Here is a 1,153,433-nt window from a genome sequence, read left to right on the forward strand (position 1 = left end):
CTCTCCTGGGGTTAACTTGCCGCTGCCACCTACGCGTGAGAAACCCACAATCCTCAACTATTTGTCGCTTGCAGCCTGAAAGACCCTGGAAAGGTTGCCTGCCAGGCCAGGATGCTTAGGTGGAAGGAATCGCACCTGCCTCCCTCTCTCTCCCTCCTTACTGGCTGCACCCTGTAATTCATCTCCAGTGTCGCTAATTTTAATCCCCCATAGAAACGACATCAGACTCCGAACATCATTCAGGAATGACGCGGCCTTTGCAGACCTTTGATTTTCACTAGGGCAAGTGCAGCAAAGGGTTCAGGATTAGGGGTACAGTCTTGGAGTCATTTGGGGACGAATGGGGCATAGAGAAGGCAAGGCTGGGTCTGGTATGTTGTTGCATTATTCCAAGCCAAAGATAAATATTCCAAAGGGACCCAAAGTCCACAACTAGTTCCAAGGCTGAAGCCCTGGAGCCAGTCCTGAGGGACCCAAAGGAGGGGCCTTCAGACAACAGGAAGGTGCTGTGAGTTGTGATGCTCCTATGATTTTTTTTTTTTTTTTTTTTGAGACGGAGTCTCTGTGTCGCCCAGGCTGGAGTGCAGTGGCGCGATCTCAGCTCACTGCAACCTCCACCTCCCGGGGTCAAGCGATTCTCCTGCCTCAGCCTCCTGGGTAGCTGGGATTACAGGTGCGAGCCACCACGCCCGGCTAATTTTTGTATTTTTAGTAGAGACGGGGGTTTCACCATGTTGGTCAGGCTGGTCTCGAACTCCTGACCTCGTGATCCGCCCGCCTCGGTCTTCCAAAGTGCTGGGATTACAGGCAGGCGTGAGCCACCGCGCGCCCGGCTTTTTTCTTTTTCTTTTTTTGAGACGGAGTCTCACTCTGTCACCCAGGCTGGAGTGCAGTGGCGCGATCTCGGCTCACTGCAAGCTCCCCCTCCCAGGTTCACGCCATTCTCCTGCCTCAGGCTCCCAAGTAGCTGGGACTACAGGCACCCGCCACCGCGCCCGGCTAATTTTTATTTTTTTAATTTTTTTTATTTTTTTGTATTTTTAGTAGAGACGGGCTTTCACCGTGTTAGCCAGGATGGTCTCAATCTCCTGACCTCGTGATCCACCCACCTCGGCCTCCCAAAGTTGTTGTTGTTGTTGTTGTTGTTGTTTTAACACAGGGTCTCACTTTGTTGCCCAGGCTGGAGTGCAGTGGCGTGATCACAGCTCACTGCAGCTTCAAAGTCCTGGGCTCAAGCAATCCTCCCGCCTCAGCCACCTGAGTAGGTGGGACTACAGGTGCACACCACTGCACCTGGCTAATTTTTTTTTTTTTTTTGGTAGAGATAGGGGTCTTACTATGTTGCCCAGGCTGGTCTCAAACTCCTGGTAAACTGCCTTTGCAAAATTATAACTGATGATTTTATGACAGTGAAAGAAATCAGACCTAACTGACTATCTTGTTTCTAACCCTTAAGCTGTCCTTGTTCATTCCTGGGCACAGGCCGAACTAACTTTGGAAAGGAATTCAGTTCATGGTTTGACTCTGAAACAAAATTGATAATAGCCCTTTCCCGAAAAGACCCCCTTCTTCCCTGGGGTCCAGTCTGCCTTTGCAGGACTAACAGATTAAGCTACAAGATTAGAAATTACAATTTAGGGGTCATGCAGCCATGGGCTCCAAGAGTCTAAACCTCCCCAAACTGCTCCTGGGGATAACATCACTATTGTAAAACCTAAGATCAGTGCTTGAGATATTTTGCAGACCCTGCACCCAGTGGATCAGCTGATACCATCCAGACTGGTAATCTGGCCCAAATAGGTCTGCTATCCCAACCAGGAACAGAAGACAGCAAGAAAAACTCATTTCAACTCCCTATGATCCAATCTCAAACCGGACCAATCAGCACTCTGCACTTCCTAAGCCCCTACCCACCAAATTATCTTTAAAAACTCTGATCCCTTAATGCTCCAGGGAGACTGATTTCAGTAATAATAAAGCTCCAGGCCGGGCATGGTGACTCACGCCTGTAATCCCAGCACTTTGGGAGGCTGAGGCAGGCGGATCATGAGGTTAAGAGATCGAGACCATCCTGGCCAACGTGGTGAAACCCCGTCTCTAGTAAAAATACAAAAATTAGCTGGGCATGGTGGCGCGTACCTGTCGTCCCAGCTACTCGGGAGTCTGAGGCAGGAGAAGCGCTTGAACCCGGGAGGTGGAGGTTGCAGTAAGCCAAGATCGCATCACTGCACTCCAGCCTGGCAAAACAGCGAGATGCTGAATCAAAAATAATAATAATAATAATAATAATAAAACTCCACTCTCCTGCACAGACGGCTCTGTGTGAATTACTCTTTTGCCATTGCAATTCCCCTGTCTTGATATATCCGCTGTGTAGGCAGCAGGCAAGGTGATCCCATTGGGCAGTTACACTGGGCTCAGGCGATCTTCCCGCCTCAGCCTCCCAAAGTGCTGGGATTACAGGTGCGAGCCACTGTGCCCAGCCTTCTAGGATTTTTGTTTTTGTTTGAGATGGAGTTTCACTCTTGTTGCCCAGGCTGGAGTGCAATGGCACAATCTCAGCTCACTGCAACCTCCACTTCCCAGGTTCAAGCAATTCTCCTGCCTCAGCCTCCCTAGTAGCTGGGATTACAGGTGTCTGCCACCATGCCTAGCTAATTTTTCATATTTTTAGTAGAGATGGGGTTTCACTGTGTTGGCCAGGCTGGTCTCAAACTCCTGACCTCAGGCAATCCACCCGCCTCAGCCTGCCAAAGTGTTGGGATTACAGGCATGAGCCACCATGCCCGGCTCCTTCTAGGATTTTAAAAACAATCCCTGACCTCAACTAATTTCTGCATTAATGCAATAGGAACTTCAGGCTGCCCTTGGTAAGAATCAGAGACGATATCCTTGGTATTTGAATCTTTATCTCAGCTAGGATATTTTCTCCTTTGCATCAATACAGCTGACTGGAGGTTGACTTCATCACTCCTTTAGTTTCAGTATTGTAACCAGTCTGGAAGACTTTTTTTTTTTTTTTTTTTTTTTTTTGAGTGGAGGTCTTGCTCTGTTTCCCAGGCTGGAGTGCAATGGCGTGATCTCGGCTCACTGTGACCTCCGCCTCCTGGGTTCAAGCAATTCTCCTGCCTCAGCCTCCTGAGTAGGTGAGATTACAGGCGTCCACCAGCACACCCTGCTAATTTTTGTATTTTTAGTAGAGACAGGGTTTCACCATGTTAGCCAGGCTGGTCTCGAACTCCTGACCTCAGGCAATCCGCCCACCTCGGCCTCCCAAAGTGCTGGGATTACAGGCGTGAACTACTGCATCCAGCCTGCTTTCTTTTTATTGAAGTGTAATATACAGAAAAAGTGCAAATATAAGTGTACTGCTTGATGAATTTTTTTATTTTATTTTTTGAGACAGGGTCTCACTCTGTTGCCCAGGATAGAGTGCAACAGCACAATCCTGGCTCACTGCAACCTCTACTTCCTGGCTCAAGCGATCCTCCAGCCTCAGCCTCCCAAGTAGCTGGGACTATAGATGCGTGCCACCAGGCCTGGCCCATTTTTATATTTTTTGTAGAGATGGGGTTTTGCCACATTGCCCAGGCTGGTCTCAAACTCCTGAGCTCAAAGCAATCCACCCACCTCAGCGTCCCAAAGTGCTAGGATTACAGGCGTAAGCCACTGCACCCGGCCAGATGAATTTTCATAAACTGAACACACTCGTGTCTGTGCCCAATGCACAGATCAACAAATAGAATATTCTGAACTTGCCAAAGCCTCGCCTTTTGCCCATCCCCCACCCCACAGTCAGTTACTACTCTGCTGAAGGGTAACCACTATCTTGCCCTTTTTTTTTTTTTTTTTTTTTTAAGAGACAGGGTCTCTCGCTGTGTCACCCAGGCTGGAGTGCAATGGCACCATCTGGGCTCACTGCCACCTCTGCCTCCCGGGTTCAAGCGATTCTCCTGCCTCAGCCTTCAGAGTAGCTGGGATTACAGGCATGCACTACCATGCCCATATAATTTTTGTGTTTTTTCTAGTAGAGACAGGTTTTCGCCATGTTGGCCAGGCTGGTCTGGAATTCCTGACCTCAAGTGATCCACCCACCTTGGCCTCCCAAAGCTCTAGGATTATAGTTGTGAGCTATCACTCCCAGCCTCAGGCTGATCTTGAACTCCTGGGCTCAAGTGATCTGCCTGCCTCCCCCTTCCAAAGTGTTGGGCGTCAGCCACCGTGCCGGGCCAAATATGCTTTTTCTCCCTAGGCAAGCAAATGGTTCTAGGACTAAACTGGAGTAAGAAACAGCAGGACCTGAGTAGTACAAACCATTGATTGGAGACAGGAGAGGATGGAGTCTCTCAACTCACTATTTACACTTCACATTTGTTTTGCCCACTGATCCTCAGGACACCAGGGGTCAGTGATTTATCCAAAGTCACACAACTAAATAATTAGTATTGAGCTAAAACTTGAACCCAGGCATTCTAACTCCTGATCTAGGGACTGGGTGAGGAGGAGAATTAATAAAGATATTTAACTGAGTGGGCTGAGAGAGAACTCAGCAGTGTTTTCAGAGGCACAGCTGTGTGTGTGGGCGTGTGGGTGTGTAAGGGAAGAGAGTTCTCCGGAACTGTTATCCATCACTGTTTTAACAGGACAATGTTTGGAAATTTCTGAGCACAAACGTGAATAACAAAACAAAGTGCAAGGCAGCTGGCTGGCTGGCCACTTTGTTTTGAGAGGTAAATCCAGGAGACCCAGAGTAGAGAGGCAACTACCTGGCTTGCCTGTAACTGCAGGCTTGAACCAATGAACTCAAGTATGGTACTGTCATCCTGCCCAATCAAATCTTAAAGGCTGGGCTGGGCACCGGGGCTCACGCCTGTAATCCCAGCACTTTGGGAGGCCCAGGTGGGTGGATCACTTGAGGTCAGGAGTTCGAGACCACCCTGATCAACATGGTAAAACCCCATCTCGGCTAAAAATACAAGAAATTAGCCAGACGAGATGTTGCATGCCTGTAATCCCAGCTACTCGGGAGGCTGAGGCAGAATTGCTTGAACCTGGGAGGCAGAGGTTGCAATGAGCCAAAATCGCACCATGGCACTCTAGCCTGTAAAACGAGAGCAAAACTCTGTTGCAAAACAAACAAACAAAAATCTTAAAAGACTGCAGAATAGCTTGTAATATCAAAAGATTGAAAACATTATGAGGCCGGGCACGGTGGCTCATGCCTGTAATCACAGCACTTTGGGAGGCTGAGGCAGGTGGATCACGAGGTAAGGAGAACAAGACCATCCTGGCCAACATGGTGAAACCTTGTCTCTACTAAGATACAAAAATTAGCTGGGCATGGTTGTGCGCACCACTGTCCCAGCCACTTGAGAGGCTGAGGCAGGAGAATCGCTTGAACCCGGGAGGCAGAGGTTGCAGTCAGCCGAGATCGCGCCACCACTGCACTCCAGCCTGGTGACAGAGGGAGACTCTGTCTCAAAAAAAAAAAAAAAAAAAAAAGGCTGGGCGCGGTGGCTCACACCTGTAATCCCAGCACTTTGGGAGGCTAAGGTGGGCAGATCACGAGATCAAGAGATTGAGACCAACATGGTGAAACCCCGTCTCTACTAAAAATACAAAAATTAGCTGAGTGTGGTGGCGCATGCCTATAGTCCCAGCTACTCGGGAGGCTGAGGCAAGAGAATCACTTGAACCTGGGAGGTGGAGGTTGCAGTGAGCCGAGATCGCCCTACTGCACGCCAGCCTGGCAACAGAGTGAGACTCCATCCCAAACAAAGAAACATTATGGCCCATCAATAGAAAACTCAGTAAATAAATTACAGTACACAAATACACTGAAATAATAGGTTGACATTTATTGTGTCCTTACATTTACCCCACGCACTGTTCTAAATGACTTTCATTGATTTACTCTCACCATGATAGTATAAGAAAGGTGAAACTATGATCCTTATTTTACAAAAAGCATATATAGTAGATCCATTGATACAGCCTCCTTAATTTTTTTTTTTTTTTTGCTGAGTTGGAGTCTTGCTGTGTTGCTCAGGCCGGAGTACAGTGGTGCGGTCTCGGCTCACTGCAACTTCCGCCTCCTGGGTTCAAGCAATTCTCTGCCTCAGACTCCCGAGTAGTTGGGATTACAGGCGCCTGCCACTACGCCCAGCTAATTTTTGTATTTTTAGTAGAGATGGGTTTTCACCACGTTGGCCAGACTGGTCGTGAACTCCTGACCTCGTCATCCATCCACCTCGGCCTCCCAAAGTGCTGGGACTACAGGCGTGAGCCACCGCACCCAGCTGTTTTTCTTTTGTTTGAGATGGAGTCTCGCTCTGTTACCCAGGCTGGAGTGCAGTGGCACGATCTCGGCTCACTGCAACTTCCACTTCCCTGGCTCAGGTGATTCTTGTGCCTCAGCCTCTCAAGTAGCTGGGATTACAGGCGTGAACCACCGCGCCTGGCCCCTCCTTGCTTTTTATTTTTTTTGAGGCAGAGTGTCACTCTGTCACCTCAGCTGGAGTGCAATGACACGATCTCAGCCCACTGCATCCTCTGCCCCCTCGTTTCAAGCAATTCTCCTGCCTCAGCCTCTCGAGTAGCTGGGATTACAGGTGTGCACCACCACATCTGGCTAATTTTTTTATTATTATTATACTTTAAGTTCTAGGGTACATGTGCACAATGTGCGGGTTTGTTACATATGTATACATGTGTCATATTGGTGTGCTGCACCCATTAACTCATCATTTACATTAGGTATATCTCCTAATGCTATCCCTCCCCATGACCGGCCCCGCTGTTTGATGTTCCCCACCCTGTGTCCAAGTGTTCTCATTGTTCAATTCCCACCTATGAGTGAGAACATTCGGTGTTTGGTTTTCTATCCTTGCGATAGTTTGCTGAGAATGATGGTTTCCAGCTTCATCCATGTCCCTACAAAGGACATGAACTCATCCTTTTTTATGGCTGCATAGTATTCCATGGTGTATATGTGCCACATTTTCTTAATCCAGTCTATCACTAATGGACATTTGGGTTGGTTCCAAGTCTTTGCTATTGTGAATAGTGCCGCAATAAACATATGTGTGCACGTGTCTTTATAGTAGCATGAGTCATAATCCTTTGGGTATATACCCAGTAATGGGATTGCTGGGTCAAATCGTATTTCTAGTTCTAGATCCTTGAGGAATTGCCACACTGTCTTCCACAATGGTTGAACTAGTTTACACTCCCACCAACAGTGTAAAAGAGTTCCTATTTCTCCACATCCTCTCCAGCATCTGTTGTTTCCTGACTTTTTAATGATCGCCATTCTAACTGGTGTGAGATGGTATCTCATTGTGGTTTTGATTTGCATTTCTCTGATGACCAGTGATGATGAGCATTTTTTCATGTGTCTGTTGGCTGCATAAATGTCTTCTTTTGAGAAGTGTCTGTTCATATCCTTCACCCACTTTTTGATGGGGTTGTTTGATTTTTTCTTGTAAATTTGTTTAAGTTCTTTGTAGATTCCGAATATTAGCCCTTTGTCAGATGGGTAGATTGCAAAAATTTTCTCCCATTCTGTAAGTTGCCTGTTCACTCTGATGGTAGTTTCTTTTGCTGTGCAGAAGTTCTTTAGTTTAATTAAATCCCATTTGTCTATTTTGGGCTTTTGTTGCCACTGCTTTTGGTGTTTTAGTCATGAAGTCCTTGCCCACGCCTATGTCCTGAATGGTATTGCCTAGGTTTTCTTCTAGGGTTTTTATGGTTTTAGGTCTAACATTTAAGTCTTTAATCCATCTTGAATTAATTTTTGTATAAGGTGTAAGGAAGGGATGCAGTTTCAGCTTTCTACATATATATCCGGCTAATTTTTGTATTTTTAGTAGAGACAGGCTTTCGCCATGTTGACCAGGCTGGTCTCGAACTCCTAACCTCAGGTGATCTGCCCGCCTCGGCCTCCCAAAGTGCTGGGATTACAGGCGTGAGCCACCGCGCCCGGCCCAAAACAGACGTTTTGTTTTGTTTTTCTGAGACAGAGTCTCAATCTATCACCCGGGCTGGAGTGCAGTGATGCAATCTCAGCTCACTGCAACCTCCGCCTCCTGGGTTCAAGCAATTCTCATGCCTCGGCCTCCTGAGTAGCTGGGATTACAGGCGCCCACCACCATGCCCAGCTAATTTTTGTATTTTTAGTAGAGATGGGGTTTCACCATATTGCCCAGGCTGGTCTTGAACACCTGACCTCAGATGATACACCCACTTCAGCCTCTCCAAGTGCTGGGATTACATGCGTGAGCCACCACACCCAGCCCAGAACAGACATTTTATAAAATAAGACATTTAAATCTCAACAGGCATATAAAAAGATGCTTAACTTCACTGATCATCAGAGAAATGCAAATCGAAACTACAATGAGGCCAGGCATGGTGGCTCATGCCTTTAATCTCAGCACTTTGGGAGGCCGAGGCAGGTGGATCACTTGAGGTCAGGAGTTCAAGACCAGCCTGGCCAACATGGTGAAACCTCGTCTCTACTAAAAATACAAATATTAGCAGGGCACAGTGGCGCACACCTGTAATCCCAGCTACTCAGGAGGCTGAAACAGGAGAATCGCTTGAACCCGGGAGGCGGATTGCGCCACTGCACTCCAGCCTGGGCAACAGAGTGAGACTCTATCTCAAAATAAATAAATAAATAAAATAAAATAAAATTACAATGAGATACCATCTCACCCCAGTTAAAATGGTTTTTATCCAAAAGACAGGCAATAACAAATGCTGGCAAGGATGTGGAGAATAGGGAACCCTCATACACTTTTGGTGGGAATATAAATTAGTACAACCACTATGGAGAACAATTTGGAGGTTCCTAAAGAAAACCTAAAAATATAGCCAGGTGAGGTGGCTCATGCCTGGAGGCTAAGGCAGGAAGATCACTTGAGTCCAAGATTCCAGGAGTTTGAGTCCAGGCTGGGCAACACAGTGAGACCTCATCTGTACAAAATATAAAGAAAATCAGCTAGGAGTAGTGATGCACACCTGTAGTCCCAGGTACTTGGGAGGCTGAGGTGTGAGGATCACTTGAGCCTGGGAAATAAAGGCTGCAGTGAACTGTGATTACACCACTGCACTCCAGCCTGGGCAAGAGAGTCAGACCTTGTTGAAAAGGGAGGAGAGGGGAGGGGAAGGGAAGGGAGGGAAGGTGTAGGGGAAAAGAGGGGTTGGGGGGGGGAAGGAAGGGGAGGGGAGGAAAAGGGGAGGGGAGGAAAAGGGGAGGGGAGGAAAAGGGGAGGGGAGGGAAGGGGGGAGGGAAGGAAAGGGGAGGGGAGGGGGGAGAGGAGGAAAAGGGGAGGGAGGAGGGGAAGGAAGGGGAGGGGAAGAGAGGGGAGTGGGAGGGGAGGGGAGAGGGAGGGGAGGAAAGAAAAGAAAAAGCCAAAAATAAAGCTACCAATCCCCCTCCTAGGTATATACCCCAAAGAAAGGAAATCAGTATGTTGAAGAGACATCTGCACTCCCATGTTTACTGCTGCACTATTCACAATAGCTAAAATTTGGAAGCAGCCTAAGTGTTCATCAACATATAAATGGATAAAGAAAATGTGGCACAGATACACAATGGAGAACTATTAAGTCATAAAAAAGAATGAGGCCGGGTACAGTGACTCACGCCTGTAATTTCAGCACTTTGGGATGCCGAGGGGCAGATCACTTGAGGCCAGGGGTTGAAGACCAGCCTAGCCAACATGATGAATCCCTGTCTCTGTTTAAAAAAATACTAAAAATACAAAAATTAGCCGGGTGTGGTGGCGCATACCCGTAATCCCAGCTACTCGGGAGGCTGAGGCATGAGAATCGCTTGAACCTGGGAGGCAGAGGTTGCAGTGAGCCAAGATTGTGCCACTGCACTCCAGACTGGGTGACAGAGTGAGACTCTGTCTCAAAAAAAAAAAAAAAAAAAAAAAGAGAGAGAGAGATCCTGTCATTTGCAACAACATGGATGGAACTGAAGGTCATTATGTTAAGTGAAATAAGCCAGGCACAGAAAGACAAACTTCCCATGTTCTCACTTATTTTGTAGGAGCTAAAAATTAAAATAATTGAACTCATGGAGATAAAGAGTAGAAGGATGGTAACCAGAGGATGGGAAGGGTAGTGGGGGGTGAGGGAGAAGTGGGGATGGTTAATGGGTACAGAAAAATAGAAAGAATGAATAAGAGCCAGGTGCAATGGCTCATGCCTATAATCCTTGCACTTTGGGAGGCCAAGGCAAGTGGATGGCTTGAGCTCAGGAATTTGAGACCAGCCTAGGCAACATGGCAAGACTCTGTCTCTACTAAAAATACAAAAAAGATCACTTGAGCCTGGGAGGCAGAGGTTGCAGTGAGCTGAGATCACGCCACTGCACTCCAGCCTGGGTGACAGAGTGAGACCCTGTCTCAAATTAAAAAAAAAAAAAGAATGAGTAAGGTGTATTTGCTAGCACAACAGGGTGACTATAGTACAAAATAATTTAATCGTACATTTCAAAATAATTAAGAATATAATTGGATTGTTTGTAACACAAAGGATAAATGCCTGGGATGGATACCCCATTTACCTTGATGTGATTATTATGCGTTGCATGCCTGTATGAAAATATCTCATGTGACCCATAAATATATACATCTACTATGTGATGTACCCACAAAAAAAAAAAAGAGAAAGAAAAAAATAGCATAAGTTTCAGGTCTCTGTCTAGAAAGCCTATCCTCCCCTCCCAGCACCTTCTTCACCAGACATATCTGATTCATCCTTAAGGTCTCAGCTCAAAAGTCACTTCCCCAGCAAGATCTTCCTTGATTACTCCCTAAACTGAACTGCACTTTCTGAGACTCATAGCACCCTTTTATTCGTCAGAGAGCTGATCACAATTTGTAATTATGCACTTGTTTCTACATTCATTGGCCTAGTGTTTGTGTGCCTTACTAGATTGTAAGCTTCAGGACGGCAGGAACCACATCTGTCCTGTTGGCCCCTGAACTCCCAGCACCTAGAACCTAGAACATAGTAGGCAATCCCTTGATAAATGTGTTGAATGACTGAATCAAGGAAGATGGCCACCTTATCTATGAGACATATCTTACCATTTTCCCCTCTCTTTTGTTGTATTTATTTGGGTTTAAGAATAGACATACTTCCAATGCTGGAGTTGGAATTTTATAACCTTCTCCACCAAACACTTTTATTTCTAAAATCCAAAGCTCCTCTCAAACATTGCTCCAAAATTTCTACTGCCTATAAAAGAGACTTGTGTTGTGCTATAAAGATGATTTGAGGCTGGGCGTGGTGGCTCACGCCTGTAATCCCAGCACTTTGGGAGGCTGAGGCGGGTGGATCACGAGATCAGGAGTTCGAGACCAGCCTGACCAATGTGGTGAAACCCCATCTCTACTAAAAATACAAAAATTAGCTGGGCGTGGTGGCGCGTGCCTGTAATCCCAGCTACTCAGGAGACTGAGGCAGGAGAATTGCTTGAACCCGGGAGGCGGAGGTTGTAGTGAGCCGAGATTGCACCATTGCAATCCAGCCTGGGCTACAGAGCAAGACTCCATCTCAAAAAAAAAAAAAGATGATTTGGCTATAAAAGATTCACCCCACCCTGCCAAAAGAAAGAAAGGTGGGCACAGTGGTGCACGTCTGTAGCCCCAGACACTCAGGAGGCCAAGATGGGAGGATTGCTTGAGCCCAGGTGTTCAAGACCAGCCTGGGCAATGTAGTTGAGATCCCATCTCTAAAAAATATCTATCTGTATAGAGTGCAATGGTATAATTATAGCTAATTGCAGCTCTAACTCCTGGCCATAGGAGATCCTCCTACCTCAGCCTTCCAAGCAGCTAGGACTACAGGCACATATCACCATGCCCAACTAATTTTTAAATTTTTTGTAGAGACAAGGTCTCGCTCTGTTGGCCAGGCTGGTCTGGAACTCCTGGCCTCAAGAAATCCTCCTGCCTTGGCCTCCCAAAGCACTGGGATTATAGGTGTGAACCACCATGCCCAGTCTCATTTCTTTATTAGAAAGGACAGCTAGGGTGATTGCCTTTCCCTTTTCCAATGTACAAAGTTAGTTTTTAAGCTATCCTTTTAATCACGTACACAGAACTAAATATAGTTCTTGTTCCTAAAAGTCTGCAGTATATCCAAGCACCTGTTAGCAGCTTGCCACACACCTCCATTCAGCTTTCTCAGCAAGGTCACTCCTCTGTGCAGCAGCAGAGAGGAGGGGCTCTCCTCCAGGGTGCATTCTCATTCCACCTTAGTATTTCTTCATTCATTCAACTAAAAGTTATTGACGTAACAAGTGCCAAGCATAATGCCAGGCACTGGGGACCTAAAGATGAGGAAGACCAGGTTCCTGACCTCATAGAACTTGCTAGCTAATAGAAGGAGTATGTAGTAAAGAACTTAACCTTGCAAAGAGAGTTCTGGCCTTTGCCCTTCGCTCCTGGGAGGTAACCTCTAAGCCCTTGGAATGTCTTGCCTGATAAAAGTATCTTTGTTTACCAGGAGGCAGACCTTAGGCCACACTGGACAGTCTAACAATGTGATTTAGGCAGAAGTCTTTGGGGCGTACCAGATAGTTTCGCAATGTGATGAGGGAGGAGGGAAGACTTTGGATCACACTTTATCAGGTAGACTTCCGGAGGGGCTGGAGACTGAGGTCAGTCACATGGGCAGACAATCAGGTCCACATGACTGAGCCCCAATAAAAATTTTAGACATCATTCCAGCCAGACGCGGTGGCTCATGCCTGTAATCCCAGCACTTTGGGAGGCCAAGGTGGGCAGATCACCTGAGGTCAGGAGTTCAAGACCAGCCTGGCCAACATGGGGGAAACCCTGTCTCCACTTAAAATACAAAAATTAGCTGGACGTGGTGGCAGATGCCTGTAATTCCAGCTACTTGGGAGGCTGAGGCAGGAGAATCACTTGAACCCAGGAGGTGGAGGTTGCAGTGAGCCAAGATTGTGCCACTGCACTCCAGCCTGGGCCACAGAGCGAGACTCCATCTCAAAACAACAACAAAACAAAAAAAAACTTTGGACATCAAAGCTCAGGTGAGACTGCCTGATTGGCAATACTCTGTGAGTATTGTTACACATACTGGGAAAATTAACTCTGTCCATGATTCCACTGGGAGCTCTGCATTTGGAACTTTCCTGCTTTCTGCTCCATGCATCTCTTCCCTTGGCCGACTTTACTCTGTTTCCTTTCACTGTGATTAAACTGTGATTGTGACCATAACAGCTTTTTTTTTTTTTTTTTTTTTTTTGAGACGGAGTCTCGCTCTGTCACCCAGGCTGGAGTGCAGTGGCGCGATCTCGGCTCACTGCAACCTCTGCCTCCCGGGTTCACACCATTCTCCTGCCTCAGCCTCCCAAGTAGCTGAGACTACAGGCACCCGCCACCATGTCCAGCTAATTTTTTTTAATTTTTAGTAGAGACAGGGTTTCACCATATTGGCCAGGCTGGTCTCGAACTCCTGACCTCATGATCCACCCACCTCGGCCTCCCAAAGCACTGGGATTACAGGCATGAGCCACTGCGCCCAGCCCACATCTTGATATTTTTGAATGCTAGCTTGAAGGACCTATTTCAGAGTGCCCCTTACATTTTTTTTTTTCTTTTTGAGACGGAGTCTTGCTATGTCGCCCAGGCTGGAGTGCAGTGGCCTGATCTCGGCTCACCGCAAGCTCTGCCTCCCAGGTTCACGCCATTCTCCTGCCTCAACCTCCCGAGTAGCTGGGACTACAGGCGCCCGCTACCACGCCTGGCCAATTTTTTTGTATTTTTAGTAGAGATGGGTTTTCACCGTGTTAGCCAGGATGGTCTCGATCTCCTGACCTCGTGATCCGCCCGCCTCGGCCTCCCAGAGTGCTGGGATTACAGGCATAAGCCACCACGCCTGGCCTCCACCTGGTCATATTTCTTTAGGGATTATCAAACTACCTCTTGCCACCTGTTTTAAAGATGGTTGTGTTGGCTGGGCATGGTGGCTCATGCCTGTAATCCTAGCACTTTGAGAGGCTAAGGTGGGCAGATCACTTGAGCTCAGGAGTTTGAGACCAGCCTGGGCAACACGGCGAAACCTTGTCTCTAAAAAAAAAATACGAAAATTAGCCAGGCATGGTGGCTCATGCCTGTAATCCCAGCTACTTGAGAGGCTGAAGCAGGAGGATCACTGGGAGGTCAAGGCTGCAGTAAGCTATTATTGCACTACTGTACTCCAGCCTGAGCAACAGGGTGAGCCCCTGTCTCAAAAAAGGAAAAAAAAAAAAAGATGGTTGTGTTATAGGTTGCTATGACTGCATATTAGTTTTCTAGCCAGCCTCTAAACAGCACCCAGTTTCTTTTTTTTGTTTGTTTCTTTTCTTTTCTTTTTTTGAGACGGAGTTTCACTCTTATTTCCCAGGCATGGAGTGCAATGGCGCAGTCTTGGCTCACCACAACCTCTGCCTCCTGGGTTCAAGTGATTCTCCTGCCTTAGCCTCCCAAGTAGCTGGGATTATAGGCATGCACCACCACGCCCCACTAATTTTGTATTTTTAGTACAGACGGTCAGGCTGGTCTCTCCATGTTGGTCAGGCTGGTCTCGAACTCCCGACCTCAGGTGATCCACCTGCCTTGGGCTCCCAAAGTGCTGGGACTACAGGCGTGAGCCACTGCGCCCAGCACCCAGTTTCTTTTTATTGTAGAGTCATCTTCCCATGCAATATATTTGAGTGATGCTGTAGTCTGGGATAATTGCCCTCCCTTAGTCAAGTGTCAGGTTCATAACTCAAGATGGGCCAATCACATTCTCCTCCCACCTCAGCTCCCAAGTAGCTGGGACTACAGCCAGCACGCCTGGCTATTTTTGTATTTTTTGTAGAGACGGGGTTTCGCCATGTAGCCCGGGCTGGTCTTGAACTCCTGGGCTCAAGTGATCCACCCATCTTGGCTTCCTAGAGTGTGGGATTACAGACGTGAGCCATCACACGGTCCCCAACTGATACTATTGCCATGGCCTACCTTGCTTGCCTTGGCAGGAGGGCCAGCTTGGCATGAGTTAGCAAAGAACCACTATTTGAGATCACATATTTTATCTCAAGTACTGCTGGAACCCATGCACCTAGAAAAGACCAGGGTTTTCAACCAGTAGATCCAGAATAAGCAGTCTTATTGAATCAAAGGATATATCAGCCAAAATAATCAACAAGCACAACTTGATATTTTTTCATGGTAGCTTGAAGGACCTATCTCAGAGTGCTCCTTACATTTTTAACTAAGAAGCCAGTATTATCTATTGATCACTGAATAGCAGTGTGTCCCCTGGTCGTATTTCTCTCACTCTCTCTGTCTTTTTTTGTTGTTACAAAAACTGCCAGCTCTCACAGTGATTTTACCACACCTATGTATTTACAATCTTTTTATTTTTTATTTTTATTTTTTTGAGACTGAGTCTCACTCTGTCACCCAGGCTGGAGTGCAATGGCGTGATCTCAGCTCACTGCAACCTCTGTCTCCTGGGTTCAAGCGATTCTCCTGCCTTAGCCTCCTGAGTAGCTGGGACTACAGGCATGTGCCACCACACTCAGCTAATTTTTTGTATTTTTAGTAGAGACGGGGTTTCACCATGTTAACCAAGATGCTCTTGATCTCCTGACCTTGTGCTCCTCCCGCCTTGGTCTCCCAAAGTGCTGGGATTACAGGCGTGAGCCACTGCGCCCGGCCTACAGTCTGAGAAAAGTCATGCTGAGTTCCAGTGGCTGCACTGGAAGAGTTTGTGTCACCCTAATCCACTTGTGTTTGGCAGTGATTTATCCACATTTGCTATTTCTCCACTTGGTCATTTCTCATTAATGTCTAAACCTACTGAAACCTGACTTCTGTTCCTGCCACTTCAAGTCCTCTCAAAGGACTAGTGGTCTCCTGTTTTCCAAATCTGAGGGACATTTCCCCAGCTTTTTCTTACCTGACTTCAGCTGCCATCTATGTGCTGATACCTCCAGACCTGTATCTATCTACTTGCCATTCATCTCCAGTCACCTTAATACTCAGCATGTCCCAAACTGAACTCAATACCTTTCCTCCTCAATCCCCCTCAACTGTGCTTTTCCTGGGATCCTTGTCCTTGTTAGTGGCACTCAGTCACCCATATTAGGAATCTAGGAATCATCACAATGATGATTCCATTTCTTATATTTCACAGCTAGTGAGTCACCATGTCCTTTAATTCCCACCTCTCTCTTCATTTCCTCTACAACCTTAATTCAGGCCTTCATCATCTCTCTCATAGGGTACTGCCAGATCCTCCTACCTAGTTTCCCTGCCACTAGTCTTTTCCCCTTTGAATCCATCCCTGCCATAGCAGAGTGATCCTTTCTAAAAATATAGGTTTGATCATGTTACTTCAAGGATGTACCATTGACTGCAAGATACATGTGAAGCTTCTCATCCTGCCATGCAAGTTCATTCATGACCTGACCTTAGTATATCTCTCCAGCCTCATAAATTACCTTGCCTCCTTTGCTGCCTACTTTTCAGTGATGCTGTTTTACAGTTCTGTGTATAAATGCATCTGTTTCATACTTTTCCCCTACACCATCCCCGCTCACTCTGACTTCATTCACCTAGTGGATATACCTATTCGTCTTTGAAGGACTCCATTCAAAAGACACCTGTTTGAACATTTTCCTCTGCAGGTAGAGTAGCCATTCTTTGTGCCCTCCCCATCCATACAGCCAGCTCTCACAGTGATTATAATATTTTATCACACTTATGTATTTACATATATATTTCCCAAACTCAGGGAATAGTCCACAGACTACCGTTACTTTGGATACCAGTTGCAAGTTTGGGGAACCCTAAGACTACCCTCTGGTGATATAATTCGCCACAAGGACTCACAGACCTCATTGAAAGCTGTTATAGTCTCTGGGCGCAGTGGCTCACGCCTGTAATCCCAGCTACTCAGGAGGGTGAGGCAGGAGAATCGTCTGAACTGGGGAGGCGGAGGTTGCAGTGAGCCGAGACTGTGCCACTGCACTCCAGCCTGGGCAACACAGCAAGACTCTATCCCAAAATAAAAAAAAAAAAATCAAGTTGTGATTGTTGATAATTTTGGCTGATATATCCTTTGATTCATGCAGCTGTCCCCAGAGTGTGTGTGCCTGTAGTGCCTGTGTGCGCCCTTTGGGGAAGTAGTCCTTCCAGACCTGATTATTTCTGAACAGAGTATGGCCAAGTCACTATTGACACTAGCATGCATAGCTTCTGAACTGATACGGTTGGCTGCTGATAGCACAGACTAGAGCACTCAGAAAATTATCAAACAGAGACTAAATGTTTAGGCACTTAAAACATGCTCCTTGGCAAGAGGAACACAATGTTCCTATTACAGAATTGACCTAAATTCAGGAAAGAGCTTATTGATGTAGGCAAATGCTTGAATCTGCAGCCAGCAGGATCATCAATGGATGAGGGTGGGAGCGGGGAGTCTTCCAATTTTACAAGGTCAGCTTGAGCAACTCTCTAAGAGCCGACACTAAGACTAGTTCCACTGGATGTACTGAAGTTGTGTAATCAGGCTCCAAATAACTACTACCTCTGCCCGAATCTGTTCCCAGAACTAATCAACATGCAGGGACCACTGCATGTCAGACAAGAGCTGACCTGGATCCCTGTGAAAATTTGTCCACAGGACACTAGTGCTGCTGGAGGGAATGGTGAAGTACTTGTATCCATGACAGAGTCCTAGAAAGATGGGAAGCAATGTGGGAGCTGACTGAAGCCACAGGAAGTGGGATCCATTTCCTGAATACAAAGCAGAAACTAATTAGTCAGTTTCCAACACAATCTTCCATTCTCACAGCTGCCAAAGACCTCCAGTTCACAAATCTCAAGAGACCTTGCCTGCTCAAAGTTCTTTCTTAGCTCCCTTCATCCATGACACAAAATCTAAAACCTGCTATCTCTCTCCAGCCTCTTCTCCCAAACTGTCCTGGTGGGCTTCTTTTCTCACAGGAGTGTGAGCTCCTCAAGGGCAGGGACTAAGTACTGTCCACCTCCATAACCCCTCTACTTGGCAGGGGCCTAGGACAAGCTTATCTCCTGGTAGGCACAAATGTTTGCTGAAGGAGTGAATGAACTACATTTGCATTTTATCTCTGGCAATGTCTAAACCAAAGAAAATCACACTTGTCTTCTCAGAAGAGGGAACATATTCAAATACCCAGAATTGCAGTTCCTGGTAAAACCTTTCGGCAGCAGCAACTGGAAACTCAGCAGAATCTTTGAGTACTAAAAAGAGTGAAATGGGCCAAGACTTGAACAGCCATGGTTGAAGTAGCCCAGGGGACTGAGATGGGAAGGGGAGATTCATGGCTATCTAAAGCTTAAGAACCACAAACCAGTTCTTTCTTACAAATCACATATATTTACATTGTGGATCTGGGATACACTTATCACAGTAGGAGCTGCTCAAATCAATCTGAATGCTACGCAATCTGGGAACCTCCCCATAACTGTTTGAGCCAGCATTTCAGATTATAGATAAGCTGTTTCCAGCTGGACTGGGTTTGGAAAGTTCACTCTAAAGAATGAAGTCACCTGTTGTCACTGTCCTCCTCTCCAGGATTCCTTTTGGGGCCAGGTACCATCCTGTGGCTCCTTAAGGAGGCTTCTCTCTTTAATTCTCCATGAGGCATCCAGGGTGGTCTGGGCTATGGGAAGAACCCTTCAACTTGGGAGTAGACAGGTGCTCCAACTCATAGTGCCCATCCTCAGAGGCCTTGTGTGTGAGTTTCTCCTTCATGCCTTCCTTCTGGCTCTTCTTGTGCTCCATAATCTGCTGGAGCTGGTGCCCAGCATAGTCTGGCTTGGTGGTCAGCGGGCCAGCCGGCACAGCTACACCAAGGACATCTGACACCATGTAGGGGCGCAGCCAGCCCACCAAGGGAGTGCTTCCGGGGCTGTAGTGGGTCTGTTTGTGGTAGAAGAGAAGTCCATCTACCTATAAGACGGGGGGAAATTGAGGATCAAATGACTTCTGGGGCCACATGTTTCCAGGAGAGCCTATACACACAAGGGCAGCTCTTGTGGTCCGACTCCTTTTTCTGGGTCACTGACAGAGGAAAGAGTCCCAGCTTCTCACACATGCCGTTTCTCTAAATAAAGAAATGGCCTAGAAAACTAAATTTGAGAAAATAAAAACATTGGCTGGGCGTGGTGGCTCATGCTTATAATCCCAGCACTTTGGAGGCTGAGGCAGGCAGATTGCTTGAGCTCAGGAGTTTGAGACCAGCCTGGGCAACATGGTAAGACTCCATTTCTACTAAAAATTCAAAAAAATAGCCAGGCATATGTGGCACATGCCTGTAATCCCAGCTACTCGGGTGGCTGAGACACGACAACCGCCTGAACCCAGTAGGCAGAGGATGCAGTGAGCTGAGACTGCACCACTGCACTCCAGCCTGGCGACAGAGTGAGACTCTGTCTCAAAAAAAGAAAAAAAAAAAAGAAAAGAAAAACATAAATAGCACTTTCCTGTTTACAGAGTGCTTTCCTGCCCACTATTTTACTATCTTACCCATGACGGTGTCTGAGAGATGGGGCTGCTCATACTCAGGGAGTTCTGAGGACCTCCTTAAAACACACAGTGAGTAGGAAGCAGGACTTCAACTTGAACTCTGGTCTTCTGTCCCCAGATTCCATGGACTTTCCACCACTTAGGGGTCTGTGTTGTGGTGGATGAGCTCTGTGCATGGAATGAAAAGCAGAGGAACTGGACAGGCCCCTCCGGGGCAGCAGATTGCTGCACACAGTGGAAACAGGCTGTCCAGATGCCCTGCTTCCCTGGCTACTGTTGGTTGCCTAAACCTCCCCCTAAATTGTTTGTGAGCCATGTTCTGGGAAACAGTTTTTCTCAACGGGAAGACCTCCTACAGTCCCACATTTTATTTTCTATGATTCAGTGACTCATCTCTAAAAAGCATTTATTGTCACTGGGGCATAAGGGTTATAAATAAAGATGGTATTCTTACCACCTTCTTAATTGACTCCCAGAAATGCTGGCAACTCAGCCTTTGCCATTTCCTTATTTGGGAAGCTGTGATCCTTATATAAAATTACATCCAGTTCAAGCAAATGCTTGCAGTGACTGGGCAGATTTTTTTTTTTTTTCTTTCTGAGATGGAGTTTCGCTCGTTGCCCAGGCTGCAGTGGAGTGCAGTGGTGCGATCTCAGCTCAGTGCAACCTCCGCCTCCCGGGTTCAAGAGATTCTCCTGCCTCAACTTCCCAAGTAGCTGGGACTACAGGCATGTGCCACCATGCCTGGCTAATTTTTGTACTGTTAGTAGAGCCGGGGTATCACCATGTTGGCGAGGCTGGTCTTGAACTCCTGACCTCAGGTGATCCACCTGCCTCGACCTCCCAAAGTGCTGGGATTACAGGTGTGAGCCACTGTGCCCGGCCAAGGCAGAATTTTTAAGGGAATGATGGGCAAAGGAAAATGTGCTTGTTGAGCCTAGAGAAGGTAGCTGCAGGTTCTGAGGCTGACAAGACTGTTGAGGACTGGGGAGCCTCTGGGGCTGTGAGGTTTGTTTTTTGGACAGAGTCTTGCGCTGTTGCCCAGGCTGGAGTGCAGTGGCTCAATCTCGGCTCACTGCAACCTCTGCCTCCCAAGTTCAAGTGATTCTCCTGCCTCAGCCTCCCGAGTAGCTGGGATTACAGGCATGTGCCAATACGCCCAGCTAATTTTTGTATTTTTAGTAGAAACGAGGTTTTGCCATGTTGGCCAGGCTGGTCTTGAACTCCTGACCTCAAGTGATCCACCGGCCTCGGCCTTCCCAAGTGCTGGGATTATAGGCGTGAGCCACCATGCCCAGCTGCTGTGAGACTTTCAGTGCTAAAACAGGGCGAGTCCTGAGCAAACTGGAATGAGGTGGTCACCTGACTCATGCTCCTGCTCAGCAAGTGCTGCTGTCCCCAAGGGCCATCTTCTTTGGTGAGGAAAGGATTAGGGATTTGGACATTTGTTGGAGTCATTCAGTCACAGAAGCCCCTTCACTTTACAAGCAGCCACGACAGCCAAACCAGGGACCTGGGTCTCAGCTTGCAGTAGGAAGAGGCACACAAGAAGGATCTAGGCATGCAAGTCTTGCTCCTATCTGGGCCTCAGTTTCTCCAGACCTCAGTTTCTCCATCTATAAGATGAGGGAGTTGGACGAGCTGTCCATTAAGGGCCCTTCCAGTGCCAGCATTCTGACTTATCCAGCAGGGGTGGAGCTCAGGCTCTGAAGGGCAGCAAGTACATCCTTTCTCCAGAATCAGCTTTGTCCCATTCTGATGCTTTGACACAGCACAATCAAGGAATATTTTAAGACTTTGTGTAACTAAGTCTCTCTGCAGCCTATCATCATGTCAAGGCAATAAAGACAATGGTTTCGTTACCTCAAAAGGGAAATCCATAGATAGCACATCACACAGGCTTTCGGGAGTGCAAGGGAAGTTCTTTAGCCCCACAAATTTAAACTGAAATAGAAATTAGAACAAGGAATTAGTACGTTATAAATGATACTGGCCCAAGCAATTGAAAACCTCTGTCAGGCCAGGCATAGTGGCTCACACCTGTAATCCCAGCACTTTGGGAGGCAAAGTCAGGAGGATCACCTGAGGTCAAGAAATCAAGACAAGCCTGGCCAACATGGTGAAACCCCGTCTGTACTAAAAATACAAAAATTAGCCAGGCATAGTGGCATGTGCCTGTAGTCCAAGCTACTTGGGAGGTTGAGGCAGGAAAATAGCTTGAACCCAGGAAGGGGAGGTTGCAGTGAGCCATGATCATGCCACTGCACTCCAGACTGGGTGACAGAGCAAGACTCCATCTCAAAAAAAGCAAAAAGAAAAGAAAATCTCTGTCAAAGAAGAAAAACTTGTAGTCCCAGCTACTTGGGAGGCTGCTGAGGTAGGAGGATCGCTTGAGCCTGAGGTCAAGGCTGCAGTAAGCTCAGATTGTGCCACTGCACTCCAGCCTGAGTGACAGAGCCAGACCCTGTCTCAAAAACCAAACCAAACCAAACTAAACCAAGCCAAAACAAAAAAACAAAGAAGAACAGTTTTCAGTCTCATCCTTCTCTACTAATTCCCCTCTACTTACTCTCTTAACTACTAGGTCGTGGTTCCCAATCTTCCCTCCCCCTTTTTTTTAAGAGATGAGATCTCATTCTGTCACCCATGCTAGAGAGCAGTGGCACAATCACAGCTCACTGCATCCTCAAATTCCTGGGCTCAAGGGATTCTCCCACCTCAGTTTCCCAGTATGCTGGGATTATAGGCATGAGCCACTGTACCCAGCCCCAACCTTCTTTTATCCACAAGAATCATCTAGGGAGCTTTTAAAAATTACTGATACTCAGGAGGCTGAAGCAGGAAAATGACATGAACCCGGGAGGCGGAGCTTGCAGTGGGCCGAGATTGCGCCACTGCACTCCAACCCGGGTGACAGAGCGAGACTCCGTCTCTAAAAATAAAAAATAAATAAAAATAAATTACTGATGCTGGCCAGGTGTGGTGGCTCACGCCTGTAATCCCAGCACTTTGGGAGGCCGAGAAGGACGGATCACGAGGTCAGGAGTTCGAGACCAGTCTGACCAATATGGCGAAACCCCGTCTCTACTAAAAATACAAAAATTAGCCAGGCATGGTGGTACATGCCAGTAGTCCCAGCTACTTGGGAGGCTGAGGCAGAAGAATCGCTTGAACCTGGGAGGCGGAGGTTGCAGTGAGCTGAGATTGTGCCACTGCACTCTAGCCTGAGCAACAGAGCAAGACTCGGTCTCAAAAAAAAAAAAAAAAAAAAAAAATTACTGATGCACAGGCCCTACACTGAGATTCTGACTGAACTGGTCTGGGGTGGGATCCAGGTTTTTTGTTGTTTTTTTTGAGACAGGGTTGCGCTCTTTCACCCAGGCTGGAGTGCAGTGGCACAATCACAGCTCACTGCAGCCTCAACCTCTTGGGCTCAAGTGATCCTCCTACCTCAGCCTCTCAAGTAGCTGGGACTACAGGTGCACGCCACCATGCCTAATCTGTTTTTGTATTTTTTTGTAGAGATGGGGTTCTGCTGTGTTGCCCAGGCTTGTCTCAAACTCCTGGGCTCAAACAATCCACCTACTTCAGCCTCCCAAAGTGGTGGGATTATAGGCACACATCACCATACCTGGCTAATTTTTTTGTTTGTATTTCTTTTGTAGAAATGGGGTTTTGCCATGTTGCCCAGGCTGCTCTGAACTACTGAGCTCAGGCAGTCCACCTGCCTTGGCCACCCAAAGTGCTGGGATTACAGATGTGAGTCACTGTGCCTGGCCCAGGTATTTTTTTTTTTTTTTTTTTTTTTGAGACAAAGTCTCGCTCCCTCACCCAGGCTGGAGTGCAGTGCCATGATCTCGGCTAACTGCAAGCTCGGCCTCCTGGGTTCACAGCATTCTCCTGCTCAGCCTCCCAAGTAGCTGGGACTATAGGCGCCCACCACCACGACCGGCTAATTTTTTGTATTTTTAGTAGAGACGGGGTTTCACTGTGTTAGCCAGGATGGTCTCGATCTCCTGACCTCGTGATTCGCCTGTCTTGGCCTCCCAAAGTGCTGGGATTACAGGCGTGAGCTACCGCACCCGGCCTGGCCCAGGTATTTTTTTTAAAGCTCTTCACTGGGCCGGGTGCAGTGGATCACACCTGTAATCCCAGCACTTTGGGAGGCTGAGGCAGGCAGATCACAAGGTCAGGAGATCGACACCATCCTTGCTAACATAGTGAAACGCCGTCTCTACTAAAAATACAAAAAATTAGCCGGGCATGGTGGAGGGCGCCTGTAGTCTCAGCTACTCAGGAGGCTGAGGCAGGAGAATGGCGTGAACCCGGGAGGCGGAGCTTGCAGTGAGCCGAGATCACGCCACTGCACTCCAGCCTGGGTGACAGAGCGAGACTCTGTCTCAAAAAAAAAAAAAAAAAAAAAAAGCTCTCCAGTTGATTTTAACATACAGTCAGGAGTGGGAACCACTGTATTGTACTAGGTTGAGTGGTTGTGTGTTATTCTCTTGGCCCCATGACAGCTACCACTAATAAAGGGCTAGTGAAATCCTTTTCACACCTGCAAGGATTTTTAGACTGAAGCAGCATAACTAAGTGATTAGAGCTACAAACTCTAAAGTCAGATTGCTTGGGTTTGAATCCCATTCTGCCAATCATTTAACCTCCATATACTTCCATCTTCCCATCTGTAAAATGGGATAACAACAGCACATATCTACTTCATAGGGTTGCTGTGTGGATTCAGTGAGATAATATACATAGAGCACTTAAACCAGTGTCTTAGAGAGAGCAGTCTTCCCCTTCCTCAATGCATGTTCCTCCAGGACCTACATGATAATAACATCACTGAAAGTACTGATCATATTTATTCTCCTATAACTGGTTGTCCAATTCCCTTTAACTTTTTTTTTTTTTTTTTTTTTTTTTTTGTGACAGAGTCTCGCTCTGTTGCCCAGGCTGGAGTACAGTGGCGCAATCTTGGCTCACTGCAACCTCTGCCTCCCGGGTTCAAGTGGTTCTCCTGCCTCAGCCTCCCAAGTAGCTGGGATTATAGGCGTGCACCACTACACTTGGCTAATTGTTTTTGTATTTAGTAGAGACGGGGTTTTGCCATGTTGGTCAGGCTGGTCTCGAATTCCTGACCTCAAATGATCCACCTGCCTCGGCCTCCCAAAGTGCTGGGATTACAGGCGTAAGCCACGGCGCCTGGCCCTTGGCTTTAACATTTTTTGTGAGCAATCCAAGCAAATGCCAATCTGCAGGGCTAATAAAATGCCCTGAAAATAGCTGTCACATATTTAAATCACTGATTATTATTGAGTGCCTACCATGAGTATTATGTTAGGAGGACTTGCATATTTATATAATTTGGTTCTTATAACAACCCTGTAAATTAGATGTTATTATCCTATTTTTCAGATGGAAAATCTAAGGGTAAGTGAGATTATTAACTTAACTTAGTAATAAATTTTTTTTAGTCTTTTTTTAGTTATTATTACTTCAATAGGTTTTTGGGGAAGAGGTACTGTTTGGTTACATGAATAAGTTCTTTTGTGGTGATTTCTGAGATTTGGTGCACCCACCACCCAAGCAGCATACACTGCACCCAATTATCCCTCACCCCCCTTACCCTTCCCCAGAGTTCCCAAAGTCCATTGTGTCATTCTTATGCCTTTATATCCTCATAGCTTAGCTCCCAATTATGAGTGAGAACACAGGATGTTAAATTAGTAATAATAAAAGCCAAAAATGGAATTCAGATCTACATGACTGATACTCTTCCCTTTATACCATGCTGCCTCAAAAAAGATCATTTCATACATAATGATTATATTTAGATAACAGACCAATCCACACTACTCCCCATAAGGAACTCGGTGATCCTAACACCAGGCCTTACAGGATTAAGCTTGGTTTTCTCTCCCAGTCCTTCTTCTTCTGGTAACTTTGAATGCATCCAGTAGAATCGGAAATCAGTCTGCCACAGAGAAGGGAAACAGAAAGATGAAATACTTTCCATTTCAAACTCTAATATAAACAAAAACACCCCGTGCTTTTTTTTTTTGAGATGGAGTCTTGCTCTGTCACTCAGGCTGGAGTGCAATGGTACAGTCTTGGCTCACTGTAACCTCTGCCTCCCAAGTTCAAGCGATTCTCCTGCCTCCCGAGTAGCTGGGACTACAGGCGCCCACTACCACACCAGGCTAATTTTTGTATTTTTGGTAGAGACAGGGTTTCACCATGTTGGCCAGAGTGGTCTCTATCTCCTGACCTCTTGATCTCTCCACCTCGAGCCTCCCAAAGTGCTGGGATTACAGGTGTGAGCCACCGCACCCACCGGGCCTCTTCATTCTTTTAAATTATTTTGCTTTTGGAAATTTAAAAAGATACATACAGTCTTTTGTTTAAATTATAAAAATATATTTGGTTTTAGTTACCAAATTTGTAGGTTGTGAATACATGTAATAAAATATCCTTCAGCAGAATTAAAGGAAAATATGTTCTAGATTGAATTTATGTTCTGAGTTGTAGGCTTGGTTCTACACTTGGGCAAGGTACTTAAGACCTGTGCTTCTTAGCATCTCAGCTTCCATATCTATATGTCAAGGACAGGCCAGGTGCAGTCATTCATGCCCAGCACTTCGGTAGGCCAAAGTGGGTGGATCACTTGAGGTCAGGAGTTCAAGACAGCCTGGCCAACATGGTGAAACGCCGTCTCTACTAAAAATACAAAAATTAGCTGGGTGTGGTGGCAAGCGCCTGTAATCCCAGCTACTCAGAAGGCGGAGGCAGGAGAAGTGCTTGAACCCAGGATGCGGAGGTTGCAGTGAGCCCAGATCGCACCACTGCACTCCAACCTGGGCGACAGAGCGAGACTCCGTCTCAAAGAAAAAAAAGGATAATAATAGTACTTACCTTACAATAAGGACGTGTTGTAAGGGATTTAATGAGCTAATGCAGAAAGTGCTTAGCAATGCACATCTTGATTGTTATTGTTTGAATGAGATGCACCTTAGAATTCTGAGTACCAATACCTAGCGTGTTTTGGAAACCTAGTATGCGAGAATGGCTTAGAAAGAAGCAGCCTATGGTGACAGCCTGCATGAAGATCACTGGAGGCCTGTTCACACATCAGCCTCAGGACCATTTCTACAACGTTCTGATATGCCTGGTCTGGAGACTACACATTGAGAACCACTATGATAAACTAACTGACAGGGAGCAAAAGGAAGTACCAAAACTCCCAAACCCACCATTATACAACAGGGACAATGACGGGGAGAGTGTTATTAACAGGGATGGAGGCTGGTGGGGCTCACTCAGCCTCACCTGATGACTGCTGCTGTTACCTGTTAAGAATCACCAATAGTAAAATGTTGGGGGTATGGTGAAACTGAAGGGGAGAATATTGGGGCCTCTCCTCATTTGAAAAGTCTCCTCCTAGAGCTAACCTTTGAGATTTGAGGTTCTGGGTCATACCAAGGAGGCCCTGCCATTTTCAGGGTCAGGATGTGGTTGGTGAAGGAGTGGAGGTTGCAGGAGTCTAGTAGATGGTGACTTACATTCAATTCCACCTTCTCTTCCTGGGGCTGCTGCACAAGGTGGCATCCCCACCCCCTTGCCCCACAATCTTCACTGCCAGAAATCCTCCCATACTCTGGAGAGTGATAAGGGGGCGGGTGCAGCTGCTATCAAGTCCCAGCCTACACCCCTGCCGTTTCTTTCTTTCTTCCTCTCAAGAACTGCATGTTTCTCTTAGTTCCTCCTATTTCTCTTTTAAAACTAAGCTAATTTAAACACACTCAAAGATGCAGGGAGCATTAGATAATGTTCTTGATATACCACATCCTGTGCACACCAAGAAGTTGGTCACATACCAAACCCACATGCTGAGCCGCTTTCCCAGGAGGAGAGGAGAAGACAGGAAGAGCCACGAGAGGAGGATCCATCCCTACCTGGCAATCATAAAAAGGGTGTCCCCGCCAGCACATCACATCCAGAACGTAGTAGGTCTGGTTTACCTCACTGTAAATGCAATCTAGAATGGTGTAGTCTGAGGACACAAAGCAGAAAGTCAGCACAGAGTTCTTCTTCCAACCAGGTTCCCTCCACCACAACCTAGGGAGCCCCATCCCAGAGGCTTGAGTCCAACAATCCTCAGTGCTTGCAGCAGTCACTGGCACTAAGGACTAAGGATTCACTGGGGAGAGAACCCTGCCTGGCTACCAGCTACAGCTTCATGGTGACTCAGGGTAAGACAGCACAAGACGCATCAAGGCAAACCTTAAGCAAAGTGAGAATTCTGAAGTTTTAGATAAACTGGCACATTTACTCACCTCAATGAGGTTTAAAAGCAAGTCATCTTCCATTTTAGTTTACAACTGCTTTTTGAGTTCCTATCATAGGCACTGTGTTATGTGGGGAATATTAACTATAAATATTCCCTGCCTTTAAGGAAGTTACCATTTGGTTAAGGGGATAAGATGATCACAGAAGAACTAAGAGCTAAATTACGGAGCTCATACTAAGAGCAACAGGAGTTCCCGAAAGAGAAGGCTGGAGCAGCAGGAAATGCTTCAAGGGAGAGGTGCCATACAAATAGTCTTCTGGGACCAGCCGGGTTTAAACAACAGGGCAGAGGGGAGAAGAGAGGGCATTTCAGACCCAAGTACTGATGTGGCATGAGCAAAGCCCCAGAGGCAGAATGAACTGGGCACATGTGGGGAGATAAGTCAGCTGAACAGAAGGTGGGTATAAGGAGTAGGGGAAAGACATGGGATGGGTGGGACAAAGCCTGCATGTGAAAGGTACTAAACGCCAACAGAGAAGTCAGAGCAAGGCCAGGTGCAGTGGCTCACACCTATACTCCCAGCACTTTGGGAGGCCAAGGCAGGCAGATGGCTTTGAGCCCAGGAGTTTCAGACCAGCCTGGGCAACATGGCAAAACCCCATCTCTACCAAAAATACAAAAAATTAGCTAGGCATGGTGGCACACTCCTGTAGTCTCAGTTACTCAGGAAATTGAGGTGGGAGGATCACTTGAGCCTGAGAGATAAAGGCTGCAGTGAGCTGTGATCATGCCCTTGAACCCGAGCCTGGGCCACAGAGTGAGACCATGTCAAAAAATAAAAAAGAGAAGTCTGGGCTCAGTACAGAGGACATGAGGAACCACCAAAGGAGCCTGAGCAGGTAGAGAAGAAAGCAAGCCCAGCTCTGCCAATTCCTTACTGAATAACTGTGGGTAAGTTATTTCTCCTCCATGACCTTAGTCTACTCAGCTAGGCCCAGTGGGGAGGAAGAACCTAGGGTTACAACAATGAGAAAGGAGAAAAGGGAGTTTGGCAGGGAAGCCCCAGCATCAGCTGGCTGTACCACTATGCTTAGTATTCTCTCAGAGACGTTTCCCCCCAAATCTGTATCTGTTGTCCCGTAATAGAAGTCCAAAGACATGTTGACCTTAATTCAGGAATTTACGGACCATCAGGCCTCATGGGGCTGCATTTATTCTGCAACTGGGGACACTTGACCTTGAAGGGGAGGTCCTTGGTCCAGGGGCCAGGATGGTGTCTACATGCAGTTTCAAAGATAAGCTTTCAGGCCGGGTGCAGTGGCTTATGCCTGTAATCCCAGCAATTTGGGAGGCCAAGGTGGGTGGATCACTTTGAGGCCAGGAGTTCAAGACCAGCCTGGCCAAAATGGTGAAATCCAGTCTCTACTAAAAGTACAAAAATTAGCCGGGCGCAGCCTATAATCCCAGCTACTCAGGAGGCTGAGGCAGGAGAATCACTTGAACCCCGGAGGCGGAAGTTACAGTGAGCCGATATGGTGCCACTGCACTCCAGCTTGGGTGACAAAGTGAGACTCTGTCTCAAAAAACAACAACAAAAAAAACAAAGATAAGCTATCAAAGTGGGTCTTTAAAGCAAATTACACTGTCTTTTACTGATCAATAAGTAGACACTCTATGTAGGTACCTTTTGCTGTTGAGTTTCGCCTGTTGCCTCCTGGCAGAAGTGAAGAAAACCTGTTGACACAGTAGCCACTCTTGGTGTAGGCACTGGTAGAACCCTGCATGGAGAGAAAGTTACCATTCTTATTAGACCTCAAGGTCTCCTCGCCCTCTTGCCTCCTCATTCTGCAGGAATGTTACTCGACCAAAGATGGCTCTCAACAAACCTTCCTGCACGAAAGTGTTTCAAGCTCCACTCCAGGCACAGCTGTTGTGGCGTATGAGGAAAACGGAGCACAAAGAATCCCTCCCACTACAGACCAGGCCTACTGGCATGGGGGCAGGCAGCTACTCACCCTGGAGGCCACGATAAGGGCTCTTTTTCCAACAGGGCACACGACCACAATCCATTCCTGCCCCAAATCTGAAGGAACGTCAATTAACCACTCAGAAAGCATCAACTGGAAATGCAAAAAATAGTGTTAAAGATCAGCAGGGGTGTACTACTCGAAAGTCTGCAATGACAAGGCATTAATATCCTGTGTGTATATTAAAAACCTGAGTGAAAGAATGAGGGCAGAGAGCCGGGCATGGTGGCTCATGCTTGTAATCCCAGCACTTTGGGAGGCTGTGGCAGGTGGATCACCTGAGGTCAGGAGTTCAAGACCAGCCTGGCCAACATAGTGAAATCTCGTCTCTACTAAAAAATATAAAAAATTAGCTGGGTGTGGTGGCAGGCACCTGTAATCCCAGCTACTAGGAAGGCTGAGCCACGAGAATTGCTTGAACCTGGGAGGCAGAGGTTGCAGTGAGCCGAGATGGTGCCATTGCACTCCAGCCTGGGCACCAAGAGCGAAACTCTGTCTCAAAAAAAAAAAAAAAGAATGAGGGCAGAAAAGGCTGACAGTGGCACCTCCACCCCAGGTGCTCTAGGGAGTTGGCTGTGTCTCCTGCACAGCTGACAGGATGATGGGGGCCACTGACTATGAACTTCGGCTTCTCTCCTCCATCTCCACCTGCAACCACACCATGCTTACTGCCTCACCTCCCGGGTCAGGGTGATGAACCCTCTTCCTTTCCTTACTTTGTCCATCTCCTCCTATCATCATTACTATTATGTTTGCCACAACTCAGAGATGAATAAGATCCCTGACCTTGAGATGCTCTTAGACTAGACCAGCATTTCTCAAACCGATGCCCCAAATACTATACTACAGGATGTTAGGAAATCTGTCTTAAAAAACGAAACAACACCAAACCAAACCAACAAAAACAGTGATGTGGTGAAATTAATTTGGGAAGACAAACTCTTCACTCAGTCTCTTCCATCTGTAAAGACTTTGTCCCATGGGCTGGGCGAGGTGGCTCACGCCTGTAGTCCCAGCACTTTGGGAGACCAAGGCGGGCGGATCACGAGGTCAAGAGATTGAGACCATCCTGGCCAACATGGTGAAACCCCGTCTCTACCAAAAATACAAAAATTAGCTGGGCGTGTTGGCGGGCACCTATAATCCCAGCTACTCAGGAGGCTGAGGCAGGAAAATCGTTTGAACCCAGGAGGCGCAGGTTGCAATAAGCCAAGATCACGCCACTGCACTCCAGCCTGGTGACAGAGTGAGACTTCGTCTCAAAAAGAAAAAAAAGAAAAAGACTTTGTCCCATCAATTAATCTCTCTCATTGAATCTTTCATTTCTCCTTCCCTTTAGGCACTCACTCCCAATCTTTTTTTTTTTTGAGATGGAGTCTCGCTCTGTCGCCCAGGCTGGAGTGCAGTGGCGCTATCTCAGCTCACTGCAAGCTGCGCCTCCCGGGTTCACGCCATTCTCCTGCCTCAGCCTCCCGAGTAGCTGGGACTACAGTCGCCCGCCACTGTGCCCAGCTAATTTTTTGTATTTTTAGTAGAGACGGGGTTTCACCGTGTTAGCCAGGATGCTCTCGATCTCCTGACCTCGTGATCCGCCCGCCTCGGCCTCCCAAAGTGCTGGGATTACAGGCATGAGCCACCACGCCCGGCTCACTTTAAAAAAAAAACTTTTTGTGGCCAGGAACGGTGGCTCACGCCTATAATCCCAGCACTTTGAGAGGCTGTGGCGGGCAGATCATGAGGCCAAGAAATCGAGACCATCCTGGCCAACATGGTGACAAGCCGTCTCTACTAAAAATACAAAAATTAGCCAGGCGTGGTGGCATGCACCCGTAGTCCCAGCTACTCGGGAGGTTGAGGCGGGAGAATCACTTGAAGCTGGGAGATGGAGGTTGCAGTGAGCCGAGATAGCACCACTGCACTCCAGCCTGGCGACAGAGCGAGACCCCGTCTCAAAAAAAAAACTTTTTGTCACTCAGCATTTCTGTTGAGCTACTCCACTTTCTCCTAGTTTAAAAACTACTTAATACTTCTTGATGCTGCCTTCTTGCTCAATCTGACAGCCACAGTCCAGATTTCCTACCCCACAGTCCTACTGAAGGCCCTCTGACCTCTTCTCATAACTCTTCCTTTTTTTCCTTTTTTTTTTTTTTTTTTGAATTGGAGTCTTACTCTGTCACCCAAGCTGAAGTGCAGTGGCACAATCTCGGTTCACTGCAACCTCCACCTCCCGGGTTCAAGCGATCCTCCCATTTTAGCCTCCCTAGTAGCCGGGACTACAGGCACACGCCAATACGCCCGGCTCATTTTTGTATTTTTAGTAGAGACAGGGTTTCACCATTTTGGCCAGGCTGGTCTTGAACTCCTGACCTCAGGTGATCCACCCACCTCGGCCTCCCAAAGTGCTGGGATTACAGGTATGAGCCACTGCGCCTGGCCTCCCATACCTCTTTCTTATTCTCCCCACTCTACTCCTTGCCTTACGTAATGCTACCAGCCACATCTCCCTTCTTGACATCCGTTCCCTTGGCCCCATGACATAGCACTACTCTGTTTTTCCCTCTAAACATTCCTCCACACACTCCCCCAAAATATGTAATCTTCAGGGGGCTGTTTTAGGTCCCCCTTTTCTCTTAGATGCTGTTCCCATTAGGGGTGGATCTCATCTATTTCTATAGCTTCACTTGTGCCTCCTAATGCTCCTTCATCTCCAGACTTCTTTCCTCCACACTCATCTATACTGCCAGATGTCTGCTTGGTATCTCTTTCTGTTTGTCTCCTCTGCACCGAAAACTCAGTATATCCAGAATGGAATTAACTGCCTTCTGTTGCCTAAGTACTTCCCACCCCTGAAACACCTACCCTTCCCTTCTGCATCTCATAACCTTGTTAATGGCATCACCACTCCGTTACTGAATCTTAGAGTTTAAGCATAATCTAGGCAAATTAGACTACATCAAAATTTAAAAATTCTGTGCTGCCAACAATATCACCAAGAAGACAAAAAGACAACCCACAGAATGAAAGAAAATATGTGCAAATCATGTATCTGATAAGAAACTTGTATCTAGAATATATTAAAAACTCTTATAATTCAATAATAAAAAGATAAATAACTCAATTAAAAAACAAGGAGGGCAGATCATGAGGTCAGGAGATCGAGACCATCCTGGCTAACACAGTGAAACCTCGTCTCTACTGAAAATACAAAAAAAATTAGCCGGGCGCGGTGACGGGCACCTGTAGTCCCAGCTGTTTGGGAGGCTGAGGCAGGAGAATGGCGTGAACCCGGGAGGCGGAGCTTGTAGTGAGCCAAGATCGCGTCACTGCACTCCAGCCTGGGCGACAGAGCAAGACTCCATCTCAAAAAAAAAAAAAAAAAAGAGCAAAGGATTTGAATAGACATTTCTCCAAAGAAGATATACAAAAGACCAATACGCACAAGAAAAGATGTTTAACATCAGGCCAGGCACAGTGGCTCACACCTGTAATCCCAGCACTTTGGGAGGCCGAGGTGGGCGGATCACAAAATCAGGAGTTCGAGACCAGCCTGGTCAATACGCTGAAACCCCGTCTCTACTAAAAATACAAAAATTAGCCGGAAGTGGTGGTGGGTGCCTGTAGTCCCAGCTACTCGGGAGGCTAAGGCAGGAGAATCGCTTGAACCTGGGAGGCAGAGGTTGCAGTGAGCTAAGATCGTGCTATTGCACTCCAACCTGGGCAAGAGAGCGAGACTCCAACTCAAAAAAAAAAAAAAGAAAGAAAAGAAAAGATGTTTAACATCATTAGTCACTAGGGAAATAGGGAAATACAAATCAAAACCACAAGAAACCACTTCACACCCACTAGGATGGCTATATTTAAAAGGATGGACAATAACAAGTGTTGGCAAAGCTGTGGAGAAATGGGAACACTTATATGTTGCTGGTGGGAATGTAAAGTAGTGGAGTCACTTTGGAGAACAGTCTAGCACTTCCTCAAAAGGTTAAACAGAGTTATCATATATAGACCCAGCAATTCCACTTCTAGGTATATACACAAGAGAAATGAAAACATATGCTCACACAAAAACTTGTAGTACATGAATATTAATAATGGCATTATTTGGCCAGGTGCAGTGGCTCACACCTGTAATCCCAGCACATTGGGAGGCCAAGGCGGGTGGATCAGCTCAGGTCACAAGTTCGAGACCAGCCTGGCCAACATGGTGAAACCCCCGTCTCTACTAAAAATATAAAAATTAGCTGGGCCAGCTACTAGGGAGGCTGAGGCAGGAAGATCACTTAAACTCAGGAGATGGAGGTTGCAGTAAGCCAAGAACATGCCACTGTACTCCAGCCTGGGTGAGAGAGTGAGACTTCATCTCGAAAAAATAAATAAATAAAATTAATTAAAAAACAAATAAAAATGGCATTATTCATAACAGCCAAAAAGTAGGAGCAACTCAAATAGCCATAAACTGAAGAATAAATAAACAAAATGTAGTCTATCCATACAGTGGAATATTATTTGGCAATAAAAAGGAGTGAAGTACTGATACATGGTACAATATGATGAACCTTGGAAACCTCATGCTAAGTAAAAGAAGCCAGTCACAAAAGTCCACATATTATATGATTCCCTTTCTATGAAATGTGCAAAATAGGAACAGAAAGTAGATTAATGATTAGGGGCTACAGGGAAGAATGGAGAGTGACACTAATTAGTATGGGGTTTCTTTTGGGGATAAGGAAAATGTTCTAGAATTAAATAGTGGTGATGGTTGCACAGTCTTGTGACTACACTAAAAAAAAAGAAACCATTAAACTATACAATAAAAATAGGCAAATTGTATGGTATGTGAATTATATCTCAATATAACTGTCTAAAAAATAGTAGTAGCAGCTAATACTTGTGGGGCACTTCCAGACTCTGGGCTAGGTATTTAAGGCATATTATTTCATTTAATCCTTCTACCAATCCTATGAGATAAGTACTATTACTATCCCCATTTTACAGATAAGAAACCAAAGACTTAGAGTGGCTAAAATACCTTGCTTAAGGTCAACACAGAGCCTAGCTTTGAGATCAGATCTGTGTGACCTCAAAGCTTACATCCTTGACCACTTCTTATACTGCCTCTCATATCCAGTCCACTGCTAAATTCTTCCATTCTATCTGGCAACATTTCTTTTTTATTTGTTTTATTCATTTTTTATTTTTTATAGAAATGGGATCTTCCTATGCTGCCCAGCTGGGATTACAGACACCCACCACACCTGGCTAATTTTTGTATTTTTAATAGATGGGGTTTCACCATGTTGGCCAGGCTGGTCTTGAACTCCTGGCCTTAGCCTCCCAAAGTGCTGGAATTACAGGCATGAGCCACTGTGCCCAACCTCTGCACATATTTTTGAGGCCCTTTACATCTCTTCTGCCATACTCCTTCTCCCAACTCTATGCCACTCTACCCTAACTGGCCTGCAAACTGCTCCCGGGCACACCATATACTCCTTTCTGGCTTCTGGGCCTCGTGCTCAGCCTGTTTGTTCCCACTGCCTGGAATGCCCTAAAATACACTGCACTTCTATCTATTAATGTCCTACTTACCCTTCAAGGCTGCCTCTTCCTTCATTAACCCTTCTCTGATTTCACACCCCCTCCTTCCTCCTTGGTTGGAAGGAATCTCATTTTTTTTTTTTTCTTTTTTGAGATGGAGTCTCGCTCTGTCGCCCAGGCTGGAGTGCAGTGGTGTGATCTCGGCTCACTGCAAGCTCCGCCTCCCGGGTTCACACCATTCTCCTGCCTCAGCCTCCCAAGTAGCTGGGACTACAGGCGCCCGCCACCACCACGCCTGGCTAATTTTTTTTTGTATTTTTAGTAGAGACGGGGTTTCACCATGTTAGACAGGATGGTCTCGATCTCCTGACCTCGTGATCCACCCGCCTTGGCCTCCCAAAGTGCTGGGATTACAGGCGTGAGCCACTGCACCTGGCCAGCATCTCACTTTTTTATAGCACAAAACATCTTCTACACCTATTCTAGGAGCACAGGGGCTATTTCTGCTCCACATCTATCTTCCCATGTCATAGCCTAGTTTAACACAGAGCAGGTCTTTCAATAATGCTTACTGAACAAAACTGAATTGTACTTTGTCACAGAGGATGTTATCTGTACTGTATTTGGGGTAAAGAAAGGGGCTGTGGGAGTGCATCCAATAACCATATTCTATTGTTTTTTTTTTTTTTCTTTAGAGATGGGGTCTCTCCAGGTGCAGTGGCTCACTCCTGTAATCCCAGCACTTTGGGAGGCCGAGGGGGGTGGATCACCTGAGGTCGGGAGTTCGAGACCAACCTGTCCAACATGGTGAAACCCTGTCTCTACTAAAAATACAAAAACTTAGCCGGGTGTGGTGGCAGGCATCTGTAATCCCAGCTACTCGGGAGGCTGAAACAGGAGAACTGCTTGAACCCGGGAGGCAGAGGTTGCAGTGAGCCATGATCGTACCACTGCACTCCAGCCTGGGCAACAAGAGCAAAACTCTGTCTCAAAAAAGAAAAAAGAAGAGATGGGGTCTCACTATGTTAGCCAGGTTGGTCTTGAACTCCTGGCTTCAAGTAATCCTCCCACCTTGGCCTCCCAAATTGCTGGGATTACAGGTATGAGCCACCACACTCAGGCCCAGGAACCATATTCTAAAGGCAGGGGAGAATTCTGAGATGACAAGATACTTGGGTTCTAGACACAAGTATATGATAGCAGGGTAGACCTCCATCCCAACTTGGACCCATACCCTGCTTTCTGAAATACCTGAGCTGCCTGGAACACAAGAACCGTCTCTCTCCACACCTCTTTCCCTATGGTACCACAGCCATGTTGGTTTCCTCTCTGGATCTAAAAGGGCACTGAGTCAGGTTTATTATAGTGATCTGCTGCTTCATGGCCTGAACCTCACCTTGGCCAGCTGGCTGGTCTGGGGTGGCTGGGCAGGCTCACTTTATTCAAGGGCAGCTGTACTTCCCACTTGCCACCACCTGAGTGTGAAATTTCAAGACTGGCCTCATAGTACACTGCCTGGGAAAGACTCTACCACCCAGGGAAGTGGAAGGAGTCAGTGGTAGGCTGGGCAGGCCCAATCCAGAACAGCTGTGCAGTGACAACTAAAAAAAATGACAAGGATATGGAGTGTGTTACTATATCAATAGCTCAGGGGCTTTCTGCAGTGGGCTGGCAGCCTTTGGTAACAGCATAGGCTAATAGTTCCCAAACCCCACTACCCACAGATTCCATCAGTGATTCCTAGTCAGTCCATAGCACAGTAAGCCATCTCTTCTTATCATCCCATATGATCTATGTACACTGGCATGTTCTTTGCAGTTCCTATTCCTTTTTCCTGCCTCATTCTCCTCTCTTTATGACAGCATTTATTTCAGTGGGCTTTGACTGCATAGTAAAGGGAGTGAGATTAGCTGGGTCTAATCTTCTCTGGACCACTTACTTGATTAGCATAGTGTTTTGGTAACTTCTTGACAGTGTCAATGTCCATTTCTTCATCATCTTTCTTATTTTCTTCCTCACTCTCCATCCCTGTCCAGTCATCTTCAGCCAGTCTTCTGGCATGGTTCACATAATCCAGCCGCTTGCTGGAAGGAAAAAAAAGGCATAAGGACATATCTTTTTTTCTTTTTTTTTTTTAGACAGGGTCTCGCTCTGTTGCCCAGGCTGGAATGGTGCAATCTCAGCTCACTGCAGCCTCGACCTCCTGGGCTCAAGTGATCTTCCCACCTCAGCTTCCACAGTAGGTGGGACTACAGGCACACACCACCACCCCTGGCTAATTTTTGTATTTTTTGTAGAGATGGGGTTTCACCATGTTGCCCAGGCTGGTCTCAAACTCCTGGCCTCAAGTGATCTGCCTGCCTCAGCCTCCCAAAGTGCTGGGATTATTAGGCATGAACCACCGCATCTGGCCAGGGCAGATCTTTATGTCTTTTAGGAAGATGCCCTATAATGCGACACATTTAATTCAAAAGCTCCAAATTTGGGAGCAACTTGGGGATTCTGGTGGAAGTAAGAAATGATGGAATCTCCTTTGCAAGGCTAAACCAGTGACCGCCCCCTCAAAATCCTACATAGCGAAACCCCCTCTGAATACACTCAGCCTTCCTCAGAGTTTCCTAAGAATGCAAAATAAAATATCTAAAGAAATTTCCAAGGTTCACTAGATGGAAAGGCTAGCTTCACCCCTACCCCATCCCACCCCAGATGAGAGCTGACACCTTCCTGCCTAGCAGACATCTCATCCAAAGACCCCAGGGGTGGAAGAGAAGAGCCACTGAGATGCAGTGAGAAGTCTAAAGCAAGGACAGCTTCTGGAGATTTCTGCTTTATACACCTTTTTTGTTTTTAAAGAGAACTTTTTTTTTTTTACGGACCGTAGGTGTATGCCACTGTGCCCAGCTTATACAGCTTTCTCAGAAGCCAGGCCTTTCTCCAGTTCCTGTCTAACTTTCAAAAAAGGTCACTTAGTTTACAATTTAATATATTTTATTTATTTGTTTCCCTTTATCGTTATCTTGTTTTAAAACAACACATGCTAGAAAGTTTGGGAAACTGAAAAGAAAAAAAAAGAATCTTTTGGAACCTAATTGTTTCAAAGTGATTTGGAAATACCACATAACCTCCCACATTTGATTTCTTCAATGCTAAGGCAGGAATTCAACCACTGAGGCAGTGAAACCAACACAGCTGGTTTCTCTTAAACACATACATGTTCATGCTCATTATAAAAAGGCACACACCAGAGAGAACATATGAAAGCACAATGGTCTTTTATCTCGAGAATAAAAGAGCTGGTATATTTGTACATGTGTGAAAGAAAGTCTGTCTGTGGTTATTTCCTGAGCACTATTTGTAATCACAAGAGAAGAAAACTGCCCAGATGCCCATCAGGAGGGACTGGCTTGATGGCATTATGAAGTATCCATTCCACGGAATACCTAGCACCACGAAAAAGGAATGATGTGGTACTTTATGAACTGATATAGAATTTCTCCCCCAAAACACCACTAAATAAATGTGCAGAACAGTATATAGTATACTGCTACTTGTGTAAAAAAAAAAAAAAAAAAAAGCCAGGTGCAGTGGCTCCTGCCTGTAATCCCAGCCCTTTGGGAGGGTGAATTGGCCAGACCACTTGAGCTCAGGAGTTCAAGACCAGCTTGGGCAACATGGTGAAATTGTGTTTCTACCAAAAATATAAAAATTAGCTGGGTGTGGTGGCCTGCACCAGTGGTCCCAGCTACTTGAGGGGCTGAGGTTGCAGTGAGCCAAGATCATGCCACAGTACTCAGCCTGGGAGATAGAGTCAAAAAAAAAAAGCTTTTGTACACATACTACCACACACACTTGCTCATATATGTATAGAATATCTTCGGAAGGGCCAGGCGTAGTGGCTGACGTCTGAAATTCCAGCACTTTGGGAGGTCAAGGTGGGAGGATCAGTTGAGCCTAGGAGTTCAAGATCAGCCTAAGCAATATAGGGAGACCCTGTTCCTACAAAATATAAAAAAATTAGCCAGGTGCTATGGAGTGTGCCTGTAGTCCCACCTACTTCAGAGGCTGAGGTGGGAGGATCACCTGAGCCTGAGAGGTTGAGGCTGCAGTGAGTTGGGATCTGCACACTCCAGCCTGAACAACACAGTGACACCCTGTCTAAAATATATATATATTTGGAAGGATACACCAGAAACTAATAATATAGGAGAGGAACTGGATAGCTAGGGGACAGAAATGGGAAGAAGACCTCACCATATACTCTTCTATTTATTTTATTTATTTATTTTTATTTTTGAGAGAGTCTAGCTCTGTTGCCCAGGCTGGAGTGCAATGGCACGATCTCGGCTCACTGCAACCTCCACCTCCCAGGTTCAAGTGATTCTCCTGTCTCAGCCTCCCGAGTAGCTGGGACTACAGGCACGCACCACCATGTCGGGCTAATTTTTGTATTTTTAGTAGAGACAGGTTTTCGCCATGTTGGTCAGGCCAGTCTCGAACTCCTGACCTCAGGTGATCCACCCACCTCGGCCACCCAAAGTGCTGGGATTACAGGCGTCAGCCACCATGCCCGGCCTCTTATGTATATTTTAAATTTTCAACCATACAAATGTATTACCTATTCAAAGATAACTACATTTTTAAAAATGGGGAGAGGAGTGATCTGGGAATGTATTCTGCAAGCCACCCAGAGCCACAGGGAACCTTCTCTGCCAAACACAACCAGTGATGCAACACTGGGCAAAATGCAGACTGTATGGAAACTATGCAGCTGTTAGTAGTTTCTTCTGATCCCTAATTCCTTAATTTATGACCCAGAAGAGGCCCATGCTGCATTGAGAATACAAGGATCGGCCCTGCCTTCAGAGTAGCTCAGCCTCAAACACTCTTATCCTGCCCTCTTTCCCTGTTTGCACATCTTGGCACTTAGAATTAAGTGTATGGAAGATATTTCCTCAGATTCCCTTAGGAATTATTTGTCTTGAACTCCCAAGAGTGCCACAGAAACATTTGGGCTGAAGGCAGATGGGAAGACCACACCAATACCAGCATTCAGAGTGCAGAAGCCAAACACAAGCATCCCAGGAAATGTGGGGAGTGAAAGTCTGGGCGTGGCTTTCGCAAGTTCCTAAACCACAGAGCTCAGTACAGCTGCCAGGAAAAAAAGAAAAACTTAACCAAATAATTGAGCTTTTGGTTTCAAACTTCGGTGTCTCCCTAATTCCTCATCTTCTCCTAAGCTCTGGGTATAAAAGAAACCTACCTCTGCCAGGATTTACCCCTCCCAACCTGTGGGCAAGAAGATCAGCCTACAAAGGGTCTACTTTGAAGGGAGAGTCTGTAGAGACAAGCCTAGAGCCTTCGGAATGGTTCATAGCTCCTAGCCCAGAGAAAGAAGACAAGGAGTTAAAGCTTCCTTACGATTTCTGCAGTTCCAGTAACCGCCGGCGGCGCTCACTCTGCTCCAAGGAACTGTACTTGGACTTGTACTGGGATAGGCGGGGGTGTGGGGCAGCTGTGCTGTTCAGATCTTGAGACACAGAAAAGCTACTAGCCAGGGCTTGACTCAACTCTTCCATCTTCCCTACAAAGGAAAACGTAAGAAAATGGTTCATTCATTTCATATCATCTCCTGTATACAGACAGTTATGCAGTTATGATATGATGGCCACATTCCTGAAAAAAAATTAACTTAATGCAAAATCACAATTGTTTCCATGAGAAAAAAGGAAGTTAAAGGGTAAATGAGTCATATATTAGCAATAACATTATTTTCCTACAGATATTTCCTTTTTTTTTTTTTTTTTTTTTTTTTGAGACAGGGTCTCTCTCTATCACCCAGGTCAGAGTGTAGTGGTGCAATCACAGCTCACTGTTGCCTCAATCTACTGGACCCAAGAAATCCTCCCACCTCAGCTTCCCCAGTAACTGAGACTACAGGTATACACCACCACACCCAGCCAATTTTAAAATTTATTGGTACAGACGGGATCTCCCTATGTTGCCTAGGCTAGTCTTGAACTCTTGGGCTCAAGCAATCTTCCCTCCTCAGCCTCTCAAATTGCTGGCATTATAGGTGTGAGCCACTGCGCCCGGCCTTTTCTGAGCAGTTCCTCTACAGTTTCCTGAATAGCCATCACTCATTAACCAATATAACTCTCTATGCAGTTTATTCAATTGGTTATTTAATTCTCAACTAAGTGCCAACTCATATTATGAAAATTTAATTCCAGAGGAAACACTGGTTCTAGGGTCCCTGGAGGAAGACAAAAGCAATCAAAAACCCCAAACTCGCCAGGCACGATGGCTCATGCCTGTAATCCCAGCACTTTGGGAGGCCGAGGTGGGTGGATCACAAGGTCAGGAGTTCGAAACCAGCCTGACCAACATGGTGAAACCCCGTCTCTACTAAAAATACAAAAACTAGCTGGATGTGGTGGCAGGCGCCTGTAATCCCAGCTACTCGGGAGGCTGAGGGCAGAAGAATCGCTTGAACCCGGGAGACGGACGTTGCAGTGAGCCGAGATCATGCCACTGCGCTCCAGCCTGGGCGACACAGCAAGACTTCATCTCAAAAAACAAAAAAACAAACAAACAAAAAAACAAACTCTAGCCACCTGGGATTACAGGTGGCTCATGCCTGTAATCCCAGCACTTTGGGAGGCCAAGGCAGGAGGATCACTTGAGGCCAGTAGTTCAAGACCAACCTGGACAATGTAGTGAGACTATGTCTCTACTTTTTAAATAAAAAAGTAAAAAATTATTTTAAATTATAATTTATTTTTAAAAAAATCTGATTGTTACTTCCTCATATTCTAGTTTTGTTTTGTTTTTGGGTGGGCAGAAAGAAGGTTTCAGGGCTACTTATGTGGGACTCACTTGGAAAAGAGCTAGGATGTGGAAGGCTGCTTAACAAGTAATGTCAATGCTCCAGTAGTGTGAAGAACTTCCATAAAGTACATTAGGGAAACAAGACAGGCATGGAGTAGATGTCATTTTGAAAACAGACTTCCCACTTTAGGTGGACCCTAAAGAATGGGAGTGGGGAGAAAGGTGAATTCACACTTCATTCAAGCGCCTGTGAGCCTTAGATTATAAGAAAACAGGAACATTTGGGAGAAATCTGACTTGCACTGCTGGGTTGGCCCAGCCCTTTGGTTCTAGTGTAAACCAGAGGGAACCTCCAGTGCTTAACCTCCATCCCAGGCCAGGTCCAGTGCTCTGAGCATCAAAATCAACAGGTTCATTCCAGAGCCTCTACAGTGAAAAATACAACTCCATAGGCCTCTACTTGGCCAGTGAGTTACTTTCCATTGCACAAGTGAAGTCAGATCTTTTTCTTGATTTGAAACATTAGATTTTGTTTAATTTAAAAGGAACTTAAAAATCGTGGTTTGCCAGGTGCAGTTGTGCTTGCCTTTAGTCCCAGCTACTCTGGAGGCTGAGGCAGGAGGTATGCTTGAGCCCAGGAGTTCGAAGCCAGCCTGGGCAATATAGCAAGACCTTGTCTGTAAAAAGAAAAAAAAATTGTGGCTAAATACACATATCATGAAATTCATCATCTTAACCATTTGTAGGTGTACAGTTCTGTAAAGTTAAGTATGTTCAACATTGCTGTGCAGAACTCTCCAGAACTCTTTTTATCTTGAATAACTGAACCTCTGTAACCTTTAAACATAAAAGAAACTTTTTTTTTTTTTTGAGACAGAGTTTCACTCTTGTTGCCCAGGCTGGAGCACAACAGCACGATCTTGGCTCACCACAACCTCCGCCTCCCAGGTTCAAGTGATTCTCCTGCCTCAGCCTCCTGAGTAGCTGGGATTACAGGCGTCCGCCACCATGCCCGGCTAATTTTGTTTTTGTATTTTTAGTAGAGACGGGGTTTCACCGTGTTAGCCAGGATGGTCTCGATCTCCCGACCTCGTGATCTGCCCACCTTGGCCTCCCAAAGTGCTGGGATTACAGGTGTGAGCCACCACGCCCGGCCTTTTTTTTTTTTTTGAGACAGGGTCTCACTTTGTCTCCCAGGCTGGACTGCAGTGGTGTGATCTCGGCTCACTGCAGCCTCCACCTCCTGGGTTCAAGTAACTCTCCTACCTCAGCCTCCTGAGTAGCTGGGATTATAGACATGCACCACCATGCTCGGCTAATTTTTGTATTTTTAGTAGAGAAGGGGTTTCATTATGTTGGCCCGGCTGGTCTGAAACTCCTGACCTGAAGTGATCTGCCTGCCTCAGCCTCCCAAAGTGCTGGAATTACAAGCATGAGCCACTGCACCCGGCTTGAGGTGTGCCTTAATATCTTTGCAATGCAACCAAGGGTTGCCATTCCTGAGTGACTGAGGCCTCATGATGAGTGCTTGGGATCCATATGGTATGTTACTCAAATCATCCATAATGGTATGTATGCTATTGTCTCTACTTTTCTGTACTTTTGTGTAAGTTTGAAAGCTTTCATGATAAAAAATTTTAAAAAGTCATTATGTTTTCAGTTCATCACCACAGTAATGACCAAATCCAAAGCACCTTTATTAGGCCTATCATGCACTATCTTGGTGTGGGCTCCCGCTCTGCCAAGAACCACACAACCTTTGAAACTGATGTCCTGGGCCTGGCGCGGTGGCTCACGCCTGTAATCCCAGCACTTTGGGAGGTTGAAGCGGGCAGATCACCTGAGGTTAGGAGACCATCCTGGCTAACACAGTGAAACCCCGTCTCTACTAAAAAAAAAAACAAAAAACAAAAAAATTAGCCAGGCATGGTGACCGGCGCCTGTAGTCCCAGATGCTCGGGAGGCTGAGGCAGGAGAATGGCGTGAACCCGGAAGGCGGAGCTTGCAGTGAGTCGAGATCGTGCCACTGCACTCCAGCCTGGGTGACAGATCGAGACTTAGCCTCAAAAAGAAAAAAAAAAAGGAAAACTGATGTCCTGGATACTGGGGTGGTTCCTTTACCTTCCTTCAAGGCTGTTCTTGGCGGGTTCCTGCTGTTTCGTTTTGTTTTTTCTTTGTTGTTGTTGTTGTTGTTGTTGTTGTTGTTGTTGTTGTTGTTGTTGTTTTGAGACAGAGTTTCGCTCGTGTTGCCCAGGCTGGAGTGCAGTGGCATGATCTCGGCTCACTGCAACCTCCATCTCCCGGATTCAAGCGATTCTCCTGCCTCAGCCTCCCGAGTAGCTGGGATTAAAGGCACGCGCCACAACGCCCGGCTAATTTTTTTTGTATTTTTAGTACAGATGGGGTTTCACCATGTTGGTCAGGCTGGTCTCAAACTCCTGACCTCAGGTGATCCGCCCACCTCGGCCTCCCAAAGTGCTGGGATTACAGGCGTGAGCCACTGCGCCCCGCCGGGCTCCTGCTGTTTCAACCCATTCCTTGGACGGTGCTGCCTCCAAGTGTTCGGACCTTAGCCCCAGGTGGTCTTATTCTCCACCAGTAACCCCCGCTCCAACTCCCTAAAGTCCGACCCGCCCCAGGCCCCGCCCACGCTCCACCCTCCCTCCCTGTCTAGCCCCCTCCCCCATCCCGTTCCCCCTCCTTCGCGTCTCCCCATCCGGCGCCCCCGCCTCGCGTCCCCTGGGTCCGCATCCTGGCAGCCTCCGCGTTTCCCTACCCCTGCTACCGGGCTCCAGCCCCGGGGACGCTATCTGCTTCACTCGGCCGTGCGCGCCGCCACCGCCCCGCACTGCCTTTTTCTAGGCATGGGGTCATCTAGGCCATGCATGATTCGCCCCTGCCCCACAAAAGTCCCTGAGGGGTCCTGGCCGGACAGCACGGAATAGAAGAACGGAAACTCTCCCAAAAGGAGTCCCAGGCCTGGCTCTATCCCTCCAGATGACGCCCCGGGAGGCCAGAGTGCAGGGCCGGCCAGAGAGAGTCACAGTCCGGCACCGAGAGGCAACTCGGCAGCTGGCGGGGCCCGGGCTCGAACCCAGGGACTCACCGAAACCGAGGTGACCGTCGCACGCGCCGCCGCCGCGGCCGCCGCCGCCACCGCCACCGGGGCCGACGAATCACCTGCCCTGGGAAGCTAGGCCCGCCCTCCCCCCGCCCCCAGCTGCTGCCTCACCGCTGGGCCCACAGGCCTCGCGCCCTGAGTTTCCGGCTCCTCCCTCCTTTGCGAACGCTGGGAGTTCCGTTGCCTACAGGCCGTTATTTCCGCCTTCAACGGCTGGGGCATTTCCCATCGGCTAGGGAGGGGGTCTTCTTGCATTTGCTTTGCACTGTCCGGGACTCTTCCTGCTAGATGACTTGACCAGGCCGAGGCCTCCCTCCTGAACACAAGCTCTTCGGGGCTCCTTTCGCCAATGGGAGGAGGCTGATCTTGTGGCCGGGCATTCAACGCCCTGGGCCCTGCCGCCTCCCGCAGATCTTCCTGGGCCTTAGGGCTTCACCTGGAGTCCCCTTCCCCTCTTGGGCCCGTGCTCTTAAACGGGCAGTGCCAATTGCCTGGATTACTCCAACTAACCCCTCACACCCAAGTTTCAGACACAGACCTTCGCTCCCCCACTTGCCCTTAACAAAAGCAGATCCATACCTCGATTACTGCCTGTTTGCTGCTTTTGCGAGCTTCTTTCCCACTCGGCTGCGGGCTGAGCAATGGTAGGGACCTGGCTTGATTCCTATTTAAGTAGCCAGAGTCCAGCACAAGGGATGGCGCTCAGTAGACCCTGCGTGAAGGAATGATTGAATTGGTGCAAAAGACTAGGGTAAGCGGCAGAGATTTAGGAGATTAAGTCCTGCCAGGGTGTAGCCTCTGCAGGGCGGGAAGGCTGAGATTACAATTTTAAAACTGAATATTTAGTGAATGCTTACATTCAGCCAATCCCTGCTTCACACCCATCATCTCATTTAATTTTTTTCCTTTTTTTTTCTTTTTTAAGCCAGTAGATATTAACTCTCAATCATGACATGAGGAAGTAGACACACTGAAGCTCAGAGAGATTAAGTAATTTGGCCAAAGTAACACAGCTTTCAAGGAAAATGTTTGAATTTGCTGAAAGTTTGATGTATAGAGAAGTTGACTACTGATGTATGACAGAAGCAAAGTATCCACCTTTGGCACATTTTGCGTCCACGGAATGCTAAAATTTGGACTTGTGTATTTTATGCACATTACACCATACATTCAGACTAAAAAGAATAGGAAATTAGGCTGATGAAAGGCTATTACTAGACTGGTAAAAAGGGTTCTGAGGCCCTGGAAGGCCAATTTTTCTGGACGTGAGATTTTTTTTTATTTTTTTGAGATGGAGTCTCGCTCTGTCGCCCAGGCTCTGGAATGCAGTGGCGCAATCTCCGCTCACTGCAAGCTCCGCCTCCCGGGTTCACGCCATTCTCCTGCCTCAGCCTACTGAGTAGCTGGGACTACAGGCGCCTGCCACCACGCCCGGCTAATTTTTTTGTATTTTTAGTAGAGACGGGGTTTCACTGTGTTAGCCAGGATGGTCTCGATCTCCTGACCTCATGATCTGCCCGCCTCGGCCTCCCAAAGTGCTGGGATTAAAGGGGTGAGCCACCGCACCCGGCCTGGACCTGAGATTTTATTTAGGTGGCTCTTTCAGTGGCCAGGCTGAGCAAAGCTGTCCACTAGGGTATTTATTTGGTGCATCCACAAATAAAAGCTCATGTCTGCCTGATTTATGAGACTGACAAAAAAGAGAAGTCCAGGGCCTGACTTCACTAGGGAATTTTGACACCCAGGATATTAGGTATTTTGTGTCCAAACAACCATCCCTTACAACCACGGAGGTCACATCTAATGGTCGGGCTGCACAGAAAAGAACAAAGACCTTAAACATTTTAGGAAAATAGACTGAGACTGAGAAAGAAGTTCCCAAATTCATGCCTGGAGGTCCAGGAGAAATGTTCTAGTTCCTCACTCACACCTAGCTGATTAACTTCCCATATCACTGAAAAAACAAAACAAAACCAGGTCAGGCACTGTGGCTCATGCCTGTAATCCCACCACTTTGAGAGGCCAAGGTGGAAGTAGCCCATGAGTTTGAGACCAGCCTGGGCAACATGACAAAAACCCATCTCCACAAAAAAAAAATTAGCTAGGTGTAGTGGTATGAGTCATGATCCCAGCTACTTGGAAGGCTGAGGTGGGAGGATCACTTGAGCCCAGGAAGTCACGGCTGCAGTGAGCTGTGATCCTGCCACTGAACTCAGCCTGGAGACTCTGTCTCAAAACAAACAAAAACCAGAGCACCTGGCCCAGGGGTTCATTTAGAGCCAGTGGGTGTTTCAGAAGGGGCTACCTCTGGAATCTCAGCTTCAGAATGTTGGCCACATGCACACACTGTGCTTTATGTCTTTAAATCAATTAATTTAAGAAAAAAGCCTGACTACATTTATTTAAAAGGGCAACATTGGCCAGGTGTGGTGGCTCACGCCTGTAATCCTAGCACTTTGGGAGGCCAAGGCGGGCAGATCACAAGGTCAAGAGATCCAGACCATCCTGGCCAACATGGTGAAACCCCATCTCTACTAAAAATACAAAAATTATCTGGGCATGGTGGCACATGCCTGTAGTCCCAGGTGCTCGGGAGGCTGAGGCAGGAGAATCACTTGAACCTGGGAGGCGGAGGTTGCAGTGAGCCGAGATCACGCTACTGCACTCCAGCCTGGTGTCAGAGCAAGACTCTGTCTCAAAAAAAAAAAAAAAAAAAGGGCAACATCATAGCATTACCTTACATCAATCACTTCCCACTTTATTAGAAGGTATCTATAAAATAAATACATTGCTCATGCCTATAATCCTAGCACTTTGGGAGGCTGAGGCAGGCAGATCACCTGAGGTCAGGAGTTCGAGACCAGCCTGACCAACATGGAGAAACCCTGTCTCTACTAAAAATACAAAATTAGCTGGGCATGGTGGTGCATGCCTGTAATCCCAGCTACTCGGGAGGCTGAGGCAAGAGAATTGCTTGAACCCAGGAAGCGGTGGTTGCAGTGAGCCAAGATCGCGCCATTGCACTCCAGCCTGGGCAACAAGAGTGAAACTCCATCTCAAAAATAAGTAAATAAATAAATACAGTGAAAATAATGTTATAGGCTGGTGCAAAAGTAATTGCAGTTTTGGCCGGGCGCAGTGACTCACGCCTGTAATCCCAGCACTTTGGGAGGCCGAGGCGAGTGGATCACAAGGTCAGGAGATCGAGACCATCCCGGCTAACACGGTGAAACCCCATCTCTACTAGAAATACAAAAAATTAGCTGGGCGTGGTGGCACACGCCTGTAGTCCCAGCTACTCGGGAGGCTGAGGCAGGAGAATGGCATGAACCTGGGAGGCGGAGCTTGCAGTGAGCCGAGATCGCACCACTGCACTCCAGCTTGGGCGACAGAGCGAGACGACTCTGTCTCAAAAAAAAAAAAAGCAATTCTCCTGCCTTAGCCTCCCAAGTAGCTGGGATTACAGGCATGAGCCACCATGCCTGGCTAATTTTGTATTTTTTAGTAGAGATGGGATTTCTCCACATTGGTCAGGCTGGTCTTGAACTCCTGACCTCAGGTGATCCGCCCACCTCTGCCTCCCAAAGTGCTGGGATTACAGGCCTGAGCCACCACACCTGGCCTAATTAATTTTTTTAGAGACAAGGTTTAGCTATATTGCCCAAGCTGGTTTTGAAAAACTGGGCTCAAGAGATCTTCCTGCCTTGGCTTCTCAAAGTGCTGGGATTACAGGCATAAGCCACCATGCCTGGCCAGTTTATTACTCATAAAATAGGGGAAATTAGCACAAATTATACATGCGTCCTAGTCTAGTCCCCAGCCAAAACTTTCCCCCTGAGGTTTATTAGATCTGAGAGAAAATAGGAAAGGGAACAACTTCCTCCGTAAATTGATGTTGTTAAAGGCCAAGGCCATGCACCATCTAAGCCATCTTGAGGACCAGTGCTTCTCATTGGCCACCTGGAGACACCTTGTAGGACAGTAAAGAAGTCAGTTATGGGCCGGGCGCAGTGGCTCACGCCTGTAATCCCAGCACTTTGGGAGGCCGAGGCGGGGGAATCACGAGGTCAGGAGATTGAGACCATCCTGGCTAACACGGTGAAACACCGTCTCTACTAAAAAATATAAAAATTTAGCCGGGTATGGTGGCAGGCACCTGTAGTCCCAGCTACTTGGGAGGCTGAGGCAGGAGAATGGCATGAATCCGAGGGGGTGCTTGCAGTGAGCCAAGATTGTGCCACTGCACTCCAGCCTGGGCGACAGAGCGAGACTCAGTCTAAAAAAAAAAAAAAGTCAGTTATGGCTGGTCGCAGTGGCTCACACTTGTAATCCCAGCACTTTGGGAGGCCAAGGCAGGTGGATCACGAGGTCAGGAGTTTGAGACCAGCCTGGCCAATATGGTGAAACCCCGTCTCTACTAAAAATACAAAAATTAGCCAGGCATGGTGGCACGCGCCTGTAATCCCAGGTACTGGGGAGGCTGGGGCAGAAGAATCGCTTGAACCCAGGAGGCGGAGTTTGCAGTGAGCCAAGATTATGCCCCTGCACTCCAGCCTGGGCAACAGAATGAGACTCCATCTCAAAAAAAAAAGAAGCCAGTTATGCTAGGAGGGAGAAGCAGATGTGAAAGGGTGGCAAAGTCAGGCATCAAAGGGGGTCACAGGAGCCAGGGTACAGAAACTGCAGCCACAGGGGACCCTAAAGCTCCAGGGAGCCAAACCTCTTCCCTACTCCCACCCCACCCCAACCCACCCCCATCCAAAGGTCCCTGAGCCCCAGTCCTGGGTGAGAGAAATCATGAAAGTGGTTAAGGATTAAGGTCTTGGGCCCTGGAGCTAGATGGCCTAGATCCAAATCCAGACTCAGGTACCTGTTGGCACGGTGGCCTGGGTTTGTTATTTCACCTTCTGTGCTCAATTACCCTCTCTGTAAAATGTGGTTAACAACAGCACCTAGCTCATAAGGTTGTTATACGGTTTCATTGAGCTAATCTAGGTGAGGTGATTAGAATAGTACCTGGCACAGAGTAAGTCTTTAAAAGTGCTGTTTTGTTAGTCTTTAACTTGTTATAAAATAACCCCTCCATGACTGATTTACTTATATCTACAATAAATAAATTGACACCTACTTAGGTGAGCCCAAGAGAATCTCTTCCCTGCAGACAAAAGTGCTTGCCCAGACTTGAGGTGAAATAGTTTGCCCAGGTTAGGTACAGGCAGAGGGTGACTGGGTGAGAATTTTAATCCAGACTTTCAGCCCTTACGGACTCCAAAATTCCTGAATTTTTTTTTTTTTTTTGACAGAGTTTTGCTCGTTGCCAAGGCTGGAGTGCAGTAGCGTGATCTCAGCTCACTGCAACCTCTGCCTCCAGGGTTCAAGTGATTCTTTTGCCCTAGCCTCCTGAGTAGCTGGGATTACAGGCGTACACCACCATGCCCGGCTAATTTTTTTTATTTTTAGTAGAAATGGGGTTTCATCATGTTGGCCAGGCTGGTCTTGAACTCCTGACCTCACGTGATCCATCTGCCTCGGCCTCCCAAAGTGCTGGGATTACAGGCGTGAGCCACCGGGCCTGGCTTTTTTTTTTTTTTTTTTTTTTTTTTTTGAGACAGGGTCTCACTCTGTCACCCAGGCTGGAGTGCGGTACTGTGATCTTGGCTCACTGTAACCTCCACCTCCCGGGCTCAAGCAATCCCCTGATCTCAGCCTCCCAAGTAGCTGAGACTACAGGTGCTTGCCCCCACACCCAGTTGATTTTTTTTTTTTTTTTTTTAGAGACAGAGTCTTGCTCTGTTGCCCAGGCTGGAGTGCAGTGGCGCGATCTCGGCTCACTGCAACCTCCACCTCCCGGGTTCTAGCAATTCTCCTGCCTCAGGCTCCCAAGTAGCTGGGATTACAGGTGCACACCGTCACACCCGGCCAATTTTTTCTAGAGACAGGGTTTCACTGTGTTGCCCAGGCTGGTCTCGAACTCCTGAGCTCAGGCAATCCACCAGCCTCAGCCTCCCAAAGTGCTAGGATTACAGCACTTTGGGCGTTTACAGCACTTTCAGCCACCGCGCCAGGCCTGATTTTTATGTTTTTAGTAGAGATGGGGTTTTGCCATGTTGACTAGGCTGGTCTTGAACTCTTGACTCAAGCAATCCACCCACCTTGGCTTCCCAAAGTGTTGGGATTATAGGCATAAACCTGGCCAAAATCCCTGATTTTTATCCCATGGACCCATGGAATGTTGCCTGCCCTGTAATTTTTTTTTTTTTTTTTGAGACAGGGTCTTGCTGTGTTTCCCAGGCTGGAGTGTAGTGGTGTGATCACAGCTCATAGCAGCTTCTACCTCTTAGGCTCAAGTGATCCTCCCACCTCAGCCTCCCTGAGTAGCTGGGACCATAGGTGAATGCCACCATGCCCAGCTACTTTTTTGTTTGTTTGTTTCTGTAAAGACAAGGTCTGGCTATGTTGCCCAGGCTGGTCTCAAACTCCTGGGCTCAATCCTCCCACCTCAGCTTCCCAAAGTGCTGGGATTACAGGCATAAACCACTGCACCTGGGCCCTGCCTCATATTTTAAGGGGTCTACTTTCACTCCTGACTTTCAGCTCATGAGCTGAATGAATGAGTGATTTGGTTCATCTCTGCTGAGATTCTGCCCTTCCATGCAGGGAACCAGCCTGGCCCCAGGTAGGGGGGAAATGTCCTTTACAAACTGCCCAGGGGCTTCAAAGTTGGGACCCATTCTTGGATTTTTTTTTTGGTTTTTCTTTGAGATGAAGTTTCGCTCTTGTTGCCCAGGCTGGAGTGCAATGGCCTGATCTGGACTCACTGCAACCTCCATCTCCTGGGTTTGAGCGATTCTCCTGTCTCAGCCTCCTGAGTAGCTGGGATTATAGGGGCCTGCCATGACACCAGGCTAATTTTTTGTATGTTTAGTAGAGATAAGGTTTCTCCGTGTTGTCCAGGCTGGTCTTGAACTCCTGACCTCAGGTGATCCACCCGCCTTGGCTTCCCAAAGTGCTGGGAATATAGACATGAGCCACCGCACCAGGCCTTTCTTGGATGTTAAAGCCAAGGTTTGTCCTAAAGATTGCACAGCTTTCCGGAGCCAGGGCTGGGGATTGTTGGGGCAGTGAAGCACCTCTAAATTCTTCTCTACTTTGCAAGTGTTGACAGCACTCTTTTATATCCTTTTCTCTAAATCAGAAACAGAGCAGAAACTAGAGCCATCTCGTCCTGCCTCTTCCTATCATAGAAAGGAGATGGAGGGAGGCCTAGAGAGAGAAGGAGAAGCTTATGCCCCCAGTCCCACAGCAAGTCAGAGGCGGGCAAGACCTCTCTTCCCTGAAGCCCCTGCAGCCTCTCTGCCCCTCTGCTGCTGGAATAGGATGCAGCATCTGCATGATGTTTGCTCTGTGCCAAGCACTGGGCTAGGAACAAGGCCTGTGCTTTTCCAAGTGTGGTCCCCTGACTAGCAGCACCAAAATCACCTGGGAACTTGTTAGAAATGCAAATTCTCAGGCCCGCCCCAGACCTCCTGAATCAGAAACATGAAGGGGGCTGGGCGCGTTGGCTCACGCCTGTAGTCCCAACACTTTGGGAGGCCGAGGTGGGCGGATCACGAGGTCAGGAGATTGAGACCATCCTGGCTAACACGGTGAAACTCCGTCTCTACTAAAAATACAAAAAATTAGCTGGGCGTGGTGGCGGGCGCCTGTAGTCCCAGCTACTTGGAAGGCTGAGGCAGGAGAATGGCGTGAACCCGGGAGGCGGAACTTGTAGTGAGCCAAGATCGCGCCACTGCACTCCAGCCTGGGCAACAGAGCAAGACTCCATCTCAAAAAAAAAAAAAAAAAAAAGAAACATGAATGGAGTGGAGACAGCATCTGTTTTCACAATCCTTCCCCAAGGTTCAAATGTGGCATGGTCAAGTTTGAGAACCACTGCTCCAAGCCATAGTAGGCTCAGTCCCGGTGTAACTGAGTGGCTAAAATTGTGGAACCTGGAGTCAGAGAGAACTAGGTGCAAACCTGCCTCCATCGCTAACTCTGTGACTCAGGTAAGCTATTGTCTTTGAGCTTTAGTTCTGTCAGTGATAAAATGGCCATAATAATAGTGCTCATAAGGTTGTTGTGAGGACTACATGAGACAGCACAAAGCCTGGGGCGTGGTAAGCACTGCCGGGGTAGCCATTAGCTAGCTGAGTGATTATTTTTTATTTTTTTGAGACAGAGTCTTGCTCTGTTGCCCAGGCTGGAGTGCAGTGGCACGATCTTGGCTCACTGCAACCTCTGCCTCCTGGGTTCAAGCAATTTTCCTGCCTCAGCCTCCCGAGCAGCTGGGATTACAAGTGTGCAGCACCACGCCCATATTTTTAGTAGAGATGAGGTTTCACCATGTTGGCCAGGCTAGTCTCGAACTCCTGACCTCACGTGATCCACCTGCCTTGGTCTCCCAAAGTGCTGGGATTGCAGGTGTGAGCCACCGCGCCGACCTCCTCTCTACAATTTTTAATGTCAGTACTATTTTTTACCCCCACCTTTTCACATTAAAAAATGTGGTAAAATATACATAACATAGAATTTACCATTGTAGCCACTTTTAAGTGTTAATTCAGTGGTATTAATTACACTCGTAATGTAGTACAACAGTCACCACTATTGTACTATACCACATTGTACTACATTGTGAATGTGAAATGTGTTGTTCTACATTGTGAAAGTTTTTCCAAAACTTTTTTTTTTTTTTGAGACTGGGTCTCACTCTGTCCTGTCACCCAGGCTGGAGCGTGATCATGGCTCACTGCACCCTCAACCTCCCTGGGCTCAGGTGACCTTCCCACGTCAGCCTCCCAAGTAGCTGGGACTACAGGCACACATCACCACACCCAACTAATTTTTGTGGTTTTTTTTTTTTTTTTTTTTGCCATGCTGCCCAGGTCTTGAACTCCTGGGCTCAAGCAATCCACCTGCGTCGGCCTCCCAAAGTGCTAGGATTACAAGGGTGAGCCACCACGCCCAGCCTTCAAAACATTATCATCACCCAAAACAGAAACTCTGTACCATTAAACAGTAATTCCACACCCCCCTCCAATATTACCACATTTTTATGATGAGGAAAACGGAGGCACAGAGAGGCTCGGTAAAACAATCAATGTTACACAGCTAGCTAAGCATAGGGGTCAGGATTCAGACTAGGCTATTTGGCTCCAGAGCTTGCTTTCTGAATCACTGTCTTACATTTTTTTTCTTTTTTTTTTTTTTTTTCAGACAGAGTCTCACTCTGTCCCCTAGGCTGGAGTGCAGTGGTACGATCTTGGCTCACTGCAACCTCCGCCTCCTGGGTTCAAGAGATTCTTGTGCCTCAGCCTCCTGAGTAGCTGGGATTACAGGTGGCTACTACCATGCCCGCCTAATTTTTGTATTTTTAGTACAGACGGGGTTTCGCCACATGGGCCAGGCTGATCTCCAACTCCTGAACTCAGGTGATCTGCCCACCTCAGGCTCCCAAGGTGCTGGGATTACAGGCATGAGCCGCCATGCCTAGCAGATTTTTTTTCTTAAATCTAAAGCTTTTATTCTTATTTATTTATTTACTTATTTATTTACTCTGTCGCCCAGGCTGGAGTGCAGTGGCATGATCTCGGCTCACTGCAACCTCTGCCTCCCAGGTTCAAGCTATTCTTCTGCCTCAGCCTCAGCTTTGCAAACCTAGCCCAAGTAGCTGGGTTTACAAACATGTGCCATCACGCCCGACTAATTTTTATATTTTTGCTAGAGATGGGGTTTCACCATGTTGGACAGGCTGGTCTTGAACTCCTGGCCTCAAGTGATCTGCCCACCTCAGCCTCCCAGAGTGCTGGGATTGCAGGCATGAGCCACCGCGCCTGGCCTGAATTTTGAGGTTTTTATCTGCTTGGGCCATGGGTGCAGGCTCCAATTACTCCAAAGGGGCTGATCTATCTGCCATGTCTTGTGGGGTCTGGTGGGAGCTGGAGGGCCACAGGGGTCCTGCCTTGTAGAGCCACTTTGTTTTTCCTCCATGAGATCCACAATCTTGGGAGCCCTGAGGATGTTCCTCCAAATGGGCAGACTATGCCCAGCCACCAGAGCTGGAGAGCAGGATTCTCTCTCCTTCCACTTCTAAAGGGACAGCACTGAAACAAACATGGCCTCTGGAGTCACATGAGACTGGACTTGAAACCTAGCCTTGGACAGGTTGCTATTCCAATTGTTTCCCAAACTGAAGTTACAGATACCACCACCTACCTTGCAGAGTTGTTGGTAAGAGTAAATGGCAGCCTAGAACTAGCAGGGCCTAGATGAGAGTTAGTTCCCTTCCTAACTTGAATATCACCTTTTCCTTAATGCCTTCCCAGTTCAATGTTTGCTCCCTCCTCACACCTTTATACAGCATCTTGTGGAGACCGATCGAATTGCCTAGTGCTGCTGCTTTTCCCTGCTGGTTTGTAAATTCAAGTTCAGAGACTCTCTCTAAACTCTGACACACATCAAGGGCTGGGTGTGCTGACACTGACACAGTCCCAGTCCATTGCTTACTGGCTACGTAATCTTTGGTAATTTGACCCATCTCTGCCTCCGTTTCCTTATCTGAAAAGTAGAGAATTGGATTCTCCACTTTACAGGATTGCTGGGAGGTTGAAATGGGCTAATATAGGTGGTGCACTTAAAAATGGAGCTGACATATAGTAGAAGTATTTGGTATTATATGATCCCATGATATAATAAGTCCCCTTCTCTAAATCATTTCTTCACCTAATGCTGCCTCACACCTGGGGAAGTGAACAAGGCACCACTAAAAGCCAATCCACTGATCTCGGCATCCTATTTATTCTCCTTTTAGAAGGCTTGGCCAGGCACGGTGGCTCACACCTGTAATCCCAGCACTTTGGGAGGCTGAGGCAGGATTGCTTGAACTTAGGAGTTTGAGATCAGCCTAGGTAACATGCCAAAACCCTGTGTCTACAAAAATTAAAAACTAGCCAGGGGTGGTGGTACATGCCTATAATCCCAGCTACTGGGGAGGCTGAGGTGGGAGGACTGCTTGAGCCCAGGAGATCGAGGGTGCAGTGAGCTGTGACAGCTCCACTGCACTCCAGCTTGGGCCTTGTGTGAAAAAAAAGAAAAAGAAAAAGAAAAAAGAATAAAGAAATCTTGAGTAAAACTTGGTAGTCTCCCTTCTAATTCTCTATCACTGCTATCATCTAAATTTCCAGGAACCTCCTGGGCCACTTCTAACCGCTAGATGGCCAAGCTACAGAGTGATTATTTCCTTAGACAAGCAAACATCCTAGCCCTCTAATACAGTATTTCCTGGGGCTGGAATATCAACAGGAAGTTATGTGAGGAAGAGCTCTGCCAAAACACTCATTCCAAGGAAGGGACTGGTAAAGTGACAAATTTGCCCAATCCTGTACAACATCCTGCATCCTCCACATGTGGCCCTGTTGCACATCTAATCCACAGGCAGGTCACTCGCTGCTGACTCTATTCTTCTCTGGGCTCCTGGGACGTATAAATATGACTCTATGTAAGAAAACCAGAGGCTGGGCGCAGTTTGCTCATGCCTGTAATCCCAGCACTTTGGGAGGCCGAGGCGGGCGGATCACGAGTTCAGGAGTTCCAGACCAGCCTGGCCAACATGGTGAAACCCTGACTCTACTAAAACCACAAAAATTAGCCGGGCGCGGTGGCGGAGTATTCCTAGCTACTCGGGAGGCTGAGGCAGGAAAATTGCTTGAACTCGGGAGGCGGAGGTTGCAGTGAGCCGAGATCGCGCCACTGCACTCCAGCCTGGGTGACAGAGCAAGACTCCGTCTCTAGAGAAAAAAAGAAAACCAGACAGATTAAAAAGTTGCACTTACAAAGCAGTTGGGGCATTTATTGACATTTAAACAAGGGAGGAGATCCTGAACACTAGTCTCGCTCAGTTTATAAAAACTTGAGGCCAAACTCTCCATCATCTGTACACAGCTTAACCACGGCCAGGAGCAAGAATTCGAGTTAAACGAATTGAACCAGTCCAACCACAAGACGATAAAGGGAAACAGGGCGTGGGGATTTCCAGTTTTTCCTTTTACATTACAAAGTTTCCAACACAAGAAGCCAACAATACCCCAGTGCAGCACCAAGTTACTTCCCACTGTTTCCCAAGGCACAGTCAATTAATAATCAGTAGTCCAACTTCTAAGAACATTTCCTGGAAAACAAGGACGCACCTCCCGTGGCTCTATGCATGGCCTGCCACTGATGAATCAAATTCTTAAGAACCTTCGACCGTCTGATACCCTTGAGGAGAGCACCCTCATAGAATCTCCAGCATCAGGCCTCAGTTTTCCCATCTGTAAAAGACAGCCATGCAAAGTGGGAGATCCGCTAGGCTTCCAGATCGAAGTCATCGCGCTCCTCATTGTACTCCAGCACGTGCCGCTTGATCTTGGACGAGTCCACCCAAGTGACAAAGTCCTCCATGCTGCGCGTGACAAGGAAGGCGGGGTCGGTAACCACGTCAGGGCCCACGCGTACGTGACCTTGCTCCACAAAGGCCACGGCAGCCTGAAGGTGCTGCGCCATGCGCAGCTTGAGGAGCACGGTGGGGAGGCGGCGGCGGCAGAAGGACGAGGCCGTGACGAAGTCGCAGAGCTCCAGCGAACCGCGCGTGGGCACCAAGCCGAGAGCATACAGCTTGTCCAGCAGCGCGGCCGAAGCGCGCACGCGGAACTGGTCGCGTTCGGGCAGGTCGCGCAGGCGCCGCGCCAGCTCACGCACGGCACGGCTCAGCTGGTTGTAGCGCGTGTAGTCCTCCCGCCGCTGCAGCCGGTAACGCCGCAGCACGCGCAGCTCGTGCAGGTTGTGGTCGGTGACCTCCCAGTTCAGGAAGTCCACCTGCTTCAGCAGCTTCTGCTCGTGGAACTTAAGCTTCCGCACCATGATGGCGGCAGCCGCAGCGGCAGGACCCGAAGCTGAGAGCGCGTTCTGGCGTCCGCGCGATTTCCGCCGCGGCGCACCAAGACCTGGACGGCCTGGGACCCTGGGCCAATGAAAGAAAGACTTAAAGTCACGCCCTCACTTCCCATTGGCCAGGGTGGGACCACGCCTCTGCACTGGGATCTCGCGTTTCTTCTTTTCTTCGCGTTTGCGAGGGAGGGGGTAGAAGCACCGGAGGTGGGTGGTTGGGGGCGGGTCCCTAGGCGGCTCCGCGCGGTTTTTAGTAGCCAAGAGTGTATCCCTTTCTGCGGCAATCATTTCCTCCTAGACTTCTGTCCTTTGGGGACTTTCAGAGTCTCCCCCGCAAGAGCTGAAGAGGCCATTTCTGGGGAAGAGGGGTGACTGCGGCTTGTTGATTGGGTTTACTGTGCTAACTTGCACTGGGCTCCTGCCATGCCTTGGGGGAGCTTGCCGGAGCCGGCTGTCCTGGGGCTGACCTGGTAGTCCCCGCCGCCCGCCAGCGTCAGGTCCTTCACCCGGCAGGCAGAGCGATCTCTCATTGTCAAGTTGGGATAGGTGGCACCGAACCCATGAAATACTGATTGGCTGCTTCCTAGGCCCACAGAAAAGGGATCTATAAGGGAGTCGCCTGGAAATCTATATTATTAACTAAAGTGTCAGATGATTCATAAAACCCAGCAAGTTTGAGAAACTTGGACTATAACTACAAGTCCAAACCCTTTAGTCTGTGCTCAAATGAATTATCCTGACATGAATTTCTGGCCACCAAGCATTGAGTTAACAAATTTAATGCTGTTTCCTCTAGTTGCATCTGTAAGTTACATCTGAGTGTAGCGCTGCAGACCTAACCCCTTTTTGCCCGGGCATTTGACGCCACCTAGCTTCTCACTGATCATTTTTGTTTTGTATGCTTTTCATTGTCTTTTACAATACAATATTTGGGGGTTGGGCGCGGTGGCACATGCCTGTAATCCCAGCACTTTGGGAGGCTGAAGTGGGAGGATCATTTGAGGCCAGGAGTTCAAGACCAACCTAGGCAAAAAAAAAAAGAAAAAAGAAAAAAGAAGCGAGATCCCATCTCTGTAAAAAATCTTAAAGAATTAGCCAAGCATGGTGGTGCGCGCCTGTAGTCCTGACTACCTGGGAGGCTGAGGGGGAAGGATCATTTGAGTCCAGGACTTGTAGGCTGCATTGAGCTACAATGGTGCCACTGCACCCCAGCTTGCACAACAGAGCCAGACCCTGTCTCAAAAAGATATATATATATATATATAAAATATTCGATATCTGGAAAATAATATAATATGTAAATTATAAAGTATAATAAATACTCATGAACTTAGCCAGTTTAAGAAAACATCACCAGGCTAGGCATGGTGGCTCATGCCTGTAATCCCAACACTGGGAGGCCAAGGTGGGAGGATCACTGGAGGCCAGGAGTTCAAGACCAGCCTGGGCAACATAGTAAGACTCAGTCCCTATGGACAAAAAAAAAAAAAAAAAAAAAAAATTAGCCAGGCATGGTGGCAGCACCTATAGTCCCAGCTACTGGTGAGGGTTTCGGGGTAAGAGGGGGGAGGATCCCTTGAAGCCGGAAGTTCAAGGATGCAGTGAGCCATGATCACACTACTGCACTCCAGCTTGGGCAACAGAACAAGATCCTGTCTCTAAAACAAACAGAAAGCTAATACAGATCGTTTGCTTTTTTTAATCTAACTGATTTTTTCTTTTTTTTTTTTGGAGATGGAGTCTTGCTCTGTCGCCCAGGCTGGAGTGCAGTGGTGTGATCTTGGCTCACTGCAACCTCCGCCTCCTGGGTTCAAGCTATTCTCCTGCCTCAGCCTCCTGAGTAGCTGGGACTGCAGGCACCTGCCACCACACCTGGCTAATTTTTTGTACTTTTAGTAGAGACGAGGTTTCACCGTGTTAGCCAGGATGGTCTCCATCTCCTGACCTTGTGATCCACCCACTTTGGCCTCCCAAAGTGCTGGGATTACAGGCATAAGCCACTGCACCCGGCCCCAGAGTAGGTCTTATTGAGAAGGTGATATTTTATAGGGGTTAAGCCATGTGTGGATATCTAGGGGGAGAACATTTCAGGAAGAGGAAACAGTGGAAATGCCTTAAGGCAGGAATGTGCCTGGCATGTCAGAAGAGTAAGAAAGCTATCTTGGCTGGAGCAGAGTGGGCAAGGAGGAGAGGAAGAGGTTAAAGAGCTTGTAGTCCCTTGAAAAGACTTTGGCTTTTATGTTGAGAGGCAGATACTTTGGGGTTTTGAGCAAAGGATTGACACTTATGTTTTTTGTTTGTTTTTGTTTTTGAGATAGGGTCTCACACTGTTGCCCAGGCTGGAGTGCAGTGGTACAACCAAGGCTCACTGCAGCCTCAACCTTCCAGCCTCAAGCAATCCTCTTGAGTAGCTGGGACTACAGGCACATGCCACCATGCCCAGCTAATTTTTATTTTTTATTTTTTTATTATTATTATTTGAGACAGAGTCTTGCCCAGGCTGGAGTGCAATGGCACGATGTCAGCTCACTGCAACCTCCGCCTCTCAGGTTCAAGCGATTATCCCTGCCTCAGCCTCTCAAGTAGCTGGGATTACAGGCGCCTGCCACCACGCCCAGCTAATTTTTGTATTTTTAATAGAGACGGGGTTTCGCCATGTTGGCTAGGCTGGTCTCGAACTTCTGACCTCAGGTGATCCGCCCACCCTCGGCCTCCCAAAGTGCTGGGATTATAGATGTGAGCCACTGCACCTGGCTACTAATTTTTAAATTTTTTGTAGAGATGGGGTCTCACTATGTTGTCATGGCTGGTGTTGAACTCCTGGGCTCAAGCGATCCTGCTACCTCAGGCTCCCAAAGTGCTGGGATTACAAGCATAAGCCACCATGCCCGGCTCAGAAATTCAATTTTGGACATCTTGGGTTGGAGGCATCCATTAGACTTCTGAGGGGAGATGTCAAGGAGAAATAGATATATGAGTTAAGAGTTTTTTTAAAAAGGGCTGGAGATTTAAAAAATTGGGCATTACTAGAATGAGTGGTATTTGAAGTCATTCGGCTGGATGAGATCATCAAAGGACTGCCTATGGATACAAAAGACAAGAGGACAACTCTACTGTGGTTACTCTAACGTTAAGAATTATTGGAGGCTTGCTGGGCGCTGTGGCTCATGCCTGTAATCCCAGCACTTTGGGAGGCTGGGGCAGGTGGATCATGAGGTCAGGAGATCGAGACCAGCCTGGTTAACACGGTGAAATCCCATCTCTACTAAAAATACAAAAAGTTAGCCGGGCGTGGTGGCGGGCGCCTGTAATCCCAGCTACTTGGGAGGCTGAGGCAAGAGAATTGCTTGAACCTGGGAGGCGGAGGTTGCAGTGAGCCGAGATCGCACCACTGTACTCCAGCCTGGGTGACAGAGCAAGACTCTGTCTCAAAAAAGAAAAAAAAAAAAAGAATTATTGGAGAGAAGAGGATGAACCAGTGAGGTGGAAGAAATACCAGGAGAGTATGTTCTCTCCAATGCAAATGAAGAAAATGTATCCAGGAAGAAGGAGTGATCAACCAGGTCAAATGCTACCAAAAGGCTAAATAAGAGAAGGACTGAGAATAACCATTAGGGTCCAGCAACACCAAGGCTATTGATGACCTTGACAAGAATAGTTCAGTGGAGTGTGGGAGTAAAAGATTGGCCAGAGGGATTTAAAGAGAGAACAGGAGAAAAAAAATTGGACGCACTTAGTATAGACAGCTATTTCAAGGAATTTTGCTGCAAAGGTGAGCAGAGGAATGGGGCAATAGCTGGTGGGGAAAGTGGAGTCAAAAAAAATTTTGAGATGGAGTCTTGCTCTGTCACTAGGCTGGAGCACAGTGGCGGGTGCAATCTCGGCTCACTGCAACCTTTGCCTCCCGGGTTCAAGCGATTCTCCTGCCTCAGCCTCCTGAGTAGCTGGGACTACAGGCACACGCCACCATGCCTAGCTAATTTTTGTATTTTTAGTAGAGACGGGGTTTCACCATGTTGCCCAGGATGGTCTCGACCTCTTGACCTCGTGATCCGCCCACCTCAGCCTCCCAAAGTGCTGGGATTACAGGCATGAGCCACCATACCCGGCCTCAAAAAAAATCTTTTTTAACATGTGGGTTGATACTTCACTCAATAGCTGCAGCTTATTGGTTGCTTTTCCAGTCTATTCTACCTCCAAAAGCTCTCCCAGATTTTTGTCTCTCCAGCCTGTTACCCCTGCCCTATGTCAGGCCCTCATCATCTTTTGTCTGCATTCCTACAGTAATAGTCCAGTGTGTCCTGCAGGCTGCCACCAGCAGAGTCAGCCTGAAAACCACTGGGCACAGTTCTCCCTTGCTGTTTCCTTTCCTAAAGGATGGAAATTGGATGCCTGGATGAGAGATGGATGCTGTTTCCTGTGTATGAATCAGGGTCCCAGCAGGAAAGACAGAACACACCCCAGTGAGAATAACGTGAGAAGCTGGGGGTGGTGGCTCATGCTTGTAATCCCAGCACTTTGAGAGACCGAGGCAGAAGGATTGCTTGAGCCCAGGAGTTTGAGATCAGCCTGGGCAACATAGTGAAAAGCCCCCTATACAGAAATACAAAAGTTGGCTGGGTGTGGTGGCGGGTGCCTGTAGTTCCAGCTACTTGGGAGGCTGAGGTGGGGAGGATCACCTGAGCCCAGGGAGGTTGAAGCTGCAGTGAGCTGTGATTGTGCCACTGTATTCCAGCCTGGGCAACAGAGTGAGACCCTGTCTCAAAAAAAAAAAAAAAAAACAAACAAAAAAAAACAGAAAGGAAAAAAAGAATAATGTGAGACTTGACTAAAGGGACTGTTTCCATAGGAATGGGCAGGGTATAGGGAGATCACAAGGGTTAGTGCAGTTTCCTGAGACTGCTAACATGGCCTGTTTCCCCTAGGACTGAAGAAGGTCCCTGGAGGGGAGGGAATGGGAAGATACAGGTTTTGGAAATCTCGGTGAGGCTGAAGAGTGAGTTCCTCCCAAGAACCTGGAAATAAGGGTGGCCCCTGAGAGTTACAAAAAACCCGCCTAGAACACATGTGGGAGTAAATCCAAAATGGCTGGTCTGTAAATGTGTAACTGAGTGTTTGGGAACCAACTAAAGTCTGTCAAGGGTGGTGGCTGAGGACGCCTCGGGGAGGTTGGGCTGGAGGGGGACCCTATTGGGTGAAAAGAAATCCCAATTGTATTAAGTAAACTAATAAAGGTAAAGCGTTTACTGTAGTGTCCATCACTCAGCAAGCACTAAGGAAGTAGATGCTTTTTTTTGCTTTTTTTTTTTTTTTGTGAGACAGGGTTTCGATCTGTCCCCCAGGCTGGAGTATAATGACATATACAATGGCACCATCTTGGCTCACTGCAACCTCTGACTCCTGGCCACCTCACCTGGCTGATGCTATTTTTTTTGTTGTTGTTGTTTGAGATGGGAGTCTTGCTCTATCACCAGGCTAGAGTGCAGTGGCACAATCTCGGCTCACTGCAACCTCTGCCTCCTGGGTTCAAGCAATTCTTCTACCTCAGCCTCCTGAGTAGCTGGGATTACAGGCATGCGCCATCACGCCCAGCTAATTTTTTGTATTTTTAGTAGAGATGGGGTTTCGCCATGTTGGCCAAGCTGGTCTCGAACTCCTGAGCTCAAGTGATCCACCTGCCTTGGCCTCCCAAAGTGCTGGGATTACAGGTGTGAGCCACTGCACCCGGCCCTGATGCTATTGTTAAACTCAGTTTGGAGAAAGGCTATGTGGACAGAAGATAGATCACAGGGAAGGGGGGTCCTAAAAGCACGTGGGGAAAACGTATATTCTGTCTTAGAGATGCTAGGACGAACTGTCTTTAGAATGAAGGCTGCCCCATGACAGGAAGCAAGGTTTTAAGGTTACTTGACTGAGAGACTCCTCATACCCTTTCCCCTCTTGGGGGTTCCAGACTCACTGAGCTAACTTTCTGGTAACTGGGCTTCCCAAGGGGTAGCCCAAACTGCCTTGATCTATTGATGCAGAAATTCAGTTCTGCTTGACAGTTTTATTTCTCTGTGCAAATTAATACCTAGCCTTCTGGGGTTTGTACATAGGCCTTTATTCTGGTCAAATGCCAGACCTGCAAAGGGAGTCGGATCCACTCACTGAACCAGTGAAACTGGGTTTTGGAGCCAGAGGTCTGGGAACCATGTCCCTCAAAACAGCCAAAGGTATCCATCTTTAGCAGAACTACCTTGTACCAGTTAATCTGCAATAAGTGACTAGGGAGAGAATGAAGGGAAGATCTAGCTAGACAGGGTAGACAAGACTCCAGGGTATAGCCAGGAAAGGGAGTCCTCCTGAAGCCTTTGCCTCATCTTAGGCACTTCCTCCTTCAGGAAGCTTTCCTTGATCCTTGCTCTGCCCAGGCTGCGGTAGGTACCCTCATGTGCACTTTTCATGGCACTAACTAGTCACACTGGGCAGGGAGCATTTGTCTACTTGTCACAACATATCTGAGCTTTTGGAAAATAAGGATAATGTCTTATTTGTCTTTGTAGCTCAGGGGCCTGGTGCAGAGTAGGTACTCAGTTAATGTTTCTTGAGTGCATGACTTGGCTGAATGAATGACGGAGACAGAATGGATTGATTAAAGACAAGAGAGGGTGGACTGTAAGCCCCCCAGGATAGAAACCCCGACTGCCTTGTGGTGTACTACTCCCCAGTGCCCAGCACAGTGCCTAGCAGAATCAATGCCCAAAGTGTTCCCGATATGCTGATCGAGGGTCAGATCCCACTTGCCTCTTCTCGAAGATTCTCTACCTGACCACTTCTCTCCTTGCTGCCGCTGGCTAGCACAGAACATCCAGTCCCCGCTGCTGTACTAAGCAAAACGGAACCGGGTGGCACCTAGACTTGTTCCCTGTCGCTGCAGATGTAGAGTAGTGTCTTTCCCTCCTTCCAAGCTAGTCGCCCAGGGCAGGGTCGCCCTGTCTGGCTAGGGTGCTGCACCCGCAGCTCTCGGTATCTTAGGTCAGACGCCTGGAACGCGCAGGCCGTTTCTGTTCCTCCGGAAAACAATCTCTGAGCTGGGCCACGACCCGTCCCTGCGGAGCAGGAGTGGGGAATGGGAAGGTGGGAAGGCGAGTCCGCGACTCTGCTCCCCAACCCCAGCTGGCGCGGCGGTTTTCCACGCACCCCCCTCCCCCCACCCCGATCTCCCGATCCTGGCTCTGGCGCGGTGCTCCTTGCAGCCCCACGCTTTGCAAACTTTCGGAGTTTTACTCCATTTGCGTCACGGAAAAGGCAGGAGGATGACGGAGTCCAGGAAGCGAGGCAGCGGCAGCTGGCAAGCTCCCCCGCCGGGCGCTCCAACCACGGGGGCGTGAGGTGTCTCCCGGCGAGGGCGGACAGGCGGAGGGAGAGGAGGGGAGGTGGCGGTCCCAGGGACCAGCCCCGGAGGCTCTCGGGCCCCCTCGTTCCTGGGTCGTTTCCTCACTCTCGCCTCCCGGACTGAGCGCCAGCGAGCGAGGGCGCTGGCCAGCTGGGAAGCCGCGCGGAGGAGTAGGCGGGGGCTCGGCTGCAGCGCCCCGGGCCCGCGGGAGGGCGGAGCTGGCCGTCCCTGCCCCGCCGGGACGCACGGAAGTGCAGCGGAGTTTGCCCGATTCTCCAGCCTGCTTCCCCCTCCCTCCTCCCTCTCCCCACCCCTCACCTCCCCTTTGGCGATCCCCTCCTTCCTCAGGACGCCACCTCCCGGAATCGCCTTTTTGTTTTGGAGCTGCCTTCTCGCTGGCGGAGCGGAGGGTCTGCGAGCGCCGGGGAAGGCAGGCTGGGGGCGCAGCCCGCCCCCCACTGGCCGGGCCCCGCAGGGCGGAGAGGAGGACGGACGGACAGACGGCTGGCCGCGCCATCTGCTCGCCGGAGCTCACTCTCCAAACTCCAAACTGTTGAGTGTGTGCGTGCACGCGAGGGTGGTGATCGGGGGTCGTAAGTCCCGGGTGAGGAACCGGTTTCTGCTGGGGTTACCTTTGGACGGGGTTCCTGGGATTCAGAGCAGGGTCAGCGTCAGGCTCAGAAACTGCTGAGGAATTAGGCAAACAAAAGAGACCACTCAGCGAGTGGCTAGAAGTCGCCCGACAGCCTCGTCGCGCCCCCTCCTTCCTCCGGGGTTGGAGCTGGCCACTTCTGGGGCGGGGAGAGGGCGCCCGAGCCGGCGGGGGCTCCGGCTGCGCAGCCGGGGTCGAAGAGTTGGCGGCCTGTTGTGTAAGCCTCAGTCCTTGTTTTCCCGGCCTGGCTCGTTGTGAAGCCGGACACATCCACCCTTGGACTCGATTCAGGCGGCTGCTGCTTTTCTCCTTGCCCCTCTTGGATTTTCCGGATTTTTGAAAACCCAGTGGCCCAGGAGCAAGAGGAGGAAGGAGGAAGGGGCAGATCTGCAGAGGAATGTGAGAGCCTCCCAAAGCGAGAGCCGCCAAAAGAATCTGGGAGCCAGAGGGACAGCCGAGCCCTGCCCGGGTTTCTGGAATGGTGGTTTCAGAGTGAGTCTCTTCTATTTTAGAACGTTGTTCCAGTAGAAAGTGTCGAATTTTTCCCCTCGCAGGGCAGATTTCTCCAGGTCACTTGACTTTTCTTCTGGGAGTAGGAGTTAGGAGAGACTCCCCTCTAACCCCCCAGAGGCTGCTAAGGGAGGAGGAGACTGTGGACATGAGCCCTCCCTGCTCACAAGCATATGCCCGGAGACCTGATAGGGCAGTTTCTGGGCCATGGACATTGCTTTGAAGAGCGGGAGACTGGACAGCATCTGTGGGTGCTGAGACCCCACCTTAGGACCTGAGAGATTGAACTGTGTAAGCGCCATTCAGCTGCGAGTGCATTCTTGGACTGCCTTGTGAGCATCCCCGGTCTGGGCAGGACCCTCTCCTTCCCATCTTTCTATACCACCCAGCCCAGCCATGGCACTGAAAGGCCGAGCCCTCTATGACTTTCACAGTGAGAACAAGGAGGAAATCAGCATCCAGCAGGATGAGGACCTGGTCATCTTTAGCGAGACCTCACTGGATGGCTGGCTGCAGGGCCAGAACAGCCGTGGGGAGACAGGGCTCTTTCCTGCCTCTTATGTGGAGATCGTCCGTTCTGGCATCAGCACCAACCATGCTGACTACTCCAGCAGCCCTGCAGGCTCTCCCGGAGCCCAGGTGAGCTTGTACAACAGCCCCAGTGTGGCCAGCCCAGCTAGGAGTGGCGGGGGCAGTGGCTTCCTCTCAAACCAGGGTAGCTTCGAGGAGGATGATGATGATGACTGGGATGACTGGGATGACGGATGCACAGTGGTGGAGGAGCCACGGGCTGGTGGGCTGGGCACCAACGGGCACCCTCCCCTCAACCTCTCCTACCCTGGTGCCTACCCCAGCCAGCACATGGCCTTCCGGCCCAAGCCACCACTGGAGCGGCAGGACAGCCTGGCATCTGCCAAGCGAGGCAGTGTGGTGGGCCGTAACCTCAACCGTTTCTCATGCTTTGTGCGTTCTGGAGTGGAGGCCTTCATCCTGGGTGATGTGCCCATGATGGCCAAGATCGCTGAGACATACTCCATTGAAATGGGCCCTCGTGGCCCCCAGTGGAAGGCCAATCCCCACCCATTTGCCTGCTCTGTGGAGGACCCCACAAAACAGACCAAATTCAAGGGCATCAAAAGCTACATCTCCTACAAGCTCACACCCACCCATGCTGCCTCACCCGTCTACCGGCGCTACAAACACTTTGACTGGCTCTATAACCGCCTGCTACACAAGTTCACTGTCATCTCGGTGCCCCACCTGCCTGAGAAGCAGGCCACTGGCCGCTTCGAGGAGGACTTCATCGAAAAGCGGAAGCGGAGACTCATCCTCTGGATGGACCACATGACCAGCCACCCTGTGCTCTCCCAGTACGAAGGCTTCCAGCATTTCCTCAGCTGCCTGGATGACAAGCAGTGGAAGATGGGCAAACGCCGGGCGGAGAAGGATGAGATGGTGGGTGCCAGCTTCCTGCTTACCTTCCAGATCCCCACCGAGCACCAGGACCTGCAGGACGTGGAAGATCGCGTGGACACTTTCAAGGCCTTCAGTAAGAAGATGGACGACAGCGTCCTGCAGCTCAGCACTGTGGCATCAGAGCTGGTGCGTAAACATGTGGGGGGCTTCCGCAAGGAATTCCAGAAGCTGGGCAGTGCCTTCCAGGCCATCAGTCATTCCTTCCAGATGGACCCCCCCTTTTGCTCTGAGGCCCTCAACAGTGCCATTTCTCACACGGGCCGTACCTATGAAGCCATCGGGGAGATGTTTGCTGAGCAGCCCAAGAATGACCTCTTCCAGATGCTGGACACACTGTCTCTCTACCAGGGCCTGCTCTCCAACTTCCCTGACATCATCCATCTACAAAAAGGTAAGGCCCAGTGCAGGCAGGAAACTCATCCTGAGTCTGGCTCTCTGCTGGGCCCTGGGGAGATGGGGATGGCCTGGATAGAATGGAGCAACTTGTCTTTATTTCTCTGTCTCAATCATTCATTTAACAAATGTGTTGGGCTGGGCACGGTGGCTTACGCTTGTAATCTCAGCACTTTGGGAGGTTGAAGTAGGAGGATCACTTGGGCCCAGGAGGTTGAGACTACAGTGAGCCCGATTGTGCCACTGCACTCCAGCCTGGGTGACAGAGTGAGACCCTGTCTCTAAAACAAACAAACAAACAAACAAACAAACAAACGTGTTGAATATCAACTCTGTGTCTGTGGCAAATGTGCTTCTAGGTGCAGGGATATTGTTGTGCACAGGCCTGGTCTCTGTCCTCATGGAGCTTGATATTTACCTTCTTGTCAGTTCATTCATTTTCTCTGTTTGCATCTCGTTCATCCATCATGCATGGTGTCATGCTGGGTTCTGAGAACACATAGATGACCAGGCCCCAGGCCTTGCCCTTGAGGAGCCGGTAGGCCCTTGGGAGACACAGACCCAACCCAGATAACAAGAGCTCAGAGTGGGGGCCTGTCTTGTGCTCCTTGCAAGTTAACCTCCCCACCTTTGCAGCTTTGGAAGCTACTCTCACCACTGTGTATTCTCTTTATGAGCGTCTTGTCTGTGTGCAGGAAGATCCCTGTCCCCATTTTGCAGATGAAGGAGCTAGTGTCCACAGAAGAGTGGTTGCGCAGCCTGTGGCCCGGCTGGGACTGTCCCTTCCTCCTGCCACCTCCCCAAGGACACGTCCGTGTTGGCCACTTCCCAAGCCTAGCCATGTTTTCAGTTCTCATGACCCCCTCTGTGGGGGAGGGACAGGATGGGCCTCTGCCTGTTACTGCTGGGGCTGTCAAGGAACTGCCGGGGAAATGACTCATCCTGGGTCACACAGGGGCACTCTGGCTGGGCCAGGGGTGCGGAATCAGGGGTCCAGGGCACTGTCCACATGGCCTATCCAACTCCTGCTTCCCAAGCCTGGCTTCTCTTCTTGCCTGAGGAGAGAGCCAGTGGCTGCCCCAGCAGGTGCCTGAGTCCTGGGCACAGCTGGGAGGGCAGATGTCAGGAGAGAGGTGTGATCCTCCCTGGGGCTGCTTGGTAACTCGTCTGCAGGGCGTGGAGCTGGCTCCCTGGCCCTTGGGCCCTGAGGTCAGACCTGGCTTGGTGGGGAGTTTGACTCTGGGTGGGGCCAGGGGGCAGACCTCTGCACTGAGCCTGGGGAACAGGAAACATGTCACCCACCACCACCAGGGAGGGCCTGGGGTAAGCTGGCCTTGCTTTCCTTTACCAAGAGGTTGACTTCTATAACTTCTCCAGCTCCCAGCCTCCTTTCTCCCCTCGCTATATCCTCTTCCTCTTCCTTTCTTTCTGTTTTTTTTTTTTTTTTTTTTTTTTTTTTTTTTTTCTCATCTCTACCTTTCTTCCTCCTCTGAACTCCAGGAAACACAAACCTGAGTGCTAGTCTTGGCTCTGCCCCTAGATTGCTGTGCGTCCCTGGGGAGTGCCTTTGCCCCTCTGGGCCTTAGTTTCCTGATCTGTAAAACAAGGGAATGGGGTCCCAGTGAGCCATCAGGCCTTCAAGGGAGTGGGTGGGAAGGGACTCCTGGGGAGGGTCTGGCTCAGAAACAGAATGACACCTTAGCTCTGGCTCTGAGCACTGGGGCAGGAGTAGGGCAGGGGAGGTGGCCAGGCCTGCTGGGGGCCCACTGGGGCAGGTGTCTCCCTGAGCAGAAGTGGGAAGGCTGGTTCAACCAGCTCCTTAGATGGCTTGTTCCTGTGCAGGCAGCAGGAGGGGGAATGCAATGATTAAACAGATGCTCCCATGCAGTGGCTGGGGTCCCCCCACCCAGAGCAGAGCTGAGGACATTAGGGCAGCCCCACACCTAGGAAGGACACCAGGGCCTCCCAGGCTGGGGGGAAGCCAGACCAGCCTTTCTGACCCTGGGCAGAGAGACAGAGCTGAGATAGGCCATTTCTGAGTTTCTACTTGAGGTGTTTCTAAGAGTCAGAGGCCACTGTCCTCTGTGCTGATGCATTTGACCTGAAGCAGAGGCCAGCCCACTGCCTTCCCTCCCCGGGAGGACCCCTCCCAATGGGCCAAGCCCTCTCTGGCTTACTCTAAGTTCTGGGCTCTGCACTGCTCCTCCCAGGCCTGTGGTGTGGGGCAAGTTAGGGAGGGGGTACTGAGACAGAACTGGACAGGCTTTGGGGACCACAGCCCAATGGGAGTGATAAGGAGGGGGTCCTAATGCTGGCCTTAGGGGTGGAGCCCTTCTCAAAGAAAAGAGAAGAACAGTTGGGTCCTGGGCCCCCAGGATTCTGTCCGGCCTGTCTGGACATCTGAATGGGTGGTGAGTGTGTGGGAGGAAGGACAGTGGAGGCCTAGGTGGGAGTCAGGAGACCAGGATTTGGACAAACTTTGCATCTGACATGACTTTGGGAGAGATTTCTCCCCTCAGTCTCTAGGTGAGTAAAATGGGACCCGAGGGTCTTCATTTCCTTAGGAGGGCTCCATGTCATGTGAAACTTACATTAAACAAATTTGTATGCTTTTCAGAAAAATAATAAAATGAAATAAAATGGGACATAAACCCTGGCTGGAGCTGAGAGGAGCCCGGTCTTCCCACGGGCCTAGTCCCTGTAGCCCAATCCAGGGGTCTCCTAAGAGAAGGGTAACCATATAATTAACCAGGGCAGTTTGGGGCATAAAAGGGGGCCCTAGCAATAGTGATCCCAGGACAACAGGGGAAACTAACTGTCCAGGGCAAGCTGGGACATATGGACCCCCAACTTGACAGCCAACAAGAGCGGGGCTGGTCCTAAGGCTCATGACAGGTCAGGAGGGCGATGTGGTCACTTCCGTTTTACAGACGAGGTGCAGCGATGCAGATGAGCCTCAGAGCAGGAGCTGGAGCCCAGTGTGTCTGGCTCTGCAGCCCAGGCTGTTTCCACTGTGCCCTCCCAGATAGGGGAGGTGATCCCCAGGGATGGAGAGCTGAGCCAGAAGGGGAAAGAGGAGGGAGGAAGGCTTGGGTGCTCCTTTACTGGTCCTGTGGGCTAGAGAGAGGCCCAGGACCACAGAGCTTCCATGGAGGGGCCATAGGGACAGCGTGGCCAAGGCAAAGTGGCCACTGTAGGGACAAGTTCTTGCCTGGGGGACGGGTGGGTTCAGCCTCTGGGTTCTGAGCCATCATCTAGCCTTCCCTCTACCGCTCATCCTGTAATCTCAGCACTTTGGGAGGCCGAAGTGGGCGGATCACAGGAGTTCGACACCAGCCTGGCTAACATAGTGAAACCCTGTCTCTACTAAAAATACAAAAAAATAGCCAGGCATGGTGGCAGGTGCCTGTAATCCCAGCTACTTGGGAGGCTGAGGCAGAAGAATTGCTTGAACCCAGGAGGCGGAGGTTGCAGTGAGCCGAGATCAAGCCACTGCACTCCAGCTTGGGCAACAGAACAAGACTCCATCTCAAATAAAAAAGAAAAGAAAAGAAAAGCAGTTTTCAAGCCATAACATGTAGCATCTGGAGCTTCTATTCTATCTCAGGTGCGCTCCTTTGAACTGTGTACATATTAGTTCAGTTAAGCCTCAACTATACTATAGGGCAGGTACTATTATTATCCCATTTTACAGATGTGGAAACTCCTTAAAGCACTATACCATGTGAGAGGTTGTCAACAGCATCACATCTAGTGCAACCTGTCCCACTGGGCAGTGGGGAGACCTGGAGCCCAGGCAAGAGCAGTGGCTTGCTGGAGAGGATACAGCTAGGACTAGGACTCAGACCTCCTGCTCCCTCCTGCCCCCAACCTGGGGTGGATGTTAACTGTCTCCAAGAGGCAGGGGCAAGATGGATTGAGGTGGGAGCTTAGGGAATATCCCTGGGACTTGCAGCTGGTGGGCTCCAACCCTCCTTTCTGCATTTTTGGGACCCAGCCTGTAAGAGGAGTGCTGAGGCAGGAGGTCCCCCTGGGTCCTCAGCTCTCAGGTTAAGTCTTAAGTAGAATGTAGGGGGGATGCTGGACAGGCCTGAGCCCTGACTCCTAGCCTGTGGGGTGGGGTGCATTAGCATTAGCTGGTCCTGGCCCCAGAGCTGAGTCACAGGGTGGAGGGGTAACGGAGAACAGGGTGGGGCCTCTGTTTCCCCCCGACCTCTGCAGCCTTTGCTCCCCATCCCTGGCCTCCTGCCTGTCTGTGGATGCCTAACCATTGCAATGGGTTCATTCTTACTCTTTGGGCTCCTCATCAGCAAAAGAGGCCTTTCCTTCCTCTAAGGCCATGGACAGGAAAAGGCTATAGATGCACTTCCACTGTGCCAACTTTCTCGGCAGGTGGAATCCAGGCTAGTTCAGTATCTCCCCTTTAGCTGGGTTCCTTCTGCGGAAGTTTAACTTCAGTTTCTTCACCCTGCTGTTTTCTACCTTTCTTCTTACGGTTCTTCCTACTCCTTGGGACCATCTTGAATCCCTGTGTCCAACGTCTGGGGGCCCCACACATATGCCTGAAGGACCTGGCATGGGCTCCCTGCAGCAGAAGTGGTGTCCGACCCCCAGCTGTGGAGGACCAGGCAGGAAAGAGGCTGGGAGTCCTGGGCAAGTTCCTGCCCCTCAGGGCCTTGGCCTCCTCTGTACAGTAGTAGGATGGAGGTGGAATCGAGGGTTGGACACCTGATCTTTTGGGCCTTTCTAGCTCTGAAGTCTCTTACTGGGTCCTATCCTGGGCCTTGGGGTTATCCCCCTTCTGCTGCCCAGGGCTGGGCTGTTGAGATGGTGCAGGAGGTGGTCCAGGGAAGGTGGCAGAAGGACTGAGTGGGCTGGGAGCTGGGGAATGCAGATTTCTTTTGGGCGCGTGTGAGCAGCCCTGGAGACTCTCTGAACTTGAGTCTGTTTGCCTGAAATGCTACTATTAGCCGATTAGCCATGCACTTATCAACTAACATGGATGTTGCCCCTTCTAAAGGCATCCAGAGTTATTCCCAGCATGTAGAGCCCTGGGCCTGATATACAGTAAGTGCTCAATGAATGCATTTAGAATGCACTGGACAATTTGAGCCAGGGAGTGAAGAGAATATCATCTAGACAGCCCTCAAGAGCCCTCCTTAAAGGAGAAGTGGGAAAGCATGGATATTGAGCACGCTATCTGTGTGTAGTGGGTGCGTTTGCAGTGCTCAGGGGTGTGCTGTCCTCTATGCCAACCCTTCCCTGCTCCTAATCTTCTTTGTATGGTGGATTCTCTGCAGCCCTCGGCGACTGAGTGCCAGGCACAGGCAAACTTCCTTCTCTTCCCAGCAACTGTCCCCACTGGCTTAAAGGCAGAATTTGTCAAGTCCCTTTTAATTCAGAACTGAAATTCATTCACCAGCTGCTTGTTCATTCATTCAGATTCTTCTAAATTGGGTCCTCTGCCCAGGTTCATCTCCACCCCCCATCTGTCACCTGGTTATTACACAACCTCCTCGAGTCCCTGGGGGCTGGGATGAGGAGGGAACAGGGCGTGCGTGTCTGGGAGATACACCAGGTGGCCTTTGAAGAGTTGTTTTAGAATCAGCAGTGTGATGGGGCTGGGGGTGGGGAGCCAGGGCACAGGTGACATGGGAGAGACATTCTGTCAGGGGAACTGGGAGAGGCTCCAGTGTAGAAGTGGCACCTGATCGGGGCCATGAATTATGAATAGGAATCCAGGGGGCAGAGGTAGGAAGGTAGGAAAGAGCCAGGTAAGTTAGACGAACATGGGGGTCAGTGTGGAATGCGTACAGGGGCCAACTCCCAGAGGTGAGGGCCCCCCAGGCCAGGCAGATTGGTGTGGACCTTGATCTGTAGGTAGTGGAGAGCTAGGAAAGGTGCCCAGCTTGGGAGACCTCTTTAGATGCTGCAGAGAACCTGTCAGAGGCTGGGGCGGAGGGCAGGGAGACGTGGCGGGGCTGTTGTAGCAGTCCAGTGAGGGACAGGGTTGAATCAGTTCAGCAGGCCTATATCAGGATCTGCTGTGGGCCAGGCCTTGTTCTGGGTACCAGGGACACAGAGAGGTTGAGGACAGGCTCTATCCTCATTGAATTCATAGTCCATCAAGCAGGGCTGTGACTGGTCACATATGGGCTACTGGTGGCACTGCACATTTGGAGAGAAGATGATGTGCTTGGTTTAGGAGGTGCTGAGGGTGATGGCTTGGGTAACATCCTGGCAGAGACACCCAGGTGGCTGGAATGTGGGTCTGGGGCTCAGGAATGACGTCCGAGTTGAGCTGATGAGGGTGCTGTCTGCCCTCAAGGGTACAGGGAGCACATGGAGATCAGAGCCCTCACACGCTGTCCTCTGCTCTGCCTATGCCAGGCGCCTTCGCCAAGGTGAAGGAGAGCCAACGCATGAGTGACGAGGGCCGCATGGCACAGGACGAGGCAGACGGCATTCGCAGGCGCTGCCGCGTGGTGGGTTTCGCCCTGCAGGCCGAGATGAACCACTTCCACCAGCGCCGTGAGCTCGACTTCAAGCACATGATGCAGAACTACCTGCGCCAGCAGATCCTCTTCTACCAGCGGGTGGGCCAGCAGCTGGAGAAGACCCTGCGCATGTATGACAACCTCTGACCGCGTGTGCCTGGGCCCCCTCCTTCCCCTGGGCCTGGTCACTGCAGTGTACCCCACTTTCCCGACCTCCCTATACCAGCAGTGGCTGGGGGAGGGGTCAGCGGTGGGGGAGATAAGCGGCCTGTCCTGCCTCCTGGGAGAAGGAGCTTTCAAGGAGTCATGGGTGCCCCTGGGAAATTCCCCACTCCTTAGAAGTGGGGCACAGCAGGGGTGAGAATAGAGTCAGGAGCCCTCGAGGCCAAGGCCTGGGCTGCCGGTCAGTCAGTGAAGGTCAGGCCAGGGTCTCAGCCTCCCCTAGAGCCTATTTTGCTTGCTCACCTGGCCACTGCTGCCTTATCCATTCAGCAGACACCGAGGCCTGCTGCACCCTTGGGTCGGACGCTGGGCACCCAGGGCTGTGACATGCCTGCTCTTCAGGAGTCCTCAGTGAAGGTCGGGGTCAGACACAGACAGAGTCAATGAAGTATGACTGATGGTTAAGTGAGGGATTTCTGGAAGCTCATAGAAGGGACCACAGCATTCCACTGGTCAGGGAAGACTCCATAGAGTAGGCAACACTCGGGCAGTGTTTTGAAAAATGACAAGGGCCTGCCAGACAGTACATGGGGGAGAAGGACTTTCAGGGGAGAGGAACAGCATGGGCAAAGTTATGGAGGCATGCAAACATCTCCCTCTTCTCTCCCTTACTTTCCAAGCAAGTTAGGTACGCTTTCCATGGGGATTCTGGCCTGTGTGGTAGGAAGGGATCTCCCTTGCTCCCATGTTGCTGGCTGTCCGTACATCACCCTGTCCCCTGCAGGAGGGGGCTACAGGCCATCTCCCTCCTGTAGGCCTCTGACTCCCCTCCACTTTTGGGCCCTCAGCTTATCTCGGGTAGGGGACCATTGCAGCATCCTCCCCTCCTCGGGCTCAAGGTGCTGAGGTATAAGCCCTGGGCCCCAGATCCCTGGTGACACCTTCCTGGAGAAGACTCTCAAAAGTGACTGTATATTTGAGTTCACCAGCAATAACTCCCCACACTCGAAGCAGGTCCAAACCCAGGATCCCAGGGTCCTTGGGCTCCGTGGCACTGTCTTCCCCAGATCCTTCCTGTTGCACAATGGGAAACCTAAGAGGAAAAAGACAGGGGCCTGCCTGCCCAGCCATGCGAGGGATTCCATGCCCACCTGCCCTCTGCCTGCCTCGCTGGAATGTGGGCCCCTGCTCCCCATCAGGTTGTGCTGTCTCTGACCTATGTTTACATCCCCGAGGGGTTTCTGCCTCCTCCCCACCCAGGTCAGGGTGTGGTCCAGCAGCTTGCTGTGGGGTGCTGACCTGTGTCACCACTGCCCCCCTTGCCCCCGGGGGGGTCATGGTCTCCTCCTGGATGCTGCTCCTTGAATCTTTTTTCTTGATAAACCTTTTACAATTAAGATAACACAAGCATGACTTTTTCTGTTTGGATCCCAGAAAGGCGGAGGGCAGGAGAAGGATAGAGCCCTAATTGCTCCTGAGAGCCATTGGATGAGATTCTGAGGTCGTGGTGGGCACAGATTTTCCACAGAACCTCAAAAGTTCGGGGGAGGGCTATGCTGGTGGAAGGTGCCAGCAGGCAGGAGGAGCTAGAGGCGGCTGTGGACCCCTGGGTGGATCCATCCCTCCCTAGAACGCACTCTTGTCTCTAAAACAGGTGGAGTGCTGCCCAGGGGACTGGCTGTACTGCCTTGTGATCTGGGGCTGAGGGTTGTATGAGGAAGGGACAGGATGCTGTGCCCTAGGACAATTAATAGATGGTGGCTCCTCTCCCCAAGGAGCCATGCCCTGGCCTTGCCCTTGAAAAGCCCTAGTCCAGGGGAGGGAAGTGGGGGACTCAGAAGCTGTGTCTCTTCCCCAAACCGTCCTGGGTACCCAGCCCTGCGGAGGCTCCCACATTGGAAACTGAAGAGGACGCTGGCTGTGCCCTTGGGGGTGCCCTGGTCAGGATGAGCGGACCTTGCTCTTGGATCTGTTCATCCACAGATGAGAGGAGGGTACTGGTTGAGACTTGGCTCTCCTTTGGAGGCAATGGGGACTTGGTGGAGGGAGGGCTTCCAGGGTCAAGGCCGTCAGGGAAGGTTGGCTAGACCAGGGACCAGGGAGCTTGTGCAGGAAGATGGAGAAGGGCCAGCAGGTGCGGTGGGGGAAGGGGCGGGCAGGACTCCCTGTTCAGGGCATAGCGTCCTCAGAGGAACTTCTGGAATGGGTCCCCCTGGCCCTTGGTCAACATTAGGTCAGATTTGGGACTTTCTGAGGAATTTTCCCCTCTCTCCACCCTGCCCCATTTTCTAACCCATCCGAGGAACTTCCCGCCCTTAACCTCTTCTCAGCTCTGCCATCCATGTAGCCATCTGCAGAGGGGGCTCTGAGCAGTGGGGGCTGGGCCAGGCCGGGGCAGGGCTGGTGGGAATGCTCCTCCTAACCCATGGTGCCTGGAAAGTCCCCTGCTCATGCTTCCTGCTCTGGGAACAGTGTTGTCCTCTGTGTGCCTTCCTTGAGAGGGGACCACCTCCCAGGCCTTCCATCCTCAGGGTGAGGCCATCAGTCTGATACTTTTCTCAGGAGGGACTTGGATCCAGGAGAAGCATCAGGAAGTGGAGTCTTGGGATAATGCCAGGCCTGCTCCTGGTATCCTGAGGTCTCTGGGCTGGGGCAGGTGTGTGTGTGGTAGGGAGGGAGGCTGTCCTGGCCCTCCTCTCTCTTTTCTTTCTGCCTCTATGGGGGTGGGGGTATTGGGGGAACTTGGGGCCGTTCTGGGGTAGCTAAGCCCCTTTCAGCAGGAGATTGGGGGACCAGTGTTGGGGGCATCCTGATGATGGCCGATTCCTGCCTCGTCACATGCCAGGCAGATGTTCCCGACTCGGCTGGACCCAGCTGCCTCGTTTCCTCCCTTGCTTTGCTCTGAGGGGGTGGAAAACAAGGCTTCTCTTTCTGCCCTGGACAGCTACCAGCACCCGGGGTAGGGGATCCCCTGGTCACCAGTCTTGGCCCAGTACAGGAAAAGGAATCCGCTTTGTGGCCACAAATGGGGGCTGGGGATGGAGGCGGACCTCAGATCCTGCATCTCATCACCCGCTGGACACAGGAGGGCTATGAACCACTGTGCCATGGCTGCGCCACTGGCTGGAGCAGAGCCAGGCCTGGGAGAGGCAGGTGGCCCCATCGGCCCCTGCTCTGCACCACCCCTCCCAGATGACAGAGCCATATGTCTTCCACGTGTCTACACACGCACAGACTCACGAATGTAATCGCTCAGTCTCACAACAAGCACACGCAGTCACACACCTGCCCACAGGCACATACGCCACATAAGCATGCCTGTATGCTCACACAGTCATACTGCCACACGCTATTACCCATTCACAGCCACAGCCACACATGCCTTGCCGTCCATTCAAAGCACCAGTGGCTACTTTGTCACACACAGCCACACCACAGTCCTATGCACATGGTCATAGCCTCACACAGTGACACATACTCGGGCACACACCGCCACAAAGCCATGCTTGCACAGAGCAAAGGTGTCATAAGCATCTCTGTGCCTGGACTGCACCTGCATGACCTCCCAGGGTCCCCACCTCATCAGAGATTAAGGAGAGCTTTGCTTGGAGACACCACCCCTGGAGGGGGTGTCTCCAAGGGGGAGTAGAGCCAGTCACAAGCACCACATACAGGCACACAGCCTGAGGTCTAGGGATGCAATTGGGATGACTGGATACCACCAAGTTCAGCTCCTTATTGAACAGATGGGTGCCTGAGGCCCAGGGAGCAGTGGTGGCTGGCCTTATTACCCAGCAGGGCAGGGGATACTCTGGGGCCAGAGCCTGGCTCTGGGCAGACTCTGTTTCCTGGCCCTGCCCTCCTCTGGGCCAGGCTGCCTCTGAAGGCCCCTGGCTGAACCGATCCAGCAGAGCTCCAGGCAGCTCCCTTCTCAAGCTAGAGCTGAGCTGCAGTGGCCACGGGAGCTGGAGCCAGGATGCGGTGGGCAGGGCCTGGGCCTGGGCGGGAGGAACATTCCTGCACCATCTCCTCCCCAAGCATGTGAGGACCCAGCCCGCCCTGCCTGCCTGCCCGCTGACTCAGGCCTCCAGGAGCCAAGCCTGCTCAGCTCCCCCACCCACCCTAACCTGCTTCCCCACTAGTTCGGCTCTGGTTCCCCTCTCCACCGGCTGGGGCAGGAGAAGACGGTGAGCCCTGGTAGGAAGACCATGGGGAAAAATCAAACCTCACCACCCCCAGACGTAGCTCAGAAGGGCTGATTGTGAAACCCAGCTCTGTTCAACATAGTTGAACACAAACTTTTTTTTTCTTTTGGTTTTGTTTTGTTTTGTTAGTCAAACCCCAGTGCAGTGCAGTCTGTTTAAGAAGTAGTGCTCACATAGCTGTGGCCTGGGTCTGCTCAGCAGCCCCCGTAGGCAGCATTTTTTCCCTTTCACAACGAAGAGACTGAGACTTGGCCAGAGGGAAGATGGGACCTGCCTAGGTTCACACAGGGAATCTCTGGCGGGGCTGGACTCAAACCCAGCTCCCTGCCATCACTCCTTAGAGTCACACTGATGAACTCATTTAGGGCCAAAGGAAGAAGGGGAGGCAGATTTCCCCTCTAGAGGAGTGAAGGGATAGGAGGCTGGTGAACCCAATGGCTGAAATGTGAAGGGTGAGAGGGTAGGGTGAGTCCCCCCAGCCCTGAGGGATGAAGGGTCTGAAGATGGCACTGCGCGGTGACAGCTGCAGTGACTCAGGAGCTCCGTTTACAAAGGAACATGAGTGAGGAACATAACTTAATTTTTTTTTATATCTGACCTGAATTTCTCTTTTCCTCCCCCATTCCCCACATGGTAGAAGTGTAATCTCAAATCAATTTGGGGACCCTTTCTTTCCCCAGGGATGTGTAGAACTTTTGGGGATGGCACATTTGAAGACCTTAGGGAGCTTTGCATTTTAAAGGCTGAATCCCACACTCTATCATTCATATTAATATTTACCTGCATTCCACATTAAAGGGTTCAGTTTATGACTTGTGTCCTGTCTTGTAGATACTTAATTAAACTGTATTAATTTTGATTTTGCCCCTTTCTGTTGGTGCTCTGCTCTCTTCCCTCCTCCCCGCCCTGCCCACCCAGCAGCACACATTGTTACGGGTTGCTTCTTGCAGAACTCCTGGACCTGGATGCTGCCATTGGGCCTGCGATGCCCGCCATGGTCCTGGTCAGCATTGGGCCCTCCGATCATCTTGCCCTGCCTCCTGCCTTTCCCCTGCATGCTCCCTTGATGCCCATCCTGAGGCTCTGTGTGTCTGGCTCTTCTCTGCTCTTGGGCACTCAGGGCTCCTTCCATTTGCCCTGTACTAAGGGGCTGATAGAGGTCCTTTCTGTGGCCTGTGGCCCCCTCTGGGGCCTGTGGTCATCATTCCACAGCTCCCACTTCGCAGTCAAGCACAGGGAGCTCTGGGGTGCCGCTTAGACACCCCATGCCACCCTGTTTCTTCTGGGATCTGGCTCCTTTCTTGGGATTCTACCTGGGATGGGGGTATGAGTCCCACTGCTTCAGAATCTCCCAGCCTCTGGGGATTCTACTATCTCCCAGTGCAGGCAGCACTGTGATGGGCACTGGATGGTCGTTATTTTACAACCATCCCATGTGCAAGAGATTATTACCGTCATTTTACACACCAGGAAATGGGGTCCAGTGAGGGAGGTGCTGGAGTAGCCAAGGCTGGTGCGAAACAGTACCCAGCCCTGGGCTACCTGTGCTGAGAGGCAGATGGCCAGTGCCAGGGCTGGGTGTTGGAGGCTGGCTGAAGCCTGGAGGCACCTGGAGCCTCTTCTGGGCTGACCCGCACCCCTTGCTGCCATTTGGCAGGAGTGCTCTGGGGTTGGAGCAAGGGAGTATGAGGCTCCTCCATATAGCCCTGCTGCCCCCAGATAGCAGCAGCCCCCACCCCAACCCCATTCCTTTCCCTCTACCACCCGGAGGCAAGTGCAGATTCTGACCAGTGTGGCCTTGCTGTAGGGATGTTTCTTAACTGCTTCATGCTTCTGTTTCTCCACTGAGAGGGGAGTTCCAGATGGCTGTTACGAGGGTGACGTGAGCAGAACACATCATCTGGGCAGTGCCTGCACAGCCAGCGCCACTGAGGAGCAGGTGGGGTCATCAGCCTGAGTAGAGCTGGAGCAGCCCTGGGGAGAGAGAGTGCTAAGAATATTGGTACCCCCACTTCATAGGTTGGAAAACTGACTGGGCAAGCCCTTTAAAGCCACACAGTGGGTAGTTGGCAGAGCTGGGCCTGGAACCAGGGCCCCAACCGCCCCCAGACCTTTAACCTTGCCCCGTGTTGCCACACTGCCTCCGTGGGGAGCAGATTCCTTGGGGTCCTTGGCTGTCATTGTACTTGTCATCCAGGGCAGGAGGGGTCCACTGGGCCACTAACAGTTACATATACCAACATATACAGGATAGCACAGCCCAAGGTTAAGAGCCCCAGTCTCATACCCAATGCTTCCCATAAACAGATTCACTGGGTGACCTCATGTAAGGTCATCATTCAGCCTCAGTTTCCTCCAGCATCACTCAAGCGATGGTTATCACGATTACACATGGCCACGAGTTCACGAGTGTGGATGCTGTCACTGCCTCAGGCCGGCTGCATCCTCAAAGCCACACAGGTCAGCCAGGTTGGGTGGGCCTGAGTGCACAAGAGCTACCATTTTTTCAGTCCTCTGTGCTGGTACCACGATTGTTTGGAAGGTAGGAACTCCTATTGTCAACATTTTCCAGCAGACGGTGGCTCAGAGGCATTGAGTCACTGCGAGATTGCACACCTGCCCCATGGCAGGCCTGGGCTGAGGTCTGCCTGCACTTGGAGCTGTGCCCTTCCCACTGCACCAGGCTGCCTTTTGAAGGCTGGGGGGCTAGGCGTGGCGGGGGCCACTGTCCTGCTGCAGTGTGAACACAAGGGTGCTGGGAATCGAAGGGAATGGGGAGGGAGAGGGGCAGGTGGCCGTGAGGGGCAGGTGGTGGGTATTGGGTGGAGGTGGCTGTGTTCCTTCAAGTCAGTGGGTGAAAGGTCAGAGGGCTTGGCCCACAGAGAGTGCTGAGCAAATATTTGTGGAGAGATAATTTTCTGGAAGGCCCGAGGCTGGGGCATGGGGTCAGGTTCTGGCTGTGGAGGAGGGGGCTAGACAGGTGAGGCCATGGGCAGTGAGCCGGGGGCAGGAGCAGGACTCTGGTCTCTGAGAAGAACTCAGTCAGGAGCCTCCTTACTCCAGGAGACAATATGGGGGCAGTGAGAGCTGGCAGGAAAATGTCGAGACTCGGGGAAGGGGGCTTGTGAGTGCTGAGCCAAAAAGGGCTCTGGCCCTGGGGCTGGGCTGGGGTGTCAGGTGGGGCAGGCAGAGGTGGGGTGATGGAGTCTCTGCCTGCATCTGGTACCTGGAGTGTGTGGACCCACCTGTGTGGTTGCAGGTGCCTGTCAGTGTGTGCACCTGTACCTACCTGCGTGTATGTCCCTGTGGTGGCGCTGGCGCTTGGTACCTATAGTCATTCAGCCACACGAGCTTTTCCCTGTGTTCCTCAGCCTGGAAAAGACAATTCCTCTCCCCCGAACCTCAGGCCCACCTTGGGCTCATGCCTGGCTCCTCTCTTTCTCTCATTCCACATCCCATCCACAAGCACAGCCTTGTTAGTCCATCAAATGAGACCCCAAATGTAATGCTCTCACCACCTGGGTCCAAACCACTAGGCTTACCTGGACTATTGCAGCAGCCTCCAAGCTGCCCTTCTGCTGCCTCTCCTGCTCCCTAATGGTCTAACAGGGGCCACAGTGATCTTTTACAAAAACATGTGAATGTATATATATATATATTTATACATATACACACACGTGCATATACACATATATAAAAATATGTATTTTTTTTTAGAGACAGGGTCTTGCTATATTGTCCAGTCTAGTCTCAAACTCCTGGACTCAAGTGATTCTCCTGCCTCAGGTTCCTGCATAGCTGGGATTATAGGCATAAGCCACTGTGCACAGCTCAGAGTGAACTTTTAAAACCATATTCTTTTTTTTTTTTTAAAGACGATGTCTCACTGTGTTGCCCAGGCAGGAGTGCAATGGTTTGATCTTGGCTCACTGCAACCTCCGCCTTCTGGGTTCAAGCAATTCTTCTGCCTCAGCCTCCCGAGTAGCTGGGATTACAGGCATTCACCACCTTGCCTGGCTAAATTTTTTTTGTATTTTTAGTAGAGATGGGGTTTCACCATGTTGGCCAGGCTAGTTTTGAACTCCTGACCTCAAGTGATTCACCCGCCTCGGCCTCCCAAAGTGCTGGGATTACAGGTGTGAGTACCACGCCCAGCCTTAAAACCATATTCTAAATCAAATCATGTCTCTCCCCTGCTTTCAACCTCAGGGCTTCCTGCCATACTTAGGAAAGTTTCCAAACTCCTAGCACAACCCACAAGGCTCCTTCCTGGTCTTGCGTCAGACCCCTCTGCACTTCGGTCATGGAACTCCAGACTCATTGGTCGGCTGGTTTCCTCTTCTGCGTTTGCTCAGACCTCAGGGCCTTTGCATTTGCTGTCTTCTCTGTCTTGCATGTTCTTCCTCCCAGATAAACATGTGGTTCTCACCTCAATTAATTCAGATCTCTGCATAAATGTCACCTCCTTGGAGAAGCCTTCCCTGACCCTGAAATCTAATGAAACTTCCTCGTCCCTCTGTTTCCTTACCCTGCCTTATTTTTTCTTCATTTTACTTATTACCAGCTGCCAATTATAAATGTGTATGTATTTAACTCTTATTTATTTATTTTTGTCACCCAGGCTGGAGTGCATTGGCGTGATCTCAGCTCACTGCAACCTCTGCCTCCTGGGCTCAAGCGATTCTCCTGCCTCAGTCTCCCAAGCAAATACAGGCCTGGCACGGAGGCTCATACCCACCACTTTGGGAGGCTGAAGTGGGCGGATCACCTGAGGTCGGGAGTTTGAGACCAGCCTAGCCAACATTACAAAACCCCATCTCTACTAAAAATACAAAAATTAGCTGAGCGTGGTGGTGCATACCTGTAATCCCACTTACTCAAGAGGCTGAGGCAGGAGAATCGCTTGAGCCTGGGAGGCGGAAGTTGCAGTGAGCCAAGATTGCACCACTTCACTCCAGCCTGGGCAAAGGAGTGGGACTATGTCTCAGAAAAAAAAAAAAAAGTTTCAAACATACACAAAAGTAGAGAAACGAATATAACAGAACCCCACATGCCCACCTCTTGGCTCCAACAATTCTCAACATTGGGTCCCTATTTTACTCCCCCACACCCTTTGCCTTCCAGTGGACTCCAGCATCACACAGTCTCATGTGTGGATACTTCAGTTCAAAGGTTATATTTTAAATGTAGCTGTTTCTGGTCTGTCTCCCGCAGTAGAAAGCAGCTTTCTGGGGAGTTGGTGTCTGTCTGTCTTGCTCACTGCTGTATCTCCAGCTCCGGCACAGTGCCTGGCTCCCAGTAGGTGACTGAGGAGGTCTGCATGGCTGTGTCTGCAGGTCTCTGGGGAGGGCATGTGTGTAGGTGCTGGTTTGCACATGTCCACCACCGTGTCAGTGAGTGTCTGCACATGCCTTTGTGCGCGGCTGCATGTGGCAGTCCTGTGGATACGTGTGCATGTGTACGTTGCCACAGCAGCTGATGGCTAAATGCGTGCCTACTCCCTGATGTCATTTCCCACACCCCTGGGGACCCAATGACTCGTTCTGGGAAGTATTTCCCTCTTTCTCAGCAAGGGATGGGGTGTGAAGGGGTGGAAGAGGGGTGTGCACCAGTCTGCTCAGCCCTCTGGAGGACCCAGAGAGCCCCTTCCTGACCTTCCTTACTAGCAGGGCGCCGTGCTGTCCCCACCAGTAGAGCAGGCAGCCTCTTTCCTCCCTGGCATTGAAACCCAGCCAGTTGGGCCGGCATCAGCTGGGTGGGGTGTGGAGTGTGTGTGTATGAGGCGTGGTGGTGGCCCATCCTGGCCAGCTCCAAAGGCTTCTAGGGTGACTGCTGGGTAATTGGGCAACTGAGGCCATTTAAGCTGGGGACAATTGGGTGTAGACATCTGGTCCAGTGCCCCAGCAGTGCCCCCTCTCCCCCCTGCAAGTTCTGCATCTTAAAGGGCTGGCCCTGGAAGGCGGGCAGTGGCGTAAGACCTCACTCTCAGCCCAGCACCGGGTTCATTCCAGGGGCTCCTCGCTGTCGGGCCAGGAGCTCCACAGTGGCTTCTCAGCCTGCTCTCCAGTGCCCCTTCTTACCCTGGAGGCCAGGGTCCGCGTCCTCTGGCTCTGCATTGTCCTTCCCACCTCCCACCCTGCCTTAGGCTCAGCTCTCCTCCTTCTTCAGGGCCCAGCCCAGACAGCCCCTGTGTTCCAGGAGGGGCCTGCCCCTTCCACCTGGGCAGTCAGGTTCTTTGGGGCTCCTCCCTCTTGGATCCCTGAGGCCAAGACCTCCCCACCATGTAGGCCAGATGGTCCCCACTCACTCCACCCCCAACCTCAGGGAGAGCCTTCCGAATCAGTGAGGTGGGTGTGCAGGAAGGAAGGGCAGAGTGGCACTGCCAGCTGCTCCTACCCAGAACTGGATCCCTTGCTGCACACCTCACTTCACTCCCTGCCACAGCCCAGTGAAGAATGTCCCTGCGTCTCTCTTTGCCAGATGGGGAACACACGCATTCGGCCATCCAAAAGAAGGACTGAGCATTTGTTCGGCACCTACTATGTGTCGGGCACTGAGATAGCTGCCATAAATTATGATAATAACAATAACGTCAGCTTCTACCATTTGTCAAGCACCTACAACATGCCAGACCCATATGCTGGGCCATTCAATAGGAGGAACCATCATAACACCAATAATAAGAATGGTCGGCCTGGCGTGGTGGCTTTTGCCTGTAATCCCAGCACTTTGGAAAGCAGATGCGGGCATATCACTTGAGGTCAGGAGTTTGAGACCAGCCTGGCCAACATGGTGAAACCGTGCCTCTACTAAAAATACAAAAATTAGCCGGGCATGGTGTTATGCACCTGTAGTCCCAGCTACTCGGGAGGCTGAGGCAGGAGAATCGCTTGAACCTGGGAAGCGGAGGTTGCAGTGAGCTGAGATCACGCCACTGCACTCCAGCCTGGGTGGCAGAGCGAGACTCCGTATTTAAAAAAAAAAAAAGCCGGGCACGGTGTCTCACGCCTGTAATCCCAGCCCTTTGGGAGGCCGAGGTGGGTGGATCACGAGGTCAGGAGATCGAGACCATCCTGGCTAACACGGCGAAACCCCGTCTCTACCAAAAAACAGAAAAAAAAATTAGCCGGGCGTGGTGGCAGACGCCTGAAGTCCCAGCTACTCGGGAGGCTGAGGCAGGAGAACGGCGTGAATCTCGGAGGCGGAGCTTGCAGCGAGCCAAGATCGTGCCACTGCACATCTGCCTGGGCGACAGAGTGAGACTCTGCCTCAAAACAAAACAAAACGAACAAAAAAAACCCCAAAAAAACGAACAACAACAACAAAAAGGCCAACATTTATTGAGCATTTACTGTGTGTGAGGGGCTGTTCTAAGAGCTTTGCCTTAACACTAACCCTTTGGAAAGAAACCTTGGTCAGTTATACTGTTTTGGTAGATCTTCACTCAGAGAGAGGGCAGAAGCTGGGCTGGGGCCCTCTGGCCAGACACATAGCATGAATGCTGGAAGGGACAGGAGGAGGGCTTCTAGGCAGAAAGCAGGCACTGAGCTCCCAGGCCTGGCTCAATACTCTCTCGAACCAGTGGTCCCTTCTTGAGTTAGAACAGGTGGGTGGACTTGTACAAGCTCACCAAGTGGACAGTCACTGCCTCTGCCCTCCTTCCTTCAGTTCATGTGTTCTGCCCCCAGACTCTGAGCTTCTCAGGGCAGATTAGGGAGCAGAAGTCCTGGGGCCTTGAACCTTCGTGGAGTCCCTGGGCCTTGCCCCAGTTGCTTGTCCAGGTGCAGTACTCACAAGGCAACCTTTTAGCAGGGCTGACTCAGAAGGGGCCTTTCTACCTGAGTCACTGACTTCCAGGAGCGCTCAGGCTCTGCCAGCCTCGCCCACCTGCCCAGCAGCTCTTTAGGTCACCCCAGCACAGGCGCCACCTTCCCCAACAAGACTCAACAAGGCTCCCCTGCCGCAGTCTGGTTCTTGAAGGTCTCTGCCCTGGCCAGCATGTCTGGCATCCCTGGCCCATTGCCTGGCCCCGATGCCTCTCCAGGTGTTGGGCATCCCACTGCTGAGAGACATATCTTTGGCATCTGGAAGTGTTTCAAGCCTCTAGGAGGCCTAGCTCTGCCGGTGAATTGCTTTGTGACTATGGTTGAGTCACACCTCTTCTCTGGGCCCCCTGATTGAATGCAGGGTCGTCTGGGTGGGAGAGAGGTGAGGGCATCCGTGGCTCTGCTCTGCCCCTTGCCCCCGAAGGTTGGGATCAAGTGAGCCCTGTGAGTGGTTAGCCCGGCTGGCACAGCGCCCCATGAGCCTGGATGTTCTCAGGAGGGCTGTTGGGCAGGGGGAGGCTGAGTGTAAGGGGGTTTGGGGTCATCTCCTCCTCCTGCCCCACTTAACTTTGCTTCTTTCTGTGGTGAGCCCCCACGTGTGATTTGGTGAACGTGTTCTGCCCATAGGGTTCTGAGATAGACCCTATAGGCAGAACACGTTCAGGCAGAATGACCTCAGGTGTCTGGGTGGGAGGGAGCCACGGGCGAGTCTGAAGGAGGTGTGCAGTGAGCTCTGAAGCGTCTGGGAGGGAAAGATTAAATCCACCCCACAGAAACTCAGGGCCTGGGGCCAGGTCAGCCTGGGCCCTAGCAGAGATCTGGGGCCAGAGCAGCCATCAAGAGCCCAGCCAGCAACCCTGGGGGTGAGAGGAGCAGGGGAGCCAGAGTGGGAACCCAGGAGAGGTCTGGGTAGGATGGGTGGTCAGAGGCCTCTTGGCTTGAGGGCATGTCTGAGGGAAGGGGGTGCTGTGTTCTGGCAGTAGATGTTTGCTGGACATCTACTGTGTACCCAGCATGGGCACAGCAGTGGCTAGGCCAGGCTACACACTGCCTTAGTGGAGTGTATAGAATTGAACGATGCCTACTGCAGGGTGTGGGGTCTGGGGCCTTCACCTGGGCTTTGGCTCAACAACCCAGGAGGGGAGTGGAGTTGGTGGGGGTCCCAAAGGCACTCCCAGCACCAGGATAGCCCACAGGCTGGGGGCCATAGACCAGCATTCCTTCTGTGAACAGGAGAGACAGTGGGGCACCTCTGCGGGACAGAGAGCTCTGGGTGTCCCATGCCCTCCTTCTGACCAGGCCTGGCTGGCAGTGTGACAGGTGGCTTCTTTCCCCTCTCCTGCTGGCTGCCCTGCTCCTCCATGGGGGAGGCCCTGTGTGTGACACAGGCACTGACTGGTGACATTGGCCGGACACTTCCCTTCATCTCTTCCCCTGACAGGTGAGACCAGATGGGCAGGGAAGGGACAGGAAGGGAAGGAGCAGCCAGATTACAGAAGGTGGGGTGCTGGGGCTACTGCACTTCCCAGGGCCCCATCTTTGGGAGGTAAGGATGGGAGTAGGCTGTTTCCTGCAGAGCCTCCCCATTGGATCAGATCTGGCTGCTGGTCTTACCCTCCTCTGCTTCCCTCTCTTGTCCTCACTGGAGTCCCCTGGGGAAGGAACCCATGTCAGAACCCATCCCTCCAAACCTGCAGCGGATGTGGGGTCTTTGCAAGAGTGAGAGCTGAAGTGGAATAGAAAACCCTGGGACAGGGCTCGAGGTCTGACCCCTCTTCCAGCTCAGCCACTAGCTCACTGTATGATCTTGGTCTGGGCCCTGCCTCTCCCATTTTAGTGTCCCCTAATTAAAGGGTGAGAGGAAGACTTCAGTCAGGACTTACACTGTGTCATGTGTCTTCTAATCACCAGGGACCTTGTTAAAACACAGTCTGATTCAGCTACTCTGGGGTAGGGCCTGAGAGTCTTCACTTCCAACAAGCTCCCAGGTAATGCCGGTGCTACCAGTTCATGGACTCCACTTTGAGCAGCAAAGACTTAGGCGACTCATTGCATTTGAGTCTGCAAGACCCAGAGACTGTGTCTCTTGGGTCCTTTGCAATCTCACCAGGCATCAGAAGGAAGCCTTGGGATTAGCTCCAGGCTCTGGACTAACAGAGCGCCGATCTCAGGTTGGCAGGCAGGGTAACTATCCTAGTCCCCTGCTGAGGCTGTGTTTGGGTAAAAAAGTCCTTCTTGGCAACTGGGCGATTTAATCCAGGGTTGCTTCTGTCTCTAGGGGCTCACAGGACATCTGGAACATGAAGGAACACAACACAACCCACCAATTATCTTGGTGGCCACAGAGGGCCCTCCAAGGAGCTGATGCCCTTTGTGAGGCTAGTAGCCATCAGTTAAATACTGTAATTCATTACACTGAGAATAGAAATGTAACCAGGATGTAGCTGAACATGCCCAGCTTTAGCTGCCATGTGGCTGGGCCTTCCATGGAAAGGACCCTCCTTCTCTGAGGAGGAAGCAGACAGAGGCAGTGAGCCCTCCCACTCTGCGCTTCCCCTCACTGGCCTGCTCACACCGCTGGGTGAAGGCACATGTCAGGGTTAGGTAGTTATTCAATGGCATGCCTGCGGCTCTTCAGGAAGGGCTGATTGGATTCCTATCTACATCTTCCACTGCATTTTTGGCACAAAATGCTCTGGCTATTGCCTGACCAATCTTAGCGGTAACTCCACAGGGATGGCGTTACCTATGAGAGGCCCTAGGGTCGGAGTGGAGCTGTGTAGAGGAGCCCAGCGGGTCTGGTTCTCTACCTTGGTCCCAACTACTTACCAGGGCTTCCCGACATGTTACGGCCAGGAATGGGAGATCCAACCAGAGACGTCTGGAGTTCTGCCCAGGAAGAACCTCCACCTCTTTGAGATCTGGAATCTTCAGGGCCTGGAGGAAGATGCCAGCAGCCCTGGCAGTTCTCATTGGTCAGGGGAGGTCGGTGTGGGGTGGCAGAAGCACTTCTCTGGCTTCCTATTGGGGGATGAGTGTGCCAGCTCAGTGGGCTCCCTGGCTGCCAGAGCAATCTGCTTAAAGGACTGGCTTCTAGGATGCAGGGAAGGGCTCAGAGGGAGCCCCTTCTCTAGCACCTGAGAGACTGAGCCACTTAGGGTGGTGGGCAGGGTTTCTAAGCTGGGGTCCTGGGGATCTGGGCCCCTCTGGCAACTCCTACCCTGTCCCCTTCCCCCACCTGTGGGCTCACTTTGCAATTCTGCTGATGTCAGCTTGAGTGCCTTAATGGGCAGAAAATCCTGACTCCTTTGCGCGACTAGGCTGGCTGGGACTGCAGGGGGCCCCAGGTAAGGAGCATATACTTCTGAAATTTGTGTGTGCCCCCGCGTATGCGTTTGTGTCTTAGGTAGGTAGGTATTTATCTCTGTGTTGTGTGTCTGAAGGTCATGCATGAGCCTGTGCTCATATACACAATGGCGTGCACAAAGGCACATTATGGATTTGTGTATGTTTGTTTGTGTGGAGAGGGTCAGGAGCTCCCAGACATTCCTGAACACTTGCACATGGGTTGGCTGTTATCTCCAGCGCCTGGGAGGAACTGGCTCCTTAAAGGAGGGGGATGGTGAGTTACTTTGTAAAGTGGAGACAAGCCCCTTAAGCCCTGGGGAAAGGGATTTACATAAACCAAGGTCCCACGTTTAGGTTGGGTTCTCAGCTCTGGTGTGCCCATGAAAGACCCTCTCCCAGGTCCTAGCAGAGCTGCTGGCACAGTGCCCTGGGTGCCAGCCCACTGTCCTGCATGGGCTCAGAGGAGCTGGAACGGTGTCAGCTGGTGCCAGCTCCCTGGGGGCAGGGCAGGCCGGGCCAGGCTATGTGAACAGAGTGTGTCCTCAGTCCTCTGGGGGAAATCGGAGACCAGGCCAGATCCTGCCTGCTGGGTCTCTCACCCTCTTCTCAGCTTACACTTCCAGGGAAACTGGTCACCCTGGGTAGAGACTTGCTCCAGATATCAGGGCCCTGAGGCTCCAGCCTGAGCTCCTGGGAGGGGATGTGGTGTAGAGACACCCTTGGCCAGGCCCCTGCCTCAGGCTGGCCTGGGGCGCCAGAGAGACCAGGCTTGTAGAAGGAACGGAGCAGGCTCACGCGGAGCCCTGTGCACGGTGAGCTCAGGGTGCAGAGGGATCTCTGGGGCCCTGGTCACCCTCCCTGGGGAGTCCTGCTTTTCAGTGTGGCAAGAAGCGCCTTGCTGTGTGACAGCCCTCTTCCTCTCCCTGACTCTTAGTCTCCCCTGGGTCCTCTGGGGGCCCTAACAGCAGGATGTACCTGGCCTCCTGCCCGAAGCCTCTCAGAGTGGAGGAGGACCTAGGAGGCTGGACGCTGAGATGCGAGAAGCGTCATAGGAGGGGCGGTCCAGGGGCAGGGTGGGGAGGAGACTTCTCTCTTGCTCTCATTCCTGGTTCAAATGTTTCAGATGTTGGGACGCAGGGAAGAGGTGACTCTGGTCCCCAGATGCAGGTCAACTGCCAGAGGCTGGCCAGGGCTTCCCACCCACTGACCCTGGCTGCACTCAGAGGCCTCTCACATTTCTCTTCCTCTCTTCAGTCTACTGTCAAGGCCAGGCATATCCCCTGGGACCCAGAATCTGTCTCCATTGCCCCCAACCCTGCGACACCCTCAAGAGAGGTCTAGAGGGTGGTGACTCAGTAACTCAGAGAGGGCCTTCTGGAGATGCCGCGGCCTCAGAACCCCTCTGTAACCCACTGCTGGCCTCTCAGGCCACGTGCGGGGATGCCTGGCTTTTCTGAATCCTTGCTGCTTCCTCTGGCTTTGAGAAGCAGCACACTTGGTCCTCCTGTTGGGAGGGTGGACACCAGCAGAAGCCTTCCTTGTAAAAGTTTCTAGGAGGCACCTGTGGTGGTTCTCCTCCCCCTCCCCCTTGGTACCATGTCCCAGCCTTGGGATCTCCAAGTCCCCCCACTCCCTTCACTTTGCTGCTGCAACCCCTTGAGAGGTGGCTGGGGAAGGACAGGGGTATGGAGGTCGAAACTCAGGCTAATAAATCTAGGGTGGGGAGCATTTATTTTAATTTTTGTCTTGCAGCTCTTTGTAGAGGACCTAGCCTTTCTCTACTGAACTGAAGGGGTTTGGTCCCATCACCCGAAGACTGGCCCACCTGCCCACACAGGTGGGGGCACAGGAGGTCTGGGAGGCCCCAGGAGGTGGAAGTTCAGAGGCCTGCCTGGCCCTGTCCATCCCACTGGCTGAGGCCAGGCCGGAGGGCCGACCCCAGGGGCCCTCTGTATGCAAGCCGACGCAGACAAGGGCCCAGTGCATAGTTAAGACACAAACACCACACAGCTGTCCAGAGCCTCCAAAGCACTGTTTATCCAGGCTCCATGGAACCAAGTGCCCCCAGCTGCCTGCCCTAGTCCTCAGGGGGGCACTGGCACTGCAGTGGCCTCGGCCTGAGACCCTCGATGAGCCCCAGCCTAGCCTGCTCCAAAGCCACTGACACATGCATGTTTAGCCCTTGGCCCATCAAGATGGGGCCCTGGGAATGAACTGGCTGCAGACCCTCCTCCATCCCACACCCCCAGGGGCTCCATCAGTCCTGGCTAGCTCAGCACCATGTTAAATAGCTTCCTTGCAATCTCCCTTAAATAAACCCATCCCCAGAGCAACCTACCCACCCTGCACCCTGAATATATTATCCTATTGGCTTATGCCTTCTAAACTGGAGGCACTCTCTCCTCTTGCCCTCTACTCCAGGGGATACCATCTCCCTAAAAAACCAGGGGAGGAAGTTTTTTTCTCAACTCTGGGGCAGAGACAAAGGGTGGCCTGGGTTGGAGTGGAAAAGCCAGGAACAGCTTCCTCTGTCCCTTCCCTCCCCAGGGTACTTCCTTCTCCTTGCCCTCTTAGCAGCCTGGGTCAGGCGCGACTTACCCAAGGTCACAGACCCAGGACCCAGAGTCATGACCCATGTAGGAGGTTACCCTGGTTTTGACAGCCCAAACCAGCTCCGGGCAGGAGGACTGAACTTAAGCCTGCCTCCACCTTGGCCCCTGCAGTTCTCCAGGCTCGGAGTGAGCTGAGGGAGGTTCTAGCTCTTGACTCCACTCTGTCCGGGACCCCTGGGACTATCTCCCAGGACCCTCCACCCCTGGTGTCTCCAGGTCTCTCTTGCTCTGGGGATACTCAGACAGCACCGGGCATGGAAGCAATGGGGCCCGGGACATGGGCAAGCCTGTCCCTGGCCCGATCAGCATCTGGGCCCAGGCCAGGCCTCACACCCAGTACTGGCCATTCTTAAGGGCAGGGTTGGCTGTCCGGCAGAACTGCAGCAGCTCTGGGTCAGGCTGGCCTCCTGGAGGGGGCCCCTGGCCAGGCACAGCTGTGAGCGGGATGGCCTGGCCTGGCTCCACCTTGCGAAAGGTCTCGGTGTCACCAGCCAGGCCGTTGCGGGGCTTGGCAGTCAGGACCTGGACGTCATGCTTGCCCGTCTTGTTGCGTTTTCGGAGGTAGAAGAGCAGGGGCAGGATGAGCGCCAGGAGCAGAAGTACCAGGCACATGGGGATGATGACGCTGAACATGTTGGCCTCAAGGAAGCTCAGGAAGCCTCCCTTGGCCACAGCAGGCTCAGGGCTGGATGCCATGGGGCCTGGCTCGCCTGTGGGGGTGCTGCTCTCTGGCTTCCCTGCTTCCGTCCGGGCAGCCTCGGGGACACTGAGCAGGGCCACGCTGTAGGGCCGGGCAGCATTGTAAGGCTCAGTGGCAAAGTCCAGGGAGGCCACAGCAGGCGGGACGCCCTGTGCCCACAGCTCCAGAGTGAGACTGTCGCCTGCGGGGCCAGGGGCCCTCCCCTCTGGCCTGCCCACCTCCAGCCCCAGCCTCCCGTCCTCAAGGTCCTGCTGAGTGAACTGCTCCACCAGCTGGCTGCCCCCGGGCTCCGTCCTGGCTCGGGGCACGCGGACCACGCGGCCATGCCGGGGTCCCTCCAGGAGGCGGAAGCGCGGCACACTGCCTGTGCGGTTGGCCAGCTCGCCAGCATCTAGGACGGTGGGGTCCAGGCGCAGGGTGGCACCCTGGGGCCATGGCCCACCTGCCCACACATGCAGCAGAGCCCTCACAGTGACGTTCACTACGGCTGATGCATTGACACCCCTAGCCAGTGCCAGGACTCTGAAGTGGTCATGAGAGGAGGAGAAGTTGGTGAAGGCAAAGACCACCTCGCCTTGGTCTATCTGGAGTTGGCTGAAGGCCGAGGCGGGCCGCCCGCCCACCAGGAGATGCCCATACTGGGGTCCCTGGATGAGGCGGTATGCTGCCTCTGGCTCCTCCCGATCTGAAACCACCCGGAGCTGCTGCTGGCTCAGTGAGGAGCGCCCCAAAGCTTGGGGCACCTCCAGGGGTGCCCGCAGCTGCACCTCGATGGCGGATGGTAGGATGTCCACAGCCAGGGACATGGGCAGGGGTGGGCTGGCCCCATCAGACATGCTCAGCTGGAAGATGCCTGCCACGCTGCTCCCGTTGGCCACGAAGGCCAGCCGCCCCGAATCCACATCGGCTTGCGTGAAGCGGGTCACGGGCCCCAGGCCACCACCCACCAGGCTGAGGAAGCCGTTGTGGGGTGCCCGCTGGACCTCGTACTCAATCTCCCCAGGAGCTGAGTCTGGGTCCACCACACTCAGCTGGGCCCGGGAGATGGGGGCACGAGAGCCTCGGGTGAGCCGGAGTGGGACAGAGGCCTGTGGCTGAGGGGGCCGCTCATTTACATCCCTCACCGTGATGGCAAAGGCCTCTGAGGTTTGGGGTCCAGCCACGGAGGCCCCTGCTGGCCCCTGGAGGTGGGCACGAAAGTGGAAGCCATCCTGCTGGGTGCCCCCACCGCCGTGGGCATACACTAGCTGCCCTGCAGCCAGCTGGGACTGCAGGAAGTGGGGCTGCCCTGCATGGAGGGGCTCCTCGGACACCAACAGCTGGCCCCGGCTGGGGAACTGTGTGACCTGGAAGAGCACATCATGCTCTGAGCGCTGGGGTGATGGAACGCTGGCCAAGAGATTGGAGGCATCCAGAGCAGCCACGGTGATCCTGGCCCGCTGGCCCTCGGGGACCCAGAGACCTGGGGGTGGGACGTAGGCTATGAGGGTCCAGCCCACTGAGGGGAGAGTGATGGACCCTCAGCTGGGGGTGCCTCAGGGCAAGGATGTGCCTCCCCCCAACCTCCAGGGTGGGGCTCAGGGTTCCCAGGAGGACAAGGACTATGTCCCCGCTGTGATGTCAAAGCTTCCCCACTCACCCTCCCTGTGACTTCCCAGGTCCTGGGGGCTGAGACAGGAGCTGCTGACCCTGGCCTTGTGTCCCCTCCTCCTGGGCCTCTCCCATTGTCCCTCCCCGCAATCTTGCCAGCTTATCATGCTGTTCACCTTTGTTCTTCCAGAGGTGGCTGGGGCGCTGGGGACAGGCAGCCTCAAAAGACACAGCCACAGCAAGGGTGGCGGCCACGTCCCGGGCAGGCGGCGAGGAAAGCTGGAGCTCTAGGGTATCATGGGCCTCCCAAAAGGGCTCGGGGGGCATCTCATGCTCATACAGAATATTCCCAGCGTAGACCTAGGGGAGACACCATCGTGGGGTGAGAGGCAGGTCCAGCCTGTGTTGTCCAGACACTGAGCACTTCTGTCTCCTCAGGCCCCACTCTGGGCTCTCCTGGGTGTGCCCAGATCTGTGCGTGTGACCCGCTGTCTCCCTCACTAACTCACTGGGTCACATCAGGCAATGCAGTGCAGAGCTGGGCTCTGGAGCCGGAGCCTGGGCTCAAACCCCAACTCTGCCACCCTGGGGAAATCGCCTAATTTCTCTGACCTCTGGGGAATGCAATGATCTGTCTGTGCTGCTCTCTAAAGCGAGTACTTCCTCTTGTGCACAGGATCCTATCCCCTCTTGCCTTCTGAAGACACCACTTCTGTCTCTTGGCTTTCTCATATGGTGTCAGTTTCCCCCCAGATGCATCATTCCCTTCATTATGCAACTATGCTATTCTTTTGTCTCACTTACATTAAAGCTATTTAATTAATTATTATTATTATTATTTTGAGACAGGGTCTTGCTCTATTGCCCAGACTGGACTGCAGTGGCGTGATCATGGCTCACTGCAGCCTCGACCTCCAGGGCTCAAGCGATCCTCCCACCTCAGCTTCCCAAGTAGCGGGGACTGCAGGCACATGCCACCACACCCAGCTAATTTTTTTTATTGTTTGTTGAGACAGGGTCTCACTATGTTGCCCAGGCTGGTCTTGAACTTCTGGGCTCAAGCGGTCCACTTGCCTCGGCCTCCCAAAGTGCTAGGATTACAGGCAGGAGGCACTGCACCTGGCCAGAAAAAACTATTCTTGACTTCACATTTTCCACCAACTTCACCCCTGCCCCTTTGCTTCTCTTTGCAGCAAAACTTCAAAAAGCATAGTCCACACTCTCCCCCAGGCATTCTTGGGTCTCTCTACCCAGGATTTTGCTCCCCCATCGCCACATCTCCTTTTGCCAAGGGCACCAGAGGCCTCCGTGTTGTTGGATCCAGCGGTCGGCTCTCAGCCTCCTCTTAACTGCTCAATGGCACTGGTGCCGCCAAGCAACCCTTCCTCCAAGAGAGCCACAGGCTCTGGGATACTTCACTCTGGGGTTCCTCCTACCTCACAGACTCTCCTGGCTGGTCCTCCTCTTCTCCCCAACATCTTATGGCCAGGTCTCCAGGCTCTTTTCTGTCTACAGGCACTCTCCATGGGTCCTTATTCAGTCTCCTGGCCTCAAATGCCAGCTGTGCTGAGACCCCCTTATTTGTAGCTCCAGCCTAGCCTGCTCTCCCCTGAACCCCAGATTCATGTTTCCAGCCACCTCTGCCGATATCTAATAGACACCTCAAACTCAACCTGTCCCGGCTGCACTCCCGATCGGCCCCCACCTCCTACAGTCATCCTGCTTCAGAGACTATAGCTCCGTTTTCAAGGGCTCAGGCCAAACCCTTGGAACCACCCTTGCATCCTCTCTTTCCCTCAAACCACCTCATCTCTCACCTGGATTATCGTAACAGCTTCCTGTGTCCCAGCTGCAGTCCTCCGCCCATTACATTTTGTTCTTAACACAGCAGCCAGAGTGAGCCTTTTGAAAGGGAAGATTATGGGGCTCTTTGGCTCACATAGTGCAGTGTCTCCCCATCTGACCACTAAGGCCTGGCTGTGACCATATCACCCCTGCAACCTCAACTCCCCTCACCTCCACTCCAGACACACCTGCTGTTCTATGGTGCTGCCTGCAGTTCAACACCAAAGAATATTCTTCGCTCCAGGAAGAAAAAAGGTTTTCTCCACCTCCAATCAAAATGTGTTCTTTTGGCCTATCTTTTGTTCCCCACCCCCCCCCCCTTTTTTTTGAGACGGAGTCTTGCTCTGTCGCCCAGGCTGGAATGCAGTGGCACGATCTCGGCTCACTGCAACCTCCACCTCCACCTCCCAGGTTCAAGCGATTCCCCTGCCTTAGCCTCCTGAGTAGCTGGGACTATAAATGCATGCCACCATGCCCAGCTCATTTTTTGTATTTTAGTAGAGATGGGGTTTCACCATGTTAGCCAGGATGGTTTCGATCTCTTGACCTCGTGATCCACCCGCCTTGGCCTCCCAAAGTGCTGGGATTACAGCTGTGAGCCACCGCGCCCGGCCTTATTTTCCCCTTTTAGGAAACACTGGGAACTATTTTCTTCTCAGAGAAAAACAGGACTTGCACAATAGTAACATGGAAACTTAACAGGGTCTTAACCTGCGAAGACTCTAGGAGCAGAACCCGGAGTAAGGGGGAGCAGGGGCCGGAGTAAGGGGAGCAGGGCCCCGTCTAAGATGGGGCAGGGCCTGGGCTAAGGGAGAGCAGGGCCGGGCTAAGGGGAGGCAGGGCCCAGTCTGAGGTGGGGGCAGGGCCTGGTCTAAGGGGAGCAGAGCCTGGGCTAAAGGGCAGCTGAGCCCAGTCTGAAGGAGAGCCGAGCTATCTGAATAGGGGCTAGCACCTGTTATAAAGGAAGTGGCTGCTCCTCTGCTTTCGCTGTAAGAGGGAACATAGGCCTTTTAAGAAAATGGGAATCAAGTTTTTTGTTCAATTTCCCAAAGGTTATATGTTGACAATTAACTTCAAAGTATTAGCTGCTTTGTGTAGGCCAAATAAACACGTCTGTGGGACAGATCTGGCCCAGGACTAGAGTTGCCAGTGGCAACTTCTGGCCCAGGCTGAATGGTGGGCAGGAAGGAAATGGAGCCCCCAGGAGTGGGAGTGGGAGCTGATGCCTGGGTACAGGAGCTCTGTGGGTGGGAGTGAGACAAAACACAGGGTCTTGAGCTCTGGGGAGCAAGCAGTGTCCTCCAGTGAAGGAAATCCTGGACTCGCAGGCAGAAGTTTTGCCTCTTACTCGCCATGTGCTCTGAATAAAGTTACCTGCCCTCCACGAGCCTGTTTCCTTATCTGAAAAATGGGGACACCTGACCCCTTCCCTGCCCAGTTTAGTGTTGTGGGACACGGCTGCTGTCAAGACAATACCCAGTCCTGCCCTCCTCCCTGAGTGGGCCAGGTAGCCCACGTAGCCTCTTCCCTGCTTTCCTGGGTGGCACTGCCAGCCTGACCCCCTGGTGTCCATTCAATCAAGTCCTTCATATTTCTGGGGCACGGGGAAGCTCTGAGTAACGTGGGACTATAGAGTGCAAGAGGGTTGCTGATGGCCTGGTCCCATGTCCTCTCCATTCCTGGGCATTCTTGACAAAGGCTCCTAGCAACTGAGGGTACGCAGCAGCTGCAGACACCAGCCTGACAAATATCTCATTGTGGGGAGGGGGCCATAGCAGGAGTGGGGAGCCAGGGAAATACAGAACCCGGGACTGGGAGGTGTTGATGTGAGAAGCCCAAGAAACTTTATTCCACCTGTCAAAGCCACCTCCTTCCAGATGCCCAAATCTGAGCCACTTGCTGGGCAGGGACTTTGGCTTTGCACTTGCTGAATAGCATCTGCGCCTCTCAGGAGGGAGAGTGCCAGGCTCAGGAGTCCCCGCCCAGCAAGGGAGCTAGGAAAGGGGGCTGGGGTGGGCTCTGCCATTTTTTGAAGGCTGGCAGGGGGACCCCTCAGGAGGTACTTGGGGCAGTACCATATGCTGTGGCTCCTGAGTGAGAGTCAGCTCTGCGCCCCACAAGACCACTCCCTACCCAGAATTCACTGTCATCATGTGCTGGGTCCAGATGCCCGTGCAGCCTCCTGGCGGGAGCATCACATGTGCCGCCTGCCTGGGATGGCCCATGGAAGAGTCTGCCCCGCTCTGCCCTGCTATGGAACAACTCCTGTTCTGTCTTCAGGGAGAGGTGTTCATTTAAGTGATGACTGGGCTGGCCCCCATGGCACAGTTATCACAGAGTCTGCTGCTACCCATGGCTGAGAGCTCTAGTTCTTCCTGGTGGTCTCTGAAGCCACCAGGACGGATGAACAGCAGCTTCACCCTCTTGGCTGACTCAGCTGCCTTTCATCAGCTCATCTGCCCCTAGGATCCACTCTGCCTCTGGCTAGCACTTGACCTGAGCCCCAGGCTCACACCTCTGCCCACAGGCCCAGCCGCTGCTTCACGTCCAACTCCATCCCCCACCAAGCACTGCCCCTCATCAGCTACTGGAGTACCACTAGTGCCCCCACATGGTGCCCCCTCTCCAGACCCTCGGGTCTGGCTGTAGCTTCCTTCTGGAAGCTATACCCCAAGACCCCAGCCCTGCTCTAGGGCCCTGTATCCCCGACTTTCTGCATCCTTCTCCCTCCTTCTGGGAACATGAACTTGCCCTGCCAGCCTGGCGGCTCCTGGAGGACAGGACACTAGCGCGTGGACAATGGCAGGCCCGGGAACGTCTGCTGCCAGTGATGCTGGAGCTGGCATCCATGTCCACATGATGTCCATGGCACAGCGGCCACCTGAGGCTGGGGGCATCTGAGTGGTGGCTGCAAAGTTGGGCCCTTACCTCTGCTTGAGTGAAGTTCACCAGGGCCTCCCCTGTGCTGTCCTGCTGGGCGTGGAACAGCCGGCCTAGCTGGGGGCCCCGCACCACACGGTAGAGCAGGAGCTGGGGGTCAGTGCCTGCGCTGGAGCTGGCTCTGAGGGTCTGACTGCTGAGTGGCTGGACGGACCCTGCCAGAGGCAAAAGGGGATATCAGATTTTGACTGGGAGCCAGGTCCAGGCCTGTGTTTGCAAAGAGGCAGCGTGACCCTGGCATGCCACCCTCAGCTCTGCCCCAGCTCCTGGCACCCAGGAATGCCCATGATCAGCACACCCACCTGGGCAGACAGTGAGTGTCCGGCTGCCCTCCAGCGAGAGGAGCACTTGCTTCTGGGCCGTCACTCGGAAGAAGTGTCCGGAGGAAGTGTGCTCGCCGTCAGAGAGGCGGAAGCGGAAGCCTCCATCCAGGGATCCTGGGGACAGGGGCATTGGGTCCAGCTGGCCCGAGCCGGCTCCCCATCTCAGGGCACCCCCGTGGGCAGCAGGAACCCGAGGCCCGGCCCTCAGCACCCACCTCTGTGTGAGAACAGCACGAGCCCGCCGTCCAGCTGGGCCTGCGTGAAGCTGCGCACCTCGGTGCCTGGCGCCCCCCGCAGCACTACCCGTCCGTTGCTGGGCTGCTCGATGGTGTAGACCAGATCCTCGGACCCAGAGTCGCCGTCCGTGCTCCTCAGAGCCTCCGCAGGGATGGGCGCAGTGGCCCCCTCCCACATCTGGGGACACAGGCCTGTGAAGGTTCTGCCTTGCCGCACTCACCCACCCCTTCCTCCCCGGCCCTGGGCTGCCACCAGGGCTCCAGTCCTGCTGCGGCTCAGGCCCTCAGGTGGCATCGAGGCTGGCGCCACTCTGGCTCCCCTGCACAAAGGCCTCCCGCATTCACCTTCCCTGTCACCCCAGGGAAGGCCCCAGGGAAGGTCACCCTCCAGGCCCAGCCTCCCTGCTCTCCATCTGCCCTAGTCCTGCGTGTCTCTCAAGGCCAGCTTATGTCCCCTACCCAGGAAGGCCCCAGCTCTTACCCTCACCAAGTTCTCACTCCCAGAAACCCCCAACGCTGACCAACAGTGCTCCTTAATCTGTCTCACTGGTGGGGCAGGGGTCTCCTTTCAGAGCCTCCGTGTGTGCCTGGCCGGGACTGGGCACAGGTGGGAATGGTGATTTTAGAAATGGGCCCTCCTTCCAGCTGAGGGAGGGGTGCATGGTGCAGAGAGTGGGGGGCTGATGGTTGGCACTGTTCTGCAGCACAGAATCAGCGTGGGATGGGCCCAGGTGCTTCCAGAGCAGTTAGGGGCCCTCCTCATGTTGGGCAAAGGGGACCCCTTTTCAGGCCTCCCACTTGCAAGCAGAGCAGGTGCCTTGTTCCTGAGGTCCTGGTACCAGTCTTGCTGGGTCAATTACTTGCGGGCAGAGCTGCAGTGGGACTCACATGCCCGGAAAACGGAGCCTTCTGGCATTCCTGGGCTTCCTCCCCTGGCCCCAGGGAGCCCTCAGGCCTAGCCCTGGCAGGAGGGGCCATAATGTTGCGGGGCAGGACCCCAGCACTAGGCTTCTGGAGCAAACACAGGTAGATGGCACCACCTGGTGGCCGTGCTGCCACACAGCCGTCCTGGCCTGTGGTTCCAGAGCACTGTGTCCCACTCTTCGGCGGCTTCCGCACCACCAGGCCACCCGCTACGGGCACATCCTAGACCACCAAGGCCCCCCCAACCCCCGCCCCAGGCACCCCATGTCAGAGACAGCCCAAGTCAGCCCTTTATGGAAACTTCAGTGGCTCCTGCTGACCGGGGAGGATGCACCCCAGAAGCTAGCGTTCAAAGCCCTGCCATATGGGCTTAGTAAAGCCATGCCCTTTCTGTTCCACCAGAACTACTTTTGCAACCATGGAGAAGTTCCATCCCATGTCTGGGCCTCAACTTCCACCTGCAGAGTGGGGCCCTTACCTCTGCCTGAGTGAAGTTCACCAGGGCCTTCCCTGCACTGTCCTGCTGGGCGTGGAACAGCCTTGTGCAGGAGTTTGGGGACCCAAGCCGTAGCCTTCACGTGCTGGGTGAAGGTGGGAAACTTAACAGCTTCCGCCCTGATGCCTGCCCTTAAGGGCTTGTAAGTGATTCTGTCAGATGTTCTGGTCCTTAGCCACAGAAGAAGGAACAGCAGAGCCACCCGTGGCCGCTCAGAAGTCTGCCTACCATACTTGCAAACATCCAATAAAAAAACTTCCCACCTGTATTCTATTTCAGCACAATCTCACTTCTCTCCTTCCAACAACCCCGTGAGGCATGTGGCAGTGTCCCCATTTTGCAGAGGAGGAAACTGAGGATCAGAGCTGGGGGAGCTCTGTGTCGCAAAGTAGGGGACGCTGGCCTCTTTCTCGAAGGAGACATGGGGGTGGTCCCAGGGATGCTCTCACCTGCAGGCCTGTGTTTGTAGTGAGGATGGGGGGTTGGTCATTGACAGGCAGGACAGTGACAGTGAAGGCCACAGGATGGCTCTGGCGATCCATCTCGGAGGCGTTAGCCATCAGGACAAAACTGTCTGTCAGTGTCTCGCTCCCATCATGCACGTAGCGGATCAGCTGCTCTTCCACCTAGGGGCAGGCCCAGGGCTGGCAGTCAGGCCCCAGCAGCACCCTTCATGCCCTGCCTTTGGGTGCAGGAGGAGACTGACTCTTTTAGGGCTTCATTTTCCATTGGTAGAAAATGGGGACCATAAGTTTTGGCTCCGAGGAGTTGTGAGGAAGAAAAGATATATGGTATTTAAAGCATAGGTGCTTCTGAAATGTGACTCCCCGTCTCCTCTCTGTGTATAACCCCCAGACTGGGAGTCCCCAGGGCTCCCTCCACTCTGCCCCCAGAGCTGGGCTGCAGCCCCTGGGCCTCTCTCACAGCCATACCTCTCTCCAGGAGAAGGCGCTGAGGGTCCTGGCTTGAGGTCCGTCCTCCTTCTGCAGGGCTCCATGCTGGGGTGGCTCCAGCACCTGCAGGCTGAGGCCCAGGAGAGTGGGGAAGTAGGGCCCGGAGACGCGGAGCAGTGGAGGGGCCAGGGTGAGGCTGCCACCCTCAGGGACGCTGAAGTTTTGTGTCTCTAGTGGGATGGCAGCGGGCAGCACCTCCAGCTCCACAAGGACGCCCTCGAGGGGAGCACCCAGGCCTGAGGCCACATCTAGTGAGAAGGCATCGCTCCAGGCCTCAGGGCGGGAGTGCAGGTACAGGACCCTGCCCATGTCCACTGCCTCCTGGGAGAAGCTCTGCAGGGGGTCCAGGCTGGGTGGCTCATCTGCCAAGGCCCCACGCGACACCATCACCAGGTAGCCGGCACTCGGTGGGCTCTTCACTGAGAATACGATGTCTGCTGGCGGTACTGCCTCCTGGGCTGCCTGGTTAAGAGGTCATGAGGACTCACAGGGGGCCACAGAGGGGGTCTCAGAGGGGTCCATTGTGGCCCTAAGCAGCCGGAACAGGCTTGATCTTGCCCCACTTATTCCTCTAGATACCACTGCTCATTTAGACACACAAACACACACGTGGGTTCACACACACAGCAGCCAGACATGCGGCTGGTCACATTTTTTGTTTTTTGAGACAGGGTCTCACTCTGTCACCCAGGCTGGAGTGCAGTGGTACAATCACAGTTCCCTGAAGCCTCAACTTCTCAGGCTCAAGGGATCCTCCTACCTCAGCCTCCCAAGTAGCTGGGACCACAGGCATGTGCCACCAGGCCCGGCTAATTTTTAAATTTTTTGTGTAGAGATGGGGTTTCACTGGGTTGCCCCGGCTGCTGGTCACATGTTAATGACCACCCCACACATGGTTGCAGGGGGTCGGTCACACAGCTTGAGATGCACTCCCTCAGGGAGGTGCATAATCACATGTCCCCAGGCTCAGTGACACAGACACACGAGTTCATCATATGCTGACGTGGTCACACATGTACACATGCGCGTGTGCACACGCACACACACAGGTCCCCCTGCTCAGGATCTGTCAGGCCTGCGGCTGGTTTGCAGGCAGCACCTCCCCAGCCCCTGCTATTACCACCCAGGACCATCAGAGGGCGCCCGGCCCACCCCTCCTGGAGGCACAGCCGCGTTCAGCTCAGGCCCTACAGAGCTCACGCCCCAAAGGCCACACGGGCTCCCTCACCTGATGGGCCAGCCACAAGAGGCCAAACCACCCCCAAACTCACATTCCTGTTCTATGCCTTTGCCCGGAATGTTCCTTCTGCCTGGAATACCACTCCCCATTCTCTGCTCACGATGGCCTGTGCTCTTCAGAGCCCGGCCCAAACGCTGCCTCCTCCTGCGAGGCCTTCCTGACTCCAGATCTGCTGGCTTGCTGTCGGCCCCAAGCTCCAGACATGCAGACCAGAAGGGTCTCCGAAATGAGCAGTGTAGGAGAGTAAGGCCGAGAGCGGGCAAGGACTGGCCTGAGGTCACACGGCAAGTCAGTGAGCCTGCTGGAGGGCCTGTGGCTGCTCTGTGGGGTTCCTGGGTGGGCAGAAGCCACCCAGGTCTGGGCTCTGAGAAAAGAGTGGGGGACATGAGGGTCTGAGGAGTAGCGGCCTGTCTCCACGGTCAGCAATCCCCAAAGCTCAGGACCCGTGATGTCCTCCCAGGGAACTGACTGCAATGGAGATTCTCGGGCTCCACGTCAGAGATTCTGTAGGGCTGGGTGGGGTCCAGGAATCTGCATGCTCAGCCATGTCATGGACATGAGTGGACACAACCTCTGGAGGCGCACACAACTCCCAGGAGGATGGGTGTATAGCAAGCTCCCCAGAAACTCCTGGGAGCACAACATATATGGGAGCACATCTGAGGCACGTGCACACATGTAACCTGGAGCCACCACAGCCACAGCCCAAGTCATGTGTGTTCCTGGCATGGAGGCTGGGAGAAGGCCCTCTACCTGGCCCACACCCCCGCTCACCACCTCCAACTCCTCACCTCCAGCTGGTCCCTTCTGATCTCAGCTGCCTCTCCCTGGAAGACGTAGATCTTCTTGTGCCGGACCAGCTTCAGTGGGGCCAGTGGGCCCTCTAGGGCAATGGTCACTTGTAGGGTGGCATCCGTGTGCACTGGCCCTGCTTCCACGGAGAAGGCCAGGGTGTCGCGGGGGCTGAGGCTGCCATTGTGGCTATAGAGAACGGCCCCATCCAGCAGGTCCTGCTGGGAGAAGGCTGTGGCTGGCTGACCAGCCCGGAGTAGCTGTCCCCAGCGAGGGCCAGCTGTGACGTGGTAGTGGACCTCATTCCCACTGCGGATGTCGAGGTTGGTGTCCAGGTGGAGCACGGCCGTGTCGATGGTGCCCTGGCCTCCTTGAGGGACCACAAGGCTGGAGCCGTTGGCCACACGGAGGTAGGGTTCCGAGGCCTGCACCTCCAGCAGCGCAGTGGCCTGGTGTTGCCCATCGGACACCTGCAGCTGGATCCAGCCACGGTCGGCCCCTGAGTGCACGAACAGTACTCGCCTGTTCCTGAGGTCCTCCTGGGTGAAGCGGTAGATGGGCCGCGTGGGCTCATCTACGGCCACGATACTGCCAAAGAGGAGGTCCTTGCGGGTGAGCACCAGCTGGGCGTCAGCAAAGCCCGAGTCAGCATCGCTGAAGGCCACGTCGTCTGTAGTCAGCAGCCGCCGCCCACCCCGGGCCACATGGAAGATCCGGCTGATGGTCTGCACAGGGGCGTGGTCATTCACGGGCTGGATGGCCACTCGGAAGACACCCCGTACCTCCTCCCAGGCCATGTCACCACTGCTCTCGCCCTGGCGGGTAGCAACAAATGGGATATCATCTTCCGTGGTCTCGGAGTCATCATGCTGGTAGACCAGCCGGCCACGCAACAGGTCTTCATTAGTGAAGGATGTCACCACAGTGGTCTTGTCCTGTGTCCCACGCCAAGCCAACCTCCCATGGCGGGGCCGCTCCATGACCTCATAGAGGTAGCTGGCACTGTTGAGACTCTTGACAAAGAGGTGGTCAGCAGAGAGGACACCCTCACCACCCTCAGGCACCACGAGGAGGACATTGGTGAGGACGGGCGCATCTGGGTCACCACCAATGTGGATGGGGAAGGTATAGAGCGGGGAGAAATATGGTGGAGCTGTGACACGGAAATGGAAGGTGTCCTCAACTGCCTCTGAGGCACGTGCTGTGGCCCCATAGGTCACCCGGCCAGCCTGTATGTCATCCTGGGTGAAGCCCTGGCCATCTGACAGCCTCGTGCCCTGTAGTTGAAGGTTGCCTTTCCTGGGAGCCTGAACCACCTCATAATGGAAGGTTGGGGGGCTTGGGCCTGCCTCCTCCAGGGTGGCCTCCAGGTGGGCTGTGGTGAGGGCCTCCTGCTGGGTGTTCTGAGTGTGCAGTGGCTCCAGCCGCAGCATCCACACGGTGGCTCTCTGGATGGTCACTGGGAAGGACAGATTGCTCAGGATTTCCTGGCCCACCTGCACCTCCAGGGCCAGGTTCTCCACGGTGTCGTAAGCGTGGTGCTGTGGGTCGGTGCTCAGGTACCTCACGCGGCCCTGCTCCACATCCCGCTGGTGGAACGCCTGTGTGGCCCACCACTCAGCACCCTCCACCCCACCTGCCCCCTGCTTCTGCAGCTCCCCAAACTGCAGGGCCCCAGTGACGCGGAACAGCACGCTCACATCCTGCCCCACGGCATTGGTCTCCACCGACAGGTTGGCGGGCAAGATGGGCATGGCAGAGCCTTGGGCCAGGCGCAACCCTGTGCTGCGGTGGATCTGTATGGCTGGCCGGATGGCCACCACCTTCAGCGTGGCTGGGGGGCTGGCCTGCAGTCCATCGCTGACCCGGAACGTCAAGTCCTGTGCAGGGCCACCGTGGTGGACATAGACTAGGCTGCCGGCCTCCAACTCCCGGCAGGAGAACTCGGTCGCCGGCTCCCCAGGCTGGTCTCGGCGCTCCACGGGGAGGCCAGAGGAGGTGCCAAGGACCTGGAAGGTGAGGCCCTCACAAGCAGAGTCCGGGTCATAGGCCTGGAAAACCTCGGGCCCCAGCGGCTTCTGCGTGTGTTCCAGGATCACCATGAGGCTGCCATGTGGGAAGATGATGTGGGGTGGGTCATTGACAGGGTTGACCTGGATGGGCAGGAGGTAAGTTTGGCCCCTCCGCAGGCATGAGGGCATGGACACCCGAGCCGTCACTGACACCTCCAGCACCAGCTGGTCGGAGGTATCCTCAGAGCCATCGTGGATGAAGCGGGCCTTGCGGTTCACCACATCCAGGAGGGTGAACATTTTTCGTGCCTGGGCTCCCGGGATGTCCAGCTCGAGCTCGCCATGACGTGCCCCTCGGGTCACGCTGAACAGCACCTGGGATTTGCGCAGCTCAGCCTCCATCAGGTCCAGCGTGGGCTGCACGTGCCTCCACTCAAGCCAGGCTGTGCCCCCCTCGGCCACCACCAGTGGGCTGATAGTCAGCAGCTGTGTGAAATTGGCAAACACAGCAGGCAGCCCTGGCTCAGGCACGCATGGCTCAGGCAGCTCCATGGCTGGCCAAGCCTCAGGGGCCAGGGTGGAGAAAGCTTCATAATGGCCATAGGCATCGTCCTCATACTCCTCCTCCTCCAGCCTGCAGCCGGCCGCCATGTTGCGCGTCAGCAAAGCTTCCCGCAGCCCCCGCCTCTGGCCATTGACACTGAGGTCTTCCATGCAGCCCAGCAGGGAGGCATTGGTGGCCTCTGGTGTCAGGCCCAGGCGGTGTTCCTGGAGGTGACGAGAGGCCTCTGCATCCAGTCCCCCGAGAAGGAGACTGCCCCGTGGCTCCAGGTAGCTGAGGACTCCTCGGTTCGAAGTATGCGTAGGGTACTGGTCCACGGAGATTTCCAGCCGGTGAGCATTGATGTGGACACTGACCTCATGGGGCTGCCCATCGGCCACAGGCACACTGTTGTGGAGCAATACGGTACCCTGGCCCTTCTCCACCACGGCCCGCAGGTGGCCCTCAAATATGTCCACATAGATGAAGTCCCCACGCCGGCCCCCTGCCTGGAAGGCCAAGGGTGCCTGCTGGCTCTGTGTGGTGAGTGTAAACTCTAGGGTTCCTTCATCCTGAGTGCCCCAGGCAGTGAAGGCAGCCAGAGAGTGGGGCCCAGAGAAGCCCAGGGCCACATCATCACTGGCAGAAAACTCTTCAGCACAGCCCTCATGCACATCGGGGGTCAGAGGCCGGAGGAGGCTGCGGCCATTGAGGGTGGCTGCATGGAGGCAACCCCTCAGGGGTCGGCTGGTTCCCCTCAGGTAGGGCAGGCCAAGGGTCCCAGTGCCCCCAACAAAGAGCCCATAGGGGACCTCTAGGGGGGCTCCTGGGACTGCTGAGGAGGCGTTCAGAAACCCGTCGACTGACAATGTGGCCCAGCCCTCTACGACAGTCAGCACCACAGTGTGGGGGATGGAGTCACTCAGCAGCGTCTCTGCTGGAGTCTGCAGCCTCAGCTCCTCCTGGCCCAGAACAAGTCTGACCTGAAGAGAGATGGGGAGTGGGAGATAGTGGACAGCACTTTGGATCCATCATTTCCCTTATAAAAGCATAGAGCCGGGCGTGATTGCAGTGGTGGCTCATGCCTGTAATCCTAGCACTTTGGGAGGCCAAGGCAGGCGGATCACCTGAGGTTGGGAGTTTGAGACCAGCCTGGCCAACATGGAGAAACCCTGTCTCTACTAAAAACACAAAATTAGCTGGGCATGGTGGCGCATGCCTGTAATCCCAGCTACTTTGGAGGCTGTGGCAGGAGAATTGCTTGAACTCGGGAGGTGGAGGTTGCAGTGAGCTGAGATCATGCCATTGCACTCCAGCCTGGGCAGCAAGAGCGAAACTCTGTCTCAAAAAACAAACAAAAAAAAGCATAGTGAGTTCCCCACACTTGGGGCCCCAGAGTGGAAAACCTAGGACAAGGGCCTCTGGTGCCACTCCTCTTGCCGTCCTGCCATCTCTTTATTCATCCTCCAAACACTCACCAAAGGAAACTCTGGGCCAGGGCTGGATGGGCTCTGGGGACCCTGATGTGAATCAGATGTGGTCCTCGCCCACAAGGAACTGACATACAGCAAGATGCTCTCCTAGAAATCCAACCTGTGTTTTTAAATTCTTCCCCTCTTTCCTTGAGTGAGAGGTGCCAGAAATATTGTCTTGGAATCTGGATTTCAACTTTGGAATAATGGGTAACTGGGAATCCCTTGATCAGTCCCCTTCAACAGGGCAAAGTTTCTTGGGGTCATTGAAGGCAGCCAGGCTCACTGTTCAGGGATAGGCTAATTTTTAAATTAAAATTTAAATACTCTGTGTTCTGAAAAAAAGCTCCCTGACCTGGGGTGGAAGGAGATCTTGGGGAGAGATGAAGGACATAGTTCTGTCTCCATGACATTGACAGCAGAAATGGCTCTGGTACGGTGCTCCCAGATGGTAGAATGGGAGGTGGCAGAGTATGGTAACTGCAGAACCAGGGCACTAAGAACTATAATTTTGGAGTCCTGGTATGGAGCATCTCTGTAGGGGTGTGGCATCATTGTACCTACAGAACTGGACAGCCATCAGCACCAGCCTGCACCACGCTGGTGTTTAACAGTGAAAGCAGCAGACTGACCAAGCCCTAGTCCTCTCCCCATGGGGTGTGGAAGGAGATGGCTGCCCCAAATTTGTTTTTTGTTTTTTTTTTTTTTTGAGACGGAGTTTGGTTCTTGTTGCCCAGGCTGAAGTGCAATGGTGCGGTCTCGGCTCACTGCAACCTCCTTCTCCTGGGTTCAAGTGATTCTCCTGCCTCAGCCTCCTGAGTAGCTGGGATTACAGGCATGTGTCACCATGCCCGGCTAATTTTTTGTATTTTTATTAGAGACACGGTTTCACCATGTTGGCCAGGCTGGTCTCGAACTCCTGACCTCAGGTGATCCACCCGCCTCAGCCTCCCAAAGTGCTGGGATTACAGGCATGAGCCACCGTGTCCAGCCTTTTTTTTATTTTAAAAATAGAGATGGGGTCTCATTGTGTGGCTCAGGCCAGCCTTGAACTCCTAGGCTCAAGTGATCTTCTCACCTTGGCCTCCCAAAGTGGTAGGATTATAGGCATGAGCCACTGCACCCAGCCTGGCACAAATTTGGAATAAGACCCTGGGTTCTTAAACTCTTCATGGTTTAGGGGAAGACTCAAGAAAGCCACAAGACTCCTTGCTAACAAAGCTTGTGGCGTCTTGAAGGATGAAATGGAAAAATGAGGAAGCTGAGGCAGTACTGGTGCTGTTACTGTCGTGGACAGACCGTGGTGCTGCAGAGAAATTGGTGCAGTGCCACCGGGATGCACAGGGGTCATGGGGGCTCAGGAGGGGGCCTAGCCCAGGAGGAGGGGATGCCCACACTGAGACTTCAAGGAGAGGCTGGAGTTAGGCATGTGCAGGGAACAGGAGAGGCGCACACCTGGCAGAAGGAGTGTGCATCAAGAGCCTGGCAGCAAGCGACTGTAAGATGGCCAGGAACTGAAAGCAGTTCAGGGTGGTCAGAGCACAAAGGGCCAGCGAGGGCTTGTGGCGGGAAACATGGTTGGAGGGAGCCAGTGGGCAGAGCCAGTTCATGAAGGATTTACCATTTCTGGGCTGCTGCTGCCCATCCCACAGTGGAGAACTTAAGACCCCAAGATAAAAGTGACTTACACAAGGTCACACAGCCAGCTGGGGTTCACTCAAAGCTAGAGAAGGAATCCCACCCTGAATCCCGCCCAGATCTCAGGGGGACGTCACTCACCTGCAGGCGTCCAGAGTAGAGCTGCAGCAGGAGGTGGTCAGCTGGGCCTGCTGCCAGGAGAAGGAGGGCTTCGGGCTGGGACGTGGAAAACTGCAGCTGTAGGTCTATGTCGGTCAGAGCCGTGGCCACAGGCACCTCCAGGTGGTTCTCACCGAAGAAGGAAGCTGTGTGAGAGAGGGAGCTGTGGTCAAGGCTCAGACTCTTGCCTGGAGGAGGCGAGGTGCCGCAAAGAGGGACGGGTGGGTTGCAGAAAGGGGTCCATGCTGGCGCACCCTCATGGTTCTGCTGTATGGTGCTGCCTCTGAGCACTGCCCGGGTCCCAGCATCTTCTTGGTCCTGGCACCAGAAGGCACAGGCTCACCTTGTGTCCAGCCCAGACCTTGAATTTACAGGAGGTCAGACCCAGAAATTCCCAGCAACTCAGGTCTCCTCCTTGGAGGTTCCTGGAGCCAGAGGCCTCCGCCAGCTCTGACTCACCTCCCCTGGGCCCCAGAGGAGTCTCCCTCGTGGGTCTGGCTCCTGGACCCAGCCCAAAGGGAACCGCAACTGGCCTGATCATCTGGCTTGGTGGTCACAGCCCCAAGGAATGGAGTTTCTGGAGAATCACCCCCAGTCCAGACTGATCCCTGCTCAGATTCCTTCTCCTAAGTGCCCTTGTGCTTGGGCTCCTGTGCAGCGCCTGCTGTGCCATGCCCCGCCTCCACGGGTTGGCTGAGGCCACGACTGGGATCTGGGGGTGGTGTCAGCATGGCCCACCTATCCCCGCTTCTCTCTCAGGCCATTCTTCCAGCTGCCATTGAGCGTGGGGGCGGGAGCTTATTGGCCTGAGTCTGCCAAGGAGCAAAGGCTCTGAGGCCAGATGGGAACCATGTGCAGTGTCAAACCAAAGTGGGCCCACACTTCCTCCATTACCCTTGCTATTGCTTCCTGCTGGAGAGCTATTCACAGTCCCCGATGAGCAGTCAGATCCGGCCCCATTGTTTCCACTGTGGCCAAGGAACCAGGGATGAGAACAGCTGAGTTCCCAACTTCCCCAGGCCACCACGCAGGCTGAGGCTGAAGACAGGGCTTGGGAGGGGCTGAGGGTCTGCTGGGCAGGCCAAAGAGGGCCTCCCCAGGCAGAAGGCCATGTCTGGGCTTGCCTGGGGTTAGTGGTTCCTATGCAGGGCCCGTTCTGTCCCATACCGGGACTCCTCCTCTTTTGAATTGCTGCTTCCTCCAGTCAGTTTCCCCAGATTAGCCTCCCTGACTTCCAACCCGCTGCCACAATTTCTGGTCCATGCCTTTTGTGGTGATAAGAGCCAAATATAACTTTGACTTTGCCTGCAGATGTCCAGGGCTGGGGGGTAGAGAAACACGGGTTAAAAACGGTGATTCATTCCTGTTGGGCTTCCCTCAAACCCCGAGAGCGAGCACAGGCTGACGGCCTTGATAGGGATAATCCGGCACCAGCCCCATGTGCTGGTCCCTGGCCAGCCTGAGCCAGCTGCCATCCGCCTGAGTAAGCAGCTTCAGCCGTTGGAGGAGTCGGAGACTTGTACACCCTAAGGGCAGCCAGCCCCACTGGGAGGGATGTCCAAGAAAGATCCCGTAAGAACCCCTTGGGCTGAGTTAAATCCCCTCTAGTTATCTCCTCCTGCCAGCACTGCTGGCAATACCAGCACCTTGTCTGGGAAACTACGGGAATCAAGGGAGCCCTGCAGACCATCTGCGTGGGGGCGGCCCAGCAGGTTCAGCAGAGCTTGGCGCCAGCAAGGGACAGACCAGGGAACTGCAGGTGGCGGCCACCTACCGGGGTGCCTTATCTGCAAAGACATTGATTCCTAAGAGCAAAACACAGCACACTAAAGTGAGGGAGGCCATAGCACAAAGGGTGGGGGCACATGGCCCTGCAGGATGGAGCCACCACCATCACCCGCTGGAGCGGCTGACAGCAGCTGCCAGGAGTCTACTGTTGAATTTTCAGAATTTTGAGAGCCAGGTGATACTGCCCACAGTGAGAACATTTATACCAGGAAAACAGGCAAATACTGCAAATCAGGGATCCCCCTCCCCAAGAAAGCCCATTGCTAAACATTTACCTATCCAGCACCCACAGAGAAGGGGGCACATGTCCCTGCCCCTACCCACCCTTGCACTAAAGGTATATGTAGACCCACCAAGTCAAGGTCAACATCAGGGCTCTGGGCCAGGCAGGAACTGAACTAGATGGTTGGCCCTAACCACTGAACCACCTGCCTGCAGCCCCCTCCCAGCAGAGGAGAGTAGAGCCTGTTTGGCCAGAGTGGGAGGGTGGCAGGAAGTAGAGGTACTTTCCAGAGCACTGGGGTCTGAATGGGTCCATTGAGGGGCTGGGCCCTGCTGCTTCCTGTGGGGCTGAGCGGGAGGGGCTCACACAGGCTGTCTTGTGCTGCTGGAGCGCGTGGCCAGGCAGCCCCCCATCCCAACAGAGGCCTCTGAGGCCTTGCTGGCCAGGGCTTTGGAAACTCTGACAGCGCCACTCCCACCACCTCCTGGTCTCCTTTTTTCTGCCCCTCTTACACTCTCTGAGGGGCTTCAGTTGCAAGAACTCAGAATCCCTGTCCTGGAGGTGGTTGGGGGGCAGTTGAAGAGGGGCTTCAAATGGAGAGGGTGTGCAGAATTAAGATGTAATAAGCTAGGAGTCAATCCAGAGGACTTCCTGGAGGAGGTGACGGTGGTGTACAGTCACAGAGAGGGAGGAATAGGCAGTCTCAGAGGACAGCAGCAAGGCCGAGTGAGACTGGCAGGAAGTACACAGGTCCCCTTTGGGTGGGGCTAGGAGGGTTTCTGCTCCATCACCCGCTAAAGCCTCTGGCTAACTTGAAGGAAGAGAAGTAGAGGGAAAAGTAGAATGGGTCAAGCTAGGCTCGGCTGCGTGACTGGGGTGGGGGGGGGATGGAGGAGGTTGTGGGGAGACATTGGCACAGGCTAGATCAGACCTGCCATTGATTCTCCTGGGTCAAGAGGACCCATGATTCATCAAAACAGCAGACCAAACCTGTAGCAGCCCCGTGGGCTGCCCTCTGAGCCAGGAGAAGGGGCCCACTTCAGGCCTCAGTGTCACCATTCTGTAAAATGGGCACAGTCCCTCCCACCCCTTCCCCCTCCTGACTGTGGGGATTAGTCCTGGGGGTCTCTCCCTGATCTAGGAGTTTGCTGTCCATATGGATGTGGGGAAGGTTAATGGCATGGGGTGCCTGGACATGCCAAGCCTTGGGCATGAGAGGAGCAGGATGCCCCACAGGTCTGGGGGCCCGTGGGAGGGGCAGGAAGAGTGCTGTGTGTATGGGTTTCTCTCTCTGGAAGGCGCGTCGGTGAGCGTCCAGGGCTGTATATTAATAGATGTGTATTTGTGTGTGCGCAAGCATGTGGGTGGCTGCTGGGGGTGTGCTTTGGGTTTGCGTAAGGCTGTGTGTTTATGTGTGTGTGCGCGTGTGTGGGCCGGGAGCTGCCAGGACAGAGCAATGATTGTGCCCGGGCCTGTCCTGCCCTTCGGTGCCCGCCTGCCATTACTTGGCTGGGCCTGGCTCCATGAAAGGGGCTGTGTGTTCTTGGAGGGTTCCTGCCCCTCCTGCTCAGCGCCCATAGAGAGGTTTGCTAAAGGTGGGTACATCCTCAGGCTTCCCACCCTTCCTCCCCATAAACAGGGCACTGCTGTCTGGGCCTGAGGGTGGGGTGGCTCCATCCTTCTTCCTGAGACCTAGGCCTGGGGGCACAGAAAAAGCCTGTTTCCTTCCCTGCCAAGTCCCTTCTCAGGGGCTAGAGGAAACCTCAGTCAAGGTCCCCAGCAAGCCCCCTCTGTCAGGGCAAGGGCTGCGCTGGCATCTCCGGGCTCCCCGGAGGCACTGCTAGGAGGAGTGTGGATGGGCTCCTGAGGCTTCCAGCCTGACACCCAGCCCTCTGTCTGACACCAGGCTCCGGGGACAAGGGGTCGCCGTGAGGGGAACATCTCTGCCCATCAGGCCCGCCTCCCCCGGCCAGGGCCCCACCTTCCCCAGCCAGGCCAGGGCCGGGTCTCAGGCACAGATGCCTCTTCCAGGCTGAGGGCTGCTGTGGGCTCTGTTCCTTCTGAGTCCTCAGAAGGCTGCCTGTGTCCCTGTATCTGCCCCATCTCTCCTTCGCCTCCGGCCATCCCTGCTGCCAGGCTCTGCCTCTGATCCCCCTGGTCTCCCCCTAGCTCTTTGGCTCCCTCTTCCCTCTGCCCCATCCTGGCTGTCCCTGGGCACATCACCCTTTGCTCTAGGACAGTCTGGAGGGCCCCGGCCCAGGGCCCCACCCTCCATGGGTGCTGAGTCCCACAGCATCAGCATTGTCTGTAGCTCAAGCCTGCTGCAGGGCACTCAGCTTCCACCTTCCAGACAGACAAACTGAGGCTCCAGAGGAGAAGCGATTTGACGAAGAGAAGCAGAAAGAGATCCAGCAGGTCCCAGCACCACCCGTGTGAGCCCTACCCACCCAGGCACCCCCACTGTACCCCACTCTCTGGCAATGGATCCCTGTGTGCCCCACTCCCGCCATGTTCCTGGTTGCCTGGGGGCAGCCCCACAGCCAGGCTGCGTCATGGGAGCAGCAGCATTCCTGGGTGTCTGCTGCCGCCTGACTTTATAAGGGAGAAATTCTGGGAGCCCGGAGCTGCTGGCCCGTGGGGAGTGCCTGGGCCCGTAGTTGAGGGTGAGGGCAGGAGACCTGGACATCTGTATGTGGGGGAGGGACACCCAGTGCCACAGAGACAGAGCAGGTGAGAGGTGGAATGCGTAACAGAGACCCATTCATTCATTCACTCAATCACAAATACAGCAATACAGTGATAGGAATGGAAGAAGACAGCTAACATGGGAGAAAGTTATTAAAACTGAGAAGGAGAAATCAAGATGCCCTCCTCCATAAAGACTGGATTCACATACAGACCAAGGCCCGAGGAAGGGGATGGAGGAGGAAAACTCGAGGGAGACAGAGAAGGCGGGACGTTGGCAGCAAGCCTGCTGCTGTGCACAGGAGTGAGGAGGGGACGCCCAGCCAGCCTGCTGGGGAGGGAGGGCCCTGCTCCAAGACGAAGCCAGACTTCTCCATCACCGCCCCTCGGGGTTTGGCACCACGGGGGGAGATCCTGGCTCCAGGTCTGGGCAGGCAGGGGTGAGGGAGTCTGAGGGGGCTGTGGGATGGGGTGTTCTGGGAGGGCCAAGGCCGGGATGAAGGGCTGTCTCCCCTCATGGGTGTGTATGTGGCGGGGCAGGGGTGGGGTCGTGGCCCACCTGGGGGCTGAATGCCGGCTGTGTGAGAGCATGGACTGGCCAGGTGCGCTTCCCCAGCAGCGGACCCTCCCTGAGGTCACCTGGCCCTCTAGACCTCAGGTCAGTTCCCCTCCCCTCCCCTTGCACCTCCAAGGGACTCCCCGATTTTACTTCCGCCACCAATCTACTTCCAACCCAGCAGGCAGGGCATGGGTGAGTGTGTGCAGGAATGTGGGTCAGTGTCACATGTACACACGTGTGTGGCGGCAAGGCAGGCGAGGAAGGGGTGCGCTGGGTCCCTGGTCTGGCCCCACTGTGGGCCCTGGATACTGAGCCATAACTGGGGGTCCCCTCCCCAGCACATTGGTCTCCCTGGGCTCCTCAGGCAAGGGAGAAGCTGTCTGGTGTGCCTACTCAGGGATGGGCCCCTCTCAAACCTCCTCCCAGCAGACCCCCCAAGGCTCAGCCACCCACACTGAGCTATCACCTTCCCCCAACCCTGTTACTCTGAGGGTAACAAGGGGGTAGGTTACAGGGGAGACTTAAGGTCAGACTAAGGGGAGCGACCTGCCCAGTGATGACACTGGGGTCACCAGGGCCCAGGCCTAGATGGCTCATCACTGGCCATGGTGGGCTGCCTGGGAGACGCTCACACACCTGCAGACCCCTCAGGGCTTACTGCTCTTTAGCGACTCTTCCTGGCTGCTTCCAGACTGGGATTCCATCACCCAGGGCCATCCCCGCGGCCCAAGGACTGCCTGCTCCTCTCCTGTCCCGTGAGCTACCGAAATGCGGACAACAGTAGGTTAGTTCCAAATCCCATGGAGCTTACAACAGCAGCCATCCTCTCAGGAGACACTGCTTTATCCCAGTGGGGTGCTGGAGTGCTAGGCACCTGCTCAGGTGACTGCCTCCACGTCTAAATGCTGCAGAGACCTCTGTCGGGGTCAGGGCAGCACCAAAAACTCTTGAGCCAAGAGACGCACACTCAGGTCAGCTGACCTTCTGTTTAGTTGCCTTTCTGGTCCCTTGCAAGGCCAAGGGGGCCAGGGAGGAAAACAGTTTCCTCAGCTATTGGCTGGGCCCTGACCCTGGTCGCTGGCCTCAGCTACCATCCTCTAACCAAGCGCTTTGAGTCACCCACGTAGAGGGGCATGTGCTGGGGAACATTTCCAGTTGAGGGAACCCGTCTGGAAGATGAGTGGAAGCAGGGGCAGGTGAGGTGGGAGAAGCTGAGCTTGGTCCACAGAGGCTGATAGGGGCTGCGCCCTGGGCTCCCAGCCATATGTCCCAACCCTGGGGCCTTGTGGAGCACAGAGGAAGCAGGAGGGGAAATGAGAGGTTTTGAGGGAAGAAGCAGCCCAGAGTCCACCCAGGCGGGAGGGCTGGGCCGGGGGAGGAGGAAGCGGGGCCTCAATGGTGTCTTTGTGGAAGCCTTGCTGCTCCCCAGGCCTCAGGCGAGGAGGGTGGGGTGGCTGCGGTGGGGAGCGGTTCCAAGAGGCTTTTCCCTGCCTTATAATTTTCCCTCTTGTACAGGGAGATGGGTGGGTTTCCAGGCTCCATCCGTACCCTCCTTTCCCCCACTTTCCTGGCCCTAGAGGACCTGGGACCCTCACCTCAGTGGACCCAGGCTGGGGTAGGGTTTCTGGCAGGGAAGAGGAGAGTGAAGGACCCTCACTTGGCACTGGGCCTGCACAGCCCCCTAGCCCTAGCAGGGCTCCTGGGAGGCATCTCCCATGTTACAGGTGAGGAAACTGAGGCTCAGAGAGGGCAGTCCTCCGTGCTAGCCTGTGGAGCAGCGGCAGAGCTGGGACTTAAGCTCCTGTGGGTGTGGCTCCAGAGCTAGGGGCTGTGGGTGTCAGCAGGGCACATGCACCATGTGTGCACCCAGAGAGACATGGTGGGTTTGCTTGCTGCCTGTGAATTGGAAGTGGAGCATCTGCCAATGGCCCCAGTGGGAGGAGGGTGTGAGAGCTGGACCCCAGCCTGGGGAACACACACTCTTTCCCTTCTTGTCCCCTGGGGACTCTTCTGTCAGGGCCGGGTGGAGGGGGCAGCGAGGAGGGGAGGGAAGCATCTGCTCTCCTTGGGCAGTTTGGCAGCCCCCCCTCTGTGGCTCTGGGGCTGGCCGCATAGGGAGGGCCCTTCGGCAGGGGCTGGCGGGGGATGACTAGGTCCAGAAGCCAGTGATAAGTGCCAGCCCTGCCCACTGGGGACTTGGAGGTCTGGGAGGAGGGTGGAGAGACAGGGGTCTGGGTGGGAGCTGCCCCCAGGAGGCTGAGGGCCAGGCTCTCTCTTGGGCTGTGTCCAGGACCAGGCAGCCCATGGCTCATCTCTGAGTTCCCCTTGGCTCTGGCAGCAGAAACTGCTGAAGACAGGGCTGCTGGGGCGGCGTCTCGGGGCTTCCCCAGCCTGGCGGGCTGGGTCTGGAGATAGTGTGTGAGTTGGGATGGGGGAAGAACAGAGGAAACGGTGACTGTGGGTCTGGACGGCTGCCTGGACCCGAAATCTGGTGGCACAACTTGTGCACAGTGGCTTGTGTGCCTCCTCCTCAGTTCCCCCATCTGAATACAGGGCAGAGGGTGGGCTCACCCCACAGACAGAGTCCACGTCCAGGGCAGATGCCTGGGTCAGGGCTCACACCCCCAGCACACACACAGGGCTCAGAGCCATGTGCTTCCATGCTTTCCCTGGCCTCAGTGTCCCCATCTGTAAAAGGGGACCTGGATAGAGGGACTGACACACATCTGGCCTCTGACCAGCCCAGCAGAGTGGCAAGAGGTGTGGCCACTACCGTGGGTACAGTAGAGCCATCTCTGGCCTAAATGGCCACAGGTCTGGCCAGACTGGAAGCTCTTGAGGACAGGACCAGGGCCCACATCTCCTGCCCAGTGCAGCCAGGAGGCCCATGGACCTGTGATGAGGGAGGTGACGTCAGCATCTAAGGGAACGAAAGGATCAAATGAGATGGCATTTGCCCCATGTGAGGGTTTTTCTATCAGGCAGAGCTGTCCCACCATAGCAAGCCCCAGCACTGGCGGTGCTCCAGCGGGAGGGCATTGCCGGGGGGTGCACCAGGAAACCTCAGTGTCCTTGCTAGTGAAGCTCTGGGCTACCCAGGCCCATCAGAGATCCCGAGACTGAGACCTCTCTTCCTGGGCAGGCCTGGCTCCTCCTGGAATAGGTTCCTGCCTAGCACCCCCACCTGCCAACTGCCTGGAAGCCTGCAGCCTGTGGGCCCCCCTGGAGCTGTGCCCACCGCCACCACACTCCCTCTGGCCCTCCTTTTCTCTCCCGGCCTCAGGCCCAGCCTCTGCTAATGCACCACGTCTCTCTCACTGGCACCAACTCTCCAGGGCTCCAGGCCCACTGCCAGTGTCCCTCAGATGTCCACGGCAGGAACACCCACAGGAACCCCCAAGCCCAACCCCACCCAAAGCAAGGAGGACTCAGTGTCCTCTCCCCTACAGCCGGCTCGCCAGCCCCGTGAAGGCCCGACTGTCCACCTGTTGCTAAGTAGACACCTGAGGGTCGTGCTCAACTCTCCTCCTCCTCCCTCCCCACGGCCACTGCTGATTAATACTCAGGTTCCATCCATCCAGTCCCCAAATTCTCCTTCAACTTCATCTTCCTCTCTTGCTCCCTGGTCCATCCATAAGGCAGCTGGCCACCGTCCTTGGTCTGGCTTAATCAATCTCCTGACTCCCTTTGCTAATAGCAGCCCCAGTTAACCTAAACTGAAAGCCACTCCCTCAGCCTCCCTTGCCTTTGGTGGCTCCCACTGCCCCAGGGTCAGGCCCCCACCCCCGGGTGGCACTGAAGGCCAGGGTGCCCTTGACTCTGCCTGCAGGGTCTCCTGCTCTCTTCCAAGGACACTCCAAGCCTCCGTCTCACTAGACTCTGCACTGACTCCGTGCACACCTAGCAGGGCCGACCTGCTGCCTTCGCTCAGGCTGGGCCTGCTGCTGGGCCAGCTCTTCTCTCCTGTCCGCCTGTGAAATGTCCTCATGTTCTTTCAGGAAAAAAGCCCAAAGCACCTTCTGTGTCCTTGGGGTGCAAAGACACTCGCTGCGGCCCAGGGGGCTGTGCTGTTGTCACCTCTCTCCATTTACCCTGTGAGCCTTGGGGACAAGACTGACCTTGCTTGGGGACAGGAGGTGGGAGGAAAGGAGGGAGGGGCCCACCAGGGCATGAGGGCCATGGGCCCAGTGGGAGGGGCTGCCTCTGGGAGCTCGCCCCAGCCCTCCCCACCTTGTCTTACCTCCAGTCTCCTTTCCAGGCCTCCTCTGCCCTCCAGGGCCCCAGGGCTCAGAGGCAGGGGACTGGACACTATGGCCTGGGAGGGCTCGAGGGACTGCCAGAGCCAGAGACTGCTTTTCTGGGCCTGTGGTGACAGAGTCTGGTGCTTGTTTTTAAAGAAAATAGAATCCGAGCCCCTATTTATAGCCGGAGGCCACAGCCACAGACAGAAGACGGATGGGGTTTGAGGCTTACAGGCCCCTGCTCTAGCATGGACTGGGAGGTGGGGCCATTCCCAGGCCCCCCTGCCCGCCTTTGTCAACCCCCAAGGAAGTGCCTGTGGGATCCTGACACTCCCTGGGACAGGATGTAGCCTGCACTTTGGGGCAGGGGAGGACCTGGTGAGGGGAGCGGAACATTTCTCAGGATTGGTCCCTGGGGCCCAGAGTCCCTTGTGGGAATGGGAGGAGGTGAGGGTCTGTTATGTCTACTGAGAAGGCAGAGAGGGCCCTTGGGACGGGTGGGGTGCTGGCGGCAGGGAGCACTTCTGACTGCCGTGGAACCCGGTAAAGGAGAAGGGAAGGAAAACAGAGAAGGACTGGAAAGATGGGCAGACATACAGAGAGACAGGGTAGGAAAGACAGACAGAAAGAGATGGAGGAACCACAGCCAGGGGTGGGAAAGGACAGAGAGATGGAGAGAGCGGGATGGGGGGATGGACTGAGAGATCGGGGGTGCTCTGCAGCCCGGTTGACCCTGCGCAGGGGCAGTCAGAAGCCGTGAGGGGAGACTGAAGTGTGGCTTCCATCCCATAGAGTCTTCATGGTGCTCCAGGCAGCGTGGTCAGAGTCCGGGTAGAGCCGGTCAGGAGGGAGGAAGCAGGTGTCTCTGTGGCCTCGCCCACCCCCAGCCTCCAGGGTCTAGGGGCTGGAGACCCTCTGTTCCCGGCAGTCTCCGCAGGGAAGGCCCAAGGCCTATTGGAGGCAACTCAATGTTGTGGGGCAGAGCCCAGATTGACCTTGTCACCAAGATCCCCAAGGGCTGTCTTGGGCACGGCCAGGACCTTGAGGGACAGGTCTGGTCTCTGGCTTGCTATGGAGTGAGTTCCCTAGGCCTGGAGGGCTCACAAGCTAAGGCTATGGCCTGGACTCACACCTGCTGCCAGCCTCTATGCAGACCCCTCCCTTGGCTGCGCTTGTAGGGGGCTGTGGGGTAACTGTAGCCTGGGGCATGTGTCATGGAGCCACAAGCAGTGACTCAGACAGTTAAAAAAGGAGTAGCTCTGAGTGGTGACTCAATTGGCTCTGGAGGGGCTGGGTGTGTCTGGCTGGTACAAGATGGGGTGGTCTGGGTTTATTTTTGGCAGGGCGGGGCTGGGGCCAGGGGGTGGAAGATGGGAACCGGGGGTGGAGAGGAGCCGCTGCTCTCATCCCGGGGGGAGCCCCAGGGCTCCATGCCAACTTAGGAAAGTGGCTTTCCAATGCCAGGGAGTCCTGGCAGGCTGGGCTGCTTCTCAGCCCCATTCCAGGCCTAGCCTGCCTTGCTGCTTGGCCCAGGACAAGCAGCTGGCTCTCTCTAGATAGAGGCAGAGGCCCCTGTCCTGTTCCCAAGAGGCTCAAGCTCAGAATTTAGAGCTGACCTAGGAGACTGAAGATTCCACCCAGAGGCCCAGATAGGGCCAGGGGTCTCCCCAAGGCCACACAGCAGGGCCAGGTAGCCCAAGGGCTGTGGCACCATCAGCCAGCTGGCTCAGGTCTCTACAATATCTCGCTGGCCCCAGGGCTGTCCACGGTTGGAGGGACAGCCCCCCGTCTGAGTACCCACCCCTGGAGGGGCTCAGCCAGGCTCCAGATGGGTGGCCAGAAGCACACGGGCCCCAGATGCCCAGAGATGGAACCTCGGCCAGGGGCAGCCACCTGGATTCCATTAAAACATGTGGGTGGGGGGCCTGGCCGGGCCCTGTCCAGGGGTCTGTGGAGAAGAGTCACCTCTACGTGGGTGAAGGCAGTGGGGGCCTGCACAATGGGATCTTGCCCTGAGGGCTCAGGCACAGGCCTGCCCTTGTCCGGGGTCTCTCCAGTGTCCCTGCCCCGAGCTGTGCACCCCACTCTGCAGTCACCTCAGTCACCTCCCCACACCTCCCCCTACTCTGAGCTCACATACACCCATACCCCTGAGGGGTCCTAGCAGCCCAGAGCGGAGAGGGCTGTCCCCTCCCTCAGTCCGGATTTCTGCTCCTTGTGATGCAGCCACCACTGCTTATATCATGAGTGGTGGTAACAGCCCCATGGTGACTCTGGCAGGTGAGCTGTCCCAAGTCCCTGGGCCCTGGCCTCCAGCCCCCACCTCCAGAGAGGGACTCGCGAGGGGTTGGTAGACAGCAGGGAAAAGACAGGCTTCTAGGGTCCCCCGTCCCATAAAAGGTCTTGGGGCCTGCTCATTCTCTTCTCCTCACTCACCTGCTCTGGGGACAGGGGGTTCCTGCTGTGCCCCGGCCCAGTGAGCTCCATCCTAGGGGCTGTTAGGCTTGGGAGAAACAGGCCCTGGGGAGGGCCAGGCAGGGGCTGTCCCTGCTTCTTCTAGCACTGGGAGAGGGGTGTGGGCCTCAGCCCAGTTAGCCACAGAGATGCAGACCCCCACCCCCTCCCACCTTCTGAAGGGTCCTGGGCTGGCAGGCAGCCGCTGGCTGATACCCTCTCCAGAGCCCACCTCTCCTTTTCCATGTCACTTGGTCCCACACAGACTCACGGGGCCACCTCCTCTAGGCCTTTGCGTCGGAATCTTCCTTAAACACTCCTAAGCAGAAGTCCCCATGTTGCCGGGCCACTCCACCCTGGGAAGAAGATGCTAATAGCAGAGTGACTGCAGCTTCAGGAGCAGATGTCCACCGAGCATTGATTCCAGGCAAAGTGTCTTGCTTAATCCTTACAACACGTAAGACGTTGGAATTATTTATCCCCATTTTAGAGAGGAGAAAACTGAGGCTCAGAAAGAGAGTCACTTGCCCAAGGTCATGCATAGAGTGTCAGGGCTGGAATTCAACCTGAGCTCTCTAATGCCGTGTTTCACCACCACGTGCCTGGCCTCCCGCTTCCCTGTGTGGGTTCCCACAGCTCAGGACTCAGAGGAGGGAGAGGTGGGGCCTGGGTCAGGGCTGAGGGGCAGGGGAGGGGCTCCCTCTCAGCTGCTCGCAGACTCCCAAAAAGGGTGATTTGCTCCTCCTTGACCAGGGTGGGAAGTAAGAGTGTGTGTGTGTATCTGTGTCTGTGTGTGTATGTGTCTGTGTGCATATGTGTGTGTCTGTGCCTGTGTGTATATGTCTGTGTGCATGTGTGTGTGCGTATGTGTGTCTGTGTGCATGTGTCTGTGTCTGTATGTCTGTGTGTATCTATGTCTGTGTGTGCCTGTGTGCGTATGTCTGTGTCTCTGTGTGTGTGTGGCTAGGCCTCAGGCCTGCCTGGCTGGACTCTAGCTGCAGGAGAGCTGGTCTGGCCCCAGCAACTGTGCACAGGGAAGGGGCAGGGAGAAGCGGGTGTCGTGGGAATCAGTGTCCTGGTCCCACTGGTATTTATAGCTGCCCCTTCCTGAAATGTGGGTGGGGGAAGGGGCTGCTCTTAGGTGGGAACGGAAGTTCGTCTCCTCTCCCCAGCCCCCTCTGTCTCCCCAGAGAGTGGACTGGCCCAGGCCAGAGGGCCTGCCCTGGCGGGGGAACGAGGCACTGTGTCCTGATTTTGGGGGTTTTCCCTGGGGCTGCTGGCTCGGGGCAGGACACTCTCCTTGCCTACTGAGCAACACTGCGTGTGTGTGAGTGTGTATGTGTGAGTGTATGTATGTGTGTGTGTGAATGTGTGTGTGTGAGTGTGTGTGTGCACACACACGCATGTGCACTTACTGGGTGTCAGGCTGAAGAAGGTCATGAACCGGGGACAGAGGCCAGGTGAGGGTAGGGGAAGAAAGGCCTGTAACCCCACAGAGATGGAGGGCAGGGCCCCAGGAGAGGGGCCATCCAGGTCATGGGTCTCAGAGCAATCTGTGGTTAGAACAGGCTCCTGGGGGTGGCGATACTGGAGCTGAGCCTTGGAGGATGGGGGAAAAGGGAAGGCCGGTTCCATGGAGCAGCTTGAGCAGAAGTGGAAAGGTGCCAGCGGTTGTGGATTATTATCTGATGGCCTAGTTCTATCTGATCAGCCAGTCCGTGGGACACGGGATCACCTTGACCAGGGAGGATGATATATTTGGGGAGAGAAGGACATAGCACGGCACAGTTGAGCATCCCTAACCTGAAAATTCAAAAGCCAAATGCCCCTAAATCCAAAATTTTTGAGTGCCAATAGGATGCCACCAGTGGAAAATCTCACACATAAGAACTTTTTTTTTTTTTTTAGATGAACCCTCACTCACTCTGTCACCCAGGCTGGAGTGCAGTGACGCGATCTTAGCTCACTGCAACATCTGCCTCCCAGGTTCAAGTGATTCTCATGCCTCAGTATCCTGAGTAGCTGGGATTACAGGTGTCGCCAGCACGCCCAGCTAATTTTTGTATTTTTAGTAGAGACAGGGTTTCACCATGTTGGCCAGGCTGGTCTCGAACTCCTGAGCTCAGGTGACCTGCCTGCCTCAGCCTCCCAAAGTGCTGGGATTACAGGCGTGAGCCACCGCGCCTGGCCTCCACACATAAGAACTTAACATAAATTTCTCTCAGGCACAAAATTCTTTAAAAAAAACTATAATGTTACCTTCAGCCTATGTGTATAAGGTGTATATGAAACATAAATCAATCTCATGTTTAGACTTGGGTCCCATCTTCAAAATATCTCACTATATATAACAAATATTCCAAAAGCCAAAAAATTCCAAAATCTGAAACACTTCAGGTCCCCAACATTTCAGATAAGGGACACTCAGCCAGTGTGGAGTGAGGGCCAGCAGGCAGCAGGCAGGAGTGGGAAGCTGGGGCAGGAGAGGCCACACAGCCCCAGGCCTGCTGTGAGGAAGCTGGGACCACCTTCTGCTCCCGGCCTCCAGGCTCCCAGACTTGGGGAAGGACATCTTCCAAGGGCCCTTAGTACCAATCTTCATGGAACCCAATCTATAAACAGGTTTGTGGAGCGGCTCTGCGTGAATTGGGGTGGGGCAGGCGTCCCATATTCCCAAGCTCAGCCGCCTACAGGCCGGCTCAGCTGGAGAGCCCTGGGGTGTGCTGGAGCGCAGTCGGAAAATCCCTGGTTGGCTCAGTGATCTCCACACCCCTCTGGGGGCCAGGCTGTGAGCCCTACAATGGGGGAGACCCCTGAGCAAAGCAGGTGGGATGTGTGCTCCCGGGGAGCTGCTGGTCCTGAGGGTGAAGCTACCCCCCAAACCAGGGCCAAAGAGTAGGGAGCCCTCCCCCTAATCTGCTGAGGACTCACTGTGTGACTCTGAACAAGCAGGCTCCTCTGTCTGAGCCTGGGTTTCCCCAGGATCCATGGGGGGCTGGTCTGGGTTCAGGGGTTTCTGCAGTAAGTTCCGGGAAGGAAGGCAGCGTCACTGACACACCTCAACCTTAGGCCGCGGGAATGCCACACACTGAAGTGTTGAAGCAGGAGCGATGGCTGGAGGCCTGGCTAATGCATGCCAGGGCCGGCAGAGCCAGCGGGCTCCTCCACAGGCTGGGAGCCGGCCTGGGTGTGGGAAGGAGCTGAGCGAGAGGCAGGAATGCTCAACAGGATAGGCACTGTCCCTGATGGGGCCCACCCCTGCCACCAGGCCACCTTGACAGCAGCCCTACAGCTATCGCCCTACATCAGAGACAAAAGTGGCTTCATTGGCAACCCTAGCTTTGTGGGGAGAGGGTTTTTTTGAAGGGGATTTGCTTAGGCTGTGAGAAAGTGGGGAGGGTTTGGAAAGGGAGAGAACGCTGGCTGGTGGGGGATGGGGAGACAGGAACAAACATCTGGAGTCCTCAGGGAGCTGTCTGTCCCTGCAGACCTCTCTCTTTCCCCTGCTGGGGCCTGAGCCCACTGGTGGGTGGTTGTCCACCTGGCCTGATATGGGGAAGCTCGCTGCTGTTGGGGTGAGTGAGAACACCATGGCCTGTGTGCCCAAAGAGAGACCTGAGGCAGTCCCTGCTTTTCTCTGAGCCTCAGTTTCCTCATCTGTAAAATAGGAATGTTGGACAGGTATGGTGGTTCACACCTGTAATCCCTGCACTTTGGGAGTCCCAGGTGGGAGGCTTGCTTGAGCAGGAGTTCGAGACCAGCCTGGGCAACATAGCGAGACCTCGTCTCTACAAAAAATAATTACCCTGGTGTGGTGGCACATGCTTGAAGTCCCAGCTACTCAGGAGGCTGAGGTGGGGAGATCGCTTGAGCCTGGGAGGTTGAGGCTGCAGTGACTGTTTCCTGACCTGCAGGGCTGCTGTGGGGCTGCAGGACTAACAACATGGTTAGTGCACACTATGGGGTGTCCCTGAAGGTAAGAGCACAGCAATAAGACAGCTCTGTCCTCTCCTGTTTGGAGTTATGGACCCTCCTGAGAAGCGGAGAGAGCTAGGAACACTTGCCCCACGGAGGAGCCAAGTACAAAATTGTTCACACAAATTCAGTTCATTCAAAAATTCCTCATACAAACTCAGTAGGAATGGTAATACAGTAAATCTGAAACCTGCCCTAAGCCTGCAGCTGGAGGAAGAGTCTTAACTCTGGAAGGCTCTATTGAACTGACATATGCTGGGGCGGAGGGCATGTTGGAGGCAAGAGGAGAGCTGGATGGGGCGGGAGTCAGGGGGAAAGGCAGTGAAGGAGCAGAGGGACCAGGGAGGGACCAGGCCTCAGTCCCAGGCCCACAGGCCCCTTGTTCATTTGCCCCTGGCCTTGAATAGAAGACACACCTCAGGTGGCACCCCTGTCCCCATCCTGTGCTCACTTCCTTCCCCACAAGCGCCACTGGCCCAGGTCTTTAAGATAGGGAACTTGGAGACAGAGGCAGTAGCCTCTGTCCGGGGCTCCTGGTCCCGGCCACCTCGTCCAGGTCTGTGAGAGTGGCCGTGTGCAAGTGTGTGTGCCCACATCTGTGTGCGCCAGTAAGTGTGGACGTCAAGGCTATTTCCAACTCCCCCTCCCCTGCCCGCCCCTCCTGGGCAGCACGCCCAGTTCCCAGACACAGCCTATACACTTCCTCCGCGAGCTCCACACGCACCCCACTCCCCTCCTGCCGTCATTGACAGCCGCCTGGCCCACCTGGTGTGGCCCACCCCAGGCCCCCCAGGCGGGCAGCACTAAAAGGCCCTTGTTGTCCTGCCCGGGCGGGCAGGCGTAGGGAGGGAGGCTCCGTTACACTTGCTCTAGAACAGTTTTTCTCGAGTCCGGGTGGGCTGGGCCAAGGGCTCTGGCCCCTAGGCCCTGCCCTGCTCCGGAGGCCTGGGGTGGCACACAAGGTGCACACAAGGCTCAGTGCCTGTCCCGAGCACCATCGGTCCCCCAAAACCATCCTCAGAGGCAGCAGGATCTACCCTGCTTCAATTTCTTGTACCTGGTGTCCCTGTGGCCCTGCTCACTAAGATACCCCCATCAGTTCTGAGTCCCCACACAGGTAACACACAAGCCCTCCCTGCCAGGTACTCCCCCACCTGGGTCCCACTTCAACCCCTCACATTCTGCCTTTCAGTCAGCGATGCCAGGGAAGAGGTGTGGGAGCCACCACCCCTGCCTGCCCTGTGCTCACTGTGACCCCCCGACTAGAATGTCACCTCCTTCCTTCTCTGCCTGTCCTTCCAGTATCAGCTCAAATCCAATCTCCCCCAATGCTTGGCTCTCTGCTGGGGCCTCCCATACAGCTCAGAAGGAGCTGGACACCACATCTGTCACCCACACTGTCTCAGTGGCCCAAGCCTAGGCCCCGACGCAGGCTGGGAGCACCCTCGAAGCAGGGCTGGGGGCTCTTCCTGGGCTGCTGGGGTTCTTGGTGGAACTCAGAGTACTTTTCTTCCTCTCTGGGGCCTCAGTTTCCCTCTCTATACAAGTGGAAGATTGGCCCAGATGGCCTCTAGGGTGCTGACTGCCAGGCCCCCTGACCCGGATGCCTCAAATGTTGATGAGTAGAGGGAGAGCCTCCCAACACACCTCATTCGGATACGGGAGGACGAGGGCCTTTGCAGCCAGGGGCATCCGGGAGGGGTGGGAGGGACGCCTTCCTCAGGCAGGGGCTGCCCCTACTGCAGAAATCAGGGCAGGGAGCTGGACCAGGAGTGGTGACAGAGATGGGTTGCTGGACGGGAGTTCTCACACCCCCTCCTCATTTCCGAGTCCTCCTAAAGGCAGGGGATGGTGTAACTTTATAAAACCCCATAGCACCATGCTGCTCTCTTGCCCTAAAACCCTTGTGGCATCTCCTTTGCCAACAGGGCATAAGGCCGTGGGCTTCATTTTGCCATTTAAGGCTTCCGTGCCCCAGCCCAGTGGTTCTCCCTGGCATGTGCTCGAAATATGCCTCCCAGCCAGGCTGCTGGCCTTCCTGTCTCAACACCCCTCTGCTTACGCCCACCTTGGTGCCTCTGAGTCAGCGCCCCTGCCTGGAGGACTGACTCCCTTCCCATCCACCAAGGCTTGGTTTGAGGACCACCCTGTGTCCTGCCCCAGCTTGCCCCCTGCTTTTCTCCCCTCTGTACTTTTCATCCAGATTTTTGCTGTTTGAGATTTAATTTGCCTTTCTGCCTCCTGAATGAGTCTCAGTTCAGCCTCTCAATTTCCTGTGCCCCTGAGAGCCTAGCACCATGCCTGCATGCTGTCAGGGCTAAGAAGGTATTTGAGAATGGCTCTCAGTTGAAGCCCAAGGAGGTGGGGGTACTGGAATCCCTCCTTGGCTGGAGGCTGGGGCCTGAATGAGCTGACCACCCTGGTCACCTTGGATGCTCCCTTCCCATCTCCCTGGCGGCCCAGCCCATCCCTCAGGCCCTGAGATCTTAGGGGATCTGGTCCCTGCAGGAACAGGGAGCCTGGGGATCCAGCCCTGATTCACCCCGCGGGGGTCCTCTCTTGACTCACTTCCCTTCTGGGAACCATGTGATGCCCTCTTTTAGAGCTGGCTTCTCCATCTGAAGGAGAGAAGGGTGTGGCCTGGGCCCTTGTGAAGGAGGCTCAGGCCCTGCCTTTGCTCCATGTTGCTCTTGGGAATGATCTCGAAGGTGTAGCTGAAGCACTGAATCACACGTGGGTAGTGATGATGGATGGGCCCTAAGGCCACAGTTCTTATAGCATAACTAGAGCTGCCTTCGCTGAAGGAAGAATGCTGTCATGTTGGGGTTTCTGGCATCGGGACAGAGAGGGGATATATCCCAGCACTTCTCGGAAAGTGAACTTCCATTCAGCCTCTGCTGGGTCAGGCATCAGTGCTGGGATGAGGAGGTGTGGCAGGGGGTGGTCCAGAGCTATCTGTAGGACAAGCCCCACTGAGGGGCACCAGCTCTCCCTCTAGGAGGCTGAGAGTGGGTAGTGGGTGGGGGGTCCTGCCTGTCACCAACAGGAGGAGGGAGAGGAGAGAATGAAGAGGGGAGGTGGCAGATAGACGGATCTGCAAGGAAGCAAGGGGAGGAGAGAAGGGGCAGAGCTGGGGGGCAGCTGGAGGGGTGTGGGGGTGCTCCTCACAGGGGAGGGCAGAGTGGCTCCTTCCTCGTTTCCCGCCTTATAGCACTCCCCGTTCCTGGCCCAGGGCATCTGAAGCTGGAGGACCCACTTCTCACTGTCGCCGGGTCCCTTTGGACCCCAACATACTCACCCCAAACTTGCCTGGCAAACAAAGCCCGGCCAGCATTGGGGTGGCCCCACTGGTGTCTCAGACAATCCAAACGGGCAAAGCCACGCCCTAGGCAATCCATGCCTGGGGCGCCTGCCCCCGCCCCTAACTGGACAGCCTTGGCTAGAAACCCCATAACCTGAGATAGTGGGGTCCCGTGTCCGCCCCAGGATTGAACCCCTGGCGACCCCAGCCAGTGGTGGAAGAAGCGCAGCCTGCTTGACTCCCGATCTGGGGGCCACTTCTGGCTCCTCCTGTCCCTTTTCCCTCCCGGAGGAACCCCTCTAGTTCCGCCAGGCTGGGTCGGGGTCTCAGGCCCCTCACTCACCCGCGGATGCAAGTCTGGCCAACATAGTCAGGGTCAAAGCCAACGCCAGGCCGGGGGCTGGAAGTGGGGGCCGCGGCCCGGACTGCATCCCGGCGGGCTGGGCGGCAGGACTTGCGAGGAGCCAGCGGAGTCCTGGGAGCTGGGAGCTGAGTGGAGCGAGCGCGGCTCTGCTCCTGGGCGCGGGCCGGCTCCGGGTGTCCGCGCACTTAACTCCGGGGGCGGGGCAGGCGCAGACCCGCGCGCCCGCTCGGGTTTCAGGCTTGGACTCCCCCACCTGCCCCCACCCTTAACCTTCTTAAAGGGCCCGTGCGGGGCTGTTCCTCTCTGGGGCAGGGGTGAGGGGGCCCTTACAGCTGGGCCAGACCCCAGCCCCACCCTAAAGACTTAGAACAAAGTCATAGAGAGGCCCAGACACCCTGAACTCTGGCCCCAAGAGCCGAGCCCGGGAGACCCCCTCAGGGAGGAGGCATGAACTGTCCCAGCCCCTACTTCCCTCCTTTCTGCCTTTGCGGGAGTTCAGGAGACCCCTCCACAGGCACACTCCAGCCTTAGGAGGAAGGACAGACACCAGCCACCCTCACAGGCGGCTTTTGGGCTGCTTTGCCTCGGAGGTCCCCTGGGAACTTCTCCAGACTCCAGAGGCACCACCCGAGGTCCTGTGGGGCACTGCCCATGGCTGCAACAGTGACCTTCTCTGCCTGGAAGGGCCTCACCTCAGTCTCCCTGTCTGTAAGGGAGAGATGTCTGGATTTCCTCGCAGGGCAGAAGAATTCTCAGTCCCGCCATGACATTTGCCTCAAAATAACCTTGCAAGGTGGGTGAGGAGCATCCCCTCCCCCATTTCATGGAGGACGAAAGTGCAGCTCAAGCTGAAAGTGGCTCTTACAAGACTCCAGGTGGAAAGTAGGTCCCTGGCCGTTTGGTGCCAGAAGCCCAGGCCTCCTGACCCCTGAATCCGGGTGTTTCAACTTCCCGAGGCTGCCTCCTGGAAATCTGGCCCTGGATTTAGCTCCTACCTAACAGCTTCAGGCTGGGGCCCTTCTGCTGGCTCCCTTCCAGGCAGCAACATCAGCCTAGTCCCAAACAGGAGGAGAAAGGGCAATGTTACTGTAGCTTCCGGTGCCTAGAGGCTCTGCGTGTTCTCTGTCCAGTCCCAATGTTACCGGGCCTTGGTTTACTTCCTCCATCCAGGTCCCTCCATCTGTCTGCTCCAGCCCATCTCCAGCCCAACCCCACCCTGCAACCTCTTCCCAGCTCTTCCCTTTGACCAGTAACAGCCCAGCACTTCATACTTTGCAATGAAACTGAGGCCTGTGTTGCAGATGAAGAAACTGAGGCTGAGAGAGATTAAGGGACTGGAGCTAGTCTACATAGCTGCTGAGAGGTGGGGCCAGGTCTTTGACCCTAAGTGCAGTGCTCAGGTGTGATGGTGCCTGGTCCATGTGGGGGTTATGAGTATTGGTCTTGAAACCAGAGAGACCTGGGTTCAAATCCCAGCTCCCTTACTTGGTTGTCAAACCTTGAACAAGTCCCCTCACCTCTCTGTGGCAGTTTCCTCATTTGTAAAATTGGGTTAATGAGGATTAAATGCTTTAATGTACCTCAAGTCCCTAGCCCAGGGCCTGGCATACAGTAGGTGCTCAATAAATGCTTATCCTTTCTCCTCCGTCTCTGTCATCCTGCACATTCCCTGTAATTCACGGTTTACATACAGCTTTACACATATCACCTCCCTTGTTGTAAAGCTTGAACTTTCTCCTCCAGAGGCTGCTGCATACAGTAGGTGTACAATAAATGCCTGCTGTAGTTGACTAAGAAACCAATTGCTGCTGTTCTGTAGGGATTTTGGCAAACCTAAGAGCTTCCATCCAGGTGCCCTAGGAGGCCTGGGATGGAGGCTGTGCTAGGCTGGCCTCAGTGGCGGTAAAGGCATTGATTCCACAATTTGTCCCTTTTTTTTTTTTTTTTTTTGAGACAGAGTCTCGCTCTGTTGCCCAGGCTGGAGTGTAATGGCATGATCTCAGCTCACTGCAACCTCTGCCTCCCGGGTTCAAGTGATTCTCCTGCCTCAGCCTCCTGAGTAGCTGGGATTGCAGGTATGCACCACCATGCCTGGCTAATTTTTGTATTTTTAGTAGAGATGGGGTTTCACCATGTTGACCAGGCTGGTCTTGAACTCCTGACCTCGTAATCTGCCTGCCTTAGCCTCCCAAAGTGCTGGGATTACAGGTGTGAGCCACCGCGCCCGGCTGTCCCTTGTTTTTCCTTCTCCTCAAGTCGGTAGGACACCTGGTCCTCATTAGGGGCTAATTACTGACCAGCTATGGGGCTGGGGGTGGGGGGGTCTGCTTGGAAGACTACGTTTGGAGGAAAAGAGCTTTCTTTTCAGGAATGAAAAAATAAGACAGAAGGCTTTTTGCTCTATGAATCAAAAATCTGGGTGAAGATCTCCGCTGGCCCCATCTCCCCCGCCCTTCCCCCTTCCCATCTTCCCTGCTCCCCACCTACACAGATGTCTGTGGAGCCTCCAGACAGGGCGCTCCCACCCACAGCTGAGATTCAAGTCTGGATTAGCTGGGAGCCTCCCCCTGCCTTGTTGCTAGCTGGGCAGAGAAACACAGGCCTGGAAAATAATGGCAACCAGCACAGTGGTAATAACCCAGCTGGCGCATCTCTGCTGGGGCTTCCCAGTTTACAAAAAACATTCACCTGGTCTCTTGACAACTTTGGGAAGCGTATGTGTTGGCCAACTGTGTCCCTGCTTCCAGATGAGGAAACTGAGGCTCTCAGTGAAAAAGGGATGCTGCGGCTCCAGCACACACAGGCCTGGCCTTTGCTCGGCCGTAACCTAGGGCTGGAACTCTGGACCAATGCTGAGCAGCATCATGCCAGGCAGACTGGCAGAAAGTCGAGGTCCCTGTGTGCCTTTGGAACTGACCCCTGACCACCTCCCACTGTCTTGTAACAAAGGCTGCTGGACCAGCCGTGCCTGCTCCTCAACTGTCCCCTCTCCAACTCCTCAGCAAGCTCACCCAAGGCCCTGAAGCCTCAGTGCTGAACAGAGCTGACCTGGGCCTCTCTGGCATCCTCAGGTCTGGCTCGGGCCTTCTTCCTTCTGCCCTCCAACCTTTCCCATGACTTTGCTTGGCCAGGCATCCTTGGTGGCCATCCCTGACTGCCCCTACCTCCCTGGCCACATCTCACCTTCCTCCAGCAAGCCCTCCTAGCCCTCCTTTGTGCTCGTCGACTTCTCTTTCAAAAGATTCCCTGGAATCCTGATCTCCATAGCTCTCCTAGTTTCACCTGGGGCCTGCTTAGCTGGGTCAGGAGGTGTGCGTCCATGCCTCCCCAGCCAAGCATGGGACAGAGCACAGGGTGGGAGGGAGGAGGAAAGAAGGAGGCTTAGAACACACTTACAAGAAGGAAGAAGGATGTTCCCACCCAGGGGCAAAAGAAGATTCAAACTTCTCTGAAGCTACAGTGACCTGTGGTATGTGCTGCCTCCATTTCTCCAATTGTTCTTGGAGAACAAGACAACATAGGGCCCAGTAATACCCACCTCCCTGCAAGCAGAGTTCAGCCAAGCATGCTGGCCAGACGCTGCTGGTCACTCCTACCTCCAGTGCTTCTTGGACTAAGAGTCCCCGCTCTGGGCAGTGGCTGTGGTTTGGCCCCACCCTTGGCCAGGGTGTTTTGCACCCTCGTTGCCTGGGCCCCACCCAAGGAGCCTGTGGCCAAAGCCAGCTTGCTGGGAAATGGTGTGTGCCTGTGCCCTAGATGGGGTGGTGCCTAAGCAGGGGTGTGCTTCTGCTGCCCAGGGCCCGCCCTCAGGGAATTGGCCCTCTGCCATGAAGGTCACAGAACCTAGGCCACTACTGTGCAAGAGGGCATGGGCTTTAGGCGCTGGCTCAGTGGCCCTGCAGTTTTGTGGCCAAGAGCTCCATGGCAGCGGGCCCTGGGCCTGGGCCTTTGACCTGGGGCCTCTGTTAGGAGTGGTCCTGATCCTGCTCCTGGCAGAGGCACACACAGGGCTCCTCCAAGTACAGGCAGCCAGGCTCAGGAGGGGAGGGAGCAGCCAGTCCCAACAATTACACAGTTCGGGAGCTGAAAAGTTATGTTTGCCACCCTCAGGAGCCAGCTGTGGAAGGGAGGCCAGTGGAGGGCTTTGCCCTGGCCTCTGAGCCACACACAAGCTGTGCTGGGAGGACAAGGGCCGGGGGTGGTGAAGGACCCTCTTGGAGCCTTTGCTTTCCAGGAGCAGGCACTCGTCTTCCATACCACACTCACAAAGGCTGGTGGCTTCAGTGGCTGTGACCAGCTGGCCACAGCTGACTCCTCTGGGGTAGTGCTGTTTCTAAATATTAGTTCCTGCTGTTAACCTTTGCTGTGCTGCCCCAGTGGACAGCCGGCTGCCTGCAGACAGAGCCTCTTGGAAGTAGAGTGGACAGTCCCCACCTGGATGAAAAATTTGTGAATATATTTGCTCGGGGGCTGGGTTGGGGCTCCCAGAAGAAGGGTGAGAAATACCTGCTTAGGGCTGGGAATAAGGCTTGCAATAGATGTCAGGGGATGTGGGTCTGAGCTGGCCACTGGGCAGGGCAGTGGAAAGAATGTGGGGTCAGGAGCCAGGAGCCCGGTCCTGCCAAGCCTTTTTTTATGTGGCCCCAGACAAGTCACTTCGCCTTTCTGTACCCCTTTCCTCATCCGTAAAATGTACAGCCACCGAGGTGCTTGGATGATGGCCTCCAACAGAAGCGCCGGAGCTTTATAAACTCTGAAGTGCCTGGTGGTTATGATGATTTTTATGCCAGGGTCCTGCTGTCTGTGACTCCCCTGAGTCCCTTGGAGGAGAGGCAAGACTGACAACCAAGAGACAGCTGGAGCAAGCTGGCGGGGCTGCTGTTAGCCTGTGTGGAGCTTTAGTGGGGACACCACCCTATACAAGAATACCCAGCTTGGAGTTCAGCCCCTACTGGCCCCATTGGCTCTTGTCCTTGCACAGTGAAAAGCCTAGTGGTAGCCAGGCTCCAGGATGGCCCTTGGTGAGCCTCACCTTCTGGCATTCATGCCCTTGGGTAGCTCCCTCTCATGTTGAATACAGCCACCCTATGCAGCCAATAGGGTGTTGCAGAAATGATGAAGTGACGTCCAAGATGAGGTCAGAAAAGATATGGTAGCTTTTCCCTTGCTCTCTTCTGATTGCAGCCACCATGATCTGAGGATAATTAAGTAGACTGTGGAGGTGCCAATGTGGAGAGGAACTGAAGCCTCTTGCCAGCAGCCAGTATCAACTCACCACTCATGTGAATGAGCCACCTTGGAAGTGGATCTGCCAACCCTAATCAAATCTTAAGATTAATACAACCTCTACTTTTTTTTTTTTTTTAAGATGGAACCTAGCTTTGTTGCCCAGGCTGGAGTGCAGTGGTGTGATCTTGGTTCACTGCAACCTCTGCCTCCCGGATTCAAGTGATTCTCCTGCCTCACCCTCTCGAGTAGCTGGGATTACAGGCATGCACCACCATGTCCAGCTAATTTTTGTATTTTTAGTAGAGACGGGGTTTCACCATATTGGTCAGGGTGGTCTTGAACTACTAACCTCAAGTGATCCACCCGCCTCGGCCTCCCAAAGTGCTGGGATTACAGGCATGAGCCACCGTGTCTGACCTCTACTGACACCTTGACTGCCACCTTGACTGCCACCTCCTGAGAGACCTGGAGCCAAAACCACCCAGCAAAGTCACTTTTAAACTCCTGACCCACAGCAACTGTGTGCAACAGAAGGAGGTTGCTGTTTCAAGCAATTATATTTTGAAAGTAATTTGTTATGCAGCAAGAGATTACTGATAGAAGCCAGCACATCGTAGATGGCAGTCCAGTGAGTCAGACCTGACACGTGCCTGGGGCTCAGAAAGCAGGACTCTGCTTCCATGAAAAGAAGTGACATTCCTTGATCAACAAATTCATTCATTCAACAAATATTTCTTAAGCACAGATCATATGTCAGGCACTATGCTGATGCTGAGGGCTGGGGACACAGGTGAATAAACAGGACCCTGGTTTTGGGGAACTTACAGGCTCCCCAAAGTGACTTGGCGATGGGTTGGATGTGGGAGTTGGGATAAGGGAGGTGTCCAGGACAAGCCCTGGTTTCTGGCTTGGGCACTTAGAAGGGTGGGTGGTGGTGTCATGGATTGAGATGGACAGGGACCAGGGGGGTATCTCATAAGGAAATCTTGGGGCATGTTGATTTCGAGGTGCTTGTGAGAAACCCAGGTGACACTGTGCAGGCGGCTGTATATGTGAGCCTAGTGCTCCTAAGAAGGTCTAGCCAGGGGAAGTTTTACTTCAGGATTGCTGGGGTATCGATAAAGGAATTAAAGCAACCAGAGGAGATGAGACTGCCCGGGAGAGAGGAGCGTGGTGCAAAATGAGAGGAAGACCCAGCACTGAGCCCTGAGACACCAACGTCTCTTCCTTAAAATGTTTATTTTGACATAATTTCAGACTTAGATAAAAGTGGCAAGATGATTACAAATGTTTCCCACATACTCCACCTAGATTTCCCAAATGTTAATTGTTTACCACATTTTAAATTCTTTTCTCTCTCTATTTTTTTTTTTTTTAGATGGAGTCTCACTGTTTCCAGGCCGGAGTGCAGTGGTGCATTCTCAGCTCACTGCAACCTCTGCCTCCCAGGTTCAAGCGATTCTCCTGCCTCAGCTTCCCGAGTAGCTGGGACCACAGGCATGTGCCACCAAGCCCAGCTAATTTTTTTTTTTTTTTTTTTTTTTGAGATGGAGTGTTGCTCTGTCGCCCAGGCTGGAGTATAGTGCAGTGGCCCCATCTTGGCTCACTGCAAGCTCCGCCTCCTGGGTTCACACCATTCTCTTGCCTCAGCCTCCCGAGTAGCTGGGACTACAGGCGCCCACCACCACGCCCGGCTAATTTTTTTTTTTTTTGTATTTTTAGTAGAGACAGGGTTTCACCTTGTTAGCCAGGATGGTCTCGATCTCCTGACCTTGTGATCCGCCCGCCTTGGCCTCCCAAAGTGCTGGGATTACAGGCGTGAGCCACCGCACCTGGCCAATTTTTTGTATTTTTAGCAGAGATGGGGTTTTACTGTGTTAGCCAGGATGGTCTCTATCTCCTGACCTCGTAATTTGCCCGCCTCGGCCTCCCAAAGTGCTGGGATTACAAGCATGAGCCACCACACCCGGCCATCTCTCTCTCTATTTTTCTGAACCATTTGAAAGTAAGTTGCAGACATAATGCTCCTTTATTCCTAAATATTTCAGTGAGTTTTTCCTCTTTTTAAATTTTTTTTAAAAAATGAGACAGGGTCTCGCTCTGCTGCCCAGGCTGGACTGCAGTGGTGCCATCAGAGCTCACCACACCATCAAACTTCTGGACTCAAGGGAGCTTCCTGCTTGAGTAGATGGGATTACAGGCACATACCACCGTGCCTGGCTATTTTTTTTTTCTTTTTTGGTAGTGACAGGGTCCCACTGTGTTGTCCAGGCTGGTCTCGATCTCCTGGGCTCAAGCAGTATTTCCTAGAACAGGGCCTTCTCTTTCATAACTGGAGTGCAATGATCAAAACCGGGAAATTAACAGTGGTACAATACTTTGAACTAAGCCATAGACTTTTTTCTCCCCAGCTTTGCCAATTTTCCCAAAAATATCCTTTATAACAAAAGAAAACCTCAGCTTTCTTCTGCGTGTCTATTCATCTGGCATGGTTCTTCAGTGTTTCATTGTCTTCCATGATGTTGCCATTTTTGCCAAGTACAGGCCAGTTCTTTTAGGCAAATTTTGGTTTGAGTTTGTCTGTTTTCCTCATGATTAAATTCAGGTTCTGTATTGTGGCAGGAATGCCTAGGAAGTGATGCCGTGCCCTTCTCACGCAGCCTATCAAAAGACACATAACTGGCTGGGCGTGGTGGCTTACACCTGCAATCCCAGCGTTTTGGGAGGCCAAGGAGGGCAGATTACTTGAGGTCAGGAGTTCGAGACCAGCCTGGCCAACATGGTGAAACCCTGCCTCTCCTAAAAATACAAAAATTAGCTGGGCATGGTAGCAGGCTCCCATAATCCCAGTTATTCAGGAGGCTGAGGCAGGAGAATTGCTTGAACCCAGGAGGCAGAGGTTGTAGTGAGCTGAGATCACGCCACTGCGCTCTAGCCCGGGTGACAGAGCAAAAGACTCTGTCTCCCCCAAAAATCCCCCACAAAAAAAACAAACAAAACCAAGAGGCACACATCTATTGTGCAATCATTGGGATGTTGACTCGTATCACTTGGTTGAGGTGATGCCTGCCAGGCCTCTCTTCTGTAAAGTTACTGTTTCCCCTTTGCAATGAATAAGCATACGCCAACATTGAAAGGTCAGGTTGAGGAAGGAAGGAAGGAAGCCAGGAAGAAAGCCAGTGCAGGGGCAGCCGAGAGACAGAAGGAAAGCAGGAGGGCGTCCTGGAGCCGGCAGGAGGGGCAGGCAGCATGAGTGAGGCAGGGCTGGCATTTATTGCCAGTGCTGCCGAGAAGCCGTGCATTAGAGGATGAAGAGTGTCCCTTGGAAGCAGCTGCCACCTGCAAGAGTTAAGCCTCTTTCGGGTGGAGCAGTGGGCCTGGAGCCAACTCAGGCTAAGTCAAGTGTGAGAGGGAGGTGAGAATGGAGACGACTGGAAAACACCTCTGTGGGGAAGGTGGTCTGTGGGCTGGGCAGAGAGGGACAGGCAGTGATGGAGAAGCATGTGGGCTTGGGGGACAGTTTGAATAGATAGAGGGGACTTAGGATATCTAGAGTGTGACAGGAGGGAGCCAGATGAGAGGCGCAAGTCCAAAGAGAGGGGTGCAATCCACAGTGTCCCAGGCGGGAAGTGGGAGCCGATGACAAAAGATACGGCGGTTCTGAGGCTGTGATGGGGGGTACTTGTCAGAGCCCAGCCTGATGGGGCAGGTGGATGGGGGGGCCGGAAGGATGGCCAGGCAAACAGAGGAGAGTGAGCCATGCAGGGGATGATCCCTGGGGGTGGGGGAGAGGGGGAGGGCAGGCTGCCCAGAGGTGGGGGTGGGTGGCAGGTGGCGAGGAGGGCAGGTCCAAGGTTCTGGGCATGAGACTGTCCTGACAGCTTTAGCTGCCTGATGCAGATGGACGACGCAGACCTGGGGGACGCAGGGCTGGGATGTTCCAGGAAAGGGGCTGGATGAGGAGGGTGGTGAAAGCTGGAGGGGCCTGAAGGATGATGCAGAAGTGCAGGGAGTGCAGGGTCAGCACTGGGGTCTCCGCGATGGGGGGCAGGGGATGGCCTCCCAGGGAGACTGGCTGTCAGTGCTGCGGGAGGTGGTGGGAAGCCCAGGATTGCAGTGGGGGACCGGCCTGTGAGGGAGTGGAGTGGAGGTGTTTGCACATGAGGAGGTCTGGGAACGGGGAGGCCAGGGCATTGGTGGTGGTCCCTGGGGAGGCCTGAGCTATCAGGGTAATGGCAGGAGTTGGGGTGGGGTGGAGGTGGCCTCGAGCCACGGCTACTAGGTTTATGAGTAGGGACCCAGGGCAGCCCTGAGGAGCTGAAGGGGGACACACCTGGATGCCAGTGCCCCAGAGGAATGGGGCATTTGATGGGGAGGGCACAGTCTGGGGACCAAGGCAGCCAGAGACCCACGCCACTGTGGACTCTGAGGCACAAGGGATGTGAATGTCGGAGCAGCCAGCTTCGGAGAGGGCCGAGGGCCACCTCCAGGGGTGAGCTGGGTCTCCATCAGAGCTGGAGGAAAGGGAGCATTTGGAACAAATTGGAGTGACTTGTGACCTGCTGGGGTGCGGGGTGGCCTAGTTTCCCGAAGAGCTGTGCACCAGGATGATGGGGCAGAAGCAGTGAGGGAGGAAGGCAGGAGGCTCCCCGGGCCTGAAATACTTGGAGACTGCCCGCTCACCAGGAAGGTGGGGGTCCCAGCCCCAGATCCGGCCCCTCTCAGCACTGGGGTACCATCAGGGCTCGCAGCTTCCTACAGGAAAAGCTGACGCGGATGGGGCTGAGGACATAGCATTGGCCCTGGCCTGAGGCCAGTGAGGCTGGGTCACCCCCAGCCTGGCTCAGCCCTCCCTTACCCAGAAATCAGAGGTTTACTTGCCCCATGGGCATGCGGGGGCACACAGGGTCTGCTGCTGGGGGGACTGGGCCCCTGTCCTCTGTTCTGAGGCCTGTGGTCCCTCAGGGGCTTCTGGACACCCTGCATGCCTGTCCTACCTGCTGCTCTGAGCCCTCGCTGTGCCTGCTGGCTGGAATGTGTTCAGAGCATGGCTTGGTTTCTATTCAATCAGAGACTATGATCCAAGGAGAGCCCTGGGTTTTGTGTCCTGGTTCCATCTCTGCTATTTTGATGTAATAGGAGACTTTGGGCAAGTCCTTGTTTCTTTCCGGGCCTCAGTTTTCTTAACTGTGTACTGGGGTGGTGACAGACACCCTGTCTAAAGCCAGCAGTCATCTGGTTCCTGAGATGGACACCACTGACCCGGTTCAGGTCAAATCCCCAGTCTGTTACGAACCAGTGGAGGTGACAGGCCCCAGGCCCCCAAAAGCCTCCTGGGTTCTTAGGAATGAAGAGGTTCCCAGCATGTTTTCAGGCCTGGGGCTCATCCATCCGTCAGATGGGGCTGGCTGCCTTCCCTCCCCTTCCATGTGTCCTCTCATACCGCCCTCCAACTCCAACTGCTCCCCTGCCAAGGGAGTGCTCTTGGTCACAGGCAAAGGAAGCAGCCCCTTGAAGGCTCAGCACCACCCCTCTGTCCTCCTTTATTTGCTTCCCACTCCTTTTTGTATCCATTGACCTAGACATGGATCTCTAAAGATACCACGCCCTGGGATAGGATTCTGGGGAGGAGCTATCAGTCACACCTTAGTGATAATTGACTTGATATTTTGCCAGGGGAAAAACAGACTTGACAGAAGAGAGGGCATGTCCAGAGCCTGGGAGGTAGGTGGGAGAGGCAGGGGGTAGAGAGCCCCCAGGGGGCTGTGTGTGCTGCACAAACCCTTCACCCATGACCCACCAACCCTTTCCATTCCTTTCCCCAACCTTAGGGCACCCACTGGGAGAGAAGCGCTGGCTGATACGTAACACCATCTCTCCATTTCCCTTCCCTGACCCAGGGTCCTGGGGACCCCCAGGCCACTTGGCCTCGTTGGTGATGGGGGACAGTGGGATAGTCAGGGTTCCATAACTAAGCTCCCAGCATAGAATTTCCACGCCGCAGTTCAGGCGCCATGGCAACCAGGGGAAATAAACACTACGAGTTTCACAGTCCAAGCTCTGCCGTGACGTCATCTCCAGCTCCAGCCTGCTGGGGCCTGTGCTGACTGTGCCCCAGACAGCCTTAGCTGCTCAAGCTGGAGAACTGTCTTCCTTCCCAGCTTCCTCCGTGTCTGGGGTGGGGGGTGGGGGGTCTCAGGCAGGGATACTCTAGCCCCTTGACTGCTGTTTAGACCCTGCTGTAGCTGCTGCTGCTCCCTCCCCAGCCCCAGCCATGAAACTGCCCAAGGGGACCAGGAGCTCTGTGTACTTTGCACAGCACCCAGAAAAGGAGCCATTGCCCTCGCGGCAGGAGGTCAAGCAGACCCCTGTCATCATGGCCAAGATCAAAGGTGAGAGCCATCCCCACCCTGGGCTTGGGCCCCCTCCCCTCTCTCCAGGACTCCTTCCAGCCTACCTCCTGCAAAGCCCCTTCCAGCTTCCTTGAAGCCTTACAGAAGACCTGAGCCTCCAAGCTGACCCTCACAGGCAGTGTTGGCTGCTGGGATTGTCCAAGTGGGTGGGGGAGGAGGGGAGCATGGGACTTGCAGTGAGGCCCGCTTTGGAAAAAGACTAGGAGCCTTTGTCTCAGCTTTAGCTTTCCTCACTTCCCTTCAATTTTACTCTCAAGGGACAGCAGACACTAATTCTTACTATGTTGGTAATGACTGACTAGTGCTCTAAGTGGGAGTAGTTTAGTGCAGGGATTAAAGGTTTGGGTTCTACTGGGTGATTGTCTTAGAATCTTCACACTACTAGTTTGTGATATGTGGGTAGATATTTCTAAGCCTCAATATTCTGTAAAATGGGAAAAACAAGAGCATTTACCTTACAGCATTGTTCGGAGGCTTAACGGAAATAATCCACGTCGGATGCCTAGTGGAGAACCTGGAGCAGAATAAGTTCTCAATTAACTGTAACTATTAGCTTCTTATTATGCATTGTCTGTCCAAGGGAAACTGAATTTTATCTGGAAATACTGCCTTCCCCCAAACGAAGCAGCTGGATGGATGCTGGGCTCGTGGCAGTGTGATAGCAGCAAGAACAAAGACCCCCAATGTTCCCATGGTGCGCTGTACTGGGGCTTCCCCTGCCTCTGACCTGGTGGGCCCAGGCTGAGGGCTGTCCTGTCCATCCTTACAGGTCCGGGGCCCGCCAAGTACCTCCGGCCATCCTGCACGGGCTACATAGATCATGACATCTCCATGTTCAAGGCACCAGCTTATACCCTGCATAGCCGGCACTCAGAGAAGCGTGAGCGTTGCCACCCCAGTCATCCGGCTGGGGTTGGAGCTGTTGTTGGAGGTTGAGGGGAGAGACATGGAGCCATTCTCTGTAGCCACTGGGAATCTGGGACACTCAAGGGGCCCCCTGGGTCCAGAGGAAGCCAGCGGGGATTGAGGGTGGGGCAACTCCATGGGCATACCCTAGCCGCCTCTCCCAAGGGAGCCTATAGGGGATCCTGGCCCTGTCCAGCTGGCACAGCAGAGTCTCCTTTTTCTGGCCTTTGGCTGGGGCCCTTCAGTTCCGATCGCCATGCTCTGCTAGGGTCACTTGCCATTGTGGCCAGGCAGGAACAGCTAGGAGGCCAGTGGGGAAGTGGTGGCCCCCAGAGCTCCCCAGGTGGCCTAGAACCCACTGGAAGGGCAGGAGCAGAGGCCACAGATGACCTATGCTGCTGGGCAGGGTGTGGTGGCATGTACCCAGGGGTCTGAGATATGGGGCGCCTGTCAGGCCTTTCCCTGGGGAGAATACCCACCTCAGCAAGGTAAGCCCCTGGCCTGGCTGGGCCTTTTCTGAATGCCCACAGCAGCCACAGGGCTATTACTCCCCATTGGCCCCAACCCCTGATTGGGTGGGTGGCTGCCCAAGCTGCTGGGCAGCTGTTATTTTACTGTTCCTCTGAGCAAGTTGTTGAAAATACCAGGTCATGTGTTAAAAGTCCCATTTTACAGATGAGGAAATCAAGGGTCCCCAAACACCCAGGAGCCACAGAATCCGAAGTGGGAGGGAGATCTTGCCTGGAGGCAGGCCAGGTGTTCAGTGGGGCAGCCTTTGGGGCTGACCAGGCCCTCTCCTTGGTTGCCCTGCAGGGATGGTGTGCCACAGCAGCCCTGGGCCTTGCTATCTCTTGGATCCCAAAATAACTCGGTTTGGAATGTCCAGCTGCCCGCAGGTCCCCATGGAGGAGCGCATCTCCAACCTGCGTAAGATGGGGTTATGGACAGATGTTGGGGGTTGGGAGGTTGGGGTGTGGGGTGCACCCTTAGGACCTGGGCAGGGGCAAAGGGTCAAGACTTCCTCCTTGGAAATGTCTGGATGCCGGTATCTCCCTGCAAGACACCGACATTGCAATGCTGACATCACCATGTCTTGAAGTCAATGTTATGACATGCAGCATGTCACCAGGTGACATTATGATGACATGGAGCTCCCGTTGTGGATGCAATATTGTCATGCGAACGAGCTCACAGACTGTAGTGATCTCAGGATGTTTCTGTGTCGCTGTCAGAGGGACAATGTCTGGATGCTGACACTGTAGCATCTGGGGGTAATCCAAGGGGGATGTTATGATGACATTATGTTTTTTTACATGATGACCACTGTGTCGCCATCCTGATGTCAGGATGGCCTAAGTGACCATCTTATTTATTTATTTATTTATTTATTTAGATCGAGTCTCGCTCTGTTGCCCAGGCTGGAGTGCAGTGGCGTGATCTCGGCTCACTGCAACCTCCACCTCCTGGGTTGGAGTGATTCTCCTGCCTCAGCCTTCTGAATAGCTGGGATTACAGGTGCACGCCACCACGCCCAGCTAATTTTTGTATTTTTAGTAGAGATGGGGTTTCACCATGTTGGTCAGGCTGGTCTCGAACTCCTGATCTTGTGATCTGCCTGCTTTAGCCTCCCAAAGTGCTGGGATTGCAGGTGTGAGCCACTGCGCCCGGCCTAAGTGACCATTTGGATGTCCCTGCCCTGCTGCTGAGGTGGTCAGCCTGAGGTCACAGTGGATAACCAGGACCATCAGTTGGCTAGCAGAGAATGAGGTCTGTTCCCTGCTCTGAGAGCCCTCCCTTCCCGCCACTCCCTTTCAGGCCTGAACCCCACCCTCGCATCCTGCCAGTACTACTTTGAGAAGATCCACCCACCGGGGGAACGCAGGGCTCCCCAGTACACGTTTGGCTACCGGCGCCCATACAGAGTGATGGACCCCAACCCGGCTCCCAACCAGTACCAGATGCCACTCTTGCTGGGGCCCAACACCCCTGTCAGCCGAGCTGCTCCCTGCTACAGTCTGGCCTCCAGGGACAAGAACTGGTTCTACAAGGAGGATGTGGCAGGAGGCCCTGGACCTACCACGTACGCCCGACCTGAGCCATCCATCTATCAGAACCGCAGCCCTACTTACAGCATGGCCAAGCGCTTCGCCTACCCTCTGGACCTCACGCCACGGCCTGGCCCTGGCTCCCACGAGGTCCAGCAGGTCACTGTTCACAAGCCCCACATCCCTGCTTTCACCATGGGCATCAAGCACTCACTCCACCTGTGCCCACTGGTCATCGACATTCGTGACTGAGGTCCCTCTTGGGGCACTCACTGCCCCTCATCCCCAGAAATTATTTTTCTACACCAAATTGAGCAATTTGACCAAGATTTCTAGTAGCAGAGCCGGTACCTGCTGAGTGTCCAGCACACAGAAGACATTAGAGATATATTTCCATGTATTTGTTTTTTCCTTTTCTGTTCACAGTTGCTTCCTGTGGGTCCTGCTCTGGGTGAGGGGCTGGGGACATTGGAAGGAATGATACAGTCCCTGTCCTTGAAGAGTTCCATTCTGGTTCACCAGGTGGGGAAGCCATGTGTCTGTCCTCCAAGGAGCCCCAGGCAGAGACTCGGGAGAGCTGCATTCCAGTCCTAACTGCCACTACAGGCTGTGTGGCCTTGTGCAGCTCCTGCCCCTCTCTGGGCTCAGGATTGCCCTTTAGACAGTGCACAGGGTAGGCCTGGAAGAGGTCTAGGTTCCCCCAAGTTCCAGAACTGTGGGACTGTGCTGACACTGTGCAGTCCCCGAGACAGGGGCAGGGCAGGTCGGGGTGCAGGCAGAGGAGCGGAGTCCCTCTGGCTGGGAGTTGGGAGAGGAGTTTCCTCGGGGAGGGACCTAAGAGGACAAGAGGAGACTGCTGGGGAGGGCGAAGGTGGAGGTCAAGGTGAGAGCAAAGCATGCAGGTGCAGTGACAGGGAACTGGGGAGGCACAGAGCAGCAGGGGCCTGGGGTGCAGGGGGCGAGGCTGCTACCCGGGGCCACATTGTGGGCAGCTGGGAGGGGCCTCGGGCTTTGCCCTGAAGGTGTGAGGGCCGGAAGATGCTTTGGGAGAAGCTCAGACAGGATGGGCAGAGTGGGAGGCAGCTCCCAGCTGGGCAGACTGCAGGGAAGGTCAGCTTGTCACATGCTGTTTTTGGGGTCACTATGTCCCCAACCTCAACAGCTTAGCCTGGCAGTACCTGTCAGAGGAGCAGCCATGAATTAGCCAGGAGGGGGCAGCGCTGTCTCAATCTTCAAGCCCAGGCTTGTGCCTACCCACCCTGGCTGGCACCTGCTCTGGCTTTGCTGCTGCTGGGCGGACAGGTGCCAGCTCCTGTTGGTCTTGAGGAGGTGAGGGTCTCTGGGGCTGGCATTTGTCCTTCCTCTGTTCTTGGCATCCAGAGCCCCAATTCACCTCTACTCCTGGACACAGGAACCTGGCAGTCCCAGGCCAGCGTGAGGCATGGAGGGGATGCGGCTGAGGTCAGCAAAGAGGCTGGGTGGGAGGGTGGGAGCATGGAGGGAGTGGGAGGGAGGAGGGGGGTGAGAAAGCCCCCAGACCCAATGGCTCAGGCAGAGGCAGACTGTTCCGCAGAGCAGAGGGTGACAGGAAGAGAGCACCGCCTCAGAACCAGTGTCTAATGGTTCATCCTTATAAACCTGAACAATTTCCAGGTTTTAATTTAAAGTGAAAATTGAGGCTGGGTGCAGTGGCCCAAGCCTGAAATCCCAGCATTTTGGGAGAGCAAGGCAAGCAGATCATTTGAGGTCAGGAGTTCAAGACCAGCCTGGACAACATGGCGAGACCCCGTGTCTACAAAAAAAATACAAAGATTAGCCAGGCATGGTAGCTGGCGCCTATAGACCCAGCTACTCAGGTGGCTGAGGTGGGGGGATCGCTTGAGCCCAGGAGGTCAAGGCTGCAGTGAGCTGTGATTGTGCCACTGCACTCCAGCTTGGGCGATACAGCAAGACCCTGTCTAAAAAAAAGAAAGAAAAGAAAAGAAAATTGAATTGAAGCCCTAACTTTGGTCAGAAAGGAACAGAGCATATAATATTCTTTGGAATATTTTTAAAAGCACACATACAACTAAATATTTAGAAAAGAGCCTGTGGTAAACCCCACTAGGGATGTCCTTGATTCTGGGCCCTGAGGTCTCCTCTCCATCCCACCCGCCCCCAGGCCCTGGGCTTTGCATCTGCCCATCCTCTCAACAAGGCTGGCCTGGGCTGGCTCTCGGGAGGCTGCGGGAGCTCGGGGACCCGTCTGTCTTGTGGCAGATTAGAAAGATGTCATTTTGCTGACAGTGCCATTTATCATGGCAGCTGCAAAAATTAGTGATGCTTGGTCTGTAAGTGTTGGGTGGGGGTGGGAGCTGGCAGGTGACAGCAGCCAATGCTCCCCAGTGTTACCAGGTCAGGGAACTGCAGGCCAACCTCTGAATAGGGGTTTTCTGATTTAACACTTAGCCCAGGTGAAGGCCCTCTGTTGGAAAGATGAGGAAGCTGGCACTCAGAGCCTGGAAATAACTTTGGCCATGTGATAATTTTTTTTTGTGACAGGATCTTGCTCTGTTGCCCAGGCTGGAGTGCAGTGGCACAATCTTGGTTCACTGCAGTAGCTGGGACTACAGGCACATGCCACCAAACCTGGTTAATTTTTAAATCTTTTTGTAGAGACGTGGTCTTGCTATGTTGCCCAGGCTGGTCTCGAACTCATGGCCTCAAGTGATCCTCCTGCTCGGGCCTCCCAAAGTGGGATTATAGGTTTGAGCCACCATACCTAGCCCACGTGACAAATTAATGGCCCATCTCTAAATAAAGGTCTAGGTTCTGTGTGTGACCAGGACCAGGGCTCATCTAGGGTGAGGTGCTTTACTTCTATTAGGAGTAAGTATTATTTTTGCCTTTATGGCTCAGTCTAGGACAGACCTTCAGCCTGGCCCCAGCTGCCACCAGACAGAGGCAGGATTGGGAGCTGGCCCTGGAGCTAGGACTCACTCTTGGGGTGAGTTTATGGTCCCAAGGGAAGGGGAGAAGGAGGATGGAGGGTTCAGAAGGAATATTGGCGGGGGGGCGGGTGAAGATGTTCAGATGAGATGGCCCCGCGATCAAAGGGATGCCGACTCCAGGGAAGATGAATGGGGCCTCCCTTGTGCCTCGGCCTGCAAAATGACAGGGTTATTTAGCTTGGGATTGACCTTTGGATGAAGCAGTCCCATTGCTTGACATTGCCTTTCCTGTGGTAGTGCCCCCAGAGAGGTGACCTGCAGAAGGTCAGGCACGGCCTCCCAGGTCTGGCCGACTGCTGCGTGGCCCCTTCTGAACAACTCAGGGGGTTCTCGCTTGACCTTGCAGGAAGCCCTGGTTTGATCCTTGTAGGACTTGAATCCGTATCTTCAGGTCACTAGACTCCAGAGCCTGGCACTTGATCACACACAAAGCCCCCATCCGTGCATTCATTCATTCAACAAACATTTGCTAAGCTCCTGCCCTGTGCCAGGCTCTGGCTGGGTCCGGGGGTACGAAGACTTGGTCTTCACCTGGAGCCCTGGCCTCCAGGAGGTCTGAGGCTGTGTCAATGAGAGGGTGGGAATTCACCCTCTCCCGCCACGAGCAGATGTTGGAGGGTGGATGAGGCTCAGTGCCTGGCAGGAGGCCCACCTGAGGTTCCTCCCTTCTCTCTAGGGGGCAAGACAGGCCTGGCTCCATGTTGGGTTACCTCAGCCAGGGCTTGGTGGTGACATCACAGTCCCACGAGCCTCCTGGACACTGGCTGGGGTGGGGGCTGGTCTCTGTTGTTCCACTGTTGCTGGAGGGATCCCCAAGGCCAATCACCACTCAGGTTCCCAGGACCTGGGGGGATGGTGGCCCTGGGCCAGGAGCAGAAGACGGGCCCTGCCTGCAGGAACACATGGACACACCATCTGGAGGCACACAGGTAGGGGCTGTGCACACACACATGTCCCTTACTGCACACACGTGGGGCAAGACACACACACAAATGCACAGACCCACACCTTACTCCACACACACACACCTGGTACCACCACTGCCTTCAAACACCCCGCCCCATCCCTCTCTCCCAGGCATCTCATCTTATGCACAGATACGCGCCCACCCAGGCTCACTGGTGCCCCTCACTGCCCTGGAGTAGTAAATCCACAAACCATGAGATGTCCCGACATGCAGAGAGAGGTGGGATGGGTGATGGGAGGGAGGTCAGGAGAGTCCCTGCATTCCCCCAGGAGAGGGGACCGCTGGCTGCTCTCAGCCCACCAGCCTGGGACCTGGCCTCTGGCGCTGTGCACGTGGTCGTGAGAGGGCACCCCCATGAAGACAAGCCAGGTCCCCACTCCTGCTCCCAGCACTCAGAGACACCCACTCTCGGGGCTGCTCAGGTACGGGAGGACTAAACAGGAGCTCCTGCCACCCGGCTCCTTTCGGGGTGCGGTGGGGGGCTGGTGGGAGGACACATCCCCCTGAGTCCGTGGCCCTGCTCACTGGTGGAGAGTTGCCCACCCTCCCGTTCCTTCTGCTCCCTCTTCCTCTCCACACCCACATCCTTCCAGCTGGCCTTTCTCTCCCCCAGATCCTCTCCCATGACCAGGTTTCCTCTCTCTCTCTCTCTCTCTCTCTCTCGCTCGCTCCCTCTCTCTCTCTCTCGCTCCCTGTGTCCCTGTGACCTACTTATCCTCTAGAATAATGATCAACATTTTCAATTACCCCCAAAGTAACAGCCGTTCTTGGGGCCTGGCGGAGGACGGCTGCATGGGCATGGGCACGGGCGCTGGTTTGAGTGTGGGGCCTGCGGGTGGTGGGGGTGGGGACGCCCATGGTCCCACTGTCCTTTGTTTGCTTTTTCTCATCCGGAGCCTTCATTTTTTCCTGGAAGATTGGAAGCACGTTTCCCTTCAGGGGAGGAAGGGAGATAAAACAGAGAAAAACTGTCATCATTGTCTTGTAAACAGCGTAGAGCCAAGTAGGGGCTCGGCAGGAGAGAGCGACATGAGGGAGAGGCCGGGACAGAGAAAGGGGGCCGAGAGGGATGGGGTGGGGAGGTGAGCAGGAGCCCCCCCTCAAGGCCAGGTGGGTGGGTGTCCTGCAGGAAGGACTGATGGGAGGGGAATGAGGCGAGGTGAGGCTGATCCAGGGCTGGGGCCAGGTTGGGGGGGTTGCAGTTTGAAGAGACACAGTGTCTGTTGAGTGCCAGGCAGGCCCTGGGAGGCAGGCGCTATTCTTCGAATCCCACCCTGCGCCAGGCTCTGGGGGCGCTGAGGTGAGTGATAGACATGTCTTTGCACTCTTGGGGCATAAACTCTATTGGAAACAAAGCGGTGACTTCATGTGTTCAGCACTTATATCAATTGAGGCTCAGAGAGGGTGGGTGACCTGCCCGATGACACACAGCTGGAGGTGAGGGGACCAGGATCCCAGCCAGGTCCGTGTGGCCGCAGTCTCCTTTCACACCACCTCCGCTGTGGGCACACTTGGCTCTTGCGTGACCTTGAGCAAGTCCTCACCTCTTGGCCATCAGTTTCCCCATCTGAAAAGCAGCCAGCATGCTGGCTCTCTGCAGGGCTGAGGGGAGCATCAGATGTCTGGATGTGAAGGACGCTCAGCTCTGGCTCTCTGGCGAGTTGGCGGGGCGGGGACGGAGGAGCAAAGACCACCGGGTGCCGGGAGAGGGACTGGCCGGCAGGGAAAGGAGGCCGGACTGCAGATTTACTCCCTGCTGCCGCCCAGTGGCAATAATTGGGTACCGCAGAGGGTGGGTCTGGAGGACCTTCTCCAGCTTGCAACAGGGCCAGAGCAGAAAGGCGCCTCTAGGGAGTGTTGTCTAGTCCTCCCGGCCCCATTTTGCTGATGCCCAGAGAAAGGAGGGACTCCTCCTCAGGTCATCCAGGGCAGAAGCTTGGGCTAGGCTTTCAGGGTAGGGTGCTTCCCTCCATCCCTGTGGCACTCAAGAAGCCCCCAGTCAGCTTCAGAGCAAGAGAAACAGAGTTCTACATCCTCTGCTTGATGCCACCACCTCCAGGGAGACTTCCAGGGTCTCCTCCAGTAGGAAGTGGCCTCACTCCTGCCCTGCAGTCCCACACTCAAACTCTCCTTGCTCCTCCTGCCCGCAGCAAATCAGGCAGCGGGGCCCCTTGAGACACGAGAGATAGTGGCGAACCATTGTTACCACTCAGGGAGCATGTGCCAGGGGCCCACTCTGTCCTGCGGCTCTACCTGCATTCTCTCACTTGAACCTCGTAAGAACCTTGGTAAGTCGGGGTTATTTTGATCCCCATTTTTCAGGTGAGGGAACGGGCACAGAGAGTTTATGACTTTTACACACAGAGTGGTGGGGCATGGACTCAAACCCAGGTCTGTCTGTTCTCTGGAGAGGCACCTGCATTTGGAGGTGAAAACTACCCCTGTGGCCATATGACAGTCCACTGTGACCGGATACTGAAATGACCAGTCCAGGGGGCTTGTGGGCTGGGGTCTCAGCTTCACCACTGTGCTGCTGGGTGACTTCGGGCAAGGCCCATTCCTCTCTGGACCCTGGTTTCTTATCTGTGTACTGTGTATGTGCATGCATGCATATGTGTGTATATATGCGTGCGTGTGTGTGTGTGTGTGTGTGTTCTGGGCTACCTCAGAGATCCATTCTGGCTTTGAGTGTGGTATATCCCATCTTGGGCAGGTCCCAAGGCTTGGGCCCTGGGATGGAAAGGTTTTAAAGGTCATGGGGAGGGGGTGCAGATGGCAGTGTGGGAGGCAGAGCTCTGGCTAAGAGCTGGGCCCCTTGGGTGCACCTTCTGCTTGCGTGTCACTGTGTAGGGCTGGGGATCAAGGGGAGGCGTGGACTGTGACGGCACGAGGGATCCAGCTCTGGGATAGGTATGGGGTTGGCCCTAGGGCCTGGATGTGTCTCCCTCCACTGCCTGCCACAGAGGGCAGTTTGTCTTACAGGAAACAGCCTCATCCATCAGCGGCAATGGGGGGCTGACAGTGGCCACTCCCCACCAGCCCTGGCTGGAGGCAGACTCATAAATCCCATGCCAGGCTGGGCTGTAAATTCCTGTGATTCACATCCGGCCTCTTGGAGGACAGAGACATTTGGGGCTGTGGGGCTGGCTGTTCTCTCTTGGACAGGACAGGTGGGTACCCAGGAGAAGCCTCTTCACTGGCCCAGCAGTCTCAGATGGCCCCCCCGAGGAGATGCGATGCTGAGCCCCCTGGATGCCTCAGGCCCAGCCCGAGCCATCTCTGCCCACGCCCAGGCCACCTCTGCCTGGGCCATTCCTGTGCCCTGGCCCAAATCACCCTGGAGGTCACGTGTGTGGACACGCTCTGTGGCCTCAGAGATCTCATGGGGCCTGTGGCCCTGTGGGCGGAGGATTACTCAGGTGCCGGGGCAAGAGACTGAAGGCACAAACTGTTTCAATATAATAAAGAAAATAATTAGAATAAGAATAGTCATAATACAAATTAGATAGAGATGATCATAGACAATTACCAATCATTACTATAAACATTATTAATCATTAGCTTTTAATTACTAATATAACCTAGGAATAACCTGCGGGTATAGGGTCAGGTGCTGAAGGGACATTGTGAGAAGTGACCTAGAAGGCAAGAGGTGAGCCTTCTGTCACGCCCGCATAAGGTCCGCTTGAGGGCTCCTTGGTCAAGCGGTAACGCCAGTGTCTGGGAAGGCACCCGTTACTTAGCAGACCGCGAAAGGGAGTCTCCCTTTCCTTGGAGGAGTCAGGGAACACTCTGCTCCACCAGCTTCTTTTGGGAGGCTGGATATTATCCAGGCCTGCCCACAGTCATCCGGAGGCCTAAACCCCTCCTTGTGGTGCTGTGCTTCAATGGTCACGCTCCTTGTCCACTTTCATGTTCCTCCTATACTCCTGGTTCCTCTTTGAAGTTTGTAGTAGACAGTGGTAGAAGGAATAGTGAAAGTCTTAAAGTCTTTGATCTTTCTCATAAGTGCATAGAAGGAAACGCTGACGTATGCTGCCTTCTCTCTCCCTGCTTCGGCTACCTAAGAGGGAAGGGCCCCCTGTCCTGTGATCACGTGACTTGCTTCACCTTGTCAATCACTTAGAAGATTCACCCTCCTTACCCTGCCCCCTTGTCTTGTATGCAATAAATATCAGCGGGCGCAGCTGTTTGGGGCCACTACCGGTCTCCGCGTCTTGATGGTAGTGGTCCCCTGGGCCCAGCTGTTTTCCCTTTATCTCTTTGTCTTGTGTCTTTATTTATTACAATCTCTCGTTTCTGCACAAGGGGAGAACACCCACTAAGTCCCGTAGGGCTGGACCCTACATGGCCTGGAGGGTTGGCTCCAAGAACCCCACAGTGAGGTCTCCTGCCAATCCGCATGGCATTCTGTCTTGGGGCTGTGAGGACACGGTGGGAGATCAGGGCCCAGTCTGTGCATCTCTCATTCCAGGGAGGCCGGGGCCCCGAATCCACTGTCCCTTAGACAGGAAGGGGATAGGGACACTCAGACCAGGGCTGCAGCCATTTGTCGCCTTTCATCAGGACTTTTGCCACACTCAGATGCCACCGGAACTCTACTTAGCGTTTTTTAAAAATCAGCTTACTTTTAAAATTTAAGTGTGTGTTTTAGCCTCGTCTTTAGCCATATTTGTGAAATCAGGGTCTGATGTACTAGTCAAATACCTGCACACATGTACACATACACATGTGCACATACACGCTCAGACACATACATATACACATATATGTGAAAATATACACATGAAATATACCCATGAAAGTAAACACAAAGTTAAAATAGCAAATGCTCAGCTCCATGTACCATCTAATCCTGCTTTAGGTTTAGAGTGGCTCTAGTCTCCCCCCATTATGGGTGATTCCTCATTGGTGAAACAAAGCAGGTTCAGATGGCTCACAGAGCTGAGGATTTACCAGCCATTCTAGCCTTCCTCCATTTTACAGACAAGGTAACCAAGGTCCAGAGAGGTGTAGGGCCTGCCTAAGGTCGCACAGCACTGGGATTAGTGGCCAGCCTGCCTGCCTCCCAGCTGAGTGCTCCTTTTACGGAAGCACACTCCCTGTCTGTGGTGTGCAGGGCCCCTTCCTCCAGAAGCATATGTGGACTTGCAGAGGCCTTTTGGAGACTGTGCCCTAACATGCCTCCTTCCCCGCCACCTCGCAGTGCCCAGCACCCTCACTGGCCGGCACGTGCAGCACGGATCTGGGTGTGCAGCCACTCAGCACACTGATCCACACATGTGGGCAGAGTCACAACACAGAGGCTCGCCTGCACACAGAGGCATTTGCAGCAGCTCCCTGCACACTTGTGCCTGGTGTGTTCAGAGGACCACCTGTGCTGCTCATGGAGACAGGGCTTGCTTGCTAATGTCCAGCTGTCATTTCTCTACCTCAGGTCAGAGAGTCTGACCCACCTAAGAGCCTTCCATGGCTCCCTACGGCCTGCAGCATTGAGCCCCAAAAGTCAAACTCTTCGGACTTTGAAGGTTTTCCACCCTATGCCCCACCCTCCCCACAGAGCTCTTCCTGATTCCGTCTCTGTTCCCTGCTTTGGCCAGTGGCTGTCCTGGATGCGGCCCACACTACACCTCTGCCCACACTGCAGCTCTGTACCCAGTTACCCTCCAATTCCTCGCCACATAATTCTATCTCAGTCATGCCCCGGACTGCGTTGAAGCCAGGCTGCCTTGAAGCTCTCCTAGACTGCTCTTTTCCCCAAGGGAGGGTCATGATTTGCCAAATGTTTCGCATGTGTTAGCAAGACTGGAGTCGGAGCAGGCATCAAACCTTACATCCCATATGTCACACCTCACCACAGACCTGGATGCCAAATACCCTGAAGAGTCTGAACTCACATTGGCAGTTAGCAAGGTGCTCCTACAGCCACATCTGCAGTTAACACAGCATCCCTATGGCCACTGTCTCCCTTGATCCCCACGGCCACCCTGGGAGAAAGGCAGAGAGTCATCATTTGATAGAAAGGATGCTGAGGCTCTGGGAGGGAAAGGGACTTGCCTAAAGCCCCAGGGTGAAGCAGCATCCTGGACTCCCAGTCCAGTGCTCTTGCCCAGTGCTATGCTGCTTGCCTCTACCCATCTCCGTGGGTCATCAGCGCATCATAGGGCAAGCCCCAATCCCTGCCTCATTTTGGTTTATGGGCGCTGGACCCACAGCCCTACCCTACAGTCATTTGGAGACAAAAACAGATGCTATTGTTCTTCCTTAGAGAACATGGCCAGTGGATACGGCACACTGGGAATCAGAGTGAATGTCCTCGAAAGAGGCCATGGGTCAACAAGGCCAAGCCAGAGGATGCAGAACGCTTTTCCTTAGAAATCTTTGGGAGTGAAGCAGGCTTCAGACTCTCCCATCCCTGCCCCTGCAGCCACCCCTACCACATTGGTTTGGACCCAGTAGGTTGGGGTGGGGGCGGGGACAGGGGCGGGGGCGGGGTGGGGGTGGAGGAAAAATCAGATTGCCCATGCCCCCCAGGCTCCTTCCCCAGCTGCTTCTGTCCTAGCCCAGGCCTGGTGCCATTCTTCCACTCACACTCGTGTGCAAATCCACACACACATCACACACCTTGATGCTCACACAGTCACAGCCTGGCCTCTGCTCCTGTGGGCCAGTGGCCAGACACCCCCTGGGATGGCTCAAAGGAGTCAGGACTTGGAAGTGGGGACATCAGGGTAGCTGAAGGAAATCCACACACCCAGAACATCTCGGGGTTCAGACTCTCTGACCTGAGGTAGGCTCCCCAGGGGCTGGGAGAGGGGTTGGACGGAATGGAGGATGGAGGACAGCGGGAAGAAGAAACGAGGAGGAATGCAACGTGTGGGGCGGCCGCCAAGAGTGAAAATAGAGGGAAGCGCCATGCGAGTGCTGGAAAGAAGGGGGCAGGTGGGACGAGCCCCACAGTCCCCTCCACAAAAAGACCACTTCCGGGACTCAGTGCTCTTTTGGGGGCAGGCTCCGCCAGCTCTCCGCCACTCAGGGCTCCAGTCCCACGGTCGGAGTGCCTGGGATGGAGACGGCCAGTTCTGGCGGCCAGGTCCGACGCTCTAGAATCCAGCCCCATTTCCCTCCCGGCCACGCCCGTCCAGCGGCCTCTCCCGTCATATTCAGCCCCTACTCACCTGGGGACCCCGGGAGGGGCGCGAGGGCACCTGCCGGGGGAGGGCCGAAGGGGTCAGGGGAAGCCCCCGGTGTGGAGGGTACGACGGGCGCTTCCCCCAGGGTGGACCCAGCAGGCAGAGGCCCAGGAGCAGGGCTCCGCCACACGGGCCGGGCTGGGGGCACGGCGGGGAGTCGGCACTGCGTCGTGGGGCTGGACTTGGGCGACCTGCGGGCGAAAGGGAGCCAGGAACAGAAAGAGGAGCGATGAGCGGCCCTGCCCACCCTGAGGCCCCGCCCCAGCCCAGTGCCAGCCACGCCCATGCATGCAAGCCCCTTCCTGCCGGCCCGAGGCGGTCACCGGAGCTTAAGCCCCGCCGCCAGCGGCGCCAACGTCCCAGATCCACCCCTCCCCGCAGCCCGCGCTCCACGGCAAGCCCCGCCCTCTCTAAGCTCCGCCTCTCGCTTCAAGTGGGCGCCACCCCGGGGAGGGGATGCGCCCTGCCTGGTCCGGCACTTCTTCCGCGGCCCAGGCTGGGGGTTTTTGGGGCCGTGGGGGCCGACCCTGGTACCTGCGTCCGGCCAGGACGCTCTGCACCTGCAGCCAGGAGTCATCCACGGGACCCCGTGGGCGTGCTGACGATGGTCGTCTTGATGTCACCGATGATGCTGGGCACCTCCCTCAGCACGTGGTGCATGCGCCGCATCTCGTTGCGCCCCTGTGCCTGCTCTGCCGACTCCTCCATCAGCGTGTTCTGTTCCCCACGCGAGTACAAGTTGGCCAGCAGCTCCGAGAAGATGAACTCCTTGGTCTGAGAGTGGGCAAAGAGGGATGGAGACTGGGACCTGATTGATGCTTGTGCTGCCCTGGCTGCCATGGCTGCCCCGCCGGGCCCTGTTGGGACTGTGCGCTGGACTTGGAGCCGCAAGTATGGCTTTTCAGACACGGCTTCTACACCGCTTAGACTCGAAGATCCGCCTCCCCACCGCCCTTTTCTCACTCAGATGAGGACACTGAGGTCCAGAGGAAAAGTCACCTGTCCAAGGTCACAGTTCTGGGAGGGGACTGAGGACCTATCATGCCACCAGGACACCTGTCTACTCAGTTTTTAATTTTTGGAGATAGGATCTCGCTTTGTCGCCAGGCTGGAGTACAGTGGGCGAGATCACTGCTCACTGAAGCCTCAACCTCCTGGGCTCAAAGTGATCCTCCAACGTCAGCCTGTGGAGCAGCTAGGACTACATGCACTTGCCACCACCAAGCCCAGCTAGTTTTTAAAATTTTTGTGTTGAGATGAGGTCTCATTATGTTGCCCAGGCTGGTCTCGAACTCCTGGGCTCAAGCCGTCCTCCTACCTTGGCCTCCCAAAGTGCTGGGATTACAAGTATGAACCACTATAATCCCACATTATATTTCTATTGGACAACTCTGGTCTGGACCGTGCCTCCCTTCCTGAGGCTGGTCCCATAAGGCTGGTCGGCATCTCCCCCAGGCCAACATGGCCACCTGGGTCCCCAGTGCCACAGGAGCCCTCTACCCCCATGAGGCGGTGCATGCACGTTGTTGATCATGAGGTGGATGATGGTCTTGGGCATGAGGTCCTGCATGTTCTTGTTGACAATGGCCATGTACGAGTCCACCAGGTTCTGAATGGTCTCCACTTGTCGCTCCAGCTGTGGTCCATGGAGAGCATGAAGCTGTCGGAGCCATTCCCCTCAGTCTTGCTGGCCTGTCATGAAGAACACAAGGGCATCAGGGTGGCCAGGCCATGCAGCCAGGCTCCAGGCATCCCCTGCAAGGGTACCTGGCACATTGATGCACAGAGAGAAGCAACTGGCCTAAACAGACACCCAGCTCTCCACATGCTCTAAAAGGTTTCAGGTCTCTGCCCATCCCTGTATCTCTTAGGACCCCAGGCTCCCCTGATTCAGCCTCATCTTGGTTCTGACTCTAGTGCCCAGAATTTGCCTCAATTTTCCAAACCAGAAATGAGAAAAGAACATCTGCAGATCCTTTGCTTAAAGACCTGGCCAGAGCTGGTGCCAGGCTGCAGACGCCTGGCAGGAAGCAGGAGAGGGTCACACTCACTTTCTTCTTGTCCTGGGAGGCCCACACACCAACACTGCCACCACTGCTGGCACCAGGGAGCACAGCCAAAGTAGACACACACAGAGAGGAAAAGGGGAGAGGTTGAGTGAACCTGGGGCACTGCACCCCAACTCTAAGTCTCCTCTAGACATTGCCACAGTGAAATAGGGGAGAAAAGAGAAGGCAGTCACAGGAAACCACCATCATAGAAAGGGCATGCAAGAAATGCCATCTGTGGCAGAGACGGAGACACAAAACTGCCACTGGAGAAGGATGGGAGGACCAGAAGACTTAACTCTGATCTCACCCCAGAGTAGGTAGTGGGGAGGATTCCTGGTTATTTCTGAGCCGAACAAGGGCTCAGAAACATGGCATGACTTGGCATCACTGTGGATGGTGCCCCAGGGCCCCCCTAGTATCAGCAGCTTGACCCTCCTCTCCTTGCCCTGCCGCTCACCCCAACACACTCAAGGTACACACCAGCCCTCAGAAAGTAGGACTTCCAGCTGTTCACCTCCTCCTGTGTCTCACGGGCCAGCTCCAGCTGCCAATAATCCTTGTAGAGGCCAGGAGTGGTGGCTCACGCCTGTAATCCCAGCACTTTGGGAGGCCAAGGCAGGCGGATCATGAGGTCAGGAGATTGAGACCATCCTGGCTAACACGGTGAAACTCCGTCTCTACTAAAAATACAAAAAATTAGCCGGGTGTGGTGGCCGGCGCCTGTAGTCCCAGCTACTTGGGAGGCTGAGGCAGGAGAATGGTGTGAACCTGGGAGGCAGAGGTTGCAGTGAGCCGAGATTGTGCCACTGCACTCCAGCCTGGGCGACAGAGCAAGACTCCATCTCAAAAAGGAAAAAAAAAAATCCTTGTAGACATTCCTGCAAGACAGGGCAGGCAGTGAGGGCAGATGGGCAAAGCCACACCCTCCCTGGGGGTTAAGGGCATGCCTGGACTTTGGGGTCATCACATCTGAGTCAAGTCCTGGCTTGCTCATTTCCCAGCTGTGTGATTCTGGGCAAATCCCTTCCTTTCAGCCTCAGTTTCCTGATTGGGAAGATGGGTTAATAATAATTCCTGCCTTGTTATGGTTTGGCCGTGTCCCTATCCAAATCTCAACTTGAATTGTATCTCTCAGAATTCCACTTATTGTGGGAGGGACCCAGGGAGAGGTAATTGAATCATGGGGGCTGGTCTTTCCTGTGCTATTCTCATGATAGTGAATAAGTCTCATGAGATCTGATGGGTTTTTCAGGGGTTTCTGCTTTTGCTTCTCTTTTTCTCCTGCTGCTGCCAATGTAAGAAGTGCCTTTCGCCTCCCATCATGATTCTGAGGCCTCCCCAGCCATGTGGAACTGTAAGTCCAATTAAACCTCTTTTTCTTCCCAGTCTTGGGTATGTTTTCATTGGAAGTGTGAAAATGGACTAATACAGTAAATTGGTACCAGTAGAGTGGGGCATTGCTGAAAAGATACCTGAAAATGTGGAAGTAGCTTTGGAACTAGGTAACAGGCAAAGGTTGGAACAATTTGGAGGGCTCAGAAGAAGGCAGAAAAACGTGGGAAAGTTTGGAACTTCCTAGAGACTTGTTGAATGGCTTTGCCCCGAATGCTGATAGTGATACGGACAATAAGATCCAGGCTAAGGTGGTCTCAGATGGTGACAAGGAACTTGTTGGGAAGTGGAGCAAAGATGATTCTTGTTATGTTTTAGCAAAGAGACTGGTGGCATTTTGCCCCTGCCCTAGAGATTTGTGGAATTTTGAACTTGAGAGAGAAGAGTTAGGGTAATCTGGCTGAAGAAATTTCTAAGTAGCAAAGCATTTAAGAGGTGACTTGGGTACTGTTGGCATTCAGTTTTATAAGGGAAGCAGGGCATAAGTTTGGAAAATTTGCAGCCCGACTATGTGGTAGAAAAGAAAAACCCATTTTCTGGGGAAAAATTCAAGCCAGCTGCAGAAATTTGCATAAGTAGCAAGGAGCCTAATGTTAATCCCCAAGACCATGTGGAAAATGTCTCCAGGCTATGTCAGAGACCTTCACAGCAGACCCTTCCATCACAGGCCCAGAGGCCCAGGAGGAAAAAGTGGTTTTGTGGGCCAGGGCCAGGGACCCTGTGCTGTGTGCAGCCTAGGGTTTTGGTGCCGTATGTCCCAGCCACTTAGCCGTGGCTGAAAGGGGCCAACGTACAGCTCAGGCTGTGGCTTCAGAGGGTGGAAGCCCCAAGCCTTGGCAGCTTCCATGTGGTGTTGAGTCTGTGAGTGCATAGAAGTTAAGAATTGAGGTTTGGGAACCTCCACCTAGATTTCAGAAGATGTATGGAAATGCCTGGATGCCCAGGCAAAAGTTTGCTGCCAGGGCCTTCATGGAGAACCTCTGCTAGGGCAGTGCAGAAGGGAAATGTGGGGTCAGAGCCCCCCCCCCCAGAGTCCCTCCTGGGCACTGCCTAGTGGAGCTGTGAGAAGAGGACCACTATCCTCCAGACCCCAGAATGATAGATCCACTGACAGCTTGCACCATGTGCCTGGAAAAGCCACAGCACTCAATGCCAGCCTTTGAAAACAGCTGGGAGGGAGGCTGTACCCTGCAAAGCCCCAGAGGTGGAGCTGCCCAAGACCATGGGAACCCAATTCTTGCATCAATGTGACCTGGATGTGAGATAAAGGAGATAATTTTGGTGCTTTAAAATTTGACTGTCCCACTGGATTTTGGACTTGCATGGGCCTTGTAATCCCTTTGTTTTGGTCAGTTTCTCCCATTTGGAACAACTGTATTTACCCAACACCTGTACCCTCATTGTATCTAGGAAGTAACTAGTTTGTTTTTGATTTTACAAGCTCATAGGTGAAAGAGACTTCCCTTGTCTCAGATGAGACTTTGGACTGTGGACTTTTTGGGTTAATGCTGAAATGAGTTAAGATTTTGGAGGACTGTTGGGAAGGCATGATTGGTTTTGAAATATGAGGACATGAGATTTGGAGGGGCCAGGGGTGGAATGATATGGTTTGGCTGTGTCCCCACCCAAATCTCAACTTGAATTGTATCTCCTAGAATTCCCACATGTTGTGGGAGGGACCCAGGACGTGGTAACTGAATCATGGGAGCTGGTCTTTCCCGTGCTATTCTCATGATAGCGAATAAGTCTCATGAGATCTGATGAGTTTATTGAGGTTTCTGCTTTTGCTTCTATCTCATTTTCTCCTGCCACCACCATGTAAGAAGTGCCTTCCGCCTCCCGCCATGATTCTGAGGCCTCCCCAGCCATGTGGAGCTATAAGTCCAATTAAACCTCTTTTTCTCCCCAGTCTCAGGTATGTTTTCATGAGCAGTGTGAAAACAGACTAATACATGCCTCCTCAGGTCACTGTGAGGATTTAGTGAAACATTATCCTAAAAAAAATAAGTTAAAAGTCTTGCATAAATATGACAAGCTTATAAAAATTAACAGAAGCATTATATTAGAATTTCTAAAGTCATTTCCATTGAAATCAAGAATAAGAAAAACATGCTGCTTTCCCCAATGTTAGTCAACATTATTTAAAATGTTTAGCTAATCAAACTGAAAAAAAAGAAAACAATTGGTATGTATATTGTACAAAAAAGGTAAAATTGCATATTTTTGTATATAATAGAGAACAGAGAAAATCTAATATTTTAATAAAATAAATACAATAAATAATTTAATAAAATATCTCAAATCAAGATATATGGTACATAAAAATCATTAGCCTTTCTCAATATGAAGAATAACTAGTCATGGATATAAATTTATTTTTTAAATAACACATAAAAGCATTATATATTGCTTAGGAATATATATAAAACTATTATCTATTATTTAGAAATGCAAAAATACATTTAAGAAATGTTTAAATGTCTGGGAATTATACACACTGGCTTCTAGACACTAGTCATATATCTAGAAAGGGGGAAGATGAAAGAATGTCATCATATTCTATAAATATGTCAAAATGTTGAAATCTAGTAAGTATGAGAAGAGGGTACATGTTGCCTGTAATTTTTTTTATATTTCTCTGTATATTTGAAATATTTAATAATACAATTTTAAATTTGAAATATCTTCTCTAAAATCATGATAAGGATGGGCGCGGTGGCTCACACCTGCAATCCCAGCACTTTGGGAGGCCGAGGTGGGTGGATCACCTTAGGTCAGAAGTTTGAGACCAGCTTGACCAATATGGTAAAACCTGTCTCTACTGAAACTACAAAAATTAGCCAGGTGTGGTGGCATGCACCTATAGTCCCAACTACTTGGGAGGCTGAGGCAGGAGAATTGCTTGAACTCGAGAGGCAGAGATTGCAGTGAGTCGAGATTGTACCACTGCACTGCAGCCTGGGAGACAGAGCAAGACTCCATCTCAAAAAAAAAAAAAAAAATTGGCTGGGCACGGTGGCTCACGCCTGTAATCCCAGCACTTTGGGAGGCCTAGGCAGGCAGATCACAATGTCAGGAGATCGAGACCATCCTGGCTAACATGGTGAAACTCCGTATCTAATAAAAATACAAAAAAATTAGCCAGGCATGGTGGTGGGCACCTGTAGTCCTAGCTACTCGGGAGGCTGAGGCAGGAGAATGGCCATGAACCCGGGAGGTGGAGCTTGCAGTGAGCTGAGATCATGCCGCTACACTCCAGCCTGGGTGACAGAGCGAGACTCCATCTCAAGAAAAAAAAAAAATAAATAAAAATAAAAATCATGATTAAAAACAATAGGCTGGGCACGGTGGCTCACACCTGTAATCCTAGCACTTTGGGAGGCCAAGGCGGGCAGATTGCCTGAGCTCAGGAGTTTGAAACCAGCCTGGGCAACGTGGTGAAACCCCGTCTGTACTAAAATACAAACAAACAGACAAACAAAAAATGAAAACAACAACAACAATAATGGCTAAGAATGTTTGTATATGAAGTCATTTTTAAAGACAGAAAACAAGATCTAAGCAAGTGGAGAGACATGCCAGTACTCCAGAAAGGATAGTGTTAATGTTAATTCTTAGAAAAATTAATGTAGAACTATGATGCAATTCCCATTAGAATCACAGTGAATTATGTCTTGGTCCATTGTGGCTGCTGTAACAAAATACTATAGACTGGATAGCTACTAAACAACATAAACTGACTTTTCCTAATTTTGAAGGCTGGGAAGTCCAAGATCAAGGCACAGGCAGGTCAGTGTCCGGTGAGAGCCCATTTCATTGTTTATTTACGGTGCCTTCTTGTTATGCCCTCAATGGGGGAAGGGACAAGGAAGCTCCCTTGGGCCTCTTTTATAAGGGGACTAATCCTGTTTATGGGAGCTCTGCCCTCACGACCTAGTTACCTCCCAAAAGCTCTACCTTTTAATACTGTCAACCTTGGGGGTTAGGGTTTCAACACAGGAATTTGGGGAGGGCACGAACATTCAAACCATAGCAAGTCATTTTACAAAAACTACATGAAATGAATGTAAAGTTCAAATGAAAAAATAAATGAGTGTCCAAGAATAGGCAAGAAAACTATGAAAATAAAAAATAGAAACAGGGAGAATTGCCCTACCAAATATTAACCTAACATTATAAAGTCACTATAATCAAAACAACATTAAAAGATGAATAAAAATGTATCTGTGGATCAGAAATTGATCCCCAAATCAATGTAAGTATATATAAGAACATAAAATATGGACAGGGTACTATTTCAATGCAGTGGGAAAAGGTTAATTTTTTAAATATAAACTGGCCGTCAATCTAGAAGAAAACAAAACTAAATCCACTATCTCATGCCATTCACAAAAATAAGGTTCTGACAGTTTAGAAATTTAAATACAAGGAACAAAGAATATGAACATGCAATGCACAGGAGAGAAACATGTGTTTTATAATATTATGAAAATACACTCAGTGTCATTAGAACTCAGGAATAAGCAAGCTGAATAGTTTGTGGTTTTACCAATAACTTGGAATATGATGTAGCTTTAAAAAATATTGATCCAGAGTCTCACTTACTGAGACAGAGAGATGAAAAAAATCACACAGCTGAAGTGTGATTTTTTTTATCAATCATAAAACACACTATACATGAATATAGCAATTTTTATAGGTCTGTACAAGCATAAGGATGTGGACCAAGGTACATCAAGCTATTACCATTATTTATTTATGGTGTGAGGATGGAAGGGACTGGAAGAAAGTTATTAATGAATACTTATTATATATATGTATATATTTCACTTTTTAAAATAAGCAGACTTGCTGATATAATTTAAAAATAATAATTTTAAATATTTAGGCATATTGAGAAAAGAAAACCAAGGGAGGCTTTGCAGACACTGCCACCATCGGGAGCCCTGTACTATCAGCCATGGTTAACCCCACTGTGTTCTTTGACATCGCCGTCGATGGCGAGCCCTTGGGCCACGTCTCCTTCGAGCTGTTTGCAGACAAGTTTCCAAAGACAGCAGAAAACTTTCATGCTCTGAGCACTGGAGAGAAAGGATTTGGTAATAAGGGTTCCTGCTTTCACAGAATTATCAGAGTTTATGTGTCAGGGTGGTGACTTCACATGCCATAATGGCACTAGTGGCAAGTCCATCTATGGGGAGAAATTTGATGATGAGAACTTCATCCTAAAGCATACAGGTCCTGGCATCTTGTCCATGGCAAATGCTGGATCCAATATAAATGGTTCCCAGTTTTTCATCTGCACTGCCAAGACTGAGTGGTGGATGGCAAGCATGTGGTCTTTGGCAAGGTGAAAGAAGGCATGAATATTGTGGAGGCCACGGAGCGCTTTGGGTCCAGGAATGGCAAGACCAGGAAGATCACCATTGCTGACTGTGGACAACTCTAATAAGGTTGACTTTTGTTTTATCTTAACCACCAGGCCGTTCCTTCTGTAGCTCAGGACAGCACCCTCCACCCCATTTACTCGCAGTATCCTAGAATCTTTGTGCTCTCGCTGCAGTTCCCTTCCATGCCTAGCTGGACTGCAGAGTTGAGTTTATGATTATGAAATAAAAACTAAATAACCAAAAAAAAAAAAGAAAGAAAAACAAGGGAAAAAATGAATTGGACTTATGAGGTATAATGGCTATTATCCTAGAGTGGTGGTAGAAGAAAGGAGAGGATGGAGAGAGATTAAATAAATTAGTTGTTTATTGAAACTTTTTTTTTTGAGATGGAGTCTCACTCTGTCACCCAGGTTGGAGTGCAGTGGTGTGATCTTGGCTCACTGCAAACTCCGCCTCCTGGGTTCAAGCCATTCTCCTGCCTCAGTCTCCTGAGTAGCTGGGACTACAGGCACCTGCCACCATGCCAAACTACTTTTATGTATTTGTATTATTATTTTTTGAGACAGAGTCTCGCTCTGTTACCCAGGCTGGAGTACAGTGGCGCGATCTCGGCTCACTGCAAGCTCCGCCTCCCGGGTTCACACCATTCTCCTGCCTCAGCCTCCCAAGTAGCTGGGACTACAGGTGCCCTCCACCACGCCTGGCTAATTTTTTTTGTATTTTTAGTAGAGACGGGGTTTCACCATGTTAGCCAGGATGGTCTCGATCTCCTGACCTCGTGATCTGCCCGCCTCGGCCTCCCAAAGTGCTGGGATTACAGGTGTGAGCCACCGCACCCAGCCACTTTTTTGTATTTTTAGTAGAGACAGGGTTTCACCATGTTGGCCAGGCTGGTCTTGAACTCCTGACCTCAGGTGATCTGCCCACCTCCGCCTCCCAAAGTGCTGGGATTACAGGCATGAGCCACTGCGCCCAGCCTGAAACTTGTCAAGCACAGGCAGAGTTCCTGGGGCCCAGAGGGATACACGAAATATAAGGCACAGACCTTACTCTCTATTGGCATAAAGTCTGATCGTGGATGAAATTAAAACACTTGAAACCATTTATATATAATGACGCAAGCCCCTCCAAAACTGTCAGGTCATAGAATGGATGTATCAGTTTGCTTTACCATTCACCTATTGGGGAGTATTTGGTTGTTTCCAGTTTGGGGCTATTACAAATAAATCTGCCATGAACAATCATGTATAAGTTTTTGTGCAGACATCAGTTTTATTTTCTGGTACAAATGCCCAGACGCAATTGCTAGGTCATATATTGAGGTGTATGTTTAATTAAAGAAGCTGCCAAACTATTTTCTAGAGTGTCTGTACCATTTTATATTCCCACCAGCGATGTATGAGTTAGTTTTGTCTGCATCCTCGCCATTATTTGATACTATCACTATGCTTGATTTGAGCTGTTCTAATAGATCTGTAGTGATATCTTACTGTGGTTTTAATTTGCATTTCCCCAGTGGTTAGTGTTGAAGATCTATTCCTGTGCTTTAAGTCAACTCATTTTTAAAACCTAAATAAATGTATTTAAAAAGGAAACTTTTGCTTTAGGAGGCCAAGGCAGGTGAATTGCTCAAGCTGAGGAGTTCACGACCAGCCTGAGCAACATGGTGAAACTCCATCTCTACAAAAAGTACAAAAACATCCAGGCATGGTAGCGTGCACCTATGGTTTCAGCTACTTGGGAAGTGAGGCAGGAGGATTGCTTGAGCCTGGGAGGTCGAGGCTGCCGTGAGCCATGATTGCAGGATTGCACCATTATACTACAGCCTGGGTGTCACGGCAAAACCCTGCCTGAAATAAATGAATAAAAGGAAACTTGTGGTTAGTGGTTCTCAAAGTGTGGTCCCTGAGCCAGCAGCATCAGCATCACCATCAGCTGAGAACTTGTTAGAAATGCAGATTCTCAGGCACCACCCCAGACCTCCTGAATCAGAACTTCTGAGGCGTGGGTTCAGTGATCTGTGGTTTAACAAGCCCTCCCGGTGAGAATCGGTCTCATTTACTACTGATAGAAGGTAATGGTAAAAATCAATTCATCCGCATATCGCCTAAAATCCTCTTGTGGGCCCCAGGTTGGCACAGCACACTTTTGGGCAGGAGCCCCACTCACAGAGGCTGTGACAAGAATGCTCCTGCCCCTGGGGTTGTGCAGTGATAGCTCACACAGCTCCACGTGGCAGTTCTGAGTTTGGGAAGTGCTGATGTAGTCCTACTACAGCCCTTCCTGCCCTTCACTGGATAGAGAAAATCCAGGCTCTGAGGAGGGCGAGACTTGCCCAAGGTCACCCAGCAACATGGTCAGTCTCCTTTCCCAGGGCCCTCACAATGCCTGGCCTGTTTAAAGCCTGCCTCTATTCACTGCTGAGTGAAAAATCCAGCTCCAAAGTAGAATATGGGGAAGGATAGTATCTTGTCCAGTTTATGTTTATAGCTGCAGATACATGAGAAAAAAAGTCTGAAAATACTGTTGAAGCAGTTATTTGGGGAGAGAAGGGGTTTGCTGGTTTTTTGTGTTTTTAACTTTTCTATATCTCATAATTTTTATCACAATAATGTTTAGTTACATAATCAAAATGTATTAAATATAATATTAAAAATCGACATGAAGCCTGATCTAGCCACGGTCTATCGTTGGCAGAGTCAGGAAGCCTTCCAGATAGAGCAGGCCCTGCACCTGCCCCAGGTCACACCCTTACCCCATGGTGGCTTCCACGTCCATACCCACGAGCATCTCCTGTGGGTGAGGCCCTCCCCTGCATCCAGCCCTGGGCACCCCCTAGCCCAGAGGGCACCTCATGGTCTGAGAGTCCACCTGTCTGTCTCTAAAGAGAGGAAAGCTCCTTGGGACATGTATTCTGCTTGATGTATCACCCCTGGCCTGGTACAGAAAGGTGGACAGTGGGTATTTGGTGAATAAATGAATGAATGATTAGAACAAGTCCCCAAAATGGTGATTTCCTGAGGCCCTTCTCCAGCTTGCCCAGGTGGAACCAGTTCCACTTTTCACAGGAAAGCCAGGTGTGAGGAGTGGGGCAGGTATGTGTGAATGGCCAGGTTCTCGAAGGCTGGATGGATACAGAGCTTATGGCAGGTCTGGGGTTGGCAGTGCTGCTGTGGGAGCCTGTAGGAGGGCTCGTCTTTGGAACCCCCCAGGGTATCCTGGTGCCCTCAGCTGCTGCATGGTGTGAGAAGGCCTGGCTTGTGGGGATGCACAGGGTCTTGTTTGGATTGGCCACCTGGTCCAGCCCAGGGAGCTATGCTTCCGGCCCCTCAGGGAAAACTCACTTTTGATGTGTAACAACAGCTGCAGGCAAGGGGAGGTAGAGGTGTGCTGGGCCTCGGCCTTAGAAGCCAGAAGCCAGTTCATGCCCCTACGTGGGAAAAGGATGATATACGTGGGAAAGGGATGGGGCCTTGGCTAGCTCTAGGGTCCTGGGTTATGGTCAGAACCATATGGACTTATATGAGTCACTTATGGACTCAGTGACTTGGGCTGACCCAGCCCCTCCCTGAGCCTCATCAGTGAAACCAGGACGGGGCCAGGGCTCTCAACGCCTCCCAGCTCCAACCTCTGGCTTTCTCCCAGGAGGGCAGGAGATCAGACAGAGGTAACCTGGGCTCCCCTGTTTACGTCAACCTCCTTGTGAAGCCTCCCTCTTTCTGCCTGTGAGGTGGGTGGGGCCAGAAGGAGAGGCATTCACCTGTGGGTCTCTGACTTCTCTGCCCAGGTGTGCCTGGAGAGCCTGGTCTATACCCGGTGCTTTGCTACACCCCACAGCCTGGCCAAAGCCTCCCTGCCTCCAGAGCAGCCCTGGCCCAGGGAAGAAGCTGGTCTCTGCATTGAATGACAGGTAGAAAATTAAAGTGGGGATGACAGCTCTGGAAAGGAGTCAAGGAGGAGGTGCCTTCCCAAGGACACAGAGGGTTTTTCCAGAATGGAACTTGACTGGTGTGGGCAAACATCAGGAGGTGGGAAGGGTGGCTCCCTCTGCGGGAGCTGGGGCAACTTGCCTGGGCCAAATGGTGGTAGGTTGTGGGTAGGGCAGGCAGAGCTGGGGTGCTCAGAGCCTGGGTTCTCTGTCCTTGCAGAGGACTGGAATTCAAAACAAGTGTCCCCTGCCCTGTGGCTGGGGGACATCCTCTACTTCCAAGCCCAGACATACACCAGCTGCCACAAGCCCCTGAGGCTCTTCAGAGGACCAATGGGCAGCCACACCCACGCTGGGCCAGCCTGCTGGGCCCACCTGCACCCTGGTCAGAGCCCATGACTGAGGGGACTCTCTGGGGACAATGGGGGCAGTCCCATGCTGCCCTCTTACAGGTGGATCAGTCCCTGGGATCTGGTGTTGGGCTGGGGTGGGCTGAGGCTGTTCTCTGCCAGGGTGCCTGGTGGACAGCAGGTAGAGCAACTTGTCCTTGGCTTTCCTGGACCCCAGGACACAGCTGAACACCGCACTTTACCCTGGATGTCTTCAGATTCTCAGGGGACCCTGGGAAGGAAGAGGGGGATGCCCCAGCAGGAGGCCAGGGCCCTGGGCTATGCTTGCTCCCCCCAGTCTCTCCAGCAGGCACCTCCTCTCCACATCAACATCACCCGATTCCTGAAGGCCTGGGCTACTGACAAGAGCCCCAAAACCCTCACCAAGGCCTGTTCTTGTATCAGAGCAACTAGTATGAGTTCAGAGCTGAAGGGGGCGGAGAGAAAACTCAGGGCTCTGTAAGAGTTCTCAGCTCCCTACTGTGGTGGGCCCCGTAGAAGTCCCCCCAGAAATCTGCAGCTGCTGTAAGTCACTGGGAGGAAGCTACAGCAGACATGTGTTTCCCAGCCTGGTAGATGCAGAGGGGTGTCCGGGCCCCGAGTGGGAGGCCCAAACACAGCCTTGGATATGGCAGTGCAGGATTCTAGCCAGCTCTGGGGCCCTGGGCAAGTCATTTAACCTCTCAGAACCCCATTCCTGGTCATCATGGGGCTCTTGTGTGGATGTAAAGAACCCCCCTGGCCACTTATGTCCCATCAGTGGAAGCCTAGCATGGGTGGAGACCCCCGAGACTGAACTCAGTGGTGGGATCCAGCCTGCCCAGCTCTCCTACATAGAGCCCAGAGCCAGGAGGATGGGCTTCCTGGAGAAGCAGGCACTCCTGTGGGCTGGAGAGCATGAGCAGGGGTCCCCTTGGGGAGGTGGAAGAGGCTGCGGTCAGTGAAGGCCATAATGAGGCAGAGCTTGGGCAAAAAAGGCATGATGATCGGGGGATCTGAGACCCAACAGAGACTGGACTGAGGACACTGTGGCCACCTCCTCCAGGTGTCGCTCAGGAGGTGGAAGCTGAGCTAGGGCTGGGCCCCCTTGTTCTGAGTAACGCCTCACCAGTCTTGGAAGCTGTACCCAAGGTGGCTTCATGTAAGGGTGCATCTGAGCACTCTTTTTGAGATGGGGTCTTCCTCTGTCATTCAGGCTGCAATTCAGTGGCACAATCATAGCTCACTGCAGCCTCAAACTCCTGGGCTCAAGTGATCCTCCCACCTCAGCCTCACAAAGTATTGTAATTATAGGCCTGAGCTACGGAGCCTGGTTTAAAATCTTAATAAATATCTCCTCCTGGTCTGCTTCCCTGGCTGACACACATGCTGGCATCTTGCGCCTAGACAGACATGTCTCTGGACTTGGTTCCATTTGTTCTGTCGGGCTTCTCTCTCTCAATGACTGCACATTACAGTATGTGGCTATTCTTACACATTTCTGTATAGAACTGAGGGTTAGTATATTAACGTCAAAGTTCTACTGGTTTTTCAAGGCTGGGTGGAAAGTTTGGGTAAATTTAGGAGTGGGCATCTTGACAATATAGGCTTTTCTTCCAGGAACGGTGATTCTGGGACGCAGGTTTTGCACATTCTGGTTTATTGCTTGACTCGCTGCCACAGAGGGATGGCACTGCTCCACATGCCATGCCCAACAGATGTCCCACCTTATCTTTCTAAATCAAGCTGAATGTTTTCAGCTGACAGGATATCACGAGTGCTGCGGGGACTCACTCCCCTCAACCCGAGATGAAGTGAGGTGGAGACTATGGAGCAGATCCGTGCTGAGTGCATTTGCCCTTCCTGACCTGCACTGCTGCTGGCTGGGGCTGTGTCTGAGCTGTCAGAGGGCATCGATTTGGGGATGGGGTGGGGGGCAGTGCTGGAGAGATGCCCCTCACCTTCCTCAGCTCCTCCTGTCCAGCCGACACTTGGCCACCAAGGCCCCTGACTTCCAGGCCCCAGTCACCACTAACAGGGTGCTGCATGGGAACAAAGTGTAGGCCCAGAACCTGGAGTTCAGGTCACTCCTCCTTCCAGTCGAAGCCTCTGCCCCTCCCAGGTGATTCCAGCCTCGTTCCTCCATGGGCCAAATATCCTAAACAAAGGCCTGGACAGGGGGTCTTTATCTGACTGCCCAGAAAACACACGCAGAAAGGCTCTGCATGCCCCCTGTGGCCTGCCAGGGGTAAGAGCCTGCCCGTCAAAATGCACAGTCCTGGTTCTTGCAGGGAGTTGAGGAGGGGAGGAAGAAACAAAGGTCCATCTCATTCTTTCAGCGGGAACCTAAACTTGGGAAAGCCAGACGCAGTACATTTCTTAATCCTGATACTTTTATAACTGGTTACAGCTGGGTCACACGCACAACTGTTTTCCAACATCTTTCAACAGGCCACATAACATCCTGTAACTTCTTTTTTTAAAATTTTTATTTCATAAGGCCAGGGGCAGTGGCTCATGTAATCTCAACACTTTCGGAGGCTGAGGCAGGAAGACTGCTTGAGGCCAGGAGTTCGAGACCAGCCTGGGCAACACAGCAAGCCCCTGTATGCAACAGAGAAAAACCCTGTCTCAAAATTTTTTTAAGAGTACAGTGGCTTGATCACAGCTCACCGTAGCCTCCAGCTCCCGGGCTCAAGCGATACTCCCACCTCAGCAGCTGGGACTATCAGAGCGCACCCCCACATCTGGCTGATTTTTAAATTTTTGGTAGAGATGCGGTCTCACTATGTTGCCCAAGCTGGTCTTGAACTTCTGGCCTCAAGAGATCCTGCCAATGTGACCTCACAATGCACTGGGGTTACAGGCATGAGCCACCATGCAGCCCCTGCAAAATCTAACTGTCCTTCAGGTGCTTCTTTTGGACCTCCTAGCTAGACTGTCATTGGCAAATGCCAGTTTATTATTTTCCCACATTTATGTTAATGGATTTCCCATGTTTTATTTGTCTAGACTAGGGTTTCTCCACAGCAGCACTATTGATGTTTAGGGCTGGATAATTCTCTGTTCTGGAGCTGTTTGCACCTCGCAGGATGTTTAGCAGCATCCCCAGCCTCCGCCTGCTACATGCCAGTAGCACTCCTCAGTGTGACAGCCAAAATGATTTCAGATATTGTCAAATATCCCCAGGGCGGCAAAATCACCTCCAGTTGAGAACTGCCGACCTAAAACCCTCTGGAACAATGTTAGATCATGGTAATGATAGCACATACTGCTCCTGACCTTAATGGGAATACCTCTAGCATCAAAGTATAGTAGTACCTGTATACTACTGTCTGGGCTGTTATTAGTACACTGTATTAGTCCATTCTCATGCTGCTATGAAGAAATACCCAAGACTGGGTAATTTATAAAGAAAAGAGGTTTAAATTGACTCACAGTTCTGCATGGCCGGGGAGGCCTCAGGAAACTTACAATTATGGCAGAAGACACCTCTTCCCAGGGCAGCAGGAGAGAGAAGGAGAGCCGAGCAAAGGAGAAAACCTGCTATAAAACCATCAGATCTCGTGAGAACTCACTCACTATCACAAGAACAGCGCAGGAGAAACCACCCCCATGATTCAATTATCTCCACCTGGTCCCACCCTTGACAGGTGGGGATTATTGCAATTCAAGGTGAGATTTGGATGGGGACACACAGCCAAACCATATTATATCCTTTATATTAGCATACTGTATCAAAGTATACTTTTCTTTATTTCTTTCTTTTTAAAATTTGAGACAGAGTCTCGGTCTGGCTCTGGCTGGAGTGCAGTGGCACGATCTCAGCTCATGGCAACTTCTGCCTCCCGGGTTCAAGCAATTCTTGTGCCTCAGCCTCCCAATTAGCTGGAACTACAGGTGTGTGCCACCACACCCAGCTAATTTTGATTTCTTTTGAGTATACATGGGGTTCGACATGTTGCCTAGGCTGGTGTCAAACTCCTGGCCTCAAGTGATACCACCACTTTGGCTTCCCGAAGTGCTGGGATTCCAGGTGTGAGCCACTGCACCCACCCTGAAGTATAATTTTCACAATGCGAAAAGCTTGACTTTCATACAAATAATGAAGGAATATGTATAAGATATTTTAATTTACAAGGGAGTCAGCAACACAGTGAAGCTAGTTAAAGGAGCATTTTGAGAGACAGTGTCTATAGTGCTCCAGGAAGTGCATTCTGAAATGCATTCTGAGATAGAGACAAAACTTGTTAATATCTTGTAGGGAGGCCAGGCATGGTAGCTCATGCCTGTAATCGCAGCACTTTGGGAGGCCGAGGTGGGTGGATCACCTGAGGTCAGGAGTTCAAGACCAGCCTGGCCAACATGGTGAAACCCTGTCTCTACTAAAAATACAAAAATTAGCCAGGCACAGTGGTGGGTGCTTGTAGTCCCAGCTACTTGGGAGGCTGAGGCAGGAGAATCACTTGAACCTGGGAGGTAGAGGCTGCAGTGAGCTGACTCAAAAAAAAAAATTGTATTGGGAAATAAAACTGTCATCCTTGGGAATTATCTTTTCCACTGCACAGAAATCTGTAAGTTAACATATATACATATTCTCCAGTATATTCATAACATATTCTCTAGTATATTTCCCTGTATTTGTGGTTTTCAAAGCATAGTCTCAAATTGGAAGTATCAGCGTCACCTGGGAACATAGACATGCAATGCTCAGGCCCCACCTCAGTCCTATTGAGTTAGAAACTCTGGTGTGGGGCCCAGCAGCCCGTTTCACAAGCCCTGCAGGTGGTGATGATGCACTCTAATGTGTGAGAACCACGGCTCTAAATAGTCAAATCATCTTTAATTGTAAAACAAGTATCTGTGAAATAATGCTCCAGTATGACATTAAAATGCTCCAGCACGCCACCCACTTTATTTCTGAATTTAAATACTTTGTCTGTCTGATGTTAAATTTGCTGTTTTGTTTTTCAAATACTCTTAAGACAGTTTTTCATCAGTTCCTAATTTTCTCTTTTTAAATAAAAAATGGTTTTCCAAATCGATCCATTTTTCTCTTCTTTAACCTATTGATAGGATGAAATAAAAGTTGAACCATTCTTACGTCTTTTTTTTTTTTTTTTTTTGAGATGGAGTCTCACCCTGTTGCTCAAGCTGACTGAAATGCAGCGGTGCAATCTCGGCTCACTGCAGCCTCCACCTCCCGGGTTCAAGCGATTCTCGTGCCTCAGCCTCCCGAGTAGCTGGGATTACAGGCACCCGCCACCATGCCCAGCTATTTTTTTTTTAAGTAGAGACGGGTTTTGCCATATTGGCCAGGCTGGTCTCCAACTCCTGACCTCAGGTGATCTGCCTGCCTTGGCCTCCCAAAGTGCTAGGATTACAGGCGTGAGCCACCGCACCCAGCCTTTTTTTTTTTTTTTCTGTTTTCCTTTTTTTTTTTTTTTTTGAGATGGTCTCATTCTGTTGCTCAGGCTGGATGGAGTACAGAGGTACCATCATGGCTCACTGCAGCCTCCACATCCCATGCTCAAGAGATCCTCCCACCTCAGCCTCTTAGGTAGCTGCGACGACACGTGTGCACCAGCAGAAGCAGCTAATTTTTTGTAGAGACTAGGGTCTCCCTACGTTGCCCAAGCTGGTCTAGAACTCCTGGGCTCAAGTGATCCACTGGCCTTGATCCCCCAAAGTGCTATGATTAAAGGTCTTATGTTCTTAAAGTTTTTCTTTGACATGGTATAGGATAGTCTAGTAACTTAACACACTGTTGTTTTCAACAGGCTAGTGCTTATGATTTGTAAAAGAACTCTTCAGAAATGAGTTCAATTTTACCATGAATTGGGACATTTTCCATTTCTTTCTATTCCATAGAGCAGTTTACTTGTCATGAGCTCTGTCTTTTGAACACCTGAAAGCCTGCAATAAAACCAGCTGCACCTGGTGCATGGGATCGGCATGGAATTGAGGAGAGAGCTCAAACTACGGTCAGCCCTCTGTATCCTCGGGTTCTGGATCCTTGGATTTGACCAACTGTGCATCAAAAATATTTGGAAAAAGTAAAATAAAAAACAAATTTAAAAATACTTCATACAGCTATTTACAAAGCATTTACGTTGTATTAAGTATTATAGTAATCTAGAGGTGATTTAAAGTCTACGGAAGGATGTGCATAGGTTATATGCAAATACTATGCCATATTATATCAGAGCATCTGTGAATTTTGGTATCTCTGGGGTCCTGGAACCAGTATCCTGAGGTTACTAAGGGACAACTGTATTCAATTTCTTCTCTGGTTATTAGTCTATTCTCTAATGTATTTTTGTTGTTGTTTTGTCTTTTTGTTTTTGCCTCTTCAAGTCAATGTCGGAAACTTAGTTGTTTTAGACAACCCATTAGCTCAGAGCTACCAGTAAGCAGACTACCACTGCAATCTAAGCAACGGATTTTTTTCCCCATCAGACTGGCAAAAAATAAGCATCTATTGATGTTGAAATTGTAGGGAGTTTTCCTGAGCATGTTAATTATGACAGCCCTTTTTGCTAGGCACCTACACAATTCATCAAAATGAAATAAAACACCCATGCACTTGAAGAAGTTATCTGGTTATTTCCTTATCTGGGTGCTGGTTATGTGAGGTCTACAGTTAATGAACACTTATTAAGCTTTATATTTCTAATAGGTACAATTTTCTGCATGTGTAGTAGATTTCGATAGTTTTTAAAATGTCTTTTGCCACAGCCCGCAGCTGTGTATAATGCTATTCGCTTAACAGTGGAAAACATGGCAATGACCTGAATCCCCCTGGCTCCCGGGATCCTACCCCCTTAAGTTAAACAAATGAAATAACTTCCACTGTCTTTCCTAATGCCTTAATTCGGTCCTCAGTTAAACTGGCGGTGGGCGCTGCTTTTTTTCCAGGGAAGGATTCTGGAAGACATAGGAGGAGACGCCAGCATTTCGCCCTCCAGCACCTCCCACGGGCTGTGGTCCGCTTCCGGCCTCACTCGAGCAGGCCCCGCCCTCCCAGAGGCCGTTCGTCCAAGTCACGTGATCGTCGAATCTGTTGACCTGGCGCCACCGGAAAAAGAAATTCCCGGGCCCTGGCTTCTTGGCCTGATGGTGAGGCACCAGAGGTGAAGCGAGGCATGGGCTGCTGGAGCGGGAATGAGGGGGCGACAGTGGCTCCGGAAACGGGGGGAGGGTGTCTTCACTGGCCTCTCCGCAAACACAGTGTGTGCGGGTGTGAGGGCTGCAGGTCTGGTAGAGAAAAGTCCACCGCCACCCCGCTCCTGAGAGGGGGGCAGGAGTGGGGGGCAGGAGTGGGGGGCGGGTAAGACAGAGCAGGCCGGCCGGCTTGTGGAGGGCGAGGCAGGCAGATCCCTTGAGCTCAGGAGTTTGAGACCAGACTGGGCAACATGGCAAAACCCCATCTCTACTAAAAATACAAAAAATTAGCTGGGCATGGTGGCACATGCCTGTAGTCCCAGGTAGTTAGGAGGCTAGGGTGGGAGCACTACTTGAGCCCAGGAAGTAGAGGCTGCAGTGAGCCGAGATCATGATGTCACTGCACTCCAGCCTGGGCAACAGAGTGGGACCCTGTCTCAAAAAATAAAAATGAAGTGGAAGCATCTGTATGCATGATTGAAGTCATGCTTTCCATCTATTTTTTTCCACCTTCCCTTTTTTCTGTCTAAAACATTGTATCTTAAGCTTTTGCCTATGTTATCAAGTACTCATAAGCATTATTTGAATGGTTGTATCATAATCCATTATCTGGACTCATTGTCATTCATCCATCTGCAGTTGCTGGAGATACTGCCCTTTCTGCCACACTCAGTCACCCTTCTGACCTTTCACTGTGTCCAGTTATCTACTAATACCCATACTGGTCATTTAGGACTTAAGAATAGTTATCATAGTTTTTAACATTCCAAAAAGAATGTGTCTTCCTAAAAATAGAATGGCTTGGTGGTTATACTTTTAAAGCAAAATAGACAAAGCCATGTTGAAATTAATGTTTTACTTTCTTCTTGTATCTATTTTCACTTCTCTTGTCATTTTGATGGATAAAGTTTCATTTGGAAGGATTTTTATTTCAAAACAAATAGCATATGACATGAGAAGGGGAACTCTGAAAGGTTCAACTTCCTAGTTTACTAAGTTTGTCACAAAAGCTACTGATAGTCAATCATGATTGGCCTGTATTGAAAGTGAGTTAACATTATGTACAACTTAAGCACTATACTTTCTATCCGATACAGAAAAATAGGTGGTGTGTTTGGAAAAGTGTTGGGCTAGGAGTCAGGAAGCTTGACTGTTAGTCCCAACCCTGCTTCTTGAGCTGAGCACCCCTAGGCAATAATTCAGCAGCTATTTCTTAAATACCTAATGAATTTCAGGCTTTGTGGTTGGGCTGGGAATATAGACATAGATACTGCATTCATGATTCTCCAAGCCTCCCTTCCTCACCCCGGCTCACAGTGAGCTTTCTTATGCATTGTGTAAATTTGTCTCCTAACAGGCCCCAACTCTGTCTCCAGCCTCCTTCCCAGGGCAGTTGTGAGGATCAGATGAGGGAAAATATGTGTGAAAGCAAATTGTAAATTATTTTAAAATGCAATAAAAATATGATCCATGGAAAATTATTTAAAGATCCTTATTAAAATTATTAAAGATCCTTAGAATTTTAAATAAACAGTACATTAGGCCGGGCATTGTGGCTTAGGAGAGCGCTGGGTCAAATCAGTCCCCTCCAGCTACGCATTGCCTGGAGCTGCTCTCCAAGGACCCCTCAGCCACAGAAGGCGCTGGTCCTCCTACAGTGCTGCCCCACCCCCACCACCACAGCCTCCTGTGGCTGCAGTCAGGGGTGCCCTCCTTCAGGCTCTGCTCCTACACCCACTCCTACACAACTACTCTCCCGGCCGGCAGCCCCAGAGACCAGATTGGTTTGGGCCTCTGCCTCCGCAGGCCTGAACCACCATCTCTTCTGCTCCCCAGAAAGCCAGCTCCCAGCAGACAGGCAGCGTTCCCTCTTCATTCCTCAACACAGAGGGCCCCTCACAACCCTCTCAGCAGATGGTAGAGCTCCCCACGCATTCTCTTAAAGAGGCTTCACCGTTGATGGCCACAAGCCCCACCATGACCTCCTCCCAGGGAGTGAATTTTCTTACATGTCTCCCACCAGAGCAGGGACAAAATAAAACATAAAAGCAGCAGCTGTTAAATTATCGTAACATTTCCTACTAGGATCAACTCACGGAGTGGGCAGTGTATTCCATTAGATGGATCAGTGCAGGGGTTAGCAAGCGTTTTCTGTAAAGGGCCCGATGGGAACTCTTTAAGGCTCTGCAGGCCACTGGGTCTCTGTCACCACCTACTCAAACCCTCCCCTGTAGCAAGAAAGCAGCCGTAGGCAACATGTCAACAGATGAGCGTGGCCACATTGCCAGAAACCTTTCTTTATGGACATGGAAGTTTGCATCTCACGTAATTCTCATGTGTCACAAGATACGACTCTACTTTCCATGTTTTCAACCATTTAAACATGTAAAAGCCATTCTTAGCGCGTGGGCCACACAAAAGCAGGCAGCAAGAAATTTGGCCTTTACACCAACAGCAGCTGCCCCCTGGATGGAGCATTAGAGCTTGGGTGTGTGTCCCACTCCAGGGCTTCCAGGAGAGGGGATGCAGGCTGATGCCACCTCCACCCCTGTCGCCCTAGGGGAGAAGGCAGAGCTGGTGCTATATGAAGTTTGGCTGCAGATCCTGGGCCAGCCCTACACCAAAGCCTTGGAGGACAAAACCAGCCTTGAGTTCTGGGCACTTCAGGGGCAACCGACAAGATGGGTGAAGTGGCGGGATGAAGTGGGGGGGCGGGGAAGAAGCCTCGGGAAGATGGGGGATGACTGGACAAGACTTTGGTAGAGCTGCGACCCTCTTCATCCTCTCCTGACCCCCCAGCTGACCCTCGTCCTCAGATCTCTGCAGAACTTTGACCAAGTGGTGGTGGAGGAATTCCGGTGGCTCCAGGGTGGCCCTGGGTGACCCAGGGCTCAGACCTGGGTTCTGGGGTTGAGGGCAGGAGGCTGGAAGAGATGACCTCCCTTAGGCCCCCCAGGCTGCCCAGCCCCCTGAAGTGGGATGATCCTCCCGCCAGGCTGGACCCACTGACCGTCAGAGTGGGTGCCACCTTCAGGGCGGCACCAGCCCAGGCTCTCGTGTGGGACTGTGTGTACCAGGGTCTGCACACCCTGGGGGAGGCAGAGGGCCTCTTGGTAGACACGGTCATCTCAGACCTCGGTCAGTACCTCCTTCCCTCTGCAGGCCCCCTCCCTCTGTCCATCTGCCTCCTCCCTTGGACTCGCTGCCTCCACATGCCCTGATCTGAAACCTGCCTCCCCTCCTCATGGAGCCCTCCAAGATGCTCCTAGCCCCAGCTCTCTGGTCCTGCAGCAACTTCTGTTGCCAGATTCTGCCTTCTCAGAAGTCTGGGAGGCAGGGCCCCACCTGGCCATAGCCTTCTTGGTCTGCTCTAGGCAGTCCTAGCCTCGAAGCCTCCAGCCTGCTGGATGCCTCCATCCCCGGCTATGCTATGGCTCTCCTCATTCTAGGCCTCCTGCTCGTCACATTCACCCTTGTCCTGGTGAGTGTCTGGCTGGGCCCAGGCTCCTTCCTGAGGGGCAGGCTGAGCCTTTGATGCCTTGAGCCTTGAGCCAAGCTGAGGAGTGAGCAGGCCCCTTTACACCCCTGATTCCCCCACCCAAGCCCAGCATCTCCTCATCCTCCAGCTGGGGCTGCAGGGTTTGGGGCCAGGGGGCTGGGCCTGATCCCAGTGTCCCCACCCTTCTTGTCAAGGTGCTAAAGTGGAGGGCCTCCCATGGGGTGTTCAGCCTGGGTGTGTAGAAGCACATAGTGTGGTACAAAGGACCCTCTCCAGACAGGTAAGTGGAGGGCGGTTCTCCCTGACCCCACCCCAATTGTTTGTTCTGGGTGGGGTCCACCGCGCCCCCTGCCAAGGCCTTCTGCAAACACTCCCCAGGGGCTGTTGTGGGCAGCACCTGGGTGGTGCAGTTGGTGTGCCAGAAAAGCTCCCCAGTACTGTGGGCAGTGGCCCAGGGAGTCAAGCAGACTCCCTCAAGCAGGCCCCACCTACCCCTAGCCTGTTCCCAGCTGCCTCCCACCAACCCTAGAAATGATGCTGGGAGCTGACAGAAACTGAACTTAGGAGCACAGGAGGCCAGGAGACCTGGGACAGAGAACAGGAGGTACAGGGAGGGAATCTTCCCCTACTTCCCACTGCATGAGGGCCAGACAGTGGCACCTCCAGGTCCTGGAAGGACATGTGTGGACCCAACTCAGTTGGCCCTTTCTCTTATGGCCTTTCTTCTCCCTCCCCCGGGGCCAGGTGGATGTGGGAGGAGATGAACCACCGTCCTGGGTGCACTCAGACTCATTCCCCACTCCTGGCCTTCACTCCCTTTCCTCTGCACACAGGTGACCCCTCACGCTGCTGCTCCCTCTGCTGAAACCCAAACTGCAAACCTCTCCTCTCCCTGCCTTCACCTTGCCCCACGGCTTCCACAGACAGTGCCTCAACCCCGAGGAATGAATCCGAAGTTCCAACACCACTGACTTTCCCAGGAACTCAGAGCCAGAGAGGGCCAAGGACCAGCTCGAGGACACACAGCCAGGGCTTCTTCCCTCCGAAACCCCCAAGGACTGGACTTGCAGGGCTGGGACAGAGGTGGGGTGGGGGAAAGCAATGCCTTGTCAACCCACGTTGGGGAGCCCCACTCCCATCCCCAAGGTGCATAAAGTTGAGGAACACCCCTGCTCCCACGTCCATGCTCACTCAGGGCCCTGCTGCAAGTGCTTGGCACTCACACCAGCCTCCTGCCCTCCATGCCACAGGTATTGGTCTCGTTTACAGATGGGGAAATGGTGGCCAAGAGCCTCCCCCAGCACATATAGCTAGACCACACAGAGGACTTAGGCACAGCTGGGGGGTCCGCAGTCTCTGCTGCCTCACCTGCCACCAAAGTGTGGTCCTGCTGCCAGGTGGCAGGAAGGGGACAGAAGCCCACCCCAAAGAGGGCTGGGGCAGGGGCACCCTTATGCCTGCCTGGTCCGGCCCAGTAGGGCTGGAGAGACTGTCAGTCCTAAGAGAAACACTGGCCCTTTGGGAGTACGGAAAAGTCAGGAAGCAATCCAAAGTTGGTATTTAAAATATTGATTTAAAATTTAAATCAATTGATTTAAATTTAAAATTGATGACACCATAATCCTATTCTTTTGGACAGCAGTTAAGCAGTAAGAATCAAGAAAAAAATCTGGAGTGCTCAATGGCGCCCAGGCTGGAGTGCAGTGGCGTGAGCTCGGCTCACTACAACCACCTCCCAGCCGCCTGCCTTGGCCTCCCTAAGTGCCGAGATTGCAGCCTCTGCCTGGCAGCCACCCCGTCTGGGAAGTGAGGAGCGTCTCCGCCTGACCGCCCATCGTCTGGGATGTGAGGAGCCCCTCTGCCTGGCTGCCCAGTCTGGAAAGTGAGGAGCGTCTCTGCCCGGCCGCCATCCCATCTAGGAAGTGAGGAGCGCCTCTTCCCGGCCGCCATCACATCTGGGAAGTGAGGAGCGTCTCTGCCCGGCCGCCCATCGTCTGAGATGTGGGGAGCACCTCTGCCCTGCCGCCCCGTCCGGGATGTGAGGAGCGTCTCTGCCCGGCCGCCCCGTCTGAGAAGTGAGGAGACCCTCTGCCTGGCAACCGCCCCGTCTGAGAAGTGAGGAGCCCCTCCGCCCGGCAGCCACCCCGTCTGAGAAGTGAGGAGCGTCCTCCCTCCTCATCCGGGAGGGAGGTGGGGGGGTCAGCCCCCCGCCCGGCCAGCCGCCCTGTCCGGGAGGTGAGGGGCGCCTCTGCCCGGCTGCCCCTACTGGGAAGTGAGGAGCCCCTCTGCCCAGCCAGCCGCTCTGTCCGGGAGGGAGGTGGGGGGGGTCAGCCCCCTGCCCGGCCAGCCGCCCCGTCCGGGAGGTGAGGGGCGCCTCTGCCCGGCCGCCCCTACCAAGAAGTGAGGAGCCCCTCTGCCCGGCCAGCCGCCCCGTCCGGGAGGGAGGTGGGGGGGGTCAGCCCCCCGCCTGGCCAGCCGCCCCATCCGGGAGGTGAGGGGTGCCTCTGCCCGGCCGCCCCTACTGGGAAGTGAGGAGCCCCTCTGCCCGGCCAGCTGCCCCATCCGGGAGGGAGGTGGGGGGGTCAGCCCCCCGCCCAGCCAGCCGCCCCGTCCGGGAGGGAGGTGGGGGGATCAGCCCCCCGCCTGGCCAGCCGCCCCGTCCAGGAGGGAGGTGGGGGGATCAGCCCCCCGCCCGGCCAGCCACCCTGTCCGGGAGGTCGGGGGCGCCTCTGCCCAGCCGCCCCTACTGGGAAGTGAGGAGCCCCTCTGCCCGGCCAGCCGCTCTGTCTGGGAGGGAGGTGGGGGGGTCAGCCCCCCGCCCGGCCAGCCGCCCCGTCCGGGAGGGAGGTGGGGGGGTTAGCCCCCCGCCTGGCCAGCCGCCCCGTCCGGGAGGTGAGGGGCACCTCTGCCCGGCCACCCCTACTGGGAAGTGAGGAGCCCCTCTGCCCGGCCAGCCGCCCCATCCGGGAGGGAGGTGGGGGGGTCAGTCCCCCGCCCGGCCAGCCGCCCCGTCCGGGAGGGAGGTGGGGGGTCAGCCCCCCACCCGGCCAGCCGCCCCGTCCGGGAGGGAGGTGGGGGGGTCAGCCCCCCGCCCGGCCAGCCGCCCCGTCCGGGAGGGAGGTGGGGGGATCAGCCCCCTGCCCGGCCAGCTGCCCTGTCCGGGAGGTGAGGGGCGCCTCTGCCCGGCCGCCCCTACCGGGAAGTGAGGAGCCCCTCTGCCCGGCCAGCCGCCCCGTCCGGAAGGGAGGTGGGGGGGGTCAGCCCCCCGCCCGGCCAGCCACCCCGTCCGGGAGGTGAGGGGCGCTTCTGCCCGGCCACCCCTACTGGGAAGTGAGGAGCTCCTCTGCCCGGCCACCACCCCATCTGGGAGGTGTACTCAACAGCTCATTGAGAACGGGCCATGAAGACAATGGCGGTTTTGTGGAATAGAAAGGGGGGAAAGGTGGGGAAAAGATTGAGAAATCGGATGGTTGCCGTGTCTGTGTAGAAAGAGGTAGACATGGGAGACTTTTCATTTTGTTCTGTACTAAGAAAAATTCTTCTGCCTTGGGATCCTGTTGATCTGTGACCTTACCCCCAACCCTGTGCTCTCTGAAACATGTGCTGTATCCACTCAGGGTTGAATGGATTAAGGGCGGTGCAAGATGTGCTTTGTTAAACAGATGCTTGAAGGCAGCATGTTCGTTAAGAGTCATCACCACTCCCTAATCTCAAGTACCCAGGGACACAAACACTGCGGAAGGCTGCAGGGCCCTCTGCCTAGGAAAACCAGAGAACTTTGTTCACTTGTTTATCTGCTGACCTTCCCTCCACTATTGTCCTGTGACCCTGCCAAATCCCCCTCTGCGAGAAACACCCAAGAATGATCAATAAAAAATAAAAATAAATAAAAAAAATAAAAATAAAAATAAATAAATAAAATAAAAAATAAAATATTGATTTCTAGATATTTAGATGGTCATCTGGTGTGAGGAGCTGGGAGGGCCCCAGGGTAGAGTCCACAAGAGGAGGAAGATTGAAAAGGGGTCAGAGTGGAAATGGGAGCTGCTGAGGGCAAGGCCCACCCCCCCTCCTTGACCCCCCAAAGCCAGCCACAGAGCCAGTCAGCCTCAGGCCAGAGGGTGTGAGCAACGGGGACCCTGGCTGCTCTACAGTGGATCAGAGCCACTGGGTGTGGGGAGTCTTCCAGGGCAGGTGTGGGGCCGCTGGGGCAAGGCAAGGCAAGCTCCCAGGGCAGAGACTGAGGCCAACCCCTGCAGCCCCACTGCAGGGGGGAACACCGGGATAGGCAAGGGTCTTAACCCAGAAAGCCCCAGCAGCTCCTGTGCCCATCAGGACACCATTGAGGCTTGGCGGTGGTGGAACCCAGGAATGGTCTTTGAACCCATGACCTGGAAGGGGGAGCCAAGGATAGTCCTGGCCTGAAAGCTCTCTACCTGCAGGCAGTGGGCAGGCCCAGCGAGGGGACCCCAGGAGCCCAGACCATGAGCTTACGTGGCCAAAGACAGCAGCCAGCACCAAGACATCAAAGAGGGCAGGTAGAAAGATCATCACATAGGGGTTGACTGCGGCCGGCACCAGGTTCCTCTGTACTTCTGGAACACACAGGCCTCTCCTTCCTATCCCTGAAGCGCCCATGCCCCCACCCCGGCACCCCGAAAACCAGCCTAATATATGCATTTGTCCTGGGTCAGCCCCACTGTCCAAGCAACTGCAATTTCTGACTAGAGAGCCAGGGCAGGGCAGGGTGTAGGAGGGGTCCCTGGAAGATGCCCCCAGAATGCCCTGATGCCTAAAACATTCCCCATTGGGCCTTCTCAGGGAGGGAGGGTTATGGCAGCCTTGTTCTCTCCAGCTACCTCCATCACCACAGGAGCCCTTACAGGCATCAGGGGAGAGAATTGGCTCAATGGAGCCAGGACCAGCATGGACACAGCCCTGGGGCTGGGGCTCACTAAGTGGTCTCTGGGAGACCGTCACTCTCTCTTCAAGCTTTGGTCTCCTGGCTGTCTACAAGCCAGGCTGTTTCAGGCTTTGCATGAGGCCTTGCACAGAGACAGAGTTCAAACACAGCTGGTGGACACAGTGGGCTTTAGGGAGGTGGCACATACCTGGGAGTGGGGGCTGGGTAACAGGGAACGGAGGCCCTGGGGCTAGCGTGGCCTGTCTGGTGGTGGCGCAATGGGACCTGCACCACCTGAGGACAGAGGGTCCACCTGGAAGACTGGACCAGCCAGATGGCCACCAAGCTGGATGGCCACCGTCAGAGCCTGCAGGACAGCAGAGGGGGCTGGGAAGGGACAGAGGACAGCTGAGGGGCAGGGAACATGGGTTCCTCCATACAGACACATGAGTCTTCCCTAAGTGGGTCTTCCCCATGGAGGCGAGGGGGCATTCAAGACACACCGCCCGCCCACCTCAAACCATCTCAGGAGGCCACCACCAACTCACACAGGCCAGTTGCATTGTCACAGTGACCCCAGAACAGCACAGCCCTGTCCTTCAGATGAATAAACAGAGGGAGAGACGCATATCACAGCCAGGAGCTGGGACTCAGACCCAGGTCCAGCTGCAGTGCTGCCTCGATGGCTCCGCCTGCACCTCCTCCAGGACTCAGTTCCTGCTAACAAGTGAGCACTTGAGTACAAGTGAAATAGGTGCTATTATCCCTGTCCAGCTGTCTGGCTGCTGGGGAAAGGGAAGCAAGGCACAGGTGACTTGCCCAAGGCCAAAGTGACAGGGCTGGTTCAACCCCATCTGTCTCGGCCAGCACATCCCCATGGCAGAGGCTTCACTGTGATCCAAACCTGGAAGGTGGAACTCCTTCCAATGTCCCACCCAGGGCCAGAGTATGCAGCCCCATGTTTGGGGAAGTGACCGGGTGGGGAGGTGACAGTGTGGGAAACAATCCAGCTAGGCCAAGGCCTCATGGAGCCCAGGGTTCCCTAGGGCCAGGAGAGCTCTGGAGCCCACCCCGACACCCATTGGAAACCTGGAATCTGCACCTGCAGGAGATCAGGAGAGGGGTTCGGCCTCCGATGCACAGGTGGGCGCCCTGCTTCCAACCAGCGTCAGGAGAGCAGGAAGCAGATCTCCTGCCTGACCTTCCTCTCCTGCCTCCCCCAAGCAGAGGAGAAGGGGCAGCCGCCCATCAGGCCATTGCCCAGATTGAAGCCACTGAAGCTAGGTCCCAACAGGTGAGTGTGACCCCTGACTGTCCCAGGCCCGGCCCAATGCAGTCCTGTCTCTGGTGAGGACCTGGTAGACAGGAGATGTGACATCCCCAAGTGGCTCTATAAACCTCTTATTGAGGATAATCAAGGAAATGGGCAAGACCATCACGCTCAGCAAAGAACCTGGCAGGCACAAGGGGGACCAGGGGCAGGCAAAAGTCAGTTTGGGCCCAGGCCTGGCCCCTGGAAGGATGGTGGATGAGGGGCCAGCCACGGTGAAGGGGAATGGATGGCCACGGGCTGGGTGGTCAGGGCTGTCAGCTCCTGCAGCCCCTGCAGAACATCCGCCCAGGCCTGGCTCTGCGCTCAGCCTTCTGCCTGGAGCCACAGGTGCCCGGACACCAGCCTCAAGTAGGGATGGTGGTAGGAAAGGCACTTGTGGCCACACTTGGGCACCTAAGCATGGGACAGAGGGGTATCATGCCCCAAAGAGACTATAGAGGCCAAGAACTTAAGCAGGTCTGACACCATCAATAAACCCCCTTGTCCGGGGTCACATCAATTAAGTCAGTGCCTACCCTGACCCTGAAGCTGCAGCTCAGTCTGGTTGAGACTCACAAAGAGACGTTAGTGCTGGGCAGGGGGCCTGGCCCAGCCTGCGATGTCCAGCAAAGCTGTGGGCTGGACAAGAATCTCTGAAGATTAGTCCAGGACAAGGACAGCTGTGTCTGGGCAGGGAGTGGGGGCAATGCTCAGGGGGCAGGAGGCCTGAGGACCTTTAACTAGGTAGGGTGCCAGGTCAGGACGTGCAGAAGGGAAGGTGGCATGACAGCATCCTGCCCGAGGCCAGGCTATAAACCTCGGGGCCGCCCTGTCTAGCCTAAACCATGCTGCCACCCAGATGCCATCCTTCAAATGTGAGGCTGGGCTGGGAGAGCCCCCAGACCCTTTATCCCTCCCGCCCCAAGCTGGTTCCCATCCCTCACCAGAAGGAAAGTGAACTCTTCTATGGGGCACAGCCTGCCAGGTTCTCTATCACCTGGGGGAAGGGGTTGGGGGGAGGGGGAGCTGCAGCTGGGTGAGAAAGAGCCCAGGTCCACTCTGTCCCTACCTGACAGGTGACCTCGGGCAAGCTGCTTTCTTTGCCTGGGGCCAAGGAGAGTCACAGGGGAAGGGCCAGGTTAAGAGGGCTCCACCCTGGAGCCCAGAGCTACCCACAGAGAAAACCGCCCATCCTCTTGATTCTGCTCCCAGCTCATGCTGCTGGGATAACATCCTCCCCATCAGAGAGGCTGTGGGAGGTAGAGGCTGACCCCTGCTCCTTCAGGCACCTCTGCAGGTTTGGGTCCACCTTCATCATGATCAGGGAGTAGGTCCCTGGGATCACAAAGGTGAGGGGCAGCTTCTTGGGCTCCAGGTGCTCCAAGGTAGACCCCGCAGGGCACCAGAGCTAGAAGGGCATTGGGAAGGCTGGGTGCAGTGGCTCATGCCTGTAATCTCAGCACTTTGAAAGGCTGATGTGGGTGGATCATGAGGTCAGGAGATTGAGACCATCCTGGCTAACATGGTGAAACCCCATCTCTACTAAAACTACAAAAAATAGCTGGGCGTGGTGGCACTTGCCTGTAGTCCCAGCTACTCGGGAGGCTGAGGCAGGAGAATCACTTGAACCTGGGAGGCAGAGGTTGAACAGGGCTAGGACCTGAGCTCTGCCTGGCCATGGTGACTCTGAGCCAAGTAACCCTACATTAGTCTCAGTCTGTCACTGTGTCTCACGGGGGATGTCAGCATTACCTTTGGAGTCAAAGTAGGTAAGCCAGGGTAACCAGAGTTCCCTGCAGGGACCAAGACCAAAGGATGCAGGGGTCAGGCCTGTCCCAGAAGGTCAGGCTGAACAAGAGGCTGTGTCAAGCTGCGGCAGCTGAGGTCCTGCCCTTCAGGTTATAGGCATGTGGGTCCTGGTCTAGACCCTCATATGCCATCCAGAGACCCAACCCTAGGGACATTTCCTCCCAGGCTGGTAGAAAGAGTAGATCCTTGTACTCACCTCACCAAAAGCTCTGAAATGATAGGGCCTGTGGGTGGGGAGAAAGACTCTTCAGGAAAATGTTCTCAGGGGCAGGGAAGGTTTGAGCTGGATCTTAGGGCAGCCAGAGAGGTAGGTGACAGGCCCCCTCACAAAGCCTGTCAGATAATGCAGGAGGGACACAGGTATAGTGGTGGGAATGTTCTGGAAGATAGCAGGAAGCCTCCCACTCACTGATGGGGCTGAGTGAGGTCAGGTCCACACACCAGGAGAAGCTGGAATCCACACACCGGTGCACTTTGTTTTTTGTTTTAGAGACAGGGTCTTACTCTGTTGCCCAGGCTGGAGTGTGGGGCACAATCATAGCTCACTGCAGCCCTGACCTCCTGGGTTCATGCAATCTTCCCACCTCAGCCTCCTGAGGAGCTGGGACTACAGGCACACGCCACCATGCCTAATTTTATTTTTTGTGGAGACAGTATCTGGCTATGTTGCCCAGGCTGGTCTCAAGTGATCTTTCCACCTCAGCCTCTAAAAACACTGAGACTACAGGGACAAGCCAGTGCTCCTGGTCATGCTGGTGCATTTTGGCTGCCATGGTGCACAGGAAGTATGAGCTGGGGGGCAGAATCTGCTCCTGGACCTCTACCCAGGCCTGCACCCAGACTGACCCCTGGGCTGCAGGGAGCAGGTGTGGAGAGAACAGAGTGAGCAGAGCAGGCTAGCCAGTGATAGAGACCCAGGCTGGGACTAGGAGAGATAGGGCTGCAACCCTCGGCCTAGTGGCCCTGCCCAACCCCTTGGGGCCAAGATGACTTCCTAGGAGCCAGGCATGGAGGCCAGCATGCACCTGAACTGAGGACAGAAGATTCTGATGAGAGGGAGGGGGAGGCCTCTGACATAGTTTGGATACTTGTCCCATCCACATCTCGTGTTGAAATGTGATCCCCAATGCTGGAGGTGGGGCCTGTAGTGTGAGGTGTTTGGGTCATGGTGGGAGATCCCTCATGAATGGCTTAGTGCCCTCCCCATGGTAATGAGTGAGTTTTCTTATTTTTTTTCTTTTCTTTCTTTCTTTATTTATTTTTGAGACAGAGTCTTGCTCACAGCCCAGGCTGGAGTGCAGTGGCACGATCTCAGCTCACTGCAACCTCCACCTCCTGGATTCAGGTGATTCAATGAGTGAGTTTTCTGTTAGTTCACAGGAGAACAGGGTGTTTAAAAGAGCTGATGCTTCCTCTCTCTTGCTTCTTCTGTCACCATGCGACACGTCTGCTCCCTCTTTGCCTCCCGCCAGGAGTAAAAGCTTCCTGAGGCTTCACCAGAAGCCTAGCAGATGCTTGTACAGCCTGCAGAACTGTGAGGCAAATAAACCTCTTTTATAAATTACCCAGTCTCAGGGCCAGGAGCAGTGGCTCATGTCTGTAATCCCAGCATTTTGGGAGGCTGAGGCGGGTGAATCACTTCAGGTCAGGAGTTCAAGACCAGCCTGGCCAACCTGGTGAACCCTGCCTCTACTAAAAATGCAAAATTAGCCAGGCATGGTGGTACATGCCTGTAATCCAAGCTACTTGGGAGGCTGAGGCATGAAAATTGCTTGAATTGGGAGGCAGAGGTTGCAGTGAGCCGAGATCACACCATTGCACTCTAGCCTGGGCCACGAGAGCGAAGCTCCGTCTCAAAACCCTGTCTCTACTAAAGATACAACAAATTAGCCAAGCCTGGTGGTGCATGGCTGTAATTCCAGCTACTCAGCAGGCTGAGGCAGAAGAATAGCCTGAACCCAGGAGGCAGAGGTTGCAGTGACCTGAGATCATGCCAGTGTACTCCAGCCTGGGCGACAGAGCTAGACTTCGTCTCAAAAATAAATAAATAAATAACCCAGTCTCAGGTATTCCTCTAGAGCAACACAAAATGGGCTAATACAGCCTCCACGCTTGGTGCCCACTGGACCTGACACTCAGGGAAGGGCTGGTCTTGACTCTGCCATTAACAGTCAGACTATGACAGAGTTGTTCCCCTGCTCTGCCTCAGTTTGTCCTCTCTCAGCTGAGCAGAGCAGGGATAACTGCTTCTCATGTGGGCCACAGGACAAAACAAAGCCCTGAGTCCCACAGGAAGGTAGATGGGTTATGTCCAAGGGAAGACAGACCTGGGGCAGTATTTTATGTTCCCGAGGTGGCAGAGGGACATGAAGATGCCTCCTTTGTGGGCCAGGGAGAAGGGAAGATAAGCAGAGAGGTGCCAGACACCTGCCTCACCCCTACCTCCCCCACCCCATGCCAGGCCCATTCTCACTTAGCCCCCAACTCAGGCAGCACCGTTCTACTTATGGTCAGCATGACTTCCCAGCCAAGCTGATGGAAGCTGACAGCTTGGATTCATCAGGGACAGCATATAGTATATAGGTGATGTGCAGGACGGAAGTGGAGAGGGGACATGGGAGCCGTGGTGTCAGGTCTGGGGCTGCCAACATGGTACCTGCCTTGGCTGTAAAAAAAAAAAAAAGTCACTGTTTTGGGGTTTTCTGGATGAAACCTCTGATTCCATTTTTTAAAAAAGGGTCGAGACAGTATGTATTATTGATTCAAAGTCATAACCAGATGCTTAGAGTAAATGATTGTATCTATTGTTTCAAAAACCAACCTCAGGATTATTAAAAGTTAGTTTTATTGGATTTTTCTTTAGCTGTGCTTATTCACTCAGGTGAGACTCACTCAGGTCTGTCATTTCCAAGCCCGTGTTTTACTACTTTGTAACCCTATTTGGAAGGAAAACTGCAGCTAAGATTATGACCCATCCTGAGATGAAAAGTTTCACACATATACACCACACATACCCCCACCACAGTGTGATGACACAGCAACCCAACCTCGGGCAAATGGTACCACTGCCAGCAAATGCATTTTTTCTTTATTTCTTCAAAATGTTTTTTCTTTATTTCTTCTAACAGCAGCAAATGCATTTAACATTTTATTGAGATTCTCAACAGCTGTCATTTGGTTTGTATAGCAAATTGTTTACAAAGTAACCTTTTTCCATTTTTGATATTTTAATGAAATTTATGTTCTTCAGTTTTAAAGCCCCATCCCTCTCCCAAAGAAAGGTTAATAACTAACTACCAAGTAATGATTATTTAGGAAAAGAAGAAAAGCAAAACCAGCTTGTAAACACTTCTGGAATGTGGGTAAGGGGCCAAAGTCAAGCCCTTCTGGGCCCAGTGCAGGTGCTAGGCTTGCCTCGGGACACCATCAGCACTTCCCCACTCACAACATCCTCAACAGCTGGGAGCCATGCGTGGACCCCAGGGGGCTTCCTGTTCCACAAGCTCCCCTCTCTTTTTCCTCTCCACGCTTGCTGTTGGGCCTCCCTTCCAAATCTGCCTAACAAAGGCAGCAGGATCTTTAATACTGTTCAGCTTTGTCAATGGAGACAGGATACTCTAGAAAGTTGAGAGATCCCTGGTCCAGTCTGGGGGAGGAAAAAATATACAGTGTAGCATAGATGGTTTTACTTGTCCATTCAGACACATGCTCATACTTATTAGAGGGATGTATCAGATGCTTCAAAAGTCCTGATGTGTAGTAGCACAAAAGCTGCTTGTAAAAAAAGAAGTTGCAAAATGATAAAAATTTCTGCAGCAGTTCAGGCTCCTGATGACAAAGCTGATTCTGATAAGTAGTTCTTTTGACATGCACAGCAGCTTTCGCTGTAAGTCCTGTGTTCCAGGGGTTTCATTTAGACCATAGGAAGTTGAAAGCAAAGTTTAAATGTTCTCTGCTGACAAAATGTGGTATATATCCATCAGTGGACTTCTACTCAGTAATGAAAGGAACAAACTACCAAAACCTGTTATATGTCATGGACCAACCTCAAAAACATTAGCTAAGTAAAAAAGCCAGACACTTATTGTATAATTCCATTGATTTGAAATGTCCAAAAAAGGCACATTGATAGAGACAGAAATGGTCTGATTTACCTCAAGAGGTAGGGATTCAAGCTCTCTAGAGTACATGTGATACATACATGAGAAAAAATAAGGAGAAAATAAATTTATATGTAAATAAATGAAAATAATACTTCTCCCTGATTATAAAGAAAATCACTTTCTTTTTGTAATAATTTGGAAGACAAAATATGAAGAAAAGTCTTAAATTTTGCCACTCAAAACATTCTGGTTTGTTGCTTTTTATACTTTTTTATGCATATGAACATTTTAAAAAGTAGAATTGTAATATATAGTCTTTTGTCACTATGTTTTGGGCATGCTTCTATGACAGTAAATATATCCTTGGCATCATCCTCTTTAAAAGCCCGATGTATATTAAGTTAATCATTGCCACCCCAGAAGTAAATTTTCTTATGCAAATATAGTTTAATGGACACAAGCAAGCATTTTTGGGCTGAATTCATAGAAGTAGAATTTCTGGAGGAAAATAACATAAAGCAGTTTTAAGATTTTTAATAGAAATTTTCAAATTATCCTGCAGAAAAATTGGTTCAGTTTATACTCCCAAAAGGGGCACAGCTCCAGTGTCCCCTTCCATTTGTCTTCTTTGCTGGTATTTAAGCAGAAAATCTCATTGTTTTCATTACATTTATTTGGTTTCTAGTGCTTTCGAACCTTTTTTTTTTTTTTTTTTTGAGATGGACTCTTGCTCTATAGCCCAGGCTGGAGTGCAACAGTGTGATCTTGGCTCACTGCAACCTCCGCCTCCTGGGTTCTGGGTTCAAGAGATTCTCCTGCCTCAGCTTTCCGAGTAGCTGGGATTACAGGTGCCCACCACCATGCCTGGCTAATTTTTGTATTTTTTAGTAGAGACGGGGTTTCACCGTGTTGATCAGGCCAGTCTCGAACTCCTGACCTCAGGTGATCCACCCACCTCGGCCTCCTAAAGTGCTGAGATTACAGGCGTGAGCCACTGCACCTGGCCTTGAATCTTTTTTATATGCTTATTGGCCATTTTTATTCTTGTGGGAAGTGTCTGTTTCTCCATTGCCTGTTTTCTGGCCAACTTCCAAAGTCACATTTCACTTTTATCCTGTTGATTGAAAGCATTTTAACTTAGTGATTTTTTAACATAACCAGGAGCAGGACAGACTGTAATTATCTAGATCTTGCTCTGTCACCCAGGCTGGAGTGCAGTGGCATGATCATAGCTACTGCAGTCTCATACTCCTGAGCTGAAGCAATTTTCCTACCTCACCCTCCCAAGTAGCTAGGACTACAGGTGTGTGCCACCATGCCCAGCTAATTTTTAAAATTTTTTTATAGAGATGTGAATTCGCTATGCTACCCAGGCTGTTCTTGAACTTCTGACTTCAAGTAATCCTCCCACCTTGGCTTGTCAAAGTGCTGGAATTACAGGTGTGAACTACTCTCCCAGCCAAGAGCTCATTTTGTTTGCTAGTGGTGTTCTTGGTATCTTTTTATGTTTGAGGCTTTGGTGCTAGTGCTGAAGTATTACACTCACCATCCGAGATTTAAAGGACTTTTGCTGTAATACTGAACAGATGGAACTGTTAAGTTCTGCATCTTTGCAGGCATACAAAATGTGCCTACCAGGACTCTGCTTTATAGCCATTGATAGCAAGAAGTAATACAGTAAAACTTTGCCTGACTAGAGGCTTTGAAAGAATGGAGTATTCTGATTTAATTCTATTAACTTGGAAGTATGAAGGTGAAAAGGATTCAAAACTTACATTTCCTGTTGAATGCAATTTGAAAATGTAGCCAATGATTCCACTTTTCTTCTCTAGTAAGTTTGGACATTCTGATCTACTTGGTGTTTTATTATAGAACTGCTAGTGTGCCTGAGACTTACATTGTGAAGACACTTTTTAAAAAACTTGAGCGGTAAGAGTGTGTAAATGGTATTCTATGAGATCAGGCTGGATGAGAACTGACACTTGTAAATATACTTTTTAGACTGAAACTCTGATTGCCATTTGTTTTCTTATTTAACTCATAAAAATAAAACACATTGGATAGAGGGTGGGAGTAGGAAGGAGATTTATGTCTTTTAATTGCATGTCATTGTTTCATATCAAGACAGAACATATGGTATCCTTGGCTTTGGACCTACAGAAGGAAACACATTTTTCTACCTGCCGTATGCCAGAGGTTCTTGAACACCTGGAGGGATGACTGCAGCACAAATTGCTGAGCCCTACTCCAGAGTTTCTGATTCACCAGGTCCAGGTTGGGGCCTGAGAATTTGCACTTATAAAAGGTTCTCAGGTTCTGCTGGTGCTGCCAGTCCAGAGACTACATTTTTGAGAACCACTCTTGTCTACTAACTGTAAATTGTAGAACTCTAGAACAAAGCTTAGTTTGGTGTAGGAAAAGAAGCACATAGGTTATGGAGCAAATCATGAAAGATTCAACCCTTGATCCCAGCGTCGTGTGGAATTCAGGTAACAGTCAATACACAGTGACATAACACAATTCTTGGTTTTCATGATTGCAAGTCATAGCCAAGTATCAAGTGAGAAATTCAGTTTCATTTGCAAGGCTTAGAGAGGCCAGGTGATTCTAGAAAAATAGGCCTTGTATTTACTTTAAACCAGTAAAGAACTTTGAGTGCTTATTAAATGGAAAGCTTTGTGTTTTTATTTATTTTTTTACTATTTTATTTTTTTTGAAATGGAGTTTCACTCTGTCGCCCAGGCTGGAGTGCAGTGGCATGACCTTGGCTCACTGCAAACTCCACCTCCCGGGTTCAAGTGATTCTCCTGCCCCAGTGCTGGGTTTACAGGTACCCACCACCACATCTGGCTAGTTTTTATATTTTTAGTAAAGACGGGGTTTCACCATGTTGGCCAGGCTGGTCTTGAACTCCTGACCTAAGGTGATCCACCTGCCTAGGCCTCCCAAAGTGTTGGGATTACAGGTGTGAGCCACCACATCCAGCCCAAAAGCTTTGTGTTTTTAAAGATATTAGACATGTTTCTTGTTTTTTAAAAAATCTTAACAATGTAGGACAATAAGAGAAATGTTTTTCCGAAAAAGAGAAATCATGGTGATCATTTTACCTTATTGGAATGTTGGATAATATAGTCCGCTTCATTATTCATCAAACATGCTATGGATTTTCCATTTTTATAGGATTTGTGTCTTAACTGGGGTAATACTGGTAATTCTTATACTCCCTCTGAAGATGAAAAATGTAGGCCACAATCATAGACCATGCATAGGAGCTGGATAATGAAGACAGCTCTGGAGGAACACGTGGACACACACACACTGACACACGTATATATAAAGTATAAATACATATTTTTTAAAGTTTATTTTTAAAGTTTTAAAGCAAAAGCCGGCCCCTCCCCTCTCCCGGAGTAGGCAGGCCCCACCCCTCTCCCCAAGTGGGTGGGGACAACATTTGCATAGGCAGCTTTCCCTGTGATGCCACAGGTTCCTCGGGACACACTGCTGCCTGGCCATGCCTCCTTTCCCTTTCATCTTTCTCATTGACCAATGGGCTTGGAGCATTAAGGCCACACCCCTATTCTGTGTTCTAGTGGGGCCCTGGTTACGCCTCCTCTGGCTCAGTCACACAGGTGCCTGGTAGGTGACTGGAGGTGTTTGCTGATGTGGCCCCAACCCTGCCTTCCTCCCCACCCCACGATGTTAGAAGAAACTCGACAGAGCAAATTGGCAGCAGCCAAAAAAAAGGTAAAACACACGAGTTCATGGCCCCCCAACCCAGCCAGAGATCCCTCCAATGACAAGACCACTGCTAGAGTCCATACCACTCCTGAGGCACACCGGGCTGGGCCCCCCCAACTTGGGGCCTCTGGACTCCCCCCACCAAAGTCTTGTCAGTCAGCCCTGGCCCTTCAAGCAAGCAGCCCACTCCCTGCCCTCACCAACCACCCCAGGGTGACTTTGGGTGGGTGACTCCTAGTGCTCCCTGCTCCACACTCTGCCCTCATGTCCTGCTGCCCCAAGCCTGACCTCCCTGGGTTCTTTGGGTTCATCTCTCCAAGGACCTGGGTCCCCAGCCCCAGCCCCTCCCATCACCAGTCATCCCTGGGTGACTTTGGGCTGGTGATTCCTGGGGTTCCCTGCTGCAGACTCTGCTCTCCCCTCCTGCTGACCCAAGCCCAACATCCCTGGGCTCTTTGGACTGGAGTCTCCAAGGACCTGGGTCCCAGCCCTATGTCCCCCTCCCCCATCGTGGATCGGTGACTCAGCCATCACACTGATGTGGTTCCCCCCACCCCCGGGAGGAGTGGAATGTAGTGATGTCACAGTCCCCCTAGGAACTGTCATTACTGCTGCAAGACCAGCCTTTGATCTTATGACCCAGTCCCCTAAGCATTCTCACCCCATTTCTGGTTCCTCTGGTTGCAGCACAAATTTCCAGCTGGAAGGGGAATGGGGACTATGGGACCTAAGAGAAAGAGGTTTCAGGCCGCCTTACTCCCTTCACATAGACATCGACAGTGTGAAAAGCCTACACTTTCCCCCGTGAGCTCAAAATGTTGACAGTATCTCTGGGTAACAATGGAGAATGGGTTTGGTTTTGTTTTCTCCCAGGCTTCTACTCTCCAGAGAGACTTCAACATTTTTTTCTGAGTTCTCCACCTCATATTCTAATTCTCCATGGTTCTGGGACCAGACTGCCCTTCAGTCAGTGGTCTCTGAAGTGAGATTAGCTCATCTTCTATGGAATAGATCTTGGAAAACTAAACTTGACAGCTTGAATCTTCCTCATATCATCTCAACTTGGGGTACATTGAGTGCCACAGGATAAATGTGGGAGATCTTTCTGAAGCATCAGTTTCCCTTGATTCTCTTGAGACAGAAAAAACATTAATATACTTAGGGATGACAGTCACATAGGTTTCTAAGAGTATACCAGACTTCTCTCTGAAATGAGACTTGGGTTGTCCTCTTTCTGATAAATTCCGAGATTTAACAAAAAAGCTGCCTTCTGCCATGAGGACACATAGATATAAAAGTGTGAGAGATACTGGTGCACTTCTTCACACTAACAGACATGTGAGGATGTGTGACTCTAAACCACACAGCGTGTAGTTCCTGCCTATGTAATGTTTACTTTTCTTTCTCTGCGTCTGGTTTTGGTCCCTGGGAGTTGCTGATTCATGGCAAAACCCCAGAGCTTGGAGTCAGAAGACTGAGTTTAAGTTCCATTATTGCCCCCCGCTTTTTTAGCTATAATATCAATCTCTCTCAGTCACTAAGTGATTGTGACAACACCTTGTACAGTTGTTGGTGGCATTAAATCAGATGGTGTATAAGAGTATTTTGCAAAAACTGTAAAGGAGGATGTGGCTGTAGGGACTGGTAGTTCTCATGTGTGTTACTGTTCTTCTTTCCCACAGCTAAAAGAATATCAGCAGAGGAACAGCCCTGGTGTTCCAGCAGGAGTGAAGATGAAAAAGAAAAACACTGGCAGTATCCCTGAGACAGCCACTTCTGGTGGTTGCCACTCACCTGGGGATGTGAGTCTTGGCTGGCCAGGCTCCTGGGGACAGGGGGCCCAAGGGGCAGTAGAGGGTAATTGTTGAGATTGCTGGGTACTGGTTAAGAATTCTGGGTTTGAATCCTGCTTCTCCATCTTCTAGGGATCTGATTTACAGCAAATTGCTTGAGCTCTTTGGGTCTGTCTTTTCACATCTGTAAAATAGGGGTAGTATTGTTTGACTTCCATTTGTAAAGTTTAAATGAGATTCCTTATTGCTGTTTTTATGTTAATCCCTAGTACATGGTCTGCTGTAAAGACCAAGGATACCCAGGAAATGGTCATTGCTCTTTGATTTTCCTGATCCCCATTCTCAAAGGGAAGCTGGGCCAATGAGTACAGCCACTTGCCATCAGGCTGTCCCTATAGGAGTCATGAAGGGGCCTGGTGTGATGAGGAGAGCCCCAGGCACTAGGAGTAAGAGAAGATCTAAGTTGCCACCAGCTTGCTGGGTGACCACAGAAAAATTGCTTCTTCCCCTGGGCCTCAGTTTCCTCCTCTGTAAGATGATACTGGATAAGATCAGTGCCTTTCAAACTTGTTTTTTAGCTGGAGCCCCCTTAGTTCCAGTGAACCCTTACTCAGAAGTCTGGTTTTTTTAATGGAGGTGGAGGTCTGGAGCTCTACCAGATTCATCGCCCACGTCCTGGGCCTGAGGAGAGGGGTCCAGTGAGCATATTAAGAGCTGCATTGGTCAGCTGACTCCACTCTGTGACTGCATTGTTCAGGGGACTTTTCCATCTATTTGTTCCTGCCCTGGCAAGGCAGCAGGTGGCCATTTCAAAGAATGGGACAGGCCAAGGTTTTAATCTCCTCTGCTCTTCTTCAGCGTTTCATTTTCCTGAACCCACATCCTCCTCCTACCCTGACTTTCTTGCTTCTCTCTAAGATACTTCTGTCTTTCTCCCCCTGCCCTTGTTTTTCCCTTTTCACCTCCTGTAGATTCAGGACATTCTGAAGGTGCTGGTGTCCAATCTTAACCATTTCAATGGGGTAGCACTCCCCCATTGGATAAGTGGAAGGTGAGGCAGTGCCAAGACCCCTCTCTGACTTGCTGTCTCCAACTGTGCATGGCCCTGAGGCTTCTGTGGTTTGGGGGATACCTTGCCTCTGCCTTGTTTTATGTTGCTGCCATTGACCTTCAGCCTGTTTCTGTCTGCTTCTTCACCTGCTTGATTGATTGGGTTTTTTCCTTCCCTGAATCTTTTATCATCTTAGAAATGGTGAGATATACCTTAAAGTTTAAAAGTAATTTGGGAATAATGTACAGAGCAGGCATATGGGCTTTGGAGCCTTTTTTTTTTTTTTGAGACAGGGTCTCACTCTCTCACCCAGACTGGAGTGCAGTGGTGCAATCTCGGCTCACTACAACCTCTGACTCCTGGATTCAAGCAATTCTCTTGCCTTAGCCTCCTGAGTAGCTGGGATTACAGGCACGTGCCACCACGCCTGGCTAATCTTTGTATTTTTAGTAGAGATGGGGTTTCACCATGTTGGCCAGGCTGGTCTTGAACTCCTGACCTCAAGTGATCCACCCACCTCAGCCTCCCAAAGTGCTGGGATTACATGCATGAGCCACCATGCCTGGCTCATTGCTGTTTTTATAATTTCTCTATATCCATAACTGTTTCCCATGTAAGTTTTTGTTTTTTTGAATTTCTCATTTTTATTACTCCTGCATCATCTGTTACCCTGAAGGATCTGGAGGTAAGAGGCCCTGGGCCAAGGTGCAGTGACCCTGCAGGCCAGCCCTCCAACCTCCTTTCACAGCAGGGGCTGGGTGCCCCTCTGCCAGCTGAGACAGCCCGACAGCCCACACACACCCCAGCCCTAATGATTGTTCTCTCCACCTCTCCCCACAATCCTCCTCCAACTCCTCCTCTCTGCATGCGCCTCAGAGTCGGTACCAAGAACTGGAATTAGCCCTGGACTCAAGCTCCGCAATAATCAATCAACTCAATGAAAACATAGAATCATTGGTAAGAGTCCATTGGGGTCCCCTGAGTCCATGCTTCTATTCCTGGGCTTTAGTTTCCCCTTGGGGTCCTGAAGAAAGGGGCTGGGGGGCCCTGGTGCCAAGGGCAAATGGGGAGCTGGAGCACCCAGGCCTCACCTGGAGGGACCCCAGAGCAAGGAGCATGCAGCATGGCTCTTCTGTTGCTGCCCTCTTTGCCAACTCTCTCTTCTCTAGATACCCCTGCTCCAGTCCTTGCCACACTCGCCCTGGGGTTGTCGTCTCTCAGGGAAGTACTAGCCTGACTGGTTGTCAGGGAACCTGCGTTTCTACCCTGACTCGGTCCCTAATTTGCTCTTTGAGTTTGGACAAGCCACCTGTCCTCCTTGGGCTCGTGTTTCCGGAGAAGGTAGAGCATCAAAGGTCTTTATTAGCTCTGAGAATCTGAGATTTAAAGGCCTCCAGAATGGAAACCTCAGGGTCAATGGCTCCTGTCTGTCCTTTTCCATCCTATATCTGCTGTGAAGAAGCATACCTGGCTCATACATGCTCAGTAAATGTTTGTTGAATGAAGGCGCCTTTCTAAATCACAAACTGGCAGAAGAGTGGGCATTTCTCAGACTCCATCTCTAGAGGTTTATGTTACTGTCCTTTCAAGAAAATCCAGATTCAGACTTTGAGTTCTGTGGCTGTGGGTGAAAACCAACAAAGACCCACATCCTCTGTCCTTGGGAGCTTGAGGAGAGTTGACCAGTTCGTGTTGCCACTGGGTCTGAGAATGTTGCCTTTAAAATCCATTGCTGGCCCCTGCCTACCGCTTCCTGGTCTGGGAAATAGAGTTGAGGGGGCCACTCTCAGTCACCTGAATTTGACTCTCCCCACAGAAACAACAGAAGAAACAAGTGGAACATCAGCTGGAAGAAGTAACGTGATTTTTTGTTTGCTCACAACGTGACTGCTGGATTTGGGGGGCACTCAGATGCAGAGGCGCCCGTCTCATCTTGCCCTCTCCCAGCCTGGGGAAGAAGGCTCACCCCTCAGATTCCACCCCATCCCCACAGGGTCCCTGATAACCTGGTCCCACGGGTGGGCCTGTCCTGGGGCATTGGTGGCATTCTGGGAGCATGTCTCTTGCTGTGCCATCTCTGCCTCCCCCTAGTAAGAGCTCTGTCTTCCTCTTCCTATAGGAAAAGAAAACCAACAGTGAAATACACAAAGCACAGATGGAGCAGTTAGAGGTGAGTGGGGGATGGGGAGCTTTCTCCTGTCCTCTGGAGAATATTTCTTTCCTTCCCTTTCAGCATTTGCTTGGCTTTTCTCCCAAACATTCAATTCCAGGCAATCAACATCCTCACATTGGAAAAGACAGACTTGAAGACCACCCTTTACCATACTAAACGTGCTGCCCGACACTTCGAAGGTGGGAATCGGGGCATCCCGTCATCCTTCAACCTGGCACTTTGACAAGTCTTTAGGGGGAGTCTTTTGGGCCCCATCTCAACCTCTCTCATTACAGAAGAGTCCAAGGATCTGGCTGGCTGCCTGCAATACTCCTTACAGCGTATTCAAGAATTGGAGCGGGCTCTCTGTGCTGTGTCTACACAGCAGCAGGAAGAGGACAGGGTGAGTCCAACCAGCAGCCCCATCCCCTGGCAGCCTGGCTTCCCAGATGGAGGAGTGAGCCTAAAGGTCCCTTCTGCAGGACGGAGTGTCCTGCCCAGAAGGCAGCATGGTCATTTCTCGCTACTTTTGTGTATGGCTGTTAGAGGCAGCTGCTGTGGGTGAGTTGGGGGGCACTGTGGGGAGTGAGCACTGGATGCAGAGCTCAGAGGCCAAGTGCTTGCCCTGCCCTTTCCTGGCTGTGGCCTTGGCCAAGTCCTAGGTGGGGTATTGGGTACTTGTACTGTGAAGGTACAGAAGAGTACCTTTAGTATGTTACCATTTCTGTAGAGAGAGGAAAGGGGTGTGTGTGTGTGTGTGTGTGTGTGTGTGTGTACTATGATAATATACATAAAACGTGTCTGCAAGGGTTCATAAAAAACTCAGGAGAGAGTAACAGGGTGGCTGGGAGACTCTTCCCTTCTGTATCTTCTGAGTTTTGGACTATGCGAATGTATCATCCTTTCAAAAAGTGAACAAAAGATTAATTTCCCCCTTCCTATCTGTGTCCCCACCCCCAGCAAGAAAAATGGGCTTAGAGAATAGGATAGACCTGGGTGTTCAAATCCCAGCTCTGTCTAAGTGATCTTAGGCAAGCACTTAACCTCGAACACTCGATGTTTTTCATCTACACAATAGAGGTAATCCTAGTAACTGTCTCATATGGTGGTTGTGAGGATTAAATGGGATTGCTAGCATGGAACCTGGTGAAGCACTCCGTAATGGTTCAAACAGTGGTAGTAATAACAATAATAACAATAGCAATATTATCTGATCTCTCTGGGCCTCTGTTAGCCAGCTGTAAATTTGATTTCTTTCCCTGTCCCTTCCAACTTTACTGAGTTCTTTTAAAAATTGGGCCATGGGCTTGGAAATGCCTTGATCTTTACTAACCAAGTCGTATATTGAGCCTAGCCCTAGCCCTTTTAAGGGGCACTGCCCGGGCTCCCCAGATCGAATCTTCTCACTCTTCACCATCCAGTCCTCAAGCTGCAGTGAAGCGGTCCTCCAGTGGCGGTTACAGCAGACCATAAAGGAGCGGGCACTGCTGAACGCACACATGACACAGGTGAGGCTTTGCAGAGGGAGGGATGTGGAAGGAAGATGACCTCAGGTGGCCAGGAGCAGGTGAGGACTGGTGACAGCCCTTCCTAACTTGTGTGCCCATTCTTGCAGGTGACAGAGTCACTTAAACAAGTCCAGCTAGAGAGAGATGAATATGCTCAACATATAAAAGGAGAGAGGGCCCGGTGGCAGGAGAGGATGTGGAAAATGTTGGTGGAGGTGAGGTCTGACCCTTCAGCCCCCACTTTAGATAGGTCACTGGATCTTTCTGGGCATCTGTAAAATAGGAATAGTACAAATAGTACAGCCAGAGGTGGTCATGGGTCTCAGCTTTGTGGAGGTGGGGACACAGAGGGAGATGGTAGCCTGCCCAGCAACCAGCCCCTCTCTCCGGGGCCCTTTCCCCTGTGCTTTGGGCAGGCTCGCACATTGAAGAAGGAGAAGAAGCGTGACATACATCGGATACAGGAGCTGAAGAGGAGCTTGTCCGAACTGAAAAACCAGATGGGTAAGATGGGGCTGGTGTGACCTGGGAGCAGGACTGGCATCAGAGGTCTGTGGGGGTGGCTTAGAATGCCCCAGGGAGGTAGGTGGATGGAAGGGCTTTGAGGCAGAGGGAAAGAGGTCTGTGCCAGGAGACGGCAAGTTTTGTCATCTCCATGAGCCTCAGGGTCCCCATCAGCAAAGAGGGAGGAGTGCCCGTTGTCAGCCACCCACAGTGCTCTCTATGTGAAAGTGGCTTGGAAATTGGCTACCATCGGGTGCGAGGAATCATTAGCAGTGAGGCCAAGTTTGGGAAGCCTGAGAGGAGCTGTGCATCAAGAGGAGGGTTTTTTTTTGGCGGGGGTGTGGGGAATCCAGAGGCCCTTATTGTCTGCTTTGTTTCTCAGCTGAGCCCCCATCCCCAGCAACTCCCAGCAGTGACCTCTGTGGTGGAACAGCTACAAGATGAGGCCAAACACCTGAGGCAGGAGGTGGAGAGTTTGGAGGGAAAGCTCCAATCCCAGGTGGAAAACAACCAGGCCTTGAGTCTTCTGAGCAAGGAACAAAAGCAGAGGCTCCAGGAGCAGGACGAGAGGCTCCGAGAGCAGGAGGAGTGGAGGGTGCAGGAGCAGGAGAGACTGTGTGAGCAAAACGAGAGGCTTCGGGAGCAGCAGAAGACGCTACGGGAGCAGGGTGAGAGGCTGCGAAAGCAGGAGCAGAGGCTATGCAAGCAGGAGGAGAGGCTGCAAAAGCAGGAAAAGAGGCTGTGGGATCAGGAGGAGAGCCTGTGGGAGAAGGAGGAGAGGCTACAAAAGCAGGAGGAGAGGCTCATGCTCTCCCAGAACCACAAGCTCGACAAGCAGCTGGCCGAGCCACAGTGCGGCTTCGAGGATCTGGTGGGTTGCCCCACCTGGGGAGACTGCCCTCATCCCTATCTATCCAGGCCTTTGTTTCCCCACCTGTAAAATGGGCCAGTGTAGCTCTCACATGAAATGGTACTTCTAAAGGCACCTGTGAGCCAGAGCTCATCAGGCCCTGCTCTGATGGCTGTGGGGGAGAAGGGATGATTTTTCTAACCTGCCTCCACCCTTCCTGGTGACATGGGAGGCAGACACCAAGTTCTGGTGTCTCCAGCTGTAGTGGATGGCCACTGATTGCTTCTCTCTGCCCAGAATAACGAGAAAAAGAGCGCACTGCAGTTGGAGCAGCAAGTAAAGGAGCTGCAGGAGAGGCTGGGCGAGAAGGAGACAGTAACCTCTGCCCCATCCAAGAAGGGCTGGGAGGTGGGCACCAGCCTCTGGGGAGGGGAGGTGCCAGGCCAAAGGCAGCTCCAGCTGGGGGGCAGGTGACCCCAGCACCCTCCAGGGCAGCCCTATGACTGTTTCTTGCTTCCTGCCCTGTGACTTTTAGAGGTGGGTAGCCCTGGGCTCCTCCCAGGTCTCAAAATCATCATCCCAGCTAGAGGCATGGATTCCCCCAGTCACAGGGGAAGAGACAGTGGTATAAGAGGCTCCTTATGCCAGGCATGGTGGCTCATGCCTGTAATCCCAGCACTTTGGGAGGCTGAGGCAGGAGAATCACTTGAGGTCAGGAGTTTGAGACCAGCCTGGCCAACATGGTGAAACCTCATTTCTACTAAAATTACAACAACAATGAAAAATGGTGATGTATGCCTGTAATCCCAGATATGAGAATCACTTGAGCCTGGGAGGTGGAGGTTGCAGTGAGCTGAGATTGCACCACTGCACTCCAGCCTGGGCCACAGAGTGACACTCTGTCTAAAAACAAAACAACAAAGCCTCCTTGGATTCAAACTGGATTCCGGCCTCGGTTCCACTGGTCACCATTCAACTACTTTTCATCTCTAGGTCTCTGTTTCTTTAACTTCAAAAGGAAGTTAGCATTTTCCTTGCAGAGGTGCTGAGGATTGAATGAGAGAATACCTGGAAAGCATTAGGCATGTAGCACACTTAGCAGATGGTGGTTGGCTCCCTCTGCTTTTCCACCAGTCTGTGGCCTACAGTTTAAATGGTGGGAAGAAGGACATGAGATTTGAGGCTGGGGAAGGAGGTATGGGGTTCTAGGCAAGGGAGGAAGTCTCTTAAGCCTGGAGCAAGGGGCCAGGGGCCTGGGCAGGTGACAGAGCCCCACAGTGCCCTCTCTACCCTATTAATGGGCCCAGAATCTGGAAGCCAGCCACCACGTGCCCTCATGCCCAGGGCCTTCCTGCAGGTGAAGCTGAAGAGCCAAGAGTCTCAGAGTCTGCAGCAGCAGCGAGACTAGTACCTGGGTCACCTGCAGCAGTACGTGGCCACCTATCAGCAGCTGACCTCTAAGAAGGAGGCGCTGCACAGGCAGTTACTGCTGCAGACCCAGCTCGTGGACCAGCTGCAGCAGCAGGAAGCTCGGGACAAAGCGGTGGCTGAGATGGCCCACCAGAAGTTGCAGGAGACCTAGGGGAGGGTGTTGCTGAGGACGGGTCCCTGAGAGGGATGACCTGGCAACCTCTGTGCCTTCTCACTCTGTTTTCCATCCCCTTAGGAACCAGCTGCCAGCCACCAGAACCAACAGCTAGAGACCCAGCTAAGCCTCGTGGCTCTCCCTGGAGAAGGTACAGGAGACCACTCAGAGGAAGAGGAGAGAGCCCCAGGAGGAAGGGGGGACTGTTAGCAGCATAGGATTGAGGGGTTGGAAGAGACCTTTAGAACAGCTGGTCGTTATGCCAACCGGGTGTCTGCACTAACTTCGGCATCAATATGGTGACCTCCTGGGAGCAGGGGGCCACCAGGTTGCCTAAGGATGAGTGAACTGGCCAGATCAGAAAGGGAGCAGGTCAGAACTCCTGCACTGACCAGTAATGGGACTGTGCCTGGGCAATATAACAAGATCTTGTTCTTAAAAGGAAAAATAAAGAACAGCAGCTCATTCCCCTCTGGGGAGAGGCCGGCTCAGGGTTACACAGTGAGAGTGGGGACAGAGGTGGGCCCACAGTACCTTCCTTGTTGGGTTGTCTGAGGATCCCTCTGGCCACCTCCCCACAGGAGATGGAGGAGAACATCTGGACAGTGAGGAGGAGGAGGCGCCTCAGTCCACGCCAAACATCCCAGAGGACCTGGAGAGCCGGGAGGCCACGGTGAGCCTGACTTTCCCTGCCCCGCTTTGCCACCTTCCTCTGTGGTCCGTCCCGGACCCCCTTATGCTCTTGGTTTTCCCACCTTCTGATTGCTCTGGCCCCTCACCCCTTCTGGGAGCCAGTGATCAGACACCATTTCACCTGTGACCAACAGGTGCACTCTATGAGGCCCCAAGGGAAGGGGCTGTGCTCCACCTCCCTGCCTCATTTGTTCTGTGTATGCCCCTACAAGAATACTCATCTCTTGCCTTCAAGTGGCATTTTTCAACTCTGCTGGAGCCGGTTCCCAGGAGGAGCAGGCATGGCTATGTGGGCAGCGGAAGGTGCGAAGGCTGTGCCGTCTGCACCTGGCTCATCTGGTGGCCTTGGCCTGGAAGGAGCCAGAGGCAGAGGCCCCAGCCCCAGGGACTGGGGGTGACTTTGTGTGTGGGGAGAGCTACCAGGCCCTCAAGGAGGCTATGGAGAAGGTGAAGGTGAGTGAGTCCTGGCAAGGGCCAAGAAAAGTAGGGGCAGGGCAGGACAGGTCACTCCCGAGATGTGACCCCATTATTTTGGCTCCAGAGCGGCTTTATGGACCTCCCGAAGGAGAAGGTGGGCGGGAAGGAGCAGGTGGAAAAACTAGAGCTTGGATTCATCCAGCTCTCTGGAGCGACAGACGGCATGAGTGAGCGGGAGGCCAGGGCATGGCAGGGGGAGCTGCAGGGCTGTCGGAGGGACCCCAGCGTCTGAGCCGTGTCCTCTCACAGGAGAGTACATCACTGAATATGAGAGCCAGGGGGCAGTGCCAAACACGCGGCACCAGGAGAAGGAAGACGTCATCAGGCTGGCCCAGAAGGAGGAGGAGATGAAGGTAGGGCGTGCAACATCTCTGCAGGGGTAGGGGTGGGCGTGGGCACTGGCGCCGGCTCCGCCGTGGCGGCTGAGCACTCCTCCCTTCAGGTGAAGCTGCTGGAGCTGCAGGAGCTGGTGTTGCCCCTTGTGGGCGACCACGAGGCGCATGGCAAATTCCTCACCGCTGCCCAGAACCCTACCGATGAGCCCGCTCCAGGGGCCCCAGCCCCCCAGGAACTTGGGGCTGCCGATGAGCAGGGTAGTGAGTAGAGCCCTCAGGCGGGGTGGGCAGGCAGGAGCAGGGGAGGCTGGCGCTGCCCTCGGACCCCCGCCTCCCTCTCTCTGAAGATTTTTATGAAGTGAGCCTGGACGACAGCGAGGAGCCTGCACCAGGAGCGGCCAGGGAGGGCTCTCCCCATGACAACCCCACTGCACAGCAGATCGTGCAGCTGTCTCCTGTAATGCAGGACACCCAGGAGCACCCAGGCTTGCCCAGCAACCCCTGCGTGCCATTCTTTTACCAGGCAGCCGAGAACAGGGAGATAAACATCATCATCTAAGAGCTGGTCAAGAAATTAAAAAAAAAACAACAAAAAGTTATGGGGTTCATCTCCTACACAATTCATTTACTTCATTTGAATGCTAGAGCCACTCATGTTTATTTGTGTTTCTAATTTACAGTTTAAATTTATTTGTAAAAAGTTAAGGGAGAGTGGGTCTTTCTCTGATGTTCACTCTGGCATCCTTTAGCATTTTTGTTTTTAATTTGATAATTGTAGGTCATTAGCACGCATATCGAGTTTGCCCTTATGTGGTGGGAGTTCAAACACACAAAGACCCACTATTTGCACAAAACTATTCTGGCTGGTTTGGAACAGGCTGCCATGCTTTTTAAATGTTATTGCAGCACGTATATTCATTACAGAATTCAGATAAAATGTGCTTATGTTCTGCTATTACATTTGATCAAATCCTAACCACAGTGAGCTCTTCATTAGCTCAATATGTGGTTTGCCCTCAAGTGAGCACCGTTTATTACTTTGTAATATGCCACTGTGAGTACTGACATTTAGAGTTGTTTAAAGGCCGAGAACTGGAAAGAGCCTTTCCCCTATTTTCTGTGTATTGGGGATGGGAGTCATAACATTTTGGGGAGCTTTTAAAATCTCACAGAAGAGGAAAGTGGCCTGCTCTGGCAGGTGTGTGCAGGATACAGTGTGTTTCATTTGTTCTGGTGCCAAGAATGAGCTCTGTACTGTGGTGGCTTCCTTAGGATTTGTGTGTGCTCTGGGCTCATGAAGATATTGCATCATGAGCTGCAGCAGTTGTACCCTTTCTCCATGACCTAAAAAGGGATTATTTCTGAGGAATGAAAGGCTCCCATCATTGATTGTGGATGTGGAAAACCTTTTCTAGCTTAGAGCATTTATATCTACAATACATTTTAAAGTCAGAGTTCATGTTACCTGTTTTAATCACATGAGTATATGTCCCAGTACACCAAAAGGCACTGGTTGGCATTCTTCTTAATGTATTTAGTAAAGATCATAAGAAATCCTTTAAGAGTTTAAATGTCCCTGGAACAGGCATACGGGCTCTAGTCAAGAATGAATTCGAGTGAAGGAAAGCTGTGTGACATTTGGCCTTCCTCTATGTTCATGGAGCTTCTTTGAGGCTAGATTTTTACCATCTAGACCTCTCTGGCTAATACCTATTCTTCAACCACATTGGTTTCTCTGACATAGGAATTTACTTCTTTCCCTTGAATGGAAAACACTTTAAAAATAATAACAACCATTATTATAAACCAATATATGTGAGAGTACTTAGTTGAAACAAAAAGGAGTTTTAGTACACAGTATTATACTACACATGAAAATCAAGGTGAAGTTTATGCAACTTAAAATGTTTACAAGCTGCCGTGCAATCTAATGTTTATGAATGTCCAAGTATTATGAGGAAAAGTGTCTATACAATTATAGAGTTATATTTCCTCACAGGGTTCTTTACAAAGAGTGAAAGATGTTTTTATACCTCTTGGTTTCAGTTAGAGGCATATTTTGTGCCATATTTATGTTAATGTGCCTATACATGATGAATGAGTTATTTCAGTCATACATTGCCTAAATCATAACTTTAAGATGCTTGGGAAAGAATCAACAGCTAAAATTTCAGGAAGTTCTAAAGTCTGTGTTCCAAAATACGTCACATTATTAGGATGCAGGGAGAGATGCATGTGCGCTCCCTGGGGTGGGCATTTCTAGTGACTAGACCATCTCCATTTTTAGCATTTGGCATCTTCATGATACTTTTATACATATGACATTAATAGGAGAGCAGTAATAAGATTTTACAGATGAAATAACAGATTTGCCTGCAGTCACTGAAAGAGTGCAAATATTGGGTTATTGTGACTTCAACTGACTCTTCCAAATTGTATGAATTTATCAATGTATTAGATAAACCCAGTTTCAGAATGATAAAGAAAAACTATTAGACCAAATAATGTGGCTAATTAACAGTGGTACAATTTCTAGCCTGAGGGTTTAAAATGGACTTAAGGTCCTGTTCTTGCCTTCTATTTTGTGAACTTGCCGCTTTTGCATTATTTGAGTTCACTTGAAAGACAGTTACTTTAAGTCCATTTTAAACCCTCGGGCTAGAAATCGTACCACTGTTAATTAGCCACCGTATTTGGTCTAACAGTTTTTCTTTATAATTCTGAAACTGGGTTTACCTAATACATTTATAAATTATTTCAAAGGAATTTTTATAGTTCAGATCACTTCACTTTTACCCTGATAAATATAAATGACTAGGAATGACCTTCAGATAGCCTTTAGCACCTGTAACCAATCTGACAAGAATGTGTTCATCAGGTACCTGTGGATTAAATCACACACTGGCATATTTAAGCTGAATGTCAGTCTGGAAAATGAATGTACTATATTAACTGAAATACCACTCTTTGTGTAGGTATTCTGTCATATATTTAAGAAAAATTAAATAGCATGTAAATCGTATGACAATAACTTAAGTCTTTCTTCAAAGTGCATGCGTTCCTTTGCAATACCTCATTCAGCCAAATATTTGTTCTCTTCCTCATTCAGTATAAGGCAGCTTTCAATTTGCTTAGAAGGCAATATTGGAAGGTTAGAGTTTATCAGAAACATAGAATTTTAAAGTGTGAGTTCAACTGAATAAATTAGAATTTCTGTAGAAGTAAAGAATTAAAATACCTATTTAAATATTGCAATATATAATCATTTTTAAAGTATTTGATTAAACCTGATAGGTTTTTCCAGAAATGAAAAAAAATCAGTTCTAAAACCAAAGCTGATATTTAGAAAATGTGAAAATATAAATCAGCCCTATCCATAATATAGTTTCTCTAAAACTTTATCTTAAAGAGTCGTTTTAAAAGAATATAACTATTCAAAAATGTAACTGCTATCTTAATGTTTTGAAATAAGTTAAAACATTTTAAAATATGAATACTGTAGTTTAAAAGAAACTGGGGGAAGGAAAAGTAGAGAAAGAAATGCCAATTCCAATGCAAAGCTTTATTTGCCAAGTTTTCTTAGAATGACTTTTACCAATTTATGAATTCTTGTAAACAGAATGTATAATGGAAATACTGAAACACTGTTGCCTAAAGTGGCATTATTGGCTGCTACTGTGATGCTACTGTAATGTAATAAATTATTAAATTGTTGCAAAGTGCTGTTTTTGCCTTAAAATTTTGTGTGTCTTGAAAACTATGGTGTTAAAAGTATTGAAACTGTGCAAATGCTGGGCACGCTTGGCATGAGATAATCCGTTTTTATTTTTACAAAATTGTAACTATGCAAGTATGTTTATTTAAAGAACACAAACCAAAGTTATGGGATAAAAAATGTGGAATGAAAAAGTTACGGGACAAAAAATGTTGTGGAAAATTTGTGGCAAAAAAAAGTTGTGCAAAAAGGTAGAATAAAGTTTTATGAAAAGTTTAAAAAAAGTATTATGAAAAAGAAGTTATAGGATTAAAAAATAAGTCGTGGGATAAAAATAAAAGCGGGCCCCTGTCAGCATAAGCCTGGAGAGGTGGGGCTGGAGTCTCTGTCCCTACCATGCTCCTACCACCCCTTCCCAGTCACCCATTTACCATTAGGGTAGCAAGACAACACCCCTGTCTAATGGGGGGCAGACAAACAGACCCTTTGCCACCTGACCAGGGCTGAGTCCTTACATTTCTGGATGGCAATGTTTGTTACTTAAGAGCTGGAGGCTGGTGGAGTTGGTTTGTTTGGAGGAGGCCTGATGATCTCCGTACTCTCACCAAAGCAACTTTTCCCTCAGGGGGGCTCCCATCTTCTTATTCAGAGAGGCAGTTGAGGCGGGACAGTGGGGCTAACTGCAGAGCAGGCAAGGGCTCAGGCTGCTGGGGTGGACCCCCTTCCCCAGTGTACATATAGTATCTGTGTAACATTTTGTATATGCTTGGGGGTAGGGTCACCCCCTGTATCATACCTAGCGGAGGTTGGAGCTGGCATATGGGGAGGAGGTTCTAATCATTATTTGGGGCTGGGAAACTTACTTATTGATAGCATAGGACAGAGGAAGGAGGCGGGGATGGGGTCCTGGCTGCCTTGGTGATGTGACTCCTGCCTGGCCTGTGAGGTGTGTTGTGGGATGACCCTGTGTATGGGACTGTCAAGATTTTATCCTAGATCACCACTGGATTGCCAACAGATAGAGGAGGTGGGACCCTGACTATCACCCCTGCTCTGCAGTGGATTTGGCTCTCGGCACTCCCAGACTGGGAGCTGGATACCCTGACCTGGCAGCATGACTCAGACTGCACGAGAGGTACGGCGTGCCCAGGATGACGTTCCTAGGCCTCTGGCAGACTCAGATTCCAGCCCCACACACAATGCCCTCCAAGTTCCAGCCCCTACACCATGAACCACGAGCTCTCTGCCCTCTCTGACAGCTCCAGAGAGCACCCACATCTGCCAACTTGGGCATGGAGCCTGTTCCAAGATCCCACAGGCTCAGCCATGGAGGCTGGGGGGCTTTGGGGCCATGGGGGCCAGCCCTGGTAACTGCGTCGGGCCGGGACGCTCTGCGGTTACAGCCAGGAGTCATCCATGGGCCCCCATGGGCATGCTGACCATGGTTGTTTGGATGTTGCCGATGATGTTGGGCGCCTCCCTCAGCACATGGTGCATGCACAGCATCTCGTTGCACCATTTTGCCTGCTCTGTGGAATCCTCCATCAGCATGTTCTCGTCTCCACATGAGTACAGTGTGGCCAGCAGCTCCGAGAAGATGAACTCCTTGGTCTGAGAATGGGCAAAGAAGGAAGGAGGTTGGGACCTGATGCCTGTGTCACCCTGGCCACCCCGCCAGGCCCTGCTGGGACTGTGGAATGGACTTGGAGCCCCAAGCATGGCTTTTCAGACGTGGCTTCTACACCACTTAGACTCAAAGACCCACCTATCCACCGCCTTTTTTTCACTCAGATGGGGACACTGAGGTCCAGAGGAAAAGTCAAGTCACCAGTCCAGGGTCACAGATCTGGGAGGGGACCCAGGACCTATCATGCCACCAGGACACCTGTCTACTCAGTTTTTAATTTTTGGAGATAGGGTCTCTCTCTGTCGCTAGGCTGGAGTACAGTGGGCAAGATCACTGCTCACTGCAGCCTCAACCTCTTGGGCTCAAAGTCATCCTCCAAGGCTAGCCTGTTGAGTAGCTAGGACTACAGGCACGTGCCACCACCAGGCCCAGCTATTTAAAAATTTTTTTGGTAGAGACCAGGTCTCACTATGTTGCCCAGGCTGGTCTCAAACTCCTGGGCTCAAGCGATCCTTCCGCCTTGGCCTCCCAAAGTGCTGGGATTACAGGCATGGGCCACTGTGCCCAGTCCCACTTTATAGTTCTATGGGACAGCTCTGGTCGGGACCGTGACCCTCTCCCTGCACCTGGTCCCACAGGGCTGGTTGTCATCTCTGCCAGGCCAACACGACCACCTGCATCCCCAGTGCCACAGGAGCCCCCTGCCCCCATGAGGCGGTGCATGCACGTTGTTGATCATGAGGTGCATGATGGTCTTGGGCACGAGACCAACCATGAGGTCCCACACGGTCTTGTTGACAATGGCCACATAGAATTCCACCAGGCTCTGGGTGGTCTCCATTTGCCGCACCAGCTGTGGGTCCATGGAGTGCATGAAGCTGTTGGAGCCATTCTCCTCAGCCTTGCTGGCCTGCCATGGACAACACAAAGGCATCAGGGTGGCCAGGACATGCAGCCAGGCTCCAGGATCTCAGCCCCTCCAAGGGTACCTGGAACATTGAGGCACAGCGAGAAGCAACTGGCCAGAACACACACCCAGCTCCCCACATGCTCTAGAGGGTTTCAGGTCTCTGCCTCTCAGGACCCCAGATGCCCCTGATCAAGCCTCATCTTAGTTCTGACTCTAGTACCCAGAATTTGCCTCCATTTCCCAATCCAGAAATTGGAAAAGAACATCTCCAGGTCCCTCGCTTGAAGACATGGCCAGAGCTGGTGCCAGGCTACAGATGCCTGGCAGGAGGAGAGAAGGGCATACTCACTTTCCCCTTGTCCTGGGAGGCCCACACACCAACATTGCCACCACCGCTGCCACCTGGGAGCACAGCCAAAGTAGACACACACGGAAAAGGGGAAGGGTTGAGTGAACCTGGGACACTGCACCCCAAATTTAACGTGTTGATGAATTCAATTTGCTAATATTTTGTGGAGGATTTTTGCATCAATATTCATCAGTGATATTGGCCTGTAGTTCTCTGTTTTGGATGTATCTTTGGTTTTGATATCAGGGTAATACTAGCCTTGTGGAATGAGTCTGAAATAGTTGGGTAAGGTCTCTATTTTTTGAATAGCTTGGGTAAGATTGGCATGAGTTCTTTAAATGTTTGGTAGAATTCAGCAATGAAGCACCAAGTCCCAGGCTTTTCTTTACTGGGAGACTTTTTATTACTGCTTTGATCTCATTATTTCTTATTGGTCTGTTCAGGTTTTGGATTTCATCACGGTTCAATCTTGGCAGGCTGGATGTGTCTACAAATTTATCCATTTTTAGTAAGTTTTCCTATTTCTTTGCATACAGTTGTTTATTATTATTATTATTATTATTATTTTTGAGATAGAGTCTTGCTCTGTCATCCAGGCTGGCATGTGGTGCCATGATCTCAGCTCACTGCAACCTCCGCCTCCTGGGTTCAAGCGACTCTTCTGCCTCAGCCTCCCAAGTAGCTGGGATTACTTGTGCAACCACACCCAGCTAATTTTTTTGTATTTTTAGTAGAGACGGGTTTCACCATGTTGGTCAGGCTGGTCTCGAGCTCCTGACCTCGTGATTCACCTACCTCAGCCTCCCAAAGTGCTGGGATTACAGGCGTGAGCCACCACACCCGGCCTTGCATGCAGTTGCTTTTTAATAGCCACTAGTGATCCTGTGAATTTTTGCGTTATCAGTTGTAATGTTTTCCTTTTTCATCTTTGATTTTATTCACTTGAGTCTTCTTTTTTTCTTAGTCTTAGGCTTAAAGTTTGTCAATGTTGTTTATCTTTTCCAAAAACCAACTTTTTATTTCATTGGTGCTTTTTATTGTTTTCTTCATTTTAATTCCATTTATTTCTGCTCTGATCTTTATTATTTCTTTTCTTCCACTAATTTTGGGTTTGGTTTGCTCTTGCTTTTCTATTTCTTTAACATGTATTGTTAGGTTGTTTATTTGATGCTTTTCTGCTTTTTAAAAGTAGGTGTTTATAGCCATAAAGTTCCCTCTTACTATTGCTTTTGTCGAATCTCATAGGTTTTGGCATGTTGTGTTTCCATTATCATTTAAGAAATGTTTCAATTTCCTTCTTAATTTCTTCATTGACCCACTGGTCATTCCAGAGCATATTATTTCATCTCCATGTGTTTGTGTAGTTTCCAACATTTCTCGTTACTAACTTCTAGTTTTATTCCATTGTGATCAGAGAAGATGTTTGATATTATTTCATTTTTTTCCTAATATTTTAAGACGTATTGTGTGATTTAAGATATGGTCTATCCTTGAGAATGATCCATGTGCTGAGGAAAAAAATGTGTATTCTGTAGCCCAAGGGAGAAGACACCCACCCTCACTCTGCTGCAACAGCGCTCTGCTCAGGGATGGGGCAGTGGTGAGCTGTTGTTACACAAGGGGCTCTCTGTCGGGGAGGGAACAGAAGTCTGTTCTGTAGTGTTTGCCATTTTCGGTGGTGCAAATATTCCATGGCTGATTTCAAGCTGCCACCATCTTCTCAGCCTGGGCTTGTTTGTCCCACCCTTGAGAAGGCTTTCCAGGTATTTGAAAGGATATGGGTGTTGTGATCTAAACTGTATCTTTATTAGGGGACACTCCAAGCCCAGTTATGCTATGGTTCTTGCAGACTCATAGAGGAACTACCTTGGTGGTCCTGGATAAGATCTGGAAGAATTTTCTGAGCTACCAGGCATTAGAGACTCTTATTCTCTACCTGTAATTTCTTTCTAAAAAACAGTCTCTGTCTCTGTCTCTCTGTCTCTGTCTCTGTCTCTCTCTCTGCGGCCCCCCCCCCCCATCTCTCTCTCTCTTTCTCTCTCTCTCTCTGCTGAGCCACCTGGAGCTGGGGGTGAGCTGACACAACATCCCTATGGCCACCACCACTGGGACTGCACTGGGTCAGACCTAAAGCCAGCAAAGCACTGGGTCTCACTCAGGGCCCACTGTCAACACTACCTGGCTATCGCCTATGTTCACTCAAGGCCCTGGGGCTCTACTGTCAGCAGGTGTCAAAGCCAGCCAGGCTTGTGTCTTTCCCTTCAGGGCAACAAGTTCCCTTAGGCCCTAGCATGTCCAGAGATGCTGTCTGGGAGCCAGGGACTACAGTCAAAAACCTTAGAAATTTACCTGGTGCTTTATTCTAAGGTGGCTGAGCAGACACCGAAACCATGAGACAAAGTCCTTCCCACTCTGTCTTTCCCTTTCCACAGGCAGAGGAGCCTCACCCTGTGGCCACCACCACAGGCGCACAGGGAGTGCTGCCAGGCTACTGTCGATGTTCTCTTAGGGCCCAAGGGCTCTGAAGTCACTTGTGGTGAATGCTTCCAGGCCTGGGACTCACCCTTCAGGGCAGTGGGCTCCCCTCTGGCCTAGGACGGGCCCAGAAATGTTGTTGTCTAATAGCCAAGGCCTAAAATCAGTGACCACAAGAGCCCATTTGGTGCTCTACCCCATTGTGGCCAGGCAGGTACATAAGCTGCAAAGCAAAGTCCCTTTTACCTTTCCCTCTGCTTTTCTCAAGCAGAAGAAGTCTCTCACCACAGCCACCATAGCTGGGAATGTGCTGGGTCTCACCTGAAGCCAGCACGTCACAGAGCCTTACTCCAGGCCCATAGCACACTGCCTGGGTATCACTGTTGTTGGCTATTCAGGGCCCAAGGTTCTTGAGTCAGCAGGTGATGAATCCTGCCAGGACTGGGTTGTTTCCTTTAGGAAAGAAGATTCCCTTCTAGCCCAGGGGGTATCTAGAAAGGTAATTCAGGAGCTAGGTCCTGGAATGGGGGCCTCTCAATTCTGACTGGTGCTCTGTCCTACTGTGGCTGAGTTGCTATCCAAGATGTAAGACAAAGTCCTCTTTGCTTTTCCCCCTTCTCTCCTCAAGCAAAAGGAAGAAGTCACTTTAGTTGTTGCAAGCTGCGTTGCCTGGGGTTGGGGGAGGGGTGGTGCAAACACTCCCTTGGCTGCCCTGGCTGGTGTCTCTCTAGGTCGTGTGCCCCCTGAGTCCACTGGCTCTGAGCCCAGCATGGCATTAGGATGTGCCTAGGAGTTGAAGTCCTGATGGGCTAGACTGCCTTTCAAGTTTATTTAGGGCCCCAGGGCATAACAGCCTGCCATGCCAAGGCTTGTCAAAACCCAAGCCTCAAGCCTCCTAACTACTGGGATGGGTGAACCCCTCTGGGTAGGGCTGGTCTAAATGCTTCCTCCATGGGCAGGTGTCATGTGAGTTCCACCTGGTTTTGCTTTCTGCTGCGACAGGACAGCACTGAGTTCAAGGCAGAGTCCCACAGTTGCTGCATTCTCCCTCCCCCAGGTGCACAGATTCTCAGCACCACAGTGACCACTGCTGGGGGAGGGGGAGGGGTGATATTGGTGTTTCAAGGCTGTCTCTCCCACCCTCTTCAATGCCTCTTTCAGCAACATGAAGTTAAACCCAGGTACTGTGAGTCCTCGCCTGATTTTTGGTTCTTATGATGATGGTTTTCTGGTGGAAACAGTTGTTAAATTTGATTTTCCTGCAGGGGGAATGATTGGTAGAGACTACTATTCAGCCATCTTGCTCTGCTCCTCCTCCCTCACTTCACTTTAATTACCTCCTAATAGCCCTATTTTTAAATACAATCATATAGTGGGTTAGGGCTCCAATGTATGAATTTTGAGGAGACACAATTCAGTCTATAGCATTTGGACTTGGGGAGAGGGAGGAAGAGAACACGCACAGGAAAGTCACAGTGTAAGCAACAGTATGGAGGTGGGGAAGTTCAGCTCATTGATAGGAAAAATTGATCCAATTAGGCAGGGCCCACAGGGAGATATGGTGCGGTGGTGAGAGGTGGCCACATCAGAAAGAACCTTGAATGCCAGGCTGAGATGGGAGGCATTTCCTGTTGTGTAGAAGGTACCATGAGGTGATGGGTAGGGTAACATGATGAAAGGACATTTGGGAGGATGGATCTGGCATCAGTGATGGGTAGGGGTGAGGAGTGAACAAAGCTGGAGTCCAGGAAACTGGACACATGGCCCAGAGTTCAGGCTTAGGCTGTTCAAAGGCAGTTTCCACACTGAGTTCCCATGTGGATCCAAGCATGCAGGGGGTAGATGATTTGGAAAAGCAAAAGCATTCTCTTCCCATTACCACACAGTTTCCCAGCTGAGCTCATCACCAGAGTCCTACAAATCAGACAGTCAACCTGCCCCAAACTCTGTCCCTAGAAGCTGTGACCCAGAGGGAGCCCTTGTCCAGCAGTAGCCCAGGGACACTGCAGCCTGAGCAGGACTGCACCTGTTCCCCCCCAGGAGCCTCATCTCTGTCTGGCCTGGCTTTGGCTTCCAATGCCCTCAGCTTTGGCTTCAAAATCTGTTGGGTCAGATTCATGAGAGCTCTGGCCTTCTTCGGTTTAGGGATTTTTAAATAGTTTTTTCAAGCAGACAGTAGATGAGCTCTGCTTGCTTACCTCTAAGAATTGGCTAGAACTCACAGAAGGCTGTTATACTCATAGTTACAGCTTGATTACATGGAAAGGATACAGATTAAAATCAGGCAGGGGAAGAAAGGCATAGGGCTGAGTCCAGGAGGGCACCAGGCATGGAGTGTCCATTATCCCTTCCCCATGCAATCAGAGTGCATTACCCTCCCGGCTTTGCTGTGTGCCAATACACATGAAGTATTCCCAGCCAATGAGGCTCCCTCAAGCCTCAGTGTTCTGGGTTTTTACTGGAACTTCATCACAGAGGCATGCTTGATTGTCCATGTGGCTGCTCTCAGTTTCCAGTCTCCAGTACTTCCAGGAGTGACCTAAAGCCCAGACTCTAAATCACATAGTTGCTTTTTTGCCCTGGCTAGTCCCTACCCTAAATCTTATTATTAGGCTATCCATCATGAGCCAAGATCCCCAGGCAAAGATATTCCTATCAGGTATTACATGTTGACAGTTACCTCCCAGGAGTCTAGGACAAAGGCCAGATCTCTTTTTGGTCAAGGTTAATTTTTTTTCCTTATTTTTTTTAACTATATGACATGCCCTCATTCTATTATTCAACCTTTCTATTTTATCTTCAAAATAACCCTAATTGGTGGGTAAGGATGTTTATTATTATAAACGAGATCTCGAAAGAAAAGACACTTGGGCAAAGTTGCACAGTCTATCTTTGACTCGTGGTGCAATACTCTTTCCACTCTCTGAGAACACTGAGTCCTGTGAAGAAGGTGAAAGGAAGGTGTGTGCGTGTGTGTGCACGTCTGTGTTGGTGTGTGTAAATGTATATCTAATAAGTGTGTGTAGATATGTGTATGTCTCTGTATTTGTGTTTGTGTATACATGTGGATGTCTGGGTGTCTATATGCATGTGTGTGTGTGTGTACACATGCTCATGGGGAAGGTTAAAGAGAAAATTGGCCAGGTGCGGTGGCTCATGCCTGTAATCCCAGCACTTTGGAAGGCTAAAGCGAGCGGATTGCCTGAAGTCAGGAGTTCGAGACCATTCTGGCCAACATGGTGAAACTCCATCTCTACTAAAAATGCAAAAAAATTATCTGGACGTGGTGGCGTGCACCTGTAAACCCAGCTACTCAGGATTGCTTGAACCAGGGAGGTGAAGGTTGCAGTGAGACGAGATCGCACCACTGTACTCCAGCCTGGGCAACAGAGTGAGATTCCATCTCCAAAAGGAGAGAGAAAGAAAGTCAGCCGTGTGCAGTGATGCACACCTGTAATGCCAGCTACACAGGAGGTGGACGGGGGAGGATCACTTGAGCCCGGGAGTTTGAGAGAGAGAGAGAAAATTTCAATAATCTTGCAGTTAGAAGGAAAAACCTGGGGCTGGGCACAAAGAGACATAAAGCACAGCATAAAGAGGCAGAGAAATGTCTAATGAAAAGTGACAAAGAATTAATTAGTTCTTATATAAAGAAATATAGGACTTTAGCAGCAGGATAAAACTGGAAGATAATTTCTTCTAGAACCCTGATAATCTTTGTGAGAAAACTGTTGGTCATATATGTTAATTGCCAAAACTTGCAGGACCCTATGCGACAGAACTAGCAAATAAAACCATCTTTCTGAAACTCACTATGCTACAAGCAGCATTCAACTCTTTCTCAACCAAGATTTCACTAACCTGTCTCCAGCTTCCAGATGGTGAGGGAAAGTGCGATGAGATTTTATGATAAATTGTGCCTGTCTCTGAGTCCATCTCCTTCTATTGAAGAGAAGGAAAATGAGGTGAGCACATTACACCCCTGCTGACAAAAGTCACAAGATAAGCAAATAATTATTACTTAAAACCAGGGAGTCCTATAATTTATTGGTGAATGCCACACATTCTATATCAGATCTTCCATTTCAATTTACTTGTATTATTTGAAGCTAATTTATAAGATTCAAATTATTCAGAAAATGCTCCCAAGTAAATAGAAGAAAACACTTTAACCACAGGAAGTATCACGTTACACAATATGGTGTGGTGGTGAAGGGTGCAGGCTCTAAAACTAGAAAACACAGGTTCAAGTCCTGGCCCTACCACCTTGGGAAAGTTATATGATCTCTCTGTGCCTCCATTTCCCCATCTAAAATGTGGGGATGACAATAATAGTGTCTATTTCACAGAGTTGTTTTGAGGAAAATAATATATGTAAAGCACTGTGAACAGCAGTCAGTGCTATGTAAGTGTTTGCTCTAGTTATTTTAACATTTCAGATTATAAATATCTACCCTGTTATTCAGATGACAAGCGTCCCTAAGCTGATAACATGATGAAGAGCTTTCGGGTTTCTTAATTTCCATCAGTTTTGTGAGGGAAAAAATACCACATGAAGAAGAGCAACTGAAGCAGGCGTGAGAAGGAAACTTGGCTTAAGATTGGGGGGCTTGGGGTTATTAGGCTTTCGTCTTCTAAAAATGTCCTAAGCTCCATTGATAAGAAGATGCTTAATATCAATCCAGCTAAAAAGGAACAATAGACCCCACAAGACACTGAGTTAGAGACAAAAATAGAAGGGCAATAAATGAAATATGGAAAACTACACAACCAGAAAAATAAACAACTACCAGTACCCAAAACATGGTTAAATCTCACAGGATTATGTTGAGTGAAAGAAGCCAGCCACAAACCTGCACATACTGAATGATCCCATTTATATGAAGTTCAAGAACAGGTGAAATTAATCCATGGTGACAGAGGTCAGGATCCTGGTTAACTTTGCAGGGACAGCAACTGAGAAGGGGCAAGAGGGAGCCCTCTGTGCTGATGGGAACATTCTGTATCTTGAGCTGAGTGGCGGTCACATGAGTGTGCACATATGTAAGTAGTACAGAGTTGTAGCTTAAGGTATATGCACCTTGCTGAATGTAAGATACTGTCTTAGTCCATGTGTGCTGCTGTAACAAAATATCTGAGACTGGGTAATGTGTAAAGAACAAAAATGTATTTCTCACAGTTCTGGTGGGTGGTAAGTCCAAGATCAAAGCGCTAGCAGGTTTGTAGTCTAGTGAGGGCTGCTGTCTGCTTCCAAGATGGCACCTTGAATGCTGAATCCTCCAGAGGTGAGGAATGCTGTGTCCCAGCATGGTGGAAAGAACAGAAAAGCAAAAGAAGAAAACCGAGCTGGGTAGCTCCCTCAAGCCCTTTCATAAGGTCACTAATCCCATTCACGAGGGGGCTCCTCCTTACAGCTTAGTCATCTCCTAAAGACTCCACCTCTTAATACTATCACATGGGGGTTTAAGTTCCAACATGAATTTTGGAGGAGACACAATCATTCCAACCATAGCAAATATACTTTACTAAGAAAGAAAAAAACATAGTCTCTAAACATGATATTTTAAGAGTTTATATATTTAAAGCTCAATTTTCTGCTTGCTTACATACATATTTGTGACCATGAGTGTCATTCTTGGCTGAGAAACATTTCAGTAAATTTTAAAAAGTCTCTCATTATCTATTAATATCTTATTCAGATAAGATCAAATTTCTAACCTAGATTTTAGGTTAAGACAGAAACCCATAGTCATTTGTTGCAATGTGAGAATGACAGAGAGCTATTAACTAGCAGAATCCAACTATAAAACTAAATTTAAGGGCACAATTCTCTACTAATCACTCCCCTAGACAAATCATTACTTGGATAGCAATGAATCAACTAAAAGTGGAAGTGAGAAAAGTTCGAGTCCTTTTTGCGATGGATGGATGCTTATGAGACTATTAAGTGAAGGGGGTTCGGAAATAAGGGGATAAATGGCATACTAATTTGAGGTTGAATGGAGTAATGAGATGACCTTGGAAATATAAGAATCCTGCTTAATGGGGCTTGTCTACTTGCAATTCGATAAACTAATATACGTAAATTCAAAGAGATAAAGGACATGAGCACTCAGCACAAAATTACAGGAATAAATTTAGCAAAGAGGAACCAAAGTTGAGATAAGGGCCACTGTTCCAGGTCTGACATCTTTAATTCTTGAGTCATGGGGATGGTAAACCAGAGAACAGAGTCTTCCGACTGGAAGCTAAAACCAGCCTTTGGGGTGGGTTCAGAGAGCCTGTTCAGACTCAAGATGCGAAAACAGATGTTGCATGGTCGAAAACATCCCGAGTGCAAGGGCATTTTCAAAGACAGCGGTGCTCAGGGAAAAAGAATACTGTGTGTTTAAAAAGAAAAAAAAATTAAAAGAAAGAATGGAAACAAGGAGGAAAAAGTGACCGGAGGGTAGGGTGACCATACGTTCTGGTTTGCAAGGTACAGCTAATGTTATGTCTGCTGTCCTGGTGCAATTATTATAGTGCCCCCTTTCACTCTCCGAAGTGTCTTGATTTGGATGATAAAGCATATGATCACCCTATTAAAGAGAGGAAATTAGCCAGAAGACTTTTGTGTCGATTTTAAACGGTGTGGACTGATCCGCAGTCGCGCTCTTGCCGCTGCCCAGCTGAGCAGCGTGCACCACCTCTGCGTCGCCCTACCCCGCCCTGCCTGGGTCTCCAGGAAGGTTGGAGCGGAACCCGCGCTGCTCTGGTGCCACCTGCAGGTTATATGGGGGAACTGCTTCTCTCCACCCCACTACCCACCACCCCACATCCCCACCGCCACCTTGGACAGCCTTGGACTTGGCCAAAAGACATTAAGAGCACGCGAAGCCCTGGCTGGGGAGTGAGCTGGACCCTGCAGTGAAGCCCGCGTTACAGAATCAGACGGTCCCGGCTTAAGCCAACAAAGCCAAGCTCCTCTACTTCCTACCCACTCCTGGTCTTTCTCATTTTGTAGACAGGAAACTGAAGCCTAATTCAGATTTTTCATTGGTAGGATTGTGAAGCATACAGCAGGAGCCTCCCAGGTGCCATTCCCCACATCTCTGTCTTTCCGCTAACACTTTAGGGTAGTGGGGAGCTTAAGCTTACTAAGTTCCTACTGTGTACTGGCCAGAGTGGGCACTTTTATCTCCAGCCTCGCAATTGATAGGAAATAGGTGATTATACAACTAGGAGACAGGATCAGAGTGGGCTAACGATGTGCTCACAGTCTCTCAGCTGAAACTGGAACCCAGGGGTCTTTGATTCTAAAGCTAGTGCTCTTTTTGGGTCTCCAGCTTGAGCAATAGTTGTAAAATACAAAGAGCGCCATGAAAATCTAATATCAATCCATATAAGACTGTATTGCAAACAGAAACATAGAGTGTCTTCGTGGGAGTGATGGGGAGGGGGGAGATTACCTCAATTCTATGTAACCTGGAAACTCTCCGAGGAAAATGAATGAAGCATGACCGAGTGCAATTTGTCTGATAAAATCTGTCAGAACGTGGGGCCTTGTGCGTCCTGGGTAGTGAAGATCAGAAATCATGGTGCTGGACATTTGCTAAGGTGTTCCTTATGAAATTACTCAGGGCTTCAGTGCCTCCACTCTCTTCATGACCCCAGGCAGTTTCCCCGTCTGTCTTCATCCTATTGCCTAGCATCCTATCCATCAAACTGTTTTTAGAGTTATGTCTCGATAAAATAAAAATCATGGTGGGAGTCATTTACACCCTAGTGAGAGTCATCTAAGATTCCCTTATCTTCTCAGACCTTTTAGCTGAAGTTGGTTATGAGAGAGGTTGGGGAGGGGGAAAAGGGTTGGGGCAAGCACTTGGAGCTTGCACTGTTTCTTGCCGGTGCCCTGGCACAGTGTGAATATGTCCATCTAAATGGAGAGCTCTATGCATGTTCCTCTCTACTCCCTTTGTCACCAATACCAGTTCCCAAGGCAGAGCCCCAGGAGTGCTGGACTGAAGGACCTGGAGGTAATAGCAAACGCTTGGCTTTGGGTTTCAGGTCAAGCTCTGCCAGTGACTTGCTGTGTAAGAGGAGACAAGTCAGTTCACCTCTCTACACTTCAGTGACCTCATCTGTAAAAGACTGGTCTGGACTAGATTAATGATTTTCTTATTTATTTTATTATTATTATTATTTTTGAGATGGAGACTTGCTCTGTCGTCCAGGCTGGAGTGGAGTGCAGTGGTACAATCTCGGCTCACTGCAACCTCTGCCTCCCAGGTTCAAGAGATTCTCCTGTCTCACCCTCCCAAGTAGCTGGAACTACAGGTGCCTGCCACCACACCCGGCTAATTTTTGTATTTTTAGTAGAGATGTGGTTTCACCATATTAGTCAGGCTGGTCTTGAACTCCTGACCTCAGGTGATCCACCCGCATCAGCCTCCCAAAGTGCTGGGATTACAGGTGTGAGCCACTGTGCCCAGCCTAATAATTTGCTTTAGGTTTTGCGATTGTTTTTTGTTTTAACATTATACTCAATTCTTCCTCCAGCATTATTAAGGTATAATTGATAAATAAAAATTGTATATAGTTACAGTATTCAATGTGGTGTTTTGATATATGCATACATTATAAAATTATTAAATCAAGTTAATTAACATTTCCATCACCTCACAACTTATTATTATTATTATTATTATTATTATTATTGTGGTAAGAACATTTAAGATGTATTTGCTTAGAATAGTGTTTACTAGCAGTGAGGAAAGTTAAGCGGGAGAGAGTAGCCAAAGGCTGGCTAACAGGTTAACAGATACAAGAGTACATGGCTGGGCCGGGCGCGGTGGCTCATGCCTGTAATCCCAGCACTTTGGGAGGCCAAGGCGGATCACCTGAGGTCAGGAGTTCGAGACCAGCCTGGCCAACATGGTGAAACCCCGTCTCTATGAAAAATACAAAAATTAGCTGGGCATGGTGGCTCATGCCTGTAATCCCAGGTACTTGAGAGGCTGAGGCATGAAAACTGCTTGAACCCAGGAGGCAGAGGTTGCAGTGAGCCAAGATCATGCCACTTCACTCCACCACCCTGGGAGATAGAGTGAGACTCTGTCAAAAAAAAAAAAAAAGTACATGGCTGAGTTTGGTGGCTGAGATGATGGGCCCATGCCTATCATCCCAGTACTTTGGGAGGCTGAGGTGGGAGGATCACTTGAACCCAGGAGTTTGAGAGCAGCCTGGGGAACATAGGGAGATTCCCATCTCTGCAAAAAATTTAAAAATTCGCCATGCACTTTTAGCTACTCCGGAGGGCTACAGAGGTCAAGGCTGCAGTGAGCTGTGATTGCACCACTGCACTCCAGCCTAGGGGACAGAGTGAGACCCTGTCTGAAAAATAAAAAAAGAATACAGCTAGATAGGAGGAATAGTTCTAGTTTCTTTAGCACTATAGGGTGACTATAATTTATGACAATTTATTATATATTTTCAAATAGCTAGAAGAGTGGATTTTGAATGGTCTCAGAACAAATAAATGATAAATATTTGAGGTGGTGGAGATGCTAATACCCTGATTTAATCATTATACATTGTATACATATATAAAAATATTATACTGTACCCCATAAACAAGTACAATTATTATGTATCAAATAAAAATAATAAAAGCAAAAAATCTCAGCAATTTTAAAGTATACATTATTATTAACTATAGTCATCATGCTGTACAACAGATCTCCAGAATTTATAAGATTCTATTTAATTCCGTTCAAAGTACTACATACACAGAGTTAAGAACAAAATGGTATCTGGAGCAAGAAATCCTCAGTAAAACAAAAAAAGAAGAAAAAAAGAACAAAATGGTAATAAAAGGCTTAAATCAAAAAGCATTTCCTCTGCCCTTTCCTTTCTTGCATTGAGTCCTAAATCCCAGAGGCCATCACTTTAAACTCATTTTGCTATTTCCTCTGGTATTTATCATCATATTTCTAAATAATGTTTATGTTGCTATTTCTTGATTTGTTTTCTTCAGTATCTGTCTACCTCCTGGCATAGCTCAGTATAGGGCTTACCTCCCTTATGAGGTCTTAACAATTTCCTTGCTTCCAATCTACCAGTCTGATTGGATCATAGTCTTATGAAATTCAAAGCATTTCCATTCTTGTAGGTATCTAAATATTGTTCCCTAACCCAACTCCTGCACTGAAATTGTCTAATTTCTTTCCTTTTTTTCCCTCAGAGTTAATAATTGCTTCGTATTTTTTTCCTTCATTTGCTTATATGTTTTTGTACCTATTACCTACCTTTTTTTTTTTTTTTGAGACAGAGTCTCACTCTGTCATCCAGGCTGGAGTACAGTGGCACAATCTCAGCTCAGTGCAACCTCCAAGTCCTGGATTCAAGCAATTCTCCTGCCTCAGCTTCCTAAGTAGCTGGGACTACAGGCGCATGCCACCACGCCTGGCTAACTTTTGTATTTTTTAGTAGAGACAGAGTTTCACCATATTGGCCAGGCTGGTCTCAAACTCCTGACCTCTTGATCTGCCCACCTCAGCCTCCCAAAGTACTGGGATTACAAGTGTGAGTCACCGCTTCTGGCCCACCTACTATTTTCTTTTCAGATGCTCCAACTGATTTATCAAATGCCTAGTGATAATGATCCAAAAACTAAGAAACACCAGATACTGTATCAGACCTGTTATTTTCCTGGAGGCTTCCCTCTCTCCCTTGCCCTCCATCCTTCTGCTCCAATCTGGACTCGGCTCTCAGCCCATGGCACATCTGGCATCCTGGCATATCTCTCTGCACCATCGTGTGAATTTCCTCCTGCCTCTTCTGTGTGCATCTCCTGTTCCTTGGCCCGAGATCTTCTTTTTTCCTGGTTTACTCTCTCACTGTGTTGCAGCACATTTTCCAGTGGCTTCCTGAGAAAGAGGGAATGGAAGCCAAGCTTTCTGACCCTCACACATTTTAGAATGTCATTGTTCTACCCCAACTCCTGATTACTAGTTTGGCTGGATGTAATGCTCTAATTTAAATGTAACTTCTCCTCACATTGGGAAATATTGCTCTATTATTTTCTAGTTCCCAGTGTTGTTGGGAATAAGTCTGTGTCATGTGGAGTCTTGGCTGTTTACATGTGACCTGTCTTTTCTCTCTGGAAGATTTTAGGGTTTTCTCTCTATCCTTAGTTTTCTGGAATTTCCTAATGATGTGCCTTGCTGTAGGTCTTTCTTCATTCACTGTGCTAGTCACCTGGTAGACTCTTTTGAACTAGAAAATTATGTCCTTCTATTGTGGGAAGCCACCAGCAGGTTCGTGTGAGCTGGGCAATCACATTCTTTTCTTCCAAGGACGGAGGTATCAAGGCCCTGGGAACCTTATGAGTGGATGTGGGGAAAGGGGGCCTGAGGTGAATCCAACAAAGCTGCAGCACCCACTGAGCTCATGTCCCAGGGCTAGGCTCTGCCTGAGGACAGGAGACATGGGTGAGACCCACTTCCTGCCCAGTCCCATGGTGGGGCTCAGGAGACACATGGTCCAGGAGGCCCCCAGCCCCAGCTACATTTACATGCACCTACCTGCATGCAGCAATCAGTGAGCCACAGGAAAACTTAGGGGAAGGGGCAGCTCCAGAGAGCAGGATAGGAGGGAGGTAAATAATCATGAGGTGGGAAGTGGCCTTGTGGGGAAGGGGAAAAGGCAGGGCTGTGTGTGTGTGTGTGTGTGTGTGTGTGTGTGTGTGTGTGTTGTGTATTGGGGGAAATGGGGAGAGCATCTGTAGTTTTGTCTGCCCCCTTTTTTGGCCACTGCACCCCTTTCTTCGTGAATAGTTTTTCTTCTCTTCATGGACTGAGTGTCTCTGTCTCCTCCAAATTCATATGTTGAAGCCCTAACCCTCTGTATGACTGCATTTGGAGATGAGGCCTCTCAGGAAGTCATTAAGGTTAAATGAGGTCCTAAGGGTGGGGCCCTGATTCAGTAGGATTAGTGTCCTTATAAGACGAGACACCAGAGAGTGCACTCACTCTCTCTCTGCACAAATACAAAGAAGAGGTCACATGAGCACACAATATGGCAGCCACCTATGGGCCAAGAGAAGAGGCCTCAGAATGAAACCTACCTTGCTGGCACTTTGATCTTGGATTTCCCAGCCTCCAGAACTGTGAGAAATAAATGTCTGTGGTTTAAGCCACCCAGTTTGCAGTATTTTGGCATGGTACACTGAATTGACTAATACATCTCCCTGCCCTACTTCAACCACATGACACTAGAGGGGTCGGCAGTTTTAGAGTCCCAGCTACTCAGCCAACCCAGAACAGACCAAGCAGAAACTTTATTCTGGAATTTTCTGAATAGGAACTAATAGAGGGGAGCCCCATCCTTTCCTGGGGGGCAAAGCCAATAAGACAGAAGCCTCATGCTGCCAACAGCCTGACTCTAACCTCGTGGGGAGAGTTGCTCTGAGAGCACAAAACTGATCTGCAGACTAAGGTGGAGACAGAGACAAGGAAAGGAGCCTGCAAATCCTAACAGCGCTGGTGATTCTGAGTCCAGGTATTCCTGAGGCCCAGCTGTTCCCTGTCCTGCCCATGGCTAACTTACTGACCAATGAGCTTCCCTTCTTGCCTAAGTCAGTGAATTTTCTGTCACTCACATCCAAAGAGCCCGGACTGTAATGGCAGGGCATGGCAGGGCTGGGCTGGCTGGAGCAGAGGACGGTGTGGGTGGAATCAGCAGTGATAGGCACACAGGAAGTGCAGGTATCGAGTGGCCTCCATGAGGTCTTCCTCCAGCCCCGACTGTGAGCAAGGCTGGGCTCATACGCTCAGTAGGTCAGAGTGAGGGATTTGGTCAGAGGTGCCATGCTCAGGGCCATCTTTCTATGGGCCAGACTCTTCATCATCAAAGGTTTTGCCATCAGAGACAGTTTTAGTCCTATCTTGGGTTCACTTGATCAATTGCTGTTCTCCTGCTTTCAGGATCTTTACACTAGGCTGCCCTACCTGGGGGTTAGGAAGCCATAGGCATCCTGGTCATAAGTCTGGACCCCAAAAAGGGCTTCTGCCAGCCTGCTAAGGGTTCCAGAGGGCAGGACTGAGGGGTGGTGGGAGAAGCCCAGCCTGGACGGCCGAGATATATATAGTGCTCTTGATTCATCTCTTGGAACTTTTCACCCATCAAGTTTAGGCTCCCAGTGGGGCACACATGGGAAAGACAATGCCCATGTCTTCAACTCGTTTCCCCATCAGAAGTGGTCATTGCACCAAGCACCCTCCTCCATTAAAACCGGACAGGCCAAGGGCCGCTTTCCTAATGGATGAGTCTTCTTGGTCTGTCTCATGTTCCCAACAGAGCTCCCTCCATGGGATGGGAAGGTGCCATCCCAGGGCCGCTGTTTTGACCCAGCCTCCAGCCAAAGCTGGTCCCCCTGCCAAGCAGGCCCTAGAGTTACACTGGAGAGTGACAAGCCTCATCTGAAGATTTCTTGCTGAAAATTGTCAGCTTCCTGCACAAGTACATCCTGGCAGTTTACACATTTATGCTTAGCGTTCCATTACTGGAACACTAAGCTTGTGGAGTTATTTATATCCTACTGCTCAGTGTCATCGCCAAGGTCTGATTTTTCACAAAAAAACATTTGCAACCTCTGGCATAATGAGTTAATTCAAATTAAACCCAGAAGGAGACTGCTGCTTCAGTCTCAACTGCTTGGAAATTGTGCTACGTAGAGCTTTCGTTTACTGAAAATTGTGCCTTCAGACTCTGTGCAGATTAACCTACTACATAGAGCAAGTACACACATAGGGCACCAACCAAGGACAAGTGTGTACCTGTGTGCACACACACACAATAGAAAATCCAAAAATAAATATTTTAATTTCAGCTATCATGGAAGTTTTGTGTCATTTCTCCAAAAATGCCCATGTCAAATTTTATTTTATAATTTATTATAAATTATATAAGAATTATAATTATAATTCTTATATAATTTATAAAGTTATAATTTATATAACTATAAATAGTTATAATTTATAACTAAATTATAAAAGAATTATATATATAATTCTTTTTATATATATAAAATATATATTTTTTTATATATAAAAATATAATTTTTTATAATTGGAATTATAAAAAAATTCTAAATAAGTTTTTATTTAGAATTACTTAAGAAAAAGGGGAGCTGAGTGTGGTGGCTTATGCCTGTAATCCCAGCACTTTGGGAGGCTGAGGCAGAGGATCGCTTGAGCCCAAGAGTTTAAGATCATCCTGGGCAACTTGGTGAAACCCCATCTCTACAAAAAATACAAAAATTAGCCAGATGTGGTGGTATGTGCCTATGGTCCCAGCTGTGCAGGAGACTGAGGTGGGAGATTCATCTGAGTCTGGTAAGTTGACGCTGCAGTGAGCTGTGATCGCATCTTTGCACTCCAGCCTGATGACAGAGAGAAACTGTCTCAAAAAAAAAAAAAAAAAAAGGAAAAGGAAGAAAGAAAGGCAAAGAAAGAAAGAAAATGAAAGAAGAAAGAAAGAACGAATGAATGAAAGAAAGAAAGAAAAGAAAGAGAGGAGCTCTGCACAATAATTTTGCAGTGTCTTGGGTCTCTAAAGATCTTAATTAGGACCTAAACTCAGATTAGGCTGGGATCCTGGGCAGTGAGGCCCCAAATACAGTTATGGGAGGCCCTTCCAAGATGAGTCTAGACTGAGATAGAGTGGGTCTCAGGAGAGGGGCTGATATGCCCGTGGTTCTCAACCTGGCTGCACCTGGAGAGCTTGGCATCACCTGGAGAGCTTGAAAACATTCTGATGCCCAAGCCCCACCCTAGAGATTCTGAGCTAATTGGTGGGGGATGGCCTGGGCACCAGGAATTTTCACAGCTCACCTGATGATGGCACTGTGCAGCCAGGGTAGAGAAATACTGCCCTTTGCTTTCTCCACGTTGTGTCTGCCTTGGTTTTCCCATATTCCCCCAGGCTCCAGGATCTGAATGAACTACAGGAATTGAGAATTAGCCCTCCCACCCAGCCACTTTCTTCCCCTGCTGGGGAATCTTTGAGCCTTCATTTTGGCTATAGGCCTCGATATAACTCATCGGCCCAGGGATCGGGGCAGGAGTGGGGCTCCTGGCAGAGAGCAGAGTGTGGGCTTTGTAGTTACACAGACTTGCATTCAAGTCCCAGCTCTGCGATGTCAGAAGAGGATCTGATCCATAGTTGGTTACCCTGCAAAGTGGAGAAAGTGTCCGCCTAACCGGCAAGATCTCTTTGAGACTGAAATGAGAGAAAGCTGGGGCAACAAGTGAGTTCCTTCTGCGCCATTTCTGTGAGCTGGCCCTGTAGCTTCTCCTTGGTCCTTTGAGTTCTCAGCTTTAGCTCTCTTACTCCTGCTCCTTCTCCTCACTCTCTCTCTTTTCCACCCTGGATAAGTGCCCTGCTTCTCCCCACAGGTTAACCACCCTCCCCCGTACCCAGTGGGTGATGAAAGTCTTCCCTGGTTGTGCCAGCATCTCCCTGATACTTCCTTTCTCTCCTGCATTCAACCATGATGAAGCCCAGCACAGTCTCCCTCTCTTGTGCCCCATTTCCACCACAAGGTCACTGTAAGCTGTTACACAGACATCCCCAGTAGCTTCCACTTTGGCCTCTTCCAACCAGCCATTCTGGTATTGCAGCCATATTCATCTTTAAAAGCCCAATATTATTAAGTCACTCTCTTGCTAAATTCTGCAATAGCTTTGACTCACCCTTGGCCTGCAGGATCTGGCCCCTGCCTGCCTCTGCAGCCACCTTTTGCTTCATTCTTTCTCTCTTACTCCCTCTATCACCTCAGATCCCTGAGGGTTCCCTCCCTCCTACCTCAGGACCTTTGCACATGCTGTTCTCTCTGCCAGAAACACTTCTCTTTGACAGTGAACGCCTTCTCAAATATCCCTTATTTGGGGTGTTGACTACCCACCCCATCAGATTAGGTCCCTCACTATATGCTCTTATATCTCTTTATACTTTTTCAATTAAACAAATTTTGATCATGTGATTTATGGCCATCTCCCCTACTAGACTGTAAGCTCCATAACATCAAGGACCAGGTCAGTTTTTGTTCATCGTTGTAACCCAAATGCTTAGCACTGTGCCTGGCACAAACTAGGGGCCATTTGGACCAAGTGTCTAGGCTGTGTAGACTTGCAGCCCCTGGGGAAGTGTGTGGATAAACATGAGAAACAGGATGACTGCCTCCCCAGCATGGCTTGAGTGTTTCCTGGATATGTCCAGGTGGGTATCACATGCTGGATGGCATCAGAGGAGTGCCCTGTTTTCCTTTTATAAGAGAAGGAAAGGTTAGAGACTATGAACAGTCAGCTGTGGGATCATACAGTGTCTGCCCTGCTCCACTTGGCTCAAGGCCCCTGGGGAATGGGGATATGGGACAGGGACATGGCGCATGGTGCAAGTGGTTGTGGCAGCGAGCCTTATGGAGGAACAGCAGTGAGTCAGTCCCTTCTTGGCATGGGACGCTGCCTCTGCAGGCATAAGAGGTCATATTCCCCACTCTCACACCCAGTCAGTTGGGTGCTTCTAACTTGAGCTGTGGCATTTGGCATGTAAAGAATGCATTCCTGGTTTTCCAGCTTGGATCTCATGGTAAGCAGGGGTGTGAGGTCTGAGGAGGATGAGTGTTTCAGTGGAGATGTCTGGATAACTTTTAGGATAAGTATATCCCAAACATTGCATGGGATATACTCATACAAAAAAACGATTTGCTGTTTATCTGATATTGTAGGTTAACTGCATATCCTATAGTTTTCTTTGCTCAATCTGGTGCCCCTAAGCTTGGGGCTTCCTCACTTCACCATGGTGCTGTTGTGCCCTTCCTTCATTATACCACACTAGGCTCTCGGGGTACACAGAGGAGTGAGACAGGACCCTTCCCTCAGGGAACTCACAGTCTAACATAAGAGATAAGAATTTGAACAGAGATCACCAAAGCAATGCAAACTCTATTTCTGAGAATTTGGGGGCCCTTGTTGGAATAGGACAGCTTTAGAATTCAGAAGAGATCAGAAATCATGGAACAGAATAGGAAGTCCAGAAACAAACCTGAAGGTTTTTTTTTTTTTTTTTGAGATGGAGTCTCACTCTATTACTCAGGCTGGAGTGCAGTGGTGTGATCTTGGCTCACTGCAACCTCTGCTGCCCGGGTTCAAGCAATTCTCCTGTCTCAGCCTCCTGAGTAGCTGGGATTACAGGTGCCTGACACTACACCCAGCTAATTTTTGTATTTTTAGTAGAGATGAGGTTTCACCATCTTGGCCAGGCTGGTCTTGAACTCCTGACCTCATGATCCACCCACCTCAGCCTCCCAAAGTGCTGGGATTATAGGCATGAGCCACCACGCCTGGCCACAAACCTGAATTTTTATAAGAATATATTGTTTTAGCGTGTGATAAAGGTAGCATTAAGACCTCTTGAGCAAAGAACAATTATTCAATAAGTTTTCTTAGAGCAATTAATTAACTACCTGGAAAAAAATTAAGTTAGAATCATTGCTACTTTAAACCTCATGCCAGAAATGAATTCCAGTTGTTGTAAAGATGTTAACAAATAAAACTGTAAACATACTAACTAGGAGAAAACATAAAAAAAGAATATTTACATGATCTTGGGGATTATGAAGGACTTTCTAAGCATGATGCTCAGTACTGTACAGAAGGTATGAAGAAAAATTGTTCTATTCATGGCAAATTTGTTCTATTCATTGCAAAATTGTTCTATTCATTGCAAATTTGTTTTTCTCAATAATTTCTTCTGTCTTTTCATTTGTTTTTCTGGTTTTGTAACGTACAGAAGTTTTCATTTTTACATAATGAAGAATATCAGTGTGAGTATTCCAACTATATAAAAGTACTCATCAACAAACAGGAAAAAGACAAACACAGTAATAGAAAAACTGAGTCAAGGAAATATACCAGCAATTCAGAAAAGAAGGAATACAAATGGCCAATGAACATATAAAATAATATTCAATTTCACTAGTAATAATAAAAAAGAAAAAGCAAACCCAGCATTAGTGAGTGTATTAGTCCATTCTCATATTGCTATAAAGAAATATCTGAGAGTGGGGAATTTCTAAAGAAAATAGGTTTAACTGGTTCATGGTTCCACAGGCTGTACAGGAAGCATGATGCTGGCATCTGCTCAGCTTCTGGGAAGGCCTCAGGAAACGTACAATCATGGTGGAAGGCGAAGGGGGAGCGAGGCCTCTCACATGGTGGGAACAGGAGCAAGAGAGAGTGAGGGGGCAGGTGCCACACTTTTAAATGACTGGATCTCATGAGAACTCACTTACTATCATGAGAACAGTACCAAGGGATGTGCTAAACCATTTATGGGAAATCTGCCCCTGTCATGCAATTACTTCCCAGCAGGCCCCGTCTCCAACATTAGGAATTAGAATTCAGCATGAGATTTAGTGGGAACCGAGATCCAAACCATATGAGTGAGGGTCTGGAAAAATGAGCCTTTCATAATTGCTGTCCAGAGGTAAATTGGAGCAATTTTTCTAGAGGGCAATTTGTCAATATATATTGAACATCTTAAATCTGACCGGTAACTTCTAGTATTTTACTATAAGGAAATACAGTTGCATATCAGCTATGACTTAACTGGAAATACTGGCTACAATGTAGCTGATCGTATTTTAAAAGCTGAAAACTATACAGATGTCTGCAAATAAGGTATTAGTTGAATGCATCAGGCACCATTCCCGTTGTGAAACCCCATATGCAAGAGAGCCCAGGCTTGAAGCCATAGAGGATTCCTCCCCTTGCTGGGCTTAGGGCCTCCCCCATTTCTGATATCCCTCATATTTGTAATAAGGCATAAACAATGTACTTTAGCTTGAAAACAAAACAAAACAAAACAGTACACCTTTGCATTAGATCATTCTTGCATTGCTATAAAGAAATATCTGAGGCTGGGTAATTTACAAAGAAAAGAGGTTTAATTGGCTCCCGGTTCTGCAGGCTGTACCAGAAGCATGGCACTGGCTTCTGCTTCTGAAGAAGCCTCAGGGAGCTTACAATCATGGCAGAAGGCAAAGGGGGAGCAGGCATGTCACAGGGAGTGAGTGGGAGCAAGATAGAGGGGATGTGCCACACACTTTTAAACAACCAGGTTTCAGAGAACTCATTCACTCATCACCAAGGGGATGGCACTAAGCCACTGATGAGGGATCCAGCCCCATGATCCAAACACCTCCCACCAGCCACACCACCAGCACTGGGGATTACATCTCAACATGGACTGCTGGGGACACAGATGCAAACCATATCAACCTTATAAAAATAAGCATTTATTTCATTTTAAACAGTAAATGCAAAGTTTTCTTTTCTGGAAGATGTAGGGCAGTGAACTAGAAGTAATACCTTACAATAGAATAGTTCTATAAAAATAGCTACTACCAAGTGGCTTCAGAACATTTTATTCTCCTAAAGGGATTAAATATCCCCTACAAAAAATAAAAAAGTCCTTACATCCACCCCTAAACTCATTGCTTACACAGAGTTTCCTTGGAAGTGTCAAGATAAAATATACTTCTACCTAACTTTGAGATTCTTCAACATCCATGTGGGAGTGGCAGGACTCTGTGTGGCCTGAGGGTGGCCTTAAGTGTGTGTCAGAGAGGAAGGGCCAGGCCCTGGGGAGTAACCTGGGGTCAAATGGCACAGCCAACTTCTAATGAGGCCACCTTAGCCAAGTTACTGTTTTTGAGCCTACGTGTTCTCACCCATGAAATGGGTTTAGTCACCCAGATTTGTTGAAATGATTAAAAGAGAAAATACCTGCAAGGCAACAGCACCATGCTAACACAGAGCTGGCTCGTCAGTTCCAGCTCCAGTCTGTCCTTTCTCACCCTCCGATTGCGAGGCCTCTTGCTGTCGTTTTGCCACCAGCAGCGGTGTGTTCCCTGGGGATGCTGCCTTCAGTTGCAAGTTTCTTTGCACTGTTTGGTATGTTCCTTTCCCAGGCACCTGAGCAAGGGCCACTGGTTACGATATAGGCACTGAGGAAGAAACTTGAATCAAGGGCAGAGCTCTGACTTTGAGCTTTGAGTCCCCAGGTGTGACCTATGGCCAGTCTCTGTCTGATCTGTGCCCCTCTTTCTCATGTCCAAAATGAGAAGACTGACCCAGTTGTCTCCAATGTCTTTCCTAGGCTTTAAGATGAGGTATGTACTTCTCACTTGGAGGAGGGGCTGGCAAAACCACTTGAATTTTAATTTGAATTGAGGCATCTTGGCAGAGGTTGTAAAATGTCCACATGGTTCAAGGAAAATGATGCCTTGCCTGTACCTGGTGCCCCTTTCAGAGGTTAAAGACCTTTCCATTATTTTGTGGCACTAAAGATCCTGAGCGGCTGCCTGCCTTTCTCCAGCTCTGTAAAAGCATCTTAATTGAGGCCAATTTCAGAAGGCACCAAATGGTCACAGTTTTGTTTCCACAGCTATTTCACATGGATCAAGACCAGCTTACCTGCTCTTGCAATTTGGTCTCCATCTCATTTGTCCAACAATTTGGAGTTTGTAGGTTTTCTTAGAGGAAGAATGCTCTGGTCATTTGTGTATGGGGGTGGAGTGGCAGGTTTTGGAGGGGGAATCATTTCAGGCAATGAAGTGGAACCTGCTCCATGTCAACAAGGCAACCATGGAGGGGAGCTTGGTGACCAGCACACAGTGAGTTACAGCCATCCCAAAGCTGGCAGTGCTGTGGTGCACTTGCAAAGGGCTTTGTTTGGGGACCTGCCAGAGGAGCTTCCCAGAAGATAAGGAGGATGCTTTCTTCTCCATGGAAGCCCTCACCACCAGCAGCAGTAGCAGCTAAAAGGACAGAGAGGGAGAGACAGGCCTGCAATCCCAGAAAGAAAAATGTCCATGAATAAGGTTGCACATTGGGAGCTGGATTCAGCAGAGGCTGGGATTCCTGTGATGACTGGAGTGTCTGGTTTATGTCAATGGAAGGGATGACTCAAAAGTAATGAGAGAGGCACTGGACTGGAGCTCAGAAGACCTGAATGAGTTTTGTCTCTTGTGTGACCTTGGATAAGTCACTTCCTTACTGTTTCTCCATTTGTACAAGTAGACAGTTGTACTAGATCAAGAAATGCCAAATAGGTTTCATCTCATGGGCTTGGATCAAGTGGCTTCTTGGAAAGCTATGTAGGAAAGGATTCCGAGGTAGATGAGGTTTGTAGGGGAAATATGCTATCGATTAGCAATGTCTGCCATGGGCACAGGTTTGGGGACTAGTGGCAAATGTTCCAAGAATTTGCTATCTTTAGACAAGATGATCTCTACAGTTACTTTCAGTTCTAAAATATATTTCATAACCCTGTGAGATAAACAGACCTGAGCAAAACCTTGTTAAACCAACAGCTGACAACAAATTGGGGTCACAATAAGTCAATTATCACATTTATGATCAATTAATTTTATTAAAAAAATAGAAATGTTGAGTGTCCAACTTGCAACCAAATTGTCACTTAGATTATTTAATAACTTAGTATTTTGTTGAATTTTTAAAAAACGTAAGTTTCTGTAAGAAACAAGCTTCCCTTTGTTTCTCCTGGGTGCCAGAAGTGTGACTAAAATTCCCAGATGGGGATCTTCCTGGTTCAGCCTTCTCTCTTCTATCTGCAGTAATTTAAAGAAGGGTTTTTTAAGTCAGGACTGTATGAAAGTGACAACACGAAGTTGTTAGGGGAGATGTTGACATCCTGTCAATTTTAAAACAGTTTATAATTTCCTACAGAGGATTTTGAGGTTGAATGTTTTTCCCTTCAGGTGTAGATAATTGGATTGATCTAATCCCAGGTTCATAACACATTCTCATCACTGGTAAAATGCAGGAGTATTTTAATATGTTTATTTGTTTTTAAAAATGTAATAAGCACTATTTTTAAAGGGAACACACTATGCAAAATTAAATTAGGACATTGACAACTTATAGCTGGCAACACAGCACTTCTCCATGTTCCCGACTCCGTATCACTTCCCCCTCCACAGGGAACCATTTCCTGAATCTCGTGTTCCTAGTTCCCTTAAGAGTTATTTTTTTCTTTTCAAAATTGTGGTAAAATACACAAGACATGAAATTTCAGTGTGCAGTTCAGTACTAAGTATATTCACACTACTGTGACTAGTCTCCAAGAACTCTTTTCATCTTATGAAACTGAAACTCTACACCCATTTATAACTCCGTTTTCCTCTCCTTCCAAGATGCTGGCAACCGCCATTTTACTTTCTATTTCTGAGTCTGACTACTCTAAATATCTCCTACAAGTGGAATCATATAGTATTTCTCTTTTTGTGCCTGGCTTATTTCACTTAGCATAATGTCTTCAATCCATGCTGTAGCATGTGTCAGAATCTCCTTCTTTTTAAATATCATTAAATAGTATTAAATTATTAAATATTATTAAATTAATACTATTAAATATATTATTTAATATATATTGAATATAATTTAATATTCCATTGTATGTGTATACCACATTTTATTTATCCATTCATCTATCTATGGACACTTGGGTTGCTTTTGCAACCCAATAGCCAAAAGGTTGCAATAGACTTTTGGTGATTGTGAATAATGCTGCTATTAAATGTGTGTACGGATGTCTCTCTTCCTCTAGAGTTCTTTTTCATACAGTTTTTTATTTTATCCTTATGTAATCCTAAAGTATATGTATACATTTCTTAAAATTTTTCCTTTTTGCTTATTATTATTATTTTAAGAGACAGAATCTCCTGTTGCCCAGTCTGGAGTACAATGGCGCAATCTCAACTCACTGTAACCTCAAACGCCTGGATTCAAGACATCCTCCCACCTCAGCCTCCCAAGTAGCTGGGACTACAAGCCTGCACCACCACACCTGGCTAATTTTTCTAGTTTTTATAGAGACACGGTTTTGCTATGTTGCCCAGGCTGGCCTTGAACTGCTGGCCTCAAGCAATCCTCCTGCCTTGGCCTCCCAAAGTGCTGGGATTACAGGTGTGAGCCACTATGCCTCGCCTATACACATATTTTCCTTTCAGTTGTTTTTCAAGTTATATAAAGTATGCTGTATGCATCCTTATGGGATTTTTTTTTTTTGCTGAATATTATATTGTTAAGATTCATCCTCATTGTTGCTTATAGCTGCTGTTCATTCTTTTTGACTGCTTGTGACAACACCAGAAGATAGAGATCCTGAGATCTTTTAAGAACTGCTGCTGGGAATGTACACTGATCTGGCCACTTTGGAAAACAGTTCGGCTCCATCTCATAAGGTTGAATATTCACACTCCTCCCAGCCCAGGAATTCTACTCTACATCCAAGAGAAATTCTTGCCTATATAAAACAGGGGACATGTACAAGGAATGTTCCTAATAGTTCTGTTGAAAATAGCAAAAACCTATTGCCCATCAATAGTGGGTGACTAAATTGTGCTTTTTATTCCTTTCGATTTCCTGTAGTCTTATCATGCAAGTGGCTTTCCTTGTCTCATTCCTGATTTTAGGGGAAGGCATTCAGTCTTTCATCATTAAGCATGATGTTATCTGTGGGGTTTTCATAGTGTTTTTTTAATCACGTTGAGAAAGTTCCATTCTAGTCCTAATTTGTTGAATATTTTTATCATGAAAAGATTTGAGTATTTTTATCCTGAAAACATTTAATCAAATGCTTTTCCTGCATTTGTTGAGATGATCTTGTGTTGTTTGTCTTTTATTTTTATTTATTTATTTATTTTTTGAGACAGAGTCTTGCTTTGTCACCCAGGCTGGAGTGCAGTGGTGCAATCTTGGCTCACTGCAACCTCTGCCTCCCAGGTTCAAGCAATTCTCTTGCCTCAGCCTCCTGAGTAGCTGGGATTACAGGCGTGTGCCACCACACCTGGCTAATTTTTGTATTTTTAGTAGAGACAGGGTTTCACCATGTTGGCAAGGCTGATCTCGAACTCCTGATCTCAGGTGATCTGCCCACCTAGGCCTCCCAAAGCGCTGGGATTACAGGCGTGAGCTACCGCGCCTGACCCTTTTATTTTATTAATATAGTGTATCACAGTAGCTTATTTTTGCATGTTAAACAAACTTTACATTTCTGGGATAAATCCTGTGTAATCCTTTTAATATGTTGCTGGATTTGTTTTGCTAGGATTTTGTTGCAGATGTTTGTGTCTATATTTAGGGGAGATACTGGTCTGTGGTTTTCTTTCCTTATAATGTTTAGTCTAGTTTTGGTATCAGGGTAGTAGAGGTCTCATAGCATGAGTTGGAAAGTGTACTCTCCTCTTTTTTTTGGAAGACTTTGTGAAGAATTGGTATTACTTCTTTAAATATTTGGTAGAATTCAGCAGTGAAGCTATCTGGGCCTGGGCTTTTCTTTGAGGGGAGTTTTTTTGATTAGTTATTCAATCTCTTTACTTGTTACAGGTCTACTCACATTTTTTATTTATTCTTGAGTCTGTAATGATGACCCTTCCTTTCATTTCTGGTTTTAGTAATTTGAATCTTCCCTCTTTTTTTCTTGGTCAGTATAGCTAAAGGTTTGTCAAAGAACTTTGTTGATCTTGTTGAAGAGACAACTTTTGATTTCATTGATTTTTCTCTATTGTTTTTATATTTTCTGTTTTATTACTTTATTCTCTAAACTTTATTATTTCAATGCCTTCTTTTATAGATGAAAAAACTCTGGCTCTAAGAGGTAAAGAGAGTTGCTCTAGGAAATTAACTAATAAAACAATTTATCTTTCCCTTTAAAAGTAAGTCTTAAGCTTTGGAGTATAAAATTGCAATCAATTGGTACAGCCCAAAACAAGACTAATGGGAACAAGGGGCTCCAGTGAGACAATGCCCTGGGTCCCTGGAGGTACAGGTCCGAACCTGTAGGAAATAGCCATCATATAGATTAGTCTTTTCAAATGCTTCTGTCACTGGGCCGAGTCCAAAGGATACCCTCTCCTGAAACATTATAAAGTTTACTGGGGCACTAGATCAAGAAATGCCAAATAGGTTTCATCTCATGTGCTTGGATCAAGTGGCTGCTTGGAAAGCTATGTTAGAAAGGATTCTGAGATAGATGAGGCTTGTAGGGGAAATATGCTGCTATCGATTAGCAATGTCTGCCATGGGCATAGGTTTGGGGACTAGTGGCAAATGTTCCAAGAATTTGCTGTCTCTGGACAAGATTTTGAACCTGTTGTTTAACAAGGTTTTGCTCAGGTTTGCTTATCTCACAGGGTCACAAAATATATTTTAGAACTGAAAGTAACTGTAGAAAGCATTTACCATGCACCTGATCATGTACTAGTGTACTAATTGCATGCATTATTTCATTTATTTATTTATTAATATTTGAGTTAGGGTCTCTCTCTGCTGCTCAGGCTGAAGTGCAGTGGCATGATTATGGCTCACTGCAGCCTTGACTGCCTGGGCTCAAGTGGTCTCACCTCAGGCTCCTGAGTAGCTAGAACTACAGGCATAAGCCACCAAGCCCAGCTAATTTTTTAAGAAACATTTTTGTAGAGATGAGGTCTGGCTATGTTGCCCAGGCTAGTCTTGAACTCCTGGCTTCAAGTGATCTTCCTGCCTCACCCTTGTTAGTTCATTTAATCCTCACCATCACCCTATAAGAGTGCCTGGGGGTAGGTGCTCCACACAGTAGCAATGTAGCAACCTCCACTCATAGGTGACAACGAGACTCAGTGTAGTCAAGCAGCTTCTCAAAGACCACACAGCTGGAGGGTGGCTGAGCCAGGATGAAGACCTAGGACTCTAAAGCTGGTGCTCCAGTAAATAAGAAAAGTCTCCGAGGGTTCAGGAGAGCTTCCTCCCAATAAATCTTTCTCCAAAGTTTCTAAAAACAATGACAGATCCATCTTTCATAAAGAAAACAAAACTAGCAGCCACTTCGTTTTAGAGGGGGTGGGGTGGGGTAAAAGTTAGCTAAGCTCCAGGACATCCCATTTTAATCCTACATATTTGTAAGGCAACATGCGGCACAGCACCCCAAACCTAAAGAACCCTGCACAGCTGTCTCTGTGGGGCATGGCGTGTCCATGGATGTAAAGATTTTCCAGTGTGTGCATATGGGCCAGTGGCATCACCCTCAGTCGCAGGTTAAAGGGCAGCTAGGCCTGGCCTGCTAGGCACCATCGTGAGAATCTGCTGAGCTTTCCAACTGGTTTATCTGTTGTTTGCAGTCAAAGATGCCCTGAAGAGAAGGGGGTGTGGGTGGGAAGAATTCTGATTTGAGGTCCTCTGATCTGGGTATGATCTCCTTCTCGTCTCAGGAATCAGGGGACTCCATCTCTAAACACAGGCTCAAGCCATGTCCCCCAGCTCCCTCTTTCAACCAGGTGCCACCCTCTGCTTCTCTTCCATAGACAGCCTCGAGCTGCCGGCAGTCTCTTAGGATCTGTGGCCTTAGGCCTAGCTTAATTTTTTCCTCTCCAAAGAGCCATCTGTAGGGCCAGAGACTGGCAAAGCCTAACTTATTACTGGACGCCACTTCCTTTGCCTGACTTTCAGTGATTCCTACCTTACTCTGGGGTTTTATGTTTCTCGTCTCAACACTGTCATTTCTCATTCCTCCACAAGTTGAATTGCTCACTCCAGCCAACTGAAGCATGCTCTTCTTGACACAGATAGCTCTAGGCATATGGTTGGTGAAAAAAAAAAAAAAAGCAGTATGTCAATTTAATTGATCAACAAAAGTGATGGCTCCACTGCAAAGTAAAGTTGATACTGCCTGGGCCTCTGAGTTCAAGAGCCTTCTAGACAAAGGGCTCTGAGCTGAAACATGAGCATGCACACACATGCATCTCTGTTGGTCTGATGAGGTAATTTGGATACTTGGTTGTTATCCTTGAGCATTTTCCTGCCTCATTAATGCACATGTAGCCAGCACAATAGTAATCGTAGCTAATAATGGCTAAAGCTGAGGACTTTCCTGAGCCAGGCAGTGTGCTTTAAAGTTTTCACATAGACTCTCATTGAATAATTTCTATTTTTCAGATCAAGAAACTGAGGCTTACTATCACCTTTGGGATTAAGAAAAAAAAAGGGGAAGGAAGGAAGGAAAAAAGAAAGAAAGAAAAAGAAAAAGAAAGAAAGAAAGAGAAAGAAAGAAAAAAACAAAACAAAAAAAAACCTGAGGCCTAAAGCTGTCAAGTATTTCACAGCCAGCAAGTGGCTAAGTCAGAACTTGAACCCCGGCAGTCTAGCCCTGGGATCCTGTGCCCTTACCCATTATCCAGTGTTTGGTACACAGAACTAATGGGTACATATTTTCAACTATAGTTTAATGGGTGACATGTTTTTCACTTTATTTTAAGTGGGTGAATTTCAATTTGGGGGTATTCCACTTACACAATCTATTGAGCTGGATATTAATTGAGAACAAATAGAAACTAATGAACTCTGAAAAACATAAAACATGAGCAACATGACTTCACTGCGAAAGACAAATCAGCACATAGCCTTCTTGTGAATGTATTTTGCTGACAGTCCACGAGCTAATAATCAGCCTGAACTCAGCATGCTCTGTTCCCTTAGGAGACACACACACACACACACACACACACACACACACACCAAGTTGATGGCTGTGCCACCTACAATAACTCAGTAACTATCCTGGATTAATAGATGACAAGGCACTTCATAAGCAATATGGATCAATTGGAAAAGCAAACGCCCGGATTCAGAGACCAAGAATGAAATAATGTAGTTAACAATTGCCAAAATGTCCAGAAGCAGAGAAAATGCAAAGACAGCAAACTTGTATCAGGTGGTACAAAAAGACAAAAGGGGAGCCACTGGGAGAAGTAAGCTTGCTTCAGGCAGGTGTCCTATCGGGTTAGTGACCTGAGCAGGGCCAGAGAGTCAGGCTGGGACTGGGGTCTAGGTCTCCTGCCTCTTGCATCCTTGCCAGTATAGCATAAGCCAAGATGCAAAATGGAAATGAGGAAAATACATTCAGCACAGATGACAGGTTTGGGCGTCTTAGGACAAATAAGGCATTGAGGAATAGCTGATTTGGAAGAGGGTAGTTGCCATGGTTTTCATGCCCACTGGACTCTCCATAGAGGAAACAGTGAGGAAGCAGATGTAGGCTTTATCTCCCACCCCTGTGCCCAGTCTCCTTATGCTGGCTTGCTCTTCCACCCCAGAATGGGGTTAAGAGCACAGATGCTGGAGCTGGACTGCCTAGATTCAAATCCTGGCTCTTTTTACTGCTGGTGGTGTGAACTGGGGCTATTCCCCAACCTCTCTGTGCCTCAGTTTCTCCATCTGTAAAGTGGGAATGATAACAGTATCTATTTGGGGGCATCACTGGAAATATTAAATGAATTAACACATATTAAGAGCTTAGGACAGTGTATAGCAGCACACTGAATAAGCCCTCTTTAAGACTTAGCTATCACTACAATCATCTCTGCTCCTTCCTGAATCTAAACTTTGTTGCTTCTTGCTGTTTTTCCTCTGGCTTTTTGAATCAAAACTTTTTTACTCAAAACCTTCTCAATCATTCCTTCGGTAGCTTGAGATTTCTACCTGATTTATTTCAGGATAAAGTCAAGCTCTTGGCCTGAGGATAAGATGTCTCATGATCTGAGCAAGCCCAGCTGTCCTGCCTTACCTGCTTGCATTCTGTGTTCACGTCATTTGGCTTCCGTGCCTGCATGGGCTGTCACCTTTACCCTCACTCTCCGCTGGCCTGTCTCCTGGCCTATTGTTCTTCCCACATTCCTCAGTTCAGATGTCACATTCCCGAGGAAGCCATTTTATCCCCTTCCACCCCTGACCCTGAACACCCAGGCTGCATTAGATGTGCCCTGGGTTAGATACGTATTCCCATAGCACCCCAGTTTTCCTTCTATCCTGGCACTGATTACACTGCCTCTAATTGTCTATCTGCCTATGACTCTATAAAATAACCGGCACCTTGGGACACAAACTGTGGCTTTTATTTTGATCCCTATGCCCTCCCAGATATCCCTTCTCCTGTCCTCCATCCTGCCCTCTGTCCTGGAGGTTGACCTGTAAGGACTGCATCTATAGGGTTCCTAGGCCCTCTGGCTTCTGATTGGTTTGGGCCAATGGGAGAAAGCCCCAGTGGGAGACTGGAGGAGGGGAGGGCAGTCAGGGCATTTGTTCCTGAGGCTCCCTCCCTAGGGGATGGCTGTAGACTAGCAGCATCCCTCATTGAAGTTCACAGGAGCATTCCTTAGACTATCAGGGGTGAAGAGCTGGTTTGTTTTATATTACTTACAATGAAGTGCACCATAGTGCTTTTACGAAATGCAGTGAAACATGAATTATTAAAATATTATTAGAAAAATTAAAAAGCAATAACTTGCAAGATATAAAACTAGATTTCTATTCCTACATTTAAAGTCATAAAGTTGTATTAAAAATAGACAATCAGGAAAAATCTAACATAGGGAAAAAAAGAATTACAAAAAAACTACATATGTTGCTCATTGAAAGTCTGCATATAGGTGATTAACATAGAGAATTGCTGCTATGTGGCTAAGTTCTTATAGGTTAATAATCATATCTAAATAAAAAATGATGACAATATAGTAATTGCCCACATTAAATGCCTACAATACTCTCAAAGAACAATACATATTTCAATACATTAAGTTTTCGACGTGACAAAGAAATTGCTTTTTAATTTATCTGATCTGGGTTGGATTGACAACATTGATACCCACATAGTAAGAAGTATATAGAAATGATTTCAACATTGAAAAAAGTTACACTTCTAGTAGAAAAATCAGTTTTAAAAAGTATGTTTTTAAAACTGGCATAGAAGAGATTTGAAGCAATTTCAGCAGGCTCAGGCTATTCATTTTTTATCTCTATAAAAATGAGGTGGGCCGGGTGCAATGGCTCACGCCTGTAATCCCTGCCCTTTGGGAGGCTGAGGCGGGTGGATCACCTGAGGTCAGGAGTTTGAGACCAGCCTGACCAACATGGTGAAACCCCGTCTCTACTAAAAAATACAAAATATCTGGGCATGATGGTGGGCGCCTGTAATCCCAGCTACTCGGGAGGCTGAGGCAGGAGAATCACTTGAACCCAGGAGGTGGAGGTTGCCGTGAGCCAAGATTGCACCATTGCACTCCAGCCTGGGTAACAGAGCAAGACTCCATCTAAAAAAAAAAAAAAAATTAGGCAAGTAATGCTATGTTTTCAAAATTTATCTCCAATCCTTTATTAGAAGCCAGCATGATTAACTTATTCTATCAAGTGATACTTCTGGATCCATTCATTTCCTATGTGTGAATCTCCTTTTGATGAAAAATAAATTGAAAATGTTCTATCAGATTTGTAAGATGTTTGGTGTTAACTTTTAACATATGTGCAATATCAGAATTACCACCAACTTCGCTAACTGTTAAGAAATGAAATGCACTATCCCAATTTGTAAAAATTCTGTTCTTTTAAGCTTGTATTTCTTCCTTGCATGAAAGTATTAACATCATTAAAATACTCAAGATGTCAAACAAGAAAATAGATCTGGCTGTCTAATTTACAGCCTGAAAAAGTTGGGGCTACGCTGGTCTTCTGTCTTGCAGAAGCACAGATCACTCTATCCTTCAAATCTTCTTGACAGAACTTTTCCCTTAAGTAACCATAATATGTCAGCATATAATTACAATTGTTTATGATCAGAATTCCATATTATTACAGAGTAAAGAAAACAATCTCAAACTGAACACATTAGCAAGCCTTTATAGAATTAACACTTTTTACTATGTCACCTAGCACACTGAAAGTTTAGCTGACCTTCATTCATTCATTCATTTGTTGTTATGGGAGGTGGGACAGGGAACCTGACTTCTCAAGAAGGAAAGCAGTGTATTTACTTGCATTCTGGTGCAAGCTTTTTTTTTTCTTTTTTTGTGAGACAGGGTCTCACTGTGTCGTCCACTGCAGCCTCGACCTCCTGGGCTCAGGTGGTCCTCTCACCTCAGCCTCCCTAGTAGCTTGGACCGCAGGTACACGCCACCATGCCTGGCTGATTTTTGTATTTTGTAGCAACAGGGTCTTGCCATGTTGCCCAGGCTGGTCTTCAAACTCCTGGCTCAAGCGATTTGCCCGCCTCAGCCTCCCAGCCTCCAAAGTGTTGGGATTACAGGCATGAGCCACTGCGCCCAGCCCTGGTGCAAGCTTCTCAATCTGAGTAAGTATCCCAGAATGTTTCCCTGTCATTTAAGCTGCTTTACCTGGGCACATTCCTACACAAAGCCTAAACTCCAAACTACATTTTCTGACGCTAATCACACACTTTGATGTTACGGCAATGTTGAATTGTTATGAAAATTTCTAAACATCTCCTTTCAATTGCCGTACATATCTTATCGTAGACTGTCAACAGTGTGCAGAGACCTGCAAGACCTGCACAGGTGTGCAAATTGCAGTCTGAGTAACATTGCTCTCCCTCATTCTCTTATTCCAACTGATTTCAGTAATCACTCCCTCCCCTCGAGTCTTCAAGCCTAGGGATGATAAGAGCTTGGTTGCTACCAGCTCTCACTGCACTATTCCCCCAACAGCTTCGCCTTTATAAATTGTTATTTTGTTCATAAATCTCCTCCTTGAATTATCCTAATCTGCCTTCTGAATTTCTCTTGGGAAATGTTTTCTGATATAGCCTCCTAACATAGTACCCTGTCCGGCACAGACAAGACGAACAATCCGTGTTTACTGAATAAATGACCTGACATTATTTTGGAGAAATAAGATAACATTTTTCAGGAGGTGAAAATAAGGAGAGGACCCAAGGCATGATATGAACCCGTGCTTCTTCCTTACATGGTCATTATCCCCTCCAGATTTGGAGTCCTAGGCCAGAGCAACCAATAGCTCACATAACACCTTTGTGCAAATTAGAAAAAGGCCTGGGCTGTGGAAGGACACAGTCCCCAAAACACATGGCTTGAAAAAATACAGTGTGGGCTGGCTCTCAGCTCCCCAAACCAGGTACTCTCTGCTTGAATAATGCACACAATCTTACGCAGCTAGTCTGCCCTAGGCTGAGCAAACTGGCAAGTCATTCCACCTTAGAAAAGTGACCAATTAAGTGTAATTCTCTGAAGAAGCTCATTACAGCTCAGATTTTGTGGGAATGTGATATTTTTGTCTGCAGGGTGATATTTTTGACACTTTTCCTCCTTACCTTCCTGAATGTGAGAAGAGAGTCCTTGCTGGCATCATTTGAATAGGTAGTATTGTTATCCAATGGGGCCACAGGATTTCTGGGGGCAAATGCTTTTTGCAGTTCTTCTAAATATAATTGTGCTGTCTTGAAGAAGACCTTTAAGACCCCGAACTGCATGGTCTGTGACTAAGAGTAGCCCAGGGGAGCGTGCTGGGGGTGGCAGATATTAGGACCTAGCTCTTTCTGGCTGGAGCTGGCACCACTTGCATAGGGGGTACACTGATCCCTGGGGTGAGTTGGGGAGTGGGGATGGGAGAGTTCAAGGGAGCAGGGTGAGGAAACTAAACGACTTGTCAGTGCCTTGTGATTCAGACCTTCCTGTTGTAGAGAAGTGATTTTGTTTGACATGGATTCCCAGAATGCCTGACACACCCACATGCAAGCGAGCCCCAACCCATCCCAGGGCCCATGGTGATGAGTGAACTGAGGATTCATGACAGCTTCTGCCCTCAGCACCATTCCCTGCTCCCATCTGAACAGGCTTTTCCCCAATAGAAGCATCACAAGAGCATATGAGGATGGGAAACATTCCAGAGACTTGCGTTAAATTGATCCTATAATTCTCAAGCCTGAGAGGGGAAGCTATCTGTCTTTTCTGGAAGCTTGACACACCTTAACTTCTCTCATTTCTTGTTTTTATTTATTTGTTTATTTATATTTTAGACGGAGTTTCACTCTTGTCACCCAGGCTGGTGTGCAATGGTGCAATCTTGGCTCACTGCAACCTCCGTCTCCCTGGTTCAAGCAATTCCCCTGCTTCAGCCTCCCAAGTAACTGGGATTACAGGCATACGCCACCATGCCCAGCTAATTTTGTATTTTTAGTAGAGATGGGGTTTCACCATGTTGGTCAGGCTGGTCTTAAACTCCTGACCTCAAGTGATCCACCTACCTCAGCCTCCCAAAGTGCTGGGATTATAGGCGTGAACCACCGCGCCTGGCCAACTTCTTTCATTTCTTAATGTCCCAAACACATCGGTCAACTGTAGGTTTGATAGTAATGACAGGGATATCTACTTCGTAATCAAACCAAAAGTGGTGAGATGGGGAGGATGTGGGAAAGGCGAATCAGAGAGCCTGGGGAAAGGTATTGCTCTCCCTTCCAGAACTGGAGTCAACATACAAACACCTTTTCATGTGGTCACTGGGTCATCACTAAAAGTAACACTCATTGCATTTTGGAAACTGAAGAAATCTCAGAGACCATTATTCCTTTGGTTTAAAGACTAGGACCCTGAAGCGTAATGAAATGTATTACGGCTGAAGATTACCCAGGAAATGAAACCAGGGTTAGAACCCAGGTCTGTGGCTGCTACTCCAATGTGACTTCTACCATGCTATGCTGCCTCTCAAAGTAATTATCTTTTCTCACTCATTCGTTCATTCACCAAATATTTGTTGGGCACTGTTACGTGCCTGGCACTGTGAGGTATGCTAGCTAGATAGTAGAAGTGAACAAGACCAACATTGTCCTCACGGGGCTTAAATGTAATGAGAAGACACATTAAACAAATTATGCAAATAAACAATTACAAATGTGATGAATGCCAAGAAGAATTAGACGGCACTATTAGAGCTTATAAAAACATGCCTTACCTAGCCCAAGTGGCAATGATGGTGGTGAGATCCAGGAAGGCTTCTCTGAGGAAATGACATTTAAGCTGAGACTTGAAGGATGAGTAGAAGATAGTGAGGTGAAGGGTCTGGGAGATGGGAAGTGAAATTGAGGTAGAGGGAAGGAGATGTATTATGGCAAAAACTGTCATTACTTTTGCACCAGCCTAATACAAAGGCAGGAAAGAGATAAAGCTTTCAAATAACTGAAAATAAACCTGTGGCCTAGTGTATAAATGGCCTAGGGGGATACAATGGGTTGGGAAGCAGAGTCAGACCATTCAGAGCCTGGCAAGCTGTGGTCAGGATTCTGGACTTTATCCTGAGAGTGGAGGGAAACCACTGGAGCGTTTTTAAATATGGAAGTGTTATGACCAGATTTTTCTTTTTCTTTTTTTTTTTTGAGATTGAGTTTTGCTCTTGTTGCCCAGGCTGCAGTACAATGGCGCGATTTCAGCTTACTGCAAACTCCTCCTCCCAGGTACAAGCAATTCTCCTGCCTCAGCCTCCCAAGTAGCTGGGATTACATGTATATGGCACCACACCTGGCTAATTTCGTATTTTTAATAGGGATGGGATTTCGCCATGTTGACCAGGCTGGTCTTGAACTCCTGACCTCAGGTGATCCACCTGCCTCGGCCTCCCAAAGCACTAGGATTACAGGCATGAGCCACTGCACCTGGCTGACCGGATTTTTAAAAGATCACTGAGAAGATTTCACTAGTGGGAGCAAAAGTGAATGCAGGCAGTGACTTAGGGGGCTCCTCCAACATCTCAGGTAAGAGAGGATGGTGGCTTGGACCAGAGCAGGGCTAGTGGAGATGGGGAGAAATGAAGACATCCACAAGCATTTAGAAGGAACTTGGTACTCAGTGAATGTGAGAAATGAGCAAGAGAGGAGGGACCAAGAGTAACCGTCAGTGTTGGCACAAGACGGGGGAAATGGGGTTGCATTCCTGGAGCTAGGGAATACTGCAGGAGTCAAAGCCTCAAAAAGAGACCAAGATTGGACATGTTAAGATTGAGGGACCTGGGAGACAAAGAGGAGAAGATCAGAGAAGGCAGTTGGATGTGTAGGACTTACAGTGCAGAAAAGAGATCTGCTTTAGAAATAGAAACGTAGGAGTCAGGTTGGCCAGGCGTGGTGACTCACACCTGCAATCCCAGCACTTTGGGAGGCCAAGGTGGGTGGATCACCTGAGGTCAGGAGTTTGAGACCAGACTGGCCAACATGGCAAAACTCCGTCTCTACTAAAAATACAAAAATTAGCCAGGTGTGTTGGTGGGTGCCTGTAGTCCCAGCTACTCGGGGGGCTGAGGCAGGATAATTGCTTGAACTGGGGAGGTGGAGGTTGCAGTGAGCCAAGATCGTGCCACTTCAGTCCAGCCTGGGTGAAAGAGTGAAACTCCATCTCAACAAAAAAACAAAAAAAAAAATTTAGGGGTCAGGTCACCGAGATGGTGACCAAAGCCATGGGAATGGAGGAATCCATTTAGGGAGAGAGGCTAGGCCCACAAGAAAAGAGATAAATCAAGAAAATAAGCATATTTATTTCAGTGAGCAAAATAATGTACACCTAAAAGCATATGACGTCTCTACTTTTCAGATCTGTGTTGGTTACTATGCTATTGCTTCTCAGTTTTTAACCCACCCTTCTATTCTTGGCTTGGGTTGGCATTTCTTCTTTGCTTACAGGGAAGTAAGGGGTGCTTGAAGGAGACTGAAAGGCTGGAGAAAGGAGAAGGATTTATTCTTTTACCGTTTTTGCCCCTGTTCCCGTCAGCATCACCCTAGCAGCGAGCCTTCATTTTGTTGGTGGCAGTCGATTCCAGGAGCTCGAGCAACTCCCTTTGCAGTATTTGCACAAATGTTATATGCCTCCTCGGCAGAAACAGCCTTGCTGCCCCCACATACCTATATCTTCACCACCAGGCCTTCCTAAAGATCATTTTCCCTGAGCCTGGTATCCTTTTCCAGGAATATAGAGAAAACCTGGCCAAATGCCTGCATCCCACCTACAAGGGAGTATGGAGATGTGAGTTCTGACTTCTGCATTGAGGAGGTGGGATTCCTCATTTGGGAACTGAGGACTGCATAAAACTCTTGGCACAAACACTCCATTCAAACCCCTGCACTACGGGACTTGACCAAACTTTAACATGGCTTCTGGCAGCCTAAGTCAGTGTCCCTGGGACCATCTAGCCCCTTTTTGGGTTTTTGTCTGGAAAAGCTCAGAGCTGTCAAAAAATTTTACTATTTGTTTTAGCCAACACCTGAGTTAGGCCCCTACCTTTCTTAGTAGAGCATTTACTAAAAATGGCCTACAATTGTGAATGCTTTCTCTTTCTCTTTGAGGTATAGATGTATTATATCTCCTACAACTTGGGAGTGTTTCTCTCAAGGACCCAAAAGCCATTCCTTTGAAATGTAATAAGCAAGAAGGACTGGACCTCTGTCTTCCAGTCACTGTGGGAGGCTAGATTCCTAACTCTGATAATTGGCAGCTAGCAGGCACAGCTGGCCTAATCTCACTCACACTGACCAACCCTTTGTCATTTCTCACTTTAGTCCCTGTTCACATCCCCCTCCTACGGCCTCATTCTTTCTTTAAAGTACCCATGGACCTCTGCACAAATTGGAATGGAGCTCCACTCTTTCCCCTTCTGTCAGTAGTTACTGAGTAAAACCTGTTTTTACCACTTTAATGAGTGGCTTTGTTTATCTTTGTCAGAACATTCCCCAACATAAAGAGATGATTTAAAGCCTGATTGACAGCCATGGATATGGCAAATATCAATAACAGGGGTTTAACTGTTCTTTAGGTTGTTTTTTTTTTTTTACTTGCTTATCTCTTTCCAGGAAGGGCACAAGGAGTCCTGCTAAAAGACATAATCCAATAAGAGTAATAAAATAAGGCTAAAAAGGAAAAATAGTCCTGAGAGAAAGGGAGTGTGTTGGTTAGGGTACAAGCTAAGGTGATATAACAAAGAGACAGCAAAATGTAGTGTTTAAACTAGAAAGGAGTTAATTTTTCTCTTACATAACAGTCAGGAAATACATTCAAGACCTGGAAAGGTGACTGCTTCACCAACATGTGATTTCCATCACTGAGTCCAGGATGGCTCTCTGGTCTCAGCTAGTCACCAGAAGGAAGCAGGAAGTGGTCGGGGGCGTAGGAGAGTGCACGTCCCAGCCTTTTAAAGAGAAGACTTGGAAGTGGTGTGCATCCTTTCCAGGCACACCTTATTGTCCGTATCTTAGCTACTTGGTCATACTTATGGGCTAGGGAAGTTAGAAAAGGTAGTTTCTGGTTAGGTAGCTCCATGTCCACTGAAAGCTCTTATTATGGAAGGGTACAATGGTTGGGGTTGGGGAGAATAACTGAGAGACCATGAATATCCAAAACTAAGAGTCAAAGAGATGACTGCCAATATTTGCAGACTTCTATCATGGGGGTGTGTTTGGACACACACAATGCAAACTGGAAATGCCAAAGGGTGAATGCCCCTGGAAGCAGCCCATCACCAATAACGAATGGGGAGTTGGGAAATAAACACATCAGCTTTCTCCTCCAAGATTGGGATAACTGACAGTCTATAACAGCCCCAGAGGTCCTTGGAGGGACTGAGCTACAGTGGCCTACATGGTAAACTGTTTGGCTTCCCTATCTCATATTCCCAATCCTCTATGAGTGTTTCCTGGGGTCCCCTCCAAAATAAATTATTTGCACTAGAATGTGTATCTCAGCATTTACTTTTAGGAGAACCCAAACTAAGGCTACCTCTGGGCTTCCTGGAAATCTAGAGGGAAACTAAATAACATAACTGTTATATTTAGAAAGTAGAAAATAAATCAGTTCTTCAATTGAGGCAAAGTATTTCTGCCTCCCCTGCCCTTCCACTCTCCATTCCAAAACTGGACGGGCCCGTGGTGTGGCTCACACCTGTAATCCCAGCACTTTGGGAGGCTGAGGTGGGCAGATCACCTGAGGTCAGGAGTTTGAGACCAGCCTGGCCAACACGGTGAAACCTCGTCTCTACTAAAAATACAAAAATTAGCCAGGCATGATGGCAGGCGCCTGTGATCCCAGCTACTCAGGAGGCTGAGGCAGGAGAATCGCTTGAACCTGGGAGGCGGAGGTTGTAGTGAGCCCAGATTGTGCCACTCAAGCCTGGATGACAAAGCGAGACTCCATCTCAAAAAAAAAAAAAAAAAAAGTGGGGGGGGAGGCGGTAGAAAAAAACGTATTACTTATCCTCCAGTTCTCACATTGATCTTTTTGGTGTTCATGTTTGTTCTGCCCTTAGGCCTATAAGCTTCTTGATCTTTATTGTCTCTAGAGCTATGTGCAACTGCCTTTCACATTGTTGAAACTAAGCAAGTGTTTGAATGATACAAATGTGAACCCTGTCTATCCAACACACCTCTTGACACACAAAGAAACCAAGGCTCCGTTAGAGTATGTTACTGGACACCTGTTATATGGGGAGTGACCAAAGGAGCCAGAATCCACCCCCAGTCCCCCAACCACTTCTCTGATTTTCTACCACAAACAGTCTTTTTCCAGGTTTTATTTTCATCATCACTAAGTGGAGCCCAAGGTTTTTAGCAGGAGAAGCATGTTTGTAAATGTTAAAAACACCCCTTCTTGAGTGAGCCAGGTTATCTTCCCCTTGGTCCATTAGGTCTGAAGGACTGGGCTTGTTACACTTAATTTTTTATATCTTGCAAGATGAGACCTAAATGTAACAAGGGAGATGACTATAGATTCTAGGCCCATTGGCTAGTCAAAGTTCTATAGTGCATTAATGATTACGGTAAACTCCAAACATGAAATCAAGACTGAATTTCCATAAATTCCTCCCGCACATAGCACCACCTTGAAGCCCTGGAGTATGAGCAGGAGGAGGTCTTGATTAACACTGCAGTGGCTCTGCAGAGAATGACCACAGGCTAAATGAAAGACCAACAAATAAACCAGAGGAGGAAACCCTATGTAAGACCTTGTAACCTAAACCCAAAGCCCTCGCTCAGCTTGGTCTAGGGAGCAGGAATTCTCCTAATGGAAAATAAAACATCAAAAGTGTCAGTTAAATTGGCTGTTTGTCATGGTCCCTGAAGTTTAAGTGTTTGTAATTCAACCTTGAGCAGCATCTATTTCAGGTGTCTTTTTGTGGTAGAAAAAACAACAGCCACATATTTACTGGGCCTTTAAAATTTCTTTGCAAAATTCCTCTCTGATTTACCTCTCTCTATCTTAAATGTCTATAAACCAATTTAAAGTCATATATTTATGTTAATTACATAAATAACCCAATACAAATATTTCAAAAAATATAAAGAAGCAGATAGAAAATTGAGATCACCTAAGAAGTCACTACCAAGAAATGACCACTGTTAACATTTTGGTGTATCCTTCCAGATATACACACAACCTCATTTAATGACTGTATTATATTTCATTGTATGGTTGTATCAAAATGTATGGTACATCCAATTCTAAGACTCTGGGTCCTTTCTTTTACTATGATAAAAATAGCTGGGGCCGGGCGTGGTGGCTCACGCCTGTAATCCCAACACTTTGGGAGGCCGAGGCGGAAGGATCACAAGGTCAGGAGATCAAGACCATCCTGGCAAACATGGTGAAACCCCGTCACTACTGAAAGTACAAAAATTAGCTGGGTGTGGTTGTGTGCACCTGTAATCCCAGCTACTCAAGAGGCTGAGGCAGGAGAATGGCTTGAACGCAGGAGGCAGAGATTGCAGTGAGCCGAGATTGCACCACTGCACTCCAGCCTGGCAACAGAGTGAGACCCCATCTCAAAAAAAAAAAAAAAAAAGCTGAAATAAATATTTCAGGAAAAGATTTGTGGTTTTATTTCATCCATAAATATCTCTAAAAGATAAGGACTCTCGTTTTTAAAATATGATAGTAATAACAACCTGGGCATGATAGCTCACTTGAGCATTTTGGGAGGCTGAGGCAGGAAGATTGCTTGATCCCAGGTGTGTGAGACCAGCCTGGGCAACATAGTGAGACCCTGTCTCTGCCAAAAAAATATTAGCTGGGCATGGTGACATATGCCTATAGTTCCAGCTACTTGGGAGGCTGAGGTGGGAGGATCAATTGAGCCTGGGAGGTTGAGGCTACATTGAACCATGATCACACTACAGCACTCCAGCCTGGGTGACAAAGTGAGACTCTATCTCCAAAAAAAAAAAAGTAATAGCCATACTATTGTCACATCTAAAAAAATTTAACAACAATTTCATATTATCATCAAACATTTAATGTTCAAATTTTCCACTTGCCTCATAGCTGTTTACTGTTGCCCTCACTCTGGTAACTAAATCTTGATGTGCACGCTTAATTAGTTCTCTAGGACGCATGCTTAGATTTGAAGTCACTGGGTAAAAGGTATATTATACTTAGATCTAGAAAGATCTAGATGTTCTCACTTGTACCTCTTAAACACTTGTATACTTGTTTGTAGCCTTAAACATTCCAGAAGAATGTTTTGTATAAATGTGACTGGAAGGATGAGGAGAAAATCTTTCATTTGAGGCTTTCATATGCTGATGACTGAGAGGATGTAATGCTCTGAAAGGTTCCTAGCAATTTACCACAGTAGACGCCAGGCTGATACCCCCAGCCCCCATCATCAGCATCACTGGAGTCAGGAGGGCTTCCCACTCTGGAGGAGCATCCTTCCTTCTCAGTGGCCCAGGTGATCTTCCTGAAAGTGCTGATGTCTCTCACTCAACAATCAAGACTCTATCTGTAGAACCATGGCTCTTCCCAAGAGGAAGATAAATATTCCAATCCAGTGAAGTTCCTATGCCACCCTGCCCACTCAATGCTAATTTATTTGCTATTTTATATTTATCTATAATATTTACATTAAAAATTGTAATTTATATAGAAGTAGCACTGGTGGAAACAGACAGACCTGGGTTAAAACTTTGGCTTTATCAGTTATTTATTGCATAATCTAAAGCAAATTACTTCCCTTTTCTGAAACTCAGTTATTTAGGGGCATAATGATGGTTTCCTAGGTTGCTACAAAGAAGTAGTAGTTTAGGACATAGCAGGTGCTCAACAAATATGTGTTGAACAAACAAATATTTTTAAAGAGAATTTTTTTTTTGAGCCAGAAGAAATCTCAGAACACACCCTCTGTATTCTGGAAATGAGAAAACTAAGTTCAGAGAAAATGTGAAATCTTTTTGTTCATTCATTTAACAAACATTTATTATGAACTGAGTATGTGTCAGGCAAGTACGTGCTGAGCACTGAGGATATAATTAGTAACATGTCGTCACTGCTCTCAAGGGGTAAGGAAGGATGGACATGGCTATATCAAGCTCTATGTGATATTATTATAAAATGATAGAATTATCTAGCGTTGTGCTATCCAATATGGTAGGCAGCAGTCACACGTGGCTACTTAAATTTAAATTGATTACAATTAAATAAAATCAAAATTCATTTCCTCAGTGCTTGCTTAGGCAGCACATATACAAAATTCAGTTCCTTAGTCACACTAACCACTTTTCAAGTGCTCAGTAACCACCTGAGGCTAGTGGCTACCATATTGTGGCAGGCATAGAACCTTTCCATCATTGCAGAAAGTTCTATTGGACAGTGGTGCTTTAGATCTTCTCCCCAGAATAACATTCATATGCATATATCCCAAATTCATACCACTTCAAGGTGTTTACATCTTGGTCTGAAAGCCCTTTATAATACAGGCAAGAGAGAAATGAGGAGTGTTGCTAACTAAAACTAAAATCAAAGATAGGAGTTTTGTTATAAGCCAGAGTCCAAACTTGTGAAAATTGTAGCTTATAAAAACTTTCTGGCTGAGTTGGCTGCAGTTGAATAATGAGTCACTTGTTCATTTCAACAGGGATGGGCTCAGTTTCCTGTGCCTCCTGGGTAGTGCTGTGGTTGTCTGGGCCTAGTGGCCACATGCTGATGTGTGCTCACTTTAGACAGGGAGAGGTCCTCACCACTTCCCTGACATTTTAGTGAAACTAGATCACTTCTCTCACAATTTACTTGCAGTCTTTCTAAGTAAGGATGTTACCTGGGTTTCACCTTCAGTAGGCTATATTCACGTAACGATCATTTAGCGGGTGCTTTCTATGTTCCAGGAACCAGGCTATGTGCTACAGACACGAAGAGGATTAGGACAAGTTGTTCATAATCTCGCAGAGGAGACAAATGAGAAACCAGCTAGTCATAACAAAGGCAGAGTTAAATAAGTGCTGTAATAGACAAGGTACTGGGAAATTCAGGAAAAGGAGGGACTAAAATTCAATATAGGGGACTAGGGAAGGCTCACTGAAGGAGATGGCATTTGAACACGGCCTTAAAGAATATGTTAGACCAGAGCAGCATGGAACATATAATTGGGCATTCTTCCACATTCATGTTTTTTTTTAAAAAAATCTTTTATTTAAGGTTCAGGAGTACATGTGAAGGTGTGTTACATAGGTAAACTCATGTCATAGGGTTATTGTACAGATTATTTCATCACCCAGGTATTGAACCCAGTACCTAATAGTTATATTTTTTGCTCCTCTTTCTCCTCCCACCCTTCACTCTCAAGTAGACCCCAGTGTCTTTTGTTCCCTTCTTTGTGTCCATGTGTTCTTATCATTTAGCTCCCACTTATAAGTGGGAACATGCGGTATTTGGTTTTCTGTTCCTGCATTAGTTTGCTAAGGATAATGGCCTCCAGCTCCATCCATGTTCCTGCAAAAGACATGATCTCGTTCTTTGTTTATGGCTGCATGCATTCAAGTTCTTGAAGTCTGAAATTCTTCCACTGTGCAGGCTGTGGCAGCTCTCATTTTTCCTTTCACACTGAACCTGCTCTGTCTTCCTGGAGACTTCCAGCCTCCCAACCCATCCTAGTCTCACGGTCCTTTATGCACTTCTAGATGAGACTCCAAGATCAGAGTTTTCAAGCAGATTTTTTTTTTTTTTAGTACTTCTTTGTCCTCTGGCTTCTGTTTTTATCTATCGTACTAATCCCCAATCTTGTTTTGCTGAAATTCATGTTATCTATTCAGTATGAGGTCTCTCAACAACTCTCTAGTCTAACTCAACATTTCTTTGTGTCTTCCCCAATTCTCTCCCCCAACCCTATCCTGTATGGAGGGGGCATTCCTTTCTATGAGTAACTCTTTATCCCATGGTTTCTCTTCTCTTCCAGGTCCCAGTAGCATGCTTTTTCTCCTCTCTCGTATCCAGTCTTCATTGCCTGTTAATGGTTCTCTCCTTAGAGGCAGATCCAGGGTTTTCAGGGCCTAAAGCTTATTTAATCTTGGGAGTCTTCTTCTTCTTCTTCTTCAAAAAATACAAAATTACAAATATCAAATTAAGGGGGAAAAGTTAATACTTACTTAGAAGGGGGCTGTGTAACTGCGAGGGGCCCTGAAGCTTATTTCATAGTGAGTCCACCTCTGTCTGTCCTATAATAATAACCTAACCAAACACAAAAGCTTCCCTTTGCTTTGCTATTGCAAACCATTGTTCCATTTCTCTTTCTCAACACCCTGAAACTTTTCAAGAAAGTAGACTAGGTACATTCTCTTCACTTTAACATCACTTTGACCTCATGCCCACCATTCTATTGCAATGGTTTTCTCTGAAGCACCACTGACCTTCTAATCCCTAAAGCCTATGGCCTTTTCTTGGTCCTGAACTAACTTGTCCCTTCCATAAAAATTCAACATGAGTCATCCTCTGACTTCTTCAAATGACTCTTTTCCCACTCAAGCACCAATGGTGAGCCTTCCTCAGGGTCCCTTCAACATCCCAGGTTGTCTTCCCTCCCTTGTGACTCAATGATCACACCTATGGCATGGCTTCCACCATCACCCACCTGTGTGGCTGACCCAATTATGTGTCCTTTGCTCTGACTTCCCTCATAAACTTCAAACTTAAGATACAAACTCTCTACCTACGTTCCATCAGCACACCAAATTCAACATCTTTTTCTTGATGTGTCAATGGCATCACTCCCTCCCTGCCATCTGCTCTAGAAATTTCAAAGTGTTACTTTAAACAAATTTCCTCTCTCTCCTTCTATCCTCCCGTCATCTCTAAGATCTAGCAGTTCTACTCCACACTGATTCCCTAGTGTGGTTCTTTCTACTGCCATTTCCCCTACTTCAATTTTTTTCACTCTTGACTCAGACTGATTCAAAGGCTCTTCATTGTTTGCAGCTAAGGAGCCTCAGAGCTGAGTATGACTTGCCCCATTGAATTAATGGCAGGCCAGATGTAGAATCCAGGTCTCTTGCTTCTTTTCGGTGGCTGCATACTTCTAAGCCCACTATAATCCATTTTATATATGAATGCCAGATTAATCTTTCTTTTTTTGTTTTGTTTTGTTTTGAGACAGGGTCTCACTCTGGTTGCCCAGGTTGGAGGGCAGTGGTGCAATCTTGACTCACTGCAGCCTCGATCCCCTGGGCTCCGGTGATTCTCCCACCTCAACCCCCGAGTAGCTGGACTACAGGCACGTGCCACCATGCCTTGCTAATTTTTTGTATTTTTAGTAGAGATGGGTTTTCACCATGTTGGCCAGGCTGGTCTCGAACTCCTGGACTCAAGCAATCCGTCTGCCTCAGCCTCCCAGAGTGCTGGGATTACAGGTATGAGCCACCGCACCTGGCCCAGATTAATCTTAAAAGTGATTACTCCAGTGAAACCCTGTCTCTACTAAAAATACAAAAAATTAGCTGGGCGTGGTGGCGGGCACCTGTAGTCCCAGCTACTTGGGAGGTTGAGGCAGGAGAACGGCGTGAACCCGGGAGGCAGAGCTTGCAGTGAGCCAAGATCGTGCTACTGCACTCCAGCCTGGGCGACAGAGCGAGATTCCATCTCAAAAAAAAAAAAGAAAAAAAAGTGATGACTTTTGTCCAGGCGCGGTGGCTCATGCCTGTAATCCCAGAATTTTGGGAGGCCAAAGCGGGCAGATCATGAGGTCAGGAGATCGAGACCATCCTGGCTAACATAGTGAAACGCTGTCTCTAGTGAAAATACAAAAATTAGCTGGACACGGTGGTGCATGCCTGCAGTCCCAGCTACTCGGGAAGCTGAGGCAGGAGAATCACTTGAACCCAGGAGGCAGAGGCTACAGTGAGCTGAGATTGTGCCACTGCACTCCAGCCTGGTGACAGAGCGTGACTCCGTCTCGAAAAAAAAAAAAAAGTGATGCGTCTCACCAAATGAAACTATTATACTATAGTCTGTGGCACGGTATTTCAGGGCTCAAAATCTGATCAAAAATAATATCTCAACTTTATCTTTCTCTTGGCCCCTTGCTGTACTCTACAATCAAACGGGCTCTTGAATATCCTCTGAATATGGCCCTACTTTCATGCAAATAATTCATGGAATTAGTTTCTTCCTCCCCTGAAATGTAGTTCAGTAGTTTGAACCTCATATCACATATGATCTGATGTTGTCTTTACTTGTCTGTGTAAGACTATGGTGACTCCCCAGCAACCATTCCATCCCAGCAGGTTGGAAATCCAGAGTAATCCCATCTACTTCTCTGTGATTGGTTAGGGGTGGGCATGTGACACACTTCTGGCCAAGGACACACTAAGGGAAGTCTGCTGGGAAGATTCTTGGAAAGCTTCCCATGTGTTAGAAGGAAACATAGAAGAAAATGTCCTTTCTGCCTCTGGATATTTTCATGTCTGGATGTGAACTGCAAGAACAGCTACAGCCACCTTGCTCTCAACCCAACAAAAGAGATGGAAAGAATTTGGACTTTTGATGACACGAAAGCTCAGGTCAACCAATCCTGGAGACTGTTCTGTCTTTGGACTTCCTATTATGTGAAGTAATTTATTTCCTTATTGTCCAAGGCAGATTAAATCACAGTTTTCTATTATTTGCAGCCAAAAGCATCAGGAAACAATATTTTGTTTTTGATGCTAAATGTTAAGCTTCTTAAAATCAGGGACTGTATCTATGTATCTTTCTAGCCCTCTTACAGCTTGGCATGCAGCAGATGGATGCTCAAAAAGCGACTGTGAAATTAATATTTGTATATATTTCTGAGATACAACTAGTAAAAACACCTGCAATTTAAAAAGCTCTATTTTCTCACAGCAATCTAGAGGTAACAAAATAAAGCTTAGACAGATTAAATAGCTTGTTTAGGGAATTTTGTTTCTCGAAGTCATACCAACTTCTCAAGAGTTTGTTGCTCTTTGTCTCAAATCCTTATCTGGGAATGCCATGCCTGTTAGGGTCCCAAGAAACTGGGGACTGAAGGAAAAATAAAGTGGCAAGCCACTTCTGTGCTTAACCCAGCAATAATGCTAATACAGTAGCCTAGTTGTTTCTGGCTCAGAACCCAGGCCTGGAACCCCTTCTTCTCCCAGTCCCAGTGTATAGTGTGGTAGCTCTAGTGCTGGGGTCATGAATCCCCATAAGTACAAAATTTTAGATGCAGAAGTATTTTCCTGGGAAGATGGATCATAGCTTTTATTAGATTCTCAAAGGGGTCTGTGAGAATCTTAGTCTTCTTAAAGGCTAGATAGAAGTTGGGGTAGAAGATGGTAGAAGTTGGGGCATGGCCAGGAAAAGTTAGGGCTGGTTTGAATGATAAGAGACTGAATTTGTAGGCTGTGGGGAGCTACTAACTTACTGAGGTAAATTGGAAAAGTTTATTTGTCTTCTTAAAGGCTAAGGACTATAACATGATACAAAATCTCAGAAGTAGATGGAAATAAAAACTTTCAGTAGACTTAATGTGTCCCTGTGTTGTTCTGTATTTTGTCATCTAAGGGGACCAGTAGCCCAGGGACCTCTTGTAGATTAGGAAGAAAGAGACAGGTGTCAGGGTTGGGTAACTCTAGGTAAGACTGGAAAAGGAAAATGCGGAGCCCCTTTCTGAAAAATTACGAATTTCAAAATGGCGACACCAGAATATTAAACCAAGCTCGAAGCCCTTCTAAGCTGGGAGCACTGTGCAACTACATAGGTTGGACGCATATGCAGCTGGTCCTGCCTCTTGCACTTATGATTGCACACACTATTGTCTGCCAAATTGGGATGTATTCCTTTGGACTGCTATGCAGACCTTTATTCATTTTTTGAGCACCTAGAATGTGCCAGGAATTGTGCTAGTGGTGGGGATTCCAGATAAGAGCGAGCATTCAATTCAATCATACCGGGTTTCTACTATATAACAGGTCTTGTTCTAGGTCCTGGGGATACAGCTCTGAATACATTAACACGGGGCAGAGACAAGGAATAAATGGGTTAAAGATCAGATAGTGACAGGTGCTCAACAAAAACTTAGCACAGGACGATGTGACACAGGGTGACTATTTGAAATTGGGTTGTGGTGGGGGGTGCCGGAGATGATATTTGAGCTACGAGTTTAGTGAAAATAGTGGGCAGCCCTAGCTCCATGGGGGTGGGGGTGGGGAGGGTTATCTTAAGCTTGGGAAACAAGGCAAAATAAGGAAAGGGGGGAGAGAGAGACTATATACGGCAGAGTGAACACAGGTGGTAGCTAAGGGAAGGGATGAAATCATGGGACACCTCCAGAAACAGCCTCCAGGGGCTAAACCATCGTCTTGGGTAAATGGATGGTTTGAGAGCAAAGGCGGGAGCAGCGAGTCCGGTGAGAAAGTCCTCACAGGAACCCAGGCTAGCGAAGCGGTGGCTCGGACTAGGGTGAAAGTAGCGGAGGTAACGCTGGGTGGGCCGCACCCGCGTCTCCCACGAGGTCCCCCAGTGAGGTTAGCGGGTGCCGCGCCGAGCGCCAAGCTGAGGAGCCGCCCCCAGGGGCTGGCGCGAGTCTGCAGCGGCGCCGACGTGGCCGGCGCGATCCGCCGCGCACGTGTCCGGCTCCAGGCCGGGGGCGGGGGCGCGCGGGGGTCTCCGGCTCCTCCCCGACTTCTGGGGCCCGGGCGCCAGCTGGCCCCGAGCCTCCAGTCCGCGGGTGCGAAGAACGGAGCAGATGGGTCGGGAAGAAGGGAGCTGGGTCAAGGCGAGGAGGGGGCGGCCGGGAGCGCGCGCGCGCTCTGGCCTCGTGCACGCGCTGAAACGGGAGCGCGCAGGGCGCGCCAGGGTGAGGGGGACGGGGGCGGGGTGGGGGCAGCCCTTTCCCAGGCGGTAACGGGGGCGGCGTCGCTGTTGCCCTTTTAAGCCGCGGGGCCGCCGCCTCCTGCCGCTGGAGTCGGTTACAAAGGGAGCAGCCGCCCAGGCCGCCACACAGCTACCCGCCGAGGCTTCCGCGCCCCTCGCCATTTTCCAGCCGCGCTCGACGAGGCGGAGCCGCGAGAGCGCGGCCCAGGCCGGCCCCGCGGGGCGGTCGCGGCCGTGACGGCGGCTCCAGGCTCGGCTCCCTTTCCGCGCCCCTCCCGCCGGAGATGAGGGGAAGATGTCCGTGTCAGGGCTCAAGGCCGAGCTGAAGTTCCTGGCGTCCATCTTCGACAAGAACCACGAGCGATTCCGCATCGTCAGTTGGAAGCTGGACGAGCTGCACTGCCAGTTCCTGGTGCCGCAGCAGGGCAGCCCGCACTCGCCGCCGCCGCCACTCACGCTCCACTGCAACATCACGGTGAGGCGCCCGGCCGCGGCCCCGCGGGGCAGGGCGAGGACGGAGAGGGGGCGCTTCGAGTCCCGGGACAAAGGGGAGCCTGCCCCGGAGAGGCTCCGGCTCCCCGGGCGGGGCAGGCCCGCCCCTTTCCCCCGCGACTGGCCCAGCCCAGGCCGGGCTGGGACTGCGCGAGGCTTGGGTGGGAGGAGGCGGAGGGCGCGTCTTTCCGGCTTCTCGCGCGGGGCTGGCTTGGGGGCTTCTGGCCCATCTCGGTCCCCGTCTCCTAGCCCCGAGTGGGGAGTCCGCGGCGGCCCAAGCCCTTGTGGGGTCCATGGCCGCCCTCAGCCGGCCTGCTCCCGGGACCGGGGCGGGGCGGGGCGGCGCAGCGCAGCTCCGGCTGTTGTTTGAGCCCAGGCCGGCAAGGGGAACGGCCCTTAAGTTTTAACGCCTCATTTTTCAGTCGGATTTTCCTTCTTCCCGCTTGTTCAGCCAATTGTTTTTAAGTTTGCGTTTAAGGAGAAACTGACAATGAGAATGGACTCGTTGACGGAGGAAAAGTTGGAATGCAGACTCTGGTGCTGTTTGAGCGACCCCTCTCCCCCGGGCCTGGCTGCGCGCTGCTGTGTTCTGGAAAGGAGCATAGTACCGTCGATGCGGCAGGTGGTGTTGAGTGTGTATTCGTGTGGCCCCTCCCTTGTGTGTAAGCCTCGAAAATGGATAGATGAAAGGAGATACGCGCCAGGGCTGCTCCCCGGAAAGATCACTTATGTCACAAAGCCGAAAAGACACTTTTAAAAACTCACTCATTAAGCGGAAATCTCATTAGAAACCCAAGGCTTGGTAAAGGAATTGAAGTATTGAGTAAGTTTCTCCATAAAAGTGTATCGTGAAGCTATTCGTCGTGACATTGATGTAGGATATTGGTCCAAACTGCAGAATATTCTCTTGGTTATAATAGGCGTCAAGGTGGTGGCTTCGGGCTCCTTTTCAAACATGGCTAAAACCAAGTCTTGTTTTTAACTCCCTTTGGTTGAGTCAGTGGGTACTCAAGTGCCTGCAGGGTGGCTGGCGTTTGCAAAAACCTTGATGTTATAATTGACCTTAAAATGGCTACCAGACTATCTGGGCAGAAGGTGTGTTAATTTCAAAAACAAAAAAAAACAAAAACAAAAACACAAGTGCTGTACTGAGGAGATAATTCATTTATTGAATGAATACGTCTGAGTGTTCTGGGCGCTAGTGTTGCAGAATTGAGTGAAGTAGTCCTCGCTCTCAGAACTCAGTCTTCATGGGGGAAGAGTTCAATAAGGTGACAGCTCCTGTGGTATCATCAGGAAAGCCAAAGGGAGCAACTAATTTTGACTTGGGGGAGGTGCGCTTCAGGGAAGGCTTTGATGAGAGGCTGAGACAGTTAGAGATGAGCTTCCACAGGTGACTACAATTTTGGAAGGCTGGCGGAAGGGCATTTTAGACTGAGGAAACTCCATCCAAAGAAGACACGGAGATTTGAGAAAGTATGGTTTCCTTAGAAGTAGAAAATTTATGCTCAGACTTGAGAAGCCCACGATACAGGCTGGAGAAGGGGAGGATTTTCCAAGAGTGGAAAACAGAAAGTGTAGTAGTTGTCATGAAGCAGGTGTTTTAAGGAGACGGGCCTGAATGGCTTCGAGGGTGATTACTCTGGTAGAAGTTGTGGCATGGCCACGAAAAGGTAGGGCTGGTTTGAATGATAGGAGACTGAATTTGTAGGCTGTGGGGAGCTACTAAGTTTACTCAGGTAAGTTGGGAGAATGTATCTGCCATCCAGGATTAGAAATGGTTCTCTACAGTGGGTGGCATTAGGAAATGTGGTTATCCCAGTGGGGGTGGGGTGGTCTTATTGCTGTGCCGGCATTTAGTGCTAGGAGTACAGGGATACCAAATGTTTTGCAACGTTCAGGCAGTCTGCCACAGCAAAGAATTATCCCACCTAAAGTGCCACTGGTGCCCCATCGAGAACCATATTGAAGGCTGGTAAGAGTCTGCTGCAGATAAAAATAAGGAGTGATGACCTGGATTAGGCAGTGGCAACAGAAATGGAGCAAGAAGTGAATGAGACACTTTCAGTACAAGGAGGATTTAGTGAGGACTAGTGTAATGGCACCCACCGCTAGGTAGAAACTATTAAAATTGACTTGCTAGTGAAATATGACAGACTATCAGGAGATAATTATCATGGCAGCTGCTCAGTACAAATGTCTGCTAACTTTTTATTATGGAAAATCATCAAATGTACAAAAGTTGAACAGTGTAATGTAGCCAGCCTCAACAATGATAAACTTTTGGCTAATCTTCATCTGTACTCCACTTTAGATTATTTTGAAGCAGATTCCAGACAGATCACTTCATCTGTAAATATTTCTGCTTGTATCTTTTGAAGGTAAAAGACTCTTTTATTTATTATTATTATTTTTTGAGACGGAGTCTCGCTGTGTCGTCCCAGCTGGAGTGCAGTGGTGTGACCTGGGCCCACAGCAACCTCCGCCTCCCAGGTTCAAGCAATTCTGCTGCCACCGCCTCCCGAGTAGCTGGGATTACAGGTTTCCGCCGCCACACCCGGCTAATTTTTGTGTTTTTAGTAGAGACGGGGTTTCACCATGTTGGCCAGGCTGGTCTTGAACTCCACCTCAAGCTCCCAAAGTGCTGGGATTACAGGAGTGAGCCACCGTTCCTGGCCGTAAAGACTCTTTTAAACATGGATGACTGTTTTGATAAAATGACATGGCTTGTTCATGTCGATACCATTTGCTTAGAAGGGAAAGATAAAGGGAAAAATGGGGTTGGATTTCATATGATTTGGTTTGATCGATGATTTGTTATTCTCTAAAGTTGTAACTCTTGAAAAGGTAATGAGTTTGACTTATTCTTTAACTTTTCCTCTTTAGACAGTTCAAATATTTGAATTCTACATGCTAGGACTTGTTTTCTTTATACTTACCAAGAAACATCCTTATGCAGTTTCTCTAATGTTTGAGAAACTAAGTTGTTTTTTTACACGTGCATGCTAGTTCCTGAAGAGTCCCGTACAGGTGCTCTGCTGGCTTTTCCTTTCAGGTTTCTGTATCAGCTGTATTTCCCCCTGTAGAATGTGCCCCTGACCTCCACCCCTTAACCTTACCCCATTTGTCTTTATATGCCTGACCATCCGTCAAGGCTCTTCTGGGTCATATTTAGTTCATGCTGTTATTTCCCCTTCCTCCCTTCTTTAGTCCTTACAATTTTTGCTTTGGTCATGTTTTCTTATGCTGTATTCTGTAAGCCTTTAAATTTTTCTTTTTATGGTGGCAGGGGAGAATATTTTATAATTATGCTTTGTGCTTTTTATCTTCCACTCAATAAATGCTTCATAAATATTTGAGTATATAGCGCTATTCTAGCTGTATTGTATTTGAACAAAAATCTTAACTGCCTTGTAAGTTAACTGCTAAGAATTTGTCAAAAGTGCAGAGATAACATCAATAACTTGTCACGGATAGTACAAAAAGGTCTCTAAGGGCTTGATGGAAGTCTGTAAATTGACTTCATATGAGAGTGTAAGAAGTGAAAAAGGCCAAAACAGAGTAGATGTTTTTACTCTGTAGGCCAAGGGAATTGAGCTAATTCTTTTCCTGTTTTATAAATTTGTCCTGATCTTAAATAATGAAGGGAAAAGAGTGCTCTTTTTCAACCTCAAGGAGTCCTTTTTATTCTTTTCTGTGAAGCCATGATATGAAAGATTGCCTGTTATACAAACTTAAGTATAGTTTTTCCATCTTCAGTAAACTAACCTGATTGCCGTCTAATTAGTTGTTACAATCACACCGAAATGCAAAGCAGCTTGTTTTAAGCAGCCTTATTGGGAGCTAGTATATGGCTTTAGTCGTTTTGAAGTATTTAACATAACTTGGCAACTCCGTTACTCCTTTTATGGACTTTTTGGCATCTGGGCATTCTTGGTAGGGAATCACTGTTTTAGAATGAAAAATCTCCCCCAGGAAGTAAATTAGCTAGTAAACAAATGAAACTTCATTTTTTATATTACTTGTAGAGCATAAATGATTACCCTTTCTGCGTATAAGTGGCTGTTTGCTAGGCTGCTTTTAGTGGGACTTTGTTTTTGATTGGTTAATTAAATTTCTATTCATTATTGCCAAAAAGTGCCGACCCCCAACAGCAAGATACTAAATTTTAAAAATGTTGGAGCTGTGAATCTAGGAGGAAGTGAGAAGTTTAGCTTTTATTTAGTAGTTAGGAGCTTAAGTAAGTCACTTCTTTTACTGTGTTTCTGTGTACAATAGATAATATTTTTTGCCCTGCAAGAGAACATATAGAGGAAAGCTCTTTGGCAATGATATTATGTTCTACAAATATAAAAGCGATGGTGTCATTTGTGGCTGAATAACACTTTATTTTGAAAATGCTTTATAACAGCTTTTTGTGGGAAATAAAGCAATGCTGTTAACTTCATCTTGCATTTTTCTAGTCTTTACTGTGATTAAAAAGCAGTCCAGTCAAAGTTGTACAAAGGAAATAAACCTGGACTAAGGAGCCTAAGACTTTTCTCTTTGGTTTGCCCTCCTGGGACAGATTACCTTTCCAAATTGAATTCGTGGAAGAGCATTTGGAAATGTCAGAACTGTCATGTTAAGCACCTAAGTGGTACTTTCATTCCAGAAGAATCATTGTTTTCGTTTATCTGACCAATTTATAATATAGGGTCAAATTCCTGGTGGTTATCTGTGCTCCCTCATCCCCATTTTTATACCTGTCCTTGAAAGAAACAGAAATATGAAGAGGAGACTTAGGTTTCCCTTTTGTGAATAGTATATCCCTTAGTATCTTGATTTTTTTTTTTTAATTTGGTTAAACATATTTAGACCTGGAAAAGGGTAGTATTTGATAAATGTCAGCTAGTTGAGGGGTGGGGAATTGAGTTGAATGGAGATAGTCACTGCCAAATGTCAAGCATGACTGGAGAGCCAGAGTGATAAAGCAGGGGTCCCTTTTTCCAGATCCTTTGTAACAGTGTTATGTGATCTCTTCTAGAAGATTCTGAAAGATAATCCCAACTTGGAACCTAGGAAACCACCCAGTGGGTTTCTGCAGCTTAGGTGGTTCAGATCCTTATCAGCACCTTTTTCTGTGCCTCAGTTTGCTTACAATGATGTTCTCAGTAGCTGTAATTTGCTGCTTGTGTTTGAATACTTAAGCATTTTCTTTTTATCACGGGTATATGAACATTTTTATTTCAACAAGTGTTAGAATTTTTACTCTGCTTTTGTGGGCTCTAGGTTAGCTACTTGGTTGTTTATTTGTAAAATGATTAGCAGGGAACCATGTGCATGCATTTTAAGTATCTTTTGTTGTCAGAGCAGTTAGAATTTTAAGGTACTATATGCTAATTCTGTCAATTTACTTCATTCTCCACCCCACATTTATTGAACAGCAAACTATGAAAGTAATATGTCCCATAACTGGCCTTCAGAAGAATTACAACTGCTGTTATCTCTGAACCTTCAAGAAGTTTGTGCATCAGTTTTAAAAAAATCATGAAATCCCTGAAGATAGCTGTGTCCTACATTTGGAAAGATACAAAAACTGACCATTCTGGTCAACCAGTTTTGGTTGCTGGTGCTTGAGATAGAGCCACACAATGGTCTCCGTGGATTTATGGAGAAAAATAGATACAGAAAGTTACTTCTAAATAAGACAAGAAAATCTTTTTCTTGAGCAGTGACAGGTAAAGAGGTTGGTTTGGTTAATCTTGAGTTGTGTTTCCCTCCATTAAGACAGTTTTATGGTGGGGATGGTAGTGGTGATGAACTTGTTTGAAATTTGTCCACTTACAGTAATGTTTATGGTAGCTGTCACAGACAACTTCATTCTCACAGGCCTTAAAATTACTATAAAACTAATAGAATGGATGAGGAACAAAGGACCTGAGTAATTAGATGCTTAGATAATTGTTCTGTGTTTTCTTAACTGTGGTGAAAAAGAGTGGTGCTAGAAGCACTTAAACATTCTATGTACGGGAAAACTGCCTGAATTTGTATTGGGATTTTTGAGCACCATTCACTGTTTAAAAACTGATATACCATAGGTCATATTTATTTTAAAGAGAAATAGTAGGAAAACTTATCTTTTCAAGATAGATATAAAGCTTAGTTAACCTTATCAAAATTACAAAACTTAAAGCATGTGAAAGATTGAAAATATTAATACATAGGTTTAAATATTGGTCATTATTTTAGATGTCTTTCAAAGTAGATTGTCTCTTAAATATTAAACTGAACAAACCTTGAACACGATGTAGAGTTTGTGCTGAAGGTTAAGTTTCCTGGCGTGGTGGATATTTTATAATATGGAAAACAAAACCTTCTTATTGTAAGACATTAAAAGAATTTTAGTCAAAACTAGGAGATATAATTCTACCACTCAGAATATACCACTATCAGAATTGTGTATCTTTCCAGTTATCTGCTCATCTCTTTTCTCCAATGCTTATGTATGTTCCCTCTCCCTTAAAAAATCAGATTTTTTTTGTAATCTGCTTTTTCACTCAACAATATTGTAGATCCATGTTATAACTTACTCCTTACGTGTAGGCAAGATGAATTCTGACCACCCCAAGGTGGCCAACCTTGTCCCTGTGATTCCAGATCTCCCAGAACTAGAGGTCTAGCTTCAGGGAAAACCCAGATTTTCTTGGCTTAGCCCACCTGACAGCTAATCACTGGAAATGGGGTGGGCTGGTAGAGTCCTTTGGTCAGGTTTTGTGTCAAGAGAGGGAGGAGGAAAGATGGGAGGGAGGTAGCAAAACTGGTCTCAATGGAACTATGTAAGTTAATATAGAATGGCAAAGGGATGTTTCTTCCAAGGAAAGAATTCTAAGGAAGGAAGGAAAGTGGAGGGGAAGGCAGCAGTTCTCAAAGTTTTGGGGTCAGGACTCCTTTACACTCTTGAAAATATATTCAGCACTTAAGGGCTTTGGTTTATGTAAGTTACGTCTGTTGGTATTTATCACTACAAGTTAAATCAGAAATATTTAAAACATTAACTCTTTAAAAACTCATCACATATTATTATAAATGTGCTTTTATGAAACAAAATTTTCTAAGCCAAAAAATACAATAGTAGCACAGTCTTAAATTTTTTGCAAATTTCATTGATGTTTGCTCTGTCATTTGCTTTTGCATTTAATTTGTTGTATGATATTTGCTTGAAATAATGTAAACAAAATCCAACCTCATACAGATACCTAGTTGGAAAAATTCTGAATATTTTAATGGCCATTTTAGATAATTGTGGATATTCTTTTTTTTTTTTCTTTGAGATGGCTTACTGTGTTGCCCAGGCTGGAGTGCAGTGGTGTGATCACAGCTCACTGCACCCTCAGTCTCCTGGGACTCAGGTGTAGGCCATCTTACTGGCTAATTTTTTGTATTTTTTTGTAGAGACAGGGTTTTGCCATGTTGCCTAGGCTTCTTTTTTGATGCTCTATCAAAACTTGGTCTTTCTTGAACTTTGGATCTTTTACCCTTGTATGATATTATAACATCATGCATTGGTCATTTAGAAAATAATGGTTCACCGAGATCTTCTAAATGTTGATACATTTGATCTTACAGTATCAAAATACATTCATCAATATTGCCATCAATGTTATCAGGATATTCTTGGAAAACGGTGGTGGATACAAGTTTTCAAAAATTCTAATTTTTTGTTCAAAAACTTGCATTTTATTATTAGCAGTTTTATTGTTGAATTTTATTATGGCCTGTCTGTTGTTTTCCTTGAAATGACAGAATCTCATTTTTTGAGGAAAATAACTGCCAAAAACCCAAGTTGAAATAACATCGTCAGTTATCCTTTCAAGTAAAAATGGTATTCCATTTAAGTGGTTAATTCACTTCATGACTTAGTCACACAAGGGTTTTTTCTCAGGCAGTCTGTAGGAATGCTCATGTATACTTCCCGTTTCATCACTTGAAATATTAAAAAGACATTCAAGGATTCAGATGTAGTAAAATTTTCACTGCTTCATCATAGACATTCTTTTTATTTTTGAGACAGGGCCTTGTTCTGTCACCTAGGCTGGAGTGCAGTAGCGTGATCACAGCTCAGTGGAGACTCGACCCTCTGGGCTCAATCAATCCTTCTGCCTCAGCCTTCCTAGTAGCTGGGACTACAGGCATGCAACCACCATGCTTAGCTAATTTTTTTATTTTTTTTTGTAGAGATGGGGTTTCACTCTGTTGGCCAGGCTGGTCTTGAACTCCTGGGCGCAAGTGATCCTCCTGCCTCGGCCTCCCAAAGTGCTGGGATTACAGGCATGAGCCACCATTCCCAGCCTTATCGTAGACATTCTTAAATGAAACTGACCTTTTGTTGCCCTTCCTTTTTAAGCCTTTCCTGTGCATAGTGAAGAATACCATGACTACTAGTAGTTTGGTGTTACCGCCTTTATTTGTGCTAAAGTGCCAGCGTTTTTACCCACCATTGTATCTGCACCCTTACAGCATATGTCAACATGTTAGTATTCTTGTAAAAATAGTTTGGACCTGGGGGTCTGAGGTCCCCACTTTGGGAACCATTGAAATAGGTACTTAGATCTACAGTGTATCATATCTTTTCATCTACAAGATGAAAAACATGATTTCAGTTCATTGTTTTTGTAATTTTCTTAATATGGTTTTGAGGGGTTTCAGTCCAGAGCGAAGACATGTATGTTTCTTGGCTTATGCTGAAGTTTACTAGACAAATACTAACCTAATAATGAGATCCTAAGTGTAGTTGCAGTTTCTTTAGCCTAAGGAAAAAGAAACCTAAAAACTAAAACAGTAAAAATGGTCCAGATGGTGTATTCCCAATGTGTGCTGAAGAATTTGAAGAAGAAAATGCAGTACTCAATAAGTGGTGTTAAGAACAGGATTAATTCTGGAGAGTTTCTCATTTAGCCTGTAAAGAGATTTGGGGCACAGTAAGAGTTAGAGGAATGAGAATAGTAAATAACGCATTATTGACCAGGTATGCTATTAATGATGTCCTCCATCAATACAACTTATTCTTAAAAGAACGTTTGGTAAAATGCTTTAAAAATATTCAGTTTCTGTGGCTTCAGCTATAAATCAGATTATAGTTCTCAAAGCAGTGTTTCCTAAAATCATTTCTGTGAAATTGTTTTCCATGACTTGAACCTAGTTGTTCTGAAGCTAATATACAATAATGATGGCTTTTCCCCAATTTATAATAGAAAACCACACAAAGTAACAGAGTAAATGTCTGTTAGTGGGTGAAAGCACATAATGCTTAGTTCATTAGCTTTTTAAAGAAATCACATGTAATTGTGTTTTTAAAAAGATATGGGCCTGGCTTAGTGGCTCATGCCTGTAATCCCAGCACTTTGGGAGGCTGAGGTGGGCGGATCACGAGATCAGGAGTTCAAGACCAGCCTGGCCAACATGGTGAAACCCCGTCTCTAATAAAAATACAAAAAATTAGCTTGGCGTGGTGGCACGTGCTTGTTATCCCAGCTACTCGGGAGGCTGAGGCAGGAGAATCGCTTGAACCTAGGAGGCGGAGGTTGCAGTGAGCCGAGATTGCGCCATGCACTCTAGCCTGGGCCACAGAGCAAGACTCTGTCTCAAGGAAAAAAAGAAAAAAAAAATTATATATATGTATGTATGTATGTATGTATGTGTGTATATATATATATGTAGTAATGGCATTTCTTGGTAGTACTTGGTTTGTGTGATAGATTAAAACATTAGAATTTTATGGTATTTGAATTAGTTTTCTATTGCTCTGTAACAAATTTAGCAGCTTAAAGCAACAAACATTATCTCACCATTTCTGTGGGTCAGGATTTTGTGCAATTTACCTTGGGTTCACTGGCTTGGCCTCTCACCAGGCAGCGAAGTTGTTGGTGGCAGCTGTGATCATCCTAAGGCAGGATAGGGAGAGCATCAGTCTCCAAGCTCACTTATGTAGATGTTGGCAGGATTCATCTCACAGGCTGTGGGACTGGGCCTCTGTTTCTAGATGGCTGTTGGTCTGAGGCCTTTTATAATACCTCGCCATGTAGGTCTCTCCATAGGGCACCTCATCACATGGCAACTGGTTTCCATCAGAGGGAGCAATGGAAAGAGGAGGAGAAGGATGAGCAAGGCAGACATCATGGTCTCTTTGTAGCCTAATCTCAGAAGTGATGTTATTACTTTTGCTGTATTCTCTTTGTTAGAAGTGAGTCACTAGGTCCAGGGGCGGGAATTTTACAAGGGTGTGAATGCCAGGAGGTGAGGGTGATCGGGACCATTTTAGAGGCTGCCTACCAGTGTTGAAGAAAATCATTGACTTCTATGAGCTGTAGCAACAGACAGTGCTATGCAAGGAGAATGGTTGTCTCAAAAGTCCAGCTCCTCACATGGTTTTTAATATGTTGCCTTTTCCCCCCATACATTTTGTTTAAATCCATGGTCATCTTGCCGTTTAGTGGTGTGGTTTAATTGCATATTTGGGTTAGTCTGTATGTAAATGTTTAACATATGTGTCTCTGTGTTAAACAGGAATCCTATCCATCTTCTTCACCGATATGGTTTGTGGATTCGGAAGACCCAAATCTGACATCAGTTCTGGAACGTCTAGAAGATACTAAGAACAACAATTTGGTAAGAAAATAAGCCAAGCTATTTTCTCTTTTCCTCATGAACATTACATATAGAAATTAAATGTTAAGAGATAATATGATATAAAAGCATGATTAATGATTATAATCTTGTAGGAATTAAAGACTAGTTTGTTGTTGTTTTTTTTTTTCCTTCAAATTCTATTTACTACCTGGTCTCTCTTTTATTTCGCACATGTATAACCTTAATTTAGATTACAAATTAGGGATCTCTTTTTCCCTGAATTCTAACCATTAAGCCAAACAAGCATTTTGGGTAGAGACCACTAGCCAAGGTGGGAAGTAGAAAAAAGACCAAGGTAGGAGTGAAGGGAGAGATGGGGAGAATGACACCAGACCTAGTATGAGGGAATTGCCTTTTCTTTCAAGGGTCTGTAAGTCTGCAGTAAAAGAATAGAAAGTTTTATTTTTGTTTTTAGTATATAAAGAAATATAACTTTCCGTGTTGAAAAAGTTTTTAATGCTTTTTTTCTTGATTATAAAACTCATGAGCAAGCATTGTTGAGAAAATTAGTAAAATATAGACAGGAAAAAAAATTAAAATCTCCCATAATTTCTCTACCTAATATAACCACTGTTGACATGATGGTTATTTTCTACCAGTATATATTTTTTCTTTGCTAGTAAAATACATATACCTTTATACATATGTTTAAATAGTTGAGGTCATGGTCTATATAGTTTTACATCATTTTAAAAAACATTTACTGGCCAGGTGTGGTGGCTCACGCCTGTAATCTCAGCACTTTAGGAAGCCGAGGCGGGCGGATCACTTGAGGCCAGGAGTTCGAGATCAGCCTGGCCAACATGGTGAAACCCTGTCTCTACTAAACATAAAAATTAACTGGGCATGGTGGCGCATGCTTGTAATCCCAGCTACTTGGGAGGCTGAGGCAGGAGAATTGCTTGAATCTGGGAGACAGAGGTTGTGGTGAGCCGAGATCACGCTATTATACTCCAGCCTGTGTAACAGAGTGATACTCCATCTCAAAAAATAAAAAAAAAAATTACTGTATTTTCCCATGATATCATACAGTCTTTATAGAAAAATAATCATCATTATTTTCAGCTGACATGATTGTTTACCTAAAAATATTCAGAGGAACCAACTGAAAAAAAGAGTTTTTAAGATTACTGGTTGAAAGCTCTGTTACATAAAAGTCAATAGCTTTCCACAATTTTAGCTATAATCACATAGAAGGTATAGTGATAAAGCATTTTTTCAAGTATTTCAACAAAAATTAAATACCTAAGAATCAACTTAGATGTGCAGGGCTTTTATCAAGAACATGACAGTTTTGCTGAGTGGAAGGAAAGATTTGCATTCTGTGTTCCTGGATGAGCAGATTTCATGTTATAAATATGTCACTTATCGCCATGTCTTCATATTCGTAAATGTAATTTCTGCTGGGTGTGCAGTGGCTCATGCCTGTAATTCCAGAACTTTGGGATGTTGAAGCAGGCAGGTTGCTTGAGCTCATGAGTTTAAGACCAGCCTAGGCAACATGGTGAAACCTGAATCTACAAAAAATACAAAAATTAGCAGGGTGTAGTGGCACACACTTGTAGTCCCAACTACTGAGGAGGCTGAGGTGGGAGGATTGCTTGAGCTTGGGAGGTGGAGATGGCAGTAAGCCTAGATTGTGCCTCTGAACTCTAGCCTAGGTGACAGACTGAGACCCCGTCTCAAAAAAAAGATGTATGTATATATGTGTGTGTTTATACATGTATGTGTATATGTGTATATACATGTATATGTGTGTGTGTGTGTGTGTGTATATATATATATATAAAATGAATTTCAGTACAAATCCCAGCAGATTTATTTTTGGAAGTTGACAAAATGACTCTAACATTTGTTTAAAAGGGTAAATGATAAAAAAATAAAGAATAGACTTGTTCAACCAGATGTTCAGTAAAATATTGTGTACTAACTCTGTTCCAGACAGATAAAGGCAATGGAAATTTAGAACCAGAGTCATGCAAATGAGAATTTAGTATAAGGTAAAGGTGGTATTCTAACTTAATAAGGAAAGGCGAGATTATTCTGTAAACAGTCTTAGGAAAACTATTTGAGGAGGTTTGAGTCTCAACTCTGATTTTTGTCAAAATAAGTTATAGTTGTATAGTTGGTTTAAACACATCTATTCTTAAGAACAGAAGGCTGGGCATGATGGCTCACGCCTGTAATCCCAGAACTTTAGGAGGCCCAGGCAGGCGGATCAGTTGAGGTGGGGAGTTCAAGACCAGCCTGGCCAACATGGCGAAACCCCATCTCTACTAAAAATACAAAATTTAGCCGGGTGTGGTGGCATGTACCTGTAATCCCAGCTACTTGGAGGCTGAGGCAGGAGAAGTGCTCAACATGGGAGGCAGAGGTTGCAGTGAGCCGAGATTGTGCCACCGTACTCTAGCCTGGGCGACAGAGCAAGACTCTGTCTCCAAAAAAAAAAAAAAAAGATATTTTAAGAGTTAAGGCTGAGGCTTGGCACAGTGGTTCATGCCTGTAATCCCAGCACTTTGGGAGGCTGAGGTGGGAGGATTGCTTGAGCCCAGGAGTTTGAGATCAGCTTTGGCAACATAGCAAGACCCTCTTTCTCTCTCTCTCGCTGTACACACGCACGCACGCACACACACACACACGTACATACGTACGTACGTTAAGGTTTGTATGGAGAGCCATGAAGGTAAGAGGTAAAAATTAAAAGCTAGATGGACACATGTTTACATCCCCAGCAAGGGGGTTGATGGGAAAGAGTGGTAGACATAGTTCTGTTACTGCTACCTCCTTTTAGGAAGTTGCTTCTGAAGATCTAAAGATAACGGTTTTGTAATAGCAAAAATGAGTTATTTTTCAGTATCTAAAATACTACATAAACATGTTCATAAGGTTAAATGAAATAGGATATAAAATTGGGCCTAGTTTTTTAAAAGTGAATATATTTACATGAAGGAGAAGACAACTCACCTCCCACTCTTGCAGCCTCTGCCAGTTTATCAAAACCTAGTTTCTTGAGAGAATAAGCTACATGTCTTCACCTTTTTTCGCTGAAGTTACTATAATCTGGATTCTGCCTTCATCATTGCACTAAAATTTATCTCCTAGTTGCCAAAACTAGCGGCTCCTCTCTTAGTCCCCAAATTGACCCCTCTGCAGTATTTTGATACTGTTGATTGTTCCCTTGTTGAAACATTCCTGCATTCTTAATGTCCACCAATAAAGAGTTGGTTAAATAAAAATCATAGTGTATAGTTTTATAATAGAATATTCTGTTGTAGGCCAAAAAAAAAAAAAAAATGCAGCCAGTTTTTCCATAAGAGCATGTGCAGAGTTCTAAGATATAGTAAGTGAAAAAGCAAGGCATAAAATATTGTGTATAATTGGCCCCTTTAGTATATAATGTAAAAAAAATCTATATGCTTGTTTATACTTTCCTGGTGGGTACAGGAAACTGTCAATAGTAGAACACAATTAAGAAAAATTGGCTTCTGTGTCAGGCTCTGTGATAATTGAGTATAAAAGACAAGGCATGTCCCTGTCCTCTGGGAACTGATAATCTAATGGAACTTCCATCTGATTACTGTCTTGTTTTGATCTTATCACCCTGCCTTGGTCTCCTCTGATCTCTTCTTCCTTGGCCTACTTCTTCTCTTCTCATTCTGTGCTTTCTCTGAGTAATATTTTGTTGCCATTACTTTAGTCATGACCTCTGTTCTAGGGATTCCTAAATCTGTATTCATCTCCAGAGTTTCAAACCCATATATCTGTCTGTAAATCATATATGTTAGGGAATCTCACTTACAATGCCATGGATATTCAAAATGATGACATTTAAATTTGCATTTACCCACCTCCTAGCACTCTATCAGCCCCGTGTTTTTTCTCAGTAATTCTTGTGATTGTGAGTGGGACAAAATGAAATAATCAAACTAGTCACCCATACCCAAACCTGGGAACTGTCTTAGCGTTCTTTTATATACTACTGTTCTCTGACCTCCCCCGCCCTCCACCAAACTAGTAATTTTCTAAGACCTGTCCTTCTGAATGTCTCTTACTATTTTCCCTGTGATCTCAGTTTCTTCCTCCCATCCCTCAAATGCTTTTTTGGTGTGTGGGGGAAGGGAGGAAAATTGAAATTCGTGGAAAATGTACTACCCTGTCTTTCTTGTTGCTTGGTATGACTCCACTACCCTGCTGCCTCTTTCCCCAGCACTCCTGGAGCCCCTTCCGTGCCAGAGGCCAGAGTGTCTAGGTCTGTGTCCGGATTGCCCTGCCTCATCTTCATTATGCACTTAGCACGCAATAGAGTGTATTGGGTGGATATCAAATTCACACTGGAGCTTGGTTTCCTTTTAAGCATGAAGATTTTTGTTGGATCCTAATTTACCGTTCAACCTTCCTCATTTTCATTTGCTCCGTTGTCCACTTTGGGAAAGCTTATTCTTTGCTTCGTTAACCCATTCTAATCCTGTGTCTTCTTACTTTGTCCTTTGTAAACCTGCTTCTTTCTCTTCATCTCTTTTCTTGGTCAGAGCCACCTAGGAAACTGTTCCTGACCAAGTGAAGTGAGTTGCCTTATTAGATCCCGTTTGAGTCACGTTGTACATTGAAAAACATTTTAAACAATGAAAACCATACTTGTGCACATGATTTACCTTGCTTACTTGTTGAAAGCAAATATGCTTACAAAACAATCTGGACTTAAACATGGAAATTTACAGTTATTCTTTGCAGTTTTCCTAGTGAATTATTGTTATTTTTTATACAGACACTTAAGAGCCTACTAAATATCAAGTGTTACAGGTTTCATTTAATCTTTAGCATTCTGGGAAAGTTTTCATTTCTTTGTTTTACAGATGGGTAGACTCATACTCAGGGAATTAGATAGGATATCCAAGGTCATCTAGATTGCCAGGCTCTGTCTACTAGATATTTGCTTCTGTATTTTTAAATGAATATGACTGGAATATATAATTTTGTAATCCATCTGTAACAACACTGCCTGTGTGTGTCTGGGTTATTTTTTCTGTTATTTTTTGTTTTTCTTTTTTTGGTAGCCTCATTAATGCATTAATGTTCTCTTGTCTGAAGTTGTAAGTTTCTCAGAAAACAGGTTAGCAGTGAGAAACTGGACAATGTCTGGAACTTCCTTCCTCTGCCCTTATTGTTGTCATTCTGCTAGGTATCAGTTGTAGTGATTATACCCCAAGCCATAGTAACTTTCTTACACTAGAGGGTCCTGAAAATATTTTAAAGACTACTTTTTAAATCTGTAAGCTGCAGTTGAGCAGTAACAAACTTTTTCATTTCCTACTGGATTGATTACAGTAGTCATAACATTATTGATGTCTTCTAAGGGCTCTTTAACATAATGCTTATTTACTGAAATGTGTTTTGTAGCTTCGTCAGCAATTGAAGTGGTTGATATGTGAACTCTGCAGTTTATATAACCTTCCTAAGCACCTGGATGTTGAGATGCTAGATCAACCACTACCCACGGGTCAGGTAAAGTAAAAATTCTCTAGTGTTCAAGAGCTAAATAAATTGTCTCAAGCAAAAGTCAAACTAGGATGATTTTTCTTTTTATTGTTCAACTTATTTAGAAGTTAGTTTCATTTTTGTTCCTATTGAATTGTTTTGTTTGTTCTGTTTTAGGTACTAAAAATAAACTTTTCATTCTTTGGAGCTGCTGGTATTTACTATACAGGCAAACAATTGCCCTTCTCTCTACCACCACCTTTTTTGTTAATATTGCTGGTTTCCGTAAATGCTCTTGCTTCTTTCATAGTTTGTCTTTGGTTATTCAATTACCTTCACCTAGCAATGTCATCTCCTTAAGTCTGTCTGTGCTTTTTAAAGACTAAACCAAATGTTATCTCCTGCAAGCAACAGAAATTTCCACTAGCTCACCACCACCACTAATTTCATTCTGGATTTACCTATTTAGGCATCTAAATATTTATTACCTGTTTATTTTTTTTTACTATAATACATGATAATTTAGCTCTCATACCACCCACTTACCACTCACCTCCCCTTCCTCAAATATTATCTTTAGTCATATAAGTAATCACTAATTATCATTAGGACTTTGTAGAGTAAAGCCAAGTTTTCTAGAATATTTAAGATAGGATATTTCCTTTCCTGGTGCAGCTTTTTGTTTTGCAGTGTCTTCCTCATAATAGTAATTTTTAATTTAAAAAATTCTGTTGTAGCCCTTTCTGTGAGGTTTCCCTTTCTTCTGAAGCCTTTGGTTCCTCTGTGCCCATCTTGGCAGGTTGTTCTTTGGGTTGGCTGTGCAGATGCCATCTTGAGGTTTTTCTCATCTGCTCTCCTACAGTAGATCCATTGTTTCTTGGATCCCATGCCGTCTTTCTTGGCTGACCCTTTCTTATTTTGCCTGACTATATTCTCAGGTAAAACCCTAAGAAAGCATGAAGGAGTACATTTTCTGAGCTCTAGCTTCTGAAAAATACTGTCCAGTGTTTGGTTTTTGGAGCCAGACCGTGATAGGTTTGAATCTTTGTTCTGCTACTTACTGGCTGTATGCCCTTGGGCTGATTCCCTAATTGCTCTATGCATCAATTTTCCATTGGCAAAATGGGGGAACCAGTAATAATATTAGTACCTATGTTTTGGGGGAACTATGAGGATTAAATGAGTTGGTACAAGTAAACCATTTAGAACAGTGCCTGGTGCATAGCACATCCCCATCAACGTTGACTTCTGTTATGTTCTACCCTCCCTCACACTTGATTGGTAGTTTGGTTGATTATATATTTCTAGGTTGAAGATAATTTTACCTTAGAATTTCAAAGTCTATGCTGTTGTCTTCTAACCAGTCATGGTGGTGAAGCCTCATGCCATTCTGAGTTTCAGTCATTTATGTATGGCTTTCTCTCTGGAAGCTTTTAGGAGTTTGTCTTTTCCTTGGTGTGCTGAAACAGCACAACAGTATACTTAGTGTGGGTCTTTTTTCACTCATTGTGCTGAGTACACCAAATGGATAGGCCTATGGATAGGCTCTTTCAAATTTGGAATCTTGAATCTTCTCATAATTTTGTTAACTTTCTCCTTTCCATTTTATTTGTTCATTTTGAAGTGTCCGTTAATGGGATTTTAGACCTCTTGTCTTGAGTCTTTTATCTCATATTATTTCTAAATTATTTTTCTTTAATTTTAAAATCTGAAATATTTTTCTTTCAACTTTTGGAAATGTTATTTGGATAGTCATAACTTTAAGTTTTATTTATTGTTGCTTAACCAATTATCCCAAAACTTAATGGCATAAAACAACAAATTTGCCTATCTATCACTATTGTATGGCTTAACTGGGGCTAGTTGGACAGGTTTTCTGCTGGTCTCATTTGGCAGCTCTCACTGTGTGGTTTAGACGGTGGCAGGGACTGGTCATCTGGATGCTCAGCTGCAGTGGAATGTCTGAGACGACTTCTTCACCCACAGGTCTGCTGCCTTAGTGTTTCTTCATCTGGCCTTTCTCTCTGCATAGCGTCTCATCCTCTCGGGCCTCTTCATGTGGCTTCTCTTTCTCCAAGAGGATAGTCAGTTCCTATTTTTGGCTTCCAGAAGCACAGAAGTGGAGCTGCCAGGTGTTCTTAAGGCTTAGATCTGGAACAGGTCCAATATAATTTCTACCAAATTCTGTAGGTTAAAGTGAGTCTCAGGGCCAACCCAGATTCACTGTGGGATGGGCTCATCCAAGGACGTGATGACAGGAGGTGTGGTTCTTTGGGGACCAACTCCCAAGATGAGCCCTGAGTTCTAAGAACCTTTTCTTCGCTGGTTATTTTTTATTCATATTCTATTTTTGTTCCATGGTTGTATTCATAAGTGTCTTTAAGGAGCTATTTTGATACTCTTTGGCCCTCTCCCTAGCATCTCTTTTTTCTTTAATAAATTTTTTTCTTAGTTTATTTTGGTCTTTTTTTTTTTTTAAAACCTTTCCTCAGGTATCTGTTCTGTGTTGCTCATCATTTGTAGTCTTTTAATTCCCTTTTTTGTTCATATTTGAGAGAGGTACTAAAAGACTGATTGGGAGGCTGGGTGTGGTGGCTCACACCTATAATCTCAGTGCTTTGGGAGGCCGAGGTGGGAGGATCACTTGAGCCCAAGAGTTAAGACCAGCCTGGGCAACATATTGAGACCCCATCTTTACAAAAAATAAAAAATTAGGTGGGTATGGTGGCACCTGCCTGTAGTCCCAGCTACTCAAGAGGCTAAGGCAGGAGGATCAGTTGAGCCTATGAGGTTGAGGCTGCAGTGGGCTGTGATCATGCCAGTGTACTCCAGCCTGGGTGACAGAATGGAACCCTATCTCAAAAAAAAAAAAAAAAAAAAAAAAAAAAAGGACTGCAAGACTGATTGGGAGTTCTTTGTGGCCAAGACTTGTCAACTGGTAGCTTTTAGTGGGAATTTAGGCTGATTCCCAATTGTTATTCCCTACCCCTCTATCTTATCTCCTGGTGCAAGCATAAATGATGGCTGGAACTACTCCATTCCTCTGGAGATGAAATCTGTGTTCTTTTGCCTGAGGTAGGTGTATGTTTGCTTAGGTTCTGCTTAAGGAGATGTGGTAGAACAGTGTGTTTCAGGGCCTGGAAAATGTGTTCTGTATATAGGCTTTTGTTAATCTGTTTACAGTCTTGCCTATCTGTCCCACTTTCTGGGGTACCTAGTGTCTGAGTCTAGAGCCTCTTCAGGGTGCTGTGAGATAAATTTGCCTTCTTGCTGTCGATATCCCCCTAACCTCCACCTTTGTTGGCTTTGCTCCATTAATTAACTATTTTCTATTTACTGTTATTGTCTAGTGGAGGTGAGTTCTGGTCTGCTGGTAACCCCATTCCTTTTTTGTAATTGTGTGTTTATTCTTCACCGTAATTCTAGTGGAGCCTCAGGACAAAGAGCAGATGGGAGAAATATGTGTTCAGTATTCACTTTTCCTTCTGTTTTTTTTTTGTTTGTTTTTCTTTTTTTTTTTTTGACGGAGTCTCTCTCTGTCGCCCAGGCTGGAGTGCAGTGGCGCGATCTCAACTCACTGCAACCTCTGCCTCCTGGGTTCAAGTGATTCTCCTGCCTCTCAGCCTTCCAAGTAGCTGGGATTACAGGCACATGTCACCACGGCCAGCTGATATTTTATAAACATCTATGATCATCTGGCCAGTCTTTTTTTTTTTTTTCTGAGTTGGAGTCTCGCCTGTCGCCCAGGATGGAGTGCAATGGTGCGATCTTGGCTCACTGCAGCCTCCGCCTCGTGGTTTCAAGCGATTCTCCTGCCTCAGTCTCCCCAGTAGCTGGGATTACAGGTGTGCGCCACCACGCTCGGCTAATTTTTTGTATTTTTTAGTAGAGGTGGGGTTTCACCATGTTGGCCAGGCTGGTCTCGAACTCCTGACCTTGTGATCTGCCCACCTCGGCCTCCCAGAGTGCTGGGATTACAGGGGTGAGCCACTGCACCTGGCCCCTCACTTTTCCTTCTGTAAGACATCTGCAGCTTGTGTTTTTCACTGAATATCACATGGACTTAATGCATAGAGAGCTGCCTGGTGTTTCATGATTGTGCCCACGATTCTGTGTAGGGATATAATTTATGAATTCCTAATTTTGAATCATCCTTGCATTTCTATAGTAAACACCGTTAGAATGGATATGGTAATACTTTATTTTTGGATTTTTACTTCTATATTAAGTAAGGTTATACGTTGTTTCCTTTTAGGCTCTTATTTCAGTATCAAGGGTATGCGGGGGTGACTTGGAAAGCTTTACATCTTTTTTCCTAAGATCTAGGGTGTAGATCTAGTTTACACAGTAATTTTCAACTGGAGGAGATTTTTGCTTCCCGTGGGACATTTGGAAATATCTGGAGCCATTTCTGGTTTTCACAACTGGTCATGGTAGGGGTGCTGTTGGCATTTCTTAGCTAGAGGGGATGTCACTAAACATCCTACAACACACAGGAGAACCCTCCACAAAGAATTGTCTGGCCCAATATATCAATATTGCTGAGGTTGAGAAACCATGGTTTAAATAAAACTCCAATCTGGAGGATGAGTCTTTGACTGTCTTTTTCCTTTTTCTATGTATCGGTCTCCAGATTTTCCACTTCTTCAGTTTTAGTAACTGTAGATTCTTAAAAAAAAAAAAAAAAAAAAAAAGATCGCTTCATGTATACTTCTAAGCTGTTGCATCATATTCACATGTGGCTATATGCCGTTTTCACTTCAAAAGTTTTCTTTATCTTGATTACTTATCAGAGGCTTGGCTGTTTTACTAGTCGTGTGAAAGAATCCTCTTTTAGTTTTATTTTTTAAATCTAGTGTTTTCTTTTTCATTTTTTGCTTATGTCTTATTTCCCCTTTTTATTTTGCTTTTTCTAGTTTAGTGGATTAATGTAATTTAAATTGCTTTTTAAACAAACATGTAAGGGTATACATTTTCTTTGGGTGCTGTTTGAGTTTATTGCACGAGTTTTAAAATCTGTTTTCTAAGTAATTTTATTCCATCATTTGTTCACATTGCCATACTATTAAAACTTTTTATTGTGAGAGATGACATGTATTAAAAATATGTAAAACATAAGCTTAGTGTAACTCATAATTAGAGTGAATACTTGGGAGCCAACACCTAGCCAGCACCCAGGTGAAGAGAAGGAACATTGCTCGCACTACAGAAACCTTCTGCAGGCTTCTTCCTGATCACTGTTCCTCTCTGCACTCATCTTTCCTTACATTTCTCTAGTGTTACCACTTATGTATGCATCCTTGAACAATACAGTGTAGTGTTGCCTGTTGCTGAACTTTTGAAAATCATACTGTATGTATTTTTTCATACCTTTGTTGTGCTTAACATTGTGTGTGAAATTTGTTCCTATTGTGTGTAGCTATAGTTCTTTTGCATTGCTGTATTTATTCCATTGTTTGAATACACCCTACCATTTATCCCCTTGACTGGATACAGACATGTGGGTTGTTTCCAGTGTTAGGAACAGCGAATGCTGCTGTGACCATTCTTGCTTGTATTTCATGGTACCCCTGTGCCAGCATTTCTCTGGGGCACATAGGGGCATGAGGATCAATTTCTTCTTTTACTCAAGAGTTATCTAGGAAAAAAAAAAAAACTTTTTAAAAAGCATTTTCAGGTGGCTTTTCAGTTATTTTTAGTGCATCAATATGGTCAGAGAATATGGCCTGTGACCTTTCAGCTGCATTATCAGCAATCGTTTAGACTTCACTATTGGTGTTACTGCTGTCTTTGCTTCTTATTGCTGCTCCTTGTATTATGTGTCCTGCTCCCTGCCCCTCAAGTATATCCCTGAATAATATCTGGTGGTTTTTTTTTTTTAACCTAGAAAGGGTTTGCAGGGATGTGCATGGAGAGTGTCCCTTGAATACTTGCTGTCTGTTATTTGTTCAACAAATATCTGACTCTGTATAAAGTATTCCACATTGGTGTGGAGAATCTGGAGGTGAACGTACACAGATAATGCTTCCTGTCTTGATGGAGCTAGATATAGAATTCTAAGTTCATAATTGAGTCTATTCCCAGTTCTTTACGCTTTTATCTTCTGATATTTGTTACAAATGAAAAGTCTGATGCCTGTCTCATTCTTAATTCTTTCTGTGTATTTTATTTTTTCTTTCTGGTAGTTGGTATGATTTTCTCTGTAACTGTAAAGTGTGGGGGTTTTACTTTTCAGTATTACTTTTTTTTTTTTTTTGAAACAGGGTCTTGCTCTCTTGTCCAGGCTAGAGTGCAGTGGTGTGATCACAGCTCGCTGCAGCCTCTACCTTCCTGGGCACAAGCAGTCCTCCCACCTCAGCCTCTTGAGTAGCTGGGACTACAGGTGTACACTGCCACCGTGTATGGCTACTTTTAAAAATTTTTTTGTAGAGATGTGTTTTCACCATGTTGCCCAAGCTGGTCTCAAACTCCTGGGCTCAAGTGATCCTCCTGCCTTGGCCTCCCAAAGTGTTACAGGCATGAGCCACCGTGTCCGGCCTTCAGTATTCCTTTGGGGCATTCAGAGCCACTTAATATTCTAAAGTCTTTCTTTAGCTCAGCAGCACTTGTCTCTTTTTGTTTCTTTTTATTCCCCTTCATCCTCTGGATGAATGTTAGATCTCTATATCTTCAATGTCCCTTAACTGTTCTCTTACTTACATCTCTTCTATTTTCTCCCCCATCTCCTTTTTTTCTCTGTTCTAAGGAAATGTCACTGTTTGTTTTTCTTAATCATAAATGCCTTGTTGGGTCAAGTCCATAGTACTCTGGCCCTTCTACAAGTGGTTTTTTGGGGGTGGAGGGGATCTTATTTTTACTTTCTAGAATTGTGCTTGCATAGTAATCTGTTTTTTATTTTGTGGATGCAGTATCTTCCCAATTACTGCTAAAGATCCCAATTAGGTTTTTAAATTCTATTTATTTCCTTCGTTAGTAATGCTTCAGATCATTTGTGCTTACTTGACTTGGCACTTACAGATTGCTAATTTTCTTCAGCTCTCTGGTGATACGTGGTTATCTCCTCATTTATAGATGAGATATACCATTGATCAGTATCCATTGTTGACCTGAGTGTCTTCAGAATTGTCACTCTTTTCTACTGTGGCCTCCCCCTCCTGGTTTGCAGACCTGTGCTCTTCCTATGGCATGAGGATGGGGAGGTGCTGGCTGGTGAGCTTTCCAGCTCCTGAGCTAAAAGGAAGAGGTGGAGTCTGTTATAAGATTTTGCTGCTGCATTGAGTTATATTAAAAACACTCTCTGTCTTTTCTGTCTGGTTTTGACACTCATAGAGGCCATCAAGATAGGGTTCCTATATAGGAGAGTGATCCTTACCAACTGTAGATGGGACAAGTACAGTAAAGAATGTCTGATTCTTCTGAAAAAAAGTGGTCCCTGCATTATTTGGATTGAGTCTGTGACTTTCTCAAGCCCAGCAGTCTGATTCCATCTCTTTTGTATCTTCCAGCATGTCCTTATAGTTTTGGTTCACTAAGGGTATTCTCCTTGTATTTGTTTTTCTGCTACTGCAGCAGACCTACTCTTTTTTTATAAAATTCTGTCATTTCAGTGGGGTTTTGAAAAGAGGACCAGGCCACATCTTGAAATGAAATCATCTTAGGGTTTCCCACGATTAACTCACTTTTTGTTTTGATTAAATTACTTCCCCTTTTTGAGGTGATAGGGGCTCAGCTTTCTCATTTTAAAATGAGGGATAGTAACTGGGCTGATGGTGACAGACCCAGATGCATGTGAGAATCACCTCAGAGAGCTTTTGAAAACCAGATTCTCTGGGTAGGCTTTGAAATTGGCATTTCGAAAATGCTCTTTCAATCATTGATGCAACCAAACTCTTTGGGAGTTTTAGGCTAGGTATATAGTCTTTAGATACCCAGAATAGTTTGATTTGGAATATAACAATTTAGGGAAATGAAAAAAGGGAGAATTACATTTTGGAAGCTGCCTGCTTCCATTTTACATTAGTTTTTAGACGACAATGTCTAAAGAGATGCAGATTTAAAGGAAATACAAGTTAATTCTGCATGGGTATGTTTACATGGAATTCTCCAGCTGACTAATCCAGAAGAGTTCCAATACCCTCTGTGATCATGGGTTTGTTTTTCTTGAGAATTATTCCATCAGAGTGTCTAATAACAGATGCTTAGATACTGCCGAGACCTTTGTTGGTCTTACTTGATCTCTGGATCCTGGTTTCTTGATCGTTTACATATTCTGTGTTCTAACCTGAACTGGCCTTCATGGTTAAAGATGCATGTATAAACAGTGTCCTGGCGAGGGCCTACCTTTTCAACTTTGCCAAAAATGGATATGAAAGTCCTTCCTAAAACCCCATCAAATTCATTTCTGAACTTGATAAATTGTAAATGGTGTAAATTGGTTAAGTTGTGTCTTGTAGGGAAGTATTTTGTTGTAAAATGTTTTTAAAAAGAAAATTTGCTTTTTAGTGAGGTAATCATTTCATAATTCTTAGTTTTGTGAAATGTCTATTATCAATAACACATCTGACTGTTCAAAATGTAAGGCAATTGAATTTATGTAATGATTCAGGCTTTCCAAAGTTAAAAAGGGAGCTATTTTAAGGAATCGGTAGTTTGGGAGATTTTATTTTAAATAAGCCATTGATCTTATGCACATAGCCATATAAGTAAAATGTTTTCTTATTTTAAATTAGATTATGTTTTAACATTTTTTTCTGTTTTGCTTTATATTTGATTGCTTTTCTTTGTTCCTAAGGCAGCCATTAAGTTGAATTGTTCAAAATTGTTTCATTTTTAAAAGCTGATAACTTGTTAGTCAAAGCTGGATTTAAAGATAAACATTTTAATTTTAATAAACTGTCTGGTAGTGGGACTCCAGTGACATATGGTTGAGAGTTTGTGGCACCAGTCTTCTAATGTACTCAGCCTGTGCATATTTGTTCTGTATAGCCCTGGCAGATTCTTTCTCTGTTTCAGAATGGGACAACAGAAGAAGTGACTTCAGAAGAAGAGGAAGAAGAAGAAGAGATGGCTGAAGTAGGTATTTTATATAAAAGAAGAGTTCATAAATTTCTTCATTTTTGAACATTTGAGTACTTCTCAAATCTTTTTTATAGACTACTATTAATGTGGAATAATTGAAAGCACATTGTGTTTGGAATGGAATATAATTTCCCAACTCTGGCTTTACCTCTAACTAATGATATGCCTTTGAGCAAATTTATCTGAATTCTTTGGATTTGATTTCCTGGAAAACAAAAGCATTTAACATTTAGCACTAAAATTATATTTATGTTTAATACTAATCAGTACTTAATCTGTATTTGGTTATTTTTAGGAAGAGGAACTACTAAGTTTAAAAAATTTCATGTTTGCATAAAAGGAGAATTTGAGAACATTTTAGGGACTACTCGCCAGAAGTAGTGAAACTGTCTCTTGTTGAAAAATCATCAAAGAATTTTGTCTTAATCTGGTTTACACTATTTTAACAGAATACTGGAGACTGGGTAATTTATAAAGAACAGACATTTATTTTCTCACTGTTCTGAAGGCTGGGAAGTCCAAGATCAAGATACCAACATTTGGTGTCTGAGGACCTTCTTGTTGCATCCTCACATGGTAGAAGGCAGAAGGGCAGGAGAGCAAGCTAGTCCATTGTGTGAAGCCTCATTTGTAAGGGCCTTAATCCCATTAAGGAGGAAGGAGCCCTCTTGGCTTAATCACCTCTTAAAGGTCCTCCCTCTTAATAGCATCACATTGGCAACACCTGCATTTTGGAGGGAGCACATTTAAATCATAGCAAATTTAGTAGAGCGCATTCCAAAGACATTAAGCTTAGGCCAGTTGTCAGTCATGGATATAATTTTAGATGTTTGCAAGCTCTGAAGCTCTGCATTTAAATTCAAACTTCAGAACAAAGATCTTTGTCTCTGCGTTGACCAAATAGAGGATATGTGAATTCCATGGTCTTGATTTAAAAAAAAATTTTTTTTTCTGTTTTGGGTCTTATAATTAATGTATGCTTTTATTTTCTTGATTTGGAAATTTTTAATCTAAAATGTACTTTTAGAATGCTTCAGAACTAAAGAAGCAGTGTTGTAGGCTTGTTTTGTTTTTTTGAGACGGGGTCTCACTGTGGTGCAGGCTGGAGTGCAGTAGTGTGATCACGGCTCACTGCAACCTCAAACTCCTGGACTCAAGCAATCCTCACACCTCAGCCTTCTGAGTAGCTGGGACTACAGGCGTGTGCCCCATGCCAAGCTTTTTAAAAAAATTTTTGTAGAGATTGGGTCTTGCTCTTTTGTCCAGGCTCATCTCGTGAACTCCTGACCTCAAGTGATCCACCACTGGCCTCCCAAAGTGCTGGGATTATAGACATGCGCCACTGTGCCTGGCTGTAGGCTTGTTTTATGAGTCTGGAAGTAAAATACTCTTAAAACTGTCAAGTTAGAATGATTGTTTAATGTTTTTATGCAGTTTAGCTTAGGTGGAATAAACTGCATGAAAACATTAAACCTTTTTTGTGCGCCCAGTTTACCATGAAGCAGCCATTGTACTAAAGTTCATGAACTTTTTCTTTTTCCCCTCATAAGATAATAAACAAGGGGCTGCAACATGGAGGGAAACCTAGAAAGGCAGACTGGACTTTGGAGATGTCAGATTAGGACAGGTGGAAAGAAGATATTCTAGGCTCCTAAAATAATATGGGAACAGGCTCAGAACAACCTTGGACATAGTGTGTTTGAGTTCATTGGATACTTTTCTTTTGAGGAGGGTTGATGGGTGGAAGTCATGAAAAAACAAGATTGGCTAGAAAAGGCAGATGGTTAAAAGTCTTGAATTCGAGACAGGTGTGTTTCTATTTGGTGTGATTATTTGAAGGAGTGGATTGCCCCTCCACACCTGTGGGTGTTTCTCCTTAGGTGGAACGAGAGACTTGGAAAAGAAAAAGACACAGAGACAAAGTATAGAGAAAGAAATAAGGGGACCCAGGAAACCAGCGTTCAGCATATGGAGGATCCCGCCAGCCTCTGAGTTCCCTTAGTATTTATTGATCATTTGTAGGTGTTTCTCCGAGAGGGGGATGTGTCAGGGTCACAAGACAATAGTGGGGAGAGGGTCAGCAGACAAACACGTGAACAAAGGTCTTTGCATCATAGACAAGGTAAAGAATCAAGTGCTGTGCTTTTAGATATGCATGCACATAAACATCTCAATGCTTTACAAAGCAGTATTGCTGCCCGCATGTCCCACCTCCAGCCCTAAGGCGGTTTTTCCCTATCTCAGTAGATGGAACGTACAATCGGGTTTTATACCGAGACATTCCATTGCCCAGGGACGGGCGGGAGACACATGCCTTCCTCTTGTCTCAACTGCAAGAGGCATGCCTTCCTCTTATACTAATCCTCCTCAGCACAGTCCCTTTACGGGTGTCGGGCTGGGGGACGGTCAGGTCTTTCCCTTCCCACGAGGCCATGTTTCAGACTATCACATGGGGAGATACCTTGGACAATACCTGGCTTTCCTAGGCAGAGGTCCCTGCGGCCTTCCGCAGTGTTTGTGTCCCTGGATGCTTGAGATTAGGGAGTGGTGATGACTCTTAAGGAGCATGCTGCCTTCAAGCATTTGTTTAACAAAGCACATCTTGCACAGCCCTTAATCCATTTAACCCTGAGTTTGACACAGCACATGTTTCAGAGAGCATGGGGTTGGGGGTAAGGTCATAGATTAACAGAATCTCAAGGCAGAAGAATTTTTCTTACTACAGAACAAAATGGAGTCTCCTATGTCTACTTCTTTCTACACAGACACAGTAACAATCTGATCTGTCTTGCTTTTCCCCACAATTATTGATAGGAAGGCCTTAAGCAGGGAATAGTGTGCTGAGGATATTGTTTGAGAAAGATAATGTTGAATTCTGTTTGGGATGTGCTGATTAATACTCAGAAAAAGAAGTTTTGTGGATGGGAACATGACTGAGGTTGAAGGTATAGGAGGAAATACAGGCTAAAGGCATTTGTGAGAATTGTGAGGAAAACACATGTAGGATGGAAGATCAGGGCTGAAAGGTGCACACAGGGAGAAGGGAGCTCAATGAAGTATGGAGTCATGGGCAGAGTTTGATTGAGAACAGAACGTTATAGGGCTTGAAGAGATGGCATTCCAAAAAGGAGGCCGGGGAGGTGAAGGCTGCAGTGAGCCGAGATCTTGTCACTGTACTCCAGCCGGGGCAACAGAGTGAGACTCCATCTCAGAAAATAAAAAAATAAACCCAAAAAGGAGTCCTATTGAATGGATAGAAGGTAGTGATTAACCTGGTCTAGAAATCAGTGAATTGGCCTGCTTGGGGGAAAAAAAAAGGCCGAGATGCATATAAACTACTCCTTTAGAGATTTTGGCAATTGAAGTAGAGAAATAAGGTAATTGCAAAAAGTTAGGATTTAAATTCTGCATAGATTTATATATGTGTAAGAACAGATAGTACGGGAAAGAAGGGAGCAGAATGATGTGAATAAAGATATTGGTCTAGGGGTATTCAAATTCTTTGTTTTCTTTTCCTTTTTTTTTTTTTTTTTTGAGATAGAGTCTTGCTCTGTCACGCAGGCTGGAGTACAGTAGCATGATCATAGCTCACTGCAGCCTCAAACTCCTGGGCCCACATGATCTTCCTATCTCAGCCTCCTGAGGACCTGAGATAAAATTCTTTTTCTAACTGTTTTTCTAGTTATAAACGTCAATAGATGCTTACTACATAAAACTTGGAAATTAGGGGAAAGCATTAAATGCCTCCAGAGATAACTAAAATTAACTGAAATTAACATTTCAATGTAAGTTCTTCTGGTCTTTCTTTTTCTGTGCTTATTTCAGCGTAACTGAAATTCTTTCTGTTCTTTTTTGTATTGTTTTTCATTTTAAAGTTTTTCGTTACAGGAGAAATTATGCTATGTTAGTATTTCAGTGGCCTCTTAATATTTTGCTATTTTTGCACATGCAGATTTTGTGTTTATTTTTGTGGCTGCAAGGTTGAAATAGGTATCCTTATGCCTAAATTAGTGTTTATAGTTTAAACTAGTTTCTTAGAATACAATTCTAGAAGTTGAGTTTCTGGAACAAACTAGGAACACTTAAGGTTCTTGACACCTGCTGCTAAACTGTTTTAAAGGTTCCTCTTAATAGGAGATTTAGAAGATGGCTTATTTGGTAATAGTTATGATTTTGTAAAGCTTTTAAATCTGCTTTACCCAGAGTCTAGATTTTAAATAAAATATAGGATATAAAAGGTGGGAGCCTCTTGAATGGAATGTGGGGGCTTTTTCTCTCTCCCTATAGGATAGATACATTTTGTTTCTTGTTCCTCATTGAGTCAAGAATAATTTAACATTATTTTGGCATAAGAAACTGCTGAAGAAAAATAGGTTGAATAAGCTAACATTTTTCATCTCTTTGTAGGATATAGAAGACTTAGATCACTATGAGATGAAGGAAGAAGAGCCTATTAGTGAGAAAAAGTCAGAGGATGAAGGAATTGAAAAAGAAAATTTGGCAATATTAGAGAAAATTAGGAAGACTCAAAGGCAAGACCATTTAAATGTAAGTGTGTGTAGATATCTAGAACCTGGACTTTTGTGGTTAAATAATTATAGTTAATACCAGGCAATTCATTAACATGCCCATCTCAGCTGCCCTCTTCCTCCATTTCTGCCTTAGTGGTGGATTCAGTCATATGTGTTTTAAAACAGAGTCTTGCTCTGTCGCCTAGGCTAGAGTGCAGTGGCACAATCATAGTTCAGTGGGGTAGCCTTGATCTCTCAGGCTCCAGTAATCCTGCTGCCTCAGCCTCCCAAGTAGCTTGGACTATAGGCACATGCCACCATGCCAGGCTAGTTTTTTTTATTTTTAGTAGAGATGAGGACTCTCTGTGTTGCCCAGGCTGGTCTTGAACACCTGAGTTCAAGTCATCCTCCATATCTCGGCCTCCCAAACTACTGGGATTACAGGCATGAGCCACCGTGCCTAGCCTTAGTCATATGTTTTGTTGCTGTAGATTACGTTTCTTATCTATAGATAGCCACTTTTTACCCTGTTCATCTGCTCTTCATATCCTGAAACCACCTGCTGATCCCTGTATTTGCCCCTTCCCGGCCTGTTTATGCTGTTTTCTCTGCTTACCTTCCTCCCATGGGATCTGTATATTCAAATTCATCCTCTCCGACAAAATACAATTCAAGTTCTTTCTCCTTCGTGAAGCTGACTTTGGTCTGTCCTGCTCTGACCCAACCAAAAGTAATTTTTCTCTTTTGACTTAACATCCTTTTTTTTTTTTTTTTTTTGGATGAAGTTACGCTCTGTCTCCCGGGCTGGAGTGTGGTGGCATGATCTCAGCTCACTGCAGCTTCCACCTCCCAGGTTCAAGCAATTCTCCTGCCTCACCCTCCTGTGCAGCTGGGATTATAGGTGTACACCACCACACCTGGCTAATTTTTGTATTTTTAGTAGAGACAGGGTTTCACCATGTTGGCCAGGCTGGTCTTGAACTCCCGACTTCAAGTGATCCACCTGCCTTGGCCTCCCGAAGTGCTGGGATTACAGGTGTGAGCCACTGTGTCCGGCCACAACTTAATATCTCTTTTACGTGAAGCAGCAGGATGTGAAAAGAACACTGAGTCTGGTGACAAACACACCTTTTATGGTTTCACTTTCCTCAGCTCTAAGATATGGCTAGACAGTACATACCTTTTGTATGATTGCTATCAAAAATAAATGAAAATGATGTGTGTATATACATAAAATGCTCAGAGTAGGGAAACATCAAATGACTGTCTGAACACTTACTACTTTTTGCCTTGTGTTAGAGCTATTGACCAACTCCATGAAATCTGAGTAGCAGTTACTTTGTCTTGGGCACAGGTTCCCCAAAACAGGGAATGAATTGTTAGGTAAGTAGATGCCAAATGTTGAAAACAGGTAGATTACTCTCCCTTCTTCAGTCTTATTTATACATTAATCTAATTTATAATTTTTAGTAGAGCAAAGAAATTTAGTCAAGCCCCCATATCTTGATTACTTAAAAAACAAAGTTTGTCATTTGAATTAATGATGACTGTACTTTATGTCTTGTGATCGATTCCAGTTTGAGTTATAGTCAAAACAACTATAAGTTATTGAACACTTTTGCATGATGGATACTATGCCGAGTACTTTATACTTCATATATCTTCACATTTAGTCTTCAAAGCCACCGTGTGAAATAGGTATGCTTCATATTTTAGAGATAGGAAAAACTTCTCATATTTTGTAGATACGAAATGAGCTAGGAAACTTGATTTTTCCCCCCTTCAAAGTATAGTGCAATGTTCAAAATCTTTAATTTCACGTGACCAAAAAATAGTTCCGTTTGTATTTAGTCTTATGATAAGATATTGATGTGTTTTCATCTTTAGAGATGTCCCTGCACTGAAAAACTGAAACCAGTCGCATGTAGGCAGATGTTTCTCAGTGTCTTAATGTGCGAACTAGACCATCTGTGTAATATTCTTGCTTGTAGTCTTATGAATGGAACTCTATTTTAGTTAATAATGTGTCACCTTGAGTGTCTTCTAGTATTTTCAAAAATTGCTGGGGTTTGGAATAGACTCATACTGAATTCTTTGTTATTGTGGAATCCATGGTGGTCTGGACATGTTGGCTAGACTTTTTCACATGAGAAGAAATAGGAAATGAACTAGACTTGTGCCTAGTTTTAATATCCTCTTGAAACTTCATAATGCTTCATTTAATTGGGCTTTTTTTTACTTCTTAAAATGTTGAGGTTGGGCACAGTGGCTCATGCCTGTAATCCCAGCACTTTGGGAGGCCAAGGCAGGCAGACCACGAGGTCAAGAGATTGAGACCATCCTGGCCAACATGGTGAAATCCCGTCTCTACCAAAAAAAAAAAAAATACAAAATTTAGCTGGGCATGGTGGTGCGCACCTGTAGTCTCAGCTACTTGGGAGGCTGAGGCAGGAGAATCTCTTGAGCAGGGAGGCGGAGGTTGCAGTGAACTGAGATCGTGCCACTGCACTCCAGCCTGGGTAACAGGGCTAGACTCCATCTCCAAAAAAAAAAAAAAAAATGTTGAGTGGTGATCCATTTTTGCTGTAATCTTTTAGATCAGGTTGAAATATCTTAAATCTTAGCTCAGCAGACCCTGGTAAACAGTGGCTTTTGTGTTTCAGGGTGCAGTGTCTGGGTCAGTGCAAGCTTCAGATAGACTTATGAAAGAGCTCAGGGACATATACAGATCACAGAGTTATAAAACAGGTAAGGATCTCTGGATCCCTGCTCTCCTTATGATTCTTCTGCTCTTTTCTATTGTCAGATTATAAATGTCATTTCTTAAAACTGGACAGAAATGGAAATGTTTACTAGCTTTATTTCAGGAATGTGAAACTCAAATGCAATCAAGTTCCAAAAGATGTAGGAGTAAAATAGGATGAGTTTACTTGTCTTTTGGATTTTTAAAAAATGTTTTTATAGGTCCATTGGAATTTTGTCCTCTTCTTGATAAACAGTGAACTCTTACATGATTTTTATCTTCTGGGGAAAGCATGAGCGATATTGCTTGGAAAGTAAATAAGAGTAATACATTTCATTTTACAGAGAATAATTGCCAAGTTGATTTTTATGATTTCCCCCCATTTTTGAAAGCAAGATAATCAGCTCTTATTGTAAAGATAGTTTTGTTATTACCTTTAAAATATATAAGTTTTTAAAGTTTTCATTTCCTTATTTGACGAGTATTGTTACTCAATATGACTTGAATATTATGGAACCTCTCTAACTAGAGGTAAAATTCTCATATTGTTATGGAGATTCTAATAGTATTAAATAATGAGCCAAACTTTAATTCGAAAAGATAGCATTGGTTGGGTGCGGTGGCTCACACTTGTAATCCCTGCACTTTGGGAGGCCAAGGTGGTCAGCTCACCTGAGGTCAAGAGTTCAAGACCAGCCTGGCCAACATGGGGAGCGAAGCCCCATCTCTACTAAAAATAAAAAATTAGCCGGCTGTGGTGGTGCGCGCCTGGTGATCCGAGCTACTCAGTGGTCTGAGGCAGGAGAATCACCTGAACCCAGGAGGCAGAGGCTGTAGTGAGCCAAGATTGCACCACCGCACTCCAGCCTGGGCAGCAAGAGTGAGACTCTGTCCAAAAAAAAAAAAAAAGCGTTATGACCGATTCAATTCTAGCATTATGACCGATTCAGGAATTCTTAGCATGAGCAAATCAAAATTAATTAGAATTTGCTTAAAAAATAAAAACAAGGAAAAATCCTTGCTTTGTAGTGTGCAGGATAAGCCAAACTTGTTTCTGAGTTGTTAGAATTGTGGGTGTCCTTACGGTTTTTTGTGTAAGAAGTCTAAAAGTTTATCTGTAGAAACCTAATAAAGTACAAACATTTGAATACTGGTTTTATTTTTAAATGTTAAATAATCATTTGTTTCAGCATTGTTTATATAGAAAAAAAACAGATATTGGGTGGAATTTGTTAAAGCATATCCATAAAATAAACTACCACAGAGTCATTAAAAAGATTGTGAATAGATTTATGTATACTAACTTGGAAAGATGTCCCTGAAAGTTGAAGAGAGATTATAAAACAACATACGTAGAAGGATTCCATCTTTGTAGAAATGTATGTTCGTGGAAGAAAAGTCTTAAGTACATATGATTTTGCATAATCTTTTTTTCAGTCAGACTAAACAGCAAGCAGTTTTTCAACTCATTAAAGAATCTTCTCAATTGATGGCTGTAACTATCTGTTAAGGGCATAAGATACTCAGCTGCAGTAGTGTAATATTTACTATATAGCTTAGTTGTTCCATGTTTTAAGAGCAAAATTTCTAGCTTTCGTTGGCTATTTAGTGTATACATTTATACCATAGTAATAGTTATATGATCAAATGAAGAGTAGCTAACATGCTCTATATCTTAACAGGGATTTATTCAGTGGAACTCATAAATGACAGTTTATATGACTGGCATGTTAAACTGCAGAAGTAAGTGGCTTTTTAATGCTAACCCACTCTTTGCAATGGTAGACTATCACAGTGGAGGTTATTTTCCTTCTAACTTGATACCTTTATACTATGGCTTTTACTTAGAACTTTAGACTTTATTTCTATAGAAATAGTTCTTAGATTGTTTAAATGAGCTGTTGCTGAGGCCTAATAAGAAAGTGAGAAAGAGGAAGGACAGAAAGAGGGACCAGCTGCGGGATAAAGTGTTTTATGGAGTTAGAGCAGGGGAACTTAGAAACAAAAGTGTATTTAATAACTTCATGAGACTGTGATAAACAGTTTATATTTGAAATATATACAGCACTTTGGGAGACTGAGGTGAGAGGATCTCTTGAGCCCAGGAGTTTGAGACCAGCCTGGGCAACATAGCAAGACTTCATCTCTACAAAAAAAAAAAAAAAAATTAGCCAGGCATGGTGGAAGTACACCTGTAGTCCCAGCTACTGGGGGTGGTGGGAGGCTGAAGCAGGAAGATCTTGCACTCCAGACATCAAGGCTGCAGTGAGTCACGATCGTATCACTATATTCCAGCCTGGGCAACAGAATGAGGCACCCTGTCTCTTAAAAAAAAAAAAAAAAAAAGTTGGGGGGAGGTGGGATTCAAATTAGACCTGTATATATAGGACAGTTGTAGACAAATACAGGTTTTTTTAGTGATTTAACTTTTCATAGTTCCGACCATGGCAAACTTTTCTCCTTGAACCCTTTGGCTAATAATGTAAGTTTAATATGCTTTCCTAAACTTTTTTTGAGTTCTTGAGAAAATTATATACATGTGACTATTTTCCTTTAGAATGACTGCAAACTCCGAACTCCCTTACTAGATTAAATTTAGAGTATTATGGTCTCTTTTGGACATTTATTCCCAAGGAGCTGGAACCTATAGTGACCTCTATTTTTCCTGGTGATACAGAGCAGCTTTAGACCTTCTCTTTCTGGAACTTGCCCTAGGTGCTCTATTTTAGCTGTCATACTAGTTCATTTTTGAGTTTAGTTAAAAAAAAAAATCTCTAACTTTTTATTTGAACTGTTTTTTGTTTTGTAATTCTTAGGGTTGACCCTGATAGTCCTTTGCACAGTGATCTTCAGATCTTAAAAGAAAAAGAAGGCATAGAATATATTTTGCTTAACTTCTCTTTTAAGGTAAGAAAATAGTTACAGGACCCCATATACTTCCAGTTGGGGGGCGTATATTTGTACAAGTGCTTTGGAAAACAATTTGGTAAAGTAGAAGATACTCATACCCTATGGTTCAGGAATCTCGTAGACATATTCTCCGTTAAGACATGAGTACTTAGGCGTACCAGGAGACACAGGAATGTTCAGAGCAGCATCGTTTATAATAGCACCAAATAGAAAACCCAAGTGTTCATTCCAATAAAATGGAGAATTGTGGTGTTTATAAAAGTGGTTTACAGCTATGTGGGACAAGATGGGTGGATCTTGAACACAGTTGTAAAAGAGACTGGACTCCAAAACCTATTTTGTACAATTCCCTTTATATACAGTTCAAAAATAGGTAAAACTAATGTTGATTAGGGCATGCATTCTTAGTGGAGGCAATATCACCTGCAGTGTAGTGAAAACTGATCTTTAGAGTGAAAACAATCTTAGCTATTAAAATGGTCTGCTGCCCTCCAAAGGGCCACAGAACATAAACAGATATACGATTTATCTATGGTGTTAAAATTCCATGGAGCAGGGGGGTAAAACTAGGAAGAAAACTTCTAAAAAGGCTTCTTAGGGGGGCAAAAATGAAAAGAAAACTGAGAAACACTTATTTATGGATTCATACGTGAGCAGTAAAACTGCCCAAAGAGGAAAACTGTCCAAGAACAAAGAGGTGATTACATACAGGTTAGGGTAAGGAGTCCATCTAGGTGGGAGGTAGGGAGGTGTGAACTGAAAGGTATATCTGTGCAGGCTTCTTGGATACTGGCTGGAATATATTTCTGGGCCAGGTTGATGGTTACTTGAGCACATAATTTACAATAGCTTCTTAAGGTATATCTCTATATTTTATGTACTTTTCTGAATTTATGTGTTATATTTAATAAGGTTTTTGTTTGTTTGTTTGTTTGTTTTTTGAGACGGTGTCTTGCTCTGTTGCCCAGGCTGGAGTTCAGTGGCACAGTTTCGGCTCACTGCAACCTCTGCCTCCTAGGTTCAAGTGATTCTCCTGCCTCAGCCTCCTGAGTAGCTGGGATTACAGATGCATGTCACCATGCCCAGCTAATTTTTTTATTTTTAGTAGAGACGGGGTTTCACCATGTTTGCCAGGTTGGTCTTGAATTCCTAACCTCAGGTGATCTGCCTGCCTCGGCCTCCCAAAGTGCTGGGATTATAGGTGTGAGCCACCACACCTGGCCTAATAAGTATTTTAAAGATGCTAAAAATAATGGTTAAAGAATAGCAATGGAATCTAGAAAAAATGTTAATGATTTTTTTTTTTTTTTTTTGAGACAGAATCTTGCTCTGTTGCCCAGGCTGGAGTGCAGTGGCCCAGGCTGGCGTGTGGTGGCGCAATCTTGGCTCACTGCAACCTCTGCCTCCCGGGTTTAAGCAGTTCTCTGCCCCAGCCCCCCGAGTAGCTGGGATTATAGGCATGTGCCACCATGTCCGTATAATTTTTGTATTTTTAGTAGAGATGGGGTTTCACCATCTTGGCCAGGCTGGTTTTGAACTCCTGACCTCATGGTACACTTCCCTTGGCCTTCCAAAGTGCTGGGATTACAGGCGTGATTTAATATGGATCTGGATGAGATGTAATGGTTTAAAATCTGTGGATATATGAGATATTTTGATGGAAAAAGCAATACTTCCTTTGTACTTACAAAAAGGTAGTAATTTTCTAAAAGCTTCTTACGTAGCTTTTTTATGTGTGTGTTTTTGCTTGGGGATATATCTTATGATTGAACTTTCTTGAAGTGACCCAAATGTCAGTATTATCTCTTACTTTCGTTATTATAGAAACTGTTGTGGTTGTCAACTGGGTTGTCTTCCTAAAATATGAGTCTGGTATATATTGACTGAAGTTGCTAATGGCTACATTTTTACTAATTCATATGGGGGAACGAATAAAGCACCCAGGCCAAAAACAAAAAACAAAACACACAAAAAAGGAAGGTATCTTTCTTTTAAAAAAAATTAAATTATATGTCCTTATGCCTAACACCAAACTTAAGAAATAGAACCATTTTTTTTTTATCCGTCCCTGTAGCCCCCGGTGTGCCCCTCCCTTGTCACTTCCTCTTTGAAAGGTATCTTTACGGGAATATGAAATATTGGCCAGGAAACTGGAGGATTTGTGACTATAGGTAGTGTTTTCATTATTTTTTCCTGCTCTAGGTAGAACTTCAGGGAGGGGACGATCTGGGAGGTAAATGGCTGAATTTCTATTGGATTTGTGTTTCTGGACCATGGCTCCTGATACCAGAAAGAAGGCCCTTTTCTGGGGTTGGAGTATTTCTTGAGAGGCCTAGGAAGAATGTGATTGCCTTGAGCTAACTGACCTTATGAAGAGGACCTTAAACTGAATTGCCAAGTTATTAGTATCGGGATTCACAGACTTTGGAGGATAGCAGGTATGACTCAGAAAGATTTGCAGGAAAGAGCCAGAACAGTATATATTTATGGCCTCTGATGTCCACGGTGACAACTTGAATAATAAGAAAAATGGAACTTGAGATAAAGCATAACACAAAGATGGGAGTTGGGGCAGGAGGGAATGTGACCTTGTCAGCTACTTGGTAAATCCAACTTGCTATATTTTTAAGGAAGAAACTTTTTGGTGTTTCGGGCAGCATCTGAATTACTGAATTGAATTCTGAGGTAGTACTTTAAGAAGGGTCTATTTAGATAAACTTAGGTTCATTTAGAGAATAATAGCCAGGATTGGGAAGAGATTGATTGTATTCCGTGTCCTAGGATAGCTGGTGAAATTGTGGATTTGGAGAGGAGAACATGAGGGTTGATGTTATCTTGTCTTCAGCTATTTGAAGGACTGTGTATATGGAAGCATTAGCTTTTATTTGCTTTTGGTGAATGCAGGGCATGAAACTAGTAAGTCAAATTACAAAGAGGTGATTTTCAACTCAATGTGAGGAAGCGATTTGTAACTATTTAGAGCCATTTGGTGATGTAGTCTTTAAAAATAGAATGTTCCTCTTCCTTAATAACTTAGATGGCTAAGATGTTAAGATCTCAGATAACTTTCTGAGATCCTTTATAGAGTCTGAGAGTCTGTTTCTGAGTTAATATATACTAAGGTAACTGAAACTTCATTTTAACAGTCACCCTCAACCTTTTTTTTCCTCCCTGAGGAACTTTTTATTTCTGTAAAATCTGGATTCCTGAGTTCCAGGGTATAGACTTTATGGAATAGAGCCCCCAGATTTTGATGTAGAAGAGTTATTCTGAACTGTTTAAAATGAATTAAATCATACATAATGAAGAGGTTTTGTAGTCACTCATTAGGGATTCACATGTTTAAAGATCTAAATAATAGGAGGTTAAATGAAATTGTACTTTACCAAGCTTACATCAACCTCTATACCTTTCATTATGTCTGTTAAATATAGATGAAAGGTGAGCTACTTTATTTGAAAGTAGATTATAATAACTGTTGTTAAGTTGGTATCTTGTGTCATTAAGTTGGTATCTTGTGGATAATCTTACATTTCTATTGCAAGTTAGAAAATGATTTCTTATCCCTCATTTTATATCATCTTCCTCCTTCATATATTTTTATCAAGTCTGATGATCCTTGTCTTTTAATTGGACCCATTCATTATTGCTGATACTTGGGTCTGAATCTCCATCTTACAGATTCATTCCTATTTGTCCTTCTTGCTTCACACTCCTTTTCATCTTTCTTTGGATTTTTTGATTACTCTAGTTTCCTACTTCTGTCAGCGTGGTAGTTCTTATTCTTCTTTACTACCCTACAGTTACAATATGTCTTTGACTTGTCAAAGTCTAATATAAACTTGTAAATTTATATTTTTTCCTTTTCCTTGTCAATACAAGGACCTTAGAACACTGAGTTCATGTCCTCCCTGCCATATATATGCTGCTGTCGTCATGCATTTTAGTTCTATACTTACCTAAAACCCTATACATAATTATATAATTAGTCACTATCCACTTAGATCCACATGCATATTTGCTCTTTTTTATGGTCTTTATTCTCCACATTTTCATTGAGGATCCTCTTTCTCCTGTCTGAAAATAACCTTTAATATTTCCTTTAGTGTGAGTCTGAAGACCAAAAAAAACCTTTCTTTTTCTTTTTCTTTTTTTTTTTTTTTTTTGAGACCGAGTTTCACTCTTGTTGCCCAGGCTGGAGTACAGTGGTGCAATCTCAACTCACCGCAAGCTCTACCTCCCGGGTTCAAGCGATTCTCCTTCCTCAGCCTTCCTGTGTAGCTGGGATTACAGGCATGCACCACCACGCCCAGCTGATTTTGTATTTTTAGTAGAGATGGGGTTTCTCCATGTTGGTCAGGCTGGTCTTGAACTCCTGAACTCAGATAATCCGCCCACCTCAGCCTCCCAAAGTGCTGGGGTTACAGGCGTGAGCCACCGTGCCCGGCCTTTATTTCATTTTTGAAGAGTGTTTTCATTGAGGTTAAGTTTCTAGGTTGGCAGTTTCTTTCAGTGCCTCGAAGATATCATTCTCTTATCCTAGCTTCCATTGTTTCTCTTGAAGTATTTATGGTGGTTAAATCTTGTGAAGTCTTTGATCAGATTTGGAAAATTCTCAGCAACCATATCTTCAGGTATTGGTTCTGTCCCATTCTTTTATTTCTTCCAGGACTCTAAGTATGTGATAAACTTTTCAATATATTATCTTTTTTATTTTCTGCATTTTCTACCATTTTATCTTTCTGACTTATTTTCTAGTTTACTGAATCTCGCTTCTGCTAAGTTACTTGCTGTGGTTAAACTTATCCATTAAGCTGCTAATTTCAGCTGTTGTATTTCTAAATTTCAGAATTTCCATATGGTTCGTTTTTATAATTTGCATTTCTCTGCTAGGCTTTCAGTCTTGTCTTTTCTTTCCTTGCTTATGTTCAACAGAGTTAACTCTGTTATCTTGACCCCTTGTGGTTATGTGTATTATTTGCTTCTCTTGTTTTCTATTATTTCATCTTTTAAGTCTCATGGCTTATTTTTAGTGATAGATGTTATATATGAAAAATTGTAGAACTAATTTGAAGCCTTGGAAGCTTCAATTTGAAGCTTAATCTTCTCCAGACAGGATTTACATTTGCCCCTGCCAGGGGCTTGGAAATTAGCAACCCAGGATTGCCTCATCCAGTCAGGGATTGAGATGATTAAAACTGGCTGTCATTCCCTGTCAGGGCAATTTGCAGTTTGTTCTTCAGGGTCCCAACCTAAGGAGCGGGAGACTTAGCAGGGCCTGTCCTCGGTGGACGCTGAGCTCCAGTATTTATCTCCCTGTGAGCTCTGTGAGTCTGTGAGTTCTAGCTCAGCTTCTGAACCTCTTCTTTTTCTCTTCTGTAATTGGAAGAAAACCAAGGGGGAAAAAAAAGATCCTGCTCTCTGGTGTTCCCTTTTCTTAGCCTTGAAATTATTATGTTTTGTTCACCTTTCTAGTTCTCAGTCAGAAGATTTATCTAAGTTACCTAGTCTATCATTATTGGAATGGTTCCTTTATATAGTTCTAGTGAAGTGGAACCCCTTCATGTGTTTCATCAGTTTACCATAATGCTGTTCTGTTTGGGCCTGATTTTAACTTCATTTTTATTTGCTTTGGTTTTCATTTTGGTTTTGGGTACTAATTTTATGACTCTTACCCATTATCTGATAATAAATGTACACATTCTTTATAGTATCTTTTAAAATCTTCTAAATAGTATAACATTAAGGATGTTCTTTAAATTAATTAAACTTGCTTATTTGCTTTTTAGGATAACTTTCCATTTGATCCTCCATTTGTTCGAGTGGTGTTACCTGTTCTCTCAGGAGGGTAAGTTTAAGTGACTACTTAAAAAGAAATTTTTTTCAGTTAAAAAAAATTTTTTTTTATAGAGACGAGATCTCACTATGTTGCCCTGGCTGGTCTTGAATTCCTGGGCTCAAGTGATCCTCCCACCTTGGCCTCCCAAAGTGCTGGGATTACAGGCATGAGGCCACCGTGCCTGGCCTACATTTTTTTTTTTTTTCCTTCTAAATATAGTGTGTACCAGAAACATTTGGAGAGCTAGTCCCAGGGTTTCTGATTCAGTAGGTCTGTGGTGGGGCCTGAGTATTTACATTTTTAAGAAGTTTCCAGGTGAAGTTGATGCTGTTGTTCTGGGGCCCACACCTAGAACCATTAGTTGTAAAGCATTATGTTGTTGATAGGTAAAGTTTTTAATGATTCATACACACACGTATTTATACATATACACACACACACACACATACACACATGTATATATACACACATACTTTTTACCATAAAAAAGCTAATGTTTTCAAATGTAAATTGTGATTGAGGGTTTAGAGAATGTTACGATTAGAGAATGGTCCCCACATGCCTGTGATCCTAATTGGTACTTTTAGGGATAATCATGGGAAAATCTCATGGACCTATGGAACTGGCTAATTACTCCTAGAGGTAATACTTGCAGTTTAGTAGGGTCAAATGGTAATTGTATTGCTTCTTTTTATGGTTGGAAGTCTTACAGAAGGTGGGGAAAAGATCACAATTTGTTAGGTTAGTTATGAAATGTTCAGTAGGCCCTCAAAGTATGAGCAGTTTAACTTGAGAATGTTCCAACACTCGGGTGACTAATTCTATTATGTGACATAATCTACATTATGGTGGTTAAAATCTAAATATATCCAGCCTTTCCTTTGATCATTTCTATGGTTGAGATAGTAATAGTTGCATTTAGGGTAAAAATATGAGTGACTGCTTCAGACTTCAGAACTTTCTCCAGAAGAGCTTTGTTCCTACAGTTATTTTTAGTTATATTTGCTTTACATGCTTATATATGTGTTTTGGGGGCTAAAATCCTGTTAAGAATCATTTCTGTGTAGTCAGAATACATACTAACTTTGGTGTTGATACTACAGAATAGTTATTTGGGCATGGTGTCCATCTGTAAAGCTCAGAGAAACAAAAAGTGTGTGTTTCTTTTTTTAACCTTTAGTATTACATATGGATATGCTGAGCTCATTTTGAGTTCTGCCACATGGTAAAGCAATATAATTTATTTTTACTTATTTATTTATTGAGATAGGTTCTCGCTTTGTTGCTCAGGCTGGAGTGCAGTGGTGCCGTCATGGCTCACTGCAATCTCTGCCTCCTGGGCTCAAGATATCTTCCCACCTCAGCCTCCTGAGTAGCTGGGATGCCACCATGCCCAGCTAATTTTTGTATTTTTGGTAGAGATATGGGGTTTTGCCATATTGCTCAGGCTGGTCTTGAACTCCTGGGCTGAAGCCATCTTACCCGCCTCAGCCTTGCAAAGTACTGGGATTACAAGTCTAAGCCACTGTGCCTGGCCCAATATTGTTTTTCAAAATTATTTTATTATTTTTTGTCCTTTTTTGTTTTTAAATATTTCTTAATTTTATTTTTTTCAGTATTGTTTCTTAAGAGTTTACTTACCTGACACCTGCAACCTAATCTTTGCCATAGCTCTCAAAATGTTCTGTAAGCACTAATATAGTGGGTTTTTTTTTTATTTGTTTTTTGAGACGGGGTCTCACTGTCACCAGGCTGAAATGCAGTGGCGTGATCTCGGCTCACTGCAACCTCTGCCTTCCTGGGTTCAAACAATTCTCCTGCCTTAGCCTCCCGAGTAGCTAGGACTACAGGCGTGCGCCACCATGTCCAGCTAATTTTTGTGTTTTTAGTGGAGATGGGGTTTCACCATGTTGGCCAGGATGGTCTCTATCTCTTGACCTTGTGATCCGCCTGCCTCAGCCTCCCAAAGTGCTGGGATTACACGCGTGAGCTACCGCACCCCGCCTAGTGGTTTGTTAATAGATGTTTGTTTTGAGGGGACTGCAAGGTTTTGGGAAACCAGGTTCAGAATATCTTTTACCAAAGGACTTCTTGGAGGCTTAATGCTGTTTTCTATTTTTCCCAAATTTGTTTAATAATTTACACGATAGCATCTCAGGACGGTGTCCTCTGGCTTACTCTCTGGGAAGGGCTGTTCTGTTGGAAATCTGGAGTTCTGAGTGATTCCCATGTGTTTTCTGCTGCAGAGCAGGAAATGCTGAAGGATTCCTTCATGAGCAGGTGTTAGAGGTCTCCTTTTGACAGGTTGTTACAAAGTTGATCACAAATATACTATTACAGTGAGTGGAAATCCCAGGTTGGGTGTGAAATAGTTGTTTAGAATTGTGTACAGTTTTCTTTTGTTACCTTTAAAGCTTCCGTAGACTGTTTTTGGATCAGGCAGTAAAATTGCTATAAAAAGTACTTCTCTTGTCATAAAACCTCATGATCAGTTTTGGAAGTTGAATGTTAGGTAACCCAGCCAAATATTTACATATACAAAATAAACACAAGACTGAAAAACAGTAAATGTTTAACCTTTCTCTTGCTGACAACACCAGTCTTTTACTAGCCACCAAGTCATAGTTCTTACGTTTTTCATAGTTTAATGTTAAAATATCTTTAACGAAGCCTTTACTGACTGGGGAGAAATGACATAACTATTGTGCTTTAGTTTTTTTTTTTTGAGACAGAGTCTCACTCTGTTGCCCAGGCTGGAGTGCAGTGGCGCAATCTTGGCTCACTGTAACCAATGCCTCCCGGGTTCAAGCCATTCTCCTGCCTCAGCCTCCTGAGTAGCTGGGACTATAGGCATGCGCCACCATGCCCAGCTAATTTTTGTATTTTTAGTAGAGACAGGGTTTCACCATGTTGGCCAGGCTGGTCTCAAACTCCTGGCCTCAAGTGATCCATCCACCTGGGCCTCCCAAAGTGCTGGGATTATGGCATGAGCCACTGCCTGGCCAACTATTGTGCTTTAGTTTTATGTGCTTGTTTATAAAATTGTGATGTTTACTCAGTATTCCCATAAGCATGGGAAAAGGAAGACAGGTCATTTTTTGTTCAAAATCTTATTTGAGAGAAAAAAAGATCAAGGAAAAGATTTGGAAGAAATTTGCAAATTCAGAATAAATACATAAAAGCATTTTTATCAGCCAGATGTGGTGGCTCACGCCTGTAATCCCAGCACTTTCGGAGGCCAAGGCAGGTGGATCATCTGAGTCAGGAGTTTGAGACCAGCCTGGCCAACATGGCAAAACCCCGTCTCTACTAAAAATACAAAAATTAGCTGGGCATGGTGGTGGGTGCCTGTAATCCCAGCTCATTGGGAAGCTGAGGCAGGAGAATCGCTTGAACCCAGGAGGTGGAGGTTGCAGTCCAGCCTGGGCAATAGGGCGAGAGTCCGTCTCAAATTTTTTTTTTTTTTTAAATCAGAACATTTTGAAATGTGATTATAAAATTGGCCAGTATAGCTTTTCAACATTTTATTGTAAGAATTCTAAGAATTTAAGTTCATGACCTTAGTTTACCACCTAGAATAGAGACAAATACTTTATGCATAATGCCATTTTCAGTTTTAAAATCTGTTACATAGTTTCTTAATTGATTCTTTTTTGCCACAGTGTTATTGTTCTCATTATTCAAATGAATAATTTGAATAAGTCAGCTTGTGACCTACTCAAATAAATCTTCTGATTCCTAATAAAGTGTCTTTCATTATACCAAATGCCAGCTATATAAGAGGGGATTAAAAGTACTAAGTACTCCATTGATTATCAAATGCTAACCATGGACTTAATTTATCAGAGGTTTAAAGCAGCAAAGAGTTGCTCTGGCAATAGTGACCTGAAGACTTCATGAAGTAGGTGAGATCCCAGCTGGGCAGTGAAATGTGAGTGTCGGGTTTGGTCAGCTGGTGGAGGTTGAAGGAAAATGATTTACATAGGTGAAAAGTAAACACAATCAGTTATCTAGGAAAGAGAATGAGATACTCAGAGTATACCAGACCAGTTTGAGCTATAACACAAGGAGGGTAGGACTCATGTAGAAGAGTTTTAGGAAATAGTGCTGATGTAATATCTTGTACTTAAACAGGTCTGTGGACTGGCAAAAGATCTTTTTTTTTTTTTCCCCCCCTCTGCTAAGTAGACTAGATACCTGGCTATTCATCTTTCTGTATAACTGGTTGAGAAACAGGGGAGTGACAGTAAAGAAACTATTGTAAAGTAAATCTGGTGACAGCAGAAGAGAATATGAGACACACTGTGCTCACAGAGCCTAGAAGAGTGTGACAGTAGTTGAGGGCCACGCTGTTGTCTTAGAGTGAAGTGAGGAGAACCTACGTTGGTTTGGTAGTCATGGGAGTGGAAGGAGGAATGAAATGTGAAAGCTCATTGGAGGCAAAATCAAAATGGCTTGCTCTTCACCTGGAAACTTCTTAAAAATGTAAATACTCAGGCCCCACCACAGACCTACTGAATCAGAAACCCTGGGACTAGCTCTCCAAATGTTTCTGGTACACACTAATTTTAGTGTGGAGGAGGAATTATTTGCTGACTTGGGAAGAAGTAAAAGCTTGCCATCTCAATCAGGGTAAAGCTTGAGCATTGTGTGATTCTAGATAGATTATTGAGCAGTTTTGTTCTATGTATTTCATATCCCATATCTTCTAGTTATGACCCTACTTCTTTATTTCTTGACATAGCCAAACATTTTTTAAATTAACAGCTTTATTGTGATACAGTTTATATATGATAAAACGCTTCGAAGTGTACAATTTGGTGGTTGTTAGTATATTCACAGAGTTGTGCAGTCATTACTACTACCTAATTTCAGAACATTTTCATGACTTCAAAAAGAAACCCCGTACTGATTAGCAGTCACTCCCTGTACCCGTTTCCCCCACCATTGATCCTGGCAACCTCTCATCTAATTTTTATCTCTGTAGATTTGCCTATCTTGGACATTTCATATAAATAGAATCATATAAAATGTGGCTTTTTGTGACTGGTGTTTTTTATAGTGATTTTTAAATCAAATATCTGAAGAGGCTAAGCTTAGGATAGTGTTTGCTGTACAACTTTGGCAACTGAACTTTTTTAAAGTTGAAAATACAGTATTACTGTGTCCATATATATGGCATGTTATCCTTAGATGACCCTTACTTAGATCATTAATGTTTTTTTCCTTAGTATTCTTGAACTGTCTCAGTATTCAGCAGGAACCCTTTGGAGGCAAAGAGCAGTAAGAATTTGGAACACTTGTTGACAAAATGAATGTAATTTAATACAGAAGTAGAATCGGCCACTTTTAGGTGTCGATGCTGCTGAAAGTGTATATTAAGGAAAAGTTTAGTTATCTTACTTTTTGCGTAGGTACTAGAACTACTTGTCTTGTGTTCAACAAACGTTTGTGTAGTTATTACGTACTTGTACAAATGCACTTTTTGACCTGAAAATCCAAAAACTCCCTTTCTTCCCCCCACCTGTTAAGACTCTGCATCCTCAAAGGAAGAGTGGGGTACCTTAAAGGAAAGGTGGTTGTGACTGGATAATAGGTAAAATGTCTACTGTAGACTTCCTTTTCCCGAAACAAGTTCCTGTCTACCATCAGCATTTCCAAAATTTGAAGATTGTGTGTGATGTTAACTCATCAACCGATTATTAAGCTTTCAGCAATTGTGGAACCAAAATCTAAATGAGTACCTGGATCTTCTAATTCTGTTAAATCAGTGAGTGCACATTATATACAATACTCTTTTAGCCCAGTAGGAGAGTTAAAGAGTGGAAGATAGATTTCTATGTTTCAGAAATAGAATACACACAAAAAAAATTTAATCCCATGAACCTTCGCCTGAATTTAAATTTTTGGAGAGTTTTTCTTTTAGATTTTCTTTCACTTTTAGATTAATCTTTCACTTTGAAAGGTCCCAGGGTTTGGGCAAAGCAAGTGGGGAGAGACACTTGCTTGGATTCTCCAGCATGGGGGAGATGAAGAGGACTTCTTTCCCGAATTTTATTATTAAATATTGTCACTATAACAATTATTAATGTTAGTGGTCTACAGTAAAAGTTTTTAGATGCCTTGTCTGCAAAGTAATTTGGTTAGTTGACACAAAGATGCCTTTGGTTAACTGGAATGGAAGATGTGCAGGCTAGAGTGGTCTTGGCAAGTCTTCTGGGGGAAAATACAGCATTTGGAAGGGTAGGAAGCAGTAGGAATCTCAAGCAAGGGAAAGGCATGGGCAGAGCCCCGGAGGACAGAACAATTTGTGGTGGACTTGGTGTCCACACAGACCTAATCAGTGGTCTTAGCTTTTGTGTTTTCAAAATTACCACAGTTTTTGTTCTAAAACTATCATTCCCTTGATTTTTTAAGGCATGATATTTATGTATTTTGAAATTTAAAATAACATTGAAGGAGAAATGAAATTTTGTTTGAGAAAGATAAAGGTTAAAAATCGTTATCTAAATAATGATTTTCTAATGGGAGATTTGGTACATCCCCAGAAGTTATCTTTTGTTCAGAGAATAGTCTTCAGGCCTAGAAAGAACTTAAGGGAGTCCCAGAGAGAAGCTCCATGGTCAGAACCATTTGATTCTCACAACAGAATGGGTAAAAACAATTTGAACCATAAAACCATACAGATGTTCATAGCATGGATAGGGTAAGGTCAGTGTCATTGTCAGGGGAAAAACTCATGACTGTAACATGGTAGAGAAAGTTTCAGATGTAAAGAACACGTGAATGCCATTTAAGGAAACTGATTCTTCTGCCCCTATTCTTTGGAATATTTAGGGCTAAGTTCTTAATTACTGATATCATACAAATCTGAAAGTATTATGTTCTAAGAACCATTAGAAAAAATTGACTAGAATTTCAGAGGGATTACATTAGCGTGATAACATTAGAATTTTTAAATTACCCATAGTCCTGTATCCCTAACAACTGTTGTCATGTTTGCATGTTATTTTCTCATCTTTACTTGTGTGCATATTTTCTTGGTAATGGCACTTAGAAATTGTTTAAGGAGGAATAATTCTCGAGAATTTTGTATGACTCCTTTTTTCTTTTTAAGGTATGTATTGGGTGGAGGAGCATTATGTATGGAACTTCTCACAAAACAGGTGACTTTTCTTACGATACTCCATTTTCACCCACAATTTAGTGTTTTGATCATGTAAATTAGATTGTAAGTAGAAAATTCTTTAATAGCTCCTACTCTTAAATTTTAGTTTATTTTTAAAATAGCTTCTACTTTCAAGAATGAAAAAGGTAAACCAATAAAATGACATTGTACTTGGTGCTGATGTATGCTAGGATAGGCATTAAGAGTGACCTTTATTTAAGGTTCTAATTTGCTCATGTTGGGCACTTAGAACATTGGTTTGTTGTTTTTTTTGTGAGATTCTGGAAATGTTCCAATTTTACTTTTTCCCCTTGACTACAGTCTTTTTAACACTGATTTGCTGCTGTTGTTACATACCATTTTGTTAGGCCTTCCCAAGTGGGAATCAGAAATACTACTGTATTTTAGAGATACTTTGTTCTTCTGTAGGGCTGGAGCAGTGCCTACTCAATAGAATCGGTCATCATGCAAATAAATGCCACCTTAGTCAAAGGCAAAGCCAGAGTGCAGTTTGGAGCAAATAAGGTACTTCTGTTAAGAATTTTACATAAACCATAAGATACATTTTATATTAACTTTATAAGCTTTCTTCCTGTCTTGACTTAATTCTTTTTTGAGATAGTTTCATTTTCATTTGGTTTGTGTTCTTCTTGTTACAAAAGTGATCTATAGAAAATATGGAATTATAAGAAAATTAAAGATACTAATTGATAATCACTTAATGATTTCATATCTGTTCTTTTTAGTCTGTTATATTTGCTGTAGATAAACATAAGTTTACAGTTGTAAACAAAAAAACTTATTTGTAAACAAATGTTTACAGTTGTAAACTTATTACTGGTATGTATACTGTAGTAAATTAAAAATTATATGTACTTTGAAGTTTTAAAAAATTGAGTTCATGTTATAGAACTAATTCCTGGTAAGCTTTTATGTGCTAGGCTCTAGTCTTTTCATTTGTTTATTTTTACTTTTTTTTTTCTCTGTGCCTATGCTTACCAAGTTTTTTTTTAAATCTTTTTATTAACTCAATCCTCTTAATAACTTAAAAAGTAGGTGCTATTATTATCTGCATTTTGTAGATGAGGTAACTGAAGCATACAGAAGTTAGATAACTTGTCTGAGGTGACAAGTGGCAGAACAAGGATTGGAACTAGACAGTCTGGCTGCCCTAGGCCCAACCAAGAGGAGCTGAGAGCAAGCCATGGGACATAAGGATGTTGTTCAGGCTGGTTTTCTTTTCAGTTAACCTGAAGCATAGGCTGTAATGTTAATTTTAGGACATTAGTGAGACAGCCTTCCAAAGCCGGAGGTTTGTTACCATGACTTTTAGCAAGAATTTGTGGTTTAAAGGCAAGATGGTGCTTTATGAAGCTTCCATTCACTATGGAGGGAATGGTAGTTGAGTTAAATAGTGAAATCCTGGAGCACACAGTCTTTAGGGCAGCTTCTGACCTATTTCTATGATCAGGAAAGGCATCTGTCTTTCCCTGCTGCCCATAACCTCCACTTATTCTCCCACAGAATCCCCTAGACTGTGATCACATTCAGAAGAGAGATCTGTTTTGTTTTTTCCAGGGTAGGAGGAAGTGAGTCACTACCTATACTAAGCAGTCTAGTCTTCTGTGTATAAATGAGCAAGGGTGGGGAGCCAGATCTCTTGGAGAATCTCAGGATTGTGCAAGATGGTAAAGTGGTCTCATGTTAGTTGTATCCACAGCTGTCATCAGAAGCAGACACAGATACTTTTTGTAGGAAAGCATCTCTAATTTAAGCCTGTAGGATTCCCAAAGATTAAAAGAATTCACTCAAATCATAGCATTCAAATAGTCAACCCAACATATTTGAGAATTGTCAGAAATAATAAATAATAGATATGTTTCCCAAAGACAGTAGGTTTTGGAATTATCAGATACAGAACACAGACTTCAGATATTAGAATTGTGAGAAAATAGTTATATGTGAAATCTAATATAAAGAAAAAAAGATGGAATCATAAAATTGAGCAAGCAGCAAGACCACCAGGAATGATGAAGAAGACCTGAAAAGAAAATGGATGAAATAGAACTTACAGAAATTAAAAAATGTAGATGGGTATGGTGGCTCACGCCTGTAATCTCAGCACTTTGGGAGGCCGAGGCAGGAGGCTGGCTTGAGCCCAGGAGTTGGAGACCAGCCTGGGGAACATGGTGAGAACTCGTCTACACAAAAAATATGCCCCCCACCCTAAAAAAACAATTAGCTGGGTATGGGGTACCTGTCTATAGTCTCAGCTACTCAGGAGGCTGAGGTGGGAAGATCACTTGAGCCCAGGAGACCGAGGCTGCACTGAGGCATGTTCGCGCCACTCCAGCCTTGGTGACAGTGAGACTCTGTCTCAAAATAAAAAATGTAATTGTTGAAATAAGAAACTCAGTAGGTTAGACACCAGAAGAGAATTAATTGATTAGATGATTATCTCAAAAAAATAAGTTAGAATGTTACACAGAGAGACATGAGGATAGATGATAGGGCAGAAGTTGGTGGGGTTGGTGGGGAGAGATCAGAATGAGGTCTAAAATATGTCTTAGTGGAATCCCAGGAGGAGATATTAGAATTATACTAGAAAGTGAGAGAAATAGAAGTTCTAAAGGTGATAGAAGCAAGTCTATATAAATCAGTCACAACAAATGTAAATGGACTAAAGTTACCACCTGTTTTAATCTATATATTTAAAATATGAAGGTACAGAAAGGTTGAAAGTTTTTATAAAGGAGAGTGATAAAGATATGCCAGTATACATTAACTAGAAACAAATGATGCAGCTTTAGTATCAAACAAAATAGGATTCTGGAACAGAAAGCATTAGTAACAATTTGATAATAAGTCTGTTAATTAGGAGGATATAGCAATTTTTGTATTTTATGTACCTATCAAAATAGCCTCAAAATACCCAGGAAAAACTGATAAAACCACAGGGAGAAGTTGACAAGTCCACCATCATAGTTGGAGATTTCAACATACCCTGCGTACTACTAGTAAGATAAACAGAATGCCCATATGTAGATTTGAATAACCAGTGAACAGGCATGGTATAGTAGACAAATATAGACCTCTGTACCCAATAATTAGATATAGATCGTTCTCAAGCATATATGGACTATGGGAGAAAAATTAATTATAGATCCGTAAAATCAGACGATTTAAAAACAGTTGGTACCATACACACCATATAATTTAAATATGAAGCAATTAAGGTTAGAAGGCAATAATGAAGAGATTAACAAAAAGCTATGTGAATTTGGAAATTAAACACACTTGTAAATCATAGTTTTAAAAAGTAAAATGAAATTTTAAAATGCTTAGAATTGAACCATAATTAAAATTACTAAAATTCTATCTATTCCTTTCTCCCCTCCTCTCCCTCCCTCTTCCTATCTGGAACATTCAAGAAGCTAATCTTTTTCAATGAACAACACTTCAAATACTGAAAAACAGAAAAGGACAGATGTCATTCTCTGATCTTAGTTAAATCTATAAGTTAATAATAAAACCAGAAAACAGATACTTCTTTCTGGAATTGTATAACTGATGCAAACAGCCCTTAGGTCAAACAGGGATTTGAAATTAAAACTGCAGAATATCTAGAGAATAGCAATAATGCAATCATTACTTATCAGAGACTAAAGGAGAGCTCAGAGGAATGTTCATTGCCAAATCCTTGTGCCATTAAGAAAAGAATGAAAATGAATCAAGCCTCTGATTGTTAGAAAGGACAATATAAAAACCTGAAGGAGGCCGGGGACGGTGGCTCACTCCTATAATCCTAGCACTTTCGTAGGCTGAGATGAGTGGATGGCCTGAGCTCAGGAGTTCGAGACCACCCTGGGCAACATGGTGAAACCCATCTCTGTTAAAACAAAACAAAACAAAACATGAAAATTAGCTGGGCATTGTGGCAGGTGCCTGTAGTCCCAACTACTCAGGAGGCTGAGGCGGGAGAATTCCTTGAACCCAGGAGGTGAAGGTTGCAGTGAGCTGAGATCCAGCCACTGCACTCTAGTCTGAGTGACAGAGCAAGACTGTCTCTTAAAAGAACCTGAAGGAAAGCAGAATGGGGAAATTATTAAAGATATACAAGCAGAAATCAGTGAGTTAGAAGAATAGGAAGGGCTAGACCCCCAGTACAGTAAAGTCTCTGCAGAAACATTTGTTTAAACTGGGCTTTTGAGTACCTTGCTACTGATAACTGAGACTGGGGAAGGCCAACATTCTTATTTTCTCCTTGTGTTCTGGGTGGTGGGCAGTAGGGTTGGAAAGTGACTGCTTCACAGTCATTTGGGAGTTTCAGGGTATGTATAGTTTTTACGTCCAGTTTGTTTCTTTTATTTTTGTCCTTTTTGTGAAAGTACTAAAACAAAAACTTTTTTGCCTGTAATCCCAGCACTTTGGGAGGCCGAGGCGGGCGGGTCACAAGGTCAGGAGATCGAGACCATCCTGGCTAACACGGTGAAACCCCGTCTCTACTAAAAATACAAAAAATTAGCCGGGCGTGGTGGCGGGCGCCTGTAGTCCCAGCTACTGGGGTGGCTGAGGCAGGAGAATGGCGTGAACCCGGGAGGCGGAGCTTGCAGTGAGCCGAGATCGCGCCACTGCGCTCCAGCCTGGGCGACAGAGCGAGACTCCGTCTCAAAAAAAAAAAACCAATAACAACAAAAACTTTTTCATTATACATTTTTTGTTTAGTTTATTAGGTGCATTATGACAGGGCTTTACTATTTTGTGTTTTGTTCTTGTTGTTTTTTTGAGATGGAGTTTTGCTCTTGTTGCCCAGGCTGGAGTGCAATGGTATGATCTCGGGCTCACTGCAAACTCTGCCTCCTGGGTTCAAGCGATTCTCCTGCCTCAGCCTCCCAAGTAGCTGAGATTACAGGTGTGCTCCACCACGCCTGGCTAATTTGGTATTTTTGTAGAGACAGGGTTTCTCCGTGTTGGTCAGGCTGGTCTCGAACTCCCAGCCTCAGGTGATCTACCTGCCTCAGCCTCTCAAAGTACTGGGATTACAGGTGTGAGCCACCGTGCCTGGCCGGCTTTACTATTTTAAAGAGCTCTTAGATGTTGAAAAAGACTATCCTGTAGAAAAATAGGAAAAGTCCTTACATAAATTTAACATGTTAAAAAAAAAATAGGAAAAGGGGGTATAAAAAGTCTGTTTACAGAAATAGAAATAAATGGCTCATGAACATAATGGAGACATGCTCAGTCTCACTCAATAGAAATACAAATCAAAACTATATTGGGAGTCCATCTAGTATATTGTCAGAAATCTACAAATGTTTGAAGTACTGCATTGGTGAGGCTGCATCGAGGCACTCTTACAGATGGCTGGTGGGCAGACACATTTGTGCAGTTATGTAGAGGGCAATTTAGCAATATCTCAGAATTACTAACGCATATATATCTTTTGACACAGCAGCTCTACTCTAGGACATTTTTACCAGTACTCAGCAGATATACGTACAAGGTTGCTCTTGGCAACATTATAACAGCAAAATATTGAGAAACCCCGATGTCCACCAATAGGGGACTGATTAAATATTTGAATATCCATATAATAGAAATATTTCAGTGTTTAAAACAGGTATGTTCTATACTGATACGGAACATTCTCCAAGATATGCTAGACAAGAAAAGGGGCAGACCAGTGTCTGTAGCATGCAACTGTTAGTGAAAGAAAGCCAGGGACAGTGGCTAATAACAGTGGGCTGTACATGAATAATCTTAAAGAGGGACATACAAGAAATTGGTAATAGTGGTTAACTTGTGTGGAGGAAGGGGGATGAACGGGAGGAAACTGGGTGTTCAGGGCACCAAGTAGGAGGGAGAGTTTTCACTTAGGATGTAGACATTTTTGAGTCTTGTGCTGTGTGAATTTATTATGCAAAAATTTCTGCCACATAATATAGTGGATAGATGGGTACCACTATGGAGAGTGCTCCTGGTATATTAATTCGAAGCGAAGATATAGGTTGGTTGTACTTATGGTGACAAAATTAATCCTAGATTTGGCTCCTTAAAAAGATCGTATATTTTTATCAAAAGAGGGCTCCTTTAGTAAGCATGGTGACAATTATGGGCATTCTTTAGATTTCTAACTTAAAATGTCATTCATATGTATAGTCGTGGAAGCTTAATATTTTCTTATCTGAAAGTAATATTTTGTAGTTTTTTTAAAAATAGAAATTGTGTGAAGACAGTTTGAGTTTTATTAACATCCAGATATAATCCTTTAACTTGATTCAGCAATATGGAGACGGACTCTAGAACCAGAAAGCTTTGTACTTGTCCAATGGTAGGAAGACTTATAAAAATGAACTGTGAGGCTTGTTGAGTTTTATTGGGGTACAATTTTGGTTTTGTTATTTTGATAAAATTGTAGAGAATAATGAAACTGAGAAATGAGGCTATTAAGTTAAAATTGTTTTTGAAATGGAGATAGTCAGTTTCCCATGTTCTTTTAAGCACAGTGTGATGCATTCATAAATTTATTGTAATAATTTTCACCTAATTACACTTTTGATTTAAAATGTGTAATTCTCTTTCAGAATCAATATAATCTAGCAAGAGCCCAACAATCCTATAATTCCATTGTACAGATACATGAGAAAAATGGTATGTTTAATTCAGTAAGTGTTTATTGCCATTTAAGAAGTTTTAGATAATGTATTAATACTTACCATTTTATTTTTCTGTTTTTGCTTTAGTTTCTTAAAATGCTGTTACCATGGTGAAATAAACTTGTGCTGCATACAAAATCTTTATTTATTTATTTATTTATTTTATTTTGTTTTATTTGTTTTTTGAGACAGAGTCTCGCTCTGTCACCCCGGCTGGAGTACAGTGGCACTATCTCGGCTCACTGCCAGCTCCGCCTCCCGGGTTCATGCCATTCTCCTGCCTCAGCCTCCCGAGTAGCTGGGACTACAGGTGCCTTTTTTGTATTTTTAGTAGAGACCGGGTTTCCCCGTGTTAGCCAGGATAGTCTCGATCTCCTAACTTTGTGATCCGCCTGCCTCGGCCTCCCAAAGTACTGGGATTACAGGTGTAAGCCATTGCACCACAAAACCTTAACATTGTACTTCAATCAAAATTTTTGTATCCTATACACTTGGCCTAGGTATCTCAGAGTCAGAATCAAGATTTTTTTTTTTTTTTTTTAGTAGATTAATGAATGACTCACTTTACTTACTTGAAATCTTAGGAACTGAGTTAAAGGCAACTCCTTACAGATGGAGTTCTTGTTGTTGTAACTGGAGTGCAGTGGTTGTTTACAGGCGTGATCATAGTGGACTGCAGCCTCAAGCTCCTGGGCTGATGTGATCCTCCTGCCTCAGTCTCCCCAGTAGCTTGGACTGTAGGCACAAGCCACCATGCCTGTAAAGTATTCTTTACTTTGCTAGAAATGTGTCAGTTTGTGACTTAAGATTTGTGTTTTGTGCTCACTTATTTTAATGACAAAGCAAACTTGTCACTCTTTCAGTGATTGCTTACTTATGGAAATAGTATTCAAAACAAAATTTTCAAGCAGAAGAGAGAAACGATAAATTTGAGGACAAGGCCAGGTTTTCATAATAATAATTTCTAGCACACAAAATTAGATCCAAAGAAACCTGTGTACTACTTCGATACTTTATAGATCTTGGCATATTCATACTATTCTAAAGTTTCATACTAAACAGTACTTAGTCTAATTTGCCTTTTTATAGAGAGCTTAGGTTTTTGCGGAACCTGGGACCCAGATTTCTTCTTATCTTTGTTTTTATTTCTTAACCATTACAACTGGCATTCAAAAAATATTTATAGAAAATGCTGTATTTAAAGAGTGTGGGTATGTGTAAGCTTAGCTGTGATGAAAGAGTAATAGAGTCAGAATCAGGAGAGATGACTTCTAGGGTTTTGTTTTTTTTTAAATCTTAAAATTTTTTTGTTATTTTTAAAAAATAGACATTATACTTATTGTGTACAAAGTTTTGAAGTATACATAACTGTGGAATGACTAAATCTAGCTAATTAACCTAGGCATCACCTTACATAGTTATCATTTTTATGGTGAGACACTTTACATCCACTCTTAACATTTTTCAAGAATATAGTATATTGTTAACTATAGTCACCATGTTGTACAATAGCTCAAGATGGATTCTAGTTTGGCCTGCTACTAACTCTGATTTTAGGCATAGTCATTTAGTCACTGCACCTGCTGCGATGGCTTCCTTGTCATTGTGAAATGACGTTATGGCTCTGATAACAGTCCAAGTTCCTTGTATTCTAAATCGCCAGGATTTTGTTTGGGGAAATAAGTACTTTCCATGAGGCTTACTTTCAAGTATAGAACTGAAGTGGAATAAAACTTATTCTTTTAGTCTAATATTCCACAGTCATCTTTAGCTAGAGATGCCATTAATACAGAGCTCTTGTGTTGAAAACTCAGGTACAATTTATTCATAGAAAATAACTTTCTGTTGTGAAATAGCAAAATGCAGTGTTCCCAATCCAAGTGTAAGTTTAATTTTTACAGTAGACTGGGTGCAGTGGCTCACACCTGTAATCCCAGCGCTTTGGGGAGGTGGAGGTGGGTGGATCACCTGAGGTCATTCGTTGGAGACCAGCCTGACCAACATGGTGAAACCCTGTCTCTACTAAATACCAAAAAAAAAAAAATTAGTGGGGCATAGTGGCGCATGCCTATAATCCCAGCTACTTGGGAGGCTGAGGCAGGAGAATTGCTTGATCTGGGAGGTGGAGGTTGCAGTGAGCTGAGTTTGCGCCATTGCATTCCAGCCTAGGTAACAGAGTGAAACTCTGTCTCTCTCTCTCTCTCTCTCTCTCTCTCTCTATATATATATATATATATTTATTTATTTATTTATTTATTTTTTACGGTAGATTTTAAACACCAAAATTATGAAAAGAGATTGTAGCTAACCTTATTACATGCCAGTTCTTCTAATTTATTTAAGAATTATTTTAACTTTTTTTTTTTCATTCTATTTCAGGCTGGTACACCCCTCCAAAGGAAGATGGCTAAATATGTTGACTGTTGTATGTTTGGACTAATGTTGCTTTAAAGAAAATCTTTCCAACATGCAGACAAAAGCTTTGAGTGCCCCTATTACAGCAGTACCGAAGACGTTAGTTAATAGATATTTTAGTGGATAATCTGTCATCTGACATCCAGTATAAGTTACAGCCTTTGCATTTTGCTCATTTTAGATATCTTGGACTGAGCAGTGGGGCCTTTACTGTGTTTTTCCTGATAAATACACATACTGGCCACTCCTTATCTCTTTTTCTTGAAAAGTGAACTTTTTAAAGCAGCCAAGTCAACATCAGGCTACTGAAGTTGAGGCTTTAGGGTAACTTTCCTATATTGAGCCCATGGGTTACAAGGATTTGCAATATATTGTTCCATTTACAGCCAATACAGGTTTAATCGATGTTCAATATTGGTTTAGAAAATTTAAGGCCTTCTAAATCATAATAGCTCTTTCATGTCTAAAACCATTTTATGATATTGCCAAAATGTGATAGGAAACCTACTCATTAAATTGTTAAACTTTTTAATGACTATGTGAAGATATGAATTGTTTCCTGAAGATAATACTCTTAATTGAGTTGTATTGTACTTCTTAGGCAAAGCAGTGTAAAACTGTATCAATTAAGGCTTGTGAGTAGTGATTTCCACTGGGGCATCAGAGTCTTGGCTGGGCTGAATCTGCTGCTTGTTGGTTCAGTGTTTCTTATGAACAAGAGCCACAGTACAGAGCTTCAAGTTATTTAAAATACTAAGTCATCTTACGTTTCCATTTTATTAACGGGATGTTGCAATCGTTTGTAAACTAATAAACTTATAAAGTGATTGGCACAAAGACTCCTTGAGCAAAAGCTGTGCAGTTAAGTACAAAAAGATACTTAATTTGGAGACTCTTACAGTAATTTTTGCCATGTCAAAACAATGGCTTTTACATTGAAAGATTAATAGAAACTCTACATATGTTAATTTTTTTATAGAACCTGACTCAAATCAAGGTACTCTCCATTTTATTGCCTTACCTGAATCAGTCCTTTTTGGTTGGTAATAGATTTTTTTATACACCCAAGTTTGATTTAAAAGTAAATTCTAGTTCTTAAGCACTTTTAACAAGAAATCCGGAAGCACATTTTTCTGCACAAACCAGTTACAAAGTTCAAAAGTGTTTCTTGTGCATTAGCTTTGAGATTCAGTTTTTAACTTTGTAAACCACATCTGAGAGACGTGTCATTTCTACATTGTGTGTGTTTAATTTCTTTTGATTCCATTTTGGTTAAGAGAGCAGTAAATAGATTTTCTGGTATTCTTGTTCACTTGATTACATTTGTATAAAGTTCTGATTGCCAGTTGCTCAGATAACAAGTGACAAGGCAGAATTCTTTAAATCAGTAAAGTTCCTTAAGCCTAAGGCTAAATCTTGAATACATTGTTGAATTCTTTAATATCCTGATGGCAAGCAGACTGATAGCTGCACATTTGGCATGCTTTGTTTAATGGATTTTATTTTTAATTGCAGATTTATTTGGCAATGTACAGTAAATTTTGTAAACTTGCATCAAGTTTATGAATAAAGAACCATTTAAAAATTTTGTTTGTGCTGATCATGGCAAGCAAAAAAAAGATTACTTTCTCATTTTTCCCTCATAAGAAAACTCTGCTTGATGTGTTTGTAGGCTTTATTGAGTTTCTGGAATAAGATATTTAAGGAGGGAAGTGGTGAGGGGAGGCTTGGAGGACAGGCAGATTTAACAAGAGAAAGTGAAAGAACCTGGAAATAGTCTGTACAATAGTCACCTTTTCCTCCGCCTTTTTCCTCTTCCATTCTCATTATAAACTCAAGTGCTACTTTTTCCTTATGGCTATCCTTAGTTCCCCCAGTGAAAATAATCTGCTCCTTCCTTAGCATACCCATGGCCTCCTTGCACACAATTGACAGATTATTTCACATACAAGAAGTCCAGAGGTAGGACAACTCCAGGTACTGTACATCTGGGCTTTGCTCTGCTTCCTTGAGATTTTTCTATGTTGGTTTCATCTTTTGGTTGCATGTTATGTGCAGCCCCCTTACTTGATCCAGAGGTAGATAAATGCCCCTGTCTTCTAGTGTCGCCTTAGGAGGTGAGAAAATCTCTAAAAGCACCATCCCATCAAGCACATTGCCTCTTGCCTTTCCTTGGCTACATCAGGGACCTGTGCCCACCCCTAAACCAATGGTGGCGAAAAGAATGAAACCATCGTGATTAGTTTGCACAAATGGTTCTCAAAGCCTTATTTGGGGAACACTGGAGACCCCTGAGACCATTTCAAGAGGTTTTAAAAGACTATTTTCATAATATTAAAACATTTGCCATTTTCACTCATTCTTTCATGTGTACAATGGAATTTTCCAGAGGCTACATGATGTGATTTTGCAACAGATTGAATTCAGAAGCAAATATGAGAATCTACTTGTCTTCTATTAAGACAAATTAAATATTTGCAAAAATGTAAAGTGATGCCGTCACTGGTAAACTGTCCTCTTTCCCTACTTTATATCAGCCACAAAGAAAGAACGCCCACTTTGAAAGGCAGTCAGGTTTCGTTCAGTAGCCAGAGAATGGAGAAGGGGAGCTCATGCTCTAAAGGCACCTTCTCCCAGAGGGATGGGAGGCTGGGGAGTTTAAAGAGTTCGCTGAGGGGCGGGGGAGGTATGAAGGGCATGCACAGGCTGGAGTTCCAGACAAGCAGGCATAGTCCCTGAACATGCTGCTTCATACATCCATGTTCGCAAGATGCCAGTGAGCTTTCTTTAGGGGAGAGGATTTTAGCATTATGTTAATTATCTAAAGGTAACTGGAGGGCGCCTGTTTATCTTCCTCTGGTATTCCGCAAGGGGTCAGGAAGCTCTGGTGACATCTGGGCCATCTGGCTTCCTTAAGCAGCTGCGCCTATAAATAGACTATGGAAAAAAACTGGCTGGGCTTGGTGGCTCATACCTGTAATCTCAACGCTTTGGGAGGCGGAGGCAGAGAGACGTCTTGAGGCCAGGAGTTTGAGACCAGCCTGGGCAACATAGACCCTGGGTCTACCAAAAAAAAAAGAAAAAAACCACAGCTACTCAGGAGGCTTATGCCACTGACAATGTCATACTATCCACCAGTGGGGGAAGGAGGATTTGGGAAATAATTGTTTTCCATAAAAATATTTCATTAATGTATAACATCTGTTTTTAAAAAAGAGTTAAGTATTAAGATGTTCTGATTTAATTTTTAATATGGTAAATATTGATAGTCATAACACACAAACTATTGGTCGTGCCAATATTTTAGGGTGTAAAGGGTCCTGAGGCCATAATGAGAACTGCTAATTTAGACCAAGTTTCTGCCCAAGATCTGGCAATCAAATCAGGGCTCCCTTAGGAAGGAATTGGCGGGAGGAATGGATGTTAGGTGGGGACGAACCTGTGTCTGTTGTGCTTCCATTTCTTGGTGGTTCTCAGTTTGAGCATGCATCAGAATCGTCATAAAGTTTGTTAAAACAGATTGCTGGGCCTCACCCCCAGTGTCTGATTCAGGAGGTCTGGGATAAGGACCGGGAATGTGCTAAAACTTAGTAGTTTCCAGGTGAATCTGATGTCCCTGGCGGGGAACTGGTGCACAGCTTGGGGCGTGCTTCACAGCAATCATCTCACTCAGCTACCTTATAATGGCAGGTGCTATTTATGCCATTTTACTCATTCGAAACTTTAAACCTGAAGATTACAACGAGTTAACTAAGTTTACAAGGAATAAAGGCAGTGATTTTCACACACTAAGACAATTTTTTAAAAGCAAACGTCCGTTTAAAAATCGAGCTTATGCTATTTAAACAGGCATTGGGACTACGAAGAGCAATAAGTACTACCTAGTCCCTGCAAGGAATTTGTGAATTAGAGAAAGATGTGAACTCAGAAATATGGCGGTGCCAGGGCAGTGAGAGGCACAGGCACAGAGGAATTTATTTTCACTGCAGGAGGCCTCCTAGAAAGTTGCCAGGCGCGGTGGCTGATGTCTGTAATACCAGCACCTTGGGAGGCCCAGGCGGGAGTATCGCTTGAGCCCTGGGGTTTCAGACCAGCCTGGAAACCCGTCTCTACAAAAAATACAAAAATTAGCTGGGCGTGGTGGCGGGAGCTTGTAGTTAAAGCTACGAGGGAGGCTGAGGCGGGAGGATCGCTTGAGCCTGGGAGGTAGAAGCTGCAGTGAGCAGAGGCCGCGCCACTCCACTGCCGCCTGGCCACAGCATTAGACCCAATCTCAAAAATGAAGAAAACAGTTCCGAGCGTATTACGGAACGGATGGCTTCAACCTCGGAGTACGGGCTCCAGACCAGGGAACGTACCGGCGTTGCCACGCCCACCTTCCCCGTCCAGCCGGAAGTGGCGCGGACGCCGCTCAGTGCGCGCCGGCCGGGCAACCCTATGCTGGCGTAGTCGGGTTCCTCCGAGCCGCCGTAGGACTGGTTCCGGCGGGCTGGTGAGGAATGGAGCCGGTAGGCTGCTGTGGCGAGTGCCGCGGCTCCTCCGTAGACCCGCGGAGCACCTTCGTGTTGAGTAACCTGGCGGAGGTGGTGGAGCGTGTGCTCACCTTCCTGCCCGCCAAGGCGTTGCTGCGGGTGGCCTGGTGAGGAGAGGAGGCGGAGGCGGGAAGCTTGCCTGGGGACACGCCGTGGGCATGTCCCAGGCTGGCGGGGTGGGGAGAGACCCTTGGGACCCACCAGGGCCGTCCCCGGCTCGCTCCGCCCTACCTGAGGTGACCCCCTACCCGCGAGGTATCTCCCAGCCGTGGTGCCCCGGGGGGACTTCCCTGAGGGGCGAAGTTCCCCTTAAGGTTTTCTCCATATCTGGCTCTCCTTCCGAACTAGCGCCGTGACTGACACCTACCTACCCCGGGGACTTTGGATCCCGCAGGGATCTCCTGCTGCTGCGCCAGCGGGTGGGGGTTTGTGAGCTGTGGGAGAGACGAAAATGAACGTCCGTTCGCAATCCTTTGTGCGTTTGCGTCCTCAGCGTGTGCCGCTTATGGAGGGAGTGTGTGCGCAGAGTATTGCGGACCCATCGGAGCGTAACCTGGATCTCCGCAGGCCTGGCGGAGGCCGGCCACCTGGAGAGGCATTGCTTGGTTCGCGTGGTAGCAGAGGAGCTTGAGGCAAGTAGCAAGGGGTGTCATGCACAGTCATTTGCAGGTTGGTGGTTCAGTCTTTGAGAACTATTTTTTTTTAAATCCCAGTTTTGTTAATTCAAGGAACATCTTCTCGTGCCGTGAAAAGATTTTGTAAACATCAGTTTTAGTGACTACACGGTAAGGATGTGTCATGATTTATTTGACCGTTCATCAAATGTTGGGCCTTTTTTTTTTTTTTTTTTTTTTGAGACGTAGTCTTGCTCTGTCTCCCAGGCTGGAGTGCAGTGGCGCGATCTCGGCTCACCGCAAGCTCCGCCTCCCGGGTTCACGCCATTCTCCTGCCTCAGCCTCCCGAGTAGCTGGGACTACAGGCGCCCGCCACCACGCCCGGCTAATTTTTTGTATTTTTAGTAGAGACGGGGTTTCACCGTGTTAGCCAGGATGGTCTCGATCTCCTGACCTTGTGATTCGCCCGCCTCGGCCTCCCAAAGTGCTGGGATTACAGGCGTGAGCCACCGCGCCCGGCATGTTGGCCCTTGTAAGTATCCACATTTTCACTATTAACAACAACGCTGTGCAGAACCTTCCCTTCACCTGCTTCCCTTGAAGCAACTTTTTGTTGTCTGTTTTGCCGGGAAGACAACTGGGTGTGTCTTGCTCAGTGAGCACACCTAGAAAGCCAAGAACCAAAACTTAAAGCCAAATATTTCAACTTCCGATCCTGTACTCTTTTGCTTCTCTGGCCCCCAACTTCAAAAGGGGAGCCAACACCACGAGAGATGAAGACTCGAACTGTGGAGTCAGAGGGGCTGCAGGGTGTACCATCTCTGGGGAGTGGAAGGGAACCATTTGACAGTAAAGTGCCAACCTGCTGCTCTGTCACTCTATTTACTTTAGTACGGCTTACAGACAGACATAACTACGGTGCAGCCGTCACAATCAGGAAATTATCACTGATACATTTCTACCATTTTATCCTCAGACTCGGTTCAGATTTTGCCAGTTGTCCCAGTAAGGTTCTTCATGGCAAAAAGATCTGTTCCCAATTGCAATTTGCTCTGAGTAAGTCCTGTTTCTTTAATCTCCTTTGATCTGGAACAGTTTCTCAAGCTTTGCTTGATTTTTCCCAATCTTGACACTTAGGAAAATTACAGGCTATTTTGTAGAACATCCATCAATTGTGTCTTTGGCAGGAAATAATCACAGAAGTGATGCTGTGCTTTTTTCACGGCATCCTTTAGGTGGCATGTGATTTCCATTCGTCTTGTCATTGGTGGTATTACCTTTGATTACTCAATTAAGGCGATGCTTGCCAAGTGTCTTCACTAAAATCACTCTTCTACTGTAATGATTGTTTTGTGAAGAGATCATTTGAAACTATGTAAATATCGTGTTTCAATTCATTTATTTATTTATATCTGTACACTCTCGGAGTCTTATTTAATTCAGTGGGATATAATCTGTTACTGTATTTTGGTGCTCAAATTACCCCTCTCACCCCCTAGTTTGGCTAGTAGGAGCTCCTTCAGGCTGGCTTCAGTGTCTTTTTAGAGATGACTCCATTATCTTTGAGCACTTTTCTTGTTTTCTGGCACAAGATGTTCTAAGCTTGTCTTGGGTTTTACCTGCCTTGGTCCTGGAATTGGCCATTAAGCCCTGGCTCCTTTTGATGGAGTGTGGTATTTAGAAATCAAGGTCTAGACTCTCTAAGTGTACTCCTTGCCATTGAGGGATTTGCTGCTCCAAAGCCCAGTCATTAGAGCCAAGGAATATAAGTATGTATATACATGCATGTGTATGTATATACATTAGTATATACATATACACACATTTACAGTTATATTTCTATATGTGGAGGCTCATGAGTTCACACAGGTGCATCCTTTTCGAATCAAACGCAGGATGCTTTCTAGTTTTGTCTCTGCACATATTTGTACCTCCCTTTTGGGCAAAGGGAAACCTGGTTCTCATCATTCTTAATGTATTTAGATATTACATCAATGCCCCATATGTAACCAATCTTCTGTTTCCCCCTTCCTTGGGTGGTCTTTCTCCTTACCTTGTTTGGGCTCTGGAACTCTCATTCCAGGGAGCTGGCCAGTATCCAAAGGCAGGCTTGTAGAAAACTTTTCTTCTCTGGCACTTTGTCTCAACTCTTCCCATTTTCCCAGAAGTTTATCATTTGGAAAAATTCAAAATGCAAGCAGATTTCCTCAAAAGTGTTCTCTGGAGCATCGTTTATAATAAGGGATACTAAAAACTTAATGTTAATCTAATAAATAAAGCTATTAAATTATAGACTGCAAATGCATTAATGACAAGAGAAAATGTTGATTTTAAAAGTGAAAACAGATTATGCAATTATATATTTAGTATCATCTGAATTATTAAAGACAAAAAAGGGAGAGTAGAAAAGAAAGCCAAAATGTTAGCTTTTTTTTCCATTTACTGTTTTTAAAAAGTTTTCTATGGTTTTTAAAAAGTTTTCAAATTTTTACCACAGCAGGCATGATTTTTCTATAGCTTTAAGAGTTTATACATTGTAATGGCTGTTAATAGCCAGACAGACTTAGGTGTGAACCATAGCTTTGGCATATACCAGTGGTGTGACTTTGAAAAAGCTACTCAACCTCTCTGAGCCTCAGGTGCTATCTCCATAAAATAAAAAGAAAAATAATAATTTTCCTATGCCCTTATAGAGTTGTTGTGAGGATTAAATAATGAAAAGGTAATGCATATAACACATTACTTACAATACCAGGAGCATAAGTTCTCAATAGATGTCTATTAAATATTCTTTTATTAGTATCATTATTAAAGTTCACATAGTTATAGTAATGCCCTTAGAGGAGTTCCTCCATTGTAGTAAACTGCTAGTGAGACAAACATGAAAACTCTATCCAAATCATAGTGCTGTTTATTTGTGTTTTCCAAGTTATCTAGTGGACATAGGTACTTTTATAGCCATAAAGAAAGTTGATTTAACTTTTCTATTAGAAATATTTTAAAGTCCGCCAGGCACGGTGGCTCATGCCTATAATCCCAGCACTTTGAAAAGCCGAGGCAGGCAAATCACTTGAGGTCAGGAGTTAGAGAACAGCCTGGCCAACATGGTGAAACCCCGTCTCCACTAAAAAAATATAAATATTTAAAAATATCAAATATATAAATAAAAATATTAAAGTACAAAAGTTGGCTGGGCATGTTAGTGCAAACCTGTAATCGCAGCTACTTGGGTAGCTGAGGTACCAGAATCGCTTGAACCAGGGAGATGGAGTTTGCTTGAGCTGAGATTGCACCACTTCACTCCAGCCTGGGTGATAAAGAGTGAGACTGTGTCTCAAAAAAAAAAAAATTTTTTTTAGGTCCACCAAAAGCTTTATAAAACAGCTTGCCATTTGTAACTTCTTTGAACAGTGGAATGTGGTGTCAGCTGTCTTAACTGTGCTTTGAGAACATTTCATATTGAGGCTGTTATGTCACTACTTCTAGTGTGAATTAGGAAGGAAAATTCAGCAGTTGCTTTTCAGTGGATGCCTCATAAACTCTCAGGACCAGACTTTTAATACTTGTTCAGGAGTAAGAAACCTGAGGCCTAAAAACTTGCTGAGGGTTATTCTGCTGGTTTGTGGCAGAGTTGCCACTAAGACCTAAATCTGTTTTTTGTTTTGTTTTGTTTTTTTTTTTTTGAGACAGAGTCTCGCCTGTCGCCCAGGCTGGATTGCAGTGGCCCGATCTTGGCTCAGTGCAACCTCCACCTTCCTAGTTCAAGTGATTGTCCTGCCTCAGCCTCCTGAGTAGTTGGGACTACAGGCGCACGCAGCCATACCCGGTTAATTTTTGTATTTTTAGTAGAGATGGGGTTTCACCATGTTGGCCAGGCTGGTCTCACCCTGGCCTCAGGCAATCCACCCACCGTGGCCTCCCAAAGTGCTGATATTACAGGCGTGAGCCACTGTGCCTTGCCCGTAAATCTCTTTTTCTGTCTCCTTTACTCACTATACCAGGCATCACAGATTCAGATGACTCGAAGCTCAGGCAGGTAGCTGAAGAGGGTCAGGTAGCTCAACAGAGTGGTAGCACCATGGCAGTCTGGAAAGGCTTGCCTCCGTTTAGCCTTAGTTAAGAGGCACGTAGTCTAAGTGTTGCCAAAATGTCCAGTTTTTAAAAAGAATCTGGAAATCCACATTTTATGTAAAAATTCGGTGGAATTTTGAACATTGGCATTCAGTTTACATTTTCTGAAAATGCTGTGTGGACCAAGGAAACTATATCCGTAGGTCTTGGGCAGCCCTGGGCCCCTCAGGCCATCATGCTATCTGTCTCTTTCATTAGTTTATCTATGTAGAATGTATTCTGAAACATCTTGGCATTCCCTCAAATTATAATGGACCAACTTTTTTTTTCCATTTAACTAACAATGAGGCTTTGCTATATCCTAAGTACTTCATTTTATTCTGGTAGTAAAAAATATTTGAAAATAGCTAGCTTGGAAAAATATATCATACTTTTCATTTAATTCAGCTGCTTTGCCGCTTGTCTTCAATTGGAAAGTTTAGTTGAAAACAGGTGAGTCTGAATAAGCCCAGCTCATAGGGGAGATAGGCGACAAATAAGATTAACTAGGGGTAAGAGATGTTGCATCTGAGGTCCAGAGTACTGAGGGAGTTTAGGAAAAGGTTTTGGAGAGGAGGTGGCACTTAAGGTGTCTCTAGAGGGAAACAGTCTTAAGTTCCACAAGAACAGAGCAATAGAACATATGGGGAAGTCGGTGTGTCTGGATAATATTAATAGTAAGCTAAGGGGCCCTGAAGGAAGCCTTGCTGGCAAGCCTGGAAATGGAGGCTTGGAGTATTTGATTTGATAAGCAGTGAAAAGGGAGTGATACAGCCTGTATACCTTCCCCAGTGCTGAGATTTTTCTGATACTGTGATGCCTGTTCAAATAAAGCAAGTGCATCTTTTGCTGGTACTTGATGTTTTTGTTCTAAGAGCTTCAGTTATCATTGTGAAAATGAACTTTTTGAGGGCTGGAATGAAGAAATTATAGGTGTTTAGTAAATGAACTGAAAATGAAAGAGCATGAGTGAAAAGTAAATGAGAAGTAGATTGACTCAGAATGCCAACATTGACCTGAAAGAAGGTAGGGTACCAGCAGTTTGGATGGGGTGATACTTTTTTTTTTTTTTCTGCGATACATGTGCAGAACATGCAGGTTTGTTACATAGGTATACACGTGCCATGGTGGTTTGCTGCACCCATCAACCCGTCATCTACATTAGGTATTTCTCCTAATGCTATCCCTTCCCTAATCTCCCACTCCCTGACAGGCCCTGGTGTGTGATGTTCCCTTCCCTGTGTCCATGTGTTTTCATTGTTCAACTCCCACTTATGAATGAGAACATGTGGCATTTGGTTTTCTGTTCCTGTGTTAGTTTGCTGAAAATGATGGTTTCCAGCTTCATCCATGTCCCTGCAAAGGACATGAGTGCATCCTTTTTTATGGCTGCATAGTGTTCCATGGTGTATCTGTGCCACATTTTCTTCATCCAGTCTATCACTGATGGGCATTTGAGTTGGTTTCAAGTCTTTGCTATTGTGAATAGTGCTGCAGTAAACATGCATATGCATGTGTCTTTATAGTAGAATGATTTATAATCCTTTGGGTATATACCCAGTAATGGGATTGCTGGGCCAAATGGTATTTCTCTTTCTAGATCCTTGAGGAATCACCACACTGTCTTCCACAATGGTTGAACTAATTTGCACTCCTACAAACAGTGTGAAAGTGTTCCTGTTTCTCCACATCCTCTCCAGCATCTGTTGTTTCCTGACCTTTTAATGATCGCCACTCTAACTGGCATGAGATGGTATCTCATTTTGGTTTTGATTTGCATTTCTCTAATGACTAGTGATGATGAGCTTCTTTTCGTATGTTTTTTGGCCACATAAATGTCTTCTTTTGAGAAGTGTCTGTTCATATCCCTCGCCCACTTTTTGATGGGGTTGTTTTTTTCTTCAAATTTATTTAAGTTCCTTGTAGATTCTGGATATTAGCCCTTTGTCAGATGGATAGGTTGCAAAAATTTTCTCCCATTCGGTAGGTTGCCTGTTCACTCTGATGATAGTTTCTTTTGCTGTGTAGAAGCTCTTTAGTTTAATTAGCTCCTATTTGTCAGTTTTGGCTTTTGTTGCCATTGCTTTTGGTGTTTTAGTCATGAAGTCTTTGCCCATGCCTATGTCCTGAATGGTATTGCCTAGATGTTCTTCTAGTGTTTTTATGGTTTTAGGTCTTACATTTAAGTCTTTAATCCATCTTGAGTTAATTTTTGTATAAGGTGTAAGGAAGGGGTCCAGTTTTAGTTTTCTGCATATGGCTAGCCAGTTTTCTGAACACTATTTATTAAATAGTGAATCATATTCCCATTGCTTGTTTTTGTCAGAGTTGTCAAAGATCAGATCGTTGTAGATGTGTGGTGTTATTTCTGAGCCCTCTGTTCTGTTCCATTGGTCTGTATATCTGTTTTGGTACCAGTACCATGCTGTTTTGGTTACTGTAGCCTTGTAGTATAGTTTGAAGTCAGGCAGCATGATGCCTCCAGCTTTTTTCTTTTTGGTTAGGATTGTCCTGGCTATACAGGCTCTTTATTGGTTCCATATGAAATTTAAAGTAGTTTTTTCTCATTCTGTGAAGAAAGTCAGTGGTAGCTTGATGGGGATAGCATTGAATCTCTAAATTACTTTGGGCAGTATGGGCATTTTCACGATATTGATTCTTCCTATCCATGAGCATGGAATGTTTTTCCATTTGTTTGTGTCCTCTCTTATTTCCTTGAGCAGTGGTTTGTAGTACTCCTTGAAGAGGTCCTTCACATCCCTTGTAAGTTGTATTCTTAGGTATTTTATTCTCTTAGTAGCAATTGTGAATGGGAGTTCACTCATGATTTGGCTTTCTGTTTGTCTGTTATTGGTGTTTAGAAATGCTTGTGATTTCTGCACATTGATTTTGTATCCTGAGACTTTGCTGAAGTTGCTTATCAGCTTAAGGAGATTTTGGGCTGAGATGACTGGGTTTTCTAAATATACAATCATGTCATCTGCAAACAGAGACAATTTGAATTCCTCTCTTCCTATTTGAATACACTTTATTCTTTCTCTTGCTTGATTGGCCTGGCCAGAACCTCCAATACTATGTTGAATAGGAATGGTGAGAGAGGGCATCTTTGTCTTGTGCCAGTTTTCAAAGAGAATGCTTCCAGCTTTTGCCCATCTAGTATGATACTGGCTATGGGTTTGTCATAAATAGCTCTTATTATTTTGAGATACGTTCCATCAATACCTAGTTTATTGAGAGTTTTTAGCATGAAGGGGTGTTGAATTTTATCAAAGGCCTTTTCTGCATCTATTGAGATACTCGTGGTTTTTGTCATCGGTTCTGTTTATATGATGTATATGTTTATATGACGTGTATTGATTTGCATATGTTGAACCAGCCTTGCATCCCAGGGGTGAAGCCAACTTGATTGTGGTAGATAAGCTTTTTGATGTGCTGCTGGATTTGGTCTGCCAGTATTTTATTGAGGATGTTCATATCGATATTCATCAGGGATATTGGCCTGAAATTTTCTTTTTTTATTGTGTCTCTGCCAGGTTTTGGTATCAGAATGATGCTGGCCTCATAAAATGAGTTAGGGACGAGTCCCTCTTTTTCTATTGTTTGGAATAGTTTCAGAAGGAATGGTATTAGTTCCTCTTTGTACCTTTGGTAGAATTTGGCTGTGAATTCGTCTGGTCCTGGGCTTTTTTTGGTTGGTAGGCTATTAATTACTGCCTCAATTTCAGAACTTGTTATTGGTCTATTCAGGGATTTGACTTCTTCCTGGTTTAGTGTTGGAAGGGGGTATGTGTCCAGGAATTTATCCATTTCTTCTAGATTTTCTAGTTTATTTGCATAGAGGTGTTTATGGTATTCTCTGATGGTAGTCTGTATTTCTGTGGGATCAGTGGTGATATCCCTTTTATCATTTTTATTGTGTGTGTTTGATTCTTTCCTCTTTTCTTTTTTGTTAGTCTGGCTAGCAGTCTATTTTGTTAATCTTTTCAAAAAACCAGCTCCTGGATTCATTGAGTTTTTGAAGGATTTTTCTTGTCTCTATCTCCTTCAGTTCTGGTCTGATCTTAGTTATTTCTTGCCTTCTGCTAGCTTTTGAATTTGTTTGCTCTTGCTTCTCTAATTCTTTTAATTGTGATGTTAGGGTGTCAATTTTAGATCTTTCCTGCTTTCTCCTGTGTGCATTTAGTGCTATAAATTTCCCTCTAAACACTGCTTTAGCTGTGTCCCAGAGATTCTGGTACGTTGTGTCCTTGTTCTCATTGGTTTCAAAGAACCTCTTTATTTCTGCCTTTATTTTGTTATTTGCCCAGTAGTCATTCAGGAGCAGGTTGTTCAGTTTCCATGTAGTTGTGCGGTTTTGAGTGAGTTTCTTAATCCTGAGTTCTAATTTGATTGCACTGTGGACTGGGTGATACTTTAAGGGACTATGCAGAAGCACTGATGGATTCATGGGATCCAATTCCAATTTTTTTTTTTTCTTTGCAGAATGTTCGCATCTTACCACATACAGTTCTTTACATGGCTGATTCAGAAACTTTCATTAGTCTGGAAGAGTGTCGTGGCCATAAGAGAGGTAAATATCAAAAGAAAAGCTTTTGCTTCTGTTTTTTTATCATGTGCCTTCCATTTGGAGTTCAATATTATACTTGTCCTGAGAGTTAACTGACTTTCTGAGGCTCTGGGACTGCCACCTGTAGTATGCATCAATATATCTATCTTTGAACCTTGAGGAACCCTTTCTGCTTCAGATTGATTTCTAAACCTTGTAGTGCAATTGAAACAAATTCGTTAGAAAGGTGTTGTTCTCAATTTGAGATGCTTTAATTCTCCAGGCACTTTTTGTTATTAAAACAGGTTGTATGACTTGGCTATTCAGGCCTTTTACTGTATTGGAACATGAGGTCCCATTTACTAAAGTTATGTAGAGAAATGGTGCGTTTTTGGCTTGCTGAGGGAAAAGGCAGAATGGGTATCCAAGATGCGCACACTCAGGTCCCAAGTTAGACTTAGATAATGGATTCTCATTGTCTAATTTGATCCAGGTGACTGTTGATGCAAATAGTAGTTATACTGCAATATCAGCTGAACAGAAAGGTACAATAGCAAGTCTAAAATTCAGCTGTTACTGCTAAATTTGACATCACTGGGGCAAAAGCAATATATGAACAGAGGGGAAAGGCAGACTAGTGGTGCAAAAGATCAGATTTATAATTTAAAAGCCAGGACCAAAACAGGTAAAGTGTTTGTTTTAATCAATGCTTTTAGACCTTTATTTAGAGCATTCTCGTGTTAAATGACTTAAATATTTCCAGTATTTGCTTTTTTACTTTTTCATTCTCAGATTTGACTTTAAATGGATGATATTTAATCATTTTGCTACTGTATTTTTACAGCAAGGAAAAGAACTAGTATGGAAACAGCACTTGCCCTTGAGAAGCTATTCCCCAAACAATGCCAAGTCCTTGGGATTGTGACCCCAGGAATTGTAGGTGAGATAAATTAGCAACTCGATGATTTCTTCCTTGCATTAATGTGGGGTCCTTTGGATTGGTGAGTTATTTTTAGCTTAGAACCACATTTCTATTTCTGTCCATCTAAAATACAATAAAGTCAGTCATATTTACTATGGCATTATATTTGCCTTATATTAATGTTTAAGTTATTATACTTCTCATCTCAAGGTTACCTGTATAATGCATATCCAGTAGTCATTCATAAGAGGGGAATGATCTCATTCTGCCTTCCTCCAAATTAGGAAGTATCTGTGGGCATTTTCAGAGTTTTGTCAGTTCAAGCAGTATTGTGTTTGGTGGGTAGGGGTGAGATGGGGCTGGGATTAGGAGCAAAGCTGGGCCTTATTAGGAGACTTCTGTTTCTCTGCTTTGGTACCACTCTTCAACGTTTACAGCATGAGGTTGTGCCCCTTTCCATGCTTGATTGCTGCTGGTGAATTTTTGCGGGTTTTTATTATTTTTGATTCTTTTCTGTAGTTAATTGGGGGAGGAGAGATTCTGTTGAGGCAGTAATGGTGCAATGGTTAGATACCTGGATTCGAATGCCGGCTGTACCGCTTAGTATCTATATGACTTTGAGCAAGTTACCTAACTTCATGGGGCTTCACTGTCCTCGTCAAGGAAGTGGGGATGATGACAGTAGTACCTTCCTTGGAGGGTTGTGAGAATTAAATGAGTTAACACTTGTAAAGCATTTACAATAGAGATACACAAAGCAGTAAGTAAATGTTAGCTGTCATTTATGTATTGTTTTTGAGATGGAGTTTCACTCTTGTCGCCAAGGTTGGAGTGCAATGGCGTGATCTCCACTCACTGCGACTTCTGCCTCCTGGATTCAAGCAATTCTCCTGCCTCAGCCTCCCAAGTAGCTGGGATCACAGGCACCCGCCACCACCACACCTGGCTAATTTTTGTATTTTTAGTAGAAACCGGGTTTCACCATGTTGGCCAGGCTGGTCTCAAATTCCTGACCTCAGGTGATCCACCGCCTCAGCCTCCCAAAGTGCTGGGATTACAGGCATGAGCCACTGCACCTGGCTGCTGTTATGTTTTTTTGTTCCAACTCAGTAGTACTCTACTGAGAATTGTCATTTTTAATCTTCACTGAAAGATTTTTGATCTGAATTTGAGTCTTATACAGTGAGGTAAAAAGAATTTCACATGTTTACAAATGAATATTATTTGTTCAGTTGCTCTAGCTTTGGTTTCTAAAGGGCCTAACATTTTTTTTAAAAAAAGAGTTTATTTCTTTTTGGCCTGGCGTGGTGGCTGACACCTGTAATCCCAGCACTTTAGGAGGCCGCGGCAGGCGGATCACTTGAAGTCAGGAGTTGGAGACCAGCCTGGCCAACATGGCAAAACCCCATTTCTACTAAAAAATGTAAAAATTGGCCAGGCGCAGTGGCTCACGTCTGTGGTCCCGGCACTTTGGGAGGCCGAGGTGGGTGGATCATGAGGTCAGGAGTTCAAGAGCAGCCTGGCCGACGTGGTGAAACCCCATCTGTACTAAAAATACAAAAATTAGCCAGGCATGATGGCGGGCACCTGTAATCCCAGCTGCTCAGGAGGCTAAGGCAGGAGAGAATTGCTTGAGCCCGGGAGGCAGAGGTTGCAGTGAGCCGAGATCACGCCATTGCACTCCATCCTGGATGATAGAGCAAGACTCTGTCTCAAAAAAAAAAAAAAAAAAAGCTAAAATTAGCTGGGCATGGTGGCTCATGCCTGTAATTCCAGCTACTCGGGAGGCTGAGGCAGGAGAATTGCTGGAAACCGGGAGGCAGAGGTTACACCACTTCGCTCCAGCCTGGGTGACAGTAAGACTCTGTCTCCAAAAAAAAAAAAAAAAAAAAAAAAAAGTTTATTTCTTTTTTTATACTAGTAATAGTTATTTTTAGAAAAAAAAAATTAGAAGATTCAGATAAGCAAAAGCACCTTTAAGCACCACAGAGTTAACCACTCTTACGATGTTAACCTCTATTTATATATGTATGTAAATGTAAAAAACCAGAATACAATTTTCTGTAGACTTGTAACCTACTGTGTTAGTCTACTAGGGCTACCATAACAAAATACCACAGACTGGGTGACATAAACAATGGAAGCTTATTTTCTCACAGTTTGGGAGGCTAGAAGTCCAAGATCGGGGATGGTCTCTCTGAAGCTTACTTACAGCTGCTCTCTCACTGTGTTCTCATGTGGCCTTTTCTTCATACATAAGCATGCCTGGTGTCTCTTCCTCCTCTTCTCAGGACACTAGTCCTGTTGGATTAGGGTCCTACCCTTGTGACCTCATTTAATCTTAACTATCTCTTTAAAGGCCTTATCTCCAAATATAGTCACATGGGGGGTTAGGGCTTAAACATGAATTTGGGGTAGGCAGTAGGGAGGGAATGACACAGTTCAATCTGTAATATCTACCTGTAAAATTCAGAGCATATTACAAACCTATTTCCATGTCTATAAATATATATTTGTCATCATTTTAATGGCTATATTCTATGATACCAATGTAACTTTTAATCTGAATACCAGTGTGGGACATTCAGGTTTTTTCTTTTTATTTTCTATTTGAAATTATGTGATAAAATACTTGGGTATATATATACTTTATATAATTGTCAAATATTTTTAGGGTAAACTTTTAAAAATTGGAATTGCTGTGAAAGTGTATTTACTACCCCCCCAACTTTTTAATTTGAAAAATATAGAGAAGTTGAAAGAATAATAGAATAGCATGATAAATACCCATATACCCTTTATCTAGTTTAGCAGTTGAAAAAATTTCGCAACATTTATTTTTTCTCACTTTGCTTATAAAAAATTTCTTTCTGAACCATTTGAAAGTTAAATGGCAAACATCATGACACTACACCCTAAAACTGTCAAAGCTGAAAAACTTTTACTCAGATAGTGGCTTGTTAGCTTGATGATTATCTTAGTGACCTAAACTGTTATCTAGTTTTTACTGACTCTATTGGTGAAACTGTTTAACTTTTTCTCTAGTGACTCCAATGGGATCAGGTAGCAATCGACCTCAGGAAATAGAAATTGGAGAATCTGGTTTTGCTTTATTATTCCCTCAAATCGAAGGAATAAAAATACAACCCTTTCATTTTATTAAGGATCCAAAGAATTTAACATTAGAAAGACATCAACTCACTGAAGTAGGTAAGTTACTTTTATTTATCATTAACTGCTCATTTTATTGATTAATTTTGTTTTCTTTTTTAATTCTGGCTAGTTGGTGGATATTAGGTTCCTTTGGGAGAATCTGAATTAAGTACACCTGTCACTGGAGATGTGGCTAATTCAAACAGGTGATTCACAGAGGCCAGTGTGATACATGTTTGGTAGAATTGATTTACTTTTTAAATTATTTTACTTGCATTAAAGCCCAAGAGAACCAGAGATGAAAATTTTTTCATAAATACTCTGTTGATGATAAACTTGTTTGTATTTAATTCTGAATTTTAAGGAATTCTTGCTCTAATAGTTTATTTCATTTTGCTCTATTTTTGTTTTGTTAACCTTTTTTTTTTTATTCTAGTAACAAGCATTTTAGAAGTTTTTAGAAGACGCGGGTTAGTTCTTTGTGAACTAATTAGAAAGATGGGAACAAGTAGAGTGACCCTGATGAGTCTTAGGAAAGGTATGAGTTAAGGCAAGTCTATCAAGCAAGGGGTATGCTGGGAAACATCCTGCAGGTAGTGTGGATGGAGCCCTGAAGTGAATTTGAAGAGGTAAAGGGTTGGCTTAATGTCTAAGCTTGGATAGGAAAGCTTAACTTAATATAGTAAACAACAAACGAATTACTCAAGGAAAGCAGCGTTTAGCCTTTTATCTACATCTGCAGATGGACTGATTGAATTCACTTCATTCATTAAAAATCACTGTTGGCATAAAAACTATTCAGTGGTAACACCTCATTTTTGCATAGATCAGCCAGCCTGTAGAGATAAACCTCTGTTATTTGAAATGGGACTTAAACCAGCAGGAGTAAAAAATTGTGTAGCAGCAAAGGTAAAATTTGTTTTACTGATGAGGAAAAAAAGGGGGTATACACATTGAGACTAGTTTTTACAACTATCCCTGACAATGTGGAAAAAAAAAAAAACTTGCAAGTTATTGGTGGATGGGAGGGGAAGCACAGAACAAGAGGCATTAGCAGCAAAGACTCAGCCGGGAACCTCGTAATAATGTGGAAGAGGGTGGTCAGGTCAAAGTAGATGGTGGAAAGTCTCAACAGCCAGCTCTGGTGTGACACAGGGTAGTGTAGCTATTAAGAATGCTGACTTAGAAATGAAATCAGTATGTTGAAGAGATATCTGCACTCCCATGTTTATTGCAGCACTGTTCACAATAGCTAGGATATGGAATTAACCTAAGTGTCCATTAGCTGATGGTGGATAAAGAAAATGTGGTATATATACATAATGAAATACTCTTCAGCCATAAAGGACATCCTGTCATTTGCACCAGCATGGATGAACCTGGAGGATGTTAAGTGAAATAAGCCAGGCCCAGAAAGACAAATAGTGCATGATCTCACTCATGTGTGGAATCTAAAAATGTTGCTCTCATAGAAATATAGAGTTGAATGGCAGGCACCAGGATCTGGGGTGGTTGGGAGGGGCTTTGGGGAGATGATGGTCAAAAGATACAAAATTCGTTTTGGAGGAATAAGTTCTTGAGGTCTGTTGTACAACATGGAGACTATAGTCAGTGACCATATATTCTTTTTTTTGTTTGTTTTGGAGACAGAGTCTCACTTTGTTGCCCAGGCTGGAGTGCGGTGGCATGATCTCAGCTCACTGCAACTTCTACTTCCTGGGTTCAAGGGTTCAAGTGATTGTCATGCCTCAGACTCCCGAGTAGCTGGGACTACATGCTGTGTGCACCACCATGCCTGGCTAATTTTTTTTGTCTTTTTATTAGAGATGGGGTTTTACCATGTTAGCCAGGGTGGTCTCAAACTCCTGGCCTCAAGTGATCCACCTGCCTCGGCCTCCCAAAGTGCTGGGATTACAGGTGTGAGCCATCGTGCCTGGCCCATATACTATATTCTTGAAGAATGCTAAGAGAGTGACTGTTAAGTGTTCTTACTACAAAAATGGTAACTGTTAGATAATGCATATATGAATTAGACTTAGCCCTTCCACAATGTATATATACTTCAAAACATGTTATACATTGATAAATACATACAATTTTATCTGTCAGTTAAAAAATAAATAGAAGGTAGTCAACCTTAAAAGATTGCAGGCTTGTAGCTACTCTAGTTCTGCTACTTTCTGGCTCTCCAGTTAGGGCAAGTTTTTCAATTTTTCTAAACCTCCATTTTCCTCATCTATAAAGTGGAAATAACTAACATTGAATTCACGGAATTGTGAAGATTAAATGAAATGACTTTCATAAAACGCTTAGCAACAGTAGATTGTAGCTAGATGCTAGTGTTGGCCTCCACCCTAGGCAGGCTTTACTATGTGTCACATGGGCCCTTCATCTGCGGTGTGGCCTTGTAGTTTGTGGGGGGAATAGTAGAGTTCTAAGTGTCCTTAGCTCATTCAGAAGCCACATGCCAGAGGAGCATACATGTGTCTGGGCTTGAACTGACAATTAACGATGGCCAATGTTTATGGAGGTACTGTATGCCAGATACTGTGCTGCGCAGCACTTCTAATCTTCACCACAGCTTTGCCAGACAGAATTCTTTATGGAATATTTTTGATGAGGAAACTGAACTTTAATGGCAGTAGAGAGTTAAGGCTCTTAGGGTATGTAAATAGCAGAGTTAGCAGAAATGTTAAAGCTATTCTAAATTAAGGATGCCAAACTTCCTTTGGGAAAAGGTCAGATAGTGCCTTTAAAACTGACCCATTGTTAAGTGTAAAGGCAAAATGAATTTTAGGAGCAAATGTGGCTATGTGCTGAGCTTATGTGATTTTGTAGTAACATAATGAGACTTGATATTGGTAGGCTAGCTGGAGCTAACAAAGTTCAGCAAACTAGGTCTTTTTCAGAGTTGGTCAGGTGGTTAGCAAATAGTAGGTCTGAAACTCAAAGGAATGACTGTGGTCAGACATGTTGGTTTGAGAACCATTTGTGTGTTGCCTGGCAGTCTGCCTGTAAAAGCATCAAGTGTCATTGAAGGCCTTGGAGTAAGCCAGTCCAGGGCAACATAGCCCAGATTCTGGGAAGATTTATGGCAGCAAATTTAGTACAAGGAAGGAAGAAGATGATCAATGTGTTGATGTTGACGAGATGACTATCTATATTCAATTGGCTCATAACGTAGAACTCCTACATTAATTTTATTCAGGCTGGTATGGTGGCTCATGCCTGTAATTTCAGTACTTTGGGAAGCTGAGGTGGGAGGATCGCTTGAGCCCAGGAGTTCGAGACCAGCCTGGACAATATAGTGAGACCTCACCTCTACAAAAAAACTAAAAAACTAGCCAAGCATGGTGGCACGCACCTGTAGTCCCAGCTACTTAGGAGGCTGAGGTGGGAGGATTGCTTGAGCCCAAGAGGCGGAGGTTGCCGTGAGCTGAAGTCACGCCACTCTACTGCAGCCTGGGTGACAGAGTGAGACCCTGTCTCAAAAATAAATAAATAAATAAAAATTTATTCAGCATGTTAAAGGTGTCATAACTGGATGTAGATTCTGTCTCAGTGACATTCCAGAAAAGGTATGAAGAATACATATACAGTCATGTGTTGCTTAATGACGGGGATGAGTTCTGAGAAATGCATCTTTAGGCAATGTTGTTGTTGTGCGAATGTCATAGTACTTACACAGACCTAGATGTTACAGCCTACTATATGTGTAGGCTATACAGTGTTGCCTATTGCCCCTAGACTACAAACATGGACAGCATGTTACTGTACTGAATACTGTAGGCAGTTGTAACACAATGGTAAGTATTGGTGTATCTGAACATATCTAAACATTAAAAAGGTACAGTAAAAACATAGTATGAAAGACAGTATACCTCTATAGGGCACTTAACATGAATGGGACTTGCAAGACTAGAAGTTGGTGTGGGGTGAGTCAGTGAGTGGTGAGTGAATGTGAAGGCCTAGCCCTGTATACTACTATATAGTTTATAAACACTGTATGCTTAGGCTACATTAAATTAATTGAAACATTTTTGTTTGGCCGGGCACAGTGGCTCATGCCTGTAATCCCAGCAGTTTGGGAGGTCCGAGGTAGGTGGATCCCTTGCGGTCAGGAATTTGAGACCAGCCTGGTCAACATGGTGAAACCCCATCTCTACTAAAAATACAAAAATTAAATGGGCATAGTGGTGTGCGCCTGTAGTCCCAGCTACTGTAGGCTGAGGCAGGAGAATCGCTTAAACCTGGGAGGCAGAGGTTGTAGTAAGCCAAGATTACACCACTGCACTCCAGCCTGGGCGACAGCGAGACTCTATCTCAAAAAAATAAAATAAAATAAAATAAAATTGTTCTTTAATAATAAATTAACTTTAGCTAGACAAAAAAAATTTCCATTTATATCCTTATTCTGTAAGCTTTCCTCCACCTTTAATTTTTTTTTTTTTAACTTTTTAAGCTTTTTGTTAAAAACTAAAACACAGTCACACACATTAGCCTAGGCCTATACAGAGTCAAGATAATATCACTGTCTTCCACCTCCACATCTCGTCCCACTGGAAGGTCTTCAGGGCAGTAATACATGTGGAGCTGTCATTTCCTATGACAACAGTGCCTCCTTCTGGAATACCTCCTGAAGGACCTGCCTGAGGCTGTTTTACAGTTAACTTTTTTTTTTTTTGAATAAGTAGGAGGGGTAACCTCTAAAATTACAATTAAAAGTATAGGATAGTAAATCATAAGCCAGTAACATAGTCATTCATTGTCATTGTCAAGTATGCATTGTACATGATTGTATGTGCTATACTTTTATACGACTGGCACTGCAATAGGCTTGTTTACAACAGCATCACCACAGACATTTGAGTAATGCGTTGTGCTACACATTAGGCAGTAGGAATTTTGTAGCTCTGTTAATCTTCTGGCACCACTGTTGCATATGCTTACTGTGCGTGTCACCACGCCTGGCTGTCCTTGACCAAAGTGTTATGTGGTGCTTGACTGCATAATCATAACCCAAGTGAGTATGTGAGGTGTTCTATGAGAGCAGAATGGGTAGATTGCTGTAGGGGTTCTGCCAGTGGGAGGGATCAAGGAGGCTTCCAGAAGCAGGTGGTATTTAAGCCCTTGAAGGATGGGAAGCATATGAGAGATATGGATGAGTAATATCACTGGCTGAAGGAACACAGAAACACAGGCACAGAGCCAGGAAATCCCAGAGCATGTTGGAGAAATAGTAATCATTTTGCAAGCAAAGGTTATGTGCAGGGAAGTCATGGGAGCAAAGGGTGGGGCGCATTCAGGCCAGGCTAAAGAGTCTGGGCTTAGCTCCTGTACACAGTAAATGGTAGCTGTTACTCAGATGTCATCGAGCAGAGGTGAATGTGGCCCTCCTGTGTGGGGAGACACTGGAAGCGGGAGACCACTTTAGAGTCCAGGCAAGAAATAACACTAGGGCATGAGGACTAGGGAATGAATTGGAGGAAATGAACAAATGATTAGATGTGAAAGAGAAGGGAAGCCTCAGTAATTACTTTTGAGTTTTGATCCTAGGAGACAGGGGTGATGGTGGTGCAGAGACCAGAAATAGGAACACTGGGACAGGAGGAGCGGGATTGGGAGAAGAAATTGGGAAAAATCAAACCCCATTAGAGAGGCTTGTTTTGGCTGTTGATTCAGTGCTGCTGCTAAAGGTCATATGGCCAAACCTTTTGTGTGCTGCCTTTTTTGTCCAGAGAGGTGACATAACTGTTTCCTGGGCAGTACTCTGTCCTCTGTCCACCTGAGCATCCTGGGAATCTTTGATGAGGCCCTGATATGTGGCACTGGTTGAAGCTAGGACCCTAGTTTTGTCAGTTTATAAGAGCCAAAATCTTGAGCAGCAGAAACCCTTTTGTGATAAAATTGCTATATTTGTTAGATCATATTTGCATTATAGTGCCAAGTATAGGAATGAGAAAACTGGAAGGAAAAACAACCCCAGAATTATTGTGCTCTGTGAAGCTTTCTTATAGGTGTCCTTTCCTGAGCTGCTTGATGTCAGCAGTTTTGGCTTATTCCAAGGCATCATTTTCTTCTGGAAATTGAAGCTTTGCCCAGCTTAAAATGGCCATCTTCATTCTTTCACTTGCTATCTTGTGTCCTAATTTTAGGTAGAGTTGGCCTTCCATATCCATGGGTTCTGCATTCATGGATTCAGCTAACCACAGATCAAAAATATTTGAGGGAAGTGCAGCAAGAAGCCAGGTTTCTAAACACAGGAGTGGCATAATTTGATAATCTTTTCAAAATACCACTCTTGCTATGATGTGGTGATCATTTTGGAGTACAAGAGTGGATGCAGGATTAGCTTGATTTAGCCATTCAGTAGTGTAAATATATTTCAAAACACCATGTTGAACATGATAAATATATGCCTTTAAAATTTTTCAGTTAAAATAATTTTTTTTAAAAAGTAGATGCTTGAGACACAGACTGTTGTAGTGGTTAAGGAAAGAGGAGATGGCAGCTTGGAGCAGGGCAGTGGTGAGTGGAGTTGAAGAGAAGTGAATGGATTCAAGATGAAGTTTGGGGCTGAATGGACAGGATGTGGTGACTGATGAGATGTTGGGTGTTGAGAATGAGGGAGGTGACAGCGATGTCATGCGGGTGTGTGGCCAGCGCAGCTGTATAGTACCATTGACTAAGGTGAAGAAGACTTGAAGGTGCGGGTTGGAGGATCAGATTATCAGTTCTGTTTTGGACATGTTTGGAATTTGAGATGGAGATATTGATTATAGACAGTTGGATATGTTGGCCTGGAGCTCTAGAGAATGGTCTAGAGGAAAGATATTAATTTGGGAATCATCAGGTAATTAATGGTGATTGAAGCAAAAGGGACTGGCTTCAGTGATTTGAGGAGGAGGGCCGGGGAGGAGGCTCAGTAGTGCATGTTGATTGTCCAGGGTTGGTACTGCTGTAATATTATTTTGACATCCCTCCCTTCTGCTAATGCAAAGGCTTTATTGAGACTACTCAGTAAGGATCTCCTTGAGCCATTTCTTAGCTTTTGTTTTAAACACTTCATTTGTATAGTCTTCCATGGGATGTCAACATAAAAATAAAGCAGGTAAAAGCAGAGCCTCTAGGTTGAAGGGTGAAGGGAGCATGTTAGGCCTTGAACTGAGGTTGCTTATTCTCCACCTACACTGGAGGCATCTTTGGAACGCTTTGCCCACCAAAGCACAGTCTGAAAGCCCCAGCTGCAACAGAGGAGGGGAGAGAAGCTTCCCTCCCTGGCAGTGCTCATGCACTTCTTCCTCTAAACCTTCATGTAATCCAGGGAGGGGGCTCTAGACTCAGAGCAGTGCCTGGCAGCTCTACCTGTCTGTACCACAGACAGGAGAGCTTGAGAAAGCAGCCCTAGCACTGCCGAGCGTTGGCAAGATGGACTTCAGCTTGAGAGCCAGAGCCTCTTTGCTCCTTTGAGAATGCTTGAGGTGGTTAGTTATATAGCAAACAGTTGACTCACACCTGGGATCCTCCCTCTCTTTTCCTTTTACAAATATCCTTCTGACTTTCTTCTAGGTGAAGCACAAACCTGTAACATTGCCTTTTGGGGCACAGTGATTTTCTGGATTTCAGTTTTATTTGCGGAGAGTCCCATTAGAAAAGCTTTCCTATTGATTTTTACATTTTAGGGTCAAGAGAGGAAGTTCTGAAGAATTCAGTTGCCTTTGCTCTTTGAAGGAGAGGATTGGAAGTGTCCTGTGTTTTCCATAGCTCAGTAGGCACAGTTCTTTCTGGCAGCCAGTTCTGGGGTGTATATTTAATTTTACTTTGGTCTGGTCTGATTTAGCTTCTGTAATATGGATATAATTTGCATGTTAAATGTGAATTTTGGAAGTATTGAATCCTCACAGACTTTTTAGGAGTAAAACAGTACGTAACAGGTTGTTACAGGCATTAAATAAGTTAATTTCTATAATGTACTTAGAACAGTGCTCTGTACTAGTGTTTGTTGTGAGATTGGTGATCTGGTGATCTAGCTTGTAGATTGTTCAGATTCTTTCTGCTCCCTGCTTTTTGATCCTTTAACTACTCGTCTTGAATTCTGCCAGCCACCAAGAGGGGTAAAAATAGAACTTTAATGACTTGTCAGATTCCAAAAAAGTGTGAAGAAGAACAGAGTTTTAAAATTATCTGAGGACATCATAGAGAGTCTTGAGGGGTCATAGGCAGTACCAGATGTGAAGCAGAGAGAATCAGTGCTGAAGCTCAAGGGATTGAACTTGTTCTGCCTTCGAAGTTGCCCAGCCCTTGAGAAAGCAGAAGTGACAGGAAGCTAGTGTTAAAAAAAAAAAAAAAGCGATGCTGACATCTATTCAAGACAATGAGGCAGACTTTATTTGGGAGACCACTGTGATGGGGTTTTGCACTACGGGAGAGAGATCAGGCTCAACTCCAAATGCACCAACCACAAATGGGGATTTATAGCCAAGGAGGAGGGTGGGGGCTTGGTGGATGAAAAATTCCTAAGAGGATGGGGTAATTCTTTGCTAAATTTACCTAACAAGATTATTACTGGAAAGAACAGTTTCATACTATTCCAAAACCAAAGACATCTCTTGGTGGACAACTGCAGTAGTTAACTTGATTATAGTTGCCAATCCTACATGGCAGGTCAGTTTATCCTGTTACCTAAGGTTACATTTTGTAACCAGCTTATCATCTTGAAAGGTTCACCAGGAGGTTACACTGTTTAAAGTGCCTTATAAATACTTTTCTGGAATTGTTTTTAATGGCTGTGGTAAGCTCCTGCTAATGTATCAACTTTTGGAAAATTCTAGAATAAAATCTGTAGTCAGATTCTATGGCGGGTAGCCCAGAACATTGGGTTCTTGATGAACCTTTACCTATGAACTGGGGGGAACCCAGAACCTTTCAGGAAAACTTGGCATTGCTCCTTATTCTTCCCTCATATTTTAGGCCTTTGAATTTTCAGTGTCAAGGAGTTGGAGTTGTGTACCTTCCATCTGTTATTTACCGGTAGCACCAGGTAGTCTGTTGGTTAAATACAGAGCCATCTGCTCTATCAGGCAGCCAGCCTTGGCTAAGGTGGGTTTGTTCTTTAAGTTGGGGTAGGGGAAAGTGATTCTACTTTCTAGGGTTGTGTATTAGGAGGGGGAAGTGTTCCATTAGCTGAGAACCAACCCACTAGAGAAGATGTTGAAAGAACACCACTGGAGAAGATGGTGTTAACTGGAATGTGTGACTGAGGCAAGAATCTCAATCATTCGAGGTTTACTGAGCCAGAGGTTGAGGGCGTATCCGGGAAAAACACTAGTCACAAACGAGTGGCTGTGTACTCTGAAGAGGTTTTCAATACATGTTTTTAAAGGAGAGCAGGAAGGATGGGGAAGGATAGGCGTGAGGTGAATGGTTACATTCCTGTGAGACTTTAGTTAGTGCTCAGTAAATCTACACTTTACATAAGATAAGGTGAACCTTTTGAAGAAAGGAAGAACCATTTATGCAGATGTCTCAGAGTAGGTGGGTGAATTACTGATCTCTTGTTTTTGTGCAGCATCTGGGAAGATAAGCTTGTAATGGACATTATCAGTGTGGAATTGAACAGATTACAGACCTAAAGTTACAATTGACATGTCCTTGTGTTATGGGAGGATGTACATCTTAAAGGTTTTGAGGCCAGCAAAGATTTTCCTTATGAATGATTTGTGGGAGCAGTCATCTGGAGATGCCTAAAGCCTTTTGCCTTTCCTGGTGGTGGGGAGGGGTGTGAGGCGGTAGGTCTGGCTAATGTATGATGCTCTGACACAGGGTTGTGAAGTAGCAATATTAATTTGGAGAGAGGATGGTGCTTCGCTTGACTCAGCCTCTAGGCTAAACTTTCCCTTTGGCATAAGGAGTTTGGAGGTCCTGAGATTTTTAAAAAATTTTCCTTTACATTGGGTATGTGTTTGTTAAATGAATGGGAGTGGTTGCCTTTAGAATATTCAGGTAGGATGTTTAGTGGACATTGTAAAAGAGCATCTAGAGCTTAGAAAACAGTAGGAAAGGTTGAGATTTAGAAGTCATGAGGTTTCTAAAAGCTAAAGCCCTGAGTGTCAGGAGATGTGGGTTTTAATGTAGAGTCTGTCATTATATTGTCCTGGGGTAGTAGTCACTTCTCTGGCATTGGCAGTCCTTGTTTGTAAAATAAAACTCTAGACTTGATCTCACAGGCCTCTCCCAACTCTGAAACTTTGTTCTAAAGAAGAAAATGTATTCTCTCAAAATTTCGTGGGCTAGTCTATAAGGGAAAAAAGACGCTTTAGCAATGGTTTGGGGTATATGATGTCATGAAAGTAATATTCTTTTTACTGTCCAAGTCAGTAATTTACTGTGTAGAGGATTGGAAATGGACCAGAGGCAGTTTCCCAGAATAGGTCATTATTTGGTGTTAGTAATTGGTCATTCACGCATCTGCATACCCTTTGTTTCCTTAAGTAACTCTCCTTTCTGGTAACCACCTTAGGTTTGTCAAGGTGGAAGTCATGTGGTCAAATCAAATGGAAACACAAGTGTGTTAGGTATTAGATTCATTTTCCTGTCCCCAAAGCACCCCTGTTTGGTAATGCTGGCAGAAGACATACATGTGGCCAAAAATCATAGGAAAAAAAGCTCCACATCACTGATCATTAGAGAAATGCAAATCAAAACCACAATGAGATTGTATCCCATACTAGGCAGAATGGCTATTAAAAAGTCAAAAAATAACAGATGCTGGCAAGTTTGTGGAGAAAAAGGAACACTTATACACTGTCGGTGGGAGTGTAAATTAGTTCAGCCATTGTGGAAGATAGTGTGGTGATTCCTCAAAGACCTAAAGACAGAAATACCATTTGACCCAGCAGTCCTATTACTGGGTATATATTCAAAGGAATATAAATTATTCTGTTATAAAGACACATGCACATGTATGTTCATTGCAGCACTATTCACAGTAGCAAAGACATGGAATCAACCTGAATGCCCATCAGTGATAAACTGGATAAAGAAAATGTGGTACATATACACCATGGAATACTATGCAGCCATAAAAAAGAATGAGATCACGTCCTTTGCAGGGACATGAATGGAGCTGGAGGCCATTATCATTAGCAAACTAACACAGAAACAGAAAACTAAATACTGCATGTTCTCATTTGTAAGTGGGAGCTAAATGATGAGAATACATCGACGCAAAGAGGGGCACAACAGACACTGGGGCCTACCAGAGGGTGGAGGGTGTGAGGAAGGAGAGGATCAGGAAAAATAACTAATGGAGAATGGGCTTATTACCTGGGTGATGAAATAATCTGCACAACAAACCCCCATGACACACGTTTGCCTGTGGAACAAACCTGAACATGTATCCCTGAACTTAAAAAAAAAATCAAATTGATAGTCTATAAACAAGCTGCCAGAGGCTCCAGTGAAACCTGGGAGCTGTGGGCAGAGCAAGTAGGCTGTCTCTGTTACACTCTGCCGCCTCCTAGTGGTAGCAGCTTTTAGTTCCTGTGTCACAGAATTGAACATTTTCCTGCTTTGCAAGGAACTTTCAAAGGCTAATTCGCCTTTACTCTCACCTGCTTCCGTGGAGGAGGTGAATAAAGCCTGTATTTCAGTGATGTAGTAGTTTCTTAGGCTGCTGTAACAAAGTACCCTAAATTTGGTGACATAAAACGAGAAATTTATTCTGCACAGTTCAGGAGGCCAGAAGTCTGAAATTGAGATGGCAGTAGGGGTAGTGCTACCTTGGGAGGCTGTAGGGGAGAGTCTGTTCTTTTTCTCTTCCTGCCGCTCCAGTTTCTGCTTCTGTGGTCACACTGCCTTTTCTTCTCTGTCTCTCCTTTGTATATCTTTCATTATGAGGACACTGTCATTGGATTTAGAGCCCACCTGGATAGACCAGATGATTTAATCTTAAGATCCTTACTAACATAGCGAGACCCCATCTCTACCAAAAAAAAACAATTAATTTAAAAAAGATCCTTTTTCCAAATAAGCTCACATGTATAGGCTCCAGAGGTTTGATGTGGATATACCTTTGGCATGGGCAGGGGGCACTGTTCACCACACTATAAGTGGTTAGCGCCTTTTCTCTCCTTTAAAAAATAAAAAATCTGTAAATTCTCACTGCTGCTAGCACAGCTCTGTGTAAACCAGTGTTTTTTTTTTTTGTTCCCTACTGAGAGCCAGCTTGCACCTTGGTCTACCAAGGGTTGCTGCTCAGTACATAGCTGCTTCGTTATTTGTGTTGATTGCATTATTTATTAACACAAATAGCCATTTAGTTTTTTTAATAGAAAAAATAATTAAGATTTTGCATAATGTTTGTAAAAAATGGAAAACTTGATACAGAGATCGAAGAGGATATAAAATAAGATAAAAAAATGGAAAATTTGATAGCTTAAGCCACTAAATTGCCCTTAAGGAGGAGTGCAAGTCAGTAACATTTAATTTTGCAGCATGTATAAAATAATTTCTGTTTTAAGGCTGTCTTTAACTGTTGCTCTTCATTTCTCTGCAGGTCTTTTAGATAACCCTGAACTTCGTGTGGTCCTTGTCTTTGGTTATAATTGCTGTAAGGTGGGAGCCAGTAATTATCTGCAGCAAGTAGTCAGCACTTTCAGTGATATGAATATCATCTTGGCTGGAGGCCAGGTGGACAACCTGTCATCACTGACTTCTGAAAAGTATGTCTTGTGTGCTTCTGATTTCGTCTGTGAATGAAGGGAAATGGTCTCAGGTTTTGTCACTTTGGGGTTAACAATTTAAAAAACATGTTTAAAGAATTATTAAGATAATAGTTCATTCCATTTTGTAGTAGACATTGGCTAAGGGGCTTACTGAACATAATTCTGCTTACAGTTGAATAATTACATTTTTATATATATTGTCCTTCAAGAACTTCCTTGAGTCACATTCTCCTTAAAATTTGACATTGCCTGTTGATCTTTCCTTTGACAGATGTGGTACTCTGTGTGACCTCAATGTGTCACCTCCTTTCTAGTTTCCTCCTTTAAAGGAAACACATGGTTAGAGTGTATCTTTATGGCAAAACTTCTCAGAGCTTCTAATATGCCCAGTGCTGTGGAAATCTGGAAGGAGAATAGCATTACCTGTGACAGTTCCCAAATCTGTTTGGTCACAAAACTTTTTTCCACGGAATGTCTTGCAAGTCGTACTGGTTTTTGGAAATTCTGTATTAGATCTTTTGAAAGGCTTTTTCAAGCTTAAAAATTGTGGATCTTTTTTGTTACTAAGGCTTTTGCTTTCAAAGATAAAAATATTTGCTCTTCTGTCTTGGGAGCCATTACTTCCTTTCCATCTTGAATGAAAATACATATCATTTTGAGTTTGAAACAATTAGGTGGACATAAATATCATTTGTTTCCAGCAGGAAAATCAGACCCTACCCCACCCTCAATGCTTGTAAACACTATTTGTTTCCCACTGTGTTTAATATTTGCATCCTAGAGTGGTGACATGGGGACAGACTGTTGCAGATCAGTATCTATAAGAATAATGTAAGTCATCCTAGTTATAGTCTCTCTTCTGGTAGTCTCTATGAGCTAGATCTGGGAAAATAGCTAAAGTTGAGGTCCCTGGACTGCCAGGGAGGAGGAAGAGAGGAAGGCCAAGTACGTTGAATCCCAGGCAGGATATCAAACACTGGATTTTGTGCATACGTACACTGAATTCTTGGTGGCTATCTAAGTTATTTCCCCTCTTGCCTAGTTTTTCCTGTGTCTTTGCTATTAACTTAAATTGTGTACTGATAGGGCAATGGTGATTCAACATACAGTTTACCTTTGAAATGCAGATACCTCACTCAGACTTATAACATCTGAGGCGCTAGCTTGTTAGTGTAGCTATTTGTATATCATCTACTTTTTATACCTAATACGAGAAACACCCCCCACCCCAATCATTACTCTTCACATGACCCATTAATTTTAATGTGGTCCTCATACTCTGTCAGCGGTTAAGAGAAACCATTGAGTAAATGAGGGCTCCATTTTAATAAAGTCCAGATAACCCAACTGACCCAGTGCCCCAAAAGGAAGGTGTATAATTCTTTGAGGCAAGATTGACAATGTATATTAACAATTCTGTACCAAAGAGGAAATGTGATAAAGTTTTAAGAGCAGCAGAGGACTTCAGAAGACGGATTTTGCCCCTCACAAACTTGTTTTACTACTAGCTAGCCGTATTACTTTAGTAACCTTTTTGCGTCTTAGTTTCTCACTAATCCAGTGACTCTTGCCCATTTTATAGATTCAGATGTTGGAAGCATGATACAATACTTGTTTATCCCCTAGTGGATCTTCACTATATTATGCTTTATAACTTTTATCAATGTTGTATTTTCTTTTGTAAGGATAAGATATTTCATTTTTAAAAAAAAACAGGCAAATATAAACAAAAACAAAGCATGAGTTTTTACCATCAAATTAAGCTGAACTCTAGACTCAAAGCAATAAACAAGACAAAAAAATAACATAATCATATTTTCTAGTGGACTAGACATAAAGCTATAACTTCTAGAGGTAATAGGTTTTTAAAATTATCCTCTGAGTGCAGTGGCTCATGCCTGTAATCCCAGAACTTTGGGAGGCTGAGGCCGGAGGATTGCTTGAGCCCAGGAGTTTGAGACCAGTCTGAGCAACATAGTGAGACCCTATCTCTACAAAATGTTTACAAATTAGCCAGGTGTGGTGGCATGTATCTGTAGCCCCAGCTACTTGAGAGACTCAGGCAGGAGGATTGCTTTATCCCACAAGTTTGAGGCTGCAGTGAGCTATGATTGTGCCACTGCACTTCAGCCTAGCTAACAGAGAACCCTATCTCTAAAAAAATAAAATCACCCTCCATTATTATATTTTTAATATACGTCTTTCAGAATTTGACAGCTGAAGTGGGGGGGAAGAGATGTTAATGTAAACAATAGCAGAAGGCTTCGTTTAGTGGATATCTTTGTGTATATTAATAAAATTATAACATTCCTTTTAAGGAAGTCAGAAAGGTAAGGAAACTGTACCTTCTAATAACCGGATATGGGTTTCAGAAATCGTTATGGATGTGCATTGCCCCTTTGTATTTGTGACTGAAAAAAATGGTGGCTTCTCTTGATCTGCCTTGTGCATTTTTTATGTATTAATTTTAAGTTTGATTTTTGACCCTATTTTACTCACCTATGAGGGTGAGCCTCAGATTAACCATAGGCTGCTAAAGGCAGCAGCCTCCCGTCAGTGAATCAGGAGGATTTTGCTTCTATACTTAAAAATTTTAATGTTTCATGAGATATTGCCACTTTTCTAAATTTTCCAGGAACCCTCTGGATATTGATGCCTCGGGTGTGGTTGGACTGTCATTTAGTGGACACCGAATCCAGAGTGCCACTGTGCTCCTCAACGAGGACGTCAGTGATGAGAAGACTGCTGAGGCTGCGATGCAGCGCCTCAAAGCGGCCAACATTCCAGAGCATAACACCATTGGCTTCATGTTTGCATGCGTTGGCAGGGGCTTTCAGTACTACAGAGCCAAGGGGAATGTTGAGGCTGATGCATTTAGAAAGTTTTTTCCTAGTGTTCCCTTATTCGGCTTCTTTGGAAATGGAGAAATTGGATGTGATCGGATAGTCACTGGGAACTTTATATTGAGGAAATGTAATGAGGTAAAAGATGATGATCTGTTTCATAGCTATACAACAATAATGGCACTCATACATCTGGGGTCATCTAAATAATAATTAAAGTGGCTTTCATAATATGTAACTTTTGGGTTCTGCCTTTTTCAGAAAATGGAAACTTGGGCCATGTGTATTTCAAACAAAAATAACTTTAGATACATCTTTTTTGTAGCTTTGATTGATGCTCTAAGATCACATGAGGGTAGTTTTTAATATATTAGATGAAGGACAACTTTGGACATAACACTGACTAGGAGTTGAGAGCTTTTGCATCAGGCAGAAGCAAACTGATTATAGTTGTGTTGCACCAGATCATGTAGCTGCTGTGTAACATGACCTTAAATAGTCTTCCTGCATAGGAAGAGCAAAAGGGTATTCATCAATAGGATATAGATTTAAGACATTCCCTGACTACCCCTTGCGTTGTTAGGTGATGTCTTTTAGCAGAATCATGAAGACCTTTTTTCTCCCTTAATAAAGGAGAAAAATATACTGATGGCTTGAGAAATTTTTCTCTGCCTTTCAGTTTTATGAATTTTTTCAGAAGTAACAATATTATTATTGACTTTTTACTTATTTGATAAAAATTAAAGAACTATTTTTGTTTTGGTCAGATAAATTGACAAGACTAATCAGTATTTTATTATAAGTAAAACATTTTTCTTCTTTCCTTAAAAATATTTTTTTTTCACCTAGGTCTAAATAGCTAACTAACTGGTAGACCAGAGTACTACATCATCTTAATTTGATTTTATACTAATAAAACATAGCGTGGAACTCATTCAGGTAATGTTTTGCATTTCATTGCTTTTGGATGAACAAAGGAAGTAAACTAATCCTTTATAAATGAAAACCCAGAATAGTTGGTATGTCAGCTAGTCATTCCTGTCATATTCCCAGTAGAATGATTTTCAAGTTTGAATTTCTGTACAAATATCTAAATAAGAGATGTGCAGAGAGCACCAATTTTCCTTCAATATCCATTCTTTACTTTTCACATAATGATAGAACCTTTGATTTTTCAACTGGGTATGCCTCCTAGAATAAAGACTACATTTCCCAGTCTCCTGTGCAGGTATGACTGTGTTCTGGACAATGGAATGTGAGGGGAAACGATTTTTTGTGTCCTTAAAATGGCATGACCATTTATTTGCCCCTTTCTCCATCCTGTTGCTTGGAATGTGGATCTGGTAGTGAGCCATCTTGGACCCTGAAGAGGAGGCAACACACCATTGTAGAAGAAAAACAACAGAAAGATCCTGGTCCCTGTACGACCTCATTGAAGAAACACCATAAGTGGCGTGGACTGTCCACCTCCAGACTGTTTTACAAGAGAGAAATTAGCATATTCCATCTAATACAGTATGATGTAACTAATGTTACTTTTGTAACAGTCAGTGGTTTGTTCTAACAGGACAGTAGAACACTTGCAAGGTAAGTAAAACCAAATGTATTAGCATTATTCCTGCTTTTCCTTTTTTGTCACTTTTATCCTTTTTTTAAAACTGAAAATATTTTTCTCTTGCTATTTATATATATATTTTTTTATATGTATGATAAAAATGCTTGGAAGAGTCCTTTAATTTATGGTTATTCTAAATCCTAGTTCCTGAGGCAAGTCCAAAGAAAAATTTGTCAAAACTTTTCATCTATGAATATTTATATTTAGCTCTTGCTATTTAGCTATTATCAAAATACCTCAAAATTTTAGTCCTTGAATGTGCTCATATAGCCCATAAGGCAAATATTTTTTAAACTTTATTGTCCCTGATATTAACCAGAATTAGTTGAATAGTAGAGGAAAAGGGATTTTTAAAACTGAAAATATGAACAAAATGAGCCTTAGAATTGAATGGATTATTTTAAACAAATTAATACTCATATAAAATGTTTTGCTGCTTCTCAAAGAGTCTGATACAGGGTAATTTCATACAATATTTGATGTTGTTAAAGCATTCCTTTTTATAGCTGAGCCTTTGGAGCTTGTTATGAACAGTAAAATCATTTAGTCACATGGTTGTAACCTTAGTGCAAAGTAAAAAGGGAAAAGTTGACCTAATAGAAACAATACTAGTATTGATAAGAACAAAAGTCATCCTCCCTGCCTCTCAGAGGCCCTGAAGTCCTGTGAGGAAGGGAAATAGTAATTTAACCAAAGTTAAATCTGTGTAACTCATTTATTACAATTTTGAAAGGCTTGTCTTAGAAGCATTAAAGGAGTATTAGCTAAAAACAAACTAAATTCCTAGAGATGACAATCATTGTAGTCCTCTGTGAAACTGAAAATGATCACATGAAAAAAAATGTGAGCATAAAAAAGAGAAGTAAAGGTGTACCATTAGCCTACATACTGAGCTGACGATCAGATCATAGAATACTTTATTTAATCAAGACATTTAAAAATACTTATTTCATCTACATACTTTCAAAGCAAAATAATTTCTGGGGCTAGTTTCCTTTGTATAAGGCTTAAGCAAGGAATATATTTCCATGCCCTTTGATCCAAGTAAAATCTAAGGAAGAGGGAAAGTAAACCTTGAAATTAAGACCTAGAAATAGATCCACCCTTGCAGACTGATAAAAGTGGGCAATCTAGTAGGCCAGTTCACATTACAGTTATCTCAGTTTTGCTTAAAGCAAACCCTAACCCTCAACCTACGAGGCCAGATAGCAAAGACGTGCAACTGGTTTATATTGCAAATTTAACAAAGTGAACATGCAAAGAATTACAATAGAAATAAACTTTTACGAATCTGAGAACTTTCTATGCAATCTGCAGAAATTTTTAAGAATATAAACATGCTTTTGTCATTTTATACCCAGTCTGGCCCAGGTTTGCACTGCCATAAATTCAGTTTTAATGGGAACAGAAGACTCCAGATCCTCTTGATGGGAAGAAATCATGAAATTTTAGATGATTGACTTGATTTTCATTTGTAGAAACTGGGTATGAGTTGGCTTAATGAAAATCCTAAAATAATAAAATAAGCATTAGTAATAATATCCTTGTTAAATGAACAAAGTGAATACGATATAAAGAACGTGGTACCAGAAAGTTACTTTAATATTGACCCTATGTAGGGAAGAATAATCAAATATTTGCAAAATATGTTATTTTTGTTTTATATATTTAACTTCTACCCTATGCCACAACTGAAGACAGGTTACAAGAACATGTGCTACTACAAAGTAGGAAACTGGCAGAAGCCAATAAGTATCACTTAATATTTTGGTATGGAAACTTTTTTTTTTTTTTTTGAGAGAGTTTCGCTCTTGTTGCCCAGGCTGGAGTATAATGGCACAATCTCGACTCATTGCAACCTCCACCTCCTGGGTTCAAGTGATTCTGCTGCCTCAGCCTCCCTAGTAGCTGGGATTACAGGCATGCGCCACCATGCCTGGCTAATTTTGTATTTTTAGTAGAGATGGGGTTTCTCTGTGTTGGTCAGGCTGGCCTCAGACTCCAACCTCAGGTGATCTGCCTGCCTCAGCCTCCCAAAGTGCTGGGATTACAGGCGTGAGCCACCGTGCCCAGCCGGAAACTTTCATTTCTTAAAACAGATTTATAAAAGTTTTTGCTATATAGTGACTGTTAGCCAGTAAAAACAGGGAAGATTGATTAATTTAGAAGACATTGAAAGAAAATATATTTATTAATGTTGCTTTTAAATGCAAATTATCAGATTGAGGAGAATTTTGAGACCATTGACATTTTTCTAATTATGACTAAAATTTAATCACTATACTTAATAAACATACTCTATTCAAGGTCTTGTAATAAAATTATAGGGAGGAATAAAACATAATTGACCCCAGCGACATCAGCAAAGTGGGTGGACTAGGAAGCTGCAAGCTTTTGTTTGCCTATCAAAACATTAAAAAAAAAAGAGGCCGGGCGTGGTGGCTCACGCCTGTAATTCCAGCACTTTGGGAGGCCGAGATGGGCAGATCACGAGGTCAGGAGATCGAGACCATCCTGGCTAACACAGTGAAACCCCATCTCTACTGAAAGTACAAAAAATTAGCTGGGCATGGTGGCGGGCACCTGTAGTCCTAGCTACTTGGGAGGCTGAGGCAGGAGAATGGTGTGAACCTGGGAGGTGGAGCTTGCAGTGAGCCGAGATCGTGCCACTGCACTCCAGCCTGGGCAATGGAGCAAGACTCTGTCTCAAAAAAAAAAAAAAAAAAAAAAAAAAGCAACTGTCTGAACGAACTTTGTTAGAGCTTTGGAAAACAGTCAAAGGTTTACAGCAACCAAAAGAATGCCCAATCATCTGCAGAATGGTAGGAAAATTTTGTGACTTTTTAGTGGCTCTTGCCCGAACCTCTCCCTACATTGTGGCAGTCTTAAAGCAGCAGAAGCCCAGTCCCCTCCCTTGAGCTGGAGAAAACATGCTAGACCTTTTTTGCAAATTACTGTGTACATTTTTTTCTAACCTGTCTGGGGATACCTGAAGGACTGACACAAGGTCACATCTTTGTTTTGCCTAACTGGTAGGGTGGGCACTGCTTACAAAAGCTGCAAAGAACCACAGGTGCATGGGGCAAGAGGTTATGGGTGTAAACATAAAATAGAACAACTAAGGCCCAGAGGAGAATCTGGGGTAAGACTTTGGGAAATTAAGAACAGTTACATATACAGGGGGGATTTAAAATGCGACATGCATGCTCAGGGAAAACACTTGCCCGGAAAGTTCTAAGACCCAAGCTTTCACCTTGGTCTGGTCCCTAAGCCCAAAAGCAGGCCAAAGTAAGTATTGAAGGATTACCTGGGACAAAGCTGATTTGTAAAATCTAGGATTGCTCCTAGCATTCAAGGGAATTTATGTCAAAATAGCTGAACATGACATAAAAGGAAGAGAGACTTCAGTGATCACACACAGAAGGAATAGTCTTTTATAGAAATAATTTGGAAAACTCTCAAAACAAATGGATGACAGCTTTTAAAAATAAAAAAACAATGAACCAGAAAACCGTGGGGAAAGGAATCTCATACCTAGAGTTACCATATTATAATAGTGAATATCCAACTCTCAAGGAAAAAAATCACAAACCATACAAAGGAACAGGAAAATAATGCGCATTCAAAAGATCAAAATTAATTGACCTTGTCCTAATGAAGGACATTAAGCTAGACATATACTTTAACTCAAATATGCCCAAAGAACTAAAGGAAAACATGAACAAAGAATTAAAGAAATCAGGAAAATGATAAATGAACAAAATCAGAATATCAACAGAGATAGGCATTATAAAAAAATTCTGGAGGAGAAAAGTATAATAAATGAAATTTTCACTACAGGGCTTCAGCAGCAGATATAAGCAGGTAGAAGAAAGAATCAGCAAACTTGAGATGGGATCATTGAAAGCAGAAACAACAAATCAAGCCTCCATAGTTTTAAAAGATACATATCACACACAAAGAAGTGAAGAAGATACATATCACGCACAAAGAAGTGAAGAAGATATGGTGCATTTTTGAACCACAACAGGATGTAGTTAGAAATCAGTAACAAAAGGAAAATTGGAAAATTCACAAACTTGTGGAAATTAAACAAAACACTCAACCAATGGGTCAAAGAAGAAATCACAAGGGAAATTAAAAAGAAGAGAAAAATGCAACATACCAAAATTTATAGGATGTAGTGAAAGCACTGCTAAAAGGGAAATTTATAGACATAAATGCTTACATTAAAAAACAAAAAACACCTCATGTCAACAACCTGACTTTGCAGCTTGAGGGGGAAAAACATACTAAATCCAAAGCTAGCAGATGGAAGGAAATAATATAGAACAGATATAATAAATTGAATAAAGATTAGAAACACTAGAGAAAAATCAGTGAAACTACAAGTTCTTTAAAAGACCATAAAGTTGGAAAGCCTATGCCTAGATAGACTAAGAAAAAAAGGAAGACTCAATTGCTAAAATAAATGAAAATGGGAACAGCACTCTAGATTCTAGAAAAATGAAAAGGGTTATAGAAGAATACCTTCGACAATCTAGATGAAATGGTCAAAATCCTAGAAATGCAAAACCTACTACTGCTGAACTATGAAAAAAATTTAAAAATCTGAATAGAACTATAACCAGTAAGGTAATTGAATTAGTAATCAAAATTCTCCTGGAAAAAAAGCACTGGGCCTGATGGTTTTCATTTGTGAATTCTACCAAATAAGAAGAAATAACCCCAATCCCTTCTAACTTTTCCCAAAAATTGAAGAGGAAGGACGCTGCCTAATTCATTCTGATGCTGAAGCCAGACAAAAATACTACAAGAAAAGATTACAGACCAGTTATTCCTTATGATCACTGATTCAACAATTGTCAATACTAGGAAACTGAATTTAGCAGCATATTAAAAGGATTGTACACCACGACCAAATGGAATGAATTCCTGGAATGCAAGGATTGTTCAACATACAAAAATCAATATAATATACTACATTAACAGAATGAAGCGAGAACCAGATGATCATCTCAATTGATGCAGACGAAGCATTTGACAAAATCCAGCAGCCTCTTGTGATTAAAAACACTCAACAAATGAGGGATAAGAGGAAACTACCTCAACATAATAAAAGCCAGATATGAAAAGCCCACGGTAGACACCATACTTAGTGGTGAAAGCTTTTCCTCTAAGATCAAGACAATGCTCATTTCACCATTCCTATTCAACACAGTACTAGGAGTTCTAGCCTGAGCTAGAAAAAGAAAAGACATCTAAGTTGGAAAGTAAGAAGTAAAATCCTATATGTTCACAAATGATATGATCTTTAGACAACCCGAAAGATTCCACACCAAAAAAAAAAAAATAACTTAATTCAGTAAGGTAGCAGGATACAAAGTCAACCCACAAAAATCAGTTGCATTCCTATACACTAACAATGAACAACCTGAGAAGGAAATTACAAGAACAGTCCCATTTACCATAGCCTCAAAAAGAATAAAATGCACAGAAATTAGCTTACCCAAGGTGATAAATGGCTTGTACAATGAAAACTACAAAACATTGCTTCAATAAAGATAAAAATAAACGGAAATACATCTCATGTTCATGGATTGGAAAATAATGTTAATATGTCAGTACTATTCAAAGTGATGTACAGATTCACTACAGTCTCTATCAGAATCCTAGGATTTTTTTTTTTTTTTTTTTTTTTTTTTTGCAGAAATAGAAAAACCCATCCTGAATTTCATGTGGAATCTGAAGGGATCCCAAATAGCCAAATCAGTCTTGAGAAAGAAGAACAAATTGGAGGACTTAAACCTGCAGAGTTTAAAACTTACTATAATGCTACAGTAATCAAAACAATGTGATTCTGGCATAAAGGCAGACAGATAGACCAATGGGATAGACTGGAGAACCTAGAAATAAACCCTCTCATATGTAGGTAAATGATTTTTGACAAGGGTGCCAAGGCTATTCAAAGGATAGTTTTTTCAACAAATAATGATGGGAAAGCTGGATAACCACATGGCTAACTAACAAAGTTGCAACCTCACTCATTTGCAAAAATTAACTCAAAATGGACCAAAGACCTAAATGTGAGAGCTAAAACCATAAAACTCTTAGGATGTGGCAGTGGTTTCTTGGATATGACACCAAATTCACAGACAACAAAAGAAAAAATAGGCAAATTATACTTCATTAAAATTAAAATTTTGTACATCAAAGAACACTATCAACAGAGTAAAAAGATTACCTATGGAGTGGGAGGAAATAATATGCAGTTCACGTACCTAATAAGGATTAAACATCCAGAATACATACAAAACTCCCAAAATGCAACAACAATGTAAAAACCTGATTTAAAAAATGGCAAAGGATTTGGATAGATCTCCAGAGAGGACATGCAGATAGCCAGTGAGCACATGAAAAAATGCTTAGCATCACTAAACAGTAAGGAAATGCAAATCAAAACCACATTGAGATACCACTTCATACCCACTAGGATAGCTCTTATTAAAATTAAAAAAAACCACACAAGTGTTGGCAAGGATGTGGAGAAATTGGAACTCTTATTACTGATGGAAATATAGTGGTATGCAGCTGCTGTAGAAAACAGTATGGTGATTTTCCAATTAAATATAGAATTGTCATTTGATTCAGCAATTGCATTTCTGGGTATATACATAAAATAATTGAAAGCGGAGGCTTGAGGGTATATTTGTATACCAGTGTTCACTGCAGCATTATTCACAGTAGTCAAAAGGTAGAAACAACCCAAATACCCAACAGATGAATGGATAGACAAAATGTGTTATATCCATACAATGGAATATTATTCAGCCATAAAAAGGAAATTCTTATACATACTACATCATGGATGAACCTTTCAGACATTAAGTAAATCACAAAAGGACAATAATGTATGAATCCACTGATGTGAGGTACCTAGACTAGTGAGATTCATAGAGACAAAGTAGAACAAAGATTACGTTTTGTCACAGGGGGCAGGAGGGAATGGGAATTTATTGTTTAAGGGGCACAGAGATTAGTGTGGGATCATGAAAAAGTTCCGGAGGTGCATAGTGGTGACTGGTACATACAACGAATGTATTTAATGCCTTTAAACTGTAACTTCAAAATGGTTAAAATTTAAATCTTACGTACGTTTTGCCACAGTAAATTTTTAAACCACCAAAAAAAAAAAAAAAAAAAATATGGCCTAGCTTTTTTTTTTTTTTTTTTTTTAAAGGGGGGTGGGGTGGGGTATTTAGTCACAAGACATAGAGGAACTTTAAGTGTATATTGCTAAGTGAAAGAAGTTAGTCTGAAAGGCTACATACTACATGACTTCAAATATATGACATTCTGGAGAAAGCAAAGTTAGTAAAGACTGGTTGCCAGAGGTTCAGTGGGAGAGAGGGAGGGGTAAATACATGGAGTAGAGATTTTTAGGGTGGTGAAACTACTGTATACAATACTATAATAGTGGATACATGACATTATATATTGGTCAAAATCCGTAAAGACATACAACAAAAAGAGGACCCTTCATGTAAATTATAGGCTTCAGCTAGCCTGGGTGACAAAGTGAGACTTTGTCTCAAAAAGTAAAGTAAAAATGTGTCAATATTGGTTAAACAAATATACCACAGTAGTGCAAGATGTTAATAATAAAGGCCTGGGGTGGGGGGGGAAGCATAGGGGAACTCTGTACTATCTGCTCAGTTTTTCTGAAAATCTAAAACTTCTAACAACAAAGTCTATTAAAATTATGTGAGAGCTTTTCATTTTGTGTACTCTGTCTCAATGTCTTACCCTCGTGTTTGTGAAATGAATGAACGATGGGTGATGAATGAATTGGTGACACTAGTGACACACTGAATTCACAGCACTTACACTGGGCCAGACTGTGTAGAGAAGCCAGCGTGCATCCCAGCCTTGATGAGGACATAGTTCAGAGATGGGCTGTTAGGTTTGGCCGGTGCATGCCCTTCTGCCTAAGCCATTTACCAGCCCCAGACCTTTCCACTGCTCCAAGACTTTATTTTCATACTTCCTTAAAGTTACTATTGCTTTTTTTTCCCCCATGTAACTTAGGTAGAAAAAACTGGAGAAACTAAATTGTTCTGACCTAATCAGTTCTTAATGTTGCACCTAAAAAGATAGAAACTGCATTCTGAAAAATCATGCACTAAAAATTACAAGGGAAATAGGTTTGGAACTTTGTGACCTGTGTAGTACAATAACAATCCTAAATTTCCAGTTACTTGCACCTAGAATTAGTCAATCTTTTGCAGTCAAAATTTTGGGTTTTTGTTTCTTCCTTTGAGAGACAGATCCTTGAAATCAGTCACTTCTAGTAGAAAGCATTTTCATCAATATTGAAAGAATGATACAGAGGTATCTATCAGTCAGTGCTTTTTTCTAATTGCCAGGTGAAATGTCTTCTTAGTTTTTTCATCAGTACTTGCAGCTTCTCAGATAACAGCAGGAATGAGGTGGTTTTGAAGCCACTAAGCCAGCTACTCCTTGCATTTAAAGGGTTTTCATCCTTTTTCATAAGATCTTCATATATCCCTTAGGGTTTCTCTCTAGGTGTGTGAACATTTGCCTCTGGTTGCTTCAGCACATCAGCTTTCTGGGGAGAGTCATGTTGAACCAATGTGACTTCGAATTATACTGGTATCACCCCCTACTTAGCAGTTGCCGATGGACTGATGCACATTACAGAAGCACACACACCTTGCAGCAGAATGGATTATGGTTCATGATACGAGTTACACAAGCGTTTTATTTAAGAAATAAAGGATTAAATTTTTAATTCTTTTACCTAGTGGTGTTTCATTTTCTGCCTTTGTAAAATAAAAACAATGATTTGGTTCACTTTGACGTTTCTTCAGTGTTCTTCATGACCTGTGAAAAATAATTAAGAATTAAGATGCTTTCTCCATTGCAATGTTTCTTACTACGCACACCTATCTACATGTCTCTTATCTTCTTCACATATATAAGCCAACCCCTTCTGTTTGTGATAGGATGTGTTGAGGTAAACTAACCTAGAATATCAAAAATTTCCAGCAGCCTGACAAGACTCCTCAGAACACTGAGTTATGTCAGATTCCCCATTCAAGTCTCACATATAAGTTCCCTGCATGCCTGCCCACACCCCCTGCCCCTCACTGTCTTTGCTCACTGCTTCTTACCCAAAGTTCTAACAAGCCTGGTGACCTCTCTCAGATATACAAGTTAGAAAAGGGTGGTTGAGGGGAAAAGATTGCTAGAGTGAGTCACTGTAACAGCAATGACAATAATAGATGGCAAGAAAATACCAAGGAAACAAGGACTAATAAAACCTGTGGCTAATTGGGACTATTTAGAGACAAAAATTCCCTTTGTAGCCAGCAAGCCCTGAGACTAACACCCATATCTGTGGAAGTGCAGTAAGAAAAACATGGGTTTAACCTCCCTAAACCTCAGTTTTCTCATTGTAGAGTGAGAATAATACCACCTACTCCATACAGTTGTTAAGGTTTATAGGAGTTAAAATATTTGAAATATTAACCATAGTACCTGGCACACATAGGCATGTGGTGTGCATGATCATACTGTTACACTGCTTTCCATTTGGAGAGTTGTGTTGTCAGCATTAGGGCATTATTGCAGTAGGGATGGTGTCTAACAACAATATAAATGCATGCTAAGACTTCAGGCTGTGGATTTATGCTAGGAATAAATTGGAAAGATTGCCCGGGGAGGCTTACATTCCAGAAGCACACAAGGCAACATGAATAAACCTATCGATGAAGTAAGGCTTGATGGTGTGGTGGCAGGAGGACGTCCTTGGTGAAGGAAGGTCATTAATAAGTTTTTAAAATATAATGTACCTTTATGCTATGATTTTCATAATATGAGCTAACATTATTAAGCAAGTCCCAGTCTTCATAATCGGCTCTCCTCATCAGAGAATCTAACTTTATTTTCATGACATATCTTGTCACATTTAGTAAAAGGCTTTTGTGTGTGTGTTGGGGGGGGTGGTGGTTATTTGCTTATAGTTATGGTCTTGCAGTTATTGACTGAGATTGTTCAACCTTGAAAAAACGGTCAAATGAACTAATTTTGTCAGCTGAGCCTAATACCTTACCCCTGTTTTTAACCTTTGTTATGATGTCTTTTTCTTACAAAAAAACAAAAACAGTAATTTAATACTTTTTTTAATACTTTTTTTTTTAACAAGTATGTCTTTATAAAGTCAAGCTCCTGTTACTCAGGAGGCTGTTACATTTTTGTATTTTTAGTAGAGACAGGGTTTCACCATGTTGGCCAGGCTGGTCTTGAACTCCTGCATTCTCTGAGAATTTCTTCATGGTTATTTAACCATCAAGCACTTTAAAAATTAATGTGGCTCCAGACATTACAAATATAGCAAAGATCTACAAACCTAACAAACAAAAGACATGCTTTTACTCATGTACAGGAGTAAAGTATGGGAACAGATTATCCCTCCTGATAAGTGATAATTCTGAGCACCATAAAACACATCAACTGATAGCATTATTTAATAATGGCATCTCTTTCAGGCTGACTGACTTTTTATTGTGAAATATACTTTAAAAAATTTACCATTTTAACCATTTTTAAGTTCAGTAGCATTAAGTACAGTAGTCCCCTCTTCTCCATGGGGGATACATTCCAAGACCCCAGTGGATGCCTGAAATCACAGACAGCACCAAACCTAAATATACTATTTTTCCTGTACCTATGATAAAGTTTATAAATTGGACACAGTAAGATTAGCAATAACTAATAATAAAGTAGAACAATTAATATGACAGCATCACTACTCTTGCACTTTGGGGCCATTATTAAGTAAAATAAGGGTTATTTGAACACAAGCACTGTGATAGTGCAACAGGAGCTCTGATAATGAGATGGCTACTAAGTAGCTAATGGGTGGGCGGCATATACAGTGTGGATGTGGTGGGCAAAAAGATGATTCACATCCTGAGTAGGTCAGCGGGAGATTTCATCATGTTGCTTAGAAGGGTGCGCAATTTAAAACATGAATTATTTCTGGAACTTTCCGTTTATATTTCAGACCACAGTTGACTGTGGGTAACTGAAATTGCTAAAAGCTAAACCACCTATGAGGGGTTATTATTGTACATTTACATTGTGTGCAACCATCACACCATCTCCAGAACTTTTTGTTTGTTTGTTTTGTTTGATTTTGTTTTTTTGAGACGAGGTCTCGCTCTGTTGCCCAGGCTGGAGTGCAGTGGCACGATCTCAGCTCACTGCAAGCTCCGCCTCCCGGGTTCACGCCATTTTCCTGCCTCAGCCTCCCAAGTAGCTGGGACTACAGGTGACCACCACCACGCCTGGCTAATTTTTTTTGTATTTTTAGTAGAGACGGGGTTTCATCATGTTAGCCAGGATGGTCTCGATCTCCTGACCTCGTGATCCGCCTGCCTCAGCCTCCCAAAGTGCTGGGATTACAGGCGTGAGCCACCGCGCCTGGCCCTCCAGAACTTTTTCATCATCGTAAACTGAAACTCTACCCATTAAACAGTAACTCCCTATTCCTCCCCTGACAGCCCTGGTGACCACCATTCTACTTTCTGTCTCAATGAATTTGCCTATTCTAGGTGCCTTGTATACGTGGAATCACACAATACTTACCTTTCGTGTCTGGCTTTTTCACTTAGCACGTCTTCAGGATTCACCTATGTTGTGGCATGTATCAGAATTTCATTCCTTTTTAAAGCTAAATAATATTCCATTATAGGTATATACCACATTTTATCTATTCATCCACTGATGGATATTTGGGTTGTTTCCACCTTTTGGCTACTGTAAGTAATGCTGCTATTGAGGCAGGAGAGGTAGTCAAGGAAGTAACCATGTTCTTGGTTACAGGGGCGACCGTGCTGTCAACACAATAAGTCCAGCATTCGCATTGTAGTCCAGCTCATTCAAGCAAAGCTATCTCCAGTAGGGAATTTCCCTGTAGGGAGCATGTGCATTTTGATTTTACTTGTCCTCAGACTGACCCATTGCTCATTATAACTGTAAAAAACACTTCCCTGAGGAGAGATTTCAGATGCTAATGAGATATGTGATGTGTGAACAAACACGTACAGCTACTGGCATGTGCACCCAGAGGACCAGCCAAAACATGCTTACTAGTAACAGCTCTTCCCACCTCCTCATGAGTAATAATCTAAGACTCCCAGAAAGGGAGTCTCCCTAGTGCCAGTCTTTGCTGTCTCATCCTTATGAGCAGCCTGCCCTGAATCCTCTCTCAGGGTGTCCTGTCTATTCTGCACCTAACTTTCAAAATATTCTTTCTCCTTTGCAATAATATTGCTATATGCTGCATCTCTGTTTTGTGTCTCTTGTTTAAACTCTTTTAAACTGAAAAGACAATAATCAAGGTCTCACAATAGCCATTAACACTATGAGTGTAGGTATACAAATATCTGTTTGAGTCCATTCTTTCATTTCTTTTAGATGTATACCCAGGAGTGGAATTGCTAGATAATATGGTAATTCTGTTTAATTTTTTTTTGAGGACTTGCCATATTGTTTTCTTAAAGTGGTCGCACCATTTTACATTCCCACCAACAATGCACAAGGGTTCCAATTTCTACGTGTTCTCACCAACACATGGTTTCTGGTTTTTTGTTTGTATCAATAGTAGTCACCATCCTAAAGGTTGGAAGTGGTACCTCATTGTGGTTTTGATCTGCATTTCCCCAATAATTTGTGATGTTGAGTATCTTTTTTCATGTGCTTATTGGCCATCTGTGTATCTTCTTTGGAGAAATGTCTATTCAAATCCTTTGCCCGTTTTTGAATTAGGTTCTTCTACTTGTTGTAGTTGAGTTTTAGAAGTTCTTTATATATTCTGGATATCAAATCCTTACCAGATACATGATTTGTGAACCTTTTCTCCCATTCTATGGGTTGCCTTTTCACTCTGCTGATAGTGTCTTTTGATGTACCAAAATTTTAAATTTTGATGTCCAATTTGTCTAACTTTTCTTTGGCTGCCTGTGCTTTTGGTGTATAAAGCAATCATTGCCAAATCCAATTTCATGAAGCATTCCCCCTATGTTTTCTTCTCTTAGTAATTTTAGCTCTTACGTTTAGGTCTTTGATCCACTTTATTTATTTATTTATTTATTTATTTATTTATTTTTTGAGATGGAATCTCGTGATCTCGGCTCACTTCATCCTCCGCCTGCCGGGTTCAAGCAATTCTCCTGCCTCAGCCTCCTGAGTAGCTGGGACCACAGGCACGTGCCACCATGCCCAGATAATGTTTTGTATTTTTAGTAGAGAAGGGATTTCACCATGCTGGCCAGGCTGGTCTCGAACTCCTGACCTCGTGATCCACCCACCTGGGCCTCCCAAAGTGCTGGGATTACAGGCATGAGTCACTGCGCCCGGCCCTAGTTAATTTTTGTATATGGTGATAGGTAAGCGTCCAACTTCATTCCTTAGCATGTGGATATCCAGTTTTCTCAGCACCACTTACTGAAAAACGGGCTTTTAAAAACAACTTACTGAGGTATAATTTACAACTTACAAAATTTACTTTTTTAAAGTATGTAATTCAGCTGAGCACAGTGGCTCATGCCTGTAATCCCAGCACTTTGGAAGCCCAGGCAGGAAGACTGCTTGAAACCAGGAGTTCGAGACTAGCCTGGGCAACATAGCAAGACCCTGTCTCTACAAAAAAAATGTAAAAATTAGCCAGGCATAGTGGTGCACACCTGTAGTCTCAAATACTTGGAAGGCTGAGGCAAGAGGACTGCTTGAGTGCAGGAGCTCAAGGTTGCAGTGAGCTATGATCACGTCCCTGCACTGCTAGAGCCTTGGGCAACAGAGTGAGACCCTGTCTCAAACAAAAAAGTCTACAATTCAATGAATTTTAAAATTTACAGAATTGTGCAATCACCACCACAATCCCATTGTAGAATAAATCCATTACCCTAAAAAAGATCATGTGTCCATTCCGAGCGGCCAAGGCAGGTGGATCACTTGAGACCAGAAGTTCGAGACCAGCCTGGCCAACACCAAACCCCGTCTCTACCAAAAAATACAAAACACTAGCCAGGCGTAGTGGCACGTGTGTGTAGTCCCAGCTACTTGGGAGGCTGAGACACAAGAATCCATTGAACCTAGGAGGCAGAGGTTGCAGTATGCTGAGGTCATGCCACTGCACTCCAGCCTGGGTGACAAAAAAAAAAAAAAAAAATCTTGCCCAAACTTTAATTGGGCTGTCTTTTTATTATCGAGTTGAAAAAGTTCCTTATATATTCTAGACATGTCCTTTATCCATCTTTTATATCCATTTGCAAATATTTTGTCCCAGTTTGTGTCTTGCCTTTTCATTTTTAGAATGGTGTCCTTTGAAGCACAAAAGTTTTAAATTTACATGAAGCCCAATTTATGAAATTTTTTATCGATTGTGCTTTTTATATTGTATCTAAAAATCTTTGCCTAATTCAATGTCACAAAGACTTTCTCTTATGTTTTCTTCTAAGGTTTTTATAGTTTTAGCTCTTATATTTAGACCCATTTTGAGTTTTTTTTGTGCATGGGAAAGGGTCTGAATTCATGTTTTTGCATGTGAATATCCAAACTGCCCCAGTATCATCTGTTGGAATGACTATCCTTTCTGTATTGAATTGCCTTGGCAGCTTTGTCAAAAATCAATTGTGGTCTATCTGGATGCCCAGTATGAAGCTTCTAACTTTGTTCTTCTTTTTCAAAATTATTTTCTCTATTCTAGGTCCTTTGTGTTTCCATGGGAATTTTAGAACCACCTTGTCAATTTTTACAAAAACACCTGTTGGGATTTTGTCTGGGATAGCACTGCATCTATATAGGTCAATTTGAGAACTGACACCTTACAATATTGAATCTTCCAAATCTATGAACAAAATATAACTCTCCATTTATTTAGGTCTTCATTTCTCTCAGCAATTTTTTTTTTTTTTAGTTTTCACTGGATAGGCCTTTCATATTTTTGTCTGATGTATGCTTATGTACTTAATACATTGAGATTCTATCATTAATCATTTTTTTAAATTTCCATATCTAATTGTCACTGATATATAGGAATACAATGGACTTTTTTGAAATTTTAAGATAAGTTTATTAAGTCCAATGATGAAATCTATCAGAAGAATATTCTCCTGAAAATAATTTCTTCTTGGAGAAAAGGAAAGGAAAATCAAAACCCTCTGAGCATAGCCAGGATGCTGTGGCAGTCGAGCCTCTCTACAGATGGGGACAGTCCCTCTGGTCAGTGGAGTCTCTCTCTGGGTCAGCAGGTTTGGAGTCTGGATCATCCTCCTCATCCCCCAGCTCCAGGTCATCCATTTACTGGAACAAAGACTCAATTACCTCCACATTGTTTCCAGCATCCTCCAAGAACTGGATATCAGATGTGTCAAGATTTGGATCTGTTTCAAGTAGCTGTTTCCCACTTATTTTTTCCTGCTTATTCTTTGATTTGGTTCTTTTTGATTTCCAAGAGTTCAGTATCAAACACGGCTTCTCAACTTAAGAAATGCTTAATTGTAAACAGGAATGCCATGGAATAATTGCTCTATGGTTTCTTCTGCTTCTTTTTGTTTCTTGCCCAAATTTTAATTGGATTGACTTTTTATTCTTGATTTCAAAGAGTTCTTTTTATATTCTACATATATGTCTTCCTCCCTTTGCTTTTTATCCATTTCATTTAATTTTTCTTGCACAGCTGTCACTAAAGATCATCACCATGCCAAGATTTCTTCAGCTTGTAATGCTAAGAATTTTTAAATGTCTGAGACATTATCTTCTAGATTTTCCAAGAATGTTTCATAAAAAGGAGCTTCATTTGGGTATTTCTCACTGTCTGTAAACTTGAGGATAGTCTGGACAGTTTCATTATTTTCTCCAGCCTCAGATATCACAGTAATGGTAGAGCTGGGTGGGTTCTTTTTTTCTTTTTCTTTCTTTTTTTTTTTTTTTTTTTTGAGACGGAATCTCACTCTGTTGCCCTGGCTGGAGTGTGGTGGTGCAATCTCAGCTCACTGCAACCTCTGCCTCCTAGGTTCAAGCGGTTCTCCTACCTCAGCCTCCCTAACAGCTGGGATTACAGGCACCTGCCACCATGCCCAGCTAGTTTTTGTATTTTTAGTAGAGACAGCGTTTCACCATGTTGGCCAGGCTGATCTTGAACTCCTGACCTCAAGTGGTCTGCCCCCCTTGGCCTCCCAAAGTGCTGGGATTACAAGGCATGAGCCACACCACACCTGCACCAGCATGACATATCTTTATTCATCCTTTTACTTTTAACTTATTTGTGTCTTTATACTTAATGTATATTTCTTGCAGATAGCATATCACATTAATTTTTATCCAGTTTTACAATCTCTATCTTAACTGGGTGACTTAGACTTTTTACAGGTTGCTCTAGAGTTTCTAGCATACACTTTTGACTTATTACAGTTTCCCTTCAAGTGATGACGTACTGCTTGACATTCAGCCTAAGAACCTTACAGTGGGGTATTTCCCTCGCTACCCTCCCAATCTTTGTATTTTCTTATTATACATTTTGCTTTTATGTATGTTGTAAGTCCCATACTATGTTGTTATGATATTTCATTAAATGGTCAATTATTTCTTAAGGAGATTTAAATAATACGAGAAAGATCTTACATATTTACCCACATAGTTGTCATTTCCGGTGCTCTTCCTCCCTTTATGTAAATCCATATTTCCATCTGATATTGTCCTTTTGCCTGAAGGACTTCCTTTAACATTTACTTTAGTGCGGTTCTGGTGATGATAAATTCTTCCAACTTTCATACGCCTGGAAAATCTCTATTTTGCCTTCATTTTTTTCTAAATAGTTAGTTACTGATTTTTTATGGTTTTGAGATACAATCACGTACCATAAAATTCACTCATTTAAATTGTACAATTCAATGGCTTTTAGTATATTCAGAGTTGCACATCCATCAGCACAATCAAATTTATGACACTTTCATTCCCAAAAAGAAAGCCCACATCCCTTAGCCATCACTCCCCAACATCCCCCCATTTCCTCCAGTCCTAGGCAAACATTAATCTACTGTCTGTCTCTATAGATTTGCCTGTTCTGGGCATTTCATATAAATGTTATAAAATATGTGTTCCTTTATGACTGGCTCCTTTACTTCAGCATGTTGTTTTCAAAGTCCATCCATGTTGCAGCATATATTACTACTTAATTTCTATTTCCTGCTGAATAATATTCCATAGTAGGAATATAACACATTTTATATATCCATTTATCAGCTGATGGACATTTGACTAATTTCTACTTTTTGGCTATTATAAATAATGCTGCTATGTGCTACGAACATTCATGGACTTTTTTTTCTTTTTTTTCGCCCTCCTCAAAGTTTTTTTCTTTAGAGATGGGGTCTTGCTATGTTACCCAGGCTGGCCTCAAACTCCTGGGCTCAAGTGATCCTCCACTGCGGCCTCCCAATAGCTGGGACTACAGACGTATGCCACCACACTTGGTTTCATTGTGGTTTTGATCGTCATTTCCTGATGGCTAATGATGATTGTCTTTTCATGAGATTACTAGTCATTTGTACATATTATTTGGAGAACTCTTTTCCAATCCTTTGCTCATTTTTAAAATGAGTTGTTTCTTCATTAAGTTGTAAATATTGTTTATATATTCAACTACATATATGTATTTCAGATCATATGTATAAGTCTCATATGTATGATTAAAAAAATTTTCTCTTAGAAGTAGGTTGTCTTTTCACTTTCTTGAGGGTATCCTTGGAAGCACAAAAGTTTTTTGTTTTTAATGTTGATGAATCCAGTTTTTGTATTTTTTCTTTTGTTGCTTGTACTTTTAGAATCATAACTCAGAATCCGTTGCCTAATCCAAGGTCAGGAAGATTGACACCTATGTTTTCTACTAAGAGTTATATGGTTTTAGCTCTTATATTTAGATCTTTGATCCATTTTGAGTTAATTTTTATATATGGTATGTAGGGGTTTAAATCCATTCTTTTGTGAGTGGATATCCAGTTTTTCCAGCACCATTTGTTGAAAAGACTATTATTACCCCCCACTGAATTGTCTGGCACCCTTTAAAAAATGCATTTACTATAAATGTAAGAAGGTATGTCTGAACTCTCAATTGTATTCCATTCATCTATATGTCTATCCTTATGCCAGCACTACTTTGCCTTGATTACTGCAGCTTCATAGTAAGTTTAGAAATTAGTAAGTGTGAGTCTCCTAACTTTGTTCATCTTTTCCAAGATTGATTTGCCTATTTTGCCTTGTGTTTGAAAGATATTTTTGCTGGATGTAGAATTATAGGTTTACTTTTTAAAATACATTACAGATGTTGCTCCATTCTTTTAAGGTGTGTTATTTCTGAAAAATGCCTGCTGAAATCCTTAGCTTTGTTCTCTGTCTGTAATGTGTCTTTTTCTAGCTGCCTTTAAGACTTTATCACTGGTTCTGAGCAATTTGATTATGATGTGTCTTGGTGTATTACTACTCTGTCACTCAGGCTGGAGTGCAGGGGACAATCTTGGCTCACCGCAGCCTTGACCTCCTGGGCTCAAGCAATTCTCCCACCTCCCAAGTAGCTGGGACTACAGATATGCACCATCATGTCCAGCTAATTTTGTTCTTTTTTGTAGAGATGAGGTCTCACTATGTTTCCCAGGCTGGTCTCAAACTCTTCGGTTCAAGTGATCCTCCTGCCTCAGCCTCCCAGAATGCTGGGATTATAGGCGTGAGCCAGAGTGCCAGGCCTTTGTTGAAATTTTTATATGTGTGAATTGATTGCTTTTATTAAATCTGCAAAAATTTTTGACTCTTATTTCTTCTGTTCCCTCCTCTCTCTTATCTCCTTCAGGGACTCAACATTATGCCACCTGCAATTGTCGCACAGTTCACTGATGCTCTTTTCATTAAAAAAATTTTCTTTCTGCGTTTCTTTTTTTCTTAGTTCTACTGCTATATCTTCAAGTTCACCAATATTTTCTATGGTGTGTAATCTGCTGTTAATACCATCCAGTTTTTGTTTTTTGTTTTTTTTTTTTTTTTGATCTCAGACACTAGTTTTCATCTCTGGAAGTTTGGTTTGGGTCCTTTAAAAAATATATCTTCCATGTTCCTACTTAACTTTTGAATCTATGTAATACATTTATAGTAACTGTGCTTGCCTGGTATTTAAAGCGTCTGTATCAATTTCAATTTCTTTTTTTTTTTTTTTTTTTGAGACGGAATCTTGCTCTGTTGCCCAGGCTGGAGTGCAGTGGCGCAATCTTGGCTCAATGCAACCTCCGCCTCTGTGGTTCAAGCTATTCTCCTGCCTCAGCCTCCTGAGTAGCTGGGATTACAGGCACCCACCATTGGTTTTTTTTTTTGTATTTTAGTAGAGATGGGGTTTCACCATGTTGGCCAGGCTGGTCTTGAACTCCTGACCTCAAGTGATCCATCTGCCTCAGCCTCCCAAAGTGTTGGGATTACAGGTATGAGCCACCATGCCCGGCTTTCAGTTTCTTAATATTTCTCATTTTGAGCACATTTTCTGCTTCTTTGGAGGTTGGTAATTGTATTGGATGTGAAACATTATTAATTTCACCTGTTGGGTACTAGATATTTTTCAGCATTGTTGAGCTTTGATCTAGGATGTAGTTATTTGGAAACAATTTGATTCTGTCAGCTCATGCTTTTACAGTTTATTAGGCAGAACTGGAGCAGTGCTTAATCTAGGGCTAGTATTCGCCACTATCAGGGAAACACCTTTCTATGTACTCTACCCCGTGCCCCGTGAATAATGAGGTTTCCAGCCTCAGTGGGCACAGACACTTTTCCTGGCCCTGTGTGAATACTGGGCACCTCTAATCCTTCAGGTGATTTTTTCCACAACCTCAAGTATTTTCCTCCCACACATGCCCTGATTAGTACTCAGCTGAATACTTGAACTGAAGATCTCTGGAGTTCTCTCTTCATACACCTCTCTTTTTTCCAGGACTCTCCTCAGTACAATATAGTCACCTTGATCTTTTTGGACTCTTAGCTCCATCTTCTCAACTCAGAGTCAGCCAAACTCAGCCTGGGGTCCCCCACCTTGCACAAAAGCCTGGAAATTCTCTCCAGGCAGTAATCTAAGGCAATCATTGGCTTACCTAGTCTATTGCCATCTCTCAGGGCTCATGGTTCCTTTGATGACTGATAGCAATGTCTTCATATATTTTGTCTTCATAAATTTTAATGCTCCATATATTTTGTCCATTTTTTGTTGTTTTAAGTAGAAGGAAATAAATCCAGTGCCTGTTACTCCATCTTGGCCAGAAGTCTCAAGACAATTTTAAAACATCAATTTGTCTACAAGTTTCCCAAAGATTTGCTGATCTTTACAGGTAAAACTCTTCTTCCTCCCCATATGCTGGCTCACTTCAAAATATTTCTGAGAACCAGTCCCTTATATCTGTGTAGCACATTAGAGCTACATCAGAATTTCATATATTGAGATAACATTGTTTTCTTTGGGAAAAAATGTGATTTGTGTCATACTGATAATAAATTCATTTTTATGTGAAAAAGGGTACCTGGCCAAAAAAAAAAAAAAACCCATAGAAAAGTTTAGGCTCAACCTTTTTTTTCTGGATAGATCTAAATACAAATCCCTACATCTAACAACAACAGTCTCATCTAGGGTTTTAAAATAAGCATTTGTTTTGAGTTTACTCACTGTGTTGGGCACTGGTACTGCTCGTCTCTACCAGGTTGATATCATACTGGACTGAACTGGCTCTCTGAAAGTGGCCTTTCCTGACAATAAAGAGGAGAGAAACACAAAAATGGAAAATGCGTAATAGGAAAAGCATGTCAGAAGACCTAGAAAGAAAGTTTTTTTTTTTTATATCCCTTCTTCCCCCTTTTTACAACACATCAAATGAAAGTATAAACTTGACTATTTGATGGTTCATTTTCTTTCCACAACTACCTGAAATTGTCAGTGATGCTTTAAAACTGTTCCCCATTATTTAACAAATCCATTAGTACACATAGATCATCTGTGGGGACCAGATGCTGATGATGCCGCCTGGTCTTTTTCCTTTAAGACAACAGCAAAGCTGTTGTATCTTAATGTAATTTTTGTGCTCTTTTTAAAGAAGTTAGCTTTCATTATCAGTTGGGACCCTTATGTGACATGGGGTGCCTTTAGTCAATTATTCTAGTAATGGCATTTTAAAAAGTAATTTTGGACATTTTTGAGGTAACAGTACATCAGGTTTTTCAGTCATTTGATCAGTTAATATAGGTTATAATTTATGTTATCATGATAGATTTTGGAATGTACAGTTGATTTCATTTTTTGCAATATGTCTATATGCAGTTTTAGCTTACATTAATGAAAATGAATTCAAAATCACTTTTACCATTGCAAAATGATGGGTATTTTCTAAAAGCATACTTGCTCCTATTCCTGAGACACTACTGATTCTAGCCCAGATTTTAGCATTAGTGGGGTATCATTTTGGACCTCCTTCAATGATGGCACTAATTAGTTACTAAAGTTCAAAAGGACCTCAGTTTAAAGCAATTTCAACCACTAATGGACCAAAAACTATTACAGAAAACAATTTCATTCTTGAAAGCACATTTCCAAGTTCACATGGTCACTACAGGACAGCCCAGATCTTGTGTCACACTTTCTATTTATCCTGTTTTTTAGCTTTCTTTTTTATTTATTTTTAACTAATTGGTTATTTTTAATTCCATTTTTGTCCTTCTGCTAATCTGGCAATTATACACTTTGATTTTCTATTATGTGTTACCCTAGACATTTTAATACTCATCTTAAAATATCAAGGTCAAAATTAACTTATATATTTATCCTCCCCCCATACAAAGACCTTAGTACACTTTAATTACAATCCTTTCAGCTTATTTGCTATCATGTGTTTTAATTCCTTTAAAAAAATACATAGGACAATACTATGTTATAATTTATACAATATTTGTTTTGATATTCACATAGTAATAGCTTTCTCTGTTCTTTCTTGCATTTCACACACGCCGTATAGGATCAACTTCCTTTTACCTGACATATATCCTTCAGGCAGAAGGTTTACTGAGGGATAACTCTCTCAAAGTTTGCTTATTAAAAGTTGTCTTCATCTTACCCTCATTCCTGAGAGATCTTTTCACTGCCACAGAAATTTGGGGTTAACTGTTTTCTCTCAGCATATTGAAAATATCACTGCTCTGTCTTCTAGTTTTGCTTCTTTCCAACTGAGAAGGCAGCTGTTGGTTTAATTGTTGCATCTTTGATGATAATCTGCCATTCTTTTCTGCTTTTGTGATGTTCTCTTTAGAACTGGTGTTCTACAATTTCACTATGTTGCACCCATATGTAAATTTATTTTTATTTATCCTGCTTGAGATTTGTTGGGCTTCTAACATCTACGGGTAACTTTCATCAGTTCTGAAAAGGTCTCTGCCTTTACTTTTTCAAATACTGCCTCTGCCCCAGTCTCTCTTTTCTTCTGGAATTCCAACTAAACATAAGGTAGACACACACACTCTGGTCACCATGCTTCTTGACTTCTCTTCAATATTTTCCATTTCTTTTTCTCTTAGAATTACCCTCTGGGTAATTTTTTCCTATCTATTTTCCAATTCATTAATTATTTTATTGTGTTTAATCTGCTGTTTAAAGACATACACTAAATTTTTAAAATTTATTGAAGATATGTACTGGATTTTTAAAAATTATATTTGATTCATTGGAGATCTGTTTTAGTCTTTGCCGTATTTGCTTATTTCTAAGCCTCTCGCTTATTTTTATTTTCTATTTTTTATTTTTTTTGAGACAGAGTCTCGCTCTGTTGCCGAGGCTGGAGTGCAGTGGTGCGATCTCAGCTCACTGCAAGCTCCACCTCCCAGGTTCACGCCATTCTCCTGCCTCAGCCTCACGAGTAGCTGGGACTACAGGCACCCGCCACCATGCCCGGCTAATTTTTTGTATTTTTAGTAGAGACGGGGTTTCACCATATTAGCCAGCATGGTCTCGATCTCCTGACCTCATGATCCGCCCGCCTCGGCCTCCCAAAGTGCTGGGATTACAGGCATCAGCCACCGTGCCTGGCCACCTCTCACTTATTTTTTGATACATATTAAACATACTTATTTTATATCATGTGTCTGATTCTTCCAATAAATACAGATTTCTGAATATCTTACCCTACTACCTACTGTTTCTGCTAGTTCTAATAAATTGTGCCTCTTTTATTCTATGTTTGGTAATCTTTTCATACTGTGAGACGCTTTTCAAGGTAAAGGATAAAAGTAGGCTCTTCAAGAATTGATTTGTATTTGTTTCTGTCAACCACCTGATGACATTACCAGCCTAGATTATTTTATATTCTTAGCTTTTTACCCCCAGACATTCAGACAGTGTGAATTCAGGATGGAGACCCACATAATGTTTGTGATTGGAGCTTTCTTTTCTCTTGTATTCAGCACCACTTCTTGTTCTTATATATATATGCTTTTCCTTCTATTATACCTATACTTTCTACTCAAAAGGTATTGTTTAGCCTGCTACAGGGTACTTCAGACTAGAAATATTTCTAAGTTCTGGCACAAGTCTGCAGAACAGCTATAGCTTAGAAGGTCTCCTTTCTGAAACTTTGCTGCTCTGGGGCATTGAACACCTGTGGGGTACAATATACTATGCCCTTCACAAACTCAATGGGTTGGCAAAGGAATTTCATTTTGGGGCAACTACAACAATATTAAAGTTCCATTAATTTGTTTATTTATTTATTTTTTTTAGAGACAGGGTCTTGCTCTCTCACCCAGGCAGGAGTGCAGTAGTGCAGTCATGGCTTAACTGCAGCCTCTCATTCCTGGGCTCAAGCGATCTTCCCATCTCAGCCTCCCAAGCAGCTAGGACTACATGCATGTATTACCACACCTGGATAATTAAAAAAAAAATTGTTTTGTACAGACGGAGTCTTGCTATGTTGTCCAGGCTGGTCTTAAACTCCTGGTCTCAAGTAGTCCTCCCACCTTGGCAGGATTACAGGCATAAGCCACAGCACCTGGCCCAAGTTCTATGGATTTAATATCACACAAATCACTCTCAACAATTCCCAGTGGAATAGCAGATATTCTTATAAATCCTTTGGTCACTATATTAGATATGTATTTCTGGCTCTTTATCTTATGGGCATATGATTAAATTGCATTTCCTGACACCTGGATATATTATATGTCTCTTATTGTACATATATGTAAATAAATATATAAATATATAAATAAATATTATCTATTTAATCTATTCATATAAAATAGGAAACAGGGGTCTTGTTCTCTTTCCCAGGTTGGAGTGCAGTGGCATAATCACAGCTCACTGTATCTCAAAACTCCTGGGCTTGGGGGATCCTCCTGCTTCTGCTTCCCGAGTAGCTGGGAATACAGATGTGTACCACCATGCCCTGCTAATTTTTTTTATTTTTCATTTTGTAGAGACAGGGTCTTGCAATCTTGCCCAGGCTGGTCTCAAACTCCTGGGCTCAAGCAGTCCTCTCACTTGGGAATACAGACATGAGCTACCATGTCCAGCCACCTCTTATAATTGAGGAGGACCATGAAACTCCTGCTGGCTAGTGAGTTATGTCAGTAGTGATGTGTGTCACTTCTGGGACAGATCATTTCAATTTAAGTGTGAGACCTTCCAGAGCTTTCTTTTCCCTTTGTTATGACAACCAGCAACACTCAAGATGGTGGTTGCTCCAACAGTTTGAGTCCTTAAGTGACTATGATTAGTAAAGCCCTGCTTGCCAATCCATACTAATTACCTACAATAAGTGAGAAATAATCTTCTGTTTATTAAGCCACTAAACTATTAGGGTTGGTAGTTACTGTAGCCAAACCTAGACTATCCTGACTTATTAATGATAATGAATTAAACATAATTCATTAATTAAACACAATTCATTATCCAATCAATAACAGATGGAAACTATATCTCCAAACTGGCACAAGAGTGATTAATGAGGGAAGTAGGTATTGGTCTTCCCCTTAGCATATTAGACTGACAGAATGTTTAGAGGGATAGAATAGATCATTATTCAGCTTTCCAAACATAGATACATTTAAAGTCAAGCATAAACCTAATTCCAAAGATGGGTGTTCTGGTTATCTACTTATGCATAACATACCACCCCAAACTTGGGGGATAAAAAAACTTTATCTCATGATTCTGTGGGTTGACAGCTTGGGCTCTCTGTGTAGCTGCAGTAAACTGGCAGTTAAGTCAGGAGTCAACTAAAGGTTCGAATGAGCTGAATGCCTGGGATGGCTCATTAAAATGGCCAGCAGTTAAGGCTGGCTGTTGGCTGGAAGTTCAGCTGGAGCTGGTTCTTCCTGCTGTTTAGGCTTCTTACAACATGGCGGCTGATTCTATGAGGCAGCATCCCAAGTAGTCTATGATCAAGGCAGTCACGGTGCCTGCCTAGATTCAAGGAATCTGTAGCAATAAACTCTACCTCTTGATGGATGAGTGTCAAGGTCACACTACAGAAGAGTATGAGGGAATGAGGGATATCATATGGCCATCCCTCGGAAATGCAATCTGATACAATGGGCTTGTATTTAAATTTTTGTATCTGAAGTAGTCAGATGCTAAAATTATGAGAAATAAAATCTACTGGATTGCTTAAATGATATGTTTTGGAATAAACTATTTAACACCACATATTTTTAAAAAGCCAATTTCCTCCAATTTTTAATTATTCCTTGATGTAAAGTAGTTAAGAAATCAGGATCTAACAAGATACTATTTTACCTATATGTTACCTTTCTTAGTGTACAAACTTCTCAAGCCCACTTGTCTCTCTTTTATGATTACCTTCAGCTCCATTTTCACAAGTATCTATGATAGAATACAGTGTGAGTTTCATAAATATTAATTAATGATGAGAGTTATGCCAAATAACTCCTGGACTTACTAAATTCTATATTTACTTACTTTTACAAAATTTCAAAAACAATTGAAAATCAAAACGAATGAAAGTAATCTTCAGTGCATAATTGCTTCATGCAAGTCGTTTTATCTTTTGTCTCTCTTTTGAGTTACCAGTTTCCCCAAATTAATTGCCTTTTTGTCTGTCTCTCCAAATTGATTTAAATATCTTTGAAGTTGGGAAACATGTCTATTTTGTTCACTATTGTATTCTTTATGCCTAGCACAACAGTGGGCACTAAATAGCTGACCCTGCATATTAACCATATGTCTTAAGCTAACATGTACAGTATTGCATAAGTTGTTCCTTTTCTTTCACATACAAAATTTACTTTAAATACACCTAACCCAAATATTCAGGTGCTTTTGGCATATTTGCTATAGTGAGTATGGGTTTACCTTAGTAGTTTAGATAAGTCAAGGTAAATATTGACAACAGTAACAAAGAACAAATTGAGACTGCTTATTAAGATCCTTTCAAAAATGAAATTAATAACAAAAACTGTATTAAAGAGATAACTAAACATAATGCAGTATCTGTAAAAATATCTAGAACTAAGGGCATATTAATTATTTAGTGGAATAACTACTTTATGCATTACTTTTCTCAAAAGCATGTTTCTATTTTACTTACCTGCAAAGGAAGTAGAAGGCTCCAATGATAAGTGTTACTAGGACTGCCAATGCCACAAAAGCTTCAAACAGGTTACTTTTAGTTTGGATGCTGGAGCCTGGGAGAAAAACTTCTTCACAACGAGCTCCTGTATAGTTTTCAACGCACCTACAGAATGAAATTTTAGATAAAGAATTGCATTCTGTGTTTCATTAGCTAGTTTGGAAGAAAAACAGTTTCCAGATGACGTGAAGAAAAAAGGAGACTAATTTTCAGATTGTGAACATGGAGTAGACAGGTTTTCCTATAATGCTCACAGATCTACAGTTACAATAAAACAAATGCAAATTTGTTATAATAAAACATTTTTTTACTATCTTCTTTTTCCAGTTTTCCAACTGCTTAGGAACTCCAGATAAATTATAGAGTATTCAGTGTTTTTATCTTCTAGATTTTCAATCATATAAATGTCCACACTTTATCACAAATTTACTTTTTGTTGTATCTGGTATAGATAATGATCTAAATGCATTTTTCCTTAAAACTGCTAACTGGTTATTCCAACCCCATTTATTAAATAATCAATCCATTGCCCAGTGTTTAACAGGGCCTCCTTTAACATATGTCAGATTTATATAAATAACAGCATTTATTTCTATTCTTCTTCAATGATCTACACATCTAATCTGGGGCCTTTGCCACACTGCTTCAATACTGTTACTTTATAATATATTTGAATATCTGGTAGTTCTACTCCTTATTACTTTTTTCTATAGAATTTTAAAAATATTCTCCACTGCCAACCAAATATTTTATAGCCAATTACCTGTAGCTCTCTAAAACTATATAACAAAGAACCATAATATTTGGTATTACCAATCATTCCTTTTTCCTTGTTAATATGTTCAAAGGATTATAAAACACAGAGATTGATATAAATTAACAAGAATGACACTGTTTGGCACCAGATCAATTTCAACATAGTAGCATTTAAAATAAAAAACACTTTAATATTAACTAATATACTCAGCAATAATTCTGTGTAAAAAAGTGTATGTGTGTGTAAAACCAGTTTGTTTTAACCAGATTTTGTCAAGAATAAAAAGGTTGATTCTACTAAATTAATTATCTTCCTTATTCCTTTCCAGTTTAGGTAGGTATTTAGAAATTTTATCTCTGTTTCTTCCACCTTAGACTAATAAGGATACAGGCCTAGAAAATCAACATGTGAATTAACTACTAGCTTTGATAACTAATGTGATAGTCTAATAAAGCAGTATACAAACAAATAAGAGAAAAGAACATCAAGATATAGCACAAAGGATCAATCTGAGTTAGATGAGCATATTAAATATGTTTCATGAACTTCAAGTCCTACTCAATGTGAGGCAGTGATGTGATTGGTGATAGCTTCCTGGGGCGGTATCAGTTAAGCAAAGCGGCAGTCTAGATTCTCCTCAACTACCATAAAGATAAGATTAAGGGGACATAGGGAAAGTAAGGATAGGATATCAGTAGCAAACTTAAATGAAAGTAAAAATATTTTGGAGGGCCAGGCACAGTGACTCACGCCTCTACTCCCAGCACTTTGGGAGGCTGAGGAGAGAGGATCACTTGGGGCCAGGAGTTCAAGATCTATCTGGGCAATATAGCGAGACCTTGTCTTTACAAAAAATTAAAAAATTAGGCCGGGCATGGTGGCTCATGCTTGTAATCCCAGCACTTTGGGAGGCCGAGGCGGGCAGATCACGAGGTCAAGAGATTGAGACCATCCTGGCCAACATGGTGAAACCCCATCTCTACTAAAAATACAAAAATTATCTGGGTGTGGTGGTGCACGCCTGTAGTCACAGCTACTCAGGAGGCTGAGGCAAGAGAATTGCTTGAACCTGGGAGGCGGAGGTTGCAGTGAGCCGAGATCGTGCCACTGCACATCCAGCCTGGCAACAGAGCAAGACTCCATCTCAAAAAAAAAAAAAAAAAAAAAAAATTAGCCAAGCATGGTTGTACCCATAGTCCCAGCTACTCTGGAGGCTGAGGTGGGAAGATCGGTTAAGCCTAGGACTTTGAGGTTGCAGTGAGCTATGATCGTGCCACTGCAGTCCAGCCTAGGTGACAGAGCAAGACCCTGTCTCAAAAAATATATATACATATATATCAATAAAAAATATATATGGTGGGAAACACAATTTATAAATTTTAAATATAAATTACCAATTTTTCCATAGTTTAAGTCAGTTAAATAAGCTGAGGAGAAAAAAGATTAGATGAAAATAATTTGTTTCTTTCTCTTCCAGCTCCAATTCCTGCTTCCCAAAAGGGAAATGGAATAAACACACATAAACACACACACACGCACCAACAGAAAGTTGACATAGAGACCACCATCACAATCTATCCATGTGCCATTACAAAATAAACACAGAAGGAAAGGGGCAGCATTCCACACAGTAAAAGAACTGGGTGCTAAACAGTTTTCAAAAGTATCTTTAAAATAACAAAAATAAAATAAAACCCTTCTATCATTCCTATTTTTTAAAATAGAATTAAGTAGGTAACAATTATTTGTGACTGCTAAAGGTTTTTTAAGGAAAAATTTTAGCTGTGAGAGCAATTCCTGTCATACTTTTAAAATAACTCTCAAGTTTTTAAATAATGTTAAAGATAGGGTTCAGTTTCCATTCTAGAAAAAATAACCAGAACCATTGATAAGTAATCCTGAAACGAGACAGTATAATTATTTTTGATAAGGAAGATCTCTTTTAAAAGCTATAAACTCATTACTCAGATTTCTTAAGGCTGTTTGAGTTTAAGTAAGATTGAAATTCAGGCCGGGCACAGTGGCTCATGCCTGTAATCCCAGCACTTTGCGAGGCTGAGGCAGGAGGATGGCTTGAGCCCAGGAGTTTGAGACCAGCCTGGGCAACATGGTAGAGAATCCGTCTCTACAAAAAATAACAAAAATTAGCTGGCTGGTGGCCCACGCCTGTAGTCACAACTACTCAGGAGGCTGAGGTGGGAGAATCACTTGAGCCCAGGTCAAGGCTATAGTGAGCCCTGATTGCACCACTGCACTCCAGCTAGAGCAACAGAGTGAGAGGCTATTCCAAATAAAAAAAAGAAAAAAAGAGGCCCGACGCAGTGCCTCCTGCCTGTAATCCCAGCAGTTTGGGAGGCCGAGGCGGGTGGATCATGAGGTCAGGAGATCGAGACCATCCTGGCTAACATGGTGAAACCCTGTCTTTACTAAAAATACAAAAAAAATTAGCTGGGCATGGTGGCGGGCGCCTGCAGTCCCAGCTACTTGCAGGCTGAGGCAGGAGAATGGCGTGAACCCGGGAGGCGGAGCTTGCAGTGAGCCGAGATCGGGCCACTGCACTCCAGCCTGGGCGACAGGGTGAGACTCTGACTCAAAAAAAAAAAAAAAAAAAAAAAATCAAAGAAGGAAAGATAAGCCAGCTTATATGACCATAAATGTTTTAACTGGACAATAAATACTTTGAGTTGGAAGGAGTCAAGGGAATGGTGTAAATACAAGTTTGTAATCAGATCAGGGTTTATGCAAATAGAAAAAGGCATACAAAGTAAACCAAGCAACACTAGGTTGTTCTATTATCTTACAGCTGGGATAAAGCAATCACATGCTCTTGTGGGAAAGTAGAAACCTGATGGTAATTTTAAGCAAATTCAAAGGATAAACAATCTTATCATTGTTAGGTCAAAACAGAACCTAGGGAAAGGCAAAGACAAATTTAAATATTACATTACTATCCAGGAAGTAGGACTGGCTAACCTAAAAATGAATTTTAAAATTTCAGATATTTACCAAACAAAAAAGTAAACACTGCCTACCAATGACTGTGTACAAGGATTCTACTTTTAAAGCTCTAGCTCATTTATGAAAATGTTATGACTTCATTGATGATACAATTATCAAATTTCAGGCAAACAGAATTAATCGACTCCTTCAAAAGTAAGGGTGGATTAAGTGGATATAGACAACTGGTAGTACTAGCACAGCATTTATACAAAACACAAAGAGGTCATGTTGCACCAGCATTTACCCAGAACTACGTAGCTCTCAGTCTTTATGTAAGTAACTCTCTTGCTAAATTACTTCTGGACCTTACTTCTGCACAAACTGTTTTAGCAAACAGTTGTGCCACCTAATGAGGTGAATACCAAGCAATAAGGGATCACCCATGTTTTCCTGGAATTGAAGATGGATGCTGGAACAGGTACAAATACTCCACTAGGTGAGAAATTCCGAAATTCAGAATCTAAGTTATACAAATTGGTTTTCTGGCTGAATACCACCAATTATCTGCTCCCAAACACAGAAGCTACGTTTAGTACATTGACATGAAATACATTCATTCGATTCTGTTGCATTCAAGGAAGTTGTTACAACATAGGAGACCTTTCACATCAATAAAATAACTCAGTTTTTAGTCATGTAAACAAACAGAGCACCATTTAGCTTCAAGAAACATTATTGGACTGTGAACTGGAAAATACTGGTTTCTTCACCCTATTTCCATGCTTGTTGGCTATGTGATCTTGGGCAAGTCACTTAAGACTGTGAAATCAAAATAACATCACGTGCTTTAACTACATAGGGCTATTGTCAGAATCAAGTAAGAATGTCTAGAGTGCTTTGAACACTGAAACACACTATACAAGTGTGTTTACAAGGAATAAAATAACTAAGAAAAATTATAACTAGAAAAGGTTAAGAGCATGGTGATCAATAAATGTGCTATCATTATTTCTCAGAAAAAAAACCCATGTTTACAATATTATAAAAGACTTCGCTAACCAAAGGGAGATGCAATGTCAGTGCCACTTCACTTGGGCTGGTCTATCCTGGAAAGAGAAAGTCTAATACTGGCATACGTCAAATCTGGCTTCCACCTGATACTCTGTGTCAATCAAAGTTCAATTTGCAACTCATGAAAAATGGAAAAAACAAATCAAAAATGAAACTATTAGAAATGTTCAAGAAAACAACATGGGCTTGGATCCCTTTAATAAGTCAGCTGGGCGCGGTGGCTCACACCTGTAATTCCAGCAATGTGGGAGGCCAAGGTGGGTGGATCACAAGGTCAGGAGTTCAAGACCAGCCTGGCCAAGATGGTGAAACCCCATCTCTACTAAAAATACAAAAATTAGCCAGGGTGGTGGTAGGCGCCTGTAATCCCAGCTACCCGGGAGGCTGAGGCAGGGAATTGCTTGAATCTGGGAGGTGGAAGTTGCAGTGAGCTGAGATCGCGCCGCTGCACTCCAGCCTGGCAACAGAGCAAGACTCCGTCTCAAAAAAAAAAAAAAAAAAAAAAAAAGTCTACAGCCATATAACAACACACAAATGTTGCCAAAATCCTATGAAACCCCTACTAGATTTTTATAGGCCAAGAAACAGTGAGAGAAGACTAGCTTGTGACCTTTGCATCTTTTATTAGCTAGTGCTATAAATGTAACTTCATTAAAGCCTTTATTAGATTCTTAATAATATGTAGAGATATTTAGCTAACATTCAATCTCACAAAATTTTTGTTGTTTAACGTCACATTTATATGACATTAGCACCATTAAAAACTGATAATTATTAGTACATCAAATGTATTAGTAAATTTAAGTCCAGTTATGAAGCAAAATCTTAGATTTTTTTTTTTTTTTTTTTTTTTGAGATGGAGTCTTGCTTTTGTTGCTCAGGCTGGAGTGGAATGGTGTGATCTCAGCTCACTGCAACCTCTGCCTTCTGAGTTCAAGAGATTCTCCTGCTTCAGCCTCCTGAGTAGCTGGGACCACAGGTGTGCACCACCACACCCAGCTAATTTTTGTATTTTTAGTAGAGACAGGGTTTCACCATGTTGGCCAGGTGGGTCTCGAACTCCTGACCTCAAGTGATCTGCCCACCTCGGCGTCCCAAAGTGCTGGGATTACAGGTGTGAGCCAACGTGCCTGGCCGCAAAATCTGATTCTTTTAAGATTGACTGCTACCCAGATAACTTATATGCTGAAATGAACTACAAGTTGTATCTAAATGAACTACATGTTATGTATAAATAAGTCTTCATAGAGAATAATCCATATTTGTCACTAGGAAGGATATTGTTTATAATTTCATTGTGAAGGACTATAATTTCTTAGCTTAAGTAAGTCACTGAAAATTTGAAACATTTTATTTACTAAAACTAGCTAAGGCACAGTGAATGAAGAAGCATGTCGAACAAATGGTGAGAGTAAGCAACAGTAGTGTAAAAACATGACCCTTATTACTGAGTGTGTGCATTCGCTAGTCTTTTCCAATGGAGACTTTTTGGGAAAAACACCCATAGAATGCTGGTTGGGTCATGAGAGTACTGAGACAAAACTTTATAATTTGTTGATTTTCTTAATGTTGTCTTCTTTCTCCATATTAACAAAATCGAGTCTTTACTCTCCTTACTTTGCTGGCCTCAAAAAACGATCAGGGAGGAAATCTAAAACTGATCTAAAAAATAAAGTCTAAGGCTGGGTGCGGTGGCTCACGCCTGTAATCCCAGCACTTTGGGAGGCTGAGGTGGGCGGATCACGTCAGGTCAGGAGTTCGAGACCATCCTGGCCAACATGGTGAAACCCCGTCTCCACTAAAAATACAAAAATTAGCTGGGCATGGTGGTGGGTGCCTGTAATTCCAGCTACTCAGGAGGCTGAGGCAGGAGATCATTTGAACCCAGGAGGCAGAGGTTGCAGTGAGCCAAGACTGTGCCACTGCACTCCAGCCTTGGCGATAGAGCGAAACTCCATCTAAAAAAAAAAAAAAAAAAAAAAGTCTAGTGCTGGGTGCAGTGGCATGCAGCTGAGCGCGTAATCTCAGTTACTTGGGAGGTTGAGGTGGGTAGATGGCTTGAGGCCAGGAGTTTGAGACCAGCCTGGGCAACATAGCAAGACCCCTGTCTCAAAGCAAACAAAAATAAGTAAATAAAAGTCTATTAAAAAATCAGAAGAAAAAGTAAAACTACAAACAAAAAGTACATATATGTTTTTCTTAGTTTATCATTTTATGATACATATAGACTTGTATATACAAAGTATCTATACATAGAAATTGCTGTGTGTCAATTTTTCCTTTAAGTAACCATTTCAATAAATATACAATTATGTTTAAATATTATAAATAATATGTTAATGGGCCTTTCCATTGTAGAAGTGTTTCACTGTCCATGTTTTGGTAAAACTTCAAGGGTTCAAGACCATAAACCAGGAACAGCTGGAAAGACTTACACTCTTAAATCACCAGACACTCAATTAAACCACAGTTCTCAACAGACAGTATTCATGCTGGCATCTTACCTTCCCAGGCTTCAGGTCTCAACAACCTTCTAATGCAGGGAAAATCTCATGCCCCAACTTGGAATAAGACAAAGAGAAGCCAGCATCAGTTCACTTCCTGACAAAAGAAGTTAAGTATTAGAGCTGGGCAAAAGTCACAGTTGTTACTCTGCGTGGTATTCCTACGTAGAAAATGAACTCTTACTGATGACATAATGGAGTGTTTGCCCACTGCCTTCCAAAGAAAATAATGGATGATAAAGACAGTAATCAAAAGGATAACCAAAATTTGGAAGCAAATGCATAATTTGGTATAACTTCAGTATGCAGCAATAAGAAGAAAATGAAAAATCTTTAGAGTATACGTTGCCTTTCATTAGCCTTCAGCTTCTTTGAACAGTAAACCTGAATTAGTTCTGAAAGGTAGTTTCTACTCTTGGATAGGTGACACAAATCAGTAAGACAAACTCAGGTAAAGAGAAGTAGACCTAAGAGAGCAGGTATGTTCCCATAGTTTCATCACCATATCCTGCCATGTGTGCTTATTGTAAGAACAGTGATCTGGCAAAATGTGAAGGTTAAATAAAATTTATACTCTTTTTAAGTTTCGTTCTAAGCATGGTGAGGTCAAGAAAGATGTATCAGTTGTTACTGCTGAGAACACTAATGAAGAATCTTTTTCAGAAGTAAGGTTACTAAAATAAAGAGTGTTAACAAAATGCATAGCTAAACAGAGGAGTTGTTTTATGCATTTTAAACTGTTCTTTTATTATAAGCTTCAAGGCTGCTATTTCCATTCTTAAGGTGTTTCTAAAGATCAATCTAATTCTTGTTGTTTAAAAGCATATGGTATGTGCCAAAAGTCAAAGTAAAGAGGATTTTGTTTTAATTAATATCGCAGAGGCATTCTGAACTTTTTTCTTTGAACTACAACCTTCTACTAAATTTACAGATGAAAAGGCAGAACTCTTATCTAATAAGAGTGCCAAGAGCCAGTCTATCTTAACCATTTGATCTTAAGAAAGCCTTAAAAATTTCTGGGGTTAATCAAACAATTCATAAAATCCTGACAACTCCTTTTGAAAACTGAGTTTAGTAAAACACATAGCAAGGTCCAGCAAAATTGCTGAGAGACCAAAATACAACTGAGACAACACGTCCAATGAAGAAGCACAATAAATGTTGGTTTTCAAATTATAAGTGAAACTCAACCTTTATCATTTTACTTTCATATAACTAGCTTTTCATATATTCTATGTTTGTACTCCTAAACTGCTTCTCGTAAATAGATTTCAGTCTTTGTTTTATCACCTGACAAATGATAATTCCACCTATCGAAGACTGGGGGTGCTACTATTGTGGACAGGGGACAGAGCTGGGCCTTGGCCTAGGCAGCAGGGACCGTCCCAGGTCTGAGCCTGTGGCTCTATGGGCAGGTACTGGTTGGGAATGACCCTCAGGGAGGGCCCTGGTGAAACCAGACCTTACCAGGTCACTCTCGATAATTATTCCAATGGTAATTCTTTGCCAAGTTAAACCTCCTCCCATCAGAGTCCCACCTCCACACTGTGCAATGTTTGGCTCTGAAGTGATCCTCTGGATGGGTCACAAGATGCATGGAGGAAAGTGAGACAGCAAGAAAAGGCCTCACCTAGCTAAGGATGCAGGGATAGGTGAAGACAAACTCCTTGCCCCCATGCTTGCTCAAAGAATCTTGTAAGTTCCAGCTGAAATGTTGAAAGATTAGGGCCTGGCTGACCTTGTGTCTAAGTGGGCCAAGAAGTCAAGGATTGCTTCCTGGATTGTTCTCTAGAGAAAGACTGAAGCAGACAACAGAAAAAGATGACCAGGTGTCCTGTCAAATGCACCTTTCTGGGTTATCTGATTCTATAAGTACCTGTGATTTTCATTGTCTTCGAGCTATTTTACAATTCTGTAAATTGTAGAAAACTTATGCTAATGCAAATGAATTTTGTCCAGTATAATACAACAGATTGCCCTGTGGATACCGACTAGTTTCATACCTATTTGTAAATTCATTTCAACATGTTTGATTACCTGTACATATGTGTGTGGTTTGAATTCTCCTTTAAGCCAGTTGTGACATCTATTGGTTCCCTCATTAATCAGTTCCTCATTAACTGTAAAAACAATAAGGGTTTTGGTTTTACAGTTTGACCATCTCATGATCTCTGTAGAAGGTGATATAGATCTATCCCTATTGGGTGAGATGACAGAGAATCTGGTTATACTTAAAAAAAAATTTGTCTATTTTCTTTAAGCTCAAATCAATTAAACATGTTATGCCCACTGGGAAGGAGAACACCTCTTTGATTTTGGACCAGAGAGATTTTGTGTTTCTGTGTTTACTCTTGACTTGTGCCAAACTTGTAGACATGAAGCTGTAAGCTCTGTCTCTATGTGTCCAAAATTCAGAAAGGCCTTTCCCTCTCATTATGTGAGATATAATATCCTATCTATAGAGGATATTATTACAGTATAATGTCTCTTAAATTCAAGGAGCTCTGTTCTTATTGACTTACAGAGATAAGTAAGTTCTTATGTAATTTGAATATTCTTAAAATTCCCAGAAAAAGGAAATTGGACTTCTAGTGCTTTAAATGTGCTAAACTCAAATTCTTCTCACCAAAACTAAGAAACATTTTAAAAAAATCTAAGTTCATAATAAGAGTAAAATTGTGAATAGTGCCACAATAAACATACGTGTGCACGTGCCTTTATAGTAGAATGATTTATAATCCTTTGGCTATATACCCAGTAATGGGATTGCTGGGTCAAATGGCATTTCTAGTTCTAGATTCTTGAGGAATCCCCACGCTGTCTTCCACAATGGTTGAACTAATTTATATTCCCACAAATAGTGTAAAAGCATTCCTATTTCTCCATATCTTCTCCAGCATCTGTTGTTTCCTGACTTTTTAATGATTATCATTCTAAATGGCATGAGATGGTATCTCATTGTGGTTTTGATTTGCATTTCTCTAATGACCAGTGATGATGAGCCTTTTTTCATATGTTTGTTGGCCACATAAATGTCTTATTTTGAGAAATGTCTGTTCATATTCTTTGCCCACTTTTTGATGGGGTTGTTGGTTTTTTTCTTGTAAATTTGTTTAAGTTCCTTATGGATTCTGGATATTAGCCCTTTGTCAGATGGATAGATTGCAAAAATTTTCTCACATTCTGTAGGTTGCCTGTTCACTCTGATGATAGTTTCTTTTGCTGTGCAGAAGCTCTTTAGTTTAATTAGATCCCATTTGTCAATTTTGGCTTTTGTTGCCATTGCTTTTGGTGTTTTAGTCACGAAGTCTTTGCCCATGCTTACATCCCGAATGGTATTGCCTAGGTTTTCTTCTAGGGTTTTTATGGTTTTAGGTCTTAACGTTTAAGTCTTTAATTCATCTTGAGTTAATTTTTGTATAAGGTGTAAGGAAGGGGTCCAGTTTCAGTTTTCTGCTTATGGCTATCCAGTTTTCCCAACATCATTTATGAAGTGGAGAATCCTTTCCCCCTTGCTTATTTTTTGTCAGGTTTGCCAAAGATCAGATGGTTGTAGAGGTGTGGCATAATTTCTGAGGCCTCTGTTCTGTTCCATTGGTCTATATATCTGTTTTGGTACCAGTACCATGCTGTTTTGGTTACTGTAGCCTTATAGTATAGTTTGAAGTCAGGTAGGGTGATGCCTTCAGCTTTGTTCTTCTTGTCCAGGACTGTCTTGGCTATACAGGCTCTTTTTTGGTTCCGTATGAAATTTAAAGTAGGTTTTTCTAATTCTGTGAAGAAAGTCAATGGTAGCTTGACAGGGATAGCATTGAATCTCTAAATTACTTTGGACAGTGTGGCCATTTTCAAGATATTGATTCTTCCTATCCATGAGCATGGAATGTTCTTCCATTTGTTTGTGTCCTCTCTTATTTCCTTGAGCAGTGGTTTGTAGTACTCCTTGAAGAGGTCCTTCACATCCCTTGTAAGTTGTATTCCTAGGTATTTTATTCTCTTAGTAGCAATTGTGAATGGGAATTCACTCATGATTTGGCTCTCTGTTTGTCTGTTATTGGTGTATAGGAATACTTGTGATTTTTGCACACTGATTTTGTATCCTGAGACGTTGCTGAAGTTGTTTTTCAGCTTAAGGAGATTTGGGGCTGAGGGTTTTCTAAATATACAATCATGTCATCTGCAAACCCAGAGACAATTTGACTTCCTCTCTTCCTATTTGAATACCCTTTATTTCTTTCTCTTGCCTGATTGCCCTGGCCAGAACTTCCAATACTATGTTGAATAGGAGTAGTGAGAGAGGGCATCCTTGTGTTGTGCTGGTTTTCAAAGGGAATGCTTCCAGCTTTTGCCCATCCAGTATGATATTGGCTGTGGGTTTGTCATAAATAGCTCTTACTATTTTGAGATACATTCCATCAATACCTAGCTCATTGAAAGTTTTTAGCATGAAGGGGTGTTGAATTTTATTGAAGGCCTTTTCTGCATCTGTTGAGAGAATCATGTGGTTTTTGTCATTGGTTCTGTTTATGTGATGGATTACGGGTATTGATTTGCATATGTTAAACCAGCCTTGCATCCCAGGGATGAAGCTGACTTGATCGTGGTGGATAAGCTTTTTGATGTGCTGCTGGATTCAGTTTGCTAGTATTTTATTGAAGATTTTCATATCGATGTTCATCAGGGATACTGGCCTGAAATTTTCTTTTTTTATTGTGTCTCTGCCAGGTTTTGGTATCAAGATGATGCTGGCCTCATAAAATGAGTTAGGGAGGAGTCCCTCTTTTTCTATTGCTTGAAATAATTTCAGAAGGAACGGTATCAGGTCCTCTTGGTACCTCTGGTAGAATTCGGCTGTGAATTCATCTGGTCCTGGGCTTTTTTTGGTGGGTAGGCTATTAATTACTGCCGCAATTTCAGAACTTGTTATTGGTCTATTCAGGGATTCGACTTCTTCCTGGTTTAGTGTTGGGAGGGGGTATGTGTTCAGGAATTTATCCATTTCTTCTAGATGTTCTAGTTCATTTGTGTAGAGGTGTTTATAGTATTCTCTGATGTTAGTTTGTATTTCTGTGGGATCAGTGGTGATATCCCCTTTATCATTTTTATTGTGTCTATTTGATTCTTCTCTCTTTTTTTCTTTATTAGTCTGGCTAGCAGTCTATCTATTTTGTTAATCTTTTCAAAAAACCAGCTCCTGGATTCATGGAGTTTTTGAAGGATTTTTCGTGTCTCTATCTCTTTCTGTTCTGCTCTGATCTTAGTTATTTCTTGTCTTCTGCTAGCTTTTGAATGTGTTTGTTCTTGCTTCCTCGTTCTTTTAATTGTGATGTTAGGGTGTTGATCTTTCCTGCTTTCTCCTGTGTGATTTAGCGCTATAAATTGCCCTCTAAACACTGCTTTTGCTGTGTCTCAGAGATTCTGGTATGTTGTGTCTTTGTTCTCATTGGTTTCAAATAACTTCTTTATTTCTGCCTTAATTTTGTTATCTACCCAGTAGTCATTCAGGATTAGATTGTTCAGTTTCCATGTAGTTGTGTGGCTTTGAGTGAGTTTCTTAATCCTGAGTTCTAATTTGGTTGCACTGTGGTCTGAGAGACTGTTTGTTATGATTTTCATTCTTTTGCATTTGCTGAGCAGTGTTTTACTTCCAATTATGTAGTCAATTTTAGAATAAGTGCGATGTGGTGCTGAGAAGAATGTATATTCTTTTGATTTGGGATGAAGAGTTCTGTAGACGTCTATTAGGTCTGCTTGGTCCAGAGCTTAGTTCAAGTTCTGAATATCCTTGTTAATTTTCTGTCTCGTTGATCTAATATTGACAGTGGGGTGTTAAAGTCTCCCACTATTATTGTGTGGGAGTCTAAGTCTTTTTGTATGCCTCTAAGAACTTGCTTTATGAATCTGAGTGCTCTTTTATTGGGTGCATACATATTTAGGATAGTTAGCTCTTCTTGCTGCATTGATCCCTTTACCATTATGTATACCCTTCTTTGCCTCTTTTGATCTTTGTTGGTTTAAAGGCTGTTTTATCAGAGACTAAGATTGTAACCCCTATCTTTTTTTCTTTCCATTTGCTTGGTAAATATTCCTCCATCCCTTTATTTTGAGCCTATATGTGTCTTTGCATGTGAGATGGGTCTCCTGAATAGAGCACACCAGTGAGTCTTGACTCTATCCAATTTACCAGTCTGTGTCTTTTAATTGGGGCATTTAGCCCATTTACATTTAAGGTTAATATTGTTATGTGTGGATTTGATCCTGTCATTATGATATTAGCTGGTTATTTTGCCTGTTAGTTGATGCAGTTTCTTCATAGTGTCAATGGTCTTTACAATCTGGCATGTTTTTGCAGTGGCTGGTACTGGTTTTTCCTTTCCATGTTTAGTGCTTCCTTCAGGAGCTCTTGTAAGGCAGGCCTGGTGGTAACAAAGTCTCTCAGCATTTGCTTGTCTGTAAAGGATTTTATTTCTCCTTTGCTTATGAAGCTTAGTTTGGCTAGATATGAAATTCTGGGTTGAAAATTCTTTTCTTTAAGAGTGTTGGATATTGGCCCCCACTCTCTTCTGGCTTGTAGGGTTTCTGCAGAGAGATCTGTTGTTAGTCTGATGAGCTTCCCTTTGTGGGTAGGTAACCCGACCTTTCTCTCTGGCTGCCCTTGACATTCTTTCCTTCATTTCAACCTTGGTGAATCTGACAATTATGTGTCTTGGGGTTGCTCTTCTTGAGGAGTATCTTGTGGTGTTCTCTGTATTTCCTGAATTTGAATGTTGGCCTGTCTTGCTAGGTTGGGGAAATTCTCCTGGATAATATCCTGAAGAGTGTTTTCCAACTTGGTTCCATTCTCCCTGTCACTTTCAGATACACCAATCAAACATAGGTTTGGTCTTTTCACATACTCCCATATTTCGTTCCTTTTCATTTTTTTCTCTAATCTTGTCTTCATGCTTTATTTCATCAATTGATCTTCAACATCTGATATCCTTTCTTCCACTTGATCGATTTGTCTATTGATACCCGTGTATGCTTTACGAAATTCTTGTGCTATGTTTTTCAGCTCCATCAGGTCACTTATGTTCTTCTCTACACTGGCTCTTCCAGTTAGCAATTCCTCTAACCTTTTTTCAAGGTTCTTAGCTTCCTTGTATTGGGTTAGAACATGCTCGTTTAGCTTGAAGGAGTTTGTTATTACCCACCTTCTGAAGCCTACTTCTGTCAATTTGTCAAACTCATTCTCCATCCAGTTTTGTTCCCTTGCTGGCGGGGAGTTGTGATCCTTTGGAGGAGAAGAGGCATTCTGGCTTTTGGAATTTTCAGCCTTTTTGCACTGGTTTTTCCTCATCTTCGTGGATTTATCTACCTTTGGTCTTTGATGCTGTTGACCTTCGGCTGGGGTTTTTTTGTGGACACCCTTTTTGTTGATGCTATTCCTTTCTGTTAGTTTTCCTTCTAACAGTCAGGCTCCTCTGCTGCAGGTCTGCTGGAGTTTGCTGGAGGTCCACTCCAGACCCTGTTTGCCTGGTATCACCAGCGAAGGCTGCAGAACAGCAAAGATTGCTGCCTGTTCCTTCCTCTGGAAGCTTCATCCTAGAGGGGTACCCGCCAGATGCCAGCCAGAGGTCTCCTGTATGACATGTCTGTTGACCCCTGCTGGGAGGTGTCTCCCAGTCAGGAGGCATGGGGGTCAGGGACCCACTTGAGGCGGCAGTCTGTCCCTTAGCAGAGCTCGAGTGCTGTGCTGGGAGATCTGCTGCTCTCTTCAGAGCCACCAGGCAGGAATGTTTAAGTCTGTTGAAGCTGTGCCCACAGCCGCCCTTCCCGCAGGTGCTCTGTCCCAGGCAGATAGGAGTTTTATCTGTAAGTCCCTGACTGGGGCTGCTGCCTTTCTTTCAGAGATGCCCTGCCCAGAGAGGAGGAATCTAGAGAGGCAGTCTGGGTACCGCCGCTTTGTGGCACTGTGGTGGGCTCTGCCCTGTCCAAACTTCCCAGCAGTTTTGTTTACACTATGAGGGGAAAACTGCCCACTCAAGCCTCCAGATGCCCCTCCCCCAACCAAGACCGAGCATCCCAGGTCGACTTCAGACTGCTGTGCTGGCAGCGAGAATTTCAAGCCAGTGGATTTTAGCTTGCTGGCCTCCATGGGGGTGGGATCCACTGAGCTAGACCACTTGGCTCCCTGGCTTCAGCCCCCTTTCCAGGGGAGTGAACGGTTCTGTCTCACTGGTGTTCCAGGCGCCACTGGGGTATGAAAAACTCCTGCAGCTAGCTCTGTGTCTGCCAAAATGACCACCCAGTTTTGTGCTTGAAATCCAGGGCCCTGGTGGTGTAGGCACCCGAGGGAATCTCCTGGTATGCGGGTTGCAAAGACCGTGGGAAAAGCATAGCATCTGGGCCAGAATGCACCATTCCTCACAGTCCCTTGGCACTTCCCTTGGCTAGGGGAGGGAATTCCCCCAACCCTTGTGCTTCCCGGGTGAGGTGACACCCCACCCTGCTTCGGCTCACCCTCTGTGGGCTGCATCGACTGTCTAACCAGTCCCAGTGAGATAAGCCAGGTACTTCAGTTGGAAATGCAGAAATCACCTGCCTTCTGCGTTGGTCTCGCTGGGAGCTGCAGACCAGAGCTGTTCCTGTTTGGCCATCTTATCACTTCTTTCTTTTGGGAACATTCCCAATCTTCTCTTCTAGCTTTTTTTTTTTTTTTTTTTTTAAATGGAGTCTCACTCTGTTGCCCAGGCTGGAGTGCAGTGGTGTGATCTCGGCTCACTACAACCTCTGCCTCCCAGGTTCAAGTGATTCTCCTGCCTCAGCCTCCCAAGTAGCTGGGATCACAGGTGCCTGCCACCATGCCCAGCTAATTTTTGTATTTTTAGTAGAGATGGGATTTAACCATGTTGGCCAGGCTGGTCTCCAACTCCTGACCTCAAGTGATCTGCCCACCTCAGCCTCCCAAAGTGCTGGGATTACAGGCATGAGCTACCGTGCCCAGCCTCTTCTAGCTATTTTGAAATATACAATAAATCTAGCAGTATTTTTGTACCCATTCACTAACCTCTCTTCGTTTTCCCCACATCCACCCAGTACCCTTCCCAGCCTCTGGTAACCATATTCAACTCTCTACCTCCCTGAGATCAATATTTTTTGGCTTTCACATATTAGTGAGAGCATGCAGTATTTGTCTTCTCATGCCTAGATTATTTCCCTTAACATAATGACCTACGGCTCCATTGATGTTGCTGCACATGACAGGACTTCATTTTTTTTATGGCTGAATAATATTCTATTGTGTCTATACCTACATTTTCTTTATCCATTCACCTGTTGATGGACACTTAGGTTAATTATGTATCTTGGCTATTGTGAATAGTGCTGCAATAAACATGGGAGTACAGACATCCCTTTAATATACCTTTTATTTTTTGAGACATATACCCAGCAGCAGGATTGCTGGATTATATGGTGGATCTATTTTCAGGTTTTAGAGGAACCTCCATACTGTTTTCCATAGTGGCTGTACTAGTTTCATTCCCAATAGTGTACTACCATTCCCCTTTCTCTATATTCTCACCAGCATCTATTATTTTTGTCTTTCTGATAATAGCTGTGTTAACTGGGGTGAGATGATATCTCATTGTAGTTTTGATTTACATTTCCCCCATGGTTAGCGATGTTGAACATTTTTTTCATCTGTTGGCCATTTATATGCCTTCTTTTAAGAAATGTCTATTCAGATTACATGTCCATTTTTTTAAATTAGCAATAATTGTGCCTCAGATAAACCTTATTGGCTACAATACTGCCACTGCACAAAGCTATATCTCCACTTTTTTCATCAGATTATTTGGGCTTTTTTTTCCTGCAGAATTGTTGGAGTTCCTTATACATTCTCATTACTAATCCCTTGTCAGATGGATAGCTTGCAAACATTTTGTCCCATTCTGTAGGTTGTCTCTTCACTCTGTTGGCTGTTCCTTTGCTGAGCAGAAGCTTTCTAGCCTGATGTAATCCCATTTATCTATGTTTGCTTTTGTTACCTGTGCTTTTGAGGTCTTACTAAAAAAAAATCTTTGCCCAGATCAGTGTCCTAAAGCATTTCCCCCTATGCATTCTTCTAATAGTTTCATAGTTTCAGGTTTTATATTTAAGTCTTTAATCCATTTTTGTGTATAGTGTATAGTTAGACAGCTAATAGCATTTGCCTGTGGTTATATCAGCAAAACTCTTTATACTATTCTTATCTCCAAATTGGGTGGATTTTGACCTCTCTTTTTCTGTAGTTGGGCTGTTTTAATAAACATTTATTTGAACACATGGGTTTTGAAGAGAAACACACAAACAAGATAATTTTATCTTGGTGCCCCCTTTAATTATTATTTGTTAAGGTCAAAATAGCTAAAAATAAAATCTGTTATAAAAGTTTACATTTTATTGAAAAGGTTACATTTCCAGCTTTAATCATAACTGAACTGCATAAGACCAGTAAAATGCTGGCCCCAAAAAATGTTGTAAACAATGATCATTCATTGTTCACCCAACTATGATACATTTTATTTTCTGGATATTATATTAAGAGCTTAACTTGAATAAGAAGTCAATCAAACTGAATATACTGTATTTTAATGTTTAGTTTTTATATGTCTAAGTAAATTTACTAAATTATGCTTTCATTACATAAATTTCTTGCCTCCTATATATGCCCATTCTCAATCAATTTAATTAATTCTTATTAAAACAAGACAAATTACAAAGAGTTCATCTGAAATTGTACTGCAAATGATAACTGAACCTTCTTTGTTAGCTTTTGTATCCTACAGCCGCCACATGGGAGACTTTCAGAATTATTTTATTGGTAAGTCAACTAATTTATCATTTTTTCTTGAAAGACGTTTGTGGCTATATATGCAGTATCTAAATATTACCTAACTTTTATTGACTGTTTTTACTATTTTTCACCTGATAAGCTTTTAGCATGTTCAAAATACATATATGAGAAAGAATTTGGCTTAAAAAGGTCTACAAACTAGAATTGAACAAGAACCATGTTCAGTAGTATAAAAGTTCATTTCAGAACAAAAATAAATGGAAAAGAAAGCATGTCAAGGAATTTTACAAAGCACACAAGAAACTTTCACCTTTTCCAAAATGTCTGGACTCCAGAGATAGGGAAAACAAAAATAGAGATTAGTGAAAGCAGAAATAATGTGGGTGGGTTTAAAAATACTGGGTAAATTCAAAATGAATACATTTTTTTCTTTGGGGATTTTTTTTTTTTTTACTGATGTTAGTTCATACAAGTTGAATATCCCTAATCCAAAAGTCTAAAATCTGAACTACTTCTGATCTCAAGCATTTAGGATAAAGGATACTCAACCTGTATAATCAAATACAGCAAACCAGCAGAAAGTATAAGGAAGAATACACTCAGTATGAATGTCAGGCGTAATCTAGGGTATCTCCAAGCCAAAGGGTAAAGTGTTTCAAAGTTTTCTTTGGCATCCTTTCACTTCACTTTTCAATTTTCTGTTGCCACATAGCATCCAGAGCCCAGAGTCCTAAAGGTACTTAGGATACCCTAGTGCAGTGATATCAAGACAAGGTCTCACGTTCCAGATCACTCTTTGCCTCCTACATCCCTCAGAGACTTCATTCAGTTCTAATAAATTGATTTCTACTATTAAGTATTACTCACTAACATTCATTAGCTCTGTAAGAGAAAAAATAAAAAATGGTAAAGGTGGGGGAAAGAGATTTTTTAGAGTGATAAAATAATTCCAAAGTAAATAGAAAGAAGGAATTAATAAAGGAAGAAATAAATGAGTTAGAAACAGAAAAAGAGAATGAAACCAAAATACATAAATCCAAGAGCTGGTTCTCAGTAAAATGAAATGAAATGAACTTGAGAGAAAGCACATTTGGTGAATTGCAGATGGCTACAAATTCTTTGTCACTCCTCTCACTGAGTGCTGGGGTCTATTTCCCCTCCCTTTGAATCTCAGTGCCCTATGACTTGCTTTGACAAGGAGAATATGGTAGATGATGCTTCATAATTCTTAAAGTTAGGCATTAACAGATCAACAGCTTCCACTGTGGTCTATTGGAATACTCCCTTTTAGTCTCCATGTATGAAGTCTGACTATCCTCTGGGGAGAGAGACCTGAATCTACTTTAAATGTTTCAGATCCTGCCAAATACCCAGCTGAACACAGCTCCTGAGTAACCCTTGCCAATACCATGTAGAGGAGAACAACCACCCAGCATCACCTGCTTGAATTCCCAAGAATTCTGAGTAAATTATAATATGGTTGCTATTTTAAGCCACTGAGTTTTGGGGTAGTATGTTACACAGAAATAGATAATCCTAGAAGTAAGGTGTTTGTGTAACTAAAAACTTAAAAATTTGTGGCATTGGATTTTGGACCAAGCAGTAGGTGGAGGCCTAAGGGGCAGTAAGGAAACTGCTAGTAGCAGCTGCAAGTACAATGAGGAAATTGCTATTGAAGGCTGAATGCAGCCCTGTGAGTGACCCAAGATGACACCACGTAGAGTGGCACTGCCTAGGTGAGACCAGCCCAAATACCTGTCAAATGGTCGTTTTTGAAGCTACTGATTTTTAGGGTTGTTTTTATGCAAAATAGATAACCAAACTACAAAATATAAGTGAAGATATGCCAGAGGAAATTTAACCACAGAAATGGATAAAATGTTTTAAAATCAGAAAAGAGGCTATTTTGATAAATTCTTTACCAATAAATTTGAAAACCTGGATGAATTGGAAAATTTTGCTTAAAAATATAATTTACAAAAAAAAAAAATCACCCCCAAAGAAACAGAAAATCTAATAAAGACTGATTTACAGAGAAGAAAATTCAAATAGATCATTCTCCATAAAACAAATTTAGGAACTATTGCTAAGAAAACCTAGATCCAGACAGCTTCATAGAGAATTCTTCCAGACTTTAAACATTAGATAATTCTAATGCTAAACTATTCTAAAACTTAGACAAAGGAGAAAAATATTCAAACTCCTTCAATGAAATAAGGATACTGTCGATCCCAAAACCTAACAAAGATTGTACCAATAAGAAAACCGTAGGTCATTCTCACAAATGTCAACACAAAAATCCTCAATAAAATAGAATAAGAATCAGCAGACCATTAAAAGAATAGTAAGTGGGCCATACTCCAGAAATACAAGAATGATTCAAAATCAGGACTAATAATACAATTCATCATGTAGATATAGTTAAAGAGAAAAAAACATGATCATGTCCTTAGACTGTAAAAAAGCATTCGATAAAATTCAATGACCATTCTTGATTTAAAACAATAAGTGGAATATGAGAGGTTCCACTTCTGGGTATGACTAGCTAAGATGCTACAGAATGACCACCACTTCTAGCTCCCTGCAGAAAACTATAAAGACTTGGACAAAATATGAAAAGCAAATACCTGAAGGTCCGGGAGAATGAAGAGATAAAGACAGATTCTGGAGGGGAGGTCACGCTAGTTTGGAGGAAGTACAAGTAAATTCCTGTTTCTGCAGCTTTTAGCCTGGGGCTAAGCCACCTAGTGAGTACAGCAGCTATGGGGGCCTTGCATGGAAGAACTCTTTCTGATCTGAGGAACTAGAAAAAAGAAGCTATGAAGCCATGAATGCTGAAAGAGTAGGAGAATTCTGGGCGAGCATGAGCCAAAGAGGGGATCCCCAAGCCCAAGCTGTCTCCCCACATCTCTAACAGACACCTGAACTAGGTGGGCTCAGAACAAATTTAAAACACACCATCTAAAAACAAAACATCTGAACAGACTGGACCTTCTACATAAGAAAACATGTTTGCAGTAGAAGCCCAGCCAAGAAAACTGCTTACTAAACAAAGGAAACCATGCTTATCGGAAAAATAATAGCATTTAGAATATCCATAATCTAACACTCCTAATGTCCCAGAAACAATCCAAAATCACCAAGTATACAAAGAACCAAAAAATCAAATGTTCTCAAGAGAAAGAAAATAAATTGAGTCCAAACCCAAGACGAACCAGATATTGGAACAAACAGACAAGAATCAAGCCGCTAATATAACTATCCTCAATGAAGCAAAACATATTTACAATGCATAAAAAGTCTTAGCAGAGAAATGGTAAGTCTCAGCAGAGATACAGAAACAAACAAAGACATTGAGGTCTGAAAACTAATAAAAACCCTCAATAAAACAGAAATATAGTTACTTCCTTAGCATGATAAAATATATCCATCCCAGCCAAAAATTAGCATCAGATTTCCTGGAAAAAGTAAAGACATTCCCATCAAAGTCAAAAAACAATAAAAAGTAAAAAACACTCACTGCTACCCCTATTATTTAATATTGTACTGAAGGTCCTAACCACAATTAGACAAGATACAGAAATAAAAGGCACAGCCATTAGAAAGAGATAAGTAAAACTATTACTATTTATAGATGATATGATTATACATCTTGAAAACCCAAAGGAATAAAATAAAAAACTCCTACAAATAGTAACATAACTCAATAAGATAGCAGGGGAAATTAACATAAAGAAATCACTAGCTTTCTTATGTACAGACAATAATTAGAAGATAGGCAGGAAAAGCCCCAGTCACAATACAAACAAAATGATGAAATAACTAAGAATAAATTTAAGAAATATGTAAAACCTATATGAGGGAAATTCTAAAACATATTCTAGGCTAAATAGATTCAACTTTATAAACATATAAATTCTAAATTAATTTATGAATATAAATGTTATCCCAATATCTATAGGAAGAAAGCTTTAAAACACATTCTAGATGAAATAAATTCAATCTTATAAACACATAAATCCTAAGTTAATTTACGAATATAAATGTTACCCCAATATCTAAAAACAAAAATGATAAAAGTTCCTGAAAAAAATACACGGCAGGGGAGAGACGAACAGGCAGAGCACAGAGGATTTTTAGGATAGCGAAAATACCTGGTATGATAGTATAATGGTGGATACATGTCATTACATTTGCACAGACCCATAGAATGTACAACACCATGGGTGAACCCTGAACTATGGACTTTGGTGATTATGATGTGTTGATGCAGGTTCCTCAATGGTAATGAATGTACCATTCTGGTTGGTGGTGTTGATAATGGGGGAGGCCTTGCATGTGTCACGGCAGGGGGTATATACAGGGAAGTCTCTGTACCTTCCTCTCAATTTTGCTGTGAACCTAAAACTGCCCTTAAAAAGGGGTCTTTTTACTTAGAACCAACCCAAATGTCCATCAATGATAGACTGGATGAAGAAAATGTGGCACATATACACCATGGAACACTACACAACCATAAAAAAGAATGAGTTCATGTCCTTTGCAGGGACATGGATGAAGCTGGAAACCATCATTCTCAGTAAACTAACACAGGAACAGAAAACCAAACACCGCATGTTCTCACTCATAAGTGGGAGTTTAACAATAAGAACACACGGACACAGGCATGGGAACATCACACACCAGGGCCTATTGGGAGGCAGGGGGCTAGGGGAGGAATAGCATTAGGAGAAATACCTAATGTAGATGACGAGTTGATGGGTACAGCAAACCACCATGGCACGTGTATACCTATGTAACAAACCTGCACGTTCTGTACATGTATCCCAGAACTTAAAGTATAATAAAAAAAATTGTTTAAAAAATTGGCAAATAATTTTTTTAAAGCAGTTTTTGTTTTGTTTTGTTTTGTTTTGTTTTGAGACAGAGTTTTGCTCTGTCACCCAGGCTAGAATGCAGTGATGCAATCTCAGTTCACTGCAACTTCCACCTCCCAGGTTCAAGTGATTCTTGTGCCTCAGCCTCCCATGTAGCTGTGACTACAGGCACGCCTCACCATGCCAGGCTAATTTTTGTATTTTTAGTAGAGACTAGGTTTCACCATGTTAGCCAGGCTGGTCTCGAACTCCTGACCTCAAGTGGTCTGCTTGCCTCAGCATCCCAAAATGCTGGGATTACCGGCATGAGCCACTGCACCAGGCCAAAAAAGTCTTTAATTAAACAAAAAGGAAAAAAACAAGGGTAAGTTCCATTATAACTCCCAGGAAGACTCAATGGACTCAACACATAGTTTTACCCACAGTAATGATTTATTACAGCAAAAAGATACAAAGCAAAAACTACAAAGGGAAAAGATACATGGGATGAAGTCTGAAGGAAATGAGGCACAAGCTACAAAGAGTTCCCTCCTAGTGGAGTCACACAGAACAAGCCTGATTCCTCTAGTAATGAATTGTGACAATATAAGTGAAGTGTTATCTACTAGGGAAGCTCATCAGAGACTTAGTGTCCAAGATTTTTCATGGAAACCGTTCATATATGTATCTTCTGCCTCGCATATACCAAAATTCCAGACTCCCAAAAGAAAAGCAGGTATTCAGCATAAACCACAATGCTTATACAGTTCAGGCATATGGAGACATCCTTATCATTTAGGAAAAGTTTCATTTAAGTATAGAGAACTGTATGCCAACTAAGTTTCTAAACACCAGCAATGGCCAACTTCGCAAGGAGGCCTTTCTAAGGATAGCAGTCTAAGACCTGCTCTGTCAACTCTATTCTCCACATCTTGAATATAAAAAATCAAATTATAAGTCAACATCCAAAACCCATAAAAGACTGATAAAATTATGTAAAAATAAAAAATAAAACTTAATTATGGCCAAAATTTATCAAGAAAAAAATCACAAGACAAGTGACAAACTAGAAGAGAATGTTTGCAACTCATATCTCAGTCAAAAAGATAATATAGCTTTTAATAGTATCTTTATTATATAAACAATTTCTACGATGGCTACTATAAGAATACAACTTAATAGAACAACTAGGGAAAAACTGTTGACACAAAAGGAAACACATATGGCTCAACCTCACCTATCAAAAGATTGAATTAAAAGTAACACTGAGATACCATTTCTCATCTATCAGATTGGTAAGAACCCAAAATTAGACCACATATGCTGCTATCAGCTTGGTAAAAACCCCAAATCAGATAACGTTTTCATCTATCTGATTGGTAAAAACCCAAAGTTAGGCAACATACTCTGCTAGGAAATGACATACTCTCATATATAGCTGGTAAGAATTCACATTCCTACCCAGGACAATTTGGCAATGTCTACCAAAATTAATATGCATATACCCTTTGACCCAGCCAAATTCTTGGGATTCACTTACACCCTAAAATATGACATACATATAAGGTTAATTGTTGTATTTGTATTAGCAAAAGATAAGTAACAACCCAAATGTCTATCAGTAGGGTTAAATACAGCCTATTATCTGCATAAAATATAATACTATGTAGCTATAGTGAAGTACTCTGTGGATTGACATGAAATGATCTCCAAAATGTATTCTGAAGAGAAAAAGCAAGGTAGAAAACAGTGTAAAAACTGACAGAATATAAGATTTCAAGTTGGTATTGGCTTATATATGCACAAATACATGTTAGAAGTTGGTGGAAATAACAATTTTTACTATAAACCTTTTATTATGACTTGATTTTTGGACCACATAAATTATCAATTTTAAAAAATTATAATTAGATGAGATATGAATATTATCATTTTTTTGTGTGTCCCAAGTATTTTATTTCTTTGCCAGACAATGGTAACTATCTTGGAGGCAAAAATCAGATTAAGGATATGGCCCTCCCAAACTAAGCCTAGTTTCAGATGGGCTTAAATTGCCCTGCCATTAAATTGAAAGGGAAGGGATGAACAAATAAGAGAGAATATTAATGTAAAAGATCTAAATCTAAGTTTAAGAACTATTTATTTTCGATATTTAGCTGTGTTGCTTATATATGGAGCTGAGTAGAAATAGGGAGATCTCTAGAGCCTAGAATGTTTTTGAGTGAATTACATTACTAAAGAAACCAAAAGCCTGGCCTGCAAATCCTGTTCAAATCCTAAAGCAATCCCTAGGCCCCCAGATCACAACAGCAGGAAGTGAGCTATGAAAGCTTTGCGGTCCCCAGGAAAGAAGTATATTTCAATCACTAACTCAGATGAGGCCTTGGAGAAAAATGATTAAGGATGACAGAGCCAGGAATCATGGAGGTAATGGAGTAAAAAACTGCTCCCAAAGGAGCTGCCAGAATGGCTAACTAAGAGATTTAATGCACTTCAGAGCAAGGGGTTTTCACAATTTTTGTCAAGGAAAATATAATAATTGGTATGAACCAGCAACTTATTTCATGTTTTTCTAACTTGATTAGAATTATTCCATTTTAATTTTACCATTATATACTGGCATTACAGATGTGAATGTTGAAATCATAACTCCAATGTGATGGTATTATGAAGAGGGGCCTTTCGGGGGTAATTAGGGTCATGAGGGTCAAGATGAGATCAGTGCCCTTATAAGAGACAGGAAAGACTTACTTCCGCTCTCCCTCTCTCTGCCATGTAAGTATTGCAGCAAGAAGGTGTCCATCTGCAAACCAGAAAGAGGGCCCTCACCACCAACCGAATCAGCTAGCACCTTGACCTTGGACTTCCCATCCTCCAGAAATCGGAGAAGTTTCTGATGTTTAAGCCATCTTGTCTATGGTATTTTGTTGTAGTAGTCCAAACTGATTAAGGCACATGGGGTGGTGGGGGTCGCTAATAACTTTTAGTTTATTGGTTGCTAGACCATGAGGAGTCAAATCTAAGCCTGCTGGAGAAAACGATAAATTACCCAGAGATTCTGGACTTCAAATTGGATGGGAATTTAGAGAAGAATCTGAATACATATTTGGATGGTCTGTGAGAAAAGATGTTATTCTGTTTCCCAAAATCCACTTTCCCTTTCTACTAAGCAATGGGATCTACTGGAAATTGTTGCTCCAGAATACAGATAACCACTGCCATGTGAATATGACACTGCAGAGTCTGACACACATACTACCTCTTGGCAATTATAAGTGCTATTCAAAGAGCACTCTAAGACCTGTTGCCAGCAAGGAGCTTTTAGGCTCACCTTACTCAGGCTCACAATAATCCTGCTACTGTTATCAAGGTGCTGACATCTGTGACATTCAAACACTATCTAGATGCTTCAATAATCAAAAGCAGGAAGGTACACATGAATTTTCGATATACACTGTAGATGCCATCTAGGAAGCGTGTTTGAAGAGCCATGACAATACAGACAGGTGTTCTAATGTTCTCAAAGTGTCTCCACTACCAAGAAGTTTCAGACACTTGACATTTACCTAGACATTATCCTGGATATCAAAGTAGCTCAGAATGTGAACCAAGCTTTGTAACAGTTTGTGAAGATTGAGAAGCTAGTTGGGAGAATTTCTATAGTTACAGCATGTGTCAGAGGATGCCGACGTCAAAGAGGTTGACTGTTATACAACTCTTTTTTTCTTTCTGAGACAGAGTCTCACTCTGTCACCCAGGCTGGAGTGCAGTGGCGCGATCTCGGCTCACTGCAACCTCCACCTCCCGGGTTCAAGTGATTCTCCTGCCTCAGCCTCCCAAGTAGCTGGGACTACAGGCATGCGCCACCATGCCCTGATAATTTTTGTATTTTTTAGTAGAGATAGGGTTTCACCATTTTGGTCAGGCTGGTCTCGAACTCCTGACCTCAAATGATCTGCCCACTTCGGCCTCCCAAACTGCTGGGATTATAGGCATGAGCCACCGCGTCCAGCCTACAACTCCTTCTAATGTTCTTAGTTTTGTGTTTAAACATTTCACAAATTTCACAGGTGACAAAGTTGCTTAGAATGTGAAATATCCCGAGTCTCTTGATAGATACACATAGGTCTTTGCTGAATGAAGAGCCCTTTATATTCTACATGTCACACTGGATGTTAACTCTGTGTAAATGGCATAAAATGGATGATGCCAAGGAACTAGAGATATTAGAGCTGATCTGAATCAACATGGAGAAGTCAACTGGAAAGAGACAGAGGAAGTGGGTTTAGAGATGAGACCACAAAGACCCTGAGGAATAAAACGAAGGTATGAATTTATCCCACAGGGTGGCAAAAATAGAATCCTGCACCTTCCTTTTTTTTTTTTTTTTTTGAGACAAGGTCTCACTCTGTGCCCAGGCCGGAGTGGCAGTGGTGTCATCATAACTCACTGCAGCCTTAAACTCCTGGACTCAAGTGATCCTCCCATCTCAGCCTCCCACGTAGCTGGGACTACAGGCACAGGCCATCATGCACAGCTAATTTTTAAATTTTTTTGTAGAGATGGGGTCTCACTATGTTGTCCAGGCTGGTCTTGAACACCTGAGCTCAAGCAATCCTCTCACCTTGGCTTCCCAAAGTGATTTGATTACAGGCATGAGCCAGCACACCCAGCCCTGAATGAATTTTTAAAGTTTATAGTACTGTTCCTGCTTCAACTCAAAGCAATGTGGATGTTTTGGACTTTATGCAAAGAATGTTGTATTTCTAAGCTTTCTTCATTCCTTCATGTAGATCTGTTTCCATCTGGTTTCAGTTTACTTTTGCTGATGAACTTCCTTTAACATTTCATGTAGCGTGGCCTACCGATGAATGCTCTCAGTCACTGCTTGTCTGTAAAAGTCTTAGAATATGTAAGATCCTGAGACTTTTTGGCCATTACTTCTTCAAATGCTTTTTCTGCCCTCTCATCTTTCCGAGATACCTTAACACATACATGTTAGACCTCTATGACTCTGTACCTTAGTCTGAAAAAAAAAATCTATTTTGGAAAGTTTTTATTGCTATGGCATTAATTCATTAATATTTTATTCTGCAGTATCTAATTTGTTAAGCCCATCCACTCAACTTTTCATTTCAGATATTTCATTTTTCAGCTTCTAGAAATCTCTCCATTTCATTCAGGTTTTCCTTTAAATTCTTTACATATTTATAGTAACTGCTTTAAATCTCGTTTGCTAATTCCATCATTGCTGACATTTGTAGGTCTGTTTCTACTGATTGACTTTTTCATCCTAATCACATTTGCCTGCTTCTTTGTATCTAGTAATTTTGCATTGCTTGCTGAACATGAATCTTACATTTTTGAGTGCTAGATTTTGTTGTCTTTGTTTAAAGAGCATTGAACTTTGCTCTGGGAGACAAAGTTACTTGTAAATCAGCTTGATTCTTTTAAGGCTTGGTTTTAAGCTTTGACAGGGTACAAATGGAGTAGCATTTAGGCCGACTTTCGCTCTAATCCTGAAGAGTGACTCTTTGGATCTCAAGCGAATACCCTAGGTGTTCACCAAGGACACTTCACTCTAGCTGGTCAGAATGTAAACACATCGCAGCCCTGCCTGAGCTCTGGGGTTGTTCACCTTCGAGCTTCCCAGAAGTTCTTTGCGCAGCACTATGGAATTTGACACTACACTTGTCTAATGTAGCATCTGACAAGATAATCAAAAGGGATCTCTATGCAGATTTCTGGAACTCTTTCTCTTACACAGCTTCCTCTTCTCTGGTAGTGCATCCACAAATTTCAGCCATGTCAACCTCCCTGACCTCTGATCTCTTTCTCCTCAGCTCAGCAAGACCAGAGTGCTCCGCTTGGTGCACCCATCTCTGTGTACCACGGTCCAGAGCGTACCTCCAGGAAGGGAGCCCGGAAGATTAGTGGGATCTCTAAGCTTGTTCTCCTTCTCTCAGGGATCACTGTCCCAAACTGCCTGTTGTCAACTGTCTGAAAAAAGGGTGTTTCATTTATTTTCCCAATTTTTATAGACATTTTAAAGAGGAGAGCAAGTCTGGTCCAATTACTTCATCAAGGCAGGAAGCAGAAGCCTCTATTATAATTCTCCTGATATCTGTAGGTTCATCTGTACTCTTTCATTACTGATGTTGGTAATTTTCTTACTGTAGTTGGTAATTGTTTTTTTTTTTTTTTTTTTTTTTTTTTTTTGAGACAGGGTCTACACTCTGTCATCCAGCCTGGAGCTGCAGTGGCATAATCATAGCCCACTGTACCCTCTAACTTCTGGGATCAAGTGATCCTCCCACTTCAGCATCCTGAGTAGCTAGGACTACAGGTATGCAGCACCATGCCTGGCTAATTTGTCAAATTTTGTTGTAGAGACAGGGTTGCCCAGGCTGGTCTGGAACTCCTGGCCTTAAATTGTTCCTCCCACCTCAGCTTCCCAAAGTGCTGGGATTACAGCAGCGAGCCACCACACTCAGCTGGTAATTTTCATATATTCTATTAATCTAGCTATGAGTTTATTAATTTTTATATAATCTTTTCAAGGTATCCATTTCCAAATATTAGGAGTTTTTCTAGACATCTTGTTAGTTATTTCTGCTATAATTTTATCATGGTAAGAGAACGTACTCCAAGGCAGGGGTTAGAAAAATGTTTTCTGTGAAAGGAAAGGGCCAAATAGCAAATATTTTAGGCTTTGCGGGCCATACAGTCTCTGTTGCAGCTACTCAACTTTATTGTGTGAAAGCAGGCATTGACGATATGTAAATGAATGAGTGTGGCTTTGTTCCTATAGAATTTTAATTATAAACACTGAAATTTGAATTTTATATACATTTTCTATGTCAAAATATTTTTTAAAAATACTTACAAATGTAAAACTATCACTAACATCATACAAAAACAGGCGACGGGCAAGATTTAGCCCATGGGTCATAGTTTGCTCATCTTTGCCCTATAAATTTTCAATGATAAAATTTATTGAGACTTTTTTATAGCCCAATCTCTGTCCTGGTGAACATAACGTGTACATTTAATGGAATGTATAGAGTTTTGGAGGATAGGTTTTTCTATCATCTATTAGGTTGAGGTGGTTGACAGTGGTTCTTCATTCACTGTGTCCTTAGTGAATTTTTTTTTTTTTTTTGGTCTAATTGGTCTATGAACTACTGAGAGAGGGATGTTAAAATCTCCAATTAGTGGATTTATCTGTTTCTCCTTTTACCAAATGTTTCATGATTCTAAAGCTCTGTTATTAGGTACATATATGTACCATTTATGATTGCATGTCTTCCTGATGACTCCCTCCCCTCCCTGTCTCACTCTCTCTTTCAATACACAATCTGTCTTTAGGTGGCAAGTTTAGTTAGTTTACATTTAATAAAATTAATATGTTTGTATATTGGTCTACCATCCCACTGTTTCTCTTTGTTCCATTTGTTTTCTGAACCTTCCTTTTCTTGGTTAACTATTGTTTTTAGAATTTCATTCTCATTATCTATAAACCTTTTAGCCAACTCTGCATTACATTTTTAGTGGTTATTCTAGGCCTTACAGTACACATTCTGAACTGCACAGTCTACTTAGGGTTACTATTATATCACTTCACATACAATGCAGAAATTTTACAACTATATTGCTCCCTTTACTTCCCTTCCCTTTATGCCACAGTTGTCATGTGTATTGCATCTACAGTCCATATTATCCACAAAACAATGTCACTATTTTTGGTTTAGGTACTCATATGTACCTTACCTAAGTTGAGATTTAAGAGACAGTTTTATATTTACGCATATTTTTACTATTTCCAAAGTTCTTCATCCCTTTCTGTGGACTCAAGTTTCCATTTGGTATTATTTCCCCTCAGCTTGGAGACCTTCCTTTTGCATTTCTTCTAGTATAGGCTTGCCGGTAATAAATTATCTTAGTTTTTTCGTATCTGAAAATGTCTTTATATTGCCTTCATTTTTAAACAGCCTTATTGAGATTTATTATTTATATGATATAATTCACATACCGTACAATCTATCCATTTAAGGTATACAATTCAATGTTTTTAGTATATTCACAGGGTTGTGTAACCATCACCAAAATCTAATTTTAGAATGTTTTCATCTCCCCTGAAAGAAACACCACGTCCATGAGCAATCAATCGCCATTCCCCACCCCACCACTAATCTACTTTCTATCTCTATAAATTTGCCTATTCTGGACATCTAATATGTAAATATGTGTAATACATTTAAAATGTGTAACAGAATTACACATTTGGGGTTATTTTGCAAATGGCTTCTTTGACTTAGCATAATGTTTGTATGGGTGATCTATGTTGTAGTAATATATAACAGTACTTTATTTTTATTGATAAATATTCCATTGTGTATATATACTACATTTTATTTATACATTCATGAGTTGATGGACATTTTTTTTTTACCACTTTTTAGCTATTATGGGTAATGCTTTTATTATTGTCTTCATCCTTGAAGGATATTTTTGCAAGATACAAAGTTCTGGGTTCATAGTTTTTCCCTCTAAGCACTTTAAATATTTCCTTCCACTATCTTTTGGTCTCCATGATTTCTGACAAGAAATCAGTTGCCATTCATACTGCTATTTCCCCATATGTAATGTGTCACTTTCTCTGACTGCTTTCAAGATTTTCTCTTTATATTTTTTTCCTCCTGCCATTTGACTATGATGTGTCTAAGTTTGCTTGGTGTTTGTTGAGCTTAAACCTGAAATTTTGGCTTTCACTAAATTTGGAAAATTGGGGACCATCATTTCTTTAAATATTGTTTTTTTTTTTTCCTGCTGTGTTCTCTTTTCTCCTTCTGGGTTCCCAATTACAAGTATGTCAGTCATTTAACATCATTTGACAAGTCAGTGAGGATTCTGTAAAAAAAAAAAAAAAAATTCTGGCTGAGCACGAATTACATGTGTGGCTCACACCTGTAATCCCAGCAGTGGACAGATCACGAGGTCAGGAGTTCAAGACCAGCCTGGCCAGCACAGTGAAACCTCGACTCTATTAAAAATTCAAAAATTAGCCAGGCTGCATGCCTGTAGTCCCAGCTACAGCTACTCAGGAAGCTGAGGCAGGAGAATCACTGGAACCCAGGAGGCGGAGGTTGCAGTGAGCTGAGATCGTGCCACCGCACTCAGCCTGGGTGACAGAGTGAGACTCACTCTCAAAAAAAAAAAAATCTGTTTTTCATACAGATATTTTCAACAAAGCTTCAAGTACACCTACTCTTTCTTCTGTTTCCAATCCACTGTTAAGCCCACTCAGAAATTTTTTATTTCAGATGTTATTTTTTAATTCTAGAATTTCTATTTAATTATTTTTCCATATTTCTTATTTATCTGCTGGGGTTTCCCATTTACTCACTGATAATAAGCAAATTTTCTGTTATATCCTTGAGAATAAATCCTTAAGATTTAAAATTATTATCTGCTAATTGCAATATTTGGCTCATCTCAAGGTCTGACTCCACTGATTTTCTTTAGTCTTCAGTATGGACGACATTTTTCTATCTTCATATGTCTAGTCATTTTGAATTCTAACCCAGACCTTATGAGTGACATGTTGTAGATTCTAGATGGTTACATTCCTTTTTAGAGTACAAATATTTTGTTTTATTAGGATAATTTGGCTTAACTGAAACTCTAAACTCTATCTCTCCTACTGTTGCAACAAGTGAAATGTCTATTCACTTTTCTTAGCCTTACCTGGGCTATCTGGAGTCCTCTATGCATACAAATTCAAGGCCACCCAGATATTTGGGCATATAAAGCACATAAAGAACTCAGGCTCCCCCTCTGTGGCTCTCTTCAGGACATTCAATTTCCAGCTGTGGTGACTGCCTGCATGTTTCCATCCCATTTTACCACTATGTGTTGAATTGATTAGGGGCTGTCCTCAGGCAACAAGCCATAATAATGGGAAACTCACCCAGTGACATTCCCTTCTTCTAGGTGTCAACTACTTTTGTTTCTTCCTGCTTTTAGTCATTCTCCAGTGCCTTCAAATAGTGTTTATACTTGTGCAGAGTTTATTATTTGTAAAAAGGAGGTATATGCATATTTGATTATGAGCTACTCCAGCTGTACACAAAGCAAGTTGTTTTAATCAGAACTTATATTGATAATGCTCAAGCTTGAAAGTATCTTACAGAATTTAAAAATCTATGTGCTTTCTCTAAGACTGAAGTAGAAGAATGGTATATTAGCCGCAAGGATCATATTTCTGAAAGTCAGGGCCTAGTAGAAGACACTTAAAGAAAATAAGCAACACAACAATATATTGGTAATACACCTTGTCTTAGTCTATTTGCATTGCTGTAAAGGAATATCTGAGGCTGGGTAATTTATAAAGAAAAGAGAGGCTGGGCATGGTGGCTTATGCCTGTAATCCCAGAACTTTGGGAGGCCAAGGGAGGAGGATTGCTTGAGCCCAGTCTTGACAACATAGGAAGTTCAAGTCCAGTCTGGACAACATAGGAAGACTCTGTCTCTACAATAAATTTAAAAATTAGAGGGCATGGTGGCACGTGCCTCTAGTTCCAGCTACTCCCGAGGCTGAGGTGGGAGGATTGCTTGAACCAGGGAGGCAGAGGCTGCAGTAAGCCATGACCGCACCACTGCACTCCAGTCTGGGAGTCGTCTCACTCCAGAGTGAGACCCTGCCTCAAAAAAAGAAAGAAAGAAAGAAAGAAAGAAAAGCAGTTTATCTTGGCTCATGCTTCTGGAGGCTATACAGGAAGCATGGTGCCAGCATCTGCTTCTGGTGAGCCCTCAGGAAGTGTACAATCATGGCAGAAGGTGAGGGGGAGCCAGTGTATCACCTGGTGAGAGAGGGAGCAAGAGAAAAGGGGAAGACCACAGACTCTTTTAAACAATCAGATCTCACATTAGCTAATAGAGCAAGAACTCATTACCATGAGGAGGGCACCAAGCCATTCATAAGGGGTCCGCCCTCATGATCCAAACACCTCCCACTAGGCCGCCCCGCCTCAAACACTAGGGATCATACTTCAACATGAGATTTGGAGAGAGGATACATATCCAAACTATATCACACCTCAACTATATTTAGGTTGTGTATTAAGTACAAGTGGGAAACCGATGTGATGTCTAATACTTAGAGCTGAAGGAAATAAGATTATATAATGCAAATTGAATTATAAAGTCAATGGATCAGAGTAGAATAAAGCAAAGTTCCTTTAAATAATAGAGACTAGCTGAATATGCATTAACATATCTAAAGAAAGAGCTGTCAGTCTGAGGAGTTGGTTGGCAAGGGACACTCACAGAAAGGAGAGGCACAGAGGCAAACATCGGCAGTGCCTATCTAAGCACTGTTAAGTAGAGAGGGTATTGTAGCCAGAAGACTTCATGCATTACAGTTCTAAGTCAGATTATCTCTCTTGTGGAAATAAATGCATCAGACTAATTACAGGTAGACTTTCATATTATATAATTCTTGTTGTTTTCTTGTTTTCTCTATATCCATTAAAATATTCTGATTACAAATTTGGCTTCCCATACATGTCAGTCTACAGAGAAAAAGAATGCCTGGCTCACATCAACTCAAGCCTGTGTCAGTTATATATCATCATACATTAACAAATTGAAGTATCCAGCCTGGGCAACATAACGAGGCCACGTCTCAATAAATAAATAAGAATGCTTACTTTAGACACTAGCTCTGTAAGCCTAATCAATGTGTATCTGCTGTGAGAGATGAGATCCCTCACAATGTACTTCATTTAACTCTTAACAATCTACACTGAGGGGAGACCTCAGATTGTGATAATACCATGGTCACACAGTACTCATTGGGGCTATTTATTCCCTAGATATACCAACTTCATTGAGTAGTATGAATCTTTTAACTACAAGAGTTTGAAGCTCAGTTATTCACATTATTAAACAAATGAGCCTTGCTTTTTAATAGAGCATGTGTGTTTAGCTATAGAAGACAGTGAAATAAAGAGATACAAAAGAACACACTTTTGAAAGGTCAGGAAACTAGATAATAGTTCCTGACATAAAATTTCTTAGAGTAGCAAAGAAGAGATTTGGTCACAAAATTGGAAAAAGTGCCAAATTTCTATTTATAACCATTTATTTTTATAGCAACTAGTGACTTGCTTAGATCATTCATCTACATAATGATAGTACTAGATCCCAACATTATATTTATTATTACTACATTTGTTTATAGTCTTGGTAGGAATCAGATGAAATGGCTGTGTCAGAATATGAAAATAAATTTGATTCTAGATCAAACCTTGAATGTTTTCAGTGAAATGTATTATAGGAATTATATCATAAAGATCTACAAATATCCATATTACACATCACTACTTGATGGCCAGAATTAGCTCTATATTTGGAATTCTCTTCTAACACATATTGGTTGAGAAACTTTGTAAAAAGGATAAGGTAGGTGTCAATGAGAGAAAAATTATTTTAATAGTATTTTTAAGGCTTTTTTTCATGATCTTCTCCCCATTTGAGACTTTTCCCACTATAATACTTAGTAGACTAAGAAAAGCTTGAGATTTCCAGAGAGCTGATGTTATACATTTAATGAGAGAAAAAAATATGTAAACTAAATAAGGGCAAAAATCATTTCAGTAACATTTCTGTACAAAATTACAAATAACTTTTTACGAGATAATTCATCTAATTTTCTCTGAGAAAATTTTTATTTTTTGATACTAATTCAACTCCATTAATATTTAAAAATCTGTATTGCAAAGATATATATTGCAAAGATATTCTTCATAGAATTTCATCTCATCATCTTCTTACCCTTCTTTGCTTGGTATTAAATACCCCTATTTTTTAGTGATTGAAATTTCCAAATCCTTTTCCATCTTGGTTTTTCTCAAAAATTCACTGGAGAAACATTTTTGAGTAGTTTATTAAATTCTATGATATATACTAGATGTAGAAAATTCAAAGACAAGAGAATTATTCAGTCCCAAGGGGCTTAGATTCTATTAGAGAACAACAGACACATAAACACTAAGTACAGTAGAGAGAGATATAAGATAGAAATACGTCTGGGTACAGTGTGAGCATATAATAGTCAACAAAGTTAATACTAGCTGCCTTTAAATGCAAACTTACAAATACTGGTGACTTCATACAATGAAAGTTTAATCCTTGCTCACACTACTGTCTAATGCCCAATGCCAGTCAGGCAGCCCTTCTCCATCTCTTGGCCCTGACACCTGGAGAACATGGCCTCCAAGGTCACTAAAGCAGGAAAAATGAGAGCTGGAGTTTTGCAGGAGTTGGTTTTTCAGGGCCAGACTTGTGACTGGCTTGCATCCCTTTTGCCCATACTCTACCGTCCAGAACCCAATCACATAGACCCAGTCTAACTGTATGTGAGGCTCAAACACAGAGGACCACATAGTTATTGGACACTAACAGCCTCTGCCACAGGGCTGAATGGCTAATTCTACCCAGAAAAGCTTCATAAAAGATACAAAGTTTGACTTGGGTTTCAGATCACTCTGCTTTATCAAATTCTATCCTACATAATGAGAAACCCAAGAGAATTAACAGAAAAATTATTATAATGATAACAGAAGTCAACAAAGTAGTGGGGCATTCATTCACTCAACAGATACTTACCGAAAACCTACTCTATGCTTGTTCTAGATGCACGGAAAATCTCAGTGAACAAAAAATAAAAATTTCTTTCCCTGTGGGACTTACATTCTAGCTTGGGGAGATACAATGTAAAGTAAATTATATAGTATGTTGGTAGATGGTAAGAGAGGAAGAGAGGGAATAGGCGAAGAATGGGTTTTACTTTTTAAAAAGTGGTCTAGGAGGCATCATTGAAAGATTGATAGTGAAGACTAAAAGGAAGAGGGGGAGTTAGCCATGAGGATATTGGGGGAGAAAGCATTCAACACAGGACAGAAAGGCCAGGCCAACACCTTAAGTCTGGAACTTTCCTGGCATCAGGGAACATCAAAGAGGCTAATTTGGCTGCAGTAGATTGAGCAATTAGATAGTTGCAGGACATGAGGTGAGAACAATAATAGGGGCCATATCATTAAGGTTTTATAGGCCACTGGCTTTTATCTGAGTGAGACAGAGAGTCACTGAAGGGTTTTAAGCATAGAAATAACATATTTATTAAATTTACATATGGAAACAGATTTACCCCAGTAACAAAAAATCAAATCTATGGGAAAAAATTCAGAAATATGCAAAACATATATAATGTTAAAAACACTCTTGAAGTACAGAAAAGGATTTGAACTAATGGGAAGACATATCAATCCTGGATAAGAAGATTCAGCATCATAAAGAAACTTTCCTAAAGGGAATTTATCAATTTAATTTTTTAAATTCATATTCTTCTGGACTGATTCTAAAGTTCATATGGAAAAATTAAAAAGCAAGGACAGCCAGGGTGCAAGGGAGTGCTGCAAAAACTAGACTTACCACATATTAAACTCACTATAAACATTCAACAATTAGAAGAGATTGCTGTGGGCATAAGAATAAATGGACACACCAAAGGAAAACGGAGTCCAGTAAGAATTAATACATATAGAGTTTCACATATAACAAAGTTGGCATCTCAAATCGGCAGGGGAATTCATTCATTTAATAAATATTTATTGAGTACTTACTATGTTTCAGGTACTGTTCTAGCAGTAAACATATAGATAAAAATTTCTGCCCTCACAGGGCTGACATTATAATGGGAATTATGATCTATAAACTGATAATGTTGGGAAGACTGGGTAGGTGCTATGTATCCCCTCTAAAAATTCATGATGAAACATAATCTCCATTGTGCTGGCATAAGGAGTTGGGGCTTTCTTCACCCTCATGAATGGACTAGTTCCTTATAAAAAGGCTAAAGGAAACTAGTTTAGGCCTTTTTATGCTCTTCTACTCTCTGCCATGTGAGGACATAGTGTTCGGCCCTTTTTTGCTCTTCTGCCCTCTGCTATGTGAGGACACAGCATTTTCCCCTTCTGCTATGTGAGCTTGCAACAAGAAGGCCCTCACCACACACCAAAAGCTGGTGCCTTGATCTTTGGCTTCCCAGCCTTCAGAACTGTCAGAAATAAATTTCTACTGTCTATAAATTATCCAGTCTCAAGTATTGTTACAGCAGCAGAAACAGACTAAGAGAGTAGCCATATTAAAAAAGATAAATCTGGATCTATATCTTAAACCATATACATAATCCAAATAGAGACTTGGCACAGTGGCTTATACCTATAATCCCAGCACTTTGGGAGGCCGAGATGGGAGGATCATTTGAAACCAGAAGTTCAAGACCAGTATGGGTAACATAGTAAGACCTAAAAATAAAAAAATTAGCTGGGCACACTGGCACACATCTGTAGTCCCAGCTACTCAGGAGGCCAGCCTGGAGTGCAGTAGCATGATCTCGGCTCACTGCAACCTCTGCCTCCCAGATTCAAGAGATTCTCCCACCTCAGTCTCCTGAGTAGCTGGGATTACAGGCGCCTGCCACCACGCCTGGCTAATTTTTATATTTTTAGTAGAAACGGGGTTTCACCATGTTGGCCAGGCTGGTCTGGAACTCCTGACCTCAGGTGATCCACCCACCTCGGCCTCCTAAAGTGTTGGGGTTACAGGCATGAGCCACCGCACCTGGCTGGAAAGTCTTTTTTAAAACTATGACTCGAACTTGACGGGCTTTTAAAAAAAATTGATAGATTTGACTGCAATAAAACCAGAAAACAACTGCATGGAAAACTAAATCCCATAAGCTAGGTAAAAGGAAAAATAAGCTATAAATAATTATCTATAATTGATATTATAGACAAAAGGCTAATCTTACTAATATAAAAGCAATATATAAACAAATACATTATCAAAAAGATTTTAATTAGTATTTAAACAACTGAACTATGCCCAGCTTTCCTCATAATTAGGAAAATAAAAATTAAAAGAACACTGAGATACTATGTTTGACATAGTAGTTTGACAATTCTGTTGCAAGGTTATAGAAAAACACGTACCCAAATATATTGGTGGGAGTTCAAAATAACATAATCTCTATGGATAGCAATTTGGCAACATATATTGAAGTTACAAATGCATTTCTCTTTAACCCAGCAATTTCACTTCCAGGACTTTATTTTACTGATATATAATTGTATAATTTCATACATGTGCAGATTTATGTGCAAGGTAAAAAATTAGCTGGGCACAGTGGTACACACTGTGTGTACTTCTGCATTGTGTGTACAATACTCATTAATAGAGGCTTGGCTAAATACATGATGGTATATTCACACAAACAGAATACCTTCTAGTTGTAAAAACGAATTGGGAAGCCATATATTAAAATGAGCAGATATCCAGGATATATTGTTAAGAAAAAAGAAATACAGGATAGTACATATAGCAATACTCCCCAACAGAAATAAAATGTCTAGTTTTAAATTTTTCTTAATTATTTTTATTTTTATCTTTTTTTAGAGACAGGGTTTTGCTCTGTTGCCCAGGCTGGAGTACAGTGGCATGATCATGTTCACTGCAGCACTGAAGTCCTGGACTCAAGCAATCCTCCCACTTTAGCCTCCTGAGTAGCTGGGACTGTCAGCACACGCCACCACACCTGGTATTTTTTTTTGTTTTGTTTTGTTTGGTAAAGATGAGGTCTTACTATGTTGTCCAGGCTGGTCTCAAACTCCTGGCCTCAAGCATTCCTCCCTCCTGCCTTGGCCTCCCAAAGTGCTGGGACTACAGGCGTGAGCTACCATGCCTGGCCCCAATTTTTGTAGCCACATTGAAAAAAACCGAAAAGGGTGAAATTATTTGTAGTAATATATTTTCACTTCAATATATCCAAAATATTATCATTTCAACATGTAATCAATATAAAAGTTATTGAGATAGTTCACTTTTTCATATTAAGTCTTCAAAATTTAAGGATTATTTGATACTCATTGCACATCTCCAGTTCTCAGTCACACTAGCCACATTTCAAGTGCTCAGTAGCCACACATGGCTCCTGGCTACCATATGGGACCACACAAGTATACAATGTTTGTTCTTTGCTTCATTTGACAAATACTTATTGAATGACTATTATATATTAAGAACTATTCTACTAAGAACGGGAGGTTAAAATACGCATTTGTATTTCCTTGAATTTGCAAAAAGAAGTACTGGAAGTTTAGATAAGGGCTTACTGCTTTCTTTTAGTACACAGGGAGGAAAAATGTTAACAGACACAGAAATGAGAGAAATATACATCAACGTATCTTTTGGTTTTGATCTTTGAAAAATGTGAACATATTATCTATTTTAAACTTGTAGGAGGAGCCTACAACAAACACATAACAAGTATCCTCCTCCAAGCCAGATTTTTGTCAGATTTTGAACCTGTATGCAACAAGGGGATACAAAGCTTAGCTCAAAAGCTCCAAAGTGCATAACTTTCAGAGTGGAGAAAACAAAGACTTAGCCACTCAATCAAAAGCTGGGTTGGGCCAGAAAGGATAAATGAAATCTCCCATATGAAAAAAGGAGCAAAGAACAGACAAAATAAGCAGAAAACAAGAAGAGAATAAAGTTAAACCCAGCTATTTCGAAAACTGTGTGAAATGCAAATGGACTTATCACTAAACATATTTGACAGCACAACAATAGTACCAAGGGAAAAAAGTGACTAAGGATTTAAACTGTTAGAAGATACTTGCATTGTTCAGGAAGAGTAAACGTACTAATTGAGGGTAGACTGTAATAAATTAAGAATGTATATTGTAATATCTAGGATAATTACTCAAAGAGTAATATAGAAAGGTATAACGAGATAATGAAGAAAATAAAGTGGGAACTTAAAAGATACTTAAATAGCCAATAAAAGGGCAGGAAAGAAGGAATGCTAGAGGAAAATGCTGGTCAACAAGCAAATGGGACAATGAGAAAATATCAGCAAGATGGTAGACTTAAACCTAGCCATATCAGTAAGTTCATTAAATGCAGATGGACTAAATTGACTAAATCATACAATTAAAAGAGACTATCGGATTGAATTTTTAAAAAACCTGTCTATATGTTTATTAAACACACACTTTAAAGATACAGATAGGTTAAAAGAGGATAGAAACAGATATACTGTGTAAAACACCAACAAATAGAAAGCAATATTAATAGCAGAGAGGTAGACATTACAGCAAGAAGTAATACTAAAGATAAAGCAGAACATTGTGTAATGATAAAAGGGTCAATTAAACAAGAGCACATCAGAAGTCTAAACTTATGTACATGTAATAATTAACATAGCTTCAAAATATATAAAGTAAAACTGGGGGAAGGAGAAGCAGGCAATCTACCATCATACTTGAAGATGTTAATATACATATCTCAGTAAGTGATAGAATAATGGGCAAAATATCAGTCTGGAAAGAGAATGTTTGGATAGCATTATTTACCAATGTGACTTAATTGAAATTTACAGAATGCTATACCAATCAATTGCTCCTTTTCAAATGTGCATGAAACATCAACCAAAATAGATTCCACGAAGGGCCATAAAGTAAGTCTCAACAAATTTCAAAGGAACAAAATTGTAAAGAGTATATTCTCTCACTATAATGGAATTAAACTTGAAACCAATAATAAAATATAACCAGAAAATCCACAAATGCTGAAAATTGAGCAATACACTTTCATAGAATTAACAGATCAAAGAAAACTTTCAAAGGATATTAGTAAACATTTGAATTAAACAAAATGAAAATATGACACATCAAAAATCGTGAGCTGCTATTAAATTAATTCTCAGAGGGAAATTTATAATTTTAAAACGTTATGTTAAAATAGATGAACATAAGATAATGACAACTGTTGAGTCGTCTACCAGAAAGAAAAAAGATTAAAGAAAGTGAACAGAGCCTAAGGGTCCCATGGGACACCATCAAATGGACCAACATACCTATTGTGAGAGTTCCAAAAAGAGAAAAAAGACAGGGATAGAAAGAATATTTAAAGAAATAATTGTTTAAAACTTCCCAAATTTGATGAAAGACATTAATATAAATATCCAAAAAGGTTGATGAACTCAAAGAGACCCATAATGAGACATGCTATAATCAAACTTGTAAAAGCCAAAGAGAGAATCCTGAAAGCAGCAAGAAAAGTGACTCCTCACAGAGAAGGGATCCTCAATGAGATTATCAACAGATTTCTCTGATCAAAACTATGCAAGCCAGAAGATAGTAGGCTGATAAACTCAAATGGCTAAATAAACAAACAAAACAACTGGAACCAAGAATCCAATATCCAACAAGCAGTCCTTCAAAACTAAGAGTTTTTAAGGCATTCCGAGATAAAAGCTGACAAAATTCATTATCACTTGACCTGTTCTGCAAGAAAAACTCAGGGAGTCCTACATGGTAAAATAAAGATATCCATAAAGATAAATACATGAACAATTTTAAAAGCTAGTATTATCATAAAAATAGTTTGTAACCCCATTTTTATCTTCTACATAATTTAAGAGATTAATGTATTGAGACGAATTCTTAGTTTATGTTTTGTGGCACACAATATATAAAAATATAATTTTGTAACAATACATGAAAGAAGTGGGGACAGAGCTACAAAGAAGCAGAGTTCTTATATGTGATTGAAGTTAAGCTGGTATAAATTCAAATTAGTGTTATAACTTTAAAAGGTTAAATTTAATCCCCATGGTAAACACAAAGAAAATAGTTATAGAATATACACAAAAGGAAATGAGAAAGGAATTTAAACATTTTACTACAGGCTGGGTGCAGTGACTCACACCTGTAATCCCAGCACTTTGGGGAGCTGAGGCAGGCAAATCACCTGAGGTCAGGAGTTCGAGACCAGCCTGACCAAAATGGAGAAATCTTGTCTCTACTAAAACTACAAAATTAGCCAGGCATGGTGGCCATGCCTGTAATCCCAGCTACTCAGGAGGCTGAGGCAGGAGAGTCGCTTGAACGCAGGAGGCAGAGGTTGCAGTGGGCCGAGATCACGCCATTGCACTCCAGCCTGGGCAACAAGAGCGAAACTCCGTCTCAAAAAAAAAAAAAAAATTTTTTTTTTACTATGAATAAATCAATTAAACACAAAAGACAGTAAAATAGAAAATAACAAAAAAGTGATAAGGCATATAGAAAATAAATAGCAAAATTACAAAAGCCCCTTCTTATCAGTAATTACTTTAAACGTAAATAGATTAAATTATCTAATAAAAGAGATTAGAAAAATGGACGAAAACACATGATGCAACTATATGCTGACTAGAGGCATTTTAGATCTAAAGGCACAAATACAGTTGACCCTTGAACGATATAGGGGTTAGAGGCACCAACCCGCATGCAGTCAAAAATCCACATGTAACTTTTGACTCCCTCAAAACTTAACTACTAATAGCCTTCTGTTGACTGGAAGCCTTACTAATAACATAAACAGTCAATTAACACATATTTTATATGTTGTATGTATTACTATATTCTTATAATAAAGCAAACTAGAGAAAAGAAAATGTTATTAAGAAACTCATAAGGGGGCTGGATGAAGTGGCTCATGCCTGTAATCCCAGCACCTTGGGAAGCTGAGGTGGGAGGATCACTTAAGGCCAGGAGTTTGATGCCAGGAGTTTGAGACCAGCCTAGTCAACATAACAAAACCCCATCCTCTGCAAAAAATAAATTGCCAAGTGCAGTGTTGTGTGCCTGTAGTCCCAGCTTCTTGGGAGGCTGAGGCAGGAGGATCACTTGAGCCCAGGAGTTTGAGGTTGCAGTGAACTATGATCAAGCCACTGCACTTCAGCCTGGGCAACACAGCAAGACCCTGTCTCTTAAAAAAAAAAAAAAGGGCCAGGTGCAATGACTCACACCTGTAATCTCAGCACTTTGGGAAGCCGAGGTGGGTGGATCACCTGAGGTCAGGAGTTCAAGACCAGCCTGGCTAAAATGGCGAAACCCCGCCTGTACTAAAAACACAAAATTTAGCTGGGTGTCGTGGCACACACCTGTAATCTCAGCTACTCAGGAGGCTGAGAGGCAGGAGAATCACTTGAACCTGGGGGGCAGAGGTTACAGTGAGCCGAGATCGCCCTACTGCACTCCAGCCAGTGAGACTCTGTCTCAGAAAAAAAAAAAAAAAAAGGAAAGAAAAGAGAATTGTAAGGAAGAGAAAATATACCTCTTACTATTCATTAAGTGGAAGTAGATCATCATAAAGGTCTTCATTGTTGTCATTTTCATTTTCGTGTAGAGTAGACTGAGGAGGAGGAGAAAGAGGAGGAGTTGGCAGGCAACATAACACAAAGTATATCTAACGTAAATAGTGAATGGTTCTAGTTAGAATGCAGACCAAGGAAGAAATGGCCACAAAGGTAGTTTGAGGGCCAAATGGTAGAAGGCTGAAAGAGCTAGGCTAAAAAGTAAGGTATTATTTCATGAGTGGTAGATGGATAGGTGTGAGGGCTGTCACTGAAGGTTTTTTTTTGTTTTAGCTGGACAGATGATGAGAATTAGGCTCCGGGAAAATTGGTTAGGGACTATTTCTATAGACAAAGCAAGAAGTTAAGAAACTCTGAGCTAGTATATTGATAGTAAGAACAGAAAGGACTAGAGAGATGAGAGATACAGCAAAGGTAGAAATATGATTTGACAACTGGACAAGAGGGCAATAAAGAGTCAAATATAAGTCTGGGGTTTCTCTGACAAGATGGTTGAGATGTCATAATAGAAACAGGAAATACAGAAAACAGTATGAAGTGGGATGGAAAATGAGCTTATCACTCTTAGCTATTGCTATTACAGCCTACAGGGCTACATTAGAGGTGTGCTCCTAAGATAATTGGAAAACAATTATTTTTATAAAATATGATTTTAAATATATCTGCCATTCAATGTTACTGAACCTGCAGTCACTTTTTTTTTTAATCCTTTTTTCTCAGTCGCCCTTTTGGCCCCTACCCCACTCCCCTACTTCACTTCCTTCCAGAGTGTTTAGCAACTCCAGAATACACATTCACGTTGCAAAGAGGGTGCCAAGCCACAGAACCTCCTGCTGTTGTGCAATGTGGTGACCTTGCTATCCATCATGAACCCATGTGGCATGGTTTCAGCTACTCCCTAATTACTACTTTTACATTCTGATATTAGGAAGAAACTATACACATTTTTACACCTGGTGTGGGTTGCCAGCAAACTTGGCCATTCTCTATCATTGGTAACTTTTTGAAAATACACTAAAAACGCATCTATCCAATGTACAAAAGCAGGATGACAACCTAGGTTTCTTTCCATTTTAATGAATCTCCAAATTCCAGCATTCTTAGTTCTTTCTTTCAACTTATTCAGTGAGGTATAACAGATAGCTAGTATACAGATAGATATTAAGTGCATAGCTTGACGGACCAAGTACTCTGTCTGCAATGCCATTAAATCGGATATAAATATAAAAGGATAGGAAAACACCTATAGGTTACAGAAGAAATCATAATGAAAAAATGTTTAAACCTAAAACTGAACAACAAACTATAAAATTTTTAGGATAAAACAAATGTATTTGAAAATTTTTAACATTAAATACTGCCTATTAGAAAATAAGGCTAAACGTCATTGAGTCGAAGAATAAAGTTAAGGAATCATGCTACCTGATTTTGTTCATTATAAAGCTACGTTTATCAAGACTGGTATTGGTGAAAAGACAGGAAACATAGATCAACAGAAAAGAATAGTCCAGAAATAGACCTGCACATAAATGATCAATTGATTTTTGACAAAGGGGCAAAGGCAATTCAATGGAGAAAGGATAGTCTTTATACCCATGCAGCCATCATCAAGATCAAGACACAAAATGTTAGTATATTTAAATTATTAAACGCACTTTTTTTTTTTTTTTTTTTGAGATGGAGTCTCGCTCTGTCGCCCAAGCTGGAGTGCAGTGGCGCGATCTTGGCTCACTGCAAGCTCCACCTCCCAGGTTCATGCCATTCTCCTGCCTCAGCCTCCCGAGTAGCTGGGACTACAGGCGCCCACCATCATGCCCAGCTAATTTTTTGTATTTTTAATAGAGATGGGGTTTCACCGTGTTAGCCAGGATGGTCTCGATCTCCTGACCCCGTGATCCGCCCACCTCGGCCTCCCAAAGTGCTGGGATTACAGGTGTGAGCCACCGCGCCCAACCTAAATGTACTTCTTCTGATAAGCATTCTTGTTTTATTTTAAACATTCTACGTGCCATATCACCTTAGAAAGAATCCAGTATGAATATATTATAAAGTTAAGTGAAACTTGTGAGTTGTATTCAAAGGTGACACCTTTCTTCTTCCCAGCTATATGACCTTTGGCATGTCACTTAATTTATCATTTTCCCCTTTTTTAAAAAATTATTTTCTAAGGTCTCCCCTGCCTCCTTTCTCTAAGGTGTTTCTGAGAATTAAGTGTTGAGCACAGTCAGCAACAAAATTTGGGGGGATTATCTATGGAAATGTTCTATATCTAGATGTGATGGTGGTGGTGATTTCACAGGTACAAACACTTGTCAAAATTAATCCATTTTGCACTTTAAATGAATGCAGTTTATCATACATAAATTATATCGCAGTAAATCGATTAAAAAAGAAGAGTATACTGCTGAGGCACATCATGAGTGTTAAGTAATTGTTAATTTGTTCCTCCATTCCCTTCCCTTTTCATATTCACTAGAGAAGAAAAACACCTGGGCACTATTCCCCATATGAGAAGCCCTAAAAACTTCTTGAGATAATTGTGAGGTTATTTATCTCTGCCTCCTCTCCTCCATACTACATCCCAGTATCTTTAACTTTTCCTGTGGATTTTACTTTTCTATCCTTTTATGTAGCTAGATCTTAAATCTAGATTCTATACTTCTCATTTCAGTTAAAGAACAAGAAAGAGTAATTCACATGTTACAAAATATCTTTAGATCTTGGGTGTTAGCTCCACAGTATAGGGCAGTACTATGATGTTAACTCATATACTAAAAGACGTTTATTATATACATTTAAATCCTATTCAACCAAACTCATAGGAATCAGGCTACAGAAGTACTATTTTGAAGTTTTTTATGGGTCACTGGCTGTATCTGTACTCCCACAGTGAATTATATTATTTTAAAACAATAGTGGCTAAGATACCCTTCTTTTTTATTTGCTACCACCATTAGAAAAACTTAACCCTTCTTTTGCTTTTTAACATATAAAGTATAAGTTTTGGTGCCAACTCAGTTATCATGTGTTTATGTATTAAAAACTCTAAATAAAATATATCATATTAGGTTTTTTTGATTAGCAAATTCCCTAGCTGTTTTGCCAGTAATACTAAGCATAGACTGCCTTCCTTAAATTGCTAAAATCAAAGAGTTCACTAAAAGGGATTATTTTTTTAAAATGTGTCTAGGCTAGGAACTACCATTAGCAATTTTCAGAATAAACACCTTGATTAGTGAGATTTTTATGTGCTATTTTATTTTGTTTTTGTTTTGTTTTAAAAGGATAATTTTCCCTAAATAAATATGAAGAATATGCCTCACATCTTTTCATCTTACACTTTTTGTTTACTTTTTATCACTTCTCAAAGAAGTTAGTAGACAATAAAAAATAAAGTTAACATCTCCCCCTAGTCCATTTCACTCACCTACAAAATGGGCTGGGAATAGTAGGTATCACATAACAAAGCCCCCCATTCAGGCAAAACGACTTGTGACTGGGACCACAGGGCTCTTCGTGATCTAAAACACATACATATATAAAATAGAGAAAAGCAAATTAAAGTTTTCCTAATGCAACAAGGAATAGGAATAACTATCTTAAACTGAAGTAGCAATTCTGAAAATCAGAATGAAGAATTTTTTTTCTCAAAATGAAAGATTTAATTCTATTCCTTATTTGACAGACTGGGACTTCTATGTCTTTGAGAGAAAAATTATGTCCTAAAGATATGGCCATTAACTATAATGGGTTTAGACACTATATAACAGAAATAAGGAATATCTATATTAGTTAGATTAAAAGGAGGTGATTAGCATCTTAGAACAAAGAGGGCCTTTCTCACTTACTACAGAGATTTGGCAGTATTACCTAGCGTTTCCCTGTCCCAAGAATTTATTTAAATTCTTGTTTTCCCTATTAGGTCTCAAATACATTAATATCTGAAATTGCAGCTGGTAAAGGATTTAGATAATTAACTTTTTATTTCCAAAGTTAACTTTAAATGTTCCTATATGACAATCTAAATGTCAGAAACCAAAAATAATCTTATAAGGTGTTGATTTGCAAAGTGTTTTAGGTAATAGCTACTAACCATAAGGCATATCTAAAGTTGCAAAGAAAAATTAAAAAGCTAAGTCATAGCTTGATATACAGCCAAATCTTTCAGAATATTAAGAAAATAAACCTCTACTTCTCTCTGGCTTCTTTTCTCTCTTTCCTCTTTCTTCAGCCTCATCTTCCTTCTTTATGACCTTTCCTTTATCTATCTTTCTCTCTCTGCCTTCCCTTTCTCCCTTGGTACCTCTCCTTCCTTCTAGCCTCACCCCCAAGACCTTTTATAAAAAATCCCTGTCCACCAAAGCCATTGCATAGAAAAAATTAGAATAACAGAAGGATTCATTGAGTCATTATACTAGTAATTTATGAAGAGAAAATTGGTGAATATCTTATCTTCCAGCCTTAAAGGGGAAATTACATTGCTTTAAACTTGTACATTGTTAGTTCCTAATTGTTTCTGTCTAGGAAATGACCCAGAATCATCTAATCAGAATAAGAAAATGGCATTACTCTCCCACTGGGACTCCAATTTGACATTAAAATTAGTATATTAATTTTAAAAATTATCTAGCATTTATGTGCCACTAAGATATCAATACTTGCTAAGATATAATTGCTATGAGTCAGATATCTCCACAATCAGAATTTCAAATTTTAAAACTTTTGTTCTACTTTAGAATTAAGAAAATCCTGTTTCAGCATCACATTATAGCCCTAAGAGTATAAAAATGTAAAGAGGAAATCAGAACTACAGAGAACTGGTGAAAAAGAAAGTAAAATCAACCAAAATGAATGCTTTAAGATTTTTTTCCTTTTTACACAATGCCATGCTTCTTCGTAATCAAACAACTTTCAACAAGATTATAAAATTTTTCAGGAATAATTTGGCTAAAAAATAAAATTAACATTACATCAGCATCAAAGGCGTCATCATATATGGTTTTCCACTGAGGGTGGAATGTAACTTTATCACAGCTAAGATTAGTGTCCTTGTTTTAACTGGATTATAGTCAGACATATCTCAACACTTGGCATTTATTTTATCAATAAAGAAAACTCATCTAACCTGAATCACTATTTCTGAATCTACTTTTATTCTGACTTCTATTTCCTTATTATTTGAGCTGATTTCAGATATAGGACAAGCTAGAATTTATCAGGTTATAAAACCAATAAAACACATATATCTAAAATAAAATAGCTTTATGTCATAAAGGAAGGTCTCTCAAAACCAAATATTTCATATTTGAAATATTAATTTCATATTCACATCTCTTCCAATGATGTTGGAAGGGAATAATACAGCCTTGTGTTAATATACATTTTTGATTGTTGTTCTATTGCTATGGACACATATTGACAAAAACATATAAATATATGAGAAATTACCTGTTGGCATCTTAATTTGTAAATAGTTTCATTCTTGGTCAAGAGAGTAGGGTTGAAAAACAGTACCTAAAACGGTTTAAAAAATAATAATTCAGGGAAAATAGTCTTCTTTTAAGGGCATTATAAAATGTCAAATATTCTAATAGCAATATTCTTAAATGTTGAAAATAAAATAATAAAGACATTTATATACTAGGGACAAATTTTAGTTACAGCATTTTTAGATACCTATTGCATTTCAGTAAAAAATATGAACAAAACTAAAAGATCAATAACGTACTTAATATAAATCATTGCCTAAATAATGTAATTTAATCTTAAATATCTCTCTGCAGAAAAGTCTAATAAGGCTTTTTTTTCGTAAACATTGTTAACATAGTAGAGTACTACATGGAATTTTACATGAACGATGAGACAGTAAGTAAAACTGAATGAACTGAACCTTTAAAACTTTTATAAAAGCACTTTTAAGTTTACCATAGATTGCACATTACATTTACCAATCTATGCAAACCTTTCTTCTAAAAAATGTCCAGGGCTGATAGGTGCAGCAAACCACCATGGCACACATGTTATAAATACACTATGTAACAAACCTGCACGTCCTGCACATCTATCCCAGAACTTAAATTTAAAAAAGAAAAAAGAAAATGTTAACCACACACACACACAAAAATGTCTGGCATCTGGCAAAGCAATGTAGCTAATAAGACATTCTTACATATGAAGTTTCCTGCTATAACAGAAACAAAAGAATTCAAACATATATTTGAAGAGGTGAAGCATTTATACTTACATTATGATTACAAGCTCCCAGTTCTGTTCTATAAAGAACACTTCTGACCTAAACAGAAAGACTCTAACAGAAATCTCAATCTACTAACACAGTTGTAATACCAAGGTCTTCTCTCAAAGCCAACAGCTCTTTCTTAGACAAGCAGAGAGGCAGAGAAAGTGAGCAAGCAATCGAGAGAAACACACACGAGCGAGAACAGGCAGGAAGGAGAACATTAAATCTATTTGATTTTTAAAAAGCACTGACTCATACTGTTTTTTTTCCAAACAAACAGGACTTACCCTCAATAAAAACTTACATTCACACAAAAAATAAATTTTGTTGGACATGCAGTGTTTCAAAAGTTTTTGAATACTGCAGACAACAGCAGCTGTGACTTGCATTTTATAACATGTCAAAAATCTGATTTATATGGCTGCAGTGTGCAGTGTGGGTGAGGTCACGCCAGACCAAGGTGTGCACAGAGGTCAGGCACTGGCCATGGGAGCCACCCCTTCAATTTACGTGTTCAGAGTTGCAAATGGAGCAGAATTTTATTTAGAAAAGGAGTTGAACTAAGCTGCACTTCCAAATTACTGTCCACGTTTTAAAGGTAAAAACCAAACCACATTCCTTAGACTCCTTACTTATCTTTGCTTGTCTGAATAATTCAAGACGTAGTGTAAGTTTGGGAGAAAAGAAATTTTAATGTGGAGCTAATAGATAAGTGTTTCACAAATTAAAAAAACATTTTTTTAAATTTATGTTTTATGAGGTTTGTGTTACCTTACAAGCCAGATAAAATTTATATAAATAATGACCTGAAGAACTTATAAAGCTAAAAGAAGGTAATAGCTATAATAAAACTTGTAACACCAAGTTCAATTTGAAATGAATAAAATCACTGAACTTGACTAATACCAATGACAGTGTAATGCCTGAATGCTATGGCAAAGTTGTTAAATATACAGTGAGGAAAGTTAAGTTTTAAAAATCATAAACAATTTTAAAATATTGACTAAAACTGTAATTTTGTTTAAATGAATATAGAGTTCTTCATCATATAATTATCTAAAGTATGCCAAACATTTAGATGGTTATCTTTTCTAAAACGACAATTCAGACATTATTACTTGACTGATGTAAAGCCCAAACTAACAAGTTTGTTTTGTTGTTTTAAGAAAATATTAAAATAAACTCAAAATCAAATACTCTAAAAACAATCTGTTCATTAGGAGAATGGTGTGAACCCGGGAGGCGGAGCTTGCAGTGAGCTGAGATTGCACCACTGCACTCCAGCCTGGGCAACAGAGTGAGACTCCGTCTCAAAAAAAAAAAATGTTCATTATTACATTTTTAAAATTATACTTTAAGTTCTGGGATACATGTGCAGAATATGCAGGTTTGTTACATAGGTATACAAGTGCCATGCTGGTTTCCTGCACCCATCAACCTGTCACTTACATTAGGTATTTCTCCTAATGTTATCCCTCCCTTAGCCCCCCACCCCGACAGGCCCTAGTGTGTGATGTTCTCCTCCCTGTGTCCATGTATTCTCATTGTTCAATTTCCACCTATGAGAACATGCGGTGTTTGGTTTTCTGTTCTTGTGTTAGTTTGCTGAGAATGATGGTTTCCAGCTTCATCCATGGCCCTGCAAAGGACATGAGCTCATCCTTTCTTATGGCTGCATAGTATTCCAAGGTATATATGTGCCACATTTTCTTTATCCAGTCTATCATTGAGGGGAATTTGGGTTGGTTCCAAGTCTTTGCTATTGTGAACAGTGCCGCAATAAACATATGTGTGCATGTGTCTTTATAGTAGCATGATTTATAATCCTTTGGGTATATACCCAGTAATTGGATTGCTGGGTCAAATGGTATTTCTAGTTCTAGATCCTTGGGGAATCACCACACTGTCTTCCACAATGGTTGAACTAATTTACACTCCCACCAATAGTGTAAAAGCATTCTTATTTCTTCACATCCTCTCCAGCACTGTTGTTTCCTGACTTTTTAATGATCGCCATTCTAACTGGCATGAGATGGTATCTCATTGTGCTTTTTGATTTGCATTTCTCTAATGACCAGTGATGATGAGCTTTTTTTCATACGTTTGTTGGCCACATAAATGTCTTATTTTGAAGAATGTCTGTTCATATCCTTCACTCACTTTTTGATGGGGTTGTTGTTTTTCTTGTAAATTTGTTTAAGTTCCTTGTAGATTCTGGATATTAGCCCTTTGTCAGATGAATAGATTGCAAAAATTTTCTCCCATTCTGTAGGTTGCCTGTTTACTCTGACGAGAGTTTCTTTTGCTGTGCAGAAGCTCTTTGGTTTAATTAGATCCCATTTGTCAGTTTTGGCTTTTGTTGCCATTGCTTTTGGTGTTTTAGTCACGAAGTCTTTGCCCATATCTGTGTCCTGAATGGTATTGCCTAGGTTTCTTTCTAGGGTTTTTATGGCTTTACGTTTTAGGTGTACGTCTTTAATCCATCTTGAATTAATTTTTATATGAGGTGTAAGGAAGGGGTCCAGTTTCAGTTTTCTGCATATGGCTATCCAATTTTCCCAATACCATTTATTAAATAGGAAATCCTTTCCCCATTGCTTGTTTTTGTCAGGTTTGTCAAAGATCAGATGGTTGTAGATGTGTGGAGTTATTTCTGAGGCCTCTGTTCTGTTCCATTGGTCTATATGTCTGTTTTGATACCAGTACCATGCTGTTTTGGTTACTGTAGTCTTGTAGTATAGTTTGAAGTCAGGTAGCGTGATGCCTCCAGCTTTGTTCCTTTTGGTTAGGATTGTCTTGGCTACACAGGCTCTTTTTTGGTTCCACATAAAGTTTAAAGTAGATTTTTCTAATTCTGTGAAGAAAGTCAATGGTAGCCTGATGGGGATAGCATTGAATCTCTAAATTACTTTGGGCAGTATGGCCATTTTCAAGATATTGATTCTTCCTATCCAGGAGCATGGAATGTTTTTCCATTTGTTTGTGTCCTCTCTTATTTCCCTGAGCAGTGGTTTGTAGTTCTCCTTGAAGAGGTCCTTCACATCCCTTGTGAGTTGTATTCCTAGGTATTTTATTCTCTTAGTAGCAGTTGTGAATGGGAGTTCACTCATGATTTGGCTCTCTTTGTCTGTTATTGGTGTATAGGAATGCTTGTGATTTTTGCATACTGATTTTGTATCCTGAGACTTTGCTGAAGTTGCTATCAGCTTAAGGAGTTTTGGGGCTGAGATGATGGGGTTTTCTAAATATACAATCATGTCATCTGCAAACCCAGAGACAATTTGACTTCCTCTCTTCCTATTTGAATACCCTTTATTTCTTTCTCTTGCCTGATTGCCCTGGCCAGAACTTCCAATACTATGTTGAATAGGAGTGGTGAGAGAGGGCATCCTTGTGTTGTGCTGGTTTTCAAAGGGAATGCTTCCAGCTTTTGCCCATTCAGTATGATATTGGCTGTGGGTTTGTCATAAATAGCTCGTATTATTTTTGACATGCATTCCATCGAGACCTAGTTTATTGTTTTTAGTTTTTAGCATAAAGGGGTATTGACTTTTATCAAAGGCCTTTTCTGCATCTATTGAGATACTCACGTGGTTTTTGTCATTGGTTCTGTTTATGTGATGGATTATGGGTATTGATTTCTGTATGTTGAATCATCCTTGCATTCCAGGGATGAAGCTGACTTGATCGTGGTGGATAAGCTTTTTGACATGCTGTTGGATTCAGTTTGCCAATATTTTACTGAATATTTTCACATCGATATTCATCAGGGATATTGGCCTGAAGTTTTGTTTTCTTGTTGTATCTCTGCCAGGCTTTGGTATCAGGATGATGCTGGCCTCATAAAATGAGTTAGGGAGGAGTCCCTCTTTTTCTATTGTTTGGAATAGTTTCAAAAGGAATGGTACCAGGTCCTCTTGGTACCTCTGGTGGAATTTGGCTGTGAATCTGTCTTGTCCTGGACTTTTTTTGGTTGGTAGGCTATTAATTACTGCCTCAATTTCAGAACTTGTTATTGGTCTATTCAGGGATTCGACTTCTTCCTGGTTTAGTGTTGGGAGGGGGTATGTGTCCAGGAATTTATCCATTTCTTCTAGATTTTCTAGTTTATTTGCATAGAGGTGTTTATGGTATTCTCTGATGGTAGTTTATATTTCTGTGGGATCAGTGGTAATATCCCCTTTATCATTTTTTATTGTGTCTATTTGATTCTTTCTTTTCTTCTTTATTAGTCTAGCAATCTATTTTATTGATCTTTTCAAAAAAACCAACTCCTGGATTCATTGATTTTTTGAAGTGTTTTTCGTGTCTCTATCTCCTTCAGATCTGCTCTGATCTTAGTTATTTCTTGTCTTCTGCTAGATTTTGAATTTGTTTGCTCTTGCTCCTCTAGTTCTTTTAATTGTGATGTTAGGGTGTCAATTTTAGATCTTTCCTGCTTTCTCTTGAGGGCATTTAGTGCTATAAATTTCCCTCTAAACACTGCTTTAGCTGTGTCCCAGAGATTCTGGTACATTGTGTCTTTGTTCTTATTGGTTTCAAAGAACTTCTTTATTTCTGCCTTAATTTCGTTATTTACCCATCAGTCACTCAAGAGCAGGTTGTTCAGTTTCCATGTACTTGTGCAGTTTTGAGTGAGTTTCTTAATCCTGAGTTCTAATTTGATTGCACTGTGGTTGGAGAGACTGTTATGATTTCCATTATTTTGCATTTGCTGAGGAGTATTTTACTTCCAATTATGTGGTCAATTTTAGGATAATTGCAATGTGGTGCCGAGAAGAATATATATTCTGTTGATTCGGGTGGAGAGTTCTGCAGATGTCTATTAGGTCCACTTGGTCCAGAGCTGAGTTCAAGTCCTGAATATCCTTAATTTTCTTTCTCGTTGATCTAATATGAACAGTGGGGTGTTAAAGTTTCCCACTATTATTGTGTGGGAGTCTATGTCTCTTTGTAGGTCTCTAAGAACTTGCTTTATGGATCTGGGTGCTCCTGTATTGGGTGCATATATATTTAGGATAGTTATCTCTTCTTTCTGCATTGATCCCTTTACCATTATGTAATGCCCTTCTTTGTTTCTTTTGATCTTTGTTGGTTTAAAGTCTGTTTTTATCAGAGACTAGGATAGCAACCCCTGCCTTTTTTTTTTTTTTTTTTTGCTTTCCATTTGCTTGGTAAATATTCCTCCAGCCCTTTATTTTGAGCGTGTGTTTCTTTGCATATAAGATGGGTCTCCTAAACACAGCATGCCAATGGGTCTTGAATCTTTATCCAGTTTGCCAGTCTGTGTCTTTTAATTGGGGCATTTAGCCCGTTTACATTTAAGATTAATATTGTTATGTGTGAATTTGATCCTATCATTATGATGCTAGCTAGTTGTTTTGCCCCTTAGTTGATGCAGTTTCTTCATAGTGTCGATGGTCTTTACAATTTGGTATGTTTTTGCAGTGGCTGTACCAGTTTTTCCTTTCCATGTTTAGTGCTTCCTTCAGGGGCTCTTGTAAAGCAGGCCTGGTGGTGACAAAATCTCTCAGCATTTGCTTGTCTGTAAAGGATTTTATTTCTCCTTCACTTATGAAGCTTAGTTTTGCTGGATATGAAATTCTGGGTTGAAAATTCTTTTAAGAATGTTGAATATTGGCCCCCACTCTCTTCTGGTGTGTAGTGTTTCTGCAGAGAGATCTGCTGCTAATCTGATGAGCTTTCCTTTGTTGGTAACCTGACTTTTCTGGCTGCTCTTAACATTTTTTCCTTCATTTCAACCTTGGTGAATCTGACAATTATGTGTCTTGGGGTTGCTCTTCTCGAGTAGTATCTTTGTGGTGTTCTCGGTATTTCCTGAATTTGAATGTTGGCCTGTCTTGCTAGGTTGGGGAAGTTCTACTGGATAATATCCTGAAGAGTGTTTTCCAACTTGGTTTCATTCTCCCTTTCACTTTTAGGTACACCAATCAAATGTAGGTTTGGTCTTTTCACAGAGTCCCATATTTCTTGGAGGCTCGTTTGTTTCTTTTGAATCTTTTTTCTCTAATCTTGTCTTCACACTTTATTTCATTAAGTTGATCTTCAATCTCTGATATCCTTTCTTCCACTTGATCAATTCAGCTATTGATACTTGTGTATGCTTGTTGAAGTTCTCGTGCTATGTTTTTCAGCTCAATCAGGTCACTTATGTTCTTCTCTAAACTGCTTATTCCAGTTAGTAATTCCTCTAACCTTTTTTCATGGTTCTTAGCTTCCTTGCATTGAGTTAGAATATCCTCCTTTAGCTTGCAGGAGTTTGTTATTACCCACCTTCTGAAGCCTACTTCTGTCGATTTGTCAAACTCATTCTCCATCCAATTTTGTTCCCTTGCTGGCGAGGAGTGTGATCCTTTGGAGTAGAAGAGGCGTTCTGGGTTTTGGAATTTTCAGCCTTTTTGTGCTGGTTTTTCCTCATCTTCGTGGATTTATCTACCTTTGGCCTTTGATGTTGTGACCTTCGGATGGGGTTTCTAAGTGGACATCCTTTTTGTTGATGTTGATGCGATTCCTTTCTCTTTGTTAGTTTTCCATCTAACAGTCAAGCCTCTCTGCTGCAGGTCTGCTGGAGTTTGCTGGAGGTTCACTCCAGACCCTGTTTGTCTGGGTATCACCAGCAGAGGCTGCAGAACAGTAAAGACTGCTGCCTGTTTCTTCCTCTGGAAGCTTTGTCACAGAGGGGCATCCGCCAGATGCCAGCTGGAGCTCTCCTGTATGAGGTGTCTGTCGACCCCTACTGGGAGGTGTCTCCCCGTCAGGAGACACAGGGGTTAGGGACTCACTTGAGGAGGCAGTCCTCCCTTAGCAGAGCTCGGATGCTGTGCTTAGAGATCCACTGCTCTCTTCAGAGCTGGCAGGCAGGGATGTTTAAGTGTGCCGAAGCTGTGCCCACAGCCACCCCTTCCCCCAGGTCCTCTGTTCCAGGGAGATGGGGGTTTTATCCATAACCCCCTGACTGGGGCTGCTGCCTTTTTTTTTTTAGAGATTCCCCTGCCAAGAGAGAAGAAATCTAGAGAGGCAGTCTGTCTACAGTGGCTTTGCTGAGCTGCGGTGGGCTCCACCTAGTTCGAACTTCCAGGCGGCTTTGTTTACACTGTGAGGGGAAAAACACCTACTCAAGCCTCAGTAATGGCAAGCGTCCCTCCCTCCACCAAGCTCAAGCATCCCAGGTCGACTTCAGACTGCTGTGCTGGCAGCGAGAATTTCAAGCCAGTGGATTTTAGCTTGCTGGGCTCCGTGGGGGTGGGATCTGCTGAGCTAGACAGCTTGGCTCCCTGGCTTCAGCCCCCTTTCCAGGGGGGTGAACGGTTCTGTCTTGCTGGTGTTCCAGGCACCATTGGGGTATGAAAAAAAGCTCCTGCAGCTAGCTCGGTGTCTGCCCAAACAGCTACTCAGTTTTGTGCTTGAAACTCAGGGCCCTGATGGCGTAGGCACGTGAGGGAATTTCCTCATCTGTGGGTTGTGAAGACCATGGGAATAGCATAGTATCTGGGCTGGAGTGCACCATCCCTCATGGCTTCCCTTGGCTAGGGGGGTAGTTCCCCAACCCCTTGCACTTCCCCGGTGAGGCGACACCCCACCCTGCTTTGGCTTGCCCTCTGTGGGCTGCACCCACTGTCTAACCCATCCCAATGAGATAAGCCAGGTTCCTCAGCCAGAAATGTAGAAATCACCCGCCTTCTGTGTTGATCTCGCTGGGAGCTGCAGACCAGAGCTGTTCCTATTCGGCCATCTTGCCAGCCACCCATTATTACATATTATCTCCCACATTCAAAGGCAATTTTTACATAGCTATAACCATTATACAGACATATCTCATTTTATGCATTTTATTGCACTTTGCAGATATTGTTTTTACTAAAGGCTTGTGGCAACCCTGTGTCTGTTGGTGCCATTTTTCCAACAGCATGTGCTCACTTCACGTTTCTGTGTCACATTTTGGTAATCCTTGCAATATTTCGAACTTTTTCATTATTATTCTATCGGTTATGGTGATCTGTGATCAGTGATCTTTGATGTTACTATTGTAATTGTTTTGGGGCACCATGAACCATGACTGTGTAAGATAGAGAACTTAATCGATAAATCTGCATATTCTAAATGCTCCATTGACCGACCATTCCCCTATCTCCTCTGGCCTCTCTATTCCCTGAGACACAACAATATTGAAATTAGCCCAATTGATAACCCTACAATGGCCCCTAAGTGTTCAAGTAAAAGGGAGAGCTGCATCTTTCTCACTTTAAAGCAAAAGCTAGAAATGATTAAGTTTAGTGAGGAAGGCATGCAGAAAGGTAAGATAGGCCTCTTGCACTGTTAAAGGAAATTAAAAGTGCTATTCAGTGAACACACAAATGATCAAATGAAACAGCCTTATTGCTTTTACGGAGAAAGTTTTAGTGATCTGGATAGAAGGTCAAACCAGCCACCACTTCCTCTAAGCCAGGGATGTCCAATCTTTTGACTTCCCTGGGCCACAGTGGAAAAATAATTGTCTTGGGCCACACATAAAATACACTAACACTAACAATAGCTGATGAGAAAAAAAAAATCACAAAAAAATCTTATAATGTTTTAAGAAGTTTATGAATTTGTGTTGTGTGGCATTCAAAGCCATTCTGGGCTGCATGCGGCCCATGCGCCAGGGTTGGACAAGCTTGCTGTAAGCCAAAGCCTAATCCAGAGCAAGGCCCTAATTCTTATAAATTCTATGAAGGCCGAGAGAGGTAAAGAAGCAGCAGAAGAAAAGTTTGAAGCTAGCAGAGGTTGGTTCATGAGGTTTAAGGAAAGAAACCATCTCCATAACATAAAAGTGCAAGGTAAAGCAACAAGCGCTAATGTAGAAGCTGCAGCAAATTATCCAGAAAATCTATCTAAGATCATTGAAGATGGTTACACTAAACAGATTTTCACTGTAGAACAACCCTCTAGTAGAAGATACCACCTTGAACTTTTATAGCTAAAGAGAAGTCAATGTCTGGCTTCTAAGCTTCGAAGGACAGGTTGACTTCTTGTTATAGGCTAATATAGCTTGTGACTTTAAGCTGAAGCCAACACTCATCCATCATTCTGAAAATCCTAGGGCCCTTAAGAATTATGCTAAATCTACTCTGCGTGTGCTGTATAAACAGAACAACAAAGCCTTGATGACAGCACATCTGTTTACAGCATGGTTGACTAAATATCTTAAGTCCACTGTTGAGGCAAGACCCTCCCCCAGCAAAAACATTACAACTCACTGAGGGCTCAGATGTTTGTCAGCATTTTTTAACAATAAAGTATTTTTAAATTAAGGGATATACATTATTTTTTAGACATAATGCTACTGCATACCTAATAGGCTATAGTATAAACATACCTTTTTTATGCATTGGGAAACCAAAAAATTTGTGTGACTCACTTTATTGTGATATTTGCTTTATTGCAGCAGTCTGAAACCAAAACCTACAATATCTCAGAGGTGTGCTTGTACACATACACACACACTAAACCATTTTAGTGTATGGTGTTTGAATTTCAAAATGTTTTCATGAAACAAAATCAGTATCTTTTATTATTTTATTTGAACCTTGAAGCCATGATGCTGTCTACTATTATGAAAATGACTACTAAACTGTATATGGGAGATAATCTGTGACTTCATGACATTTGAGATGTATTTATTAAGAGACATATTGTGATGATTTTGTGTTATTTTTTGCACCATGCAAATAAGCAACCTTTAGGACCATGTGATTCCAAAGCAGAAAACCTATAGATTTTCAAGCTAACTTTTCACTAAGTCAGTGGTCCCCAATCTTTTCGGCACCAGGGACCGGTTTCATGGAAGACAATTTTTCCATGGACTGGGGTGGCGGATGGTTTCAGGTTGAAATTATTCTACCTCAGGTCATCTGGCATTAGATTCCCATAAAGAGCATGCAATCTGGATCCCTCACATGTGCAGTTCACAATAGGGTCCATGCTCTATGAGAATCTAATGCGACCGCTGATTTGATAGGAGGTGGAGCACAGGCCATGAGGCTTGCTTGCCTGCTGCTCACCTGCTGTGTGGCCTGGTTCCTAATAGGCCACAGTCTGGTACTGGTCTGTGGCCCGGGTGTTGGGGACCCCTGCTCTAAATGAAAGCCTTGATCTTTAAAAACTATTTTTCCATCCACGTATCAATAAACGTGTACTAAGTGGCCTGCTATCCTTTTAAAAAAAAGAGGACAGTCTCTTGCTGGATGAGGAATGCCAGACACAAAAACAAGCACAAAAATGTTTTAGGCTGATTCATATAAAGCATATTTTGACTTATACAAATGACAGTTTCATGTGATTAAACCTAATATTTTCACAGACACATATGTATGTCACTATTTTTACACACACACACACACACACACACAATGCTTAACTGTTATGGAGAATCAGAAAAAGATTCCAAGAGGTAGAATGAATAAGAGTTTGTAAACAGAGATGAATGAGCATTTCAGACAGAGGTAACAGCATGTCTAAAGGTATAAAAGAAGGAAGATCTAATGTATTCAAATAATTGCAGGTGGATCACAAGCCAGGAAATGTGCAGTGGTGAGTGTGGAGTGTGTATGTTTGTAGGAGGGCGGGATGGTGGGGAAAAGAATGGCAAGAATAGATAGTATAAAACATGCTGGATCCAGATTGTAGACTTTATCTTAAAGGCAATGGGAAGCTTTGAAAGCTTTTTAGCAAGGGAGTGACATGATTACATCAACATTTTAGAAAATTCATTCTGATGGCAGTGTGGGAAACAAATTGGAATCTGCTGAGGAAATGGTATCAGAGAAAGCAGTTTGGAGGCTGTTTTAATAATAGTGAAGAAATAAAGCACAGGAATTAGGACAAAGAGAAAGATAATTAAAGACATACTTAGGAGGTACACCCACAGTATAGCTGAGCAGGGTAAGAAAAAAATCAAGAACAACTTTCAAATGTTCCTAAAATTAAATAACTAAAGGAATAGCTATTAGGGAAATGCATATTAAAACCACAATGAGGTGATGTCAGCAAGATAGCTCACTAGAGACACCTGGCACCCATACTCCACACACACACACACACACACACACACACACACACACACACAAAAGCAAGGACCAAGGCAATGAATAAAGAGCTAAGATTTCACTGGAGTGTTGCCCAGAGAGTGCTGGAGTGCAGTAGGGGAGTGGGGAGGTACCTATAGTGATTGGAAGCCCAGAAGGTACCTACAGTGATTGGAAGCAACGGAGAGTCATCTAGCCTCTGTGGCACTGTCTGCCATGCCTGGATCAGATTGATCTGGAGACAGGAGAGACTTTCCCTTTCAGGAAAATGGTAAGCAGAAGAATCTCATCAGCTCCTATTGTCACTGCAAATGCCCACAGTCCTTACTACAGGTGAATCCCACAGTCATCCCCAGCCCCAAGTCCAGTTTGGAGAGCTGCTGGGAATTTATGCAACTACACTGCTCTGGATTATGAACACAAGGTGTGCACTCCCCAACCCCCACCTATCCTGTGAGCCACACTGCTGCAGCACAGTGCCATCTTGAAATTAGAGCCACCTCTGGAATGCATCCTACTCTGGGACCAGTAGCCATTGCTCCCCTCCAGCACTGGGGTTTCATCTTCATTCCACCCAGCCCACAGATGGCTGATGCCATAACCCCAGCTGTGCAGAGCCTGGGTCCAGGATGGGTTGCAAATCTGGTCCTACACAGCAGGGAAACCAATTCCCACTGCCTGCACTTCCAGTGGAGGAATAGTCTAGCGGTCCTACCCAGGGTGAACCCGCTGCTGAGCCAGCTAAACTGCTGCACACTCTCCCCTAAGCTAAGCATGAAAGGACTCGGGGCTACCAAGTAGCTGACAAGCAACCCTTTGGGCTGTCCCCCAAACAGGTAGAGCAGCTACAAGCCTAGGACCTGAAAAATAGCCCTGCAGCACCCACCTCTCCTGCTGAGACACCTCTGGCTTGCCCAAAGGCCCCATGCCTGCAATCAGAGCCTGAGAAACAGATTCATGGGCTACTCCTAGCTCACCTGCCCCTAGGCCTCCAAGCTGCCAACATGTAAGTCTTGGGCCTAAGAAACAGCCCTGCAGGCTGCCCCTGGCTAGCATGCCCCCAGGCTGACTGAGTAGCTGTATGTCCACTTCCTAGGCCTGAGAAATAGCCCTGGGGGCTGCACCTGGCAGACACACTCCCAGACTGAGTGGCTGTGTACCCAAGTCCTGGCCACATCTACCAGACATGCACCCAGGCCACCCAAGAAGCCACCCACGTCCTAGGCCAGAGAAACAACTCCAGGAGCAAACTTGAACAAACACACACCCAGGACAGCTTAGAAGCCATGCATCTGCATCCCAGGCCTGAGAAACAGCCACCCGGGATACCCCTGACAGACATGCCCTCAGGCCAGCTGAACAGCTGTGCACCCATGCCTTAGGTCTAAGAAATAGCCTTGTAAGCCACCCCTGGCAGGCATAACCTCAGACTGGCTGAGCAACCAGGTGCCTGTGCCACCAGCCAGAGTAACAACTCCAAGGCCCCAACCCCAGCAAGACTTCAAGTTGGCTGACTCACTGTGCATACTCGCACCTTGATCTGAGAAAAAACTTCGCTCTCAGCAAAGCCACACCACCACTGCCAAACTCTCTCATCTTAGATTCCTGAGACACTCATAAATGTTAATAGTGCAGATTACAGCTGAAGAAACTACATGGAGACTATACTACGTGATAATCTAGACCCAAAACCAAGGCACCCCACCAAACTGACACCCCAAGACCCATCTATATGTATAAGTCTTTCCATATGAAGCCTACTTCAGAAAATTGGAGGGGGCAATTGTTCCACCAAATGCATAGAAATTAATGTAAGCAAAAACAAACAAAAAACAACAAACAACAACAACAAAAACATAGGCAGAAAAAGCAGGCAAACAGGACACCTTCAGAAGAACACAGTAATTCTCCAGTAAGATTCCAATCATAAGGAACTATATGAAATACCAGAAAAAGAATTCAAAATAGTACACTTAAGGAAACTCAGTGAGATATAAGAGAATATAGATAGACAGGGGCTGGGCATGGTGGCTCACACCTGTAATCCCAGCACTTTGGGAGGCTGAGGCAGGTGGATCGCGAGGTCAGGAGATCGAGACCATCCTGGCTAACACGGTGAAACCCCGTCTCTATTAAAAATACAAAAAATTAGCTGGGCGTGGTGGCGGGCGCTTGTAGTCCCAGCTACTCGGGAGGCAGAGGCAGGAGAATGGTGTGAACCCGGCAGGCAGAGCTTGCAATGAGCTGAGATCACGCCACTGCATTCCAGCCTGGGTGACAGAGCGAGAGTCTGTCTCAAAAAAAAAGAGAATATAGATAGACGACACAATGAAATTTTAAAAATTGACTATTTAGATAAGAAATTCAATAAAGAAATAGATATCATAAAAAAGAATCAAACAGAAATCCTGAAGCTGAAGGATTCAATTAATGAAATAAAAAATACAATTGAGGCTGGGCACAATGGCTGACTCCTATAATCCCAGCACTTTTGGGAGGCCAAGACTGGTAGATCACTTGAGGTCAAAAGTTCAAGACCAGCCTGGCCAATGTGGTGAACCCCTGTCTCTACTAAAAAATACAAAAATTAGCTTGGCATACTGGTGGGTGCCTGTAATCCCAGCTACTTGGAAGGCTGAGGCAGGAAAACTGCTTGAACCCAGGAGGTGGAGGTTGCAGTAAGCCAAAATCGCATCACTGCACTCCAGCCTGAGTGACAGAGTGAGACTTTGTCTCAAAAATTAAAAAAAAAAAATGCAATTGAGAGCATCAGTAAACAGACTAGATGAGCCAGAAGAAGGAATTTCTGAATGTGAAGACAGGTCTTTTGAAGTAACACAGGCAGCCCCCCACTACACACCCAAAAAAAGGCCTCCAAGATATATGAGACATCATTAAGTGAAAAATTATTTGCATTATGGGCATTCCAGAAGAAGAAAAGAAGGGGAAAAAAGCTAGTATTTCATTAAATATGCAGAAAAAATATTTAATGAAATAACAGCTGAAGACTTTACAAGTTTTGGGAGAGAGACAGATATCCAATTCCAGAAAGTTCAAATAATCCCACACAGATTCAACCTAAACAAGTCCTCTTCAATGCACATTACAGTCAAATTATCAAAAGTCAAAGACAAAGAATTCTAAAACTGCAAGAGAAAAGAATTAAGTCACATATGAGGGAATTCCCATTAGTTTGAGTGGATTTCTCAGCAGAAACCTTACAGGCCAGGAGAAAATAAGATATAATCAAAGTACTGAAAGAAAAAAACTATCAGCAAAGAGTATTATACCCAGCAAAGATATCCTTCAGGAATAAAGGAGAAATAAAATCTTTGCTTTCAGCCAAGCAAGAACTAAGGGAATTCATCACCACTAGACTGGCTATATAAGAAATGCTCAAGGGAATCTTACACATGGAAGGGAAAAGACAATTACTACACTCATAAAAACATGAAACTATTCAACTCACTGGTAGAACTGATATACAAAGGAGAAAGAGAAAGGATTCAAACCATTTCGTTACAGAAAACCAACCAATTGCAAAAATAAATAAAAAGAGAAACAAAGGATACACAAAACTACCAGAAAACAAACATAAAAACAGAAGGAGGTCCTCATCAATAATAACCTTGCATGCCAATGGATTAAATACTCCATTTAAAAGATATAGATTGGCCAAAAGGATAAAAAATAAAAACAAGAGGCCAGGTGTGGTGGCTCACGCCTGTAATCCCAGCACTTTGGGAGGCCGAGGTGGGTGGATCATGAGGTCAGGAGATTGAGACCATCCTGGCTAACATGGTGAAACCCCGTCTCTACTAAAAACACAAAAAAATAGTGGGGCATGGTGGCGGGTGCCTGTAGTCCTAGCTACTCAGGAGCTGAGGCAGGAGAATGGTATGAGCCCGGGAGGCAGAGCTTGCAGTGAGCTGAGATTGTGCCACTGTACTCCAGCCTGAGGGACAGAGCGAGACTCCATCTCAAAAATAAAATAAAATAAAATAAAAACAAGAACCAACTATATACTGCCTATAAGAAACTCCCTTTATCCATAAAGACTCACATAGACTGAAAGTGAAGGGGTGGAAAAAGACATTCCATAAACAAAAACCAAAAACAAGCAGGAATATCTATATTAGACAAAACAGATTTCAAGTCAAAAGCTGTACAAAGAGAAAAAGAAAGACATTATATAATCATCAATGGATCCATTCAGCAAGAGAATATAACAGTCGTAAATATATATATGCACCCAGCACCAAAGCACCTAGATATATAAAGCAAGCTGTACAAAGAGAAAAAGGAAACATATAATCCTCAATGGATCCATTCAGCAAGAGAATATAACAGTCAAATATATATATATATGCACCAAGCACCAGAGCACCCAGATATATAAAGCAAATATTATTAGATTTAAGGGAGAGACAGACTTCAATACAATAATAGTTGGGGACATCAACACCCACTCTCAGCATTAAACAGGTCATCTAGCCAGAAAATCAACAAAGACACACTGGATTTAAACTGCACCATAGGCTAAACGGACATAATTTTCAGAACGTTTCACCCAACAACTGATTTTTTTCATCAGCACATGGAACATTCTCCAAAACTGACAACATATTAGGACACAAAACAAGTCTCAAATTTTTAAAAAAATTGAAATATCAAGTAACTTATTTTACCACAATGGATAAAACTTCAAATCAATAAGAGAAACATTCAAAACTATACAAATACATGGAAATTAAACACCACCCTGCTGAACGACCAATGGATTAAAAAAGAAAATAAGGAAATCAGAAAGTCCCATGAGACAAATGTAAATAGAAACACAACATACTAAAACCTATGGGACACAGCAAAAGCAGTATTAAGGGGCAAGTTTATAGTAATAAATGTCTACACAAAAAACTACAAAGATTTCAAATAAACAATTTAATGATGCATCTCAAGGAACTAAAAAAATAAGAAAAAAATCAAACTCAAAATTAGTAGAAGAAATAAAGATCAGAGCAGAAATAAATAAAATTGAGAGAAAAAATACAAAAGACCAATGAAATGAAAATTGGTTATTTGAAAAGATAAACAAAATTGACAAATCAGTAGCTAAACTAAGAAAAAAGAAAACCCAAATAAAAAAAATCAGAAATGAAAAATGAGACATCAAAACAGATACCACAGAAATACAAAGGATCATGAACAACTACATGCCAATAAATTTGAAAACCTAGAGGAAATAGATGAGGTCTTGGATATATACAACCTACCAAGATGGAACCAAGAAGAAATGGAAAACCTAAACAGACCAATAACAAGTAATAAAAGTAAAGCAGTAATAAAACAGTCTCCTGACAGAAAAATCTAGAACCAGATGACTTCACCATTGAACTGTAATGAACCTTTAAAGAAGAATTAAAAGTAATTCTTCTCAAACTGTTTAAAAAAAAAGTGATTCCAGCTGGGTGTGGTGGCTCATGCCTGTAATCCCAGCACTTTGGGAGGTTGAGGTGGGTGGATCACTTAAGGCCAGGAGTTTGAGACCAGCCTGGCCAATGTAGTGAATTCCCCTCTCTATTAAAAATACACACATTAGCCAGGCACGATGGCCTGCACCTGTAATCCCAGCTACTTGGGAGGCTGAGGCAGGAGAATTGCCTGAACCCGGGAGGGGAAGGTAGGTTGCAGTGAACTGAGATGTGCCACTGCACTCCAGCCTGGGTGGCAGAGTGAGACTCCTCCTCCAAAAAAAAAAAAAAAAAAAAAACTGTGATAGCACAGCATAACTGTGATATCCCACATAACTGTGATAGCAAAACCAGACAAGAACACAACAGAAAGAGAAACTACAGGATAAATCCTCCAATGAACATAGATGTAAAATTCCTCAACAAAATACTAGCAAGCCAAATCAAAATACATAAAAAAGATAATACACCTGATCAAGTGGGATTTATGTCAGGAATGCAAGTATGGTTCAACATATGCAAATCAATCAATATGATACATTATAATCAACAGAATGAAGGAGAAAAACCATACGATCACGTCAACAGGTGCAGAAAAGAGCATTTGATAAAATTCAACATCCCTTCATAATTAAAAACTCTCATGAAATTAGGTATAGAAGGAAAATACCTTAACAAAATAAAGCCCATATATAATAAACCCACAGCTAACATCATACCAAATGGACTGGAAGAAGACAAAGATGCCCACTCTCACCACTGTTATTCAACATAGTACTAGAAGTGCTATGTACAGCAATTAGACAAGAGAAAGAAATAAAGGGCATCCAAATTAGAAAGGAGGAAATCAAACTGTTCCTGTTTGCAGATGACATGATCTTCTATATAGGAAAACCTGAAGACTCTACCAAAAAACTCTTAAAACTAATAAATGAATTCAGTAAAGTTGCAGAATACAAACATCGACATATAAAAATCAGCAGTATTTCTGTACATGGATGATTAACTAAACTGAAAAAGGAATCAAGACAATTCCATTTACAATAACTACAAAAACATAAAATACCTAGGAATAAATTTAACCAAAGAAGTAAAGGATCCCTACAACGAAAACTATAAAATGCTGATGAAATAAATTGAAGAGGACACAAACAAATGGGAAGATATGCTCATGGATCAGAAGGTTTAACATTGTTTAAAATTATCATACTACCCAAGGAAACCTACAGATTCAATGCAATCCCTATCAAAATACCAATTACATTCTTCACATAAATAGCAAAAGAAATCCTAAAAGACTCAAAACAGATAAAGCAATCCTGAGCAAAAAGAACAAAGCTGCAGGCCAGGCATGGTGGCTCATGTCTGTAATCCCAGCACTTTGGGAGGCCAAGGCGGGTGGATCACAAGGTCAGGAGATCAAGACCATCCTGGCTAACACGGTGAAACCCCGCTTCTACTAAAAATACAAAAAATTAGCCAGGTGTGGTGGCATACACCTTGTAGTCCCAGCTACTCAGGAGGCTGAGGCAGAATTGCTTGAACCCAGGAGGCGGAGGTTGCAATGAGCCAAGATCGCACCACTGCACTCCAGCCTAGGCAACAGAGTGAGACTCTGTCTCAAAAACAACAACAACAAACAAACAAACAAACAAACAAAAACAAAGCTGCAGCCATCATGCTACAACTTCAAAATATACTACAAAACTATAGTAACCAAAACAGCATGGTTCTGGCATAAAAACAGACACATAGACCAATGGAACAGAATACAGAACCCAGAATTAAAGAACCTATGCTTCTACAGCCACCTGATTTTTCACAAAGGCATCAAGGACCCTCATTGGGGAAAGGACAATCTCTTCAATAAATAGTGCTGGGAAAACTAGATAGGAATATGCAGAAGGATGAAACTAGTCCCCCACCCTCTAACCTTATAAAAAAAAGCAACTCAAAATGGATTAACAATCTAAATGAAAAACCTCAATCTATGAAACTACTGCAAGGCAACATAGGGGAAAGACTTCAGGACACTGGTCTGGGAAAAGATTTTATGAATAACACCTCAAAGGCACAGTAACAAAGCAAAAATAAACAAATTTGAATCTCTAATTTAAAATCTTTCCACAAAGGAAACACTATGCCTGGATGGCTTCACTGGTGAATTCCACCAAACATTTCAGGAAAAAGAGATAACATTATACACAATCTTTTAGATACTGAAGAATGAACATTTCCCAACTCATTTTTCTGAAGCCAACATAACCTTGATGCCAAAACTTGACAAGAAATTAAAGAAAAGAAAATTACTATTAATCCTCATGAACATAGACCAAAAAAATCCTTAAAAAATTAGCAAATCGAATCTAGTGATATAGTAAAAGGATAATATATCATGACCAGTAGGGTTTATCAGCATGGTTGGTCTAATATGTGTGAATTAATACAATTCACCACATTAACAAAATAAAAGACAAAGATTATATTGTCACCTCAATAGATTCAAAAAAGGCATCTGATAAAACTTCAATACCCATTCACGAGGGAAAAAAAATCTCCACAAACTAGGGGAAATTGCTTAAGCTTATAAAGAGTAACTACTAAAAACCTACAATTAGCATCATATTTCACGTTGAAATATTGAAAGCCTTTCCCCTAAGATTAGAAACAAGGCAAAGAAGTCCAATTTCACTATTTCTATCACCACTATACTGGAGGTCTTAACTAGCACATTAGGACAATAAAAAGAAATATAAAACATAAAAATTGGGGCTGGGCACAGTGGCTCATGCCTATAATCCCAGCAGTTTGGGAGGCCGAGGCAGGTGGATCATCTGAGGTCGGGAGTTCAAGATCAACCTGGGCAACATGGTGAAACCCCATCTCTATTAAAATACAAAATAAATCAGCCAGGCATGGCTCCTGTAGTCCCAGCTACTCGGGAGGCTGAGGCAGGAGAATTGCTTGAACTCAGGAGGTGGAGGTTGCAGTCAGCCAAGATTGCACCACTGCACTCCAGCACTCCAGCCTGGGCGACAGAGCAAGATTCCGTCTCTCCAAAGATTAGCTGGATGTGGTGGCACATGCCTGTAATCCCAGCTACTTGGGAGGCTGAGGCAGGAGAATCACTTGAACCCAGGAGGCAGAGGTTGCAGTGAGCCAAGATCGTGCCATTGCATTCCAGCCTGGGTGACCGAGTGAGACTCTGTCTCAAATAAATAAATAAATAAAACCCCTGAAAATTGGAAAGGAAGAATAAAGCTGTAATTATTCACAGATAAATGCTTTCAATGATGAAAGAAAATGAGCATATGTATGGCATACATTACTCAAGAAAAGCCAGCACACAGGGTAAACAAGAAGTAGAGAGGAGAATTACCCACTAATAAGACTTTATATGCTAGGCACAGAGCCACCATGCTAATAACAATACATTCTTAAAAATAAGAGTAATTTAAATCAAGAAAAAGCTCAAGCTTTAAGGTTTGTTTCAAACCACTTCAATAGAGTGTTCAAGTATCAGTAGAAATAGACCAAAAAGATTTTCCAGTCAATTGGTTGAAAATACCCTTATCATACATTTAAGAATCACCTTAGATGCTGACTTTGCAAGTCTTACAATATTGTTAGTTTTTGTGAGACCTGACTCAGGGTACATCAGAAAAGAATGGCAAAATATTGTGTATAAAGCCACCAAGAAAACCACAGTAGAGACCATTAGATCTCAATACCCCCCAAATCATGTCTTAGGCATTTAATAAATAACAGAATATTCAGTGTCAGGACCTTTCCGATTATTTTTAAAAGCTTTTGGTTTTAGAATTTAGCATAAACAAAATGAAAAAACTTCAGACTACTTTTCTAGGAAAATTATTTTGATCACAACTTGTCAGTATGTGAATAAATAACAAACATAAAATCTTAAAAACTTTCTTTGAAGGCCAAATATAATTTTTCTATAAACTACATCCACATAAAAATATCTATTCTTCTTTGCCACATATTTTCCTTTGGTTGTTGTTTAAGCATCTCCTTGTGATATAAAAAGCTGGCACAAATGGCTATTACCATGAATTAATTTTTAGAAAGGCAAAAATAGAAAAGTAAAATCTTAAACCTCATATGATTGAGTCAACAATTGGAACAAAAAATTTTCTGAAATGATGAACAAAAACATTTAAAAGGACAACTGAAAGTAAAAGTAGATGTTCTGATATAAGGCAGTTAGAGTAAAATATCACTTTGGAAGTAATAAACATTCCCCAGCAGTCAGTGATGCAGAACTAAAATACTATCTTATTCAAAAGCCGTGACTATATTGAACCTATCATACTGGACTCAGCAATTTCTTTCTGAAGACTTCTATTTGGTTGTAAAAGTTTGTAGCATTTCTTACTACATGGGAAACCAATTTTCAGAAGATATTCCCTAATTATATTAAGGTGCAAGTCTTAGCTATGCTGACATTCTACTCCTAAAAGTAAAATGTAAACTGGGCTATGTATCAAGAAGATGTCTGTCAATAGTAACACCTCAAAAATGCAATTTTACATGTGAATTGAATCAGCCTACTGTAAAAGTTTTTTTGTTTTGTTTTGTTTTAGTTTGTTTGTTTTTCCCCAAAAGCTTTTCCCGGCCAGTTGTGGTGGCTCCGCCTGTCATCCTAGCACATTAGGGGACCAAGGCAGGAAGATACCTGGAGGCCAGGAGTTCAAGATCAGCCTGGGAAACATAATGAAATCACATCTGTATTTCAAAAAATAAACAAATAAGGCTTGCCCTTACTTCATATAACCATTATTTACTAATAGGACATCATGGTTAAAAACAAAAATGTACCTGATATTGTAGCATATAAAAGAGACTTTTATAATGTATCAGTTTAGAAAGCTTTAGGTTGTAAGTAACAGTCAACCCAGTTCACAATAGCATAAACAAATATGGATAAATTTCTCACAAGACACAAAATCTTGAACAGAGCAACAGCTAAAGTTGGTTCACTAATCAATGATGTCATCAATATTTTCAGTATTTTTTCTCCACCATCCTAAATGTGTTAACTTTTTGTACTCATTTTTATTGCCTAATGGTTCCAAGATGGTCACTTCAGCTTTAAGCATCACATCTAAGGTCAAACCCAGAAAAGGGGTTACCCCCCAGCCCTGTCTGACCCTTTTATCAGAAAAGAGGAAAGCCTTCCGTGAAGTTCTCCAGCAGACTCATGGACTAGAATTGTATTACATGGCCACTGTAGCAATAAGTTTTAAAAATCTAGTATTTAACTTTTCTAATTTTTATGGTGAAAATAAGGAATAGATATTGGATTGGATAACCAATAGTGTCTGTCACAGTCCTCAACCCAACACGCACATACACACTTCTTCTCACACCTATGCATTAAACAGAACATACTCATTCTCTCCTAAAGAAAGACAACCCTACTGTCTCATCCAATTACTGCAAACAGCTTTAAACAGAATCCCTGGGTGATTTTCTATCTGCTATATCAAGTGCAAATATGGCAATTCCTATCTGACCATCTGAAGAGGCAAAAGATATCTATCTCTAAGCCATCCTCCTTTGTTAATATAACTGTGAAAAAGAAAGAACAGAGTAACCCCATTAAAATTCCCATTCAGAAAAGGGAATAATGGGAAGCACACATTGTCAACAGCCCACAATCCACACCATTATCTTAAGGACAGAAACAGCAGATTCCTTGGCAGGCAGTAAAGTAAATTCCCTGGTTAGTCAATCTGCTAGGTCCTGCTATAAGTCTCAGGAGCATCTGCTTTGTCATTGCCCTCTTTGGCGACATCTAAGGTAGTTTCTAAACAGACACCCTTCCCAGGGGCTCCAAAGCTTTTGCAGCCCACTTCACACTGGTTTGACTTAGAGTGGTGGATATGACAATTGCTTGGAGGGAAAAACTTCTGTTTTATTTGCTTCACATCAACTCCTTGTGTGAATAACCATAGCTAAAAAAAAAACCACTTCCAAATAATCTTTAGGCCTGGGGATTCTCATCTCTTAGCTGCTGACCTATGAAGTCTTACAATAGACTTGAGGCAATTCTAACAATAGCTTTAGGTGGAGAGGTACACTAATCCCTGCAAAATTCCAAATTATGAGGTTCTTTGTCAATTTAGAGCAGGAGCTAAAGGCAGAATACTTCTATGGCGAACTGCATCCCCACCACCACCACTGCGCGTTCAATGCTGAGGAGCACTAATTTGAGTTCATTCCCTTCTATAGGATCCTACTGAAAAGTCACAAGAAGTAATTAAAACAAGCCAATATTCCAGATTTTTCCTATTGCTTCTCCTTATATTATAGCCTCCATTTCCACAGAGCCAGCCTGCCATGGAATGGCAGGCACAAGTTAATCAAATGCCTTGCTGTCACATAACAAGGGTAATAACTTTCCTCTCATCTGTCTCTGTTAAGTCTGGAGGTAGGTAGTCCAAAGCCAGAACTGCTGTTCAACAATGCCCCAGTCTCTTTCTGTCCATCTACTCCAAGGTCCACAGCTTGTGAGAATATTTTAGCCTCATGCTTGTCATCTCATGGTTACAAGATGCCTGCTATAGCTCCCGGCTTCATGATTCCATTTAAGGCACAAAGAGAGGAGAAAGAGTAAAGTACCAGCCACCTCTGTCCTCTTTATCAGGAAAGCAAAAGCCCTCCCTGAACTCAGCAGGCTTCCCTTCCTAATCACTGGCAAAGGAGAACAGGATTGTTATGACTGGTTTCAACTATTCGATTTTTTATTTCAAGCTGGGCACATTGCTGCCCTAACAAAATTAAGGTGAGCAATAGGGAATGGGTATTATGGAAGCCACTAAGAATATCTGCCACTTATGAATATTTATAATTTTAAGAAATCAAACTCTATTTGGTGAAATTTCAGACTCGGTAACAGAAGTGAAAAAAAAAAGTCCCCAGGCAGCGTTACAGAAATACATTTTAGGTACAGAAATCCCCACTCAAGCAAACCCATCCTACTTAGGAGTCTATCCTTGAAATTAGCACCCTTTAGCAACTCTGCTTTTCATGGACTCTTCCTTTCCTCAATTCTGAACCTACAGATTCTCTAAAATACCCATGTTTGTTAACAACTGTTTCTATGGCAGCAGAGCCCCTGGTGGTGGGGCCCTGGGGTGGAGGCTATTTAGAAGTTAAAGACTGACAGTACACGCCAATAGCAGCTATTGTTGATGACATACCTGAGGTATTTCTGAAATAGATAAACGTTGTGAAAAAACAAAAAATATTTAAGGTGCCTGTTGCTCACCAAGAAATCTCTTGATTATAATTTGGGTTTCCCATCTAGGTCCACCACCTGAAAGAAAATGACTTGATCATTATGGTTCAACTGGTTTATGTAACAGTTTTATCTCCCAGTATGTTAATAAATTTGCATTCTGGCATTACGTATTAGGTTTATAAGGTTGTCAAACTACTTTATTCTTCTCTGGGGCACTACTGATCAGATTAGGTTTCTAAGACCAAAAGACTGAGTCAGGCCCTGGTAAAAATTTCACTAAGGTTCTACCACCTGATGTGGTCTTTTGAATAATAGCAGCTGGCCTGCTCCAGGCAATAGCTCCTCACATCACTGATTATATTGGCATAAACAACTTTATGTAAAATGTTTAAGCAATAAATTTTTATTCCATGTAGCAGCTCACAAAAGCTACTTTAACATAAATTGTGCCACCTATAAATATACTCAAGTCACCAACCATTCAAAGTATCATCATTTCCCAGCAACCCTCGACTCATAGTTTTTTATATATATAAATATATGTAGTGTAGCTATACAGTATACAGAGAATGGGCTCTAGAGCCAGAAGGCTAGACTCCAATTCCCAATTCCACAGTAGAATGTTGCACCCTATAATGGGTGTGTGACATTGGGAGAAAAATCATTGTGTCTACTTTCTTCATCTATACATGAGGGCGGAGTTAGAAGGGGACATAATGATAATGCCTCATTCAAAGGGATATCTGAGTATCAAATTAATTTATACATGTAAAATGCCTGGAACATAGGAAGGATTCAACAAGTGCTAGCTATTATCATCACTCTTAATTGGGAAACTTAAATAGTGTATGACCACCTAACTCCTACTGAATGGGGAAAAATCAAATGCCTTTCCTCTAAGGACTGGAACAAGATAAGGATGTCCACTCTCACTACTGTTATTCGACATAATACTGGAAGTCCTGGCCGGAGCAATTAGACAGGAAAAAGAAATAAAGAGAATGCAAACTGGAAAGGAAGAAGTCAAATTAGCCTTATTTGCAGATGACATGATCTTATACATAGAAAAACCTAAAGACTCCACCAAAAAAAAACTGTTTGAGCTAATAAACTCAGTAAAGTTGCAGGATACAAAAATCAACATACAAAAATCAATAGTATTTCTATACGCCAAAAGCAAACAATCTGAAAAAGAAATCAAAAAAGCAATCTCGAGGGGTGGAGCAAGATGGCAGAATGGAAGGTCCTACCAATCATCCCCCCTGCAGGAACACCAAATTCAACAACTATCTACACACACAAAAAAAGCACCTTTATAAGAACCAAATATCAGGTGAGCACTCACAGCACCTGATTTTAACTTCATAGTTCTGAAAGAGAAACTTAGAGTAGGAAAGAGTCTTGAATTGTTGATGCTACCCCTCCCCTATCCCATCACAGTAGCCAAGTGGTGTGAAGAAATCTGTGTGCTTGGGGAGAGTGAGAGCACAGAGACTGTGAGACTTTACATTGAACTCAGTGCTGTCACAGTATAAAGCAAAACTGGGCTGAACTTAGCTGACACCCATCTACAGAGGGAGCATTCAGACAAGCCCTAGCCAGAGGAGAATCACCCATCCCAGCAGCTGGAACTTGAGTTCCAGCAAGCTTCCTCATTGTGGGCTGAAGTGCTCTGGGGCCCTAAATAAACCGTAAAGGCAGTCTAGGCCCCAAGAACTGCAAGTTTTAGTGTTGAGCTGGGCTTGGAGCCAGTGGACTTGCCGGTCATGAGACTTACTGAGACACAAGCCAGGGCACCTAAGGGAGTGCTTGCACTACCCGTCCCCCAACCCCAGGCAACACAGCTGTGGCTCCAAAAAAGTCACAAAAGAGCCACAAGCTGTATTGCCTGGTGTTGAAAAGGAGGTAGTGCAAATACTCCCTTTCCGCTTGACAGGAGAGGAGAGGGAAGAGTAAAGAGGAATTTTGTCTTGCACCTTGGACACCAGCTCAGCCACAGTCGGATACAATACTAGTCAGAATTGTGGCCCCCATTCCAGGCCCTAGCTCCCCAGATGACATTTCTAGACACACCCTGGACCCACAGGGAACCTGATTCCTTGAAGGGAAGGACCTATTCCTGGCAGGATGCATCATCTGCTGGCTAAAGAGCCCTTGAGAACCTGAATAATCAATAGTGATACTTAGGTAGTATGGCATGGGCCTTGGGTGAGACTCAGAGACACACTGGCTTCAGGTGAGACCCAGCACATTCCCACCTGTGGTGGCTATGGTAAGAGATTTCTTCTGCTTGAGAAAAGCAGAGGAAAAAGTGGAGACTTTGTCTTGCATATTAAGTACAAGCTCTACCACAATGTGGTATAGCACCAATCAAGCCCTTGGGGTCCCTGATTCCAGGCCTTGGCTCTTGGATGGCATTTCTGGACATGGCCTGGGCCAGAGGGGACCCCACTTCCCTGAAGAGTGAATCCCAGGCTTGGTAGCATTCACCACAAGCTAACTGAAGAGCCCTCAGGCCTTAAGTGAACATTGGTGGTAGCCTAGCAGTACTCCCTGTGGGCCTTGGGTGGTAGTGACCATAAGGTGAGGGTCCTCTGCCTGTGAAAAGGAGAGGGAAAAGTGAGAACTGTTTTTCATGGTTTGAAAGCCCACTCAGCCACAGTGGAATACAACACCAGGAAGACTTCTAAGGTTTTTGACTCCAGTCCTTAGCTCCCAGATGGCATCTCTGGACCTGCCCAGGGCCTGCAGGAACTTGCCGCCCTGAAGGGAAGGACACAAGCCTGGTTGGCTTCACTAGATGCTGCCTGTAGAGCCCTAGGGCTTTGAATGAACATAAGTGGCAGCCAGGTACTGGTTACAGCAGGCCTTGGGCAAGACCCAGTGCTGTGCTGGCTTCAGGTCTAACCCAGCACAGTCCCACTGGTGGTGGCTATAGGGGTCACCTATAGCCCTACTCCCAGCCAGAGGTGGCTCAGCACAGAGAAACTCCATTTGTTTGGGAGAAAGTAAGGGAAGAGAATAAGAATCTCTGCCTGGTAAACCAGAGAATTCTTCCAGAATTATCCAATATCACCAAGACGGTACTTCTACAAGTCTGCAAGAACCACAGCATTACTGGGCTTGAGGTGCCCCATAATGCAGACATGGCTTAGATCTTAGATCACAACACTCAAAGTCCTTTTGAATACCTGGAAAACCTTCCCGAGACAGGTGGATACAAACAAGCCTAGACTGAGAATACTGCAATGAATACCTAACTCTTCAATGCCCAGACACCAGCAAATATCCACAAGCATCAAGACCATCCAGGAAAACATACCCTCACCAAATGAACTAAATAAGGTGCGAGGCCAATCCTGAAGAAACAGAAATACATGACCTTTCAGACAGAGAATTCAAAATTGCTGTTTTAAGGAAACTCAAAGAAATTCAAGATAACACAGAGAAGGAATGCAGAATTCTATCAGATAAATTTAACAATGAGATTAAAATAATTGAAAAGAATAAGTAGAAATTCTGAAGGTGAAAAATGCAATTGACATATTGAATAATGCATCAGAGACTGTTAATAGTAGAATTGATCAAGCAGAAGACAGAATTTGTGAGCTTGAAGACAGGCTATTTGAAAATACTGTTAGAGATTAAAGCAAAATAAAGAATGAAGCACACCTACATTATCTAGAAAATAGCCTCAAAAGGGCAAATCTAAGAGTTATTGGCCTTAAAGAGAAGGTAGAGAGAGGGGTAGAAACTTTATTCAAAGGGATAATAAGAGAGAAATTCACAAACCTAGAAAAAGATATTAATAACCAAGTACAAAAAGGCTGGCTGGGTGCGGTGGCTAACACCTGTAATCCCAGCACTTTGGGAGGCTAAAGCCTCCCAAAGGTGGACCATTTGAGGCCAGGAGTTTGAGACCAGCCTGGCCAACATGGTGAAACCCTGTCCCAAATTAGCTGGGCGTGGTGGCACACACCTGTGCTCTCAGCTACTTGAGAGGCTGAGGCATGAGAATCATTTGAACCCGGAGGCAGAGGTTGAGGTGAGCCGAGATTGCACCACTGCACCCCAGCCTGGGCAACAAAGTGAGACTCTGTACCTGCCACCCCGCCAAATAAAAAAAAAGAGAGAGAGAGAGAGAAGGCAAGCAGATTTAACCCAAAGAAGACTACCTCAAGGAATTTAATAATCAAACTCCCAAAGGTTAAGGATAAAGAAAGGATCCCAAAAGCAGCAAGAGAAAAGAAACAAATAACATACAATGGACCTCCAATATGTCTGGCAGCAGACTTTTCAGTGGAAAACTTACAGGGCAGGAGAGAGTGGCATGATTTATTTAAAGTGCTGAAGGTTAAAAACAGTTTACCCTAGAATAGTATAATGTATCCAGCAAAAATATCCTTCAAACATGAAGGAGAAATAAAGATTCTCCCAGACAAGCAAAAGCTAAGGGATTTCATCAACATCAGACCTGTCCTACAAGAAATGCTAAAGGGAGTACTTCTATCAGAAGTAAGGATGAAGAAAAGAAAAAGAAAAGGATGTCAATGAGCAATAAGACATCATCTGAAAGTACAAAACTCACTATCAATAGTAAGTACACAGAAAACAGAGACTTTTATAACACTGAACTGTGGTGTGTAAACAACTGTTATCCTAAATAGAAAGATTAAATGATGAGCCAATCAAAAATAATAACTATGGGCCTGGCATGGTGGTTCACACCTGTTATCCCAGCACCTTGGGAAGCCAAGGCAGGCAGATCACAGATCATTTGAGGTCAGGAGTTCGAGACCAGCCTGGCCAACATGGTGAAGCCCTGTCTCTACTAAAAATATAAAAATTAGCCAGCTGTGGTCATGCATGCCTGTAATCCCAGCTACTAGGGAGGCTAAGGCAGGAAAATCGTTTGAACCCAGGAGGCAGAGGTTGAAGTGAGCTGAGATTGTGCCACTGCACTCTAGCCTGGGTGACAAAGTGAGACTCTGTCTCAAATAATAATGATAATAATAACTACAACAACTTTTCAAAATATAGACAGTACTGTAAGATATAAATAGAAACACAAAGTTAAAAAGCAAGAGGATGAAGTTAAAGTTTTTATTAGTTTTCTTTTTGCTTGTTAGTTTGTCTATGCAAGCAGTGTTAAGTTGTAATCATCTTAAAATAATGGGTTATAAGATAGTATTTGCAAGCTTTATGGTAATCTCAAATCAAAAAACATACAACAGATACACAAAAAATAAAAAGAAATTAAATCATACCACCAGAGAAAATCACCTTCACTAAAAGGAAAACAAGAAGGAAGGAAAAAAGGAAGAGAAGACCACAAAACAACCAGAAAACAAATAAAACGGCAAGAGTAAGTCCTTGCCTATCAATAATCACCTTTAATGTAAGTGGACTAGACTCTTCAATCAAAAGACAGGGTGGCTGAATGGATAAGAAAACAAACAAACAAAAAACCCAAAAAAACCCACAAGACCCAATGATCTGTTGCCTGCAAGAAACACACTTTACCTATAATGATACACATAGATTGAAAATAAAGAGACAGAAAAAGATATTTCATACCAACAGAAACCAAAAAAGAGGAGTGCTATACTTATATCAGACAAAATAGATTCCATGACAAAAACTTTTAAGAAGAGACAAATAAGGTCATTATATAATAATGAAGGGGTCAATTCAGCAAGAGAATATAACAATTTTAAACATATATGCACCCAACACTAGAGCACCCAGATATATAGAGCAAATATTTGAGCTAAAGAAAGAGATAAACTCCAATATGATAAGAGCTGGAGATTCAACACCCCACTTTAAGCGTTGGACAGATCTTCCAGACAGAAAATAAACAAAGAAACATCAGACTTAATCTGTACTATAGACCACATGGACCAAATAGATACTTATAGAACATTTAATCCAACAGCTACAGAATACACAATCTTTTCCTCAGCACATGGGTCATTCTCAAGGATAGACCATATGTTAGGTCAAAAAACAAGTCTTAAAATATTTTTAAAAATTGAAATAATATCAAACATCTTTTCTGACCACAATGGAATAAAACCAGAAATCAATAATGAGAGGGACTTTGGAAACTATACAAACACATGGAAATTAAACAATATGCTCCAGAATGACCAGTGGGTCAATGAAGAAATTAAAAAGAAAACTGAAACATTTACTGAAACAAATGATAATGGAAACACAACATGCCAAAACCTATGGGATACAGCAAAAGCAATACCGAGAGAAGTTTATAGCTATAAGCACCTACATTTAAAAAGTAGGGAAACATCAAACAAACAACCTAATGAAGCATCTAAAAGAAATAGAAAAGCAAAAGCAAACCAAACCCAAAAATCAGTAGAAGAATAAAGAGCAGAGATAAAATTGAAATGAATAAAATACAAAAGATCAATGAAATAAAAAGTTGGTTTTTTGAAAAGATAAACAAAATTGATAAATCTTTAGCCAGACTAAGAAAAAAGGAGAGGAGATACAAATAAATAAAATCAGAGGTGAAAAAGGAGACATTACAACCAATACTACAGAAATTCAAAGGATCATTAGAGGCTACTATGAGCAACTACATGCCAATAAATTGAAAAGCCAAGAAGAAATGGATAAATTCCTAGACATATACAACCTACCAAGATTCAACCATGAAGAAATCCAAAACCTAAACAGACTAATAACAACTAATAAGATCGAAGCCATATTAAGAAGTCTCCCAACAAAGGAAAGCCTGAGACCTCTGACTTCACTGCTGAATTTTATCAAACATTTAAAAAAGAACTAATACCAATACTACTCAAACTATTCTGAAAAAGAGAGGAGGAGGGAATAGTTCCAAGCTCATTCTACAAGGTCAGTATTACCCTGATATCAAAACCAGATAAAAACACATTAAAAAAAAAAAGCTACAGGCCAATAGCCCTGGTTAACACTGATGCAACAATCTTCAACACAATACTAGCAAACCAAATTCAACAACATACTAAAAATATCATTTGTCATGACCAAGTGAGATTTATCCCATGGATGCAAGGATGGTTCAACATACACAAATCAATGTGATACATCATATCAAAAGAATGAAGGACAAAAATCATATGATTATTTCAATTGATGCTGAAAAAGCATCTGATAAAATTCAACATTTCATTGTGATAAAAACTAAAAAAACTGGGTATAGAAGGAACATAATTCAACATAATAAAAGCTATATATGACAGACCCATAGCTAGTATCATACTGAATGTGGAAAAGCTGAGTCTTTCTTCTAAGATCTGGAAGATGACAAGGATGCCCACTTTCACCACTGTTATTCAACATGGTATTGGAAGTCCTACCTAGAGCAATAGGACAAGAGAAAGAAATAAAGGGCATTCATATTGGAAAGGAAGAAATCAAATTATCATTGTTTGCAGATTATTATGATCTTATACTTGGAAAAACCTAAAGACTTCATCAAAAAATTTAGAACTGATAAACGAATTCAGCAAAGTTACAGGATACAAAATCAAGAAACAAACATTAGTAGCATTTCTATACGCCAAAAGTGAACAATCTGAAAATGAAATCAAGAAAGTAATCCCATTTACAATAGCTACAAATGAAGTATCAAGGAATTCACTTAATCAAAGAAGTGAAAGCTCGCTACAATGAAAACTATACCAATGCAAGAAATTGAAAAAGACACAAAAAATGGAATGATATTTCATGTTCATAGATTGGAAGATTCAATATTGTTAAAACGTCCACACTACCCAAAGCAATCTACAGATGCAATGCAATCTCTATCAAAATACCAATGACATTCTTCACAGAAACAGAAGAAACAATCCTAAAACTTATATGGAACCAGAAAAGACCCAGAATAGCCAAAGCTATTCTAAGCAAAAAGAACAAAACTGAATAAATCACATTACCTGACTTCAAATTACACTACAGACCTATTGTAACCAAAACAGCATGATACTGGCATAAAAATAGATACATAGACTAATGGAACAGAACACAGGACCCAGAAATAAATCCATACATGAACTCATTTTTGACAAAGGTGCCAAGAACATACTTGGGGAAAGGATAGTCTCTTCAATAAATGGTGCTGGGAAAACTGGATATCCATATGCAGAAGAATGAAACTCGACCCCTATCTCTCACCATATACAAAAATCCAAATCAAAATAAGATTACAGGCTTAATTCTAAGATGTCAAACTATGAAACTACTAAAAAAAATTGGGGAAACTCTCTAGGACATTGGAGTGGGCAAAGATTTCTTGAGTAGGCCGGGCGCAGCGGCTCACACCTGTAATCCCAGCACTTTGGGAGGCCGAGGTGGGTGGATCATGAGGTCAGGAGATCAAGACCATCCTGGCTAACACGGTGAAACCCTGTCTCTACTAAAAATACAAAAAATTAGCCAGGCATAGTGGCGGGCACCTGTAGTCCCAGCTACTTGGGAGGCTGAGGCTGAGGCAGGAGAATGGCATGAACCTAGAAGACGGAGCTTGCAGTAAGCCGAGATCATACCACTGCACTCCAACCTGGGCGACAGAGCGAGACTCCGTCTCAAAAAAAAAAAAAAAAAGATTTCTTGAGTAATACCCCACAAGCACAGGCAACCAAAGCCAAAATGGACAAATGGGATCCTATCAAGTTAAAAGGTTTCTACACAGCAAAGGAAACAATCAACAAAAGGCTTCTCCACAGCAAAGGAAATAATCAAAAAAGAAACAACCCACAGAATGGAGAAAATATTTGCAAACTGCCCATCTGACAAGGGATTATAACCAGAATATATAAGGAGTTCAAACAACTCTATAGGAAAAAAACCTGATAATCTGGTATTAAAATGGACAGAAGATCTGAACGGACATTTCTCAAAAGACATACAAATGGCATACAGGCATATGAAAAGGTGCTCAACATAATTGACCATCAGAGAAATGCAAATCGAAACTACAATGAGATATCATCTTACATCAGTTAAAATGGCTTTTATCCAAAAGACAGACATTAACAAATGCTGGAGGAGATATGGAGAAAGGGAAACACTCACATACAGTTGGTGGGAACCACTATGGAGAACAGTTTGGAGGTTCCTCAAAAAACTAAAAATAGGGCTACCATATGACCCAGCAATTGCACTCTGAGATATACACCCAAAAGAAAGGAAGTCAGTACATCAAAGAGATATCTACACTCCCATGTTTACTGCAGCACTATTCACAAGGGCTAAGATTTGGAAGCAACCTAAGCATCCATCAACAGATGAACAGATAAAGAAAATTTGGTACATACATACAACGGAGTACTATTCAGCCACAAAAAAAAGAATGAGATCCTATCATTTGCAACAACATGGATGGAACTGGAGGTCACTGTTAAGTGAAATAAGCCAGGCACAGAAAAACAAACTTTGCATCTTCTCACTTATTTGTGGGAGCTAAAAATTAAAATAATTTAACTAATGGAGGTAAAGAGTGGAAAGATGGTTACCAGAGGCTGGGAAGGGTGGAGCAGGGGGCTGGTTGGGGGAAGTGGGGATGGTTAATGGATCCAAATTAGTTAGAAAGGATCAATAAGACCTAGTATTTTCTAGCACAACAGGGTGACTACAGTAAAAAATAATGTAATTGTACATTTTAAAATAACTAAGAGTATAATTGGATTGTTTGTAACACACAGGATAAATGCTTGAGGGGATGGATACCCCATTACCCTGATGTGATTATGCATTGCATGCATGTATCAAAATATCTCATGTAACCCATAAATGTATATACCTACTATGTTCCCACAAAAATTAAAAATAAAGCAATTTCATTTACAATAACTACAAAAATATATAAAATACCTAGGAATCAATCTAACTAAAGAAGTGAAAGATCTATACAAGCAAAACTATGAAACTGATGAAAGAAATTGAAGAGGACACACACAAAAAAGGAAAGATATTCCATACTCATTAATTGGAAGAATTATTGTTAAAATGATAAAGACTACCCAAAGCAATTTACAGATTCAATGCAATCTCTATCAAAATGCGAATGGCGTTCTTTATAAAAATAGGAAAAAAATTCTTAAATTTATATGGAACTACCAAAGACCTGGAATAGACAAAGCAATCCTGAGCAAAAAGAACAAAGCTGAAGGCACCACACTACCTGACTTCAAAATTTACTATAAAGCTATGGTAACCAAAACAGCATGGTACTGGCATAAAAACAGACACATAGACCAATGGAACAGAATGGAGAATCCAGATGTAAATCCACACATTTACTGCCAACTCCTCTTTGACCAAGGTGCCAAGAACATACAATGGGGAAAGGTTACCAGATGCAGAAGAATTTAACTAGACCCCTAGCTGTCACCATACACAAAAATCAAATCAAAATAGATTAAAGACAAATATTTAATGCTGAAACTATGAAACTACAGAAGAAAACATTGGAGAGATGTTCCATGACATTGGTCTGGGTAAAGATTTTTGGGGTAAGACCTCAAAGGCAACCAAAGCAAAAATAGACAAATGGGATTACATCAAGCTAAAAAGCTTCTGCACAAGGACACAATCAACAAATTGAAGAGACAGCCCACAGAATGGAAGACTATGTTTGCAAACTATCCATTTGACAAAGAATTAATAACCAGAATATATATGGAGCTCAAACAACTCAATAGCAAAAAAATATATACATATAATCTGATTTTTAAATGGGCAAAAGACTTGAACAGACATTTCTCAAAAGAAGACATACAAATGGTCAACATGTGTATTTAAAAAAAACACTCAACATGACTAATCAGAGAAATGCAAATCAAAACCACAATGAAATATCATCTAATAAAAGATACTGGTGGGGATGTAGAGAAGGGAAAGCCCTCATATACTGTTGGTGGGAATGTAAATTAGTACAACCTCTATGCAGAACAGTATGGCGGCTTCTCAAAAGCCTAAAAATAGATCTACCATCTGATCCAGCTATCTGCACTCCCGTCTATACTGCAGCACTATTAGCAATAGCCAAAATATGAAATCATCCTAAGTGCCTATCAATGGATGAATAAAGAAAATAGGATATACGTACACACTGGAGTATTATTCATCCATAAAAAAAAGAATAAAATCCCGTCATTTGCAGCAACATAGATGAATCTGGAGGCCAATTATGTCAAGCAAAATAATCTTAAGCACAGAAAGACAAATATCATGTTCTCACTCATATATAGAAGCTAAAAAAAAGTGAATCTCATGAAGACAGAGAGTAGAATGGTGGTTACCAAAGGCCATTAAGGATAGAGGAGAGGGAAGGATAAAGGGTGAAAAAAGGAATATAAATGTATTTATTACCAATAAACTGTACACTTAAAAGTGGTAAAGATGGTAAATTTTATATGTATATTTTACCTCAAAAAAAGTGAAAAAAAATAGTGTATGGTTGCAGTCTCTGCAAATGTAAAATGATTTAATAATAAAGATTCACTTTATATGCTAAATATGAAATAACACAAATTCCCCAAATTAATAATTCATCAAGAATTAAAGTTGCAGCCAGACACAATGGCTTGCAACTACAATCCCAGCTACTTGGGAGGCTGAGGTGGGAGGATCACCTGAGCCCAGGAGTTCAAGACCAGCCTGGGCAACATAGTGAGACCATGTGTCCAAAAAAAATGTTTTTTAATTAGCTGACTGTGATGGCACAGGCCTGTAGTCCCAGCTACTCCAGAGGCTGAGGTGGGAGGATCCCTGGAGCCCAGGAGTTCGAGGCTGTGGTGAGCTATGATCTTGTCACTGTACTCCTGGGTGACAAGAGAAACCCTGTTTCAAAAAAAAAAAAAAAAAGTTTCAAAAGCTGGTTGGAGGCTGGGCACGGTAGCTCATGCCTATAATCCCAGCACTTTGGGAGGCCGAGGCAGGCAGATCACTTGAGGCCAGGAGTTTGAGACTAGCGTGGCCAATGTGGTAAAACCCCATCTCTACTAAAAATACCAAAATTAGCCAGGTGTGGTGGTGCATGCCTGTAATTCTAGCTACTTCGGAGGCTGAGGCATGAGAATCACTTGAACGCAGGAGGCAGAGGTTGCAGCAAGCTGCGATCAGGCCACTATACTCCAGCCTGGGCAACAAAACAAGACTCTGACTCAAAAAAAAAAAAAAAAGCTGGCTGGTGAATGTGATTTATAAACTCTTAAGCTACTGCCACATGGCAATACCAAACTTTCCATTCTTTGCTGCCAGAAATAGTCTTGAATTATGCATGTCTCTACAAAGTGCTATAGCTCTGTATAGAAATGTAAAGGAGAAAAAAATCATAGTGCTCCCCACCCTCACTACCCTAAGCGCTGCCTCTCATACATACCTGGGTCTTTCTAAAGACTTCCTATGCCCTTGAAGCCTAGAAACTCAGTCTACAATCAATATCCAAATAGGGGCCAGGCGTGGTGGTTCATGCCTATAATCTCAGCACTTTGGGAGGCCGAGGTGGGTGGATCACCTGAGGTCAGGAGTTCGAGACCAGCCTGGCCAACATAGTAAAACCCCGTCTCTACTAAAAATACAAAAATTAGCCGGGCACGGTGGTGCATGCCTGTGGTCCCAGCTACTCAGGAGGCTGAGGCAGGAGAATGGCTTGAACTCAGGAGGTGGAGGTGCAGTGAGCTGAGATCACGCCACTGTACTCCAGCCTGGGGGATAGAGCAATACTCCGTCTCATAAAAGAAAAAAAAAAATCCAAACAGGATATGTCTGTCAACATTGTTCCAGGAAAACTTCTCTGAAATAAGAGGGTCAATCAGCCTAGTTACTTTTCATATGTGTGTGCCCTTCTCAGGCCTGGGGTAATTATCATCCCCTTCCAACTGCAACACACATACATACACACACAAACACACACACACACTCTAACCGTTTTCCTGAGTATATTTCCTCAGTATACATAACTGGTCATCCTTAACATCTCCTTGCTTACAAAGAAATATTATCTTAAAGTTCCTAATTTTTCCTCAACTTGTGTCTATTTTTTCTCCTACTCAAATGCTTCTTTCATTTCCATTTTATTTGCTCACCCCATATGCACAAGCCTCTTTTTCCTTTTACCTCTGACCCTCCCATCCTCACTCTCAAACCCTCCTAACCACATTCACTCTACACCCAATTCTTCAACATCTCAGTCATTCTTCCCCTTCTTCCCTATTCATCAACAATATCTACTGGAAAGTCTGTTTCTTTGAGGACAAACCCTTTTTACCCTAAATTTATTTTTCACTTCTGTGCAGTTCACTCTAATAAAAAGCTGGTTCTCTTTTAGATTACAAGGTGCCTTTTCCAATATAACCACTTACTTCCCTTAATTTCTCCTCTTTCTCTGACTCAGTAGAAAGAACAACAGCCCTTTCCTTGCTCCCACATGAGATTTTCAGATTACCATACTGTAGCCTGTTTCTCATTGTTTGAAATCTCCACCCTATCCCACATTTCGGGGAACTATTCTTAACAATCCCACTTGAACACACTGTTCTTTAAATCTGTCCTCCCATCCTTCTCTCTAGTCTTGGTAGAGATGATACATTAAGAGTCCACAATTCCATTTCTGTCGATGGTAACATATATGTACTTGGAGAGTATTACAAGAGCCAAGAAAAATTAAATATGTTAATGATGGTCACACGGCCAAGAATGGAATAAATTGGATAAGACATATGACTATTTCTGTGCTCCTAAAATAACTATCATTCTCCATAAAGTTCTATAAGTTTACCTATTCTATCATTAGAAATATATCATGTTAGCCTTAGACATAAATAACTGTCTGCATTTCAAAGTAAACCATAGCATCATAAGGTTAGAAGACCTAATGATGGGTGTATAAGTGGTAGATAAGCTTTTCTCAGCAGATGTTCACTACTTGGAAGATCTTCTAGAAAGGGGATTCTACAATTTCCCAAAGTAAATAACTACAACCTCAAATATTCTTAATTTCAAAATCTTTGATTTTTCTAATCTATTTTTTCCTGCTGTTTTTCCTTCGTAGAGGTTAGAAAAGAACAGGCACCATCCTCAGTATGACAGCATCTCATCTACTGGAAAAGCATTATTGTCACCCCCAGCCTTCATTTTTTTTTTTTTTTTTTTGAAACGGAGTCTCACTCTATTGCCCTGGCTGGAGTGCAATGGCTCACTGCAACCTCCGCCTCCCAGGTTCAAGCAATTCTCCTCCCTCAGCCTCCCAAGTAGCTGGGATTACAGGCACTCACCACCACGCTCGGCTAATTTTTTTTTTTTTTTTTTTGTATTTTAGTAGAGGCGGGGTTTCACCATGTTGGCCAGGCTGGTCTTGAACTCCTGACCTCCTGATCTGCCCGCCTTGGCCTCCCAAAGTGCTGGGATTACAGGCGTAAGCCACCGTGCCCAGCCGAGCCTTCGTTTTTCTAAGCTCAGCAACTTGGACTTTTCTCCAGACTCCTTCCTGTTCTCCAAAACTAATTTTTTTTTTTTTTTAAGATATGGGGTCTCAGTCTGTCACCCAGACTGTGGCGTAATGGTTTGATCATAGCCCACTGCAGCCTCGAACTCCTGGGCTCACGCTATCCTCCCACCTTAGCCTACCAAGTAGCCAGGACCACAGGTGTGTGCCACCATGCCTGCCTATTTTTATTTATTTATTTTTTTATAGAGACGGGCTCTCACTCTGTTGCCCAGGCTGGTCTGGAACACCTATGCTCAAGCGATCCTCTCGCCTCAGCTTCCCAAAGTGCTGTGATTATAGGCATGAGTCACTGTGTTCAGCCTAAAAGTTGAATTCTATTCATGTTATTTTTAAATCACAAAGACCAGACTTAAACTTAACCAGCAACAGCTCTTTGTTGTTTCTACTTTTCTAAATAAATAGTTAACATATAATTGAACAATCTTCTTTTTTTTTTTTTTTGAGACAGAGTCTCGCTCTGTCGCCCAGGCTGGAGTGCTGTGGCACGATCTCGGCTCACTGCAAGCTCCGCCTCCGGGGTTCATGCCATTCTCCTGCCTCGGCCTCCAGAGAAGCTGGGACTACAGGCGCCCGCCACCACGCCTGGCTAATCTTTTCTTTTATTTATTTTTAGTAGAGACGGGGTTTCACCATGTTAGCCAGGATGGTCTTGATCTCCTGACCTTGTGATCCGCCCACCTCAGCCTCCCAAAGTGCTAGGATTACAGGCGTGAGCCACCGTGCCCAGCCTAATTGAACATACTTCTATACATACAGTGTTCTCAAACAGAACTGAAACCCATAAAAGTAAAAATTACAGAATTTTCCATATTGCAGAGACTACCTTATTGTCTCTTAGTTAAATCAAACCAATGATCTAGGATTATAATTAACAAATTATGGCTACATATATAGCCCCAAAACATTAAAAAGAATGAATACTTACCTGATCTGTCCTTGGATGAAAATTTTTCCTCTAAATTGCAGAATAGAGAGGAAACTGGTTCTCTTTTGTGGTTCACCACTATTTCTTCTGCTTTAATAGAATTTGTGGCCACTATAAAGAAATAAGCAAGAACAGAATATTTATATAACAATTTTAGTAATACACAAAGAGAAGGAAAGTAGAATATATATGCAAATTTCATATCAATGTTTTTCTTTTACTTAGTGATACCTCAAAGGACTTTTTAGTAAGAAGCAGAAGTTTCACTTTGTTGACATGTTTAATTTTTCCCCCTTTCACAACTTTTTAAGTCCCAGAAAAACTACTGTTACTATTTCCAAATAAAAGGCTAGGAGTTGGGTTAAGAGGGAAATAGAATTTTATTAAAAGATCAGATGGTGGTGAGGAGCCACTTCATACTATGCAAACAGGGATTTTGTAAGGACAAGGAATTACATTTCTTTTATTATGAAAGCTACTTTTTATGTTTTGTGTTCCCCAAGAAAAAAATGTTACATGTATTATCACAGACAGAAGCCTAATATGTCTTGTCATTTTAATAAGGTGGTAGTCTTTGTGGGAAAGAAGAGGAAAAAAAGTAGTATATGATCTATCTTCCACTTAGAAAGTTAATTTTCCCAAAGAGCTTTTACTTTATATGGCACTAAGATCAAGGCGATAGCTCAGGTTACCTTAATTATATCAAAGTGGCATATATTAAAAATACGAATTTGTATTCCAGTCAATAGTTAGAATGCAACAATCAATTATTCAGAAGTTTATGGGCTTTCTGTAGTCATACAAATAACGAACATAAAAGGTTTAAGAATAGTATATTTTTGTAACTACAAAACATCAAAAATGTATCTACCTTCAAATTTGATGCTGGTTCTTTATTTTTCTGATTCACTTTTAGTCTGTTAGAAAGTAAAAAGACAAATTTTCTCCTTTATGTGAAAATAATCATAGAATCATAAAAATTTAGAGTTAGAAAAAAACTTAGAGAACTTCTAGATGAAGTAAGCACAAGTCTCTCTAAATTAGAGACTTTGATTTATTTCCCTTACTCATAGTTACAGAATGAACTGGAGCTGGAACTCTGGAATCCAGAATGTTTTTCCTACTACTTAATGATTCCTCAAACTTATTTAGGCACAACTTTGTGTACATACGTGAGGCAGTGAGGCACCAGCGTTGAATTTAAAGTCTCTGAATCACACTGCCCAAGTTTGAATCTCGGTTCCTTACTAGCTGTGTGATCTTGAGCAGGCTACTTAATCCCTCTGTGCCTCAGTTTCTTCATCTGTAAAATGACATTAATAACTATAACTCCCCAATGGGACTGCTACGAAAAAAATAAATTAGTATATATAAAGCACATAGAATGGTGTCTGACATATGGCAAGTATTCCATAAATGTCAGCAATTACTAGGATTCTATCAATAACTACATGGATATGTACTTGCTAGGTTTTATTTTTATTTATTTTTTATTTTTTGAGACAGAGTCTTGCTCTGTCGCCCAGCCAGGAGTGCAGTGGCACAATCTTGGCTCACTGCAACCTCCGCCTCCTGGTTCAAGCAATTCTCCTGTCTCAGCCTCCCAAGTAGCTGGGACTACCAGCGTATACTACCACGCCCAGCTAATTTTTGTATTTTTAGTAGAGACAGGGTTTCATCATGTTGGCCAGGCTGGTCTCAAACTCCTGACCTCAAGTGATCTGGGATTACAGGCGTGAGCCACTGCACCCGGCCTGTACTTGCTAGGTTTTAAAATAGCTTAATTATACCACAATTGGAATAGTGGATCATTTTTGTTTTCAATACATGTATATGTACTCGCTGATATTCCATTTTGGCACGTGAATTGTGTAGCCAAAGGAATGGTTCTTCATAGAGTACATGCAAAATTCCAAATATCAAACACATAACTGAACTCACTTAAAAACTGAATACCATTCACGTGGTGATCATTTGGGCCCATTAATATACTTAGAACATCTGACATCCAGAGGGATTTCTTTCTTTTTTTGAGATGGGGTGTCACACTGTCACCCAGGCTGGAGTGCGGTGGTGCAACCTTGGCTTACTGCAACCTCTGCCTCCCAGGCTCAAACCATCCTCCCACCTCAGCCTCCCGAGCAACTGGGACCACAAGTGCACACCACCACATCTGGCTAATTCTTAAAATATTTTTGGTGGAGAAGGGGTTTCACCAGATTGCCCAGTCTGATCTTGAACTCCTTAGCTCAAGCGATCTGCCCGCCTCAGCCTCCCAAAGTGCTAGGATTACAGGTATGAGTCACTGCACCCAGCCAGAGGGATCATTTTTGTTTTGTTTCGTTTTGTTTGTTTTTTGAGATGCAGTTCCGCTCTCACTGCCCAGGCTAGAGTGCAGTGGCACGATCTCGGCTCACTGCAACCTCCGCCTCCCCGGTTCAAGCGATTCTGTGGCCTCAGCCTCCTAAGTAGCTGGGATTACAGGCACCCACCACCACGCTCAGATAATTTTTGTATTTTCAGTAGAGACAGAGTTTCGCCATGTTGGCCAGGCTGGTCTCAAACTCCAGACCTCAGGTCAGAGGGATCATTTTTTTATTACCTCTTCCTCTATGTGATAAAATTATTTTTCAGTAATAATCATGAAATGAAACAATAGGAAAGAGACAGTGGAAATTCAACTCCACTTATATACCAATAGAAAATAAAGTAAGTATTATAGTACAAAAAAGGAAATTGTAATGAAATTAACATTTTCAAAAAATAAAAAACACATATGCCAATGTACTGGTTTGTTTGCAGTACTAAATAACATTACACCTCTTTTCTTGATTTCTTTTTTAGTTTTGAAGCAACTATTAACAATGAAAAAAGAAAAAAATTCAAAGTTAAATGTATTATTTGAATTCAATTATTCAAGAGGGGGCCGGGCACGGTGGCTCATGCCTATAATCCCAGCACTTTGGGAGGCTGAGATGGGTAGATCACTTGAAGTCAGGAGTTGGAGACCAGCCTGGCCAACATGGTGAAACCCCATCTCTACTGAAAAAAATACAAAAATTAGCCAGGCGTGGTGCTGGGCGCCTGTAGTCCCAGCTACTCGGGAGGTTGAGGCAGGAGAATTGCTTGAACGGCGGAGGTGGAGGCTACAGTGAGCCCAGATTGTGCCACTGCACTCCAACCTGAGCAACAGAGCAAAGCCCTGTCTCAAAAAAAATTATTCAAGAGGATAATTCCATGAAACAAAAATATTATACCTTAAAGTTTACACTATGTTTCACTCTTAAATTTCATAAACAAAAACTCTAAGTGGTCACATAGAACAATGTTGAAGTAATCAAGTTCTGTCTCTTCACCCTTAAAATCACTGTGCTACCATTGTTTACAAAGAATCTACTGTTTAAATGCAGGAATATGGACCACCAGGGTTGCGAACATGAACTGTGCCTTAAATCTTGAATTACCCTGAACTTTTATGAGTTTACTTGGAAATATATACAATAGCTGGGTCCATGTTTGTTGAAGGACAATTGTATGAGTGGGAGTTCTCGAAATTAATTTCCATATAGAATATACTGTTTATTAAAAAAATAATTAAAATGTGCTGATTTGAAGTTTAAATTCATATACTAAAACTTAACAGAGACTACAGAAATTGTTTAAAATCCAGATCCATGAGAGATTTTTCCTGGAGGACTATTTTATTATTGACACAGTTTAGAATTACTGGTACATAAAAATTACTGGAAATAAAAAACAGACTTTTAGTGGGTTTACTGTAGTATAAATTCTCTACAGATAATGAGAATTACTATTGTCCATACGCAAGATCTACTGTTCTTATTGCCCCACTCTTGGTATGCCATTCAAGGTAAAATCTGCTCTAAGTACTATCTTTGAAGATGGGCTTGCTGCATTAAGTATTCTTAACCTACTTAGGAGAAAACTTTACAATTAATTTTTATTGAGAGCCTACTGAGTCCATGGTATTGTATCCACACAGACTGCATGCACGTGAATGTCGCTAGTTACTAATCATATTTATTTGCTAAAGTCATCTCAACAGGATTTTTTTTAAAAAAAACGATTTAGCGGCCGGGCGCAGTGGCTCACGCCTGTAATCCCAACCCTTTGGGAGGCCGAGGCAGGCAGATCACCTCAGGTCAGGAGTTCGAGACCAGCCTGACCAACATGGAGAAACCCCCGTCTCTACTTAAAGAAAAAAAAAAATACAAAATTAGCTGGGTGTGTTGGCGCATGCCTGTAATCCCAGCTACTCAGGGAGGCTGAGGCAGGAGAATTGCTTGAACCTGGGAGGCGGAGATTGCAGTGAGCCGAGATTGCGCCATTGCACTCCAGCCTGGGCAACGAGAGCGAAACTCCGTCTCAAAAATAAATAAATAAATAAATAAATAAAAATTAAGTTAAATTAAAAAATAAAAAACGACTTAGATATTGTATGTATTCAAATTTAAAATAAATACCACACAAAGTCACATATATTCCATTTTTCAGGCTTTTACCAACTCAGATTGGCTTTCTACCTGTACATTCCAAATAAGTGAGGTTATATTATAGCATTTAGAAGAGCTTTCAAAATATTAACATTTATATCACATTAACAATTTAAGGACTTTGGGCATTATTCAAATTTTCACAAATCACATGGCATCAGATTCACTTGTTCTATTTTCACAAGCAACTATCTCAAGAGAACAAAAGCTTTAACTCTGCTACCAATCTTTTTCAGACATTCACAGTATCAACATCATCTCTAATCTATCCTCCCATAATCTTGCAGCTACATACATGTACAAATTTTCCATTTATGTGATCCTGGTACTCTTGAAAAGGCAGTCTTTTTAACTAAAAGAAAATCTGACTTACCTCAAAAGGTATCTTGGTATGGGAGAGAATGCCAACTACAGCCACGTTAGAAACAAACAGTTATGTCTGGCAAGGAAGTGATATACCAAGCTTAAACCCACAGTTCCACTTCTGCTTTACAGCTCTTATACTTTCCTGTTGCTACTAAGCTCCTTTACTCACAAAATTCCCTCTCATTAGTCACCTGCAGTGTACTGAAGCAGCACCTGTACTATTTATAGCTCTAGGATTCCCCCACCCTCTCCTGTCAATAAGAATCACCTGGGGCAGTTAAAAAAAAAAAATCACAAGTCAACCCCCTGATATTAGATTTCAAGGTGTTTGAAAGGAGGCTCCAGAATCCGATTTTTTTTTTCTAATCAGCTGAATTTATGACTCACAGAATCTGATTTTAAGCAAGTGTTCCCAAGTGAGTCTTATAAGCCAGTTAAGTTCAAGAATAATGCTCCAAGTGAAAGTGAGATCTGTGGCAGATCTTCACAGTTCCTCTAGCCTCATCAGCCTCAAGGGCTAATCCTCCTCCGGTGTTAGGCCTCAGGGTATTTGAAAACAAGAGAAGGCCCAGTTTGAAGAATGCAGAATGGCATCTCGTCCACACTTAAGTTTTCAATACCCTAAAAAATTTATCGAAGGGAGATTTTAGTTTGGGGAGGTGCTGTGAAGTAAGACATCACCAGGGGGCAGCATAGAGTTGACAAATTATACATGTTTTGGGATTTTTGACTTCACACTACAACATGAAATGGTTGCACCTACAATTTCCATTAACTCGGATTACTCAGAAAAGGACAAAACCCAGAACACTTAAAAGACACAGGTAAACGTTATTAGCATGTAATTTTCAATACAATGGCTATTATATTATAAATACATAATATAAATATTTATAAATATAAATATTTTCTACAATGGCTATTATATTATAAATAGCCATTGTAGAAAAAAATGTTCCCTTGAAGTCGTATGAACCCGAATTCAAAAAAATTTTATTAGGATACAAAGATTCCTGGTAGAAATTTGAAGTGGTCTTCAAATTTCTCTCAGCAAGTTTCAAAATACTTGTACTCTGAGAGTTAATTAGCGTTATAACTGGATGCTTCTCAATAGTTTCAATCAAATCTTAAGTAGAGTTCTACTAAGGTGGAAAATGGAGTGGATAACAATCTGGGCAAGCTATGCCAAAGCTTTTTCTAAAGAAAGTGTACCTAGTTAAAATGCTGTCACCGACTGTCAGAAAACTATAGCTCCCCTCCCATGCATCCTCCATTAATTTTTCTTAACCCATCTCCACTTTCTCTATTCTAGTCCACATTTCTTCCGTCTAGAAATGTAGAAAAATCCTTTGGCAACCCAGGTAGCTTCCACAAGTATCATCTCCAAGTGTTTCTTCCTCTGAAATTCCACCATTAGAGATTAGAGATGAGTAGGAAATGCTGAAAGGCGAAGGAGGATCTGAAGAAATTTTACATTTTTTTCTCAGTTTGCCAAAAGTAGATACTCCCTGTATAGATATTTCCGTATAATCCAGGGAAGGTAGTCCAAGACCGTGGGGCAATTCCAAGAGGTGGTTTTGAAGTCCTTCAACTCTACCATTTTCATTATATCCATACTAAAAAAGCTACGGCAGGAAGAAAAGACAAAGGACATTCCTGGGAGGCCAACTGGACCTAATCAAATAAAAACACTTTAGAAGAGGTACAAGAATCAGAAATCAAACCTATCTGCAGAGCCAAAAGCCATTCTGAAACTCCGTGTCCTAGAAACAAGGGTTTCCCATCTTTTCAAATATTTTAACATAAAAATCGCAACACCCTATAGGAAAATGGCTATATTTTTAGCAAGAATTGATGGAGAAGACAAACGATAATAAGCTACTATGAATCCAGAAGCTGCTTAAATGGCCGTATTCACAGCAGCCCTTGCAAACATTAATTAGAGTAGTACCCATTATGGGTGAGGACTTTTTTTTTTTTTTAACCACAGAGAATATCTGTGGGTGCATCCAGATTGCTCAGTGGCTCCGTTTAACCCACCCGGTAACTGGCAATCATGGCCCTAGGACAGGCTTCTCCACCGCGGCGATGCTGCCTCCAAGGGGCGCAATGTTACTTTTTATGCATCAAGCACAGATAACACATACAGCACATAAGCAGGTCGACAGTGTATCTGCGGTACTGGGATTTCATGGGGAAAGGAGATGGGGACGTGTAAAAAGCCTTTTTAAGAGTCAGATAACGAAAAACGGAAAAAGAGGAGAAACACGTCCCTACAAGGGTCCTGAGCTGAGGCCATCAAATGAATGTACTGACAGGTATTTTTCTCCTAGGCAGCCAACTGAGAGTCAAGGCACTCAGACCGTGCTATGACTCCGGCCACACAGAAAGAGGCGTTTTCCCCTCGGTGGCCTCCAAGCGCAGGGGGCACTGCGTGCCATCCGCTCCCTCACCGGGCGCCCCGCGTGGATGAAACGGAGCAACTGGGAAAGAGCTCTGGAAACTGCAAAGCGCTGCGCCAAAGCGACGGGAGGTTCCCATTCTCAGCTGTACGAAATCCCGCGGGGGTCCTCCGCTTCCCCGAGCGACGCCCTCGGCCTCCGCACTTGTTGCTTCTGCGCCCCGCCCGCGTCCCCGTCAAACCCACCCTTCGCGGCCCCCTCGCCTCTCCACACGCTCGCACTCAGGCCCCGACCCTGCCCCGCGACCCCCTCACCCACGCCACGAAGCCCGCTCTGCGTGGCAGCCCCGGAGACATCCGAGCCCCCGCCTCCGCCCCCTGCCCAGCTCGGGCCGCCAGCCCCTGCCAGCCGACGCCGCGGTTTCCTAGACAGCCGCGCCGCCGTTCCGCAGCCTCGGGGGCGCGCGCGCGCGGCCGGCGGGAGGCGAGGGCGCAGGCGCGGGCTCGGCCAAGCCGCCGGCGCGAGGCCTCGCGCGCGCCCCCGAGCGCGGTGGGCGGAGGGGCGGAGGGAGCGGCGGGGCCGCGAGGGGGCGGGGGGGCGGAGAGGGGAGCCCCGGGAGCGCGAGCCGCGGCCGGCGCCGCTGCAGAGCCGAGCGAATCCCGAGCCCGGGCAGCAGGTATGTGTCCTCGCAGCCGGCCGCGGCCAGAGCTTCCCCTGCCTCACTGCCCGAGTCTTGTGGTCGGGGCGGGGGGTGGGGGGACCGGTCAAGGTTTGCAGGATACGTGCTCGGAAGGGCTGGGATCTTGCCGCTGACCTTCATCCCCCTGGCCGGGGGAGCCAGGCGAGGGTGCGTGGGGCAGCCCAGGGCTTCAGCTCCAGCCTGGAGACCTGCTTCTTGTCACATGCTTCTTATTTATTTTTGCAAACTGCCCTGGTTCGGGTCCAGCTGCAGATGCCTTACCTCCCATTCTTTGCCTCCGTGTGCCATCTTGCATTTATTAATAAAACATGCAAGCTGGAGGGGGGGGGGTTGCTGCTGGGGGGAATCCCATTGCAGTATGGCAAGCGGGCGCCTATTTTCGGTTTTCAGACGTGGTATAGAGGTGGAAATCCCACACCCTGAGGATTTGTGGCTTGGTTGGTCGTGACCACTTCCTAGTGGGCTTCCCCCGTTTGTCGGGAGGTGCCCCAGCGGCAGAATGGACTGTCTGGAAGGGATGGTGGGTCTTCACCGTCAGGCCAGAATCCCCTTCAGGGGACAGGTGCAAGCTAGGGCAGGCAGTTCCCTGCTTGCTAACTTGCCAGGGAGGCTTAAACCTAGAAAATTGTCTCCCTTGATGGCCGAGAAAAGATGGCCTTCAACAGAATCCCTGGGACTTGCATACTCAAACTCATTATGGTTTTGCATCTGAACATGACTAAAGCTAGCCACCTGTTGGAAGTCAGACCCCATGAAACACCCCCGTAATCTAGCTCACCCATCCCTGTTTCACAGTCACCAATACTGAGCTAGCAATAGGCCCATATGGGTTCCCTCTATCCTCTTTAATGCTGCTTGGCTTTTCTTTTAAAATAAGACCTACCTATGATTTGATGCCCTATATGTGAGAGGTTGAAATTATATGATTTGTTTATATTCCATACACCCATCACATCATATCCTAAAGACTGAATTTCTCTTCAGTGCATGTGTTTATTTCCCTGGCTTTTCACCTTGCTTTGAACAACAGTGGGAAAATGGGATGTATATAACTGCTTACCTCCTCCCCCAAATACCTCCACCCTAAAATATTGTGATGAAAAGAATAGTAAGAGCTAGAAGCAAAAAATGAAAATGGTTATCACAAGATGTTGGGATATGATAGCTGAACCGTAATTGCTTCTAAAATATGGTCAGAGTGTCACATCTAATCACGAGAAGGACATGTTTCTTAAATGTTCATATGTACCAGGTACTGAGCTAAAACTATTTGTGTATGAGCTCATTTAGTCCTCACAGCAAACCTGTTATGTCCATGTTGAAAATGAACAAGCCAGGACTTAGAAAGGTTAACTAACTTGCCCAAGGTCACACAGTCAGGGACAGGGTAAGGATGCAAACTCAAGCACATGGGGATACTGGAGGTGGGGAGCCCTGAGGGGGCTTTTCCTCCAGGTGCGGCTGCTCCATGTACCTTTTCATTAAAATCAAGCTTATGCATGAGCATGTTGACTTGGGTCTAATTTTCCATTTCATAGATTCTGCACCAACTTTGTGGCTTTCCAGTAAGAAAAGCAGTTGTTTCAGAATGGATCAGTATGGAATTTTTTGAGGTGGCACTAAACCTATAAAAAGTGGGGTCCAAGATGTGCTTCCATTTAATTCTCACACACAAGGAGTTGAGTTTAAAAAGTTGTTTCCCTCCAAATTTAAACCCATAAAACGTATATGCATTAAGTAGAATGAATCACTCCCATTTTCCATTATCGCATCCCACCCTACCCTCCTTGCTGCCCTGCACACTATCTTCTGGTCTCACTGCCAGTCATCAGAGCAACATTGTCTATCACACTTGTCTGTGAGTGCCTTAATGGGAGGAAGGAATCCATCCATACCAGCCGTGGCTCGTAATCCAGTCTCTCTATGATTATAGCAATTATGCATTCAAAGTTCTTGGAATCTCTGCATTCAGCTATGGATGTGTATTTAATCATTTTTTAAAGTGCATTATTATAATGCAGGTATTGGATTTTGTTAAACATTCCTAGCAGTTCTCATGGACTTAGAAATTGCTGTAGTTGCATCAGTGAAAATTCACCCAGTGGGGCTAATAGCTTTTTTACTCAGGTCACATAGTTGAGATAGTGGTGAGAAAGGTATAGGTGAATAGAAGGAATTATTTGGAAAGTATATCCCATGCAAATAACAGCTTTTAATTATAAATTGATGAATAATATTAAGTAGGAAATATAAGACTATCTCTTTTAATTTTATAAGCTCTGTTTTTGCCTTGGTCAATGTGATTGGTTTTAGAGCAACATGATGTTACCTTTTTCATTACACTGTGTTCTTTTGAAACAGTATAGCGGTTTGTACATAGTATTCTTGCCTCATGGAAAACACTCAGTTTAGGAGGAGCACATTCCCTGGTGTTTACAGAAATGCTGAGACAGGATCTTTCTGTCTTGGGGATTTCCAGTCTATGATCAGATAAACTCAAGATGAGTCCTGATGTTACTGGGCAAGAAGCAGAAAGCAAGAGGTGTTACTTGATTTCTGGGGAGGAAATGAGTTTTCCTGTGGGGAGCATCACTATCTTCTTCAGTTGGGAATCTCATGATTGAAGAGTTTGAGAAACGGACTAGTCTGCTGTCTTCCATTCAAGCAGGATTTCATTTAATGCAGAGCTGAGAAGGCTTTATTGTGCAAAGGCCAATTCAGGAAATATAAAAATGTTTCTGGACTACTTTTTTTTTCTCTTAAAACATATATTTAAACTGGGAAAGTCATATGGGAAACTATTAATGCTTAAGCATTATTTGTTTTTATTCCCTTCACGAGAGTTTTTGGGAGAGTGGGGGAAAAGTTTTCCAAGCTATGAAACTCACATGTCTGTGGTGACTGATTATAATGAATATTTTAGTACATTGTTGAATAAGGCACTAAAACTGGGATATTTGTTTTTCCTTGATCGACCTTGTAAGCTACTTCATTATGAAATGTGTTTTTTCTTAAAGTATTTCTTAATTTAGTATTCTTTAAAATGAGATTTTTATTCAGTTGTCGACAATCTTGAATCACAAAAGTTCACAGATTACTTTGAAATACTTGATTTTCATCAGTCTCTCTTTCTTACTATGGCTGTCGTGTGCTGTGTCCTGTGATAGGAAGTTTCACATCTCATATTGCAGTGACCACCCTTTGTGGTCAACTGTTTATATGATAAGAAGTGGGGGAGCCCAAGGTAAATGACCTAAGGGGCAGAGCCAAGATTTGAGCCCAAGTCAGCATAGCTCAAACTCTGGGCTCATTGCCTTTTGTACTCTGACTGCAAGATGAAGCACTCTCTGCCCCATAGTTCTCTGGCCTCCCATCCTATTCTGCTCCATCCACACTGGCCTCCTTGCTGTACCCCCTGCCCCAGGCCCTTAGCACTAATGGTTCTCTCCCCTGGAATACTCTTCCCACAGGTATCTTCATAGTCCTTCGCCTCATTTCAGCTTTGCTCATAGTCCAACCACTCCTTTAAAACTATCCCCACTCCCACAGCATCCTTTCCTCCTCCCTGTCTTGCTTTTATTCATAGCACCTCCTAGCCTACTATATTAATTAGTTGTTAAGTGTATTGCCCATCTCCCCCATGGAATGAATGCTCCAAAGGGCAGGGGTTCTGTGTATTTTGTTCACTCCCCCAACTCTGGTACTGTGAAAAAAGAATCAACAAATCACTATGGTATCCTTGAATCTTTCCAGCTTCCCACACTTTTTGTTTTTGTTAGTCCTTACTGTTCTCTGTAGTGAGCAATGAAACCTCTAAAATGCAAAAGCTTTATGTGTTGTTTGGGGGAACAGCAAGAAAGTAGAGAAGAATCGGGAAAGATCTGGCTTACTCTTGAGCCGGTGTTGGGAAGAGAGGAACCTGTAAAGATGGGGAAAAAGTCACCTGAGGGTTGGGATGTGTGACGAGGCAGCAAATGGTACGTGGGGAGATGGCCTGGGATGGAGAAGAGATCTGTGTGGGTTCCCTTGTAATGGGAATGCATAATGTTTTTGAAGAACTTCCAAAGGAGACTCTGGATTCCTTCAGCCATCCATCAACTCTCCCAGTGGCCTGAGTCACTAGAAAGGAAAAGGAGCCTACGGTCATTCCTACTGGCTTTTTACACAGACAGGTAAATCCTTGCACTGCCTGCATTATTAGCCTGTTGCATTTTTTAAACATTAAATACCTGTTGGTGTCATCCCTGTTTGAGCCAGGGTCTGAGAGTTCACTGCCAAAGCACTTACCCCATGTGTCTGAGAAGCATCACAGCCTGAGATCTCTTTGGTGTAAGCAGTCCCAGGAAGGACTCTACATATATCTTTCATTCATCTATTGTTTGCAGTAGTTCTTGGGCCGTAGCAAAATCATAGGCACTTTGAGGACTGATTCATCTGCAGAACACTTTAGAATGGACTACACTGGGATGCTAAAGGGAGTTCATGGTTATGGAAAGAAGCCTGGGAGAAACTTCCTCAGCCACAAAGGCCTCCTCTCCTCCTCCTGGATGGCTTTAATTGCTGCCCTAGGCAGTCTGAATTACCCGCCAGGAGAGGATTTCCCCGTCAAAAAACACAGCCTCCCTAAAACTGCTTTTGATTTGTAATAGAAACTACTTAGTAGCTAGGACAGAGGCTGATAACTCCTATTCCCAGAACTCATTAAAACAAGGAATTTTAATAAGTATTTTTGCCCTTTGCAGCCCAGGTTTTTGGAAGTCCAGGCAGCTGTTCTCTAGATTTCACTGTCAAGCCGTAATGCAGGCAATGCTTCAGCTTCTTTCCCTTGGCTCAAAACAGGTCTGAAGCAAGTTATTTTATCTACGATTCCCTCACACCATCCCACCCTGGTTACACAATTGCCATTTTCTCCAGCCAATACAATGCATAAGGCCAATTAACCTTCTGCCCATGACAGTTTCCTTTGAAATAGTCAAATCTTTGTACTTTACCTGAATTTGATGCAGGGCTTTTAAAAAACAATTTCTATGACAGTTACTAATTCTCCTTTAACCATGACTCCTAAAATTTGTTAGCTTTGCGCATCAAAACAAAAGAACAAGGTGAAACATATTGCAATTCCTCAACAAAGAAAAGGTTCCATTGTTTTGGGACATAGTCTCAAAAGAAAAGCTTGGAAATTTCTCTCCCATTTCTCCCTGTCTTTTAACTGTCAGTTTCTATGCAAGGCTCTATCACTGCCCTTCTTGATACCCTGCAAGGAGCTCCTGCCCCCACCCCTCTACTGAAACAGAACTCTTAAAGGTCACCGGTGATTGCCTAATATAAATCCAATGGCTGTTTCTCAGATTTCATTCATGATGGCTCAGCAACATCTGACCCCATTGACTTCCTCTACTCTTTGAAATGCTGTCTGTCGGCAGCTCCTTCCTAGCGGTGTCCGTGTCTATCTGGTCTCTCCTCTGCTGTCATCCTTCCTGCTCTATCAAGAGGCAGTCTGAAGTGGTTAAGAGTGTGGGCTCTGCCTGTGATGTGAATCCTGGCTCTAGCACTTGCTAGAGTAGCTTTGAGTAAGTGATTTAACCCTTGTACCTCAGTGTCCTCATCGGTAAAATGGGGAGAAGAGTAGCTACGGCAGAGGATTAAATAGTATGCTTAGTAAAGGGTAAGCACCCAACAAATGCTATTTTTTTTTATCATATAACTTCCTGTGTACATGCCTGTAACTTTAGAATAAAACCCTAATGCCTCCCTCTAGCCATCAGGACCTCTAAGATCTGGCTCTCGTTTAGTTTGTTTATATCTCAGACCCTCCCCAGTGTGCGTCCACTTCTGAGGCTTTGTCCCTCGCACTCCCCCCTCAACCACCCTCACCTCTTCCTATTCTGCCCCTCCTTCCCTGGCCAGAGGAGGGAAGAATGCCGAGGGCTGCCCCTGCCCAGGAGCCACCAAGCACAGCCTGCTTTGTAGCAGAAGACAGCCTCCCTTGGGCACGGAGCCTATCTCTCTCAGACAGAGTATGAATTACTTAAGGGCACCAGCTGTGATTTATACTTTTAAAAAATATCTTCCTCAGCATTTAGCACTATAACTTTACACATAGTGGGAATTTAACTCATATCTTTTAACTGCCAAAACATTATGGTTTTACTTGGCCCTTCCAAAATCCTTTTTCCTCCTAAATTGAAACCTGTATTGATCAGTCCTGGAGCTCATGTAAGCTTGATATGGGATAATTAAGTCAACACCACAGGGAGAGTTACCCATGTCAGAACCTTCTTGGAACGAGGAGGGATATATAGAAATAATTAAAATAATGGGAGCACAGGGAATAATTTAATGCTTTTAAAAAGTAGCTTGAAATCCTACCAACCTATAAAGCTGTTAGAATTTTTAAGAAGTGTTTAGAAGTTTTTTCTATACTCTCTACTCTCAGAATAAAATGAGCTGTAAAGCTGTGAGTATCAAATCTATCAACCCTTCAGACCTTGCTATAGGCCTGCTCTGGAGCCACTGTATTCTAGTCCTGCTTGCTTTCTCCTTTCTGCCCTGGTGAAGAGGGCATTGAAGTTGGATGAAAATCAAAGGAAGGGCTGCCTACTTAAAAAAAAAAAAAAAAATTAACCCCTTTATTGGCGTTGTGAGTTGGCCTGGCAAAGACAGCCTAAGTTTTCATCGGCATCTGCTGTGTGTGTCCCTGGGGTCATGAAGAGTGCCAGAGCTGTGCTGCCAGTATAACAGCTTCCCACCCCACAACCCTGGAAGCCACAAAGGACCATATGCTTTGCATCTTGACATTCTGTAGCAGAGTTTCTCAACTTCAACACTGTTGACACATGGGGCCAGGTAATTCTTTGTTGCAGGGGCTGTCCTGTGCATTGTAGGATATTTAGCGGCATCCCTGACCCTTACCCACTAGATGCCACCGGTACTACCACGATTACCCCCCATCCCCAGTGGTGACAACCAAAAATGTCTCCAGAAATTGCCAAATGTCCCCTAGGGTGCAAAGTCACCCCCATTTGAGAACCGTTCTCCATAGGATCAATACAGAAAACTCAGCATCTTTCTAGTTTGAAGAATACAGAACTTAGATAATTTGGGTCAAATGAAGATGAAGATTGGGTTATAATATACATGAAAGGTAAATTTGGGTTTGAAATTACACAGACAAGGAAAATTTAGACTCTATAAGCAGTTGTAGATTATATCATAAATAAGGAGATGTAAACAAATTACAGAAATGCAGACCATCTTCTTACTCCTGAAGGCCTCAGGTCTAGATGCAACAGCACATTCTGGGACTGTTAAAATCATCCTTGGGGCTGGGTGCGGTGGTTCACGCCTATAATCTCAGCACTTTGGGAGGCCAAGGAGGGCGGATCACCTGAGGTCAGGAGTTTGAGACCAGCCTGGCCAACATGGAGAAACCCCGTCTCTACTAAAAATACAAAAAATTAACTGGGTGTGGTGGCACATGCCTGTACTTGGGAGGCTGAGGCAGGAGAATCACTTGAACCCTGGAGGCGGAGGTTGCAATGAGCCGAGATTGTGCCATTGCACTCCAGCCTGGGTGACAGAGCAAGGCTCCGTCTCAAAAAAAAAAAAAGAAAAGAAAAGAAAAAATCATTCTTGGGTTTTTTGTTTTTTGGCATTGTATTTAAGAGCTTAAAGTATGCAATAACACATCCTGTGACTGTTAAAATCATCCTTGGGGTATTTTTTTGTGGGGGGCATTGTAATTTAAGTGCTCAAAGTACTTGTCGGCCTTTGACAATAAGTATATCAAACCAAAAATAATTAATATTTCTGGAGAAATCTGAAATATTTGATTATGACTGGAGGGAATTATATTTGACCTGCAAAGGGCCAGCTCTCCCCACCAGAGCCTGCTTCTGACCATAAAGCCACTCTAAGACAGCACTTGCAGGTGCTGCATAAAGTAGGACTGACAAGGTACTTTGTGCTTTGGTGAAAGGCCACAATTGCGCAGTAATCTTCATGGCTCTTAGAAAATTTAGCTGGAGACTTGTGATTTAAAACCCACCTCCAATTGACAGTCGTCATTATGTTCTTTCTAAATGCAGTAGCAGAAATTGCATGCCATACCCAAAGGCTAAAAGTGACAGTTAAAATACATGCTTTCTGAAAAACTTTAAGGCCCCAACTTTGGGAGAGACCTGATTTGGCCAGAGATTACCTTTGGCTTGTTAATTGCCCTAGGGATGGGAAAGTGTTTACACAGATGATCTCCAAAATGTTCCCTACGAATAGTCTAGAAATAAGCCTTGTGTAGTTTCTCAAAAGGAGGCAAGGTAGAATTACTAATTCCATAGGCTACTGTATCTTCAGTGTTCCAGACTTGTGCTAACAGGTGGAAGGAACTCCAAAGATCATATCCAGTACAGTGGACTGAGTTGTTTCCCCTCCAAAAAATGTATATATATGTTGAAGCCCTAACCCCCAATGTGACTTATCAGGAGATAGGGTCTTTAGGAGATAATAAAGGATAAATGATGTCATAAGGGTTGGTCCCTAATCTGATAGTACTGTACCCTTATAAAAAGAGGAAGAAAGATACTATCTCTCTCTCCTGCTTCCATGTGAGGACACAGTGAGAAGGTGGCTGTCTGCAAGCCAGGAAGAGAGCCCTTACCAGAACTTGACCATGCTGGCATCCTGATCCAGGACTTCCAGCCTTCCAGAACTGTAAGAAAATAACTTTCTGTTGTTTAAGCCACCCAATCTATGATATTCTGTTATGGCAGCCTGCACTAACTAATACATCCAGCATCCTTGTTGTACAGATGAAGAAACTGGATCCAGACAGGTAGACTTGCAAGAGGTCAAGCTACTAATGAGTGGCAGGGCTGGAACATAGTGCCTGTGCTTCGTGACTCCTAGCCCGGTGTACATTCTCCTTCCCACACTTTCTCCTGTCATATGGTCATCTTATTTATCATCTCTAGAACCTACAGCACATCACTTCTGTGAGCATCAGGGTCCTTATGCTTGCCCTGTTTATCTCAGGATTGTTGCAAGGATCAGTGACATAGCAGAAAAAAGATAGTTTAAGTTTTCAAACTACAAAATATTGTACGAACATGTCATACTGAACTCAGATTCGGCCTAGTTAGCAGGAATCTATTTGCCTCTGGAAATTGTAAGTCTAGTCAAGTAGGTAGCTCTGTGAGGTCACACTAGGCTAGGTCGACTCATGGGTGGGCTGGCTGTTGGCTTTAAGGAATAGATCAAAGGACAGAAAAAGCAGGAGGAGATAGGGCCTGGTTTGGTGATGAACCACCTCAAAGCGAGATGATTGCTCTTCTCTTTGGTTGAGTTGTAAAAGCTGAGGTTGATATGAGTTTGCATAGTAAGAGGAATGTTCCTCTTAAAGAGGATAGACTGTCAGAGCTGGAGGAGACCTTAAAAGCTCAAGGTACCAACCAGAGTCTCTGGTGTTAAGCAACAGAAACATACCCTGGTGGGCCAGGTGTGGTGGCTCACACCTGTAATCCCAGCATTTTGGGAGGCCAAGGCAGGTGGATCATCTGAGGTCAGGAGTTCGAGATCAGCCTGGTCAACATGGTGAAACCCCATCTCTACTAAATACAAAAAATTAGCGGGGCATGGTGGTGCACGCCTGTAGTCACAGCTACTCAGGAGGCTGAGGCAGGAGAATTGCTTGAACCCGAGAGGTCTACTTTGCGGTGAGCCAAGATCATGCCACTGCACTCCAGCCTGGGCAGCCGAGTGAGGCTCTGTCTCAGAAAAGAAAAAAAAAAAGAAACCTACCCTGAGAAACTTCAGCAGTAATGACAATTTATAAACTATAAGATATTGTACAACTGTAAATACCATTCTCAGCTCAACTTTTATTGAATGTATTGAATATTATACAACCTTTATTGCATTTATTGAATATTTATTGAATTTATTGAATATTATGCAACGTTTATTGCATTTATTGAATATTCCTAATATTGAAGTAGATCAGGAAGGAATGTGTTTATCTGGGAGTAAGAAAATCTGAAAAACAGTGACTTAAATAGGCGGATATCTTATTTTCCTTGTGTAATAAGTCTAGAGGCAGAAATCCAGGGCTTGTCCGGCTGCTCAGGGCTGTCATCAGAGGCTGAGGTTCTATTTAGCATTCTGTTCATGGTCATGGATGGCTGCTTCACCTCCAGGCATTTCATCTGTGTTCCAGTTAGGAAGAAGGAGGAAGGATGAAGATGAGGCATGAAAGCCTTTTTCCTTCCAGGTTTTGCCTTCATATTGGAGAAGGGACTTATTTCTTTATTTTATTCATCACAACTGTATCACATGACTACTTCTGAATGCTAAGGAGTATGGAAATTCAACTGTTTTGCTTTCTGGCCTCTAGAATAGAGGGAGACAAGGAAGAAAGGAATTGAAATGGGGGCTGTGAGCCAAGCACGTTTATGACAGAAGAACATGGGCACTTCTGCAGAGTCATAAGGTCTTAGAGAGCCAGCTCAGAAAATAATGGTGGCTAGGTACAGCTCAAGTACTCTAGTATTACTACTCTAGTACTCTGGGCTACCCACTCCCAGTCAACACTGCCATACCTCTGGAACTTATTCCACCACAGCTAGACTTTTCCATTCTTATTAAGGATTCAAAGTTCTTGGCTGAGCCCAGGTCACATTTCTATGCTATAACTACATTGCAAGGGTAGGGAGAAAGACAATATGTCCCCTCCCTCTTGGGCTTCCATAATGGGGAAGAGGGGACCTTGCCAGCCACCTATCTTGATATTCCTCCAAATACAGAGGGTCCTCCAATGCTAGGCCACCAAAAATGACAAATACTTACCCTCCCACTATTTTACAGATGTGGAGCCTGAGGCCCAGAAAGAGGAAAGTGCTCAGTCAGTGCCACATAGTCATTGAAGGACAGACTCAGGAGTTTGTCTTATCCTGACACACCCAGTCCGGTTTGTCCCGGGGAAGAAGCAACTTTCAGAGTCTTTTCCTTAGGCTCCTTGACGTTCCATATGATAAAGGGGGTTGTCTTGGGAGGCAGCCACTCCTTTCTGCCGAAGTTCCTGGGTAGATCCCTTGCTACCCCAGGAACTTCCAGCAGCTGCTTCCTCTTTGTGTAGTGCCAAGGCTTTACAAAATTAAGAAGTACCTCCTCCCTGCAGACAACATTCAGGATTCCTGTCATGGGATGTCGAATGGGATATTTTGTGAAGATGCTAGGTGGTAAGTATTCCCACCTTCTGCAGAGGAACAGCTAGGCACAACCCCACAAGATCTATAGACAGACTGGTGAACTGTTCTGGCCACCATTACCCACCTACAGCCTGTGTGAAGGAAAGATGAGGCATTCAAGGAGAGTTGAGTCACTGGGCAGTGTGAGGGAAAGTACGATCATTTGTCCCTACTTCTCCCAGTGTGGGTGGGAGAGGGCTGTTTCTTCCCAGCCAAGAGTGAGGGCTCCAAGAGCACCTCTCCATTTGGTGCCCCTAACTCACACCCTATGGAGATTCTTATAAGGCCTCTTGAGAAACCATAGCTGCATCCCATGGAACATTCAGCATTTGGACACTTGCAACCCAGAGAATGCTGTCAGCCAAGGGAGAGCTGCAACCAAGTGTGAAGACTTTTGCCCCTTTACTCTACTCTTTGGTCCCCACCAGCCCCACCCCAGACCCATCACTGACCCCGGAAAGCAAGAAGCAGTGGGGGACAGAGAGGAGGAGAGAGAGCAGGCTTCCCCTGCTTCCCTGCTGCAAGACCTAGAGCTGTGCTCAGTCTTACCCAGGGCAGGGGGAGGAGCTTTGAACTGGGTGTCAAGTTAAAGATTTGATTTAGACCAGATTCGGCTTTTTTTTTTTTTTTAAACACCTGAAAATTAACCTTAATTGAGGTTCTTGAAATTATGAGTAACCAGAAAGCTATGAAGTCTGTCAAAGTTATCATCAAGGGGCAGGGAAGAGAGAGCCAGCAGGGCCGGTTTGAAGACAAAGTTTGGAGAGAAATAAACGTATTTCCAGTTGTAACCACATTCAGATGGTTATTAGTTACTCTCCTTTTCCAAAGATGACATTCCAAGTTTTGAAAAGAAGCACTGGACCGGCCGGGCGCGGTGGCTCACACCTGTAATCCCAGCACTTTGGGAGGCCGAGGTGGGCGGATCACCTGAGGTCAGGAGTTCAAGACCAGCCTGACCAACATGGAGAAACCCCGTCTCTACTAAAAATATAAAATTAGCTGGGCGTGGTGGTGCATGCCTGTAATCCCAGCTACTCGGGAGGCTGAGGCAGGAGAATCTCTTGAACCTGGGAGTTGGAGGTTGCGGTGAGCCGAGATTGCGCCATTGTACTCCAGCCTGGGCAACAAGAGCAAAAAACTCTGTCAAAAAAAAAAAAAAAAGAAGCAGCACTGGACTAAGGCCTCAGGACTTCCTGAGTCTAGTCCCAGCTTTTTCACAAACTAGGAGTGAGCCTCTGGACAAGTCACTTCACTTTTCTGGGTCCTGGCATCCTCTCCTGTCCAATGATGGGATTGGGCTCTGTGGTTTAGGTATTCCAGAATAATTTCTCTACTTTTTTTTTCTTTCTTTTTTTTTGAGACGGAGTCTTGCTCTGTCACCAGGCTGGAGTGCAGTGGCATGATCTCGGCTTACTGCAAGCTCCGCCTCCCGGGTTCAAGCTATTCTCCTGCCTCAGCCTCCTGGGTAGCTGGGATTACATGTGCACACCACCACGCCCGGCTAATTTTTGTATTTTTAATAGAGACAGGGTTTCACCATGTTGGCTAGGCTGGTCTCAAACTTCTGACCTTGTGATCCACCTGCCTTAGCCTCCCAAAGTGCTGGGATTACAGGCATAAGCCACTGCATCCAGCCTTCTTTTTTTTTTTTGAGATGGAGTTTTTTTTTTTTTTTTTTTTTTTTGAGACGGAGTCTCGCTCTGTCGCCCAGGCTGGAGTGCAATGGTATGATCTTGGCTCACTGCAATCTCTGCCTCCTGGGTTCAAGTGATTCTCCTGCCTCAGCCTCCCAAGTAGCTGGGATTACAGGCATGTGTCACCACACCCAGCTAATTTTGTATTTTTAGTAGAGATGGGGTTTCACCATGTTGTTCAGGCTGGTCTCGAACTCTTGACCTCAGGTGATCCACCTGCCTCAGCCTCCCAAAGTGCTGGGATTACAGGCATGGGCCACCTTGCCCGGCCTTCTTTTTTTTTTTTTTGAGACTAAGTCTCGCTCCATCACCCAGGCTGGAGTGCAGTGGTGCGATCTCGGCTCACTGCAACCTCTGCCTCCCAGGTCCAAGTGATTCTTCTGCCTCAGCCTCCTGAGTAGCTGGGATTACAGGTACCCGCCACCATGCCTGGCTAATTTTTGTATTTTTAGTAGAGACGGGGTTTCACCATGTTGGCCAGGCTGGTCTCGAACTCCTGGCCTCAAGTGATCCACCCACCTTGGCCTCCCAAACTGCTGGGATTACAGGCGTGAGCCACCATGCCGGGCCAAATTTCTCTACTTCTGTACACGGTGCAGTTCCTTAAAACAGCAGGACAAAATAATTCACACAGTGAGTTGGCTTTACAAATTGTACTTCGGTTATATTTGTTGGAAAAGTCAAGCGTAGATGAATGGCATTTGGCAGAAGAAAACCTTAGTATATCTGAAACCCTTAATTATACACTGTAGGCAGCTTTGTAGCTTGGTCTGTGTCAAAAGACACCACACTATCAAATGACACATTGTAGAAATATTCAGAATTTTGCAAGAGCTTATTCATGTGTGGCATGATTGGCCTGTGTCAGACAGTTAACATCCGCATTTCCACCTGAGTCTGCATTTGAAAACCTGAACTCTCCTGGCCTCTTGTCCAGTTCTTGTGGAGATGAGGCCATTGAAATTGACCACACTCAATGGGATGTTTGAGGACTGTAGTTTGTGACACATGTTTTATTTTCAGATTTTGTTTGTAGTTGAATACTATTGCCACACTGGGTATAAGTTTTATACACGGCTTTTCATGTGTTTTTATTGTACAAGGAATACATAAAAGTCACACATAAATTACATAATTCACATAATGCATAAATTAGAAATGCTTTTTTGCATTAAGGAAAAAAGTCATCTATAATCCTACTACCCATAGATCATTATTATTCACCTTTTGCACCTATCCTTTCAGACTGGTTATTCATATGCACGTATCTGTATATAAATGATTTTTTATTTTTCATTTTTAATTGTGGTAAAATGCACATAACATGCAATTTACAGTTTTTACCATGTTTAAATGTATGGTTCGGGGTGTTAAGTACATGGATGCTGTGCAGTCGTCACCACCATCCACGTCTGGAATTCTTTTCGCCTTGCAAAGTCAAAATTGTACCCATTAAACACAAAAACTCTACTCCTTTACAGCTTTGCCCTACCCCCACTTTATGATATTGACACCTCAAATTAATGCTTATATAATATTTTATTTTATAATATGTTTTAATGTATTATATGTCCTCTTTGCTGTGGACATCAAAGAGGCCTGTGGAATGAGAATGTCGAGATTAAGGGGACAGGAAATAAACTGGAAAGGGAGAATTTAGGGCCTTGTAGACCATGGTGAGGATTTGAATTTCATAAAATTTATTGGGACACCTTGGAGTATTGACAGCAGAGGAGTGGCATGACTGAGATGGTTTGAGAAGAGTCACTTGGCTGTGATGTGATGGTAGACCACATGGGGTGAGGAGGAGACAGAAAGGCACTTAGAGGGCTGTTTCAGTAACCCAGGTAAGAGATGGGGTAGCTTGAACCAGGGTGCTGTCAGTGTGGGACGTGGGGTTGGATTCTGGATATATTTTGAAGGTGGAGCTGGTAGGATTTGCTGAAGGATTGGTTGTGGGGTGGGAGAGAAAGAAAGAAGTCAAGATTAACTTCAAGGTTTTTGGCCTGAACAATTGGAGGGATAAAATTGCCATTTATTCCAGTGGAGATGGAGGAGGAGCAGATTTTAAGTAGGGGGAAATAAAGAGTTCTGTTTCAATCATGTTACATTTTACAATCTGTGAGACATCTAATTGAAGATGTCAAGTAGACAGTTGGATATGCAAGTCTGAAGTTCAGGGGAGAAGATGGGGCTGGAGACAGAAATTTTAGAGCCAGGGTATGTGGATGACATTTTGAGCCATGACATTGAATGAGCTCACCTAGGCCCTGGGAGAGAAGGTAGATGGAGAAGAGAAAGGGGCTGAGTAATGAGCCCTAGGGCATAGCAACAGTTAGAGGTCAAGAGGAGGAGGAAAACCCAGAGGAGGAAATTGAGAAGGAACATTCAATGAAGGGAGAGGAAAACCAGATGGTGTGGTCTCCTGAAAGCTAGGCAAAATAGTGTTTCAAGGAGCTGTAAGTGATTGGTTGTGTCTAATGCACCTAAGAGGTTGCATGTTTTACTTGCCAATATGAAGGTCATGGCTTATGTTGGAGATGAAGCTTCAGACACCAGGGTCTGTGTCAACTTAATGATACGACATGTTGGGGACCCCTCCATCAGGCAATTCTCCCTCATTTTGTTGCTTCATTAATCCAGGAGACATTTATCAGACACTTTCTACATGCTTCACACTTCTAGGCACAGAGAGTAACCAAAATGAATCACACCACAGCCCTTGCCTTTAAAATAGGTTAGGAGTCCGAGACTTAGATATATAGGAGTGTCAGATCTGAGTCTCTCATCTATCACATACATTTTTAAATTGGGGCTGTATTTTAGCTACACAAATTATTCACCAAATTCTGGAGGAGAATGAAGAGAAGGCAGCTTTTTTTTTGTTTGTTTGTTTGAGACACGGCCTTTCTCTGTGTCCCGGGCTGGAGTGCAGTGGCACAATCATGGCTCGCTGCTGCAGCCTCCATCTTCCAGGACCAAGCAATCCTCCCTCAGCCTCCCGAGTAGCTGGGACCACAGGTACATACCACCATGCCTGGCTAATTTTTTAATTTTTCTGTAGAAACAGGGTTTCACTTTGTTGCCCAAGCTGGTCTCAAACTCCTGGACTCAAGTGATCCTCCTGTCTAGGGCTCCCAAAGTGTTGGGATTACAGGCATGAGCCACTGTGCCTGGCCAAGAAGGCAGCTCTTCAAGCCTTCTAACGTTCCATCCTGAAGATCTGTGCCTTATTTCTTGATAGCAAGTCACCTCTCCTGTTTCTTGATTATCTTTCTAGTTACCAGTTATATAAGAAAACTTTCTCTTCTAGCTGAATGTTAAATATCTCATCTTCCAGGAGACAGGCATCTAACTTTCTAAATAAATTAACTCAATATAAATACACTCCTTCTCTTGGACCCTCAAGCAATGGGTGCCTCTTTCCTGCCTGAGAATAAACAATAGTATTGTTTTGATGTGGGCTCTGGCCTATGCTTAAATATTCACACGGTCCCTTTACATTCATAAACCAACGATTTAACAAAATTCCAACAATATGCTATATTACATACATCGAGTCTTATTTGAGAAAGAAAATCCCACTCAGGAAGAGTTTACCAATTCCTAGGCAGGAAGAGTTTACCAATTCCTAGGCAGAAATGATACTCACAGGCAGAGCAAGAAGACCTCATAGTTAGGCAAGATCATGAGCAGGCGTGGAGGGTAAGGAATTGTCATGAATGGTTCCTAGGAAGGTCGGGCATTAGATGGGCCTCAAAAGATAGAAAGGATTTGAACAGGTAGGGCAAAAGATAATTATGCAAGAGTATTTAATAGCATATTTAAAGATGATGCTGATTGTGATTACAATTTATAATAGGCTGGCCTGAAAAGATGGATTCATTGCCAGAAGTAATTCCTTTTCAACCATGCACACATGAAATCCAGTCATGTATTGAGGATAAAAACTCTGAATAACCGTTTTTTTGTTTGTTTGTTGTTGTTGCTGTTGTTTTTGAGACAAGGCCTCACTCTGTCACCCAGGCTGGAGTGCAGTGGCACAATCTTGGCTCAATGCAACCCCTGCTTCATGGGCTTAAGCGATTCTCCAGCCTCAGCCTCCCAAGTAGCTGTGACTACAGGTGCATGCCACCATACCCGGCTAATTTTTGTATTTTTTATAGAGACAGGGTTTCGCCATGTTGCCCAGGCTGGTCTCGAACTCCTGAGCTCAAAGTGATCAATCCACCTCGGCCTCCCAAAGTTCGGGGATTAGATGTGAACCACCGTGCCTGGCCCTCGGATAACCTTTTAGAGGGATGTCAATTATGCATAGTGATGGTGAGGTGCCTTTGAATTTGGAAATAAGATTGCCTTAATTTGCCTATTTATTTTCATTCATGTGTGAGACATTGAAGACATATCAACACGGATACAATCCCAGTCCTCAAAATCCACAAATGGTGGTGTGGTAAGTCAAAAGCTGGTCCTGTACAAGATATCCACACAAATACCTGGAATCTGTGAATGTTACCTTATCTGGAAAAGGGGTCTTTGCAGATGAGATTAAATTAAGGATCTTGAGATAAGATAATTCTGGATTATCAGATGGGCAGTAAATACCATCACAAGTGTCCTTATAGGAGAGAGGCAGAGGAAGATTAGCCTCAGAAGAAGTTGTGGCAGCAACGTGACCGTGGATACAGAGACTGGATTGATGAAACTACAAGCCAAGGAGTTCCTGGAGTGACCAGAAGCTGGAAGAAGAAAGGAATGGATTCTCCCCTACAAGCCTTAGAGGGAGCTAGGCCCTCACGACACCTTGATTTTGGACTTCTGGCCTCCAAAACTGTGAGAGAATAAGTTTCTGTTGTTTGAAGCCACCAAGTTTTTGGTGATTTGTTTTAGCAGCCAAAAGAAACTAATACAGATGGTATTCATTCTTATGGGAATAAACACATGGTAAATGGGGATTTGAAAGAACCCAATACTTTAGCCAAGGTGACCTTCTTTGTAAGGGAGGCAAGTCCAGAACACAGTTGTCATTTAGTATCCATTTGTTTAACATCCTGTTTAGAGAAAAACTGTGTGGGTGGTAGTGGGGCAGTTGACCTGAGAACATAGAGAAGAGAAGCCAGAGAACTACAGATTTGCAGCGAATGTCGCCGACTCTGTCAGGCCTGAACTTTGTGGTGCTGGAGACAAAAGCTTTGTTGTGGTCCTGGAAGGGTCACTGGGCTTCCCCATGGCCCGGATGGATCCCCTCAAGGTGCCCTGCCTCTTTGCTTTGATTCCATGCGACTTACAGTCACAGAGCAGCTTCCAGGTGTTCTGACCCGGGGCCCCGGTAGTGAATATGAGCATTTTCAATACTGGAATAAAAGCCTCCTCTCTTTCTCACACACACACACAGATGAATACATTTTCAGCTTGATTTTTATTTCTTGTGAGTCTGATTAGCACGACTTAGCTAATCATGCTAAGTTTGACTCAACCTTGAGTCTGACAAAACTTGAAGCCACATCCTGACACTTAGTAAATTTGCCAAGCTAAAGCCACACAATGAAAATTGATACACAGCCTTTGGGTCTTCCAGATACTATCTAATGTCACCATTGATCTCTCTGTGCTACCTCAAGGGACATCACACTTCTCCCTCAATTCAAAATCTGGGAAATGTGTTTATTCAGCAGTTTTTTTTCTGGGCACTTACATATGAGGGTGAACCGAGGAACTGCCAGGGCTGGAGACTTCCTTCCCTAAAGGGAAGAACAACCTCAACTCGTGTATGAGTTTCCTGTGGCTGCTGTATTAAAATACTACCACAAACTGGGTGGCTTAAAACAATGGAAATTTATTCTCTCACAGTTCTGGAGGACAGAAGTCCAATATCAAGGTGCTGGCAGGGCCACACTCCCTGCATAGGCTCTGGGGGAAAATTCTTCCTTTTCCAACAAAGCTAAATTCCTTGGCTGTGGCAGCATAAATCCAATCTCTGTCTCTGTCTTCCTAAGGCCCTCTCTTCTCTGCCCCACCCATAATCACTCTGGTTACCACCCAGGTTATTGCCATCTTGGCATTCGTATTCTGAGCTCAGAAGGTCACAGGGGATGTGCACGGTGGCTCACGCCTATAATCCCAGCACTCTGGGAGGCCTAAGTGGGCGGATCACTTGAGGCCAGGAGTTTGAGACCAGCCTGGCCAACATGGTAAAAACCCATCTCTACTAAACATACAAAAATTAGCCAGGCGTGGTGGCACACGCCTGTAGTCCCAGCTACTCGGGAGGCTGAGGCTGGAGAATCGCTTGAACCCCAGAGGCAGAGGTTGCTGTGAGCTGAAATCGTGGCATTGCACTCCAGCCTGGGCAACAGAGCAAGACACCATCTCAAAAAAAAACAAAAGTCACAGGAAGGCAGGTCTCCCGGTTACTCTTCTTCCTTATAAGGACACTTGTCATTGGATTTAGGGCCCACCTTAATCTAGTATGACCTCAACTAGTTACCTCTGCAAAGATACTATTTCTAAACAAGATCACATTCTGGCTGGGCATGGTGGCTCACGCCTGTAATCCCAGAACTTTGGGAGGCTGAGGCGGGTGGATCACGAGGTCAGGAGTTCAAGACCAGCTTGGCCAACATGGTGAAACCCCATCTCTACTAAAAATACAAAAATTAGCCAGGCTTGGTGGTGTGTGCCTGTAATCCCAGCTACTCGGGAGGCTGAGTGAAACCGGGAGGCAGAGCTTGCTGTGAGCCGAGATCGTACCACAGCACTCCAGCCTAGGACAGAGCGAGACTCTGTCTCAAAAAAAAAAAAAAAAAAAATCCACATTCTGAGGTTTTAGGTAGATATGATTTAGGGCGGTGCGGGGGTGGGGGCATTGCAGTGGGACATAACTCAACCCACTATAGGTCGTAAGTTTGGAAAAGATGCCAAGACTAGAGTGAATCTTGATTATGGTAAATAAATATGAGGTCAACAACAGCACAGACTAAATAGACCTCAATTTGTAAGTGCAAGAGCTGTAAGATAGCATAAAGATGCTTGGCAGTAATTGAGAGGCCACCTTATCTGTGTCAGCAATGACTTAACAGTGATGTTTCCTTTTAAGATCCTTCAGCCGGGCGTGGTTGCTCACGCTTGTAGTCCCAGCACTTTGGGAGGCCAAGACGGGCAGATCACTTGAGGTCAGGAGTTTGAGACCAGCCTGGCCAATGTGGTGAAACCCCGTCTCTACTAAAAATACAAAAATTAGCCAGGCATGGTGGCAGGTGCCCGTAATCCCAGCTATCCAGGAGTCTGAGGTGGGAGGATTGCTTGAACCCAGGAGGCGGAGGATGCAGTGAGCCGAGATCGTGCCACTGCACTCCAGCCTGGGTGACAGAGCGAGACCCTGTCTCAAAAAAAATAAATGAAAAATAAATCCTAAAGGCACCATTTCTTTTTTTGTTTGTTTTGTTTTGCCTTGTTTTTTTTGTGAGACAGTCTCTCTCTGTCACCCAGGCTGGAGTGCAGTGGCACGATCTTGGCTCACTGCAACCTCTGCCTCCTTGGTCAAGCGATTCTCCTGCCTCAGCCTCCTGAGTAGCTGAGTTTACAGGTATGCACCACCACACCTGGCTAATTTTTGTATTTTTAGTAGAGATGGGGTTTCACTATGTTGGTCAGGTGGTCTCGAACTCCCGACCTTGTGATCCGCCCGCCTTAGCCTCCCAAAGTGCTGGGATTACAGGCGTGAGCCACCGTGCCCTGCCAAAGGCACCATTTCAAACTGGGAACAACTACCTGCCCATTGAGCCCTCCTGCCGTCCTCTCATTAGGATTATTTCAGGAGTACTGCACTCTACAGATGGAGCTAGTTCCCATATCACCTGCTGTTCTTTGCTGGAGCGGCCACCTGTCTCCTGGCCCAGGGCCCTCACAGCTTTGTAACTCTGCATGGACACGCCATGGATTTTTTCTTTTTTTTTAGGAGACTGTCTCGCTCTGCCACCCAAGCTAGAGTGAAATGGCATGATGATAGCTCACTGCAGCCTCAAACTCCTGGGCTCAAGCAGTCCTCCCACCTCAGCCTCAGTGTAGCTAGGACTCCAGGCGTGCACCACTGTGCCCAGCTAATTTTTTTTTTTTAATTTGTAGAGATGAGGTCTCATTATGTTGCCCAGGCTGGTCTCCAACCCTTGGCTTCAAACGACTCTTCCACCTGGCCTCCCAGAGTGCTGGGATTACAGGCATGAGCCTCCGTACCCAGCACCCTGGGGATGATTCTGAAGGCCCTTTCTCTATTGGGATAGATTTTTCTTCCAACAGCTGCCTCACCTATAATCACTCTCTCTGGTTACCACTCAGGTGATTGCCATCTTGGCGTTCGTGTACCGAGTTCAAAAGGTCACAAGAAGGCAAGTCTCCGTGTTACTTTTCTCCCATGCTATTGACTATGGACAAGTCATTGCCCTCATCTTTAGTTAGCTTAACCTGTGATGCACTCCGGTATTCCTTTCTTATCCTTCCGTTTCCAATAAGAGGATAATGTGTTCTCTGCCAGAGTACCTTCTGCATCCTCAAACTGCCTTATTTCTTAGTTCATTCATAGGAGACCCTGGAGGTCACATTATGAAAATTAAACCCACCCTTAAGGCAAAAACTGCCTATATCACCTTCCACTGTGTCTGGGCTCACTAACGATGATGTTCCAGCCATACTGAAGCAAAACATGTAAAGCCAATAAGAAGGGAACCAAATGAATAGGCTTCCAAGTTGCCCTGGCTCCTCGCGGTTGAGTCCTTTGGACCTAGGTTCCAGTTCCAGGTCAGACACTCACTGACAGTGTAGACAGTGGCAAGGTTCTTCCCCTTCCTGAACCTGAGTGTCCATATCTGTAAATCGGGTCTGTATACTTGGAGGTTGTTGTGAAAATTTGGTAGATGGCGAATGTATGAGAAAGCTTCCGACACTACCAGTTACATGGTCACCACACTGCAAATCTGCCCACCATGATCATGGGGACAATCCATGGCACAGCTGGAAAAGAGTGCCTATCTGATGGCATTATGCAGATTCAGGAAAACGCCCCCTGGACCACATGACTGTAACAATGCCTCTCCCAGCAGTAGTGTTTTTTCCTCTAGGGCTTTCCCTGTTTTCCCACCCTTTTCTCTTACCTCAAAGGAAGAATCGTTCTTCCTTTTCAAAACCAATGATCTTTGTATTCTCAATTCCATCCCCTCCCACCTATGTCAGAACCGTATTTCCATGCTTCTTCTCTTCATCCTCTGTTGGCTGTATTGCATCAACAAACTCAAGTCATGTCTTTGCTTAAAAACACTCTTCCCACAACCCTGTAGCCTGCTCAAAATACATATAGTCTCTTTTTCCTTTAGGTGTCAAATTTTTTGAACACTTCTAAACTTTATTAATTTAGCAAATGTATGTTATACATGACTGTTTTAGTCCATTTTGCATTGCTATAAGGGAATACCTGAGACTGGATAGTTTATAAAGAAAATAAGTTTCTTTGGCTCATGGTTCTGCATGACACTGGTATCTGCTTGGCTTCTGGTGAGGTTTTCAGTAAAGGTTTTCATTCATTAACAGTGGTAGAAGGGAGGGAAGAAGGGAAAGTGTATTCCAAGAGTTGGTCAGGTAGAGAGAAGAAAATAATGTATTATAATGCTTTGAACAGAGTATTATGATGGAGTCAGGCCCTGTATGTTATTGGAGCACAGTATTGCAGCAATTAACTTGGGCTGGGGGGGGGTGCAGATGTGAAATAATCAGTTAACACCTCTGATAGGATGCCTTTACTCATGGCAGAAGGTGAAGGGGAGGCAAGCGTGGCACATGGTGAAAGAAGGAGCAAGAGAGCCGCCAGGCTCTTTAAACAACCAGCTGTGTGGCTGGGCATGGTGGCTCACGCCTGTAATCCCAGCACTTTGGGAGGCCAAGGCGGGTGGATCACTTGAGGTCAGGAGTTCGAGACCAGCCTGGCCAAAATGGTGAAACCCCGTCTCTACTAAAAATACAAAAATTAGCCAGGCGTGGTGGCCAGCGCCTGTAATCCCAGTTATTCAGGAGGCTGAGACAGGAGAATCACTTGAGCCCAGGAGGAGGAGGAGGTCGCAGTGAGCGGAGATCGCACCATTGCACTCCAGGCTGGGCGACAGAGAAAGACTCTGTCTAAAAAACAACAACAACAACAACCAGCCGTGGCATGAACTAACAGAGCAAGAACTCAGTCGTTACTGTAGGGAGGGGACCTAGCCATTCATGAGAGATTCACCCCCATGACCCAAGCACCTCCCACTAGTTCCCACCTCCAACACTGGGGATCATCTTTCAGCATGAGATTTGGAGAGGACAAACATCCAAACTAGATCAATGGTCACGTGCTAGGTGCAATGACAAGCAATAGGGAGCCGTCAGGGGTGCTGATACTCTTTTTTTTTTTTTTTCCCCGAGATGGAGTCTTGCTCTGTCGCCCAGGCTGGAGTGCAGTGGTGCGATCTCAGCTCACTGCAAGCAAGGCTGATACTATTAATATCAGTTTTCCTGCTCCTTGGTCTCGAGCAAGGTAATGACCAAATTCTTAGCAGCTTCTAGTCTGGCGCTGGCCTGACACTCGTCCCTCAGGTGAGGCCCATCAGTCTTTTTTCTCCAGGCTCACCGGCTTAATTTCTGTTTCTCGAACAGTCCCATATTCCCTTCCACCATAGGGAGGAAACATACTTCACCCACTTAATTCCTGCATCTCCTTTAGCTCCCAGTTCAAACATTATTTCTTCAAAGAAGCCTTCCGTGCTCTCACCCCCACACCATCTAGACCAGATTCTCCTTTTATGTGCTGGTAGACCCATCACTTCCTTTCTTCAGAACAATTAACTCAGTTTCTAATTTTCCATTTATGAGTGTAATTACTCGATTGTCTTTTCTGCCCTACCGTAAGTCTCATGGGAGCAGGGGCTGTGACTGTTTTAATTCACCGTTCTGTGTGCATCACCCAACATAGTGTCTGTCCGGTGGTGGGCCATCATCAAACAGTGGTAGAAGGAAAGGAGGGAGGGAAAAGAGTATTCCAAGAGTTAGTCAGGTAGAGAGAAGGAAATAATGTATTATAATGCTTTGAGCAGAGTATTAGGATGGAGTCAGGCTCTGTATGTTATTGGAGCACACACTGTAGCAGTTAACTTGGGGTGGGGGGTGATGTAATCAGTAACACTCCGAAAAGATGAGCAGCCAGGTGTGTGGTCGCTCATTACAGGAATGACACCAAAGTGTTGGGTTGTCTGAGGCAGGTGGATCACCAGAGCCCAGGAGTTCAAGACCAGCCTGGGCAACATAGCGAGACCCTCTCTTTATGAAAAATCAAAAAAATTAGCCTGGTGTGGTGATACATGCCTGTAGTCCCAGCTACTCAGGAGGCTGAGGTAGGAGGATTGCTTGAGTCCGGAAGTTAGAGGCTACAATGAGCTGAGATTACACCACTGCTCTCCAGCCTGGGCAACAGAGCAAGACCCTGTCTCAAAAAGAAAAAGAAAATAAAAGAAAAAGAAAGGATGAGTAGGCGTTAGCTATGCAAATAAGGAAGACAATGGCATTCTGGCAGCAGGAAGGGTTTATACAAAGATGTGAAAAGACTTCATGAGTTAAGGGAACTAAATGAGGTCAGCATGACAGACATGAAGGGAGCATATGGAGAAATAGCAAGAGATGGGTTTGGGCAACTGGGACACAGGTCATGAAGGGCCTTGCCTAGTTCTGGTGAAATTTGGACATATTTAAGAGCCAGAGATGAGGTTTTTTTTTGTTTTTGTTTTTGAGACAGAGTCTCGCTGTGTTGCCCAGGCTGGAGCACAATCTTGGTTCACTGCAACCTCTGCCTCCCGGGTTCAAGCGATTCTTCTGCCTCAGCCTCCCGAGTAGCTGGGACTACAGGCTCATGCTACCATGCCTGGCTAATTTTTTGTATTTTTAGTAGAGATGGGGTTTCACCATATTGGCTAGGCTGGTCTTGAACTCCTGACCTCGTGATCTGCCTGCCTCGGCCTCCGAAAGTGCTGGGCAAGCGTAAGCCACTGCGCCCAGCCCAGAGATAAGTTTTTAAGTAGGGAAATAGTATGATCAGATTTGCATTTTCTTTTTCTTTTTCCTTTTTTTTTTTTTTTAATTGAGACAGAGTCTCACTCTGTCGCCCAGGCTAGAGTGCAGTGGCGCGATCTCGGCTCACTACAAGCTCCGCCTCCCAGGTTCACAGCATTCTTCTGCCTCAGCCTCCTGAGTAGCTGGGACTACAGGCGCCTGCCACCACACCCTGCTAATTTTTTGTATTTTTAGTAGAGACGGGGTTTCACTGTGTTAGCCAGGACGGTCTCTATCTCCTGACCTTGTGATCTGCCCACCTCGGCCTCCCAAAGTGCTGGGATTACAGGCTTGAGCCACCGCACCCAACCTTTCTTTTTTTTTTTTTGAGATGGAGTCTTGCTCTGTCGCCTAGGCTGTAGTGTAGTAGTGTGATCTCGGCTCACTGCAACCTCCACCTCCTGGGTTCAAGCTATTCTCATGCCTCAGCCTCCTGAGTAGCTGGGACTACAGCCATGCACCACCACACCTGGCTAATTGTTTTTATTTTTAGTAGAGACAGTGGTTTTACCATGTTGGTCAGGCTGGTGTTGAACTTCTGACTCAGTTGATCCACCTGCCTCGGCCTCCCAAAGTGCTGGGATTACAGGCATAAGCCACCATACCTGGCCCAGATTTGCATTTTCAAAAGACCTCTTTAGGCAACAGAAACTCTCACACATGGCTGGTGGTGTTATAAAACGGTATAGCCACTTTGGAAAGTGTTTGACAGTCTCTTATAAAGTTAAACATACACCTACCTGGCAGTTCTACTCCTAGGTATTTAATAAAAGAATTGAAAATATATGCCAAAAAAGACATACAAAAATGTCCACAGGCTGGGCATGGTGGCTTACACTTGTAATCCCAGCACTTTGGGAGGCCGAGGTGGACAGATCACCTGAGGTCAGGAGTTTGAGACCAGTCTGGCCAACATGGTGAAACCCTATCTCTACTAAAAATACAAAAAATTTGCTGGGTGTGGTGGCGCACGCCTTTAGTTCCAGCTACTTGGGAGGCTGAGGCAGGATAATTGATTGAACCTGGGAGGTGGAGGTTGCATTGAGCTGAGATCATGCCATTGCACTCCAGCCTGGGCGATGAGAGCGAAACTCCATTTAAAAAAAAAAAAAAAGAAAGAAAAGAAAAAAATGTCCATAACCACTTTTTTATAAGAGCCAAATTGGAAATGATTGAATTTTTCATCAACAGGTGAATGGAAGAAACAAACTATGGGATACCCATACAGTTGGATACTACTCAGCAGCATAAAGGAGCAAACTACTCATAGATGCAATAACCTAGATGAGTCTCAGACATTATGTTGAGCTGAAGAATCCAGGCACAGAATAATCCATGCCATAGGATCCCATTTGTAAACAGTCTAAGAACAGGCAATGAAGCAACGGTGATAGAAATCAGGACAGCAGTTGCCTCTGGGTGTCAGAGGCTTAACTGCAAAGTCACTAGAGAACTTTCTGGGGTGATGGAAATGTTTTATAGCTTTGTTACCAATGGAGTATGTTCAGGTTCTTGGTGTCTTGAACAAAGAATTGGACAAAATGCACAAAGCAAGGAAAGAATGAAGCAACAAAAGCAGAGATTTGTTAAAAATGAAAGTACTCTCCACAGGCTGGGAGCAGCCCAAGCAAGGGGCTCAAGAGCCTGGTTACAGAATTTTCTAGGGTTTAAATACCCTCTAGAGGTTTCCTATTGGTTACTTGCCGTAAACCCTATGTTAATGAAGTAGTGGCCCATGATCAGTCCGATTGGTTGTGGGAGGGGACTAATCAGAGGCTGAAGTGAAGTTATAAAGTTATACCCTATGCAAACGTCTGATTCGTTGCAGAAAGCAACCAATCAGAGGCTGAAGTGAAGTTACAAAGTTATACTCCTGTGCAAATGAAGACTTGGCCCATAACCAGCCTGATTGTTTGCAGGAGGGGACCAATCAGAGGTACTTCCAATTTTTCATCTGCCATGCAGAAAAAGGGAGCAGGTGGGGGGGGGGCGGTGGTGTTGCAAAGGGAGTACCCTCTGGTCCTTTTATTACTTGGGCATGGAAAGTTGGGGCTTTCCTTTTGATTTAGTTCTAGGAAGTCAGCATGAATTGGCCTTAGGTTCCCTGCCTCCAGTCCCTCTTCTGCCTCATCTTGATTGGGTTGGTGGTTCTTTTCAAATTCATCAAACTGTATACTTAAAATGTGTGTATTGTATATAAATTGTGCATCTTTTTTTTAAAGTACTAGAAAAAAAAGACTTCTTTGGAAGTGGTGTGGAGAAGGCTGAAAGAGGGGATTGAGACTAGACATGGGGAGACTGTAATAATGCAGCTGAAAAATTTTAAGGCTAGAATTTAAGAAGCGGCAGTGGGGATGGAGAAAGGGGATGAATTTCTAGATGGAGATGATAGAATTGATAAGGCTTAAGTGATTAGAGAAGAGGAAAGAGTTAAGAAAATTTGGGGTTATACCCTTTAGTAGTATAGGTATATTTGGTGAAAATTGGTACACAGGTTTTAGGGGGAGATTTTTGGTAGTAGGAGATGAGTTTCAAAAATATTGAGGTTGTTGCACATATGGGCATCTACATGTCCAGTGGACAGAACTAACAGCTATGGGTCTGAGACTCTGGGAGAGTCCTGGGCTGGAGATAAGGACCTGGAGTCATCAGGAGGTAGGCATTGTTGAAATAATCATGAATGAGAGAGTGTATGGATTAAGCAGAGACAAGAGCTAAAAACAGAACCCTGGAAACCTTGACATTTAAAGGGCAGTAGGGAACACACAGCCCTTGAAGGAATCCTGGGAGACCTTAAAATGTCACATCATAGAAGCCAAAGAAGGGAAAAGTGATTAAACAAATGTGAGGGGCTGATGTCAAATGCTGTAGAAGTCAAGTCAAAAAGAACTGCTCCCTCACCACTCCGTCTCTCCTAAGCCCCCCTTAAACCTCAGCAGCTCCTTTCTCAGGTTACTGGAATGTCTTTTCCTGAAGGTGCACAGAGACTTCCAAGTCTCCAGATCCAGTGATCTATTCACAACCTCATCTCTTACAACTTCTTTGCAACAATCAAATAGCTTCTTGAAATTTTCTCCTAGGCTTTTGTGACTACAGGGTCCTTGTTACCCTCAAAGCACCCTCAGCATGGCTCTTCTTCCTGCCTCCTGAACATAATCTTTCCCCAAAGTCCTGTCCTCTTTTCTTCCTCAACATCCACTGAAGTGTCTTCTAGTGGTTAGACCTATGCTAGGTGCTGATGATACCAATAAGTAAAACATAAGCCTGGCTTTTAAGGGGTTGATGGCATAGCCATAGAGGAAGATGAAAATAGATGGCAATAAGACAGTGTGATGAAAAGTTATTAGCAGGGTACTCTGGGAGTGTACAGGGAGCAACTGGGCCTGAAGAAGTTAGGAAAGAAACAGTAAATAGAAAAGCATCAGCCAGGCGTGCTGGCTCACACCTACAATCCTAGCACTTTAGAGGCCAAGGCAGGAGGATCCCTTGAGCCCAGGAGTTCGAGACCAACCTGGGCAACAGAGGGAGACCTTGTCTCTTTTGAAAAGAAAAAAAGAAAAAAAAGTGGTTGGGCCCAGTGGCTCACACCTGTAATCCCAGCACTTTGGGAGGCCAGGGTGGGTGGATCACGAGGTTAGGAGATCGAGACCATCCTGGCTAACACAGTGAAACCCCGTCTCTACTAAAAATACAAAAAATTAGCCAGGCGTGGTGGCGGGCACCTGTAGTCCCAGCTACTCAGGAGGCTGAGGCAGGAGAATGGCATGAACCCGGGAGGCAGAGCTTGCAGTAAGCTGAGATCACGCCACTGCACTCCAGCCTGGGCTACAGAGCGAGACTCCATCTCAAAAAAGGGAAAAAAGGCGGGGCATGGTGGTTCACGCCTGTAATCCCAGCACTTTGGGAGGCCAAGGTGGGTGGATCACTTGCAGTCAGGAGTTCAAGAGCAGCCTGGCCAACATGGTGAAACCCCGTCTCTACTAAAAATACAAAAAGTAGCCAGGCATGGTGGCACATGCCTGTTATTCCAGCTATTCAGGTAGCTGAGGCATGAGAGTCGCTTGAACCTAGGAGACAGAGGTTGCAGTGAGCCGAAATCGTGCCACTGCACTCCAGCCTGGGCAACAGAGCAAGACTCTGTCTCAAAAAAAAAAAAAAAAAAAAAGAGGAAAAAGAAAAGCATAGAGTCTTCAAGAGGAAGTATTACAGGTGTGAGCAGGGGCCGTGATCTTCAGAAGTTTCTTTTATTTATTTATTTATTTATTTATTTAGAGATGGAGTCTCGCTCTGTTGCCCAGGCTGGAGTGCAGTGGTGTAATCTCGGCTCACTGCAAGCTCCGCCTCCGGGTTCATGCCATTCTCCTGTCTCAGCCTTTCAAGTAGCTGGATCTACAGGCGCCCGCCACCACGCCCGGCTAATTTTTTTGTATTTTTAGTAGAGACGGGGTTTCACCGTGTTAGCCAGGATGGTCTCGATCTCCTGACCTTGTGATCCACCTGCCTCCGCCTCCCAAAGTGCTGGGATTACAGGCTTGAGCCACCGTGCCCAGCCCAGAAGTTTCTTATAGCTGAATTGTAGAATTTGTGGGGTTGAAGGGTGAGAGGGAGGGCTGGAAATGGAAATAGGGAGAGATAAATTGCAAAAGGTTGTGTATGATACTAATAAGTTTAAACATTCTGTGAGCAGGAGGGAGCTAGCTAGGGTCTTAAATAGGGAAAAGATGTGGTCGTGCGTTTTTTGTTTTGGGATGATCACTAATTGAATGAAGGATGTACCGACAGGAGAGGCAAGGGCACAAGCGAGGGCAGAGGGGCAAGTTGGGAGTTGTTTCAGTAATCCAAGTGAGAAATAATGAGGATCTGAATTAGGGTAGCAGTGAGAATAGAGAAGATGATGAAACTCCAGAGACATTTCTGAGAGATTTGAGAGGATTTGGCAACTGGTTGGGGGCTATGAAAGAGGGAAAGATTAAGGATGACTCCATGGCTCTTAAGTGGGAAGATTTGGGTGGATGGTAACTTCACAAGACAAAATAAAAACCACGAGCATGGAAACAGCCTTTGGATGGAGGTAAGATAATCAGTTAAGATTTGGATAGACTAATTTTGAAATTCGTGTGTGACATTTAGTGCTTTATGTCATCAGATAGTTGGTGGCTGAAATCATAGTGCTAGATGAGCTATTTCAGAAAGCCCATTTATGAGAAAGACTGTCAGTGGGTAGAGATGGGACATCAGAGAATATCAGTATTGAAAGGTTGGGAAGAGAGCCGGGCATGGTGGCTCACTCCTATAGTCCCAGCACTTTGGGAGGCTGAGGTGGGTGGATTGCTTGAGGCCAGGAGTTCAAGACCAGCCTGGCCAACATGACGAAACCCTGGCTTTACTAAAAATACAAAAATTAGCCAGGCATGGTGGTGCACACCTGCAATCCCAGCTGCTCAGGAGGCTGAGGCAGGAGGATCACTTGAACTTGGGAGGTGGAGGTTGCCGTGAGCCAAGATCACACCACTGCACTCCAGCCTGGGTGACAGAGAAAGACTCTGTCTCAAAAAAAAAAAAAAAAAAAAAAGAGAAAAAGAAAAAAAAAGGTTGGGAAAAGGATGCAGAACCTCAAAGGAAACAAAAAGAGAGGAAAAGGGCAAAGGATGCACAGTGTCCCAAGAACCAAGGGAACTGAGAGTTTTAAGAATCAGAGGGTTATCAACAGTGTCAAATTCTACAATAAATGGGTAGGGTTAAAAGTGTTCACGGGATATGGGAGCTAAAACAATCTGAGCTCATAGAAGTAGAGAGATTAGAATTGTGACTATTAGAAGCTGGGAAGGGTGAGGAAGAGGGTAGGACAGGGAGAGGTTGTCTAACAGATACAAAATTACAGCTAGATGGATGGAATAAGTTATAGTATTCTATAGTACTGGGGGGTAAATATGGTTAACAGTAATTTATTGTATATTTTCCAAAAGCTGTAAGACAGTATTTTAATATTCACAACACAAAGAAATGATATATGTTTAGGTGATGGATATGCTAATTACCCTGGTTTAATCATCACACATTGTATACATGTATCAAAATATCACTGTGTATCCTATACATATGTACAATTACATGTCAACTAAAAATAAAAGGGAAAAAAGTGTCCACTGGGTTTGGTAATTAGGAGATCCTGGCTAACATATCGAGATCATTTTTATTGGAGGGTAGTGAAAGCCATAGTGTTGAAGTGAGAGGAAAGAAATGGAGAAGGCATGATGCCGACCAAATTGCTTTCAGACATGTAGAGACTCAGAAGATTTTTCTATATAATTTTACTGAAAAAAATTACTTGAGGGTGTACTCCAGCAAAGATAAAAGGAACTCAGCAAAGAGGAAGACATGGGACCTCAGAAAAAAAATGGAGCCAGGCCAGGATGACAGTTATGCAGCAGACCCACAGAGTAATGTGTCTTAAATTGACAGTTTAAGGGCTGGGAGTGGTGGCCCATGCTTGTAATCCCAGCACTTTGGGAGGCTGAGGTGGGAGGATATCTGGAGCCCAGGAGTTCGAGGCTGCAGTGAGACTTAATTGCACGCTGCTCTCCAGCCTGGATGACAGAGTGAAACCCCATCTCAAACAAAACAAAACAAAAATTATCAATTAACAGAAAATTTGGGGATCTTGATGATCTTTCATAAAATGGAGAAAACATTTATTTCTGCTTCTTGTTTCTACTTTCTATAAGAAGTAGGCAATGAGAAACCTCAGAAGGATAAAGAAAAACCTATGGAGGCTGGGCGCAGTGGCTCACACCTGTAATCCCAGCACTTTGGGAAACTGAGGCGGGAGGATCACTTGAGCCCAGGAGTTCAAGACCAGCCTGGGCAACATAGTGAAACCCTATTTTGAAACAAAAAATACAAAAATTATCCTGGCGTGGTGGCATATCCCTATGATCCCAACTACCATGGTGGCTGAGGCAGGAGGATAGCTTGAACCCAGGAGGTCAAGACTGCAGTGAACACTGATTATGCCACTGCACTACAGCCTGGCAACAGAGCAAGACCCTGTCTCAAAAGAAAATAAAAGAAAAGAAAAACCTATGGCAAAAGTCATGGATCAAATATGAAGCAGGCTAAAATATAGTATCATGTTGAGCGATATGATAGAGTATAAGAAAAAAAGAAATCTGTATACTTGAACTTTCTCTATCCAGCAACGTGGATATAATGAAATAGTACTATATCCCTTTCTGTCCTGATTTAACCACACTACCTGATTCTGCAGTGAATATACTGTAATTATAGTATAAATGCTGCTTATTGGTCTTCATGTTTTAGATTCAGTTTAAGAGCAATTTCCCAAAGTATGCTAAACTTTGTATAGTTTCAGAACAGAACACAAATTATTTAGAGCTCAACATGTAACAAAATATTGGTACAACTAATCAAAGTTGGCATGTTGAGAAGGATATTAATAATCCAATAGCTGGGCGTGGTGGCTCATGCCTGTAATCACAGCACTTTGGGAGGCCGAGGTGGGCGGATCAGCTGAGGTCAGGAGTTTGAGACCAGCCTGGCCAACATGGCGAAACCCCGTATCTACTAAAAATACAAAAATTAGCCGGGCTTGGTGGTAGGTGCCTGTAATCCCAGCTACTCCGGAGGCTGAGGCAGGAGAATTGCTTGAACCCGGGAAGTGGAAATTACAGTGAGCTGAGACTGTGCCACTGCACTGCAGCCTGGGCAACAGAGCAAGACTCCATCTCTAACTAAATAAATAAATAATATAGCTAATAGTCACTGAATCTATACTGTGTTCTAGTCAGTATTCTAAGCCTTTTATGGGTTATTGAATTCATGACAATGCTATGAGTTAGGTGCTTTTTTTTTTTTTTTTTTTTTTTTTTTGAGACTGAGTCTCGCTCTATCACCCAGGCTGGAGTGCAGTGGCACACTCTCGACTCACTGCAACCTCTGCCTCCCAGGTTCAAGTGATTCTCCTGCCTCAGTCTCTTAAGTAGCTGGGATTACAGGCGTGCACCACCACACCCAACTAATTTTTGTATTTTTCGTAGAGACGGGGTTTCACCATATTGGTCAGGCTGGTCTCGAACTCCTGACCTTGTGATCCACCTGCCTCGGTCTCCTAAAGTGCTGGGATTACAGGTGTAAACCACCGTGCCCAGCCAGGTGCTATTTTTATTTATTTATTTATTTATTCTTTTTTTTATTATTATACTTTAAGTTCTGTGATACATGTGCAGAATGTGCAGTTTTAATTACATAGGTATACATGTGCCATGTTAGTTTGCTGCACCCATCAACCTGTCACCTACATTAAGTATTTCTCCTAATGTTATCCCTCCCTCTAGCCCCCCACCCCCCAACAGGCCCCGGTGTGTGATGTTCCCCTCCCTATGTCCATGTGTTCTCATTGTTCAACTCCCACTTACGAGTGAGAACATGCGGTGTTTGATTTTCTGTTCTTGTGATAGTTTGCTGAGAATGATGGTTTCCAGCTTCATCCATGTCCCTGCAAAGGACATGAACTCATTCTTTTTTATGGCTGCATAGTATTCCATGGTGTATATGTTATTGATGGACATTTGGGTTGGTTCCAAGTCTTTGCTATTGTGAATAGTGCTGCAATAAACATACGCGTGCATGTGTCTTTATAGTAGCATGATTTATAATCCTTTGGGTATATACCCAGTAATGGGATTGCTGGGTCAAATGGTATTTCTAGTTCTAGATCCTTGAGGAATCACCACACTGTCTTCCACAATGGTTGAACTAATTTACACTCCCACCAACAGTGTAAAAGCATTCCTGTTTCTCCACTTCCTCTCCAGCATCTGTTGTTTCCTGACTTTTTAATGATCGCCATTCTAACTGGCGGGAGATGGTATCTCATCGTGGTTTTGATTTGCATTTCTCTGATGACCAGTGATGATGAGCATTTTTTCATATGTCTGTTGGCTGCATAAATGTCTTCTTTTGAAAAGGGTCTCTTCATATCCTTTGCCCACTTTTTGATGGGGTTGCTTGTTTTTTTCTTGTAAATTTGTTTAAGTTCTTTCTGGGTTCTGTATGTTAGCCCTTTGTCAGATGCATAGATTGCAAAAATTTTCTCCCATTCTGTAGGTTGCCTGTTCACTCCAATACTATGTTGAATAGGAGTGGTGAGAGAGGGCATCCTTGTCTTGTGCCAGTTTTCAAAGGGAATGCTTCCAGTTTTTGCCCATTTGGTATTATATTGGCTGTGGGTTTGTCATAAATAGCTCTTATTATTTTGAGATACATTCCATCAATACCTAGTTTATTCAGAGTTTTTAGCATGAAGGGCTGTTGAATTTTGTCGAAGGCCTTTTCTGCATCTATTGAGATAATCATGTTGTTTTTGTCATTGGCTCCATTTATGTGATGGATTATGTGTATTGATTTGCATATGTTGAACCAGCCTTGCATCCCAGGGATGAAGCCGACTTGATCGTGGTAGATAAGCTTTTTGATGTGCTGCTGGATTCAGTTTGCCAGTATTTTATTGAGGATTTTCGCATCGATTGTCATCAGGGATATTGGCCTGAAATTTTCTTTTTTTGTTGTGTCTCTGCCAGGTTTTGGTATCAGGATGATGCTGGCCTCATAAAATGAATTAGGGAGGATTCCCTCTTTTTCTATTGATTGGAATAGTTTCAGAAGGAATGGTACCAGCTCCTCCTTGTACCTCTGGTAGAATTCGGCTGTGAATCCATCTGGTCCTGGGCTTTTCTTGGTTGGTAGGCTATTAATTACTGCCTCAATTTCAGAACTTGTTATTGGTGTATTCAGGGATTCGACTTCTTCCTGGTTTAGACTTGGGAGGGTGTATGTGTCCAGGAATTTATCCATTTCTTCTAGATTTTCTAGTTTATTTGCGTAGAGGTATTTATAGTATTCTCTGATGGTGGTAGTTTGCATTCCTGTGGGTCAGTGGTGATATCCCCTTCATCATTTTTGATTGCATCTATTTGATTCTTTCTTTTCTTCTTTATTAGTCTGGCTAGCAGACTATCTATTTTGTTGTTCTTTTCAAAACACCAGCTCCTGGATTCATTGATTTTTTGAAGGATTTTTCTTGTCTCTATCTCCTTCAGTTCTGCTCTAATCTTAGTTTTTTCTTGTTTTCTGCTAGATTTTGAATTTGCTGTTGCTTCTCTAGTTCTTTTACTTTTGATGTTAAGGTGTTGATTTTAGATATTCCCTGCTTTCTCTTGTGGGCATTTAGTGCTATAAATCTCCCTCTGCACAGTGCTTTAAATGTATCCCAGAGATTCTGAAACGTTGTGTTTTTGTTCTCATTGGTTTCAAATAACATCTTTATTTCTGCCTTAATTTCATTATTTACCCAGTAGTCATTCAGGAGCAGGTTGTTCAGTTTCCATGTAGTTGTGCAGTTTTGAGTGAGTTTCTTAATGCTGAGTTCTAATTTGATTGCACTGTGGTCTGAGAGACTGTTTGTTATGATTTCTGTTCTTTTGCATTTGCCGAGGAGTGTTTTACTTCCAATTATGTGGTCAATTTTAGAATAAGTGTGATGTGGTGCTGAGAAGAATGTATATTCTGTTGATTTGGGGTAGAGAGTTCTGTAGATGTCTATTAGGTCCACTTGGTCCAGAGCTAAGTTCAAGTCCCGAATATTCTTGTTAATTTTCTGTCTCGTTGATCTGTCCAATACTGACAGGTGGGTGTTAAAGTCTCCCACTATTATTGTGTTGAAGTCTAAGTCTCTTTATAGGTCTCTAAGAACTTGCTTTATGAATCTGGGTGCTCCTGTATTGGGTGCATATATATTTTGGATAGTTAGCTCTTCTTGCTGCATTGATCCATTTACCATTATGTAATGCCCTTTTTTTCTCTTTTGGTCTTTGTTTCTTTAAAGTCTGTCTTATCAGAGATTAGGATGCAATTCCTGATTTTTTTTTTTTTTTTTTTTTTTTTTTTTTTTTGCTTTCCATTTGCCTGGTAAATATTCCTCCATCCCTTTATTTTGAGCCTATGTGTGTCTTTGCACGTGAGATGGGTCTCCTGAATACAGCACACAGTTGGGTCTTGACTCTTTATCCAATTTGCCAGCCTGTGTCTTTTAACTGGGGCATTTAGCCTGTTTACATTTAAGGTTAATATTGTTATGTGTGAATTTGATCCTGTCATTATGATGCTAGCTGGTTATTTTGCCCGTTAATTGATGCAGTTTCTTCATAGTGTTGATGTTCTTTGCAATTTGGTATGTTTTTGCTGTGGCTGGTACTGGTTGTTCCTTTCCATGTTTAGTGCTTCCTTCAGGAGCTCTAAGGCAGTCCTGATGGTGACAAAATCTCTCAGCTTTATCGCTTGTCTGTTAAGGGTTTTATTTCTCCTTCACTTATGCAGCTTAGTTTGGCTGGATATGAAATTCTGGGTTGAAAATTCTTTTCTTTAATAATGTTGAATTGGTCCCCACTCTCTTCTGGCTTGTAGGGTTTCTGCAGAGAGATCTGCTGCTTCCCTTTGTGGGTAACCCGACCTTTCTGGCTGCCCTTAACATTTTTTCCTTCATTTCAACCTTGGTGAATCTGATGATTATGGGTCTTGGGGTTGCTCTTCTTGAGGAGTATCTTTGTGGTGTTCTCTGTATTTCCTGAATTTGAATGTTGGCCTGTCTTGCTAGGTTGGGGAAGTTCTCCCCAACCTAGATAATATCCTGAAGAGTGTTTTCCAACTTGGTTCCATTCTCCCTGTCACTTTCAGATACACCAATCAAATGTAGATTTGGTCTTTTCACATAGTCCCATATTTCTTGGAGGCTTTGTTTATTCCTTTTTATTCTTTTTTCTCTAATCTTGTCTTCTCTCTTTATTTCATTAAGTTGATCTTCAATCACTGGTATCCTTTCTTCCACTTGATTGATTTGGCTATTGAAACTTGTGTATGCTTCATGAAGTTCTCGTGCTATATTTTTCAGCTCCATCAGGTCATTTATGTTCTTCTCTACACTGTTTATTCTAGTTAGGAATTCGTCTAACCTTTTTTCAAGGTTCTTAGCTTCCTTGCATTGGGTTAGAACATGCTCCTTTAGTTTGGAGGAGTTTGTTATTACCCACCTTCTGAAGTCTACTTCTGTCAATTCATCAAACTCATTCTCCATCCAGTTTTGTTCCCTTGTTGTCGAGGAGTTGTGATCCTTTGGAGGAGAAGAGGCATTTTGGTTTTTGGAATTTTCAGCCTTTTCCCACTAGTTTCTCCCCATCTTTGTGGTCTTTGATGTTGGTGACCTTCAGATGGGATCTTTGGGTGGTTGTGCTATTCCTTTCTGTTTGTTAGCTTTCCTTCTGACAGGCCCCTCTGCTGCTGGTCTGCTAGAGTTTGCTGGAGGACCACTCCCGACCCTGTTTGCCTGGGCATCACCAGCAGAGGCTGCAGAACAGCAAAGATGCTGCCTGATCTTTCCCCTGGAAGCCTCGTCCCAGAGGGGCACCTGCCAGATGCCAGCCAGAGCTCTCCTGTATGAGGTGTCTATCGGCCCCTACTGGGAGCTGTCTCCCAGTTAGGATACACGGGGATCAGGGACCCACTTGAGGAGGCAGTCTGACCCTTAGCAGAGCTTGAACACTGTGCTGGGAGATCTGCTGTGCTCTTCAGAGCTGTCAGGCAGGGACGTTTAAGTCTACTGAAGCTGCACCCACAGCCGCCCCTTTCCCCAGGTGCTCTGTCCCTTGGAGATGGGGATTTTATCTATAAGTCCCTGACTGGGGCTGCTGCCTTTTTTTCAGAGATGTCCTGCCTAGAGAAGAGAAATCTGGTAGTCTGGCCACAGCAGCCTTGCTGAGCTGCAGTGGACTCTGCCCAGTTCAAACTTCCCAGCAGCTTTGTTTACACTGTGAGCGTGAAACTGCCTACTCAAGCCTTAGCAATGGTGGTCGCCCCTCCCCCCACAAAGCTAGAGTGTCCCGGGTCCATCTCAGACAGCTGCTGTGCTGGCAGTGGGAATTTCAAACCAGTGGATCTTACTTTGCTGGGCTCCATTGTGGTGGGACCCACTGAGCCAGACCACTTGGCTCCCTGGCTTCAGCACCCCTTTCCAGGGGAGTGAATGGTTCTATCTCACTGTCGTTCCAGGCGCCACTGGGGTATGGAAAAAAAGAACTCCTGCAGCTAGTTTGGTGTCTGCCCAAATGGCCACCCAGTTTTGTGCTCGAAACCCAGGGCCCTGCTGGGGAAGGCATCAGAGGGAATCTCCTGGTTTGCATGTTGCGAAGACAGTGGGACAAGTGCAGTATCTGTGCTGGAGTTCCTCAGGCTCAGTCCCTCACAGCTTCCCTTGGGTAGGGGACAAAATTCCCTGACCTCTTGTGCTTCCCAGGTGAGGCAACGCCCCACCCTGCTTCAGCTCACTTTCTGTGGGTTGCACCCACTGTCCAACGAGTCCCAGTGAGATGAACCGGATACCTCAGTTGGAAATGCAGAAATCACCCACCTTCTGTGTCGACCTCGCTGGGAGCTGCAGACCGGAGCTGTTCCTATTTGGCCATCTTGCCAACAATCCCAGGTGCTATTTTTAAACCCATTTTCCAAATAAGGAAACAGAGGTGTGAAGAGGCGAAGTAGCCTGCCCAGAGTCATAGAGCTGGAAAATGGAAGCATTGAGATTGGCACCCTGGTTGTCAGGCCCCAGAATGTACGGGTGTGCTCTGCTGTCCTGCCTTCATGGGAGAGGCAGGGAGACGTATTTGGGTGCCAACAGCCTGGGTTAGTCCATTTTCACAGTGCTATAAAGAACTATTCTTACCTGAGACTGGGTAATGTATAAAGAAAAGAGGTTTAATTGACTCACAGTTCTGCAGGCTTAAGGAAACTTACAATCATGGTGGAAGGCAAAGAGGAAGCAAGCACATCTTACCACCACAAAGCAGGAGAGGGAGAGAGAGAGGAGACTGAGGAGAGAGAAAAAGAAAGTGCCACACAAATTTAAACCGTTAGATCTCATGAGAATTCACTCACTATCATGAGAACAGCAAGGGGGAAATCTGCCCCCGTGATCCAATCACCTCCCACCAGGCCCCTCCCTCAACACATGGGGATTACAAGTTGAGATGAGATTTGGGTGGGGACACAGAGGGAAACATATCACTACCTCATAGGACATTCTAGAGGGCAGGAGATACTCACCCAAGTTGACGTAGTAAGACAAGTGAATTGTAAAAGTAACCCAAGGTGGTTTCCTCTGCAGGTCGGACTAGAGATGGGAGACTGGGAGGAAAACTTATATTTTCTGTTATTTTATATACTCCTGAACCATTTGAATTGTTATTACTATGTAAATGGATTACTTTCATAATTTAAAAATCCTATCCCTCCTTCAAGGCCTTGTTAAAAAGTTTCCTCCAAAGGCTTCTCTAATTCCCTCACTAAAAAATGGGTTCTCCATCCTTTGAGCTCCTGTGGAGTTTGATTTCTCCCCTCCTTAGAACCCACTACTTCTGACTTTACTATAGTTGCCCTTGAAAATGTCTTGAGGACAGTCTTTGTCAGATTTTCCTGGCATATCTCCATAGCCTTGGTGCCATGCCCTGCCTTTCGTAGGTGTTTGGTCAATGTTGAATGAGCTGGATAAGTGGATTTTGCTAATGCCAGACTGTATCCATTTCATTTCCTTCAATTCAGGGAACTCAGAAGACACAGCTTAGGTTATTTCCATGTGTCAGTCATTTCGCTGCCCCTGGGAAAGAAGGAAATGGAAAAAGAAAGAAGGTAGAGTGGACACTCTGTCCCATCTGCCTATAAAGACAGAATCACAGAATATCAACACTGAAATGGATCTTAGATCATTGTGTTCAACCCCATGATTTTTATAATACAGGTGAGGAAACTGAGGCCAGGGAATGAAAAAGACTTGAAAGACCACAACTAAATTTCCTGTTCAATTGTAGGACTTGTATCAGCTTAGGTTTTTAAGTAGTTTTTCCTCATCACCAAAGCAATATGTGTTCAATGCTTACCTTGTTTTTTTTTTTCTATATTCTCTCTGTATTTCTACCTGAACATGGTTTTGAGCTTTTAATGGTGGTCTTTGCATGTAATGTTGCAAGCTGGCACAGATTCTTTTTGGATGTTAGTAGATGATGGCTGGGTGAATGGATGGATGAATTAGTGACTTTCCCAGGATCACATGGCAGTCAGCAACAGAGCTGGAACTCAGCTAACCATCCTGCTGAGGGATGTCAAGTAGCTGAAGTACCTGGTGCAAAAGAGCTTCAGAGTTGCCATGACAACTACAGTAGTCTTCTAATTTCCATCATCTGAGTAAGGATCAGGACCAGAACCTTATTTACAGGCACAGAGGTTAAAACCCAATGGAAGAAAGGACTCTGCAGTAAGCAGTTTGTTGAGGACACCGGGACTGGTCTGAAAGATAGGCTGAGATAAATCATCTAGAGGACAGACACTGTTATCCAGGCAGTGCCCTGTCTGAAGAGATCCAGGAGGTAGATGCAAGTTCCAGAACTGGTGCAGGCACTGACTCATTGGGAGACTTTGGGAAGGTCACCACTCTGGGCTTTGGCTTCTTTACCTATGAAGTGATATAGTCGGACTAGTTCCTGCATTATATCCAAGGATTCTTCTAGTAGGGAAATGCTCTAACTCCACAACAGACAAATGTCAGTATCTAGAAAATGCAATCCTACTGCTCCTAGTATTTCAGTCTCAGACCCACAAAGAGGGGATACACCGCTCCCACCTCCTTTATCACCCTCAGACTGTACTCCCCTCTCACAGCCAGAGCAGAGGGAGAGCACCCTGCAGGCAGGTCATTTCCCCACGCCTGGCCAGCTGCCGACACAGGTTGGGGTTAGATGCTTGGAGGTGGCTTTATATGCTTCAAGGACTGCCCTCCATTGGACGGGGCACTTGGGAGCCACTCCAGCTATGCATGGCAAACAGCAGTGTCCCCAACTGGAATTAAGGGTGTGCCTTCCTCCTACTGCATACAGATGGAGGCTGTGGGAGGCCGACAGTACTGGGAGAAGCCACCTGGGCTGGAGGGCTAGGTGATTGGGTGACCTGCAGCAACACTTCATCCACCCATATCCAGGCCCCTAACATTATGTCCCCTAGTGTCTTCATGAGCCATCTACCTCTCCATCCTCTCTACCTTCTTATACTCTTCCTCACTTATACCTCATTCATTTAACAACTATTTCTTGAGCAGCTTTGTTCTTGGTGCTGCAAAGACAGTTATCTTGAAATGAAATCCCTGCTTCCAAGTAACTTACATTCTAGTGGGGAAGATCATAAATAATTATCATAAAATTTATTCAGAAGGTGAGACATGTTCTGAAGAAAAATACAGCTGGGAGATAGGGAATGTGGGCAGGGGTGGCTGCTATTTTAATTAGGGTGGTCAGGGGAGTCTTTGTGAATAAGGTGACATTTGTGCAAAGACCTGAAGGAGATGAGAGAATGTAAGCCATGGACACCTGAGAGAAGAGCATTCCAGGTGGAGAAAGGTCTCAGAGAAGGAAGTGTGCTTGACATGTTGGAAAAATGGAGTCAGGCCGGGTGCGGTGGCTCATGCCTGTAATCCTAGCACTTTGGGAAGCCAAGGTGGGTGGATCACCTGAGGTCAGGAGTTCGAGACCAGCCTGAACAACATGACAAAACTCTATCTCTACTAAAAATACAAAAATTAGCCAGGCATGGTGGCATGTGCCTGTAATCCCAGCTACTTGGGAGGCTGAGGCAGGAGAATCACTTGAACCCGGGAGGCGGAGGTTGCAGTGAGCCAAGATCATGCCAGTGCACTCCAGCCTGGACAACAGAGTGAGACCCTTATCTCCAAAAACAAACAAACAAACAAACAAACAAAAAAAAACGGAGTCAGTGTGGCTAGAGAGGTTAACACAGAGGAAAGAGGTGGGAGAAGCTGGCAAGGCAGCAGGAGACAGAGGATAGAACCTAGAACCTTGAAACCATCATGCACTGGCCAGGATAGGAAGCCATGGGAGGCAGTAAACGGGGAGCAAGTCATCTGACTTGGGTTTCTGCTATGTGGAGGACAGGCAAAGGGGGAAGCAGGGAGACAGGAGTCTATGGCAGTAATCGGCCGAGAGATAGTGGGGGCTTGGACCAGGATGAGAGAGATGGTGAGCAGTGGTACAATTTGGCAGGTATTATGAAGGTAAAACTGACATACTTGCTAACAGATCAGATGTGGGGCATGAAAGGGAAGAGTCAGCCAGGCAGGTAGTTCGTGCCTGTAATTCCAGCATTTTGGGAGGCCAAGGCAGGAGGATTGCTTGAGCCAAGGAGTTCAAGAACAGCCTGGGCAAAGTCTCAAAACCCTGTCTCTGCCAAAAAAAAAAATCAGCCAGTCATGGTGGTGTGTGCCTGTATCCCAGCTACTTGGGAGGCTGAGGTGGGAGGATTGCTTGAGCCCAGGAGGTTAAGGCTGCAGTAAGCCATGATCACACTACTCTCTCTAAGGTTTTTTGGCCTGAGCAACTGGAAGGGTCAAGTTATTGTTTACTAAGATGGAAAAGGCCATGGTGGGGCAGACTAGACATCTAAGTGGAGATGTCTGGCGGGAGTTGGATCCACAAGTTTGGAATTTGCAGCAGTTGAGGATAAAAATGTGTATTTGGGGCTGGGCGCAGTGGCCCACACCTGTAATCCCAGCACTTTGGGAGGTCGAGGTGGGTGGATCACCTGAGGTTAGGAGTTCGAGACCAGCCTGACCAACATGGTGAAACCCCATCTCTACTAAAAATACAAAAATCAGCTGGGCGTGATGGTGCACACCTGTAGTCCCAGCTACTTGGGAGGCTGAGGCAGGAGAATCAGTTGAATCTGGGAGGTGGAGGTTGCAGTGAGTCAAGATCGCACCACTGCACTCCAGCCTAGCGACGGAGCGAGACTCCATCTCAAAAAAAAAAAAAAAAAAAAAATGCCAGGGGCAGTGGCTCAGGCCTGTAATCCCAGCCCTTTGGGACGCCAAGGTGGGCAGATCACGAGGTCAGGAGATCGAGACCATCCTGGCTAACATGATGAAACCCCGTCTCTACTAAAAATACAAAAAATTAGGTGGGCATGGTGGCAGGCGCCTGTAGTCCCAGCTACTTGGGAGACTGAGGCGGGAGAATAGCGGGAACCCGGGAGGCGGAGCTTACAGTGAGCCGAGATCACGCCACTGCACTCCAGCCTGGTGAAAGAGTGAGATTCTGTCTCCAAAAAAAAAAAAAAAAAAAATTGTATTTGGGAGTCATCGGCAAATAGATCTGCACTCTCCAATATAGACAGTAGCCACTAGCCACGTATGGCTCTTTAAATTCAAAATGAATTAAAACTAAATAAAATGTAAAATTCAGTCCCACAGTTGCACTAGCCATGTTTCACATTTCAAGTGCACCATAGCCACATATGAGCAGGGGCTACCCTATTGGACTGTGCGGACATAGAACATTTCCATCATCCCAGGAAACTCTGCTGGACAGCGTTGATATGTCTCGAGATGTGGTGAGATTTCCAGGGCAGCGGATGGAGAAACGTGAGCATTTGGAAGTTGGGGGCCCGTTGCGGTGGCTCACGCCCGTAATCTCAGCACTTTGGGAGGCCGAGGCGGGCAGATCATGAGGTCAGGAGATGGAGACCATCCTGGCTAACACGGTGAAACCCCGTCTTTACTAAAAATACACAAAAAATTAGCCGGGCGTGGTGGAGGGCGCCTGTAGTCCCAGCTACTTGGGAGGCTGAGTCAGGAGAATGGCGTGAACCCGGGAGGCGGAGCTTGCAGTGAGCTGAGATTGCACCACTGCACTCCAGCCTGGGCGACAGAGCAAAACACCATCTCAAAAAAAAAAAAAAAAGGTGGGGAGATGCAGAGGTGTGGCCTATAAAGGAGGAGAAACTCCAGGAGAGGGTGGATTCCTACATGTTGATAAAGAAAGTGTGTTAAAGGGAAGGGACTGATTCACTCAATCAAATGCTGCTTTTAGGCCAGGGAAATTAAGGATCGAGAATTGACGAGTAGACTTAACAAGTAGGTCCTTGGTCACCTTGACGTGATCAGTTTTCAGAAAGTGGCAGCAAAAGCTCGGGTGAAAAGAATGAGAGAGGAGTTGGGGCCAGCACCTGTGCACACCTTTTCAAGTGAATGTGCCATGAAGGAGCACAGGAGTAGGGTGATGCTGGAGGGGCTGTGTTGCTAAGGGATGTTTTTAGGATGGTAGGAGTCATACAGCACGTGTGAAGCACTTGGGATCAACCCAATGGAGAGGGAGAAATTGATGATGCAGACACGGGTGGTGGCTCCTGCCTGTGGTCCCAGCTACTCAGGAGGCTGAGGTGGGAGGATCACTTGAGTCCGGGAGTTCAAGATCAGCCTGGGTGATATAGTAAGACCCCATCTCAAAAATAACCAAATAATAAATAAAATTGATGATTCAAGGAGTGAAGAGGGACGATTGAGAGACCTATGTCCTTGAGAGGGAAGAGTAGATGGGATCTAATCCCCAAGCAGCAGGGCGGTACTTGGCTGGGATACAGAGAACTCATCCATAGGACGGAGGGGAGGCAGAGTCACTGACCACGCTGCAGATAAGAGGGAGGCTGTGATGGGGGAGCATGTGGAGGTTTGCTCGTGATTGCTCGATTTCCCAGGGAAATGAGGAGGTCATCAGCTGAGAGTGTGAACAGAGGCGTTGGATGTGTGAGGAGAGGGGAGAAGGTGTAAAGTAGTCAGTCATCCAGGAAAGAGGGAGATTGTTGGGATTAGGGGATGGCAGTGGCATTGCTGGGCTGTCCCACAGGCCTGATTGAAGTTTGTGTTCCCGTCAGAGCCAGCTTCCAGGATTCACTGTTTTGCCTTTGTGAACTCACCTATGCAATCTTTTCTTATTGAAAGTTTCGGCCAGGCACGGTGGCTCACACCTGTAATCCCAACACTTTGGGAAGCTGAGGCGGGTGGATCACGAGGTCAGGTTCACAGCCTGTCCTTAAAATAGAATAGAGTTCAAGACCAGCCTGACGAACATGGTGAAACCCCATCTCTACTAAAAATACAAAAATTAGCTGGGCGTGGTGGCGCACACCTATAATCCCAGCTACTCAGGAAGCTGAGACAGAAAAATCGCTTGAACCCAGGAGGCGAAGGTTGCAGTAAGCAGAGATCGCGCCACTGTACTCCAGCCTGAGTGACACAGCGAGACTCCATCTCAAAAAAAAAGTAAAGAAAAAGAAAGTTTTATTCCACTTCACTACCCCCTTGTGAGCCCCACAAACCATGGTCCTCCAAGGCACAGCCTGGGGTCCCCCTCTGAGGCTTCCCTTGAACCTCTTCCCTTTCATCTCCCTGGTGCCTCCATACTTTGCTCATCCCTTTCTCGAATGCTGATCGTGTCACTTTGTCATTATTTGCTGACACGTCTGTTACTCTAAGGCAGGGATCAGAAAAATTCTTCTGTAAATGGCTAAATAGTGAATACTTTAGGTTTTCTGGGACACATGGTCTCTGTTGCACTATTCAACCTTCCATTGTAGTACAAAAGCAGTCTGACAGTATATAAATGATTGAGCATGGCTGTGTTCCAGTGAAACACTGCTTACAAAAACAGGCAGTGGGCTGGTTGTGGCTTGTAGGCCATGATTTGCCAAGCGCTGCTCAAAGAGATGGCAGGGATGATGTCTCCATTATCTCCATAGCCCCCATACCTGGTGTGGGATCTGGGCACCAGGCAGGGGCTCAGGAAATGTTTGAATGGATGAGAGATGAATGGATGTGCTAGAGTAGGTGGTTAGGCCTGCCAAGATATGTACATTATAGACAGCGTTCCCTCCTATATACAGGTTCCAGCAGATTTGTCAATGGCCAGTTTTATTACAGTAACATTGTGTACAGGGAAGGTTTTCATATGGAAACATGAGCCTGGATACCCAGGAAAGATCAAAGGTGGCCTCACGTTCTACTGTGTTCATGCTAAACTGCCACCCTGTCTAGCAACCTCTCTCCTCCAGGTTCCCAGGTGCACAGGCCCCCAGTTTAGCGGGATCAGGCTTTTCACAAACAAGCCCTCTGTGTTCATCCTCCCTCTGCACTGTTTCTGTGTTCCCCTCTGCCTCCCATCCCCCAGCCCCTGCAAAGAATAAGTACTCATCAGGTACCTGCCACGTGCACGGCATGGTGGGAGAATCAAAGATCCGCACTGAAGGAGCTCACAGTCTGGTACATCCCACTGGGAGTGCCCTCTCCCTACCCATGTCATATTCACAACTGACTTCCTTAACTGCCCCCCAAACCATCTGATTTCCCCCATCCTTTCTACTTTTTTTAAATTGACAAATAAAAATTATATATATTTATAGTATACAACATAATGTGTGTTTTTAATTTGTTTTGTGTTTTTGGTTTTGGGGGTTTTGGTTTTTTTAGAGACACGGTCTCGCTCTGTCACCCAGAGCTGGAGTGCAGTGGCGCAATCACGGCTCACTGCAGCCTCAAACTCCTGAACTCAAGCGATCCTCCTGCCTCAGCCTCCCAAGTAGCTGGGACTTCAGGTGCTTGCCATCACACTTGGCTAATTATTTTATTTTTTATCTTTGTAGAGATAGAGTCTTGCTATGGTCCCCAGGCTGGTCTCAAACTCCCGGCCTCAAGCAATCCTCTTGCCTTGGCTTCCCAAAGTGCTGGGATTACAGGCGTGAGCCACCATGGCCAGCCTACAACATGATGCTTTGAAACATGTATACATTGTGGAATGCTAGATCAAGCTAATTATCATATGCATTTACCTCACATACTTATTTTGTGTGTGTGTTGAGAACACTTAAACTCTAGTAATTTTCAAGTATACTGTCTATTGCTATTAACCATAGTCCCCATGTTGTGTTCTTTCCTGCTTCTTCCAAGTCCTGCTCTCTGGTGGGCTCTCTTGGGTATGAGTTGATAGTGGATGTTATCTTCCCAACCACACATAAACTCACAGAGCACAAGGACAGTAGAGTATGCTTTTGTTTCTTCTAGACTGTCTCTGTCCCACGGAAATATAACATAAACCATGTACGCCATTTAAAATTTTCTAGTTAGCACATTTTAAAAAGTGAAAAGAAACAGGTAAAAATAATTTTAATATCTTTTATTTAACCAATATATCCAGAGTGTTATTATTTCAACATGTAATCAATAGAAAATATTATCAATGAGATATTTTGCATTCTTTCATTCATACGAGGTTTTCAGTTTCCAGTGTGTATTTTGCATGCACAGCACATTTCAGATGAGCTAGCTGCATTTCAAGTGCTCAGCAGCCAGGCGTGGCTACTTGCCCTCATACCAGAGTATGTCGCTCACACAGGGCACATGGTAAATGTCTAATAAGTGACTGCGTTGAGTACTTCCTGTGAGGTGCCTTACACTTACATTCTAATCCTCATAGCACCATTATGAAAGAAACTGTTATGCCCATTTTCCATATGAGCAAACTGAGAGTTAAGAGCTTTCTTGCACCCAACTAGTAAGTAAGTTATAAAGCTCAGATTTGAACCCAACTCTGAGTCCAGAGCCTGTCCTAAAATAGAATATTCAAGCCCTGGAAGATTCTTTAGAAAATTATTCAATGTGTAGCTCCATAAATATCACTTGTGTTCCCAGCACCTAGTCATGTGTCAGCCATGTCCCAGGGGCTCAAATATAGTATTTGAATGAATTAATCTGATCTCACATTACAGATGTGGAAACTGAGATCCAGAAAGGGAAAGAGACTTGTCTAGATCATTCAAAAGGAGGAAGTCTGCTCCAGAACCCACATTGCTGATTCCCACTGCACTACTCTTATTCCATATCCTTCTGTCATCCCAAGAAACCATAGGAGTTCAACATCTGAAGCTTTCTTTGCTTTGGGGGGAACATTTTAGCAGGCACCCTCTTCCCTTTGTCCACAACCTCAGAACTTGCCATACATCGTCCTTTTTCATTCTCTTCCTTTCTCCTTACTCTGGCTACCCAGCAGCCAAAAGGGTGGCAGAGCAGCTGAGCCTGGCTACGTGAGGCTCCAAGGAAGCCTGCACAAACAAGCAAAGCTCATTGCACGGGGGCACCACCCCCAGCTTCTATCTCAGGGTCATGCTCTGTCGTGACAACTTGAGCCATTTCCCTGGCAGGAGGGCAGCACGAATCTCCGAGAGGGTCACACTAACCTGCAGCCAGTGGCTGCCTGCCATGCCTGGATGCCTGGCATTGGAGCCTGGTTGCTGAGGCACCCTCGGGTTTGCTCAGTGCCCAGCCAGTCAGCAGCCTTCCAGGGAACTCCCAGCAGTCTCCTCCAGACAGGGTCACAAGAAATGTCATAGATTGTAGAAGCTTAGAACTGAAAGGGAATTTAAAGATCATTCATCCCAGTGCTTTTCAAACTGTAACGTCTTATAAATCTCCTGGGGATCCTGTTAAGCTACAGATTCCTGATTCACTGGGCCTGGGATGGGGTCTGAGGATTTGCATTTCTAATGAGCTCCCAGGTGATGCCAGTGCTGCTGCTGGACCCAGGACCACACTTTGAAAAGCAAGGATCTAAGAAATCAAGAAACACAGAGGGCTTCTTTGTGAAGAGCCTGGACCACTGAACTGGGGGCCTGTGCACCTGGGAACCAAGAGAAGAGAGGTAGCTAGACAGGGTAGCAGTTTAGCATTGATGTAGTAGAAGGTGAGGCCATCTTTGATCTTTCCTGGGTATCCAGGCTCATGTTTCCATGTGAAAACCTTCCCTGTACACAATGTTACATCCTTGTCACCCTTTCGTTAGAGGTGAGAAAACTTAAGTGTGGGGGAGATTAATTGAATTCAGGGTACAAGTCTCCTAAGTAATAACTATGGTACTAACTGTATTTACTATCTGTAGAAATTTTTGGCACTCATCATAAACTACTTTAATATCCTCTTCTTCCAACTAGACTGTTGGAAGCAAGGCTGTATCTTACTCTCCTGTGTATCTCCCTTTGGTCCCACCCGAGAGGCCACATGAGCTGTGGAAAGCACATTACCTGGGACCGGGTCACCTGAGAAGATCTTTGTATCAGATGTTCCTGGGATCAGAGGCACAGTGGGATGAGCCCCAAGTTGGAACCAGAAAGACCTCAGCAGGTAGCAGACCTGAAGTGCAAGGTGAGGCTGGAAGTGGAAATAGAATGCAGGAGTTGGCAAGCTGTCCAAAGGGTCAGGTGGAGTTGTTCTGAACTCAATCCATGGATTGAGAGGGAAGGCTGCTGGTTCACCTCATTATGTGGTGCCCAGGGCATGAGAAAGAGGCAGTGGGGCCATTTTTCAAGCAAGAAGCCAGGCCCAACACCAGGTTCCTCCCAAGGCTGTAGGATTTGTCGAATAAATGCATAAAGAAAGGCCAAAAAAGACACAGCAGTGATAATTAAACATTTTTAAAGATTCCACATGCTTGGCAATGATTACACACTTTCTGGCACACTTCAAAAGTGGCAATAGCCAGGTGCAGTGGCTCATGCCTGGGGTCCCAACAACATGGGAGGCTGAGGCAGGAGGATCGCTTGAGCCCAGGAGTGTGAGGCTCCATGAGCCATGATCCTGCCTCTGCACTCCAGCCTGGGTGACAGAATGAGACCTTGACTCCAATAAATTATAAAAGTGGCAATGACAGGCTTTTCTTTTTTCTTTCTTTCTTTTCTTTTCTTTTTTTTTTTTTTTTTGAGACAGGATCTTGCTCTGTTGCCCAGGCTGGAGTACAGTGGTGTGATCATGACTCACTGCAGCCTCAACTGCTGGGCTGAAGCTGGAGCCTGGCTAATTTTTTAAATTTTTGTGGAGACAAGGTTTCACTGTTTTGCCGAGGCTGGTCTTGAACTCTTGGCCTCAAGCTATCTTCCTGCCTTGCCCTCCTAAAGTGCTGGGATTATAGGTGTGAGCCGCCATGCCTGGCCAGGTTTTTCTATTTGAGTTAAAAGTCGATTTTTCTTTTCTTTTCTTTTTTTTTGAGATGGAGTCTCACCCTGTCGCCCAGGCTGGAGTGCAATGGCGCGATCTCAGTTCACTGCAATCTCTGCCTCCTGGGTTCAAGCGATTCTCCTGCCTCAGCCTCTCGAGAAGCTGGGATTACAGATGCACGCCACCACACCTGGCTAATTTTTTTTTTGTATCTTTAGTAGAGATGGGGTTTCACCATGTTGGCCAGGCTGGTCTTGAACTCCTGACTTTGTGATCCACCCGCCTCGGCCTCCCAAAGTGCTGGGATTACAGGCGTAAGCCACCGCACCATGCCAAAAGTCAGTTTTTCTTTAGATCAAGCTTGTCCAACCCATGGCCCATGGGCCACATGCAGCCCAGGACAGCTTTGAATGCGGCACAACACAAATTCATAGACTTTCTTAAAACATTATGAGACTTTTTTGTGATTTTTTTCTTAAGCTCATCGGCTATCTTTAACGTTAGTGTATTTTATGTGTGGCCTAGGGAAGCCAAAAGATTGGACACCCCTGCTTTAGATGTTAGTAAGTTGGGTTCTGTTCAGAGCAGACACAAAGCCAAGTCAAGCCCATAGACATGGACTGCCAAACAGGGTTGCCCAGTAGGTGCTGGAGGTCAAAGATCACCCAGGTGTATCTGTCTGCTGTGGTACTTATTTTCCCAAAGGTAGAAAAAGAATATGATGAAACGACAAGCCACAGTCTGGGAGAAAATATTTGCAAAACACACGTCTGATAAAGGAATTATGTCCAAAATATATAAGGAATTCCTAAAACTCAACAATAAAACCAATAGTCCAATTAAAAAGTGAGCAAAAAATCTGAATAGACACTTCACCAAGGAAAATATACAGATGTCAAATAAGCATATGAAAAGATCTTCAGCATTGTATCAACAAGGAAATGCAAATTAAAACAACAATGGGATACTATTACACCCCTGTTAGAATGGTTAAAATCCAGAGCACCAACACCACCAGATGCTGGTGAGGATGTGGAGCAACAGGAACTCTCATTCACTGCTGATGGGAATGCAAAATGGAACAGCCACTTTGGAAGACACACTTTTGCAGTTTCTTTCTTTTTTTGAGGTGGAGTTTCGCTTTTGTTGCCCAGGCTGGAGTGCAATGGCATGGTCTCGGCTCACTGCAACCTCTGCCTCCTGGGTTCAAGCGATTCTCCTGTCTCAGCCTCTTGAGTAGCTGGGATTACAGGTGTGTGCCACAATGCCCAGCTAATTTTTGTATTTTTAGCAGAGACAGGATTTCACCATGTTGGTCAGGCTGGTCTTGAACTCCTGACCTCAGTGATCCACCTTGGCCTTCCAAAGTGCTGGGATTACAGGCATGAGCCACTGTACCCGGCCCAGCCATATACTCTTGTGTCTGTTAACCTGTTAGCCAACCTTTGGCTACCCTCTCCCGCTTATCTTTGCTCGCCTCTAGTAAACACTATTCTAAGCCAATAGATCCTAAATGTTCTTAGCACAATAAAGCGATTCTCCTGCCTCAGCCTCAGCCTCCCAAGTAGCTGGGATTACAGGCGACTGCCACCACGCCCAGCTAATTTTTGTATTTTTAGTAGAGATGGGGTTTCCCCATGTTGGGCAGGCTGGTCTCTAACTCCTGACCTCAGGTGATCCACCCGCCTCAGCCTCCCAAAGTGCTGGGATTACAGGCATGCGCCACCATGCCCGGCCAACACTTCGGCAGTTTCTTACAAATCTGAACATACTGTTACCATATGAGCTAGTAATTACACTCCTTGGTATTTACCCAAATGAGTTGAAATTGATGACTGTACAAAATCCTGCACCTGATGTTTATAGCAGCTTTATTCATAATTGCCAAACACTGGAAGTAACCAACATGTTCTTCCATAGATGAATGGGTAAACAAACTGTAATACATCCATATAATGCAATATTGATCAGGAATAAAAAGACATGAGCCATCAAGCCATGAAGTGATATAGAGAAACCTTAAATGCCTCTTTTTCATTTTAAGTGAAAGAAGCCAATCTTAGAAGGCTGCATACTGTATGATTCCACCTATTTGACCTTCTGAAAAAGGCAAAGCTACAGAGACAGAAAAAAAGGTCAGAGATTGCCAGGTATTCAGGAGGAGGGAGGGAGGAATGAATAGGTGGAGCACAGGGGCTATTTAGGACTATAGCTCTACTGTTCTGTATGATACTCTAATGGTGAACATGTGACATTATGGATCTGTCAAAACTCATAAAAGTAAACAACACAAAGAGTGACCCCTAATATAAACTATGGACTTTAATTAATAATAATGTATCAATATTGGTTCATCAGTTTTAACAAACAAATGCAACATGTTAAAAATAGGGGAAACTGTAGAGTCTGGGGAAGGGTATCTATGGTAATGCTTTGTACTTTCTGCTTAATTTTTCTATGAACTTAAAGTTTCCATAAAAAATAAAGTCTATTAATTTTTGTAATGTGCTACCAAATTATTCCAAGAGAAGATCAGTTGCTGGACGATTGCTCAGCCACGTTTCTCCTTAGGCACAAAGATGACCTTGCACATCTGCTGCGGATGGCACTTCCACCCAGCTGTCCCCAGCACAGCATTGACTTGTCGAGAGCTGTCCTTTGAGTCTGATGGATTATTGAGACTTTTTGAATGCAGGAAGCACACTCATGGGGCCATCCGAGGGCCTTGCATTATTTTTCTGCCTTTGAAAAGCCACTGAACTAAATTTGGCAGATAAAAATGTGCCTGAGAGATTTCTTTCTTAATTTGCTGATTATGAGCCCTGACCTTAGGGAGCTTACAGTCTAGAGTAGATGGTATGTGAGCATAAACCACTATAACACAAGGTAAACTATGATTCATAGTCTGGGAGAGGTACAGTTGAAGTGGGCAAGAGAGAGAGGAAATCCAGCCCCTCCCCACTGGCCTCAAGTGGAAGCAGTGACACCAGTTCTGAAAGTTTGGATTGGAGGGCCAGGTAGGAGTGAGACTCCTACCCACTCCTATGAAATATGTTCTGGGCCAGGCGCGGTGGCTCACGCCTGTAATCCCAGCACTTTGGGAGCCCGAGGCAGGCGGATCACGAGGTCAAGAGATCAAGACCATCCTAGCCAACATGGTGACACCCCGTCTCTATTAAAGATACAAAAATTAGCCGGGTGTGGTAGCAGGCGCCTGTAGTCCCAGCTACTCGGGAGGCTGGGGCAGGAGAATCGCTTGAACCTGGGAGGCGGAGATTGCAGTGAGCCGAGATCACACCACTGCACTCCAGCCTGGTGACAGAGCGAGACTCCGTCTCAAAAATAAAAAATGAAAGAAAGAAAGAAAGATGTTCCAAGCAGAGAGAATTCCATAAGCAGAGGCAGAGAGGTGAATAATTGTGGGTGCACATGCACTAGGAACAGATAGGTGGCTGGAGCACAGTGTAGAGAAGGATAAGGAATGGCTTAAAAGGCTGGGGCCAGATGGTGGAAGGCTCTGAATTCCTGGCCAAGGAATTGAGAGCGTGTTCAGTAAGCAGTAGGCACCTCTGCGTGTTTGAGTCAGGGAATGAGCAGATCACACTGCGCTTCAGAAGAGTCACCAGGTGGCAGCGTATAGGATGTGCCTGAAGCACCGGGCGCGGTGGCTCACGCCTGTAATCCCAGCACTTTGGGAGGCTGAGGCGGGCAGATCACAAGGTCAGGAGATCGAAACCATCCTAGCTAACACGATGAAACCCCGTCTCTACTAAAAATACAAAAAATGAGCCGGACGCGGTGGCGGCTGCCTGTAGTCCCAGCTACACGGGAGGCTGAGGCAGGAGAATGGCATGAACCCGGGAGGCGGAGCGTGCGGTGAGCTGAGATCGTGCCACTGCACTCCAGCCTGGGCGACAGAGCGAGACTCCGACTCAAAAAAAAAAAAAAAAGAAAGAAAAAGAAAAGGATGTGCCTGAAGCAAGATGCCCAGTGGTAAGAACACCCATCAGGAGGCTACTTCAAGGCAGTTACAAGGACCCAGACAGTTGGAAGCTGTCTCTTCTGCCTCTGCACTCCCATGGCCCTTTATCAGTACTTCTCTTAGGTACTTAACAATTTTTACCTTATCTACATTTTTAATTAAAAATAGTTGTAGTTCATTATAAAGGAAAATTAGACAGTATAGAAAGATATAAATAGTTGTAATCCCACCATCCATTAAATAACTACTGTTGACACTCAGGGTGTGTCTGTCCTTTCAGATATCTTTCTATAGGCCAGGCACAGTGGCGCATGCCTATAATCCCAGCACTTTGGGAGGCCAAGGCAGGTGGATGGCCTGAGCTCAGGAGTTCAAGACCAGCCTGGGAAACATGGCAAAACCCCATCTCTACAAAAAGTACAAAAATTAGCTGGGTGTTGTGGTACACGCCTGAGGTTCTACCTACTCGGGAGGCTGAGGCAGGAGGATCACTTGAGCTGGGAGGTGGAGGCTGCAGTGAGCCAAGATTGCACACTGCACTTCAGCCTCGGTGATAGAGTGAGACCCTGTCTCAAAAACAAAAACAAAAAACTCAGATATCTTTCTATATACATCACACTATATTGTTTTGTTTTGCTTTTATAAAAGGTAACATACTTTTAGAACCTACTTTTTCAAATTACTGTATAATGGACATCTTTCCTTGCCAATACATCTAGATTTTTTATAGTTTTTTGTCTTCTGTTTTTTTAAATTGTGGTAAAACGTACATGAAATTTACTGTTATGACATTTAGGGCATCCACAGTGTTGTGCGATCATTACTACTATTTAGTTCTGAAACATTTTCGTCACCCCACAAGGAAACCCCATTAAAGTCACTCTCTCCCACCAGTCCCTGTCAACCACTAATCTGCTTTTTTATCCATTCTATTTCTCATAAATGGAATCACACAATATGTGGCCTTTTGTGTCTGGCTTTCACTTGCCATAATGTGTTCAAGGTTCATCATGTCTAGATTTGTTAATAGAAATATCCCTTGTTGGCCAGGCACAGTGGCTCACGCCCATAATCCCAGCACTTTGGGAAACCAAGGCAGGAAGATTGCTTGAGCCCAGGAGTTTGAGACCAGCCTGGGCAACATAGTGAGACCTCACCTCTATTTTTTTTAAAAAAGAAATATCCCTTGTCTTTTTAAAATAAAGCATGCTCATAAAAACTACTGAGAGCTCCCCTCAAGAACGCCACCTCCCTAATTTTAACTGCTGCTAATTACCTAGGATCTAGCCATCCAGACCTTTTAGACGATTGGGAAATGATAGGGAACCGTCAAATTGCTGCTTTCTTCCAACGTATTGTTTCCTTCACTTTCCCATCACCTGATGTGAACGTGGGAAGATGTCTTAGCTTTTCTAGTCATTTTCAGGACTTAGGTTCATTTTCGGATGTTAAAACATCCCACCTAAATCAAAACTTTGGTCTCTCATCCCACTGGCAGACCAGCTCTTCTGCTCTGGCCCCACGCTCTCTGCTCTCTGGCTCCTGAAATGTGCTTTTTTAAGTTCCCTAGAAACCCACGACCTGCGTCCTGGCCACTCCCAATGCCCCTGGGGAGGGGGTTGCATGCCCCATTCCACTGGACATTCTACCTAACTTCTTGGGGCTGCCTTCAGTTCTCACTTTTGGCACTGTGTCCCCGGGATTCCCCTGGCCCCGGGAGGCCACCTTCTTGGGTGGGGACCTGTCAATATGCCCAGTTATTCACTTGGCCTGTAGGAAGTCCTAACTAGACAGGGCGCTTTTCATATTTGTGGCCATCCTGCATCATTCAATATGTATCCCTTCTATATTTGGGGAAATTCCCACATTTAGTCCATCTACCCATGTGCAGCCAGGATGCAGCTATGTGACCTCTGCCAACCAGATGAAGCTGTGTGCCCTCAGATTTGGAGGGAGATGTTGGTGTGAGGCAGTGACAACAGTGATGTTTTTACTGGAGCAGTGCTCAGCAGATGCTCGGTGTTGCTGACTTTCTATGCCTGGCTTTCTCGCTCCCCTGCCCCGCCCCCCACATTCAGTGTTCTTTAAAAATTTATACTCTGTTTAAATTAACGAGTTGAGTTTTCACTAAGAACTAGCACCACATCCTTGCTTAGCCTCACGGTTACGGGCAGCCTGCACCCACTGTGGCCCTCTCTCCTCGCCCTGCCATCGCCCACTGTGCCAGCCAGCCTGGGAGCCTGGCATGGGTTCCTCTACTTACACATGTCTCCAAGCTCTGGGAGAGACACACGAAGCTTGTCTAAGATCCTGCTCCCTGTTCCTCCGCAGTCTGGTAGTTTGCTGGGCCGATAAGGCTCCGTAGCTTACCCAGAGGCAGATGCCAGACTCCCATACTGCACGCAGCCTCGCGGTGGCTCTCTTGGTTCTCACCTAGCTCAAGGGAAAAGGTATGCACCCCTCCCTCATCCTCAGGGAAGGGAAATGCTCACATTCTTTACTCCTAGGAATCCCCTTCAGAGACACCATCCTGTCCCTCCCCCTCTCCTCCTCTTCACTCCCCTCCCTCTTCTCACTAATGAATCTCTAGTGTTCTCTCCTGCACCCATCTGGAGTGGGGGTTGCGGACCACCTTGACCATCATGAGTGTGTTCCAAATAGAGATGATCTGGCATCTCACTTTAGCAAGTGTGAGCTCTTATCACCTTTGTCCTTATCTTTAGGGCATCTGCAAAACTCTAGGACAACAGGAAAAGTCTCATTCCAGATCCTGTCTCACATATATTTTCTGTACATAGGGATTGTCAAACATATGTCATCCTGTAACCTGCTTGTTTATTTCCTATTACGTTACAGACAACTTTTCACGTTAATGAAAATAGCACATCCTCATCTATTTTTAAAAATCAGCCATTTTGTTTGAAGTATAATTTACAAACAGTAAAGCATATCTTCTTTTTTTTTTTTTTTTTTTTGAGATGGAGTTTCGCTCTTGTTGCCCAGGCTGGAGTGCAGTGGCATGATCTCGGCTCACTGCAACCTCCACCTCCCGGGTTCCAGCGATTCTCCTGCCTCAGCCTCCTGAATAGCTGGGATTACAGGCATGTGCCACCACGCTGGGCTAATTTTGTATTTTTAGTAGAGACGGCATTTCTTCGTGTTGGTCAGGCTGGTCTCAAACTCCCAACCTCAGATGATCTGCCTGCCTCGGCCTCCCGAAGTGCTGGGATTACAGGTGTGAGCCAGCACACCCAGCCGAATCCATCAGGGTCTTACACTTGATGCATAAATTTGACAGTGTGTACATTTTTTTTTCATTGACAAGCTGTTATTAAATCGACTTTTTACCTTATACTGATGGCTTCTCAGAGACAAGGTCATCACGTGCCGTACCACCATGTATACCAGCATCAAATGTAACACTACGGCAGTGCCTGAGGTGGTCAGTCATTTTGTCTTTATTTACACGTGGCAAAACTGGGCTCCGACTAAGAGATTGGCCCAGTTTTACAGCTGCCCAGTCTGGGACCATCTCCACACCCACCTCCCACATAGCCTGGGTTGCTTATTAAGAGAGCCCAAGCCGGTGTTTGGATCAGTTTGGGTCTTAGAGTGGTTTTATTATGTTTCCTGACCCTGAACGCAAGCCGTGATGAGAATATATCTGCCGTTTGCTTTGAATTGAAGGGAGATAAGAAAGGACCACTGAAGCTCTAGGAATAGACTCAGGGCTAGGAACTTCTGGAGGTGGAGAAGGATTTTGTGAGAGGAGACAAGCTGGGAATGGCAGTGGGTCCACAGGAGGGTCAGCAGAAGGAGAGGAGACTGGAACGAACTGAGGCCTGGAGGTGTTTGTAAAATTAAAGAGAACTTGATTGTGGTCCTTGAAGGAGGGACATGAAAGTAGAGGTGATTTCAGGTGGGACACTTACTTAGGCCAGTGATTCTCAGGTGGAAACACAGGTTCCTGATCTCCTTGCTCAGAATCTCTAGGATGGCCCAGGAATCTGCATTTTAAACATGCTCTTCAGGTGGTTCTCAGGCCTGCTGCAGCTGGAGCCACTGGCAGATACCATTGGCCTCAAGGCCAGAAAGCTAATGCTCTTTTATGACCCTTGCCACTGACCGGATACATGGTTCAAAGTAAGGCCAGGTTACTGCACCCCTGGGAAGATCCACAGCCTTTTTGATTGTGCGGCCCACACTGACCTCCTCCTGGCTTAATCTTGTCCCATCTTCACTGAGCCACTCAGCTGGCCTTCAGCACATATCATCTTCAGTCATTATTTACATCATACTGCCTTGGGCCCTCCATTCTAATGAGATTGAAAACTTGAGGCCGGGTGTGGTGGTTCATGCCTGGAATCCCAGCACTTTGGGAAGCCGAGGCAGGTGGATCACTTGCAGTCAGGAGTTTGAGACCAGCCTGTCCAACATGGTGAAACCCCGTCTCTACTAAAAACACAAAAATTAGCTGGGCCTGGTGGGCACCTGTAGTCCCAGCAACTCGGGAGGCTGAGGCAGGAGAATCACTTGAACCTGGGAGGCAGAGATTGCAGTGAGCTGAGATTGCACCACTGCACTCCAGCCTGGGCGTCAGAGCGAGGCTCTGTCTCAAAAACTAAAGGAAGGAAACTTGAGGGCAAGGGTTGCCTTAGACTGCTTTGCCTCTTAGTGCCCAGCCCTGAGCTCTGCACTTTCTAGGATCTCTGTAAATGCCCATTACCTAAGGAGTCCTAACCAATAAAATGGCCATCAGTGATGTAGAGACCTTGGTTTGCTTTCCCTCCAGTTTCTACCCTTTTGGAAGAAATGATGTTGGTTAGAAGAAAGGAAGATCCTTCCGGCATCCCAGGAGATTTACGTAGAGTGTCATCATGTAGTAGCATCATGCAGGGGGACAGCTCCGAGTGGGGAGCCTTCCATGAAGACATGGGTTCTTCAGAGAGAGGTGTTAGTGAGTGGCACTTCCTCAACTCCTAGCTTAAAGCAGGCCCTACCTGGTGCCAAGGGGCGTTGTGCCACTGGTATTCAAATGAAGCACTGCCAACACTTTAACCCTCGTCATCATGCACAGACCTGTGATCTATGAGGGGAGACTGACTTCCCTGGGAATGAGGACAGGAAAGCGCTACACCGGAGGGGCAAATCCAGGAAATCCTGGTGCCATCTTCCCAGAGTTTCTAGTACTATGTGGGGCACTAGCCTATATATTGATATACTAGTCATTAAAAGCGAATGACTCTTCCTAAAATTCTTCTCCTTTGCTAATGATTTTTATCTACTTGGTCAGGAACGCTATCAGATTTAAGCCTGCCATATTTGTACCCACTCTACTTGCCAGCTTATAAGTCCTGGAGTGTTGGGAGGGGAAGGACACACAAGGAAACCCAAGGTTTAATCTCAAGGTTATACTATTGGTTTAGTTTAGGGGGTTAGGGTTTATGGCAAAAAAAAAAAAAAAAGAAAGAAAAGAAAAGAAAATAGGGTCTCAGGGGGACTAGCTGTTGCTGAAACAATTCATAGAAATATTGTGACGGGAGCCGGGCGCAGTGGCTCAGGCCTGTCATCCCAGCACTTTAGGAGGCTGAGGTGGGCGGATCACTTGAGATCAGGAGTTGAAGACCAGCCTGGCCAACATGGTAAAGCCCCATCTCTACTAAAAATACAAAAATTAGCCAGGTATGGTGGCGAGCCCCTGTAGTCCCAACTACTCAGGAGGCTGAGGCAGGAGAATTGCTTGAACCCAGGAGGTGGAGGCTTCAGTGAGCCGAGATCGTGCCACAGCACTCCAGCCTGGGCAATACAGCAAGACTTGGTCTCAAAAAAAAAAAATTGATTAAAAAAAGAAGAAAAAGAAATATTGTGATGGGGATAGTTCCCAAACTGGCTACATATTTTCTTTTGTGTAAGGATATCTGTTACTATTTTTGCTTTTGCCATTGTCCTCCATTTTTCAGATTTTTACTACAGTGCTCTGTGGGGAAGAGGGTATAATTAAGCAAGTATTTGAACTTAAATAGTCCACAGCCACCCTTCAGAGCTTGTGATTAAGATTCTCCCCTCAAAAGGGAGCTTTCCTACTTTGCTGTGAAGTGTGAATTGTTAAAGCCCTTTAGAAAGCAATTTCATTTTAACTATTAAAATTTAAAATACATTCTCTTTAGCCCAGTAATGTCACTACTGGGAATCTATTCCATGCAAATGAAAATACCAGTATATAATGAAATGTGTACAAGAATGTTTCTAATAGCACTTTTCACGGTGGCCAAAAAAAAAAAATCTAAAACCGTATAAATGGGGCAATTTTTAACTAAATTATGGATCATTCACACCATGGAATATATTATACAGCCACTAATAAAAGAATGAATTAGAGTTTTACTACCTGACTTGGGGGAGGGGGATTTCTGCAAGATATTGTCAAATGGAAAAAGCAAAAAGCAGATAAGTGTGAATAATATGTATTAAAAATATATAATGAACTATTTTTGTACATAATTATATAAGCACAAAGAAAAGTAAGGAAAGATAGGCCGGGTGCGGTGGCTCACGCCCATAATCCCAGCACTATAGGAGGCCGAGACAGGTGGATCACTTGAGGTCAGGAGTTAGAGACCAGCCTGGGCAACATGGTGAAACCCCATCTCTACTAAAAATACAAAAATTATCTGGACGTGGTAGCATGCCCCTGTGGTCCCAGCTACTCAGGAGGCTGAGGCAGGAGAATTGCTTGAACCTGAGAGGCGAAGGCTGCAGTGAGCCAAGATCACACCGCTGCACTCCAGCCTGGGTGACAGAGCAAGACTATCTCAAAAAAAAAAAAAAAAAAAAAAGATAAGGAAAGATACACACAGATTAACATTGGTATATGTTTTTGCATGCATATGTATATTAAGGGAGTACAACATGAGGCAGGTAATGTGGGGGAAGCAAGAAAAATAGAAAAACAGACTCCACTAAAACATGAATTTCATGATAATCAATTTATATAAAGCTGTATATATGCATGTGTGTATATATCTGAAAAAGGAAATTAGAAAATATATAAATCTTCACTAACTGGAAGGGATGTCCATATATACTGCTGAGTGATAAAAGCAAATTGCAGGGTTGATTTTATTTTGTTCAACACAAACCCACAAATATCAGCCTATAAATAAGAGTATATGCTTGCTTAATTCTGAGCAAGGATTTCTATGCCTGGGTATTGACATAGGGACCTCAAGAGAGGATGGAGCAAGGAAGGTGAAAGATTAAGGTGGAAGCTGCAGAGAGGTGTAACTTTTATGTATTAATATATATATAATACAAAGATATATATACCAATATATGTGATGTAAAATGTATTATTTTATGTGTTGCAGTGGACAATTGTCTATAATGTATGAGTGCTCTATTGCCACAATAATCTCATACAACAAACCACCCTAAAAACTTGGTGGGCTTAACAAAACAAGCCTTTCTTGGTGTTCTTTTTTTTTCATTTCTTTGAGATGGAGTCTCACTCTGTCACCCAGGCTGGAGTGCAGTAGTACGATATCAGCTCACTGCAACCTCTGCCTCCCAGGTTCAAGTGATTCTCCTGCCTCAGCCTCCTGAGTAGCTGGGACTACAGGCACTCACCACCATGCCCAGATAATTTTTGTATTTTTAGTAGAGATGGGGTTTCACCATGTTGGTCAGGCTGGTCTCAAACTCCTGACCTTAAGTGATCCGCCTGCCTCGGCCTCCCAAAGTGCTGGGATTACAGGCATGAGCCACCACACCCAGCCAAAACAAACCTTTAACAGGTGGCTGAAGCAAGGAAGGAGATTGTGCCTGCCAGCGTGAGGAATCATTAGTTAATCATTAGTTACAGAAGTGTACAGCTCTCAAAACACTCCTTGATAGTCTTTCACTATTCTCACTTCTTTGATATAAATGTCTATCTATGCATCTGTCTCTACTACTACCCCATGAGTTTTTGAGTGCTGTGATCATGTCTCATTTATCTTGATAACCTCAATGTTTAGTATAGTTCCTGGAACATAGAAGATGCTAATAAGTGACTGAAGAATGAATTGAGAAACAAACCAAAAAGCCCTTTATTTAGATCATGAGTCTGTGGGTCAGTGATTTAGGCTAGGCACAGCTGGGTGGCTCTTCTGGTCTTGGCTGAGCCTCTCTCACACATGCCTGGAGGGCAGCTGTTGGCTGGCCTTAGTTGAGGTGACTGGGGCAATGACCATCCTCTAGCAGGCCAGCCTGAGTATGCTGTCATGATGATGGGAAAGGTGCAAGAGAGGGCAGGCCCAATCATGTGAGAGCTTTCATGTTTGCTTACAATCTATTTGGACAAAGCAAGTGGATTTGCTTGGTCAACCAAATGGCCAAGGCCAACCACCAGGTAAAAGGGTAATGAAAAATTACATGACAAACAGGGCATTGATACAATGCAGGTAAAAAATGGGATTTTTTTTACAATCTTACCATATGTAGTATGAAAAGTATTGAAGAAAGAGGACTTTTTCCCTCCATTTACCAAAGAATAGTTACTTGCCTGGTGCCATGTAGTATTCAATGGCAAAGTTAATTATATCCGGGTTCCTAACATATTTTAGTTAATAGCATGTAAAGCAAAAGATTAATTTGGAAATTTGCAAAGTGTTTGAAAGGTGGCATTTATACTTAAGATTTGCTTGATTGAAGGGAGGGTTAGAGATACTGGGACAGCCGCTGCAGCCCTAGCTCATTGTTGGTGGTTCTCAAAATCATAGATATTTTAGTTCTCCAGAAACTCTGCAGAATTCTGGAGGGAAAATGACATCAGGCTGGGGCTGAGGATTGCTTGCTGGGTGGTATTATTTTCAGCCTAGGCCATCCAGGGGCGAGGAGCCAGTGGATCCTTTGTCTCAGTGGGGTCACTTACAGAAGTGTTTGTTAGGGAAGCTCTAAAGTGGAAAAAAGATATTGAGGGGAAGGGAAGAATTACGATAATTGTCCTTTTGGCTTTCTGAAAAGAGTAACTGAGTAATGATGGATGGTTTGATTTTGTGTAATCTTGTTTTGTGTTTCCCATGCTGCATGAGACCAGTAGTAATTGACAGACTACATCACTAAGTAAGTGAAAAAGAGCAAACAATAGAAAGTTAAAGGGGTCCACAAGAGACCTCGGCTCACCTAGAGATGAAAGCCACTGTGGGCTCTCTGCCCATTCATTTAGCAGATTTGCAGCTAATAATTTTGCAATAGACTGGAGATTGGAGTGGGAGAATGCTCAGGTGTGTGATTGATTTTCTTCATTTTAGCTCCTTGTTAATGGAGTAAAATATTAGGGGGTCAAGGTAACAACAAGGAGGACCAGCATCTGTTGTACAGAAACCTTTCTCATCAAGCACAAGAAATACAACCTTCTCCTCCTGGGGGTGTGGAACATGATGTCCATGAAACATGCCAGAGCTCAGTGGCTTCCCCCTAGGAGCAGATTCTAAAGCAGGCTTTATGATGTTAGAACTGAACCTCACATGCATGCAATGCTATCTCCACGTAAAAGAACCCCAAGGTTTTGTGAGAGCACATGCTGCCAGCCACTCACCAACATTTGGCCAGTCTTGTTTAGGGACCCAGAAAGCTTATCTCAGCTGAGCCTCAGAACCACATCAGAAGTGTCCAAACCTGGTCTAGCATACAATTAGTTACCTATGCCTTAGTCCCTCCCTGCTTCTTCCTTGCTAAGACAACCGAGATTATGTTTATGGAAACAATATGCCTATCCCCAAGGGATGAATCTTTTTTTTTTTTTGAGATGGAGTCTTGCTCTGTCACCCAGGCTGGAGTGCAGTGGCGTGATCTTGGCTCACTGCCACTGCAACCTCCACCTCCTGGTTTCAAGTGAGTCTCCTGTCTCAGCCTCCTGAGTAGCTGGGATTACAGGCGTGTGCCATCACGCCTGACTAATTTTTGTATTTTTAGTAGAGACGGGGTTTCACCATGTTGGCCAGGCTGGTCTCAAACTTCTAACCTCAGGTGATCTGCCCACCTCAGCCTCCCAAAGTGGTGGGATTACAGGCGTGAGCCACCGTGTCCCATCCCAAGGGATGAATCTTGACTGGACTAGGCTCACATAGCACCCCTAACCCCCTTGGCCAGCTGCCTATTGGCCCAGGCTCCTTTGCAGCCCTGTCCTAGCTCTGCCCAGGGAGACATCAGGAAATGTTGTCTGGAGAGCTTAGAAAGATGCCTCCTGAATAAAAGATCAAAGCCTTGTAAAGAGAAAGCCTTTGATTCTTTCTTCTTGTTTGGGAGTTGGTGTGAGGATGTGCAAGCTGGAGCTGTAGCAGCCATTCTGCAACCACAAGGAAACAAGCATAAGGAATCTATCACAGACACAAGACAGGGGCATGGAAGGATGAGAAGACCTTGGGTTCTCTGTACACTGAAAACTAGAAAACATTGTTGAAAGAAATTGTAGAATGCACAAATAAGTAGAACGATATCCTATGTTCATAGATTGGAATAATTCATATTATTGAAATGTCCATACTGCCCAAAGCAATCTATAGGTTCAATACAATTCCTATCAAAATTCCAATAGTGAGTTGGGTGCAGTGTCTTGAACCTGTAATCCAAGCTATTTGGGAGTCTTAGGCAGGAGAATTGCTTGAGCCCAGGGGTTCCAGACCAGCCTAGGCAACATAGCAAGACCCCCAACTCTAAAAAAAATTCAAAATTATCCAAGCATAATAGTGTGTGCCTGTTGTCCCAGCTACTCTGAAGGCTGAGGTAGAAGGATGACTTGAGCCCACGTGTTTCAGGCTACAGTGAGCTATGATTGTGCTGCTGTACTCCAGCCTTGATGATGGAGTGAGACTCTCTCTAAACAAACAAAAATTCCAATGGCACTTTTCACAGAAAAAAAAAAAATTCCTAAAATTTGTATGGAACCACAAAAGACCCCAGATAGCTAAAGCAGTTTTGAGCAAGAAGAAAAAAGCCAGAGGCAGCACACTTTCTGATTTAAGCTATATTACAAAGCTATTGTAATCAAAACCACATGGTCCTGGCATAAAAACAGGCTGACCAATGGAACAGAACAAAGAGTCCAGAAATAAACCCATGCCTTTATGGTCAACTAATTGGACAAAAGTGCCAAAAATACACAATGGGAAAAGGATAGTCTCTTTAATAGAAAAACTGGGAAAACTGGATATTTACATTAAAAAATTAATCTGAACGCTTATCTTGCACCATACATAAAAATCCAAACCCCTAGAGGAAAACATGTGGCGAAAGCTGCTTGACATTGGTCTTGGCATTGATATTTTGGAGGCAAAACCTCAGGCAACAAAAGTAAAAATAAACAAGCAGGAATGACGTCAAATAAAAAAGTTTCTGCACATCAAAGGAAACAACAAAATGAAAAGGCAACCTACTGAATGGGAGGAAGTATGTTTTAGCAATATATCTGATAAGGAGTTATCAGATAAGGAGTTAAAATCCAATATATATAAGAAACCCATACAACTCAATATATAATATATAAGGAACCCATACAACTTAATATATAATATATAAGGAACCCATACAACTCAATATATAATATATAAGGAACCCATATAACTCAATATATAATATATAAGGAACCCATACAACTCAATAGCCCTGTTAAAAAAAAATGGGGCTGGGCATGGTGGCTCACGCCTGTAATCCCAGCACTTTGGGAGGCCCAGGTGGGCAGATCACCTGAGGTCAGGAGTTCAAGACAAGCCTGGCCAACATGGCGAAACCCCATCTCTACTAAAAATACAAAAATTAGCCAGGCCTGGTGGCACATGCCTGTAATCCCAGCTACCCGGGAGGCTGAGGCAGGAGAATTGCTGGAACCCGGGAGGCAGAGGCTGCAGTGAGCTGAGATGGCACCACTGCACTCCAACCTGGGTGACAGAACGAGACTCCATGTAAAAAAAAAAAAAAAAAGGCAGTTGGGGGGGTGGTGGGGATGGCAAAGGTCCTGAATAAACATTTCTCCAAAGGAGACACACGAATGGCCAACAGGTTTATGAAAAGGTGCTTAATATCACCAATCATCAGGGGAGTGCAAATCCAAACCACAGTGAGATATCACCTCACACCTTTTAGGATGACTATTATAAAGTCAAAAGTCAAAAGATAACAAGTGTTGGCAAAGATGTGGAAAAAAGAGAACCTTGTGTATTGTGGTAGGAATGTAAATTGGTACAGCCAGTATGGAAAACAGTATGGATGCTCCTCAAAAAACTCAAAATAGAACTACCGTATAATCCAGCAATCCCACTGCTGAGTGGGATTTCCTTTCCTTTCAAAGGAAAGGAAATCACTATTTTGAAGAGATATCTGCACTCTTATATTTATTGCAGCACTATTCACAATGTCCAAGATTTGGAAGCAACCTAAGTGTCCATCAATAGACAAATATGTGTGTGTACACACACACACCCCCACAGACATATATATATATATATATATATATATATATATAGTGGAATATTATTCAGCCTTTAAAAAGAGCTCAATAATATTACCACTTGCAACAAGATGGATGTACCTTGAGAATATTATGCTAAGCCAGTCACAGAAAGACAAATACTGCACGATCTCACTTATAGTTAGAATTTTTTTTTTTTTTTAGACGGAGTCTCACTCTGTCACCCAGGCTGGAGTGCAGTGGCACGATCTCGGCTCACTGCATCCTCCACCTCCCGAGTTCAAGGAATTCTCCTGCCTCGGCCTCCTGAGTAGCTGGGATTACAGGCACCCACCATGCCCGGCTAATTTTTGTATTTTTAGTAGAGATGGGGTTTCACCATGTTGGCCAGGCTGGTCTCGACCTCCTGACCTCAGGTAGTCCACCTGCCTGGGCCTCCCAAAGTGCTGGGATTACAGGCGTGAGCCACTGTGCCCAGCCTATATGTAGAATCTTTTTTTTTTAAAAAAAGTTGAACTCATAGTAACAAGAGAGTAGAATGATAGTTACCAGGGGTTGCGGGGGGCAGGTGGTGAGGGAGAAGAGAAGATATGGTCAAAGGGTATAAATCTTCAGTTATAAAATGAATACATGCTGGAGACCTAATGTATTAGGTCTGTGACTAATAATGGTTAATAATAACCACCATAGTGACTAATAATGGTCAATAACAACATATTGTATGCTTAAATTTGCTAAGAGAGGAAATCTCCAGTATTCTCATTACTACCAAACAAAAAAGGTAATTATATGATGTGATCGGTATGTTAATTACCTTGATTGTGGTAATCATTTCACAATGTATACATATATCAAAACATTACAGTTTATGTCTCAAATATATACAATTTTATTTGTCAGTCATACCTCAGCTATGCGGGGGAAAAAAGAGCTTGGGTGCCACTTCTCCAGTTCTGGAATCATCTACCTCTAGTCCTTTTTTTTTTTTTTTTAATTTAAGACAGTGCCTTGGTCTGTTGCCCACGCTGGAGTGCAGTGGCTCAATCATAGCTCACTGCAGCCTCAAACTCCCGGTCTCAAGCAATTCTCCCACTTGAACCTCCAGAGCAGCTGAGACTATAGGTGCAAGCCACCACACCCAGCTAATTTTTGTATTTTTAGTAGAGATGAGGTTTGCCATGTTGGCCAAGCTGGCCTCTTACTCCTGATATCAAGTGATCCACCCACCTCGGCCTCCCCAAAATGCTGGGATAACAGGCATGATCCACCACACCTGGCCTGAAGTCTTCATTGCCTAAGTCACTGCTAGGTATACTGTTGTTTGCAAACAAAAGTATTTCTAACTGATACACCCTATCTCTGGTTCTTCAGCTTGGTCAGCATAGCTTCTGCTAATTCCAACACAGTAGCTTTGCAACCAGTTAACTTCATTTGCAAAATAGGGATAAAAATAACTACTTTACCTTGAGCAAACTTTCTGATTCAGTAGATCAGAGTGTGGTCGGTGGGTCAGCAGATCAGTATCCTCTGGGAATTTGTTAGAAATTTACATTTTCGAACACTCCAGACATACTAAATTAGAAATTTCATGGGCGGAGCCAGCAAGCTGGGTTTTAATAAGCCCTTTAGGTGATTATTCTGGTACATGAGAACGTTTGAGAACCACTGATACAGAGGGTCAAGTGGAATGGCTGCATGTCAGAAACACCTGGGAAACTTAAACAGCTTCTCAAACTTCACCTGCAGAGTTCTGATTTAGCATTTCTGCAGTGCACCTATGAGTTTCTGTTTCCCCAAAGATCCCCAGGTGATTCAGAGTAAAACCAGGCATGGGAAATGCTGAAATGGGTATGAAAGCAGGTCATGTGTGCCATGGGGCTGTCACTCAAGTAAGAGGTGATGAACAGACCTGGGGTCCTCTGGGGACAAGTGAGTTGAATTCTGCCTTTTTTTAGGGGACTGACTACTTGATCTTAGCAGCCTTTTTCAGCCCTAACATTCCAAGGATATTAGCTTAGGAAGGTTGAACTTGGCAGATCTCGCTGGAACACATATATGGGTAAATACCTAGACTCATGACCAACAAGTGGAAGAGACTGGAATTTGACTAAAGTCTTAAAAGCAGCCTTCCCACCCACCCAATAAATCCCAAACAGGTTTTATCTTCCACTTTTACCAGGTTTATGAAACAGCAGGTTGGCACTTCGGATGTTCATTTTTAGAGTGCTAGACTACGCCTGCTTCGTGCTAGGCTTGTGTTTTGAGGGTTATTTTGTTTGGGAAATATTATTTTTAAATAACAAACAGGCTCAGCGTTCCCATCGTCATAGGGAATTTTGCCTTCTAAAATGTGCTGCTTGTTAAGGATTAAAACCTCCAGCTGAAGCCACCTGCTTATTGTCCATCTAAATATGATTTTACCGTCTTTTCCTCCCTCATCTTTGCCCTTGTACCAGAGAGGCCAGTCGTTTCTTCCCCTCTCCCATATCTCCTTTCCAGGAAACTGCTGCCACTTTTTCAGGGAATCTGCTCCTCCGCTCAACCCATGCTGAGTGAATGAATGAATCCCTGGAGCTGCTTAAACAACCATAAGCACCTCATTGATCATTTTGGAAGATACCAAGATGCTAATTCATTATTTTGAAAACAAATAAAGGGGCGAAAGTTAAGCATTTTCCTTCTTTGCTTATATAAACCATACCTTAGGCTAATCCAATAACTGAGGAGGGAAAGTCTGTCTGAATAGAAGCTGACCAATGAAAAAGGGACAACAAAATTAAAATATCACCATTTTTGCAAACCTTAATGAATTAATTGATCTAGGAAGCAATTATCAATGGCTGTTAGTATCATAAAAAGAGGGACAAGAAGACAATATGTGTCTCCTACTGAAGTTATGGCACCACCTATGAAATCTTGCAAAAAAATTGAACCTGAATCTGATTAAAATCTATAAACTAATTAAAATGCATAGGAAACATAGGGGACAGAGAAACATGTTAGAAAACTGCTAAGGAGGCCAGGTGCATTGGCTCACACGTGTAATCCCAGCACTTTGGGAGGCTGAGGCAGGCGGATCACCTGAGTTAGGGGGTTCGAGACTAGCCTGGCCAACATGGAAAAGCCCCATCTCTACTAAAAATACAAAATTAGCCGGGCGTGGTGGTACATGCCTGTAATCCCAGCTACTCAGGAGGCTGAGGCAGGAGAATAACTTGAACCCGGGAGGTGGAGGTTGCAGTGAGCCAAGATCACACCATTGCACTCCATTCTGGGCAACAAGAGTGAAACTCCATCTCAAAACAAACAAATAAACAAAAAACAAAACAAAAAAACTGCTAAGGAAATATAATCACCATAATCCAGACTGTGGGAAACTTTGTCAGACAAATGACTCAGTTTTTCCAGTTAATTGCAAGGGAAAAAATGAGGTAGAGGAAGGGGAAACCTGTAGATTTAATGAGACCTAAGAGTCATATTAATCATAATGTGTGGCCTCTTTGGCTCCTGATTCAACAAACCTTAAAAAAAAATATACAGGACAAATGGGGGAAATGTAAACAATGCCTGGATATTTAATGATATAAAGAAAATCCTGGCCAGGCATGGTGGCTCACTCTGGTGATTTCAGCACTTTGGGAGGCCAAGGCGGGAAGATTGCTTGAGCCTAGGAGTTCGAGACCAGCCTGGGCAACATACTGAGACCGCCTCTCTACAAAAAATACAAAAGTTAGCCGGGTGTGGTGGCTTGTGCTTTTCAGCTACTCTGGGGGCTGATGGTGGGGGGATCACTTTTAGCCCAGGAGTTCAAGGCTGTAGTGAGTTTCCATTGTATCACTGCACTCCAGTCTGGCCAACAGAGTGAGACCCTGTCAAAAAAAAAACAACAAAAAAAAACGCCAGGTGCAGTGTCTCATGTCTGTAATTCCAGCACTTTGGGAGGCCGAGGCGGTTGGCTCACTTGAGGTTGGGAGTTTAAGACCAGCCTGGCCAACATGGTGAAACTCCGTCTCTACTAATAATATAAAAAAAATTAGCTGGGCATGGCGGCACACGCCTGTAATCCCAGCTACTTGGGAGGCTGAGGCAAAAGAATTGCTTGAACCGGGATGTAGGGGTTGCAGTGAGCCAAGATCGCGCCAGCGCACTCCAGCCTGGGTGACAGTGAAACTGTGTCTCAAAGAAGAGATTGTTGACTGGGGGATGATGATAGTTTTGTGATTACTTCTTTTAAAAGGAATCCTTCTCCTCGTTATCCTTAGAACTACATATTGAAATACAGGTGAATGAAACGGCATCTAGGATTTATTCCAAAACAGTCATGAGTGGTGGAGACAGGCAGGGATACAGAGAAAAGATTGCCCATGAGTTGATAACGTTGATGTTGGGTGGTGGGGAATTAGAGGTCCATGATACAATTCTCTACAATTGTATATACTTGAAATTTTCCTTCCTAAAAAGTTGAATTAAAAAAAATTTTTCATAATCTTCACTTCTTTTTTGTATATGTTTTATATTGGCTCTATTAATGTGGTAATTAATGTTTATTATTTATAAATATAGATTTGTGAATTTTTACTTGTTCTCCACTACTAGAAATGTGCAAAAAGTTTGGAGTTTTGTATTTTTTAAATTTGCCTGCGCAGAGAGACAGGAAGGTCCATGAAAGTAATGACCTTCCCATTATATCCCCCACAGGGCTAATACCTTGTGTAGCATGTAAAATACTAATTTGGGGCTAGGCATGGTGTCTCATGCCTGTAATCCCAGCACTTTGTGAGGCTGAGGTGGGTGGATTACCTGAGATCAGGAGTTCGAGACCAACCTGGCCAACATGGTGAAACCTAAAAACACAAAAATTAGCCAGGTGTGGTGGCAGGTACCTGTAATCCCAGCTACTTGGGAGGCTGAGGCAGGAGAATTGCATGAACCCAGGAGGCGGAGGTTGCAGTGAGCTGAGATCACGCCTCTGCTCACTGCTCTCTAGCCTGGGCAACAAGAGCGAAACTCTGTCTCAAACAAACAAACAAACCTCATTTGGAAATACAACTTGTTGTTAAAACACCATTCTGGAAAAAAGGCTTGCTCACCTGGCTTCCCATTTATGGATATCTCAATTCTGACTTCATTGTCAGTTGGGTTTAGACATTCTATGTGATCAATCTTAGTCTCAGAAGACTTTATTAACTTGAGGTTTTATAAAGAGAACATAAAAAGATTGATACTGATTAAATCTGTTATGGAATTTTATAAGACTTAGTATAAAATGGATATGAAATCCCAAATACTATAGAGGACAGTTCTGTTTTTCATGCTTAGACCCTCCTTACTAAGGAATACTAAGGGAAGGTGAAGCCCTTGGTAAGATGTGGTTACAAAACATCTGTCCATTTCTCCTTGGTGTTGGCTCTGAGCCTTTGTCCCTTGCTTCTATTGCCCCACAAACATCTGGTGTGGATATGATTGGTGGCTTCCTCCTTGGCTGCCCTTCTGCTTTTAGAGAGCTCTCTGTCTCTGTTAATTCCAGTTGCTCTAAGTTCAGACTTTCCCAGGATTTCCTTAAGTTTCTTTAACTTGAGCACTCTCTTTTCTTAATTACACATTGCTTAAAGGAACTTCCTCGCTCCTTTAAGAACCTGGGTTCTGAGTTATTTTGTCTGCATATCTTCTGCTGGGTTGCCCTGTCTCCCAGAAGACTTCTAGATGGTACTGTAGCACTGGTTGATAGAAAAGTATATGCTGTTTACCAATCCAATTTTTTTTTTTTTGAGATGGAGTCTCGCTCTGTCGCCTAGGCTGGAGTGCAGTGGCGCGATCTCGGCTCACTGCAGGCTCCACCTCTTGGGTTCCAGCAATTCTCCTGCCTCAGCCTCCTGAGTAGCTGGGACTACAGGCGTCTGCCCCCATGCCTGGCTAATATTTTTGTATTTTCAGTAGAGACAGGGCTTCACCGTGTTAGCCAGGATGGTCTTGATCTCCTGACCTCATGATCCGCCCACCTCAGCCTCCCAAAGTCCTGGGATTACAGGCGTGAACCACCGCGCCTGGCCTACCAATCCAGTCTTTAAGAGGAAATACTATATTCAGCCATCTAAATGTGTTGGAATATACTCAGGTTCAACAGACTATGCCCTTTTAATTTATAAAAAAATAATTATTATGGGCGGGGCACAGTGGCTCATGCCTGTAATCCCAGCACTTTGGGAGGCCAAGGCGGGCGGATCACTTGAGGTCAGGAGGTCGAGACCAGCCTGGCCAACATGGTGAAACCCCATCTCTATTAAAAACACAAAAATTAGCCCAGGTGGTGGCGCATGCCTGTAGTCCCAGCTACTCAGGAGACTGAGGCATGAGAATCACTTTAACCCAGGAGGTGGAGGTTGCAGTGAGCCAAAATTGCGCCACTGCACTCCAGCCTGGGAGATAGAGCGAGACTCTGTCTCTCAAATAATAATAATAGTAATTATTATTATTACTGGCCAGGCACAGTGGCTCACACCTGTAATCCCAGCACTTTGGGAGGCTGAGGTAGGTTGATCACTTGAGCTCAGGAGTTTGAGACCAGCCTGGGCAACATAGCAAAACCCCGACTCTACCAAAAGTCCAAAAAATTAGCTGAGTGTGGTAGTACGTGCCTGTAATCCCAGCTGAGGCTTAGGTGGAGGGTCACTTGAGCCCAGGAGGTCAAGGCTGCAGTGAGCCAAGATCGCACCACTGTGCTCCAGCCTGGGTGACGGAGTGAGACCCTGTCTAAACATAAATAAATAAATCAGGCCGGGCGCGGTGGCTCACGCCTGTAATCCCAGCACTTTGGGAGGCTGAGGTGGGCGGATCACCTGAGGTTAGTAATTCGAGACCAGCCTGACCAACATGGAGAAACCCCGTCTCTACTAAAAATACAAAAACATTAGCTGGACGTGGTGGTGCATCCCTGTAACCCCAGCTACTTTGGGAGGCTGAGGCAGGAGAATCGCTTTAACCCAGGAGGCGAGGTTGCAGTGAGCTGATATCATGCCATTGCCCTGCAGCCTGGGTGACAAGAGTGAAACTCCATCTAAAAAAATAAATAAATAAAATAAATAATAATAATGAAATCCAACACTTATATAGTACTTACTAAGTGTCAGGCGCTATGCTAGTGTCTTACAGGCATGACCTCATGTAGTTAGTTCTGTTATTATCCCCATTTTTCAGGTGGGGAAACTGAGGATGGGGGTGTAAGTAGCTCACTCCAGGTCACAGAGCTAGTAAGTGGGAGTGAGGCTCTGACTGTGGCAGCCCAGCTCCAGGGTCTATTCTTTCTCTCCGCTCTCGGAATGAGCTGAGAGGAGAAGAAAAGAAAAGCCTGCACGAAAAGACAGAACTACCGGAAGGGAAAGGGAAGTGGGAGAAAAAATACGTGGAAAACATTTGAGATTTTTTAGACAAACCTTATTTTGAAGCCTCTCAAAGCTGCAGTATAAAGGGATGCTGTTTTGGGGGGCACAGCAGTTTAGTGGGAAGAACTGTGGATGAGAAGTCAGAGAACCTGGGCACTAACCTGGCTCTTCTACCATCTCTGTGACACAAAAAAGTCATTTTGTCACTCTGGCCTTGTTTCCTCATCTAAAAAAAGAGAAACTATGCTTATTATTACTCTTCCATAGGGTAATCGTAAGAATCTATTCAACATTACTTTGAAGAAAAGTGCTAGATGGAAGAAAGTTCTAAGGACTCCCATTTTTAGATGAGCTTAGGAGGACTTTGGTTTGGCATCTGAAGGTAATAAGTTCCTATTTTTGTTTTCAGGGCACTATATTTGTATGTGTCTTGTAGAACCCACGCTTGGAAATGCTGACAGCAGGCTTCAGGACAGCTGAGCCCCACTAAACACCAAGAAAACCCATGGCTGTGGCTCCATCTTTCAACATGACCAATCCACAGTAAGTAATGCTGGGATCTGCTCTCTGGATCCAGAACTGTGGCTATAAATCTCCCAGAAGATGAAGATCTTCTAATTTAGGCAGCCACTACGTACATTTCCTTTAGCAGGAGGCCACAGAAAATGGAGAAACCTTTCAAAAGCAAGACTCAAGACAAGATTAGGAAGCGCTGAAGGTGAATTAACAAAATGGGAATCACAAGGAAACTTAGAAATCTGAGAGGGTTTCTAAAACCAGGCTTTATGAAACCCAGGGCAGAATTCTTAAGGGAGAATTGCTTTCATTTCCCAAAACCTGAGACGCCATATGAACCAATCACTTAATCTTACCAAGCACCTGCAAGGTGGTCACTTATTTTGTGTTTTGCCATTGGTTGGTATGAATACTAAGATGAAAACAGCACTCATTCTATTACACCACACTGTCCTGGCCTATCTAGATATGGGCCTGACTGCTCTGTCATCTGGAGTATGAATCTGTTATCTATTGACACAGTAATGCTGTGTAACAACCAACCATAGAACCTTAGTAGAATACAAGAAAAAATGTTTATTGCTCACATGTCTGGGGTACTCAGCTAGACAGCTCCTCTGATCTTGGCTGGGATGACTTTTAAATGTGGGTCATAGCTGGCTGTCAGCTGATCTAGAGGAGGCTGGACTCTGCTCCACGTCTCTCATCCTCCAGTAGGCTAGGCTGCTCACCCTCTCATGGGTGATGTTGGAGGTACAAGAGCACAGGCAGAAATTCACAGAGCCTTTTCATGCCTCTGCTGGTGTCTAACCTGGCTCTTCTACCATCTAACATCTCGTTGGCAAAAACGAGTCACATGGCTGAATGCTGAATCAAGGGTTAGGAAAATACACTCTTCCTTTTGATGGAAGGAGCTATGAAGTTATATGCCAAAGGGCATAGGCTCAAGGAGAGGTAAAGAATAGAACCATTAATACATTTTGTCTACCATACCGTTCTTTGTATCTAAGGAAAGGGTGTAGGCTAAATATAGCCTATACACTGTTGGACCTTCACTTCACCAGAGGAGGCCTTGTCTCTCTGCTGAGGTGACCACCACATGGCCAGAGATGGTGCCGGGCCGCTGGGACCACTGATGGAAGGGGAACGTGAGGCAGAAACGTTGGAAAGCCAGAAATAGTTTGTTCGCACTTCTTAGAGCCATATCCTGTTAATTTCTCTCCATGAACACCTTATTGATCAGAAAGTTCTCTTTCTTTGTTTAGTTCAGTGATCCATAGTTTCCTTGAGTAGTCCAGAAGAAAAGAGAACAAATTCAACCCAGCATCTGCTTTTTGGGAACCATCTGGGGGAGCTGGGATTCCCCCCATAAACACCCACACTTTTATATCAATTGTTGAGAAACATTGAAACCTCACATTCTGTTTCGTTTAAAGATCTTGAGTCATTTTGTAAATGTCAAGCAATGATGAGTACTATTATCTGTGCTTGACAGGTAGCAAAAAGCAAAGGTTTAACTAAGGCCTACAAATGAGAATTGGGCATTAGAAATTACTTGGTGAATTCAGGTGGTCTAGGCAGCCAGTCTGTGGCATTCAAATAAAAATCTCACTTTCTCCTTAGTTATCGGATAATCCAAGCAAAAGAGAAGTAGGTATATTAATCTCTGAACTTCCGGGATAACTGCAGCTGTGGGTTTTTTTTTTTTTTTTCTTTTGAGACAGAGTTTCACTCTTGTTGCCCAGGCTGGAGTGCAATGGCCCAATCTCAGCTCACTGCAACCTCCATCTCCCGGGTTCAAGCGATTCTCCTGCCTCAGCCTCCCAAGTAGCTGGGATTACAGGCATGCACCACCACATCCGGCTAATTTTGTGTATTTTTAGTAGAGATGGTTTCACCATGCTGGTCAGGCTGGTCTTGAACGCCTAACCTCAGGTGATCCACCTGCCTTGGCCTCCCAAAGTGTTGGGATTACAGGCGTGAGCCACCATGCCCAGCCTGCAGCTGTGTATTATTGGTTAGATTTCAATGGTTGTTGGAAAAGTTTAGAATTTAGAGCTCCCACACAAGTATAGGGACTTGTCACTCTGGAGCTCCTCCGATCTTCTCCATATGTCTGTCACCTATGTCAGATCATAGTGAGAAGGAACAGCCCTTAGGAATATTCTATTTTACCTCCTCGTGTTCTGATTGGAGAAACTGAGGTTCAGGAGGAGCCCTGCAGAAGTTGGCATTCAAACCAGCACCAGAGCCCAAGAGCAGTTTACAGCAGACAGGACTGCCATCTCAGTATTAAAACTGGGCCCTCATTACCCTGGGCACTCACCCTCAATGTTCCCTCCAATATTTAAATTTTACTCCTTGCCATTATACAATTGTTCCTTTCTAACTCTCATTGTTTGGACAGAGGCACAAGACTGAGCCCCTCAGATTCTACAGGATGAGATAGGGTCAAGGACATATTGGATGGACCAAAGATGGTGCCCCAGGAAGCTAAGGGAAAGTTTTCTAGTCCAGCATCTCTGGACAGGGTTGCTGTGGGTGTGTGGGCAGGACAGTTTTTAGTCGTTATTGACACATTGCAGGATGTGTAGTGTCCCCAGCCCTACTTAAATGTCAGTAATGACCACCCGTGGTCATGGTGGCAACCAAAAATGCCTCCACAAATTGCCAAATATCCCCTGGTAGATTGGGAGGTGGTACTGCCTTGGCTGAGATGCCCGGGAATGCCACTGGAGTGGTTAGTTATTGGCAGTGCCCAATCTCAGTGAGCTGAGATTGCACCATTGCAGTGCCCAAGGTGAGCCTGACAGTAAGATAGGAAGAGACCCACAAGCCCTCAGACATTGGATCAAGTGACTGCCATCCCCTATTCCCAACCTTAAGAAGAGACATATGGTAGGACCAGTTCAAATAGGAAGGGAGTGGCTACCAGGGACAGCTGGAGCCTCCTGTCCTTACCACCCCAAGGCCCACTAGGTCTCTACAAGTCTCCATGCAGGCTCCTCAATCACCACAGTACATCCGGTTGTGAACAGAAACCTGTTTTCTCTATTGTGGAATAGAGAATAGAAACATTTCAAAACACCTTTACAAAGAAACTCAGGAGACAACTTAAAAGAATATCTTACTCCCATATAGAGTCCAGTGACCCAGAGTCCTGAAAGTCTAAGCCATAGTTTTGCGGGCTGGCAGTTATCCTCCCCTTCATGAAGGACTCTGCCCCACTAAAGCTCATATTTCCAGGTCTGAGCACTTCCTCTTCCCATTCTCCCACTTTTCCCCAACCATTGAAAGAGATGGGACTGTTAGGGCCTCAGTCCAGTCCTCGGGTCCGCGGGTGGCCAGCAGGGAAGAGGGGCAACCTTAAGCTTCCTCAGCCCTCCACTGGCATAGCAGCATTCTCCCTCCTTTCCTTGAGGAATGGAAGAATTTTTTGGCCCTTGAAGATAACTCTTTCCCATTGTTCCTCCTCTCCAACCCAGGCCTGCCATAGAAGGAGGAATTTCTGAAGTTGAGATCATCTCCCAACAAGTAGACGAAGAAACCAAGAGCATTGCTCCTGTGCAGCTGGTGAACTTTGCCTATCGGGACTTGCCCCTGGCTGCTGTCGATCTCTCCACGGCGGGCTCGCAGCTCCTGTCAAATCTGGACGAAGATTACCAAAGAGAAGGGTAGGTGCTGGGACCATTGAGCTAGCTAAGAAGTCCCTGGGTTAGGCTAGGCGCGGTGGCTCACGCCTGTAATCCCAGCACTTTGGGAGGCAGAGGCGGGCAGATCACCTGAGGTCAGGAGTTCGAGACCAGCCTGGCCAACATGGTAAAACCCTGTCTCTACTAAAAATACAAAAATTAGCCGAGCGTGGTGGCGCAGCCCTGTAATCTCAGCTATTCAGGAGGCTGAGGCAGGAGAATTGCTTGAACCCGAGAGGCGGAGGTTGCAGTGAGCTGAGATTGCACCATTGCACTCTAGCCTGGGCGACAAGAGTAAAACTCTGTCTCAAAAAAAAAAAAAAAAAAAAATTCCCTGGGTTTCTATGGATATCTTTCAAGAAGCAGCAGCCAAGATGAGAGATGCTAACTAGTGAGACAGCAGAGGTTCACAGCAGACCACTCAGGCCCTTTTCCTACTCACGCATTACTTCCTCAGAAAAAGGCACTGGGCACAGACAATACCTGCCAGACGACCTCTTAGGTGACCTCTTAGGAGAATCATAAAATTTATTTTAGGACCGAGGCACTCCTTAATGACCCATCCAATCCCCTCTATGTACACTTGGGAAGAAGGAGACCCACAGTGATTAGGGACTTGCCCAAGGTCACAGAGCCCATAAGGGATGGACTTGAGCTGCACTTTCCCTTTATAAAGCAGACTGTCACTAGGAAGCGACCAGGAAGAATGTACCCTACATGCAGGAACATGCTTAGGATGTAAGGGAATCTAGAGAATTCGGCTAGGAGCTCTGCAGACATTAGGGCACTCCCTTTCCAGGGAAGGCATGTGGATTATGTGGGTCCGCAATTCAAAACGGTGGTCCTTACCTCCTCCTGCTTAGCTTGTCAATCAGCTTGGATGCCTTCGTTTCCCAATTCACTTCCCATTAGCGTGGTCTGTCTTACAGACATACTTCCTGAAGGTGAGTGGTAGAGGGCAAGAGCTAGGTGGGGCAGGGGAGACACACCAGTTTGATGTCCTTGATTTCATGGGGCTTGGTGGTGTAGCTGAAGGCCAAAGAGGGGTAGGAACAGGTCCTAGGGTCACACAGCAGATCAGACTTCCGACTCTGACAAGGGCTTTCCCTAGCTTCACCCTGGCAGGACCTTAGGAGCCAGTTCTGGACTTTTCTTTCCTGGGTGCCAGTAAACACTTTGGAACATGCTGGCTGCTTTGAATATAAAAATGAAGGGTTGTCAGGTATTTTAGAAGCAAAGGAGAAGCCTTAGCTAAAGCTAAATTTGCAGAGCTTGGATTCCCTGGGCTTGTTTCTGGAAGGAGCTTCCCACTTCCTGAGATAAACCGCCTAACAATGGTGAAACCACACACCTTTCTTTGCAGAAACTACACCCCAGTGGCTTTCTCTGAAAATATAATTTTTCCAAGTATTATGCATATTGTCATCAGGACACTGGACAAAAAAGGATAGGCAAGCAGGTCGGAGGCAGCTAAGGGACACCTGCAGTGGCAGCGCTGTCCTGAGCTCTGTCAGGTCCTTACCATCTTGAAGGCGGGGCTGAAACCTGAGGCCCCTGGGCCAGGGCCAGCTTCGTGCACATGTGACCTGTGCGGTAGCGCAGAGCCCCGTACTTAGAAGGGTCCCAAAACTTGGCTAAATGCTCTGCCGCTGCTGTCTTGAAATTCTTAAGGAGCCCCACATTTTCACTGGGCTCTGCAAATGATGTAGCTGGTGGGTCCTTCTCTGAGCACCCAGCAAGTCACTGCGTCACTGCTCTCTGGTGGTCAAAAGCAGTAGTGCAGCCTTCTAACATGCCCTAGCTATTTCGGAGAATTCATTTCCTGCCCCCGGCCTGAGCCTGCGTTAGGCCCTTTTCACGTGAAGAGTAGGATGGTATGGAGAAAAGTGGGGAAACCTTCAGGGATTCTGCTTCGGAGCAAAGCAGTGTCCACATGTGCCCCCTGTGCGTGTTACGGCACCGCGGGTGGACCTTGCTATGGGTGTTCCCCCACCAGGTGTACCACCCTGTGATGTACCCCTTTCAGGGGTCCTGTGCTGTGGTGTACCCCTTTCCAGGTATCCCCTGTGTATCACTCCCTAGCCTGAACCCCAAGGCTGGCAGAGGCTTTGCCTTATCATTCAATTTGCCTCTAAATTGGGCCTTTGCAAGGTTCCTTCCCAAACAAACGAATCCAAATGAAGCGCCTGCAAGGCAGAGAGGCCTTTGATTTGATTTGAATCTCCAGGTGTGCCCAGGAAAGCTGTTCCCGTTGGGTAAATAGGAAGCAGCCCGAGGAAGGGATCTGCCTCGCTGCTGGAGCTCTCAGCTGGGGGCGCCGATTGGCAGCCAGAGGGCTTCCTGGAGGAAGGAAGCGCAGGCACAGGACCGGAGCCAGGGGAAACTGAAGCAAAGCAAAAACACACTGCGAGGGAGGAACGGCCTCTCTCCGCGAGGCTTCTTGGCTCTTGCTGCATTTCCTGGGGTTTTCCCAAAATGTCCAACCCGGCCCTTTCTGGGGCAATGGAAAACAAAAGGAAGAGTCCTCATTTACAGCTCTGAGCTTGGTTTCAGTCTTGTTCAAGATGCCTCTTCCTACGAAGGCCAGTGTTATGTATAGGAATGAACCTTTTCTGTAGGGAATGAAGAGACCTCAGGGACCCTGGCAGAAAGTGCTCCGTGGCCCCGCTGCCCGCCTCCCAGTGCTCTTGAGCTCCGTGATATTTCAGGGCTTTTCAATTTCCCTGAATCTGAGACCGTTAGAGCTGGAAGAGACCTAAACACATCCATTCTAAACCTTCTCAAAGGCAGCAGGGCCCAGGGAGTACAAGGAACTTGCGGAAGGTCACACAGTGACAGAGACGGGGGCGGGGCATGCTAGTTCATGCCTGTAATCCCAGCACTTTGGGAGGCTGAGGTGAGAGGATCACTTGAGTCCAGGAGTTCAAGACCAGCCTGTGCAACATGGCAAAACTCCATCTCTACAAAAAAAAAAAATTAGCCAGGCATGGTGGCACGCACCTGTCATCCTAGCTGCTTCAGAGGCTGAAGTGGGAGGATCACTTGAGCCCAGGAGGTCGAAGCTTTAGTGAGCTATGATTGCTCCATTGCACTCTAGCCTGGGCAACAGAGTGAGACCCTGTCTCAACAACAACAAAACATGACAGAGACGGGAATAGAGCCCTATCTCTGTGATCCTGATCCCTTGATCCTGGCTGGCAGCACTGGGCTTCCACTTCTCAGCCTTCCCTTTCCAACATCATGGCTGTGACTGTGGGTAACATGCATTGTCCATGTGATTCCACTTCCAGCTACCCTGTCCAATGCCTTTAACTTCTCAGTATACTTTTTTTTTTTTTTTTGAGACAAAGTCTTGCTTTGTCGCCCAGGCTGCAGTGTAGTGGCACGATCTTGGCTCACTGCAACCTCCGTCTCCCAGGTTTAAGCGATCCTCCCACTTCAGCCTCCCAAGTAACTGGGATTACAGACGCGTGCAATCATGCCCAGCTAATTTTTTTTTTTCTTTTTAATAGAGATGGGGTTTCACCATATTGCCCGGGCTGGTCTCAAACTCCTGACCTCAAGTGATCTGCCTGCCTCTGCATCCTAAAGTGTTGGGATTACAGGCGTGAGCCACAGTGCCTAGCCTCAGTATACTTTTTTAAAAAAGCATTTTTAAAAAATGTGGTAAAATACATGTAACAAAATGTACCATCTTAACCATTCCTAAGCGTAGGCTTCAGTGGCATTAAGGACATTGTTGGGTAACTATAACCAGCATGCATCTCCAGAACTCTTCTTCTTGCAAACTAGAAACTCTATATCCAGTAAACAGTAGCTTCCTGTTCCCCCACTCCTCCAGCCACTGGAAACCACTATTCGACTTTCTGTCCCTTTGAATTCGACTACTCTAAGTGCCTCCTATAAGTGAAATCATGCAGTATTTGTCCTTTTATAACTGGCTTATTTTGCTTAGCATAATGTCCACAAGGTTCATCCATGTTGTAGCATGTGTCAGAATTTCTTTCCTTTTTAAAACTGAATAATCATCCACTGTGTGACTATACCACACTTTGTTTATCCATTCATCTGTCAGTGGACACACCCCACACTGGACTGTTTTTTCTCAAATGTGTCCATATTTTAGCTACTGTGAATAATACTGCTATGAATAGACCTGTACAAATATCTCTTCAAAACCCTGCTTTCAGGCTGGGTGCAGTGGCTCACGCCTGTAATCCCAGCACTTTGGGAGGCCGAGGTAGGCAGATCACTTGAGGTCAGCAGTTCAAGAGCAGCCTGGCCAACATGACAAAACCCTGTCTCTACTAAAAATACAAAAATTAGCTGGGTGTGGTGGCGCATGCCTGTAATCCCTGCTACTTGGGAGGCTGAGGCAGGAGAATTACTTGAACCTGGGAGGCGGAGGTTGCAGTGAGTTGAGATCACGCAGCCACTGCACTCCAGCCTGGGTGACAGAGCGAGACTCCATCTCAAAATAATAATAATAATAATACCCTGCTTTCAATGCTTTTGGGTATATATCCAAAAGCGGGAATTGCTGGCTGACAGGGTAATTCTATTTTTGACTTTCCGAGGAACTGCCATACTGCTTTCTGCAGTGGCTGCTGCGCTGTTTTACATTCCACCTGACAGTGCATGAGGGCTGTGATTTCTCCTTGTCTTCACCAACACTGTCTATTTTACTTTTTGTTGATAGCAGCCTTCCTAATGGGTGTGAGGTGGTTTGGTGTGCTTTAAGTCCATGAAAGTCCTGCGGGGTGAGGAAGAAGGAGCAGTCGCCTTGATGTGAAGTCAGAGCCCCATCTTGGCCAAGCTCCTTGACTTGCCTAGAAGCCCTTTGTCCTCCAGATAGCTGCTTAGCAGAGCCCAAACGGCAGAGCTGTCTGCTGCTCCTCTCTTCACCTCTGCACTCAGGCTGCCGATGGCTCAGGGAGGAAAATCATATGACTGTGCAGACTGGGTGCCTCCCCAGACTCAAGGTCTCCAGCCTCGACTTGATTCTCAGTTTTGCCTGGCAGTCCTCTGCGGTCCTGGTTAGTCCCAAGGTGGCCAGTTCTGATCACTTGTGTCTGCCTCAAGTCCCCTCTTTCTTGCCCTCAGCAGATGACCTCCTCTCCCAGTACCCTCAGAAAGTAGGCACAGTCGTGGATGGGCTGCACCGCACCCCGGTCTCTTCCTTCCTCCCTTTTAGGACCTGCCCCATTCCTTGAGCTCTGATTGCCTTCCCCTCCCGCCTTCTCAGGCACCTGCTTCATCAGTTACCTCCTCACCCCATGTCATCACACTCCAGTCTCGTGTCCTCCCCTGACTCCACGTCCCTGCTAGCCACCATTACCTCTCTTTTTCTTTGAAGTCAAACTTCTTGAAAGCCTCGTGACATTTGCTACCTCCCCTTCACCCCTCCCATTCATGTCTCAATCTGCTGCAGTCCAGCTTCAGCCTCGTCCACACCATGGAAACTGTTCTCAAGCGCATCAGCCACTTCCTTGTTGCTACAATCCTTATTGTCCTTTGTCCAGCATTTGAAACTGTCAGCTACTCCCTCCCTCTCCAGCCTCCTTGTGTCTGCTGTTATAACCATGACCTCCTGATTTTCTTTTTTATTTAATTTTTTAAATAGAGACAAGGTCTCGCCATGTTGCCCAAGCTGGTCTTGAACTCTTGGGCTCAAGCCATTCTCCCGCCTCGGCCTCCCGGAGTGCTGGGGTTACAGGCATGAGCCACCATGCCCAGCCCTTCTCCTGATTTTCCTCCTCCATCTCTGGCTGTTCCTTCCAGGCCTTTTAAAAATTGTTTGAGGTTCCTCTGCTTGTTCTTTAAATGTTGGGTTCTTTGTTTTCTGCCTTTGGCCATTTTCACTCTACTAATTTTACACACTGGGTAATTTCATCCATTCCTATTACTTAAATTAATCTCCTTCAACTGGTAACATTCAAAGTCGTGTCTCTAGCCTAGGTCTCTCTCTCTCTCTAACACTCCCGACTTATATCCAGCTACTTTCCTGGACATACTCACAGGGATCCCAAACGTATCTCAGAATCCTGATGAGTGGCTGTGGAATGATCTGTTCTTCTGCCTCTGAGTTGGCTGCATACTTGAGAGGAGAAATGTTCTTGTCTGACCTGAATCATTGCTAAAAACTGCCTTTTCAGTGACAGCACTCAGATCCAGCCTGAGGAACCATGGCCTGCCTGTCCTGGCCATCTCAAACCCAGCAAGCCCCAGATTGAACTGTCTTTTCTCAATATGTATTTTCTAGGACCCCTAACCAGTAGAACCTAGACCTCACCCACCCATTACTACCAACATGAGCCATGTGCATTTCGGCTCATTTTAACAAGCACCTACGTCTCTTTCCTGCTGCAACAAGTACCAGTGGGTTCCAAGATGCCCCAAAGCTACATGAAGCCTGCTGTGGTTACCTCTAGTCACCTATAGTCAGCTGTAGTCACCCTGGAGTCTGTGTTCCTCCTCCCTTGCTCTGGTTCCCTCCTGACCATGTCCAGTGCCCATGAAGCTACTGCTGCCAATGGTGTCCCTTCTGGGAGTGCCAGTACCAAGTCAAGGGGCTTCAGAAACCCAAAGCCCATGCCGTGTGGGCTCCATGCAGAGTGAGGAAGGAAAGCTACCCCCATGCCAAGCCTGTACCATGCTGTCAGTGCGCGGCTTATGGCCCCAGCTCCAGTGCTATGTGCTTCTGGCCTTCACCACTCTACACCCAGGTCACCAGTTCAACCCAAGAAGCTGGGCTGGCACATCATGCCTGCTGCATCATCTGCCTCTCCCTCCCTGCCTCTACCCCATCCCCAACCAGGTGCCTCCCTCCCTCAATAGTCATCACACAAAAACCTTCATGCGTGTCCACAGAGGTGAACAGACACTCAGGAGAAGGGGAGAAGGGGAACAGGGGAGGTATCTGCACCCCAGCTGAGCCGCCCACAATGCCCTGTTACATGGATAACCTCAGCGGCCAGCTCAATGTCTTCTCCTTCATGCCTCATACTCCATTATCTCCAAGCCTTGTAAATCTCTACTGCCTTAATATCTCTTCTCTGCACCATTCTCATGAAGGATTGTTAATTCCATCAGCCAGTTGCTTTGGACTGCATGTAACAGAAAACCCATCTCACACTCACTGATGCAGGTACCGTGGAGTCCAGGGAAAGGGTGGCTTTGAGATTGGTCCAGAGACTCACCAGTGCCAACAAGAACCAGATTCCTTTCATCTCTGCACTCTGCTGGCCGCAGTGTCGGCTTCATCCTGATGTTGTAAACTTCATCCCATGGCTTCTGAGAGCCATGTGACCCCTAATGTGTGGAACCTGGACCTCACCAACCCATTACTACCAAAATGAGCCACGTGTACACTTCGGCTCATTTACAAGCACCCCAGGCCTCCTTCCTGCTGCGACAGGAACCAGTGATTTCCACTGGTTCCTTCCAAGAGGGCTGCCTGTGGTCATCAGGCCACATCCTTCCTTTTTCATGTCTGGCAGGTGAGAGTGGCTGCCCATCACTGTCTTCTAAGAGCAACAAAGAACTTTCCCAGAAGCCTCCAGCAGCTCTCTCCTTCATGTATGTTTGGCTAGAATTGGGTCACATGGCAAGGCACAGAAAATCCATAAGCCAATCAGGCCTTCCCCTTGAACTGTATCATTTCCCAGAGTACATTACTGTTACTCCAGTGGGATGGGGTAGTGTGAACATTAGAGAGAGGATCATCCACAGCTTTTAAGGAAGCCAGTTCTCCTTTCATAGCCTTCGGTCTCGAATTAGCTCTTAATTTCATCCAGTGTCTCTAGACATTGTTTGGTTTGGGAAAGCTCTGCCTTCTTAGGCTGTTTCTTCAATGACTTGGTCAGTTGATGCTTTCATTCCAATGCAGTTGGACCAGTGTCCATTGTCCTGGTGGACAGTGCTGGGGCTTTGTGTTTGCACATAACCAGAGCCCCTGATTTCTTGTTCTCATTCTGTGATGTTCTTATCAGATGTCATCCCACTCAATGGTGGAAAAGTGAAGTACAGAAAAGTGAGGCTGTCAGTGAGGCTGTCAGTGAGCCAATCATCTATCTTTGGAAGAGTGACATTGAGTTTGCAAGAATCATGGTGCAGAATGGAAGTTCTGTTTTCTCTTAACCAAGCACAGTACATTGAAGGTCTGGTTAGTTTTCAGGGTCTGGGTGAGACCACAGGCAACAAAAGAGAAAATTCAGAGAGACCAGAGTCTGCACCCTAGAGAGGCCCACAGACCCGTAGGAGAAATGGTGGTGCAAGGTGGGGGTCGTCACCCCCACTTTATAAATGACACTCTGTGCACACATAGAGATAAAGATGCTCCCCATCTTTTTAGTGAAAAGAGGGTGCAAAGATGGTCATGGGTGAGGAAGTGGGATAGTCTTTGTCAAAAATAAAAATAAAGTAAGAAATGAAAGATATTCAGTGTTTAGTAAGACAGTTATTTTATATCTTAGGGTTCTAAAAGGCCCAGCCTGAGAGGTCAGGGCTGGACTCCTAGGCAGGGGAAGCTTGGAGGAAGTTTGGGTCTTGGGCAGATATAAATGGATGTTATTACTTAGAGATGATGCCAACAGCACATTTCTGCCGAACTTTACATTCAGAGGAAAAAAACATAATGGGGGCACAGGGATATTTTTCAGGATTTCAGGTTAGAAAAATAAGACAGACCCAATATAGCAAACATCTCTAAATAAGGACTGAAATAATTTTAGATATGCCAGTGAGCAAAGACTGGGGACAAAGAAAAAGGAGGGGTAGGGACCTACTAAGCCATAGCCCAAAATACCCTTCTCTCTTCCTGTACTGTCTGGCTTGAGGGCCACAGCCTCCAGAAAGTCTTCTGTCCTCTAACCCCACCAGGCTAGGTCCTCAGCTCAGTGTATGCATAGCACCTTTCCTACCTCCATCACCACACCCAGGGGTGACAATGAGCTCTGCTCCTCTCTTTACAAGTCGGTCTCCAGTACCGGGCCAGGGGCTTCCTCATGGCAGGGATCAGATCACTTGAGCCTGGAACAGGGGTGTTGACTGATCAAGGAATGACTTGAATGAATGAATCAGTGAGTGAATGGGTGGGGCTGCATGCAAATAAGGATTAGAAGAGAAGGGGAAGCCCAGTTCTGTTTGGAGTGTTTGGAGGGAGTTGGGAGCTGGTCCTTAGATCTCTGTGGAGTCAAGGAGGAGCTGCACGGGAGGCCCCAGGCTTCTTATGCCTCAGAAGTTACTACTGTGGTTGTTGGCTGGCTCACCTCTGAGCATCCCTGCTAATTCCATGCTTTCTCCACAAAGTCACCCTAGAAGAAGGAAATCAGATTTGCCTCAGAACATGCCAACTTCACTTAGTAAGGTTTTAACGTCCTGGTAGAGGAAGGAAAAGCCTTTTGGGGTTCAGGGTTATGAGGCAGATTGATCCCTGCCATGGCCATGCAACTGCAGAGTCTGGAAATTCGGCATCATATGATTTAGGACGGCTTTGCATCCTTTTTTTCTCAGGGAGGAAAAGAAAGGAGCTTCGATAATCCACTTTCTTGATGCCAGTGAGATTTGTCTATAATAAAACACCACTCCTTTCTCTAGCAAGTCAGCTGTCCCTGGACCCCAAACTGACCCTGTGACCCCTCACTCCCTTGATATTTTTAGTAGGCTCCGGTTTCAAGGAGAATTCTTGATGCCCCAACAACGGAATAAAAGTTTAATTTAGACGAAAACATTTTTCCTGATGAACACTGGTTAGCTGCCTTTCCTGTAGTCCTGGGGTCCAGGAACCCCAGAGAAGTTTCCTAAAGAAATCAATTAAGTCCGGTTGCAGTGGCTCACGCCTGTAATCCCAACACTTTGGGAGGCCAAGGCCTGCGGATCGCTTGAGGCCAGGAGTTGGAGACTAGCCTGGAGTGTGAGAACCCCTCTCTACAAAAATTTTAAAATTAGCCAGGCGTGGTGGTGCGCGCCAGTAGTCCCAGCTACTCAGGATTGCACCAGTGCACTCCAGCCTGGGCAACAGAGTGAGACCCTGTATAAAAATAAAAAAATAAAAAAAAAAGGAAAAAAGGCAATACATTCACAGATGTATTATTTCTCAGCAAAATATCCGTCCGTCCCCACCTGCTCACAAGGCGCAGGGTGTACAGCGGCGGGTGACCGCTAGATGGCGGCGGAGCGCCTCCGACCACCTGGGTCGGGGGTGTGTCGGGGATGTTTCCTGGAGAGAGGGAAGGAAAGTTTAAATGCGTGGCCACGTCCGGCAAGGAAAGTTAGGTGAATTTATGGTGCTGGGGTGGAATGGGAGTCCCCAGTCATCTGCAGAAGCACCTGAATATTGACTTTGGCCAAATAGAAGGAGGGAGACCATGGCTGACCCAGGATTTGCCAAACCACAGCAAACCTGGAGAGAGCTGGTGGGTGGGGTGCCGATTTGTTCCCTCGTTCTCACCCGGTAGGAAGCTGAGCGTCTCCAGGCCAGTCCTGTCCTCCAAGCACAGCACAAGGAGATTCTCAGACTTGGGGCCAGTTTCCAGAATTGAGGACTTCAGGGTGGCGGGGACCTTACAGGCACTTCATCCAACAGCACCCCATTCCCACCCCTAAGTCAACCTTGAACCCCTTGCCAAGGACTTGACAAGTGGCTCCTGAGCACAGCCCACCTACATGGCAGCCCTTCTGAGATGTGTGGTCAGTGTCCTTGGTCCCCCCAAGAAGGGACAGCCAATCCATGGTGTGTGTTGGCCACTGTGCCCTGGGTGGGGGTTGCCAAGTGTATGGCAGTTTCTCCCACCCCCTCACCCCCCACCCTGAGCTCTTGCCACCACACCCTACTGTTTCCCAGCGTTGACATTTCCGAGGATGCAAAAAATCTGAGATTCTGGGACAAGCAAATGTCAGACTTTGGTGACCCCAGCTGCACACAACCCTCCTCCCTCTCTCCCCGCAAGGCAGCAGGGCTAATCTTTAGCTCTGATTGCAGAACTGAAGCTGCCGGTATGGAAACTTCAATTTATTTAGTTATCCCAGAGTTCTGGGAGAGTCATCTCTCACCTCCATCCTGAGAGTTCTGGTTTCGTGGTGTGTGTTTATGAGCCCGCATCTCGGAGTCTGTGTGCTGCTGTGGCTTGCCCCCTGGAATTGGGTACAGGGAACAAAGGGGAAGCTTAACTGTTTTTCCTGTGGTTCTGGTTCTCTCTGGGTGAGAAAGAAGCCCCACTAACAATTGCAGATGTTTTGTAAAAGGGTGTCCCTGTAGGCATTGGGTTGATGGTTCTCACAGGTTGAGATTATGCATCTCTTTAGAGACATCATACACAGTGAGCCCATTTCCTTCCTGCCTTTTTCCTCCCCTTGTTTTGCCTTTTGAGTGGTCTAGAACTAGGAACGCATTGGATCATCAGAGTTCATGGATAAGGCTGTGGGCTCCATGAGGATGAAGGCTCTGACCACCCTCCTGGGCCCAGTACCCAATACAGTGCCTAGCATTTGGTGGGCATATGAGAACCATGCCTGGAATGGAATGAATGTTGAAACTGTTTAGTTTATTCATCCCCCTTCTAATGACCGTGTATCTAAATCATCACCATAGATCATATGATAAACACTGTGTTATGGGCTTGACATATGTTATTTTTAATATTTTTAAATTTCACAACAACCTGTCAAAGCAGATATCTCCATTTCAGGGATTAGGAAACTAAGGCTCAACGATTGCACTCAGAGTTCAGTCAATGGTACAACTGTGATTTGGAGACAGTAGTTGCCAGCAACAGCCAAACAGATGGAAAAGTCTGGCTTTCCCCTCCATGACAACAGAGAAAAAAGGACTTGCCTTTTAAAGCAACTAGACGAGTTAACATTTGTAAAGTGCTCACAACAGCTCCTGGTGCACAATATGTATCTTAAGTGTTTGTTTAATCAATAAAACTAAAGTCCATGTCAATGACAGAAGTTACATTTCAGTCAGCCTCATGGCTTTCTCCAATATTTTAATCATCTGGAATAAATATAGTAAAGTGGGACCCAGGGGTTTTGCTGACCAACAAAACCATTGGCAAAGTCAGCTGTGACACCCAGGCCACAGGTGTTTAGCATCATAGAACTGGCACGAGTGGAGCTAGGCGGGGCCCCAAATTACCCAATCCTGGGGCTTTAACCTGGAGCCTGGATATCCTTAGATGATCCATCAGTGAGATTCAAGGAGTCCGTGCACTCCCTGGAATGTTATGCACAGTGCTGTAGTTTTGTGCATTTGGGGGGTGTAAGGGCATAGCTTGTATCCACTGCTGGAGAGCTCTGCAGTCCAGAAAGCTTCTGAGCCCTTGTCTAGCAGAGCCTTCCTGAAGGCAGAGTGACAGCAGCTGGGGAAGCCCAGGGCCCCAGGCTTCGATCTGGCTCCTGCTACCAGGCAGCTTCCAGTCTCATTTTGATCACCTCCCTCAGCTCCTTCCTTGAGAACTTGAAGGATGAAAATCTCAAAGTAGGGCCGACAGGGTTAGCTAGTTTGGCTGCCTTCAGGGAGATGGGCTGATGCCGTGACTCTCCACTGCCTGTGAGCCCCTTTTAGGACACCTTGAGGGTCTCCACGGTCCCCCTGCTCTAGCCACTCCCCAGCTTGCACCTCAGGAGACTCAGTGCAGTCACTCCCCTCTCTGCCACCACGTGTCCTCCCAGCCACAGACAGCCTGGCAGCCACTGCAGACCAATTGCATAGTGGATTGTGGGGTGGGAGAGGCCAGGCCCCACAGAAGCAAGCACAGCCCTCCCCATCCTAGCGCCACACGGCTCTACTTCCCCTTCCAGATTGGGGCTGTTTCAGTGCCAGGCTTGGGAACGCTGCCTGACGGAGCAGTGGCTTGAGCCAGCTCCTTCCAGGTCACCCCTGTGGCTTTATCGCATATAAAGCCTCTGCCGGAAGTTTGTCAGTTCATTTTCATATTCTAGAATTTATTCTTTGAATTTTTTATGCAAACACCTAAGACTATGAAGCAGAAGCAGTGAAGGTACTCAGCCTCCCCTCCCACCCCAGGATTTCTCTGAGGCCTCAAGAGTGACTACCTTATGGTAGAATACTCGCCCACCTGCCAGGACATGCCATCTGCTTGTTGGTATTTGCAGACTCTGGCAGCCCAAGCCGGGCCCCTGGAGCTGTACCCTCCCTGCAGCAGCACCAAGACGGGACATTGGGAAACGCCTGCCCTCTCGTGGCAATTCTGGGGATAACACCACCCTGAGAACCAGCCCTGGGGCCTTGATGGGCCGATGCTGAAGACAGAAGGAAAGCACCTTCTCTAATTAAACAGTCAACGCTGATTTCCCCTTTGGCCCACTAAGCCCCTTGAGTCATTACTGAACCACTCAGGAATCTTTTGAAACTGGTCACATTCTATTTCGCTGCTAAAACACAGTCTTCTAGGAATGTCCGAGTCATCTGAATTTCAGATGAAATTTTATTGGCAGCTTGGGATTTTCAAACACTGGTCAACCAAAAGCCTGCGGCTTCAGCCCAGCCTCCCAGCCCCCAACCCACCCTCCAGGGCCCTGTTCTGGAGCCCTGGGGTCTGTGGTCTTGCAGTCTAGTGCAGCCCTGCCCTGTGTTTCTGCTCTTCAGGAAGGAGCCCAGAACCTACCTGAACACTCTTGCCCCACCCCCCACACACAGCCTGCCTGCACTATTTCCTTGATGCCCCAGGGCTGCTTGACCCTGGCTTGCCTTCTTTGTCTCATCTCTCCTACTCCCAAACTCCCTTTGCCATGCCCCCTTTACCTTCTGAGATACCTGTTACCTCTTAGTAGGCCGCCAGAAGCATTTGTTCTCACCCAAAGCACCTGGGATCTCATTGAAATGCAGACTCAAATTCAGCAAGCATGGGGAAGGGCTGAGATGCCGCATTCCTAACAAGCGCCAGGTGATGCTGCTGCTGCTGCTCTGATTCCACTGAGTATCGAGGACCTGGAACAGCGGTTTTCCATCCACCTTGATTGCACACTGGAGTCATCTGAGGAGGCCTGGGTCCTCCCACAGAGGTTGTTGTTCAGGAGGTCTGGTGTGCAGCCTGGGCATTGGAGTTCTTAAGAGCTCTGTTGGGTGCTCTAGTGTGCAGCTGGGCTGAGATCCACTGACCTGGAGGCAGATCCCACCCCCAGTCTCCATGGCTCCCTGCTCCAAGGCAGCCAGGCCTCACCAGCCACTGTATCCCCTGGATACCATCTTTTCCTTGACAGTGGTCTTCTGTCCTTCCACTTCCGTCGAGTCACCCCCATGTGCCTTGCCCTGGGGTTACCAAGAGGAGGGGGTGCGCAGAGCAAGATGCAAGTGGTATCCCCAACAAGGAGACCTGCACGAACTCACTCCCAGACTGGCACAGCGGAGGGGTGGGTCGCTGAGGGCAGAGTGTGGGCAGGGGACAACTGAGCTGGCGTGAGAATAAAAGGACAGGCCCAGAGCAGCGTGGCACAGGCGCGATTGTGCAGCTGCCTCGGGTTTCTTGGGTGCTGTGTGTTGGCTGTGCCAAGGGCTGTGGCTGCACCAGCAGCATCTGCCCTAGCTGGTGGTGGGTGGTGAGCTACACCCCCTGCTGAAGGGGGAAGCCCTGTCCTCCTCCCGGCCCAGCTCCTGGCTCCCATCACCCTGGTGTTTCTCATACTGGAGGTACTTCGGGGCTGAATAGAATTTTACCAGAAACAGTCCCTATTTAGTGTACATTTCAACCATGCCTGGATCACTGTCCCCTCACCCCCATCAGCTTTCTCACATGTCGCTTTCTCACTGAGGCCTGCTCTGACCACCGTATTTAAAATGTCAACTCATCCTTTACCCATCCTAATCCCTCCACCAGCTCTGCGTGTCTTCCTTGTAGTACCCATCACCTTGTAGCACACCACAACCTGTTGTATTGATTGCCTGACCCTCTCTCCCACTAGAGCGTAACCTGCCCAAGAGCAGGGATTTTCGCCTCTCTTGATCACACTGCCTACCTTAGCTGATGGTGGGGGCGGCATTCATTTGACTTCAAGGCCGTCATCCCCTGCCTGGCATTCGAATCCTGCCATCTGCCCAGTCCTCTACCTGGCTCTTCCCTGAGGCTGAGGAGTGTGCTCTGGTGTCAGGGCCAGGCCAACTATGGGCTGACTTCAGACCACAGGTAACTCCAGACGCCCACCTCCTGCAGCTTCCTAACCACCTGATATGGTTAGTAAGTTTCTCTAACAAAAAAAAAAAAAGAAGAAAAAAACGACATTTTAAACAGCAATATAAATTGGCTTTTCCTCCCTTGGAGGCAGGTCAAGATCTGAGTCTCCTGTTGATAGGGAACTGAATATATGGAACTAGTGCTCCTGAATACAATGCTTCGTTTCATTCCCTACTCCCTTCAGGACCCTCCTCTGGGGTAGAAGGAGCAGTGTCTTAGGGATGTCCAAGGCACGAAGGTGAACAAATGCCCGGCACCTTCCGTGGAACGTGAAGACGAGGCTTCCTGCTGGCCAGCCCAGGCAGATGGCCCAGGCAGCTGCCCTTTTTATTCATAACCGCCTGAAGGTGCTTGGCTCAGATTTCAAATGACAATGACATGCCATCAGTTTTAGGGGCCGCAGACAACGGTAATGGGCATTGGGGAGAATGTGGAATTGGAGCCAGGTGTCCTTGGGCCCTAGAAAAGACCGTGCTAGAGCTGTGGGGGAGGAGTGAGCAGTCAGAGGGCAGGAGGGGAACCGGCTTCCGGGGGCGCTGAGGCGGCTGGAGGCTGGGTGTGAACTTGGGGTGAGAGGTGTGAAGGATGAAAATGGGGCTGGCAAAAGGGGAGGCAGGAATGTCATATCGTGGGAAAAGAAGCAGGGGGAGTAGGTGAGGCCGGAAGGAAGAATCAGGAGGTGAGGAGGGTGGCCAAGTGATGATAGCCAAAGATATCTTAAAATGCAAAGGCTCGTTAATGGATGGAAGCGCCGTGCCGCTGGCACTGCTGCGGGCAGCAGCTTTAGGCTTCTGGGAGCCTCCAGCCCAGCAGGGCCAAAGCTGTCATCTGAGCACCTGGTTTCCCTGGCCAGGTCCCTCCCTCCTGCCCCTTCGGGACAGATGGCCTTCCCATGCGCTTTTCCCCAGCTCATCCTGGCTTTCTGCCTGCATCCCAGGGTTCCCATGCATTCTCTGATCAAATCACAGCCGCCCTCACCAGGCCCTCTCCGGACCCCTTGGCTCTTGAGTTTAGGGCTGCCAACTTTACCAAATAAGAATACAGGATTCCCAGTTAAATTTGGATTTCAGATAAGCAACAGATCATTTTTTAGTATGAGTCTGTTGTATGCAATGTTTAGGGTATACTAGAAAATTGCTCATTGTTTATGTGAAGTTGGGATGTAACTGGACATACTGCGCTTGATCTGGCAACCCTCCTGAGCTCCTCCCAGTTTCAGTCTGGGGTTTCCTCTGTAGCCCCTTGCTTGGTGATTGGCCCCTGTGTGCCGGCATGAAAGCAGAAAGATGTGGTTCTGCAATGGACTTCAAAATCCACCTGGAGTGGGCGATGGGGATGTTCATTGATGGCCTTCACCATCTGGCCCCTACAGACCATTCTCCTCCTGTTTTCTGCTTGTCCCTTAATGGAAAACCCTCTCTTTTGACCTGGCTGATTTCCTCATCTCTTGCCCCATACTCTTGGACCATGCGGGGTTCACATCGACCACCCCCAGCCCCATCCAACAAGGCCTCTTCCTCCTTTGCCTGTTGATGTCCTCCTACCTGTCTTTCTGGGAGCAGCTCCCTGAGTTTGGGGACTGGACACCAGTCTTTGCATTCCCCACAGAGTTGAGGACGGGGGCCTATCATTCCCAGAGGAGTAAGAAAATATTCAGAATGATGTGAATAAGCCCAGTGTCCTGCCAGGTTTCTTGAAGAGCTGTGAGCTTTGTCTGTCCTTCCAATGGCGGGGGACTCCTTCAGGCTTTCCCTGGATGGACTGTGAGGAAGAAGTCTCCTTGAAGCATTCACATTATTCCTTCCGAGAGAAGGGGGCGCCTCACGGCACAGCCCCCTTCCCAACCCCATGTTCGGACCATCAGATATTTTATCATCATCGTCGTCATCATCACCAATCCATTTCAGCTGCATTGTCTTTACAGGGCAGATTAGTTCCCTCATTTAACTTCAGTGACCTGTGAGTTCAGGAGCATTATCCCTGTTTATACATGGGGAGGCAGAGGCGGAGGCCACAGTGGTGAGGAGCCTTCACTCGGGGCCCCAGGGTGGCTGAAGGCAGAGCCAGAAGTGTGGCCTCCTGGGCTGGTGCTGTGGCTGCCACTTCAGGATGCCTAGCTCTTCCTCAGCAAGGGTGGCAGGCAGGTCCTGTTCATACCTAAACTACCAAGCAGGTGAGGTTTGACCTCAGCTCCCCCATCCCTGTATTCCCCAGGCCCCTCAGAGGGGCCTTTCTCGTGCTCCTGAGAGGAGGGTGTCTAGTGCCCTGCAGAGCCCACCCAGCTCAGATTCCGTGACCCCTCCCACCTCCAGACCTGCTCAGGAAAGCTGCTGTCCTCGGAGGCCTCACCTCTGCTGTGATGTCCAGGGTCATATAGTCAAGGGTTTCCCTGAAAGTCCGTGGAACTCTAGTCTTGCCAGATTCTCACTCTGTGACAAAGGGTGTCACGGTCCAGCAAGTTTGGGAAGCCCTGATTCTGCAATCTCTTTGGGACCATGATGATGCATAAGAGCATATTGAAGGCCCTAAAATGCCCCACAGAGAAAAATATCCATTTAACTTCGTTGGACCCAAATTTCCCAAAACGTACCCAACCATGGAAACTTTTGCATCAAATAACAACTATGAACATTCTGTGGAACTAGTGTTCCACTCAGTCTACTTTGAAAAACAGCGATCTGGTTCAAATCTTCCTTTTTATAGCTGAAAAATGGAAAATCCATTCAGTGACTCATTGAGCATTTATTAAAGGCAAATTGAGATGCTCCCAAATGCCAGAGCCCATGTCACCGCATTCTGAGACGCACGGAAGTGCAGTAGTAACACATTGTTTCCACGCTGCACTTGCTGCATAGGCCGACTGTCCGCTAACCCACCAGATGTTGGTCTCATACCCTTTTCAACTTTGAGAAGACTGAAGCACAGAGCTGCATGAGCTGCAGGTTTGCATATAAGCCCAGCTGTGAGCAGTGGCTCATTCCTGTAATCCCAGCACTTTGGAAGGCCAAGGTGGGCAGATCACCTGAGGTCAGGAGTTCAAGACCAGCCTGGCCAACATGATGAAACCCCATCTCTACAAAAATACAAAAATTAGCCGGGTGTGGTGACACACACCTGTAGCCCCAGCTATTTGGGAGCCTGAGGCAGGAGAATTGCTTGAACCTGGGAGACAGAGGTTGCCGTGAGCTGAGATTGCACCACTGCACTCCAGCCTGGGCAACAGAGTAAGACTTTGTCTCAAAAAAAGAAAAGAAAAGAAAAAAAAATGGCCAGCTCCATTTCTTAATGAGATATTTTCACCCTTTATGATGCTCCCCAGCCTCTTGAATAAGGTTGTGTTTCGTCATGAAGCCTAGAGCCAGGGAGAGAGCCCGGGAGGAGTGACGCTGGTGGGTTTGAGAGCAGGGCTTTGGCCGGGGTCCACCCTCTTGTCCCCTCCCACTCTGAGCCTCTCTTCTCCCCACTTTTGTCCCCACAGGTCTAACTGGCTGAAGCCGTGCTGTGGGAAGAGAGCAGCCGTGTGGCAGGTATTTTTGCTCAGTGCAAGTCTCAACAGTTTCCTGGTAGCCTGTGTAATATTGGTGGTGATTCTCCTGACTCTGGAACTTCTAATAGATATAAAGCTTCTCCAGTGTGAGTAGCAAGAGAGATACATATGCCAATACATATGATGTCAATATTCAATGTGCATCTGCATTCATCAGGGGTCCCCAACCTGCAGGCTGTGATCTGCCCCCGCCGATGCTGCTGCCCAGCCTCAGGCCCTGGGGCTCATCGGGATGGCCACTGGGGAGGAAATACATCTGGCAGCTTCTCTCTCTGTCACCCCCAGCCTCAGTTTGCCCCTCTCTGCCCAATGTGGCCTCTGCAGTCCCCTCCCCAGCATTCCATGATCAGAAACTGATGAGATGAAAAACGTTGGGGACCCCTGTATGCATTTTTTTTAATTGCTCCCATTTGGAATTTTCCTGGTTGGAATTTTCTGTAGTCTAAAGAGAGTTCCCATTTACGGAGGCATCTCAGCTTGTAGTAACTAGTTATGACAGCGACCACAGTGATGATAAGATTCCTGGTATTTTTATCCAGCTGTGAGTTGGCAGTGTGATTTATACGTATCGTGATAGTTTTTAAAGCATTTTTCCGCACATTTGACACTACAGTAACCCTGTGAGATGGGCGAGATGGATATGATCCCGTATTATAGACGAGGCAAATTAAGATTTGGAGAAGTGAGATACTTGCCCTAAGTAAGAGGTATTGGAGCTGGGACTTCAAGGCACCAGGTCATTTAACTGCTTGGCCAGTTCTCTTCCTCTTGGCATTTGTCTTAGTTTCACGTTAAACCTTGTCTTCCACCTCTTCTGTCCTGGATGTCCCATAGTGACATGGCTGTCTGAGTGGAGAGTCCACTGCTTACCCCACCAGGCCTACCCCCTACTGTTTGTCACACCAGAGGGGCAGGAGCAGGTGTCTTGCCTCTTGACTTTGGATAAGTGAGTGGTTTCTGGTACAGTTCCTGGTTCCCTGTATTGCCCTGACTCAAAAGGTAGATCCTTCAAATGCAAATTTAAAAAGAGGCACAGGCCAGGTGTGGTGGCACATGCCTGTAATCTCATTTGGGGAGGCCAAGGTGGGAGGATCGCTTGAGCCCTGGAGTTTGAGACCAGCCTGGAGAACATGGCGAGACCCTGTCTCTACAAAAAAAAAATTTAAAATTTGCCTGGCATGGTGGCACACGCCTGTAGTCCCAGTTCCTCAGGAGGCAGAAGTAGGAGGATCATTTGAGCCTGGGAGGTCAAGGCTGCAGTGAGCCGTGATCACGCCACTGCACTCCAGCCTGGGTGACAGAGTGAGACCCCATCTCAAATAAAAAGTAAATAAATAAATAAATAAATAAATAAATAAATAAATAAAAAGAGGTACAGTTATCAGCCCCAGAGAGATTTCTTTTCCTTCCATTGGCAAACTCCAGGACTGTAGATCCAGTCACCTCCAAACCCATTCAGACATCTTGGGCTTCCTTTCTCAAATGCCCCCAATTCCTTTATGGGATCCTGTGAACTCAGGGTCTGTCCAAGCTCCCTCCAAGTCACATGAGCCTTCTCTGCTCTCTCAGAGAGCGTGGACGGTGAGCACAGAATTGCTTTTGTCTGATAAGCCTAGTTGGGTTTTATGCAGCTGGTGGCCCTTTGGTTCCAATTAAAGGATCTTCCAGCATAAAGTGACCGGTACTGGTTTTACACTCAACCTGTCTTCAATTAAACCATGTTGTATACTTTCCCTCCCACTCACCCATACTGTCTGCTTTTTATGAGACCTGCCCATAACAGAGCCTTTCTTTCCCCGTGGCGGATTGTCCTCGGGGCCCTCGGCTGCTCGGGCTGTGACAAGGTATTGAGGAGAACTGAGAACCCAGCCGACACTGGAATTTTGCTTAAAATTAAGTATCCAGGAGATTGATTTTGGTGGGAGATCCAATAGCAGCTCATAAAAGGCATCTTAAATTCCATAAAACGCACAATCAGAGATTTATTGCTCTTCTAAAGCAAACCGTAAAAAAAGGCACAGGAATTCATTTGAGAAATAATGGGGAGAGATTTTATGTTTTCAGAATCATCTGGAGGTCTTCTTGGAGTCACACGGGCCTCAGCCTCTTCGTTCCCACTGGGATTCATGTGGCCTGACTCGGAGCTCATCTTCTAAGGGTCGTCTTGGCCCAAAGCCAGGGGGCCTCAGAGTCTCCCACCTGGAACCTGGTTTTGCAGCCATCTTCCTCTGGCTACGCTCTGTGACCTGATTTCTACCCACCCCTAGGGTCTGCAGATCCCAGAGCTTCGGGAGAGGTTGTGGGTTCCTCTGTTTCAGTCTGGCCCTCCCTGCTGAAGGCACTGGGCACTTTCCCTTGGCCCTGGGGGGGTTCTGAGCAGTGTGCCAAGCAGGCCTGGCTGCAGCCCACGAAGGAGGTAGAGCAGGCATGTTCTCAGCAGCATTCCTGCCTCTCACCCCCTCTCAGCCCTTCCCCGGTATCCCAGGGTATCCCACCAGTATTTCTTTTAGGCCTCTGGGGAGCCCTCTACCCTCTGGGGCGATCCCTCCCACCCAGTCTCCATCAGAGCTCACCTGACCCTTGTCCTGGGCCCCAGCATCCTGCTTTTGGCCTCGCTGGCTAAAAACCATGCCATGCCAGGGTTCAAAGGCTGGCTGTGGCTTCATGTATTTTAAAAGGGCTTTCCAAAGAAAATGCCTTAACTCTAAGGAGTGGCTGGTGAAAGGTGGGGCGGGAGCCCTCAGGGGCTGATTGGCTGCCCTCACTCCCACTCCAGAACCTGGGGGCAAGTAGGGCAACGTGGAAGTTTAGCAGACCCCATCCCACTGGCTCTGCCAATCTAGGGAGGGAGGCAGACACCTCCACCCCGTGCCCGGCTCCCCTGCCAGTCCTCACTGCAGCCTTCTCTCTAAAACACACTGGCCGACACCACCGTCTCTGCCACTCGGTTTCCAGAATGAAAAGTCACAGTAAGCTCACCTAGAGTCCCCTGACTGTGCACAGCACTTTGGGGGTGAACTGTGGACTGGATTTCTAAAAGCCCATCCAGCCTCAACTGAAGCTGCCTACACAGCCCAAAAGCCGTGAATGTCTTCATGAGCCCCTTCTGGAGGGCTTCTTTCCTAGAGTCTGGCTACAGCCAAAAGCCCACCAAGACCAAGCAGGAGCTGAGAGAGGCGGCCTGTGGGGGAGAAGGAGGCAGCCCCTTGCGTTGGAGGCAAGAAAAACAGCATCGTTGGTTCACAAATCTCCTACTGGCTTCACTGCAGACGCCAGCTAAAGCTGCTCTTGCTCTCTGACCCAATTTCCACCAGATCTAAACGTTCATGCAGGCAGGCCCCGGGGTCCCAGAGGTCCGGACGGATGCTGCGAAGCCCCCATAGCAACGCACCTAATTCCTCACTCCTAAAATTGGTCCTTATCGTGTCCATTGCAGTTTCCAGCGCATTCCAGTTTGCTGGCGTGATTCACTGGATCAGCCTGGTCATTCTGTCCGTGTTCTTCTCAGAGGTAGGTGGAGACTCTGGCCCTGTCACCTCCTCTGTTGGGTGACTCCTGTCCTGGGGAAACCAAGGTCTACTTCTCGAAATGGTTTCTAGCATCAGGTCCCCTGCTAGCCCTTGAGGCTGCTGGGAGGGAGACACAATATAGATAGATGATCTCTGCGGGGGGAAGTGGTACAGGGAGCCCAACCCAGCCAGGGGGGTTTGGCCCTAGCAGGTGATTCCTGGGAGGAACCCCAGTGGATGAGCAGGTGTTCTCCAGGTGAGGGGTGGGCGATGACACTGGTGAAGGTGAGACTGAATGTGGCATTGAGGGGCAGCCAGTGTTGGTTGCAGCCAGTAAGGAGCGGGCGGGAGGTGAGGCTGAAGCCAGGTGCCCACACAGGGAAGCTCTTGGGCCGCTGTGGCTGTGGTCTTGGGCCCACAGTTGGCCGGACCTTTGGGGCTGAAGCACGCAGGGGGTGGGGGAACGGGGTCACAGGGCCAGGCAGTGGACCCGACGTGGTCCTGCAGGGGCCCTGGGTCTGACAGGGCCGAAAGATGTGCCTCTCAGTGTGAGTGTGAGGCTGTGTTTCCGAGGTGGGGGCTGAGGGAGCACGGATCGCCGTCAGCGTTGCTGGAGTCGGCCAGTAGAGACCAAGTGCGAATCTCTGTGGTGAGGGGAGGGGGAAAGTTTATGGAGATCCGCAGGCCCCCGGGCTTGGTGCAGAAGCTGACATGTCTGGGCAGCACATTCCTCTGTTTTCTCATGGGGGTGAGTGACACTTCCTTTGAGCAGTTCCCAGGCTGTCCCAGTGAGACTCTGGCCTGCATCTGGGTGTGGGAGGAATTGGCTTGGTCCTGCTGCAGGCAGGGTTTTATCCTGTCCCGTGCACACTGGAGGGTCACTGAAGGACAGGAGAGTTTCATGTGGAAAACTGGTTTCTCCTAACAGAGCCTAGGACTGGCCCAAGCCAGCGGGCCACTGTGTCACTCTACCCTTGAGTGTCCCATCCCTGCTATGGGTACATATTAGCCCATGTGAAGTCCCGTGGGCCTTTCAGCATGGCTCAGCAAACCCTCAGGGAAAGGCAGGAACGAGAGAGGCACAGCACCTGCTGGGAACATACGCACATCTCACACCAACGGGAGCTGCTCTACCTGAGGCATGGGGGCTCTGGGACCCCGAGACAGGGGGCCTTGAAGGGAGGAAGGATGCTATAGGAGAGGGTGGCGTGGGCAGAGGCACTGAGGTGGGGAACCCCAGGAGTCAGGAGTCCCAGCATCCTCCTGTGTGTCCCCTCTGGCCTAGCTAATGGCTCTGCTCTCTCTCTCTCTCTCTCCCTAAAAATCAGGAGGGAGCTGGGCTTTGGGTCTTGAGTCCAGAATCCTGAGTCCGGGTGTGGGGTGTGGTGGGCCGGGCAGCAGGCATTCCAAGCATGGAACATTCCCTTTCCTGGGCCTCGCCTCCTACAGCCCACGGAGCTGGCTGGTGAGCCTGGGCCTGAGGCTCAGATGGAGGGGGCAGATCGCAGCACTGCCCTCCCAGAAGGGGTCCTAACCACCTCCCTGAGACCACTGCCCTGGAGGTGCCTCTGCCCCACAGAGCAGAGTGCCTGCTCCCCAGCTTACAGCCCCCATGTGGGTCTTGCCCTCCCTGGCCTCTTGTCTCTGCCTGGCCAGGATTCCCTCCCGCAAACACATGGGCCGTGGCCAGATGTCTCCTTGATGCAAACCTTGGAAAATGTGCCATGTGTCTGTGACTGCCAACAAAAATGTTTAATCAGTTGCTGCGGTTCTTCCCCTCTATCCCTCTGCTTTAGTTTTATTGGCTTTTGCAGAATTTATTGCCCAGCGTTAATTTGGCATTCCCTTCCTGTCACTGCCGGAGACAAGCCACCTGAAACAGACAAACCCCTGTGCACAGGAATCGCAGCCTCCGAGTCCCCCATAGGCACCCCCAAACCAGGGAAGGGGCTGGGTCCTCACACAGCTGAGCGGGGAGAGCAGGGTCTGCAGGAGACTGGGGAGGAAGGGCTGGCTCCGTTACCTTGACCTTGTCAAAGATGGTGAGGGGGTGGAGCCAGGCCGCAGGTAGCAGGGGCCACCCCTGCCAGTGTCCAGCGTGAATGGAGGGCCGGTGCATGGAGATCGAGTGACGAATGAATGAGGCACAGAACCTGCGGGAATACACACACAGCTCACACCACACTAGCAAGCACAGATTTCCATGGTCTTGCTGCGTGCCCATAAGAACCATGTCAGAACCTTGTTACTAGAAGGGTCTCATGGAGGTCTCCTGCCTCCAGACAGCTTGGAAACATGCGACCATGTCTGTGCCCCTCACAATGACTGGGATGCCCAGTAGGAAGGGCCAGGAGAGCTCAGTGTCCATCAGTGGTGGGTCAGCCTGCGTGTTTGCCCACCATACCAGTGGCGTCCTTTCAAAATACTGCACAGACAAGGAGAGCAGCTTAGGGTTATGCGGCCAGTTAAGATCAAAACTGGACCCAGGGCTCTGGGCACCTAAGCTGGTCTCTTGCCCCTGACTGCATCCTTTGGAGGCCCTGAAGCTGGCAGGGTGGGAAGGGACCAGGGGTCTCTGGGAAGGACCTGAGAAAGAAAGTCCGACCGAGTGATCACTCAGACCACAGACCCAGGACGACTGGCACCCCTCCTCAGCTGGGAGAAATGAGTACCACGTCTTCAGGTCTGCCAGTTCTTTCCTGGTTAATACCCAGGGATGTGGCTGTGGGCCGAGGGTGGGGCGGCACTCCGAGCCTCCTTGGCCTTAGGTAGTGGGCATTACTCCACAGGAAATTCCAAGAAGGTCACCCCGCCGGGGCTCCTGCTGTCCTGGAGCCCTGGGCCTGTCCTGAGCAGTTCTCCACCCCTCCTCTCAGCTGAGCCTTAGGACAGTCCTGGAAGGTGGGTAGGACATTTTATGAGTTGTGAAACTGAGGCCTGGAGAGGTGCGGAAACCTGCCCAGGGCCTGCAGGAATGGCAGGTGGGCCCAGGTGCAGGCCTCTGGGTGGGTGAGCGGGCCTCTGCCCCGGCCTTTGCCCACCCTAGAGCTCTGCAGGCTGCTCTGGGAAGATGGGCTACTTTGCTCTGTGCTGGCCACAGGCCATAGAGCTAGGCCCAGAGAAGGGGAGTGTGAGGCTGGTTTGGGCTCCGTTTGAGGACATCTGTTCAAATGGGCCAAGCCGTTTGACAGTGAGACAGATGCTCTCAAAGCAGTGAGAGTGGGTGCCCCTCATCAGGCAGGCTGTGCAGGGGTCCCTGCACAGGGTCCAAGGTGAGACTGGATGCCCATGAGACTTCCTGGGCCCCAGACTTCCAGGTCACGCAGGGTCACTGCGCTTCACGTGGCCCTGCAGCACCAAGAATATGCAGGGCCTTGCAATCCAGATGGAGAATTGTGCAAACGTTCCTCCAAAGCGCAGCCCCGCCCTTGGCTGAGGCCAGGCCCAGCTGGCCACTTGGAACTGGGAAGCCTGCTGCTCCTCCCCCAAGACTGCAGGAGTCCTTGGGGCCTCCTGGCCAAGGCCAGGCCACCCTGCAGCAGGGCCCAGTGCAGGCTGTGGGGTGTTGGTCGCATCCCTGGGGTCTGGAAAGGCCCAGGCAGCCCCAGCTCTTTCCCTGGGAGAAGAGAAAGCGGGGCCGCGGCTGGCCTTCTAGACAGGAGCCTCAGGCAGTGGTGGCAGCAGCTACTGACTCTCCTCTCCCTCTCTTCCTCCTCCTTCTGTTGAGGTGAAATTCTCTTCACATAACCCTTTTACAATGGACAATTCCGTGGCATTTAGTACCCACACGGTGATGTGCAGCCGTCACTTCTACCTGATTCCAAAGCACTTTCATCACCCTCAAAAGGAGACCCCATTCCCAGTAGCAGTCACTCCCCCTGCCCCCTATACAGCTGCCCTGCCAGCTAGTAATCTGCTTTTGTCTCTGTGAACTTAACTCTTCCAGATATTTCATGTAAACAAAATCTTACAGTGTGTAGCCTTTTGTGACTGCTGCTTTTAGCATGTTTTCTCGGTTCATCCACGATGTAGCACAGCACACTTTCTTTTTTCTTTTTGAGACAGGGTCTCACTCTGTCACCCAGGCTGGGGTGCAATGGTCCAATCACAGCTCACTGCAGCTGCAACCTCTTTGGCTCAAGTGATCCCCTCACCTCAGTCTTCCAAGTAGCTGGGATTACAGTCATGCACCACCACACCTGGCTAATTTTTGTATGTTTTTTGTAGAGATGGGGTTTCGCCATGTTGCCCAGGCTGGTCTCAAACTCCTGAGCTCAAGTGATCCTCCCCACTTGGCCTCCCAAAGTGCTGGGATTACAGGCAAGAGCCACTGTGTCCAGCCCCAATTTTTCTTCTCCTCACCAGTGTGAGACTGGTGACAGTGTCAGCTACCACACAGATCTTCACATTTCTTACTTTAGCCTTGTAGTTGGATCCTGGAATCCACGTCTTCCTCTTGCCATTGTAGTTTAACCCCAGGGAAAATTTGTCTAAGAGCAGATCTGCTTCTTAAGGAAGTGCCAGGGGTCAGCCAGCAGTGCCTGGTACCCATGGTGGCTGTTCCTTAGACCAGCCTGCTCCCCTGAGCCACGCACCACCCTACGCCCCCAACCCACTGCCGACAGTGTTGGGTGGCCGCGGGCTTGGGGCTAGACATGGCTGCTCCCTTCTCCCTGGCTGGCGGGCCCCACATGGGGATGGCTCTGCAGGGCACAGGGGTGTCCAGCCCCCATTCTGCTCACTAAGAGGTGATCTGGGGATCTCCCTCTGCCTTTTAAAAATTTGCACAAAGCCAGCTTATAGACTAACAGCTACTTCTGCCTACATCTCCCAAGGTTTCCAAACTCTGGCAGCCTCATCAGGCCCCTCCCCAGGGAAAGACGCTGATTCTGCTGAGGGGAGGGCCTCAGCCTCAGGCAGCAGGAAGGGGCAGGAGCCCTTTCTGCCATTTGGCTGAGGCAGGGCCTGGACCAGGTGCAAGGCTTGGGATTTCCCACTCTCCCCTCCTGCAGCCTGAAGCCTGGACCCCTTCCTTCAGAGAAGTCAGCTTTTCCTTCCCTTGGAAGAGATGAGGGGAGTCCCTTCTTGAGAGCAGGGCTTGACCAGGAGCAGAAGATGAGGGCACCTGAGGCGGAAGGCAAGAGGGGTCCAGGGACCAGAAGGTTCACCTGCCACTCTTCGCACCTCAGTTTCTGCGTCTCTCAAATGGTATAAAAACTTTGCTCATAATACTCAATAAATGGCACCATCCTTGAGTGTTTGCCAAGGCTGTAGCCTACACTGCTTATCAGAGCAGCCTCCTGAAGGCAAAACTGGGATAAAGGAGGCTGAAAACCCTTCGCTCCAAGTGGGAAAGGAGGAGGCTGAAGCTGGGGATTCCAGCTCCTCAGATGCTCCTTCAAAGGCCTTTGCAACTTTTAGGGGCCAGTATTGCAAGGCCACGGCCCTGGGGCTGGGGCTGGGGCTATGGCTGGGGGTGGGGCAATCCCTCATCGTCACCCTGCTTTTTTAGTGAGCCGTGTGCCTCGCTGAGCTCTGGAGCAGCTCTGAAGGTGGCCGCATGAGGGGCGTGGATCTGCTTTCAGTCCAGATCTGTCCAGAGATCCGGCCAGTGTCAGGTGGTTAGTAAGGAATGATCGGAGCCAGAAAGAGGACTAGACTCTTGACTCCCCATCTAACACCCTTTCTCGTTATTGCTTGTGGGCCTGTGGTCTCCTGTTGTAACCCGGGGCAGGGTCGCCTCACACATCCCTGCGGTTCCGTCGGGTGCTCCGGGGGAGTTTGTTTAAAAAGCATATTCCGGGGCTTGTGCCCAGAGTTTCTGATATCCTGGCTGTCCACGAGAGTCCAGGAATCTGCATTTCACGTAAACCCCCCGATGCTGCTTAAGCGGGGCGTCCTTGGCTGCACATTGAGAAGGACAGGCAGTCCGTGGGTTAGTCCAGCGCGTGTTTTCGGAGGTGTTAAGACTATACTCGGTCTGTGCGGGGCAGGGCAGTGAGGTTCTGTCCCTGCCTCCGTGGACAGTGGGTCTCGGCAAAGGTGTCTGGGGAGGGGAAGGATGCTGCGGGGCGGGAAAAGCCAGCAGGTGGGGTGTATCAGAGCCAGGGTCACTCTGGCCTTGACCCTGACCTGGAGCCACCGCTTCCCCATCTCTAGCAGGAGGCCTGGCTGGGAGGTGTTTCCCGAGCCCTCTCCACAGCGGCCTCTTGCTATTCTGTTTCCATGGGCTGAGCTAAGAAGGAAAGGCTCCCAGAAGAGTGGGGCTCGAGCCAGGCCTCCGAGGATGGGTCCCCTGCGGATGGGCCAGCACAGAGGGAAGGCAGCGGCTGGGATTCTAGCTGTTTCACCTGCTTCCCTGGCACTGCTCTGGTTCATAAAACCATTCAGCCCCTTTCCTTCCTGGGGCACAGAGGCTCTGGGTGCACTGTCTGCTGCCTCCTCTTCCTGCTCAACTTCTGCTGGCTGAGTCCCACCCTGGCTGGCTCCCTCCACCCCTCACTCCTGGGCCTCTGCCTTTTCAGCTAAGAAGAGTGTTGTTTCTAAAGAAGCATGATGATTCCTCTTATTTGAGGATCCTAAAGGAGTCAGATTCATAGAGACAGAAAGTAGAATGGGGAGAGGTAGAATAGGGAGTTACTGTTCAGCGGGTACAGAGTTTCAGTTTGGGAAGGTGAGAAAGCTCTAAAGGTGCATGGTGGTGATGGCTGCACAGCAGTGTGAATGTACTTAACACACTTGGCCACTTCAAAATTGTTAAGATGGTGTGTTTTGTGTTATGTGTATTTTACCACCATTTTAAAAGGAGAAGAAGGGGGAGAAAGAGGAGGAGCAGTTGCCATAGCAGAAATTATATTTGCACCAGGCCCTATTCCCATCTTCCCAGCCTGGACTTTTGTTTTGGACACCCCAGAATTGAGAGTTCAGGATAGATATGGCTATTGTAGCATTTCAGAGGAGACAAACACTAAGTTTCAATCTCTGCACAATTACAGGGGTTGGGCAGCAACAAAAGAAACCATATGGCTGGGCGAGGTGGCTCATGCCTGTAATCCCAGCACTTTGGGAGGCCGAGGCTGGTGGATCATGAGGTCGGGAGATTGAGACCATCCTGGCTAACATGGTGAAACCCCATCTCTACTAAAAATACAAAAAATTAACCGGGCATGGTGGCGGGTGCCTGTAGTCCCAGCTACTCGGGAGGCTGAGGCAGGAGAATGGCGTGAACCTGGGAGGAGGAGCTTGCAGTGCCACTGCACTCTAACCTGGGCGACAGAGTGAGACTGTTTCAAAAAAAAAAAAAAAGAAACCATATTATTATGTGGTGTGTGTGTGTGTTTTGAGACAGAGTCTCTCTGTCACCCAGGCTGGAGTGCAGTGGCATGATCTCAGCTCACTGTAACCTCCACCTCCCAGGTTCAAGCAATTCTCCTGCCTCAGCCTCCTGAGTAGCTGGGATTACAGGTGTGCACCACCACACCCGGCTAATGATTGTAGTTTTAGTAGAGATGAGGTTTCACCATTTGGCCAGGTTGGTCTTGAACTCCTGACCTCAAGCGATCTGCCCGCCTTGCCCTCCCAAAGTGCTGAGATTACAGGTGTGAGCCATCGCGCCTGCTTGTTACGTGGTGTTCTTACACAGCTGAGTACACTCTGCAGAACCAGAAACCTCTGGGTCCAAATGTTGCCTTCATTCCTGATGGTTGTGTGGCTATGGGCAGCTTCCTTAACTTCTCTGACCCTTTCTGTAAAATGGGAATCACATGTTAGAAGGGCTGGCCCAGGGTCTGGCATTCACAGACATATAGTAGATGGCAGATATTATTCTCATAAATATTTGGAAGGATTATAACATGTAACCCACCTCTCTGGCAGAAGGAGAAACTGAGGCCCAGGGATGGGATTTGACTTGCCCAAGGCCACACAACCAGCTCATTATTGAGCTCTGATCTCAAGACATTGTGGCCACCGCACCCAGATCTCTCCCCACCCCTGCAAGCTGTCTCGCAGTTAAGCGTGGGGCCACCCACCCAGAGACCGGGAAGTTATAGCGGAGCGGACTTCAGGCTGCCACATGCTCCTCTCTCTACTCAGAGAAGGCAACATGACTGTCCCCCACAAGCATTCACCTTCCCATCCCTTCACAGAAATCAAGATTGTCCTTCACGAGAAAGAGCTGGATTTTACCAGCCAAGCCTTTCTGTGGCATAACAGCAGTGGGTGATGATCCTCCAGGCAGCTTCGCAGAGTTCAGAAGGCTAGGCTTGTACTACAGGCATGCGGGAGAGGGGCACCATCTGGTGTGAATCACCGTGAATTAAAGTCATCTTGGCTCAAGGAAGAGCCTGCAGACAAATGCACCGGCATCTTACGAGACCAGCATTTAGGGGCTTCTTTGGAGAAAGATGTCCTCTTGATGAGGAAACCGCTCCTGAAGGCAGCACCATTCGGGAATTATTCCTTCGTGCACGCATTGTTCATCTGTCCACAGTGCATAATCGCCTGGTGGCTACTGTATGCCAGGTGTTAGGGATAAAAGAGAGACAGCAGACCAGGTCCCTTGAGCCTCCACTGGGGGATGGGGAGGGAATCAGCACAAGGTACAAGGAAGTGCTGTGGAGGGTGACGCCCAGAAACCATAGGAACACCCAGGAAGGAGACACCAGCTGAGCCGGGGAGTGTGCAAGAGCTTCATGGAGGTGACGTTCAAGCCAGAAGGACAGGAAGGGGAAAGCCCTGCTGGCTTAGGCACAGGCCAAGCTGCTGTTACAAGAAAACCAAAATACAGGGGCTTAAACAAGGCAAGGTCCATTTCTCTCTCACGGAAAAACACATTAAGTGGATAGGTAAGGCTTGGGGTTGTTGGGGACCCAGCAGGCTTTTGTCTTGCGGCCTGGCCCTCCTTGGTTGAAGATTGCACACCATCATACTTATGCACCCAATTCTGGGCCTTGGGAAGACGGAAGGAGGAAGAGGAGCCTAATTCATTTAAGGGCACAACCTAAAAGTTGTACTGCGTGCTTCTGCTTGCTACCCATTGGCCAGAATGTAGTCACATGGCCACTCCCAGATGCAAGGAGGGCTGGGAAATGTAGTCTTTAGTTGGGTGGCCATGCTGGAGCTTCAGTTATTGTACAGGAAGGAGGGAGGAGATTTGGGGTCGGGGAGTGGAGAAGGGAGTCAACTGCGTTTTTGCCACATGCAAAGACAAGGACATGAGAGAGAGAGCTTGTATATTTGAAGATTCGTAAGTGGTTTGCAGCATGACAGGAGTGGCAAAAGATGACACAGGAGAGGCAGGCAAGGTCCTAAGTATCCTTCCAAGGGATTTGGAGTGTATTCTGTATGTACGGGGAGCACTGAAAATGGCATCAGGAGTGCCCAGGGGATGGCACAGAGATGGGGGGTCTGAGCCTGCAGGCAGAGGAGCTAGCAGGAGGCACGGCCACCACAAAGGCTGGAGCTGGGGCACTGGCAGTGGGAGTGGAGAGGGCACAGGGGCCAAGGAATGCTTGGGGGATGGCGGAGACCTTTTCCTTTTACTGAATGCGGAAGCAGAGCTCTGAGTGCTGAGCTCTGGAATCTTCTCGGCTGGAGGAAGACCTGGAGAATAACCACTTTCTCCCTTCCTTTCCTCAGACTGTTCTACGGATTGTGGTGCTTGGGATCTGGGATTACATCGAAAACAAAATAGAGGTAAAGACCAATGTCCACCCCCAAAGCCCCCACTCTGCCATCCTGGAAGCGGGAAAATGTCATGTCCCATCCATTCCAGGGTGGACACCATCAGAAAGGCTGGCTCCTTCTCCCACTTGACCTCTGTGGCTGCGCATGTTGGGTGGGGCAGGGAGGGGGAACTGAGACTGTTTCCAGCAAAGGAATGTTCTGAAACATTCATTTAGAATGTTAAAAGGAATGCAGAACTCCTTGAAGTTCTGCAAAATTTTACAATTTGAATCAATTTGAAAAGCTTTTGAAATGTGTTTTAAAACAAATAAATCCACCCTAAATGGAAAGCTGAGCGGGAAACTGTCAACGTGCTTCTCAGGCTGGGTTTCCGTTCTGCTTCCCGCCACACGCGTGGGTGTGGTGGGTGGGATGAGGTCAGGGAGGCCTGGCTGTCGCTGGCAGTGTTGTGCACACAGACCAGGCAAGGCGGTCAGATCTGCTGCCCACTCCTTCCTCACCTCTCCATCTATATTTCAGCCTCTTTGGCTCAGTGCTGGGATCTGACACAGTGGGCCTGGCCGATGGATGGCTCAGAACGCGGCCAGGCTGGAGCAGGTGGACGGAAGGGCAGGGCCCAGGGCTTCATTGTGCAGGCTGGGCCCACTTCTCGCCTAGCCCTGTCCCGCTGGAGGGTTAGAGACTCTGCGCTGGACACAGCTGAGATGCGGGTTCCGGGCTCCTGTTCCCCTTGAGGAAGGAGGCACCCTGAGCCTGCCTTCAGCCCCTGCCCTGCCAGGGAGGGATCCAGCTTGGCCTCTGCCCAGGGCCTGGGATACAGGATGCAGGCCCTATCTTGAGAAGGGGCAAGACAGCCCAAGGCCATCTAAACTAAGGGCTGGGGATGGGCTGAGGTCACTTGGAGGACAGAGTGCATTCAGGAGAACGTCTAGGAAGAGGAGGCCCCTAAAGACTCAGGAGGGTCAGGAGGGGCCACCAGGGGTGGGGTGGCCTTCTGGTGGGGGCCCGGGCTGCTGGAAAAGTTGGGCAGCACCAGCTGCTTTGCCTGACTGACCCCTGGTCCCGGACACACGGCAGGGCCCAGGGCACTGAAATGGGCCTCCTCTCACAGGTGTTTGACGGGGCTGTGATCATCCTATCTTTGGCTCCGATGGTGGCATCCACTGTGGCCAATGGACCCAGGAGCCCCTGGGACGCCATCAGCCTCATCATCATGCTCCGGATCTGGAGGGTGAAGAGGGTCATTGATGGTGAGTGGCCCGAGGGGGGTGTGGTCAGTGGGGCTGCTCCAGAAACTGGGGCTTTCAACTGAGAGGAGATGCCATGTGATGGGGGTACACCCTACTGGCGTCAGGACGGAAGGTGAAACTGTCGGCAGGGAGAGGGGCCAGGTGTCCCTGCTCACTCGCCATCACACGTTCACGCACACTGCCAGGGTGTCGCACGTACACGCTGAGCTTTCCACTTCCCATTTAGGGGCCATGTGTTCATTCCCATGCAGCTGTTTACTGTGAGCCTGGGGGGGGCCAGCCCCCATGCAAGGCCTTAGAGCAGGGCCTGCCATTCTGGAAGGAGCAGACTTTTACACCCTGGGTGTCTCGATGCACACCTGCTGCTGCCTCCCCAATGGCCGCCAGCCTCACCACTGGCTCTATCCAGGTCATCTAGTCAAGGCCTTGCTCCCTGCAGGCTTTGTCTCACCTTTGAGTCCACCAAGGACAATCTGGCTGCCCACAAGCCCATTGACCTGCAAACAAGTAGAGAAGGGAGCTGCTGGCAGGGGCTGGCTTTTGGCATGTGCTTCTGTCATCTTTAGTGACATGCCTTTCCATCCCTGGGTCTCCATTTGCAGAAAGCATCTGGTCCACTCCTTTGTCATTGCTTTATCATTGCCACCCCACTGGGCCACTCTTGTCTGGAAAGCTGTGCCCTGACCTGGGTGGCTCCTGTGTTTCCAGAAGGTGGTGACAGACCAGAGTGTGTGGCCCAGAGGACATGGGGGACAGAAAACCCACCCCTGAAGAATGGTGCAGGATACTGGGGGTGGGGGGTGACCCAGAGGATGACGACAGAGGCAGGACACTGAAGTCATCTTATGGAAGGGGGAAGACTCAAGTCGCTGGGCTCCAGAGGGTGTCCTTGGTCCCTGAGGACAGGAAGAAGAGGCCCACCCCACCTCAGCCAGATAAGGAACAGAGCCACTCATAGTGGGCTGGTCAGCCTCCAAGAGAGGTCCCCCTAGAGTGACCAGGAGGTTGTATAGACAGTGGTTCCCAGGATGTTTTGTTGGTTTGGTTTGGTTTGGTTGACAGCAAAGCCCTTTCTTCAGCAAAATCGTACCCAGTCTGTAAAAGAGATTGCAAGTGGAGCTGCTTTGGTTGACTTAGAGTGGAGGGGCCTCACAGCCCACCTACTTGCCTTCTCCCTTGCCCTCTGAGGCACCTCTAAGAAACTGCCAGGCCTTCTGGAGCACAGTTTTAAAACCACTGGGATAGATGCTATGGTCTTTTCCAGCCCTGAATTTTGATTGCAGATGATAAAAATTGAAGCCATGAGAATAGTCCGCCAGCATTTGCCACGCAGGTGCAAGGCAGAAGCTGTCACCCTCAGGGTGGGCTCCCTCTCCCTGGGCCTCACCCTATGTTCCACCCTGCGAACACTGTGGGATTTGGTCCTGATGAAGATGCTGCCATCTTGTCAGGGATCCCCCAGTAGGGAATCTTCATCAAACTGGAATGTGTTTGGGTCTCACTTCAGAAGCCTTCGGAAGGCTGGGAAGGCTCTGGGAGATCACCTGGTTCACTCCCCTCATTTGACAGATGGGGAAACTGAGGCCAAGAAGGATGAGGGTCACATAGTGAATCAGGCTCAGAACCAGAAGTGGAGCCTAAGACCCCTGACACCCACCAGCGCTCTTTCGGCTGCTCACTCCCTGCAGTCTGCTCAGGGCCCTGTTCTTGGCTCTGTCCATGAGAACATCCACCCCCGCTCAGGGCAGGAACAGCGCCTTCTGGGTCTTTCTTCCAGCTGTGGACAGCTGCACACCCTCAGACTAATGGATTTTGAGACCCCCCTTTGTGACGCTCTTCCCAGCTGTCCCGCCCTTTTCCTGACACATCAGGCATCACGGAGCTACCGGGAGCCTCAGGAGAGAGACGTGCTGGTGAACAGATGGGCGTTAATTTGCTACTCTTGCAAATTAACCCTGGGTGTGAACTGGCTTCAGCAGAGATTTGAGGAGGCAGCGGCAGCTTGGGGCGGCCTCCGGACCTGGAGATGGGTCTCAGGGACACGTGGCCGGTCCTCAAGTCTGGAAGCAAGCAGAAAAGTCCCAATGTCTCTTCTCTGCTGATTCCTGCAACAGCCAGGAAACATCTGGAGGTGCAGAGGCTGTGGGTGGAAAGGAGACTTGGAGAGAGGAAATGTGGAGGGTTCTAGAAATCAGGGGCAAGAGAGGCATGTGACCGAGGCTTCTGAAGAGTCAGGAAGGGCTGGGTTTTGAGGGGTGTGGGAACAGTGTGAGGAGAAAGGCTGCGTTAAAGTCAGGAGTGGACACTGAGACTTCCAGGAGCCCAGAGCTACTCTGAACCCACAGAACCACCAAGGGAGGTGTCCGTGGGACTACTGCTGGCTGTTGGAGCACAGGGCCCTCAACCTCAGAGGCCAGGCTTTCTCTTCTGGGTCTCACTATATCCGTTATAAATAGGATCATCTGAGTAACAGAGACTCAGAATAACAGTGTCTTAACACAGAAGCGTATTTCATTCACGTGAAGGTCTGCAGGCCAGGCATGGTGGCTCATGCCTGTAATCCCAGCATTTTGGGAGGCTGAGGCAGGCAGATCACCTGAGGGCAGGAGTTTGAGACCAGCCTGGTCAACACTGTGAAACCCCGTCTCTACTACAAATATAAAAATTAGCTGAGTGTGGTGGCGCATGCCTGTAATCCTAGCTACTGGGGAGGCTGAGGCATGAGAATCGCTTGAACCCAGGAGGTAGGGGTTGCAGTGAGCTGAGATCATGTCACTGCACTCCAGCCTGGGTGACAGGGTGAGACTCTGTCTCAAAAAAAAAAAAAAGAGGTCTGTGGGAAGGTGGTCCAAGACAGATATGGCCTTGACTACAGTCACTTACTCCCTGTAGTCAAGAGCCCAGGCTCCTTCTGTTTTTCTGTTTTGTTGCTCTGCTGCACTTAGCCTACTTTTCAAAGCCACCTCATGGTCCAAGATGGCTGCTTCCATGCCAACTATCACATCCTCATCCTAGCCAAGAAGGAGGAAGGGAAGAGGATAAAGAGGCAAAAGGAAGGCCCACTGCCTTCTCATTTTAAACATCTTCATCCAAATATAATTCACATGCCATAAAATCCACCCATTTAAAGTCCACAATTCAGCCAGGCATGGTAGCTCATGCCTGTAATTCCAGCACTTTGGGAGGCTGAGGCGGGTGGATCACTAGAGGTCAGGAGTTTGAGACCAGCCTGGCCAACGTGGTGAAATCCCATCTCTACTAAAAATACAAAAATTAGCCAGGCGTGGTGGCGGGTGCCTGTAATCCCAGCTGCTCGGGAGGCTGAGGCTGGAGAATCACTTGAACTTGGGAGGTGGAGGTTGCAATGAGCTGAGATCGCCCACTCCACTCCAGCCTGGGTGACAGCAAGATTCCATCTCAAAATAAAAGTTCACAATTCAGTGGTTTCTAGTATATTCAGAGTTCTGCAGCCATCACCAAAAAATCTAAGTCTGGAGTGTTTTCATGACTCCAAAGAGAAAGCCTACACTCATCAGAGTCACTTCCCATGTCCGCCTCAGCCCTAGGTAAGCACTAAGCTGCTTTCCATCTCTATAGAGTTGCCTGTTCTGTTCCATTACATTTCATATAAATGGAATCATGTGACATGTGGTTTTTCTCTGCTGGCCACTCTGATTTAGCATTATGTGTTCGAGGCTCATCTGTGTTGTGGCTGGTGGTGGGACTGCACCCCTTTTCATTGCCAAGTAGTACTCCACTGCATGGCTAGACCACAGTTTATTCACGCATTCATCGGCTGATGAACATTTGGGTTATGTCTACTTTTTGACTGTTAGGAATAATGCTGTTATGAATGCTCATGTGTGAGTTTTGTGTAGACACGTTTTCCTTCCCCTAAGGTACCTAGGAATGGAATTTCTGGGTCATATGGTCACTCTCTGTTTAACACTCTGAAAAACGGACAAACCGTTTCCCTAAGTGGTTGCACCGTTTTCCTTTCCGCCAGTGTGTGCAGGCTCCAGCCAGGGCCGCCCCATCCTCACTGGCCCCAGCTCCTTTGTGAAGAAGGCTCCTGCAGCTGCTGCATGCCACCTCCACTAGCATCCTATGGTCCAGAAGGTGGTCTTGTGGCCACCCATAGCTGCAAAGGAGGCTGGAAAATAGTCTTTATTCCAGGCAGCTGTGCACACAGCCCAAAAGTATGGGTTCTAGCACTATGGAAAACAGGAAAACAGCTACCCTGGACACCATGAGCGAAGGTTGTGGCCCTCTGTACTTTCTGGATGCTGTCGGGTACCTGGACATTTCCCCTTCTAGATCCACAGAAATGGCCCAGGGCCTCGAACCTGCTGCTGCCTGAATGCTGGGCCCGCCCTTCCCCAGTCCAAGCCCTGCCACTGCTGAATTCTTTACAGGGCTGTCTCTGTCTTCCAGCCTACGTCCTGCCAGTGAAGCTGGAGATGGAGATGGTTATCCAGCAGTACGAGAAGGCCAAGGTCATCCAAGACGAGCAGCTGGAGAGGCTGACGCAGATCTGTCAAGAGCAAGGGGTAATGCACTGCCACTTTCGGCTCTGTCCGTGGTCTTGCTGGGGACACTGGTAGTGCCTAAAGCTATGGGTTGCTAGAGCTGCAGGGGCACCAGAGGTCAGGGAGTTCCTCCAGCCCCTTGTTGGACTCATGGGGAACCTGAAGCCCAGAGAAGGGGACACGTCTCCAGGGTCACTGATGTATAGCCCAGCCAGGCATGGACTCAACCCTGACTCCCAGGCCAGGGTTCTTTCCACTGTAGCACGGTGACTCTTCAGCTCCCCAACCTGAGTCTGCCAAGTCGCCCCCTCAGTTCATCAGAGTCTTCTCGGAGACATGGTCGGTCTCTAAAGCCAGTGGCTAATTCTGTCTGCTGAGGGTTGCTGGGCACCATGGTATGCCCATTGCCACGCGGGACGCCCAGGGCCCCAGAAAGGTGCTAGCGGTGCTCTCTACCCTCCAGGAGATGTGATGCAGACTCAGAGAGGCAGGTGGTGGGCCCTGCAAGGATGGGCTCAGCAGAGGCAAGGGGGACTGGCAGCTGGGCCGGGGGCACCCTGTCGGGAATCCAGAGACCTGCATTCAAGGCCTAGCCCTGCTGCTCCCACCCCGCCGGACTCCGGCCAAGTCGGGCCACCCCTCTGCCCTCAGTTCCTCCCTCTGTAAGATGAGGTGGCTGCTCCCATGTGAGTGGGACAGAGGAGTTCAGAGGAGGGGGATTGGGGTACTCAGGAGGGGGTGGCTGCTGGATCCCGCAGCAAGGCTGAGAGCTCTGTAGAAGCGCAGCTCGGTGTGCAGGGAAGGGTCCGGTCCCAGGATGTAAGGTGGGAATGCTACTGAGGGGACTGGCAAGGTGGTGGGAATGCGGGGGATGGTCCAAATGACATGCATGGTCATTCCCATTCTGCCCGATGGATTCTGGGGAGAGGACAGGGCCACTGCCCCCAGCTGCGCAAGCCAGAGACGCTAAGCCTGTGGCTCTCTGTGCCCAGGGCCAGGCGAGTTCTTCACGGGCTGTCTTTCAGCCCATGTCCTGCCAGTGAAAGTGGAGGAATGCCCGTGGCTGCATATTGATGTGGGCACTGAGCCCTTCTGGCTTGCAGTGCAGTGAGGATGGGCACCCCTGGGCTCCCTATTCCTCCCCCATTGCTGGGTGCCCAGGCAGTCTCCAAGGTGGTCTCAGGGTTGAGGTCTCACGTGGCGTACAGGCCCACTATGTGTCTGCCCGTCCCATCGACCTCCTCTCTCATGTGTCTGGTGCATAAACACCCCGACTGTGCCAAGTGGAGTCACCTGTCATTTTGACAAGCCCTGTGCCATGCCACCTCTTGGGTTTTGGTTGCGCTGTGCCCCTTGCCTGAATCCCCGCCCCTTGCAAGCTCTGTCTGTCTAATTCAAGTCCTGGCCTCTCTACAGAGCATGCTCCCCCCGCCAGTAGCCTCTGCACCTCCTCCCCTAGCCCTGCAGCAGCCCTCACTTGTCCACATTCACAGGGCACTGGGCACTCACTGCCATGGTCAGTGCTCCTTTACGCCTGGGGCAGCTCTTCCCACTGAAATAGATGCCCCCTGAAGGCAAGCCTTAGTCCAACTCACATCCGGCCCCAGCCAGCACTCTGCATATTGTAGGTCTTGGTCAATGTGTATTCAGTGTATGTCGTGGGTCTTGGTAAATGTGTATTCAGTGTATGTCGTGGGTCTTGGTAAATGTGTATTCTGTTGCGGGTCTTGGTAAATGCATATTCACTGTACCTCTTGGCTCCTCGACCAACCCCAGCCTCTCACAGTTTTGGGGTGGGGGACACGTCTGTGGAATGTCACAACAAAGTGATCCTGGGAAATGTCCCCACAGGAACACGCACACAGTGTCTTCAGAATCATCCCCTCGGAATGTCTGTCAGGAAACCAATCTTTTTATCTGCTTTGGGAACACTATGACCTTTCGTTTCGCACAGAATGCCTATGCGTGACAAGAGGGGTCATCAGGGGACATGGCCCTCAGGGGCATGTTGTCCAAGGTGTCCCGAGAGCAGGGCAGGCTATGGAATCCTAGACTAGGAAGAGAAGCATTCCCTTCCTGAGGAGCTGGCATCAGCTTCATTCATTCTCTTGCCATATCGCGTGGTCAGCCAGCACCGTCCAGAGCTGCTCTGTGCTGGGCTTGTGCCGGGCATGCGGATGCCGCCTAGGACAGGGTGTGACCCTCGTCCTCACGGGGCTCTGGGTGACTCAGGGGGTTTGGCAGCCCATAAATAGGCAGTGGAAATCTGGTGCAATGCCTGTATCACACGGGCACGTCCCGGGCTCTGCAGGCCAGGATGGGGAAAGCTTTCCAGAGGAGCTGATGTGGAGCAGAGCCCTGGGGAGAAGGCTGCCAGGCAGAGGGAACAGTGTGGGGTGTGCGAGTGGGTGCAGTGCCCCGGGGGTTCGGGGCCATTTAGAGGGTGAGCAGAGGGAGGCAGTAGGATTGGGGACAGGCTTGGGAAGGGGCTCTGTGGCTGACCAGAGAGTTTGGGCTTTATCCTGCTGGGACAGAGGAAGCCTGAAGGATTAAAAGCAGGACTGGGGGATCTGCTCAGATGTGAGTTGTTGATGGAGCCTTCCGGCTGCCGTTGGAGGCTGGATGGAGAGGGCAGGGTGGAGACAGGAAGACTGGGGACAGAGGCTGGAGAAGAAGGTGAGAGAAGCTGGGCTTTAGGCAGAGGGGGCTGCAGGGAAGTGGGGAAAGTAAAGTGCAGGGTGTCATCCAGAAAGCGACTGGAAGCCGATCAGGCAGTTCTCATTCTGCTGTTGAATAGGAAAACAAATGCTCTACTTCACTGCAGTTGGCAACGTGAAAGACACGGACACAGGGCTGCATCCGCCCCTCATAAATTCGCAGCCTCCCAGCCCAGCAGGGAACGCGCTGACCCTGCCGCACACCTCACCTCAGCCACACATGCGCCACGTGGCCAGGAGAAAATCCTAACGGCAACCCCACCTCCCAGGGTTTCCACCATGACCTCTGTCCGGAGCCCCCCGGGGACCCCAGGTTCCTGCCGTCCTGGTTCAAGTCACCTCCACATGTGGCCTCCTTCCCGGGGGTCTCAGCCGGAGGGAGACTCCCTTGCATTCTGCACAGGAAAGAGCCAATAAATAAAGACAGATTCCCTCTAGGTAGCGACATCTGGAAAAGAGATGAACAGAAACGAACCATTTTAATTTAAAAAACACCTGAAGCCTGTCATCTTAGTTAAGACAGCAGAAAGGGCTAGACAGGCTGGACTCCCAGTGGGGCCACCGGGGAGGGTGGGGGGCTGCCTGGCCAGAGGGACCAGGAGGGCTGCTCTCCTGGAGTCGGTGGTGCCCACTCCACAGAGCGAAGCAGACAGATGCCTCACTTGCAGCTGTATTTTCAGACCTGGTTTGAGACTTGACTGGGTAACAGATACCCTGGAGGAAATGAGACTGTGGGCCCTGGAATGTCAGAGATGGCTAGACCCTTGGAGACAGCAGCCCATGGAATGGTTGAGAATAGACTTGGTTCTAAATAGACTTTGAGCTGGCTTCGAACCCAGGTGTGTCTCTCTTTAGAACACTTACTGGCCTTGTGGCTTTGGGCATTAATGGGACATCTATGGGCCTTGGTTTTCCTAATCTGAAAAATGGGTGTAGTAATAGAATCCTTGAAGGATGGTGATGAGATCGTAGCCTAAAGCCTGACACATGATGGGTAGCAACTAATGGGTGTGGACCCCGAAGTCCACCAGCCCCACCACACCTGCCCCACACACCCATTTTACAAATAAGAAAACTGAGCAGTGGCAGCTCGCCTTGGGGGCACACAGCTAGTCCAGGGGGGCATAGAACCAGGTGTCCTAACTGTGAACACTGTTCTTTTCCAGCCCATCACGTTGAGCCTCCTTTTTCCTACTCATGGCACTTAGCACTCAGCAAAAACATTGATCAGATTATGCATGGGGTATTTTATACTGCAGGCACAGACCTGGCTCTCCTCAGCTGTCTCAATGGCAGCCCCCAACCCCATTCCAGGACAGTCTAGTATTCCTTGTGACAAACTCTTGCTGTCTCCTTGCTGGAATTCTCAGAGTATAATGAAGACATTTCCAAACTGAATTCACATATGCTGCCTGAAAAATTGACATTTACCAATGAAATGTGTTAGGGTCCCAGTTTAAATACAACACCTGGCCTGGCGCGATGGCTCACACCTGTAATCCCAGTGCTTTGGAAGGCTGAGGCAGGAGGACTGCTTGAGGCCAGAAGTTTGAGGCTGCAATGAGCTGTAATGACACCACTGCACTCCAGCCTGGGCCACAGAGCAAGACTGTCTCTAAAACAAAACAAAACAAAACAAAACAAAACAAAACAAAAAAATGCTTTTCACTCCCTTGCTCTCTTGCTGGGGTGTGTTTGTACAACTATTTCAACTATTTGCCACAACTTCACCCAGCTCTTTTTAAAAAAATAAACTTTATTTTTTAGAACAGTTTTATATTGACCAAAAAATAGTGAAGCAGGTGCAGAGTTCCCTGTATCCCTTGTGCCCGGCTGCCCATCATTAACATCATACACTAGTATCATTTGTTACAATGAACAAACCCACATTGATACGGTACTCAGGTTTTCTTAGTATTTAATCTGTTATGTCCTCTATTTGCTCCACGTCGCATTCAGTAGGCTTAGGCTCCTCCTGGCTGTGGCGATTTCTCAGACTTTGTTTCTGATGACCTGAAGGGTTTTGGGGAGCACTGGTCGGGTGTTTTTGTTTTACAGGATGCCCCTCTGTTGGGATTCGTCTGATGTTTTTCCCAGGGTAAGCCTGGGGTTGTGGGTTTTGGGAGGAAGACTGCAGAAGGAAAGTGCCATTCTTATTGTCTCACATCAAGAGGACACACTGGCCACGTGACTTCTCACCGTGATGCGGCCTGGATCACCCGGCTGGGGCAGCGTGGGTCAGGTGTCTCCACTGCACAGTTACTCTCTGTTTCTTCATCTTAACTTTTTTTTTTTGGAACTGAGTCTCACTCTGTCACCCAGGCTGGAGTGTAGTGGCGCCATCTTGGCTCACTGCAACCTCCGCCTCCTGGGTTCAAGAGATTCTCCTGCCTCAGCTTCCCGGGTAGCTGGGATTACAGGCACCTGCCACCATGCCCAGCTAATTTTTGTATTTTTAGTAGAGACGGGGTTTCACCATGTTGACCAGGCTGGTCTCAAACTCCTGACCTCAGGTGATCCACCCGCCTCACCCTCCCAAAGTGCTGTGATTACAGGCATGAGCCACCGCACCCAGCCCATCTTAACTTTTTAAGAAAGATTACATTGCTTCTTACCGTGACCCTGTGGAGACTCTCAGGTGAGCCTGTTGGCCAGTTTCTTGCATGAATATCTGATTCATTTCACCGTCTGTGCTACACGGCAGTTCATTTCTTGTCACAGGCCCACATGCAAGGTGCACCAGAATCACCTTCTATAACAGATGAAAGGTCCCTGGGGAGGGCAGCTGGCCCAATCCAGGATTTGGCAAATGGGGCATCTGAGGCTCAGAGAAAGGGAGAGGTGGGCCCAACGTGGCACAGCAGTTATGAGGCCAGGAAGAAAACAGGTCTCTTGTCGCTCATTCCAGTGCCTTCCCTCCTGGATCACACTGGCCCTCTGGCTTTGACAGGGAAACAGGCTTCACTGCTTCCCTCATTCCTATGATCTCTTCTGGTTGTGGACACACCTCATCCTTAACAGATTCCTACCTGGGGAGGGGTGCCTAGAGGATCCCGGGAGGGGAGGAGGTCTCTCTGCTGGTCAGTCATACCATTCCAAAGCCCTGGCCATGCCTTCTGCAGTCCCTTCCAGACTCCCCACTGCTGTGATAGAAGCACATGGCTTCTGACCCCTGAATTCAGCAATTCCTCAATTCCTTAGGTGGAAGTTCTTTTCCATTCTTTTTGTTTGTTTGTTTGTTTTTGGTGAGGGGTGGATCTTGGCCAGAATTTCATGACGAGTTAAGCTCGCTGGTACACAGATGGATTCCAAAGTCACGATGCTAGAGGCTGCCCTTCAGAGAGACGGTGTGGATGCCTTGTCTCTCTCTCTGTCTTGGCTGCTTCAGAAACCAAAGCCATTTTAGATGCAGCAGTTAAATCAATGCAACGATATACTCTTCTGACTCATCTCGCGAAACCACCTCTGAGGTTTTATGTACCTCCATGCGTGGGATCTCGCTCTAGTTCCGAAACACATTCTGAAGTCTCCGTTACACCCGCTCTTTCATGTTTAAGCCTGGTAACAGCCTTTGGCACCAAATAGTATGATCTGACCTGGCCCACTGTGGAAGTTAGTTTCTCTTCTCTGACATTCTGCTTCCTCAGCACCATTCACCCTGAGATCATTGGCAAAATACTGAGGGATATGAGGCTCAATCCAGGGTGACTCAAGGTCCAGCCTCCAAGGAGACCAGTGGGACCTGTGAGCCCCTTAGGACATCCTTAGACCTTGGGAAAGGTGAGTCCCTTGTCGGGGAGCTTGGAGGAGTGGAAAGAATCCTCTTATTCGGGGAGCCAGCAAGCCAGATTCAAACCTCAGCCCCACCAGTGACCAGTCATCTTCCCTTTAACCCCTGAGCCTCAGCTTCTCATTGGGAAAATTGGAGGTAACAAGGCCTACATCGTGTGGATGCCATATGCATCAAATTAAATCTGGCCTGCTGGAGGCTTTCAGTAAGGGTTAAAAAAAAGAGGTCGGGTGCGGTGGCTCACACCTGTAATCCCAGCACTTTGGGAGGCCGAGGCGGGCAGATCACGAGGTCAGGAGGTCGAGACCATCCTGGCTAACACGATGAAACCTCGTCTCTACTAAAAAAAATATATAAAAAATTAGCCGGGCGTGGTGGCGGGTGCCTGTGGTCCCAGCTACTCAGGAGGCTGAGGCAGGAGAATGGCATGAACCTGGGAGGCAGAGCTTACAGTGAGCCGAGATCATGCCACTGCACTCCAGCCTGGGTGACAGAGCGAGACTCAGTCACAAAAAAACAAACAAACAAAAAAACTACTAAATGTATCTATATGATGGTTGCTCATTCACAAATGCACTGTCATGTTTTAGCTCATTTTTCCTTTGCTGGTGAAAGTTGGCAGGCTGGGTACTATTAATCCCTTCACATGGAAAGACTGAGGCTCAGAGAGGCTATTCTTTGGCCAGATCCTGTAGTTTTTCATGGAGGGACTAGGAAAGAAACCCAAGGCTTCAGTGTCCATTTCCCTGTGCCAGAAAGAGGCATCTGCCTGAGTCACTGATAGTTAGGGTGAGTAACACCAGTTGTTGCATCCAGCAAATCCAGAAATCTGAGTCCTGACACAGGAGGAGTACATTTGTCACTCTCATCATACTCCAATGCAGGTTGCAATGGGGCAGGGTGGAGGGACCCTCTGTTCCACACAAGTCACTCAGGCCTCCAGGCTGCTTCCATTTTGTGGCTTTTTTTTTTTTTTTTTTTTTTTTTTGAGATGGAGTCTCGCTCTGTGGCCCAGGCTGGAGTGCAGTGACATGATCTCGGCTCACTGCAACCCCTGCCTCCTGGGTTCAAGCGATTCTCCTGCCTCAGCCTCCCGAGTAGCTGGGATTACAGGCATGTGTCACCACGCCTGGCTAATTTTTGTATTTTTAGTAGAGATGGGGTTTCACCATGTTGGCCAGGCTGGTCTCGAACTCCTGACCTCAAGTGATCCACCCACCTCGGCCTCCCAAAGTGCTGGGATTACAGGTGGGAGCCACCAAGCCCGGCCGATCCTTCTTCCTCCAAGTCCTCGGAGTCTTCTCCAGTCAGTGGATAGGAAAGTGAGGCTGGGGAATTGGGCACAGCAGGTTTTTATTGGCCAGGACTGAAAATGGTGACATTGCTGTGCCCCCGTTTTATTGGCAAGAGTCAGTTGCACAGCACCAACTAGGGGCACCAGATGCTGTCAGAAGTGGTCTTTGTGCCCAAGAAGAAAACAGTCGCCTGCACAGTCACCCAACCCATAAAACAAGGCCAATGGGCTCACAACATTCCCTGCCCTTTCCCCGGTTCCACCACAGCAGGCGGCACAGCCACACTTATCAAAGTCTTTCCTGGGGGAATGCCATGCCTCCCTGGCCTGTTTTCCTGAAGAAACAAGATGATAATCTTGACCCTGCAAGCTGTAGGCATTTCTGATGGAGGAAGATGTGGGGAGAGGAAGCTGTCACGCCCCCCCCTCCATCCCCTTCGCTGTCTTTCACGTGGAGGAGCCAGAGCAGACGTGGGAGGTGGTGGGTGGTCTGATTGGGAGCCAGGGCCCATCTCCCCATCCAGGCCTCTCGCTGGACCCCATTGTCCCCTGGTTTTCTGGACCCCTGAGAGAATGCCAATGGCTCTGCGTAGGTCACTCGCTTTTGAGGCTGGGCTAGCAGCTCAGAAAAGGGGCCAAAGGGCAGGAATAGCAGGAATAAAGCCGTGGTTCCATGCTGGCTCCAGGGACGGGGCTTGAGGCTGGCTCATTCCAGAGAGCTCCTTCTTTTCCTACAGAGGCCACAAGTCCCCAGCTCAGCACAATAGCCTTTGTTACCTGGATTATTCAGGATCTCCACTGTGGAAAGTGAAATTTTTTTTAAGATGGGAAGTGATTTGTAAAACAGCTGATAGCTTTAATGACAAGCCTATTTAGCTGATAAAATCAGCCATCAGAGGAATAACTTATGTTATCCTTTTGCCATAATTTAAATTTATGGCCAACTACCAGTCATCTTCACAGTGGATGGAAAGGGGCCAAGGTTGATCTCAGCTTTACTCTGCTCCTAAATCATTAGTTTGCAACTGTCTCCTGATTTTTATTGTTACCAACAATGGCGAAACTAATGGAAATAAACATTGGATGCTATCCCAACAGCAGATGGGTTTGAAGGCAGGGCAGTCTGTGCAGACAGCACTAATAGGATGGAGCAGAATTACTGCTATTGCATTAGATACCATCGAGCTTCTGGCCAAAGTGTGCATTGATCAGGACAAGGCCCGTGTCACTTGGACTCCGCAACCGGACCATTAAAGGCGGAGAAGCGCTGGGTGTGCCCGTCCTGCCGCCCCAGTGGGTCTGACCCCTCCTGGGCTTGCATTAAAAAAGCCCGGCCCCGATGGAAGGGGCCTGACTCACTCCAGTAATGCATACTGCGGGCTTCCCTGTGGATCCCAGATGATCTGGGCAGGTTATCTGATTAGAAATACTTAGCTAATGATGTGCACTAAATGGGGCTGTGACTGCACTTTAATTCTTCCCAAGCCTAGGGATGGTCTTTTTTTTTCCCACCGGGCCCATTTGCCAATGGAAGATTTGCTTCATCGAAGCCACTGTGCACCTTCTTTTCCTAAGGCACAGGCCCGTGTGAGCCCTGGGGAGCCCCGTCCTATTGTGTTTCTTCCTGTTTTCAGCAGTTTGACTGCAAGGTGCTTCTGTGTGGATTTCTGTGGGGTTTTTTGGTATTTATTCTGCTTAGGAGTTTCTTAAATTTGCGGATTGATGTTTTTTATTAGATTTGGGAAGTTCTTGGCCATGGTTTCTTTACTCATTGCACCTGTCTCATTCGTCTCCTCTTGGAGCTCCAGTTGTACCTGAGGCCATTTGGTTATGTCTCACGTTTCTCTTAGATCCTACTCTGCTCCACTATTCATTCTCTCTCTCTCTCCGTCTCCTTTTTTAATGGCTGTAAGTTTTGATATTTTTCTATAGACCTGTCTTCAACAACCCTACTATGTCCAATCTCCTGTTAAACCCATCCAGCCAACTACTCAATTTCAGATACTGTATATCAAGATTCTAAAAGTTTGATTTGATTCTTTTTATAGAGTCTCTCTGCTGAAACACTATGCTCATTTTGTCTGTCTTTCTCCCCTATTTTTGTTAACATATTAATTGTAGTTATTTTGAAGTCCTTGTCTGTTCACTCAAATATTTACCCAGGTCAGCTTCTATTAACTGTTTTATGGCTTGATAACCACATGTTTTTCTGCTTATTTGCATGATGAATGATTCTCATGGTGTGCTGCACATCATTGATGATGCATTTTAGAGGTTGTGGATTCTGTTATCCTTCTCTGAAGAGATGGTTCTCTGGGAATGGGGCATTTTGGCAGGGAGTAGGGGATGGCCCTCAAGACAGCAGCAAGCCTTAACTGCACTTACACGTCATTCCCTCCAGGTGGGGTCCTGGAGCTGGTACAGAGCTCGTCATTGACTTGGAATTCAGTGAGTCCATTTGCCTTATTGGACACACAGTGAAACCGAGGCCCGGGGAAGAAAAGAGGCTCACCCAAAGTCAGGGCAAGGGAGGGGTGATGGGCCAAGAGCTCAGCCTCCAGCCCCTGCTTTTCCCTCTGGTGACTTTCTGTTCTCCTGGCCCCTGCTACCATCAAGCTGCCCTGGATTCTGTTGGGCTGAGTCACTTCCATCTTGCTTATAAGGCTGCAAGTTCCCTGGCTCAAGGTCTTGGGGGCTAGAAGCCAGGGGCGTGGGCTGTGGCCCCTGCTTTGCTTCTGAAGCACCATGTGGTCCTGGCCTTTTCCCCATCCTCCCTCCCAGCACAGGAGGCTCCTTCCCACCTCCGGGCCTCAGTTCCCCATCTGACTCATGAGGCCCCAATGTCCTAGGGCCCCTGGGAAACACTGTGGAGGCACATGTGGCCATGATAAGCATAGGAGGAGCCAGGAGCCCAGCTCTGAGGGTCCCGCTAGCACCTCCTGAAGCTCCCCTGGGCTGTCCCAGCCTGTGACTGGGCCAACAGCCATTTTGCCCATGTGTGCTTCCCCTCTGAGGAGTCAGTCATTCCTTCTCAGGGCAAGATGGACAGCTTCCAGTCACCCCACACCCTCTGGGTGTGAAGCTTGCCAAAATCTGTCCCCTAAGCAGGTTGTCCTCTCCCTCACCGCCATTCCAGTCCATGCCATGTGCTGATATCGCACCTCCGAGGTAATTCTCTTATCCCTCCTCTTATATCTGTCTCCACCTTCGTCCCTACCTACTCGTCTCTGGCATGGACTGCTGCAGTAGCCTCCCACCTGGCATTCCTATATCCACTCTGGCCCCATCCAATCTGTTCTCCATTCTGCAGTCAGCATGGTCCTTTCAAAATGCCCATCTGGATCACTGTGTACCACCACTCCCACCACTCCACCCTTCTGTTTGGAGGATTCCAGTGGTTTCTGGTTGTTCTTTAAAACATCTTACTGTGGCTCCAGGCTCTGCCTGGTGGGGCCCCAGCTGAGCTCCCCAGCCCCTTACCTTCTGGCCCTCTGGCCCTTGTACACACTATGCCTCCCCTGCCATAAGTACCAGCCCAGGGCTGTGCTTGGCTCTCGGAGGCGACTTGTTCCCTGCAATGCAGCTGACAGCCCCCCTTGTTGGGGCTATCTAGGTTTTACCTGCAAGCTGAGAAAGGCATTTTCATTCCAAAACCTGTAACAGAATGTTAACATCGCCCCACCATGGTTTACTTGACTTCCTACTGAATGAATGAATGAATGTGAGAACTGCCACACACTTGGAGTTCATCTCTTTAGCTGAAACTTGCTTCTGTGTATGTGCCTACGTCTGCACATGTGGGCCTGGGGCTGGGCAAGCCCTGGCCTCTGGCTGTCTTGGCCTGAATTCCAGCGGGACACTCTTGGGCAGCTCCATATCAATTACAAGCCATCAATAATGCATCCCTTCAGAGCAGCCAGGAAGCCATTAGCAGGCCTGCAGGCCTCGATGAGTGGCCTTGGAGAAAGTGGGCTGGGTGTGCCCATGGGAGGTTCAGATCAGCAGGGCAGGAGGGGCTCCCCCAGCAGAGCTTGGGAGGGTTGCCTTATGGGCCTTCAGTCGCCTCTGAGACCTTGCTGCCAGAGGGTTGGCTTGCACCCTGTCATCCTGCACATAAAGGCTGCCCTATAATGAGCTAGCCTCGCTTTCTCACTCTGTGAGCCCTCCAGCCACCTTTGAGTGTTTTAAGTGCTGGGTTGTTGAGGTTCAGTGTCTGAGCCCAGTGTGAGCCCAAAGTTAGGGCTGAGTCTGTGACCAGCATTGGGCTCAGTGTGTGATCAGGGTCAGGGCTCATTGCATAGCCAGCATGAGGCCTCAGTCTTTGTCTTAACTTTGGGACAGGGGTGCAGCTCAATTGGTGGTTGGATTTAGGGCCCAGTCTGAAGCCAGGGAGTTGAACAGGCTAACTGGTTTCCTGCATTGATTTGTTCATGTATTCAGCAATGTTTATTGAATGCTTCTTGCATACCAGGCAACACAACAGATAAGACCCCTGTTGGTTCGCAGATGATATTCTCCTGGGGATGGAGGGTGGCAGGGGTGTGCTGGTGCTCTCACTTGCTCACGAGAACCCATTGTGCACATTTCCCCCAGGGCGTCTTGTTGGTAGCTTGAAATCAGCCATGCTAGGAGTATGCCTTCCCCCCCCACCCCGCCCCACTGGAACACCACTGGGGGCTGAACAAGAGGTAACTGATAATCCTTTAAAAATGGTGGTTTGTTTTCACGCTGCTAATAAAGACATACCCAAGACTGGGTAATTTATAAAGGAAAGAGGTTTAATTGACTCACAGTTCTGCATGGCTGGGGAGGCCTCAGGAAACTCACAATCATGGCAGAAGGGGAAGCAAACACGTCCTTCTTCACATGGCAGCAGCAAGGAGAAGTGTCAAGCAAAAGGGGGAAAAGCCCCTTATAAAGCCATCAGATTGAGGCAGGCAGATCATGAGGTCAGGAGTTCGAGACCAGCCTGGCCAACATGGTGAAACCCTGTCTCTACTAAAAATACAAAAATTAGCTGGGTGTGGTGGCACATGCCTGTAGTCCCAGCTACTTGGGAGGCTGAGGCAGGAGAATCACTTGAACCCACGAGACAGAGGTTTCAGTGAGCCGAGATGATGCCATTTACTCCAGCCCGGGTGACAGAGCAAGACTGTCTGAAAAACAAACAAACAAACAAAAACTAAACCATCAGATCTTGTGAGAATTCACTCACTATCATGAGAAAGCATGGGAGTAACCACCCCCAAGATTCAATCACCTCCCACTGGGTCCCTCCCACGACAAATGGGGATTATGGGAACTACAATTCGAGATGAGATTTGGGTGGGGACACAGCCAAACCATATCAAGCATGATCACAAATATTTATCTGATTTCCTTCCCCAAACCCCAATGGAATGATAGTAAAGAACAAAATCATAAATGCATAAGAATTAAGAAACTATCTCTTGGACAAGTACAGTGGCTCACACCTGTAATCCCAGCACTTTGGGAGGCTGAGGAAGGTGGAGGATTGCTTGAGTGCAGAAGTTTGAGACCAGTCTGGGCAACATGGCAAGACCCTACAAAATATATCTTGTCCCTACAAAATATAAAAATAAAAAACTTAGCCGGGCATGTGCCTGTCGTCCCAGTTACTCAGGAGGCTGAGGTGGGAGGATCACTTGAACCCATGAGTACAAGGCTGCAGTGAGCTATGATCATGCCACTGCACTTTAGTGTGGCAGACAGAGTAAAACCTTGTCTCAGAAAAGAAAGAAAGAAAAAGACAGAGAAAGAGAAAGGAGGGAGGGAGGAAGGGAAGGAGGGAAGGAAGGAAGGGAGGAAGGAAAGAAGGAAGGGAGGAAGGGAGGAAGGGAGAAAGGAAGGGTAGGTCTCTGTCCATCATGACAAACTTGTCTCAAAAAAAGAAAGAGGGAGCAGAGAAAGAAGGAAGGGAGGGAGGGAGGGAGGAAGGAAGGAAGGAAGGAAAGAAGGAGGGAAGGAAGGTCTCTTTAAGTCTTGTCCATCAGGACAAAGAGGAAAGAGGTTTTAGTGAATTGGGGGGAAATGGAGACTAGACAAGAAAGTGGTAACTGATTGAACAGAGTGGGGAATGTGTCACTAAAGTGCTCACAGAGGAGGACAGTGAGGGAAATGGGGTACTTTTCCCCTCGGAACCCCTGAGAGTCTGGGAGGAAGGGGGTGTAGTGTGAAGCTGACACTGGGTGGGGGTGGCTAAAGGTCTGCATGCATAGTATTTGAGATCCCAAGACACCCTCCCAAATCCTGCATGGCCAGGAGACTGAGCTCCCCCACCCTGCAAGAGTCAAGGGGTTTGTCCTTGGGAGAAAATGAACCAGGGGGCTCTGCATGTGGGCACTGGGTTAGGCAGGGACCTGGGGAAAGGTGGAGGGCTGAAAATGAGGATTAAATGAAAATCTTTCCCCCGTGGGACCCTCTGCCCTATTCCCCTGCCCTACTCCCAGCACAGAGGCAACCAAAATTATAGCCTCAGGCAGGAAGCTGAAAACCTGCAGTCCCAGAGACCGAACCTATAGACACTGACATTGGGAGGCTGTCCAGTGCCAGGTTGCTGCCTGGCCACCCTGTTGTTGGTGAATGCTTTTAGTTGTATGTGTTTTACTTTCATAAAAGTAAAATCAACAAAATATTAAAATAAATACACAATAATATCAGAAGGTGATAAGTTCAATGCAGAGAATTCAGATAGGCTGATGCGACTGACTGCCTGGGGGGCTGCCCTAGGTGGTGGGTCAGGGAAGGCCCCTCTGAGGGGGGCCACCATGTGATCTGGGACAGAGGAAGCAGCTGAGAACACGGCCCTGAGACCAGCGCATGCTTGGTATCTTTACAGAACCAGAAGAAGGATTGCGTCTTGGGGTCAGGTCACGGGAGAGAGGATGAGACAAGTTGGTCAGGTGGGCAGGGCCAGATGGTGCACGTGCTTTGTAAGCCAAAGCTAAGGAGCTCGGGCTATCTCCCAGGTGGGGTGGCGAACCATCGAGGTTTATGGACAGGAGTGTCATGATCTGACCTGGGTGTGGGAGAGTCCCCCTGAGTCCTGTTGGAGTGATGGCAGAGGGACGCAGAAGCCACGGCTGTAGGGGCCAGAGCTGGCAGTGGAGGTGGAGGGAGGCGGGATAGCTGCTGGACTTGGGGGATGGATGGGATGTTGGGGTGGGGGAAAGGGATGAAGCAAGGAAGGTGACTGCATTTTTGGCTCCAGCTAAAATGAGATAAAAACACTTGAGGAACAGGTTGGGAGAGACAGTGAGGAGTCCTGCTTTGACCAGATTGATTTTGCAACTCCTGTGAAAGTGATACTGTCGTGGAGGCATTGGCGGTGAGAGTCTGACACCCCAGTTTGAGGGGTCAGGGCTGGCGAGGTGCATTTGCGCGGCATTGGTAAGTAGGTAACCTCTTAGGCAGGGCACCCGGGCGTGGTATTTCTCTGTCCGCCCTCCCGACTCGCTCCGTTTAGAAGCGGTGCGAGGCGTGCGGGGAACACTAGGTGGCGGTGAAGGCTCTCCTTCCCGCGAGCCCGCGGCCGGGACCTGCAGTGTCAGACCCAAACTCCTCGTTGGCCCAGATGTCCCATGAAGGCCCTGGCGCGTGAACAGCCATCTCAGCCACAAACCCAAGAGGTATCTGGAAGCCTTTCCAAGAAGCTTTCCCCAACAGAAAGTAAAACAAAATTAAAATGTGTGCAGCTTTTACAAGGCCAGGTTGCTGCCTGGCCACCCTATTGTTCGTGAATGCTTTCAGCTGTGAGTGTACTTTACCTTCGTAAAAGTAAAATCAACAAAACATTAAATACACAATAATATCAGAAGGTGATAAGTGCAATGCAGGAAATTCAAATAGGCTGCCACGCCATCTGGGAGAAAGCCCTTAAGAGGAAGCAACCCAAGTCCTCAAAGAGGTGAAAACCCCATTTTACAGAAAAGGAAACTTAGGCTGGAGAGGTGACGGGACTTGCTCAAGGCCACAGGGCCAGGAAGCCACACGGCTTGGACTGAATCGGTCTGGTCCTGGGTGCCTCCTCGTGGAGAAAACGAGCCAGAGTTCAGACCAGCGGGCAGTGACGCCAGGATGGGGTCCCCCAGGCTGGGACGCGGGCCCTGGGTGTCCTGAGGTTTCCTGTTCTGAAAGAGGCTTTCATGTTGTCGAGCACCCCTTGGGGTCACACATCTGGGCGAAGAGCTAGAACTGAATTTGCACCCAGGGCTCCTGACTCCCCGTCCAGTGGCCTTTCCACAAAGGAAACACGTTGTGTTTCCTCTCCCGGGCATCCGTGAGATGGGGGCCAGACTGCAAGGCACCTGAGACGCAGGATCGCACAGGTTGGAAAAGGCTCCGCAACCCTAAGAAGCTCTTGCGAACCGCGATGCTGGGAGATTCCTAAGGAATCATCCAGCTGCGGGAGGCTCAGCCCAGTCCTCCCCACCCCGCCCCCATGCAGGAGCAAAGCGCCCAGAGGTCAGGCTGGAGGCCCCCGCCGGCCCCTCGCCGCTGATTCAGCCTTGCCCGTCTCCCTCCGCAGTTTGAGATCCGGCAGCTGCGCGCGCACCTGGCGCAGCAGGACCTAGACCTGGCTGCCGAGCGCGAAGCGGCGCTCCAGGCCCCGCACGTGCTCAGCCAGCCGCGCAGCCGCTTCAAAGTGTTGGAGGCCGGCACCTGGGACGAGGAGACGGCGGCCGAGAGCGTCGTGGAGGAGCTGCAGCCCTCGCAAGGTAAGCCCGGGTCTCCACCCGGCCCCAGAGTGTCACGGCCGGGGATCCCCCTCGCCTCCCTCTCGCGCCCCGGGACTGTGCGCAGAGTGGATGGGGTTCCTTTCAGGTGTGTGCCCCTCCTTCACTCGTGATTGGGGGACACGCTCAGATCAGTAGCCTCGGTACTGCCTGTCAGAGCCCAGGAGAGAGCATGTAGTCCAGCCACCGACCCAAACTAGAAATGACTCGTCCCCATTTCATGCCTGTGGCCACTGGCGTGCGTTGTGTGTGGTGTCTTCCCTGTCCTCGCGGTAGCCGGAGGAGGAGGTGTGACTTTTCTGTTGTATGGCTGAAGAAACCGAGACCCAGGAAAGCCGTCCAAAGGTGCATCGCTAATAAGTGGCAGGGCCAGGCTTCCAGACAGAGGTCTGGGGCTTCCTACTGGACTACCACCTACTGGGGCCCAAACAAGTCCAGGCCCGGGGCCACAGCAGCCCAGAGCTTGAGCCTTGCAGACGGTGAGAATTCACGAGACGGTGATGTTGGTGGAGATGGGAACACGAGCGATAGCCCAGGGTAGGGTCCTGTATGGAAGGGAGTTATTTCGAGATTCAAATCCCAACTCTTCTATCAGCCAGTTATGTGATGGGACTCTCTTGGGGCCTTAGTTTTGCCAGCTGTCAAATAGGAGCAGTACTGAGGCTTCCTCACAGGGCTGCTGCGAGGCTCAGAGGTTTCGGGAATTGCACGGGGCCACCCAAGCCAGGAAATGGTGGTACTGGGCTGGGAACTCGGGCTGTGGGACCCAAAACCCCAGCTTCATCCAGGAGCCACTCTGCCTTGGCATGCCGTGTCCCCTGCAGGGCAGTGAGGACGCAGCCGGGCAGGCTGAGCAGGTGGGGAGGCAAGAGGCCTGAGCTCCAGCCTCTGCCACTCCTCAGCTCCATGACTGGAGGCTTCAGTGTTCCCTTCTGTAAAATGGACTCTTAACTCCAGCTCTGTCTGCCTCACAGAACTTACGAGGAACCGATGGGTGTGAGAAAGCTCTGAGGGCTGTAAGGCACTGCAACACTGCAAACAGCTTTTGGGAAACGAATGGTTGCTTTTTTTTTTTTTGGAGACAGGGTCTCACTCCTGGAGTGCAGTGGTCTCATAATAGTTCACTGCCACCTCAGACTCCTGGGCTCAAGTGATCCTCCCACCTCAGCCTCCTGAGTAGCTGGGATCATAGGTGTACACCATCTCACCCAATTAATGTTTTTATTTTTGTAGAGGTGGGGTCTTGCTATGTTGCCCAGGCTGGTCTCAAAGTCTTGGCCTCAAGTGGATCCTCCTGCCTCAGCCATGGAAAGTGCTGGGTTTATAGGCATGAGCCACTGTGTCCAGCCACTCTTTTGAGAGATCTTCAGATCTTAGAAACATAGGATTTGGGGGCTAGAGGGGATTTCTGGGTCCAGCCCTTCAGCTGATGTGAGAATCCCCTCTATAACTCCCTGCCATGAGCCATGCAGCCTCAGGTCGCCCTCCTCTAAGAGTAAGTGCTTCATACCTCCCTGGGGAACCCACCCCACCTCCACATGGCTCTGCCTGTAAGAAGATTCTTCCTCAGACTGCACTGAGGCCTGGTCCCCTGCCCCTGCCTCCCCACCAGCTGTGGGTTTCACGCACAGGCAGTGCCATCCCAGCTGAGACTGTTTAGAGATTGTTTCTCCTCCAGGGACCATCACCTGCATTCCCACAGCCAATCTTCGGGGACGTGCTCTCCAAGTTCTTGATGTACTGCCTCCTCCCAGAGCTCTCCAGTGTTTTGGTCCCTCTCAGAGTAATATCCACAACTGAATGCAATTACTGGGGCGCTGCAAGCCCAGGGCAGAATGTTGAGGGGGCCACTACTGCTTTTTTTTTCCTGGACCCGGGTCCCCACGATGCAGCCAGTAGGCTCCTGAGTTTGTGGGGACCACTTGGCTGAGCTCATAGCTGACCCAGTCTCACGTGCTCCCCACACAGCTCAGCTGAGCCACGTGTCCCAGCAGCCCAGCCTTGGGCAACAGGCTTTTTGTAGCCTCGTGCAGAACTTCACAATCATCAGCGTCCAGCTGTAGCTTGTTTGATTCCTGCCTTTACTCCAGGGCTTGGTAGGTCCTGATTCACAACCCATCGCCAATTCCTGATTAGTTGAAACAGCCCCCTTCTTCATCTTCATCGTTCAGCCTTTGTTATGTCTGGACCTTGCCCAGCTCCCTGCCCTCTGCAGTCTCCCCTCCCCCACCATACCATGATTGTTCCAAAATCTTTCATGCCACTCCCCGACTTCCGCCTTCCCTGGTTCCCTGTGTCCCTCAGGAGAAAGCCCACGCCCCTTAGGCTGGTGGATTAGTTTGCTAGGACTACCATAACAAAATGCCACAGACTAGCTAGCACAAACTAGAGAAGTGTATTGTCTCACAGTGCTGGGGGCTGGAACCTGAGATCAAGGTTGGGCACGGTTGCTTCCCTCTGGGGGCTGGGAGTGAGAATCTGTCCCAGGCCTCCCTCTGGCTCCTGGTGGCGGCTGGCAATCCTCGGCATCCATGGCTTACAGTAGCATCACCCTGCTCTGCCTTCATCTGCACATGGCGTCCTCTCTATGCACATGTCTGGGTCTAGATTTCCCTTTTTTATAAGGGCCCCAGTCATATAAGGACCTCATCTTAACTAATGACATCTGCAACCGCTTTCTTTCCAAGTAAGACCACATTCTGAGGTACTCGGGGTTACGGCTTCAACATGTGAATGAAGAGGGGGTACCCATTCAACCCTTAAGAGGGGGCAGGCACATAAGACCCCTGACGATCTTGCCCCGGGCTGCTTCCCCAGCCTTATCTCCTTCCACCCCAGCTTGCCTTTCATTCTGGAGGAATGGAACAACCTTTAGTTCTGTAAATGTTCTGTACGGTTTCTGAGTCTCTGCATGCTGTTCATGGGATGGCCCAACCTGCCTACCAGACTTCTCTTCATGCTTAGAACCCATCTTAGAGTAAGCTCCCAGATCTCCACACCCTTCCCTGGCAAGCTTACACCGACTCCCAGGTCCGGATCCTGCCCCACTGCCAGGAGCGTTTATGTGTGTCTCCCCTCTAAACTTACTTCAGGGCCTGCCTCAGTCAGGTCTCCATAGAGTTTGTTGCATTGAATGTAATCTTCAAGCCGGTAACTGATCAAAGAACAAAATAAGGCTGTCTGACATCACTTGTTCTGGTGTGGAGCCCTGCGTCTTCTCTGGGAGCTGAGGCCAGTCAGCAGTAGTCCACCCCATAAACCCCACTCTTGGCTTTCAGCCCCTAGGCTTGTGCTTGTGGAATCCACCTTCTTATTCTTTTTGAAAGTTCTTCTGGAAGGTGGGAGCAACTTTTGCCCACTTCGCCTGGCTTCCTAAGGATGAAAGGAGCGGATTTACCATCTCAGCCCATTTCAGGATCTTCCTCTGTGACAGCCTCCTGGCTCTGCCCACAGCCCATCTTGAGGCTGCACCTCAACTCACCTGGGGCTTGGGCCTGCCCCGTGTTGTTCTTTCTGCAGGTCTAAGCACTCCCGGTACAGCCGCTCTCCGCAGCACCTCCTCTGTCTCTCTCATCAGGGTCATTGGCTTTAGAGCTAACAGCACAGCCCTTGTTGTCCCTCAGCCAATGACCTATAAGACCCTGAACGCCAGATGCCACATTTGAGCCCACAGGGGAGCCAAGATCTGGGCTTGGAGGTTCCACAAAGAAACCAAGCCTTTAAAATACTCGTGCACATTCTAGGAGTGCTCTGAAGCTTTCAGTCCTGCCTGGCCCTCCTGCTCCTCCTCTCTCTGCAGCCCCCATAGTGGGCAACTTCCAGGAGGAGGAGGAGGAGGCAGGGGCAGAAGGGAGAAAGCAGGTCAGAGTCAAAGGCCACTTGGGGGAAACTGATAGGCTATGTGTCACCAGCAGGATGTCACGGGGTCTGCAGTGTCCCTGCTAACCCTCCTGGAAACTAAGGTAGGGGATATCTGGATAGGGCAGGCCCAGGCCTCCCATAGAGGTGCCAGACACACACCCTGGGAGCAGGTGCAGATGCTTCTCTGTCCAGCCCTGGGATCCCCCTGCCCACTCTTCCCTGCTTCTTCTGGGGTGTCTCCTGGGTACCTCCCGGCTCTGTGGATACTGCCTGCCCCAGCCTAGGCACATTGTTTCACAGCCAGCCCCAGAGCATCAACAGCAAAGCCAATGCCTCCAAGGCAAAGGGCAGAACACAGGGCTGGCGAGGAACACGCATGATTCACAGCCTCGCATGGTCCAGGGACACAGGGCATCCCCCAGCTGATCTCTCCTTGACCAGGAACTGTGTCCAGGGAGGGATTTTCATGACATTAGAAATTATGGCTGGACAAGCTGAGAGCACTGTAGGCTACTCTGGAGATGAAGTAAGGGCAGTGCTTGTTGCTAACTAACTGTGACCTTCAGGCCAGCGAGGCTCTGAGGCCCACCTCATGCACAGGACACAGACAATCCAGGGATTAACCTACAGACATGAGCTGTGAGTCACAGAGCCTCGGGAGGGCCGTGTGTTTTGCAGGGTGGGGGAGGGCAGCCCAGGAGGGCGGGGTGCCAGCCCCAGCCATGAGGAGGAAGCAGCTCCACAGTCTCAACAGTTGCCAGCAGGTCACAGTCAGACAACGCCAAGCAGCTTCTGTTTAGACTTGCTGTAGCACAAATCATTTTTAAAACCTAGGCTGCAGAGTTCCAGGCTTTGGGGCCTGCCAAGTTCACAGTGCCCCTGTGTAGTCGTTAATACTTCTCTCCCAAATTTATTAGTCTTGAAGCTCGCCCATAACTTATGAATTACAGCCCCTGGTGGGAGTGCCACGGATTTCACCATATATCACAGGGAACCTTCGCGTCCCCCACGCTGCTGCAGTATCCAGAGACACTGCCGCAGGGGTGCATGTGGCCAGCCTGCTCTGTGCCTGCCTCTGCCGGGCAGCCCCAGGGGAGGGAGCTGAGCTGGCACCAGTGCTTGTCCTTGGAGAGGAGCGGGCCTGGCTGATCATGAAGGCAAGGCTTTCCACTGGCCTCTAAATGTGTGGGCCTGACCGCGACACTGGGGACCCCAGGAACCCCAGGGCTGTAGGACTAGATCTGAAAGAGCCTTAGGCAAAGTAGCATTTGAAGCAACCGGAGGGACATGGGTTTAGAACTGAGGTCTGGGTTTGAATTTCAACTGGGCTTTGAACAAGTTACTTCTGTGATCAGGGCTGGCTTCATGGATGCATGACCTGTGTGGTCACACAGGGCCCTAACTTTGGTTCACTGCTCTGCTGTTACCCTCTTGAAATTCTTAATACCTTTTAAACAAGGGACCTAGAAATTATGTAGCTGGTCCTGTCTCAGTCTTAGTGTTTTCAAAATGAAACAGGTGTAGAAGTTCTTCACTGAGAAGGATTGAACATTTAGTCATATGCACAGCTCTCATCCCTTGTATACAGTAGGCGCTCAGTGAATATTAGTGCCCTCCCTTGGTGAGGGCTGCCAAGCCATGGAAGAGCAAGTTGGAGTTTAGGAGCAGGAGCCCAAACCAGGAATCAGAGCCTTGCCCTGGGCTTTGGGGCCTGGGTCTGCACAGGGCATGTGGTTGGTGCCCCATGCCCCTCTGCCACACCACAGTCCATGCAGCCTGGCCAGTCCCCACCACCTCCAGGAAGCCTGGCCCAGCTGACTCACCACCCTTTCTCTCCACCTCTGCCTCCTCGCTGGGCAGGTCGGGTGCTCCACCCAAGGGGTAAAACCCACATAATGAGCATTGGCACCGCTGCACTTGACGGGCTTTAGGAGGATTAGTCAGGTTGGGTTTGCAAAGTGCTCACACCCTGGGAAGAAATGCGCCAGGCAGCAGAGAGCAGCTGCCACAGAAAGCACTGAGACTTTGGAGCCAGGGGTTCAGGGAGGGAAGGGATGGCCCCGGGCTAAACATTCATGATCTCAGGGACTCTTTCCAGTTCACCAGCAGAGTAGGCATTTGCTATCCCCATTTTATGGATGAAGAAGCTGAAGCTCAGAGTGGCTAAGGGATCTACCTAAGGCCACACAGCATGTGCCCTGCAGAGCCGGGTTGGCCCTGGGTCTGTTTTGTTCTGAAGCCTGTGTTTGTGCCCATTCTTTCCTGCCCCTCCACGGACTGCACAGCACAGTCCCTTGTGGGTTCTTCCTGTGTGTCTCTAGGACTCCTCAGGGCTGAATCAAAGCAAACTCCCGGGGGCAGGGGCTTATTCTTAGATGGAAGGTGGGCAGCCCTGTGTGAGGCCAACAGTGTGGCCCATTCCCAGCCATAAACATCTGTGTCTGCCTCCCCTGCCACCCCTTCGCTCCCAGATCCCCCAGTCTCTCTGTAGGAGGAACCAGGGTGGGCAGTGAGACTTCCTGCTGAGTGTGTGGTGACTCCATGGCTCCCTGGAGTAGGGGTGGAGGCTGGGAAGTCCCACAGGCCTCTGATCCAACCATAGTCTTCTGTCCAGTCCAGCCTAATGGCACTTGGCATATGCCAAACTCCATGCCAAGCACCAGGGAGACAGTAAAATGTGGCTTCTGCCCTCCAAGGCCCTTGGTCCCCCTCTGTGGGTGAAGACAGAACCGCAGCCCAAGTGTTCAGTTCTGGAAGAAGAGGATCCACCAGCCTGCGTGACACAAGACAACAGGCAGGCCCGGCATCAGCACCATTAGAGAAGTCCAGGCCAGCCTGGCTCTCAGACTCACGCCTTAAAGCTCACTCCAAGGCCCTGTGTGGGTCCAGGTCTGGAGCAGAGGGAGTAGGGACAGGGAGAGCAAGTGCAGACTGAAAAGACCCCTCATGGCCACCTAGGGACCTCGGCTCTGTGTCAGGCACATCCCGGGAGCAAGTAATCTAATTCATTGAACCCACAGGCAGGGCAGGAGTCCAAAGGGTAAACCATGAAGTCCAATCTAGGACTGGTCACAGGGCCAGGGGTCCCTCAACTGGTCACAGACTTGGTGGAAGTCAAAGTTGTTGGTAAGAGAGAGGCACTAAAAAGTGCCAGGGAACCAGTCACCAAGATGGAGGCCATGGAGGAGGATGGAGAAACTGAGTTCTATTTTGGACATGTTGAGTCAGAGGTAGCTGGAGGCCAGCCAGGAGTTGTCCGGGGACGGTCGGCCAGACCAGTCCGAAGCTCAGGAGGGATGTCTGGGCTGAAGGACTCAATTATGTAGGCAACACAGAGAAAGGAGAACGATCTAATACCTTGATAGACTGAGCCAGGACTCAGGATGTCTCCAGCAGGCTGACCCTCTGGGCTGAGCCCAGCAAGCTGATGTTTGCCCAGGGTGATGAGCCCTCCTTGGGGGTTACAATGAGTACAGGGTGCGGAAGGCCTGGTCTGGCCTCAGCTCCTGCAGAGAAGACCTGGGCATCCGTGCTGGCCACAAGCTCCACATGAGTTGGCAGAGAAGGGCAGTTTCTGAACAAGCTCGGAGGATGTGAGGGTGCATTAGGGCAGTGTGATCACATCGGATCTCAGGGCACTTGGCACAGTCTATTCAATAATCACGGCCTTGCAGCACAGGGGCAGGGAGATCAGTGTGTGAAGTGCGGACCCCTAGGTCTGGAGCTTTGAGAGTAAACACTAGTCCCTCCCTCCCTCCCTCCCATTCTGGTCACAGCTGGAGCCCATAGTGAAACGTTCAGGGTGGAAAGGCTGGGAAACCAGGGAGGGGTAGAGAATGCACAGGGGCTTTCCAAGGAAAGGAGACTTCCCAGGAGGGATGTGAGGGGCTTTTTAGGTGGTGGAAGGGCTGTCATGTAGACCGTGAGTAGAAATGGGCTTGTCCTTGGTACCTGTGTGGAGGGCAGGACCAGGACCTGTAAGCCTCACACATAGTAGGCCTTCCTGATTAAATGCTAATGGGCCGTTTGACCAGGAGTTGACGTCCCTGGAAGGCCCCGACTGTGCTCCCCGCAGGCAGGGACTCCTGGGCTCAATACATGGCAGAGGGTGGGCTCACTGTGACTCCACTGAGCACAGATGAATGAGAAGCTGCCCAGGAGCTGATGACCAGAGCTGCTCCACTTCCTTAGAGGTGTGCAGGCTGTGGTGGAGACAGCCCTCTCAGGCCGGTATCCAGGGGACTCCTGCACTGGGGACTGGCCAAGATGCCTCCAGTCCCTTCGCACTCCGCTGTGACTCTGTCACCTCTTGGAACTTCAGAACCATCTGCCTGGCCCCATCACAATCTGAAAGAGCCTCGCCAGCGCCATCGGGGTACAGATGAAGAAACTGAGGCCCAGAGAGGGGATGGGACCTGCTTGAGCCCCCATGGCAGGCCAGTGGCAGCACAAGGACAACTCAGCATCTGGGATTTTCTCATTTACCCTGGCCACCTCCTGCAAGTGGCTCTTGGGTTAAGGTTTCGCTGCTCTGTGGATACTTTAGCTGAGCTCATTGTCCTACTCACATCACATGGCCCTCTGGAGTCCCTGCGGGTGTGGTCTCAGGATAAAACCAAGATTGACCAGATCCCCCAACCTGGCCCACAGGGCCTGGGGGTCCTGAGCCTCCAGCTTGCAGGGATCAGTTACCCCTGGCTTCCCAGGGCAGCAGCCAGGCTAGACAGCATTGGCAGTACACACAGTGTATGGATGCCCAGCTGCAAGAAGAGTGTAGCTGGCTGATGAGGAGCAGGGCCTGGAGCCAGCCCGGGGCCCTCCCTCAACCCCAGCGTTAGTGCAAAACACACCTCTGACTGCAGGCATTTAAAGATCAAAAGAGGCCAGAAAAGCTTTTAAGAGCCAGGCCCTTCTGTGCTGCCTCCAGCCTCCCAGGGTCAGGGCAGACTGGCTTCTGCAGCTCACAGGTGTGCCTGGGAGGGGCCCTCAGAACACAGTGGGTCTGCTGACCCCATTCTTCAGAGAAGCTCCTGGGGGTGCAGACTCGGACTCTAGGGGCAGCCCTGGAGCACTTCCAGACTTCCATGGGGGAGGGAGGACAGCCCTCAGCCCTCCCATGCTGAGGGCTTTCTGGTGTCTGACCCCACCCTGGGCATTGCGGTCTCTGGTCTTCCTGCCACAGCCTCTCCCAATCACACCTGACCAAGTTCAGACCATCCTGTGGCCCCTCACTGCCTCGCTGCCCTTGCAACAAGGCCCAGCTCTTAGGATGGCTTTTGGGGTCTCCCAGCACCTGGCTTTCCTCCCACTCTCAGGCCACTCTGAAAATCTCAACTCTCCTCCCATTCCCTCCCTGCTCCTCTCAGGAGGTGAACCAAGATTCCTTATTTACTTATTTATTTGGAGACAGGGTCTCACTCTGTCACCCAGGCTGGAGTGCAGTGGTGTGATCACAGCTCACTGCAGCCTCAACCAATCCTCCCACCTCAGCCTCCCTAGTAGTTGGGACCACAGGTGTGCATCATCACGCCCAGCTAATTTTAAAAACTTTTTTTTTGTAGAGGTGGGGTCTCCCTATGTTGCCCAGGCTGGTCAATATTTAAGACCCTGTTCCCACCCCCCTTGACATGGATAGCTTTTCACCTCCCTTTCTGTTATTTGCTCAGTAATTATGTACTGAGTACCTACTGTGTGCAGGAACAGTGCAGGTGGTGGAGATCCCCAGCACCCCACCTCCCCAGGTCTGTTCCTATACTGCATGGAAGGCTGGAGCCCTCAGGTGGATCGAGCCACGGGGGGCTATCTGGATGGCACCTCAGCCCTGTGGCTGGCTGTGTCCTGCAAATGGGATTTCAGGGCTTCTCTACCAAGGGCAGTGTTTCCAGTGCCCTTGAGAAGTTTAGGCAATGAAGGCTCAGGCCATCCAGACAAGGAAAAGCCCTGATAAATTATTTCCACACCCCTCATCTCAGAGATGGGGAAACTGGGGACAGAGGGGAAGGGGTCTGTCCAGGTCAGTACTTTAAGGCAGATGCTTCATCAGAACCTGGGTCCCCCAGCACCCAGTGCAGTCCAGCCCCTGGGGCAGGTGAGACAGGTGGTCCCCATGGAGAACTAGGAGGCAGCTCCCGTCACACACACCAAGGGCTTCTGTGAGACAGCTGCCTTCTCTTGTGACCGTGGGGGTGGGGACAGGAGTATAAGTGGTAGAGAATGAACTTGATGCACTCACCCTTCTCTGTCCCCACCTCTGTAGAAGCCACGGTGAAGGACGACATGAACAGCTACATCAGTCAGTATTACAATGGGCCCAGCAGTGGTAAGTCTGGGTTGGGGCTGTTCTACATGTGCCACAACCCCAGCAACCCCTAAACCCAGAGACAACTCGGCCTGGCTTCAAAGCATGCCCATCACCTGGTGCCTGTGAACCATAACTGCAGGCAGTGCTCAAGGTTAAAATATCGGAGCTTCAGCTTCCAGCAAACTCCAGCACTGGAGCTGGGGGTCCCCAGGGGCTGAGCCTGCAGGTGCCAGGATAGGGGTGCTCTGTGATCACCCATAAGAACTGCATGTGGAACCCTGAAATTGGAAGGGGGTTGGAATCCAGAACTCCAAGTGACCTCAGTGCCCACCTGCACACATGTCAAGGTGGGCACAGTGGAGGCTGAGGTGCCATAGCACCCCTGGGTGTGAGAAGCAGCAGGCCTTGGGTACATTCCTGCTGGATGTTCTTGCACTTGAAAAAAACCTCAGGGAAGCCTAGTGGTTTTTACTTATGGGAAAAATTGAATTTTAAAATAATGCTGAGGCCTTGGGTGTCTCGTTTCTCCATAGCCCCCTTTCCAGTTCCGGGTTCCACATGCAGTTCTTGAGTTTGAATTTCGCAGCCCCCAAAACCTTGTATGCTCCATTGTAAGGCTAGAATATTATGTTGGGCCATGTGAATAATGCATTTGAATTTTTTGTTTTCCACAATTTAGCCTCCCTAAGGCCTCATCCCTCTTCTCTCCTCCCTCAAAGCCTCATCCAATATGCTGGTTTCAAAGACCACCGTCTCCAGCCCAGACCTCTCTCCCAGTCCTCCACAACTTTGGGGAGAAACCTCCCCACCCTGCACCCTCTGTAGGTCAGCCCCGTGGTACATCTCACCTAGAGCAAAGAGCTCTGAGCATCCTCTGATCCTGTGATGCATGCTAAGCAGGCTCTGATCATCCCACCCCGCAGCCCCCACCCCTGCCAGTCCATCTGAAACTGAGTCATTCCTCAGACCATGGAACCCAAGTTCCCTGCCCTGGCACACCAAGCTTCCTGAGTTAGGATGGGCTAGGTTAGGCAGCTGTGGCAAATAACCCTGCATCTCGATGGTTTAAACAAACAAAGCCACAAAAGCCCACTGTAGGTTGGCTGGGGGCGCTGCTCCTGGGTCATCACTGTTACTCCAGCACCCAGTTGACAGAACAGTCACCATCTATCCTAGAACATTTGCCAGGGTAAAGCACCAGCTCATAAAGCTTCTGCCCAGAAGTGCCACAGGTCACTTCTCATGGGTGACTGGCCAAAGCGTGTCACACGCCTACACTTGAGTTTAACAAGATGAGGCATAATACCCCTCAAAGCAGGGCAGTGATGTTGGAGAACTGGGAGGGAGTTCTACCAAGGCCTCCTTCCACAAAGGCACGGTCTCCTACAGCCTAGCCACACTCATTGCCCACCGCCCGGCTCAGACCTGCTCTCTTCAGGGCCCCCAGGTGTGGCAGAGGTTGAAGTGTGACCAAGATCCCCTCCTACCTTGCAGACAGCGGTGTCCCAGAGCCAGCTGTGTGTATGGTCACCACGGCCGCAATAGACATCCACCAGCCCAACATCTCCTCGGACCTCTTCTCTCTGGACATGCCCCTCAAGCTCGGCGGTAATGGCACCAGCGCCACCTCGGAGAGTGCCTCCCGCAGCTCAGTCACCCGGGCCCAGAGTGACAGCAGCCAGACGCTGGGCTCCTCCATGGACTGCAGCACTGCCCGCGAGGAGCCGTCCTCTGAGCCCGGCCCTTCTCCCCTGCCGCTGCCATCCCAGCAGCAGGTGGAGGAGGCCACAGTCCAGGACCTGCTGTCCTCCCTGTCAGAGGACCCCTGCCCTTCCCAGAGGGCCTTGGACCCAGCCCCCCTCGCCCGGCCCAGCCCAGCGGGCTCGGCCCAAACCAGCCCTGAGCTGGAACACAGGGTAAGTCTGTTCAACCAGAAGAACCAGGAGGGCTTCACTGTCTTTCAGATCAGGCCTGTCATCCACTTCCAGCCCACTGTGCCCATGCTGGAGGACAAGTTCAGATCTTTGGAATCCAAAGAGCAAAAGCTGCACAGGGTCCCTGAGGCCTAGAGCCTGCCATGGGCTGGGTGAGAGGAGGGGAGACAGCCATCTCAAAGCTCTCCTGGGACCCTGGAGGCTGCCAAGGGCCACACGCGGGGCCCAGGAGCCCACCTGGCCTCCCTCAGGGTGCTGCCTGCCTCCAGGGAGGCGACGCCAGGCCAGGAGGCCACAAGCTTCAGACCTCAAAGCCCAGAGCTGGCGCCTCTTCTCGCCCTGCTCAGGGGAGGGTGGTGCTCGTGGCTGGGTTTTCTTTTTAACCATTTTTACAAAAACCAGCCTGTGGCCCAGCTTCAGCAGGGTAGAGTGCGGGGGGGCCAGCTCAGCCTCTTCCGTTGCCTTCGTTCCTGACGCCCACCCTGGACTCTAGGGAACAGCACTGTGAGCAGGGGCTGTCCAGCCCCACCCCTAAGCCGTCTTTCCCAGGAATCCTGGGTGGAGTCCAACACAATCACACGGAGACCACCATCTGAGCCTATGTCATTTGTCCTCATTCTCATTCCAGCATGAGCGTTTCTGAGTCTCTTCAAGACGAATCTAGTTTTCACCTTCACAGGATATAAAGGGATCAATCTAGAGGTGGGTGGGAGGGTCCTAGAGGGCAGGGGAACAACCATTTTCCAACCTTGGCTTTAATAATAAAAACCAGCTGCACTGAGACTCCCAGTTGGTGGAGGTTTTCCTTTGATTGCTAGCCCAGGTGAGGTGTCCAGAGTGGTTCCCAGCCAGGGCACCACCATCCACCCAGTTTCAGATGCACATGGCATCCCAGGCTCCCTCCTTATCCCCTGTGAGCAGTCGTGAATCCTGGTCATCATCCCCAGGCTCCGTCCTCGTCCCCTGTGAGCAGTCGTGAATCCTGGTCATTCCACCCTCCAAATTGCTTGTCCCTGGCTCCCATCACGGCCGTGCTGAGACCCAGGCCCCTTGCCGGACTGGACTGCAGCAGCCTCCTCTTTGCACAGCCTCTGGTTTCACCCTCCCCAGTGTATCTTCCCAGGCAGCTAAGCCTCAGCGCCCCTGCTTAAAAGCCTCCAAGGGATTTTGTGTGTATGACCATCATGTGTGTATGACCATCATGTTTTCTTTTATATGGGGAGGGGGAGGGGAGTAGAGAAGACATAATTTTTTTTTTTTTTTTTTTTTTTTGAGATGCAGTCTTGCTCTGTTGCCCAGGCTGGAGTGCAGTGGTGCGATCTCGGTTCATTGCAAACTCCACCTCCCGGGTTCATTGCCATTCTCCTGCCTCAGCCTCCTGAGTAGCTGGGACTACAGGCACCTGCCACCACACCTGGCTAATTTTTTGTATTTGTAGTAGAGACGGGGTTTCACCGTGTTAGCCAGGATGGTCTCGATCTCCTGACCTCATGATCCGCCCGCCTCAGCCTCCCAAAGTGCTGGGATTACAGGTGTGAGCCACCGCGCCCGGCAAGAAGACATAATTTTTTTTAAGGGCTCCCATTGCCTCAAGAGAACATTGAGTGTGACTCAGCCCCTTCGTGAGCTGGCTTGCTTGCCCCTCTGGCTGTCCTCCCATGCCTCTGTCCAGCCTGTTCTTTCTCCCCTCTACCTTGGTCTGGGTTATTCTCACCGTGACAGTGTCCTGCCTGCCCTCACCACTAGGCTGGGTGTCCTTGGAGCTCCTGTGGCCCCCCCTGGACTCACCTGACAGTGCACCATGTCCCTGGCTTGGTCAGCATCTGCTTCCCTGCCTGCCTCCCAGGCTGGTCCTCAAGAACAACGAGCAGGCCTGAGCCCCATTAGAATCCCACAGGCCTGGGCATGGAGCCACTTGGGAAAGATGGCTGAATTGGAAGAAAGGGAAGGAAATTACCACGTGCTGGCAAAGAGCACCCTCCTGATTCATGGGGTGATGAACAGTTGTTTAAAAAGTGCTAAAGGTGGCAACATCCAACTGAGTCACTCTTGCGGTGTAATCAGAAGACCTACCAAGGGGAAGCTTTTGCAAAGGGCAAGAGTGGCTAACCTGAGGCGTCACCAGCAGCACTGCCATAGCGTCCATCACTGGACACTGGGCCAAGGCCCCTACTCACATGGGCTCCTTTAACCCTTCCAGCGACACTGTGAGGCAGGTATCACTAACCCCATTTTACAGTTGAAGAACCTGAGGCTCAGAGAGATTGAAGAAACTTTCTGAGGTTGAACTCTAATGACAGGCCCTGAAACTGGGGCCCAAGTCTGCGGCACCATGCCAGGCCCTGGGGTTCCCAGAGTTTAGAGCTTTGGGACGCAAAGCAGTCACTTGGCTTTTGCCACTTGATGGGCTGGAGGGTATTACATGGTTTGTAATCTGTAGGGCAGAAGCCAGTGGGCTCCTTAACTGGTGATCTCCACCCAGTGGACTAGAAATGGCCACCCTCCTCCTCCAGGCTCACCTTGCTGAGCTGTGACCGGCCTTCTGCAGAACTCCATTGTCCCAGCTCTTGGGCTAGTGCTGCTACCTCACAGGCACATGAACCTGGCCCCATGCCAGGGGGAGCTGCAAGGCCGACTGCCAAGGCCGACTGCCAGCACTCGCGTCCGCTGGGGACTCCTACTCCAGGGAAGAACCACAGGATGGGGAGGGATGCCATGGGAAAGATGCTAGGCAAGTGGCAGCTGTTCTCTTCAGTTTGTCCTCTAGGAAATGGGTCTCTAGAGAGCTCCACTTTTTTTTTTCTTTTGTTGTTTGTTGTGTTTTGTTTTGTATTTTTTTTTTTTTGAGACAAAGTCTCACTATCGCCCAGGCTGGAGTGCAGTGGTGTGATCTCGGCTCACTGTAACCTCCACCTCCCAGGTTCAAGCGATTCTCCTGCCTCAGCCTCCCAAGTAGCTGGGATTACAGGCGAGCACCACCATGGCCAGCTAATTTTTCTATTTTTAGTAGAGACGGAGTTTCACCATGTTGGCCAGGCTGGTCTCGAACTCCTGACCTCAGGTGATCCACCTGCCTTGGCTTCCCAAAATGCTGGGATTACAAGTGTGAGCCACCGTGCCCAGCCATTTTTTTTTTTTTTTTTGAGACAGGGTCTTGCTCTGTTGCCCAGGCTACAATGCAGTGGCATAATCATGGCTCATGCATCCTCACCCTCCCAGGCTCAGATGATCCTCCCATCTCAGCCTCCCAGGTAGCTAGGACTACAGGTGCACGTTGCCATGCCTGGCTAAATTTTGTGTTTTTTATAGAGATGGGGTCTTGCCAAGTTGCCTAGGCTGGTCTGGAACTCCTGGGCTCAAATGATCTGCCCACCTCAGTCTCCCAAAGTGTTGGGATTACAGGCATGAGCCACTGGGCCCGGCCAGAACTCCACATTTAAAAGCGGATTTCTTGGGGTATTTACAAGTTGCTGTAAGGTGAGACCCTGCTGAGCACTTGTTGTTGCCTTCATGTTGTGTTGGAACTGCCTCACAGATAGAGGCTGGGGACAGAGATAACAGGTGGTCCCCAAGTCCAGAGTCCACAACAGTCACAGCGTAAGACAGTACACACAGATGAAGGAAGCTACTTACTTGCCTGGGGACATCTGAAGGCCTCACAATGGAGGAAACATTTAAAGGCGATTTTAAAAGAGTAAGTATACCAAATCAACTCTTCTGTTTGTCGTGGAAGAGGAGAGCAGTTTTTAGGGGTAGTTTCAATGCTGAGCTACAAAACTGGCCCACTTCCAGAGAATGTGAGCAGGGAATTTTTGATTATCTCCCTGACATGAAGTCAGTTGTTAAACCACTTAAAGGGGAAAAAAAGGAAGGAATGTCAGGAGGAGGGTGGTGGGACAACAGTGCAAGCAGAGGAACAGCAGTGAGCTAGGCAGGGTTTGGGAACAGGGAGAAGTTTGGTGTCAGGAAGAGGATGGCATGGGTAGGAGGGGGAAGGGACCACATGAGAGCAACCTGGAAAAGGACAGGTGAGGCTGCTCACCAGAGGCCTTGGATGCCAGGCCAAGCCAGATGTTCTCCCTAGAGATAAAGCGCTATGGAAGGGCTACCACAGAGTCTTCTGGTAGTTGCAGAGGAGCAGCCAGAGGGAGGGGCCCGTGCCCAGAGGAGAGGGAACAAGGCTGCACATGGGCAGGCAAGATGAAGGCAGCGGTGGTGGAGGAGACGCTGGGGACACCTGACTGATGGGACTTGGGGGAACTGATGAGGAGGAGATGCCACCATTTCCAGTCTGTGGTATCTGAGCATGAGACATCAGGATGGCTGTGCCTGGCACCAAGAGCATAGAGAAGGATGCCAGAGCCAGGAACATGGCAGTCCTTTCTGCAGACTCCAGAGCCCTTCCTCCAGCCCATCCCGCAGCAAGTCCTAGGGTGGGGCCTGGGGGCCTGAAGTGCAGGAGATGGAGGTAAAAGCTTCGCCTTTCATGGCTCCCCTGGGCACCATATCCTACAGTTATGGCTGGCGGGCAGCTGGGGGCTGAGGGAGATGGAGCCTGAGCACTCCCTGGGAGGTTTGCAGCTCTGGGAAATGGCTCCCCGTTCTCCTGCACCCTTTTGGAGAACCCACTCTGGTGGCCCAGAGGAGTCATCGGGCTGTCCCTGAAGGGAGGGTCTGGTAACAGCCACCGTCTCCTGCTAGAACAAGAGGGTGGTAACAATAGTGACTCCCACGTCTGCATTTCCTGTTGTGACAGGTGCTCTTCACAGGCTTCCCTCCTTAGCACAGCCCTGGAAAGTGGGCGCTATCTTCCCTGCTTTACAGAGGAGAAAACAGCAGCCATGGAATGACTCATTCAGGGGCTTGCCCAAGGGCACACAGCTAACTAGTGAGCTGTAGTGGCAGGATTCAAACCCAGGTCTGGCTGGATTATATGCCATGCTAGATGTGAAATGAGCTGTCCGGAATCAAACCAGGTGCCACCAGGAAAGCCAAAGTAAGAAATCAGGACTCAGAGCCAGCAGTGCTGGTGACTGGCCCACCAGGGAGCTGGGCCAGAGTCTGCAGCCCCAGCCCGAAGTCCACCCAGGATGAGGGAGCCATAAGGCCTTCCCTGAGTGGCACAACAGGCCCCTCTCCAGCCAGCCCTGGGCAAGGTTCCCAACCAAAGTGTGGCTTTTCAGATCAAGTCCCACAGACAGGAGTGTTGGGATGGAACCTGTGTGGCTAGAGGCTAGTGGCTTGGAATTCTATTTAGCATGGTGGGTGTCCACCTGAAATTCAACTCAGGAGCTCCTTTCTCCTTCCGAGACAGCTCTTGACGGAAGCCAGAGTCGAAAGAGCATGGCTTCCGCCTTGGTGCTGCCGCCACGCTCCTCCCTGGTGCTATTCAGTTACCTCTAAAGAGAGAAGACAGAGTTGGGGTCCCACTCTTGGAGCTGCTGACAAATTATCTGGGCCCAAGGAATCCCTCTTACTAACAAGCTGACAGTACCCTGTGCCCCACTCAACACCTGTGTGGAGTTGCTTCACAAGGACCCCCAACAACTCTGGGGGCTGAAACAGCCAAACCATGGACATCTCAGGGCTGGAGAGAGGTCTGTTCATCCCACTCTCTCCCATGCCTCCTACCTCAGGTGCCGCTGTACCTATGCACGGGATGTGGCAGAGACTGGATTCTCAGCCCAGCCCTGTTTCTGGTTTTCTATGAGGCTCCAAGCAAATCCTTAGACCTGCTTCCTCCCCATGTACAACAGGAATGATCTTGTGCCTCCCACCCCGAAGGCTGCTGGGATAGCTAATGATGTAACAGAAGGGAAAACCCTTTGAGAATGTTTCAGGGGAGACACAAACAGAAAGCATCCTTATTAATGAGAAGCCTGGGGTGTTTTACTGCCAGCACACGCTCAGCACTTTTGGGGTCAGCTGCCCAGGAGACGCTCTTGCAGCTGCTGATAGTCTGGTGTGGGAGGGTGGCAGTGAGCCCCGCCCCTAGTCATAACAGCCAGTCCAGCCACTGCCTGCTCCTCTCCTGAGTGCATCCCTGCTCGCACATACTCATTTGTTCCATGCCTGTATTCACTCTGAGTGAGGTAAGAGAGCACTGTTATCCCCCAGACAGGAGGCACCTTATCTTCCTTCCTCTCCCTTTGGTCAGTACTATTGGAGTACTACTGGAGTACTTGCCAAAAACTTGTATTTCCCTCACATTAACTAAGTGAGGAATTCATCACTATTCTGAATATCTTTGACTCCACTGCTGACAAGTTTGGTATTATCTCCTGGTGAATAGTTAATTATCCAAGGAAAATGATGAAACATTTGCTGCTAAAATTTATTGCAAGCTACCAGGAGACAGGGCTGGCATAATTTTATGCAGAGCCCCAGGCTGCAACATAGGGAAGCAGGCTGCCTCTTCATCCTGAAACAAGCAAATGAAATTGACTACCCTGGAGATCAATCAGGACATTAAACACTGTGATGGATGTGGCAGAATTCTTCAGTGTCTGAGATTTATGGGTCACCCTTCACCGAGCACTCTAGGAACCTCCCCAACATCAATTAGGCCTCATAACTAGGTACGCTCACCTCCGCCTCCACTGATTAAAGAAGGGATAGGGGGTTCTGGGACCTGCACCGTGCTAAATACCACAAAAGGCCAATGAGCAGACTGGATCCAGATTGCAGTACAAAGACCCCTGCTTCCCTGAGCAAAGAGTGGTTCAGAATGGAGGAGTGTCCGGCTAGAAGGGGACTCATGCATCGGAGTCTAGACCTTGCATTTTCCAGAGAAAGCAGCTCAGTGTGTCATGTTCCTGGGTACTCCTGTTCTTTGTCCATGCTGGCCTTCTGCCTGGAATGCACTTCTTCATCTGGTTGATTTTGCTGCCCCTTCTGAACTTGGTGAGGCCTTCATATCTTGCTGCCCTGCACTGCAGCCCACCCCAGTCAGGCTAGCTTAGGTCCATCCTCTGCACTCCCACTGAGGCACTTGGGATATGGCATGTGGTTGGGAGCAGACTGGCCTGTGGTCACCATTTACTAGCCATGCGTCCTTGGGCAAGTGTTTTAAGCTCTGTAGGCTTTAGTTTTCTCATCTGAAGAAGGGTTGCTGATAATCCTTGGCTTATAAAGCACTTTCATGTATGTCACCCCATCAGTGGCGGAAAGAGTAGGAAACATTCAAGAAATCAGAATCTCAGGAGAAGAGGCAGTTTGCCCCAGGTCAAACCTACACCTTGTGAGGTTATGAGACGTAAATGAGATAACGTATGTAAAGGGCTCAGCACAGCATCTTGGGCATAAGAAGCCCTCAAAAACAGTATTCACTGTCTCCATCTACTCACCTCGTATGACACCCACCAATACACTCATAGGTTAAAGCTTGTTATCTAGAAAGATCACCTAGTTCACATTGCCATTTTACAGATGATTAAAATGAAACCTGAAAGGAGGGAAGGTGACCAGGGTGCCTCTGGGGCAGTAACAGGAACAGGATGAGAACCCAAGGCTCCTGTTGACCAGTCCACCCAGTGGTCCCCAGGTCCCAGACCCAAATGTCCCCTATGCAGCCCACGCTGGGAAGGAAACACAGCTGGAGGTGAGCACACAAAAAGAAAGCACTCACCTGTCTTTAACCACATGCCCAGTTAGTTGCAGGAGATGAAGAAGGCAAAGGCCACGCAGATAAAGCCACCCCAGGGCCTCCCTCTCACCAGTCCCAATGCCACAGGAAGTAAATGCCAGCTTACTTCACAGAAAATCCCTAATTCCATCAGTGTTCCTTGCTTCTAATGACAAGCCTGCTGTTTTGAAGCAATGCAAACCAGAGGATATAGTCCTGGAGAGAATGGGAGGACCACAGTCTAGTGGACAGGCCAAGTTTTCCAGACCTGGAGTCCAGTTCAGGTCCCACATCTCACCAACTGCCTCTGGTCATCTCTATGCTCATTTCTTCATCCAGAAGGTAGGCGTAATGATATACACTTTAGAGGAGGCTGTATTAGAAGGGTATATAATGTACCCAACACACAGGGAGTTCTTAATAAGTAGTATTTGTCCAAAGTTCTGTTTGTGTTCCAGTTCTATCACATGTGTTGTGACCTGGGGCAAACTGCCTCCTCTCCTGAGAGTCTGATTTCTTGCATGTTTTCTACTCTTTCCCCCACTGATGGGGTGACATACATGAAAGTGCTTTATAAGCCAAGGATTAAAAGCAACTCTTCCTTCATTTGCTCCCCACAAAGATTTTTTAAAAACACCAGAGCTGTAAGAAATTATGGCAGTGTATCATCCTACATGGACTTTTCACAAGGTTATCAGTCAAGCCTCCTTTAGCTCAGCAACAGCTAACCAAATCCATCTGTTACATTCAATGGTGTTCTCTGGGTTTCCCAGCCTCTTCAGCCCACTTTTATGTAAACTCAAACAAAAACCCTTAGTGAAAGGCAGCGTGAAATGCAATCAGGCTGACCCTCCCTTTCAGAAAGAGAGCAGAAAGTGCACCTAGGGCTGGGGTTTCCAGCCCTCCAGCCCAGCAGACATGCTCAGGCTCTGGAGGCAGCAGGGCTCCCACTGCTATCCTGGGAGGAAGAGCCCTGCCCTCTGCCAGCCTTGCCCACAGCACTGGACCCATTTTCACAATCTCCAGGAGCCCATCCCCAGCCAAATCCATCTGGAGCCAGAGGATTCAGCCCCTAATGGCTTCCATCTTCTCTTCCCTCCCTCTGTCCTGCATACACCACCAAGTTATAGGCCTTCCTCAAAAACTATAAATGGCTCCCTGTTGCCAGTGGTGTTTCTTAAGACTTGTTCAGGTGGCACAGTAGTAACTCATACAGTTTTTATGGGACATTCTTAATATACTGACATATCTAATTCTAACAAAAAAGGAACAATTACCAACTAGCAGAAAGTATTTTAAATATTCAACAAAATCCCTGATATGTCATCCCAAGACAAAAACAAAAGCTGTGGTGGGTCAGTGGCTGCTGCTCTTTGTTCAGATCCACTTGCTACTGTCCAGTCACCTTGGAATCTGCTCACATTCTTAAGAAGACAAGGGGTAGCAGCTACCAAAGGTTTAGAAAGAAGTATGCAAGAAGACTTAAGACTGGGAAACTGCTGTTGATAAATTTTTCCTGCAAATCAGGAAAAGTCCTGTATGGTATAACTTTCACAGTACCATCACTGGTCCAGTGGAAATGACAGTGTTCCTTGAGGGCAAAGTTTGAGAACCATTGATCTCTAAGGAAAAAGGCCTCCTCAGCCTGTGAGTCAATGTCCTCTCCAATCTGGCCTCAACTACCTACCACCCTCACCCCTCTCCCTGACCCCAGTGTTTCTGCCCCTCACTGCCTCATGCACCTGAGCTCTGATATCATTTTCCACTTCTGCTCCCATACACCAATTGAACAGCCCCTGCCTGCGAGGAATGGCCATGCCAGCCTCCTGATGAGCCTTCTCTGTATATGCTGTCCATCCTGAGACCTGCTTTCTGCTTTTACTGATGTCTCATCTCATCTTTCCTGGTAGCTGTAAAATCCTTCAGGGTGGGGGCTGTGGCTCCAACAGCCTGTACTCTCAGAGTCTGGAAGGATACCGTCCTCCCTGTCAAGACCACAAGCTACTTCGGGGCAATGGCTGGACCACACACTTTTCTAGGTATTTTCTTCAGAATCCCAAACAGCACAGCTGGTGAGCCAGAGAAACCAGCAGGGAACATGTCCCCACAGAATTGCTGAGAGCGAGTGGGACCTGGGGGAAAGCTGATGCTGTCCGCTCTCAACTACTAAGAAGCTAGGCCCAGGGCCATTACTAGGCCTCAGGCCTTCTGCAAGTAAAGAGGCCTTCTGCAAGTAAAGAGGCCTTCTGCAAGTGAAGAGGCCATCAGCTTCAGCTCATGGACCTGTTTGGCTCTGCCCTCAGAGGGCTGCCTTTCTAACATGCCTACTTCTGTCCTCCCAGGGACTCTGTGTTCTGCCAAAATAACCAGGCCACCAAATTCTCAGAGGCTGTGTGAGGTTAACCAAAGACCTCAAAGAAACTAGGGAAAAAGGCAGGAAACCTATATGCAAGAATTAAAGAAAGCTACCCCTAACACCTTTCCCCCATACTGTTTCCAGAGCTATTGCTCTGGGTGCTAAGGCTGGACACAGGCGCAGAGTCAACAGGAACTGTTCGGTTTCCAAAAAAACAGATTAAAAGGGCACATTATATATGTGTGCCTCTTGCATATATAATAGTTTTAACAACTTGCCTCCACCTCACATGGCTGCCTTTTTACGATAAGCTCTAAGTGAGCACTCAGAGGGACTTTTTGAGTTGAATAAAATCCCACTGGAGGGACTATTCCAGAACACCCATCCCTCCTTCTCAACCAGGGTCCTAAATGTGCCCCTCCCACCCAGCATGAAGTACTTAGTGCTCTTTACCTGAGGCTGCTGTGCAGTCGCACTGTCCCTTGAGCTGAGGTGAGGGAGAATCACGTCCTTAGTGAAGTTACCACTCTGAAGCCAGTCTGCCTGGTTTCAAATCCTGACTCTCATTTATAAGCTGTCCGAATTAAGGCAAGTTATATGACCTCTTTGAGCCTCAGCTTCCCCATCTGTAAAAGAGGGATAATAATAGCATCTAACTTACAGGGTGCTGTGAGAACTGAAGGGGTTTAATATGTATAAAGTGCTAGAACAGTGCCTGGTATATAGTAAGCATTATACTTAATGCTATGATGATGATGAGCTGTAAATACTAGTCCAGTGAACAGCTGCTTGGGGCTGAGGCAGGGCAGCCATGACAGGAGGGAGCAAAGGGAGAAACACCAACCAGTTCAACTCTGAGCCGAGGCACCGCCTGGGATGTCCCTCCCTGAGCCAGCACACCTTCTACTGGGGGTGCCTCTGTGGCCATCACCTTTGCCATCTCTCCTGCCCCCCAGTTATAGCATCCAACAGGGATGAGGGGTAAATGGAAAAAATCTTGAGCAAGGTTAGCCCTCTTAGGAAGAACCTCACAGATAAAAACAAGACATAGGAATTGCTCTCCCAAAGGTGATTCAAGCCATGTGGCCTTGGCCAAGTCACTTTACCTTCTTCACTTCTCTGTGCTTCAGTATGCCCATCTATACAACAAGGGGTCTGACCAGATAATCACCGGGCTCAGACATTCTAGGATTCTTCTATTCTAACAGACATTACTTGCAAAGAGGCATCATTCTACTGCTCTCCTCTCATCTCATTAAAAGAAGACTGAAATGCCAAAGATACAACTTTTAAAAGTGTTTTATAGCAACTGATTGTGACACAAATCAGAAAGGGTTCACTAGTCAGCTGGGGAAGGGCCCCAGGCTGGTCACACAAAGGCACTCTAGCCACCTCCATCACTTATCACTTCCCTTCTCTTCCCTACTGTCTGCTTGATCCAGGTCACTACTCCTACTTCTGCAGATCTGATTCAGGAGGGCAGCCCTCTTGGTTCTACTCACCTACCTACCCACGCCTTCCTGCAGGCCTGTTCAAAGCCTCACCAGCCTCTGCTCTTGGGCCTGCATCCACACCAGCTGCAGCCCTGGTGACACTCTTGGACCTCAGCTGTGCCCTGGGCAGCAGAATGAGAGTGCCAGAGGTGACTACACAGGCCTGGGTGCTTCCTAAGAGAGCCCAAAAGAAGCCAACAGAAGGCAAAATAAAGGCTAGAGCATTCTCTGCACAGGATTTTGAACGTTTATAATAACATCAAACTATCTGCTTGCATCAGAGGCCATGCTGTCTCAAAGCAGCCCCTCCTCCACTCTCCCTCCTTTACAGACAAAAGTCCTATAAACTGACAAAACCTTAAAATTAAACGGAAAATGAAATTTACCTTAAGCCAACTAAATACATGGAGCTGGGTCAGGTTTAAGTCAGGTCTGCTTCTGTCACATTAGCTATGGTCTTCTGAAGACTGGAGTATGTTTAAGATAATATTCATGCTTTATAGCCGTGCTTTTTTAACTCTGCACTTGCCAATTCAGTTACCTTCTCCTATGAAGTTTGCCCTTCAACAGTGAGATTAGTTAGGTTGATTAGGCTGGTGGAGACAATCATGTTTACAATCTTCCTAAAACACAGAGCTCTCCATGAACAAGAAAGGCAAAAAAATAAATAAATAAACAAAATTTTTACTCCTTTTCTTCAATTTTCTCTAGAGGCTAGGCATATTTCTGATAGTTTTAAAGCTGTGGAAAAGCTTTATTATAGATTTTAGTACAGAATTTAAAAATTTCAAACAATAATTGTTTGGAAGCACAAATAATTAAAAGGAAACATAGTAATCCCATAAACAAGCATTCTGGCATCTGTTAGAAAATTTCCCTCAAATTATGAAATGTAGCTCTCCATGCTTTCCAATGATTGTTATAATACCCACAAATATCTGTGATTTCAGTGGAATACTTTAACATAAGTTTTCTTTTTAAGGCATGATCCTGATTCATTTTTTCTTCAATATCTCAGTCATTTCAGGAACTACCTGCAAATAAAAACAAAAAGTAATTAAGCAACTAGAGCCTTCACTGTGATATGGTCACAGCTCCGTAAGCATTACAGGGAGGCCAAAAGAAACAACACAAATCACTGTTGAGGCACGAGGGCCCCCTCCTCTCCACCAGGAACCCCCTGTCCTCCGGTAGTCTCTCTTCCCACCCAGGGAGACTACCCAGGACCCAGGGCTGACAGGGCTTACAGCCCACTCATTGCCTAGGTGCCTTTTGCCTTTTTTTTTTTTTTTTTTGAGACAGGCTCTCACTCTGTCACCCAGGCTGCAGTGCAGTGGTACAATTATGGCTCACTGCAGCATCTACCTCCTGGGGTCAATCACTCCTCCCACCTCAGCCTCCCAAGTAGCCACCAACCTGTCTAATTTTTGTAGAGATGGGGTATCGTCATGTTGCCCAGGCTAGTCTCGAACTCCTGGGCTCAAGTGATCTGCCTGCCTCAGCCTCCCAAAGTGTTGAGATTACAGGCGTGAACCACTGCACACACTGCTACCTTTTGGCTTTGTGACCCAACCACAAATTTCAAGAAGGCACCCTAGAAACAGGAAGCCCAATTTTTCTTGTCTGGGTGACGAGTACTGTGTATTTACCTTCATGTTTTGCTTGGCATTCTTCCCACCCTTAACTGCATTCCTGACTTTCCTTCCAAGTCCACACCAAAGTCTCTAGCTTACTGCAATTATGACTCCTGCCAACCTCCTTTATACTTGTTCTCTCACTGTTCGTTCATTCATTCATTGTTCATTTCACAAACATATTGGTTGCTTTTTCAGCAGCATGCTACTATCATCTGGCACACAGAAATGTGCTACATGCTGAACATTCAATATCATCACTCTTTATTAAAGTCAAGACCTTGTGTGCTAATGCAGTGGCCGGTCAGCAGACACAGTAAGAAACCACAGCAAGGGGAAATGGCCTGAGTTGGCTCCCATTTCAAAAAGGATTAATTACTAACCCTTAGTCATGGCAGTGCAGTGGCTGCAACTGGAGCCTCCAGTGTAGAGCTGCTTTGTGACTGCTTGGACAGAGGAGAGCTGTCCGAGGGGGCTGCAGGGAATGTCACACAGATACTCTGAAAACTGGTCCAGCCACTTGTGCAAAATATCAATTACCCAGTCTTCCAAGGGGCTTTTGGCTGCCTTAGCTCATAAAGATTCCAGCTGAACTCGCCACTGATGAATACAGCCTCTCAATTATTTAAGAGAGCTACATTTCCATTAGGTGGAAATAATGTGTTCGTACAAAATTTATTAAGGAAATTGTCGACATGTTGTTTCTTCCGAATGTCACTGTCTCCAGCCTATTAAAAGGCCCATGTTTACCATGGAGCCAGCAGGCATTTGCTCAGGGGTGGCATTAAGTGCTGGCACCACTTCTCCCAGCTTTCCTCAGTGGAGAGACCATGAGCTCATGCCAGTCACACAGATGACATGCTGAGTTTCACATGGGACCTGTATATTTCATGAAAAATAAGATAAAACCCAACTACTTTTACCACGAAGTGAAACACTAATTTGGTTTAGAATATATAACTTTTTAAAATTTTACCGAATATATCCTTACCACACTCCCCATGAAAGGGCTGAGAGGATTTTCTCTATCATCTATCTTTTTTTATTAGATCAACCACACACTTTTTTTTTCTTTTCCGAGACAGAGTTTCGCTCTTGTTGCCCAGGCTGGAGTGCAATGGCGCAGTCTCAGCTCACTGCAAGCTCCGCCTCCCAGGTTCAAGCAATTCTCCTGCCTCAGCCTCCCAAGTAGCTGTGATTACAGGCACTCACCACCACACCCGGCTAATTTTTTTTGTATTTTTAGTAGAGATGGGGTTTCACCAAGTTGGTCAGGTTGGTCTCAACCTCCTGACCTCAGGTGATCCACCCACCTCAGGCTCCCAAAGTGCTGGGATTACAGGCGTGAGCCACTGCACCCAGCCCAACTGCACACCTTTAAAGCATACCACATGATGCCTTATTTAGGAAAAAGGAAATGCTAACTCAGGTTCATTGAGTGTCTGATGGCCTGAGCACACTGAAAGATCTGGATTCTTGTTTCTGTTCTCTTTTAGATATTGCAGAGGCAGCTCCCTACTCAGTAAGACCCAATACAAGTCACTTAAGTTTTTTTAAAAAAAGACAACCTACTGATATAAATCACAGTACAAGTATGTTTCACTCATTCACTTAGTACTTCCTCCAGGTAGTACTAAGGGAAACAGAGAAGCTCTCTGTCACTGTGGGAGTGACAGAGGAGTTCTGCCTCCTAGTTGGCAAGCATAGACAGAGGCCTATGAACCACCCAATCAGAAGTGTCCTCAGCTTATACTGGAATGTAGGAGAAGGAGAAGAGAATAGCATTAAAAGCTCCAAATTCAGGAGTTCTGAGGAAGATCAGTGTGGATTAGGAAAATTCAGAACATCAAACTAAAGAAGAAAAGGATTCTAGGCAAAAAACGAGGCACAGACAGAGATAAACAACTGCAGGTTCCAGAGATAGTAAAGAGATTGTAGTGACTACAGGGGAGAAGAGGAAACAAAAGAAGGTTTAGAAAGATAAGTAGTTTGCCAAGTTCATTCAATGGGAACAGAATAGTCTCTTTGAACAGATAGATGGTGCTGGGACAACTGGATTATCACATGCCAAAGAATGAAGTTGGACTCCTACCTCACACCATACATAAAAATTAACTCAAAATGGATCAACAACCTAAATATATGAGCTAAAACCATAAAACTCTTATAAGAAAACAGGGGTGAATCTTCATGACCCAGTATTTGGCAATGGATTCTTAGATATGATGCCAAAAGCACAAGCAACAAAATAAAAAAAAAAGATAAATTGGACTTCATCAAAATCTAAAACTCTTGCACATCAAAGGATATTCTCAAGAAGGTGAAAAGCTAACCTACAGAATGAGAGAAAACGTTTGGAAATCATATCTCTGATAAGTGTTTAGTATCCAGAATATGTAAAGAATTCACACAAGTCAACAAAAAGAGAAACAGCCCAACTGAAAATGGGCAAAAGAGGTGGATAAACACTTCCCTAAAGGAGATATACGAATGGCCAATGAACATCTTTTCATATGCTTATGTGCTTAACATCACTAGTTATTAGGAAAACGCAAATCAAAGTCACAATGAGACACCACTTCACACCTACTAGGATGACTAGAATTAGAAAACAGAAAATAACAAGTGTTACTGAGGATGCGGAAAAACTGGAACCCTTGTGTACTGCTGGTGGGAACGTAAAATCATGCAACTTCTATGGAAAGCAGTTTGAAGGTTCTTCAAAAAGCTAAACACAGAATTATCATATGACCCAGCAATTCTACTCCTAGTTATATACCCAAAAGAACTGAAAGCAGGGGCTTGAACAGATACCTGTAGGCCAATGTTCACTACACTATGGATTAGGCAATGGGTTTCTGTTTTTTGTTTTTTTTCTGAGATGGGTTCTCTTTTGCCCAGGCTGGAGTGCAGTGGCATGATCTTGGCTCACTGCAACTTCTGCCTCCTCCCAAGTTCAAATGATTCTTCCATCTCAGCCTCCCGAGTAGCTGGGGCTATAGGTGCGTGCCACCATGCCTAGCTAATTTTTGTATTTTTTGGTAGAGATGGGGTTTCGCCTTGTTGGCCAGGCTGGTCTCGAACTCGTGACATCGAGTGATCCACCCACCTTGGCCTCCCAGTGCTGGGATTACAGGTGTGAGTCACCATGCCTGGCTGGCAATGGTTTTTTAGATATGAGACGTCAAGCATAAGCAACAAAGAAAAAATTGGTAAGCTGGATTTCATCAAAATTTAAAACTTTATTTTAAAACTTTTTCTCCCCCTTTTTCGTAGGCATTGACAAAATTTAAAACTTTCATGCTTTAAAGGACACCATTAAGAAAGTGAAAAGACAACCCACACAATGGGAGAAAATATTTGCAAATCAAATATTCAATAAGGGACTTATATCCATAATATATAAAGAACACTAACAACTCAAGAACAAAAAGATAATGTGATTTAAAAATTACAAAGGATCTGAATAAACTTTCTCCAAACAAAATATACAAATGGCCAATAAGCAGATGAAAAGATACTAAATGTCATTTGCCATCAGGGAAATACAAATCAAAACCACAATGAGATACCACCTCACACTCATTAGAAGGGCTATATTTAAAAAGACAGACAATAACATACATTAATTAATTAATTATAGGAAAACTGGAGCCCTCACAAATTTTTGGTGAGAATGTAAAAGGGGGCAGCCACTTTGAAAACAACCTGATGGTTATTCAAAATGTTAAACTCAGAGTTACCAGGTGACCCAGCAATTCCATTCCTAGACATCCATCCAAAAGAAATGAAAACATAGGTCTGCACAAAACCTCATATGTGAATGTTCATAGCAGCATCATTCATAATAGCCAAAAAGGGGAAAAACCCAACATGTCCACCAAATGATAAATGAATGAACAAAATGTTACATACCCCTACAATGGATATTATTTGGCAAGAAAAAGAAACAAAGTACTAACACAGGCTATAACATGGATGAACTTTGAAAACCTTGTGCTAACTGAAAGAAGCCAATCACAAAGATCACATATTACATAATTCAATTTATATGAAACATCCAGGACTGGCCAATTTATAGAAACAGAAAGTAGATTAGTGGTTGCCAGGAGCTGGGGCTGGGGGCTGGAGATGCAGAATGTAAAACAGGGAGTGAATGCTGATAGGTATGGAATTCTTTTTGGCATGATGAAATGTGTGATAGTGATTGTGTAACTGTGAAAATACTAAAACCCACTGAATTGTACATTTTTAAATGGTGAGTTTTATGGTACGTGAATTATATCTCAGTAAAGCTGTTATACTAAAACAAACAAAAAACAGGTGGTGCCCTATGCCCTATCACTGTAACTACAATTATAATATTTACCATTTATTGAGCACCTACTATGTACCTGGACAGAACAGGCAGGCTAATATTTGTCACAGACTCTATTAGTATTAGGTACAGTATAATCTCATTTAATCTTCATTACAACCTTTAAAGAGGTAGTGTAATATTTACATTACTTACAAGCAAGCTGATGTCCAGAGATTAAATAACTTAGCCAAGATAATTTAACTAGTATGTGGCCAAGGCAGAATTGGAATTAAAGCTCTTAATTACTATAACATATTATTTCTGAGGGAAAAACAAACTTGTCCTTTATAACTAATGATTGTTGAAGGGTCAAGCAAAACAATTAATATAAGAGAATAAAATGTTGTGCATATTCATTTTTACTCCAGATACGGTTCTACTTGGTGAGCAAAATATCACCTAGGGAATTATTAGTCTAACAGCTGTATATACATGTTATACATGATACAATTTGCAATTTAAAATTTTCACACAAAAATTAGGCTAAAAAAGTTCTTTCTGTACGCTATTATTTGACTTCTATTTTCTTTAGATCATAATCCAAAATAGGTAATGCTAATTAATTCTCACCCATAATTTGTATAATTAATTGTATTTCTTAATGTTATATATATTACCTTATATGTTTCTTAATGTTATATAAATATATATTTTAAAATTATAATTTTAAAATATAATTACAATACATAAAATACAAAAAATAAAAATATTAAAAATATAAAATAAATATATAACATTAAGAAATATAATTATACAAATATTGTATTTTTTATTTTTTAATCAAAAGTATTAAATATTTGATTTTTAAAATATTTTCTGTAAATATTTGATTTTTTAAAAACGAGGTCGCCCCAGTAAGGAATATATTCACCAAACCACTTTGTCTGTGCTCTTGTGTCAGAATTACTACAGTATTCACCTACAATAAGCTCATTCTGATTTCAGCTGAGAAAACGACTTCATGCGTACTCTGTAGGTTCCTAGAGTCTGTCAAAGGTGCGATTTTTACTGCACCTTATCCAAGGTACAATAGTAGTGGTGAGCCACCCAGCTGTAGTACCTGCTGAGCCAGAGAGGCAGAGAAATGAGAGAGAAGGGGAACAGAAGCAGGACCCTGGCTTAGTTGTGCCCATAACCTGTGGATTGTCCCAAATCACATCTCTCTGGGACAGGCAACTTAAAAAGAATGCACCTGGCTTGTGTTACTCACATAGTAACAAAGAGGAGTCTGCCATATGTTTAATATTTTTATAATCTTTAGTTTTTTTCCCCCAAACTGAATTTTTTTTTTTTTGAGACAGGGTCTTACTCTGCTGCCCAGGCTGAAGTGCAGTGGTGTAATCATGGCTCACTGAAGTCTCAATCTCCTGGGCCCACGTGACCCTCCTACCTCAGTCTCCCAAGTAGCTGGGACCACAGGCACACGTCACCAGACCCAGCTAATTTTTGTATTTTTTGTAGAGATGGGGTTTCACCATGTTGCTCAGGCTGGTCTCCTACTCCTGGACTCAAGTGATCCGCCTTTCCTCGGCCTTCCAAAGTACTGGGATTACAGGCATAAGCCATTGTGCCTGGCCTCCCAAACTGCATTTTTTAAGGAGTGATTAACTTCTCTACTTTTGTATTAATCAAATACATATATAACTGTACTTCAGAACTTTTTTTTTTTTTTTTTTTTGAGACAGAGTCTTGCTCTGTTGCCTAGGCTGGAGTCCACTGGCACCATCTTGGCTCACTGTAACCTCTGCCTCCCAGGCTCAAGTGATTCTTGTGCCCCAGCCTCTCGAGTAGCTGGGATTACAGGCATGCATCACCATGCTCGGCTAATGTATTTTTCACAGTTTTAGTAGGGACAGGGTTTCACCATCTTGCCCAGGCTGGTCTCAAACTCCTGAGCTCGGGTGATCCACCCGCCTCGGCCTCCCAAAGTGCTGGGATTGCAGGTGTGAGCCACCGCTCCTGGCCATGTACTTCAGAACTTCTAAGCTGTAGGAGATAGTCATTGCCTTAACACAATTCTAGCTAAAAGCACATAAACATGATATCTTGGTCTGAAGTCTCTCTCTAGTCCAATGTGGGCTTCCTAAAATACCAAAAGGAGCCTGAGAACCTGAAACTGGAAGTCAGCTGACTAGATGATTTTTAAGGCCTCGTTCCACTTCACTGTCTTAGGACCCTTTCTCACTGAGAAACCTCCGTGTCCACACACATGCATATTCTCATGCCAAACCTTGGAGCTGCCCTTAATGCAGGAGCACAATGTGTGTGACCCCATTCTATCAATAATGACTACAAAGAAGCTCCTGCCCCAAGGCAGGTGTCCACTGGAAGAACACTGAAAATTTCCAACTGCTTAACAGTTTATCTTTTTATCATGAAAGCCCCCATGTGAGTTTTAATACATAGTACACAGGCAGACAGAAAAATGTAACAAAATTACTTACAAGTTTATTAAAATATTCTCTTGAGGAAAAAAGGCAACTACAGTAGACATCTACTTGCAAACATGGATGAGGTTCAGAAAGTATTTAATTTTGCTTTTAAATAAAAATAATATTTACCCCCTATTCACACCAATAGTAAGAACTGAATTCTTACTACGTGAACAAAGTTATCATTACACAGAGAAAAAAAAATTCTCTTTTTCATACCAGCCCCCCTTCCCACTGGAACATCGTAGTGGGAAAATGACTGGCATTAACTGTTTGTTCTTACACACTTGGGCCAGGCAACATGAGCAGCTGACCTACCTGAACCCCAAATACCAAATACAGAGCTTCAGGGTTACTGAAGAGGGGTAATGTTTTTCCCAAGCCAAAATCTAAGCTCTTTGGCGGGGGCCTTCTGAGGGGAAGTATGCCCAACACTGAGCCAGAGCAAGAGCCCCATCCTAGTCTTTGCATGCAGTCTGAGCCATCACGGAGTAATCGGCTCAAGGGTCCTATTTCCATCCTTCACTGAGCATGAACATACTTCAAAGTACAAATGTACTCTCCAAGCACACTCACTAGGTTCCTCTAGATCATACGCAGTGCTGGTGAAGTCACAGAAATGGGCCAGTCCTCTTGCTGAGGGAACCACCTGTAGCTCTGTTCTCAGGCTGAAGCCTCTCCACTGAGGCCCATAGCCCCTCGCTGTGGTTCTACATGAGGGGTTCCTCACCCCAGCAAACCCACTTCTAGGGTTGGATGCTATTTTCAGAGTGTCAATTCCTGCATGAGTGATTTCTGCATAAGATAACCTAGAAACGTGTAGGCAGACCCAGGGAAAAGAAGAGACCAGGCCATGCATGAGTCATGACCTTTAAATGTAGCCAAATGAGTATCAGGTGCTCATCACCTGTAATTCACTAATTAATATCATGAAAGTAATTTTTCTCATGGGAAGGTCAAATATGGAGGTGACGGCAAGAGAGAAGGAACACTCAAAAGTGAAGAGTGTGAGGAGTGAGAAATAAGTGCTCTCCCTACACTCGTCAGCTAAGGAAGGCCATTAACCCACAAACACAGCAAGCAGAGCATTCCTATTGAGACAGATAAGCTGGATATGGGTGCCTACTCTCCCCTGAAAAGCTCTAGCATTCTTGGCAAATCCCTGAATAAGGGGGTTTGATGTTAATTTCTTTAGGGTACCTGCCAAATATGATTCCAGGTTATAAATTACTTGAATCACTTCACATTGTGCATTAACTTAGCACATGAGATGCCAAAAACCATGTGGGTTTTTTTTGTTTTGTTTTGTTTTTGAGACAGAGTCTGTCACCCTGTCACCCAGGCTGGAGTGTAGTGGCACGATCTCTGCTCACTGCAAGCTCCGCCTCCTGGGTTCACACTATTCTCCTGCCTCAGCCTCCCAAGTAGCTGGGACTACAGGCGCCTGCCACCACGCCCAGCTAATTTTTTGTATTTTTTAGTAGAGACGGGGTTTCACTGTGTTAGCCAGGATGGTCTCGATCTCCTGACCTCATGATCCGCCCGCCTCCGCCTCCCAAAGTGCTGGGATTACAGGTGTGAGCCACCACGCCCGGCCGCCATGTGGATATTTTAAAGACAATTTGGACTCTTTCTTAAAAGGAAAGTTATAATGCTCTATATAAACAACACATATCTACTCTTAGAGCAACTTAACTTTAAGTAGGTCAAAATTGTGTACATATATTAACAGTATACATACAAACACAGACACTCAAACACACAATGTTTTCTTTTAATAGCTTCATCCCTAACCATTTCTGAGAGTTTCTCGGATGACAATCTAGATAATAGCAATTTCTCTCAAGGCCAGCTTACCTTAAATAAATCTGCAACTATTCCATAATCTGCCACTTGGAAAATTGGAGCTTCTGGGTCTTTATTAATAGCCACAATTGTCTGTGAAATAAAAACAAAGAGTTTGACTTTTACCAAGAAAACATTTCACACAGACTGATAGTTCTATTTTAACTTCCCTTACAATATATTAATATTCTTAAAATGTCTACCAAATAAGATTTGAGGCATCTGTGTCAATACTGTAAATTTATTAGAAATGTCCAGGTTGGAATGTAATAAAATTCTCTCTTACCCACATCTAGCCCATCTCAGTATTTTAAAGAGTTTTAAATCATTATTTTTTAAAAGTTCTTCTTTTGACTTACAAAAAAAAATTTGATTTTAGGTGAAAAAGTAACAAATCTATACCCAAATCCACAGCCTTTGTAGTGCAAATTATTTTGTCCTTCATTTATTATTTTAAAATTATTATTCTGGAGGACAGGCACAGTGGCTCATACCTGTAATCCCAGCACTTTGGGAGGCCAAGACGGGTGAATCACCTGAGGTCAGGAGTTCGAGACTAGCCTGGCCAACAGGGTAAAACCTGTCTCTACTAAAAATACAAACATTAGCCAGGCATGGTGGCGTGTGCCTGTAATCCCAACTACTTGGGAGACTGAGGCAGGAGACTCACTTGAACCTGGGAGGCAGAGGTTGCAGTGAGCAGAGATCACGCCACTGCATTCCAGCAGTGAGACTCTTGTCTCAACAAAAATAAAAATAAATAAATAGGCCGGGCACGGTGGCTCACGCCTGTAATCCCAGCACTTTGGGAGGCCGAGGTGGGCAGATCACAAGGTCAGGAGATCAAGACCATCCTGGCTAACACGGTGAAACCCCGTCTCTACTAAAAAACACAAAAAATTAGCCGGGCGTGGTGGCGGGCGTCTGTAGTCCAAGCTACTCGGGAGGCTGAGGCAGGAGAATGGCGTGAACCCAGGAGGCGGAGGTTGCAGTGAGCCGAGATTGCGCCACTGCATTCCAGCCTGGGCGACAGAGCGAGACTCCATCTCAAAAATAAATAAAATAAAATAAAATAAAATAGAATAAAATAAAATAATTATTCTGGGATATTCTAACAATATGAAAGCTAAACTATCTTGTCAGCCTGTTAGTAAGGGACGTTAAACAGCTTTAAGTCCTTATGTACATAGCAAATAGATTAATAAAAGAAGCAAATTACTTATATCTCTTATAAAAGCTGTCAAACATTTCTCTTATTTGCTATAAAAATATTCTTAAATGCAGGCCAGGCATGGTAACTCATACCTATAATCCCAGCACTTTGGGAGGTGGAAGTGGGAGGATCACTTCAGCCCAGGCGTTCAAGACCAGCCTGCGCAACACAGGGAGACCCCATCTCTACAATAAAAAATAAAAGCTTATGCCTGTAATCCCAGCACTTTGAGAGGCCGAGGCAGGCGGATCACTTGAGGTCAGGAGTTCGAGACCAGCCTGGCCAATATGGTGAAACCCCATCTCTACTAAACACACAAAAATTAGCCAGGTGTGGTGGTGCACACCTGTACTCCCAGCTGTTTGGGAGGCTGAGACTTCAGCCTGGGTGATAGAGCGAGACTCTTGTCTCAAAAAAATAAATAAATAAATAAAAATCAAGTGTTTCCTTCCTCTACTTATTGCACTTTTTTTTTTTGAGACAGAGTCTCGCTCTGTTACTCAGGCTGGAGTGCAGTGACGCAATCTCGGCTCACTGCAAGCTCCGCCTTCCGGTTCACGCCATTCTCCTGCCTCAGCCTCTCGAGTAGCTGGGACTACAGGCGCTCGCCACCATGCCTGGCTAATTTTTTTTGTATTTTTAGTAGAGACGGGGTTTCACCGTGTTAGCCAGAATGGTCTCGATCTCCTGACCTCATGATCCGCCGGCCTCGGCCTCCCAAAGTGCTGGGATTACATGCGTGAGCCACCGCGGCTGGCCCCATACTTATTGCACTTTTGATAATTACTGAGATACTGAGATATTAAGATGGCCTGATGCTCCAACCCAAAATGTGTTGGTTATACTTTGATAACAACCCAAGAAGTGGGGCCCTGCTGATATATGAGATTGTGAGGGTTACAGGACCAAAGTGAAGCAGACAGAGAGAGAATCAGGGATCAAAACCTCAAAAATAAGTTACATGTTCAGAACCTCATCAAATTGTTTAAGTCTGATATTTTCTATCCACAGATTGTGATAGCTGAAGGGCAACTTAGTGATCATCATTCAATACCCACATTTAGTAGACAAAGAAACTGAGTTTGCAGACAGCACTCATCATGCATTAAGTTAGCAGTGGAGCTATAACTCAGGTTCAGGCCTCTTTCCATGACACAGCACTGCCTCTGTGACCAATAATTTTTAAGGCAGTGAACGGTAGCTTTTATTTCTTTCAGTTCCCAGATCTACGTTAGTGTGAATGGCTTGACTACATGCATTGTAACTACATGGAAACATACAAGGTAAGCCAAATCCTAAAATGTGGAAACGTTTTCTTTTAACATCACTGATGTACAATTACCTTGCTGTCTTTCATCCCAGCTAAATGTTGGATGGCTCCAGATATTCCAACAGCAATATAAAGTTCCTGAAATAAAAGAGGTCACATTATTAATATGTATTTATATTATATAATACTTTCCAAAGTGTTTGCTATTAGCAATTTAAGTCTTAGGCAAAAGATATGTTAAATAAAATAGAGGCAAAATGTATTGCTTAAATTATGCTTTCCTTTTTCTCTGATCTCCTTAACCAACAGTTCTCTTTTTCCTATGAATTCCTATAGCAGTGGTGGTAAAATAAATATGTGGATAATGAGGATTACTGAACATTTACTATGTGCCAGACACAGTGTTAAGCATTTTACATCAAGTGTCTCAATCTCACAATTACCTGTGAGGTAGCATTTTTCATCTGTGGCACTCACTTGAAAATCACTGCACAACCCATACATGCTGTACATACCCATTAAAAATTAACAACATACACACATTGTATATTAACATATAAACACATATACTCAAATATATTAAAATAATTTTTGACTTAGTTGTTTGGCTTAGTTGTTCGCCTTATCACAAAAGGATATTTGTTAAAATGGTAATTAGGATATGTTTATTAAACTTTGTATTTAGAAAAACCAGAAATACAAATTACTATCAAGAGATTTTAAACACACACACATACACATACACACACACACACACACACATTCTCTCTGAATAAAAAATAAGAAACTTCTCAAAGGTATGGGCTGAACCTTTGTGTTTCCAGAGCCTAACAAAAAGGCCTCCATACCATAGTTTTTCGGTAAATGTTGATGATACTTGTACCTCTTCCTGCCCCTCTGCCCTCAATAATTACAAAGGGAATGATGACTGACACTGTTCTGTCTCCTTATCTAAAATTTTTACAGTGCCTTTGTTTGAAAATAAAAACACACTTCCATTATGAAAAACTTTAAGCACTTTAATAAGTGCTTAATTAGAAGAGCTTACCTGCTTCATTCTGTTTACCAGGTATAATTAAAGCTTCAATTGAAAACCTTTTCCCACAAAAAAACTGAACAAACAAGTCCTGGCCTGGGTAGGAGGTATAACTACCATGTAACCAGACTGACACTAAGGTTTTGTCACAACTGACAGTAAAGTCTCTCCTCAATATGAATAACATGTGGAAGGCACTGAAGGTGGTTCTGTTATACTTACTTTTATTACAGGGCAGATACTTCAAAAGCCAATGACAGTGTCAAGGTGGTCCCACCTTGTTTTCTGCACTGCTTATGATCTCATTTAACAATTGCTCAATCCAAAATACGAGAGCATTTCAACTAGGATCTGAAAATAATGTTATTACCTCCTAATGTTATGATTTTTCATAGCACCTAATTGTATATGGCCACATACAAGTCAATTCACCTCTCAGGGCCTCACTTTTTCCAATTGTAAACAGAAGAGGTACACCTCCAGCACTGGTGCTTGTAAAGAAAGCTCCCCAGGATACTCTGATGTATAGCCAGAGCTGGAGAACCATTACAATAAGTGATCCCTCAGCTCTTTGGCAGCCTGAATCTGACAACTGTCTAGCCCCCTGCAGTACTCCCTGATCTTTACAAGCATAAAGTGTCCAACTGCTCCTAGAGCAGCACCATGTAACCTGGAAAAGGAAACAATCTAGTCCCCAAAGTGAGTTAATCATCTAAAAATGAGATGAACTTGTTTTTTGAATCAACTTGTTCTATAGTTACCAAAAGCCTGAAGACAAGAACAATTTGGCGTAATAAGACTGTGTCTTAGGGTGGGGAGGAATGCTGCAGAAAGTATGGATGAGGATAAAAAGCAATTGCATGCTCTGTGATTCTACCTTCAATGTATCCAGTGTGTCAATTGTGACCCTACATAGTCAGACAATGCAAGGAGGCCCTGACATCATACTGTCTCTCAGACATGGACACTTGCATAAGTAGTAAACTTCTTCCACTACTTTCTATTTAAGATTTAGAAGTAATTCAATAGGCTTTTTTTTTTTTTTTTTTTTTTTTGAGATGGAGTCTCACTCTGTCACCCAGGCTGGAGTGCAATGGCACAGTCTTGGCTCACTGCAACCTCCACCTCCCAGGTTCAAGCGATTCTCCCGCCTCGGCCTCCCGAGCAGCTGGGACTACAGGTGTATGCCACCCCACCCAGCTAATTTTTGTATTTTTAGTAGAGACGGGGTTTCACTATGTTGGCCAGGCTGGTCTCAAACTCCTGACCCTGTGATCCGCCCACCTCGGCCTCCCAAAGTGCTGGGATTACTGGCATGAGCCACGGCGCCCAGCCTTCAATAGGTAATTTTAAGGTCACCTCAGTTTATTCTGACTAGCATTTCATTCATAAAGGGACATTTGTTAAATTGTTAATCAAAATATACTAACATTCATATTCAGAAAAACCCGGCAAACAAATTCTAACATAAAGATTTTTAAAGAAAGCTATTTAGCTAGACACCACTCTTTTAGGTATATTCTCAAAGCAAGCATTGGAAAAGACCAGTAGTCCTGTAAACGAGTCTTTCTGTCATACATGTCTACAGCAAATTCAAGTCTTAAAAGCTCCATGTGCATTATAAAATGCTAATAAAAATGTTGATTCACTCTGGCAGTAAACATAAACATAATATAAATGAAAATTACTTAAAACCCCCTGTGTCCCCAAAAATGAATTCCATTGACTTTAACCATAAGTGTCACTAAGGAAATAAGAGATTCTGGGCCAAAACAAACTGAAGGCAGTTGCTCCAGGGCCATTTCTACCTTTCTGATCACAATAAATGGTCCAAATGGATCCACATGACCAACAGGACTTTATTTTACTGTCTTGCAAACATGGTCCTCTGAATAAACATAAAAGCACTGAAACAATAACCCAGAACAAGTCTAGGGATTTTGGTGGCTGCTCTGAGGCTCTGATAGCTCTCTCAGAAAGAGAGGCTTTTTCTCTCCTTTTTAAAAAACATGTACAGGCAATTAGACTAATATCTTAGTCTAATTCCTCATGGTTCAGAAAGCATTTTTGTATTTCAGTAAAAATAATAATTAGTATACACAAAACTCTCTACAGATGCTAATTTATGGGGCACTTCAGATGCTGCTTCACAACCTAACAAGACAATCCCTTCCCTGAGGCACTTTCCTTCTAAATCAGATAGTAAGATCATTTGGAGAGAAAGTGAGAGATGTTGCCAGGGAGTACAGCAATTAAGGGTTATACAAGGCGTGGCAGGGGACGGTGGGGATTAAAGGAACCAACAGAAACAGAAAGAAGGAGGGATAGTCCTAGAGATAGGCCTTGTGGCTTTAGAATCTAGAAGAGTGAGAATTTAGAAGAGAATGGATCAACCCCAGGTGGCTAATAGCAGTCTGAGTTGATCACTCTGTGATGCCAAGAATAGGGGCTGTGCGGAGAAGTAAAGCCACAGGATGGGAAGAGGACCAGAGCTTATTCTGAAATATAGAGAAGGGATAGCACTTAACCTTAACACAAACAAGTACTGGCAGAAAAAAGCACAAATACCTCTTCCTTTGCCAAAACCTATAGACTCATTCAAAGAACTCAGGGGCTGAGGTCTAAACTAGTTACAGTGGGCTGAGATAGAAAGGGCAGCAGGACTGAGAAACTGTTGCATCTGATGCGGTTTAACAGGTTTACCGTATCACTGTGGTTAAGAACCTAGGCTCTGTAGCCTCATTGCCTCCATTCAAATCCCACCTCTGCCATCTGATAGCTGCATGACCATGGGCCATTCATGTAACCTCTCTATGCCTCAGACTGCTCATCCAAAACACTGGAATTATAAGAACTCCTGCTTTATAAGGTTACTGTTGAGGCTCGTCCTTAGCATAGTATCAGATTTCCCAAGACACACTGATGTGTCACTCACGGGTTGAGGTTTATTCAAATATTGATTTTCTCAGCCCACTAGGTGGCCAGGTGGGCTCCTGAGGTAGCCTCAGGACTACCATGTACAGCTGAGCAGGCTGCACACTGAATAACTCTGAAGGAGGGCACCACTCTTAACAGTCACTATAGCCCTGCATTTTTATTACAATAACTTTCCAACAGATGGCAGTAAAGTAACTTGAGACACCAGTACTTTATAATTTGTACAAAAGAGTTGTGTGGACTTGAAGTACTGGGTGGCCAGAATCCCCTGTGGTACAAATATTCTAACTGTCTAAGTGTACCATAATAGGAAAGAGTTGAGAAGCACTGGGTAACTGATTTTACTGTTGTTGATATTCTTACTGTACCTTACAGGTAATATAAAGATGACTAAGTCTCTGTGCCCTGTCCTCAAGAAGCTCACAGTCTAACAATTACAGGTTACGGCAAGGTCACAAAAATCTGTAATCCAATAAAGGAAAATGGAAAAGAGGTGTGATAGAGCTACAGTCTCTCATCAGCCCCTCACTTTCCTACCTGCCACTGAGAAGTGGAAAAGCCATTAGGAGCAGAAAACAGATTAGGGGACAATATCTTTACCTTCTGACAAACAGGGGCCCACTTTTGCCATCTATCCCCATCTGTTCCTGCTCCCTTAAGTCCTTTAGACAAAACAAGCTTTTAAAGCAGGTTTTAATGGTCCTGGCTTAATGATAAAACTGCATGTCTGAGAATTAGAGGGATGATTGGAATGAAATCTTCAGACTTTTACAGAAATCTAACCAACCTGTGGATTCAACATGGCTAGTGTTCTCTGGTGGATGATTAGGTTTTTGGCTGCTTTCTTCAGAAAGTAAGTATATACTAACATCACTCCTGCTTTACCCAAAACACGTGCCCAAACCTGGAATTCTAAGATGTATTATCTGAGCTCTGCTTTTCCAGAATTTCATGTAGAAGCTAAGGGGAAAACTGTCCTCTGCTACATTGCATTTTCGCTCATCACTGTTAAGCCCCAAACAGAGTTATTCGATACATCTATACTTATATATCTTGTAAGCCACATATTTAATGTTAAATTTTCTAGTGGCCACATTAAAGTAAAAATAAACAGGTAAAATTAATTTTTAATAATGTAATCTCAGGTCAGACTAACTATATTTCAAGTACCCAATAATCACATGTGGCTTAGAGGTTATCATACTGGGCAGCACAAATCCAAAATAATCATAGAACAAACTAAAGAGCCTTCTTGTAAACTCCACTAGGGAACCGTGGACTATGGTCTGACAACAGATCTAAAGACAGAATGGCATTGTCTTATGTGTCTGTGTTGCTTCTGTTGGCTCAGAACAAGACCATTTACAGGTTCTATTATGCTCAATGGGAACGTGAACCAAAAAGGAAAGTCAGCAGTGTGGCAGAGCTGAAGATTAGCATTAGAGGCAGCAACATTAAACAAGAGTAGCCAATATAGAGAGTCACAAATAGATGACAAAAATCTATCAAATTTCAGGTGGTGTGGCCCATTATAGGAAAACCAAAAGCAGATGAAAACTACTGGTTTAACATGATCAGTTTATACTCTGAAAAAGCAACTCTCTATCAAATTTTGTTCTCCAGTAACTTATATTTAGTTCTTAAAACTCTAGATGGACCTGAAAAATATTTCCTCAAAAACTCACAGTTCTAAAAAAGATTTTAAAAGTATCTGAAATATGTGAGTCAAAAAAATTAAAATGGAAATTTAAAAATACATGGAACAAAACACCAAAAAAGGAAGGGTATATCAGAACATGTGGGATGCAGCTAGAGTGGTATTTAGAAAGACTGACTGATTTTGAGACAGAGTCTCACTCTGCTGCCCAGGCTGGAGTGCAGTGGCACGATCTTGGCTCGCTGCAACCTCTGCCTCCTGGGTTCAAGCGATTTTCGTGCCTCAGCCTCCTGAGTAGCTGGGATTACAGGAACGTGCCACCTCGCCTGGCTAATTTTTGTACTCTTAGTAGAGATGGGGTTTTGCCATGTTGGCCAGGCTGGTCTCGAATTCCTGACCTCAGGTGATCCACCCACCTCGGCCTCCCAAAGTGCTGGGATTACAGGCATGAGCCACCATGCCTGGCCGATACTTAGAAGGATTTATAACCTCAAATGCATATTAGAAAACAAGGATGATGGAAAATTAGTAAGCTCAGATCTCAACTCAAGAAAGTTGAGAATGAAGAGGTAAAAGAAACCACTACATTATTCAATCATTACAGTTAAATAAATAAGAGCTGGGTTCAGATCCTGACTCTCCCACTTACCAATCTGCATTCTTGAGCAAGTTATTCAATCTCTCAAAGGCTCAACTGCTGTTATGTGTAAAATGGAGACAAATACCTGCAGCTAATAGGATTGTTGTGATGATGAAAATAAGATGCACATAAAGTACTCAAAATATTTCTATAATGCTATTATTTCTAAAATGATCACCAAATCTCTAAACTAGAAGGCATTTTTAATGTTATAGTTCTAAACAGAAAAGGAGACAGCCAACTGTCAAAAATTTCACTTTAAAATGGTAACTATTACTATCTATATATCTATAGTCAAGAAAGTTGTTACTAACTTAATACAATTCTTCCAGGGGAGTGTACTGGGAAAAATTTTCTTTGACAGCTGTTAGTTTCTTCTTTGCATTTAGTACTGACCATAAAGTTAGAATTTCTGCCCAGCTTCCTAGCCAGTGCTTGCCTAGGAAGTTGGGATGATTTCTTTACAGATTTCTAACACAATCTTTGTGCAAGGATACATATCCCAGATGCAGGTACTAAGACATATCAAGTTGATCATATTAAAAATATAATACATATGATCAACTTGAAATTATGTGAGTTTATGATATAAAATCATAAATTCATGTTTTTCTGGAATTGGAACAGTATTCTGCCTGCAGCAACTTCAGATCTGCTTTAAACAAAGTAGAATGGAGAGATTTAAATGTTTACTTTTTGTTTATATGAAATACGAATATGAGTAGGGTGGTTAAATCTGGAGCATTCAGAGCAGAAATACCATGCCAATATTGTTTCCTCTCTTAAAAAATCAGGTTTTAAACTTTTCTGCCAAAAGTGTTCCTTTCTAGATAGAGGTAGGGAAGGAACATGAAAACTTACATTTCTTTAAATAAATAAAAATTTAAACACATCATGTAAGTGGTTCTATCTAGAATTCAGAGATCCAATGTTATGTGCTCAAAAAAACAATACCCCTAAGACTGCCTCAACCAGGACAAGAGTTATACAGCATGGCAAATGCTTTCTCAACCTTCTTTTCTCAATAGACTACACAGCCATAACCTTAAACAGCAACTGTTATAGATAAAACATAATATACATATACATAACAAATGCCAGGTTAGGAGTTAAATGAATTTATCATAGCAAATAATGAATGTGTCTTTGGGAAGTAGATTAACCAAACTATATTTTCTAATTATTGGAGCCTCCTGTGCATTAATATTGCTATATTTCATCCTGCTGCTCATTTAAAAGGCCAAACTATTTCCTTTGTTTGCCAAATCCTGTTTAAGTCTCTTCTCTTTTTGGAAGAGGCCCCAAAACTCAAAGCACAACTATCTGTGGCTCTTTTCTCAAACAGCTCTCTGCCTGTATTATGAAATTCTCAGGTGGGATTCTGGCTAAACTGAGTTTCACATGAAGGGAAGATTTTACCCATACTCTTGGTTTGAAGCTGAAATTATATCCCATCCATCAGATAACACCCCTGTACTAAGATTAGCTCCTGTTTTATTAGAATTCAAGACAACGCACTAGTCACCACAGCTGTATGTACGGTCTATGTTACGCCAGTAACTATGCTGTACTTTATACACACGACCTCATTTAACTATGACAACAACTCTATAGGGTAGAAATGATTCCTATTTTATAGAAGAGAAAGCAGAGACTCAGGCAGGCTTGCTGAGTTGTCCAAAATTATACACACCTAGTAAAAGGCAGGTTCTCCCTCCCCAGCTTTACCGAGGTATATTTGACACATAAAAATTATATGTATTTAAAGTATACAATGTGATGTTTTGATATAGGTAAACATTATGAAATAATTACCACAATCAGGCTAATTAACATATCTATCACATCACAATTACTTTTTGTGGTGAGAACACTTAAGATTTACTCTCTTAGCAAATCTTAAGTATACAATCCACTCTTATTAACTATAGTCACCATTCTGTACAATAGATCCCCAGAATTTATTCATCCAGCATAACAAATTTTGTATCCTTTGACCAACATCTCCCCATTTCCCCCACCTCCCAGCCCCTGGAAGCCACCATTCTATCTCAAAAGGCAGGCTTCTTAACCTAGGTTGATTCTAAATTCAGCACTTTTTCTATACCACATATGACTCAATATTATTACTGTATTGGTAATATGCTTTAGCTGAAGTCACCAGTCTGTTAAAAGTCCACAAAGTATATTTATCTTAGAGAAAGATCCCTAAAACAAGATGAGACCTGGTGAAGAGCCAACTGAAGTTTGTACATATTAAAAAAAAAAAAAAAGTATGTCAATTTTAGCTAACATTAGCTTTTACTCCATGTTACTAAAAGTATCAGTTTGTACATTAGCTCTGGGTCTCCTTATCATGAATATGACAAGCTACACTGTTTAGATTTATTGCTCTATCAACCACTTGCATGTCAATTAGAAAGCCTCTAATGCACACCCACCACACACATGCACCAGCTGGAAGCCCTTCAAGGAGACTGACTCACAAAAGAGGCAAGGCTCTGAAATTATTTTTGTTGTTGTTGTTGATGATGTTTCTTTCTTTTATGTAACCTGCACTGAAAACTAATACTTTTCAGCTAAAGATTTTGATCTGGCTTTCAGTGAAGTCAATATCTGGTTCCAAATAACTGCTAAAGGGAAATGTCTAGAGGCGAAGCCAGAAAATGCATTTGGAAGAAAAGCAGGGGCCCTTATCTAGCCTCTGAAGATTTTTCACATGAATGGAGATTCCATGGCTCAGTAGATGGACTTGGTTCTTTTTAGTGATAGAATATGTAGTCAAAGATTCTTTGAAATCTTAAATTCAAATTCATTCTTAGATATAAGCTCCTCCATATTCTTTTAATCAGCCTACCTTTTCTCCCAGGACGTATAGGGAACTAAGCAAATGTCTTCTTCACATCTAGTCTAATATGTCCAAAGCAGGTGGGATGTATATCACTAGCACACACTTCATTATGTACCTCACATTTTTTGTTCAAAATGCAAATTTAATAACCCAGTTGCTCAACTACAAAGTTAAAAGAATTTTTTTAAAACAAGGACATTAACTATATTGTGAAACGCAATTCAAAAATTTAAATGTAAACCAGAAAAAAAGTGAAATTTCAACCCTTGGCCTTTCAATGTTTTCTAATTGTAGATTTCAATTATGCAAGATGTATAGGACCTGAAACAAGTTTTTTTTTTTCTTAAGAGAATAGTTTCACATTCAAATATAACTTCAGCTGTGCTCAGTGGTTCACGTCTATAATCCCAACTACTTGGGAAGCTGAGGCAGGAGGATTTCTTGAGTCCAGAAATTTGAGGCTGCAGTGAACTATGGTCTCATGTTGCCATACTCCAGCCTGAGCAACAGAATAAGACCCCACCTCTAAAAATATTAATAATAATAAATATAATTTTTATATTTAACAATTTTATAATTAAATGCTTTGCATTTACCTAATTTGCTTCTATACCAGTTCAGAGATTTTCCATTGTGGGAAAATACACTTTAAGTGTACCTGAAATTATGAAAAGCCAAGTATATTATTATATACTTACCTAAAACTATTCAGACAGTTAATTTACATTGAAATATTTGTGTCTATGATATCAAAATACTTGAACATGTAATCAAGTCTATTACAAAGCTTTGCATTTTAGCAGGTCAAATAAAAACTTTATTTGAAGGCTGGGTGCAGTGGCTCATGCCTGTAATCCTAGCACTTTGGGAGGTCGAGGTGGGAGGATCGCTTGAGGCCAGGAGTTTGAGACCAGCCTAGGCAACACAGCAAGACCCCATCTCTACAAAAAATAAAAAACAAATTAGCTGGGTGTGGTGGGACACATCTGTGATCCCAGCTACTTGGGAGGCTGAAGCAGGAGGATCACTTGAGCCCAGGAGGTTGAAGCTGCAGTGAGATGTGATGGCACCACTCCACTCCAGCTTAGGTAATAGAGTGAGACCCTGTCTCAAAAAAAGTTTATTTGGCTGGGCGCAGTGGCTCACACTTGTAATCCAAGCACTTTGGGAGGCTGAGGCAGGCGGATCACGAGGTCAGGAGATCCAGACCATCCTGGCCAACACAGTGAAACTCTGTCTCTACTAAAAAATACGAAAAATTAGCCGGGCATGGGGGCGGGCCCCTGTAAGTCCCAGCTACTCGGGAGGCTGAGGCAGGAGAATGGCATGAACCCGGGAGGCGGAGCTGGCAGTGAGCCAAGATCACACCACTGCACTCCAGCCTGGGCGACAGAGCGAGACTCCATCTCAAAAAAAAAAAAAAAAAAAAAGTTTATTTGACTATCAAATTTTTTTTTTTTTTTTGAGATGGAGTCTCGCTCTGTCGCCCAGGCTGGAGTGCAATGGCACGATCTCGGCTCACTGCAACCTCTGCCTCCTGGGTTCAAGTGAGTCTCATGCCTCAGCCTGCTGAGTAGCTGGGACTACAGGTGTGCGCCACCACGCCCGGCTAATTTTTGTATTTTTAGTAGAGACAAGGTTTCACCATGTTGGTGAGGATGGTCTCGATCTCTTGACCTCGGGATCCCCCCGCCTTGGCCTCCCAAAGTGCTAGGATTACAGGCGTGAGCCACTTCGCCTGGCCAACTATCAAAATTTTTTATCAGCAAAGTTCTTTAATTGATCCAAGTCAAAACATGCTAAATTATACATTTCTAAGTAGAATTTTGGAGTTGTAAGGAAACTTTGAAATTATCTATGCGATCTCTTTATTTCATCAATGATAAAAATCAAGGCCCTGGGAAACAGAGCTGCCACCCAAACCTAGGTCTCCTGACTTCCAAGTAGTATTCGTTCCATTCACCAAACTGCCTCCTTTCCCAAATCACTAAGAGCTGGCCATTGCTTACACATAGCTTTTCTTGACATTTAATCATAACTTCTATGTCAAGAAGTTTATGAGAGCTACAAAGCAACCAGAGGAAACCAATTTGAAGGTTCCTCAAAAAGTTACACATAGAACTACCATATGTCTCAGCAATTCCAATCCTAAGTATATATTCAAAAGAACTGACAAGAGGGACTCAAACAGATACTTGCATGTGAATGTTCATAGCAGCATTATTCACTATAGCTAAAAGGTGAAATAAAACAACCTAAGTACCCATTGACAGATGAATGGATAAGCAAAATGTTTACAGATGACTGGACCATAAAAAGGAATTAAGTTCTGATACATGATACAATATGATGAAATGTGAAAATGTGCTAAATGAAAAAAGCCATCATAAAAGGACAAATATTGTTTGATTCAACTTTATGAAATATCTAGAATAGGCAAATTCATAGAGACAGAAATAGATTAGCAATTACAAGGGGCCAAGGTAGAACGTAATAAGTTATTGCTTAATGGGTACAGGATTTCTATTTGGGGTGATGAAAACTTTCAGAAATAGAGTAGTGATGGCTGCACGTTGTGAATGTGGTTGAAGTCATTAAATTGTACACTTAAAAATCGTTAAAACAACTGGGTGTGGTGCTTCACACTTATAATCCCAGCACTTTGGGAGGACGAGGTGGGTGGATCACTTCAGGCCAGGAGTTCAAGACCAGCCTGGCAACATGGTGAAACACTGTTTCTATGAAAATTCAAAAATTAGTTAGGCTTGGTGGCACATGCCTGTAGTCTCAGCTACTTGGGAGGCTGAGGCAGGAGAATTGCTTGAACCCGAGATGGCACCACTGCACTCCGGCCTGGGCAGTAGAATGAGACTCCATCTCAAAAAAAAAAAAAAAGAAAGAAAAAGAAAAAAAATCGTTAAAACGGCAAATTTTATATTTTACCACAATAAAAAAAATCACTAGAAACCTTGACAGAAACCATCACAGAATTTCCCATGTTTAAAAAACTTCATTCTAGAATCTTGTGGTAATTATTAAAAATTATTTACATTAAAAATAATAATAAGGAAAACCAGGTATAGGATTTATAGAAATTCACTGTACTGTCTTCAAAATTTTACTTTAAATTCAGGCCAGGCGCAGTAGCTCATGCCAGTAATCCTAGCACTTTGGGAGGCCGAGGCGGGCGGATCACAACGAGGTCAGGAGTTTGAGACCAGCCTGGCCAACGTGGCGAAACCCCGCCTCTGCTAAAAATACAACAATTAGCCGGGTGTGGTGGTGCACACCTGCAATCCCAGCTACTAGGTAGGCTAAGGCAGGGGAATCACTTGAACCTGGGAGGCAGAGGTTGCAGTGAGCCCAGATCATGCTGCTGCACTCTGGCCTGAGCAACAGAGCAAGACTCTGTCTCAAAAAAACAAAAACAAACAAACAAAAAAAACAAAGTTTTTTTCTTAAAATCCAAAACCGTTCTCAAAATTATTATTATTATTGTTATTATTATTAGTTTTTTTGAGACAGAGTTTCACTCTTGTTGCCCAGGCTGGAGTGCGATGGTGCGATCTCAGCTCACTGCAACCTCTGCCTCCCAGGTTCAAGCGATTCTCGTGCTTCAGCCTCCCAAGTAGCTGGGATTACAGCATGTGCCACCACTCCCAGCTAATTTTGTATTTTTAGGAGAAATGGAGTTTCTCCATGTTGGTCAGGCTGGTCTCGAACTGCCAACCTCGGGTGATTTGCCCACCTCAGCCTCCCAAAGGTCTGGGATTACAGGCGTGAGCCACCACATCCAGCCCTCAAAATGTTTATTTAAGAGAAAGCTATCTGAGTTGTGAAGTTCAGACCAAAGACTTATGAAAAACTCATTTAAGCACCTTCTAAAATTGTAAGAATTGGAGTAGAGCTTGTAATATGGAAAATAGTAATGCCAGTTAAAAATAAATTTACTATGCAACCTAAGATCCTCTAAAATAATCTCACTTTAAGGAAGTGGAGTATACCCTCCTGTCCCAAATACTATTTCCCAAATTTCCTTTCAGACTAAGTTTGGTTAATATTAATATATAGTTAAACGATGTTATTAAACTCTTCTTCTCTACACCTCAGTGCTTGTATCTTTGGCCTTGAGGTGAACACAGTACTGAATTACATATGCTAAATGACCAATTATCCATTGAATCAACATTTTCTAGTATCGTATCTCATGTTCTTTGACATTCATGTGCCCATTTATCATACCTGAAACTATATGAGAAAATACATTGGTTTTTATAGGAAAAAAAAAACAAAATTACATAGAATAAGAATAGAAATTTAGAATAGTTTTATTTCTTTCAAGTTACCACACCAACACAGCTACAACAAAGACTGCTGTCTACTCTTATTGATTTTCATGTCAGCTGTTAAATTAGATTCACTATCTACAAGACATGTCAATTTATCATTATTGGTGGCATGCTTTTAAACAGTTACCATATATATGTAAAAAGGAATTCAACACTCTCTGAAACTTACAATTTTTAGCTTTATATAATAAAATGATAATGGATAAAGAACTTCATTGATATTAGACCTCTGGAATAAATGTTTAGAGCAATCAGTCTAGTAAAAATTAGCTGAGAAGACAAACCAAAGATATAATTAAAACTCCTAGTTTTTTGGCAATTAAGTTTTTAACTATTGTACAACCAAATAATTTATATATACAAACCACAGTTTATAAATTCTACAACTTCTTCTTTGTCGTTTTAAACTTCACTGTATGGGCTTTGATAATCCAGGCCATGTAATTACCTTTAAGAAGCATGCTTAGGGTGTTTTCTGGAGTACAGGTCCATACAGCATTTCTCTCTGTCCTCTTGGGAACAAAACATCAATTGCTTTCAGCTAAATGCACTCACATATGAATATTTTAGTACAATTTAATGCTTCTATACCAACCCCAAAGGAACAGAGCATCAATTTGTGAACACAGTTCTCTTGGAGTTAAAAGCCAAGCTAGATAACGCAGTATGAAAGCAGCTGTCAATCTTCAGCTTTTTAGCAAGTTAGAAAGGCAGCCCATAAATTCAGTCCCAGCTGTATACAAGTAAGTCTATAAAGTTTGTTCCTACACAGACTTTTCAACAATAGTGAATTTTCAAAAGAGAACCCAGAAACAAAATTTATTATCTTGATACATTTTTCAAAAACTGCTTATTCACCTGGTAACTTTAAACTGACTTCTATTCACTTAGTCTCACCATTATGAATGGACAGTTGGTCTGTTAGTAAAATACCAAAATATACACAAAATAATCTACTCCCACTAAGAAGTTGCACTAAGCGTAAGAACACATTTCCCTGGCATTAGAAAACAGATTCTTTAATAATTGCAATATGCTTATATGTTCAGATGGTTAGGAAGGTAAGGTCAGCACCATCAAAAAAGCTAATAGAAGGCAATCTAGAAATAAAATTAAATGGAAACTACCACCAAATACGCCAACCTTTAAAAGGCCATAGAAATTAAATGCTAGTTGTAGCGTAAATCTGAGACTCTATTAAGTTCAACAAATATTAATGTGCTAACAAAATCCAGTAAGTGTGTCAAACCTCAGGTAAAGAAATAAGAATTCAATACCTGTTCATAATTTCAAAACAAAATAAAACAAAATCTCTTAGAAAACAAGGATTTATGACAGTACTGTAAAAGTGGCTAATACACAGCACTTACTATATACCAGGCACAGTTTTTAAGTGTTATATAAATATTAACTCATTTAAGCCTATTTTACATATTAATCTTTAAAATCATTTCATCTTTAATACTACAGTATGAAGTATGAATTATTATTATCACCATTATATAGTTGAGAAAACTGTGCTACAGAGGGGTTAAGTGATTTGTCCAAAGTCACACAGCCAGCAAGTGGCAACACCAAGGGCTGAATCCTGGCAACCTGGCTAGAAAGTCTGGATTCTTAACTATTCTATGACACTGCCTATTGTAGGGAACTTTTTAAAATCTGATAAAGGGTATCCACTAAAAACAGACAGCCAACATAATACCTATGGTGAAACAATGGAATAATTTCCTCGAAATGAAGGACAAGGATGTTTATCCTCACCACTTCCGTTCAACAATGCCACAGCTAACACAATAAGAAAAGAAAATTGGTTGGGCACGGTGGCTCACACCTGTAATCCCAGTACTTTGGGAGGCTGAGGCAGGTGGATCACGAGGTCAGGAGATCGAGACCATTCTGGCTAACATGGTGAAATCCCGTCTCTACTAAAAATACAAAAAAAATTAGCCGGGCATGGTGGCAGGCACCTGTAGTCCCAGCTACTCGGGAGGCTGAGGCAGGAGAATGGCATGAACCCGGGAGGTGGAGCTTGCAGTGAGCCGAGATCATGCCACTGCACTCCAGCCTGGGCTACGGAGCCAAGACTCCGTCCCAAAAAAAAAAAAAAAAAGAAAAGAAAAGAAAATTAAATAAAAAGATGAAGCAAAATTTCATTATTCATTATTCCCAGAAGATATGTCTGTGTATGTACAACATCCAAGAAAATCTACAGATAAATTAGTAAGAGCAGTATATAAATATCAATTGCATTCCTATATATCTACATACTTTTATAACAAAAATTATAAAACTGTCTAAACAAGTGGAGAAATAAAATCATGGTCACAGATAGAAGATCAAATGTTGCAAAGATTTTGACTCTTTCCAAATTAATCTATACATCCAATGTTCCTCACTTGAAGAATTTTCGCTATCTGAATATTTGTTACAATATGTACTTTTTAAACCCAGGAGTCACTATTCAAATTTAAAAAAACAACTATCAAGGATTTGCATGAGTGCACATTTAAGGTGCTTATGAATCTAAGAGAGACCATCCAGTCTACTCAGCAGCTGTATCTCAGCTATTTTCCTGACAGGACCATATCTTATGCTCACATTCTATAACCACGAGCAAAAGGAACACAAGGAGACACACATTTTTTTAGATTTTTTTTCATCTAATTGTTTTATCTAAGACTGCAGACAATGGTTCACAGCCATCTATTTCTGGACCTCAGGAGTGGAGAAAACTGTCCATCACTTCTTAGGATCCAATAGTAAGCTCCTTTGCTAGAATCTTTCCATACATTTTGACTCACCACTGAACCGCAACCATGATAACAGCCCCTTCTCCCACTTCTCACCACCAAATCTAACTCAGGCAACTCTTTAATCAGTATATTTTTTTTTTACGTGGTCTTGGTTATTCACTAAGAGTTATTTGCATTCATCATGTATCTTTAACATATTTTCTCATTGCTTGTTTACATTATGGTACATGTTTGGAGCAGTGTAGAAGAAATAACTGATACTGTACAGTTTCCACACTATTCTGTCCAAAAACATACCAAATAATGAGTGTAGTAAGTGTTAAGTAACTGGTGTTTTACATGCATAATGCAGATTTTTACATGAACTGGGATTCTTATAAAAGTGTTTAAGATTTTGTAATTGAGGGAAAATTATTTGAGGTTTTGAATAGACTGTGAACCAGTTATTAATTCTCCCTATTAAGATAATAAAATATAGGTCTGAGTTCTCTGAAGCTTTAGTATCTATACAATTTTAGTAATAGTCTAAATCTGGATAATGAGTTATACCTACATTTCTGATCAATATTTCAACTGTGAAGCTTAACAAATGAATTCTAAAACTGTAAAGTAACGCAGGGAACCAATAGCTAAAAACATTTTGGAGAACTGAGAAGGGAGATACTGCCCAACCAGATAACTTTATTATAAAGCTTAAGTGTAGTAGGGGTACAGTAATAAACAACTGGCCAATGGGACAGAATAGATGGCCCAGAAATAGACCCCTGCATACATATAAACTTGATATGTAAAAGATGATGCTGTGCATTAGTGGAGGAGAGAGGGAATGTGTAATAAATGGTGCTGAGGTACCTGATTAACTACATGGGGGGAAAATGGAATACTCACTTCACATTAAACATAAAAATCAAATCAAGTAGATTATAATTATAAACCAAAATGTGAAGGACAAAATTTTTAAAACTTTTAGAAAAAAATACAGGTGAATATCTTTACAACCCTAACTTAGGAATGATTTCTTAAATAAGACACAAAAAATACATATCAAAAAGGAAAAAAATAAGTTGAACCACATTAAAATTAATGCTCTATCAAAAGGTATTATTTTTTTAAATGGAAAAGACAGACATAAATGAAAGAAAATGTATGCAACACACATAACCAACAAAAGATGTGTATCCAGAATACATAAAGAACTTCCAAGAATCAGCCTGGCCAACATGGTGAAACCCCATCTCCACAAAAAATATACAAAAATTAGCCAGGTATGGTGGAGGGCACCTGTAGTCCCAGCTACTCAGGAGGCTGAGGTGGGAGAATTGCTTGAACCCAGGAGGTAGAGGCTGCAGTGAGCCGAGATCGCGCCACTCCACTCCAGCCTGGGCAACACAGTGAGACTCTGTCTCAAAAAATAAAAAAAGAAAAGAAATTCCAAGAATCAGTAAGAAAAAGATAACTTAATAGAAAAATGAGCAAATGGTATTAACATTAAATATTCAAAGGGAAAAAAACCATAAATGGATATTCCGCATATGAAAAGATATCTCACTAGTAATCACAGAAAAGCAGATAAAAAGCACAGTGAGATTTCATTCCCATCAGGCCAGCAAAGCTTTTTTAAAATTGTGCTAAAATATATATAACATAAAATTTACCATAGTAATTTTTTTTTTTTTGAGACGGAGTTTCGCTCTTGTTGCCCAGGCTGGAGTGCAATGGCGCGATCTTGGCTCACCACAACCTCCACCTCCCAGGTTCAAATGATTCTCCTGCCTTAGCCTCCCAAGTAACTAGGATTACAGGCATGTGCCGCCACGCCTGGCTAATTTTGTATTTTTAGTAGAGATGGGGTTTCTCCGTGTTGGTCAGGCTGCTCTTGAACTCCCAACCTCAGGTGATCCTTGCACCTCGGCCTCCCAAAGTGCTGGGATTACAGGTGTGAACCACCACGCCCAGTCCATGGTAATCTTTTTTTTTTTTTTTTTTTTGAGATGGAGTCTCGCTCTGTCGCCCAGGCTGGAGTGCAGTGGCGCGATCTCGGCTCACTGCAAGCTCCGCGTCCCGGGTTCATGCCATTCTCCTGCCTCAGCCTCCCGAGTAGCTGGGACTACAGGAGCCCGCCACCACGCCCAGCTAATTTTTGGTATTTTTAGTAGAGACGGGGTTTCACTGTGTTAGCCAGGATGGTCTCAATCTCCTGACCTTGTGATCCGCCCGCCTCGGCCTCCCAAAGTGCTGGGATTACAGGTGTGAGCCACCATGCCCGGCCCAGTAATCATTTTAAAATATATAGTTCTGGGACACTAAGTACAGTTACCTTGTTATGCAACCATCACCCCCCATCTTCAGAACTACCGCCTATCTCAAGAACTGCAAAAGTTTTTTTAAAACTGTAAATAAGCAAAGTTCAGAGAGCTGTTAAAACTGTTGGTAAATATAAGCTGGAATAACCACTTTGGAAAACAATTTGTCAAAATCTGGTAAAGCTAGATTCTCTACAATTAGCAATTTCACCCCAAGGCATATTTCTCTAGTAAAACACTAACATACAAGTAAACATTATTAATAATCTTCATGGTAACATTATTTGTAAGCAAGAAATTACAGACTACTTAAATAAACAACCATTAATAAGAAAATAGGTAAAGTGTGATAAATTCATATAACAGAATACCATACATAAATGAAATACAAATGAAAAAAATGCTACCTGCATTAACAAAGATGAACCTCACAAATATAAGATGGATTGAAAAAAAGATAAAGAACATATATAGGACATTACTAATGATAATTTCAAAAATATACACAATAATATTATATATCAGTGCTCCCCAACTTTTTTATACCATGGCACACAGAAGATAACATTTGTATGGTACACGAACAAGGCTGGTCATAAAATCCACTGTTCCAAAGGCTGAGAGGATCAACATCTGGTATGCCTCTAATTCATTCATCATATTCATATTGAAAATCTCAGCTATATACTGCTTAGGGATCTGTAGATATGTAGTAAAAGTAAAAATGAAACGTCTTGAAACAATAATAATCAAATTTAGGATAATGGCTACTTTTTTCCTTTTTTTTCTTGCTCTGTTGATCAGGCTGGAGTGCAGTGGCACAATCATAGCTCACTGCAGCCTTGATCTCCCTGGCTCAAGTGATCCTCCCACCTCAGCCTCCTGAGTAGCTGGGACTACAGCTACATGCCACCACACCCAACTAAAATTTTTTTTTTTTAAAGTAGAAAGGAGGTCTCGCTATGTTGCCCAGCCTGGTCTCAAATTCCTGAGCTCACATGATCCTCCTGCTGCAGCCTCCCAAAGTGCTGGGATTACAGGTGTGAGCCACCCACCATGCCCAGCCAGTAACGGTTACCTTTGAGGGGAGGAAAAAATGTGTATTAAAGGAAGAGTACACAAGGGTTTTCAACAGTACTGTAATATTGTTTCTTAAATTCAGGGATGAAAACATTAGTGTTTATTATTTCTATGTAAATTGTATATATATTTATATTTTCATAAATTTATATATAAACTTTTAAATAAAAAGAAAAGAATGGGAAGGAAAAGGAATACAGCAAATATAAGCTACATTTTCAAGCTTAGCCTAGCAAGAGAGGTGAAAGGGGCAGTAGGTAATGAGGAAAAGAAGCTGCTGGGCAGATAAAGGGTTTTCTTTTTAAGACTATAGAAAAGGGGCCAATAGAGGAGAGACTCTGACTCGGAGGATGGGGTAACTAATGGAACACTGTCTCAAAGAAGGTACAAAATGATGGGGTCCAGAGGAAAAGCAGACATACTAGCAAAATTAAAAAGGGAGGCCCTCTTTTTTTTTATCTACATGTAGATAAGCTGGATTTTTGTTTGTATTGCTTTGCTTATGTAGAAAGTACAGTAAGTTTACTTGTGAAGTAGAAGGAATGGTCAGTTTCTGAGAGTAAGATAATGATACTAAATAAGGGGTTTTAAAAGGGGTGACAATTTAAAATAAAGTAGTTGAAATACTAATAGATGACAAAAATCAGAATTCAGTTCCCATAGACACATTTGTAGAGATCTGGGGCTATGCAATTCAACAATTTTCTCTGGACAGTAGTTCTGATAATGTGCTCAGGGCGCTAGTCATTCCGCACAGGTGTAGTACAGACTGTCTCAGGAAAATGAGAAAGGGTGAGAGCTGAGCTAGTAGCACTCTAGATATACCACCCCACTTCAACTCCACTTTTTCCCATATTATACATGGGGCTTCCTGATAAAATTTCCTTTGAAGAAGGGTTCTACAACTAGATCACTAGTCACTACCCTAGAATAAGCCTGAACAGCAGATACGAAATCACATAATTTCTGCCTCTCACGAAAATGCGCTTAATATTAGGCAATTAGCGTACACTGAGGGACTTTATTAAAAACGCAGTCCTATGAAGCCACTGTCTTATTTACAGTAAAGGTATTGTTGAGGATGTCAATCAATAGAGCCTTCTTTATAAGGACTCAAGGGATATATCTCTCTCTCTGATCTTGATACCAGGCCAAATGATACTTCCCATGTGCCATTAGTTTGTTTTTACATTGGGACACTGTACCTCAGGGCACTGATCTTGTTTCCCAATATGAATTGGCTTCTAAAAACCAAATTTGCAGCCCACATCTAGCAAACGGACAGGACCATATAGAATCTTTTTTATTAAGGTGACTTTATTTTTATATAATTAGAGACAGGGTCTCACTCTGTCACCCAGGCTGGAGTGTAGCGTCACAACTACGGCTCATTGCACCCTTGAACTCCTGGGTTTCCTTCTACTTCACAGGTAAACTTATTGTACATTCTACAACTCAGCCTCCAGTGCTGGGATTATAGGCATGAGCCACCTCACACAGCCAGAATTTTTATTTACACACTCTCACCTCATTTCAGCCTATCTTTCTAGCCTTTATCTTTCACCTGAATTTTCTCAGGATGACTCAAACTACTACCATCACTACAGATAAAGCAGACTTTGGCTGCCACAGGTAGAGATGCAGGGGGCAGGGGCAAGAACACTGAGAAAGCCTCACTCTGAGGCCCAAGTGCAGAGGATCTGCCTAAGACTGAGACTAAATAAGAACCAAGAACCATCCCTTACCACAACCATATAACTTAAGACTAAAGAGATGACAACTAAACGCAATACTTGGCCCTAAAGTGGATTCTGTATTAGGCTAACTGATAAAACTGGAGTATTCCATTAGAAAATAAAAAATTGGAATCAGAATATGAACTGACAAAATTGGGATATGGTATATAAATGTGTTTTGGTTATATAAGAGAATATTTCTATTCTTAGGAAATACATACTGAGGTCTTTAGGGGTAAAGGGCTATAAATGTTACTATCAACTAGTTCAGAAAAAATGTATGTGTACACACATACACACACACACACACACACAGAGTACTTTTTTTTTTTTTTTTAAGAGATGGGGTCTTGCTGCATTATGCAAGCTGGAGTGCAGTGGCTGTTCATAGGTATGATCATAGTGTACTACGGTCTCTAACTGCTGGCCTCAAGCAATCCTCCCGCCTCAGTCTCCTGAATAGCCGGGACTACAGACATACACCACGGTGCTCAGCTGTACTGCTTTTAATTTTCAACTTTTCGTAAGTCTGAAATCATTTCAAAATAAAAAATAAAGAGAAGAAGTCTTTGTTACAATAGTAAGCTATGAACTGACTAGTGTTTTCCTATCACTGGGTCTGAATTCTTGCAGAGAGCATGAATCCATAAGCATACTAGGAATTGTTCCATAATCTTTCATATTCATGTGTGAAATTATTGTGAATGACCCAAAAAAGCATTTAAAAAAATAACAAAATTCACGGCATCCTTTGAGTATTACATATTTTTTTCAAATTAATAAAATATTATTTTGTGAGGATAACCAAATCAGACTTTGTGTCCCCTTACTTTATGAAGTAGGGAACTTATTACTATTGATCATCAGAAAGAGCAGTGCTGATGATGCTTTCCATAGCTATTCAAAGTGGCAAAAAATGAGAGGATCTTCAAACAATATAAAGTTGAAAGGAAAGTAGAAAACGAAATCAAGCTTTAAAAGATTCAAGAGGCTTCAATGGTAGGGAAAACAGACCCAAATTAAATAAGAATCAATGAAAATACTGTGTTCAGCTTTAAAAACAAAGAAATACTGAATTATTCCTAGACAAAGGAGATGTGGTTTAATAGCAGGCAATTAAAGTGGGGGAGGGGAGAGATTTTGGATGGCCATAAGTGTAATTCTTGCCAACAGTAGGATATGGCTGCCAAAAACCTAATGCATTATTAAGTAGCATTAATTAAAATATTATTTAGGGAGATAATAATCCAACTCTGCACTAGTCAGAGCACAAGTGAAGTAATGCATTCAATTCTGGGCCTCAGGACTCCTGGCTTATGGCCCTGAGGGAATAGCTTGTATCAGACCAATCCTCCTGCTGAGAACAACTACAAAACCTGGTTAAAACACAGATAGCAACTGTTTAAGTACAATGGAGATCAACTTAGGCAGGCAGAACTGAAGGAGGCAGAATCCTGTAAGGGAGGGAGGCACATTGAAATGAGCCCAGCATATATCTCCATTTCCTCCCTTGGGGCATTTGCAGATTCCCCACAGGGATAAAAGCCAATCCGAAAGGAGATACTCTGGATAGAAACCTGCAGTCTTTTTGGTTGAGGAAACACACAAAAGACAGTATTCATGACTGCCAAACCAGCTGGAAAGTGAGGGAAAAATTCCAGAAGGAGAGAACCACAGAGGGAGAACCACAAACTCTGTACATACACTCCACTCAAAACTCTGGCTGACCCCCGCATTAGACATGTATGAGGTGAGCTCTAGGCTGCCAGGCTAAGACTAAAAGAACTGAATATAAGGAGATTGAGTCTGGAATTTGAGTTCAGCCAAGTTAACTGCCTGCTAAAACACAAAGTTAATATTCTTAATAGGAATATAACAGAATCCGTAATCTCTACAACGTATTCAGTGTCTGTACAATGTATTACAAAACTATTAGACAACCAGCAATTCTCAAAATATGGTCAGGACAACCCCGAGAGCCCCAAGACCCTTTCAGGGATTCTGCAAAGTCAAACCTATTTTCATAGTAATACTAAGATGTTATTTACCGTTTTTTTCTTTCATTCTCTCACAGTGTGCAGTGGAGTTTCCCAGAGGTGCCAAGACTTTTAAAGAAACCATCACTCTGATGGCTAATAGAATGTATGCATCTGTATTTTTATGTTTCCTAAAAGTTTTTAAGGTAGTTGATTTTAGGTATAAATTTGTGTGTATATAGGGATTAACTTAGTTTGTTCTCAGGACAGTACAGCAGTGTGTGTTCTTACAGTTGTAACTGCTATAATTTCTATAATTTCATTATTGTTCAATAAACCAATGTTTGAAATACTATAGGTTTCCTTGTGCCTGCAAGGAAACACAAGAAATACACTTTGTTGTCTTACATGGCAATAACATTTACATTTTTTTAAACTTTTATTCATTTTTAAATTTCTCTAAAACTATTCTATTTTGATAATATTTATACTGAAATAGAGAAGACTAACTTTCTCAACCCACTGCAGCAACAACCATGTCTAAAGATGCTGAAAAAGATGAAACCGATAACAGAGTTCTCTAACTTATGGAAAAGAGAAATATACTCTAAAAAATACTGTATAAAATAAATATATGAAAAAGTTATCTTTCTCTTAGCTTTACAGATGCTAATAATTTACCTTACTCTATCTTATGCAAAGGAAGTGATGACTATTTTGAAAACAAACATTCAGAGTTCAGAGAAAACTAAACTGGATTTTATTTTAACATAAATGTCATGAGTTTAAGAGCCAAAAGCTGTTATTTTAGCTTTTCAAGCTAGAAAAGAAAAAGTCACTGAAGAATCTTAAGTTATCATATTTCATTGGTTAGAGAAGTATAGTTGCTGAGAGACTAATAAAGGTGACATTGCTGAATTCCTGCTTTGAAAAATCAGGAAAACAAATTATGGCACTGTCACATTCCAGTGGTACGTAACTTGCTAAATAAAATATTTAGCTGTAAACATGAATATGAAGTTAATATTTCATCTGCAAAATTGTACTTTTGCCTGACAAGTCTGTAGACATGACTGTGTTTCCTGCTTTACTTCTATTGTCCAGTATTGATATCAAGGAATCACTGAAGAATATTTTTACATGAATCCTTGGCAATGAACACAAGTGGTGATGAAATACTCAAAAGGTTAAATAGCTTTTTGGAATCCCACGGTTTATTCTGGAAAAACCAAATTGACATTTGCACTGATGATGTGAAAATGATGGTGGGTAACACTGCCTTAGTGGTAGTTTCAAGGCAGTGGCACCAAACTCACTGCATTCTTCATGGCCACATACTCACAGTTTTTTGTTGTTTTTTTTAAAAGCCACTTTCACCTAAGGTCCTTGATAAAGCAGTAAGAATTATTAACCTTGGCAGAGCACGGTGGCTCACACTTGTAATCCCAGCACTTTGGGAGGCCAAGGCAGGTGGATCACTTAAGGTCAGGAGTTTGAGATCAGCCTGGCCAACATGGTGAAACCTTATCTCCACTAAAAATACAAAAATTAGCCAGGCATAGTGGTTCACACCTGTAATCCCAGCTACTCAGGAGGCTGAGGCACCAGAATCACTTGAACCCGGGAGGTGGAGGTTGCAATGAGCCAAGATGGTGCCACTGCACTCCAGCCTGGGCAATAAGAGTGAGACTCCGTCTCAAGGAAAAAAAAAAAAAAAAAAAAAAAAGATTAACCTTATTAAATCTTGACCTTGGATTACATGTATCTTTAATATTCTGTGTGACAAACTGTGAAGAATGTAGAAAGCACTTCCACTTCATACCAAAGTACAATGGGCTGTCTCGAGGGAAAGCACTTGTTTAATAGTTTGAGTTGCAAGCTGAACCAGGTACTTTTTTCATGAAACACAATTTTTACTTCAAAGAAAATCTGGCAGGCATTTGCATTTTTCGCAGATATCTTACTGTGAATAAAGTGACCTCATCAATTCTGAGATAACAACCGATAGTATTTCTTATCAAGGACAAAATTTGAACTTTTAAGTGAAAATCAGAATTCTAAAACACTTGTACCAATGACTATGAGCTTTGAAGATTCTTCTAACAAGATGAACAAGATGAGTGATGCACCACATAACAACATTTTTTGGTCAACATTAGACTGCATATATAAGGGTGGTCCCATAAAATTATAATGAATCTGAAAAATTCCTATCACCTCAGTGATGTCATAGACATTGTAACATCATAGCACAACATATTAAGTTTTTATGTTTAGATACACAAATACTATTTTACAATTGCCGACAGTATTGAGTACAGTAACATACTATACAGGTTTGTAGCCTAGCAGCAATAGGCTACCCCATATAGCCTAGGTGTTTAGTAGACTATGCCATCTAGGTTTGTGTAAGTACACTCTATGATGCTTACACAATAACAAAATCGCCTAATGACACATTTCTCAGAATATATCCCTATTGTTAAGTCATGCATGCCTATATTAACGAACGTGACTTTCTTTTTTAAGTCTTCAATTTTATTTGTTTTAAACAGCAACTAACAGCTTGGAAATGTCCCTAACAGGATCCGCCCCATGCATTCCAGAGGTTCCCCCACCAAGGCTGGGGTCCAGGTTCCAGGGACTCCCCCTCATCAGGCCTGATTTCTCTCTGGAGACTTGGGACAGAAAAGGCTGTCCAGTTAGAGGGGAAGTTGGCACTAAAGTTCACCATTTAGAAGGGTTGGGCTCAGACACAGCTGCCTTTGTTAGTCTTAAGATATTTTGAGAAGTGTCTGTTCGGAACAGAACTTCTCAAAAGAAGACATTTATGCAGCCAAAAGACACATGAAAAAATGCTCATCATCACTGGCCATCAGAGAAATGCAAATCAAAACCACAATGAGATACCATCTCACACCAGTTAGAATGGCAATCATTAAAAAGTCAGGAAACAACAGGTGCTGGAGAGGATGTGGAGAAACAGGAACACTTTTACAATGTTGGTGGGACTGTAAACTAGTTCCACCATTGTGGAAGTCAGTGTGGCGATTCCTCAGGGATCTAGAACTAAAAATACCATTTGATCCAGTCATCCCATTACTGGGTATATACCCAAAGGACTATAAATCATGCTGCTATAAAGACACATGCACACATATGTTTATTGCAGCACTATTCACAATAGAAAAGACTTAGAACCAACCCAAATGTCCAACAATGATAAACTGGATTAAGAAAATGTGGCACATATACACCATGGAATACTATGCAGCCATAAAAAATGATGAGTTCATGTCCTTTGTAGGGACATGGATGAAATTGGAAATCATCATTCTCAGTAAATTATCGCAAGGACAAAAAACCAAACAACGCATGTTCTCACTCATAGGTGGGAATTGAACAATGAGAACACATGGACACAGGAAGGGGAACATCACACTCTGGGGACCGTTGTGGGGTGGGGGGAGGGGGGGAGGGTTAGCATTAGGAGATATACCTAATGCTAAGTGACGAGTTAACGGGTGCAGCACACCAGCATGGCACATGTATACACATGTAACTAAACTGCACATTGTGCACATGTGCCCTAAAACTTAAAGTATAATAATAAATAAATAAATAAATAAATAAAGATATTTTGAAATTTGGTAGCGTGCCCAGATTGTGGGCATGGAGAGGGGCTCCTGAACTCCTCTCCAGCCTCACTCGCTCCTGGGCAAGCCTCATAGCACCCCTTCCTCTTGCTGGCTCAACACACTGCCTTTGGAAGAGGGGCACCTTATAGCCTGGGTGCTCCAGCATTCCTTTGTGTGACCCGGCCAGCTGCAGGGAAGCATCCTCCCCTCAACTTCTCCTGGCCTAGACAGGGTGCGGAATCAGAAAAGTGATGAAGATTCAGACCTGAGATACCCACCCCTTGCCAACCCTTACCTAAAAGGGAATATTACAAGAACATCTCTTTGTGACTTGGAGGGGCAAACCTGGGTATTTAAACCCCAAGGGTGGTAACAGCTGGGCCCTCAGGCTGGAGGCAGCTCAATGCATGCACTTAAGCAGCAGGGGCAGCTCAGCGGGACGGTAAGGCCTACAGGGCTGGACCTGGACCCCAGCACTGCCATCCACACCCATGGTAACCATGGAAACATAATCACTCTGCTCCTGCCAGCTGTCTGGGTTCAGACAACCAGGACTGGCCCACTTCCATTAAGCCAAGGCCTAAACCGATGCCAGGCTGGCCACAGAGTGGTTGCAGGAAGAACTGGGATTGGGTGATTTGGTCAGTCCGGGCTTCCCAGCACAGCTTGGGAGGACTACCACAGGAGCCTCCACACCTTGCTGTCTGGGCTGAGGTCAGACAGGGCTTTGTCAGCCAGCACAGTGGCCGTCAGAGCCGGCCAAATGGCCCTGATGCCCTCTGCCTGTGAGCTAACAGCTATTGTGTGGCAGTAGCCCTTGCTGCTGCAGCAAAAGCCTCTGTGTCTCATTGAGGGGACTCTCTGGCTGGTGCTCTGCCTGCCCTGGCTGCTCAGCCAGCCCTCCAGGGGTGAGGATGTATCAACAGTCACTGGGAGTGCCACCCACTGTCCCCATGCCACTGCCATCCCCAGATCCACTGTAGGGCTGATCCCCGCTAGGCAGCTCCAGGCTGCCTCCCACAGTGGGCTCCTCGGCTCTCTCGATGTTGATGTATAAGGGGTCCTGGCAGGCGGATAGCACAGACAGCTGGCCCAGAATGTTCTCCAGTTCCATTCGCAGACAAGTAAAGCTTGGGCGCTGCTTGGGGTCAGCACTCCAGCACTGGTACATGAGATCATACAAAAGGTCGTCTGAAGGCCTAAGGAGACCTTGGCTTGGATGGAGTGGGAGTGTAAGAACGTCCTCCATACACTCTGGAAGCTGTTTCAGGCGATTCCCGCCAATGAGGTAGTTGTAAATCTCAGTGTTTTCGATGCCAGCATATGGTGTCTGCCCACGTGTCATGATCTCCCACATGGTCACCCCGAAGGCCCACACATCACTGTGCACAGTATACAGGTTGTCAGCCAGGCTCTCCAGGGCCAGCCACTTGACAGGCAATTTGGAGGCACAGCCCTGACAATAGTAGCCCCGCTGTAGATCTTCCAGGAGAGTCCGAAGTCAGCCACACACACTGTCATGTCCTCTGCCAGCATGCAGTTCCGAGTGGCCAGGTCTCGGTGGATGAAGTTCCGAGAGCTCAGGTACTCCATGCCGCAGGCAATGTCCACCATGAACCGGATCAGGGTAAAGGGGTTCTCCCCAAGCCGGGAGGTGAGCAGGAAGGCGTGCAGGTCCCCATGCTTCATGAAGGGCAAGATGACCATGGGGATGGGGTGACAGCCTTTAGCCCTGCTCCAGAGGCTCAGAGGCTCACCCCAACAAGTTTGGCCACATGTGGATGGTCAAACTCCTTCATGCAAGCTGCTTTCCTGAGGAACTCTTCAATGTCACTTGAGGCAATGAGATCAGCTTTCAGCATCTTCATAGCCACTTTCACAAAGGAGCCATCCTCCTGCTTCAGCTGGGCCTACCGCACTGAACCAAACTCTCCTTTGCCCAATATCCGGCCAGGGTGAACTGCTGCTCTGGGATGAGCACATCCTCCAGTTTTTCCTTTAGTTCGCTGTTGATGCCCAAGCTGTCCAATGTGGCCTCGATGCGCTTGGGCCTTTCTCGATTGAAGGACCGGGCTGCCCAGAAGTGAATGGCTGGCTCTCCCCGGGCAATGACACTGTCAAAGCCTTGCCCAAACCACGTCTCTTTCGGTCTCTTTCGAAGCAAGATGAGGGCCAGGGCAGCAGCCATCACCAGGGCCGTTAGCACACCAAGGACCACAGGTACCCAGGATGTGCGGCTGTGAGGAGGGCCCTTCTGGCCTGCATGGTCATGAGAAGAGACCACCAGTGGCTGACTCCAGGGTCCACAGCCAACTGCATTGGAGACACACACACGTATGATCAGGCCCTTTTGGGGATCCCAGCCTGTCAAATTGGCCCTGGTCCCCTCCATTGTCAGCTCATCCTGGGTTCCATTGTCTTGAACCCAGGACAGTTTATAGGGTCCCAGGGGGCCTTCCAAAGGGCCCTCGGGGATCACTTCTTCCCACTCCAAGATGAGGCCTGAATCTGTGTGGATGGCATGGAGGTTTTGGGGAGCGCTGGCTGGGGCTAGACCCTTGGTCTGAAAGGGCACCCAGTCAGCATAAGGAGAGGGCCCCAAAGCACTGGCACAGCACACCCTGAGGCTGTAGCTGGTGGCAGGCACCAGGTCCCGGAGCAGGCAGGTAAAGGGGGGCACAAGGACCACAACAGCCAGGACTTCCCAGCCTCCTGGGGCCTGTGTCACCTGAACTGTACAGGACTGCAGCAGGGCTTGGCCATCAGCACCTGGCATCCAGGCCACACTAGTGTTGCCGCTGGAAAGCTTTGTCACGGTGATGTTGAAGGGGACTGCAGGCAGTGCTTGAAGGAGAACAGTGGCTATGCGAGAAGAGGCCAGGCATTTTAAGCTGTGAACTTCACAGGAAAACATGGGTGCTCTGGGTCACCCCTGTTATATTTAAAACAAATGGAGAGGGAGCAGGTCCCCCGATCTTCGTAGTTCCTCTCCACCAGACAATGGTAACAGGTTCAGGGGGACCCACAGCCTTGCAAGACAGTTGGAAAGGGGCATTGGGTGGCACTGCCAGATCTTTTGGCTCCACTGTGAAAAGTGGCACACCTACTACCGTGAGCCACACTGGCTGGGAGATCTGGGTTTCTCCCCCATCCACCTTGCACCAGTACTGGCCCGTGTCAGAGCGCTCCACTGACTTCAGGCTGAGGAAGCTGATCCAGTGCTGCTCGCTGACTGGGATGAACTGGTCCAAGTTCTGGACCACAGCCCCATCCTTCACCCACTGGATGTCAGGCTCCTCCATCCCCTCCACGCTGCAGTTGAGCTTCACCAGCTGCCCCTGGGACACTGTCAGCTTTGCCGGGACTCCCACGAGCTTCAGACCTGCGGCTGCAGACTCTGGGAGCAGCAGAGAAGCCAGAGCCACCAGCAGCAGCCCCAGCTGCTGTGGCGGCAGCAGCAGGAGCCCCAGCTGCCCCATGCTGTGCCTCAGCGCCATCTGTGGTGATGCCATACCATGCCAGTCCCGGCCCACGAGTGAGGAGGGAGGAGGGCTGAATGTGACTTTTTATATTGACAAACGTGTCAACATTTGGAAGATCTTCATAACTCAGTAAACCATTATTTTCTAAATGAACAATGCATAATATTATAAAGTGGTAAAATATTCACTCAGGCCAGGTGCAGTGGTTCACACCTGTAACCCCAGCACTTTGAGAGGCCAAGACAGGTGGATCGCTTGAGCCTAGGAGACCAGTCCTGAAATGATCCAGATTTTGAAATTAGCACACAAGGATTTTAAAGTAGGTACTATACCTATGCGCAAGGATATAAAGTAAAATATCTGTAATGGTCAAACAGATAAGAAATTAGAGAAATAAAAATTTTAAAAACAACTAAATGCAAATCTCAAACTAAAAAATATAAAGCCTAGAATAAGAAAGCCCCTGGATAGGTTTAAAAGCATATTAAAATTATACAAGAGTCAGTGACCCTGAAAATGGACCAAAAGAAATGATCCAAGCTATAGAGTAGGGAAAAAAAAAGAGGAAAAAGAATCAACAGAACTCCAGCAATCTGGGAAAGAACATCAAGATATCTAAAACATGTGTAACTAGAGTCCCAGAACAAAAGTGAGGAAAAAAAATGAAGCAGAAAAAATAGTAACATAAAACGTCCCAAATGTGGTAAAAGGCATACATTTATAGATTTAAGAAGCTTGCTATCTAAAGCAGGATAAATACAAAAAGACACACCCCTAGGTATACCATAATCAAACTTTTTTTTTTTTTTTTTTTTTTTTTTGAGAAGGTGTCTCGCTCTGTCACCCAGGCTGGAATGCAGTGGTGCGATCTTGGCTCACTGCAAGCTCCACCTCCTGGGTTCACGCCATTCTCCTGCCTCAGCCTCCTGAGTAGCTGGGACTACAGGCGCCTGCCACCATGCCCGGCTAATTTTTTGTATTTTCAGTAGAGACGGGGTTTCACCGTGTTATCCAGGATGGTCTCGATCTCCTGAACTGGTGATCTGCCCGCCTCGGCCTCCCAAAGTGCTGGGTTACAGGCATGAGGCACCGCACCCGGCCTATCATAATCAAACTTCTAAAGATCTACGATAAAGATAAAATCTTGAAAGCAACAACAAAAAAACATACAGAGGAACAATACAAATAATGGCTGAGCTCTCATTAGAAACAATGAAGACCAGAAGACAATGGAACTCAAAGTGCTGGGGGGAACTATACCTGAAATTCTATACCTAAAAATAGATGTGTCAGGATGGCCTGGTAGGCACCAGACTCAAGCTATATCTAAAAAAAACAAAAAACAAAAAACTTTCAAGAATGCAAGTGTAGCCAGGTGCAGTGGCTCACGCCTATAATCCCAGCACTTTGGGAGTCAAGCAGAGTGGATCACTTCAGCTCAGGAGTTTGAGACCAGCCTGGACAACACGGTAAAACCCCATCTCTACCAAAAATATAAAAAATTAGCCAGGTGTGGTGACACACACCTGCAGTCTCAGCTACTGAGGAGGCTGAGGTGGGAGGGCTGCTTGAGCTTGAGAGGGGGAGGTGGCAGTAAGCCAAGATAGCACCACTGTGCTCCAACCTGGGTGACAGAGCAAGACCTCATCTCAAAAAAATATATATATATGAAAGTAGAATAAAGATATTTTCAGACTGATAAAAACAGAATTCATTACCATCATACCAGTACTACAAAACATAAAGGACATGAAATGACCTAAGAAGGAAACTCAAGTCTTCAGATGGAATGAAGGCTACCAGAAATGGTAAATATATGGGGGTAATTTTTTGGGGGGTGGGGGGTGGGGAGACAGAGCCTCACTCTGGCACCTAGGCTGGAGTGCAGTGGCACAATCTTGGCTCATTGCAACCTCTGCCTCTCAAGCTCAAGCCATTCCTCCACCTCAGCCTCCCAAGTAGCTGGGACTACAGGTGCACACCACTGTGCCTGGCTAATTTTTTTTTTTTTTTTTTTGTAGAGACAGGGTTTCCCTGTGTCGCCCAGGCTGGTCTCTAACTCTTGGACTCAAGCAATCTGCCTGCCTCAGCCTTCCAAAGCACTGGGATTATAGGCATGGGCCACCATGCCTGGCAGGGGGTAAATTTTTATTAAAGTGTATCTTTTTTCATATTTTGATTTCTTCAAAATACACATGAATGCCTAACATAAAAATTATGGCGTTGTACTGTGAGGTATGTAGATATAATACAGATGAAAAGTAGAGCATGAAGGTGAGATATAAATGGAACCACAGTTGACATGGATTTGAAATGGGCAGGTCCACTTGTCTGCAGTTTTTCTTCTGTCTCTGCCATCCCTGAGACAGCAAGACCAAGCATTCCTCTTCCTCCTCAGCTTACTCAACATAAAGACAATGAGGATGAATACCTTTATGATGATCCACATCCACTTAATGAATAGTAAATATATTTTCTCTTCCTTATAATCTTCTTAGTAACATTTTCTTTTCTCTAGCTTATTTTATTATAAAAACATAATATATAATATATATAACATATGTGTTATAATCGACTATTTATGTTATTGGTAAGGTTTCTGGTCAACAGCTATTAGTAGTTAAATTTAGGGGCAATCAAAAGTTATACACAGATTTTCAACTGCATAGTGGGTCATTGGCCCTAACCCCCATGGTTCAAGGGTCAATTGTATATGGTTCCAAGGTTTTACATGAATTAGTACAATATTAACTCTCTGTAGACCATGAAAAGTTAAATATGTTGTAATCCCAATTGAAATAACTAAAAAACAGAATAATGCGAAGAGGTATAGCTAAAAATCCAGTAAAAGAATTTAAAATATTCAACTGGTCCAAAATAGGGCAGAAAAGGAGAAGCAGAGAAACAGAACAAAACAAAGCAAGTATACGAACAAAAACAGATAGGATAAGCAGGATACAAATAGCAAAATGACAACTAAACCCAACTGTAAAAATTATTATGAACTAATTCACTTCCAACCAAGATGTAGTAACAGGAATTGAATGTACCCTTTGCCTGAAATAACTAAAACACTGGACAAAACTTAAGAAACAATTGCTTTCTGACATTGGATATCAGGCAGCACAGATCTGACAACCAGGAGAAACAAACAAGATGAGCCCAGTGACCGCCCCAGCCTACCAACCTGAGCAAGTTTCCAGGATACAGTTCATATTTAAAAAGCAAAATCTGAAAGGATCAAACTGTTTCTAAATAACTTTCACTGCATCCTAGAACAAAGCCATAAAAAAGAATAAAATCATGTCAGCTGCAGCAACAGGGATAGAACTGTGTAGGTCATTATCTTAAGTGAAATAAGCCAGGCACGAAAAGATAAATATCACACGTTCTCACACATATGTGGAAACTAAAAAATTAGATCGCATGGAGGTAGAGAGTAGAAAGCTAGATGACAGAGACTGGGAAGGGTGAGTGGGGGAATGTGGGAGGATGAAGAGAGATGAGTTAAAGGGTACAAATATACATTTAGACACAAAGAATAAATCCAGTGTTTGACAGTACAGTAAGGTGACGTTAGTTGACAAAAATATATTGTGCTCAGGTGATGGACATCCTAAATACCCTGATTTTATCACCACACATTATATACATATAATAAAATTTCACAGGTACTCCACAAATTTGTACAAATTTTAAAAATCTGACATTTAAAAAATGTAAAGAAATATATACAGGAATACAAAAATATCTAGCATTCAGCAAGGGAGAATTTGCAATGTCTGGCATCTAATAAAAAAATTACCAATGCATGCAAAGATGCAGTTAAATATGATCCATAATGAGAAGAAAAGAGAATGATATAAATCCCCAAATGACAAGGATGAAAGAATTTGTAAAGAGGGATATTAATAGTTATTATAAGTATGTCCCAGATGTCCAAGAAGGTAGAGAAAAGATTATAAATGTTAGGTAGCAAAATGGAAGATATAAAATGGCCCAAATCAAACTTCTGGAGATAAAAGCTATAATGTCTGTGATAAAAATATACTGAATGGAATTAGCAGATTAAACACTGCAGAAAAAAAAATTCATGACTTGAAAATACAGCAAAAGAAACTATTCAAAATGAAACACAAAGAGAAAAAAATGAGAAAAAAATAGACCATTGGAAAGCTGTGGAACAACTTTAGGAGACCTAATATATGTGCAATTGGAGCAAAAAAGCTACTTGGATTTTTTTTATTAAATAATAATCAAAATATTTGCAAATTTGAAAAAATTAAAACCCTACAGATCTAAGAAGCACAAAAAACCCCATGAACAGGAAATATGAAGGAAACTACAAGATGTATCATAATCCAATTGCTTAACAAGTGATAAAGAGAAATTCTTAAAAGCAGTCAGAGAAAAATATAAATGACCTTAAAGTCCCAGCAGAAAAATCAGAGCTGAGGCTGGGCGCAGTGTCTCATGCCTGTAATTCCAGCGCTTTCAGAGGCTGAGGCAGGTGGATCACCTGAGGTCGGGAGTTCGAGACCAGCCTGACCAAAATGGAGAAACCCCATCTCTATTAAAAATACAAAATTAGCCAGGCATGGTGGCACATGCCTGTAATCCCAGCTACTCAGGGGGCTGAAGCAGGAGAATCACTTGAACCCAGGAGGCAGAGGTTATGGTGAGCCGAGATCATACCATTGCACTCCAGCCTGGGCAACAAGAGCGCAACTCCCTCTCAAACAAACAAACAAACAAACAAATCAGAGCTGGTCAGAATGAATTAAAAAAGCAAGACTCAACTATACATACCTATAAGAAATATGTTTTAAATATAAAGAAAGAGATACACTGAAAAAGACAGAAAAAGATACATTATACAATGAGTAAGCATAAGAAATCTGAAGTGTCTTTATTAATATCAAAGTAGACTTCAAGACAAAGTACTACCAAACATAAAGAGGAAAATTACATAATAATAAGATAGTCAATTTATCAGGAAGATAGATCAATCACGAATGAATGTCCCAATAAGAGAGTTTCAAAATATATCACGCAAAAACTGACAAAACTAAAGTGAGAAACCGACAAATCCACAATCACAGTTTTCAATACCTTCTCCCAGTAAGTGACAGAACAACTAGACCAAAAAATTTGGTAAGGGCATAAAAGATGTAGAGTAGGGGTTAGCAAACTTTATCTCTAAAGGGTTAGATCATAAATATTTTTGGTTTTGTTGGCTATAGAGTCTCTGTTGTTAACCACTCAATCTTTCTTTTATAAAGCAAAAGCAGACATAGACAAAGAGGTATATGAATGAGGGCGGGCACGGTGGCTCACACCTGTAATCCCAGCACTTTGGGAGGCCGAGGCGGCCAGATTGCCTGAGTTCAGGAGTTCGAGACCAGCCTGGCCAACATGGTGAAACCCTGTCTCTACTAAAATACAAAAAATTAGCCAGGCGTGGTGGTGTGCACCTGTAGTCCCAGCTACTCAGGAGGCTGAGACACGAGAATTGCTTGAACCCGGGAGGCAGAGGTTGCAGTGAGCTGAGATCGCAGCACTGCACTCCAGCCTGGGTGACAGAGCGAGACTCTATCTCAAAAAAAAAAAAAAAAAAAAAAAAGGTAGTGTATGAATTAGTATGGCTGTATTCCAATAAAACTTTAAGTACAAAAATAGGCTGCAATCCAGACTTGTCCTGTTACCTAACACTTATAGAACATTACATCCAACAACTACAGAATACACGTTCTTTTCAAATGCAAAGGGTATGTTCACCAAAATAGAGCATATGCTGGATCATAAAATAAGTCTCAATAAATTTTAAGATTGAACTATTATAAAATATGTTCTCTGACCACAAAGAAATTAAATTAGAAACCAATAACAGAAAGACATCTGGGAAAAACACAAATATCTAGAAATAAAACATTTCTAAATTAGAAAATATCTTGAAAAGAAGGATAAAACTGTATCAAAAGCGTGGGCTGCAGCTAAAGTACTTTGAGGAAAATTTATAGCTTTAATATTTATATTTTAAAATAAGAAAAATACAAAATTAGTAAAGTTCTACCTTAAAAGCCAGGTAAACCCAAAGTAATTAGAAGGAAGAAAACAAAGAGCAAAAATCAATAAAATGAAAAAGAGACAACAGAAAAAATTAATAAAGCTAAAAATTGGTTCATTGTTGGTGTAGTTGCTCTGGAAAACAGTTTGGCATTTCCTCTAAACCAGGGTGTCCAATCTTTTGGCTTCCCTGGGCCACACTGGAAGAAGGAGTCTTGGAACACACAAAATACACTAACACTAATGATAACTGATGAGCTAAAAAAAAGAAAAAAAACTCATAATGTTTTAAGAAAGTTTATGAACTTGTGTTGGGCTACATTCAAAGCCATCCTGGACTGTGGTTTGGACAAGTTGCTCTAAAGGTTGAACAAAGAGTTACCACGTGACCCAGCAATTTCACTCCTAGGTATATACACAAGAGAAATGAAAACGTAAGTCCACACAAAAACTTGTACGCAAATGTTCACAGCTGCATCATTCATAATAGTTAAGAAGTAAGAACACCCAAATGTCCATCAAATGATGAATGGATAAATGAAATGTGGTATACAATGGAATATTATTCAGCAATAAAAAGAAATGCTTTGACATAAATGAACCTTGAAAACACCATGCTAAATGAAAGAAATTAGTCACAAAAGACCAAATATTATATGATTCCATTTACATAAAATGTCTAGAATAGGCAAAACTGTAGAGACAAAGTCCTAGGCTATTGCCTAGGACTAGGGGAGTTGGGAAGAAAATAAGTATGGGGTTCCTTTCACGGGTGATGAAAAAAATATTCTAAAGCTGATTGAGGTAAAAATTGTACAACTCTTTGAACACCCTAAAAGCCACTGAGTTACACTTTAAACACTATGCACTGCATGGTATGTAAATTATATTTCAATAAAACTCGACCTCCCAAAGTGCTGGGACTACAGGCATGAGCCACTGCACCCAGCCAAAGCTATTATTTTTGAAAGTTGGATCAATGAAAACATTTTTTAAAATTTTTATAAACTCCTAGCTAGACTAATGAAGAGGGGAGAACAAAAAAGGAAAAAACACAAACTAAATAAGAAATGAAAGAGGAAGTATCACTCCAGATCTTATATACAGTAAAAGAAAAAAGGCAATATAAACAACTTCATCTAACACATTTGACAATTTAGAAGAAATGGATCAATTAGCAAAACTGACACAAAATAAAATGGAAAATCTGACTAGCCCTAAATCTGTTAAAGGAGCTGCATTCTTTGTGAAATGGTCCAAGAAAGAAAATCAGGCCCATATGGCTGCACTAATTAATTACATCAAACATTTAAGAAAAAAAAAAAAAAAACAATCTTACACAAACTCATTCAGAAAATAAAGCAAGAAGAAACATCTTCCAACCATTTCACGAAGCTAGCATAATGCTGATACCAAAACTCCAGTTATTTTTTTTAAAAGAAAATTACAGAATATCCTAATAAATACAGACTCAAAAATTCTTAACACAATATCAGCAAATCAAAACCAGCAATATATTAAAAGGATAACATGATCAACCACTACAGTTTATCACAGTAATTCAAGGTAGTTTAACATATGAAAATCAAACAATATAATTCACCATATTAACAGAATAAAGAAAAACATTGGGAGAAAAGCTGAGTGTTGGGAGAGAAGCTGAGGCAGGGCTTGCATGTCTGACATAACATAAAAGTGTCTTGGAACATGTCCGGAGTCCAGAGTCTAAAACCCCTCATGGCCTTTGGAATGTGTCTAGACTTGCTGGCTCCTTGCCAGACTTTCTTTCGTCTTTTCTCATTCCTTTGACTTTGCCGGACTTTGTAGCCCCCATGGCCTGGTGTTGGGTCTGATCACCCCAACATTCATGGCACCCAACATGGGGCGACAAAGACCACAGTGAAGGAACGCTAGAGCACGTGAAAGCGGAGGATGCATCGTCAGAGGACACCCAGGGATGACTGAAAGAAGCTCGGTGAGGAAGCTGAGCGCTTGGAAGAACCAGGGTAACAATGGGACAAAGTTAAAGCAAACATTTTGCTTATTTGAATTTCTTAAGGCATTTATTACGAAGGGGAGTGAAAGTTAGTACTCAGAATTTGTTATCACTCTTTAGTACAGTAAAGCAGTTTTGCCCATGGTTTCCAGAACAAGGGACTATGGAGTTGGATGAATGGGAGACAACGGGAAGAGATTTTAAAAAGGTGTATAAAGACGGAGCAAAAATTCCAGTTTCCATTTGGTCAGTGTGGGCACTAATAAAGGTAGCTCCTGAGCCATTTCAAACAGATGATGAGGCAGATTCAGATGAGGAAGAGGAGGACGAGTGTAAAAAACTAACTTCAGATTCTGAGTGTGAGGAACAGCTACTGGAGGAGATTAAAGAAAAGAAAGGAAAACTAAAAAAAGTATGTTTTACTAGCCCATCAGCTCCACCTGCTGAATTAAGTGAATGGCCACCTCCTCTCTCCCCCTTACTGGGTGAGAAAATGAATCAGCTGAAAAACTTACTGCTCCTGTAGTTGCAACATTAAAACCTGGAGCAATTGGTGGTGCTATACAAAATTCTATTCAAAAAGCTAGAGCTGAGGGAGACCTTGAAGCATGGCAAACCCAGCAAGAAGGACAGAATATAGCTAATTGGGCCACTCTTCCTTTTAAGTTTTAAAGGAATTTAAGCAAGCCATTATTCAATATGAACCGAACTCTCCTTTTATGAAAACTTTGTTGAAAAATGTGGCTCTTGATAATAGGTTAATACCATATGATTGGGATACTTTAACAAAATCTGTTCTCACTCCGTCCCAGTACTTGCAGTTTAAAACATGGTGGGCTGACGAAGCTCAAACTCAGGCAAGGGAAAACACACAAGTGCAGTCACCTGTGCCTGTTTCCTTTGAACAGTTACTGGGAGTTGGCCCTAATTGGGGTTGATTAGAGAATCAAGAAGTAATGGAGGGTGTTGCCATTGTTCAGCTGCGCTGTGTGTGCTTATGGGCATGGGAAAGGGTAAATGTTACAGGGGGAAAAATATCCTTCTTTCAGTTGTCTGACAAGGACCTAAAGAACCATATATTGATTTTATTACTTGGCTCCAAGAGGCTGTATATAAAGCCATAACTGATAAAACAGCTCAGGATGTTATAATACATCTTCTTGCATATGATAATGCTAATGCAGAGTGTCAAACTGCTATTAGACACCTGAGAGGGAAGGCTCAGTTAGCTGAATATATTAAGGCTTGTGATGGCATTGGAGGTAACTTACATAAGGATACTCTTTTAGCTAAGGCTATGGCTGGATTGAAAGTAGGAAAGAATATGTCCCGTTTCTCAGGCTCTTGGTTTAATTGTGGGCAATTTGGACGCACAAAAAAGGAATGTAGAAATGGAAATCAAAAGGAAAAACCACTACCATCAATTAACGGAAAAGTCCTGGTGTATGTCCCTGGTGTAAGAAAGGCAATCACTGGGCAAATCAGTGTCATTCTAAATTTAGCAAAGATGGACAACCTCTTTCAGGAAATAGGAAGAGGGGCCTGCCTTGGGCCCCTCAACAAACTGAGGCATATCCGGCACAGCCAGTGCCCTTAACAAACATACAGTTGTCCCCCGCCACAGCAGACAGTGCTGCCATAGACCTCTGCAGCAAAATGCCTGTCTCCTTCCTGGGGAGCCACCAAAGAAGGTCCCCACGGGAGTTAGGGGACCCTTACCCTCAGGAACAGTCAGTCTATTACTTGGAAGGTCTAGTCTAAATTTAAAAGGTGTCACTGTGCATACGGGAATAATTGACTCTGATCATACCTGAGAGATTCAACTAGTTATTAGTTCCTCGACTCCGTGGTCTGCCTCCCCAAGAGAATGAATTGCTCAGTTGTTGCTGCTACCCTACATAAAACTAGGAAGCAGCACAGTGAAAAGAACAGGAGGCTTTGGTAGTACTAATCCAGCAGGAAAAGCTTTATATTGGGTTAATCAAGTGTCTGATAAAAGACCTATTTGTATAGTAACTATTCAGAGAAAGGATTTTGAAGGACTAGTAGATACTGGAGCTGATGTCTCTATTTATTGCTTTAAATCAATGGCCCCGACACTGGCCCAAACAAAAGACTTCCACGGGTATCGTTGGTGTAGGGACTGCCTCAGAAGTTTTTCAAAGTCCCTTGATTTTACCATGTCAAGGGTGGGATGGCCAGGGACAATCCAACCTATTATTACACCTATTCCTGTCAATTTATGGGATAGAGACTTATTGCAACAATGGGGTGCTGAAATATCTATTCCTATGGATCAATATAATGATATTAGTGGACAAATGATGAAAAATATGGGATATCGCTCAGGAGAAGGACTAGGAAAAAATAAAAATGGCCAATCAGAACCTTCAGAAGGACAAACAGATCAGACTGGATTGGAGTATCATTTTTAGCAGTGGCCATTGTTGAGCCTCTGGTTCCCATTCCTCTTGTTTGGCTAACTGCCAAACCAGTTTGGGTGGAGCAATGGCCACTGAAACAGGAAAAACTGGAAGCTTTAAAAGAACTGGTGCAGGAACAATTGCAAAAGGGACATACAGAGCCTACTTTCTCCCCTTGGAATTCTCCTGTATTTGTCATTAAGAAAAAATCGGGTAAATGGAGAATGCTAACAGATTTGAGCGCTGTTAATGCTGTAATTCAACTGATGGGCAAGCTACAACCAGGGCTGCCCTCCCCAACAATGACTCCAAAATACTGGCCTCTTATAGTGATAGATCTAAAGGATTGCTTTTTTACCATTCCTTTAGCTGCCCAAGATTATGAAAAATTTGCTTTTACTGTTCCCACCATAAATAATAACGAACCAGTGCACAGGTATCATTGGAAAGTACTGCCACAAGGCATATTAAATAGCCCAACTATTTGTCAAACTTATGTCAGGAAAGCTATTAAGCCAGTTAGAGAACAGTTTAAAAAAATGTTATATTATCCATTACATGGATGATATTTTGTGTGCAGCTGAAACTAGGGAAGAATTGATGTGCTACAAACGGAAAAGGCTGTAAATGCAGCAGGGTTAATTATAGCCCCCGATAAAATCCAAACTTCTACTCCCTTTCAATATCAAGGAATGAAGTTAGAATAAAGTGCTATTAAGCCTCAAAAAGTTCAAATTTGGCAGGGTGCGGTGACTCATGCCTGTAATCCCAGCACTTTGGGAGGCCAAGGCGGGTGGCTCATGAGGTCAGGAGATGGAGACCATCCTGGCTAACACAGTGAAACCCCGCTTCTACTAAAAATACAAAAAAATTCGTTGGGTGTGGTGGCGGGCACCTGTAGTCCCAGCTACTCAGGAGGCTGAGGCAGGAGAATGGCGTGAACCTGGGAGGCGGAGCTTGCAGTGAGCTGAGATCACGCCACTGCACTCCAGCCTGGGCGACAAAGCGAGACTCCGTTTAAAAAAAAAAAAAAAAAAAGTTCAAATTTGAAGAGATAATTTAAAAACCTTAAATGATTTCTAAAAATTATTAGGAGACATTAATTGGATTCATCCAACTTTAGGCATGCCTACCTATACTATGTCTCATCTCTTTTCTACTTTACAAGGTGATTCTAACCTTAACAGTAAATGCTCCCTGTTCAAAGAAGCATTGGAGGAACTTCCATTAATTGAGGAAAAAATTCAGCAAGCACAAGTAGAACGAATTAATCTGATACAGCCATTACAGTTTTTAGTTTTTCCTACTAAGCATTTGCCTACAGGAGTTTATAGTTCAACAGGATGATCTGGTTGAGTGGCTTTTTCTACCTCACAATACAACCAAAACGCTCACTCTGTACTTAAATCAAATTGCTGTGCTAGTAGGACAAGTGAGGCTGCGCACAACAAAGCCAATGGGATATGATCCAAATCAGATTATAGTTCCATTAACAAAACAACAAATTCAACAAGCCTATATTAATTCCCAAGAATGGCAAGTTAATTTGGCCGGTTTTGTTGGCATTCTTGATAATTATTATCCTAAATCTAAGATATTTCCATTTCTATAATTAACATCCTAGATACTGCCTTCTATTACTCAAAAAGCCCCCACTGGAGCAGCCATTACTGTTTTTACTGATGGATCTACTAATGGAAAAGCCTAATTTGCAGGACCTCAACAGCAAGTTTTTCAAACTGACATTGCTTAAAGAGCTAATCCTACTTTAAAAACTCACATACAAAAGGGAGGGGACCAGCAATATAAGACACTGCATATGCAATTGCATTTAGCTTTATTAACATTAAAGTTTTTAAATTTATAAAAAGATCAACCCACGACTGCAGCTGAACAACAACTGACAGGACAAAAGGAAAATAAAAAGGCTGGACAAGATATATGATGAAGGGATGCACATACAAAAAGCTGGGAAAAAGGAAAGATAATTATATGGGGAAGAGGATTTGCTTGTGTCTCTCCAGGTGACAACCAGGTGTCTGTGTGGGTGCCCACCAAACATCTGAAGATCTATCATGAGCCACAGCATCTAGTGGACCCACCTGTACAGTGCAAATTGAAGGTTTAAGGATTGCTTTTTTGCTATACTATTGCACAAGAAGGATAAGCCTCGATTTGCTTTCTCTATGTCTTCTGTTAATCAGAAAAAGCCTGCTTCTCATTACCAATGGTAACTTTTACCCCGCAGTAATTAACCAAAGAGGCAGAAGCTGAGTTACAAATGCTTCAGCAATGGCATGCCTCCCAGCTACAGCAAAAAAAAAAAAAAAAAAAAAAAAAAAAAAGAAAAAGAAAAAGAAAAAAAAAAAAGCCTTTGCTTCTGTTTCAGTAGATTTACTAATGTAGGGATGAGGGTATGTTTGTATTTTTGCAGGAGATGAAAAAAACCGTGTGGGTGCCCTCAAGGTGTGTATGACCATGGAACGGGAGACTGGAGGGACGCATGGATCCCAACCATGGACCGGGTTCCCCCAGTACAAGCCATAAGCCAGGTGAATCTGAATACGAAGACGGAACGAGGACCAACCAGAGTCATGCTGACATCAACCCCCATAACATGGGACAGATCAAGAAAACCACACAGGAAGCTGAGAAACTGCTGGAGTGCCAGGATTTTACCTTTTGCTGGGATTCAGAGCTACAACAGATGCTTAACGGACCAATGTTTTCTGACTGAATTCCTCTCTACCCTTCTACCCTAAATACAAGAGACCCTAACAGGTAGGCAGGAATATCATCACCCATATTCAGCATGAAGAAGTTACAGAAGACAGACCTCCATCCTTCTGCAACCCTTAGAATTAAGGGTCCTCTTGTAAAAGGGAAAGAGGAAATATGTAAGAGGCATTCAAACCAGAGTGGTTCCATTTTGAATAAGGGCTAAGAAAAATGAAGCTGGATCACCAACAGGCAATTAAGGGCTGCACAGCCTGCAATTGCCTTGCTCAATTAATTCAAAAACAAAAAGAGGACCTTTTGGATTCAAAGTTGTGTTATGTTACTCTTAAACGCCATCTGGAGGGCAGAGATGAAAATCTCACCCTTGATATTGTAAAACTAAAAGAGCAGGTTTTTGAAGCCTCTCAGGCTCACTTGAACCTGCTCCCTGCAACTGGTATTTTCAACAAGACAGCGGATGGGTTGTCTACAGTCAATCCTCTTAAGTGGATTAAGGCCATTGGAAGCTCTACACTTGCAGATTTTGTTCTAATAATTATGTGCTTGTGCTGTCTCCTTTTAGTCTGCAGATGCGGAAGCCACCGCTGGAGAGAAAGCCGCCGTCAAGAACAAGCAATGATAGCTGTGGCGGTTTTACAAAAAAGAAAAGTGGGGCATGTTGGGAGAAGAGCTGAGTGTTGGGAGAGAAACTGAGGCAGGGCGTGCATGTCTGACATAATATAAAAGAGTTTTGGAATATGTCTGGGGTCCAGGGTCTAAAATACCTAGTGGCCTTTGGAACATGTCTAAACTTGCTGGCTCCTTGCTTCTAGCACACCCATTATCTCAAGTAGCCATATGTTTCAAAGAAAATGCTACACCATCACAGCTGTAGCTCATTTGCTTGATACATCACTTCCTTTCAACCCCCACATCCTCACCACCTGTTTCTTTGTTTGATCATCAATAAATAGCATGGCCTCCCAGAGCTTGGGGCCTTTGCAGCCTCCATACTAGAGTTGGCCCTCTGTTCCCACTTTCTCTCTTAACCTGTCTTTTCTCATTCCTTTGACTCCTCCGGACTTTGTAGCCCCCATGGCCTGGTGTTGGGTCTGATCAACCCAACAAAAAGCTATCCAGTCATCTTAACAGATGCAGAAAACATCTGACAAAATTCAACACACATTCCTAAAACTCTCAGCAAATTAGAAACAGAAGGGAACTTCCTCAATTTGATACCATTAAGAAAATAAATAGGTAAGCCACGGACTGTGAGAAAATATTTTGTAAAACCCGTATCTAACAAGAAACTTGTAAAGGAATATATAAAATATGTCTACAACTCAATAATGAAAACACGCAATTCAACTAAAAAAAGGGCAAAAGATTTGAACAGGCACTTCATAAGGAAGATGTTTAAATGGCCAATAATACAACAGTGCTCATCATCATTGGATGAGCATCAGATTAATTGCAGGGAAATGCAAATTAAAACCAATAACATCCACCAAAATGTCTAAAACACCAAATGGTGAAAATGAGGAGCAACTAGAACCCACATACATAGTTGGTAGGAGTGTAAAATTGTGCAACCACCTTGGGAAAAAGCTACCCAGACAGAGATGCCAGAGTCCAAGTAGGGTGGGGAGGGTATCTATACAGGAAGACTATTCAGTTCCAGGTGTTGGAGCTTGAGTGGGGCAAGGAGGGCATCTGTGCAGGGTAGAGTACTGGCAGGGTCTAGGTTTCTCACCATAGGAGAAAGGCATTACAAATAGGAAAAGGGAGAAAACCAAAATTAACCCTGTGGTATGAGACTAGGATTGGAGATACCAGTGTACACTTACGGTTTTCAACATATACAACTGATACAGAAATATAAATGTAAATGTGTTTGTATATGCAGGTAAATATATATATGCATATATTTGCCTAGACATACACATGCCCACACACATTCTCTAGCTTTTTTCACTGAGATGTCATGGGAGCAGTGACATCTCAACAGCAATGAACATAACTAGCATTGAGACACTGGCTTCTAAATACTTTTCTTCAGCAAAAGGAACCAGGATTCCTTGGAGAAATGACTGGTTCCAGAGATGGGACAGGAAAAATACAAAATGAGCCTGGAACATCTTGTCTTGTCAGGAAGTAAAAAAGGATTCAAAGAATGATGGGAACACATCAAAAAGACACAGAGGGGCCTCTCACTAGCCAAACATGGGACAATTCGTACATCAATAATAATGACAACCATAGATTTTTACCCATTGAATAAAATAGGTACCATAAGTCCATACTGATATAAATAAATGAATAAATCAAAAGTTTATTGGCTGGGCATAGTGGCTCATGCTTGTAATCCCAGCACTTTGGGAGGCCGAGGCGGGCGGATCACTTGAGGCCAGGGGTTCCAGACCAGCCTAGCCAATATGGCAAAACCCAGTCTCCACTAAAAATACAAAAATTAGTTGGGCGGGTTGGTGCATGCCTGTAATCCAAGCTACTCAGGAGGCTGAGACATGAGAATCATTTGCACCCTGGAGGCAGAAGTTCCAGTGAGCCGAGATCACACCACTGCACTCCAGCCTCAGCGACAGAGCGAGACTATGTCTCAAAAAAAAAAAAAAAAAAGTTTGAGGAAAACTGGGATATTTATATCATTTCAAAGTACCTCCATATAAAATATGTATTACAATGGGAAAAGTAACTTTACAGTGGAGAAGTTGGCAAATATTGCCTTAATCAAAGGATTAAAGTGAAAATCATTAAATGAAAGACCAAATGAAATTGTATACCATCTGATAGGATGAGGTATCACTTCTGTGATATTCCTGTTCAAGATATATAACCTAAATTGAAGACATTAGACAAATCCAAATTGAGGGACATTCTATAAAACAGCTGTCTGGTAATCTTCACAATTCCCTCATGAAGTGAAGGTAAGACTGTGGAACTATTAATATTTATGATTGAAGGACACATGACAGTTAAAATGTAATATGTGACTCTGCACTATATCCTTTTGCTATAAAGGACATTTTTGGAATAACAGGCAAAACCTGAATGTCAGGGTCTGATGCTTAGATGGTATTATGTATCAATGTTAATATCCTAATTTAAAAAGTTGTATTGTAGTTATTAGGAAAATGTCCTATATAACCTATTTGGGGATGATCACAGCAACTTACTCAAATGGCCCATAAAAATATAGGTTTTTTGTTCTCTACTTGTAAGTTTTCTGTAAATTTGAGATATAGTTTCCAAAAAAAGTTTCAGATCCTTAACAAAATGTACATACATAAATTACGTGTGTATATATGTATAGCCACATATATGCGTATATGTGTGTGTATATACATACACATACACACACACACACACACACACACACACACACACCCCCTGAGTTAATGAATCAAAATTCTCTCGGAGGCTGTATAGTTTATGTCAAAGTCTTCAAAGCATTTAATATATTTCCTTATGAAAAAAAATTTCGATGGTTCTATATCCATAAGAGTAATATTGAATAATGCTGATGGTATGCCATTTATTTTCAATATAGGAAAGGATACCACCAGCCACTCCCTGCCACTCTGCTCTTCTATTTGATAACCACAAGCACTCTCTGTCAGTCAAAATAAGTCTCTGTCACTTCAGTGTATATCTCTGAATTTCTTTCTTTCTTCTTTTTTTTTTTTGGAGACAGTCTCGCTCTTGTCGCCCAGGCTGGAGTGCAGTGGCACAATCTCGGCTCACTGCAACCTCCGCCTCCTGGGTTCAAACAATTCTCCTGTTTCAACCCCCACAGTAGCTGGGACTACAGGCACATGCCACCACACCCGGCTAATTTTTTGTATTTTTAGTAGAGACGGGGTTTCACCATATTAGCCAGGATGATCTCAATCTCCTGACCTCGTGATCCACCTGCCTCAGCCTCCCAAAGTGCTGGGATTACAGGCTTGAGCCACTGCGCCCAGCCTGAATTTCTTGTAGACATATTTTTGGTTAAGAAGGTTGTGGGTCTGCTGATCTTTTATGAAATCAGGCCTACAGATGTCTACTTATGTAAAATTGAAAGATTTCCACAAATAATGTGTGTGCCAGTCAGGCATGGTGGCACATACCTGCAGTCCCAGCCACTCAAGAGGCTGAGGTGGCAGGATTAATTGAGGCTAGGAGTTAGAGGCTGTGGTGTGTTATGATCATGCCTGTGACCAACCCCTGCACTCCAGCCCAGGTAACATAGCAAGACCCTGTCTCTTAAAATATATATATATATATATATATATATATATATGCGCATGTGTGCTAGAGCTCATTAAATGTCAAGGAAGGCTCAAGCTCATCTGCTCAATAAATCCACTCTCACAGCCTAATTCAGTATGACAAGCAAACAGGCCACATGATGATGTGACTTAATTTATGAATAGTTCTAGTATGTATTTTAAGCTTTAAATCTTCTTTTCTGACTTCTTTTCTGACTTCAAGTAAGTTGAATAACACAAAACGTATTAAGCATAAGAAGAAAGACTGGTACATTAGGTTATCAAAATTAGAAATCTCTACTCATCAGAAGAAAATGAATAGGAAGTCCTAGAATGGGAAATTCATCTGACGAAGAATTTGTGTGTAGGTTATATAAAAAACTCCTACAAAGAGAAAAGAAAAAGAAAAAGAACTCAAGTTTTAAACAGGCAAAAGACTTGAACAAATACTTCAAAACAAACTTCAGGCCGGGTGCGGTGGCTTACGCTGTAATTCCAGCACTTTGGGAGGCCGAGGCAGGTGGATCACAAGGTCATGAGTTCAAGACCAGCCTGGCCAAGATAATGAAACCCCATCTCTACTAAAAATACAAAAAAATTACCTAGGCATGGTGGTGGGCGCCCGTAATCCCAGCCACTTGGGAGGCTGAGGCAGAGAATTGCTTGAACCCGGGAGGTGGAGGTTGCAGTGAGCTGAGATTGCACCACTGTACTCCAGCCTGGGCGACAGAGCGAGACTCATCTCAAAAAAAACAAAACAAAACAAAACTTCAAAAATAAAAAGCCTTGAAAATGTTGACTACAGCATCTTAAAACTGTGAATGAATATCTCATAGAATAGAGCACTGGGATGTAAGATTTTTTTTTTAATGGATAAGACTACATATTGTTTTGAAATATATAAAAAACATGTTTTCCTGCATACTATACAAGTTTAAACTGGCTGAGACTCCTATTCACTGAAAATCTGTATCACCTAAGAAATATAAACAGTCATTATCAACTGTGATTCAACTTTGAGACCAAAATTTCCTGCTCTTCCAAGTTTTAGACAGGCTTAACTGAAGAATATTCTAGTATCACTTATCTATGTAGAACAGAATTTTCTGAAATTGATACTATAAGACAAAATACAGAAACTAGGTGTTCAGGAAGATATAAGACTAAAACTGTCATTCACAGCTCCCAATTTCAAAATTCTGTTCATTAAAATAGGTTCATTGTTCTCATTGATTTTATACTCTCTAAAGGCTTTATGGAAATAAATCTTATCAATGTGAACTTATAAATTTGAGTTGATAAAATGCTGCTTTTATCAATGTTTTATTTGATGTAATATGACTTAATTTGATAAAATGTTCCACTGCTTTAAAATACTTGAAAAATAAGCTGGATTTAAGAACTGCTGGGCATTTTACTGAGACAAAGAACTATACAGACCTTGTGAAAATGACATATTCACCATGGTACTGGCTAACTGCTCAGGAACACTGAGTAAGGTAAATCACTGAGATCACTGTTCAACAAATACATACAGTACTTATCCCCCATAACATTTTACACAGCATATTTTATTGCAATACTTACTGGTGCTACTATTTTTCCCGTCTGTCCAACTTGCATGTCATTGGGAACAAAGCCAGCATCAACAGCGGCACGGGAAGCACCAACTAAGGGGAAAAAATATTTGTCATTTTTTTCAAGCTCTATTATTCAGCTAGTTAGGATATTCACTGATAACTGTAAACAAAGACATTGATTTAGAATTCTAAGTACTAGTATATTTTATACAGAAAGCTTCAAGGAATAACTTCTTTTTATACCCAAGTATTTCAGATTTTAATTTGGGCTTAACTCTTCTGCATGCTTTATCAAAATGGCAGTCATAAAATTTACACTATAATGTTTAGAATGTCATTATATAATGCTCCTTTAAGTAATAACTTCACAAGTTTTGAAGAAAGGTTTTACAATATTACCTCTTGTAATACTATAAAGAGAAGATACTGGATAAAGAGTTTCATATAACAAGATGAAGGTTTAATCAGTATTTGCTATCAAATTCACAAATAAAATTTAACAGACTTTCTATTCTCATTCAACAGGAGTCAATAATGAGCCCTATACTTGGAGTAAAACAACCCCTTCCCCAGCAGGAGTCAAGAATGAGCCTCAGGCCTCTTCATCTCAAGCTGAAAAGGACAGAGGGAGCCACAGACAATACAACTAACCACCTCCAAAAACGCACAGCCTCACCACCATCTTGAGTCAGCCAGGACTAATCACACCCTGCCCTTCATTATGTCTGTCCCCACAAGCCCCAAACTCAAAGGTTATCCTTCATAACCCATACACTGATCCCCATAATGCTCTGCATGCTCCCTAACCTGCACCAATCTCCCATATTCCTGACCCTTACACTGTGATTTCTGGAATATGGAGCCCAATATCAGCGAAACTTAAGTTATATTAAGTTTTATTAAAATGTAAGTTTTAGAACTTAAAACTTTAAGTGTATTAAAACTCAGGTTTTATTTACCTAATAAAACTTAACTTTAAATTGGCTCCATCTGAAATTGATATAGCTACTCCTGCTTTCCTTCAATTAGCATCACCATGGTACATCTTTCTCCACTCATTTACTTTATACGTATATGTATTTTTATATTTAAAGTGGGTTTCTTGTAGACACCATATAGTTGGGTCTTACTTTTTCATCCACTATGACAATCTTTATCTTTAATTGGTGCATTTACACTACTGATGTTGAAAGTAATAACTGACACAGTTGGATTAATATCTACCATATTTGTAACGGTTTTCTATTTGTTGCCCTTGTTCTTTTTTCCTATTTTTGTCTTCCACCAACTGAGCATTTTAAATAATTCCATTTTGTCTCTTTTCTTAGCTATTAGTTGTATTTTTGTTTTACTTTAGTGCTGGTCCTAGAGTTTGCAATATTCATTTACAGCTAATCCAAGTCCACTTTCAAATAACACTTTACTACTTCACAGGTGGTGCAAGTACCATTTAATAGCAAGATAATCCTAATTCCTATCTCCTGTTTCTTACATTGTGATTCATTTCACTTATACATGAGCACATAAGTAATTGTAATACATGAGCATATGTAATTGAATACAATGTTATTATTTTAAACTGTTACCTATTAGATCAATTAAGAAAAATAAAACTTATTTTACCTTCACTCATTCCCTCTTCAATGCTCTCACTTGCTTTATATACATCAGAGTTTTTGACCTCTATCATTTCCTTCTCTCTAAAAGAACTTTTAACATTTCTTGCAAGGTAAGTCTATGACATATTCTGCCAATTTTTGTCTGAGAAAGTCTTTATTTCTTTCATTTTTAAAGGATAATTTCACAGGGTATAAAATCCTACATTGGTGGGTGTTTTTTCTCAGCACTTTAAACATTTTACTACACTTTCTGCTTGCATGGTTTCTGAAAAGAGATCAGATCTAATTATTATCTTTGCTCTTGTATAGGTATGGTGGATTTTTTCCTCTGGCTTCTTTCAGTATTTGTTATTTTTTATTTTCTGTAGTTTGCAAATGATAGGCCTAGTTGAAGTTCTTCTGGCATTTCTCATATTTGGTGTTCTCTCAGCTTCCTAGATCTGTGGATTGGTATCTGACATTAATGTGGGGAAATCCTCAGTCAGATATTGCTTCTGTTCCTTTCTCTCTTCTCCTTCTAGTATTCCCATTACACGTTATACTCTTAGAAACTGTTCCACAATTCTTAGATATTATATTACAGTTCAGGTTTTTTGGGGTTTTTTTTGGTTTTTTTCTTTTTCTGGTTATTTTTCTCTTCGCTTTTCAGTTTTGGAGGTTTCTACTGAGATATCCTAAAGCTCAGAGATTCTTTCCTCGGCCATATCCAGTCTACTAAGAAGTCCTTAAAAGGTATACTTCATTTCTGGTACAATGTTTTTTATCTCTAGCATTTCTGTTTCTTTCTTGGATTTCTAGCCCTCTGCTTATATTGCACATCTTGCTTGCTTTTTATTCATTAGAGACCTTAGTATACTAATCACAGTTGTTTTAAATTTCCAGTCTGATTATTCCAGCTCAGTCTGGTTCTGATGCTTTCTCTGTCTCTTCAAACTGTCTTTTACCTTTTAGTATATCTTGCAATATTTTCTTGATAGTCCAACATGATGTACACGGGTAAAAGGAAGTGCTGTCAATAAGCCTTTATTACATGGTGGTAAGGTGTTGGGGGAAAGGAAGCATTCTACAGTCCTATGGTGACGTCTTGGTCTTTTACTAAGACCATACCTCAATAAGACCATATTGAGACTGTGAACTTTACACATGCTTCTCAGTTCCTCTCTCTCCCTTAGGTGGGACAGGATGGCTAGAATGGCTGAAGTTGAGTATTTACCTTTCCTCAGGTCAGTTAGGCTCTGATAAAGCCCCACAAGTTAATCTCTGGTTAAACAGTTCCTCCTGAAGGAGATCAGACCTTGTTAAGAAGAACAGAATGCTCTGGCATATTTTAAAATGGTTCCCTTTCCCGTCCCCTTGTCGGAAGCATGAGGTGATTTTTCTCTAATTTTCACCATGTGGAATAGCTCCTGAAGGTAAAATTCACAAAAATGTTGGGACCTCACACTGGATACCCCTGGAGTTTTTTGTCAAAAACAAAAACAAAAAAAACCCAAAAAACCAGAGTCTCACTCTGTCGCCCAGGCTGGAGTACAGTGGTACGATCTTGGCTCACTGCAACCTCCATCTCCAGGATTCAAGCGATTCTTCTACCTCAGCCTCCCAAGTAGCTGAGATTACAGGTGCGTGCTGCCACGCCAAACTAATTTTTGTATTTTTAGTAGAGATGGGGTTTCACCAAGTTGGCCAGGCTGGTCTCAAACTCCTGGCCTCAAATGATCTGCCCACCTCGGCCTCCCAAAGTGCTGGGATTACAGGCATGAGCCACCGTGCCCTGCCCACCTGGAGTTTTTAACACGGAACCTCCAACAATTCATCAACAAGACTTCAAGTCCCCCTACCCCACCACCAGCTCCTGTGGAGGTTACTACTTTTGGGTTTCTGCTCTGGGAAGTTGTGATTATCTGTATTTGCTTGTTGGTCTCTCCAGTTTGGGGAACAGCAGTTTGCCATGCAACCTCACTTCTCCTATGGATCTAAGATGAGTTTAGATTCTTCAGTTTGTTCAGTTTTTTACTTGTTGTTAGGACAGAATAGTGACTTCCAAGCTTCTTATATGCCAGACTGGAAACCAAAAGACCTACACTAGTCTTATCTTAATTCCTGGAGATTTCAACACTTGGAGATTTGAACAACTCTCCTCCAGTGAGCTTGCCCACCACCCTACCTCAGCCACACCCATGATCATATCCTAGACATTTTCTTTACCAAGATTGCTTCATACTCTCAATTTTCAGCATCTTTCTGACCTCCTCTTTCCAGCTGACATTCACCTCCAACATTCCTCTGACCCCACTGTAATCTACAATTCTATTAACTCTCCCCCATTGTCCTCTTGTTTTTGCCCACCTTAAATTCTATGATCAAACATTCTAATCATTCCTTTGCTATGCCTTCAACTTCCTTGTTCTCCTCTTATATCACCACATTCACTCAGAAAAACCTCCCTCTTCTGGCTGATTAAGCAACCTCTCCACTTTTTCCATAGCTCTTCTCCTGTAGTTCAGCATTACTGGAGAAAACATCCAAATATCCAACCATGTGAAGTATATTTTCCTCTAAATAAATAAACCTTAATTCCTGGCAGTTATACTAAGTTCCCCCAGTCCTTTCATTAGCTGTTTCCTAAACTATAATTTCATATATTTTCTTCTTTTCAAACTTCCTATACCTCTTTAGCATCCTCATTCTCAGCTGATGACTTTGCTTCTTATTCACTGAAAAAAATTGAAAAGATCAAAAGAGAATTTCCACATGCTCCAAGTAACAACTACCCACCACCTGCAGCTATGTCCACATTGTCTCTTGTCTACTCAAGGACATCACTCCAGTAATTCTGACTTTTCCCTCAGGGGAGAATTACTGAGGGAGAATAAGGGAGTGATGTCCTTGAGTGAAGTGAAAAAGTATGTGAAGGGAAGGGGAAAAAGTGAAGAGAAAAAATATGACTACTTTTCCCTCTCTACTGGAGCATTCCCATCAGCATAGAAGCATGTTATTACCTGTCCCAGCTTTATGAAGTCCCCCTGTTGGCCAGACTCCTCTTCTAGCTACCATCCATTTTCCTGCTTCCCTATATAGCAAAATCCCTCAAAAAGTTATCTGTATTCACTGTCTCCAACTCCAGCCCTCCCATTCTATCTCTAAAAACCTTTTCATTAAAATATAACCTACATACAGAAAAAGACAAATGTGCTGCTCAAGAGCATTACCATACAGTGAAGACAACCATGTAACCACTACCTATGCCTTTTATTATTTATTTTCTTTTTTTAGAGAGGGTCTTGTTCTGTCACCCAGGCTGCAGTGCAGTGGCATAATTACAGCTCACTGCAGCCTTAACCTCCTGGGCTTAAGTGATTTCTCCTGCCTCAGCCTCCCAAGCAGCTGGGACCACAGGTGCACACCACCATGCCTGGCTAATTCTGATATTGTTTGTAGAGACGGGGTTTTGCCGTGTTGCCCAGGCTGGTCTCAAACTCCTAGGCTTAAGCAATCGTCCCACTTTGGCCTCCCAAAGTATTGGGATTACAGGTGCGAGTCACTGCACCTGGCCAGAACTGTTCTTTTAAACCCACTCTAATCAGACTTTTGCTTCCATCACTCCACTGAAACTGCTCAGTGGCCAATGATGTCTAAGTGGTTAAATCCAATAGTCAATCTTCAATCCTCACCATCCTTGACCTGTTAGCAGTGTGTGTCATAGTTGATCAATTTTTTCCCCCCTCAATGAAACACTCCACTTGGGTTCCAAAACATAGCCTCTGCCCTGGTTGTCTAGCCTAACTTATCACTCCTTTTTGGTCTTCTTTCTCCTTTTCTCTCTTAGCTCTCAATCATACAGGGTTTATGGCTTAGTCCTGAGTTTTTTTGTTTTTTTTTTTTTCCTTAAGAGACAAAGTCTCATTCTGTTGCCCAGGCTGTAATGCAGTAGCTATTCACAGGCACAATCATAACACAATACAGCCTCAAACTCCTGGGCTCAAGAGATCCTCCTGCCTCAGCCTCCAGAGTAGCAGGGACTACAAGCTCACACCACTGCACCTGGCCTGGGACCTCTTTTTTATCTACACTCCCTCCCTTGGTAATTTCATCCAGTCTCATGGCTTTCAATATCATCCAAATGAACTGATTCCCAAATATGCACCTCTAGGCCAAACTTCTCCATGGAACTTCACATTCCTATACCAACTGCTTAACTGACATGTCTACTCAGATATCTGTTATTAGATATCTCAAAAGTTAATATGCCCAAAACTGAACTCCTGATCTCTCCCTGGAAACTGCTTCACTCGAGATATTCCTTATCTCAGCTAACTGTAACTCCATCCTACCACTCGCCAGGAAAAATACTTTCTCTCATAATCCACATCCAATCTGTCGGGAAATCCTGATGGCTCTACCTTCAAATATATATCTCAAAACTGACAATTTCTCCCCACATCAACTGCAACTACCCTGGTCCAAACTATGAGTATCTCCCACCTAGACGACTGATATAGCCTGCTAATTGATCTCCCCATTACTGTACTTACCCCCTACAGCTTATTCACAAAACTGCAGCCAAAGTGATCCTTTAAAAATGTGTTAGATCATGTCATTCTTCTGCTCAAACCTTGAAATGGTTCCCCATTTCATTCAGAGAAAGAGCAATCTCTTTACAATGTCCTATAAGGCCCTGTGTGATCTGGTCTTGTGTTGCCTCCCAATTTTATCTCTTGCTACTTTCTCTTTTGCACTTTCCATTCCAACACTGGCCTCCTTCCTATTCATCAAATAGGCCAGATGTGTTCCTGCGTTAGACAGGCTCTGTGCACTTTACTAGTTGCTCTGGTCTGGAACACTCTCCCCCAGATCTCCTCATGGGTTGCTTCCTCACCTCCTTCAAACCTTTGTTCAGATGTCTTTTTTTTTTTTTTTTTTTCCAGACAGTGTCTCTGTCACCCAGGCCGGAGTACAGTGGCACAATCTTAGCTCACTGCAACCTCCACCTCATGGTTCAAGTGATCCTCCCTCCTCAGCCTCCTGAGTAGCTAGGACTACAGGTACGTGCCACCACACCCATCTAATTTTTTTATTTTTAGTAGAGGTGGGGTTTCACCATGTCGGCCAGGCTGGTCTTGAATTCCTGGCCTCAAGAAATCCGCCCACCTAGCTAATTTTTATATTTTTAGTAGAGGTGGGGTTTCACCATGTGGGCCAGACTGGTCTTGAACTCCTGGCCTCAAGTGATCCGCCCGCCTTGGCCTCCCAAAGTGCTGGGATTCCAGGCATGAGCCACCACACCCAGCCAGATGTCTCTTTCTCATTAAAGCCAAATCTGGCTATCTTATTTTAAACTTCAATCTTTCCCTTCAATTCTCCACCCCCCATGACCCATCCTATTAGTCTCCCTAACACTTACGATTCTCTAACATTTTTTTTTTTTTGAGACAGAGTCTCGCCCTGTTGCCCAGGCTAGGGTGCAGTGACATGATTTCTGCTCACTGCAACCTCTGCCTCCCAGGTTCAAGCGTTTCTCCTGCCTTAGCCTCCCAAGTAGCTGGGACTATAGGCACGTACCACTGCGCCCAGCTAATTTTTGTATTTTTTAGTAGAGACGGGGTTTCCCCATGTTGGCCAGGCTGGTCTCAAACTCCTGACCTCAGGTGATTACAGGCGTAAGCCACCACGCCTGGCCCATATTATATTATTTACTAATCTATGGTGTTAAGTGTCTGTAGTAGGCAAGAAAATGGCCCCTCCAATGATATATTCACATCCTAATCCCCAGAACCTGTGAATATTACCTACGTGGCAGCAGATATATATAAAGCTAAGGATCTTGAGAGGGAGTTTATCCTGGATTATCTACATGGGCCCTAAATGCCATTACACGTATCCTTTTTTTTTTTTTTTTTTTCTTCAGACAGCGTCTCACTCTGTTACCCAGGCTGGAGTACAGTGGCACAATCTCAGCTTACTGCAACCTCCGCCTTCAAGGTTCAAGGAATTCTCCTGCCTCAGCCTCACAAGTAGCTGGGATTACAGGTGTGCACCACCACATCAAACTAATTTTTATATTTTTGGTACAGATGGGGTTTCACCACGTTGGCCAGGCTAGTCTCAAACTCCGGACCTCAGGTGATCCGCCCACCCTGGCCTCCCAAAGTGCTGGGATTACAGGTATAAGCCACCACGCCTGACATGTATCCTTATAAGAGGGACACAGAAGGAGACTGAATGCAGTCCCACAGAGAAGATGATATGAAGACAGAGGCAGAGGTTGTAGTGATGTGGCCACAAACCCAGGGATATCAGAGTAGCCACCAGAAGCTGGAAGAGGAAAATAACAGATTATCTTCTAGAGCCCCCAGAGGGAGTATGGCCCCTGCTAACACTTCAACACATCTCTGGCCTCCAAAGCTGTGAGAGAAAAACTTTGTTGCTTTAAGCCACCAAGTTTGTATTAACTTATTACTGTAGCCAAAATAAACTAATAGCACCTAAAATAGTACCTGGAATATGGCAGACACTTGATAAATACTTGTTCGAAGAAAGAATGAATGAAAATAAACCCTGAAATACTACCATCTGATTATACAGTGTCAATATAATGCCTTTATTCTGACAAAACTATTACTGTTTCTATGGGTACACGTGTTATATAATAGAAATTTCGCACAGGAAAACCACAGAAAGTTACAGGAAAACCCTGGAAAGTTATATGTTAAAGTCTTAAAAGGAGGGTGAGATGACAGAATTGGGACATTTTAATATATATTCATTGTAGTGATTGTATAATTCAAAAATAATCAAATGCTTTTAAAAAGACATTTTTTTTCAAAACAGGGTCTCAATTAGGTTGCCTAGGCTGGTCTCAAATTCCTAGGTTCAAGCAATCCTCCTAACTCAGCCTCCCAAGTAACTGGGATTACAGACACATGCTACTGTGCCTGGCTTAAATTTTTTTGGTTTTTCAAAAAACATCACTCCCTTCTCATCAATGTACTTTCAGCAATAGGTTCTACCTTACCTATAAATGGTTAACTACAATTCTATATTTTTAACTACAAACTTAAAAACTTTAAATGTATTTCTATTTGTATAAGAGTTATATTAAGACCACCAAAAAAAGATGAAAAACCAGGGTATTCCTGAATCTGAAGTAGGCACTGAAACTAACATTTCATTATTTTGTCTTTTGTTTATTATTTTTGAGACAGGGTCTCACTCTGTTGCCCAGACTGGAACGCAGTGGCACGACCACAGTGCACTGCCGCCTCCACCTCTCAAGCTCAAGCAATCCTCCCACCTCAGCCTCCTGAGTACCTGGGACTACAAGCACACACCAATATGCCTGGCTAATTTTTAAACGTTTTGTAGAGATGGGGTCTCACTACATTGCTAGGGCTGGTCTCAAATTCCTGGGCTCAAGCAGTCCTCCTGCCTCAGCAACCTAAAGTGCTAGGATTACAGGTGTGCGTCACTGCGCCTGGCCCATTTCATTATTTTTTAAGTGAAGAAAAAAAAAAAACCTACTAAGATTAGGCAAATGTAAGAGATACTAGGAGGCCTTCTCCTCACTGAATGCTATATACCATTTACTTGGAGGCTTAAGAAAAACTGGTTCAGAGAGAAAAACTGAAAAATCCGGAAAGTAAAATAATTTGTAGGGTTGAAAGACTTACACAAAAATGAAATAATGAAGAAAAAATATTTCCAACAAAAAGGGAATATCTTTCTACTAAGGAAAATAACTTTACCTGCAGCATGTAGTTGATCTGCCAAGTCATATAACAACTTAAAGTTCTCTCCACTCTTCAAGCCTCGACCTCATTTAAAAAGATGAAAAAAAAAAATTAGGCAAACATCAAATACATTCTGGAACAATTTTGCTATTTTATATACTGGAGTAAGTTTTCATGTTATGTAACTGCCATATTAAGCATGTCACCTCCTCTATAAATCTGGCCTCTGACACTCCTATACTTCTATAAAGCATTCAACACTACTATGATTAACTAGTTAACTAATTGTGTAATTAATATGAGTTTTTTTCCCCACTAGAATAAAAACTCTTTAATTTCAGGATCTATATCTATCTTGGTCACTGCCATATCTGCAATATTTAGCGAAACTCTACATATAATAGATGCTCAATAAATTTCTCTGAATGACTGAATAAAGTTATTATTTGAATGGGAGTCATCTCAAGGACTTTAAACTCCTCGAGAGGAAGAATATTCTGCCTTTTCATCTGTTTCTCCAGCACTTGGCAATAAGCCTGTCATAGAACAGATAACCAATATACATTTCTTGAATAAATAAGTGAATAAACAAGTCAGGGCCCAGCTTGGTGGCTCACGCCTGTAATCCCAACACTTTGGGAGGCTGAAGTGGGCGGATCACCTGAGGTCAGGATTTCGAGACCAGCCTGACCAACATGCAGAAACTCCGTCTCTACTAAAAATACAAAATTATTATTTTTATTTATTTATTTATTTATTTATTTTTTAGGGAGTTTCACTCTTGTTGCCCAGGCTGAAATGCAATGGTGCGATCTCGGCTCACTGCAACCTCTGCCTCCCAGGTTCAAGCAATTCTCCTGCCTCACCCTCCTGAGTAGCTGGGACTACTGGCATCCACCACCATGCCCAGCTAATTTTTTGTATTTTTAGTAGAGACGGGGTTTCACTATGTTGGCCAGGCTGGTCTCGAACACTTGACCTCAGGTGATCCACCCGCCTCGGCTTCCCAAAGTGCTGGAATTACAGGTGTGAGTCACCGCTCTGGGCGTAGTGGCACATGCCTGTAATCCCAGCTACTCGGGAGGCTGAGGCAGGAGAATCGCTTGAACCCGGGAGGTGGAGATGGCGGTGAGCAGAGATTGTGCCATTGCACTCCAGCCTAGGCAACAAGAGCGAAACTCCATCTCAAAAATAAAGAAAGAAAACGAAAAACAAGTCAGATATATCACTTCAAAATATTAAATTTTTTTTCTCAATGAGACTTGCAATAGAAGGCTGTCTGAAAGCTTAATTATTTTGTTGGATGTTTAATTGCAAGGATTTAAAAAGCATAACAGTCCTTATTTTTTCAAAAAGTTAGTCAGTGGGCCATAAAAAAATCATTGTTTTTAAAGACAAGGAGAATGATGTACAAAAATAAGCATGTCTTATGCAATATTAACAGTTTTGATATTAAATGTTAAGAAACTTTTTAAAGAGTTATACACAAAGACATGGACAACTCTGGAAATCTTTCCAAGTGGAAAGAAGGGTAGGAATTATACACAAGATGGCCCTGAAATTCCAGCCAGTTCTATCTATAATTCAGAAGCCAACCATACTCTGCAGAATACATGGAAGTCCATCAATAAGATGGCACCAAGTGGCAAAGCTATGCAGATAAGATTTATACCATGCTCCCTCTGGTGCCAGTGACTAGGTGTGCAACAGAAACCCCAAACTGTGTATTATGCTCATAATTTCATTTTCCTAATTGGTTAATTGGGAATAATATCCCAAACTTCCCAACTTCTTACATTTGAAAAAGATCTGTGTACTTCTAAAATAAATACTAAAAATAAAAAAATCAAAGTATTTTCAATTTACATCTTTTAAGATTAATATTTCACTTACCACCAGATACCACCACTTTGGCACCTGTTAGCTCTGGTCGATCACTTTTTGTTAATTTCTGGTCAAGCCACTCTGATATTTCCACTGGTGAAGTACTTGATGCTGCATACATTAATACATAATAAAACAATGACTATGATTTCAAGTTCTATAACAAGAATTATTTTCAAGAGAAACACACAAGTATATAATTTCACGAAATTTAAGTTAATTACTGTGAATTTTCGGTGCTCCTGATTAATTCTCTCTGATAATGGAAAGACTTAAGGAGACTAGATTCCAGCCTTTGCCACATTAGCTGTATGACTCCAGAAATCATTCAATTCTCTGAGTCTGAATATAGAATAACTTTCTTTCTATGAGGTTCAAATAAGACACTATATATGTTAAAGTGTGACACCCTCCACACATTTCCTATTACATTCTTCTGTTATACTGAATCACCCAAATATAATAGGAAACAGTGACAAGAGTAAAAAAGCTTAATCTTAATAGATCCTCTGTCTCCCACTCCCTTGATCTACCAAAGCAACTATCCTAGTACCAAAGATAATGTGAAAAAGATGTAAGTTATACATATTTATTATTTTTGTATAAGCTTGGGAATATCATTTAAATTGAACTTTCAAATACTATTCATTAGAAATGCAGGCAGAGGTCATCTCTTATTATAATACAGTCTATGAATTAAAAAAGTAAGAAACAAAACAAAAAAACTCCAAATGAACACTCACCCTTTTCTGAACTGGCACTACCGCCACTTGTTGCTGCAGCTTCAAAGGATGTTCCACGGACAGAAAACACTTTCACTTTCTCATCACACTTCACTGTACATAGAGCATTTCCTGAAACATACAATCTATTTCTTAAAAGCAACAGCAAAAGGCAACAAAACTAGCATTCCTTTGATGCTTGGAATTTACTTCACAAACAAGGCAAGAAATAACTGTTGACCAGTTGTCTTGTAACTCTATTAAGTATAGGAAAAAGTGAACCATAACGGTGAAGAAACATATCAGTAGATATTTGTATAACCCTGGATGTCTTTAAAAGCAGGACAAGTACTACCACACCTAGAAGGAAGAAACTCGAACAGGCATCCACACTAAGAAGGTACACTACACCTCTAAAAGGAATATGAACAAAGCTTCCTTCTCCAAAAACAATACAATCAGTAACTCAAAACTATGAGCTGCAACAACTTAGTAAGAATGCAGCTACTATGCATGCTAAAGGAGGAATATCTTGAAAACACAATAGGTCATAAAGAACAGGTATGAATGTGCTAAGATTTTAAGAGGATTTGAGACACTCTGGATTAGCTATCACATTAACAGTAACCTAAACCATGACAAAATATTTTCCCTCAAACATTATGGAAGATGAAAAGTCTAATTTCAGAATTAGCCATTCATACTGGAATACACAACTTTAATCAGGCAAAAAACAAAGAGTTCACTGCCTTCTCCGACCCCACTAGAGACCAGTGTGCTAAGCAAAAAGCAACTGAAGAGACACTGAAATGAATTTATTTTCTTTTTCTTGAGACAGGATCTTGCTCTGTTGCCCAGGCTGGAGTGCTGTGGCATGATCACAACTCACCATAGCCTCGACCTTCTGGCTCAAGCAATCCTCCCACCTCACCTCCCAAGTATCTGTGACTACAGGCATATACCAACACGCCCAGCTAATTTATTTATTTATTTATTTTTGAGATGGGATCTTATTATGTTGCCCAGGATAGCCTCGAACTCCTGAGTTCAAGTAATCCTCCCACCTCAGCCTGCCAAAGTGCTGGGATTATAGGCACGAGCCACTGCAGCTGGCTAAAATGAATTTCTTAATGCCGATGGAAATGAAGTAGAAGCAGCAAAGATTGAGAATACTATTTTTTTTTAAGTTTTGCTTTTCCAGGTACCACTTACAAAATATGTTAAATTGTGAATCTAATTTTTATTGATCACTAGGAAAATATCACTCTGCAAACTGAATAAACAGGCAGGAAATATCTGTGTTTGCGATCCATCAGGGAGAATGCCATGTCAAGGGCCACCAGCAATTCTAGACTAAAATTTTCCTCAGAAACCTTTAAGATGGTCCACTTAAAGCAACTGTATGGCTTGATTTAAAATTCTATCTTCAAGATTAATTTATGCTTTTCACTAAAATTTAACATGTTGATTAATTATCTTCCTTGAGTACTCACCTGCATAAATAGTTCTCACAAATGTGTCAGGTGACTTGATTGCAATGATGTCAGAAATCGGGGCAACCTCAAGTTTGGCTGCTACTCTGGGCAAAAGGTTCTAAAAGCAAAATAAGCAGTGAGTTAACACACATACATAGTGATGGAAGACTATAAATGATCAGTAATGACATATTCTAAATGCATATTCTGTAGAAATTTTAATTCAAATATTTTATATTTCGTGTGCACCTTTGGATACACAACTTCAAGCACAGCTTTTTAAATAGCCTTTGAGATTGAGTACCTACCATTACTCTAACTACATTAAGAGTTTCATGAGTTTTACAGTATTAAGCCACCTTAATGCAATATATTGAATTATGAGATATGAAATTTAATAAACATCAATTACCAAGTGTGACAGTTGTGGATTATTGAATTTAGATAAGAAAAGATAGAACAAATTTAGAAGGGTGGTAAAATTCTCAAATACTGAAAAAGATTATGCTTGTATACATTTACTTAATGTATATAAAAGAAAAAAATTCACAGCAGACATTTCACCTTTTGTTTAAATTGATATTGTACAAAAAAAAGAGGAAGGCCAGGTACAGTGGCTGACACCTGTAATCCCAGCACTTTGGGAGGCTGAGGATCACCTGAGGCCAGGAGTTTGAGACCAATGTGGCCAACATGGTGAAACACCATCTCTACTAAAAACACAAAAAATTAGCCGGGGATGGTGGTGTATGCCTGTAGTCCCAGCTACTCAGGAGGCTGAGGCATGAGAATGAGAATTGCTTGAACCTGGGAGGCGGAGGTTGCAGTGAGCTGAGATAGTACCACCGCACTCCAGCCTTGGTGACAGAGTGAGACTCTGCCTCAAAAGGAAAAAAAAAAAAAAAAAAAGGAAAAGAATAACACTAACCTGAAGAACAGCCTGTGTAGTACATATTTAAAAAGCAACAAAAATAAAATAAAGGTGTGTTCTTGTGCTTGTACTGAAATAGATGCATGTGCTAACTTTGTCCTCAGTAGCAGGAATCCTTGGGAAAGTCACAGTTCCCCAAGTCTCAGTTACTTCTTCTTCTTCTTTTTTTTTTTTTTGGAAACAGGGTCTCATTCTGTTACCCAGGCTGAACTTGCAGTGGTGTGATCATAGCTCACTGTAACCTTGAACTCCTGGGCTCAAGACATTATTCTGCCTCAGCCTCCTGAGTAGCTGGGACTACAGGCGCACGCTACTGCGTCCAGCTCATTTTTTGGTTTATGTTTTGTTTTTTTCTGTAGAGGCGGGGTCTTGCGTTGTTGTCCAGGCTGGTCTCGAATTCCTGGCCTCAGCTGATCCTCCTGCCTTGGCATCCCAAAGTGCTGGGATTACAGACATGAGCCACCATGCCCATTCTGAAGCACCTACTTAATCTGGTTTAAAAACCAGATTTGTCAGTATTTAAAGCTAGCTTCAGTAAGTAATCCTCCTCCTGAACCACCTTCTTTAACTGTTCAGGAATTATTACTGGAATAGTTACTTGGCTGAACAGATTATCTTACAAATTTTATGTTATACAGACTTTGCCTCTTTTAAAAGTTTTAGAACTTTCTAAATTGCTCAAAATTTAATGTCTTTTGTATTTTCATTATCCCTTGTTTAACATATCTTCAAGAAATTTTACCATGGTACTTAAAAGTATGTTTTCCTGGATCTGGTCTTCTATCTAAAAGTCATGAGGGTGGATGGTACACAGATATCTATCCTATTAAAAATATATCCCATCCAGCAAGCTGCCTGCATGGTTTCTGGGAAGAAGAAGCAATAATTGAGTTCTTTTTGTGCATAAAAAATGACATATTTTAAAATTCTAGCAGACAAGTATAAAAGTGTGTTATCTCAAAACCACAGCTGGTGAAGGACTATCATACAGCAAATTGTTTGGCTTCTTCTGATAGACGTTTCTCATTCCAAACCCATTTACAGGCCGCACGACCAGCTACTATTATGTGACCCTTATTCTCAAAACTCCCATCTGTTACAACATAGCAATCATGGCCAGAGTACTAAAATCTAGCTAATAACAAACACCCTTTCATGGTCTAACACTCTGTTAGGTGAACTGTCATGATAGAAGGAAACTCAAGGCTCATGAAATTATTTAAATCATCCAATATATAATCAAAACTCTCAGAGACAGAACGGTCCACAAAGATTATTTCACCCATCAGACTGGGGGAAAAAATGTTAAAATGTATACTACCAAGTGTTGGCAATTAAGTAATAGGTATCAAAATTTTTAAACTACATAGCATTTGACTCAGTGATTTCACCTCTAGAACTCTATTGTAAATAAATTCCAGCCCATGTTTACACAGATACATGCATGACCATGTTTTCTTGCAGCAAAGTATATAAATGCAAAAAACTGGAACCAAGTTAACTGTCCTTAGCTAAATATGGAATCTTATGCAGCCACAAAAAAAAAGAGAAACATTATGAGCCAAAGTCATACTCTTTTTTTTTTTTTGAGACAGGGTGTTGCTCTGTCACCCTGGAGCACAGGCTGGAGTGCAGCAGTGTAATCTCAGCTCATTGCAGCCTCAACCTTCCAGGCTCAAGCAATTCTCCCACTTCAGCTTCCCAAGTAGCTGGGACAACAGGCACGCACCACCACACTCAGCTAATTTTTTTTTTTCATTTTTTTGTAGAGATGAGATCTCACTGTATTGCCCAGGCTGGGCTACAACTCCTGGGCTCAGACAATCCTCCCAAAGTGCTGGGATTACAGGCGTCAGCCACCGCACCCTGCCCAAGTCATACTCTTAAGTAAAAGCTACTATTCACAAAACAATTCATGCCATATTATCCCATTTTAGAAGTAAAAAATATATAGCTGTACATGTACTGTAATTTAAAAATCCATAGAAGGAGGCCTAAAAGAATGTACAACTGTTAACAGCTATACTTCTAAAGAGGGGAGGGTGAGTTGGGAATAAGAAAGCTGGACTTTGACACCTTGCTCTGCACACTGCTGTACTTACATGCAGTCTTCCTAATAAGGATGTATTTGTGTACAACTTATTTTACAATTTTTAAAAGTGAAAATAGGCTAAGCACAGTGACTCATGTCTGTAATCCTAGCACTTTGGGAGGCTGAAATGAGAGGATGACTTGAGGCCAGGAGTTTAAGACAAGCCCGCACAACATAGGGAGACTATATCGACACAAAAAATTTAAAAATTAGCTGGGCATGGTGGCATGTACCTGTAGTCCTAGCTACTCAGAAGGCTAGGATAGGAGGATCGTTTGAGCCCACAAGTTGGAGGGTATGTTGAGCTACAATCGTGCCACTGCACTCCAGTCTGGGCAACAGAGCTAGGCTGAAGCAGGCAGATCACCTGAGGTCAGGAGTTCGAGACCAGCCTGGTCAACACGGCGAAACCCTGTCTCTACTAAACATACAAAAATTAGCCAGGTGTGGTGGCACACACCTATAATCCCAGCTACACACGGGAGGCTGAGGCAGGAGAATGGCTTGAACCCAGGAGGTAGAGGTTGCAGTGAGCTGAGATTGTGCTGCTGCACTCCAGCCTGGGCGAGGAAAGTAAGACTCCATCTCGAAAAAAAAAAAACAGTAGGCCAGGCGTGGTGGCTCACGCCTGTAATCCCAGCACTTTGGGAGGCCGAGGCGGGCGGATCATGAGGTCAGGAGATCGAGACCATCCTGGCTAACACAGTGAAACCCCGTCTCTACTAAAAATACAAAAAATTAGCTAGGCGAGCTGGCGGGCGCCTGTAGTCCCAGCTACTCGGGAGGCTGAGGCAGGAGAATGGCGTGAACCCCGGGGGGCGGAGCCTGCAGTGAGCCGAGATGGCGCCACTGCACTCCAGCCTGGGCGACAGCGAGACTCCATCTCAAAAAAAAAAAAAAAAAAAAAGTAAAAATAAAGACTAAAAATGACACCTTATTAAGAATGGAACAAAAGAAAAGAGAGCTAAGATAACATCCACGGCCGCAGAGAGAGAGCAAGAAAAATCCACTGACGAATTCCTTGTCTTAGGCTCCCATTACACTCCTCCCTCCATTTTTAACTTTATGTAGACTGCTATCCATCTGATAACACACTCATTCTTCAGACACATCACAATGCACATGATCAGATTACAGCTTTCTTTACCTTAAGGATGTCTTCAACCACCACAAGCCCTTTCCAAATTCCCCACGTAGATAAAATTTGGCTTTTCTAGATATCCATCAGCCATCCAAATAAACCATCTCTTAAAATGGGCTACTAATAGAAATGACTCTTGCTCGTTCACTCTCTCTCTCACATGCAAGCAGAATTCAGCATTAGTTTTACATGCAGAAAATTTTAAAATAATAGCCTAATTAGAGTTTTCTCCACAACATAATTTGAAAACCTGGAAATGGTAGTTTTAACAGAAAATTATGACAAAATCTTGAAAGAATAAATTTTAGCAAAACTACCACATCAATTCAGATAAATCCAGATTGGCTACATAAACAGTCTGTTGCACACTTTCAGCACAATGAAATCTAACCCTTTCAAGCAGTGATATCAGATTCCACATTCTCAACCTTCTCACCTTTCCGAAGGCAGATGCTCCAGCACAGATGTGTGTGTAATTGAACTGCTTCTGAGTTGCCAAAATCAATGGTGTCAGTTCCTCTGAGAATTAAACACATTTGATAAAAAATATTTTGGAATACTTTCATATTCATATATTCAAGCGTAATTTAGACACTACATTTTTTTCTACTGGAAAACCTCACCTGGAAGTAGGCCTTTGTACACATCATGCTGAGCCACCAGAACTTTTGCTATGCCTGCTACTTTACAGAGATCTTGTGCCACCTATGATTAAAAGATAAGTTCCTAGTTATCCATCTATCAGAAATATACAAATAAAGCCACCACTATAAATATCAACAGATCAAAAAATCTTAATGGCCAACTGTAAAAATTATTCTTATTAGCAAAAGGGCCAGTTAAGAATTAAAATACATTCCAGCCAGGCGCAGTGGCTCAAGCCTGTAATCCCAGCACTCTGAGAGGCTGAGGCAGGCAGATCACCGGAGTCAGGAGTTCAAGACCAGCCTGGCCAACATGGTGAAACCCCATCTCTACTAAAAATACAAAAATTAGCTAGGCATGGTGGCGGGCGCCTGTAATCCCAGCTACTTGGGAGACTGAGGCAAGAGAATCGCTTGAACCCAGGAGGCGGAGGTTACAGTGAGCCAAGATCACACCACTTCACTCCAGACTGGGCAAAAGAGTGAAACTCCATCTCAAACAAAGAATTAAAATATTAAAATACATTCCTTAACAAAGAAAATCTAATGCCAATAGATCTTACTACTGACTGACCTTACACTGTCCAACTACCAAGCATTTCAACAAAAATTCCTGCCTTGAAAAAGAAAAGTGCTAATTGACAAACCAAAATCAACATGGCTCTTTATTCAAATTTTGTTATAAATTGTGCTTTTTACTTTTGGTTCAATCCAAGTGTAAGTTCAATGTCCTGGAAATGGTGAAAATGAAGTTCTCTAGTAACATCCCATTGTCAACCACTGAGTTCCTGCCCACATACACATATTTATCTATGACAAAGCAAAATATTTCCTATTTTAATTCTTCATTTTTCCTGTTTGGAATTAGAATGGGGTTCTGAGAAAGCTTTTTGATGATTCAGATTTTCTATATTCAGAAGGCAATTAGATTTCCCCTTTTTAAGTATCTTTATTACCTCATGGCTGGTTTCCACTTTAGCTAAGTCATATCAGTCATACTATCGTCTTCTGTCTCCTTGTTTACCTCCAAACTGATTCATTGATTCACTGATGAGTAGGATTAAAAGGCTGTGCCTTGTGCCACCCTCATATGAACTGTTAGCTTGCAACAATATTCACTGAAGAAAGGATGCAGTGCAAAAATACATTCTCTGCTAAACCAAGTGTTCACCGGCATACCATTTGTACTACAGAGGCCCTCTATTATGGATGCAGCTGCATTTAGCTTCTCAAACTTTAAGAGAATTTCCAATTAAGAAACTCAGTTAATTGCAATGTAGCTGCATAGCAGCATGGGATAGAAAATGGGGCAGAATTTTCCCATTGAAACTATCTTGTTTTTACTGGCAAAAACGTCTGGCATTATACAGAAGAATAACTTGCTGTTTATGACAAATAGCTGAATAAAATGGTATAAAACCGAACTCTATTAAACGATCTCTTCATACGGGTACCGGTTGTTTTCTTTAAAATTAGAACATGACAGGTTAGGATTGTAACTGAGTACAGAAGACGATTTCTATTTTGATTTTTCTCAAAGTAGTATAAAGTATCAAAGTCTTTTTAAAGTAATATTACAATAATTATTTTAAATCACAGCAAAACAAACAACAAATCACAAATTCCTATATATCCAAAAACAGGGAAACCAAAAAGATAGCTTAGCCATCATATACTGTGGCTAATACAGACATACAAATAGATAGCTTAGCCATCGCTCATCACACATTGTGGCTATATCAACTATGTAAGATTCTATAGTTGTTAGCAGGAATTGGGTAAAGAAATCCCCATAACTAATCATAAACCTACCAGAATATGTTCTTTTATCAATTTCATGTAAAAAATTAGACAGAAGCAACACCAGCAGTATGAACCTGCATTATCACATGCTCTGAATTATTGTTATTTTTAATATATTTTTTGAGACACAGTCTCACTTTGTCACCCAGGCTGGAGTGCAGTGGTACAATCTCTGCTTATTGCAAACTCTGCCACCCAGGTTCAAGTGGTTCTCGTGCCTCAGCCTTCCAAGTAGCTGGGACTACAGGCATGCATCACCACACTGGCTAATTTTTATATTTTTAGTAGAGACAGGGTTTCACCATGTTGCCCAGGCTGGTCTCAAACACCTGACCTCAAGTGATCTACCCACCTCAGCTTCCCAAAGTCCTGGGATTATAGGCATGAGCCACCATGCCCAGCCAGCATCAATTATTTAATAAAACATAAAATCCTCAAAACATACTCCCTTCAGATTTATTCCTCTGTGAAGTTTAAGCCCCCAACTACACACTCAGCAACTCCTATACCATGTGAGAGGGAACTGGTGGCTCAAGGTGTGTAAGCTTAACTGAAGCACTCATCTATATTGCAGCCTGGTGGTATAGACCCTGCAAATCATATCATAGCACCTTTCTAGAGGGTTAGTGTTTCAAGCTGTTATCATCTGATTTCAACAACAACAACAACAACAACAAACAAACCCAAGAACATCTTTTAGTACCAGCTAGAGTTTGGAAAGAATAGTACTTAACATTCAAATTCTTCTACCAATTAAAAATTAACATCCATAATACTTTGTCCAGATTTACCACTTTCAGGAATTAGAAGCAATTACCAAGTATATTCATTAACACAAAAAAGAGATCAGCTATTAACCTCTAAGGGGACTCAAATATTATCATTCCACTTGGTACCTGATGGCACATGATGGTGCCAGTGGAACTAAATCAAGTATTCTACTGCATTTCAAAAGATAAAATGCTTAGGGAAGAAACCTTTTAGTTCCTTTTTCACACATGGTAATGGTTGTGACACTGACCATTTAATGAGGATTAGAGCCCAGTTTGGGTTACAATCCTAAGCATAATTCTCTGTTGCCATCTTTTCCTGTCTCTTGATGGAGATAATATGTGCTATGGCTGACCTTAAAGATTTCTCACCTTGTCACATTTGGTTCCAGCTACTAAGCAGGACACTTCACCTTCAAGGCGTGTGGCTGCAGTAATGGTATTTAAAGTAATGGGTGCTAGGGAATCATTTGCATGCTCAGCTATTACCAGGGTACTCTGAAATCGTAGCAATGAGGCCTAAAAAGAGAAAAAAGGAAAAAAAAAGGTAAAGAATGTTGTCACAGGGTTTTTTTTTTTTTTTTTACTAATTGTTAAGCATGTATACTTTAAAGAAAACTATTCTGTACACAATATTATTCTATAAATTTATTTATAAAATACTTGTTCTATAGCGAAAATCTAGCTATTTGTGTCTATCACTGTACCACTAACATTCTTTTTTTTTTTTTTTTTTTTGAGATGGAGTCTCGCTCTGTTGCCCAGGCTGGAGTGCAGTGGCGCGACCATGGCTCACTGCAAGCTCCACCTCCCAGGTTCATGCCATTCTCCCGCCTCCGCCTCCTGAGTAGCTGGAACTACAGGCGCCCACCACCACGTCGGCTAATTTTGTTTTTGTACTTTCAGTAGAGATGGGGTTTCACAGTGTTAGCCAGGATGGTCTCCATCTCCTGACCTCGTGATCCGCCTGCCTCGGCCTCCAAAGTGCTGGGATTACAGGCATGCGCCACCGCACCTGGCCTACTAATATTCTTATCTAATAAAAATTAGAACGCAAATTAGCCTTCTATTGTTAGGAAAAATGTTTAATTACTTCAAAACAACTTTCCCACTAATCTACATCTGATAAGAAACTACTATATAACTAAATGTAAATTCCTTAAACAGAACATATTAACTACCTAACTAGGAACGGGTCAAATTCTACTACCAATTACATTTGGTTACATACTGTACTCCTACAGTATAGGAGTACAGTATAATCACAAATAATGGGTTTGAAATCAGTCACGAAAGTTGATCCCTATTGTTTCAGTCAAAATGCATTCAATACCAAAATAATTGATAATGGAAATATGTTTTTAAAATATGACACTAAACAGCAGTTTTGCCAGGTTTTGACTGTTCAAATATGCTTCTGGATTCAAAAAAGGAAGCTTGCAGACAGTATCTTGGAACCAACCAATATCCAGCCCTATCTAATGCAGACTATCAAGAAACCACCAATCATTCATGGTCATGTGGAATAATTTTAAACACAAGGAACACAAAGATGAACAAGAATGGTCCCTGTATATTTCACAGGAAATTAGACTTGTTCACATACAATTATAAAATAGAACAGTTTTTCAAATAATGAAGAGATCCAAAATGTTGAAGGCTACAGATCATGAAGTACAGTCAAGTGGGGAAGGAAGGAAGTTCAGGTGTTCTATCATGTGAAAAGATGAGGAATGGCACCATAGGCATGAGGAAAAAATAAAATCTTGGAACTATTCTTATGGAAAATGGCAAAGAAAAGTGAGAAAAAGAGGAACTGTGGATCAAATGGCATGGTTGCGTGGCTTAATTCAGCAATAACCTTAAGCTCTGGAGTTGGAGTGAAGAAAGCATAGCATGGAATTTACCCAGAGCTGGAAACTTAAAAGGAGGGTATGAATTGAAGGGAAGTCAGGACAATTCCTGGAATGAAATGAAAGTTCTTAGAAAGCAAATACCATACCTATTTATATTTTGTATCCCCAGAATCAAATACAATGTTTGTTTTCCAATGTACATCTGCAGAATTAATTATATGGTACCCTTTCTTTTTTCGTTGGAAGAGCATCATATTTTGGAAAGGACTTTGTAATAAATAAATAATTAAATAAAATTAATAAAATAATTAAAAATAAAAAATAATTTAAATTATTTAAATCACATTTCACAAGAATTGCCAGTAACAAGCTATTTATTACCAATATATATCCGACATCATATTTTTTATTATGTTTCACACATCATTTGCCATAAAAATTATGAGATTTCCATCACCATTTGAAGAATAAATCCAAGATTTGGTGGCAGAAGGCCCATACTTGCTGTAAATTATAGTTCTATCATAAGATAAATTAAGTAGTTATCCTAAGGAACCATCAAGCTTTTAGAACTTCCAATTGGAGATTATATATACTTTTTAAAAGATTTATCAAAATTAGATTTATAAGCATAAACAACAAAAGAACATATTTAAGAACCCACTCAGTCCATCTAGCTGATCGATTTTTACTAAGCATTATATACATCATAAAGGTACTCTATTTTATTGACTCCTCTATAATTTTTAAAATATTAAACTTCCTTCTAATTCAATGTTTTACATTCCATTTCTCAGATACCACCTAGAGAGAAGCTACAGCCTCTAGGCATGGTTATGCGGCTTAATTCAGCAATAGCGGTTGTGTAGAACCTAGAGCAGAAGAAATTGGCCTGAACTTTTAAAATGTTATTCTACAATCTAAAGCCCATCTGCAAATTTAGGAGGATGAATCAGATTAGAGATTTTTTTTTTTTTTTTTGAGAGAGAGTCTCGCTCTGTTGCCCAGGCCAGAGTGCAGTGGCGTGCTCTTGACTCACTGCAACCACCGCCTCCAGGGTTCAAGCGATTCTCCTGCCTCAGCCTGCCAGGTAGCTGGGATTACAGGCATGCATTACCACACCCAGCTAATTTTTGTATTTTTAGTAGAGAGTGGGGTTTCACCATGTTGGCCAGGCTGGCCTTGAACTCCTGACCTCAAATGATCTGCCTGCCTCAGCCTCCCAAAGTGCTGAGATTACAGATTGAGCCACCGCACCTAGCCAAGATTAGAGATTTTCAAACTGCATCTATAGAAGGGTTCTAGGAAGCTATCTCAGGAGCCACCACATGGGATAAGGTAGGGACTAGGCATGTACAGCTGCTAGAATGCCCCCCTACCCAACTTTGCTTTAACCAGATTAACCAAACTAACATTGATGGAGCACTGTACTAAGCAGTTTTATACATAGTATCCTATTTAAAATTCCTACAAAGTCTATGATGGAGGTACTAGTATTACTCCAACTTCACAGATGAGGAAACTGGAGCTTAGCAGCTACACAGGTAGGAAGCAGAGTCAGGTTATTCTAAGTCCAGGTAGTCTGACTCCACAGTTTGAGTTCCTAATTACCAGCACACATCAAAGAACCACCATTTTTAGCTGTTTTATACATGGGTCATTCCTGTAAGATTGCACTTGGCAAACATTCTTGTGCTTAAAAAAAAAAATAGCATTGTCAGAAAGAAAAATATAATCTCAAAAGACCTCTTTTCCTGCTCTAAAAATTCTATAACTCTAAAATCCTATTTTAAGCAGAAGAGTAGTACAGAATATGACTAAAGAGTAAAAAAAATACATGTCCATTATTGAAAAGGTTTTAAAGGAAACAAATTTTCATTTTATTATTTTATAACCCATTGCCTCTCTACACTTTAGGATCAATCCTCTTTTAACAATAGTTATGAGAGGAAAAGGAGCCAAATTCTTAAACATTTAAAGATAACTATTGAAATACTTAATGAGGTAATTGCCTCAAAAGGAATCTCGATCTCTTCAAACACTGCTATTTAAATAAAAATTAACTATGCAGGCCTATGCCACCCATAAATTCTTAGTCATCAGCCTTACCTGGGCTCTCAAAACTGCCTAGCAATGCTACCACAACTTCCTTGTTCGCACTCTCACCTTCCACAGCAATGATTTCAAATATCCTCTCCTGATGTTTCTCTTCTTTTTCTTTTTTGGAAACAAAGTCTCCCTCTATTACCCAGTCTTGAATACAGTGGCACAATCACAGCTCTCTGCAGCTTCAACCTCCCAGGCTCAAGCGTTCCTCCCATCTCAGCCTCCCAAGTCGCTGGGACCACAGGTACACGCCACCATGTCCAGCCAATTATTTATTTTTTGTAGAGGCAGGGTCTTGCTGTGTTGCCCGGGCTGGTCTTGAACTCCTGGGCTCAAACGATCCTCGCACCTTGGCCTCCCAGAGTGCTTGGATTACAGGCATGAGCCACCGTGCCTGCCTCCTGATGTTTCTTAAACTGCCAACACATTCTGCCCCCTACTCTTAGAAGGTAGCCTCACCTCCTACTTCACAATGACAACTAAAGCCATCGGGGGACCTGATTTCCTTTCCTGATACTCAACATAGAAATTCCTGTCCCTGCCCTATTACAATTCCTGTCCTTGCCCTATCACAATGGAAGCTGCTGTGGATCCTTTCTCCTGGGTCTAATCCCTTCATCTGGGATCTAGATTCCATTCTCTCGAATCTACTCAGAGACTGTAATTTACACTTCCCAATCATGTCTCCAGCTTCTCCCTTTACCCTGGTTCCTTCTCATCAACATTTAAACATGATTGAGGCTCTCCCCATTTGCAACAATCCTGCTAAAAAGCCACAAACCCACATTCAACTCTAGCTTCTCTCATTTCTCATTCTCACTCCCTCCTCAATTACTTGCATCTGGTTTTTGCCCTCACCCAAATTACCAACAAACCCTTTTCAGGCTTTATGTTACTTGTTATCTCAGCAATGTTTGAAGTTACTGACTACTCCCTTCTGCCTTCCATGGCTTAATTTAACCCCTATAGAAGAGTGGCTCAAATATTTTATATATATAAATCTCAAATAGGGTTCAAAGCTCTTTCCTAAGTGCTAGACTTATAATAAGGTTACATCTGTATATCTAAGTGCTTAACTTGCCTGTCTCATCAAACACTTTCCATCTCAGCAAATTTAAACTTTAATTCATGTTTTCCCTCTGTTCCTCCAGCCCCTTCCCCATACTGCTACTTCTCCAGACTTCGATCTGCCCCAACCATGACCAGAGAATCATCTCTGGGTTTTCTCTCAACCTTACATCTAACCAACCACTCAAGTCATAACAATTCTTCCTTCTAAAGAGAGCTACTCCTAAATCCATTCACTTCTCTCCATCGTCAATGCCAATATCCTAGTGCAGGCCATTATCCTTCTCCTCTATTACCCCACAGAGTCTCCCAACCCAGCTTGTTTCTAACCTACAATTCTGCTTCCTACCAATCTATTTCTCTCAGTGATCGTTCCATGACACAAATCTAACATGTTATTCTCCCCTGCTTAAAACACTGCTATTGCTTTCTGCCTCCTCTGGATATGGTAAACTAGACTCCTTAGGTTGGTTTATCATGCGTTTATTTTATGGCGTGATCTACCTCCCTAACCATATATCCCTCACTGCATTTATGCCTTATTTTCAGATACTTGAACTTGCCATGCTCTCTCAGACTTCCAGCCTTCCCACACATTGCTCCCTCTGCCTAGTGGACCTCTTTCCCTGTTACCCTACTAAATTCCAATTAATCATCCTTAGGTTTTCTGCTGAAAGGTCAATTCCTCCAAAAAGCATTAGTACAGTTGCAGTGGTAGAGTACAGGCTTTGGAGCCAGCCACGTTGCCTGGGTTTGAATCCCACCTCCACCATAACTTCTCAGTACCTCAGTTCTCTGACTGTAAAATGGAGATGATGATAATAATATTAATATCTCATAGAGTTGTTGTGAGGGTTAAATTAATAAATGTAAAGCTCTTGGAATGATGCCTGGAACATATTAATCCTCAATAAATGTTAGCTACACATAAAAGCCTTCTTTGGACCGTCTCGGACTAGTTAGCTTTGCTAGCACCAACATGGTACCCTGTAATTGCCTTCATTACAGCACTTATCACACCTGATCATATTCACCTGATTGTCTTGTCTTCCCCCTTTGATACTGAGTACAGGAGCAATGTCTGATATTTCTTACCACTATAACCCTAGACTCCAGTATCCAGCACAGAGCTGACACCAATAAGGGAAGTGAACATTTTTTTTAAAGAACTCTTCGTTGGCCAGTCGCAGTGGCTCACGCCTGTAATCCCAGCAATTTGGGAGGCCGAGGCCAGTGGATCACCTGAAGTCAGGAGTTCGAGACCAGCCTGGTCAGTAGTGTGAAACCCCATTTCTCCTAAAAATACGAAAATTAGCTGGGCATGGTGGCATACGCCATAGTCCCAGCTACTCAGGAGGCTAAGGCACAAGAATCACTTGAATCCTGGAGGTGGATGTTTCAGTGAGCCGAGATCACACCACTGCACTCCAGCCTAGGCGAGAGAGACTCCATCTCAAAACAAAACAAAACAAACACCTCTTCATCAAAAGAATGAGAAGACAAGCCATAGACTGGGACAAAATATGTGCAAAAGACATATCTGATAAAAGACTTATCTAAAATACATAAAGAACCCTTAAAAGTCAACATAAAAAATGAACGATCTGATTTAAATAGGGGGAAAGGATCTGAACAGGTACCTCACCAAAGAAGATGGCCAAGAAGCATATGAAAAGATGCTCAACATCAAGATGCTCACTAGGAAATTGCAAATTAAAACGAGATACCACTACACACTTATTAGAATGGTAAAAAACCAAAACACTGACAATACCAAATGCTAGTAAGGATGTGGAACAACAGAAACTCTCATTCATTGCTGGTAAAAATGCAAACTGGTACAGCCACTTTGGAAGACAGTTTGGCAGTTGCTTATAAAACTAAACATAATCTTACCATACATTCTAGCAACTGCACTCCTTTGTACATACCCAAATGAGTTGAAAACTTAGGTCCACACAAAAACCAGACGTCTACAGCAGGTTTATTCATAACTGCCAAAACTTGGAAGCAACCAAAATGTCCTTCAGTAGGTGAATAAATATTCATACAATGGAATCTTATTCAGCAGTAACAAGAAATGAGAATGACATGGAGGAACCTTGAATGCATATTACTTAGTGAAAAAAAAAACAGTCTGAAAAGGCTACATGCTGTCTAATCCCAACTATATGACATTCTGTTAAACGCAAAACTATAGAAACAGTAAAAAGATCAGTGACTGCCAGGGATTAGGAGAACAAAGCATAGAGGTTTTTTGTTGTTGTTGTTTTGTTTTTTCCAGGGGGAGTGGGGGCGGGGGCAGTGAAACTATTCTGTATGATATAATAATGGTAGATACCTGTCATTATACATTTGTCCAAACCCATAGAAGGTACAACACAAAGAGTGAATCCTAATGTAAACTATGGACTCTGGGAAATGCTGATGTCAATGTAAATTCATTAATTGTAACAAATAGACAACTCTGGTGCTGTATGTTGACAGTGGAGGAGGTTGTGGGTGTGTGGACCAGGAAGACTCTCTGTACTTTCCATTGGATTTTGCTGTGAACCTAAAACTGCTCTAAAACATAAAGTCTATTTTCAAAAAATTTTATTTTTAGAGACAGTGTCTTTCTATGTTGCCCAGGCTGGCCTCCAATTCCTGGGCCCTAAGGGATCCTCCTGCCTCAGCCTCCTGAGTAGCTAGGACTACAGATGTGTACTACCACACAGGCTAAACTCTACTTAAAAACAAAACACCACAAAACAAAAAAACTTCTGCCAGGTGCAGTGGCTCACACCTGCAATCCCAGCACTTTGAGAGGCCGAGGCGAGTGGATCACCTAAGGTCAGGAGTTCGAGACCAGCCTGGCCAACATGGTGAAACCCTGTTGTCTCTACTAAAAATACAAAAATTAGCTGGGCGTGGTGGCAGGCGCCTGTAATCCCAGCTCCTCCGAAGGCTGCGGCAGGAGAATTGCTTGAACCCAGGAGGCGGAGGTTGCAGTGAGCCGAGATTGCACCCTTGCACTCCAGCCTGGGTGACAAAGCAAGTCTCCATCTCAAAAAACAAACAAAAAAAAATGATTTAAATGTAAGACCTCGAACTATAAAAACCCAAGAAGAAAACGTAGGAAATGGCATTTTGAACATAGACCCTGGCAAAGATTTCATGACGAACACTCCAAAAGAAATTGCAACAAAAATAAAAACTTACAAGTAAGACCTAATTAAACTAAAGAGCTTCTGCACAGCAAAATAAACTATCAACAAAGTAAACAGACAACCTACAGAATGGTAAGAAAAAATTTGCAAACTATGCATCTGACAAACGTCTAATAACCAGAATCTATAAAGAACTTAAATCAACAAGCAAAAAACAACCCTATTAAAAAATGGGCAATGGACATCAACAGACACTTCTCATATGTGGCCAACAAGCATATAAAAAAATGCTCAACATTAACTAATCATTAGAGAAATGCAAATAAAAACCACAATGAGACATCTCACACCAGTCAGAATGGCTATTATTTAAAACTCAAAAAACAACAGATGCTGGCAAGGTTGCAGAGAAAAGGAACGCTTATATACTGCTGGTGAGGATGTAAATTAGTTCAGCCACTGCGGAAAGCAATGTGGTGATTTCTCAAAGAACTTAGAACATTCGACCCAGCAATACCATAATTGGGAATATACCCAAAGGAATATGAACCATTCTACCATAAAGATACATGCATGTGCATGTTCATGGCAGCACTATTCACAGTAGCAAAGACATGGAATCAACCTAGATGCCCATGCAAGGGATGGACTGGGTAAAGAAAATGTGGTATATATACATCATGGAATACTACACAGCCATTAAAAAGAATGAGATCATGTCCTTTAGAGCAACATGGACGGTGCTGGAGGCCATTATCCTAAGTGAATTAACGCAGGAACAGAAAAACCAAACATGGAATGTTCTCTCTTGTAAGTGGCAGCCAAACATCAAGTACCTATGGATACAAAGAAGGGAACAATAGATACCTGGGCCTATTTGAGGGCGGAGGGTGGGAGCAGGGTGAGAATCAAAAAATTACCTATTGGATGCTATGTTCATTACCTGGGCGGCAAAATAATCTGTACATCAAACCCCCAGGACACATGATTTACTCATAATAAATCTGCACAGATACCCTGCAAACCTAAAATTGGCCCAGGAGTTTAAGACCAGCCTGGACAATACAGTAAGACCCTGTTTCTATGAAAGATAAAAATTAAAAAATTAGTCAGATGTGGTGGCGCATTCCCGTAGCCCCAGCTACTTGGAAGGCTGAGATGGAAGGATCATTTAAGCCTAGAAGGTTGAGGCTGCAGTGAGTCAAGATCACACCACTGCACTCCAGCCTGGGTGAGAGAGTAAGACTCTATCTCAAAAAAAAAAAAAAAAAAAAAAAAAAAAGGGGGGGGGGAAATACAGCAATGATAAATGATTTTAGACAAAACTAAAAAATGAAGTGATGTTTTTATCTAAAGAAAATCCTCGGCCAGGCGCAGTGGCTCACACCTGTAATCCCGGCACTTTGGGAGGCCGAGACGGGCAGATCACAAGGTCAGGAGAGCGAGACCATCCTGGCTAACATGGTGAAACCCCGTCTCTACTAAAAATACAAAAATTAGCCGGGCGTGGTGGCGGGCACCTGTAGTCCCAGCTACTTGGGAGGCTGAGGCAGAAGAATGGCGTGAACCCAGGCGGCGGAGGCTGCAGTGAGTCGAGATGGCGCCACTGCACTCCCGCCTGGGCAACAGAGTGAGACTCTGTCTCAAAAAAAAAAAAAAGAAAGAAAGAAAATCCTCCGCTCTATTACTTTATCACTCAGTAACAATAGTTTAAGGCACCTCAGTGTGCAAACATAATTTCACAGATATCCTTTCAGTGTTTTCCAGTCCTCTAACAAGATTAAACCTCTCCCAAACACCCTCTATGTTCTGTAACAATGACCACACTTAAAATAATGTGTTTCTTCCTTACTCTGTTTGCATCACAAGGGCAGGGACTAGGTCTGTCTTGTTCTCCACTGTGTACTTGGTATCTACCTCTCTGGCGTACAGTTGGCACTCAATGAATAGTAACTAAATGAAAACTTTTCTTAAAATTATCAAAAACTAAAAAGCAACTGTTTCCTCATTGATAATGTAATCAACTAAACATGTATAAGGGTAACTAAACAGTATATAAACTGTTACATCACTAAAACAGACACACCATCATGCTTTTAGAGAAGTTCTCTATACTCTGTTTAGACTTGGTTGCAAATAGCAAAATATGAAGTTTTCTTTCTCATGCCAGCCACATATCCATATAAAGTTGACTGGCCTTTATAAGATAGTATACTTCTTGTGGGCAGGATTTAAAGAGGTTATCACCCTCTCTGCACCCTTTCAAAGCTAAACTTCTTGAAAATAATTTCCACAGACACCAACTCTATTACCTCACCTTCCATTTTTTCAGTTACTCATGCAAACTGGCTTTCACCTTCACAACACTGAATACAATCTTTCCAAAGTCACCAAAAACTTCATTATGGCTAAGTCCAATGAACACATTTTGGTCCTTCTCTTTTTCAACCTCAATAGTTTTGTTTTGTTTTTTTTCTTGTGGGGGTGGGTATTTGTTTGAGACTGGGTCTTGCTATGTTGCTCAGGCTGGTCTCCTGGACTCAAGTGATCCTCCTGCCTCAGCCACATGAGTAGCTGTGACTACAGGCACATGACACTGTGCCCAGCGTCAGCCTCATTTTTGACATTGTTTTTGCTTGTCAGTTTTTTAGAGTTCTTGCTGTGACTTGAACTGTATATTCACATAGTAAAGTACCACAGATGGCAGAAGAAGAAAAAAAGCTGGAATCTAACTCTCTACCCTTACAAACCCACTCATAACCTAAAGTAGTAAGAATGATTGTAACCTATACCTCCACCCCAACCATCTTTGGAAACTAGGTGTAATGAGGGTATAGAGGGCAGGGGAGGGTTTTTTTCTTTTTTTTTTCTTTTTTTTTTTTTTGAGACAGAGTCTCGCTCTGTCGCCCAGACTGCAGTGCAGTGGCGTGATCTCAGCTCACTCCAACCTCCGCCTCCCGGGTTCAAGCAATTCTCCTGCCTCAGCCTCCTAAGTAGCTGGGATTACAGGCATGCACCACCACACCCAGCTAATTTTTGTATTTTTAGTAGAGACGGTTTCACCATGTTGGTCAGGCTAATCTCGAACTCCTGACCTTGCAATCCACCCACCTCAGCCTCCCAAAGTGCTGGGATTACAGACATGAGCCACTGCGCCCAGCCGGTTTTTTTGCTTCTTAATTAAAAAAAGAAAAACAGCAAGAATAAGCTATAAAATCTTTCTGAGTCATACCCAAAAGGATAATATATAAAGTCACCTATCCCTATTTTAACATACATTTTGTAATTTTTAAAATGTATATTATATTTCTGTACTTTAAATACTTCCTTTAATCTTTTTAGTAATAAAATATAGCAGCTTTTAACCATGACCAGAAATGTTATATGACATTGACTGTAATACTAAAAACACAGTCAATTTACTTCACTTTAAGAACGGACAAGACTCTTAGTAGACACATTGGCAGGCATCATAATTTTACTGAATTCACCTTATGCAATAAATTTTCTTTTAGAATCACACCAAAATTGGCTCTCTTTCTTCTTTCAATAGAAATTAAAATTTGCATGCAAATTACAGAGTTCAATCTTATTCATCAATACTAGACAGAAAAGTGTCATGTTCCTTCACACCAGTTTCATAGCTTCTCAGTCCTGATAGATATTCCTTCCCACCTGACAATAAACACAGTAACAAGAGTACTCAAATGACCTTGAAATTGTTGTTTCACTCACCACATAAATATTTTTCTGCATCTTCTTATTCTTCAATAAATCAATTTCAAGAGCAAATTAATAAATAACAATAATTAGGATGAATATCCCTGCAAGAATATTAACTAACTGCAAATGCCTACCTATTTTCCTCTTGGTGTGTTCTCTAGCTCTTTATTATAGATATAAAAACTATCTTTGTTAACAGATGACTTTAAAGACCATTGCCACACACATAAGGATGAAAGACTTTACTCAATGGCACAAATCAGTCAGAACTAAAAATGGAACTTAGATACCAAATGCAAGTCATTGAACTTATATCCTAATAGTTTAACAAAGTGGTTTAAAAGAATACATAAAATTTACCATCTTAACCTTTTTTTTTTTTGAAACAGGGTCTCACTCTGTTGCCCAGGCCGGAGGGCAGTGGTGCTACCTGGGCTCAATGCAGCCTCAAACGCCCAGGTTCAAGCAAGTCTCGTGCCTCAGCCTCCCAAGTAGCTGGGACTACAGGTGTGAACCATGGCGCCTGGCTATTTTTTTTTTTTTTTGGTAGAGATGGGGTTTCGCCATGTTGCGCAGGCTGGTCTCGAACTCCTGAGCTCAGGTGATCCATCTGCCTCAGCCTCCCAAAGTGCTGGGATTACAGGTGTCAGCCACCATGGTTGGCCCCATCTTAACCATTTTTAAGTGTTAAGTGTTAACTATATTCACATTGTTAACAGTTTATGGTAATCTTTTAACTGTAATTCCTAACTTTATTTTTTTAAATATGGTTTTGGAAATGTATCCTCTTCCTAAATGCATTAATGGTTAGCTAGAGAACATTTTTTTTTTTAATTTCAAGAGTGGGGATTTGAGATAAGCTATTTTGACTTTGTGATATCGCAAACATATATATGTAAACAAACAGGAGTCAGATTGAATGGGCCCCACTTTACAAACATGAGACAACTTGAGCATAAGGTAGAAATGTATTATCCTAAATAAGGATCCATGTATCCATAAATCCATAAATATGCAAGAAGATAATGTTCTTCCTTATAGTAGAATAACTAAAAAATGTAGAAGGTATCATGGAAATAGAAAATCACCATTTTGCATCATAGTAATCATTTCTCAGGCAAAAATCATCAACAGATGCTAAGACTGGGTAAAAGTCTGATGAGAAATAGGAGAGTCACATAGTCTCAATGAATCGCCTCACAGATTAGTTAAAAATTACAAAAGGAGGAGTATTAACTTGACAGTGGAGAAACCTGGCAAACAACACTTTGGCTAAGTAACTAAAGTCAGCATTACCACTAATGGGATAAACCAACATTAAGTACCTGCTAATATGATGCACGGGGAACACAATACCACTTTTGTGACATTCCCACCAAGAATACATGACCTGAATCTAATCATGAGGAAACACCAGACAAACCCAAATTGAGTGACAGTCTGGAAAATAGAAGGCCTGTACTCTTCAAATACACCAATGTCATCAAACCCAAAGGAAGGCTGAGGAACCTTTCTAACAGAGTAAAGAGACATGAAAACCACTTGCAGGACATCTAGAGTATCTTAGACCAGAATAAGGAAAATTGCTATAAACTGTACTAATGGGACAACTGGCAAAATTGAACATCCATAGATTAGAAAACAGTATTTTATGGTGAAACTTACAGATATTGCCAATTACAGTGTAGTTAGAAAGTGAACCTCTTTGTTCTTTTAAAATATCACTCAATTATTTAGGAGTAGAGGGCACATTTGCAACATACTTTCAAATGGTTCAGAAAGATAGTATTATGTATATATGTGGAAAGATAAAGCAAATGTGTCAAACTGCTAACATGCTGGGAAAACCAGGGGAAGGGTTTTGAGATTTCTTTGTACTATTCTTGCAACTTTTCTATAAGTGCAACTATTTCAAAATTTAAAAAGTTAAATACAGGTATATGTCCCTATTAATATATGGGTCCACTTTAGAAGTGTTGCCACCATTTCTTTTATGCTAGAAATCCAAATCTCTCCAACATTCTTAATGACTTTAAAACAGCTATTCTAGGCTGGGCGCGGTGGCTCACGCCTGTAATCCCAGCACTTTGGGAGGCTGAGGCTGGCGGATCATGAGGTCAGGAGATCGAGACCATACCGGCTAACACAGTGAAACCCCCGTCTCTACTAAAAATACAAAAAAATTAGCGGGGCGTGGTGGCGGGTGCCTGTAGTCCCAGCTACTCAGGAGGCTGAGGCAGGAGAATGGCGTGAACCCGGGAGGCGGAGCTTGCAGTGAGCTGAGATCGCGCCACTGCACTCCAGCCTGGGCGACAGAGCGAGACTCCGTCTCAAAAACAAACAAACAAACAAACAAACAAACAAAAAACAGCTATTCTACTTAGCTTGACTTCAAATTTTAAAAATAAGTCAAGGTCAAAGTCTTTGGCAAACCACAATGAATATCTGGAAGTAATGTCTATACACATTAGCCAACGATGTGGATAGTAAAAATTACTTAATCATTCCATTTTTTTCTGTTAGCTCTACAAAATTACTGAGTCCTAAATTCCATCCCCCACCACAATTATAATTTCACTTAGGCCAGACTTGTAATCTGTCCACAAAACTGTTTTCCAACTGCTGCATAGAGCAGCATTCTTCTGGCTCAGGTTCCTGGAATTTCCCCAAATTCATGACTTTCACTTGTTTATGTCTAGATCCCCAACCGGGAGAAAACATGTCCTGAGGGGAAGACAGGACACTAACCTGAAAGACATGGGTTTGAACTCTTTAGGGGAGGGGAGGGTCAGAACTTTTTATTAAACAAGGAATACGCACAAGAAAAAAGATGTCTAAGGCTAGGCGCGGTAGCTCAGGCCTGTAATTCCAGGACTTTGGGAGGCCGAGGCAGGTGGATCACTTGAGGACAAGAGTTCGAGACCAGCCTGGGTAACATGGGGGAAACTCCGTCTCTAAAAAAAAAAAAAAAAAAAAAAAAAAAAAAAAAAAAAAAAAAAAAATTAGCCAGGCGTGATGATGCGCACCTGTGATCCCAGCTTCTCGGGAAGCTGAGGTGGGAGAATCGCTTGAACCTGGGAGGTCGCGCGACGGTTGCAGTGAGCCCATATCGTGCCACTGCACTCCACTCCAGCATGGGAAACAGAGCCAGACCTTGTCTCTTAAACAAACAAACAAAAGTCTAATGTCTACAGACATCTAGAAAGAGCTCCAGCTATGCCTCAGAGAGAAAAATTCCAGGAGTGGATGGGAAAATATCCATGCACAGGAAAAAAAAAAAAAAAAAAAAGGAGAAAAGGTACAAACCATCAGGTAAGTTTCTGACCCAAGTTTACCAATCTTGTTTCTCATTTCACCTAAATGTAAACTAGGAAAACTACACAATCCACAATATAAATTATTGTTACTTGACTTGTGACTGGTCAGTCTCCAAATACTCCTTTCCCACAGCATGAGAAGGAAAATATGTTTCCTATCAGTCCTTCTCACAACAGAAGAGAGAAATGTGGTTTGTCACTAATGAAACACTGAAAATGTACCACTGTCACCAGTTAACCTAATCTACAATCTGCTGGTTAAAAGCAGGTCAGCCTGAAGCATATAAAAAGACGTCTGCCTTTCAAAACTGGCTAAAGCTGTCAAATCGGATCGCAGGTTTTACAAATACAATCACCTAAATTCAGCCCTGCTCCATAAACCAGAAAGCAGAACCAGCTTCCATAACTGGCCACGCAGCCTCCCACCCCACCCCACCCCCGCCCTTGACAGTGAGTGGGTCGGAGTAGCCACAATGCGCCCAAAGTGTTTAATTCTTCCAGAAATGCCGGCCTCCGGGAGGAATCTAGGTTTGAAACTTTCCCCAACAGGGCATTCCCCGGTGACATTTTGCTTCCTCGGGTGTGGAGCAAGTGTGGAGGACCTGGCGGCCCGAAAGTGCCCAGAGTGACCGACAAAGGTGGGAAACGGCAGGGCAGAGAGTGGGCCAGAAGAAGGGGCAGCAGACGCGCAAATTCACATCATTCGGGGTCACCCTGACCCCAAACCTCTGACTTCTGCCCCGAACTGGCGTCCCGCAGGGAGTCCAGGGCAGGCCCCAGAACTTTGGACCCAAGTCCCAGGCGGGGACCGGCCTGCGGGCGCGAGGGCTGGTCGAATCTGAGGGGGCCAGTGATCTTTGCAAGACCCCATAGGGACGGCGGGTTGACGGGGGGCCGTCCCTGGGTTCGCCTTCCCAGTCCGGACTCACCGCCCGCCGGAGCTGCCCCGGAGCCGCCGCTCGGAACATGGTCTCCGCTTCCGCCGCAACCTCGGCCTTACAGCAGCCCCGTGCCCGGCCAACTGGCGCCGCCTCAGCCAGTCACCTAATGCTCGCGAGACGCGCGAACGAGATAAGACGCCCTAGACCGGCAGCACGAGCCCGCGGTTTCCGCCTGCCCATTGGGCGGCTGCGCAGCCAATAGACGGCGGGAAGTTAGGGGCTAGACTGGGAAGTGGGGCAAAGGTGAGGCTATTCCCCGGGGACCTTCGAGTAAGCCGGGGCCGCGGAGCGGCAGAGACAAAGCTGGCAACCCGCTGATGACCGAGCTCAGACTGTACTGTCTCACAGCCCCGCAATGGTCAGCATTGCTAGAGTGAACTTCAAAACTGAGCTGACCTCGGGGTAAGGTACGAGTGGAGCCTTGCCAATTCCAATTAGATACCTTTCCCATATGCCCCTATTTCCCCCTGTATTTCCCCATGGTAGCAATTGTCACATGGGTTGTAATAACCTAAGTACTTGTCTGTGTCACCCATCTGACTGAAGATCTGTAAGGGCAGAAAGTATGCCCTTTTTTTTTTTTTTTTTTTTTTTTTTTTTTTTTTTTTTTTTGAGAGAGAGAGAGTCTCGCTCTGTCACCCTGGCTGGAGTGCAGTGGCGCGAGCTCAGCTCACTGCAAGCTCCGCCTCCCGGGTTCACTCCATTCTTCTGCCTCAGCCTCCCGAGTAGCTGGGACTACAGGCGCCCGCCACCACGCCCAGCTAATTTTTTTGTATTTTTAGTAGAGACGGGGTTTCACAGTGTTAGGCAGGATGGTCTCGATCTCCTGACCTCGTGATCCACCCGCCTCGGACTCCCAAACTGCTGGGATTACAGGCGTGAGCCACCGCGCCCGGCCAGTATGCCCTACTTTAAAATTTTGTGTCTACCTGCAACACCTAGCACAATGCCTGGTCCATACTAGGCATTCAATCAGTATGTGTTGAATGAATAAGCAAATAAATAAATGACTGCTAATGAGTCTGGACTTTAACACGAAATTTTTAAGAGGGAAGTGGTATGTTCAGAAATTGTCTCAATTCCCAATTCAATACCTTTCCAATGTTATCTAGTCTATCAACAAATCCCGTTGACTCTACCTTCAAAAGATAACCAGAATCCAGCAATATCCTCCAACACCCCTTTGCTCCTCTGCTGGTATCACCTTCACTCAGGACCCTGTCCTCTCTCGCCTGGATCATTGCAAAGCCTCCTAGCTGGTCTTTCTGTTTCTACCCATGTTTCCAGAAGCCTCTTCTCCAAACTGATGGACTGATCATGACCTCTGCTCAAAGCCCTATGGTGGCTCCCTCTCCTCCCACTGCCCTCTTCTCTCACTGTTCCCCAGATACATAGGCCTTCTTGAGCACACAAGCCTGCTCCTCTCAGAGTTTTGCACTCTGGCTCTTCCCTCTGCCTGAAATGGCCTTCCCTTGTTACCCGCGTGGCGTACTTCCTCACTTCATTCAGGTCTCTGCTCAAAAAACCCATGTGCAGAAAGGCCGGCCTTAGCCTCTCCACCTAAAATAGCACCCGTGCCACTCCCAGACGCCCTATCACCTTGTTTGATTTTTCTTCTTGGCATTTATCACTGCCTAACAGGATGCACATGTTTATTTGTTTATTGCTGATCTCACTGCATTGGAGTGTAAATTCCCTGGAGCAAGAGCTTTGTCTGAACTAACAAGCACTCTAAGGGCCTTGCGCTTTTGCTGTTCCCTCTGTCTGAAATTCCCTTCCCCATCTGACAGCCCTCTTTAAAACCCAGATCAAGTGACAATTCTTTTGTTCTGTTTAAGACAAGGTCTCACTCTGTTTCCCAGGCTGGAGTGCGGTGGTGCCATCACAGCTCACTGCAGTCTCGAACTCCTGGGATCAAGCAATCTTCCTGCCTCAGCCTCCCAAGTAGCTGGGACTACAGTCATGTGCCACCATGCCCAGCTATTTTTTTTTGTAGGGGCAGGGTTACCCAGGGCTGGTCTCGAACTCCTGGCCTCAAGTGATCCTCCCACCTTGGCCTCTCAAAGTACTGGGATTACAGACATGAGCCACCACGCCTGGCCCAAGTGACATTTCTTTTGTAAGCTCTTTCTCGATTCTGCAGGATGAATTAATCCTTTCCTCTTCTTCACTCTTGTAGCTCTATGAACAAGGAGGTGAGGACCCATCTTAAACTTAAGTTGCACCCACTTCGAACACGTCTGAACTCATGTTGCGGACAGAGCTGTGGACCCCTGTCCCCCAGTCAATCTGCCTGTGGGAGGGGCAATTTAGTATTCCATGTCTCACTGCATTTACCTCCTAACCAGTCCCACACTGGACTAGAATCTGAGACCTATGGGAGTGGAAGGAAGAGGGAAGGGTACTTTTAGTAAAAACAGAAAAGGATATTTTACTAAAAACCATATAAAAACCTGGGATACAAACTAACCTCCTTCCCTACCTCCCCACTCATGACAAAGCGAAATACAAGGGGAGAGCGGCTGCCCCGCCCTGCCCCCACTGGGCAGATTCAACAGCTCCCAGGCTTGGGCAAATCAGCAGCAGCTGTTCACCCCAGAGTCTCGTTGCCCCTGGGGGTTCCTGGTGGAGCAGTTCAGAGCAGAGGGAGAGGCTAAAAATGGGCAAAGTCTGTGACACCTGACCAGACATGTTCTGATCGCACATGAAACACCCCCTGAGGCTTTGGGATGAAGGGGTATCAGGGTTCTACAATCACAACCAGGTTATGTACCAGAGAAATGTGTGTGCTAAGACATTTCTATTAGAAGATTTTCCCTAGAGGCATATGACTTTCCCACTCCGTTAGGAGCTGCTTTGGTGGCAGGACCTATGGTTTCCTTTTATTTACTTATTTTTATTTTATTTATTTTGGAGACGGAGTCTCACTCTGTCACCCAGGCTGGAGTGCAGTGGCGCGATCTCGGCTCACTGCAACCTCCACCTCCCCTCAGTTTCAATGGATTCTCTTGCCTTAGGCTCCCAAGTAGCTGGAATTACAGGTGCCTACCACCACGCCCAGCTAATTTTTGTATTTTTAGTAGAGATGGGGTTTCACCATGTTGGTCAGGCTGGTCTCAAACCCCTGACCTCAGGTGATCTGCCTGCCGTGGCCTCCCAAAGTGCTGGGATTACAGGCGTGAGCCACCGTGTCCAGCCTATTTATTTGCTTATTTTTAGATGTTCAGCAAACATTTGTAGAAATATGTGTCCAATGGGCTAGGTGCAATGGCTCACACCTGTAATCCTAGCAATTTGGGAGGCCGAGGCGGGCGGATCACTTGAGGTCAGGAGTTCAAGACCAGCCTGGTCAACATGGCGAGACCCTCCCCCCATCTTCACTACTAAAAATACAAAAATTAGCTGGGTGTGGTAGCATGTTCTTATAATACCACCTACCCCTGCAGCTAAGGCATGAGAATCACTTGACCCTGGGAGGCAGAGGTTGCAGTGAGCCAAGATTACACCACTGTACTCCAGCCTGGATGACAGAGCAAGACTCCATCTCAAACAAAAAAAAAAAAAAAAAAAAAAGAAAGTAAATATTTGTCCAAAGAAGAAAGGGCAGAAAAGAGAGGGTGGAGGAAGGAGGATTCAAGGACTGCCACAGTCAACCCTTGAAGATGACTCCAGCATATTTGGAGCAACACCTCTTTCTTCTCCACAGGCCAATTTCAGGAGCAGCTCCTCCAGGATTCCTGCTGGAAACTTAGAAGAGAAAGGTCCCTGGGACAAACTACAGCCCTAGCTGCTGCAACTTTCTGGGGGTCACAATGGTACTTATCGTCTCCTTCCTCGGTATCCATTCTAAATCTCCCCCTCCCTCAGCTAGCACCTCCCCTGGTTTGAGTGGCTAATGCCTCCATCCTGCCTCGTGGACTGAAGATCTCAACCCCTGACCAGCATGCCCTTCCCAAGCCTGTTTATTGTCATAATTGGGCAATGGAGGACTCAGAGGCACCCAAGTAGATTACTCTTAGCCAAGATGACTCCCCTTCTGGTCTTCTGGTCCCTGCATACAAGGTGCCCAGGTAGCAGCTGTAGCTTATAGCTGAGAGGACCCTTGCTGTGTCCTCTGGTGAAAGATTCCCCTTTGGGGACAAAGACCTCTAACCCTGCAGGTCCCAGCACTATATAAAGGTCTTTGGTTCAAGGAGTATCCTAGAAGATGAACCCCACCCTTATCAAGTGCTGCCTCCAAGCTGCTGCTTCCAGTGGGCCTTCAGCAGCCATTCCGATACCCTGTCAGGCTGGCAGTGTCTGGATGATCCAGCCTGTGAATCGCTTAGGGAATCCTCTGATCACGGACTCATTTCTGCACCTCCATTGCAGTAAAGTGGGTCCCTGGCCTGATGGATGTTATGTGGGATCCTGTGACAGTGAATCAGATACTCGATAAGCCCTCAAATAGTGGTGCTGACTAAGGTCCTGAGAACAGGAAAGGTAAACAGTACCCAGAATATATGTGTTTTCTTGACATGGTGAATCTCGACTTTTTCCAGATGAAAGGGGTTCCATGTGGTTAGGATGAATCTTGCCTTTTCCCAGATAGAAGGGGTTCCATGTTGTCAACTTGCACCGTGGAGCCAGCTGGTCTCCTGGAGGAATGGTGCCATATTGTGGGCTCATTCAGCAGCGGCAGTAGCTCAATCAGCCTTCGTAAGTGGGAGCCCATGCTATTAGGGTCCTACTGCCACTGTCTCTGCCACTGTAGTCATTTCATGCATGTGCCCTTAGTACCGGCACTAGGTGGCTGATGACAGAGGCTGACTAAGGTCAACTGGCCCAGATATTTTTGTCCTCGTAGTTACATGGTGGCTTTTCAATGGTGGATGGTTTCTGGTGGGTGTTAACATGTAATACAAACATCTTCATACTTGGTGCCCACTCCAGACACCTATCCTCATGCGCCTACCCCAGACCTCCCTGTCCCCCAACTTCCATTCCAACCTTTCTTCTTCCAGGGCCCTGGCTAGCCAGGTAGGCCATTCCTCACTGCCACTGAGTACATAGATATTCTATGCTTGAGATGCCTCTCTGTGCAGGAAGAGTGGATGGCCAAGTGCACCTCCTGAAGCCCTGCCCATGGAGATTTTTCTTCACCATTGTCTTTCAAGGCTGTCCTTAAGTGGGGCTATAGCGCAACTGCCATCTATCTTCAGCTTGAACTCACATACTGAGCAGACCCTCCATTGACCAAGTATAGGATTTTTCCTCCTCTTGTCAGCTGGTCATAAAGCATCCTACCTACAACCAGAAGGGTGCACCAGGGGAGGTGTGTCGATGTAGTAGTGGTGTTCATGGGGGTCTAGGCTGCCAGCTCATGGAACTTGCTTGTACCTTCTGGTCTTACCTATGTTAAGTCCCAGATGTACCAGTTCCATCCTAGGATGCATTGTTACTGACTGCCTGGTATTGTGACTCGGTAGGTTTGGCAGAACCCAGCTCATGATGGGTAATTCCTGGCATATGGTCACTTGGTGTCTATGATCAGGCCAGTAGCACACCAGGAGTTTTTCTCAAAAGGCACGTAAGTCTCCACTGCAGATGGCATGGCCTTGCTCCAATACTGCAGGGGCCCGTGTTGTCATTCTCCCAGTAGAGCTTGTCATCAACTCCACACAGCATCTTTTCCTACCACTAATACTAACACCGTCTATGGAAGCACAAATGACCAAGTAGCAGACTGCCTGGACCTGCTGTATAACCTTTTTATGCTCTGAGCTCCACTTAATGCTGGGAGCCTTTTATGTCACCTGCACTGATGGCATGGGTTGGAGCAGTATTTCCAGATGTGGAATATACTGTGTCCAGAACCCAAAGAGGCCTATCAGGCCTTAACGCTTCTTTCTACATGGTGGGAGGTGCAAGATGCAATAATTTATCTTTTTCTTTGGATGAGATATCCTGGAATGCCCTAACTCTGGACCCCTAAACATCTTATGTGGGAGGCCCCTGAATCTTTGCAGGATTTATCTCCTACCCTCTAGAATGTGGTCACTTGGTGTCTATGATCAGGTCAGTAGCACACCAGAAGTTTTTCCCAAAAGGCACGTAAGTCTCCGCTGCAGATGGCATGGCCTTGCTCCAATACTGCAGGGGCCTGTGTTGTCATTCTCCAAGGCCTCTAATGTGCTATCCACTTTTTTCCACCCAGCTGAATCAATGTAATGTCATTGATGTAAAAGATCAATGCGATGTTCTACAGTATGTCCAGATGGTCCAGACCTCTTCAGGCTGTATTGTGATTGATAGATGCTGAAAGTTAACATAGCCCTGGGGCAAAACTGTGAATGTAGACTCTTGTTTGTTCCATGTGAATGCATACTGTTTCTGATCCACTTTTCTCGTAGGGCTAGAAAAGAACCAATTCACCAAATCAATGTCCACATAAAAAGTACCTGGGGCTGTATTAATCTGCTCTAGCAAAGATACCAAAACCGGTGTGGTGGCGGCAATAGGGCTACTACTTCTGTGGGTTTGTGATAGTCTACTGTCAGCTTCCAGGTTCGGTCTGGTTCCTGGAGGGACAATACTAGTGAGATAAAGAGGAATAATGATCCTTGAAGGTTAGAACCTTGAAGTTTGCCTCATTGTGTGCTGTCAAGGAGGTCCTCTAGCTTTTATACATGGTTCTCAATTGCCTGTTAATCATTCCTACTCCTTTGTAATTTTTTATCAAGGGCATGGAGTTTAGCAATTGCCACCCAATGTCATTGTCTTTACTATTTCCCCCGTATTCCCTTCCACAAGCATCCCATCCCAATTTGCCACTAGTGCAAGTCTTAACAATTGGATATCACCTTATGCCAAAGGCTTGTTCCAGCTATCAGCAGGGTTTGGGTCCTCAGTGCCAGTCTGGTAAAGAGTAATGCAGCTCCAAACCCCCATCTTACCACCTGTTTTCTCAGCCACTCCCACACTCCTGCTTTCTCTTGGATGCAAGATCGAGACAAGTTCAGAATACATCATGATAGTTAGGGGGTGCCCTTAGGAGCCACACCTGTGTGAGGGATGAGACAGCAGAACTGGGCAGAAGCAGTAGCTGGGCTGATATGCAGGCCTGAACAATAATCCAGTGGAATGTGAATTATTCTGTTTTTAATTGTGTTTTTGTATGCAATAACAGTATAGTTATGCTAAAAGAATATGATATTTGTTGACAGACTAAGCACTCACCACAGTATTTCCAGCTCACAGGAAAACAACCATCCAAAAAACTTAGAAAATTTAAAATGGAATATATGTTCTTTTTGTTTTTTTGAGACAGAGTCTCGCTCTGTCACCCAGGCTGGAGTGCAGTAGCATGATCTCGGCTCACTGCAACCACCGCCTCCCAGGTTCAAGCAATTCTCATGCCTCAGCCCCCTGAGTAGCTGGGATTACAGGTGCATGCCAACATACCCAGCTAATTTTTTGTATTTTTAGTAGAGACGGGGTTTCACCATGTGACCTCAAGTGATCCACCCACCTCGGCCTCCCAAAGTGCTAGTATTACAGGTGTGAGTGACTGCCACCAGCCAAAATGCAACATATATTCTTATGTGATGTATTTAGACTATCAGGCTGGGCATGGTGGCTCATGCCTGTAATCCCAACACTTAGGGAGGCCGAGGTGGATGGATCACTTGAGGTCACATGGCAAAATCCCATCTCTACTAAAAATACAAAAATTAGCCAGACGTGGTGGCGCTTGCCTGTAATCTCAGTCACTCGGGAGCCTGAGGCAGGTTAATCACTTGAACCCGGGAGGCAGAGGTTGCAGTGAGCCAAGAGCACGCCACTGCACTCCAGCCTAAGTGACAGAGCGAGACTATGGCTCAAAAAATTAAAATAATATTAGGCCAGGTGTGATGGTTCATGCCTATAATCCCAGCACTTTGGGAGGCTGAGGTGAGAGGATCACTTGAAGCCGGGAGTTAGAGACCTGTCTGGCCAACATGGCGAAACCCCATCTCTACAAAAAATTAGCCAGGCATGGTAGTATGCACCTGTGGTCCTAGCTACTCGGGAAGGTGAGGTGGGAGGATCGCTGGAGCCCAGGAGTTCAGGGTTACAGTGAGCTAGGATTGTGCCACTGCACTCCAGCTTGGGTAACAGAGTGAGACCCTGCCAAAAGAAAAAAAAAAAAAGCATGCTCGTGCCTTGAGGGCCTTTGCACTTGCTGTTCTTTCTGTTTAGAAAGCTTTTGCTCCAGATCTTCTACATGGTTTGCTGCCACTCTTCATTCAGGTCTTAGCTTCAGTACTACTATACCCCCTGGGATGGGCTTTTCCTGACCACCTTCCATATTTCTTCCATTCCCTTACTATGTTTAATTTTTCAGAGCAAGGACTTGGACTTTGTTCTATTCACTGTTGTATCCCTGGCACCTAGAACAATGTCTGGTACCTGCAGGTACTCAATGCATACTTCATGAATGAACAAATGAATGAGTGGATGACCGGATGAGCAGATGCACTTATGAAACTTCAGATTGGCCTGCACTTCTCTCTCCCCGTTCCTCACCCCTCTGGCATTTGCTGCTTTTGTTTGATTGTTTTAAATAATCTTTACTGAGATATAATTCACAAGCCATAGAAGCTACCCATTTAATTTATATAAATCAATGATTTTTAGTATATTCACAGAGTTGTATGACCATCATCACAATGTTTGAGAATGTTTTCATCACCTCAGAAAGAAACCTCTGCCTCTTTAGCCATCACACCCCTATCACCCCGTCTCCCAGCAAAGTATTGTCGAGGATGTAGAGAAATTGGTACCCTCATACATTACTGCGGAACCCACATAAATGGTGTGGCTGGTTTGGTAAACAGTCTGGCAGTTCTTCAAAATGTTAAACATAGAGTTACCATATGACTCAGCAATTCCACTCCTAGGTATACATCTAAGAGAATTGAAAATATATGTCCCATTAAAACTTGCACACAAATGTCCATAGCAGGCTGGGCGTGGTGGCTCGCGCATGTAATCCCAGCACTTTGGGAGGTCAAGGTGGGCGGATCACTTGAACCCGTAAGTTCGAGACCAGCCTGGACAACATAGCAGAACCCTATCTCTACTAAAAATACAAAAATTAACCAGGTGTGGTGGTGCGTGCCTGTAATCCAAGCTACTCAGGAGGCTGAGGCAGGAGAATCGCTTGAACTCGGGAGGCAGAGGTTGCAGTGATCCGAGATCATGCCACTGCACTCCAGCCTGAGCGACAGACTGAGACTCCGTCTCAGCAACAACAACAACAACAACAACAATGAAAACCCCAAATATCCATAGCAACATTATCCACAATAGCCAAAAAGTTAAAAGAACCCAAATGTCTAGCAACTGATGAATAGATAAGCAAAATGTGTTATATTCATAAAACAGAATATTTTAATTCAGTAATAAGAAGGAATGAACTACTGATGCATGCTACCACATAGACGAACCCTGAAAACAATATAAGTGAAAGAATCCAGTCACAAAAGACAACATATTGTATTAATTCCATTTTTGGGAAATATCTGGAATAGGCAAATCTATAGACACAGAAAGTAGATGAGTGGTGCTTTGGGCTGGGAGGATGGACTGAGGGATGGGGAGTGACTGCTAATGGGCATGGGCTTTCTTTTGGACATGATGAAAACGTCCCAAAATTGATTGTGGTGATGGTGACACAACTCTGTAAATATGCTCAAAGTCATTGAATTATACACTTTAAATGGGTACATTGCATAGGATGTATGTTATTTATTTATTTTATCGCAATAAAACGGGTACACAAGATACACATATCCTGTGAGGGTGAGGGATGTTATGATAAGTCCTGTCTTTTACATTGTCTTTAACAACAAAAGATAAATCATTTGAAAAGGCAGTGCCTTAACTGTTAATAATTACAAAGGCCTTGTAACGTGTCTCACACACCAGCCTTGACCCACAAGCATTTCAGGATTCCGTGAGTGGAAACTGCTGCTTTACACCTAATTTAACGTGCTCAACACCCTGCAATTCTGTTATCCATCTGCATGGCTCGAATTACACTGCTTTCTATAGTGGCTCCAGAACTTCTGAATAGGCGGGGAAGTGCAGGGATGTGTTTGGAAGCTGCGTGTGCACAGCAGACCCGCTGTTGCTACTAACCGTTTGGAAGCTGATGGAGATCGGACCCCAGGGCGCTGCTTCTGGGTGGTCCCTTCTGCTATTTCTGTACGGGCCATGTAGAAATGGGTCTGTATTTCTAAAACCTGCTTCATATTTTCAAGGCCCGTTTGTGTTCTTAATAAGCAATTATTTTGCAAAGACATTGTGCCTTTCTAAATACCACCGATGAAAAGTGACCTACCTTTTTAGCAATGTCTGCCAACAGGAGTTCTTTCTTTGTGCTAAAAATAACCGCAGATGATTTTGACTGTGCCCCTTTCCGATTCTCCTTTCAAGTTATCTCTTCCCTTCCCGCATGTTGTCATTTCTCTATTTGAAAATCATGACCGTGAAACCTTGAACATTTATGGGTTGCACAAACAGCTTCCCATGGTATATTTTTAATAATTACTACTCTTATTATTACCAGATGTTGAACTCCCAAATGATAACAGAGTGACAGACTTTAATGGTAAGATTATTTGAGCAAGAGAAGTGTGATTATTTTGTTTTTTCAGAGATAGCAGGTGCCTGACCTGGGTTTGTATCCAGTTTTTTCTGTGTTAAGCCGAGAAGTTTTATAACGGTTCCTTAATCTCACTGATCTTCTGTGTCTTCATTGGGAAGTGAGGCTAGGCTGGGTGTGGTGGCTCACGTCTATAATAGCAGCACTGTGGGAAGTAGAGGTGGGTGGATTGACTGAGCTCTGGAGTTCGAGACTAGCCTGGGCAACATGGCGAAACCCCATCTCTACAAAAAATACAAAATTAGCTGGGTTTGGTGGCGTGCACCTGTAGTCCCAGCTACTCAGGAGGCTGAGGTGGGAGAATCACTTGAGCCCGGGAAGCCGAGGCTACACTGAGCTATGATAGTACCACTGCACTCCAGCCTGGGTGGCAGAGCCAGACCATGTCTCAAAAACAAAAAAAACAAAAAACCAACAAACAAAAAAAAAAGAGAAAAAACAAAAAAGAAAAAAAAAGAGTGAGGCTAATACCTTCTTTATAGAGTTTTTTTGTTGTTTCTTTTTTTTTAGACCTAGTCTTGCTCTGTCACCCAGGCTGGAGTGCAGTGCCATGATCTTGGGTCACTGCAACCTCTGTATCCTGGGTTCAAGCAATTCTCATGCCTCAGCCTCCCAAGTAGCTAGGAGTACAGGTGTGCACCACCACGCCCAGTTAATTTTTGTATTTTTGGTAGAGACAGGGTTTTGCCACATTGGCCAGGCTGGTCTCGAACTCCTGGCCTCAAGCAATCTGCCCGCCTTGGCCTCCCAAAATGTTGGGATTACAGGCGAGAGCCACTGTGCCTGGCCTCTCACAGGGTTTAGGTGAGAAATGTGTGGGATTGTATGTTTTACTAGTTATCTATTGCTGTGTAACAAATTACCCCTCAAGTTTAGCAGCTTGAAACATTTATTATCATACACAGTTTGTGAGGGTTAGGATTCATGGAGTAGTTTAGCTGGGTGGTTCTGGCTTGCGGTCTCTCATGAGGTTGCATTGAAAACATCAGCCAGGGCTGTGGTCTCTGAGGACTCGAGTGAGACAGGCGGTCTCATTCCAAGCTCACACATGTGGCTGTGGCAGGAGGCTTTAATTCTGTACCACATGGATCTCTCCATACGGCTTCTTTCAGAGAGAAAGATAGAAAGGGGGTGGGGAGTGAGGAGACCGGTATAAAGCTGCAGTCTTTCTTTCTTTCTTTTTCTTTTTTTTTTTTTTTTTTTGAGACAGAGTCTTGCTCTGTCGCCCAGGCTAGAGTGCAGTGGCGCAATCTCGGCTCTTTGCCTCCCGAGCAGCTGTGACCACAGGTGCCCACCACAACGCCTGGCTAATTTTTCTATTTTTAGTAGAGACGGGGTTTCACCGTGTTAGCCAGGATGGTCTCAATTTCCTGACCTCGTGATCCACCCGCCTCGGCCTCCCAAAGTGCTGGGATTACAGGTGTGAGCCACTGCGCCTGGCCAAAGCTACAGTCTTTCATAACCTCACTCATTTTACCAGCCTGGGCAACACAGTGAGGCGAGCACCTGTGGTCCCAGCTACTCAGGAGGCTGAGAGGGGTGGATCACTTGAACCCAGGAGCTTGAGACCAGCCTGGGCAACAGGGCAAAACCCTGTCTCTACAGAAAGTACAAAAATCCTCCGGGTGTAGTGATGTGCACCTGTGGTTTCAGCTACTTGGGAGCTTAAGAGGTGGGAGGACCGCTTGAGCCTGAGAGGCTGAGGCTGCAGTGAGCTGTGATCGCACCACTGCACTCCATCCAGCCTGGGCAACAGAGCGAGACTGTGTCTCAAAAAAATAAAATTTAATTTAAAAAGGAGTCCTTCATAAAGATGGCAACAATCGACATTGTGGACTACTGTGGGGCAGGGAGGGCGGGAAGGAAGGGTTGAATAACTTTTGGGTACTGTGTTCACTACCTGGGTGATTGGATCAGTTGTACCCCAAACCTCAGCATCAAGCAATATACCCATGTAACAAAACTGCAATGTACCTACCCCAAATCTAAAATAAAAGTTGAAGAACAAAAAGAGTCCTTGCTAATTTAAGGTACTGACATAATCCAAGTAATTCACACTTGGGAAAGTAGGGGATTCCTCTGCCCTGCAAAATGTGACAATTACAAGTTGGTAAACTCTACAGTTTGTAGTTTAGAAGCTGAAACTTACATTAAGGATCCCAACTGGAATGAAGACAGCCATTATAATCGTCTGTGAGAAAAAGATATACTAGCAAATTGAAGGTATCCACAGTTGTGCATGGGTGGTTTTATTTATTTTCCAAAACTGTTCTTTCAGACATTAGCTGCATCTGTAGGCGTACTAACAAATCAGCTTTTAAATTCCCAGGCTCTTTATCTCTGTGTGAAAGCAGCTATTTGACAGTGACTCATACTTTGTTAATTTTATGGGTGTTTAATATAATCTACATATAGACATGTATGTACTATAAAAACGGTGACCTTGAGTTTAAAATATTTTCTAATGTAGTCTGACTTCTGGTTTGTCCCAATTAGTGAGACTTTACTTTATTGATATTTCGCTTGTACTAAAATATTCATATTTCAGGCTCTTAGAGGAGACATGTATGATTCATGGGATTAATGGCAAAGGAATTTTCCTACATTATCAAATTAGCCTTGCATCTCACTAGCCTTCATAATGCTGAAGTGAAGCTTCGGATTTATATACAAATATTGAATTATTATTCTGAGCTTAATAAAACATGCATATCTTTCCAATATACCCAGGGACAGAAATGGACACCAGAACTTTCTCTGATGCTGAGGCACCTGCAGGTGCCCAAGAGACACTAAGTGAAGTTTCACTGGATGTCTGTCCTTCCCTCTAATGCCCTTGGCTGGCTTTTCCAGGGCACCTGAAGACTTTATGGTTCAGTAGCTCAGGGCCGAACTTGCTCTCCTCTGCTCCTTGGAGAGATAGGAGGTTGAGATTGATACCATCCCTGGTCTCACAGATTGTCCCAGACCTTCCTCTTCCATGAGGCAGCGCAGGAATTTACGTCTCTTGTTCGTGGCTATGTTCTCAGTGCTTAGAAAAGAGATTTCAGGCTGGGCGAGGTGGCTCACACCTGTAATCCCACCACTTGGGAGGCCAAGGCAGGTGGATCACTTGAGGCCAAGAGTTCAAGACCAGCCTGGCCAACATGGCAAAACCCATCTTTTGTATTTTGTAAAAATACAAAATTTAGCCAGGCGTAATGGCATGCACCTGCAGTCCCAGCTCCTCCGGAGACTGGGGCATGAGAATTCCTTGAACCTGGGAGGTGGAGGTTGTAGTGAGCTAATATCACACCACTGCGCTCCAGCCTGGGTGATCAAGTGAGACCCTGTCTCAAAAAAAAAGAAAGAAAGAAAGAAAGAAAGCTTCAGTGTAGAATCCTGTGGTTAAATGTTTGTGTATATTATCCATAAGTACTTTCATAGGATAATTTCTAGCAGAAGGTTTGTTGAATCAAAGAGATTAGGGTTTTAAGGCTTTGGCAAATTTTTCCAAACTGCTTTTCAGAATGTTGTATCATTTGACACTCCTTGTAACAGGCTATGAAAGGGGCAACTTTCCCACACTCTACCAACACTGGGAATTTTCAGGTTTGGGATTTAAAAAAAATCCTTGTCAGTGTGACAGACCAAAAATGGCAGTTCACGATGCTTTAATTTGCTTTCCTTTGATTATTATGTGGTGAATACACCCTGAAGTGACCCCCAATGAGTCACATCTTTGGATAATAACCCCCCTTGAATGCCTATGACTTGTTTAGAAACAAGAATAGAATATTCCAAAAGTGAAAAGATTTTGTAGATGTAATAAAAGTTGCTAATGAATTGACTTGGAGTTAACAAAAAACCATATTATTCTAGGTGGGCCTTACCTAATCAGGTGATTCCTTTCAAAGGACTCCTTGACATTGGAAACTCAAAGCAGCAGAAACTCACTGTGGCCTTAAAGAAGCAAGCTGTCATGAAATGAAGCTGCAAGGAAATGAATTCTGCCACCAGTCTGAAAGAGCTTGGAAGCAGATCCTTCCCTAGCCAAGCCTCCATCTGAGAATGCAGCCCAGCTAACACGTTGATTTCTGCCCTGTGACACCCTGAGAAGAGAAAGTGGTGAAGCCACCCAGCCTTCTGATTTATAGAACTGTGAGATAATGAATGGGTATTATTTCAAGCTACTGAGTTTGTGGTAATTGTTATGCAGCATAGATAATTAATATAACTAACAAAACTACAGGTTTTTATGTGTTGATCATATTTTTTCTTCTTGCCCATTTTTCCATTAGTATTAGCATTCATCATTTTCCTATTGATATTTGAGTTCTTAACACATTTAGGCTTGTAAGGGTATCAACCCTTTTGTCATAAATAATAAACTGCCATTGCATTTTTGTTGTTGTTGTTTTTGAGACAGAGTCTCTGTCACCCAGGCTGGAGTACAGTGGTGTGATCTCAGCTCACTGTACTTCTGCCTCCCAGGCTCAAGCTATCCTCCTGCCTCAGCTTCCCAAGTAGGTGGGACTGCAGGTGTGCGCCACCATGCCAGGCTATTTTTTGTGGTGGCTAATTTTTGTATTTTTTTAAGAGATGGGGTTTTGCCATGTTGCCCAGGCTGGTCTTGAACCCCCGGACTCAAGTGATCCACCCCCACCTTGGCCTTGCAAAGTGCTGGGATTACAGGTGTGAGCCACCATGCCTGACCAGCCATTGCATTTTTTTTTCTGTTTCTTTTTTTTTTTTTTCGAGACGGCATCTTGGTCTGTCACCCAGGCCAAGTGCAGTGGCATGATCTCTGCTTACTGCAACCTCCATCTCCAGGGTTCAAGCAATTCTCCTGTTTCAGCCTCCCGAGTAGCTGGGATTAAAGGCGTGCACCACAATGCCCAGCTAATTTTTGTATTTTTAGTAGAGACAGGGTTTCACCATGTTGGCCAGGCTGGTCTCAAACTCCTGACCTCAAATGATCCACCCGTCTCAGCCTCCCAAAGTGCTGGGATTAGAGGCATGAGCCACTGCACCCAGCCGCAGAGAACCAGTTCTTGAACATTTATTAGCACCTACTGGTGGAGTGCATGTACCTGTGCTGACTGGTCTAAACCAATAAGAGAATCCCAAATTCTTTGCCAGTGATGGTTCAGAAAAGGCACATCTAAGCCAATTTGGGCTAATGGAACAGAAAAGAGGTTTCCTGGGGGATTCTGAAAAGAAGCCAGCTTCTCCAAGGGAGCATATGGTCCTGGGTATTTTGGCAGCTGTTTCGTGACCACAAGAACCATCCTTAAAATGAGACTGCATCTGTGGACAGTAGAGCAGAAAAACAAAAAGGACCTGTTGATATCACTGGGTCACTGAGTCATTCATCTCTGGGGCTGCCCTACCTCTGTGCTTGTTGTTTGAGCCAACTCATTCCTGGTTAATGCCACTATTTTTTTTCTTTTTTTTTTTTGGAGTCAGAGTGTCTCTCTGTCATCCAGGCTGGAGTGCAGTGGCGCCATCTCAGCTCACTGCAACCTCCACCTCCCAGGTTCAAGCGATTCTCCTGACTCTGCCTCCCAAGTGGTTGGGACCACAGGCATGTACCACCATGCCCTGCTAATTTTTTTTTTTTTTTAAGTAAAGTTAGGGTTTTGCATGTTGGCCAGGCTGGTCTCACACTCCTGGCCTTAAGTGATCCACCTGCCTTGGCCTCCCAAAGTTCTGGGATTACAAGCGTGAGTCACTACTCCAGCCTAATGCCACTTTTAGCAGCGCTATCTTTTAGCCAAAAGCACTCTGCTGATAATGAGAAGACTGAATGAGGTAAATGCAGTCCCAGCCAGCACCCAGCACATAGCGGTTGCTTAGTCAATGACAGCACCTTCCCTTACCCTCCACTCCAACCCAGGGTCCTCCCTGTGTCCACAGCATGCCTGCATTCCTGCCTTTGCTCCCAGCACTCTCCCTCCTCCTACACAGGCCACATTTGAAGACTTCTCACCTTTTAAGACCCAACTCCAACTCCATGTCCTTCAGGAAGCTTGTCTAGTTCATGCGGAATTCTCCTCCCCACCTACTGCCTTCTGTGGTTGCCTGTGCTTTCCTGAATCTGGGTCTTATCTTCCCAACCAGAGTGAAACCCCTTGAGGGCCAGGACCATTCTTCATACAGCAGTTGGCCTCCTCTCCTGGGCCTCGCTCAACCTCTTGACTCTTGTAATGTTTGGTCAGTATTTGGTGATGGACTGACAGGCCATTAATCTTTTCTCCCTCTTGATTTTTATAAGCTGTGGGCACCGGCATTCAGCTGAATAAGATTCATTCCTCCAACAGCAAGAGGAGCATTATTACTTTGTTCTGAAGGTCTTTACAAGTATAAGGCATGTCTAAAGCTGCTATAAATAATTTATATTGTCCATAACTCAAGCTGATCAAAATAGACCTCATCACAGTGATGCGGCAAAATCTGGTACAAGCTGCTTTTCTCCTGCCTCCAAACCAATTACACATTCGGAGCAGATGAAAATCTGACTGGATTCCCTCCTGAATCGGATTAATGCCCCATCTACAATCACATAAATCACAATCTGTCCATGATTAGACATCGGATAATCCCACTGGACAAGAGGTGACAACCCAGATTCTATTATCTCATTTATTATCTATTTTTGGAATTTACCGGTAACTCTAAACTCCAGGAGATGTTTCCCAGTGAAAGAGGATCTGCTGGAGATTCTTTTGAGAAATGGTTTCTTGATGGACTTTTGTTAGAGTTGTTGCAAGGTGATGAATAGACAAACTAGAACAAGAATGATTGGTCCTTGTTATAAGAAAAAAACCACACATTTAGCTTCTTAAGAGTACATGTTGGAGAGAATAAATGGCATCCTTAAAAGCCTTTAAAAGGACAATAACTTTATGAAGAGATAATCTCATGTTTGAGAACATATGATAAGGCGTTTTTCATTTGTTTTAATATCATAAAGACAAGCATCTCTGACTGATAAAGGGGATGTAACCAGCCCGCAAAGTCTGCAAAACCTAAATCCACACACATCTGTGCAGGACAGAGGAGCTTCTTACAATATTCAGTTTTCCTGCTGGGAAAATTTGAATCTAGAAGTACTACTAAAGAGACATGCAAGGAGCACATGGGTCATGACAGTTCTGATGCCACGCTCATGGTTACTGACTCGCAGGTGCTGGAGCATTGGAGCACAACGAAAAACCTGAAGTCACTCCCACTCTGGGATGGTACAATTCACAAAGCAGCATTGTTCCCTGGAATCTTGCTAACTGGATGTCAACCCAGATGTATTTTTCAATATATTTAACAATATCTGTAAGTCACAAGTAAGGGGTATTCTTTTCCACCATCCTCAGGATTACAAATAGAAATTCTTCCTTCACCCCATGTCAATGGTTGAGATTAATTTATCACCCATTCACACCCTTCCCCCAAACCAGCCTTGCCCCTGTCCTGCCCATTTCTGGGGAAGAGAGGGGAGCCACTCGTCAAGTCAACATGCGCACCATCCTCCTCGGTCCCATCTCCTCCCAGCCCTCCTGACACATGTCCTTGTTGTTGCTTGTCTTGCTTGTCACATCTAAGTGTTCCTCTTTCCCCGGCATAGCTGTGTTCATCCATTTCCCCACCTAAATCTCTTCAGCCAGGCAATGGGAGGTTTCCCCTTTTCCAAGAGAATCACCTCCAAGCTCCTCAGCGTGGCACTTGAGCTTCCCATGCTCACCCAAATATCCCTTTCTGTCTTCCGCGCCTGCTGCTTCCTCCCTGACCGTCCGGCCATGTGGGCCTGCCTGGGGTGGCTATGGGTTCTCCCGGTCTCCATGACTCTGCTTGTGCCACTGCCCATAGTCACCTCTGGCTCCAGCCTCTCCTAGCTGCCCACGTTTTCCCCCAAAAGCACTTGATTCACACACTGCCTCCCTCTGTCTGCCAGACCGTTCCCTCTTCCTAGGAGACCTTCCTGCTCCTTTTGTGTCTGGAAGAATCCAGCTCATCCTCCAAGGCTTGGAAGAGACACCACAGGCTCCTCACCCTGCTCTGTGCACCACCCCCGCTTTGTGTCCTGTGGTAGCTCCAGGTCATGGCTCTACTGCAGCCTCTTCACAGTGCCGACCTGCACCTCCCTGCCTCATCTTTCCCATCTCTACTACTGCCTGTCTCAGTGAAGGGCACTCGTCCATCCAGGGCCTCTGCTGCAAACCTGTCCCATTCGGCAAGAGGCTGCCTCTCTGCAAAAAAGGCGCCCAGTCCTGCTTCAGGGAATCCATTCCCTTTAGAGCTCTGTCGGTCCCTCCTTCCTTCCCTTTCTTTGTCATTTTGCTCAGGACCTGGATCTCGGCAAGAGGAGAAGTACTTCTAGAAGAAAGCAGAACACTAGAAGGTAAGCCCCATGGCTGGGAATATGCCAGTGCCTTTGGCCAAACTGCTCAGAACCACTCCCAGGCCACGCTAGCCAGCCTGGGTTCCCCCTTCTGGAAAGATGAGGAAAATGCAGCTTTCCCCCAAAGCCACTGGGCACAGCTCCTTCCCATGGCCTCATCCCTTCCTAAGATCTGGGCCTGGGAGGGTATCCCTGGGCTACCCTCAGAATGTGATTTGGAAAGAAATGACAGCCTTCATATATATATATATATATATATATATATATTTATATATTTTGAGACAGAGTCTCTCTCTGTCACCCAGGCTGTAGTGAAATGATGCTATCTTGGCTCACTGCAACCTCCACCTCCTGGGTTTAAGTGATTCTCCTGCCTGAGCCTCCTGAGTAGCTAGGATTACAGGTGTGCACCACCACGCCTGGCTAATTGTTTATATTTTAGTAGAGATGGGGTTTCACCATGTTGCCCTGGCTGGTGTTGAATTCCTGAGCTCAGGCAATCCACCCACCTTGGCCTCCCAAAGTGCTGGGATTGCAGGAGGGAGTCACTGCATCCAGCTCCATATATATATTTTTAAAGGGTTAATTTTTCTCCTCCTCGTGTAATGACCCCATGTGGTCTTTTTATCTCCTCCCCACTGGCTACTCCCCATTGATCCCCTCAGGTCAAGAGTACTATAGATTATGGGTTGGTTGGTTTTAATACAGAATCATCTTGGCATATGTCCATGATAACCCAGGTAACAAACAAAACTATTCCCATCTGGACACACTCAAGTACCACAGGTTCATAACCAGTCTCATGGACAGCTGTGGGGTGTGGGTCTGGGTCTCACGGACAGCTGTGGGGTGTGGGACTGAGTCTCAGTCGCAGTCCCATCTCTTTAATAGTTGTGTTAACTTGTGAAGGATATTAGTTTATTTATTTCTCAGTGGCTGAAAGATGGTATTAGGACCTGCCTCAGAGGCAGGGCCAACTTCACAGAAACCCTGTGCATGGAGGGGTAAGACACACTTGATTTGATGCTCTGCCATTGCTGTCTTGAATTTTTATTTTTATTTTTTTTTTGAGACAGAGTCTCTCTCTGTCACTGAGGCTGGAGTTCAGTGGCACGATCTTGGGTCACTGCAGCCTCTGCCTCCCGGGTTCAAGTGATTCATGCCTTAGCTTCCCGAGTAGCTGGGACTACAGGCATGCGCCACCACACCTGGCTAAATTTTGTATTTTTAGTACAGACAGGGTTTTGCCATGTTGGCCAGGCTGATCTCAAACTCCTGACCTCAATTGATCCACCTGCTTCGGCCTCCCAAAGTGCTGGGATAATGGGTGTGAGCCACTGCCCCTGGCCATTGACATTTTTTTTTTGAAAATTTTGATGATTATATTTCAAGATTTTTTTCTGTGCATGTACATGCACATACACATACATAAATACTCAAACTTTTTTTTATTATACTTTAAGTTTTAGGGTACATGTGCACAACGTGCAGGTTAGTTACATATGTATACATGTGCCATGTTGGTGTGCTGCACCCATTAACTCGTCATTTAACATTAGGTATATCTCCTAATGCTATCCCTCCCCCCTCCCTTTTTTTTTTTTTTTTTGAGACTGAGTCTCGCTGTGTCGCCCAGGCTCGAGTTCAGTGGCGCAATCTCGGCTCACTGCAAGCTCCGCCTCCCAGATTCATGCCATTCTCCTGCCTCAGCCTCCCGAGTAGCTGAGACTACAGGCGCCCACCACCACGCCCGGCTATTTTTTTTGTATTTTTAGTAGAGACAGGGTTTCACCATGTTAGCCAGGATGGTCTCGATCTCCTGCCTTGTGATCTGCCCACCTCGGCCTCCCAAAGTGCTGGGATTACAGGTGTGAGCCATCGCGCCCGGCCTGAAATTCTTAATAATTTTTTAAACAAAGGGTCGTGCATTTTTATTTTGCAATGGGATCTGCAAATTATGTGGCCATTCCTGCTCAGGAGATTGGTGGGCACTTTAATGAGACCTCATAACGGCTGCTTAGCCCAGAGCCCCAGCTACAGCACGTGCTCAGTAACTTAGGGAAGAGAGAAGGGGACTCAGGAAGGAGGGAGAGGGGCCCAGCAGTGCCTGTGGGTACCTGTTTGCTCAAAGGGAATCTGGGGTTGGGGAGGCAGGCAAGGCTGGGGAGAGAGCATGGGTCTTGGATGTCAGGAAGCCTGAAGCCTGACCTCGACTTGCCAAGTTTCTTCCTGCCCCCAGGCCTTAGTTTCTTCTTTGAAACATGGTGCTCCATCCCTATCCCAAAAGCAAGTTCTCAGATGCCTGTGGTGGGTGAAGATGTGGATGCTGAGGCTGTCTCTGGCCTGCTGTATTCAACATCTCCAACTACCTTTGGAGAAGAGTAAAAGCCTTTGGGAGTGGGGCAGAAGGAGAATGGAGGGGGATGGAGGCTGGAGCAAGAGGAGAAGCCTGGTCCAGTGACTTAAGCTGGGCAGCAAGGTCTCAGCCCTGGACAGCAGAAGTTCATCCAGAGGGACTCCAGCAGGAAGAGGTCTGGCCTGGGTCAGGGGACCTGGCTTCCGGCTCTATCTCCATTACATGCTGGGTAACAGGTCACCAGGTCTCAGTTTCCTTTCTGATATTCACAGTAGGACTGATGCTCCCACACTAGCAACAGCTTCCTCTGTGTTGGCTGGACATTGTGCATGGGGCTGTGCCTTTGTAAGTGATGTGGTAGAGGAGGTTTTGGGGAGAAAATAATCAGGGAGACTTCTCTGTGCTTCTGAACTCTCCCCAGTACAGGCTAGTTTTATGGGATAAAGCATAGCTATGGAGCTCAAGCTGCCATTCCTGATAAGGAGAAAGTGCTCTAAGACCCAGGATAGGAGGCACCCAGGTCTCCTGCATGCCAGCCTGGGATGTGGAGAGTGTGTGGCCCCTCCATACCTGAGAAGGGAGCAGCTAGGAGGCAGAGAACCAGGGTAGGGTCACATCAATGGTGCCTGTGGCCGTGCCCAGCAGGTGCAGGTGTTTTCTTCTCCCATGTCAGTGCTGATCTCTCAGGGGTGGCTGTGACCAGAAGTCACACATGGAGTGATTTTGAAATGGATCCCTGGTTTTACAGCTCCAGAGATGTGAAATGGGTGAATGATGGAGCTACACTCATATGGCTCTTCAATGGCACAGTGAAAAAAGCAAGCAAGATGGAGCCAGATAGACCTGGGTTCAATGCCAGCAATGATTTAACCTGTGACCTGAGGCAGTAACTTCCCCTCTCTGAGCCTCAGTTTCCTCGAGGATTGGAGGGGCCCAATACTACCCACCACATGGCATTACTTTTAAGACCTAATAGGCTAACAACAAGGACTTTGCACATGGTGGCCCTGAACAAATATTTGTTTTGACCTGGCTTCCTAGCATCCCAGGAGGGGTGACCCTCTCCAAGCCGCACCTCCCTAGTGAAGTTTCAAAGGACAGGTTTTTCTGGATGGGAAGGAAGAGTTTCTCTGGGCAGGAGAGGGTTAAAAGCTGGGCCTACGATTCCAGCCTGGGGCTGCCCCCTCCTGGCCAGCTGTCTGAACCCCTGAATTATAGATTTGCTTGCTCCTGGCCTGGCGAGCAAGAGCTAGTAGGTGCTGGGAGCCAGGCCTAGTCCAGGGTCACCTGAGGGTAGGGCCATTGGGCCAGACGCACCTCCTCACTCCACATGCAGACACACACACCAAGAGTCCCCTCCCAGTTCTGACTGTGCACCCACATTCACAGATATAACCTGTACACAAAGTCTATGCACAGACCACACATCTCTAAACCCCATCTACACAGCAGACACACACACAGCAAGCACACATCGAAATACACAAAGAAATCATCAGATGACACACACTGCGACATACTTAGACCTCCCCTCCCCACCCAGACACATGCAGGCAGGGTGGGCAGAGGCTCCCAACATAAAGATACAGCCACAGTCATAACTGTCATAATTAACACATATGGAGCACTTACTCTGTGCTAGGTATTGCTCTAAGCCCTTTCCAGAGAACAGTTTATTTAATTATTATGTAATAGAGATAGCTACAATTATTATACCCCCATTTTACAGATGAGGAAACTGAGGGAAGGAGAATTAAAATAAGATGCCTGAGGTCACACAGGTGTCCTGGCACAGCCTCAGGCACAGATACCCACCCCCTCGCTCTTGTCCCCCATTTACATAAACACATTCATTCAAACGCAGCATCCCCCAACCCCTGACCCGCCCGCACACACTCAGGGTGAGCGCTCTTTGGGGGACTGTTGACTAAAGACGCAAGAAATGGCCTATTGGCCAACGGGTGCTAAACTGTAACAAGAGCCGGTCCGGTGGCCGGGCGCGGTGGCTCACGCCTGTAATCCCAGCACTGTGGGAAGCCGAGGTGGGCGGATCACGAGGTCAGGAGTTCGAGACCAGCCTGACCAACATGGTGAAACTCGGTTTCTACTAAAAATACAAAAATTAGCGGGTCGTGGTGGCGCTCGCCTGCAATCTCAGCTACTCAGGAGGCTGAGGCAGGAGAATCGCTTGAACCCGGGAGGCGGAGGTTGCAGTGAGCTGAGATCGCACCATTACACTCCAGCCTGGGCGGCACAGCAAGAGTCTATCTCAAAAAAAAAAAAAAAAAAAAAAGCCGGACCGGTGAGAAGACTAGACCTCCTAAAGGTGGAGGCGGAGGTCAAAAGCCGGACGCTAATGGACGAGGCTTAAAGCGCTCGCCCCAGCGCGGGGCCGGTGAGGAACGTTCACCGTGGACCATGGTCGAATAATGTTAGCGTGCACTCGGGGCCTCGCCCTAGCCTTCTGCAAAGCTTCGGCCTGCGCCCTTGGCTGCATCCGTTTCGAGGCCAACCAACCTCATGCTCTTAGTAGAACGGCAGTAGCGACCGCGCCCTCAGGCCCACAAGCCCGAAGGTCTGGGCAGGGTCTGGAATGGTGGTGGAGACACTTTATCCGCAGGCGTTTCACCTCGCGCCCCACCCAGGCGCACACCAAGTTCTTGGTACTCCTTTTAATGGGAAAACAAGAACAGACACCATGGTTGGATAAATGTTATTTATAATTCATGGGCCGGTCTTTGAACCCTTTCAAACAAAACCCACAGCGAGTTCTTTGAAAGAATGCCTGGACTCTGCTCAGAGCTCTCAGATTTTCTCAGGACCAACGAGCCGCCGCCTCGCAGATACCACTGTAAATTACCCAGCGTCTTACGTTCGTTTCTGATTATTTGCATTGCAGTGGGTTTGTGAATGAAGGACAAGAGTTTAGAAAAATCTTTTATTTTGGAAGTTGGACACGCAATCGACCCCAGCAGTGTTCCTAAAAGGAGCTATGCCATTTGGATTGGGGAAAAATGAGGGGGCGGGGAAGTCCATGTTACATTTAAAACAACAACAGCAACAAATTAAAAGCAAAACAAAACAACAAAAAAAGGAAGTGGAGCAGGAGGAGGAGATGGTGGTGGAGGAGAGGGAGGAGGGGCAGCAGCAGCGGCAGCAGCAGCAAGGATGGAGTCAGGACCCGTCCCAGTCCCGGGTGAGCGCTTTTGGATCTGGGTTCTGGCTCAACCCACTTAATGCCCCAATCTGAAGTTTTCTACAGTGTGTGTGGATAGGAAAGTCTAAATAGAGTTTATCAGAACCCAGGTGGTCATTCTCTACCCTCTCTCTAGCTTGGACCCGAAGAACAAAGGCACATGAGAGGAGAAAGGTGACCAGCTGGACGATGACGGTCACGTCCAAACGGATCCCCCTTGTCCTTGGCTCTCTCGTCCTGAGAGTGGGTTTAATTTTTTTTTTTTTTAATTTATATAAGAAGGGAGCTCTTAAAGGAGAGCCATCTCCACCCTCAGGTATCCATCACCCACTCCAGCGCGCCTGGGAAAACCGCCCCGAAAGTCCAAGAGGAAGCTCAGAGTTGTAACGGCCGCGGAGCCAGCTCGGCGGTGACGCAAGGTCCAGTCCAGATTGCCAGGCCCGGGGCATGAGAGAGGATCCTTGTAGGTTTCGGAGGTGGGGGGGCTGCACTCCATTGTTCACTCCGGGCCAATCAGGGTTGGCCCACTTCCTCCCAGCCAATCTCCCTTCACCCCCAGCCTCCAACCCAACCCACGCCGCCCATCAGCCTCTGGATCCCCATCACCTCCCCCGTATCCCCGGCAGTTCTGGGGAAGCTTCGTGACGCCACAGGTCCCGCCCCCAGCTCCGGCCCGGGGCTAGTGCGTGTTGACGTCATGCTGCGTGCGGGCCGGTGCGGAATCGCTCCTTCAACTCCGCGGGGCAGTAGGAGTTAGTTAGCAAAGAGTCGAGGCCGGGCGCGCGACCCTCGTCCTTCTGCCCCTGGCCGCACACTTTGCGCACATCTCTTTTTCTGCATGGTGGATATTATTTTTCATTATCCTTTTCTGGGTGCTATGGGTGATCATTCCAAGAGTAAGTATTTCTGTGTGTGTGTGTGGGGTGGGGTGTGTGTGTATGCTTAATATGCAAAATTTCTAATGCAGAAAAATGTTTAGTGGATTCTACAAGTGGCTTCTATTTGTCAGAATAGTTTAGGAGAGAAAAAACGAATGCATGTCTCCTGCAGGACTGCTTATCTTTGGGAATCCTGTTGTTTTATTTTATAAGTAAACACTATTTCTCAAGCCGGCTAGGATGACTTCGGGCTGCGAAATCTGCTTCTGTTTTGCGCAAAGGCAATTAGGTTTGATTTAGGGATGTGGGGTTTTTTTTTTTTTTTTTGGTTGTTGTTTGTTTGCCTTTCGGTTTTTCAAAGCTAGGAAGCTTTCTTTCGCTTGCTCTGGGATATTTAAACTAAGAAATGTCTGAGAGGATGAGCGGGGACTGCCGAAAGACGATGTGTCTGTGTTGGGATAGGAGGCAGCCGCTGTGAGTGGGAGTGTGTGAGCGGAAATGCCAGGACAGCACCGTTAGGTGTTGATATCCAGGCGTCCGCAGTGCCTGTGTATTTACTCTCTTCTTAGTTTCGTGTTTGCGTTTAGTTTCAAGACACGTCGACAAAACGACTGTGATTAATGAATGTAATAACGAAATATTTGGGGTGGGGGACAGAAGAAACCTTCAGCAATCCACAAGATACTGGTTTTTCGTTTCCAATGCTCTGGACCTTTAGAGAGCTCATCATCTTTCCTTATGGTCGCAAGTCTTGAAAGAAAGAGCAAGAGAGCGAGCGGGTTGGGTTGGGGCTGGAGTGGCCGAGGCCGGCCTGGGTCCAGGCAGTCAGGCCTGACGCGGCCCCGCGCCCTTTCCCGGCAGAGAAGCCCGGGACGGCCATGTGCGTGGGCTGCGGGAGTCAGATCCACGACCAGTTTATCCTGCGGGTGTCGCCCGACCTCGAGTGGCACGCGGCCTGCCTCAAGTGTGCCGAGTGCAGCCAGTACCTGGACGAGACGTGCACGTGCTTCGTGAGAGACGGGAAGACCTACTGCAAGCGGGACTATGTCAGGTGAGGCCGGCGGGAACCCGGGCTGGGCCACCGCGCGCCGGGGCCGGGGCCGGGACTGGGGATGGCGGCCTGCCCGCGCGCCCCGGCCCTGCCCAGGGAGAAGGCCATCCGCATCCCGCACGGGTGCCGCAGCGCTCCCCCGGGCCCGGGAATGCCCGCAGGCGGGTCACCGCAGTCTCCTGGTGGCCACAAAGTGTCCTGGGCGCGCGCCGGAGCCGTAGCAGCCAGGGAGATGAGGGCGGCCGCAGGCCCAGCGCTGACACCGCCGCACCTTGGGCCCGCAGGCTGTTCGGCATCAAGTGCGCCAAGTGCCAGGTGGGCTTCAGCAGCAGCGACCTGGTGATGAGGGCGCGGGACAGCGTGTACCACATCGAGTGCTTCCGCTGCTCCGTGTGCAGCCGCCAGCTGCTGCCTGGGGACGAGTTCTCGCTGCGGGAGCACGAGCTGCTCTGCCGCGCCGACCACGGCCTCCTGCTCGAGCGCGCCGCGGCCGGCAGCCCGCGCAGCCCCGGCCCGCTTCCCGGCGCCCGCGGCCTGCATCTGCCCGGTAAGCGCGCCGGGGCCTGTGCAGGGGTGAGCGGGGTGTGTGTGCGTGCGTGTGTGTAGGGGTATGCTTGTGTCCCTAACGAGAAGTTGTCAGTTGTGTGTGGTTCCGTCTGCCGGGATAGTGTTTTTCTGTATCAGTGCGGAACTGTGTGCTGGGAACAAGGCTGTGTGTGTTCTCGTGTGCTCGGGAGAAACTGCGTGTGTATGAGTGTGTGAGCACGGAGAATTGTGCAGAATCGTGTTCTCCATGACCAGGAACATGCAGGGCACAGTGCTAGGAGCAGAAAAGTGGATGACAACAGGGAATCTTAAGTGGTGTCCGTCTTGGGGCTTGTATTAGGAATTTCTTGGAGGAATATGTGTTATTGTCAGAGGGGAAGGTTTGCCCAGGGGTATGTGTGTAAGTAACACAGCTCCAAACTGGGAGCTGGGCAGGAGCTTGGTCAGCCAGGAGCCAAGAACCCAATAAAGAGGGGTTTTTGCCATCTTGTTTTGAGGCCCAGTTTGATGAACAATTTAGCCAGGTTCTTCTGGGGGAGGGGGAGTATCAATGCATAGTGGACTGTCACTGGAATATTCTGGGTCCTAATCAGCAGCTGCCCAGAGATGGGGTCTGAGTGTATAATGGGCAGGTACGGCTGAACAGAAACAGAGGTGCCTCCACCCCAGGCAAGGCAGTTTCCCCCAGGTAGCCATAGGCCTGCAGCACAGATCCGCAGACCAGGCTGGGCCTCTGGGTGCTGTGTGGCCTTGCCCCGCTCCTCCCCTCTCTGGATCTTCACTTCCTCCCTATAGAAAGAGGAAACTGGGCTGGATGGGCTATTTGTAAATATTTGTCCAGACCTAGAAATTCGTAGAGGGGAACATAAACCGAAATGGTGCAGTACAGATCCACGGTATATATGGGTCGGGATCAAATGGAGATGTGAAATGGGAGCAAGCGGGTATTCAGTGCACCCCCATCTGGGATCTCGGAGAGGCTCCCCTTTGTTTGTTTCGGGCTTCAGGGTGCAGGCTCTGGAATCAGTCACTGTTTCCCCGGGATGGAGAGAACCTGGGGCCAAGCGAGGAGAGTGCCAGCGGCTGCTCAGCACCTTGGTCGGTGGGAGGCCACTGGGCTGGGGAACCTGGAGCCTTGAGGAAGGAGACAGGGGCCGAAGCCCAAGGGCGGGCAGGAAGGAACTGTTGCAAGCCCTGGAGGCCCGTCCATAACCGTGGATGAGTCTTCTACACATGTGGCCTGGCCCTGTCCAAATGGGCTCTGAAGGAGGGGAAGGGCCCTCGTAGGCCCCCGGCATATTCGCACCTCCCACCCAGTCCCCTGGGCAGCGCCTCGCCCCGGGTCCACGTCGGTCCCTTTCCCTCTCCAGAGTCCTGGGCAAGCCTCTTTCCTCTTCCTCTGAAACTCCGACTTCTTCCGGAGGGCTTCGCTCGTTCCGAGGGTCCTGCGACTGGAGGAGGCACATCCCTGAGCAGCCACTCCCTCCCCGCAGCGGCCTGTCGCCGAGCTCCCGTGCCCTGCTTGAGCTCGGGAGAGATCGCTGCGGGGCAGTCCGGCCCGGGAGCGAGAGAAAGAACGAAAATGCACAGCTCTCTCCGCGTAAGGCGAACAGATGGAGAGGAAGACGAACAATTAAACGAAACAAACAGAATAAAACAGAAACGAAATCGGGCCCCGGGGGGCTGGGCCACCCGGAGGTTGGGCTCGGGGCGGGTGGGTGGCGGCCCCTCGCTAACCTCTGGCCTCACCCTGTCCTGGCAGACGCTGGGTCGGGCCGGCAGCCCGCGTTGCGCCCGCACGTGCACAAGCAGACGGAGAAGACGACCCGCGTGCGGACTGTGCTGAACGAGAAGCAGCTGCACACTCTGCGGACCTGCTACGCCGCCAACCCGCGACCCGACGCTCTCATGAAGGAGCAGCTGGTGGAGATGACCGGCCTGAGCCCGCGGGTCATCCGCGTCTGGTTCCAGAACAAGCGCTGCAAGGACAAGAAGAAATCCATTCTCATGAAGCAGCTGCAGCAGCAGCAGCACAGCGACAAGACGGTGAGCGGCCGCTGGGCCGGAACCTCGAGTCGGGTGGGGGCTGCGCTTCCGCCGCGGTATCTGCGTGCCCTTTTCTGGGCGAGCCCTGGGAGATCCAGGGAGAACTGGGCGCTCCAGATGGTGTATGTCTGTACCTTCGCAGCAAGGCTTCCCTTGGATTTGAGGGTTCCTATTTTGTCTGGGATCGGGGTTTCTCCTTGTCCCAGTGGCAGCCCCACGTTGCGGGTTCCGGGCGCTGCGCGGAGCCCAAGGCTGCATGGCAGTGTGCAGCGCCCGCCATTCGGGCTGGTGGGTTGTGCACTCCGTCGGCAGCTGCAGAAAGGTGGGCGTGCAGGTCTTGCCTTTCCTCACCGGGCGGCTGGCTTCCAGCACCGAGGCTGACCTATCGTGGCAAGTTTGCGGCCCCCGCAGATCCCCAGTGGAGAAAGAGGGCTCTTCCGATGCGATCGAGTGTGCGCCTCCCCGCAAAGCAATGCAGACCCTAAATCACTCAAGGCCTGGAGCTCCAGTCTCAAAGGTGGCAGAAAAGGCCAGACCTAACTCGAGCACCTACTGCCTTCTGCTTGCCCCGCAGAGCCTTCAGGGACTGACTGGGACGCCCCTGGTGGCGGGCAGTCCCATCCGCCATGAGAACGCCGTGCAGGGCAGCGCAGTGGAGGTGCAGACGTACCAGCCGCCGTGGAAGGCGCTCAGCGAGTTTGCCCTCCAGAGCGACCTGGACCAACCCGCCTTCCAACAGCTGGTGAGGCCCTGCCCTACCCGCCCCGACCTCAGGATTCTGCGGGTTGGGGATTTAGCCACTTAGCCTGGCAGAGAGGGGAGGGGGTGGCCTTGGGCTGAGGGGCTGGGTACAGCCCTAGGCGGTGGGGGAGGGGGAACAGTGGCGGGCTCTGAAACCTCACCTCGGCCCATTACGCGCCCTAAACCAGGTCTCCCTGGATTAAAGTGCTCACAAGAGAGGTCGCAGGATTAACCAACCCGCTCCCCCGCCCTAATCCCCCCCTCGTGCGCCTGGGGACCTGGCCTCCTTCTCCGCAGGGCTTGCTCTCAGCTGGCGGCCGGTCCCCAAGGGACACTTTCCGACTCGGAGCACGCGGCCCTGGAGCACCAGCTCGCGTGCCTCTTCACCTGCCTCTTCCCGGTGTTTCCGCCGCCCCAGGTCTCCTTCTCCGAGTCCGGCTCCCTAGGCAACTCCTCCGGCAGCGACGTGACCTCCCTGTCCTCGCAGCTCCCGGACACCCCCAACAGTATGGTGCCGAGTCCCGTGGAGACGTGAGGGGGACCCCTCCCCGCCAGCCCGCGGACCTCGCATGCTCCCTGCATGAGACTCACCCATGCTCAGGCCATTCCAGTTCCGAAAGCTCTCTCGCCTTCGTAATTATTCTATTGTTATTTATGAGAGAGGACCGAGAGACATGGTCTGGACAGCCCAAGGCGCCAGGATGCAACCTGCTTTCACCAGACTGCAGACCCCTGCTCCGAGGACTCTTAGTTTTTCAAAACCAGAATCTGGGACTTACCAGGGTTAGCTCTGCCCTCTCCTCTCCTCTCTGCGTGGCCGCCGCTCTGTCTCTCCACGCCCCACCTGTGTCCCCACCTCGGCCGGCCCGGAGCTCGCCCACGCGGACCCCCGCCCTGCCCCCGCTCAGCGCTCCCTGGCGGCTTCGCCCGGGCTCCTAGCGGGGAAAAGGAAGGGGATAACTCAGAGGAACAGACACTCAAACTCCCAAAGCGCATGATTGCTGGGAAACAGTAGAAACCAGACTTGCCTTGAAAGTGTTTAAGTTATTCGACGGAGGACAGAGTGTGTGAGCCTTTGCCGAACAAACAAACGTAAGTTATTGTTATTTATTGTGAGAACAGCCAGTTCATAGTGGGACTCGTATTTTGATCTTAATAAAAAATAATAACCCGGGGCGACGCCACTCCTCTGTGCTGTTGGCGCGGCGGGAGGGCCGGCGGAGGCCAGTTCAGGGGTCGGGCTGGCGTCGGCTGCCGGGGCTCCGCGTGCTGCGGGCGGGGCGGGCCCGGTGGGGATTGGGCGCGGCCGAGGGGGTGGGGCTGGGCGCATGCGCGCTGAGGGCCCTCCCAGAAGCAGGAGCGCCCCACTGGCGACCCCTGGGCACCTGGCGGCCGAGGCCCGCGGGCAGGAGGCGGGACCCGTTTGGGCGGGAAAACTGCGGCGCTTGTGGCGGCTGAGCGGCGGACTCCGGCCTAGGGTTATGCGGGCGAGGGCGCGCCCCGCTCCCGGAACCAGCCTTGGCCTGGCGCCTGCCGAGCCCCGGGCCCCACTCTCGCTCGGCGCCGCGGGCCTTCCCGGCGCTTCCTTCCCCAGCGGTCCGCGGCCCTGGGTGAGGCTCGAAGCCCCGCGCGCTGCCCCTGGCCCTGCAGCACAGCAGTGAGGCCAACCCCGGCCAGAGCGGGCGGCCGTGATGGGCCGTGCTCTGCGCTGTCCCCGGAGTGGATGCGCGACGTGATCAATCCGCGGCATTTATTAATTCCACAGTCTAGACAGAGGCGGGGCCGGGCGGCGGCTGCTTATCTGCGTTTGGCATCACCTGCAAGCGATACACCGAGGGGCCGCAACGAGCCCCCGCTAGGAGCGCGGCTGCCGGGAAAATAAGTCCACCCAGAACCAGTCTGGCGTGTCCTTGGTTTATTTTCTTTCCAGACCGAAGTGGAGGGGGTCGGAGGTGGCCCGGGTGGGAGGGAGCTGGGAATGGCCCCTGGATATGCCGTGCCCAGGTCACTTGGTGTGACATTTCAAACCCCTGCGACTTGTTTTCTTGAAAACTGGCTTTAGTGATCGCAGGAAATAACCGAGAGATACTGAATCTCCAGTAGGCCCCCGGGCAACCGCGCACACACAAAAACAAAAAACCCCAAAAGAAAGAAAAAAAACCCACGGAGGCTCAGGTTTTACTCTTTACAAATATTTAACCCTTTGGCAGCCTGGGACAGTTCTTTTCCAAGACCAGCCTTCACTTAGTGGACTGAGGGAGCTTCCCGACTACCAGTTAGTCCACCGCTGTTGTAAGAACCTCTGGCGTTGAGTTGTCGTTTCCCTGTCCCTCGAGTTAAGCGACCCACAAGCATATCCTTCTTTGTCCAAGGTTTGTTTTGAAAGTGGGCAACGCCCTAACTGGGTAGGGGATAGTTGCCATCTTAGCTTAGGTAGGGGCTGGCAAGGAAAACGTGTCTGGGGGGCCCTGTAGTCTTCAGATAGAGAAGTAGGTGCCTTCTGTTAGCCATGGCTGCTTGGATGGCCAAAGGCCACTGTGGGTTTTTCAGCAGCGCTTTTAGCAGAATTCCTTCACACTGCCCCCACCCCACTTGCAGATGGTGGAAGGCTTGCTGGCAATTACTGAAAGAAAATGGGAGGTGGGAAAATGGAGCTGCATTTATATTTTACTTCCTGAATGTCAAGGTGATGCTGGCACAAATATTAAAGGGAACATTCCCCTTCTTTGGGATATAGGAAATGCTGCTGCAAACTTAGAGATAAGGGAAGAGATATGCAGAGTTAATGAGGACCAGCTTTACCTCTCAAGTGCCCAGAAATGGCTTTAATAATCAGGTCTGGGTTCTTTGAGGCTTCCTTTCTTTAACTTAGACCATTCCTTCCCAACAGAAATACAGATTTCTCCTTTTACCTTCTGGCTGGCCATTAGATAGGGGGCTAAAACTTCGAATAAATCTCACTGTCAAAAACTTTTGATTTATCCAGAATATTTGGGTTTTCTCATTTTTTTAAAAAGGAAATAACAGGTTATTGAATAAAGAATTTCATTAATGGTTAATTAGCTCTGAATTTTTGCTTTTGACAGATTGCAGCGTTTTAACGCTATGAATGGAAACGTCTACATTAGTTATCTCAACATCTAATTAGTTATCTCTTTCCTCATCATCCATGAATCAAAAATCAAATTCCTCTTTTTGTTATTTATATGATTGTGTCTGTCTTTTTTGAATATTGGGAAGTTACCTAGATAAAAGTGGTTATTGTGTGTTAAGATTCCTGCATCTCTCTGTATCACTGTACAAAACATTACAAGCTTTTCTCTTCCATAGTTGCTACCCACCCAAAGGGGTGCATCGTTTTCTATGTGGGTTTCCAGGGAAAGGATTCAACTCTGAAGCCTTATTACAGTGGTCCCTAGTGAGGTGTCACATCTACGCTTGGTTAGTTACATTAATAAATATCAGTTTTACTGGTTCCCAAGTCATCTTTAAACATCTTTTGTAATACAGTAGGGATTTCCCCATAAATTAAATTACCTGTAACAATGAGAAGTGTTGTATTTTATACTTACTGAACTTTTAACATGAGATACCCAATTGCATAGTAAAAAATTCAATAAAAGAGGCCATAGGTGGAAAGTGGGAGTTATTTAGCTAGATTCACTTTAGAATACGATTTTCTCAGAAGACTTAACTATTAATTTGGATAGCTCTATGCAATTGAGGAAGGAAAGGGATTCCCAGAGATAGACAGTTTATGGCTATAAGTTTTTACACAAAATTTAATACATATTGAAAGACTGCATAATTCTGGGAAATTCAGAGTCCCTGTGGCAGTATTCCCAACAAACTTTAATATTTAATGGATTGTGGAACAGAAATCAGGCTTTGTGTTTTGAATATGGAATAACAAAGCTCAATTTTGTCAGAGCTGCAAATACAGGGTTTAAATGGATATTGTCTAAGATTGTTCTCTAGAAAATTTGAGGTTCTACCTCTTCTGCCTATGGGAGACACAGATGGCCACATATTTAGTTAGCTGGCCTTTCTCATGGGTGTTCACCAAAGAGAGTAAGAGAATTAGCCAAATAGCAGCATGCTATAGAGAGAAACAATGGATGAATATTTGCAGAGAAGTTCCCAGGGGAGTGGTGATAAAAGCAGGAAATTCAGAGTTTATTAAGCTGATGCGGGAAAGATTAGAGGCTTTTAAATCGGGGTCTGATTGATGTAAAAGTAAACTTTCTTGAAAATACTGGGATTCAGTGCAGTAATGAGGATTGTGTGGCCAAGTACAGACTAGCACCTTGTTGATGGAGACTGTGCATGAAAGATGCAGATGAATAGAGCTAGATTGAGAGTAGTAATGAGAGCAAGAAAGGGCACAAGGAAATACTCCATTGGGATCCAGATGTGGAGTTGGGTAGGGAGCGGCTCAATGTATACAACACATTTGGGGCCCCAGCAACAATCCAGCCAGAGAGGCGGGAGTGCAAGGTGAATCCAGCCATACGCCTCGGTACCTCCTGGTCCGGAAGGTCAGAGCCAGCGGGGGAGTGGGTCAAGGCGTGAGCCCAGGGGCCGGCAGGAGCTCAGGAAGGTCGGTTCCCCGTTGGGAAAGAGCGTGTTTAAGTTAAGGCGTGGTTTGAGTAGCTGACCGGAGATCCCCGTGTTAGGGCGTGGGGGAGGGAGGGGGCAGGGAGCAGGGACGAGGAAGTGGAAGAATAGGGGATTGTGAGGAGTAATTTCTTTCCAGATTATCAAGACTCAAGACTTTCCAGAACGTGGCAAAGAGCCCTGGAAGAAATGTCCCAGGAACGCCGAGGTCAGGACCGAGGCTCCCCGGGGCCAGGTTCAGGGTTCGAGGTCCCAGCCTCGCAACTGCTGGCGTCTGGAGGGTGGGAGAGTGGCCGGGCCCGAAGCTGCGGCTCCGACGTACAGTTGCGAGTCTGGGGCGGCGGGCCCCGCAGAGCTCCGGGGGAAGGGAGCCGCCGCCGCTGCGGGGAATTGGCTTGGGCAACGCCGCTGAGTGTTCAAACGTTGCTGCTCCCGGGCCTTGGGCAGCCTCTCCTACCTGACCCAAATTCTGGGCTGCAAAGCCCGGGCGAAGTTGTCGCTTTCACTCCGAATACGCCCAGTCGCACCGTCAACTTCATAGGCTGGGCCCAGCAGAGGCCTTTCGCCTCCGCCCAGCGGTCTCCGCTGCGGCCCCTCAGCCTCTGGAGAGCCGGGGGGCGGCCCTCGCCGGGAGAAAGCAACCTGTGGCGGCACTGCGTCCCCGCGAGCTACAACCAGACGCGGCCGCGCTCACCTGGGCGTTGCGCTCCCCCGAGCCCCGGAGAGTTTAGAAGCCGTAAAAGCCCGGGGAGCTGGAGCTTAAATCGCCCGGACCGGGCCGGGGCGCCCGAAAGCAGTGAACTCGAGACCCCCAGGAACCGCGTGCGCCGGGAGGCACCGGGACGCTCCCGGGCCCGAGCCGCGCAGGCTCCCGGCTGGGTGGGGCCTGGGTTTGCTTCTTACGCCTCCTCCTCTCCGGGACGAGGGGGCAATGAGACCGTTCAATTAAATGTTTAATTGCGAATTCTGGTATGGTTTCTGGGAGGTTAGTCACAGCTGTCTCAATTATTTATGGCTTTTGGCAAATTTCCGACCAGATAAGTATATTCCATTGTGAAGCATCTTGCAGGAAATCGTATAAATACTTGATGATTCCTTTCAGCTGCAAGGATCCTGCGTCCGAGAGCGCGGGGCCAGCGAGCTTTGGGAACTCCTATCCCTGGTGTGGAAGGAGCCTGCGGCCGACACTTGCCTCCGTACCCCGGGGCCGCTCGCTGGGCCCGCGGCAGCCCCCGCCCGGGAGGAGCATTGGGGGCGCCAGGGGCTACCCCTCGGTCTCGCAGGCGCGGAACTCAGCCCGGCCCTACGGCTCCGGGAGTTGCTGAGCACCCGCGGCCAGCGGCTGGAGTCCTGGGTCCCGCTCTCTGGTGCCCGGCGGCGGAGTCGCCACGCGAGGCTGGAGGGGTGGCCCTAAAGCCCGTCCCTCTGGCTTGGAGCTGCGGGTCCCCGCCCTCGAGCCGGAGCGCCGCGCTGGACACCCGCGGGGTGGGGGCTCGGCTGGGCTGAGCCCCGGAGACGCCAGGGTCCCGCGGTGGCGGGGGCGCCGATCGCACTTGGAGGAGCCTTTTTTTTTTTTTAATCATACCTTTTAATTTTCTGTTTGCAAAGAAGTAAAAAATAGCAAATATGTAACCCCGCAGCTCTGTGAGGCTCCAAAAAGAAGGGTCCAGAACACTAGGTGGGTAAGTTTGCTTTTGAAAAACATACAACTTCTGTATTTTCCAGTCCCTCCCCGCTCCGCAGTGTCGAGTCGAATACATTTTCAGATCTTTTTCCCCAACCGGATCTTTTTTCTTGGTAATGTTTGATCAGTATCTGACAGAAATTACTACTGATGTCACTCAGTGAACGGCTTAGCACTGACCATCGGCTTAGTGAAGAAACGATGAGAACAAGACATGAAAAGGTCAACATCTCCAGGCAGACACTGAGAGGTACACAGGAGTTATGTGAAACTCATTCAGAACCATCGCGACTTTCTGTGTGACTTTTATTTCAGCGTTGCTTCATTTCACAACCATGTGAGAAAATACTCCAGGGTGATTCACTAGGACACATCTTTTTTATCACTAATTTTTCCTTAGGAGAGTAATTTCAGCTCGGCAATGCCAAGAGAGGATTATCTGCTAGGAGAGTTCGGGCTGACCAATGAATACAATGCCCTAAGTTGATTTCAAATAGCCCCCAAACATATTATGTAGTCAGAATGTAAAAGTGTTGCAAATATCTTTACCGTAGACCTTAAAAAGTTAAATTTAGAGCAGGTAAACTTTAATTAAGTCTTTATTTAAGATACTTCAAGAGCTGGAGTTAACATTTTTCTTTCAGATTCGTATTTCCTTAACATGAAAAGTCAACAATGAAAACAGAATAAGTTACTTTATTACAAGAACAAAACAGACTTGCTAATTTTATGTCTCCTTTAACCCATATTACAAATGCAAAGTATATATTATCATAAGATGGAAATTACCAAACTCCAAGATACTCTGCATAAATGAAATAAACTCAACTTGCAAAATTAGCAAGTAGAACATTCAAGTATCTACAGTCATTATAAATAGTGTAAAGTACACGCCATATCTACAGTGTGGGAAGAGTATAAACATGGGAAAATGAGTTCTTAAGGAACAATTAGAATGTTTGTTTGAACAATTTAAAATATTAACAAGGGTACTCAAATACAGAATCAACCAAAACATTTATTTTTTCTCTTTTTTCAAGAAAAACTGTCGAGCTTCTTCCCAGGCCTGCTGAGGAAATCTGTTAGCCAGCTCAAGATAGTCTTGGGAACCAAGGCATTTCCCTGAGAGGGGGATAAAAGAGAAAAAAGTTAAATAAAAGAGGGTTAAATTCTTTGAAGATTCATAAATTAAACTTATTTTGATATCTGAGTATAAAATGGAGATATCCACTTCAAATAAACCATGACACAATTTAGGTAAATAAGGTGATTGATCTATGTGTATCAATCTATCTGTAGTATAAAATATATGACATATATTTTAACCACAATCCAGTTTGTCCTTTAACATATTCAGACATTAACCCCTATATAAATTACAAAAAGATGTTTTTGGACTCCACAATGAGAAAAAAATTAGCAACCAGGCAAGCACAGTGGTGCGCGCCTGTAGTCCCAGCTATTTGGAAGGCTGAAGTCGGGGGAATGCTTGAGCCCAGGAGTTAGAGGCTATAGTTTGCTATGATCGCACCTGTGAGTAGCCATTGCACTCCAGGATAGGCAACATAGAGAGACCCTGTCTCAAAAAAAAAAAAAAAAAAAAAAAAAAAAAAAGAACAAACTAAAATGACAGTCCTATATTCTATCCTTAAGTTAGCCATGAAAGGGGAAAACTGTATGTAAATGATGACGTTTTCTGAAAGTCTATTTAATTTAAAACATGAATGTAGTTTTAAGTATATCTTTAAAATTATTCAAATATAGCACAGCCTATCTAACAAAGCAGTAGGAATGAATGATAGGAGCTTTACTGGCCAGTGACATAGGTAAAGTAAACAATTGCAGCTAGACAGGCAGTAGGTATTTGAAAACCAAAATTCTTCCTGGGCAATAGGAATGTGGTATTACCAAGAGCTGCTTTTATATTTAAAGGTTTACCTGGACAATGAACTCAAAATATCTTGAGACATTTTATGAGGACTTAATCTAGGCAAAAGGGGAACAAATACCCAAGGTGCAAACTGGCAACTCAGGCATCATCATTAAAAAAAAAATCAAGCAACATATTATGAGCTGTCATTAACATAGTGATGACCCTTTCTGAGCAAAGGAGAGACCAATTCCCCCTTTGCTGTTCTGTGGGTTAAGCCTACTGTAACTGGGGGAAAGCATGAAAATCAGGGAAGATGGTCCCTTGGAAAAGAAAGAAGGTTGAGACTTCCACAGGCCTCAGTCCACCAAGCAGACAGAGGCAGCTTCTGGGACTGTGTCTTCCAGACAATGTAACAAATTGTGACTCATCTTTATGATCAGGAGAAAGAGTAAGAAAAAAATGCTTATACTTCTTAGTGGCAAACAAAACAAAACAAAACTGCTGTACAATTGAAAATAAATACATTAGATTTTTCTAAGCATTTTAATTTATTCAAAATGAAATTGTTTTGTAAGAACAGTAACACATTTTGCTGATTTCTCCCCAAGTATCCTCCAGTAGTTAAAACAAAACAAAACAAAAAAACGGCTGTGACTGGGTCAGGGCAGAACTGAACTTGCAGACTAATTCTTGCTCAGACAAATGGTACCGACAAGGATGTGGACTTGAATTTCTGAAAAGTTGCATAGCTTTCTGTTTAACTTTTCTGGGTGCCTGAGTCAAAAAAACGTCTTTTTTTTTTTTCTTTTCATGATATTGTAATAGCTTTAGTTATATTTTCTTCTGTGCACTTTTCAACACCTGTCCACTGTAGAGGACTTTGTGTGTGTGTGTGTGTGTGTGAAAGAGTCCAAGGTAACACCCCCACCCCCACCAAGTAAGGGTTTCTTGGTGGGTGCCCTAAAGGGTCCTGCTGGGAGTGTACCTCTAAATGGCCACTTTAAAGACTGTCAAACTAATGGAAGAATTGAAGAAGATCTGGATTAGGGTCTCATTCATCAGAGATGCTGTCATAACACCCAAAGAGCAACTTGTACTTCTCAATTACAGTCTGGGTAGCAGAATATTTAAAAAAGTAAAAATGTGGTAAAAATTCTACATCTCTAACTCTGATCACAGCAAACACCCCAGCAGGAATGCTATAGGAAAAAAAAACAACTTGTAAATCTTTTGCCCTGGACTTTGCCAATTAGATGACTTTTTCTCCATGTAAAACAATTATTTTCAAAACAAAAGTTCAACTACTTGAACTTGGGGGGAAACTGTGGGCTACTATTACTGATAACTTTATTCTGAACATGGATAAGGAACCAAACCTATGTGATTTCAGCATTTATGTGAGAAATGTGGGCCAGTATTAATGATCTGGCTCCTGTATTACAAAGCGGCTCTTTAGTAATTATTTACCATTTAATATATCTTGCATGAGATGATTATAAATTATACAAAGATATTTGTGCTTTTCTTTTACTCCCATAGATTTCTATACATATTTGGATGCATTCATGCTTCATGACAAAATCGATTACTTACTGAAATATACTTGGTATCTGAATCTCAAATATTTTTAGGTTATGTATAAAATTTTACATATAATGTAGCAGTTCCAGAGGAAAGGATAAGAAAGATGTCCATTTGGCTAACAAACACATGAAATTTAATTTCAATAGAGACATACCTTTGGGTTGGTAAGGCTGGTTTTCCACTTGACCTGGAGTCTGTGCCAAATCCTGTATGAGGAGAGAAAAGTGTTTTTCTATCAATGCTATGAACAGAGAATTTCACTAAGGGTGGCTTTAAATATACTTCTGATTCATGCAACCACTTTTGTATGAATATTTTGGGGCCCAAATATAAACGCTGAAGAAACTGATGTTACGTAGTGCAGGTTCTCATAAATAGTAATGACTTACATCTTGCTAAATTATCACCAGGGGACAACTTGCTGCCTACTTTGGAAATTACAACTTTTTATCTAATAAACTAAGCCAAATTTACTATCTTAAAATATCAACAGGTTTTGATCATTTTTTAAAAAAGTACAAATATGAAAGCCCTATGTATTCTGCAGCTAAATCTTAAAGTCTGGTAATTTTGCATGTAGATGGAAAATGAAAAATGTAATATAAAATATGTAAATCTTCAGAAACCTAAGACAACCAGCTGCTATTTTAATATCATTTTCTAGTAACTCAGTTATAATGTAACACATAGAGACCTTGAGGAACCACATTATAAACTAAAATCCTATCTATATTCATTCTCTTGAGCACAATTATTTATAGAAAAAAACTTGATTTAACTCTACAAGTCTAATATGCTATCTGAAATAAACAATGTAAGAAATTTTTTTTAGCATTTACAAAATTTATGTTACAGATTTTTTTTGTAATAGAGAAAGGTAGACTTAGTACTTTGTGATCAATATCAGATAAACACAAGAAATATATATAATCTTTAGATCCTGATATCACTTATATCATTGTAAGTCATTGTCTATGCAGTTGAAAACATAAGGAACTAAGCTGATACAGATGTGAAATTGGTTTCGCTCAAACATCACTGTCTTTGTTGAGGCCTCTCTGCCCACATCATAAAAACCTGCACATCATCTCCCTGAAGTCCCTAGCTCCTTTTCCTGCCTTACTTTTCTCCACAGCACTTATTGCCATAGCACTTAGCATAGTATCTGACATACTATTTGTTTTACTAATTTTTTTTTTTGTCTTTTGCTTGACTCTTCTCCACTTTAATGAAAGATCTGTGAAGGCAGGAATTTTTATCTGTTTTATTTGTTGCTGTATTTGCAGTGCCCAGCACACCTTACACACTCAAAAATTACCTGTTCAATAAAAGAATGAATAATCTGAATTTAGAAAGAGCACACTCTTAAAATTATCCATAATGTATTTGTATTTTCTTTTTTTTTTTTTGATGGAGTCTCGCTCTGTCACTCAGCTTGAAGTTCAGTGGCATGATCTTGGCTCACTGCAAACTCTGCCTCCCAGGTTCAAGCTACTCTCCTGCCTCAGCCTCCCGAGTAGCTGCGATTACAGGTGCCCACAGAGACGGGGTTTTACTATGTTGGCCAGGCTGGTCTCAAACTCCTGACCTCAAGTGATCTGCTCACCCCAGCCTCCCAAAGTGCTGGGATTACAGATGTGAGCCACCACACCTGGCCCATAATGTATTTTCTATTTAATTTAATCCTAAGGCTCTAAAAATATATGAAGAATCCTAAGTGTTGATATGATGTTATATACTGTAAAATTTTCTTAATATATTAACTGTAAGACAGTTTTTGAAATCCATATTTGTAGATCTAAATATCTAATTTAACTTTTTTTCCAGAAAATAAAACGTAGATTCAAACAGAACAATTAAGCCGAAAACAAAACTTTTCTAACATAATTGATCTAGTTGCGTTTATTAATTATCTAATACAGGATAGTTTGGAAGACATAAACTTTGAAATGTTGTCTAAGATGAAGAGGGCTCGGGGAACTCCTTAGCTATCCTCTAGTTCCCAGCCAGCTGGGTACTATCATATCCTTTTGACAGAGATAGATGTATATTCACCAGAATATGGAAGAATACTAATACAGAACTCTGCTTTCTGTTTCATTATTCTGAAGACCAGAAAGTACTGTCTACTCATCACATGTGTGTCATGGAGCAAAAACACATCTTATGGTGGAACATGTGAAAGAAATGGGAGATTTTCAGCAAATAATGCTCTACAATGACAAAAAGAAATTCACAGGATGAGTTAGTAGCAAATGTTAAAGCATAGTCAACTTGGTTTTTCAGCTGACTGAGTTAATTTAGATGTGGAAATAGTACTTTGCTATGGCACTAATTCTGATTCTAGCCCTACAGAATTTAAAATATAAGGCTGTACTTAAAAGTTGTTTTACATTAAAAAAATCAATATAACAGGTTTTTATTTTATACATATATGAAAATCATATTTATCTAAAAATGTACAAATAAACTAATTTTAATTCATCTTTCTTCAGTAATTATCTATTTCCTATAGTTAGAATAAAAGCAAGATAAATACAATAGTTAAAGCCTTAAAGAAGTCTGGCAGTCTTTTAAAAACATTTCCTGAGTACGGGTTACCATTTCATTAACTAGAAAAGTATCCTTTCTTTGAAATCCTCCAAGTAGAAATTATACAACACCCAATCGCAGTTCCAGTAATATTTCAGAAACTATGCTGATTTTAGAAATCAATTTTGGAGCACATAAATATGTGAAGATTTTAAAAGGTAGTATGGAAGGCAAAAATAAACAGCTGGCTTACTTTTACATTTCTGTCGCATTAGTTTACACATAAAGCTAGACAATTACGTATAATGTAGAAGGTACCTGAATGAAAGTGGCCAGTAAAACACAGCTCATCTCTTGCTCCAGAATGATCTTGTTCTGATGGTTGTTGTAACAAGCAGCGATAAGTGAAGGGAACAGTACTTTGATCAGCCGTGGGTCACTGAAATACTGGAAGGGCAACTGGCAGAGCTTCTGCAGCACTGTGGGGTGGCGGCCGGACTGCACGATCACCTGAAATGGAAGAGCAGCCCAGGTCAGCTGCCGAAACGCCCCAGCCTGTCCCTCACCCGCCTGCACAGTGTCGGCTAGTACCATGGAAAACATGCTGAAGGAGTGTAAAGAAAAAGACTCCTGACTCCGTACCAGAGCTTAATTTAAGTGATACTCGAAAAGAGCAGAAAAAAAAAAATCTCATTTCCCAACTTAAGGAAAAGATCCTGAAAGTTTTGCACTCATTTAAAAGTTATTATAATCCACGATTAAAGGTGTAGCTGCCACGGAGTAAGGACGCCTATGAAATGGATTCAGAATGCACATTGCTTTAACAAAGTGCTCCCCACACCCCCTTAAAGCAGAGTAGTCATATTCCTTAAAACCTGCAAAGAGTTCACTCACAAGAAAGTAAGGCCCTGCCCACTGCAGTCTTCCCTTAGCTTAGCTCACTGAATACACTCAATGCAGACAGATCTATTCTGTATGCAGGCAGGTCCAAGAAAGAAAAGGTAATTCTAAGGAAAATGGGAACAGTTTCAAAAAAAGTTATAGGCTCCAAAAGACCTTTCCTCCAATCTATACTTCTTATCTTTGTTTCCATCAGTGCCACTGAGTCTAAAAGGAGAACTGTTTAGATAAATGAGACTGTTGTCTTGAAGCAGTCTTAAGTTTACAACTGTGTACATTTAAAGAAATAGGGCAATGCAACGAATGGGCTTGCAGGGAAGCCCTCTTAATTTACTCCCTAGGCCTCCATGATAAACTAAGAAATGTCAAAATTAGATCTGTTTCAAGTAACCTTGATTAGACAGTTCTAATATGAAAGAGCTGGGTGACCCAAAGCCCACTTCGTGGTATAGGAGGAAGCTCCTAGAAGGTTGGGAACACTGTAAACCTAAGGTCAGAACTGTAAATTGTACTTGGAAAAACACAATTTTACAGGTACACACCCAGACAGGACTACATTCAAATTAAAACCAGAAGGAAAGAATGAAACAGCAGAGGCAGGAGAAACATAAATTAGAGGGATTTACAAGTTTTCAAAGTACTTTTAACAATACTTTAAGAACACACTCTCAGATGATAATGCAGTTCAGTTTAAGAACAAAATCAACAAAGTAATAGTTCACATATTTTCCTTCAATAGCTAAAATGACATCAAAAGCCTTTAGAGACTGTTGATAGGGACTTGTTAATACCTTCAAATCCAGAAGGAATTTTAAAGACTTGCACTGTGTGACAATTCAGCACATGGCTATGTGCTGCCATTTCTGACTCTGGCTGAGAAGAATATGCCCTATCATTTACTTTATTGATAAAGGCATTTACTTAAATCTTTATTTTAACTATTAGCTACAAATTTTGTAACACAGCCAAATGTTCCCCACATTAGAATTTATGATGATATGATTATTAGAAGTCTTCTTTTTTTTTTTCCCCTCCTTGGACAAAAATTAAGAACAAGTTTTTTCTTTAGATCTTCATTGTTAAAACGCTATTATTGGAAGATGTGCTAATTGAAAAATATTACACTGGCCAGCCTGGCTGGCGCAGGTACAATGTTAAAGACAACTCCTGGTGCCTGGCATATCAGCACAGAACACGAAGAGCTTAACTGGAATTTACTCCATTTGGGCTCCTGAACCTCACTGGAGTGAGGCAGAGCCCCTTAGGGACCTGTTGGTTCCCTCAAGGAACAGAGCTAGTTATCAGCTGCCGTTTACAGAGCGAGTTTACAGAGATGACCAGCAGTGTAGTGAGATGACTTGCCAGAAGCCATTACTTTTAAATCCCTGGATTGCAGAAGATGCAAATGGATGTAGGCAGTTTGGTTACCATGGAGTTCTAAGGAGCTTTACCCATTGGACCACCTATGACAGGACTTAACCAGGCTACAGGTAAGGAGTCTACTAGGACTGATGAGAACCCCCAACCCTACCACCCCATGGCTTGGTTATGAGCCAGAATGGGACATCTAGTCTATGCTGTCTTTCCAACCACATTTTAGACATTGTGGAGACAGGATCAGGAGGTTCAGGAAGGGGCCAGCCCACAGCACTAACACTCAGTGGGCTAATTCAGGTGGGCTTGTGGTACAGAGGGTGGCAGTCTGATGTCATGAGCACAGATGAACCGTCAGCTGAATTGGACTAAGCACTACCCTTTGGGGCAGGGGGCAGGGCTGGAAATGCAAACAGCCTGACCTTAATGATCAGGGTTTTGAGTAGGGTTGTCTTGAGAGGGTTGTCTGAGGGGCTTTTTGAAAGATGTGGAGATGAGAGCAGGGCTCAGTTTTATTTCATCCCACCATTCACTCTTAGGCCTTAGGTGGTAAAATGTCACTTGGACTGCTTGAGCTTTCCAAAGTCAGTGGAGTCATCATGGAATATGAGAGTCTTGCTCAATGAACAAAATACGCATAATTAAGAGACATCTCAGATTTACACTATGGTGTTCTCTCCATTTGCCTTACTGATGGAGCTGTTACTAAGTCAATAACTGTTGGTCTGTCACCCTTTGTCCAGACAAAGGGCTGCCCATAAGTCCTAAGGCAGGCACCACTGTGAACCTGGCCAGCCACCTGCCTCATCTTTCAGAGTGCACAAGGCCAACACAAACATAAAGGGGCTTCCCACAGAGCTTCCTTCCAGAGCACTGCACCAACGGCAGGGAATGGACTACCTGTAGATTTCTTTGGTGGCCACACTCATCAGCCAGAGAGAGCAAGTAGGGAGCATGCATGGCCTCAATAGTAATGAGAAGCAGTCTTTCAAATATGATGCCCACCTTCAGACGCAGAGTAGGGCTCTGAGGAAATCAACGGAATTTCCAACAACATTCAGATCAAAAGACATTGAAATGGAACCTTGTTCCTGGATGTGATTCTTAAATAGGTGCTAACTAAAGAGCTAGGAGATCTGGGTTCTTGTATTTATTTACCAACTGGCTTTGTGACCCTAGGCAAATTGCTCCATTGCTCTGGGTTTTAAGGTGGTGAATTTAAAAAGAAGTAACCTTTTTATTGACATCACACACACACACACACACACACACACACACACACACACACACACACACACACCCCTATGGCCACTCACCTACCTCGCTTAGGTGAATAAGCTGAATTTTCACAAAGTGTATACACCGGTGTCACCAAGTACCCAATTAAGAATGAGAAGATGACCCAAAATGCTGGATCTTGAAATATATTCTTTTTGACATACAAATGGCCAACAAGCATATGAAAAAATGCTCAACATCACTAATCATCAGATGAATGCAAATTAAAACCACAATGAGATACCATCTTACACCAATCAGAATGGCTATTATCAAAAAGTCAAAGAATAACAGATGTTGGCGAGGATACAGAGAAAAGAGAACGCTTATACGCTGTTGGTGGGAATGTAAATTAGTACAACTTCTATGGAAAACAGTATGGAGGTTTCTCAACCGAAAATAGAACTACCAACTGGGTATCTACCCAAAGGAAAATAAATCACCATATAAAAAGGATACTCACATGTGTATGTTTATGACAGCACTATTCACAATAGCAAAGAGATGGACTAACCTAAATGTCCATCAACAGATGACTGCATAAAGAAAGTGAGGTATGTATGGGCATATATAAATACACCATAAAATACTACTCAGCCATAAAAAAAAATGAAATCATGTCTTTTGCAGCAACATGGATGGATCTGGAGGCCATTATCTTAAGTGAAATATTCAGAAAGTCAAATACCACATGTTTTTGCCTATAAGTGGGAGCTAAATACTGTGTACACATGAACATAGAGAGTGAAAGAACAGAAATGGGAGGGAAAGGTGGGAAAGTGGGAGGGGAGTGAGGAATGAGAAATTACCTGATGGGTACAATGTATACTATTCAGGTGACTGTTACACTAAAAGCCCAGACTTCATCACTATTCAATATGTCCGTGTAACAGAAATACACTTGTACCCCCTAGTTTATTTTTAAAAAAGATGGGGGAGACACATAAAAATAAATCAGTAAATAAATATAATCTTTCTCACTGAAAATTACATTCCTACATTTTGAATTTGGGACAAATCATATGGAAACTCTTTGACTAAACAGAACACAAGAGAGAGTACTTCAAGGCTTCCTTGGAGCTATTCCTGATCATTCTCTGGAGAGAAGACCGTAGGTGCATAGCTCCCCTTTTGGTCTTCAAAGCAGAGGCTAGTGGACACCTGGAAACCATAGGTGAATTTTCAGTGGAGGGAAGAAGTTTATAGATTCAATACAAAACTATCTTAGTTGGCTTGGGCTGCCATAACAATATACCATAGACTGGGCCACTTAAACAACAGAAACTTATTTTCCACAGTTCTGGAGGCTGCAAGTCTGGTATCAGGGAACCAGCATGGTGGGGTTGGTGAGGGCCTTCCTGGTTTGCAGACAGCTGCCTTCTTGCTGTGTGCTCACATGGTCTCTCCTTGGTGAGGGCATTTAGAGAGCGAGATCTCGCCTTTCCTTTTATAAGGCCATCAGTCCTACTGGATTAGGGCACTGCCCTTACCACCTCATTTAATTACCTCCTAAAAGCCCTGTCTCGAAATACAACTACATTGCAGGTTAGGGCTTTAACATATGAATTCTGGGAAAAGAGTTCAGTCCATAGCACAATCCTCATCATTTCTCATCAACCTCAGCCGGAATTATGTTCCATTAGAAAGGCTACCATCTCTAACCAGGTGCACTTCAGAGTCAGTTGAGTGGCTTTCCCTGGGCCAACCGTCTGTCAGTGGCCATAAACCATGAAGCTACAGCTCAAGAGTGCTGGTGTTAGGCAGCCCTGGGCTCTAGGTCTGGCTCTGCCCCCTGATCTGCTATAGTCACTTAACTAATTTGAGCCTTAGAGTGTTTATAAAATGAGGGTAGATGGTAGCCTTCAGGATTTAGAGGAGGATCCAATGAGACAGTGTCTGTGACCATAAAGTACAGAACAATGTTAGTTATGAGTGTTTGGTTAGCTGACCAGTTCTGCTGCTCTGAGTCTTCTCCCGCTAGACCTGAAGCCCCCTCCCAGTGTGAGGCTTCCTAAATGCTTTCCATCATCTTGCCCCCCTCCCCATCGCCCCAGCCCCATCTCTCCATAAGGACTACTCTTCAGAGCACAGGGTCTGGCAGAGGCAGGCCCCACTGTCTTGCTGGGACTCATCAGCAAGTTTCGTGCCACGTGGGAAGCCATTGCTGAGGTCTCTCCCTGGCCCTGCCTGCACGAGAGAGCTGTGCAAACAGTGATGGGGCTGCCAGCCAGGATCTTGCAGTGGCAGAGTAGGAAATGTATTCTGACAGCTCTGAAAAGAAAATCCAGGAAAAGCATGATCCAAGAAATACAGGTAAGTGGTACAAAGAAACAGTGGCTTAACTTACTGTGCATGTGTGTGTTTTGAAGCTGTTGTGTTAGGCTTGTCAACCTGAAAACAGAGCAGGAAGAGCCAAAGCTAATAGGCTGGTGTTGTGGGCTCCTGATTGAGAGCAAGGATGAGCTTCCCTTGAAGCACTTAAGGAAATCCTTAAGCCCAGGAAGTCTTCCCAGGCAGCACAGCCAAAGGCAGCCTTTCTTTTTCAACCCAAAGACATGGCAGCAACTATCACATAACTAAGTATATGTAGCTGAATCCCAAGTTCCAGAAGGGCAGGAACTATGTTTTTGGTATTGAATCCTCCATTGCTCTGCTGGGGGCTAGGCACTGAAGGAGGGCCTCAAAGTTACTGGAATGAATGAAATAAAGTGACAGGGGGCCCCTAGTTAACAAACTAATTGGTGCCTTGCCTTGGGGTAGAATCATACCACATCTTGTCTCATGAAATACAGATGGCATATTTTGGATTGAAGGCTTCAATGGTGTCTACATCACTTTAGGTCTGCACATTAAGTCCTTGAAGAATAGATTTTGTGATAAGCTGTCTCTTACCCTAGAAGGAAATTAGGATTACAATCCTCAGGATCCTGGGCACCAACTCAGGGATCCCTGGTCTGGTTATAAGAGTTCTGGAAAAGCCTCCTCCTTTTGCAGGTATGGGCAACACTGGTATTTCACTTGGTATGAAGGAATTCAAGGCCTTCTAGGACAATGCTTTGCCAAAACCTCAGTTAACACAGCAGAAAACCTGTTACTGGCAGAGATGGTACTCAGGAGGCTATAAAGCCCCTCTACCTACATTATCCAAGTCTCTAAACTCTGAAATGGGCAGACAGGGATGACTATACTCTTACAATGGGGAAACTAATGCTCAGAAAGTTCAAGAGAGCTTGTCCTGGGTCCTCCAGCTCGTCATTGGTAGAGCTGGGCTTAGCAATCTCTTATTATTCCGAATGCTAGATTCTTCCTCACCTCAAAGGCCCATCTATGGTCACTGGACTCATGAGCCCATTCCTTCCTGGGCAGAAGGGCTCTCTGTCACTAGGCCTGAACTCACTTCCATGACTGGCTGCCAGCCAGCTTCTTGCATGGCTCTGCCAGCCCGGATGAAGATGAGGATGACATACTGCCATTCAAATAAACAAACCAACTGACATAGATTAAACTAACACAAAAGACTTTTTTTCAAAAACCTATACTCTTCTTGGCTTGGTATCAAATAACCAGTTCTTGGTTATGTGCTGGCTGTGCCAAGGGTTTGTCTCAAATTATCAGATGTAAGAACTTGAAAGAGAGGAAGGGTTGGTGATGGGGCTAGATTCTCAGGAGTGAACTGTTGGAACACATGACTCTAAATTAGTACTGTCTTAGGATGGCCATTTATTTGGATGCCTTCTGGAGCAGCCTTGACAGGTTTTGAGTGCCTTGCAAAACTGGTCTTATATTTTTGAAAGAAATGCTATTATGTCAAATATATTTGTAATATTAATACTTGGTGTTACCCAAAATTTAAATTAAAAAAAAAAAAGGAAAGTGGAGGTGGGATAGTGAGTGATCACGAATCTGGATTAAAAATGCAAATTCTCCTGGAGAGAGTTTGCAGATTTCACATTTGTAAAAGGACAATTGTCAAATTCACTCCATAAAATTCCAAGGAGTGGCTAGGAGGGCCCATGGAGAGTCTATCACGTTGTATAAATGTAAAACAGCTTGATTCCCTCACCCAGAGGGACCTTTCCTCCAACTGTGACCACATGGAATTCAGTCAAGAACGTGAAAAGAAGCAAGCGGGCCTTTCAGCAGAGAGATGAGTCCATTCATCAAATATTTGCTGAGCATCTACTCTAGCCAAGCATGGTGTGAGGCACTGGGAATGGAATACTGAACAAATCAGAGACATTCTTGCCTTCACCGAGTGCCCAGTTTTTCCACAAAATCCACACCAGTTACTTACAAGAAAGTCTTCCAAGCTCCAACTCAATCTACCAAGTCACATTTCAGAAGCAAGTCTAATAAAAGTGGGCTTTCTGGCCTAGAGTAGACTGAAATCAGCAATTAGAAAGGACACTGCTGGTTTAAGTAAATTGACAAGAGGAAGAAGCACCAGCTGCCATTAGTAAGTGAAGGCGTGAGAATTAAAATTATTTTAAGCAGACATGAGAATTCAAAAAGTTGCCTAGAATCATTTGGTGTAAAAGTATCTCAACCCTTTTCAGTTGGTCTTGAGAGAGCATTACTGTATTGTAGTAAAATATCTTATTAATTATAACCAATTATCCTTACTTAGTATGCTACACTTTAAAAATCTGCTTCCACATACCTAATAATAGTAATGTGCCTTAACATCATAGTAGGAACTCATTTCTGAAGGCATCAAAAAATACATAATATATTCAGCATAACTGGTTTAAGATGGAAGGAGACATCATAATATTGTAAAAGGGACTGGAAAGTTAATGTTAAACACATTTTTTTTTTTAGAGGGAGTTTCACTGTTTTTGCCCAGGCTGGAGTGCAATGTGCAATCTCTGCTCGCTGCAACCTCCACCTCCCGGGTTCAAGCGATTCTCCTGCTTCAGCCTCTCGAGTAGCTGGGATTACAGGCACCCACCACCATACCCAGCTAATTTTTGTATTTTTAGTAGAGACGGGGTTTCACCATGTTGGCCAGGCTGGTCTCGAACTCCTGATCTCAGGTGATCCACCCGCCTCGGCCTCCCAAAGTGCTGAGATTACAAGCATGGGCCACCGCGCTCAGCCCACATATTGTTTTTTAAAGGTAAATTTGGTCATCTGAAAAATTCACTTATATGGGAATAGTTTATTCCCTGACCATACCAAACCATGACACTAAATAATAAAAATAAAGTAGAAAAAGGTCTGTAGTAGTTTCTTGCTACCTCTTTTTTTTTTTTTTCAAGATTGAGTCTTGCTCTGTCGCCCAGGCTGGAGTGCAGTGGTGCCATCTTGGCTCACTGCAACCTCTGCCTGCCGGGTTCAAGCAATTCTCCTGCCTCAGCCTCCCGAGCAGCTGGGATTACAGGCAGGTGCCACCACGCCCGGCTAATTTTTTTATCCTTAGTAGAGATGGGGTTTCACCATGTTGGCCAGGCTGGTCTTGAACTCTTGACCTTGTGATCTACTCACCTCGGCCTCCCAAAGTGCTGGGATTACAGGTGTAAGCCACTGCGCTCAGCCCTTGCTCTCTCTCTTTCTCTCTCTTATATAATCTACATACATAATAGATAAACCCAGGATGTCCTATAGTAAAATTCCCAGCTCTTTAGAACTCACTTATATTCAAGGAAACAGAACAGAAAATGGTCAAGTTCTCTTTTACCTACTTATACTCTGCCTCTTCTGATTTTGCTAAGACCTAAGAGTGATCCTGCATTTTCTCCTTATTTAGGAGAACTCCATCAGTGGTTTTAGAAAGCTCTCCATACTGTGTTATTTTTATTAGTTGTTTTTTACCCCAGAAGGCCCTCTGGCAAGTTTCTCAACACTTATGTCACTGGGACCCCAGCACTGTGCCTGCCACAGACCAGAAGACAGAACCACATACGGCCCTGCTCCAGATACCAGAGCAGTTGTTTAGGCAAAGACAGACTGCTATGAATCCCCAGTTTCAACAGTCTCAAGGCTGTCTGCTCTGTAAGGATAGTGGTTAAGCCCCCTATATTCACTGCTGTATTCCTAGTATTTGGCATAGTGTCTAACACAGTGCCTGGAAAACAACAGGTGTTCATTAACTATCTGGGGAATGAATGACTGAGGACCAAATCCTTACTCCAGGGAGCCTGTACCTACCACACCAGAGCTCTGGGCCTACCCATCCCGGGCCTTCAAGGACTCAGATAACACCATCTTTCTATGTGTGAGAACAGTTAGCTGAGTATTTTGGCCAGCACCCTAACTGGTCCAACAGCCTCTTGGCACAGTGCTACAGAGAGGAGGGGTAGGGTAGGGCAGAAGCAGCTTCTTTCTGCTGGCTTTGTAAGCACCTGTCAAAACCTAAGGCCAAATCAGTTCCATTGGTTGGTGTGGTAGGGTGAGTGGTACATGGAGTCAGAAATGTAAATAGTTAAATTTCACCAGGGCAAATTCTTTATGCCTAAGAATTCTTGTTTTACTTTTTCCCTTGTCAGAGACAAGGTGTCCTTAACAGGGGCAAAAATAGGTGTCTAGACATCTAAATTCATTAAAAAAGACAGCAGAGAGAGTTTGTAAATCATTGGAACAAAGAATATTTTTCTAGCAGAGCAGAAACAAAGTAGTTGCTGCATTCCTCTCCACAAAACTGGTCCTGCTACAATGCTATAGTAAAAAGGCAGCAGCTACGGTGGCCAGGCGAGGCCAGTGCAAGAGCCAAGCATCTCTGTCCACATTGCTCTTACCAAGTTTGTCACACCTGGAGACCAGGCCTAGGAGCAATATGACAAGAGGGTCCTTGAGGCCAATGACCTCTATGTGTCATAAAGAATATGGCATGCCCCAAACACACACACCTTGCTTAATCTGATACCTTGGGGTTAGGGTAGGGAGGGTACAGAAGTGGCTTTATTTTAATACAACAGGAGAAAAGTTTAAAGAGTCTGTGCATATACATGATCAAGTCAAAATCAGAGCAGAGAAACACAAAGAGTCCTTTGGCTAGCACCGTAAACAAATTCCTGTCCTCCCAGATCTGCTTCTTCCATTAGATGATTTCCAAACTGAGATTAAGTACAGTAGCCTTGGCAGACCATGTGGGAAGTAGGCCCTTTAAGCACTAGCCTTCTTCCCGGTGGTCCCAGGGATCCACTGCTCTCTAGCACCAGCAAAGTGTCAAGGACGAGGAGGGATGAGAGAGAAGGAAGAAGGAAAAGAGGAAAGAAAGTAGCCAGGATCACCAGAAGAAGCTAAAAAGCCAGTAGTTGGGGGCTTGCCTTTTATAGGCTTTGGAAACCAGGTGATCCTAGAGAAACAAGGGCTCTTCTCATGTAGTGAGGGGTGAATGGCTGTTTTGCTGTGCCCCTCCAGGGAAACTGAGTGAGATGGCCCCTGACCAGCTGCTGTCTGCTTCCTATGGGAAAAGGCTGTGTGCTTGGTACCAGTAGCAGAGGAATGCAAAAAAGGCTTTTCCCCTCCTCAAACATCATTCTATTCCTGCAGGGGAGAATAATGCTTCAGAACCAGGGACGCTTGTTTACAGCCCTGGGGCTTCAGTGTGGAAGTCTGATGCCCACCTACCATTCTCCATATCCGGGACTTTGGGACATAGTCTGAGCGTGTCATTCTCCTGCTTGTAACACTTAGGGGCTCCTCATCTCTGAGGGGATCAATCCTCAAGTTCTTGGGTCCCTCCTGACCTGGACCCTGCCTGCCTCTTTAGTCTTAGCTCTTGTTTCTCCTACATCCTGAGCTCCAGTTAGAATAAACAGCTTGCAGTCCCCTGAACCTGCCAGGCCATTTTACATCTCAAACCTCTGGCACAGATCCAGGTTTGTTAATTATTTCCCCCAGCCCCGAGAATGTCAGCAACTTGAGGGCAGGGACTTTGTCTGTTTTGCTTCCCACTGTATCCTGGATGTCTGGAACAGTGCCTGGCACACTGCAGGCACTCAATAAATGTCTGCTAAAGGAAGGAATGAGTCTCAGCACTGAAGGCACTGCCCCTGGCTGTGGATGTCACAAGGACAAGGATTGGGTTGTATTCATTTCTGCATCTCCTAGCACATGGTTTGACACAGTGTGGGCATTTTGTAAAAGTTGATAAATGAGAGAAGGAATGAGTGATGAATGTTCATAGGGACGAAAAGCTAACAATACTGGCATTTCTCCAAGAATGAGTTACCTTCCAGTCATCTGTGTTAGGGCCTCTTTTTCCTTCTTTCATGTTGTCTATTCTGTGAGAAAAGTTACTTTTTAAATGAAGCATATTTTAAATTCTGTTCAAACACAGCACAAGAAAATTGGGCTAGATTTTCTCAAAGACTTGGCTAAGCTAAAAGTCATGGGCTCTACAGCTAATCAGGGACGATGGCAGCAAGTGCTGCTTCCATTTTAGTTTACATTTGAGAAAGAACCCTATCTATAGAACACTGACCTTGTAAATTATACAGACTCACCGTATCATCGTAAATTTGAGAAACTACTTTATTTTGGATTTTTTTGAATATTTGCATTATCTGTGTCTCTTTTACCATTGACGCTGGGGATGGGAGGAAGGCTGGTCACAGAAAGCCCTGGATAATATATCAGGAGGCCTGGTTCCAGTGACTTGGAGTAAGTCCTTCTCCTCTCTGGAAATGAGGGGAGTTTGAATAGATGATCTCTGAAGGCCTGTGAACCTGCAGACATAATATAATCCTGTGCTATGGCAATCATGCACTTATGCATCCTATGCTGCCCATACCTGCATAGGTACGACATTTAAACATGGTAAAAAGAGAAGGCGCTTATACTATTTTTTTCTTACAAAGGAAAAAAGTCATCACATAAAATATGCCACCCCCAAATTCTCAATGAGTACCTATTCTGATTTTCTAATCTAGCTTATTTAAGAAAAGAGAACTGATTACTTACACACTTACACACACACACACACACACACACACACACTACTGGAAAGATTATGTCCATTATAGACTAACGGGATATGTGCATGGAGGCACAGGGAGGTGGGCAGATGAATGGACAGCATTTAATAATGCCTTAAAATTCAAAGGTTCTAAGTAGGGTTTGGACCTTTCCTGTGAGAACTGAGGACAAACTTTCCTTACTATGGAGCTTTTGGGTGTTATGAGAACAGGAGGGTTAATAAATGCAGTGCATGGGCTGATAGGTTTTCTGGTCATAACCTAATAGCTGCCAGACAGCATGGATACATTCCACGGAACATTTATGGGCTCTCCAGCACTAGTCTATGACAATTTTATTTAATCATAAAAATATAATAGTCATCAAATCTTTTTGGAGTTTCCAGTTTACTGCTTTCTCAAGTGAAATAAATGGTCTCTCGGATTTCTTCTGCTTTCATCTCTCTGCTCTAAGTATAGTAGGATAAGGTTCCAATTAAGGCCCATTAAATGTTCACATTGATTCATTGAGCCATTCTCCAGTTTCTTTTCCTAACACAATCTCAATGCACCTCTGAGTTGTCTCTGTGGTGTGTTTTGTTTAGCAGTTGCCCATACATAAAATAATTATTTGGGTGTGAGTTCTCCTTCCCTCCCACTTCTATAGCCCAAGGTGGTGAGTGGAGATTCTCCTTCACTGCCTTCCAGACAAGAATAGGTTTATCACCTGTCAGGTGTGTCCAGGTGAACCAGGCATGCCCCTTTGGGAAGGGAAGCTGGCAGCTGACCAGAACCAGACTGATACTCCAAAGTCCCCTTGGCAGCTGTGTCAAAACAGTGTTTTGAGTGGCAGCCCTGAGACTCTGAGGTGGGAGGATCCTCTGTACTTCTACATGTTTTGGTCCACAGAGGAACCCTGTAGGCAGACGCTTCTCACAGGTTCTCCACAGATGGGGAACCATGTTCTGACAGCTGGTCTGGCCATGACTTCCCAATTCATCTTATAATTATCTATTCTTCCTCTATCAGAGCTGAAAGGCTTCTTCAGAGCACCCAGGCTAACTCTTTATACAGACAGGAAACTAAAGCTCAGAGAAGGGCAGTGACTTACCCAGGGTCAAACAGCTGTAAAGCTGTAAAAGGATCCAGCAGTCCTGACTGCTGTACCAATATTTGTTCCATTGTGATGGGCTTTCTGTAACTGATGAGGGTCTTATATAAAATCTCCTATCTCAGGAGAGGTGTTCCCTGTGATTACAGCCTAAGCCTTTATACAGTCTTATCTCAGAGTGATTTTTATTACAAACACCCCCTCCATGGCTGAAGACCAAGGCAAGTCCAGAAAAATTGGTCATGAATTAAACTTTGATAAAAGATTCCTTCTGGCCTCATTTTCTTGTGTTGATTTGATACCCCAATAGAAGATTTTCAAGTGAGCAAAGGATAACTGAGGTTCGTGCACACTCCTGACCTGGCAGCAGCCCCTCAGGCTGGCTGCTGCCTACCTCAGTTGACGTCCTGGCAACACAGCCACTCAGGCAAGCCAGGAGTTCCTTCTGACCTCTCAGAGGTTTGTGGAGTAAAAAATGTATCTAGTGTGAGCATGCGGCACTTTGAACTACCCTTGTGTGGAAAAATTCACTAAAACAATGAAGAAAATAAAAGGTATCTTTTATTTGGATTCTGTGAAGTTGGTAACTTTTAATGCAATTGGCCAAAATTGCTAACTGGCAAATTTCTCCGTTCTTATGTCAGCCAGTTCACTCATCAGAAGTCTCAAAATAAATATTTAGGTATAAATTATTTTTAATTAAGAATTTTTGCTCTACTTTTGGAAAAAAAAACCCACATTTTTTTCTTTGGTGCTACAATATTGAGAGTAACTTGGTTCCAAAATGGTTGCATTGCTGAAACTCAGGCTCTTCCTTAGACATGATGTATTTCTATTTTATGAAAGGAACGTATCTGTCACACAAAGAAAGGAAATACAGAAAGCTGAATGCTTGTGTGACAGCTAAAGAATAAGCTGCCAACTCTGGGAGAACAGAAAGTCCTCGAGTGCTGGAGTTTCCACTCTGAGCCCACCACCGCAGCCTCCATTCACGAACTGGGATGGGGCTAAGGGAGTTTACCAAGTGGGTGTGACCTAGGACTGACCATCTGCCTTTGAGGCAAAGAGTGAAGTAAAAATGTTTGAGCAGGAATTAAGCCAACTCTAAAAGTTCTAAATGCTGGAATGGGATTCTGGAAAACTGCCACTCTTAACACACAATGACTCTAGGAAACCACTCCTTATTTCTGTGTGCGGGGAAACACCCGAGGTGAGTATAACAGATTCATTTTCGGAATTTGTAGTCAAATTAACGTTTGGCGTTTCTCACTAAGTCACTGAGTTACAAAAGAGCTGGAAAATGCATGGCATGCAGCTCAGGCAGAACCAAGTTTCACGAGCTTCGCTGTCCAACTTACTTGCCTGTTCTGTTCCGCCCAGAAGCTTTCAGGAGCCTTTGACAGGGCGTGGTGCAGAGCAGACAGTTACACGATCAGCATGGACTTCACTAGAGAGAGCTCAGTGGGGGCAAAGGGGTTAAGGGGATCCTTCCTTTCAGGGATCACAAGAAACTCCAACTCTGATAGCTGCAATCTATGGGGCCTTTCCAAATGAAAAAGCCAGTTGCTAAACAAAATGAGTATGCAAAGGTGCATATTCCCAATATAGTAATATGCAGGCAGTCAAATCATCAGTCATTTGAGTTAATTTAATTATCAGACCACATTTAATTATCTAATACAAAATGTAAATAAAGTGAGGGGTTGACAGCACATACTAATTATGTTCATTATAATAATTAAATGGGAAGGAATTTAGAAAGAGTCAAGAAAATGCCATAAAATACAGGGAATCTTTTGATTAAAACAACATTTTAATTAGAAACTGCAACCCTATAGGAAACAGAAGATTCATTCCATCAAGGATGGGACGTCACTTTTATTATCCAGGTTTCTCTTCTCAAGTCATCCTTGGTATCAAGGGGCTCAGTCTTTCCAGTTAATAGACTAAATGGTGGCAAATAAAAAGTGCCAATCCTTTATGCAAAGCAGTTACCTAATCAAACAGTAGGCTGCAGCAGGCTTTCAGGATGCCCTGTCTTATAAAGACACAAGCTGCTTTCCCAGTAGGAAATCTATGATGCCCTGTGGACAAATTGGTTCTGTAAATTAACATGACTTCTGACTAATGATAAGGAAATATTAAATGAATTGAGCATCTAATTTCTCCTGTGAATTTCCTCTGATTTACAGAAAGTGGCAACAGGCGAAACAGATTCACTTTCTTAAGTATAGAAGTGAGGTGGAAACTCACTGAACTGCCAGTGGTGAGGCTGGGCTTTGCCAATTCTCGCTTGACAATTCCTTTTCCTTCTCTGAGCCTCAGTTCCTCCACCTACAATATGAGGGAGATGGACTAGATATCTCCCAGAGCCCTTCTAGGATGAAGGTGCCATGAATCTATGACTGAAGAAGCTAAGGCCAGTGCTGAAAACTAAACTTACCACATCCTCTTAGCAAATGCTCGCTTAGCAAATTACTGGATTTCGTGGGGGCAGTAGAAAGGGAATTTAATAGAACTAGTTTTAAAAGTGAAATCAAACTAACAATTAACTTTTCAGTTATAGAAAACTTCCCAACTCTATTGGGATATGAGCAGTTATCACCTCAGCAAGCTGTGGCTATTCCTATACCCTGCCCTTGCCCCGCAGCCTGACTGGCATGGAGTACAGCCATGAGCTGGGGAGCACAGCCTTCAGTGCATGTAAATCAACTGTGGCTGAAGATGGCATCACAGAGCAAGGTACGTGACATCTCACCTGTAAGAAGTCTGCTTATAAGTGTCTGTCATTGGGCTCCCTCTACTAATAGTGAGGAGCCAAAGTATACTGAGTTTTTAATGATAAGTTGCCACACAGTGGGCAGGCAGCTCATTAAGCTGTCTGCTGCAGGCGGAATCTGGAGTAGGGTAAGGAAGGTATGGAAAACCACAAAATAGCTTGGAGTCCCCATGAGATCAAAATGCTGCTCTGTGGTTCTAGTTTCAGCCTTTAAAATGTCACAGACTCATGGAACTCACAGGGGAGGTCATCTAGTATAATCCACTTCTTTTTTGTTTACTTCACTGTGTAAAATATGTGTAACATATAATTTACCATTTCAATTTTTTTTTTTTTTTTTTAAAGACAGAGTCTTCCTCTGTCGCCCAGGCTGGAGTGCAGTGGCATGATCTCGGCTCACTGCAACCTCTGCCCCCCGGGTTCAAGCGATTCTGCTGCCTCAGCCTCCCAAGTAGCTGGGACTACAGGCATGCACTACAGCACCTGACTGATTTTTGTATTTTTAGTAGAGATGGGGTTTTGCCATGTTGGCCAGGCTGATCTCAAACTCCTGACCTCAAGTGATCTGCCTGCCTCGGCCGCCCAAAGTGCTGGGATTATAGACTTGGGCCACCACGCCTGGCCCCATTTCAACTATTTTTAACTCCACAATTACAATATTGTGCAACTGTCACTGCTATCCACTTCTAGAACCAATTTGCTTCTTTGTAGAGTCAGTGATGTTCAAACCTCAAGAGGGGAAAGAATTTATCTATGATCACACAGCTAATGGCAGAGCTGGGGCTAGAACCCAGGCTTTCTATCTGCTAAATTGTGGACCATTTCTACTCATAAAACATGTTCATTTACACTTTCCAAGATCTTTATGAGTCTCCCTGAATAAGGCACACAGATAGGCCCTGGAAGCTTTCCAGTCAGCATCTAAGGGAAAGAATGGCAGTTTCTCAAATGTACTGTCTTGGTGAACCCGCATCATCTTCTACACCCCCCACCGCTAGCCAAGGTGCACTTCAGTGATCGCTAGCAGATGGTACCTGTTACATGCCTGGCTTTCTTAAGCAACGTAAGATGAAATGAAAAGTACACTGAGTTGGGTTTTGCAAAACCTGGATGCTAGCCCTGATCTTTCATAGAGAAATGATTCTCTGTGTCATTTCAGGGAGCTTACTTTATCTTTTAGAAGCCCAATTGCTCATCTGTCTGTGAGGTAAGAATAATTCCTGTACTTACAGCCTCACTAAAGTGCTACTGAGGTTCAAGAGACAAGAGATGGCAAGAATAGTATAAAGAACTCTACAAATATAAGGTATTTCTACCTTATAATATTTCTCTCTCTCTTTTTTTTTTTTTTTTGTTGAAACGGAGTCTTGCTCTGTCACCCAGGCTGGAGTGCAGTGGCGTGATCTCGGCTCACCGCAACCTCTGCCTCCCAGGTTCATGCAGTCCTCCTGCCTCAGCCTTCCCAGTTGCTGGGATTATAGGCGTGTGCCACCACGCTCGGCTAATTTTTGTATTTGTAGTAGAGACGGGGTTTCACCATGTTGGCCAGGCTGGTCTCGAGCTCCTGACCCTGTGATCCGCCCACCCCAGCCTCTCAAAGTGCTGGGATTACAGGCGTGAGCCACCATGCCTGGCTTATAATATTTCTAATATACGGCCGGGTGTGGTGGCTCATGCCTGTAATTCCAGCACTTTGGGAGGCCGAGGTGGGTGGATCACCTGAGGTCAGGAGTTCGAGACCAGCCTGACCAACATGGAGAAACCCCGTCTCTACTAAAAATACAAAATTAGCCGGGCGTGGTGGCGCATGCCTGTGATCCCAGCTACTCAGGAGGCTGAGGCAGGAGAATCGCTTGAACCCAGGAGGCGGAGGTTGTGGTGAGCCGACATGGTGCCATTGCACTCCAGCCTGGGCAACAAGAGCGAAACTCTGTCTCAAAAAATAAATAAATAAATATTATGCTTAGAAATATCATCTCCATAATGTGCAGTGTCTCAGCTTCTTAGAATTACTATCTTTTCTATCAGCTTCTTACTTCTCTACTTTTTTTTTTAATCTTGTTCTTTCTTCTCATAGATTGTTGCATTTCAGCAACTGCCCCAGATGTAAACTGACCTCTGTAATCTTCCCTCAAATCAGAAGTGGATGTCCAGTTTAGTATTCAATCCTTCTGGGAGGCAAGGTGTTGAAACACAGGGTCTGGCTTTTTTCACTTTTCTAATTTCTTCCTCAGCGTGAGCTTACCTCTCACCAAGGATCTTCAAACCTCACTGTATCCTCTTCTTCTCCAACTGACAAGTGACAGGGTCTCAGTCTGTTCCTCCTCCTTGTGTTGACCAGTGCTCTCTCCACCCATTTCATCTGCTTTTTCTCCCATCCCAGCATTCCCAGTCATCACTTTCCCACCATGTCCAAGTCAGGTCTTACATGCCATCTCCAAATATGAGTCACCCATCCCTGATGCCCCTTAATTCGGAGCCCAGAGATGCCAAAATTGTGTGTTTTATCTAAAGGAGAGGATTAGTCTGTGATCCAGCATCAGCAGAAAAACCGTCTGAAATCCCATGAAATTCTGAGTTCAGTAAGTTTATCATAACAGAGTTGGTTTAAGCAAAAAGTTTTAAACCATCCTTAATATGAAATGCACCGAAAGCGCTGAACTTTGTCCTGCAGAACTGCACACAGCAAAATATTATCACATATACAAATTACTCACCTCTTTCAAAGGCAGTAGGCAGTGTCAATATATGATAAACAATTTAAGTATAAAACAAGACATTTTTAGGTAAACCATGAATGTCCATACAAGATAAAGCCATACAGCCATTAAAAATACTTAACAAAGATTCTGATATAATGTTAAGTGCATAAAACAGGACGCGAGCATTTGTACAGCATGACCTCAGCCGTGTAAAATTAGTCATAGAAAAGAGGCTGGAGGGGAATCTGCCAAAATGTTAACAGTGGCTATCTCAGATAGTGAGATCAGGAATAAATGTGATTCCATTTTTTTCTTTATACTTGCCCTGTCTTTTTCTTTCTTTCTTTCTTTTTTTTTTTTTTTTTGAGACAGAGTCTCGCTCTGTCTCCCAGGCTGGAGTACAGTGGCACGATCTTGGCTCACTGCAACCTCCGCCTCCCACGTTCAAGCAATTCTCCTGTTTCAGCCTCCCGAGTAGCTGGGATTTCAGGCGCTTGCCATCATGCCCAGCTAATTTTTGTATTTTTAGTAGAGACAGGGTTTCATAATGTTGGCCAGGCTGGTCTCGAACTCCTGACCTCAGGTGATCCACTCGTCTCGGCCTCCCTAAGTGCTGGGATTACAGGCGTGAGCTACTGCGCTGGCTGCCCTTTTTCACAATAACTAAAATCAGAAAATAAAATCAACTTTTAAGAGAAAATAAAAAGCAATTTAATAGGTTGAATGGATGCACATGAAGCAAAAAAAAATCTACACGGATGATTTCCCTCAACTTTCCTTCCCCTGAGCAGTTTGTAAGAGATCTGTGAACCTACTAGGCCTGGTCCACAGAGAGGACAGAGCATCCCCATCAGGGAGTGTTTGAAAGGGAAGGACACTGTCTGTGCTGTAGAGGTAGGAGGGGAGAAAAAGCTGCCATCTACTCCCCTGGCAACAGGGTCTGTAAAAGGGGAACTTTTCTGTGTATAATATTCTGGTAAGGATCCAAACTGTCTATATTTTAGCCATGGGAATCTTTCTAGAACAGACTGCTTATTCCTGCAGTGCGGTTCAGGGAATGCACTGAACATACACTTTGCCTCCATGCTTACCTGAGGTATCAGAGGCATCAACAATCATCTAGGAAATACAGAGCAGGGCTTAGTGTCCCTCTGAACCCAGATGGCTGTGACTTCCGAGTTCTTGGGCCTGCCTTATTTTTTTTTTTGTCTTTTTTCTCCTTCTCAGGAAAGCAATTTCAGCTCTCGTTGTACAGCTTCTCACCTTGTACTTGGCTCTGCCACCACAACCATCTCTTTTATTCCTACCCAGATCTAGTTTGCTGTAGGCTAGATAAACCTTGCAAACACACTTGTTAGAGATTTGCCTACAATAAAAATTAGAAAGTTTAATCAGAAAAATTAGAAAGGCTGGGCGCAGTGGCTCACACCTGTAATCCCAGTACTTTGGGAGGCCAAGGTAGGTAGATTACAAGGTCAGGAGTTTGAGACCAGCCTGGCCAAGATGGTGAAACACTGTCTCTACTAAAAATAAAAAAAATTAGCTGGGCACGGTGGTGGGTGCCTATAATCCCAGCTACTCAGGAGGCTGAGACAGGACAATCACTTGAACCGGGAGGCAGAGGTTGCAGTGAGCCAAGATCACGCCACTGCACTCTAGCCTGGGTGACAGAGCAAGACACTGTCTCAAAAAAACACAAAAGTTTAGAGTAAGAGTTAAGGGGTTGTTCAGAGGCTTTTTAAAATCTTAGCTACAATCTATACAATTAAGGTTGGCTGAGTAGGGGGCTTTTTTTTTTTTTTAGACAGAGGTTTGCTCGTTTCCCAGGCTGGAGAGCAATGGCGCGATCTCGGCTCATCGCAACCTCTGCCTCCTGGTTCAAGCGATTCTCCTGCCTCAGCCTCCCGAGTAGCTGGGATTACAGGCATGCGCCACCATGCCCGGTTAATTTTGTATTTTTAGTAGAGACGGGGTTTCTTCATGTTGGTGAGTATGTGGCTGGTCTTGAACTCCTGACCTCAGGTGATCCACCTGCCTCGGCTTCCCAAAATGCAGGGATTATAGGCATGAACCACTGCGCCCGGCCAAGTAGGGGGCTTTAGATAAATGAGGTTGTCAGGAATTACTATTTGATATGCTAGTTATGCCATAATCCCAGTTTCAAAGATAAAGAGAAATAAGGTACTTTATTATTAGTAAAAAATCTATAACAGATTTTCCAGCATCTTAAAAAAGCAGAAAGCAAGCCAGGTGTGGTGGCTCACACCTGTAATCCCAGCATTTTGGGAGGCCAAGGCAGGAGGATTGCTTGAGCCCAGGAGTTCAAGACCAGCCTAGGCAATGTGGCAAAGCCCCATCTCTGCAAAAATTAGCTGGGTGTGATGGTACCCGCCGGTAGACCCAGCTACTCAGGAGGCTGAGATGGGAGGATCGCTTGAGCCCAGGGGGTCAAGGCTGCAGTGAGCCATGATCATGCCACTGCACTCCATCCTGAATGACAGAGCAAGAACTTGTCAAAAAAAAAAAAAAAAAAAAAAAAAAAGCAGAAACCTATTTACAAATGAAATCTATGAAATCTTTCTTTTTTTTTAATCTATGAAATCTTGCTCAGAAACCAAATAATTAAAGCAGTTTAAAGCAAAACTACTCTGAGTGACCTAAGCGGGAGAGTCCTACCCTCTCAGCCTCTCACCAACACCAAAGGAAGGCTCTAAGCACCTAGGCAGAAGCCAGGAGCCAAGAACAGTTTCATAGAGCACCAGACTCTAATACTATATGAAAAGTGACCCAACTTGGAAGATGTAAACTACCTTATCAAAACAAAAACCCTGATAGCTAGAGCAGCAGACTCCATGTGGTAAGGAAGTAGATAGTAAACAATCTACATGGTAAGAGAGTACATGCTTCTCTGTGGCTTAAGAATATTTTATTAAAAATATTTTATTTTTATAGCTCTAAGAGGAGGCCCTAGGGCTAATCTAGTTCTTATCAAATCTATTTGAAGAGGGCCAGGTGTGATGGCTTATGCCTGTAATCTCAGCACTTTGGGAGGCCAAGGCAGGCAGATCACCTGAGGGTCAGGAGTTCAAGACCAGCCTGGCCAACATGGCAAAACCCCATCTCTACTAAAAATACAAAAAATTAGCCAGGTGTGGTGGCGGTTGCCTGTAATTCCAGCTACTTGGGAGGCTGAGGCATGAGAATCGCTTGAACCTGGGAGGCAGAGGTTGCAGTGAGCCGAGATTGCACCACTGCATTCCAGCCTGGGTGATAGAGCGAGCCTCTGTCTCCAAAAGAAAAAAAAATCTATTTGAAGAGAAGGAGCTAGAGGCATATTCCTGCAGTCTGGTTAAAGGGCTTTACAGAGGACATTTGGGTTCCAGCCCGCTAGCCTGCCTTTTCTCATTCCAATACCTCACACTCTCAGCACTGGGGGAGCAGTCTAAGGAACTTTCCAGGGCCTCTTACCTGGTTATCTGGGTGGTTGACAGTGAAGTAGCCCACACAGACGATGACCTCATGAAGGAGGCTTTCACAGGAGACTTGGCTGCAGTGGCCCAGCAGGGAGCTGGCCATGTGCCGGAATGCAAGGGACAAGCCCTCTGCCCCTACAATAGACTGACAAAGACAAGGAGCAGTTAGAAGCCCTCAGCCCAGGGAGAGCCAGGGCTGCAAATCACAAAGCAAGACTGGCCCTGTGCACTTTCTGCCAGGGCCACGGTGGTGGAAAAACATGACATTTCTACAGTACTATGCTTAACGTTTTAGTTTAGGGGTTCTTGTTCTAATAAATGTCCCATAATAAATGCAATGTTTAACCTGAAAAGGGACAGTAGTAGACCAAATGCCTGTACCACGTGGATCAAGACATTATCTACCTAAAGCACAGTTATTTATTCTATTTTTAATAACTTAATTTTTCTCATATACAAATATTCTTGCTGTAGAAAATCTGGAAAAGTATAAAGAACCTAAAATTCACCTGTAAATCTACCATTTAGCTAAATTCCAACACTTTTTTTTCTGAAGGAGAAAATATTTTCTTGTACACAGAGTTAAACATATATTTCTAATTATGTTTAAACAAAAAATATAAATAACAACTAGTTATTATTCAAATAAGTAGCTCTATAAACTAAAGGCTCCCAAAAGAATGTAAAAAAAACAAAACAAAAAATTCTCCCTAAAACCATGAAATCCCTCAGCTATGGGACTTCTGGGATCCTTTCTCCAGACAGGCAAAGGGCTGTCGGCGGTGGGCGACTCAAGAAGAGAGTCTGAGTCTGTCTGTGCAGCCTGCAGCTTCTATTTAATAAACATGTCAAACAGACAGAGCGACAGGAGGGCAAAGGGGAGAGGCGAAGCCCACAGAATATACTCGCAGCCCACACTGGAATGAAGCACCACTGCTGGCCTGTGGGAAAAGGCAGAGTTTTAAACTCATCTCTTGATTTGAGGTCTTAGTGGGCTTGAACCAGGTTGGATACGTTGCAGCTTGGAAGTTTCAATGAATTCACTTCACTTAACAGTGGGTGAAACAGAGCCATTTTAGTGAGCATTCCTGAAACAAAATTACTGCTAAATTTTAAGAGTGCCTTTTGTCTGTTTCACAGCCCCAAAACAAAAAAATGTTTTTCAAGCCCCAAAGAGACTTCAGAAGGACTTTGCTCCTTTAAATCAAGTAGTGACACCTTCTCAGCTCAGCCTTTATTTAATTAGTCACGTCCAGCATGCTGTGACCCAGTGCCCTCTGTTTAACCTTCACTGATAAGAACAGGTCAAGGGGCATATAAGTTTGAATATAAAAATTAAACCAATTTTCAAGGAAACTATATTTCCTTTTTAGCCAGAATTAATTGCCAAGTCAGTACATTGATTTGTTTCCTGAGACCACCTTCAATTGTAAAAACTGTCAAATTGAATGCAATATACAATATCCCCAGTCTCAAGGCCACCCATGCCAATATGAATTCAGAGTGAAATCAGACTCTTTGCTGAAGAGGGAAAAATATTTTGACAGCCTTATTGGTATACAATGAAATGGAACCAGCTAGGAAAATACTCTAATGGATAACCTTTTGTACTATTACATGATGGGTTCTCACACAAAATAAGCATACAGGTTTGTGGCTTTGAAGAAGGGTGAAGGAGCACTGGGAATGCTGCATTCAGTTTCCAACCTTCTGACTCAGCATGTCTGTTTAGGTAAATTCTTCTTTTCAGAAACTCAGTCAGTTCACATTTTCTGGGGGCCTACTATGTGCTAGTGAGCACAGCACTTTTATGCAATCATATTTAATCCTCAAATAGTCTTGTGAGGTAGGTGTTCTTAATCTTTATTTTACAGATGAGGAAATGGAGTCTTAAGTGTTTAAATGACTTGTCTAAGGTCATACAATTTGAAGAGGTAATGTGATGGCTCAAAGTCAGGTCATTCTGACTCCAGATTCAGGGGTCTAATGAGGATGCCTCCCTGTAACAGCTCTGTATTCTTGTGATGCATTCGAACCCAAATCATCAACATGTCTTATATCATCTTGTCTAACTCTGCAGCAGGTCAGACAATTTATCTCACTTCAGTTTTTTTCTTCAATTCCTTTGAGCCTCCCAGGCAATTCATAAACTGTCTCTCAGATTTTTCTGAGGTCAGATCATGCTGAGATGTACACCTTCCTTCTTTCCACTTAAAATCTCTTTTCCTGTCCTTTACATACATAGATCCTAAAATCTCACTTTTGACATGTAAGTTGTTTTGATGAACTAGAATATGAGTTTCTCTGACCATAACTATCACAAAAATAGTAGTTTTCTGGAAAACTCATCCGTTGCTATATAGTACAAATACTATGTATTTAATTTACTTAAGCATTATATTCTTGATCACGTCCATCTACGTAAATGGTGTCTATGTAGACAGATGTGTTGCTTTAGCTGGTGAAGCCTGTGTTTCCCTTCCCTTGAATATGGAAGGCTTATGACTGATTCAACCAATAAAGTATGGTTGATAGGTAAGTATATGACTTCTGAGGCTAAGTCATAAAAAGTCCTGTAGCTTTTGTTGGTTTCTCTTGGAACTCTTGCTTTCTGGAAGCTTCCTCTTAGGACACTCCCACTCAGAATCGAGACACCATAGTGTTTTAAAAAGCCCAAGTCACATGGAGAAGCAGTAGTAGATGCTCTGGCCACCAGTCCTAGGTGAATCTTGTCTTTGAGTCATCCCAGACATCAAACATGACAGTAAAGAGCCTCCAGATGACTTTAGCTCCTAGCTGTAGCCATGACATCATGGAGCAGAGACAAACCATTTCCACTGTGATAAGCCCCATCTGAATTCTGAACTCCTAGAATCTGTGATCAGAAATAATTGTTTCCCCCACTAAGCTCATCTGTTTGTTTTTAAATGCATAAAAGTAATTAAGAAAAAATATGTAGTCATTGCTATATTAAAGGCCCCGATGCTAGAAATTCTGGGCATTTAGGTCCCCTCACATGCTGATGAAGAGTCAGAAAGAAACATGAAGGGTAAAGCGTACCTGGAAACTACAGCTAGGAAGAGAATGAGAAAGAGTAAAGGCAAGACTGATAAAAGAAGAGAGGAGAGACAGGAGAGAGACACAAAAGAAGAAAAAACAGGAAGGAAAGAACTGAGAAGGAAATATAGAGTTGCATGAGAAGAAGGAAGAAAAGGTACTGGAGAATTGTGAGAACCAGTCAAGAAAGGACATTCCAAATGAGAGCCAGGGCATTTGATTTTGAGGATAATTGTTTTTTATTTATTTTTTATTTATTTTGTTATTTCATTTCTTTTTATCCCTAGAGACCTTGATTTTGAGAATAGCTGAGCCCTCTTGAACCACTCTGGTTTTATTCCTGCTGTTTTCGGCAAAAGTGGCTCAAGTAGGGGATAAGTTTCAAGATGGATATAGCAAGGATCTGGAAAGGAGAAATGTTTTTATCTTAGTTGGGCACAAAGGATTCCAGAAATAGGCTTTTGATTTTTCTTTTTGATTTTTTTCTTTTCCTTTTTTTTTTCTTTTTCCTTTTTTAATGAAATCACTTGACATTATCGCCCATTATTAAGCCCTTTAGGCTTAAAGGCACTAGGGAGCAGGTCTGGTGAAGTTCAGTGGTGCGCCTTTGAGAGTGAGCCTGCACAGGCCACAAGTTCACAGGAGGAGAGGGGCAGGGAGCAGGGACCTAGGGCTCCCTGATGGAGTGACTGACCGAACAGCTGACTTATCCTAGATGCTTGTTTATGATATGGAGTCCCCTGTAGCAGTATAAATGTTGGCCAAGAAGACCCGTGAAACAGGAAGCTAAGAGACAGTTTTTAGATATTTGCTATTCCATAATCTGTTAACAAAAGAAATCACTCCCTTTCGACCCAGCTGATGGGTAGACTGGTGGACTCCGTATCCTGAGCATGTAAAGTTAAGGTTCCCTGATTTCCAAACTGTTTCTAGACAGAATACGGTGGGCTTACGTCTTCATAAAGCACAGATGTTATGTTCAACCCTGAGGCAAGAACTACTGACATTTTTTGGAGCAGATATCTCTCATTTATAAGTGGCTGTAACCTCCCAGAACTCTACGTATTGTGCAGTCAGTTACCACCTAAGGCTAGTTCAACTGCTCTGGAGACAGAAAAGCATTAACCCAAAGGAAAGGATTTCTGTTCTTGTGACAGATAAACTAATTCTACAAAGTTGAAAGATACTAGATCCAATGATACAACTTAGTCACAAGTTTCCTTTTTTGAACAAAATGACAGGAAGACATCAATTAAAGAATGGCACATTTGTCATCAGCTACAATATAGAAGTATTCTTCTCATCTCAGAATGGCAAAGTCCACTATTTTCATACATTTGTTTCTCTATAACCTTTCTCCCTTGGAGCAAAGCAATTCATCTAAATTATGGGTTCATCATCTGCCAAATTTGTTCCTTTTTTAATGAAATCACTTGACAGTTAATAAACTGAAAGAGAAAGTCTATTCCTTGGGGCTTGCTCTGTTCCAAAGGTTCAGTGTTTTTGAAAATTAAATTTCCTACATGAAAAAAAAAAATCTGTTTCCAGGCTGACAGTCTGGTGTTATAGCATAAAGCAATTCTTCTTTCTTTAGCTATACAAACTTAATAGCTAAAGATGCAAATCCCTGTAAAGCTAGTTATACACTTTACATTGGACACAAAATCAGCTAAACCATCCGTAGAAAGTCATATCAATCAATTTATCTAATTTTGGTTCTATTTATGTAAGAAACCATTACTTTCCTTAATATTTAAAAGTTGATGAGATGATAATGTCCTGATATAAAGAATTCCAGACAAAAGATTTATAAATAGCAGCATGGCAAAGGATGAACAAAGGCTTTGGGGTGGGAGAGTCATGGTTACTAGTCCTGGTTCACAAACATGTAACCTTGGGCAAATTACTTAACTGTCAGCTTCTCTATCTGTAAAATGGGTATAATAATACTTTGCATGGTAGCTATGAGAATAAATGAGAATGCTAGATGTTATAGATCATCTAATACAGTTCCCAGAAAATAGTAGTTTAATAAATTATAATATATATTATAATTCCATTTAATGTAGTTTATTCCTTATGCCCCAATTCAGGAGAAGAATCTGACATCCTATCTACACTAAAATACTAACTCTTGATTGGTTAACATCGATATAAACCAATACTTGGTACCTGAAAAGCAGGCAGATGAAGAGCTGCAAAGCTGTTGAAGAAACGTAAACTCTGAATGGCCACTTGGATGGTATTTTGAGTGTAATTCTCCTTGGGACTGGCAGTGCTGGGGTCCAAGATGGTGCCATGGAAGAGGACACAGTAGAGCATATGAAGAACTCCAGCCAGGTCGGTTGCCTGAAGAGCAGCTGTCAGCCCTGTGGGATCCTGGCGATTATTGTCAAATATGCTGTATGACCTGACAAAGAAACATTCAGTTCTTTGAGAAAAACTACTTAAAGGATGTTAGCAATTTGTATAGGTTAAATGAAACAAGACAAGCAGACCGTTAAAAACAAACCATCTGAGTTGTATAGTATGGTAACAAGAAACTTCAAGGAATAAATGCAGCCCTCCCCACCAACTGCACTGTGGCTTTTTCTTCTCCTGGAAGACCAGGCTGCTGCAGCAGTGTCAACTGAGCACTCTGCAGCCAGTGCTGAGGCTGCCAACCACCCTTCCCACGCTTTATAGCCTACATAGCCTCACTTTGTTTAGTATCCTGGGTCTGGGCAAAGTGGACAGAGTCTGTGAAAGCTTTTGGGACTCAGAGGCCAAAAACACTCCTAGCTTCCTTTCTGGATATATAAAGGCACTCTTCTTAGGGAAGGCAGCTATTAGGGAAAGCATGAGGCCTCAAAAACCCAGTAATGTGTTGGTATACTGTGGTAGGGAGATTCTTCAGCTGCTATTGAAGCCCCTTTTCCAACATTGAGCAGTACAGGCAGGACAGGTTGTAGAAGCCACAGTCCCAAGAACAAGCAAGTACTGGATTAGGTCTGCACAAATCAGATGAAGTCAGCTTAGCTACCGTGGCAGGTAATGTTACAGAAGAGCAAGAAGAGACAATGGCAGTGGCAAATGAATTCCTAAAATCAATAGTAAAGCAGCAGGGGTATGCTAAATCTACCTCATCCTTGAACTAAGGTATTTTTTATTTTTTTTCTTTTATTTTTTTTTAAATTTTTCCCTTCTTTTCACAGGTGTTAAAAAAAAAGTAGAACCACTCAATGTGAGGCTTGAACCCACTGACTCTGGGATTAAGAGTCCCATGCTCTACCAACTGAGGTAGCCAGGCAATTCTGAATTAAGGTGTATGTGAAGCATCCAGAGACCAAGAGCAGGCAGTTATAGTAAACATGGCTGCCAAGCATTCACCCTTTTAAACAGAAACTGTACAAAGATTTCTAAGGAATCACCTCTCCTTAACTCATAGCCAATATGCTTCACATAGACCTCCCTCCCTATTTACTCTGGCTCAAGGGTGCCCAGGCCTAAGGTAAGCCACACATTTCTCTGGCTGTTGAGCATCACTCAGGGATGCCACACGTCACAATCAGAGCTAATGGGATAGAGGGAGATACTTTTGCTGAGACGTTTGGGAAGAAGTCATCACTTTTTCCTCTACTGGGTTTGAATCTGAGATGTAAGGTCTGGAGTTGCTATAGCCACTTGTAACCACTGCACAAAACCTCAGGTATCTTATTGCTCTTTCTTCATGACACTCTGATTTTTCTCAGGAAGGCAAGTTATAAGTTTCTACTCAATGTCTTCCTTTAATTTGGCATGATCTACACAATACTGAGCAGGAGTGCTTTTATGTTTCTGTCATGGCATAATACCTTTCCCTACTTTTTAACACTACGAGTTAGTGTTAAAAATCTGGGTTAGTGTGTGTATAGGTATGTGTGTGTGTGTGTAAATACACACACACACATACCTATACACACATATATATACATATATACACATATATATAGGTTGTCATTTGTCATTCTTTCAGCTGGAACCCAGGATGGGAGACAGTCCTTGAAGAACTATGCTTACTTCATTATCTTTCCCAGAAGCACTCAAGAGGTGTCACTAATTAAACAAGAATTGAGAGGTGCTGACTGGCAAATTTCTAGTATCTTGTCTAGTTTTCTCAATTCATAACTTAGTTTTTCCAAAGAAATCATTTTATTCATTTTACTTTGCTAGTTGCATCAAAGCAGTTTTATTCATAACCACGGTACACATTCATTTCTTGAATGTGCACTATTTCTAGTATTTCTAAGAATACAGCCAAATGATACGACATCTTCATACACCTTGTTCTCTACTCAAGAAAGAAGCTCTCTTATGAAATACTGTCATCTTATTTATATGGCAGGATCTGCCAAGTACATTCATATCTTTCACCTTATCTCATTCTTACTGGGTTTTCATAGTTGGTAGAGAAGTTATTCATCCTGTCATTGTGCACATGAAGCAAGTGAGACCTAGAGAAATAAGGTGAAGTGTTTTAGGTCATACAAATTTTTAGTGGCAAAAGCAGGGATATCACCCAGGGCTTTTGACTGTTTAGGGTCAGTGCTTTGTCCATGGACCAAAACATCCAGGTCAAACGGAGGCTGACCTCTTTTCTCTCAATGTCTTCTTCTAAGTCAAATTTTGTGATTAAGTAAATACTGTTAAGATATACAGAGACTATAATGCAATCTTGTATTGTCAAGGGGAGATATTTTTGTCTCATAGTACTCAATAAAAACAAAAGCTTAAGAAATGATATTTATTTGCTTATAGGTATATCTGAACCTTTACACAAACTTCTGTTAGCTAATGTCAGCTGGCCCTTACTTCCTTCCATTAAAGCCAAAAGAGTTAGGGGTCAGACCCTGACTAGAGACGTGAGTAGAGATTAATGTGTCTGAGTTTATTATATAGGTTCCAAAAAGGGGCCTGTGTTTGTTTAACACTGATTGCCTTTTAGAACCAGTGACAAGTCAGAAGATATTTCTCCCTAAAGCTAATTTCTAATAGGTTTTCAGAACCTTGAGGATGAGTGACATCATTGCTGGTGACAACAGTTTTACTGCTCTGTGATTCAGAATGGTGACTTTCCCTTTACTCTTGTGTTGCTTTTAAACTGATTATCAGCATATTCTAATACAGATATTCAGGAATATAGCTTTTTCATTTAAAACATCTTATAATACTTAGTCTTTCTAGCATTTATTAAGTGACAAGAATTCACTATTTCCTCTTCCGAAGAATACGTGTAAAAAATCTTTTTTTAAAAAAAAGTGAAGGTTATCAGAACATCTCCTCTCCTGCACCATTATTTAGGAAAACACTAATCTGATGGATTATAAAACAATACAGCCCAGTCTTTTGCAAATATTATCCTAATGAAATGAAAACGGTAATTGAGGAAAATCTGCTAAATAAGCATTTAAGAACTTAGATGTGGAAATGGTTCAAAATGCATAAAATAGTGCTTCATGGAAAAGACCATTCATGTTGAAGAGAGCCCACAGAATATATGGGGGCAAGGGGAGGGTTTGACTGTCCCATTTGGCTTCCACAGGACTAATGTAGACCTGAAGGGACCATAGAGAATGTTTACTTTTGATTTAGCTTGAAGTACAGATAATTTGTCCATGAACAGGCCACTGGCTTCTGTTGGTCTTAACTGTCAGTTATAATCACTTTAAGCCTAAATGTTTATAAGAAAAAAGTAAAAGGCCTTATTCATATCAGGCATGTGTAATGAAGTTTTCTTCAAAAAATACATAGAAGATGTGAAAAATAAGATCTGAAATTTTGTATAGTACATTCTGAGATATTTGTAATTTTACCAGATTTTAAGGTGTTTTTGTTAGGTCTCCAGGACTAGAGATCTTAGTGAGATATTCATTTCTGTTTATCAAAAGCTAGATTCAATTAGGAAAAACTAAAATTGGTTTTTCATCAATACTGCACAATGCCTGACAAACCTACTTCACCTTAAAGGAGAGTACAGCTGGGCAAAAACAGCATGATTTGTGTGGGCATGAAGTGCCATCCATTCCATCTTCATAAACCACTTATACACTGGGCCTTAGTTGGCCTAAAAAAGCAGCTGTGACAGTTCCAGACTCTATAATCCCTTTTCTTCTGTTTGTTTGCCCTCATTTCCATGGTCCCCAGATTTCCAGCTTGGTAACATCCACTCTGATCTTCAGTGCAGGTGATCTTCTAGATTGCTCTCTTAGCTTCTTGGAGTTTGGCTTCGTTTTGGAATCCCTGAGGGATCTTGTGAGAACATCCCATTTTAGCCCTTAAACCCACAGACCTGCACTCAAAGATCTGCATAGTGTTGGAGTGGGTGAGACTAAGTCATTGTCTCCCCCAATGATGGATGAGAATTTTACTGTTCAAGGAGAGGTAAATTATTTCTCAGCAGTATCCCCGTTTTTGGATATTATGTCCTGGGATATTCTGAGAAAGCCAAACTGTATCCAGTGACAACATCATTCATCAGGGTTTAAGGTGAGCACAAACAGGCATGATGTTCTGTCAGGTATTCTGTCTAAAAAGCCAAAGTACCTGTGCTCCGGGAACTCTGAGCACCTGTGATGTGCAAGGTTAAGGAAGACCAAGCCCCTGTTCTAGAGGCATTACAGTCTAATAGGGGCAGGTGGGTGTATCAGTTTCCTATTGCTGCTGGAATAATTACCACAGGCTAGTGGCTCAAACAATAAAACATTTAATATTTTACAGTTCTGAAAGGCAGAAATTCAAAACAGATCTCACTAGGCTAAAATCAAGGTGTCACAAGAGCTGTGTTCCTTTTGGAGGATCCAGGGGAGAATCCGTTTCCTTGGCTTTTCCACCTTCTAGAATATGCCTGAATTCCTTGGCTTATGGCCCCTTATTGCAGCTTCAAAGCCAGCAACAGAGCATCTTCAAATCTCTTTCTAACGCTGACTTTCTTGCCTCCTGTCTTTATTTATAAGGACCCTTGTGATTACATTGTGATTACCCTGAATTATCCAGGATAATCTCACCATCTCAAGATCCTTAATTGTATCTGCAAGATCCCTTAAGCCAAGCAAGGTAATATTCACAGGTTCTGGAGATTCAAATATAGATACTGTTGTAGGAACTTTATTATGCCTACTCCAGAGAACCTAGTCATTCATGATTCATTCATTCAACAAATATTCACTGATAGCCAACTATGTGGCAAGCCCTATTCTAGGACCTGGAGTTCAGCAGTAAAATCTATGACCTTTTTCTCATAAAGCTTACATTTTAGTGCAGGAAGATATAAACGAACAAATATATAATATGTAATGTATGGTGTGACAGAGGAGCAAGGGACATGGCTAGGAAATGAAGACGTAGGAATGTGTGTGAAGCTACTTTACATAGGGTGGTTGGGGAAGCCATTTCTAAGGCATTATTTAAGCAAAATTCTATAGAAAGTGAGGAAGAAAGCCACGTGGACACCTGGGGGAAGGGTGTTTCAGGTAAAAGAGCAGAAGATCCCAAGGCTTGGAGCCAGGAGCGTGCATGACATGTTCAACAAACAGCAAGAAGGCCAGTGTGGCTAGAGCGGGTTGAGTAAGTGGAAGAGTAATAGGACATGAGGTCAGGGAGGGAGCAGAGAAGATCAGGTAGAGTCTTGGAAACCATTATAAAACTTTTACTGAGTGACATGGGAAGCCACTGTAAGGTTTTGAGCAGAGAAGTGATGTACTCCGACTTCATTTGAACAATGAGCACTACAGCTACTGGGTTGAAAACTCTTTAGAACAGCCAAGGCAGAAGCAGGAAGACCAACTAGGAGGCTGCTTTAATCATCCAAGTGAGAGATAATGGTATATGAATCAGGATGGTAGCCATGGATGTGGGAAGTGATTGGATTCTGAAAATATTCAGACGGGCAAGCCAACAGATTTCCTGATAAATTGGATGTGGGTGTGAGAAAGAGGAGTGAAAAATGGCTCAATGCTTTTTGGCTTGAGTAACTGGAAGACTGTGGTTGCCATTTACAGAAATGGGGAAGAAAGTGAAGAGTGCATGTCTCAGGAGGAAAACCAGGAATTCAGTTTTGAACTGGTTAAATGTGAGATGCCTATTATACATCACAGTGGAGACAGTGGATTGGAAGTTGTGTGAAATAAGCTTCCCAAGCATAGGGATTTTTGTCTCTTTTGTTTCACAGGTATATCCCCAGGGCTTAGAACAGTGTCTCATATACAGTAGCTATTCAATACATATGTGTTGAATGGCTGAATAAATACACAAGCCCAAATTCAGAGGAGGAGTCTCGGCTTGAGATATTTGGAAGCCATCAACACAGAGATGGTATTTAAAACTAGAAACTTATTCTAGTGAGTCTAGAGTCTGAGGATTGATCCTTGGGATACCCCAAAGTTTAGAACCAGGAGAGATGAAAAGAAACCAGCGAAGGAAACTAAAAAATAGTCACCAGTAGGGTAAGAAGGAAACCAGGAGAGTATGGTGCCCTAGAAGCAAAGCAAAGATAGCTTCAAGGAGGAGAAAGTAATCAATAACAAAGTTTACCTACAAATAAACATGAGGACTAAAAACAGGAGGAAATATACACAAATGACTTAAGTCTTATTTTTAGATTATAAAAACTAATTCCACATGCTTAAGATGGGAAGAGGGTAAGTAACAGGGAATGGAATACAGTTTGTCAACAATAAGTGGGAAAAAAGACTTAGCAAATTAGGTGCCTACCAGTTCAAATGAGAAAACAGCACTGCTTGATCACCAAAGAATATAAGTCAATGTTGACTAACAGGAGTACAATGTACACAACAAGGAAGGTTTAGTTCTGCTCCAGTGCACTGTATGACTATTCTGGAAGTACTGTGTCCAGCACTGGGTGCAGCGCTAATTCAGCACACAGAGGTATCAAAGTTCCCAAGTAAAGTGATCCCTGTGGTAAAAGTGTCTGGAAATAATGTCACCCAAGGAATATTTGAAGGAATTGGGAAGTTTAGCTCAGAACTGAAGGACACAAAGGCTGTCTTCAAACTGAAGAAGTATTTATTTATGACCCCACGGGAGACACGTTACTAGAAAGCATATATGAAATAAATCTATGGAAAATTTTCTAGGGCTAGGTGTGGTGGTACATGCCTATAGTCCCAGCTGCTTAGGAGGCTGAGGCAGGAGCATCACTGGAGCCTAGGAGTTCAAGGCTGCAGTGAGCTATCATCGCCTTACTGCACTCCAGCCTGGGTAACACAGTGAGATCCTATCTCTGAAAAAAAAATCCTAATAATGAGAACATCTAAAAGTGAAGTGGGCTGTTTGGTGTGGTATGACATTCTTCTTCATCCTGGAAGAGGTGGAAGGTCACATCCACTGTAGTAGCAGAGGGCAGTTAAGACTCAGCTGGGCATGAGCCTGGATGATGTCTAAGATTCTGTTCATTCTGGGATGTTACAACAGATGTAAATCTACTTTGAAAATTACAGTCAGTCTGCTGGGCGTGGTGGCTCACGTCTGTAATCCCAGCACTTTGGGAGGCTGAGGTGGGCAGATCATGAGGTCAGGAGATTGAGACCATCCTGGCCAACATGGTGAAACCCTGTCTCTACTAAAAATACAAAAAAATTAGCTGGGTGTGGTGGCACACGCCTGTAATCCCAGCTACTCGGGAGGCTGAGGCAGGAGAATGGCTTGAACCCAGGAGGTGGAGGTTGCAGTGAGCTGAGATCACGACACTGCACTCTAGCCTGGCGACAGAGTGAGACTCCATCTCAAAAAAAAAAAAAAAATTACAGTCAGTCTCTGTCACAGACACACACACATACAGCACACCCTCCCTCTCTGACCTTTTATGTTATTTATATAGTAAGATGTGGACAATAGCTTGTTTAATGCAAATCTAATTTGGAGCTCTGTTGAAGAAAATGGGGATGACTTAATGGAGAGCTGAGGGTAAAAGAAAAGTCAAGGTGGAATGTATGTATGTGTAAGCAATCTAAGACAGTCAGGACATTTGGTTAGAGAACAGCAAAAATAGGCCAGGCATAGTGGCTCATGCCTGTAATCCCAGAACTTTGGGAGGCTGAGGTGGGCGGATCACCTGAGGTCAGGAGTTCAACACCAGCCTGGCCAACATGGTGAAACCCTGTCTCTACTAAAAATACGAAAATTAGCCAGGCATGGTGGCATGTGCCTGTAATCCCAGCTACTAGGGAGGTGGAGGCAGGAGAATGTTTTGAACCCGGGAGGCGGAGGTTGCAGTGAGCCGAGATTGCATTACTGCACTGTAGCCTGGGAAACAAAGCAAGACTCCGTCTCAAAAAAAAAAAGGGGCCGGGCGCGGTGGCTCACACCTGTAATCCCGGCACTTTGGGAGGCCGAGGCGGGCAGATCACGAGGTCAGGTGATCGAGACCATCCTGGCTAACACGGTGAAACCCCATCTTTACTAAAAAAGAAATACAAAAAATTAGCTGGGCGTGGTGGCAGGCGCCTGTAGTCCCAGCTACATAGGGGGCTAAGGCAGGAAAATGGCGTGAACCCAGGAGGCGGAGCTTGCAGTGAGTGGAGATGCGCCACTGCACTCCAGCCTGGGCGACAGAGTAAGACTCCGTCTCAAAAAAAAAAAAAAAAAAAAAAAAAAGAAGAAAAAGAACAGTAAAAATATAGGGAAAATTAAAAAGTGAGAACATTAGGTAGGACAGGCTCAGATACCTGGGAGAATTTCCAGTTACCTGATTATGAGTTTCAGGTGAACTCAAAGAAGAACCTTTTTTTTTCTTTTGAGGCAGGGTCTTGCTCTGTTGCCCAGGCTGCAGTGTGGTGGCACAATTGTAGCTCACTGTAACCTTGAACTCGTAGGCTCAAGCAATCCTCCCATCTCAGCCTCCCAAGTAGCTGGGACTACAGGCATATGCTACTACACCTGGTTAAGTTTTTAATTTTTTGTAAGATGAGGTCTTGCTGTGTTGCCCAGGGTGGTCTCAAACTCCTAGCCTCAAGTGATCCTCCTACCTCACCTCTCAAAGTATTGGGATTGCAGCCGTGAGCCACTGTGCCTGGCTAAAGAGGAACTCTTGAGAAGGGAACCTTCCTGAAAGGAGAAGTAACAGATGATGAAAACGGAATCGACAGTCTTGCTCTTTGGGATCAACAACCTGGAAGAGGCTGAAGAAAGAGCAAGACCAGAGGATACCAATAAGAATGGAAGGTAAAGGACAAGGCCACTAAGAAGAAGAAACTCTGGACCCTGGCAAAGGTCTGAATGGAGACACAACAAAGTGGAAGAGTAAAGAGGTGACAGGCTCAGGACAATCTTAGGAAAACGAAGGGTGAATGGATGAAGGGGCAGGGAGGAGCCTATGAGGTGAGAAGGCAAGCAGCTCTGGGTGACTGACAACAAGATATGCTCCTAGATCTTGGAACTGCAGGCTAGGGCTGTTGTCCAGTACTGCCTCTCAGATGGGACACTTTTGACCTCTCTAGCTTCAGTTTTCTCATACTGTAAACAGCAAAGGACCCTGTGCTGACACACTGGTTTGGCTAGTTGATACTTTGGGGCTCTCTTTACAGTTTGGAAGTTGGGCTGAAGGAGCTCTGCCAGAGGCTATGTTGTGTTGCCAAGTAAAGGTAATTGCTTCTGCTGGGAGGGTAACTGGGAAGAAAAAACTGTCATATCAGGTGCTGCATTAAGATTCCAGTACCCTCCTAAATGATCTTTCTGGCTTCCACTCTTGCCTCTCTAATCCATTTTTCACAGAGTAAACAGATGCTTTTTACTTTTTAAGCCACTCTCCTGTTTAAAATCCTCCAGTGGCTTCCACTCACACTTAAGAGCAGAATTCAGATTTCTCACCTTTCTGCCCTCATCTCCTGGCCTTTACTTATTGACTTCAACTTCTACCACTTTCTTTCTGGCTCTTCACATTCCAATATATCACTTTCTCTGTTTCTGGAACATCCACTTCAAGGTCTTGGCATTCTTCTCAACTAGAATACTCTTTGCTTGGGTCTTTACATGCTTGGTTCCGTCTTAGCTTGTCATCTCCCCACAGAGGCCTTTCCTGACCACTTCGTCTGCAGAAGCCCTTGACCAAGACATTCGGCTATATTACCAGGCTTTATTTTCTCATGTCACTAGCTAAAATAATCTTATTTGTATATTGGTTGATTGTTTTTTCCCCATTAGACTGTAAATTTCATCAGAGTGGTATCTTGTTCATCAATCGATCCCCAGTACCTTGACAAGGTCTGGGACATAGCACATACTCAGTAAATAGGTATGAGTAAATATTTGCCAAAGAAATGGAAGGAAGAAAGGGAGAACTGATCTTAGCAAGGCATGCCAAAGGAATGAAGGCCTTGGATGCCTATTTCCTAACTCAGAGAAAGAAGAACATGAGATGTGGGCAGTCCTTCTTCTTATGTATAGAATAGGCCCAGGAAATGGGATTCTGACATAGGCCAATGATTGTTCACTAGTATTTGCTAGCTCTACCAATGAACAGCTGTTTCTCAAGTTCTTATTTTGTTTTGTTTCAGGTGCTATGTGCCTGACGGGGAGCTGCTAGGATATTTAGCTTCTTTCTCTAGGTAAATACTTTTAACTCTAGACACAAACCATGTATACAAGGAAAGAGAAATAATGAACTGCACGTTGACAAATACCAAGTAAGTGGCATAAATGGTATGTTCCATCTCATATTTCAGAGGAAAACATCCCTTTGATGGAATCAAATAGGACTGGATTGGATTCTGGGAAAGAAAAGTCAAAGATGACTAAGGCTTTGGGTCTTAAAATCTACTCAGATTACTGGAATCATGAGCAGAATAAGGTAGTCAGGAGGGACAGCCAACTTTGGGTGAAAGCCAATGAGCTCAGGATCTAACATATTAAATGTAAGTTCCTGGTAGAAATTGCCAGTAGGAATTCCAGGAGGAAATGTCTATCATGGCCTTGTTATGAATATGGTTTGGGCCTTAACCTTACTTGCTGTGGCTTGATTTACCTTTCCTGCCTATCTCCTTTTAATTTTTAATTAAAAAAAACATATATATACTTCTATAAGCTATCTCAAGTTTTTGGAACAAAATGTGTTATAATGAATACAAGAATATGTAAAAAATAGCATCTTAGACAAGAAGTAAGAGTGATAGATGTTAGCCCCCATTTACTCCTGTCATGTCCAACCCTGTGAGGGAAGAAGTAACACATTCATTTTCATATGTGAACAACAGGCTTTGAAAACCTAAAGAACCAGGGCTAGGCATGGTGGCTCACGCCTGCAATCCCAACACTCTGGGAGGCTGATGCAGGAAGATCACTTGAGCCCAGGAGTTCGACACCAGCCTGGGCAACATAGGGAGAGCTCGTCTACACACACACACACAAAAAGCAAAATCAGAGAATTAGTGGAACACAGCAGTGCATCCCTGTAGTCTCAGCTACTTGGGAAGCTGAGGTTGGAGGATAGATTGAGCCTGGAGGATTGAGGCTGCAGTAAGCCGTGATCACTCTTCTGCACGCTGCCACAGGTCACAGAACTGAGAAAGCTGAAACTGAGCCCACATCTTTCTGACTTCCCAACCTTTGCTCTTCAACATAATATTACACACAGTTTTCCTCTTGAGATCCTGCCTTCTCAGTCTCCTAGAGCCAGTGAGAATCTGACTGCAAATGTATCCTGGACACATTCTGCTCCTCTAAACCCTGCATGTTGAGGCCATCATCCCTTGTCCCCTGTGAGAATGGTAAGTCAGTGGAGACTGTCCTAAACTTTGACCCTATGGGCTGGGGCCCAGCCAGTTCCCTTTCTGCCTAGCACATAGTGAGCACTCATGTGAACTGTACCAATGAAGTTGTCATCTTTCCATTCCTTCAAGTAACTAGGGCTTTATGTCAGCTGGGATGGATCTTTCCGAAGTCCCTCTATTAGCACTTTGCCATTGTGAGTACAGAGACAGCCCAGAAGTTCCTGCTTCTGTATTCTTCTCATTCTCTAGATCTGAAGGATAAGGACAGTCACACCTCCTTATTAGTCTAGAGGCTGTTTTAACTCCTTTGACAGTGTGAGCAGGACTCTTGAATGCTTGTAGGGAGATAGCCCACATGAAATACTCAGCTCAGGGTGTATCAAAGGTGCTTAACAAATGTTACTTCTTTTAGTTCCACTTGCCTAGTCCTGTTACATTCACTTCATTGTCTATCTCCCAATACCAACAAACCCTTTGTCCAAAGACAGTAGCTAATGACAACAAAATATTTAGGAATGGACTGACAGTATCAAATAAGAGACTGCAGAGAGAATAGAAGGCAGCTGAGAACAGGAGACTGGGAACTCATTTATCTTTAGGGTAGGGTGGAAAGTAGCAGGCTATATTTTTCAAGTATAACCACAGCAACATTTCTGGTCCCCTATGCTCCTCTAGAACCTTCCTCCTCCCCAGGAAGAGGCAAAGTCTATTTCTCCTTTTTTTGAAGCTAGATGGAACTTCATGACTGCCTTGGTGAATAGAATGCAGTGCAAGTGATGCTGTGTGATTTCTGAGGCTGAGTCATAAAAAGTGATATGGTTTCTAGCTGCTCTCTCACTGCCAGGATGCTTGTTCTTGGAACACAGCCACCATGCTGTGAGGAAGCCAATTAAGCCTATGCAGAGACCCCACATGGAAAGACCCCCGGCTGACAGCCAGCGTCTACCACAGATGTGTGAATAAGCACTCAGATGATTCCAACCATCAGCCTTCAAGTCTTCTGAGGCCCCAGACATTGTGGAACAAAGATAACCCATCCTCTCCGTACCTTAAAAGAATTCCTGACCCACAGAATCTGTGAGATTAATAGATGGTTGTTTTATGCCACTAAATTTTAGGGTAATTTGTTGCACAGTTATTGTAACCGTAACAAGAAGAAAAGCAAAGGAAAATATGAGGTACAGTGAGACCAGGGGAGTTCAGGAAGAAGAGTAGGTTCATATTAGTCTGCATGTTGCCAAGGAGCAAGTAGGCCTTATACTAATAGGTAGCACTAGGGAGACAAATTTCAGCTTGGTATAAGGAGAGATGGTTTAAGCAACAACAACTCAAGCTCCCCTTAGTTAAGTAACGAATTTCCTGTCACTGGAGGTGTTCAACAGAGACAGAGAGGCTTACTGAAAAGATTCAAACCTGACTGGAAGACCAGATAGGGGACTTTAAGTTTCCTTTCAATCAACAGAATGTGGCAGTAGATTAGATCTGGGGTATCAGGAGGAGAGATTAGAGATGATGAGGTTTGGAGCTTGATGCCTGAGAGACTGGTGATACCATACACAAAAAGAGTGTCTATGGGAGGGTTTTTCAAAACATTCTTCTTTCCATTCCTTTCATCTCTTACCTGGACAACTGTTAATGCCCCTTGCACTTTCCACCTTCTAATACATTCTTCACACGACACCTGACCAGTGCTCCCAAATATGGTTCTTAGCAGGTCACTTCCTTGCTCAAAGGCTTTAAAAATTCATTTTATGTTTTTAAAATTTTTGTGGGTACACAGTAGGTATACATATTCATGGGATACCTGAGATATTTTGATACGAGCATGCAATGAGTAATAATCACATCACGGAAAATGGGGTTATCTGTCTCCTCAAGCATTTATCCTTTGTGTTACAAACTATCCAATTATATTCTTTTAGTTATTTTAAAATGTACAATTAAATTATTACTGACTATAGTCACCCTGTTGTGATATCAAATATTTAGTCTTATTCATTCTAACGCTTTTATTTTTTTGTACCCATTAACCATCCCCAGCTCTCTCCCACCCACCCACTACCCTTCCCAGCCTGTGGCACCCATCCTTCTACTCTCCATCTCCATGAGTTTGTTTTGATTTTTAGATCCCACAAATAAGTGAGAACATGTGATGTTTATCTCTCTGTGCCTAGCTTATTTTACTTAACACAATGACCTCGAATTTCATCCATGTTGCTGCAAATGAGAGGATCTCATTCTTTTTTATGGCTGAATAGGACTCCATTGTGTGTATGAGTACATTTTCTATATCCATTCATCTCCTGATGGACACTTAGGCTGCTTTCAAATCTTGGCTATTGGGAACAGTGCTGCAACAAACATGGGAGTGTGGATATCTCTTTGATATACTGATTTCCTTTCTTTTGGGTATATACCCAGCAGTGGGATTGCTGGATTGTATGGTAGCTCTATTTTTAGTTTTTGTAGGAATCTCCAAACTGTTCTCCATAGTGGTTGTATTAATTTGCATTCCTACCAACAGCGTATGAGGGTTCCCTTTTCTCCACATCCTTTCCAGCATTTGTTATTGAATGTCTTTTAGATAAAAGACATTTTAACTGGGATGAGATGATATCTCTTTGTAGTTTTGATTTGCATTTCTCTGATGATCAATGATGTTGAGCACCTTTTCATATGCCTGTTTGCCATTTGTATGTCTTCTTTTGAGAAATGTCTCTTCACATCTTTCGCCCATTTAAAAATTGGATTATTAGAGTTTTTCCTATAGAGTTGTTTGAATTCTTATTTATTCTCGTTGTTAATCCCTTGTCAGATGGGTACTTTGCAAATATTTTCTCTCTTCTGTGGATTGTCTCTTCATTGATTGATTGTTTCCTTTGCTGTGCAGGAGCTTAACTTGATGTGATACCATTTATCCATTTTTGCTTCGGTTGCCTGTGCTTGCAGGGTACTATTCAAGAAATTTTTGCCCAGTCCAATGTCCTTAAGAGTTTCCCCAATGTTTTCTTGTAGTAGTTTCATAGTTTTGAGGTCTTAAAGTCTTTAATCCATTTCGATTTCTGTATATGGTGAGAGACAGGGGTCTAGTTTCATTCTTCTGCATATGGATATCCAGTTTTCCCAGCATCATTTATTGAAGAGACTCTTCCCTAATTTATGCTCTTGGCACCTTTGTCAAAAATGAGTTCACTGTAGATGAATTTGTTTCTGGGTTCTCTATTCTGCTCCATTGGTCCATGTGTCTGTTTTTATGCCAGTACCACGCTGTTTTGATCATTACAGCTTTGTATTATAAAGTCAAGTAATGTGATTCTTCCAGTTTTGTTCTTTTCCCTTAGGATAGCTTTGGCTATTCTGGGTCTTTTGTGATTCTATATACATTTTAGGATTGTTTTTTCTACTTCTGTGAAGAATGTCATCAATGTTTTGATAAGGATTGCATTGACTCTGACGATTGCTTAGGGTAGTATGGACATTTTTAACAATATTGCTGTTTCCAATCCATGAACATGAAATAGTTTTCTATTTATTATGTCTTCTTTAATTTCTTTCATCAATGTTTTATAGTTTTCATTGTAGAAATCTTTCACTTCTTTGGTTAATTTCTACATATTTAACTTTATTTGTGGCTCTTGTAAATGGGATTACTTTTTTTGATTTCAAGATTGTTTGTTGTTGGCATATAGAAATGCTACTGATTTCTGGACATTGATTTTGTATCCTGCAACTTTACTGAATTGGTTTATCGGTTCTAATAGCTTTTTGATGGAGTCTTTAGGTTTTTCCAAATATAAGATCATATCATCTGTAAAAAAGGATAATTTGACTTCTTCCTTTCTGATTCGGATGCCTTTTCTTTCTTCTGTCTGATTGCTCTAGCTAGGATTTCTAGTATGATGTTGAGTAACAGTGGTGAAAGTGGGCATCCTTGTTGTGTTCCAGATCTTAGAGGAAAGGCTTTCCATTCTTCCTCATTCAGTATGATACTAGCTGTGGGTCTGTCATACATGGCTTTTATTCTGTTGAGGTATGTTTCTTCTCAACCCAATTTTTTGAGAGTTTTTTTTTTTTTTAAATCATGAAGCCATGTTGAATTTCATCAAATGCTTTTTCAGCATGTCCTGAAATGATCATTTAGTTTTTGTCCTTCATTCTGTTGATAATGATGTATCACACTGACTAATTTGCATATGATGAACCATCCTGACATTCCTGGGATAAATCCCACTTGATCATAATGAATGATCTTTTTTGCTGAATTTGGTTTGCTAGTATTTTGTTGAGGATTTCTGCATTAATATTCATCAGGGATACTGGTCTTTAGTTTTCTTTTTTCCATGTTTCTCTGATTTTGACATCAGAGTAATAAATACTGGCCTTGTAGAAAGAGTTTGGAAGCATTCCCTCCTCCTCTATTTTTTGGAATAGTTTGAGTAGGATTAGTATTAGTTGTTCTTTAAATGTTTGGTAGAATTCATCAGTGAAGCCCTCTGGTCCTGGGCTTTTCTTTATTGGGAGACTTTTTTTTTTTTTTTTTTTTTGAGAAGGAGTTTCACTCTTGTTGCCCAGGCTGGAGTGCAGTGGCGTGATCTTGGCTCACCGCAACCTCCACCTCCCAGGTTCAAGCAATTCTCCTGCCTCAGCCTCCCCAGTAGCTGGGATTGTAGGCATGCACCACCACGCCCGGATAATTTTGTATTTTTAGTAGAGACGGGGTTTCTCCATGTTGAGGCTGGTCTTGAACTCCTGACCTCAGGTGATCCGCCCGCCTTGGCCTCCCAAAGTGCTGGGATTACAGGTGTGAGCCACCACGCCCGGTCGGGAGACTTTTATTATAGCTTCAATCTCATCACTTGCTAATGGTCTGTTTTGGTTTTGGATTTCTTCATGTTTCAATCTTGGTAGGTTGCATGTGTCTCAAAACTTATCCATTTCCTCTAGTAAAAAGGTTTTAATGACACTATTGCCGTTACCACATCTTAGCAAATTATTTTATGTAGTTCACAAAGTCTTTTTATATTTACAATCTCATTTGAGCCTCATAAGGATCTGCAAGCATTAAAATACCACCATATATATCTCAAAGTTCAGTTAAGGTACTCTATTCTTTGTATTTTTCTCCTTTATGTCTTTGCTTATGCTATTTTCTTGGTCCACCTTTTTCTCAACTCTACATGTTCTAATCTTTTCCATCTTTCAAGGGCCATGTTAAATTTTAGCTGCTCTAAAATACAGCTAATCCCCACAGACAAGTAACCGTCATTTCTCCCTCCTCTGAACTCCATCAATGACAATGGTGATAATAGTGGCCAACATTTATGAAGCATTTACTATGTACCAGGCAGCATGTTAAGTGCTTTTGTTATCTTCTATCCTCTTGATCACTCTGTCTTGTACTGTAGATAGTTGTATAGGCATCTTTTTCCCCCCACAAGCTTACAGAGTCCTTAGACAAAATTGATGTCTTAGCCATTACTGCTTTCTCCCAATCCTAGCACAGGGCCTGGCACAGAGCAAGTGCTACATAAATATTTGTTCAATGAATGAATAGGCAGGCGGGCAGAGTTAACATTTACCTTTGCTTGAACAAATGGTTTTCAAGCACCCTTAAACACTTGAAAAGCACTCATTTATAGCCACATAATAAATGGACTAAATCACAGATAATTCTTATCTTTTCATGACACAGGTTTCCAGAACTTTGGCTAGAACACATTTTGTTATTGTCATTTATGGATGTGAAAATGAAAAACACAAATATATATAACATCAAACTTGTTTTTGTATACAAATATTCTTGAATTCACAAGTCTTTTCCAACCAATCAGAATTATCCAGGTTTTACAAGTTCCTCTCTTCAGTGTAGTTGTAAGGATTACAAACTCTTTTACTGTGGGTCCACTGCTTCCTGGCTTTGTTGCCATAGTGCCTAGCACAGTTAGGAATACTGTAAATGATTACTGATTAAGTTAACAGCCCATGTTGGTTTCAATTTATAATCACTCATTATTATGCTGATCCTATTAGTTCTGCTAAGGAGTCAGCACCTTAAGGGGGACCCAATGAGCCTCAACCAATTACAGCAATTGAGCTCCTGCCCTGAGATTTGAAAACCATTGTTTTCTCTTTACTTGTAGGACCAAGAATAGAAAACTGTTAACAGTAAAGGCCAAAGAAATAGGCATTTCATTTTTTTTGAGATGGAGTCTCGCACTGTCACCCAGGCTGGAGTGCAGTGGTGCCATCTCGGCACGCTGCAACCTCCGCCTCCTGGGTTCAAGCAATTCTCCTGCCTCAGCCTCCCAAATAGCTGGGATTACAGATGCCTGCCACCACTCTCAGCTAATTTTTGTATTTTTAGTAGAGATGGGGTTTCACCATGTTGGCCAGTCTGGTCTTGAACTTCTGACCTCAGGTGATCCACCTGCCTCGGCCTCCCAAAGTGCTGGGATTACCTGAGCCACCACACCCGGCCAGAAATAGGCATTTCTGAGAGTCCCATTACAGACTATTGAATTTTGCTGAAGTGATTAAGAATCATTTGTTAACAATATTACAATTCTGAAGCAATTCTGACATAAAATCAATCCTTTCATCAGAGGATCACGATTTCAATTTTTACTTAAAGAAATGCAAGTTCATTGTTCAAAACTAAGCCTGGTACAAGTCATCAGCTATTGCTTTTCTATCCCAAGTTGAAACAAAGACTAACAGCACAAATTCTGACATCCAAATCGTGTTTCGGAAAACCTAGGTAAAAATTTGGCTGAGTAAGGTGGCTAAGGCCTATAATCCTAACACTTTGGGAGGCTGAGGTGGGTGGATCATCTGAGGTCAGGAGTTTGAGACCAGCCTGGCCAACATGGTGAAACTCCATCTCTACTAAAAATACAAAAATTAGCCAGGCATGGTGGCAAGCGCCTGTAATCCCAGCTATTCAGGAGGCTGAGGCAGGAGAATAACTTGAACCCAGGAAGCAGAGGTTACAGTGAGCCGAGATGGCGCCACTGCACTCCAGCCTGGGCGACAGAGCAAGACTCCGTCTCAAAAAAAAAAAAAAAAAAAAAAAAAAAAAGAGAGAAAAGAAAAGAACACCTAGGTAAAAATTAGAAGATTAAGAGCACAATAGGAGAGTAGTGCAAAGGCAGACTAGCGGTAATCACCATCACAAAGGCTGGGCCACCAGCAGACTGCAATGTTTACTCAAAGCCTGGAGATATCAATTAGTCCCCTTAATTATCTCAGGCTCTGCCATCACAAGAGGCAATTTTTGAAGCCCTCTCTAGCTCCTCTTCCTCTTTCATTCCTGTCACAAAAGGGCAAGGAGGACAAAGCCTTTCTTGACTCTGGTTCTGGCTAGCTTCTGGTAGCCAAAATAGACATTATGTGAATTACTCCAATAAAGCAAAAACCACACTACCTTTCCTCTTAGACATGGCTATGACCTATAGCAGAAACTCTATTTAATGCATGCAACAAAATGCTTGTCACTGTCATTTATAGCTTAGAAATATAATTTTCATGAAGAAATAAGCAGGAGAAAACAATCTGTAAATATCAGAAGTAAATGAATCTGAGGAGGTAGAAAAAACTCCCTGTATTCCTGTGGTCTGGTGGTGTTCAGGAAATGTTGGGAGACTGAAGGATGAGAGGAAGAACAACAATAAGGGGTCATTTTTCTCAGCTCTTTCAGAGAAGTAGCTTACACTGATACTGCAAATAATTTCCTAGGTAAATTAAGCCAGGAAACCACCTGGACCTTCTTTCTAGAATAATCTGTTTTTGTAGTAAGTCCTACTAACAGAAGTTTGCTAAGCAATTGAGGTTAGAGAAGGAAATTATAATGGAGATAAATAGATTAAGAATTCTTAAAAACCATCAAGAGTAAATCACTGTTTAAAATCCAGTTGTATGTGTACACAGAAGGAATTATATTTCATATACATAATAAAATAAATTATATAGTAATTAAAAATTTTAAATAAAATGTATCAGATGTGTAAACATGTAATTTATCAGATGTATAAATATATAATAAATATAAAATTTTGAGTGGTAGACAGTATAGTTTCCAAGTTTGAGAATATAAGCAGTTTTTCTTAGTGGAAATATAAGTTTGGTCCTAGGCATGCCTGAAGATTATCCAAGTAGACCAAAGTTTACACATATATGTATATGTATATGATATGTATATGTATATGATAATCTTATATCATATATAATAACCCTTAGGCATGTCTAGGACCAAACTCATATTTCCACTATGAAGAACTGTTTATATTTCCTAATTTGAAGACTGTGCTATCTACCATTCAAAATTTTATAGTCAGAAACCTGGGAGTCATTCTAGATGCTTCCCTTCCTTTCACCCCCCACATCATGAAACCCTATGCCATCTCCCCTACATTTGTTCTACTCCCTCGTAATGTATTTGCTCATCTCTATTGTCATTGACCTTACTGGCCCTCAACATGTCTCAGTTGGATTATGCAAGAGCTTCTTTACTAATCCTTCTGCCTCTAGGCTTGTGCCATTCCAGTCATCTCTGTGCTTCTTAGGAGTGATCATTCTGTAACAGAAATTTGATCCTGTCCTCCCTCTCAAGCAACTTTAGCAGCCTTTGACAGCTCTAGTCTAGCTCTTGTAGCCCTTTGCACCTCCCAAGAACTAACATTTATGGAGCTCATTTAATACCTCATCTCCTGCTGCTCTCCACATTTACCCAATTGCACAGCTACATCAAACTAAACATGACGCTAACTCTTGTATGTCCATATCTCTTGGTTTGGGCTGCCCTAAAAGCAGACCCTGAAAAAATAATATGGGTGCAAATAGACTATTTGTGAGGATGTAGAGAAGAGAAACAGGGAAGGGAGAAAACTCAATCAAGGATGTGTTAAAGAACAGTACGGGCCAGGTGTGCCCAGCACTTTGGGAGGCTGAGGTGAGTGGAGCACTTGAGGTCAGGAGTTCGAGACCAGACTGGCCAACATGGTGAAACCCCATCTCTACTAAAAATACAAAAATTAGCCAGGAGTGGTGGCCTGTGCCTGTAATCCAAGCTACTCAGCTGGCTGAGGCAGGAGAATCGCTTGAACATGGAAGGCAGAGGTTGCAGTGAGCTGAGATAGTGCCTCTGTACTCCAGTCTGGGCGACAGAGTGAGTAAGATTCAGTCTCAAAAACAAAACAAAACAAACAAACAAAAAACAGGTTAGGGCTGAGGATCCTGTGAGAACTGTACAGAATATACTCAGAATTGTACTACTGAACATTAGGGAAGTGGGGGTATTATCTACCAATTTATTGTTTGTATTATCTACCAATTTATTAACACCACTACTGGAGGTGTTAAACTCCTCTGCACTCTAGCAAATAGCTCCTTGTCCAGAGAACGTCCTGAGGCAGAGAAATACAGAAAGCCATTGGCAGATGACCTGCACGTGAACCAAAGGCACCAATAACATCTGGTATACCACATAATGTACATATGCCATTTTTCTCAACTGATTTTTTTCCTTCCACTTGTCTTGGATTCTGCCTATGGAAGCCTTTTTTGACCTCCTCTGTAAGTGCTTTACTTCCTTTTCTGTGCAAATTCTCTTCTGCTATAACTGTTACTTTATAAGTCTGACCCCACACTAGACTCTTGGCTCCCTGAGGGCAGTATCTTTAGTACCTACCTAACTTGGTGTTTGGCACAGGACAGATGCTCAGTGTCTTCAGGACAAGAGCATGACTGTGTGCATTAAAGAGAAGATCCTATTTCCATGTTCCATATGTAATTGAGAAAATTTTCAAAGAAATGAAATATATGCTTCTACATCCTGAATAATATCAAGTAAAGCAGAAGGAGTATCAAGCTAGAAATCTCAGGACCTGATTCAAGTCAGTTTGGATCAGTTGTTTTTCCTACAAAAAACAAGTGACGGTGAATGACCCTTAGGTTTCTTTTAAATTCCATAGATTTCAAGTGACTGAATCTGCATGTAAGTGACAGCTGAAGCCCACAGACTGTACAACAATCACATACGGAAATGCTTACATTTGTGATATTGATCTGGATTCGAGAAAATACAGGTGACACAGACTTGAGATGCTGGCAGGTTTGTAATGTAATGAACACAGGGAAACTGTGTTCAAAAAGAGAGAGGGTCAGCACAGGTCTCCTGCCTGAGAGGACACCTCCATGGAGGGGCCTGGCCATTGCACAGGAACTAGCTGAGCAGCATGGTGGCCTCCAAGCTGGCAGGTGCCTCTGTTCCAGATGGACAGTGTTTGGTATGCCAACCTCTGTGTAGTATGGTACTACCTGCTCCTACGTAGGTCACAGACCCAAAAAAAATCACTTCCTGAGCTCTCACTGAAGGTAGGCTTGGTCTACATTTCTTGATGGGAAGAGACTAACTTGGAACACTGAATACAGGCATGCTTGGCTTCCCTGACTTCTCTAGACAGTCTTAATTTTATTAGAATGTGACTGATGGTGAGGGACTGGGTAAGAGTAAGGAAGGATAGGTAGGCTTAGGGGTCCTATGAATAATGAACTAAAAAATGTTGAGGATGTTCATTTTAGAATATAGTTTCCCCCTCTTAAAATGTTCTGAATATAGTCACTGGCATTCTGTGAACACTGAATATAGATGGATAATATTTCCTTAAGAAGCTAGACTTTAGAAGCTTAGACTGGACAAATTCCTAAAAATACAAAACACATAATTAAAAAATAGGTAATACATATGTGCTGTTTAGAATTAATTATAAGAAAATTATTTGATTGAACATCCTCAATATGCCTAAGGGATATGTCATATTCCTATCAGAAAAACGGAGGCACTATTATCAACGATTCTTACTTGGTGAGGGATGGGTTGGGGAGAAGACAAGAAGACCCAGAGGGTTACTTGTGTCCTTCCTAGAGAATTATTGTTTTTGAGGACAGTCCGCAGGGTGGGATGGGGTAGGATGGGGTAGGGTAGTCTAAACAGCCAACCAGGCCAGTAGTAGTCCCTGGCACACTGGCTTTCACTATGCCCATGGGTCACGTGTGACTTCAGGGACCTATTGTTTTAGATGGCTCCCTTCCCTTATTCATGGAAGTACTCTGGAAGAAGGGACAGAGGGAAAATAAACCTAGCAGCCTATAACTGAAAGCACATGAATGACGGTAATGAGCACTTTCAGGCTGTACTGTGTAGGGCTGACGGCTTGGCTTGGTCTGGTCTAGGCTTTGTTTCCTTCAATGACTGAAGGAGAATCACTGGACTCCTCTGGATCTCAGTGGAAGAGGGACTGGATGACCTCTTAGGTCTCTTCTAGCAATGATAGTCAAATTTATGACACCAACAAGAAAAAAAGACTCTGATGAGAGTGTGTGGCCCAGAAAAATGAGAAATTAATATATATCTCAATATAGAAAGCCAATGATGGGGAAAGAACACAGAGGAAAGATGGCCAAGATGACCACTTGAATTCCTATGAAATGACCCTAGAATGGGCAAAATTCAAGAGATGTTCCAAAAGTTGAGTCTAGATTGAGATCAAGTAGATGCCTTACCTTCCAGTGACAGCAAAGCACAGTGTACACATTGCATGTAAGAGTCCTGCGGCATGCTGCAGAAATATGGCCATCTTGGGATTCTCATCCACTGGGCCTTGCACCGAGAGGAAGCAGGCACACAGTTTGTCAATCAGACCCATGTTCACCACGTAGCTAGATATGGGGGAGAAATGCATGTTATCAATCTGAATAGGCCAGCAACATCTTCACCTTCAATGATAAATGTTACCATACACAGGCTTGGACCCCTCAAACAAGCAGACACAACACAAGTTTGAGTAAAGCATCTCAAGTAACAATTTCCTTAGATTTACTCCTGAATAATCACCTCTTTCTGTAAGTATTTTTTTCTCTCTTCTTTCTTTTGGTTATTTGAATATTATTTTTCAAGAAAAAAATGAATGACAATGATTATCTAGTCATTCTTACTGGTCTAAAGAGTCTAACAACAAGTGAAATGATTTATAATGACCTTTATGCTCTTAAAAACGGTTCCTTTTTAAAGTACTAGGTAGCCCCAATGCAAGGATTTAGAAGATACAGTACAATGATTCAACTCAGACACTCTTGTTACAACTTACACATTTTTTTTTTTTTTTTTTTTTTTTTAGAGACAGGGTCTCACTCTGTCACCTGGCTGGAGTGCAGAGACATGATCATAGCTCACTACAACTCTAACCTACTGGGCTCAAGAGATCCTCCTGCCTCAGTCTCGCAAGTAGTTGGGACTACATGCGTGTACCACCATGTGCAGTTAATTTTTTTTTTTTTATTTTGTAGAAATGCGGTTTTGCTATAGCTGCCCAGGCTCTTCTTGAACTTCTGGCCTGACGCGATCCTCCTGCCTTGGCCTCCTAAAGTGCTACAATTACAGGCATGGGCCACCATGCCTGGCTACAACTTAAACTTCTAAAGCCAGTTGTAGGTTCTCTATTTTTAAAGACTCTATCACCATTAACAGCATAACAAACAGTGAGAATCTAATTGCTTTTACTGAAAAGTACCAGTCCTGAGGGTTGACAACAACATTTAAGAAATCATTTCCATCTTTTCAGTACGAAAAACAGTTTTCTAGAGCTGTTTGTAAACTGGACTGACAACAGTAACTCTTTTATTAATCCACAGAGCAGCAATCATTGAAAAGAATATTTTAAAACTATAAAAGACCTTGTAGATAAATCAAACTTGGCCTAGAAATTCAATGCTACTGCACTGACATGTATGAGAAGGGTAGGACTGCAAATATAGCAGTTCTGCAAATCAACATGTTAACTTTCAGAGATATACACAAAGGAATTGAGGTTTTGGTGTGTAAGTGCACTACAGTCCCCACCACTATTCATTTACCAACACAGGTTTTTGTAAAAGGAAGGATAAACTGATGAATAATTCATGTCTGGAGCCATTCCAAGTTTACTATGTTGAAGGTACAAAATAGTGCCTCCTTTCATCTTTTACATTAGACTATGTATCTACCTGGGCTACTGAGCACTCCTACAGTTTTAAAATTGGGAAGTATGAAATGATGACCACCAGACCTCTTCTAGTAAAGGAAATTGATAGATTGATATATGTACACACTGAGAATCTTATTACAATCTGATTGAACAAAATTAGACTTTTAAAAACTGGCTTTTACATTTGCACAGAACTCTTCAATTTAGAAAGTGTTTTGTCTGTAGCCAGACACGGTGGATCACACCTGTAATCCCAGGACTTTAGGAGGCTGAGGCAGGTGGATCACTTGAGGTCAGGAGTTCGAGACCAGCCTGGCCAATATGGTGAAACCCTGTCTCTACTAAAAATACAAAAATTAGCCAGCCATGGTGGCTGGAACCTGTAGTCCCAGTTACTTAGGAGGCTGAGGCAGGAGAATCGCTTGAACCCGGGAAGTCGAAGTTGCAGTAAGCCAAGATCATGCCATTGCACTCCAGCCTGGGCAACAAAGTGAGACTCCATCTCAAGAAAAAAAAAAATCAAGTGTTTTGACTGGGTACAGTAGCTTATGCTTGTAATCCCCGCACTTTGGGAGGCTGAGGCAGGAGGATTGCTTGAGCCCAGAAGTTTGAGACTGGCCTGGGCAATATAGTGAGACCCTGTCTACACACACACACACACACACACACAAACATGCCACACACACTAGCAAACAAAATAAAAGAAAGTATTTTATCTTAATCATCCCAATGAATTATCCCAAGAACACCATTAGGGAGCAGACTGTAAAAGCTTTGGTTTTTATCTGCCCAGCATATTCTCCTCTCCTATTTCATATGGTCCTGGGGGCATTGTTAAAGATGCTACCCGCTTGCTAATGCAGGAGTGAGCATATGCTTCAGGACAGTCAAAGTACTCATCATCTTGGCCATAATGACTGGTTCCAGGATGAGTATATGACCTAGGGAGGACCACTCAACATCTTCTGTGGGATTAATATATGACCATAGGAAAAATATCTTTCCACTGGGGATATCTAAACTAAAATGTGTAACTCTGGGGGTGCTGGTAGTCAACTTGTTACATGGAGAACATCTGCTTAGAGAATAAAGCCAAGTAGAGATAAGTAGAATTGAAAGAAAGAAACAAAGCTGTAATGGCATATGGGGACGCATTCTGAGAACTGCATCATTAGGCAACTTTGTCATTGTGCAAACATCATAGAGTGTACTTACACAAACTTAGATAGTATAGCCTAACCTAGGCTATATGGGATAGCCTATTGTTCCCAGGCTACAAACATATACAGTATGTTACTGCAGGGAACAATGCAGGCAACTGTAACACAATGGTAATTATTTGTGTATCTAACCATAGAAAGGGTACAGTAAAAATATAGTATTGTAATCTTACAGGACCGCCATTGTATATGTGGTCTGTTGTTGACTAAAAAGTCATTATGCAGTGCATTACTATACTTAGAGCCTTGGCATCTAGTTCAAACCTTGACCTTCCCAGGTACACAAGCCATTTTACTATTCTGTTTTACTTACGTTGTTTCAAGCTAAGGTTCTAAAAGAGTTCTAACCAGAGTGAAAACTTGTTTTTTTCTGATTATAGTGGTAATATAGGCTCATTATAGAAATTTATATAGTAAAGAAAAGCAGAAAAATCAGTAGAAAAAGTTGGCCATAATTTCACCTTTTAAAGACAATCACAGTTTGATAATTTTCCTTTCATGTTTTTCTATTTGATTCTTTCTCCACATGATTGACATTATACCGAATTTCATTCAATGACTATTTAGGCCCCTTCTATGTCATGAAAACATCTTGGTTAAGCATTATATTTTAAATCTTTATTGACAGAATAGGATAACAAATACCCATGCATTCATCACACAGCCCTGACTACCATCAACCCATGGCCAATCTTATCTGTCCACACCCATCCTGCATAAAGTTTAAGCAAATCCAAGGCATATTATTTCATTTGTAAATGTTTCCATTTCTATCTCTAAAAAAAAAAACTTAAAAAAAAACAAAACCACAACATCATTATCACATCTAAAAATCACCATTTCTTAATATCATCAAATAACTGGTGTTCAAATTTCTAAATGTACCATAAATGTCTTAATATTTTAAATAGTTTTTTTTTTAAATTAGAATCCAAACAAGAACCACACATTGTGACTGGTTAATATGACTTAAGTCTCTTTTTAATCTGTTAGCTACCCTCCACCTTTTAAAACCCCCTTTGAAAATCTATGTATTTGTTGATGAAACCTGGTTGTTTATCCTATATGCTTTCCCACAAGTTGAATTTTGCTGATTATATCCCTGTGGTGTCACATAACATTTTTTGGAACTATTTATTTCCTGTAAAATGATCTAGGTTCTAGAGGTCTGACTGGATATATAAACATCATTTTTAATGATTGAATAATATTCTACCAGTGGAATGCTTTTACAACTTTTGGTTGTTTTCAATATTCCTTATTATAAACCATGCTGTGCCGAACATTTTGAGTAGAAAACCTTGCCAGATTTCAGACTATTTTCCACAAGTGGAATTACTGAGTCAAAGGGTATGCATATTTTTAGGGCTCTTGATATACATAGCCAAATTATATTCAAGAAACATTAAATAAATTTATAGTCTCACCAGCAAGGTATGAGAAAACCCAGTTCACTATGTGGAGGTTGGTATGACTATCCCCATTAGATAGACAAGGAGACTGATGCTCAAGGAAGGCAACGCACAAGCTCAAGCAAGACGGCTGGAACATTCTATGGTTTTCTGACTCCTGATAAGAGGATCCTTTGCACTGAATTCACTGCTTTTCTGTGGCATTTTTTGGGTCCTTACTGAGGTCTAAAGTGATCACACAAAACTTCAAAACCATGTAGTCTCAAGATGAAAATGGCTTAGCTAGGTTTCCGGTACCGTCCTTGAAACAGCCAGAAAGGAAGAAAGACTACAAAATGAGCAAAGAGATAAAAAGCATTGTAAAGCCAAGGCAAACTAAAACAACCACTTGTTGACTGGTTGGTCCTTTCTGAGTATCGTCTCCTATAGGTTACTGGGCCATCTACGGTGCTTACTAATGAGTCAGTCTAATGTTTTTCTAAATTGCCTATGTCTTGACTGCATGGACAATCTTTAAATGACTGGCTAAGAAGATGCTTAAACTAAATGGCTCTAAAAGGTCAGTGTAGAGAAATTCATTTTGTCAATCTCATTGTTTTGAGGGAAGAATATGGAACTTTCTAATGAACACTGGGGTCAAAAGCAACATATCTTTTGCATTGTAACTGTTAGGTTGAAATTATAATGTTGAGGCTATTACCACACCCAGGATGAAAAGCTTTAATACAGAAAACTTCCTAGTCTTCTTGGAACACACATCCTGGGAAAGAAACATGCTGCTGTAAATGATAAGTAAATGGGTCTCTCCATTTGCTTTGCCATTTGAAATTTAAAATGAGTCCCTTTGCAGCTTTCTGTCATTGGACTTAACAGAAAGGGATATTTAGAAACATATACATTATGTGTATGTGTGTGTGTGTGTGTGTGTGTATACGATGTTCACTATTTGGGTGATGGGTTCACTAAAAGCCCAAACTTCACCATTAGGTAATATATCCATGTATTATGTACCCCCGAATCTATTAAAAAAAAAACTAAAATGAGTTATTGTTTCTTTGTCCATCCTTGTCTACCTATCCACTCTCACATTCCAACCAAAATGTTGCTTATTAGGGTTCTATCCCTGAACTAAATTTAGTAAAGTCATGCAATTCCATGGTTTCAACTATCCTCGATATGTTAATAATAATTCCCAATTCTATCTCAAGGCCTACTTTTGTTTTTCTTTTAGAGACAGGGTCTCACTCTGTTGCCCAGGCTGGAGTATAGTGATGCAATCATGGCTCACTGCTGGACTCAAGGGTCCTCCCACCTCAGCCTCCTGAGTAGCTGAGACTACAGGTGCACGCCATCAGGCCTGGCTAATTTTTTTTTTTTTTTTGGTAGAGACAGGGTTTTGCCTTGTTGCCTAGTCTGGTCGTGAACTCCTGGACTCAAGCGAGCTGCCCTCCTCAGCCTCCCAAAGTGCTGGGATTATAGGCATGAGCCATGGCATCCGGCCTACTTCTTTTCTGAACTTCTTTCTTAAAGTACTAGTTTATGAATATTTTCCCTTGGGGGTCCCAAGGCACCCCTATATTTGTATATTCAAATAAAACCTCACTATCTCTTCTGAAATCTCCTTCTCCCACTATTCTTGTCCAAATGAATGTCATTATTCATCTCACAGTAATGCAAGAAATTTTAAGATAACCATTTGTAATCATGCATTCATCCACTCAATTATTTCTAAGTATGATGCTGATGCTAACCTTAAGGACCTCTTAACATTGTAGCTGACACATAATTTCTACATTACTATGATTAATTCTATAATAGAGGTATGTTCAAAGTATTACTACTATATAGCAGAAGTGCCAAATTTTGGCTTAATGGGCCAGGGCTAGCTTGTCAAAAGAGGTGGCATCTTCATATTTTTAAATGAATTCATCAGGTAGACAAGGCCCAAGGCTGAGGTAGATAGAAGCTAATTCTACCTCTAAAATAGTCCTAAATCCTTCTTGCTTCCACTCTAATTGTTATTGCTATAGTTTGGTCAAGGTCACATCCTATCAGGCTAAGTTACTGTGTGATATTAGAAACAAGGCCTGACCTGAGTCTCAGCCTCTTTATATCTACCCCACTAGTAAAGTTGATTCCTTCATATATGGCTAATGAATGTCTTCCTTCAGTTTAGAAGTGTTCTATTCTTTTTTTTTTCTGTTGTACTTCTCCTGTTATCTTATTTGAGAAGATCAATTATTCAACATTTTAATTCTATTGTCTATCCTTCACATCTCTTGTCTTCTTGCTAATCACATTTGTGATAACCTTTGTCCTTTCTCTCTGCTGTCACTGTGATTAATAATCAACTGCTTTCTTTTGAGATATATTCCAAATAATAAATGCACAAAACTTAAGTGTTTGGTTTGACAAGTTTTGAAGACCACATAAATCTACATAACCATCAATAAAAACAAGATATAGAACATATCATCACAGAAAGTTCCCTTGTTTTCTATCCAATCCTTTCCTATCTCCATATAAAGGAAATCATTCAAAATGTTCTCTTTTATATCTGTCCCTGGCTAAGCATGATGTTTTTGAGATTTATTCATGTTGGTGCATGGGACAATAATTCCTTTCTTTATATTGTTGATTAGTATCCCACTGTATGAATACAGGTTGAGCATGCCCAACCTGAAAATACAAAATCCTCCCAAACCCAAAACTTTCTGAGTATCAACATGATGCTCAAGAGAAATGCTCACTGGAGCATTTCAGATTTTGGATTTTCAGATTTGGGATGTTCAACTGGCAAGTATAATGCAAATACTCAAAAATCCCTTCCCCGCCCAAATCCAAAATCCAAAACACTCTGGTCTCAAGCATTTCAGATAAGGCATACTCAACCTGTATGCTATGATTTGTTTGTTCCTTCTCTTGTTGATGGATGTATGTTATTTACAGTTTTTGGTTATCATAAATAAGACTGCTATGAAAATCCATGGGAAAGTCTTTTTGTGAACATGTGTTTTCATTTCTATTGGGTAAATACCTAAGAGTAGAATTGCTGAGTCATAGAATAGATGTGCTTAAATTTACAAATTGATAGAGTTCTTCAAAGTGGTCATTGCATTTCATTCTCCCAGAAACAATGTATTAGATCTCCAGTTGTTCCATATCCTTACCAACATCAGGTATCATCAATCTTTTTTATTTTAGCCATTTTATTGGATTTGAAACAGTACCTTGGTATAATTTTATTTTGCATTTCCCTGATAACTAACATACTGAACACGCTTCCATGTGCTAAGTAGTTATTTGTGTATCTTTCCATGTGTTAAATGGTTATTTGCATATTTGTATCCAAATAAATCTTTCCCCATTCCATGACTGCAAAGATATATATAGTCCCATATTTTCTGCTAGAAGTCTTATGGTCACAACTTTTGTGTTTAGATCTGTGATCCATCTCAAATTAATTTTGTATATAACAAGAGGTTACTTTTCTTCCATATGGATATCCAGTTGTTCTAGCACCATTCATTAAAATAACTTTCCTTTCCCTATTAAATTAATCTGATCCCTTGATCAGAAATCAACTGACGAGAGGTTGCTAGAGGTTGTGGGGGAAGGAGGAATGATAGATGGGGTTATATGATACTGTACTGATGAATGCATGTCATTATACATTTGTCAAAATCCGTAAGATATTTAACACCAAGAGTTAACCTTAATGTAAACTATGGACTTTAGGGTGATAATGACATCAATGTAGATTCACTGACTGTAAAAAATATACCACTCTAATGAGGCCTACTGGAGGCTGTACATGTGTGTGGCCAGGGGGTTTATGGCAATACTCTATAGTTTCCACTCAATTTTGCTGTGAACTTTTAAAACTGCTCTAAAAAATAGTGTATTTTTTTTCAAAGCCTAATCAGCTCCCCCACCCCAAATAATTGGACCGTATTTGTGTGGGTCTATTTCTGTGCCCTTAATTCCATTTTGACCGATTGATCAATCTTATACCAATACCAGACTGTCTTGATTAGCATAACTCTGTAGTAAGTCCCCAAATCAGGCAAGTCCTCTGACTTATTATTCTTTTTCAAAATTGTTTTGGCTGTGTTAGAGCCTTAACTTTTCCATAGAAATCTTAGAGCTGACTTGTAAATTTATTTCTAAAGCCTGCTGGGATTTTGATTAGGATTGCATAGAGTCTATAAATTAATTTGGGGAAAAATAATGTTTTACCAATACTGAGTCTTCTGATCCATGGATATTATATATATCTCCGTTTATTTAGGTCTTTAATTTCTCTCGGTAATGCTTTGTAGAGGTGTTGCTTTACTTTCATGAGATTTACTCAGAGGTATGTGATACTTTCTGATGCTTTTTATAAATGGTATTGTTTTTTAAATCTTGATTTCTATTTGTTGCTATACATAGCGATACGACTGATTTTTGCATAAGTTATATTTGTATATTCAAACCTTGCTTAAATCTTACTTAACAGTTCTATTAAATAATCGTTTTTTTCTTGGTAGATTACATAGTTTTCTATACGTGCAATCATGAGACTGCAAATAACAATAGTTTTATTTTGTCCTTTACAAACTTTATGCCTTTTCTTTTTCTGCTTCTTACTAAACTAGCTAGAACTTTCAATACAATGCTGAATAGAAGTGATGAGGGTAAACAGTCTGTGTATTCCTAATCTTAAAGGAAAAGTGTTTATTATTATGTATGATTTAGCTGTTTTTCCCGTCTATTCCTAATTTGCTGTTTATTTTATTATCATGAAGTGGTGTTACATTTGTTTCATTTTTTCTGCATCTACTAAGATGATCTTAGTTTCCTTTTGTTGAGGTCAGTGCCAGGAGATAATCCTCAAAAGGTCTGACATTTTTGCATGTCTTGTGAGCAGATGAACTAACAGCTTTTGTTCTAGACTAGGTCTTCCAGAATGTTTGTATAGGGAATGGTCTTGGAAAATGGTGATGATGTCTTCCTTTAGAGCAAAGATCAGGTATGTTGGCTGTCCAGTATAGTAAAGATAGTGTCTACCTCCCAGGCAAAGGTTGAACAGGTCTATTTTTAGCCCATTTTAAAGATTGGGGTTTCCTAAGATTGTGGGGGTTTCCTCAGCTGTGATGTAAACTCACTGCACATGCAACATCCATCTGGGCCCACCCTGTGTTGTTTCCGTGGGACCTGGGGGTAAGAAAAACTGATAAGAACATAAAGTTCAAATTGCTTGCTGTCTGTGAGTAATGAGGTCCCTTGTCTCTGACTAGGAGTCTTGTATCTTTTGCCAGCATCCATGAAACTGTGTGGGCTAACTTGTTAGCCTGCAAAAAGGGTAAAATCTATGAACTTTCATGGTTCTTGATAAGTTAATATGGCAATTTCTAAATGTTAAAACTAACCTTGCATTCCTAGAATAAATCTCATATCGTCATGATCCTTTTATATATTGCTGAATTTAATTGCTAATATTTTGTTAACAATTGCTACATTTATGTTCACGAGGAATGTTGATCTGTAATTTTCTTTTTTGGAATATCCTTGTCAGATTTCGGTATTAAGGTTATACTGGCATCATAAAACAAGCTGGCAAGTATTCCCTCCTCTCCCTTGAGAGAGTTTGTGTATGATTGGCATTATTTCTCCCTTAAGTGCTTTGTAGAATTTAGAAGTAAAGCCATCTGTACCCAAAGTTTTCTTTGTGGAAAGTTTAAGAAAGCAGATTTCTGTTTTGGTGGAATAACATCAATTTACCGTTCAAATAGCTCAGAAAACCTCAAGCAGAAAAAGTGCAATGAGAACTACACTGAAGCTGATCATGTCAAACTGCTGAAACTCAAATATAAATAAAAAATCTTGAATGCAGCTGGAGGAAAAAAAAAGACACAACCTACACGGGAAAAATGACATAAATGAAGGCTGATTTCTTATAAGAAATGATGGAAGCCAGAAGACCATGGATGACATCTTTAAAGTGCTTAAAGGAAAAGAAAAATTGTCAAGGATGGAAAAGACCAAACAGTTATGTGAGAAATTAATATTAAACAAACTAGACTTCAAAGCAAGGAGTATTTAACACCAATAAAGAGGAATAATAATAAAAGGGCCATCTGAAAGACATAACAGTCTAACGGAGTTTCAAAATACTTGAAGCAAAATCATACTAATTAAATGGAGACAGATCCATAGTCACAGTTGGAGATTTTTAACACTCCTATTTTGCTAATTGTTAGAACTGGAAAAAAATTAGGAATATAGAATTATGTTGTTCAGTACAGTAGTCATTAGCTTTATGTGTTTACTTAATTTATTTGATAGAATTTGCTCTTTCAGTCCTTTCAATGATTTTGTAAGCACCTAATTCTGTTTTATATCCTTTTCTGCTTAAAATAGCTACAATGGCTTCATTTTCTACAACTAAATCCAGACTCATACAATGACTGACAACAATGCTCAACCTCACTAGTGATAAAGTCAGTGTAATGAAGATGACAAAAACAAAACATTGCATAGCTATCAGACTGACAAAAACACTAGCAAGGATATGGGGAAATGGAAACTGCAGTTTTTTTGATGATGGGAACTAAAATTTGTACAATTACTTTAAAGAACAATTTGGTGTTAAATTGTTGAATATCTTTGTCAGATTTTGGTTTTAAGGTATCAACTTTTTTGGTATTTGGTATAAATTTTTGTCAGCAAATATTTAACAGTATTTTCTGATAAAAGTTGAACATGCATTTATTATATCATCCATAAATTACTCCTTTAGGTATATACCCTTGAGAAACTCTGTACAAGTACAGAAAAACACTTTTATAAAGACATTTTACTACCTCATTGCTTGAAATAGTCAAAAGGAATAAACTATTGCCCTGAGGTGGAAAATGGATAAATTTGGGAATTTATTCACAGAATAGAATCTGAAGAGCAGTTAAAATGAATTAGCTAGATCTATATGAATTAACATAAATAAATATAAAAAAGTTAAAACATGTTATGTTTAATTGCATAAAAATAACAATTGGCAAAATAATATCATAGCATTTACGTAAATTTAAAAAACCATTAAAAGTAGAATATGTTCTTTATGAAGATAGATACACACACATACACACATATAAAAAATACATGAAATGATATACACAAACTCTTAACAGTGATATACCACTTGGGAGAGAGTAAGGGGAAAAGATAGGGAAGGGGAGGGGGAGGCAGTTGTATCTGCAACAGTTGGTTTCTTAACAACAGGGAAAAGATCTAAACCTAAGACAAATATGGAAAATCTTATCAGTTAACAATTGTTGGTACACAGATATCTATAATTTTATTTTGTGTATGTTGACAGTATTTCATAATAAAATAATAGAAAATTTAAATATTAAAAATGGCAATAATGACTAAGTGTGAAAAAGCATTTGCAATATTAAGATGAAGGGTTAATGTTCTGAATATATAAATAATTTTTATAAACATTTCAACACCTCCAATAGTAGAAAAATGGGCTAAGTACATAAGGAAGCAACTTACAAAATAATAAAAATGGCCAGTGAACATTAAAAAATATTCCCCATCACTAGCAATATAAAAGTTAAATACTAGCTGGGTGCGGTGGCTCATGCCTCTAATCCCAGCACTTTGGAAGGCCGAGGCAGGTGGATCACTAGAGGTCAGGAGTTCAAGACCAGCCTGGCCAATATGGTGAAACCCTGCCTCTACTAAAAGAAAAAAAAAAAAAAAGTACAAAAATTAGCCAGGCGAGATGGCACATGCTTGTAATCCCAGCTACTCAGGAGGCTGAGGCAGGAGAATCACTTGAACCCAGGAGGCAGAGGTTGCAGTGAGCTGGGATCACGCCACTGCATTCCAGCCTAGGTGGCAGAGTGAGACTCCATCTCAAGAAAAAAAAAAAGTTAAATATTTTCATCTCTCAGTTTGGCTAAGGTTTAAAAAGAATGATGATACCCAATATTGTCTAGGTTGAGGGTACAAGGACATACTCATGGGTACTCTTTGTGTAGGTCAATCTGGCAATATGGATCAAAATTCTTAAGGTATATTCTCTGACCCAGAAATTCTACTTTTCAACATCTGTCATAAGAAAATAATCAATTGTATGAAAATAGAAAAAAAAAAAAAAAAGGAAAAGAGGAGCATACAAAGATGTTCTTCAGTGTTATCTGAAAAAGTAAAAAACTAAAATACACTTATATGTGTAATAATAGGTTACCTGAAGCAAATCATTCCTAAGTAGTGAAATACTTGGAAAACCAGTAGAAATTAATTTGCAAGTTTCTATTGACTTGAAAAAGTGAATTAAAAAAGTATACGATATGGTGGGTGTGGTGGCTTGCACCTGTAATCCCAGCTACTCTGGAGGTTGAGGCAGAAGGACTGCTTGAGGCCAGGAGTTGAGTTACAGTGAGCTATGATCATGCCACTGCACTCCAGCCTGGGTGACAGCACACACACCCTGTCTCTAAAAAAATAAAAAATAAAGTTTAAAAAAGCACATTATAAAAGAGTATTTATAGGTATTATATTTAAATAAAATAACTACATATATATACACTAAAAAACACAAACCCTGTAATTATCTTTGGGTGGTGGAATTAAAGATAGTCTGTGTGTGTTAAAAAAACAAAAAAACAAAAAACTGTACTCTTCTGTGTTTTCCAAATTATTTTTGTCATTGAGCACACAGTAATTTCATAATTAGAAAAAAGAACTTATTTTAAAAGGTGGTGGCAGAGAGACAGATACATCATCTGCTGCTGCAAGACAGCTTGAACACCTGAAGTAAAGAAATAGCAATGGAGTGAGGGTGAGAGTTTTGAAAAGTATTTACAAGGCAGGATCAATAGGTGCTGGAGGATTAACTGAATATTGGTTTGGTAAAAGACAGAGATCTAGCTTAAGTAACTTAATAGGACATTGCTGTCATTGATAAGGTCAGAGGACACAGGAAGAGGAGCTCCTTTGGGTGGACAGATAATGTATTAAGCTTTGAACTATGGAGTCTGAGGTACCTGTGGTACATCCTGGTGGCTAGATATGTGGTCAGGGTCTGGTGGCCAGGAAAGTGCTAGGCTAAAATTTCTCTTTGAATACATGTCTTATGTTTGATAACTTAGATTCTAAAAGGCTGGTGGCCAGGCGTGGTGGCTCATGCCTGTAATCCCAGAACTTTGGGAGGCCGAGGTGGGCAGATCACGAAGTCAAGAGATCGAGGCCATCCTGGCCAACATGGTGAAACCCTGCCTCTACTAAAAATACAAAAATTAGCTGGGCGTGGTGGTGCGCGCCTATAGTCCCAGCTACTCGGGAGGCTGAGGCAGGAGAACGGCTTGAACCCAGGAGGCGGAGGTTTCAGTGAGCCGAGATCGCGCCTCTGCACTCCAGCCTGGCAACAGAGCAAGACTCCGTCTCAAAAAAAAAAGTTTTTTTTTTCAGAGATTAATGTGGTCAAGGGGTGTCAGCAAGATGACCAATTAGAGTTGCCTGGTGGTTGTCCCCCTCCACCCCAACAGGAAGTGACCAAAACAACAAGCAAACAATGATATTTTGACTGTAGTGATGGAAGAAGTACACTGGATAATACTAGAGGGGCAGCAAAATCCCTGTGGAACATTAAAGCCCAGGATACCACCACAGACAGGGGAGTAAGGCATCCTGCCTCTGCCACACTATCTTCCCTGCTGGGATTAGCTCAGAGTCAGGGAGGACTTCTTACAGGGAAAAAGTAAGCTGGAGATTCCCAGCAGTCCTCACTGCCACCACAAATGCCAGCAAATCTTGCTACAGGAGAATCTCCCAGTACTCATAGGACCCAAATCTAGTTTGGAGAGTAGCTGGGAATCTGTAAACCTGAACTCTCTCAGAGTAGGATCCCATGTTGGGCACTCCCCACATCTGTAACCTAAGTTGTCACAGCACAGATCATCTCAGAACCAGACCCACTGGTAGAGTATGTCCTGCCCTGGGGGCCAGTAGCAACTGACTCTCTCCATCTCTGAGGCCCTGCCATCATTTCACCATGTTCACATGGGTGCTTGCATCACTATAACTGTAGCTGGCTGGATCCTAGGCCAGACAAAATTACTGAGGTGCCAGTGTCTGAACCCAGGTGGCATCCCACCCAACAATGGAACAGGCAAACCTGCACTGTGGTGAAGCCACCAAACGGCTGGTTGGCCTGCTGTGCCCGCATCTGGCCTGAGAGCTGGATCAGTGATGGCCCTGCCTCCCCAGAGAGACTACTGCATAGCCACATAGCTGGCCACACCTGCACATGCCTGAACCCAGTCTTGAAGCCAGCCTGGTTGTGGCTGCTGCCTTCCTGGAGTCTGCCAGGTAGTGTCTCAGACCTCTGCACAAATGTGCCTTCCTGGAGAGTCTGCCAGGTAGTGTCTCAGACCTCTGCACGAACATGTACCTGGCCCAACAACCAGCCCAGTGCCACTGCCCCTAGGCTACAGTGTCTGTGATTATTCAAATTCCTGCAGCCTTGGCTACTGAGGCAATCACAGACATTGCTGATGAGAATTACAGTTGAAGAAACTATACACAGACCATGCTACTAAGTCCACTTAGAACCAAAGCCAACACATGGTACCCAACCAACACCCTAGGACCCACCTACAGGTGGCAGGAGAATCGCTTGAACCCAGGAGGCAGAGGCTGTGGTGAGCCAAGATTGCACCATTGCACTCCAGCCTGGGCAACAAGAGTGAAACTCCGTCTCAAAAAGAAAAAAAAAAAAGAAAGAAAAGAAAAAAAAGTCCAGGATCTTGAAGTTTTCACTGCTGAATTCTGCTAAATATTTAAAGAACTAATACTAATTCTTGGCCGGGCACGGTGGCTCATGTCTGTAATCCCAGCACTTTGCGAGGCCAAGGTGGGCAGATCATCTGAGGTCAGGAATTCGAGACCTGCCTGACCAACATGGAGACACCCTGTCTCTACGAAAAATACAAAATTAGCCGGGTGTGGTGGTGCATGCCTGTAATCCCGGCTACTTGGGAGGCTGAGGCAGGAGAATCGCTTGAACCTGGGAGGTGGAGGTTGTGGTGAGCCGAGATTGCACCATTGCACTCCAGCCTGGGCAACAAGAGCAAAACTCTGTCTCAAAAAAAAAAAAAAAAAAAAAGAACTAATACTAATTCTCAAACTAAACCTCTCAAAATTAAAGAGGAAGGAACTTATTTTATGAGACCAGCATTTCTCTGATTTCAAAACCAGACAAACATGTAACAAAAGAAAATTACAAGCCAATATACTTCATGAACACAGATGCAAAAATTCTCAACAAGATACTAACAAACTAAATTCAATAACACATTAAAAAGATCATTCACTGTAATTAGTGGGGCTCATCCCAGGGATGAAAGGATGGTTCAACATATGGAAATCAATAAATGTGATACACCACATTAACAGAAAGAAAGACAAAAACCTTATGATCATTTCAAGAGATACAGAAAAACAATTTGACAAAACTCAACATTCCTTCATTGAAAAAACTCTCAACAAATTCAGTATACAAGGAACATACCTCAACACAATATGTCACTTAAGACAAACCCACAGCTAATGTCATAAGATCAGGAATGAGACGAGGATGCCCACTTTCACCCCTCTATAGATGTTTTTTCCTTTTTTTTTTTTTTATAGAGATGGGGTCTATGTTGCCTAGGCTGGTCTCAAACTCCTGGGCTCAAGATCCTCTTGCCTTAGTCTCCTGCGCTCCTGAGTAGCTGGGACTACAGATGCACACCACTATGCCTGGCACATGATCTTACATACAGAAAATCCTAAAGACTCCACCAAAAAATTCTTAGAATAAATGAATTCACCAAATTAGCAGGATACAAAAATCAACATACAAAAATCAGTGGTATTTCCATACATTAATAGTGAATGATCTGAAAAAGAATCAAGAGAGCAATTCCATTTACAATAGTAATAATAAAAATAAGATACCTAGGAATAAACTTAACAAGATAAAATATCTTTACATTGTTAACTATAAGAAGACATTTTTAAAAATTATACTTTAAGTTCTACGGTACATGTGCACAATGTGCAGGTTTGTTACATATGTATACATGCGCCATGTTGGTGTGCTGCACCTGTTAACTCACCATTTACATTAGGTATATCTCCTAATGCTATCCCTCCACGCTCCCCCCACCCCATGACAGGCCCCGGTGTGTGATGTTCCCCTTCCTGTGTCCAAGTGTTCTCATTGTTCAATTCCCACCTATGAGTGAGAACATGTGGTGTTTGGTTTTTTGTCTTTGCAATAGTTTGCTGAGAATGATGGTTTCTAGATGCATCCATGTCCCTACAAAGGACATGAACTCATCCTTTTTTATGGCTGCATAATATTCCATGGTGTATATGTGCCACATTTTCTTAATCCACTCTATCATTGATGTACATCTGGGTTGGTTCCAAGTCTTTGCTATTGTGAATAGTGCCACAATAAACATACGTGTGCATGTGTCTTTATAGCAGCATGATTTATAATCCTTTGGGTATATACCCAGTAATGGGATGGCTGGGTCAAGTGGTATTTCTAGTTCTAGATCCTTGAGGAATCGCCACACTGTCTTCCACAATGGTTGAACTAGTTTACAGTCCCACCAACAGTGTAAAAGTGTTCATGTTTCTCCACATCCTCTCCAGCACCTGTTGTTTCCTGACTTTTTAATGATCGCCATTCTAACTGGTGTGAGATGGTATCCTCATTGTGGTTTTGATTTGTATTTCTCTGATGGCCAGTGATGATGAGCATTTTTTCATGTGTCTGTTGGCAGCATAAATGTCTCCTTTTGAGGAGTGTCTGTTCATATCCTTTGCCCACTTTTTGATGGGGTTGTTTGTTTTTTTCTTGTAAATCTGTTTGAGTTCTTTGTAGATTCTGGATATTAGCCCTTTGTCAGATGAGCAGATTGCAAAAATTTTCTCCCATTCTGTAGGTTGCCTGTTTACTCTGATGGTAGTTTCTTTTGCTGTGCAGAAGCTCTTTAGTTTAATTAGATCCCATTTGTCAATTTTGGCTTTTGTTGCCATTGCTTTTGGTGTTTTAGACATGAAGTCCTTGCCCATGCCTATGTCCTGAATGGTAATGCCTAGGTTTTCTTCTAGGGTTTTTATGGTTTTAGGTCTAACATGTAAGTCTTTAATCTGTCTTGAATTAATTTTTGTATAAGGTGTAAGGAAGGGATCCAGTTTCAGCTTTCTACATATGGCTAGCCAGTTTTCCCAGCACCATTTATTAAATAGGGAATCCTTTCCCCATTGCTTGTTTTTGTCAGGTTTGTCAAAGATCAGATAGTTGTAGATGTGTGCTATTATTTCTGAGGGCTCTGTTCTGTTCCATTGGTCTATATCTCTGTTTTGGTACCAGTACCATGCTGTTTTGGTTACTATAGCCTTGTAGTATAGTTTGAAGTCAGGTAGCGTGATGCCTCCAGATTTGTTCTTTTGGCTTAGGATAGTCTTGGCAATGCGGGCCCTTTTTTGGTTCCACATGAACTTTAAAGTTTTCTCCAATTCTGTGAAGAAAGTCATTGGTAGCTTGATGGGGATGGCATTGAATCTATAAATTACCTTGGGCAGTATGGCCATTTTCATGATATTGATTCTTCCTATCCATAAGCATGGAATGTTCTTTCATTTGTTTGTGTTCTCTTTTATTTCGTTGAGCAGTGATTTGTAGTTCTCCTTGAAGAGTTCCTTCACATCCCTTGTAAGTTGGATTCCTAGGTATTTTACTCTCTTTGAAGCAATTGTGAATGGGAGTTCACTCATGATTTGGCTCTCTGTTTGTCTGTTATTGGAGTATAAGAATGCTTGTGATTTTTGCACATTGATTTTGTATCCTGAGACTTTGCTGAAGTTGCTTATCAGCTTAAGGAAATTTTGGGCTGAGACAATGGGGTTTTCTAAATATACAATCATGTCATCTGCAAACAGGGACAACTTGACTTCCTCTTTTCCTAATTGAATACCCTTTATTTCCTTCTCCTGCCTGATTGCCCTGGCCAGAACTTCCAACACTATGTTGAATAGGAGTGGTGAGAGAGGGCATCCCTGTCTTGTGCCTGTTTTCAAAGGGAATGCTTCCAGTTTTTGCCCATTCAGTATGATATTGGCTGTGGGTTTGCCATAGATAGCTCTTATTATTTTGAGATACGACCCATCAATACCTAATTTATTGAGAGTTTTTAGCAGGAAGGGTTGTTGAATTTTGTCAAAGGCCTTTTCTGCATCTGTTGAGATAATCATGTGGTTTTTGTCTTTGGTTCTGTTTATATGCCGGATTACGTCCATTGATTTGCGTATGTTGAACCAGCCTTGCATCCCAGGGATGAAGCCCACTTGATCATGGTGGATAAGCTTTTTGATGTGCTGCTGGATTCGGTTTGCCAGTATTTTATTGAGGATTTTTGCATTGATGTTCATCAGGGATATTGGTCTAAAATTCTCTTTTTTTGTTATGTCTCTGTGAGGCTTTGGTATCAGGATGATGCTGGTCTCATAAAATGAGTTAGGGAGGATTCCCTCTTTTTCTATTGATTGGAATAGTTTCAGAAGGAATGGTACCTGCTCTCCTTGTACCTCTGGTAGAATTCGGCTGTGAATCCATCTGGTCCTGGACTTTTTTTGGTTGGTAGGCTATTAATTATTGCATCAATTTCAGAGCCTGTTATTGGTCTATTCAGAGATTCAACTTCTTCCTGGTTTAGTCTTGGGAGGCTGTATGTGTCCAGGAATTTATCCATTTCTTCTAGATTTTCTAGTTTATTTGCATAGAGGTGTTTATAGTATTCTCTGATGGTAGTTTGCATTTCTGTGGGATCAGTGGTGATATCCCGTTCATCATTTTTTATTGTGTCTATTTGATTCTTCTCTCTTTTCTTCTTTATTAGTCTTGCTAGCAGTCTGTCAATTTTGTTGATCTTTTCAAAAAATCAGCTCCTGGATTCACTGATTTTTTGAAGGGTTTTTTGTTTCTCCATCTCCTTCAGTTCTGCTCTGATCTTAGTTATTTCTTGCCTTCTGCTAGCTTTTGAATGTGTTTGCTCTTGCTTCTCTAGTTCTTTTAATTGTGATGTTAGGGTGTCAATTTTAGATCTTTCCTGCTTTCTCTTGTGGGCATTCAGTGCTATAAATTTCCCTCTACACACTGCTTTAAATGTGTCCCAGAGATTCTGGTATGTTTTGTCTTTGTTCTCATTGGTTTCAAAGAACATCTTTATTTCTCCCTTTATTTCATTATTTACCCACTAGTCATTCGGGAGCAGGTTGTTCAGTTTCTGTGTAGTTGAGCGGTTTTGAGTGAGTTTCTTAATCCTGAGTTCTAGTTTGATTGCACTGTGGTCTGAGAGACAGTTTGTTATAATTTCTGTTCTTTTACATTTGCTGAGGAGTGCTTTACTTCCAACTATGTGGTCAATTTTGGAATAAGTGTGATGTGGTGCTGAGAAGAATGTATATTCTGTTGATTTGGGGTGGAGAGTTCTGTAGATGTCTGTTAGGTCTTCTTGGTGCAGAGCTGAGTTCAATTCCCGGATATCCTTGTTAACTTTGTCTCATTGATCTGTCTAATGTTGACGGTGGGGTGTTAAAGTCTCCCATTATTATTGTGTGGGAGTCTAAGTCTCTTTGTAGGTCTCTAAGGACTTGCTTTATGAATCTGGGTGCTCCTGTATTGGGTGCATATATGTTTAGGATAGTTAGCTCTTCTTGTTGAATTGATCCCTTTACCATTATGTAACGGCCTTCTTTGTCTCTTTTGATCTTTGTTGGCTTAAAGTCTGTTTTATCAGAGACTAAGATTGCAACTCCTGCCTTTTTTTGTTTTCCATTTGCTTGGTAGACTTCCCTCCATCCCTTTATTTTGAGCCTATGTGTGTCTCTGCACGTGAGATGGGTCTACTGAATACAGCACATTGATGGGTCTTTACTCTTATCCAATTTGCCAGTCTGTGTCTTTTAATTGGAGCATTTAGCCCATTTACATTTAAGGTTAATATTGTTATGTGTGAATTTGATCCTGCCATTATGATGTTAGCTGGTTATTTTGCTCGTTAGTTGATATAGTTTCTTCCTAGCATCAATGGTCTTTACAATTTGTCATGTTTTTGCAGTGGCTGGTCCCGGTTGTTCCTTTCCATGTTTAGTGCTTCCTTCAGGAACTCTTGTAGGGGAGGCCTGGTGGTGACAAAATCTCTCAGCATTTGCTTGTCTGTAAAGGATTTTATTTCTCCTTCACTTATGAAGCTTAGTTTGGCTGGATATGAAATTCTGGGTTGAAAATTCTTTTCTTTAAGAATGTTGAATATTGGCCCCCACTCTCTCCTGTACTGAAGAGTTTCTGCCGAGAGATCAGCTGCTAGTCTGATGGGCTTCCCTTTGTGGGGAAGCCTTTCTCTCTGGCTGCCCTTAACATTTTTCCCTTCATTTCAACTTCGGTGAATCTGACAATTATGTGTCTTGGAGTTGCTCTTCTCGAGGAGTATCTTTGTGGCCTTCTCTGTATTTCTTGAATTTGAATGTTGGCCTGCCTTGCTAGGTTGGGGAATTTCTCCTGGATAATATCCTGCAGAGTGTTTTCCAACTTGGTTCCATTCTCCCTGTCACTTACAGGTAAACCAATCAGACGCAGATTTGGTCTTTTCATAGTCCCATATTTCTTGGAGGCTTTGTTCATTTCTTTTTACTCTTTTTTCTCTAAACTTCTCTTCTCGCTTCATTTCATTCATTTGATCTTCAATCACTGATACCCTTTCTTCCAGTTGATAGAATCGGCTACTGAAGCTTGTGCATGTGTCACATAGTTCTCGTGCCATGGTTTTCAGCTCCATCAGGTCACTTAAGGACTTGTCTACATTGGTTATTCTAGTTAGCCATTCGTCTAATCTTTTTTCAAGGTTTTTTGCTTTTTTGCAGTGGGTTCGAACTTCCTCCTTTAGCTCTGAGAAGTTTGATTGTCTGAAGCCTTCTTCTCTCCACTTGTTAAAGTCATTCTCCATCCAGCTTTTTTCCGTTGCTGATGAGGAGCTGCGTTCCTTTGGAGGGCGAGAGGCGCTCTGATTTTTAGAATTTTCAGCTTTTCTGCTCTGTTTTTTTCCCATCTTTGTGGTTTTATCCACCTTTGGTCTTTGATGATGGTGACGTACAGATGGGGTTTTGGTGTGGATGTCCTTTCTGTTTGTTAGTTTTCCTTCTAACAGTCAGGACCCTCAGCTGCAGGTCTGTTGGAGTTTCCTCAGGTCCACTCCAGACCCTGTTTGCCTGGGTATCAGCAGCGGAGGCTGCAGAACAGCGAATATTGCTGAACAGCAAATGTTGCTGCCTGATCGTTCTTCTGGAAGCTTCGTCTCAGAGAGGTACCCAGCCGTGTGAGGTGTCAGTCTGCCCCTACTGGGGGGTGCCTCCCAGTTAGGCTACTCGGGGGTCAGGGACCCACTTGAGGGGGCAGTCTGTCCCTTCTCAGATCTCAAACTACATGCTGGGAGAACCACCACTCACTTCAAAGCTGTCAGACAGGGACATTTAAGTCTGCAGAGGTTTCTGTTGCCTTTTGTTTGGCTGTGCCCTGCCCCCAGAGGTGGAGTCTACAGAGGCAGACAGGCCTCCTTAAGCTGCGGTAGGCTCCACCCAGTTCGAGCTTCCTGGCCGCTTTGTTTACCTACTCAAGCCTCAGCAATGGCAGGCACCCCTCCCCCAGCCTCTTTGCTGCCTTGCAGATTGATCTCAGACTGCTGTGCTAGCAATGAGTGAGGCTCCATGGATGTGGGACCCTGTAAGCCATGTGCGGGATATAGTCTCCTGGTGTGCCATTTGCTCAGTTGGAAATGCAGAAATCACCCGTCTTCTGCGTCGCTCACGCTGGGAGCTGTAGACTGGAGCTGTTCCTATTTGGCCATCTTGGAACTGCCTGAGAATTTTTTTTTATAAAAAGAAAGAGGGCACCAATAAATGGAAAAATATCCTGTGTTCATGGATTAGAATAATTAATATTGTTAAAATGGCTATACTACCCAAAGCAATCTACAGATTTAATGCAATCTCTATCGGAATACCAATGACATTCTTCACAAAAGCAAAAAACAATCCTAAAATTCATAAAGAACCAAAACAAAACACAGCCTGAATAGCCAAAGCAATCCTGAGCAAAAAGAACAAAGCTGGAGGCATCATATTAATTGACTTAAAAATGTAGTACAAAACTATAGTTATCAAAACACCATGGGACTGGTATAAAAACAGATACGTAGACCAATGGAACAAAATAAAGAGTCCAGAGATAAATTCATGCACTGACAACCAACTTATTTTTGGTAAAGCTGCCAAGAACATGCAATGGGGAAATGAGAGTCTCTTCAATAAACCGTGCTGGGATAATTGGGTATCTACATGCAGAAGAATGAGACTAGAACCCTACTTCTCACTAATACAAAAACCAACTCAAAATAAGTTAAAAATGTAAATGTAAAACCTGAAACTATGAATGTACTAGAAGAAAACACAGAGGAAATGTTTCACAAGATTGAGTCAGGCAAGGAGTTTAAAAATAAGATCTTAAAACCACAATTAACATACCAAAAAAATAGACAAAGGGGATTATATCAAACTAAAATGCTTTTACACAGCAAAGTTAACTAACAGAGTGAAGAGACAACCTGCAGAATGGGAGAAAATATCTGCAAACTATACATCTGATAATGGGTTAATATCTAGAATATATACAAAACTTAAATAACTCAACAGTGAAAAGGGACAAAAGATCTTAATAGACTTTTCTCAGAAGACATACAAATGGCCAACAGGTATACGAAAAAATGCTCAACATCACTAATCATCAAGGAAATGCAAATTAGGACCACAATGAAATACCAGCCCACTCCAGTTAGAATAGTTATTATCAAAAAGACAAAAGAAGACGCTGGGTACAGTCACACATGCTTGTAATCCTAGCACTTTGGGAGGCTGAAGTGGGAGGATTGCTTGAGCCCAGGAGTTCAAGACCAGCCTGAAAAACATAATGAGACCCTGTCTCTATAAAAAAAATTAAAAAATTAGCTGGTGGGTCACCTGAGGTCAGGAGTTCTAGACCAGCCTGGCCAACATGGTGAAACCCCATCTGTACTAAAAATACAAAAATTAGCCATGAGTGGTACCAAGTGCCTGTAATCCCAGCTATTCGGGAGCCTGAGGCAGGGGCATCACTTGAACCTGGGTAGCAGAGGTTGCAGTGAGCTGAGATCGCATCACTGAACTCCAGCCTGGGTGACATGAGCAAAACTCCATCTCAAAAAAAAAAAAAAAATTAGCTGGGTGTGGTTGTTTGCACCTGTAGTCCCATCTATTTGGGAGGCTGATTTTGGAGGATTGCTTGACCCTGGGGGGTTGAGGCTGCAGTGAGCCATAATCATGCCACTGCACTCCAGCCTGGGCAACAGTGTCTCAAAAAACAAAACAAAACAAAACAAAAAAGATAAAACAAACATTGGTGAGGATGTAGAGAAAAGGAAACACTTGAACACTGTTGGTGGGATTGTAAACTAGTATAGCCATCATGTAAAAAGTATGGAAATAGAACTACTGTATGATCCAGCAATACCACCGTTGGTTATAAATCCAAAGAACTGAAATCGGCATGTCAAAGAGGTATCTACACTCCCATGTTTATTGCAGCACTATTCAAAATAGCCAAGATATGGAGTTGACCTAAGTGTTCTTCAGTGGATTAAAGGACAAAGTGTGGTATACACACATAATGGAATACTATTTAGCCATAAAAAAGAATGCAATCTTTCTTTTTTACAACATGGATGGACTTGGAGGTTTGTTACAACATGGATGGACCTGGAGGTTTTTATGTTAAGTGAAATAAACCAGGCACAGAAGGACAAATATTGCATGATCTCACTCAAGTGTGTAATCTATAACGAGAAGTTGAAGTTGGTATCCAGAAGCAGGGAGTACACCAGTGGTTACCAGAGGCTGAGGAGGGGCTGGGAGAAGAAGAGAGGAGGAAGAGAGGTTGGTCAATGGGTACAAGGCTACAATTAGATAGGAGGAATAAATTCTGGTGTTCTATTGCATAGTAGAGTGACTATGGTTAACAGTAAAGTGTTGTATATTACAAAATCCCTAGAAGAGAGGCTTCTGAATGTTCTTACCACAAATGACAAATGTATGAGGTTATGAACACAATAGGTATCCTGATCAGATCATTATACTATACATATATAAACATCAAAATGTACTCAGTAAGTTTGTATAGTTACTGATATGGTGTGGCAGCGTCCCCATCCAAATCTCATCTTGAATTCCCATGTATTGTGGGAGGGACTTGGTGGGAGGCAATCGAATCATGGGTACAGGTCTTTCCCATGCTGTTCTCATGATAGAGAATAAGTCTCACGAGATCTGATGGCTTTTTATAAAAAGGAATTCCCTTGCACAAACTCTCTCTTTGCCTGCCACCATCCACGTAAGTTGTGACTTGCTCCTCCTTGCTTTCCAGCATGATTGTGAGGCCTCCCCAGCCATCTGGAAATTTAAGTCCATTAAACCTCTTTTTCTTTCCAGTCTTGGTTATGTCTTTATCAGCAGTGTGAAAACAGACTAATACAGTAAGTTGGTACCAGTAGAGTGGGGCTCTGCTAAAAAGTTCCCTGAAAATGTTGGAAGTGACTTTGGAACTGGGTAACAGGTAAAGGTTGGAACAGTTTGGAGGGCTCAGAAGAAGACAGGAAAATGTGGGAAAGTTTGGAACTTCTTAAGAGACTTGTTGAATGGCTTTGACCAAAAATGCTGATAATGGTAACGACAATGAAATCCAGGCTGAGCTGGTCGCAGATGGCGATGAGGAAATTGTTGGGAACTGGAGCAAAGGTGACTCTTGCTGTGTTTTAGCAAAGAGACTGGCGGCATTTTTCCCCTGCCTTAGAGATTTGTGGAAATTTCAACTTGAGGGAGGTGATTTAGGGTATCTGGCAGAAGAAATTTCTAAGCAGCAAAGCGTTCAAGGGGTGACTTGGGTGCTGTTAAAAAGCATTCAATTTTAAAAGGGAAACAGCATAAAAGTTTGGAAAATTTGCAGCCTGACTATGCGATAGAAAAGAAAATCCCATTTTCTGAGGAGATATTCAAGCCGACTGCAGAAATTTGCATAAGTAACAAGGAACTGAATATTAATCCCCAAGACAATGAGGAAAATGTCGCCAGAGCATGTCAGAGGTCTTCATGGCAGCCCCTCCCATCACAGACCTGGAGGCCTAGGAGGAAAAGATGGTTTAGTGGGGCAGGCCCAGGGCCCCCCTGCTCTGTGCAGCCTAGGGACTTGGTACCTTGACTTCCAGCCACTCTGGCCATGGCTAAAGGGGCCAAGATACAGCTTGGGCTGTTGCTCCAGAGGATGGAAGCCCCAAGCCTTGGCAGCTTCCATGTGGTGCTGAGCCTGCAGGTGCACCGAAGTCAAGAATTGAAGTTTGGGAACCTCCACCTAGATTTCACAGGATGTATGGAAATGCCTGGGTGCCTAGGCAGAAGTTTGCTGCAGGGGAGGGGCCGTCATGCAGAACCTCTGCTAGGGCAGTGTGGAAGGGAAATGTGGGGTCAGAGCCCCTACACAGAGTCCCTGCTGTGGCACCGCATAGTGGAGCTGTGAGAAGAGGACCACTGTCCTCCAGACCCCAGAATGGTAGATCCATTGACAGCTTGCACCACGTGCCTGGAAAAACTGCAGACACTCAATGCCAGCCCGTGAAAGCAGCCAAGAGAGGGGCTATACCCTACAAAGTCACACAGGCAGAGCTGCCCAACACGATGGGAACCCACCTCTTGCAACAGTGTGACCTGGATGTGAGACATGGAGTCAAAAGAGATCATTTTGGAGCTTTAAGATCTGACTGCCCTGTTGGATTTGGACTGGCATGGGGCCTGTAGCCCCTTTGTTTTGGCCAATTTCCCCTATTTGGAATGGGTATATTTGCCCAATGCCTGTACCTCCATTGCATCTAAGAAGTAACTAATTTGCTTTGGCTTTTACAGGCTCACAGGCAGAAGGGACTTGCCTTGTCTCAGATGAGATGTTGTACTATGGACTTTTGAGTTAATGCTGAAATAAGTTAAGACTTTGGGGGACTGTTGGGAAGGCATGATTGGTTTTGAAATGTGAGGACATGAGATTTGGGAGGGGCTGGGGTGGAATAATGTGGTTTGGCTGCATCCCCACCCAAACCTCATCTTGAATTCCCATGTGCTTTGGGAGGGACCCGGTGGGAGGTAACTGAATCATGGGGGCAGGTCTTTCCCATGCTGTTCTCGTGATAGTGAATAAGTCTCAAAAGATCTGATGGTTTTACAAAGAGGAGTTCCCCTGCACAAGCTCTCTCTTTGCCTGCCACAACCCATGCAACACATGACTTACTCCTCCTTGTGTTCTGCCATGATTGTGAGGTCTCCCCAGCCATGTGGAACCCTCTTTTTTTCTCAGCCTTGGGTATGTCTTTAACAGTAGTGTAAAAACAGACTAATACAGTTACAATGTGCCAATGAAAAAAATTAAAAATGAAATAAATTCAGATGTCTAATAGTAAAATAAAATTAGTTGGATATGCTGTAAAAGTCTTTTTAAATTTTTGACACATCCTTCTACAGTATCTGGCACAAAATTAGTATGGGTGGCCATACTTTGAATTGAAAAATATTTCCAAGAATGGCTTAGATGCAGAAACTTGACTGAAACAAATAAAATATTAAGAATAAATACTGTAATGATCTCATGTCTCTTAGATATCTTCCTACCTCTCCTATGCCAGATAAGGGGAAGGAAGGGACAGATGTCAGAATCTGCTCCTGCTCTACTTCAGGGATACAGCCAGAGAACAGCTCCAAAGACTGTACTGGAGCCCTTTCTACTCAACTTCACAACTGACAAAAATGCCCAGATTGTAACAGGGAGTGGAGTGAGACTTCTTGTCAGTTCATATCTGGGAAGGTGAGAAGGCAAGTATGAAAATGATTAGCAAAAAAAAAAAAAAAAAAAAAAAAAAAAAAAAAAAAAAAATGCTTTGTTTGCTAAACTAGGCAGATGTGAAATATGGTTTGCAGTTTTACACAGTCCTCACCAAGCCAAATAACAATGCATTATCTGTAAGAAAACAATATTCAACAACAGTGGTTCAAATCAGAGAAAGACTGGCATGGTATTTTTTGAAGCAGTATGGTTGTCAATCATCATTTTTAAGTCACATGAGTTATTTGGTTTGGCAGATTACTACTGCTCCTTCCTAAAGGAGGAAGGTATTAGGGGAAAAATACCTTCTAAAAGAAGGTATTAAAAGAAGGATTTGGTAATTATAATAATGTATGTGAAAATGTACGTATTTCCCCCTGGAAGGCCCACTGGAATTGCAATGAAGCATTTGAATGGGTCTTCCGCTTCATCACAGCTAAGGCATGTGGCTAAGTTGTCTGGATGACAAGCATGCAGGTTTGCTGCATCACAGGGTAGCCCAAGGGAGAATGCAGGGACAGAATGACATTCGTCAGCAGAGAGGGCAAACTCTACAACGACCAAAAGGACATGGGGAATTGAATGGGATCAAGCAACTGAGAGAAAGGCCAGGGAGGCTAAAAGTCAAGTGCTGTAAGATAAATGGTTGTGGCCCAAAGGGCCTGGTGCTCTCCAGTAATAAATACACTTGAGGAAAGAGGACAGGCAGATAGAAGGGGTAAGTGAACAAAGTAATCAAGGGTAAGGAAGCTACTGAATGAAACAACTGTTCCCAAGAAAGCACTACAAGAAAGCAGAAGAAATTTATGAACTGCGAAAGAAGCAAATACAGAGGAGTGCATTCTTGTTCTCCTGTTAACCAACCATAAGCTTCAGAGAGCAACAAATTGCATGGATTTGGGGAGCCAGAGATCAGTGCAGAACACAGAAGAGGTGCTGATAGGTGGAACAGGTAATTGATTAACACCAGATGAAACTCTGTTGGGAAATAAAAAATTAACGAGGGTAAATGAGTTCAGATGCCAAAGTAGGAGTAAATTTCCCTGGAGAGAAGGTGACCTTAGAAGGAAACAGGGCTGACCTTGAACAGGTGTCAGAAATTGCCACATTTGTGTAGTGGAAAGCATACAGGTGTTGGGAGTCCAGCTAGACATGAGTTCCACTCTCAGCTCTCCTACCTACTTTTAATCTTATTTATTACATAACCTTGGGCTAAGTACTTAACTTCTTTGAGCAATTTCCTCACCTACAAAGCTTAAGTTAGAAATATTACACTTACAGGGCTGCAAAGCCTCTACTACAATACCTTACACTTAAAGGGGTTACTATACTATACTATAGGTATAACCCTATAAGGTTAACCTACTAGGTGTAAGGTATTATACTATAATGGGTACTCTATAAATGGTAGCTATTATTGTTGTTTTAAGTCTGAACCTAATTTATAACCAGAGATGAACTGAGATAGGGGAATTCTCAGAAATTCCTTCAGTTGGAAAGAGTTGACATCAAGAAACTTGTAAAAGCTCTAGCAGAACACATTCTAACATCACATATCTAAATATCAAGAAAAGCCAGGTGCGGTGACTCACACCTGTAATCCCAGCACTTTGGGAGATGGAGGCGGGTGGGTCATTTGTGGTCAAGAGTTTGAGACCAGCCTGGCAAACATGGTGAAACCTTATCTCTACTAAAAATACAAAAATTAGCCAGGCATGGTGGCATGTGCCTGTAATCCCAGCTACTTGGGAGGCTGAGGCAGAAGAATTGCTTGAACCCAGGAGGCGAAGGTTGCTGTGAGCCAAGGTTGCGCTGCACCACTGCACTCCAGACTGGGTGATAGAAACAACAACAACAACAACAAAACAACCAAGAATGATACCTGAGCTCTACCTATATTGCTTTTCATTAAAATAATTTTCTTTCTCTCTACAAAACTGTTTTAAAAAATCCATTGTGCTCTTCCGTGTTTTCCAAATTGTGTTTATCATTGAGCATGTATTACTTTCATAATTAGGAAAAAGAACTTATTTTTAAAAGGTGGGGGACAGACAGACAGACATGCTGTCTGCTGCTGCAAAAGAGCCTGAATATCTGAAGTAAAGTATTAATAGCAGCAATGGAGTGAAGGTGATAAATCTGAGAAATATTTACAAGGTATTCTTGGTATTCTCTACCAGGAATGTGTGAATGGCATTGTGAGAACCACTGCCATCACATGGGCCTTGAGATTTAAATTATTTTAATATAGTTTCTTAACAAAGAACAAAGTTTTAAGAACTCTAGCAATTTTACCTGATAAGGTCCTGAACTCGATTGTTAAAAGGATCACCTTGTGAGGGTTTGTTTTTCATTTCCTGTGTTGGTATTTTTGGGGTAGCTGGCTGGCAGTTTCCATCTGGTCGATTGGCAATCAGGCAGCCCAAAACCACAGCACTGACTTTGAGAAGTCCAGTTGTCAAGCCTTCAAAAACTTGTTTATTTGTATTTCTTCCCAAAATAGTATTATTTTCATCTGGAACATAAACCTAGATGAAAAAAAAGTACAGTAAATATGTTTCAATAAAACCACCAAAAATGGGCAGAGACAGTTTAGAACATTTCTGGAATAATAAGTAATTTTGACAATCTAAAATGTTCAAGAGTGTTGGCTCTGAAATCAGACTGCAAGTTCAAATCTGAGCTTTACCCTCAGTACCTGATGTCCCTGGATAAGGTTACTATTTCAAAATTCCAATTTCTCATCTATAAAACAAGGATAATGAGAGTACCTGTATCATAGAATTTTTGTGATTATTAAATGAGCTGATACATATAAAATGCTTAGAACATGCACAGGCATGCTGTAAGTATTCAATACTTAATAAATTATATTAAAAATTTAAATGAACTCAGAAAACAGATAAAATGACAGCACTGTTTCTTATTACAGTGTATTAAAAAAATCTAACCTGAATTCCTCTATCAGGATGAAATTTGCATTTCCTACTACAAAATGGCAAAATAGTTCTTTCCCTAGTACATAATGCCACACTCAGCTCTCTTTGTGTATAGTTTACAAGTAACGTGGTTATTAAACGTTGGAGCTTGGACCATGGCTCTGCAGTATATGATCTGAGACAAGTTCCTTGCTTTCTGTATCTCCCTAGCTCCCAGGACAACTCTGAAGTTCAACTAAGAAGGTGAATGGGAAAATATTTGGTAAAATATTAAATTCCACAAATGTACTTACTTGGTGACAACCAGCCTTTGCCTCATTTTCACTGTTTATCTGTATCAGTTCTACCAAAGATAGAGGAATAAATGATCACTTGGATCCAAAAGGGGGATCTTTAGAAAAAAGCAACTTATTGGCCAGAACTAGTCACACAGTCCACCCAACCACAAAGGGAGCCAGGAAATGTCATCCTATCATGTACTTGGAAAGAGAGAAAGAATCAGAACATCTGTTAAACAGCACTATCGACTGCATAGTAATAGTTATTGTTTTTTCTATTATGACTATGCAAATATTCACAGCTAATCTACTTAATATTTACCCTTTTGTCCAAAATTTTTGGTTTCACTGAGATAATCATTTTTCCCTATATGTTGAATTTCCTATTTATGTATCACTAATTCATTGTCTATCTTTTTTGTCAAAATGAAATTTCCCGTCAAGTTCATATACATCAGTGATTCCTGATTCTTTTTCCTTCTCCAAAGGAGACATTCTTCCTGAAATCAGCCACCCTCTTTCTCTAACCTAGACTGGTAGCTCTCTAGGCCTACTACACAGCTCTAGGTTAGATGCCCTTATTTCTTGGATCACATGTCTTCCTTTTCTTTCCATACAGTTCTCTCATTTTGGTGTAGGGTCTACTCCACCAACTTCCTAAGAAAGAGTGCATGGGAAGAAACATTTTGAGATTCTGCATGTTTAAAAATATCTTTTATTATCCTTACATTTTATCGATAGTTTGGCTGGATATAGGATTCTTGGTTGGAACCCATATCCTTTAAGTTTTGAAGGATTGCTCCATTGTTTTCCACTTCAAGCATGGCTGTTTAGAAGTCTCTAATTCCTAATACTTCAGTGCACACCCTGTAGAACTTTGAAACTCCAGAAACTTAGAATCTTCTTATGGCTGATTTCCTGTACCTTGGTATAGATTTTCTTTTATTTATTGTGTGAAAACTCAGTGGTCTTTTCAACTTGAAAGTTTTATGTTTCATTTCTGGGAAAATTTCTTGCATTATTTCTTTGCTAATTTCCTCCCATTCATTTTCTTTGTTGGATTTTTTGTTTTGTTTTGTTTTGTTTGGAGACAGAGTCTCACTCTGTCATCCAGACTGGAGTGCAGTGGCACGATCTCAGCTCTCTGCAACCTCTGCCTCTTGGGTTCAAGCAATTCTCCTGCCTCAGCCTCCTGAGTAGCTGGGATTACAGGTGTGTGTCATTACACCTGGCTAATTTTTGTATTTTTAGTAAAGACAGGGTTTTACCATGTTGGCCAGGCTAGTCTTGAATTCCCGACTTCAGGTGATCTGTCCACCTTGGCCTCCCCAAGTGCTGAGATTGCAGGCGTGAGCCACTGCGCCCAGCCTTCTGATGGATTTTGAACCTAGACTGAGCTTCTAATTTGGAAAATACTTTTTCTCTGGCTGTTCATCTTTTTATGTTTTTTCCTGCTTCTTTGGAGACTTCCTTATTTTCTAGTCCTATTAGTTTTTTTGTTTCATCAATTATATTTTAAAATTTCAAGAGCTCTTTTTGGCTTTCTATATGTTTTGGTAGTGTCTTGTTTTTATTTCATGGATGCAATATCTTCTCATCTTTGTGAAATTATACTTTTTAAAAGATTTTCTTTTGTTTCGAACATGGTCTCTGTTTTGTTTGAGGTTTTTCTGTATTTCAAGTTGGAGGCTTTCCTCAAATATGTAGTAATCTTGGGCTTTTTGTTCATATTTAAGATTGATGAATGAATATATCAGTGTATCACAATCTGGATCTAATCAAACAGAAGCTGAATACAAACTTCTGTGTGAGGAGTTTCAATTTGGGTGATTAGGTTGAGACCACACTTTTCTGCTGGGAGATCCCAGCTTTTAATATTTATAAGTCTATTGTCCTGGGACAGTTAATTTCATGACACAGAATGAAATCATATATCCTCCGCAAACCTGGAGTGTATAACATGGTGCCCATTTTCAGAGGTTCACTGGAGAAGGGGGCTCAGTATCTTACTGTTCTGAGAATGTGTTTTCACTAAATCACTTTGTTTTTGTATGGCTGTGCCTGGTTGTCCCCATGTTCTATTTAACTTTGATTGAAACTGGTGTCTTCTCTGAGGGTTGGGCAATGGCAGTCACTTGGCTATACATATAGTAGGTAGGTTCTAAGGCACCCAGGGCACCTAAACTGCCTTTTATTTAGACTTTCAACCAATTCCCCTCTTTGCAGCTCCCCTGCACCCTCATTTTCTGAGATAGCCAGTAACTCTAATTCTTGAGCCCTGCTAGGATTCTGTGGCACAAATTTTCTTCTGGCGTTTTGCTAGTTTGGGCAACTGTCTTTCAATCATGTGCTTTCCAGATTGAAAAAAAAAATACTTGCTTTCCTTTCCTTCCTGTGCTCTTTCTTTGAGGGTTTATAACTTTCATCTATTTACTAGAATATTAGTAAGGCCTCTCGACAGAGAGAATGTAATTTATGTGTTCAACTGGCCATATTCTAAAATTAACTCAATAAATCCTCTAAAATACAACTTTCTTTTTCTTTTACACACTACACAAAGAATATGAGTAATACACTTCTAGGTAATGTCAGGGTTCTTCATTCATCACAAATTTTCATATTCCTTTTTCTCCAACAACCTTGTACTGTTTTTCATCATGAAGTATTTCAAATAAAACACTATGTATGCATGTCATATTTAGCAATCTTTCATTTATCTAGAAGTTTTTTTATCCAGTAACTGGAACTTTTAAAAATACAATTGAGAATCAACAGGAAATAAAAAAGACTTCTGAGATAATAAAATTGATGTCATTTATTTAAACACTTGCTCATCTAACATTTGAGTACCTAACACATACATAGTCAAGGGAGCAGACTGATGCTTTGCTCATCCTCAGGCTTTTGTCCAGACCCTAAAGATTCTAATTTCATAAAACTGTAACAAGATGTGGTTTCTTGGTTTATAGTAACAGAAGGAATAATATAAAAAAGAAAAATGGGCCGGGCACAGTGGCTCACGCCTGTAATCCCAGCACTTTGGGAGGCCGAGGTGGGTGGATCACGAGATCAGGAGATAGAGATCATCCTGGTCAACATGGTGAAACCCTGTATCTACTAAAAACACAAAAAATTAGCCAGACATGGTGGCAGGTGCCTGTAATCCCAGCTCCTGGGGAGGCTGAGGCAGGAGAATTGCTTGAACCCAAGAGGCGGAGGTTGCAGTGAGCCGAGATCGTGCCATTGCACTCCAGTCTGGGCGACTGTGTGAGACTGTCTCAAAAAAAAAAAAAAAAAAATTTAAGAATATATTTACGGGCTGTTGGGATAATTCTGGGTGAAACATACTAATCTCATTATTTAGAAACTGTAAATGTGGTTTGGGGACCAAATGTTACCTCCTCATCTGCCCCAAGAAAATAAGCTCAATGTAAAGCAAATCAGATATATAGTTTTACACTATTGTTATATTCTCTGCCTATAGCTGACTGGCAACTTTTGATTTTCTGTCTCACTGGGGGCTTTGTGCTTAATTTCACAAACACCATTTTGTCAGTTGCTCATAAAGTAAACACAAATGGAGAAACTTCTATAACAATCTAGCGGTTACACAAAGAATCCTTGTGGCCCTGCACTAGGCAAATCTCCCTTGTCAGGCTTGCTGGGCCAAATCCTAGGATCTCAGGCCCAGGTCTAAAGGCCTTTACTCTACTGAACAGTCCTACTTTCTCACCATGATCTATTTTCCAACAGCCTCACTGAGCCTCACATCCAGTTCAAGCACCGAAGCAAATTTTTTTCATAGAAAATTTCATTTTTTCATTTAGATTGGCCCTTTCATTGTTAAAAATAGTGTTTTTCGCTTGGAACCTTCAGTAAAAGATTTTTTGGTCTGTCTCAGAGGACATTTTATTCAAATGGTCCCAGAAATTCTCCTTGTCCCTTTGTATAGATTTTTCTTTTGCTGGGTTTAAGTTATTTTACAGGAATATTGTAATAGAAAACCAATGCTTCATCTAGAAAAGAATTTCAAAATTGCCAGAATTAAGGTAAGGAGGGGCTCATCTTCAGTGAGACAAAATGATTTTTTTTTTTTTTTTTTAAAGATAGAGTCTTGCTTTGTCACCCAGGCTAGTGTGCAGTGGTGCAATCTCTGCTCACTGTATTCTCCACCTCCCCAGTTCAAGCAATTCTCATGCTTCACCTTCCCAAGAAGCTGGCATTACAGATGTGTGCCATCAGGCCCAGCTAATATTTTAGTAGAGATAGGGTTTCGTCATGTTTGCCAGGCTTGTCTCAAACTCCTGGCCTCAAGCAATCCGACCACCTTAGCCTCCCAAAGACCTTCTCGTCTTAAAAATGAGATTTGACAAAAAGAAACTTCAAGGAGAAGGTATCTATACTGTAAATGACATTTTATTCAAAGCAGTATACTGCACTGCTGTCTTACGTCTAGTTAGGTATCACTGTTACTTGCCAGAGGTAAAATAGCTCACTTGTGAGCAGCCTGCTCTTTTGGGACACCTTTAATATACATGAAATACGCATTTATGTGAGTGAGTTCTGATATTTGCTTATAGAGCAACATTTGAGTTTGAACTTACTTTCAGCACAGCTGCTGGGCCAAGGGCCTGTCCTTTGGGCAAGGTGTGCAAGCAACCTCCTCCCTTCCCCCACTCTGCTCTATTACACACCTGACTTACCTGAGTCTGGAATACATTCCATTCTGGGGTGGGTGGTCTGTGGAGGGCCAGGGGAAGGTTACCTTCCCAGCATGCATCAGTGTTTGTAACTACCACCTGCTGGTATGTACCAAGCCTGGCCTGGGAAAGAGAGCTATGTAGCTTTTGGTCCTTCTGAATCTCTCACCCCTCAGGCAGAAATCTAAAACCATGCTTTCTTTTCAAATGGATGAAAGGTATTTCCTTTAGAATATTTCTTTAGAATACACTAGAGTGGTCATTATCTTACTCTTATAATAGCAGCTTATTATACAGTGATTTCATGTACATAATCTTATTGTAAAATTTCCCATTCCCCTCAAAAGATATTTGACCTTTTAAAAATTTGTAGATATTTCATACAGTTTTAGATATAGAAAAAAATCTTAGAATCAAATCTTTTCATTTTATCTTTGGGGAAACCAAGGTCCAGAGGAGAAAAAGACTTCCTTGAGGATACAGAAATCATCAGGGCTGGAATAGATACTGGTGCCGATTCTCTAAACTTATTCCAAAATGAAACCCAATGTTTATAGGACCAAGCCCTGAATCAAAATGTTTTCAGCGAAGTTAAATTAAAAGTCATTATAACTTTTAAAAGCCAAGCATGTATTCTTTTTTCCCATTGCCAAAGTGGTTTCAAATACTTTCAACATTCTTGTTTGCAATACAGAAAGATGCTTTTATTAGTAATAGAAATCTATTGTTCTGTAATGTGATTCCATGAGAGAGAAAATTAAATTAGTAATTACTGGTAATTCTGTACAACTATTTTTTAGTATTCTGAAGATAGGTTTACATATTTTCAAGCTGTACAGTGTATACAGAATGCTCAGAATATGAATTAGGTTCACTGAGAATCAATAAGAGATTGTTTAGAAAACTGTCAAGACAGTGTCAGAGTACAGGAAAAAAAGGCAAAAAATGTGGAAGGGCTCCAGCAGCAGACACAAGTTCTTACATTGTTGGCCTCATTTCCTATACGAAACAGTCACTAAACATGCAACAGTCTTTTTGCCAGTGATATTTATAAAACGTGTATGCCCATGTTATATTATGCATAAAAATAGAACTGATGAAAGGTATTTACCTCAACAATTTACATGGCTTGAAAATATAAAAGGAAATCACATAGAAGTGGCTAGTAGTTCTTCACTATTATCTTTTAAAATTATTCCCCTTCTGGTTTTTTTTTTTTTTTTTTTTTTTTTTTGGAGACGGAGTCTGGCTCTGTCGCTCAGGCTGGGGTGCAGTGGCACGATCTTGGCTCACTGCAAGCTCCGCCTCCCAGGTTCACGCCATTCTCCCACCTCAGCCTCCCGAGTAGCTGGGACTACAGGCGCCCACCACCACGCCCGGCTAATTTTTTGTATTTTTAGTAGAGACGGGGTTTCACCATGTTAGCTAGGATGGTCTCGATCTCCTGACCTCGTGATCCACCCGCCTTGGCCTCCCAAAGTGCTGGGATTACAGGTGTGAGCCACCGTGCCCAGCCTATTCTCCTTCTTTTTATGCCACAAATAATGTTATGACAATATTAAAGAAGACACTGCAATTAATCCTAAATATCATTACCCTTTCTAACATATTTATGCCTTTGAGCCTATATTTATGCAGCCAAAATCCTAACAAGATAAAATGTCAGCAAACTTTATAGTGTATGCCTTAGTGGTCATGATGCTTACAAAAGTCTTCGTTATACATGTTGAATCATATACTTCCTCTGCTCAGCACATTCCCTGGTATCTCATTTCCTGCAAACTAAAAGCTCTAAACCTCATGATGCCCAAGGAAGCCCTTCTGATCTATCCTCTACCTCCATTCCTCCCCAAATTAATATACTAAATCAGTCTGTCTCTTGCTCGCATTCTGGTATTTCCTCTGCCTGGAATATCTTTCCCCCAGGTAACCTCATGACTAATTTCTCCACTTCTTCTAGGTCTCTATTCAAATGTCATCTTATCCGTAAGTTATGCCAGAGTGTCTTATTTAAAGTAATATTTCTCTCCCCAAACCTATCTTCCCTTTCTTGCTTACTCAACTTTATTTTTCTTCCAGTGCAATAGTTACCTCCTGACATACTGTACATTATTTCCTCTCTCTCTCAGAATATAAGCTCCACGAGAGCGAGACTTTGTCTTGATCACTGCTACAATCCCAGTGCCTACACAACATCAGACATGTAGTAGATGTTCACTAGATATTTTTTAAATGCATGTAGACACTGATTTTCACTAAAAAATTTCACCAAACCAATAATTGGGATATTTAGAAGGTCCAAGTTAAAGAGAAAACCAGCATTAAATATCTATCTATCTATCTATATATACATGTATATATAGATATAGATATATATAGTATTTAGTCATCCTGGGCAAAGGTGTAAAGTGAATTAAAGGAAGAAAGGAATTTTGCACACAAAATCCTTCTCTATGCAATATCCTAGGTGTTCACCTTTTACTCCTGTTTCAGTTACTGTAGTCTATGAGGTACATCTTTTCTTTTCCCCACCCCCCAAAATAAGTTATGTGCCTCACTGTAATTCCCAAACACCTTGTACATGCTGTGCTTTACTGCAGCACTCATTATACTACATTTTAAATGTCTCTTACTGGTTTGTCCTACTAAACTGTGAGCTACAATTTGTCTCTGTAGTTCCAGTGCCTAAATATTTGTCCAATGAAAGAATGGGTAGGTTTTAGAGGCATTTACATAGCAACTTTGGTGTGTTGGGAGCACTGTTCTGGGAGGCCTGAGTCTCTCTCATTCTATCTCACCTGCTGCTACCAGCATGACTTGTGAGTATCCAGTTCCTTATGTATAAAATGAGGACATTCAGCTTTAATTAATATTTACTGAGAGTCCACTGTAAGATGGCAAGCTAGGTCCCCTTATATATATTTATCCATTAAATGTTTATAGCTACCCTCCAGTATATCTATTATTATGCCTATTATGCAAATGAGAAAACAGAGGCTCAGAAAGGTTAAGCAACTTACACAAGATCTTGAAGTCAGCAAATAATGTAGCAGCTTCTCAAATCCAAAACATCTGACTCCATGTTAGGTGATATACCCTAACACCATTATATCTTTCCTAGTATAAGGATGGACTCAATCTCTGAGACCTCTTTTAAGTCTCAGATTCTGTAGGTCTTTATTTATGAGTATGAAGTTACTCAAGTAATCTCATCTATCTGGAATACAGGCAAAAACCAGGAAATAATTTAAAAAACCAATGAAAAAGGTGGTGGGGGCATGTGTATTGATGCAAATGAGAAGACAGATAAACAGCGAAAGTTGGGGTAAAAAACACCACCACTGAGGGAATCACCTTCTAAAAATAATGATAGATGGTGGACCTTGAAGAATGGAGAAAATCAGAGACTCCCAGAGTTGGAAAGCCTAAAGCTGATTATCTAGTTCATCCTCCCAAACAGTGCAGGGGCTCCTTAATATAAGAGGTCTTCTAAACGTTTGTGAAAAATGTGTATTTTGAAAAAACTATGCATGGATTTCAATTATTTTTGCACCAAAATAAACTTATACCAACTTGTTATAACATGTCTGAAGAGGCTCTAGTTGAAAGCACAAAGAAAGATAAGACATCCATTTGAAAAGATCCCCTTTAAGAGCAAGATGAATTCTGCTAACATTGAAGCAAGAACAAACATCAAATTTATGGTGAAGCTTGGGTGGAAGAATTGTGAAATCACTGGTGTTTTACAAAAAGTTTATGGGGACAATGGCCCAAGGAAATCAGCAGTTTACAAATGGATAACTTGTTTTAAGAAGGGACAACATGATGTTGAAGATGAAGCCTGCATCAGCAGACCATCTACATCAATTTACAAGGAAAGAATTCATTTTGTGCTCTAATTGAAGGTGACTGATGATTAATAGCAGAAACAACAGCTAACACCACAGACTTCTCAACTGGTAGCTTATACAATTCTGACTGAAAAATTAAAGTTGTGCAAACTTTCCAGTTGATGAGTGCCAAAACCACTGTGTCCAGCTCAGCTGCAGGCAAGAGCACAGCTTTCAATGGAAATTTTAAATAAGGGGGATTAAGATCCTGAAGCACTTCTTGGAAGAACTGCAATAGGACATGGCTTTACCAGTATGACTCTGGAGACAAAGCACAATCAAAGCAATGGCTACCAAGAGATGGAAATAGCCCAGTCAAAGCAAATGCGGACCAGTCAAGAGCAAAGATCATGGCAACATTTTCGGATGCTCAAGGCATTTTGCTTTTTGACTTTCTGGAGGGTGAAAGAATGATAACATCTGCTCATTATGAGTGCGTTTTGAGAAAGTTAGCCAGAGCATGAGCAGAATAACACCTGGGAAAGCTTCACCAGAGGGTCCTTTTCCATCACAGCAATACTCCTGCTTATTCTCATCAAATGTAGGCAACTTTTCAAGAGTTTTGATGGGAAATCATTGGGCATCCACCTTTCAGTCCTGATTTGTCTCCTTCTGACTTCTTGTTTCCTAATCTTAAAAAATCTGTAAAGGGCCCCATTTTTCTTCAGTTAATAATGTAAAAAAGATTGCATTGACATGGTTAAATTCCCAGGACCCTTAGTTTTTTAGGGATGAATTAGGTGGCTGGTAGTACCACTTATAAAAGTGTCTTGAACTTGATGGAACTTAAGTTAAAAAAATAAAGTTCACATTTTTTATGTTCATTATGTAATTCAGTTTTCCACAAGTTTTCCCTCTCTCCTCACTGCTGTAAACTAATCTTTCCCATTTTTAAATAAAATTTTGTTATTTTGGAACCATTTATGTTTAATCTAATTACCTATGTGTTAGGGCTTAAGTCCAACAATTTACCTTTTGTTTATTCTGTTTGTGGTCTGCTCTGCTTCTTGAACCCACACATTTACATCTTTTGCCAAATTTGGGACCATTTCAGCTACTATTTCTTCAAATACTTTTTCATCCCTGTCTTTTTTCTACTTCCATGAATCTGATTACACGAATGTTAGATCCCATGAGTCTGGTGACATGAATGTTAGATTTCTTGTTATGGCTCCATCAGTCCTTAGGTTCTGGTCATTTAAAACATTTTGGTCAGTTTTCTCTGTTGTTCTTCAGATTGGGTAATTTTGATTGTTCTAACTTCAAATTCATTGATTCTTTCATCCTTTCTCTCCATTCAGTCATTGGAGCACATTCATTGACTTTTAAAATTTTGGATTATTACAGTTTTCAATTATAGCATTTCACTTGGTTATTCTTTATATCTTCTATTTTATTTCAATAGCTTTAGGGATCAAAGTGGTTTCTGGTCACATGGATGAACTGTATAGTGGTGACGTCTGGGATTTTTGTGCACCTGTCACCCGAATAGTGTACACTGTACCCAATAAGTAAGTTTTTCATCCTTTACCCTATTCTCACCTTTTCTCCTTCTGAGTCTCCATTGTTCATTATACCACTCTGTATGCCTTTGCATACCCATAGCTTAGTTTCCACTTGTAAGTGAGAATATATATCTTCTATTTCTTTGCCGAGACTACTTTTTCATTTGCTTTAAGCATATTTGTAATTGCATGTTGAAGCATTTTTATGGTGGCTGCTTTAAAATCCTTATAAGAATTGTAACATCTGTTGTCTTTTCTCATTCAGGTTGAGATTTTCCTGGTTCTTTCTATGATGAGTGATTTTTAAATTATATTATGGAAACTTTGTGTATGATAAGACTGTATCTTACTGAAATCTTGTTTTAGAAGACCTCCTCTGACACTGTTCTGATGGGGGGCAGGGAGTGTCACCTCATTACTGTCAGCTGGGGGTGAAGGCTGCCTCATTATCAGGTGAGGGCAGGAATTCAGGCTCCTGAGTTAGCCACCTGGAGATGGCATGTTACTGATATCACCACCTGGAGATGGCATGTTACTGATATCACCACCCGGAGATGGCATGTTACTTGGTTTCCACAGGAGGGGTTTCCACATGAGGGGATGGGATAGGGCTTGTTACCACAGGAAGCTGGTGAGTCCTGGCATCTCACTTGGCCCCTTCTGGCACCATCCTGGTGACTGGGGAAGGAGAATCTCACTATCTCTCAGTAGGGGTGAAAAATCAGGCTTCCAATACAGTCTCCATGCACCCCGGGTGGAGGTGCATCATTACTGCTGGATGAGGATTAAAATCTCGATTTCCCACTCAGCCTTCTCTAACACCACCAAGGGATGGCGAGACGGGCGTTGCATGAGTGCTTAACCCTTTCTTAAGACCTCTGATTCTTCCAGAGGTAATATCCACTCTTACTGCACAGGGAATTTTCTTGTAGAAATAGTGGTAGAAGGGGCAGTAGTGATAATAGTAATAGCAGCTAACATTTAGTGGGCACTTAATGTGAGGTTCCATGATAACAGCTCATCTGGATCATTTCACTTAATCGACACAACACTCTCATAGATCAGAAATACTGTTATTCCTATATTCAGACAAGAAAACTAGGGTTCAGAGAGGTTAAATTACATCAGGGTCAGGATTTCAATCCAGGCTGTCTCACTTCTGAGCCTGAGTCTTTAACTATTGTAGTATACAATACTGAAAATTAATCAAGGTGACATGTGAAAGTGCTCAAAAATTATAAAGCACTAAACAAGTGTGATGGAAGTTTTATTACTATTTCCAGGGCACTGCAACAAGTGATCATGATTAGATAAATGAAAATCCAGGCTTCAACTGGCGCTAATGAATCATTTAAACATTGTTTCTCATTGCAATAGCTGCCCCAAAGGACATGTTTCATAGCAAAAGCTGCACAAGAACCTCGGGAAGTTTTAGAGGTAGAGCTTTAGTGAAATACAAGTATCTATTATTTTCTCATAGGTTGTTTTTGCACATATAGGGAACTGAAATTTCCTTTAATCTCTTCAGGCAAGCTCAATAGAAACTTATAAGGACAGATGTGTTATGGATAATCACTAAGCTTTGCTATCCACTTTATAGGATGGAGATTAACATTCTGGAGAACCCCCTACAGTTTAAAGAGGCAGTTATGTGCATATCCTGAAGTAGACAAATTCATATGAAAAAGGAAATGTATGTCATCCATAATCTCATAATACTGTGAAATATATACAGACAGTCCCCAACTTGCCATGGTTCAACTTATGATTTTTTGACTTTATCATGGTGTGAAAGAGATACGCGTTCAATAGAAACCATACTTCGAGTACCTATACATCCATTCCCTGTTTCACTTTCAGTACATGATTCAATAAATTACATGAGACATTCAACACTTCATTGTACAACAGACTCTGTTTTAGCTAATTCTGCCCAACTATAAGCTAATGTCAGTGTTTTGGGCACATTTAAGGTGGACTACGCTAAGCCATGATGTTTGTTAGGTCTGGTGTATTAAGGGCTGAAGGTTAAGCTGATCACCAATGGCTAATGATTTAATTGATTGTGCCTATGGAATGAAGCTTCCATAAAAACCCAATAGGATAGGGTTTGAAGAGCTTCAGGAGCATGAAACACATGGAGGTTCTTGGAGGGTGGTGCACCTGCAGAGGGTAATCCATGCTTCTTTTCCTCATCCTATAAATCTCTTCATCTGTATCCTTTGTAACATCCTTTGTGATAAACTGGTAAATTTAAGTGTTTCCTTGAGTTCTGTAAGCCACTCTAGCAAATTGATCGAACCCAAGGAAAGGGTCATGGGGAACTCTGATTTATAGTCATTTGGTCAGAAGCACAGGTAAAACAACCTGAGACTTCTGATTGGCATCTGAAGTGGTGGACAGTCTTGTGGGACTGAGCTCTAAACCTGTGGGTATGATGCTACCTTCAAGTAGTCAGAATTGAATTGAAGTAGAGGCTCCCAGCAGATGTTTGCTGCTGAAGGACTACTTGGCTTGGTGTGTGTGTCGGAAGACCCCTAAACATCTGAGGTCACAAACTCATTTTGTGTTGTGAAAGTATAGCTGAAACTGAGTTTGTTATTCCTATATTCTCAGACACCTATCTCTGAAATAATATTATTATCTGAACTACAAAACACATTAGCTTACAACAATTGCTTTCATTCATTGAACATTTTTTGAATACTATGTCCTCGACTCTGTGATAAACTCAACAGGTGAAGAGGAAAAACATGGGCTTGCCTCCCAGAGTTCACAGGTAAGTAAAATGTAATTCGAATTCCAGGTGATAAGTAAACTCATGGTCTTATGAGGACAGGTGCAAGGTGCAGTGCCTGGGGAAGGTAACCCCTGAGCTGAGTCTCACAGAAAGAGGAAAAACAGCCTGCTGGGATGGTGGTGATGTTGGGTAGTGAAGAGGACACATGAGGAAACAGCATGAAAGAAGACAGAAGAGAGTATGTGTGTTCAGGAAGCTGCAGGTTGCTGGAGATAGTTGGACTAGTGGTGTATGAGACTGTCAGATCACACAGGCCCTGCTATACTGAGGGGTTTAGCTCTCAATTCTGAGCATAAGGGGTAAGACAGTGAAGGATTCTAAGCTAGAAGTGACATGAAAAGTTTTCATTTTTTGAAAAATGACTCATCACAATATGTAGGCTGCTATGGGAAGGGTTACAATTAACAGCAGGGAAGGAGGCTATTATATTACTTACAAATGAAAGATGATGGGAAATGGAGAATAATCTAATTGACTGCATATTTAGGGAAAGGGGGAAAGAAGAGTGAAGGGAGGGATGGTTTTAGCTTTCCTAGGTTTCTGGCTTATATGGTAGAGTTGTTTACCAGGATGGGGAATGCAGTGGGGGAAGCCGATTTTGAGGGAGTATATGCCCAGTTCTGGGCATGCTAAGTTTCAGGGTTTGAAGATGCTGACTTGGGACCATCGGTGTATGGGAAAACAGCTGAAACAGACGGCATGCAAACGGCATGCTGTTTGTTGAAACAAACAAACAAAGAAACCCTGTTTATGAAGATTGTACAGTTTGGTAGGAGAAGGGGAGGAAGAAAACTAAAAAGGTATTCTGAGACATATCAACATTTGCAAAATGGCCTAGCAGGAGGAAAGTCCAGAGGGAGATTTTCTACAAACCAAAGGAGGGGAGACTTTCAACTTAGAATCTACTGGTGATCTTGGTGAAAGAACTTTGAGTGGCATGGTGGTAGAAAAAACCGAACTAAGTGGGTGAATAGTGAATTTGCAGTGTGGAAATGAAAAGAATGGATGCAGACAGCTCTTTAAGAGGTTTGGTTGTGACAGGAAAGGGTGATAAGTATTACCAGAAGCCAGTGAGTTATCATCTCTTCTACTGGACAGCACTTAGTGACGTAACACAACAAAGCTTGATAATGCTGACACTTGACAAATGATGGCATAATTTTTGGCAAAGTTTGGACAGAAGCACACACAGGAATGAAAAATACAAACGTGAGTCTTGGGATGGGTAATTTGATCCAACATAGAATCCAGATATTACCAAGTTATTCATAGGCAGCAACAAATGGTCTTCAAAATAATATCATTTATTTTTCTATAAAGGCCTATCAAATATCTACTAAACCATATGTGAAATACATGATTTTAGAAAAAGTTTTGGTCTTACTCTTCCACAAATTCATTTGGGGGAACATATCTCCATAACTGACATTTCTCATTTCATGTAGTAAATCTCAAAGGAGGAAAGAGCATATGTAATTTTAAACATGTACTCTACAGATTCTGATCTGTATTCTATACCTTAGATGAAAGTCTTTGCCCTAGAAAGTCTCTCTGGGGAAGCAATTCAGCTTAATTCAGTAAATATTGGCTTAAGGTGTGGAGGCATAAATGCTGAATTTTAGTATGGCTTCCCCACTAACTTTGTATGTGGCCTTGTATGAATGATTTAATCCCTTTGAGTCTGTTTTCTCAACTGTAACTTGAAATAGTTATATGAGATAATCTTTAAGGTTTACAGCTCTTGATATTCTATAATTCTATGACAAGTGGGTACAAGGTTGCTTAATTGGCCCTTATTTCTCTCTATCTGGTGATTTTCAAGGGCACGTATAAAGTTTTCCTCCACGCCTCTTGCACCAGCACTTACCAACTTGTTTCCTCAAATCTCCCTCTGCCTAATTCCTACTGAGGTTTGGCTATCAATACCACTTCCTTAATGAAACTTTCTCCAACATTCCTTTTAAAGGAATCTCTCCCTCCTCTGACCTCTTGGAACAGCTGATCTTTACTTTGCTTATGACACTCTGTTTTTAACATCCAAGTCTTATCTATTCTATTAGACCAGAAGTTGGCGATTATTTTTTTCTGTCAAGGGCCAGACAGTAAATATTTTATGCTTTGCAGGTTATACAGTCTCCATCACAACTACTCAGTTCTACTGTTGTAAGAAGAAAGCAGCCTTATGTGAACAAATGCTGTATTTTAATACAACTTTATTTATAAACAGGTAGTGATTTGGCCTGTGGATCTGAATCTGCTAACCCCTGTGCTACACTGTATCTTGAGAGCAAGCTCCACACCATATTGTCTCTGTATTCCTTGTGATGTCTACTATAGCATATTCTTGTCTGAAAAGGGCACTCAAAAGTGGAAGAAAGTGAATTAAATTATGTTCACTTAAAATATAAGGAAAGCAAATCAATAGCTTTTTTCTTGATGTTATACATATCAAGACACTGAATTAAGAAGGTAGCAGTGTAGTCTGAAAGAACAGATACAAAACTATGAAGATGGCATATTCCTTAAGCTCTCCGGCTTATTTATTCCCCTCAATAATTCAATTACTGTCTTTACATTGCTGCCTTTTGGAAAAAGTATTTTTTTCCCTTCTAAATCTAGTACAATGAAGTATAAGATGAAGTATATCCTTTACCTAGACTCACCAATTGATAACATTTTGCCACATTTGTAAAAGCATATATATACACATATATATTTTGAGATGGAGTCTTGCTCTGTTGCCCAGGCTGGAGTGCAGTAGCCCAATCTCGGCTCACCGCAACCTCCACCTCCCTGGTTCAAGCGATTCTCGTGCCTCAGCCTCCTGAGTAGCTGGGATTACAGGCATGTGCCACCACGCCTGGCTAATTTTTTGTATTTTTAGTAGAGATAGGGTTTTGTCATATTGCCCAGGCTGGTCTCGAACTCCTGGGCTCAGCGATCCATGCACCTTGGCCTCCCAAAGTGTTCGGATTACATGCATGAGCCACTGCACCTGGCCTGTAAACACATATTTAAAAAATACATTTTATTGTAAAATGCACCCATTTGAAGTGTACACTTGGGTTAATTTTGACATATACGCGCCTATGTAAGAACCATCATAATCAAGATACAGAACACTTTGATCATCTCCAAAAGTTTCCTTGTGCCCCTTTGAAGTCAATGTTCCCTTTTGCCCCTGTGGGCACAGGCAATCACTGATCTGCTTTGTATTATAAATGACTTTGCATTTTCTAGAATTTCAAATAACTGCAATCACACAGTAGGTAGATTTTTGAATCTGGCTTTCTGCAGTATGAATAATGTTTCCATGAATTCTGAATAATTCATCCATGTTGTATCAATAGTTCATTCCTTTTTATTGCTAAATATTCCACTATGAATATACCTCAATTTATCAATTCACCTGTTCGTGGACATGTGTGTTATTTAGGGATTTTACTTATAAATAAGGATGCTAAGATCATTCCTGTACAAGTCTTTTTGTAGAGAAATGTTTTTCATTTTTCTTGGAGAAATAGCTAGGAGTGGGATTGCTGGGATGTCGGGTAAGTGTATGTTTATAAGAAACTGCCAAACTCAAAGCACACTTTATAAAACACAGGAGTTTGTTAAACTATATTGTCAAGGCTTAAGAGAAAGCAAGTTATCTTTCAACGAATGCAACTACATACTGAAGTGTGGTCTATGTTAAGACTTTTGCCACAGTCAGAAACGTTAATGAGACCTAATATTGCTGCTTTTTCCTCTCTAAACAGACTGCTTTAACAGGTAAGAATGAACTGAACAAGAGCAGAGGCCAACCATAAAGAATGCTTTTAGTCCATTTCCCACATCTCATAAAACCCCAAGAGGAGTGGGAAAGGGCACAGAAACAGGAACTTAGCTGTGTGTATGACCTTAGAATGTCTGATATTACTATTTTCTTTCATTTACTGGAAAAGACAGAAGACTTACTGCTTCATGCCTTGCTATATGTAAATACAAACATGACAACACTGGGATGTAAGCTTAAAGAGGGCAGGCTGTGACTGCATTATTATAGGGTATTGGGAAAGGTCTAATCAGGGTTTCTCTGTATTTGCCATTCTAATTTCTACACATACCCCCACACCTGATCCACTTCTATTCTCTTTTCCTCTTCATTTTATCTCCTTCCTTAACCTCCCTCTTCTCTCTGTCTCATTCTTCTTCTAGTTCCTACTGTTGTCTTCCTTTTAGTCCCACTCTTCCATTTTCTCTCATCTCTCTGCTTTCTGAGTATATGTACACATATGTATTGTATGAATCTTACCCTTGTTAGGTTTCTTAATTTCAAGATTCTGTTCTCAGTCTTTCAAAACAGCAGTTACCAAGTCTTGTATTTCCAGGCTTGTTAGACACAAAGGAACAGAACTATTCCCTTGCATTGCTGATCCTGGCCTTTGTGCCTTTCAGTTGTAGTAGTCTTTTCCCTGCAGCTATACTGTGAACATTCTACACAAGATACCTGGGATACTATGGGTTTCCCACCTGGCTACTGGGATTGCCCATTTTCCTAAATCTTCATATTAAATAACATCAGCGTTTTGTTCAAATTGGCACAAAGTATACACTGAATAGCTGTCATCCCCTTCGAGGAATTTTCATAGTATGAGTTAGGTGTTTTAGAAATTCCTCTGCAAGGATTTTAAATGTGTTTCAGTGATATAGCTAAACAGTCTACTATGAAAGCTTCACTTTCCTTTCATAAGAACAATCATTTTCCCATAAGGAAGACATTTTAAGTTGAACGCCGTATTTCAGCTCCAAGAAATAAGCCCTAGTTTTAAGTTATTCTGTGTTTCAGCTATTGAGGTCAATGTATGTAGCTGATGGAAATCACAAAACTCTTATCAACTCATTCCAGGTTTCCAAAACTTTTATTTTTGTATTTTGTTAAAATATTTGTGTGTTTTTGTGTGCATATAGCCTCAAATATTAGAATAACTGCAAGTATAGTTCAAAGAACTTTTTTTTTTTTTTTTTTAGAGATAGAGTTGCCTGGGGTAGAATGCACTGGTGCAATTATAGCCTACTGCAACCTCAATCTCTGGGGCCCAAGTGATCCTTCTACTTCAGCCCAGTGAGTGGCTGGGATTACGGGTGTGTGCCACCACACCAAGCTAAATTTTTAAAAAATGTTTGTAGTGATGGGGTCTTGCTATGTTGCCCAGGCTGGTTTCAAACTGCTGTCCTCCAGCGATCCTCCTGCCTCAGCCTCCTGAGTTGCTGGTATTACAGGTGAGAGCTACTGAACCCAGCTAAGAGGACCTTTTTCCCTGAACCTTGTGAGGATACTCACATGATGCCCCATCACCACTAAATACTTTTGTGTATTTCCAATGAAGGGACATTCTCCTACATTACAATATATTCATCAGTCAGGAAATGAACACTGATTCTTTGTCATCATCTAAACCTCAGAGCCCATTCAAAATTTGCCAGTTGTCCCATTAATGTTGTCTATAGCAAAAGGATCTGGTTCAGAATTGTGTTCTAATTAGTTGTCATGTCTCTTATTACTACCAGTCTAGAAAACTCCTCAGTGACTCCTTGAACTTTCATGATTTTCAAATTTTTGAAGATTACAGGTTATTTTGAGGAATGTCCTAAAATTTAGGTATGTAGGATGTTTCCTCATAATTAGATTCAGATTATATTATCTTTGGCAGAAATATTACAGAAGCAATGCTGCGTTATTTTCATTGCAGCCTATCAGGTAGCAGACAGTTCTGATTTGTGCATAACTGATACTGTTTACTTTGATCATTTGGTAAGGTGGTGTGTGCCAGGTTTTTTCACTAGAAAGTTACTCTTTTACTTTGCAATTAATAACAATTTTGTAGGAATATACTATACTTTGAAATTAGGCAAATATCCTGTTTCTCAACAAACATTCATTCTTCTTGGGAGATGGGTATGGCATAAGTATTTAATAAACAAAATAAATATTTCTCTCTCACTGGTAAAAAGTGGCAGAAAGATACTTGGAGAATGATCTGAGATAGAGGTCTTCCTGCTTAAACTGACAGATCAGTTATCATTTGTGTCTATTTAAAATACAGGGCATTATTTTCCAATATGTAGTAGTGCAGTAAGTACATTCTTTCCTCATATTTGAAACCTGAGAGACAAGCAAGCATCTGTAGGGCAAGAGCTAAGGCTATGTCCTATTATCACTGACTTAGCGGATAGTGACTTAGCGGACCTATTATCACTGACTTAGCGGACTTAGTGACTGACTTCACTAGCGGATCCCTACTTATGTCACCGGCTAGAGCTCTCACCACTTAGCACCCATCCCCCTTCCTTTCACTTGGGTTATAAATTTTGCTAAGGATGTTTTTTTTTCTCATTGTTTTCTTAGATGATCACATTACTACTTATCCTTCAGGTCTCAGTTTAGATATTACTTTCTCTAGGAACTTTCCTCTGACCCCTGAAAATCAGCACTGTCCTGGCTCATCATAATCCTTAAGATATATTGTATTTGACCGCTTGTTTGAGCTATCCATTGATCATAAATTCCAAGAAGACTACAACTGTGGCTTTAATTTTTTAAGTAAAATTTAAATAATTTAACGGGAATAATATCAATACATTTAATTTATTTTTGGCTCTTCTACTATCTCATTCCCCATCTCCCTAACCTAGTAACCATTATCATGATTTTGTGTTTATCATTCCCTTGCTTAAACAAAGATTTTATTACATAAATGTGTCCCTAGAGAATATAACGTTTAGTTTTGCTTGCTTTCACACTTTGTAAAAATATCTCATTTTTATAATTCATTGAATTTACTAATATTTTTAGAATTTTGACATCTTGGTTCATGAGAGAGACTGGCTTGTAATTTTTTTTCTTGCACCATCCTTGTCTGGTTTTGTTACCAAAGTTATAGTGGTCTCAAAAAAATGAACTGTGAAGAAATCACACATTTTATCTTCCTGGCATAATTTAACATTGAAATGACCTTGTTCCTGGAATGTTTGCTGGAAGTTGGCCGTAGCATTATTTAGGCCTGGTGCTTTTTTTTTAATAGGTAGATTTTAAATAATTTATTTAATGGTTAAAAAATTATTCAGGCTTTCTATTTCTTCTTGAGTTAGTCTGGTGAGTTATATTTTTCTAGGAATTTAAATTCGTTAAAGCTTTCAAATGCACTGGTATAAAGCTGTTCAAAGTATTTTCTTAACTTTTTAATTATTCCTCAACCTGTAGTTAAATTTCCCATTTTATTCATTATTTGTGCCTCTTCTTTCTTCTTGATCAATTCTAATTTATGAAGCCTAAGTATTTAAGCTTATACCATTTTTAATGGTTTTGCTTTAACTGCATCCCAAACATTTTGATATGCAGTATTTTCATTGTTGTTATTTCCGTTCCTCCAGCTTTACTGGCGTATAGTTGACAAATAAAAATTGTATATACTTCAGGTGTACAACTCGATGTTTTGATTTCACTATTTTTCCATTTTAGGTTTTAAAAACTTGTAATTTATTGCTCTTGAGTTTATTATGGGAATCTCTAAATTTCTAAATGTATATATGGATCTTTATCTTCAATGGTTTCTACCTTAACTGCATTATATTCAGAATGCACTAATTGTATAATACTTCTATTTAAAGGTATAAACTTTCCTGTAAGCATTGTTTTTTTTAAAGAGCTGGGTCTCGCTATGTTGCCCAGGCTGGAAAGCAGTGGCTATTCACAGGTGTTATCATAATGCACCACAGCTTTGAACTCTTGTGCTCAAGCAATTCTATCTCAGCCTTCTGAGAAGCTGGAATTATAGATGTACTCCACCACACCTAGTATTTTTTAACTTTTTAAATTTTTATTTTTTATTTTTATTTTACTTTAAGTTCTGGGATACATGTGCTGAACGTGCAGGTTACATAGGTATACATGTGCTGTGGTGGTTTGCTGCACCTATCAACCCGTCATCAAGGTTTTAAGCCCGCGTGCATTAGGTTTTTGTCCTAATGCTCTCCCTCCCTTTGCCCCCCAACTCCTGACAGGCCCTGGTGTGTGATGTTCCCCTCCCTGTGTCCATGTAATCTCATTGTTTAACTCCCACTTATGAGTGAGAACATGCAGTGTTTGGTTTTCTCTTACTTTGCTGAAGATGATGGTTTCCAGCTTCATCCATGTCCCTGCAAAGGACATGAACTCAGAATTCTGTTTTATGGCTGCGTAGTATTCCGTGGTGTATATGTGCCACATTTTCTTTATCCAGTGTATCACTGATGAGCATTTGGGTTGGTTCCAAGTCTTTGCTATTGTAAATAGTGCTGCAATAAACATATGTGTGCATGTGTCTTTATAGTAGAATGATTTATGATCCTTGGGTTCTATACCCAGTGATGGAATTGCTGGGTCAAATGATATTTCTGGTTCTAGATCCTTGGGGAATTGCCACACTTTCTTCCACAATGGTTGAACTAATTTACACTCCCACCTGCAGTGTAAAAGCGTTCCTATTTCTCCACATCCTTGCCAACATCTGTTGTTTCCTGATGCTATATTTTCATTGAAAATACTTTTCAGTTCGAAATATTTTCTCATTTCTTTGTGAATTTGTAGATTCATAATATTGAGTTCTAACTTCATCCCACTGTCTTCAGAGAACATATTTTCAATGATTTCAAGCTCTTTAAATGTATTAAAACTGTCTTATGGTCCAGCATATAGTGTATCTTGAACAACCTCAGTATGCTCAGAAAGAATGTGTGTATTCTACAGTTGCTAGGTGCAGTGATCTACAAATATCAATTAGGTCAAAGTGGTTGATAATGGTATTGTTCATATCACGTATATTTTTACTGATTTTTTTGGTCTAGTTATTTTATCAGTTGCTGAAAGAGGTCTGTTAAAATATCCATCTCTGAGAATGGAAATTCTCATATGGAAATTGTTTCTTTCTCCCTTATATTCTGTCAATTTTTGCTTCATGTATTTTGTAGTATACACATTTATGACTGTTACATCTTCCTGTTGATTTGATATTCTATTAATAGGCAATGCCTCTTTGCATCTACTAATACAGTGATATTAAATTCTACTTTGATATTAATATAGTTACTTCTTATGCTTACTATGTATGTATTTTTATCCACTTTCAACCTGCATTTATATGGGTTTGGTCTTTATATTTTAAATGCATCTCATGTAGATAGAGCACATGGTTAGGTCTTTTTATCCATTCCAACAGTTTCTGCCTTGTAACCGGAGGGCTTTACACACTTTTTTTTTTCTTTTTAGACGGAGTCTCGCTTGGTCACCCAGGCTGGAGTGCAGTGGCACAATCTTGGCTCACCGCAACCTCCGCCTCCCGGGTTCAAGCGATTCTCCTGCCTCAGCCTCCCAAGCAGCTGGGACTACAGGTGCCTGCCACCATGCCCAGCTAATTTTTTTGTATTTTTAGTAGAGACGGGGTTTCACTGTGTTAGCCAGGATGGTCTCGATCTCCTGACCTTGTGATCCGTCGGCCTCGGCCTCCCACAGAGCTGGGATTATAGGCATGAGCCACCACGCCCAGCTGGCTTTATACATTTAATTATTGACACATTGGGTTTAGGTCTACTGTTTTATTATTTCTTTTCTGTTTGTCCCCTCTGTGTTTTATTCTCTAATTCCTTTTTTCCTTTCTTCTTTTGGAATATTTGAATATATTTTAGAATCCTATTTTAATTTACCATTGGCTTCTAAGTTATTTTGCTAGTGGTTGCTTGAAGGAGTTACAACACACAACCTTAACTTCTCACAGTCTCCTTAAGCTGGTATTGTAGCACTGTGTGTAAAGTGTAGAAAGCTTGTAAGCTCATGGGTTCATTTTCTGTCCTTCCCATTCTCTATATTATAATAATATGCAGTACACTTTACATATGTCATAACCTCACAGAACAAAATGAAAAATTTCACTTTTAAAGTAAAATTTAACTTTTAAAGTAAAATTTTAAAGTAAAATTTAACCATCACATGTATTTTTTAAAATTTTAAAATAAATACAGAGTCTGTTTCCACTGCTCTTTATCATTTCCTGAAGATAGAAATTTTCACTGGGTATCATTTCCCTTCAGCCTGAAGAACTTCCTTTAGCATTTCTAGTAGTGCAGGTCTGTTGTCAACAAATTCTCTGAGGTGTATATATATTTAATATGAAAATGTATTTATTTCACATTTATTCTTGAAGGATATTTTGATGGATATAGAATTCCCGATTGATGTTTGTTTCTTCTTTAAGCACTCTAAAGATGCTCACTGTCTTCTGGCCTCTGCTAAGAAGACATTATATGAATTATTTACCTATATGAAATTTGTCTACTTTCAAGATACTCTCTCTTTATATATTCTCTCACTATATATTCTCCTTATAGATATATATACACACACACACATATATACCCACACATACAGACTCCATATACTCCATTGTGTGTGTGTGCGTGTATATGAAGGGAAAGAGAGAAAAATTATATATGTAGAGAGAGAAAATTATATATAGAGAGAGAATATTTTGAAAGTGTATATATACACACACATATATATATATCCACAAATACATACACACACACACACACACACATATATATATACACACATATATACACACACCCTTTTAGCAGTTTGACTATGATTTGCCTAGCTTGATTTTCTTTGTATTTAGCCTTTTTGGAGTTTCTGAGCTTCTCTTTTGTTTCTAGCTTTAAAAACCCAATATATAATATTTGTACATTTCATGGAGTACATGCGGTATTTTGGTCATGTGTAATGATCAAGTCAGGATATTTAGGGTATCTATTACCTCAAGCATTTATCATTTCTAGGTGCTGGGAACATTTCACGACCTGTCTTCCAGCTATTTTGAAATATACAATACACTGTTGTAAACTACAGTCACCCTGCTCTGCTACTGAACACTGGAACTTATTCCTTCTATTTAACTGTATGTTTGTACCCATCAACCAATCTCTCTTTATCTGCCCCTGTCACCACACACCCTTCCAGGCCTCTAATAATAACTAACTTTCTACTCTCTATCTCCATAGGATCAACTTATTTATTTATTTATTGAGACAAGGTTTCATTCTGTTGTCCAAGCTGGGATGCAGTGGCATAATCAAGGCTCACTGCAGCCTTGACCTCCTGGGCTCAAGCAATCCTCTCATCTCAGCCTCCCAGGGAGCTGGGACTACAGGCATGTGCCACCATGCCTGGCAAATTCTTTTTTATTTTTTGTAGAGATGGACTATGTTGCCAAGGCTGGTCTCAAAACTCCTGGGCTCAAGTGACCCTCCTGCCTTGGCCTTCCAAATTGCTGGGATTGCAGGAATGAGCCACTGTGCCTGGCTGAATTAAACATTTTTTAGCTCCCACATGGGTCAGAACATGTGGTATTTGTCTTTTTGTGCCTCGTTTATTTCACTTGACGTAACGACTTCCAGTTCCATCTACGTTTTTGCAAATGACAGGATGTCATTCTTTTCTATGGCTAAGTAGTATTCCATTATGTGTGTGTGCATATATACATATTCTGTATATATTCTAACTGAAGTAAGATGACATCTCATTGTGGTTTTGATTTGCATTCTCTTGATGATTAGTGACATTCAGCTGTTTTTCATATACCTGTTGGCTATCTGTACATCTTATGTGAAATATCTATTCATGTCTTTTGCTCACTTTTTAATGTAATTATTAGGGTTTTTTTTTTTTTGCTGTTGTATACTCTGGATATTAGTTGCTTGTTGGATGAATAGTTTGTAAATCTTTTCTCCCTTTCAATAGTTTGTCTCTTCACTCTGTTGATCGTTTCCTTTGCTGTGTAAAAGGTTTTTAGTTTAATATAGTCCATTTGTCTATTTTTGTTGCCTGTACTTTTGAGGTCTTAGCTATAAAATCTTTGCCTAGACTAATGTCCAGCCGAGTTTCCCTTATGTTTTCTTCTAGCAGTTTTATAATTTTAGTCTTTTGTTTAGGTCTGTAATTCATTTTGAGTTGATTTTTGTAATGGTGAGAGATAGGGGTCTAGTTTCATTATTCTGCATGTGGTTATCCAGTTTTCCCAGCACCACTTACTAAAGAGGGTGTCCATTCCCCAGTGTATGTTCTTGGCATCTTGTCAAAAATCAGCTGGCTATAAATAAGTGGATTTATTTCTGGGTTCTCTTTTCTCTTCCATTGATCTGTATGGCTGTTTTTATACCAACATCATGCTGTTTTGGTTACTGTGGCCTTGCAATATATGATTTTTTTTTCTGTTTCTACGAAAAATGAAATTGGTGTTTTGATAGGGATTGCACTGAATCTGTAGGTTTCTTTAGGTAGTATAGTCATTTTATTACATTAATTATTCTGATCCATGAGCATGGATATCTTTCTTGGGTCCTCATCAGTTTCTTTCTCAGTGTTTTGTAGTTTTCCTTGTAGATGTCTTTCACCTTTTTGGCTAAATTTATTCCTAAGAATTTTATTTTTATAGCTATTATAGAAGGGATTGCCTTCTTAATTTTTCAGCTATTTCATCATTAGTGTATAGAAATGTTACCGATTTTTATAAGTTGATTTTGTATTCTGCAACTTTACTGAATTCATTCATCAGATCTAAGAGTTTTTTGGTGGAGTCTGGGTTTTTCTAAATATAAGATCATGCCAACTGCAACTGGGGACAATTTAACTTTCTTTTCTGAGCTTCTTGAATCTGCGTATTTATGTCTTTCACTAAAATTGGAAAATATTTTAGCCACTATTTTTTACAAAAAAATGTTCATGTCTCATTCTCTCTTCTCCTTTTGGATATCCAGTGATATGTACGTTACACTGTTTGATACTGTCTCATAAGTCTCTAAGCTCTGTTCCCTTTTAAATTCTCTTTCCATTCTTCAGACTACATTAATTCCTATTGATGTAACTTCAAGTTTAATGATCCTTTCCTCTGTCATCTCCAACCTGCTGTTAAACCCATCTAGTGAATTTTTAACAATTTAAAACTTTTGGTAAGCAATTTTAGGCTTCTCCTAGCTTTCCTTAATGTTAATATCCTACACAACTACAGCACAATTACCAAAACCAGAAAATTAACACTGGCTCAAAACAACGAACTTATCTGCAGACCTTATAAGAGTTTTGCCAGTTTCCCCACTAACATTCTTTTTTTCAGTCCAGGATCCAATCCAAGATTCCATAACGAATTGTCATACCTCTTTAGTCTCCTCTAATATGTTTTTCAGTCTTTATATTTGAAATAGCTTTGGTTAGTTATTTTGTAAAATGCCCCTTAATTTTTGGTCTGATGTTTTCTCATAATTTGATGGTGGTTATGCACTTTTGGCAAGAATATCATAGAAGTGATGCTGTGAGCTTGTAAACATGTATTATTATCAGAGGGTACTGATGTTGACATAGCAACATCAGTAGTAGTGATGTTAGTTTTGATAACTTGGTTAAAGTGATGTCTACCAAGGTTTTCACTGTGAAGTTACTATTACCCAACTTTTTTTTTTTTTTTACAAAAAAGATTATTTTGTGGGAAATTATTTTGAGATTATGCAAATATCCTCTTTCTCATCCTACATTTGTCCACTAATTTTTGCATCCACTGATGATTCTCTCCTGCAATATTTATTACTTTGGTTTTTGCCTAATGGTGATTTTTCTGTTTTTCATCATTCTTTCTCATTTATTAATTCATATAGTAAGTTTTTTATTTCAGGTATTGTATTTTCTAGTTTTTAAATTTCTGTTTGATTCTTTATTATGTTTTTACTTCTGTGACATTTCATATCCTTCATTATCAGCACATTTTTCTTTCTGTCATTGAGCTGAGTCATAAAGTTGTTTTAATATCCTTGTTTGCTAATTCTAACATCTGTGTCATCTCAGGATTGGCCTCTGTTAATTGCCTTAACTCTTGAAAATAATGCACATCTTCTTTCTCTTTATGTCAAGAAATCCCAAACACTGTGAATGCTATGTCATGAAGAATCTGGATTCTGCTATATTTCTCTTACAGGTGTTGATATTTTCTTTTTAAAGTAGCCATTTGACTTTGTTGGACTCAAACTGCAAAACTCTACTAGTGAATAGCAGCTCAAATCCCAGTTTAGTTCTTTTGTCTTTAGCTGAGTTATACGGAGTTGTCTCATACATGTACAGTATATTCAGAATCATGCAGGTATTTGTAAATACTTAGGGGATATCCCTTTGTAGCTTTTCTCCTCCTGAATATCCTCCTAACATTCTAGCACTTGTCTTTGCCCTGAATTCTGTCCTCTGGTTCTTCAGGATAAAAAGATTGTGGATTTTCTATTGAGTTCTAGCCAGCCCATGTGGCACCAACTGTAGCCTGCCCTCATGCTGAAAGCCATACAACCAGGAAACTTACCCAACGCTGTTCCTTTCTTCCAAGTGACTATTCCCATCAGGATCTGCTTTTCATTGGTCCTTAGTACTTTTCAGGTATTTGTTTTCACATACTTTACTCAGCATTTACATTTGTTGTCTGCAGGAGGGTCAGTCCGATAGGAGCTTATTCATCCATAACTGAAGCAGAACTGGGTCATCTTCTATGATGTGGATTCTTTCAAATTTGATAATACTTGCTTATGGCTTAGTGAATAATTCTTATACATCTTCCATATGTGCTTATAGAGAATATATATTCTCTAATGTTGTACATAGGATTCTATGTGCATTAAACTGTTAATTGTTTTACTGAAACCTTTTACACCTTTAATAATTTTGTTTGCTTTATCTATCAGTATTTGTAAGCAGTGTGACATATCTTTTACACTGATGAAGGTACAAGTGTCAGCTTCTCCCTCAAGTAGTCATTTAATTATTTTAGGTGATAGTGATAATGGTGGTGAGGATACTATTTCATATGAATGTAGTAGAAAGGCAATCTGAGTTAAAATCTGGCCCATGTTCTTTTACCAGCTGAATTCTGAATGTAGCTTTGAGAGTAAAGCTCTATACACACAACATCCCTTAACTGTTCTCACCAACTTTAAAAATGGGCAGTCCGTTAAGTAAAATAATAGAAAGTTAACTTAGGATTTAGGAGACCTGAATTTGCATCCCAGTTATAGTGTTAACAGGCTGTAGAACTTGGGCAAGTATCCAACCCCACATATCTCCTATCCCTCTCCTCTTTTGAAGTCCATTATCCTCATCTATAAAACGAGTGGACTGAAACAGACTACATACTATGAAGACCTCCTCTCCAGTTTTGAAATTCTGTGTCAATAAGACATATGGCACAGGAGACATAAACAGAGTTCACACTTTTGTTGAATGAAAAGGCAACATGTCCTACATATGCTGAGCAAGTACCATACTATATAGTGAGGAAAGAAGGAAACAAGATGCACTGGAAGAGTACTGTTACCTGTAGTGTTGAGGGATTTTTGCTCCCATGTAATTAACTATGGAGTCTATGTTCTGGCAACTCAATATAAAGAAACAATGTGGTGAATGGAGAGTTCCAGGCCTTGCTGCTGTAATGAAAATCAACAGGCACCTGGATGGCTCTGCACATGACTAAGTGAAAAACAATCCCCTTGCTGTAAGGTTGCACTTAGATTTCCTTTGTTTGTATCCAGGGCTTTCTTGTCACCTTCTGAAGAGCTCACCAGCAGCCTCTCTGATTCAACAGTATCATATCAATTATTTAAGGTTAGTACATCACTTTTCAATTAACAATCTCCTTGGCTCCCAAAAACACATACACACAATTTATCAGCATATTCATTAAATATTTCATAAGGAACAGGTCACTATGAATTAAAAATAAGACTGCTAATAAAATATTTAATGCCTTTTAAAATGCAATGAAACATCAAGAAATTATAAATCTTTTAATTAAGTGCTTTTTCAGTATATCTTACCAAAGTAATACTATTAAACTTATAAAATTAAAGTCACAAAATTGTTGCTTTGTTTCATTTGTCAACTTAAGAAAATGAGGACACATCAATTTAGCTTATAGGAAGGGAAGTCCTGGTCAGGGACTCAGAAGACCAGGGTCCAGGTCATGGTTCTGCCACTAGGTAGCTCTGTGATCCTTTTCCACATCTCAATTTGCTCATCAGTATATTGGACTGTTTAGATCTTGCCCAACATTAAAAGCTTATCCATCTATTTTCACAGCACTCAGTAGTACTTTCACTGGTCTTTTTTTTTTTTTTTTGTAAAAAGACATATAAATTTTCTTTATCAATTTTTAGGTGCATATTACAATATTGTTAACTATATGCACATTGTTGTAAAATGGATCTCTAGAACTTTTTCATCTCACTTGACTGAAACGCTAAACCTATTAAACAACTCTGCTTCCCCCTCCCCTTGGTCCCTGGCAACCACCACTCTACTTTGTTTCTATGAGGCTGATTCTTTTAGATATGTCATTTAAGTAGAATCATGCAGTATTTCTGTTTTTGTAATTGGCTTATTTCACTTATAGCATCATCAAGGTTTATACATTATAGCATATGACAGAATTCCCTTCTTTTTTAAGGTTGATTAATATTCCATTGTTTGTACAGTTGTCCCTCAGTATACACAGGGGATTGGTTCAGTGCTCCCTGTGTATACCCAAATCTGCATATTTTCAAGTCCTGCAGTCAGCTCTGTGGAAGCTACATATATGAAAAGTCAGTCCTACATATGTGTGGGTTTTGTATTCCATGGAGACTGCATTTTTGATCCATGTTTGGTTGAAAAAAAATCTATGCATAAATAGACCTATACAGTTCAAACTTGTAGTGTTTAAGAGTCAATTGTATATGCCACGTTTTCTTTATCCACTCATTTGTTGATGAATATTTAGGTATTTCCACCTCTTGGCTCTTGTGAATAATGCTGAGGTGAACATGGCAGTGCAGATATCTATTGAAGATCCCAATTTTAATTATTTCGAATAAGTACCCAGAAGCAGGATTGATGAATCATATGGTAGTTCTCTTTTTAATTTTTTTTAGGAACTTCCATACTTTTTTCCTTAGTGCCTGCACCAAAAGTGCACACCATTTCCAATTTCACCACACTCCTACCAATACTTATTTTCTGATTTGTTTTATAACAGCCATCCTAACAGGCATGAGGTGATATCTCATTGTGGTTTTGATTTGCATTTTCACAGTGATTAGTGATTTTGGTCATCTTTTCATATACGTGTTGTTCAACTGTATATTTTCTTTGAAGAAATGTCTATTTAAGCCCTTTTCTCATTTTTAATTGATTATCATATATTTTTGCTATTGAGTTGTAGTTCTTTATATATTTTGGATATTAACTTCTGACTTATTCCACTTGAGCTGCTATAACAAAATACTGTTATAAACAACAAACAGAAATTTATTTCTCACAGTTCAGGAAGTTAGGAAGTCCTGAGATCAAGATGCTGGCAGAAGTGGTACTTTCTGGTTCATAGAAGGCGCTTTCCAGCTGTGACCTCACCTGACAGAAGGGGCAAGGCAGCTCTCTGGGGCATCTTTTATAAGGGTTCTGAAAGTATTCATGAGGGCTTTGCCCTCATGATGGAATCACCCTTCAAAGGCTCCTCCTCCTAATTCCATCACAGTGGTGATTAGGTTTCAACATACTAATTCTGGGGATACAAACATTCAGCCCACAGCACCCCTTTATCAGACATACGGTTTACAAATATTTTCTTTCATTCTGTACATTGCCTTTCTGCACTGTTGATTGTGACTCTGATGCGGAAGCTTTTTAGTTTAATGTAATCTCATTTATCTATTTTTGGCTTTTGTTGCCCCTGCTTTGGTGTCATATCTGATAAATCACAGTCAAGATCAATGTTATGAAGGTTTTCCCCTATGTTTTAATTTGGAGTTTTTTTAGTTCAAGTCTTACATTTAAGTGTTTAATCAATTTTGAGTTTATTTTTGTGTATGGTATAAGATAAAGGTCCAATATCATTCTTTTGCATGTGGATATCCAGTTTTCCCAACACAGTTTATTGATGACTATCTTTTTTCTGCTGTGTATTCCTGACAATCTTGTCAAAGATCAGTTAATTGGCCCTTTGAATATATCCCTCCACTCCCTTCTGGCCTGCAGGGTTTCTGCTGAGAAATATGTTGATAGTCTGATGTGTGTTCCCTAGTACACGACAAGTCACTTTTTTCTTGTTTTCAAAATTCTCTTACTGTCTTTGAGAGTTTGACAATTTTATTATAATGTGTCTTGGTGTGTGTTTATGTTGATCTTATTTGGGGTCCTTTAGTCTTCTTGAATCTGGATGTCCATTTTCTTTCCCAGATTTGGGAAGTTTTGCGTCACTATTTAAGTAAACTTTCTGCCCATTCCTTTCTCTCTTCTGCTTGTGAACTTTCCATAATGTGTATATGGGTTGGTTTGATGGTATGCCACAAATCCCTTAGGCTTTCATCACTCTTTCTCATTCTTTTTCTTTTTGTTCCTCTGGGTGGATAATGTCAAATAACTTGTCTTGAGTTTGCTGTTTCTCTCTTCTGCTTGACTGAGTCTGCTGTTGAACCCCTATTGTGAATTTTTCAGTGTAGTTATTGTATTCTTCAGTTCCAAAATTGGTTGGTTCTTCTTTTTTTTTGTATTTTCTGTCTCTTTGTTGATATTCTCATTTTGCTCATGCATTGTTACCTTGAGCTCATAAAGCATCTTTATGAGGGCTATTTTGAATTCTTTGTCAGGTAATTCATGTCTTTGTTTCTTTAGGATTGGTTTGTGAAGATTTATTTTGCTCCTTTCTTCGGGCCATGTTTCCCTGTTTCTTCTACGTCTTGAAAGCTTTGTTGGGATCTGTGCACTTGACAAAAAAAGCCACTTCTTCCAGTCTTTATGAACTGGCTTTTGTAGTATGGAAAACCCTCACTAATGAGCTCAGCTGGGGGTTCTGGGGGCCTCTGAAAACTTTGGGGGGGATACAACTTCTCTAGGCCAATGTATGCAATTTCTCAACTAGAGATGCTTGCTGCTTTCTTATTCAAGTGATCATAATCTCTTCCTTTCTCTGGTATCTGTCTTTAGCACTGTGATATGGTTTGGATTTGCGTCCCTGCCCAGATGTCATGTTGAATTGTAACCTTCAATGTTGGAGGAAGGGCCTGGTGGGAGGTGACTGGATCATGGAGGCAGATTTCCCCCTTGCTGTTCTTGTGATAGTGAGTTTTTACAAGATCAGTTGTTTAAAAGTGTGTAGCATCTCCTCCTTCACTCTCCTCCTCCTTCTCCAGCCATGTAAAATGTACCTGCTTCCCCTTTGTCTTCTGCCATGATTGTAAGTTTCTCAAGGACTGTACAGCCTGCAGAACTGTGAGTCAATTAAACCTCTTTCTTTATAAATTACCCAGTCTCAGGGAGTTCTTTATAGTAGTGTGAAAACAGACTAATACACATTGCACGTTCTCTAGTTTTATGGCAGCAAGCCTCCCTGTTCTTTGTTGTTCTCAGCAGCATCCAAAGTACGCTAGCCCCAAGTCAGGCAAGACAGATAGCAATCTCTCAGGCACCCTTCCAAAAAGCTGGGATATTGTACACATGCCCCACTCTTCTCTCTCCCTCCCAGAGGAGAAGCTGAGAGTTGGGGTGTCTTTTTTTTTTTTTTTTTTAAAGACAGGATCTCACTCTGTTGCTGAGACTGCAGTGCAGTGGCACAATCATGGCCCACTGTAGCTTTGAACTCCTTGGTTCAAAGTATTCAAGGTATGATCGAATTAAACTTCTTCCCTCAAATCTTCCCAATTCCCCAAGTCAGAATGTATTCATTCATTCATCAAATACTGAACAAGCACCTATTATGTGCTAGGTACTCTACTAGGTTGTCTGAGCTACGTTGTAGCTCTGATAACACTATAGAACTTCTCATCGCTTCCTATAGTCATTAATATTTGCATATGCAATTTCTTCCTTCCTTAACTGTGTGCTTCCAGAGTGATGGAACTGTGTCCAGTTCACCTCTGTAACCCAGGCATCTGGACAATGCTTTGGAAATAGTAATTAAAATGAAATACAAGAGTGCCAAAACAAACTCCAAGTGGCTAGAAGAAAAATGTCTCCTAAACCATCTGGGTTTGCTAAACATAACCAGAAAGACAACAGTACCTGATGATAATCAGTTGTCTTATAAATAACACCAGATCACAATTAATTAGCTTCTTTTATGCTTTTTTCTATTCTTGTTGGAAAATGTATTGACAACTATTTTTTAATCCCTTATTTAAAGGATACTAATAAGTCAGTGGTCCATATTTCAGTTACATAAAAATCACCATCACCAACCACCCCAAACCAGGAAACACTTCCTCCCTCCCTCACTGCCACAAACCCAGTTACAGCAACAGTAAGAATTGACAGCGATAAAATAAAGAGCCCAAAAGGAATGAAAAAACTCAGAAAGTGCCATGTATAAGAAAAAAAAGGATCAAATGTGTTTGGCAAACTAATGTCCCAGGATCCCAGTTCCAAACTAAGCAAAATTCATGGGCAGAATAAACAAAGAATGTGGTCAAATCCATTGAGAGATTAAAAGCTTTTCTGAGGTCAAGAAACCTTGGGTTACAACGAAGGTTATTCAAAGGGAACCAGGGCTTTACTATTCAAAGGGAACTAGGCTTTCAAAGAAGAAGAAAATGATCAAGGTACCCACAAGCTCCAGGCCCATGGTTGGTACTTAATAAATGAGAGCTATTATGAGGAGCTGAGAACTAACTCAAATGTCCCTCTTTTGTGATGTCCCAGGGAGGATCACTGAATATCTTTCTCTGTGCTCCCATAGTACTCTATACAGGCTGCCATCATATCATTTACTGTATGTACTAGGGTCCGAATGCTGTGTCCCTCCTAAATTCACATGTTGAAATATAATGTTTAATGTGATGATATCTGGAGACGGGGCCTGTGGGAGGTAATTTGGTCATAAGGATGGAATCCTCATGAATGGGATTAGTGCCCTTATAAAAAGAGGCCAGAGAATTAGCTTGCACTCTTTTCACCATCTGGGGATAAAGTGACAAGTCAGCAGTTTGAAACCTGGAAGAGGGCCCTCACCATAACCTATGGTGGTACTTTGATCTTGAACTTCCAGACTACAGAATGTGAGAAATAAATTACTGTGTTTATAAGCCATCCAGTCTATGGTATTTTGTAATAGCAGCCTGGACTGAGACAATATGTCATCTATATTATGACATATGACATCTATACATATGCAGAACCAAGATTCTTTCTTTAAGTCTTCTTGTTCATTCCCTCACATTTCAAATGCCATTCTCTTTCATTACTTGTTCTGTTCAAAGTAATGTCTCTTCTTCCACCACCAACATAGAATAAGCTTCATGGAGTAAATTCTTCCAGATGATGCAGTATGAAATGATAGGAGAGCATGAAGTTATTTTTTTTATTCTTGTTTTGAAATAATTTTAAGTAAACAAATATGTTGCAAAAATAGAGCATTCCTTTAACCCAGTGTCCCTTACTGTTAACATCTTACAAAAACATAGTATAATAATTGAAAGGAGGAAATTAACATTGAGCCAATAAAACAGACTATTCTATAGATCTTACTTGAATTTCCAAGTTTTCCCATTGATGTCCTTTTTCTGGTCCAGGATCATATATTACATTTAATTGTTATGTCTCCTTAGTCTCCTCCATTCTGTGACAGTTCCTCACTTTTTCCTTGTCTTTCATGATATTGACGTTTTTGAAAAATATTAGTCAGTTATTGTGCAGAATGTCCCCCAACTTGGGTATGATACACCTAGGTCTGATTCTTGGCTTTCTGACTTAATATCTATGTAGCCTTGGGCAAGTCAACCTCTCTGGGACTCAAGTTTCCTCATCTGTGAAATGGAATAGTAATACTGACTTTAAGAGGCTGTTTTCAAAATTAAATGAAGCATATATATTAAAATGCCTGGGATATAGGGCCATACAACAAATGTTATCTTTTCTCCTTGTGCTGCCTTTCAAATATTTCTGATAGAATTTTTTTTTTGCTAAAATATCTTACTCATATTTTAATGCCTTATTTTTTAGACAAAATCATATATAATGTAGCCTTTGATGACTCATTATCATCACTATAAAAAGCCACTGTTGTACTGTGCAACAGTTCCAGATCTGTATTTTTGTTTGCTTTCCCTTATTGCTATTCCCTCTCAATGTCAATATGTCTGACTGTAAGGGCTTCATAATTCCATTTCTGATTTTCAGCTTGTGATGTATCAAAATTCATTTATTCACCCACACATACATACAATGACGTACTGAATCTACTAAGTGCCAGGTCCTATGTTAGAATCTTGGAGATAGTGATAACTTACTTCCTGTCCTCATTGATTTTATGGCTAGTGGGGGAAACTGACAAGAAAATAGTTAAATACAATTCAGTGTGATCAATTCTATCAGAGATGCTTAAGATCACATAAGAAGTATACTTAACCTGAATTTGGGGAAAGAGTCAGGCTGGGGAAGATTTCATGAAGAAGGTAACATTAAGCCTTGGTAAAGGACTGCAAAATGCATAGGAATTAACCAGATAGAGGCAATAGCTTGTAGTTTAAGGAAGAGTTACTAGAACTGTGTGCTGAGTAAAAGTACATCGGTTCTGAAAAATAAATCTCTTGTGTTATAAACTTGCAGCTTGAGAGCTATTTTGTGCCAATACCTCAGGGGCTTAGAAACTTCACCAGGAAACTCCTGGAGACTGCAGTTGACATACTTAAACCTTTGGCTATTACATTGAGCTTACCTCTTTCAACATCTGTGAACTGAAGTAAAATTTAAGGTGAAAATTGGCTGCTTGTTCCCATTTCAACAATATAACAAGTTTTCTCCTTTCTAACAGAGGAGTTTTCTTTTCTAAAATAATCTAAATATCCATCAAAAAGTCCTCTTAAACTGACCCTTTTAACTTAACCTGGCAAGAGAGGTTTTGAGGCTTTCCTAACGTTCTTCCTTTCTACAGTACTAATTCCTGTGGCTTTAGAGGTTTGGCTTTGCATCCAACTAATTCCAAAGCCCCAGTCTAACTATGTAAATCTGTAACCTTAGCAAGTGTTATAAGTCTATTATCCATTAAATATTGGAACTTAAAGGAATCCAATGCAAAAATTTCAAATTAATAATAAATTTGTCTGCTAGTCTCTATTCTCACAGTCATCTTCACTTTCTTCTTCTTCTTCTTCTTTTTTTTCATCTGGAGAGTAACTAAAGTTGAATTCTTTTAGTTTTCTCCACAGGGACTACTTCTCAAACCTTAACTGCTTCTAACTCAAAGCAATAATATTACATACCGTCAACTGGTGTATCAGGAGGTCCATTAAGAAGGTAATCTTGTTACTAAACAGAACATCAGTGCAGTTTTCTGAACAGTTATTGCAGGTGAGGTTGTAAACATTGATTGCATTGCAGAGAGACCTAAAAGAAGGAGAAAAACACCATTTATAAAACCCGAGCAGCTCTTCTTTAAACAATTAAAAATACATAAAATGAATGGTATGAAAGCCAACAGGCATGAGATGGAAGTCACTCTAAAAACCAAGCCAAATACTATTAGGTACAAGGCCCATCAGCTAGATATAAAAGCTTATAATTTTCACCCAAAGCCCAGTGTTCACTGGTACCTAATAACTCTTACTAATTTCTATTAGCTGCAGTTGCAGATAATGGAAACATATTTTACCAGTCTATGACAGTTTCTGAATACTCTAAGACTAGATGTTATCTAGGAACCTTGGTTCTTGAAATAATACCCAGAAAAAAAAGGAAAAGGGCTCTATCAAAGCTTCTGTTGCCAGATCACCTGGTCCGGGATAAGAAAGATCATGGAAGAAGAGAGCACCCATAAGGAGAAACTGGAGGTGCTCCATGTAAGATAAGACCCCGGAGTTCTAGGGAGTGGACATCACACTGCTTGGAGGCGGGGCATGGATGAGTGCCTGAGCAGATGAGGACATCTTTCCCAGAGTGTAAAAACTGGCCTGCGTGGGCCCAGACAGTTTAAGGTCAAACTGATCAAAGAAATGTTTTTCTCTAGGAGGTTAAAAAAATATGCTGAAAAAACTATAAAGCCCCCAGAGCCTGAACAATGTGAAGAAGGGGCAAGAATGACCCCAGCCCGACCAAAGTCTGCCTGCTGCTGCATTCCTGCATCCATAGCATATGTCCTGCCGCATCACTGCCATGCCCAAGAAAAAGCTGAAGGGGATGCTACAGGCGATAGAGCCAAGGTGAAGAACAAGCCAGAGAAGATCCGTAAGGTTGTCTGCTTAACCTGCTCCTCCAAAGCCAGAGCCCAACCCTAAAAAGTCCCCTGCAAAGGAGAGAGAGGAGGTACCCAAAAGGAAAAAGGAAAATGCTGACACTGGCAGGGAGGGGAATAACCCTGCAGAAAATGAAGATGCCAAAACAGACCAGGCACAGAAAGCTGAAGGTGCTGGAGATGCCAAGTGAAGCGTGTGCATTTTTGGTGACTGTGTACTTCTGGTGACTGTATAGTTTGAAATACTATTTTTATCAAGTTTTATAAAAATGCAAAATTTGTTTTACTTTTTTTTACTCCTGCCTCAGCTTCACCAGTAGCTGGAATTACATGAACCTGCCACCATGCACGGCTAATTTTTGTATTTTTAGTAGAGACGGGGTTTCACCATGTTGGCCAGGCTGGTCTCGAGCTCCTGACCTCAGGTGATCCACCCGCCTTGGCCTCTCAAAGTGAACCACCATGCCTGGCCTTGTTTTACTTTTTCAAAGCTATGTTGTTAGCACACAGAACACTTTACTGTTGTATTATGGGGAAGGGTCATAGGTCACTAATAGAATGTCTCTGATGCTGGATTGATGTGGGGAAAACACCTTTCCCTTCCCATTTTGAGAGACTTCTTGACTCCCAGGAGGAGGGATTCCATGACTCTGAGACATGTAGCCACCTTGGCACAAATCCCTTGTGGTATGAAATAACAAATTAGTTGTTATGTCCTCTTCTCCCTTGTCATCTTCAACATAGACTTAACTCCCTTAAACCCAAACTCTGTTGGGCCCTGACCCTCCAGTAATTGGTTACCAGTATGTCAGGCAATCAGACTTTCCAGTGGTGCCACTGAGATGGAGCCCCCCAAAAAGAGTAGAGTTTCCATTTCTAGATTGTGGATTTTCAGATTTTCAGATAAACTCTGCCATTTTTATTTCATTTCCTGGAAGTCAGGGTCAGTTCATGAAAAGCTGTTAAACAATATGCTAAAGTTGAAATGTCAACCCTCACTCTAAACTTTCCCTGTTCAGGGCATAAAATGAAGACCTCACTGGGTTTTATAGTGGCTTTCTGATTTTGCTAGTCCATTGAAGAAGGGAGTTTGAAAGTTGTTGTACACCGTTAACGATTATCTGCCCATGTCCTGCCTGAAATACCCTGATTGTTTATGGAAAGTAACTTTAATAAAGCTAGATATAGTTTGGCTTGGAAAAAAATGATATGCAATTGTTCAAAGAAACTTTTAGAGCAACAAGCTCAATGGGCACGACAGATTCCTGGATGTTTTGAATACTGTGACTAAAACCTGCATTGCCTGAGTGACCAATGTTTATTTTGGCCTGTCTGACTAAATCTCCTGCTTAAGTTCTAGGTAAAAATGTTTTGATTTAGTCCCTTACAACCAAGTCTCTAGGACAGTTCTTAAACATGTGATTCACAGACCAGCAGTATTGGGAACTTGTAAGAAATGCAAATTCTCAAGCTCTAACCCAGACCTAGTAAACAGAAGCTCTGGGGATTTTAACAAGTTCTGCAGGTAGTTCTGCCACATATTCAAGTTAGAGAACCACTGCTCTCGGATAGGGGTTCTGTATCTTGACTAAGCATTAGGATCACCTGTAGTTTTATTTTACTTTATTATTATTATTATTTTTTGAGACAGGGTCTCACTCTGTCACCCAGGCTGGAGTGAAGTAGAACAATCTCGGCTCACTGCAACCTCTGACTCCTGGGTTCAAGCTATTCTCCCACCTCAGCCTCCCAAGGAGCTGGGATTACAGGCGTGTGCCACCACACCCACCAAATTTTTATGTTTTTAGTAGAGACAGGTTTCCTCTTGTTGGCCAGGCTGGTCTCGAATTCCTGGCCTCATGTGATCCACCCACCTTGGCCTCCCAAAGTGTTGAGATTACAGGCGTGAGCCACCATGCCTGGTACCTGCAGATCTTTAAAAATATATGCTTGCCTGAATTCTTCCCTTGGTGGTACTAGTTGGGAAATGGGGTAGGCTCCTGACATCTGAATGTTTCAAAATCTTTATGGGCAATTTTGATGTGCAGCCAGAGTTATTTGTTCATTCAAAAAATATCTAACTTCCTATGATGTTCCAGGTGTTGTGCTAGGTGGATAAGATAGGCAAGTTCTCTGTCCTTATGGAGCTGAGCTCTAGTGGGAGAGAGATGGTGAAGAGAGACCTTGTTATACTTGTAATCATCTGTCTGATATAGCTGTATACTGCTTCACATAATTGATAGGTTCCTGAAAAAAGGGCACAGTAGAATATACTGGTTAAGACTAGAGACATTGGAGTAAGATACTAGTTAGAATCCTACTTCTACCATTCAAGATTTTAGCAAGTTAGTTACTAATTTCACATAATAGCATCCATTTTTTCACCTATAAAACTGGAATATCTAAACTTTGTATGCCTGTCATGAGAACTGAGATAATAGATGTAAAGTACTTAGGACAGCGCCTGGCACATGATTAATTACTTAATAAATGGTAGCCCTTATTATGGCTATTAGTCTATTATTTGGGTTATTAATCTTATTATTCTTAACGAATAAGGTATAAATAATATGTTAATAAATAGAATCAAATTAAAGCATGCTACAGATGCTTATTTCCAGGTTAGTAAAGCACAGTGCTTGCCAAATTTTTTCATGGTATGCTGACGTAAATGCTGAAAGGACTAAGTTGATGGGAGCCAGAAGGAGACTCATCTGTTTCCAGCCTCACCCAATTTCCCTGAGTAATGAAAAAAAAACCTTGACCCACATCTAACACATTTACGACATATCAGTTGGAGGTTCTATCTAGCAAATTCTTCACAGATGTCAACCAGCACCACTTCATTTATTTGATAACATGTCTAAATTTTCAAGAGTATTTTTCTATTTAATTTAAAAATAATGTGCATTTATGCTGATAAAAATAATTTTAAAAATAATTGTCATAAATCTGGGAAAGAGAACCACAAAGAAATACTAAAATACTATCAAGAGAAAATTTGGTATTTGTACTTCTAGTCTTTTTCCTATTCTTATAAATAAATTTACATTTATTTTTTATCCCATTTTCCCGTATCTTAATTAATATATAATAATGAACAGTTCTCCATGACATCTAATATTCTTCTATAACACTAGCCTTTAATTTTTTTTTTTAACGTGGAGTCTTGCTCTGTTGCCCAGGCTGGAGTGCAGTGGCATGATCTCAGCTCACTGCAACCTCTGCCTCTTGGGTTCAAGCTATTCTCCTGTCTCAGCCTCCCGAGTAACTGGGATTACAGGCACACACCACCACACCCAGCTAATTTTTGTGTTTTTATCACCATGTTGGCCAGGCTGGTCTGGAACTCCTGACCTCAGGTGATCAACCTGACTTGGCCTCCCAAAGTGCTGGGATTACAGGTGTGAGCCACCATGCCCCATCAGCTTTTAATTTTTAAGAAGAGCAGGGAAATTCTTTCTTCAAATAAAATCTTACTCAGAAGCTTGAACCAAAGAACAGATAAAATCAGAGTTGCTCTGGCTGAAGCAGAAGTTGGAGACCCAGCGACTTACCCTGCTGTCCCCTTTCAAAGACCCTTGAAAGCGTCCTTAGAGGCCTGGGGGTGTGTTCCTTTGCGATACAGTGAAAACTAATGAGCTAAGATACAAGTAAAATTTAATTTGCTAACTTTTTGAATAGGTGATGATGACCACAGTACAATTACGCCAAAACAAAAAAAGTGCACTATGAAAAGCTTCTCCCTATTACTCATGTCCCCCAGCCTCATCTTAGAAATCATCGTGGTTACTGGTTTACATATCCTTCCAGAGACAATCCGTGCATATGAAAGCCTTTTATTCTCCCCTACACAAACAGTATCCTACAAGATTTGGAGGTTGAATGTGAGTCAAAGACATCTTCCTGTGGCTCTTGGTTGTTATTAGCAAGGTTTGGAAACATGAGGCTTTCCTGCAGCAGCATTCTGGGGTCCATTTTCCAGCTTCCTGGGCATCAAAAATCAGTGGCATAAGTTGTGCTAATTTCTCGTCTGTAGCTTCGGGTACACATTCTGTGGTTTCTTGGGTGTAAGAGATAGTTGTTTGTGTGGCATTAGCCACACATTTACTTCCTAACTTGTGCTGGCCTCAGAAGGAGCAGCACCCCTGTGAATTTGTTTGGTATTGTTTTAGGAGTCAATCTAGAAGTCTTACAACAATTTTCTTTTTTCTTCCTTTCACTTCCTTTCCTTTCCTTTCTTTTCTTTCTTTCTTTTTGAGACAGGGTACAGGGTGTTGTTCTGTCACCCAGGCTGGAGTGCAGTGGCATGATCATAGCTCATTGCAGCCTGAAACTCCTAGGCTCAAGTGATGCTCCTACCTCAGCCTCCAGAGTAGCTGGGTCTACAGGTACACACCACAACACCCAGCTAATTTTTTTTTTTTTTTGTAGAGACAGGGTCTCACTATGTTGCCCAGGCTGGTCTTGACTTCCTGGCCTCAAGTGATCCCTCCTTCCACCTAGGCCTCCCAAAGTGTTGGGATTATAGGCGTTAGCCAACACATCTAGCCGTCCAAGAATTTTCTAAGTACTTAATGTCTTATACTAAGTTCCCTCTCTGAGTAAAATACTTAAACTGAGAAATACTGCATAGTCTTTAAAAGCTAGTTTCTCATCCTGTGGATATAAAAATTTACTTCAATTAATCTCTTACTATTCTGTCCAATTTTCAATGTTATAAATAAAGTTGTTTTAACACAGTCAGAATTCTTAGTTGCAAGCCATGGTGTTAGTGGGGGGGGAAGCTCAGGTTGATTTAAATAGAAAGGAAATTAATTGACAGGCTACTTGTGTATATAATAGAATTTGGAAAACTTAGGTGTTGAAGTTACACTTCCAGAACTAATATCCAAAGAACACAACACCAAACTGGTCTGCTGAAAAAAAACCACTGGGCACCATATGAGACAGACTGAACTAACATTGTGACTTTGAACACTAGATATAGCTGCCTCAAACTCTCCAAAGAATACAGTTTGAGATGTCTTTGCTTCTTTACTTCATTGCCTTCAGAGTGAAAGTCTAGTGTGGGTATGGTGGATTGTAAAACCTTGGTCACATTCCTGTATCTTAGACACAATAAAGACTGGGCAGCAAATACTTGGCACTCTCAGGTTCTATAGTGAGAGAGCCATCTTATATGCTTGAGAATTCTGCAAATATATATAGGACAATGGTTGAGATGCTGTGCAGGTTAACAGCACAACCCATGTTTACAACAGCTGCTGAACAAATCATTCTGTACCACTCTGCCTTCTTCCCTAGGATAAATTTCCAATAATGATAATTTGAGTCAAAGAATATGAACATTTTATGAAGCCTTTTGATAGATATTATCAAATTTAAACTGCCCTCCAGAAAAAAAATTGTAATCAATTTATATCCCCAGAAAAATATTTTTTCCATGCTTTCACCAACATTAAATAATCTCATTAAAACAAATATTTGCCAATTTGACAGCTAAATAAAACTGGTATTTTAAAGGTTACATTTCTTTGATTATCAGTATGATTAGAGATTTTTTCCCGTGTTTATTTGCCATGTCTATTTACATTTTCTTGCATTATCACAGTGTGCCTTCTACTCATTTTCTATTGGGGTGTGTTTTCCTTATTTATTTATAAGGCTCTTTACTGATAATATAGATGTTAACCCTTTTGGTCATATTTTAAAAATAACTTTTCCAGTTTATTGCTATCTTAATTTTTTTTTTTAGTTTTTTTCTGTCATAAATAACTTTTACATTTTTATTTGATACAATCTGCCAAACTTTTCCTTTAGGACCTCTGAGATTCCTGTCAGACTTAGAAAGGCCATTCTACTTGAATATTATAAAAATATTCTTTTAAATTTACTTCTGGTGCTTTTATGAGCTTTGCCTTTGAATTCACAATATAAACTTGATTTGGGCATAAGGGAAAAAGACATTTACTTTCTTATTTTTCTTCAAAATAAAGTTGCTATTTATCATTATCTTTTTGTTAATTGTTCTAGTTTGCTATTTTAAAATTTGGGGAGGAGGTTTTCATCTTTTAAAAATAACTTACTAAGATTATCTCATTATAAATATGACAAATGGTTAATACATATTGTTAATATCTTTTTCCAGCTTAACTTTTATCTTCCATTTTGCTTATGTTATTTTTAAAGTTTTTAAAAATATATTGAGACTAAACAATTCTATGTAGTCTAACAATTTTTGTAGTTTTCTTTTTCCTGCTTTTCCTTTTTTGCTTTAAAAATTCTTTCTCACTCTCACTATGAGATGAGGTAATTATTCATTTGTATCACCTTCTAACCATTTGTATTTATTTTCTTTGAATTATCACTGTGTATGGTAATTTTATGGTTTTCTAATTCACTGCTGATTCATTTAGAATTTATTTTGGTGTGTTGTGTGAGACAGGAGCTTGAATTTATTTTTTCCATGAAGAGGTATTAAATAAACCCTCCTTTCTCCACTGGTTTGAAATGCCATCTTTATCAGACTTTAATTGATAACTATCTATCATCGTGTCTATTTCACATTGTTTTGTGTATTGTAGCTTTATGGTAGAGTCAATATATAAAATTGCAGATCTCTAAAGGCTTTTAAAAATATTTCGGGGTATTAAATTAAGAATAATGTGTGGAACATTACAACTCTATTCTATTTTCCCTTTGGTTTTGAACTATATTTATATAACCTTTATTTTTAATTTCTTTTTTTGTTTGTTTATTCAATGGAATTCCTACTACTTGTTTCAAATCTTTTGTGCGTTATCATGAGGCATGAACAAACAACACACGGTATGGGACTAATGTCCTAATGCCCTCTGTGCTTTACATTATATAGAAAAGTCATTTATGGGTAAAGTGTGGAATGTATATCTACATAATCTTAGGCTCACAAAACTCTCCTGAGAAACTTTCACAAAGAAACCACTTTCTGATGAGGAAAAAAAAGGAGGAGGGAACCGAAAAACTCAGGGTCAGGAAAAACTTGTCCTTTCAGTAAAACTTGTTTGAAAGACAACCTCTATTTGAGGAGTACCTGTCTTAGAAAGATCACTCCTTTGAACCCAGCCTGGGTGGTCTACCCAAGCAGCTTTCCCTGTAATTTTAAACTCAAACGACTAGAAGCACTTTTTAACATCAAACAGAAAGCACCAGATTTTCAAAGTATCTTTTGAGAAGACAGTAAAAACTTATTGTCCATCCTGTCAAAAGTACTCTGTGGTTGGGGGGTTTGAGATAAAGGCTTTCTGCTCCAAAAAATCATGAATATGTGAGTGAATTTTTGTGTCAATAAGTCTTTTCACTGAAAATGTTTCCTCTCAAAAAACAGAGGATAGGAAAAGCATCATAAAATTGGGTCTTTTGACAATAAGTGCAAGACATATAGAAAAAGGACAGTAATAGAATACAAGTGTAGTACACAGCTAAGACATTATGAAATAGTTAAACAGAAAAGCTCCAGGTGGTTGCCATGTGGGAAGGTTTAATAATATAACTTAGAAAGTACATAGTTTATATTCTTATGCAGTTTGCAGTGGTTAAGACTTAAAAAAAAACACACACTGTTCACCAAAATCCATTGTCATACACCTGTGTCAAGAGAGCAACCATTTTTAAACAACTGCCAAAGGCAATTTCACAAAATCTACCTGGGGGAGAGAGAATGGCTTTAAGTCCTGGCACAGTAAAATTCTGTGCCAAGTAGGGATAGCAAGTACTAGGATCACATAAATATGGCTGCAAAGAGAAACTTGGTGTTTTTATCAATTATCGTTTTGCCCTCAAGTAAGAACAGAATTAGCCTGATACGGATAAATGTAAAAGGACAGATCCTCGCAAAACAAAGAAGATGATTAGCAGTTGATATAGTATTAGTTTGATGAGAACCCTCTAGATTGGACCAGAACACCCAGACCTGGAGTTTTCCAATTCTTTAGGAAAGGGAGAGACAAATGTTAACACCAGAGCCCCAATGCATATGTAATTTACTGAATATCTTTGGTTTGCACTAAGGATTTAATAAATAGCATACAGTTTATATGCATTTAGTCATTCTCAAATTATGCTTTATCTTTATAAAGCTCCAAATTAGTTTCTTTAGATATTATTTAAAAGAATTATGTGAAACTAGGGAGATCTAACTGTGCTTAGAAGTCTAAGGCCTGAAGTGAACCTAAGTCAGTGCCCCTCTCACAGAATGAGACGTGTAATCTAGGCCTGGCCCTGCAGGAGTGGCCCACCTGAAAGCACGTACCAATTCTAGAGGCTGAAACTGAGACTTGGGTCAAACCACTGAAAACTATATTCTGTTACATAACCAGCCTAAGTTACTTCTAGGCAAGATCCTTGTCTCATTCATTCTGTCAGGACCCCTCATACTGTGCAGCACAAAGTCTGGCTGAGCACAAGGATGTCCAATGAAGGGACAACTGTCTTCCTTGTTTAAAACATACAAGAATGTGTAACTGTGGAATATCTTAATACATTAATTAGCCACATTCTCCACTATTCTACTTTTTTTTTTTTGAGACGGAGTTTCCCTCTGTCACCCAGGCTGGAGGGCAGTGGTGCCATCTCGGCTCACTGCAAGCTCCGCCTCCCGAGTTCATGCCATTCTCCTGCCTCAGCCTCCCTAGTAGCTGGGACGACAGGCGCCTACCACTATGCCTGGCTAACTTTTTTGTATTTTTAGTAGAGACGGAGTTTCACCATGTTAGCCAGGATGGTCTCGATCTCCTGACCTCGTGATCCGCCCGCCTCGGCCTCCCAAAGTGCTGGGATTACAGGCATGAGCCACCGCGCCTGGCCCACTATTCTACTTTTTAATGCTGATTTGATCATGAACATTTATTCTCAGCCAATCTGGTTTATTCTCAGCACCAGAGAAATATTTTATTTTTTGTAGCTATCAGGAATAAAATTTGGACCCAACACAGAGAACTGTGAAGTATCTAAAAGTTTTGAAGTGTATTTATAAAGAAGGAAAATTATTTTATAACTTGAAAATTAGATTGTGGCTAAATTGCTTTATAGATATGCTGGGAGGCAAGATTAAAACTTATAAAAGTTATTTTATTAAGCTTTCACTGTAAGCAGTTTTAAGAGGAGACATAATCTACTGATTCTGTGTAAAAGCTGAATTATGATGGGATTATATGACTGTTCATTTAACTACTGTTTATTGGGCATCTATTTATGTCTAGGTGCTATGCTAAGTGTAACAGGCAACAATGAAAAAAATTAGATACCTGTCCTGACCTCATACATGCTGCATATACGCATATATATTTTTTTGTTGAAAAACATTTTTAATGAAATAAAACACAGATACAGAAAATTACACAAAAATATAGCTTAGTTAGTTGTTATAAGGAAAACATCCTTGAAATCACCACTCAGGTCCAGAATTTTGTTACTAAGAAGCTCCAGACATACTTTTCCTCATCCCAATTATAGCCTCTCCTTCCCTGCAAAGTAGCTGCAATTCTGACATTTATAGTTTTATAGTGATCACTTACTTGTATTTTATTATGCTTTTATCACCTAAGTGTGTATCTCCAGCACTGTGCCTCCATGGTTAGTCTTACCTACTTTTAACAAAGTCTTTTAAAAATATGTCTGGATATGTCTTTTACATCTCTTTTAATCTGTGAAGTTCCCCTCCATTCCTCTATTTTCCTTACAATTTTGCTGCCTGCATATACATGGTGAAGTTCAAATGTTCCTTTTTCTTCAGCATTTCCTGAAAATTGGAAGTTGGATCCGGAGGCTTGATCAGACTCAGGTTTGACCTCTTTTGGCAAGACTATAGGTGGTGGAGTTCTTTAATCAGCAGGCGCATAATATCTGAATGTCACTCTTTTTTTTCAGGTTAGCAGTCACTGATGATCAATACCTAGAGCCATGAATTCATCAAAGGTTCACTCTTCAAGGGGTACAAAACTGTGATATTCAAATTCTATTATTTTGTTTCAATTTGTTAGATGAAATAATTTATAAGGAGACATTCCCTTCATATATTTGATTGCCTAATGGTATAGCTCCACATAAATGTTTGAGATTTTCCTTTTATTTTTTCAGTTACCAACATAATGGGTTCCCTGTCATGCTTAGAAAGTGACAAGTTAGTTTTTTAGTTTTATCTTAAATATCACTAAAAACTCATGAATTATTAAAGAGCATCTATAAGAAACTATAGCTAACATCTTATTTAATGATGAAAAACCAGATCTTTCCCCCCAAGATTGGGGACAAGGTTAAGTATGTCCTCTCTCACCACTCCTATATACAGTAAGATAAGAAAAGGAAATATAAGATACATAGATTGGGAAGGAAGAAGTAAAACTTTACTTGTTTGAAGATGATATGATGGTCTATGTAGGAAGTTCCAAAGATGTAACAAAAAGCCTCCTGGAATGAATAAGCAATTAAAGCAAAGCTGTAGGTCACACTTTGATAAAGGTCAACTGCCATCCTATATATTAGCAATGACAAATTGGAATTTGAAATTAAAAACATGGTATCATTTAAATTAGCACCAAAAAAAGAGAAGTATTCAAGTATAAATCTAACAAATATGTATATACCCTCATTATTCTAGATGAGGGAAAACTATAAAACTCTGATGGATGAAATTAAAGATCTAAATAAAAGGAAAGATATTCCATATTCATGGGTAGGAAGACTCAATACTGTTAAGATGTCAGTTCTTCCTGACTTGATCAATGCAATCTCAATCAAAATCCAAGCTAGTTACTCCATTGATACTGATAAACTGATTTTAAAGTTTATATGGAGAGGCAAAAGATCCAGAATAGCCAATATAATATTAAATAAGAAGGATAAAGTTGGAAGACTGACTCTATGTGGCTACTAGTCTTATGATAAAGTTACACTAATCAAGAGAATGTGGTATTGGTGAAAAAAATAGACACATAGATCAATGGAACAGAATAAGGGAGACCAGAATTAGAAGCACACAAATACAGTCAACTGACCTTTGATAAAGGAGCAAAGGCAACCAAACAAAGAACAGTCATTTCAACAAATGGTGCTAGAACAACTGGATATTCACATGCAAAAAAAAAAAAAAAAAATCAATCTAGATGATTTTATATTTTTCACAAAAGTTAATTCAAGATGGATTATATACCTAAATGTAAATCATAAAACCATAAAACTTCTAGAGAATACAAAGGAGAAACTCAAAATGATCCTGAGTTTGGTAATGAGTTTTCATATACAATATCAAAAACACACTCCATGAAAGAACAAATTGATAAGTTGGAATTCATTAAAGTTAAAAACACTGCTCTGTGAAAAGCACTGTTAAGAGAACAAAAAGATAAGCCACAAACTAGGAGAAAAATACATGGAAAACACATATCTGATAAAGTATTTGTATCCAGAATATTCAAAGAACTCTTACAACTTAATACGAAGACAAAAAATCTAGTTAAAAAGTGGGCAGAAGATCTAATAGATACATCATCAAAGACACAGTATACAGATTGTAAATAATCATAGAAAAAGATGTTCAATGCTACATGTCATTGAAGGGTTACAAATTAAAACAAGATGCCATTATACACCTATTAGGATGGCTAAAATCCAAAGTACTTGACATCAGAAATGCGGGTGAGTATGTGGAGGAACAGGAGCTCACATTCATTACTGGTGGGAATGAAAAATAATAGTCACATTGGAAGACAGTTTGGTAGTTTTTTATAAAGCTAAACATAGTCATCATATGATCCAGAATCACATTCCTACACATTTACTCAAATGACTTAAAAACTTATATCTACACAAAAGACTGCACGAGTATTCACAGAAGTTTTATTAATGACTGCCGAAACTTAGAAGCAACTAAGCTATCCTTCAGTAGGTAAATACATAAACAATTGATACACATTCATACAATGGGTTATTATTCAGCAATAAAAAGAACTGAGCTATCAAGCCACAGAGAGACATGAGGGAACCTTAAATGCATATTGCTAAGTGAATGAAGTCAGTCTAAAAAGGGTACATGTTATATAACTTCAATTATGTGATATTCTGGAAATGGTAAAACTATACAAACAGTAAAAAGATGAGTGGCTGACCCCATAGAAATACAAGCAGTAGAGAATATTATGAACACATCTATTTACACAAACTAGAAAATCTAGAAGAAATGAAAAAATTCCTGGATACATACAACCTCTCAAAACTGAACCAGGAAAAAAATGGAATCCCTGAACAGACAAATAACAAGCTCTGAAACTGAGGCAGTAATAAATAGCCTACCAACTAAAAAAAGCCCAGGACCAGATGAATGCACAGCTGAATTCTACCAGATGTACAAAGAAGAGCTGGTATTCCTATTGAAACTATTCCAAAAAATTGAGGAGGAGAGACTCCTCCTTAACTCATTCTATGAGGCGAGCATCACCTCATAGAATATGCTGGCAAACCGAATCCAGCAGCACATCAAAAAGCTTATCCACCACAATCAAGTAGGCCTCATCCCCAGGATGCAAGGTTGGCTCAACATAAGCATATCAATAAATGTGATTTATCACATAAACAGAACTAAAGACAAAAACTACGATTACCTCAATAGATGCAGAAAAAGGCTTTTGATAAAGTTCAACATCCATTCATGTTAAAAACTCTCAATAAACTAGGTATTGAAGAAACATACCCCAAAATAATAAGAGCCACCTATGACAAACCCACAGCCATCATACTGAATGGGCAAAAGCTGGGAGCATTCCCCTTGAAAACTGGCACAAGACAAGGATGTCCTCTCTCACCACTCCTATTCAACACAGAATTGGAAGTCCTGGCCAGGGCAATCAGGCAAGAGAGAGAAGTAAAGGGCATTCAAATACGAAGAGTGGAAGTACAACTATTTCTGTTTGCAGATGACATGATCCTGCATCTAGAAAACCCCACAGTCTTAGCCCAAAAACTTCCTGAGCTGATAACTTCAGCGAAGTCTCAGGATACAAAAATCAATGTGTAAATATCACCAACAACAGTCAAGCTAAGAGCCAAATCAGGAACATACTCCCATTCACAACTGCCACAAAAAGAATAAAATACCTAAGAATACAGCTAACTAGGGAGGTAAAAGATCTCTACAAGGAGAACTACAAAACACTGCTTAAAGAAACCAAAGATGACACAAACAAATGGAAAAATATTCCATGCTTATGGATAGAAAGACTCAATATCGTTAAAATGGCCATATTGCCCAAAGCAATTTATAGATTTAATGCTATTCCCATTAAATTACCATTGGCATTCTTCACAGAACTACAAAAAACAATTTTAAAATTCATATGGAATCAAAAAAAGAGTCTGAGTAGCCCAGGCAATCCTAAGCAAAGGGAAAAAGCTGGAGGCATCACTCTACTCAACTTCAAACTATACTACAGGGCTACAGTAACCAAAACAGCATGGTGCTGGTACAAAAACAGACACACAGACCAATGGTACAGAATAGAAAGCCCAGAAATAAGACTGCATACCTACAAACATCTAATCTTCGACACACCTGATAAAAACAAGCAATGGGGAAAAGACTCCCTATTCAATAAACGGTGCTGGGATAACTAGCTAGCCATATGCAGAAGACTGAAACTGGGCCCCTTCCTTACACCAGATGCAAAAATTAACTCGAGATGGATTAAAAAATTACATGTAAAACCGAAAACTATCGGCCGGGTGCAGTGGCTCATGCCTGTAATCCCAGTCCTTGGGGAGGCCGAGGTGGGCAGATCACGAGGTCAGGAGAGCAAGACCATCCTGGCTAACATGGTGAAACCCCGTCTCTACCAAAAATACAAAAAATTAGCTGGGTATGGTGGTGAGCGCCTGTAGTTCCAGCTACTTGGGAGGCTGAGGCAGGAGAATGGCGTGAACCCGGGAGGCGGAGCTTGCAGTGAGCCGAGATCACGCCACTGCACTCCAGCCTGGGCGACAGAGTGAGACTCTGTCTCAAAAAACAAACAAACAAACAAACAAATACCCCAAAACCGAAAACTATAAAGAACCCTGGAAGACAACCTAGGCAATATGATTCAGGGCATAGGCATGGGCAAAGATTTCATGACAAAGATGCCAAAAGCAATGGCAACAAAAGCAAAAACTGACAAATGGGATCTAATTAAACTAAAGAGCTTCTGCACAGCAAAAGAAACTCAACAGAGTAAGCAGATAACCTACAGAATGGGAGAAAATTTTTGCAAACTATGTAACCGAAAAGGTCTAACATCCATCTATAAGGAACTTAAATAAATTTATAATAAAAAAACAAACAACCCCATTAAAAAGTAGGCGAAGGACATAATAGACACTTTTCTAAAGATGACATACATGCAGCCAACAATCATATGAAAGAAAGCTCCTCATCACTGATCAAATCAAATCACAATGAGATACCATCTTACACCAGTCAGAATGGCTATGATTAAACAGTCAAGAAATAACAGAGGCTGGCAAGGTTGTGGAGAAAATGGAATGCCTATATACTGTTGGTGGGAGTGTAAATTAGTTCAGCCATTGTGAAAGATAGTGTGGCGATTCCTCAAAGACCCAAAGACAGACATAACATTCAACCCAGCAGTCCCACTATTGGATATACACTCAAAGGAATATAAATTGGTCTATTAGAAAGACACATGCATGCAAATGTTCACTGCAGCACTATTCACAATAACAAAGACATGGAATCAACCTAAATGCCAATGATTGACTGAATTAAGAAAATCTGGTACATGTACACCATGGAATACCATGCAGCCATAAAAAAGAACGAGATCGTGTCCTTTGTGGGGATATGGAGGGAGCTGGAGGCCATTACCTTAGCAAACTAACACAGGAACAGAAAATCAAATACCACATATTCTCACTTGTAAGTGGCAGCTAAATAATGAGAACACATGGACACATAGAGGGGAACAACACACACTGGGGCCTATTGGAGTGTGGAGGTTGGGAGGAAGGAGAGGATCAGGAAAAAAAACTAATGGGTACTAGGCTTAATACCTGGGTGATGAAATAATTTGTACTACAAACCCCCATGACACAAGTTTACATATGTAACAAAATCCATGTACCCCTGAACTTAAAAGTTTAAAAAACAATCAGTGGCTTCCAGGGGTTGGGTGGGTGGGGAGGAATGAATATATGGAGCACAATGAAGTTTTGGGGTAGTAAAACTGTTCTGCATGATACTAAAATGGTAGATACACAACATTATGCATTTGTCAACCCCACAGAACTAGAAAAGGCAAAGAGTGAACCCTAATGTAAACTATGGACTTCAGTTAGTAACAACATATCAATATTGGTTCATCAACTGTAAAAATATACCACACCAATGCAAGATTTCAAGAATAGGTAAAACTGAGGAGAGGATGGGAAGAGGAAATACCTGGGAACTCAATTTCTGCCCAATTTTTCTGTGAATCTAAAACTACTCTAATAAAGTCTGTTAATTAAAAAAACCTCTAGGATTTAGATATATTTGATAGGTTTTAATCTCCTGCAATTCTTATTCATATCAGAGATCAGTTTGTTCCACCTTAGGCCCTTGGTATCTTGATCCTTTGACTTAACTCTACTAGTCTTTGAGAACTTTGCTCCAGTTGGGATAACAAGAGGTTTGAGAGTCATTTCCTGCTGCATACTTGGAATCAGCCACTGATTTAATTTGATGGGAAATGATACTTCCAACCTATAACCTGGTCCTACGGATTCTCAATACTACTGGGGTGGTCAATGTTTCTAGACCTTTAGAATTAATAGATCTAGGAACCTCTCCCCATTCCCACTCTCCCACCCCCAAGATAAAATACCTTCTGAATTTGTAATAATATTTCAAACTCAAATTCCAGACTAAGGGATTTTTTTCTTTAATATGTTTTATATAACAGCTCAAGATAAAATACAGCCCAAGATAAAATACCTTCTGAATTTGTAATAATATTTCAAATTCAAATTCTAGACTAAGGGATTTTTTTCTTTAATATCTTTTATATAACAGCTCTCTCTCTTTTCTTTCACATGGAGAATCCTGGTGCTCAAGGGCACAGAGGATGATAAAATTTGAATACCTACAATTATATAGAATATCTATAATTTGCTTTATGTTATATTACAATACATAACAGTTTCATAATGACAATATTAACAGTACCGCTACCAATAATGATTACTGAAAACAGCTGGAAATGTTTTGGCATATGTCATACTCAGTTTCCACTAATTTTTTTGTCATTAAACTAGTAACATGGTCAGAACATGCCATTTCATATCATACTCTCTCCTTCAATCTTCTTTAGTTTTAGAACTATAAATAACTACATATTTTATGCTCACTACAAGTACTTATGTCAATGTATCTGCAGTCATTTGCTTGTCTGAAGCTTGTTCTCTAGTAAGTTTCTTAGGAAGGGCTTGTGGGACCAATATTCCCTCAATTCTTGCGTGTTGCATCCTGATAACAGTACATTGCCTTTTTTTTTTTTTTTGAGACAGAGTCTCTCTCTTTTGCCCAGGCTGGAGTGAAGTGGTGGGATCTTGGTTCACTGCAACCTCTGTCCCCCAGGTTCAAGCGATTCTCCTGCCTCAGCCCAAGTAGCTGAGACTACAAGCGTGCATGACCACACTCAGCTAATTTTTGTATTTTTAGTAGAGATAGGGTTTTGCCATATTGGCCAGGCTGGTCTCGAACTCCTGACCTCAGGTGATCCACCTGTCTCAGCCTCCCAAAGTGCTAGGATTACAGGCGTGAGCCACTGCGCCCAGCCATCTTGCCTTTTATAAGAAAGGATCAGTTTTGTTGGATATGAAGTTCTTGGCACATGTATTCTTTTTGAGAGTATTAAAAATGTTACTCAATTTTCTTGTAAAATAAAGCATTGCTATTAAAAAATCTGATATTACATTAATTTTCTTTCCCTTATAAATCATGCATGAGGTTGGTGCAAAAGTAATTGTGGTTTTGCCATTAAAAGTAACAGAAAAAAACCACAATTACTTTTGCACCAACCTAATACTATTTTTGCTCTTTTGCTATGTAATTTTAAAAATATAAGTACAATTTATACACAATTAACATTAACCCTTTTCTTAAAGAGTTTGAACAAATGCATTCAGTTGTGAAACCACCACAGTAAAGATACAGTAGATCTACCACCTCCCTAAATTCCCCTTGCTGTCTTCTTTCTAGTCAACTCCTCTCCCAACCCTTGTTTTCTATTCCTGTAGTTTTCCCTTTTTTAGAATGTCATATACATGGAATTGTGCCACATGTAGCTGTTAAGTCTGGCTTTTTTCACTTAGCACAATACATTTGAGATTCATCCATGTTGTTGCATACATCAGTAGTCTGTCCCTCTTTTTAAAATTTTATATTTATTTTATTGTGGTAAAAACACTTAATATGAGATCTACCCACAGCATATTTTTAAGTGTATAATACAATATTGTTAACTTTAGGCACAGTGTTGTAAAATACATCTCTAGCATTTATTCATCTTTTATTACTGAAACTTTATGCCTGTTGATTAGCAACTCCCTATTTTCCCCTCTCCCATGCTCCTGGCAACCATAGTTCTGCTCTCTGCTTCTGTGAATTTAAATATTTTAGATACCTCATATAAACAAAATCATGGAGTATTTGTCCTTGTGTGAATGGCTTTTTTCACTCAACATAATGTCTTCATGGTTCAACCATTATGTCACATATTGCAGGATTTCCTTCTCCTTTAAGGCTAAGTAATATTCCATTGTATGTGTATACATTTTCTTTGTCTACTCATCTGAATGTCAATGGACATTCAAGTTGTTTCCCCCTCCTCACAATTGTCAATAGTGCTGAAATAAATACAGAAGTGGTAATATCTCTTTGAGATTGTGATTTTAATTCTTTTGGATAAATAACCAGAAATGAGAATGCTGGGTCATACAGTAGTTCTACTTTTAGTTTTTTGAGGAATCTCTATACTGTTTTCCATAGTGGCTGCACCATTTTGGATTCCAATGAAGAGTGTACAAGGGTCCCAATTTCTCCACATTCTTGTTAACACTTGGTGTGTTTTGTTAATGACCATCCTAATGGGTGTGAGGTGCTATTTCGTTGTGGTTTTGAATTGTATTCCTCTGACAGTTAGGGACATTTAGCATCTTTTCATATATCTTTTGGCCATTTGAATGTCTTCTTTGGACATGTAAAGATATAGTAGATCTATTTAAGTCCTTTGTCCAGTTTTTAATTAAGTTGTTAATATTTTTGTTGAGTTGTAAGAATTTCTTACATATTTTGAACTTAACCCCTTCTCTGATATGGTTTGCAAATATTTTCTCATTCTGTAGACTGCCTTTTCATTCTATTGTTTCCTTTGATGTGACAAAGCTTTTTATTTTAATGTGGTCCCATTTGTTTGTTTTTGCTTTTGTGGTCTGTGTTTGGTGTAATATCCATGAATTCACTGTCAAGATCAATATTATAAGGGTCTTCCCCTAAGTCTTCTTTCATTCATTTTAGAATTTCAGGTCTTATGTTTGAGTCTTCAATCCATTTTCAGTTGATTCTTGTGTTACGGTATAAGATAAGGGTCCAGTTTCATTCTTTTGCCTGTGAATATCCAGTTTTCTCAACACCATTTGTTGAAGATTATCCTTTCTGTGTTGTGTATTCTTGACAATCTTATCAAAGATCAGCTGACTCCATCTGACTTGGTCTCTGTTAATGATGTTTCTCCCTTTAAACCCAATTAAGGACTAGAAGAGGCAGAGAGAGCCCTAGAGCCCAGGCCTTGGTGGTCATTAAGATGTTAAATATTGTGCTGAAAATTTCTGGTGATTTAATCAATAAAGAATAATTTCTAGCTAAAAAAAAAATCAGTTGACTATATATACACAGATTTTTGGACTCTCTGTTCTGCTCCATTGCTCTATATGCCTGTCTTTATGCCAGTACAACACTGTTTCAATTACTGTATCTTTGCATATTTTGAAATCAGGAACTGTTATGACTCCAGCTTTGTTTTTCATTCTCAAGATTGCTGTTACATTTATTGCTGAATAGTATGTCACTGCATAGATGTACCACAGTTTGTTTATTCATTCACCAGTTTTGGGTGATTATGCATAAAACATCCATAAACATTCATTTATAGTTATAAATGATATAAATACATACACAAAAAATATATGTAAGAACATGTATTTTTATTCCTTTGAGGTAACTACCCAGGTGTGGGATTGCTGGATCATACACTAAGTATATGTTTATCTTTTTGAGATAGTTACATACTGTTTCCAAAGTGGCTGTATCATTTTGCATTCCCACAAGTAGTATATGTAGTTCCAACTTCTCTGTGTATGCTCTCCAGCCCTTGGTATTACTGGTTTTGTTTTTTTGTTTTCTGTTTTTGAGACAATCTTGTTCTGTGGCCCAGGCTGGAGTGTAGTGGTGTGACCTAAGCTCACTGCAACCCCCGCCTCCTGGGTTTAAGTGATTCTCGTGCCTCAGCCACCTGAGTAGGTGGGATTACAGGCGTTTGCCACCACACCCGGCTAATTTTTGTATTTTTAATAGAGACGGGGTTTCACTATGTTGGCCAGGCTGGTCTTGAACTGTTGGCCTCAAGTTATCTGCCTGTCTTGGCCCCTCAAAGTGTTGGGATTACAGGCGTTAGCCACCGTGCCTGGCTTGTTTTGTTTTTTAAGCAATTCTAATTGACATGTTGAAGTGTCTCACTGTAGTTTTAGTGTGTATTTCTTAATGATGTTGAGAATCTCTTCACGTGCTTACTTGGCATCTTTGTATCTTATTTGGTGAAGTGTCTATTCAAATCTTGTGCACATTTATTAACTGTTTTATTCTGTGATGTATCTACAGCAGCAACATAAAAATATACCCTGATTGATGGAATTAATGAATATAATACTCTCTTCCTCTCCCCAAAGTAAAGAAATCATACTTCTCAGCTTAGAAAACATGTGGAAGGCTTATGATCTTTAAAATTTTAAAACGAGCAAAACCAGATCTTATTTACAAGCACAAATGACAGTATCAGGCATATGTCCTAGTTCATCTCCACAGAAAGTAGAATTACTAGTAAATACATATTATTAAAACAATGAATTTTAAATTATAATTGCTATTTAATTATGTTTATGAATTTATTTATTGTGGCAAGCCTGAAAATTTTTCCAATGGAGTCTCATTTTAGTTATGCTCATTGGGTCTGTTGTACCAAACATATTTAAAATGTATAGTACTCATCAGAATAAAATACATTAAACAGAAATAGAGAAAAATAGTATTTGAGATGAAAAATGTATTTGTAAGAAGTCCTACATGTGGACTTGCATATATGGAAATATTTTTAATGTTATTGTTTCAGTGATAAAACTAGAAGATATTAAATTAGTGCGATTAGATGAATAAGTCTTGGTTAATAAGAAAATGTCCTCTTGGCAAGAAGCTTGGGGACTGATAATAAGAAAATGTCCTCTCAGCAAAAAACCTGGGGACAGAAAATTTTAAAATGTAGAGAAAGATTTAAAATCTCTTTAGAGAGATTATTCAGTTTTGACATTTTCGTGACCACAGAGAAGTTAGACTTGTAACACAATCTGAGAGTGTTTTTTTTTTTTTTTTGCAGAAGACAATGGGATGGATATTTGGATCAGAGTATGAGTTGTGGATGAAGAGGGAAAATTTCTCCTACTGGCACTGTGATGACTAGTGTAAACCTACACTACCTACACTGCCTTCCCTGTCTTGCGGCTCATTCTTTCTGAGGCCAGAACACTTAGAGTGGGTGGGGATAGTAGGGAGAACCACCATGCTGCAATAGCAAACCAGCTCCAGAGAAGGGTCTTCAAGGGGTGCTAATAATACTTTCTGACAATGAATCTTCACTGTGGGGATATAAATTATATGCATCCTAAACTTGAGTTTGCATCAAGTCAACATAACAATCACAAATGATTATTTCTGTGCACTTCATATCATAAAATATAACATTTTAATAACAAAATTCATGTTAAAATTAAACTATTTTCCTAATTATAATGTTGCTTCAGAATAAGGAGTACATAATCTTCAACTAGATGTGTTATTTCAAGGGTTTTTACTTAATTGGTGAATTTGGTCCTAATACAATAGGCAATTTAATTATTCCACAGAGACATTCTAACTTTAGAAAGGAAATCATACATATTTTAAACACCAATCTAATTAGACTTTCTGTATTTCCTCAAATTAGCCTCTGACTGAGAAAGTGTTATGTTTCAAAGATTACAATAATACATTTAAAAAAGTAGGGTGAGCATCAAATTAGTTCATTAATTTTAAACTCTAGTGCTAGAGCATTATTTTTACTGTTAACATGAATTTGTTAATAACAAGATGACTATGATTAGTAAGTCTGTAGATATGTTCTTAAGTAAGATCTGGTTATGTAATTTTAAATTCACAATTAAGCATGTTGCCTCTGGAGAAGACCCCAGGTGGTTTGCAGTGTTAAATAGCAGATTAAAGTTGACACAACTAATTTCTTTACTCTAATCTTATTAGTGGTACAACAGCTGTCAACTGTAACCATCTCTATAAAGCCTTTTGAGACATAAACAAAATGCCTCAATATGTCAAATGGAGAAGAGTATTTATCAATCACTATTGCTAATTAGCTTGCAAAATAATTTTTTACTTTTATTGTCTATTGGGGATAATTATTCACTTTTAGTAAACTTTTATCTAAAAATAGATATTTAAAATTATATTAAAATCATCCTGACTAGAAATAAGTGTTTATTAACAATGGATTGTAGTATAACTTTTACCCTAACTGGCTAATACTCTTTTATTAGTGCTTACTGGGGGTCTATGATGTAGCAGACACAGGAGGTGACACATAGGTTCCAGTTCCATGTCTTCATCTGTTACTTATAAGAAGTAAATTCTATGATAAGTTCACTCCACATTTGCTGGCTGATCTGAGCCTTAAAGAGTGTTTATAGCACACAGAAATGTTGTATTTCATTTTTAGACTTCATTGCTGGATCTTACGTGAACATTTTGTCTCACACATGCAAACAGCTACATGTGGTTTTTGGTTCACCTTTCTCAATTTCTGTTAGGTCAGTTCCTCTTTGGTCCCTAGTCTGCTAGGTGGGAAAAATGATTCCACAGATAATTTCCTATACCCACATCAGTAAACCAGTACAAAAACACTCAAGCCAAAAATCTAAAACCAATCGACTAAACAATATCTCAATCCTCCAGCAACTCACAGTTTTTTTAAATCAATGAAATGATATTTTACTTTTATTAAAATAGTGAAAGTTTTATGTTCATAAATCAGAAAGAAAAGTACAGCTATCGTCACCCTGCAAACACTAACTTTGTAAGAGATCCAACCAAGAACGCTCATTGACGCAAACTTCGAACCAAATAGTACTTTTTGCTTACTCTTAAATAATTTAATTGTTTTGTTGTGTAGTATAGAATATCTTATTGATTGATAAGATATTCTATCTTATCAATATAGTTGAGAATATCTCTTCTCAACTATGATGTAAGCTCTTTGAAGACAAAACTCATCACAGAAGAAATTCAACAAATACTGGCAGACTGATAATATTTCTCTCTGATGATAGCATGCAGGCAATAAGGTACAGAAGGAAGACCAGAATAGGATGCTCAAACGTAGCTCAGCTAAACTGATGATGGAGGGTAAATCATTCAGTCTTTAAAACCTTTGGTTTCTTCATTTATATAGTGTGATAATGGTGAAAACATGCCAAATACTCTGATTGTTAAATAAATGCAATATGCCTGGCAGCTCTACATGGAAATCAAATGCCTTACCATGGCATAGATGGGTTACATTAAAAAAAATCTCAACACTGTGGCTTTTATCAGAAAATATGAACCCAACACCTACCAGCGCAATTTTTTCTTAATACGTTCACTCTCTAGTATTGACACTGGTAAAACAACAACCCAATCCGGAATGAAGTTTTGCATTTCTCACTGGTGAGGGAGAGAGGAATAAGAGATGATGCAGACCAGGCACGGTGGCTCACGCCTGTAATCCCAGCACTTTGGGAGGACGAGGCAGGTGGATCACCTGAGGTCAGGAGTTCGAAACCAGCCTGGCCAACCTGGTGAGACCCTGTCTCTACTAAAAATACAAAAATTACCCAGGCATGGTGGCATGTGCCTGTAATCCCAGCTACTTGGGAGGCTGAGGCAGGAGAATCGCTTGAACCCAGGAGGCGGAGGTTGCAGTGAGCAGAGATTGTGCCACTGCTCTCCAGCCTGGGCAACAGAGCAAGACTCGGTCTCAAAAAAAAAAAAAAAAAAAGAGAGACGATGCAATGCTCTGAAAATGTGCATCTGGTACTTGACTATGTCATTCTTTGGGGTTTGGGGTAGACGAATAATATGGAGATACTTCTTGGTTTTCCAGAGAGGAACAAAACTGCAACTCCAAAATAGCTTTGAAATGATATAAACTAATGATTTTCTTCATTCTGTTCAGCACAGTAAAATGACTTAACTAAGAAAAGATCATTTATATTTTTCAAATGCTGTGTTTCTTCCTCTTTGCAGTTGAAACTGCACTGTTAAATGTAACTAATAAAGGCATAATATAGTAAAGCTTTATCTTGTAGCTGTAGGATTAAAGTTCTGAGCTGTATTATGCTACCAGGATTTGAGAGGGAGAAAGAGAAAGAAAGCAAAAGAGAGAGAGAGAGAGAGACACACACACACACACACACATGACAGACACACACACACACACACACACACACACACACACAGAATGAGAGAGAGATGAAAGGTGGAAGGGGGGAAGGGACAGAGGGAAGGAAAAAAAGAGGTCTATGTGGGTATGCTCTTATAATCGCATGCCTTCTGAACACCTTAACCTCACTTTCATAATAGGCAACTGGCTTCTAATTTCAGGAAAATCATTGGTGAAATGTTTAAGTTTCTCATTAACAACCTTTTTTTTTTTTTAATTAAAAAGCTGGACTATAGCCCATTATGATCAAGTCTGAGAGAGTAGGGTCTGAAGAAATACACTTTTCAGTTGTTTGTAAATATAAGACAATGCTCTTGGGTTTCAAATTTCAGTGCTCATTATAAAGTTAATGATGAGATAACCAGTCTGGGACACTAAGTCCCCCTAGAAAGTAACATTTGAGAGTTATAAAGAATATGAGCGGTACTGTTATTTGTTCTTACAGAACTTGTATTTTTCTTAAAGAACTATACATAATATATTTTCTTTTCTTTGATTCTGAAGATAAGCTCTTCACTGTAGGTATGTTCCTTTTAAGTGTGTTTACCTTAGGACCTAGGGATAGTAAGTTTAATGAATGTCATTTTCTATATAGATTATCCAAACTGAGGTTGACAGAAAAAAGGAAAGTTCAGTCAGTCCCAGCTTGTAGTAATGGCATTTAACGTTCATAAAGAAATGTACCCTAGAGAGCTTATAGAGTATACTTTCTCTCTTTATTCCTACTTTAAACGGTGGGCATTTATTCATTCTTTTTTGATGTGAAGAATTTTGAAAAACAACTATGAGGACACAAGGAAGGCTCTATAGCAAAGTCAAATATTTTCAAGCCAATCTAGTGTTAAAATAATCTTTACTATTTGTATTTGAAAGTATCAGGTTCATTTGGTTGGAAGGAACAAAAATTTACTCAAAATATTTTAAGTAAAAAGAGCCATTTATTGTAAGGCTATTGGGAACTTTCACATAAGTCCAGGAGAAAATGAACAACCATACCTCAAGAGAGCTGGAACAATGCTAGCTCTGTGGACTAGACTGCTTTCATTTCCAGCCCCCTTCTGTCCCATGAAGCAGTTTTGGTCTCCTCTTTTTTTTTTTTTTCCCAAAACGGCCTTCCTTAGTCCTGTAAAACCTGGAATGCACATAGTCCTGTAATGGCCATCCCAGAAGTGAATCTACATGATTATTCAAATTCAAATACCTAAGAAAAAAAATCACTTGAAGTTCTGCAACTTCCCAACTGCAAATTCCTGAGAAAGAAACTTGACTGAGCCAGTTCAACTTTCTGTGTTGGATTATAAATCCTATCTTGCTGGCTGGTCTGTAGATTGGTTGCTCTTGAGTCAGATGACCTCTCTTTAGAGTTTAGTCAGCTATGGCCATTGAGGGGAGCACCACATGGATGGCATAAAACATAGCTGACAAGGCATGGATGTAATGCCTAGAACAAGTAGTATTCATAAAACACTGAAAAAAAGGACACAACAAATAGGAAGGGAGAAGGTGATTATGGCAAGCCAACAAGAAAGAAGAAAAGGTAACAAGGAAGGAAACTCATAGTAAAAACTGTGAGAGTCTAGATTGTGTTGCAAACTGAAGACACAAAGGCAAAGACTTAATAGTAGATGAGTCCCAAAGAGAACAGCCAAATGAGTCAAGAGACTGGAATAAGAAGTAAGCACATGGCCAGGCGCGGTGGCTCATGCCTGTAATCCCAGCACTTTGGGAGGCCGAGGTGGGTGGATCACGAGGTCACGAGATCGAGACCAGCCTGACCAACATGGTGAAACCCCATCTCTACTAAAAATAGAAAAATTAGCTGGGTGTGGTGGCACACACCTGTAATCCCAGCTACTCGGGAGGCTGAGGCAGGAGAATTGCTTGAACCTCGGAAACAGAGGTTGCAGTGAGCCGAGATTGTGCCACTGCACTCCAGCCTGGTGACGGAGTGAGACTCCATCTCAAAAAAAAAAAAAAAAAAAAAAAAAAAAAGTAAGCACATGAGGCCTGGCATCTCAGGAAACTAAGTTGACAGATATTGGCGTATGTAACAAGACATTCCGTTAATGAAGAGCCTTCTGTTATACCACCAGGGTGGCTGTTCCACAAAGGTAACACAGTAGGCTACTACTAATAATATTTAGAGTTTAATATGTTTCATTTTCCATGACTGTAAGTTCCCTAAGGACAGGGTCTATTTCAAATGGTTTCTAGGTATGGCAATCCCATTCCCATGCCCACAAGTGATCCAAAGAAGGAAAACGCTAGAAAATAGTTTCCTGGGATTAAGGACTGGAAGCCCTAGATTATTTACCTGCTTCTGGAGCACAATGAGATATCTCTTTTCTATTATAAGAGGAATTGCATCAGCCTCTACACAACACAAAGAGAGGGAAACAGAAGGCTTTGGAGACAAAACCTCAATAAGTCACGGGAGAGCAATTCTGAACATTCTCTCTGCTAATGTTCTCTCTGAACATTCTTTCTGCTATTTGAAAAGAATAAACACTCTTTTAAAGGGGTTATCATAGCTCTGTCAGGTTGTAGTCATACCCCAATGTGACTGCTTCCAACCTTCATCTGGCAGTGAGCCACATACATGGTTGCTGGTGATTGTGAGGAATAAACAAGGTAATACGTGCAGCGCATCTAGCACAGTGCTTGGCACCAAACACACAATAAATGTTAGTTTGTATCTCCTTACCAACTCAAAGGATCAGGTAAATGCAATATTGCCAAGTAAAGTCACAAGTTTTACTTTGGAGAATAAATTTGTGATATCTTGTAAATGATCTTCCTAGTGAACAAAGCTCCATTTCACATCATTCGAAATTTTTTAAAATTATATTTGATGAGTATTGCTTGGTCTGAGTAGGATGGATTTACTATAGGCAGATAAATGCATATACTGTAAAGAAATAAAAAGCAACTTTACTGATCTATTTGATATGAATAACTGGGCATACCTTACAAAAAAGAATTATTTTTCCTATTAGTTTAAAATGGGGCAATCTTATACCTACTGATGTGCTCTTATTCCAAAACTGTGATAAGGACAATGACCTTAAGAATACAGTTCTAGCATACTCTTTGGCCTTTTGAGTAAGCAACAGTCACAGATACATGACATTCAAAAACTCATGGAAGTTTAAAGATAGACTAAAGAAGCCATTGCCTAAAATCCATCTAACAGAGAAGAAGAAGAATAGGATGCTCACACCTAGCTCAGCTAAACTGATGACGGAGAGTAAATTATTCAGTCTTTAAAACCTTTGGTTTCTTCATTTATATAGTGTGATAATGGTGAAAACATGCCAAATGCTCTGATTGTTAAATAAATGTAATATACCTGACAGTTCTACATGGAAATCAAATGCCAAAATCAGACGGGCCATATTTGCCAAAATGAGATCAAATTGTAAGTCTATAGAGTCCAGTATTTGATGCAGTATGCCCTTTTACTGCTTTGCTTTCATCTGCTGGAGAAAGAATTCATTCATATAGTCACACAATATTGACTATGATGTCCTGTGATTTACAAATAATGTATTTACTATGTCTCATGATCCTAAGGACTTACAATCTACTTGGGGAGATGATGGTACAGCAGACGGAGTACTTGGCAATGCAGCACATAATAAAGTGCTAAGCCGAACTATTCTCTAACCCGTTTGATATTTTTTTCAGTGATAAGATGAAGACACAAATGTTCTACAGATCAACTTTAGGGCTGACACAAAGTTAAGGAAAATGAAACTGAATAAGTGGTCACATCAGGATCTTGACAGACTTGGCTAAAATTTACCAAGATGAAGTTTGAATTTAGGGTGAAAAACAGAAATGCCCAATAAAATTAATAGATTACGGCTTCTTAGAAGCTAAAGTGACAAAGACTTAGGGATTTAAAGCTCAGTAATTAGGCAGTATAATATGGAGTCAAAACAATAACTACAACAAAAAACAATGAAAATAACTAAGTGCTTTCTTTGTGCAGGGACTTAAACACATGCACTTTTAATCCTCATAACAGTTCTGTAAGGTAGGTATTAGTCTTCCCATTTAATTGAGGCTCTGTTATAACAAGTAGTTTGGCCCAAGGTCACATAGCTAATCAGTAAAAAGCAGAGTTAAGCCTGGATCTGACACTACAGCCTACACATTTTTCACTATACCATGCTGTCTGCTTTGCTTTGTGTTGATGAATGTACTTCTGTATGAAAAACTGTGTCCACAGGGACGATGAAGAGATAAGCAAGGCTGACAGAGAAGAAATAGGCACCTGGTTAGTTCCCCAGCAGAACAACCTAAAGTAGCTCAGAGTTTACTATTTGGCCCCTGGTCCTTGTGTAACTATCAGAAATTATGAATCTTAAGTAAGTAAAAGACAACCTGGGGAAGACTCTTTTTGGTGGCCCAAGAGGTTTGCTGGTTGCCTTGTGAATTATGAACATCTACTGCTGCCTGGAAAGGGCTTGGCGATGTGGAGGGCCAGTTTAGTGCCACCTCTCACTTTAATTACCATTGCTACTAAGTACATATACTACAAACTGGCAACACAAAGTTTTGGTACAGCTGCTTCTAGTCACAGCAGATTCATCTTCTTATTTACGTAACATGGGCCATTCTTTATGCTCAAAGAAAGTGAAAACTCCTGTTTATTTTCAAATATTAAAAAGCTGTGATGAACCACTATTATTAGTCTAAAGTTTTAAAAAGGCTAGAAGATGTCATTCATTTGTCTGTACTTGTTTTCTGGAATTAAAAGTTTGTAGGTTGGGGAGGCCAAGGTGGGAGGATCATTTGAGGTCAGGAGTTTGAGACCATCCTGGCTAACATCGTGAAACCCTGTCTCTAGTAAAAATACAAAAAAAATGAGCCAGGCATGGTGGCGTGTGCTTGTAATCCCAGTTACTCGGGAAGCTGAGGCACGTGAATCGCTTGAACCCAGGAGGCGCAAGTTACAGTGAGCCGAGATGGCACCACTGCACTCCAGCCTGGGTGACGGAGTAAAACCCTGTCTAAAAAAAAAAAAAAGTTTGTACGCAGAATAACATTAGTCTACCCCAAAGGAGATACAAACTGCCTTGTTTCAGGGTGATCTTTCTTGGCAGTGAAAACAATTTTATTGGAGTACATTTGTTTAAATGATTGATTTTGTAATAACACATCCTGACCTAAGCCCTTTCAATGATAACTTGAAAATAATTAAAGCAGTTTTATGGCCTTTCCCTGGTTCTGATAAGAGCAAAATAACCTACTGCAGACTCAGAAAGGTTTCAGAAAGTTACATTTCCAGAAGTAGGTATAATTCTCAATTTCATGTAAAAAAAAAAAAAAGCTTCTGGAAGCAAATATTCATTCACACGAAGTTGCTTAATTATAGGACAAACAAGACATGCAACTACTGACGTACTATGTGAAGTAAAAAGATATGAACAGGATGGTAAGAAAAGAGGACAGGAAGCTGGTTTATCCACTAACAAAGAGTCAGGGCTTCAGAAGCAGTGACACGTAAGGTTTATGGCCATAGGACTCTAGGTTTCAACAGGGTAACTGTTATGAGACAGTGGCTTAAACTTATCAAATCCTCTGCTATTTATCACTGAGAAAAATTAAACAGGATATTCTAAACTAGCCTCTTTAGGTAAAAGCCATGAAATGCCACAGGAGGCAGGAAACAGCAAGGGCTAAGGTGGCAAAAGGTTCATGGAGTTGAGGGGTGGGAACCCGCTAGGGATGGAAAGATTCTGGACAGGCTGAGAACAAAGGAAGTGCCCAGGGACTATGGAAAGCCCAAGGCCTGGGCAGGGATTTGTGCAGGAGAGCAACTGGAAGGAAAATGAGAAAGAGTATTTTTTGAAGTAAGCCACTGACTCATGTCCACCAGTATGCTCTTATTCTACATTTAAATCTGAAGTGGTTACAAAATTCCTCTTGCTGTTCTCTGAGTAAACAGCATAACACTCTCATGGCTTTAATCCTTTAGCCCTGAAAATTGAAGCTGGTTTAGAAAGTAGAGTTATGATATGGAGACTGTGCTGAGGATAGAAGAATCTTAGAGTCAATGCTGGATGCCCACAGCTCTGGGTGCTAGACTCCCTTAATAAGTAGCACTTAGTTGAAAACACAAATCTATTGTGAATAGTGCCACAATAAACATACATGTGTATGTGTCTTTATGGCAGCATGATTTATAATCCTTTGGGTATACAGCCAGTAATGGGATGGCTGGGTCAAATGGTATTTCTAGTTCTAGATCCTTGAGGAATCACCACACTGTCTCTTGGAACCAACCCAAATGTCCATCAATGATAGACTGGATTAAGAAAAATGTGGCACATATACACCGTGGAATACTATGCAGCCATAAAAAATGATGAGTTCATGTCCTTTGTAGCGACATAGATGAAGCTGGAAACCACCATTCTCAGCAAACTATCGCAAGGATAGAAAACCAAACACCACATGTTCTCACTCATAGGTGGGAATTGAACAATGAGAACACTTGGACACAGGGTGGGGAACATCACACACCGGGGCCTGTCGTGGGGTGGGAAGAGGGGGGAGGGATAGCATTAGGGGATATACCTAATGTAAATGATGAGTTAATGGGTACAGCACACCAACATGGCACATGTATACATATGTAACAAACCTGCACGTTGTGCACATGTACCCTAGAACTTAAAGTATAATTTAAAAGAAAAGAAAACACAAATCTATTGGCTTAAAGTGAGATGAAGGAACAAGCTCTTAATCCTGATCCTGTGGGTCAGCTAGTGCTGACCAGCTGCAGGGCACTGGTCTGGACTCTCAAGATTCCACAGCTCCTTTGCAAAGGAAGTGTGCTAATTCTTGCTTAGGTCTTTATAGGAACTGTGGACGCCTCTTCCATTTCCTAAACAAGAGGCAGAGATAAGCACCAGAACAACATACTCTGTCACAACGACAATAGCAGCTTTTGGGAAATAGGCATTTAATCCAGGTTACCAATCAGAGAGCTTAGTGTCATGCACGTTGAAGCCTACCAGAAAACAAAACAAAACAAAACAAAAACAAAACAAAAAACCTCCAGGTGAATTTAAGATGAACAATATAAATTATTAACAGTTATCAAAGCACTCTCCCAAAGAATCAATATCATTTCCTTTCTTATTTCAAATATTTATTATATTTCATTCCTTTCTTCCTTTCTACCTTCCTCCCTGCCAATTAACATACCGTAAGTGAAGATAACCTGCCCAGCAACACCCTGTAAATAAAGTCCATATTGATAAGGAATAGCAACCCTTCTGGGTTATAAAAACCCCTATGCATGCTATAACTTGCCTGATGGGGAGCTTTCTGCTCCATAGAAAGATTTCCTGACTTAAAGAATACCTATACCATTCTTCATTAATCTTTGTGAATAGAGGAAAGGAATCCAAATTATCTTTAATGTCAAAAGCTTGTACTTAGAAATATCTCATGTCAGGTAGCTAGCACTGTCTAAACTCTCACTTAACATTTATAATGTAACTTTACATTATAATATACAAATATACACTATAATGAACACTTAACAGTTTACAAAGAGGTCTCATATATGTTATTTCAACTGGTCCCATAGTAGCACCATGAGGTGAATATGATTACATTTATTTTTCCAAATAAGGAAACAGATGCAATGAAATTAAGGCACTCACTCAAATTTTCTTAGCTAGTAGCCTGGCAGAGATAAAACTAGAACCCATGTTTGTCCTACTCCAAAGCCAATGCTATTTCTTTTTAATACAAATGCCTCTCAGAAAAAAAATATAACATACTCTTGGAATTTTTTTTCCTGTTGTGTCCAATGGACAAATGAAGCATTTACTTTTTTTTTTCTTTTTGAGACAGGGTCTTGCTCTGTTGCCCAGACTAGAATGTGGTGATGCAATCATGGTTCACAGCAGCCTTGACCTCCTGGGCTCTAGTGATCCTTCCTCTCTTAGCCTCCTGAGTAGCTGGGACTACAGGTGTGTGCCACTATGCCTGGCTAAATTTGTTAATGTTTTGTAGGGACGGGGTCTCGCTACCTTGCCCAGGCTAGCCTTGAACTTCTGGCCTCAAGTGATCCTCCTGCCTTGACCTCCCAAAGTGCTGGGATCATAGATGTGAGCCATTGCGCCCTGCCTAAATGAACTTTTATTAAAACCTCTTATTTAAACTCTGTAAATAAGAGTCTCCACAAAATACCCAGAAACTGCAGACGTTACAACCCAGGAACACAATACTTCTGAAACAACATTGCTGCTATACCCCAGGTGGCCAGGGACTAAAGGGGGACTTAAGAGAACAGGAAAGCAATTTACCGTTAAAGACCAACGTGCAATTCAGTTCCCAGCAATTTGGCTGGGATGCTAGACTACGGCACTCTTCGCCTCTGACTGCTCTTCCTGTATGGTAGGAACTTCTTGAAATTTCACAGCTCAGACTTTTGTTAATGTACTTACTCACCTCTTTTTTCACATGTAACACAATAAGTTAGCTTTCTGTTACTATTATTTATTTGTGCTCAATTTTTGGAAGCAGTTAGAATTGCTCAAGAGTTCATCAATTCTTCTTGATTTCAGATTACAGCACATCACAGACCAAAGAGATTTCCTTTATAAGGCTTTTTAGGCTCAATTTGAGTTTTGTAAGTGACGTTGAGCACCTCTGTTTTTCTCCCTACTGGGGAGTGTAAGCTTTTGGTATTCAACCCTGAATACACATACAATTTTCTTGTGGTTCTCCATATGGAAACCATAGGGCAGAAATGACTCACAAATGAAACGTAAAAAATAGATTAAGAAACTATACTTACTTAGGAGGAATTCTTAAAACTGTGTTCACATTTGTGGCTGGGACTACTGCTTGAAGGATGTGTTCAAGGGCTGTTAATCCACCAGCAGCTTGAAATGCAATCTGATCTGCCACATTCTAGACAGAAATACAAACAGAAGTTAGCCCAATTTCCCAGGCATTAAACTATAACCAAATGATATCTGTAGTCTGAAACATGCTGATGGTTCAACTATTCTACAAATATTATTTTATAAATATTTGTTGAATGCTACTCACTGCTAATTGTTTCAGTACTAGGAAATATAGGTCAAAAGGAGTGAGCATAAAATATATGGTTGCTGTCCTCCATGAAGCTTAAAATTGGTACATGGCAAGCACAGGCAACCAAAGCAAAAATGGACAAGTGGGATCACATCAAGTTAAAAATCTTCTGCACAGCAAAGGAAACAATCCACCAAGCAAAGAGACAACCCACAGAATGGGAGAAAATATTTACAAACTATCTATCTGACAAGGGATTAACAATCAGAATATATAAGAGCTCAAACAACTCTGTAGGAAAAAATCTAATAATCCAATTTTAAAATGGGCAAAAAATCTGAATAGACATTTCTCAAGAGAAGACATACAGATGGCAAACAGGCATAGGAAAAGGTGCCCAACATCACTGATCATTAGAAAAATGCAAATCAAAACTACAGTGAGATATCATCTCACCCCAGTTAAAATGGCTTTTATCCAAAGACAGGTAGTAACAAATGCTGGTGAGGATGTGGAGAGGGAACTTTCATACACTGTTCGTGGGAATGTAAATTAGTACAATCACTATGGAGAATAGTTTGGAGATTTTTCAAAAAACTAAAAACAGAGCTGCCATATGACCCAGCAATTCCACTGGTAGGTATATGCCCAAAAGAAAGGAGATCCATATATCTAAGAGATATCTGCTCTCCCATATTTACTACAGCACTATTCACAATATAGCCAAGAACTGGAAGCAACCTAAGTGTCCATCAGGAGATGAGTGGATAAAGAAAACGTAGTACATATACGGAATGGAGTACTATTCAGCCATAAAAAGGAATGAGATCCTGTTATTTGCAACAACATAGATGGAAGTGGAGGTCCTTATGTTAAGTGAAATGAGCCAGGTGAAGTAAGACGAACTTCACATGTGCTCATTTATTTGTGGGAGCTAAACATTAAAACAATTGAACTCATGGAGATAGAGAATGGAAGGATGGGTACCAGAGACTGAGAAGGGTAGTGGGGGGGATGGGGTAGTGAGGAAGGAAGTGAGGGTAGTTAATGGGTACAAAACAATAGTCAGAAAGAATAAGACCTAGTACTTGATAGCCCAACAGGGTGAATATAATCAATAATAATTTAATTGTTCATTTACAAATAACTAAAAGAATATAGTTGGATTGTTTGTAACACAAAAAATGAATGCTTTAGGTGATGGATACCCCATTTACTCAGATGTGATTATTAAGCATTGTATGCCTATATCAAAATATCTCATGTATACCATAAATACATATATAAACTATGTACCCACAAAAATTAAAAATTAGGAAAAAAAATGAGTGGCTAGGACCAACACTAATCAGATAGTTATAAATAAGGTGATTTTAATTATAAGTACCTTGAAAGATAAAAGGTTCTCTATGAGAATAATGGGGGAATCAACTATATAATGGGGAAAGGGTCAGGATAGGCTTCTCTGAGAAAATTGAAGTTTTAAGACACGTAAAAGAAAGTGGGAAGAGAAGAAGCACTCCAGGCAAAGGAAAAAAATTATATATACATTTTTAGCAACACTTACTTAAAAATCACATCTTTATCACATTGTAATCTTAATTACCACCTAACAATATAGACTTCCACAAAGATTCCCTCTACTAGAATATTTGTCTTCAGCAATAAAAGATAATCTAATATCTAATCATTTTAGCTGTATCCTTTTTAAAAAATACCATTTCAGCTATTTTGGGAGAACATTAAGTAACAATTTTAGAACTAAACCTATGATTATTTCTATGCAATTTACGATCTGTATATAATTCTTGTGGGAAATAACATTTCCAAGTTATTTGCATTTCTTTGGCATGGGGAAGAGAAGAGTAATTCTATGCTACACTGTATGTTTTGAAGCATAGGCAGAATCAATGCAATATATATGTAAAAAATAAGATAGCAACCTATTGTGACTTGAATTGTGCCCCCCTCAAAATTCATATGTGGAGGTCCCAACCCCTAGTATTTCAGAATGTAACTGTATTTGAAGAGAAGATCTTTAAAGTGGTAACTAAGTTAAAAGTGAGGCCGTTAGAGTAGGCTCTGGTCCAATATGACTGGCGTTCTTATAAGAGGAGAAAGAGACACTGGGGTTACACCTGCACAGTCAAGAAGCCACATGAGGACACAGCAAGTCGTGGCCATCCATGAGCCAAGGAGAGAGGTGTCAGGAGAAACCAAACCTGTTGACACCTTGATCTTGGACTTCCAGCATCTAAAACCGAGGGAAAATCAATTTCTGTTGTTTAACCAACCCAGTCTGTGGCACTTTGTTATGGCAGCCCCAAGCAAACTAATACAACCCCTCTATTACATCACCACCTTATATTTCTTCTAATAGCATTCCACAGCCTTGAAACGCTGAAATACTGAGGTTTTTTTGAAAAGGGAGTAGGGGGAAGATATTAGTATATATAAGCTCTGTCAAACATATTTGCCTGATTCTCCTGGTGTTCTGAGCATTAATGACGTATCAATTATTGTCTCCAGTACATGTCTAGAGTTTAGCAGTGTAATCAAATGCTTATCTTAATCATTCAATTGCTCTTTGTGCACAATAAAATACATTTTGTGACTATAAGAAGTTCATTGTGAAAGCTAGACAAGACTCATACATTTAAGATTAAAATTAATAATTTTGTTATTAATGGAAAAATATTTCTTTGCAATAAAACTAACAATCAAAACCTGCAAAATCCAGGTACCTAGTAATTTACTTAATACTGTAATGCTGTTGTTACTGCCTCTGTTTATGCTAGGATGTCAACATATTTAGAATAATAAGCTCTGTATTATCATATAATATACACAAAGAAAAGTGCACTAATCATAATTGTACAGCTGGATGCGTTAAAACAAATTGAACACATTGTGTAACAACTCCAAAATTAAAATACAAAGCTTTATAGTATGCCTTAGTATCCCTTGTGCCCATCTTATTCACTGTCTCTTCCTTGTCCCAAAATGTAAAGGTTATCCTGACTTTTAAACTCATGAATTCATTTTGCCTTCTTTTCATATCTATACCACACTTTACCCAACTGTGTCTAGCTTTTTTTGGTTGATTGTTTATTTCTAAATTCATTCATGTTGCTGCCTGTAGCAGTATTTCATTCATTTTCTTTGCTGTATATTTTCTGGATATTATTCTGTATCCACTTATTTAAATGTTTCACTGCTGATTGACATTTAGCTTGTTTCTACTTTGACACTTTGGACAACGCTCCTTTAAACATTTGTGCACATGTATTTGGCACATGTGATATGCAGCTATATTGGGCATATCTAGGAGTAGAACTGCTGGGTCACAGAGTACGCATAGGTTCAGTTTTAGTAGCTATGGCCAAACAGCTTTCTAAAATATTTCAAACAATATTTGTGGTATAGTGTTAATTTCAGTTATTCCACATTCTCACTAAAAATTGGTTTTACCAGTCTTTTTAACTTTAGTCATTGTAATAGGTGTGTACTGGCATTTTTTTGAGGTTTTTATTTGCTGTTTCCTGATGACCAGGCAGGTTGAACATCTTATGTTTATTGGCTGTTCGTGATTTTAAAAATTTAAGGCTCAGATCTTAAATACACTGTTCAATCAAACTTGACAAATGCTTATCAAGACACATCCATTTCTATCACTCCAGAAAGTTCCCCATGCTCCTTGTATGGTCAATCCTTCCTTCCTGAAGCGACAACTGATTTGTTTCATAGTACCATAAGTTAGGGTTGTCTACCATAGATTTTCAAATAAGTTAAATCATATAGTATGTATAAATATTTCCTGGATTTAATTTGGTAGGGACTGGCTATCCTACCAGTAGTTTTACACCAAGCCTAGGGAACTATGGAAACATCTCAAGTGTAGGGAAAATGGTAGAGGGTCAAGATGGGGATGTAAACATACACCTCCTTTCTTATATGTAAAACAAATAAGGATTCAAGATAAAATTAAAAATTAAAAATTAAAAATCATAACCATATTAAAAAATAAATGAAACATCTCTGTGAAACAGGGATGGAGAAGCTCATAGTAATGCATAAGGCAAGGGTCCAATTTTTAGTAGATTCTCAAAAGAACATTTGCTCCTTTAGATTATCCCCTCTTCTTCAGCTTTCACACTGATGCAGCCTCCAAATTCTGAATATTCTACTTCTGTTACACTTCTTGCCTCTTCTATCCATGACTACTGTTGATTACCATGTCAGGACCATGTCTAGTTAGGTTCTCATGGTATCTTATTTGAGGTATTACAGCAACCTCCTAATTAGTATCTTTGGGTCCAAGCTTACCCTAGCCAGCCCATTTGCTACAGCACTGCTTCCCAAACTCTATCGAATAAAAGCCAATTTTTTGTTTTTAAAATTTTTACTCCATTATAGACTGACACTTTTGTGAAATACAATACAGATGAAGTACTGAACAAATGGGAAAAAATGTACTAAGTAGAAGGCCACATTTTAAAATAGTGTGAAAATAACCACCTTGCCAAAGGCACTCTAAAAATTCAATGCAATTCCCATCAAAATGCTACCATCATTCTTCACAGAACTAGAAAAAACAATCCTAAAAATCACATGGAACCAAAAAAGAGCCTGCATAGCCCAAGCAAGACTAAACAAAAAGAACGAATCTGGAGGCATCACATTACCTGATTTCAAACTATACTATAAGGCCACAGTCACCAAAACAGCATGGTACTGGTATAAAAATGGGCACACAGACCAACGGAACAGAACAGAGAACCCAGAAATAAACCCAAATACTTAAGAGCCAACTGGTCTTCAACAAAGCAAACAAAAAAACATAAAGTGGGTAAAGGACACCATATTCAACAAATGGTGCTGGGATAATTGGCAAGCCACATGTAGGAGAATGAAACTGGATCCTCATCTCTCACCTCATGCAAAAATCAACTCAAGATGGATCAAAGACTTAAATCTAAGACCTGAAACTATAAAAATTCTAGAAGATAATATCGGAAAAACTCTTCTAGACATTGACTTAGACAAGGATTTCATGACCAAGAACCCCAAAGCAAATGCAATAAAAACAAAGATAAATAGCTGGAATTTAATTAAACTAAAGAGCTTTTGCATGGCAAAAGGAACAGTCAGCAGAATAAACAGACAACTCACAGAGTGGGAGAAAATCTTCACAATCTATACATCCAACAAAGGACTAATATCTAGAAACTACAAGGAACTCAAATTAGCAAGAAAAATTAGCAAACAACAACAACAACAAACAAACAACCCCATCAAAACATAGGCTGAGGACATGAATAGACAATTCTGAAAAGAACATATACAAATGGCCAATAAACATATGAAAAAATGTTCAACATCACTAATAATCAGGGAAATGCAAATCAAAACCACAATGTGATACCACCTTACTCCAGCAAGAATGGCTATTAAAAAAAATAGATGTTGGTGTGGATGCAGTGAAAAGGGAACACTTCTACATTGCTGGTGGGAATGTAAACGAGGAAAACAGTGTGGAGATTCCTTAAAGAACTAAAAGTAGAATACCATTTGATCCAGCAATTCCACTACTGGGCATCTACCCAGAGAAAAAGAAGTCATTATGCAAAAAAGATACTTGCTCATGCATGTTTATAGCAGCACAATTCGTGATTGCAAAAATGTGGAACCAACCCAAATGCCCATCAATCAACAAGTGGATAAAGAAACTGGTGTGTGTGTGTGCGCGTGTGTGTGTGTGTGTGCGCGCGCGCGCACTTATGGAATACTACTCAGCCATTAAAAGGAATGAATTAATGCCATTTGCAGCAACCTGGATGGGATTGGAGACTATTATTTTAAGTGGAGTAACTCAGGGATGGAAAACCAAACATTGTATGTTCTCACTCATAAGTGGGAGCTAAGCTATGAGGATGCAAAGGCATAAGAATGATACAATGAACTCTGGGGACTCAGGGGGAAAGGGTAGGAAGAGGGTGAGGGATAAAAGACTACAAATTGGGTTCAGTGTATACTGCTGGGGAGATGGGTGCACCAAAATCTCACAAATCACCACTAAAGAACTTACTCATGTAACCAAATATCACCTGTTCCCCAAAAACCTATGGAATAAATAAATACAATAAAAGAAATAAATAAAATAGTAGATGCAAAAAGACATAAAATTACTCTGTCAACTTGCAAAATTTACTCTTGATTTGTGTATTTATCTCATTATGTTTCATAACAGTGGCCTGGCAATGGCTTACGGACTCCGTTTGAGTAGTCCTGCCCTGGATACACACTGAAGAAATACCCTAAAGAGTAAATGTCATTATATCACTCTTTGCTTAAAACACTCCAGGGACAACTTCTTCACCGTCTACAGAAAGAGATTCACGGACCTCAGAATGATCCCTCTCCAATAGCCTCCTTCCCTGCCAGGATCCTTCCTCTCTTGTAACCAAATTCCTTATATAACCTCTACGTTTTCATGCCTCTGTGCTTTTGCATAAACTGTTCCTTTTCAGAAGGATGATCCTCTAGTTTTTCATCTTTGTATCTCCACTAAACTCTGAGCTTGCTGATGTCAGAGACCATGTCTGCTTCATCATCATATCCCAAAGACTTAGCACAGGGGACTGCATTCAGTAATTGCTCACAATGTTTGCTGAATGAGAAGGAAGGCTGACAAAGATACTCTTATTATATATATATGTGTGTGTGTATGTGTGTGTGTGTGTGTGTGTGTGTGTGTATATATATATATATTTTTTTTTTTTTTTTTTTGAGATGAAGTCTTGCTCTGTCACCCAGGCTGGGGTGCAATGGCACGATCTCGGCTCACTGCAACCTCTGCCTCCTGAGTTCAAGTGATTCTTCTACCTCAGCCTCCCGGGTAGCTGGGATTACAGGCACCTGACAACATGCCCGGCTAATTTTTGTATTTTTTTTTTTAGTAGAGACGGGGTTTCACCATGTTGGTCAGGCTGGTCTCGAACTCCTGACCTCAGGTGATCCACCCGCCTCGGCCTCCCAAAGTGCTGGGATTACAGGCGTGAGCCACCATGTCCGGCCCCATTATACATGGTTTTAACTGCTAAAACACAAACAATAATTTCTCTAGTATGATTGCAGGATGAAATCCTCCATTCTTGTTACTATGTTTGCCTCACAGAATAGTTTTTCACTGGAAATGAGCTTCATGACCAAAGAATGAGATTCAGTTTTCCAAGACTGAAGGAAATGTTCGCCCTGAACTTCCTTAACAACCATCAAGAAGGGAACTAAACTCTCCTCTCATATTCCATCTTAGTGTAAAGCCTTTATGTACGGACATCTCTCAACTCAAAAACATGGCATAGAGTACTTTAAGCCAAGCAGAAACACTGGTTGATCAGTCTGTCGACAGGGAAATCAAGCAGCACCACTGCTATTCCTGCAGACCCTCCACAATGGGAGGAAACTGGGTCAGCACTGCAGAAGTGGAGGGGAAAAGGACTGAGTAAAAGCAGATCATTTTAATGTATACATCTATGCCTTAAAAAAAAAACCCTCCAAAAAACCCTCAAAGCCTTTTCTGCAATGCCAACAACATGGATGCGACCTCTTGAAAAACCTAAAACACAAGCTCTAACAGATACTAAACAGGACCAAATAAGCCAATTTCAGGAAGATAAAGGCTATTCAGAGCCAACTTTTTACTAATGTACTATTGGAAACTGAAGTTTCAGTTTATTATTTGCAGCTTTTCAAAAAAAAAAAAAAGCAAAAAAGCAAAATCAACTGTGAAATTAAAAAATCTCCCAAATCTCCACCTGGAGCTAAGGAAGATTCTGGTTATGTGTACTTCTGGATTAGAGATGCAACAAGCCACCTCGGGACTCTCTTCCATGGAGCATGGCCAGATAGACACACTGCTCAGTATCATCCTAAGTTCTTCATGTCCCACATCAAGCCCTATTCATCCATCACCTCTGCCGTACCTCATGGCCCCATTCTCTCTCGTCTGCAAGCTCCTCAACAGTGGCATCTGACTCATCTTTGCAGCCCCAGTCCTGGCACAGAGCAGGAATGGTAAATACCTGATAGATTAGTGATGGAACAAAAGAATGAACAAGTGAAAGGACTTATTTCAGACAGTAAAAATGTCCTGTGAGATATGACAGATTAACACAACATAGAGGCATGTTAAATATAACAAGGAGAAATACTGCTCACTGGATTCCATTCCCTAACAGTTTATACATAAAGATGGATGAAACAATCCTGTGATATTAGAGATGATTTCTTCATCTCATGGGGACAGAAAGGGAAAATCAAGCTGTCTCAATGATGAACCAACCAAGTATTAAAACTAAGAGAGAAAAAACCTTTGCAAGCATGTGGCGTTAAATACCTTATATGTAAATCTAAAAAGAAAATAATCCTCATACAAATCTAGGTAGACTTAAAGAACACAGAAAGCTTCCCCATCTCTTGTTCCTCTCTTTTCATACCACACTAACTTCCTGTGCCAATCACTTGGCACTTCTTATACTGTGCTCTGATTACATTTCTAGATGGCTTAATACCATAATAATAAGACTGGATGCTCTTCAGATACACCATTTTATACTTGTCCCTATCCCTCTTAGCATCCAGAAAAAGCAACTACACTAAAAATCCTTAACCATAATTATCTTCTCCGTTCAAACTGCCACCTTTCCAACTTGTAGTGTTCAAATGCTCTCCCAATCCCTTAAGACCAAGATCAAATGTTGCTTCTTCTGTTAAGTCACTCAGATCCCCTCAACTAAAATCAAAGCTCTCTGTATATTTAACTGTATTTTTTTGTGTGGCCCTTACCACTTTCTACTTTACGCAAAGTTATTTGTGTCCATGTAGTAGACTGTAAAGCCTATACTCTCCTATGTCTGTGTTCCTACCCAGGGCCAAGCACAGGATGCACACACTGCAGGTATCAAGCAAAGTGTTTTCAGTGACTGAAAATATCTCATTCTAGAAAGGTGAATTCCCTTTTACCCCTTTTCTAATTCTCTGCATTCAGACATATGAAACTGGAAAAAACTTTCACAGAAAGCTTGGTAATTCTGATTTGATTGAGAAAAACATACCTTTAAAGATAAGATGTGTGGCTTCCCTTATGTACCTGGCATAATACCTTAAAAGCTCTGCCTTCCCCTGCTCTCACCCACTGTGAGACTGACAACTGACTAATAGGATTAGTGGCTCCATTCTAATAACCCCACTTAGCTAAAGGCCAGCAAAAAATGACAGTCTCAATCTGAATTACACAGCCAGGGAATCCATCCAATTATTAACTAGAGTAACTGTTATTACCTCTCCCAATCAAAGAAGAGGCAGCTGTTAATCTTTGGCAGCCTGCAAAGGCTAGTGGCCTTTGTACTTGACTTTTCTGTAGACAATAATTATGTTCTTTGTGATCAGGGAGGAAGGCCTTCAAAGCTTTTTAGACAGAGGTGGCAGATGGGGAAAACTGTTTGCGTGTTCATTAGCAGTATAGGCTACATTTGTTCTGAGCATCTGTGGCACCTTAAGACCTGTTTAGAGAAAATACAAGTAGGTTTTGGCAAGTCCATAAATTTAGAACTCAGGAGCCTAATTTATAGAGATGAGAAGGTCCTGAAGTGAAAATTTTTATGGTCGTTTTTCCCAATATGGAAAACTTTACTAACACTTAAAAGACATCATTTCCACTTTTCTACTATCCTTGTCTGTTAATGTTAGTTTAAAAGAAGGAAGCACAATGAGATGATGCTCCTTGTTCTGTGTTTTTCCCTTACAAGCTTCCTAACTGCTGGCTTCTTTATATTCCTATAATCTACATAAATATCTATGCTCAGCTTTTCAGCTGTAGGCACTAACACTGATAGTACTAGGTTTTGGGGTCAAGGATGTTACAAGAACAAAAACATACTGTGGGAAGGTGATGCCAAAAACAGTAAAATTATAAGCTACAGTTTGAAGGCTTAGGCGATACAGTAAGTGGGGCTGAGAGGCTAGAAAAGCTTTCTCAGTATCAGAGGAACAATTCCTTTGCGATGCTAATTAGAAGTTGGATTCTTTGGAAGACGCTCCCTGAGGGAGCTGAATTGTGCCATTTCTGACCCATTTGGACTAAGGAAGGAAAGAGCAGAGTGAGTGAGAGAGGGTGAGTGCAGTAACTGAGGGACAGAAGCAGACCACAAGACCTGAGTGGTCTTTCTCTTTCTTTTTAAGCTGTTGGGAGATAGATGACCAAAGATTAGTATGAAGAGTTCATTACTGCAATCCAACAAAGCTCATGATAGTTATTTTGATCTTCCTTACCCTCAAGTTCTCCAAAGCTGCCAAGTGGGAGGCACTGGGCCAGGACCAGCACTCATAGTCTAGTAAGCAGTAGACTTACAAATAGATAAATGCAATATAGTGAGATAAATGTTATAATGAGTGGATATAAAAAGATGCTCATAGAAGAAATGATTCCTTTGACTAATTCTTTAGAACACAACTGGACAATGTGGACAGTTTTCTGAGCTACTATGCTCTCAAATTAAAAGACAAAGGACATAAGTCAAGACTGTATACATGATGTTCCTTGTACAACTTCTTTATATGCCAACCATTTTCAACTTCCAGGTCTACCCACTGGTTTACAGCAGAACCTTATGAGTCTTAACACAGCAGTTCCTTTTTTCTTTGCCCCTATATCTCAAGTATGCTGAATGTTTTAAAGTTTGAAGGTAAAAGAAATTTGGGACTATGAGAGCAAAGAAAATTTGCTTTGGGCAAATGGGTTATATAGACAAGAGCCAATAACATGGACAAACTCTAATGGGTCCAGCAGCTCCCAGGAGGCAGGACCTTAGAGCTCAGAGGCTTTTCTCAGAGGTGGCAATTTCTATTTTCTCTCCATCATAACACTTTTGCTTCTTTACTGATTTTTCTATTTATTTGGTTGTAAACTAAATCATAATGATTATAGTATCTGTTTACTTCATCACAAACTAGATTGCGAGGTCTCTAACAGCTGGAATTATGTTTATATTGCGTCTAGCAAAAAGTAGGTATTCAATAAATATTTGCTGAATCAAAGAATAAAGTTACAATTAATTTAATTTCTGGGGCTCTGACATCAGAAATTCCCTTAAGAGGAGAGACAGCCCATCAATGAGAAAGAAAAGGCTTAGAATCCCACAGCCTTGGAAAAGTCAAGGTAAGGGTACAAGTAAGCTAGAAACTTTGGAAAACGTTACTGGTCCTTGTCTGTGCTGACAGAGAAGGCAGGCCCTACTGTTAGGCCTGCCTGAAGGGAAAGAGGGAAAGGAGAGACCAGAGATGTGAAGGCCAACCACAGGGCCTTTGTCAATTATCCTGTCTTACTCATCTTGGTATCAGTTTTTTTTTGCGTTATTCTTAGGGAAAGTAGTGACCCAGAACTCAGAACTTTCTTTCTTTTTTTTTTTATATATATTCTTTAAAAAAAATTTTTAAATTATACTTTAAGTTCTGGGATACATGTGCAGAATGTGCAGGTTTGTTACATTGGTATACATGTGCCATGGTAGTTTGCTGCATCCATCAACCTGTCATCTACATTTGGTATTTCTCTTAATGCTATCCCTCCCCTAGCACCCCACCCCTCAACTGGCCCCAATGCGTGATGTTTTCCTCCCTGTGTTCTCATTGTTCAATTCCCACTTATGAGTGAAAACATGCAGTGTTTGGTTTTCTGTTCTTGTGTTACTTTGCTGAGAATGATGGTTTCCAGCTTCATCCATGTCTCTGTAAAGGACATGAACTCATCCTTTTTTATGGCTGCATAGTGTTCCATGGTATGTATGTGGCACATTTTCTTTATCCAGTCTATCATTGATGGACATTTGGGTTGGTTCCAAGTCTTTGGTATTGTGAATAGTGCTGCAATAAACATATGTGTGCATGTGTCTTTATAGTAGAATGATTTATAATCCTTTGGGTATATACCCAGTAATGGGATTGCTGGTGACCCAGAACTTTCTATATCCTGAGGGACAGAGGGGGAAAGCAATTCTTGGGAGTCAAAACAAACTTAAGGAGGAAACAGGAACCCAAATTTTACTTTTATCAAATTACCATCTTGGAGGGCTACTGAGAGCAACATTTCGAGGGCTTACCATGTAACAGGCCCTGGGCTATCTTCACATATAAGTCCTCACAACAATCCTATGAGGTAGGATTCATCAGCCCCATTATACAGATAAGGAAATCAGTCTTAGAACAGTCAGTTACTTGCTCAAATGTACAAAGCTAGAGGTAGCAGAGCTGGGGACTGAGTCTAGGTTTATCTGATTTCTGAGTGTGTAATGGGTTTACACCAAGAATGCTGTGGGAAAATCTTGCACGTAACTGCAAGTATGCATTTGACTTTTGGCACCCTTATCTCTAAATAGCCCAAATTTATAAAATCTTGGGCTACTTAGAGCCCAAGATTTTACTATATGTACATATACTTTTAAAAATACATTTTTAAAACTTTTTATTTTCAAGTAATTTTAGATTTATAGAAGGGTTGCAAGGATAGTAGAGATTTCCTATATGCCTTAGTCAAGCTTTCCTTTGTATTAACATCTTTTTTTTTTTTTTAGATGGAGTCTTGCTCTGTCACCCAGGCTGGAGTGCAGTGGTGTGATCTTGACTCACTGCAACCTCTGCCTCCCGGGTTCAAGCCATTCTCCTGCCTCAGCCTCCCAGGTAGCTGGGACTACAGGCATGTGCCACTACACCCGGCTAATTTTTTTGTATTTTTAGTAGAGATGGGGTTTCACATATTGGCCAAGCTGGTCTCAAACTCCTGACCTCAAGTGATCCACCCACCTCGGCCTCCCAAAGCGCTGGAATTACAAGCATAAGCCACCGTGCCCAGCCCATATTAACATCTTATATAACCATGGTATGTTTATCAAAACTAAGAAATTATATTGGTAGTATACTTTTAACTAACCTACAGCCTTTATTTTGATTTTCTGTTTTTCTATTGATGTCCTCCTTTTTCTGTTCCAGGATTGAATATAGAATACCACATTGCATTTAGCTTAATAATATTTTAAAGATAAGTAAAGTTACTTTTAGGATTAGAGGAGGGATCCTGAGCTTTCTTATATTAGCATTCACTAGCAGCTTAAAAAAAAATCCTTGAAATAATCCAGACTCAAAGAATATAAAGGAATGTTAAGTTTGACTATCACAAGTAAATAAAAAGGAAATGAAAGAGCTAACTAGATTCTAAGGGACTGAAATATGAGTAGTTCTTTTAACCAGTGGTGCAGTTCTTGAGATTGCCAGGAAATGGGGAGAAATGTGCACACAGCAGGAGGGAAACAGGCCTTGGGTAAGGCGGCAGGAAATGTGGGAAAATGTGGGACCAGGGTTAGAAAAGACTCCAGGTGGCCCAAGATGGGCTCCCTGCAGCTCAAGCCCCAGCTGGCCTTCAATAGTTCCTCAGCCAGGGCATCTTTCAAAACACCTTCCTTCCTGGATGTCAGAACTGGAGCTCATCTCTGCAGGCTCTGCTTCCAACTTCAGCACAGATACTGCTTCAGTCTTTAGAGTACGCCTTTTCCACTTGTGCCATGATAAGATATTTATTGCAATATATATATTTTTTCTTTCCAAGAAGCAGCTGGGGTAAAAGTCTTTAGATGAGGCACAAGGAAAGTCAAGCACAGCTAATTTTAGAGATGATCCTGTTAGCAAGTACTGGGTCTGCTTAATTTAGTCTAAAGGAAACGAAGGGAAGGAAACAGCTAGTGATAGGCAGGGGCAGGGTTTTCTCAGATGGATTATCTGGAGCCTGCTCTCTGGTTTAGACCCTCCCGTTCTCTAGCACCTAAAAGGCTTATGGGAGAAACACAGGAGGCAAAAACATTGCAAAATGTGTTCCTATCAGACTATCTGACACAAAATGTAGTGCAGCAAGGAAGAAGGTAAAGATGAACCACCTTTCAGCACGGGGACTTCAAGGTACCCACGTTAATCTATACTTTGGTCATGGATGAACAGTGTTTAACATTGTTGAGCTTCTGTTCTCCATCATAATGTCACAAATAATACCTTCTTATATGGAGAACAGTGTGAAAACTTTTTTCAGAATATCTGTTCTTCTTGATTTTGCTAAAGCAAACGTGATCAAGTGTTTACTGAAGAGTTAATATTGCCCCACTGAATTCTAACTTTAGAGCTACTCTGTGCTGCTACTATTAGCTAGTGAGAATAAGACCTTTACTAAAGGCGAACTGAAACATTTAAAAGGCTGCTCATTTACGGCAAACAAAACTCAGAAGAGTCGTTAAGCCCGGAGGACACCCGACCATTAAATAATTTTATGAAAAGGCAAATATAAAATCCCTTCCTCTTCATAAGGAGCACTTTTAAGTTCATTCCAAGAGAAATTTGAGGATTAATTTATATTTACACAACACTTTTAATCTGAAATTTAAAATACATTTAGCTTTAAGTCAGCAGGCAAGTTTATATCCTCACTACATAGGCAAGTGATCATATAAAAAATAAATGTAAAGATCCTAAAAAAAAACTATACCTCTGAAAATATTCATTTGTAAATATTAAATGGCACACAACACCAGGAGGCCTTTTTAGCAGGGAAAGGGAGAAGTAGGGATCTGAGAAAGATAGGCAGGAATGACATATTTTATCAGGGGAATCAGGTAGAAAGACCATTTAGGGTTGTTAACTTTGTGATATAAGTGATTTCAAAATAAGTCTTGTCCTAGCAGCTACAGCCCAGAACATCTACTGTCCACTAGACTATGAGCTCCTTATGGGCATGGACTGTGTATCCACTGTTCAGAAGCTATTACAATAGTGGCTAAGAGCATGGCCTATGAAATAATTCTGCCAGAGTTTGGATCTTAACTCCTCTTCTTATCCTCTTGATGCCTCGGTGTTCTTATTCATATAACAGGGCTAATACTTCCTATCTCAAGTGCTTGTTTAGATGACTGAATAATCTGCATAAATGTTAGTGATGATCATCTTTGAATTCTGTCCCCCAAACTCCTCTAGCTAAATAAGTGCCTAATAAATTTTTATGAAACAAATGTTAGTTCCTACTCTAGAGAGCTCTTCCTTTTTCTAGGCTTCACATTTCATTTCTATTTCATTCAATGCTAAGTGATACTCATAATAGTATACCCTTAATGTTCTTGATGGACATATCCTGGGATCTTTGTAGTATCTTAAAATTGTACTACAGTATAGTTTCTCTCATAAAACCTATATTTTAGCTAAGAATCTAACTACTCACTCATGTTACTTCCTCAAAGGGGCCTTCTCTAACCTCTAGATTGTGTTTAGTCTTCCTACTATATCCATGAACAACTGTGTATTTCCTCAGTTATAATAGTGATCACTCTTTATTGTAATTATTTGTTTGTCTAGAAGGACAGAGCCTATAGCTATCTTTTGTTTTTTTGTTTTTGTTTTTGTTTTGAGACAAAGTCTCACTCTGTCACCCAGGCTGGAGTGCAGTGGTGTGATCATAGGTCACTGCAGCCTCCACCTCCTGGGCTTAAGTGACCCTCCCAACCCAGCCTTCGAGTAGCTGGGACTACAGGCACACACCACCACACCTGGCTAGTTTTTGTATTTTTAGTAGAGATGGGATTTTGCCATATTGCTCAGGCTGGGCTTGAACTCCTGAGCTTAAGTGACCCAACCACCTTGACCTCCCAAAGTCCTGGGATGACAGGCATGAGCCACTGTACCCAGCCTATAGCTGTCTTATCACTGCTGTTTCCCATGTGCTTGGTCCATTTTAAAAAATCCTAACATTTGTTGTACTCATACACACCCCCCACCCCCTCAACGGACAAACACACACATGCCCTCTAAGTACTCTCCTAAGTGCTGCCTTGCAAGAACTGTCTCATATCACAACAGCATGAGGTTGATACAATTACTATTCCCATCTACATGTGGAAACTAAGTAGTTGGCTTATGATTATATAAATAGTAAGTGCTGATCAGGAAGTCAAACCCAGATATGTCTGACTCTAGAATCTGAGCTTTCAAACACCATAGTATATTGCCTCCCTGCATGGTACACACTGAAAAACAAAATTGTTTAATTGAACTAAAATGTCTATAAAGTGAATGCAATTATATAAAGGGTCAGTGGCGGGAAGTTTTCCTAGACAGATGATAGCACTACAGATATAATGAACTAAAAACTTTTAGATTAGAGATAGCTCTATGTTACTCCTGAGAGAAAAGTTACTGAAGCTTTGAAAAGGGTCATTATTCAAGTAGCTAAGAATAAATGGTAAAAGACAGAAAATAAGTACAGAATTCAGGAATTTTAGATTAGCAAGGAATGTGAAAATCATCTCATTTCTTTATGAAAATTAAATACTATTAGATGAGACAAAGATATGCCTTGGAATATATTAGGATGGTCATTTTGGGTATCTGTATACTTACTAGCTTTTTATGGTATATTTTATAACTCACTGTCTTGGATTCATATATAAACAGGCTTTGTTAATATATCAATTCAGCAAACTATCTAGTACCTAGAATATATAAGGAATGTATAGTTGGTGCTTTAGAAGACCAAATCTAAGGTCAGAAAAAAAAAACCTCAAATAATTAGGCTCACGACTGTAATCCCAGCACTTTGGGAGGGTGGGGAGAGAGGATCTCTGGAGGCCAGGAGTTCGAGACCAATTTTCATTAGTTAATAAACTGAAGTGATAAGAAGAGTTAGCCCTTCATAGCTGTAGTTAGGTTATCCATTTGTGTCCCTGATGTTACAATTAAGTATCACAATAATACATAAATGATATACCTTATATAAAGCGTATACAAAGCTGTTAACAATATTAACAAAATGGCCTAATTAAAAAACACAACTTGTTGAAATACTGACTTCTACATATTCCTCCCATAATTCCAAAATAGGTCAGCTTAACTCTCATGAAGTATTAATGTTTTTAATAAAACTGGCACATTGCTTTAAATAAATGTATTAAATTTGTTTAAAAAATCTATTAAATTTGTTTCTATGGCAATGGATGCAAAGTTAGTAGACAAGTCTCTAAAGTCTTCTATCAAATGAACTCAGCAGTCTTATCGCCCTGTGTCCCCAGATACTAGGGTACCAATTTGTTTATCACTGATCTTGAATATAAGGATGTTAATGCATTATTCAGAAATGCATTATACATTTTACTGCTTTTGTACAGAGAATTTAATTCAGAGAATGCTTTGTGCCCGCAAGAATTTAGTGTAAATTACACATAAAAAATCATGTAATATGTTTCTGACAAGTGATTTATACATTCCTATTCATCAAAGTAGACTGTTAGTGTATAATATTATTTCTCATTTACATGGGGAATTCTACTCTGAAAAATCCAAAATGCATTGTTACTAACTTTCATTTTCTAAAAATTGTAAAAACCTATGGAGAATAATAATTTAGGTCAAATTATGAGACAGAGACAGAGAGCAAGTACCCCAGTATAATTTATTCCAATTTGAATTTGGTGGAGAGATACTTCTTCAATCACTATACAATGAATGATTCACCAGTAGGAAGTCAGTTACAAGATTGCTGATTTCAATTCTATCAATAAAGCAATGGTTCATCTTCAAATAATAAATTAATTTTTAAGTTTTATATTTTGAGGAAAAAGTAAAACTGTGATACTCAAATTCTAATTCTGAAGGTCATTTGCACATACAGCTTGTAGCAAGATGTGAAAAATATGGACTGTACAGAGATTGTTGAAATACATACAAGCATGTGCAAAATGCAAACTTCAGATTTTTACACTAAGACAGAGTAGTAAATAAGTATTTCAACCATAAAGTGTAAATGTTAACAAAATGTTGGGGGATGGGGACATTAGAGGAGTGACGACTAAGGTGTAGAATTTCTTTTTAGGGTAATTAAATGTTCTAAAATTGATTGTGGTCATGGTTGCACAGCTCTGTGACTATACTAAAAGCCACTGAATTGTACAGTTTAAATGGGTGAATTGTAAGTCATAAAATTATATATAAATAGAGCTGTTAAAAATATTAACAAAATGGTCTAATTAAAAATACAACTTCATGTGATATGTTTCTGACAAGTGATTTATACATTCCTGTTCATCAAAATAGACTGTTAGTATATAATGTTATTTCTCATTTACATGGGGAATTCTATTCTGAAAAATCCAAAATGCATTGTTACTATATAAATACATATATCATATATATAAATGTTGGTTTCCTATATATTCCTCCCATAATTCCAAAATAGGTCAGCTTAACTCTCATGAAGTATTCATGTCTTTAATAAAAGTGGCATATTGCTTATATTGCTTTAACCAATCATGATATATAAAATTCAAATTAGAAGACAATTTTATAAAAATATTTTTTACCTTATAAAGGGGTTCACACTCAGTAAACTAATTGGAGTTATAAAGTTTTAAATAATAGATGAGAAATATGTATTTGCATAAAATGAGGAAGACTTGAAATCAGGCAAAACTCCATGATACTAAGTTTGGATATGCCACATTTTTGTTTCTCAAACCAGCCAACACATTTCCAATATTGTGACCACAGAAGTACTGAGCTATGGTTCCCAGGTCAGTCACTGATTGTCCTTCATGTAAATCTGATAGAACCGACTAATAATCAACAAAGAGATTCAGAATCTATTTGCTTTGGAAAAATGAGTAATAATATAAATAACTTTTAGGATCCAAATTCCAAAGGCAATTAAATTACATCCAGGGAATCATTTATTCACTCAATAAACATTTTTGGGCATCCACCCAATGCCAAATACTGAGGTGGGTCTGCTTTAGGAAGACAGTTAAACAACCATAATTGCATAGTACATATTATAACATGAGTACAATCAGAGGGCTCAGAGAGCACAGAAGAGTAATAACGGTTTACTTTTTTTTGAAGAAAATACATACTTTATATATGAAAAATAACTACTGCAGCATGTTTCCATGTATGCTTGGAGAGGATGATATGCTTTCCATTTCAAAGTCCCAGTCAGTAAAAAATGTGCATAAATCAACAACCACCAATCCCAATTGTTGTGTGTAACTTTGGTGACTTCACTTAACCTCTCCTACCTTAGTTTTTTCACGCACACCATGAATTCCTGACTTTCCTAAGACTGAAATAACTGTCAGTACTGAAATAAGACTCTTATGTTAAACTATGGTTTAAAGTTCCTTCAAAACATCAACACAATCAGCTTAACACAAATCTTCCTTATCTTGATGGCCCAATTACTCAAATACTTTACTTACTTTACCAGCAAATCTGTAAAAATTCCATAGCTTTGCAAGACAACATGCAGCAGTAAAATACTGTAAAATGCTTTCCTCTTACAGCAAAAGCAAAACAAAAACAAAAATTCAGATATATGAACCAGCCATGCACGCAACATTTTTATGCTCTGTATAGATGGCACTAGTCTACCCTGTGGAGAATGGAGAGCCATGGTAGAAGGCCTTGAGAAGACTAGTGTCTATATAATGAGACAAAAGTGATAATAAGTAGCTATAAGATAAGGCAAAATTTGGTAGGTGTCTGAAGAAAAGTGCAGACAAAGTGTTTCAGAGTTCAAAGAAGAGAAGATCATTACTTCTGGGAAAATATTTTCATTTAAATTACTAGACATTTATGGATGATTCCATTAGAAACAAGATCAATATAAATATAAGTGAATATTTTAAAATATATTCACTTAATATTTACATCTTACTGCATATTTTTGACTCTATATTTTTATGACACTCAGACATAGAAAATGACAGTCCCAAATTCTGCTTAGAAAAGTTCATTCTGTGCTTTAAGATGTTTAAGATAGCTGTTACAGCTTCTGGAGTTGTGTTTTTTTGTTCTGTTTTTTTTTTTTTTTTTTTTACCATTCATGTAAAGACTTACCAATACATAAGAGTGTATGCATGAAATGAAACAAGAATTGAAAGTTAATTTTGAAAGATCTAGGGAATAAATATGAATGGTAGGTTTACATACAGGGAAGATCTAAGTGACCTAACCATTCAAATAATCCATTGTATGCCCCTTAAAATGTGAAAAATTAAACATAATTACTGACCATATTAAAACAGACTAAACTAATACATGATTGTTAGGCATAATTTATTTTTTGGTAAAGCTAGATTTTCTGTATGTATACTTAAAAAATATATAGGCATTCCTTTGTCTGGGTGCCTATTTTAATTAGTCACTGTTAGAATTTTATCCTGTTAAAAGATTTTCACGGGTAGATCAAGTAATTTTATCTTTGCCTTTATGACATCATTAGCCCCATCTTAGGATTTAATTGATTTTGAATTCTTGGTCTAAAACACAAACTTATAATTATGATGTTTTTCCTGCATAGTAATTTTGATTCATAGGATTAGTAACCTATTGAAAATCTTCACTCTCCTAAACTCATATCTATCATAAGGCCCTTAGCATACTTTAACTCCCAATTATATGCCATCCTACTATGTTATTGTTATGGACTACAGTGTAATTTTTTTTCGTTTTTAAATATAAATAAAAAAGTAATTTTATTTTAAAAATTTCAACTTTTATTTTAGATACAGGGGGAACATGTGTGGGTTACATGGGAATACTACATGATGCTGAGGTTGAGCCCATCACCCAGGTAGTGAGCACAGTACGCAACAGGTAGTTTTTCAACTTGCTCCCCCTCCCTCCCCTTCTAGTTGTCCCCACTGTCCACTGCTTCCATCTTTATGTCCATATGTGTTCAGTGCTTAGCTTCCACTTATCAGTGAGAACATGTGGTATTTGGTTTTCTGTTCCTGAATTAGTTTGCTCAGGATTATGGCCTTCATGTTGTTGCAAAGGACATGATTTCATTCTTTTTTATGGCTGTGTAGTATTCAATGGTGTATATATACCACATTTTCTTTATTCAATCCACCATGGATGGGCACCTGGGTTGATTCCATGTCTTTACTATTGTGAATAGCACAGTGGTGAACATAAGAGTACATGTGTCTTTTTGGCAGAATGCTTTATTTTCTTTTGGGTATACACCCAAGTAATGGGATTGTTGGGTCAAATGGTAGATCTGTTTTAAGTTCTTCAAGAAATCTCCAGACTGCTTTCCACAGTGGCTGGACTAATTTACGTTCCCACCAACAGAGTAGACGCATTCCTTTTTCTCTCAGCCTTGCCAGCATCTGTGGTTTTTTGACTTAAAAAAGTAGTTGAACATTGTCAATAATTAATAAAATACTCATGTATTTTTACAATTTCTAGGTTCATCATTTTTATATATCCTATTCCTTCCCTCTGAGCTCATTTTCTTGTTGAAGTATACCTTTTAATTATTTTTAGTGATGACCTGTGGTAACTATATTTCCTTATCTTTGAATATCTGAAAATAGCTTCATTTTGTCTTCATTCTTGAGTGTTTTACTGTGCATAAAATTCTACATGATAATTATGCATTTTGAACATATTGCTGTATTGGTTTTTGGCAGCTCTTATCGCTAAGATGAAGTTTGCTACCAGTCTAACTGTACATTTTACATAATCTGTCTCTACTCTAGTAGTTTAAAGTATTTTCTTCTTCTCTTTGATCTTTTGCAGTTTCACTGTGATGCCTTTATTCAATTCTTGAAAATTATCAGGTGTTTTATTCAAATAGTGCTAATTCTTCTTTTCTTTCCATTCTCTTCATCCAGAACTCCAAATAAACATCAATGGAGCCCCACAGTTTATACTCTATCATTCTGAACCATTCTTTCACACTTTTCATCTGTTCTTCTGCTATTTTTAAGATATAGTCCTTAATATTAATACTATGACCCAAGCTATTAATTCTACTTCCAGTCTAGATTTTTTTTCCCTGTCATTTTTAATTTCAAAGCTATATTTTTACTTCCTAGAGTTCAGTTTTTAAATCACCTATGATTTCATTTTTGCCTCTTTTTTCATACTTACCTGTTGTTTTCATCTATCTCTTTGAGAATACTAAATATAGTTCCTGAAAAATCTTTTTCAAATAGTTTTTTTTTTTTTTTTTTTTTTTTAGGGGGGAACGTAGTTTTCTGCTCTTGTCGCCCAGGCTGGAGTGCAGTCGTGCGATCTTGGCTCACTGCAACCTCTACCTCCCGTGTTCAAGCTATTCTCCTGCCTCAGCCTCCCGAGTAGCTCGGATTACAGATGCCCAACACCATGACTGGCTAATTTTTTTTTGTATTTTTAGTAGAGACAGGGTTTCACCATATTGGCCAGGCTGGTCTCGAACTCCTGACCACAGATGATCCACCTGCCTCGGCCTCCCAAAGTGGTGGGATTACAGGCGCGAGCCATCACGCCCAACCCAGATAGTTTTATAAAATTAATTTCACCTATAATTTTATCTGTTATAAATTGTTGTTCTATTTTTGAAGGTTATGTCATGGCTTTCTTAATATTTGATTTATGCATGTTTGTAGTTTTGGTTTGCAGGTGCATTTTGGGTGAGAGGCTTTTTCTTTTATTCTGTCTCTTCCTCTATTATTTAGCAGCTTCATAGTTGCTTTCCTTGGGCACCTAGGGCTCCAGGTCATATAAATGGCAATTCAGTGGTTGGAGTTCCAGCACTGATACTGAAGATATTGCCGATACAGTTACTGAGCTGGCAGGTGGCTTGGTTCAATTCTTGGTTGTGAAACTGTGTGCTCTCTCTTCTTCCCTAGGCTTAAAGCTTCCTATTAAGCTGCTGTAATCAGTAGCAATTTTTATTCCACCTCCTTTTAGGAGAAGAAAAGACCCAAGCTCTGACTGTAGGTTGTGAACATAGCTGTTGTATGGGGCATTTAGCCCCCTTTTATTCCAATCCTAGTCACAACAGTCTGCATCTGGACAAGGAGCACAACAGAATTATGAATGGCTTCTGCTAATTTTACTATTTGGTGTTTATATTCACTCTATTTCTAGTCCATAGAAATCCCAGTTTTGTTTTTGACAGCCTATGTCCTCTTCAGTTTAAATTTTTTTTATTTTTATTTTTTATGTATTTGGAGGAGAAGGATGTGTCAATGTATAAACTTACTGTGTCAAGACAACCCAAAACTTTCCCCAACTATCTGGAAACCTTGTCTTTCCCATTGGCTTACATAACACTTCACTCTGATTTTCCCCACCAGTCTTAACATTTATCTTTGTCTTTGGAGGCTCTTCTCTTTTTGCCTTTAAATCAGGGGTCAACAAACTTTTTCTTAAAGAACCAGATAGTAAACAGTACAAGTTTTGCAGGCCAAGAAGCAAAATCAAGGACTTTAGATAAAATGTAATCATTAATAAATGTAAAAGCCATTCTTAGTTGGTGGGCAACTGAAAACAGGCAGTGGGCCAGATTTGGTCCATGGGCTATAGTTTGCCAATCTCTGCCTTAAATAATAATATTCCTTATGTTTTTCTTTTTTGTCCTGTCTTCTTCATTCTACAGATTATCATCCATTTCTACTGTTTCCTTTACTATATCTAAGCTGATGACCCCAAGCCTGTATCTCGAGTCTAGATCTCTCTTCCAAATCTCATACTTTTACAGATAACTTTCTACCAGGTATCTTACCACCATTTGGATGTCCCATAAGCACATCAACATGTCCAGAGAGGAATCTGTTATTTTTCTTATAAGAAATTAAACCTGATCCTGAATGGCACCACCATCCATACTCCATTTTTAGCTTCTTCCTTTTCCTTACTCTTCACAGCCAGTATTGATTTAGTCTCTTGAACACTTTTCAAATGCACTTCTCCAGGTTCAAACAATCCCTATCGTCAGCTTACTTCAGGCTGCCACTATCTCACTTGAATATCCAAAATAGCTCCTTAGAAGCTTTTCTGCTATAGGTTTGCCTTCCTCCAATCTACTCACCACATTGCAGCCTGAAAGATCTTTCCAAAATGCAAACTTTATCACTTCATTCTTCCTTCAGTGGCTCTCACTGTCTTTATCTGACTCATCACTAACCAGTCCCTGATTATCTCTCTAGTCTCATCATTTGCCATTCCCAACCTAGCTATGCTCCAGCCATTATGAATGACTGAAGCACCACACTTTCTTCTGTGCTTCTCTGGGTCTTAGCAAGTGCCATTCTCTGATTGAAACACTGTTAAAAACGTCCTACTCATATCTGCCAAATCGTAGTTTCATTGTAACTTAAAAGTCATCTTCGATATTCGTTACTGGATTTATGTGCTCTCATAGAACTTTGTTGTTGTTGTTTGAGACAGGGTGTTGCTCTGCTGCCCATGGGGGAGTGCATAGGCATGATCTCAGCTCACTGCAACCTCTGCCTCTCAGGTTCAAACAATACTTGTGCCTCAGCCTCCCAAGTAGCTGGGATTACAGGCCTGTACCCTCACACCTGGCTAATTTTTTGGTATGTTTAGGTGAGACAGGGTTTTGCCATGTTGCCCAGGGTGATCTCCAATTTCTGGCCTCAAGTGATCCACCAGCCTAAGCCTCCCAAAGTGATGGGAATAGAGGTGTGAGCCACCATTCTCCGCCAGAACTTTGTATTTAACTTTTATTCACTGATTGATTCAACAAATATTTAACAGACAAAAATCTCTACTTCTACTTCTAGGAATATTCTAGTTGGGGAAGAAAGTCATTAGCAATATGGTAGTATGTTAGATGGTCAGATGTAGTCCTTTATCACCCATAAGGACCACAAAGAAAAATAGAGAAGGGGGCCTCTGGGCTGTGGAGGTAGAGGGAGATACAATTTTAAATAGCGTGGTAAGAGAAGGCCTTCTGAGAAGTTGACATTTGAGTAAAGACCTGAAGGAAGTGAGGAAAAAGTCATGCAACTATCTTGAGAAAGAACTTTCAGGCAGAGAGAAGAGTAAGTGCCAAGAGCCTAAGGCAGAAGAAAGCTGACATATCCGAAGAATGGCAAGGGCCATGAGGCTGGAGCAGAGTTAATGAGGAGAGAAAGTAGTGAGAGAATAGGTCATACATGCAAAGAGTCGGGCAAATCTAGAGCTTTCTAGGTGATTGTAAGTACTTTAGCTTTACTCTGAATATGATGAGGAGTCACTGGAGGGTACTGAGTAGGGAAGTGATGTGATCTGACTTACGGATTACTCTGGAGGTTGTATAAAGAGCAGACTGAAAGTAGCAAGGATGGAAGCAAGAAGACCTGTTATTGTACAGCTTATTATATTTTAACCACCTCTCTACTTTACTGAAGGCAGCTATTAGATTGAAGTGTCTTATGAGCAGGGTCTGACACACAGTTTAGGCATTCATATTGCTGGAGGAATGATTTACTTCCTAAGTTCTATTTTGAAAACAGTTTTTAGGAATGCAGGAATGTGCTCTAATGAGAACATACTGCATAATATCGTTACGCCTTTTAGTGGAGAGATGAAATATCCCTCCAAAGTATTAATAACAGGCAGAATATATCACAATAAAATATTCATCCATCAACTAAATTATCTATTTGTTGCAACTTATCCTTATCTTTTAATGACCACATGACTCCTTGGTTTTCAATGAGCAGATGAATCCAGCTATCAGGCATCCAATTTACTTTTTGATTATTGTACCCTTTTGAAAGAGTAGTGTACACAGTCACCCTGTAAACCATGTTCTGAACCTTTCAAGCCTAAATTATCTAAATGTGGTCTGAGAACGAGAAAAATTTAAAGGCATCATGTACTGGCCTCCACTGTCCCAAATATCTGTTCCAGAGGCACTATGGGAAATTTATTAACCTCTTTGTGGTCACACTTAGGAGGGTCTTGTTCTTCCTATGGTTTTTCCAAACAACTGAATTTGATGATTGTGTATCTGCACAGTTTCTGAGTTTGCACCAGGGAAACAAGAGAACATCTGTTTCCTGTGAATGAGCTATGTCTCTGGAAATTATCACCATCATATATTAATTATGTACAGCACCATGGTTCACAAAACAATTTACAGTGCTGAGGAAGGAAAAAGGGAAAGGAAAGGAAGAGAGAGACAGAGGGAGGGAAGTATGTAGAGATTTTAAAAAATCCCCAAGACATATTTCTTATAATCAAAGAACTTTAAAGTTATGTTTGTGTGTATGTGTATATGTAATATATATGTATATATGTATGTATACATATATATGTATATACATGTATATATGTGTATATATACGTATATATGAATATACACGTGTATATATATATAATCCAAACCACAAAGAGATTAAAAATAAGTTAAAAAACAGTTCTTGATTATATTGATAAAAACAATTATCTAATTGAATATAACAAAAATTTAGGGCAGAAGCCTGTGAATCTCGAATGAAAAAGTTGATTATAAATCAGTTAACCTCTAAGAATACTGGTACTTCTTATGAATATATATTAGCAAAAGTTGAGGACGTAAAGGTCCTGAAGTAAAACCTGCTACAAGAATCTACTAAAGCTGGAAAAGGAAATCAGAAAATCAAACCACTTGGGAACAGATGCTTGTTTTCTTTATTGGTCTGGAAAAACACTCCCTACAAAAACGTATCTGAGACTGAAACATGACTCCTGGTTGTGGCTTCTGAGTATGTGTGAAGACAGTCTCAGTGCTCTCTCCTGAGGAAACTGGGGACAGTTACATCTTGATGGCTGCTCAAGCAAGAGGCAGCAAGATAGAATACCAACTTGCTTTAGTTGGTACATCATAGTAATTAACTGGCGACAAGCTACCTGTTTTCAAATCATGGTTTACCACTTATTTGCTATGGGAGTGTGGACATGTGCCTCAGTTTCCTCATTTGTAAAATGAGCATAAGAAAAACAAAAGGGATGATGTGAGGATTAAATGTGTAAATATATGTTAAAAAAAAAGAATGGTACCTGGCACACAGTGTTAATTATGATTATTAGCCTGCACCTACTTAATGAAATTGCCCAGAGATATTTTATTTCCCAGTGTCTTCTGACTCTGAGTAAAGGTGGCCTTGAGCATCCTATGGAGAGTTAGTGGTCTACTGACCAGTCTTCAGTAAAGTCAATGAGTTGTATGACTGGGTTGTGTCCACATTCTTTCACTCAGCAGATTCCTTTGGCACCAGGGATTGGCAAAGAAGCTAATATCATCAAAATCCTGCTCTAGCAACAATACACATCTTCTCTGATAGAGATGATTAGAATATAAAGTCTCTCCTACTCCCCACCAGGTATCCTTGCTCTCATCTCAACTTTTTTAAAAAAATATTTTAAAATAGTAGACTTTATATATTTTTTCCCCTTCTTTTCACAGGTGTTGATCATCTCAACGCTTACTGGCCCATGGAAGAACCCTAAAACCTACTGCTTCACAGATAATGAACTTGAGGCTGAATAGTTTTGTCATTCCCCAAGGCACACATCCAGGCACATCTGGTGCAAGAAGCTGAGGCTTATCATTTCTGTGGCAATGCTCTCCCTCATCATAGAGATGACTATGCTGATGGTAAGAATAAATATATAACTAATATTCAAACTCCTTTAACATTACCCCTCCCCTCCCCTCCCCTTCCTTCCTTCCTTTCCTTCCTTCCCTTCCCTTCCTTTTGTTCGTTCATTCTTGAGTCAGGGTCTCGCTACATTGCCCAGGCTGGTGTCAAACTCCTGAGCTCAAATGATCCTCCTGCCTTGGCCTCCCAAAGTGCTGGGATTACAGGCGTGAACCACCATGCCAGGGCTACTTTCCTCTTTCTTTACCATATTTTCTCTCTTTCAAGTCTGCAGGCTAATGCTGACTTTTCACTCATCAATTTTTCTATCACTCATTAATTTTTTCAGAAAGTAATCTGAGGGCCTATATTTCTCACTGCAATCTCTATGGCATTAAGGATTAAATTCATCATAAATTTTCTGAAGAAAATTCACCTTAAATGTGGTCTTGAAAATAGCATGCACAGATAGGCAGAGGAAATGAGGGAGTATTACAGAGGTAACATCACAGGGAAATATAGAAAAGATGGATGGTGCAGGCACAATGCAGAAGATGTCGCTTTGATTAACAAGTGATGATGCCTTTGGGAGGTGGGAAGTGAGAGTAACCGCAAGGGAGGGCCATGAATGCTAGGGTTCTACAGCAGGAGAAAGATATCCTCAAATAATTTAACACTTATTTAGCCCTAATATATGCAGAACACTGCTTTGCACTAGTGACACAGGGTTAAATAATTACCTTTTAGAAACTACAGTTTTGTAGGCAAAACAATAAGTAATTATATTATGCAGCAGAAATGATCAATTATTATGCAGCAATGATGTAGCTGGGCAAGGATGTTAAACAGTAAACTGGGAAAAAGACTTCCTAAAGGTAGAGATTACTGAGATTAGTTTTGAAGAGTAAGTAGGGGCTGGCTTTGGGGAGTGGGTATTTCAGAAGAGGAAATGGCATGTAGGCAGTAAGGAAGGAAGTGCACTGTTAAAAATAAAATACATCAATATTTACATACACTTCATGTGCCACATAACGATGTTTCGGTCAACAATTGGCAGCATATACAACTGTGGTCCCATAAAATTATAATAGTCTATTTTTACTGTATCTTTTCTATGTTTAGATATGTTTAAATACATGAATACTTACCATTGTGTTACAAATGCCTGTAGTATTTCAGCATAGTATTCAGTACAGTAACATGCTGTACAGATTTGTACCCTAGGAACAATAGAGTATACCATATAGCCTATGTGTGAAGCAGGCTATACCATTGAGGTCTGTGTAAGTATACTCTATGATGTTTGCACAATGATGACGTTGCCTAAGGACACATTTCTCAGAATGTCTCCCTATTGTTGAGCAATGCATGAGTGTACATATGTATGACCTATGGACATATCTTAAGCAATATTAAAATTATTACACATTTCCTTCACTCTTGCTCAGTAAATAATTGAGTAAATGCCTGAAATTGAAACAGTCTTTAACTGGCTGTAATAGTTGACATGACCACTGTGCAAGTAAAGGGCTACTCCTCCTCTGTCTATCTATCAGCACACTTTTCTGATCTAACTTGGTCAGAAGATGCTAGGAAAGAATATCACCACAGAAAACACATTCTACATGTGAGTTTCCACATTTCACTTTCAGAAGAGGATTATTAACCAAATTAGTAAAATTACCATTTCCATTGCTGGAATAGTTTCTTCTCATCCTTCAGCCACTATGATTGTAAAATATATTTTTTTGAAAAGATTAATTCAGAGCAATATATAGCAACTAGTATAAAAATTCTATGCTATTCATCTTCTCATGCTGCAATTGGTCACTATAGTGAGCAGGCCTGACAGTTTGCAGATTAAAATGTAAACACTGGGCTTGACTCAGTTATGTTGAGGCCAGCCATTTCTGACAGTCTCTACAACGTGATAAACACCGTCTGTCTACAGTTCCCCTGTATTTGAAAGTTACGACAAACATTGTGCTGAAATGTAAACAACTGACATCATGACTAGTGAAGCAGTGGGCTGCAAATTTATCTAAAATCAAGAAAACAAAGATCTTGTTTGACACTAGATAAACCATTAGTGGTCACCAAGGGAGCAGCTTTGGGAGGTCGTAAGTGTTGTCATCAGTCTTCAAAAAATATGCACCAAAGATACTGTCACAATTTAGTTGAGGCAAGAGTAAGTAATATGAGAGGCAAAAGGATTAGAAGCCAGTAGAAAAAGGGTAACATTTTCTCTCTAAAGGACAGTTTTAAATTAGAGCACAAATAGAAATCTGTTAACTTTAGTTTCTGGTTTTTCAGTGATTTTACGTGAAAGGGCATGGAATAAAATTTGTAATTCTAATTTTCTATAAAATGTAATGAATCCCATTCTTTCATTTCCTCTATTCTATGGGAGATAATTGCTATTGCTCCTTGGTAGAGCTTTCCTGAAAAGTTATAAAAGTCCGACAGGATGAATAGTTCTCTTGAAAACTTCAAGATATCTTTTAAATTAAGAGGACATTACAAATCAAACTCTAATATAATTACAAATTATAAGGTTAAATTCAATTATATTTATAAATTACAAGGTTATAATATTGCTGATTTTTTATGTTTATTTATAAATGTTTATAATTCCTACATCTTTACTCCTGGGCTAAGAGCTTAATGATGACTTTTAACATAAAGAACAAATATATTTTTATTTCCAAACAATTAAAAATGTTTAAAAATGGAATGGAGGTCACTGCAAAACATGGTAATAAATCTATTAAAAGTCAGAGTCCAAAACAAATGTATACCTTAATGTATACAGAAACATAGGTCTTAACTTGGGCCACAAAAGCATGCTGGAGTTAGACACACTCAGTGGGTCCATAGAAATGAATTTAACATTTATGATTACAGACTGATAATTTTTCATGCCCATGACACAATTTCATGCCCATGACACATTATCATCCTCTGCTAAGAGTATAAGAAATTCTAATTTTGGCCAAGCGTGGTGGCTCACGCCTGTAATCCCAGCACTTTGGGAGGCCGAGGCGGGCGGATCACAAGGTCAGGAGATCGAGACCATCCTGGCTAACACGGTGAGACCCCGTTTCTACTAAAAAAACAAAAATTAGCCAGGCGTGGTGGCGGGCACCTGTAGTCCCAGCTACTCGGGAAGCTGAGGCAGGAGAATGGTGTGAACCCAGGAGGCGGAGGTTGCAGTGAGCTGAGATCTCGCCATTGCACTCCAGCCTGGGCGACAGAGCAAGACTCTGTCTCAAAAAAAAAAAAAAAAAGAAAAGAAATTCTAATTTTAATCTTTTCTGTAAAGGCCCTTGCAAATGTGAAGTATCACATATTCCACAAACATTTATGGAAAATTTATGTTGCCCAGACAACATACAGGTATTGCTGGCCTACAGGTATTGCTGGCCTACAGGTATTGCTGGCCTACAGAAATGCACCAAGATTTCACTAATGAAATCTTTTCATTCAGGCTCTAGGTTCTGCATAGTCTATATGGGCTAAAGGAGTCTTGTTAAGGTAGATCAGTTACTTATAAAGTGGTCATCAGTTTATGAATCATCTCAGAAATACAGGTATGACAGAAGAGTCATGAGATTTGGGTTCTGGTCTCAGTAGTCATAGGGTCTTAGGAAGGTCTTCCAACTCTGTGGGCCTGTATTACCCCATTTGCTTAAATGAGAGAGTTGACTTAATAACTGTTCATGTTACTTAAATTTTAACATTCTATGGTTTTCTTCCAGTAATTTGTAGGCTCAACATACACTTACTGAGTAAAATTTTAAAACCATTCTGAAAGTATATGTCTTGAAAGGAAAATACATTTCATATCTTACAGAGACTACTTCTATATTTTGCAAGAATGTTTTAACTTCTTGTGTAAATATATGATGCTGAAATACTGAATATCTCATTTATGCAATAAACTTATAATGTCCAATAAAAATGTTTAAAAATATTTTTGGCCAAGTGCGGTGGTGTGTGCCACTCAGCTACTCAGGAGGCTGAGGCAGGAGGCTCACTTCAGCTCAAGAGTTCACATCCAGTCTGGGCAACATAGAGAGACCTTGTCTTTAAAAAAAACACCCAGTATTAAAATAATAAAAATTGGAAAAAAAAAAACTTTTGAATCTCAGCTCTGCCACTTGCGGTGTGACCTTGGTCAAATTAGTTAATCTCTCTGTGTCTCACTGTTCTTATTTTAAAAATGAGAACAGCATTATACAGTTAATGGTAATGAGTTATGAGACAATATTACAAAAGTGTTACAAGAGAATAAATGCTAGGGTATTTTTGGTTATTGTTCACTGACAAAACATTTTCCAGCTTTAAAATGCAAACCCACAGCCAATATCATACTGAATGGGCAAAAACTGGAAGCATTCCCTTTGAAAACTGGCACAAGACAGGGATGCCCTCTCTCACCACTCCTATTCAACATAGTGTTGGAAGTTCTGGCCAGGGCAATTAGGCAGGAGAAGGAAATAAAGGGTATTCAATTAGGAAAAGAGGAAGTCAAATTGTCCCTGTTTGCAGACGACATGATTGTATATCTAGAAAACCCCATCGTCTCAGCCCAAAATCTCCTTAAGCTGATAAGCAACTTCAGCAAAGTCTCAGGATACAAAATCAATGTACAAAAATCACAAGCATTCTTATACACCAATAACAGACAAACAGAGAGCCAAATCATGAGTGAACTCCCATTCACAACTGCTTCAAAGAGAATAAAATACTTAGGAATCCAACTTACAAGGGACGTGAAGGACCTCTTCAAGGAGAACTGCAAACCATTGCTCAATGAAATAAAAGAGGATACAAACAAATGGAAGAACATTCCATGCTCATGGGTAGGAAGAATCAATATCGTGAAAATGGCCATACTGCCCAAGGTAATTTATAGATTCAATGCCATCCCCATCAAGCTACCGATGACTTTCTTCACAGAATTGGAAAAAACTACTTTAAAGTTCATATGGAACCAAAAAAGAGCCCGCATCGCCAAGTCAATCCTAAGCCAAAAGAACAAAGCTGAAGGCATCACGCTACCTGACTTCAAACTATACTACAAGGCTACAGTAACCAAAACAGCGTGGTACTGGTACCAAAACAGAGATATAGATCAATGGAACAGAACAGAGCCCTCAGAAATAATGCTGCTTATCTACAACTATCTGATCTTTGACAAACCTGACAAAAACAAGCAATGGGGAAAGGATTCCCTATTTAATAAAAGGTGCTGGGAAAACTGGCTAGCCATATGTAGAAAGCTGAAACTGGATCCCTTTCTTACACCTTATACAAAAATTAACTGAAGATGGATTAAAGACTTAAACGTTCGACCTAAAACCATAAAAACCCTAGAAGAAAACCTAGGCATTACCATTCAGGACATAGGCATGGGCAAGGACTTCATGTCTAAAACACCAAAAGCAATGGCAACAAAAGCCAAAATTGACAAATGGGATCTAATTAAACTAAAGAGCTTCTGCACAGCAAAACAAACTACCATCAGAGTGAACAGGCAACCTACAAAATGGGAGAAAATTTTCGCAACCTACTCATCTGACAAAGGGCTAATATCCAGAATCTACAGTGAACTCAAACAAATTTACGAGGAAAAAAACAACCCCATCAAAAAGTGGGCAAAGGATATGAACAGACACTTTTCAAAAGAAGACATTTATGCAGCCAAAAGACACATGAAAAAATGCTCATCATCACTGGCCATCAGAGAAATGCAAATCAAAACCACAATGAGATACCATCTCACACCAGTTTGAATGGCGATCATTAAAAAGTCAGGAAACAACAGGTGCTGGAGAGGATGTGGAGAAATAGGAACACTTTTACTCTGCTGGTGGGGCTGTAAACTAGTTCAACCATTGTGGAAGTCAGTGTTGCGATTCCTCAGGGATCTAGAACTAGAAATACCATTTGACCCATTTGATTTATATATACCCAAAGGTCTATAAATCATGCTGCTATAAAGATACATGCACATGTATGTTTATTGCGGCACTATTCACAATAGCAAAGACTTGGAACCAACCCAAATGTCCAACAATGATAGACTGGATTAAGAAAATGTGGCACATATACACCATGGAATACTATGCAGCCATAAAAAATGATGAGTTCATGTCCTTTGTAGGGACATGGATGAAATTGGAAATCATCATTCTCAGTAAACTATCGCAAGGACAAAAAACCAAACACTGCATGTTCTCATTCATAGATGGGAATTGAACAATGAGAACACATGGACACAGGAAGGGGAACATCACACTCTGGGGACTGTTGTGGGGTGGGGGAGGGGGGAGGGATAGCATTAGGAGATATACCTAATGCTAAATGACGAGTTAATGGGTGCAGCACACCAGCATGGCACATGTATACATATGTAACTAATCCTGCACATTGTGCACATGTACCCTAAAACTTAAAGTATAATAATAATTTAAAAAAAGAAAAAAATAGTAAAATGCTTTATCGATCATGCCTAGTTTTAGCAAGGATATGTAGAAATGGAACCTGGCAAATTATGATGGGCATATACAATGGTATAGACAGTTATTTGATCTCCACGTCAGCCAAAATGTTGAATTAAGGGACACTTTCCATTCCTCTGTAAAACATGAAGACTGATGCCTGCATCCTAGTGAATGGTCCTGCCTCTAAATGTTATGCTAATCATAAGTAGGTCCTATCTGTTCCTATAGTCATATAAACAAGTTTATATGAATCAACTCTACAATAATTATGTAACTTAACTAAATGCCAAGTAAACTAATGTTGTAAGTAAAAAAAAAAAAGTTTCAACTAAAAAACTAAGCTGAATGTTTTTGAAAGATTCAATAATAGCAATTGCTATTCAAAACTGCCAGCAAATTAGGTGTAGATAAAACAAGTAAAAGGACTAAGGGGAAAATGTAAAGTTCTAGAGGATTGATAACTAGATTATTTTATGTGCTTGCTTCACTTACAAAAACCTCAAAGTGGAATTTGTAGACAATGTATTATACGTACGTTTTGTGCAAGTAAACCTAAATGGAACTCCCAAGAAGAGAATCATTCACAAAGAAAAGCCTGGCTCCTACATCAGAATATTGGGGAAGAAATTTACACTTAAAATGTTTTAAGTTAAAACACTTAAGGTATTTAGTAATCATATATTATGATTTACTTGGTTGGGGTTTTGGGCTTAACCAACCAACTCCTGATCCAAATTATTTTGGCTACTTTTTAACACATCTGAAGTTTCTTAAAATCAAAATTTCTTTTTTTTTTTTTTTTTTTGAGATGGAGTCTCACTGTCTCCCAGGCTGGAGTGCAGTGGCACGATCTTGGCTCACTACAGGCTCCGCCCCTTGGGGTTCATGCCATTCTCCTGCCTCAGCCTCCCGAGTAGCTGGGACTACAGGCGCCCGCCACCTCACCCAGCTAATTTTTTGTATTTTTAGTAGAGACGGGGTTTCACCGTGTTAGCCAGGATGGTATCGATCTCCTGACCTCGTGATCTGCCCGCCTCGGCCTTCCAAAGTGCTGGGATTACAGGCGTGAGCCACTGCGCCTGGCCTAAAATCAAAATTTCAATTCCACATTCAGTAAATCTATCCTGGAAAATAAGTCCAAGTCCATAATGGTATATGTAAAGGGATGCCTACTGAAACACTGAAACAGCAAAATCTCTGAAAACAATTCAAACAAATGTCAATCAATAGGGAAACAGTTAAATAAGTTATTGGTACAACTATTCCATGGAATACTATTAAGTCTTTAAAAATAATTCCCAGGGTAAAGTAAAAGAAGAATTTCTTTTTCACTGCATTTTCTTTTGGATGGTTTAATTTTTAAAAAATCATGTGTGGCCATGTTTTTTAAATTAAAAAATAAATCATCAAGTGGGAGGATTGCTTGAAGCTAGGTGTTCAAGACCAGCCTGGGCAACATAGCAAGACCCTGTCTCTACAAAAAAATAAAAATATTAGATGGGTATGGTGATGCATGCCTGTAGTCCTAGCTACTCAGGAGGCTGAGGCAGGAGAATTGCTTGAGCCCAGGAGTTCAAGGCTGCAGTGAGGTATGTTGTGCCACTGTGCTCCAGCCTGGGCCACAAACCAAGACCCTGTCTCTAAAAAAATTTTCTTTTAAAAATCCAGCTAATCAAAAAAGGATTAGGTAGGTCTTCATGTGTTGACATGAGATGTTCATATATACTGCTTAGTGAAAAGAAAAAACTATATATACACGTTTATATTTTTATTTTTTAAATAAAAATATATGAGTGTATATGTATATTTACAGAAATATGCATAGAAAAAGTCTGGAAGAATACATTGTAAGCTGTTAAAATTGTTATGTCTGAGGAGAGAAAAATGAAAGGGTTTTTAACTTATTCTATTTACACATTTCTGTATTGTCTAGTTTTTTTTTTTACAATGAACATGTATTACAGTAATAATAATTATTATTTTCAAAGGGCCTTGTAAACCTAAATGTAAAATACAGGATTAGCCCAATAAATTCTAGTATCCTTATGATAGAATATCATGTGGTTCTGAAAGTCATGTTTGTGGCTGGGTGCGGTGGCTCACACCTGTAATCCCAGGACTTTGGGAGGCTGAGGCGGGTGGATCATGAGGTCAGGAGTTCAAGACCAGCCTGACCAAGATGATGAAACCCCGTCTCTAATAAAAATACAAAAATTAGCCGGGAGTGGTGATGGGCGCCTGTAATCCCAGCTACTCAGGAGGCTGAGGCAGAGAATTCCTTGAACCCGGGAGGCGGAGGTTGCAGTGAGCCGAGATCATGCCACTGCATTCCAGCCTGAGTGACAGGGCAAGACTACGTCTCAAAAAAAGAAAAAAAAAATCATGTTTGTGAGGAATGATGAGGAAATGTTTATAAGTTATGCATGGTATAACACATATTAATAGAAAAATAAAATGTTTTATTAAAAAATATATATCTAAATATACACACATACCTTTGAAATATTTGTAGCTGCAATTTAAAAAGTCTTAAGTGGAAATAAGCTGCTCTAATCAACTTTATATTTTCTGAGGACAATTCAGTATCTATCCTAGGCCATTAGCTGAGGAAAATCAATGCAACCAATTCATACATATTGGAGACTTGTATGGATTTGCTTCTTCTACCCTTCCCCCTACACGATGGTATAGTTTTGTTCTCTTTAGGGGAATTCAATTAACAGTATTAGTCTCTTACTCTGTCGGTGATGGACACCATCGAGATTTTCCTCACCACCCAAAGACATGTAAGATGGGCTTACTGATTCCTTGACTTGCTAGTTAACAGGAGAATTACTGCCCACTTCTATAAATGACTCTATATGCTTCTTGTCATAAACACAGCGACAGCTCCTGAAATCAATCTTTCATGACCTTATTGATTAGGACACTTAGAAATAATGAGACTTCACTGGTGGCAGAGTAATGCCTAGAAAAAGAAAAAAATACTCCAATGAGGGCTTGCCTATTAACACTGCCAAATTTATCTTCCCATGGCCCTTTTCCTATTACAGACATTTACCTAGAAACATATATGATAAAAAGTTAATAATCAATTTTGTAGATCATGTGCTTATAAAAAATACTTGCTTGTAACATTTTTTAAATTAACCAAATAAATTGATTTGAAAACAATTTTTGATCTTCCTAAACTGTCAGATCAGAATATAATTTCTAAATGAGGGGAACCTGAGTTTTTCTGAGAATAACTATAAGATAAAAGCTATTTTGGAAAAATCTGGACATTCTAAAAGGAGAAGCATTGAAAACTGTTCTACTCATCTGACTATTTTCTGCTTATATGACCATATCAAATAATTTTAAAACTAGACAAAACCCTAGATCTAATTCAATCTACTTCTCATATTATAGATAAATTGCAGCCCAGAGAAGGGAAATGACTTGCCAAGTGTTATCAGGGCTGAGATTAGAATCCACAACTCTGGCTGGGGGCAGTGGCTCACACCTGTAATCTCAGCACTTTGGGAGGCTGAGGCAGGCGGATCATTTGAGGTCAGGAGTTAGAGACCAGCCTGGCCAACATGGTGAAACCCCATGTCTACTAAAAATACAAAAATTAGCTGGATGTGGTGGCGGGCACCTGTAATCCCAGCTACCTGGGAGGCTGAGGCAGGAGAATCGCTTGAACCTGGGAGGCAGAGGTTGCAATGAGCCGAGATCACGTCATTGAACTCCAGCCTGGGTGACAAGAGCGAGACTCCATCTCCATCTCAAAAAAAAAAAATAAATAAATAAAAATAAAATAAAATAAAATAAAATAAAACAAAATAAAGAATCCACAACCCCTACACAAGTTTTGGGATAAGATGATTTTACAACATTCCTTAAAGAGAGAGGTGTAGGTACAGCTTAGCTTATTAAAGAAAAAGGAAGACTATATAAGAATAATTTTGCTTCTTTTACTCTTTATATAAGTCTTGGGGTAGCTAAGCCATGGTTATGAAACACAACTGTGTTTTACTTGAAACATAAACTTATAGACATCATGTGCACCCTTTGTATGGTGCCAAGTATGTTACACGTGCTTGATTAATACAGGCATACCTCTGCAGAAAGTTTCCATGCTTAATATTTTCCTCGTAAAATGCCTCTTGGTTTTTAATACTCAAACTTTATAGGACATACTTAGTTCTCAATACAAAGTTTTTCAGTTGTTTAGTATACAGAAAAATATATATATACCCCAAACTCAGTACATTTTTTTAATTTTTAAAAATAATTATGGGTACATAATAGTTGTATATCTCCATAGATTTTAAATAGTATGTATGTTGAATTACATTTCTAATACAGTTTGTAGAATGTCACAATCACATGTAGACATTTTGAAAAAATGCACTGAGTGTCAACAAAGGGGAGGTGTAATATGTTACTGCATGCAAAGGAAACCATTCGCAACTATATGAATTATTTTGATGCTTTAAGCATTTTATATCCTAATATGTATGCTTATTAATTACATGTTCATTTTACTGTGTTTTAGTACAGTTTATACAGTTTAGGAAATTGGTTGTAGGTTTAAGGTTGACATGTAATGCAGTTTTTTCTTATTTAAAATACAGGAAGTAGACTCCCAATTAGAATTCTCACACAGAATGGATTCATTTCAGCAATGAATTACTGATGGTAAGAGAAAGATTTTAAGTGTACACTCCGTGCTTTCAAACTGCTGGGCATAGCACTGTGGTTTGCACTGTGGACAGAAGCTGCATGTTACCCCTAACTCCTACCAATGCTGAAATCTGGAAACTAGATATATCTGCTACCCTTACACCAAAATGGATTTTTTGCAGTGCTTTTCTTCCTTACCTCCCTAGACTCTGATACAAAATCTGGCATGGATGCTTCAAAGTGGAGGAACCTATATCATATGCCTGTGCCATAGCTGCAAGATAGGTTGGAAATAAGGTAGGGAATTCCCTAATGCCATGAATGCTGTGACCTCCAACTCATGACCTTGGCTTATGCAATGATTTCTTAGATATGACACCAAAACCATCAGCAAGCAAAATGAAAAACAGATAAACTGACCTTTATCAAAATTAAACCTTATATGCTTCAAGACATCATCAAGAAGTGAAAAGACAACCCAGACAATGGGAGGAAATATTTTTAGATAACATTTCTAAGGGACTTATATATCCAGAACACAAAAAGGACACCTACGACTCAAATTTTTAGAAAAACCTAGTTTAAAAATGGGTAAAAGATTTGAATACATTTTTCAAAAGAAGATAGATAAATGGCTGAAATGTATATGAAAAGATATTCAATATCATTAGTCATTAGGGAAATGTAAATCAAAACTATGAGATACCATTTCACACCCACTAGGATGGCTATATTTAAAAAGACAATAACAAGGACGCAGAAAAATGGGAATCTTCTTCACACACTGCTAATGAAAATGTAAAGTGAAACAGGTGCTTTGGAAAAATTTGCCAGTTTCTTGCAAGTTTAGTACAGAATTACCATACAACTTGGCAATTCCATTCCTAGAAATGTACCCTGAAGAAGACATCTGTTCATATAAAAATTTGTACATGAGTAGTTGTGGCAGTATTATTAACAGCCAAAAGCAGAAACAACTCAAATGTCTATCAACAAAATGAAATGTCCTATACAATGGAATACTACTGTATACATACAGTGGACTATTATTCAGCAATAAAAAGTAACAGAATGCTGATACAAGCTATAATTTATCAGCATTGTAATTTATCTAATGTGAAAGAAGCCGGTCACAAAAGACCATATATTGAATAATTTTATTCATATAAAATGTCCAGAATAGACAAATCTATATAGACAGAAAGTAGATTCATGGTTGCCCAGGATTGGGAGGTTAGTGGGAAATGGGGCGTGACTGGCAATGGGTACAGGGTTTCTTTCTGGGGTGATGAAAATCTTCTAAAATTGATTGTGCTGATGGTTGCACAACTCTTTGACTATACCAAAAAACATAAATTGGATATTTTAAATAGTAACTTGTATGGTATATGAATTAAATCTCTTTAAGGTTGATATATGGAAGATCCCAATTAGCCAAACACTCAATGGTTTTGGTATACACTGATGGTTGTTACCTAGACTCATTACTTCATTAGAGAATTTACAATATAGTGGTGTCATATCTTTATCAGTCTTTCTGAACTGATTAACATCAATTACTTAGCTACCCTGAAATACAACTTATATAAGCAAGGCATGATAAATACTTGGCTTCTTCCCATAACTTACCAATTTTTAGAATAACAACTTAGTACCCTAGAAACCTTCAATGGGGGCCAATGAGATTTTTTTCCTCTTAAATTAACATTATGAATTCATGGATTTTTATATCTTTAATGTGTTTGATGTAAAACCATAGTCATTATTCTTGATGCTCTAATAGTTATTGTGGGCAATGGCAACAACCCCTTTAGGGTAGTTCTTGTGTTCTTTTGACAAGAACTCAGCACTTCATAACTTCCTTGTTAACTGGCACAAGAAAATATCTCTGGCTCATCCTAAACATTCTGTGCTAGAGATGCAACTGTTTCTCCAATGACGCTGGTTCATTTTAAGAAGAATACTTAGGGACCACAATATTGCTACTGGGTTGCCTTATAAAGGTTCCTTTGATGCCGTTATAATGTACATGGTTAGAAAACAGACATTTTTAGAAGAGAAAAATATATCATCAATTCCACTTCTGGCCATTGAGAGTAACTGGGACCAGGCTAAGCTTTCTAATGTCAATAACGAGAACCCTGGATAAAATATAGGAAACAACTATTTTTAGACGTTAAGATAATAGCTATCTCAGGACTGTGATGCCTAGGGGAAGGGAAATAAATGATGTGAGCTTCATAATCACCCTGGCTTTTTGAAGACTACTGTGAAGGGAAGGAGATGCAAAGGACAGTGGTCTCACTAAGTCGAGAAGACAGAAATAAGAGTTCAGGAAGGTGAAGTTAGATGGAATATGTGGAACAGAATACCAGAAAAGATGGAGCAACACAGAGAAATTAACTATAGAAATTTGCCTGGAGTTCTATTTAACTCTACTGCTGATATTAAGTCATGCTTGTGTGGATGAAACTCCATAAGGCAAAAAACAGACATAAAAAAAAGACATCTCCCATCCCCTAAAAAAATATTCCCAGAGCTCACACAGGGCAGGGAGAAACTGAAGTCCTGATCAGCCAGCGGAAAGTCCTAGCTCAACATCCAGAACGCACAGAAGAAACCCAAAAATAGCTATGCCTTGACAGTAGGACTAAACTAGGCCTAGAGTAAAATTTCAAAACAAGACCCTAAATGGTAGAGTACTGCTTACCAGCAGGTTTAGTACCCTTTCCAGGAAATATCTACACACCAAGATACACCCCAGGGTAGTGAAAGTATGAAGTACAAATGATGAAAATATAAGACCAGGATGTTCTATGTTATTGACTACCACTCCTTTTTAAATTAAAAATATTAATTATGAGATATTTCAAATATAAGAAAAAGATAATATAACCAAAATCTATGTACCTACTGTCTACATCTAAAAATGTTTTTTCAACTGTGCTTTTTAAAAAAAAAATTTGTTGCCCAGGCTGGTCTTGAACTCCTAGGCTCAAGGAATCCTCCCACCTTGGCCTCCCAAAGTGCTGTGATTACATGCATTAGCCATCATGTCTGACCATGCTTTATTGTTTTTTAAAAAGAAATAAAACAGAATAGGATTAATACCCCTGCCCCCACCCAATCCCAATTTCCTACTTTTCACAGGGGTGAGGACTACCCTAAATTGGTATTTTTTCTTTTGGATGCTTTTATACTTCTCTCTCTCTCTCTCCCTCTCTCTCTCTCTGTCTGTCACACACAAATGCATTCTCTCTCTGCTAAGAAGTACAGCATTTCCTTAAGTATTTGCAAGTGTTACATAATGGTAGCACACTGTAAGTAGACTTCTAGAACTTAAGTTTTACGACTTAAAAGTATTTGTCTTGTTTATCATCATATCCTCAGTATCTAGAAAGGTATCTGGCATACAGTGGATAGTTCATTAATGTTTTTTAAATAAATGAGTCAATGACCTGTTCAATGGTATTCTATTCTATGACAATGCTACAAACTTATCCCCTTCCTTTCTGCCATTTTTCCACTGATGAACATTTAGGTTGTTTTCAGATTTCTGTTATTAAAATGATGATGCAACACACATCCTTGTACAGATCTCACCACATTCAACTACAAAATTTTCTCCAAAGTATAAGCCTAGAAATGGAAATTTTGGGGTTGAATAGGGAACGCACAGCTTCAACTTCACCGGAACTTGCTCTTCAAAGTGGGTTTCGATTTACACTCTCACCAGCAGTGTACAGGGTTCCCTTTCCCCATATGCTTTCCCATATTTAGTATTTTGAACTTTCAATTTTTGCCAAAGAAGTGGGACTAAATTGTTCTTTTAAATTCATAGACCTGATTATTAATGAGATTGAGCATCTATTGAATTATTTATTAGCCACGTGGATTTCTTTTTCTATGGCTTTTCCAGTTTTCTAAGGAGCTGACTTAAAGATTTGTAGGATACTTTTTAACATATTTGTACTAACCCATTTGCCAGTTATATATGTTGTAAATATCTTCTTTATATTCTTTGGTATCCAACTTCGTTTATGCTGCATTACTTCCTGAAGAATTTTTTTAGTTTAATATGATCAATCACACTACCTTAATTAATAGTGATTTCGGGATCTCAAATTCTTTTCTACCTGATATCATAAAATATATTTCTTCTAAATTTTAAAAGTTCTGCTTTTTCACATACAGGTATTTAACTCACTCTGGAGTTAATTTTTGTGTATGGTGTGGTTATTCATTTGCTCACTTACTCTATCCATACATCTACTCATTGATTGATTGATGAGAAGGGTCATATATGTTGTATATATACACATATGCATACACAGGTCAAACCATTTGTGGGCTAATATTTTCCAATAATCTATCTATTTGTACTAATAAGAAACTTTTAATTACTAGAGCTTTAAAAAGTCTTGTTTATTTCTTCTTTAAAATTGGTTTGGTTATTCTCACTCATTTATTTTTCTGAACTTTCAGAATCATTTTGTAATATTCCATGAAAATGTCTATTGCTGTTTTGATTGAATCTTACTTATGATTCAAGTTATGGGGACTTAACAGCTTTATTGTATTGAGTTTATCAAACTATGAGCATTCTGGATCTCCATTTTGTTAAATGTGCTTTCAACAGAATTTTATAATTTTATTCATAAAATCTTATTTCTTTTAGCCCTTTTCCCATTCAGAAAAAAAAAAGTGCAGCTTGCTGCTAGCGCTCATTTAATTTTACATAAACACGCTCTTTGAGGCTGGAGCAAATTAACCTGATTTTCAATGTGAAAATAAAATATAAAAACTGTTTGTGGAGTTACTTCTAAACAGAACATTAGAATTGAATAATCAGAATTGCCTATTTTGGAAAAATCAGCTTCATCAAATGAATCTTGGGCCAACAACTGTTCAAGAATGATGTTACCATCACAAATAGGAATGCCACATTTTCTAGGATTTGACATTTTCAGCGATTAGGAATTACTGTATTTTGTAGATGGAAATACCACTATGAAAAGGAGAATGCTATAAATAGAATGATGTTTTGTTTCCAAAGTTGATATATTAGAGCAACGTGAAAATAATAATAAAAGCAAGGTATTTCATGGCAAAGTTATCTTGGGGTAAACACTGCATCTGTAAGCGCCACTGGTGAGTATTCTCAAGGCAAATGGGAAAAGGGTTAAAAGATTTATTCTTAGGCATAGTTTTTGTTGCTATTACAACCATCTGATCTTTGACAAACCTGACAAAAACAAGCAATGGGGAAAGGATTCCCTATTTAATAAATGGTGCTGGGAAAACTGGCTAGCCATATGTAGAAAGCTGAAACTGGATCCCTTCCTTACACCTTATACAAAAATTAATTCAAGATGGATTAAAGACCTAAATGTTAGACCTAAAACCATAAAAACCCTAGAAGAAAACCTAGGCAATACCATTCAGGACATAGGCATGGGCAAGGACTTCATGTCTAAAACACCAAAAGCAATGGCAACAAAAGCCAAAATTGACAAGTGGGATCTAGTTAAACTAAAGAGCTTCTGCACAGCAAAAGAAACTACCATCAGAGTGAACAGGCAACCTACAGAATGGGAGAAAATTTTTGCAATCTACTCATCTGCAATGAGTAGATAATTAGCCCTGCAAAGGGCTAATATCCAGAATCTACAAAGAACTCAAACAAATTTACATGAAAAAACCAAACAACTCCATCAAAAAGTGGGCAAAGGATATGAACAGACACTTCTCAAAAGAAGACATTTATGCAGCCAAAAGACACATGAAAAAATGCTCATGATCACTGGCCAACAGAGAAATGCAAATCAAAACCACAATGAGATACCATCTCACACCAGTTAGAATGGCGATCATTAAAAAGTCAGGAAACAACAGGTGCTGGAGAGGATGTGGAGAAATAGGAACACTTTTACTCTGCTGGTGGGGCTGTAAACTAGTTCAACCATTGTGGAAGTCAGTGTGGCGATTCCTCAGGGATCTAGAACTGGAAATACCATTTGAGCCAGCAACCCTATTACTGGGTATATACCCGAAGGATTATAAATCATGCTGCTATAAAGACACATGCACACATATGTTTATTGCGGCACTATTCACAATAGCAAAGACTTGGAACCAACCCAAATGTCCAACAATGATAGACTTGATTAAGAAAGTATGCACATATACACGATGGAATACTATGCAGCCATAAAAAATGATGAGTTCATGTCCTTTGTAGGGACATGGACGAAGCTGGAAACCATCAAACTATCTCAAAGATAAAAAACCAAACACTGCATGTTCTCACTCATAGGTGGGAACTGAACAATGAGAACACATGGACACAGGAAGGGGAACATCACACTCTGGGGACTGTCGTGGGGTGGGGGGATGGGGGAGGGATAGCATTAGGAGATATACCTAATGTTAAATGACGAGTTAATGGGTGCAGCACACCAACGTGGCACATGTATGCATATGTAACTAACCTGCACATTGTGCACATGTACCCTAAAACTTAAAGTGTAAAAACAAAAAAAAAAAGGATGACATTAAGGAAACTAGACCCCTATCTCATCATATACAAAAATCAACTCAAAATGGATGAAAGATTTAAATATAAGATCTGAAACTATAAAACTACTAGAAAACATAGGGGAAATGCTTCATGACATTAATGTAAGTAAGGATTTTTTGAAGAGTATCTCAAAAACACAAGTAACAAAAGCAAAATCAGACAAATAGACATCAAGCTAAAAAACTCCTGCGTAACAAAGGAAACAGTTAATAGAGGAAGTGGCAACCTAGAGAATGAAAGAAAATAGATGCAAACTCGCTTTTGACATGGGGTTAATAACCAGAATGTATAAGGAACTCAAATAACCCAACAGTAAAAAAAAAAAAAAACAAAACAAAACCCAAATAACCCAATTTAAAAATTGACAAAAGATCAAACAGAGATTTCTTCTTTTTTAAATAAAAATTTATTTTAAGTTTCAGGATACATGTGCAGGACATGTAGGTCTGTTACATAGGTAAGTGTGTGCCATGGTGGTTTGCTGTACCTGTCAACCCATCACCTAGGTATTAAGCCCAGCATGCATTAGCTATTTATCCTGATGCTCTCCCTCCCCGACCCCTGACAGGCTCCACTGCATACTGTTCTCCTTCATGTGTCCATGTGTTCTCATTGCTCAGCTTCCACTTATAACTGAGAACATGCGGTGTTTGGTTTTCTGTGTCTATGTTAGTTTGCTGAGGATGATGGCTTCCAGTTCCATCCATGTCCCTGCAAAGGACATGATCTCGTTCCTTTTTATGGCTGCATAGTATTCCATGGTGTATATGTACCACATTTTCTTTATCCAGTCTATCATTGATGGGCATTTGGGTTGATTCCATATCTTTTTTATTGCAAATAATGCTGCAATAAACATACGTGTGCATGTATCTTTGTAAAAGAATGATTCATATTCCTTTGGTTATATTCCCAGTAATGGGACTGCTGGGTCAAATGGTATTTCTGGTTCTAGATCTTTGAGGAATTGCCACTGTCTTCCACAATGGTTGAGCTAATTTACATTTCCACCAACAGTGTAAAAGCACCCCTATTTCTCTATAGCCTCACCAGCATCTATTGTTTCTTGACTTTTTAATAATCGCCATTCTGACTGGTATGAGATGTGACATTTCTCAAAAGATGACGTACAAATGGCCAACAGGTATATAAAAAAAATTCTCAACATCACTAATCATCAGGGAAATGCAATCCAAAACTACAAAGAGATATATCCTCTGACCCCATCTAGAATGGCTATTATCAGAAATGCAAAAAATAACAAATGCTCACAGAGATGTAGAGAAATGGGAACACTTTCACACTGTTGGCAGGAACATAAATTAGTAGAGCCATTATGAAAATCAGTATGGAGGTTCTTCAAAAAATTAAAAATAGAACTACTGTATGGCCTAGCAATCCTGCTAGTGGCTACTTATCCAAAGGAAATGAAATCAGTATGTCAAAGAAATATTTGCACTCCTATGTTTATTGCAGTACTATTCAAAATGGCCAAGATATGGAATCAACCTAAGTGTCCATCAATGAATGGATGGATAAAAAACTGAGATGTCTATACATAATGGAATACTATTCAGCCACAAAAAAGAATGAAATCCTGTCATTATGGCAACATGGATACACTTGGAGGACATTATGTTAAGTGAAATATGCCAGGCACAGAAAGACAAATACTGTATGACCTCATTCATTTGTGGAATCTAAAAAAACAGATTTCACAGATGTACAGGGTAGAATACTGGCTACTGGGGAGGGTAGCAGAGAGGAGGAGATGAGAAGAGATTGGTCAATGGTTACAAAATTACAGTTAGATAGGAGGAATAAGTTCTGGCATTCTATTGCAGAGTAGGGTGACCATAGTTAACAATACTCTGTATATCAAAATTAGTAGAAGATTTTGATTGTTCTCATCACAAAGAAACAAGAAATGTTTGAGGTGATGGATATGCTAGCTACAGTGATTTCATCAGTACACAATATATATACATGTATTAAAATATCACACTGTACCCCCATAAATATGTACAATTATTATGAGTCAATTATATATAAAATACAACTTCAGCTAGATTTGTCTCTCATGCCTACATGTCTGTTGCTTGGTCAGTTTCCATTGCTCCTCTTTCTTTGGTCTGGGAGGCCTAGCTGGTTCTCCTGTAGCCTCCATAGCCCTGTGACCTGCAGGTTGTAAAGAACAGGAGAGGGAAGCTGGGCATGGTGGCTCATGCCTGTAACGCCAGCAGTTTGGGAGGCTGAGGTAAGAAAATTGTTTGAGCCCAGGAGTTCAGGACCAGCCTGGGCAACAAAAAGAGATCCTGTTTCTACAAATTTAAAAACGAGCCAAGCATGGTAGCACATGCCTGTAGTCCCAGCTATCAGGTGAGCTGAGGCAGGAGGATCCCTTGAGCTCAGGAGTTTGAGGTTGCAGTGAGCTGACTGCGTCACTGCACTCCCACCTGGGCAAGAGAATGAGACCCTATCTCAAAACAAACAAAACAAAATAAGAGAGGAATTCAAGATGGGCAAGTAGACACACCCGGGAGGAGTATTTCCCACTAAAGGACTGCACGTCCGCAAGACTGGCACACTCTGAGCAGATCATCGGAGGGAAGGCATTGAGAGTGGATGGATGGAGGATGTGGACACTGGACTGAAGGGGGATGAAGCTGAGAACCCTGCGCAGGGTTGGTCAAACACCGGGACAGGCTCCTGGACCCCAACTGACTCCTGGGAAAAGGTGAGTTGAATAGGTGAGCACTGGCCCCCTCTTGCCATGGATCTTTAGAATTCCTAGCTGCAGGAGAACTCATGACCCCCATGGACACCTGTGTTGGCAGGGACAGCTGCACAGAAAAGTAGCAGAGCAGGACTCCAGCCCATACACAGTCTAGGGGTTTGGTGCAGGAACTGATGCAGTGCAGCATGGCCAGGGATGCCCATGCCTGCCCCCACCCCCAGCCAGGAACGTCAAGCACTGCTAGATGGCTTTAGCCTTTGAGAGACTGTTTAACCTGAACAGAGCAGGGCAGACTTGCCCATGGTTAGTCCGATCATAGCACTCCCACTACTTGCTAGACTCTCCAGGGACCCCAGTCTGGCCATGCCTTCTTACTGGGCAGCTTCCAATGTTCAACCAGAGTGCTTCCCAGGGACCCTCATCATAGCTCCTTTGCTGGCAGACCGCTTTTACCTGTTGGAGAACTCCAGCAGATAGGTCCCCAGTCCACTGACAGTCTCCCTCCCATTGAAACTTCCCCTCTGCCGCTTTGCTGGCATGTACTTGCCCACAGCACCCCCCACCCCCTACTGCTTTGTTGGCTATGGGTGTGGGTGGACCCTGTCTCCCCTCCCTGGATGGTGCACATATGTGCACACACTCCTCCTCTATCCAACCCAGCTGAGGCACAGGCAGTCCACCACGTAGAGCACGCTGCTGCATTGCAAGTGCCTGTGCAGATGCCAGAACCCAGCCCCTGCTGGCACTCTACCTGTGCCACCTGAGTGTGTATATGGACACCGGTGCCCCTGCCCCTGCCAGCACAAGTACACGCATAGATGCCAGTACCCCTGTCACCACATGGCCAACACGTGGACACCCCGCAGTGTCACCACAGATGGCGGGAATGTATGTATGGATGTTTCTGCCCCACTCCCACAGGTGTCCCCTACAGCTGATGATGTGCATCTTGCTGTGCCACCACAGTTGCTAGCACACATGAATGAGCACAGATCCCACTGCCACTGCCCCTACAAAGCACTTTGGCTGGCACAACCCGATGGAATACTGGGGCCAGGAGACTAGGGAATACCTAGGCCCCTCCAGCACAGCAGGTTCCTAAACTCAAGGGGATGGAGAACAAAGCCAAGGGCTTGGTCCCAGCCCCCGAGAGTAAGAGCACACAGCCAAGGAGTCCTGAGCTGAGCCTTGGCCCTTTGAAATCTTCCAGAATCAAAGCCAGTCAACAGAACCCACATTATACTACAGTCAAACTCAAAGATCATCAAAAAAGATAAAAACAAACAAACAAAAAACTCATTCAAAGGAGCAACTTCAAAGATTAAAGGAACATCAGCCCACACAGATGAGAAAGAACTAGTGCAAGAATTCTGGCAACTCAAAAAGCCAGTGACTTCTTAACTACAAATGACTACACCAGTTCCCTAGCAATGTTTTTTGACCAGGCTCAAATGGCTGAAATGACAGACACAGAATTCAGAATGTAGATAGGAATGAAGACCATCAAGATTCAGGAAAAAGTCAAAATCCAAATCCAAGGAATCTAAGGAATACAATAAAACAATACAGGAGCTAAAAGATGAAATGGCCATTTTAAGAAAGAACCAAACTGATCTGATAGAGCTGAAAAATACACTACAAGAATTTCATAAGACAATCGCCAAGTATTAACAGCACAATCAGCCAAGCTGAGGAAAGAATCTCAGAGCTTGGAGATTGGTTCTCCAAAATAACTCAGTGAGACAAAAATAAAGAAAAACCATTAGAGAACGAACAAAACCTCTGAGAAATATGGGATTACATAAAGAGACTAAGTCTACAACTCACTGACATCCTTGAAAGAGAGGGAGAGAAAGCAAGCAACCTGGAAAACATATTTGAGAATATCATCCATGAAAATTTCCCCAAACTCTCTAGATAGGAATAAAATTAAAATTCAGGAAATGCTGAGAACCACTGTGAGACAGTATACAAGAAGACCATCCCTCAAGACACACAGTCATCAGATTCTCCAAGTATAGTATAGTTTGAAGTTGGGTAGTATGATACCTCCAGCTTAAGTTCTTTCTACTTATCATTGCTTTGGCTATTTTTCATGTCTCCAAGGTTGACATAAAAAAAAAAAAAAGAAAGAAACAGAAAAGGCAGCTAGAGAGAAGGGGTAGGCCACTTACAAAGGGAATCACATCAGGGTAACAGTGAACCTTTCAGCAGAAATCCTACAAGGCAGAAGAGATTGGGGGCCTATATTCAGCATTCTTTTTTTTTTTTGGAGGCAGAGTCACCAGGCTGGAGTGCAGTGGTAGTGGCATGATCTCGGCTCACTGCAACTTCTGCCTACGGGGTTCAAGTGATTCTCCTGCCTCAAACTCCTGATAGCTGGGATTACAGGCACATGCCAACATGCCCAGCTAATTTTTGTATTTTTAGTAGAGACAGTGTTTTGCCATGTTGGCCAGGCTGGTCTCGAACTCCTGACCTCAAGTGATCCATCCACCTTGGCCTCCCAAAGTGCTAGGATTACAGGTGTGAGCCACTGCACCCAGCCACATATTCAGCATTCTTAAAAAAACTTCAATAAAGAATTTCATATCCAGCCAAACTAAGCTTCATAAGCCAAAGAGAAATAACATCCTTTTCAGACAAGCAAATTCTAAGGGAATTCATTACCAGCAGAACTCCTCTACAACAGGTCCTTATGGGAGTGCTAAATATAGAAAGGCCATTACCAGCCACCATAAAAACACACTTAAGTACATAGACCACTAACACTACAAAGCAACTCCACAATTGAGTATGCATAATAACTAGCTAACAACAAGATGACAGGATCAAATCTGCCCATATCAATACTAATCTTGAATGGAAATAGGCTACATGCCCCAATTAAAAGGCATAGAGTGGGAAGTTGGATAAAGAAGCATGACCCAACTGCATGCTGTCTTCAAGAGACTCATCTCACATGCAATGACACCCATAGCCTCAAAGAAAAAAGATGGAGAAAAATCTACCAACCAAGCAAACAGAAAACAGAAGAAAAAGCAGGGGTTGCTTTACAATTTCAGACAAAGCAGAGTTTAAAGCAACAATGATCAAAAAAGACAAAGAAGGGCATACATAATAGTAAAGGATTCAATTCAACAAGAAGATTTAACTATCCTAAATATATATGCACCCAACACAGGAGCACCCAGATTCATGAAACAAGTTCTTAGGAACCTAGAAATAAACTTACATAATAATGGTGGGAGACTTCAATACACTGCACCACCAGTATTAGACAGATCATTGAGGCAAAGAACTAACAAAGATGTTTGTAACTTGATCTCAACATGTGACCAAATGACCCTAATAGACATGAACAGAACTGTCCTCCCCCAAATAACAGAATATACATTCTTCTCATTTGCACATGGTACATACTGGAAAACTGACCACACAATCAGCCATAAAACAATTCTCAGCAAATTAAAAAATCCCAAAATCATACTGACCATACTCTCAAACCACAGTGCAATAAAGAGAAATGAATACTAGGATGGCCACTGAAAACCATATACATAGTACATGTGCTGCTGAAGCGAGCATAGAAAACCATATAATCACAAGGAAATGAAACAACCTGCTCCTGAACAACTTCTGGCTAAACAATGAAAATAAGGCAGAAATGAAATTCTTTGAAACTAATAAGAACAAAGCTACAACATACCAGAATCTGTGCAACACAGTTAAAGCAGTGTAAGAGGGAAGTTTATAGCGTTAACCTACCACCACACCAGAATGAACTAGAAAAACAAGAGCAAATCAACCCAAAAGCTAGGAGAAAACAAGAAATAACAAAATCAGAGCTGAACTGAATGAAATTGAAATCTGAAAAACCATACACAAGATCAGTAAATTCAGAAGTGGGTTAAAAGAAAAAATACAATTGCTAGATCGCTAGCTAGACTACTAAACAAAAACAGAGATGATCCAAATAAATGCAATCTGAAATGGCAATGGGGACATTATCACTAACCCACAGATGTACAAAAAACCCTCAGAAATTATTATAAACACCTCTATGCACACAAACTAGGAAACCTAGAAGAAACAGATAAATTCCTGGAAACGTACAACCTCCCAAGATGAACCAGGAAGAAACTGAAAGACTGAACAGACCAATAATGAGTTCTGAAATTGAATCAGTAATAAGCCTATAAACCAAAAAAAAAAAAAAAAAAAAAAAAAAGCCACAGCAATCAGGCATGAGAAAAAAATAAAAGGCATCCAAACAGGAAGAGAGGAAGTCAAATTATCTCTCTTTGCAGACAATATGCTTCTATATCTAAAAAATCCCACAGTCTCTGCCCAAAAGCTCCTACGTCTAATAAACACCTTCAAGGAAGTGTCAGGATAAAAGAAAAATCAATGTATAAAAATCAGAGGCATTTTTATATACCAGCAACATCCCACATGAAAGCCAAATCAAGGGTGTAATCCATTCACAATAGCCACAAAAAATATAAAGAACCTAGGAATGTAGCTAAATAGAGAGGTGAAAGATTTCTACAAAGAAATTGACAAAACACTGCTGAAAGCAATCAGAAATGACACAAACAATGGAAGAACATTCCATGCTCATCCACAGGGTGAATCAATATTAACATGGCCATACTGCCCAAAGCAATTTGCAGATTCAATGCTATTCCTATCAAAGTACCAATGTCATTCTTCTCAGAATTAAAAAAAACTATTTTAAAATTCATATAGAACCAAAAAGAGCCCCAAATAGCCAAAGCAGTGCTAAGCAAAAAGAACTAAGCTGGAGATATCACATTGCCCAGCTTTAATCTATGCTACAAGGCTATAGTAGCTGATATAGTTTGGCTCTGTGTCCCCACCAAATCTCATGTTGAATTGTAATCCCCAGTGCTGGAGGTGGGGCCTCGTAGGAGGTGACTGGATCATGTGGGCTTCTTATGAATGGTTTAGCCCCAACCCTCTTGGTGCTGTCCTTGTGGCAGTGAATTCTTGTGAGATCTGTTTGTTTAAAAGTGTGTGGCACTCTCTCTCTTGGCTCCTGCTTTGGCCATGTGAAGTGCCTGCTCCCCCTTTGCCTTCCACCATGAATATAAGTTTCCTGAGGCCTCCCCAGAAGCTGAGCAGATGACAGAATCATGCTTCCAACTAAACCTCTTTTCTTTATCAGTTACCCAGTCTCAGTTATTTCTTTATAACAATGTGAGAACAGACTAATATCATAACCAAAACAGCATGGTACTGGTACAAAAACAGATACATAGACCAATGGAATAGAACAGACAGCCCAGAAATAAAGCTGCTCACCTACAGCCATCTAATCTTTGACAAAGTCGACAATATCAAGCAATGGGTAAACGATTCCTGTGCAATAAATGGTGCTGTGACAACTGGCTAGCCATATGCAGAAGAGTGAAACTGGACGCCTTTCTTACACCATATAAAAAAATCAATTCAAAATGGATTAAAGACTTAAATATATAATCTCAAACTATAAAAACCCTAGAAGAAAACCTAGGACATACTCTTCTGGACATAGACCCTGGCAAAGATTTCACGACTAAGATCACAAAATCAGCTGCAAGAAAAACAAAAATTGACAAATGGGATCTAATTAAACTAAAGAGTTTCTGCACAGGAAAAGAAACTATGAAGAGAGTAAAAAGACCACCCACAGAATGGGAGATAATATTTGCAAACTATGCATCTAACACAAGTCTAATATCCAGGATCTATAAGGAACTTAACAAATTAACAAACAAAAAACAAAGAAAAAGTGGGCAAAGGACACAGACAGACACCTCTAAAAGGATAACATATATGTGGACAACAAGCATGTGAAAAATGCTCAACACCACTAACCATTAGAGAAATCCATAGCAATGAGATACCATTGATCCCACTGATCCAAATCAATGAGTTACATGAGATACCATCTCATACAAGTCAGAATGGCTATTACTAAAAAGTCAAAAATGAACAGATGCTGGTGAAGTTGTTGAGAAAAGGGATTGCTTATATACTGTTGGTGGGAAAGTAAGTTAGTTCAGCCACTGTGGAAAGCAGTTGTGATGCTTTCTCAGAGAACTTAGAACTACCATTTGACGCAGAAATCCCATTATTGGGTATATTCCCAAAGGAATATAAATTGTTCTACCATAAAGACACATGCACATGTATGTTCATCACAGCACTATTCACAATAGCAAAGACATGGACTCAATCCAGGTGCCCATTCATGGTGGACTGGATAAAGAAAATGTGATATATATACACACATACATACACACACACACCATGGAATATTAGCCATAAAAAAGAATGAGATCATGTCTGATATGATTAGGCTTTGTGTCCCCACCCAAATCTCATCTTGAATTGTAATACCCAATATCCCCACATGTCAAGGGAGAGGCCAGGTGGAGGTAACTGAACCATAGAGGTGGTTTTCCCCAAGCTGTTCTTGTGATAGTGAGTGAGTTCTCATGAGATCTGGTTTTTTTTTTTTTTTGGAGATGGAGCCTCGCTCTGTTGCCCAGGCTGGCATGCAGTGGCGTGATCTCAGTTCACTTCAACCTCTGCCTCCCAGGTTCAAGCAATTCTCCTGCCTTAGCCTGCTGAGTAGCTGGGATTATAGGCACCCACCACCACACCCAGCTAATTTTTTTTTTTTTTTTTTTTTTGGTATTTTTAGTAGAGACGGGGTTTCACCATGTTGGCCAGGCTGGTCTCAAACTCCTGACCTCAAGTGATCCACCTGCCTTGGCTTCCCAAAGTGCTGGGATTACACTTGTGAGCCACTGCACCCGGACGAGATCTGATGGTTTTATAAGGGGCTCTTTCCCCTTCGCTCAGCACTTCTCCTTCCTGTCGCCTTGTAAATAAGGTGCCTTGCTTCCCCTTTGCCTTCTGCCATGATTGTAAGTTTCCTGAGGCCTCCCCAGCCATATGGAACTGTGAGTCGGTGAAACTCTTTCCTTTATAAATTGCCCAATATGTGGCAGTTCTTTATAGCAGTATGAAACAGACTAATACAATGTCCTTTACAGGAACATGGATGGAACTGGAGGCCATTATCCTAAGTGAACAAATGCAGGAAAAGAAAACCAAATACCACTTCTCATTTGTAAGTGGGAGCTAAATATGAGTACATATGAACACAAAGAAGAGAGCAATAGATACCAAGGCCTACCTGAGGTTGGACCTTGGTAGGAGGTTGAGGACTGAAAAATTACCTGTTGGGTACTATGCTTATTACTTGGGTGATGAAATAACCTGTACACCAAATCCCCATGACACAAAAGTTACCTAAGTAACAAATCTGCATATATGCCCTTAAAACTAAAAGTTAAAGAGAAACAACAACTTGTATATGTGTGTGTGTGTATGTGTGTGTGCGTATGTGTGTGTGTATGCATATGTTTACTACTTTGTAAAGAAAGTTAAAATAGTTATGCTATTTCGATAGAAACATCAAATTCCCACACATCAAATATTTATGGTGTCATTCCCACTGAGTTTTTTTTTTTTTCTTATTAGCTTTCTGATATGGTCTTAATGTTTGTGTGCCCCTCTCCAAATTTACATGTAGAAACTTAATCCCCGGTGTGATAGCATTGGGTGTGGGTCCTTTGGGGAAATAATTTAGGAGGTCTCTAATCTTGGAAATGGAATTAGTACCTTTGTGAAGGAGGTTGAAGGGAGTAATCCTATCCTACTTTTCAAAGGAAGAAACTGAAACTTACAAAGGTTAATAAAACCTTGGTGAACTCACAGAGCTACTACATGATCTATTTGGAATTTGAATTCAGGCCCGTAACTAGAAAGCCTGTGCTCTTAACAGGTGCATTATATTGTTTCAACACTTGCTGACTGCCTACTGATTGCAATATTTCATTTAATAGCCACACAATTCTTCGGGATGTGCCAAAACCTTATATTTTACTGATGAGGAAACTGACACCCAGAGAAATTAACTAACTTGTCCAGGGTCACACAATAACAAAACAATAAGTTCTAGGTCCATGCTTTTAACATTGCTCTTAACTGCTTCCCTAAATACCTTCCCAATGATGATCCAAATCCAACCCACATCATCACTTTCAACAATCCTGTTTCTTCATAGTTCCTGGGAATGGAATAGAAAATAAGCTAAATGATTTAATTTATTCTAGAGTACAGTTCTCCAAGTATCCATTTACGACTTTGTAGTATCAAAGAAAAGTGAATTCCCAGGGATGCAGTGCTGGGGGATATACACCTAGCACTAGAAAGAAATACCTTCAAGACTTCTCTATTTTTTCCATATGGCCCATGTTTATCATAACTAGAAAATAATGTATTATATTAAGGAGAAATGAGTTTTCTACCTGCATTAGTTAATACACAGGGTATCTGTCATGGAGTCTACTAATTTAAAAGAACTGAGCTGAACTGAAGACAGCTAGCATCAGGATCCATACACGGGCAATTTCTGTCATTTTTTTTTAGTGTCATTATTTCCGAGAACCCAGACTTACATAAATGTGGTTAAAAACAGTAAGTATTTACTCACTGCGTGAGGCAATCAATCACTAATGTGAGCTTAGAGTAGAATATAGCCAGAGAGTTAGCATGATGGAATACTATCAGGCTGCTATAAGCAGAAATCTTAATAAGCACATCTTCTTACTGAGAAATAAAATCACTCAATGTCACATGTTGGGCCAAAAGAGCTTATAATTTATTTACTTAAAATTAAGATTAAATAATTAATGGTCCTACTTCTGGTTCTCAAATATCATTTTCATGATATTTCTTACCTATTGTAATAATTGACATGCCTGGTTGAAATTTTCTTTAAAAATTATTTTACCATAAAGTATTTTATATACTACCATTCTTCAAGAGATATTTTCAGTATCTTTTGCACAAGTATGGACAAAAACTTAGGAGTCTAAAACTTTTTTTTAAATGTTTTTGTTCCCTGAAATGTTTAAATAAAACTGATACTTGAGGGAAGTGTGCTATTTTACCAGCTTTGAGTAACTTTTCTTAGCACTGTTTTAGGGAAGGGTGGTTAATCACAGTACGTAGGTAGAATACAGTTATTAAAACTGGTCTTTTCAATAAACGACACTCAAGAAATTATGCATCTATAAGGGCAAGAAAAACAAAATGAAGTCTCTACCTCACTTTTTTTTTTTTTTAGACGGAGTTTCGCTCCTTTTGCCCAGGCTGGAGCGTAATGGCTCAATCTCGGCTCACTGAAACCTTTGCTTCCCTGCAACCTTTGCCTCCTAGTATTAGTTTTTTTGTTTGTTTGTTTGTTTTTAATATGAGGCAGAGGCCAGGTGCGGGGTGGCTCAGGCCTGTAATCCCTGCACTTTGGGAGGCCAAGGCAGGTGGATCACCTGAGGTCAGGAGTTCGAAACCCACCTGGCCAACATGGTGATCCCCATCTCTACCAAAAATACAAAAAATTAGCTGGGTGTGGTGGCACGTGCCTATAATCCCCCAGATACTCTGGAGGCTGAGGCGGAAGAATCGCTTGAACCTAGGAGGCAGAGGTTGCAGTGAGCTAAGACTGCACCATTGCACTACAGCCTGGGCAACAACAGCAAAACTTCATCTCAAAAAAAAAAATTAATACCAAATGGACAAGAGACTAAAAGTAAAACCTCAAGAATATAGGAGAATATCTTCTTTACTTTGGGATGGGATTTTTAAAAGGAGAGCAAAAACAACCTTTATAAAAGACAATATTGATAAATCTGACATACTAATATTAAGAACTTTTGTTCATCAAAAGAACCAAAAGACAATAAAAACACAGCTCAATAACAGGAGTAGATATGTTTAATATATTTGAATAACCTAGGACTAGTGTCCAGAACACACAGGATATTCCAACAATCAGTAGAAAAACGTGCAAAAGATTTGAACAGGCATGTCACAAAAGAAGAAACCCAAATGGCCAATAAATATGAAAAGGTGCCTCAACCTATCTGCCAAAAAACAAATGTACATTAAAATCTTGGCAAGATAGCACTGTCTACCTACAAGAGTAGCAAAAATCAAAATGTCTGATAATAACAAGCGCTGGAAAGAAAGGAAGCAACAAGACTTTTCTATACTGCTGGTAGAAATGCAAATTGGTACAATTTCTTTGGAAAACTATTTAGCATTATCAAGAAAAGATAAAGAGAGACATATGTTATGACCCAGGAACTCTGCTTGCTAGAGAAATTTTTGCACAAATACCAGGATACATGCTTACAGGCACATTTTTCATAAAAATAATCCAAATGTCCATCAACAGTGGAATGGATAAATACCACTGTGACAAATTCATACAATGGCACATTATACAGTAATGGAAATAAAACTGTATAACATAAATTCTCGAAAACATAATTTTGATAGAAGGAAGCCATCAAAATGCAGACAGTAGGATTCCATTTACATGAAGTTCCAAACTAGACATGTTTAACTAACATGTGGTGTTTAGAAACAGACCCTTAAGTGATAAAACCATAAAGAAAAGGAAGTTGCTTCTTAAAAGTCAAATTAATAGTTTATCATAAAATGCAGAGAAAGGAGTGTAATTAGCAAAATAAACAGGAGCGGACAAAAGGGTTCTGGGATGCTGACAATGTCCTATTTCTCAATTAGTAGTCACTGAGGTTTTTGCCTTCATAGTTTTCATTATTTTGTGCAAGTAAGTATCTGTGTACTGTATTACATAAGGCAAGAGGTTTCAAAGATACATTTTTAAATAGTCCAAAAATAGTTAGTTTACATAATAATAGAAAATACCACTGAACCCACAGAAATACAAGCAACAATTGGAGAATATTATGAATACCTCTATGCACATAAACTAGAAAATCTAGAAGTGGATAAATTCCTGGACACATACACCCTCCCAAGACTGAACCAGGAAGACACTGAATTCCTGAACAGACCCATAATGAGCTCTGAAATGGATGCAGTAATAAATAGCCAATCAACCAGAAAAAGCCCAGGATCAGAAGGATTCACAGCTGAAGTCTATCAGGTATACAAAGAAGAGCTAGTACTATTCCTACTGAAACTATTCCGAAAAATTGAGGAGGGACTCCCCCCCACTTCATTCTATGAGGTCAGCATTATCCTGATACCAAAACCTGGAAGAGATACAACAAAGAAAACTTCAGGCCAATATCCTTGAAGAACATCAATGCAAAATTCTCAACAAAATACTGGCAATCCAAATCTAGCAACACATCAAAAAGCTTATCCACCATGATGAAGTAGGTCTCATCTCTGGGATGGAAGGTTGGTTCAACATATGCAAATCAATAAATGTGACTCCTCACATAAACAGAATTAAAGACAAAAAAACCCCACAATTATCTCAATAGAGACAGAGAAGGCTTTTGATAAAATTCAACATCCCTTCATGTTAAAAACTCTCAATAAAGTAGGTATTAAAATAACATACCTCAAAATAATAAGAGCCATCTACGACAAACCCACAGCCAACATCATACTGACTGGGCAAAAGCTGGAAACATTATCCTTGAAAGCCGGCACAAGACAAGGATGCCTTCTCTCACCACACCTATTCAACATAGTATTGGAAGTCCTGGCCAGGGCAATCAGGCAAGAGAAAAAAATAAAGGACATCCAAATAGAAACGGAGGAAGTCAAACTATCCTTGTTTGCAGATGACACGATCCTATATCTAGAAAACCCCATTGTCTCAGTCCAAAAGCTTAAGCTGATAAACAGCTTCAGCAAAGTCTCATGATACAAAATCAATGTGCAAAAATCACTAGCATTCCTACACACCAATAACAGTCAAGCGAAGAGGCAAATGAGGAACAAATTCCCATTCCATATTGCCACAAAAAGAATAAAATACCTAGGAATACAGTCAACTAGGGAGGCAAAAGATCTCTATAAGGAGAACTACAAACCACTGCTCAAAGAAATTAGAGATGATAAAAACAAATGGAAAAACACTCCATGCTCATGGATAAGAAGACTCAATATCGTTAAAATGGCCATACTGCCCAAAGCAATTTATTAGATTCAATGCTATTCCCATTAAACTATCATTGATATTCTTCACAGAACTTAAAAAAATTTTTTTTAAAAATTCATATGGAAGCAGAAAAGAGCCAAAATAGCTAAGGCAATCCAAAATAAAAAGAAGAAAGCTGGAGGCATCACGCTACCCAACTTTAAACTATATTACAGGGCTACGATAACCAAAACAGCATGGTACTGGTACGAAAACAGACACATAGACGAATGGAACAGAATAGAGAGCCCAGAAATAAGGCCACACACCTAAAACTATCTGATCTTCGACAAACCTGACAAAAACAAGGAATGGGGAAAGGATTCCCTATTGAATGAATAGTGATGCAATACCTGGCTAGCCATATACATAAGATTTAAACTGGACCCCTTCCTTATACCATGTACAAAAATTAACTCAAGATGGATTAAAGACTTAAATGTAAAATCCGAAACTAAAAATCCTGGAAGACAACCTAGGCAATACCATTCAGGACACAGGCAAAGATCTTATGATGAAGACACCGAAAGCAATTGCAACAAAAGCAAAAACTAACAAATGGTATCTCATTAAACTGAAGAGCTACTGCACAGAAAAAGAAACTATCAAGAGAGTAAACAGATAACCTACAGAATGGGAGAAAACTTTTGCAAACTATGCATCCGACAAAGGCCTAATACCTGGCATCTATAAGGAACTTTTTTTTAATAAGGAACTTAAATTTACAAGATAAAAACCAATAACCCCATTACAAAGTGGGCAAAAGGCAAGAACAGACACTTTTCTAAAGAAGACATACAGGTAGCCAACAATCATTTTTTAAAAAGTTCCACATCACTGATCATTAGAGAAATGCAAATCAAAACCACAATAAGATATCATCTCACACAGTCAGAATGGCTATGATTAAAATGTCAAAAAAATAACAGATGCTGGTGAGGTTGTGGAGAAAAAGGAATGCTTATACACTCAGTTTGATGACGTTTGACTACTGCTCACAACTATCTAAGCACCACCCAAAACAAAATACACAACACTTTTTAATCACCCTAGAAATTTCCTTATGCCCCTTTCCAGTAAATTCTCCTTCTCTCAACACCTGCTTTTTGTTGTTTCTTTTTAAAAAATACAAACCATTTATAAGTTAAATCTGTCATATTCATGAAATAACAACTCAATTTTTCTTTATAGTAGTCTTCCAAGGGAAGCTAGCTGAAAAACGTCTGAAAAACATCTTCATTTTACTTTGGGCTATATACTTGTCACCTTCTGACAAAATATGGGTGTTATACCAGCTATATTCAGTTATGTATCAGTTGCAATGAGGAAACAACTATGTAAGCTGAGAACATAATGAAGGGATCAAAAGAGATTCCTAGTGTTGAATGCTTCCCATTTCTTCAGCTGAAGAATTCCAGCTGAAAATAAGAGAAGCAGAACCACGGGGTTTGGAAGATGGGCAGTGTCTAGCAGGACCTGAACACAGTTTTCTGAATATAATTAGGTTGAAAAAGCTCTTAAGGCTTACTGATTTATCTCTCTGAGCCTAGGCATGTGTTACATAGTCACAACAGTTGGCAAAAAGAGGAAAATGGTAGGGAAGAGTTTCTACCTTTCTACCTTATATGGGTATCGGTGAATGGAATTTTACAAGATAAGTTTTGAAAATACCGAAGCATGGCATGGTTTGCTATAGGTATTATAATGTAAATTGTGATTTCACATATCTCAATTCACTTCAAATCATCAATGCTGCCAGCTATGTGGTTTGCTTATTCAGATTCGAAAGAGTCACAGCTGAATCTCTATTTAAATTTGGCAGGATTCTATAAAGTCAGGAAAGGCAATTGGACAAACTCCACGTCCAATCCATCTGCTTAAACTGTTTACTTATAGTAACAGCATACACATGTCTCATGTTACTGATAAACCACAGAAAAGCTTCTGGGATGCTGTTACTATCCAAACCTAAATGTAATGCTTATCATCACAAAGTAATGAGAAAAGTCAATGCAAATACAGATAGCATTCACTTGGACCAAATTTAATACAATGGTAAGAATAAGGAAAATACTTTTGCACATGTAAGAGTATTTTTTAAACTCTTTTTTGAAATAACTGAACATTTCTTCAATAAAAAAATTTCTTCAATTTTGAAATAACATTTCTTCAATAAAAAATTTCTTTTATTTGGAGCAATTTATTTTACCTTAAATTCTAAAAATTAATTTTATTATTAAACATAAACATACAGAAAAGTCAGAAAAATTAGCAAACATGTATGTACAAGTTAAATAATAATTTTAATTTGAACACTGTGTAACCAGTATCCAGTCAAGAAAAAGAAAACTAGAAGCACTGAAGAAGCCACCTATATGACTCTTTCTGATCACACATCTCACCCTTCTCTCTGAACAATCACGATCCTGATTTTTAGGAAATTTCTTTTTCTATTTTCTTTATAGTTTTACCACCTATGTGTATATCTAAAACAATGTAAGTCCTTTTGTCTTTTCTTGAACTTTATATGACTGGAATTGTAACAGTATATATATTTTTTGGTGACTTGTTTCACTAAAAAGAGTTTGTGAGATATATCCATACTGTTATCCACAGATGTCGTTCGTTCATTTTTATGTTGAATAATAGTCCATTATATGAACATACCATAATTTGTATCTCCAGCTGTTGATGGATTCTTGCACTATTTTCCATATGTGGTGATTATAAACAATGCTGCCATTGAACATTTGTGTATATCTTGCCTGGTGGATATATGCATTGCTTTCCATACAGTATATACCTAGAAGTGAAATATGATACACATGTCTACAAATTTAGTAGACAACAGCAGACTGTTTGCTACATGGTAGGCTCAACTTATGTTATCACAAACACTGTATGTTCCCACTGCTCTAGTTCTTTGCCAATACTTGGTATTTTCAGTCTAATTTTTGTCATTCTGATAAGTGAATCACATTATCACATTGAATTTTTAATTTGAATTGTCCTGATTATTAAAGAGGTTGACTATCTTCACATTTATTTTTTAGCTATTTGGATTTCTTTCAGAATGCCTATCCTCTTGACCATTATCCTACTGGTTTAGTTTGTTTTTGCATTTCATTAATTTGTAGGAATTCCTTATATACTCTGGATGCCACTCTTTTGTTGATTATATATATGTAAAATATTCTTCCCTTCTATTGCTTGTCTTGCTACTCTCTTCCTGGTGTCTTTTGATGAACAAAAGTTCTTATTTTCAGTGCAGCCCAATTTATCAAGTTTCCCTTTATTGTTAATTTCTTTTGTGTCATTTTCTTGTCCAGGTAAAACTCCGAGGTAAAGAAGAGATTAGTCTATATTATCTTCTAAAAATTAGTTTTTTCTTTTCATATTTAGATCCATCTGGAATCAATTTTTTGTTTATGATGTGAGATAGAAGTAACATTTTTAAAAAAACAAGGATATTGAATCATTATAGCCTTTATTCACTAAATAGAGCATACTTTCCCACAATGTTTTGTGGTGCTTCCTTTTTCCATATGTGCATAGACAAGTACCTCACATGTCACGGATCAAGCATATATATATATACAAATGGGACTGTTTATGAATTCAATTATGTTCCATTCTTCTTTTTCTCCGTCTTGTCTCCAATAGAACACTATCCTAATTACTGTGGCTTTATAAAAAGTGTTTATACTTGGTAGAGCAAATCTTCCCATATCGTTCTCTCTCCCTGCGCCACAAGTCTCTCTGTGTCGCCCAGGCTGGAGTGCAGTGGCGCGATCTTGGCTCACTGCAACTTCTGACTCCTGAGTTCGAGTGATTCTCCTGTCTCAGACTCCCAAGTAGCTGTGATTACAGGTGCCCACCACACCTGGCTAATTTTTTTTATTTTTAGTAGAGACGGGGTTTCGCCATGTTGGCCAGGCTGGTCTTGAATTCCTGTCGTCAGGTGATCCACCCGCCTCAGCCTCGCAAAGTGCTGTTCATATTGTTCTTTTTCAACAGGGTTTTGCATACTGTTTCATTGGATCTTTGAAATTCCATATTTTAGTATCTGCGCCTACATATTGTTCTTTAGAAATTCTAAATAGTGTTTTAGAATTTCCAAAGAACAAAGTGTTGGACTTTTAAATGAGATTTCACTGAATCTACAAATAAGCTTGGGTAGAAAAGAAAAATATACTATAGTGAGTTTTCCAATCCATAAACATTATAGATTTACTCCTAGATATTTAATATTTTGATAACATATAAATATAATTGATTTTTATATACTGCCCATTGTCTAGTACCCTTGTTAATCTAACTTATTTGTGCTATTTATCTGTAAATTATTTTAAATTTTCTATATATAACATATCATTTGCTAACAACGACTATTTCACTTTTTCTCTCAAATCTTACAACTTTTATTTATTTTTCCACAACCCCCATTTTAAGCAGACATCTTGACAGCAAATATTCTTTTTTTGTACACAATTTCAAAGGGAAAATTTTCAACATTTCACCAGTAAATATTATTTTGCTATAATTTTTTTGGTAGATTCAATTTGTCAGATTAAGGAAATTCCATTCTATTCCTGGTTTACTATGAATCTTTATCATTAATTGATGCTGAACTTACCAAACGCTTTCGTTGTGTCTTTTGAGATGATATTTTTCCTTTTCTTCTGTTAATATGATAGATCATAATTTTCTAATGTTAAAGCAAACTTAAATATCTTGAATAAATCCAACTTTGTTGTGATATATTATCCTTATTAGATATTGCATGATTCAGTTTGCTAAAATTTTGTTTAGGAATTCTGAATCCACATTTATGAATGAGATTGGTTTATAATTTTACTTTCTTTAGTTTCACTGTGACGTTTGTGAATGTGGATTTCTTTTTATTTACCCTGCTTGGGCATCATTGGGCTTCTTGAATCTGTAAATTGATTTGTAAGTTTCGGAAAGTTCTAAATGATTATCACTTCAAATACTTCTCTCTTCTCCTTTTGGAGCTCTAATTATACATAAATTAGACATTTTCACCATATATTATATCCTTTTTATACTCTTCTTTTCATTTTCTATATCTTTTTCTCTCCATGCTCAGTCTGGATTCTTTCTTATGATCTATCTTCCAGTGCTTGCTTTATTCTACTGTTACCTCACCTATAATTTTTGTAATTTTTATTACTAAAATGTTCAGTTTTCAAATTCTGTTTTCTCAAATGTGCTATATATCTTTAAAAATAATTAATATTTATATCTTTGATCATCGTAAGCATAGTTCTGGAGCATCTGTAGGTCTGTTTCTATTGGTTTTTATGCATGTTGTCTTGTCCCTTTGTATGCTTAATTACCTTATTGTTCCAAACACTGCATTTGAAATTTATTTTGTTGAGATAATTTGAGACTTAGGTTGCTATTCAAAATAAATTTTCCAATTGCTTCTGTTAGCCACCTGGGGTATTAGCAATTTAGGATCATTTTAATCTTTTTTCAGTGATTTGGATTTTCCCAGCCACCTACATGATTTGAAACTGAGCTGTCTGTGTAATGACTGGTGTACTTCCTGTCTACCCTTTTTCCTTGTGCAGTCCTTTAAGATCCCAAACCAAAACATGAGTTTTTTTTTGCCAGTCCCTACCATTGATTGTCCTAGATGCCAACATTTTTTTTTTTTCTCACCAGTCCTGCAAACAATCTCAAAAGTACTAATCAAACTCATGTCCACTTCTTTTGGATCATCAACGGTACCTAGTCCCAAAATGCCAAATTTCTGGATCTTGGCCCAGTAATTATTCACTACTCTGTTTGCAGTTCAGTTTTATTTCATATTTTATCTAGTTTTATTGTCATCAGTGGAAGGACAGTTCTGAATTACCTGTCACTATTGCTAAGTCCATTCCTATAGAAATTTTCAAGCTTACCTTTTATTTCCTCGCAAGATAGCAGGCATAGTTTTATAATCTGTGACTAGTAATAACATAGCCTTGCAGTTCTAGTTTCTGCTTACTTATCATGACTTACTTACTTTCAGGCTTATCTTTTCACTGTGGCTACTTGTCCTTGTAAAATTGTTTAACAGAAACTATCTGAGGCCTAGAATGAAGGTGTCTTCTTCCGATGAGGATTTGTATTCTCTTCTGCTTGATTCCTAAAGACACCGCAAATCAATCTAGGACAACTTTAAGCCCAATTCACCATCTGAAATAATACGGGTGATGTGAATTTGAGCAGCAAATCTATGCCAAGGGTTGGACTATGGGTATAAATTCTGCATTGTGCCAAGGTGCTTTCTTCATAGTCCTGAGGGTGGGATGAGAAGGTTCATGATTATGTGATGGAGTAGGTTAATGTGGTCTTATCTTTATGAAAGGAAAATCGGAAAAATCTCCTATTAGACCTCATACCTAGGCAGCCCTTATACTTTTACTTTCATCACCTTACATGATGACACTTGTAAACCACAACTCACATTTGCCAATCTGGCACATGCTTTTTGGGGCAATTAAGTTATAAGCACAACTTTCTAAATTCTTGCTTTTTCTGTGGACTGGGAATTCCTTAATTTCTTCTTAGCTATTTGATGCTTTTAAGAAAACCACTTTCTTCCCCACCTAGCATTTTCAGTTGTTTTTGTTGGGAGAGTTGATACCCAGTACCCTGGACCAAAGTATGTTAGTAAACAGAAGTGGCTTAAGATTTTTTTTAAAGCATAACACATATAAAAAGCTTACACACTTAATTTCTGAATGAAATCAGAAAACCCAAAAAACCAGAAGGAACCTGAAATGCATAGTAAGTACTACAAAACTCAGGTCTCCTCAGTTTCCTGACCCCTTCCATGATAAGAGCGTTACTATACATCACAAGTTTAACCCGTTAGGTCTAAAATAATTCTCAGAACTTTAGAAAAATTATCTAAAGAAACAGTGTGTCAAGCGATAGTAGAAAGCATCCATGTTTTGAGGTCTAAATTAAGCAAATAAAGACGTCAAGATTCATCTCTCACCATTCCTCCATCAGTGCTTACACTTGCCCAAGTTCCACCATCCTACCTTGTCACTTCTAGACTATCTTCAAATATCCTTCACTGGGTACCTGGCTTTGGCTCTAATGAGTTTGTTACTCCAGGCAGTTTTCCAAACAAAAAGGAATGGCTATTTACAATTCCTAGACTGAAATCATAAATATCATCAGCTGAATTACACTGAAATGTCAGTATTACTCTACGGAAGTCTTCATAAAGTGAGTGTGTCTTGGCTAGGTAAAAAGGATTTTAGTTATAAAAGTAGCAAAAGGATCTTATTGTAGGTAAGTCTAAACTCTTAGGTGGTCCTGCAGTGTATACTCTGAGGACAGCTTTACAGCAAGGTTCCTGACACAGACCATTTAGACTGGGAGCCAGACAACATTTTTCTTCCCCAAATTATAAGAAATCAGTGGTATTTCAGTAAATTGCCCCTTTGTGAAGGAAATAACTTTAGGTAAATTTTCATACTGAATACCTTTCTTATATAGATCATTTTGCCTTTTCCTCAAAAGTTCTATTACTTTAATCTAAAACAATATTCATGAGATAAGATATGTGTAGCAGTGTCTTCAAGCAATTGCCTTTTAATTCAAAGTACTCTATACTTTACAAAAATAATCAGTATATAAATAGTTTTTTAAAAGATCAGAGATTTTTCCTAAAGCACATTAAATCTTTAAATACTGCATTCTAGCAAATGTGTGACAACTACCAGTTTCTGAACCTCTGATATCCTGAAAGGGATGTGTTACACACAAGAACTGACTTTACAGCTCTGCCACAATGCCACGCTGAATAGGCTGCTTTTGATTCCTCCAGACGACTGTACTGTCTGATGCCAAAATGTAGTTGAGCACTATCTTGCAAAGTTGGACACTGATATGCCTGAGAACCCCACAATTCCACCATTGAGGCATATGCCCTAGACTAGAGTAGTGATTCTCAAAATACGGTCCTTGGACTAGCAGCATCGATATGACTTAGGAACTTGTTAGGAATACAAATTCTCCAGACCCACCCTAAACCTACTTAATCAGAAATCCGGGGCAGGAGCCGGGGGCAGCAATCTGTGTTTTAACAAGTTCTCTAGGCAATTCTGATGTAGACGAAAGCCTGAGACTCCCAGCTTTAAAGAAGTTCTTGTTTATTTACTTTGATACAAGAATGTTTGAGCAGCACTGTTTGCCCATGCTTGCGTGCACTCTCTCTCTCACATACACACACACACACACACACACACACTGAAATGTCCATTGTCAGAACAGATTTAAAAATTGTAGTATTAACACAATGAAGGACTTACTCTATAGCAGAGAAAAGCAATGACAAACAGCTATATTTATAAGGCTAAATAAAACTTAGAACCATAACTTTGACTGAAAAAATAATTGTAGAGGTCTATTGTGCAATATTTTGTAAAGGTCAAAACCAAGTAACATTATTTAACAATACATTTATGTGATAAAGCAATAAAGCTATTTCTAAAAAACAATGATACACCTTTAATTCTGTACAGTATTACCTTTAAAGGAATCATGAATGTGGTAAGAAAGGATCATATTGGGAAACACAAATGTAGTGGTAACAATCTTACTCTAAATTGGGTGGTGAGTTCATAGCTGTTCACTGTATTCATATTATTTTTTATTAATATTTCTTTTGTACATATCAAATATTACATTACAACCTTTAAACCCAGAAAACAAAACAAAACAAAAACCCAAAAACTACAGCTAATAAATGAAAATAGCCATTACTTTAAATAGAAAATTAGAAACCACCTAAATATTATACATTATGTAAAATGTGATATGTTCATTCCATTAAAGATTTTTAAAGACATGATAAAGTATTTATGATAAAATAATGTAAAAAAGTCCAATAAAATGTTTAGAAGAAGATACAATAAAATGTTATCAGTTGCTATTACAGGAAGTTTTATTTCTTCTTTGTAAGTTTAACATTTTCCTATAGGAAATGAATACTAAATACTTTAAAAATCACTGAGGATATTTAAACTATAATTGAGATATTTAATGATTCTAAGTCATTAAAGAAAACTGCCAAATCTGTTGGAATCAGGGGATATTGGTGTTTTGTAGAAATCTGGTTGTGATTTATGAGGCTTTATAATTCAAAGTTTTCTATTTTCTGCCATAAAGTCATACATCTTTATTATTGTGATTCCTGACAAAATAATTTCAGTTTGTTTGTGTGAGGAAAACATGACTGAGGAAACCATGACCTAAAGAGGACTTAAATTAAAAAAAAACCTGAAAATAGTTTCAATTAAACAACTGAAAAGAACAAAAGTAAAAAAAAAAATTCATCTATTATTGACTAGCTTTAAAAAACACAGAAGAAAGGTATATACTGAGTCTGCCTTATAGCTCTATGTACTGTCATAGTGAGAAAGGATCACAAAGATTAAGGTTCAAAAGCCAGATATTAGTAACACACCTCTTTTTCCAGTATTCTAGTGATCTCTCCTAGGGTCCGATCCAAAGCACACACTTTATTGTTTGCCCATGAGCCACTGTCTTGAACTTGTAGTTGTTTTAGAAGATCTTTGGCTAATCGCTGAAGCCTTTAATACCAAATGAAAGGAAAGAATGACATTAATGAAACAGACTATAATCTTCATTTCCCAAAACACTTTGAAACACAAGTTACTTTCAGTATTGGATTTGAAAATGCTTCACAGAGCATCTGAGGGGAGAAAAAACCAGACAACCAATAAAGCTGGTGTTATTTTATATTCATGACCACCAATTCATTCTTCACAGCACAAAACAGAACTAGAGGATAGTATTATCAATCTACAGGATTAGCTAGAGCAATTGATGCCTTTAGTTTCTGTATGATTCTTAAATTAGAACAGAATTAGGAATGGGGAGAAGGCCAGAGGATGAGAGCAGAGAAAATGAGTATAAGAACCTGAGCAGGTTTTTATATTTTGATTTAAGTCTTCGAATATTATTAGCTTTATAAACTCTCAGAATGTTGAACTTCCAAATGTTTGTTTACAGGCAGTTTGGGGATAGTCTGCTACTGCTCATATCATTTACTTAGATGACAGAACATTTATTTAGTTTTCACCAAGAAATACCACATTATACCTAGACTGTAAGAGTCTTCATTCAGATCACTGTGTGCATTACTTCTTTGTGGCCCCTACCTGGTACCTCACTCTTGGAGCAACTCTCCTCTGCTTTCCACTTATTTACTTGAGAATCCACTAATAGATGCTCACCAGGTCTCCCCACTTTTCCCCTATATATCATCCCCGTTGCCTTAAATTTTTATCTGTGGTAGATTCCACAGTACATCATTATAATCATTTTCTTGCAAATGTCCTACATTTCCTCTCTGTTGTTCTGTTTTTTACTCTTCTTAGACAAACCCCAGCAGTGGTAATAATGTTTGTTTAGCTCTTACTATGGGCAAGGCACCATTCTCAATGTCTTGCATGCATTAATTTCTTTAGCTGGATTAATGAAAACAATTGGCAGACTTTTCCATTTCTGAACCTGGCGGGGGTGGGGGTGTGGGGGGAGTCAGACCATGCAAAATACTGGTAGGACTACTGATTCAAGATCTTATTAAATCTCTCTAGGTTGTTCATTCTCCTACTATCCACAAAGGTTTGCTTCATACATTCCCCACTCTCTTCAAAACTCCACCCTTTCCTTTCTCTCTCTTGCTTTCATAAGATGATCCTACATTTCAAAGAGAAAACAGAAGTTATTGGAACAAGAAAATTTTCACTTTCGGCCATAAAATCTACAAGCTTATCTGCATTTCACTCATCTTCTTCTCTGTTCCTCTTATTACAGTCATTCCTTCCAGACAGGACTAATTTCACCACACAGGATGTACGCATGAGTTCTTTCTGGATCTCAAGCTCTCTCTTCTTCCTGTCTCAGGTCTTTCTGCAATGTTCTCCATCTTTTCCTTCTGAAATGCTTCCTCCACTCCCACATTACCTAGAACATTACTATTTATCCCTCAGCTCTTAGCACAAACATTACTTTCTCTGATTTGACTATTTCTTCAAAGCACTCATCACAAGAGAATTAAAAATACTTACTGAACTACCTGTTTAATGTGTGCTTCTCCTAAGCAAAGCTTTACAAGGGAATTTCCTGAAGTGATAGAAATATTCGTGTTTGTACTGTCCAACATGGTGGCTAGAAGCTATTGTATTGAACAGTGCAGAAGCAGAGTATTAACTTCATGAGAGAGGTGCTTGTCTATCTGCTCACTGCTTTATCCTTATCACGTAACATGCTACTTTTACATAAGTACACTCATTAGATATTTAATAAATTCATGTCCTACAGAGAAAACTTCTTCTTTACATTAATTTTAACAATATCCAGACCAAGGATGGTGGCTCATGCTTGTAATCCCAGCACTTTGGGAGGGCAAGGCAGGAGGTTCACTTGAAGCCAGGAATCTGAGATCAGCCTGGGTAACAAGGCGAGACCCAGTTTCTACAAAAAATAAGAAATTATTAGCTGGCAATGGTGGCGTGCACCTGTAGTCCTAGCTACTCAGGAGGTTGAGGTGCGCGGACTGCTTAAGCTCCAGAGTTCCAGACTGCAGTGAGCTTACAACACTGCGCTTCAGCCCAGGCAACAGAGTGAGACCTTCATCTCTAAAAAGAAAAAAACCCAATAACTTCATAGGTTACAAAATACTTTCATGTACATGATCTTATTTAATCCTCTCAACAACACTGTCAATCAGTATTATCCCTGTTTGAAAAACGCAAAAACTGATGCAGAGCAAGATAGCCAAATAGAAGCCTTCACAGATGTCCTCCATACAGGAACACCAAATTGAACAACTATCCACATAAAAAAGTACCTTAATAAGAACCGAAAGTTGTGTGAATCACCACAGTACCTGATTTTAACTTCATATCACTGAAAAAGGCACTGAAGAGGCAGGAAAGACAGTCTTGAAATGCTGATGCCACCCCTCCCTCCTACCCTGGCAGCCACCCTGTGGTGCAGACAGAGAGTCTATGCACTTGGGAGACAGGAAGCACAGTGGCAGTGAGACTTTGCCTTGGAAATCAGTGCTAGCCTGTTACAGTGGAAAGCAACAGGACACAATTCAGCTGGCCCCCACAGAGAGAGCATTTATACCAACCTTAGAAAGCAGGGAATCGCCCATCCTAGCACTCGGAACCTCAGTTGCAGGTTAAAGTGTTCTGGGGACCTAAATAAACTTGAAAGGAGGTTTAAGCCACAAGAACTGCAATTCCTGGGCAAGTCCTGGTGTTGTGCTGGGCTCGGAGCCAGTGAACTTGGGAAGAATGTGACCTATGAGACCAGCCAGGGCAGCCAAGGGAGTGTTTGCACCACCCCTCCCTCAACCCCAGGCAGCTCACAACTCTGGTACAGACTCCTTCCCTATGCTTGAGGAGAGGGGAGGGAAGACTAAAGAGGACTCTGTGCCAGGCACAGTGGCTCATACCTATAATCCCAGTGCTTTGGGAGGCTGAGGCAAGCGGATTGCTTGGGCCCAGAAGTTCAAGACCAGCCTGGGCAACATGGTGAAAGCCCGTCTCTAGCAAAAAATACAAAAATTAGCTGGGTGTGGTGGCACACACTTGTAGTCCCACCTACTCAGGAGGCTGAGGAGGCAGGATCAATTGAGTCTCAAAGGTCAAGGCTGCAGTGAGCTATGATCATGCCACTGCGCTCTAGCCTGGGTGAAAAAGCAATACCCTGTTTCAAAAAGAAGAAGAAGGAGGAGAAAAAAAGAGGACTTTGTCTTGCAACTTGGAAACCAGCTCAGCCATAGTAGGACGGAATAACTGGGCAGAATCCTGAGGCTCCCATTCCAGGCCCTAGCTCCTGGATGGTATTTTTAGACATATCCTGGGCAAAAAGGGAATGGGCTACCTTAAAGACCCAGTCCTGGAAGGATTTGTCATCTGCTGACAAAAGACTCCTTGGGCCCTCACGAGTTAGCAGTGGTAGCCAGGAAGCACTCGCCAAGGGCCTTGGGTAAGACTCAGAGACATGATGGCTTCAAATGGGATACAGCCCATTCCCAGCTGTGGTGGCTACGGGGAGAGACTCCTTCTGCTTGAGAAAAGGGGAGGGAAGAGTACGGGAACTTTGTTTTGCAGCTTAGGTATCAGCTTGACCACAGTAGGGTAGAGCAACAAGAGGGTTCTTGAGGTCCCTGATTCCAGGCCTTGGCTCTTGGATGGTATTTCTGCACCTGAACTGGGCCACAGGGGAGCCACTGTCCTGAATGGAAGGCCCAGGCCAGGCAGCATACACCACAAACTGAATGAAGAGCCCTTGGGCCTTGAGTGAACACTGACAGTAGCCAGGCAGTACTCACCATAGGCCTGGGGTGGTGGTGGCCACAGGAAGAGACTCCTATGACTATAGAAAGGGTAGGGAAGAGTGGTAAGGACTTTGTCTTGTGGTTTGGGTGTCAGCTCAACCACAGTAGAACACAGCACCAGGTTGATTCCTAAGGTTTCTGACTCTAGGCCCTGGCTCCTGGATGGCATATCTGGATCTGCTCGGGCCAGGCAGAACTTGCTGCACTGAACGGAAATACATAAGCCTGGCTGGTTTTGCTACCTGCTGATTGCTGAGCCCTAGGGGGACTTGAGCAAACAAAGGTGGTAGCCAGGCAGTGGTTACTGCGCGCCTTGGGCGAGACACAGTAATCTGTGCTTCAGGTCTGACCTAGCACAGGCCCAGTGGTGGGGGCTACAGGGGTGCTTGTGTCAACCCTCATCCAGCTGCAAGCAGCTCAGCACAGAGAGAGAGAGACTCCATTTGTTTGGGAGAAAATAAGGGAAGAGAACAAGAATTTCTGCCTGGTTGTCCAGCAAATTCTTCTGGATCTTATCCAAGACCACCAAGGCAGTACCTCTACGAGTCTATAAGAGCCATAGTGTTACTGGGCTTGGGGTTCCCCCAAATGCAAATATAACTGCAGTGGCCAATAGCTTAGGTTTCAACACCCAAGTCCCTTTGGATACCTGGAAAACATTCCCAAGAAGGATGGGTACAAACAAGCCTACACCATGAAGACTACAATAAATACCTAACTCTTCAATGCCTAGACACCTACAAACACCCAATATGACGTCACCTAATGAACTAAATAAGACACCAGGGACCAATCCTGGAGAAACAGAGATAAGTGACTCTTTCAGGCAGAGAATTCGAAATAGTTGTTTTGATGAAACTCAAATTCAAGATAACACAGAGAAGGAATTCAGAATTCTATCAGATACATTTAGCGAAGAGATAAAAATAATTTAAAATAAACTTTGGGAGGCTGAGGCGGGCAGATCACAAGGACAGGAGATCGAGACAATCCTGGCTAACACGGTGAAACCCCGCCTTGACTAAAAATACAAAAAATTAGCTGGGCATGGTGGCAGGTGCCTGTAATCCCAGCTACTCAGGAGGCTGAGGCAGGAGAATGGCATGAACCTGGGAGGCGGAGCTTGCAGTGAGCTGAGATCGTGTCACTGCACTCCAGCCTGGGTGACAGAGCGAGACTTTGTCTCAAAAAAAAAAAAAAAATAGTAACTACAACAACAATGTTTTAAGACATAGTACAAGAAGATATGAATAGAACCAACAAAAAGTGAAAAAGCAGAGGGATGAAGTTAAAATGTAAAGTTTTTATTAGTTTTTTCTTTGCTTGTTTGTTATTTAGTTTTTTTATGCAAGTAGTGTTAAGTTGTCATCAGTTTAAAATAATGGGTTATAAAACATCAATTGCAAGCTTTGTGGTAACCTCAAACCAAAAACCACACAACAGATTCATAAAAAAATAAAAATAAAAAGCAAGAAATGAAAACACATTGCTAAAGAAAAATCACCTTCACTACGAGAAAGACAGAAAGGAAGAAAAGAAGGAAAAGAAGACCACAAAATAACCAGAAAACAAATAACAAATAAGTCCTTACTTATCAATAACTGGATGTAAATGGAATAAGCTCTCCAATCAAAAGACATGTAATGGCCGAATGGATTAAAACAAGAATATCCAACTATTTGTTGCCTACGAGAAACAAATTTCTCCTATAAAGACACACAGACTGAAAATAAAGGGATGGAAAAAGATATTACATGAAAATGGAAACCAAACAAGAGTACAAGTAGCTATACTTATATCAGAAAAAATACATTTCAAGACAAAACTATAAAGAGAAACAAAGAATGTCATTATACAATAATAAAAGGGTCAATTCAGTAAAACAATATAATAATTATAAATATATATGCACCAAATATTGGAGCACACAGATATGTAAAGCAAATATTATTAGAACTAAAGAGAAAGACAGACCCCAATACAGTAACACCTGGAGACTTCAGCACCCCACTTTTAGCACTGGACAGATCATCCAGACAGAATATCAACAAAGAAACACTGGATTTAATCTACACCATAGACTAAATGAACCTAATAGATATTTACAGAACATTTCATCCAATGGCTGAAGAATACACATTCTTCTCCTTAGCACACGGATCATTCTCATGGACAGTCCAAGTGTTAGACCACAAAATAAGTCTTAAAAAATTCAAAAACCTGAAATTGTATCAATAGTCTTCTCTGACAAAACTAGAATAAAACTAGAAATCAATAAGAGGAATTTTGGAAACTATACAAACACATGGAAATTAAACCACATGGTCCTGAATGACCAGTGGGTTAATGAAGAAGTTGAGAAAAAAATTAATGCTTTTCTTGAAACAGCTGTGTGTGGTGGCTCATGCCTGTAATCCTAGCACTTTGGGAGGCTAAGATAGAAGGCCCCCTTGAAGCCAGGAGCTTGAGGCTAGCCTGGACAGGAAAGCAAGACCCCATCTCCACACATAAAAAAAAAATCGGTTTATGACCAAAGAAAGGAAGAAGGAAGTCTGCCTACCGCCAGGTTCAAAGGAGAGTGACAAGATCACATTGCAGCTCTCCCTCTCCCTCTCCCCTCTCCCTCTCCCCTCTCCCTCTCCCCTCTCCCTCTCCCCTCTCCCTCTCCCCTCTCCCCTCTCCCTCTCCCCTCTCCCCTCTTTCCACGGTTTCCCTCTGATGCCGAGCCGAAGCTGGATGGTACTGCTGCCATCTCAGCTCACTGCAACCTCCCTGCCTGATTCTCCTGCCTCAGCCTGCCGAGTGCCTGCGATTGCAGGCACGCGCCGCCACACCTGACTGGTTTTCGTATTTTTTTGGTGGAGACGGGGTTTCGATGTGTCGGCCGGGCTGGTCTCCAGCTCCTAACCGCGAGTGATCTGCCAGCCTCGGCCTCCCGAGGTGCCGGGATTGCAGACGGAATCTCGTTAACTCAGTGCTCAATGGCGCCCAGGCTGGGGTGCAGTGGCGTGAACTCAGCTCGCTACAACCACCTCCCAGCCGCCTGCCTTGGCCTCCCTAAGTGCCGAGATTGCAGCCTCTGCCTGGCAGCCACCCCGTCTGGGAAGTGAGGAGCGTCTCCTTCTGACCGCCCATCGTCTGGGATGTGAGGAGCCCCTCTGCCTGGCTGCCCAGTCTGGAAAGTGAGGAGCGTCTCTGCCCGGCCGCCATCCCATCTAGGAAGTGAGGAGCGCCTCTTCCCGGCCGCCATCACATCTGGGAAGTGAGGAGCGTCTCTGCCCGGCCGCCCATCGTCTGAGATGTGGGGAGCACCTCTGCCCTGCCGCCCCGTCTGGGATGTGAGGAGCGTCTCTGCCCGGCCGCCCCGTCTGAGAAGTGAGGAGACCCTCTGCCTGGCAACCGCCCCGTCTGAGAAGTGAGGAGCCCCTCCGCCCGGCAGCCACCCCGTCTGAGAAGTGAGGAGCGTCCTCCCTCCTCGTCCGGGAGGGAGGTGGGGGGGTCAGCCCCCCGCCCGGCCAGCCGCCCTGTCCGGGAGGTGAGGGGCGCCTCTGCCCAGCCGCCCCTACTGGGAAGTGAGGAGCCCCTCTGCCCGGCCAGCCGCTCCGTCCGGGAGGGAGGTGGGGGGGTCAGCCCCCCGCCTGGCCAGCCGCCCCATCCGGGAGGGAGGTGGGGGGGTCAGCCCCCCGCCCGGCCAGCCGCCCCGTCCGGGAGGGAGGTGGGGGGATCAGCCCCCCACCTGGCCAGCCGCCCCGTCCGGGAGGGAGGTGGGGGGATCAGCCCCCCGCCCGGCCAGCCACCCTATCCGGGAGGTGGGGGGTGCCTCTGCCCAGCCGCCCCTACTGGGAAGTGAGGAGCCCCTCTGCCCGGCCAGCCGCTCTGTCTGGGAGGGAGGTGGGGGGGTTAGCCCCCCGCCTGGCCAGCCGCCCCATCCGGGAGGTGAGGGGCGCCTCTGCCCGGCCGCCCCTACTGGGAAGTGAGGAGCCCCTCTGCCCGGCCAGCCGCCCCGTCCGGGAGGGAGGTGGGGGGGTCAGCCCCCCGCCCGGCCAGCCGCCCCGTCCAGGAGGGAGGTGGGGGGGTCATCCCCCCGCCCGGCCAGCCGCCCCGTCCGGGAGGGAGGTGGGGGGGTCAGCCCCCCGCCCGGCCAGCCGCCCCGTCCGGGAGGGAGGTGGGGGGGTCAGCCCCCCGCCCGGCCAGCCGCCCCGTCCGGGAGGGAGGTGGGGGGGTCAGCCCCCCGCCCGGCCAGCCGCCCCGTCCGGGAGGGAGGTGGGGGGGTCAGCCCCCCACCCGGCCAGCCGCCCCGTCCGGGAGGTGAGGGGCGCCTCTGCCCAGCCGCCCCTACCGGGAAGTGAGGAGCCCCTCTGCCCGGCCAGCCGCCCCGTCCGGGAGGGAGGTGGGGGGGTCAGCCCTCCGCCGGGCCAGCCGCCCCGTCGGGGAGGTGAGGGGCGCCTCTGCCCGGCCGCCCCTACTGGGAAGTGAGGAGCCCCTCTGCCCGGCCAGCCGCCCTGTCCGGGGGGGAGGTGTGGGGTCAGCCCCCCGCCCGGCCAGCCGCCCCGTCCGGGAGGTGAGAGGCGCTTCTGCCCGGCCGCCCCTATTGGGAAGTGAGGAGCTCCTCTGCCCGGCCACCACCCCATCTGGGAGGTGTACTCAACAGCTCGTTGAGAACGGGCCATGAAGACAATGGCGGTTTTGTGGAATAGAAAGGGGGGAAAGGTGGGGAAAACATTGAGAAATCGGATGGTTGCCATGTCTGTGTAGAAAGAGGTAGACATGGGAGACTTTTCATTTTGTTCTGTACTAAGAAAAATTCTTCTGCCTTGGGATCCTGTTGATCTGTGACCTTACCCCCAACCCTGTGCTCTCTGAAACATGTGCTGTATCCACTCAGGGTTGAATGGATTAAGGGCGGTGCAAGATGTGCTTTGTTAAACAGATGCTTGAAGGCAGCATGTTCCTTAAGAGTCATTACCACTCCCTAATCTCAAGTACCCAGGGACACAAACACTGCGGAAGGCCGCAGGGTCCTCTGCCTAGGAAAACCAGAGAACTTTGTTCACTTGTTTATCTGCTGACCTTCCCTCCACTATTGTCCTGTGACCCTGCCAAATCCCCCTCTGCGAGAAACACCCAAGAATGATCAATAAAAAAAAAAAAAAAAAAAAAAAAAAAAAAAATCTTGAAAATATTATAATGGAAACATAACATAACAAGACCTATCAGATACAGTGAAAGCAGTACTAAGAGGAAAGTTTGTACCTGTAAGCATTTATATCAAAGAAGTAGAAAAACTTCAAATAAAAAACCTATAGCTACATCTTAAAGAACTAGAAAAGCAAGAGCAATCCAAACCCCATATTAGAAGAAAAGAAATTATAAAGATCAGAGCAGAAATGAATGAAATTGAAAGAAAATAATACAAAAGATCAGTGAATTGAGAAGTTGGTTTTTTGAAAAGATAAACAAAATCAACAAACCTTTAGTCAGACTAAGAAGAAAAGGACCCAAACAAATAAAATCAGAGATGAAAAAGGAGACATTATAACCAATACCACAGAAATTCAAAGGATCATTAGAGGCTACCATGAGCAACTATATGCCAATAAATTGGAAAGCCTAGAAGAAATAAGTAAATTCCTACACATATACAACCTATCAAGGCTGAACTATGAAGAAATCCAAAATCTGATGAGACCAGTAAACAACTAATGAGATTGAAGCCATAATAAAAAGTCTCCCAGCAAAAAAAAAAAAAAAGTCCAGGACCTGATGGCTTCACTACTGAGTTTAACCAGATATTTAAAGAAGTAATATCAATCTTATCAATCTTACTCAAACTATTCTAAAAAGTGGAGGAGAAGGGAATATTTTCAAACTCATTCTAGGAGGTCAGTATTATCGTGATACCAAAACCAGACAAAGCACAAAAAGAAAACAATAGGTCAATATCCCTGATGAACATTGATATAAAAATCCTCAACAAAATACAAGCAAATGGAATTCAACAACGCATTAAAAAGATCATTCATTGTGACCAAATGAGATTTATCCCAGGGATGCAAGGATGGTTCAACATACGCAAAGCAAACAATGTGATACATCATATCAACAGAATGAAGGACAAAAACGATATAATCATTTCAATTGATGCTGAAAAAGCATTTATTTTTGTTTGGGGACAGAGTCTCACTCTGTTGCCCAGGCTGGAGTGCAGTAGTGTGATCTCAGCTCACTGCAACCTCTGCCTCCCAAGTTCAAGCCATTCTTGTGCCTCAGCCTCCTGACTAGCTGGAACTACAGGCTCACACCACCATGCCTGGCTAATTTTTTGTATTTTAGTAGATAAGGGGTTTCACCATGTTGCCCAGGCTGGTCTCGAACTCCTGAGCTCAGGCAATCTGCCAGCCACAGCCTCCCAACATGCCAGGATTACAGGTGTGAGCCACCATGCCTGGCCTGAAAAAGCATTTGATAAAATTCAATATTCATTCATGATAAAAACTCTCAAAAAACTGTGTACAGAAGGAACATACCTCAACACAATAAAAAACATATATGACAGACACAGAGCTAGTATACTGAACAGAGAAATGCTAAAAGCTAAAAGCCTTCAGTTCCTCTAAGAACTGAAACAAAACAAGGATGCCCACTTTCACCACTGTTATTTAACATAGTACTGGAAGTCCTACCTAGACCAATTGGACAAGAGAAAGAAATGATGGCATCCAAATTGAAAAATAAAAGGTCAAATTATCCTTCTTTGCAGATGATATGATCTCATGTTTGGAAAACCTAAAGACTCCACCAAAAAACTATTAGAACTAATAAACAAATTCAGTAAAACTGTAGGATATAAAATCAACATATGAAAATCATTAGCATTTCTACATCCTGACAGCAAACAATCTGAAAAAGTCAAGAAACTAATCATATTTACAGTAGTTTCAAATAAAATGAAATACCTAGAAATTAACCAAAGAAATAAATGATCTCTACAATGAAAACTATACAACACTGATGTAAGAGACTGAAGAAGACACATGAAAAGGTATTCCATGTTGATAGAATGAAAGAATATTGTTAAAATGTCTATATTATACAAAGTAATCTATAGTTTCAATGCAATCTATCAAAATACCAACGAAATAAGTATTTTTCTATTTCACAGAAATTGAAAAAGCAATCTTAAAACTTATATGAAAGTACAGAAGACGCAAAATAGCCAAAGCTATTCTGAACAAAAAGAACGAAACAGAAGGAATCACACTATCTGACCTCAAAGTATACTACAAAGCTATAGTAACCAAAACAGCATGGTACTTACATAAAGACAGACACATAGTCCAGTGGAACAGAATAGAGAATCTAGAAACAAATCCTTACATCTACAGAGAACTCATTTTTGACAATGTCACCAAGAATATACATTGAGGAAAAAACAGTCTCAAGACAGTCTCTTCAATAAATGGTGCCGAGAAAACTGGATATCCATACTCAAAAGAATGAAACTAGTTCCCTATCTCTTGTCATATACAAAAGTCAAATCAAAGAGAATTAAAGACTTAAATCTAAGACCTCAAACTATGAAGCTACTACAAGAAGACACTAAAGAAACTCTCCAGTACCTTGGACTGAGCAAAAATTTCTTGAGTGTAGGCCAGGTGCGGTGACTCATGCCTGTAATCCCAGCACTTTGGGAGGCTAAGGTGGGCAGATCACGAGGTCAGGAGTTCGAGACCAGCCTGGCCAACATAGTGAAACCCTGTCCCTACTAAAAATTTAAAAATTAGCCAGACATGGTGGCACATGCCTCTAGTCCCACCTACTCGGGAGGCTGAGGCAGGAGAATTGCTTGAACCCGGAAGGCAGAGGTTGTGGTGAGTTGAGACTGAGCCACTGCACTCCAGCCTGAGCAACAGAGTGAGACTCCATCTCAAAAAAAAAAAAAATTATTGAGTGTAATCCCATAAGCATGGACAACCAAAGCAAAAAATGGACAAATGGGATCACATCAAGTTAAAAATCTTCTGCATAGCAGAGGAACGAATCAACAAAGTGAAGAAACAACCCACAGAATGGGAGAAAATATTTACAAACTATCCATCTGACAGAGGTGTAACAACCAGAATATATAAGAGCTGAAAGAGCTCTGTAGGAAAAAAATCTAATAATCTAATTAAAAAATGGGCAAAAGATCTGAATAGACATTTCTCAAGAGAAGACATACAAATGGCACACAGGTATATGAAAAGGTGCTCAACCTCATTGATAACAGAAAAATGCAAATCAAAACTACAATGAGATATCATCTCACCCCAGTTAAAATGGCTTTTATCCAAAAGGCAATAACAAATGCTGGTGAGGATGTGGAGAAAAGGAAACCCTCATGCACTGTTGGTGGGAATGTATTACAAATTAGTAAAACCACTATGAAGAACAGTTTGGAGGTTTCTCAAAAAACTAGAAACAGAGCTACCATATGATCTAGCAATCCCACTGGTGGGTACATACCCAAAAGAAAAATCAGTATATCGAAGAGGTATCTGTTCTCCCATGTTTATTGCAGCACTATTCATAATAGCCAAGATTTGGAAGCAATCTAAATGTCCATCAAGAGATAAACAGATAAAGAAAATGTAGTATATGTACAGAATGGAATATATTCACCAATAAAAAGGAATGAGATCTTGTCATTTGCAACAACGCAGGTGGAACTGGAGGTCATTATGTTAAATGAAATAAACCAGGTGAAATAAGACAAACTTTCCTTGTTTTCACTTATGTTTGGGAGCTAAAAATTAAAACAACTGAATTCATGGAGATAGAGAGTAGATCGATGGTTACCAGAGGCTGGTAAGGGTAGTGGGGAAGTGTGTGTCATTAATAAGTACAAAAATATAGTTAGATAGAATGAATAAGACCTAGCATTTGATACCATAACAGAATGACTACAGTCAACAATTTATTGTACATTTTTAAATAACAGAGTATAATTGGATAGTTTGTGACATTAAGAGAGGATAAATGCTTCAGGTGGTGGACATCCCATTTACCCTGATGTGATTATTATGCATTATATACCTGTATCAAAATATCTCATGTACCCACAAACATATATATCTACTATGTGCCCACAAAAATTAAATATAAAAAAACGCAAAATCTAAGGCTCAAGAAAGTTATGTGATCTTCCCGAGGTCACACAGTTGGTAAAATGTACTATGGAACTTGAAACCTAAGCCTTTAATCTTCAAATCTTATGCTTTTGCGTTCTTACCGTATTAGTCAATTTAATTTTTACTTATTTATTTATTTATTTGGAAAAGACAGGGTCTCGCTATGTTGCCCACACTGTTCTTGAACTCCTGGGCTCAAGTGATCCTCCTGCCTCAGCCTCCCAAAGTGCTGGGATTACAGGTGTGAGCCCACCATGCCCAGCCTCAATTTAAATAAGAAAGTTCTATTCACAAAAGACTATATTCCTAGAATACAATTTCATCTAAAAATTTATGTAAACGTTAAAATTTTTCAAAGAATACAACAACAAATGCCACTCAAAAAGGCACTGGTGAACTTCAGTTTAAGCCTCAGCTATTTACATGAAGCTTACTTTGATAAGTCAAAGAATAGAAATAGAAACTCTAAAATCAAAAGTACCTATACTTGAATTCTGGCTCCAGCACATACCATGTGTATAAACCCTGGGGAGGTTATTTAACTTCTCTGAATCTCAGTTTCTTCATCTTAAAAGTCAGGATAATATATATTTCCTTTCAGAGCTTTGGGAGGTTAGAAATGATTACTATAATAATCCTGACACCACACACTAAAGTAGACATTCAATAAATGGTCGACTATTATTACTGTTCACTGATAGTATATCTCAATCTAACAAATGGAAAAAGAGAATATTAAAAATAAAAAAATTGAGTAATGGCAGCATACTTCTTTTACCTTCCAATCAAATATGGGCTAGAGTCACATCCAATTAAAGTTACTGACCTTATGTGGAAGATTATTGGCAGTGAACTTCACTGTGTGATAGGTAAGTAGCCACTTCAGCTTTTGGCTAATGTCTGCATACCATGTAACTAAATATGCAGCCATAGCAACAGATATATATGAATCTAGCACTATTCTTAACAAGAATGCTGACATTTGACTGAAAATCAGCAGTACTGAGGGAGGCACAAGGACCATTTTAATTCACAGAATACAAGAGGCTTGTATTTCACCCTGAGGTAAATCAATTCTGAACCTATCCTTCAAGAAAGAATGCCAAATCAAGAGGATGCTTTGGTAATTTGAGCTACACCCCTGTCTCATTCCCTGCCTTCACAGAAGTACAACAAATAAAATAGCCCCTGTCAAGAAAAAAAGCACTAGATTTTAATTCATACTATAAATAATTATAGAATATCAGAGAAGTCAAGCTCTGAGAGCTATATTTTCCTCACAGTGCAAAAACAGGAGCTGCTTAGAGAGTGTAGTTTTTAACAACAGAAACTTTTATTTGGCTTCCTTCTGGCAGATGATTTTTCTAGCATGAAAAGAAGAAGTGAAGGCGTTGTATCTCCCAACCTAGGAATATGAGAAGTATCTGCCAGGTAAATGGTTTTGTGAATAATGCTGTAAGATCAATATTTTCTTCTTAAAACTGGAACAAATTTCAGCAACTCTAACCTCAAGTCTGTCATTGGTAAATGTGAAATGTAAAAGTATCTCTCCAAGAATTCCTAACTTTTATCACAGTTAAGTTTGCATGGGGTGGTGGGGTGGTCCACTAGGATCATTTAGAAGATTTGTAAAAGTGTAAAAAAAGATACTTGGTCCATTTAGGAACTAAGATTGTTCTTTAGCATAATGGATAGGAAGACATAAATTAACTAACCTTTCATCTCCTCTATTTGGAAGGTACATGGTCTAAATTTAGAGCTATTTTGAGACATTCATATCTGGAATTAATTAAAGAAATTTAGGGCTTTATTTAGACATTCAGATCAGGAATTAGCCATTTCCCCAAGAAGCTCTTGTTTCTTTTACTGAGAAAAGATATTTCAAACCCCAAATCAATGAGCACTAGAGATGCTCTTTGCTACTGAGTTGGGCATTCTTTTCATGCCCCTTCAATGAACAGAGCTAGAAAATAAATAAATGAATGTATATACATATGCATACATATATATGTGTGTATAAATGGGTGTGTGTATATTACATATACAGCTATCCTTGGTATCCATTTGGGGATGGTTTCACTATCCCCAGATGGATACCAAAATCAGATGCTCAAGTCTACTAAATATCAGGGATATTGGTCTCTTCATCAGGGATATTTGTCTGTAGTTTTCTTTTTTTGTTATGTTCTTTCCTGGTTTTGGTATTAGGGTGATACTGGCTTCATAGAATGATTTAGGGAGGATTCCCTCTTTCTCTATCTCATGGAATAGTGTCAGTAGAATTGGTACCAATTCTTCTTTGAATGTCTGATAGAATTCAGCTGTGAATCTGTCTGGTCCTGGACTTTTTTTTGTTGTTGTCGGTAATTTTTAAATTATCATTAAATCTCACTGCTTGTTATTGGTCTGTTCAGGCTTTCTAATTCTTCCTGATTTAAGCTAGGAGCGTTGTATCTTTTCAGAAATTTATCCATCTCCTCTAGGTTTTCTAGTTTATGAACGTAAAGGTGTTCATAGTACCCTTGAATGATCTTTTGTATTTCTGTGGTGTCAGTTGTAGTATCTCCCGTTTTACAATTGAGCTTATTTGGATCTTCCCAATCAATAGAATGGTCTGTTGATTTTATTTATCTTTTCAAAGAATCAGCTTTTTGTTTCATTTATCTGTTGTATTTTTTTTTGGGTTTCGATTTCATTTAGTTCTGCTCTGATCTTGGTTATTTCTTTTCTTCTGCTGGGTTTGGGTTTGGTTTGTTCTTGTTTCTCTAGTTCATTGAGGTGTGAACTTAGATTGTCTATTTGTGCTCTTTCAGACTTTTTGATGAAGGCATTTAAGACTATGAACAACTTTCCTCTTTGCTGTATCCCAGAGATTTTGATAGGCTGTGTCACTGTTATTGTTCAGTTCAAAGAATATTTAAATTTCCATCTTGATTTCATTGTTGACCCAATGATCATTCAGGAACAGGTTATTTAATTTCCATGTATTTGCATGGTTTTGAAAATTCCTTTTGGAGCTGATTTCCAATTTTATTCCACTGTGGTCTGACAGAGTATATGATATAATTTCAGTTTTCTTAAATTTATTGAGACTTGTTTTGTGGCCTATCATATGGTCTATATTGGAGAAATTTCCATACAACTGATTAATAGAATGTATATTCTGTGGCTGTTGGGTAGAAATATCTGTTAAGTCCCTTTATTCTAGGATATAGTTTAAATACATGGTTTCTTTGTTGACTTTCTGTCTTGATGACCTGCCTAGTGCTGCCAGTGGAGTACTGAAGTCCCCCACTATTACTGTGCTACTGTCTTTCTCATTTCTTTTTCTTTTCTTCCTTTTTTTTTTTTTTTTTTAGACAGAGTCTTGCTGTGTCACCCAGGCTGGAGTGCAGTGGCACAATCTCAGCTCACTGCAAGCTCTGCCTCCCGGGTTCACACCATTCTCCTGCCTCAGCATCCCGAGTAGCTGGGACTACAGGCGCCCACCACCATGCCTGGCTAATTTTTTGTATTTTTTAGTAGAGACGGGGTTTCACCGTGTTAGCCAGGATGGTCTTGATCTCCTGACTTTGTGATCTGCCTGCCTCGGCATCCCAACGTGCTGGGATTACAGGTGTGAGCCACTGCGCCCGGCCCTGTCTCTCTCATTTCTTAGGTAGCAGTAGTTGTTTTATAAATTTGGGAGCTCCAGTGTTAGGTGCATATATGTTTAGGATTGTGATATTTTTCTGTTGTACAATGTCTTTCATCATTATATAATGTCCCTCTTTGTCTTTTTCAATCGCTGTTGCTTTGAAGTTTGCTTTGTCTGATATAAGAATAGCTACTCCTGTTCGCTTTTGGTTTCCATTTGCATGGAATGTCTTTTTCTACCCGTTTACCTTAAGTTTATGTGAGTCCTTATGAGTTAGGTGAGTCTCTTGAAGTCAGCAGACACTTGGTTAGTGAATTCTTACCCATTCTGCAATTCTGTATCTTTTGAGTGGAGCATTTAGGCCATTTACATTCAACATGAGTATTGAGATGTGAGGTACTATCCCATTTGTTGTGCTGTTGGTTGCCTGTATAACTTGTTTGTCTTTAAATTGTATTTTTGTTTTATAGGTCCTGTGAGATTTACACTTTAAAGAGGTTCTGTTTTGATGTGTTTCTAGGATTTGCTTCAAGATTTAGAACTCCTTGGCCAGGTGTGGTGGCTAGTGTGATTTTTTGGGGGGGTGTTAAAGAACCTTGTTTTGCCATATTACCAGAATTATTTTTCTGGTTCTTTTTCATTTGGGTAGGCTATGTCAGAGGGAAGATCTGGCACTCAAGGCTGCTGTTCAGATTCTTTTGTCCCATGGGCTGTTCCCTTGATGTAGTACTCTCCACCTTTTCCTAGGGATGTGGCTTCCCGAGAGCTGAACTGTAGTGATTGTTCTCTTCTGGATCTAGCCACACAGCAGGACTACCAGGCTCCAGGCTGGTACTGGGGGGTATCTGCACAGATATCTGTAATATGAACTGTCTTCAGGTCTCCCAGCCGTGGATGCCAGCCGTGGAGATGGCAAGGGAATGAAATGGACTCTGTGAGGGTCCTTAGTTGCAGTCGTTTAATACACTAGTTTTGTGTTGTTTGGTCTCCTGCCAGGAGGTGGCATTTTCAAGGGAGGATCAGCTGTAGTAGTATAAGGGAGGATCTGGCGGTGGGTGGGGCCCAAGAACAGCTAACAGAATATGACCTTTGTCTTCAGCTACCAGGGTGGGTAGGGAAGAACCATCAGGTGAGGGCAGGGTTAGGCATGTCTAAGCTCAGATTCTCCTTGGGTGGGGCTTGCTGCGGCAATGGAGTTATGTTCCCAGGAGGATTATGGCTGCCTCTGCTGTGTCATACAGGTTGTCAGGGAAGTGGGGGAAAAGCTGACAGCCACAGGCCTTCCCCAGCTCCCATGCAACCCAAAAGGCTGGTGTCACTCCCACTGTGCCCCCTGCAAAAGCACTAAGTTTGTTTCCAGGCAGTGGGCAAGCTCAGCTGAGAACATGCCCCAGGCTACCAGCCTCCCAGCTGAGAAAGCAAGGAGGGCTTTCACACCTCCTTGCCTGTTGAGTCTGCACACCGGATTCATGCTCTCCCTCAAGTTCTGGCAAGGAGACTTCGCGTTTGGTTGGAATTGTTACAAAGTTCTGCTGGAGGTTTCCTTCTCCCTGTGGTCTTTTCCCAGTTCCTCTGGCAGCCCTCTGGAAGGACCCCTGTGAGACAAGTCAAAAATGGCTTCCCTGGGGATGCAGAGAGCCCACAGGATTTCTCCCGTGGCCTCCTCTACCCCTGTATTTCATGCTGCTCTCTAAATTGACTCAGCTCCAGGTAAGGTCAAATCCTTCTTCCACGATCTGGAACTTCAGGTTCCCCTGTGTGTGTTTGGGGGTGGACCATCCTCCTTTCCCACTTTCACAATTTGGGCACTCACAGTATTTGGACTGTCTCCCAGGTCCTGTAGGAGCAATCCACTTCCTTCAGAGGGTCTGTGGATTCTCTCGGCTTTCCTGGTATATTCCTGCAGTAGTTCTTGGAGCAAAAGTTCAACAGTGCAAGTCTCCACACACACTGCTCTGTCTGTCCAAGTGGGAGCTGCAATTTTGTCCCGCCTCCTATCTGCCATTTTCGAGTGTGACTAGATAGAATGTTATAAGTTGGAAATGGAGGCTTGGATGAAAATTAAGTCTGATTTTTAACTCATGAACTAAAATACAAGTTTATATATTTGAATAAGCAGCCCTTGAAAACATGGAAAATGTATTTTTTTCAATAGCATCCTATTTAAGGGAAAGAGAACGTCATAACTGTTGGCAGAGTGTAAATACACTATAAAAAATTACAAGGTTCTATTAAAATCAGAATGCACATAGACTTTGGCCCAAAAAATTTCATTTCTAAGCAAGACTGGGTACATAATTTGCATGGCTATTATTAAAAAGACAAAAAAACAGATGTTGATGGGGATGCAGAAAAAAGGAAATGCCTATATAATGTTGGTGGGAATGTAAATTAGCACAACCTCTATGGAAAACAGAATGAATATTTCTCAAAGAACTACAAATGGAACTGCCATTGGATCCAGCAATCCCACTACTGGATATCTACCCCAAGGAAAAGAAATCATTTTATCAAAAAGATACCTGCACTTGTATGTTTATCACAGCACTATTCAATATAGGAAAGATATGGAATCAACCTAAGTGTCCATCAACAGATGACTGGATAAAGAAAATGTGATACATACACACAAGGAAATACTATTCAGTCATTTAAAAAATGAAATCATGTATGTTTGCAGCAACATGAGTGGAACTGAAGGCCATTATTTTAAGTGAAATAATTCAGAAACAGACAAATACTGCATCTTCTTTCTTGTAAGTGGGAGCTAAATAATGTGTACACATGGACATAGAGTGTGGACTGATAGACAATGAAGACTCATAACTGCAGGCGAGGTGGTGAATGATGAGAATGACTTAATGGGTATAATGTACATTTTATCAGTGATGGATAAACTAAAAGCCCAGACTATACCACTATGAAATATATCTTTGTAACAAAATTGCACTTGTACCTCAACCCTTAAATTTATACAAATTAAAAAAAAAAGAAAAAGAAAAATGCAGGGTCCTTCATTCAAATGTATTAACAATTTCAAGACAGCAACAGTCGACTTAAACCAGGGTGGAACCCTTCCGAGTGCAGGTTGCACGCCCAGGAGGCCAGTTTGGTTTTCTGCCCTGCAAAATTACATATATACAATGTCATATAAATAAAGTTCTTGTCTGTGGCAATAACAAAAACAATGGAAAAGGGAAAAATATACATGGGCAACAATAGGGTAATTCTTGAATATATTACAGAATATTCTTTTAATATATCTATATATTTTTGAGACAGGGTCTCGCTCTGTTGCCCAGGTTGGAGTGCAGAGGTGCAATCATGGCTCACTACAGCCTCAACCTCTTGGGCTCAAGTGAGTCTCCCACCTCAGCTTTCTGAGTAGCTGGGATTACTGGCACATGTCACCATGTCTGGCTACTTTTTGCATTTTTTTGTAGAATACTCAAACAATAGAATACTATGTATCACTACTAAAGTAAAAAAGTACACAAAATATTAACAGTAAAAAGCAAGTTGCCAATCAAAATGTATATATAAGTTTCTACAAAGAAAGATAAAAATATAGGCTGGGCCGCAGTGGCACATGCCCATAATCCCAGTACTTTGGGAGGCCAAAGTGGGTGGATTGCTTTAGCTCAGCAGTTTGAGACCAGCCTGGGCAACATGGCAAAACCCCATATCTACAAAAAATACAAAAATTATCCAGACAGGGTGGCGCATGCCTGTAGTCCCAGCTACTTGGGGGGCTGAGGTGGGCAGACTGCCTGAGCCTGGTAGGCTGAGGCTGCAGTGAGCTGATATTGCACCATTGCACCCCACCCTCGGCAACAGAGTGAGATCATGTGTCTCAAAAAATGTATATCTATCTATCTATCTATCTATCTATCTATCTATCTATCTACCTACCTACCTACAGATTATATATATAATATCTATGTTATATATAGAGAGACATATATAGGTAATATATAGGTTATATAGGTTCTATATATAGGTATATAAAAATAGGTAATAGTTAGGAATGAAATTAAAATATTTTTTAAATGGCATCTTAGAGGAAAGGAAGATATTTTAGAAATAAAGAGGCATTTCAATTATGACTTTGTGTAGTTGTTAAAGCAGAGTTAGGCCAACTACAGCCCACAGCCCACTGCTCAAATAAAATGTTATTTGAATATGGTCACACAAATTCATTTATGTATTCTCTGTGACTCCCTTATGCTACAAAGACAGACAGTTGAATAAGTGAGACTCAGAAAGCCTAAAATATAGACCCTCACTTTAGGCCCACAAACCCTAAAATATTTACAACCTGGTCCTTTCTAAAAAAATGTTTGGTGTCTGGCAAGATGGCCAAAAGGAACAGCTCCATTCTGCAGCTCCCAGCGAGATCAACGCAGAAGGCAGGTGATTTCTGCATTTCCAGCTGAGGTACCTGGCTCATCTCATTGGGACTGGTTACACAGTGGGTGCAGCCCATGGAGGGTCAGCCAAAGCAGGGTGAGGTGTTGCCTCACGTGGGACATGCAAGGGTTTGGGGAACTCCCTCCCCTAGCCAAGGGAAGCCTTGAGGGACTGTGCCTTGAGGAATGGTGCACTCCAGCCCAGATACTATGCTTTTCCTAAGGTCTTTGCAACCCGCAGACCAGGAGATTCCCTTGGGTGCCTATGCCACCAGTGCCCTGGGTTTCAAGCACAAAACTGGGTGGACTTTTGGGCAGACACCGAGCTAGCTTCAGGAGTATTTTTTTATACCCCAGTGGCACCTGGAACACCACCGAGACAGAACCATTCACTACCCTGGAAAGGGGGCTGAAGCCAGGGAGCCAACTCGTCTTGCTCAGCAGATCCCACCCCCACAGAGGCCAGCAAGCTAATATCCACTGGCTTGAAATTCTCGCTGCCAGCACAGCAGTCTGAAGTCGACCTGGGAAGCTTGAGCTTGGTGTGGGGAGCGGTGCCTGCCATTACTGAGGCTTGCGTAGGCAATTTTCCCCTCACAGGGTAAACAAAGCCACTGCAAAGTTCGAGCTGGGTGGAGGCATCATAGCTCCGCAAAGCTGCTGTAGCCAGACTGCCTCTCTAGACTCCTCCTCTCTGGCCAGGGCATATCTGAAAGAAAGGCAGCAGCCCCAGTCAGGGGCTCATAGATAAAACTCCCATCTCCCTGGGGCAGAGCACCTGGGGGAAGGGGCGGCTGTGGGCACAGCTTCAGGAGACTTAAACATTCCAGCCTGCTGACTCTGAAGAGAGCAGCGGATCTCCTAGTACAGTGCTCGAGCTCAAATAAAGGACAGACTGCCACCTCAAGTGGGTCCCTGATCCCCATGCCTCCTGACTGGGAGACACCTCCCAGCAGGGGTCAACAAACACCTCATACAGGAGAGCTCTGGCTGGGATCTGGTGGGTGCCCCTCTGAGACAAAGCCTCCAGAGGAAAAAACAGACAGCAATCTTTGCTGTTCTGCAGCATCCACTGGTGATACCGAGGCAAACAGGATCTGGAGTGGACCTCCAGCAAACTCCAGCAGACCTGAAGTACAGGGGCCTGATTGTTAGAAGAAAAACTGACAGACAGAAAGGAACAGCATCAACAGCAACAAAAAGGACATCCACACAGAAACCCCATCCGAAGGTCACCAACATCAAAGACCAAAGGTAGATAAATCCAGGAAGATGAGGAAAAACCAGCACAAAAAGGCTGAAAATTCCAACACCAGAAGGCCTCTTCTCCTCCAAAGGATCACAACTCCTTGCCAGCAAGGGAATAAAACTGGATGGAGAATGAGTTTGACAAATTAACAGAAGTAGGCTTCAGAAGGTGGGTAATAACAAACTCCTCTGAGCTAAAGGAGCATTTTATAACCGAATGCAAGGAAGCTAAGAACCTTGAAAAAAGGTTAGAGGAATTGCTAACTAGAATAACCAGTTTAGAGAAGAACATAAATGATCTGATGGAGCTGAAAAACACAACACGAGAACTTCGTGAAGCATACACAAGTATCAATAGCTGAATCAACCAAGCGGAAGAAAGGACATCAGAGACTGAAGATCAATTTAATGATGTAAAGCATGAAGCAAGATTAGAGAAAAAAGAATAGAAAGGAATGAACAAAGCCCCCAAGAAATACGGGAATATGTGAAAAGAACACAACTACGTTTGATTGATTGGTGTGCCTGAAAGTGACTGGGAGAATGGAACCAAGTTGGAAAACACTCTGCAGGATATTATCCAGGAGAACTTCCCCAACCTAGCAAGACAGGCCAACACTGAAATTCAGGAAATACAGAGAATGCCCCAGAGATACTCCTCGAGAAGAGCAACCCCAAGACACATAATCATCAGATTCACCAAGGTTGAAATGAAGGAAAACATGTTAAGGGCAGCCAGAGAGAAAGGTCGGGTTATCCACAAAGGGAAGCCCATCAGACTAACAGCGGATCTCTCTGCAGAAACTCTACAAGCCAGAAGAGAGTAGGGGCCAATATTCAACATCATTAAAGAAAAGAATTTTCAACCCAGAATTTCAAATCCAGCCAAATTAAGCTTCAGAAGCAAAGGAGAAATAAAATCCTTTACAGACAAGTAAATGCTGAGCGATTTTGTCACCACCAGGCCTGCCTTACAAGAGCTCCTGAAGGAAGAACTAAATATGGAAAGGAACAACTGGTACCAGCCACTGCAAAAACATATTAAACTGTAAAGACCATCAACACTATGAAGAAATTGAATCAACTAACCGGCAAAATAACCAGCTAGAATAATAACGACAGGATGAAATTCACACATAACAATATTAACCTTAAATGTAAATGGGCTAAATGCCCTAATTAAAAGACACAGACTGGCAAATTGGATAAAGAGTCAAGAACCATTAGTGTGCTGTATTCAGGAGGCCCATCTCACAAGCAAAGACAAAAATAGGCACAAAATAAAGGGATGGAGGAAGATCCATGAAGCAAATGAAAAGCAAAAGAAAAGCAGGGGTTGCAGTCCTAGTCTCTGATAAAACAGACCTTTAGCCAACAAAGATCAAAAGAGACAAAGAAGGGCATTACATAATGGTAAAGGGATCAATGCAACAAGAAGAGTTAACTATCCTAAATATATACGGACCCAGATACATAAAGCAAGTTCTTAGAGACGTACAAAGAGACTTAGACCCCCACACAATAATAGTGGGAGACTTTAACACCTCACTGTCAATATTAGACAGATCAACGAGGCAGAAAATTAACAAGGATATTCAGGACTTGAACTTGGCTCTGGACTAAGTGGACCAAATAGATATCTACAGAACTCTCCACCCCAAATCAATAGAATATACATTCTTCCAGTACCACATCGCATTTATTCTAAAATTGACCACATAATTGGAAATAAAACACTCCTCAGCGAATGCAAAAGAACAGAAATCATAACAAACAGTCTCTCAGACCACAGCACAACCAAATTAGAACTCAGGATTAAGAAACTCACTCAAAACTGCACAACTACATGGAAACTGAACAAACTGCTCCTGAATGACTACTGGTTACATAACAAAATTAAGGCAGAAATAATAAGTTCTTTGAAACCAATGGGAAGAAATACAAAATGTTCCAGAATCTCTGGGACACTGCCAAAGCAGAGTTTAGAGGGAAATTTATAGCACTAAATGCCCACAGGAGAAAGCAGGAAAGATCTAAAATCAACACCCTAACATCACAATTAGAAGAACTGAGAAGCAAGAGCAAACAAATTCAAAAGCTAGCAGAAGACAAGAAATAACTAGGATCAGAGCAGAACTGAAGGAGATACAGACACGAAAAACCCTTCAAAAAAATCAGTGAATCCAGGAGCTGGTTTTTTGAAAAGATTAACAAAATAGATAGACCACTAGCCAGACTAATAAAGAAGAAAAGAGAGAAGAATCAAATAGGCACAATAAAAAATGGCAAAGAAAAGATCACCACTTATCCCACAGAAATACAAACTACCATCAGAGAATACTATAAACACCTCTATGCAAATAAACTAGAAAATCTAGAAGAAATGGATAACTTCCTGGACACATACAGCCTCCCAAGATGAAACCAGGAAGAAGAAGAATCCCTGAATAGACCAATAAGAAGTTCTGAAATTGAGGCAGTAATTAATAGCCTACCAACCAAAAAAAAAAAAAAAAAAAAAGCCCAGGACCAGACGGATTCATAGCCAAATTCTACCAGAGGTACAAAGAGGAACTGGTACCATTCCTTTTAAAACTACTTCAAACAATAGAAAAAGACGGACTCCTCCCTAACGCATTTTATGAGGCCAGCATCATCTTGATACCAAAACTCAGCAGAGACACAACAAAAAAAGAAAATTTCAGGCCAATATCCCTGTTGAACACCGATGTGAAAATCCTCAAATACTGGCAAACCAAATCTGGCAGCACATTAAAAAGCTTATCTACCATGATCAAGTCGGCTTCATCCCTGGGATGCAAGGCTGGTTCAACATACACAAATCAATACTATCCATCACATAAACAGAACCAACGAGAAAAACCACAAGATTATCTCAATAGATGCAGAAAAGGCCTTCGATAAAATTCAACACCCCTTCATGCTAAAAACTCTCAATAAAGTAGGTATTGATGGAATGTATCTCAAAATAATAAGAGCTATTTATGACAAACCCACAGCCAATATCATACCGAATGGGCAAAAGCGGGAAGCATTCCCTCTGAAAACCGGCAAAGACAAGGATGCCCTCTCTCACCACTCCTATTCAACATAGTATTGGAAGTTCTGGCCAGGACAATCAGGCAAGAGAAAGAAATAAAGAGTATTCAAATAGGAAGAGAGGAAGTCAAATTGTCTCTGTTTATAGATGACATGACTGTATATTTAGAAAACCCCATCGTCTAAGCCCCAAATCTCCTTAAGCTGATAAGCAACTTCAGCAAAGTCTCAGGATACAAAATCAGTGTGCAAAAATCACAAGCATTCCTATACACCAATAATGGACAAACATAGAGAGTCAAATCATGAGTGAACTCCCATTAACAATTGCTACAAAGAGAATAAAATACCTAGCAAAACAACTTACACGGGATGTGAAGGACCTCTTCAAGGAGAACTACAAACCACTACTCCACAAAATAAAAGAGGACACAAACAAATGAAAAACATTCCATGCTAATGGATAGGAAGAATCAAATCATGAAAATGGCCACACTGCCAAAAGTAATTTACAGATTCAATGCTATCCCCATCAAGCTACCATTGACTTTCTTCACAGAATTAGAAAAAACTACTTTAAATTTCATATGGAACCAAAAAAGAGCCTGTACAGCCAAGAGAATCCTAAGCAAAAAGAACAAAGCTGGAGGCATCACACTACCTGACTTCAAACTATACAAGGCTACAGTAACCAAAATAGCATGGTACTAGTACCAAAACAGATATATAGACCAACAGAACAGAACAGAGCCCTCAGAAATAATGCCACACATCTACAACCAACTGATCTTTGACAAACCTGACAAAAACAAGAAATAGGGAAAGGATTCCCTATTTAATTAATGGTGTTGAGAAAACTGGCTAGCCATATGTAGAAAACTGAGATTGGACCCCTTCCTTACGCCTTACACAAAAATTAACTCATAATGGATTAAAGACTTAGGCCTAAAATCATAAAAACCCTAGAAGAAAACCTAGGCAATACCATTCAGGACATAGGCATGGGCAAAGACTTCATGACTAATATATCAAAAGCTATGGCAATAAAAGACAAAATTGACAAATGAGATGTAATTAAACTAAAGCGCTTCTGCATAGCAGAAGAAACTATCAACAGAGTGAACAGGGAACCTACAGAATGGGAGAAAATCTTTGCAATCTATCCATCTGACAAAGGGCTAATATCCAGAATCTACAAGGAACTTAAAACAAATGTACAAGAAAAAAAAAACAACCCCATCAAAAAGTGGGTGATGGATATGAACAGACACTTCTCAAAAGAAGACATTTATGCGGCCAACAAACACGAAAAAAGGCTCATCATCAATGGTCATTAAAGAAATGCAAATCAAAACCACAATGAGATACCGTCTCGCGCCAGTTAGAATGGTGACCATTAAAAAGTCAGGAAACAACGAATGCTAGAGGGGATGTGGAGAAATAGGAACACTTTTTACACTGTTGGTGACAATGTAAATTAGTTCAACCATTGTGGAAGACAGTGTGGCGATTTCTCAAGGATGTAGAACTAGAAATGCCATTTGACCCAGCAATCCCATCACTGGGTATATACCCAAAGGATTATAAATCATTCTACTATAAAGACACATGCACACGTATGTTTACTGCAGCACTGTTCACAATAGCAAAGACTTGGAACCAACCCAAATGCCCATCAATGATAGACTGGATAAAGAAAATGTGGCATATATACACCATGGAATACTATATAGCCATAAAAAAGGATGAGTTCATGTCCTTTACAGGGACATAGATGAAGCTGGAAACCATCATTCTCTGCAAACTAACACAGGAACAGAAAACCAAACACGACATGTTCTCACTCATAAGTGGGAGGTGGACAATGAGAACACGTAGACACAGGGAAGGAAACATCACACACCGGGGCCTGTTGGGGTTAGGGGGATAGAGGAGGGATAGCATTAGGAGAACTACCTAATGTAGATGACGGGTTGATGGGTGCAGCATGGCACATGTATACCTACGTAACCTGCATGTTCTGCACATTTATCCCAGAAATTAAAGTATAATTAAAAAAAAAAAAAAACTTTTGCCAGGACCCAGTTTCTAGCGGTAATAAAATGAATATGTATTAAGCATAACGTTACCTGCTAGATTTTTAAAAAATAATAAAAACATACACAAGTATATAGATATCTACAATTCAATAAAAAAAGATAATTCACCAAAAATGGCAAAATATCTGAATAGACACTTGCCATATGAAGAAATAAATGGCTTATACATACATGAGAGGACACTCAACACCATTAGGATTATCATGGAAACTCTAAATAAAATTTTAAAATGCCACTACATACCCATCTGAATGCCTAAAATTAAAAAGATTGACAACGTCAAATATTACCAAGGATATGAAACAGGAACTCTCACACATTGTTGGAAAGTAGGTAAAATGGTAATAATACTTTGAAAAAAAGGTCTCATGGTTTTTTATAAACCTAAACATACACATATCAAAGGACTTTGCACATTCATGCCTAGGTGTTCACCCAATAGAAATGAAAACTTATATCCAAAATTTATTTCCAAAAAGTAGAAAGAGCCCAAGTATCCATCATTAGTGGAATACACAAACAAATCAAGGCTACATTTACTCATAGGAGTACTGTCCAGCAATAAAAAGTAATGAATCGATAAACACAACATGGGTGAAACACAAAAACATGCTGAATGAAAGAAGGCTTATACAAAAGAGTACATACTATTTGATTTCATTTATAGCAAGCTCTACAACAGATGATTCTCATCTGTGGTGAAAGACAAGCTCTACAACAGGTGATTCTAATCAATGATGAAAGAAAATCAGAATAGTGGTTGCCTCTTGGGTGGGAGTAAAGGGATTCACCAAGGACATATAATAACCTTCTGGGATGATGATACTGTGCAAATTTTGAGAGGTGTTTAAAATACTCAGTGTCTGCATTTGTCAAAATTTATCAAATGTCACCCTTAAGATCTGCGCATTTTGTTACATGTAAATTTTACCTCAAAACAAACACACAAACAAGGATAAACAAATAATGAACTTGAGTTAATAACATGCATGTTGAAATACTGGAGGAGGAATATACTGATGTATGCAATTTACTTTCATGCATCAAAATCTGATGGATTGATAATGGATAAAGGGATGGAAAGATGAATAAATGTGATTAAATATAGTAAATAATTACAGAATATATGTAGAGGATACATAAGTTTCCACAGTAAAATTCTTTCCAACTTTTCTGAATTTTTGAAAAATTTCATAATGCTAGAAAAAATACAGAAATATCTATTATGATATTCACACTTTGTACCAGATAACATACTTTTCAAAAAATAAGGAATAGTTACAATTAGTAAACTGTATTAAAAAAGAAGATCCCAAATCCCAAAGGCAGAAATCACTGAACAACATATAAACTTAAAATTAAGCAAAACTAATAGAAAAATAGCATACTTGGAAAGTGTGTATATATATATGCGTGTGTGTGTGTGTATATACATATACATATATATGTATTTTTTTTTCTTTTTGTTTTTTTTTTTTTGAGATGAAGTCTCGCTCTTGTCACCCAGGCTGGAGTGCAATGGCACCATCTCTACCCACTGCAACCTCCGCCTCCCGGGTACAAGCAATTCTCCTGCCTCAGCCTCCCGAGCAGCTGGGATTACAGGCACCTGTCACCATGCCTGGCTAATTTTTGTATTTTTAGTAGAGACAGGGTTTCACCATTTTGGCCATACTGGTCTTGAACTCCTGACCTCAGACGATCTGCCCACCTCAGCCTCCCAAAGTGCTGGGATTACAGGCGTGAGCCACCGCGCCCCACCCAGAAAGTATTTTTTTTTAAATAATTCTAAATCACTCTTGGATTCAAAATAAAATACCAATTATGTGGAGATGAATAAAAACAAAAACACTCTCTATGAAAACACAGTAAGAAGGATAAAAGAAGAAAGGAAGTCAAAGTGAAAACAAAACAGAAAACAAAAAGATCGAATCTATACATTTTAAAGCAATTTTTGGAAAGGACCAATAAAAAACAACCTCTGAAAAGTTTACTCAAAAAACAACAGAAGAAATTTCTAATACTAGCAACAAAAACCGAAGAAAAAATGTATTGAGAATTAAAGAAAATGTTAATGTGGATACACAGAATAGAAAATGAAAATTATGCTTTTTATTTAAAAAGTAATGGTAGTAGACAATATTTAAAACAAGAATAATGGTGTTCTATCATGAATGGGTGATGGCTGTTGTCAAACATTTTTTCTCCATCTAATGATATGTATGTGAGTTTTCTTATTTAGCCTGGTTATTTGATGGTTTTAAATTAGCAATTTATATGATTATATATTCTCTTCTTTCTTAGCACATCAATTACAATCATATGCTGTATAAGGATGTTTCAGTCAATGACAGACTGCATATATGACAGTGGTCCCAAAAGATTATAATACTGCATTTTTACTGTATCTTTTTTATGTTTAGTTATGTTTAGATACACAAATATTTATCATTTTGTTACAATTGCCTGTAGTATTCATTACAGTAACATGGCATACATGTTTGTAGCCTAAGAGCTATAGGCCATATCATATAGCTTAAATGTATAGTAGGCTACACCATCTGGGTTTGTGTATGTATACTCTGATGTTCAAACAATGATGAAATTGCCTAAGGACACTTCTCTCGGAACATATTTTCATTGTTAAGTGATGTATGACTGTATATTTCTTACTTTTACTTTAGTAGTTGCAAACTAAAAGTTTGCAGTATAGATTTATAATTATTCCAAGTCCAGTTTCAAATGATGCTATACTGCTTCACAGGTAGTGCTGCGAAATACCTTATAATAATAAAATATTCCTCATTTTTCCTTCCTATCCCTTCTATCATTGCTGTCATTCATTTCACATAGAAATAAATATACAGTCATCCCTTGGTATATGTGTGAGATTGGTTCCAGGAACCCCATATAAAGCAAAATCTGCACATATTCAAGTCCTGCGGTCGGCCCCTTGGAATCTGCAAATATGAAAAGTCAGCCCTCCATATCCATGAGTTTTATATCCTGAGAATACTACATTTTCAATCTGTGTTTGGTTGAAAACATCTGCATATCATTGGGCTTGGGTAGTTCAAACCCATGCTGTTTAAGGGTCAAATGTACATACACACATAAGCATACATAATAGAAAACATTGTTGCTATTATTATTTTGAACAAACTGTTATCTGTTAAATTAAAAATAAGAACAATGTTATTTTATCTATGTTTATTCATTCTTCAAAATTCTTCCTTTTGTTATACAGATCTGAGTTTCTGATCTGTATCATTTAATTTCTCTCTGAAGAACTTCTTTTAACATTTCCTGCAAGGCAAGTCTAACAGCAACAATTCCCTCAATTTAGTTTATCTGAAAAAGTTTTTATTTCTTCATTTTTGAAGTATAACTTTGCACAGTACAGAATTCTAGGTTGGTGAGTTTTTTTCTAATCTTTGCTCCCATATAGGTAAGGTGTTTTTTTCCCCTTTGGTCTTTCAGGATTTTTCATTTCTCTTTGATTTACCGCAATTTGAATATCATATGCTCACAGGTAGAATTTTTTGTTTTTGTTTTTTGGGGGAAGCATTTATCTTGCTTGGTATTCTCCTATTCTCTAAACTTCCCGGATCTAGGATTTGGTGTCTGTCACTAATTTGGGGAAAATTCTCAGTCATGATTGTTTCAAATACTGCTTCTGTTCCTCCTCACTTTCTTTTCCCTTCTGGTATCCCAATTACATGTACGTTATACCTTTTTGCAGTTGTCCCACTGTTTCAGATATTCTGTTCACTTTCTCCCCAGTCTTCTTTCAATTGATTTTCAATTTTGGAAGTTATTATTGTCATATCCTCAAGCTGAGATTATTTCCTCAGCTATCTGGTCTACTAATCAGCCTATCAATAGCACTGTTCACTTTTGTTACCATGTTTTCAAATTCTGGCATTTCTTTTTTTTTTTTTTTTAATTTGAGCTCATTTATTGGTTCAGAATTTACTAAGACAGCAAGAAAACTTTTTTTTTTCTTGGTTTGGATCCTCAATAGTTTTTATTTTATTTATTTTTTTAATTTTATTATTATTATACTTTAAGTTTTAGGGTACATGTGCACAACATGCAGGTTAGTTACATATGTATACATGTGCCATGTTGGTGTGCTGCACCCATTAACTCGTCATTTAGCATTAGGTACATCTCCTAATGCTATCCCTCCCCCTTCCTCCCACCCCACAACAGTCCCCAGAGTGTGATGTTCCCCTTCCTGTGTCCATGTGTTCTCATTGTTCAATTCCCACCTATGAGTGAGAACATGCGGTGTTTGGTTTTTTGTCCTTGCGATAGTTTGCTGAGAATGATGATTTCCAATTTCATCCATGTCCCTACAAAGGACATGAACTCATCATTTTTTATGGCTGCATAGTATTCCATGGTGTATATGTGCCACGTTTTCTTAATCCAGTCTATGGTTCTTGGACATTTAGGTTGGTTCCAAGTCTTTGCTATTGTGAATAGTGCTGCTATAAACATATGTGTGCATGTGTCTTTACAGCAGCATGATTTATAATCCTTTGCGTATGTACCCAGTGATGGGATGGCTGGGTCAAATGGTATTTCTAGTTCTAGAACCCTGAGGAATCACCACACTGACTTCCACAATGGTTGAACTAGTTTACAGTCCCACCAACAGTGTAAAAGTGTTCCTATTTCTCCACATCCTCTCCAGCACCTGTTGTTTCCTGACTTTTTAATGATCGCCATTCTAACTGGTGTGAGATGGTATCTCATTGTGGTTTTGATTTGCATTTCTCTGATGGCCAGTGATGATGAGCATTTTTTCATGTGTCTGTTGGCTGCATACATGTCTTCTTTTGAGAAGTATCTGTTCATATCCTTCACCCACTTTTTGATGGGGTTGTTTTTTTTTCTTGTAAATTTGAGTTCATTGTAGATTCTGAATATTAGCCCTTTGTCAGATGAGTAGGTTGCAAAAATTTTCTCCCATTCTGTAGGTTGCCTGTTCACTCTGATGGTAGTTTGTTTTGCTGTGCAGAAGCTCTTTAGTTTAATTAGATCCCATTTGTCAATTTTGTCTTTTGTTGCCATTGCTTTTGGTGTTTTAGACATGAAGTCCTTGCCCATGCCTATGTCCTGAATGGTATTGCCCTAGGTTTTCTTCTAGGGTTTTTATGGTTTTAGGTCTAGCCTTTAAGTCTTTAATCCATCTTGAATTAATTTTTGTATAAGGTGTAAGGAAGGGATCCAGTTTCAGCTTTCTACATATGGCTAGCCAGTTTTCCCAGCACCTTTTATTAAATAGGGAATCCTTTCCCTATTGCTTGTTTTGGTCAGGTTTGTCAAAGATCAGATAGCTGTAGATATGCAGCATTATTTCTGAGGGCTCTGTTCTGTTCCATTGGTCTATATCTCTGTTTTGGTACCAGTACCATGCTGTTTTGGTTACTGTAGCGTTGTAGTATAGTTTGAAGTCAGGTAGCGTGATGCCTCCAGCTTCGTTATTTTGGCTTAGGATTGACTTGGCGATGCGGGCTCTTTTTTGGTTCCATATGAACTTTAAGGTAGTTTTTTCTGATTCTGTGAAGAAAGTCATTGGTAGCTTGATGGGGATGGCATTGAATCTATAAATTACCTTGGGCAGTATGGCCATTTTCGTGATATTGATTCTTCTTACCCATGAGCATGGAATGTTCTTCCATTTGTCTGTATCCTCTTTTATTTCATTGAGCAGTGGTTTGTAGTTCTCCTTGAAGAATTCCTTCACATCCCTTGTAAGTTGGATTCCTAGGTATTTTATTCTCTTTGAAGCAATTGTGAATGGGAGTTCACTCATGATTTGGCTCTCTGTTTGTCTGTTATTGGTGTATAAAAATGCTTGTGATTTTTGTACATTGATTTTGTATCCTGAGACTTTGCTGAAGTTGCTTAAGGAGATTTTGGGCTGAGACTATGGGGTTTTCTAAATATACAATCATGTCATCTGCAAACAGGGACAACTTGACTTCCTCTTTTCCTAATTGAATACCATTTCCTTCTCCTGCCTGATTGCCCTGGCCAGAACGTCCAACACTATGTTGAATAGGAGTGGTGAGAGAGGGCATCCTTGTCTTGTGCCCGTTTTCAAAGGGAATGCTTCCAGTTTTTGCCCATTCAGTATGATATTGGCTGTGGGTTTGCCATAGATAGCTCTTATTATTTTGAGATACGACCCATCAATACCTAACTTATTGAGAGTTTTTAGTAGGAAGGGTTGTTGAATTTTGTCAAAGGCCTTTTCTGCATCTGTTGAGATAATCATGTGGTTTTTGTCTTTGGTTCTGTTTATATGCTGGATTACATTTATTGATTTGCGTATGTTGAAACAGCCTTGCATCCCAGGGATGAAGCCCACTTGATCGTGGTGGATAAGTTTTTTGATGTGCTGCTGGATTTGGTTTGCCAGTATTTTATTGAGGATTTTTGCATCAATGTTCATCAAGGATATTGGTCTAAAATTCTCTTTTTTGGTTGTGTCTCTGCAAGGCTTTGGTATCAGGTTGATGCTGGCCTCATAAAATGAGTTAGGGAGGATTCCCTCTTTTTCTATTGATTGCAGTAGTTTCAGAAGGAATGGTAGCAGCTCCTCTTTGTACCTCTGGTAGAATTCGGCTGTGAATCCATCTGGTCCTGGACTTTCTTTGGTTGGTAAGCTATTAATTATTGCCTCAATTTCAGAGCCTCTTATTAGTCTATTCAGAGATTCAGCTTCTTCCTGGTTTAGTCTTGGGAGGATGTACGTGTCGAGGAATTTATCCATTTATTCTAGATTTTCTAGTTTATTTGCATAGAGGTGTTTATAGTATTCTCTGATGGTAGTTTGTATTTCTGTGGGATCGGTGGTGATATCCCCTTTATCATTTTTTTATTGCGTCTATTTGATTCTTCTCTCTTTTCTTCATTAGTCTTGCTAGCAGTCTATCAATTTTGCTGATCTTTTCGAAAAACCAGCTCCTGGATTCATTGATTTTTTGAAGGGTTTTTTGTGTCTCTATTTCCTTCAGTTCTGCTCTGATCTTAGTTATTTCTTGCCTTCTGCTAGCTTTTGAATGTGTTTGCTCTTGCTTTTCTAGTTCTTTTAATTGTGATGTTAGGGTGTCAATTTTAGATCTTTCCTGCTTTCTCTTGTGGGCATTTAGTGCTATGAATTTCCCTCTACACACTGCTTTGAATGTGTCCCAGAGATTTTGGTATGTTGTGTCTTTGTTCTCGTTGGTTTCAAAGAACATCTTTATTTCTGCCTTCATTTCATTATTTACCCAGTAGTTATTCAGGAGCAGGTTGTTCAGTTTCCATGTAGTTGAGTGGTTTTGAGTGAGATTCTTAATCCTGAGTTCTAGTTTGACTGCACTGTGGTCTGAGAGTTTGTTATAATTTCTGTTCTTTTACATTTGCTGAGGAGTGCTTTACTTCCAACTATGTGGTCAGTTTTGGAGTATGTGTGGTGTGGTGCTGAAAAGAATGTATATTCTGTTGATTTGGGGTGGAGAGTTCTGTAGATGTCTATTAGGTCTGCTTGGTGCAGAGCTGTGTTCAATTCCTGGGTATCCTTGTTAACTTTCTGTCTCATTGATCTGTCTAATGTTGACAGTGGGGTGTTAAAGTCTCCCATTATTATTGTGTGGGAGTCTAAGTCTCTTTGTAGGTCTCTAAGGACTAGCTTTATGAATCTCGGTGCTCCTGTATTGGGTGCATATATATTTAGGATAGTTAGCTCTTCTTGTTGAATGGATCCCTTTACCATTATGTAATGGCCTTCTTTGTCTCTTTTGATCTTTGTTGGTTTAAAGTCTGTTTTAGCAGAGACTAGGATTGCAACCCCTGCCTTTTTTTGTTTTCCATTTGCTTCGCAGATCTTCCTCCATCCCTTTATTTTGAGCCCATGTGTAACCCTGCACATGAGATGGGTTTCCTGAATACAGCACACTGATGGGTCTTGACTCTTTATCCAATTTGCCAGTCTGTGTCTTTTAATTGGAGCATTTAGCCCATTTACATTTAAAGTTAATATTGTTATGTGTGAATTTGATCCTGCCATTATGATGTTAGCTGGTTATTTTGCTCGTTAGTTGATATAGTTTCTTCCTAGCCTTGATGGTCTTTACAATTTGGCATGTTTTTGCAGTGGCTGGTACCGGTTGTTCCTTTCCATGTCTAGTGCTTCCTTCAGGAGCGCTTTTAGGGCAGGCCTGGTGGTGACTAAATCTCTCAGCATTTACTTGTCTGTAAAGTATTTTATTTCTCCTTCACTTATGAAGCTTAGTTTGGCTGGATATGAAATACTGGGTTGAAAATTCTTTTCTTTAACAATGTTGAATACTGGCCCCCACTCTCTTCTGGCTTGTAGAGTTTCTGCTGAGAGATCAGCTGTTCGTCTGATGGGCTTCCCTTTGTAGGTAACCTGACCTTTCTCTCTGGCTGCTCTTAACATTTTTTCCTTCATTTCAACTTTGGTGAATCTGACAATTATGTGTCTTGGAGTTGCTCTTCTCGAGGAGTATCTGTGGCGTTCTCTGTATTTCCTGGATTTGAATGGTGGCCTGCCTTGCTAGATTGGGGAAGTTCTCCTGGATAATATCCTGCAGGGTGTTTTCCAACTTGGTTCCATTCTCCCCGTCACTTTCAGGTACATCAATCAGACGTAGATTTGGTCTTTTCACATAGTCCCATATTTCTTGGAGGCTTTGTTCGTTTCTTTTTATTCTTTTTTCTCTGAACTTCCCTTCTCTCTTCATTTCATTCATTTTGTCTTCCATCGCTGATACCCTTTCTTCCAGTTGATCGCATCGGCTACTGAGGCTTCTGCATTGGTCATGTAGCTCTCGTGCCTTGGTTTTCAGCTCCATCAGGTCCTTTAAGGACTTCTCTGCACTGGTTATTCTGGTTATCCATTCATCTAATTTTTTTTTCAAAGCTTTTAACTTCTTTGCCATTGGTTTGAATTTCCTCCTGTAGCTCAGAGTAGTTTGATTGTCTGACACCTTCTTCTCTCAACTCGTCAAAGTCATTCTCCGTCCAGCTTTGTTCTGTTGCTGGTGAGGAGTTGCGTTCCTTTGCAGGAGGAGAGGCGCTCTGATTTTTAGAGTCTCCAGTTTTTCTGCTGTTTTTTTTCCCCATCTTTGTGGTTTTATCTACCTTTGGTCTTTGATGATGGTGACGTACAGATGGTTTTTTGGTGTGGATGTTCTTCCTGTTTGTGAGTTTTCCTTCTAACAGACAGGACCCTCAGCTGCAGGTCTGTTGGAGTTTGCTAGAGGTCCACTCCAGACACTGTTTGCCTGGGTATCAGCAGCGGTGGCTGCAGAACAGCGGATTTTGGTGAACCGCAAATGCTGCTGCCTGATCGTTCCTCTGGAAGTTTTGTCTCAGAGGAGTACCCGGCTGTGTAAGGTGTCAGTCCGCCCCTACTGGGGGATGCCTCCCAGTTAGGCTACTCAGGGGTCAGGGACCCACTTGAGGAGGCAGTCGGCCCGTTCTCAGATCTCAAGTTGCGTGCTGGGAGAACCATTACTCTCTTTAAAGCTGTCAGAGAGGGACATTTAAGTCTGCAGAGGTTACTGCTTTTTGTTTGTCTGTGCCCTGCCCCCAGAGGTGGAGCCTACAGAGGCAGGCAGGCCTCCTTGAGCTGTGGTGGGCTCTACCCAGTTTGAGCTTCCCGGCCACTTTGTTTACCTAATCAAACAACTAATTCGGCAATGGCGGGCGCCCCTCCCCCAGCCTCGCTGCTGCCTTGCAGTTTGGTCTCAGACTGCTGTGCTAGCAATGAGTGAGACTCCGTTGCCATAGGACCCTCTGAGCCATGTGAGGGATATAATCTCCTGGTGTGCCGTTTTTTAAGCCCGATGGAAAAGCGCAGTATTAGGGTGGGAGTGACCCGATTTTCCAAGTGCCATCTGTCACCCCTTTCTTTGACTAGGAAAGGGAATTCCCTGACCCCTTGCACTTCTCGGATGAGGCGATGCCTCGCCCTGCTTCGGCTCGCGCACAGTGCGCTGCGCCTACCATCCTGCCCCTACTGTCTGGCACTCCCCATTGAGATGAACCCGGTACCTCAGTTGGAAATGCAGAAATCACCCGTCTTCTGCGTCGCTCATGCTGGTAGCTGTAGACCGGAGTTGTTCCTATTCGGCCATCTTGGCTCCTCCCTGGCATTTCTTTTTTATTGTTTCTTAGAATATTGGGCTGGGCACAATGGCTCTCACCTATAATCCCAGTGCCTTGGGAGGCTGAGGCAAGAGGACTGCTTGAGGCCAGGAGCTCAAGATCAGCCTGGGCAACAATACAGTGAGATCTTTTCTCTTAAAAAAAAAAAAAAAAAAAAAAAAGCTGGGCATGGTGGCGTGTGCCTGTAGTCCTGACTACCGAGGAGGCTGAGTTGGGAGTTGCCTGAACCCAGGTGGCTGAGGTTACAGTAAGCTATGATCATGCCACTGCACTTCAGCCTAGGCAACAGAATGAGACCTTTGATTAAAAGGTGTCACTTAAAAAAAAAAAATTATCTCCCAGCTTATATTATCCATCTGTCATTGCATGTTGCCCACTTTTTCATTAATGCCCTAGCATACTATTCATGGTTGTTTAAATTTCTGATCTGGTAATTCCAACATTTCTGCTGTATCTGACTCTGAATCTGATGCTAGTTTAGTCTCCTCAAATTGCATTTTTTGACTTTTAGTATATCCTGTCAGTTTTTTGAAAGATGGACATGATGTACTAGGTAAATGGAACTATGGTAGTATATAAGCCTTTAGTAAAATCATGGTAAGAGGTGAAAGGAGGGTAAATGTTCTATAATTCTATGATTAGGTCTCACTATTTTGGTAAGCCTGTGCAGCTGGACTGTGACTTTAACCAGTACTTCTTTTTTTTTTTCCCCTTATGTGGAAGAGCATGGCTAATGAACATAAGAGTTGGGTTTTCCCATTTCACCAGGTAGAATTGGCTATGATAAAACCCCAGAAGGTTAGGCTCTGGTGAAATAGTTTTTTGTTTCCTGAGGGCAGGGCTTGGTAAAAACGGAATGCTCTGACATATTACAAAATAATTACTTTTCCCCTCCCATGATGCCACTGTGGTGCTCAGTGGCCTACTCTACAGAGGACCCCAAGAGCCTCTGCAACTGAGAAAACCAGTGCCAGCATAGCACTGTGTGCCCACTCCCAGCTTTCAACATCACTGACCCCACAGTTTATGTCTTCCCAAACCCCAGCTGCATGAGTCACCCACCATCCTCTAAACCCTAATGTCACCCCAGCCAGCCACCACCATGCATGCCCCTCAAGAAACCAAGCATGACTATCACACAAGTCCACAATCAGCCCCAGACCTCAGGCAAAATAGAAAGCTTTCCTCCAAGATTAGGAATAAGGCAAGGATGCCTACTATCACCACTGCTATTGAGCACAGTTCTGGAACTCCTAACCAAAGCAATTAAGCAAGAAAAATAAATAAAATGCATCCAATTTGGAAAAGAAGTAAAATGACTGGATATGACAAAATCACACACAAAGAAAACCCTAAAGATTCTACAAAAAAATCCTGATAGTATTAATATACAAATTCAGTAAAGTTGCAGAATACAAAATCAACATACAAAAGTCACTAAGATTTCTATGTATAAACAACAAACTATCTAAAAGGGAAATTGGAATAACAATTCCATTTACATTAACAAGAAAAACAAAAAATTACTTAGTAATTAACTAAAAAGGTGAAAGACTTATACACTGAAAATTATAAAACACTGATTAAGGAAATTTAAAAAGACATAAATAAATAGATACCCCATGTTAATGGATTGGAAGAATATTGTTAAATTGGCCATAATACCCAAAGTGATCTACATATTCAGTGAAATCCCTATCAAAATTCCAAAAGCATTTCTACAGAAATACAAATAACAATCCTAAAATACAAATGGAACAACAATACTCCCCAAATAGTTAAAGCAATCTTGAGCAAAAAGAACAGAACTGAAGGCATCACACTTCCTGACTTTAAATTATATTACAAAACTAATCAAAACATATGATAGTGGCATAAAAATAGACCTATAGACCAATAGAATAGAATACAGAATCCATAAATAAGCCCACACATTCACAGTCAATTGATCTTTGACAAGGGCACCAAGAACATGCAATGGAGAAAAAATAGTCTCTTCAACAAATGGTGTTAGGAAAACGGAGTATCCTTATGCAAAAAAATGAAATCGAACACCAGTCTCAAACAATATACAAAAAAAACTCAAAACAGATAAAAAATGTAAGACTCGAAACTATAAAAGTCTTGGAAGAAAACATATGAAAAAAATGAAAAAGAAATTGATAAATTCCTGGACACATACACCTTTTCAAGACTGAACAAGAAAGAAATGGAATCTCTGAACAAACCAATAATGAGTTCTGAAATTGAGGCAGTAATAGCCTACCATCCAAAAAAAAGCCCAGGACCAGAAGGATTCACAGCTGAAGTCTACCAGATGTACAAAGAAGAGCTGGTACTATTCCTACTGCAACTATTGCAAAAAATTGAGGAGGAGGGACTCTGCCTTAACAGATCCTATAAGGCCAGTATTATCTTGATGCCAAAACCTGGCAGATACAACAAAAAAAGAAAGCTTCAGGCAAACATCCATGATGAACACTGATGTGTTCATCATCAATTTGGAAAAATCCAAAATGAAATACTGGGTAAACCGAATCCAGTAGCACATCAAAAAGCTTATCCACCATGATCAAGTAGGCTTCAACCCCAGGATGCAAGGTTAGTTCAACCAAGCGAATCAATAAATATTATTCATCACATAAACAGAACTAAAGACAAAAACCACATGATTATCTCAATAGGTGCAGAAATGGCTTTTGATAAAATTTAACGTCCATTCATGTTAAAAACTCTCAATAAACTAGGTATTGAAGGAATATACCTCAAAATAATAAGAGCCATCTATAATAAACCCACAGCCAACATTGCACTAAACAGGCAAAACCTGGAAGCATATCCCTTGAAAGCCAGCACAAGACAAGAATGCCCTCTCTCACCACTCCTATTCAACATAGTACTGGAAGTTCTGGCTAGGGCAATCAGGCAAGAGAAATAAATAAACGGTATTCAAATAGGAATAAAGGAGAAAATCAAACTATCCCTGTTTGCAGATAACATGATCCTGTATTTAGAAAATCCCAGTCTCAGCCCAAAAAGCTGCTGCTGCTGCTGCTTTTTTTTTTTTTTTTTTTTTTTTTTGAGACAGGGTTTCGCTCTGGTTGCCCAGGCTGGGGTGCAGTAGTGCAATCTCAGCTCACTGCAGCCTGGACCTCCCAGGCTCAGGTGATTCTCCCACCTCAGCCTCCCGAGCAGGTGAACTACAGGTGAAAGCCACCATGTCTGGCTAATTTTTTTGTATTTTTAGTAGAGAAAGGGTTTTGCTATGTTGCCCAGGATGGTCTTGAACTGAACTCAAGCAATCCGCCTGTTGTGTCCTACCAGAGCGTTGTGATTACAGGCATGAGGCACTGTGCCCAACCCTCCAAAAGCTTCTTGAGCTGAAAAACAGCTTCACCAAAGTCTCAGGATACAAAATCAATGTGCAAAAATCACTGGCATTCCTATACACCAACAGTTAAGCTGAGTGCCAAATCAGGAACTAACTCCCATTCCATACTGCCACAAAAAGAATAAAATACCTAGGAATACAGCTAATTAGAGAGGTAAAAGATCTCTACAAGGAGAACTGCAAACCACTGCTCAAAGAAATCAGAGATGACACAAACAAATGGAAAAACACTCCATGCTCATGGATAGGAAGACTCAATATCATTAAAATGGCCATTTTACTAAATTCAAATGCTATTCCCATTAAACTACCATTGATATTCTTCACAGAACTATAAAAAACTATTTTAAAATTCATATGGAATCAAAAAAGAGCCCAAATAGCCAAGGCAATCCTAAGCAAAAAGAATAACATGGAGGCATCAAGCTACCTGACTTCAAACTATACTACAGGGCTACAGTAACCAAAACAGCATGGTACTGGTACAATACAGACACATAGACCAATGGAACAGAATAGAGAGCCCAGAAATAAGGCCACACACTTACAACTATCTGATCTTCAACAAACCTGACAAAAGCAAGCAATGGGAAAAGGATTCCCTATTCAATAAATGGTGCGGGGATAACTGGCTAGCCATATGCAGAAGACTGAAACTGGACCTTTTCCTTATACCACATACAAAAATTAACTCAAGATGGATTAGAGATTTAAATGTAAAACCCAAAACTATAAAAACCCTAGAAGACAACCTAGGCAATACCATTTGAGACGTAGGCATGGGCAAAGATTTCATGACGAAGACACCAAAAGCACTTGCAACAAAAGCAAACATTGACAAATGGTATCTCATTAAACTAAAGGGCTTCTGAACAGCAAAAGAAACTATCAACAGGGTAAACAGACAAACTACAGAATGGGAGAAAATTCTTGAAAACTATGCATCCAACAAAATATCTGGCATCTATAGGGAACTTAAATTTACAAGAAAAAACCCAATTAAAAAGTGGGCAAAGGATATGAACAGACACTTTTCTAAAGAAGATATACATATGGCCAAAAATCATATGAAAAAAAGTTCCACATCACTGATCACTAGAGAAATGCAAATCAAAACCATAATGAGATATCATGTCATACCAGTTAAAATGGCTATGATTTAAAAGTCAAAAAATCACAGATGCTGGCAAGGTTGTAGAGAAAAAGAAATGCTTACACACTGTTGGTGGGCGTGTAAATTAGTTCAGCCATTGTGGAAGACAGTGTGGTGATTCCTCAAAGGGCCTAAAGACAGAAATACCATTCAACCCAGCAATCCCATTACTGGACATATATCCAAAGGAATATAAAGACACATGCACACACATATGTTCATCACAGCACTATTCACAGTAACAAAGACATGGAATCAATTTAAATGCCCATGAATGATAGACTGGATAAAGAAAATGTGGTATGTATACACCATGGAATATAATACAGCCATAAGAAGGAATGAGATCATGTCCTGTGCAGGGACATGAATGGTGCTGCAGGCCATTATCCTTAGCAAACTAACACAGGAAGAGAAAGCCAAATATCACATGTTCTCATTTATAAGTGGGAGCTAAATGATGAGAACTCATAGACACATAGAGGGGAACAACATACATTGGGGCCTTTTGGAGGATTGAGGGTGGGAGGAGGGAGAAGACCAAGGAAAATAACTAAGGAGTACTAGGCTTAATACTTGGGTGATAAAATATTCTGTACAACAAATCCCCATGACACAAGTTTACTACCTGTGTAACAAATCTGCACTTGTAACCCTGTACTTAAAAGTTAAAAAACAAACATCAAAAACAAAAACAAAAACAAATGAAGACTCAATAGATTCACAAAGATAGATGTCATACAATGTGTATTCTCTGACCACAACAGGATGAAGTTAGAAATTTGTAACAAAAAAACAAACCTGAAAAATTCACAAATTTGTGAAAAATAACTCATTTTTACACAATCAATGAATCACAAAAGTAGTCAAAGAGAAATCAGAAAATACAGACAAATGAAAATGAAGGCACAACATATCAAAATGCATGAGACACAGTGAAAGAAGGGGGACATTTATAAACATTTATATTTAACAAAGTAGAAAAGGAAGAAAAATCTAAACCCAAAGCTAAACCCAAAGCTTTATTATTTCCTTCAGAAAGAATAATAAAGACTAGTACAGGGATAAACGAAACAGAATTTTTTAAAATAGAGAAAAATCAATGAAACCAACAGCTGGTTCTTCCATAAGACAAACTAAACTGACAAACCTTTAGCTAGATTGACTATGAAAAGATACTAATTGCTAAATTCAGAAATGAAAGTGGGCACATTACTACTGATCTTACTACTTATGAATACATAAGAAGGATTCAAAGAGAGTACTATTAACAACTGTATGGCAATAAATTGGATAACCTACACAAAACAGACCACTTCCTAGAAACCCAAAATATGCCAAAATCTAATGATGAAGAAATAGAAGACCTAAAAGACATATAATTAAGTAGATCAGTAATCAAAATCTCTCATTGAAGAAAAGCCTTGGACTTGATGGATTCACTGGTGAATTCTACCAAGCATTTAAAGAAGATGTAATAGCACTTTGGGAGGCTGAGGGGGGTGGATTGCTTGAGCCCAGGAGTTCAAAAGCAGCCTGGGCTACGTGGTAAGACCCCCTCCCTACAAAAAATTACAAAAATTATCCAAGTTGGTGGCACACTCCTGTAGTCCCAAGCTACTTGGGAGGCTGAAGTGGGAGGATCCTTTGAACCTGGGAGGCAGAGGTTGCAGTGAGCTGAGATCGTGCCACTGCACTCTAGCTTGGCAACAGAGCAAGAGTCCATCTCAAAAAAAAAATATGTCTGTATGCGTATACATACATACACACACACACAGACACACACACACACACACACACACACACACACAAATGAGGCCAGGCACGGAGGCTCACTCCTGTAATCCCAGCACTTTGGGACACCGAGGTAGGCAGATCACGAGGTCAGGAGATTGAGACCATCCTGGCTAACATGGTGAAACCCCATCTCTACTAAAAATACAAAAAACTAGCTGGGCACGGTGGCACACACCTGTAATCCCAGCTACTCGAGAGGCAGAGGCAGGAGAATTGCTTGAACCCGGGAGCTGGAGGTTGCAGGGAGGTGAGATCCCACCATTTCACTCCAGCCTGGGTAACAGAGCGAGATTCCATCTCAAAAAAAAAAAAAAAAGAATATACAAATGTCCAAAAAGCACATGAAAAGATGTCCAACATCACTAATCATTAAGTAAATGCAATCCGAAACTAAAATGAGATACTATCTCAACTATATGGATGGCTACTATCAAAAAAAGCAGAAAATAACAAGTACTGGTGAGGACGTGGAGATATTGTTACTCTTGTGCAGAGCTGGTGAGAATGTAAAAAATGGTATAGCTACTGTGGAAAACAGTGTGCTGGTTCCTCAATATATTAATATTAAAAATAGATTTGCCATATGATCTAGCAATTCCACTTCTGGGTATATACAGAAAATAATTAAAAACAGAGACTCAAAGAGATATTTGTATACCCATGTTCACAGCAGCATTATTCATAATTGCTAAACAGTGGAAGCAATCCAAATGTCTAATGACAGATTAATGGATAAGCAACACATATAGTGGAGTATTATTCAGCCCTAAAAAGGATGAATATTCTTATCCTTGGTGCAACATGGATAAATCTTGAGGATATCATGATAAATGAAATAAGCCTATCACAAAAAGACAAATACTGTATATTTACACTTAACATGAGTTACCCAGAGTAGTCAAAATCATAATAATAGAAAGTAGAATGGTGGTTGCCAAGTGCTAGGAACAGGAGGTATGGGAAATTATTGTTTAATGGGTATAGTTATAGTTTTGTAAGATGAAAATAGTTCTGGAGATGGATGATGTAATAGCTACACAACAATATGAATGTATTTAATATCACTAAACTGTATTAATAATGAGTAAGATAGTAAATTTTGCTATATGTATTTCATCACCATTTAAAAAAATGAATAAAAGTACATTCGTAGCCATCTATGTCTCCTAGATATAGTATAGATATGAAGTACTGATGACTTAATTTGCTTTCCTTGTTGATATATATAGTTTTTAGGAAGATGTATATGGAAATTTGAATTTAAGTAGCATTACTACCCTTTAGGGCCTCTATCATTTTAATGTAAAAAGCTGTATCAAAATTACAAGTTTTCAATCATCATAAGCATTTCCTCACAGCATTAAAATGTCTATAAATATAATTTTTAAAAATCCAATTAAGTAGTTTGGAATTTCAAAAGTAAAACAAATTGGGCACTTTTAATTTCCTTTTCCTTGTATTATCTGATCATATCCAATATTTTCTCCTACTGATGAATGATCTTGCTCATATTAATTTATACAAGGTATTTATTTATATATTACATGAGCTCTTTACCATTTTTGTTGTAAATATTTCCACCCCTCTTTTTTCTTTATGGTATTTAACCAAGCATAAAGTTTTCACTTTGATAGAGTCAAATTCATCCGTCTTTTCTTCTCTGACTCCTGTGTCTAGAAGTTTATTTAGAAGGGACTTTGACATTTCCTCTGTTTTCTTCTAGTGCTTTTACAGTTTCATGTTTTTATCTTTACATCTTTGATTAATCAATAATTTAACTGCTAGAGTTAGGAGTGAAAAGAGTATTCATCAACATTTACTGGCTAATCTATCCTTTCCCTAATGACTTGGAATTCCACCTTTGTCGTTGCATCAGTAATTACTTGCTGTGAAACAAACTGCCTCAAAACTCATTATCTTCAAACAACTATCTATTTGCTCCCTGCAGTTTGACCTGGGCTCAGCTAGGTAATTCTTCTCGTCTCACCTAACATAACCGGCTAGGTGATAACTGGTCCTGGATGGCCTTAATCCCTTGCCTAGGGTTTTCAGAAGGGACAGCCAGGAGAACTGAGCCTGTCCCTTCATGTGATTTCTCACTCACAAGGAGGCTGACCCAGGCTTCCTTACATGGCAGTTACTGAAGAATAAGAAAGTGCAGGCGAGAACAGAAACCACAGACCCGTGAGGCTAAGGCTTGGAAGTCACATATCACTTCTACAGCTTTCAATGGGCCAAAACAAGTCACAGGTCCAGAAGTTCAAGAGGAAGGGAAACAGAGTCCACTTCTTGATAGGAGAAACAGCAAAGTTATACTGCAAAGGGGCATGTATTCAGAAATGGCTCAACTTCTTCTGGCCATCTTTTGCAAATACTATATACCACAGTCATATATTAAATTTGCTCAAGTATTTAGATGTATTTCTAGACTGCTTTAAAAAATCTCTTCCAGCCGGGCATGATGGCTCACACCTATAATCCCAGCACTTCGGGAGGCCAAGGCGGGTGGATCACTTGAGGTCAGGAGATTGAGACCAGTCTGGCGAACACTGGTGAAACCCCGTCTCTACTAAAAATATAAAAATTAGCCGGGTGTGGTAGCAGGTGCCTGTGATCCCAGCTACTAGGGAGGCTGAGGCACGAGAACCACTTGAACCCGGGAGGAAGAGGTTGCAGTGAGTCGAGATCTCGCCACTACATTCCAGCCTGGGTGATAGAGTGAGACTCTGTCTCAAAAAACAAAAACAAAAACAAAAACAAAAGAACACTCTTCCAACAATTTGTATTTTTATTCATGTGTGAGTGCAGCTTTAAAATTTTATTAAATATCCATTAGCTGAGTCCTATCTCATATTCCTTCTTTCAAAAATTTTTCCTAGAAATTCTCAGACATTTCTATATTCTCTTTAGAATGATTTTAGATCTATGAAAAAAAGGTTGCTATTTTACAGGAATTACATTACATTTGTAGGAATATTTACAGCAAACTTACTGTCCTGTGTCTTTTATCCAAGAGTATGATTTGTCTTTCCATTTATAAAAGTCTTTTATATCTCTTGTTAGCTTTTTTTTTCACAAGTAGAACATTATTGTTTATTATTTTCTCTTCTGTGACACGATTGTTCATTACAATCCAAATTAACAGAATTACTAAATATTAAAATATCACAAAATTGATTTAAAATTGTATCAACTTATTACTTGAGAGTTTTAAAAGTAAATATGTATTTCAAAAATTATATAATGAGCACATGAAGCCTGTTTTAAGCAACGTTTACAAAAATGAGAAAGAAAGTGATATACAAATGACAAATTCTCCTTAAATGGCCTTTATTATTATTTTGAGATGGAGCCTTGCTCTATTGCCCGGGCTGCAGTATAGTGGCACGATCTCAGCTCACTGCAACCTCCACCTCCCGGGTTCGAGCGATTCTCCTGCCTCAGCCTCCTGAGTAGCTGGGATTACAGGTGCACACCACTATGCCCAGCTAGTTTTTGTATTTTTAGTAAAGATGGGGTTTTGCCATGATGGTCAGGCTGGTCTTGAACTCCTGACCTCAAGTGATCCACCTGCCTCACATTCCCAAAGTGCTGGGATTATGGATGTGAGCTACCGCACCCAGCCGTGTTTCTATTACTATAAACTAGTTTGCATTTTCTAATACTTGATATAAATGGAATCACAGACTATGTACTTTTTATGCTCCGGCTTCTTTCACTCAGATAATTATTTCAATATTTATCCTTTTTGTTGTGTGTTTATTCTTTATTACTAAGTAATACCCCATTGTATGAACCTATACATTCATCTTTTGATAAATATTTGAGTTATTTCCAGTTTGGAGCTATTATTACAATTAAAGTGGCTACAATATACAAGTCTTTATGTGGGCACATGCTTTCATTTCATTTGGGTATATTCCTAAGAGTGGAATGGCGGGGAGTATGTTTAGCTTTTTAAGAGAATGCCAAACTATTTTTCCAAGGTAGTTGTATCATTTTATATTCCCATCTTTTGGAGAGAGCTAATTTGTTTTATGCATCCTCTGCAATTATTTTTTCTTTCTTTTTATTATTATTATTATACTTTAAGTTTTAGGGTACATGTGCACAATGTGCAGGTTAGTTACATATGTATACATGTGCCATGCTGGTGTGCTGCACCCATTAACTCGTCATTTAGCATTAGGTATATCTCCTAATGCTATCCTGTTAGCTTTTTAAGATTTTCTTTTAATAGATCCTTCACATTTCCTCTTAAGTTTACTCTTAAAGGTCGGGCACGGTGGCTCATGCCTGTAATCCTAGCACTTTGGGAGGCTAAGGTGAGCAGACTGCCTGAGCGCAGGAGATCGAGACCAGCCTGGGCAACAAGGTAAAATTCTGTCTCTACTAAAATACAAAAAATTAGCTGGGCATGGTGGCACTTATCTGTAGTCCCAGCTAGGTGGGAGGCTGAGGCACAAGAATTGCCCGAACCTGGGAGGCAGAGGTTGCAGTGAGCCTAGATCATGCCACTGCCTTCCAGACTGGGCGACATAGCAAGACTCTGTCTTCAAAATATATATATATATATATATATATATATATATATATATATATATATATATATATATATATATATATGTTTTCTCTTAAATATTTTACTTCTTTTTATTGCTATTGTAAATATATTTATATTTTCTAAGTGGTTATTGCAAAGAAAAGTTATTAATTTTTGGTATGCTAGATATGCTGTTGTGTAGCTTCAGGCAAGTTACCCTCTCTAGAGCTTAGTTTCCCTAATTAACCTCATAGAATTATTGTCAGGAATGAGTTAGCACACATAGAGTCTAGCATAAGGTAATGGCTCAGTAAATGTTACCTATGATTGTTATTATATTAATTTGGTAATCCACCATCCTACTGAATTGATTTCTCTTGTTGCTTCTACTAGTTCTGCACTCCATTCTCCTGATACACAGTATTTGTGATATACAGTATCTTCCTAATCTTGATAATTTTCTTACTTCTTTAATGTTTTATATGTATTTATCTTTTTATTACAATGCCTAATACTTTCAGAACAATAATAAATAAAAGTAGTAAGCTGACTGGTATCTTTTGACAGGCAAGAATATTTCTACTGTAAATGCAAATAATGGCTACATTAACATTCTATAGCATATGTACACCAACAAGTGGTTATGGATATTCCTCAACTTGGGGCACTTAAATTGTTTTTTGACTTTTTCACTGTTAAAAGTACCAGTAAAAGAGTCATCTATGCAAAATTAATGCAGGAACAGAAAACCAAACACCACATGTTCTCACTTATAAGGGGGAGTTCAACAAGGAGAACACATAAACTTAGGGAGGGGAACAACACACGCTGGGGCCTGTCGAGGGGGGGACAAGAGGAGGGAGAGCATCAAGACAAATAGCTAATGCATGCTGGGCTTAATACCTAGGTGATGGGTTGACAGGTACAGCAAACCACCATGACACATGTTTACCTATGTAACAAACCTGCACATCCTGCACATGTACTGCAGAACTTAAAATAAAAAAAATTTTTTTAAAAGAGTCATCTATGTATATAAATATCTGAGCACATTTTGCGCTATTCCACTGAGCAGGCTTAGGTCTGAATAGGACTTCCTAAACTGCTAATGCACACTGCTTTTCAACAAGACCATACTAGTCTGTACTCCCTTCAATAGTGTTTCTAAGTACTTTTCTCACTGCAGCTCTACTGACAGTATTTTTAAGAGAAACAAAATGATGATGCCTTTGTTTACCTAGCTATTATTTAATTACATTTACACCTCAATGGTGAAGTCTAAATTCTCATCTAAAATCTCATGAGAATTAGCATTAGAGAATTCTGATTCTCTTTACGGACTGGCCCGAGGAACAATCCTTAAAGAGATCTCCTCAGAGCAAGCACCAGCACAGCCTTGCTTTGCCAGAACCTGATCTGTTAGAACAGGGATTCTCAACCTTGGTACTATTAACATTTTGGATGAGATAGTTTTCTCTGTGAGGGTTGTCTTATACATTGAATAATATATAGCAGAATCCTTGGCCTCCACCCACTTGATGGTAGCAGCCCCAAGTTGTGCTCACAAGAACTGTGCCCAGACATGGCCAAATATCCTCAGCAAACTCTCCTCTAGTTGGATACTACTGTGTTAAGAGAATGCTGTTCTAGAAATTAGAATCAAAGAACCTTATTACAGACATAACATGATGGTTGAGATACACTTTTGTTACAGGCATAGACTGAAGAAAAGGAGAACTAAAATGTGGAATACTCACTTTGCTTTATAAGGTGAATCAGAGCCAGAATTTTTGGTTTCCATTAAACTCTCATATTCCTTAGCCCTGAAGAGAAAAAAAGTTTTAACACAGTTATTTCACTGCTAATTTTTATAATAAACCAAAATGTTGGCTGTATTTTTCCCCTATTAAATGTAACACTCAGCCTATTAAATCTGGTGATTGAAGTGGCTGACTACCTATGTACCTCAAGAGTTATACAATGAAAAGATAAATACAGGTAAAGAATAATACAAAAAAAGTCATTTAATTTTAGAAATAACTAAAAAGACAGTGGAAATAACGTGACCAGACTCTCAAAGATGTGTTTTTTGTTTTTTATACTGACTAAATACCAAAGGTTCAGAAAAATTTGAGATACTTCTCTGCCCCTTTCTAACTAGGCTCCGGCTTGCCTAAACTAGTAGGTGACAGTCATCAAGCTAGTCACTGATCTAAGACAGTTCTCACTATAGCAATCCATTGTTGACTTAATTTGTACATTTCTCTTTTTGGAGAAAAAAAAGAGGAAAATGCCAATTTAAATGTTAACTGCTCATCCAAAGGATCCTGTTGTCAAAGAATTCATCCAGTGATCTACGAAAAAATTACCCACAATGTAAAACAATCTAGAGAACAATGACAGGTGAAAAAAAAAATACTCCTACCTAAAAAAGTGAGAAAAATGCAAATTACAATAGCCCTAATGAGGAAAAAAGCAAACTAGACAGATGATGCTTTGGAATAAAGAAATATCTAAATTGGAATAAAATATAAAAGTACATATTTTTTCAACCTAAGTATGCTCATTGCCATCAGCCTAAATATTAAGATTTTTATAAAGATTTTTACAAATATAAACATTTTGCATGTCAAAATGGAGAAATAACTACTTGGTAGCTACAAGTAATTGTGACCTCATCTGAAAGGTGGGAAAAGTAACAATTATGCATGGTGGAGTATGTTCCAAGCATTGTGCTGGCTGCTGTACATTCAATAATATCACAAGTATCTAAAAATTCAATATGGTATTATCCCTAAGATATAATTTAGATATTTGTCCCCTCCACATCTCATGTGGAAATGCGATCCCCAATGTTGGAAGTGGGGCCCAATGAAAGGTGGCTGGATCACAGGGGTGGATCTCTCATTAATAGCTAGGTGCCCTCCTTATAGGAATGAATAATAATGAGTTCATGTGACATCCAGTTGTTTAAGAGTGTGGCACCTCACCCTGTGAGCATTTTTTATGTCTTTTGGCTGACTGTATGTCTTCTTTTGAGAAGTGTCTGTTCATGTCCTTTGCCCACCTTTTAATGGCTTTATTTGGTTTTTGCTTATTCAGTTGTCTAAGTTCCTTATAGATTCTGGATATTAAACCTTTGGATGCATAGTTTGTGAAATACTTTCTCCCATTCTGTAGGTTATCTGTTCACTCCATTGACAGTTTCTTTTGCTGAGCAGAAGCTCTTTAATTAGGTCCCACTTGTCAGTTTTTGTGTTTATTACAATTGCTTTTGAGGACTTAGTCATAAATTCATTGCCAAGGCCATTGTCTAGAATGGTATTCCCTAGGCTTTCTTCTAGGAATTTTATAGTTTAGAGGTCTTACCTTTAAATCTTTCATTCATCTTGAGTTAACTTTTGTATATGATGAAATGTAGGGGTCTAATTTATTTCTTCTGCATATGGCTAGCCAGTTATCTCAGCACCATTTATTAAATGGGGAGTCCTTTCTTCATTGCTTATTTTTGTCAGCTTTACCAAGGATCAGATGGCTATAGGTGTGCTGCATTATTTCTGGGTTCTCTGTTCTGTTCCATTGGTCTTACGTGTCTGCTTTTGTACCAGTACCATGCTCTCTTGGTTACTGTAGACTTATAGTATAGTTTGAAATTGGGTAATGTGATGCCTCCCATTTTGCTCTTTTTGCTTAGGATTGCTTTGGCTCTTCAGGCTCTTTTATGGCTCCATATGCATTTCAGAATAGCTTTTCATAATTTTGTAAAAAATGACATTGATAAACAAAGACCATATGATCATCTCAATAGATGCAGAAGAAGTTTTCAATAAAATCCAACATCCCTTCATGATAAAAAACCCTCAACAGACTAGAATTGAAGGAACATACCTCAAAATAATAAAAGCCATCTATGGCAACCCCACAGCCAATACCATAGTGGATGGGCCAAAGCTGGAAGCATTTCCCTGAAGAACAGGAACAAGACAAGGATGTCCACTCTCACTACTCCTATTCAACATATTTTAAGTCCTAGCCAGAGCAATCAGCAAGAGAATAAAAGGCATTCAAACAGGAAAATAAGTCAAATTATCTCTCTTCACTGACAATATGATTCTATACCTAGAAAACTCTAAAGACTCTGCCAAAAGGCTCCTAGAACCGATAGACGACTTCAGTAAAGTTTCAGGATACAAAATCAATGTACAAAATCAGTAGCATTTCTATACACCAATAACATTGAAGGTGAGAGCCAAATCAAGACTATAATCCCATTTACAATGGCCACACATACACAAAAATAAGATACCTAGGAATACATTTAAACCAAGGAAGTGAAAGATCTCTACAAGGAGGACTACAAAACATTACTGAAATAAATCATATATGATACAAATAAATGAAAAAACATTCCATAGGGGCTCATGGATTGGAAGAATCAATATCATTAAAATGGCTGCCCAAAGTAACCTGCAGATTCAATGCTATTCCTATTAAGTTACCTTTCATTTTTTCTTCACCTTCTGGGACACTGCAAATTTGAGTATTTTGTCACCTTATGATGTTGCATATGTCACATATGCTGTTTTTCAGTTGTAAACAGCATCAGTGGTGTCTGTGATTTCCTCAGTGATTTACAGTAGGGTTGTTAGTAAAGGTTCTGGTGAAGTTTTGCTGGGGATGGGGACACCTCAAGCCCCAGTAGTGGCAGCAGTGGGCCAAATGTACTTGTTTTTAGACTCCACAGTGACAAACACTGATACCGGTGTTAGCAGGTCCAGGTGAGCTGATTCTTGGGCCTACAGGCAGCTTGCTCTGGTGACAGAGGTTGCAACAATGGGCTAGTGAGGAAGGTGGGTTCTGGGGCCATGGTATGGGCAATGGCAGTAGCATTGGCAGGAATAACCTCTGGATCCCAAGTAGTTCACTCTCATGTTGTTCGTGGTAGCCTTCATGGGCTGGCAGTCTAATCCCCAGGCTTGCAGGTGGATGAACCCCCACGGTGATGGCAATGACAGGTTGGGTGGGCTTTCCCTTAAGCCCCCAGAAAGAGTACTCGGGTACCAACAGTGGTGGACTGGGCTGGGCAGTCCCCAGGCCCCTGGGCAACACGCTTGGTTACTGGGGGTGTGGAGATGAGCTGGGTGGATCTGTCGTCAGGCACTCTGGTGGTATGTGTAGGTGCTGGCTTTGGTGGGCCAGCATGGGGTAATACTCAGGCCTAAGGCAGAATGCTTGGGTGGGCATGGCAGTGGATGCACTGGAGCCCCACTACTAGGGAGAATGAGGTTGCTCTCAGCAGCACCCATATGCAGAGGCAGCTGGGAAGCATGCACATTGCTTGTGCTTTGGCCCCAGGTTCAGCGGCCCACAGTGGTGGCTGCTGTTGGCAGGGAAGTTCATTCTTGGACATATGAAGATGTTACAGTGGCCTCACCGCTAGGGGCAGTAGGGTCTTTGACAATGGCTCTCACTTCATCCCTGGAGGCAGTAGCCAACTCTGGTGCTGGCTGAGGGTGGGGAATGTCAACAGGGTTTGAGTTATGGAAATGCAGAAGCTGTTGGATCCCTGGGCAGAATGTAGCTCTGGTAGGAGGCAGACTCTGATTGTGGCACCTTTCTGTAGCTGCTCAGGGCTCAGGAGTATGTGAGGCCCAAGCATGGACTCCCTCTCTGGAACAATACCTTTATATGGTCTCCAAGTAGCTTCTTGTTAGTTGCAGGGGCTGCCCCATGGCTGGATGCAGGAGTCCACGGTGGGAATGTGGACTGCTGGGGATCACGCACTTCTTCTTTCCCCACACTGGGGAGCCTCTCCAGGCTCCCAGCTGATCGCAGAAGAACAGGCTACCTCACTTTCCTCTCCTATCTTGCTTTAGGTCAGGGTGTTCAATCTTTTGGCTTCCCTGGCCACAACGGAAGAAGAACTGTCTTGGGCCACACAGAATACACTAACAGTAACGACAGCTGATGAGCTTTAAAAAAATCACAAAAAAAATCTCATAATGCTTTAAGAAAGTTTGCGAATTTGTGTTGGGCCACATTCAAAGCCATCCTGGTCCACATGCGGCCTGCAGGATGTGCACTGGACAAGCTTGCTTTAGGTGTCTCCTGTCACTTCTCGGTTGAATGCCAATATTCTTAGATGATCTGTTCAAAGCGTGATTATCTACTCACTATTTTGGTTCTTTGTTGTGGAGGAGGCACACACTAGATGCCTCTAGTCAACCACCCGGAAGCACCTCCCATTTGATTCACTTTTAGCATTCAATTAAATATTTATTTCCAGTTTGACTCTGTATAAACTATAGTATGGGAGGGGGATACAAAGAGGTATATACATAATGAGAATATTCAAGAAACTTAGTCTGCAGAAGGAAGAAGATGACATAACAGCATAAAAAGATACATAATTCCAGCCACGTTCGGTGGCTCACGCCTGTAATCCTAGCACTTTGAGAGGCTGAGGCGGGTGGATCACTTGAGGTCAGGAGTTCAAGACCAGCCTGGCCAACATGGCAAATCCCTGTCTCTACCAAAAATACAAAAATTAGCTGGGTGTGGTGGCGCACGCCTGTAATCCCAGCTAATTAGGTGGCTGAAGCATGAGAATCGCTTGAACCTGGGAGGCGGAGGTTGCAATGAGCCAAGATTACACCACTGCACTCCAGCCTGGATGACAGAGAGAGATTCTGTCTCAAACAAACAAACAAAAAATATAATTCCATGGGGCAGAGTAAGTGACAGGTAAGTAATGTGATATGTTCATTTCCAGCTGTTTCCTGAAGGAAATGGAATGTGTACTCTCTTAAAAGTCAGGTGGTCTCCGAATACAAAGGAAATGGCATTATTACCAGAGAAAATTGAGTAAACAATGCTGAACGTAAGGAAAAATACAAGTTATGCTTAGAACATTGTGGAGACCCATTTGGTCAGAGCAAAAGATTAAAATGTGAGAATAGCAAGAGATAAGGTTGAGAGAATCCTTTCAAATATACTGTCACAATTTGATGATTTGGTTTTCAGATGCTTGTCTACTTTGGTAAGATTAAAAATTTCATTGGTGTAGTGTTGTACACTGCATTTGTTCATTATTAATCTCAATATCATCTTGGTTATACTCCCTCTCAGTCATAATGTGGGATATATGTATGCTCCATTTTATTTTTTATTAGCTGTCTTGCTAACAAAACAAATCTTCTTGTTTTATTAAAAAAAGAGGCTATTTTACAAATCTTCTCAGAAATTAAACCTCTTTTTTTTATCTTTATAAAAAATAGTATATTGTAAGTGTCACCTGTGTATTTGTTAAATAAAACTAAGTAAATCCATGAATCTTTTTTTCCATGGGGGTGATAACAATATCGTTCTAGCTCCTTGAGTTATTTAGATCATTTCTACATCAATTGATAACAAAATCATTTAAAGCAAAAATTTCATTCTGAGCAAAGCTTTGGTAGCATCCTGTAAGTTTCATACTGTCGTAAATTTCAAACAATCTGTAGTTTTCACTTTGATTTACTCCTAACAATTCATACTGAAAATGTTTTCTTTTGTCACCCTTGCTTCCAAAAAATTAATTTTTTCTATGATTTGAGAAAAATTTGGTCAGTTTTATGGAGGTATAATTTCCATACAATAAAAAATTTTTAATTTGTGTATAATTCAATGAGTTTTCACTATTGTGTACCCCAGTATAATCAAAATCAAATCATGATATGAAAGATTTCCACTACACCACAAAGTTCTCTTTTGTCTCTTTCTAGTCAATGTCTTCCCCTGCCTCTTGCTCCTAGAAATCAGCCATCTGTTTTCTACCAGTAAGGCTTTCTAGAATATACAATTACTACAATCTACACTATTGTCTCTAAATTAATTCATTTAGCATCAAGCTCTTGAGATTCATTTAAACTGCTGAATGTATCACTAGTTCATTACTCTTTATTGCTTAATAATGTTCCACTGTTCAGACACCTGAAAATTTGTTTATCCACTCACAAGTTAGGCATTTCACTTTTTTCCAGATTAGGATTACTATGAATAAAGCTAATATGAAAATTTGCAGACAAGTCCTTGGGTGAAAAATGTTTTCATTTATCACAGATAAATTACCTAGGAGTGGGTCATTTAATAAGCATGTACTTAACTTTAAATGACCAAAGTATTTTCTGAACTTTAAATGAGCGAAGTATTTTCTGAAGTAATCATTCCAATTTTCACTTCTACCAGTAAAGTATGAAAGTTACAGTTGCTTTAGTCCTGGCCAATACTTGGTTTGGCCAATCTTCTTAACTTTAGAAATTCCTGTGGGTGTATAGTGGTATCTCACTGTGGTCTAATTTGCAATTTCCTAATAATGATTTAAACAACCTACTATGTGGGTATTTGCTGTTCGTACATCTTCTCTAGTTAAGTGTATTCAATTTTTTTGCTGTGTTAAAATCATTGTTTATTTTCAGAGGTGGTGGTGATTGACCTTTTATAATAAATTTCGAGTTTTACTGATTTATGCATAACGAATATATAATTTCCATTTCAGAATTAGAGGAATTAGAATTCTTGGTCTTTCGTGTTTTGTTGTATGTTTATGTTTTATAAATGTTCCATGGAAATGTATCTTTTAAAATATGTATGGTCTACTGGCAGACATCAAAGCTTGGCAATAAACACCTGGATATATTTCTGGACTCTCAATTCTAATGGATTAGAATGTAATAGAATATAGATTAATAACATAATTTATATGTCTATCCTTATGTTAACAGTTAATTACTATAGGTTTGTAGTAAGTTTTGAAATTGAGAAATTCAGTCCTCTTTCTTCTTCTTTTTCAAGATTGTTTTGGCTACCAGGAGGTCTCTTGTAATTCTATATAATTTTTTTTTAAAATTTTAAGCTCTGGGGTACATGTGCAGGATATGGAAATTTGTTACAGAGGTAAATGTGCACCATGATGGTTTGGTGCACCTATCAATCCATCACCTAGGTATTAAGCCCAGCATGCATTAGCTATTTTTCCTAATGCTCTCCCACCCCGAACCACACCCCCTGACAGGCCCCATTGTGTGTTGTTCCCCTCCCTGTGTCCATGTGTTCTCATTGTTCAGCTCCCACTTGTAACTGAGAGCAAGTGGTATTTGGTTTTCTGTTCCTGTGTTAGTTTGCTGAGGATAATAGCTTCCAGGTCCATTCATGTCCCTACAAAGAACATGATCTCATTCCTTTTTATGGCTGCATAGTATTCCATGGTGTATATGTCCCACATTTTCTTAATCCAGTTTATCGTTGATGGGCATTTGGGTTGATTCCATGTCTTTTTTATTGTGAATAGTGCTGTAATGAACATACGCACACATGTACCATTGTAACAATGATTTTTATTCCTTTGGGTATATACCTAGTAATGAGATTGCTGGGTAAAATGGTATTTCTGGTTCTAGATCTTTAAGGAATCACCACAGTCTTTCACAATGGTTGAACTAATTTACTTTCCCACCAACAGTGTAAAAGCACTTCTATTTCTCCACAACCTCACTAGCCTCTGTTGTTTCTTGACTTTTTAATAATTGCCATTCTGACCGGCATGAGATGGTATCTCACTGTGGTTTTGATTTACATTTCTCTAATGATCAGTGATGTTGAGCTTTTCTTCATACGTTTGTTGGCCGCATGAATGTCTTCTTTTGAGAAGTGTCTGTTCATGTCCTTGGCCCACTTTTTAATGGGGTTTTCTTTCTTGTAAGTTTAAGTTCCTTGTAGATTCTGGATATTAGGCCTTTATTAGATGCATAGATTGCAAAAATTTTCTCCCATTCTGTAGGTTGCCTATTTGCTCTGATAGTTTCTTTTGCTGTGCAGAGGCTCTTTCGTTTAATTAGATCTCATTTGTCAACTTTTTCTTCTGTTGCAATTACTTTTGGCAATTTCGTCATGAAATCTTTGCCCGTGCCTATGTCCCTAATGGTACTACTGAGGTTGTCTTCCACAGTTTTTATAGTTTTGGGTTTTACATTTAAGTCTTTAATCCATCTTGATTTAACTTTTGTATATGGTATAAGGAAAAGGTCCAGTTTCAATCTTCTGCATATGGCTAGCCAGTTATTCCATCACTATTCATTGAATAGGGAATCCTTTCCCCATTGCTTTTGTCAGGCTTGTCAAAGATCAGATAGTTGTAGGTGTGTGGCCTTATTTCTGGGCTCTGTATTCTGTTCCATTGGTCTAGGTGCCTGTTTATGTACCAGTACCATGCTATTTTGGTTACTGTAGCCCTATAATATAGTTTGAAGTTGGGTAGCGTGATGTCTCCAGCTTTGTTCTTTTAGCTTATGATTGTCTTGGCTATACAAGCTCTTTTTTGGATCCATATGAATTTTAAAAGTTTATTCTAATTCTGTGAAGAATGTCAATGATAGTTTAATGGGAATAGCTTTGAAACTATAAATTATTTTGGGCACTATGGCCATTTGAACAATACTGGTTCTTCCTATCTGTGAGCATTCAATGTTTTTCCATTTGTTTGTGTCTGCTCTGATTTCTTTGGGCAGTGGTTTGTAGTTCTCCTTGAAGAGGTCCTTCACTTCCCTTGTTAGCTGTATTCCTAGTATTTTATTCTCTTTGGAGAACTTGTGAATTGCAGTTCATCCATGATTTGGCTCTCTGCCTAATGTTGGTGTATAGGAACGCTTGTAACTTTTGCACATTGATTTTGTATCCTGAGACTTTGCTTATCAGCTTAAGAAGCTTTTGGGCTGAGACAATGGGGTTTTCTAGATATAGGATCATGTCATCTGTGAACAAAGACACTTTGACTTCCTCTCTTCCTATTTGAATACACTTTATTTTTTTCTCTTGCCTGATGGCCCTGGCCAGAACTTCTAAAACTATGTTGAATAGGAGTGGTGAGAGAAGCCATCCTTGTCTTAGGCCAGTTTTTGAGGGGAATGCTTCCAGCTTTTGCCCATTCAGTATGATATTGGCTGTGAGTTTGTCATAAATGGCTATTATTATTGAAGTATGTTCCTTCAATACCGAGTTTATTGAGAGTTTTTGACATGAAGGGATGTTGAACTTTATCAATGGCCTTTTCTGTGTCTATTGAGATGATCATGTGGTTTTTGTCTTTAGATCTGTTTATGTGATGAATTATGTTTACTGATTTGCATATGTTGAAGCAGCCTTGCATCCCAGGGATGAAGCCAGCTTGATTGTGGTGGATAAGCTTTTTCATGTGCTGCTGTATTCAGTTTGCCAGTATTTATTGAGAATCATTGCATTGATGTTCATCAGGGATATTAGCTGAAGTTTTCTTTTTTTGTTGTATCTGCGCCAGGTTTTGGTATCAGGATGGTGCTGGCCTCATAGAATGAGTTAGGGAGGAGTCCCTCCCTTTCAATTTTTTGGAATAGTTTCAATAGGAATAGTACCAGCTCTTCTTTGAACTTCTGGTAGAATTCAGCTATAAATCCATCTGGTCTTGGGCTTTTCTTTTGGCTGGTAGGCTATTTATCACCTGCCTCAATTTCAGAACTTGTTATTCATCTATTCAGGGATTCAACTTCTTCCTGGTTCAGTCTTGGGAGGGTGTTCATGTCCAGGAATTTATCCATTTCTTCTAGATGTTCTAGTTTACTTGCATAGAGGTATTTATAGTATTCTCTGATGGTGGAGTCTATACAGTATATAGTACTGTGGAAACACAGTATTCTCTATTTCTGTGGGGTCATTGGTGATATCCCATTTATCATTTTTTATTGTGTCTACTTGATTCTTCTCTATTTTCTTCTTTATTAGTCTAGCTAGCTGTCTATCTACTTTATCCATTTTTTCAAAAAACCAGCCCCTGGATTCACTGATTTTTTTAAGGATTTTTCACATCTCTATCTCCTTCAGTTCTGCTCTGAGCTTGGTTATTTCTTTTCTTCTCCTAGCTTTGGGGTTTGTTTGCTCTTGGTTCTCTAGTTCTTTTAGTTGTAATGTTAAGGTGCTGATTTGAGATCTTTCTAGGTTTTTGATGTGGGTATTTAGCGCTATAAATTTGCCTCTTAACATTGCTTTAGCTGTGTCCCAGAGATTCTGGCACGTTGTCTCTTTGTTCCATTGGTTTCAAAGAATTTCTTAACTTCTGCCTTAATTTCATTATTTACCCAAGAGTCATTCAGGAGTAGGTTGTTCAATTTCCATGTAGTTGTGTGGTTTTGCATGGGTTTCTTAATCTTGAGTTCTAATTTGATTGCGCTGTGGTCTGAGAGACCGTTATTATTTCAGTTCTTTTGCATTTGCTGAGGAGTGATTTACTTCCAATTATGTGATCAATTTTAGAGTAAGTGGAATGAAGCACCAAGAAGAATGTATATTCTGTTGTTTTGGGGTAGAGAATTCTGTGGATATCTATCAGGTCCACTTGATCCAGAGCTGAGTTCAAGTCCTGAACATTTTTATTAATTTTCTGTCTTGATGATCTAATATTGACAGTAGAGTGTTAAAGTCTCCCACTGCTATTGTGTGGGAGTCTAAGTCTCTCTGTAGGTCTCTTAAGAACTTGTTTTATGAATCTGGGTACTCCTATACTGGCTGTATAGATATTTAGGACAGTTAGCTCTTCTTGTTGAATTGACTCATTTATCATTATGTAATGCCCTTGTCTTTTTTTATTTTTGTTGGTTTAAAGTCTGTTTTGTCAGAAACTAAGATTGCAACCCCTGCTTTTTTGTTTTCCATTTGCTTGGTAAATTTTCCTCCATTCTTTTATTTTCGGTCTATGTGTGTCTTTGCATGTGAGATGGAGCTTTTGAATGCAGCACACTGATGGATCTTGACTCTTTATCCAGCTTGCCATTCTGTGTCTTTTAATTTGGGCATTTAGCCCATTTACACTTAAGGTTAATATTGTTATGTGTGGATTTGATCCTGTCATCACGATGCTTACTGGCTATTTTGCAGACTTCTTTATGTAGTTGCTTCATAATGTCACTGGTCTGTGTATGTCAGCATGTTTTTGTAGTGGCTGGTAACGTTCTTTCCTTTTCATATGTAGCGCTTCCTTCAGGAGCTCTTGCAAGGCAGGCCTGGTGGTGACAAATTCCCTCAGCATTTGCTCGTCTGAAAAAGATTTTACTTCTCCTTCACTAATGAAGTTTAGTTTGGCCGGATATGAAATTTTAGGTTGGATTTTCTTTAAGAATGATGAATACTGACCCCCAATCTCTTCTGGCTTGTAGGGTTTCTGCTGAGATGTCTGCTGTTAGTCTGATGGGCTTCCCTTTATAGGTGACTTGGCCTTTCTCTCTGGCTGCCCTTAACATATTTTCCTTTACTTTGACCTTGGAGAATGTGAAGATTATACGTCTTGGGGTTGATCTTCTTGTGAAGTATCTTACTGGGGTTCTTTGGTTGTCATGAATGTGAATATTGGCCTGTCTTGCTAGGTTGGAGAAGTTCTCCAGGATGATATCCTAAAGTGTGTTTTCCAACTTGGTTCCATTCTCCTCATCTCTTTCAGTTACCCCTATCAGTCACAGGTTTGGCCTTTTAACAGTCCCATAGTTCTCAGAGGTTTTGTTTGTTCCTTTTCTTTCTTTTTTCTCTAATCTTGTCTGCCTGCCTTATTTCAGGAAGACAGTCTTCAAGTTCGGATATCCTTTCTTCCCCTTGATCTATTTGGCAACTGATACTTGTGTTTGCATTGTGACGTTCTTGTGTTGTGTTTTTCAGCTCCATCAGGTCATTTACATTCCTCTCTAAACTGGTTATTCTGGGTAACAGCTCCGGTAATGGTTTTTTGTTTGTTTGTTTGAGACAGAGTCTCACTCTGTCGCCCAGGCTGGAGTGCAGTGGCGCAATCTCAGCTCACTGCAACCTCCACCTGCTGGGTTCAAACAACTCTCTTGCCTCAGCCTCCTGAGCAGCTGGGACTACAGGTGCCTGCCATCAAGCCCGGCTTTCTTTTTTTTGTATTTTTAGTAGAGATGGGGTTTCACAGTGTCAGCCAGGATGGTCTCAATCTCCTGACTTTGTGATCCACCCACCTCGGTCTCCCAAAGTGCTGGGATTACAGGCATGAGCCACTACACCCAGCCAGCTCCTGTAATGTTTTATCATGATTCTTAGCTTCTTTGCAATGAGTCAGAACATACTCCTTTAGCTCAGCAAAGTTCATTATTACCCATCTTCTGAAGCCTACTTCTGTCAATTCATCCGTCTCAGCTTCAGCCCAGTTCTGTGCCCTTGCTGGAGACGTGTTGTGATCATTTGGAGGAGAAGAGGCACTCTGGCTTTCTGAGTTTTCAGCATTTTTGCACTGATTCTTTCTCATCTTCATGGATTTATTTCCTTTGATCTCTGAGGCTGCTGACTTTTTTTTTTTTTTTGAGATGGAATCTTGCTCTGTCACCCAGGCTGGAGTGCAGTGACACAATCTCAGCTCACTGCAGCCTCCGCCTCCCAGGTTCCAGCAATTCTCCTGCCTCAGCCTCCTGGTTAGCTGGGATTACAGGCATGCACCGCCACACCCGGCTCAATTTTGTATTTTTAATAGAGACAGGGTTTCACCATATTGGCCAGGCTGGTCTCGAACTCCTGACTGCAGGTGATCCGCCTGCCTCGGCCTCCCAAAGTGCTGGCTGGGATTATAGGTGTGAGCCACCGTGCCCAGCCTGCTGCTGACCTTTAAATGGGGTTTTTGTGGGGTCTTTTTCATTGATGTTGTTTTTGCTCTTGCTATTTTTCTTTTCACAGTCAGGTCCCTCTTCTGTAGGGCTGCTGCCATTTGCTGGGGATCTACTCCAGACCCTATTTCCCTGGGCCCTTCCCACTCCTGGAATTATCACCAGTGGACGCTGCCGAACAACAAAGATGGCAGCCTGCTCCTTCCTCTGGGAGCTCTGACCCAGAGGGGCACCAACCTGATGCCAGCTGGAACACTCCTGTATGAGCTGTCTGGCGAACTCTATTGGGACGTCTCACTCAGTCAGGAGGAACGGGATCAGGGTCTTGCTTAAATAAGCAGTCTGGCTGCCCCTTGGCAGAGCAGGTGTGCTACACTAGGGGGAATCCCCCTCATCCGGGCTGCCCTGACTCACCAGAGCCAGCAGGCAGAAAACATTAAGACTGCTGATCCACCATACCGCAGGCACCCCTCCTCCTAGGGGCTTCTCTCAGGGATATCAGAGTTCTGTCCATAAACACCTGGCTGGGGATGCTGCAATTCCCACAGGGAGGACTTGCCTGGTGAGGAGGAGTGGATTGGGGTCCTGCTTAAAGAAGCAGTCTGGCCACAAACTATCCCAGCCACTGTGCTGCACTGTGGGGAATTGCTCCCTGTCCAAAATGCCCAGTCTTACTGGCACCTGCAGCAGGGGAAAACAGCTGACTGGAGCCACAGTGATGGTGGTCACCCCTCTCCGCCTGGAACTTGGTCTTTAGGGCAGTCTACAGCCTGCTGCACTGGTGGGTATTCCAAGCCGGTGGTTTTAGCTTATAGGGAGTTGGGGCCCACTGAAGGAGGCCACTTTGGTCCCTGGCTTCAGCCCCCTTCCCATGGAGTGGATGGATCTCCTGCCTCACTTGAGTTCCCAGAGCCATAGTATGCAAAAACTCCCGTGTCTCAGTGCCTACTCGAGCAGCCGCCCACCTGAGCAGCTGCCATGATTCTGCACAGCTCTGTGCTTGGCACCCAAGGCCCTGGTGGCGTGGGCTCATGAGGGGACCTCCTTATCCACAGGTTACAAGGATCTGTGGGAAAAGCATGGTTTTCAGGGAGGAGTAGCATAGTCCCTCACTGCCTCCCTTGCCTGGGGGAGGGAGCTCCCTTTGCCCTATGCAGCTCCCAGGTAGACCCTCACTCCACCCTGCTTTTCCCCACTCTCCATGGGTCATGCCAACTGCCTAGTCAGTCCCAATGAGAGAATCTTGGTACTTCAGTTGAAGATGCAGAATTCTTGCCATTTTCATCCTTCTTGGTGGGAGCTGCAGAGTGGAGCTGTTTCTATTCAGCCATCTTGGCTGCCCCCTTCTATATAAATTTTAGCATTAGCTTGTTCATTTCTACAAAAGAGGCTATTGGAATTTTGACAGGGATTACACTGAAGCTGTATACCAATTTTGGGAGTATCACCATCTCAAGAATATTAAGTCTTCTAAAGCATGAAACATAGAATGTCTTTCAATTTTTCAGGTTTTCTTTAAATTCTCTTAATAACGTTTGTAGTTTCCAACATACAAGTCTTACACCACTCTGGTTAAATGTATTATTAATTACTTTATTCTTTTAGATGCCATTGCCAAATGTAATTGCTTTCTTAATTTCATTTTTGGATTGCTCATTGTTTGTATATAGAAATATGACCTATTTTTGTATGTTGATCTTGTTTCTTGAAACTTTGCTAAATTCCTTTATTAGCACAGTAAAATTGGGTGTGGGTATTTGTGTGTGTGTGTGTGTGTATTATTTATGATACTGTAAGTACAGTAAGTCCTCAATGTAGTAGATAGGTTCTTGAAACTGCAATTTTAACAAGGTATAGCAAAACTAATTTTAACATAGGCTAATTAATATTAACAAGAATAAGGTTGCTATGGTATGTTTCTGGTCACAAAATCATCACCAAACTTCTAAATAGAGACTGAAACATTTCTAATATTAAACACTGAAATAAATCTGAGCTCTATATACATTTAAGAAAAATTAATGAAAACAAGGTAATTATTTACCCAATTATTCCAGTTCAGGGTCTCTGGAGCCTATCAAAGTCTATAGGCCAGAACCTATCCCAGCAGCTCAGGGTACAAGCCATAACCAACCCTAGACAGGACATCACTTCATCATGGGGTGCACTCAAATACATATCTACATTCACTCATACTGGTACAATTTAGACGTGCCAATTAACCTAATGTGCACATCTTTGAGATGTGGGAGGAAACCAGAGTACAGGGAAAAAACCCATGCGGACACAGGGAGAATGTGGAAATTCAACATAGACAGTGGCCCTGGCCAGGAATTGATTTTTTTTTCCTCATCAATGTTATAATGAAACAACATTATTTGAGGACGTGCTGTTTTAAGACGTCATCTTAAAACAGAAATAGTTTCATATCTTCCTTGCCAATTTGGATACTTTTTACTAGTTTTTCTTGCCTATGTGCCACTAGAAATTCTATTACAACAAGGCGAGAAGTGGCAAGAGTGGACTTTCATGTCTTCTTCCTGATCTTAGGGTGAAAGCTTTCATTCTTTTGCCATTGAGTATGGCTGTCAGCTGTGAGATTTTCCTAATTATCCTTTACCAGATTAAGAAAGTTGCCTTCTATTCCTAGTTTGTTGGGTGTGTTTATCACAAAAGGTCGGATTTTGTTAAATACTTTTTCTGCATGAACTGAGTTGATCATGGTTTATGTTCCCCTTCATTTTATTAATATGGTATATTATATTGTGTGACTTTTTTCTATGTCAACTACCCCTGAATTCTTGGAATAAATCCCATTTGGTGATGATATATAATCTTTAAATGTGCTGCTGCATTCCTAAAATATTTTCTTGAGGAATACTGCATCTATATTCATAAGGGACATTGGTCTGAAGATTTTATTTCTTGTGTTGTCTTTATGTGGCATTAGTAGCAGTGTTATGCTGATTTCGTAAAATGAGTTAGGGCAGGTCTACTAGTGACAAGCAATTCAGTTACTGTTTATCAGGGAATGTATTAATTTCTCCTTCTTTTGTGAAGGAAAGCTTTGCCAAATATAGAATTCTTGGTTAAAAGGGTTGAAAAAAATTCTTTCAGCACACTGAGTGTGTCATCTCATTGCCAAGTGGCCTCCATCATTTCCAGTGAGAAATCGGCAGTTAAACATACTAAGGATCCCTTATATGTGAAGCTTTTCTTCTCTTTTGCTTTCACAAAGCCCTTATTCCCCAGAGATCTCTATTTCTGGCCTTTCTCTCTAAGCTTTTTGGTTAGTCTACTGTTGACCCCAACTGTTCTCCCTTTCCCTGGGAAATAGTGACTAAGTACATTTACCTTTAAATTAAAAAAAAAAAAAATCTCTCAGGTGGCCTCCTCAGCCCTAGGAGAGAGAATTCTGAGTTAGGTAAAAATAAAAACAAATCATCTGACCCAGTCCTTCAGGGAGCCATCAGACAGGGCGAAACAGACAATTACAATTCTTTGAGAATATGGTCTGTTATGTTGCCTCCAAAAGTAGATATCTGTACCAGGAATACAGGCTGTTGTCTTCAAGGCTGCTGTTGAGGTGGAGAGTAAGGTATGAGACCAAGATAAGTTAAAATGCCACAAAACTCTCCTACTGATATTCAGTTAATTTTACTTGATTAAGCATTTCCTTGATTTCAGTGGCCTTTTGATTACTTTCCAGAGTTCCAAAAAAATTGGTTCTCATAGTTTTTGCCAAATTGTGGAGGTACGAACTTTGGTGGTTCCCTACCATACCATTTTAACTGACATAATTTAGGATTTCTGTTTTTTTCCAAGAGAAATCTTTATAATTATAAGGAAAGATAAGTTTAGTATTATTCCTGCCATTTTATTTAAAAAAAAACAGCTTTGAGATAGAATTCATACACTATATAATCCATCCATTTAAAATGTATAATATAATGTTTTTGAGTATATACATAAGGCTATGCAGCCACCACCACCACCACCTAACTTTAGAACATTTTCTCCTCCTGAATAAAACCCTGTAGCCATTTACAGTCAATCCTGACTCCATTCCTTCTGATCCCATCTCTACACACCACTAATCTACTACCTCTATAAAATTTTTGTTTGAATATGTCTTCAATTCTTGAGGGTATATATCTAAGAGCAGAATTACTGGATCATATGGAAATCCTATGTTTAACTTTTTGAGGAACTGCCAAACTGTTTTCCCAAGCAGATGCACCACTTTACATTCCTACTACCAAAATATAAAGGTTCCAATTTCTCCACATTCTTGTTACCGTCTTTTTAAATATACTCATCCAGCTGGGTGCAGTGGCTCACCACCTGTAACACTTTGGGCAGCCAAGAAGGGAGGATCAGGAGTTTGAGACCAGCCTGGGCAAAATAGTGAGACCCCCCCCATCTCTACACACAACATTTTTTTTTTAATTAGCCAGGTATGGTGGTGCGTGCCTGTAGTCCTAGCTTCTTGGGAGGCTGAGGCAGGAGGATTGCTTAAGCCAAGTTGTTCAAGATTACAGTGAACTTACGTGTGCATGTGTCTTTATAGCAGCATGATTTATAGTCCTTTGGGTATATACCCAGTAATGGGATTGCTGGGTCAAATGGTATTTCTAGTTCTAGATCCCTGAGGAATCGCCACACTGACTTCCACAATAGTTGAACTAGTTTACAGTCCCACCAACAGTGTAAAAGTGTTCCTATATCTCCACATCCTCTCCAGCACCTGTTGTTTCCTGACTTTTTAATGATTGCCATTCTAACTGGTGTGAGATGGTATCTCATTGTGGTTTTGATTTGCATTTCTCTGATGTCCAGTGATGATGAGCATTTTTTCATGTGTTTTTTGGCTGTATACATGTCTTCTTTTGAGAAGTGTCTGTTCATGTCCTTTGCCCACTTACTGATGGGGTTGTTTGTTTTTTTCTTGTAAATTTGTTTGAGTTCATTGTAGATTCTGGATATTAGCCCTTTGTCAGATGAGTAGGTTGTGAAAATTTTCTCCCATTTTGTAGGTTGCCTGTTCACTCTGCAAAGACTTGGAACCAACCCAAATGTCCAACAATGATAGACTGGATTAAGAAAATGTGGCACATATACACCATGGAATACTATGCAGCCATAAAAAATGATGAGTTCATGTCCTTTGTAGGGACATGGATGAAATTGGAAATCATCATTCTCAGTAAACTATCGCAAGAACAAAAAACCAAACACCGCATATTCTCACTCATAGGTGGGAATTGAACAATGAGATTACATGGACACAGGAAGGGGAATATCACACTCTGGGGACTGTTGTGGGGTGGGGGGAGGGGGGAGGGGGGAGGGATAGCATCGGGAGATATACCTAATGCTAGATGACGAGTTAGTGGGTGCAGCGCACCAGCATGGCACATGTATACATATGTAACTAACCTGCACAATGTGCACATGTACCCTAAAACTTAAAGTATTAAAAAAAAAAAAAAGATTACAGTGAACTATGATGGCAACACTGCATACCAGCCTGGCTAACAGAGTGAAACCCTATCTCTACAATATATATGTGATTTTATATATATATATATATATACATACACACACACACACATATATATGTGTATATATATGTGTGTGTATATATATATTCCACTCATCCTAGTTGTTGTAAAGCAGAATCCTATTATGAACTTGATTTAGATTTCCCTGATGACTAATTAGACTGAGTGTCTTTTCAAGAACATACTGCTCATTTGTATGTCTTCTTTGGAGAAATGTCTATTCCCCCTTTGGAGAAATGTCAATTCCTTTGTCCATCTGTTACTGAGTTGTATTTTTATTACTGAGCTGCAAGAATTATTTATATATTCTGGACATAAATCCTTCATTACCAATATCTTTTACAAATATCTTCTCTCATTGTGTGGGTTGTCTTTTTGCTTTCTTGATGGGATCTTTTGAAGCACATAATCTTAATTTTGATTTAATCCAATTTATGTTTTTGTTGCTTGCCATTTTGTTTTATGATTTCTGTTCAGTAAGGTCATCTTTTTCTTTTTCTTTAATTTCATTTATTGATCAAATCTTTTATGCTGTTTTCTTTATCTAAGTTGCTCTCAACCAAGAGTTCACAATTTTAACAACAATAAATATTGACACTTTTATTTTTCCCTTTCTGATTCTTACATTTCCCCCTCAATCTTATCAAATTGACTACAATATCCAGTTTAGTATAAAATAGACATGGCAGTGGCAGACATATTCTGTCTTGTCTTAAAAGGGAATGCTTTCAGTAGTTCATCACTAAGTATGATATTTCCTCTAAGGTTTTGGTTGATATCTTTTACCAGATTGAGGAGGTTTCCCTCAATAATCTCACTCTGTTAAGAGGTTTTTCTGTTGAACAGATGTATGTTTTTTCTAAATCTAATGAGAAAATTAGAATTTTTCTTCATAAATATTTTCTATTAATGTGGTGAATTATACTGATTGATTTTCAAATAGTCAACCAATCTTATGTTCCAATAAATACAAAATGGGATTTTCTTCAAGGATATAAACTATGTCGAGAATGACAAAATATTGGTCATTGCTGTATTTTAAAAATAGGAACACTTATGTATTTGGCTGTTTCCTTTGAAAATATTCCTAGTGTGGTTCTAAAATCTCATACAGCATTTAATATGTGATAAGCACTTTACATGAATTAATTTATTTAATTTTCATAATAAACCTGCAAGTTAGGCAACCATTTTACAGATGAGGAAACTGAGACACTAACAGGTTAAGAAGCTTGCTCAAGGTTACATGACATAGATGGATTCAAACCTAGTGTATTTAGATCTACAGTCTAAACAGAAAATGCCTGTCTTGTTTTTAAAAACAGAAAGGAAGAATAAATAGGAGAAAAACAGGGTTCTTTTGCCAGAAAGAGACACTTTATATGCTGGAATAAAGAGGCTGATCACATACTGAAATTTCACTTTTAACAGAATTGAGTCAAACCTATACCTATAATTAATATGGAAGGACTGTGTTAGTTCAGAAGGAACTGTGTTATTTAATTCTTCTCACTACACCATTGTTGATTGGGCTTCTAAAGGTCATATTACTAATGATTGCTCTCAGGGTCACAGAGATTGTCAACATTTTCTCTACGATATTACTTATCAAAAAAGTAGTGACAACCCTCCCCTATTATATCATAGATTTAACTCCTTTTTTCCTCTTCAGTGGAAAGGGGCAGGGATTTCCCCTCCAAAGCCAAGGTTTGTTGTTCCCCACTGAAGACCTGAACATTCAGAATTATGGAGATTAACTATAGCTATGACTGGTATGAGAGTTTGGGCTGGAGAAAGTGTTATAAGTAAATCTACCTTGTCACCCTGAAAACTAAGACAACAGATTGATTTACACTACTATTTCCACACAGCCAAAAATATCACTATGGCAATCATCAAAAGGTCAATTCAAAGATGGGACAGTAAAGATTATGAGGACTTACACCCCTCCGTTGCTAATGTCCCCCCACCACCTCTCATACAACCTATTCCCCCCAACCCCACATTCACAAAAAAGAATACCATCCTAAAATATATATACTATCTTTATGGAGTCCAACAAAACTATACCACTTAAAAGTTGTGTTAAACCACCATATATGTTATTAGTAGGAAAGATGCATATTAGTTCAAAAACCAACATAATTACCTGTGTAAATTGTTACTTGTATACTTGTATTGACTCATCCTTTAATCAATATCATAGTATTTTAATAGTCAGAGCCAGAGAAGGTATTTGGCTCCCCGTAGCCATACGTAGGCCTTGGGAATCTTCCCCTTCTATCCATGTTATTAATAATATTCTACAAAAAATTCTCAAAAGGAGTAAACGATTTATTTTTACATTAATTGCAATAATAATGGGCTTGATTGCTGTTACTGTGACTGCTGCTACTGCTGGAGTTGCATTACATATATCTATTCAAACTGTTCATTTTGTGGATAAATGGCAAAAATTCTACTCGGATGTGGAATTCTCAGTCAAGTATTGATCAAAAATTGGCCAATCAAATTAATGATCTGAGACAAACTGTTATATGGATGGGAGATAGAATTATGAGTTTAGAACATAGATTACAAATGCAATGTGATTGGAATACTTCCGATTTTTGTATAACTCCGTTTCAATATAATGAGTCTGTTCACAATTGGGAATCAGTAAAACGCTATTTACAAGGAAGTGAAGATAATTTAAGTTTAGACATAAGCAAGCTAAAAGAACAGATTTTTGAGGCCTCTCAAGCACACTTAACTGCTTATCCAGTGCTGAAGTTTTAGATGGTATCTCTAAGGGGTTATCTAATCTCAACCCCATTCAATGGGTAAAATCTTTGGGAGGATCCACTATCATTAATTTTATTCTGTGTATAATTTGTGCTATTGGTTTATTGTCCATATGTAAAATTGGAAAAAATATTCTTCAATGCAATCGTGATCAGTGCCAAGCTATGACTGCTATGGCTCATTTAAATCAGAGAAAAGGGGGAGATGTAGGGAGACCCCCTGAAACTATTGCTACGGAATAAAAGATGAAATGCTCCTGATTACTGTAAATACAAAGTTGCATGCAGGATTGTGTAAAGACAATGCCAGGTTGGACTGCCAGAATGAGCCAACAGCACGTGATGTGCTTTCCCCTGCAGAGAGCCTATGAATGGACGCGCAGTCAGGGAGGTTTCACATCACCAAGATGCCTATCCCAGAAAAGCAGATGTTCATAGCTCTGGGAATGGAATGTGACCCTTGTGGAGTGCCTATAAACGGAAGCATGAGGGGTGCCTGTCCATATGGATAAGATAGGGCTATAAACACCCTCATCTTGCCATGGCTCTTCTAGGCCTCTTTAGGGTTAAGGCATACTCCCTTCTGAGAATTTCTGGTCTAACCGGTTGTCTAGCTTCATGTCCTGTTTCTATGGATTGTTTGTAACCAGCTTTTGCTGCAACTGTTACTGCTGATTAATATTTTGCTAATCATAGGTTATGAAAAGACTGTGTTTCTGTTTTAAGGCTCTGTTAGAAATTACTGATGCACACACTATATTGTAAATTCTTATCTCTGTATACTGTACTTCTGCATACAGATGTTATGTTAAAGAATTACTTCATCCCCATGTGACCATCTCACCTCATAATCAAATGACCCTAAATCCCTCACCAACCTACTCCCGCCCTCACTAAACTTAATAATAAATGCTGGTACATCCAGTGCATTGTTGGCACCACGGGACCAGAAGGCGATGACCCCCTGGACCCAGCTTTCACTATCTTGTATGTGTCTATTATTTCTCGATCTGCCGATCCGCCTGGGAACAAAGAGAGAGCCTCGATGCATTGCGGGTTGCTGGCCAGATCCCGCAATACCAAAATATCTAAATATAAATTATTTTCAAATTCTTGCTTAACTAAATACTCTCTCAACATAAACAGGAACTTGGCTAATTGCTCACCCAGCAGGAACAAGAAAAGGAGGCACTGGGGGTCAAAGTAATTATCACTCAGCATAAAACAATATTTGCATTTGGTAACACCATATGGAATAAGATGCAGCATGATAAAACTGGAGAGTTAGGCAAGAAAGAAGGACAAGGAAAATGGACAGCCTTTTTTGAGTTGATCATCATCATTATCATCATCAATACTTTTAAATGACTTTGTCTAAATGAAGAACAACATGTTGTCACTGAATATGGACACTAAAGACACAGACAGACTTGATTTTAATTCTACCAATTAATAGCTATGAAGTTTTAGTCAGGTTAGTTCTATGAACCTCAGTTTTGTCATCCCTAAAATAAGCAGGATGATGTTAACCTCCCAGAATCATGATAAGGAATCAATTAGAAAATGGTTGAAAATATGCTACTCAGACAAAAATCAAATAAATGTTAGCTCTCTTTGCTGCTGAAATGTTATAAAGGCCCAAATACAATCTATATTCAGATGTAAATGTACAAACTTCATATACCAAGACAATTATACTTGATACCTTGATTATCCACGTTTTCTTTATCTTCTAATCTATCCTAAATTTTCCTACACTTTATTTTTTGACTGTTAATAATGATTATTTTAAAAGCTTATTGATGCTGCTTGTTCCATATACTTCAAGGCAGCTACATTACACATAATATTTAGCAACTGGGAAGGATTACTCAGTAGTTTAAAACTAGTAGAAAGTTAAAAGCACAATTTTTATTTTTATTCTTCAATTTATTTTTTGAATAATCAATATATCATCAAAATATTAATATTACATTAAAATGTATCTTGATTACTTTTTTCCTCATAATTTCATCTACAGTACACTGTAATATAAGCTTTTATCACTTCATACCTGGATCAGTAAAATAACCTGCTATTCACCATGTTCTCAACCTTCTAATATTACCAGCAACGCACAGATGGCAAATTTTCCCAAATGACCCATTTCCTGATGTTATTCCTTTTATTATCTATAGTATAGTGGTTCCTTTCCAAGAAATCTGCATTCAAGATTCCTTATTTTGACCCTATTCTACTTTTTCAACTTTACATTCTTTGACATCATCAGTTATATTGTATATGTTTGGACTTTTAGACTCCAGTTTGAGACATTTTGAGATTTTTTCTTTCTTAAGATTTTTGAGACATTTTCACCATTTAGGGTACTACCACTAGGGGGTAGTAGAGCTTGATTAACACCAGCACATATCCAAAAGGTAGGGTTAGGAGGAAATTATTTCTTTTACAAAAATAGGTTTCAATTAAAAAAGGTAAGCAGACATTGAACAGGTTTACAAATTGATGCACTATCTACCAGTTGCTCTGGGATATCCCCTGGAGAGTTCGAACTGGCTTACTATAGCCACAGGCACATCACCTCTATCTGTGCCCCCTAGCTGAGTCAAGGATATCTGCATACATGCTACATGCTCTAGGGTCAGGGTCACCATCAATTTCTTCCTATCTCCCTCCCTCACATCAGGACATCCACAGAATCTATTTCAGATTAGTTTCTCCAATCCATCTCCTTCCACATGCCTGTGCCAAACATTTTGGCATTTAACTTTGATCTTTACTGAACACTGTTCAATAAGGATCAAACTTGAACTACTGTTCAACGACTGTTGAACTACTTCCTCACATGAATAACTTACTTCATGTGAGGAAGTGTGGGTCTTTAGAAAGTCATCATTCTGGCCAGGCATGGTGGCTCACGCCTGTAATCCCAGCACTTTAGGAGGCCAAGGCGGGTGTATCACTTGAGGTCAGGAGTTCAAGACCAGCCTGGCCAACATGGCGAAACCCCGTCTCTACTAAAAATACAAAAATTAGCCAGGCATGGTGGCACGCACCTGTAGTCCCAGCTACTCAGGAGGCTGTGGCAGGAGAATCGCTTGAACTCGGGAGGCAGAGGTTGTAGTGAGCTGAGACTGTGCCACTGCACTCCGGCCCAGGTGACAGGGCGAAACTCTGTCTTTAAAAAACAAACAAACAAAAAGTCATTCTTTGTTAACCTAAGCTATCCTCATTTGTAACACGGGGGAATAAAAACTAGCTAAATTTTTAGGGTCTCCTAACTATAAGAGTTCATGATTTTAAATTCCTATAAACAGTAGGCATATAAAATTGCTAGTAAGAGCTTACCAAAATATAGATTCCTCCCCTAAAACCAAGTGAATCAGAAATCAGTAGGCTGAAGGACCACGAATCTACCTTTTAAAAATGATTCCAGATGATTGTGATGCAGGATCTGATCTGATGAACTATAGTTTGAAAATCACTACCATGTTTCATGATTTGATTCATATTAAGACAATAATTATTATCAACTCAAAGAATAATTAGTATTCTTTGAGTTCTTTCTCATGGACTAGGCCAGCAGTTTTTAGAGTATGATCTGGCCCCAGGGGTCAGACAGAGTCTTTAAAAGGTATATAAGATCAAAACTTTTTCATTCTCATTCTCTTACAAGCACACAGTAGAGCTGAGGCTACATGGAATTTAATATTAAAACAGACTGAATACAGAAGCAGCTGTGAGAATTCAGCTGTCTTTATTAAGCTGGACACTAATTTGCAAAAAGGTAAAATAATGTGACTCTTCTCATTAATCTTTTTTTTTGTTTTGGGAAAGTTGTTTATATAAAAATGTGTTATTCATGTGAACAAATAATGATTTTATATTATTTCTAAATGCTTGATAAATTTTCTAAAGAATTTCTTACTTTTTATTTCTAACATAAATGTTAATAAATATACCCATATAACAAAGGATATTTGAGGTCCTCAATAATTTTTACAAATGTAAAAACCTAAAAGTCTGAGAACTGCCTTCATACATACAGTACACTCTTGAGTCCTCACTAATTTTTATGACCATAAAAACAAAAAAAAAATCTGAGAACTGCTTTACACATGTTATCAAAGCCTGTATCAAAGAGCTTCAACAATTCCCCACAATACCCAGTATAAAACCTAAACTACTTATAGGCATCTGAGCACAGTCCTACTTTAAAATTTTTGTAATTGCCTTGCTCTACTTTATTTTTTTATACAAAGATATCACAGCTCCATTAAAGCAAAATATGCACATATATAAACAGAAGAAAACCATTTTCCTAATTCCATTGCCAAATATAACCTCCCAGACACATATTCAGGCTTCTGTTTTCTTTTAGTCTTTTTCTCCGTGCACAATGTGAATTTTTAACAGTAGCCTTATACTATCTAGTCAGCCCTCTGTAACCATAGGTTCCGTATCCACACAGTCAACCAACTGTGGATCAAAAATATCTGTGGAAACAAACTGCAATGTTATGTCTGTATTGAAAACATACATATTTTTTCCTTGGCATTATTCCCTAAACAATACATATACAACTATTTACATAGCATATGCACTGCATTACATATTATAAGTAATCTAGAGATGATTCAAAATATATGGGAGGATGTGTGTAAGTTATATGCAAATAGTGCACCATTTTTCATCAGGGACTTGAACATCCCTGGATTTTGGTATCTGCAAGGGGTCCTAGAACCAAATGAGGGATGACTATATATAAAATGTGTGATGTATCCATTTTCACCTGATACATCGTAAGCATATGCCCATTTTACATATTCTTCTACAAATATATGCCATAATTTACTTGATTATCTCTTTATTAGTTACCTAAACTTTTATCCTAGTTTTTGCTCTTATGAATACCAATACAATGAACACTCATAGACTACTTGCATTTTGCTCATAATCATAAATATTCCATCTTAGCACAATACCTGAGGCATAATAAGAGCTCAGTAAAGATCAGCCTTTTTTTTTTTTTTTGGTTTGTATGTATTTATTCTTATTATCATCGTCATTATTATAAACAGTCTTTCCTGACTGCCCCAGTCATACCTAAGTTTATCCTCCCTGGAATTAACCTAATACTTATTTGTACCTTTCTTTTGTTACTTTGGACACTGCCTCATAAAAGGGTTATTTATATACATCATTTACTTCTCTTAATATATTGTAAACTTGAGAAGGTTAGAAATCATGTTCTATACACTTTTGTATGCTGATAAGTATTTAAATGTGTTGAATGAATTCCTTAAGATCACAATGTAAATAACCAAATATTTTTTAAAAACACATGAATGGGTGTTAAAAATATTTAAAAATTAGATTTAACATTAGATTTCACCTCAAAGTTCTGTCAGAATCCTGTAATATTTGTTAAAACTTATGTCTTTCCCTACCTCTCCTCTGTTCAACTTAGGTATCCTATTCCACGGTCAGGCTCTCCGGTCAATTCTAACACAAAAATTGACGCTATGTCAATTCTTGTACCAATGTAAATTTAACACAGACCTGTGTGTTTATCCATATCTAAATTTATATCTAAATATCCATGAAGGATTGGTTCCAGGATCCCCATGGATACCAAAATCTGCAAATGCTCAAGTCCCTTATATAAAAAGACATAGTACAGTTAGCCCTCCATATCTGCAGGCTCTGCATGTGAAACCCACAGATACTAAGGGTTAACTCTGAATGTAGATACACAAACACACACACGCCCCCCTCAACCTCTCATTCCTCTCTCTGCCCCATTTCAGAATATGTTCTTGATAGTCAATTATTGTTAAAGATAGGAAGTCTATTAGCCTAGTGATTACCACTGGACACTGAAGCTGATGTCCAAGCTGCTAATACTGCAGACAGAGGTCCAGCTATTATACAGTGAAAAACTATGAATTCCCATGCTGCTCTTTCAGCTCTCTCTCCTCTCCTATTTCTACCCCTACACAAACTGCAGCTCAATGGCAATATATTACACAAATCTAGTTCCTTTATCTTCATCCTTCTGTACAAAAACACAGTCCAATGATTAGAACTTTATTGCCTATCTTGCTTTTCTTAGTCCTCTTTGCCAAACTATGAATTCTTTCCACCTAAATTGCAGCAGCAAAGTTCTGACTCACAGCGACTCCTTTTCCAAATTAAATCTGCCTATCAAAACTTTCAAGCAACCACATGTACTGTCACAGTTCTTCATCACATATAGGTTATATAGGTCCCTACTAATTAATTTTAGAACACATATCCAGTTTAAAATATATGCTAGTTCTGGCTTTGCCTGTAGAACATTTCCCTCATCCCACTGCTTGGAGAAAAATCAAGTATCTTTAGTTTTAATTCATCTTGAGTCAGGTCCTAAAAGCATTATCTTCACTACCTGTATCATGAAACCTGGGGCAGACCATCATGCCTTGAGCCTGAATTCCAATTTATGATAGTAATATGCAATTTGTTTATCCCTTCTTAAAAGGCCAAAGAAATCTTAGTGTTAAGAACCACAAAGCTCACAATCCAATCTCATCTAATTCTTCCACAAATTTTTACTGGACACCTACCATGTGCAGAAAACTAAAAACAAAAATCCTCTTGACATTTATATCCTAGTAGGAGAAAGCTAATGTGTAAATATATAAACAGTTGAAATACACAGTACTTTAGATGATGGTTAAGTGCATTGGTAAAAAATTAAGTTGGGAAAAGAGACGGTTGAAGTGGAGGTTATTATTTTATTAAGGCCTTGACAATTTTTGCTTCCAGCCATGATTGAGTAACTAGTATCATATTGTCCTTTCTACTACAAGCAACTTAGAAATTCTTAAATATATGATTTTTTTTCATGTATGGACAACTGTCAGCACAGGACTGGAATCCCTCAGAAAAAGCAAGTGAAATAAGTCCTATGATTGTCTCACCCTTTGTGCCTGAAGGCACTTTCCAGATAGCTACATATCGGGGAAGGGTTAAGTAACCAAAACAGAGCATACATGTAAGTCTGAGCTAAGAAAAAGTTGGAATTTGTGGGGCAGAGTAGCAGAGTGAAAAGATGTATGCAGAGAAGGTCTACAAATCTTCAGAGAGGCCCCACTGAGTTTCTGGCTATATTAATCTGCTGAATAAGAAGGCAAGAATCTCCAAAACTGGGGAAAAAATAACTATCCAGGAACTGTAAGCTGAATGAGAACAATTACTGGAGCTTTCATAAAGCTGGGAATGTTTGCGTTTCAGCTGTCATATTTGAGGATACTCATTGAACATCCTAGTCATTCTGTAGAGTTCACAAAGGACATACCTTAGAAGGAGGAACAACAGAGCCCTAGGATTAAAGGTTACTCTATTTCAAACAAAGTTTAAAACCGTATTTTCAGAGACAAAAGCAAACGTACAAGTTTAAAAAATGCATTACAGAATTAAATTCTACATTTTCTTAAAGAAAACAATAAAACCCAGACATAGAGCAATGTAGCATTTACACTGTCCAATATATGAAAAAAATAAAATACTAATAACAAAATTACTAAGCATAAAAGGCAGAAAATATAAGCCATACTTGGAGAAAAATCAGCCAAAAAGCATGAAAAGGAATGACAGATATAATGGACTTCAAGTCAATTCATAAACATATTAAATGAAAACATAAAAAAAAAAAAGAAATATCGAGAAACTGAAACTATAAAATCAACCAAATGGAACTCCTGGAGATGAAAAATATAACACATGAAATAAAAACGTCACTGGATGATTTTAAAAGCAAATGAGATACAGTAGAAAAAAAGATCACATAGGACATAGAACTATCTAAATTAGAGAGAAAAAAGACTGACCTATGGGACAATATGAAATGTTCTGTATTAAGTACAACTGGAATCAGAAAATAGAAGAAAAATAGACTGAGGCAGAAAAAACTTTTTCAAGAAACAATGGCTAAAATTTATCCAAATTTGGGGTAAAATATAAACTCACAGATTCAAAAAGCTAAATGAATATCAAACAGAATAAACACAAAGGAAACCATAACAAGAAGAGTTCCCAACCTGCCTGGGCAGCACAGTGATACAGGAGCTAGAAAGAAATTATTTAGGCAGATAGTAAGGATAAGGAAGTCCTCAGTAACGTTTCCTTTTAATAAAAAAGCAGCCCCAAAATCATTTATTTTCTAAGAAAAAGCAGCCTGACAAATCAAGCTGCAGGAGTAGATAAGCAAGCTGGAAGCTTGCATAGGTAAATGCTGGCAGCTGTGCCAACAGGGAAAAAAGTACCTGGTGGCCAGGCACGTTCAACATGGAGGTTCCCTCTTCCCTTTTCTTTGTCACCACATGTGCAGTAAGGCAGGCAACATGGCACCAGCCAGGTAGAGACCCTATCTGCATAATAAAAGATTAGGGTGGGATAGCCAGCTTCTTCACACTTTGCAAACAGCATACCTGGTCCAACCAATCTCTCGCGCCCTTTGTAAATCAGACACCGCCTCCTCAAGCTTGTCAATAAAACTCCACGCATTTCTCCATGAAACCAGAAGACCCACTCGAGCGCCCCTCTCTTTCTGCAGGAGAGAGAGCTGTTCTCCTTTCTCTTTGTCTATTAAACCTCTGTACTTAAACTCACTCCTTGTGTGTGTCCATGTCCTTAGTTTTCTTGGCATGAGGCAACAAGCCTCGAGTATTTACCCTAGACAATGACGTCACTTCAATAGTCAGACTCAGTCTCTAAAAGCATTTAAAAAGTAGCTGAGCATGGTGGCATGCCTGTAGTACCAGCCACTCAGGAGGATGGGGTGGGAGGATCACTTGAGCCTGAGAAGTTGAGGCTACAATGAGCTGGGATCATGCCACTGCATTCCAGCCTAGGCGACCGAATGAGAGAATCCCCCTGCTCCCCACCCCCCAGCCCCCAAAAAAAACAGCAACAACAAACAAACCAGAAAATCATACCAAGGCACATTACAACAAAATTACTTAAAACCATGATATGGAAAAATATATATATATATGCATTTTTAATATTTGTATTAAATAGTTTCTATTTATATTTTTTACATATAAAAATATATACAGCAGAAAAGAAAAAATAAGAAACATCAGATATAGTAAAAAAGAAAAAAAAGAATGTGTGTTCTCTGCTGATCAGAAACAACCAAAGACATTAAAAAAACATAATAACATGTTTAAGAGATGAAAGAAAAAAAATGTCATAACAGAACTCTACATCCATTAAAAATTTCATTCAAAAATAAAGGTTAAATAGACGTTTTCAGGCAAACAAATGCTAAGAAAACCTACTGTCAGTAGACCTGAACTATTAAAAACATTAAAGGAAGTTATTCAGGTGAAAGAAAATGACACCACATAAAAATTCAGAACTACATGAAGAAGCAAAGAGCGTAACAAATGGTTTCTTAAATTATTTAAAAGATAACTGAAAGATTGGAACAAAATTAAAATGCAGGATTTGTAACATGAAGAAGTAAAATGTATGATAACAGTAACACAAAAGGCAGAGGAAAGGAAGATGGACTCATATTGTTGCAAGGTTCTACAATAGTAACTGGAATACTATAATATTATTTGAAGGCATACTGTGATGGTTAAAAGATACGTATTTGAAACTGAGCAAACACTAAAAATAAAAAGTGGTAGAGTTAATAAATCAATGAAGAGACAAATGTCCAGACTAGGTGAAAAAAGGAGATTCAATTACATGATTATAATAGTTACACATTAAATATAAAGAGACACAGTTAAAATTTACAAGGAAAAGAAAGGAAAAAGATACTATGCAAAAAACAAATTTTAAAAAATAGAAATAATGCTATTAATATTACACAGAGTAGGTTTTAGGATAAAGAGAATTAGAAGAAGATATGAAGAAGGAAAATTGATAATGGGAAAGGGAACAATTTGTCAAGAATATATACTTCTAAATTTGTATATATCTAATAAGAAACTTTCAAAATTTGAAGAAAAACTGGAAAAAACCTGAAGGAAGAAAAATTTTTAAACATAATAAAGATTGAAAATGTGGACATTCTTTTTGAAGAAACAAATGGAACAATATCAGAGACAATACTACAGATAGAACATTACAGAATATTCTAACAGTACTAACCACATAGACCTAACTGACATAGAAAGTACACCTATAATAAGCACAATATAAGTGCATTTCAAGTAAATAAGCAATATTGTCCAAGGCAGACCAGTTGCTGAGAAATACAACAAATCTTAATATTTTTAAAGGGAATGAAATTATACACAGTATCTTCTCTGACCACAGAAAATTAAATCAACACTGAAAGACAAAAAGATATCTGGAAAGTTCAAATGTTTGGAAATTCAACAAAACACTTCTAAGTAATCAATAGGTCAAAGAAATTAAAAGTCAAATTAGAAATATTTTGAACTATATCAAAATAATACTACAACATATTAAAATATGTTGAATGTAGGTTAAGTAGGTATTAGAGGGAAAGTGATAGCTATAATTACATATATTATAAAAAAAGAGCTTTCAAATCAATAATCTCAGAGGCCACCTTAAGAAATCAGGAAAAAAGAAAATGTAAATATGAAGTAAATACGAGTAAAAAATAATAAAGAACATGAAATAAAAATGAACAAACAAAAATCAAATGCAGCAAAAATTTGTTATTTCAAAAGAGTAACAAAATTGATAAATTCTAGACCAGAGATCGGGGGGGAACGAAGGAAGAAAAGACAAATTAAAATTTTCAGTAATGAAAGAGAGGATGTCACTAAAAATCATACAGGAATTAAAAGAAAAATAATGAAATTTTCTTCAATGCAAGCACACAATCTTCCTAACTCAGTGCAAGCATAAGATTGAATTATTTTTCTTTCCTCATTGCTCTGGCTAGGACTTCTAGTACTGCGTGGAATAGCAGTAGTGAGAGTGAGCATACTTGTCATGTTTTAAAATTGCATTTTTTCAATGCAAGCACACAATCTTCCTAATTCAATCCAAGCACAAGACTGAATTAGGAAGAGATTGAAATCATGAATAAAGCAGTATCAATGTAGAAATTAAATTAGTAATAAAGAACCTACCAACCAAAAAAAAAAACAAAAAACCCTTGACCAGATAGATTTACAGCCAAATTCTACCAGACATACAAAGAAGAAATGATACCAATCCTACTAAAACTATTCCCAAAAAGCTGGAGATGAGAGACCTCTCCCTATCTCATTCTATGAAGCCAGAATCAGACTGACACCAGAATTTGGCAGAGGCACAATGGAAAAAAAAAAAAAAAAAAAACTTCAGACTAACATCCCTCACAAACACAGATGCAAAAATCCTCAACAAAATACTAGCAAATAAAATCCAGCAGCACATTAAAAAGTTAACACACCACAAATCAAGTAAGCTTTATTCCTGAGATGTAAGGCTGGTTCAATCAGCAACTCAATAAATGTGATTCACCACATAAACAGAAGCAAAAGCAAATTCCATATAACCATCTAAATAGATGCAGTGGAAGCATCTGATAAAATCCAACACCCCTTCATGATGAAAACTTTCAACAGATTAGGCATCAAAGAAACATAACTAAAAATAAGGCCGGGCATGATGGCTCACGTGAGCCTGTAATCCCAGCACTTTGGAAGGCTGAGGCAGGTGGATCACTTGAGGTCAGGAGTTCGAGGCCAGCCTGGCCAACATGGCGAGCCCTGTGTCTCTGCTAAAAAAAAAAAAAAAATATATATATATATATACACACACACACACACACACACACACATATATATACATACACACACACACACACACACACACACACATATATATATATATATAGCACTTTGGAAGGCTGAGGCAGGTGGATCACTTGAGGTCAGAAGTTCGAAACCAGCCTGGCCAACATGGTGAACCCCGTGTCTTTGCTAAATATATATATATATATATATATATATATATATATATATATATATATATATATATTTACACACACACACACACACACACACACACACACACACACACATATTAGCCGGGTGTGGTGGCAGGTGCCTGTTATCCCAGCTACTCGGGAGGCTGAGGCAAGAGAATCACTTAGAGCAGGGAGGCAGAGGTTTCAGTGAGCCAAGATCGTGCCATTGCACTCCAGCCTGGGCGACAGAGGGAGATTCTGCCTCAAAAAATAATAATAATGATAATAATAAGAGCTATCTACGATAAACCCACAGCCAACATCATACTGAAGGTGCAAAAGCTAGAACCATTCTGCTTGGATCTGGAACAAGACAAGGACGCCCACTCTCACCACTCCTATCCAACACAGAACTAGAAGTCCTAGCCAGGGCAATCAGGAAAGAGAAAGAAATAAAAGGTATCTAAATAGGAAAAGAAATCAAACTACCTCTCTTTGCTGACAATATGATTCTACACCTAGGAAATCATAAAGACTCTGCCAAAGGGCTCCTAGAATTGATAAATGACATTAGTAAAGTTTCGGAATACAAAATCAATGAGCAGAAATCAGTAGCATTGCTAACAACATCTAGGCTGAGCGTAAAATCAAGAACACAATCTCATTCATAATAGCCACACGAAAAATTAAATACCTAAGAATACAGCTGACCAAGGAGGAGAAAGACTTCTAAAAGAACAACTACAAAACTGCCGAAAAAAAATTACAGATTACACAAACAAATGGAAAAACATTCCATGCTCATGGATTGGAAGAGTCAATAGGGTAAAAATGGCTATACTGCCCAAAGCAATTTACAGATATAATGCTATTCGTATCAAACTGCCAATGTCATTCTTCACAAAATTAGAAAAAATGATTCTAAAATTCATATGGAACCAAAGAGCCCAAATAACAAAAGCAATCCTAAGCAAAAGAATAAAGCCGGAGAATCACACTACCCAACTTCAAGCTATACTATAAAGCCACAGTAATCAAAACAACTTGGTATTGGTACAAAAACTGACACATAGACCAACTGAACAGAAAACTCAGAAATAAAGCCACACATCTGCAACCAGCTCATCTTCAACAAGGGAGATAAAAACAAGCAATTGGAAAAGAATTCCCCATTTGATAAATGGTGGTGGAATAACTGAATAGCCATATGCAGAAGATTGAAGCTGGACCCCTACTTTTCACCAGATACAAAAATTGACTCAAATGAATTAAAGATTGAAAAGTACCTCAAGCTACAAAAATTCTAGAAGACAACCTAGCAAATATTTTTCCCAATATCACCATTGGCAAATAATTTCTGGCTAAGTCCCTAAAAGCAATTGCAACAAAAACAAGAATAAGCAACAAGTGGGACATAATTAAACTAAAGAGATTCTGCACATCAAAATAAACTATCAGCCGAGCAAAGAGACAACAAACAGAATGGGAGAAGATATTCAGAAACTATGCATCCAACAAAGGCCTAATATCTAGAATCTATAGAGAACTTAAACAAATCAACAAAGAAAATAACCCATTAAAAACTGGACAAAAGACATGAACAGACACTTCTCAAAAGAAGATATATAAGTAGCCAAGAAACATGAAAAAATGCTCAGCATCACTAATCATCAGAGAAATGCAAATCAAAACCACAATGAGCCCAGCACCAAGGCGGGTTGATCACGAGGTCAGGAGATCAAGACCATCCTGGCTAACATGGTAAAACTCTGTCTCTACTAAAAATACGAAAACAAAAAATTAGCCAGGCATGGTGGTGGGCACCTGTAGTCCCAGCTACTTGGGAGGCTGAGGCAGGAGAATGGCGTGAACCCGGGAGGCGGAGCTTGCAGTGAGCCGAGATCACGCCACTGCACTCCAGCCTGGGTGACAGAGCGAGACTCCGTCTCAAAACAAAACCACAATGAGATATCATCTCATACCACTAACAATGCTATTACCACAAAGTCAAATAACAACAGATTCTGGTGAGGCTACCGAGAAAAGAGAATGCTTACACAGGGAATGTAAATTAGTTCAACCACTGTGGAAAGCAGTCTGAAGATTTCTCAAAGCACTTAAAACAGGGCTACCATTCGACCCAGCAATTCCATTACTGGGTATATACCCCAAATAAAATAATCATTCTACAAAAAAGACACTTGCAGAAATCTGGAAGTGGTTGCCAAGGCCACCAGGCAGCAAATATGAGTGCGACAAGTCCCTGACTCAGGCATCCCGCTTTCCCTGGCCTGGCTCACCAGGTCCTACCAAGGTGGCTTACTCTTTTACGATTTTGGGTCTGGTTGCAGGAGGCCTGAATGCCATTAGCTAACAAAGCTGGTGGAGTGAATCCACTTCATACCATGATCAAACCTCCAAGGGCAGCAAAGAAGCTAAAAGGAAAAAGGATAACAACTTCAAAGATTAAAGAAACAACATCTCACAGAGCTGAGAAAGAACTAGTGCAAGAACTACGGTATCTCAAAGGCAGAGTGTCTTCTTACCTCAAAACAACAGCACTAATTCTTAACAACAGCAATGATTCTTAACCAGGCTGAAATGACAGACACAGAATTCAGAAGATGAAAAGGAATGAAGATCATCAAGATTCAGGAGAAAGTGTGAACTGAATCCAATGATTCTAAGGAATACAACAAAATAATACAGGAGCTGAGAGACAAAACAGTCATTTTAAGAAAGAACCAAACTGATCTGATACAGGCAAAAAACTCACTTTGAGAATTTCATAATAAAATTTCAAGAATTAAGAGCAGAATCAACCAAGCTGAGGAAAAAAATCTCAGATCATGAAGACTAGTTTTCCAAATTAAATCAGACAAACATAAAGAAAAAAGAAGAAGGAACAAAACCTCTGAGAAATATGGGATTATGTAAAGAGACCAAATCTATGAATCATTGATGTCCCTGAAAGAGAAGGAGAGAAAAAGCAAGCAACCTGGAAAGCATATTTGAGGACATCATCCATGAAAATTTCCCCAAACTCTAGAGAGGATAACATTCAAGTTCAAGAAACTCAGAGAACCCCTGTGAGATACTACACAAGACAACCATGTGCAAGACATACAGTCATCAGACTCTCCACGATCAAAGTGAAAGGAAGAATTATCCATGATGAACATGCATACAAAAATCCTCAAGAGAGAAGGGGCAGTCACCCACAAAGTAAACTCATCAGGCTAACAGTGGATCTTTCAGCAGAAACACTACAAGGCAGAAGAGACTGGAGGCTTATATTCAGCATTATTAAAAGAAATTCCAACCAAGAACTTTAAATCTAGAAAAACTAAGCTTCATAAGGGAAGGAGAAATAAGATCCTTTTCAGACAAGCAAATGCTAAGGGAATTCATTACCACAGACCTGCCTTAAAAAAGGTCCTTAAGAGATAGTGGAAATAGAAAAGATTATTATGGCCCACAAAAACAAACAAACAAAGACACTTAAGTATGTAGGCCACTAACACTATAAAGCAACTGCACAATCAAGTCTGCATAATAACCAGCTAACAACGTGACAGGATCAGATCTGCATGTATCAATATTAACTTTAAATGTAAATGAAAATAATGCCCTCAATTAAAAGGTGGAGTGGCAAGGTGGATGAAGAAGGAAGACCCAACCATATGTTGTCTTGAATGGACCCATCTCACAAGCAGTGATAGCCACAGGTTCAAAGTAAAGGGATGGAGAAAAATCTAACAAACAGGAAACAGAAAAAAGCAGGGGTTGCTACTGTAATTCCAGAAAAAAATAGTATTTAAATCCACAACAAACCAGACAAAGAAGAGCATTACATAATAGTAAAGGATTCAATTCAACAAGAAGACCTAACTATACTAAACATGTATGCACCAAACACAGGAGCACATAGATTCATAAAACAAGTTCTTATAAACTTATGAAAAGACTTAGAAAACCACATAATAATAGTGGGAGACTTCAGTACCCCACTGACAGCATTAAACAGACTACTGAGGCAGAAAACTAACAATGATATTCGGGGCCTGAACTTGACACTTCATTAAATGGACCTAATGATATCTAGAGAACTCTCCACCCCAAAACAACATAATACACATTCTTCTCATCTGCACAAGGCACAAGGTCTAAATCACCCACACAGTGAGCCATAAAACAATTCTCAACAAATTCAAAAACCCAAAATCATACCAACTATGATCTCAGACCATAGCACCACAGAAGTAGGTATCAATTCTAAGAAGAGTGCTTAAAACCATACAATGAAATGGAAATTAAACAACCTGCTCCCAAATGACTTTGGAGTAAACAATAAAATTAAAGCAGAAATCAAGAAATTATTTGAAACTAATGAGAAAAAAAGATATGACATACCAGAATCTCTGGGACACAGCTAAAGCAGTGTTAAGCGGGAAGTTTATAGTGCTAAACTACCACATCAAAATCTTAGAAAGATCTCAAATTAACAGCCTAACATCACATCCAGATGAAGTAGAGGAAGAGGAACCCAACCCCAAAGCTAGTGGAAGACAAGAAATAACCAAAATCAGAGCTCAACTGAAGAAAACTGAGATGAGAAAAAATCATGCAAATGACCAACGAATCCAAGAGTTGATTCTTTTGACAGACAAAGACTGATAGACCACTAGCTAGACTAATAAAGAAAAAAAGACATAAGATCCAAATAAGCACAATCAGAAATGCCTAAGGGAACATTAATACCAGCCCTACAGAAATGTAAAACAACCCTCAGATACTATTACAAACACCTCTATGCATACAAACTAGAAAATCTAGAAGAAATTGATAAATTCCTGGAAACATACAACCTTTCAAGATTGAATGAGGAAGAAATTGCAATCCTAAACAGCCCAATAACTAGGACTGAAACTGAATCAGTAATAAAAAGCCTATGAACCAGAAAAAGCCCAGGACCAGATTTAGAGTCAGATTCCACCAAATGTATAAAGAAGAGCTGGTACTATTACTATTGAAACTATTCCAAATAATGAGGAGGAGGGACACTTTAACTCATTCTATGAGCCAAGCATCATTCTGATATCAAAATCTGGCAGAGACACAACAACAACAAAAAAAAAAAGAAAGAAAGAAAGAAAGAAAAAAGAACACAGGCCATTATTCATGATGACATGCATACAAAAATCCTCAAGAAAATGCTAGCAAACTAAACCCAGCAACACATCAAAAAACTAACCCACTATGATCAAATAGGCTTTATCCCTGGGATATAAGGTTGGTCAACAAACACAAATCAATATATAGGATTCATCTATACACAAAACTAAAAACAAAAACCATATGATCATCTAAATAGATGCAGGAAAGGCTTTCAATAAAATTCAACATCGCTTCATGTTAAAAACTTTCAACAAACTAGGCAGAAAAGGAATATACCTCAAAATAATTAGAACTGTATATGTCAAACACACAGCCAATATCATACTGAACAGGCAAAAGCTGGAAGCATTGCCCTTGAGAAATGGAACAAAACAGGATTCCCACTATCACCACTCCTATTCAGCATAGTACTGGAAATCCTAACCAGCGCAATCAGGCAAAATAATGAATAAAAGGCATCCAAATAGGAAGAGAGGAAGTCAAACTATCTCTGTTTGCTGATGATATGATACTATCCCTAGAAAACCCCATAGTTTCTACCCCAAAATTCCTAGATCTGATAAAAAACTTCAGTACCATTTCAGGATATAAAATCAATGTACAAAAATCAGTGGCATTTCTACACACCAACATCCAAGCTGAGGGCCAATTCAAGAATGCAATCCCATTCACAATAGCCACAAAAAAAGAATAAAATACCTAGAAATACAGCTAACCATGGAGTTGAAAAATGTCTACAACAAGAATTACAAAACACTGCTCAAAGAAATCAGAGATGACATAAACAAAGGCAAAAATATTCCATGCTCATGGAGAGAAAGAATCTATTGTTAACATGGCCATACTGCTCAAAGCAATTTATAGATTCAATTCTATTCCCATCAAACTAACAATGATATTCTTAACAAAATTAGAAAAAAATTATTTAAAAACTCATACGGAACCAAAAAAGAGCCCCAGTAGCCAGAGCAATCCTACGTAAAAGAACAAAGCTGAAGACATCACATTACCCACATTACCCAACTTCATACTATACTTTACAAGGCCATGAACCAAAACAGCATGGTACTGGTACAAAAACAGAAACATAGATGAATGGAACAGTAAAGAGAGTGCAGAAAAAATGCCGCACACCTGCAGCCATCTCATCTTTGACAAAGTTGACAAGAACAAGCAGTGGGGAAAGGAATTTCTATTCATTAAATGGTGCTGGGGTAATTGGCTAGCCATATGCAGAAGCTAAAACTAAACCTCTTATTTACACCATTTATAATAATCAACTCAAGATGGATTAAATAACTTAAATGTGAAACCTCAAACTATAAAAACCCTAGAAGATAGCCTAGAAAATACCATTCTGGAAACAAGACCTGGTAAATATTTCACGATGAAGAAGCCAAAACCAATTGCAACCAAAAAAAAAAAAATTGACAAATGAGACCTATTTAAAATAAAGAGTTTCCACACAAGTAAAGAAAATATTACCAGAGTAAACAGACAACCTACATACTGGGAGAAAATATTTGCAAACCATGAATCTGACAAAGGTTTAATATTCAGAACCTATAAGGAACTTAAACAAATTTACAAGCAAAAAACCAATCTCATTAAAAAGTGGGCAAAGAATATTACAGACACACTTTTTTTTTTAAAAGTCAGCATCTTGCTCTGTTGCCCAGGCTGGAGTATAGTGGTACAATCACAGCTCACTGCAGTCTCGACCTCCCAGGCTCAAGTGATCCTCTTGCCTCAGTCTCCTGAGAAGCTGGGACCACAGGGGATGCCACTATGCACTGCTAACTATTTCATTTTTTGTAGAAACAGGGTCTTGCTATATTGTCCAGGCTGATGTCAAACTCTTGGCCTAAAACAATCCTCCTGCCACAGACTCCCAAAGTGTTGGGATTATAGGCGCGAGCCACCACACCCAACCTGAACAGATACATTTTTAAGAAGACAAACACATGGTCAACAAGCATATGAAAGAATGTTTCACATCACTATTCATTAGAGAAATGGAAATCAAAACCATAATTAGATATCATCTTATACTAGTCAGAATGGTTATTATTTAAAAAGTCAAAAAATAATAGATGCTGGTGAGGCTATGGAAAACAGGGAATGCTTATATACTGTTGGTGAGGGAATGCTCATATATTGTTGGTAGGAATGTAAATTATTCCGTTATTGTGCAGAGCAGTCTGTAGATTTCTCAAAGAACATAGAACAACCATTTGACCCAGCAATTCCATTATTGGGTATATACCCATAGGAATATAAATCTTTCTACCATAAAGACACATGTATATCTGTGTTCACTGCAGCACTATTCATAATGGCAGACATGGAATCAACCTAAATGCCTATCAGTGGGAGAGTGGACAAAGAAAATGGGGTACATATGTATCATGGAATACTATGCACCTATAAAAAAAGAATGAGGTTGCATGCTTTGCAGCAATATGGATGAAGCTGGAGGTCATTATTCTAAGCAAACTAATGCAGGAACAGAAAACCAAATACTACATTTCTCATAAGTGGGAGTGAAACACTGAATACACATGGACACAAAGAAGGAAACATCAGACACTGGGGCCTACTTGAGGATGGAGGGTGCAAGGATGTTGAAGATAAAAAAACAACCTATTGGTTACTATGCTTATTACCTGGATGACAAAATAATCTATACAGCAAATATCCTGTGACATGCAATTAACCTATGCAGTAAAGCTGCCCAAATACCCCTGAACCTAAAATAAAAATTTAAAACAATAATAAACAAATAATTTAAAAGGTGTGCTCCCCTCTTCTCTAGGGGGAAAAAAAGGCATACACTCATGTGGTCATCAAGGCAGTATTTACAATAGCAAAAACATGGTTTTAGGTTGTCTATGGGAAGATGGAACATAGATCTATGATGAAAACTCTCAAGAAACTAAGAATAGAAGAAAGCTTCCTCAATCTGATAAAGGACATCTAAAAAAATAAAAACAAAAACAAACTACAGCTAACATCATCCCTTAATGGTGAAAAATTGCTTTCTCCCTAACAACAGGATCAAGGCTTCTGTTCTGTATTTTACTGAGGGTACAAGACAGTGTAATATGATAGTAAAAACAGTATACAAATTGGAAAGTAAGAAATAAAACTTTTCACTCCCAGATACCATGTGCATGTACATTAAAAATCTTATAAATTTACCAAAAAAACTAATTAGAGCTTATAAGTCAATTGGGGAATGTCCCAGAATATAAGGTTAATACGCAAAAAAAAAAAACTGTTTCTATAAACTAGCAAGAAATAAGTAAAAATGAAAACAAAATAACATTTTAAATGATATTCCATGTGTAACACTTATACACTAAAAATCACAAAACGTTACTGAAATTTTATGAAGAAGCTCTAAGGAAATGCAGAGAATATACCATAATCATGAACTGGAAGACCCAATACAATACTATCACAATGTCAGTTATTACCAAGCTGAGCTATAGCTTCAATGCAATCCTAATCAAAATCCCAACAGGCTTTCTTATTTTAGAAAGTAAAAAACTAACTTAAATGTAAAACCCAAAACTCAAAACCATAAAAACCCTAGAAGAATATAGAGGCAGTACCTTTCAGGATACAGGCATGGGCAAAGATTTTATGATTAAATCGCCAAAAGCAACTGCAACAAAAGCTAAAATTGACAAATGAGATGTAATTAAACTACAGAGCTTCTGCATAGCAAAACAAACTATCATAAGAGCAAACAGGCAACCTACGGAATGGGAGAAAAATTTTTCAATCTACCCATCTGACAAAGGTCTAATATCCAGAATTTACAAGGAACTTAAACAAATTTACAAGAAAATAAAAACAACCTCATCAAAAAGTGGGCCAAGGACATGAACAGACACTTCTCAAAAGAAGACATTTATGCGGCCAGCAAACATATATTAAAAAAAGGTCAACATCAGTGATCATTAGAGAAATGCAAATCAAAACCACAATGAGATACCATCTCATGCCGGTCAGAACAGCGATTACTAATAAGTCAAGAAAAAAACAATGCTGGGGAGGCTGTGAAGAAATAGGAATGCTTTTACACTGTTGGTGGAAATGTAAATTAGTTCAACCATTGTGGAAGACAGTGTGGAGATTCCTCAAGGATCTAGAACCAGAAACACCATTTGATCTAGCAATCCCATTACTGGATATATACCCAAAGTAATACAAATCATTGTATTATAAAGATACATGGACACTTATGTTTGTTGCAGCACTATTCACAATAACAAAGACATGGAACCAACCCAAATGCCCATCAATGATAGACTGAATAAAGAAAATGTGGTACATATACACCATGGAATACTATACAGTCATAAAAAGGAATGAGATCATGTCCTTTGCAGGGACATGGATGAAGCTAGAAGCCATCATCCTCAGCAAACTAATGCAGGAACTGAAAACCAAACACTGCATGTTCTCACTCGTAAGTGGGAGCTGAACAATGAGAACAAATGGACACAGGGAGGGGAACAACACATACAGGGGCCTGTTAGGGGTCGAGAGGAAAGAAAGCATCAGGACAAATAGCTAATGTATGCTGGACTTAATATCTAGATGATGGGTTGATAGTTGCAGCAAACCACCATGGCACATGTTTACCTATGTAACAAACCTGAACATTCTGCACGTGTATCCTGGGACTTATAGTAAAATAAAATAAAAATAAAATAAAATCAGTTACAATAACAACAACAAAAGAAAGTAAAAAACTGATCCTAATATTTATATAAAAATTGCACAGTCCTGAGATAAGCAAAACAAGCTCAAAAAAGAAAACAAAGTTGAAGGACTTCTACTTTATTTGAAGACTTTCTATAAATCAAGATAGTTTAAAGATAAATTTATCAATGAAATAGAACTGAACTGAGAGTCCAGAAATATATTTAAACTAATAGGGCAGATTTACATTTTTATCAAGGTTTCAAAATAGAAACTTAGACATCAATGGAATGCAATAGAGTCCAGAACAGAATCACACATATATGATAGATTTTTTTAAATCAAGGTGCTAAGCCATATGGAAAAGAAAAATCTTTTCAAAAATGGTAGTAGAGCAGGCTATCTATAGAAAAATAAACCTGGACCCATACTTTATATCATGCCTACTAATTTATTTTAAATGGACTATAAGCCTAAATGCAAAAGCTAAAATTACAAATCTTCTAGAAAAAAATATGATAGAGTATCTTTTGACCTCTGGGCAGGCAAAGATCTCTTAGACATACCCAGAAAGCACTAGACATAAAAGAAAAATACTGATAAAGCATATATCATTAAAATAAAAAAATTTTTCTTATCAAAAGCTATTATAAAGAAAATGTATATGTAAGCTCCAGAATGAGAGAAAAGACATCTCAATACATACATCTGTCTGATAACTTGCAGTCAGAATATATAAATGACTAATAAAATGACAGCCCATTTTTTTAAATTGGGACACTTCATAAAGGAAAATACTGAACAGTTTTAGAGGATATGAAAAGATGATCAATATATGTGTTAGTCACTGGGGAAATGCAAATTAGAACAACGAGATACCACTACATTCCCACTAGAACTAAACTAAAATTTTAAAAACTAGTAATACCAAATATTGGCAAGAATGTGAAGGACCTGGAATTCTCACAGATTGCTAATGGGAGTATAAAATGGCACAACTACTATGGAAAACAGTTTGACAATTCTACTTGCAGGTATTTACCGAAGAGAAATAAAAATATTTGTTCACCCAAAGACTTTAAAGGAGCTTTATTTATAAATGTCCCAGATTGGAAACCTAAATGTCTATCAGTAGAATGTGGTATATCCATACAATGGATATAGTCAGCAATAAAAAGGGAAGAAATTACATATACACATCAACACAGATAAACCTCAAAAACAGTATAATCAGTTAGAAAAAAAAAGCCAGCTGCAAAAGAGTGGATGTCATTTGTATAAATTTCTAGAACTGGAAAAAGTAATCTCCAGTTATAGAAAGCATACCAGTGGTTGCCTCAGGCCAGGAGTGGTGGGAGACTGACTGCAAAGAGGAACAAAGAACTTTATGGGGAAATGAAAATGTTCTAAATCTTGATAGGGGTATGGATTGTATGACTGTCTAGATTTTTCAAAACTCAAACAGTGTATTTTTGACATCGCCACATTGCACTTAAATAAATCATACATCAATGAAAAAAGTCAATAGATACAGTTAGTATGCACAGAATGGACACAGATGGCAAAATATTAGAAGATAAAACTATTTTTCCTATGGTTATTTACATTTTTAAGATTTTCCTTAAAAAACAAATCATTAGTTACATTTAAAAAAAAAGGCCCTCAAAAGCAGCTTCATTGATAAGGTGACATTTGATCAAAGACCTGAAGGAGGCAAGGAAGCCAGCTGTATGGATGTATGTGAGAAGAACCTTCTAGGAAGAGGAAACCTGAACTATAAAATCCTTGAGGTTTTGACAAGAGCAGCAACAGGCTGTGACTTACATTTTAGCAGGTCTGCTGTGGCTGCAGTGTTTAGAATATACAAGGGCAGAAACAAGACTAGTCAGAAGGCTACTATAACAATCCTGGTAAGAGCTGATTGAAGCTTTGGATCAGGGGAAAGCAGTGAAGTTAGAGAGACGTTGTCAAATTCTGAATATATTTTTAAAGCAAAGCTAACATTTGCAGTTAGATTGGATGTGAGGTGTCGGAGAAAGACAGATCAAGGATGACTTTAATGGTTTTGGCCTAAGCAACTAGAATAAAGTATTCATTTGCTGATATAGAGAAGACTATGAAATGAGGTAGGTTTTTTGTGGCAAGAAGAAAGAGCAGGTTTGTTTTGGACGTACTAAGTTTGAGTAAAGCTGAAGATATAAAATTGGTAGTCATTGGCAAGTAGAGGTATTTATAGCCGCAGAACCAGGGAGCTCACCAAGAGAATGTGAACATTAAAAACAGACAGGTTCAAAAAACAGGCCCTTAAAACATTCACAAGTATCAAGAGGTCTGCAAGTTCTCAGGATAAACTAGAAATGAAGGTCAGTAATGCCCTAAAATACACCGTAAAACTATTCTGAGAAATCTGGACTAACTTCAAAAACTAAAATCAAAAAAGCCTTTTCTATTCTTTGATTAAATGAGCACTCTGAAGTTATCATTGATTATGTAAATTGAAATAGACACCTAGATTGATCATTATCTAAACACTGAAACTACAGAGAGATAACTGCACTGTCCACTATTATTGTACGTTCTATATTCCTATAATCCCATGGGTCAAGCTTCTCCATCTTTGAGACACTTAGTGGTAAAAGTATAAGGACATATTCAGAATAGTTGCCCTTGAATAGCAAAGGATTATCTGCTAAAGCAGAGCTATCTCTGTGTCCTCGAACCGGACTCATCCGTCATCAGATGACACTCAAAGCTTGTGAGGTAATGATGTACTACACAGCTGTCTGATCTTCAGATGACACTTTGGAGGCTGATGATAAACTACAGGTCTGACAACTCACTTTCCATTTTAAGATATTTCTTGAACTTTTTCTTGTTGTGACAGGCAACAAAATTGATTAAGCCTAGTCATGGGATTTGACACTACAGCCAGTAGACTTCTATTTGTTGATTGCTATTGATTTTCTTTGATACTTCATTTAAAAATCAATAGTTGGAAAGAAAAATAGGCTTGGTTTACACATACTTAAACATACTATTGTATGCTGGAGGAGGCACAAGTTTGGCAGAGCTTTGGCATCCAATTATAAGAAGAGCTCTTAACAGGTGAAAGCAAGGGCTTTAGATCGATATGCAGTTTTCTTTCTCAATCAAGGAAAGTGGCTATAAATTAGGCTCATCAGTGTTATTTCCAAGGCTTTCATGAAGCAAACAACTTTAAACTTTTTTTGTCTTCCTTGGATTTACATTAAAAGATACATCACTAAGAGTTTTTCTTTTGCTTGTAAGGGTATTTAAGGTACCTGAAGTTCATCCGGGCTTTTATCTTTTTGGCTTTTTTTTTATTTCTTTGCCGCTCTTCTCCATCTTTCAAAGCTTCTGCTGGAGCTGTACTTTCAACCACAATGTCAATAATGTACTTCTTCAAGGAAAGATGCTCCTGCAAGATAAATAAATAAAATAATAATAATGAGGATGATTATTTAAATATAATATAGGATTGCTATAGACTACAGTGAGTTTAAGACATTTGATGAAACTAAAAGTAATCTCCGTAATACACTGGTTTCTACAATTGTTTTGGAAAACGTTGAAGAAACTGTTTTACTTAAGGATTTTACATCACTGACTTCACTTCATTGCATATCAATTGTGCCAATGCTAAGGTTACATGGACATAATCCCTACCAAGATATCACACAAGTAGAGTAGGAAAGGTAAAATATATTCACAAAACTATAATATCATCTATAATACCAAGCCAATCGGAGATTTAGAGTGCTGTAAGAACCCGAAGAGGGAAACAAGATCACTGTTCACTAGGCGGAATGGGGGGAAACTTCAGGAAGGAAACACCATATCTGCTATCCCTTGAAGAAAGGATAAAATGTGAACATACGGATATTAGGTAAGTATATTTGGCCTGTGAGTAGGGTAAGGCTGCAGGAAGGAAAAAGAAGGTCATCTCAGAAAACACATCCTAGAGATGAGAAAGCGGAATGTGGGTATCCACAGCAAAGCTTTGGTTCAGCAAGAGCACATAGTGTTTGGTCAAGTTCCCCTCCTTATCCATCTTAGATTTTATGGCCTATCACTATAATCATTCTGTTGCCTGTGCTCAACTCTTTTCCCCCTTTCTTCTTTCGTACATGCATGGCAAAATCCCAGTCCTAAATCCAACTCTCTCCCTATTCTGAGCCTATGTCTGAAGCAGATTAATGTGGCTATAATTACAAACTTTAAATTTATGAAATTACACCTCAAGTGGCCTCTAGTATTCCCAGGCAGTCAAGCAACTTTACATTAGTTAATCTACACACTTGCCTTGCTAAAAATTATTTTAGACTCTCTCCTTAAATCTCCAATATCCGTCATCTCCTAACCCCATCTCTCAGTTCATGACTATGTTTATTTGATTAAGGAAAACAGCATTATTCAGACGAGAGCTTCCACACACTCCCACAGCTAAATGTATCAAACAATCTGCATATGTGCCCGTACACTCTCTTCCCTCCTGTTATAATATATGAACACATGTTCCTATCTAAGAGCAAGTCCTCCAAATATAAACTGGATCCCATTCCTTGTCTCGCATTTTTATGGTTATTTCTCCTCTTATCTACATCATCAGTTTTCCCGTTTCTACTTAAATCATCTCAAAAGGATTCTTGTTTGTATGTCTCCGATCAGCTACTATCCTTTTGTACCAAAATTTGTTGAAACAAGTGTATTTTGCCTCTACTTCCTTAGCTCTCATTCGCTCCCAAACTCATTTTAGTCCAGCTTTTGCCCTTACCACCCTTACCAATCTACAAATTTTCCTTGTCAAGGTCAGTAACGCCAGTGGCCAATGTTCAGTTCTTATCTGTTTCTTGCAACCTTAGTCCTACAGATAATTTCCTCCTACCTGAGACTCCTTCACTAGGTTTCCTGACATCACATTGTCCTTCTGACTCATTGGCTGCTCCTTCTAAGTCTTCTTTGCTAGGTCCTTTTCCTCTTCTTGACCTCTAAATGTTGAAGCATCCCAGAGCTATACTCAGAGCTTTCTTCTTCTCTATCCAAACTCACTCATCTAATGCAGTAACTTGAAGTATTATTCATACACAGAAAATTCTCAAATTTTTATCTCTAGTTCTGGCCTCTCTCCCGAACTCCATTCACCTGCATAAAAATGTCTCCTCGAATTGCCTGAAACCAGGAGGTGGAGGTTGCAGTGAGCCGAGATGGCGCCATTGCACTCCAGCCTGGGCAACAAGAGCGAGACTCAGTCTCAAAAAAAAAAAAAAAAACACTCCTCAGCCAGGAACAGCAGCTCAACACCTGTAATCCCAACACTTTGGGAAGCCAAGGTGGGAGGATCACTTGAGGGCAAGAGTTCGAGACCAGCCTGGCCAACATGGTAGAATCCCGTCTCTACTAAAAATACAAAAATTAGCTGGGCATGGTGGTATAAGCCTGTACATACCTGTAATCCCAGCTACCTGGGAGGCTGAGGCAGAATTGCTTGAACCCAGGAGGCAGAGGTTGCAATGAGCCAAGATCGTGCCACTGCACTCCAGCCTGGGCAACAAGGCAAGACTGTCATTAAAAAAAAAAACAAAAAAAAGTCTCCTCAAAATCTCCAGTTAGGTGGAACATTTCCACAATCAGCATTTTGAAAATAACACGTCTACAACAAAACTCTTACGTTCCTTATATACATCAAATTGTTCTTCTGAAAGTGTACTCTATTTGAGTAAACGGTACCATCATTTGCATAATTGCTCACATCCAATACATCAGCAAATCCTATCAGTTCTCTTTTCATATATATCCCCAATTCAACCACTTATACCTACCACCATCACCTGCTCTAAGTCACCATCAGCATTCATTTATATTACTGCAATAGCCTCTTAACTGGTCTCACAGTTTCTAATTTGACCCCATAGGTTTTTTCTCTATAAAAATGGCCACTTATTTTTTTAAAACTACAGTCAAATCACATCATTCCTTTTATCAAAACTTACATTCTCATCACACTTAGGGTAAATCCAAATTTCTCACCATGACCTACAAGGCTGAGTCATTGATCTCTCTGATCTCATCTACCATTCTCTTCTTCACTAAAACTACATCCACAGTGGTCCTCTTGTTGTTCCCCACATTCATCAGAAACTTTACTGCCTCAGGGCTCTATATATGTTGTTCCCTTAGCCAAGAATATTCTCTTGGGTATTTACGTGGTCTTGACCAAAGTGAATGCTCAGTCTTAACATACACCCTCTATTTTTGTCATCTCCTTATTCTCTTTATGTTTCTTCATAGTCATATCACTGCCTAACATTACATAATCATTTTCAATTTCCGTCCTCAAACATAAGTTTCCCAAGGGCAATGACTTTGTCTGTTTTGTTCACTGATGTTTCTATGCCTAGAACTGTGCCTGGCATATGGCAAGCACTCAGTAAGTATGTGTTAGATAAATAAAAAGAGAGTTAATGTAATAACAACTAATAATAGTATTTTTCAGCCCTTATTACACAAGATACATTGAGCTAAGTACTTTATATAATATCCTTCATCTCATCCTTACAACTATACTTAGAAAAAACTTAGAAGGTATATATTTTTATTATCCTCATTTTAACTATGAGAAAACTTGGACACAAAGTTAACTTTTTCAAAGTTAGAAGGCCAAAACCATGACTGAGTGACACTGCAGCTAGTAAAGTGACAGAGCCTAAATTTAAACCCAGACAGTGTGATTAGGGAATCCACGTTCTTGACTACTACCTTAGAGATATGGCTGGAAATAGGTTTGAGCTACAGAATTGTGCTCATTTTCCAAATTATGAACCTACCAACAAAAAACAAGCAACAACAACAACAAAAACCCACAGACAAATGAAGAAAGTATTCTCTCACTGTAGAATATTTTCTTTGATAAACTAGGCCTATGGTATACTATACCTTTATACAGTAGCACTAACATAAAGCAATGATTTAAGTAGTAAGTACACACATACAAAAAAACTTAAAACAAATAACCCAGGTCTTTCTTTTCAAAGAAAGAAAACAGCGAGTGGCAGGGAGGAGAAAACCCTCTTCCCATTATCTCCCAAAGACATATGGAACAAAGCAAGTCATATATGAAAGCACCATCCATACTACCACTTATTGAACACTTATTATGTGATTAGCAAAGGACTCAATCAATTACATACATTATTTCCTATCATCTTCACAATCCCATAAAGCAGGTGGTAGTATGTTTACATTTCACAGATGGTTAACAAACACAGATGTTTACTGATACAAATCTCAAAGAAGTTTGGTATAATGCCCATGGTCACAGAGCTCAAGATCAAAACCACGACTGGCTGACTTTACAAGATCAAGGTTTTTTACTACTCCACATTCCCTCCCGCCATGCTGCTCATGCAGGCTAGTCTCCGACATGTGATTTGATCACTGCACTAAGGAAAAGAAATATTCTAAATGATATCTTCAGTTTTGTGAAAGATCCAAATTATACAATTTTCAGTTGTATATAAATGTTATTTACATATCTAACAGAAACCACTCAGGAAACTTATAAACAAATGCAATCACTAAACAAAAAAACTTGGGACTCTATCCAGAACTATCAAGAATCACATCTTTGTTATAGACAATGCCTTTACACACATATTCACATACAAAACCACATACATCAGGCATTCATATTAATGTTAATGTTTTTAAAATCTCAAACCAGAGACAAATGAGCATGTTTTTGTTTGACTTAATAGTAAACTTTTTCTTAACACAAAAATGTGTTCATTATAGAAAATATATATAAATAAAAATTAAAATATTTCTAATACCTAGAAAAAAACTGTTTTGAAGTATATTCTTCCAGACATTGTTCTTTGCACATATAGTTTTTTAAAAATAGGTTCTCCCATTTATGAAATTTTTAAATTTGCTATATTTGATATAAATATATATTCTTTCCATTAAATAATAATTCTACAACATAAGCTAACAGATGTAAGCTATTCCATTTCATGAATATACCTATTTTGAGTAATGCCTTATTGTTAGACATGTGGATAATTTTTAATTTTTCAATGTCATAAATAGTGCAACAAAATATTCCTATAGTTCAAATTTAAACAAATAGTCAATTATTCCTTTATGATCAAATCACAGAAATGAAAAACCTGGGCCACAGATTATACATATTTTTAAGACTTTTGATAACTACTCTCAAACTGAACAATCAAAATGGGAATTAATTTATGTCCCCGCAAGTGGTTTGCCAGTATGTGGTGTTCCTGTTTTGTTTCTAAATCTCTGGATTAGTTAACTGAAATATTGGTATTAGTATGCTTGACCATTTGTCTGCATTTTGTTTTCTGTGACTTAGGATGTTTCTTCTGTCCAGTTTTCTATAAATACATTTCAAGTCTTTACATATTACCTTTTAATGGTTTGCATTATGCTTTTGCTTCTTCTAAGAGAGAGATCACCTTTTGATGATAAAAGAGTAAAAATCATCTATCTGTCCATTAAAATAATTACAGTGTTATACAGGAAGAAAGTTTTGACATGGTTTCTGAAGATGGAAAGCATGTAAAAAGAAGCTTTTTCAACACTGAGGGAGTGGTTTAGTAAATTATGGTATATTTCTATGAAGAAGTAATAGTCATTAAAATCCTTATTAAAGGTTGGGTGCAGGGGCTCACATCTGTAATCCCAGCACTTTGGGAGGCAGAGGCGGGTGGATCGCTTGAGCCCAGGAGTTCGAGATCAACCTGGGCAACATGGAAAAACCCCATCTTCACAAAATATTAGCAGGACATCATGGGCATGCACTTGCGGTCCCAGCTCCATGGGAGGCTGAGGTGGGAGGATCACCTGAGTCTGGGAAGTTGAGGCAACAGTGAGCCGTGATTGCACCAGTGCATTCCAGTCTGGGCAACAGATTGAGATTATAAAAGAAAATTCTGAGAAGACGGTGGCAGTGGTAGCAGAATTTTGAACTCTCTGAATCTCCATATACAAACATAAAGAGCAATTAGATATTAAAGCAAAACCCATGAAAAATATTTACAACCATACTAAGTGACAAGGTATTCCCACAACCTCCAAATAGAAGTGAGTGTGGTGGCTCATGCCTGTAATCCCAGCACTGTGGGAGGCCGAGGTGGGCGGATCACAAGGTCAGGAGATTGAGACCATCCTGGCTAACACGGTGAAACCCCGTCTCTACTAAAAATACAAAAAAATTAGCCGGGAGTGGTGGCAGGTGCCTGTAGTCCCAGCTACTCTGGAGGCTGAGGCAGGAGAATGGTGTGAACCCGGGAGGCGGAGCTTGCAGTGAGTCGAGATCGCGCCACTGCACTCCAGCCTGGGCGACAGAGCGAGACTCCGTTTAAAAAAAAAAAAAAGAAGTGAGTGTGGACAAACTACCGTCAGAGAAGTAGCGTTTCAGTGTCTGCAGGAGAAATTAGGGGGAAACATCAGGATGAATAATGAGTATCAGAACATAAGAACCCTAAAAAAGGAACACTTACTCACTGGAGAGTTAACAGGCTAATTTGAGAACAGCATTTGAAAGTGAGAGGGGCTCTGGCGACTTCAATAGGAGGTGAGTAAATGGTCCTTGCATTAAGAAGGTCTGATCTGACTAGTGGAGGGTAGCCCTTATGACTCTGGAAATGAGCCACCAGGGCTCCCTTCCAGGAGAAACTGCTGGTAAAGGAATTTAAATTGTACAAACTAGGGATAATAGAGACAAAGGGGAAAACAATGCCTAGCTAAAAGCAGAACAGGAAAACAGAACCAGGAAACTTCAGAACTCAAGCCACTACATTTTTCACAAAAATTGTATAAGAGGGATCTCTATGAAGTTAGAATGGCTATCCTAAAACATGTCCTTCTAAAAGTTTCATAAAACTAATTCCATGTAAAAATTTGCAAGAGAAAATTATCAAGGTCAAATGCCAAAGTTATCAGAACAAATAAGCTGAATAGCAACCTTACAAACAACAACAAATCACACCAAAAAAATGTATGCACAGGTCAAAATGTAACTTTCTATTTCAAAATAAGCTGAAACACACACAAAAAATGATATAAGGCATGACAGAACAACAGAAATCATTATCTTAAAAACTTAATAATTAGGTCTTAAAACTCAAAAAAAGATTGCAATGAAAGAAATCATTTAAGGAATAAAAACAAAACAGAAGATGTATAAGAGTAAATAAACACAACAAATAATGCCTCAAAATGTAAATAAAAAGGATACAATTTTTTAATAAAAAATGATTTCAAAGTAAGTGGAAATACTGCAAGAGGACAAAGATGAGATCCAGATAATAGGAGTTCTTGACAAAGTAAATCAAAGCAAGAGAAAAGATCAAATATTAAAAACTTTAATCCAATAAAACTTTCAAGAATATAAAAAGAATTGCTTCTCAGCCTTTTGGCTAAGATCAAGTGAAGAATATAAATACTGAAAGAGGACACAATACACTCGAAAATACTGACCTAGAAAGGGCTAATACTGACATATCTTACTAAAATTTCTGAGCCTTAAATAAAAAGAAAATTTATTTCAGCATTTGGGGGGAAAAAAAACAAGTCACTTACAAGGAAAAAAACTGGATTATCATCAGCCTTTTTGACAGCAACATTTTATGCCAAAAGAAAATAATATATTTACTATTTTCAAGAAAGAAATACAAGCTAAAGATTTTCTATCTAGTAAAATTAACTTTCAAGCAAAAAAAGCACAAATTATTATCAACATTTTCAAAACCTAGACAATATTATTATCACAAACCTTTCTGAGGAATCTACATGATTCCTCAGAACATGCCTTAGAAAAGAAAAATGACAGGAGAGACATGGACAAGGACTACTGGTGAACATTGCATACATACTTACAGAACTGAGACTAAACTAGGGATAAAAGCTAAAGAATCCAGTATATAATGCTGGTGTCTCAGATTTATCATCATGTTACTATTTTTAAAAGATGGGGAGAATGGGGAAAACATATGAAAAGAAATTTAAACTGTTCTTGGTAATTACACTGATGGTGGTACTATTAGTAATGTTATTCTAAGACTGTTCCATGTGTTGGGCAGGATAGAGTAAATATGGTTATATTACAATTCTATCATCTCTTCTGTCTTTGAGAACCTGATATTTGGTATGGAAGAAAAGTGATACAGTGATGCAATGCAGAGGAGGCTGAATAGACACACACATATACACGTATTTCATTTCTTCATTTCCTAATTCTGTTCACAATGATCAACCCAGTAGCAATGAGCATCTCTGATTATGGTCTTGAAATATCATTTCCCAGTAAAAGTAAGCAGCGTTTCTTACCAAAATGGCTGATAATAAGTCTAACACCTTGTCAAACTGGGTAGCAAGGCAACTATCAAATTCGACTGGGCTCATGTCAAAAGGACTTGAAAACAAACTCTAAAAGACTCTCACTGAACAAAAGATGGCATAATTTGAGATTCAAACAGGAAAACTACAAATGACTGAAACCCATTAAAAACATTTAAATCCATCAATTCATAATTTATCTATCTATACACACACACACACACACACACACACAAACACCCCAATCAGATAACTTTGGAGGATAATAGGAAACCAGTTCATTATCTTGAAAACTGGTAAATAATAAAAAATGTGTACTGACTTACACACATATTTACAAACTGTACTCAGTAGCCAAATAGTAGATGAGGGAACCATTTCTTTATAAATGTATTACAAATAATAAATGAAAATGAAATGCAGAACTGGAATATCCCCATATCTATTAATTAGTGGATCTAGGTACTAAGCGTCAATAGCTGATATGTCAATACCACAGAAATAAAAAACAATCAAACATTATGTTCATCTTGATGAAAGAACTCAACACCAATTATAGTCTTACCAAATGGATCAAACCTGAGTCTAAGACTCTAGGTTCATGTGTCTATAAGGGAGGAAATAAAGAGGACAAAGAAATATTGCACTGCACCAGACTCCATAGTAATAGAGCTTTATAGCAAGTCACATAAGTCTTTCACTATGAACTGAATTTCCAGTCCTTCTTGTAGCTTGAGGTGACCATGTGACTGAGTACTCATCAATGGAAAATGAATGCATACTCGGTGTTTTAAGGTCCATTTACTCTTCCCCTTCTGCAAATTCCAACAGAAAAGAGCCTGTAACAACAGCTCTAATCATGAAGGGAGGGCATACCTGAAGAGATGGTAAAGACAGAAGATGGGTCCCTGAAAAAATATGTCACATAAAGCGACCCTGAAAACCTACTCTGCTTACCTCAGAACTGTACTGTAAAAAATAAATTTCTATGTTCTTAAAATCACTGTATTTTGGTGCTTTTATAGCAGCTTAGACCTTTCCCTAATACAATTATGCAGCAAAGTTTTATACATAATATATATTGTGTGTATTTATATGTATACATTGGCACGCATAAAGTAACATAAGAAAAGGCAAAAATTAAAATTTCTCACTAGATGATTGTGACAAGTTTTAAATTTCCTCTTTTATAAGAAGCATGTGTTACTTTCGGAAGCAGAAAGAAAACCTCCATAAAAAATAGCCATAATGAAATGTTACCTGGAATTGACTTCAAGATAGTACTTATGGAGAGCGGATGGAATGCCAATGAGGCAGGATTTACCACAAGTTTATCACTGCAAGGTTGTGTGATGAGTAAGTGGAGGTTCATCATACTATTCTGTCAACTATTATGTATGTTTTAAATTCACCATAATAGTTTACAAAAGAGTCATTTTGTAGAGAAAAATAATATATACATATAAATCTGAAAATTCCATGTTTGGCTTGCCAAATAAGTAGATGAAATTATAATATTTATATCTCTCAAGCATCTAAGACCTGAACTTAAAACGAAATTAACACATTTGTGCACTATTCAAGTGCTGAAAGCATATACTGTACTGCAAGTTTGAAATCTGTTATAAGGATAGGAGAAAACAATCTTCTGCAGAAAAGTAAAATTAATAAGGATATGCTTTACTGAAAGAAGAGGTGATATATTTGTATTGACCTTATCACTTTCCTTGCTTGGTTCTCTTATGTCTGAGGCTATGGAACAGGACAAAATTTAACTGGCAATTACAGAATGATGCAGAAGCTGAACCTTCTAAGTAACAATGCTGACAAAAAACGGTCAGGCTCTGCTTTCTGGAGCTACTTTGAAATGAAGGTTCTAATGCCCTTCCCATAATTCCATAGCCAAATCTGCCATGATACGAAGTACACTAATGGGATCCATATACTAACTTGTAGGTTCTGAAATTACTCTTGCTACTCTAGGTCCAGAATCCAATACACTTGAACGCTTCTGTATTTGGGCACGCAGCACTCTTCACTCTATCCTCAGGGGTGGGTAGTCCATTCCATGAAACTGGTTTTTTTTTTTTTTTGAGATGGAGTCCCACTCTGTCACCCAGGCTGGACTGCAGTGGCGTGATCTCAGCTTACTACAACCTCCACCTCCTGGGTTCAAGTGATTCTCCTGCCTCAGCCTCCCGAGTAGCTGGGATTACAGGCGCCCGCCACCATGCCTGGCTAATTTTTGTATTTTTAGTAGAGACGGGGTTTTGCCATGTTGGCCAGGCTGGTCTCGAACTCCTGACCTCAGGTGATCCACCCACCTCGGCCTTCCAAAGTGCTGAGATTACAGGCGTGAGCCACTGTGCCCGGCTGAAACTGGGTTTCTTAATTTCTTCTTCTCCCTACTCATTGCTTGAGATTCCTGCTGTGATTTGAACTCTGCTCAGAACCTTAGAATGCAACCTTTGGGCCCTGAGCCTTGATGGCATCCTTTCTTAACACCCCACTTCCTTCACCCAGCCTGCACTGGCTGGGATCAGAAAAACACAGAAATTTTACCTCCTTTTATTTCAAATGCTGTTCGCTTCAAGTCATCTATAGTTCCAGCCATCAAAAAGATGGAGGTCTTTGGATACTGGTATACCTGCCTCTATTCTACATAGTCACATTTCATAACAATCTACCTTGCTAAACAGTCAACTAGTCTTATACCCCAGTCTACCTAATATTTAGTAAGTGATCAGTCAAAAAAAGGTACTTTAATTTTTCTGAAAAATTGCCATAATGAAATAGAGATGTACAAAAAGATTTCTCTATAAAGATATTCACTGCAGTGAGATTTACAACAAAATATCAGCAGTAAGAAATTGATTACATAAATTATGGCACATGCATTGAGATGATACTATATAAATTTAATTTTAAACAATATTAATTATATTAAAATTTTCATTGTATAATGTTAAATAAAAATTCTGGATTCAAATCTATGCAATGCAGTTTATATATAAATGTGTGAGTTTTATATATTTGGGCATAAAAAGAAGAAAATAATTAGATCAAAATGTTAATACAGCAGGCATTACTTTGTTTTTGCTTCAATTTTCTACAATAAATATATATTAATATGTACTTTATTATAAATATTATAAATAATGTTATTAAGGAAATGGAAGAAAAAGCAGTATCTTTCAAGTAAAGAGGGCCAATTTGCATAAGGTTATAGTTGTTGTACAATATCTGTTGTATAGACATCACTTATCTTTTTGTATCTATTCTCAAAGCTAATTACTATGTCATAGGCACAAGTAAAAGCAAAGATATACCCTGTGAGACACAGTAGATAAGACTGACTTACTCATTTTCAAAATGTGAATCACAATAAAAATCTTCCCAAAAGGTGCCTGGATCTCCTTCCTTCCTAATATAATTTTTAAAATGTGACTTCTAGCCTCACTGAATCCTGCATAATACAATTCCTATCTCCTACTAAGAGAATCAGAAATGAGTCTTAGTTGACCATATTTCATACTGTTAATTCTAATTAAGCCTTAATAGGGACACTGTTTTTATTTTAGGTATAGAAAAGCAGCTTGATGCAGTAGAAGGAGCACTTAACTGTGAGTCAAGAGATCCACACCAAGATAAAGTCTGCAACTCATGACTGACTGACTTCTCTAGGCATCAGTTTCCTAATTAGTAAAATTAAGGGATTAGATAATAAATTATAAAGCCCTCCTTCCCTAATATTCTAAAAATCAATGTAACAAGCCCAAAAGCTAATTAATGGTGGCTAATTCCACACACACAATAAAATTTTAAGTCTAGTTTTTAAGTCACACTGTAAAATTTTAAACAACACTGCTATAGTTTAAAATAATAATAATGTACATAAAGAAACTAATACGTATGCAGACATGATCTCATCAAAGTTTACACCCTTCTTATTCTTTTAATTACCTTTTATGGCATACTAGACCAAAGCTCTGGTTTTCCTAACATAATTTACTGTATTCTATGAAATAATTCATACTCAGGTTTATGACCTTGATAGTCTATCAGACTCCTCCTAAGGGTTCCCATATTTCCTATTTTTTAAGAGACATGGGGAAAAAAACTGACCAATAGGTTCATGATCTTTGGAAAAGAATAAAAGTTCTAAAAATAGAATAGGCAGGAAATATAAATGACACAACACAGAATTTCATTAAGCTGCCATTTTTAGAGTTCTGTCAAGTGTTGTCTCAAACACATTCCATAAAATGTGGCACAATGAAGCAAATAATCTCCTTCCCATTATTTTAAATATTATAATAGAATTTAGAATATTCAAAGATACTTTTCTTCCTAGATCAAATGGATTTAAATGTACACTTTGAAAAAAAGGATCCAAAGCTTAATTACAGTAATACAAATTTTTTTATTAGAAAATCAGAGTTTTTCAAAGAAAATTCAATGTCTTGCTTAAAGGCTTATTTCTTTAAAGTTTATTTTTAAGACCAGGGTGGAAACCAAGTTACAAATCTAAATACATAAAAAATTAGTGCAACGGTTTTCACATGTCATTTGGAAAAAAAATTTCCTCTCAGTCTCAGCCTACACTTTATCAACTTTGGAATCTAAAATCCAGTTTTACCAGTTAACTGAAAAATCCATTTTTTTCCTCACATTTAAAAAATATTATTAAGTATACCACCGCTTTAAGCCTGCCCAGCACGACAACAAATAAGATAAATAGGAAGCATTTATAATACTCCCTCACTGCCTTCTACCCAAATTGGGAAGGGGTGAGGGACTGAAGGGTTAAAACTTATATTTCTTGTTTCTCTGGATGATGAAGAGGGTGAGAGAAGTAAAAGGTGAGGAAGGTATAGGAGGGCAGGAAAGAGATCAAGGTACCTGGAAGAGAAAGAAGAAGAAGGAAAATTGGGAGAACAAGACAGAGAAACAGATAAAAGAAGGGAAAAATTAAGGAACACTCACCTAAAAACAAAGGGCATTTTTAGACAGCACTTTATCACATATTTCGTATAGCATCCCCATAGATACAGCATACTGAAGATAATAAGTTAGGGTTTTAGCTCAATTCACTAACATTTAATTCAAAACCTACTATGTATCAAGGACTTATGCTAACTGCTTAAGTTAAGGAGGAATGATTCTCTGGGGGCCAGAGTTTTATTCACACTAAGACCAAAGGAATCTGTAGTAAACTGTTCTTTTCATAGATGATCATTCATCCAAGAAAACATTCCAACAGATTATGTTCCAGAAAGTACACAGAGGAACTCTTTAAAGCTGATTTGTAATTACGAATGTCTTGGATGGCATTAGTCATATCAAATAAAGTATCCACAGACAGTATTCAAACACTATTCAAAAATGAAGACAACAATATAGAAAAATTACTTAATTCATATAAAAATGAGTGTGTTTAGAGATTCAAGAAACTGTGAAATTTGTCAGAGGTGGGCTCACATGACATCTTTTACCTATGTTTCCCTAGCACCTGGCCTAATAGAGATTACACAAGCAAGTGCTCAAGAAATGCTTTAAAAAATAAAAGAAAAAGACTGACAGTTCCATTATATTTAAGTTTAAAATTCTGTCAAACAGTAAATTTGAGAAAATCTGAAAATCTGAAATGCAATGTATTTTTATCATTTATGCATCATTTATTATTTATGCATCATTTGTGACTACATCACTTTAAACATATATGGCAATGACAACTTCTGAAAATAAATATGTCATTTTAATTATACAAAAGATTCAACTCTGCTAAGGTCCCTTTCCACAGATGTAGGATATACTTATATTTTTATCAGTTACAATTTATTTATTATTATATTGTTTAAAGTGACAGATGAGAAAAATAAAGCTAATGAAATACTGTGAAACAGACACCATGCAAAAGAGAAAAGCCATCCACTGATAAGGATGACAGTTCACCATCTGTCCCCTCGCCACTCAGTGACAATTACAAATACTCCATCAGTTTTCTGGTAGGTGGCAATGATGAATGAGGTAAACCCTTCTTTTGCAGATTCTGATGTTCCTTTCTGATCTAATCTGAGGTTTAACAGACAACTCAAAGGAAAGCCCACAGTTCAAAAAGGTTATTAATTTATCATGCTGTGAAGAATAAGAAACGTCTGAGCTCAATATTGCAACAAGGAATGATTCAGTTGTACTGAACCATGCCTTGTAATGAAAGGTGTTTTCTAAGAATTCTCAGATTTCAAATACAGCAACTTGACTAGTATCAGGCTTCATCCTTAGAAAATATTTTAGTAATAGAGTAACAGTAATACCATGTATCACAAATAACATCAATCTTTCAAACCAAGATCAAAGGGAAGATAATGCTCAGAGCCAGAAGTCCTTAGTTTCGAGTAGCTTCCACAGCCATAGGTGACAAGGGCTTGAGGGTGTCAGCAGCTTCATCACAGTGCTGTTAACTTCTAAATACTTACCAAAAAAATGCATGCAAATATACAATACATAGGTTAAAAGTAGAATGACAGAAAATGATATACCATCCTAACACAACAGAAAAGAAAGCTGAAATGGCTATATTAATATTAAACCAGGTAAATTTCAGAGCAAAGAATATGCACAGGGACAAAGTAGGTCATTTCACGATGATGATGATAATAATAATAATAATAATAATAATAATAATAATTACAGGGGCCAATTAAGAAAACCTAACAATCCTTAGCATTTGCTATACCTTGGATGCTTGTCCACTCCAAATTTCATACTAAAATTTGATCCCTAATGTTGGAGGTGGGGCATACTGGGAAGTTATTGGGTGATGGGGGTGGATGCCTTATGATTAGATAAAGGCCCTTCCTTGGTGGAGCGGTGAGTCCTTCCTCTATTAGTTCCCATGAGAGCTGCTGCTTAAAAAGAGCCTAGAACCTCCCTCTTCACTCTCTTGCTTCCTCTGTCACCATGTGATCTCTGCATGCACCAGCTCCTCTTCACTTTCTGACATGAGTGGAAGCACCCTGAGGACCTCACTATGTGCTCAATCTTAAACCTTCCAGCTAGCAGAACTGTCAGCTAAAGAGATGTCTTTTCTTTATAAATTAACCAGCCTCAGGTGTTCTTCTGAAGCAACACAAAAACATACTAAGACACATTTATATAGCTAATAATACAATTGAAGACTACATGAAGACAAACACACAATTAAAATCAGAGATTTCAATATCCTCTCTCAAAAACTGGTGAGACAAGAGAAAAATCAGCAAGGATATAGTAGATGAGGAAAGTTTTGAGGTGATAAATTTGTTCACTATCTTGATCATGGTGATGGTTCCATGGTGTTATGTATATGCCAAAATTAATTAAATTGTACACTTAAAAATCAGGGTAAGAAATGTACGATAGTTATACCTCAAAGCTCTCTACTGTAATACACATTTCTAAGAAAAATCTATTCCTAACCCTATAAACAAAAGGAGAACTTACCCAATTTTCAAATTTCCTACAGTAAGAAACATTGTAAAATAAAATAATTATGCATATTACAATACTATTAAATACTGTGTCCACTTAAAAACAAATCCTCAACTAAAAGATAAATACTATAAGACTAGTTTAACAGAAGAAAATCCAGGCACAAGCTATCTGTAAGAGACCCATCTAAGACCAAAGGGGATACAAAACAGTGTAGTGGCCAAGATGGCCAACTGGATGCAGCCAGGAGGAACATCTATCACCCAGTGATTGGGACATGGAGGTGACTGGCATACTCTGAGTAGACTGTCAGGGGGAAGCAGTGAGAGTGAACAGAAGCAGAATGCAGATGCTGGGATGAAGAGGGAGGAAGCTGGAAACACGGCATGGGGATACTGAGAACCAGGACTGGTTCTTGGCACCCAAAAATTCTGGGGAAGAGATGAGTTGAGGAGGCAAGGAGTGGCCTCTTCTCTCCACAGATCCCTGGAATCCTAGCAGCAGAAGACATCACAACTACCACAGACACTTATGCTAACAGGGAGAGCTGCTTAGAGGGGCGGTAGGGGCAAGACTCCAGCCTGTTGAAGCCTAGAGGGTTTGGTGTGGGAACGTCTGCAGTAGAGCCTGGCAATGACTGACCATCCCCCAAGGCTCACCATGCTCCTCTAGGAGATTTTAGCCTTAGAGTGATTGTCAGACCTGGACAGGGCAAAGTGGTCTTGCCCATGAGACACAGGCAGTCCCATCTGGGCACCGCCCTGTATGCTAGCCTCTCCTGCAGCCCCAGCATGACTGCACCACTTGGAGCTCTGCCTCAGATGCCCAACCAGGGTGCCGCTGGGGCTCTTCATATGTTCTTTGTCAAGACACTTCATCTGACCATCAGAGAGCTCCGTTAGACTGGGCCCTGTGGAAATGTACCAGCCTACCGACAACCTTCCCCAGGCACTTTGCCAGCATGCAGAAGCCCATGGCCACATACCCACATCTGTGACAGTGCACTCACATGGACAGAGCTCACCTCCCTTCCCCCCCCACCCCACAGTGTACGTGTGAGCATGCAGACTGCTGTGCCACTGCTGCTGGCACAAGCACACCCCAATGATGCCCCCAGCTGAAAGGGAGGTACCCAGCTGTGCCATCATTGCCAGTTTGAATGTGCACACAGACATTGGCAGCCCCATGCCCATCAACACCCTGCCACTGCAAGTGCGAGTGCAAACACAAATGCTGGAAATCCTGCCCCACCCCTGCTGGCACAAGCACAAGCAGGAAGGCCACAGTCCAGCTCCCACTGCTACGTCACCATAGCCAACATGAGTATACCCCAAAACAGTGCGGCATTTGCTGACACATACAAGTGAGCATAGATCCCAAAGCACCACCTCGAAAAAGCACTTTAGCTGGTACCACCCATTAGAGTGTTGTGGTCAGTAGACCAGAAATACTTCAGCCCCTCCAGGAAAGCAGGTTCCTAACCTCAAGGGGCCAGAAAACAAAGCAGAGGGCTGGATACTAGCCCCCCAGAGTTACAGCACACAGCCTAGGAGTACTTAGTTGAGCTCTGGCCCCCTAAAATTTTCCAAAAATGAAGTCAACCAACTGAGCCCACCTTATAACACAATGAAACCCCAAGGGCACCAAATAAGATTAAAAACAAAACGACCCCATCCAAAGCACAGCAACTTCAAAAACTGAAGGAACATCAGCCCACATACATGAGAAAGAATAAGATCTGTGGCAACTCAAAAAGCCAGAATGTCTTCTTACCTCAAAAGTACCATATTAGTTCCCCGGGAATGGTTCTTAACCAGGCTGAAATGGCTGAAATGACAGACATAGAATTCAGAATATGGATAGGAACATCCATCATGGAGATTCAGGAGGCAGTCAAAACCCAACCCAAGTATCTAAGAAATACGATGAAACAATGCAGGAGTTAAAAAATGAAACGCTCATTTTATGAAAAAAAAAATTGATCTGATAGAGCTGAAAAACTCACTTCGAGAATCTCATAACACAATCACAAATATTAACAGCAGAATTGACCAAGCTGAGGAAAGAATCTCAGGTCACAAAGACTGGTTCTCCGAATTAACTCAGTCAAACAAAATAAAGAAAAAAGAATAAAGAAAAATGACCAAAACCTCTGAGAAATATGGGATTATGTAACAAGACCAAATCAATGATGCCATGGCATCCCTGAAAGACAAGGAGAAAAAGCATGCAAATATGGAAAACATATCTGAGGGCTATCATCCATGAAAATTTCCCTGACCATGCTAGAAAGGCCATAATTCAACTTCAGAAAACACAGAGAACCCTGCACAATACTATACAAGATGGCCATCCCCAAAACACAGAGTCATCAGGTTTCCCAAGGTCGAAATGAAAGAAAAAAAAATGTTAAAGGTAGCTAGAAAGAAGGCACAGATCACTTACAAAAGGAACCCCTATCAAGCTAACAGCAAACTGTTTAGCAGAAACCTTACAAGACAGAAGACACTGTAGGGGGTGGGGGGGTCTACATTCAGCATTCTTAAAGAAAAAGAAATTCCAACCAAGAATTTCATATTGCAGAGTTGGGTGGGGTGGCTCACACCTATAATCCTAGCAACTCGGGAGGCTGAGGCAGGAGGACTGACTGAGGCCAAGAGTTGGAGTTCAGCCTTGTAATGGAGCAAGACCACGTTTCTAAAAATTAAAAAGAATTTCACATGCAGCCCAACTAAGCTTCAAAAGCAAAGGAAAAATAAGACCCTTTTCAGACAAACAAATGCTAAGGGAATTCATTACCACAGACCTGCCTTATAAGAGGTCCTTAAGGGAGTGATAAATATGAATAGGAAAGATGGCTACCAGCCTCCACAAAAACACACTTAACTATATAGACCACCGACACTATAAAGCAGCCACGCAATCAAGTCTGCATAATAACCAACTAACACCATGATGACAGGATCAAATCTACACATACGAATATTAACTTTGAATGGTATAAATGTCCCAATTAAAAGGCACAGAGTGGCAAGCTGGATAAAAAAGCAAGACCCAATTACATGCTATCTTCAAGAGACCCATCTTACATGCAATGACACCCATATGCTCAATGTAAAGGGATAGAGAAAAATCTACTGCTGGAGGTGATGGATACCCCAATTACTCTGATTTGGTCATTACACATTGTATGCCTGTATCAAAACATCACATGTACACCACAATTATATTCAACTATTACATACCCATAGTAATTGAAAATTTAAAAATTAAATAAATTTTAAGATATTAAAAATAAAAAAAACCTTAGGGAAGACTAAAAATAAAAGGATACTCAAATAGTATTATGACTAAGAAAGGGGTATAACTACAAATGAGGTAGAGACTTAAAAGATACAAGAATGCTATCAATAACTACATGAAAATATTTTTAAAACAGTATAAAAATAAATTTCTAGAAAACTCTTAACTTTGCAGAAGAGACTAAAAGGGAAATATTTAAATACACTAGTAATTATTAATAATACTAAAGGTTGTTTAAGAATCTTCCAACCAAGAAAGGACCAGGACCAGATGAATTTTCAAGGAATTTCTTTCAAAATTTCAAAGAAAATTCAATCCTGGTATTGTACAAATCTTCCAGAAAATAGAAAAAAAAGAGTTCCTAACTTATTGTATGAGAATAATCCTGATAACCAAAGATGATGCAAAAAAGGAAAAATCATAAAACTCTATCAACTCATAAATTTATATGCAATAGTAGTGAACAGAATATTAGCAAAGAATACATAAAAAAGATAATATACCAGTAATGAATTAGGGTTATTCCAGCTTAGCAAAAACCGTTTAATATTAGGAAATAAATATGTCACTATACTAAAAGATTAAACAACAAATCCATAAGCCAATATTTAGAAATTAGAAAAAGAAACTTCCTTAACTGAAAAGACTAGTTATTACACACCTAAAGCAAACATCGTTTTAAGTGAGAAAACTTTAGAATCATACTCTTTAAAATCAGGTATGAGACAGAATGCCACTGCTACATGTGTTCACCATTGTACTATGGATATGAGCCAATGTAATTTAAAAAAAAAAAAGTAAATTTGAGTTATAAACAATGCAAATACACAATACAACCTTATTATTTGTAGTGTGATTATTTACATAGAAACCTCAATCTACAGACAAGTTACTGGAAATAAGAGTTTAACAAGAGGGCTAAATATGAGCTTGATATGCAAAATCACTTGCATTTCTATAGAGCAACAAACTAACAGGTAAAAAATACCGCTAGGGGGAATTATAAAACCTAATTTAGTAACGAATATTCTTAAAGGCCTAATTGAAATGTAATAATATGGCATTCACAAATAAGAAGAATATCAGGAAGATGTGAATTATTTCCCAAATGATCTGATTTAAAACAATTCTCAACAGTTTTTGATAGAACTTGACAATTTAATTCTAAAATGTATAAGGATGAGTAAAAGGACAAGAAGCCACAAGAAAGATCTTGTTCTCCTGTGTAGGACAACAAGTTTCTTAAGTAAGATAACATGATAATGGAGCAGACAAACGAGGATAGGGAATCCAGAAACAGTTCATGCATGCATGAAATGTAGCATAAAACAGAGGTGACGTGAGATGGTGAAGGAAGAGTCCAATAAAAGGAGCTGTAAAAAATAATTCTAAGTGGATTGAAGATTTAAATGTCAAAAACAAAACTTCAAAACACTTAATGGAAAATACAGGTGAACCACTTTTATAACGTAAGATAGAGAAGATTTTTGAAGCAGAACACAAAAAGTACTATCTATAAAGGACAATATTGATAAATTTGATTGTTGAAATTAATATTTTTTGCTAATAGATATAAGAATATGAAAATCTAAGTTAAAAACTGTTATAGATATTTCCAATATACATAACTAATAAAAAACTAGTAACAATTTGTGAAAAAAGCCTAAAAATAAAAAGGAAAAGTAAACAACCCAATAGAACTCAACAGAAAAGGGGAAGAACAGCCACATTCTACAGAACAGAAAATACTTACCTAAAACATGAAGAAATGTTTTATGTCATTAATGATCATGCAAATAAAAATCAAGCCTATAATGAAATATCACTTTACACCTACTTGATTGGCAAATGTTAAAAACCCATATAATGCCAAGAGTTGTGGAGAATGTAAATCTATAACTCTTATACGTCACTGGTAAGAGTGCAAATTGGTGCAACCAATTAGAAAAACAGTATAGGATCATCTCTAAAATTGAACATTTATATACCATACTACTCAGCATTCCACCCTTAGGTATATACCCAAGGAAAACTCTTATACATGTACAAGTGGTATGTATAGGAATGTTAACACCAACACTACTTACAAATCAGAAACTTAAAAACAACATAAACACCAATCAACAGGATAGTAAATAAATCGTGTATAATCACAAAACAGTACAGCAACCAAAACCAACAAACTAAAGCTCTTCATAGTAATTGGATGAATATAAGCATTATAATATTGAAGGAAAAAGCACAAGTCCATAAAGATTACATACAGCAAGGTATTCTTTTTGTAAAGCAATAAACAACCAAAATAAAAGTATACATTTTAGGAATAGACCTACATTCAAAAAAATCAAAATATAAATTATGAATGGGACAAGAGGGAAGAGGATCTATCAAGCAACATTAACCAAAACTAGGTTTGCATATTAATACCAGACAAAAATAATATTCAAGGAGAAAGGCATTAAATAGAAAAGAGGAATGCTTCATATTCTTAAAAGGTAAACTTCACCAGTAAAAGAGATATAAAAAGTTATGACTGTGATGATAAATCTTTGGAATACATAAATAGCAAATATTGATTTTAAAAATACAAGGAGATGTGAAGAAATAACAATAATAGCATATTGGCATTCTTTCCATTTTGAGTAAAGGATTTAAATGAACAAAAACCAATCGGATAAAAAAGTAAGATTTACATGATAATTAAGACATTTGATCTAATATATGTTATATATACCCAGAGAGAAAAGAGATTACTCTTAAAATGTTACAATATATTAAACTACAAAGAAAAATTAATAAACTCCTCAAAGTGGAACCTATATAAACCATATTCTCTTACCATTATCCGATAAAAGTAAAAATTAAAAATCAAAGAATAGTCCTCATATTGGCAACACATACTTTTTTTAAATTATTATACTTTAAGTTTGGGGTACATATGCAGAACATGCAGGTTTGTTACACAGGTATACACATGCCATGGTGGCTTGCTGCCCCCATCAACCCATGATCTACATTAGGTATTTCTCCTAACACTATCCCTCCCCTAGCACCCCATCCCCAACAGGCCCCGGTGCATGATGTTCCCTTTCTTGTGTCCAGGTGTTCTCGTTGTTCAGCTCCCACTTATGAGTGAGAACATGCGGTGTTTGGTTTTCTGTTCTTGTGTTGGTTTGCTGAGAATGATGGTTTCCAGCTTCATCCATGTCCCTGCAAAGGACATGAACTCATCCTTTTTTATGGCTGCATAATATTCCATGGTGTGCATATGCCACCTCTTCTTTATCCAGTCTATCACCGATGAGCACTTGGGTTGGTTCCAAGTATTTGCTATTGTGAACAGTGCTGCAATAAACATACATGTACATGTGTCTTTATAGTACAATGTTTTATAATCCTTTGGGTATATACCCAGTAATGGGATGGTTGGGTCAAATAGTATTCCTAGTTCTAGACCCTTGAGGAATCGCCACACTGTCTTCTGCAATGGTTGAACTAATTTACACTCCCACCAACAGTGTAAAAGCACTCCTATTTCTCCACATCCTCTCCAACATCTGTTGTTTCCTGACTTTAATAATCACCATTCTAACTGGCATGAGATGGTATCTCACTGTGGTTTTGATTTGCATTTCTCTAATGACCAGTGATGATGAGCTTTTCATCATATGTTTGTTGGCTGCATAAATGTCTTCTTTTGAGAAGTGTCTGTTCATATCCTCCGCCCACTTTTTGATGGGATTGTTTTCTTCCTGTAAACTTGTTTAAGTTATTTGTAGATTCTGGATATTAGCCCTTTGTCATATGGATAGATTGCAAAAATTTTCTCCCATTCTGTAGGTTGCCTGTTTACTCTGATGGTAGTTTCTTTTGCTGTGTAGAAGCTCTTTAGTTTAATTAGATCCCATTTGTCAATCTTGGCTTTTGTTGCCATTGCTTTTGGTGTTTTAGTCATGAATTCTTTGCCCATGCCTATGTCCTAAATGGTATTGCCTAGGTTTTCTTCTACAATTTTTATGGTTTTCTTATTTTTAAGTCTTTAATTCATCTTGAGTTAATTTTTGCGTAAGGTGTAAGGAAAGGGTGCACTTTCAATTTTCTGCATATGGCTAGCCAGTTTTCCCAACACCATTTATTAACTAGGGAATCCTTTCCCCATTGCTTGTTTTTGTCAGGTTTGTCTAAGATCGGATGGTTGTAGATGTGTGGTGTTATTTCTGAGGCCTCTGTTCTGTTCTATTGGTCTATATATCTGTTTTGGTACCAGTACCATGCTGTTTTGGTTACTGTAGCCTTAAATGCCTCTTTTTTTTTTTTTTTTTTTTTTTGAGACAGAGTCTTGCTCTGTCATCCAGGCTGGAGTGCCCTGGCACGATCTCGGCTCACTGCAATCTCCACCTCCTGGGTTCACGCCATTCTCCTGCCTCAGCCTCCAGAGTAGCTGGGACTACAGGTGCTCGTCACCATGGCCAGCTAATTTTTTGTATTTTTAGCAGAGACAGGGTTTCACCATGTTAGCCAGGATGGTCTCGATCTCCTGACATAGTGATCCGCCCGCCTCAGCCTTTCAAAGTGCTGGGATTACAGGCATGAGCCACCGCACCCAGCCCAAATGCCTCTTTCTTAAAAAGGAAAAAAAATGAAAATCAAACTGTCCTCAATTAAAGGAAATATGTGGCATTAAATAACATGTCTTAAAACAAGAACAAATAAAAACAAATTAATCATTCAACTGAGACGGGGTAGAGGGAAGGAGAGAGAAAGAGACTGAAAAAAGGTAAAAAGAAGAAAAATTTTAAAAACCATTAGCAAGTTTGATTAAGGCAAAAACAAAGTGTAAAATATTGAAATCAGAAAATAGAAAACAGATTTTAATGATTTTAAAGAGGCTACTTACTATGTGTATATACTTTTATTAAAATAAATTAGAAAATCTAATCTAAGACAGTAATTTTCTAAAAAAATATCAATTATTGACTCAAGAACACCTGGAAAATCTTAAGAGACAATGAATATAGAAGAAACTGATATGGTAGAGAAAAGCCTCCCCCTAAAAATGGCTTCTAAACCTGAGGGCCTAGAAGTAGCAACACCTCAGTTAATAATGAGCACTCCTTATATCTAGGTCTTGTTTTCTAAATGTTATCCTTGAAAACAAAAAAAAAAACAGAGCTCCTTGGAGAAGTGGCTGATTCTAGGGCTAGAAAAGGAAGAATACCAGAGAAGGCTGCTGCTTACAAGATTATAAAATGCCAGTAAAGAGGTGTCCAAAAAAAACTAAACAGGGCAACATCAAAAAGACACAAAAACTAACTGAAAGAGCTCCTAATCACCAAAGCTGGAACAGTATTAACAATAAGATAATGTAGTACTAGAATATAACTCAAAGTAAAAAAAAAAAAAGTCCATCTGATATAAAAAATGAATAAATAATTAAGAATATGGGCAAACCTTCCTTACCAGAAGAATTCCAAAAATTTTATATAGATAGTCCTCCTCTGGAAGCTGAAACCTAATCCCTCCCACAGGTATCCCAACCCCTTGAAACCTGCTTCCAAGATATGGAAAAAAAAAAAATAGTCACTTCACAGTGAAGAAACATTGCAAACACTACTGTGGCAAGAAATAAGTTATAATTGTATGTATCTCTGATATGATGTGGCATAAAGGACATTTAAACTCTATGGTATTCCCACCAAATATATATAACCCCAGGGTAATCATGAGAAAAAAAAATCTATAAATATACTTCAGTCATCAGGTGAACCCAAATGAGAGACATTCTGCAAAATGCCTCACCCAGCACTCCTCAAAACCGACAGGGCCATGAAAAACAAGAAAAGATTGAGAAACTGTCACAAACCAGAGAGTATCAAGGGGACATAGTGACTAAATGAAATGTAGAGTCCTAGATAAAATCCTGAAATAGAAAAAGAACAGTATTGGAAATACTAATGAAATCCAAATAAAGTCTGGTGTTTGGTTATATTAATGTACCACTGTTTATTAATTTTAACAAATTTAACTCATGTACCATGGTAATATAAGATATAAATAACAGGGGAAACTGTGCAAAGGGTATATAGAAATTCTACTATCTTTACAGCTTTTTTGTAAACCTAAAATTATTCTAAAATAAAGTTCACTAGAAAAGAAAAGAACATCAGGTCTAGATAGTTTATAAGTGAGTCTACCAAATCTTTAAGAAAAAGACTATGTTAGAGAAACTGCTCCAGAACACAGATGAGGCTGGAAAGAGCCCTTATTTACTTATGTCTATTATGAACTTCATATTAAGTCCAGAAAATGAGACTAGAAAAAGTAAAACTATAGACGAAGTTCATATAGGAAAAAAGGATATGAATAAAAAACTTCTAAGTGAAATATGAACACAGTGAACCCAAAATATTATATCTTTGAAGAGGTATTTCCACTGGAATCAAAAGCAAGGGAAAAAAGAGGGCTCTTGATCTTGTTTTCACTACTCCTTTTCAACATTGCAATGAGGTCCTAGCCAATGCAATAAAAACAAAAGCACGTATTAAAAAAGTAAAAATATTAGAAAATACCTTACAAACTGTCACTATTTTTGGACCAAATAATTAGTAAATCAGCCAAAAAATCCAATAGAATAAAAATGCTCAGTGGACAGACACAAAATCAATACACAGAAATGTACAGATTTACTTTGATATAATTGGAAAAAAATTATTAAAATTAAATTATTAAAGAAATTTTCAATGCTTAATTGAAGAAAACCGTAAACTTTACTCAATGACACATACACACAAATGCAAGACATGACTACACAAACATTCAAGTCCCTGGAAGGAAAAAAATCAATATTTAAATAATGTCTGCTCTTAAGGATAATTTAATCTACAATTTTAAAACAATCTCAATCAAAATTCAAACGGTTATTTTTGAACTGAACAACTTAACTGCAAAGGCGATACACAAATTGAAAAATAGAGAAATATGGCAATTTTGAAAAAGAATAAAGAGGAATGAACTTACTGTATTAGGAATGGAAGCAAGAAGATAGAGAATAATATCTAATCAATAAATTCTTGGAATATAAAATTGTCAAGCTATAATTCTACCCCCAGAGAAAACCCCATTTACAAACAATAGCACAATTTTAGACAAGCAAAAATCAGATTTCCCCACCAGGAGATTCTCACTAACCCAAATGATGGGTACAAAGAAATTTGTTCTATTGTTATTCTATGAATAGTTTACATACATCCTAGACACTCTTCTGTACACATGATATCACCAAAACTCTTAAAAGTGTAAAAGACATATCAAACAGATACTAAATAAATGAAACCCAGCTTATCTATATTACTGTCAAACAAAACAGACTTTAAGAAAACTTTTTGAAGTTAGATAAAATGTCCCAATTTGTTTTATGAATGGATTATGAGCTTGATTTTAAAACCAGAAAGTGACAGCAGAAAAAAGAAAAAACTATTCACCTACTGCATTTCTTATACTAAAAAGAGTCACTTTCCATAGTAAAAGGCTGGAAATTGAGAAGATACACAATTCTAAACTTGTATGCAGTTAATAACATAGCCTCAAAATAAAAAGCAGCAGACAAAAATCAGCATAGATACAGAATACTGCAATGGTCAGGTTTTGTAAATGTTCCTTATACCTTAAGAGAATGTGTTTTTTCGGGTTATCCATTTGATCAAGCATATTAATTATACCAAAGAAATTAGAAAATGAGTGGAAGTGAGTAATAATGGAAATCGTTTGTATCAAACAGGATACAGGAAAATCAGAAATTAATATTTTAAGTACTTCCATTAAGTACTGAAAGTTAATGAGCCACGTATTCACCTTAGGAGTTAGAAAAATAACATGAAGGCTGGGGGTGGTGGCTCTTGCCTGTAATCCCAGTACTTTGGGAGGCTGAGGCTGGTGGATCACATGAGGCCAGTATTTTGAGACCAGCCCGGCCAAAGTGGTGAAACCTCATCTCTATTAAAAATACAAAACTTAGCTGAATATGGAGGTGCATGTCTGTAATCCCAGCTACTTGGGAGGTTAAGGCACGAGAATCACTTGAATCCAGGAGGCAGAGGTTGCAGTGAGCCAAGATCACACCACTGCACTCCAGCCTGGGTGACAGAGCAAGATTCTGTTTCAAAAAAAGAAAAAAAAAAAGGGGGGGGGGAAGGAAAAGGAAAGGAAAGGAAAGGACAGGAAATGAAAGGAAGAAAAATAACATCAAAATTCCAAGAAAGAGGTAAAAAGGAAAAAAAAAGTCAAATAATGGACATTAACAAAATAAAAAATAAAGAGACAATAGACAAGATCAATAAAACCAAAATTCAAATTTTAGGAAATAAAAACTTTTGACAAGGATAATCATGAAAAAAATGAAATGATCAAGAAAAAATAGAATATTGCAATATTCTGTATCTATGCTGATTTTTGTCTGCTGCTTCTTTCAATTACCATTTGAGAGGGTTACAAATTTCCCAGTATGATAGATTTATCTCTTCTTGTTGCTTTGTCAATTTTTGCTACATTTATTTTAAGGCTATGTTATTAACAGCATTACAGTTACAGGTAAAACTGAGATTGCATAAAATATCTAGAATAATACCCCAAAAAACTTCTGCCAAGACATTTAGAAATTTAGGGAAAAAACTAGATCCTTTCCTAGAAAATGAAAATTTACCCAAACACACACAGTAAATCATAGAAAATTTAAATACACTGAAAGAAATGGATTGCTAATTTAAAGTAAGACCAACCTATTTGGATGGCTGCTATTAAAAAATTGAAAATAACAAGTGTTGGCAAGGATGTGGAGAAATTGGAATCCTTGTACACTGCTGGTAGGAATGTAAACACCTCATTAGCTGTGGAAAATTGTACGGCATTCCTCAAAAAATTAAACACAGAATCATCATATGATCCAGAAATCCACTTCTGGGTATATACTAAGAAAACTGAAAGCAAGGACTCAAACAAATATTTGTATAACCCATGTTCATAGCATCATTATCTGCAATAACCAAAGGTGAAAGAGGCCCATGTGTCTACCAACAGATGAACGGCTATACAAAATATAGTATACACAATTGAATATGATTAAATATAATGTAATATTATTCAGCCCTTTAAAAAAAGAAATTCTGATATATACAACATGAATGAATCTTGAGAACATTACACTAAGTGAAATAAGCCAGTCACAAACATGACAAATACTGTATGATTCCACTTATATGGGGTTCATAGAGACAGAAATTAGAATAGTGATCACCAGGGTCTGGAGGGAGGAGGGAATGGAAAGTTAATGTTTAATGGGCACAGAGTTTCAGATGTTCAAGATAAAAAGAGTTCTGTGGATTAACAGTGGTGATGGTGGCATAACAATGTGAATGAACTTAATGCCACTAAACTATAATATATACTTAAAAAGGGTTAAGACGGTAACTATCGCTTTGTATTTTACTTTGAAATCAGGAAGTGTAATGCCTCCAGCTTTGTTTTTTCTCAGGATTGCTGTGGCTACTCAGGTTTTTTTTGTGATTCCATACAAATTTTAGGAGGTTTTTTCTATTTCTATTAAAAATGTCATTGAAATTTTGATGGGGATTACATTGAATCTATAGATTGCTTTGGAGAGTATGGACACTTTAACAATATTAATTCTTCCAATCCATGAACACAGGATATCTTCATTTATTTGTATCTTCTTCAGTTTCTTTCATCAGTATCTTACAGTTTTCAGTGAAAAGACTTTTTACCTCCTTGGCTGAATTTATTCCAAAATATTCTACTTTTTGATGTGATTATGAATGAGATAATTTTATTAATTTATTTTTCAGAAAGTTCATTGTTAGTGTATAGAAACATAACTAATTGTGGTAATCACTACACAGTGTATGCATTAATATACAAATCATTATGTTGTATACATTGAATGTGTACAATTGAATATACACAATTTCTGTAAACTATACCTCAATAAAGTTGGAAAAATAGTTAAGATGGCACATTTTAAGTTATGTGTATTTTACCACAAAAAAAGACAGAAAACAAATTTTCCCAAAAAACACATACCAGGAACTTTCTATACAATTTTATAGACACATTAAACAAAACCTTTAAGGAAGAGACAATTTCTATTTTATGCAACATGTTCCCAGGAATAAAAATACAACAGGAAAATCTAGTCAGTTTATATATGAAGATGATACAATCTTGAGAAAGAAAAATCATAAGATATTTTAACAACAAATTTAACTATGTACTTTTAAAATCATGACCAAATTGTTAAATATTAATATAGACAAGCTATTAATGTAACATATCACATAAATAAATTGAAAAAAGCAATTTTGCAATTTTGCCCAAAAAATACTTTTTGCTGTAAAGGAAAAAACCAATCATAAGATGGAGAAAAAGTTCAACACAAATTAATAACGATTTATTATTTTTAAGATCTTATAAAATTAGAGAAAGGACCTTCTTTAATATAAGATATTTATAAAAACCTATAAATTGATCAAATTAAAACTGCAAATTAGAAAGTAACAGGGTAAAACAAAGTCTTAATTTCATTCAGCTTAAAATGCCAAGTTACTAAATTAGCTACTAGTGTAACTCTAAGGTCACTTTGCACTCCGAATTTTATACCTTGACTAACATAGCTAAAAATCTGTTAAGAGTCAACTTAATTCTTACTTCTTCTGTTTTGAGTTAATTCTAAAACTCTAAAAAGCAAGCTTGTATTCTTTCCTTTATAAAAATTATTTGTGGCCAGGCACAGTGGCTCATACCTGTAATCCCAGCATTTTGGGAGGCCAAGGCAGGTAGATCACCTGAGATCAAGAGTTCGAGACCAGCCTGGCTGACATGGTAAAACACTATCTCTACCAAAAAATACAAAAATTAGCTGGGTGAGGTGGTAGGCGCCTGTAGTCCCAGCTACTTGGGAGGCTGAGACAGAAGAATTGCTTGAACCCAGGAGGCAGAGGTTGCAGTGAGCCGAGATCAAGCCAATGCACTCCAGCCTGGGTGACGGAGCAAGACTCTGTCTCAAAAAAAAAAGAAAGAAAAAAGAAAAAAAACTGTTTAATTAAATATTTTTCCTTGACCTAATAAGTGGAATCTAAAAATTTTCCTTGAACTAAATGAAGATCAATAAATCAGCCACAGATATAGAGCCACATATTCTCTGCACATCCAAGTTACAGTGTGAAAACTTAGAATATATAAATTAATAATCAGCTATATATGTGTGTGCATTATATACTGAATACACATACATTTACACACACACACACACCCCATAAAATTCTTCCCATACTATTAAGGAGAAAATCAAGTCAATGGAAGCTATGCCTTAAAAGAAAGTGTAATATGTTTTAAAATCATTTCTCAAATTGTCTTAAACTTACCAACCCTACTGAGGTATTAGATGGGAAAAAAAACAGAAGATTTATTTTAAATTACTTCTAGTTTGTTCATTTGACTTGATTTCCTGTTGAAAGGCAAATAAGATGTTTCATAATGTGATTATAAAATGACAGTGAATACTTCTTCTACAAAGGCAAGCAAGGTAAGGAAACAAATGGGTCTATATGGAATTATCTTTTATTTCCCAGACTACCATAATTCTGGCAAACATCTTGCCACTTCTTCTTTTGATCTCAATGCCAGGCGCACCCTGGCCAAGACAGTCAGCTTACATTTCATTAAATACAGTGATGTCTTTATATTTTTGCTAATTTAAAATTTCTTTATTTTCCTAATTTAAAATTTATTTTCTCTTCAATCACCTAATTGGCATATATTGTCCATGGAAACTAATAATGTAATTTGTAAAGTCACATATGGTTGTAAACATCCAATAAATTACAGTTAATTTAAGATCCTTCATGAAGGTCCCATTCATACCTTTCAGGAGTCAAATGAAAATTAACTATTTTTTTTTTCTATAAGTATACAGGGTAACAAACAGAGCTTGTACAATTTACATGCTTTTAAAGCTAATGAATCTCACAAACATAGAAATATATTGATTTAAAATGGAAAAAAAACCTTTTAAATTCATTCTACATATACAATTAAATGTACTTCAAGCAACTTCTAGAAAAGATACTATCAGCTTCTTTAGATAGTGTGAAAACAGGACCACAAAGATATCAAGTACTAAAAATAATACTTCATTGATTTATTTAGCAATGCATGTAAAAAGTTAAATTTTAGAATGTATTTAAAACTACTACCCATTTTTGACTTTTAAAAATCACTTTTTTAATCATTTGAATTCTAAGATGAATGAGGAAACAAATCAAACATAAACTTCAAACACAGTCCATTTTGTTAAGTCTCAAGAAACAGTAGAAAAATGTCCCAGTCAAATTACAATAAAAACACAAAACAATAAAGCTTTCTTACTCAGCAGCTACCTACTATGTTTAACAGGCTTAAAACAAAATGTGTCAAAGATCAAGAGTAAGTTATCTGAGATGTTAAGTTCATAAGGTCAAAGGTACAATTTTATTAGGTCAGAGGTAATATAAATAAAATCTTACATGTCAAAGAAGAAAGGTCACAGACAAGGTGTATATAATATAAAGACATCATAGATGACAAGTAATAACTTTAAGTAGAACAAGTATGTTTACTATAGATACCCTCTACTGATTAAAAAAAATGAAACTTCCATGAGAGTAATAGAAAATAACCTTTTTATATCACATAATTCATATGCTATATTATACACTTGTTTTCAGGAAGAAGAGGCTATAACCAAGAATAACAACATGAATTAAGTTAGAACTGTAAGAAAATTTAATTCCTTCAAACTGAAACAGTACACAAAATGAACACACCAATCAAATCTCAAACCATAATGGCTAAACATAAGACTGCTATGGCTACAAAAATCAGATAATATTGCACATTTTTCTTCCAAAGTGCGTGAATCCTATTATTTCCTTCTAACCTTTTCTCATTGAAATAAAAACATGCGAAATTTATATTTCAGTTTACATAATACCATATTCCAGAAAAATTGTTAAGTTTTTTTTGTAAATTAAATAATATTTTTAGCTGTTTTATTAATGGAAATTAATTACAAATAATTTTTTTTTGAGATCGAGTCTCACTCTTGTCGCCCAGGCTAGAGTGCAATGGCACAATCTCAGCTCACTGCAACCTCCGGCTTCTGTGTTCAAGCAATTCTCCTGCCTCAGCCTCCGAAGTAGCTGGAATTACAGGCGCGCGTCACCATGCCCAGCTAATTTTTGTATATTTAGTAGAGACAGGGTTTCACCATGCTGGCCAGGCTGGTCTCGAACTCCCGACCTCAGGTGATCCACCCACCTCAGCCTCCCAAAATGCTGGGATTACAGGCGTGAGCCACCGCGCCTGGCCACAAATAATTTTTATAAAGGAAAGAATATCCTTTACAATGGGAATTATTACAAGTAATTGAGGCAATTAAGGATTTTTTTCAAAAGTAGAGTACACAAAACATGACTATAGTTCTTAACAGAAAACTCAAGTAGAAAATGGGGGTAATCATGAAAGATTTAAGTAATAAAGAACTCCATACTATTCTCTCTTAAACTACTCATACGATTTGAGTAAAAGGCAGAAAATTATTTGAGGCAAACTAGATTATTAGTTCCATGTTCCATTTCATTTGTATTAAAAGCACTTAGAATTTACGAAGGTGAAATTGAGTGTTCTACTCCCATGATACCTTTGAGCCACTCTGTATAAACTTTTCATTTTGATTCAACTCAATGGACATTTATAAATAACCTTAACTATATGTCAAGCATTATATCAAACATGAATATGCAAGGCTCAAACACTGGAGACTTTTAATTATAGCTACCGTGAACTGGCTTGTACTGGACTAATCTAATGCCAAAAGTTGTACAAAATATCCAAAGCGACTATTTGAAGGGAACAAAAGCCAACATAGACAGGACTTGAATGACTATGATGCCTAAAAAAATGCAAGCACATAAAATTAGCTGTACATTCATTCTGGATACTTCCTTCAGGGTTTATGCCAATTTTTGGCATGGGAGAACAGTGCAAGCAGACAGTAGCAGTCTTAGTGAGCTGAGGAGACAGAATTTGAAGTTAGAGCCATCAAAGTGGTTAAAACTTGAGGAGCAAAATTCTTCCAAGTTAAAAAATCACAAAAAAAGTGAGGTTAGTCTGGGCTATATTTTTGGTTCCATATGAATTTTAGAATAGTTTTTTCTAATTCTGTGAAGAATGTCATTGGTAGTTTGATAGGAATAGCATTGAATCTGCAAATTGCTTTGGGCCATATGCCCATGTTAACAATACTGACTCTTCCTATCCATGAGCATGGAACATTTTTGCATTTGTTTGTGTTATCTCTGGTATCTTTGAGTAGTGTTTTGTAATTCTCATCTGTAGAGATCTTTCACCTTCCTGTTTAGCTGGATTCCCAGATTTTTTATTCTTTTTGTAGCTATTTTGAATGAGACTGAGTTCTTGATTTGGCTCTCAGCTTTGATGTTGTTGCTGTGGAGAAACGCTACTGATTTTTGTACATTCATTTTGTGTCCTGAAACTTCACTGAAGTTGTTTATCAGATCTAGGAGCTCTGGAGCAGACCCTTTTAGGTTTTCCAGGTATAGAATTATATAATCTGCAAAGGGAGATGGTTTCACTTTTTTCATGCTATTTGGATGCCTCTGATTCTTTCTCTTGCCTGATTGCTCTGGCTAGGCCTTCCAGTACTATGTTGAATAGGAGTGGTGAGAGTGGGAATCCTTGTCTCGTTCCAGTTCTCAAGGGGAATGCTTCTAGCTTTTGCCCCTCCACTATGATGTTGGCTGTGGGGTTGTCATAGATGGCTCTTCTTATTTTGAGCTATGTTCCTTCAATTCTTAGTTTGTTGAGGGTTTTTAACATGAAAGGATGTTCCTTTCATCTTCGAAATTGCTGTCCTTTGGATGAGGCTTTTTGTTTTTATATTCTTTGATGCCCTTGAGGGTTTGACTGCAGTATACACTGCGCATTCAGTGAACTGGCTTTGCTTCTGGATGATTTCAGCAGTGCTGGACTGCATGCCCTGGGGGACTGAGACCAGGCCCATGGCTTTGCTCTTAGGCACCTCAAAGTTAAGCACTTGCTGCGCTGGAGTGGCTAAGGTGTTCCTGGTCCGCTGGCAACAACACTTCAATGGCGGGCGCTGGCAAAATCACTTCATCAGCATGGTGGTATCAGGTCCAAGTGCACAGGCTAGCAGTCACAGGTTCCGCATGCACGCAGTTGCAGCTGGCAGAGTGTGAACATGTATTCGCACACTGGTGATGGCAGGGCAATGGCAACGGAGTCCATACCTGCACCAGTGCCAGTAGCAGCATGGTGGCAAAGTCCATGCAGCTGCCAGAAAGTGGTGGGGAGAGGCTGTGGGTAGTTGCACGCCAGCAGGGGCCCATCCGCAGAAGCTCTCCGATGGTCAGGCAGGGTCTCCTGGTGTAGGAGCTACGGTGGCAGCCACCTGGAAGCACCTCGTTTGGGCATCCAAGTCCGCACTGCAAGAAGGCATGGCCAGGCAAGGACCCTGAGAGATGCCATCAGACCAGGGTGCTCGGATTACACTGGCCCTGTCCCACTGTCAAGACAGCCCTGCTGTGTGCAGGTCTGATGGACAATAATGGCCAAAGCCACCTAGGGGAACACAGTGAGACTTGAGGGTTGAGCATCTCTGGCTGCCCTCCACAGCAGCTGTTCCTGTGTCAAACCCTCTGGACTCTTCACAAGCTGGACTCCAGTGCCTGCCACCTCTCCAAGCAATTCTCCCTCACAGCTCAAATGTCCGTGGGGGTCATGGGGTCTCCTGCAGCTAGGATTCCAGAGGTCCGTGGTGAGAGTGGACCACTCCTTGCTTAGTTAGCCACCTCTTCCTCAGGAGAGAGTCCTGGTGCTCTACAAAGCCAGGCAACATTCCCTGCTTTCTCTCGCAGCTTCAGCCCAGGGTGTGCCTTCCCTTCCTCTACTCTCAATGCCTTCCTTAGGAAGATCTGCTCAGAGTGTGCCAGCCTTCTTGATGGTCTGGTCTCTCAGTGGGAGATGCTCTTCCTGGCTGCATCTAGTCAGCCATCTTGGCTCTTCCTGTTTCCCCTTCTTTTAACAAGTCATTAAATAAAATACTATTCAACTACAGACATGTTCCTGATGCTACGTAGGAGGGCACTGACATAAAGCTAAGAAAAATAACTACAGCTTCACATAAACAATAGGGATCAATTTCACAAGCTTAACCATGAATGTATGAAGTCAGGCAGAAAAGAATACATACTGTATGATAACATTTGTATGAAATTTAAGAACAGGCAACACTAAATAATGATACAAAAATTCACAGTAGTTAACTTTTGGGGACATAAGTAGGAGGGGGCATAAGAGGAGCCCAAAGGGTACAACAAATGATCTATATTATGATCTGGGTGGTTTTATATCAGTTTATACATATGTAAAAATTCATCAGCTATATACTTGAGATTTATGCTCTTGACTAATGAATGCCATACCTAAAAAAAAAAAAAGTTCAGTATACACATGCACCTACATAAAGGTACCTGCCCTCAAAGAACCCACAATAACTTTTCCTGGACAGCTTGAGTTGCTTAACAAATATGAATTTCTTATTCTTGAGTAGTTTTAAAAATTTACTATAATAAATAGGACAATAAATTCATAGATTATCTAGCTATGTCATCCAAGTTTCAAAAAGAGTTAAATGAAAAATATTCATATACATATTTATACAAATCTAAATTCCATGTTGACAATAATTATGTGTGAAGAAATAATGAATTTCCAAAAGCTTCTAAATGGTATACTGATCCAAAATTATCCTCTTAAGTGAAATTTATGTGGTTAACTGTTTTCCAAGAATGTGGCATGTCACTGAGTGATTATTTTCCTGCATTATTAAAATATCAATATACCATAACATTTCCTTATACTGAAATTATGTAAATAACAGCATTAAATTCTTTTTTCTATTTTTCTTGTTAAATTAATATATACACTAAAATAATGACACATTTGTACACTATATTGTAGTAGCTATTAAGTGCTAAATATAGTTTTAAATAATCATAGAAATAAATACAAACACGGAATTCTTTATAATAAAACAGCACATATTGGGTACTCAATAAACAATTGTAAATGAACAAAAATAAAGTTTACCACTTCTTCATCTGAAAGTTCACGCCCCTGGATGCTGGTATTCTCTCTCACGGCTTGCTGGTGTTTTCTCCCTTTAACATGGCTAAAAAGATATACCTCTGAAGAGATCTGAAAGCACAAAATCAAAGCAATGTAATCAATATAACATTATATGAATTTTAAACACTACACATTCAGTCCAGTATATGGTATGTGAGTTGAGATCCACCTAGTATTTACATATTAGTCTTAAAAATAGTTTCCTCAGAACATAATTCTGAGAATCCTCTAGAAGACAAATGGTTAAAAAAAAAGACTTGGGAGGCTGAGGCAGGAATATCGCCGGAACCTGGGAGGCGGAGGTTGCAGTGAGCTGAGATCGTGCCACTGCACTCCAGCCTGGGTGACAAAGCGATACTCCATCTCAAAACAAAACAAAACAAAAAAAAGACATGTTACAGCCAGCCTAAGAGGAAATTATTTCCTCTAAGTTTGAAGGTTCAAGTCTCAGCAGTGAAAATGTTGCTTTCTTTTTTTTTAGATCTAATACCCCAAAAATACTGACTTGGGCTATCACATTAAGCAGGTAATCATCCATTTTAATAGTAACTATATTCTTTAGCACTTTTACTGCTATTCCAAAATGCTGATGTTATTTGTACCACTTTTCATTCAGAATCATGAAAGAAATTCAGGTCACTCAGCAGATGCCTTAGCATGAGTTTTATTTTTTGAAACAGAGTCTTGCTTTGTCACCCAGGATGGAGTGCAGTGGCATGATCTTGGCTCACTGCAACCTCCACCTCCTGGGTTCAAAGGATTCTCATGCCTCAGCCTCCCGAGTACCTGGGATTACAGACATGCACCACGATGCCCAGCTAATTTTTTGTATTTTTAGTAGAGACAGGGTTTCACCATGTTGGAAAGGCTGGTTTTGCACTCTTGGCCTGAAGTGATCCGCCCACCTCAGTCTCCTAAAGTGCTGAAATTACAGGCGTGAGCTGCCACATCTCGCCTGCCTTAGCGTGAGTTTTAAAAGACTGCAAGAATATATTTCCATGGTTTCATAAACTTTAGTAGTAAACTATATCATTACAATATTGATATAACAACCTACCAGGACATTGCAGAGAGAACACTGCTTCTTTCTTTCATAAGGGGTCAGTTTGGGGGCATAATCAGTATTTGCATGTCGCCCACTGCTTAGCTCAGCAGCTTTTTCTTTTCTTTGTTCAATCTGTTCCATGTGCCTTCGAATACTTTCATCATGCTGTAGATGACATCAAAGTGCAAGAATTTCAAAAATTATTCAAATTATGGTGAGAAATCAGAAAAATAATATTTCCATTAAAACTTCAAAAATAATAGGAGAATGTCGTTTCTATGACAACTTACACACTGAAGACAAAGCTTTACACAAAGCCCTTTAATATCACCCACATGAACAGTAATGTTTATTAAAGTGTGCTCCAGGAGATATTAACAAGTGTTTTACAGAACAGGTTCCATGGTCAAATAAATTTGGAAAACAGCAAGCTAAAACTAAACAGGTTTTTAATGTAGAACTTTACAGAACCTCCAGTCACTGTGATATATGACTCAATGCACCTAGCTTTTAGTAGGCATCAACTTACAAATTATTTGCCAATAACACATTTTTGAGAACCACTTCCTGGAACCCACCATGGGAAATGTTAACCTACGGGTAAAGCATATGCTTATCCATACAGCAGGCAAGGCCCATCATGACCAAACCTATAACCTACTCCATTTTTATACCTCCAGTGACAATCCTGGGGGAAAAAACACTATTTCAGACCTTTGTCCTTATACTCATCTATTTGATATGGCTAGAATGGCATCGCACCTACCTATCCATTTTACTCATCCTCCTTTCAAGATCCAGCTCAGGAAGTGTTCTTTAAAATCACTTCCTGACCTCTGACACTCCTCATGTTAGACTAAGTGTCCTCTTCTGTGCTTCCACAGCATTTCATGTATGCCTCTCTTTATGTGGAGGTTATGTACTTAGCATCTGAATTTAAAGTAAATGAAGAGTTTCTTAAAAATCAGAACCATGCCTTATCTCTGCATTCCCCTGCCTACCACAAGGCTCAATAAATACCTGCTACAATAAATTTAAACGCATGATAAATTTCTAGGACTATACAAATAGTAAAATACAGTCTTCTACCTTAGGGGTTTTACTATCTCTGTGAGGAGCCAGCATGTAAATAACTGTGATATAATATGAAACATTCATACTGTTAGAGACTACCTACGGTTGTAGTAATGCTAAAAATTTTCTAGAAAGTATCAGTTTATCATAATCTCCCAAGCTATAATTATGCAATTCATAAGCACTGAAATCAAGTGAAGCAAATTATAAGAAACATCTTTTACTTTACTTTTGAGTGATTAAAACCTATGAATATAAGAAGCCTACCTCTAACGCCTTCAAGTCATTAGTAAATTGCTTAGTAAAAACAGGAAATGTTAGATGAGTAGGTTGCGAGAATTTTCTCCCATTTTGTAGGTTGCCTGTTCACTCTGATGGTAGTTTCTTTTGCTGTGCAGAAGCTCTTTAGCTTAATTAGATCCCATTTGTCAATTTAGGCTTTTGTTGCCATTGCTTTTGGTGTTTTAGACATGAAGTCCTTGCCCATGCCTATGTCCTGAATGGTAATGCCTAGGTTTTCTTCTAGGGTTTTTACGGTTTTAGGTCTAATGTTTAAGTCTTTAATCCATCTTGCATTAATTTTTGTTTAAGGTGTAAGGAAGGGATCCAGTTTCAGCTTTCTACATATGTCTAGCCAGTTTTCCCAGCACCATTTATTAAATAGGGAATCCTTTCCCCATTGCTTGTTTTTCTCAGGTTTGTCAAAGATCAGATAGTTTTGCAACCTACTCATCTGACAAAGGGCTAATATCCAGAATCTACAATGAACTCAAACAAATTTACAAGAAAAAAACAAACAACCCCATCAAAGAGTGGGCGAAGGATATGAACAGACACTTCTCAAAAGAAGACATTTATGCAGCCAAAAGACACATGAAAAAATGCTCATCATCACTGGCCATCAGAGAAATGCAAATCAAAACCACAATGAGATACTATCTCACACCAGTTAGAATGGCAATCATTAAAAAGGAAACAACAGGTGCTGGAGAGGATGTGGAGAAACATGAACACTTTTACACTGTTGGTGGGACTGTAAACTAGTTTGACCATTGTGGAAGTCAGTGTGGCGATTCCTCAGGGATCTAGAACTAGAAATACCATTTGACCCAGCCATCCCATTACTGAGTATATACCCAAAGGACTATAAATCATGCCGCTATAAAGACACATGCACACGTATGTTTATTGCGGCACTATTCACAATAGCAAAGACTTGGAACCAACCCAAATGTCCAACAACGATAGACTGGATTAAGAAAATGTGGCATATATATACCATGGAATACTATGCAGCCATAAAAAAATGATGAGTTCATGTCCTTTGTAGGGACATGGGTGAAACTGGAAATCATCATTCTCAGTAAACTATCGCAAGCACAAAAAACCAAACACCGCATGTTCTCACTCATAGATGGGAATTGAACAATGAGAACACATGGACACAGGAAGGGGAACATCACACTCTGGGGACTGTTTTGGGGTGGGGGGAGGGGAGAGGGATATCATTAGGAGACATACCTAATGCTAAATGACAAGTTAATGGGTGCAGCACACCAGCATGGCACATGTATATATATGTAACTAACCTGCACATTGTGCACATGTACCCTAAAACTTAAAGTATAATTAAAAAAAAAAAAGACACAAGAAGATGGCTTTTAGGATGGTTAAAAAAAAACAATGTAAATACACTTAACATGACTGAACTGTGTAAGAAAAAATATTAAAGATTCTAAATTAAAAAGAAAAAAAACAGGAAATGTTAAACTTCCTTAAATTTTTTTTCCTCAATGGCCCTACCATATCAAAGTAAACTTAGTTTCCAGGTACTAAGTTAGAAATGATCGTAGCAAAATCATATAAGCTTTGTTGTGCAAAGATTAAGAATACAAATTAATTCAATTTTTTTCCTATAAAATTTTGATCTCATGCTCCACTGTAAGCTCTAAAATTTCAAATTAAAAATATATAATATCCTTACCTTGAGCTGAATTTTTTTCTGTAACTCTTCCATAGCTTCTTGTTGAGCAGCTGTGAGTGCTGCCAATCGTTCTTCCCTGTCTCTGTAAGAAGACAGTAAAAATTATAAACTCAACTGCTTAAAGTAACAAATCTCATGAGACTCAAAAATACAATTAGGACACATAGGCTCATACAGTCTAAAGGGCTATTTTTTTAAAATATTCTTCTTAAAGTGCCTACTAAGTCTCAGGTATATTGCTAATTAAATATTTGGGAAACAATAGAGATTATCAGTTATGAAATGGGTTTCTGGACCCAGGCATGGCTTTAAATATTAGCTCAAAGACTGTCATTTAAATATGGCATGTTGAAAACTATATTTATCTCTATTCCCTTCCAAAAACTCAATTAAACCATTAAAAGGAATAGAAAAGGCATAAACTCAAAAAGACAAAGTAGAAGAGGAAATAATCACAAAAAATGGACATCAATATTTCAAAAGCTGAGAAGCAATCCTGAGAAAGCTGAAATCTAAGCTTTCAGAAGGAAACTAATAAGCAAGGTGATTCTACTAGCAAAATTCCATAGAAGCTCAGAAATTGAAGAAACTATTCACTTATGAAGGAAGGGATAAAGGTTGAGGATAAAAATCAGCAGACTGGGAAGGCCTTAAAATACAGCAGATCTCCAAATCTTCCCATGCCAGCAGAAGGTGAAGAGATTACTCCCTAGAGGGTCTGAACAAAAAGACCTGCATTCAGGACAGAAGGCAAATTGGAGGTGAGATAATATACTGAAAACAGGAAGTTTAAGTGAAAATCTACATACAGAAATGGTGAGACAAGTAGCATCCTTCTACTTTGTAACTCACACAGCATGCGTAGCCAGCTTTACATACCACTCCCCTCATGTATCCCAGAATTTCAAGTACAATAAATTAAAATAAATAATAAAAAGAAACAAACTGTTGATACACACATACACACACACATACAAAGAAATGTATAAATATATTTTCTCTTTTATTCGCCTAGTTCTCTTAAACATATACAACTGTATAAAGAAATAATTATAAGACCATTGTTTCATTTATGACATATATATGTAAGATATGTGAAAACAGTAACACAAGGGGAAGAGGACATAGAACTTTGGTACAAAGTTGTTCCATTTTAACAAAATTAATTTAGTTTTATCCTGAAGTAGAATATAATAAGTCGATGAATACTATAATCCAAAAAGCAACTATTAAAGTAACTAAAATAATTTTTTAAAAAACAATGAAAATAATACAACAAAAAGTGGTGGTTTAATAAGAACAAAAGGTAAAGGAGAACAAAAAAGACTTGAGACATAGAAAACAAATATCAAAATGGCAGACATAAATTCAGTCATACCACTAATTACATCAAATGAGAATTGACTAAACATTCCAATCAAAAGGCAGAAATGAGCAAACCAGATAGAAAAGCAAAACCCAACTATATGCAGCCTACAAGAGACAGATCTGAGATACAAAAACACAAAAAGGATGAAAATATAAGAACAGAAGACATACCATGTGAATAGTAGATATGGCTATATTTACAACAGAGACAATTTGACATTAATACAAGAAATATTTTTTAAAAATTAAAGAGGAATATTTTATAATGAATCAATACCTCAGTAAGGCAAAACAATTATAAATTACATGCAACTAGCAGTACACCAAAATACATGAAGCCAAAATGTCAAAACTAAACAAGACATGCAACTAGCAGTACACCAAAATACATGAAGCCAAAATGTCAAAACTAAACAAGAAATACACAGTTCAACTTATATTTGGAGATTTTGATAATTCTGTCTCAAGAATTTACAGAACTACAGAGAAAATCAGCAGTATACAGAAGACCAGACAACAATATCAATTACCTTTACCTAACTGACATTTAGAGAACACTCCATCCAACAACAGCAGAATGCACATACTTTCGAAGAGCACAAAGAACATTCACTAGTAATGTCCACATCATAAATTATAGCTCAATAAATGTAAAAGCAATAAAATCATACAAAGTACATTCTTCAACCACAAACGACTGCATTATAGATCAACAATAGGACGAAATTTGTGATATCCCCAAATATTTGGAAACTAAGTAACATGCTTCTAAATAGCCCATGAATCAAATAAGAACTATTACAAAATATAGTTGTCGCTCAGTATCCAAGGGGGATTGGTTCTAGGACACCCCCCTACCATACCAAAATCTGAGGATGTTCAAATCCCTTATAAAAAAATGGCATAGTATTTGCACAAAAGCTATGAACATTCTCCCATATATTTTAAGTCATTCCTAGATTACTTATAATACCTAATACAATATGAATGTTATACAAGTAGTTGTTACACTGTATTTTTGGTATTTGTATTATTCTTATCACTGTTTTGGGGTTGTCTTCCCGAATATTTTTGACCCATGGTTGACTGAATCTGCAGATGCGGAACCTCTGGATAGAAAGAGCCAAATATATCTTGAATGGAAATAAAAATACAGTATATCAAAATTGATGAGAGGTGCTTAAAGATATGCTAAGAAAAAAGTATACCTTTAAATGTTTATATTAGAAATGCAGGGAGGGTGGGGCAGGAAAAAAAAAGAAAAAACAAAAAAGAAAAAAGATTAAATACATACATAAATGTAAAAATAGTTTCAAATCAATCAACTAAGCTTCAACCTCATAAAGAAAAGAAGGCAAAGCTAATCAAACCCAAAGTAAGCAGAAGGAAATAAATGATAAACATCAAAGCAGAAGTCAATGAAGCAAAAACCAGAAACACAACATAGAAATGCAATGAAACCAAAAGTTAGTTCTTTGGAAAGAGCGACAAAATACATAAACCTTTAGCTAGACTAATAAGAAAGAAAATTGACATAAATTTCCAAAATTAAGAATGAAAAGAGGAGGCTGGGCACGATGACTCACACCTGTAATCCCAGCACTTTGGGAGGCCAAGGCAGGCAGATCACTTGAGGTCAGCAGTTCAAGACCAGCCTGGCCAACATGGTGGAACCCTGTCTCTACTAAAAATACAAAAATCAGCCAGGAGTGGTGACACATGCCTATCATCCCAGCAACTTGGCAGGCCGAGGCATGAGAATCTCTTGAACCTGGTAAGGGGAGATTATGGTGAGCTGAGAGCGCACCACTGCACTCCAGCCTGGGCAACAGAAAAGAAAAGAAAAAAGAGTGAAGGAGAGATATCACTATAAATCATGCTCAAAATACTTATAAAACAATTACAAACAACTTTATTTTATTTATTTATTTATGAGATGGAGTCTTGCTCTGTTGCCAGGCTGGAATGCAGTAGCGCAATCTCGACTCACTGCAACCTCCACCTCCCGGGTTCAAGCGATTCTCCTGCCTCAGCCTCCCAAGTAGCTGGGACTACAGGCACGTGCCACCATGCACGCCCAGCTAATTTTTGCATTTTTAGTAGAGATGGGGTTTCACCATGTTGGCCAGGATGGTCTCCATCTCTTGACCTCATGATCCACCCGCCTTGGCCTCCCAAAGTGCTGGGATTACAGACATGAGCCACTGCACTCTGCCAAGAACTTTATAACTAAGTAGATAAATAAGATAAACTTTATAAATAAGTAGATCACTTAAGACGAAAAAGACAAATTCCTAGGAAGACATTAATTATCAAAGCTGACTCCAGAAGATGTGAAAAATCTCAATAGACCAAAAACAAGGGGAAAAAAACTTAACTGGTAATTTGAAATATTCCCCCAAAGAAAAACCCAAGCCTGATGGCTTTACTGGTAAATTCCCCCAAACATTTAGAAAGAAATAATACCAATCTTATGCAAATGATTTCTCAAATAGAGCAGGAAACATTCTGTAAGGCCAGAATTGCCATAACACAAAAGCCAGACAAAAACATCACAAGAAAACTACAGATAAATACCCCTCATGAACATGCCCTTGGCAAGAAGCCACCAACAAATAAAAACTATTATATATCATGACAAAGCGGGAATTAACCCAGGAATGCAAGGTTATCTTAATATCCAAAAATTAATGTAACATACCATATTAATAAAGTAAAGAGTAAAACCCACAGTCATCTTAATGGACCCACAAAAAGATGGATTTCACCAAATTCAAAGTCCATTCATGTTAAAGGCTCTCAACAAACTAGAAACAGAAAGAAACTTCCTCAATCTATAAAGAGACTTTATAAAAACTCTACAGCAAGTATCACACACAGTAGTGAAAGACCGAACGCTTTCCCACTAAGATTGAGAACAAAACAAGGACACCCAACATCACAACTTCCATTGAACATTACATAGAAGGAGCAATCCAGTGCAAGAGGGCAAAAAGAAAAAAAAGAAATTAAAGGCATCCACATTAGAAATAAAGAAGTAAAACAAACTTTATTCACAGATGCCATAAGCCTTTATGTATAAAAAGTACTAAAGAACCAAAATAATAATAATTAAAAACCTATCCAAACTAATACAGACAGTCCCCAACTTATAATCGTTCAACTTATGGCTTTTTGAGTTTATGATGAGTTTATAAGGACTTAACTCCATCATAAGTTGAGGAACATCTGTAAGAAAGTTTAACAAGGTCATTAAAAACAGAGTTGTAGAATGAAATAAATTAAAATCTACTGTATTTCTACATACTAGCAAGAAAAATCCAAAAATGAACCAAAGAAAACAATTCCATTTACAGCAGCTTTAAAGAGTACTTAGAAATAAATTTTAAAAAGAACTGCAAGAACTATACGCAAAAAACTACAAAACCTTGTTGTCAGAAATTAAAGGAGATCTAAACAGAGAGAAACATCATATTCATGGATTGTAATATAAAATATTGTAAAGATGTCAATCTCCCTAAACTGACCTATAGATTCAATGCACTTCCTATCAGAATCCTGCAGAAACTGATAAGCTGAACCTAAAATTTATATGGAAAGGCAACTTTGAAAAAGAACAAAGAAGTTGGAGAATTTATACTAATTTCAAAATATGCTATAAAACTACAGTAATTAAAACTGTAGTACTGTCACAAGAACAGACATATAGATATCAATATAACAGAATGGAGTCTAGAATATATCATTGCATCAATGATCAATTGATCTTTAACAGATGGTAAGGCAGTTCAGTGGGGAAAGGATAACCTTTTCAATAAACAATGTTATAACTGGATATCTATATGCAAACAAATAAATTTACAAAAGTTAAAAAGAATTACAGAACTAAATGCTAAGTCCTAACTGAAACATTTCTTGAAGTAAACACAGAAGAAACTTTTTGTGGTTTCTTTTTGTGTTAGGCAACAATTTCTTAGATATGAAAACCATTGTATATAAAATGAAAATTTGATATACTGGACATCATCAAAATTAAAAACTCACATTCTTCAAAGACACTATTTAAAATCTGAAAAAATAAGCCATAGATTGTAAGTCATACACCTCACAAAGAATGTATATCCAGAACATATAAAGAATTCTTACAACTCATTAACAAAATGACCCAAATGAAAAATGAGCACAAGCTTTGACATTTCACCACAGAAGACATATGAACAGCTAATAAGCACACTGACAACATGTTCAACAGCACCAGTCATTAGAGAAATGAAAATTAAAATAATGAAATACGACCACACACCAACAAGAAAGAACTTGTATATTTAAAAAACTGATCCACCAAATGGTGTCAAGGGTTGTGAAGGAACTGAAACTCTCATGTGCTGCTGATGGCTATGTAAAATGAACAAACACTTTGAAAAAATAGTTTTTAATGATTGCCATTCTAACTGGTGTGAGATGGTATCTCATTGTGGTTTTGATTTGCATTTCTCTGATGGTCAGTGACAATGAGCACTTTTTCATGTGGTTTTTGGCCGCATAAATGTCTTCTTTTGAGAAGTGTCTGTTCATATCCTTCCCCCATTTTTTGATGGGGTTGTTTGTTTCCTGTAAATTTGTTTGAGTTCATTGTAGATTCTGGATATCAGCCCTTTGCCAGATGAGTAGGTTGCAAAAATTTTCTCCCATTTTGTAGGTTGCCTGTTCACTCTGATGGCAGTTTCTTTTGCTGTGCAGAAGCTCTTTAGTTTAATTAGATCCCATTTGTCAATTTTGGCTTTTGTTGCCATTGCTTTTGGTGTTTTAGACATGAAGTCCTTGCCCATGCCTATGTCCTGAATGGTAATGCCTAGGTTTTCTTCTAGGGTTTTTATGGTTTTAGGTCTGATATTTAAGACCTTAATCCATCTTGAATTAATTTTTGTATAAGGTGTAAGGAAGGGATCCAGTTTCAGCTTTCTACATACGGCTAGCCAGTTTTCCCAGCACCTTTTATTAAATAGGGAATCCTTTCCCCATTGCTTCTTTTTCTCAGGTTTGTCAAAGATCAGGTAGTTGTAGATATGCGGCGTTATTTATGAGGGCTCTGTTCTGTTCCATTGATCTGTATCTCTGTTTTGGTACCAGTACCATGCTGTTTTGGTTATCATAGCCTTGTAGTATAGTTTGAAGTCAGGTAGTGTGATGCCTCCAGCTTTGTTCTTTTGGCTTAGGATTGACTTGGTGATGCGGGCTCTTTTTTGGTTCCATATGAACTTTTAAAGTAGTTTTTTGCAATTCTGTGAAGAAAGTCATCGGTAGCTTGATGGGGATGGCACTGAATCTATAAATTACCTTGGGCAGTATGGCCATTTTCACGATATTGATTCTTCCTACCCATGAGCATGGAATGTTCTTCCATTTGTTTGTGTCCTCTTTTATTTCATTGAGCAGTGGTTTGCAGTTCTCCTTGAAGAGGTCCTTCACATCCCTTGTAAGTTGGATTCCTAGGTATTTTATACTCTTTGAAGCAATTGTGAATGGGAGTTCACTCATGATTTGGCTCTCTGTTTGTCTGTTATTGGTGTATAAGAATGCTTGTGATTTTTGTACATTGATTTTGTATCCTGAGACTTTGCTGAAGTTGCTTATCAGCTTAAGGAGATTTTGGGCTGAGATGATGGGGTTTTCTAGATATAGAATCATGTCATCTGCAAACAGGGACAATTTGATTTCCTCTCTTCCTAATTGAATGCCCTTTATTTCCTTCTCCGGTCTGACTGCCCTGGCCAGAACTTCCAACACTATGTTGAATAGGAGTGGTGAGAGAGGGCATCCCTGTCTTGTGCCCGTTTTCAAAGGGAATGCTTCCAGTTTTTGCCCATTCAGTATGATATTGGCTGTGGGTTTGTCATAGATAGCTCTTATTATTTTGAGATACGTACCATCAATACAGGAAACAACAGGTGCTGGAGAGGATGTGGAGAAATAGGAACACTTTTACACTGTTGGTGGGACTGTAAACTAGTTCAACCATTGTGGAAGTCAGTGTGGCGATTCCTCAGGGATCTAGAACTAGAAATACCATTTGACCCAGCCATCCCATTACTGAGTATATACCCAAAGGACTATAAATCATGCCGCTATAAAGACACATGCACACATATGTTTATTGCGGCACTATTCACAATAGCAAAGACTTGGAACCAACCCAAATGTCCAACAATGATAGACTGGATTAAGAAAATGTGGCACATATACACCATGGAATACTATGCAGCCATAAAAAATGATGAGTTCATGTCCTTTGTAGGGACATGGATGAAATTGGAAATCATCATTCTCAGCAAACTATCGCAAGGACAAAAAACCAAACACCGCATGTTCTTACTCATAGGTGGGAATTGAACAATGAGAACACATGGACACAGGAAGGGGAACATCACACTCTGGGGACTGTTGTGGGGTGGGGGGAGGAGGGAGGGATAGCATTAGGAGATATACCTAATGCTAAATGACGAGTTAATGGGTGCAGCACACCAGCATGGCACATGTATACATATGTAACTAATCTGCACATTGTGCACATGTACCCTAAAACTTAAAGTATAATAATAATAACATAAATTTTAAAAAAAGTAAAGAAAAAATAGTTTTAAGTTTCCTAAAAAGTTTGATATACATCTACTCTACAACCCAGCCATTCCTCTCCTAGTTATTTACTCAAGAGAAGCAAAAGTGAATGGCCACAAAAAGACTCATATGCAAACATCCATATCAGCTTTATCTGTAATAGCCAAAAAAACTGGAGATAATCCAAATGTCTCAAAGAGGTAAAAGGACTGTAATTTGCATGACATATACACAAATACTACTCAGCAATTTTTTTTTAAAAGAGCAAGCCACAGATACACACAACATGGAGGAATCTCAAAAAAATAGTGCAGAGTAAAAGATGACAGACAAGAGAGAAAGTAAATCAGTGGCTGTGTTGGGCTGAGGATAGAGAAAAGAGAAATGGATTACCAAGCAGCATGAAATATTTGGGCGGGGTGGTGATGGATATATTATCTTGATTGTGCAGATAGTTTCACAATGGATGTGAAAACTCGTCAAATTGTACACTTTAGTAAGTGCTCAGTTATACCACAATAAAGTTGTGAAAAAAAATTTAACTGTCAATTTCAATTTCAAGCAAGGTTGTGGAGCATCTGAATACAGAAACCATTACATTACTAAACAATTTGGTGGTATCTACTTAAGTTGAATATTTGCATGCCCTGGGCCCCAGCAATTCCATTCCTAGGCATATACGAGACTACAGTGTAAAAAATGTGATTACCATTCTAGTAGTAGTAGTACTAGTAGTAGTAGTAGTAGTAGTAGTAGTAGTAGTAGTAGTAGTGATTTGGAGGGACATAAAAGGGGCTTTTGGGGAGCTGATGATGTTCTCTTTCTTGGCCAGGTAGATAGTTACATGGGTGAGATGACAATTCATCAAGATGTACACTTAGATTTGTGTGTTTTTGTTTGTTATAATTCATAAAAAATGTTTACTGTTTTTAAAAATATATGGCTTACTCCTCAGGTTAAAAACCTTGAAAATTAGTTAACCACATCCAACAATAATTTATATCGGTAAATTACGAAAATACATCAAATTGAAATTGAGCTTATCCCAGAAATGCAAGCCTGATTTAACATTAGAAAAATCAATCAACTAATTACCACATTAACGGATTAAAGGAGAAATTTTATAGATTTCCATATTAAAAAAAAAACATAAAAAGCACTTGAAAAACTCAACATCCACCCAGCAGCATGACATCCCCCAGCTGAACTGCTGCTATACCCTACCACAAACGGCCAAGCTACTACAGAGGTGTTGAATTCTAGTTGTTAGCGCACCCTCCTCTTAAACTGAACTGAAGTGGCATCCCACTCATTGGAGACCTCAGGCCTCTGGCACACAGAAACAGTTGATACCTCCCCCAGACCACATACACCCCCGCCAATACTACTGGTGAGACAGCACCTCACACTTCCAGGAGCTCTGAGCCTCTGGCACACCAAAGTAATTGCACCCCCAGCACCACAGCTGATGCAGTACCCCCACCCCGACCCAGGGATCCAAAGGCTCTACTGACCCAAGTAGCTGTGCCTTCTGGGGCTGACCAGATATGGCAACTTGCCTTCTAGGGATTCAGAAGCTCGGCTGAGCTGTGAAACCCTGTGTTCTAGGCCAAAGAGACACAGTGCCCCATCTACCTAGAACTGGACTAGTCCCCCTACATTTCAATCTGCTGAGGTACCCTACCTCTCCAAGGAGTGGTTATTGCTGCATTGTTCCCTACCCCACAGGGCCCAAGATACAGCCGTATCTTGCCATTCCTGGCTCCTTGTTGCCACTGGACCCAGCCTCATAGAGCCTGGGCTATTATACCAAGTCAGGGTCCCAAGTGACCACCACATGCTCCTCATCACCCACAGCCTGAGCTACCATGTTACCCAGTTGGTTCTGGATCCCAAATGGCAACTGTTCACTGCTCACCAGGGACTGAGTCTCCAGAGACCCCTTCTTCCCCAGAATCATGCCAGTGCCTCACCCTGCCCCCCAAGGTCAGAAGCATGGCTACATCCCAGTCCCCTGGGCCCAAGCTGCTAGGGTATGCCCCACAGAAACAAACACTGTGTAGTGGGAGAACTGAATCCACTCATGCCTTGGAAAGTGAACCTGTGCCTGAAGTCCCAGGTGCTACAGTAGTTTCACAAGACCCTAAGCCCAGGAACTTGGCTCCACAGCTGCTCTGAGCTCCTGTGCCCTAAAACCCAGTGCTGCTGCGGCTGCCTGTGAACAATGTCAGACCTGATACCAAAAGAGATCCCCTCAATGAAGATTCCCTACTTTGGGGAAGACAAGAACAGGAAGACCCCTACGACCTTTGCCCTAATAACCTCAGCAGCCAACATCACTGACACAGACTCCTACAGCCCAGACCACTAAGGCACTCACAGTCTTCACTGACACTGATCACAACTAAGAAGCTGCATGACAACTACACCATTGCACCCACACAGAAGCAGAGCCACTGTGTCCTACACCCAAGCAGTACCCTCAGGCCCATCTTCAAGTGAAAGTCATCCCCTTCCCACTCTGTAAAGTTGGAAAGATATGACTGCACTATCAGATGTACAAACATCATGGCAGGGTCACAAGAAACATGAAAAAGCAAGGAAATATGAAACCACTAAAAGTAACACAATAACTCTCCAGTAACTGACCCCAAAGAAACAGAAATCTACAAATTTTCTAAAAAGGAATTCAAAATAATGAACAAAGGAAACTCAGTGAAACATAAGAGAATAAAAACAGACCATTCAATGAAATTAGAAAAATAAATCATGATCTGAATGAGAAATTCAATAAAAGAGATATCATTTTAAAAATCTCAATAAAAATCTTAGAGCTGAAGAATTCAATGAAATAAAAAATACCACAGAGGGTTCCACAGCAGACTAGATCAGGCAGAAGAAAGAACCTTGAAGGCTTCTGAAATGACTCAGAACAGAAGAAAAAGAAAAAAGAATGAAGAGAGCCTATGGGACACCACTAAGCAAACAAATATTCACATTGTAGGAATCCCAAAGGGGGAAGAAACAGAAAAGGTTTATATAAATAAAATAATTGGTAAAAACTTCCTAAATCTTGGGACTCAGGAAGAGAGAGAGATCTACATACAAGTCAATGAAGCTCAAAGATCTCAGATAAACTTTAGAAGGTTCTCTCCAAGGTACATTATAATCAAACTGGCAAAAGTGAAAAGACAATGAAATAGTTTTAAAAACAGCAAGAGAAAACTGTCTAGTCACATATAAGGGGATGTCCATCAGAGTATCATTGGACTTTTCTGCAGAAACCTTATAAGCCTGGAGAATGGGATGACATATTCAAAATGATGAAAGGGGGAAAAAAAAAAAACCTGCCAGCTAAGAATACTATACCAAGGAAAACTATCCTTCAGAAATGAAGGAGAAATAAAGTCTTCCCCAGACAAATAAAAGTTGAAGGAATTCACTGACACTAGACCTGTGTTACATGAAATGCTTCTTCGAGGAGAAAGAAAATTATAATAATTACCACCATGGATACACATAAAGTATAAGACTCACTGGTAGAGATAAATACTTAGTCAAATCAGAATACTTCGAAACTGTAAGTGTGGTATGTAAACCACACGTATCTCTATTATGAAGGCTAAAGTCAAAATAGTCAAAAACAACAAAAGTTACAATAAGTTTTTAAGGAATACATAATATAAAAAGATGAATATTTTGACATCAAAAACATAACTTGTGGGATGGACAGTAAAAGTCTAGTTTTTGTATGTGCCAGAAATTGTTATCAACTTAAAACAGCTGATAACAACTTAACAGTTGTTAAGTGTAACAGTATAAGATGTTTGGATAAGCTCATAGTAACCACAAAACAAAAAACTATAGCAAATATACAAATAATAAAGAGATCATTATTTAATGATAAAGGGGTCAGTTCATCAATGGGATGTAACAATTGTAAATATATATGCACCTAACATTGGAGCACTAAAACTATAAAGCAAATATTAATGGACATGAAGGGAGAAATAGATAGCAATATAATAATATAAGGGACTTCAATACCCCACTGTCAACAATAGATAAACTAGAGAGAAAATAAATACTAGACTTAATTGTACTTTGACCAAATGGACCTAATATACATAGGCAGAACATCCCATCAAAAGCAATACATTTTTTTCTAGTCCACATGGATCATTATCCAGGATAGGCCATATGTTAAACCACAAAACAAGTCGTCTTAACAAATTTAAGAAGATTCAAATTGTACCTATTGTTGTTTCAGATCACTATGATATAAAACTAGAAATCAATAAAATGAATCCTGAAAATTTCATAAATAAATGGCAATTAAATAACATGCTCCAGAATAAGTCATGAGTTAAAGAAGAAATCAAAAAGGAAATTAAAAAATATCTTGGGACAAACAACAATAGAAACGCAACACAGCAAAATCTATGGGTTGCAGCAAAAGCAGTTGTAAGAGGGAAGTTTATAGTTGTTTCTGCATCGCAAAGAAAAAAATCAATAAAACATCAGCCTAAGGAATGGGGCAAAATATTTAGTCCACATATCTAATAGAGAGTTAATATCCAAAATATATAAAGAACTAGGCTAGCCACGGTGGCTCATGCCTGTAATCCCAGCACTTTGGGAGGCAAAAGCTGGCGGATCACTTGAGGTCAGGAGTTCGAAAATCAGCCACGCATGATGGCACACACCTATAATCCCAGCTACTCGGGTGGCTGAAGCACAAGAATCGCTTGAACCTGGGAAGTGGAGGCTGCAGTGAGCCAAAATCATGCCACTTCACTCCAGCCTGGACAAGAGAACAAGATTCTGTCTCAAAAAGGAAAAAAAAAAACAAAAACAAAAAACAAGTAAAATATATATATTTTAAAAAACCTCATACAACTCAATAGTAGAAAAACAAACTGATTTTAAAATGGGTAACGAATCGCCATAGACATTTCTCCAAAGAAGTCATAAAAATAGTCAGTAGATATATGGAAAGGTGATATACACCATTAATCATCAGAGAAATGAACATTAAAACCATTATGAAATACTAACTCACACCCATTAGATGACTATTATCAAAACGTCAAAAAACAAATGTTGGTGAGGGTATGGAGGAAAGGGAACTCTTTTACACTGTTGTTGAGAGTGTGGCTTGGTACAGCCATCTGGAAAACAGGATGGAGGTTTCTAAAGAAATTTAAAATAGAACTACCATAGGACCCAGCTGATCCCTCTTCTGGCAATATACCCAACGGAAATGGAATCACCACCTCATAAAGATATTTGCACTTCCATGTTTCCTATGGCATTATTCACAATAGCCAAGATATGAAAGCAAACTAAGTGTCCATCAAAGAAACAATGATAAAGAAACTATAGTATACATACCATTTAGCCCTAAAAGGAACAAGACATTGCCATTTGCCACAATATGGATGAGCCTAGAGAACATTATCCTAAGTAAAATGAGCCAGACATGGAAAGAAAAATACTGCATGATCTCACTTATATGTGAAATCTTAAAAAAAATTCAATTATACAGAGATAGAAAACAAGGTATTAGTTATCACGGGTATGCATAAGAGGGAGAGGGCAGAAAAGAGGAGATGTAGATCAGAGGATATAAAACTGCAGATATGTAAGATGAACAAGTCTAGAGATCTAATGTACAACAGGAGGGCTATAGGTAATAAAATTGTACAGTACTGGGATTTGTGATAAATGAGATTTTAGTTTCCCTTGCCACTAAAACAAATAAAATGGGTAACTATGTGAGAAGATAGATATGTTAGTTCGCTTCCCTATAGTAAACCTTTTACTACCTATATGTACACTACAACATTATGATGTATACCTTAAATAAACAACAAATAAAAACTATTTTTTAAAAAACCTAAGGCAGATATCTTTAATAGTTAATTGTGGAACCCATTCCTTATAAGTAAGATGCCCACTAACGAAACAAAAGGCATAAAGATGAGGAAAAAAATCCAAACTATATATTGGTAGATTATATGTTTATTTATGTAGAAAACGCTAAAAAAAATCTAAGATTAATTATTAGAATGCTTAACAGAATTTATTGCGGTTGCTGAAACAAAATAAATGGTATTTCTTTTTTTTTTTAATTATTATTACACTTTAAGTTTTAGGGTACATGTGCACAACGTGCAGGTTTGTTACATATGTATACATGTGCCATGTTGGTGTGCTGCACCCATTAACTTATCATTTAGCATTAGGTATATCTCCTAATGCTATACCTCCCCCCTCCCCCCACCCCACAACAGTTCCCAGTGTGTGATGTTCCCCTTCCTGTGTCCATGCGTTCTCATTATTCAATTCCCACCTATGAGTGAGAACATGTGGTGTTCGGTCTTTTGTCCTTGCGATAGTTTGCTGAGAATGATGGTTTACAGCTTCATTCTGTCCCTACAAAGGACATGAACTCATCATTTTTTATGGCTGCATAGTATTCCATGGTGTATATGTGCCACATTTTCTTAATCTAGTCTATCATTGTTGGACATTTGGGTTGGTTCCAAGTCTTTGCTATTGTGAATAGTGCCACAAAAAACATACATGTGAATGTGTCTTTATAGCAGCATGATTTATAATCCTTTGGGTATATACCCAGTAATGGGACGACTGGGTCAAACGGTATTTCTAGTTCTAGATCCCTGAGGAATCACCACACTGACTTCCACAATGGTTGAACTAGTTTACAGTCCCACCAACAGTGTAAAAGTGTTCCTATTTCTCCACATCCTCTCCAGCACCTGCTGTTTCCTGACTTTTTAATGATCACCATTCTAACTGGTGTGAGATGGTATCTCATTGTGATTTTGATTTGCATTTCTCTGATGGCCAGTGACGATGAGCACTTTTTCATGTGGTTTTTGGCTGCATAAATGTCTTCTTTTGAGAAGTGTCTGTTCATATCCTTTGCCCACTTTTTGATGGGGTTGTTTTTTTCCTGTAAATTTGTTTGAGTTCATTGTAGATTCTGGATATTAGCCCTTTGTCAGATGAGTAGGTTGCAAAAATTTTCTCCCATTCTGTAGGTTGCCTGTTCACTCTGATGGTGGTTTCTTTTGCTGTGCAGAAGCTCTTTAGTTTAATTAGATCCCATTTGTCAATTTTGGCTTTTGTTGCCATTGCTTTTGGTGTTTTAGACATGAAGTCCTTGCCCATGCCTATGTCCTGAATGGTAATGCCTAGGTTTTCTTCTAAGGTTTTTATGGTTTTAGGTCTAACCTTTAAGTCTTTAATCCATCTTGAATTAATTTTTGTATAAGGTGTAAGGAAGGGATCCAGTTTCAGCTTTCTACATATGGCTAGCCAGTTTTCCCAGCACCTTTTATTAAATAGGGAATCCTTTCCCCATTGCTTCTTTTTCTCAGGTTTGTCAAAGATCAGGTAGTTGTAGATATGCGGCATTATTTCTGAGGGCTCTGTTCTGTTCCATTGGTCTATATCTCTGTTTTGGTACCAGTACCATGCTGTTTTGGTTACTGTAGCCTTGTAGTATAGTTTGAAGTCAGGTAGTGTGATGCCTCTAGCTTTGTTCTTTTGGCTTAGGATTGACTTGGCGATGCGGGCTCTTTTTTGGTTCCATATGAACTTTAAACTAGTTTTTTCCAATTCTGTGAAGAAAGTCATTGGTAGCTTGATGGGGATGGCATTGAATCTATAAATTACCTTGGGCAGTATGGCCATTTTCACGATATTGGTTCTTCCTACCCACGAACGTGGAATGTTCTTCCATTTGTTTGTATCCTCTTTTATTTCATTGAGCAGTGGTTTGTAGTTCTCCTTGAAGAGGTTCTTCACGTCCCTTGTAAGGTGGATTCCTAGGTATTTTATTCTCTTTGAAGCAATTGTGAATGGGAGTTCACTCATGATTTGGCTGTCTGTTATTCGTGTATAAGAATGCTTGTGATTTTTGTACACTGATTTTGTATCCTGAGACTTTGCTGAAGTTGCTTATCAGCTTAAGGAGATTTTGGGCTGAGATGATGGGGTTTTCTAGATATACAATCATGTCATCGGCAAACAGGGACAATTTGACTTCCTCTTTTCCTAATTGAATACCCTTTATTTCCTTCTCCTGTCTGACTGCCCTGGCCAGAACTTCCAACACTATGTTGAATAGGAGTGGTGAGAGAGGGCATCCCTGTCTTGTGCCAGTTTTCAAAGGGAATGCTTCCGGTTTTTGTCCATTCACTATGATTTGGCTGTGGGTTTTCAATAGATAGCTCTTATTATTTTGAGATATGTCCCATCAATACCTAATTTATTGAGAATTTTTAGCATGAAGGGTTGTTGAATTTTGTCAAAGGCCTTTTCTGCATCTATTGAGATAATCATGTGGTTTTTGTCTTTGGTTCTGTTTATATGCTGGATTACGTTTATTGATTTGCGTATGTTGAACCAGCCTTGCATCCCAGGGATGAGGCCCACTTGATCATGGTGGATAAGCTTTTTGATGTGCTGCTGGATTCGGTTTGCCAGTATTTTATTGAGGATTTTTGCATCAATGTTCAT

At 43.0% G+C, this 1,153,433-nt stretch overlaps 14 protein-coding genes, 1 long non-coding RNA gene and 6 pseudogenes across 51 annotated transcripts in view; 10 read left to right on the forward strand and 11 right to left on the reverse strand.

Moving 5' to 3' along the window:
• Positions 1–18,421: 18,421 nt before the first annotated feature.
• Positions 18,422–46,128, reverse strand: SNUPN (snurportin 1). 4 transcript variants are annotated; one of them, XM_034939175.3, is made up of 9 exons: positions 45,974–46,128; positions 40,864–41,026; positions 37,385–37,529; positions 29,899–30,003; positions 29,568–29,661; positions 27,549–27,646; positions 25,493–25,570; positions 21,457–21,537; positions 18,422–19,017 (listed from the first exon to the last, which is right to left on the reverse strand). In XM_034939175.3, the coding sequence occupies exons 2-9, from the start codon at positions 41,019–41,021 to the stop codon at positions 18,694–18,696; spliced, it is 1,083 nt and encodes a 360-aa protein (XP_034795066.1). In that variant the 5' UTR covers positions 41,022–41,026; positions 45,974–46,128; the 3' UTR covers positions 18,422–18,693. The 4 variants fall into 4 exon arrangements, with proteins under 4 accessions (XP_034795066.1, XP_034795068.1, XP_034795065.1 ...); XM_034939177.3 differs by lacking the exon at positions 45,974–46,128 and adding an exon at positions 45,506–45,700; XM_034939174.3 differs by lacking the exon at positions 45,974–46,128 and adding an exon at positions 45,380–45,511.
• Positions 46,129–57,257: 11,129 nt separating this feature from the next.
• Positions 57,258–66,660, reverse strand: IMP3 (IMP U3 small nucleolar ribonucleoprotein 3). Its single transcript, XM_003818964.7, has 2 exons — positions 66,371–66,660; positions 57,258–58,433 (listed from the first exon to the last, which is right to left on the reverse strand). Exons 1-2 carry the CDS (start codon positions 66,658–66,660, stop codon positions 57,779–57,781), a joined length of 945 nt encoding a protein of 314 aa, XP_003819012.4. The 3' UTR covers positions 57,258–57,778.
• Positions 66,542–80,442, forward strand: SNX33 (sorting nexin 33). Its single transcript, XM_003818962.7, has 2 exons — positions 66,542–68,767; positions 75,160–80,442. Exons 1-2 carry the CDS (start codon positions 67,297–67,299, stop codon positions 75,411–75,413), a joined length of 1,725 nt encoding a protein of 574 aa, XP_003819010.1. The 5' UTR covers positions 66,542–67,296; the 3' UTR covers positions 75,414–80,442.
• A 12,079-nt stretch (positions 80,443–92,521) lies between these two features.
• On the reverse strand, positions 92,522–131,173 carry CSPG4 (chondroitin sulfate proteoglycan 4). The gene is made up of 10 exons (XM_034939157.3): positions 130,850–131,173; positions 111,263–111,426; positions 105,458–108,994; positions 103,406–103,888; positions 102,923–103,099; positions 101,033–101,231; positions 100,797–100,931; positions 100,483–100,649; positions 95,886–96,069; positions 92,522–95,581 (listed from the first exon to the last, which is right to left on the reverse strand). Exons 1-10 carry the CDS (start codon positions 130,935–130,937, stop codon positions 93,747–93,749), a joined length of 6,969 nt encoding a protein of 2,322 aa, XP_034795048.3. The 5' UTR covers positions 130,938–131,173; the 3' UTR covers positions 92,522–93,746.
• A 4,171-nt stretch (positions 131,174–135,344) lies between these two features.
• On the forward strand, positions 135,345–147,633 carry CIMAP1C (ciliary microtubule associated protein 1C). The gene is made up of 4 exons (XM_003818965.6): positions 135,345–142,491; positions 143,282–143,392; positions 144,232–144,345; positions 145,234–147,633. Exons 1-4 carry the CDS (start codon positions 142,374–142,376, stop codon positions 145,713–145,715), a joined length of 825 nt encoding a protein of 274 aa, XP_003819013.2. The 5' UTR covers positions 135,345–142,373; the 3' UTR covers positions 145,716–147,633.
• LOC134729094 (uncharacterized) lies at positions 146,112–150,145 on the reverse strand. The gene is made up of 2 exons (XR_010109963.1): positions 149,164–150,145; positions 146,112–148,606 (listed from the first exon to the last, which is right to left on the reverse strand). It is a non-coding gene; the product is annotated as an uncharacterized LOC134729094 (long non-coding RNA).
• Positions 150,146–152,856: 2,711 nt separating this feature from the next.
• On the reverse strand, positions 152,857–157,453 carry LOC100994638 (dynamin-1-like; annotated as a pseudogene).
• LOC103786168 (uncharacterized) lies at positions 157,368–185,681 on the forward strand. Of its 5 annotated transcripts, XM_055098557.2 has the most exons (7): positions 157,368–157,504; positions 159,965–160,018; positions 176,661–176,861; positions 179,467–179,591; positions 180,356–180,387; positions 180,600–180,685; positions 181,239–185,681. In XM_055098557.2, exons 2-7 carry the CDS (start codon positions 159,986–159,988, stop codon positions 181,374–181,376), a joined length of 615 nt encoding a protein of 204 aa, XP_054954532.1. In that variant the 5' UTR covers positions 157,368–157,504; positions 159,965–159,985; the 3' UTR covers positions 181,377–185,681. The 5 variants fall into 5 exon arrangements, 1 of the variants encoding a protein (XP_054954532.1); XR_004666596.3 differs by lacking the exons at positions 159,965–160,018; positions 180,356–180,387 and having other exon boundaries at positions 157,497–157,621; XR_008621099.2 differs by lacking the exons at positions 159,965–160,018; positions 180,356–180,387; positions 180,600–180,685 and having other exon boundaries at positions 157,497–157,621; positions 181,239–185,680.
• On the forward strand, positions 164,917–166,750 carry LOC100976351 (peptidyl-prolyl cis-trans isomerase A-like; annotated as a pseudogene).
• A 10,250-nt stretch (positions 185,682–195,931) lies between the features above and the next one.
• LOC100994962 (golgin subfamily A member 6D-like) lies at positions 195,932–209,728 on the forward strand (annotated as a pseudogene).
• A 2,618-nt stretch (positions 209,729–212,346) lies between these two features.
• LOC112437190 (putative GED domain-containing protein DNM1P34) lies at positions 212,347–213,596 on the reverse strand. The gene is made up of 2 exons (XM_055098545.2): positions 213,291–213,596; positions 212,347–212,547 (listed from the first exon to the last, which is right to left on the reverse strand). Exons 1-2 carry the CDS (start codon positions 213,495–213,497, stop codon positions 212,347–212,349), a joined length of 408 nt encoding a protein of 135 aa, XP_054954520.1. The 5' UTR covers positions 213,498–213,596.
• Positions 213,597–264,110: 50,514 nt separating this feature from the next.
• On the forward strand, positions 264,111–323,847 carry UBE2Q2 (ubiquitin conjugating enzyme E2 Q2). 12 transcript variants are annotated; one of them, XM_024925725.4, is made up of 13 exons: positions 264,111–264,779; positions 275,342–275,443; positions 280,862–280,966; positions 289,952–290,011; positions 294,425–294,565; positions 297,192–297,276; positions 298,954–299,014; positions 300,088–300,178; positions 305,971–306,029; positions 313,138–313,186; positions 313,618–313,713; positions 319,773–319,853; positions 322,224–323,847. In XM_024925725.4, the coding sequence occupies exons 1-13, from the start codon at positions 264,600–264,602 to the stop codon at positions 322,293–322,295; spliced, it is 1,182 nt and encodes a 393-aa protein (XP_024781493.1). In that variant the 5' UTR covers positions 264,111–264,599; the 3' UTR covers positions 322,296–323,847. The 12 variants fall into 12 exon arrangements, 11 of the variants coding, with proteins under 11 accessions (XP_024781493.1, XP_003819014.1, XP_024781494.1 ...); XM_003818966.6 differs by having other exon boundaries at positions 264,150–264,779; positions 319,773–319,839; XM_003818967.7 differs by lacking the exon at positions 264,111–264,779 and adding an exon at positions 264,826–265,418 and having other exon boundaries at positions 319,773–319,839.
• A 2,804-nt stretch (positions 323,848–326,651) lies between these two features.
• FBXO22 (F-box protein 22) lies at positions 326,652–356,921 on the forward strand. Its single transcript, XM_003818968.5, has 7 exons — positions 326,652–326,898; positions 327,285–327,423; positions 335,998–336,085; positions 336,906–337,001; positions 340,029–340,193; positions 352,693–352,858; positions 355,497–356,921. Exons 1-7 carry the CDS (start codon positions 326,759–326,761, stop codon positions 355,912–355,914), a joined length of 1,212 nt encoding a protein of 403 aa, XP_003819016.1. The 5' UTR covers positions 326,652–326,758; the 3' UTR covers positions 355,915–356,921.
• Positions 356,922–358,020: 1,099 nt separating this feature from the next.
• On the reverse strand, positions 358,021–481,524 carry NRG4 (neuregulin 4). 6 transcript variants are annotated; one of them, XM_055098563.2, is made up of 10 exons: positions 481,378–481,524; positions 474,954–475,084; positions 474,653–474,698; positions 473,782–473,892; positions 433,721–433,786; positions 431,700–431,793; positions 384,016–384,162; positions 378,096–378,175; positions 366,141–366,223; positions 358,810–358,828 (listed from the first exon to the last, which is right to left on the reverse strand). In XM_055098563.2, the coding sequence occupies exons 5-9, from the start codon at positions 433,728–433,730 to the stop codon at positions 366,207–366,209; spliced, it is 348 nt and encodes a 115-aa protein (XP_054954538.1). In that variant the 5' UTR covers positions 433,731–433,786; positions 473,782–473,892; positions 474,653–474,698; positions 474,954–475,084; positions 481,378–481,524; the 3' UTR covers positions 358,810–358,828; positions 366,141–366,206. The 6 variants fall into 6 exon arrangements, with proteins under 6 accessions (XP_034795087.1, XP_054954538.1, XP_054954537.1 ...); XM_055098562.2 differs by lacking the exon at positions 358,810–358,828 and adding an exon at positions 365,811–365,948; XM_055098560.2 differs by lacking the exons at positions 358,810–358,828; positions 474,954–475,084 and adding exons at positions 367,934–368,021; positions 458,363–458,410 and having other exon boundaries at positions 366,143–366,223.
• LOC112437372 (U4 spliceosomal RNA) lies at positions 401,034–401,140 on the reverse strand (annotated as a pseudogene).
• A 114-nt stretch (positions 481,525–481,638) lies between the features above and the next one.
• Positions 481,639–630,112, forward strand: TMEM266 (transmembrane protein 266). Of its 2 annotated transcripts, none has more exons than XM_003818970.5 (11): positions 481,639–481,739; positions 555,973–556,106; positions 559,565–559,753; positions 578,444–578,598; positions 581,949–582,022; positions 591,661–591,717; positions 592,820–592,958; positions 597,393–597,508; positions 613,837–614,026; positions 624,162–624,224; positions 625,701–630,112. In XM_003818970.5, the coding sequence occupies exons 2-11, from the start codon at positions 556,069–556,071 to the stop codon at positions 626,273–626,275; spliced, it is 1,596 nt and encodes a 531-aa protein (XP_003819018.1). In that variant the 5' UTR covers positions 481,639–481,739; positions 555,973–556,068; the 3' UTR covers positions 626,276–630,112. The 2 variants fall into 2 exon arrangements, with proteins under 2 accessions (XP_003819018.1, XP_034795081.1); XM_034939190.4 differs by having other exon boundaries at positions 481,646–481,739; positions 556,000–556,106.
• Positions 630,113–638,343: 8,231 nt separating this feature from the next.
• Positions 638,344–737,040, reverse strand: ETFA (electron transfer flavoprotein subunit alpha). Of its 2 annotated transcripts, XM_008972393.4 has the most exons (12): positions 736,819–737,040; positions 721,043–721,189; positions 718,077–718,158; positions 717,890–717,972; positions 713,308–713,407; positions 711,836–711,946; positions 711,102–711,203; positions 709,224–709,292; positions 699,870–699,952; positions 650,440–650,505; positions 647,897–647,977; positions 638,344–638,647 (listed from the first exon to the last, which is right to left on the reverse strand). In XM_008972393.4, the coding sequence occupies exons 1-12, from the start codon at positions 736,855–736,857 to the stop codon at positions 638,609–638,611; spliced, it is 1,002 nt and encodes a 333-aa protein (XP_008970641.1). In that variant the 5' UTR covers positions 736,858–737,040; the 3' UTR covers positions 638,344–638,608. The 2 variants fall into 2 exon arrangements, with proteins under 2 accessions (XP_008970641.1, XP_034795083.1); XM_034939192.3 differs by lacking the exon at positions 721,043–721,189 and having other exon boundaries at positions 736,819–736,939.
• LOC100995646 (tyrosine-protein kinase receptor TYRO3-like) lies at positions 677,782–695,086 on the reverse strand (annotated as a pseudogene).
• A 22,771-nt stretch (positions 737,041–759,811) lies between the features above and the next one.
• ISL2 (ISL LIM homeobox 2) lies at positions 759,812–767,885 on the forward strand. 2 transcript variants are annotated; one of them, XM_063597127.1, is made up of 6 exons: positions 759,812–762,345; positions 763,189–763,378; positions 763,663–763,925; positions 765,687–765,970; positions 766,545–766,712; positions 767,009–767,885. In XM_063597127.1, exons 1-6 carry the CDS (start codon positions 762,288–762,290, stop codon positions 767,648–767,650), a joined length of 1,605 nt encoding a protein of 534 aa, XP_063453197.1. In that variant the 5' UTR covers positions 759,812–762,287; the 3' UTR covers positions 767,651–767,885. The 2 variants fall into 2 exon arrangements, with proteins under 2 accessions (XP_063453197.1, XP_034795097.1); XM_034939206.4 differs by having other exon boundaries at positions 767,130–767,885.
• A 5,708-nt stretch (positions 767,886–773,593) lies between these two features.
• SCAPER (S-phase cyclin A associated protein in the ER) overlaps positions 773,594–1,153,433 on the reverse strand; it is a 568,863-nt gene continuing 189,023 nt past the window's right edge. For all 11 annotated transcript variants that reach the window (XM_034939208.4, XM_034939207.4, XM_063596813.1 and 8 more), the window contains 15 exons: positions 1,136,898–1,136,979; positions 1,133,852–1,134,004; positions 1,132,756–1,132,863; positions 1,096,662–1,096,798; positions 1,050,278–1,050,343; positions 999,905–1,000,031; positions 930,118–930,233; positions 896,459–896,582; positions 859,317–859,549; positions 829,874–830,029; positions 806,748–806,985; positions 801,514–801,663; positions 779,320–779,511; positions 776,624–776,675; positions 773,594–774,134 (listed from right to left, as the gene is read on the reverse strand). In XM_034939208.4, the coding sequence (XP_034795099.1) occupies positions 774,031–774,134; positions 776,624–776,675; positions 779,320–779,511; positions 801,514–801,663; positions 806,748–806,985; positions 829,874–830,029; positions 859,317–859,549; positions 896,459–896,582; positions 930,118–930,233; positions 999,905–1,000,031; positions 1,050,278–1,050,343; positions 1,096,662–1,096,798; positions 1,132,756–1,132,863; positions 1,133,852–1,134,004; positions 1,136,898–1,136,979 (2,038 nt within the window). In that variant the 3' untranslated portion in view covers positions 773,594–774,030. The remainder of the gene's footprint in view (positions 774,135–776,623; positions 776,676–779,319; positions 779,512–801,513; positions 801,664–806,747; positions 806,986–829,873; positions 830,030–859,316; positions 859,550–896,458; positions 896,583–930,117; positions 930,234–999,904; positions 1,000,032–1,050,277; positions 1,050,344–1,096,661; positions 1,096,799–1,132,755; positions 1,132,864–1,133,851; positions 1,134,005–1,136,897; positions 1,136,980–1,153,433) is intronic.
• On the forward strand, positions 897,272–897,689 carry LOC112437203 (non-histone chromosomal protein HMG-17-like; annotated as a pseudogene).

This window comes from Pan paniscus, chromosome 16 (genome assembly GCF_029289425.2).
Source record: "Pan paniscus chromosome 16, NHGRI_mPanPan1-v2.0_pri, whole genome shotgun sequence".
Lineage (NCBI taxonomy): Eukaryota > Metazoa > Chordata > Mammalia > Primates > Hominidae > Pan > Pan paniscus.

Bases quoted from the DNA above. Each gene is read 5' to 3' on its own strand.
- SNUPN (XM_034939173.3), bottom strand. From the start codon at position 44,545: ATGCCACTGCACTCCAGCCTGGGCAACACGAGCGAAACTCTGTCTCAA. The intron at 41,027-44,394 runs GTAAAGGAACCA...TTTCCTTTGTAG, and splicing joins AAGAACAGCCTTGAAGGAAG to GGAAGATGGAAGAGTTGAGT. The intron at 27,647-29,567 runs GTACCTACATAG...TTGTGTCCTCAG, and splicing joins GCGAAACTCAACAGCAAAAG to ACTACACCATTCTAGATTGC.
- IMP3 (XM_003818964.7), bottom strand. From the start codon at position 66,660: ATGTGTCCGGCTTCACAACGAGCCAGGCCGGGAAAACAAGGACTGAGG. The intron at 58,434-66,370 runs GTAACCCCAGCA...TCATTGGCCCAG, and splicing joins CCCAGGAACCCCGTCCAAAG to GGTCCCAGGCCGTCCAGGTC.
- SNX33 (XM_003818962.7), top strand. From the start codon at position 67,297: ATGGCACTGAAAGGCCGAGCCCTCTATGACTTTCACAGTGAGAACAAG. The intron at 68,768-75,159 runs GTAAGGCCCAGT...TGCCTATGCCAG, and splicing joins CATCATCCATCTACAAAAAG to GCGCCTTCGCCAAGGTGAAG.
- CSPG4 (XM_034939157.3), bottom strand. From the start codon at position 130,937: ATGCAGTCCGGGCCGCGGCCCCCACTTCCAGCCCCCGGCCTGGCGTTG. The intron at 103,100-103,405 runs GTATGGCTGTGA...GCCTGCCCCTAG, and splicing joins GCGCCTTCTCCTGGAGAGAG to GTGGAAGAGCAGCTGATCCG. The intron at 100,932-101,032 runs GTGGGTGCTGAG...CCCTGTCCCCAG, and splicing joins CGTGCTGTTCTCACACAGAG to GATCCCTGGATGGAGGCTTC.
- CIMAP1C (XM_003818965.6), top strand. From the start codon at position 142,374: ATGAAACTGCCCAAGGGGACCAGGAGCTCTGTGTACTTTGCACAGCAC. The intron at 143,393-144,231 runs GTGAGCGTTGCC...GTTGCCCTGCAG, and splicing joins TAGCCGGCACTCAGAGAAGC to GGATGGTGTGCCACAGCAGC. The intron at 144,346-145,233 runs GTAAGATGGGGT...ACTCCCTTTCAG, and splicing joins GGAGCGCATCTCCAACCTGC to GCCTGAACCCCACCCTCGCA.
- LOC103786168 (XM_055098557.2), top strand. From the start codon at position 159,986: ATGATTCTGAGGCCTCCCCAGCCATGTGGAACT. The intron at 176,862-179,466 runs GTGAGGCACCAG...CTGTCGCCCTAG, and splicing joins CCTGGCTTCTTGGCCTGATG to GGGAGAAGGCAGAGCTGGTG. The intron at 179,592-180,355 runs GTGAAGTGGCGG...TCCTCATTCTAG, and splicing joins AGGGGCAACCGACAAGATGG to GCCTCCTGCTCGTCACATTC.
- LOC112437190 (XM_055098545.2), bottom strand. From the start codon at position 213,497: ATGCCTTTGTGTTGTCCATGGCAGGCCAGCAAGGCTGAGGAGAATGGC. The intron at 212,548-213,290 runs GTGCATGCACCG...GCCCATTCTCAG, and splicing joins TGCACCTCATGATCAACAAC to ACCAAGGAGTTCATCTTCTC.
- UBE2Q2 (XM_024925725.4), top strand. From the start codon at position 264,600: ATGTCCGTGTCAGGGCTCAAGGCCGAGCTGAAGTTCCTGGCGTCCATC. The intron at 264,780-275,341 runs GTGAGGCGCCCG...TGTGTTAAACAG, and splicing joins CGCTCCACTGCAACATCACG to GAATCCTATCCATCTTCTTC. The intron at 300,179-305,970 runs GTAAGAAAATAG...TTTGCTTTTTAG, and splicing joins TGCTTAACTTCTCTTTTAAG to GATAACTTTCCATTTGATCC.
- FBXO22 (XM_003818968.5), top strand. From the start codon at position 326,759: ATGGAGCCGGTAGGCTGCTGTGGCGAGTGCCGCGGCTCCTCCGTAGAC. The intron at 326,899-327,284 runs GTGAGGAGAGGA...TTGCGTCCTCAG, and splicing joins GCGTTGCTGCGGGTGGCCTG to CGTGTGCCGCTTATGGAGGG. The intron at 336,086-336,905 runs GTAAATATCAAA...GTATTTTTACAG, and splicing joins GTGTCGTGGCCATAAGAGAG to CAAGGAAAAGAACTAGTATG.
- NRG4 (XM_055098560.2), bottom strand. The intron at 384,163-431,699 runs GTGAGTGAAATG...TTCATTCTGTAG, and splicing joins ATTCCCAGCCCATTTTGTAG to GTGCGTTGAAAACTATACAG. The intron at 368,022-378,095 runs GTGAGTAAACTC...CTGTGATTTCAG, and splicing joins CAGTACCAGTGCCCAACACA to GCATCCACTGGGGTCTTGGA.
- TMEM266 (XM_003818970.5), top strand. From the start codon at position 556,069: ATGGCTGTGGCTCCATCTTTCAACATGACCAATCCACA. The intron at 592,959-597,392 runs GTGAGTGGCCCG...TCTGTCTTCCAG, and splicing joins GGTGAAGAGGGTCATTGATG to CCTACGTCCTGCCAGTGAAG. The intron at 624,225-625,700 runs GTAAGTCTGGGT...CCTACCTTGCAG, and splicing joins TTACAATGGGCCCAGCAGTG to ACAGCGGTGTCCCAGAGCCA.
- ETFA (XM_008972393.4), bottom strand. From the start codon at position 736,857: ATGTTCCGAGCGGCGGCTCCGGGGCAGCTCCGGCGGGCG. The intron at 699,953-709,223 runs GTAAAGTTATTT...TTTTCCCCTTAG, and splicing joins AGATCAACTACATGCTGCAG to TTGGTGCTTCCCGTGCCGCT. The intron at 647,978-650,439 runs GTAATTGTACAT...TTTATTTCACAG, and splicing joins CTGGGATGAAAGACAGCAAG to ACAATTGTGGCTATTAATAA.
- ISL2 (XM_063597127.1), top strand. From the start codon at position 762,288: ATGGTGGATATTATTTTTCATTATCCTTTTCTGGGTGCTATGGGTGAT. The intron at 765,971-766,544 runs GTGAGCGGCCGC...CTTGCCCCGCAG, and splicing joins AGCAGCACAGCGACAAGACG to AGCCTTCAGGGACTGACTGG. The intron at 766,713-767,008 runs GTGAGGCCCTGC...CCTTCTCCGCAG, and splicing joins AACCCGCCTTCCAACAGCTG to GGCTTGCTCTCAGCTGGCGG.